This window comes from Sminthopsis crassicaudata, chromosome 2 (genome assembly GCF_048593235.1).
Source record: "Sminthopsis crassicaudata isolate SCR6 chromosome 2, ASM4859323v1, whole genome shotgun sequence".
NCBI lineage: Eukaryota > Metazoa > Chordata > Mammalia > Dasyuromorphia > Dasyuridae > Sminthopsis > Sminthopsis crassicaudata.
The window spans coordinates 651,963,296-653,001,285 of record NC_133618.1 but is presented as its reverse complement, the minus strand read 5'-3'; the positions used below and the strand labels follow the sequence as shown (position 1 = coordinate 653,001,285).

The following is a 1,037,990-nucleotide window of genomic DNA, read 5'->3' as shown; positions in this document are numbered from 1 at the left end:
TTGTTGAGTCCATGCACAAGGTCCTCAAGGATATCCTTCACAGAGATGACATGGAATCAATGATGTCCCATTCACTCACTCCTTTTCAACTATTGAAACTTCCAGCAGTTCTCTATTGTTGACTGTACACAACCTAAACCCTCCAGCTTTGCTAGCATTCAGAACTGTATACCAAGGAGTCTTAATCTTATATGCAAGTTTATCATATATGTCAATCCATGATTAAGACCTCCAATTTACAGTTCATACCCAACTTACTTTTCTAGTTTTCCCCAAACTTTCTTTCCAATCTTGTTTTCTATGTAGCTGTCCTATTGAAATACCTGCCATATCCTAATCTCTTCTTCCATCTCCAGACTTAGAACCTTTGCTTCTGCCAACTCTCTTACCTGGAATAAAGTAACTCTCCCCATTTCAAATTGTTGAAATCCTTTCATTCTTTCAAAGTCTAACTCAAATGTCCTTGCTTTCATAAAGTCTGTCCCCTTCCCTGGAGGAAGTGATTAACAGCCTCCCCCATCAGTTACAACCCCCCCACCCCTACTCCCATGCATGTCACATTTTCTTTTGTTATTTTGATCTCTACTATATTATGAACTCTTTGAGGTCAGGAGCCAACTTTGTATTCTCTGAACTTTGTTCAGGATATTTCTCATGATAGGTACTTAATAAAATGTTAAATGAATTTCTTAATCTACAACCATTTATTGAGATATTATAGGAAAAGTACTTTATAAATGGCATAAACAAGGGCTATAAACTGGTTTGCTCATAAATGTTTAACATCCAACTCATAGGAGAAAAAAAGTACAGTCATGTACTTGACAAACTTTTAATTGAATTTGCATTTTTAGCATTTTCTCCACATTACTTTCTTAAGTCTATACTATCAACAAAGCAATAAATCAAGCTCTGATTTGTAGCATTTGTTAATTTCTCAAGTGTAAATATCACACTGAAAATTTAGTAATCAAATCTTAAAGTTTGGCAGGCTCTGGAACACACCTGCCTCCAGCTCATTGGGAGAGAATTTGTGGTTCAATAGAATCAGAGAAGGCAATCAGAAAAAAAAAAAAAAAAAAAAAAAAGCATTTAATACAGAATTTAATTGACCATATAGTCTACACTCAGATACATAGGCATATTTAGGGATATGTAGGCATGTGTGTGTATATTTATGTGTGTGTGTGTATATATATACATATATATATATACATATATGTATGTTATATGCATATAGATATATGTATATTTATACTTATTATAATACTTTATAGGTATTTTAGGGACAGGAAAATATACAGGAGTCCCAAAAGCTGTTGAGTAATAAACTGTACTAAGTTCTTTGGGATACCCTGTATAAAACATGGTCTTAGTTACTAGGAATTCAGGGAGCAAGGAAGACATTCTATTAGTTGGCCACACCATTCAGTGGTGTTTTTTTTTAATCATCTTTCCTCTGACAATAAGCACAGAAAGTATTTATAAACTAAGCTGCTTCTTCTTAATATAGTATGACCAAATTTAGTTAGAGCCAGACCTTTGAGAATATCCAGTCCAGTCAATCAATGAAAAGCTAGTAGATGCTTATTAAGTACCTTTGTATGTAAGACACTATGATAAGCAATAGAGATACAAAGAAAGAAGACAACACAATTTCTGTACCCACAGAGCTCACATTTAAAAAATTAATTTAATTCTTATTTATTTATTAAGATTTTATTTTTCCCTAAATGCATATAAGATAATTTTTAACATTTGTTTTTAAAACTTTGAGTTCCAGATTCTCTCCCTTCCTCACTTCCCCACCTTAAGAAAACACAAGTTATACAAAACACTTCCATAAAAATCATTTTGTGAAAGAAAATATAGATTCTGCCCCTCCAAAAGAACCCAAGAAAATAAAAGTTAAAAAAATGTATTCTTCAATCTATATTTAGACACAATTAGTTCCTTCTCTGGGTATGATTAGTATTTTTCATCTTAAGACTTCAGAGTAGTCATGGATCATTGTTTAGCTGAGAATAGCAAAGTCATTCATAACTACTCATCTTATAATATTGCTATTATTTTGAATCCAATACATTTCACTTTACATGAGTGCAAGGATGTCTTTGCAGGTTTATATGAGAGCATCCTGCTCATCATTTTTTTTTTAATGGAACAATAGTATTCCATCATAATCACATCCCACAATTTATTCAGCCATTCCCCTATGAATGGCACACCTTCCATTTCCAATTCTTTGTCCTGAGAAAAGAGTAGCTATAAATATTTTTGTATGTATGTTTTTTTCCTTTTATTATCTCTTTTGGGATACATGCCTAGTCGTGGTATTGTTAGGTCAAAGGGTATACATGGTTTTTATAGCTCTTTGGGCAGAGTTCCAAATTGCAAAGAGCTCAATGCAAATATATTTATTAAAGACCATTTTATGGGCCATCACTGTGTTAGGTACTGAGGATTCAAAGACCAAAAGCAAACACATTAAAAACATCAACAATTCTTCACTGTTCTTCCCTTATTCCTGGTTTATGGTTATGAAGTGAAGCCTAGAGAGTATCTAATTTGACTAAGATCAATAGGTAGTCAATGACAGAACTGAAACTGGACTTATATACTTCAAGCTGCCTCTGATAAATGAGGAAAACCTGGGAATTACTATTGAAGATCTTCCACTTTTCATCGTAATTGCTAAAATAAATGATTAGGGAGGGGGAGGATAGGAAAAATACTTTTTCATAATTCTAACTGGATCTGGATCAGATGTTTTAGATGACGGATGAGAAGTTTACCATTGCTCCAGGAAATCTCTTTTGATTAATTTTTAACCTTTCTCCACCCCCTTCTCTTTAAGAATTGCTTATTTTATGTCATATATTTTTTAAAATATATGTATATATTTTATATATTATATGCATATAAAACATATATATGTGAATATTAATATATGTATATAAATATAATTTATATATTATATGCATATAGAACATACATATTAATATTAACACACATATATTTTATATAATATAGAACATGCATATAAGTATATTTACATATATTATATGCATATATAACATATATAATATATACATATATGTATATATATATGTATATATGTATATTTCCAGGCTCCCCAGCATGGGAATGTCATGCATATAAAATGCCAATGGAGTGGCTGATCTTACTCTCAGCCCTTTTCTCTCCCTCTCTCTCCTTGTCCTTCCCCAAAGCAGTATCTTCTCTATTGTAGACTCCCAGGGAATAGTTGAGAACCCCAACTGCATCATGCAAACCACTTTCAGAACACATCAATACTCCAGCAGAACAGAGAAAGACATCATCAATGGCTACCAATAGCAGCCAGCTAAAGGGAAACACTGTCCCTAGTGACTAGAGGAGAAACTGTAGCTTGGAGCTTGATTTGCTCAGGGTAGAGCCTAACTGACTTATTTGCAGAAAATTTCTTTCTTTTCTTTTTTTTTTTCCCACAGGAAAAGCAAAAGAGGTAGGCTTGGTGCTCAGGTATCTCTCAGCAGTATCTGTCTAATTTGCCATCTTTATTTACTTTTAACCAAGCAGCAGCTAAATGTTCTTATAATTGTGTTTGGCCTGGGAGAAGGCTAGTATTTACTTTGGGTTCCTTGTTCCAAGTTCCTTTCTTAATTGCCTTTTCATTCAAGCAGAAGATGTATAGTGGAAACAAATGCACTGTTGAAAACCAATTCATTGTATCAGTCACTAGGCTTCATAACCAAGCACCTTAATAAGACCAAGCTCTGTACCTCCTGACGGCCCAAGATGGATTGTGTTCCTAGTCCATTATTTCAACAAGAGTATCTGACTTATGGCAAATCTATCTGAAACAGCATTGTAGAACTGTATTTTATCTTTAAGAAATGTATTTTATAAAAGTAAGATATTTACTTCTGTTGCAGTAAGGAATTTAAGCAGAAAAATTTCTCTCTAATGTTTGTTGAATCATACGAGAATGATGAGGTGGAACAGGGCGATACATCAACCAACTAACTTGAAAAACTCAGTTGTATTTTTATTCTGGGAAGGAAGGCTGAGCTAAGAGTGCCCAATGGTATTGCATGAAATACTTTCCTTCTTTTTCCAAGCCATGCATATCGCCCAAGAATTCACAGGGGTAGCATCTCTATTCTCGATTACTTAAGTTTGCACAAGCATACAATCAATTCTTCTTTCCTTTGCTCCAGCTTTGTGCTTGTGAAAGGTGTAGAGATTTGCAATTCTAGAAGAAGACAACCCTTGGTTAGAACAGGGAATTTGTAGAATAACAAAGGAGAAGGGGACCTTAAGGATCATTGAGTCTGACTCCTTGATTTTACTGATGAGGATCCTGAGATCCTTTGGCAACTATGGAGTATATCTTCTGAGCCAAGAAATGACAGTGTTAAAAGACAGAGGCTCCTAATACCATCAAACTTCAGGTTAGATTCAAAGAGCCCCAAGTACGAAAGGTGCAAGTTTAAAATTTTATTTTAAGACTTCCCATGTGATTAGGAATTCACTTTAAGTGGATATGTAGGATTAATGAAGTGGTTACTGTGTTTATTGATACAAATTACAAATTATTTATACCTTATCATTCCACATAATTATCATGATGTATGGAATCATAGACTCAAAGTTGTAAATGACTTAGAAATCATTTAATCTCTCTTGTCATTCACTAGGATGCAAGCTCCTTGAGGCCAGGTACTTTAAAAAAAAATTAAATCATGCATACTATGCTCTCCTTACACTTTGCAGTTCCTACTGCATATAAACTGCTTAATTACACTAGTCAGAAATTTATAAGAAATCTCATGTTTTTATGTAACATTTTTTCAAAAAAAAAACAGAATTAAAAGGCTATGAAAATAGAAAAATTAAATAACATAAAAATTAAATTGGATATATTTTAATAGATAGGAAATTACTTGTTATTGGTTTGAGAGCATTTATACTCTTAGTTGCCTATGTATTCACACCACCTATTTATTAGATCAAAGGTCAAAATTAAACAACCCTAAAATAAATAAGAAAAATTTTAAATGAATTCCATCTAATTATAGAGAATTATAGAGATAGAGAATTCCCTACCTAGTTTTTTTTTTGCTTTAAAAAAAATAATTAAAACTAAATACACAATAAGAAACAATGAAATAGATAAAAGAAAGAAAAAGGAAAAACAAAACAAAGCATTGTCACATGTGCAGCAGAACATCAGAGAGGATTCAAAATATGTAACAATAAATTACCATTTCAAGAAAGTATATATATATGGCAACAATAAGATTGTAAGGTGATCGATTATAATAAACAGGGATCTTTTCAACAATGAGATGATTCAGACTATTTCCCATGATCTAGTGATGAAGAGAGGCATCTACACCCAGAGGAACTGAGTGTGAATCACAACATAGCATTTTCACTCTTTTTGCTTTTGTCTGCTTGCATTTTATTGTCTTTCTCATTTCTTCCTTTTTGATCTGATTTTTCTTGTTCAGCAAGATAATTGTATAAATATGTATGCATATATTGGATTTTACATATATTTCTACCATGTTTAAGATATATTGGACTACTTGCCATCTGGGGAGGAGGTGGGAGGAAAGGGGGAAATTGGAACCTCTGTTCTGCCTCAGCCTTCTTTGTTTTTCACTGATCTATGATTGCCCTATGGGCAAATTTGTTTTATGTGTGGGGGAAATCTACAGTGCTTGTAATTTTCTAGCCTATTCTGCCATCTTTCTAGAATTCCCTCTCCCTCCAATTTAAAGAAGCTATGCATGATGGAAACTGGATTTTGAATGGAAAAAAAGATCATGAACAATCTACAAAAATGTCACTACAAGTGCAATTGATATAAATCAGTTGCCATGAGAAAGAGACCAAAAGAACCTTAAAAATAACTTTACTCAGCAAAACATTTGACTCATCAGGCCAAAAATCATAACATCTAAGGGCAAACTCATTAAAAAAAAATCTTATGGATCAATATAATGGAAAATTTAAGCAAAATCACCTCATGAAAGTAGAGAATAAAATGAGTTTAAAGAAAACTTAGTGAGGGACTCAACTACACAAAGTCATCTAGTAGGTATTTAAGGATGAAAACAGAATGACAAAAAGAAGAAAAATGGAAAAGATCTGCAAAATTTGTTGTTAAAAATTCACTATTGTTTCACTATTTGCTATTATTTCACTTTTAAAGGCTGTGGAGTACCATAGTTTGATTCTAAAATCATAAACCTAGATGTTCTTATAGAAAAGAAGGAATAATACTTAAGAGAACAAGTATGGAAGGAAACAACTGGATTAGATTAAGTATATTGAGAGTAGAGAGCAGATAAATAGAATTTGGGGCTTAAAATCGGGAAGACTCAAGTTCAAATTCTGTCACTGTGGCCCTGAGAAACTCAAATACTCTATGTCTTGGATTCCTCAACAATAAAATGAACAGGTAGAATTCAACAACCCCTAATATCTCTTCTAGTATTAATCCAATGATTCTCTAAGATCCATGTTAGAAGTGACAACATTGTGAGAACACAGAGGAGTCAATTCAAAAGTTATCTGAAAAAGATATTAATGGTATAAAGATTTTGTACTTTATTAATACAAAAAAAGGAAAGTGAGAGCTTCAATAAGGTCTCCTGTATAGTCAATTAAAAACATTTATTAAGCCCCTATTGCATTCCAGGCACAAGAATAGTAAAGAAATATTTTTTTTTGTAAATATAAATGTAAAAGAAAAATAGGCCTTGTCCTCAAGAAGCTTACACTCTTTCCTCTGCATACACAAATTAAATTTTGTGAAAAATAATATATACATACATATTCATATATATGCAAAGAGAGAGAGAAATAAGGAAGAAGGGAAGGAGAGACAGAGACAGAGAAAGAGACAGAAAGAGAGAGGGAGAGAAACAGAGAGAGAGAGACAGAGAGAGACAGAGAGAGAGGAAAAGAGGGAGGGTAAGAAGGAGGAGAGTGGGAAAGAGAAAGACAAAGATAGACAAAGAGACAGAGAGACAGAGACAAAAAGAAAGACAAAAAGAGACTGAGAAAGACAGAGAGACAGAGAGAGGACATTTATTTTAAAATATTTATATTTTGTCTTAACATTCATTTTTCAAAATTTGGAATTACCTATTTTTCCCTTTCTCCAGCCCAGTCCCTTTCCCACATATTGAGACAGCAAGAAATATTATAAAAAATATATGTGTGAAATCATGCAAAACATTTACATATTAACCATGTTGCAAAAAAAGATAAAAAATAAAGTGGAAAAACATGCTTAAATCTGACCTTAGAGTATATCAGTCCTGAGAGAAAAAAATATCCTTAATAATACAATTAGGTAGTATATGTAGATATAACTCTAGAAAGACCTAAATTTGAATTTTGTTTTGGCAATTTATTAGCACTGTGATCTTGAGCATATTAATTTCTCTAAGTTCCCAATATGTAAAACTGGGATAATAATATTTTATAGTATTACTATGAGGACCAAATGTAAAGCACTTTGTGTAAAGTACTACATTAATATATTTATTATCATCTTTAATTAGTAAGAAAGACTCAGGCTGTCACAAGCAACATTTTCTGATAGGCTTCACCATTCATAATTGATTTAATATATATGATACTTCTCTGTATATTATTTGATGATTTTAAAATTTTGATTTTTTAAAGCAAATACTATCCTAATAGCTCTTTCTCACAATTAGTCTATCCATATACTGACTTTAGTAAAGATTTCATGAAAGATATAATAATAGATATAACCTAGCTCCAAGACCCTTTGATCATTAATATGCAAGGCACAAATAGGGAGACATATGTTCACCAAAGGTGTTTGCCACTGTTCGGGAGGAGATATAGTATAGAATCCAAGTTGAAGAAAGCTTCCTTATGGATCGTGAGGTCCTCCAGATGCTCAAACTGTTTGTGAATGACAGAGGTCTGGTTGCATCAAGCCTCCTGGAAGAGATCGATAATCACTCCAAAGAGTTTGGCTTAGTAATCCACCCAAGAAAAACAAGTCAATAAAGAATTCTTGCTGTCCACATTGTGACATGCAGTTAGGTGGACAATCTATAGGGCTTGCCCATCACTATATAAAACAATTTGTTTCAAAGATTCATGTCATGAAGAACCCAAGAAGACCTGGGGATTTTCTTTATTTCTTGGGATCATAACTTTCATTCAGTAAATGAAGAAAATATATATGAAACCCATTTTCAGTCATGATGAAATTTCCATGTGTCACTGAGTAGACTATAAGAATATTGTGTGTTTAATATTACTAACAAAGTGGTAGGAACCATAAATAATTTGGGAAAGTTTTTAAATGAACCAAAGTTGTAAAAATAAATTATAGATGAATAGTATTTTTTATCAAGCCCACATTTCAGTAAAAAAAAAAATACAATACAATACAATATGGAATCCTGGGCTAGAATTGCCTTTTCTTGCTCTTTCCTAGAGAAATTTCCTTGTTGAAGGAAACATAAGCTTTGATTCCGATGCCATCTGCCTTCTGCCACAGCTAGATTTCTAATGCCCAGATCTTTGCAGGTTCATCTCCTGACAGCCAGCCTTGCTACATTGGTTCTTAACTTCTGTTTTCATCCATGGTTTGCATTTTTCTTTGATACCTTTGCTCTATCTATAATCCATTCTTGCTACAGCTCCTTTGCCATTACTATATGCATACTCAAATCTGGTTTAAGGCTGATGCTCTGACTTCTACTGATACTTTTACTCTTTTTTGGAATGATCTACCACTTTTATGGGAAAACTCTTCATATTTGCAAGCTGCTCTGAGGCTGCTATTATTTTCTGAAATGGTCAACTTCTCACAATTACCACTCTCCTGGCTAAGGTGCCTTGGGACTAGGAGGACTAGTCAACACATTATCACTTCTACTGTTATTCATAAACTTTTCTCCAATACCTTATCACATAAAAATTACCTCACATAGAACTCTGAGCTTTACAGACTTGCTATTCTCTATAAGAAATTTCTAACCCTACAATTTTTCCTGATTTTGGGTAAATTAATTCCATTTACTTTTTTCCCATCCCAGGATTCAGGCTTTGTTCCTCCCACATAGTCAACACCTCCTGCTGTGTGTGTGTATTAAATTAAAGCTTTTTATTTTCAAAATATATACATGGATAATTTCCAACATTCACCCTTGCAAAATTTTATTTTCCAAATATTTTTCTTCCCTTCCTCCCATCCTCTCCCCTAGACAGTAAGTAATCTATGTTAAACATGTGTGACTCTTCTACAGATATGTCCAAAATTATCATGCTACACAAGAAAATCAGATCAAAAAGAAAAAAAAATGAGATAGAAAACAAAATGTGAACAAACAACAACAAAAAGAGTGAAAATACTATGTTGTGATCCCCACTCAAGTTCTCTCTCTGGCCCACTGTATATTTTTGAGATTAAAAATAAATATTTACTCTCCCCATCTTTTTTTTTATAACATCACTCTTCATATAGAAAACTTTAAGGTTTGCAAAAAGCATTTTATTTATCTCAATTGCCTCAGTAAATGACTGGGGATTTAGGATCATTGATTTATATCTAGAAGAGATCTTTGATAATCAGCACCAGTCCATAAAAAATTGCCTTTAAGTTCCAGTCAGCCTCAAGAAAACAGTGGAAATGCTAGAAAGGGTATAGCAAAAAATTAGTTACCGTTGCCAGAAAATTTATCATGGAAAAGTTTGTATCTATCATAGATTTATATAGTGTTATATAATATCAAGACACTTGTTTTTTTAACTTTTGAGCACAGAGTTCAACTTTACCAAGTTAAGGAAAACTGAAAATTTTATTAAAAAGACAGAAAATAAATGAGATCTTTAATTTCCCATTATTCCTCCTCCCTCCACTAATACACCACTAAAAAACATATTTGCAACTCTGTGATGGGCAATCCTTTGCCCAACCTCTATAAAAGCAAAGAGTGAAAGTGGTATAGTAGAAACAATACCACCAGCACCACCAATGAAAGATAGGAAGCTAGGAAACCTTGGATCAAATCCCAGCTTGCTACTGACTACCTGTGTGATTTGGGGCAACTTGTTGAACCTCTCTGAGACTGTAAAATGAGGGAATTAAGCTGGAGGACCTTAAAGTTCCCTTCCAGCAATAAATCATTGTGTTACTAAATTCCCAGTCATATATTGAGACAAATGTGATAATATATGTAGAGTGCTTTTCAAACCTTAAGATGCTTTATCAACAATAATGATGAGCCATTGCTGAGATATTTTAGAATTAATTTCAGTTCAGATATGGATTAGATTGGGGTTTGGGAGGAAAATAATAAACTCATCCTCCCATTTCACTAGGGAAAATCGTCACATGCTTGCCACAGACTTAACTCACATTTGAATTGGAGACCTTTTGGTTATCCTCAACCTGGTTTAACCTATTGGCTAAAATGCGTTTACTGGATCGTGGGCCACTGTCCATAGAACTTTCTTGGAACTACAGGTAAGAGTTGAGTGAATCAGGTAGACACCAAAGGTGGATTAGCAGCCCTAAAAAGGGCTCCGCAAAACCTCACATTTGAGATGCTCTTCCTTCCAGAACATTTCATAAACCCTAATGTCTTTTCTCTGGCACTTAAACAAATTCTTCACTTATGCTTTAGGAAGATGCTATGAGTGGCTGGGTGAGGTTCTAATACTGATTCCCAAAATAAGAATATGAGATAAAGACAATGTGAGAAATAATTCATTTGGACCTCTACTCCATTCCAAGCAGTATTGATATGTTTCTATAGAGGTAGTGATTAGGAATTCTGTATATTAGACCCCAGATCTGTGAGCTGCAGATTGTATGTGCACTTGTTTAATCATAGGAAGATAACTAGAGTCCCTCCAGCTTTGGTTTTGGGGAACTTTTTGGTCACAAAGACCAATTCCAGTGTCATAAATGTGACTCAATTACGGGGTAAGTATTCCAGTTTATTTTTGAACTTCCAACCATTCCCTTTTGTCTTACACAAACAGGTAATCATCTTATGACCACTTAGTCAGTGGAAATGCCCAATGCTTCATCCAACCTATGACACTCCCCCTGCTGATATGTCATTTTTGAAAGAAGAAAAGATGGAAGGAAACATGGAGAGAGAAAGGAAAGAAGTAATGAAGGAAGGAAGGAAAGAAAGAAGGGAGGGAGGGAGAGAAAAATAGAAGGAAGAAAGGAAACATGGAGAGAGTGTGAGAAAGGAAAGAAGAAAAGATGTAAGGAACAAAGGGAAGAAAGGAGGGGGTGAAGGAAGAGGAATTGGGCTTGTCTTTCCCATTTTGTAATTTGCATGATCACTCTCTTTTTCTTCTTACTGCAATGTTTCCCACTTCACTATTAACTTCCTCCTAAGGAGACTTGCATGGCTGGCAGATTTTTAAAAGGCTGGGGGTGGGGTGGAGAAGGGGGGGGTAGAGAGAAAAAGTTAAGTGCTTGCTCCCCCAGAAGGACTTTTCCTTGTTGTCAGCACTCTCCTGCTAAATCATTTCAGTCACTCACAATGCAAAACCCTCTAAGGAGCAGCCATCAGGGCCCAGGGCTCCCCTACAGTTATTAACTCAGAAAGACTGTACTTCAGAAAGCAATCTCCCCCACCTTGCCCCCCAACCTTCACGGAGGTCTTTCCTGGCAATCTCTTCATTTCCATAAATTGTCAGTAAGATAGTTTAAGAGCATTTTGTCATCAATTTTGGCTCTTTCTGCAGTAACTCAAAGGTGTGAGCTTGGGAATGTGGTTAGAGAGAAGAAACTCCCTTAGATTTCAGTCATTTTGCCTCCAATTTCTTCATAATTCAGACATCATGGAGCTTTCTGCATTTATTGGAAGCTGGATCTCCTGAGAAAGGGTCTGGGGCTCCATTCCCCAGGCTTCGCAAGAACCACAGAACCTTTGGAATCTTGGTTCTGTTTGGTATATCCCTGGAGAGGACCTTGTTACCCCTCCCTTCCAAGTGTTCAGAGATATTTTTGCCCAGGGATGAGCCTCTCAGAGTTGATGGCTGCTTGTGGCAGCCTACCTGTCAGCATCCCCAACACTTGGCTGGAAGATGGGCTCTTTGGTTGCCTGTGGGTAGAAGCCCACCTGACCTGTAGCCTGTTCTCAATCCTACTGCCATCTCCCCTACTTCCTGTCCTGACACCCACTGTGCCTTCATAGCCCAGTGGAATGGCACTGAAATAAGCAAAGCTTAGAAAAGCATGAGAGAGCCTTTTATTCTACATCATCCTTCATTTGTAAAGAGGACCAGTGACATAATGGAGTGATGTCTCATGTAAATTGTGAGACAAAGTCGTCGTGCAAAATCATCAACCTCTCTCTTGAGATTCATCGAAGTCTAGTATCAAAATAATGGACAATGTCTCTGAATGCAAGGGAGACTTTGGTAGTCTCTAAGGACCTGGTCCCACCACCTTCCTGGCCATTGGAACAGTTCTCATCTGCCCATTCTAGAAGGGAATGTCTGCACATGATAGAGTAGACTCTCCTAATTTACTGGTGCATTTGAGATACACAGAATAAGTGACTTGCCCAAGGTAATGTGTCTCAGGTCATTTTTGAACTCAGATGTTCCCATTGGGGGTAGAGTACTCTGGACACTATGGCACCACATAGCAGATTAAATAGAGAGTTAACTCACCGCAGGTGAAATCTTCCCCTGCTTCTACCTCCCCCATGCTCATTCTTCCCAACCTCCTGTATCAGAAGTTTTGTTTGAGAGTCCATTTTGTCTGGACACAATGATCGCTAGCACTCTGCTGTGAAAGGAACTCCTACTCTGAGGAAGTGGCTCAATTCTCCCTCAGTGTTCAAATGAAAAGACAAAAGGGAAAAGGGTCAGATCCAATAGGTATGAAAAGGTATACTTCCAAAGGAGGTCAGAGTTCTCCCATCAGAGTTTTAGAACATCTCCACTTTGGTTTCCATGTCAACCATACATAGGGTCACAGGAATACAGATCTAGAGCCAGGACAGTAATAGTCTGTGCAGTGGTCACAGGAGGATATTGTATTTATATATACCCGGAAATTTCTGTACCTCCTCTTTAAACTGACCTTCATTTGTTCTAAAGCAGGGGTAGGCAGCTTCTCAAATGTGAAGTGCTAAGGTTGCAATCACTTCTTTTTCAGCATCTTAAAAGATGTGAGGGCTAGGGCTGTGGATGTTGACTGAGCAGTGATGGGAGGAGGGAGCAGCAGGAAGGGCATAAATCCCCTTGAGTGGCAGTTTTGGCATGGAGGTCAAAGATTATTAAGACCTCTTGTCTATATCACAAACAGTATCACAGATACTATTTGCATTATAATTAAATTATTAATAGTTAAAATTACTAAGACATGACAATAATTATTATTAATAAGTTCCAAAGTATGTTCTGAGGCTCAAATTAAATTTTGCAAAGAGCTAGACATAAAGTATTGTTTAAAATGTTAGCTATTATTATTAATTTATTGGTTGATTATTCAGGAGTTTCTTAAGGCCAAATTAACTTTCTTGTTTGCCTTTTTTGATGGAATTCTGAAGTACCTTTTAAAACACGAAGGCACCCTCATCCTGCTTTGTGAGAGTTTATTCCCCATTCTTCAAGAATCCCAGTCAGGCTTTGTAAGAGTTAGCAACTTGTTCTAGGTTTAGAAAAGCTCTGATGACTCAGAAAGTGATGGGCTCTCCAGGGAAATCTCCTCAGCTTAAAGATGGTGCCATGATTAGTCCTTGGCCTTTTGGTGGGATGGGCAATGTGGCAAAGTCATTTCCCAGCCTCTTGGAAGAAATAATATATGATTTGGATATGACTCTGTTATTGACATGTGGGTATTTCTGTTTTACCAATTTTAAAAGAAAGACATAGGAGTTTACAGTACTGGGTACTTTATAATCCCAGAAAGAGACAGCTGTAGGCAGCAGATGAATACATATTACATCCAAAGTTAGATCACTAGCCCTGTCTCAGGAACTTAAGATAGAGCTATGCACCCCATTGTATTCAAGTGAATACTCAGTGAGGGAGAGAATATTCAAATTATAACAACTGAGGACTTCACCATTAATAGAGTAAATTGACAAATTCCATTTCATTAAAATATACTGAGTCAATCTATCTTGCCCAGGTTCCAAGAGTAAGGGTACTTATGAGCTGGGAAAGACAGAAAAAAAAAAAAAAGGCAGAAAGAAGGGCAGAAAGGAAGGCATGAAGGTAGGAAAGAGGGAAGGGAGGAAGGAAGGAAGGAAGGAAGGAAGGAAGGAAGGAAGGAAGGAAGGAAGGAAGGAAGGAAGGAAGGAAGGAAGGAAGGAAGGAAGGAAGGAAGGAAGGAAGGAAGGAAGGAAGGAAGGAAGGATGGAAGGAAGAGAGTGAAGGAGGGAGGGAGGGAGAGAAGGGAGAAGGGAAGGAGAGAAGGAGGGAGAAGGAAAAATAGAAAGAAAAAGTGAGAAAGAAGAGAGAGAAAGAAAAAAGGAAAAGAGAGAAAGAAAGAGAAAGGGAAGAATGAATGAATAAATGAATGAACAAAGGAGGGGAGGAAGGAAAGAGAAAAAGAAGAGGAAAGATAAAAGAAAGAGAAAGAGAGGGGGAAGGAGGAAAGAAGGAAGGGGAGAGGGAAGGAAAGAAGGAAGGAAGGAAGGAAGGAAGGAAGGAAGGAAGGAAGGAAGGAAGGAAGGAAGGAAGGAAGGAAGGAAGGAAGGAAGGAAGGAAGGAAGGAAGGAAGGAAGGAAGGAAGGAAGGAAAGGAATGGAAAAGAATGGAAAGGGAAGGAAAGGAAAATAGATAGATCACAGAACCCAAATATGATAGAAATTAAGAGTCTGAGGAAAAGATCAAGAAATGCCATGTTCTTAATGGAAACTAACAAGAATCCCTGCAAATGGGGAGGATTAACTACCTATGGCTGCATTCCTGGTCAATAATCCACCTAGAAGTTATCTTTCAGAGATTCTTGTGATAAGACAAGGGCATTTCCTAAGCTGAAGCAAGGGCCCTAAGAAGCCTTCAGAAATACCTTCAGGAAGACATCAATTTACAATTTAACTAATGCAAGATAAGCTGGGATCCTAGACCTTGTAACCAGGGCTGTCCATCACCTGGAAATGCTTTCTTGGCAGGAGCTTTTTGCCACTGATAAGGCATATTGAAAACAAGAAGGCTGGGGAATTTGAGCTGGTCTCCAGCACTGACCAAGGCAGAGTGTGCTCTGAACCATGGTGTCTGTGTTCACAGGGAGTCCTGGAATGAGAAGAGTAGCCCCATCCGCATTCCCTTAGGAGTAATGAGTGCCTGAGAGCATCCACTTCCTTGATCTGATCCTGTGCTCCCCAAGGACACCTTCTGTGGCTTTGAATCCCAGTTCTGGTCCTATGACTATTACTCCTCCACAGCAGTGTGACTTTGGGCAGCTCTCTTCAGTTCTGTGGTCTGATTCTATAGCTATAAAATCGGGGCACTGGGCTCCATCACAGGGGTCAATGCTAGTTGTCCTTTGTTCTCAAAGGGGACCATGACTTCAGGGAGGCCATGCCATGACATGCAAGTGAGCTGGATTTCAGTGAGGGAGGGTTGGGCACATTTTCCCCTCCAGAGTTCTCAGGGTCCAGTGGCCAGATAGAGATCAGGATGATTGGAGATAGTTTAGAGCTAGAAGATACTTTACAGGGCATCTATCCCATTTTGCTAATCCTCAGATTAGGAAACTGAGGCCAAAGAGAAATGATTTCCTCAAAGAAATAATAAAGTAATAAATCGAAGAGCTGAGATTTTGATTAATGTTTTCTGAGTCTAAATTCAGTGCTCTTTCCACTAAATCACCTCATCTCATTCCTATTTGGCATGGAAGAGATGGCCAAAGGAATTCATGGAGGACCCTCTCTTTTGTTTGGAATTAGAGCTAGCAAATTAAAATACATACATTAAAAGTTAGGTAGAGATATACATATAGACATTCTCTCTAATGCTCTCTCTCTCTCTCTCTCTCTCTCTCTCTCTCTCTGTGTGTGTGTGTGTGTGTGTGTGTGTGTGTGTGTGTGTGTGTGTATGAGAAAGGGAGAGAGGGGGGGAAGGAGGAAGGGAGAGGGAAAAGAGAAACAGGGAGAGGAAGACAGAGGAGACAGAGACAGAGAAGGAATAGAAGAGAGAGACAGGCAGAGACAGAGAGAAGAAGCAGGGAAAGGGAGAGGGAAACAGAGACAGAGAGAGACATTCAGAGAGAGACACAGAGAAAGAGAGAGGGGGGAAGAGGATAAAGGAAGAAAGAAAGACATATATATATATATATATGCATATATGTAATGATATATATATATATATATATATATATATATTTACACATATGTGTGTCTCTCCTATTAGAATGTAAACTCCTTGAGAATAAAGATTGCTTTTTCCTTTTTTTGTAGCCCCAGTGCTTAAGGATAGTGTGTAGCACATAGTAGCTACCTAATAATCATTTGTCAATTGATTAATCCTGAACAAGTTATTTAAACTCTCTCAGTCTCATTTTTTCACCTGTAAAATGGGGTTAATGATATCACCTACTTTATAATCATGTGTAAAATATTTTGTCAACTTTAAAACATAATATAATTTCATTTTTATGTTTTTAGTTATTTTCAATTATGTCCAACTCTCCATGATGCCATTTTGGGTTTTGTTAGTAAAAATACTGGAGTGTTTTGCCATTTCCTTCTCCAGCTCATTCTATTCTGAGGCAAACTGAGGCAGAGTAAAGTGACTTACCCAGGGTCATACAGCTAGTAAGTGTCTAAGTCTGGATTTGAATTCAGCCTTCCCTGACTCCAAATCTCCCTCTATCCACCTATCTGCTCTGATAGAAATGATAACTATTTATTATTATTATTATTGTTATTATTATTATTATTACTTCAATATTCCAATCAATCTACAATTGTTTCAAAAATAATTGCTTTCTTTTTTTATTGTTTTAGCTTTTCATTGTTTTAACCTTGCTTGTGCCTAACATGAGCTTCTTCATTGTCCTTTGGATATGATGGTAAGTCATGGCAAAGAAATAGTCTGAGATGCTTTTAGGAAATCTTCCAAAGGAAAAATGACAATAGCAAGAACAATAAAAAGTTTCTTCACTGATATTTTCAATCAAGTCCTTCCTCCATTGACAAAAATTAATGAAATCTAAAATCATAAAACTAGATAACATAAAATTTTATTCATCTTGCACAAGTGGATCATTTATAAGATTAAATGAAAATAATTTTGTTTAGAGGTAAGAAATAGAATATGTGATCTGCAGGTGAAAATTAAGGATCCTTTGGAACAATAACTTGTCAGTCAGATCAAATTCATTCAATGTCTACTCTATGACTAGGACTGAATTAGGAGCTTTGAGGATATCTTAGATGTTTATGTTAAATAACCAAAGAACATGCACAATTCTGTGCAAATGGTGCCCAGGAAGAAATCTTTCCAATTCCAGAAGGAAGATTGTCCAGACTAAAGCTGGCTGCCTCTGAAATGTCATTTTTCCTGCCTGGTAAAATAAGTGCATGCTGCATATAAAACATGTTCAATAGTGCTATTGATGGATAAATCATGAAAGATGCTCACTAGAAAGGCTAATATCGACATCCTGTAAGATATAACTTCATATGTGCAGTACAGCTATTGATTACAGTGTGGTGATATGCTGAAAAGTACCTGTACAAATCATAGTGTAGTTGGTTGTGTGAGGACTGAAAGAGGAAGGCTTGCTGGGAAAGCAGAGAAGAAGGGGACATTCAGTAAAGCAGAGACACTTTAATGTTTTGAATTTCCAACTCCAGGTAGGTAATATGATAGATGTGGAGATAGGATGACCTGTATTTGAATCTTATCTCAGACACTTGCTATGTGACCCTGGACAATCTTTCTTAAAATGGATCTAATAATAACACCCCCTCCCAAAGTTATTATGAGGCTCAAAAGAGATTCAATTTGTAAAATGTTTTACAAACCTTAAGTCAATATACAAATACTAAGTATTATTATAACTATTATTGAGCATTTGTGTTCAGTTGATCTGGGCAATGTAAGCCTTGCATCAAAGGAGATTTCTTATCTTATATATAATTTATTTGTTAATAGAACCACCTCAAAGACTTAATGGGAAGACATTAAAATTACAAATTTTGCTTTTTTTTTAAAGTGCCACCAGGAACCCAGAATACAGCTGAAAATTTCTTGTGGAGAGGAATTTTTTTTTTTTTTTTTGCTTTACAATGGCAGAATGATTTTTTAAAAGTCATTTTGAAGCTACCCAGAGATGATATTTATTTTCTTTGTGCTAATATATGTTGGTGAAGTTTCCATGGTGAGATATCAATCCAAATAACAATTTTGACGGGAAACCATATTGAGTACCAAATATAGTGGATAGATGCAGTTGGTCTCAATGGACTTGAGTGGGATTTTCCCCCCAATTGTTTATGAGTCAGTTCCAAAATGCCAATGAATAAATCAGCCAAGTTTGAACTATTTGCAAGAAAGAATAACTTTTAAGAATAACAACAATCCATGAGGAGAGATTCTTCATCTTCTTTCTCAGAAGACATACGGATTCAATAGGAAATATTGTGTAGATCTTCATGTTTTTTTTTTTTTTTTTTTTTTTGTTGTTGCTTTTCAAATCAGTCAATACACAGTCTAAACACTGTGTACAATCCAATGCTTAGAAACCAAACAAATGGAGTTCTACTAAAATTGTCCAAGAGTTAACGGCCTGAAAACCTTTTGTTGGCCTGGTCCTTGAATATTCTCAGATGTAATTGCATAAGAACAAGAACTAATTATTGGTTCCTGATGGAAGTTCCAGAAGTGCCTTCCAGGTGGTTCAAGAGTGGGCAGTGATTCAGTGAATTATAGAAATATGTACTCTGCCCTTAGAGTCTTAAGATTTGCTTTTTTCTTTGGTTATTGACACCTTTATCATAGATTAATCCCTTAATCCTTTGGGTATCAGTTTTCCCATCTATAAAATGGAAATAATATTTCTTGCACTATCCATTTGGGATCCCATGGACATGGAGTTAGAGCTAGATTATCCAATTCAGCCACCTTATTTAAATATCCATACATGTGTATGTGTATATACATCTATATATTATATGTTTATATGCATCTGTGTATACAGACATGTCTATATATGTCTACATATATATATATATATACATATGCCCATATATTTTTATCTTTTATCACCTTCATTTCCAAATGTTATCTTCCCTCTCCTCTATCCACAAATTATTTCTTGTAACAAAGACTTTATTTTACAAATAATTTTTAAAAGAAAAAAAATTAACAAAAATTAAATATTCCATATCAATAAACCCTTTTCTCTTTAAAGAACTGAAGGAAGTTCTTAACTTCTGATAAAACAAAATTTCTCCAGGATCTAACTCCTTGTTAGTACCATTATAGAATACTTACTTCAGAGTTTTTGTTTGTTTTCCAATTTCCATTTGTGATAGTTTTGGTGCAAATTGTTTTCTTTGTTCTGCATCAGTTCATTTAATTATTCTCCTACTTTTCTGAATTCTTTACAGTTATTTCTTATGTGTAATGATATTCCATTTCAAGAATGTTCTGTCTTTTTTAATCCTCCCATTTTTCAGATGGGGTGAAGATTTAGAGAACAGCAATGATTTGCAAAAAGTCTTATAGATTTAACTAAGAATAAGGATTTAAATGTAGGTCCACATATTACAAATTTAATGCCCTTATCATAAGAATGTTCTGAAAAAGTGCCTTCTAAATTTGTTTCTGGCATAAATTAATAGAAAACAACAGATAGTTTCTTTATATAGACCAACTGTATATCACTAAACTTGGGGGTGAAGAAACTGTCCACTAACTTATTCAAAGGCAGTTCATTTTCTTTTTCTGGGTCCCAACTTCCTCATCTATAAAATGAAAACAGTGGGGTGATCAGAAAGTTCCCTTGTGGATATAAGATTCTTTTTTGTATTTCTCTTTAGAATACAAAACAAGAAAGCTTTTATATTTTTATTTGGTTTTGACAGATAATTTCTATTCTTATATTTGGTATTTGTTCTCACTTTGGGATTCATTAAATCCTTGTAGATTGACTTACCAGTCCATAAATCAAGAGTTCTCCTTCTGGGGTTTATAAACTTAAAAATATATATCTTGATAACTATTTAATTATAACTTATATCCTTTGTAATTTCATTTATTTTCTTTTATACCTTTGGAAACCTTATTCTAAAAAGAAAGTCTGTGGGCTTCAGCAGACCACCAAAGGCTTACATGATGCAAAAAAAAAAAAAAAAAAAAAAAAAAAAAAAAAAACTTAAGAAACCCTATCTTAGATAATTAAATCTAAGCCCAATAGCAACAGTAAGGAATTAATTTAATAAAATTAAAGCTTAGAAATCCCTTTACTTACATTTTCTCTCTTTTTTTTCCCCTTTTGCTGGAGTCATTGGGATTAAGTGACTTGCCCAGGGCCACGCTGCTAGGAAGTGTTAAGTGTCTGAGGCAAGATTTAAAATCAGGTCCTCCTGACTTCAGGGCTGGTGCTCTATCCACTGCATCACCTAGCTGTCCCTTACATTTTCTTAATTAAATTATATTCATAAAATTCTCATAAGATTAAATAGGCATTATTAGCCCCATTTTTCAGATCAGAAGACAAATATTCAAAAATCTTTAACTTGCTTGTGAAAAAAAAAAGTCTAAATTCAAAGGGCAGATCAGAGGTAGCCTAGTGTCTCCTTTAACAGATGAGAAACAGACGAGACCAAGAAATATTGAGTTTTGCTTTGTCTAATTCCATAGGGATACAGCAATATAATGATCCAAGACAATTCTGAAGGCCTGATGATGAAAAATGCTATCCAACCAGAGTAAGACTGATGGTGTCTGAATAGAGATTGAAATACACTTTAAAAAAATTCTTTTTTTGGTGGTAGTTAGGTAGTACAGTGAATAGAGCACCAGTCCTGAAGTCAGGAGGACCTAGGTTCACATCTGGCCTCAAGACATTTAACACTTCCTAGCTATGTGACCTGGGCAAGTCACTTTACCCCAATTGCCTCAAGAAAAAAATATATTTGTCTGTTTTCTTTTAAAACATGATTATTATGAAAATGTTTTTCATGACTACACATGAATAACCTGCATCAAATTGTTTGCCTTTTCCTAATGAGGGGTTTGGAGAGGGAGGAAGGAAGAGAATCTGGAACTCAAAGTTTTAAAAACAAATTTTAAAAATTGTTTTGACATGTAACTGGGGAAAATAAAAGACTATTTTTAAAAGTGATGCTCCCAAAGGGAAAAATAAACAGAGATAATAAGTATTAAAGGGGAGGAATCTGGACACAAGTCCTCGGTGGTCCCATCACTGTACCATGATGCCTTCTATGTTAAAATATGTTTAAATTTTTTTTAAAGATGCTATTCTAAGACTTTTTTCCCCAGTCTCTTCTCCTATGTGTTCTCTGGGGCATGAGATACAAAAGAAATGGCAATTGAGGTTTTTCCTCACGTTTCCATCCTGAAATATAAAGTGATCACAGGAATAAGGCAGAGGTAGTGTAGTGTGCATATGGACTGGGATATGATCCTCCTCTTGAGCCAAGATTGAGACTGGCTCTTCCCCAGACCTGCTCAGCAGCAGGAAGGCAAATGCAGACATAAGCAGTGTCCAAGAGCATCACTCAAGTATCTTCAGTCATTCTCCCCCACACTCCCCCCACCAATACATTTCTCAGGGCACACTGGAGGATGGGAGCATATTTGGGGGAAAAAAGGGAGGGGGATTTAATAGCAGGACAGCCAGGTGATTTTGAAGCAGCTCAAGTATCTGCCACACAAACAAGTGACAAGGCTCGAAATGATAGCCATGAAAATGCAAGTACGTTACAAATCATTCAGCTATGGAGGCCGAGAACCGCAGCCCCGCCATGCTGATGTATGGACTGCTGGGCCTTCTTAATGTGGTTTCCCAGCAAACCTTTCATAAAATTTATGGCTGGGGCTGACCTCTGCCACTGAGCTCTTCTCCATAACCCTCCCTTCCCTTCTCTAGCCAAGCAGACCCCCAGTTTATAAGGCCTCACCAAACTAGGTAATATATAATATTACCCAATGAAAGGATGTGTACACTGCCCAGAGTCACAGGAAGTAGTCAGGAAGATAGGAAAATTGGCCAGTGAGCTGCTGGACCCCACTGCTGCTAGCTCTCATTTAGATTTGATCAATTAATTAACCAGCATTTTATTAAGTACCTACTAGAGGCTAAACACTGGGAATAAACAAGCAAGTAAACATTCTTATCTATTCAATATGTTTATCTTAATTTTTTTATACAGACCTTGAGACTCCTTCTGACAATGAAATGTATAAAATAAAATACACAGGACAAGAAAGGAAAGTGATAGTTTTGAAATAAAGTTATCAACATATTTTAAAATTTTAAGTTAAAAACTTAGAAAGTTGCCTGAAGGTTTTGAGAAGTTAGTTGACTAATCCAGAGTCATCTAATCAGTGTCTGTCAGAGATTATATGCCTTTTCTTGTTTTCCAAGCTTTTCTAGATTCTGAGGCTAACTTTATTCACAGTGCCCCTCAGGTAGGTATTTTTAATAATAATTAATAATAATATAATATATTTAAAACTTAAATACAAAATATAAAAGAAAAAATTGCCATGTGTACAGCAGAACATGAGAAAATTCAAGATACAAAGCATTAAGTTTCCATTTCAAGAAAGCCTATGAAATGAATACTACTCCTTATATGTTTTCTTCTGTTCTCTGTTGTGCATTTTTTACTTGATTCTATTTTTCCTATTTCCTCCTCCTGCTTCCCCCAAGAAGGCTACAATTAAGTATGGATATATTTATTTATACAATCTATCTACCTATCTATAATATGTATACATATAAATATATACACACATACAAATACATATACATGAATATAGATATGCATATATATACATAGCTATCTATAATCATACACATATTTATGTATATATACATTTATGATATATATTATGTATAGATATATACACATATACAAAGAGAGAAACAGATATATTCATAGGCATCTATGTAAAACCATACAATACTTGTTTGTCCCCTTTTTCTCTGAAGGTAGACAATATCTTCTTCCTAAGTCCACGTCAGGTAGAAATTATTGATCCTTTTATACCTGAGAGGAAGCTGCAGCTAGACAATGTCAGTGATTTACCCAAAGAGTACTGTTTTCAAGGTCCACCAAGCTTACTGTGGAGACTGCCATTTCAATGGTAGAGGTCTTTCTTGACCACCTGGAATGGGCTGTATGCACTCATGTTTTCAAACCAATCTCTCCCAAATTGGCCAAAGCCCTTCTCTCTCCACACCTTGCTGTGCTAATCTGTGTACTTTCAGTATCTACTTTTTGCATTTTATCTTACCTGCTCCATCAAATTCACTGTCTTCTCCTTGTGGCATTTTGTGGTAAGGTAGACTAGCCTAAATAAGTCTTGTGTGCCACAAGTGATCAAGGGTCCCAAGAGACTTAGTTGCCTTTTGATCTGGTCTATTCTTTAGTGCAACTTTCAGCTCTTTCCATTTATCACTTTGGAAGCTTCTGCTTTCTTTCAAATGGCAAAGCCAAGAGTCCCTAGGTATCCCTTGCAGCAGGAGGATTGCAGCCATCTCCTCTGCTTGAGCTGCAGTGTTGGGAATCTGTATGGAGTATCCTAGTGGGACTCAAGAAGACATGATTAATGAACAGCACATAATAATCTCTCAGAACTGTGACTTTGGAACTTTTCTTCTGTCTCATTTTAGTCTTATATTTTTCTTGTGAGTTGAGGAGATTGGAAATACCAGATAGCAAAAAATTTTAGACCTTTATACTTCTCTTAATGAGAGTAATTTTGTGTTACTTATATAGTGCTTTATGGTTTATATAGCACTTTATATACCTTATCTCATTTGATCCCCACAGCTTTGTAAGATAGGGCCTATAATATTCTCATTTTAAAAGCAAAACAGAATGAAACTAGAATTAAGATTGATTTGCCTAAGGTCAAATAGATAAGAAGTATATGACAAAGAATTTAAATTCAGGTCTTTCTTGAGCCCAATTTTGGTATTTACCACCTAGCTGCCCATAATTTCAGTGCTTATTCAATACAAAAGCCACTTCTTCCAGAAAACTTTTTTTGCACCAAATAAACTTTCTTGTCATATTTTTTTAGAATAATTCTTCTAGGATTGCAGGTTTAACATATATTGGATTGCTTGCCATCTAAGAGAATGGGTGGGGGCAAGGGAGGGGAAAAATTTAGAACACAAGGTTTTGCAAGTGTAAATGTTGAAAACTATGTATACATTTTGAAAATAAAAAGCTTTAAGGAACAAAAAGAATAATTATTCTATATCTTTGTTTTGCTCTTTTCACAAATTAAACTGCAAAATGCTCTTGTATTTATATGACTATAAATATATAAACTACAAGTTTCTGAAAGACAAGAACTGTGTTTTTTGATCTTTATATCCCCCCAAAACAGGGCCTTGCAACATAGTAGGGGATTCAATAAATAATATTTGTCTAATTCAATAATCTAGTCCAATTATTTCTTAACTTATATGTAAAGAAACATAGATCCAGAACTCTGATCCATATAGTGATTCCAGACACTTCATCATTAAACATGCGACCAATCTCCTGCTAGAGAAATGATGGACTGAGGGTGCATATTGAGACATACATATGTTTGCACACGTCCAATAGAGACATTGGAGGCAGCTAAGCGGCTCCACAGTGCACAGAGCATCAGGTTTGGAGTCAGGAACACTTATCTTCTTGGATTCATTCTGGCCTCAGACAGTGACTGCTTATGTGAACTTAGAAAAGTCATTTAACCCTGTTTGCCTCAGTTTCCTAATATGTAAAATAAACTGGAGAAGAAAATGGCAAACACTCCAGTATGTTTGCCAAGAAAAATCCCAAATGGGTTCATAAAGAGTTGGACAAAACTGAAAATGATAGAACAACCACCATATGGGAATTAGTTTTTATCTATGTCTATACCTATTTATTCTATTATTATTTCTATATCCATTTGTAGATATAGAGATAGATAATAATACATATATAGATAGATAGATAAAGATATGTTTGTGTGTATATATATATATTTTAACAAAGACATTATTTTTCTTTTCAGCAGTGTAAATGGGAAAGAGAAACTGTTCATTGAAAAGAAAGAAGATTAAATACAAAATAAATGGGAATCTAAGCTGTCAATGATCTGTCCTAGTGTTTATATTTGCTATCCTTTAAGCATTTCTCTTTTACTCAGGGACTGATTAATAATCAAAAAACCTCAGATAATGAAATTCAAGCTGAGAAAGGGTGAGCCCAAAGTCTCAAGGTTCTCTGGGTTGCTAGTTTTCAAATTAGAAAATCTTGCTCATTTTTAAAAGTTTTTATGAAGCTCAAATGAGATGTGTAGAATATGTGTCAATTTCTCAAAAGCTGAAAGTACTTTGTGATAAAAAGTAACATTAAGATTTTAAAAGAAGTGTAAGTTGTGCATCTGACTGGTTAAGAGATAAAGTGAACATAAATGAAAATATTACAGATCACTGGAATGTTGAGCACATGATTGGAACTGTTCTCCAAGAGTTCAGAATTGGGAAGGATCAGAAGAGGGGAGAATGTGCCCTTCTCACAAAGAAAACATTTGAGAGAAAGAAGAAAAGAATAAACCTGCTTTGGATCAAGGTAAGTGTTTGAATGGGCTGAAAGGAAACTTAAGATTTCTTAGAGCTTGCAGACTCTTTTTTTTCATCCTTTCTCTCCCCCTAGGACCATGGATAAACTAAATCTGGCTCTTTGGAGCCTTGCCCATCCTAGTGTGATCTGTATAGGTCTGACAACAATGGGGCTTCCAGCTCCCCGACAATTCTTCCGTGCTCCAGGTAATAGAGTGCAATATAGAGCAAGCAATTTACAGTATAATGAATTTGTTTTATTCTACTTCTGTCTGGACTATATGGCCCCTGCCTGCCTCTCTGTTGTTTTATTTACTCCACAGCTATTCTCATTGTGGGAGCTATTCCCTTTAGCATGCTCACTTTAAGGTCATTCTAAGGACAGGATGTTGCGTTGGTCGAGATGAGTTGTGAACAAGTGTGCTCAGCAGCGATCCTTTCCTTTTCCGTGGTCTTTCTGAAATCTGGAACATAAAGAAAAATGCCACAGAGCTCAAGATTTAGGCTCGGAATTCAGATTTTGAGGTTGGTGTCATTCAGATGAATGCCCCTGAGTAAGGCACAACAGAGTAGTTACTGAGAAAGATAAGGTGATTCAGTGGAATGCCTGGGTAGGCTGTAACTCAAAGAGGGAGAGACATTTCTTGTAACCACTAAAAATGTGTAAGGGCAGAGCCTATGTTCTGTATATTGCTTCTTCTCCACAATGGCATTTTGGATCCTTTGTTTCCCGAAAAATCCATCTCCTTTGCCAACTGGTGCTGAGGGCATTGCAAATTAGTCAGCATGCTATACTGGTACTGTTAACACTTGTGGCAGGACATTCATACAGGTGTAATAGTAAGCGCTGTTGTTCTAAATATTTGTAGGGGGGATAGCAAATGGATCTCACCTTCCAACCAATACATGTGATTAATAGAAATGGGAACTGTGGCACTCCAAGAAAACAGCTCCCCATCCTTCTTAACCCAACAATATGAATGTGGCTGGGCTAACTGCCTTCATTTTTATGCGAATACAATAAAGATTATCCTTTAATTATTTCTGGCATATGCCCTTTAAATTCAGAGCCAGAAAGTCACAGTGGGCAAAGGGTAATACATCTTAACGGGTTACAACCTCCCTGAGGATTGGTTGATTGACATCAAAATTGTTTTGTTTTTTTTTTTTCTTTTCATCTGATTGGCACTGTGGCAGGTGTGAAGTGATGGCAGAGCCCCATTGTCATATGTCAAAAGATCTTAAATCAAAGCTAATATGACCTCAGTGATATACTTTCAGATTTTTTTTTCTTGGCTTCTGGACTCTAGGACACATTTGACTTAAGACTATGGTGTCTTGGGAAGAGAAAGAGGCATTTTTGGGTCCCTTGGAGGGAAAAAAAAACCTTGGGAATAGTCTTGCCCTAACTTAGAGAATATCTTCTTCTTTTGGCAAGGGGAGATAGAGATTTATGGAATAATCTCCTGGTGAACCCCGTCTGGTCAAAAAATCTTTGCCAATGATGGATACTTATCTCTTCAGGAAAATTTTGCCAATAATCCTGGAAGGTGAGTTCTCCTCAAAATATCATTATGTATGTATGCTTGATGGACAGTCCAAAAGTTGGCTCATACTTGGGTCAAGGGCCACTTTCAGAGACATTTAGCTGCTAGAATTGCACTATGACATTGAAGAAGGGCCGTGTGCCAGGTGGTAGTGCTTCCTTACAGGTCTTTAGTGGAGAGGTTTGCCAATATTCCATTCTTCCATCCTTGCCAAGTACACTTCACTATCCCAAGTAAACATCTTCCTGTTTTTATTTAGACTAAGAGAGGCAGGTGGACTTGCTGCTTCCAGCATTAGATTGTTGTCTGGGATTTGGGATGGTTCAGTGCTAAGAGTTTGAGGGGATTTGCCCATGGCTGACTTCCTCAGTAACTTCAGGAAATGGAGACTCTTGTCTTTCAAGTACATTCTATGAACTACCCAGCCCACATCCATGGGTGGAAGAAATATCACTACATGATAACGATCGTGGTGACCTCTTAAAATTGAACACATTACTTTTCTTTGCTATGAAATGTGACAGATACATGGCTACTTGTAGAAACTTCTTTGTTGATGAGTGTAGAAACCTCTTTCTCATTGGATCCAAGACTTCCACTTCTAACATGAAGCAAATGGTTATTTCTAGTAACAAATGATCCCTGATATTTCTCAGAAAGCACCATTATGGGATAGACCAGTGATTTTGGAATCTTGGAAAGACCTAAATCCAAATCTGGTCTCAAATGCCCACTAGCTGCCCTCTCTGTGCCCCAGCTTCCCCATCCATAAAATAAGAGGGTTGGACTGCTTAATCTCCTTCCCAGCTTGAAATCTGTTCTGCAGTGATGCTTGTATGACTCCTCCCATCTGAAAGAAAATACTCTTGTACAAATAACCAAGTTGGCATTCTGCATGGTGTCTCCCATCTGGCAAAGCCAGAGAGATGGTTACTCACTTTAATCTCTTATTAGATTTATTCAATTTCCTCAAATGTCAGCTTTGCCTAAATATGAATAAATCTGCAAGTCATCCCTATCTCCCTTTCTCCCACCTATGCATCAAAATGCTTGTGCCAGACCCCTGCACATGCCTTGTTTCTCTATGAGAGTTTTCCCCCCTCGCCCTAGAAATCATTTGACTTCTCTGTATTGCATTAGACCACTGTCATTAACGACAAGGGTGTCATTTGGATGTGATCTGTGAGGCAGTGGGAGCTTTGAAGTTGAAAGATAGAACAGACACAGATAAATTGTGCTCTGAGTAGGCTGCTATTCCACCATTATTGCCAGCAATTATTTCACCGAGTGACACATCTGATAAAAAGTCAGCTGCCTTCCTCCAGGAAGCATCTTGGGGAGCTACAAGCCAGGCTACCTCTGTCGGATTTCTTTTTTCCAGCTGACAAAAGCTCGTTAGTTCTTGGACTGGAGCGTCCTGCTCCCATTCCTCTGTTGTTTCCTGTCGGTATTTCATGGTGGAATTTTCAGATGTCAGCTACAATGTATGGAATTCAGCTCCCATGCTCACCTTTCCTGTGATGAGTTGGATTGTTCTCTTTCTGCTGGGGATGGGGGGGGCAGATTCTTTCCAACACCCCCTTTTCCTTTGTTCTCTTTCAGGTCCTTATGACCAGCCTGTTTTCCATCAATGACTAAAGTTCTTAAAATTGGACACAGTCTTATGGTCTTCCTTAAGACAGAAACAAATATAAACATGAGAATAAGTATACTCAATGAACATGCTATATTGTATATGAAGTACTGGTCTGTTGATAGATTCATTTTCTTTTCCAAGGTTAATTATTTAAGTGAGCCTACATTAGAGATCTTAAGATGAGAAAGTTTAAATTGTGCTCAATTTCCTGGTGGGAAATGTGATATTTTTGAAATACAAGTGCACCTTAAATTAGAGAGGTCAATGATGATAGTAATTATGAAATCTTACTTAGACATGACTTTGAGAATCCAATTGGTTGGCACTGGATCTTCTGCCAAAGGATGTCAATAAAATGTCATATAAGTTTAGAGTTTCGAAAGCATTTACAAATGTGGGTAGAAATGTGAGAATCTGTACTGTTGTGTGATAAGACCCGAGGCTAGCATTAGTCATATTATTGAACTAATTCTAATGTCAGGAAGAGAAACATAAATTGTCATTAAATCTGGAAAAAAGTTTAAAACTGCTTTCTTAACAAATTATGTCTCAATCCCTTTTCTGTTTGAGGAAATGGAGCCTTGGGGAAATTTACTTTTCCTAGGGAATTGAATAAATCTTAAAATGAATTTCTGATAATAAATTAGGTGATAGCGAAGTTCAGAGATCCTTGGCTGTACATTTTGGCTTAGAATTTAGAAGTGAGAGTCAAGAATAGTTTATAAGCATAGAAATTAATCAATAAAAAGAAAAATGTTTATAAGAATTCCAAGATAAGGTTAAAGGTTAGATAACAGTGCTTTTATTCTTCCTGGTTATTGTGTTGTTTCATTTCATCTTCATTTTCATTTTTTTTTTTCATTTCATTGGACAACACACTAAAGTGGCTTGCCATTTCCTTCTTACTTTACAGATGAGGAAACTGAGGCAAACAGAGTTAAGTAACTTGACCAGGTTCACATGGCTAGCAAGTATCAGAGACTGGCTTTGAACTCATGAAAATGAGTATTCTGATTCCAAGCCTTGTGCTCTAACCATTGCACCACCTAACTACCCCATACTTCCTGGCACAGATTGGCTAAGAAAAAGAAAGCTCCTTCTAAGAATACTGATCAAGGATTCTTGGAGCCTCTAGCTTTGAGTGCTGAAGAAAAAATTATAACAATTGGTCTTAAATACCAGCTAAAGAGACCTATAAGCATCTTTGTTAAGAAAATGAGTATTGTATGGGAATGCCTGCCATCTAGGGGAGGGGGTAGAGGGAAGGAGGGGAAAAATTTGGAACAGAAGGGAGTACAAGGGATAATGTTGTAAAAAAAAATTACCTATGAATATGTACTGTCAAAGAAAATGTTATAATTATAAAAATTAATAAAAAATTAAAAAAAAAAGAAAATGAGTATTAATCACAAAACTTCCAGAAGATTAAAGGACTGAATTTCAGATGACTACAAAGATAGTTTGTCATTTAAACTGAATATATACATATATATATATATATATATATATATATATATATATACACATATATATATACATATATATGTGAATATATATATATATACACACAAACATATATAATATATATCTATACTGAAAATATAACATATATAGCCAGAATATAATCTGACTATATGTGTGCATGTGTACATGTATATGTGTATATACACAGATATACATACAACATTTGTGTTTATATACACATGTACATGTATGTGCATACAATCATTTGTTTATACATGTGAGTTCATGCACATGTGTGTGTTGTGTGTGCACAGGCTCAATACAATCAGCTTCATTTATATACATGTATATGTATATGTGTGTGGTATATGTTTATATGAAGCACAGGCTATAGATTTGGGTTGTCCCCAAACCAAGGCTATTAATTTACCTACCTAGGGCTCTAGAGTAGGTCTGGAAGATTGTGGAGTATTTGTCTAGTACTATAGCTTATGAGCTCCCATAAGTGTTTTTCCTCTTCTGTTTATCATTTGATATAAATTAGCCAGAAAGAATTGTTTAGCTTCTAGAAACTAGTATTTATCATAGTGATATAGTTTGTACAAAACATTCTCCCCAAAAGTCTGTAAAATCCTAACCCACAAATATATGCGAAAACCAACAAGACCAGTTTTCCTGGATAGTAATATGTGTCAAGGAGCTATAACCACATCACCCTGAGAAGACATATTTCAGTATTATACTGAAAACAGCTGGGGTTTGAGGACCAGCTGGAGCAAAGAGTTGTAGAGAACAGTCTACAAAAGATTGAATCTAAAAGAGAGCAAAAGGCGGTCAGCAGTAAAATACATCAGCAACCTTGCAACATCAGAGGCATCAAAGGCCTCTCCATGAATGTGTCCTGGTCATATTATATTCCTACATAGGAAAACCTTTTGTTTAGTTGCTTTGGCCATAGGAGGTTCCCACGTATAAATTTTCTGCATAAAATTTCTATGACGTTTCATGATGTACCTCTGTCTGTGTTATTAGTAGAATTTTGAGCTCGTGGTTTCCTGAAGGAATGGTCTAATAATATTTTACATTTGTTCTTTAATTAATTTTTTAACTTACTAAGTATATTCTATAGTTCCGATCATACTGAAATACACCACTGGGGGCTTACTGTGGTTTAAAAAAGGGATTCTGACCCACAAAACACTTAGATATAGCCAACAGGAAGCCAAGAGAAGGAATAGTTGTGCGTGCTCTATTAGTAGCACCCATTTATTAAGCATCTAAGAGTTGCAAGGTACTACATTAGGCACTGAGAGTATAAAATTTAAAAAACAATCAGTCTCTTCTTTCAAGAAACACTTTGAAGATGAACCCCAAAATGATGTAGCTATTTTAATGTTACATAAATAAATTTGACAGAAATTGTTACTCATCACCATTGGTTTAATCATTATCCTAAAAATCCTGAATATTTTGTTTTTTCCAATTTTATTTTATTTTTAAATTAGCAACCTTTTATCTCATGTTCTCCTTACCACTTCCCAAATTTTAAAGAAAAAAAAAGAATTACAAAACTTTAAAAATTAAAAAAAAATGGCCAGTTAAGTAAAAGACATTGGCCATGTCCAAAAGTGGATATGGTAATGACTATGACCGTGTTGTCTATGAACATGAAAGACTCTTGGACTATGAAGACTTTGGAGATGTCGATGGTGATGGCAATAAAAGAATAATATTTCAGGGAAAGGATAGTAATAAAGGGCTTTAGTGAATTGGGATGTAAAAAATCTCTTTGAAGAGTGACTCACTAGTTTAAAGTGATTAAACCAGATAGAGGAGAAAGAGGAGGAAGACCTCAATGGTATAATATGGATAGAGGAATAACTTTGGAGAGGAGATCAGAGGTATCTGAAATCATGATGCATCATTATATTGTTTAGAGTTTTCACACTTTTCAGTTATTTATTAGTATATAATTTGTTTTCCTTGTTCCACTCACTTTATTTTACATAAGCTCTGCTTCACCTCTAAGACTTGTATGTTGCTTTCCATCCTTATTTATAGAACTATAGTATTCCATTACAGAGAATTAGTTGGCTTCTCAGAAAATAAGTAGTGTTGGGGAAAATCTGTTCCTCGTTCTTTTGGTAGATCTTAGAAAGACTGAACAATCCCTAACCTCTTCACAAAGAGATTATCCATTTTGCTATATTTATTTTCACCTCTAATACATGTTGGCTATGTATAAGTGGAAAAGTCACTTAACTTTTTGAATGTTCAAAGGATCTCTCTCAAACAATAAATTGAAGAGACAGTGTCCTGTTGTTTTAGTGTAGAACATACAAATTGAGAAGTTCCCTATGTCAATGAAATCACATATCCAGTTCTATCCCTATTCTTATTATAAAACATGACATAACATAACATAATATGACATGACATGACATGACATAAAGCATTACATAAAATGTCAATTATCTTTGAAGATTATAAAGAACAGGATAGGAACTATGGGACTAGAGAAAGACCAAAGTTTTGATTTTCAAAAAATGAAAAATAGAATTTATTTTGAAAACCCAAAGGTCAGTAAATTCTATATCAGTACCTGGTAAATAAGATAGATAGAAAATATTTAGAAAAAAATTGTGATGTAAAAGATCCAAGGTTTAGAACAAAAATTGCCAGAACAACCTTGTTTCAATTCTTTCCCTCCCATTTTTTTTGGTATAATTTTACTACATGAGAGAGATGTTGGGTATGTAGTAGCCTATATTATAACAAAGTATTTAATAAAATCTCTTTGGTAGACACCTGTGGAAAATTTATGGTAGATATGGGTGATAGACATGATGAGAAAATGGAGATGGGTTAAGATCTTCATTCTCAATAATTGATGAGTTTGCAATAGAGTTGAAGTGTAATCCAACAAAATGATGATTTTGTGTTTAGCTCTTCTTTGTCACTTTTGTCTCTGTTTCTGCTCATCTGAGGTCACCTGATGTTTCCTCCAGTGAATGACAATATGAGATATATTTTAATGAATTATCCCTATAAGATCATGATACTATATTCTGTATATGTTGGTTTATTCCAACATTTGGAAAATAGGCAAGTTGAAGAAAAAGCATAGAAACAAGTACCACATCTCACAATGTTAACTATTAAATTTATCACAACCTGCAGGAATTATTATTAATAATCTATGTGAAAACATGGAAGACATTTTAGCAAACTGACAGATGACACAAAGCTGAAAGGCACTGGCAATATGCTCAATAATAAAATCTGAATCCTAGAAAATTTTTATAGCTTAAAATAATGACCCAAACTAAACAGATCAAATTAAACTAGAAAAATTGAGTGGGGATAAATATAAAATCCTTTTAGAAGGATAAAAATTGATTGAATGAATATATAACAAGGAAGACTTGCTTAATAACTGATGATTTTCCATATTATATATGTTGTTCTCTTGGGTTACATTAATTTGCTCTTCATCCTTCACAAATTTTTTGACAAGTTTCTGTGACATCTTCATATTTATCTTTTAGGTCATAATAGTGTTACATCATGTTCATATATTATATTTAGAGAAGCTATTCACACTTGAGGAGTAGTGTTTGTTTCCAGTTTTTTTTTTTTAATACCACAAAATATAAATATTTTCAAGCATATAAGAATGTTTTTTCTGTCATATCTTCTGAGAATATACCTAATAATTAGTTGAAAGAATATTGTAGTTTAGTAACTTTTCTCATGTAATTCCAAATTATTTGAGAATAATTAGAAAAATTTAGAGTTCTGCCAAGTCGGCATTGCTTTTCTGATTATCCCACTACTCCTAACTTATAAATCTCTTTCTTTACTACTTTTCCCTAATTGATTCTCTACACTAATCACAACAATTCCAAAAATTTTCTTCTCTCCTCAAGCTTCCCACATCTCTTCTATCATTTAAAAGCCCCCACATAGTCCATTTACTCCTCCTTGATAGCAGCATCTGTAATTTCTTCATTTCAAGGCTAAATTTCTTGAACCAGCCATCTACATCTACAATTATTACTTCCATTTTCACTTTTCTAATCGTTTTATAAACTATCTGTTATCTGGCTTCCAAATTCATCATTCAACTGAAACAGCTCTCTGCAATTTTTACCAATATCTCTTAATATCTAAATCTAAAAGTCTTTTCTTGAATCTTATCTACTTTCTCCTCTCTGAGTTTTTGTGACTGCTCTTTCTAGTTGTCCTATCTAAGCATTCCTTCTCAGTCTTCTTTGCTGGATCATCATCTATATCACATACCCTAATTGGGGGTGTCCACCAAGACTGTTCTCAGTCCCATTTTCTTTTCTTTTCTTCTTCTTCTTTTTTTTTAATCTCTACTCTCTCACTTGGTTATCTCATCAGCACTTGTGGTTTCAATTATCTTCTTTCTGCAGATGACTCTTAGAATGACTTATCAAGCCTGAGTTCCTCTCCTGCACCCCTCTCTAGTCTCCTATCATCACCTGCCTTTGGGATATTTCAAAATGGATGGCATTTCTAACTCACTATATCAAAAGCAAAGCACATTATCTTTCTTCAAGAATTATCTTCCCTTTCTAAACTTCTCTATTACTGTGGATGGCACCTATATCCTTCAAGTCTCAGATACACAGTCAGTGAAATACTTGATTGCCTTTTCTCACCCCACATATCCAATCACTTACTGGATTTTGTAATTTCTCTCTCTACAAAAACTCTTAAAAATATCTTTCTCTCCACTTACATATCCAAAACCCTAGTTTAAGTCTTCATCAGTAATTCCTTAGACTACTGAAATAATTTCTTAGTTGTTCTCCCTGCCTCAAGTTTTTCTCCACTCCAATCTATCAATAATTTAAGAAAATCACTTTAGTAACTTTGTGCTTTTCTTAAATTATTGATGTAACAATGTTACACCACATACACAGACACACACACACGCGCACACACACACACGTACACAATTAACTTGGTTTCCTATTCCTTTCAGGATCAAATGCAAATTCCTTTATTTGGCTTTTAAAACTTTTCACAATTGAATCCTTTCTCCTTTTTCTAATATTCTTTAAATCTGCTCCCTTTTGTGCACTCTGGCACTTTTCTTTCCTTATACTGTCTGTTCCAAGTGCTTTGAATGCTTTACCTTTCAACTTTTATCTCTTAGAAAGCAGAAGTAATTTCTTATTCTCATAGCTATTAGTCCATTCTTTCTAAGGTTATTTGACATTTACTTTGTGTTCACTATTTAATTATCTTTTGCTTCTTAATTCTGTCTTTAAATTCTCCTTAATTGAAATCTTTATTACTCTCTAAAGTATTTGTTTTTATTTATTTTAATAAATGTTTATTTTTTATTTATTTTTATAAACTATGACCTAACTCATGTTCAATTTTTGTAATGTAAAATTGAAATTATTTATACTAACAATTCCCGTTCAGTAATCATCAAAATTTTTGTTTAATTGTTTGTTTGTTTGTTTTTTCCCCTAAGGTGAAATACAGATCCTTAAAATTTTTCTTATTCATCTTTTTCTTAGATGAATGTTGTGTATGTGTATGTTTATAGTGGTGTTAGTTTCATTCTTTTTTCTTCTTTTCCATTTAAAAAGGAATGTTCAACACTTATTCAGCAATTATTGTTTCACTCTGTAGACCTATCATTTTGTTACTTTTTCCTTTATATATGTGTATGCTATCTGATTTGATTTAAAAATATTTAAATTTATCACTTTCTTTGTTATGTCTTCTTCTTTTTTTTTTTTTTTTTTTTTTTTTTTTTGCTTGAGGCAACTGGGGTTAAGTGACTTGTCCAGGATCACACAGATAAGAAGTGTCTCAGGATCAGATATGAACTCAGGTCCATTCTGACTTCAGAGCTAGTGTTCTATCTACTGCACCACCTAGCTGCCCTTGCTTTTCTGTCTTTAAACACATCTTGCTTACATCTTTGAGTCATGTCTATTTTTCTGTGACTTTTTCTGAGATCATGATCATTGCTTCTGCTATTTTAGATTAAATTAAGGAATAATAGATTCTACTTTATCCCCTCATTTTAATTCTATATGAATTAATCAGTCAATTAACAAACCTTTATTGAAGTGCCTTCCACAGGCAATGTACTAGACCCTAGAGATAGCAGTACAAATAATGAAAAAGAAAATCACTATCAGCAATGAGTCAGATACTTGCAAAGATCTTTCAATCTATCCATCTATCTAGCTATCTATATGTGTGAATGTGTATGTGCATTGCATTTAAAAAGCAGTAAGGAACTATTAAATATTTTGCTTTAGTAGGGCCTGATCAGATTTGTTTATTCATATTGATGTATATATATATATATATATATTTATATATATACACACATATATACATAATATACATATATATACATATGTATATACATATAGAGAGATGATTTGTATACCCACATACACACACATATGTAGGCAAATATGGAAAATAGATTGGAAAGGGAAAAGACTAAAAAGTAAGATATTACAGTCCCCAGGTAGGAGGTCTGAACTATACACATATTCACATTAACAACTTTATAAATACCATAAATAGAAAGTTAATAGATATGAATGTGCACAAAAAGGATAAATACAAGGAAATTTCTGAGGAATGGTTCTAGAACTTTGATACATAAAAGTTTCAGATAGAATATGGTGCTTGAGTGACAGATTTAATGAAGAAGGATACTTTCTAAGGCGGGCATAAGGAGAGAATGCATTCTATGCAAATGAAGATAGCCAATGCAAAGACACTCAGACTAGGGGTGAAGAGTGGACATGAATAACAGAAAGAAAGCCAATTTGGGAAGGTTATTGACTGTGGGGATGAGGTAAGGGAGGAAATAAGATAAAAAACATAATTAGATTTTGTTTCTTATGCATTCAGCATCCCTGCTCTGTTTTATGGGCAAGTTCATCCCATTCACATTCATGGTTATGATTTTTATGTTTGTTTTTCCCTCAATCGTAGCCTATTATGATGGTTCTTTTCTTTGTCACCAACACTCTTTTTTAAATGGAAAAGAGGAAAAAAGAATGAAATTAGCACCACTATAAACACACACACACATACACACACACACACACACACACACACACAGAGTTGATAACCTGTGTCTTTTCTAATTTGCACATTGCCTTTGGTTTAAATAGTCCTAAATTTTTGTCCTATGATTTCTTAAAACATAATGTCCAGATTTTTTTTCTTGTTTCATGAATTTTGAGAGAATGAAGGTAAGTGGAAATCAGTGATTATTAATTTTTTTTCTCCTCACCATGTTTTTCTTTTTCTTCTCTTGTTTTCCCTTTCTTCCTTTCTCCCTCTCCCCCCTTCCCTTTCTCCCTCCTGTTCTTCTTTCCTCCTGCCTGCCTTTCCTTTTATTAACAAATATTGAAGATGGCAGAGTTCATTCCCTTCTGAACGAGTTTAAAATAATGCCTCAAATCAAATTTTGGAGCGGTAGAGCTGACAATAGGTAAAAAGGAGAATTTCCCCAGCCTGAGACAACTTAGGAGATACACAGAAGTTTAGGAACTGGCATGGTCACAAGTCAAGAATGAAGCAGGAGCATCAGCAGTGAACTTTTGAGATGACTGACAGCAGCAGTACTATCCTCACTGCCATCAGATTCATGAGCTTTCAACTCACAGATAATAAGGGGATTGGGTAACTGGTCAGAAAAAGTTTACAGGGGATCCTTTGCTATCACTGGATGCACTGGTACTTATTAGCTACTCTATTGTAATTTAACTGTTCTAGGTTACAGTTTTAAATTGAAGAGGAGCACCTATAAATAGAGCACAAGAAAGCAGGGGCTCTACTCACAGTTCCAGGACTAAGAGGAGCTGCAGGGGAGCAAGAGCACTTCCTGGGTAAAGAACAGAGTACATCTCTCACATTATATCACAATTTTGAAAGAACCAAAAACTTGTAGACTTGTGGAGAAATGCAGAAACACCACATCGGCTCAGTCCCAGGTGAGTTGTTCCTTCCAGCAATACCACCCATCTACCCATACCACTCCATCAGCAAAGCAGCAGACAAAAGGGTCTTCTGTGGGCCTCAGGACAATATTAGCACAACACTCATTAAACAGCTACGGACTGTAGCCCCTGGCATGTGAAGCCTGAGGCAGTGCCTTTCCATTCTGGGAACAGACTTTAAATTTTTTAAAGGCCAAAAATGTAAATAAAAATAATTTTAAAAAAGAATATGATCATAGAATGTTATGATGTGTGACGGGAAAAATCAAGACATAAACTCAGGAGAAAACATCAGTGGCAGAATACCCATGGACAAAACCCCAAAGAAAAATGGGAAGTGGTCTCAAGCCCTCCAAAAAATAAAAAAAACTCATGGAAGAGCTCAAAAAGGAGCTTTGAAATCATATGAGAGAAAACCTGTTTATAGCAGCCCTTTTTTATAGTGGTAAGACATTAGACACTGAGTGGAGGTCCATCATTTAGGGAATAGCTGAATAAGTTGTGGTATATTAATGTAATGTAATATTATTGTTCTATAAGAAATGATGAGCTAGCTGATTTCAGAAAAGCTTGGAAAGACTTATATAAACTGATGCTAAGTGAAGTGAGTAGAACTAAGAGAACATTGTATACAGCAACAAGAAGATTGTGATGATCAATTCTGGTAGATGTGGCTCTTTTCAACAATGATGTGATTTAAGGTAGTTCCAATAGATTTATGATGGAAAAAGCCATCTATATCCAGAGTCATGACTATGGAGACTGAGAGTATATCACAGCATAGGATTTTGGTTGGTTTTGTGCTTTTTTGTTTGTTTGTTCTTTTTCTTTCTTATTTTTTTTTTCATTTAACTGATTTTTCTTGTGTAGAATGATAAATATGGAAATATGTTCAGATGAATTGCACTTGTTTAACCTATATTAGATTACATGACATCTAGGGGAGGGAGAGGGAAGGAAAGAGAGAGAGAAAAAATAAAATGCAAAGTTTTGCAAGGGTGAATGTTGAAAACATTTATTTTGAAAAATAAAAAAGTTATTATTATAAAAATAAAAAAGAAAGCATATATAAAAATCATACAAGAGAGGTAGAAAAAAAATTGGGAAAAAAATGAAAGTGATACATGGTCAGACCTGTATGAAATGATACAAAGTGAAGAAGTATTAGATCATTGTGCACAGTACAACAGTGTTTTAATGATAATCAACTGTGAATGACTTGCCTACTCTGATTAATAGAGTAGTCCAAGAAAATTCCTAAATACTCATGATAAAAACTGTTACCTCCTCCAGAAAAAGAACTAATCTCATACTTATAAGATTAACTAATATGACCAAAAAAAGAAATAAAAATAAAAATAATGAATATTGGATAGGATGTGGGAAAATTGGGACACTAATGCACAACTGGAGTTGTGACCTGATACAAAAACTTTGGAGAGAAATTTAGAATATACCCAAAGGCAACCAAACTGTACATACCCTTTAATCCAGCTATTAGATCTGTACTGTATTAGAATCCAGCTACTGGTCTGTATGTTTAAAAAGTCATTAAAGAGGAGAAAAGACTTAGACATGAGCAAATATATATATATATATATATATATATATATATATACATACATATACATATATATATACATACATACATATACATATATAAAAAGCTATAATATATAGGCATATATATTATAGCTTTTTATTTACAAGATATATGCATGGGTAATTTTTCAGCACTGATCCTTGTAAAACCTTCTGATCCAATTTTTCCCCTATTTTCCTCCACCCCCTCCCCCAGATGCCAGGTAGACCAATACATGTTAAATATGTTAAAGTATATGTTAAATGCAATATATGTATACATGTCCATACAATTTGCTGCACAAGAAGAATCAGACTTTGAAATAAGGTAAAATTAACCTGAGAAGGAAATAAAAAATGCAAGTGGATAAAAACAGAGGGATTGGGAATTCTATGTAGTGGTTCACACTCATTTCACAGAGTTTTTTCACTGGATGTAGCTGGTTCTATTCATTATTGAACAAATGGAATTGATTTGTTTCATCTCATTGGTGAAGAGAGCCATGTTCATCAGAATTGATCATCATATAGTATTGTTGTTGAAATATATAATAATCTCTTGGTCCTGCTCATTTCACTCAGTATCAATTCATGTAAGTCTCTCCAGGCCTTTCTGAAGTCGTTATGCTGGTTATTTTTTACAGAACAATAATATTCCATAACATTCATATACCACAGTTTATTCAGCCATTCTTCAATTCATGGGCATCCATTCAATTTCCAGTTTCTGGCTACTAAAAAAAGGGCTGCCACAAACATTTTTGTGCATACAGGTCCCTTTTCCTTCTTTAAGATCTCTTTGGGATATAAGCCCAATAGAAACGCACAGTTGATAACATATTGAGCATAGTTCCAAATTGCTCTCCAGAATGATTGGATCCATTCACAACTATACGAACAATGTATCAGTGTCCCAGTTTTCCCACATCCCTTCCAACATTCAGCATTATCTTTTCCTGTCTCCCTAGCTACTCTCAGAGGTGTGTAGTGGTATCTCAGAGTTGTCTTAATTTTCATTTATGTCATTAGTAATGATTTGGAGCATCTTTTGATATGGCTAGAAATAGTTTCAATTTCTTCATCTGAAAATTGTCTGCTCATATCCTTTATCAATTGGAGAATGGCTTGATTTCTTACAAATTAGAGTCAATTCTCTAAGTGTTTTGGAAATTAGACCTTTATAAGAACCTTTGTAAAATGTTTTCCTAGGTTATTGTTTCCCTTCTAATCTTGTCTGCATTAGTTTTGTTTATACAGAAGCTTTTTAATTTGATATAATCAAAAATTTATATTTTGTGATTAATAATGATCTCTAGTAAAAATATTTACATTTTATGACATTGTTCATAATGGCAAAATTGTAAATTGAAGGGATGGTCATCAATTGGGTAAAGGCTAAACAAGCTGTTGTATGTGAGTGCAATGGAATACTGTTTTGTGTGGAATACTAATTGTGAAGAGGCAGATTTTAAAAATATATATAATATGACACAAAGTGAAATAGACAGAAACAGGTAAACATTATACACAATAGCAGTAACATCTTGTCATGACCAACTATGAATGATCAAATCTTCTTAGCAACACAATGAGCCCAGATAAGGATTCAGAGGGGGAAATACTATTCATATCCAGATAAAGAACTGATGGACTCTGAATGCAGATCAAAACATACATTTTTTACTTCATTCTTTTTTGCATTTTTTTCTCCTTTTGATTGTTTCATCTTTCACAACTGTGACTAATTTGGAAATATGTTTTACATGATAACACATGTATAACCTACATCAAATTCCCCATCATTTAAAGAAGAGGGGAAATTTGAAATACAAAATCTTGTAAAAATGAATGCTTAGATTTTTTGACAGGTAATTAAAATACTATTAAGCTATATACCATTTTAAAAAAATTTAAAAATAGTATTAAAATAAAAGCAGAATTGGTAAAAGAAAAAAGAGAGATAAAAATGTTCATTGTAAAAGATAATTCCCCAAAATTACAACTTCAAAAGTGAAAGCTAATAACTTCATGAGACTTTTAAGTAAAAATAAAACTAAGTCAAATACATGGAAAATAGAAGAAAATGTCAAATGTCTAATTGAAAAACAATTGAAAAATAAATCTAAGATCATTAAAAGAAGATTCATTTGAAGGAATTTACAGGGAAAACTGAACCAAAAGGTAAAAGAGAAATTGGAAGAATCTACTGATCACTTCCTGAAAAAAATTCCAAAATAAAAACTTCCTGAAATGTTATAATCAAACTTCAGAGCTCCTGGGTCAAGGAAAAAATATAAGCAGCCAGAAAAAAAATTCAAATATTATGGTATTATAATCAAGAACATACATGATTTAGAAGCTTCCCCATTAAAGGAATGGAGAGCTAGGAATATAATTATCTGTAAGTTAAAGGAGCCAGGATTATAATCAAGAATATATCCAATAAAACTGAGTATAGCACTTTAAGGGAAAAATAGATATTTAATGAAATAGAGGACTTCCAAGAATTCCTGATTAAATGACTCAAGATGAATAAACAATTTCTCATCTTAATAGAAGACAGAAGAGAAACATATAAAAGTAAACATGGACAAATAATCATAAGAGACTCAATGGAATTAAAATGTTTGCATTTCTATATGGAAAGGTGATATATGTAACTCCTAAGAACTTTATCATGATTGGGGTAATTAAAAAGAATCTACATAGACAGAGGGCATAGAGGTGAGTTAATTATTTGGGGATGATTTTTTTAAAAACCGAATGTAGGGGTGAGAAAGAAAGATGCATTGGATGAAGAGGGAGGGGAGAGTTAGAATTAGGCAAATTTTCTCATATAAATGAAGTAAATGGGAGGAGAGAAATGCTTGAACCTCACTTCTTAGAATCAGTTTGGAAAGGGAAGACTACATATAGGCACTCAATTGTATAACTGTATAAGAAATCAAGGTTATCAAAGTAAAACAAAAATATTCTAAATCAGTATGGATTATAGAAAGGCAAATTAAAAAGCTTTGAGTACCACCTTATACATATCAGAAATAAACATTAATGAAGTATTGGGGAACAGTGAACTGGTCCAACCATTCTGAAGAACAATTTGGAACAATGCCCAACGACTATAAAACTTTGATCCAGCAATACCACTACAACATTTATATTCCAAAGAGAACAAAGAAAAAGGACCTATATGTACAAAAATATTAACAGCTCTTTTTTTAAAAACATTGCTCATTAATTAGGGAATGACTGAGTAAGTTGTGGGATATGATTGTGATGGAACACTATTGTGTTATAAGAAATGATAAAGTGGGTACTTTCAGGGAGGAAAAGCCTAGGAAGACCTTTATGAATGGAAGAAACGTAAAGAAGAACTAGGAGATCATTATGCACTGTAAGAGCAGTGTTTTTATGATGACCAATTGAGAAAGACCTAGCTGTTCTGACCAAAAGAGTGATCCAAAGCAATTCCCAAGAATTCATGATTAAAACTCTAGAGGGAGAACTAATGAATTCTATGTACAATTTGAAGAATCATTTCTTGCCTTTTTTATTATTTTGGGGTTTTTTGTGATATGGCTAATGTAGAAATGTGTTTTGCATGATTTCATATATGTCATTGATATATTGCTTACTTTCTCAGTGGGTGAGGGAAGGGTGGAAGGGAGTGATTGAATTTTAAAAGGAAGAATGTTAGAAGCATATATATATATATATATATATACATATATATATATATATATTTAAAATAAATTTACAAGTTTTTATCCACTTCCACCCTTCAAATTGAAAGAGAAGAAAAATAAACCTTGACATACATGTGTATTCAAACAAAATTGGCCATATATAAAATATAAATCTCATTCTACGTCTTCAGCTCATCACCTCTCTCTCACAGTTGGTAAGTAGTATTTTTGATTATTGCTCCTCTGGAATCAAAGTTAGTCATTCCATTTATCCTATTTTGCAAAGTTGCATGTCTTTACAATGTTGTATAAATCATTCTCCTGTTTCTTCTCACTTCACTTTGCATGACTTCACACAAGTCTTTACAGTTTCCCTGAAATGTCCATTTCATAATTTCTTTCAGTACAATAACATTCCATTTAATTCATAGAGAATATTTTGATAAGCCATTCCCCAAATGATAGATACCATTTAATTTCCAATTCTTTCCTACCATATAAGGAGCTGCTATAAAAGGTTTTATACATAGGCATTCTCTTTCTTTGAATCACTTTATTGTATAGGCCAAGTGAATATTACTAGTTGAAAAGGAAGCTATCATATGCATTTGCTCACCCCATTTTTTGGATCAGTTATTTTTAACAGAAATTATTGCATTCTTTCTTTCATCTTTTCTTTTATTGAAATTAATTTTTCTTGCTATATCATCAAATTTTTAAGGTTTGTTTTCCTCCATTTGGTTTCCAAGTATAAACCTTTGCGACTTCTGTTCCAAGGCTGTTTGCTCTCCTTACAAGTTTTTCCTCAAGACCTCTAATTGCTTTCAGCATGCCTTCAATCAATCTAAGTCATTCTCTTTTGTGGTATTTTACTTGTAATGCTTTGCCCAATTATTTTCTTCTACTACAGATGAGGTGCTTTTAGCCAGCGGTGTCAAATTCAGTTAAAAATTAATACTTCTCTATGCAAATTGACTTAGAAAACCACAAATTAGCATTACTTATGTTGTATTTTTATTAAAACACTTTCCAATTGTGTTTTAATCTGGATTTCATTATGGAGTTTTACCTGTGGTTGTGGGCAGAGTTTCACAACTCTGCTTTTTACCAATATGTTTCTTTCTCATGTTAAGGATTTTCTTTTCTTTTTTTATTTTTCTTTTTATTTTTTATTTACAAAGCATAGGCACGGGTAATTTTTCCAACAAATACCCTTGCAAAACCTTTTCTTCCAAATTTTCCCCTCCTTCCCCCCCACTCCCTCCACTAGCTGGCAGGTAGCCCAATACATGTTAAATATGTTGAAATGCATATTAAATCCAATATACATATACATATTTATACAGTTATCTTGCTGCACAAGAAAAATTAGATCAAGAAGGAATAAAAAGAAAGACTGAGAAAGAAAACAAAATACAAGTTAATAACAATAGACAGAGTAAGAATGCTATATTGGGGTCCACACTCTGTTTCCACGGTTCTCTCTCTGGGTGCAGATGGCTCTTTTTATCACTGAACAAGTGGAACTAGCTTGAATCCTCTCCTTACTGAAGAGAGCCACGTCCATCAGAATTGATTGTCATATAGTTTTGCACTTTCCCTATATAATGATCTCCTGGTCCTGCTCATTTCACTTAGCATCAGTTCATCTAAGTCTTTCCAGACCTCTCTGAAATCATCCTGCTGGTCATTTCTTACAGAACAATAGTATTCCAAAGCATTCACATACTACAATTTATTCAGCCATTCTCCAAATAATGGGCACCCACTCAGTTTCTAGTTTCTAGCCACTACAAAAAGGGTTGCCACAAACATTTTTGCACATGTGGATCCCTTTCCCTCCTTTAAGATCTCTTTGGGATATAATTAGAAACACTAGAAACAGAAGAACAAAGGATATGCAGAGTTTGATAACTTTTTTAACATAGTTCCAAACTGCTCTCCAGAATGGTTGGATCCATTCACAGTTCCACCAACAATGTATCAGTGTTCCAGGTTTCCCACATCCCCTCCAACATTTATCATTATCTTTTTCTATCATCTTAGCCAATCTGAAGGTGTATAGTGATATCTCAGAGTTGTATTAATTTTTATTTCTCTAATCAATAATGATTTGGAGCACCTTTTCATGTGACTACAAATAGTTTCAATTTCTTCATCTGAAAATGGTCTGTTCATATCCTTTGACCATTTATCAATTGTAGAATGACTTGAACTATTATAAATTTGAGTCAATTATATATTTCAGAAATGATGCCTTTATCAGATCCTTTGGACATAAAATGTATTTTCCCAGTTTATTGCTTCCCTTCTAATCCCATCTGCATTAGTTTTGTTTGTGCAAAAACTTTTCAATTTAATATAATTAAAATTATCTATTTTGTGACTGATAATGACCTCTAGTTCTTCTTTGGTCATAAATTCCTTCTTCCTCCACAAATCTGAGAGGCATAAATCCTATATTCTTCAATTTGTGTGTAATATTATTCTTTATGTCTAGATCATGAACCCATTTTGACCTTATCTTAGTATACAGTATTAGTTGTGGATTAATGCCTGGTTTCTTCCATACCAGTTTTCAATTTTCCCAGCAGTTTTTGTCAAATAGTGAATTCTTGTCACAAAAGCTGGGGTGTTTGGGTTTGTCAAACACTAGATTGTTATAGTCATTGAATATTTTGTTTTGTGAACCTAACCTATTCCACTGATCAACTACTCTATTTCTTAGCCAGTACCAAATGGTTTTGATGACTGCTGCTTTATAATATAGTTTTAGATCTGGTACAGCTAGGCCATCTTCATTTGCTTTTCTCTTCATTAATTCCTTTTAAATTCTTGACCTTTTGTTCTTCCAGATGAATTTTGTTGTTATTTTTTTCTAGGTCAGTAAAACAGTTTCTTGTGAGTTTGATTGGTATAGCACTAAATAAATAGATTAATTTAGTTTACTGCTACCACCATCACCACTATTATTATTATTAGTACTACTACTACTACTATGATAATAATAATCTCTGATGATAAAGTCATTTCTCCTCTACCCAATTCTCTTATTTCTCTGTACTTCTATTGGCTCTGCTATTGATGGAGTTACTATCATGCCAGGTCCTCAGTCTCGTAAGGAAAATGAAGGCTACTTATGGCCATGGGGTCCTCATGAGGCAGTCAGCAAATGCAACAGATTGTTGGGACCTTACTCCTGGGCTGTGATCTGGATTTTTGGATCTTGAACAAGGTAAATTCAGGTGTCTGAGTCCTTCCTTTTCATTACAGTTTGGGAAGGGGCAGATTGGTTTAATTGGGAGATCATGGTCTATAGGCTCTTTTTTGATAGCAAAGAGTAGGACCTGTACTGGAGAGGGTCTAATAGTGTGGGCCTAGTATTATTTTTCTTTTTCCTGTGGTTCTTCCCCCAAGATTTCCTTCATGGGGAGTTTTTTTTTTTCATTCATCTTCATTTGGCTCAATTTTTTGTTTGTTTGTGTGTTTATTTTTTTATTTTTGATATAGATCTTGCCTGGGAATTCGTGAATCTGTTTTTTCCCTAGTAAATGTATTTATTTTTAATACATATTGCTTTATGAATCACATAGGGAGAGAAAGATCAGAGCAAAAGGGACAAACAATGGCAGAAATTTTTTTAAAAAGCAGAAAAAAGAAGTACCTATATCATGTGTAGATTTATATTCAGTTTTCTTAGTTCTCTTTCTGGATACAGATGGCATTTTCTGTCCAAAGTCCATTGGGATTGCTTTGGATCACTGAACCACTGAGAAGAACCGCATCTTTCATAGTTAGTCATTACACATTCTTGCTGTTATTGTATACAATATTTTCCTGTTTCTACTTGTTTCACTCAGCATCAGTTCATGTAAATCTTTCACAGCCTTTCTAAATTAGCTTGTTCATAATTTTTATAGAACAATAATATTCCATTACCTTCATATTTCACAACTTGTTCAGCCATTCCACAATTGATGGGCAACTATTCATTTTTCAATTCTTTGCCACCACAAAAGAGCTGCTACAAACATTTTTTTTCTACACAAGAGTCTTTTTTTTCTGTCTTATGATGTTCTTAGAATACAGACCAAGAACCTGTTTTTAAAAATATGTTTAATATGTTTAAAATGTTTGTGTGTCACTGGTGCAGTTTCCTTTGTGATCCTATATATTTTATTTCATTCAAAATTTTGAGAAGGGGATGCATAGGCTTCACCTCACTGCTAAGAGAGGACACCATACTCTCAAAAACCCAAAGAACACATATTTTAAAGGAAGATATGTTTTTACCCCCAATTAAATAAGGACTAAGTGACTTGTCCAAGGTCACATAGTTGCTAAGTGTTAAGTATCTGAGGTCAAATTTGAACTTGGGACTTTCTGACTCCAGGGCCAGTCTATCTACTGTACTACCTAGCTACCCTGAGGAAGAGGGGTTTTTGTTGTATCCTTTCATATTGCCATCTTTCCCAATTTCTATTAAGAAAATTATAACCCTTTAGTCATCTAAGTTCAAAATATGTCATCTTTGACTTTCTGTTTGCTCTGTCTCTCTCTCTTTCTTTCTGTCTTTGTTTCTGTCTGTTTCTTGTCGCTGTCTCTATCTCTGTCTGTCTGTCTCTTCTCTCTTTCTGTCTCTGACACTATCTATACTATCCTTATTTTTATCCTCTTCGCTTTTCAATATATCCTCCAAAGCTATCAAAATGTGTGTTTTGTCTTAATGCACAGATATGATCAAGTCAATCCCTACTTTAAAAAATCTCAAACAGCTTCCTACTGATTTTAGATTGAAGTACAAACTTTTCAAGTCACATTTAAATACATTCACAATATAGCTTTACTCATTTTTCTATATATGTTTTGTTACTCTTTTTCATGCCCTCCATATTCCATCCAAAATGAGCCACTTGATGTTCCCCAAATGAGTCATTCCACATCTCACCTGGTTCTTGAGAGAACTGTAAGAAATGTAATGTAAGAAAGCTAATACACATGTGAATTATTATGGGGCCATGATTGCTGCTTTTAGACTTTTAAAGAGCTGTCTCATGGAAAAGAAAGCTTAGACTTTCTTCTTGAGACTCCAGAAATTAAAACCAATTCCTAGAAGTTTCAGGGAGAAAGATTTCATATATTCATTGTTATCCTGAGCAAATCTTCTAACTTCTCTTAAAATCAGTTTTCTTTGCAATCCAGTAATTAACACAACTTTTTAAAAATAACCTTTAGAGTTTCAGATATTTATTCACAAAGTTTGTATAATAAAATAAACAGCAGATATTCAACATGAAGGTCTATGAGGATAAAAAGAGAGAGCAGTTTAAGGATGGTTGTGTAGCTATATAAAGACCTTATAAACCAACTAACTTTTTTAAATGAATTGTGCAGAAAATATAACCAAAGATGGGTAAGTTATTAGCATTAATCAAAAACATTACAGTTCTTAAGAGTGTTAGCATCAGTAGAGCCTCAAAATAATAAAGAATATAGTAAATGTAAAGATCAAAAAAGAAAAAAAAACATTTAAAGATAGGTTACAAATAAATGGAAAATGATAGTTTTTGGCCAACTTGTAAGAAATGAATAACAAGAAAAATGTCCCTTGACCCTCTGAGCTTCTTACCCTTGGGTCATTACATAAAAGAAAATGCTTTTATATGTCTTCTTAACAATTGTAATTTTCTCCCTATGGACTAAAATTCTATTTTTATAAAATTCAATGTTATTTTATTTGCATTTGCACATTTTTCCTCCTTCTCTCCCATCCATTGAGAAAACAAGAAATACCAGACCTACTACAAATATTAAATCACATGTGACAAATTTGGTGTGTTACCCATGTTCCAAAAAAAAAATCAAGAGTAGTAAATGTGCTTCATTTCTTCTGTGTCTCTAAGTCCATCAACTCTCTATATGGAGTTAAACTGCATGCTTCATCATGGTTCCTTAGGAGTTGTTGTTGGTCATTGAGCTGTTCAGAATTATATAGTTTTTCAAAGTTGATTATTTTCAGAATATTGCTGTTATTATATAAATTATTCTGGTTCTCATTTCAATTTATATCACTTCATGAAATCTTCCTAGGTTTTTCTGGAACTATGTTGTTCATTATATTTTACAGCACTATAATATTCCTTCACATTCATATAACTTCCTCTGTTACTTCCCCAATTAATGAGCATTCCCTTAGTTTCCAAAAAAAATTTAAAAAAGAGCTGCTGTGAATATTTTATACTTGTCAACAATGTTGAAAGGAGATTCCTTCAACTTTATGGGAAGTTCTACCACTACTATTACTACTACTACTGGTACTTCTACTACTGCAAAATAGCTAGCTAACATTCATCATACACTTTAACATTTATAAAGCTTTACATAAATTATTTAATTTAATTATTATAATAACTGTATGAGATAGCTGGCATTTATGATCCCTACTTTGCAAGTGAAGTGATTTGCTCATAGTCACATTAAGGAAAATTTGAACCCAATTCTTCTGGATTACAACTCCAACACAATCTTCTCCACCATATTGCCCTACAACATGAGAAGGCCTCCATCATTCTAAGTACATATATTATGAACCAGTCTGTTGTATGTCCTTAACAACAATACATAGAAACTGATGGTGAATATTTGGAACCAGTATCTCCTTAAACTTTGCCTGAATTTTCTAAACCTCATCAAGATTTGTGCATTGTATTGGTCCTGTATATTAATCCTCTCAAAAAAAAAAAAAGAAATGGAATTTCATAAAAGAGATTTTTGAAGTGTGAGTTGAAATAGTGATGTGTTTATACAGCTGCTCAAAGACCAGGGCCGCCTATGAGACTATTGTAGATGACGTCTCCTTCAAGATTAAGCATATAGTCATTTCTCTATTATTTGTTCTAATAGAATGGAGCTGAGGTGTGAAGAATAAGAAATGGCAGCAGATATTGCCATACCTCTTACTGTTATAAAATCATTTCTATTTGGCTTTAGAACAAAATAATAGAGCTGCATGGTGAAGCTAGTATTATTAATCTTCTCAATTCTCCATCCAGGCTTATTTCTCACTTAACCCTCTTTTATATCTTTGGAAAAATCCACTATCCTACTTGCAGAAAACATCATTAATAAAATAACATTGTTTGCTGAATCAGTTTTTTTTAATATTAACAACAGATGGAGAACTAAAAATGAATATCACACAGAGGGCAACAAAGATGCACATGGCAAGTGTGAGTAGGAAGCAACATATGCCCAGTGAGGAACTTCAAGGAAGAACAGGAATAATTGAGGTAAACAAGGAAATGTATGGTAGGAAGAGAAGATGGATGGGTCATGTGATGAGGATGAGAGATGACAGGTGCATATCAAGATTGCTCCATTATTATAATTACACTGTTGGGAGAAAATAAGGAGAACTTCACTTTGGAGGACTTATAGGAGAACGTGAACAAAAGCCAAGGAAAAAGAATAAGCAACATTTCGGGAACCACCAAATCCATAAGACCACAGACCTATTTGATTATTGAATACTAAGCTCTCTAACCCAATGTAGAAATGTCAAAGACCTATGTTCTTCACTTTTTTGGAATTATCCCTATTGAACATGCATGAAAAAGACATGATCCCATCACACTGCTAAGTAAGTTTCAAATCTTCCTGTTTTGTTCACATTAATCAATTTCAGAACACCAATTTGTTCAGGAGCAACTCTAGCAATTTAAGTGGCTTCAAAGGATTATTGAAACGATGCCACATGTTGACTTGAGTCTGTAGCATTGGTTTTCTTTTCACAGCATCACATTAAGTTTGGACCATCATAGTTGACTAATTAAGAACTGGAATCCTAAATATGTTAGGAAAGTTTTGATACAGTTTTTAATATTCAAGTCATGACTTGAAGAATCTTGATTGCATCACTGCAAGGGAGTTATGTAGAACATAACTACCTCTATGCAATCACTAATAAAGGATTTTATGATGATGATGATGGTGATGATATCATAGCTAGAATTTATATAACTCTTTTATGTTTTCAAAGTACTTCATATGTATTACTTTGAGATTCACACTATTCTGTGCAGTAGGACCTTTATTATCCCAGTTTTATAGAAAAGGAAACTGAGGCACAGTGAGGTTAATTACCTAGACTAACACAATTAGCATGAATGTAAAAAATAGATTTTAACTCAAATCTTTCTGATTCCAAGTTGAATGCTTTATTTATTATATCTGGCTTCCTCAACTTCTGAACTTCTATGGTAAAAAAAAATCACTTGATGGCTAACTTTTTGGCAGTCAGTTTTTTCTGAACACATAGCCCATTTTATAATACTTTCTGAGCTTGATAGAACCTGTTAGCACTTGTGTGTGCTAAGCGTAGCCTTTGTGGAAACCCAACATGACCATTGTATCAAAATAAGGAAGAAAATAGATCCATATTATATACTGATGGTAACATGTTCCCCTTGAAGGCAGTTAGAACATGTGAGTGGAAAATAGTAATGAAAGAAGTTCTTGCATTCACCCCTTGGTGGGTTTCAAAGATCAGAAAGCAAATGCAGAACTTTGCTTCTCCCTTCCAACCACTGTTCATTGCTTTTTACATATGGCAGAAGTAAGTCAACATGTATCACAGGAAGCCATGCATGGCTTTTGGGGAAACCATACCTGTGATTTCTTTAGCAGAGAGAATTACCCATGACAAAATGCCTTTTGCCAATGTAGATCAACAATTGTTCTTCAACTTGAGTTACTTATGGCATTGAGAAGGTAAATCAATGACTTATCCACTATCGCACAACCAATATTTGACAAAGGCTAAGCTGGAATTTACATCTTCATGATTCCAAGATGTACCTGGTATCCACTGTGCCATGCTGACTCTTTTGTAATGAATTTAAACACTTGGCCCTTTACTTCTCCCTCCTGGCTTCCTTTGAGTGTCTACTTAAATCTCACTTTCTGCAAGAGTCCTTTTCTGCTTTTTCACCAATAGGAAGAACTTGGAAATATGTATTAAGTACTCATTTATTGACTAACTGACAAAAAAATGCTGAAAGGGATCATTTGCCCTTTGAAAGAGCCATTGAATAGACTGTTTAAATAAGGAAAAAACCCTACTGTCTGCCATCATATAAACCTCAGCTTGGAAAGTGAACTAGCCCAGTTGGGAAATTGAGCACCATCACAGAGCCAAGCCTCCAGGTTAAACTGTCATTTGTTGCCATGGTATCACTGATGCTCTATGGAGTTGAGGCTTTGGGATAGCTGGATATCATCTGGCTGTCATGATGTGATTGCCTTCTCTACTTCCAGCACCAGACAGCAGAGTTCACTGCAGGGTACACTGGATTTGAAGCCATAAGATGTGATTTCATTCTCGTATTCCTACAGATGTGATCTTGAAAAAAGTCATTTAATGTCTCTTACTTTCAATGTCTTCATCTTTAAAAATGAAATATTTGCCTAGATTGTTTACAAATTTGTTTTTTAAATAATATTTTGATAACTGTATTTAATATAATTTTTCATCTATGTGAGTCTATATTTTATTTTATGGACATAATTATTTCAAGATAATGTGTCATCACAATATAATGTGCTTCACCATGACACACACACATGAAAATTAAAAAGTTAAATCAGATAATCTTTAAATTCTCTTCCAGCTCTATAATGTAAGAAATCAATTATCTTTTAATCTGAGAAAATCAGAATCTTCAGTTGGAAGGTTTCTATTTTCTGAGGCTCAAGCATACAACAGAGATTTTATATATATATATAAACTTTGCAAACCTTTGCAAAGTGCTACAGAAACGTCATTTCAATAACTGCTACTACTATTACCACTACTACTATCAGCAGCAACATAATGTAGGGTATAGAGAGCCAGCTTCAGAGCTAAGACCCGAGTTAAAGTCTAGCTTTACCATTTGCTGACTGTACTTACTGACTGTCTGACTTGAGAATGTTGCTTAATGTATTGGCTTCCCAATGTATTAAACCATACATTGGCTTAATTAAGTATTGAGTCTCCAAGACAGTAAGCTGCCGAGATAGATGCTTTTATAGAGTTTTCTCTACTGGAACTTCCCCTTGTCATTGAAATACTCTATCTATGATCACAATTATGATGTGCTTTATTTATTCAATAGGACTATTGCGAGAAAAGTCTTATATAAACTTTGAATTATTGTTACCATTGCTACCACCACCATCACCACTGCCCATCCTTCTCCTTTTTGAAATCCTGTCATGTGAATTTCATGTAAGTCCTTCAAAGCCAGATGGAGCCCAATATCATTGATAGCTACTTTGTAATTTCTGTGGACGTGGAATGTGAGAAAACTCTGCTTCCAAGGAGGCTTCATTTCCCCACATGGAGGCTAGCTCCATTAGCATTTAACCCAGTGCCTAGTCCATATTTACATTATAATGTTGGTGATGTTTTATTTCCTTAGCTCACTGTCTATTCTGCTACCCCCAGTCCTTCTCCCAAGCAGAATATATCTTATGTGACATTGCAAAGCAGTTAACATTGATTTTGGTGAATGGTCTACTTTGATTTTTGCTATGGGGAAATTTTAGTACAAATTCACATATATTGTTTTTTCAACAAATGGAGAAATATGTAGCACATTCATCATGCTGGGTATGCAGAGAGTGCTATTTTGTAACAAACTGTCTCATCTCTTTTATTTGCTTTCTCTGTCACTGTCAATCCTTCCTTAATATTTCATCCTTTATGCAGATCCCTTCTGCAGAGCAGAGTTTGGCAGTTGAGTTTGCCTAACTAATGGAGACCATATGCTCTGCAATTACGTCTCCCAACAAAATTCTGATTTGTTAGCAAATATTGAAGAAGGCAAGTTGAGAAGCAAGAGACCAATGTTAAGGGCCCTTTGAAGAGGAAAGGACAGCTGTACTGGGGGAAACTGGCTTTGAGGTAGGGTTGGAAAGATTCATCCTTGACCTTTTGATTGCTTAACTGGACAGAGCTTAGAATCTGAGAAATACTGGCTTAGAAAAACAAGGAGAAGAAGAAACTACATTGTTTTCCTCCCAAGGGCAATTCCTTCTCAGGAATCCTTAACTGCTAGATTCGACTATCACTAAATTATAAGAATGGTCTATCCCCCGATTGACTTGCTGCTTTATCAATAACCACAGAGATGGCTGGTTCTCTTCCTCCAATCACGAGCTAGTTCATGTATGGTATCATTTGCTTTCACCCAATGTCCCAAAGCCCTGATTATTGTTTCATATATTAAGGACTTCCTTAGTTTATGTTTGATTGATTGATTCAATTGAAATATTTGGGTCTTCTGAAATTACTCCAGAGCCTTCTCAAGCTGTCCTCCCTAGACCCAGACGGCTCTGGAGGAGACAATGAGACTGTTGACTTTGCACAGCCCTCGCTCCTTTAAATCCAATTAACTTGCATGACAAAATGTCATGGTCCTCTGAAAATGAAGGACAAAGAAGAAGTGGGGCTGAAAACTGACACTTCCCTCAACATTATGTAAGCTCTTTGAGGCTTTGAAGCAGCAACAATTTGTTTTAACCCTTTCTTCTAAGAAGGTACTTTGTAAATATTTGTTGCTTATCCAATGACGTCAGTTAATATCTCTGAAACTCAGCTTCCTCATCTGTAAAGGCAGAATTGTAATAGTTCAAATTTTACAGAGTTGTGAGAATAAAATGAGGAAATATATGTACGGTGCTCTGTTTACCCTAAAGCATTATGAAAGTATTAGCTATTATTACCATTATTATGAATACTTGTCTTCAAGGGTCCTCACGAGGCTCATGTGAGATAATGGATATAAAGTGTTTTAAAAATATGAATGCCTGTATACAAGTTAGTTTTCAGCTAAATCAAAAAGCATTTATTATGTGCCCACTAAATGTCAGATACTGTGCTAGGCATAGGAAAACAAAGAAAAATAAAGTCCTTGCCTTATTATTAATCAATCCCCTTGCCTCATTATTAATCAGTAATGATAGATTGATTAATTAACTATTAATCAGTTGTGATTTAGGGCCCTCTAAGACCCAAATATGCTTCTTCATTCTATTACCCCATACCATCTCCACCCCATACTTAGGTCATACCTACCACCCATGAAAGGGTATGATAGCTAGAAATAAAATGAATATAAGTTAAAGGCAAGAATTTGAAGAAACATTAAAATATGGTACCACAACAATGTCTTCTAAGAAACAACTCTTTTGATAATGCCCTCAAGAAACAATCATTTTGATAATAATGCAATAGAGGTAATGATTCCTGCATCATGCCCCACCCCTTTTAAGAATTCCTGGCCATATATAGGTAATTCCAAATATATGTACCAACTGACCATCAAAGAGAAGAAAGAAGTCTACTATGGCAAGGCAATATGGTAAAAGGTATAGCATCTTGAAATTGGAGCCAGCAAAACCTAAATTCAAATCTTGTCTTTGACACTTATAAATCATATAACCTCTCTGCATCTCTGTTTGCTTAGCCGTTAAATAAAGAAAAGAGTGGTATTATCAGAGTGTATGTAAAATACTCTGTCAATTTTAAAACATTATGTAAATAATTATTAGGTCATGTGAGCTAGATGCAAGTTAATTAGATGAGTGTTCTGAAATCAGGAGAAAAGCATTGTGTTTTCTAAGGCATATGAAAGAAAAGAGAAATTATTCTGAGGCTTTCCTTCTTGGTTTCATTGAGCAAGACCTGATGTCTGCAGCTGAGCAATAAGACTGGTGTGCCAGATTTTAGAATTGCTCTTACAGTTTTTCTTTATGATACATAATAAAGAGAATTCTTCCTTTCCTTTCCTTCTAAAGTAAAGCCATGGCCATTGCTACTGAAGTACCAGATGCTGTACAAGAGCTGAACCATATCACAGCCATCATTTCTGCAATAGTTACTGCATGGACTATGTCAATACTCTCTAATTCCTTTGTTGCCCCACTCACCATTTTGGAACTTTCTGGACCAAAAGACTTCTTCCTGGCCTCCACTTCTCTTTGTATATTGGCTTCATTCATTAGAATATCAATTTATTGAGCACAAGGACTGTCTCTGTTTATGGGTTGGTACCTACAACATTAGCTCAATACATGGAAGTGCTTAAAAAATCCCATTCATTTATCCTATTCATTCTTGAGAGCCTTGCTTTTCCTCCAGTGTCAGGAGGAAACTTTAGCTCAGGAGTTTTTTGTTTTTTTTTTTCCCACTTTACCAGTAACTTCTACCAGAGTTTAGAAGCCCAGGAGCTAAACATAATTTAACTATAGGGCCATAATCAATCTTTTCCACCCCCAAATTCCCCCTGCTTCAATCAAAACAAATAAACAAATATCTAGTAAGGGTTACAGAGAGACAGGAAACACACCTTGTTTTAGAACACAAATACATAAATTTTAATCTGAGAAAAATACAAAATGAAACCATGTACAAGTTATGTACAAACCCTTTTTACAAGACAATATATTTATCACTGGATATTACAGATGACAACGTTGGGGAGATCACTGCTGAACACCAGCATTTGCTCTCTCAAACCAATCCTTGTTAAAAAAAAAAAAAAAAGAGGGAAGAGAAACCAAAAATAGATTAAACAAAAGATTGATTAATGAATGGTTCACACTCTTTTTTTTTCTTGATGAATTCTTAGATTGAACTCTATGCAATTTATGGTGGACTTTGGGAAGGTATCTGCAAGGGGTCTGGGTGGTGGGAAGCAGGCCAGAAGTTTTAAGGGAGGATATGATCATACATCATGGGAACTGGAGATTTTTAATTAGCAGTTTCCAGGCAGATCTCAGTTTATGTTTGAGATGTTGCAGTGACTTGTCACATGTGTCTCAAGCAAGGCCCAGCGGAAAGAAAGAAAGGAAGAAAGGAACGTGAAAAGAGTTGGCTGGACTGGACTGCCGGCTCTGATTTTATTTCTGAATCTGAGATGAATTAGAAGACAGGTCCTCAGCAAACCTTTTTGGCAGGAGTCCCTTAACTGATTATAGCTTTCTCACATCTGACAATGAAATTCAATATTAGTGAAGTATGGAGGCACTCAGCCTGGCCTGGCCACTTAGTCTATGTTAGTGCTCTGTATACATTCTAGCAGGGCCCTCAACTAGAAGATGCTGGGGGCTTGGCAATGCTCACCTAATCAGACACAGAGTTTACCCTAAGGAATTTGAGTTTTAACTCTGGACTTCACCACCAAAGCTTCATTGCTCAGAAAGAATGGAGGGAGAGAGGGATTAGTCTACAATGTAGGTCAGCAATTAATTAAACAAAGCCTTTAATTTAATATGTAGTTGGTAATGCAGACCCAGTTTTTATCTGACAAAACAAACTTGCATTCTTCATATACAAGAAAGCCAATAGTCTTTCATAATATTTATCTTTAAGAAATCTACCCAAAGTCAGGAAATCTTTAAAAGAAATAACATATAATAAATTGAATAGATGCTAAATAAACAGCTTTCATCCTGGGGCCTCATTCAAGGTAAGAGGCAGTATACCACTAAAAGTCCACACTCAACAACCAACATTAAAAAAAAAAAGACATTATACAAATTAAATTTCAATTTATTATAGTCAGGTCAAAATTCTAGCCTGTCATAGTTAGGAATCCTGTCTCTATCATCCAACATAGGGGTTTCATTGAATTGCAAGCTCAATGTGAGTTGCTAGTGTAATATAGCAGCCAAGCTAAGTCAAGTCAAATCAACAAGCATTGAATGCTTATTAAGTGTCTGGAATTCTGCTAACTGAAAAAAGGGAAAGCAATCTGGGGCTTCATAAAGAGAAGCATAAGCCTCCAGGAATAAGGAGGTGATAAGTCCCAATGTACTCTGCTTTAGTCAGACAACATCTGCAATGTTGCGATCAGTTCTGCACACCTGTTTTAGTAAGGACATTGATAAGCTGGGAAGTGTTTGGAAAAGAATTATCAGAGTGGCAGAGGGCTTTAAGAGTATATCAAATGAGAATCAATTAAAGAGAATGAGGATATTTAGCTTAAAGAAGGTATGTTTGGTGGGGGATGGGAGTAGCACATGATACTGCAGTTAAAGAGCTGGCATATGGAAGACTTATTCTGTGGGGGCCTCCTGGAAAGAATTAGGAGCAGTGAGTTGAAGTTGAAAGTGGTGATCTTAAGCTTGATTTAAGAAAATACTTCCTGACAATTGGAGCTATACAAAAATGGAATAGACTGCCTCCAGAGGTAGTGGATTCCCCCTTACTGCAGGTCTTCAAGCAGAGGCTGGATATCTATTGACGTGGGAATGTTGGATGTGGGATCCTCATCTAGACACTGGTTGAACTAAAGAGCCTCTAAGGGTCCTTTTGACTCTGAAGTTTTGTGATTCTGGAAATATGATCTCAGAATTCCATCTGGTCTTAGGTCACCCATTTAAGAAGTACTTCCTAATTCTTTACAAATTTGTCTCCTGTACCAATGAGGTGAATCTCTCCCTCTGCTCCCTATCCCTATCACTAAAGCAAATTACTTTTTGCCCCTTAGTTCTAATTTTTCTCCACTGCAATATTTTACACTATAAATTATATTTCTTGTTAAGAACTTCTCTTAATTTCCATACAAATTCATGATCATTTTGTCCCTTGAACTATTTATATTCACTCTCCTAAGCTTCTCTTCCTTTTTCCTGATCTTTTTTACTCCATTTGGCTTGTTTTAAGCCACTAAAGGTTCAATATCGGATCCCTTGTGCTTCTTGTTTCAAGAATTGCTGTCATGGGGATTTCTATTATTTTTCTCAATTCTATATCCATTTCTAATTCAGCTCTTTCTCCTAAACTCCTGGTTAATATCTGAAACTGCCTACTAAATGTTTCTAATTGGCTTCAAACTCATTACATTTCCCATCAAACTCTTTTTCTTTCCTCACAAAATGGCTCCTCTTCCTCATTTCTTATCTGTCGATAGCACCTCTTCTATTTATCTTTCATGGTCCATTTCAAATCACAACTCTCCTTTGCTTGACCATCCCAAAACAGATTGGCTTCTCCTTTCCACCCTTCATGTCTTTGTTCATGCTCTTCTCTCTGCATGAAACATTCTTCTTTCCTTTATGTTTACTTAAGCCCTACTGCACTTTTAAAATATAGTTAAAGTCTCTCATGCACCACTAAGCTGACTCTAACAACCCCATCATATAATCAGTCCTTCAAGCTTTTTTGTGTGTTCACTCACTTGGTAATAAATATATACTGTCTTATATGGCTATTTATCTTTTTCACAATTATGTTGTTTCCCCAACTCTCCTTGATGAAAGGGACCATACAATAGCTCTGTCTTTAGACCCTAAATGCCTGGCTCATAAAACGGGACACCTATATAACTTTTGATGACAGTGAGGGATCATTCTTTCAGGTCATTTTGGGGGTAATTAAAAAACTAAGAGATTAATGACCAATTGCTGCCAGTATATATTGCTATTATGTTTGTTGAGTTCAGAACCCCTGTCTTAGAGAGTTTTCTGAACCACTGAGATGCTAAGGGATTTATCTAAGTCCACACTGCCAGTATAAGCCAGGAGAGGGACTTGAACTCAAGTTTTCTTAACTCTGAAGCCAACTTTGTTTCTACTATGCTCCTCTACCTATCACCTATATTCCGGTAATAGAAAACTTTAATTTAAAATCTCTTATCTACTCTTTCTTTTGCAAGAGATAAGCTAATAGAGAGAGCTGTTCTCAGAGCCATTTCTTGGCTGTGACCAATTCCAGTCTCTGATATACCTTGACTGGGACCCTGGCTATGGTCTTTTGGGGCTCTTAGGAACCTCTCTAAGATTAAAAGTTGCATAGAAGGTGATAATATGCATTGACATTTTCTCATCTCAGAGAACCCTGTACCAATAAGTTTATTTCCTACCTTACTCTCTTTTTATCCCTCCAAAGCAAAATAACTCAATTGGCCAATTTTCTTTGATGATATGGAAATAATATCTCTATGAAGCTTTATTCAGGGATGGGAAAAGAAAAGGGAAGGGGGAGGGATTGAAAGTGGGACTTATGAGGAGCTTTCCATCAGACCTAAGATAAATTCTACTTGTAGTTGGTTGGGCAGGCCCTAATTCAGGAAGGCCAGCTACAAATGAGGAAAGTGTTTTTAAAGAGCCACAGTTGCACCATAATCTTGTTACCACTCAGCAAGTTATGAGCTAGTGATAGGAAAGAAGCTGGGGGTGAAAGGAGAATGTGCATTTTACCGTGGTATTTCAGGCATTGGGGAGTATGCCTACTGGTAAGGATCATGACCTGGCTTTTAGTTTCTCTCAGTCTTTCATCGTCTTTTCTTTGTTCTTTCCCTTCTTCCTTTTCTAACCATCCTTACCTCTACTAATGGGAAGTCTAGCTGAAGCTTATGTTTCAGAAGGCAATGAATAATGGAAATTGGTGATAAAGTGCCAATGAGAAACTAAAGGAAAGAAAACTGGGAAAGCAGAGGAAATTGGATTGGCTGCCTCCAGATGCTCAGGACATTTCATGGAAGCACATATTATGAGGAAGGTACTAATGGGTCCTCAATCTCTGAGCCCCTCCCTATATACTGGACAGTTATGGGGAAGTAATGGCATGTGAAGGTTGTCTTGGGCAAGAACACCATCTTTCCCCTGACTTGTGTAGAAAGGGAAGAAAACCCTGTGAAGATTAAGAAGAGAACAACTTTTGATAAATGGCATCCAGAGGACTTTGGCTTTGAACTTTGGCACTTTCTCAAGGTTTAAGAGACAAAGAAAAATTTACACAAAGTGAACCCTGAGGACTGTCTCTGGGGTAGGAACTTTCCAGCATCTCAGTCCATTAGCATCAGTTACAATTGCTCATATGATTAGCAAGAAGGACAGCTGGATATAAGACAAGCACTATATTCCTAACTTGTAGTTATGCAGTCATAGGATCATAGATACAATCAGAGATTCAGAACCGAAAGGGACTTAAAAGTTCATATCAGTTGTAGTCCTCAGTAGGGAAACTGAGGGCAAAGGTTTCTAATTGGTCAATCATGGGATGGAAGTATGCCCACTTCCACCACTCTTTCCTGTTTGAAATCAGAGCAGGAAATGGAGCTCTCCCATTTTCTCCTTAAAAGGAAAGAATTGAGAATTAAGAGAAAGAAAGTGTGTATGTGAAAGAAAGACAGACAGAGACATAGAGAGAGAAAGAGAGAGAGGGAGACAGAGCCAGAGACAGACAGGGATTTCATCTTGGATTTTAGGGTCTGCTATAAAGAAGGTAGCTATTCCCTACAAAAAATGCTCCTTACTATGGTAATTTTTAAAACATATCTCCAATTTAGATTTTTTTTTTCTAGATACATTTAGATTGCTCTTTGACCTTTAGAAATCATTGGTTTTTGTGTTTGTATTTGGAATCAAGCTGTTTGATATATCAAAGGTGAAATATTAAATTTTCCAAAGAAGAGTAATCAGGGTATAATTCTGCCTTATAAGCATCCTATTATTGCTCAACTCAAAGTTACTAAACAATGAGAATGACTTTTCTCACCTTAAACCTTAATCTGTTAGGTCAGAACAAGGAAAAAGAGAGGTTTCAAAGATGATGGGACATAGGAAGTAGGGATTCCAATAAATGATAACAAAGAAAGACAGGACCCCACCATGGCAAGGCCTCTTATAGGCTGTCTCAAAATCTCACTCCCCCGCAAAGTTGATTTAGATAAAGATCCCCCATTCTATTTCAACTTCAGAGAAGTTAGTGGAAGGAGGAGTTGTTGTCTGCTGGGCCTTCTCTGGTCCAAGAACAGCCTCTTCTCTCATTTTGCCTGAAGGAACTTGGACCACCGAATACTTGTACTATTTCCCTTCTGAGAAAAATTCTGCCTTTAGGCTGTGGCCCAGAGCAATCTAGTAATGAAGGTAAGGTATCATGCTGAAGATTAATTATTCTTCTTTTCTTCTAGACAAATGGAAACTCTACCAACTTGGGATTTGAGAGGAGATCCCGGTCTCATGTCCTAGATACTTTCTTTTACTCATTTGTGCAACAGAAAGGGCAGGTTTATGTGCTTCTGACAAGGAAGGGAGAGGAGGGGAGGAAATGACCTTTTGCATTTCCATTTTTCTTGGGGTGGAAGGAAGGAGACAAGAAAGGAGGGGAAAAGGCTCTGTTGCTATGTGCTTTAAGATGAATGGTATAAATGAAGATTATATCATCAATTTGCCTGTGATTTGGCCAAGTTGAAGATAAATACTAATAACCATTCTGGTTCCAGAGCCAGACTCTTTGACTGAGGAGGAAGAAAGGGGAGTGTTCTGCAATTCATGGAAGAAGGAGGAATGTTAGAAAATTGTCACATACGAAAGGTACCTCTCTAATAAAATCAGGATGTGGAAGGCTGCCTGTATTTAAAAGAAATGATCACTTATAGCCACATATTTTCCCCCTTAGTCTTTCTTTTCTTTTGATAATCATGAAAATGGATTAGACCTGGATACACCTGTGGACATTATTTTAGTCTGTGGAATAAACTCTATAGTGATTATAGGTAATTTTTCAACAATCCAATTGGACATACATGATATTCACAATTTTTAAAAATATATTACTAATTCTACAGAATGTAAACGACTAGGTAACTACAGTCCGTGAATCACTCCAAGAAAAAGCCTACTAGGTGGCAGGATGGTCACATTTGGACTGTAGCCAGTCGACAAACATTGAAGCTGAGAGTTTGGCTTAGGGGTTGTAGTACATAGTGGGTGTCCATTCTGAAGAATTCTATCAGACTCATTGTTATTTCATTGTGATGAATCACTGCTATTGGAAGGATTCCCTTGGCATTGGGTAGTTCTACAACAAAGGGAAAGCTCCCCCCCAAGTTTATTTAATAGATATACCATGAGCTGTTGAGAGTGGTCCTTGTTTGCTTTCTCCAGGGTTCCAGTGTTTTGTGTTTGTTTGTAAGTGTTGTTTTCTGCTTTTTGTGTACTATTCTTTGTGTTGCAGTTGTTATTGTGTGTGTGTATTTTAAAGAACATTCAATAGCTTATCCATTCCTGCTCCAGAGACCTTGCTTAGTTGTATCAAAAAATGGATAATTTTGAAGTTGAAAAATTTGCTAAATTGTTTGGAACATTAAATGCTTGAATGGTTGTGCACCACACATACTGTGGTGCAGCTAGGAAACAAAAAACATCACAATTAAGTCTGATGGTTAGAAAAAGCTGTTGACCACACTTTGAAATTGCTGATAAATTTGCTTTCATTGCTGGCAGCTTTCAAAGGTTCCTCCTAAGTTCTCCTATTAAATACATTCATTGCTTTCATTTTTTCTTCTGCATATATTGTCGTGGCAATTATGGGCATGATATCCCAGCAACAAATGGAAAACCTGGAAATTATAACACATGGGAAAGTTGTCTCTTTGTTAATGGAAATTAACTGGCTTTCAAATAAGAGTCCATTTAAATGAATGAGTGAGTTAATAATAATATCCTACTGTGATGTGAAACTATTCAGTGGCATTTATACATACACTGGCTAAAAGCTCTCAAACCTGGCCAAAAAAAAAAAAAAAAGAAAAAAGAAAAAGAAAAGAAAGAAAGAAAGAAAGAAAGAAAGAAAGAAAGAAAGAAAGAAAGAAAGAAAGAAAGAAAGAAAGAAAGAAGAAAGAAAGAAAGGAAGGAAGGAGGAAGGAAGAAGGAAGGAAGGAAGGAAGGAAGGAAGGAAGGAAGGAAGGAAGAAAGAAAGAAGAAGAAGAAGAAGAAGAAGAAGAAGAAGAAGAAGAAGAAGAAGAAGAAGAAGAAGAAGAAGAAGAAGAAGAAGAAGAAGAAGGAGAAGAAAAAGAAGAAGAAGAAGAAGAAGAAGAAGAAGGAGAAAAAGAAGAAGAAGAAGAAGAAGAAGAAGAAGAAGAAGAAGAAGAAGAAGAAGAAGAAGAAGAAGAAGAAGAAGAAGAAGAAGAAGAAGAAGAAGAAAGGAGGAGGAGGAGGAAGTGGAGGACGGAAGAGGAGAAGGAGAAGGAGAAGGAGAAAGAGAATAAGGAGAAGGAGAAGAAGGAGAAGGAGAAGAAGGAGACGGAGAAGAAGAAATATAGGCACTTCCAAAATTGAACTCATTCACTCAGGAAATTCTCATTGGAACTGTGACCTGGCAGAATGCAGCTATTAAACAAACAGAAAAGCTAATGAGAAGTGCTCCTCTAACACCCTGCCCACACATTCCTTATCTCTGAGATATTCAGAAATGTTCAGAAACTCCAAGCACTGAAAATCACTTAGGGTCCTCAGAAAGGTTCTGGTGGGTCCAGAGGAGCCCAAAGAAAATCTTCATTTTAGATAAATGAATGAAGGCAAAGAAATCCAAATGGAAAACTATTAACTACAAAAATATGACTTTCCACTTTGAAAATAAATAAGTTTCCATTTATTAAGAGCTGGTGTTGATGCTGATCAAAATATACATCCTGCAGAAATTAAGCAGAAACTAAAGTAGTTTATATTTTTCTTTTGTTTCTGGCTTTCTAAAATACATGTGTACATTGTTGGACCTCTTTTTTTAAAAAATAATTTGTCTTTCTGAAGTACAATTCATTTGCTGTGGTGACCATCATTCTCCTCAAAGACAGAGAGGGAAAAGAGACATAAGCTTCTTAAGGAGTCTGGCCACTTACCCAGTTTGGTTTTTGTCTTTTTAAAGGGACTTTACTTGACAATGGAGAAAAAAGAAATGAAAAAAATATTTTCTAATAAATAAAAATAATTTTAAATGCTAGAGGCTATACATGACTATTTTTAGTATGTTCATTTATAAATGAAATCTTTTTCCCCCAAAGTAATTTTAAATGCTAGAGGCTATACATGACTATTTTTAGTATGTTCATTTATAAATGAAATCTTTTTCCCCCAAAGTACATGGAAGCAATATTGAAGGCAGACAAAAGAGAGAGAGATCTGTCTACTTTATTTTTTTTCTCTCATAATTCTTGCTTATCCTAACTTTTCCACCAGTGATTCAGCATGTAAGAGCAAAAAAAGTCACATCACCATTTATGAAGTTTGTCAGGCTTTAAAAAAATTTAGTTCTGGTCTCCTGGGAGTCAACATTCATCTTCAACTTCTCTGATTGGTGGGATCAAGCTGCTTGTAGATTTATATTGGTTGATCTGGTTAGCCATATGGGTGCTCATGGGCTTGATTTGAATGTTTCTGGGATAGGCATTATCCGATTCATCTGTAAACCATTTCTTTTCTGCTAAAGGGCAAAACGGGTAGAGAAAGAAGGAGGGAAAATGAGAAGTTTAATTAGTCCTGTGGCAAAGCAGTCAGAAAGTTCATAGAAAAAAAAAGGCAATCAATAGAGTTTGATGCTAAGCAATTACTAAGAAATACAGAGTTGGGGATCAAGAACCTTGGAACCTTGAATACATCTGTGATGAGACTGCAGCCAATAGTTAGAGAAACATAGAAAAGCAGTCTTAGGAAACCTTGTAAGTTGGTCAGCTGGAGTGAAGGGAAGATATAAGGGGGTAGGTACTCTCTAGGAATTTTCTCTGAAGCCTGAAGGTTCTAGGAGGGCCAAGCTGGATATGGGATGTCAGTTATCATTGAATATATTCAGTCCTGAAGAATGGACTATGAGCTTCTGGATTTGAGTAATATTAGATAGCCATGCATTTTTTATAAGGTAGGAGCCTTGTCCTCAGGCATTCTATATATTCTCTTGCCTTCATATTCAAATTCTATGCTTACTATTATGTCTGCCCAGGACCACTACTTTGTTTTGTCCATGGTCAGGTTTTGTTTTATTCCTTTTTGTTTGTTTGTTTGTTTTGAAGGAAGTCCATTGTTTTTGCTTACTGTCTGCATTTGCTGGCTGGAGGTAGAATTTGAGATAGAGGACAATGTTACCACAGCAAGATAACATTGAAATGACTCCTAAGGCAGAAAAATTGAAGTAAGCAAATTCCTAGTGGAGATGGCTCCTGAGATGCAAGCAAGAAAAGATGTTAACAACTCAATATGAATCATGGTTTTTGAAGAGATCAAAGGATCAGGTGATTTGGAGAGTTAAATAAGAATGCCATAAAACTAAGACCCTTCTGGCAATATGATTATGTTCTTCAGTGAATTCAGCCCAAATCCCTACCTTAATTTTTAAAAAATCAATTTATTCATTTACTTTGAATTATTTATTATTCATTTTTTAAGCTCAGATTGGCTAAACAGAGCCATAACAAAGGTAGGCCTAATGGCAATTTGTCCCAGGGAGTCAAATATAGAGGGTGCTGAAAGCACATGCAATCCTTCAGAAGCTAGAAATAATAGATCAGCTAAAATAGAAAACTCCCCAAACAAGGGATCTGGGGTGAACTCCTCCCCCTCCCAAAATGAAGGCATGCTTCATGCCGCTCATCCCAGGCATTATTTATGGCTCTAATTTGTGGTACTTGCTCCAGGTGCAAAAATTCCTAGTTACACCTTTGTATCTGGGGGATGAACCATATGTGTAGATGTGAACGTGATGGTGAGACAGCATTTGGTGTGGGGACCGTGTGCCTTGTTTCAATATTTAATCTCTCAGTCAATGACATAGTATTTAAAAAGGCCTTAACAAAATGCCTGGTATATAGTAGGTGCTAAATAAGGTCCTCCCTCCTTTCTTCTTTGCTTTCTATCTTCCTTCTTTCCTTCCTCCCTCCTTTTACTCCTTCTTTCCTTCCTTCCTCCTTTTATTCCTTCCTTCCTCCTTTCCTTCTTTTCTTCTTTCTTTCTTTCCTTCCTTCCTCTCTTTCCTTCCTCTCTTTCCTTCCTTTCATCTTTCTTTCCTTGCTTTCTTCTTTCCTTCCTTCCTTCCTTCCTTCCTTCCTTTCTTTCTTTCTTTCTTTCTTTCTTCCTTCCTTCCTTCCTTTTTTCTTTCTTCCTTCCTTCCTTCCTTTCTTTCTTTCTTTCTTTCTTTCTTCCTTCCTTCCTTCCTTCCTTCCTTCCTTCCTTCCTTCCTTCCTTCCTTCCTTCCTTCCTTCCTTCCTTCCTTCCTTCCTTCCTTCCTTCCTTCCTTCCTTCCTTTCTTTCTTTCTTTCTTTCTTTCTTTCTTTCTTTCTTTCTTTCTTTCTTTCTTTCTTTCTTTCTTTCTTTCTTTCTTTCTTTCTTTCTTTCTTTCTTTCTTTCTTCCTTCCTTCCTTCCTTCCTTCCTTCCTTCCTTCCTTCCTTCCTTCCTTTCTTCCTTCCTTCCTCCAAAAAAAATCCCAGATTTCAAGTTAGACCTTAGAGGCAATCAAATCCAATTCCGTCACTATACAGATGAGGAAAGTGAGACAACAAAATTCAGTGACTTGTTTTTAAAAAACCCAAACTATTCTTTATACCGAGATGGGTTTACTTCCATCATGCCATATTAACTCTGGCATAAAAAATCTGCCTTTAGAAATCAAACAACCTTCAAAATCTTCATTTATGTTCTCTGGGTCATTTCCTTTAAAAAAGCCAAATTATTAGAATGATTTGTTGGCTCTCATTTCTCACTTTGCTTATTTGTATATGTGTGTGTGTGTGAGTGTGTGTTTAATTATAAATAAAACAGTAAAATTCAATCCTACATTGTTTTGAAACCAAAAAAATCCCATGTAGCAGTGATTTTCTATTAGTGGTGAAGTAGCTGGAGCCCCCCAATATAGCCTAGCTGAAGATAGGGATAATTTGGTCAAAGCCACACCTGCCTTTGTTCAGCCCCTTTGGTCCCCCTCAAGTCAACTTGCCCCTGCTGCTTTCAATCTTTCTCCTCCTGCACCCCACCCCCCTACCCCATTCTCCTGCTCTGGCTCTCTCACCTATTATAATTAAGTTCACTTTGATGTGAACAGATTGGAAGATAGGAATTCATAATGTTACATCCTGCACAGTGAAACTAACTGATTAAGTGCTTTAAATTATTCTCCCTGACAGAATGATAAAGTTACAATCTGTTCTGAGATGATCTACAGCTTGCCAGACTCCTACAGCTTCTTTCTACATTCATTTATCTTTTTGTCAAGCAGAGGGTTGTTTTTTTTTTTTTTTTTTTTTTTTTTTTTTAAAGCTTCAATTCCATAGATCTTTTAAAGTCATCAGCACATCTGAATTATTAATGAGGCTTTGGAGGCAAAGCTCCTGATGGGCTGGTTAAAAAAGGCTGTATAAAAATCTGGGACTGTGTACACATCAAAATAATTTCAGCTCCATTTAAAAAACCATTTAGTTCAAGTGTGACATAGATGAACCATTATGCATTTGTGGAAACCAATTTTTTTTGTGATCTACGATTAAGCTAACCTTTCAGAGAGGTGTAAAGTGCGATGGTTATCATGTTTTAAAAGCATTGCCGGATCACCTAAACAATTTCAAACTAAGACTTTTCAAACGGCTTGTGCATATGATGGTTTTGAAGGGAGTTAAGCACAGGCTCTGTTAGCCCAGCTTGGACTAGCTTTGATTTGGGCCCCACTGGGACCGAGCTCATTTTGCTGAGAGTATTTAGTACAAGGTTGGGTATTTCCAGGCTGGAGGTGAGAGGGAACTCTGCTGATGTAAACCATTAGGTCTTTTTTGGCAAAGGGCCTGAGACAGCTGCAATTTGCTCAAATTTTTATAACTGCTACAGAGAATAATTGTTCAAAATTTAGTCTTTACAGTTCAATTCACATTGGCATTTTGACCTTTCACAGCACAGAGAATATCAATTTCCTTCTGCCTTCCATAATCAACGTAGAATGCCCTTGTTCATTCTCACTTCTTTCTCTCTGTTTCAATTTCTTATTATACCCATCAAAGCCCCCAAACCCAACTCATGCTGAGGCTATCGAAATTTCCCCCAAAGTCAAGGTCAGGTTTGTGCCTTTGCTGGAAGTTGCAGAAGAGTCTGCCTTCACTGAGCATTGCCAATTTATCCATTAAAGCTATCTGGGTGAACCACAGGCCTGGTTAGAGCCTTTGGGGGCATGAAACAGGGAAGAAGTGAAAATAGGTAAGTAGATAAAACATGGATATTTGATTTAATTTAATTAATATGAATAGAAATAGAAATCATGCAAAAAATAGATCCTAAACTGGTATGAAACAAGGGGACACATGTCAGCTATTTCTATTGTTGCTGATGCTATTCCAACCCCAATGCACCATGGCTAAAACTGGGGCCAATTCTATAAATGTCGCCCCTGCCTGTACTTTAGGATGGATGTGACCATTTATAATATATTATTTTCCTTGAGTTGTTTCTATTACAAACTCTCTGATCATTTTGCTGAAGTGGCTGGTGGCAAATTTCAGCGATACAAATATTATCTTTCTCTCTAAGGAAGTTATTTCAAGTGTAGCAGTCATGAGGGAGAAGTAAATTTGGTCTATTAGTTCTTTTCCACAGATGAAGAAACAGAGGCAGTGGGGGTGGTGGAAGAAGTTGCCTCTAGAGATAGAATACAAAGAAAAAATGCATAGCCACGTGTTTGGCATTCCTTGTGATTCTAAAGTAGCATCTCAAGACTTTGGATTTAGACACTCATATCATGTACCACCAGCCCAAAACCCTGATATAGTGGTGTACTGTCTCAGGAAGGTGTGGCTCATCAGGGTTAAAAAATATGATCTCTTGGTGAGCTCTTGGACATAGAGTCCCAGAATCATGGAGCTGGAAGGAATATTAGAAATCCTTAACTTCCATTTTTCAGATGAGAAGATTGTGACACAGAAGAGTAGAGGGACTTTTTTGAGTCCTCAGGGACATCTCTAGTGGCAGAGCTGGGATGTCTTCAATCTGATTTTCAGTCCAATATGCTTTCTACTAAACCAAGGTGACATGCACACAATCATTTGTTTTCCACTGTTTCTCATGACAGGTTTAGCATTCTAGGTATATGGAATTCATCCCTTATCAAAGGTGATCCATGTTTCATCACCACTAGTATATTCACATATAAACATAGTGATAAAGTTTCTTCAGGCTTCTTGAGGTGAGTGGTGATACACTATCCAGTTTACTGTTTTCTATGACATATCTACATGAAGAAAGGAGGAAATCCTGGTCTCTCCTGCTTCCATTCTTGATGATTTTCTCCAGCTACCCATTCTTGGTACATTCTTGCCAAAAATTATAATATTTTAAAGAAGCCAGTATATTTAATATCGTTGCAACTGCAATGGAATTAACAGAGATAAAAGAAGGTAGCTCTAAGGGTTCTGGATAGAACAAAGGAAAGAGAACCTGGCAGATATCTGGATGAGGAATCTGCCAAGACCAACCATTCTGGTTTCTGATATTGGAGCAATAAAGAGCAGAAAGGCAAAAGACTAAGCCAGACCTCCAAAGTAGCAATTCTAACTAAGGAAGTGCTTTGAGAGGTAGAGGTGAGAAGGAAGAGTGGTTTTATTTGCTAAGTTGGACCCAAGAACCTAAGGACTAGATAAACAAGGATTTTGTTTTTCAAGTAGACTCAGAGGGAAGACAAGATAAAAGACTAAAAAGGGAGTTTGCCAAAAGTAGAGTTCAATCCACTTTTGCACTCTATATTAAAAATATCCTTGATCACATCATCTATATAGCTGAAAGCTATGTCATTTTGCTGACACAGGGGTTACTTTGAGGATTCAGAGTTGGAAACTCTTTCCAGAAGAGGAAACAGGAGGAAATCTTGAGGAAACAGGGTTCATGTACATTCCCCTCTGAATTTGAGGTTTCACTCCCAGAAGAATAAGAGGTCATTAGCAGAAAGAAGCTATCAGTCTCCAAATATCATTTTGCTATAGTTGTATGTCTTTTCCATATTGATTGATTATCAGGCAGCTGGCATAAGATCCAAATTCAATGAACTTTTATTTTGGATCTAATATGCAAGATATTGTGGCTAGGGTGCTGAATATACAAGGATGAAAAATACTATATCCCAAAGGAACTAATACTGGGGGGAGCAGAGAGGGAGTAAGCAGAGGCAGAGCATAGGATGTGCACAAATGTCTAAGTAGAAAGCAAAAGAAGTCTGAAGCAAAACTCTGGCAAAATTCATCATGGTTACACTAGGAATGTGGGCTGCCTCTTTTATTGTCTGTTCATTGTTCTTGAAGAAGATCGTAGTATCAGGAAGGTAATGTCATGACTTGTAAGTGAATTTGGATTTGAGTGAGGAGTCACCAGCCTCATTTTCTCCTCCAGAGCTATAGTAACATATAAATCAGAATGACTGAAGATATGCAGGGAAAGACCTAAGTCTCTTTAAGCTAAGGCTTTCCCAGGATTCAATTTGAATGGAGCAACACCTATTCAGTGATTCAGGTTAGGTAAGAAATGACCTCTTTTAACTAGTCAGAAACAAACAAACAAAAAAAAAATCTGGGAGAAGTACCTCAGGTTAAATAAAACAGAAACAATTGGTATTTATATTCATTCTGAGCCAATCAGGACCCAAGAAATGACCAAGTGAGACTTGGAATGGGACCTATTGTTGGACCATCAGTGAGAGTGAGAGTATGATGTGGGCTTAAGACATGGTCCTTAAAAAAGGAAGCTAGTTTGATAAGCCCAAGATATCTTCTAACATTTCAGAGATGAAAATTTATATTCCTTTGGGTAGAGCACCTGCAGATAAGGGTATGATTCTGTATATGAATATAAAGAGAGAAGAAGGAGGGAGAGAAGGAAGGGAAGAGGGAGAGGAAGAAGAGAGGAGAAAGGGAAGGAGAGAAACAGGAAGGGAGGGAAGGAAAAAGGGAGGAAGGGAGGGAAAGAAGAAAGGGAAGAAGGAGAGAGGAAAGAAAGAGGGAGGGATTAAAGGAAGGAAGGGAGAAATTTAAAAAAGCAAGGAAGGGAGGGAAGGAGGAAGAGGAAGGAATAGAGGAAGGCAGAGAGGGAGGAAAAGGAAGGAAGGAAGGAAGAGAGGAAGTGAGGAAAAGAAAGAGGGAAGGGAGGTAGGAAAGAGGGAAGGAAGGTAGGAAGGAAGGAAGGAAGGAAGGGAGTGGTGAGGGAGGAAAAGGAAAAAAGGGAGAAAGGAAAGAAGGAAGGAAGGAAGAAAAGATGGATGGAAGGATGGAAGAAAGGAAGAAGGAAGAAGCTGGAACTGGATTGGTGGGTCCCCGTGGGGCAGCTATTCAGTGCTCACAGACAATTGTCCTTTTTCATAGAGGACCATGATATCTGGAAGGTGATGTCATGACTTGCAAGGGAATTGGATTTAAGTGAGAAAGGACTGTGCAAAGTCATCAGCCTCACTCTCTCTTCCAGAGCCATCTGGGACCAGTGGTCATATATAGATTGGGACAAGTCCTGATCTATGTCAGGCTGTGTCCCCAGGCTGGCTTGGCCAAATCTGGACTCCAATTGTTTCTAAGTACCCAGCAATAAGTCAGAGGACCAGCTCTGTGGTAGAGGTAATTGGGTCTGTTTGCTAGTTCTGCAGGTTCTGACAGCACTGTGCAATTTAGTCTTTTCACAATAACTCCTCTCAAGAGAAGAGAACAGAGGAAGGGGGAGGAGGGGAAAAAAAAAAAAAGATGCAGCAAAGGCACTTGGAGTAATTGGACCAGTTTCTCCCACACCACAAGCTGAAGCTTAGAGATAAAATATTTGAAAGGAAAGATTTCCTTTGGATAGAAACAACAATTGAGAATAACAGAAGGATAACAATGAGCTCCTGCCTTTTAAAGGCAAAACCATGTTGTTGAAAACCTTGCTCTTCTTACATGGAATCTCAGGAGTTTTTTGTCATCTTCTTCTGCTTCCCCTCTTCACTGTGATTGCCTACAAAGCTCTCCTCTTCTATAGAGCAGGGAATCAATTTGCACAGAAGTTGGACTATTTTCATTATCTGGAACTTCTTTGATTGCTTCCAGGACAGTTTTTCAATGTGCAGAATATTTAATTTGAAGGGAGGGGAGGAGGGAGGCTTAAGCCATGATTAGGTGGACAATGCAGCCTGCCTTGCATATTTGTAGCGTCAACACTGTGTCCTTCTGCTATTTCTTCTCCTTTGGGATTCAAACCAGTTTCATGGTGGATATATTTTTTCCTTGTACTTTTTGTGGGTATCATTGTAGCTGTCAGTGAATTTTCTACAGGCAGAAAGCAGGAATCCTTCCCCATGACCCATCCACAAAGAAATCTGATTTAAATGCCACTTGTTGATGCTTTGAGAAAGAAATCAGTGGCTGTATAATTGACTGACATTGGTTTTCTCTATTACTTGTCTTAGGACAAACCTATAGTTTTTTGTCCTGTGCTCTTGTCCTCCTTGGATATCACTAGAGAAATGTGATAGACTGCTAGCTAGCATTGTCTACAGTAGAAGTCAGATACCTTTTATATCTTCTTACTACTGCAGAGAGAACAAGTTTCCCTCATATACATCTAGTCTCTTTACAGACTCAGTTCTTACTTGAGATCTTTTACTGAGAACCTTCCTCCATGATGCCTTATTTTACTCTTTCAAATAACTTTACACTATATCTATATTAGTTTCCTATGTTTCCCCCAATGAAACATAAGCTACTTAAGGGCAGGAACTGTTCCATTTTTGTCTGTATGACCTCAGAAGCTAGCTCAGGGCTTGGTAGACAGCAGGTGCTTAATAAATGTTTGTCAATTAACTGATTTGTACCTAAGGTAGTCCCCCATTGCCTTCAAAAAGGCCCTTTTTCATTTTATAATCCATACACTAATGTGACAGGTAGAATTATCAATAATGCCAGCTGAAGGACTGATGGAGAACCTCATACTTTTAAAAGCAAATCTAACGTGTTCATTTTAAATAATAATTATTATATTTATTAATTACATTTGAATTTTCAGGGTCATAAATCTTTATCTTTTTTTGAAGAAACCTCTGGATTTGTACAAATATTGGTTTCTATTTTTTATTTTTTTGAGCTAAGAAATGTTCTTTCCTAGATTCAGTCACTGGGGAATATAGGTAATCTCCAAATCTCGTGGTAGCAAGAGTTTCAACTTCATCCCATCACTAAAAAAACAAAAACAAAAAAACAAAACAAAACAAAAAAACAAAAACAAAAACAAACAAACAAATAAACAAAAAAAATCTAATGATTTAATCAATCCCTTTGCATTTTAAGATTGACAAGATTTTATCTTTGTATTCCATCAAATACTTTGTATTCCATCAAATCTTTTGATTGTCTGTTTTCAAAGCCAAAGCAAGTCAGACTGAATGAATAGAGAATGGTTTCTGTCTTAGACTAGGGGAAGTGATTAAGTGAGTTTCTAGTATGTTATTCTTCAAAAGGTACTGTTTGTTTTCAAAATTAACTATGGGGCTTTTAACTTTCTTCTCCTTACTTGGTTTGTATGTCTGTTTTTGTTGTTGTTTGTTGCTTTTGAAACGAGTCTGAGAAGGTACAAAGCAGTGTGCCCCTTTCCCTGAGTAGACAAATACACCCCTGAAAAAGGAATGTACAAATCTACTGGGGGAAGGTAGCAAAGCATGGTGGTGAGGGCATTTTTGGTTCTTGGAAGGCATAGTTTGCTGCAATTATCTCACTGGTTTAGTAGGGCTCCATAGTAAATAAAACTGCTTAATTTATGTTTTTTGAATTGAATTCCCTTCCAGCAGCAACACTGAACACACCATTATACAAACAGAGTCAACTCTCAATTATCTGTGTTAATGGAGAACAGGGTCAGCTCACAGGTTTAATGAAATATACAGATAATCCCCAAATCTCTTCTCTGAGGAGAGTTCTCACTTCATCCCCATCAAACCTCATTAGAGTGACTAACAAGGAACCACAGTGTCATTCTTTTGAAATTGAATCAATTCCCCCTTTGTGTGCACCCAGCCTCTGATCAGAATTCACTGTGGGCAGCAACACGTTGAAAAGGCAGGAGAGAGGTATATATTTAATGCCCAAACCCAACAACCAGTGTCTAAATAATTGAGAGTGGACCAAAGTCTTATATGTCTAGTCAAATCACTTCTAAATCGAGGGCATAGCAAACTAACACACGTGTGAACATTCCTTTTGGTCATTCAAAATTGTTCCTTCTGCTTCCAAATAGATTTTTAAAAAAAAAAGGAAGAAAAAGTTAACAGAAAAGCAGGTTTGCCAGATGGAAAAGCTGCATATGTTTTCCAAAAAAAGGTTTATCAACTGGCATCATGACTGGATTCAGTAGCTATTGCCAAGATAAACAGAGAGATGTTCATAGATGTGGACAGACTGATGATGTTGAGGGTGGGATGATGGGGAGAGGACTGAATGAAACGGGGAGTCATGAGAGGGAGATGACTGGATTTTGAGCGAGGTACCAAGGTGGGACAGTGAGGACACGTGCATACTAAAGGCCAGCTGGAGAGAGAATAATCCCCCAGAGGGAAAAAAAAAACAAAAAAATAAAATAAAATAAAAAACCCAAAACATCTGGAAAAAGAGAGAGGGGAAATCTAGCAGCAGCAGGAGGACAGCCTTGTTGCTCTTGGGGACCTGTGAGATGGAGGAAGGCAAAGGAAGGGACAGAGGAAGCTGGGGAGGAGGAGGAAGCAAAGAGAAATAAAACCACCAAAATAACAAGAAAATAAACAAAGCAATAACAGAATAAAGTTTATAACTCCTTTTTTTTTTTGTTTGTTGTTGTTGTTGGTTTTTAATTTCACAAATTTTCACAAGGACAGCGTTATAGAAGAACCCACAGCAGAGGCTAGGGCATGCAGAACCATTAATTATCATACCTTGACCCATTCTATTCATCCTTGTTGCACTTTAGAGAGAGAAGTAAGCTCTGTAAGTTTTACAATGCTTTTAAACTGTCATATTTCCTGTTGAGCACTTTAACTGGCACATCCTTGTAGTTATAAATGTTCTGAGGGCGTGACTTTATAACCTCTTTTGCAAAGGATGCATGAAAAAATGTCTTTCATGATCCAGAACTAGTGTATATAGAGTTATTTAGAGTTATATATAATATTATATATATCTCAATATATATACATATATATATATATATATATTTGGACAAAATAATTGCAGAATACCTTTCACTCACAGACTTTCCAACCCATATTAATATATAGATAGATATAGGTGATTGATTAATCCCCCTAATCCCACCCATTATTGTTTTAAACCCTGTACTGCCCCTATTCCCTGATGCTGGTAGGGGTCTAGGGAGGTGCCTCCTGGCAAAACCTCACCAGGTTTGTCAGTAAAAGTGCTTGTCCATTCACACAGCAAGCAAATAGCCAAAAAAAAAAAAAAATCATGCTTGGGAGAGTAGGGGATCAAAAAGCTTTGCTCTGAAATATGAATCATGAGCCTCCTCCAAACTGGTAGTGCTATAGCATTTTTTATCCCCACCCCCAAATCCCCCACCCTCACCCCTACTCCCCAGTCCCATCTAAGAAAATTGTGGATCTTGGGGAGAAACAGTCCCAAAACAAACCAAAACATGCTTTCCTAATCATCAAACCAGTGTCTTCCCAATAGCTATTTAATCTCAAAAGATGCCAGTTTGGCAGTTGTGAGATAGGCTGATTTTTAGGAAGCATTTCTATGTCTAGCATGTGAATAGTCTTCCTGAAGACCACTGACTTCTGCATTTGGGGGGGGGGAAGCAGTTTAGAGGTGCTTTATCTAACTACTATAAAAAAAGGGGATGCACCAAAGGCTTTGGCCTACTATGCTCCTCCTTACTGGGTCTACACATGGAGGGGGATAGTTTTGGGTTTTCCCCCCCTTCCTTTTTCACTTGGCTAATGACAGTCTTTCTGGATGAGCCAAGATAGGAAGAGGATTTGTATTCCTTTAAAAAGAAACCTACAACAGAATTTTTTTTAACCCCTTCAATTCCCTTAGACACGTGGGGACCATGCTGCCAGAAACCATGTCTTCTCAATGGTACTGGCTGCTTTTGGTCTCTGTGGCCTCCATCTCAATTGCACATTCTGATTTACTTTTGCACATTGCGATCTAGAAAAATATTATCTGTTTTTTGTTTTATCTTCCTTGGCTGTCTCATCGCATCAGACCCACACAGTGCCAGGGATCAGGGCCTACACAAATCAACCAAGTTGGGGGAAGGGGGAGATCCCCTGAGGATATGTGGAAAAATACTTGCTCTTTTCTGAGCATTATTTATTCTGTACATAAGGTGAGTGATTCACCTTTGAAAAGATGTAAAAGTCCCAGGAAGGCAGTTTTTAATGACTTACATCTGATATTTATGATACATATGGCTTTTCATCCCAAATGTCAAAAGGAAAAGGAAAAAAAAAAACACAACAGTTTTCTATGTGGCAGTACACAGAGACAGAATAACAATTCAATATGCAATTAGAACACTTTTTACTTAAATTAAATTATTAGGATTTGCTGTCTCCATGAATTGAATACTGTTATTGTTTCATTAAAAGAAAGTGGGGTAGAAATACTCTCCAAAAGAAGAAAATCTTGAAACAGAAAGTCTTAAAAGAGAAATCTCTGATATCAGTTTGCTGGATATGGGTGTTTAAGAATAATCCAAGCAAATAGGCTAGGACTCTCCAAGGCTTCACAATATTTTAGCTGGAAGAGTGGAATCAATCAATAGATATTTTTTTTTCCTCTTTGTTTACTTCTTTCAAATAAACATAAGAACTTGTGAGGATAAAAAAATACCCCCAAAGCACCCTGATGCATCAGCACTTCTGCTGATGAACTAGGACTTTCTCAGTATAGCTCTGCCTTTGCTAAAGAGTATTCACACTGAATAGCCTCTCTCCACTAATCTATAGAATCATTTCTGCAGAGAGTTATTTATGTTTTTAGCATGCCTGTGATTTTTTTTTTTCCCCTAGACTCATAAATAACTTTTGGTCCGTCTGTCTGCTTAGTTGCTGTTGTGCTTAAGGGTTTTATGGTGGTAAAATAAAAATGACAGTCACATGCACACTATCATACATATGCAAAATATGTGTATAAAAAGGGGAGAAAACTGGAAGGGAGAGGACAAGGAAAGTTACTGTTGGGAACACCAACTGGGGGGAATGAGTGGCAGATACAGGTTCACACACGGTGGGAGTGGATATACATGTTAAAGTCTTTCTTCCTGCACATACTTCTGTTTGTCCCGAGAGTCCCTGGACTTGGGGCGGTTCTGCCGATTTGCCGTGGAGGGGATGGAGTGAACAGAGGAACTTTTCTTGCTGGAGGACTGGGAGGAATGGGAGGAGTGAGAGAGGCTGGCCCTGGACTGTCCAGCATTGTGGTCAAACTGCATCAAACAAAAGATCAGGTCGGTCGGCACAAGCTCAAACTCATATGGAGGGTTGGTGATGACGTATCTGGAAAAGAAATGAGAAAGGGGACTTCAAGGAGACACGATAATGTTTGACCCTCTTAGTTTTATCTAATCAGAAAGGCCTTTCCTCTGCTTTTGAACAGGATGCTAAATTCCATTTATTATATTTATCTCTATGTATTGAGTCTCCCTATTAGAATGTAAGCTTTTTTGAGGGCAGGAACTGTTTTGTTTTATTTAATTTCAATTGTAGGCACATTTCCTGAAAGTGGCTATTGCTTTAATCATTAATGGCTTCAAGATAGCTAATTTTCTAACCATTTGAAATTTTGATTATCCTAAACAGAACTCCCTCTCAAGTTTCAGTTATTTGGTTCATGTATGAAGTCAAAAAATGTGGAATATAGGAATATGAGTTGATATTTGTATGAGTGGCTTTGATTCATACCCTTCCAACTCAAGGCCTTTTAAGTTATTTCCCCTGTAGTTAATCATGCAAAGCCTATTTTTCTGCACCTGCCCTGTGTTTGTACAATTCCACAAGGGAAAAAAAAAACAAACCAAAAACAAAACAAAACAACAACAACAACAAAAAAACCTTAACTTAATTCTAATTGAGGAAGTTATTTGCCATTTTACAGTCAGATGGTCTGGACTACATCTTTTATTCCCAGGTCTACCACAAAGTCCCCAGATAGCCCTGGTCCCTCACTAGTGAACATATGACAAAGGACCAACTTCTGTCAACATTATAATCAGACCCTTAAACTAAATCTCACTGGGGATTCTAAGTGATTAAGGAGTATAGCACACGATCCTATTTCCTGCGTATCCTTTTGTACAATGGCAGAATTTGGCAGTCAGATGACCTGAGCTTGGAATCTCACCTCTGCCAATTAGTACCTATGTGACTTCGGACAAATGATTTAACCTTTCCAGTCCCATTTTCCTTCTTCTACATAAAATAAAGGTAGCAGAGAAGAAGAATTCTAAATTTATTTCCAGCACTAAATCTATCATTCTATGATCTTTTAATATAGTAGAAAAGGCACTGTACAATGCCAAATATCTAAATAACTAAATTTTTCAGTCTTGTTTTTTTTAAAGTACATATGGGATGGCTCTCCGGGAATGGAGAAAGGGAGAGATACAAGAGGAAATTAGGCTATGTAAAACCAAAAGATACACGTAAAAAATGTATTTAATAAGCAGGTGCTTGGTCTATAAATACATGAAACACATGATTATATGAGGTTATGCAAACACAGTCAGACATAGCTGGTGAGATCTAGGCTACATTTTATATAGATGTGTACATGTACCAATATTTCTTTTTCTGGCTCATAGGACATGCTAAGTATTCTCCTTGATGCTTTTTCCTTATCCCAGATCTCAAATAATTGTCTAAAAGAGAGTCTTTTCATGCACCATTGACTTGCTTGGTGGAGGGAGAGGAGGGACATTGGATCTCTTGAGAAAAGAACCATTTTCTCCCTACAGACATGAACCTTGCCTATGGCTCTCTCCTTATGCCATTTGGGCGGGCATCTACTGTTCCATGCCGGGGAGCAGCAGTAAACACTCACCGTTTGGTGCATTGGCTCGGTGTGCTGAGATGGGCATCTCTCAGCCGGTAAATTCCAAAGCAAAGCATATTGTAAGTCTTTAATGCTTTACAAAATAGATCACCATAACAACCACCATCCTGGGAGACAAAAAATGAAGAGAAAATGATATACATATAAACACATATATTGTATGTCTACATACATCCATGCATAATTTTATTTGTCTCAGAATAATGATTTAGGAGGAAAAAAAACTATATTAAAGAATCCTTTTAAGACTGAGGGTGTGACTTCAGATAAATTATCTGTGCCAATGGGACAACCACAAAACAGCCACTTGGAGTTTGTAGTTGGTTGTGAAAATCTGCTGGAATAGGCAATGATGGTCACAAGCTGGCATGTTTCCCACCAACTTCACCTGAACAGATCTTCCCAAACTTGGGGGGAAGAGTAAGCAAGTCTGATTTTAATTGGAAGCAGAATGCTTTGGGGACTGAGAGCTTTCACTCAGGAAAAGAGGAGAAATGTGGTCTCTTTGAAAGAATGATTAAACTTTGCTCTGGCTCCCAAGGACCCACTGTGCTGTGCTTTGCTTGATTTGACGGTGTTGTCAAAACTTGCCCTAGTGATAATTAAAACCCCAGTAAGAAGGAGAGATGCCACCAGGCATGAGGGTGACACTCACTTGCAGGTAAGGACGGTGTGAAAAGCACAATTTGCAGACCTTGGCGATGGCAGGGAGGGGGTGGGAGTGAGTGTGTTTCCCAAGAGCCAAGGTCTGAATTCTGAATTACTGGCAATCACAGCTCTGATCATTTCACAATTGCCTTCCACCTGACTGGGACAGCAAACACAACCATCCCTTGGCCAACATGGGATACGAAAGCAAATCCAATTGTTATGAAACTGAATTGTGAATTCAGTGGATACTAGTCAGCTAGATGAACGCCCATTGTTGGTACTAATCCAGTGATTTAACCAAGGAAAAATGTATGTCTGCCCAGCTCAGTATTTTATCCTACTACTACCCATTGCATTTGCATATGGAATCATTGAAGATAAATGGGTGATAGCACAAAATATTTGAGATAGCAAGATACAATAAAATGTTGGGATTTGCTTCCCAGCATCTCCATTTACTAGTTTGGGGGCATAGGATGAATATTTTTTATGGCTTTAAAACTCAAGTTCCTCATTTATAAATGAGGTCTAATATGTCTCCCTTTCTGGGAAAAGTGTTAGGATGAATCACTGAGATAATGTACAGAAGGGAAAGTTCCCCTTGTCAAAAGGACTCAATAGATAGGGGTGCAAATCTTACCTCTTCCAAGACCCATGTTGCCTTGGACAAAATCACTTCTTTATTTACCCTAGTTTTCTCATTTGTACTCTATAAGGCTTCCATGATCCTTTCCAATTTTAAACAGCTGGTTTTATACTCCTAAGGATTCTATAAATGGTAGTTGCTTACTTCAAATGAAATATCTAGACTGGCACTTGGGACTTTTGCTAGATGCCTTCGTCTTTATCAACACTAACCCAAGTTCTTGCCTTGTTAGAAGAAGGCTAGCTGGGGCCAGCTAAAAGTCAGGAGATAAATAATGCAAGCATTTAGTGGAATTTCCAAGCATTTAGTGGAATTTCCAGAAGTGCCAATCAGGAACTACCTATCTAGTAGAAAAAAATCTTGAGTAGATTACTGGCTAGGTAGAAGTAGGTGTATAGATGGAATAGAGATGGAAAAATGAAATACCTGATTTCTTATTGTTTCATTAAGAAGGGATTGCAAAACTAGGGCTTTGCTGTGTGTGTGTGTGTGTGTGTGTATGTGTGTGTGTGTGTGTTTAGGGGGATTCAGATGCTTACCCCTAAATCTGCAAAAGGCCCATCCAGCAGGGCTAACTGTGCAACCCGACATCGATCCCTGTTGGCCAGTGTCTGGGGGGTGCTATAGCCACCTCGTAAGGCATTTTCTTCAGCAATCAGGGCTTCCAGCTCTGGAGTCGCTCCTCCCGTGACCAGAGTCCGGATCAGGGTAAGGATATTGTCATTGAAGTATGTCTAGGGACATGAAAGAAATTCTCCTTAAGCAAAAACACCATTAAAGTCACAACAGCCGACATTCAAATTACAACTTTTCTGAGTTTCTCCTGTTCAAAGTTCTGGCTTGTCTCTTCAAATAATTTTATGTTGGAAGTGAAAAGACAGCAGCCTCCAATTACTCTATTCCCTTCTATCCCATTAGACTTCAACACTAGAGTCTTCCTTTTAAAGACCCATTCAGGCAGATTTTTATTAAAGAACTAAAATTTGAATGATTTATGTTTCCCATAATTGGTGTTAGTGGCAAGGCAAAGACAGCCTCCATTTCTTATCCCTTCATGGCTAACAAGGAGCTTAAGGAAATAGAATTATAAAACTCGGGGCTCTATGGGGAAGCTTTACATAGGCTTCGAAGGTACTATTTACCCCAGCTTAGAGGTCAAGAAAGATTGAGTTAGCTCTAGTCACTGGCCACCAAAGCACCAGAGAGAGAACGGCTTGTATGCTCTGTTGATGTTATGATGTGTCACTGGGCCAGGCCTCTGGGAGCCATCCTGAGGCCATGTGGTAAACAATTTAGGACATGTTCTGCTAATGTTCAGACATAGACGTGTGTATCAATTTAAATACCCTGAATCTGTGCCAGATAAATTTATGATGAGCTGGGATCCTGCTGTTTCCTTTTAAAACCTCTAGGGTCTAGGCTAAGTGTGGCTTATTAAGGAAGGCTTCCTCTCCACTGACGCTTTGCCAAAATCCATAAAATCACTGGTCTGTGAGGAAAACAATGGGCATTTAAAAATTAATTTCATGCCAAATGAATGCCTTTCAAGCTTGGTTAAAGTGACATAGTCCAGTGTGAAAGGGACCCAAAGAAGTGTGTGAAATCAAACCATCTCTTGCCTTGATAAGATTTCTATACCAGAATTTCAGGGTTTGGTTGAACTTTAAAGAGAATCCAACCCAATCCTGTAATTTTAGAAGTGAAAAATGTAAGGTCCAGGGTATGATCTGAAATAACTCGATATGTGCATACATAATACTGTAAGAGTCAAGATTTGAATCCAGTTCTCTGCACCAACATATCCAGGGTTCCCTTATATCCTGCTGCCCCCTTGTAACTGGCTGGGAAGAATTGGAGGAAAAACACGAAAGATTTTTCAACAGGAGAAATGACAACACTGCTTTGAAATTTCCCTTTTGAGAACAAATTTCTTAGTCTCAATGAATGGTTAAGATGGTAGGAGATCAGAATCAAGGCCAAGATTTTACTCTCATCTCTTTAGAATCAGTCTTTTGACCACCAGTAAATCTCTGAACATGTCTGCACCTCAATTTCTTATGATAACTGCTAAGATCTCTCACTTACTATGGAATTCTATGACTCCATGAATTTCTCTTAAAGTTAACTATAAAATAGTTTTTCTTGTCAAGATGTAAGATTCATTTTTGTCACATCTTTAGAACCTGACTTATTGAAATATATGTCAGTGTTGAAATATATTACTGTGAAATGGACTATCTTTTCAGCTGATCAGTCAACAATCTATATGGGGAGCCTACTATGTGCTTAGCCCTGTGCCAGGGTAAGCAATGAAATGTGGGCTGTTCATTGTCACAGAGAACACTGCCTTCAAAATTGTTTATCAAAAGACAGGATTTCTGAGTGAGTCACTCCAAAGTTGCGTGACCAAATCTTATGCTGTTCATGTTTTTTGACAGTGACACATATTTTACATCCCAAGATGGCCTTGTAACTCAATTCTATCTTTTCAACTATGCTCATTCAAAATGAGCAGCATGGCTATAGCTAGAGCATGTTGGATATTGAAAAGGCAACATTATGCATATAACATAAAAGAAACTGACCTCAGACTTAGGAGGCTAGGTTTCAATTTTTAACTTGTTTCTCTACTACATCACTGTGTCTGGGTCTCCTTAACATTGCCTCCTTTTACAAAATGGTTATAATGGTATCCAACCCTCCTTTAGAACTATTGTGATGAAAGTAATTTATAAATCTTATGGGCTTTGAAAATATGAGTCATAATTAAAGATAAAAATAATATACCACATCTTTTTTTCTGTTATTGGTTCCCAAAAAATGATACAGAACACCCTTTTCAGTTTCTTGTTCATGAGGAGTATAATTTAGGTTTTTAGGTATCTTTGTGAGTGATATCAAAACTACCAGGAATGGTCCAGTCTATTTAGAGCAACACATAAATGAAACAAGTTGGAACTTAAAAACATGCTAGGACATGCATGTCAATAACTAGTTTGCCCCATTATTCACAACTTCATCTCTATTTACACAATAGTATAGTAGTATAACTCTGCTACCATGATAGTGCAAGCATGGGTTAGGTGCCTAATTGCATTTCCTGCTTTGCTTACTGATGTCCCAAAAGAGTTGCCCAGAGAAAATTATTCAAATCATTATTAGAAAAGCTCAGAATGTGTCGGCCTATATAGAAACAGTTGATTCTCAACTTAGGGGCAGCTAAGTAGTACAGTACATTGTTCAAAAGACAAGAGTTTGAAACCTGATGTATAAATCTAAGCAAGTCTCTTAACTTTTCTCTGTCTTAGTACCTCTTCTATTAAATAGATATCATGATAGCCCTACCTCATAGGCTTGCTGTCACAATCAAATTAGATTTTTATATACTTTAAATATCTATATATAGATGTATGTATACATATATATGTATATATATGCATATATATACACACACACACACATATATATATATACACATATGACTGCAAACCTTAAAGTATAAATGCTACCTATTATCATTGATGAAAAAATTATTAAGAAAATATTTAAGTGCTTAGCACTTTTGTTTCCTTGGATAAATACTTTATTCCCTTCCCTACCTTTCCTTTCTTTTGCTTATTATCATTTCTGCTCATTCTAGGTCACATAAGATATGGAGAAATCTTTTCTAATAGCAACATTCCAGATTTACTTTTTATTTTGACAGATTACCAAACTGAGAGCACAAGACATTACTGTGGACATGATTTGCCTAGATTACAAAGAACTGATAAAATCTCTTGTGTTATTCTTATGGAAAATTTGGAGAGTAATAGGCCTAATGATGTTAGTACAATTTTCCAGACAGCTATTATTCATTGAATGAAAAATTATGAAGGATTCAGAAAAAGAGGTCTCCAGGTGTCCCAAGGTTTTGTAATTGATCCTGTGCTCAATTTGTTATCAATGTCTTCAATAAAGCTATAGAATGGCATGCTTCTCAAGTTTCTAGATGTATCCCATGCCATTGTTGGGATTCATAAATATCTAAGAAGCCAGAATATTGGGCCAAATAAAATAACATGAGCTCTAATAAGGACAAAAGGAAAGTCTTATGCTTGAGTTCAAATTTTTCAATATGGAGGAGGCATGAATAGGGAATTTATCAAAAAAAAAAAAAGATATGGGTATATGAGTAGACAGAAATTTAATAAGAAGCAACTAATGAAATTTATATAATCTTGGCTTTATAAAGAGACACAGAATCATATATGAGAGCTGGAAAAAATCTTAGAAGGAAATTATGGTGTAAAGAGGGAAAGGCATTTGTCCAATTTAGCCCTATGCCTTATATCTGATGATGTGCTTGTTGCTGCTCTCAGTAGGTATTCTCATTTGGGGTAGTGTTGCTCTGCAGAGACTTATGAATGGATTTGAAGACTTTCCAAACCACACTCTACACAGGGACCAAACTGATATTTCTAAACCACAAATTTGATGAATCTGTTGCTCCCCTGCTCAAGAAGCTTCGATAGCTCTCTGTTCCATCTCTGTTTCTGTGACAAGATGCAAACACCACTGTTTGACATTTAAAGTCCTTCACAAACTGGCTGCAATCAATCTTTCTCCACTGATTTCACAGAACTCCTACTCACATACTTGGGCTTTACAGTATTCCAAACAATCTAGCCTACTATTTGACATTTCATCAATGACATTCCATCTTCTGCCTCCTTGAATTTGCCCAGTCTGCCTTCCAGACATGTCTGAAACATATCTCATCTTTGCATCTTGAATTTTCTGATTCCTTTTGAAGCTTAGTTCAAGGGCTCTCTCTGATAAAAGGCCTCTTCTTACCTTTCCCTCTGAATTGTTACTTTCTCTCCTAAATAAGATTACTTTTTAAAAATCTTGGAATTGTTGTGAAATTAATTGGATCAGTAAATGGGACAGCAAGGTGGTGCGATGGATAGATACCTGAGACTGGAAGACTTGAATTCAAGACCAGCCTCAGATACTTACTAGCTGGGTGACCCTGGGCAAATCACTTAACCCTATTTGCCTCGGTTTCCTCATCTGTAAAATTATCTGGAGAATGAAATGGCAAACTATCTTTATCAAGAAAACACCAAATGGGGATTCAGACATGACTTAAATGATTAAATGACAAAGACTGAGAACTAGATTTGGAAACAAAATCTTACTAATTGTGTGATTCTGGATAAGTTTTTTAACTTCTATTAGCCTCTTGTCTTCTCATTCATAAAATTTGGGTAATAATAGCACCCACCTCAAAGAATCATTGTGCAGATCCAATGAGATATATATATATATATATATATATATATATATATATATATATATATATTTATAATGCTTTGCCAATTTTAAATGCCATATAATTGCTAGCTAGTATTATTATTCATATTCTTATACAAGTTTCTCAACCAATAAACTGTTATTTCTTCATGGGCCAGGATTTCATCATTTAGTATATACATCTCCATAACCTAGTAAAAAGCACTAGACAGGATTGCATTGATAGATAAATTACTTTTAGATGAAGAAACTCTTCCTATTAATGAGCACAGCATCTCCTCAAAAACTTAGAATTTTAGAGTTGCATAGAACTCTACTACTTGTCCATAGTCAACTGGCCAATAAGATGTCAGAAGTGGGATGTGAACCCATGTTTTCCTGGCTCCAAAGTCATTTCTTTACCATTATACCATATTTTCTCTGGTACAGAGTAGGTATTTAATAATTGCTTGGGAAGGGGCAATAGGGGTTAAATAAATTGTCCAGGTTCACATAGCTAGTAAGTGTCTGAGGTTGGATTTGAACTCATTTCTCCCTGACTCCAGGGCTGGTGCTCCATCAACTGTGCCACCCCTTAATAATTTCTTATTGAATTCAATCCAGATTTAGGTTTTATGGGATGTGTCCTTTTGATCTCTGACTTTCTTTACAGCACTTGTAAATAATTTACAGGTAACTTATTAATTTACAGAACTTTGCCTAGCAGACCTCAGATAGTATAAAATAACTTAGGACCTTGTTCTGTTGTCCATGAAGGCAAAGTTATAGTAGAATGGACTTTTCCATGATTAGCTGTGTGACTTTGGTAAGTGGCAACTTCTGTGAGCTGATTTCCCCCTCTCTTAAAGAAGGGCTTAATACTTGATTATTAAGCCCTTCCTGGCACTGGCATTCACTCTTACCGTGATTTCTGAGAGAAGACAGAGCATTGAATAGGAACACCAACAACTGTACAAATGAGAAGCAAATTCTAATCTGGATATTTGAGCTTGCAGTGCCATCTAGCCCAAGTTCTAAGGCTGAGGCAGCTCTGGTTGGGTGAAAATGTTTGGGGCTGTTCTCTCGTGTGCTGGAGCATTCTTTTTTTTTTTTTTTCCTAAAGTATAATTACCAGAGCTTATGTTTCATAGTTAATGCTGTCAAGCCTTTTAAACTAATTGGTCTTTTATAGAAAATTTAACTGAAAATTAACACATCTTTTAATAACATTGCTTTAACTTTAATGGCACTTTGCCTTGCGTTTATAATTGCTCTAAAATTGTCATTTTCCATGTCATAGCTGCCATTTTTTATATTTGCCAGTTTTCATGGTGTAGGTTTTTATTTTTAGTAATTTTTTTTCCTTATGAAGAGAGAACCATTTGCTATTTTCCATCTACTTTGGGCCACATTTGATTTAAGAGTTAGTATGGGGGAGGGGGAAAGGGGGAGAAGACGTGATTAGAAGCTGGGAGACCTGCTCTGTCTTAGAAATGTGATTAGAGAACCATCTAAGAGCCTCAATTTCCTCAATCTGTGAAACAGGAGCAGTAACAGTCATATTTCCTACTTCATAGGACTGAGGATCATAGAATCACATGTCCAGAGAAGTTCAACCTCCTTATTTTATAGAAAAGGAAGCTGTGGCACAGAAATTGAGTAAATTGCCCAAAATCCCACAGGGAGGGAAATGATGATGATAAAATAATACCTAGAATTTATACAATTACTTTGATGTTTACAAAGCACTTTATGTAGGTTATATCCTTTGATCTTCACAACAAAATGAGGTAGGTAGCTAGTAAATAGCTAGTAAATGGCTGAGACAAGATATGAATAATAAACCCAGGTTCTATGACTATAGACCCAGTATTTTTTCTATTGCACTATGTTCATTGTGAAAAGGACTATACACTACATAAATGTGAATGAAATGTATAATGAAATATATATGAAATGTATGTATGTGTGTATAATATAAAAGTATTATAATATAGCATACTATATAAAAATGTATACTATATAAATGTGATTTCTGGACACTGTGGTTTGAGAAGGATGTTGATATGCTGGCAAATGTTCAATGGAGAATAAGCAGGACATTGAGGAACACTGATTCTTTGTCATATGAACTGAATATGTTTAACCCAAAAGAAAGTCTCAAGGAAAACTGTGTTTCCAGTATTTGAAATGATATCATGGAAGAGGAAGACATAAGATCCTCCTTCTTTTTGCCCTGATAGGGCAGAATCAAGAATAGGCAAGAATTTCAAATTTAAGCTTGAGGTCAAGAAAAGCTTCCTGACAACTGAAGCTGCTCAATAGTGATACAAGCTGTTTCAAGACATGATGAATTTCCCCTTTTGAGAGTTTTCAAGCAATGCTGGCTGGCCACTTTTTGGATGAGGGATACTAGGGATTCCTTTTATGTAGAGATTGCACTCTTAGATGACTATTTAGGTTCCTTCTAACTCTCAAAAGCTATGACAATATCTGGATGGCAGACTCTAAAGGCTGATGCAATGATTAACTCTATGCAAACTATAAACTTGGCCTCGAGGCAAACTTTGTCCTGCTCTCATGGGGGGACCCTGGTTATGTGATTTCTTCCCCTTAATATATTATTTTGATTATCATACTTTCAAGTAAATCTTTATTTCTTGTATTTCTTCCTGTTTTTATCCTCTCTCTGTGCTACTGAGTATTCATTGTTTTAAAGATACTCCCCCCTCAAAAATAATTCCAATCTTTTGTAGGAAAACAGACAATATATAATGAACTCTATATTTTACGTATTAGGGCTTTTCTTCAATAATACTTTTACCCCAAGTTTCATATCATTAAAAGTTTGAGGAGGATGTTTAATGTCATTCACATTTTATAGTTCTAAGACTGAAGTTCAAGGAAGTAAAATAAAAGAACTGAAACAAGAACATAACCCTCTGAATTCGGGGCTAGTTCTCCTTCCAAAGACCATATGATATTGTCCAAGGCGAAGCCATTATGATAATTCTTCTAAGAAGGTAAAAAGGAAAGAATGCAAAAGAGGCACTTTTTGATTAAAGTGGACATTGCCGGCCTTGCTTTGCACAGGGAAGAGCTGAGAGAATTTCTGTTTGAGTAATTGGGAAGACTTGCATAAACTGATACAGAATGGAGTGAGAAGAACCAGGACAACAATTTATACAATAATAACATTGTAAAATAAACAAAACTGAGAGATTTAAGAACTGATTAACATAATAGCAATGAAACTAGAAGCAGATTATTTTGAAACAAGCTACCCACCCCCTAATAGAGATATGATGGATTCAAGACACAGAATGAGGCATAGATTTTTACACAAGGTCAATGTGGAAATTTATTTTTTGCTTGAGTTTTCATATTTGTTACAAAAGATGTTTTTTAAAAAAAGTATCCCTCTCATTGGATTGGGTCAGGGGAGAAGCAGGAATATCAAAGGGGAGAAAATAAATTATTGTTAACTGAAAAAAAATAAAATTTAATTTTAAATTTGAATAACTCTTTGTGATATTGCTAGTATTCCTTAAAGCATTTGTGATGATTCTTAAATGTCTAGGGAATGAAATAAGCACTGTTCTTCGACAAAGGGAAGCTTCCCTGTTGCAATGTACGTATTCTAGAGACAGCTAATGTACATCTTTTTTTGGTTTGTGTATTTTGTAAGAAGGGGGAAGGGTTCCAGTTCAGTCCGACTGTAAAAATGAACTTCATTAAATACACACACACACACACATATGCATAAACTCAAAATCATTAGCATTAGTGTATAGGAATATTAACTGTAAATGTTGCTTGTTTCTTCCCTGAACAATGTGCAGCCTTGCTCATCCTGGCTGGACTATTAATGTCCATAGTGCTACAAATTTCTACCCAGGAAACAACCAGAGCATATAAAAAGTGAACTCTCTCTATATAGTCTTTTTTAAGTTATTAAAGTCTTAAATGACATAAAGATTATGGGGACATCCTATATTGGCTCTGAATCTTCTGAGGATCAATTTTTGTAGATTCCTCTGAAGGCCACAAATACTGCTTCTTTTTTATCCTTAGGACTAAAGCACACATTAATTAATAAACAAGGATGTCTTGTTTTACATTACTTCACTGAATTGGAGCATCTGAAAGTAGAAGGGCCAATTCAATGTGATGATGATGATGATGATAATTATATAGTTTATTATAATTCTATATTAAACATCATATCATATAGAATAACTGTTTATTCTCAAAATATTTTCAAGTGTATAAAATTCATGATGATCTTTTTGTGTACTGCAATCTTGTGAGGAAGGTTCAATGATGCTAATTATCTCCATTTCATTATGGAACAAATAATCTTTCTATTCATCACAGCCATTTCTGGAATAACAGATAGGGATGCTAGAGAAGGAAACTGAGGCATAGAATAACAAAACAATAGATTTAGAGCTAAAAAAGAATTTATATCATTTAGAGTAAATATCTCATTTCACAGTTGAGAAAACTGTTTCTCAGGGGGATGAAGATTAAGCTATTTTGGGAGACAATGGATTTGAACTCCAGGTCAGGCATTGTTTCCATAGCACTTGTAGTTATCATTCTAGATCATGGGGAGATAACATAATATAGTGGGTATGATTCAGGTTCTAATCCCACATAAAATTTGACCACAGGCAAATTCCTTAACCTCTCTGAGTCGTGTTTTCTGTATTTATAAAATTGGAGTAATGATACCTGAGACATTTTCCCTTGTATGTTTAGTTTGAAGTTCATATCACATGATATATATAGTATTTAAGAAACTTCAACTCACTATATAAATATCAGTTATTGAATAGAGACATGGTATCAAGCTATTGATTTTGTAAGACAATAATATTGGTTTATTATTATTTTTTCTTCCCTACTACTATCATAAGGGAACCAAGATTGGATGTTTAAGTCAAGAATTTGGTGAGAATTGGATTTCAGCAATCAAATGATGACCAGGGACAAATGGCATTTGGGCACACAGGATGATATTGCCAATACTGGGTGGAAAAGGTTCCCTTTTGCTTCCCCCACCTTGGTTATAATAAAAATCAGAGTTTATATAACAAAGAATCTTAATAGATGACATTTGAAAACAATGGATGGTAGAATCCAAGGGCAGGTTTTGCTCCTTCAGCCACTTTTTCTAGGAAAACTATGGACAAACTATGGGTCAAATTAACCTTGAGCATCAGCAATAGGACTCAATGAGAAGAAAGGACAGTATGGTACTATGTTGTCTGGCCCTCATGATCAATTACTATAAACTTCCTCCCAGCTGCCCTGTGAATAGTATCCTGACTTCAGTTTGAAGAATGTATTTCCAAATTGTGATGTTCTTCTCAGAGCTATCTAGGCATAAACGTAATTATTCTCTCTCATGAGGTATTTGTGCTGTTGATTTGCACAGCATCATGACACGGCATCCATAGCATCCCTATCTGTTATTCCAGGAATGGCTGTGATGAATAGAAAGATTATTCGTTCCATAAATGAGGCAGTGAGCAGCAGGAGCTGAATTATGAGAGACAATATTCTGTGAGTGTTTAGACACCTGATTAAATGGCAGTTTGGAGAGGAGGGTGAGAAAAAAAGGAGATCATCGACATCTAAATAGAAATGTGTTTCAGTGTTGTTTGTAAACGGCTGCCTAAGCTAGAATATGCGCTCTCTCTCTCTCTCTCTCTCTCTCTCTCTCTCTCTCTCTCTCTCTCTCTCTCTCTCTCTCTCTCTCTCTCTCTCTTTCTCTCATTCCAATTTTATGGAAAGCTTTCACTCATGTTGTATAATTTCCCTCCATTTTTTTCATAGCTGTTTTTAATTACAACAGTTCTTCTCATTACTTGACTAAACTCCAGTCTTGTCACAAAGAAAAGGAAGAAGAAAAAAACTATCCAAAAAATGAATTGATCTATTTACTGCTGATGTGTTTTTTCTGTGGTGTGGCTTTTTTGTTTTGTATTTTTTTTCAAAAATCTAGCTATCACAGTTGAACCAAGCACAATTCTGAGTCCTCATTTTAGAATTTCTGCACTCTAAGTAATGAGAACCTAGCCTCAAACAATACCTGAATGGTATTTAGATGAATAATACACAGACTGAATAGTAGTGGGCAAATCAAGTTAAACTATTTCCATTAAAAATTATTCACATTATTTTTCAAAAAAGTCTCGTAGGGTTTTGGCTCCTCTTTCTTTTAGGACAGAAGAAGAAAAAAATAGGATTCTCAGTATATTTTATCTATAAATGCCTACCAACTGGGGCCATAGAAAATTCATAGTAGAAATATCACATAATAGTGCAGTGGTTAGGAAGACTTGGATTCCCAACCCCACTTTGGAATTTAGAGCTACGTAATCCATGGCAATTCATTTGCTTTTTGTGACTCAGTTTTCTCCTCTGTAAAATGAAGAGGTTGGATTTTATGGCTTCTAAAACTCCCTCTAGGACTCTAAATTTATGACCCTATATTAGAACTTCTTAGCCTGGGGTACATGTTGTTGTATATTTTAATAACTGGCAATATAATTGATTTGTTCTATAATCCTATGTATTTTAGTTTATGTATTTACAAATCTTATTATAAGAATGAGTCCATAGATTGCCACTGGGAATACTAAAAAAAGTTAAGTCCTGCTCTATATAGAACTTTCTCACGAGATAGAGAAAGTACTTACCTGCTGGTTAGAGGGAATTTTTATCTCCCAGAAGTTTTTTATGCTAATGAAATCACAGCCTTGATCCTTATCCTGCCATGGGGCACATTTTAAATACATGGACATAGGTTTCCCATCTGAACATAAGCACTGAACCTATGACACTTATTATTGTACTTATTTCATTCTCTTCCAAAGTCCCTGGTCATGAAAGTTTGGAAATGGAAATATCCAATCAAATGACCCAATTTGGAAAATTTAAAAAAATTTCTGATGATGAAGACAGTGATATGACTCAAATCCTAAAGAACTTATTATTATCATCATACACACAAGACCACATATACATAGCACTAATATCATCACATAGATTCCCATGAACTTCTGTATGAGAAGTTGGATGTGACATTCCCATCTTGGCTACAGAGTAATTTGGGGGTGGGGGGGAGGAAACTGAAGAATACCTATCTAAAAGCATGGGTCTTTTTACAGTTTTCCTTTTTTAAATTTTAATAGTGTTGTTCAAAGCTTAAAGGAAAGTCATCTATAAGCATTTTAATTATCTCATAATATAAATTTTTTTTCTAAAATCTTTCTAATTTAGATCAGAGGAAAAATGAGTTTTCCAAAGGAATGAATTACAGAAATAATTTTTAAACCAGAGTTGCTATATATTAGATCTACTTAATGGGGATTATCTTGAACTGTTTCTGCAGTCTCCTTCATTAATTCTAGCTTTTTCAGGTGTGGATAAACTAGGACCAATGAACTCTTTACCTTTGTTCCTGGAGTTGTTTCTAATGCAAGCCAGTAGAGCAAAATGGAAGAGTTTTTGGATTTGGAGATTGACAAAAGAAACAGCTATAGGAAGTCAGGGAGAAGAAACACTAACAATTCATCTACCACAAGAAATTTTGTTTTGAGTGAACTGAGTGTTGAACATAAAATCAACAATGTCCAAACTCATATCTTACCTCAAACACTAGCTGTATGGTCCTAAGCATTTTAATAATGTATCTGGGACTCATCTGTCCCATCTCATCTGTCAACTGAGAGAGTTAGACAATGATTTCTCAAGTTTCGTTCAACTCGAATTCTATATATATATATTATTAATTCTAATATTTTATTATGTAAAAAGGAAGAATGACCAAAAAATTTAAACTGAAATTTTTGTTTTAAATTGTAGTTCTTTTTCTGATGCGTGGAGAAAATTGAATATGTTTTAGAAAGTTTTGGTTTGCAGATAACCTTATGTAACCTATTTTGGTGAAATGATTGTAATTAATATATTTTTATACGTGGGTGTTTCGAAACTCTTTGACAATAAAAACAGCATGTTCTCTCAGGTAGGTTAAATATTTCCCCTCACAATATGCAATTTATATTAATAATTCTCTTAAATAAATATTAAAAAATTCCCCTTTCATTTGTCAATATCAGTATTTTTGGCTGGGGTTTCCCACAAAATATGGAGGAAGGGATGGGATTTTCTTACTTACTGCGCTCATGAGTGAGTCCAGGACACTAACAGCAAAGGCTGTCCCACATGCAAATGGCTGTGTGAGATAAAGCTCCGTATCTGGGTCATCATCATCGTCTTGGTCCAAAAACTGAACATTAGTATCATTCACTAGAAAAGCCATAAGACATCAATTAGTGATCTATGTCCAGTCTTGTGAGCTAAGCTAAGCTAAATAAATAAATAAAGCCTGGCATTGTAATGGCTTAGAGGCAATAAGCAGTCTCTTTGATGGCACTGGAAATGAAGTTAAAATGGAGGGGGAATATGAATCCTGGAGTTGCAAGGATAGATAGAAATGAGGGAGAAAAAGGAGATTGTAGCTTTTTGTTACATGAGGTAAGTCCGTTGGCTGACGTCAAAGGGACTCAAAAGAGTGGGAATAATTTTTTTCTGAGATGATTCTAGAATTAATGATAAGAAACAAGACACTCTTGTAGGGAGAATGTAGGATCCATGTCTTTGGACTGATTGATTTCTTGCTCAGACAAATAATGGCTCTCAATACAGAGGAATAAACTGGGGTAGCTTACTATTATCAAATGAAAAAATGTGGGACCCCCAAATGGGGATGAGTAAAGAGTTTATCATGCAAGCAGATGATTTTGAGATATCATTAGTTGCCACAGAGGTTTACTCCTGCCTTGCCAAGACCCCAGTGTTCTTCACATCAAAAATGAAAAAGATTCTGTCTTATAGAGTTTGCATTTTACTGGGCACTAGCTAAAGGTTTACTGACAATGATATTATCAACTCCAGAGCAAAAATTCAAGGAAATGTGTAGCTTTTAAATCACATGGGCTGACTCAAGCTCTCTTTTTCCTTTCCTAAATGATTTTACTCTCTGATTTACTCTCTACTTTAAATACATCAAAGCCATCTTTTATGTGGCCAATAAAGACTCCAGGAACGAAAGTGAAGACTGACTGATCACATCATAGAGATGCACTCAACTTTGTAAAGATTAAATAACAAATTGATATCAATTCCCAATGTGAATTCAGGATTAACATTTGTATATGTGTACATATGCACATATATGTTTATGTATATGTGTGTATATATATATATATATTATATATATATATGTATGTATGAAAGTAGGATAAAAGTTAAAGTTATTGATGCCTTCCTAACCTCACCAGCAGTAACCCTTCTCCTTGGGATTTTTTTCCCCTTCTCTCCATTGCTATAACTGGAAAAAAAATCTCTTTCTATGAAAAACTACTAGTACCTTAACTTTTTCTATATGGGATAGAAGAAGAAAAAAGACAGACAGGGAGGATAAGAACATAGAATAAACTTTTAAAGATCCAATTTGTTTTCCTACAGTAAGGTGCAGAGATATACATTCACCATCCAAATCCTTTCAACTTCAAGTTTTTAAAAATTCCCAAATCTCTCAACTGACAATTTCCCAACTTTAATTTATTCAATGATAAAGTTTGATAAAAAAAAAATAAAACCATCATTTGAATGTGGGCACCCTGAATGGTCACTGGTTATTAGATACTTGCCTAGAAAGTGATCAGGAGGCACTGCTAAATCCTAAGGAGAAGGAAATTCTGGATTTGTAGAAATAATTCATTAATGAAGATGATTGACCTATGGCCAGGAGATCTTAGATGGAAGTGGATATCTTGAACATAGAGAGGAGCTAATCCAATTCCAATTGATCAATGATGGACAGAATCAGCTACACCCAAAGAAGGAATACTGGGAAATGAGTGTAAACTGTTAGCATTTGTTTTTGTTTTTCTCCCCAGGTTATTTTTACTTTCTGAATCCAATTCTTCCTTTGCAACAACAACAAAAAAAAATTCGGTTCTGCACATATATATTGTACTTAGGATATACTATAAGATATTTAATATGTATGGGAATGCCTGCCATATGGGGGAGGGGGTGGAGGGAAGGAGGGGAAAAATTCGGAACAGAAGGAGTATAAGGGATAATGTTGTAAAAATTACCTATACATATGTACTGTCAAAAATGTTATAATTATAAAATTAATAAAAAAGAAAAGATCTTAGGAAAATCCACAAAGCACTGGGCAGACTCTAAATAAAACTTTATACCCAACTCAACAGTTTTAAAGGGATATAGAAAAAATTGAAGCTGGGAAATTGTCAGAGGAGAGATTTAAATACTTAAAAAATAGAATTTCTAAAAAAAAAACTAAAAGAATATTCTTAGCCCATGGTAAGCAACTGATGAATTTAATTGATTTTGGAGCAATAATTTTATGACAAGAAGGCTTAAAGGGGATATTAAATTATTGTTTTCAGATATACAAAGTATGATGGCATAAAAGTAGTAACCATCTTCTCTCCTTTCCTGATGAGAATAGTGAAAATGATCTGGGCACTTGGTATGGAGTCAGCAGACTTAAGTTCAAATTCTACCTGTCACTTATTACCTGTGGGATCTTCAAAACGTTATTTACCTTCTCTGAGGATCACTTTTGTCACCTGTTAAATGGGGATGAGACCATTTGGGTTACCTATCTTACAGATTTGTCATGAGAATTGAATGAGATAATGGCCATGAAAGTACTTTGTAAACTCTTAAGATTTCTGTATACCTTACAGATATGTCAGATGTTATTTTGGCTAAAACAAGGAGTAATGGACTTCAACTCTGGCACATGAGATGTTGTGGATATAAAGAGTAATTACTGATCGAAAAGACTGAGAAACACAGTTACATATTGAGAGAGAGAGAATCATTTTGAATGAAATCTTCAGAGCGAGGCTAGCAAATCCCTTCTTTACTTGGATGCTCTTTCTCCTAAGATAGGGCTTGGCCATATGACCTCTGAAGGCTTGTAGCCCTGAGATTATGTGACAGACAATTCAGAGAGTGAAACTCTCAGGAAAATGCTGTAAATATTAGACTCCATCCATCCCACAGTTGCAGACACAAAACAGAGATACTTTACTTTTGACCTGAGAGAGTTTTGTTCTGATAAATAGTCACATCTACAATAATGCAGTGCTGAATGGCTGACAATTTATTCCTCTGCTTCTGTACATCTTACAAGCAAGATTACTGTGTTAAAAGCTCTCTTGTTCTGAAATATATTGGGGGGCCAAGAAAATGGATTGTGAGTTTTATTTGCCATTTGAAGGAGGTGATTTTCCCCAGCACTTTTACCGACTCCATCTGTCTGCTTCATAAGACCAATCCCCCATTCTGATACCTACTGTTACTCATCTGGGTCCATAGTGTCATTGACCAAGTCATGGGGAATCATACATGAATTTGACAAATTTAGTTGTGACTTCACAATTTTATCTTTCTGATGCGACTTTATTCTGATTTTTTCAGAAAGGTCTCTGGACCAGGGAGACTCAGACTACTGGGACAGCGCTCTGCTATGGTGGTTAGCTAATCTAACACTTTCAACCCTTCTGATAATCTGGCTTCAGGTAGAAAAGGTCTCCCCAGAGCTCCACTGCCTCAATAGCCTCCAAACTGGGCATCTGAGACAAGATCTAGTAAAAGAGGCGAATCAAGTCAGAACAAAGGAAAATAAACAGCTGGAGGGAAGGCACAATCTTAGGTTTTGTATTTTGAAATTTTTATATTTCTTCTTTGACTTCCTATGAGAGCTGTGAAGATATGTCAGTCAAGCTGACAGAAGGTTGGAAGAAAAAAATAAAAGAGAAAAGGGTGGGTGGGGGGTTGGAGGAGGGAGGACGGGGAAGGGCAGGGAGATGTGTTAGGGGGAAAAAAAAAGGCCCAGGCCAAAGAAAATGAATTGGTGTGAAGATGCTATGGAAACAGCTGCCAGGTCAGCCGGGCGTGATCAAAGGTTTATAGATGCTGGGTGGGAAAAAAAAATAAAAAAGGAAAATCATTAAGAAAGGCCAGAGCATGACAGTTGATTCCAACCAGAGCCGCAAATAAAACACATTCAAAGCAGCGCCATGAGGGTAGCCTCTCTGTTACAGCCAGAGAAAGAAAGAACAAGCTGATGAGAGCTGGAGCACCAAAGAGAGAACAAAAGACCGACGTGAAGGCAAACGGTACTTCTTACCCAGTTCGGTTATCATGAGAATGTGCGTCCCACTGTTTTTTTCCTGATTGATTGAAACCAAAGGCAGAAGTTTGCCAGGCTTCGCTAATAGGGTATAACAATTTAGGGTGGGGGAGGGAAGGGGAAAGAAAGTACAGAGACAGAAAAAAAGGGAGGGAGTCAGAGAGATAAAGTACTAAGGGAAAAGGACAAAGGGCCCCCAGTTGTACTTGCAGTTGGGGGGGAGGCTTAGGAAGCAGTTCAACGGTTTTACTAGTTTGCCTTTGGCCACCCAGAACTCAGTAGTGGTTCTTTTAATTGTCACATCCAAAGAGACCAAGTCCTCTTCTTTAAAATGCTATAATCCCTTGGCATAAACTAGAGCTTGTGTATAGAGAATAAACTCCAATCAATTATCCTTGGGGAGAATGAACCTGCTTCTCCAACTCATCCAGTCATTGACTGGATGATCTTAAATTTCTTTCAAAGGTGGGAAAATTTACATATCACTTTATTGTTGTGATACCCAGAAGAGATGCTCCCTTGGGGCTATGGCTAGCTTAGCAAACCATTATAGAAAATGGGATAGGACTCAACACTAAAAATGCTCCTCTGCTGTATTTTCAGTAACAGATCCCAATAAGAAGGAAGCGGGAATCCAGGCTTGATTGAAACGGAAGCTTTCTCAGCCTTGCAGTGCTTCCCCCAACCCCAACCCCAACAAGTTATATAGCTTTCTCACACATTCACACTAACTGTCTCTATTTATGCTGGGTTGTTTTCCAAAAAGAGAGAAGGCATGTAAGTGGGCCTATCTCCTCCTTCCCTGTGTGAAGGAGAAAGAAGGGGTTGCAAATTAATGCCCTTACCTAGTTCAGTGATGATAGGGATGTTAACCCCAGTAGTGATGGATGGCTGACGTAACATCCCATGGACTGGACTGTTGTCTGGGGATGACCTGTCCATTCCTGGTGGTGTGAATCCTGGGAGACAGGAGAGAAGGGAGAATTAGGGAGAATTAGGAAGAATTAGAACATAAGGGATGGAATGAAGAGCACAGTGAAAATCAATTGGTAATTAGAGGTTAAAATAAATTTGAGTGACAAAAAATATCAGCACATTCAGGGTCTCCTCTGAGGAATATTTTTAAAGGATAAAGACACAAAGTTTTAATTAACATGATACAATTCTGGACACTACTGAAATCTGATATAGCTTCATAAAAAAAGTTGTTATAAAACCAATTGATGACACTAAATCCATCAGAGTAATTGTCTGGAAATGCTATCAAAAGCCCCAGTGTTGACTAAAATAAAATAAAATAAATGACTCTTTAAGCATGTGAAATATATAAGCTAAAAGAATCCTAGAGTAAGACAGGATGTCATGAATCTCTCCTACAATATCCAAAAATACAGGTTCTGCTTAGAGACCTCCAGTGATATAAAGCTCATTACCTCATGAAGTAGTCTATTCAAGTTTTTGCACAGTCCTAATCATCAAGGAAGTTTTCCTTATCCTCTAAGTAGCTGAAAATTGCCTTCTTATAATTTCTACCCACTCATCCCAGTTTACCTTTGGGATCAAGCAAATTATAATACCTTTTCTACATGACAATCTTTCTTATATTTAAAGGTGGTTATATTTCTCCCATGTTGCCTCCTCTTCAGACTAGCTATCCTCAGTTCTTTCATCCAATGCATGTATAATGCAATTTCAAGTCCCTCATTCTTCTAATGGGGCTTCCACGAACCTTCTCCAGTTTGTCAAAAAATGCTTCCTAAAATACAGCATCTGTAGCCTACCTAAGATTGCATTTCTTGTTTGGCTACTAGACCATGATGGTCTTCATATTGACTTAACCCTGCACCCAGATCCCCTGAGTCACTGTTGCATGAATAGTTTTCTGGCCAAATTCTGTAAGCTTATTGCAAATTCAAATTTATCTTGTGCTCCAGTATGATCAGCTGATCTTTATCTTTTTTCTTAAATAGAAAATCTTTCTCATCTAGAATGAATGTTACCCCTTCTTTTATTTTCCTGTGGTAATTTTAATTTTTGCTGGATGACTGATTTTCTAAAAGACTTAAAAATAATGTTTCACCTTCCTCACAATACAGATGAGAAAAGTATGGGGAAGAATGGTCATGTGACTTTATCCAAAGTAATATAATTTGCACTGTTATAAGTCTATAATGCCCAGAAGTGATGGAATATTAGTAAAATTTCAATTAGTGTTCAGATCTTTATTCTCAGGTCAATGGCCTGTCATTATTTTAAAACCAAGGTCAAGACTATTTATCTTTTTTAAATAATGAGGAAATGTGACAGTGAATTGAAATATATTCTCAGAAACAAACAAAAAAAAAAAGTTATGTTAAGTCTTGTCTCTCTGTGTATTATGCCTGCTAGTTACCAGAAAAGTTTCTTTCCTTCTCAGCATCCCAGGCAACTTTATATAGAACTATAAGACATAAAGAAATGTTTTCTTCACTAGGCATTTTACACAGAAGTGAAATCATAAGTTTGGAGAAAGTTTGTTAATAATTTTAAAATAAATATTATCAAAGGCTTAGTCTACTATTTTAGTTTTTTGAGACCTTTTCAGATCCTGATTCTGCCATCCAAGATAATTCTTGGGTATTAGAATGCCAATTGAAAGCATATCATTCATGAACTCATGATGAATTAGCAAGTCAAATCATCAACCAAAAATTTATTTTTGACATTGGAACTCTATTTACATTCTAGGAACAAACTTTCAGTTAATTATTTCTTTTTCTATTCTTCTCCTTCCACCTTCACTATCCTCCTTTTCCCCTCCATTTCTTCCTTTCTTTCCCTCCCTCTATTTTTTTATTTACCTTCATATGTCCTCATTTCCCCCCTTCCTCTCATCTACTTGTCATTCTTTCCCACTACTTTTTATACTCTATTTTATTCCATTCTTTTCTTTCTTTTCACTTGATTCTCCTTTCTTCCTTCTCTTCTTTCTCCACATTTCTTCCTACTCTCCCACCCCCTATTTTTCCCTCTTCTTCATTAGAAAAAAAATCATGTTAACTACCTTAAAAGGTTTGAGATAGGGACTGACAATTACTTTTGCTACTCAAACCTATAGTCAACTCTCAAACTTACACATTGGCTTTGTCCTGTGGGGTTTCTGAGCATAATCAATTTGCAAAGTAGCCAGTTTGATTTCTGCTTTTAAATTTCTTGGTAGTAGCAGTTATTGGTCTCAGTCATTAACATTGAATATACACTGTACAAATATTAGTCAGGGCTATGTGAAATATATGTAGATAAGAAAAATGAGAACATTTTTAGGTTATTAGAAAAGCTCAATGGCCAGTTCATGTGACTTTTGTAATTTTTTAGAGTAAGTACTAAGCAAGGCAGGAAGAATTTTTATTCAGCTGAAATTAATTTTACAGAGGGCAGCATATGGTAAATGTTACTGTTAGCTTAATTCAGTAAGTGTTGATTTGCTCCCATTCACACAGAGGGCAGGTATGATGGCAGTGTTTGAATTAACTTTGTGTGTCTCCCCACCTATCTCTATAGCAGATTGCTGCATAAAATAACCAATGAACTAGATGCTTGAGAATGAGAGGTCATTTGCTATTTTCCCAGGTGCCCAGGTCAAAGAACTAAACACCTAATATGAACTGCCTCTAGATAAATCAACTTCAAATATGCTCAGAAGGTTATTTTATCATCAGCTTCCTGCTTTTGCTAAATTGTCATTTCAAAGTGACATAATGAGGTAAAGATGAGGTTGGTTTTTAGATATCTGGAGTTTTATGGAAAGCATAGTCTCCTACAGCTAAAACAGCTCATAGAAACTGAATCCAACTTCTTCATGTTCCATAAAAAAGAAACTGAGTCTAGAGAAAAAAAAATTCAGGGCTGCAATATTTTATTTGGTCTTGAAGTACAAAAGATATGAATTTAAATAAGTGATAATAATAATGATAATACCAATAAAACTAGATAATATTTAATGATCACTTTAAAGTTTATGAAGTTTCATTTTAGGTTTACATAGTTAATAAGTGGAATTTGTACTCAGGCCTACTACAAAATAATAAGATTTTACTTTTTCTTTCTCTTGGAATAACTGTGTTTCATAGTTTCAGAGGGGAAAAAAATCCTTGACTTCAGTTAATTTTTTTTTTCCTGATTGCATATCATTTTAACATTTTGAACACAATCAGTTCTCTTTTTGAAAGACAATATGGCTTCTTTGTTGAGGAAACTGGGGAGAACTTCTGTGTCCATTCTTCTAGACTCATAGAAAATAGGTGTTTTCAGCCAAGTGTATAATCCAGAACATGGATTTAAAAAGCTCTCTATTTCCGTCATCTGGAAAAGTGAAGGGAAAACCTGAACTGTTTTCATCAAAAGTTTCATTCAAAGGCATGAAAAACTCCCAGTGACAGCCATGCGGATTCAGTGAATATGACGTTTTTGAATTTCTTCAACTTGACAAGTAAACACCTTAAATCGGTAATGCTATATGCATAATACATGGCCTGTATTTTGACAGCCATCATGGAATGCTGACTGGAGAAAATACAGGTTTGTACATCAAGGAATAGCATCCGTAAAGCAGGGAGAAATTCAGGTCACAGGATATTAGGAAAACTGTATTTCATTACAGAACCTGGTACAAGCTAAGGCAATGCTTTTATTTTATCTTATTTAAAGACTCCATTTTCAGCTGTGAAGCGACTCAATTCTTTTGCATGAAACGTTTATTTGGCAATGACATGCCCAACTTCTAGTCTGACTTCATTTTGCTTTCATATTCCATTTCCTTCATTCCATTAGCACTCACAACTGTCAAATTGGCAGGTGGCCCATTGCAGACTATCCTTTCCTCAGTGTCACCCCAAGGACAGGAGAGGGGAGCTGGTACACTTGACTTGAAAAATCCATCAATATTTCTGACCTCACTATCATGGGTACTCTTTCTCCCAGTGATTAGCATGACCTATATATGTAGCTTTATTTTGGATGATCCTTGACCACATTCTGGCATAAATGTTCTACATATGATCCATCAAACTTGTAAAAACTCATCTTTAGTCTCTTATTTTGTAGGAGCCATGTGCACAATATTTATATGTAAATCATTGCTTTGGAACATGTAGTTCTACATGGCGGATGAAAACTTTAATTGTCACTCTTAATCAAGTCACCATTACTAATAACACAAGCACTTGTTTTGGTAGTTGTATTCTTTGTGATTTGCCATTATCCCATGATTCACCTCCAGGGAGTCTTACCAGGAAAAGAAAAACTTTCTTGGTAGAAAGAAACATGGGAAATCATTGAAACCTCTAAAAAATTCCCTAAATACATTCTAATGCATTCTACTTTTACTCATTTCTGAACCAAATTCATTGTCCAACTACAGTGCTGGACCAGTTATCTTGGTTGTCATCCAACTATATGTCATAATCTGGGCAATATGAATTGTTTGTTTGCCTCTTCCTGTGTGGTCTCTTAGAGTAAGCTCTTTTGTATAGCAATGGATTTCCTGGAAGAGTGCTCTGTAATAATTACACTATCATTTACAACTATGAACAACTGGAGGGAAGATTGGGGAATTCTCCCATTTTTTTTCTTCCTAAACAACTTTCATGATAGTGGTGAACACTTTTTTATGCTTTATTTGATATTGATGATGAAATGATCATGGAACATAATTACCTCTGTGGTTCCATCTTCTCAGGATTCTTGTATTGGTTTTTCATATTCTTGGGAATTGCTTTGTTAGAGGGAGAGCCTTTAAGGCTGCTTTTTTCTCTATTGAGTCAAATATGTGTGTTTATGTTTTGTTATCAATGAACAATAATCACAGAAAGATAGCATATTTTCCACATCTTTCAATAAAATATTTGGATGTGAAAGCATGGTTTGTTATAGGAAATTATTTGAGAAAGCTACTTTATTCCTTTCTCATAACTTTTTTTCAAGAATACCCTCCTGAGATCCAGAGACCATATTTATAAAAAATATAGAGAGGAGAAAGTAGGCATATCAATTGGCAATTGCTGAAGGTTTATTCTAGCAATGGTACTATCTTTATTGTTTCTATTCTTTTGGAATATGATTCACTGAGTTATCTTGAAAAATCAGTTTCTGGATTCCTTTAAAATGTTTCTGCCTCTAGTACAGATTTCTTCTGAATGTATTTGTTCAAGTTCAACCATTGTTATTCAATTTACTGTTTTAATATGTTGTTTCTACTTTCATATATGAATATACATACATGTATGGACTCATGCCTTCATAGAAGGATCACCATTTTTTTCTTTTGGGCTAATAATTGAGTGAGATGACAATGAGATCATGGGAGTAACCAATATTAGAAATGATCTGCTAACTGTAGAAATATGTATAAAAGAATTGCATATGTTTAACATATATTGGATTACTTGCTGCCTAGGGGAGAGGATAGGGGGAAAAGAGGGAAAAATTTGGAACGCAAGATTTCGCAAGGGTGAATGTTGAAAATTATTTATGCATATGTTTTTAAAATATAAAAATTTAATAAAAAAAAAGAAATGATTTTCAAAGGCAAGCTCTTCAAGGCAGGCTTGAATTCCACATCCCACATGGTTAAGACATTGTCATTTACTTTTTTAAATGACATGTTCCATGACATCTCCACTAAACCTGCTCCTTCTTATTTTGTAATTGCTATCCTATTGAATTTCCAGACTCATTTGATTCTACTACCAAAAATCTCTTGCATCTGCTAATTCAGGTGAAAGCAGGTGATCTATTTCTTATGAAAAGTATTCTCTCCTTAAAGGTATTCCTCTATGTTTTTCTGACATTTCTCATTCCCATTACTTTTAGTTGTTCCCATTACTTTTGTCTGGATCCCTTTCCACTATCAGTGGCCATACTTGATCAAACTCTGTGCTGAACACATCCAAGCCTAGGGATTTGGATTGCCCATAAAAGGTCTAATTCACATCATCAGCTAACTGAGATTTTCTCTTCCAAGTAGACTGAGCTGGGTCTCTGTCAGACCCAGCACTTGTGTTAATCATTCAAACTAAATCCTTTAGCAAGAATTGCAAAAGGAGTCATTTCAAGTCAATAACTATAAAACAAGCACCTGGGATATTCTTCCTGGAAGGATGAACAGGAATAAAGCATCTTACTTAATACTGGGCTTCAATCAATCAGAAGGCATGTTTTAACTACTGTATGCAAAGCACCTGTGTTAGGCACTAGGGAGAATGGAAAGGAGTGAAAAGCCAAGGCTTTGCACATGAGAAAACTCATTTGATTAAAGGGACCATTGTTTTAAATGGTCCACAAAACAACAATACTAAGGTTACATGTGCGTAAGTATATAAGAGTTGGGGATCCAGCACATTTGTAAAAGGCTCAAGATAGTGAAAGCAAATCAAAAAGTGAGATTATTTGGGAATGACATTATGAAGGAAAACAGACTTTTAGAGCACAGGAAATGGTGAGGGATAAGGTAGTAGGGATATATAACACACTTTACAAAGTTGTGTAATCATTGAATTTAAATAATTTGAATGTGTAAAGAGCTCTGGACAATCTGACTTGGACTGACAAATCTCAAGTGGCTTCTGTCTCCAGCTACAACTTTTTTTATCATTTTCCTGGCTACGTTGGGGTTTAGTTGATATTATGAAATTACTTTCCCCTATTAGCTCTTCCAAAAGATGGAAGCCAGGTGTCAAACCTCAGGATGCTTTTTCTTCTCAATCTTTAAGGGGACTGTAAAGGGAGGGACCAAAGATGACCAATATGCTACTAGATTCTGCAAGGCAGGTGCTCCTCATTACCAAATTTGTAAATGGAATATAATTGTATTTTAAATTTAAATGAATTAAATTTAACTAGGCTTAGAGAATGCACTTTTGATAGTTTCATTACCACCTAGGGGTTTCACTCCACAGCAGGCCTGGGAATTTCTGACTGAGCAAAAAACTACATCAGAGTGACTAATTTTCAATTCAAAAATTATAGCATATTTTAAACAAATAGACTAGCATACAGAGCAATTTAGGGTTTAGAAAAGACCCTATTGGTCATCTAATAAAACTTTCTCTCCTTGCATGAATTATTTTAATGATGCTCCTGATAAATAGGTATTCAAAATATACTCAAACAGTAGCAGTATAAAAAGCTTATTACTAGAAATGGCACTCCTTATCCATTTTTTGGATAACTCTAATTGATACATATGTACTATTTTGAACCAAAACTTTTATCTCTATCTGTAAGGTGTACCATCTAGTCCCTAGTTCTCCCCTTTGAGCATTATAAGATTTCTATTTCTTTCAAATAATAGCCCTTAAAATATCCTAAGATGGTTGTCACATTTTCAATAAAACTTTTTTTTTCCAGAATACATATTTCTAACTTGTTGAACCATTGCTCATAGGGCATCTGAATCCCTCTCTAGTTCTAATCCCTGATCAGAGGAGCAGGGTCGGAAATAGATGTATGGAAGCATATACCAAAAACCCAGATCAGAGCAGTCCAAAGATTTCTTTTATAGATGAATAAACTGAACAAGGAAATGATTGGTAGAGGATGTGAATATGGAAAAGCTGTCAGTAAAGGAGAAGGGTACTGACTTGGGACTTAGAGGACCTGCCCAGATGTTTACATTTATGTGAACATGGCAGTCACTCATTTTCCTTGGGCCACAGTATCCTCATCTATAAAGCGGACTGACTGACCATGAAGATCCTTTTTAGCTCTACATCTATATGGCCCTAATGGACGGCCAGATATGGCAGATCAGAGGTTGCACAATTCAGTTTCTTTCCCTAAAGATTCTCTCATGGAAACTATTTCTATTCTGGCCCTGACTATGGTCACAGGCCAGGGTGGTTTATGCCAAGTTCTCTGTGGCACACCCTAATAAATCTACACCAGTTAGGTCATAAACTTGGATGAATTTGGAGAAATCAGGAGACTAAGGTAGTTTCAAATGCCAGCATCAGGAGGACTGGAGAATATTTACCCAACTGTAAGAGATGCTATATAAACTCTTAAGTTCAAAACAATCTGTACACTTGGTTTCTTTGAAATTTACTCTTATTTTCCAATAGTAATTCCTATTCATCCTTTTGGATCCTATTTCCACTCTTATGCTGAACTTCCCTTTCTGTTATTAGGACAGCTAGGCAATGTAGTGAATAGAGTGCAGCCCTTGGAGTAAGGAAGTCTCATTTTCTTGAGTTCACATCTGGTCTCAGGCACTTGCTATCTGTGTGATCCTGGGCAAGTCACTTTACTCTTTTTTGCCTCAGTTTATTCATCTATAAAATGACTAGAAGAAGGAAGTGGCAAACTTTTCCACTACTTTTGTCAAGAAAACCCCCAAAAGGAGTGACAGAGATGACTGAAGAATGACTGAACAACACGAACAATTTTATTTTATTGATGAAGAACTCTAGTCAGAGAGGCTGTGATTTTTCCAAGTCCAGAGGGGAGGAAGCAGCACAGAAAGGATTTCAATATAAGGCTATAATATATGAACCATACTCTTGCCATTGGATCACACTATCTCTGTCTGACCAAAGGGCAGATCAAGAACAAAGGATGGAAGTGACAACAGAGAAAACCAAACTTTTGGTTTCATATCAGGAACAACTTTCTAATAAATGGAAAAAAAGAAAAGCACTGCTTCAGGAGATGGCACATTCCTTGTCATTAAATATCTATGCAAAGATTAATAACTATTTGGGCATATTATTATAAAGAGCCTTTTCTGATGTGGGTTCCTAACAGCTCTGAAACTTCTGTGATTCTGAGAGATGTAATCTCACCATAGACAGTATTAAGGAACAATTGTTCCCTGTTCATCTGGATATTTCTTAATACTGGGTGTCCAACCTCCATATTTTATAATTGAGGACTTCAATCTCAGAGAAAGGAAACTGTTGGTCTAAGATTGCAGAGATAACCACAGATCAGGAATGTGAATCTGGGATGCATTATTCAATAAGAATTTCTTAAACATCTTCTATATTCTAAGCTCCCTACAAATTCCCCTCACTGCCTTAAGCAAGGAGGCTATTTTGTTCCCTTCTCCTATTGGTCTACTCTTATCCCAACCAAGGCAGTCAACCACAGTTGGATTGGCCATACCATTTTATTGCTTCCACCTTTAAACAATAGTAGGGAACAGCAGAACAGGGACCCATTGTAGTTAGGCTTAACGTACTTTGTGCAGTACCAATGTGCAGTTTAATACATATAATAAATGCTTTATTACATTGCTTTTCCTTGGGGAAAATACAAAGCACTTTCTAAATCTTCCCTGGTGAAATCTCCCAATGAGAGAAAGGAAATTTCTTATCCATCATCTCCTATAGCAGAGATGGAGGAATGAACACAAGGGTTTTTTTTTTCTCTCTCTCTCTGCTACCTCTTCTATAGATTTAACATAAAAGAATTGGTTCAAGTGTAAGTCCAAATTAGCTTTTATTGTGTGCATATAAATGATGGTTAGAAATCCATATGCTACGTTAAACTTGAGAAATAAATTAGACTGAATCATCTCTGCTTGCTGAGACAGGTATTCAATATGCTGTTGTAAAAGGAAAAGATCATAGTTAAAAATGATCTAGAAAGGCATGTTAAAAATCAAGAGAAACATCTCCTCTTACATCATCCAGGAGGTAAATTAAATCTCCCATGAGTTCCAAAAAAAATAACCCCAAAACTCCCCAAGTCAAATGTCAGAGCAAATGAAGATCAATAAAAATATTTTGATAAGTAAATGCAACAATGCTATTTAACACATGATTGGCAACTGCTGAAACATAAATTATACAAATTTCCCATAGCTGCTTATGGGAAAATTATGCAGATTAGAACTTGATTAGGCTTATATCATGAGACTCAATTTGGACTTTTAATCTATTAAGCTCCAATAAATGAGGCATCTGAATAGCTCCCCTGAGCAACTACAGTAATAACCACAGCAGTCATTTTTGCAATATGTATTCCAACAAATTCTTCAGCACATGAAGGAAAGAAAATTCCATGTCTAGGAGCACAATTGCTTTTTAACTTGTGGAAAAAATCCATGAGCACAGGGCTGATTTGGGAAATAGATTTTCATAAATGGATGCAAGAGAAATCCAGCAAAAGGAAAACCTCTATTTAACCTCATAATATTTTTTCACAGCAGCTTTCAGTGGCTTCCCACGAAGTTGGAATCACCAAGTCAGAAGGCCTGGACAGCTGACCTATGTTTACTCAATAAAAAATGATTATTTAGAAAGAACATGGCTTTTCTGAAAAGTATACTGCCCAAAGGCCTTTCTACCTTGTTAGACTCCACTTGAAAACCTAAGGCAGAGTATAGTATCCTGGATAACTAGAGGACAGTGTGAGAGGGATATGGAAGAAAATCCCAGGCTTATTCAACCTACAAGTTCATGTGGTTGAAGCCAAATAATGCAGACAAATTGCAATGGAGAAAGGCTGATGATAAAATGATAATTATCTCCTACATGATGCCTGGAGACATAAGGGTCACTCAACTAGATCCCTCGTGGCCATAGAGAGCATCCCTTTTATATGGGGTCTTTTCAAACAACTTTCTCAGAGCTGAACCACATCATTTGTTCTTTGTCCAGGTATAATACTTCAAATATTCAAATCTTAAGTGAAAAGAATAGTTATTGAAAGCACATGAGCCCATCTTCATTCTTTGGAGGCTATAGAAAATCTTTTTTCTGACTTCTCCAGAACAGGGTAAAGGCCTGCGCCATAACTCTGATCATTATTTCCCATTCACAAATGTGTTACATTGATATATTCAAGTATGCTGTTTTTCTGGAGATTCTGCCTTTGATGAATGTCCCAGGGGAAGCAATCCTGCAGCCTGCTTAAGGCACCTTTTACTTGTTAAAGTTTGGATTTGAGACTGGGAAACAAGATATAAAATCTCTCCCGTGAATTTGATTGCAAGCTATTATATGGGGGGCAATAAATACAACTTGCTTAAATAGAACACCCATACAAAAATCATGCATATATACAGATGTCATCATTATTTATACTGATTCTCCAACCAGGATATTTAAGAAAGCATGTCCTGAGCAAATATCATACAAAGTGCCCTCAAATCGACTTGTTAAAACAAAGTTAGGAAGGTTTGGATAGCCTGGCACACAGTGAAACTGAAATGTTCCAGGTCCAGTCCCCATTAATTGTGTGTCTTTTCACTGCCCTTTGGGTATTCCTCAACTTCATTTCTTTCCAAATTGTTGCATCCCAAAATATTCAACTATCCATCACTGGAAATGTCATTAAAAAGATGGACGTTTGTTACATAATGATTTTTGGACCACTAAAAAGAAAGAAAGAAAGAAAAAAAAAAGCAAATACTGTACAGGAGCTTGAGGCATCCAGTTCATTTTCTTTTACCTGTTCAATGCTGGGCCCAACTCACTGTACATTTTTCTGAAATATTGATGGTCAAGCTGGATAGTTTTTTTCATCTAAATACACACCATAGACTGGCCAATAGGTTTTCTAAATTCATTCGTTTATTTATTTTTTGGCCTGTGTAAATAGTTCTGTCAAATTCTTTTGAGATATTATATCTCTCAGGTAAAAGGTGTCCTTATATGTAACAAGCACAATGTCATCCATAAACAGATATCTCATTTATATAGGGAATCTTTTGCCTTGGATTCTGCCTTATTCTTCCTCAATGATTGGGGAAAACACTTTTTCAAAGCATCTATCTCCTTATTTTGTGTATCGATTGACATGAATAATAAGTTATTAATATCAAATGATATCACATTGGCTATTTTTCCGCTTTAATTTCAATGTTAAGATGAACTTTTAAGCTTCTTCTAGCTTGAATACCCATTTTTCTCTGTGGGAATGGGTTGTCGTGGAAATAATACTGGGCTGAGATTTAATAGACTTGGGCATGAATTTTGAATCAGACATTTTTTTAGCTATGAGACTGAAGACAAATTATGTCACTTCTCTATGTCTCAGTTTCCTCATTTGTAAAATGAAGAAAGCAATATGTTGCCTACAGCACTGTTGTGAAGAAAGTGCTTTACACCTTAAAATGCTATTAAAAATGTGAATTATTATTATGGGCAGAGATCTGTCCATGGTAGAGGTGATTACTGACTAACTGGCTTGAGACTAGATACTAGTATCCTGCCCATCTGTTCAGGGTTATTTTCCCTACACTGCCCTTAGAGTTAAAAATTAAAGCTGGTTTGCCAATTAGAAGATTCTCTTTCATGGTAGGTTACATTTCTTATAAACTACAGGAATACTTTGCATTAGGGCAAGACAGATGTATAAATTGCAAGTCAGCAATATTAAATGGATAAGGATAAAATAAACAGGAAGACCCCCTCATGCTGCCAAAGACATACTTTTCTGTTTCTATTACACCCTTTGTTTCCCCTCCCTCTTGTCTGAGCATTAATCAAAAAAAAATGCAAAGAGCTCATTAAAATGATAGATCGATTTAAAAAGTAACCACCTCTACATTATAAATAGTTGCTTTATGTTCTCTGTGCTATGGGTTTTGTTTTTTCAGCATTTGTCATGTAGTTCAAATGTCTTTTTCCATTTAAAATGCCAAATGCCATTGTTTAGTTGTAAGAGAGCCAATGGCAAAAGGCAGAGTCACTAATCATGAGCAAACTAAAATGTCCGTATCTGAAATGCATGGGAAATTAACTCAGTGTAAAAGAAATATCTGCCAAGTTATGCAGTGCATCCCCTTGCAATTCATGTACAAGAGCCTCCCATCACTGAAAACTTTCATCTAGTCATGTCTGAAGGCTTACTGTAATATAAAAGATCCTCAATATGTGTTTAATAAGCTGGAGAAATCACTTTCCCATAAATTTCAGCTCTTTTCTATAATATATACATCCATACACACATATAGAAATATGTCTATGTAGATATATACACACATATGTATGTAGTATAGAAGTATACATTTACATGTATACATTACATCTACAGCTACATAAATACAGTTACTACAACTGCTGATTTCTCAATTCTGGAAACACAGTCCCACCATTCAGTATTCTCAGAATACTAATTAAAGTCTCTTCTCAAGATTTCTCTTAATGTTTCTCCACAAGGCAAATATTAAACCCAATTCTCTCAGGAAATTAAATTATCTTGATCCTTTTTTCTCTGTTTTTTAGCTTCAGTCATCATAGTGACCAGTTTCCCTTCAAAATAGTTAAACTCCCAATCTTGTTTCATAGAATATCAAATAGAAGCCACCCAACTCCACTGCATCTGTAGGCTCTGTGGGACAGGCTATTGAAGCTTGTAATAGCCTTGGTCACACAGTTGGCCATGATAACCCAGCAGGCTTTCAGAAGCAGAGTTTTAAAGCCCATAAGAAGTCACTAAAGGAAAAAAAAGCTTTTGAGAGAAGTAACTAGCCCAACATCATACAACAAATTAATGGCAGCTAGAATCCAGATGTTATAACTTTTAGTTTGGTGCTACAGGAGTCAATTTGGGGGGGAGGTCTATTCTTTCATTCAAATGAGTGTCACTCTTTCAGTGTAGCCTTCACCCCTGTCTGATACCACTTTTCTACTCTATACCAAGAAAATTCCTTGCTAGAAACTTTGGTCTCCCTAGCAACTTCACTAATTGACTCTCCTCTCCTTATGACATCAGAGGTGTCTGAGTAGACTTCATCAATCCCCATAAAACTCCTGCATTTCTGCTCTCTCCCTTTCTTTGGTTTTTCCACCTTTCCATTAGTAGTTGAGCTGCTCTAGACTGTCTCACTTGTTGGGTTACCTTATCACCTGGACAAACCCTGGGATGGTAGTAAATTGGTTTATGGACAATCGGTCTAGTCTGTTTTGTTGGAGGAACTCTTCACTTCGGAGGGTAGAATGAATTTGTGCTTCTGAAGGGAGTTTATTTTTTGATTATTCTTCATTATCAAAAAGAGATTTTTAGCCTCTGTCCTCTGAGTAGCCCTCACAACATTGACCAAAGAATAACATAGTAATGGCTCCAATCAAGCAAAAATAGGTACTTTTCCAAAAGTTTCCATGATAGATGAAAAGATCATAAATAACCATTTATTAAACAAATAATATAGGCTAAAGCATGAGAAAATGCTGCAATGAGGCCCCTGAGGACAGTTGGCAGAGAATCTTACAATGGGAACTCTCTTATAATCCCTGCAATATATTATCATATATTTCATTTTCCTGAAGTTATCTTCATAATCAAGATACCATCCCAGCCATGGTGGGCTTTGTAACTATTTTTAATTTTAATTTAAAGAGCAATTAAAGAAAGACAATGGATACACTGGATAATAAAGTAAGTGATTAGCAGCATGCAAATGACAAAAGCTTAATGATAATATGGCTCTAGTCTCCCAAGAGCTTGTCACGAGAAAGCCCTTCCTACACGTGGCTGTTCAGCTAATGCGTCTCAACCCACAATTACAACATTGCTGACACCATTAACCACTGAAACAACATCACTTCCCGAAATCCTTGTAGTCTCATTAAAATGGAAAGGGTCAGGTAATTTACCAGCTTTGTATGTCTAGTTTTGTTGTTGGTAATTAGCAAACATTACCTAGCATGGACTCCCGCTGGGAACTAGGGAAACTTTGTGAAATATTAAAGAGAAAACTCTTTATATTTCACTCAAAAACTGAAAATAATAGTAAAAAACCCTTTAATTCCCCCCATCAACTCAAAAAACAAACAAACAAAAAAAAAAAAAAAAAACACAAGACCACTAATTTGCATTCAGGGAAACTGACACTTGTGTTGGAGGACAATGTTGTCCAAATCAAAAACTTGAGTCTTAACTATTCTTCTGTCCTTTTGAGTATCATTTTCTTCTTCTTCCCTTCTGTTTTCTAAATAACATTTTAGAAAGAGAAGTTTAGGGACATTATACCACTAACATAAAAGAAAAAAAAATCTTTCTTTACAACTTAAATAACCAAGAAAATTGTTTATTCCAAAAGTTGTTTACATTAGACTAAAATTCAGAAATTGGGGAAAATTCATCCTTGTGCCTTAATTTCCTTTTCTCTCTCCTCCCGAAGCTTCCCATCCTCAAGATAATGTAATCCCACTGACATTTGCTATAGTTCTGTGTTTTCGGGGAGTAGAATGGCATCTAATTCTTTAAATGGAACTTTTCTAACATAAAACACATTCCAATAAAAGTGAACAGAAAATTATGAATTCATTAAACTACTTTGGTATCTTGCGCTATATATAATATTTATACTCCAACTACTGTAAAATATGCTTTAATATCTTTAGGCAACTATAAGGACTTAAATATTTATAAAATGGCTAAAGATAAAGTATGGCCCTCTTATTCCTACATACAGATGATGTAAGGCATGCAATCAAAGACAATAACACTTCCAGCCCATTTGTCATCTTAAAGGAGCCTATCAACCCTGGATCCCTTGTGTGCCATTGGCATAAGAGTTGTTGCCTACATAGGCAACTCCAGAGGAGTTTGCTTCTTAAAAAACTACCAAGAGTGCTATACTTCACAGAAAACAGGGTTTTCTGAAAATGGAGACAAAACTATAAATTTGCAGGCAAAACAGCTCCAAGAGGGGCTTCAAAATACTGCTGTATTTATCTCTGGGACATCTGGGAACGGGAAGTATTTTGATTTAATATTTCATAACATAGAGGCAATTGCTTCCTTTGCCTGGTGTATAATTAATGCTCATAAAAAGGCAGGTTTTTTTTATTCCTCATCATCCTAAATGCAAATAAATAAATAAGTGAGAGACACACCTGCATAATAGGGGGTTTCCTTTGGTGATTTGAGATGACAAATAAGCTTTGTAAGAAGAAAGCTTCAGTGAATTTATAATCATCTGGAGACTAGTAAATGAGAAGCTTAGAGATTAAGTGGGAAACTTCAGCCTTGATGTACATTATTTCCCCTCCTTGTCCATCTTTCATGTCTGCATTAACCAATGGGGAAAGAACTTAAGGGAGAAAAACATATGAAAACAAGGACTACTCTCAGTCTCACAAGTATGTGTAAACTTTCTATGGCTCCTGCTTTCTATGAACTGGGAGTTTACAAGGCAGAAATTTATTCTTGGAAGTTTGTGTGCCAGAGTTTCTCTCTCACCAGTTGTCATTCATTATCATGAATTAATACTTATTCCATACCAAAAATGGGTTGATCCTAGTAATTGCTGCTGTAGTGATAGTTGAAGGACTATGGACGTGATTGGTAATTCCACTCTGCCATTTGTCACTGCAGATAGATGGATAATACTGGTGAAACTATACAGGAAGCTAGTAGCATCACTGGCTAGTATTCTTAAATAACTGTGATTATATGATTTTAATTCCTTCACTTTCTAGATGAGGAAATGAGATTTAAAGAGGTTGAGTGACTTGCTAATAGTCTTAAATCTAGTTGCCAACAGAGTTGAAACACAGAACTCAAGTCTGCTAACTTTTGGCATGGTGGTCTTTTTTTCTACTCTATTAAATTACATGCCATCTAATCCTATTTACACCTAAGCAAGAATTCCCTCTACAGAGTATATGAGAAGCAACTATCCAATCTTTATCTCTTGAAGTAAACCATTCCCCTTCTGGTCAGGGTGGGAAGTTTTCCTTTACATAAGATTAACTATAATTTCTACTCATTGCTCCTAATTCTACTCTCTGTGGTCAAACAGAGTAATTCATCAAATGAGAAAGCATGTATCAAGCAACTACTATGTGCAGAAACTATAATAGGTTTTGGAGATACACCATAAAGTCGAAGTAGCTAACAATCCACCTGTAATTCCTCTGCCATATGATAGAATATCTGGCTAAGTTAAGAATAGGTCTTTCATGAAATGTCTTAGTATGATTTTCACTAGTGTAGGTGAGATAATCAACCCTGGACTCATTTAGTCTTCTTTACCCAGTTTAAGACTGCTTTCATTATTTGTCACATAGTATTGTTTACTCACAACAATTACAATTCACTAAAACTCCAGATCACAGAAAATGCTTTCTAACTTTATCTTATATTTGGGTAAAAAATGAACCTAAAAATAAGATTTTACATTTATTCCTGTACATTTTCATTTTATATTAATTCAATGCCTTGTATTTGGGCAGCACTCAACACTTGCTTTTTGTTTGTTTTTTTAATCAAAAACACCAAAAACAAAACAAAACAAAACAAAAACAAAAAACAATTTCCAGAAACATTATAGGACACAAAAGGAGGATTTTCTATGAATTTCTAAGGCTCCATTTCATACTGCTTTGTAATACACACACACACACACACACACACACACACACACACACAAATAAAATTCTGTTTATTAGTTTCAAAACTGTCCCGATTTTCTGATTCCTTCTCAACTTCATTTTGTTCTCTTGTGCATATTTTTAATTTCTAAATCTCCTTTTTCTCTCTCTTTCTCCCATATTTTCTTATTTATAATTTCATTTGATTATTGGATACATCAAGCATCCTTAGTTTCCTATAGCACTTTGCTTAGAAACTCTAATTTAGTTTAAAGCTATTTTAACTCTAATATTATACCTATACATATACATATTGCATGCTTTCTAATAAAATATAAATTCTTTGGAGTCAGGGACTGTATAATTTTTTTTTCCTTTGTATTCTCAGTACAATGTTTTGGCCATAGTAGGTGCCTACTAAATGTTCAACAAATTGAATTATTGTCACTACAATCCTACAAGATGATTAGATACTGAATTTTATCCAGAAAAGTAAAACATATGGATATTGCCATACACCAAGTAGTTAGGGATAAAGTAACAAACATCTGACTCAACCCAGTGCTTGTTCTTTCTCTCCCTCCCTCCTTCCCTCTTCATCTTCTTCATCTTCCCCCTCTCCCTTTCTCCCCCCCCTTCTCCCTCTCTCTCTCTCTCTCTCTCTCTCTCTCTCTCTCTCTCTCTCTCTCTCTCTCTCTCTCTCTCTCTCTGTCTCTCTCTCTCTCTCTCTCTCTCTCTTCACTAACATGTTTCCTCTCTGATGTCTATGTCATAATATCCATGGATCAAAGCTTTCAGCACAAAGTTAGTAGGACCTGACCTACACTTTCCAGTGGGCATAGTCAACTTGTTAATGTTTATCTTCCTCTATCAGTGAATCATTTGCCAGGAAATGCTGAGGTATTTATACTGAGGTAGTCATAAATCTGGGATCCCTTCCAGCTCTGGATCTCCACTAAGGCTCTTGCATGTACATGATTTCCATGGAACACACAAACAGCTGGCCAGAGAAGGGAAGATGGTGTTAATTCTTGTTGCATTCTATAACAGTGGCCTATATCTATAGATCTTATTTGTTCCTTGCTTTTTCCCCTTAGTGTGAGATTTGAAGCCTCTCCACCCTTTGTTATTTTACAACTCCATCACCCTTGTTCTAACCTCCCTTTAAGTCCAAACAAGGTACTACTCACTCAATTAGAATCCCTTATACACTTGTTTTACCTTTCTCCATGTCCTGTTAATATTTAATCTTGGATTCCTCTCTGTTGTTTCTTCTAACCTAAGAAAAATTGCTAAAGTAAGTCATGAAACCTTATACACTGGGGTTAATTATACATTTATTCCATCTAGCCTTAACTAGACCTTTGACCTTCATTAGTTTATAGCAACTTTAAATCAGCTTCCATTGCCTTCTTATCATACTCCCCATGGTGTGTGTTCAAAATCTCCCCTCTCCTACTTTACTGAAATAATTGGGGCTATCCATCATGAGTACCTTCATGACCCTTTCTTCACATCTTAAAACCTCTTTACATAATTTTATTTTTTCAATTGCTCTAAATGCATAGAATAATATTGCCTTCCTGCTTGCCAAAGTTAAGCTCTCCCTTACACCTCTGACCCTTTCCCTATGATATACATTAAGAACTTGCCTCATTGCTCATTAAACCCTCTCCACACACATACACATGTATGTGTATATCCCTTGACTTATTTTTACCCCTTCAACTAACTGCCATACCTTTTCCCCTTCCTCATTATCAATTTCCTATAAAGATAGTTTATCCTCCCTCTCTTTACTTCCTTATCATCCATATTTCACTCTTCAGTCCCTTGAAATCTGATTTTCAATGTTCCCACTCTACTAAAACTACTCTCCCAGAAGTCCAATGGTCTACTTTCAGCTTCACCTTTCTTGATTTTGGGGGTAGTACTTTGTGACCACTCCCTACTCTTATAATGTCTCCTTCCCTTGGCTCCATTGACAGTGTTCTCTCATTGTTTTCCTCCTTTTCTGTTTTCCCCCTTTGTTTGTTATTACCTTCAGATCCCCAAAAATGGGTCTGTCCTAAGGGATTGATCTAGGTGTTCTTTGTACATTATTCTCATAGATTAATAAATAAGTCTCTATGTCAATGACTTCTAGATCTAACTGTGCAGTTCTGATCTGGGCACCCTAGATGGTACAGTGAGTGGAGTACCAGGTCTGGAGTTAGGAAAACTCATCTTTCTGAGTTCAAATCTGACTTAAGACACTGATTAGTTGCATGATCCTGGGCAACCTGTTTTACTCAAGTAGCTTTATGAAATGAGGGTTATTATCATAGCACTTAGGTAGATGAGAGCACAGGGTTGTTGTATGATCACATGACAGTATTTTAAAGTGCTTAATATAGTAACTAACACATAGTAGGTATTATATAAACACCTATTCCCTGTCCCTTTTCCCTTCCTCCTCCCCCTTCTATTCTTGAAATCCAACTCCAGACTCCATATAGTCTATTTACCATTATTAGAATATACTTCCTTATCATTGTCTGTAAAATCCTGGTCTTCCTTTAAGGCACAAGAAACCTTCCCTCACCCTTCTCTTCTATATCTCCCAGATGGGAGTGATTTTTCCTTCCTTGAATTTTACTCGAAAACTTGGTCTTTGCTCAGTTAACCCACTGCTCAATGAGCTCCTTATTACTTCAAAGATCCAACATAAGTCCTCCGATGGCATTTAAAGCTCTTTAAGCCCTTGCCTACCTTCCCAATTTTCTCATGCTCCACTTCCTCTATTCACTCTGTGGTCCAAGTCCATTGATCTATTTTCTGTTCTTTCCCATAAAACACTCTCCAGTCTCCTGCCTTTGCATTAGCTGCTCCCTATTTCTGGAAAGCTCCTTCCACATCTCCCTCTTAGTTCACTCTTTCATTAAGTTTCAGCCTCCAGTTTCTTTAGGAGATGTTTCTCCTAATTATGGTCTCCGCTCTCCCCAGCAGCTAGTGCCTTCTTTTCCAAAGTTAACTCTCATATATTCTGGATAAATCTTATATATACTTAATAATTTATATGCTCTCTCTCTCCCTCAAGTGAACATCATTTCCTTGTGGCCAGGGTATGTTTTTACCTTTCTTTTTATTGTGGTCTTAGCGCAGTACCTAGCTCTTTGTAAGCATCTGGTGACAGAATGATTAACAACTTTGTTTCACTTTCCCAGTAACACAATGCCCCACATTGGAAAACAAAAGTGACCATAAAGTTGTCAACAAAAAGACAACAAAAGTTGTCTTTGTTTATCTAGCATATAGTATAATAAAATAGTATAGTATAATTTGAACAGATTAAATAGGGACAACAAGGGGATGCTATAGCTAAAGCTCTAGTGTCAGGAGTCTATCACCTGGGCATGCCATTTAACTTCTGGTTATCTCAGTTTCCTTCTCTGTAAAATGGGTATAATAACAATAATTCCTACTTCTCTTTTTATTTTTTAAAGCTTTTTTATTTTCAAAACATATGTGTGGATGATTTTTTGATACTGATCCTTGCAAAACCTTGTGTTCCAAATTCCCTGACCCTTCCACCTATCCTCTTCCCTAGATGGCAAGTAATCCAATATATGGTAAACATGTGCAATCCTTCTACACATATTTCTATAATTATTGTGCTGCATGAGAAAAAAAATCAGATTAATTTCTACTTCTTAATGCTGTTGTCAAACATGGTCACTGACCTCTGGGAACTGAGGGAAAAGCAGGAGAATAACCTATTATGTTCTCCTAAGACATACTAGGATTTCTTATGTGGGCTGAAATGATTCTGCCATTAAAGTCCCATTTTGATGGCTTACTGAAAGCAAGGGCAGAATCCTAGATTTCAGAACTTTAACTCCCCTTTTCAAAATCCCAAAGATTTTGAGTAAAGTTCAGTAAAGTCCACTTTTACTTGAAGGCCATGCTGGAGACATTCATAGAACTCATCACTGTATCACCATAGATTTAGAGTTGAAAGAGACTCTATTAAAAGATCATATTTTCCAATACTACTGAGGCTCAAGGAGATTGAGTTGACTTATTTTGTAATGATTTATTTTGACAAAACCACCTTGGGCAATTTGATCATAGCAAGCAATTACTTAATTACAGAGAGTTCACAATCAATTCAATGGACCAACCAATATTCATTCTTATGTACCCACTATGTGAATGCTAATTGTTAAGTGCTGAGGATATAATGTAAAGATAAAATGGTCCTTGACCCCAAAAAAATCCACTGATTTACATAGGCAACTTGATGAGATAACTGAATCTTTGATGTATGGAGGGAAAATATCATAAGTAAAAAGTTGGCAGACTGCCCTCACCTCAAAGTTTAAAGCATAGGCGTTTTAGCTCAAGGTACAAAAGGCAGGGAAGAGGATGTGAAATTTCTTTCAAATCTCTTAATGTTTAGTGACTTCAGTATATAGATTAATAATCATCCATGTATCATTTTACCTGATGACAGAATCAGAGGAAGCAGAAAGAAATCCTTGTGGAGGATCAGATGAAACAGAAGGAAGCATGACTGGTATAAGATATAGGAAAAAGAAGTACTAAAGGGAAGCTTAGTAGAGAAAATGATGGTGATTTCTGATGCAAAATGATTTAATTTATCAGATTATGTCATCTTTTGATCATATCCTATAAAATAATGAGAAGACATTGTTTTTGAGAATTTAAAGAAAAATATAAGGTATAGGAACAGAAAGTACTAAAGGAAAGCTTAGTGGAGAAAATGATACTGACGTCTCATGCAAAATATCAGATTATGTCATCTTTTAATCATATCATGTGGAATGATGAGGATACATGGTTTTGTAACCAAGGGATATTTAAGTTTTCACCTTGTTCCATTTCTTTGCATTTGCTTATTATGTTCCCTGCAACCTATCTCCTCTCTATCATCTCAGTTCATCAAAACCGTCCTCTTTCTTCATGTCTCCTCTCACTCTAACGATTCAAAGACAGAAAAGCTCTTCCAGAACTTGTTTTCTGAAATGTACATTCAGACATTTCAAATCTACTGTCCCATAACCTTATTCATCTGTTACTTCTTTTTTTGTTCAAACTCCCAATTTTGGACTGGAAGTTCCCAGAGATCAGCAACCATATCATACAATTCTTCTCATAATCTCCAAAATGCTTTACAAACAGTAGGCATTCAGTAAATGTCCAGTGCTTGACAGATCCATTTGTCTTTGATCAGATTTCATCAGGAACCTTTGAAGGTTTGAAAAGTATAAACAGAGAAGATTTTCTACACCTCTACTTGATTACACCACTACCCTTCTTCATAACTGACAATTTCCGTAGGCATTCTTCCAAGGATAACTAGCCACTGGAGACCTTCAATTCTGGGGGCGGAGTGGTCTTTTCATTTACTTCTGCTGCTTTTCCTATCCCAGCAGACTGAATAAGGTCTGGGAACCTCCACAGGTTATTCAATTGAATGAACAAAAGCCAGAAGGTGGCTTGTTTTTGCCTCCAGAAGAAAAGGGAATAATAGCCTGATCTCAACTTGTCTAGTCCCCATGCTGACAGTATTGGAGGCTAAAGTTCTGATTAATAGCAAAATTCAAACATTTACACCATTCCCATAGACAGGCAGGATGAAATGTGTGGTGCCTTAGGCTGAATCATCTCTTAATTTTTCTTGTCTGCTTTTTGTCTATTGGGAAAGAGCAAGGGCCAGATAATCCAGCTCCCCACCTTGTGGCCGGGGAAGCAGAAAACCTAGAGAATAGGGCTGTAGTGGAGAAATGGCCAAAAAAACTTCAGATCCTTGGGTTTAAGGTCCAGGTGGAGAAAAAGTTTGGTTTGTCCAAAGTGGTTTTTGTTTGTTTGTTTGTTTAAGTCACTGGGAACTGGGCTAGAAAGTTATATTTCTATGGTAAATAAATCCAGTTCTTTTCTAAGCTTATTGAGATAGTTATTCCTTGGTGACCCACTGCCCCATCTTCTTTACAAGTTGCCCTTTAGCACTTCTGGAAAGCCAGGTTTGACTCCAGAGAAACAATCTTTAGAATTCACTATCTGAGTTATTTTTTAGGGCCCAGAAATGTATGCCTTGTGTTTAAATAAAAAGGATTTAACAGGAGCCCCATAGAGAAACTTTACTGAGCATACTGCTAGGAAAGCTTTCCCAAGACAACAAAGCAGGGTGGTGAAAGAAGAATAGTGGGAAAGGCAAGAAACTCTTATGACCTTTTATAGCTGGATCTGGTTTTTTGAGAGATTCCTTAACTTTGCCAAAGACTGGCACTGGATGAGCTCCATAGAACCCTCTTATTTGCATTCTGTTCTGGAAGCTTTCCCTCCCTAGCCTTTGTCCCAAGTTGGGCACATTCTGAGAAGGGATGTTAATATGTCCTTTTCTGCAGGTTGAAAAGGAAAAAAAATATCCAAAGTTTATTTTTGCCAGCTTTTACTTTTTTATCCTGTGAAAGATCTTCAATTTTAGAAGGGTCGGGGGCAGGAATAATCTTTTTCAGCAAAGGTTCTCTATCCCCTTTGAATTTTTTTTCTTCCTTCCTTCTCCAGGAATCTATTACAAGAATTGTAAATGGAGGTCTTAAGAGGATCTCTCATGTGGTGAAATACGCTGTGTAGGAAAAATTCTCCTAAGCTGAAGTCATTTAGAAAACAGCTGCAATTGTTGCTTTGCTGAAATACATCTGAACTGCTACTCTGTGATCTGTCTTGTAATGTCCACAGAAAAAATGTTACAGTGCAGCCCCCCTCCTGTACTTGAGACCTGCTTGGGGCCCCAAGCCAACTTTTCTTTATTGTTTAGTAAGCACTTTTAATGAAATGTACTGCTCTTATTATATAGGACTCAAAATAAGATCTAAATCACAAACCAATAAAAGAAAATTATTGGGCTGGGTATCTAAAGTTACTACCCAGAGGCTACTCGAGTATAGTATTTATAAATCTCTAAACAGTTAAGTATAATTGTCTTTCTGGTTTTTGGGAAGGGAGCCAGTAGACGTTTCAGTTACAATGGAAGAAAAATATTTTAGCATTGAGCTTTGCTCATTTGGTGGATATAAAGAGAAACCTTTTTTTCCCCCATCACCATTTCAGAGTTGAACAAGAGAATATTATGGAAGTGAATTATTATGCAGGAGCAGCTGAAAAATGCTTTTCTGATTTCTGAATATGTGTGTGTATGTGCATGTGTAGGTGTGCTTGCAGAGAGACATGTTTGCATGTGAATATGAGTGCAGTAAGATTGATGGGCATTAAAGGAAAGGGAAAAACTCAGGGAGAATAGGTGTTGAAAATTAACTTGGGGATTGAAGATTGGGGTGGTCTATTATCAGTGGAAAATCCAGATGTATAGATGCTCACTAGTTTGTGGGTAGATCTCTTCTTTAGATACAAAAGCAGTGCTATGCAGGATGGTGAATAATGTTTCCACTAAAAGCTATTACCCCATCCCTTCCAAGTCCAACTATTCCTCTGTGGGTATTTATGGAAGGAAGGAAGAAGGGACTACGTATAAAGAAGAAATCCCTAAAGAATATCAAGTCAGGAAAAACTCCATAGGAGAAGGGATCTCAGACATAATCTCTCCCCTGTTTTTCTCTGGACGCCTCCAAAAAATAAAAATAAAGCAAGAATCTTTACTACACCATCCTAGAAAGGAAGTCAGCCAGCCTCTGCTTGAATATTCCTAGTTTTCACTATTTTTGAGGCTGTCCTAAATCGTACTCTAAATTTTAGGTTGTTCTTCTTTATGTATATAAAACCCTATAATAAGAATCTGTTTTAAGCAGAAGGGGCAATAAAATGGCCCATAAGGTATATGTGCTTTCATCTGCTTTTGCTTTAAAGAAGTTTATCTTAGAGGAAAAGTTGTGAGTCTAACCACAATTGCTCTGAGCCCCTACTTAGAGAAATTCTTAACATTTAGGTTGGGTACTCTACCTAGCTTTACATTTATAGTTATCTCTAGTAAATTTCTGACTTCTTTTTTGGCTGAGGTTATTTACTGGATATTTTGGGGACAATAAAGCAATTATTTATTGTATAGTGTTTATGATTAAAGAGCCAGGAGGGGAAGATGGAAAATGAGTTGGCATGGGGAAGATAGGAAGGTATATATTGTATAGGGCAAACCTCAGTGTCAAAAAATCTCATTTCTTGTACCTACTATCTGTGAAACTGAAAAAAAAAAACACTCAACTTTTCAGTGATTTAGGATCTTGCTATGATGTTATGTTATAGAAAAAACAACCATTGTATGCTAGAAGGAATATCTATAGAAGTTTCCAAAAGTTCCATATGAATGAAATCACGGAGCTATTTCCATCCCACCTTTTTATGGTAAATTGAATTTTATAGTCCTATGAATTCTACTTGAGCTCAACAAAGTAGCTGAAAGAGGAATAGACATGAAATTAGAAGACCTTTATTCAATCTTTATCTTTGCTACTAACTAGCAATGGTTCTTGGGTAAGTCCCTTAAAATTTCCAAGTCTCAGTTTTCTCATCTCTAAAATGGGAATTATGAAAATTATATCTCCTTCATGAGATACTCCTGTGGAACAGAAAATAATATATGGAACTACTTTACAAACATACTATAAAATTATTATAGATGCATACATATATATGGAGAGACATACACACACCCACACACACACATACACACACAGAAATTAATTTGAAATCTTCTTTCCCTTTTTGCATGCAAAGCCTTTCAACTATTTGGTAACAGTTACCATATTTCCTGTATTACTTCTCTAAACTGCACATCTTTAATCCTTCAACCATTCATAATAGGACACAAGTCCCAGAACTCTTCAAGACTTAATAAGCCTCTTATGAGTACTCTCTAGTTTTAAACACTCCATATTTTGCAAGTGTATGCTCTGTATCTTTTCTATTCCTCATACACAACACTTCATTTCCTGCCTCTAATCTTTTGCATTAATTGTCCAATGTTTGGAATGCTCTTAACTCCTGGCAGCCCCAGCATCATCTTCTGAATAAAGTCTTTCCTGATTTCCTGAATTACTAGTGCCCTCTCTCCCAAATTACTTTGTCTGTATATACATACATATGTATATATGTGTGTATATCTATATGCACATATATATGTATGTATTTATTTTATGTTTATAATATATACATTTATATGTTCTTATTTTCTTACTAGAATGTAAGCTCCATTGGATATAGGGTTATTTCATTCTTTATATTTGTATACTCAATATCTGGCATGATGCCTGGAATATAAAGGTATTTAATAAATCTTTTTTTGATTGATTGGTTGATATAGATAAGTCAGAGTAGAATAGGGTTAGTTGGCCAACTTCCCTTATTGGAATGATATTGCTTCTGGTAATGGTGTCAAAGTCTCTGTTTGTTTTTTCTTCAGCTGCCTTAATCTGCTAATAAAATTGAATACTAGTTGGAAGGGACTTCAGAGGTCCTTCAGTCTGCTCCGTACCTCATCAAGAATTCCTTTCATAGCTGAAAAAATATCAATCAGCCATTTATTAAACTATATAGCGGTAGCCAAGATGACTTGAATTTAAATCTTGCTTGAGATGCTTACTAGTTGTATGATGTCCCTGAGTAAATTATTAAACTTCTCAGCCTAAAGATGTATATAAATGCTAATGCTAATGATGATGTCCTGGGAATTTCATTCAGTTTACAAGGATAGAAAGACAAAAATGAGGACATCTCTGACTTCAAAGAAATGGAAGAAATCTCAGGGCACTTCTAGCTTAATTAGTACCTGAACAACAAATATTTCCTGCTACTTGCCCAAATTTTGTACCTATCTAAACTGAAAATCTTTACGAAGAAGAACCCCCCTCAATATCTCCCAGAGCATCTCCTCAACTTTTCATTAGCTTTATCATTAAACTACTTTCTAATACATAGACCTAAATTTTCCACTCTTTTGCTCTTAGCTCTGAAAAACACATTTGATACTTATTCTAAATGACAGATCTTGAAATACTTAAAGATAGCTTGCAGTATACCCTCAGCCTTCTCCTCTCCAGGATAAATATTCTCCAATTTCTTCAATCAATTTTTATACAACATATTCTTCATACTTTTCATTCTGTTCATCTTCTTCTGGGTACATTTTAGTCTACTGATGTTTTTATTAAAATGGGGCCCTGAGTGGAGCAGAATCTATAGTGCTTCAAGTGAAGCCAAAAAAGCAGGGGTAACCATCCTTATCTCAGATCAAGCAAAAACAAAAATTGATCTAATTAAAAGAAATAAGGAAGGGCATTATATCCAGCTAAAGGGTAGCAAGAATAATGAAGCAGTATCAATGTTAAACATATATGCACCAAGTGGTGCAGCATCTAAATTCTTAAAAGAGAAATTAAGAGAGCTGCAAAAAGAAATAGACAGCAAAACTATAATAGTGGGAGATCTCAACCTTGCACTCTCAGAATTAGATAAACCAAACCACAAAATAAATAAGAAAGAATTCAAAGAGGTAAATAGACTACTAGAAAAGTTTGATATGATAGATCTTTGGCGAAAGCTAAATGGAGACAGAAAGGAGTATACTTTCTTCTCAGCGCTTCATGGAACTTATGCAGAAATTGATCATATACTAGGACATAAAAACCTCAAAATCAAATGCAGTAAGGCAGAAATAGTAAATGCATCCTTTTCAGACCACAATGCAATTAAAATTACATTTAATAAAAGGCCAGGGGAAAAGAGATCAGGAAATAATTGGAAACTAAATAATCTTCTACTAAAGAATGATTGGGTAAAACAGCAAATCATAGACATAATTAGTAACTTCATTCAAGAAAATGACAATAATGAGACATCATCCCCAAATGTGCGGGATACAGCCAAAGCAGTAATAAGGGGAAGTTTTATATCTCTAGAGGCCTACTTGCATAAAATAGAGAAAGAGAGGATCAATGAATTGGGCTAACAACTAAAATTGCTAGAAAAGGAACAAATTTAAAAACCCCAGACAAACACGAAAGTTGAAGTTCTAAAAATAAAAGGTGAGATTAATAAAATTGAAATTAAAAAAAACTATTGAATTAATTAATAAAACTAAGAGTTGGTTCTATGAAAAAACCAACAAAATAGACAAACCCTTAGTAAATCTGATTTAAAAAAGGAAAGAGAAAAAGCAAATTGTTAGTCTTGAAAATGAAAAGGGAGAACTCACTACTAATGAAGAGGAAATTAGAACAATAGTTAGGAGCTACTTTGCTCAACTTTATGCCGATAAATTCGATAACTTAAATGAAATGGAAGAATACCTTCAAAAATATAGCTTGCTCAGATTAACAGAGGAAGAAGTAAATAGTCTAAATAGTCCCATTTCAGAAAAAGAAATAAAACAAGCTATTAACCAACTCCTTAAGAAAAAATCCCCAGGGCCAGATGGATTTACAAGTGAATTCTACCAAACATTTAAAGAACAACTAACTCCAATGCTATATAAACTATTTGAAAAAATAGGATTGAAGGAGTCCTACCAAATTCCTTTTATGACACAGACATGGTACTGATACCTAAACCAGGTAGGCTGAAAACTGAGAAAGAAAATTATAGACCAATATCCCTGATGAAAATCTTAAATAAAATATTAGCAAAAAGACTATAGAAAATCATCCCCAGAATAATACACTATGATCAAGTGGGATTTATACTGAGAATGCAGGGCTGGTTCAATATTAGGAAAACTATTAGAATAATCTACTATATCAATAACCAAATTAACAAAAATCATATGATCATCTCAATAGATACAGAAAAAGCATTTGATAAAATCCAACATCCATTCCTACTAAAAACACTTGAGAGTATAGGAATAAATGGACTATTCCTTAAAATAATAAGGAGCATATATTTAAAACCATCAGTAAACATCCTATGCAATGTCAATAAACTGGAACCTTTCCCTGTAAGATCAGGAGTGAAACAAGATTGCCCACTATCACCATTACTATTCAATATAGTACTAGAAATGCTAGCCTTGGCAATAAGAGCTGAGAAAGAGATTCAAGGAATTAAAGTAGGTAATGAGGAAATCAAGCTGTCACTCTTTGCAGATGATATGATGGTATACTTGGAGAACCCCAAAGACTCTGCTAAAAAGCTATTAGAAATAATTCAGAACTTTAGCAAAGTTGCAGGATACAAAATAAATCCACATAAATCCTCAGCATTTTTATACATTACCAACACAATCCAATAGCAAGAGATACAAAGAGAAATCCCATTCAAAATAACAGTCGATAGTATAAAATATTTGGGAATATATCTACCAAAGGAAAGTCAGGAATTATATGAGCAAAATTACAAAACACTTGCCACAAAAATAAAGTCAGATTTAAATAATTGGAAAGACATTAACTGCTCTTGGATAGGCCAAGCAAATATAATAAAGATGACAATACTCCCTAAACTAATCTATTTATTTAGTGCTATACCAATCAGACTCCCAAGAAACTATTTTAATGACCTAGAAAAAATAACAAAAAAAAAAAATCATATGGAAGAATTTCACAGGAAGTAATGAAAAAAAAATCAAATGAAGGTGGTCTAGCTGTACCTGATCTAGAACGATATTATAAAGCAAGTCACCAAAACCATTTGGTATTGGCTAAGAAATAGAATAGTTGATCAGTGGAATAGGTTAGGTTCACAGGGTAAGACAGTGAATAAAAATAGCAATCTAGTGTTTGACAAACCCAAAGATCCCAACTTTTGGCATAAGAATTCATTATTTGACAAAAACTGCTGGGAAAACTGGAAATTAGTATGGCAGAAACTAGACATGGACCCACATTTAACACCACATACTAAGAAAAGATCAAAATGGGTCCAAGATTTAGGCATAAAGAATGAGATCATAAATAAATTAGAGGAACATAGGATAGTTTACCTCTCAGACTTGTGGAGGAGGAAGGAATTTGTATCCAAAGGAGAAGTAGAGATCATTATTGAGCACAAAATAGAAAAAATTGATTACATCAAATTAAAAAGCTTTTGCACAAACAAAACTAATGCAAACAAGATTAGAAGGGAAGTAACAAATTGAGAAAACACTTTTACAGTTAAAGGTTCTGATAAAGGCCTCATCTCCAAAATATATAAAGAATTAACCTTAATTTATAAGAAATCAAGCCATTCTCCAATTGATAATGGTCAAAGGATATGAACAGACAATTTTCAGATGATGAAATTAAAACTATTTCGACTCATATTAAAGAGTGTTCAAAATCACTATTGATCAGAGAAATGCAAATTAAGACAACTCTGAGATACCACTACACACCTGTCAGATTGGCTAAGATGACAGGAACAAATAACGATGAATGTTGGAGGGGATGTGGAAATGATACTGTATGAGGATGTATTCTGATGGAAGTAGATATCTTCAACATAGAGAAGAGCTAATCCAATTCCAAATGATCAATGATGGACAAAATCAGCTACACCCAGAAAAGGAACACTGGGAAATGAATGTAAATTACGAGAAAATGAGACACAAGAAGAAATGACCTATTCAGTGTTACATAGTTAATAATTGATGGAGTTTGGACCAAAACCCAAAGGCTTTAGCTTTCGTTTGCTGAATCATCTTGTTTTTTCTCCTTTGTACTGGGATGCATTTTAGAATTTATTTCCTCTGATGATTGATATTCTTTAATTCAGGTTTGTTTGTTTTGTTTTGTTTTGTTTTGGGGATTAAAGGCAAATCTGAGATGAAAAAAAAAAGATAAAAATAAATAAATACATACATACATACATAAAAATAAATTGAAAAAAAAAAGGAGCATTTCTCCAGGTCCTATGAGGAGCGTTAAAAATAAAAAAAGAAAAGAAATAAAGAAATAAAATTTTAAAAAAATGGGGCCCTGAAAGCTGAACACATTAACACTATATATGCTCTGACCAGGATGTAACATAAAAGAAATACAACATTCTTCACCCTGGATGTCATGTTCTCATAACTAAGTTTACTATAATATTACATTTCTCACATCCTCTTTTCTCCTAGACATGGCAACCATCTTGGTAAAAACCCTTGTTACCTCCAAATCATCCTACAGTCAAAGTCTGCTGCTTGGTCTCACTGTCGTATGTATCCCACACACACACACACACACACACAATGCAACTTATTCCATAATCAATAGCTAAAGGCTGACCATGGCATCTCCTTAAATGAATAATTATAATGTCTCCCTGTCACCCCCAAGATCAAGTATAAAATTCTCCCTTTGATTTTTAAGTGCCTTTACAACCTGTCCCTTCATATGTTTTCAGTATCTTCTATGTACACTGTGATTCACTGAAACAATGTTGTTCTTCCTCTAGACTCTGCCTTTTTTTAACCAGCTGTTGTCCAAACCTGGAATGCTCTCCCTCCATATCTCCATGGCTCCCTGTCTCCCTTCAAAACTTAGCTTTAATATCACCCCTAATTTTTGCAAGAAGAAACAAGAAGATCCAGAAGGAGAAAATAGAGAATGAGTTGGGGTGGGGAAGACAGGAGTGTATATATTATATAGAGCAAGCCTCAAGTGTCAAAAAAATCTCATATCTTGCACCTACTATCTGTGCCCCTCAATACTAATGTTTTCCTTCTGAGTTCATCTCATTTAGTCTGCATATCTTTGATACATTTAATTGTATATTGTCTCCTCCATTAGATTGCAAACCCCTAGGAGGAAGAAACTATGTTTTTGTCTTTCTTTGTAGTCCTATTGCTTAGCACAAAGTAGGGCACATAGTGAACACTTAATAAATACTTGACTTGACCTTTATAAAGACTGCTATATTATTGATTTGGATGTTGCTGTGACACTATATGTGTATGTATGTGAATGTGCACTGGTGCAGTATATAATATCATATTTTTATTTACATATGAATATAATATAACAATATAAGTATGTATATACATATATATCCATGTATATGTGTGTAGTACATGTGTGTGATATATAACAATATAATTTTATTGATATATATGTGTGTATATATAATAATTGTGCATATACATATGCACATGAATGTATGTGCATGTGTATGTATTATATTGTGCATGCATGCAGTATATAATTTTATTTACATGGATATGTATGTATAATATAAAAAAATAATTGATGACTTGATGTTCTATTACTCTAGACTACAAAATTCCAGAACTCCCAAGTTCAGAGACATGCCAATTTCAGCTTCCCCAGCAGTAGAGAGTATAGTTGTGTACAACTACATATCACATTTTCCTAGGAACCACTTCGACCAAGTCTCCCCAACTTCTGATTTCATACAGGAGCTCTCATGACTGATTTTTTTAGCTAAATGCAGAATTTTATTATTTATCTAATTGCTTCCAGCCTCTTTTCTATAGGGCAGACTGTGAATCTGGGCACCTCACAGATGCTTTCAGAATCTTCCACCACTAAGACTCTCTTTGCAGATGTGCTGTGAGCCTCCCAGGTGGTGTGAGCATGGGCTTTTTGTCATTCATAGATGTAACAGTGGTGCAGTCATTTAGTTTTTTCTTTAGTACAACTAAGATAAATTTCAATTATAGAAGTATATCATCATGGACCTCCAAGTCCTCCTTTAACCCTTTCCATGCAGTGAAGGTTGTTATACTTCCAAAGAAAACTTCACTTCCTATAGAAGACTCACAACTCTCACTCTCATGTCAGACGCTGGAGAATCTAGGCTCCACTATCTGGAGCATTATGAATGAACAATGTAACACTTGCAGACTATGTTTCTAAGGACATGTATGTCAGCGCTACTGTATATATTTACAGATATACTCAGGAAAATCTGCTTATCTTGAAGTGATAGTCTGATTTACATAAACATGTGAAGTAGTAAACAGAATTCTTACTGAGAATTAGGAAAGCTTTTCACCTAATTTCTCTTCAACATTTACTAGCTCTTTGATTAAGTTCTTTAACCTTTCAGAAACTCAGTTTTCCCTTCTGTAAAATGGAGATTACATCTCTTTTTTCTACTGCATAGGGCCTCAAGTGACTTAACATGTGAAAATGATGACTTTTTCTATATGTGTCTAATATGTCATAGAGGATAGAGAACTGATTGCAAAATCAGAAGACCTGGGGCCAAACCCCACTTCTGAACATCCTGGTACCATGATACTGGGCAAGTCTCTTAAACCTTCAATGATCCAAACATTGCTCTAAGACTCTAAGTTTTACAGAAGTTGTTGCCCTATTTTGGTAAAGATAGCACTGGTCTTCAAAGAGGCCATTCTTTGCCTCAACTGCATAGTCTTAATTACTGAATGGATATTACCCCAGACAAACTGAGACCTATTAAAGACCTTAGCTTAAAAGGCTAAAGTCTCCCACTGAGTCCAGTTAGCCTGATCTATATTGGGCTGTTGGACTGGAAGGGAAAGTGAGACAGGTGACCTTGTACAGTAAGGTCTCCCTCTCTTCAGTCTATTTGACTTGCATGTCATATCATCACCTCCCTGATGTTCTGGTCATCTGTGAGAACAAAGAACAATTAACAATATGTGAAAAATATAAATTAGATTTGGAATATTAAACTTTAGAGATAATTTATTCAGATATTTTCATTTTACAAATGAGTCTAAAGAACTTGTGTCATGCTATACATATGATGACATTTTGATTCTCTTCAAGAATGAAAGCCAATCGCCACTTATTTTCTTTCTTTCCTCCCTCCCTCCCTCCCTCCTTCTCTTCCTTCCTTCCTTCCTTTCTTCCTTCCTTCTTCCTTCCTTCCTTTTTTTCATCTATCCATCCACCCATCTATCCATTTATCTCTCTATTTATCCATATATATACACATCTATACATATATGTATGACAAACTAATATGTACATGCATGTGTGTATATGGCAAATAAACATCTCTAGATTCATCTGTGTATATACACATATACCCACATGTGTTTTATGTAGACATGTATACATACAGATGTATGTATATGTTTCTATATATGCAAATATATGTATAGCAAGCCACAACTTCATATCTATATACTTGTATATCTATACACCTATCTATCTATCTATCTATCTATCATGACAAGAAAGTTTGTCTGGACTTCATTTGCATGTGTGTAAATATACATATACAAATTGTTTATGTGTATATGCATATACATATATATGTGTATATAAATATCTGTAAGATATATATTTTAAATGCATATTTCTGTTTTCTTCTATCCTATATACCATATCCTATACATAAAAATAATATTAATGATTTTCAATGATCTTTACATCTGTTCTCATTTAAGCCCCTAGGCAGTAGCTACCATAAATATCATCAGCATTTTGTCAAGTGGAAACTGAAAATCCTGAGAGATTAAATGACTTGTGTGTATAGCCATGTATACACATGTATATAATGTATGTGGACATAAGGTGATATGATAGAATAGAAATAGCTTTGGTTCTAATTGCCAGATGACCAGATTCCAATCTTGCTTGTGTTACTTACTACCTATGAGAGCTAAAGCAAATCAATTTACCTTAGTGGACCCCTGTAAAAATGACAATACCTGAGATCTCTAGTAGCTCTAGTTCTAGGATCATAAGATACACATGTAAACATACACATTGACCCCTTTCCATGAGCACAAATTAAAGCATTATGACACAGTGGATGAAAAGTTGTCTTTGGAATATAGAAGACCAACTTCTGTCACTTCTGACAAATTCTATTGCTTTCTATGTATCCTTAGTGCTTAGCACAATATCTGGCACCTAATAAACTCATTCTTGACTGACTATATGATTCTGAGAAAATCATATCATCTTTAAGTCCCTCCAGGGGCTTAGATTATATGTTACATAGATTATATGTTACAGTTAGTGGACATTTGTCATTAGTGAGGGAAGATCTCAAATAGAAGTTTCCCCCAAAAGGGAGGGGGATATGTAAGCTTTTCAATTCACAAACTCAGCATTTGAGCAACATCATGTGTATTTACATCTAGACTATTTCAAAGAGTAGAATCAAATGGCAATGTGAAAAGGGCCCCTTTTCCTCCTTCCCTCCCTAGCCAAGGCAGGGCTAAGGGTTTTTGCTGCCTAGACAGGCATTGTAAGCTCCGCTATTTGTCCTTTAGAATCAAGGGAGGGGGATAGAGTCTGGCAAAGCCTCTGTTGTGTCGGCCGATTTAAATTGAAATGTTTTCCCTAGATAAATGAGTGTTAAATAATACACCAGATCTCCAAGCAGAGGAAAGTGACAGTCACTCTGTAAATAAAGGCACTTAGTTGCTGGTAAAGAGCTGTAAAGTGGTTCTGAGCTGATGTTTGCTGACCAGCAGAAGCAGCTTTACCTGCTTTATGTAATTGTTGCTGGAGTCCTGACTACCCTATATTAGAACTGATTCTCACGGCCCAGGCTGTCACGCCGGATTGTCTAGTGACCAGGGTGTGCTGTGAATCAGTCTAATTGTTTTTGACCATCACATCCCAAATCTTTTGGAAAACCTGCATTCAAGTCCTCATCTAGCCTTACTCTGAAGCTAGAGGAGAATCTAGAAAGGAAAGGAGGAATATTAATATTTTGGTTATCTAGGTAATGTGATAACCTGTCTCAGGGCTTATAGACCAAATCAAAAGATAGCAACAGTCACAGGACTTGATTCTACCTGGCTGTTTGAAAAGCAGGAAGAATATGACTTTGGAGCTTGGTGGCTATTGAAGTAAATGAAAAAGTGAACTACTGTTTGGTCTGATCTTTTTCTACCAGCATTGATGGCATCAGAGTCACCAAGGGGATCCAAGTGATTCCATAGCATAATAAAGAATGAAGAAAAGTGAAAATTACATCTACTGAGTTAAAAAAAAAAAATTATCCCAGTTAAGACTCTGAGGAATGATTTTGTTTTCTTTCCTCTTCTCAGGCACCTTCCAACCTTTCAACAAATCTCAGAGCATATAATGTGTTTTAAAATTCCCAGACTCCTTTAGTTTGACCATGTCCAATACCTAGCTGAACTATCATTTGAGATTGCTAGGGTTCGAGTCAAGTAGGTAATGGTTATAGACCTTGGAGGTCTTTGTGAGCTTGGGAGACACACTTGGACTTAAAGACACTGAGAGCAGAAATAAATTCTACATGTTTTTCATTTTCATAATATCATAGATTAAGACTTAGCTATCAAGGGCCTTAGAATTGTGCTAGGCCAGCCTTAGGAACTGAGACCCAAGCAAGTAAAATTACTTGCCTATATGTTTTACATGTAGAGAGCCAAAACTAGATCTTTTAACTCCTAACCTAGTGTTCTATCTATTCCACCATACTGTTGGGTACTTCTTTAGAGAAAAAATGCTACCATTGGGAAAACTAGAGTAAGAGGAAAAGGAAAAAACTGAATTTTCTTGCCTTTCTCCTCTAACTAGGGTCAAGATTTTGCCCTCAGCTAGGAACAGAATGCTTTTCCCAAAGTCACCTACTAGGAATATAGTGAGCTAAATGTTAAGCAAATCAAGAGAAAACCACCATAAACTGGAAGTTTTAAATTGAGTTTAGGAATTGATGATTCATTGACTCTTGTGTTGGAAATATTTATACAATAAAAGCCAACTGTAATTATGGACAGAGGTAATGCTATCTTACATTTCCATGGTGTGTTAGATTTTCAAGAAGCTTTCCTTGAGTTAAGTGCGTGAAGATTAGCTCTATCTGACAGGTGAGAAAGCTGCAGCTTTGAGACATCAATACTTTGCTCAAAGACATAAAGCTTATATGGATCTAAGTAAGAGACTTTCAAAATCATCCTGTTTTGATTCCAAACTCAGTGATCATTCTGCTAAAAACATCCTGCCCCCACCCCAAATCCCAAGTTCTATTGAAAGAGGTGTTCTGCATCATCATGGTAGGTAGACACATTTGGATTTTGATATAATGAGATTCATGGGATATTAAAATGCTCTATGCTGTGTCAAGTTTTTAAGCTCCCTGAGGACATTCCTTTGTTTGTTTGTTTTGTTTTTATTTTTGTTTTTTCTGAAGTGGGGTTAGGTTACTTGCCCAGGGTCACAGCTAGGAAGTGTTAAGTGTCTGATACCAGATTTGAACTCGGGGCCTCCTGAATTTCAGAGCTGGTACTGTATTCACTGCACCACCTAGCTGCCCCAGGACATTTCCTTTGCAAACAATTGTCCAGATTTCTCAGCCTGGGAGTGGGGAAAATGTACATTTTATTGGCAGTGGGGTAGATGTGCATTTTATGCGGTATCCACTCTCAGGGAGAGAGTTAGTAAGCTGACAAAAAATCTTTTAAGTGGGTGAATAACATGTCGTGATTTTTTTAAAACAAGGTTTGTTTCAGACATATTCATTGTGTCTCTACTGCTACCTGGAGGTGGGTAGGTGGGGAAAAGGTTCAGGATTTGTCAGAAACAATCACTTCTCTGGCTCCAATCCAGAACTGCACTGATCAGTCCGCCTATCTTTATTCATCAGCTACATTTAGCTAAGTGACCCCAGTGGTGTGATCAGTGTACATCACAGCTGCTGTTCTGGACATTCAAAAGGCTGATTTATTCTAAACAAGCCTGTTTGTGTGTTTCTCTGTGTGTGTTTGCATGCATAAGTGAGAGTATGTATGCACAAATGTATGTGCATGTACTACCAACACATGCATGTGCATATTTGTGCAAATGTATGTGTGCTTGAATGTATTGTGAGCAAGTATATTTGAGTATATTTGGTGTAGTAGGTATTTATGAGAATGAGTGCATGTGTTATATATGCATGTATATGTGAGAATGGGACATTCTGTTTGCATGTGTTTATACACATGTGTGAGTATATGATTGAGTATGTGTTGTGTGCATGTATTTGTGCAAGAGTATGTGTGTGTTTATGTACATAGTGAGTATGTGTTTGTAATTGCAAAAATGGACATGTGTGTGAGAATGTGTTCAGTGAGATTGTTCACATGTGTGAGTTTGCATGTATTACATGTCTGTTTATGTGTATAAGAAAGAACTGCATTGTACTTTTAGACATTGTGAGAGTGTGCATGTGCATTTTGATGGAATGTGAGTATATGCATGTGTTTGCATGTGTGCAAGATGGTATGCATGGGTATTTGTAGAGATGTGTAAAAATGTGCACTCTTGTATTTGCATGTATTATAAGTACATTGTGTTTGCACATGTGCAGGAGTGTATGTGTTTGCATGAGTGTATTGTTTGCATGTATATGTGAGAGTGTGGGTGTGTGAATGTGTACACTCATATGTGTTTGCATTTATGTTTCTAGTATATTTGTATGTAGGTGTGAAGGCGTGTATATGTGCATAATGCAAAAGTGTAAGTATACTATGTGTCTGTGCATATATGTATGACTGCATGTATGCATAGTGCTCATATGTGTGTAAACATTTGCATATATATTTGCATGTATGTTGTGTAAAAATGGACAATGTGTGCACATATATGTTTGAGGCTACTGTGTGTATGCAGGTTTTATTATGTGTTTATTATTAGGGTAAGCCTGGTGATTGCACTGTTTGTTTATGTCATTACTACATGCATTGTACATGCATTTTGTGAGTGTGTGCATATGTGTTTGCAGGTTGTGTATATCATTGCATGCATTTGCAGATGCGAGTACACGTGTGCCTTTTTACATGTGTGTGTGAGATTATATGCACACCTATTTCCCTGTAATCTGAGAGCAAGTGTGTGTGCTTGTGCAGCTCTCCAGCCTGCTTTCTGTGAGAGTGGGAAGAAGCAGCAGATGCCCCCTTTAAAAGCTATCCCAGCAATGAGCGGGTTTCACTGTCAGCCTGGCTGATGCAAGCTCTTTGAATTACTGAATGAAGGATATTCCTCTTGCCAGGTCCTGTCCCCTGTAGGCACTGCAGGGGAGTATTATAGGGCAGTCCTTACCTTGGGAATTAGCCTGTAAGACCCCAATGCTGTCATCAAACTGCATAGATTTGATGTTGAGTGACGCCAGGATGCATTCCTTGTCCTGCAGCGAAGTATCATCAATATTATTCTGATTGGCTGACAGGATAACGCACATGTCACAGAGGTTGATGTTGACAGCCCTTAAATCAGCCCGACTTAATGGTGTACCCTTTGGCAGAGAAGGAAAAAAAGGTGGGGGCAAGGAAAAAGAGAGACAGAGAGAGACAGAGAGACAGAGAGAGATGTGGGGAGAGGGGAGAGAGAAAAAAATAAAAACAAATTAAAGATTGAGAAGGAGCTTTGGGAAATTATTTAACAAGTATCTGTTTTATGCCCTGACATTAAGCTAGCCTAACTATATACCAGGGAATAGGAGTCGTATGTTAATCTAAAGGGTACTTGGTGCTGATGGCAGCATTTTAGGCTTCCTCCCCATATTCAATCAAGCTATTACTAACAAACAGGGAAGAGGAATAATAGCAGGGTCCTGCATCTCCTCTCTGTTTTGAAATTGTCCTGATTCAAGTCACCATCCTGTGGAAACCTCCCAGCTTTCAGAATGGAACAAGGGAGTAAGTTTTAAATGTCTGCTTATATAATGGCAGGTCACTTCCCGGCTCAGGCAAAAAGAGGAAAAAAATAAAGATTGGGGAAAAAAAACAAGTCATGTTCTTGGTGCAGTTCAAAGAAGATGGCATGGGGCAGTAATGGAGGCCATGTAGAGCTGGGGAGGGGGTGCCATTGTGATAGGACTTCAGTTTGGTCATAAACATTTGGGAAAGGGGAGAAGAACTCTTCTGTGTGTCTCTATGTATATGTGTGTCTGTGTGTGAATGAGTGTGTGTACGAGGTGGAGCTGGATTCTTCTCTTAATTGATGGAAATTGTGATTAGTCCTGTGGGTGCAAAGTGGTCTTTGTATTAAGTCTATTCAGAGCCCTGATGGGAGGAGTGAGAAAGATAGATCCCCTTAGGGCTGAGCCATGCTAGAATACCTGGGAACATATATGGGGCTGATTTCCTGAAACATTGTCTTTCATGGTGCTCAGCATCTGTCTCCAAATGAGCTAAAAGAGCAGTGGATTTTAAGTCTGTAGACACTGGGTTGGAAGAGGTCTTAGAACTCTCTTAGTCCAATTGCCATCCCCATGCCCCAGTTTTGTAGTTAAGGAAACTGAGAGATGGCTTGCCCAAAGTCACCCAGACAGCACGTGATCACTTCCCAAATCAGATTTAATTCCCTTATGTGATGCTGCTTCCTAAACTAAAGGCATCACTTAGATTAAAAACTAGAGCTTTTTGCAAGGTGCAGTAGGGGCTCTCTACAAAACTTGAATTGGTGGTTAATGGCTATGGGGGGGGGGAGAGGCTGAAGAATATAAAGGTAAGGAACTACACTGTTAGGAGAAGTCATGTTGATAGGAACCCATATGTTGCATAAGAATGAGATGTCAAGATTGTCTATTAAGAATATACTGGTGAATTTGTTTGATATATTGACCAGAGAGACTAGGGAGGGCTTCCATGGAACCATGAAGAAAACTTGGCCATTATAGGTGTTCTGAAACTCAATGATCTTAGGAACTTATGCTTTCTCTTCAGAAAATCAGAGGAAAGCTTCAAAAAAGGAGGGAGCTATAATGTTATTTAGAACCTTAAAAGCCTAAAATCTATGGAAGGGATTTTGGGAGGTCATATTAAAAAAATTAATAAGACTTAAAAAGCCATAGCCTGTTTCTGTTTAAAACTTTCAATGACTCCTTATTGTCAAATGAGTAAAGTTCTAGCTTCTAATTCTGGTCTTCAGGCTATTCTAAGGTGGGGCTTAAACTTTTTTACCCCCTTTCATCCAAGAAATGGATATATAAAGTATATAAAATAGGCAGACAAATCAAACATTTACTGATAATAAATCATAATTTCTCAATCCCCACATTCAGTTATAAATCCCCATATGAGATCATGAACCACAGTTTAAGAAGCTGGGCTCTATATTCTGGCACCATTTAATTTTTGAAACTTCATAACTAATTTAAATCCACTCCACATACTATGTATGCTGCTATGAGCCCCTATACATGCCATGTGCTTTCCAACCTCAACGCTTTGCACATAATTCTTTAATTTCCCTTGTCATCTGCACTTGTGAACTTCCTGTCTGAATAATATAGTGAAATTCAAATATCACCTCCTTAAAGAAGGCTTTCTGGATGCACTCAGTAGTAAGGATCTTTTCATCTTAAAACCCACTTTATTCCTGTCTTAGCCATTAATGATACTTTTTTTTTAATGCTATAATGAGAGGCAGAGCTCTTACCACAATGTGATGGATTTATGGATAGAACTCATCTGGTTCAACCACCTCATTTTACACAAGAGAAAACTGGGGTATGGAAGGGTCATGAACGGATTGTTCAAGATGATGTAAGAGAGTCAGAATTTGAACACAGGTCTTAATGCCTCCAAATTCAATAATCTTTCCATTATACTATCACCTTCAGTGTTCTAATAGTCTCTCTGTGTTTAGCCAAAGCAAGAAGAACAGTATTGAAAACTCCATATAATAATAATCTTTATACCTCAAAGCCAAACCAAAGCAGACTGAGGTGAACCTCTGATCATGAGATTCCTTCTCTCCACTCATATGCCATTATCCTAGCTCAGTCTTCATCCTCTCTTGGCTGGACTATGACAATAGTCTCTTATATTTTCTAACTTCTCTCTCTTTTGTTCTATTCTCTCTCACCATATATTACAACTTCTCTCCCTTTTTGTTCTATTCTCTCTCACCATATTATTTCTCACTCAACAACTTTCAATGACTAACTCTTGTTTCTAGAATAGCATTTTTTCAGCCTGGTATGTCCTTCACAATCTGGCTCTAGATTCTCTTTGTGAACATTTCCATTTCCATTTTTTCCTCTTTATATTCCAAAATGGTCTATTTGCTGTTCTCTGATTTGGGCTATTTCCTACCTCTATGTCTTGAAAAAGGTTGTTCACCTGTGCCTGAAATATACTCCCTTTTCACCTTCTGCCCCTCTTTGAATCTTTTGTTTCCTTTCAGACTTATTTCACATGTCTTCTAAAAGGAGATTTTCCTGATTTCCTCGAGTTAGTGTCAATATCCTCTACCTTTTGAAAATGGTTTAGCATTTGCATATGACATGATATATCTATCCAGATAGAACACACTCTCCTTAAAAGACAAAAATGATTTCATTTTAGCTTTTTTTTTTTTTTCCCCCATCCCCAACAGCTAGCAGAGTTCTGGACATCGAGTAATCATTTACTAAATGCTGCCTAAATTACTTTTTAATTGATTGCCCAACCTTGATTATATGGCAGGCTATCATTTTCCTCAATGACCACTTTGGGGGAAGATTCACCAGATCTCCTGGACTATATTCCAAGATGCTATTTTCTCATTTCTAAATAGTGGCTCCTCTTCTAAAGGGGAAATTTTGAGGGAGAAATTAGACAAGCAATCCTTTATAAATACTGGTGGTAGTTTGGTTACAGGCATCAATATATTTCTGGAAAGTGGACTGAGTGACAAGGAAGGATGGGCATAGGTTTGAACATTTTCTGACCTAAGGCACTATTCTCCCAGAGAAGAAGCAATTTATTTTTCCTCCCTTGTGAGATTGTTTATTTGCCAATGAGTGGCACTCTAGGTTAGAGAATAGAATGCCAGAATTGTAGTCTGAAAGACTTGGGTCAAGTATTGTTTCTGATATATACCATCTGTATGACTTTGAGCAAGTCATTTGACAGTCCTTCAGGCAACTTTCCAAGGCTACAGGCTATAGACAATTTGCCAGTAGAGCTCAATAAAGGGAATTTCAATACCAGAAGATATTGGTTTACTGATAAAAACCAAAGATGTAGGCAAAAAAAAAAAAAAAAAAAAAAAAAAAAAACCAAAACAAATAAACAAAGTGTATTCTAGTCATCTGTATCTATAATCATTTAATTTCCACTTAGACTAGTAGCAATGAAATAGGAAAACACTAGCACATTTGGGCAAGCATGTGTTCTAAATACAAAAAGAATAAATGATATCAATGGAAACATCTTGTGTTTCTCTGGGCTTTTGCTTTGTATAGAGCATTACTTAAATAGTGAAATATGTGAAAACATATGTGGAAGCCCATTTTGTACAAATGTGCCAGGCCTGCGGACACAAGATTTTAGAGTATTTGAAATGATCCTATAAAATCTGAGAATCTATGTATGCATTTACATGTGTCAATCCATTGAGTGAGCTCCAGGAATCGATGAGCAATTACCCCAAAGGATGCAAAGGATATACAAAGGCTAACTTTGGTGCAGCCCAGTGAAACAGTGGCAACTTGATCAAAAATTGTTTTAAGTTCTGCCAAAAAGATGTCCCCAATTGCCCATTTAGAGCATGCTGGGCAGAGAAATGATTAAGGAGAGATGATAGAATTAGCAAAATTTATGAATTGCATATAAGGGATGAGTGTGTACATCTGTTGGTGGGCAGAGGCATGTGTTGAGTTGGGGCTTTACCTATATATCTCTGTGACTATTTATCCATGTGCATATGCATATGGATATGCATAGATTAAGCCTGTTGTTTTTTGATTTGTGTATGTTAACCATGGATTCAGAAGCACTAGATCTGACTGTCAAAATATAAATGATGGGAACTGGCAAAAGGTATTAGGTAGAGATCAGTGCCCTAATGTTCCTTTCAAAAATAGAAGAATGAGATTTTTCTATTAATTCAAGTTTATTTTTTCCCCTCTTTCTTTCTAGCATTCTAGAAGCTGACACCAAAAATCTGAAATTGTATGGAAAGAAGTTTATCAATTACCCAGGGAGATTGAAAGGTATAATCATATCTGATATCATTTCATAAGAATATGTTTTTCCAGCAAAAGGATAAATGTTAGGAAAGACCTATTTTCAACATGGGAAACAACAAAAAACATTGGCTATTTCAACCTCCAAGAACTATTTTTTAGAGCTTATGATATATATATATATATATATATATATATATACATTGAAAAATCAGCAAAGATAAAGTTCCTATATTCTTCAGTCCAAGCTCTATCACACTGATTTTAGGGCCAAAGATAATAAAACCTTCCTCTGTTGATTATGTCCAATTTATCTTATTATCTTGTTTGTACATAGTTGTTTTCCTTAAGTGGAAGGACTGTGTTTGTCTTTATTTATATCCTGTTCTTACCACAATGCCTGGCACATAGTGGGTACTTAATAAACACTTTGATTGGATTTTGTGTCCAATGTGTTTTTAAGTGTATGCTATCAGATTTAATCATACTCCAGATGACAATAGCCCCAAGAACAGAGTTTCCAGTGGAAAGGCTAGTCTGCCAATAGCTGTGGGGAGAAAAGGGCAGGAAGACCAATAGAAATCAGATAAGAATAAATAAATCTTTCTTCAATATGGGCACAAAAACTTAAAGGGGAAAAAGAGAAGAGAGGACACAGTTCAAAGTATTTACAATCATCAGTAATAACACAAATCAATTTATCACAAACACTACTCTATCAAATTCATCAGAACTGAATGAGGTTAAGCAAGGGAAGGAGTGTTTAGAAGCTAATAACATTTGATACCAGCTGAAATTCATTCTTGATGAGGGACTGAAAACCACTGCAAATTTCATTTAATAAGGTCTCCCAGGGCTTAGGTTTTCCTGGATGAAGCACAAGGGATGGGCTAAGTCCTCAGGCCCATAACCAGACAAAGGAACAAGTTCATGATCAAAGACACAACAATCCTGCCCAGTTGGGAATTTTCTTGAAAAGCAAAAAAGAGAAAAGAAAGTATCAATAGTACAGCTTTGGACTTACAGGCAATATTGAAACTTTGGGAAAGTTATGGAGTGTTTCCCATTCCCGCTTGAGGTACTCAATGGAACCCACAAACACGATGTGCTTCAGTTCGTGGTAGTGAAAATTGCTTGCACGCAAAGGCATCACTAAGTTCCGAAGGCCAATCAATGCTGACGTGACATCGCCAAAGATGCAGACCACCACATGTCCACTCAGAACGGTCATAGCAGCTTCGCTCCGAGTCTGAAAGAAGAAAATAAAAAATGACAGAGATTTGAGTTAAACTCACTAGTCCATTCAAATACTGACTTTTTGCCTGGGTCCTACCGATGAGGATGCTTAGGGCTATTAGTCAACAAGGCAACCAGTCAATATATATTTATTAAGCACCTACTGTGTATCAGACCCTGTGATAAGTGCTGGGAATATAAAGAAAGGGCAAAAGTATTCCCTGCCCTCAAGGAGCTCCCAGACTAATGGGGGAGAAAACATGAAAACCAGAAAGGAAATTTAGACTGGATAAGTTGGAGATAATCAACTGAGAAGAGACATTGCATTATGAACACCAGGACCTAAAGTATATGACCTGGGAACTGAGCCATAGAATCTTTCTCATTTTTATTACAATTCTTTACTGTCCACCCCTACCCCACTGGGGTCTGCTGCTATTTGCATGGTTGTTATAAATCAAACAAGGAACACAACACCGAAAAAGAAAAGCATTCCCAGGAAAGAGTGCTTACTTAAGCAGAGAAGCTCATTCTGGGAATTCAGAATGCAACTTCTCCCAGGTAGAAAAGATGTGTTGTCTCTCACTAGAAGGAGACCAGGTAGTTACAAAGCTTGGATTACATACTGCAAATGATCTACAGATGCTAATCATCCAAGTTCAGCAGTGTAGATCCCAGGCCTCGGAAGCACTAGTGAGGATGGATATTTAAGGATAGAGGGCAGATCTAAGATGGGATTCCCAATGTTTGTAATGGGGGAGCCAATTTCTAAAGTTTGACAATGAAGAAAGGAAAAGAAGAATAAAAATACTAGTTCTTTGTAAAAGTAGAGAAACAGAACAATTGGACTCAATCCAATCAACCAATCAATCAATCAATCAGTCTCTATTAAGTAACTCCTATATGGCAAGTACTGTGTGAAATACTGGGAATACTAGTACCAAAAAAAAAAAAAAAAAAAAAATCCTTACTTACAAGGACCTTACATCTTTCAATTCCTATTAGAATGTAAGACCCTTACATCAGGCAACATCCCCCTTCCCTCCTCTTTGCAGGTAATAATACTAATTTATATTTATTTATAGGCATTATAAAATGCTAGTAAATACCTTAGAGATCAGCAATTCTACCATCCTCATTTTGTTGTAAACTGAGGCTCAGAAGAGTTCCTTTCTCCATGTAAGCATTGCTTAGGATAGTACCTGGAACATTTTTTGCTTATTGTTCAGTCAAATAGTAGTATTTTCAAGACTCCTTTTGAGGTTTTCTTAGATGAGACACTGGTGATGGTTTTCCCTTTCCTTCTCTGGGTCATTTCACAGATGAGGAAACTGAGGCAAACAAGGTAAGCTGACTTGTTCAGGGCAACACAACTAATAAGTGTAGAAGGAGGAATTAAACTCAGGAAAATTGAGTCTTCCTGACACTAGACCTGGGAATCTATCCATTGTGCCATCTAGTTGTCCTTGAAACATAATAGGCTTAATTAGTCAGTAAATGCTTATTCCATTCCCTTTTCCTTTTGTGCCTGTATTTTTGTTTTCCTTAGATAAAAAAGGACATTCTCTGCCTCATTTCTTACCTAGCCTTAAGCACTGAATGGGTATTGCCCAGTCAAACTGAGACCCATTAAAGATCTTAGCTTAAAAAGGCTGAGGTCTCCCATTGCATCCAGAGCCATCTCCAGTCATCTGGATCTATTTCTGGCCACTGGACCCAGATGGCTCTTGAGGGGAAATGAGGCAGGTGACCTTTCCCTCACTTAATTCCAGTTCACTTGCATGTCCTGAAGTCACCTCCCTGAAGTCCTGTTCTTCTTTCAGACCAAGGATAAACAACATTTTCCATGCCTGGGGAGAACCTGTTTCCCCTGGAGCACCTGACTCTATTGCCTTGAGCATGAATAATGGAATGGGTGGGAGAGAGACTCATGGGACTATCTTGAGTTAGGATTGTCTTGGCTAAAACAGGCTGGTATTTAGTTCTGGCTGTCCTATATTAGAAAGGCATTCAATAAAGAGGAGGGTGATCAGTACTATCAGAAAGCTGAAAATTACAGAGAATAAAGTTTGGTGGAAGGAATAGAGACTGTTTAGGTTGGAAAAGAGAAGCTCTGAGAGAATGGGCATGAGACATAATAATCATTCTTAAGCATTAAAGGGTTTTTACATATGATGAAAATTAAGCGTTTTGTGCTTGTCCCTTTGGATGTTTGATTATACAGACCTGTTACAAAGGTTTTGTCTTTTTTTTTTTTTTTTTTTTTTTTTTTTAATGGGAGAGGGAAGATTAGGCGAGAGAAAACAAATGCTTGCTAATTGGGATGGGGTGAAGAAGTTGAGAGTAGAAGAAAAAATGCCTCAGAGATTTAGGACAATCCTTCCTATCAAGGTAAGTGACTCCAAAGTGGATCATGGGTGGCTAGTTGGGATAATGGACAGAGTGTAGGCTTAGGTCAAAAAGATTCATCTTTCTAAGTTCAAATCTGGCTTCACACACTAGCCATTTGCAAAAGTTGTTGAACCATTTTTGCCTCAAAATAAAATAAATATAAAAAGAGCTACAGAGGAACATAGCAAAAAACTCTTAACTGTGTGTGCACAAGTGAAGACATCACTTCCTAATATCATTGGCCCTCTTCAAAAAAGGAAGGATGAACACAATCCTGTGATCCTGGGCAGGTCTTTTAAACCTTATCTATAAAAATGAGCTGGAGAAGGGAAAGTCAAACCATCCAGTATCTTTGCCAGGAAAACCCCAATTGGGGTCACAAAGAATCTGAAATGACTGAACAATGACAACCCCAACAAGAGTCTGCCTTGGAAGACCTCACTAGAGATGTTCATGGGAAAGTTAAATGATGCCTTACTGGGAAAACTATGAAAGGGGGTTTGGGGCAAAATAGCCTCTGAGGCCCCCTCCCAATTCTGAGATCCGGCCATCTGTGATCTATGAGTTTCAATTCTAGAACCTGCTCTATTTCTTAGCCTTCTAAAACCTTTCAGAAGGCCACCACAGAGACAATAGAATAAAAACCTTTGGGAAAGGTCAATATGGGAGCAAACAAGCACTTTAAGGCCCTACCTATGAATTATATAAATCTGATATCTTTGTGAAATGCAAATATTCATTTACTGCTGGCCCCTTAGCATCTTCACTTACAAAATAATACAGATGACATAAGGAAACTCATTATGGGCTATTCTCCTTGGCTCCTTCCTCTTCATTTTTTTTTTCTTTTTTGCCCCTGGATGACTCCCAGTCATTTTATACCAAGATAGCCCCATGTGGCTTACAGTGTCTTAGGGGACATATATTAATTTCCACTGTACATATCAAACTCAGGTTGATTTACTCTCTAGAATTGACTGGTGTATTGATTGTTTAAATGCCAATATTGCAATTCATGACAATGTCAGGGTTATTACCACAACCCCCAAGGAGAGAAGGAAACTGGCTCTCTTGCTCCCTGATCGTTAGGATAAAGTGGGGGCTGTCGCCATTATCGGTTTCCCTGTGCAACAGCGCAGGGAAATTTGAGACTCCGGCCTCAGGAAATGCTTTATAAACTGTGACAAAGTGAGGATCCACTGGGGACCTCATTTCAAATATCATCAGTTTTGTGGTGGAGATCTGGACTTAGTTACTGGCTGCTTGGAGGTCTGAGTGCATGGGCACCCTGAGCCGGAGCTTCTCCTGACTCTAACTAAATGTGATAGGCCGCCTAATTATTTTTAATTGGCCAAGTCAGCTGGATAGCTAGCCCACTTTAACAAGCAGATGGAATGCAAACAGGGTCTAAGATGGGGGATGGAAGAATGGCTCTGAAGGGGAGGCAGGAAAATGGCAATCGCCAGAAGGTGATCCCAGAGACTTAGGACTATACATTTTTAGGCCATTATTCGTTTGGAGCTCAGTAATTTCCATCCATTCTCCAGAGCAGGTCTCCTGGGATGAAACCTTCACTGGCCACCCCAAAACAGAGTTATCCTGCTTTTCTCTGAAAACCAAGTTTTAAACCAGGCAGCTAAGTACCCAGAACACTGACCCTAAAATCAGGAAAACCTGAGTTCAAATCCAGCCTCAGATATTATTTGTATACAAGTCACTTAATGTTTTTATCTCAGTTTCCTCATTTAAAAATTGGGGGTAAAAAGCACTTACCTCCCAGGTGTTAAAAAGATAAAGTAAGATAAAATTTGTAAAGCACTTTTCAACTTTTAAAGTACTATATAAATGCTCATAACTATTATTATTATTATTATTATAGTATCTAAGAGTTCTAAGCTAAACTTCAGTCCCTAAGGAGAAACAATGGAATAGTTACACCATAGCTATACTAACCAAGAAATATCTTGTGACCTTGGTTAGTTTGCATATTGATTAACCTACCAATCTGGCTCCCAGCTAACTTTTATACTCTTCTTTCCTATTATTCCCCATCCCAGCGAAATTGGTTTTTAACTGCTCCTTTTACTAACCAGTCTTTCTGCTTTCTTGCCCTTGAGCAATAGGGTGCCATGTCTGGATTACCGTCCTTTTTCACCTTAGCTTCCTTTAAGACATGACTCAAATGCCAAGGCCTTTCCTGACTCTTCCAATTAATTGGTAAGGTTCTTTTCTCTAGAGATTTAATTGCAACATTCTATAGATATTTTGCATTTGTCTACCTTAGTCCTTCCATTAGAAAGTAAGTTTTCTCAAGGCATAGACAATTCCATTTTTTGTCATCATCACTAGCACCTAGCACAAACTTCTTGTTGACTGAATTAAATTGGACATTTGTTATTTTCATTATCATCACCAACCCAGCATCGAGTATCTACTACTTATAATACATCAGGGATTTTGTGTGTTCTTTTGTGAATGTGTATTTGACTGGGAAGATATAAAAGAATAAACATATTTCCCAACCTTGGAGAGTTTACAATATAGTGAGAGAAGAAGGTCAGGCACATAAAACTAATTGCTAAGTTGCCATTCACCTGAATTGAGTCTGTTCCTAACACTTAGCACAAGATCTTACATATAGTAGAGATATCAATACATGTTGAAGGAAGAAATGAATGAAGAAATGAAGGAATACTTGATTTATTACTTCCAGTCTAAACTTTGATCAAAGATTAAGTCCCCTCAATATGTTTCTAATTTCCATCATCTTAAAAATAGGACAGGGGATTGTGTCATCCCATAAAACAGCTGGCAGATCTCAGGGCTAGAAAACCTGGTTTTGGTCAGAATTATGAAGGGGCTCTTTGATACTCACCAGAATGACTTTTTCAATCTCTTTGGCTGCACACCAGTGGAACATCCCTGTAGAGTCATACTTTTTCACATTGGAGTCCATGTTGTCTATCTGATCATTTCCAGGAATTAACAAAGGGTCGTGTCTGCAGGAAAAAAAAAAAAAAAAAAAGATAATGTAAGTGGAAAATGTGATAAAATATGAATGGGAAGGTGTCCCTAGAGCTGCTGCATATTGGAAAACATGAAAGATGAAAATGAAGTTATTGTCATTAAAAACAGTTTGCAGGACCTGTTCAGTGAAAAGCAAACCCCATCACCATCAACCTGGAAAAACACATCCAGTTGACATTTGGCAGGCAGAAAACCTCAATGGTGAGCTCTGTTAATCATGCCTTTCTAAATAAGGCTTTCCCTTCCTGGGTTTGTTCCCCACGCCTTGTCAGCACCTCCCTACCCCCCATTCTCTCTCTACTAATTCTTCTCACCTCCCCCCCTTCACTACCAAAAAAAAAAAAAAAATCTAACCAAAGGGTTGCTATTAGCCTTAGCAATGATGTGGAAGGAATAGGAACAGAGCCCCATGCTGACTGACTAGCATGAGGATGGAAAGCCAATTATTTGCTCTTTCTGACTACAACTTCTGACGTGATGCTCTTCGCAGTAAAAGCTTTAACAGGCTGCACTTTAAATATTTTAGCAATTTGCCCAATCAGATTTTGCTTTCCCCAACTGAAGCCCTTTAAAGATTCAGCAGTGTGTCACTTCAGAGCGGATTGACTACCAAATGCCCACATCTGGAATACATGATTTCAATACTAAACAACAGCTCCTCCCCCCCACCTTCCTTCCTTGACAACTGTATTTGCACTAACCATCTAACTACTTCTCCATCAGTTTCTCTCTCTCTGTCTCTCTCTTTTCCCCTCCCTCCTTCCCTTCCTTCTGTGTCTTTCTGTGTGTATCTCACCTTTCTCCCTCTAATTTTTTCTAAGTCTCTCTCTCTCTCTCTCTCTCTCTCTCTCTCTCTCTCTCTCTCTCTCTCTATATATATATATATATATATATATATATATACATATATATATATATATATATATATGTCTGTCTCTGTCTCTTCTGTCTTTCTGTCTCTTTCTTACTATCTCTCTCTCTCTCTGTGTCTGTCTCTCTGCTTCTTTGTTTCTTTCTCTCAAACTCTCTGTTTCTGTCTTTATCTATCTTTATGTCTCTCACTCTGTCTGTCTCTGTCTCTGTCTTTTGTCTCTTTCTTGCTCTTTATTTCTCTCTCTCCCTCTATCTCTGTCTCTGTGTCTTTCTCTGTGTCTTTCTGTCTCTCTGCTTCTGTCTTTGTCTCTTTCTCTCACTCTGTCTCTCTAACTCTGTCTCTCACTCTGATATTCTCTCTCTCTCTCTCTCTCTCTCTCTCTCTCTCTCTCTCTCTCTCTCTCTCTCTCTCTCTCTCTCTCTCTCTCTCTCTCCTTTCCCCACCCCTCTCTCTGTCTGTCCTCCTAATTCCATCCCCCTCATGCCCCAGCTATAGTGTTGCTTGAGCTGACAAACTGGCCCTGAATTCATGGAGCCACATTTATCCTCTATTGATTTGTTTTTGGTTTGAAAACAAGAATCATACAGAGATAATCTACAAGACAGACTCTTCTTTCCTCCTTGTGAGTTCATCCTTTCTCAAGAGCATATTCATCTCCATCAGTGGCTGTTCATTTTGGCAACGTTCACAAAGATAACCACCATTCATGGTCTGCCCAGTACTAATAATGATAGTGGTACAGCCACAGGTTGGTTTCAGAGGCAACACAACTATTCTCACTAGCAGGGACCTTCAAAGTGTGAGGACATTACCTTTTGATTTCCTTAACATATTGTGACTCTCATTTAAAAAAAAAAAATAACTAGACCCCTCTGGGGCTTATTTATATTATGAGCCTAATTTATGTTTTTGGTTTTACAAAAGTTCTACCATAGAACTTTTTGTAGTGTGGAGGTGGATGGTCTTCAAGGTTATGTTAATAAGGTAAAATCTGGGAAGGTAACAGGTGTTGGGCTCAATATATTTCTGATTTGTTCTTCATCCAAATGTTGGTCTAGACCACAGTAACACATAAAGACCCTTTACTAAAAGATCAGATGATTTATGCATGGATGCACTGAAGACAGGGGTCTTTAATATATCAAATTGCTGTGTCTTAAAGCAGCAGTGTCAAACTCAAAGAAGAAATGACTCCCTGTGGCTACATAAATGACTTAGAAAACCATACATTAACATTGTGGTTAATGTTGTACTGTATATTTATTTATTTTATAAAACATTTCCCAATTAAATTTTAATCCAGTTCACTAGGGGCTAGGGAGTTTTGAAGCAGCCAGCCTGCTACTGAATTTTATACCTCTATCTTAATAGTATTAAGTTGATTTGATATTTAATCGGTATAGCACTTTAAGATTTGCAAAGCCCTTCTTATATTATTTTATTGATCCTCCCAGCAGCTCTCTGAGATGGGTACTATTATTATCTCTATTTTATGGATGAGGAAACCGAATCTGAAAATAATATAGTGACTTGTCCAGGGTCACACAGCTAATAAGTCTCTGAGACAGGATTTTTTTTTTTTTTTGGTCTTTCTGATTTCTATCCAATACATCAATAATCTAGCTGCCTTATTTTATTTCATTTTAATTCACCTTAAAACTACCATTATTAAGTTTCAAGTGATACCTCATAGCTCTAAGATTTAATATGTAGAACATTTGTTATTCAGACATTATTCTGATATAATAGATATTATTCTAGATTTAGCCTATATCAAGGAAGCATGGTCACCAAGAAGGATGACAATATTAATTAGAATGGACAAGGGGATCCCCAAGATCTCTTAAGTCTCCTTATTATCAGGAAGACAAATACTTTTTGGGTCAAATATGTGAATTCAGCTTGGGAAATCAATTGGTGAAGGTTAGCTTTGCCATTTACTCTCTGTGTGACCTCAGGAAGGTTATTTAACCTCCCTGGGCTTTCCTTTTCTATAAAGTAAGGGACTTGAAATATATCCCTGAAGTCATTTTGAGTTCTAAATCTGGGATCCCCTGGTGCTATTCTTTAAAAACAAAAAGTGTAGGTAGAAAGAATACTGTAAATAATGGCATTAAGATTCAATGGAAAGAAGACTCCAATGGAGGTCAGGAAACTGATATGGTATCTAATTCAGATGCAGTTTAGACCAACAATGGAACACAAGCATTTGAAAGTGACTTTAAATCTATATATGGGACCAACAGTGGGATACAAGACACCTCCTGTTTCTGGAACTTCATTTCCTTAAGTGTTAATCAAGACAAGTGCTTTAAATGGTCTCTAAAGCTCCTCTTTAGCTCTGATACTCTGATTCTAGAGTTATTTAAGTTTTCTAAGGAGGAACAAGCTAATGATGATGAGCTTTCCAAAACCCTGATAGAGAAAAATTAAGGTATGCTTATGTCAGAATGTAAGTTAAACAAACAAACAAAAAAAGAGATGAGAAATGAAGAAATAATTGAGAAAAAAAGAAAGAAGAAAAAAGGAGGAGGAAGAGAAAGAGAAGAAGAAAGACTTGTTCAGTCATATGCATAGTAAATAATCTAATCTGAGATTGAATTGAGGTCCTCTTTAAATCCAGTACTCTATCCACTGTACCATCTGGCTGCTTCTGATATAGGTATCTGTATCAGAAAACAAAAAATTAAAAAAATACAAGCCATGAGATGAGAAAGTTTTGATGGGCCTGGAAGATTGGGGCCAATATGGGGCCAAAATGGGATATTACTCTAAAAGTATCTGAGTTCCCAGGAGGCAGGGAGGAGCCTCTGTGAGCTCAATGACTTAATGATTTTTGCCCAGGGCCAGCCCTGTTCCCATATTCATTGGGCTCACTTGGCTGAATGAACTCGGTAGAAAATGATGCAATTCATCACAGCAAAGGCAGAAGCTATAATTACTTTGCAACTAAAATGTGGTTGCTTGAGCCACAATAAACAATTTCACGTTCTTAATTTTAAGTGCCTAGAGTTGGCGTTGGCTGCAGAGAGCCTTCCAGGGTAAGTGGAAAGGAAAGGACCCGTTATTTACAGTTTTGAATGCTGCCACATTGAGATTTTGAAGGTTCCCAAAGAATAGTTTATATTTGTGAGAACACAGCCGAACACTTGCCATTGTGAGCACCAATCAATGTTGCTATAGTAATAGAAGGCCCAATAGGGGAAAAGGGCAGTTTGTTAGAACTGGAAAAGGAACTGTCTTCCGATATCATTAGTTTACAAAAAAAAACATCCAAAACCACTGTTAAAACTCTCAACGACAGCTCCTCACAGGCCAGTTATTTGGAACCAAAGACCGATACTATATATTGTCTTTCACGACTTAGTTGATATATTTTCTTGACTCACAAAGCAATCCCCAACTCCCCTGAAATGTGCTATAATTAATTCAAGGCTCATTTGTTACTAACTACTTAGATACTGTATAGTACTTTATTTCTCAGGCAATAGGGATTTTATGAGCTGGAGGAGATCCTGCTGAATCTTCCTTCCACCTTGAAATAAAGGTGGTATAACTTAGCAGCAATTCCTTAATTAATGTAATTAATTGCTCTTGTGGTGCTTTGGGGTCCTGCCTGTTCATTTGAGGGAGAAAAGCATCTTGCTGACAGTTCTGGCTGAGTAAGTTCCCTACCTAGAATATTTCTAGATATTTGCCAATTTAGTCTCAGGCCCCAAACATAAGTGATCAATTTTTCACAAGGGAAATTTACATCATGCATTAAATGCATATACATATTTAAGGATAACTTTGATTATTGTCATACTGGATAAAGTGAAACGGTGACCTTATAAGCATTGAATAACTTTGGCCAATATTGGCAGTCAAACCAGATAAACCAGACACCAAAATAACACAAAGGACAAATTTTTGAGGAAATGTAACACTACATTTGATAAATGGAGAGTCTTGTTTGTTTTTTCTTTCTTTTTTTTTTTTTTTTTACATTCTTTCCCTTTCCCCCAACAAGGCCAATCCAAATATTAAATTAGCCCTATCTTAACATTATATAAAGGAAAATAGAGACACAAAATGGACACCTAAATCCTGGCTCTACTTCTTTGTCTATAGTATTACCTCTAAAAAACAATCTCCAACTTGACCATTATATGGCATATACATTTCACTGGCCCATTGGGCCATTATGGGACTAATCCAAAGAAAACTATCACAAAGAACTTTGATAACATACATGCTGAAGGTGGACTTGAGAAATATTTTTGAGTAGGCCATTGTTTGTGATATCCCCCTTATATGAAGGCACTAAATAAATTAACAATAGATGCTTTTATCTTCTCTTTTCTTTTTCTTTTTCTTTTTTTTCTTTTCAATAGAGAAAGCTTGGTGTAGTAAATTTTTCACATCTCTGTTCTGTAAGTCCCAGATAACACCTCTAAGGTCCTCAGCTAGAAATTATTCCTGCATGACTTCAAATAAAGAATAAAATATCATTGTTTCTTGCTTTCATAGAGCAACAAATGCCACTTATCATCAATTAATTTCAGTGAGGAGACTAAATGCTACTCTACAGTGGGAAAACCAAAAAGCCTGCCTTGACGACAACAGCCTAGAGCAAAACCACAAATCCCTGTTCCAGCAAACCTGCTGTGAGAAAGCCTGTATTATATTTTAAAGAGCACTCCTTTCCTTGCAGACATATACTACATGCATCTCCCAACATATTCTATTGTAGAGGTTTTAATATTGGACTTTAGGACTTTTATGAGAGGTAGAAGAATTGGGATTCTTTTTTATAAAGAATATCATAAAATGCTAAGGCTGACATTTTTGACTTACTCATTCCCCCTATTGAACATAACACAAAGGACAAAAATGCTGGCTCAAAGACAAAGGACTTGGTTTCAAATCCTGCCCTTGCCATTGTGTGACCTTGGAGGTAAGAGTGACTGGACCATATGGATGGTGTAGTCTTTCCAATTTCAAATCTTTATGGACTTCAGTTAAAAATCACTCACTAACTACCCACATAAAAACTGCCTATCTCTTATGTTGGAAATTTCAGGGACCAGAAAGAAACAAATTTGAGACAGGAGATAGGAGGCATCTAGTTATAAAGATTAGACATCAGGACCCTGTTCCTTTTTGGAACTCTTAGGAACATTCAGGATCCCACCATAAACAGTCATTAGTCTCATCAGTTCTGCAAAAAATGGGAGAATTTCTTTTCTAAAGTCAAGAAATGTTCAGTTCAGGGAGCCTTAGTTATAAAGGGCTGGACACACTCATCTCTTACCCTATGACTGGCAGGGCATCTGGAACTCTTAAGAGTATTCAGAATCCCACCATAAACAGTCATTAATCTCATCAGTTCTGCAAGAAATGGGAGGTTTCTTTTTCTAAGGTCAAGAAATGCTCAGTTCAGGAAGCCTTAATTGCAAAGGGCTGGACATACTCATTTCCTGCCCTGGTGACTTACAGAGCACCTAGAGACAAACTGGGAACATCTGTTCTGGGACACTTCTCTCTATCCTTCAGGAACGAGGAGAGGTGGGGACATTCCTGAAAGCAAAGCAACCTGTCAAAACTGTGTAGAACGTGTCTGGTCCCACTCCCTGTGACAAACCAGTGCAGCAAACACAATGCTGCTGTTTGCTGGCTGCCAGGATAGGTGCTCTTAATTGAGAAAGCATTTAGTGCTCCTATGTCAGAGCTGAATATTTCATGATGTGCTGTATGTTTGACTATTTGCTCAGTGGGCCCCTGTCACTTCAATCTTCCCCGAATGCTTTGACTGATCTCTATAAAGCTTCGCCAAGATGGAGTGACGGCTCGTTCTGGACAAGCAGCGACACAGGCGTGTTGGGGAAAGACATGAAGGCTGTTGGTAAATTTGGTGATGATGGACACAGACCCATCTTTGTTGTTCATGTGGTAGTGACCCTCCATGGGTCTGACTGGGAGACATAAAAGTATTAAGATATCTCCATTCCCTTCACTTTCATAAAGAGGAAAATAATACAGAGGACAGTCCATGGCAGCAAGGAAAATAAGCATGGAATCTTAGAGAGAAAAACAAATTTACATCCATTTCTTATTAGATGTTGGTTATTTAAAAAATTCAGTACTTATTTTAATGAACCTAATATTATTTTTTTCATTATTCCCTAACATATTCCTTTTCCAAGTTAATAATGAAACCATTTAGATGGCAATTCTTCAAGTGTTTAGGAAGTGAGAAGATACATAACAATTTGGGGAAAAATAGCACATAGACCTCTCATCACTGGATCACAGATTTAATGATAGAATCTAAAAATTTGAGATTTGAAAGGGATCTCACTAAGCAGTTAAGTAGAGCAATGGATAAAGCACTGAGCTTGGATGTAGGCAATGTAATTTCAAATTCAGCTCTAGACATTTACAAGCCTCAAGTCACTTAACCCTGTTTTCCTCAGTTTCCTCATTTGTAAAATTAATTGGAGAGGGAAATGGCAAACCATTATAGTATCCTTGCCAAGAAAATTCCAAATTGGGTCGTGAAGAATTAGATACAATCAAAATGATTCAGCAATGACAACATGGAGACTTCATTATCCATCTAGTTCAAATCATGATTTAAAGGAATCCCCACTACAACATATGTGATAGGTCATTCAGCCTTTGCTTAAAGACCTCCAATGAAGAAGAACTTACTGTCTCTCAATTTTTGCAAAATTCTGTTTTAGGAATTTTTTTTTCCTACCATCAAATCTAAAAATCATTCTAAGGTTATTTATCATTCCTTCCACTAATTTCCTAAAGAAATGTTATTCTTTTGTATTTATCTATTGTTACCTCATCATGCTTACATATAAAACAGTTAAAAGTTTCCAGGATATGAAAAGCTTTAGAGGGGCTGTTACCACCACACTGAAGTGAATATCTACATGAGGCAACCCAAGCATCCATAATTCCTGCCTCTGGTACTCAAGCTGTAATCTTCAATCAAGGTCACTAATTTCTCCAAACCTCAATTTCCTCATCTGTTAATTTACTTGAATTACTTGCTTCAAGTAGCTTTTGTGAGATCTAAATGTTATAAAACTACTGAATTTGGAGTCAAAGAATTCATCTTTTACTCTGAATTGGATTTTTTTGCAACTTTTTTTCCTGCAAAAAGTCATTTAACCTCTATTGGCCTCTGTTTGTTCATCTGTAAAATTATGGGGTTAGACTAAATGATCTGTGAGGTTCCTTCCAGGTCTGAATACATGCACTAATGATTGATTATATGGTGGAATCCAAAAGGACATCATCCAAAGGAAGACTGCTTAGGATTCTCATAGAATATACAAAGGAGGAAGGCAGATGGCCAGGGGGTGAAAGGGAAGACATTATGGATACTTTCATTTCCCTCAGAATGCCAGGAATTCTGGGAGAAAGAAAAAAAAAAAGACCAAATGTGTCTCTATAAATAGCTCTCCCAACCAGTGCTATGAACCCTAATGTTTATGCCCATCAGTTAATGGGAAGAAAGCTCCTCTGAGAAACCTAATTAAAACTGATGGTTCTCTTGTCTCACCTTCACCCCAAAACAAAAATGTGTGAAGGAAAGAATTTTTGATTTCACATCAGAACAATTAAACGGTTTTGTTTCTCTGTGCCTCAATTTCTGCAACTGTAAAATGATTGGACTAAGAAACCTTTTAGGACCTTTTCACCTTGGAAAATTTGTGACTTCTGATGAAAGTACATTTACAAGTGCTTAGCACAGAATAGGCACTGGACAAATATTTATTCCTTTCTTCCCTCTATTTACTTATTAAACATACAGGTTTCCTTCTATTTTTTTCTGATATAGGACTTTAGTTAACCAAGTATATTGTATGTTTTAGATGTATAATATTGCTAACTAGAAATAAGAGAATACAAATATATTGTAAAATATAAATAAGGAACAAGAGGCCACAAATGCAAAAATAAGTAGAGATGGGTAGCTATGCACAGACATATATAGGTACGCGTGCACATGTATATACACTCCCATGTGTATATCGGCCTATTTTTGCCGGCAGCCCCCATGAAGTTCCTATGAATGAGGACACAAAATGACCTTTTGCTGAGTATGCTACTTGTCTAGAGGCCTGTGTCAAGTTCACCCCTCTCTTTGGAGTGGGGGAGGAGACCAACTATTCCTTTCTTCTTCAGCCCCCTTGGGCCCTGTCACATTCTATTTGTTTGTGCATTAAGAGGTGGTTTGACTCAGCCGGGGTGACACTGCTTTCTCCTTTCATTCCACTCAGTAGTTGAAGTTCCGAAGGTGGCACTCTGGGCTCCTGTGACACTTCCTTAAGTGGCTTCCTGGCACAGATCCAGGACTTTTCCCCATTTTATTTATTAGCCACTTTTTTTATTTCGTAATCATACTAAGTTCTATTGGTATGGCCACGTTGGCTGGTTGCTCCTGGTCTTGGAGATTCCTGCTCGAGATGCTCGAGCAAAGAGAAATCCAGATAAAGAGCAAAGATATGATGAACAGGTGAGGTTATTTCCCTTAATGATCTGGAGAGACCTAAGCAGCTCTCCCCCCTTCCTCATGTCTGTGTAGAGAAGCCCGTTTCTCTGTCTGCCTGGTTTTCCTCCCATGCCATTTTCCTCTTCCCAAAAGGGACACAGTGCCTACAATTTTCTGGGTGCTGGTGACATGGATCTCTTCAAACCATTCACTTCATATTCTCACACTTGCCACTTAACTTTCTTAATGGCCCTTTGTGTACATCCCCTTGAAATCACAGAATCTAAGAAGGGATCTCAGTGGACATTTATTCTAAGATTTCCCAAAGGAGAATCCCCTCTACAACATACACAACAAATGATCATCTGCTCTTTGCCTGGAGATATCTAGGGAGAGGAGATTGACTCATAGCCTCCCAAAGCAGCTTATCACACTTTAGGGTTTGTAGAGACAGTTTTTTTTTTCTTTCTATTAAAACTAAATCTGCTCTTTTACAACTTCTCCATAGCATTACCATTTCTTCATCTGGGGTCAAGAAGAACAAATCTAATCTCTGCCATTTATTAATTTACTCACAGAAGTCTTCCTCAAACTTTTCTCTCTCCTAAATCTCCCCAGAATATGTGATGTGGGATTATACCCCATTCTAAATCCCAGTCTCTCCTAAAAATTTCTGGGACATGGATAGCTTTTGAGGCTGCTTGACATGACTTTACTCCTGTGTATATTCCATGTTCTGTGTGTATTCCATGAAATACTTCTTGAAAGAAATCAAATATTTAGAGAATGAGTGATTCCCCTTTTTTCTATTCAATTCAAGAAATATTTTTAAGCATCTACTATATACAAACCACCATGTAAAGACAGAAAAATAATTTTTGTCCTCAAGAGTTTACATTTCTATTATGGTATTCTAAAAAAAATCAAGATAAGCTCTGAACAGGGGGCAACTAGGTGGTGCAGTGGATAAAGCACCAGCCCTGAATTTAGGAGGACCCGAGTCCAAATCTGGTCTCAGACACTTAACACTTCCTAGCTGGGTGACCCTGGGCAAGTCACTTAACCCCAGACTCAGAAAAGAAAAAAAAAAAAGATATGCTCTGAACTACAAAATGTCTTGGCGATACTAGGGGGAGTAGACCATCTCTGTTACAGAGCTAATTCCATGGCTAAACTATTGAGTTAAGAACTCAGGTAGAGGGGGGAGACTCATTAACATCAGATGGTTACATTGAAATGATCACTAAGGGATGAACTAAATAGTTTATTAAGGTTACCATGAAAAGCTTTTTGAGTCCACATAGAGATTATCTGTTTTAACTATTAGATTAACTTATTTTGGCTGGTACCTTGAACTGAGATTCAGTTGTTGGGCAATTATTTTCTTCCCCTATTTTTAGACAAAGTCCCTTCCCATAACTGAAAAATTTATCAATATGACATTATCCAGCCTGGGCAAAACTAACATTCCTGCCCTCTAGAAGATGACAACTAAAGAAAGATGATCCTGCTTCTGGCAACATGCTCCATGATTAGTGAGAACTAGGATATAGGAACTCTGTGCTTCACTGTAGTAGGATTCTGATTTTTCTGGTCTCAAATAAAAAAAGTAAAACGTTGCCAAATAGGACTCCAAATACCCCTATGAAATGAAAGGTGGCTCTGATGATCTTATCCTGATTCCAAGTCATGTCAGGTAGCACAGTACCCCAAACTCATCTAAATCAAGCCTGATCCTAGGGTGATTTTCTGTCAGTATAATGGAAAGATATAAAATATTAGGATTCCTATATATAAAATTTATCTGAGAGGCAATGGGGCATAGCACAGAGAGAACTAGCCTCAGAGTCAGGAAGGTTTGAAGTCAAATCTTCCCTCTCATACATTACTAATTGTGTCACCTAACCTCTTAGTTCCCAAGGAACTCTGTAAAATTTAGATACTAATTACTGATTGGCATCAATGGCAGGACTTTCTACACTATGACCTGCTTACAGTGAAATCATAGGTCTGGACCAACAAAAGGAAAACCAGCCAAACTTTGTGTAGGAAAAAATAAAAGGTTACAACCTTTTACAAGACAATATGTTGGAAACCTCCTCTAATTTGCTATCTGGTAAACAATTTTGAGTTAGCATTTGAACAAAGGCATGCTTTATTTGAGGAAGCATGAAATTAAAAACTAATGAATATAATTCTGTGTTCTTATCATAAACCACTAAAATCTCATCTATTTTCAGATTCCTGTTCAAACATTATCCAAGGAATTCAAAATCAAAAGGCCATTTTTCTTCTTTGTGGATCATCCAGATCACAGAGAATGGACATTATGAGTACTATCTCCTCCAGAAAAAAAGGAAACTTAAATAGAGCCTAGCAAAACTGAAGAGACCAAAGGATATTCCATTAGTCTCTGCTAGTGAGTATATAGGAATTTTGGAAATGGATGCTTGTGTAACAGGGCCCTAACTATAATATATGATTAATATAAGAGATTTTTAGAGAAGGAACCAAATGAATTCTAAGCCTGTTAGACATATTCCAAAGAAAGCAAGTGACATAGAAGTCTGCATCTGCAGGTATCAAAGAATATGGAAAAATGCATCTTTACATATATTACCCAAGACAGTTCCTCTAATTCCCACAAGGTAAATCATAAAGAAATCTTGGCATTTGGAGAATAAATGATAATCAATCAATTAGCATTTATGAAGCACCCACTATGTGCCAGTAACTGTGCGAGAGAAGGAACCAAGAATTCAAAGCCTGTTACACACTTTCCAAAGAAACCAAATGACACAGAAGTCTGCATCTTCAGGTCTCAATGAATATGGAAAGGTGCATCTTTACATGTGATACCCAAGAGAATGCAATTAGTTCCTCTAATTCTCATGGGGTAAATCATAAAGAAATACTGGCATTTGGAGAATAAATGATAGTCAATTAGCATTTACAAAGCACCCGCTATGTGCCAGTAACTTTACTAACTACTGGATTCCATCGATGTAAATAATAAACTCCTTCATTTCTTAAGGGAAAACAATGAACTTCTATTTTGGTCTTAGTAAGAATTACATAGTCATAGAATTACAGCTGGAAGAGATCTTAGAACACAGTAAATCTAATGCCCTCATTTTTTTACAGATAAAGAAACTGAGGCATCTAGAGTTTAAATAAATAATCAAAGGTCAGAAAGTGTTTGAGGCAAGATTTGAATCCATGTCTTCTGACTCCCAATCCATTATGGTTTGGGGAAGGCTTTTAATAATAACATGGGTTTTCCCAAGGCATCCGTGAGCCAGGGAAATCTGGTAGAGACTCTCGGCAGGAAGGGCAGCTGGACAGAAACACCACCATGAAACATCAGAGCCCTGAAAAAGAGCAAGTTCTCTGCTCCGTTCCTGACCCACGTTTAACAATTCCGATGTGCTAGTGAGCAGACAGCCCAAGCCTGGGATGCTGACTCTCCCTTAGTCCCTCTTCGGCAGGCAATGAAAGCGGGATCCACTTTGAAAATATTCCTCCATCATGCAAACTGACATAGGCATGCTTTTCAAAAACCCACAGCCAATCTGTTGATCATTACTTATTTACAAAGGCCTTCGGGCAGAAAGTCCTGTAAAAACCATACTTGATACGGTATACACTAGCTTTTTCTGCTTGTGGAAAAAAAAAAAAGTCCCCCCCAAGGCTACCTCAAACCATCACTTTCCATCGCACATAAAATGTACCGTGTAACACTAAAGTATTTAATATATATGGTATAATATATCTACAGGAAAGGCATTTGTGTAGAAGTGTGTTACCCTGGATTTGGTAATTTGATGTTTTGCTGAAGGCTATGACTTGAAAAAGCCTGCACCTCTTACAGAGGACCTGTCATCTCAGTACCCAAGAGCCAGCAGAATAAAGAAGCACCCTTAAGCAGCAAAACTTTGACACAGCTTTGAAGCATATGAAAACAGTATAACTCCCCAGAATTATTATTACTCAAGATCAAAGCAATGAGCCATACTTTACATAGCAAACAGGGACAGGGAATTTGGCTCCAAAGGTTTCAGAATTTGCAGCTTTCTATTTATTTATGTATGCATTTATTTATTTATTTATTTGCACCTCCAAATTGAGGCAAAGGAGGGCTCCCGTCCTCCCTTTATTCTCCACTACCCCCTCCTCCAACTTCCAATGGATAAAACTATTAGTGCAAGATAAGGAGATTATCCAAAGGTGAGTAAATTGGAGATGAATGCTAGCGTGACAACTGGCATCATAAAAATGAGAAGCTTGGCAGTTGGTTCATTTTATTCCTTCTCATAAACTGTAAACAAGCATTTAAATCAGTGTCATCCAAGCAAGCCTGAGCTAACGGGAAGGGAGAGAACTTTTAGCAAAACATTTAACTGGAATCAATGGTCAACAGGGGGAGGATAAAGGCTACAGCTGGATGAATGTACCTTTCTCTGATATCTCTACCTAGCTATTTGACTTCTCTGTCCTCAACAGAGAACAGTGTAAGTGTGTACATTCATATTAATATACACAAATGATCAGTATGTATATGTAGCAAGTGTATGCTTATATATAGATATATACTTACATATACAATAATGATGATGATATCTAATATTTATATGGTGCTTTAAGGTACTTTATAGATATTCTCTCATTATTTATTCATAACAATCCCAGGAAGTGGGTCCCTCTTCCCCATTTTACAGATAAAGTAACTGAGGCAGCAGAAGTTAAGTGATGAAGGTTAGTGACTTGGACAAGGTCAAATAGCTAGTAAGTGTTCTGAGGATGAATTTGAACTCAGTTCTTCTTGACTCCAGGTCCAGCACTCAGATACTAACTAGCTGCTAATGTATAATTTATAAAATTAATATTATATGTAATCTTGAAAGTATATCTCTGATTAGGTCCTATAAGTGTAGACACTAATGCAGGAATGGATGCTCACTGAAATGTAAAGAGTGTCTGAAGAGGAAAACTATTCATCTATTTCAATAATCAAAGGGAAGGAAGTAGATGAATGGAAAGAAAAAAAACCTAGAAAACATCATTGTGATGATGAAAGTCATTTATGGGGAGCTACATAGATCAGCAAATCATTCCAATTTTTTGATAACTAGTACATGGACAGTGGATCTGGTTGATGGGAAGTTTACAGTTAATAAGTTTACAGTTTCAAGAAGGCTGGCAGGGAAAGTACAAAATCATCTTCTCTAGAGTCTAAGCAACAACAATATAAATTCCCATCAACATCAGATGGTTCCATTGAAATGATGACAAAGAGATGAACTAGATGGTTTATTAAAATCATCATTGCATGCTGGGGGAAATAAACTCCTAGGTGAGGCAGGGGAGTAGGAGAAAGTTGCAAAGAAAACTTAGGAATTAAAAAGCAAAGAGGCTAAGAACAGAAAAATAGAGATTTGGTTCAAATCTAGTTTTACCCTTAACTCCTAATGGATGCTCTCATCTAAAAAAAAAAACACCCTGTATTTCATAATTAATATTGCTTTTAGCCTGAGCGAAGCCAGATTAGTTTTGAACTTTGCTTTGGCAAGTACACAGATTATTAGACTTTTTTATCAGTCAAAATCAATTAACGGAAATTTGATTTCAATCGACAGGATAAAAGGAAGGTAATATTCAGGTTCATTTTTGATTGTGATGATACATCTCACATATGGCCTTAAGTACAGAAAACAGTCCTCGGAGGGACTGAAGCAGAAGCAGAACTGCCAGAGGCAAAGTAACCCCACGATTTCCTCTGATTGGTTCGTGCTATCATTAGTGCCAGGGCTGTTTAAGAACAACACACAGACAGGACAGGGTGACAGCTAAGACTTTAAAGCCTATGTATTTTTCAAACAGCTTTTCAAACTGTTTTTCATGACAGAATTTTTTTTTCAGCTCTATCATTAACTGCTGACAAGCTGACAGAATAAATACTTCAGCCTTTAAGAAGCCATCTAATGATCTCTATCCCCCCAACCCCATTTTTTTGAGGGGAGGGAAGACTCTTGAGGGAGGAGAGAGAGAAGTAAACTGGAGGAGAAAGCCGCCCGCTGTCCCCCTTCCCATCCCTTACCTCATCAGCTTAGGTGAGGAGTTGGGCGAGTTCCTCATTCCTCCATTCCGCTGTTTTTTTTTGGGTGACAGCGTTGATGGCTGTTCATCTTCAACTGGAAATACAGGCAACTCATGAGATTATGAACAGTTTGAGGGCAGACTGTGAAATATAGGCGAGATATCAAAGAACACTCACTCAAGGCTCAGTCATTCACTGTTCTCTTTTTGGACTCAACAACAAAATACCATATATGTTAGTCAAAGAGACTAGCTAAAGAAGAAAAGGGAAAAGGAAAGAGTAAAGGAAAAAAAAATTTTAAATCCTCTAAAATAATAGGATTTTTGAATATCTCAGTTCAAACTAACTAAAATAGTTTAGAAGTCACCCTTGCCAAAAGAAAAATGAATCCTAAAAATGGTCTGTACATACAAACAAGAATGTGGCACCAGTAATCGGTATCCTGGGAGTTAATTTTGGTCAATCCTTGGTGCTACTGGATGACAGAATAAGTGTTCCCCTAAACCTAACAAGATAAAGTTATATTTGAATTACCAACATAACAGCTGCCAGCCTGTTTCTCCTCATGAACCAGCTCAACTGGTTCTTGCTTCTCCCATGCCAGACAACAGTCTTTGAGGAACAGTCAGGATTGAAAGCCTTAATAAATCAATGTTTTAATCAGTCAGGATTGCAAATGCTGGCATTTGATTGTGCCTACATCTCCAATACAACTCCTTCCCCTGGCTATCCACCCTTGCAAGAGGGAAAGAGTGGGCATGGGGCTTAGGAAGAACAGATCTTGTCCTAACAGACTGTGATGAAATAACTAGAATAAAAGTTGGAGAGATGGGTGAGAGTGACCATCTGTATAACAGAAGATATCCTTATACTTTCAGTGAATCAAAACCAAACCAAAAAACTATTTTATAATAGGGAAAAATTAAAGGATGTAGGTAGCTAAACAGTGTTCGATATAACTTACAAACACTATAGCACATTTTGTTGCTTTTGCCCCAAGCCAAGAAATACTCTACTAAGCTCTGTAGTGGTATTAGCATTCATGAAGCTTCTTTCCAGGCTAGGTGCTTGCTTGGTAATTAGCAGATGTTGTACCATGTCCATCACCAAGGGGTATCGTCTGTAAAATCCTAGTTTTCCTCTTCCCACCCTCACAATTCAGACTAAAGCTGTAATGTCAAGAAGGAAAAAAAGAATGCTTGAATTCCTATAGTGGGCTGCAACACTGAGGAGGAGGAGGAAATAAAACTGAAGCCAATAGCAGATGGTGGTTACCTTAAAGCTAAGAAGAAAGAGAATAGTAGTAATAATGTTAAAAGAAGTTTAATGCAGATTAATTGGGTGCAAATCTGAAAAAAACAAGCAAACAAACAAACAAACACCTCAGCTACAAAGGAGCATCCAGGAAGAAAAAAAATTTTTATCGGAACATGCATTTTATCATCTCTAAAAATAAAACAAAACCCATGAAATTGGGCTTATAATAAAAGAATAATAAACTTCCCCCAAATGAATTGAATAATCCATTTCCTCTTCAGCTCTACTTTATGGCATTTTCCATATGTCCCCTTCTTCTGCTTGTCTATCTCTGAAATCCCAAGGATTCACAAGCCCAAGAGAGAGAAGCAGGACAATGGCAAGAATTGTGAAACAAAGATGGTAGTTCCAGAGAAGGGGAGGGGTATCATGCCAATCCATGCAAACCAACCTATCACACTCTCTGTTCTTCTGCTCAGGACCATGCCCACCTCAATTGAAAAATGCTCTGTCCAACCCAATCAATCACAAAGTGTTCCAAGCAGGAACTGAGATGCTCGTAAGATATTTCTTATCAGAAATGGGTATCCAGAGCAAATCACACAGAGACTAAACACATTTAGAAGATTAAAGGAAATAAATACAAGCTATATAAATGGTATTGAAAAAAATCACTTCCAGTTGATATGCATCTCTGAGCAAGTAAATAGGAACTTGGAGCTTGACCTGAATTAATCTTCCCTTCAAAGCATGAGAGAATGTGAATCTGAGTTAGTAATGGGAAAGACATGTAGTGAGAATGTGAGTTTGTAAGTGTGTGAATGTGTTCATGCTTTAATCTCTCTCACTGGTGGAAAGAAAACTCTATATCTACACACATGTAAGGTCTGATTTATACTGTAGACCGGCTTCCATGATTCCATGAGGGTCCAAAGCATTTTAAATAAGCTGTGCAGAATGCTAAGAATAAACAATTTTTTAAAACCCAAAACAAAAAGAGAGGTAGAGAGGAATGAATGCTGTTATTGCTGCTGTTGCTATTATTTTCCTCCTGGTTAAAATGAATTATGTGTTCTGCTTTCAGATGTTAAGGGTCAGTCCAATGAAAGCCTTTCATCTGACATGGACTAGAATTGTTAGCTTTTTTTTCCAAGGCTACCAGATGTTACAACTATTTGGGACAATTCTAGAGTCTTTATTAGTTAAGACGCATAATAGCTGTCATCATCTTTGGCTTTCCTTTTTGTTTCTCTTTTTTGATTCTGGTTTTGGGTTTTGTCTACAATAAATAATTTTTTTCCTTAGGTGTCCATCACATTTATACCACTCTCTGTATTTATCTGCAGTACTTTTCAGCTACCAGGCTTATACCTGTTACCCAGCCCCAGAGAGACACCTCATTTAGGTGGTAGAGCTGAGCTTCACTCTAAGCAAGGGAACCATTTATTTTCATTGCAACTAGGAAAGATCATCCATCATAATCATATTGCATTTAAACTGGGATTTGTTCTCTTAAAAGAAACTTGTGTTCAAAGGTTCCTTCGGCACTCACCGCCTGGAAATTCAGATTTGTTCCCCGAAGAGAAGAGGGAAAATGTCTCCAGCTTAAATATATGGACATTGTGTAATGAAGACCATTACATATGGCTTGGATCCCACAAGAGAGGCAGCGATAACTTCTTCTTCGTAAGTAGGATATAAACCATATTTAATTATTATCCTTTATATGGATTCTATCAATTTCCTGCATATTTAAAGAAAGTGGATCTAGGAAAACTTTTAGTTAAGCTATAAAATATAATTTTCATTTCATGGCTCTTGTGCCTACATGAGAGGAATAAAAATTGAATTAAAAAGGAGTCTTAAATTTACTTACTCTCTTGAAAGACAAATGGATTCAAATAATGGGCTACTACAGTATGACAGCTCAACTTTAGAGGCCCATATTTAACCTGCTGTTTTGGCTAATTATCATATGCCTCTGTTTCTAACTGTTTTGACTCACCTTCACACTTTGGGAACCATATTCAGAGGCACTCATAGGAAACAAGGCTGCTTTTTCCCAGTTTCTCAAATTTGCAAACAAGTTCAGGAATCCAACCTGGAATTTTTATAGGGCCTGAACTTCATCCAGCCTCCAAGTCCTCATAAAATTCAAGAGCTTGTTTTTGCACATCCCTAAGTATAACACTTAATGCGTTGTTGTAACATCCCAGAGCTCGCTTGTCTAATAGGCACCGAATCTAACAGTTTTACAGTTGGAGAAGACTCGTTACCCGAAAAATGTCAGGCAAGTCTAATGAGGCTTCAGATCCTCTGGTTTACACTGGAGTTTAATTTAAAGTTACAATGATGTTTTAACATGTTTGCTTATACTTGAGTAAAGAGGATTCATTATTTCAATGACATAACCTCCAGACAACATTCTGTGAATTGATTTAAGATGTGGTGGTAATTCTAACTGCCTTAATGCAGAACTGAACATCTGTAACAACATTTTGCTTGACTTTTCATCGGCATTCTCCTTTCAAGCAAGAGAAAGGCAATGTCTTCCAGAAACACTGGCCAGAAATCTGGGCTTATTTCAAAAAGATTTTTTATTATTATTTTTTTAAAGCTAGATTTTTTTTTTTAGGAAATCTGTTTCATTTTCTATCCTTAGCCAGGCTAACAAATACTTGCTCTTGTCGCAGCTTACCAAACCCTTTTTATGGACCTTTGGAATCAACTAGGGCATCTGTCAAAACTTTCAATGTTTCAGAAAAACCCAAATGTCAGTGTGTGGTGAACCCTAAATTGAGCTCCAGCCTGGGAGACGCTCCCAGAGTGGGGAAGATGGTGGCCTGGAGACCAAAGGGGCGGGTTATGTCCTGCTGGCTGGAAGTAGAAAGGATTCAAAGGAAATAAAACCCAGAAGATGATAAAACACAAACCACCCATAAACATTAGTTGACTAGCTATCTCCATTACATTATTAATCACCACATCTGGAGCAACCCACATCTGCAAGCACTTAACAGGTCATTAGTAATGTCATTTTCACACTGAAAACACTCGAGTAAAAGTCATGCAAAGTGCTTTGATTGTCTAGGCATCTAGCAAGAGGGAGAAGCTATAACAACCTTGGGCTAGCCCCAGTACTGGGGGATGGTATCAGTATTCTATAAGCAAATCGAATGCATGCTGCAGTGGATAGAAAGTAGATTTCCCTTGCTCAACTGCACTCAGAACAAAACAGTGCAACAGCCAGAGGTGCTGCATGGAAGAGACTCCCTTTACTGTTAATTAACATTGGGGGTAGGTTCTGGTACTCCTTCACCTGGCTTGGCCACAAGATGTGATTTTGAAGTTGCGTTCTGGAGCTCAAATGCGCGTTTGGGATAACGTGATTTGGCTTCATCCTTAACTGCCAAACAATAAGGGAAAAAAAAAGGGAAATTAATGCCTGTTGCTATTGTTTAAAATCTTTCAAACCAACTTTAACATGAAGTAGAATCGAAGATTTGAATTAAAACTGGAGAACTGTAGATTTTTCCTTCTAACACCTTCCTGGAAAATACTTTGTTGTTGCTGCTGCTGCTGGAAACATCTGTAGGATGGTAAATCACCAAGATGGTCATCTTCAAGGAAGATAATCATTGTCCAAAATAAACATATCTGATCTCACCATCAGAGCATGCACGTACACCCCCCACCCCCACCCCCCCCACACACATACACACATTTCTAAAAGAGAAGATTCTTTATCTTTTGAAACCCATAAAAAAGGTTAGTCACAGGAAATTATTATCGAACTCCAGGTCATCATCCCATGTGAAGCTTTTACTTCATGAAAAGATCCAGCAGAGAAACCTTTGTCTTGATATAGCTGCTTAAACTGCAAAAGATGGCTTGTACTTCTTGTTCTTGAGACAAGTAAGAGTGATGATCAAGATGTCTTGATTAGGGTGGTGGTGAAAGCAAATATCAATAGAACATGGTTGTATTTTAAGATCTTCAAAACATTTGAACGAAAAAACAGGCAAGGAAAGAGAGGATCCATATTCATAACCAAAATATTTGTCCTTAAACTCTATCTAATCTCAGAATTTTAGAAGGGGCTGGGTAAGAAAAACAAAAAAACAAAAACAAAAACAAACAAAAAAAAAAAAACTACAGAATTAAAAGAGAACCCAAAGTATTGACTCAATGCATTTGAAAAGTAGATCAATAGCTTCATCTTTGTGAATGTCTATATTATTCCTTATTCAAGATAAAGACTCTTATGGAAATGACACAAGCCTATTAGTGAAGTCAGTGAATCCATGACATCTACAGTTAGGGATGAGGTCCAGTGGGGCCTTTAAGAAGGCACTTGTCTCTCTCTGTAGACCAGTTTGGTGACTCATCTCTGCCACAGAGAGTGCCAGGAATTTTCAAAAAGAGACCAAGTTGTTAACATCATAGAAAAAATCCTCACTGAATTCCTCTAAGCTCCTTTTGAAATATGGTAATGGACCTCAAGAAGAAAGGCAAGATGTAGCCTGAGAAAGAAAGAAGTGATAGTTTGGCAAAATCAGGTGATATTGGTCAGAATCTTACCACTAGAATGAGAAGTACTATGGATAAATGAAAATCTTTAGGATTTCAGAAACATACTAGACTAATATCATAGAACCATATCTTTGGAGCTAGAAGAGAATAAAGGACTGTCTAATCCAATACCCATAATTCACAGAGGAGGAAACTAAGATTGAGATAAAAAAGTGACTTGCCCCAAATTATGAAGGTAATAGTTGGCAGAAGTAGGATACCAACAAGATCTTTTAATACTAAACATGGTACTCTTTCCCTTATACCATAGTACCTTTCCAATATGCAAGGTGGTCTGTAGAGTCTACCTTGGAGGTGGAGAGATTGGATATGCTGGCTATGTTGGATGTTTTTCATTTCTTGATTTTATAAAATTAATATTAGAACAGAGAAAGGGACTCAATAGGATCAATAGGTTATAAAGGCCTAGACAAATCACCAGACCTAAGAATTTTAAAATTAATTATACTATAATTTCTCATATTTATTTAAAGGTACTTTAAATACAAATGATAGGATAGTGTTATAATTTCACTTTAAAATAAAAACTCATTCTACTCTGTCTAGTTTGTGCAAATGCACTATATCAATTAATATAGCTCAGTCCTTCAAGATTCTGAGCCTTTTTAATAGAGTATTTTGTTCTAACTAGGTGACTGAAATTTTATGTTTAAATTCAACAACAAAAAAGAAAGAATACAGTTCCTATGTAAGAGAAAGGGAAAAATATCATAAATATATGATCAGAAGTCCTTTCAGTTTAGAATATATGCTCTCTATGGAAAGACTATTTGGTATACAGAATACCATCAAATGAATATGGATTGATTTATTATTGTTATTGTAATTGTTAAAGTTCCTTACGATAACCCTCACATTCTACATATTGGTAAGGAAATAAAGTATTACAATCCAACTAGATAAAGCCCCACATCTGTAGTTTCACAAGTGATATAAATTTGAACTCCATCTGATCCAATCAAATTACCTGGGTAATAGTCATAGTAAGCTAGAGAAGAACCCACTGGAAAAATGTGTTGCCAATGTCTTTCTTTGTAGGGTTAATTTACTATGGTAATATTAGTGGTTTTTCTTTCCTGTCATGAAATTTGCTTTCAATTATTAACAAATATTAAGTATTTGCTAATGTGCAAAGATACTATGTTTTCAAAAGAGATGCTTCATGCAAATAGAATTGTGCCTTGAATTATTGGGTTGAAGATTAAGAGAATTTAGTTCATTTCAAAGGATAAATACAAAGGAAAAAGGAGTACACCTTTATTATGTCCCTGAGTAGGAAGAAGGAAAAAGGGAATTCGAAACACACACACATGCACATACATGCACATACATATATTTATATATGTATATCTATACATATCTACAAATATATTGTATGCATATATGTACATGTGTGTATATTTATATATATATGGATATATGTAAATATATATATATTTTTTTTCAGAGACTGTCAGGATGGATCCTTTGTGATCACACATGTTTGACTTCTCTCTAATCCCTCTCTGTTTTCAACAAGTCTTCTGCCTTCTCCATATACACATCTCCTTCTCACTCTGGAGAGACTGATGCTCTCTAAGAAACTCTTCAAAGACTGAATGTTCAAGGAGTGAGATGAAACATTTTCGGCCCCATTTCCAACAGTCATAGCTCCTTTCTTTTTCTCTTTGCCTCATCTGTGCCAGTATCTTATAACTCCCTACATTATTTCCCATTTATCCTCAAGAAAAATGTTCCTCTGTCTTTTATGGAGAAGCATTTAAAGTCAGAGAACAAAAGTTAAGGAAACCGGATGGCTGGATAGAGTCTCTCCTGACCTGGTGTTATGACCCGGTGTTAACAATCCCTCTGCTACTGGGGCTAACAGATACCTTGGGTCTTGGGATCTGAGCAAAGATGGATTTTTTTGGTACCACCTAAGCCAGCTGTTTGACTACCCAACACTCCAAGTCTCAGGTAAACGATATCTACCAGAAGCAATTCCTCGGAACTGTCAGCATTTGGTACATGTCCACCCAGCACCCTGTACAAGACAACAGATTAGCCATTAGACTCGATATGTTGAAAATATACAGCTTCAACCTTTCCCCAGCTTGCTCAGAGCGATACATAGATGATTATTTCAACCGTCAGCTGCCGCATAGATTTAAGCCCCTGCACAATAACTCCTGGATTCATCTGCCCCTTGTCAGACGTACACAGCTTTAGTTGGAGGATACATGGTGTGGCAGTTTCACTGCGGATCCAGAATGATCCAGACGGCTGCTGTCTCTTTGTTAACAGGAAACCAAACTGATGAGTTTGTAATGTATTTCTTATCAAAGGTGGTTTCAGAAAAGAAAATGTACCTCATCAGTTTGGCTGGAATTTAACATATGCCAGGATATGGGCTTAATCAGAACATCTCTGTTATTTTCTCTAAGAAACATATAATTCTATATTCATCGCTTTAAAATCATTTTGCTCATGAATTATGTATTTATGAATTTATAATTATCACTCAATTCCCCCACCCCTCCAATACATGTAATGAAATCATTGACTGCATACCACAAGGCAATGATGTCTGATAGATAAAAGCTTATTATTATTTTTAACTGAAGGGTACACAAGAAATGGTCATTGTGAATGGAAAGATTATAATTTTCTGTAGAAGCATGTGATACAAAATAGTCTCTATTTGTTGAAAAATATTTTCATGTAATTACACTTAGGGAACCATAAAATATGGCTGATTGTCAAATGAGTTTGGATGTACTGTGAGGCAAATAGCATTCCCCTAAAACAGAAGATCTTCATAAAGGGGGAAGGGAAATCAGATAATATAATTGATTTACATAAGAAATTTTAATCCTGTCCTCCATCATGCAATTATCACTAAGTTATATTCAATGTTTATGTCTTATACATTTCTATGTATAAGTATATATATTGTTGCCCTAGGCAACTCTTCAAGGTCATAAATTACAAAAAGTTACCAATCTATGACAGTAGAGGAAGTTTCCACATTAGGAAATTTCTAAACCAATAAAATCATGTGTCTACCTCTATTTACATATACATAAAAATACATGTATACACATATATCTCTATATCTCTATAAATACATATGTATATATTCTATATAAACACATATATATCTATATACATGTATATAAATGCAGAAATGTGTGCCTATATCTACACATATAATGTGCAAGCTCCCCAAGTGACTGATGAATGCTATCAAAAATAAAACAATAAGCATCTATCAGTCACAGGATAGAAAGCTTCCACTTGCCCCATCCCTTCTATCCTAATATGAAAGGGATCATTTCTCCATTTTCCCCAAAATAATTTTTATATCTTTTTTCTCTATATCAAGCAGCTAGATACTGGACTTGGAATGAGAAGACCTGAGTTTTAATCCAGGCTCATATGCTTATTTGTGCTACCATCCTGGGAATGTCATTTAACCTCTGTCCATCTCAATTACCTGAATTGTAAAGTGAAGATCATTTATCTAACCTACTGGAATTGTTGGGAAGATCAATGAGATAATTTGAGTAAAATGTTTAGAATAATTTCTGGCACATAGTAGGAATTCAATAAATTCTTCCCTCCCTCCCTTCCTTCCTTCCTCCTCCCTTTACACTTTCTCTCTCTCTCTCTCTCCCTCTGTGTCTCTCTCTACCTCTCTCTTGTCTCTCTCTTGTCTCTTTCCAATCAGATTCTCCTCAGTACCACATTATAACCTCAAGATGCTGACAATCTAGTGGGAAAAATTCAAATGAAAATTCAAATTCAAGAAAAATAGGAAATAACTAACTGAAGGAAGGCAATAGGATTAAGAGAAGTTGGAAAAAGCTTTCTGTAGAAGATATGATTTAGCTAGGACTTAAAGGAAGCCAGGAGGCAAAAAAAAAAAAAAAAAAAAAAAAAGGAAATTTCAGAATTGGGAAATAGTCAAAGAAAATACCTCGAGCAGAAAGATGAAATGTCTTTTGCCTAGAGTAGGCAGGAGGTCAGTATCACTTGATCAAAGATCAAGTAGGGACTGAAGTATAAGAAGGCTAGAGAGGTAGGTAAATGGGGTTTTGAATTTCAAAAAGAGTATCTCCTGTTTGATCCTGGAGGCAATAGGAGGCAACAGGGAATTCCCTATAACCTCCAGGAGCAAATAGGAAGTATGGAGGAAAAATGGAGTTTACTGAATAGGATATTGACATGGTCAAACCTACATTTTAGGGAAAAAAAGTTTAGTGACTGAATGGAGGATGGATTGGATTGAGAAAAGACTTGAGCAGGCAGATTCATTCATCTGGAGGGATATTGCACTAGACCAGGTATAAAGTGATACTTACTTGTACCCGAAGGGCGGCAGTGTCAATGGAAAGAAAATTTGACAATTGGATTTAAGGGGTAAGAAGGGTTAGAAACCCTAGTCAGGGTGTGTGGAGAGCAGGATAATTTGCTGTAGCACTGGGCAATTGTAGGATTTGAGTATAGATACCCTTTGTGTGCATGAATTGCTATAGAAGAGGTCATGAAGTTACTGTATTCCAAGTCCTGCACCAAATCTTCAAGGCCAATTGAACTTTGATAAGAATTTTTGCCCAAGTTTGCTCATTTTTTTAAATCAGTGTTTTCTTTTCCTTTTGATTATCTCTTTTGTGGAAGTCCAGAAATCAAATTGAATATCACACCTAAATAATTTGCTAGAAGTTGTCAACCCTCTTTTCCTACTTCATAGGCCATAGTTTTTGATATTCCTATTTTTTTGGAATTTAACAATGCTTGTCCCATCCTTAATCTCATTGCTATAACCTAATTCACAGATTTTATAATGTTGTGAACTTTTGAAATTACCACCAAGTCCCATGTGAATGGAAAAGACAGTAGTTAGAGGGTAACAAGAGTTCCAATCTGGCCTCAGATATCTACTAACTGTGTAAGTCAATTCACCTCTGTCTGCCTCATTTTACTCAACTATAAAGTGGGAATAGTAATATCTCCCTACCTCCCAGAGTTGTGAGAATTCAACTGGGTAATATTTATATGACATATTGTAAATCTTAAAATGTTACATAAAATGTTACATAAATGTTACATGAAATAATGTTATATTAGTGTTATTGTTATTGTTATTCCAGATGCTTGAAGTGATGTTTTCTATAAAATTGAGATAAAATTAAAATGTATTGGATTTTAGAAAACATTAGATATGTACCACGTGATTGATAAAGGAGTAGATTGTTAGGGAACTTCAAAATATTGAATGCCCTTCAACTGGGGATATGAGAACTAGTCCAGATAACAACATCAAATTAACTGTAACAATTAGTCCGTTTCTTATGAGCAAATTACCTTCTAGAAACATTCCTGAATTTTGGAATTCCTGTGCCTATTCTATAATAATTTATACTCAGATGCAAATTGCTTTAAGAAGCTGGATTCAATTCATGTTGTTGCTCACCTCTAGAGTCTATACACTACAAAAGAAAAATAAATAAACTGCCAACAGGATCTAATTTCGGATATTCCTAAACCCATAGCACCTTTAGTCTTTCTCCATAATACCAATCTTTTTTCCTTCTTCCCTCTTTACTCCCCTCCAATTTCCACTTCTTGGTTTTTCATCCATCCATTATAAACTCTCTTAGAACTGACTGGTGGAGGAAATATTTAAGAAATATACACTCATTTGGGCTAATCTGACCATCACCTTCTTTCCTATATACCATATGGCCCCAATGTATCACTCAGGTCAAAAAAATTAGGTTTTGCCAAGTGTGATAAAAAGGAAAAAGATGAGGAGAGTTTACGCTGGGCCCCACTGGTGAGAGCTGGGACCATTTAAAGCAAAACCAAATGAAAATCAGATGGAAAACTGGTAAAACATCAGTGTCCCCACTAAATAACAGGAAATTGGTCTTCCTTAATAGGGATGAGGATTTCTTTTTTCTATCATTTTTTTTCCAGGATAGGGAATAGAGTATATGGCAATAAATATATGAGAATTGAGAGAATAGGGAAAAATAATAGACATATCACAGATCCCAGAGTTGTCTTGAGGTGGCTTTATCATCATCAGTCAGGAATGGATTACCTTATCCCCTTTTTTCTAGCCAAACAATAGCCGTTCTCCCACCATTGCTAAGTCCCTGTTCTTTTCTGAAACATTCCTTGACTTCCCCAATCCAGAGGATTCTCTCTCCTGTAGTAACGATAATACTAGTCCATATTTATATATTATATTATTTGCTCTTTACCACAACCTTGTGAGATAAGTATTATTATCATTCTCACTTTACAGATGGGGAAACTGAGGATGAAAAGCAATTAAGTGACTTTCCCAGGATGACAGAGCTAGGAAACCCTATTATTCCTAACTTTTGGTCCAGACCTTCCTACATAGCCACCTAACAGTCTTTAGCATTCACTGAACAAATCACTCAGTTGTTACTTATTCATCACAAATATTCTTTGTTAATATCTTAGCTGCTTATATACCCCAGGACTGCATCTTTGGGTTTTTTATTCTTCCAGGTGAAGACATGGGCACAGTGCTTTGAATACAGGAGGTACTTGCTAAATATTTCTTGAGTGACCATTGTGCAACTTTCTATTTACTTTAGAAATATGAGGGCTATCAGGAGGATACCTAAGGAACCATTCTAGGAATTGGTGGTTTTCAATTACTACCTAGATAACCCTCTGATCTTATTTCTATCCAATAATAATGATAGTGATGATAGTTAATATTTATATAGTGCCTACTATGTGCCTGGTACCATGCTAAAGGCTTTACAAAAATTATCTCATTTAATCATCACAATAACCCTGGGAAGTAGGGTGGTATTGATATTTTTATTATTATTTTACAATTTTTAAATTTATGATTAATTTATATATTTAATTGGATTGAATTATTTTATAGATGAAGAAGCTGAAGTTGAGAATAGTTATGTAATTTACCCAAGGTCACTCATCTGATAAGTACTGAAGGCCAAATTTGAACTCAGGTTTTCTTGATGACATCCCAACTGTTTAAGTAAGAAATACATACCTGATTAATACGACAAAAAAGGAAAGTGATAACTGTTGGAAAGGATATGAGACAGTATATTCACTCTTGGTGGAGTTGTGAACTGATTCAACAATTCTGGAGAGCAATTTGAAATTATGCTGTAAGGGCAAACAAACTGCATCCGTTTTGAACCAGGAATACACCACTAAATCTATATTACAAAGAGATCATAAAAAGGGAAAAGGAACTACATGTACAAAAATATTTATAGCAGTCCTTTTCATGATGGCAAAATATTGGAAATTTAAGGGACAACCATCAACTAGAGAATGGCTAAACAAGCTGTTGTACGTGAAAGCAATGGAATACTAGTATGCAATAAGAAATGGCAAACAGGCAGATTTATAAAATCCTGGGAAGGCTTGTATGAACTGATACAAAATGAAATGGGCAGAACCAGGAAAACATTGTGCAGAGTATCAGCAACACTGCCTGATGATTAACTATAATTGACTCAGCTCTTCTCAAGCAACACAATGACTCAAGACAAGAACAAAGGACTCAAGAAGGAGCATGCTTATCTAGATAAAGAACTGATGTAGGTTAAATGCAGATTGAAACATATTTTTTCACTTTATCCTTTCTCATTTTTTTTTTCCTTTTGATCTTTTTTTTTTCCTTTCACAACTGTGACTAATATGGAAATATGTTTTACATGATAATGCATATATATCAAATTGCTCACCATCTTCGGAAGAGGGGAGAGAGAGAAAAATTTGGAACTCAAAATCTTATAAAACTGAATGCTAAAAATTTTATTGATGTGAAACTGGGAGAAAATAAAATAGTATTTTTTTAAAAGAAGTTTCTACCTGATGAACATATATTAAGTGGGAGATACTATTCTAAAACCTAAGCAGAAAACAGAGATCTGTAGGTCCTGCTTATGCAGAGTTTATAAATTAGATAGAGAGAACAAACATAAAACTATAAAAAAATAGTTATACAAGAATAAAAAAGTGATACAAGAATCATCTACAAGGCAGTTTATGATTAGTTACAGAATATAAATTATCGATACTTAGTGTTAAAAGTTAAGAGGGAGAGGATGCTAGGAATTGAGGACTGAGATAGGTTCCTAGAAAATGTGAATGTCAAGCTGGGTCTGGAAGGAGCACCTAAGCTTTGAATTTGGAAGGAGAACAGAGAAATAATTCTAGGGATAGGGGAAATGGCAGAAATACATGGAGCAAGGAAAGATGGAGGAATGAGCAAAGCCTTGTGGCTAGAGTAATTGGAGGCAGGTGGAAATAAGAGGAATTGTGTGAGATCACTTTGCAAAGACAGACTGGGGTCAGATGATGAAGGTCCTTGAAAAGCCCAAGAACTTTGGACTTTCTTCTATAGGCAGTAGTTAGTGGGGAGCTATTAAAAGTTACTCTACCAACTCATTCGGGGAACAAATTGTCTATTTGCCTACTAAAATTCAAACGAGCTGTTGAGAATGACATCTGGGAAAAACAAACACACTTTTTAAGAGTCCCTTAAACTCAGTGGTCACTTGCTTTCCCTTAGCTGTTCCCAAGTTTCATGAGACAGAGAGAAGACATACATTTAAGGGAGCCCTGAACAAAGCAGTAACAATAAAAACAACATTTGGGGCAATTGCCTTATTATATCAGACTTTTCATTTGGGGAATATATTTGATAGGGAAATCAAGTTATTTGATGACTTAGACAGGGATCCTATGAAGCTTACATTGTTGATTTCTCACAGTTGTGTTCTGTAAAGGCAACCCTGACTCCAGTAGCAATTATTTCAATCTCTCCACTACTGGACTTGATTCTACTCTTCATGAAAGGCAACATGATTTTCCAATGCAAATTAAATCCATTCAATGAAAATATTATTTAAAATATAATTTTCAACATAAGACCCTTTAAAATGGATTAATTCAAAAAGAAACTCTTTTTCTCCAATTCTCTACTCCTTCATTGTCCTGAACTGATAACATTTTCGGCTTCCATTCAAACCCACGTAAGTGGGGATTTTTTTTTTAATATAAGAAAGGTAAAGTGTGTCACCCTAATTCTTAGTCACACTATTATAAGTATCCTTTCCAGGACATAAAAGATGAAATAATCATTTATTTAATCATTTTAAAATTATTTTAAATTGAAATCATTTAATTTATAATTTGTTTTCATGTGTAAAGTTACCTTGGAAGAAAAAAAACCCCACATATATTAGTAATAGTCTTCCTGATCTGCCTGACCTGCTAGTTGTTACATCATCTTCCATTTTATCTCAGTTTTTCTGCACAAGTGATTCCCAATTCCTGGATGGTATGTCTTTCCTCATGTCTACCAGTTGGCATTCTTAGCTACTTCCTATAAGAAGCTTTTTTCAGAATCCCCTCCATTCACCCAAAGCTGTTATTAGTGCTCCATCCCTCTTGATATTAGTTTCTATTATTTTGGAGTATTTTTATTTTTAAAAAATAACATATCATATATGGAAGAATTACACATATATTAACATATATTGGATTACTTGCTATCTTGGGGAGAAAAATTTGGAACACAAGATTTTGCAAGAGTGAATGTGGAAAACTATCTTTACTTATATTTTGAAAATAAAAAGTATTATTAAAATATATATATAGTACTTATAGTAACTTTATTAGGTGCTATAGTGGATAGATTAGGATTTGGAGTCAGAAAGATTTGAGTTCCTTAGATATTAGTTCTGTAAACCACAAACAAGTCAATTAAACTCGGTCTGCCTCAATTTTATCATCTGTAAAATGGAGATGATAATAGTATCTTCTTCCCTGATTTGTGGTGAGAGCAAATGAATTCATAAAGATACAGAATTTTGAAAACCTTAAAATATGGGCAGCTAGGTGGTACAGTGAATAAAGCACAGGTCTTGGAGTCAGAAAAGCTGTATTCCTGAGTCCAAATCCTGCTTCAGACATTTACTAGCTATATAATCCTGCAGAAGTCATTGAGCCCTGATTGCCTCCCTCTCTCTCTCCCACCCCCCCCAAAAAAAAGGAAGGAAAGAAAACCTTAAAGTGTCCTATTAAAACATTTATGGTGATAATAATGGCATTGTTATTGTTGTTGTAATTGTACTGTTCATTTTCTTCCTTCCCCCAAATTTCTGGAGGACAGGGATTATTTCTCTTTTTTTTTGGATGTCTAATAAAGCATTATTAATAATTATTATTATTAATATTAATATAATATTGAAGATAGTGGACATATAATGGATATTTCTTAAACTGAATCCTTTTGGCATGAAAAAAAAATTTTTGAAAAAAGATTCCAATTTTTTCCCTTACTACAACTTTTAAATATTTCTTTAATCCCTCTTCTTATCTTCATAAGCACAAAAGTCTATCTTTGGGGTCAGAATATGCTAGAGGTATGGGCACAGCTTTGGATGGGGACTTTTCAAATCTATATGCACTTGCAGAAAAAATTACAATCCCTGGTAGTTTTCCATAACTTCACAATATTGGGAAAACATGATTGAAATGAAAAAACAACAAAATAAGCCAAACTTATTTTTTTGCAAGTCAATTGCTTGCTTTCCCTATGTGACATAAAAAGCAAAATAATTGGAAATTGTATTAATCACCCTTTTTAACACTGTGCTAACATGGCTTCAATCTCAAAAAATATACAAGATACTGCAATTAAACCTACATGTTTCACCTAGCAGAATGCTGCTCTCTATATGATGAGGTGGATCTAATAGATTGATCTTTTATTAAAAATATATGTATAAAACAGATTAAGCCAGCATGCAGTATTACTTTTAAAAATGCCCCTCATTCTTTCATTATCCTAGGATGGCATAAAGTACAGGAAATATATTTGATGGATTCTGTACTAAAATGGGGAATTTTTCATTAGTTCATTACCAGGCAAAGGAGCTAGCCCAATTAATTGTTCACCATCTGTGGATATCCTTTCTAAAGATCTACTTTTCATGTGATCTTTTGTATTGACTATTTTACTCCTTTTCAAGTACACACACACACACACACACACACACACACACACACACATGCACACACACACCAGTGACTTAATTTAGAGAGAAATAGAAGTTGTGATGTTCCATTATTTTTTTAAGTTGTTTCTTTTCAAACTGAAATAAATGTCTCAAAGTAAAGAAAATGACAACAAAAATTCTAGAAAAGAAATAGAAAGTAGTGGATCTGGGGAAGATCCATTTCAAATGGGTGATTTCATTTCTAGAAAAGCAGCACCACCTGCTGGCTCTTTACTGTATTCCAAGACCTTCTTTGTAGTTGGGGCCCATCTATCTTGCTATCTATGCATAAATACACAGCAGTATTTCTCAGCTGCTGTTATACATAGGAATTTTATTACCAGTCGGCAGATTTCTAACACACTGGTTGCAGTTTAATAATCCGCTATTACCTGAAGTATGGGTTATATAAAAGCTGAGAATGTTAATTGTTGACAAACCAATTCTAATATGTAAAGCGCAATAAGTCACCTGGTAAATATCCAAATAAATAAACCAGGCAAAGCTCATTTACACTAACAACACATTATTAAATACCTCAGCTTGATTGCTTACCAAAATGATGCAAATGGAAGTCCCAAACACTAAGAAATCAGAAAAATGAATTACTAATGTCTCCCAGTGTTTCCTTCATGTTAAAAAGATATTTTAAAAACACCCAATGGTGTACAGAAGTGTTTTTTTTTTAATCCCTCTCTAAAAAATGTCCCTGAAACCAAAGTGTCATTTAGTAAATTCACCAATATAACAAACACCCACGTTATAAATAACTAAGATTACATCTATAAAATAATATCATACTAAAAAATGGCAATGGCGAGAGTCAAGGTAGAATATAAGTCACTGATATAGAGTGCAAGGAAGCTCCACCTGTCATTCTTAGGTAAATGATGGTGGAAAAGTAGAGGCAAAGGAATATAATAAAAAGAAGAAATGGATATGTGATAGGGGACTCTGATTACATCTGCAAAGGAAACTGTGAAATAAATTAATACCAAAGCATATAGCAGTTTCAATGCAATTGATCGTTATGAAAGCTCAAAGGATGGCAATTTTCTGAGAGCGGAAATAAAGTGTAGGCCTCAGAATCTAGTAGTGATAACTAATGACTGCATTCCTTACAACTGTGATTTGATCTCAAACAGAAAAAGTACTCGAAAGGATAGATGTATGCAATAGAAATCATATTTTTTACTTGAAACAAATAAACACAGAATAGGATCAAAGGACCCCTAACAAATGAAAAATGGCAGTTTCTATGTTGCCCTGATTAGATTGGGAACAAAAATACCAGACCGATAACATTCCAGTACTTAAGGGGAAGCTCCAGCCAGCCCGTCTTCGGATTGTTATGTGAAGGAGGCCGGTGTCATTTCCCATATGGCCGACGGGAAACCCACCATAATTTCAAAAAGTTATTGAGATTTTATCGCTAATGAAAAAGAGCTCATGCTGCCACCAAAGGGCATTCCTTGTACAATTGTTTCCATTATTATCAAGAGAGGCTGAAGATTTCCTTTACCCAGAGACTGTCTTGAGTGGGGGAAAAAACAGACAACAAGTACTGGGGATTATAACCATAGAAGTGGGAGTGAATTGCAGGTCACCTCATCCAATACCATTTTACAGATGAAGTTACTGAGGCACAGAGAGGAAATGACTTGCCCAGCTATGATTCTAATCTGAGTACTCTGGTCCCAGGTTCAAGGACCAGGGAATGAGAGATGGAAGTCTGACTGATTCACAACACATGTGATGTCAATCTGTAACAATAGGAAATGGAGGCTCATTGGAAAGATTTTTTTTTTTTTTGAAAAGTCCATTTTCAGACCAGAGGCCAAAGGTAAAATCCAGGATGTCTCACATCCTTTCCACCAGGCTCTATATTGCACATTTAGTTCCTGAAATCCAAGTATAGTACAGTACAAAGAACAATGACTTTAGCATGAAAAGAAATAGGTATAAATTCTAGTTTTGTCCTTATTAGCTGCATGAACTATATTCAGAATCTTTTAAGCCTTTAAGGTTAGACTATGGCCCTTCCCAGGTTTAGAATGTGAATTCTCAAGATTTGGGGGAATTCATTCATTGCAGGGAATGTAATATTGAATAGGGAATGCAAAATTCATAATGTAGAGAGTTCATTAGAATTTTGAAATTCACTATCAAGCTCAAAAGCCATGGAGATGATAGAAGATAGAAGATTGAAGGAGAAAATTTGGCTAATCATTTTGGTAAAAATAGTATGCAGAACTAAAAAAAAAAGAAAAAAATGATAGGACCCAAGGTAATAGACAAGGGGACCAGAGGCTAAAAAAAATGGATGCTAGCTTTAGGTTTTGGGGAAAAGTATAGAAGGAAAGGGTTAAAAAACTCTCCAAAGAAGTTTTCCTTTCTCCTGAAATACACACACAAAATTGCTTTATGCTGTAATGAGGAAAACCCTGTTTGCCTCAGTTTACTCATCTGTAAAATGAGTTAGAGAAGGATATAGCAAACTACTTCAGTGTTTTTTCCAAGAAAGCCCTAAAATGGGGTCATAAAGAGTCAGACAGGACTGAAACAACAACTGCTCTACAAACAAAATAGCTAGAAGATGTCCAAGACATATTCCTCAGAGGGAGAAACAACTAGTTGGACTACATAAGACAATTATGTCAACCATTTATTACTTTTCTTTTCTGCGGCTAGACTAATAGAAAATGGATTCAAATATGTAGGAGGAAGAACTTCATTTAGCAAAGTATGATGAAGATATTAAGATAGAAGGAACTTACAATGGGTGAATATCTGACAGAAACTGCTGCTTTTATATACTTTTTAATGTTATGATTTTGACTGGTTAAGTGGGTAAGGGGCTCATAGTATCCTAGACTCGGAGGCAAAACATTTGAAGCAATTGAATACAACTCCCCTCTTTTTATAGATGAGGAAGCCAAGGTACAAAGAATTTAGATTCCTTTCCCATGATTGCACAGCTAATAAAAGTTAGGTTATTATTATTATAACAATGATGATATTATTATAATATTAAATAATATAAAAATTACAATAATATAATATTAAGTCTTTTTAAATTCAAATACTCTATTGACTATACCACCCAGTTTCTGGTGGATTAAATGACTTTTAAAAAATATTACATTGTTTTCTGGAAGCAATGGGGGAAGCAGAGATTGAACCTGTGATTACATTGGCATATAGAATTTCATACAAGGGAGTTCCTTTTATTAATGTGGGTCCACAATTGCTCTGCAAGGGTAGCTAGATCACTCAGTGGTTAGAGCATTAGTCTTGGAATTAGGAAGATTCATCTTTATGAGTTCAAATTCAACCTCAGACAGCTATTAGCTGTGTGACCCTGGCTAAGACTCTAAACCCTGTTTGCCTCAGTTCATTCATTTGTAAAATGAGCTAGATAAGGATATTGTAAAGATATCTTTGCCAAGAAAACCCTAAAATGGGGTCATAAAAGCCAGATAGGACTGAAACAATTGTTTTACAAATGAAATAACAGCAATAAGTAGCATTACATAGCACTTTTGAAATGCAAAATGCTTTTTGTTGTTGTTGTTGTTGTTGTTTACATTTTTTTTGATCATTGCAACAACCTTGGAGATGTTGTGTTGTTATTGTTTCCAGTTTATAAATGAAAAAACTAAGGCAGAGAGAGGTCAAATATGAGGCACAATTTGAACTCAAGTCTTACTGATTTCAGGTCCCTCACTTCATTCACCGTACCACTAGCTGCCTCTAAGAGTTTCCTGGAGGAACTAAAATGCTTAGTAATTTCCCTTAGATGATATAACCAGTAATGTCCAATTCAGGGTTTAAGCCCAAGTTTTCCTTTAAAGCTCTAAACTTGGCTCTCTATCCATTATACCATACTTTCTACATATTAGCCACTTAATAAATGCTGAATTGAAAGAAATTGAAGATGCTCTGTAACAGTAATTCAAATTAGGGATAATTTAGAAGTAATTTCTTTAAATTTACCTTGAGTTAACTGCTTATTAAAATGATATTTTATTATGTTTGATTCTTTTTATCAAAAGCTGTAAAGGGGAGGGATATGTGGTGGAGTTTCAAAAATGCTTAGGACTTCAAAATTAATACTGATACAGAAGTTAAGATGTCTAAACTCCTGATTGTGGGTCTATATCTAAGAAATGACAATACCTGAGGATAAATATCTCCAAAAGACTATTCTGAGGGTAAGCATCCCAGGCCACGGGCTTAAGACTTACAGGGTAAGTGTTATCCCCAATGGGAAATTGACATTTAGATGAAGATTCTATCCTTCAGAAAAGTCAAACCTTAATAGCATTAGTATCAAAGGCTCAATTCCTCAAACCCTCTCATTCAACCCCCTCTCCCCTCAAACTCCAGTGAAGGGAATGGTAAGAGAAATCTCTGGAGAATCTTTAGCATCACAAATAAGGGATCAAAATATGTGTTACATACCATTCCAAAACTTCATTTTCCTCATCAACGATGTTACTTTTTAAAATTACATGCTCATATCAGCAATCCTTTCTTTTTTCTATTTGTATGAATGTCCAGAGATGTAGATTTTCTTTTCAAGGATGTTGTGGCACATGTCATTAATGTGATTATGTTGAGAAAAAGCAAATATAAAAGTAATAAATATTTTAAAGAAAGTTATTTATCGCTGATATATTTCTTTAAAATATTTATTACTTCTATTTTTTTTAACAAATGTTATTTGGGATATTATCAATTAGGTTGTCCTTTGTTTGCTCTTTTTACATGCTTCAGTCTGCACTCTGCATCTATCACCTCTCTATCTGGAAGTGGGGAGCACCTGTACTTTGCTGTTTGCTTTTAACAAGGATCAATAGTCAGTTTTCTTCTCTCCCTACACTCTTCCCTTTAAGAAACTAATCTATTCCCAGGTTTCATGTATTGTTGTTGTTCAGTTTTTCACAGTTTTTTGCATCTGATTCTTCATGACCCCATTTAGGGTTTTCTTGGCAGAGATATTGGAGTGATTTGCTATTTCTTTTTCTAGCTCATTTTATAGATGAGTAAATTGAGACAAGCACCATGTAGTGACTTGTCATACAACTAATAATTATCTAAGGCAAGATTTGAATTCAGAAAGAAGAGTCTTCCTGAAAAAAAACGAGAAGGAAAAAGCCTTGACTCTGGAGTAAGAATATCTGAATAGATAAACCTAGCCATTATATTTCTTCAATTACATTATAAGAATTGAAGGAAAGGATAAGGGGTGTTAATAAATTTTAGACCATCATAAACTTTAATTTAACTAATAATGTTCTAACTATAAATTGAAGAATCTTTCTACAGTGATCACTAAAGTGTGTATATTCCTATAAAAACTGATTTAACAATTAACTTCACCGGAACTTTGGAATAGGAATGAAGGAAGAGGGGCTGAATGAAAGGATTTGAGGAACTAAGGCTTTTATATTGTGCTACAAATGATGTGTCCTCTCTGAGTTTAATTTCTTTAATCTGCGAAATAAAGCTATTGGAATAAATGATTTTTATTGTCCAACTCTTTATCCTTAATTCTATATATCCAGGTCTGATTTGCCCTGGTTTCCAATCTGGCTTTTACTAGTTAATTACCACTAGACATTTCCACCCTGGTATCCTATAGGTGAGCACCTTGAATTCAACAAATCCAAATCCTTGATAACCTGGTCTTTCTCCTAATTTCCCTATTTCTTTTAAGGAAGAAATGGATGGCACTAGTAACTTCCTTCATACTTTACCCCTATTCAGTCACTGACCAAATCAAATGGATTCTAACTCAGCAATTTTCAATAACTTGTCTATTTCATTTGACTGAACTCATAACATCTCACCAATATTCTGAGAATCTTCTAGGGAACCCTTGCCTCCAGTATCACTTCCATTCTAAACATTGCTGCTCTATAATCTTATTAAAGCACGATTTCAATTACATCACCCTTCTCAATAATCTTTAGTTTCTCTCTATTGTCTATAAAATAAAGTCCAAACTCCCTAATCTGATTGGATCCATTGTCATCAGCTAGACAATAAGCATTTATTAAGTATCTACTATGTGCCAGATATTGTACTAAATGCTTAACAAATAAATAATTTAGCTTCCTTGCTTCTTTCTCTGTGAAATCTTATCTGATAGACCAACCAGGAATAATTCTCCATCTTCTGACCTCTCATGGCAATTTATTTGTATCTTTCTTCTAAACTCTATTGCATTCTGCTTTGCTTTATAACTTGTTTTGTAAATTGAGATTAGACATAGTGATTGATTATATTCCTGTTGTCCATAGACCATCCTGGCTAAGATCAGAGACACTCATCATGGGGTTAATTATGCAGGAATGGATATTTCAGCCAGAACAACTCTTAAAAATCATACTGTTTTATAAAGTTGACAGCTAGATGATATGGTGGAGAGAGCATAAGGTCTAGAGACAAGAGGACCTGAGATCAAATGTAGCCTCAAACATTTATTAGCTCTGTGACCCTGGACACATAAATTAACCCTGTCTGCCTCAATTTACTCATCTGTAAAAGACCTGGAAAAAACAATGGCAAACCACTTCAGTATTTCTAGCAATAAAACCCCAAATGGAGTCATGAAGAGTCAGACATGACTGAAAAACTGAATAACAACAACATGTGATAGAATATTTGCAATTAAGCCAGTTCAAACCAACTTGCTAAAACCAACTATTAAAATTTCAGGACAAGTTTTTATAACTTAGAAATCAGCAAACGCTAATTGGGGCTTGATTTGTTGTTTTGTTGATTATGCAGAAGAAAGCAAGTAATAAATTAAAAGGTCTGGCAAATCAAACTTAAATGTGTGCTGTATGTATTTGTTTTTCTTTTTGGACAGCCATCTGTTAAACATTTATCAGCACAACCCTGGTTGCAATATACAGTAGTGGAAGAGGTACTCATACTGAATGCCTTACAGATCCCTAGAGCAAGTAAAGAGATCTCACCTACCTTTCTAGACACCAAGGTCCACACAAACAGGGACCATATCTCATTCATCTCTGCAGTTCCCAGAAGAATCTTGGCCAATCGAGTGCTTTATAAACCCTTACTGAATGAATAGACAAATGAATCAAATGTATTGGGTGATACCCATTTTTCTGTCTCCCTGAAAATTGTTCTGTTCACATTAACCAGGTCTTTGGAAAACCATCATTCCTTTCTTCAGAGTCTCATGGAGAGATGCATTGGCTAAGTTTGATTTATAATGTAAATCCCCTTCTCATATTCTACAATGCAATAAAATGTATTAGAAGCAAATAAGCGTTTATTAAGTACCTACTATGTACCAGATACTGTGTTACAGTTTTGATTGTTTTATAATTTACATTATCTCATTTGATCCTCATATCAACCTTGGATACTATTATTAATATCTATTAGATACTATCAACATCCCCATTTTACAGTTGAGGAAACTGAGGAAATAAAGGCTAGGTGAATTGTTTAGGCTCACACAACTAGAATATGAGGTTGTACTAATCCTAGTGCTCCATTCACTTTGCCACCTAGCTGTCTCTGGTCACCCATGGCTTCCTCATCATTCTTTGTACAAAACCATTGTATTTCTCAACTTGTATTTTCCCCCCCCACTGGCTGCTCCCATGCCTGAAATTCTGCCTTTCTTCATCTCTACCTCTTGGTCCTACTAGTTTCCTTTAAGTGCCAGCTAAAAGCTCACCTTCTACAAAATTATTTTTTAATCCCCTTCCATGCTAGTGCCTTCCCCTAGAAATATATCCAATTTTTCCTGTTTTATACATTATTTTTGGATATAGCTCTTCCTTTAGACTGAGCTTCTTACGAGCAGGACCTGGGGTTTTCTTTTAATTCTCCAACAAATATTTTTCTATTCCCAGACCTTGACCTGGTGACTGGAACACAGCAAGCTCTTAATAGATGCTTATTAATTTGTTGACTAAACTTGACATAATTTCCTTCTTAGGGAGAAGTAGCCAGCCTTGTGGGTACAAAGTATTTCCACAAACTGATAAGTCAATATGATATCAATACATTTGAAATCCACTTCACAAAACATATATTGAGCATTTTGAAGAAGCAAAGAAGAGTGAAAAAAAAAAGGTTAATGAACAAGAAAAGAAATGTGGATTCTACAAGTAAAATAACTCTACTTCTTATTGGTTTGAGGAACCAGGACTGTGACAGCCTCTAGAGAATCCATTAGGCTAAATAAATAAGGTTCTGTTTTGTATCCCATGTCTTAATTCTGGCCCCATTTATCTACAGCAATCCACACAGATCATCCTAAATTCCCTTTTGGCAACTAGAAACTCATTTGACCAAAAGTCTCAAAAAACTGACTCTTCTTCCTTGTCCCCTCTTCTATGAGAAAGAAGTAAATGATCAAAAGATGAGTTGATACTAGAAGTTTCATTTAACAGGTAACATCAAGATAACTTTGAGAAAAATTCTCCAAGCTCAGCAAACATTCTCTGTATCACTACCTGTGTGACCTAGGGGAAGCTCATCTGTCAATTTAAGGGCTTTGCCTAGATTATCACTGAGGACTATTCTAGTTCTGAGGATGTGATCCCAAGATCTACCTCCATTTTTAGCCCTGGAAAATGATGACAACTTGCTCCTAGATATTTTTTTTCACCATAATGGTAGGCTGAACTAATTAAAGTTGCAAAGCTGATTGCCATTTTTGCAAAGTTTTCTTTTAAGAAAGGACTTTTAATATAACTCTCAGTTAACCAGGAAAGTAAATGAATCATCATAGCTTAACCACAACCCCAAGGCATGGGTAGAGCTCAAAGACATTATAAAAATTGTCATCTAACCCCTTTCACTTTGTGGCTGGATTCTGAAACAATTCAACAAGTACAAGTTTAACTCTGTGTGTGTGTGTGTGTGTGTGTATGTGATATATACACACATATATATACACATACATATATATATATTTCTCCCTATATATGTGTAAACACAATCATATGTATGTCTATATATATATATACACATATATGTATATGTATATAAAATCACATTACTTGTGAAAAGCTATTTGACATAAGCTTCCCTCACCACTGCTACATTGTCATAGCCAAGAAGTGTCAATAGTTCTGTTTTACTTATATTATGATAAAAAATTTCTTAAATGTCAATACTGTAAATCATGCTAAAATATCTTTTAAAATTGACATCCCCTTTCTTTGATCACTGCCTCAAAGGGAATTCTATTATATTCATAGGTCCAAACCAATAGTGATATTAGCCATTTAATAAGGGAGGCAGGGTGGGGTAGTGGATAGTGTGCTGGACTTTGAAAGATTCAGTGTGAATTCCACTTCTGAAATTTATTCGCTGGCTAGTCATCTGAGTTTCAGGTCCTTAATCTACAAATGGAGATAATATCTTCAGTAACATCTCAGAGGGTTGTTGTAATGCTTTGGTGAAATAAGCATAAATGTGTGTCTATATGTTTGTATGTATATATCTTTATTACATTTCTATACACATGAATTATATATATACATATATATATATATAGTATATATAGTATATTGAAGAGAGAGACTTAAAAATATACTGTCACTTTTGTAACATTTAGATGGTATGCATTTGCATATGTAGGTACATATGTATGCATATACACATCTATGGATATATTTATATATACATATATATTTATGTATATATTTTAAATAATAAATTTAAATGGAATATAAATGTTTATTATTGTTATTTATAAATGTTTTAGTTGATAGCAACAATAAACCAAACATCTGGATGCTACAGAACTATAGCTAAGAAGTTATATTATCTTTCACACCCACTTAACTCATTAATATCTTCATTTCCTAGTATATTGAATGAGACAGAGCAAACCTGGGCTCATATTTTTGCATTTGCTGTGAAGATGAAATATTATAAATATATGTGTGTGTGTGTGTGTGTGTGTGTGTGTGTGTGTGTGTGTGTGAAGGAAATCTGAGAAGTTTAAACTGAATGTCAAAGATTTGGCCCAGAACACTCCCAAAATAGATTTTTTTAAGAAAAAAAATTAAACCACAATAAAACAAAGATAAATTTACATTGAAAAGTTAGGTCAACCATCATCCTACAGGGACCTTACATATGGATCAGTGATGCCATTTCTGTTGAAGTTTGACACCACATGTCTAAAGTGATACAGGTCAAGAATAACTACCAGAATTAGATCAGGGTCCCCCTTGGTGCATGTACTGAGAGAAAATGGTGGAGTGGAAATTAAAGGTCATTCAGTCTTACTCCTTATTTTCCATATGAGGAAATTGAAGCAATGAGAGGTTAAGTTATTTGTCCAAGGTCACCGAGGCAGTAATGGAGGAGCCAGGATTTAATTTAGATCATTCTACTGCACCAGACTTATTACTCAACTGTGAAAAAGTAGTACAGAGTTTGCACTTGCCTGGCTTTCTCCTCAGTCTTTCTAGCATTGCTAATAATATCACTAGTTCATTGCATAGCATCCAATGACCACAGCCACTTCTTGAGGAACCCATGTCCTAACATACAAAGAATAAAACAGCAAGAATCTTCTTATGTGTCATAATTGTTGGAAATTCCCCTTTCACCTGATTACCACATTTATCCTTAGCTCCTTTTCCTGAGCTTGTTTGGCCAGCTATAAAAGATTTCCCAAAATGCTTTGCTCAAGAATGCTCCTAAATTTTGAGAGCTTAACCTCACTCGATTCTTTTTGTCCTTATTACTAATGTATCCATTTTTGATTCTTTACTCCATTAGTTCCTATCTTTTGATTTATTAACCTCCTTTTAGAGCTTTGGTTCTGAAATGTCCAGTAGGAATTATTTTCTCAGTGGTATGTGTTAAGAGTAATACATCTCTTAATAAACAAAAAATAGCTCTATCTTGACAAAAAAACAGGAAATTTTTCAGAACCAATCTAGATATCAATACTACCTGGAAAAAGTCTATGGGCAATCTGACTGGCAAGTTATCTTTCTTGTATCAAGCAGAAAAAAAAATATAATAATGGGAGGTATTTAGAAGGGATTTCAAACCCAAATACTTGACTTGGAGGACTAGGAACAAAAAAGAAAGATCAGAAGTTTATTCTATTTGGGTATGATGATCAGTCATTTAAAGAGTTTCAAAAAGTCTTGAGTAATTCTGTTCTGGGGCTGGGTTGTTCTGGTCATATGAAAAGTCAATTAGCATTTATCAAATACCTGCTATGTTGCAGGCATTAAGTGCTAAATACCCATTTGAAAAAGCATCTATTTTCATGTATGGTTAACCATTTGGATTCTACTTGACATTCTTATTCCCTGGGAATTTCAAAAACTGACACATGAGAATGATTACACCCAAACTACTCTGGAAAAAAGATACAAATAAGTAAAAACTCTTTGATTTTATTATAACTGATACTCTATTAGTATTAATATAAATCCTAGATATATTCTCTGCTCCTATTCATTGGGTAAGTTGGTTGGGATTTCTCGCCTACTGATTTCACTGAACAAAGTTTATTACCAGCATTGTGTTTCCAGATGTTTTTCCTAATATTTACTCTATCACAAATAATTTAGATCACACTAAATAGTAATTTCCTAGATCAGTTATCCACTTTTTTTGTCTGCAGTATTTTCTTTCCTTAATCCTCTGGTGTGTCTCTTAGTTCTCCTAAATTTTTCAAAAATGACCATAAGCTGCTTAACAAATACAAGGGAAACTTCAAGAATAATAACTTGTGATTCATTTCTTCTCTACTTTAAGAGTGCCAACTTGATTCCAAATGCTAAATATTCTTTTTTATCTACTGCTTGGGACAAAATCCTTTTTCATATATGCCACCTCCTGCTTGAGAAACATTGTTATCCTTTATTCCATACTATGGCTGACAAAACTACCTGCATTATAAGGCCTTACAGGAAGAAATTGATTATCTCTTCTTTCTAAGTGATATGTGATAGTTTCAAGCCCTCAAAACTGGCAGACCACTTGAATTGAGATCATTTTTACCCCTATAAAGGACTCTGGTTATAATATGTGTCCTAGAGATCCCAAAATGTTTTTCTACTGGTGTTCTGGTAATAAAAATCCTCATAATGCATGATGTGCATTAATTCAGACTTATGTCCTAGTCTCTAGTTCTTAGATTAAGTTGTTTGTATTACCACAGCTTTTTGGGGGCTTCTAACACTTAAGTAGATAATAACCTAGGATGATTCATGAAGAAACCAGTGAACTTTCCTCTTGCAGCTTCCCCTTAAAGGAATGGCATGAAAAGTAGATGAAGAAGCAGCTCTATTTGAGGATGGTTGTTAGATTAGAAACTTGAAAATGAAAGAGAAAAGATTTTTAAAAAGTTTTTCCCTACCCAGTTTGATCCATATCTCAAAAGAAAGTCTTCTTGAATCTTGAGGGGAATGGACTCTCCAGTGTCCACAAAGATAAGCTTTTCTCCTCTTTTTTGGGTGTACTGTTCTTCATTTTGGTCTATGTTCCTGTTTTGAAGCAGCAGAGATATCCCATTTGCTTCTAAGTCATTAATGTGTATGGTTATGAATTTCCTGGTACATTTTGTTTATCCAGTTTTCTTGATCTTGGGTTGGATTTTTTTTTTTTTATCAGAAGAATAAGAAAAGGGGTAATACTCTTAAAGACAAGGTTAATATGTGAAAGGTAAGGACAGAGGAGCCCAATTACTTATTATATATTTAATATTCTAGTTTCAGAAAGAGATCCTAGAAGGAAAAGGTCAACAATCAGCCAAACCGTCCCCTATGTTTTCCTTGCCTTTCTCTTAATTTCAGTTGCTTTTCCTATCCTTGTAAGAAGACTGAGAATATCAATCAATCAATCAAAGATTTATTAAGTGCCTGCTGTGTGCCAGACACGGTTATGTAAATAATTCCACCTGTCTCAGTTTGGCCCTAGAGAGCCCACATGATGTCACAGACATGGACACTATGACAAGGACACACTGGACAAAGGAAAATCTTGTACACATAAAGAAAGGAAAAAAAATAACACTAAGGGGATGCTCAAAAAAGGCCAAATGACTTCCTAGGATTTCATACATCTGTATTTCATAGCAAATATGTTTTGTATTTTCACTGAAGTAAAAGTAGTTGAATACTATAGCAGATTTAAACTGAATGGGATGTGACTTTTTTTTTCTCCACAGATATAAGGAGACATATTGTCTCCTTGAGACAGATAGAAGGGGACATATCTTTTCTCCTTACACAAGGATTTAAAAATCATTCTTCTTAGTTCTAAGTAAAGCAGACAGAGGCAAGGTCTATCTGTAGAGCAGGATTCTAGGACCCAGACCCATGTACAAACCTGCTCATTATAGCTCCCAGTCCTAAGCCTGCTGCTCTCTTTAGGAAAGGAGATGGGAAAATCTAGCTCTCCTTTGCCCCCAACATAGCCAAAGCTGCTTATCTCAGTTTGAGATGAGTGCGCTAGAGGAAATTTGAGAAGCTAGAGGAAGTTTCCCAATAGCCAGTGTAATGGCTCCCACATGGTTGATTTCCATGCCTGGCAGCTATATATGTAAATTCTGCCACAATGAGATGAAAATACCACTGAGCAGTTAGTAAGCAAATATGAATCCCAATGGGCTGCTGGGTCAGTTAAGGAGAATAAAACCGATGACATTTAACTAATAGAATTCAACTGGTTTGAAGCAATTAATTAAATTTAAAAAGCAAAGGAGGATAGTTTCTTTTTTTTTTCCCAGCTCTTGAATTAAATTTCTTTTATAACTAGTAAGTATTGATTACTGATTACTTGTCAAATATTGAGAAGTCTTCAGAATTTTTGAATGGTATGATGTGTAGACTGGCTATAGATGGTGAATATCAAAGAAAAGACACCAGAGCTATACAGAAGGGGAAAGATTGAGAGGACAACTCTTCAATGGATGCCATTAGACAAGGAAATTCTTATTCAGGGATCTAGAAACTCTTCCCCCTTTCCCTTCAGGGTGAACCATGAACATAGGTGGTTAAAAAAAGACATAATATTATTTTCATTAACTATGAATTTATAAAGCAATATTCTGAGAAAAAGTTCACTGGCTTTAGCAGATTTCCAAAAGGATCCATAATATACACAAAAATTTAAAAACTATATATATAAGTGGATCCATCTATTCTTCTTGCCTTTAAAGTGTCTATGACTAATGTTTTCTGAGCATATATTCCACATCAAAAAGCATTATTTTAAGCTTTATTCTGCTGCTGTTTTTCACTAAAAAGGCAATGGTTTTCACTTGATGAAGGCAAAGGGCCAAGGTCCTTCCTCAGACTAAGAAATGAAGAAACTCCAGCGATTAGGAGCAAAAGAAAAGAGAGATGTATAAAATGTGACTAAAAGCAGAGGCTCCAACTAATGACTGCTCATGTGAGTAGTAATGTGAGGAGAAGGGAGAGGGTGCCTCAGTGCCTGCTAAGAGTTTCCAAACTAGCTTTGTACAGCATTATCTGTATAATATGGGTTGGAGACATTGGCCAATCATGTCAGTGCCAATTAGCTGTAGATGGGCAGGAGTCATCAGCTGTGGAGGCTATCCTAAAAGCAGCATGGAGGATTTCCCAGCCTCAATGTGTTCCTTGCTCCCACAGCTGTTTCTAAAAGCCTCTTCCCAGAGGCCCATTTAGAATGAAATTAAATGCAACTTTGACTTAATTAACGTTTTAAATGATAATGAATACAATGTAGATTCATAGGAGGCATTTACATTGTGTTGTAAAATTGATAAAAATTTAATAACTCTTTGTTAATAAGTTATGTCTCTCCAGACCCATAAAGCCTAAGGCGCTGTAAACTCTAAACTGGGGTCTAATCTAGTTTCCCTGTGCAGGTGGAAGAGGGAGGCAGGAGACTTATTTGACATTTGCTCTAAGCTTCCTCAGATTCAAACCTTTGCTTGTTCATCAGAACTTTATTTCATATAGTAAAGGTCAAGAATTGGGCTCAAGGCAGATCCATGACAGAAATGCTCAAGTAGAAACCAAGCCAGCTCTGGCATCTGTCACTTGAGATAGTGGAGGAGGAGGAGAGATGGAGAGTTAACTGGCTAGCATCTGTCCTGTACCAAGGAGGTAAGATGAAGAATCTACTGCCTGGTGGTAAGAACTGTCAGGGTGAGTTTCATGACAACCAGCCATAGTCAGGACACAAAAATGCAAACATAATTTCCACGTCATCTTGCATAAGACCCTTTGCTTGGCTCAGTTCATTGGGATGCAGGCAACATCTTTATATTAGTTTGTACCCAAAGAGGCAAATCTTACCCTAGTCATTTTCCTGTGCTGCTGGTATAGAAAATGATGGAGAACAAAGAGGAAGAAACAATCACCAAATAGTTCTGAGCTCTTCCCTCCACCATATACCTCTCTCACCTATTAATGCTTTTCTTTAGCTGTTGTGCCCTATGTAATTTAGCTATAGCATATACCTCATCCCTCTTTCAAATATGAAGAAATGAAGAAATTTATTGCTAAATGTCACCCAAGAAAAGCCAATTGATGAGCCATCTATCTACCTCATTAGAATTGGCAATGGTTGGCAATAGAGAGAATCTTGATAAGCTCCATTGTCTAGACCATTTTATTGCTCTACCATGACTCTTTTACTTTATGAAAGATTAGTAGTTACCTATTTCCATCCCATAAGTCCCAAAAAGCCAAATTCCAAAACATTTAGGATGAATTGAGAAGAAGAGGAAAAGTGTACTCAGAAAGAAGGAAATCTTAGCAAAGGAATATTTTGTTGTATGATGAATATTTGTGTGTGTGTGTGTGTGTGTGTGTGTGTGTGTGTATGTGTGTGTGTGTGTGTGTGTGTGTGTATGTGTGTGTGTGTGTGTGTGTGATAGAATGCCTTCCCTCATGTGAGAACAGGAAAAAGAAAAAGCCCAGGAGGATTCTGGAGGAACCAATATCCACATTAGGAATTACCATGGTTCTCACTTACATTATTATTAATAGGACAGCTTGTAAGATTCATTGTCTAGGGGGCAGCTAGGTGGCTTAGTGGAGAGAACACCAGCCCTGAAGTCAGGAGGACCTGAGTTCAAATATAGTCTCTGACTTTTAAAACTTTCCACCTGTATGACTCTGGGCAAGTCACTTAACCCTAATTGCCTCAGAGAAAAAAGAAAAAAAAAGATTCATTGTCCAGTAGTAAAATGAACCAGTATTGGAATATAGGAAAAGAATAAAAATCCCTTAAAGTTGTATACAATGGAATGAAAAGAATTCCTTTATCATTTCCAGAAGATTACATGAGTCTACCTTCCATATAATTGTTAACAATGAGGTCTTAGGAAATAGCCTTATGAGATGCTTCAGTTGTCTTTGGTCAGTCCTTGGTCACCAGTCATTTGGTGATGAGCCTTTCTGACCTTATCTAGGCTTGGCTTCTGACTCCAGGCTTCTATCCATCTTGATGGAACTCCCACCAAATATCACCAAACTACTGTGAGTCACTGGAGTGGAAGATAAAATATGGACCTATTCTGTATTTGATTCTATTTCATCTCATTCCAACTGATTTTGTCTGTCAACTGTCCACATATGGTGTAACCTTTATATAATTTTTGTAGTAGTTGTCACCCCCCAATTCTCCAGATCCTTTATTCCTCTTTATCTGATTTGTGCACTTCAAAAATGCCTCTACTTCATTTGGATGCCTTTAAAGCTATTGACAAGCTATCAATTCTATGTTATGTCTATACAAACCAAGGGCCGATGCAGATAGGTTGATTTTTGTTATATGGCAAGTCCACAGGTAACACCCAAGTGACGAACTCTCTATTTTTCCTTCTACTTTTTATCATGCTAGACTTGTCCTCCCTCAAGTGAACTCTCTGAGCTAAGTGACACCGTCTATTATACCTACATGAGCTACAAAAGTCATGCACAACATAAAATTAGCACAGTAGTTTGCAAGTAGATCCATGTAATTCTGTAGGCTTCAACTATTAGTAAATAAAAACTCTGGTGTGTGTAATCACATGTCTATATTAGCTGAGATTCTGCAAAAGAAAAATCCAAAGATGTTTTCTTTTTTTTAACTAAATGATTCATGTTTTTTAATGTTACCATTACAGGAGGTTTGTAACAAATATCATGTGACATCCATCTCAGCAAGTTTAAATCAATCTGGTTTCTATTGTGTCATAGTATCATAATTTTAATTGTTCCTTTGTGTTAAATATTAGGTTAGGCTGAGATAATAGGAATAAAAAGCAAAGCAGAAAAGAAGGCCATTTTATAAATTTGTCGGAAAATATGGAGAGATGTATAACCATAAATTGTTGAGGGTTTTGTTTGTATTTTGTAATGAAACAAAACAAAACAAATGAGTGTTTATATACCACTGTATACAGAAATGACTCATTTTGGAATGACTTGGCCTGGAGTCAGTCCTTAGAGTGGCAAGTATAATATGGTCACTTAAGAGAAAATTACTGAGGCCAAAGCATTCTGAAACATACATGATTCCTCAGCAATAGCTGGTTCTACTTTGTTCTGCTTATATATAGATATATGGATATAGATATAGAGAGATAGAGATATATTGATATATTGAGATGTTATACAAATCTCATCTAATTCACTATTATTCCCCAAATAAAAAGTTCTTTTATTAAGATGAAATTTTAGTATTCACTCAGGGAATCAATACTACTAGCCATTCAATTGGTTCCTCAAGAGCATCAAAAGGAAAATGCACATTGAACAGGCATAAATCTCTCAATGAGACAGATTTTTACAAACATTGTGAATACTTTGAAGACATTCACACTCCTCTGAGAATTTCCTTTTTCCATGCCCACTATAGAAAACATATAATGGAGGGTTGGCTTTCTATTTAAAGTGTCTTGGAAATGAAAAGCTTTTCCTTAAAAAGACAGTGAGAATCAGAGAGAAGGAAGGGAGTAAAGACACTAAAAGAGGGGGTAGGGGGAGTAGAAAAAAAAAAAAAAGAAAGAAGTGCATTAAATAATCTTAGAAACACATCAGCCCAACTGGGGAACTGTGACCAAAGCAAGCTCCATAATAGTATAATGACCTTTAATGAGTGTCTTGGGAAACAATATAGTCCCAGCATAAAAGACAAAGGGCAAAACCCATCAGGGCTGTGCTGACACTAATTCAGAATGATTTTCTGAACAACTAAAGAATGTAAGAGAGGTAATCTGATCCGCCCATCTGACCTCACTTTGATTCAAGGGCCCTTCTCCTGCCATTTTTAATCGTCAAACACTCTACATTTCACATCTGCTCATATTTAATGAAAAGCCGACTCTCACCACCATTCTCTGAGTCAACTAGCTCTGTCAAAATGGGTACCAGCCGACCCCATGGCAGGGCTAGGGAAGCCCCAGGATTTCTATTGAAGCATTGCCAGTAAAATTCTGCATGTAGATGGATAGTTTTTAATGGGAGAAGAAAGGCTTATGTGGGTTCATGAAGGGGCTCGAATTGGTATTGATTTTTCTTACTTATTATTAACAGTCAAAGGTGAGTGGTCTCACACAGGGAAGAATGAAATCTGCTTTCATTTGATGGAGTGATGACTGGGGGGAGGCTAGTGAAACAGAGGAGGCAAAATCCCCTCTGAGCTGTCAATACCAGTTAAAGCTTCAATGTGCAGCCAAAAGCTACGTTTCCCTACAGTGGTTCTGTTTGGGGGAGACAGGAGGGCCATGAGATCATGCACAGGATCTTTTTGGGTGGACAGGACAATATAATCCAAAATGCTGTCTTCTCTTCCTCTTAATCCTTACGTCCACCCTGCCCCCCGACCAAAAGTTGGAATAAGATGGAATGCTACTGAAACGCTCCAAAATATGGTTTCTCCTTGGATATGGTAGAAATTATACCCCTTGACATTTCCAAAGTAGGCTAGTCATTTACTTTGCTATGTCTGGTGGGAAGAGACCAGGACTAGGACTTGACCACAAGAGCTGTTTCCTTTCTTCCAAGTAAAGAGGGAACATTTAAAGAGACAGTGAGTCCTAACTGTGGTTTGGGGATCTAAAAGCTGATTAGGATCAGAAGTGTACACCCTGCTTAAAACAAGAGGCTCTGAAAAAAAGGACGAATCAACTGGCAGATGATTATTTTCCCTTGAACAAGTATAGCAATCCTTCCAAACAAAACTCTGTGTACCCCAAGATTCCTTGCCCCTCTATATGAAAATCAATCCAATTCACTTAAAAAAAAAAAAAAAAAAAAAAAAAAAAAAAAAAAAAAAAAAAAAGCACTTACTGTATATGGCACACTGAACTAGGTATTAGCAAAATGTCATTAACACTGTTCTTGTCCAGAGGAAATCCATGGCCTGGTAGGGGGTTTATCAGTCTCCTCTTCTTTCTCCTTCTTGCCTGCCCTAATTCCCTTCTTCCTTACCTCTTGCCTATGTGACTATTAGCACCTTCTAACAGATCTCTCCTTCTTCCTCTCTGATGCATCCTTCACACAACTACTAACTTCTCTTTTATATGAACCATTCTAGCTGTGAACAAGTTCCGGCAACTAGAACGTAGTGCTAATATTTCTCTGCTCAAAACATACAGGTCTCAAATCTTTGGAGAAGCACAGAACAAAATACAGTGTGAGTGAAGCTCATCACCAGTTGGAGATAGGCAAATAATTCTAATATGATAGAAATAATTCTAATATGAGTTGAACTTGAAAGGAAAGGTAAAACTTCAATGATCAAAAATGAGGAGAAAAGGCATTCATGTATAGTAAAGTGTCAGAAAAGACCTGGATACAGGGAAGCCCACTTCATTTTGAATAGAATAAAGATTGCATGGTAGAGTTTGGTGTGAAACAAGATCCCAGTGACAGGATGGCACCAAAATAGGCAGAGTCTTAAATTTCAGGCAATAAAATCTGAACTTCACTTGGTATGCAATAGGGAAATGCAAGAGATTTTTGAGTAGAGAAATAACTTATTCAGTTCTATGCATAGGGAAGATAAGGAGGAGTTGCGATTGTCTTAGTTGGAATAATTTTTAATCATTAAAGGAATAAAAGGGGGAAAAGATGATATCGTCTTTAGTCCAGGGTTTCTAGTTTGCTTGGGTTTCGTGAACAAAATAATTAATTCAGTGTGAGATCTGCCCTGATGTCTTTAAAGACCAATTATTGGAAGAAAAAGGCATCTCTGAGCTTTTGCTTGATTGTATATTGGAACAGAATGAAATTCCTCTCAGTCTCTTTCTGCAACCTCTTTTTGCTGTAGCTTTTTTAAAAAGCATCCTGCCAGCTGGCACTATTATGGAGGAGATAACTCTCCCAGGTATTCTCATGAATGAGAAGATGACTTTTTGCCCCAATTCAGTTATTCTAAGTAACTCTGATATTAGCCAACCCAGTAAGCAATGCATATTACAAGACTTAGACCTGAGTTTCAGTATTAAATAGTGTAAAAAGAAATTGAATCCTACCCCATTCCACTCAATGGGATTTTTTTCCTATTAGTGAGGCCTTGGAAGTTATTCTTAGGCTATCATATTACCTGTGCTTTAAACTTCACCTTCCCACTCCCATCCCATAACTGAGAGCTAAAGTGAGTAAGGTCCATTTTAAAATGGATTTGACTAAATATAGCATTATCTTCCTAGTCGACACTCTTGGGGTGGAATCATCCTAATTACTATTATACTATCTTATCTCATCTCTGCTGATAGGGAGGATAAAATGGATGACTGCCCAAAATAGAGTTAAGTCATATATAGGCACATGAACCAGAAGGGTTGGTGGCAGTAGGAATAAAAAGAGAGGGACAGATTGTTTGGAGGGAATCAATAAGACTCATAACCCAAATGGATATGAAAGATGAAAGGGAGAAGAGATTAAAAAAACAAGCCATTGTGATACTGTAGCCATAGGCTTGATCAAAGACTTTTAAAAATAACAAACAGAAACTCCTCAAGGATCACATAATTAATGTCCATATGATCTGCCATTGAAAGGATATGAGTTATGTAATGTTAACAATGGAAACCATTAGCTTCCTAATGAATAGTGTTGTTTTATACCTGGCTCTACCACTGGGCTGAAATATATACAACCTGACCTTGGTGTGAAAATCAGATATTCTTGCAGTAATATAATGTGAATATTGCTCTAATAAATTGAACAAAGGCATGGTCCCAACACTGCTAACTAAACCTTGCAAGGAGTCAATCTTACCAAAATTGGTGAGACCTTGTACTTTTCCTTTTCTTTTCTTTTTTTTTTTTAAGTGCCCACATATTCTGTTGCTGTTTAGAATTTGAATTATAATTCTGAGGCCCTAAGAATTTTTTTTCTCCCAGATAAGCCCACAATTCTCTTCCTCCAATGGAAAGAGTGTTCTGAATTTGGAATCTTCCTGAGGATCCTCCACACTATATTATAATATAGATCATATTTATAGACATATAAAGCTTACATAAAGGCTTGTCTCATGACAAGTCTGTGAAAAAGAGAAAGCAAAGATTATCATCTCCAATTTACAGATGAATCAGTTAAGGCATAGGTAATCTAAATGACTTGTCTAAGGAAAACAGAAATGAAAAGATGTCAGAGTCAAGAATCAACTTTAGATCTCCGACTCTAACACTTCTCTATTTTTCTGCCCACATATCATCAGGCTTAAGGAATTAAGTCTCCACTTCCAAAGGGAGAGGAAGGAATCCCAAGGGGATATTAAAAAAAAAAAAATCCTTGCATGTCAAGATGCTTTGTGAGAAGCTCCCTTAGCCCACTTCGTATTATTCAAAGCCAGAACTGGTGTAGATTGCCCTTAAATTGGGACCTTTTCCCCATCCAATTTCATCATGTTTGGTGTATTGTTGAGCCAATTGCCCCTTACATTTATGAAATAAAAATAAAGCATTTCTAAACCGCACTATTTAGGTCATGCTTTGTGGAGAAGCACACAAAGCAAATTAATGAATCACAAAAAAATCGAGAGAGGGACACTCTAAAGTCATAAACACAGACACACAGGTACAGAGAAAGGTAAATAAAGGACCACAGAAGAGACCACATTGGAAAAAGCATCAGCCTTGTAAACACAAGGAACCACAGGGCACAGCACAAGACGGGGATGGTAATACCACAGACACAAAAGACATGGAACATCATGTGTTGGTGTTCAAACTTACAGGTATGTAAACTGGTGGAGCAATCATTAACAGAGACAGAAGAAAGTGGGAAGGCTCTTTCAGGGGTGTCCATGTTACTACGCACATTGCCTGACATGCAAGAGCAGTCACGCTCAGAACGTCCGCAATCAAAACAACATGCCATTTTCATTCTCTTGTAGATGGACATCTTGGCTATCACCATGAGGTTGGGTGGGAGGAGAGGAAGAGCAGCAGGTTAATGGCAAGGTTATACATAACAAGGCAGCTGGAAGGTAATTGAAGGGATTTAATACAGGCCTTAGTTTACGTTAACAGTCTTGACCCAGAAAAAAAAATGCACTATGATTATTGATAACAGTTTGGCTGCACATCAAAAAAAAAAAAAAAAAAAAAAAAAAACCAATAAGGAAAAGATAAATTGTCTTTGAATTCCCCAAGGCTGTCGTCTGTTATGTTTTCCTCCCCCACAAGGTAAAATGGGTGACCACAGGAAAAGAGAATGGCTAATTGCAATCAGGTTTTTCTATGAAAAGAACAAATTAAAGACAGAAGAATCTCACCAACATTTTCTCTCTCTGGCCTGATTAATACAGGAGGACAAAACATGCACACAGCCAATCAATTAATTGCTAATTTGGAACAAGAAATGATTTTTTTTTCAAAAATGCAAAAGATATCTAATATGGAGGCATTCCAATTTCCATCTATTTCTTAACATTAAGCAGAGGCTGGGACAGCTTTCATCAAATTAGATGCCAAACGATTACGTGTTAATAAAGAAATCTGAGGATGTCTCTGTTAAACTTCCTGGGAGTGAGTTTACATGATGCCTATAGGAATTTAAATTTACTCTTGACAGAACAAATATCCAAATCTGTCCATATAAGAAATGTAGCTACTCCTGGCTAATGCTGTATATTTGACATTAAAGGCTGTTTACAAATAAGAAATCACCAGAAGCATAAGGGAAGTTGGTCCACCAGAATGTGCTTAGCTATTCAAGGATGTATTTCTTGCTTCAAGGGGAGAGGATTTGAAAATCACATCAATTTTTTATCTCCCCCCACAAAATCCAGTAAAAAAAAAAGTTAAGGTTTGTATAAATGCTTTATGTTTTATAATATATGTATATATGTTTATACATACCCATGTGTAAGTATAGCTACAGCCATATAATATTACAACTTTTGTTTTGATTATGTTTTTCTTAACATAGAGGAGAGTGGGAAAACTAATAGATTTTTTTTTAAATCAGCAATAAAATCAAGACCATTACACTGATCTGAGCATCAGAGTGGTTCTCTCCAAAAAAACCTAATATTGTTTTGTCCACATAGATTGCAGGTCAAAACTTATATAGCCAAGTTAACACAATTGTCTTAGCATTCCTGGAGGACTTCCTTTTAGCACTCCCACTATAATCTACCAAGTCAGTCCATAGAGCAATACTACCTGAGAAGTTCTCTAGTCTTATTTTTGATGTTGCCCCAGATACACATCATTGGCAACCACTTAACATGAACTAACTCACTTCTCTATGCACATAAAATTGGGGTGCTCATCTACAACTTCTCAGGCAAAAGCAACAATTCTGTCAATGTAAATCAAAAAATTGGGGTACTCCTCTGCAACTTCTCCACAAAAGCAAAAATCCTATAAGTTCCATGTGAGTCAAAAATTGGGGTGTTCATCTGCAACTTCTGAGGCAAAAGCAAAAATTCTCCGAGGTTAATGTGAACCTAACGGTCTATTCCTTTTGCCCACAGGTTCCATGAGTTTTTTTTTTTTTTTTCTTTCCTCCCCCTAGGATGGCAGCAGTGTTATTTTAAAATATGGCTTGTGGTTTTGCCCTCCTTGAATGCTACAGTCACCAGGAAGAGAGGTTTAAATCTCTCAAATGGGTCAAGTCCTGTTCTAAGACCTTTATGACTTGCCATACAGTATATTTGTCAAGCAAGGGTAACGTTATGATTGTGAAAAACAGGCACTGGGGGAGATGAATGAGTGATCTCTTCAGCAGCAACTCCATTCCTTTAAACTTTGCTCACATTTCTAGTGACATGTTCTTTTAGCATCCTAGCTGGTCGAGTTATCTTACAGCTGTTCAGATGGATCATCATGCAGCAACCATCTTGTGCACTGCATGGTATATCATTCCTCTGAGCTTAGTTTTTTATGGAAAAAGATTTGACTATAGTGTTTAAACCAAAGGATTGGGAAAGAGACTGGTATACACTCTATTCAGCAGGCCTTCTCCCAGTACCAACTCACAACAGTGACTGAAGCTTGGAGGGGGAGGGCAACTTTAACATAATTTCATAAAAAGGAATTTTGAATAACCCAACCAGGAAAAAAATGTCTTTGATTTGTTTTAATTCTATAAGGGAAATATTAAATTTTTTAAACTACTATATCAAGTGGATAAAAAAACTTACTAGATTTGCTTTCAATGTCTTTTTAAAAGTACCATTCTTTAAAAAAAAAAAAAAAATGCAATAGAAAAGAGGGCCACAAAGTTCATTAGCAAGAGTCCCTGGTTTTCATTTTCATACTTCCTTTTCTATGTGCAAAAATGGAATCTGACGCTAATTTTTTTTTAAATATCATTTTTAAGGGTAATGGAGGTACAATAATAGTGGGAGGAAGTTTGGTGGATAGAATGATACATTTGGGGACTCTTTCCATAAGAATTAAACCCAAAGAACCAGGCAATTGGAATCCCCTACTCTGAAGGATTCAGAGGAAAGCACCACTTTAAACAAAAGGCTTGCAAGGCACTATGTTTAACTGTTATTTTAGTTGGTTGTTCTGGAGACCATGCATCATTTTGAGAGTTCATATTGTTAGCATGCAGGAAACAGGCTTTTAACCTGTTAAAATAAGCAGCAAAAAAAGACTTATTGTAAAAAGATTAACCATTAAAGATATATTCATATAGCAAAGCAATATATGTAATTTTTTAAAATGGGAAAACATGCGATACTTATTTATTCCTTCCCCAGTCATATTACACTCACACCAAATACAATATTAAAATTAAAAGAGAAAAACAAACCACATCAAACAACATTAGTAAGAATGATTAGTAAGAAGACTGATGACAATACAGAAATGATTAAAGATGGGTTTCACAGTTGATCAAACTTTCTGTAAGAAGTACTGCTGTCCAAAGTGACCACCAGCTGAGAGAGTAGCTACCTTGCTCAGCCTTGAGAGGATATTCTGAATCCTTTTGACAATTTGCTAGGTCTAAACACTCTTTTGCCCCTGCCCCTAGCCTGACTCTGTTGAACTCAGCCCCCAAACACGCATACAGGGCCAGAAGAGGTTGAGTAGTGATTTGTAATCAACAGGCAGAGAATCCCAGAACATTTTGGGAGTTTCCTTATTCTAGCTTTTATTTATTTATTTGTTCATTCATTCATTTTTTTTATTTATTTATTACCAGTTAATGCAATTGAACATCTCCCTGTTGATGGCTGGGATCTCTGAAAGTTTATAACAAAGTGTTACTTTTGGATAATAGTTTTCTTAAATTTTAAATAGGGGAATTACTGGAAGCAGTGACTTAGGATACAATGGCATACTCCATCACTGAATCTGCTTCCTTTATCCTTTGGTTTTATTTTGGTGAAAGGTGAATCACTAATACCAAAAAAAAAAAAAAAAACCCAAAAAAACATATATATATATATATATGTATACCCCTTTTTTTTTCTTTTAAATTAATTCTAAAAATTAATGCTGCTACTTCTTGAAGTCTTTTGCCACATCTGGGTACAGTCTGGAGTGAGGTTAGGGCTTGGGAAATGTTGTAGATAGCAAAATATCACTCAAAATCCAATTTACTTGTTTCAAATGTAGGAATGAATCCTGAATTTCCTTAAAGCAGACATGCCAGTTCTTAATCTGGATCTACCACAGGCAAGACAAGGTGCTTCTCTCTCCTGCTGATTCCTTAAAAAAATAGTTGTTGTTTTTTTTTTTTTTTTTTTTTTAATAGTCTCCCACTATTGCCCCATCATTCAATCTTTTTCAATGGTAACAAAAAGCAGACCTGCAAGGACATCTAGTGGAACAGTACAGAAGGGCAGCTGGTCAAGAGAAAATCTAAGAGGGCATCCTCAGGGTCTTAGCTCTCATTAAGAATAGAAATGGGGAACACTTGTCATTTCAATTCACCCTCTTCATTTGGTCCCAAATAGAGTTTTAATGGGTACAGAGGGGGATTGGGATGGGGAGGAAGGGACAACAGGAAGTGGACAAACAATCCAGTTCTAATGCTTTGGGCAGCATTAACTAGGACCATATTAAGCCCCAGCCTCCAATGAAGCTTCTTTGGACATAAAAGACAACCTTATTATGTCTTTTCAATGAGTAATGCAAGGGTCAACTATCTCCCCTTCTTTTCATAATGCTCCAGAAGTCTCCTAGCTAGGGCCTACCAAGTATCCCCAGAACATAAATTTGCTTTTTTTTTTTTTTTTTTTTTTTTAAAGTTCCAACCTCAAAACAGGGTATGAACACCTGGAGTAGCTAATTAGTATTTTTTTTTCCCAAATCATAAAGTGCCTTCTGCTTGGGCTTTGATTATGAAGTTGAAGCCAAATGAATTTTCAGGCTGGGACTGAATTCTGGACTTTCTCTCCCCGGAAAAAAAAAAAAAAAAAAAAAAAAACTACTCTGCTGGGGTGTTCTTAGCAATGGCCACCCCTCTAATTTTCTAACTACATGTGTGCATCTTCCTAAGGCCCAATGAAAGAAGATCAAAAATCAAAGGTTTCACTTCCATTTTCTAGTATTACTGAAATGCCAAAGAGGAAGCGTTGTCAAAATTAAAGCATCTCAAGTGGCCAATTCTGAGTATTAAAATCAAGAAATGATCACTGGTGCCACTAGAAAGCTTCTCATGTATTTGAAAATGTGGTTATAATAAGGGAAGAGAAAACTGCAAAAAGCAGCCCCGCTGGACTAAACATGTCCACATTACTGATATTTCTTCAAGTCAGATTGACAATCTGCTGTCAAACTCAAGTTCTCACTTGAGTTGGCCCTTCCAAGCCAAGCCTGGAATGGGAGAGTGAGTTGGATTCTATCCTGTCCTCAGTACCATCTGCCTCCCACATCAGCAACCAAATTGTCAGCCAATTTCCAATTGTGGAATCTTAATTTCCAGGGTGGATTGGAGGAGGCAGGAGAAAGCAACACTGGACTGTCAGGCTCCAGATGGAGTTTTCCAACTGTTGGAAAAACATCTTTGGTTTCAAACTGAGCAAAGTCGAGGAAAAGACCAGCGTGGGGGGAAAAAAAAAAGAAAAAGATTCTGCTGGGCAATTTATAGTCACTTTTCAGACCAAAACCTCACTTTGAAAAATCACTGTGACAACATATTAAGAGTTCAATGTAAGAAGGATCATTCTTAAGAGTGAGCCCTGGAGCTTCTCTTCCTGCTGGGGAGGAACTAAAATTAGAAATAAAAATAACCATGGAAGAAAATGTCCACTAAGGCTTGGCAGCTGAGGCATTTTTTTGATGTGACACTGGGAATCAGGGAGTGTTGGTTCGGGTTCTATAAATTAGGAGTGATGTCTTCACTTAGCTAAATTCCTCCCATTAGCTTCTGGAGGGAGAAGAAAGTTCTTCCAGGTGGAAGGACTTTCTGTTCCAAGAACAGAGAAAGAAGGAAAAAAGAAAAGCTAGTAAGTTAGTGTTAGCTGAATGCAGCATGCCCAGCTAATTAATTGGTTCTGCCTCCAATGACCATCTTATGGCAAGAAGACTCAGGACCTTGGCGCTGAGCTTGGCTGGCGGTTTTTTCAGTGCTTTCCCACAAACTCCAAAGGGATATCCGATCTAGCCCTTGGATCTGGAAGCTCCAAGTTGACTCACCCTCATAATCCACTCAGGGATAGGGTGGAGAGAGTTGCTCAATCAACTATGTTAGAATTCCCTGGCCTCAGGGGTTCCGGAGTTGGGCTGCCACTTTTAACACTGAATTACTGAATCATTTACCCTCCAAACTCAGGAGATTGCTCCATCTAAATGATTAGCCGTAGTGTACAGCTGTACAGAAATGGGGATAGAATCTGTCTCCGAAATAACATCTCTATCAATTTCTTCTATCAAATCAACTCCAAGACCCATGAAAGAAGTTGGTTTTTACTAATATGAAGCACCTTGTTCAGAACAAAAACCATAATAATAATTTCTAAGCCACATTTCTCCAGCATGTATTTAGAGACACATCTCTAAACTTTCTCATAACCCAAATCTTACTGGGCAAGAAACATGCTCCTTGGGAATGTATTAAGTGTCTGGGGACTTGCATTTACTTCTTGTGGACACTAGAGAACCATTTACAGCAATGGAAGCATTCTTCTAGCAGAACTGAATGCATAGTGTTACCTCTCTTTTCAAAAGAAAGGGGTGTTTTCCAAGATGCCTGACCAGCACTTGGGGAGCAGATGGAGGAAGGAGTAGGGGCTATAGTATTTTTTAAAAATCTTTTTGTTTTGTCTCTGAGGAGCTTTTGGGTCACTTACATGAAAGAGTCATTTTATAGTGGGAGAGACGGGGAAACTTTACAGATTGCTGGAAATAATTACCACGATGCATTTACTTGTTTCCAGTCCTTTGGATATTTATATTTCCAAAGCTACTCACACAGTTAATTCACTACCTTGTATAGAGAGATAGATATGTAGGTGGTAGCAAGTGCCTCTCTATAGAATCTGTGACTGTATATATAAAAATTAACATTTTTACATATAAAGTACCAGTATACATCATATATATCACCATGAAGGAATATATATAAATATATGCAGCATATGGACTGCTCTTGAATCTGAATTCAAGCACGATCGCAGTGGAGGCTGAACCTAATTTTTCAAAGGCAAGCATGTCAATGGCCTCCACTTCATCAGGCATACACAGCTATGGTGGTAATTATCCCAGTCTAATTGGTCTCCCCTAAAAATAATGAGATAGGTTCAAAGTCATTTAAGGGAAACACCGTTGTGGAGGTCTTATTTCCAAACAGAAAAAAAATAAGACCATGTTGGGAGCTGACGAGGAAGGGGTAGGTAGCACGGGTGGGGATGAATAGACAGCTGGATGAGCAACCCACTGTCTCCAGCTCTTTGCTAGTCTATGGACCGTGTTGGAAGATGAGAGGTGTGGGTATGATGTCACTGCTACATGCAACATAAATATCAAAAAGAAAAGAACTGAAACTATACAGAAATAAAGAATCTCTTCTAGAGAAAGACAGGTGGGACTGGACTCTGGGCTTCTAGGAACCCAATTTACTCACAATATATCACTACCAGTGTGCAGTTAAAATAGAGTAGAGCCCGTGTTCCAAGGCAGCAAGAGAAAAAAAATAAATCAAAAATATGTCAATTGTCAGAGATTAAGTAAAATTTCTTCAAACACATCAATTTATACATGATTTGTCCCCTATGATGCCTCCCTTCACTGCTGGTGGGGGGTGGGAAATATAAACAATTAAAGCAGGTTTGCTATACAAAAACAAAAGGAGCAAAGATTTGTTTCTGAGAGCTTTTGTCTTGGGCCAAATTGTGCTTTTTCTCTTCCTTGGAAAGCTGTGTGGAAATTCAAAGAAATGCAAAAGTTAAAACTACATAAACACAGAATGACCAGTTAGGAGCACACTGGATTTCCACCTTTGGGAATTCCTCTGGACAAGATGACATGAAACATTACAGGTTATTTGATGAAGGAAGATGGGAGGGAGGAAGCTGTAAAAGGAAGGCCTGGTTATTTTAATTATCTTTGCTTTGTGGAGATGTACCATTCCTAGGTAAATTATTAATACCTAACCTAACAGGTTTGGACAAATGGCTATGTGGGTCAGCTTCTTGCTCAAGCCTTGATGCTGTCATGGTGAATGTGTAGACAGCCTCCAAAGAAACGTGGGTCTACCAATGCATTATTCTTGAACTTGGCTTTTGACTGGCTGGGGGAGCTTCTGACAATTAATGCCCTTGTAATTAAGATTTCTTTGTCATAAAAATACTTCTTTCCTACTTCTCTCACCTGCATGCAGGGGGAGGTTTATTTTTAGCAATTCATTCCCCCCCATCTGCATTTCACTCTCTCTAACACTGCCTGCTCTGCCTTGTTAATTATGAAAAAATAATATTTGGACATTCCACTTTGCTGTCAAATATTAGCTTGACAGTCAAGACCTGCAATGGAGGCGGGGGTAGGGGAGGGAGGGAAACCCAAACAAAACCTTGTCATGTTGGTTTAGCTTTGGGAGAGACGGTGCTTTTGCAGTGATTTGGGCTGCACGTGATTAAGAATCATATGGTTCACTAGCTGAACTAACTTTAAGGGAAATGAAGAGAATAAAATCATTTCTAACAATTATGAAGCATTCCTCCCTCTCTCTCCAGTGAGGGAAATAGCTATTGCTCTTGGCTTGTCTTGAATTAAAGTGGGGGAAAATACCATGATAGGTCAAGTCTTTGCCCTCAGCATTTTTTTTTAAGTGTATTTACTTGTTTCATTTCACTTGTCTTGGAGTTGTTATAAATCTGACTCTGAAAGATCCTTAGTTGAACCTTCCCTACCAAATAACTTCAAGAATTCTTAACCTGAGATGCAAGGACTTGTTTTTTGGTTTTTGCAAATATTTGGACAAATGAATATCAATATAATTGGTTTCCACTGCAATCTTCTATATTTTATTTTATGCATTTAAAGCCATTTTTCTGAGAAGGGGTCTAGATATAGACTTTGCCAGACATGACACACACACAAGTTAAGGACCCTCACTTTAATATTACAGTCACTCTTGTTCACTTTCCTATTTTTTCTTCAGCCATCAATGACCTGGTCATTTTTCTTTTAACTAACCTACACAAGGACATGGTTGATTGGGTATGATCTTAAGGGTTTCTTTTTTCCTTGAGAATTTAGTTTAATTGAAGAGAGCTTTCTCCAACAGTTCATGTAAAATGAACTTAGAGCTTATCTAGTCCAACCCCTTCATTTAATAGATGAGAAAACCAAGGTTTGGAGCAAAAGAGAGATTTAGTGAAGGTCATCCAGTAAATGGCAAACACAGAGAAATGTGTCCCTTCTCTTTTTTTCCACAAGCATGCCTGAAATGATCCAGGCTGCCAGTGAGTCTCAGAGTTCTCCCTAGGGTATGGTGAAGTAGAGTGATTGCCCAAGGGATGGTTTAATAGTGAGAACATTCTAAAAAGAAAAAAAAAAATCTATCTATCTATATCTATATACCTATATCTATATTATATATATATAAATATATATATCTATATATATCTATATCTATCTATATCTATCTATCTATCTATCTATCTATCTATCTATCTATCTATCTATCTATCTATATATATGTATTCTGGTCCTAGTTCTGCCCTCAACTCTTCACATGAGCATGGGTAAGTTCCTTCCTCTCTCTAACTTGAATTTCCTTATTTATCAAATGAGGGAAATAGACAAGTCAGCCACTGAGATCCCTCAGGGTTTGACATTCCATGAAACATTTCAATGAATCTCTTCTACAGCATGTCCTTCATAGCCATTAGCCAGGACTAAAAAAACAAAAACAAACCAAAAAAAAAAAAATTCTGAGCTGTTTATATATAATATTTTCAATAATTTCTATAAGATATTCTGTAAGAATAACCTCATGATACCCACTTAAACTATGTTTTACTAGTAGGTGTACTAAGGAGATAATAGGGGAAGGGCACATAATTTGATTTTTCTCAGGTCCTGTACCCTCCTAGGATTAGTTTCTTTGGAGGGTTGTCAGAATGAAAGAATAGTTTCTCTGTGGATTTTTCATGTTGAGAAGGACCTTTGGGGAAAGGGGTTCTCTTCATGGAATCTTACATAAAAGACTAAGCTCCCTCTGTAGTCATTAGAAGAAGTTCTTTCCAAACAAAAGATACCCTTGTACTCACTATGTCTCCTGCTATGATAGCCACCTTGCTATCTAGAACAAGCAGAGAGTAACTTCCTTAGCCCTTCTGGGACAACTCTCAGGATTCATTAGAACCATCAATAAATCAAGAGCTAGAGCCCAACAGCTCATTATATTTGGATCAGCTATAGATGTATTTGCTACTTAGTCTGCTCACTCTTCTCCCACCCCATTTTTAGGGGTGCATAGGGTCACCCCTCACTGGAAGTCTTTAGATGAATACTTATATAATGTATACTGTAGAGGTGATTTTTGTATTGGTATGCTTTAGACTGTGAAGCAATATGGTAGATTGGATAAAGAGTTGGCTTTGGGAACCAAGAAGACTTGAATTCTAATCCTGTCACTCTATATGCCATGTGATCCTGAGCAAATCAGTTAGTTCTTACTGCCTAAGGTAGCTGGCTCTCTAAGACTATTAGTTGTAGAAAAGGTGCCAAGCTGCATGTGTCATTAACTCTTTGAGTAATTTTGCCCATATAAATGAAATCATAAGTCCAATCCTTATCCAGAGTCCCCACAGCATGGAGTAGACGGCCACTGGGATTCTATGATTCCTGTCCATTTTCCAAATCAGCTTGCTCGTCTGCTTATTTTCTATTCTGAATCAATCTAACACTGGATCACTTGAAAGTGGTTTCTTTAATCAAAAGTGCAACCCTGCAGAGAAAGCTGGAGAGACCAGTTTTTACATAAATATAATTATATTTAGTTATCACTTCCCACTAAAAATGAATTTCTCCATAGTGCCATTGGTCATGACTTTTGAGGGAGGGAAGTATGACTTCCAGGATACCATTTAACCACCTCCAGGGGGCAGAGGAAACAGAATGAGGAACTTAGAGTCAGAAAATGTGAATTAAAATCCTTTCTCAAAGCTTACTAAGCTACTAGCTTAAACTGTGCCTCAGTTTACTCATGTGTAAAATGAAGATAATAATAGCACCTAGCTCATAGGGCTCTTGTGAGAATCAAATGAAATAATATATACACAATTTTGTAAACTTTAAAGCATTATATATTGGTTATTATTATAATAAAATTATTATTATATCAAGACTGATGATATTTCTTCCTGTCTCTGCCATTAAAAAAAAATGGAGAATGCGTAGTTCAATTCCCCCATGGATATGCCACTGAATAATCAGTGGGTAATATCTGTACAACATTTCTATAAATCTCCAAATATAGCCTTCCTCGGGCTTGGTTTGGAAGGGATTTGAGACAGATATGCAACATAATACTAAATGCATTCTCTTCTACCCTTTGGGGACCACAAAGAGAAAGAATAAGCAATATCTCTTTGAATGAAACAGATAGTGACTGGACCTGTGATGAAGCAAGGAAATGATTCAACTCCCTCCATCCATGCAGGTCAGCATCTTCTCAGCCACTCCTAATTTTAGAGAGTTGCCAGAGTAGGAGGGAAGTGACTTGCTCAGGATCACTTTGCCAATGTGTGTCAGAGGTGAAACTTAAACCAGGTTTTGTAGTAGACTGTGAACTTCATCAAGCTGGGAGCTCTTTGACAGCAGAGATTAACTTTTGTCTTTCTTTTATCTCCAGAGCTTAGTGAAGTGCCTGACACACAGTAGGCACTTGAAGAAGGCTAGATGACCTGACTTGACTTCTTTGTTCTAAGACCAGCCAACTATGTCCTATGTCATCCCATTTCTCTAGACTAAAATCATCAAAGTAAATCTGCCTGGCAATGATGTAAGACCAGGATGAATGAAGATATGGAAATTTAATTTTTTTCTTCCTTTGGTGCCAAAATCTCATGGACCTCATTTATCTGAATGATAAATAGAAAAGGTATTTAATCTTATCATGATTCAACATCCTACCTCTATCCTAAGTCCCACTGGCCAGCAAAATCATCCTACCAGGAAACAAAATTGGCTTAGTTTGATTGAGTTCCCTCTTCCTTAAGGAGGGCAATTGGATGTTTCCCCCTCCCCACCCTAGTTTTTTTGCATATCGAATTCTACCCTTCCAGACTCATCTTTGCCAGCACTGTTCTTAAGCCAGGAAACCATGAAGATCCATTTAGGTCACTACTTGGGGAGGGAAGGAGAGAGGGAGAGGGGGAAGGAGAGCTGATGTGAATGGCAGATTTGCCAACTGAACAAACAATATTTATTTCCAATTCTCTTTGTACCAGTGTGTGAAACATAAACACATTTAAGCAGAGTCGTTAAGTGGAACAGTTTCCTTAGGAGATGGGGAAGGAAGTGAAATTGAGGGGTAGGGATTGGTAGGGGAGGAAAGGAAGAAGAAATATTACTTACGCCGTTTGCAGCCACATTTTTTTATCCTTTTGGGATCTGTGATGTCATCATGACAGGCTTTGCAGTAAAAAAATGCCCTGGAGAGAGAGAATGGAAAAACTGACACATTTCTTAATACACCCAAATGAAATGAGTCCCACATTTCTTCCTGCTATGGTGCCAAATTAATGAAACATGCCAGCACTAATTTCCTTTAATCTTTTGAAAGGTTTAGACATTTAAAGACGGAAGTGTTTGTTGCAAGACCCTTCATCTCCAACATGAGACTCTGCTCTTCAAGTTAGTGCTTCTTTTAATAAACTTTCATTGGAAAAGTAATTGGGGGAAAGGTTGAAAATGTATCCCAGAAGATTAGCTCATTTGTCTTTCATCTTTGAGAACATCATGTAGGTTCTCTCAGCTGAACACATTGAGAGTGAAGGCTCGGCCATCAGCATTCTCTGGACTCCTTAGCAGCAAACTAAAGATTTAAGGAACATGGGAGACAGACAGATGAGGCTATTCCTCACTCAAACTTCACAAAGGGGATGTTCTGAATAAACCTTTGCTCATTAAGCAAGCAGAATGGTGATAGTGGGGAGAGAGAATGGGATTTCAGTCAGACACTGATTCTTTGTGATAAGAGAGCTAGCATCAAAATCCAAAAGGCAAGATGGCAGCCAAATACCATTAAACTGAAAGGGAATTTGGAAATCAAGAGGTCAAATACTCTGGTTTGCTGGAGAGACAACAATAACAAAAACTAGTCAATCCCTACACTCAACAGCACATGGGTATGTTCTCAGCTAATATTTCCCCATTGTTAAACAAGACTAAACAGGCATTCATCTACAGAGGGCCTCCGGCCTGGTTCAAAAGAGCACTCATTACATGATGTTCTAGCAATGAACCTAATTAATAGAGTATTCTGATGGGCTCAGGTGAGGTAATAGAAGGCAAATCTAAAACAATGGCTAGAAACTTAGGAAAGCTTAGCATTAGTGGGTGTGATGAAATCCATTTTATTAGATTTCTGGCACAGAGGAGGGATTACCATAATAGATTTAGGACCAAAAGGGATGTTAATAGGTCCTCTAATGTTTTCAGTGTTCTTACATATTTCTATATCTCTTTAATGTTTTTAGTATGCTCTACGTGGATTTACATGGATTATCTTAGGGTATCTTTGTGTTTTTTGTTTTTGTTTTTAATTTTTAAATTAATTTTTATAATTATAACATTTTCTTTGACAGTACATATTCATAAGTAATTTTTTTTTTACAACATTATCCATTGTACTCCCTTCTGTTCCAAATTTTTCCCCTCCTTCCCTCCACCCCCTGCCCTAAATGGCAGGCATTCCTTAGGGTATCTTTGTAACATCACTGTGGGTTTTTGTTGTTATTGAGTCATTTAAATCATATATGACTTGTAACCCCATTTGGAGTTTTCTTGGCAAAAATAGTGGAATACTTCACCATTTTCTTCTCCAGCTCATTTTACAGATAAGGAAACTGAGGTAAACAGGGTTAAGTGACTGGCCCAGGGTCACATAGCATGTAAGTGTCTGAGGCTGGATTTGAATTCAGGAAGAAGAGTCTACCTGACTCCAAGCCTGGCACTTACCCTAAAGGATAAGGATTATTAATATCTTTATTTTACAAATATGGAAACTGAGTCTCTATGTTAAGCATCTTGTTTTCCTTGATGTAAAAGGAAAAGAGCAATCACTGGGTCCCATTCCCCTTATTGTGATTCCATCTCTCTTAGTCAAGAGATGGCATGTTATGGTGGCTGGAGAGCCTACTTCAAAGGCAGGAAGATATGAATTCAAGTTATACATCTGATACTCACTGGCAGGGTGACCCTGGATAAGTCCTACAACATTTTTTTAGCAGTGTGGGCCAGCAGTTCTCAAAGTCTAATTGGGGGTCCCAAATATCCTTTCAGGGGATCCATACTCTCAAAACTATTTTCATAATAAAACTAAGATTTTTCATTTTTGATGTGACAAATCAATAACTCTAACACACACACAAATAGAAATTCTTTAAGGATCCTCAATAATAGGAGTATAAAGGGTCCTGAAACCAAAAAGTTTGAGAACTGTTGTAGGCAGACTCCAAAGATTGCAAATTGTAAAGAAGGTGCTAATTTGAGAGAGTAAAGGCAGTTGCCTCCCTCAGCCACAAATTCCCTATATAAATAAAATCACAGATCTAGTCCTTATTCTTCTTTGGGGGTCCTTTACTTTCCACTTACTGTTTCTGTATAGATGATATTATGCAGTCCATTGGATGGCTATATACCAAAGACTACTTCTGAGTCTGCTTATAAATAACTGAGAAAATTCTGTTCCTTGATTATGTTGGTATTTGGACTGGACCCAAGGAGGTTTTCCTCCAGGATTCTGATCGCATGAGCCCTCCCTCTCTCCTGTAACACTGTGCTTAATCTGGTCATTTGGGTTTTCTATAAGCTCCAAGTCACTCATTTCTGCTGCTTTTTCTAGTTGAAGACATATACTTAATAGCAGGTCATCTTAATCAAGTTTTCCTTGAAAATCAAATAAAAAAAAAACAACTTGTCTAGTTCCATTCAAATCTCCTAAGTCCTTTCTGTGGTTTTCTGCCCACGTCATCTATTTGAAATCCCCTAACTGACAGCATTTGCCCTGACACCTCCCCCACACCATGGAAAATCACAGCCTGGTCTTGTACTTATTATGTCAGCATGTATTTGTGAATGCCATAAAGCACAGAAATGAGACATGTTGCACTACTGAATATAGGATGTAATTTGTTTCTTGGACCACTTTGTGTTGGTGACATTCATTAGGGAGAGATGCAATGGGAAAGGGAATTACACAAATGGGAGTAGGGGGAGGCATAAGTGATCTATATTTCTGCAGGGTTCCCTAGCCTCTGGCTCATATGGCAGAGCTGCTGTGTCAAGCTTTTCTGTCTACTAATCTGGACCCAGATGCATTCCTATTTAATGGTGAGCTTAGAAGGGCAAGGACATCAGCCTGTTTACCAACCCAGCTTGAATTCACTCTGTCCAATTTCCAAGGAGTTGGAACTCTGGTAGCAAAGACACAGTGACCAATAGCATATGACCCTAAAGGGGAACCAAATTTGACCCTGCTTCTATATCAGTTGATATACATTTCTTCCTCCTCCAATTTTCCCAGAGAAGTGGTTTTCAAAATGTAGTCCATATGTCCCACAGTCCATCCATCAGAGGATGCTAATCAAAATGATCTTAAGGCATTATTCACTTATTAAAATACTCCCTTTTCCAACAACATAGCTGGTTGAAATGGCTTTCTTTTCATATATCTCAACAAAAACACATCTCACAACAGATTCAATGTAGAAGCAGACATGAGAATCCAGTTGTCTTCTATGCAGCTAAATCACAGAAATGTGCAAAAATCTGTAAAATGCTACTCTTCTACTTTTTGAAAATAGGTTTTTCATCAGATATGTTATTTAAGTTAGCATCTATAGAAATATTGAAAATATGTTTTTATCAAATATGTTATCTATAACATATAGGTTTGTTATTATTAATGTAATGAATTAATAAATACAGATTTTAAAATATAGCCATTTAATTTCCTATATGGTAAATATCAATATCTCTGTCTCTATCTCATCTATCTATATAACACATATATCAAAAAAATCTCTTTGTAGTAGTCCTCAACAATTGTTAAGAGTGTAAGTGGGATCTGAGATCAAAAAGTTTACCTGGTTCTTTTTTTCACCTCTTTTTAAAAAAAAAATACTCTATCCTGCATTGTATTTTTTTGTATAATTTTAGACATATACAATGTTTATCAAATTCCATTATTTATCTAAAGTTTTAGGAATAATTAGGTGGCACAGTAGAGTGCTAAGACTTGGAGTCAAGAGGACATGAATTCAAATCTGCGACCTCACTTATTGTGTGACCCTGGACAAGTAATAACTTCTATATGCTTCAGTTTCCCCATATCTTAAATGGGGATAATAATAGCATATACTTCTCAAGGTTGTTCTAAGGATCAAATGAAATGATATTTGTAAAGTACTTAACACAGTGCCTAGCACCTACCTATAATAGGTACCATATAAATGTCACTGTTGTTATCGTTAACATCAGTGGCAGAATAAATCCATTATTCCTCACTTGGCCAACACTCAAGATGAAATGGAAATTTGGCATTTCTCTAATTAAGATGAACATGAATCAGCCCATACTAACAATTCAGGGATTTTTAAAAATTGACTTCACGTAAAGGAAGCTGTATTTGCTGACCATCTCAATAGACTTCCTCGACCACGTTTTAAGGTTTGGGGGGCAGGAGGGATCTGTTGTGATTGACGCATGAAAGGAGTGAAATTGGAACAAAAAAATCAATTTTACCTCTTGACTTCTTTGGCATCACTTGCAATGAAGAATCCTAAAGTACCTTCTTGGATTTTGAGATGGTTTCCAGGATTAATTAATATGCTGCTCATTGAAACACAAACAGAGAAGACAGATTTGTGAGGAGACATTCTAAGAAGAAATTCTGAGGTTACATCATATGGTTGTTTTTTATAGGGGGCCCACTAGAAGGGAAGGGATGTCAGGATGTCCAAAGCCATTCCGGCAGGTTTGATGCCAAGTCCACAGTCCCTTAGTCCCAAATCCTTGGTATTTGATCTGATAATGTCATCAGTGAACACTAGCTGTTGGTTCCCCAAGTGGCGTACTCTGGGCATCTTTTTAAGGAAACCAAAGCAAAACCAGATGCCAGCAACCTAATATGTTCAAGAAATAGTCTGCCCTGCCTACTTGGTATGTGGATTGAACTTCTGAGTAACTGATTTCCCAGGAACTTACTATCGAAGGTCAAAGTCGAAGAATCATTGGTCAAATTAAGTCATTTTAATGCCAATATTTACTTCTAATGACATTGAGTTAATGGGACCCCTATATGCATACATAAATATACAAGTATGTATACCACATATTACCAAGAGGCAGAGTACAAGCAACCAATTACCAATGCAGGGGAAAACACAACATCTGCATGACAATGCTAAGAACATAAAAAAATAAGATGAATATTTAGGAAAAGAATAATCCCCACAATAACAAATGAATTGGTCATGCATTTGATTTAATGGGTGAAACACTAAGAGTCCTGAGTTTGCACATAAAAGTTATATATGTTAGAATCAGATGTGAAAATATTCATAATATCAGTCCCAAAGACCTGGCCCATAGTAGTTATTTAAATGCTTGTTCACTTTCTGACTTCAATTTTTCAGGAAATAAAATGTATATCCCCTAGATTGTATTTTTGTTATTGAGGAGAACATTATCTTAAATAGGAAGCCTGTTCAAAAGGGTGATTTAAATGGTGTATGTGTATTGTGTGTGCATGAATGTGCACATGCATATGCATATGTTAAATAGAATAACTTGTACTTGGATGATGAGAATAAGTAAAGGAAACTTCTTTGGGATATATAGGCATTTGGATCTGTTCCCTCAAGTTTAATCACTTAAAGATCAAAAGCAGGACTTGCTAATATGCTTGGATTCAGATGGAGCTAGCTAATACTTTTTTTTTTTTCTTCTTTTTTTAGCTTAGAGAACAATTTAGGGAAGACACTAAATACAGCAATAGATAAAACACAGATATTCTTTGATCTGTAAGCCTGTAGTGCTTAAGGTTGATGTTTGGAATTAGGTTGTAGGAAGGAAGTTATCAAATACTGAAAACAAGAGGGTGATTAGTATGTGACCATTTTCTAGTGGCAAACTCTTGCATGGAAGGGTTGTAGCAATCAGAGAGTGATTTGTCTGTAATAACTTAAGAGTGACCCAAGTGAACTTCTATTCAGTTGGGAGATCTCCCAGTAGGTCATTACCACAAAATAATGGTCTCCTCTCACAAGAATCTCCTAAATACCCAGAAGAAGGCATTGTGACAGAAGGAAACTGAACCTGTGTCATTGCTGCTATTAACACTAAATAATAGCAGAAAATCCTTGAAGATTTGACTGTTCTGGCTCTAGATATAAAGACAGTAATGAAACTACTCACGAATAAGGAAAATGTGGATCTAAACTGATCACAGTGTTACATGCACTGAATCCATAATCATGCAGAAATAGGTTTTACACTTAGTGGATTAACCATGACCTCTGCTCTCTACTACCCTCAATGGTTGGCAGTAGAACCCAGTTAGGAGAAGGGAAGAATTTGTCATAAAAGAAATGAGTGAGTCTCTGGCTAGCTCAATATTTATATTCTATAGCCAATAGAATCACAGGATTAAAGATGACTGAAGAGATTTCAAAGGCCACCTTGTCCAATTTCTTCATGTACCAGATGAAGAAACTGAGACCCAGAGAACAGAAAAGTGAATTGCCCAAGAACAGTCAATGAGCATCAGAGGCAGAATTTGAACCTACCTAGTTCCTGTTCTTTTTAAATATACTATATTTAATTTTTAGATATAAAATTAGAGTTTCTCCCTCCATATGGTGAATTTCAAAAACAGGCTGCATTTTCAAAGGGATTTCTAGTGCATACAGAGAGTAACCAAACCTAAGAATGGATCAGCATTTAATCTCATATCCTTGATTTTATACTACCCTCATCATAATGAGTGGAAACAACTCATTTGGGGTACACCAATCAATCAGTCAATCAATAAGCATCTATTGAGTATCAGTTGGAGTACATGCCAGGTACTAGAAAAAGATTCATGTCTATTTCCTCATTTGGGTCAGAAGTGGAAGTAGATGCCACAAATAGGAATATTGTACATTTTTATCAGTGCTTATTTAGTCTAATTAAAAAAATCTTTTGAGTAATACACAAAAAGGTTAGAATGATGAAGATCAAAGGTAGAATTTCGATATTTATCATTTGCTTAGTGAAATTCAAATAAATTCCACATAATCTGGAATATCTCTCTTCCTGATTATTTGCTTCATTCTTGTATTTCCCAATAATTGAACCTATGGTGTGATTATACAAGATGAAGTAGGAAGGAACAAATTTTCTATAAATGAGAAGTCTCTTTTCATTCTCTCCATTCTTATCTCTATGATGAAAAACAGCTAACCATGCAGTGAAAAGTTGGGATCAGCCTTCTAACAACTGCCAAGTAACCATTTATTGTGTTGTCTTTCCTTCATGTCCATTAAAGTCAAACCAGAAACTAAGGTAATTAAAATGATTAAGGTCTGGAAGCAAATAATTTCTAATGATGTCACTGGTTACTATTGCTCCAGTTAGCCCTTAGTACTAATTAATGAGCTACCCAGGAGGTAACCGATTTGCAATGTAGGTCCATTTTACAACTAAAAATTCACAAGTTTTGTTTTTTTTTTTTCTTTTTAAATTCCAGAAGAACTTCTGGAAATGGACAAGCTAATTTGGACTGACTTTAGGCTATAAAGTCATGAGATTTCTTCTTTAAACCTTATGCTTCTGAAAGCATCTTCCATAATGAAACTGATGGTATAATTCTAAAATACACATATCTTCCTATTGTACTCAATTCTATATTTGTGTAGAAATAGCATAATTTGTGGATATCCTAATTTATATATGATTCTCCTTCAATTTTCTGAATGGTAATCTCGCCAATGAGTTCTGCACTCAAAAAAGTAAAAGGAATTCTTGATGGATATAAAAATATCATAGCATCCTGCCAGATTCTTTTCCTTTTTAATAACTTGGTCATGATGTACATTTGGATTCCAATGGAGCAAATGCAAAAAAAAAAAAATTGCTGGCTGACTACATGGTTTCAAAGACTCTTTGGGGAAATATTTTTTTTTCAAACTTTGCCCTAATAAAAGCTTTAAAACTTCTATGCACATTCAAAATTCCCAAGGTTCTAAGAGCTTAAAGGAAATTTCATCTATCTCTTCCTTAAAAATATAAGATGACAACCTTAGGTCCAAGTGACTCCTATTTGCCAAGTGCTTTCTATTCTTTGGTTATTTTTCTTGATCTCTCAAGACTCTTTGATCTCCCTTAAAATAAATAAAAAGAATATATTGATTGTGCCTATATCTTTGTCCTCTGCCTGAAAAAGGAGCTTTTCTCCCTGTGGATCACTTTTCATTAGTTTTCTGCCTTTGAGAGGTTAGTAATACAGACAAAGTTATCTTCAGGTTCTGGGAAATTCTTTACTTTTCAATGTATCAATTAGCTCAATTCTAAAAGAGTTTTAAAAGTAGTGTTGGCCCATTTCTGCTCCTAGGGAATATCTAATTTATTCTCTTTGTTCCATGAATTTATTCATTCCAGACACAAGACTTCCTGTTAAATAGAGTATCACAAAGTCTGATCTGCTCTTTTTCTTTTTCTGTAAATTTTTTGCCATTCTGGTATTTGCGTGTTTGGCCCTGTTCACCTGAGGAATCTTATGAAAATTTGGTTTTCTTATGCCTCAAAAGGTTCTTACATCTACTCCAGAATAGAACAAAAATGGAAACATATCTTAAGAAGTACCAAAAACTCTTTTGCCAAAGATTTTTCTTAAATGTACTTTTTTCAGCAATGTAGCATACTGTTGACACATCTAAATAACTATAAATTATATGTGAACACTATATATGTATGTATATATATATATATATATATATATATATATATAATTATAATTATACGTGAATACATTAAATGTGAACACCAAGTCCCCTGAGAGAAGGGACTGTGATTTGTTTATATACTCCACAGTGTTTTTCTTGGTGCCTTAGATGTAGTAGGCATATACATACATAAATACACGTGTGTATACATATGTGTTTATATGTAAATGTATGTATGTGTGTATGTATACATCTGTATACATACATATATATGTATATAAACACACTTACATATATAATTTCTGAGATACTGTGTGGAAAATAGAATCAAACTTTAGATCTGGAAAGGACCATAGATAATTTAATCCAACTCCTCATTTTATAAATGAGAAAACTGAGGGACAGAAAAATTAAGTGATTTGCTTAAGGTCACAATCAACCAACAAACATTCATTAGGTGTTTACTAAGTGGCAAGTGTGGAGCACACACACACAAAAAAAAAACAAAGAACAAAACCATTATTTTTTTCTCAAACAGGGACCAGAACTTAGCCCTCCATGCTCCTAGTCCAAGGTATCCCCTACTACACAAACCATGCTGCCTTATAATCCCTCACTGCTGTGGAAGACACACATTTCATCTTCATTTCTTCTCTTAGGTTTGTACTTGAATTGATCTTTTGCTCCCTACCTCACTATAAGTCATAGTCTCAGCTGAGGCCAGATTCTCTTCTGATCGCTTTCTTTAATAGAGAGCTAGTTTTGAAAAAAAAAGTAATTTTGGAACATATCATGTTGGAGTTCATATGAGTCAGGCCTTGTCCCAGGAGCGGCTACATTGGGCAAAGTAAGCTGAATTAATGAGATGGTGAGAACCCTCTGGAATCCTGTTGTCTTTCTCCCAAAAAATGTGGAGCTCACTTCAAAAGCCTCCCAAATAAATAGTAATCATTTAGGACAACTGTGCACAATGAGCCCTTGAAATTACTTCCATTTCAGTTGTCCTCTTAAACTCTGATTATCACCATTCCAAGAACATTTGAAGCTAATATTCTTCTGGAAGTATAGAGCACTTCAAGTTGAACAAGATGAGGGCAATAGTAGATATTTCTTAGCTTGCCTGGAATGCACTCTCTCCTTACTGTCCTTACCTCTGCCACTTAGAAATCTGTGGTTTCCTTCAAAGGTTAGCTCAGATACCTCAGACCTGCTACATGAGTTATTTTTTGATGTACTCAGATATGCCCTCCTCCAAAATTTCTCTGTCTCTCTCTTCTCTCTCCCTCTCTCTTTCTCTTCTCTCTGTCTCTCTTTCTCCTTTCCCCTCCATTCCTCTCTCCCTTCTTTCTCTCTCTTCTTCTCCCTTCTTTCTTTCTTCTTCTTCTTCTTCTTCTTCTTCTTCTTCTTCTTCTTCTTCTTCTTCTTCTTCTTCTTCTTCTTCTTCTTCTTCTTCTTCTTCTTCTTCTTCTTCTTCTTCTTCTTCTTCTTCCTCCTCCTCCTCCTCCTCCTCCTCCTCCTCCTTCTTCTTCTTCTCTCTCTCTCTCTCTCTCTCTCTCTCTCTCTCTCTCTCTCTCTCTCTCTCTCTCTCTCTCTCTCTCTCTCTCTCTTTCTCTCCCTCTCTCTTTCCCTCTCTCTTTCTCTCTCTCTTTCCTTCTCCTTCTCCATCTACAAAAATGTAATGTCACTGAGGGTAATGACCATATCATTTGTCTTTGTAATTCTCCTCACAGTTCCTAGAAGAGAAGAAGAACTTTACAAATGCTTGTTAATTCACTGATTGATTGGTGAGTAAAAGAGTAGAACATAGTGAAAAATAAAGGCAGATTAGTCATAGATACAAGACTGGAACTGGGTTTTGCCTTTATCTGTGTCTTTTTTTTAAATCATGAAGGTGATAAAAGCAAAGGAACTCCATGAAAATTCATAATCATATTCCTAAAATTGTACTAATTATCCAGATCTATAGTTCTTAAGGATTGGCAATTATTGGGAGGGGGAATGTGCAAAAACAGATGAAAGGGGAAAAAGAAGCAAAAAAAACAGCTTTCTAGCTACCCTGAATATGTATGATGGGAAAATGTTCTTATAGTGTAATCCTCCTTGCAAATGTATTGTGCCATTCCCCCAGGTAATATAACATGCTAACAAGCTTCATGATAATATAGTCTTTCGTATCATAATATATGGAAATATGCATATTAACAACCACAAGCTAATGGGAACTAGGGCAAGCAAAAGCAAAAGTAAACAGCAACCATCTAAGGTTGGTTCATGGCCTCCCCAGAGAAAACATTACCAGGAATAGTAACCCCTATCAGTGCATTGTGCCAGGAGCATCTACTAGTAGTTGGCACTTTATTTGAATCAGTTTTAATTCTTGGGTAGAAAGCAGATGGAGAGAAGTGTCAGGGCTTACACTGGTGTCTTAGGCAGCCAACTTACAGGCTTCCCTGAGGCTTATGGTCTGTAACCACTTAACTACTACTTTCTTCTGAGCTTTATCATTTCCATCGTAAACCTAGACACATATACTTTTACCTGCAACTCAAAAAAAAAAAAAAAAAAAAAAAAAAAAGAAGGATTGAGGTGGAAGACAAGTCGATATTCCATGCTACAGTGAAATAATGGCACACTAATGTGATAACAAAGGTTGCTCCCAGTTTGTCTGATCCAAGTATAGGTAATGTAGATATAGACATAATTTCTAAAATTGAAGTGGGCTTGTGTGTGTGTGTTTGTGTATATGTGTGTATTTAATTGTTCTTAGGGAAAGGATCATAAAAATGGAAATATTCTGCCTAATTGGGTATTTTGTTCTGGGAGCAAGCCCATCTTACTTTTGGACAGGAAGCATGCCTTCATCAGCAACATGCCTTCACCACAAGATAAGAAGCCATCACTAGAGGTGCAAACACTGAACATCCTGGAAAATTCGACTTGTTGCAGTAACTTCTCTGCAGTTGGGTCATATAACTAATGCCAAACTGACAGGAAGCCACCTCTTTTTCCACACAACTAGTCAAAAACAAAGAATCCAAAGACTCAGGGAAGAAGATAAGACAAACATATGAACACACAGACCCACACACAAATACAAAAAAGGACCACACAACCAATGAGGAAGATGAAGCTTGAGAAGATGAGCGGGTGGAAGACATCATGTTATGTTTTCAACAAGATCACCACAGAGAAGAGAATTGTAAAAGATCTTCTTGAGACTATTAACCAAGAAAAGGGGGAAAGGTCACTTAAAATTTTTGAACATGCTTCATGCGACACCAAATAGGAGTAAAATGGGACACAGTCAAATGATGAGACTCAAGATGTCACATTCAGAAATATATCAAACACACAAGGAGAAAAAAAAACACACAAGTATTTACTGTGATAAATGGCACTCTTTTGGTGAAACAATTACAGAAATAATTCTCCAAAGAAACTTTGGGAAAAGAGTATTGCAGGGATTTTAAATTGCTTGAAACTTTATCAGCAAAACAAGAACATGGACTTGGTCTCTGTTATGTAGGTAAAGAAACATAACGATACCACACAAGGCAGACTCTGAAAAAATAGATGCAGAGAGGAGATCACTGGGAATGTGGATATGGTATGTAGACAAAATGGCATCACGAAATCTGGTGTACACATCAACATAATACAAAAACAGACAAAAATACTGAAGAGAAAAATAATCCTTTTAAGTGAAATATCAGCCACACCAGTGGTGTCAAGACTGAAAACAGGATTGTGTTCCTTCCTACTCCCGCTCCCTCCCACCTTTTAAGGTTTTCTGCAAAGAAGTTAGTGCATAATTCACAGAAACTAACAAATAAAACCAGAACATCAAGTGCTACCACCAATTTAGAGAAATATAACCAGGGGGCTTGTATATAAATATACATATGTATATACATGTATATATACACCAGACGAGGGTGATTATATACATATATGTATATATGTACACATATTTATATATACACAGAAAGGTAGGTGTTATCTTCCTGAATTCTTGACAAAGGGTTAGTCCTGGAGTTAGGAGTGAAGGTAGAGGATTGAGGTTGGAAGGAAAGTTAACGAAGAGTGCATACCGCTTTCGGCTTCTGCAAATAACAAGAAAAAATTTTAAATCAAACATTTTGGTAAGAAATCAACCAACACCAGAAGAAAAACTTAAAGGAAAAAAAAAAACACAACCTTTGTTTCAAATTCTTTGAAGAATATGATACAAAAACAAGCAGTTTTGCCAAGAATAAGGACAAATAAATATGAAATAATGCTAAGTTGGGGGGATGGGTGGAGGAAAGAGGAGAAACAAAGGGATTAACATGGAGTAAATGTGAGGGCTCAAAAGTGGAGGAAAGTAACTTTTCAATCTTAATGTCTCATGAGAGTAAAGAATAATTAAAAGGAAAAGAAAAACATTATCAAGAGTTTTTTTTTTAGTTTATAGCTTTGCACATCCTCTATGGCTAATGTGTGCTGATGAATGCCTCCATTTTCAGATGCACTGATCCACATTCCCTTCTCCTAAGCATACCTTTTCCTTAAGAGAGGAAGTACTTCCACAGTTGAGACCAAGCCACATTTAAGAATTAAAGGATGTAGTTGTGTATAGAAAGCAAGAAAAAAAATGGAACAAATTTTTCCACTTTTCCAAAAAATAAGGCCATTTGTTCACTGAAAAAATAAAAAAGATGCCTCCGTTGAAAACATTTCCGATTGGAGAATCAATATGAAGGTCCATTCAGGAAAACATGTCTCCAGGGAATAATAATACTTTATTATTCTTCTCTCATAAATATTGTGCTCACTGACCAAACTCTTAGGACATCATGGTCTAAGTGGCCTTTCCAGTAGAGATAATTTGTCTGCCTCAAGCTATCAGAGGTAGTTTTCACCCCTTGTGACTAAATATACATATTTGTGAACTGACTAACCAGAACTCCAGATGCAATCTAAAGACAAAAATTAGTACAGAAACAAAGCTCAGGGTAATGGACAGCATTTCACATTTCACTTTTCTGAAGAGTGCAGAGAAGTGGGAGGGAGATAACACCAGAAATTTACACAAAGATTTACCCACTTGACAGGTAAAAAACTTGGTAATGTGAAGAATATCATTTGCAAAAAGTCTAGAAAGGATAATGTTTTCTATACAAACACAGGGAACTCCTTGTGAAATGATGGCCAAATGCAATTATTAAATCTGGAAATGATTCAACCTGTGTTCAGGGTGACATCAATCTACTTATTTTTTGCAAATAATTATGCTTCACTTTGCCAACCTAGGAAAAAGAAAAAAGAAAAAAGGAAAGGCCAAGGTCAATTCTACATGTGGCCCCCAAATCTGCCATTTTTTGGTTGATTTGGATTTAAAGAGAAAAAACAAAAAACAAAAAACAAAAACATCATAACAATTGATCAGATCAGCCCTGAAATGCAATCTGATCAAGTGGTAAAGACAACCAAAAAACATGTGGATTGACCACTTTCCAATCCAGTTTTTTTTCCAGCATAGAGAAACAGACTCTGCATTTGGTAACTTGACATAACTAGGCCATTTATCCAGAGAATGAAAACGTGTTAATCAGATGACACCATCATGAGTTCAAACAATTCTTGGAACTGAAACACCATTCTAGGAAATCCCAACAAATGTTCTGGTAGGAAAGAGGGATTATCTTACACTTCGTGGCCTGTCCTGCTCAGCAGTTCAGAATGGGCCATACTGTGAATCTCCTTCCTGCTGAGGAGCAATCAGAATATCTACAAAAAGGTAGGTGAGTGCTGGCAAGGAAAAAAATGGGCACCATCCCATTGGACCAAAGCCCTAGCATCTTGGCCATTTGTGTTCTGATTCTTCCAAAAACCGTTGAGAAGGGTTGGGAAACCAGAGCAACATCTATATTATTTCTCCAACACACAATGCCATTTCCACGATATAGATTGCTAGTTTACTATGTCTTCAATATAATAGAGACAAGCCAGTGTATCATGCTCTTCCCCTGCCTTGAATCATATATTGACTTGGGTGTTATCTATCCCAGCCAGACCTATTCCCCCCATCACTCTGATTTGCACATAATTAAGAGCAAAATAAATAAATAAAAGGAGCAGCCTGACTTTGAGTGCAGCTCTCCTGGCTAATTTACATGAAACTGATATTCTGCCACCTGGATTCAGGCTGTACCGGGAGAAGCGCATATGGTACACAATAGGCTGCTTGTAATTTGGATATCAAGAGAGCAGATCTCTCCCATAACCACTCTGCCCCCTGCCCGCTGCAGAACAGTCCTGAGCCCATCTGCTGCTTCCTAGAGGTAAAAACGTGTGCATCCCTTCCATTGAAAGGGAGCTGGGACAAGAGAAGCATTGCAAGGGTTGTTTAGCTTTAGGGTAGGAAAGATGCAACCAGGCAGAGACTTTCAGTTTTTGCTCTTCTCTCCCCTAGGAAAATTGGGAGGGGGGTGGCTTATATTGTTTGGGAATTCAGAAGACCCATGGCAAAAATCATAATATTAGAGGACTATATCCTCTCATTAGAGGATGTAGTCGAAGCCCCCTCATGTTACATAAGGCAACCATCCAGGAGCTAAAGTGTCATGTCTGACACATAAATTGTAAACACCGAAGGAAAGATCTGAACCCATATTCTTGGATCCCACACTCTTTGCTAAATTGTCCCCTCTACTTAGGATCTATAGATTAGGAGAAAATTGATTGGGGAATAGGAGTGGCAGGACTAGCGTTCAATAAATGTGTTTTGAAACCTATCGGAATAGGCTGCATCAGGCTTCAGAGGAAACAAATCCCATTTAGGAAAGAATGGCCTGAACATTCTGGAGATGCACATTCCCCATCATCAGTGTCAGTCCCAGAGTCCAAGCAACTTACCGGCTCTCTCGATTGGCGGACTTGTACTCTATGGCTATCATTAAGAGCTTTAGCTTCACAAAGCACAGTCTGCAAGAAGAAAGAAACTTTCAGGTCAATCCTTCTGAATGATTACAGCCATATAACAACACTGTTAAGATCTTTCCATTTACTAATGCAAACATTATCAAGGAGCATCCTCATTCCCCAGTTATCCTGACTGGGAGATCAGTGGGATGGGGAATATGCATTATCCTTTCCCTATCACTCCATCAAACCTGCTTTCCTGCAAGCTGATAAGTCACTGGATATTGGAAGCACAAATTGCCCTTGGTGCTGGATGTCTAGACATAGACCCCAAGCTGGGATTTTGTCTGGGGATTTACACTGGGCCAGATTCATTAGTCACTTCATTTTGTAGTAAAATGTTAACTGCAGGGGGAGTGAGGTATTTGGAGCAGGTGGACCTGTGATTTGGATCCTGTTCCAAGCTTCTGTGTAAATGGCTCCAATTGTTGCTCAGAGCCGACCCCAGCACACATGGAATGATGATAATAATACTTAGTCGGATGTAAGTGCCCAGCATGGCTCTGCCACTCAGAATTCCATAGGAATTCAAAAGCTGAGAGGTCAGAAGAACAGACCAGAAGGATTTGGCCAACTTTCTGGCTCCATGCCTTTCCCTCTTTGAATATGTTCCTGTGTCCTCTCAGCTTCTTCAAGGTTTATGAAGTCTCTTTTTAATGATTGTAGACTTCACTGATGTCCTCACCTATCAACACTCCTAATCTAGATTATGCAATCCTGGGTTGTTACTTCTTTGAATGACCACTGCTTCACATGTAGATCTATAGAGAGGCTTTGAAGCTGAGATCATTGCTGCTTACTACTTTAGAATTCTTCTCAATCTCCAGCACCAAATTGGATGCACCACAGTCACTGAATAACATTTGTGAATTGATTAACGATGGAAAGTTGGTCTCAGCTTAATTGGCTATTTTGGTTTGACCATGTCAATCAACCACATTTCCCCTTCCTCTTACCAAACACACACACACACATATATATATATATACAGAGAGAGAGAGAGAGAGAGAGAAGAGAGAGAGAGAGAGAGAGAGAGAGAGAGAGAGAGAGAGAGAGAGAGAGAGAGAGAGAGAGAGAGAGAGAGAGAGAGAACTAGTTATATTTATGTGGTAAGAGTTTGGACTGGAGTGATTCTCAAAGAGCTGGGCATGAGTGCTCTGACTCTATGAAGAAGGATATATGAGTTCTGACCCCTTGCTCAGGGAATGCATTTCCAGAGTGCTTTGATTTGTCCCTTGGGACCCCAGAGGGAGGTATGGAGTTATGCTGAAAAGCATTGTCAACTAGGTAAACGTAATCCTTCTTCATTGGCTATAAAAAAAGAGGAGATGGAAAGACTTACATGAACTGATACTAAGAGAAGTAAGCAGAACAAGAGAACATTGTATACAATAATAAGATTATGTGATAGTCAACTGTGTTGGACTTAGCTCTTAACAACTATAAGGTGATTCAAGGCAATTTCAATGTACTTGGGAGGGAAAATGCCATCTACATTCAGAGAGAGAACTATGGAGACTGAATGTGAATCAAAACATAATATGTTCACTTTTTTGTTGTTGTTATTGTTAGTTTTTTTTCATGTGTTTCCCCTTTAGATCTAATTTTTCTTGGGCAGCATAATGAATATGGAAAAGTGTTTAGAAGAACTGTACATAATTTAACCTATATTGGATTACTTTCTGTCTTGGAGAAGGGGGCAGTAGGGAGAGAGGGAGAAAAAACTGGAACATAAGGTTTTGTAAAGGAGAATGTTGAAAACTATCTTTGCATGTATTTGGAAAAATAAAATACTATTATATATAAAAATGAAGAGAGGAGAAACAATTTATACAATGTTCTTTGGAAATGGTTATTTTGTTTGGATGCAGCCAATGCCAAATCTCCATGGGATTTCTTGTTAGAAGTGGAGAATAGCCACTATAGATGCTGCTGGAAACAAAGAGGGTAGAAGAAATCTTTGCCTTTCCTTATTTGTAAAGTTCAAAGCATAGTTCCTATTGGTTATATGCCCTTTAACAAGGGACTAGAGTATACATGACTCTCCTCATGGAGTCAAAGCATAATTCTGTGGAAAGCCAGATCTGACCATATCTCTCTTCCCTAAAATCCAATAACTCCCTATTACCTCCAGGATGAAATGTACAAAGTTCTATTTGGCTTTTAAGACCACTTATGAGCTGACCTTTCCTACTTGGGCATTCTAATTCATCACTCCCCTCTATGTATTGTAATATTAAGCAACATCGATCTTCTGGCTCTTTCTTAAATTCAACACTCTTATCTTTTGCTTTATGTTCTTTCTTTCTCTATCCTCCATTCTCAGAATATTATTTTTGATCACCTCTCCTTCCTGACTTTACTGACTTCCTCCAAGACTCAGTTCAATTCCTCTTGTTGTTTTTTGGACAATGGAATTATCTGCCATTTCCTTCTCCAGCTCATTTTACAGATGAGGAAACTGAGGCAAACAGGATAAAGTGACTTGCCCCTAAAATCATACAGCTAGTACATGTCTAAGTCCAGATTTGAACTCAGGAATATGAGTCTTCCTGACTCTGTGCACTAGGCCATTACCTAACTGTATCCTACCTTGTACCAAAGTTGTTTGGTACCTTCTCTCTGAAGTTACATCTACTCTGTACATATCTGATATGAACAGATTTATACATTGTCTTCCTCATTAGAATGGAAACTTTTTTAGGACATGAATCACATTTTTACCTTTCTTCAAATCCCCAGAACTTTGCACAGGACTTGATACAAAGTAAAGACTTACTAAGTGTTTATTGATTAATCAATTGAAAGTGTTCCAGGCAAACCCTACTTCTCATTTCCACTTTCCTACATTTTATATTTGCCTTTAACATGAGGCAACATGGTATCAAGAAGAGCTATCAATTGTCTATCTTTTTAAGTTTTGTATCCAGTGAGGTTTCCTGTGTTGAGTCAAATTAATCTGCAGGCTCCATTCCTTTCCATCAATTCCTTTAAGTTTCACCTTTTTCCTTCAATTCCCCCCAGAATCCAAAGACATGGGTTTTTGCTGGAGGAAACATCCAGCTTAATAAGTTCACAGGTCTACTTGAAAATCCTATTATTTTTAACAAAAGAAATTAGATATGGAGATGGAAGACTTGGGTTCCATCTTGGCTCTGAAATTTACTAGTTTAATGATATAAGTCCCATCACCTCTGAACCTCAGTTTCCTCAACTGTAGAACAGAGAAAGCAATATTTGCATTCCCCACATGAGAAGATTGTTGTGGATAAAATGTGCTCTTTTAAAAAGTAAAACAAATTATGAATAAGAGCTCTCCTTCCTTGGGCTAACAAATTACTCTTATTAAGTGTATTGGTGAGGAAGCTATATGCTTGAGTGGGGTGGCAAGGAGCTGCTATTTCTCATCCCACATGGTTCTGCATTTTTGCCCATCAGAAAGTTTATACCATGTCCATTCAGACCTGGCTCTCTTGACAGAGATGCTGAATTGTATAGATGGCGTTAACATTTTCTAATTAATTCCCTTAAAATAAATCCATGAGGTTGTCTGGAGGGTTGGGGAGTGATGGTGAATTAACTTACATAACCATTATTTGTTAGAGGCAAGACTTGAACACAGAGCTTTTAAGTCTACTGATAGCTCTCTATACACAAACAAAATTGATTTTAAATGAAAAATATAAAAAAAGTAATAGGATTCTCATGAAGATCTGTGAACTTATCAATCTGAATGTTTCCTCCAGTGAAAACAAAAATCTTTGGATTCTGGAGGGAGTTGGTGGAAATGCTAAAATTTAAAGGAATTGATGGAAAGGAATGGAGCCTGCAGCTTAATTTGACTCAATACAGGAAACCTCAGTTGATATAGAACTGGAAAAGACTGACAGATTGAGAGTTCTTCTTGATAAACCTATGTGATTCTTGCCCTTGTCCTACCATGAGTTCAATACAGAACGTCCATCATTTGTAGTAGATTTCCTTATTTTCTCCTGACATTATGAAAGTACCAATAGAACATAATGACTTTTTGCCTGTTATCTCTTACCCTTGTCACATAGCCAGCCCATCTATTCTTCCTATCATACCTTCCCCAATGACATCTCTTAATTTTCTTCTAAGTTCTATGTTAATTATAGGGGACAGCCTGCTCACACACACACCAAGAGCCTTAGAGATCATCTGTCCCAATGCTCTTTTTACAGCACATCTGGTCATACATTTAGAGCTAAAAGAGACATTATAATCATTTGGTCTAACCTCCTAATTTTGAAAATAAGAAAAGTGATTCCTGGAGAAGCTATGTGATCTACTTCAGATATACATATAAACACACACACACACACACACACACACACACATTAAACATCTACTATATGCAAGACAGTACTAGGGATCAGAAACACAAAACAAAAAGCAGCACCTGTCCACAAGATTATTGTATTCTTTTTTCCTCCTCATTGAAATATTTGACTCAATTTCATATAACCCAATACGCATACATTCAAGTCAATGAGAAAGTCTTTGTGTCTCAGCTGTTCAAACAGGAGTTTGGGAAATTAGACATTATTTATTTCCCCAGGGAAGCCCATTGAAGGAATAACTCCTTAGGATTTCAGTTAGGAATGAAAACTCTGAACACTCAGAACTCAGCAGAGTTCCAGGCCACTATTTACTTGAAAACCTGTGGCTAACCAAATAAGATTGAATTGCTCCATGGTTTCCTTTGTGGGGATCCTGCCAGAAATAATTAAGGGCACTTGTCTAAATGTCACTATCCTCTCCTCGGGATTCTAGAAGAGGTGGGAAGAGCTGATGGAGTGGGAGGGTAGTACCACCAGTGGGAAACTGATGATGAGAGTAAGAGACACAATGAAGTTAAGTTCAGGACTAAAGAAATGATGTTAGTATATCCCATTATCTTTGAGCAAAACTTCTGCTTTATTCAGGTATACCAAAAATCTTAGGGTAGTTTTAAGTTATTACTTACAGACTTTTGGGACACTTTGTGTGGCTCCTGAAAGGGCAAACTTTCCAATTTCCCACAGTCCACTGACCACTGAGCTAGCTGTGGTTTTCAGAATGTCCTCCCCCATCTTTATTATCTATATCTGATGCTGAGATAGGTACCAGACTGGGTGAGTTAGAAATCATTAAATACTATCTGTTCCTGGTGCTGTGATAAGTACTAGACTGTGTATGACAGAAATAACCCCTGATTTTTATGAAGAATGACTTTAATATAGACTGACAAGGGGAAAAATGATATACAATTAAGAGAAAAATCAAGCAAGCAAGATGGCCATTGGGTTTACATGTAAGCAACAGAAAAATGAATTATATCCAGAAAATTAACAAATGAAAGGTGTAGATTAGTACAGAGTATATTTGTAAGAAACTGTCCCCTTCTACTTATTTAGTACAGGAAATAAACTTTGAGAAGGAAAAAGTTTAGCAATTACTTAATGGATGGGAGAGAAGTAATATTTTGGCTTAGTGCAAGACATAGATGGAGAATATTTTAGAACACTACACCTTTAGTCAATAAGCACTTATTAAACCTAATGTATGCTAGCCACTGTACTGAGTGCTAGGAAAAAAAGCAAAAAAAAAAATCAGTCCCTTTTGTCAAGGAGCTGCTAGTCAAATGGAGATGATAATATGCAAACATCTATGTTCAAACAAGATATATACAGAAAAAAAATGGGGGATAATTTCATAGGGAAGGCATTAGGATTAAAGAGTGCTAAGAAAGGCTTCTTGCAGAAGATGGGTTTTTAGCTAAGACTTGAAGGAAGCCAGAGGGGAAGATAAGAGGAAGAAGGTTATAGGCAGGAAGCCAGTGAAAATGCCTGGAAGCTGAGGGATGGAGCCTTGGGGTCGAGAAACAGCATGGATTCCTAGTGTCACTAGATTTCAGGGCACATATAGATGTATGGTTTAAGAAGACTAGAAATGTAGGAAGGAATCATGTTATAAATGGCTTTAAAAGCCCAATAGAGGATTATAAATTTGATCCCAGAGAGAATAGGAAATAACAAGAATATTTTGAATAAGAGAATGACATAGTTAGACTTGTGGATAAGGAAGATGTGTTTAAAAGATCAGTGGAGGATTGAATGGAGTATGGTGAAACCTGAGGTAAGCAGACTCTGGCAGACTTTTTCAATAGTTCAGGAGTAAAGGGATAAGAGTCTGCAGCAAGGATGGGGTAATGTCAGATAATAGAAGAGGGTTATATATGAAATAATGTTATGAAGGTAGGAATGACAAGTCCTGATCATTAATTGGATATGGGGAGTAGAATAAGAAAGCATGAGAATTTGGGAAGGATATATAATTTGAGAGTTTGAGTGATTATATATATAGAGAGAGAGAAAGAGAGAGAGAGAGAGAGAGAGAGAGAGAGAGAGAGAGATGTGTATGTATGTATGTGTATATATATATATATATATATATATATATGTCTATCTATCTATTTGATTTGTACATAGTTGCTTGCATGTTGTCTCCCCTATTAGACTGAGTTGATTGAGGACTAGAATTGTTTGCTTTTCATTGTTTCACACCCTCGCACATAGTAGGTACTTCTGACTTCCTGACTGACTAGGGAAATGGTGATACCCTTGATAGTAATAGGAAAGTTAGGAAGAGTTAAGGGTTTGGGAGAAAGATAATAAGTTTAGTTTAAAATGTCTACGAACCACCCAGTTTGAGATGTACACTAGTCAATTAGCAATATAAGATTAGATGAAGGAGAGAAATTAGGACTGGATAAGTAGATTTGAGAATTGTCTATGTAGAGATGATCATCTAATTCATGCAAAGTGATGAGATCATGAAGGAAAATAGTTTAAAGAAGGCCCAGGAGACTTTTTTCATTAGTTTTATCCCCAAGCATTTTCTTCCAGTTTTGTTTTACCTCACTGTTTCTCCCCTTTTAAAGAATGAGAATTTCTCTCAATAGGTCAATTTCCCAAGAACTTTTATTTGCCCTTTCAATCCATATCAATCTTTCTTTGTCTTCTCTTTACTAATTTTAAAGGTTTTGATTGTCTCTGTTGCCCTTGTTTCTCTATATTGAGGGGAAAGAAAAAGACTAAAGAAAGTATAAATTCCCTAACATGATAGATGAGATAATAGATTTTAGAGAGAAGGTCAGACTACTGGACTATTTTTTTTACTACATATGCAAAGTCTAATCTTTGAACTAGAAAGAAGAGAGGCAAAATGATTAGTAAGCTACCAATATAAATAAGAAAAAGTAAAATACCTCCTAGGTGTCTTTAAGTTAAAGTCTCTTTGCCCAGATGAGAGACAGTCTTGGGTAACAAAAGTCCTGGCAGATATGTTTGCTAAGCCACTGTCAGTAGTATTTGGAAGGTGCTGGAGAGCCAAAGAAATACTGATATTAAGGAATAGAGAATACTGTCCTAAATTTTTAAATGGGGAAACAATAGCATTTGCAAATTCTAGGCCAGTGAACTTTAATTACTGGAAAAATTATAGAATGTAGAAAGAGAAGTGAAGTAGGAAGATAGTAATCATTTATATAGCATTTATTATGTGCCAGGTACTGGACTAAACCCTTAAAATATTCTTCATTAGATTCTCACAAAAACCCCATGAGGTGGGTGTTCTAATTTTCCCCATTTTATAGTTGATCAAACCAAAGAAAGCAGAGGCTAAGTACCTAAATCAGGCTCATATATCAATTAAGCACTTGAGGCCAGATTAGAATTCAGGTCATCCAAAACTAGTGCTCTACTGTTATTTTTTTTTTTTTTCTTTTCAATAATAATCTACTGTTATTTTTTAAAATAAAATTTTATTATTTTTTTTCTTCATATCATACAGTTTTCTAAAATTTTAAAAAATGTTGTGTTCCAAATTCTTTCCCTCTTTTTCTGCCCCCGTCCCTGAGACAAAAGAAATTTGATATAGGTTATACATGTGCAATCATGACAACCATATTTCTATATTATCAAGTGGTATTTTTAAAAGGAATTTTTACTAAGCATACAAAAAATTGTGGTTGTTACAAAGAACTAGCATTGCTCACTTCATCAATAGGCCATGCCATGACAACCTCATTTCTTTTCATTATGGACTTCTAAATTAGGACATCAAAGGAATACAGTAGATATAATTTATGTTGATTTTTAGAAAAACATTTATAAAGTCCTACTATATTCCGGGAAACATAATAGTTGTTAGGAATAGTTTCTCTAGGAGAGAAATTTTATAAAGTCTTTATACCAGTGTTATGGAAAAGGTGATGAGAAGTAGTCTGGGCAGTAAGATAAATTACAAGGATTTGGAAGTGATCAAATGACCAGACCTAAAGAGAAATCATTTATTGTTTAATGTTAACTTGGAAAGACATTTTCAGTGTAGTAGCCCAGAAATCTATGCTCAGCCTTGTGCTTTGTAATATTTTCATCAGTGACTTGGATGAAGTCATAAAATGACATACTTATCAAATATGCATCTGGCAAATCTAGGCAGGATAACTAGTATACTGGATGACAGAGTCAGGATGCTTTTTACAATCTAGGACATTGGGCTGACTTTGATCAAATGAAGTTTTATAGTAGGGATAAGAATATGTTTTATACTTGGGCTCAAGCAATCAATATTATAAATAAAATATGGGAGGAATGTGGCTAGACAGAAGTTCATCTTAAAACAATGTAGAGCTACAGATTTTGTGAACTACAATTTTAATGTATTATAATCTCAAAGTAAGTCAATGATAGGAAATGGAAGCTAAAAGGTTTAATGAAAACAAGTTGCATTAGGAGAAGCATGGCATGCAGAGACTAGAGAAGTGATAGCTGGACTATATTTTGCCCCAAATGGATCATATCAATAGCATTTACTATTTGCTGGAAGCCACATTTGGAAAAGACATTGATAAATTGAAATGTATTTAGAAGGCCAGAGTAGTGAAAAACTTGTCCTGAAATTGGTTAGACAGAAGATTTACCATAGACAAGAAAATATTTAGGAGGAGGTGACAAGTGCCTTCAAATATTTGAAGAGCAATCTCTTAGTCAAACTTTTTAAATAGGGGGCCAGTTCACTGTCCCTCAGACTGTTAGAGGGCCAGACTATAATAAAAACAAAAACTCACACTCTGTCTTCGCCCCTCAGCCCATTTGCCATAACCCTGCAGGCTGCATAAACGTCCTCAATGGGCTTCATCTGGCCTGTGGGCCATAGTTTGAGAACTCCTGTTTAGATGATATACTAAATTTGTTTTGTTTGGCTCCAAAGGGAAGAATCAGAAGCAAAAAGTTAAAGTTGCAAAGGGGTAAATTTAGGCTTGGAAGGAGGAAAACCTTCTTAATATTCAGAGCAACTCAAAAGTAAAATGGACTACCTTAAAAAGCAGGGTGTTTCTGCGCTCAGTGAAGGTTATCATGCAAAAGCTGGATGACCATTTGACAGACGTATTATAGTGGAAGGCTCCTCATTAGGTCTAGGTTAGAACTCACTGGGTTCTAAGTTACTTCCACTTCTTGAATTTCATAAGTCTTCTGCCTCTATCCATGTCAGCACCATTGTATGGAAAGTGGAGTAGTAATATTAGGCAGAAGTTTGGCTTCCTGACTATACTGGCAGATTGGCAGCGTTTAATTCCTGCTTTTTTTTTTCTTCCAAATGACATTTCCCAGTATGTCCAAAGAGTTGTGGTTGGTTGCAAAATAATTACAGGGGAAGAGGAAAGATTTTTTAGAAAAATGTCACTTGTCACAAAAAGGTCTTAAACTGGCAATCTGCAATAAAACTGTTGTAATAACAAGTTAGATCACTTTCTTGATAATTATTAAGTAGAGTTCTACCAAATTTGACAACGACATTATACAAAGCTTTCTTTTTTTTCTTTTTTCTTTTTTCTTTTTTTTTTTTTTTTTACTGCCAACATCATCTGTTAACTACAGTAGTTTCAACACAGATGTTCCTGAACAAAGGCTCTTAAGAAACCGAGCCCAACTGTTTCTACCTACCCAGAGGGAAATAAATTGTTCTCACCATTACATCGGCCCTTTGGACTAGAAAGATTACTTGCTGACACAAATTAGACAAGGAAACCTGCTGTAGATTTTGCACCTTCCAGTGCACAATAAAATCAACGTGTTCAAATGCAAAGATGTGATTTGTGGCTGCTGCAGAGGCTGCACCAGGCAGTCTTATACACAGAGGGCAGACAGCTTTGAGGATGCCCTCTAAATCCTATCCAAGACCAACATCTTCAGCCTGCTTTCATTTAACCAAAGGAAACTCAGAATGTTGAATTGAGTCTTACAATCAAAGGAAATGTCAAAGTAACTAAATTGAGAAATCAGGTTACCTTTAGGATAAGATGTCTAGGAGCAAAAGAAAAAAAAATCACATGCTCACATTTTTAATTAATATGATGAACCATTGATATGGAAACTTCTATTAAAAATAGCATACAGCCATTTCTCTAAGAGTGTTGTCTTATTATAAAAAGTTTCTTTTTTCCTAAAAAATAAATATGTGTTTAAATGTAAAAAGTAATGATGATAATAACTTTCTACTCTTCTTTCAACCCTTCGACCACTTAACAAGAATAAAAATAGCTTATATAGTGCTATGTGCCAGACTCTGTGATAAGTGCTTTACAATTCTTCTCTCATTTGATGCTCATAACTACTCTCACAGGTGGGTGCTTTTATTATCTCCATTTTATGGTTGAAACTGAGGCAAACAGGTTAAGTGACTTGACATTTACTAAGTGTTTGAGGTCAGATTTGAACTTAAGATTTCCTGACTCTAAGTCTAGCACTCCATCCACCATGGTACCTCACTGCCCATATAGGGAGTCTGTGATTGAGTTGTCTGGTTCTTTATAATAGCCCCAACAGGAAACAGATATATGACCCACTTGACTCCTATACATAGAAAGGAACAAGAATACTTTCTAATTGGAATCTAGAGGCTCAATGGATAGAGTGCAGAGCCTCAATTCAGGAAGCCTCATCTTCCTGAGTTCAAACCTACTCTCAGACACTTATTGTGTGACCCTGGACAAGTCACTTATCTTGTTTGTCTCAGTTTCAACCATAAAATGGAGATAATAAAATCATTTTAATTTTTGTTTGCCTCAGTTCCTCATCTATTAAATGAGCTGGAGAAGAAAATGGAAAATTACTATAGTATCCTTGCCAAAGGAAACCCCAAATGAGGTCACAAAGAATCAGACACACCAAAAAAAAAAGTCTTCATCAAGTTCTTTATATACTCCCTCTCCAAAGAATTATGTATAAGTGTGTGACTTCTATAGTGCATTTTTTTTGTTCATCCTCTTTTCTGAGTATCCTTTGCTAGCATTCCATTTTCTTTTCAGTTTATCAATGTGAATGTTTCCCAAGATTTTATACTTGGTTCCTTCTTTCATTCATTCAATATGCATTTATTGTCTACAATGAATAAAGCATTGAGAATACAAAAACCAAAAACAAAAATTCCTGCCTTCAAGGAGCTTATATTTTATCTATCTATCTATCTATCTATCTATCTATCTATCTATCTATATCTATATATATCTATATACATATAGATATATATAGATATATATTTTTTATTTTGACAAGCATTTTATCTCCAGATCTTTAGCTACCATATTTATACAAATGATTTCCAGATTTCTATTATTACTCTTGATTTCTATTTTGGGTGACAGACTCCTACCTCCAATTACCTTAAATACACAGTACTACATCTAATGTAACAGGACCAATACCAAGCTTACTATTTTTCTACATGAGAATGTTAGCTCAATTTATATAAAGAGCTTTTCATTTTTTGCACTTGTACTCTACTTCCCAGGCCAGTCCTTTAACCATTATATCATGCTCCTTCTCAAGAAAAAAAAAGAGAGTCGACAGAGTCCAATAAAAGATAAATCTGGACCAGATGAAAGTATTAGTAGATTAACTTAAAATAAAAAAAACATACAGAATTTTCAAGATTTTCCATAATAATTAATTTTTGACTTCAGGGATAAGGTAGCTACAACATTTGGACCCCTTAAGTTTTTTATTTACTTCTGCCAGAGAAGCTGTCTATGATCATTAGAAAGAAAAAGCTTGGACTAGTGACTCAACTTGACAAAATGCACATATCATAGAAGAAATAGGTGCTGGTGATACAATTTCAAAGTCACTGAATGAGCAGGACTCAAGATTTCTCAAAAAAGGCAGGATTCTAAATGAATGGAAAAGACCAACTCTAAAAAGTGATTAGAAAACTATTGACAACTCCTGATCCATATATCATATCTCTATGACACTTATTAAGACAGTGTATTTGTAGATGGATCATATCTGTGATGAAAACAAAGAAAACAGCATTTTTCATAAGACTAAAACTTCCCAGTTACACAGTTATATCCCATTGTCTTTATTTGCCTTGGCAGAACAAAGAACAGCTCTTAAGACCCTTCTTCACTAAGATATTTCTATGGAAATAGATACAATTGCCAATTATTGAATTCTCCCATTTCAGAAAAATCCAGGTTCCAAGGGACTCATAAACCAATTGAAGGATCTAATGTGTGTGTGTCCATGTACATTGTATGTATGGATATATATATATATATATATATATATGTGTGTGTGTGTGTGTGTGTGTGTGTGTGTGTGTGTATGTGTGTGTGTGTATGCAATAGCTTATTGCCAACAATGTCTTATATATGAAAAGTATTACAAAAGATATAATTAAGAATTTGTAAGATTAAAAAAGTAGCAAGAACAAGGGGAAACAGGTGATTGATGATTATGAGTACTGACCCCAACAGATTGATTCACCATTTTGAGACTTGAATGAAGCTATGTTCTCAATAATGTGGCTAACATCTACATGAAATATTGAAAAAAACAAAGGAATTCCTCTAGTATGTGGGATAGAACATCTATAGAGAATCATAAGTGAGAAGTACACAGATTGAGAAATCCTGAATCTGTTACATTAGTCCCATTGAAAACAGTATACAGAAGGATAAGCTATTATTAAATCATTTTTTAAGTCTTTTCCAACTTTTTCTGATCCCATTTGGGTTTTTTTGGCAAGGATATTGGAATAGTTTTCCTTTTCTTTCTCCAGCTCACTTTACAAATAAGGAAACTAAGGAAAATTGGGTAAAATGGCTTCCCCACAAATCACACATATATCTGAAGCTGGATTTGAACTGAGGAATATGCCTTCCTGAGTCCATGTTTATGGCTTTATCCACTGTCTCTCTTAGTTGATCTTAAGTTCATAGATTGTTTAAATATCAAATTATGATGTTACATATTGAGGTGTTGTTCCATGATCCCATGATATAACAATGATAAAATGCTTCATAAACTTTAAACCATAACACAAACATTAGTCAGGATTATCTTTTAAATCCCTTCACAACCTGGCCTCAGCCCATCTTTTCAACCATCTACAAACTCTCTGATTCAACCAAAATTGACCTCTCTTGGTTTCTCCCATTTGATGCTCCATCTCCCATCTTAGAGGTTTTTCTGGGCCATAACTTCCTCACCTCTACTTCTTCTATTTCAAGGCTTAGCTCAAAAACCACATTCTACAAGAATTTTTTCATGATCTCAGCTGCCAGTGCCTTCCCTACAAAATTTTAGAATTATAATTTTATATATATATGATATTTATATATTTTGTTATATAGATATAAGTATATATATATATATATATGTATATATATATATATATATATATATACCTATACCTATACCTATATCTATATAATATATATGCATACCTATGTGGTAGTACTTATGTGTCTGACTACAACTGATCAGACCAGTACAAGCTCATAGTGTTTGCCAGAGAAGAGACACAAATGAAAATTTGGGGGGATTCTCTAAATTGGTGAATCTATGTATTACACACACATCCATGTGCTTATCTCTTCCACTAGGGGGAAGGATGTAAGTTTCTAATGGATATTTTCAGTCTCTGTGGTTCTATCCCCACTACTTAGTGAAGGGCCTGATACATACTAGGCTCTTAATAAATACCTGTTAATGTAATAACCCCTCAGAATTATTTCCAAGAACTTTTATTAGTTATATACTTTCATGGGAAGACACCTGCTATGCAACTTGTACACGGTCACACAAATGACATATGTCAGAAATAGGTCCCGAACACAGATCTTGCTGGCTTTAGAGCTAGCTCTGCATTCATTATATTCTCTCAACATTCCTAATGAAGATGTCAATAAGTTTATTTTGAACTCAGGCAATAGTTTTCAGAGAAAAACCTCCAATTTTTCTTTATCTATTAAATTCAGAAACAATGAACAGACAAAACCACAAGTCTCTTTTCCATGCCCAGTGAATTAAACAACAAAAAAATCTCTCTATATTGGTATGTTGTGTATATGTGTACTGCACCTTCATTCATATAGAAAATTCTGTCCTTTAGCACATCAGTGGCTGAAATAAGCTTCCACTTACCCAGGCTTCAGCTATTCCACATCCAATTAGAATTTTAACTACCCTATCAGCTGCAGAGGGACAGAGACAGACACCATATTTTAAATACATCTTTTGTCCTAATCCCCTCTGAGCTGTAAAACCTAATACAATTAAGCTTTTATATTTTGCAGGTGATGAATGACTGACTAATATGCTCTCTGTGAGATTTGGTACCTGGAACATGATGTTCTTGCAGCAGCCCAACTGCTGAACTTGGGGTTTCCTCCTTCCCCTCTCCTCCTTCCCTTTCCCATCTGCCCTCACTTCTCTCCTCACAGCTGGCATATTCTCCACACTTGTTACTAAAGATAAAAATAATAGCCTGCTTTAAAAAATATCTTATTGTTCGCAATGAGGTTGTTCCTCTAGGGAGGAAATCAATTTACTTTTTCACAGGGAGCATGCCCTTTCCAGGGCAAGAATCCATCCTTCTGGGGTGTCTCTTGGATCATACCATGCCCCTACCTGGAATGCCCTCTCTCTTCTATCTGGTCCTTTATGCCTTCTCTCCCCCTCAATCTAGGAAGCCTTCTATTACAATGCTAGCCTTCCAAATTCAAAGGATTTCATAGGAATTATTTTATGAACCATTAATTTGGCAAATGCAATTAAGTTCAATGAACATTTATTAAGTGCCTAGTCTTTGCAAAACATGGTGCTAGTCAATGGGAGAGATAAAAAAGATATAACCAACAGTAGACATCTATATAGTACTGTAAGGTTTGCCAAGTACTTTACATACATTATCTTATTTGAGTCTCATAACAATTCTGGGAAGTAGGCCTCTGTGTGTCTCCATCTCTCTATTTTTGACTGTGTCTCTGTTTTTCTCCCTCCCTCTCCCTCTCTCTCTCTCTCTTTCTTTCTTCTTCCTCTCTCTGTCTCTCCTTTTACCTTGTCTCTCTCCTCCTCCTCCTCTTCCTCCTCCTCCTCCTCCTCCTCTTCCTTCTTCTTGTCTTTTTCTTTCTCTCTCTCTCTCTCTTTGTCTCTCTCTTTCTTTATCCTCTTTCTAGCTCTTCTTTTACCTTTTTATTTCTCCCTTTATCTGTCTCTCTGTTTCTTCTTCCTCTCTCTAGCTCTCATTTTTCCTTATCTCTCTCTTTCTCTTCTTCTTTCCTCTCTCTTTCCTCCTTTCTCTCTCTTTCTCTCTCCTCTCTCTCCTCTCTCTCCTCTCTCTCTCCTCTCTCTCTCCTCTCTCTCCTCTCTCTCTCTCTCTCTCTCTCTCTCTCTCTCTCTCTCTCTCTCTCTCTCTCTCTCTCTCTCTCTCTCTCCCCTTATCTGAATCAGTTTCTCTCTATGTGTGTGTGTCTCTTTCTGTCTCTCTCTTGTGTATATATCTGTACACTCTAAAAGTTCAGCATGAAATCTAGTGCATCTTAGACAGGGATTGAGTCTTGTCATTGTTTCTCTTTCAATGCCTCACATTGTACACTGCATATTTGATATCTTTCCCTCTTCAATCAACATGCATTCATTAAATGCCTAATACAGGGGCTATTTGTTGTTTAGTTTTATTCAGTCAGATCTGACTCCTCAGGATCCTATTTGGGTTGTCTTGGCAAAGACATTAGACTGGTTTGCCATTTCCTTCTCCAGCTCATTTGCCAATTGAGGAAATTGAGGCAAACAGTTAAATGATTTCCCCAAGGTCACATAGCTAGTAAGTCTAGGCCAGATCAAGAAGAGGAGTCTATCTGACTGCAGGTCTTATGCTCTATCCACTGTGCCACCTAGCTAAGCCCTGAGGTAAATACCATGGATACAAAAACAAGAATACAGTGAGTCCTACTCTCAAAAAAACTTATACACTATTGGGAAAATAATATGCAACATTTATTAAATACAGATGAAATAAATACAAAATAATTTTGGTGGGGAAGGCCCTACCAATTGACTTTGAGTAAGTACTAAAAAAAGTTGATTGATTGAAAAAAATAATTAATTAAATGGTAATTGTTTAGCTGAGAAAGAGAAAAATCTATCTGGAAAAGATGAGCAGGACATTACCTTCTTATTGTTTGAATTACAATTAATATAGAAGCTTTTTTCCTAATTATTTAGAGCACATTTCCTTCGTATAGTTTTATGTGACAGTCAATATAGAGGCTTTTTTTCTAATTATTCATAAAATGATCCTTCAGTAGTGATCTTCATTCTCTGACCTTCCTGTGACTAGCCACATATGCTCAGGTTTTATGAACGGTATCCCCTAAAGCCTGGCTGCTGAGCTGGGTGTGCCGTAGGGAAGGACGAACGTGAACAGATGGAATCCTGGTGTGTGACTAACAGCTGACTCTTTTATAACCCACAGGCCAGTTGCCTTTGAGTTATACCACACAGACTCACAGGCCACCTCTGAAGCCAATGGAAACGGCTGGTCCCTAAACTGCAAAGCTCGGGTTAGGGTCTGTGGCAAATCACCATCAAGACGATTAATGAATGAAGTCATCACTCCTCCTGTACCACTTACTGTTTACTGCCTTGTACCATTAATTATAATTTCATGTCTAATAATAAGAGTATAAGAAGAGCTTATATCCCAATACTGTTATCCAATTATAAAAGAGGTCTTTTTAGCCACTTGTGCAATAGTGTGCAGAACATTAACTGAAAAGGAATTATAGCAGCATAGGGAATTGTCTTGAGATGTTTTCTATTTAAATACCATCAAAAAAGATGATATAAATGAGATAAGATGGTAATTATGATGACAATAACAATAGGTAATGTTTCTATATGGTTTTAAGGCTTGCAAAATGATAGCCTTATAAATCTGTATGGTATACACCATGGTCCTCAAACTTTTTAAATAGGGGTCAGTTCATTGTCCCTCAGACTGTTGGAGGTCCAGACTATAGTAAAAACAAAAGCTCACACTCTGTCTCTGCCCCTCAGTCCATTTGCCATAAGCCTACACGTCACATAAAACGTCCTCAGCTGCCGTATCTGGTCCACAGGCCGTAGTTTGAGAACCCCCGGTGTACACAGTCTCAATTTTACATATGAGGAAACTGAGACTTAGAACTGACCATAGTTAGATAGCCAAGGGCTGTCTAAGCCAGTAATTAAACTTAGAGCCTTTAACTCCCAATTCTGCCCTTCTTTTGCCTACTCCATGCTGGGAATCATCTCCAAGGAAACAATAACATCCCAGAGAACTCTCTCACAAAATAATGCTATAAATGGTCAGCCAAAAACATCATGATGGGGTTTGGAAATACATTGGCAGGATGTTATGAATAGTACTGAGTGGAGCAACATTTTACAACATGACTTCCTGCAACATATTGTTTTGTCTCCCCATTAGTATCCAGCACAAGGTTATACCTGTGATCAATACTCCATAAATAATACTTGGATATTTGATTGAACAATGAATAATTAATTGATTCTTCCCAGTCAGGCTGAAACTTACTCATACTCTAAGGACCTTGGTGTTTGCCATTCCAGTAATAACAGCTACATTCCAAAGAAGAAGTTTACAAGAGTTCAATTTTTAAAAAGCCATTGACTTAGCCATTTTTGCTGGCAATAAAGAAGTAATTTCTTAGTTACCTCTGAACAAAATTATTTCCTGGGCAATATTTTAAACACGAACATTTCAAGCTTAGTTGGTGCTTAATGGATACTTGTTTGATTAAACTAAATTGAGGAAGAGAGGGAGTGGCTCTCCCATTTCTAGTTTCAATGACTCTTCCCAAACAATATTACTCATTTCCATCTCCTCTCTAAGCTCACAAATCAAATCCTTCTTTTGTAACAAAGAAGCACACAAGTCAATTCAGTTATCACAGCAAACACATCTGGCTGCCTAGGCAATATTCTATAATCATGGTTTTCTACTTTCCCGTGGAACAGAAAGAAGGGAATTTCCTAAACCTCTTGAATTGAGCTAGAACATTTCAATTACATGGATCTTCCTGATACTTCAAATATTCTTTTTCTTTACTTTCTTGTAGTCATTGTGCATGATCTCCTCTCCACACCTTATTTTGCCTACGTTCCTCTGCATGAAGTCATTCAAGTCATCCCAAGTTTTTCTGAATTCTTTCTATTTCTCAATTTTTTAGGGAACTATAATATTCAATCATATCCATATGAGACAATTTGCCACTTCCTAACAACTTGTTACCATATAAAGGGGCTACTATGACTATTTTGGCTTATTTGTGACCTTTCTTTCTTTGACCTTGAATTATGTGACTACTTTTACTCCCCTTCACAGTCTCCATTCCAGTAAAACTGGACTGCCAGATATTCCCTGAGCATGACATTTGTGTATTCACACCAATGATTCTCTATATCTAGAATACATTCCCACCCCTATTCTCTAATTCCATTATTAAGACTTCCTACCTTCTATCTAAATGTAACTCGGTACCTGAAATCTTTCTTGTCTATATACCCTCATTAAGAGAATTCTCTACCTTTTAATTTTTTAGGAGAGGTCTGCACCTATGGTTTTATTGAAGTAGGAACCTCCTAGTGAAGAAAATTCCTCTATGGGAAACAACTATTCTATAGTTGAGATATTAAGTAATCTTCCCCATTCACACTGTCACTTTTGTATTAAAGACAAGATTTGAATCTAGGTTCTTCTGATATTTTTATTAGTTATGGAACTTTGCTTTCACTTCCTTGAAATTGATTTGTATTAATTTATATGATTTTGTATTTATTGCTTAATCCTCCTGTAAAGATATAAACTCCTTGAGGGCAAGATCTATTTTATTTTTGTCTTTGAATACTCAGCATCTAATACCATATTTTGCAAGTAGCTGGTTTGTAATGATTGTTTTTTGAGTTGAGTTCATGAGATAGCAAATCTAGCAATAAAAAGAAAACAAGCAAAAAAAAATCTAATGAAAACTAGATAATGAGATTTAAAGAACTATATTCTATTTTGTTATCTATCTTCTTTTAAATTAGATTATATAGAATGAATTACCCTCCTATCTTCCTGGTCTGTTAAGTTGGGGAGCAATAAAAGACTTGGCAATGACTGAGTTGGTTATGACTCACATAGATACATGCGACTTAATACACTGTAAAATCATTTTGAAGTACTTCCAATGTTATTTCATTATACATAGCTCCTGGCCCTAGCTGTTTTACAGACCTATTGTGTGTGAAGAGGAGAACTACAGTCAAGGGTAGTGTGTTAAGGTAAAAAAAGAAGTGAAGTCATGGGACCAAATTCTTAGTTTTTACTTTTCCACTAGTCAGCCAATCAACCAAAAAAAAAAAAAAAAAAGGTATTTATTAAATTATTACTATATACAAGAAACTGTGCTAGTGTTAGAGATACAAAGGTAAAATAAAACAGTCCATTACTTCAAAATTCTTCTATCTCAATGGTATACACAATATGTATATATAAAGCAAATATATAAGATAATTACAGAATAGAGGCAATTTAATAACCAAGAGGATCAAAAGAGTTTTCAATTAGAAGTTGGCATTTGAACTGAATATTAAAAAAAACTAGGAATCTCAAGAGGCAGAAGTAAGGAGGAAGGGAATTCCAAGCATGGGGGATAGCCAGTATAAAATCATAGAAATGGGAAATGGAGTGCTACATGTATAAAATTAGGCCTGTACATCTAGGCTGCAGAAGACTAGGGGGAGAGTAAGATATAATAAGACTGAAAAAGTAGGATGAGAAGGTGAGAAAAACTTTAAGTAATAGAGTAGTTTATATATGTGTGTGTGTGTGTGTGTGTGTGTGTGTGTGTATTTATTTATTTATTTATTATACATAAACACACACATATGTACTCCTCTGTCATTTAAGTTCTTCACAACTTAATTCCTACTTTTTCAGTCTTATGTATGTGTATATAGGTATAGTGCATGCATACATATGAGTATTAATATATACATACATGCATATGTGTGTTATATGATCTTTGATACAACAGCAAGCTATTGAATTTTGTTTTTGAGTGGAACCAGGTTAGGGTGTAAGAGATAAGGATCACATAAGCAGATATGTACTTCAGGAAAATTACTCTGGGGGACTGCAGATGATACATTAGAAAAAGGAAGGATTTGAGGTAATCAGATCAAATTAGAGATTATTGCAATGGCCCGGTTGAGAAATGATAAGGTATTGAATAAGAAGAAACATTTGTACAAATGGATTACAAAGTAGAGTAACAAATGTTAAAACAATCACTAGATTATACATCAAAGGAACATCTTCCAGGTATCCATCTAGCTTATTTGTAAAATAGGGAGCGGTACAGAAATTAGTAGCTGTGGTTGATTCTCAATTCTGATAGAACTGAGGGTCTCTTTATAGTCAGTTTGGTTTTCTGGGTGGGGCTCACACTTGTCCAGCTTTTTCTTCTTCTTTTTCTAGCCACCTTGATACTCTCCCATTTATCCTAGAACTTCTAATAGCTTGGAAAACATGTCCATCAACAACTACAACATAGGATACCATAGGTTTTTGGGAAACACTCACAGCTTTTACATGCTGTGAATCCAAAGGAGGCAATCCACCAGCCCAATGGAATAGCAAATTATAGTCACTTGCAAGGCTTTAAGATGTTATTGGCTGAATATTGCTTTAGTGCAGCACATAATTATGGAAACTGCTCTGAGAATCTGTATATTTCATCTATACTTTATTACACTCAGCATATTCCCCAATTCGTTTTTCTTCTTCTTCCCCCAGTTTAAAATATATTTTGGTGTCCTTTATGTCATCTTGAAATTGAACAGCCAATTCTTACTGTAATGAAAATACTTATGTGCTAGCCCAGTGATATACAACGCTACACTCTAATTACGGCTGCGCTTTAATTAACCTGAATTGAAGAGCGTTATCATTAAACTGTTGGTAACTTTGAGTTATAGCTTTTCTTTAATTTAAACTAGAAAACACAGATAATTAAGGCTCCAGATAATCAAATGCTTGAGGAGAGCTTCAATGTTTTGGGATGTTCCTAAATCTCATTAAATGTCCTTTCTTTATTGATTATTTCTACCTCAGCTGTATCATTGTGTTAAACGAATAATAGTTCTAAGTTGAATACATTTGCAGTCACATCAGGATAATTTTTACCACTTTGGATTTCACAGAAACCATAAGGAATCAATGCTAAGCTCTCCAATATTAGGGTTGGTATGGTGGGAATGGGGGTAGCTTTTTCTCCTCCTTGGAACTGTTTCTGCTTATAAGCCAATCTTCTCTTGGACCCTAAGCACCAACTACTATACTGTTCTGTTACACAGGGGTGTAATACATAAAAAGTCATAAGAACAAGTGTTTGGTAGAAACTCCTAAACTATTTTCAACAATGAGATGAACCAAATCAGTTCCAATGAACTGAACCAGCTTCACCTCAGCGAACTCTGGGAGATGACTATGAACCACTACATAGAATTCCCAATCCCTCTACCTTTGTCCGCCTGCATTTTTTGATTTCCTTCACAGGCTAATTGTACACTATTTCAAAGTCTGATTATTTTTGTATAGCAAAACAACTGTTTGGACATGTATACATATATTGTATTTAATTTATACTTTAACATATTTGACATGTATTGGTCAACCTGCCATCTGCGGGGGGGGGGGGGAGGGGAAGGAGGGGAAAAATTAGAACAAAAGATTTGGCAATTGTCAATGTTGTAAAATTACCCATGCATATATCTGGTAAATAAAAACCATTAAAAATATAAAAATAAATTTAAAAAATAAAATAAAATAAAAAATAAATTCCCAAACTATATCTCAGGCTCAAATGGGCTGAATTCAATCAAGATAGGATTTATATAATATTTAAAATATTTTTTATTGTTTATTAACCTCAAATGGAGGTTTGAAGAGTGCAGGGACAGTATAAAATAGTTACTGAGGGAAGTGGGTGAGAAAAATAATTAAGATTTAATAAAGGAATTCTTTTTCTGTGACCATGAGAACCAAGTTTAGGTTTTGTTTTTCAGTTTTTGTCTCCGCTGAATTTCTAAATTCTCTGTAACAAGCACTTTCCATAGAAGCCATTCCAGATGTTTTCTTCACACCTCAAGACAACATTTCTCCATATAAGACCTTATTTCAACTTTACTGAGAGAAAAGAGGAAATAAGCAAGGAACTCCCTTTCATCACTTCATCTATAAATTAAAACCTATTGACATAATTCTTTCTTCTTTTAGACTCTGCTAAAGAGGTAGGTTTGGTCCTAGGCAAGGTCAAACATTATATCCATACCATTGAACCCATCTCTTCTCCCTTCCCCAATCTTCAATCTCTACCTAAAGTCTGTATCCTTCATTAATGCATACCAACAAACCCAGATCTCCTCTATTCTGAAAGTAAAAAAAAATAAGGTTTATTCTCTTAAGCCATGGTGCCACATATATTCTCTTCTCTTTGACAACTGACTTCTAAAAAATGCTTTCTATACGCATTATCTCTGTTTCCCTTTCCCTCACTCACCTTTAAATCGTTTGCAATCAAGCTTTTGATTTCATCACTTAACTAAAACTTTTATTTCCAAATTTATATAAGCTTTGAATGAACAAATCCAAAAGTCTTTCCCCAGTTCTCATTTTTCTTTGATCCCAGCAGAGATGATATGGATCAGGCTTCCCTTCTGATTCTTCTCTGGATTTTTGTGACATTGCTTTCTCTTAGTTCTCTTCTTAGTCTACTCTTTCCCAGTCTTCTTGGCTGGGTCATCATTCTCCTACTTTGGGAGTATTCCAAGCCTCTGTCTAAGTTCTCTCTTTTAGTTATCTCATCAACTTTCATAGATCTAATAATCCTCTCCATGCAGATGATTCCCATGTCTATATATTCACCTTTATTTTTTCTCCTTTATCAACAACTGTTTATTTAACATATCTGCGTAGAGATGTCATATCCATAGCAAACTCAATGTATAATGAACAGAACTCATTTATCTTTTATTCCTTGAATCGCTCCTTTTCTAAACGTTAGTCTATGCCACATGTGACCAAAAAGCTTTTCTAAAATATATATATGATAAATGATCACCCAAATACTGTCTAAAGAGTCCACAATAAGGCAGCTCAATCTACTTTTGAATAGTTTTACTTGCTAGGATTTTTTTTTTTTTTGCCCCTTCCATCAAGTCAGAATTTGTCTCTTAGTAGATTCCAACCCCTTTATTTTTTCTAAATCTGTCCTTTGGATATAATTGATAATAATAGCTAACAACAGTTAGTGCATTTAATGTGCTAGATATTGTACTCAGTATATTATAATTATTATCTTATTTTATCCTCACAACAACCTTGGGAAGTGGTCGCTATTATTTCCGAGTCTTACAGATGAAGAAACTGAGGCAAATAGCAATTAAGTCTCTTACCCAGCGTCATGAAGCTCAGAAATACCTGACATTGGATTCTAATTTAGATCTTCCTGATTCTAGGGTTGGTGAACTATCCAAGTCAAAATTATTACACTGTCTTTGGGATTAAGTAGAACCATTGTATTTCTTTTAAATCTTTTTATTTTTAAATATATATTTCCTTTTAACTGATCCTCAATCTAACATGATCTCAAGTCTCTTGACCTTCCCAGTATCCCTCTTTTGAACATTCAATGTTTCTTCAAAGATGTTGCTCCTGTCACTGACTTACAGATGTAAAATAAACAGACCAGAGTATATAGCAAGATTATTACTTGCCCTGGCTATGGAAATTTAATCTATGAATTTTAGCTTTTTGATTGCCATATCATATACTATCTCATACTGAGATTGAAGTCCACTAAGACCCCACTATCTTTCAGAAGAATTGCTATCTACCTATGTCTCCTATCCTTGCCCCACAAACAGGTCAGTTATATTAACACAGTAACAAAAAGGCACAAGTATGCCTTTCCTAATACATTTCCTCATTACTTCCTCTCTCTTTTATCTACCCATGTTAAACTCTTCCACAATTTCTAAATCCCAATTTAAATTTCCCCATTATAACCCAGATTATAATCATAGTTGTTTTGATTTTCAACCTGAAGATCACCTCCATTTTGGCTAACTAATTGAAAATCTTGGCAACTGAAGTCTTAATATAGTATTGTTAAGTGTGGTTGTTTCATCTGTCCAGCTAGAATATTATCTTCTAATGGATAAGGATTAGGTTTCTTACACCTCTGTCCCCATCTTCTCATCCCATCAAATTATACATATGTTGTATAGCTCAGGATTGAGCTATACACAAAAGGGGTTTAATAACAATTGGTCATGTAATTGATTGTTCTCCATGGAGTTGATCTAAGCATGAACCTCACATTTCCCTGAGACCCAAAGAGCAGACAGATGACTTCTACTTACTCACAAACTGTAGGGAAGGACAGACCCACGAAGGCACTAGAAAGATATTCTGTATACATTTCATTGGAGACTCCTTCCAAGTAGTATTTCTGCCATGTGTCTTCCTCAATCTGAGGGAAAAAGTACACAAGTTGGGTTTTTAAAAAGCCTCAGATTTCTCAAAGCAAAGATCAAGGTGCATGAACAGGTTATCAAAAATATGAATTCAAGAATGGGCCAATTATTCTCCATGTCAATTCTGTTTGCTTACATTTGCCCTATTTATATTATCAAATTGGAAGTAGCGAGGAGGCATAGGGGTTAGAATGCCAAGGCTGAAGTCAGTAAGATCCACCTTCCTTAGTTCAAATCTGATCACAAATAGTAGTTGTATGATATTAGGCAAGTCACCTGACTCACCTGTAAAATGACCTAGAGAAGGAATTAGCAAATTACTCTAGAATCTTTGCCAAGAAAAAAATAATTGGGGTCACAAAAAAGCAGATAAAACTGAAAAGAACTGAAATATCAGTTTGTCTCAATTCCCTCATCTGTAAAATGAGCTGGATTTTTTTTTGGGGGGATTTTTATCTTTGCCAAGAAAACCCTAAATGGAGTCACAAATAGTCAGATTTGACTGGGAAAAAAGCAAAATACTAGAGAAAATGTTAAATGTAAAGTTTCTTCTTATAATAATTATAAAATTATAAAATAAAGTTTCTTCTTATAATAATTATAAAATTATCATTATTGTTGCTCTTATTATTAATATTATTAATATTTTTAAATTGTCAGCTATCTTTGACTGGGTTATAACATGACTACTTTTGTTTTTTCTTTACCAAATTTCTAACAATTTACTTCTAAAGATAAAGTGCCACATAGTTTAAAGCCAAAGAACTGGGAAAGATAGAATATTTTGAAAACATAAAATAGCCAACACATACTCATATATTTCTAAAACGTATGTACAAACATGTACTAAGCCCTAGTACATAACTGCAGAGACCTTTCAACCCATTGTCAGAAAACTTTGTTTGTATAAAACCACACTGTATGTTCCATAATAGATGGGCCTTTTATTTATGTTTCACTTAAATGTTTTTAGAGGATATGGTAGATAAAGGAATTCCACACATAAATATTGCTGATTAGGTAAATAAATAGGGTTTTTAAAAAATGGATCACCATCATTTCAAAAAATATCTGTATCACACAAGAGCAGAAAAAAGTAGTAATTATAATGAACAGGGAGAACATCTGCTCCTTGGGGGCAAGAGTAATATGCTGTGACAACAGGACAGCTGAAACAACAGGCCAATTACATTAGGACAGGGAGAAGGAGCTCCACAAGGCAGCTTTTTGACATCACTGCAAGTTACTGTCACTGGCTACAGGACAGACAACTATGGCTTATAAGAGTCAAGAAGAAATAAAAACAACCTTTGAACAAAGGGCTGGGTGTAATCTGGCCCTCTGACTCAAGCATGATAGCTTTAATATTGTTTTGAAAACACACACAAGCCCCCTTTCATCCTTCCTTTCAAATTTTGAGGATGGAATGGAAAAAAAGGCAGGGGGACAGGGACTGACATTAGGAAAAGAACACTGCTTCAAGAAGTACTTAGCTTTACCATGACAGGAATTCCCCTGGTGATCTGTGTCTTGTTGAGAAACACAGAGGAAAGGAGAAGATGAACAAGGAGAGACTGAAGAAGAGCAAGATCCACCTACTGGGACCAATGCAGGGAAAGGACATGAAGCATGAGGCTGAGGTACTAAGGGAAGGTTGTTAGCTAAATGAGAGATATGGGGATGGCAGTTCAACACACGTCCTACAAACACCTATGTGGGAAACACCATGAACAATGGCCAGGGGCATTTTATTGAATTGTACTTAAAAAAATTTTTTTTTGACCTGGCATTTTATTGATAGAGGTCTCTCTTTATCAATGCAAAAAAAAAAAACCAAACAAACCAAAAAAAAAAACTTTTCAGTCTACATAATCTTGAAAAATTGCTTAGAACATTGTGAAATTAAATTACTTACTAAGGGTCATATACACACATATATACCTACATACTTGTATGTCTTTCTATATATGTATATATGTATATATATATATATATATGTATATACATACATCCATAGATACGTATAATATGTACATGTACATACACAGGCACATATATGTCCTTCACAATGGAAATATTCACCAGTAATGTATATTTCTATTTGTTAGGGATATCATATAAAAAGTGACTTATGATTTATGACTGGTCCCAAACTCTGAAATTCTATGATAAAATCCATGCTTTTAGTAAAGATAACACCTCCCTAATAGCCAATAGGTAACAATTCTTTGCTGATAAGATGATTTCTAAAGCTAGCCATTAGATTTGAGAGTAAAAATTTTCTTTCCACTTTTTCAGAAAATACTACTGCTTCCTGAAATGTCTATTAAATCATTATCCCTTGGAATACAACCCATTGTTAGTCTAGATTTTCCTATGGAGAGCATTTGCTTTCTGAGGCTTCATAACAATATGGCATTCCGCAATCAGAGGCTCTTTGAGATCGCATTTTCCAGAAGGTTCTAATGGGGTCTCAGAATCACAGATTTTCCAAATACTTCAACACAATGTCAATTAAAACAGAATATTTTGGGGGTGAGAGAGGGAGTGTGGATTGATGGAATGCCAGATAACTGGTTGCTTTAACACTGAATGAGTAAATAAACAATTTCAAAGATTAATTTCAGTTGTGGATTTGAGCCAAATATGTTATTCCCAGACAAGTGGGCTGCAGACTATCAAGTGAGATTTCTTCCATTAAGCCCCAAAAGAAAAAAAATCACCATAGTTAAAAGATGAGGTATTCAGAGGAGAATTAACAGTGTGTTTCAGACCTTACCACACACTGAGGGTTAGACTCCAGGCAATTCTCTACCATGAATATGGATGTTCCCCAACTCTATTGCTTCTCAAAAGATGAAGAAGGCAATGGTAACTAATGTGAACAGCTATTGGAAGAAAGTTATTAAGAAATGATTGAGAAAAGTTATAGGATAGCAGATGAAGAAACTAAGGAACAGAAAGGATGAATGATTTCTGTGGAATCATAAAGCTAGTAATTATCTGAGGTGGAAGTTAAACTTTCTATGATTTAAAGTTGATAGCATTTTGTTTTGTAGCTCAATGATCATATAATATTGTATATGTATTACAGTTATTTCTACTAGTGTTTTGTTTTCTTAGTAAACAGAGTCTCTCTTTGGCTGGTACTATATCTTGTCTAAATTTTGCAAGTCCCCCAAACATTGCAAGCTAGGTGAAACAGTAGACAGAATGCTGGCCATGGAGTCAAATAGACTCACCTTCCTGAGTTCAAATTTGGCCTCAGATAATTATTGTGTGATCTTTGGCAAGTCTGAAATAAACCCTGTTTATTTCAGTTCCCTCATCAGTAAATTTCCTGGAGAAGGAAATGTCAAACCACTCCAGTATCTTTGTCAAGAAACCCCAAATGAAGTCATAAAAAGTCAAACACGACTGAAAAATGACTCAACAATAACACTTAGCAGAATTCTCCAAGCCATAATTAGCACATAAGTATTTGTTCTATAATTTATCTATCCATTCAAACATCTCTTTCTCTATCAGATATATATGTATATATATGTGTATATATATACATATATATATGTATGTATGTATGTATCATATAAATAGTTTTCTTTAATAGAATTACCTTAGCTGGAAAAAAAATCATTTCATTTTTCAAAAGCAAAGTCTATAACCCTCTTCTATTTTCTGTCTAATCTGGAAATTCCATTCACTTAAGAAGTATCATGGTATTTTATTTATTTGTTTTGAAGAAGGGTCTAGTATAAGCTAAAATATTTCCTTTAAAAGTCCATGCTTGCTTCTAAAGAAACACAGTTAATAGTTTCCAACAAACAAACAAAAATCTCAACAAGGACTCAACTGAGAGGACACCTAGATTGTGTGGGGCCATCTGGATGGGAGATGTTAAAGAGTTTGGCAGCAATTCACTTATGAAAATAAAAGAAAGAGTTTTGGCTCCAACTCATGACAGGAAAGAGTCAGAAGCCCAGATGACATGCATCTCTCTTGTTCCTCACTTGGAAAGCCCAAGTACAGTTTGCATTATTATTATTCAGTCATTTTTCAGTCATGTCTGACTCTTTGTGATCCTGGGTTTTTTTGGCAAAGATACTAGAGTGGTTTATCATTTCCTTCTCCAGTTTTTTGACAGATGAGGAAACTGAGGCAAACGAGATTAAATGACTTACCCAGGGTCAAACAGCTAGTAAGTGTCTGAGTGTCAAATTTGAATTTATGAAGAGGTATTTTCCTGACTTCAGGCCCAGCACTCTATCCATTGAACCAGCTAGTTGGCTCAAAGTTTGCATAGAAAGAATATTTTTCTGAGCAACTTGGTTAAAATCATTTAGGATCAATTATACTTTTGTCTTAATGCCATAAAAAATTCCATGACTAAGTTTGAGGTTTCGACTCTGAGAAATTCTAATTCTTTTCTTTCCTTTATCAAGAAAATAAAATCTTTTAAATCAAGAAAGTATATATATATATATATATATATGTGTGTGTGTGTATATGTTATATATGTTTTATATATATATCAAAGCAATTTTCTTATTCAGATAAGAATTTCTCCCCAAAGTAATTGTTACTTTCAAGGAGAATTGGCCATCAAGGAACATTTTCACCTATTTAGCAATGTGTGTATTTAATTGAAACAAATATTAAATGCAAGGTATAGGATTTGAAACAATATACCCCAAAAAAGCAAAACCCCAACTTTTTAATTGAAGCTTCAAGTCTTCCATTTCTCATTTAAAGAAGACTCACATATTTTTCTTCCATCCCATAACTATTCTCCTCTGTTTTGCTTTAAGGATTTAGTAGGTGACAATGCCATTCATCTTATCTTTACATGGAGTCTCAGGTGAAGGGGAATATTGATTCAAAAGGAAATTGGCAGATATTAGATGACCCTTAGCTCTTCCACTACTCCTGAATTTTAAGATGATAGCCAAAAGCATTTTGATTTTCTATTCTCTTTTGAAAGGAGGAGAGAGACAGTTTAGCAAACAATTGTCAGTTCCCCTCAGAGGCAAAATTCTCAAGAGCTATATGTACATTTATGAGAATAGCTTATTGTGATTGACCTAAAGTTAGCTTTTTTAGATGTCCCAGAGTTCCAGCTATTGCTTAAACTTCACCGTGTGGTAATTTATTGCAAAGAGGATACCAGAAAAAAAGAAGGGTAAGGAATGATTTAATAAAGATCTTTCAGTCTAATATGACTATTTCATAAAATGAGGTGACCGCTGTTGCTCATAGATATACTGAGAAGCAAAAAAGATCAAATAAAACTGTACTGGGATATTTGAAAATATCGGATTTATAAACTGAGAATCTGAGTTCAAGTCGCAGGTCTGCCACGAACTTTACTTCTGTGATATAGGCCAAGTCAATTAATCTCTCTGGGTGTCAGTTTCTTCATCTTTAAAATATGACAGTTGGACTAGATGGTCTCTAAAATGAAATTTGGGGTCTAAATTCATGGTTTAGAATCTTATGCAGCAAGAATATTCAAGGGGTAGATATCAAAAGAATTTTTTCCAGTGAAGAATTGCTAACCATTGGGATAGACTTCAGAAAGAAAATGTGAGATCTCTTTGCATCTCATTCCAAGATTAAAATATGACCATTAATAATAAAACTGATATCTGAATGTTTGGGCAGGAAAAAGAGTCTATGACAATATGATGAAATAGAATTAAACCATAAATTACAATGAATATGGAGAATACAGAAAAATAGGGGAAGATTTCTATGAACTGAAATAAATAAAGTAAGCAGGACCAGAAAAAACATCATATATAAAGACTACAACAATGTCAACAGACAACAGCAACATCAATAAATAAAAACTGTATCCTACAAGATTATAATATCTAAACTGGCCTCAAAAAGGAAAAGAAAATATACCTTTTTCCCTTCTTTGACTCATTTGATATTTTGATTAATTTTGCTGACCTGTTTTTTTCTCTCACTTTTCTGATGAGACAACTAGCTATTATAGTGAAAAAATATTGAACTTAGAATCAAGAAGACTAGAATTCAAATTTCTCTGGTAGATATTTCTTAGCTATATCATCCTAAGAAGAGTAACAACATCCATCAGCTTCAGCTCTCACGCATAAAATGATAGTAATAGCATCTATCTTATAAAATTCTTATAGAGAAACTAATAAAATTAAATAGATAAAGAGATAACTATAGATGGATGGATAGAGTGCTTTGCAAACTTTAAAAATCTATGCAAAGTTAGCTTATTATCATGTTTTATTACAAGGAATTGCTAGAAATAGAAAGAATATATTAGGAAATCAAAATATGATTTTAAAAAGACAAAGAAAAATTTAATGTATGATTTAGATGAAGTCAATTAAGAGAGTCCTAAATTAACAAGTTTTTTTTTTAATCAATCTTGATTTATTTTCTTCTTTTTTTTAAAGAACTTTGTTTTGTTTTGGGCTGAGGCAATTGGGATTAAGTGACTTACCCAGGGTCACACAGCTAGGAAGTGTTTAATGTCTGAAAACAGATTTGATCTCAAGTCCTGCTGGCTTCAGAGTTGATGCTCTATCCACTGCACCACCTAGCTGCCCCTATTTGTTTTGAACATTCATTAAAATCTTTTTCAGTTCCAAATTTTCTCTTTCCCTCCAGTTCCTTTCTTACTCATTGAGAAGGCAAGCAATGTGATATTAGTTATATATATGAAATCCTATAAAACATATTTCCATATTAATCATGTTTTTAAAAAAAGACAAGAAAAAGTGAAAAAATGTGCTTGCATTTGTACTCAAAATATATCATGATGTTCTTTGTAAGTGATTTTTTTCATCATGATTCCTTTGAAATTGTCTTGATTAATTACACTGGTCAGAGTAGCTATCTTTCATAGTTGATCATTGTTACAATATTGTTGTTACTATATATAATATTCTGCTTATTTCCTTTGCATCCATTCATATATGCCTTTTTAGGGTTTTTTCCTGAAACTATTCCTCACCATAATTTCTTAAAGCACAATTATGTTTCATCAAAATCATATGCCATAACTTTTTCAACTATTCCCCAATTTATGGGCATCCTTTCAAAATCCAATTCTTTTCACCACAAAAAGAGCTGTTATAAATATGTTTGTACATATAGGTCTTTTTCCTTTTGCTTTGATATATTTAAGATTCAGGGCTAGTAGTGGTTTGCTTCACTTTCAACATTATTGAGCATCTGTTATAAACCAAGTTTAGGTGCTAGAGATGTCATAAGGGAGATATATGACATAATTCCTACCCTGAAAGAGTTCGAACTCAAGCAAAGGAGACAAGACAGGGAAAACACAAATTGAAATATTAGACTGAAGGTAATAAAAGTTACATGCTTTGGGATAATCGAAAAGGGAGAAATAATTGTAATTTGAAAGAACATAGACTTCATGAAGAAGGTCGTCTTTGATATGGCTCTTGAAAGCTGAGTAGAATTTTGACAAGTGGAGATGAGTGAGGAAACAAATTCCAGACTGAAAGAAATGATGAAATAGAGGCAAGGAGGCAAAAATCCTCCAATCTCATTTTGAGGACAATGACTAGGTCTGGTTGGTTGAATTACTGAGTAATTGAAGGGAAGGAATAGGAGATAAAAATGAAAAAGAGAGATTAAAAGCAGAGCTTAAATGCTTGGAATGCCAAGTTGAAAAGATTGAGCTTTATTCTATAGGGAATGAGAGTCTCAGGGTTTCTAAGGAAGAGAATGACAAGATCAGAAAGATGTTTTAGGAAGGTTCTAATGAACTCAGTGATAACCAAATCTCTTTTCCAAATTGGACTGTGTAGATACAGAGATAGAGAAAGAACTAGATTCAGTTTAATTTCTAAGAGCTAACAGCAAATTGTACTGAATTCCAGTCCTATTATAGGGACAGTATCAAGGAAGGAAGCTCTTGCCAACCCACTTCTGTTTCAGTGACAGGAGATTTTGGATACTTATGTCTTTTCTCTCTCTACAATAATGGACTAATAAAGCCGAGCCAAAGAGACCAGATTTCATTTCAGAGCAAAGGTTTTCGTTGTAAACTTTTGTTTGTTGGCTGGAAAAAGCCATTCTAGGAGTGAGCATAAATCCTCCTAGTTTTAGATATTGGGGTGTCTGGGAAGCCAAATGTATTATTTGTGAGCCAGGTAACAAAGGCTGGGGCTGAGACAAGAGTTTCAATGGGCTCTATTATTATCTGTGTGGACTCTTGCCAGCTAGAAAGTAGTTTCCACAGGAAGTTGGAAATTACTTTAGAAATTCCCTCCTGTGATTTTATAAAGCATATCTGGGGCTCATCAAAAAAAAAATTTGGTTTAGAAATAGTTAAAACATTCACATTCACCCTCTGAGCACTTTAGAGAGTTGGATATAGAACTTCCTTTTTTTTTTAATCAGATGGAGGTATATAATGGGAAAATGTACTTTTCGAAGGTATTTGTCAATGTCATGGAACAGATATTTCAAACATGGGACCTGGTGGTCTCCCTAACACCTCTGACTAAAAACAGAATTAAAAGTAACTTGGAAATAATTTTTAAAATAAACCAAAATACAATAAAATATAGATAAGTGGCTTCCTAAGTCAATATGTATATGTCCATCATAATGGGCCCATTTTTTTTCAGTTTGATACTATGATCATGGAGTATATTCTATGCAAATTCAGAATATAAGAAATACTAATTATAGATGCTTCTCTTTGTAAATGTTAACTGAACTAAGCTCTACAATGCTATAGGAGTTCCTCAGTGAAATACATAGTAATTCAAAAGAAACTGGTCTGGAAATTTACATAGGTAAAATATAGATAGATAAATAGATAGATAAATATAGATGGAGAGCAATATATATATATATACATACATATATATTTATAGAGAGAAATATATATACATATGTATATATATATATATATATATATATATATATATATATATATATATATATATATATATATATATATATATATATATATATATACACACACACACATAGATACAGACATGAAAAATGTGTATCATCTGAGACATGGCACACAGACAAGCCATTAATTAGTGTACCAGTATTTGATAGGGGAGCTCTCTTCTGAACAGGGCAGTTACATGATGCAGTAGATAGAGTGCTAGGTCTAAAGTCAGGAAGATTCATCTTTCTCAAACTTCTCAAAACTGGCATTGGACCAATCATTCAAACTTGTTTGCTTCAGTTTCTCACCTGCAAAATGAGCTGCATATAGAAATAATAACCATTCCAATCCAGTCCACTATCTTTGCCAATAAAACCCAAATTAGGGTTATAAAGAACCAAACACAATGGAAAAATGACTAAACAACTATGTAATTCTAAAGATGTCATGCTTACCTCAGTTAATGTTGATGATGATAATTAACAATAGTGGTAGCAATACTAAGTTATTTAAATACCAATATCTTCCCCCTGAATACATGGCTGCAATCAAACAATAAACATTTTTATAACTATTGTGCCTAGCACATTGAAGAGTGCTGGGAGAGCTATTAAAACTTTTTATATAAACTATTAAATGTTAAAACCACACTAAAACTTCTGGGATGCCTCATAAAAATCAGAACATATGATATACATATACACACAGCAGATATCATATAATGGAGAAAGAAGGTAACTTTAGAATGGATGTCTCTACTAGATGGGGAAACTGGGAAAAATCAGAAGTAGATAATATTTAAGGTGAATCTTAAAGAAGATGTGATAGTCTCCAAGAATCAAAGCTCTCAATCACAGAAAGGTTAAGGGAAGGATTAATGGTTGAAGTGACATTAGTGCAATAAATAACTAGTATGAAATATGTGAAATGTTACATATAAGATACCATCCATGCACATGTGGTATATGACTGAAGAAACAGATAGTCTGGTTATCAAGAGTAAGTAAGGGGCAGTAGAGGAATAGGCTATGTTTTTCACTGCTATTTCTGAAACATAAAAGACTAAAAGAAATATCTGTAGCTTTCTATCTCCTCCCCAAATCAATTACCTTTTGTTTATTTGGGGTATCTTTATATATGGACATATTTATTCCCAAGAAAAAATGTAAGTTTCTGGAAGGTAAGTAGTATTATACTTCTATCTTTAAATTTCTAGTGCCTAATGAAGGGCCTGGAACATAATAAGCACTTAGAAAATGCTGTGCTCTGCACCTCTCAGATTGGCTAAGATGACAGGAAAAGATAATGATAAATGTTGGAAGGGATGTGGGAAAACTGGGACACTGATACATTGTTGGTAGAGTTGTGAAATGATCCAACCATTCTGGAAAGCAATCTGGAGCCATGCCCAAGAGGCTATCAAACTGTGCATACCCTTTGATCCAGCAGTGCTATTACTGGGTCTGTATCCCAAGGAAATCGTAAAGAAGGGAAAAAGATCCACATGTGCAAAAGCATTTGTAGCAGCTCTTTTTGTGGTAGCAAAGAATTGGAAAATGAGTAGATGCCCACCAATTGGGGAATGGCTGAACAAGTTGTAGTATAAAAAGGTAATGGAATATTATTGTTCTACAAAAAAATTATGAGCAAGCTGATTTTGGAAAGGCCTGGAAAGATTTACATGAACTGATGCTGAGTGAAACAAACAGAACCAGGAATACACTGTATACAGTAACATCAAGAATATGCAATGATTAACTATGAAAGACCTAATTCTCATTCGGTTCAGTGATACAATGCAATCCTAATAAACTTTGCATAGAAAATGCACACTGTATCAAAAAAAGGAATTATGAAGATGCAATATAAATCAACATATGCTAAGTTCGCTTCTTTTTTGTGTGTTTTTTTTTTCTCTCCTGTGGTTTTTCCCTTTTGTTATGATTTTTCTCACCCAATGTAATTCATAAAGAAATGTATATTAAAAATAAGGTGACTAGTTAATTTTAAAAGAACATAATGTGGTCAAAGTATATGAAGGAACAACTCTCAAAAGAATATATGTAAACTATTAACAAATAACCATGTAAAAGAATGCTTTAAATCATTAATAATAATCAGAAGAATTCTGAGGTTTCACCTCACACACACTTAATAAATAAGCAAAGATGATAAAAGATGTCTATTGATTAGGGCTGGCAAAACAAAATATGTTATACGAATGGGAATAATACTGTGCTATAAATATCATGAATAAAGAGAAGCATGGAAAGGCTCGTAGTAATATAGAGTGAAGTAAGCAGAACCAAGAACCAAGATTATATATATATATATATATATATATATATATATATATATACAACAACAACAACAATAACAATTGTAAATAGAGAAAACAGCTATAAATAAGTCAAAAATTAATGTTATGAGTGGGCCAAAGAGACACTATGAGAGGATACCCCAACTCAACCCTTTTCCAGAGATGGGAGGAACACAGCACTGCTACATTGCATGTAGTTTCAGATTTTTTTCATGTATAGATTTGTTTTGCTAATTTTTTCTCTTCTATTTTTTAAAATTTCTTTTAAAATATTATTTTTATATTGAAAAGTTCTCTGGGAGTAAAAAGGGGAGACACACTGAGAAATTCTCATGATGTATAAAAACCATATATCAATAAAATGCAAATTCTTGCTTGATTGAGTCTATGGCAGATTACTGGAAGAAATTGAACAAGAATCCAATCACGTAATAATGGTTTACTTTTACTATATTCCACTGGAGGGAAGGCTCATATGAGTGCATAAAAATGCTCTTCTCACATTTATAGCTACAATTTACTAAAGATCTTCCTCACAGCCATCAAAACATCAGCTCTATGATTCCAAACTTGCCCCAGATCATCCAAGTATACTCTATTGTTGAGTTGGGATGACAACCTACATCTTGTGATATTCTATACAGTGTTCATTCTGCTACATCACAGAGCTGGAAGATTTAGATTTAGATTTAGAGCTGAGAGATAATTTATCAGTTATGTATTCCAACGGCTTCATTGTACAGATAAGGAAAGTAAAGCAGAGCCAGAGAGCTAATTTGTCCAAAGTCTTTCATGTAAGTGGTAAAATCTGGATTTGAACCCAGGACTTTTGATTCCAAATCCTTCAGTCTTTTCCTCTTGCCATCTGACTTCAGTCACAATGAAATGGTCTAGTCAAATGATCCACCACTGGATTACAGGATCATGGATTCAGATTTTAAAAGAACTTGAGACACTATCTACTTCTACCTTACAGAAAGTCAAATAATTTAAGCAACTTGCTTATGGTCATCTTATTTAGTAGAGAGGGGTTTGAACTCACATCTTCAGATTCTAAATCCAGAATTCTATCTTCTACTATTTCTTGCTATCTTGATTCCGTAATTCTTTACACCGAGTGATTTATCCTCTGCTATCAAAATAAAATTTAGGATCTATGAGCATGAGTATATAATTGTCTGTGAGGTCATACATTTTTCAGAGAAGTGTACCAATCAGTTTGAGTCTCCATCTCTGCTCCCATGCCTATTGTGCTTTTGCATAAATACCATGTATAGATGGAAACCATCCTCCCTAAAGGATTCGTCCTAATGATGTGATAATTGTAGACAGCTTAGGTCTTCATTTTCTTCTTAGTATTTTTCATCAAATGAGAGATTACAAGACTCAATATGGACTTGTGATCTAGACCTTCAGAAAGGCTGTTTATACAAGGAAGATGTCAGATTAAAAGATCTCTAACAACCCTTCTAATTTTAGCACCCTCTGACACTGTCTCTTTTCATAGTCTTTGTTCTCAAAGTTTGTTTCTAATCCTGTATTTTGGTGACTGAACCAACCAGTCCTCTTTTAGTCATTTCTTTCTGAATTTTATATTTAAGGTCTGAGAAAAAATGTTCAAGATAGAAATAGTTTTTCCAGTATTAAATCTAGTGGTGTTTTTTTTCAAATTGTTCTAAAGAAATGACAACCAATATTTTATACCTCAAGGAAAGAAAGGGAAGCTGACTGAATTCATTGTCCTAAGAATCAATACCATAAATATCCATGATTAGGTATAAACAGAGACATCCATACTCGGGCTGACACCATAGAGATATTGCATCCCTTGATAGGGATGCCCAGAGAGACAAGTCAGCTCTCATTAGATGAAACTAATGCTTGATGGAGCTCCATAGTCCATTGATAAATGGGGAGATAAAGGGGAAAGAATAATGCTCGTTTCACAAAGATAACCATTAATATTTTCCTTTTCCTTCCTCTTGACTACTCCCCACATATACTTATACAACCTTCTGGCATTGTGACAGTGAGCAGTACCTTCACACTAAAAAACCCAATGTGCTGTTGATAATAAGCTCTCTGAGTCTCAGTTTTCCCATCTGTAGAAGGAAATACTATGTGCATTATCTACCATGGGTGTTTATTGAAAAAATCAAATAAATTATGTCAGTAAAGCATTTTGTAAAGCCTAAAATATTCTATTAACATCAGATCTTACTATTAGCAATCATAAAAAATAACTAACATTTATGTAGTGTTCTAAGATTTGCAAACTACTTTATAAATGTTATCTGTTTATCCTCACAAAAACTCACAAACAGGTGTTATTATTATCTCCATTTTACTGTGGTAGACAAGGATTAAGGGATTTGTCTAGGGTCACCTGACAAGTAAGGGGAAAAGTTGGGATTTGAATCATAGTCATTCTTTACCTCAATTTCAGCACATTTCCTCTAATCCATATTGACTCTTGGTAAAAAAAAAAAAAAACAAAAACAAAAACAAAAACAAAAACAAAAACAAAAACAAAAAAACATTTATGTTATTTTTTGGCCTGTGAACCTAACAGTGCATTCACCCATCCTTCAGACCTCAAGGCATGAACTAAAATGCATAGACATTTTTTTTAAGTTACAAAAGATGTTCTTGCTTAAAAATATTAGTTACATGGCATTTTTAAAGATAGCTATCTACTAGCTGGATGGATCTTAATTCCTTTTACCAATGTATCAATTTTGTAAAAAATTAGCCAGTTTCTTAAGATATATCATGGAACAAGCAGAGTAAAGGTGAGGGGTTCTATTGATGGAAAAATCCTCAATACCCGACTTTTGTTCAATCAATAAAACTATACAACACCATTATAACATTTTATTGTACCTAGTTTATTTACAGCAATTCTATATAAAACTTATCTATCTTGAACCATATGTTAATGAAAATACCAGAAAGATGTCTTATGACACTGCACTATCTATAATGTCCCTTTCCCAAGTGGCACTGCAGGACATTTGTATTGTGGGATGCCTTTGAAAGTACAAGAGACATTTTAAGTGTACCTGAGCCATATGGTACCACATATACATGGTATCAGAACTGTCCTGTCAAAGAAAATCAGCTGGGAAGAGATAACAGCTAGATTTCACCAACAGCCTAAGGAACTCCCATTTTCAAGTCTCCCCTTCTCCCAGATTCCAGTCTCTAGTTACTGCCATCATTTTAAGGATTCCCTTGGTTGAAATCAGGAGTACCCCTTTAGGGCTCTGGTTAGTATCTTCTTTCTTTTTCCTAGAAGATTTTTCTTTTCTTTTCTTTTTATTACAAGAGCTTTTTACCCTCTGGACCTAACTCCCTGTTTACTTCTATCTTCATTCTATGTTGCTTCACTCCAATGCTCTCCAGTCTGCTCATCTCTTCCCTCAGATGGTTGGGCCCAAGCTTATTAGCTTTCTTACATCCCCTTTAGCAAATCATTCATCATCTCCCTCCCCCATTCCTCGGCAGAGCTTGACTTCACTTCTGAATTCCATGCTGCAAGGCATGGTCTAGACAGGGAGACAGAACTGCACTAGGAGACCAAACTTCATTCAGACAGACAAGACATGGATAGAAGGGCTGGGGAGGGCCGTATATACACAGGTTTCAATTTCCACTCCTAGAAAATGGTAACTTGCAATAAATACATCAATCTTATTTTTTTCTGTATATAAATCAAATTTGACAATAAGTTGGCTTCCCACTTTTGGCTGTGTATCTTTTGGCCTGGAAGGAGGTATGGTGGAGTGTAAGGAGGGAGAACCTTATTTTATTGAGTTTTCCCATGAAGTGAAAGGAAAGAAGAAAAAGGGATAGAAGGAGAAAAAAAACAGGGGGTATATGGCAAAAGATTTTTTAAAAAGATGAAACTTACGAGAGTTTAAAAACAAAACATCTGGGTTCCTAATTTGATCAATAAAAATTATATTGTATTTCATTTTCATTGTTTAAATTACCCTCATCAAAAGGTACAATATGAAAAAGATGTTGCTAGCTAAAGGGAACAGGTAAAGAGAACTCAGAACAATTTATTCTTAATCACATTTCAATCATATACTCTGTCTCTCTGTTTCTCTTGTCTGTTTCTCTTTCTCTCTCTGTATCTCTCTTTCTGTGTCTTGCTGTGTTTGTCTCTTTGTCTTTGTCTCTGTTTCTCTCGGTGTGTCTCTTTCTCTCATGTGTCTCTGTTTTGTTTTTTTTTTCCTCTGTGTCTGTCTGTCTCTTTGTCGCTATCTCTTTCCCTCTGTGTCTCTCTCGGTCTCTCTGATGTTCTCTCTCTCCCTCTCTTCATTTTTGTCTTTCTGTCTCTTCCTCTCTGTCTCTATTCTTTCCCTCTCCATTTCCCTCTTTTCCCCCTCTCATATTAAAGCACACTCAATTAAAAATGGGACTTTGGGACTTCCTTCTGCTTTCCACAGCATTTAGAAATCATTAAATGAATAGACAAAATCATAAATTTAGAGCTAAAAACAACTAGAAGTCATCAAGTTCAGCAAAGTAGTGCAATAGATAGAATGAGAGATTTAGAATTGAAAGACTGGAGTTCAAATTCTGCTGTAGACACTCATTGATCATGTAATTAATCATGGCTAAGTCATTTAACTTGTTAATCAGTTTCCTTATTTGTAAAATGGGAATAATAATGTCTTATAGAGATGTTAAAGTGATTTGCAAACTTTAGAGAGCTAGAGTGCTAGGTAAAAGTCAAAACCTCTCATTTTACTTATGAGAAAACCAGAGACCAGGAGATATTAAATGAATTGGCCAAAGGTACATAAGTAGGAAATGGCAACACCAAGATCTTAACTGAGATACTTGGATTCTGAATTTAGCACCTTTTTTTTTTTTAAAGCTCTATGATTCTTTTAATAGGAAATGATGTGTGTGTATATGTGTGTGTGTTTGTATGTGTGTGTTGTTTCTGTTTTAATTCATGACCACCATGGGAAATAGGATCTATATTTTGAAAATATTTACTACAATTGCAATGGATAATAGGACTACAGATTTAGACCTAAAAGAGACCCAGAATCATTTAGTTCGACCAGCTTATTGTTTAATAAGGAAGCTTAAAATCAGTGAGGGTATGAAAGGTGGTATTTGAACTCAGATTGTTTTACTGTAAATCTAGTGTTCTTTCTCTTTCCTACACAAATATTACTTTTTGTTGTTGCTGTTGTTGGTGTTGAGTCATTTTTAAGTTATGTCTGACTCTTTGTGACCCCAATTAGAATTTTCTTAGCAAAGATCCTGGACTGATTTGCCATTTTCTTCTCCATCTCATTTTACATATGAGGAAAAGAATTAAGTGACTTTCTTAGGGTTACACAATAAGTATCTGAATCTAGATTTGAACTGAATAAGAGGACTTTTTCCTGATTCCATCCCTGATACTTGATCCACTGCATTGCCATCTAGCTTCCCATCACAATTTTCAATAGCATGTTAAATCTTTCAAAGAATCATCACTCTAGAGCTGGAAAAAATCTTAAAGGTCATTTTATCTCATTATTTTATTTTACAGATGAGAAAAGTCTAAATCATAAATGTGGCAAACAACAGAGGCAGTATCAGAATTTAGGTCCTTTTACTCTAAAATCATTAATGGGGCCATTGTACCCATATTATTTTAATTCTTGGACCAATCCTGAGTGACATGTACTGCTGATATTATCTCCAGTTTATAGATGAGGAAACTGAGTTTCAGAGAAGTTCATTGATGTTGCATAGCCAGAAAATGAAATAGCATCCAACCCATGTCATTGCTAAACCAAAAATTTTCCCATTTGACAATATTGTCTCTTCAAAGGACCAGGCTCTCTGAAAGGCACCATTCTGATTTTAGAACAGATGCTGTCTCAGAAAGACAGCCTACACTCTGATCCCACTGGATGACAACTGGGATGGGCAAAAGAACATTTTCCCCCTAGGATTTTTGGATGTCATTAAGACATGCAGTTTTTGTTTCTCTTCCCTGAATGGGTATTGGGTTCTGGTACAAGTTATGCAACCTTCCTACAGGGCCATCCTTTTTGTTCTTCGGTCCAGTGCCAAGAGCAAAATAAAAGAATCCATATGTGATTATAGCTATAAAACCAAAAGGAAAATATTAGATGAAAATATAACATTTTGGGGTTTCGAAGTTTGTTTTACCTTTAATGCTAGGCAGACAGTTTACACAAATCATTTTACTGCAAAGTAAGGTATAATGAGTTAAATGTGTTCCATGTCACCATCAATCATGTACATTTGTCTTTGATGGACCAAACATTTCAGACACATTAAACGAGTTTCTAATCATGTTAGGGAGAGAGGTGTATGGGTAGGGAGAGAGAAGGGAGGGGTGGGGAGAGATGGGGGAAAGTTTTCCCTTTTTTTCCCGTTTCATACAGAAGTTCCATTAACATTTTCTGGCAATCTTCTCACATTCTGTGTGGACTTCTAGCTAATAATGTTTGCCTGGAGAATTTGTAAAGGTCTGAGAACTCCTTAATTCAATGTTCTAGAAATTATGAGAACTGTGGGGGAAAGGAATTTCTGTTCCTATTTTATGATTGTCTTCTCCCTCTATTTGAAATGCTGCCATTGCCATGGCATAAGACTAATAGATGGGTTCTTTGTTGACAGGGGACAAAAGAGACATCTTACTTCAAACTTTCTAGGGTCTAACAGAACAGAAGGTAACGTCTCAGATTTGTGTAACTCTAAATGGAATGTTGGATTTCAGCAAATTCACTGCTATTCCTGAGGGGTTTTTTGTTGTAAATTTAACTACAATATTAACCAGATTCTCTGGCAGGAAAAAAAATTAGTTTCTAACCAAGTCAAACTGGCTGCAATATAAGCATGCTCAAGGATCACCAAGTTTTGCATTTTGATTTTCTACACTAATCCAAACCATCGTCATGTGCCAATGAGCATCAGCTACAAAAGCAGGAATCAGCTCCTTTTCCTCCTTGTACTTTTTCAATTTTGCTGACTTTTGCTCTCTGTATTCGAGAACATGTCTCAAAGAAGCAATCTTTGACCTCTAAATGATCAAAATTAAGATCTAAATTCTGTAAATATTAAAGGGGAATCCAAACACACATGTGCACATGTTGGTTCTATCACAACCTTACATGTCTGTCATTTAGACTCTTTGCCCTTCAAACCACATTCATATTGTTTGGGGTTTTCACATGCTGGGATATGAGAAAAAGATCAAGTAAAGATTTGGGCAAAGAGGAAAGGACATAGCAGGGCTATCCCTTGAAGTAAGCCAAGAAGTAATATGTGGTAATTTTAATCAGAAGACCCTTCATTCAAATTTCTGGCTCCTAAGGCCATTATTTATTTTCTAATCTGATTTTTATAGGCATTTTGATCTTAGACACCATGAATGATTCCTACATATATTAAAAAAATCCCAAATTACAAATAACTTCAGAGGCCATTCATCCCAAATCATTTTCAACCAAGAATTTTTTGACCAAATATTATTCCAATCTTTGCTTGAAAGTATCAATCTAGTGAAAAGAAACCCACTAGCTCATACCACTTTGGAAGAGCTCTAACTACTGGGAAGTTGTTTTTGTGTTTCTGTATTGTTTTCACTCATTTCTCTTGGTTCATATGGTTTGGAAGGGACCTTAGAGAACATTGAAAGAATGTGAGGGGTTGGAGGAGGAGTTCCTTTGTTTTATAGAGGAAAAATTGAGGCTCAAAGAATACATGCTTTTTTCAACATCAATAATTACCTAGGAGCAAAGCTCACATTTGAACTCATATCATGACTCCTGGCACTCTTTATTTAGTTCAGCTATTTAGAACCAAACCAAACAAATATAAAGCCTTTCTCAAGACAGAATTGCAAGTATTTGAAAACAACTATTTTATCCTCATGTCTTCACTACCATTTACGTTCTCCCCTTCCATATATTATCTTTTCTAATCCAAGATAATAGCCCTAGTTTCTTCAATGCATATTGTATGAAATGTCCTTGAGGTATCTCAGCATTTTGCTCCTCCTTCTTTGGTCACACTCTAACTTATTCCTATAATTTGATGCCCAGAATTGAAAATAACATTCCTTATAGGACCTAACCACAAATATAGCAATTTAGGTACAAACCAGAAATTAGGTAGGCCAAAATGATTCCTTCCTGGATCTTTTCAAAACACAGTAGCAGGATTAAAAAGGAAATCATTTGCCTGTTTAATGAGTCTATCTCAACCAAAATTAAATCTAAGTATCTATGTCTCTGGTTTCTTTAGAATTCCCTCTCTCAGGAAAAGGAATTGAAGCAGGAAATAACTGTGGATGGCAATGGTGATCTCAATACAATTAATAAAAAATCCTTATGAGAAAGAGAAAAATCAGAGATATATATCACATAATGATTGCATTCTAAAAAAAATGGAACTGTGACAAGCATATATATACTCACACACACAGGAAGCTTTTATGAATCTCTCTTAATTCTAGTGTCCTATTTCTGTTGACTGATTCATTCTTTCTATACTTTATTTATACATAGATGTTTACATGTTTTCTCTCTCATTCAATGATGAACTTCTTGAGGGCAGACATTATCTTTTACTTTTCTTTGTATCCCCAACACTTAGCATGGTGTCTGGACTATAATAGTTGCTTAATAAATGTTTCTTGACTATTTATTATGCCTTATTCTCTTGCCTTCCCTAGAAGCTATGTGTTTGCATAGGCCTGTATTCTTCATTATCACCCCTTGCAATGCTTTCTTTTCCTAACCTCCAGGTTTAGGTACAATCTCATGTCCTTTAGGAAACTTGTCCCCATTCTTCCAATTCTAAATCTTGTGATCCTCTGACATAGAAAGTAAGCTAAGAGGGTCTTGACCAATATCATATTTGATAGATTCTAAAGGCAACTTTCAGAGCAAGGGTGTGAAAATGCCAATATACATCAAAGAAATAAAAGGGAAAATGTTTAAAATCTGAATTTTCTTTTAATGTTAGTTATAGGCTTATACAATTAGAACTAGAAGAGACCTTACAAGCCCATCTTATCCAAACCCTTCATTTTACAAATAAGGAAAGGTCAAAAGAGTCTTGCCCAAACTATTGTCTTTCTACCCAGGTTACTTTTACCTTCTGAATCCAATTCTTCCTATGCAACAAGAAATTCGGTTCTGCACACATATATTGTATCTAGGATATACTGTAACATATTTAACATGTATGGGATTGCCTGCCATCTAGGGGAGGCCTGTCCCCATTTTAGAGGGACAGAGGGGAAAATTTGGAAAAGAAGTGAGTACAAGGGATAATGTTGTAAAAAAATTGCCCATATATATACACTGTCAAAAAGAGAGTCTTGCCCAAGTTTATAGAAAGAATAAAGGAGCAGGGGGGGATTTAAACCTAGATCCTCTCACTCTGAATTTCAAAAGATATTTTGACTTTGTTCAGTATAGTTAATCACATGTTCTCTCCTCTAATTAGATTGTAAGTTTCTTGAGAGAAGGGACTTTATTTCTTCTACACTTAGCACTTCCTACTCTAAGTACTTCATAATTGCTTTTTGAGCTGACTTGAATTTTCCATTAAATTATACCACCTCAGTCCCTGATATTTCTTTCATCCATATTAGATATTATTGAGAACATTTGTGACTTAGAGGGAGAATATCATAGGTGAATAAAGAGTCTACTTCAAAACCAGGAAGAGTTAGATTCAAGTCTCATTTCTGGTATGTATTACCTGGGCATGTCACGGAATCTTTCATTGCTCTTGGTAATTCTAAAAGACTAAATTTGGAAGAAGGTGACTATTAGCATTGGCAAAGTGGATTTCCCCATCTGGTAATTCTCTCTACACATGGAATGAGAGACAGCCGGCTCTCTCAAAATATACATTAGTACCTCCAGAGGTATTAAAAGAATGTGGCTTCCAATATTTGGGGCAGATTCTCCATGAAAAAAAATATGAGAAAAAATAAACAAATATCAGGGATGAGAAGGTAAGATCATGGAATCCTCCAGCTCTTTCATTCAGTTGAGGAAACTGAAGTACATGGAGGTAAATTAAGTTTCCAAAAGTTGCACAGGCAGCAAGCATCAAAGATGGAAGGAGAAAGCTTGCAACTTGTACCTAACCATAAAGTATTCACATGGTATAAAACCATGATTCTATCAAAAGTCCATAAAATTTTTAGATTCCTTTTTAGAAGGAGGCATCCAAGGATCTGTCTAAATGTAATGAAAATAATTGTGATGAAGGCAAAATAATTGATATGAAAAACCCCATACATGAAGAATCTGGATTTGAGAAAGAAATTACTCTGTGACGTATCCTATGATTTAAGTTAATGTTGTTGTTGATTAGTTCTGTTGGACTCTCTGGTGTTTTCTTAACAAAGAAAGTACAGTTTGCCATTTCTTCCTTCAGGTCATTCTATATGTAGTCAATAAGGTTAAGTGATTTGCCTAAAATCATATGGCTAGGAAGTGGCTGAGGCCAGATTTGAACTCAGGAAGAAGTCTTCTTAAATCCAGCCTGAATATTCTATCCATTGTGCCACCTGGCTGTCCTTCTAAGATATTATGAGATCCCACCCACCCGCATCAGTTATTCTTAAAAAGTAATCTTGAATGAGAAGATTGGATGTAAGAGTCAGGTCTTTTAAGATAGGAGTTCTATAAGTATGTTGAGAAATCAGTGTCACTTATTTTATTGCTTTTTTTTATACACATGACTTGAGTTACTATGTGGGCACAATAAAGTTAAAACATAAGACATATAACTTATTCCATCCTTCACTAGGTCCCATATTATATCAACTTCATAAACTGGAAATTCTCCAAAGTAAATGTGGCTTCTGGTTGAAGATAGCTACTTGACTAGGATTTGGTTAAGCCAAAAGTAATCCCTGGACATAGTTTTAATCTCTTAGTGACAATTCTTTCTAATATGGGAATGAGTGGAGAGAAGGTATAGATATTGATTGTTCTTAACACTGATAAACTCCCAAATAAATTAGTCTATTCGATCTCATTTATGCGCACAGGCTGCTGCCATGTTAGTTTTACTAATCCCTCTTTGTCTGGATGTATTTACTATCCCAGTTTCCTGTGATCAAACCTCATGAATCCAACAAACAAACAAACAAAAAAACTTGAGGACAAGGTCAGTCTGAATTCCAGAATTTGCTTCCAGAAATTTTATCAATTAATTTCAAGCATTAGACCTAGTCTGATAAAGGGTTGCTTGGTAGAAATTCTTAAACCTTAAATTCATAATGATGAAGTTCATTAGTGATTAATATGTCAATCACGATGGATGCTGCTAACATGTTTGAAGAAGCTTGGAAACTGTTTGCCTTCTTAAATAAAAGTTTTTTTAAACATGAATAATTGGCTTAGCATAGATTTTGCTCAAAGATAGCATAAAACAAGGGCAGTCCTGTTCATTTCTTAACCTTTCTAAGCATAATATCAATTGTTCTTCTAGATAAAAGAATATGTTTTTAGATTTAATGCTACTTGGTTTAGAAAATTTAAGAATTTAAATTCACAGGGTAATTCTGGAGGGGATGTTGTGTACAGCCCTACTATCTGTAAATTTCAGGGAACATTTATTAATCACCTACTGTGTGAGATCTGAGAGATACCAAAACTAGCACACAGTCCTTATCCTCAATAGGTTTGTAACCTAAAAGAAGGAAGAAAAGGAGACAATACAGAGCAGTATAACTCAGGTTAGAATATAATAATCATCTAGGCACCTCATTATTCTTTGCCTAGTCTTCCAGTTTTCAGCCCAGTATTATCTCATCTGTAAAAAAAAGTAAGCTATTTATTTTGTTGGCCAGTGACAAAAGCTATTAGCACCAAACGATTTTAACCTCCACCACTGGCTTTTTTGGTGTGCCATAAATTTCTATTCTGCTTATAGTTCAGTTGCAAACTGTAGCCTAGACCATAGATATCTGGTACAGGGCCAAATCACAGATCATTGGACTTAGACTATGAAGAAATGTGAGTCTAAACCTTTATTGTGATTTTTGCACAACTTCTAAGTTTCAGCATTTTCATTTATAACATTATTTGTATAACCAATAATAAAAGTTAAAATTTTAAAATTTAAAAAATTTAAATTTAAACTTAAATTTAAAATTTAACAAATTTTAATAATTTTAATTATTTAAATTTAATAAATTTAAAATTTAATTTAATTTAAATAAAATTAAATCTTCCTAAATCCTCTCTCTTTATTCTAGGATAGACATATCTTTTCTTCTTGTCTAACACCTCCTTTGCCTAACTTTTCTACTCTGGATTCTTCTATTACTCATGTCTACACAATTGGAATATTATCCAGTAAAAGAGGATGACTTCCAGCTTATTGTATCAATGCCAGAGGTATTTAAAAAAAAAAAAAAAAAAACTAGATATACTTCAAAAGAAATCCTCTCCCACTCCCTACAAAACATGTGACCTTTATTTGAGATGACAAATCGCCCTGATGTGGAAATGACAAAGGACCTAACTATTCTACTCATCAATTAAGAGTAATGAGTAGAACCCAACTCTTTCATGTCCAAGGGCATCCCTTCCCAGGACCTTCACTGACACTCCTTTCACCTGCCTTAAAGACTATCTGATGGGGACAGCAGGATGGAGCAGTGGATAGAGCACCAGCCCTGAAGTCAAAAGAATCTGAGTTCAAATCTGACCTCAGGCACTTAATACTTCCTAGCTATGTGACCCTGGACAAGTCACTTAACTCCAATTGCCTCAGGGAAAAAAAAAAGACTATCTGATGCAAGGTTCTGGTAGCCTCTCTAGTATATCTTTGATGGTTCCATCCATGGGCCTCTAAAGAGAGCCCTTTTGATTTTTCTTTTGTGAGTGAAAATGTCTTTTTACAAAAGTCTCTTTCCCTAAGTGATAATAGGCAGTCTTAGTATTTTGGAAAAAAAAGGTTCCTTTTAGTCTCCAAATTGCCCAAATGGACTGGTTCACCACATAAGATATTTACAAGGAAAGCACAGTGTAAGCCTTAAAAAGCACTAGAATATCTACTATTACTACTCTTCATTTGGTATGAAGCCAAACTCAAAGACAGGAGAACCTAAATTAAGGAGTTTGGGGTTCTTGCATAGGTTTAACTATAATGACTATCTAGTCTAGGAGCACCGCAAAGCCTCCTCCAGGGTCAGGGGCCCTTTGAGCTCTTCCTTATGCTCCTTTCCAGCATGGCTGCCATTTCTTTCATCATCCCAGTTAGAAAGGGACAAGAGTAGGGGGATTGAGTGAGAGGGGGGTTAAAGAGGCTTCCCAGCCAGACCCGTAGGGTGATGAGCAGTGGCTGGGACAGATTGAATTTCAGACTTTGAAAGGGCAATGTTGCCAAGAAAGCTGCGCATCTCCTCACTCTCCACTCAAACAACCATGACATGTAAGCCCTGCTGGCCCCCTTGATTGTGGAGAAATAAATAAATGAATTATGTTGTTGGGGTTTGGGCTTCAGCACAAACACATGGTCTGTATTTATTCGCACAGTGAGAGGTCCACCAGCCACTTGATGTAAAAGACCAAAATGATAATTCTTTTCTTTAGGCACTTTGGTGCCATATGGAATGTATATAAATCATATTTTTGTTTTAACAGCAGGGGCTTTGTTGATAGATAAACATGTGGTTTATCTAAAAAAGAGAGAGAGAGAGAGGATTGTGCTTTGAACAATCATTTAATGGCCATGGATGTGCCAAATAAAAATAAAAACATAATTTTGAAAGAAGCTGGCCTTGTGCCCAAATCTTTGAGCAAGAATTCCTCCCCAACCAAAGTGGGTAATGTGCGTCTATCTGTTTTGAGTTTAAGCTGTGCTCTCTACTCAACCCCACGACAAATTGAATCGTGGACTAATGCTCACTAATAAGACAAGACATTACCTTTATGAATGACCTCATGGAGAAGAGATTGGCGAGCATTGTGGAGAGGCCTTGAGCCAGGCAGCTCTGGGCTATGAATCCTAGCTTCAGTTCAGCAAGGCAGATTGCGTCATCTCCTTCTTTCCAATTCCAGCTCGGGATGTTTAGCAGATGGGCCTGAGGGAATAAATACAGGTACAGGAGACTACTTTAGAGAAAGAAAGAGAGAAATTATTTTTCTCCATTAAAAAAAGATCCTTGCATGAACAGGGCATTGATCAAGTAACAGGAGTTATATTCATCACCTTCTTGTGATCATCTGGTTCTGACAACTGGTATTTTCATTCAATTCAACTGTAGACCAGATCTCCTTATTTTCCTGGGACTTTTCTGCCCTCTTCTCATCATTTCCCCTTTGTTTTAGGACTTAGCCCATTCCTTAAGCCTTGCTTCCTTCCTTTAGCCAAAGTGTATACAGAGGGAATTTTCTCCTGTGTCAGACAAAATTAAGTCATTCCAGCTAAGTGAGCTCCTCGACTAAAATGAAGCTCCTTGTAGTCAGACCTTATTCCAAAACAGTCAGATCATTGTTTTGGGCAAAACCGATGTGTTTAGATATCTGTTGATGAATTGATGCTCCTTGGCCAAAGCCTAATCACTATTTTTTGTCAATGATATGGATGAAAATGAGGAAACGTGAGTGTGACATGGATAAAAGTGAAGGAAGACTGGGGGAGAAGCTTGTGTAATCTCAGGCTGACTAAATTTAAATCTAATATCCAAATGAAAGGGAGCAAAGATCCCACTGTAGGCTATACTAGTCAGACAGTACATCTGGAAATAGTATACCTAGTTCTGGCTCCCACACCTTAAAAATAAATGAATAAACTAAAAATTATATAGAGGAAAAAACCAAAGTGGTAAGTAGTCTAGACACCATATCAGAGCACAGAAGAGTCCTGGGAATTAAGGGTGTTTAGCCTGGCAAAAACAAGACTGAGGAAAGACAAGATAGTCATATTAAAATATGGGCTGTCATGTGGAAGATGGATTGCACATAACGAATTATTCCTGATGGCAGCAGACCAACACATGGACTTTACAAGAAGAGGGATTTTGGATAATATAAAAATATTCTTACAATTAAAGCTAACAACAAATGGACTTCCATGTAAAGTCATGAACTCCCAGTCAATGGAAGCAAACAAGAGGATAAGAAGAGGCATTCATTAGGAAGACTTTAGATTAAATTGTAAGATATTTTTAAAAACTCTGGAATTCACTGATTATTTTCTACCTCTTTATGGTAGATTGTGCTTTATTCACTTTTGATAATATGTTCAAAAGGTTTACTTGAAGGAAAGAAAGCTCTCCATGGCAGAATATGGAAAGGCACCTATCTGGTTCTTTTCAGAATTACTGCTCTATAGGGGTTGTCTCTCTATTTGTCTGAGTACTGATCCAACTCTGGCTGCTTCTAGGAAGGATACTTCTTCCAAGGGCCTGACAGAGACAGATTCAAAATTACTAATATTTAAAATCATAGCATAAATCTGAGCTAGGATCAATGCTTAATATTCTAAGATTGATCATCCCCTCCTTCCCTCCAATTCTAGTAAGCCGTCTTTTCTCCCTCTTCAATGCCCTGCCAGTCTCTGCTTTGGGAGCATCAATCTTTGCTTCATTTTCAAAGATGTCTTTGAACAAAAGCAGCTAGGCTTTGAAATAAAATTCTAGATTTTGAGTCCTGATTTGAGCACTTCCTAAATGAGTGAATATGGACAAATGATTTTAGCTCTCTAGGAGTTACTGTTTTCATACGTAAATTGAGGAGTTTCAATTGAACAAACCAATTAATTAATAATTATTAAGTGTCCATACTGTACCAGGCTAGGTACTAAAAATTTAGAGACAAAAATATAAAATGTTTCCTACACTCAAAAAGCTTATATCCTATTTGATATTTTCTAAAATTTCTTCTGGCACTGATCTTTTCTGATTCATTGTAATAGAATAAACCAATTGATTGAGAAGATATGAATTTGAACTTAAATGCCCTAAGAATGAAGGTGAAACATGGAATCATAGGTTTAGTCTTGGAAGGACCTCAGAGATGCTCTACAGCAGTCCCCAGTGACTTAAGAAATCATACCACTGGAGTTTCAGAGACTAATACTCCTACTATGGAGCCAAGTGAATTGTGGGGTCATTACTGTAGATGCATCAGGTATGAGAACCATGTCTTCTTGAGTTTCAAATGGGGTGGGGTATTCCATTTAGAGGATCCCTCCAAGTTCTATGACCTTGTCAAAATAGAGTTTTCAGTTTTCTTTCTCATAAACCAAGTCTCTGACTCCTAGCTTCTTACTTTTCCATCTGGTTTGAATTCTTTGTTTAGACATATTTTACATGTCATTACATGTGAAATTCAAGTTAGTTCCATTACTTGGGGTTTCCTTTGCCCCTTCTGTTGGCCAGCACACTTTCCCCAATCACTAAGTGAGGGGGGAGGGTGGGAAAGAAAAACTATGCTAATGAAACAAAAAGATGATGATCCGTCATGGGGATTCTCATTATGAGTTTCTACCTCTTTTTGGCATTTTCATTGGAAAGAAATCTTGGTTTGGTAGAAAATACCCAAAGAGAAACACAGGAGCCTGGAGACAAATCTCTTAATTTAGAAAATAGATCTATGCCCCACAGGCAAGATCAGAAGCTTCCTTCTCGGCACAATTTTCGTGGCTCTTTCTTCCATTGAAGGAGATGGGGAAAGCATTAAACTGAGAGTGGATGCTTGATTTATCTCTCATTTGTCATATTGGGCAATTTGGTACAATGTCAGGGTCACACTAGTTTCAGAGAATTGTTTTTGAGCCCAGATTCTAATCCTTTAATCACTTGCTAAGTGACTCTGGTAAAGTCACTTAATGCTGAGCTTCAATCTTTATTTGTGACCTGGGGATAATATCTCATGATTTATTTTATAAGGCAGGAAAGTATCTTACAAACATTAGAAAGCTCCACAAAAATTATTATTAACAATAATTAAATGCTCTAGCTTGGCCACAAAGAGGTCCTAACTTTTACTGGAGAGGTAGGGATTAAGGGTATAGAACTTTGTGCATACCATCCAACTTGGTTGATATGTTAATTTTGAAGACTTTTTTATTCTTCATTATAAGGGATGGCTCTTTAGTTAGGGGAGAGAAAAGGGATGCACTTGAAAGTGAAGGAGAATTTAAAGCAAAATATTTTAATTAAAATTTATCTTTAAAATAGTAATATCTTTGGTTGTTCAATTGTTTCAGTTGAGTCTGATTTTTCATGATACCATTGGTGTTTTCTTGGCAATGGATACTAAAGTGATTTACCATTTCCTTCTCATTTCCAGCTCATTATACAAGTGAAGAAACTGAGGCAAACAGGGTTAAGTGACTTATACAGGATCACATAGCTGGGAAATATCTGAGACCAGAATTGAATTCATCCTGTTGGATCTTTCCAACTCCAAGCCTGGCACTCCATACACTGTGTCATCTAGTTGCCCTATAATATCTTAGTACAGCAGAAAGACCTCTGGTTCCAGAGTCAGAGAATCAATATTCAAATCTCATTTCTGAAGTTTACTATCTATGTGGTCTTGGATAAGTCATTTAATTTTTCTAGGACTCAATTTCCTCAAATGTAAAGAGAAAGGGTTGTGCTAGACAGACTCTGAAATCCCCTCTCGAGATCTATGATCTCCATTTTCTCATAGGAAAAACTAAAATAATAACAACAGCCCTTCCTACTTTGTAGACAAAATTAAGTAGAATAATGCTTTATTAAGCAGTTTTTATTTTATTATTTTATTAAATAGCCATATCAGAACACTTTGAAAAGTTTAAAATAACAATTATTATTAGGAGGAATAGAAGAGTTCAAGCTATACCCAAATAGTGCCAATGGCCATTCTCACCATTCCCATTCCTGCATCCTTACCACTTTCATCAAAGACCAACTCACATTAAGTATCTTTCTTTGAGGAGCTGAAATCTCCCTATACTGTAAGCCAATGGCACCTAATGGAATCATTCTTTTCCTTCAAACAAGAAATATGATGCCTTAGATGCTTGTCAGTCTGACGAACAGTATCACTTCTGAGGAGCATCAATTCCTTCTGCTCTGCTGACTCCTAGGGTCTATTGCTAAGCTGATGGGTCCATGAGTTACAATGTTTGAGGGATCAGGACTGCTAGTCCCACTGGAACCTAGAATTTACTTAAAAATCCATTCCCCAAGTTTCTGTAACTGAAATAGCACTATCTTTTTCTGCAACAATGCTATAAAATGTCTAAAGCTCTGTGAAATGCGATGTCTTCCCCAACCCTTGGTCCTTGAGGGCAGAGTCTTTTTTTTTCATTTGTTTCTGTCTTTGTTTTTACATCATCAGTGTCTTGCACATTCTTATTATGTCAAGAACCTGTGATTTCAGACACAGAATATATCTGTATTTTTAGGGAATTTCCTGAGGAAGGGACAGATGGAATCACTTGCTCATAGTCACACATCTAAGAAGAAGCAAAAGTAAAATGCAAAAACAGTTCTTCCTGACCAAAATCCCAACACTCTCCTCACTATACAACATAATCTTGAACATAGTAGGTGTTTGATCAGTGTTTATTAAAGTAAATATTTCCTGAATTAAAAAGACAAAATAAGTGAAATAAACTACAAAGTAATATACAAATGCAGGGTGGCTAAGTGGTAAAGAGGATAAATTGCCAGACTTGGAATAAGGAAAACCTGAATTCAAATCCTTCCTCAGACACTTAGCAGCTATGTGCTAATCACTTAATCTTGTTTACCTCAGTTTCCTCTTCTGTAAAATGAGCTTTAAAAGGAAATAGCAAACCACTCCAGTTTCTTTGCCAAGAAAATTCCAAATGAAAGTACAAAGAGTCAGACACAAGTTAAATGACTTATCAACATCCAATCATACAATTATAAAGGATTATTATAACTATATTTGAAAGTCAGTCTTGATTGCCGGTCAGTGGCACAGGAATGTGCAGCTGCCTATCTTGTATCATGAAAGTGGAAGGCACTCTGAAAAAGACTATTCTACCAGAACTATGGTTCTTGGAGGTTGTCACCCAAGCTCATCCATCACAGGCTGGATTTGAGCTCAGATACCCTGATTCCAGAACTAAGAAGAATGCATTGTACCATACTGGAAGTTAGGTACAGCAGTAATAAGCCTGACCTTGACTTAGGGCTGGTTTTGGTTGATTGTGCTGCTCAGCAGGCTGCGTGGCTGGAGAATAGGAGTGCCAAGGGAGATGCCAAGATCATATCCCAGTTCAGTTTCCCCACCTCTCCTCTTGAAGATGGTTCTGGTAACAATGTATTGGCAGTCCTGAGGCATTTCCTTGGCACTTGATAGGATGGAAAAAAGAGTCTGGGCAACTGTCAAAGCCAATTCTCCCCTCTCTGTTCAGAAATCTCAGAAGTTCTGCCATCAGGACATGGTGCTTTTATGTTTCTGACTTGTCTGGCTAAAGTCTCAATCTTTGATTTTTTTGTACAGCCCCAGGACCCAAATAAATTGGGACTAAAAGACTAAAAAGAAATCAGGCTTTGGGCAAGTAGGAATGGAGGAGAGATGCCCTCTATTATTTTTGAACAATTTATATAGTTTACATTTGTAAGAGATGTTGAAGATGAAAGTAGTCATGTACAGGCTCCAAACTGTGGTGGGCTGGTGGAATTGCTTTAACTTTGAGAAGATTCTTTTAATTCAAATTCAGTTAAATATGTCAAAAACTTTTTTAGTTTTGTTTCTAATTTGAAGGACCCTTAATCCATTCCCAGATATATAGCATTATTATCACATTCAATCAAAATCCTCCTTAAAGGAAAGAAGAAAGAAGGGAGGGAGAGAGAAAAAAGAAGCTGGAGAGAGAAAGGAGGGGGAAGGGGAGGGAGGGAGAGAAAGAGAGACAGAAACGCAAAGAGAGACACAGAGAAGCAGAGACAGGCAGACAGAGAGAGACAGATAAAGAAACCGAAAGAAAGAGAGGGAAAGGGAAAGAGAGGGACAGAGACAGAGAGAGACGGAGAAAATTTTCAAAAAAACTTCAAATTGCTAAAATAAAGAAACATCCTTAGACATTCAGCTCCCTACTAACATCATTTCATCAGTGTCAAGTTCAAAGCTAAGAAAATTCCAGCACTAGGGGAAAATTCCAAGGATCATCACCAGCTACAGAACCACAACCTTCTGCAAGTTAGGGGCTGGTAAGTTACTGACATTGTCTCCATTTGGTCAGCGCAGGGTAGCCCTGATTTTAAGGACACAGACAGATGACTATGACCTTGGGTGGCCACCACCAAACCTGCCTGCCATATAATGTTGAGCTGCAAAAAAAACAGCCACCTGCTGAGGGCTGGGTAATGGTTGGCAATGGCAGTGAGCTCTGAGTGGAGGGCCAATCATGGACAGCAGGATACACTCAAAAGAATAGCCTCCAATGGGCTCCCACATGGCAAAATGGGCCATCATTTGCCAGCAATTAAGGAATAATGGCATGGGGCTGTTGCAATTGGCAGAATGGAGTCATCTCTGGGTCATCATATTGTTTGTTAGGCAGAGAATGAGCCCTGGATGATGGGGATCACTCTCACTGCTGATCCAACAGGGAGTTATTGTACTCATCTAAGACACCTGGACCCAGGTACAAAGTAGCTTCTGGTCTTTAGGCCTCATTGCTAAGATAAGCTATTGAATCTCAAATAGAGAAAGGAGTCACTAGCTACTTTCCCTCCCCAAAAGCTGTTTTCCTAGGAGCTTACTAAGTAGAAAAGCATTGCTTTAGAGTAGAGAGATTGGGGTCTAATTTGTAAATAAGCAAATCACAAGAGGACAGAAAAGAGAAAAAAATAATAAACTCAGTTCTACCAGGATCCAGACATATGTGCTTTGCTGAACTACACATTTTAAGAAATTATAAATTTATTTTTAACTTTCCAAAGGGAAACCATTCCTGAAATGAACTGTGCTTATGCTAAATTTTGTTTGCGTGAGCTGTGCTCTACATTCTCAGTCCATATAATCAGAATATCCAATTTCAATAGTTCTTCAAGGATCACAGAAATCCTACTATTGTTATATTCCCTCCAGCACTTCTTGTGGGTTCAGAAATTCATAGCAAATTGATCATTCCACTTAGACCATACTTATTCTGATCTCACTGGACAGCGATATTACAGTGTAATTGATTTGGGGGAATGTCTACCTCTCCTATCTCCATGAATTGTAAGTTCTCTGAAGGCTTCTTCCATCTTCTCTTTCTTGTATTGTTCATAGTAATAAGATACATCACTGAGCATATAGTAGCTACTCAATGCATTGCTACTAGATGACACATCAATGAGGGAAATCTGGAACTTTAAACAAAATTTAATCTAGAAATTGTTTTTTTTAAAGAGCCATAAATGATGAACACTTACTAAAAGAACAAGTGTGGAGGTTAGAAATAGAGATGTGGCACAACATAATAGAAATAAGAATAGTAATAGTTTACATTTCGATTGCACTTAACTATGTGCCAGGCATTGAGCTAACTGCTTTATAATTTTTGATTATCTGATTCTCACAACAAATCTTTAAGAGGTAAGTTTATTATTATCTCCATTTTACAGAAGAGGAAATTAAGGCAAACTGAGGCAAGTAAATTGCTCCAGTATCACACAACTTGGGAGAGTCTGAGATCATATTTGAAGTCAGCTCTTCCTGCCTGCAAGTCCAGCTCCATCTATCGCATCACCATATACAAGTTAATGAGCCTTAGTTTCCTCCTGTCAACTATGTTAATCATATTACTTAATCTTTAGATAATTCTGTGAAATAAATACAGCAGGTGTTACTGTCCTGCTGTATTTATTTCACAGAATTATCTAAAGATTAAGTAATATGATTAAAGACCTTTGAATATCTTAAAGTGGTATATATGTGCTAGCTATTTTTATCTATAAAGAACTCTTCCCAAAACCCAGTAATACCATGATATTTGAGTAAAAGGAATTTTTTAGAGAGGCTGTTACCTATCATACTTTTTTTTTCCATAAGTTTTTTTTTTTTTTAATAATATGGAGGTGAAGCAGAAAGTGGGAACCAATTGGAACTCAAAACTTAAAAAATATATTAAAATGTTTTTTTAAAAAAAGCTTTCATATATAATTGGGAAGAATAAAATATTATGTATATATATGTATATATATATATATTTTTTTTTTAAATAAAACAAAGTAGAAGCCATAGATAACTTTGAACCAGCTTTCAAGAACACACCGTTAAATTTTCAGCATGACCAATGGAAATTGACAAATACTACAAATCAGTCATGTTGTATTGTTTTAATGGCCTAGATTTTTAAAAATATATGGAGAAAATTTAAATGTCAATTAAACTTAAAAATGTGTTGTTTTCATCTTTCCCCCCTCAAAGGATCCAGTTGTTAAATATTTACCATAGGCCAGTAGGATATTTACCAGCACACTACTGATAGGTTCCATGTTTATATCCCCACATGAGAGGAAGCTCTCACTTCCTTACCTTGTTGTGATACTGTAGCATCTGGGTGATAATTCTGATCTTCGGATGGTAGTTCTTTATGGAAATTACTCTAAAAAAAAAAAAAAAAAAAAAAAAAGAGCCAAAGCTGAGATCTCTCTATTTTCTTCTTTTGCTCCAAAACACTTAATCATTCCCTATTGTTTTCTTCATCTATAAAAAGAGGTGATTGAACAAGATGACCGAAGTAGAGATTTTTAATTGGGGGCAATCCCAGGTATTGTTGGGATTATTTTTTAATATTCTGATAACTGTATTTCAATATGATTGATTGTCTTATGTATTTTATTTTATAAATAGGTTTTATCAGACTGATCACAGGGCTCATGACATGCAAAAAGCTAAGAACCCTTAAACTAGAGATTCCTTCCAGCTATACAGTTGGTTACAATGATCCCAACTCTAAACATTCTCATAAATCTAGACTGTAGTTTCCTTCCACCTCTAGTTTTCAGAATTCTTATTTTCCTTCAAGACTAAGTTTAGGTGCCAATTTTTCTTTATAGACTTACATACTCTCCTTCGTTAATCTCAGATGTTCTGAGACATCTTTCTCTGCATCTTTTCTTTACCCACCTCAATCATCACTTTATATCATTATTAACTGTGTAGATGCTATGTCTCCCATACCTAGAATGCTCTCTCTCCTCATTTCTACTTCTGACTTCCCTGATTTCCTATAAATGCCAGCTAAAATTCTACCTTCTACAGGAAGTCCTTTTCTGATTTTCTTTAAGTCTAATGAATTATATTGAACATTGTTCTTTTTTGTGTAGTGCTTTGCATGTTATCTCCCCCATTGCAGGATGGGCCTCTTGAGAGCAGGACTTTTATGTCTCTTTGTATCTCCCAGGCTTAACATAGTGCCTGGACTATAATAGGTGCTTAATAAATGTTTATTGATTCAGGAATTGAATGGAATATTGTTGAGAATTAGCTCTTAATTAATTTATCTTATGTATCCCTCAATCAGGCACAGTAGATGATTAATAATTACTCTGATTAATAAATTATTGGTAAATTCTTGAGCTGAACTGAAGAAGGAAGGTCTAAAACAGTCAGGAATTCCTCCTATGATAATGCCAGTTAGATTATTTCTATTTCTAACTGGAGCAAATGGAGCCAGCAATCAGTCTTTCCAAGGGTAGGAGGAAAAAGAAAGAAAAAAGCCTAGTTAAGGAGAAATCACACAATACGCCCCCCAACACACACACACACACACACACACACACACACACACACACATACACACATACACATACACTTTCCACTTTGGTATTTGAATCCAGTTGAAACACAGTTACAGGGAACACCAACAGCAGTCTTGAAGGAGTGGTAAAACATAAAGAGCTTGAAACAGTATGGAAGAATGAAGACAAAACTGGACCATGGTGGTCAGAACAGCTGGGTTCACAGAATCTCCAAATAAAAAGGAACTCCCAAGGTCAATCATCTCTCCTACAACCTCTGCAATAAACAATAATCCAGACTGTACATGAATATGCTTATGGAAAAGATATTCAACACTTCTCATGATAATCCATTCAGTTTTGAATAGTTATGTTAAGCTTGTTGGGGTGGGGGCTTAGCTTCCCCCCCCCCAATAGAACAAGCCTAAATTTGCCTCTTTCAGAGTTCTTTCCATTTCTCCAAGCTCTTCCCTCTAATGACAAGAGAAGGTCAGATATCTCCCTCCAGTGTAGTCCTTCCTTCTTTCTTGTCCTATTTTTACCCCAATTTACTAGATATGTAATCATAATGAAAGCACCTATAACATCTAAGTTCCTGCATGAATAGACTAGATGACTTTGAAAGTCCCTTTCATTTCTGTGAGTTGCCAACTCTAGCATTAATAGAAATTTTAAAGTGTCTATCCCCTTGGATAAGCTATTAGCCTCAAGGTATTTGAGATACTTTCCTTTTGTTTTAGAATGCTTTTATTATTATTATTTCAATTGGTTTAATTCAATATAATAGTATTATTTCAATTGGTTTTTAGCAATCACTCTAGTTGTACCTTAAGAATTCTTTGGGATTATAAAAAAAATAAAGAACAACCTCAAAACAAAACAAAAAATTCCAGATTATCCCATCATTGGAAACAGCATACTAATTAGTAGCTATTGCCATTTCTATTGACCTTGTTTTATCTTTCTGAGTAAAGGAGGAGAATTGATAGATTTGAGGAAGCAAAAAAAAAAAAAAAAAAAAAACAAAAAACATTACCAGATTTGGGCTTCATATAAGCCAACCACCATTTCTAAGAGTCTGAGGCTGCTTCAAAATGGAATGTGATGCCTCTGAAGGTGGGGAATGGGTTTTCCATCACTAGAAGTCTTCAGGAAAAGATGCTCACTTATTAAACATATTTTATAAGGATCCTTGGTATGACATGGATTGCACTAGATTGCCTCCAAGGTCTCAACAATGAGATTTTGGGACTCTCAATGACTCCTCTAAATGAGAACTTCTAATGAATTTCAATGAATGTAAGACTTAGTTGAGAATCACTGTGGGGTTCTAGGGAATATTCTCCATCTTATACCTAGTCTATCTTTCTTTACTCAAAATAAACTACTTTTCAGATACCTTAACCTATATTTTATTAAATCAAATACATCTCCTGTCTTTTAAGAAAACATATAAACCATATAGTATAGGGGAAGGGTTGGGTGGGAGAGTTGGGGGAAGTAGGGAAGATTCATCCAAGGTGTCGGTTTCTCCTAAAAGGTATTGATGCTCATTTGGGAAATGCACAGATAACAATACTTCCCCTCATACAAATTCACGTTGAGTTTTTTGTTCTTCAAGGATATAATTTTGTTTTTGAAAAAAAAGAATTGTGTCTACCCTTACATATAATTCAAAGAACAGGAGGTCCCAGACATTGTGAGATCATTTCATATTGATCAGCTTTCTAAGCAAACTAATTTTAAATGCATCTTTGCTAGTTTAATTTAAGGAAGTCATACTGTTTTCTTAGTCTGTTAGATGCAAGAAAGAAAAGAAAATAAGTGTGATTATAAGTAGAGTTAATTTTAACCTCACATTCCCATGTTTGTTTTTCTCCCCCAGCCTTAGAGAAGAAATCAAAGCATTTATTTGACTTAACTAGAAGTGGCTTTCATTTGGACTAAGTGATTTTTATTCCTTGGCATCATGCCAATCACCCTTGGATATCAATGTTTTAATAGAATATAAAATCTTGAACTGTTCAGGCTTGTGGCTTAAATAACATGTGGCAATTAAGAGAAGTGATATTTCTGAAGTTGACCTTCCAAGTGGCGTACACACAATAAGGTACCATCCCAGCATTTCTCTCTTGGACTTTGTCCACTGTTGAATGAGATTTTCAATTGCATACTTTGTAGACAATGAAATTTAGTTATTACCTTGGAGGCCTGCATTTTATCTCTTAAAATGACTAAGGAAATGTTCAATTAAAATGAGTGAGACGGTGTTGCCAGTGGACGTAGAGAGATACCCCCATCCTTTAAGCACAGTAGAATAGATGGGTTCTTCACACAAAGGTTTCTACAATCTTGTTCCTGCTGAAGGTAATAGAAGTATGGGGAGGGGTAGGAAGAAGTAGACAAAATATGTATATGTGAAATATGAAACAAGAAACTACTTCTACTGCCAAGTGAAACCTTGATTAAGAAAGCTCATAAATGTCTGCAATAGACAGGCATATTTGCTAAAGAAAAGGAAGAGGAATGAAAAGATCCTGACAGATGTGCCCTGCCAGACACCAAGGCCAGATGCTAATGGGATGCTTTGCTCTCTCCTAAATATGTCAGCCCAACCTTACTTCATCATGACCTGCCACACATTTCTAGAAACAGGAAAGTTCATGTCTCGTGGAACAACTGATTAAAGCAAAGGCAGAACAGATGAGGAGAATTCTAAAATTTTAGGGTCCCAAAGCTTAACCAAATTCCTGGAGAGAGGATATTCAAACCCAAACAATACTGAAGGTTCAAGTAAATAATCAATAGGATGGATGTTCAAAATTATGGAAAACATCCAGTGATATTGAGCAGCAATGAAATACTTTCCCCGAACTCTTCCTTCTATATTGTTCTTGATTGTCTCCTGAAACTAGCTCATGAGAACATGCTGCCCTTTAATGTGAAAAAAGGGAGTGGCACATATCCTGAGTCCTTGGAGGGGAATTTCTATACTGTGATTGGAAGCTACACAAGTGCTATTTGAAATACAGTCCTAAGAAAAGTTCAAAATCCAATCCACTTTCCTAAGAACATAGTTTTTAGGATAAAAGAAACCTTCAAAGAGCTCTAGTCTACTCCTTCCCAGAGACTGAGTGACTTGTCCACAGTTATTTTAATAAAGTGCCATAGCAAAGAACTGAGTTTCAGAGTTATAACTCCCAATCCAGTTCTCTTTCCATTAGATAATAATGATGATAATGGAGGTGGTGATAATTAGCATTTATATTGTGCTTTACAAGTACTCTCATTTTATTTTTATAACAACTCTAAGATGTAAATGCTATTATTTTCCCCATTTTACAGATGAGGAAACTGAGGCAGGTAGACAATAAGTAACTTGCCTAGAGACACAGAACTAGTAAGTAACTAAGGCTAGATTTGAACTATTCTATGAACCATCTAGCTGTTTCTAAAGCGAGGTTGGGAGTCAGAAAATCTGAGCTCACTTACTAGTGACATTTACTAGTGAAATGACCCAAGTAAGTCCATGAATTTCTATAGCAATTGCCTCTGATATATCTACCAAGTCTACCTACTCAAATTTCAAGCTGGAATCAGTATAGATATTAAATGATTTAAATACCTTTGGGCCACTACGACATTGTGTGTACGTGCCCATGTTCATGTGTTTAACCACCTTCCAGTTCATTGGAAAACCATCAATTTATCCACATCATTCATGTTCAAATGGATCATATAGATCATAGACATGGGACTACAAGAGATCAATTAGCACAATTTTACAGATGGGCAATCTGAGGCACAGAGAAATCAAGGAACTAGTCCATAGTCACCTAGGTTATAATTGGCACAGCTGGTAATTGAACCCAGTATGTACTGTACTTTTTCCCCATAGTCTAGATTCCCTCTCTGCACCCCCGCCTTGTCCTTTTGGAATCTGAATTGACATTTCTGTCTTCACATTTGAGAAATTTCACCTTGATGGCTCCAGAATCCCCTATACCATGTCACTTTAATGATGGCCTTCCATACACCCATCATCATCTCCACCAGATAAGTTCAGAAAAAAAGGCTTCAGAGAGAAAATCTGGTACTCCTAAGAGACATTAAGTAAAGAGAAAGGGCAGCACATCAAGGAGTCCACCCCTTTTTCCCCAGCTTCTCCATGGTTACCTCATGATGTTGGAGGCATCTTCAGCATCCGGGTCAGCGCAGTATTTATTGGCAAGGATTAGGCACGCATCTGCTGACTCTATCTAAGACACCGAAGGAAAATAACAAAACACAAACATATAAATAGCTTGGCTCGCTTGCAATTTCTCTCAGTTGACAGCTTTTGGAGAACCTGGTGCTTCCCACAGGAGAGTAAGCGCCTCGGAGATTATAGTTTTCATGGAGAGTGTAGGCTGTGATTTCTTGGTAGGATGTAAACATTTCATTTTATTGTTGCTGAATTGAGCTACATGCACCTTGATAATTATACTTTTCATTTTGCATAGTGATTTATATCCACCCTCTTCCAATTTATTTAACAAGCAATTAATTAAGTCTTGCATCCTCTTCTCTTCCTTTTTTCTTTCCCAACTGTGCTATTGTCCTTTTATCCCCGTGAAGAAGTGAAGGCAGAGGTTAAACTACTCTCCTATCAAGTATTAGAAGAGAAGTCAGAAATCACAAATCCAAAGGAGCAACACTACTCCTTTGGACATATTCACATTAAGTGTGAATAGGAGCAAATATTCACTGAAAATTAGCTCTGTCCTTCAAGAGGGGCTGCATTTTGTGCTCAAATAGAACTATTAAGAGGGGTAGAGATGTATGCATATGCATAAGTGAAAGAGGTGGGGAGGAGTTTGGTAAATATTGCTAAATTCCAAATTCTAGCTAAGATTTCCTCAGCATTGACAAAAGAAAATTTACTTACTGACCAAGTAAGATAATTGTGTTAATCCCTTTTATTTAATAATAATGCTTTAGTGATAAATTTATTTTGGCTAACTTGAAGCCTTTGGATAATATTACGATTCATTGGTCTTAATAAATAATAAAAACAACAGCACAAATATAACAATAGCTTGTTAGGTCAGATCTATGGTATATTTTATTCACTATTAGAATTTTTACATTTGCAACAAAAATGTTGGATATAAAAATATGATTTCCTCTCCAATATTATTCTTAAAAGATTTAATATATGCTCTTAAATCACCTCTAATAAGAGTTTCTTGGAACTAATATCCAAGAATTACCTAACACGTTTTTAACAATCAGAACTATTTCTTGAGGTAGGTGCCTTTTTCCAAGAATTGGAACGTCACATGCACTAAATTTAGAGAATATTGTTAGAGAGCACAGGTTGTCCTTTAGCTGTTAAACACCTACTTAGCAAAAACAACTAATTAAAATAGTTCTCCCCTGTGCTCCCTGATCTCAGTACAGAGGTATTAGCAGCAGTGGCCTGATAATAGTGTCCTAGGGACCCTGACCTGTTTACCTCTGCCCAACGATGGCCCAAATTACCCAGTTATATTTTGTGATACTTCCCCTGAGAGTAAAATTCTTAATTGTTCCTCTGCTCCCAATAACAAGGGCTTATATTTCAGTCAATCCCAAATGCATATATAAAGTAGCAGGTGGTGGTGCTCATCAAAACACTAGGACTTTTCCTAAATCTCTCTGTCATACATCTCTCAGGCTAAACTATAATAGGAATTTCATGGGAAGCTAGTAGATTTAAATAGGATGGTGAGAGAGGAGAGATAAAGCACAAGTCAGCAGCAAAAGTTGAATCTTTGTTTATGAAAATTAAATTAAAACTGCACACATACACACATACAATCTCAAGCAAAATTATATAACTAAAACAAAATTCAGGTAGCATGTAGAGCACTATATGTAAAGATGAAGGAAACTTTTTATTTGCTGCCCTATAAAGACAATATCTAGAATCAGAGCCCTGAGTCTATACTTTGTTCTCCTTTCTTTAGTACTAGCCAATTATGTGTATTCTGAGGAAGGTAACAAAAAAGTGGGAAAATAATTGAGTAAGAATTTTTTTCAAGCATTCAAAGGGGAAAGAACAAATTTTTTTTCTCTTCCTATTCTCTGTAAGTAACAGATTTCAGAACACACAGGCTGGTTATTAAAGCTTTATGTTTCGGTTTGTCTCAGAAGGGATATTAGAATCATCTCCAAAATTCTGGGATGTCCTCCAATCGCTGCTTTCCCTATAAATTGTAAAAAAAAAAAGTCATTGGCTGTAAGCTGGAGGAGAGTTTTGAGTTCGGTCTTGTCCCCTCCAATACCACAGTAGGCAGTTAAATATGGTAAACCAATTGACTTGAAACCTGAAACAACTAATTGCACCTTACCTTGACTCTTGCCAGGTCATGTGGATTGAGGACTGAACCCTGATAAAATTCCACCTGAGTAAAGTGACGTTTGAAGAGAGCTTCAAGCTCCAAATTTGGGGAAATACTGTGGAAGGAAAGAACAGAAGCATCTCAGTAAGATACCCACCTCTGGTTCTCTGACGTTTATGACTTCCCTACTGCCTGAAGCTCCCACGAAGAGAGGTTTAGAAAGTAAGATCTGCCCTCTTTCAAAACTTCCACATGCCGCATCACTGGTGAAAGATTCAGGTGACCTGAAACCCTGATATCTAATCCAAGGAACAGGTGATACTTCAAACTTCTGGGTCATTAGAAAAAAAAAACAAAAACATATGTCCATGTACTAAGGATCCTAAAGAAAGGCTCTTCTTTATAGGGGTACTATTTGCTTGGTGATTTCAAAAGGCAACTGAGTAGAGTAGTGAATGCCATACCTAGAATAAAGGAAAGCTGCTTGATTCCTAACAGAGTATGTCATTTTGTTCTCCTAATTTCTGTCTTTTGGTCTTCCTGTCTTTTCTCATAACTTCTGTCTTTCAGTCAGTCAATAAGATTCAAGTATTATGTACCAGGTACTGTGTTGTGTGCTAGGAAATTAAACAAAAGCAAAATAGTCCCTGTTATCATGGAGTTCAAATTCTAATAAAATTTTTGTATTATTATTATCATCATTACTATTATTGCTTTTGATGTTGTTACTATCCAATTGGGAGAGGTAATAACCAGGCACATACAAGATATATACAGAGTAAATGGAACAAGGGAGACCAATTTTTGTATTCCCATTTTATAGATGGGAAAGCAAAAGGTGGTTGGAATCTCCTGTCACAACCCCATGGACCTTATACCAGAGAGATTTACAAGCACTTTTCAACTCTTTGTACCCTGGCCTTTGCTCAATTCTTTCTAATGTTTCTATCTGGTAGCGTTGCCCTTTGTCAGGGGAGCTCTGCAAGTGTAATTTAGACTCAAAAGAATATTTGCAAAAAGATATGGGCAACTACTTTCTACCAATATGACCTTAGACAAATTTTTTTGTCCCTCTGGAACTCAGTGAGCTCATTTGTCAAGAGTGGGGGTTGGACTCTGACTTCTAATTTACTTCCAACTCTAAATCTATGATTCTAGGAAGAGGTTTATTTTTTTTAATGGAGGAAATTGGTGGGTAAGATGAACATCTATTCAACATCTCAGGGCCTAGCTGGATCCAAGGCTCATTAATTTAAAGTCAGGAGCAGGAGACAGGAGAGAAGGTATTTTAAGACAGTGATGTAACACTAAAATAGAATCCGGCATCACTGAATCATACATAAATATCCTTGTGAACCACTTAGTGACTTAGAAAACCATACATCTACATATTCCTTTTTAAATCAATATATCAACACATTAAAATCAGATAGGAACTGCATTTTAATTTTATTTAATTTAATTTAAAAATTTAGGCTATTCTCAAGAGTACGGTGGGATACATGTGGTCCATGTGCTATGTTTGTTATCTCTAGACTAAGAGGATCCAATGATAAATAGGTGAGAAATGCTAATAACATGAACTCCAACTCCATTATAGAAAGTCTTAGAACAATTGATCCTGAACATCTTGGCATTAGGCATCTGTAGTATGAGAAAGGAAGGAGGAGAGTGCTCTTTAAAGGAGATCTCTGTATTCTGATTGGGTGTCTTCTGGAATTCCTTGTTCTTTTCAAGGTACAATGTACACAAGGTCTTTCTTTATCCACACAGTTGTTAGTGCTTTCCCTACCAAAATTTGTTTGTACAAATTTTGTGTCTATTCTATATCTCCCTAAAAGAATGTAAGCCCTTTGTGGGTAGACACTATTTTTTGGGTCTTTTTATCCTCAGTTCCTAGCAGAATCTTTTCTATAGAAAGTATCAATACATGTTTACTGAATGAATGAATGAATGATACACTCTTAAATTCACATTCCTACTGGCCCTTGACTCATGCTAAGTCAGTAACTCATACCTGACCTCTTCCTCAGGAGAAGGAATTAGTACTTGGGGGTCGAACACCCAAATATTATTAAGAGATTGTGGGCAAAGTGACCTGCATTGCTGGGGCCACATGTTTTGAGGAATAGTTAACAATGGTATTCTTTCTCTCAGAGTAAAGCTAATGTGAGACTCTTATAGAGAGTTGCTTGCCTCATGCAACAGTACTATTTTCTTCACTTAAAGGATGCATTATTAAGGTAAGAAACTTACTTTAAATTCTTAAAAATTATGCCCCCCAGAGCAAAAGCATTGGCTGGCCTAATCTAACCTGACATTTCAAATACAAAATGCTATTAATTTGGTCTGCCCATGTATATATACAGTTTGCCAGACTAGCCACATCTGGGGAGGTCATTTTCTTCAGACAACCATCAGGTGAAGAATTCTGGAGCATTAACAAGTCCTAAAACTTTTTGAAAAGGTTTGGAGAGATTATATTCAGTATCATAGGAAAGAATATCCTTATCTAGCCAAGTGACACAGAAGTTAGAGTGCTTGACTTGGAATCAGAAAAAACCCAATTCAAATCCTGACTTAAATCCTTACTAGTTGTACAATAATGAGCAAGCCACTTACTGTCTCAGTTTCAGGTTCGTCATATATAAAATGAAAAGAATCACACTAGTGTTGTGCTGGCAAATTTTTAACAACCAGCCCTCATTAATTAATCATTTATATTTATTAGTTAATAATTATTACCTTAATAATTTGTATTGTTAACATTTTCTCCATCACTTCAGTCTAAAAAATTAAAATAACAATCATTTGTAAATTTTCTTAAGTCTGAATCCAGCACACCACTGAAGAAATAAAACAAATTCAAATAAGGTGACATTTGTAAGATATTTAGCACTTCTCATGTCTAGAACATTTGGAATGCAGTAGGTTCTTAATAAATGTTTGCTTCCTTCCCAAATGGCACATAGTTCACAGGGGTAGGGCAAGGATCAAATTGAAAAGCACAATGTAAGTGCTTACTAGCAGCAGCAGCAGCATGATTAATTTTCATTTATAAATAAGACATTTTGAAACACTGAAGCAATCCTATTTAACTTTTCTTACATTCATTGTTTCTCTCCTTAACTAGACTACAAAAACTCTGAGATCAGAGGAAGGCCTATGTAACTTTGTATCATCCAAAATATCTGTATACTCAAGGAGTAATTCTAGGCAGAAGTATCCAAATGCTGTCATCATAAAGTAGAGGAAGGGACTAATCTCTAATTAAAAATGGTAGGTGGTACATTTATTCTCTACTGCCCTAAACTTCCCTCTGAGATTACATTTCAAATAGGTTGTGTAGATGTGTATGCATGTATATTCCATGTACTTTACATATTTATATGTACCATATACCTATATATGTTTGTGTGTGTGTAGTTATTTGCACGTTGTCTCCCCAACGTGCCACTTGGAGGCAGGGACCTATGTTTACTTTTGCTTTTCTTTATACTTCTAGCACGAAGTGAGCGCCGGCACATACAAAATGCTTAATAAATGCTTGTTGACTGACTGAATGACTGACTACGGCCTGGATAGAGTGCCCCTTACTTGTGAAGAAAGACAATCTCCACGTTGACGTCATCCCGGTCTTTGTGCAGAAAGTCCTTCAGGAAGTTGGACACGCTCTCCAGAGTGATGTGCCCACAGACAACGATATGCCTGTGACAAGAGAGGTTGGGTTAGTGAACCCTGAGACCAGATATAACCCTGCCCTCCATGGGCAAGACGGAGAAAGAGGCAGCAGCTGCAAAGGAAGCATTTGTCTCCTCAAGCTGCGTTCCTAAAAATCCGGCTTCCCATTTCCCTGTGGCCTATGAGGCAAAACTGAGGTGTTAGCAGGTGCTCGGAGACTTAGGGACAAAAAAAGGCATATGGGTTCTCACCTGATGCTGCACAAAATCCTATTAAAAGCCAAACCATTTGGCCAAGTAGTTTTATGCATTTAACAATAAGTGGCATTATGGGTGAGTTTAAATGCTACATTATCAAGCCCCTTTGCAGATTCCTATCTCTCCCTTTCTGCCCACAAAGCCTCCTCTCAGGAGATTTACTGTAGGAGGTTTGGTTTATGACATACAGCTTATCAGGTAATGAGATAACAAATCTTGCTGAAACGATGATTTTGTGTGTATGAAAGCAGACTGTTTTATCAGGGCAGCTAATGTGTGGCTTGACACATTATAGGCTCTGCTGGCCATAAGCAGTTAAAAGGAAATTTTGCATTTTTCTGCCATAACTCCTCCAACAATGGGAGCATGTAACACTTTACAGTAAGTGGGCATTACTCAAAGCTAAATGAGAATGGAACGCCTATGGAATCAAAGATGGGGCTATCGGGACTGCCGCATCACTGGCTGAGTTGGTTATGCTCCATGGGATTTCCATACATGTCAAAGGAATTATGGGAAGGCAGGTGGAGGAGAGGGCACAAAGGAGGTACCACCTTGGTCTAGATGGGGTGCCTCCTCCAACTAGTATGGGAGAATGATAATTACTTGGGAAGGAGGTATACAGTCATGGTTGCTATGTATATAGGAAAACATTTACCAACACTTGAACAACAGGTAAACCTAAGCTGCTACTTCCATTTTACAGATGAGAAGTTCAAGGTTCAAAAGAATTAAATGTCTTGCCCAAGATCATGCACCTGGTCTAGCTTTGATTTAATCCCGGGCCTTTTGTCTCTATGAGCAGTGCCCTTTCTATGAACTCTGATGGAACATGACTATTCTTGATTGTAGAGTAGCCACTTTTTTGAAGATAAACTATTGGGGCTAGCAGCTTCTTCTCTGGTACTAGGTTTACCTAGTGATTTACTCCTCCAGGAATGAAGGATAAAGTATTTAAGCCTGTTACTTCTGTCCTGCTGTTAACTATATTCATTTCAGTTCCCAAAATGTACAGGTAAAGAGCAAAGCCAAGAATCCTGAAGTCTGGAGAGAGGCCAGTAATTTTTTTTTTTTTTTGGAGGGGAGAGAGTGGGTGAAGAACATAATAAAAGCAAATCTCCAATGTTGACCTCAGCCTTGGACCCTACCAGAGACTACAACAAAAGGCACCAACCATGGCTGCAGCTTTGCTGGCTGGGTTTTGAGGCACCAGCAGGTGGCAAATATGAAACAAGGTAATTTCCTGGGCAAAATTGAGAACCACCAGGTCTCCTCCACTTCATAATTGCTCTGTGCGTGTTCCAAGAGGGCCAAGCCCTCATTGGCTGGAAGCAGTGCATAATGGGAGGCAGCAATGATTACTTATGCAATGTTCCATTAGAGGCCATTACAGGAGGTTGGCCTATCATTGTAATTTGGTGCTTGACTGAGTATGTGAGAATGATGTAGTAAACTCATTGGTGAAAGGATAATGATGCAGAACAAAGAGTAAATCAATAATACGCACGATGCAGTTAATAATATCGCCATTACAGACTGTTATTGTTACGGTGGTACAGTTAGCGATCAGGCAAACTGAAGCTATAAAGGGGAGGCAGGGATGTTAATGTACTGCATCCAAGGAGATGTTTTAATCTTTGTTCTTAATCCTGGTCTTCCAGGGTCGAATAGGGCCATTACATCAACATTTAGAACTATATACATCTTTTAACTCTGATCATTGCTAACCACCATTTGGTTTCATCTCTGTGCCCATAATATCTAGATATAGATAAATTTAGATATAGAGACATATGTGAATAATGCATATGTATGCCTAAATGTGTGATAAAATATGTACCACAGGATATGGAAAAATATACATGAATAGAACATAGGTCTGAGCAAGAAAGGGGGCTTAAATCAATAAGGTATTGGGACATTGAAGGCTAATGTAAAGCATGCCCTTAGATTTCCTAGTTTGGTTATTAATGAGAAAGCCACTGAAATCTAACCTGGTCTGATGGCACTCATGTTACTTTTTAATAACATCACTGCTTTCTTTCAGAGAGCCCAGTCAATTCCAAATAGTCCCTATTGATTCCCTATGGAGTAGGGAGATGGATGATTCTCCTCCTTTTATAAGTTAGTAGAAACTAAGGCTCAGGGTTCTAGTTCTTGCTATGCTACTATCTACTTGTTTGCCCAAGGGTTATCATTTAATAACCAAACTGAGCTGAGCTGTGTCAAGATAAATCATCCTATCCTAAACTGAATCAACCTGTTAATGTCTTGAATCAAAAAGCTCCACAAAGCTGATCCAGCTGGACTTACAAAGAGGCAGGGTTCAGTTAATTGAAACTGTGCTGTGGATGCATAAAACATATTCCAATGCAATCAATATTATCCTTTAAGCCTTTAATTAGCTTTCACTTCTCTTAAGAAGTGGACAAATACAGCCAACAAAAATACTGAAAAAAAAGGGAAAGGAATTGACTCTTCTCATTTGATGATAGCTGTCCAATAACATTGCAGACAATTGAAAAAAATATATATATGTGTTATATATATATCTTTTATTCTCAGAATAATTTCTAGGGTGGAGAGTAGTCTTTATCAAAATAAAAAAAAATAGTAAGGGGAAAAAAATCTCCCTTCAATATAATTGGTATTTTTGCTCAGAAAAGAGAGATTGATTGAAAACAGATTGCATTTTTGCCCAAGGAGAGTTATTAGGTACATTATCATAGAAACCTTGGAAAACCCATATTGTTCCAATCTGTCCTATATCTGATTTGAAGATTTACGGCTTCCCCTTCTTGTGCCAATAATCATTTCCCTCCATTTTGTTTTCCATACAGTGAAAGTTATCAAGGAGCCAACATATTGAAAATGTTTGAATGCAGTTAGAATTGATGGATGGGAAAGAGGCTGCCTTTCTAATTCAGTATCAACATTTAAGGACCTGCTTCTCCTGGTGAGGGGGAGCCACAGGCACTGGAGAATCAGGGTGAAAGGCTGGTGAAAGGAGAAAATTTATTTCCCAGGAATATTTTCATGGCTTTTGAAAATTCAGTGAAAGCAATTTGGGAGTGGGGAATGGAAGAAGGAAAGAAGAAAAGGGTTAAAGTGGGAAGGTTCCATATTTGTATCCTCAATTATTATACTTTCCAAAATATATCCTTTAGCTGACATTCAAACATATAGAAGGAATTATGAGTATTACATATTAGGAAGGACTATGATAAACAAGACTCCAGAGCAAAGATTCTTGCAATGATTTTAACACTCTTGGGTAGGCCTCCTGTACCCTTTCAGTAAGAAAAAAAAGCAAAAACAAAAACTACTCTACTCAGATACCAAAAACCATAAATTCCACTCATAAATCCTAATTTCTATGGAACCCTATAATCATGTTTTATAATGACCCTTGAAAGAGTATGCATTTAGGGTACATTAATCTATCATGTCTATATTCTCCTTTGAGAAAGAGGATGAAATATTCCAAGAATAGAGGGTGTTAGAATTATAGGGAAGAATACCAAAAAGAAGAAAAAAAGAAAGACAGAAGAGATGCCAGAGAGAATTATTATCTCATTTCACAATTTTGCTGAGGGCGAGCTCTATTAGGGATAAAACTGATCTAATCCAAGTCATTTAGCCTAGGCAGCTCAAGACAACTTAGGCTAAGGAGTTTTCAAAACACTTGCAAATGATGCTAATATTGATGATTTTAATTAGGATTTTTAATTAACATAATGCTTCAATCCACTTTTTTTTTTAGAGGAATGATGTAGTAAATAGAAGACTGGTCTCAGAATTAGAAAGACCTACATTCAAAACATTTAAATTCCTGCCTCTGTCAGGTACTAGATGCATGATCCTGGACAAATCCCTTAACCTCTCAATGTCCCAGATAACTCCCCAGTTATATTTGAATTTCCAATCTGCATTGACTCTCTCACTAAATGCCTGAGCTTTGAGTTATCATTTGCTTCTAATTGTCAGAAGTATTCACATACACTGTATATCGGTCTGAGAATTTGGGACTGCCCAGATGCAGGAAGTTTCAGTTGATACCCTAAGTAAATCTTTCTAAAGGCAAGAAGTGAAACTGTTTTGATATTAGTGATTAGTAAAATATATTTTTTCCTTAAAATAATTTGGAGGTAAAGGAAGGTCCAGAAATTGAAGCCAAAATAGTAGATGATTAAAAAGTTGCATTGAGTATGGAGTACGCTGTCTACGTGTTGCATTTTCCACTACCAAACTAACACCATTTCAGAGATAGACTAGATCATCTTTCTAACCAGCCTGACAATAGATGAATATCTATATCCTGTTGAGGAAACTGAGGAATTTTCCAAGTGGCTTCTATCAGCACTTCCCAAAGTGCCCAATACCTTGACATCCTGCCAGGGCACACATTCAGTATTGGCTAAGCAGGAAGGGAGAAGATGGCCTTTCAAAACCTAAATTGCAAGGAGCTTTGATCTGTTTACCATGTCAAAGAGAGAGTAAAGAGACTCCTTTCTCTGTACCCAACTTCTCCAAATTACTGTCACCAATCCTGAGGCTGCTTGTGAGGGACCAAGACAAACACACCCTTAAAATGACTCAGCTAAAGAGCACAAACTAAAATAATTATGACTCCAGCCAAGTCCCACAGGCGGAGACTTTAGACAGTTCTTGCCTTACTCAGGAAGACAATATAAAATGCATGGCTCAGGGCTGTTTATTTTTAAAGATACTCTATCCATTTTTACTGGAACAAGTATAAAGAACTTAAAAAACCCATAGCCATTCTGTCATAATAAATCATACAAAGTAAATTGAAAATCCTATACAGCTTTCGCTGAATACATTGTGCTCACTTTTTCAAGGAGGTAAATGAAATGTGGCATGTATTGATCTAGATGTCTCTGTAAAACTATAATATTTATATCAAATACATATGCTCAAACCTCTTTTCTGTCTTTCTGCTGAGCCTTCTAATCACGCTGTCTTGATCTGACCTCTCATCTCTCTTCCCCTTCCCCCATCCACCATTGGTAGCCGTCTGACACAGCTGGGAATGCATTTAGAAAAGTATTTGCCAAAAGAACATACTAGCATTTCATCATGAGAGAAGGAAGGGAGGGGTGGGGAGCAAGACCCAGCCACCCCAAACACATATTGGTCAGTTAGGATTAAACATCTGTCTTCTCTCTTTGGCTGAAGTTGAGTCATTCTGTCTCACCAAGCATTGTGTCTCCATGGTTCTCATAAGAGATATAGCTTCATAAGTCTTCTGGGTTTGATTTTTTTTTTATTGTATGTTTTTTTTTCCACCAAGCCATCTATACTAGTCATAGCTTTAAGCTGTTCAAAGAGACTACAGGGTCAGAGCCCTTAGCTTTCTGTGATTGGTATCCTGTCACTCAGGGTTATTCTCATCTGTCTTCCCGGTTCTATCCCCTTGGGCTTCATTCAGAGGATGAGAGAAAGGTTATCCAAGATCTTCACACTTGCAGTGTTGTTCCTTCTCTTCCCATTCTCTGGTCTCTCATTAACTATTGGAAAAATTAGTCCATTCCTCTGTTCAAAGAATTGTCATTAATGCTTCGGTGTCCACTTTGAAAGGTGGCCAGTGGAATGTCCCAGAGATCTGCACTTAGCTCTGTGCTGTTTAATATATGTAATCAATGACTTGGCTAAAGACATATAAAGCATACTCATCAATTAAAAAGGCCACAAAGCTTGGAAGGATGGCCTGTTGGGTGCAGCCAATGGGGGCAGCATCAAGATCTCCAAAGATCATATGGATGAAATTAATTAGGAAGAAATGTAAAATCATGCACTTAAATTCAAAAAATCAGCTTCAGAAGTACAGGATGAGGCAGGCAGGGTTAGACACTAGTGTGTCTGAAAAAGATATAGTGGTTTTAATGGATTGCAAACATAACATAAGCCATCACTGTGATGCAGCAGACAAAAAAATCAAGTAAGATCTTGGGCTACCTTAACAAAAGCACATTTTCAGTCAAAGCATATGAACAAGCAGTTTTCAGATATTGAATCAAAGTTATCTATAGTCATATGAAAAGTTACTCTACATCACTATTAACTAGACAAGCACAAATTAAAATGACTCTGAGGTACCACTTCACACCTATCAGACTGGTTAATATGACAGAAAAGGAAAATGATTAATATTGGAGAGGATGTAGGAAAATGGTAAAACTAATGCATTGTTGGTGGATTTGTAACCTATCATTCTAGAGAACAATTTGAAACTTTGCCCAAAGGGAAATCAAACTGTTCACATCCTTTTGCACCACTAGATCTTTATTAGGAAGAGATCACAAAAAAAAGGGAAAAGAACTTATTTGTACAAGAATATTTGTAGCAGATCTTTTTGTGGTGGCAAAGAATTTGAAATTGAAGGGATACACTTTAGTTGGAGAAGGGCTGAACAAGTTGTAATTTATGATTGTGACGGAATACTATCATGCTATAAGAAATGATGAATATGCAGATTTTAGAAAAACCTGGATGCAAAGTGAAGTGAGCAGAACCAGGAAACATTGCACACATCAACTTGGCCCAATGATCAATTGTGATAGTCTTATCTCTTCTCAGCAAAACAAAATCTATTCAGTTCCACAGAAAGAACTGATGGAGTTTGAATATAGAAACATGCTATTTTCACTTTCTTTATTTTTTCATTTTTTTCTTTTGCAAACTAATTTTTTGCAAACTATTTTCCCTTTCTTTCATATGTATAATATGGAAATAGGTCTTATATGATTGTATATATAACCTAAATCAAACTGCTTACAATCTTTGGGGGGAGAAGAGAGTAGAGAATGAGGAAGAAAATTTGGAACTTAAAAATTTTTAAAATGAACACTAAAGGGGGCGGAGCCAAGATGGCGGAGAGGAAACACACGACTCAGTGAACGTCCTCACTCCCTCACAACCAATTAGATAAATTAAGTCTCAAAATTAGCTCAGGACTGATAGATACCACAAGGACTGGAAGCACGACTTACCAGCTGAAGAGAATCTGGAGTTTCAACAGGAAAGGTCAGTTCTCAGGGGAGGAATAAGAAAGACCAGCACAGACGGTGGGGTAGGGGCACACTGCGCCCATTGCGCTGGGAGGGGCTCTGGGATCAGAGAAGCCACTGAGGTAAAGGAATCTGGCACAGGCTGTTAGCTCTTCTCTGCTAATTATTTAGCAGTTCAGAAGAGAAAGCCAAAATATTTTAAAACTCAGATTAGATTTTCCCCGGACCCTGGGGGTGACTCGGCACCAGGGGGTGTGGCCTCAGCTACCTCCTGAGAATAGTTAAGAGACTGACAAGTGGGTGGATACGGCCCAAGGCAACACACACTGCCTAGCTTAGCTGGAGGGAGTGGAACTCAGCTCCAGGAAGTCCCAGAGAAGCGGAACCTTTGAACTAGGGACCGCGGTTTCTGGCAGACACTTCCAGTTTGAGCGCAGGGGCTTCTTACGTCACCTGCTGCAGACACCCACTCCCCACCCGGACACATAGGCTGGGCTTCCTGCAGTCTTCACTATTCTACGCCCTCGAAGCACAGCAGTGCTAATCACCTCTGAGGCACTCCCAGGGAGAGGGTGGGGAACTCTCTCCCAGAGCTCTCTCTTAGCTCAGGCTCAGGAGCCGCTGCATCCATCCCATCTGGGAGGAAGCTGGTAAAGAAGTAAATAATTTCCTACCCCAGAGACAGACCCCAAAAGATTTTTTTTAAGTATGAGCAAAAAAGCTAGAAAAACTATAGATTCCTTCTATACAGAGAAAGAGCGGGTGTCCAACCCCGAGGAAGTTGACAGCAGAGAATCAGATAACAACCTAAAGGGGAACGATTCCTGCCCCCCATCACATAACTCTCTCCTAGAAGAAGCTCTTAAGAAATTGAGGGAGATCGAAGAAAAATGGGGAAAAGAAAGGGAAGTTATGATAGAGAATAACAATGTCCTGAAATTGGAGTTGGAAAAAATAAAGAATTCACAGGAGATGCAGGGAAACAAAATTAGTGAATTAGAAAAGGTTAAAAAAACACAGGAAAGTAGGATTTCTGAATTGGAAAAGATAAAAAAGTCTCAAGAAAATAGAATTTCTGAATTGGAAAAAGAAAATAATTCTCAAAAAAAAAAAATTAGGGAAATGGAAAAAAACTCAATAGAGCAAAATAATTCATTTAAAAACGAAATTGGGCATTTACAAAAAGAACTAAAAACTGTGAAAGAAGAAAATAACTCCTTAAAAGTCAGGATGGAACAAATAGAAATGAATGATTCACAGAGAACCCAAGAATCAGTCAAACAAAACAAAAAAAATGAGAAGCTGGAGAACAACGTCAAATACTTACTGGGAAAATCTATAGACCTGGAAAATAGATCTAGGAGAGATAATCTGCGGATTATTGGACTTCCAGAAAACTATGACCAAAAAAAGAGCCTAGATTCTATTTTACAGGAAATTATCAAAGAGAACTGTCCAGAGATAATAGAAACAGAAGGGAAAGTAGATGTGGAAAGAATTCATCGAACTCCTTCTGAAATAGACCCTAAAAAAAGAACACCACGGAATATTGTGGCTAAGCTGCAGAATTACCACACAAAGGAGAAAATCCTGCAAGCAGCTAGAAAAAAACAATTTAAATACCAAGGTGCCACAATAAGGGTCACCCAAGATCTGGCTGCCTCCACATTAAAAGATAGAAGGGCCTGGAACCTGATATTCCGAAAGGCAAAAGATCAAGGACTGCAACCAAGAATGAACTACCCAGCTAAGTTTAGCATCTTTTTCCATGGAAGAAGATGGTCATTCAATGAAACAGAGGAATTCTATATGTTTCTAAGAAAAAAACCAGACTTAAACAAAAAATTTGATCTACATCCACAAGACTGAAGAGAAACAGAAAAAGGTACACAGAACCCTTGAGAACTGTAACTTTGTTGTGGGTATATAAAAAATACTCAAGGATAATTTGATTTTACTGATATAAAAGAAAAAAAGGGGGGTGTGGTAAAGGGAAGGAGGTCGGTTCAGAAAAAGGGGAAGGAGTGATAAAAAGAGGGAAACTACATCCCAGGAAGAGACATAGAAAATACACCATATCTGAGGGAACTTAGTGAGGGGGAGAATCATTGTGTGAATCTTACTCTCATCAGAAGAGGCTCAAAGAGTAAATAATTAACATATTTGTTTTTCAGAGAATTTTCTCTCACCTCATTAAAAGGGGGGAGAGGAAAAGGGGAAAGGAAAAGGAGAATAAGTGAAGGGACTTGGAGGGAGGGGGGAGGGATCCTAAAAAAAAAAAAAAAAAGAGGGAGGGTTGCGCGTCACAAGGGGGGTCTGTAAATTAAATATCGGGGAGGGGGATCAGGGGGGTCAAGGGAAAAAAGTATAATCTGGGGATAATACGATGGCAGGAAATACAGAATTAGTAATTTTAACTGTAAATGTAAATGGGATGAACGATCCCATCAAACGGAGACGGATAGCAGATTGGATCAAAAAGCAGAACCCTACAATATGTTGTCTACAGGAAACACACTTAAAGCAGGGAGATACATACAGAGTAAAGGTAAAAGGTTGGAACAGAGCTTATTATGCTTCAGGTAAAGCCAAAAAAGCAGGGGTAGCTATCCTTATCTCAGATCAAGCAAAAGCAGAAGTAGATCTCGTTAAAAAAGATAAGGAAGGAAACTATATCCTGCTGAAAGGTAGCATAAATAATGAAGCCATATCAATACTAAACATATATGCACCAAGTGGTATAGCATCTAACTTTCTAAAGGAAAAGTTAAGAGAACTGCAAGAAGAAATAGACAGTAAAACTATAATAGTGGGAGATCTCAACCTTGCACTCTCAGATTTAGACAAATCAAACCACAAAACAAACAAGAAAGAAATTAAAAAAGTAAATAGAACATTAGAAAAACTAGGTATGATAGACCTTTGGAGAAAACTGAATGGCAATAGGAAGGAATATACTTTCTTCTCAGCAGTTCATGGATCCTATACAAAAATTGACCATATATTAGGACATAAAGATCTCAAAATTAAATGTAGGAAGGCAGAAATAATAAATGCCTTCTTCTCAGATCACAATGCAATAAAAGCTACATTCAGTAAAAAGTTAGGGGTAAATAGACCAAAAAGTAATTGGAAACTGAATAATCTCATCTTAAAGAATGACTGGGTGAAAGAGCAAATTATAGAAACAATTAACAATTTCACCCAAGATAATGATAATGATGAGACATCATATCAAAATCTTTGGGATGCAGCTAAAGCAGTAATAAGGGGAAATTTTATATCTTTAGAGGCTTATTTGAAGAAAATTGAGAAAGAGAAGATTAACGAATTGGGCTTACAACTTAAAAGGCTAGAAAAAGACCAAATTATAAACCCCCAACCAAAAATTAAACTCGAAATACAAAAATTAAAAGGAGAAATCAATAAAATTGAAAGTAAAAAAACTATTGAATTAATAAATAAAACCAAGAGTTGGTTTTATGAAAAAGCCAATAAAATAGATAAACCTTTGGTAAATTTGATCAAAAAAAAGAAAGAGGAAAATCAAATTGATAGTCTTACAAATGAAAAGGGGGATCTTTCCACCAATGAAGAGGAAATTAGAGAAATAATAAGGAGTTACTTTGCCCAACTTTATGCCAATAAATTTGATAACTTAAGTGAAATGGATGACTTTCTCCAAAAATATAGGCTCCCTAGATTAACAGAGGAGGAGATAAATTCCTTAAATAGTCCCATTTCAGAAAAAGAAATAGAACAAGCTATTAATCAACTCCCCAGGAAAAAATCCCCAGGGCCAGATGGATTCACATGTGAATTCTACCAAACATTTAAAGAACAATTAGCCCCAATGTTATATAAATTATTTGAAAAAATAGGGGATGAAGGAGTCCTACCAAACTCCTTTTATGACACAGACATGGTACTGATACCTAAACCTGGTAGATCGAAAACTGAGAAAGAAAATTATAGACCAATCTCCTTAATGAATATTGATGCTAAAATCTTAAATAAGATATTAGCAAAAAGACTTCAGAAAATCATCTCCAAGATAATACACTATGATCAAGTAGGATTTATTCCAGGAATGCAGGGCTGGTTTAATATTAGGAAAACTATTAATATAATTGACCATATTAATAATCAAATTAATAAGAACCATATGATCATCTCAATAGATGCAGAAAAAGCATTTGACAAAATCCAACATCCATTCCTACTAAAAACTCTTGAGAGTATAGGAATAAATGGATTATTCCTTAGAATAATCAGGAGTATATATTTAAGACCGTCAGTAAGCATAATATGCAATAGAAATAAACTGCAACCTTTCCCAGTAAGATCAGGAGTGAAACAAGGTTGCCCACTATCACCATTACTATTCAATATAGTACTAGAAACGCTAGCCTCGGCAATAAGAGCCGAGAAAGAGATTCAAGGAATTAGAGTAGGAAATGAGGAAATCAAACTATCACTTTTTGCAGATGACATGATGGTATACTTAGAGAACCCCAAAGACTCTGCTAAAAAGCTACTAGAAATAATTCAAAATTTCAGCAAAGTGGCAGGATACAAAATAAATCCACATAAATCCTCGGCATTTTTATATATCACTAACAAAATGCAACAGCAAGAGATACAAAGAGAAATTCCATTCCAAACAAATGTTGAGAGTATAAAATATTTGGGAATCCATCTACCAAAGAAAAGTCAGGAATTATATGAGAAAAATTACAAAACACTTGCCACAAAAATAAAATCAGATTTAAATAATTGGAAAGACATTCAGTGCTCTTGGATAGGCCGAGCGAATATAATAAAGATGACAATACTCCCCAAACTAATCTATTTATTTAGTGCTATACCAATCAGACTCCCAAGAAACTATTTTAATGACCTAGAAAAAATAACAACAAAATTCATATGGAAGAATAAAAGGTCAAGAATTGCAAGGGAACTAATGAAAAAAAACTCAGAGGAAGGTGGTCTAAGTGTACCTGATCTAAAGCTATATTATATAGCAGCAGTCACCAAAACCATTTGGTATTGGCTACAAAATAGACCGGTAGATCAGTGGAACAGATTAGATACAAAGGACAAAAAAAGGGTACATCTATAGCAATCTAATCTTTGACAAACCCAAAGATTCCAACATTAGGGATAAAAATTCATTATTCGGAAAAAACTGTTGGGAAAACTGGAAATTAGTATGGCAGAAATTAGATATGGATCCACACTTAACACCATATACCAAGATAAGATCAAAATGGGTCCATGATTTAGGCATAAAGAGGGAGATAATAAATAGATTAGAGGAACAGAGGATAATCTACCTCTCAGACTTGTGGAGGAGGAAGGAATTTATGACCAGAGGAGAACTAGAGATCATTATTGATCACAAAATAGAAGATTTTGATTACATCAAACTAAAAAGTTTCTGTACAAATAATACTAATGCAAACAAGATTAGAAGGGAAATAACAAATTGGGAAAATATTTTTAAAAACAAAGGTTCTGACAAAGGTCTCATTTCCAAAATATATAGAGAACTGACCCAAATTTATAAGAAACCGAACCATTCTCCAATTGATAAATGGTCAAAGGATATGAACAGACAATTCTCAGAGGAAGAAATTGAAACTATATCCACTCACATGAAAGAGTGTTCCAAATCACTACTGATCAGAGAAATGCAAATTAAGACCACTCTGAGATACCACTACACACCTGTCAGATTGGCTAAGATGACAGGAACAAATAATGACAAATGTTGGAGGGGATGTGGGGAAACTGGGACACTAATACATTGCTGGTGGAGTTGTGAAAGAATCCAGCCATTCTGGAGAGCAATCTGGAATTATGCCCAAAAAGTTATCAAACTGTGCATACCCTTTGACCCAGCAGCGCTACTACTGGGATTATATCCCAAAGAAATACTAAAGAGCGGAAAGAGACATATATGTGCCAAAATGTTTGTGGCAGCTCTTTTTGTTGTAGCTAGAAACTGGAGGATGAATGGATGTCCATCAGTTGGAGAATGGTTGGGTAAATTGTGGTATATGAAGGTTATGGAATATTATTGCTCGGTAAGAAATGACCAGCAGGAGGAATATAGAGAGGCCTGGAGAGACTTAAATCAACTGATGCTGAGTGAAATGAGCAGAACCAGAAGATCACTGTACACTTCAACAACAATGCTGTATGAGGATGTATTCTGATGGAAGTGGAAATCTTCAACATAAAGAAGATCCAACTCACTTCCAGTTGATCAATGATGGACAGAGGTAGCTGCACCCAGAGAAGAAACACTGGGAGGGGAATGAAAATTGTTAGCACTAATATCTGTCTGCCCAGGTTGCATGTACCTTCGGATTCTAATGTTTATTGTGCAACAAGAAAGTGATATTCGCACACATGTATTGTACCTAGACTATATTGTAACACATGTAAAATGTATGGTATTGCCTGTCGTCGTGGGGAGGGAATAGAGGGAGGGGGGGTAAATTGGAAAAATGAATACAAGGGATAATATTATAAAATATATATATATATAATAAAAAATAAAAAAATATATATAAAAAAATGAACACTAAAATTATCTTCACATGTAATTGGAAAAATATTATTAAAAAAAAAAAGAAAAACACATTTTTCCCAGAATAAGATGTCAATATCTTCATACTCTTCTTGGTAAGAACTCATTTGGAGTGTTGAATTCAGTTATGGGTACACCTTCTAAAAAAGGACATTGATAAACTAAAGAGCTTTCAAAAATAACTAGCCTGGGTGAAGGGCCTTGAGTCTAGGGCATATTAGGATCAATTGGTGGAAAAGAGAAAGTTTAGTCCAGAAGAAAGATGACTGGGAGGTGGAGGGTAAGTTATAATACTTACATAAAGCATGTGAAGGATTTTTAATATGGAAGAGAGATTAGATTGTTCTGTTTGTTCCCACAGAGAGAAGCAGAATAAATTAGCATAATAAATGAAAGTCATGCAGAAATTATGAAAGACATCGATTTTAACTGGATGTCAAGAATGATTCCTAAAAATTACAGCTACCAAAAAGTAAATGGTGGTTTCTTGCACATGCATGTACACTTTTGCCCAAACACATATAGCCAATGGGCATTAGAGGTCTTTAAGCAGAGACTGAATGACATACTTGTAGGGTTTATTATGTAGTAGAGATCCCTTTAGTTGTAAATAAAACTGGATGGACAATAATTTTCTTTCAAAATTCTGTGACTCCTTAAATGATACTACCATGAATCTTAAAATCTCTACTACAGCTTTAACTATTTTAGCACCTTGCAACCCTAAAACTGAGTTTGCAAGAGAACCAAATATAATAAAAAAGCCAAAAATGCATATACAAAAGGCAGTTGCAATTCATGAACCAATCACAATCGACTAGACCAATCTCAAAAAAGAAATAAAAGAGAAACAAGGGATGAAATAATGGCTACTTTTGAACACAAGAGAAAGAGAGAGAGAGAAATTACCCCACTACCACTGTCTTCATACCCTCGTGTTTCATGACTACTTTTGATCACAAAAGAAAGAGAGTGATTATCCTACCATTTTTGGGAAGTAAATGACCTCCATATTCTGCTGTCAAATGAAGTGGATGGTGCACTACTGTAGAGAAGCATGATTTTCCCCCAGTGGAAGCAGAGGAATAGCCTGACGTTTAACCAAGGCAACTCAAAAAATTAGGTTCATCAAGGCAAAGAAACTCAGCCACTCAGAAATAATCTAACTTTGACCATCTGTAGATCATGTGTCCCATGCCTATAATTCTAAAATTAGTACATTATAGAAATAATCTCAGATTATCCTCACTATAATGATAAGCCATGTATTAAAATATGTTATTCACAATAATTAATAAGTGGTAAGGTCTTGCCAATACATAATCCATAAATCTTGAATATCATAGAAGAAAGATATTTTAGAGAGCATCTATTTTCTAACCATAACCATAACTACCTATCCCAATATTCCCAACAGTCATCCATCTAGCCTCTCTACTTGAACCCCTTGAATAACAAGGAACTCTCTATCTCATTAGATAACTCTTTCTATTTTGGGGCAGTTCTAATTATTGGAAAGTTCTTCCTTGTAAAAAATGGAAATCTCGTAACTGCCATCATTTGTTCAGTTCAACTCAACATTAAGTACTTTTCAAATGCAGCTATGGTTTTGCTACTCAACTCTGTGACATGGGAATGAACTCTTTCTTTGCCTTAGTTTACTCAACTGTAAAATGAGAGCATTGAACTAGAGGATTTCAAAATGCTATGATTCCCTGTGTTACCTATCTGAGCAGCCTAGAGAGCACCCACTGACTTCCCTTTGGAAGTCTTCTCTTTGGCAGAGGTCATATAAGCCCATGTTAAGAAGGAGAAGAAAATAAAAATACAACAAGAAGAAAACATTTCCTGCCTGCTTGGTAGACATAGGCTAACTTCCTTTCCCAGGATGTCCTCACTCCTCACCTCTATCTCTTAAAAACTCTAACTTTATTCCAAGTTGAACTGAAATTTATCTTCCCAAATGAATATCCTGGTGTCTTTTTAAGTTATATACTCCCCCCCCCCACCCCGAGGCTGGGGTTAAGTGACTTGCCCAGGGTCACACAGCTAGGAAGTGTTAAGTGTCTGAAACCGGATTTGAACTCAGGTCCTCCTGAATTCAGGGCTGGTGCTCTATCCACTTCACCTTGCTTAATCAACTAAAATTTATTGCTTTTAAGTAACTGATTTAATATAACTGAGTATTCTTTAATTATTTAAAAGTACAGCTCAGAATTACATTGATTTTTGGGATATCCTATATATGTTAACAAGCTATATACAATACAATATAGTCATATATATAATATATATAATGAAAGTGTTTGTTTATATATGTACACATATGCAGTATATATCTCTGTGTATATATAATGTGTATTTGTGTGTATATATGTAAAATGTGTATGTGTAGAAACATACATATACATTGGAGGAAACTAGGTGGTGCAATAGATAAAATTAGGGAAGTCCAAGAAAACTTGAGTTCATATCTTGTCTCAGGCATTTACTAGTTTTGTGACCCTACACAAGACTCTTAGTGTTTATTTGTCTCAGTTTCCTCAAGTGTAAAACTGGAATAATAATAGCATCAACTTTCCAGAAATTAAATGTTAAAAACACAGTGCCTGGCAATAGTAGGTGGTATATAAACATTAGTATATGTTTCTGTGTGTATATGTACATATAAGTATACACATATAACTATACACACATATATAATGTATACATATAGATAATAGAATATAAGGTCTTTAAGAGAAGGGATTTGTTTCACTTCTGTCTTTCTGTCTTTGTTTTCCAGGTACCTAACATATTCAGGTATAGAGGAGGTATTAATATATGCTTGTTGATTGAAAGGGGTGTATGTATATGTGTGTGTGTGTTTATGTGTGTGTGTATGTGTGTGTGTGTGTGCTTTTCTCTTCGTCCTTGATCTTAGGCTGAAGCAAACAGAATCTCCTGATGCTCCAGCAACTATAATCAGAAAATTGAAAAGGGCTTTAAAGTTCATGTAGTCCGACCCCTATGAGATATCTTTAACTAGTGGTCATAAACCTCTGCCTCAAGTGATAGAAATTCATTATTGAAAAAAGTAAGGTATTCCGCTACTGTAAAATGCTAATTGCTAAGAAGGTCTTCCTTATATTGAACTGAAATCTGCTCAATACAAGGGGTTGGTACCTCCTTTCCTGCCCCATCCTCTTTCTGGTCCAGTGGCCAAATCAGTCACCACTGCTGGATTCACAGAGAGAGCTCACATCATACACTGCAAGAAGTCACCACACACATCTACATAGCAGAGCTCCCACACTTGCAACACACATGTCACAGAACCTGTGGGTGCTGTAACATGCAGGAACAGAACATGCTACAGGAAAAGGTTTCTGATGAAGCTTTGTAGGGCAGACCTTCCTGTAGCATTAACACAGCAGAATCAATTACATTTTCAGCTACTGCTCTTATCCTTCCAATTCTTCATCCTTCTTATTGTTGTTTTCCCCTGTGTTGTTTGCAATAGTTTTTCATGGGTTGGGAGTGCTTATTATTTTTGTATTAAGCCTAAGTGACTCCCTCCTTAATATCTCTGGCACAGAATGCTCTTAAGTGAGCAATTATTTACCTCTAATATACTTTGCTACATTAGCAATTATTTTTCTGAGGTGACTTTATTATATTTAGTTATTTACTTTAGTATTTATTTTATTGAGACATGTCTTCATTCTATTCAAAGATATCTACTTATTGATTTATGGGCAACCTAATAGAGACCTAAAAATATCCAGGAAGACATGGCTTTAAATGCCACCTCTGTTACTAAGCTGTGTGATATGTTACTTGGACAGGGGATTAGAGAGAGAGAAAAAATGATGAAACTGAAGTCGGAAGAGTAGGGTGCAACTTCTATTTTGATATTTACTATCTGTGTTATCTCAGTTGCACTTCTTCTGGGTTCCATTTTTTTCATACTTTAAATGAGAGTTGGACTGGATGGCAACTCTATATCTGAGTATCCCAAGTCGTTTAACCTCTAGGTACTTCTACCAATGCACTCAGACGAAATAACAAATACAAACTAAAAAACAGATAACATTTGTACTGTTTGGGAGAATTTCTCATTAATAATGCTCTAGGTTGATTAAAGTATGGCTCCAATCACACAATGGCAGGATTGTTCTATCTAGAAAAAGAGTTACTAACCAAAGATCAGCCCCTTCTAGCAAAACTTCTGTCATTTAGGTGCTTCTCTCAATTTCCATGCTCACTGGTTTCTCTGGAACTAGCTCTTGCTGAGAAAAAGAAGTTGTAGTGAAATGGATTCACACTGAATACCTTCTCAGATGAGTGTTGCCTGCCATATTGACTCTTTGGTTCCATCATGATGGCTTTCACTCTCAAAGTGTTTTGATTAAATGGGAAGGAATAAACTATTCAATGGGACAAACTTTCAGGTGATTTCATCAGTCCTTCTGATGACAAATTTACATTTGGCTGGTATTCCTTATTCAAGGAAAGGATAGGTAGTGAACAAGCCTGGGGGTTGCTAATCAGAAATGAGAGATTGTTATTTTTCCCCCTTAAAGGAAATAAAGCTATTTGAGAGAAAACTCTAAGCATGGAAGTGACTTGAAAATTCGCCTAGCATATTACCCGCCTACATTTCCATCCCTCCTTTTCAGAACAATAGCTATAGCACGTTGATGAGTATGTGAAAAAAAAGGGAGACAGAGGCAAATTATGGGGGGAGGGGGAGTGGAGAGACACGTCTTCATTCCATTAGAGTTATCTGGCAGTTGATTTAATATGCATCCAATTTTTAAGTCTTCCTAAATAGGATTTCATATTTGAGAGGAGCTGAAGATAGGGGTTTAAAGGAATGCAAAGCAGATGGAAAGAAAGAGGCATCCATATCCAGGCCCAGACAATAGGCCACGTTCTGCTCTCAGGTTACACTCTCATTTTGTTGGAAAGTAATATCTGGCATATTACACGATATAATACAGCATCTAATATCGCTTGCTTTTGGTCTCTGACCCACAGTACTGGATTTCAGAAGTAGTTAAAGTGTCATTTTTTCTAGGGTATTAGGGTGAGCTCTCCCTCCTCTTTTTTTTTTTCCTTAAAAAAGTTCAGTCTTAATCAAAGCAGAATGCTTAATCAATCCAACATGTCCTGTCAACTCAAATTATCTGTTTGTCTTCTTATTTACTATATCTGTCTGTCTACAATTCTTCATATCTTTGTGAAGATCAGTTATTGAGGTCTATGTTTTCTTCTCAATGGAATCCTTACCAAACGTTTTTTCCTGATGATATGTTGATGATTTGCTAATTTATGGCTTTTAAAATCTAGAAATATGAAGAAATTGCTGAGGAGAAGAGTTGGGAAGTCACATGAGCCTCAGAATCGGAGAACTTAATGGTTTATTTGACAAGGAATTGAAGTTTGTGTAAAATGAAAAGCTTCAGACACATTTCAACTAAAGCAGTATCTTAGGGGGATTAACGAAATGTCTATGATTCAGAAATTGTCAATGACATCTCGCAGAAAACATCATTCACATGAGCAGTCCACCCCATTACAGCCCAAGTTGGGAAGCATGAGTGAGAGCTGCCCAAGAAATGATGTACAAACAGGAGGTAGGAGGAAGATTGTGTTTCTCAGCCCTCAGTTAAATTACTCTCTGAACCTTATTTCTATGCCTCAGTCCTGCCCTCTGTTAGGTGCACACATTAAATGAGAATATCATCTTGGAGTGATTATAGCACCTCTGTCAATCATGGATTTAAATAGCAGTGACATAGATTTAAGTTAATTCTGAACAACTTCCCACCAGTGTGGCTGGCTAGGTATTTTAGCAGGCTGCCAAATTAAGTTACAGGATCTTTGGGGATCTTCTAGAAGGATGGGAATTCATAAATCTAGAAAAGGGATTTCTAACCTGTTATGTGATATGTACTCTTTTTGGTAGGCTACTGAACCTTTTCTCAGATTGATGTTTTTAAATAAATTAAAGAAATGTTAAATTTCAGTTAGGAATTAGGGAAAAAACTGAACCTCTCCCACCCCCCATGCAAGTTCACAGACTTCCTGAAACCTAACCTCTGATCTTTTGGAAGTATATAAACTTTTTCCTTTTTGTTAAGAAAATCACAATGCATGTGTTTAGGAAACTTGCAAAATTCTATTTAAAAATTAAAATTTCACAACTAACTGAGTTTTTAATGACACTTTTTTTTTCCTTCAGAAAGAATTTTGCTGAGCAAGCTAAATTTCTATTTGAAAAAGTGATGTAACTTGTAGATTTATGAGGCATTAAAGATGAGAGGGAACAGGAAGAAATCTTAAAAAGAAAAAAAAAAGTGGAAAAAGTACTTTTTTTCTAACTAAGGAAAAGATAATCATAGGATAATCTTATGAACCTAAGGTATAACTTTCAATTCATTTCTTGTTTTTGTTTTCCTTGCCTGACCAGAAATATAGATATTAGTAGGGAATTTGGAAGTACAAATAGAAGTGTTTTCCCCTTAATTTATAAACAGACATTTAGCATTGTCTCTCTGGGTGATTTCAAAACCCTAATGGCAGAAAAATTCTAGGGGTATTAAAGTACCATATAGCTGTTTGATGGTCAGAGAAAGAATGCCAGAAAGGTACACATCTTCTAGGAAAGTATAGTTAAAAGTTAAAAGATTCACACCATGGGGATAAAATCAAAATTACATTAGGTAGTGATTGATGTTAGATAAGATTTAGTGAGCATCTTCTAATTGTACTTATGCATTTATAGTTTACATCTTGCTCCAAATATTTCTATTTCTTTATATATTGCTCCAAGTTATTCCCTATGATAAATATTTTAGCTATTTTTCTTTGATGCTCTTTGCAAAACATTCAATTTTACTTAAAATACTGTAAGAAATTTCTAAATGGAATATATGTTAAAATATCTTCTTTTTCCAGTGCTTAATAAGAGAAAGAGACAGTGAGGATGAGGCTTGAACATATTACCAGCTAGATGGTATCAGATTACCCTAATTTCTAGCAAAGGAGTTCTGGATTTAAGGGGGAAAAATAGCCTTCTAAGAGCTGGCCTTAAAAAACAGCATTTATAAATGATCAAGGAAGAAATTCTTGTAGAAAGCTTCAATAATAGGTTCTCTAGATATGAATTGATTGCAATGGCTAGAAAATCACAATCCAGGGAAAATAACATTTTTCTACTTCCCAACCAAAAAAAAAAATAGAGAATAAACTAAAAGATCAAAGGCCTGTTAATCTATAATGTCAAAGAATATGTTCCCTACCCAAACTTAATAAACATTACTGACAGAGAAACTAACTCTAGGGAACTTCCTTTTCACATGGAACATTTTATTCATATCTCATGCTACTTAATATATCTTGGGCTAGTTAGTATTACTGATATGGGTTACAGCTATCTTTCTGCCATATAGATAACCAGAGGTTTTTACCCAAGTTGTATATGATTTTTTTGATGGAAGAGACAAAGTATTAATAAAAGCATAAATTGTGGTTCATGTATGGATTCCATTTTTTTATCACATGCCTTTTCCCCCACATCCTTTCTGATATGTTATCAATGGCAGCTTTTGATCCAACAAAAATGATAAAATTAAAGAAAGCTGTGGGTAGTAAAGAGGAAATGTTCTAATATTCCCTTATTCTCATAGACCCTAAATTAACGGAGCTGGATGACTTCTTGTAAGTTGTAGTGTTCTCATTTCATGTAGTGGTGCTCCTACCAGCAAGGATAGGCAGTGGAAGGCATGGAAAAATGTACATGGAAGGATAAAGCAGATAAGAATTAAAGTTTGTTCTAACCATAGATATATGAGTAAATAAGGACATGTAGAATTGAACACCAATCATAAATCTTAGAATTGGAGGAAACTGTAAAAAGAACACCTGGTTCAATTCAACTTGTCATTAGTTAAGAAAGGTATTATTAACCCCATTTTACAGATGGGATATATTTCTTGTATATTTTTTTAAAAAAAAAAGTAGGAAGAGGAGATAAAAATAAGCTGTCACAAGATTTTGGTACTGCAACCTCCTCTTGAGGAGAGGACTACTTTCACACCAAAGCTGCCCAGTGTAATTTCTTTTATCTAGCTTAAGTGGACCATATATTACAAATTTTAAAACCTGTAGTTTCCTGCCTCCTTTATCCTTTATCCTTATCCTTTTGTCATTTATTCTTCTCTCCTCTGTACCTTCAAAAGCTGAAGAAGGACATTTCTTCTTCTATTTATTTGCCTGGGAATACAATAAGAATCCAATCCAGTTCTTCCCTATCTTTCACTCCTATCATCCAAAATTCAAATTCATTGTATTCAAGTCATGGCAGACTAACTGTTAGGAGCCCACTTCTGGATAGTTCTCTAACTGAAGTCACTAGTCTAAAATGGTATCCTTGATTTGTCCTTTGAGGACAAATTCTAAACGAGGTAAATTTGAATTATCAAGCAATTATTCTAATTTTTCATTGTTTCTACCCATGTGAACCCAGGCTATGCTCTGATTAGTTTTTTTCAAAATAACTGCAATCAAGCTGAGTCACCCATGTTAAGGAGGAGGAAGAGAAAGTGGAGAAGAAAAAAAGGAGGAAGAAGAGGAGAGCAATATTAATATTAATGAGTAACATTTGTATAGCTCTTTAAGATTTGCAAATTGCTTTGTATACTTTAGCTCATTCAATCCTCACAACAATTTTGTAAAGAAAGTGCTATTTTCATTTTATTCTTACAGAACAGGAAACTGAGGCCTTGAGAAGTAACTTGGCCAGGATCACACAGCTAGTAAAATGTGTGAATCAGAATCCTAAGTCGAGATTCAAACCCAAGTTTTCCTAACTCCAAGAACAATGTTCTCCACCGCACCTTCTAAGTGCCTAGATGGGAAACTTTGGGGGAAAGCTATGGAAACCCACAGAAAGTGACCCTAGTCAACTCCTACCATTCTGCTCCATTCTGATCAAGATTCCTCAAAAACATGACATAGCAATGGTGAACTAGAGAAGAAAGAGTACATGTGTAGACAGAGACTCTGCTCTTAAAGCCCAGAGCTCAGGTTTCAATGGCTGAACATTCTCAAGGTACCTCACTCTGTGCTTCCTATTTGTGCTTTGCTAAGATTGAGGCTTTCCCAATCTGTTCCAGTCCCAAATTGAACACTTCCATTGCAAATACCCAGATGTGGAAACTTACTTTTGTGTACACCCAAGGCTTCTAGGTTAAGCAAACAACCAAGCCTGCCCTCAGAACTGTACGCTTATTAGTGACCCCTGAAATGATACTTTTCAGTATTGGGCGATGACCTCCTATGAGAAAGGAGGTGGGATATATTGATATAAATGGTAATATATAGCACCTTGGGGCCTTGATAAAAGGGATGTTCTGGGGAGAGGCAAGCTGTGCTTACATTATGCCAAACATCTGGATGAGAATTTTAAAACGCAGCTCTCAAATTTCCAAATATCCTGAGATATGGTGTCAGGTCAGACATTGAGCTTTCTGACCACATTTTCCAGTTTGAGTCCAGTGCGATGTAGATGAAATCTTGAGATAATGACATTACTCAAAACTACTTTGAGTTTTCTGACAAGTTAATACATCATTATTAGGGTTATTTCTGCCCAAACCACCCCTCTGCAAGGAGATACCTACATCATGCATAGGTTTTAATTGGTTTCTGAGGCAGTCAGGTTTGATTAAGTTTTTGGAAGAGGGGTGTCTGTATGTGCATGCAAAAATGAAGACGTACATACTTATGCCCACACAAAAATTCAGAGAGCAATGTGCTATTTTAAGAATCCAAGCTATATCTTTCACCAAAGTTTAACTGCTTTCATTTTGCAAATGCATTTAATTTTATCTGGAAACTTTTTGACATTAGAAATAGAACAACTGTAGTTTCTCATTATGTTGGCTGCCAGAAACTATGCTTGGTTGCTCAACTAAAGACCTTATATTGCTAATTACTACCACATGCCCATATCCCAAGCGAAGGAAAACTTATTGGTTCTGACAGCCCATTCTCTCAACACTGAATTCCAAACGAAAACTCAAATTTTGGCCAAACATAACATTTCATCAATCTTGTTCTCCTGACTGGAAAAAACAACATCAAACAATGGGTGCTAATGGCCCTTTATGACTGTGCCTTTCCCAAGCTTATATTTTCTGATGAAAGATCTAAGTGACCAAAGGGCTTCTTTAAACTACTTAGTAATTAGCTTTTGAACCAGGAAACAATGCGTAAAGTAAATTGAACAGTCCATGTGCTGATGACAGAACTGACTCTCAGTCAACAGGATCTATGGGTGATGGTGACCGAGAAAGAATTTTCAAAACAAAAGTACATATTAATAAAGGGAGTTTAAGAAGAAAAAAAGAGAAAGCCAGATGAAAAACAGTGATAAAAGATAATGAAGCAAAGAAAAAAAAAGCTGCAGGAAGCCTAGGATCTAAGTAAGAGACAGAGTAAAGGTCAAAATTGAAAGTCAAGGAAACAGCAGAGGGTTGTTGAGTGAAGGTTTGATTTGAAAGGTCTTTCATGGGTTACTCAATAGGGTAGGCCCCTCCCTACCAGGGCCACCCAAATCTGAGATGGAAAGATATTTTGAGAAAGCATTCACCCTCGGTGAAAGTAGTTTACCTAGGTAGTGTTTTGGTTTTCTGTATCCATATGTGGTTGGAGGTAGAGGGTGAAGGGAGAAATGGTTTGTGTAGACATATGGCTGTTGTTTGGTGGCTTGGGTATGTTTTTAAAGTATGCAATAGGGTCATAACTTACATTTAATCCTTCCTTATCTGACAAACAGGTCACAGGCAATTTTGCATCAACTTTACTAACTTTCAATTATGGTAGCAAATTGAGGAGTCCTAGGACATTTTGGATACCTTTTATTTTGTGAGCTATTCCCAGTTGTCCCCCTAGCAGATGGAATGTTTGCTTTCCAGCTTGTGTGAGGGGGGACATGGGGCTCTCTGGAACAATTTGGATCTATCCAACGACTTGGTTCCATTCCCATGCAGCACTATTAGGTCATCTGAATGGGATGGCTATGGTAATGAGAAGGTGGAAGAATTGTGGTTTCCAATGAAAAAATGCCAACTGGACTCTTCTCTAGTACATACATACATATATATATATATATATATATATATATATATTTTTTTTTTTTTTCTTTTGGAAAAGAAACAAATCTCTTGGGGACAGTTCAAGAAAATGATCCATTTTCCACCATTTCATTTTCTGAATGGTAGACTAGCCACCTGAGCTCAAGGAGGAAGGCAGGGTGAGGAAGAATCACAAACAGGGGGTAAAGCTTTCCATGGTGATCTGTTATGGTCCTGGTGACACTGGGAAGCCATCATTAGAAATGTAAAGGAACATTTATTTTGTTTCCTTGGGAAAATCTACCTCAAACAGTTCATGGGAGACCTATTGAAGTGGTAATGATACTTCAATACAGAATAGTTATCCTATTGCTATTTACTTAGAAGAAAAGAGTTGGCTTGACACTAGGCCCACATTTTGATACTAAGGTATAACCTACATCCATTTCAGAATTCCCTTAAGAGCTAAGCATTCATTTGTGAGGTCAAAGAATTCACCCAGAGTTTCATTCAGTACCAATGACTTGAATTTAATGTTATCTCACCAGTTCTGTCTCATCTGACTAAAGCAACTTCTTTGAAATGAGGATTTGCTTTTTTCTGTATTAGGTTAATAAGGTCAAAAGTTAGTCCCATATGATAACCATTCCTACAAATAACCACAATGGTGAAAATAATTTTATCACCTTCCAATTCTAGAGTATGGCTGCCTGTTATATCATGACTTTTCCTCACAAAATAAAACTAAAGAGAGAAAATAGAGTTTTCTTTGAGTTTTTTTTTTTTAACCTGAAAGTTAGAACTCTGTTTGTTTGTTTAATGGAAGCTTTTTATTTTCAAATTCTTTGATTTTTAGGAATCAGAATTGCTTAAAATCAGAATGAGATTATCCAGATTGTCAAAGAAGAAAAGTAGGGATCGTCTCAGAAATGACCATGATAACCTGAAGTCACTTGATGGATGAATTCTAAATTTTTCTTGGATAAAAATAAGGGCATTATATTGGGACTGGTGCCTTAGCATGGTCCAGGTCTTTAGAACAACTTGTGACCACTTTCTTAATAGGGGAGGAGGAAGGAAATAAAATTGGCCATCATACTCCACCGTGTGTCCCCTACACCTCCACCTGACAAAACACCAGTGTGATGGAGAGGCTTGTAGAGAAGCTGGGATCAGGCGCCATCACCTAGAATTGCACAATCACACCTTTGTCTTGATGAAACTGACTTACTTTCTGCCTCCATGTTTGTTAAAAGTTCCTCCGAATTTATTCCGATTCAGGATGAGAGCAGCAATTTCGGGTACGTAGCGGGCAAACATTGCCTACATGCATGAAACAAAGAAACAAGAGGAAAAAAAAAAAAAAAAAAAAGAAAATGGCATGCAGAGAGGATTCTACTGCTCTAGCCGCAGCGAAGCCTCTTGACGTACTTACTTTCTTCCACTAACCGCACTATAGGAACCACCGTATTTCTTGCGGTTTCCTATTAACTCTATGATTTCAGGGACGTAGCTGGCAAACATGGCCTAAGGAAAAGATAGGAGACAGAAGAAAAGACTAAAAAGAGAGGTCAAAGAAAGGTGGGGTGCGGGGGTTAAGATCTGAAAATGTAAAAGGATTAGATCGATGAAGATGTTTTTAAAAATGACAAAAAACACAAAAAAGGGAAAATCTTGAAAACACAAAATGTTGGCTTTTAGGAAGACACAAATCTAGAAAACTAAAACATTTAAAGATGGGGGGAACATCACATAAAGTAAAGTGGTAACAAAATAAAATCAAATTGTCATCTAGCTCTGTTTCCACAAAGAGGGGGAAAAGTGAAGTTATATGCTGTAAAAATGAGATAAAAAATTTAAAACTTATCTATAAGCTAAGAATCTTTTGTTTGATAATTAAAATTCAAAAATGAACCAGAATGGGCCCATGAGACATCAAGAATAATAAGTATCAATTAAACTTTTTTTCAAATCTTTTAAAAATAAAGAATCAAAAGACATAAAAGGGGTTGCCAGAGATTACATGAGAGAAAAAAAAAGTAGCAAGGAGACGAACAAATCTGCCATGTTTTGTCCAACAAACAATTGAGTTGTGGCTGGATACTCTTAGAACCTGCTTCCCAACAGCTAGGTCCTGTGACCTGTCAGGATTTTATGTATGTTAAAGAAATGTTTGGGTGATATACACGTGCACATATTCATTTATATACATATTACAAATGTATATGTCATATACATACAGTATAGAGAGATATGTATGCATATAAGAATTATAAATGTGTGTGCAGTGTATAAAAGGGTCTGCTGGAGGAGAATTAGGATTTTAATCACTTACCTTGTAGAGAGCAAAAATCTAAACATAAATTTGGCTGGTTTCAAAGACAAAATCAAGTAACCATTGAATTGTTTTAAGCACTTCCCTCCTCTTCCTCCCCTTCCCCCCCCCCCAGTGACAGCATAACAAAAATCAGATATTTTACTGCTATGTAAATATATGCATGGGCCAGAAAAAAATTATGAAACTCTGTGACTTAAAAGGGAAAAGATCAAAATGTGTTTGTGCTAGTACTTAACATGGCCAACTAGGAGATCATCATTACTGCATAATGGTATCCAAATGGGCAAGGCTTATCAGGATTTGTCACTGTCTAACTCTTAGAGCAGACCCAAGCCACAGTGTTTGTTGGAAGTCAAGGGGAGGAACATTGAGGGAGGGGGAGAGCTTTTGAAACCGCAACCTGTCTAAGAAGTATTGATAACTTCTAACAGCACTCTGTAATCACAGTTGTTGCTACCAAGGAGTGGGCTGCAAATTACATTACTGTCCAGAGGGCTCTCTCCTTATTCCCATGCATTATTTCCTTAAGACATTTAGGTTCATTTGGAATTAAATGAATATCTCTAGACAAGGGCAATGGGTCTGGTTTACATAAATCCTTGTCTGTAGAAAACAAGTCATATATAACAGCCCCCAAAATATGCTGAAAAGTCATAACTGTGCTCTCATTTACTTTAGCGGAATATAAAACTAAGGCAATCATTTGCTTCTAATGTAGTCACTGAGTATAAGTAGTATAAGGCTTTTAGGGAAATAAATAATCAACAATATTAATGATTGTAAATATCATCATCATAATAAAAAGAGATTTTACCAGTCCCCCGAGGATGAAGAAGACCATGAAGAGACGGCCAAGGGTGGTTTTTGCATAAACATCCCCATAACCAACAGTGGACATTGTAACCATTAGTAAATAGACACATTCCCAGTATGTTAGAGCCTGGTTATTTTGGAAATTTTCCCATGGATCCCCTGAGTTCTCCACCTATAATAAAGGGACATGAGTTAGACAAGGAAAAAACAAAACAAAACAAAACAAAATATACAACTGAATAAAACAGGATTATTACAAGCAAGTTGTTTCTTGCTCTTTCATTCCCCCTGAGATTGGCGCTTCTCCCTCTTGATCAAGCTGAGTAAGTCTCAAGGAAGTAGACTAATAAAATGTGTTTTGGGATAGTTGATGAGTAAAGGAATGTGAAGGAGAAAAAGGACACTGGTCCATTTTTCTTCTCACCGTTAGTCTGCAAATATTTGACTGATTGTGACTTCATGATCAACTTTCTATGGCACTTAATTTTGATTTTTTTTATTTGACTTAACATCGTCTGTGAGCTTCATTATTGTCAAAATAGATCCAAGCCATGGTCTCTCATTCACCATAATAACAATGGATCCTCACCTAAGATGCCTTGCTTGTATTTTTGACTGTTTTCAAAGAGATAACTTATTCTTTTCTCCTCTTAGAGACTGATTGACAGTGTTACAGGTGCCACATGGATGCACCAAATAAATACTATCCCTCAAAGCCAGACCACATTGCTGGAAACAACAAGGAATTCTACCATTCAAGCAGAAATGGCCTTATCCATGGTTAACAGTGAGTGGGACTTCTTTTCTTTAAATTTGGCCTCCAACACCAAGTTATTCCCAGAAAATAAGTCTTACTTGATCAATTTAACTCTATCTAATGGTGGTTTACCAACTATCATGATTGACATAACCACATTCCAGCTTTAGTGGAGGTCTGTTAAAAGTTTACAGGAACTTCCCTCTTCAGGCTCAACTGAAACATTTTACTGGGCTTGGAAATTCACCCCAGGATTCTAAGTTTGCTCTTCAGCTGCCATTTTCTATGAGTGATCTTGGTTCCTCTATGTCTATTCTGACCTCTAAAACACTACCCTAAGGCCACATATGAATAACAGTTGAAACTTTCAATACTGAAAGGCAGAAAAGATGAGATCATGTCTTCCTTAGGTATATGCCCCAAGTTACTAGAGATTTCCCCTCAAAATTACATTGCATTCATTCCATATATATCTTGGATGTTTTATTTACATGTTGTCTAGTCAACTAGTATTTATTAAGTGCCTACTATGTGTCAGTCACTATGTTGGGTGGTAGAGATAAAAATGCACAAATAAAACAATGCTTTCTCTTAAGTAGTTTATATTCCAACAGGGAAATCCACAGTATATATTTAAGTTAATATAGAATAAATATAAAGAGAATAAAGACAATGTAGTTAAATAGAGGTATCTGAGGAAGGGTACTAACATTGGAGAAGACCAAGAAAAGTTTCTTGCAGTTACAACTTAAAGGAAAGGAGGGCTTTTATGTTATAGAAGAAAGGAGTTAGTATATCTGGATTGAAGACCATCAGAGAGAGTATATAATGTTCAGTGATGCTGGATTGATAAATAAGTTGTGATTAAATAATAAAATATTTTAAAAGCTAAATAGAAAACTTTATATTTGCTCTTAGAAGTAATGGGGAACCACTGAAGTATATTTAATAAAAGAGAGCAACATACGTCTGCTCTCAAAGAAAACTTCATAGTAGAATGTTGGCTCAAAGAGGCATTTGGGTAAATACAATGGATAGGAGCACTGGACTTGGAGTCAGAAAAGACCTGAGTTCACATGTAATCTCAGATATTTGTTAGCAGTATGATCGTGGGCAAGTCACATAACCTTTATTTACCTTAGTTTCCTCAAATGCAAAATGGGAATAATAATAGCATTTACTTTGTGTGTGTGTGTGTGTGTGTGTGTGTGTGTGTGTACACACACATATATAGATACGCATACATACATATGTAGACACATACCTATATGTATATATGCTTATTTCTATAGGAATAAGCATATATACATATAGGTATATGTCTACACATATAGAAATAATTATTCTCTCTCTCTTCTTTCCCCTTCCTCATTGAGGGCAGGTACTTTTTTGGGTTTTTTTTTTTTGTGTTTTCCCTGTGGCCATAATGGTCTCTACTCCCTCCCCCTGATAATTATAAATTGGACCTTAGTTTCTATGTATTTTAGGCATATGTGTCCATTGGTTAGAGGTTACTTTATTCAAAAGGATGCCCTAATAGAGGTAAGTATAGAAAAAGACCCAAAATCTGTCCATCAACTCCCAACAGTAAGCTCTATGCTTATATTAAACTCCTTTTTGCCTTACAAAAATAATTACAAAGGAGCCAAGCAAATAACAAGCAGTTACTCAATTAGAGAAAATTACTAGAGCATTCTATGACCAACATACTACAATAAGTGATGGGGGAACCTCGGGATATATATGAGATCTTTGACCTTAAGTAGTATATAAGGTCATAAAGAACTCCAATACATAAATGGCAGGGTTCATGGGAGAGCTACAGTGCTAAGAGGGTACCAGAGAAAGGAGAGATTACTTCCAGGTGGGGATATCATGATGGGCATCCTATAAGTAGTTTCCAAGCCTTTAAAACAGGAAGAATCATGACAGACAGGAAATCACTTGCAGTGCATGATTCACACATCTGGTAGGGATGGGTTGTGCTGCCAGAATTTAGGGTCTTTTTGTTGTACCTCCTTCACAGGTACCACTTCATCTTTGTATTCCCTACATTTCCACCGACTATCTCTCATATCTCAAAGGATCTCCCTCCTAATCCGAGACTCCCAGCTGCCCTGGGCTTTCTTCATGGATCTTCTACAGAAGACTTCCCAATGTCAAATGCCTTTTCCCATGTGACTACCTTCTATTTACACTAAATATATTTTGAATTCACAGGATTCTTTGTTCAACTGGTAACTTTTCCTTCCTTAGAATATTACCTTCTTGAGGGTAGGGAGCCTGTTTTTTTCTCTCTTTTTATCTTCAATACAAGTACGTGACACACACTCAATAAAATGTATGTTGATCAACTTAATAAGGATAAGGGTCCGATCCATAGTTTTCTACTTAAAACATATACACATGCAATTGTGAAACACAAAATAACTGGACTGGCCATCAGTCAGAAGAAGCAAAGCTACTTTTTTTTCCCAAAAGGAGAAATAGAAGTAGAAGGAGCCCAAATTGTTGTTTTCTGAGAGACAGCATTCAAACTTGGCAGATATTCCATTTTTTTTTCCCAAAGGCTACTTTCCCAGGTGTTTAGTGAAGAGCTACTGCCATCTTGTGGCCATGCCTTGATCCTGCAGCTATTCACTCAAAATGCACTTCACTATTGCTGAACCTAAAAAACCAAGGTTAATGATAAGAACATTACTTACCATTTGGAACTAGTTTGGGGGTAGAAGGCTGGAAAATAGGACAGCTGTGTAATTGCATTTTTCTCTCCTCTCCGTATTCAATGGCCCCACCAAGTTTATATCTTAGGCTAAGCAATTTGGGAGACTAAATTTGGGGATGGGGACTGACCCACAAAAGCCACTAGGAATATGTGTCTTCTTGGGTACTTACCAAATGTATGAACCCAGCTGCTGTCAGCCATGTGCTGATAAATATGGAGAGCAGATTCACCAGCTTGATAGAATTACTGTACAAACCAAAACACAAAGACAGCGCCATTACAAAGAGAAGCTGGCACTGGACTTGAGCATGAGTACCTCTCACAAGCAGCCTCTGTCATGACTAGAAAGCAAGTCCCCTCCCAGACCCTGCACTCCCTGACACTTTCTCAATCTTGGGAAAGGAGGGACGGGGCAGACAGAGAAAGAGAAGGGGGAGATAAAAAGCTAGGTTTTGAGTTAGTTCTGAAAGCCAGAGAAGCAACTGAGCAATAAAGGAATTTGAATTAATTAAATTAAAATCAGATTTCCCTTTGTGTTTGTTCCCAATATCACTATCTTGCACTATACTATCATCTCTTCACTTGCTATCAATGCAGTCGCTTTTTGCCGCCATTGTATTCTTCCTTTAAATAATTCTCTTACAGCAATTCATAGCAAAGTGAATAGAATCAGGCTTGTAGTTAGGAAGTCCTGATTTCAGCTCCCATCTCTGACACTAACTCTGTGGCCTTTAGTGAGGTTATTAACCTTTAAAAGCTTCAAGCAATTACCTAAGACTTCCTAGATGAGTTGCAATCTAAGTTGGTGCAAATAGTTCCCATACCAGGAATTCTCTATCTTGATGAAATCACAGATCTTTCCTATTGCTTTTTATTTTTCCCAGTTTAAAATCTTTCAACCATTCCCCAGAACAGTGTTCAAAGTACTCAAATTGGCTACTCAACAATTTGAACAAAATAATACCATCTTCCATTAATACTGGACATGAACTTCCTGTTGTGGTCTAGTCACTGTAACTTGCAAATACCATGTGCTCCCCTCCTTCTGTCCCATATGCTAGGGCTATCTGGAATATTATTCTCATCTTCTTTCTGCCTCTGTGAGTCCCATCCAGTTTTTTCTAACCTAAAATGATATCTCTATTCTGGGAATTAATTTATTTTTTGAATTACTTTTTTGGTAATTAATCATATACTGTCTTGTGATATACTGGTTTTCTAGTTTTATTGTTGTTGCTCAGTCATTCAATGATGTCCTATTTTATGTGATCCCAAGGACTTTTTCCATGGTGTTTTCTTGGCAAAGATACTGGCGTGTTTTGCCATTTTCAGTTTGTCCCCCTTTTACAGATGAGGAACTGAGGCAAACCAGAGTTAGGTGACTTACCTGAGGTTACATAGCTAGCAAGTGTCTGAGGCTAGATTTGAATTGAGGAAGACTCCAAGCCTGTCACTCTATCCACCTAGCTGCCCTTTCTATTGTTGCTTATGTTTTATGTTTTAAGTCAGCTTTTCATGTATAGAAGTCTTTTCTCTCTAACCCAACTGCAAACTTCTTGAAGGAAGAGAGTGTTTTACAGATCTATGAATCACCTATACTGGCAAATACATAAGGATAAAGACTAGGACTTTGATTTCATTAGGATAGGAGACTCCTAAATTAGGAAGCTCCCTCTATCAATGTAGGTTGGCACCTTCTGACCAATATAAAGTCTGGTAGTGTTGCCTAGAATATGAAGAAGTCACTAGAATTAGTTACCTAGAACTCTAAGAAGTTCAAGATCATAGAAGGGATCAAAGGAGAGACCAGCTTGGAGACCAGTTTTCTACTTATCCCACTGAGCTACCTCTACCTAATATACCATATTATTTCAATTAATTCATCTATCTCAATGTTTTAATCTCTTTGATGCATTTGCTCAATTGTAGTTCCTACAGATAACTCAGAGACAGGTAGTATGGTGCAGAATTGTCAACATACTGCCCAATACTGGCCCATACAGGCCACATTGCCTCACAACACTCTCAAGTATGGTCCAAACTTATAAAGGTCCAGTCCTCTCTAAATTGTCCTTGGGGACTGCCATCTCAACTCAATCCCAGACTAGACTAACTCCTTGCAGGCTGCTGTCCCAACTCTGTTCTAGACTACACTCACTTCTTCCAGCCCAATGTTGTCTCTTTTATCCTCCCAAAGAAGGGGCGTGTGAGAACTCAAGGGCTTATGGGAAAATTACTTTAACCAATGAACTTGCTCCTTTTAAAGGTTGTGTAAACTTCTTTTCAAATGTAAACTCCTCCTCAAAAGTTCAAAGGGGTAAACTCCCCTTAAAGGCTGGAACCAAAGGTGTGAACTAGAGAATTGTTAAGTACCGACTCAGCATTTAGTAAGAACCTAACACAAACTGATTTTTAAAATTGGAAACTATTTCAAATGATAAATAGTTTAAATGTGTTTTTTTAATAAAGAAAATGCAATAAAAAAGAAAAAAATACAATAAATAAAATACAAAAAACCACTAAGACATAATTTACCAAATCAGTATCTGACCCACAGAGATCTTCATGAATGGTATAGTGGCCCCCATTTAAACCCAACACTTCTGGGATAGTATAGTATAGATAAATTGGAATTTAAATACTACATAAGACATTTTCTTTCTGTGTAACCAGAAGCAAGTCAATTACAGTGACTTTCAATCTGTTTCCTCCTCCTTTAAATGGGAATAATAACATCTAGCTTCCAAGGTTGTGATGAGGATCAGATGAGATAATATATGTAAATTACACTGTGAAACTTACAGCACTGTGTAAATGCTTATTATTATTATAACCATAAAGAGATTAAAACTTGGATTTTCCTATGAATGTCAACCAAAAGGACATCTAGATACTAAGAGAAAGATAGAGCTTTCTGGATAAATTTGGTCCCAATAATAGGACTGGAATGTATCTCCTGAGAATGAGAAAAAGAGAGCCTCTGGGGGTCATTCACCTCTTAGACAGAGTAGGAGGCAGAGAAGGAGATCCCATTGGTAGATAAATCTATTCATGGGATCATTCTATTCTGGAAAGAATGACCAAAACCCAACTAATATTCTAAAAAGGGCTGACCATTGGGCAAGCAGGTAAAATGTTGCAGGACTGGGTGCCCCACTTGTATAGCTAGCTCCAAGGTCATGGATGAGCAAACAGAAACTTAGGAGCAGACTTCCTTTCCCATCTTTGCTCAATCACAAAAGAGCAGGAACAATAAGAATAAAATGATAAAATGTTACAAAAGTAGAAAGAGTTTTACGTTCTCAGTCAGATATTATATAGAATTTGCTGTGAAATGGTCTTTTGGATATAAAATCCCATATTTGGAAAACCAAAAGCATTTTGCAAGGATATTTCTATGCTGCCACCAAAAATACTTGGATCCAAAATAATTCCTTGAGAATTCTCAGTGAAAAATGTTCTTTAATATTCTGTTCTCCAAAACCAAAGCCTGAACCTGCTCCATCTGAAAGAGGGAACAGAGATCATTCAATAACTCTTATGCCATAAAGACGACACTTGTATTAGGATTCCAGATGGCACAGTTGATTCCAGTGAGAGATCTGAATTTATTTCATTCAGTATTCACTTGTCTGTACTAGACATGGGTATGACATGGAAACAATCCTGCTACCATCCATGGTTATTTCCACTGGGCTGATTAGATATATCTATGCTGACAAGGAGGTGATTTTTTTCCCTCTATCTCAGACTCTCTTATATCCAGACTCCTGGCTACCCACAACACTGAAGTAGCTGGAAAACCTCAGAGGCCAATGATACTAGGACCCCAAATCAGTCAGTAATCTTGATCTTGGTAAGGCTTGAAATTGGCCTTTAGGCTTTGAAGGAGGAAGGTAAAAGGAAAAAGTAGAGGTAGCAGAAGACAGAGTGCTTACGGAACAGGAATAAGTAGTTTAAAAAAAACAAGGCAGAAAAAAACAGAGGAACTGAGGCATTGGACAGCTTTCCTTTTCTTAGAGGCTGTTTTGGATGTCACTAATCTTTTTCCAAGTTCATGACAGCAGTTATAGATTCACAAAGGCTAATAGTAACCAAAGACATTTTCCAAGGCATTTTCATATTGCCACCTGGATTCATAATGATGCTTGAGAATACCCTATCTCACAGGGTTGTTCACTTGAGGCACACATGAAATATTTTGTGAAAAATACTTTAAACCTTAAAGTGATATACAAGTTACTTATTATTATAAGAAGAGACTTTAAAGGCTACTTATAACTTCATTTTACAGATAACCATGTTGAGGCACACAGAAGGGTTAAGAATCTTTCTCCAAGGACATTCAGGGAGTTATTAGCAGAGCATGAAATTTGAACCTGGGTTCTCTGGGAATCCAGGACTCTTTCAACTAGATCATACAATTATCAAATGATGATAAGGAGGAGGAAGAGGACAATAATAATTATTCTTATTATTGTTGCATTGTAAAATTATGCCTGACTCTTCATGATCTTATGAACCATATTGTTTATGGGGTTTTCTTGGCAAAGATACTAGAGTGGTTTGCCATTTTCTTCTCCAGTGGATTAAGGAAAATAGAGATTAAATGACTTTCATATAGCTGAGGTTACATCTGAACTCAAGTCTTTGTGATATCAGATCCAATACTCTATCCACTGAGGCACCTGCCTCCTGATAACAATAATAGCTATCATTTACACACTGCTTTAGGGTTTTCAAAACAATTTATAATTATCTCATTTGATATTCACAAAAAACCCTGGAATGAAGGTACTATTATTATACCCACTTTTACATATAAAGAAACTGAAGCAAACAAGATTAAATGATTTGCTCAGGATCATACAACTAATAAGTGTGTGAGACTGGATTTGAACTCAGGTTTTTTCCCAGCTCAGTTCCAGTATATCATCAGTTCAATATGTCATCTAGCTATCACATAATATTCAGAGGAGTGGTCTATAATAAGTAATTATAAGTATCCTTGAGAGCTCCTGGCATATGTAGAAAATTTTAATGATACTAGAATAATATATGATGGACCTTCTAATAGGATTTCTTTCTTTTTTTTTAATCAGCAGCAGCATTCATTGCAAATTTATTGAGCATTAAGAATTACCTTTTAGATGAATTTTCATCCTGTAAGTTTGGACTTTTAATGTTGCTGTTTAGTCATTTTAGTCACTTTTGACTCTTTATGATCCTATTTGGAGTTTTCTCGGCAAAGATAGTGGAGTAATTTGCTATTTCTTTCTCCATTTTACTGAGGGAATTAAGGCAAACAGGGTTAAGTGAGTTACTCAGGGTCACCCAGCTAGGAACTATTCAGGGCTGGATTTGAATTCAGGAAGACAAGTCCTGACTTCAAACTTCAAGTCTGACACTCTATTCACTGCACCACCTACCCAATCCAGGAGTGTCAAAGTTTGGGCTATACAGCAAAACTAAAGTATACTGTATTGGAGAGAAGGAGCCAGCCATATTAGTTGGTATATTATGTGCCCTGAAACCCCAATTAGCCTCTAGAGGCTAGATTAATCTATGGACTGATAAATGAGCAAAATAAATAAATATTTGGGAGTCAAGTTGACCCTAAATAGATTTCAATACCTGTTAAATAGATGGGGTCCAGAATTTCCTTTTGTTGTAGTCAGTAGTTCCTCTCCTACTTTGGTGAGTCCCCTAGTATTAGGACTAGTCTCTTAACGTTGCCTTACAGCTTAGTGTCTCAATAAATAGATAGATAGATAGATAGATAGATAGATAGATAGATAGATAGATAGATAGATAGAACAACAGACTGACAGACCGATAGATACATAGATGAAAGGAGGGATAGAGGGATGGATGGAGATAGATAGATAGATAGATAGATAGATAGATAGATAGATAGATAACATACATATATACATAGACTTCAGAGCTTCAGACTGGTTCTGAGTTCAAGGGGACTTTGCAATATCTATTATGAAAGAAGACCACTTAGTTTCTCTGTTCTGCTCCCTCTTCTAGCTCTCCAGAAGAATGTCACATTTAGAAGTCACCTAACTTAAATTCATTTCTCTGTGATAATGAAGTAGTAAATTACTATAATTCACTATTACTATTATTATTATTATTATTATTATTATTATTATTATTATTATTACTATAAGTTGGCCCTCAGACTAGGAAGACATGAATTTAGGCCCTGTCTCTGATACAGAATCAGCTGAGTGACAAATCTCTAAATTTCTCAAGACCCCAGGTCACTTTCCAAGATGATCAGTCCTCTAAGAGTTAATGATTTGTCTTGGGGAGATAGCACAGGATAGTAGAAAGAGAACAAGCTGTCAAACAAGAGGATTTGGGCTCAAATTTCACCTCTGATATGTGTAACACTAGAAAAATTCCTTAGCCTCCCTGGATCTCATCTTCCTCAATTATTAAAAAAAAAATAGGTTGGACTAGATAGTCTCCCAGTTTTCACTTAAATCATTCCTCATGAAAATATTCCCACAGAGAGATTTCTACACAATGAAATCCTAAGTCTAGATTTTTACTCATATATACCCACCTTCCTACCATAGCCAAAAATAATTTCCAATTATAGCATAATAAACTTTTGGTAAAAATGGTTGATATTTTTATGACATGTTAAAACACTTTGAGTTCAGAATAAAAATACAATGTAAAGGATTATAGAAAATTTCTTGTGCAACCTTGGCAAATCATTGAAACTCCTTAGGCCTCAGTTTCCTCATCTATAAATGAGAGTGTTGGAATAAATGGTCTCCAGGTCCCTACAAACACTAGAGTTATGATCCAATAATCCTACTATCCTATGGCTCCTGGGAAAGCACCTGGGTAGTGACTAATCCAAGAGAAAAAGGGAAAATGGCAGAACAAATAACCTGAGACCAGAAAGGTGTGTTTACATTCATTAGCTTCAAGGAACTTCAGTCACCCCAGTTCTAGTGGGTTAATGACTTTCCTCAGAGAGAAACAAAAAAAAAATGGGAAGAAAATGTAAGAGAAATCTCTTGTTATTTGCTTGCATTTTGTTTTCTTTCTCAGTTTTTTCTTTTCCTTCCTTTCTGATCTGATTTTTTTTTACACAGCAAGATAACTGTATAAAAATGTATACATATATTGGATTGAATGTGTATTTCAACATATTTAACATGTATTGGACTACCTGACAGCTAGAGAAGAGGATGGAGGGAAGGTGGGGAAAATTTAGAATAAAAAATTTTGTAAGGGTCAGTGTTGGAAAAATTATCCATGCATATGCAGAAAGAAAGAAAGAAAGAAAGAAAGAAAGAAAGAAAGAAAGAAAGAAAGAAAGAAAGAAAGAAAGAAAGAAAGAAAGAAAGAAAGAAAGAAAGAAAGAAAGAAAGAAAGAAAGAAAGAAAGAAAGAAAGAAAGAAAGAAAGAAAGAAAGAAAGAAAGAAAGAAAGAAAGAAAGAAAGAAAAAATGCAGCAGGAAGAGTTCCTTAAAGGGAACTAGATGTATTGTAGGCAGGTACTCTTAGAACTGGCAGCACTCACAACTGGGGGGATAGTCCCTAGAAGTCATAACTTAGGCTACCCAAATTCCAGGACACTTGTGATGGAGTCATCCACATCCAGAAGAGAACTATGGAGACTGAATGTGAATCGTAACATAGTATTTTCATATATTGTTGCTATTTGTCTGTTTATTTGTTTTTATTTTTCCTTTCTCATTTTTCCCCTTTTGATCAGATTTTTCTTGAACTGCATGACAAATGTAGAAATTAGAAGAAGTGCAGATGTGTAACCTAAATTGGATTACTTGCTATTGGGAGAAAGAGGAGATGATGAGGGAGAGAGAAAAATAATTGAAATACATACAAGCTTTTGCAAGGATAGATACTGAAAACTATCTTTGCATTGGATGTATTTTTTAAAAGTGAAAATCTATTATTAAAAAAAAAATTTAGGTTAGCCTAGGACAATAGATAAAGAAATTAGTAATAGAACTGGCTTTAATAAAAGGTTAGGGTATTTGTTTCTAGAAAAACAAACAGGAGCGAGCAAACTCTAGACAGAGAAAGAAATTTAGGGGGCAGAACCTCCAAGACCTTTAGGGAAGACAAAGAAAGCAATCACAGGATTCTTTGAAGGCCTCTAGATAAGTGCCCATTAAGAGGCAACATGGCCTAGAGGAAAAAGGGTTTCTATTACAAAGAACTGGGTTTGAGTTCTGTTTCTGAAACATACCAATTACATGGATACATGGATAAGTCACTTAACTCTAAATGCACCAGTTATCTCTCCAAGTTTCAGAAGAGGTGCCAATGTGCATTGATAGACTTTTCACAACAGAAATTTACCAAAAAATCACAAGTTTAGTTTAAAGGAAACAGGAAGAAAAGGGACATGTTTTGGGTTTTGTTTTTGTTTTTGTTTTTTCCCATCTAGAACACAGGAATGAGAATAGGACCTTAAGGAGATCAAAAGTTTAGAGGCTGAAGGAAGTGAAGACTAAGGTCCAAAAAGGACCAAGGAATCTTTATGTGCAAGACAGGGATGTGAATTCCTTAAGAAAGACGAGAAAGAAGGATCTAAAAAGCAACAGATTATTAAGAAGCTTAGGAAGAAACTTCCTCTATAACTGCAAGTGGACAACTCTTTTGAACAGTATAATCATAAAAGGTCACCTAGGCTACTGAGGGTGAATCTTGTGACTCCTCAGTGCTTAATAAATGTTGGTTAACTTGAAATCTAAAAATAAAAAGGAGAGATGCTCCAAAAGATAGGTTTTCTCTGCTCTTCAAGATCTAAATTTATTTAAGATTTCATTCTTTAGTATTTCTAGGGGGCCCCATGGCTCAGAAATTAATTAATTATGGCTCAAGGTTAGCTGCTTAGGAAATAAGAAGGCTTGTTCAAACTGTCAGAGGATCTGAAGTTCATTTTAATTCTTCTCATTGGATTAATTATCTTTTGGTATTTAGGCTAAACCTCCAGCAAATTCCTCATCAGGTATATAAGGGAACCTATGTTCTTAAAAGGTCTAACAATAGACTCAAAGCTATGGGGTGTCCTATCAAGTTGGGAAAGGTTTCACACAATCATGCATTTAGAACAGGAAGGGACCTTAAATACCATTAAGTCCAACCACCTCATTTTATAAAAAAGAAAATGTAGATTGAGATGGAATTAGTGACTGGTCCACGGTTATATAACTTATTAAGTATCAGATGTAGGATTTGAACTTAGATTCTGACTCTTAGCCTAGTTTGCAATAAACTGCACCTACTACTAACTACCTGTCTATATTAAGAAACAATCTTATTAACCAAGTAAAACCCAAATTAATGGAAAAAAGTTCATCACCAGATTATGTCTTAAAATCACTAGGTTATGAGATGATGGCTTATTTTTTTATGTCTGTCTATCTGTTAATCAATTGTCTATCTGTTCATTTGTCAGTCTATCTCTCTGTCTATTTATCTGTTAGTCTACCTATGTATCTGTCAGTCTATCTGCTTTTTTTATCAATTAATGTATTTTTTATTTTTTTATCAATTAATGCATTTTTTTTGCTAGAGTAACTTGTGGTAATTTTCCTTCTCCTAAGGGGAAGAGGCGTTATATTCCTTAGCATAAGATCTGAAAGAGAATCTATTACACTTTGTGGCTATTGACCTCATATTGATCAGCTAACAAGGTTCAAAAATGGTGATTCTGAATACTTAGAGGACAAGGAGTGTTCTTAAGAGTGTGCTCCCATACTCCCACATTATGACTCCTATGATGCCATAATGGTCAGCACATAGTAGGTGCTCAGAAAATACTATTGGCTTACATCTGGGAAAAGTGTTTGATGGAAATGATGTTGGCAGCTGTATTATGCTAATCGATGTTAACTTGAAGTTTGTTACAACAGGAAGTCAGATGTGAAAATGAGACTAAGAAGGATAAAATTTGTCCTACTTCTTTTTCTGTCCCTGTATTTTGGAGGCTATTTGGGTCCTACTTAAAAAACAAAAATGGAAAATGTCAAATTATTTTTCCCATTTATCCCTTGCATATGTATCTGCTATCATCTATGTATGGCCCCCTAGAAATCCCCTTAATAGAAAAGCAATTTCTATTATAGTCTAAATTTAGAAGAGGATTAGTGAAAACATTTGCCTGATCATTGAGATTTTCCTAACATCTGTGTAAAAATCCTCTGCTCAGAAGCATCCATTAGCTTCCAGGGTTTTGGTTATTAGTCCATGGAATAGTACATAGGCAGCATCATGCAGTGGAGTAATGTCACTCTCAGCAACATAAGTATTCAACCTTCCATGATCCCATTTGGGATTTTCTTGGCAAAGATCCTGGAGTGGGTTGCCATTTCTTTCTCCATCTCATCCTATAGATGAGGAAACTGAGGCACAGGCAGGATAACGTGCCTTTTGCAGGGTCATACAACTAGTAAGTGTCCAAGACCAGATTTGAACTCACATAGATGACCTGACTTCAGATCTGGTACTCTATGCATAATGGAGTCATCTAACTACCCCTAATTACAAGTTGGACATGACTAAAATGTAATCGAGGGACATTTAACAAAATTAATAAAAACACAATAGAGCATAAATAATGTGAACATATGGTTTTCAAAGTCAATTTCAAGCCTGCAGGGATCCTTATGTATGGTTTTATAGCCCCATTTCTATTTGAGTTGGATGCCACTGATGCACTAGAGGAAGTATTAGTCTGGGAATCAGAAATACTTTGAATCTGGCTCTTAACAGGTCCCAGCTATGTACCTCTGAACCAGTATCATCATTTCTCAGTGCCTCAGGCAGCTTGTGATGGTTCTCAATTTCAGAAAATTTGTAATGGCTTTTTGTGATAGAAATTTCCACAAAAATAGTTCTCTACTATAATGAACTACATATCCACAGACACATTTGTATATAATGCATAGACATATGTATGTATATATAACATATCTATCTATCTATCTATCTATCTATTTGAAACATATATTCATACATTTACATCAAGAATTCTCAACCTCGGATCTCTGAACTAATTTTTTTGATATTTTGATAATCAAAATATTGTCAAAATATAGTTGGTTTCCTTTATAATTCTGTGTATTTTATTTTATGCATTTAAAAACATCTTGAAAAGGGAAACTTAGGTTTTACAAGGTGGTCAAAGGAGTCTAAGACACACAGAAAAATGTTAACAGTCCCTTACTTATTACATCGATATTTCACCTGTATTCTGTATTCAGCATGAGACTATTGCAGACAAACACATTAGGCTTTCATTTACTCAAAATTCACTTCAAAAAGGGAAAAAGAATGGAGCCCGGATACCACAGACCAGTGAGCTTATCACCAATTCTCAGACAAACTCCAAATATTTTTAAAGGGCAGGTAAGTGAACATCTAGGGCAGCTTGGTGGTGCAGTGAATAAAGTACTGCTCAGTTTCCTAAGTTCAAATCTGATCTTAGACATTCACTAACTGTGTGACCCTGGGCAAGTCACTTAATCATTCTGCCTCAGTTTTCTCATCTGTAAAATGAGCTGGAGAAGGAAATGGCAAAGCACTCCAGTATTTCTGCCAAGAAAACCACAAAAGGACTTATTAGTCAGACATGACTAATCAACTAAATAGAAACAAGGTAAAATATAAAAGAGGAGGCAGTGATCACAAAGAGATAGCATTGTTTCATCAAGAATGGGCCATTCCAGATTAATGCCATTTCCCTTTCTCTTTTGTAAGACAACTCTGCTACTAGAGAAGAGCAGTATTGTAAGTTTAGTTTAGCTTGATCCAAATGAGCTATTTTACAAAATCTCTCAGGATATTTTTATGGAAAAGGTGGGCTAAATGATAAAATAGTTGAGTGAGTAGGACTGCATTAAAAGCTGAATCAAAGAACTGTCAATGGTTTGATGTCAATGTGGAGGAAGGTTCCACCCTCATGAAATCCCAGAGGGATCTGTGATATTTATAATTTTAACATTAAAACCTATATTAAGACAAAGCTTGATAAGCCCAAGCTTATCAAATTTGTAAATGACATGAAATAAGGAAAGAAAAGCAGGAAGCTGCATGATGAAGCTTTTTAAACCTTTATCTTGCTAAAAGAAAGAGACATCATATGGTGCCTTGAGAGAAACCTAATGCTGATTTTCACTCACAAAAATATTATCTGTCATTACAATGCCAGTTTGAGGTGATTGGCTGTGATCTTTCTCCCTGACAAAACACTGTATCTGTGTCTTTGAATAGTTATTAGTTGTATTGTTGATATTGTGATGTTGATATTTAGTTAATTACTTATCCAATTATATAAGATTAAGGGATTTAATTTATAAAGAAATGTGAGTAATTACTATTGGGAAAGGAGGTATCTACTAAATAAAAAAAATGATGAAATAGGGTAGGGACTTGAGTTTACATTTGTAAGTAAAGAGAAAGAAAATTTGCAACTAAAAAAAAAGAGAGATTGGTGTTTTATCATTTAATGAAAAATATGTGTATCGTTGGATTATTCAGGAGCTCAGAATGATAAGATTAAATATGAAAATGGGTCAGCTGGGCTCAATGGTAACCTTTAAGTGAGACTGCTTAACCCCATAGATAGGGCACAATGTGAGGAATTATGTTCAAAGAATTATTAATTTAAAAGACATTTTATATTAAAATGTATACAAGCTAGAAGTCATATTGAAACTCACTTTTAATGTTCAAAAATATACATAATATTTCTTCTCAGTATTTTCCTAATAAATTAAAAATCCTAAAACATGTTTTTAACTGGAAGAGTGCTTATTTTTGAATATGTATACATACTCAGGATTACAGATTTTAAAATTAGACTGGATTTTAGAAGTTATCTAGTCTAGAAAATAAAATTAAGGGAAATGAAGTCACTTACACATAGTCATATAGATAAGAAACAAAAGAGAGGGTTTGATACAGATGTTTATAGCTTTGTGTCTAGTTTGTAGCCTCTTAAGGACATGTGCTAATGATAATCTGTAACCATTATGAATGAAATTATAAAAGACTACACTAACATTTCTATATTAGAAAAGAATTAGTGTGTCTCCAGTGACCATGTTTTAAACTACTTAGGAATAATGTTTATTTACATAGTAACACACTCCATAGTGGGGTCTAGTCTGAATTTTCCTTAGGCTACTGAGTCTATGTTGTGGCATAGTACCTGTGGGATAATACTAGTTCAGAGTCAGAGAATGGTGGTTCAATTCCATCTCCTATGTTCTTACCTTTATGACTGTGACAAAGTCACCATCTCACTGGATCTCAATTTCCTCATCTGTTAAATGAGGGAGTTGGACCAGAGGGTTTGCATGACTTCTTGAAGTTCAAGTCTGGGCCCCTGTGATTAGTTCTCTGAGCTTAGAAAAGTTAATTCATTTCTCTAAACTTGGGTAAAATGGGGATAATAATATATGTATTACCTCTTTTACAAAGCTGTTATGAGAATCAAATGATATTGCCTACGTATAGTGCTTTGTAACTCTTAAAAGCACCGTGTATAGAGTGTATGGTGTAAATCAGTAATAATAGTTTTCTGAAAGCGAGTTCTTTCAATCTTCTCCTGGAGAGGGGATAGAGGGCAATGATCATTCAAAATTGTGACCAATCATAGAATAGTATGTTTGACTTCGACATTTGTAATATGATTTAGGAACAACAGATTCAATTCTCCAAATATAGCATACCACAACTAATAGTTAAAATAGCCTCTAAGTGGAATTTCTTGAATTCACACAAAAGCAAGCCTGAGAGAGAAACAGTGCCTACCTTGCTGCGAAGGGGACTTCAGACTGAGAAGCAAAGATTAAAATAATCTACTAGAGGCAGTATTATTTTTCCCCAGTTGGCATGAGCTGACACATATAATAACAATTGATTGGTGTTTTTATTTGATAACCAATTTGATTTTTCATTTTATCCAGTATTACATAATTAAGTACAATTTTTGGACGTCTGACATTTCATTGGTATCAAAAATTTCTGGTGAGGAAATTTTCTCTATCAAAACAGATCAGCGACTTCTTTGCCACTTAGAATATTAGAAAGTCAATGTGGGGGCAGCTAAATGGCTGGTCCTGGAGTCAAGAACACTTGAGTTCAAATGTGGCCTTAAACATTTACTAGCTGTGGGACTCTGGGAGTGATTTAATCCCAGATGCTTCCAAAAGAAATGCTATTATGGACACTGAGATGTGGATTAGCTTAAGGTCAATTTATGTCAATGTCAGAACCTGAGTTCATCTTTCTAACTAAGGTTAACTCTCTATTCCACTATATTGTCTTTCAGTTAAATGTGGGGACCAAAGTAACACACTTTTTTGTCTTCCTTGTCCCCAGAAGTAATTCAAACTTTAATATTTACAAATTTCCAAGCTGCTGCAGGGGAAGAGATGTGTCCTAGTTTTTCTTTCTTTTCTTTTTTTCTTTTTTAATTTTTCAACAGAGAACTAGAAAAGTTGTCATAAAAAGAAAAAGCAAGGGCAACATTCTCAGTCAATAATCCACATGGAGATAATTCAGATTAACTGTACTGTTTCATTACAAAATATAGCCTTTGAATCTGAGAAACAGATTCAACTCTGGCTCCAGAATGATTATTTTCTAAAATCCTGAATCTTGCTCAGCAGATTCAAACTTATTTAGGCAATGGGCCAAAACTTATTTGGCATTATGCAACCGAGTTATATAGGATCTAACAATTTCACTTTGAAGGTAGTGACCTTGTCCAACAATGGACACAATGTGCATACGCCTGGTGCTGATGGCATAGAAGAGATCTGTCTCTTAATTTTCTGTCTCCTTGAATCTCCATATATTCTGGCTGCTTTCCTACTGTCCTCTAAATTCTCCTTCACTCTGTTCTTCTGTCTACTTCTCTATCCTGATCTTCCTAGCTCTGGAATCAGTGGGATGACTGAAAAGCTGTAAACAAATAGAAGACTTTCAAATTATGATTCACTTCAGTCTACTACATGATGTTCAATTAAAGACTATCCTCCTCACTGGAAAAATTCTGGTGAAACAGTCATTTTAACCAGTGTCCACAAAGATAATGAACTACCTTCCAAACTTTTTGTAGTTATCAAATGAAATAATATTTGAAAGTGCCTGGTACAGTGCCTGATATTTGGGGCCTCTTAAAAATGCTTGTACCCTTCTATTTCCCATCCCCTATTTTGAGATCTAAGAATCATTAAGTTCCATCATTGAGAGATCTTTCTTCTCATGAAAACCATATCTTTTGGAATTAAAGAAAATAATTTTTTTGGCTTTTTCATTTGACTCTGTTTCCCATCTACTAGACTTTAAATAGCTAGCCCTTTGGGGATCTATGGATGAGAATGGGCAGAAGAAAAGAGTCAGCACTAACTTGTAACACTCAGAGAAAGGTTATGATTAGCCACATATTTCCCCACAAGTCTCTAAGACTTTTTCAGTTAAATAAAGGGTTGACATCAGAGTTAATCCCTTGGATAGGGGCATTCATGGGCATCTAACAGCATCAATGAATAAGAAGGTTTATAGTGACCCCAGTAGGAATGAGATAACCATGTGTATAAAGTAAAGTGAAATCAACTAATTTACCAGAAAAGAGGATTTGGGAGGAAAGAGAACAATTACCAAACAGCATGGAGGCTCATTGTGTTCTATGTTATATATGCCTACTCTTAAAGTTCATTATTTTAGTGATCTTTGGGACTATATGATGAGTAATGAGATATGGTTGAAAGAGTACAGGCTTTGAAGTCAGAACACCAAGCTCAAGTCATATGCCACGTCTAAGTATGGTTTTGAGCCAAGTGACTTAACCTCTCTGGGCTTCAGTTTTATCATCTGTAAAATGAAGCATTAGACTAGCTGAATTCCAAGTTCCCTTAATCTATGCTCCCATTATCCTTTGCTCTGATTTTGGCTTAAGTTTTGTTGAAATAAGGGAGCCAATAATTTTGTAGAAGGAGAGAAATCTCCCCCTATTGGTTCTCTAACTCTATTCTGGCATTTAAGGCCACATGGAAAACCTCTGGCATTCCACTTAGGCTGGAGATTACCATATTAAAAATGTATAATTTTCCAAGCAAATCATAAAGAAGGGAAAAGGAACTGATGCTGAGTGAAACAAGCACAACCAGTAATACATTGTATGCAGTAAAAGCAAGATTGTTGCCATGATCAAGTGTGAAAGACTTGGTTCTTCTCAACAGTTCAGTGATTCAAGACAATCCCAATAAACTTTGGATGGAAAACACCATCTGTATCCAGAGAGAGAACTATGAAGACTGAAATAAATAAATACATGCTAGGATCAATTTTTCTCTTTTTTCTGTTTTCTTTTCTCTTGTAGTTTTCCCCTTTTGTCCTGATTTTTCTCTCCCAACATGATTCATAAGTTAATTTTTTTTGTTTGGTTTTGTTTTGTTTTTTTTGCCGAGGCAATTGAGGTTAAGCGACTTGCCTAGGGTCACACAACTAGGAAGTCTTAAGTGTCTGAGACTAGATTTGAACTCAGGTCTTCCTGACTTCAGGTCTGGTGCTCTATCCATTGCACCACCATGGTTTACAATTGGAATCAACTTTTAAGTTTTCCCCTAAAGTAAGTCTAAATCTTAAAGAGGTATTGCTAGAGAAAAAATTAACATTGAAAATATACTCTAAAATGAAATGACTTTCTTTTTGTAGTGTGTGTGTGTGTGTGTGTGTGTGTGTGTGTGTGTGTGTGTGTGTGTAGGTTTGTGATTGCCCTCCAAGAGATACTTCTTTTTGGGATAAAATTTGATTTTTAATTTAGAGCTGTGCTAGAACATGGTGGCAAGAATTTTCTAATCTATAAACATAGACTTTCACCATTCATTAGGTATCTCCCAGGTAAAATGGGGCAGCTAGGTGGCATAGTAGATAGTATATCAAGTCTAAAATTACAAAAACTCATCTTCCTGATTTCAAATCTATCCTTAGACATTCATTAGCTGAATGACCTTGTTTAAGTCACTTAACCCTATTTTGCCTGAGTTTCCTCATCTTCAAATAAGTTGGAAATAACAAACTACTCCAGTATCTTTGTCAAGAAAATTCCAAAAGGGATCATCACCAAGACTCTGACATGACTGAATACAACTAAACAAAGGCAACAACATGATAAATGGTCATCGTCATTCTTTGAATGCTATCTCAGGGTACATAATACAGTAGATGAGCACTACGCTGATGGAAAAACTACTGACTGCCAAGAGAATAGTATATATACTATTTCTTAAAATTAAATAACATTAAATGTCAGCTGAATTCAAATTAATTACAATGAATAATCTTAGGAAGATAGAAAGCAGTGAAACTCAACTTTTTTGGGGGAAAATCCAAGGGAAATGAATATTTTCCATGTTTTTTGAGTCTGTGCTCCTATTAAGACCTTATTTAAAAATGGGATTTCTATATAAACTATTTTTTATCTTAAAAAGAAATAGACTGACAAGGTACTATGGGTGTACAATGTAACTGGAAACAAGAAGCATGATTGCAGTACGTTAGATGGGGAAGCTAATGTTTTTGGATCACTTGAGTTTGTGAGATCTTTTGAAGGACTAAAGCTATTCAGTCATTTTCAGTGAACCCCCCCAGGAAGAATGTATTACCAGGACATCTAAGAAGAGTCATATTTGACCAGATCAGAAAAATGGAGCAGGCTAAAGCTTCTATACTAATCAATTTTAGTTTAGGCCTTTGAATAGCCATTTCTGAGTGATAGAGAAGGGTATAGAGAAATAGTGAGTGATATAGGGAGATCCAGTCTCGAAAATAAATAAATGATTGTATACACACATATTATGCATATATTTATGTGTGTATGTGTGTATATATATATATATATCTGTATGCCTGTATATAGATATATATCCTCATATAGATATCTCTATCTATTTAACTGGAAGCTAGTATAATATAAGAGAGAAGGCACTAGATTTATAGTCAAAGGACCAAGATTAAAATTTCACTTCTAAAAACTGCATGACTTTAATTCCCTTCACCTCCCTGTGCCTTTGTTTCCTCATCTGTAAAAATAAAAAAGGTGGAGAAGTTGGTATCTAAGTTTCTTTCCAGCTCTTAGTTAGTTCCTATGATTCTATATATTTTCAGGCTTTGTTATCATTGTCAGTTCTGTTACATGGGACAGTTCAATCAAGATGGGGGGGTATATTGAGAAATAGTTCTAATTTTTCTAAAGAAAAAATTCATTAATAAAAAACATTTTTTCAAATGAAAAATATACAAAAGGAACTCATTAGCTGCAGCCATGTTCAAATACATACACTCCTCTGTCCTTTATACAGAAACCTCCGATTGAGGAAAAAAAACTCAAATACTGAACTTTCCTGTCCTGTTATACTATCTCTACCCTTTACAAAGTCTCAGTTTCCCTAACTTTTTTCCATTAGATAGTATACCTATAAGGTCAACAAAATTAAGAGTTCTAGGAGTTGCTAAACAACCACAACATTTATAACTGGATGACAAGTGCTGAAATGAAGCAGATCCATAGCAATGAGTCAGCTTACCTTGTTTTAAGAATATTCAGAAACTGCAGAATTTCTGAAAACTGTATCAGCCTGAGAGCTCTCAGAAATCTCAAACCTGGGAAGAAAGAAATGGAGTTACATTATTTTCAGAGGGTCGTTTACAATGTACTCACTGTGCCAGCTGACTTATGGCTGCCAAGGTCAATGGGATGTGAAGTAAGCAATGAGAGAGTCATCCAATACCTTTGAATCGTTCCTTCATTTTGATTCTTGACTGACTTGAGCCTCACGTTATTAAATTGGTCAGATACCTGACCAGCAGACCTTCTGATACTGAGGGGAAAGCTTTACAGCCCTTGAAAAGGGAGCTCTGACTGAGAGAGCCCAGCCCAGTCCAGCTCAGCCTAGCAAATCATCCTCAGACATCTGACGCTGCTTGCAAAGAACTCTTTCCCAGCTAGTCACCCTGGGTGTATGGAAGGATTTTCTCTCTGGAACAACAGTGAGGATTCTGATGGCTTACAGCAACCTCAGTGCTAAGAGCAGATTATCAAGAAATCTTATGTCCTTCTCATTTGTTGGACTGCTGAACTCATTATCATCATTATTACTTTGTTAATATTATAATTAGACTTGACTAAATAGGCTTAATTGCATAAAACAAATTTTCTTTTCCAGAATTTCTTTCCATCTTCTCAGTTCCTGGTTCTCCCAAATTTGAGATGATGATGCCCCAATAACTTAAACATTACTTTTTTTTCTTTCCCTTCTCATCTCCTTGGTGGCAAATTTCTATTGTCTTTGTTTGAAAGAAATACACAACAATATCTTCCTAGAATATGTCTCAGCAGAGACATAATTAGTAATTTTTGTAGCTGGGACAAGAGGTAAGAAAAAGGTATCTATGGGAGGGAAGTAGAAATAAAATCCTTGAGAAACAAATCCAAGGTCAGGGAAAAGAAGTTCACTCCAAGGTCATCTAATAATTTCTAGTTCAAACCCTCCTACACATACTTATTAAACTCCTAATACATACAAGATGAATAGAATATAGCAGATGAAGTCAGTTAAGAAAGATCTGAGTTCAAGCCTGACCTTTGACACATACTGATTCCATGACCCTGGACAAATTATATGATCTTTCGGTAGCCTCAGGCAATCCTGTATAGCTGTAAGTTGTAGAAAGCTTACATATCTACATTGATAGAAGAAATTCATCATTATGAAATAAATTATAAGTCTGACTTTTAAAATGTGCAAAGCATTGTATTATCTATTAAATATAAAAAGACCAAGTTGAAGGGTTACTGGATTGGCAAACCAAGGGCCCTGGCTTCAAATCCTAGCCCTATCATTGACTACGTAACTTTGGGCAAAATCTAAATTTCCCAACTGTAAAAATGAAAATGTTGGATCAGATAAGATGGGTCACACTCAAATAGAAGGAGATCCCCAGTAGCCATATATTGTCTTAAAAAGCCACAAATTTGCATTATCTCTTTGTATTTTTTTTATTTTGTTAAGCATTTCCCAAGTAGAAATTAATCTGGTTCTGGCAACATTGAGAAGTTTTGGGGGATGTTTTCTCCACAGCTGTGAGTTTGACATCTCTCCAATAGATGACCATTAAGGCTCTTTTTGTTTTAATCCTTGATTCTATCAATAGTCCTTATTATGGGATGATAGAACTCCAAAGTAATTATGCAGAAGGAAAGAGAGAATATTTCAAAATAAGAGGAACAGGAAAAGCTTCCAGAAGACATCACTGTGATCACTGGGTTTCAAAGGAAATAAGACATTCTCAAAGATTGAGGGAAACATTTCAGAAAAGAACAATAGCATGTATAAAAGCCAGAAAAAAAGGAGAAGGAAGATAAAATTTTGGTAAATAACCATGTAGATGACTTAGGAAATAGATCTAGCAAATGGAACTGGATGGTCGGTGAAGTAGGAGAACAGAAAAAGGAAGAGGGACGTGATTTCACAATAACTAAAGGAGAAAAAATTTAGGAAAATATTGAGAAAGGAATATAAGGAAAGGAAATAAAAGTCAAGAATTAGGAGTTACTTTTTAAGGAGTTTTAAAATGAAAAGGAAAGGGGCAGATAGGTGGAGCAGTGGATAGAGCACCAGCCCTAAAGTCAGGAGGACCTGAGTTCAAATCTGATTTCAGGCACTTGTGGGACCATGGGCAAGTCACTTAACCTCAATTTAAAAAAAAAAAAAAAGAAAGGGAGGGGGGGAATGTATGTAGATATCTTTCTTTCTTATTAACTCTTTCTATTCTCTGGCATAAAAGAACTATAAACTCTTTGAGTCTCATGAGAGAGAGAGAGAGAGAGAGAGAGAGAGAGAGAGAGAGAGAGAGAGAAAGAGAGAGAGAATGAATTAGAGTTCTTTGGCTATATTGATGGATATATAGATGTATATTATATACATATATATGTATATAATATACATCTATATATCCATTCATTTAAAATAGCTAGACAAATTGTGGTACATGAATATAATAAAATATTACTGAGCTGTATGAAAGGATAAACACTGAACACAGGAAAGCATGAAAAAACTTATATGAACTGGCACAAAATGAATTAAACAGAAACAATTATAATAGGGGACTAGACAATGAGGGTCCCTTTATATAATAAATAATGTTCTCTAAACTGATGAGATTTAACCTATAGAGGGAGGTTTGATGATTCTGCTTCTGGGCATATCTGCTGACAATCTCTTATCAGTTTATTCCATGGTGATGGAAAGTCTTTTATTAGCTATTAAGTCAGAATTGAGTGTGTATGTCTACAGCTCAAACCAACAGAACTTTTTCTCCCTGATAGCTTTTAGGAATGAAGGAAAAAATGACATGGACTGCAGATGGAGAAAAGGGTTGTTTTAAAGGTAGCTGCAGATACTACTTCACTAGTCTCATCCCCTGCATCTGGATCACTGGGTAGCTATGAATGAATAGTGTGTAAGTTTCTTATATCCCAATTGCATCTAATCTTACCTAGTCTTATGTATTCAAAACAGAATAGAATAGATTTCAATCTTGTTAGCTTCAAAATGACAAAATGTCCCAGTCAAGTCCACAGCCAAGGAGCCAGCCCTGAAGAGAACTCAAAGAACTGAAGTGAAACACCTGGGCAACTAAGCCAACCTGTACCATAAAACAAAGGAGTGGTTTGTCCATCAGGTGTACCACATCCAGAAGGCAAAGATATTGGAGTGGCTTGCCATTTTCTTCCTCAGTTCATTTTATATATAAGGAAACTGAGGTAGACAAAGTGAAAGGACAGGTTTAGGGTTGCACAGCTAGAATGTGTCTATACCTGAGATGAGTCTTTCTAAGTCCAAGCTGGCATTCCATTCCATGATTCCCTTAGCTGCCCCTAAAATTTCTCTACAATGTCCCATAAACCTCACTTGAGTCCTTGAATTTTCACACAGGAAATACCCTTCACCCCTTTTGGGCTCTCCCTCTGATTTAATGACTCATCCAGAATCTCCCTTTAAGGAGGGTGTCCAATGCTGCCATGCCCCATGTCCTCTCCAGGCTGTACTCCAGACTTTCTCTACCATATACCTGCAAAGGTACCTTCATCTCCTCCCAACATCCCCTGTTTTTCAGCTTCCTTTTTATGCTTTGTCTTCTTCTATTAGACTACAAGCTCCTCAAGATCAAATAATATTTTTCTTTCCACATATTTTCCCTTTATATTCATGGTGGGTCCTTTAAAGATAAGAAGAGAGACAAGAGTATCTTGTGTGTCTGTCGATATTATAGTGGGTGTATGGCCTGCAACAAGGAACAGCCTTCTGTTGCTACCATCACCCCAAGGGCATCTAGACACTCATCTTACTGATCTGGATCAATGGGTAAACTCTCATTTCCACTGCCTTTGCACCTTAGACAAATGTCCTGGCCCTGGTCCACCCTCTTTTTGTAATCTAACCTCTCATCTAGAGCTGAAATGTTTGCCCAGGGGTGAGGCCTTCATGTGGATAGGATAATTTTATGTCATGACCCATTGATGAGTTAATTAGCATCTAATTAATCAGTTAATCTAGTTAATCAGAAAAAGCATTGATTAAGCACTTTTTTATGTGCCTGGCAGAGAGTGCTGGGAAAAAGGTGGGATAGGGAAGTGGGAATGCTCTCTCTCTCTCTCTCTCTCTCTCTCTCTCTCTCTCTCTCTCTCTTTCTCTCCCCCTCCCTCCCTCTCTCCCTCCTTTCCTCTCTCTCATTCTCTCTCTCTATGTATGTATGTGTGTGTGTGTTTCTGATGAAAAATTATTTATCACAGTGAATAAAGAAATTACCCTAGTCAGGAAGCCCTGAGTTCAAATTCCACTTTTGACACATACTAGTTGAACTTGCAAAAATTCCTTAATTTTCCAGTGTCCCAGGCAATTCTCCATAGCCATATATTACAGAGAATATCTCTTCCTGTACTAATACTAATAGTTCCCTAATTAAATGTATTTACAGGCATAATCCAAAAAAAGTTTCTGGAGTATGTGAAATAAGGTATTCTATATGTCATATTCATGAAATTGTAATGGTGCTAGTTGTTCCTTGGAATAACCTTCTAAAGATATGTATTTGGAAATGGAAAGGCACAAGCTTTCTGACACTATGATTTGCTTTTCCTCTCAACTCAGAAAACATTCTCAAGAGAAATGGATCCATTTTTAATTGGGAAAATTTGACCAATGGCATAAAGAGCAGAAGATAGAAATAGTCCTAAATAAAGAAACGTAAAAGGAAAGGCATATGTGTGATTTTGTTCACACAGAACATATAATACTATTATGCCCTAAAAACTAATTATTATGATGATTTTAGGGAAGTATAAGAACACTTATACCTAGTGACAACAACAATGTAAATGAGAAAGAAAAAAAATCAACAGAACAGACTCTGTGTCACTATAATGTTTCAGCTTAGCTCTGGGGAAAAAATTGAAAAAAAAATAATTTTCTTCTCTTCTTTGCAAACATTAAGAGCTATAGGTAGGGAATATTTTAAACATTGTCAGTTGCCATTGACATGTTTATTTTGTTAAAATGCTTTTTTCGTCTCTTTCTATTTTAATTTCTGTTACAAAGAATGGATCCCTGAGCAATGAAACTTGGGGGAAGCTAGGTGGCGCAGTGGATAGAACACCAGCCCTGAAGTCAGAAGGATCTGAATTCAAATCTAGTCTCAGACACTTAACATGTGCTGGCTGTGTGACCCTGAGCAAGTCACTTAACCGCAATTGTCTCAGCAAAAAAAGAAAAAAAAGAAAAGAAAAGAAAAGAAACTTAGATTAAGATCAGGGAAGTGCCTGACTTGAGGTCAAAAAGCAAATCGATGGCAGATTTAGAACTAGATTTCACAACCCCCAATTTCTAGAACTCATTTTAGTAAAGCCAAAAACTTAGTTATAGGCAGCAACTACAGGGGGTAGGGAGATGGGGTAAGGAGAGGGTTATGAGCAGTTGCCATGGAGACCTATTCTGTGACTGGCCTGCCAGGCCAGTGACCTGATGATGAGAATATATGATTCTGAAGTCCAAGTTATTGACAATCTAAGTGGACATTCATATTTAGGAAGTCTTTCTCAAGTAAAGGTGTACTTATTTATTAGCATTTGAAACATGAGCACAGGTTAAGTTAAAGAAAATAATGAATCTACTATTGAACAAGGTAAGCATGTTCTTGATAATGTTAAAGAGGCTGCAGAAAGACAGACTCACTAATGTAATGTTGGTGAAGTATTGAATTGATCTAACAATTCTGGAAGACAATTTGGAAAGTGATTAAAATAGTGATTCACCATGATTAGGACCTTCATGGAGGTCCACAATAAGAAGAAAAACTCTTAAATGCACCAAAACAATTATAGAAACACTATTTTTATTAAAAAAGAATTACAAACAAAGGAAATGCTTACTACTGCACTGTAAGAAATTATGAATATAACTATAGAACAGAATGTAAAAATTTAAATGAACTTGAATAGAAAACAAGATTCTCAATGATTAAAGCAATATAAATGGATAAAACAACAGTCTAATCAAAAGAGGAGCTGTGAAATCATAATAATCATGTACAATACATAACAATCATGTGCAACTTAAGCTTGTTCCCAAAGAAAAATTATGGGAAGATGTCTCTTCCTACACTTTGTTAAAGTTAACTATGGTCTGGAACACTGACTATAATGGCAGACTTTTTCAGCATGATGGTCTGGCTGAAATTGTTTCCTCTCTTTTTTTATTCTTTGTTACAGGACATGCCTCTCTAAGAGAGGAAGAAATAAGGATATATTTTAGAAAATGTAAATGATACTTAAACCAAAAAATCAAGAAAAATGATTTCTAAAAGCATACTGCACAAGGGAGACATCATCTGACTTGTTGATTAAGTATAGTATAATAATAATAATAAAAATAGAAGAAGAAAGAAGATAGAAAAGAAAGTGATGAATGAGAATAAAAATATAGAGTTGATATTTATATTACCTTAAGGTTCACAAAATGCTTTACATCTATTATTTATTTGGCCCCCATGAGAAATCTACAAGGTAGGTACTATTGTTATCCTATTTTTCAAATTAGGAAACTGAGTCTGAGAAACATTAAATGTTTTGCCCAGAGTCACATAGTAATGCTAGTTCTAAAGCCAAAAAGGTTTTAGTTCATCCCACCTTCCATATCTACTAGCATTGCAACCCTGAAAGGACAGCACACTTAAACTCAGTCATTCTCAGCTTCCTTCCCTGCAAAATGTTGACTATTACTTAACCTCTTATAATTCTAGGCATCTTGTTAACAATATAAATGGCAGAGAAGGAGCTGATCATCACTGATGGAAGAGGTTTCCTCACCTGATAATTCCGCATGACAATGAAATCACAGATCTAGTCACAATGGTAGTGTTCATTTTTTATTAGCAAAGAACTAGGAAAAAGGAGAGGTTCACTATTGCATAATATGGGGATCAAATGAAAGGGAACATATACATAGATAGAGAGATATACACACACATATATACACATGCATAAATGTATCTGTGTGTTTAGATATATATATGTGTGTGTGTGTATATGTATACACATATATATATACATATATATATTATATATATATATGTATATATATATATATATATATATATATATATATAGAAAGAGAGACAGAGACAGATAGAAACAGAGGAGAGAGAAGAGAGAGGGAGGAAGAGAAGGGAGAGAGAGAGATAGAAACAGACAGAGACAAAGAAACAGAGAAACAGAGGAAAGAAGAAAAGGAGAGAGGAGAAAGGACAGATAGAGAGACAGAAGAGAGAGGAGAAAGAGGAAAGAGAGGGAGGGAGAAGAAGAGGGAGAGGAAAGGGAAAAAGGGAGCATTCTGAAAATCTATCTATATATACATGTATATATACACATATACTTACATATAAACACATATATACATACATATGTGTATATAGGTATGTATGTATACGGCAGTTCTGCAATTCCTATATAACACAGGTAGTGATTCAACTATACAATTTGGATAAGGATAGGGAATGGATCTATTATTCATTGCTATGGGGGCATCCCAGGTGAGGAAATTCCCTCTACCAATATAAATAGTCAATTTCTTTGAAACTTGTCCTGGAGAATTTCCTGGACTTTAGTAGTTAAGTGACTTTCTCAGGATCACACAGCCAGAATGAAGTAAGCTGTGAAAGATGAAATTTCAAACCAGGATTTGCTGGTTTCATATCTAGCTCCCTATTCATTGTGCCACATTATGGCATAAATACAGTTAATATTAAAATCTATTCAGAGAACTCTCTTGCTCCTTTTCTGTATAAAACTATCTATATTTATTTATTTACACACACACACACACACACACACACAAAATAGTCATTGGTAGGACTATTTCTTTTCTTGTCCAGTATAAGAATTGAGGTGAAAATTATATCAGTTTATCACAATAGTATTAGAGTAGCACTGAATCTCCCCACAAAGAACTATATGGTTCATTGCAAACCTCTGATGGTCCATTGCTTACTTAACCAGGAAATAAAAGTATGTAGCAAATGACCATCTAGCAATTTGCTACACTTCACCAATATTTCTCAGATCATGACCCTACTAACCTAACTCAATTCAATTCTCTGGCTCTAGAGGCTGGTTACTTTCATCTGAAAAGGAAGAATTAGCTTCCTGTCCTGACTTATAAAATTGAATTCACATGGATATCAAAGGAAACGGATAAGGGTAAGACAAGCACTGAACACATTATCCCAATAAAAGAAAATCAAACATTGAGTTAGGACATCTCTTTCCCAGGATATCCTCTGGGAGTATCAGATATTTTTGTTGGTTAGAGAAAGCCCAGCTAGGGCAAGACCTTACCCCAGGAGACGCTGACCCTCCAGCAGGCTGCCAGAGAATGGCAAAAACTGTTTTCTTCCTCTTTGTCTGGGACATGGGATACTGATTTCACCCTGTATCCATTCTGGAACAAATCTCCCAATGATTTTTTGCGACGTTGAGGCAATCTACATGACTCACTACGTACACTGCTGGGTGGGTGGTGGTATACCAAAATCTTACTGGGAATCATGTTCCCAGTCCTTCCAGAAGTGGCCGGAGCAGAGACAAAGACAGATTTTAATCTGCCTTCAGAAGTGTTGCTTGGAGGAGATCAAACTTGAGAAGAGCCCTAAATCCTACTGCTTTCCTAGAGGTTGGGAAGAAGGATGCTGCTTCCTAGTCCATTTCTGTAGTACAGTAAGAAGAAAGCACTCTCTCCCTCCCTTCTTCTTTGCTCTATCTTCCCTTCTCACCTATTTTCAAAACATGGACTATTCACAGAACATCTGGATGGTTGTAGCCTCATCAGACAGGCAGAGAGAGGCTGATTTGATCCATGATGTCCTAATCTTATTGACAAGAGTCTATCCGGATATTACCATGTAAGCTCCTTTGTAACACAGCTCACATGGATGACAGGAGAAAATGTTAAAAGTTAACTCCCCCCAAAAAAAATCATGGTGAAAAATTCCTGTGGTAGGAAACATACATCATTGATATGTACAAGTAGAAAGATGAAGGCAAGCTACTTTGCCTGATCTGCTTGGCCATTTCTTTGATCCTTGTAGATATTGAAATCATCCAACTCCAATCAAACCCTAAGAGAAAAACTAAAAATGGGAAATTCCCTCCCTCCATCTTCTCCTCTCTATTCCCTCCCAAGCCATTTGCTAATCCTGGAATGATCACAACCCTTGATGAAATGCAAAGGATTTTAGATAAAGATGGGGACTTTTAGGAGCTTTGGGGGCTATGCTAAGAAGTGCAGAAGCACTTCTCCCTGGGCAATCACTGATGTAATTTCTTGGCTTGTTTTTGTCTCTGAAGCCATAAAAGTTGGCATTCATCAGGAATCAGCCCCAAACTGTCCTTACTAAACAGTTAGAAACAAATTCCTGGCAGTTTGTATCTCTTATGAGTGGACATATACTAAATATTTTTATTATTATTATTATTATTATTATTATTATTATTATATTGTGACTTCCCTCCAGTTTATTTGACCTATGTTAACTCTATAATATGAACAGCTTTGTATCTTCTTTGTGGTGTCCATCCCTAACATTCCAGGCTTAAATAAATGGAGAGGTAATTAAGTGAAAGGAAGGAAATAAATCTGATAAAGTCCAAGTAACTTAGGCTTATATTCAAGATCTCCCACAATATAAACCAAATTAACCTTTCCAATTTGTTATTTTCTACATAGAACACTCTAATCAAACTGATCTATTTGCTTTTCCTCTGTTGATCCTACCTAGTATCATCTATCTTTATTATTTGTTCATGATATTTTCTCTAATTTCTCCACTATAACTATAATTCCAATTATATTTCTTCACCATGCCTCATGACCAGATTACTTAAATTACTTAAATTTAACTTATTTAAACTTAAATTTAAACTACTTAAATTCGAGATCCACTTTAAAAGCCATTTTCTACAGAAAAGTAGACCCCATCTGTACTCACATACTTGGATCTGGATGAAACCTTGAAAAATAATTCATCTTCCACCCTTACTTTATAGAATCATGGAAGTGATATGTACATGCTATTGTAGCATGTTTCATTTATCCCAAATAGAAGTTATTTTCTCTTTGCCTCTAGCACTCAGTTTATCCTTTGAAGAGGGTCATAGATTTAAGGTCTCATCTAGGTTTCCATTTCCAGGAGTGCCCTTTGGTGTGTAGGCTAAACTTCTTCTCCTAGATTACACATAAGGGACTTACGAAGCCATATATCCCAATACACTCATTTTACAGATATAAAAATGGAGACTAAAAGAGTCTAAGTGAATTGTTCAGCGTTATACAATTATACATCACTACTCTGCTGCAATAAGTAGCAGAAAAAGTGAGATTTGAACCCAGGGTTCCCAGTCTAGAACCAGAGTGTTTTCCACTGTGCCATGCCTCATTTTTTCAGAGGCTTCTTGAGATAAGAATCTGTATCATATATTTCTGTATCACCACCACCCCTAACCCTAGCTTAGTGTAATATCTTACATATAATAGGTTTTTGAATGAAAGAGGCAAAATCCATCACAGATATCATTAACTTAGATTTTATGGATCAATGCATGTACTATTATCTGTTATGTCAGCAGCTGTCAATAATCAAGGATAGCAACCTGGCAATATCTTAGCCAATATAACAAGCCTTCATAATATAAGACAGATTCAGAAAAATAAATTATTTTTCAATGGTCGCTCAGCTAGTAAATATCAGAAAGTCTCACTGATGGCATATGTCATTAGCTTAAAATGTAACTTCTTAGAAGGAAGTAATTCTGTGATGAATGCAGTAGTTCTGAATGATTCTGTGTTCAAGTCGATATCTACTTCAAAGCATTCTTACATAGAATTTCCTCCTCATGAAAGAAAGTAGTTCATTTTATTCCCATAGCTACATGTAGCTATGTGGAGGTAAGGACACTGAAGTAAGAATCTGAGCCCAGAATTCTAGTAGTAGCTCAGTATCTTGTTATCTGGGTTAGAAATCACTTCAGCTCTCTGTTTTCATTGTCTTGGCTTTTAAATTAAAGAATATTGGTACACAAAAGACTTAGGTTCCCCAAACAGATAAATGATTAAAAACTTATTTGTTCTGCTATACTTAAAATATAATCCTACTTCTAAAAGTTTGATTTATTCTCAACTATTCAAGATCACATCTATTGCAGAAAAAAAGCCATATATTGACTTCTTTCCAATTTGCCATATGTCTCTCAATTGCTTGCATGTAATCAAATGAAAGCAAAGTACTTTGTTTCATCAATTTGTGTCCATATAAGGTCTACTCAAGTTGGACTTTGCAGTGAACCCCCACCCACATAATCCTTCTCCCATGTGCATTTATATGTTTTTATTTTCAGTGACGATGATTAGCCCCTTTGCTTTTCCATGCTTCCCAAGGAGAATGGAAGAGGAGATTCAAATCCTTCTCTAAGAAAATATTTCAGAACAAAAAGTTTCTATTTCTCAATCGATTCATTTATTCATTTACTTATTCAACAATACTTGTTAAGGAACTATGTTAAAGAAAGCTGGATGACTCAATTAGTGAAATTTATAAATAAATAATTCTGATCATGAACACTGAATTACCCGATGGGGCAACTGGCACTATTTAAAATAATAATAATAAAATAGAACCAGCCTTATGATAGGGAAAACAGATAGTCTATGTGGCATAACCTTAGACCAAGGGATTCTCAGTTTTGATCCAAGTCACCATCTGGGTCAAGTTTGAAATGTCATTAAAACTTCACCCACTTAGGTCTAACACTCCCATTTAAATGCATTTTTTCCCTTTAGAGATAACATGTTAAACATTGTACATTGCTCATGGCTTGTATGAATGAAAGATTTAAGAGCTGATTTATATGGGATGAAGGGAAAATGAGACTTCAGGCATCCAAGGTAAGATGGATACCAATTCCAATTGATCAATGATGGACAGAATCAGCTACATCCAGAAAAGGAACACTGGGAAATGAATGTAAATGGTGAGCTTTTTGTTTGTTTGTTTGTTTTCTTCTTCCCAGATTATTTTTACCTTCCAAATACAATTCTTCCTTTCCAACAACAACAACAACAACAAAGTTCGGTTCTGCACATATATATTGTACCTAGGATATACTATAAGATATTTAATATATATGGGAATGCCTGCCATCTAGGGGAGGGGGTAGAAGGAAGGAGGGGAAAATTTCGGAACAGAAGGGAGTACAAGGGATAATATTGTAAAAAAAAAAAAATTACCTATGCATATGTACTGTCAAAAAATGTTATAATTATAAAAATTAATTTTAAAAAAAAGAAAAAAAAGAAAAGAGAAAAAGAAAAATTAAAAAATAAATAAATAAGTAATAAAATTAAAAAAAGGTAAGATGGATACAAAAAAAGCTCCAGACTGAGAAGTTGTGGGAACTAGTGAGGCAAATTTTATCTACTCCAAAATTTAGCAAATGGGTCCTCTTCTTTTAAGGTGACCGATATCTCAACAATCCTTAAGATTAGAATAAAAAGAGTTATCTACTGAATGCATCTTCTTTCCACCTTCACTGAGATGGGAGAAAATTTTTGTGGGGCATTGCATGTATTGTCAGATTCAGTTTGTGTATTGATTAGTTATCTCTTATCTCTTGATCTCCTCTTTCATTTTCTTTCCCTTTCTCCTCCTCCTCCTCTTCTTCCTCTTCTTCTTTTCCTCCTGCTCCTCTTCTCCTTTTTCTTCCTCCCCTTCTTTTCTGCCTTCTCTACTTCTTCTTCCTCTTCTTCCATCTTTCCTTCCTCCCTCCCTTCCTTCTCCTTCCTTCTCTTCTTTCCTTCCTTCCTTCCTACCTGCCTCCCTTCTTTCCTTCCTCCTCCCCTCTCTCCATTCCTCCTTCTCTCCCTCCTTTCCTCCCTCCATCTCTCTCTTTTCCTCCCTCCGTCTCTCTCCTTTCCTCCCTCTCTCTCTTCTTTCCTTCCTTCCTTCCTTCCTTCCTTCCTTCCTTCCTTCCTTCCTTCTTTTCTTTCTTTCTTTTCTTTCTTTCTTTCTTTCTTTTTCTTTCTTTCTTTCTTTCTTTCTTTCTTTCTTTCTTTCTTTCTTTCTTTCTTTCTTTCTTTCTTTCTTTCTTTCTTAATTTCTCTCTTTTCCCTCTCTATTTTTTTTTTAAATGATAGCTTTCTCAGGCAGGGTAAGAGCAAGAATGGCAAACATTTTAGAATGAAGAGAGAGAAGGAAGGAAGGAAGGAAGGAAGGAAGGAAGGAAGGAAGGAAGGAAGGAAGGAAGGAAGGAAGGAAGGAAGGAAGGAAGGAAGGAAGGAAGGAAGGAAGGAAGGAAGGAAGGAAAGAAGATAATATAAAACAAAATATACACATTTTTTTTCCAAGGGACTTCTATTTCAATCCCATGAGATATGTTGTACAAGTTTTAGCACTTTGCATTTTACACATAAGTTATCTAAGACTTGAAGAAATAAAATGACTCTCTCAAGATCAACTAGCTAGTAAGTACATGAACTAGGATTTAATTCTCAGTCTCCTGATTCTAGTCCAGCATTCTTTCTATATAGACTTTATCTAGTCCCTCAAAGCTCATATTGAACAGTTTTTGATTCAACTCAACACTCTTCTTCCATTTGATCAATGAGGCAAAGGGAATTGGAGAGTGTGCATTGGGAGCAGAGACAGGGAATGTTAGTTCTTATCACATACACATGGGGAAAGAGTCTCAATTCCAATGCTTGGTAACTCAATTTCCAAGATGGGGAGGTCCTTCTAAAGGAACAGACTACAACTCAGCTAAATCCAATGTCTTTCCTGAGGTACACAAAAGTCAACTGAGTAACAGGGCTTGTGTGAACCACAAGCAAATTTTGACCCTCATTTTTCTGACTGTATGCCCTTATCTCTATCTCTTACTCCCAACTGTCTCTATTTGAACTCAAATACCTTTTAAGACCCTTTTCATTTTGTCATTGCATTAAGCCTCAAAAAGATTACTTGACCTCTCAGATTGAGTTTGGATCTGCTCAAAATTTCAGATTGATTTTGCTCGGTCTCCCCCTTCCTTTTCTCCCCAGTGATGTAAACCTGAATTCATTGAAAAGAAATAGAAATAATCCCCTCTAAACCTGCTCCACATTCTGGAACATGGACATATGGCTCCTGAGCCCTAGTGAATCACCAAATTTAGATTAATTGGGACTGCCTAGATATTTGCTTTTAGTGTTTTGTTATTTAAGAAATATATGGTATAATAAATAATTGTTTAATTAATTAATTATTCCTTGTTTATTTATATATTTAGAGCTAGAAAACTGCAGAAATTATTCTCATTTTGTCCAGGGAGGAAACTAAAGAAAAGTTAAGTGACAACTTGCCTGAGTTTAAAAATAATGGTCAACATTTTAAGGTTTACAAAATGCTTTTCAAATATTATCTCATTTTATCTTAATGATAATCCTGCAAGGCAAGTATTATTATTACTCCTATTTTATAGATGAGAAATGAGACCGACAGAAGTCAAGTAAATTTTGTAGGATCACACAACTAGAAAGTATCTGAGGCTGGATTTGAACTCAGATCTCCCCAGTAGTAACTCTAGCACTCAATTGACTAAGGCAAAAAGCTTGCTATCTCCATGATAGCTATTATTAGTTTACATAAGTAATTAGTGGCAGAGCTAGAGTTTGAACCCAAGTCCTATAAATATAAATTCAACAGTTGTCCTACTATAGCACATTGTCTCAATCCAGGAACTTTTCGAGACCTTACAAAGTAAATACTTTGTTGTTGTTCAGTTTAGTCATGTCTGACTCTGTGATCATGAACTTAACTGGGGTTTTCTTGGCAAAGATACAGGGAATTCCTTCTCCAGCTCATTTTACAAATGAGAAAACTAAGGCAAACAGGGTTAAGTGACTTATACAGGGTCACATATCTAGTGTCTCAGGCTGGATTTAAATTCAAATCTTCCTGCTACATGACTTCCTGACTCAAGTACCTAGCTGCTCACTTCATGTTAGGAATAACTTCCCAATAATTATAAAAAGAAAATCAGCAGCAATCTTAGGATTGCTTACAAAGGAAAAATAAAGGGGACAAAGATATTTAGGAATCTTTGTCTAAGGAAATTTTAAAGAATAGCTATTAACAGGCACCTGAGATAATCTGATTACAACATCCTTTTAAATTTGGCACTGACACATCTTGAGTCCAGTCTCTTCTACAAGGAGGATTCCATTATGGATCACAATCAAAGATCTGAAGGTAACCTTGGTGGAGAAAGCCTCGTTAACCCACCCACTAAATGTATCATCCAAATAGAGTCAAGTTCACTGGTTTAAACCATTTAAATTGCAAGTCAGAATTGCAGAGTAAAATGCTACTTTCATATCCTACTTCCCCGTGGACCTTATCAGCACTCCATCCTCACCCCCTACCTTCCTCCAAAAAAATTCCTCCTTGTCTTTCATACTATCTAATTGTATCTCTAACCCCAGGCATAAGGAGATTTCTACAAATGCTAAGAATTATAGAAACTCTGTATTATGGATGATATGGCAGTTCAGAATTCAAAGTTCAGCCCTCTGTGCTACCAACTTCTGTATTTCAGTGGTAATTGATGGTTATTTCTACCCTGATTCAAATTTGAAATAATGTGCTATGAATTGTGTGTGATTTTGTGACACAATGTACACTAGAACATCTGCCTAATATCCATTTGTCAGCAGATAACTTCTCCAGGGTTCTTCCCTGATGAAGATAGATCACCCTTAAGCAATGATCATTGATCTCTAAAACATGGATTATGAGCAATAGGATCCAAGTCATCGATAAGAAAAGCTCCAACAAGCAGAGATCTTTGATGAGAAAGAGGCCTTGAGAGGGATGATGAATGGACCTTATCCCAGAGTTGGGTCTTTATGTGAAAATAAAGAAGGTTTTCAGACACTTCATCAAGGGAAATAGGCAGATTCCTTCTATCTTCCCAAGATGAACAGGGGCATAAATAAATGATGGGCTCATTCTGCTTTTGCTTCTCTCTTTCTTTACCAAATGCCTATATCTTTGAGGTCATAGGATTGCATAGGAAGTCAGTCCTCCATTATTCTGTAATGAGTATCCAATTTAGGGATTAATTAGCCAGCTCAGTTGTTTCTTCTTCATCAAAATGCCTTCCTTTTGGCCATTCATCATAACTATTGTCTTCCCAGCTAGAATGTATGTTTCTTGATGATAATAACCATATCTTTTATCCTTTCTATCAACAGTGCTATGAACAATCTATGACATAGAAGAAGCACTCAGTAACTGCTTATTCATTAGGATTTTGTAATGGGGAAGGAATGAAGAAAAGAAAAAAGGAAGGAGAAAAGGATGGAAGGAATGATAGAAGGGAGGGAGGGAGAGAAGTAAAGAAAAAAGAAAGGAAAAAGAGAAGAAGAAATAGGGAAGGAAAGGGAGAAGGAAGAATGTAAAATGGAAAGAAGGGAAGAAGGAAGTAGGGAAGAAGAAAGAGAAAGAAGGGAAAAAGAAAGAAGGGCAAAGAAGGGAGGAATAGAAGGATAGAGGGAAGGAAGAAAGGAAAGAAGGAAGGGAGGAAGAAAGGAAGGAAAGAGAAAAGGATAGAGAGAAGGGAAGCAATGAAGGAAGAGAGGGATGTAGTTAAAAAGAAGAAAGGAAAAAGTGGAAGAAGAATGGAAGGAAGAAAGAATAAAAGGAAGGATGGAAACATGGAAGGAAGGAAGGAAGGAAGGAAAGAAGAAGAGAGAGAAAGAAGGGAAAAAAGTAAAGAGGGAGGAACAAGGAAGGAAGAAAGGAAGGAAGGAAGGAAGGAAGGAAGGAAGGAAGGAAGGAAGGAAGGAAGGAAGGAAGGAAGGAAGGAAGGAAGGAAGGAAGGAAGGAAGGAAGGAAGCATTTGTTAAGCACTTGCCCAGGGTCAGACTCTGTGGTAAGTGCTGAAAATACAAATACACACCCTCAAGATGCCTATGTTTAATTACTTCAAATTCAAAGATTTACCTAATGTATAAATCTAATAAGTAGGAATGTACTAAATGAGCATTTAAGAGAAATAGTGGATAGAGAGCTAGCTTCCCAACCCAGAGCACTTGACTTCAAGTCCCATCTATGACATTCAATAACTGGGCAAGTTATTTCTCAGTGCTTTAGGCAGTTCTTTAAGTCTCTAAATGGGACATTTGTGGATAGAGGGAGTTTATTCCTTGAGTGTTCCCTATATCAGAGAAAGCTTAGGTCAAGTACCTATTCCTATCCTTTCCTGGGTGCTGTGCTTAGTGATGGAGTTAAAAGAAACATTCTATTTTTGCAAAGCTTACAAATGAACTAGAAAGACAAGACTTACAAACAAAAAGCAGCAGGACCAATACAAGGCAGTAAGTAACCAAGGACTCCCTTGTTAGATGAAGAAAGACATCCAGTGTTTTAACAGTTGAGAAGAGGGGAAGCTTAGTGCAGGCTAAATTACTCAGCTAATCCCCAAACCTCATTTTCTCAAAGCTTAAATCTGTTTTCTCTAGTCTTTCTACTAATACTACTAAAAGGAACAAAATGAACCCAAAAAAAGGAAGTTGAGGAAGAAGACATTTCAATGCTTAGTGAACTGCCAGGATTTATGATCTAAACTCTACAGGCCCCACAGAAAAATTATACATGACAATGAATCAATCTTATTATGGTCCTTGTGTCTCCTGTGGTTTGGACAGATGCTTTCAAATACATTATTTCTGGGAGCACAAAGCCTATTAAGATGCTTAATTTCTTAATGATCTACTCACCCTAGGAGGGCAGTCCTTGGAACAAGATGTTACTTCTCAGTAGGCTCACCTTTCTGAGAGATCTCTTTTAGCAAATGCTAATTGCAGCTCACTAATCAAAGGAGATGTTACCCTGGCCAGGAAAATCATTGAATCTGAGAGTCCTTCAATTTCCTCCTCTAATTATTCATCAGATACCAATTTTTTTTTTTGAGCCTGGCTGTCCTCCTTATAGGGACAGGAGAGACACCCAAAGGCCAGAACCCAGTCAGGGAGCTCATGACATCATTAATGGTCTTCTGGTTCTCCCAGATTTGTTTCTTTGCATTTTGGGGTATCTAAAGTGGAGAGGAAGATAGGAGAAACTTCTGATTAGCATTTGATGAGGGAAGATGAAATACCTGCTTAAGATGAAGGGATCTGTACTAAATATAAGGAAGGGGCAGAATAAGCTAAAGCATAGGGGGAAACTATCCAAAAATGGTACCATAATTTCCATCTAACTCACCTCCTCCAAATACCCAGGGCTGAAGAATTTCTACTATACAGCTCAGATTCTGCAATTTATTGAAGAACCAAGTGAAAAATCAACTCATTCAAGAAGTTCATCTCAGAAAGATATTTTCCACTTGTTTGTTTACTTAATACTAGTATATGACTAACTCTTTATAATGTAAATTTGCTTTTATGACAGCTTGACATTGTTCTCTAATTGTTCTATTGGTTGGGGACATCATGTATAAAAGTCATATCCCAAAAAGCCTCCCAATTCAACCTTGAGCTGGGCAGCTTTCCATGGTGACAGCCAAAGTCAGGAAAAGTCTTGAAAAGGAGGCAGAACTGGCCTCCAAGCTTCATTAGCTTTAATGTGAACAACTACCTGGCAATGCCCAAACTCCATCTCAGAATACACTATGAGTGATTGTTTTCATAGAAAAACTGTTTTTTTGTTTAAAGAAAGGGTGCCCTGAGATCATCATGATTATTGCTCTTAACACATAAGAAGAGGTGGAGTGATTGATATGAACTAGTGAGGGGAAAAAGAAAAGAAGTATTAGGGCTATTAAATGGTGTTGTGCATAGAAGAATAAGCCTGAAGTCAGGAAGACCTGAGTTAAAATCAGGCTTCTGACATTTACTAGCTTGGGCCAGTTATTAGTCTCAGTTTCCCCCTTGGTAAAATGGAGGTGGTAACAGCTGTCTCCCAAGGTTGTTGTGAAGAAAATAAGAAATATTATTTATAAAGCTTTTAGCACAATGCTTGGGACATAGTAAGCTATATGAATGTAAGTTATTATTATTAGGAAAAATTTTAAAGTAATAAGGAGAGAGGCCACTAATGAAAATTAACATAACCTCATAAGCACCATGGATAAAGTCCTATAATCTCCCAAAGAATTAGAGAAGTCCAAATTCAAGGAACTCAGAGAGAGAAGGACTAGAAACCTTGGACAGCTCCATGGAGTTAGTTTGGGGCAATTAGACAAGTAGAAATTGATCAAAGAAGACAAAGGGAAAAAAATTAAGAGAAAAGAAGAAGAACCCCAAGAAGGAAACAGTCAGACAACTGTGCATAACTGGGAGAAGGGGAAAATCCATTAGAATCATTAGATTCTATTTCCTCAAGTCTGAGGTTTGAGCCACCCTTACTGTCCAGTTTTGTTAGTGAGGAAACCTGAGTGTCATCAGTGTCATTCAGGAAAAGTTATTGTCAAGATCAAGATTTCAAAGCTACCAGTATTTTTTCTCTCATATGTCATATCGTTGTGAACTTTCCCTCTTTTTTTTTCCTTTTTTTTTTTTTTTTCTTTTTGGAGAAAGAATCTTGTGATGGAGTCTTATCTTCTTATATGTTCCCAAAATTTGGATTTGAAAGAGAAATTTAGGGATCATTTAATCCACACCTTCATTTTACAGATGAAGAAACAGAGCCCAGCAAAATTAAACAAATTATAGTAAGCAGTAAAGCCAAGTCCTCTAGGTCCAAAGCTCTAGAAAACAAGTTTCAGGATCTATCATTTCCTGTACCTCCAACATTTCCTTGATCCTATAACTAGATCCCTGTTGAAAGTTTTTCTATAGCTTCTTGAAATCTAATTTCATTGCTGCAGTGGTATATTGGATTTGAAGAAGATCTGACTGTCTTATAACCTTGGGCAAAACAATTAACACCGCTAAACCTCAGTTACTTTTTCTGTAAACAAAGTGGGAAGGAGGAGAGAGGAATTGAAATAAACTTTAAGGCTTCTCCCAATTCTAAATCTATGATCTTAAGAATGTCTTGTCCAGGGTTATAGCCAGGGTCAGAGGCAGGGGCATCATAGGTATACCCAGAATTCCACATTGCAGACTCTCTGATTGCACATAGCTAAGTCTTGGAATGGCAAAGCTTCTGGGGTGGAGTTGAGGGGCAGAGAAGGCACTCTAATTTATATTCTGAACCAATCAGGAAGCTAAGTGAGCTCTGCTTCTCTTTACCTCTTAGAGCACACCCTTGATTCTACTTCTTCCATAGCAGAAAAAGTTTTGGGCTAACACTTAAAATAAACAACCAAAAAAAAAAAAAACTATGAATTTTCTTCTATGTGGTATCTTATTTTTTTTTTTCATTTTTAAAGTTAACTGTCTTGGTACATAAATTATGCTGTGTGCAGGAAAATATACGACTCAGCTGTGAATTACAAGGTCATAATTTTGTAAGAGATTTCAGATGCTGTCATAAACCATTCAAGATCTGAAGAGAGTGCTAATGCATTTTGATTTTTCTAAGTCCCCAGAATGGCACTCTAGGCCAGCTATTAAATGATGCCTCATTTCACGCTTTTGTTTTAGAAAAAGAATAATTCACTGTTCCTTTTTGGTTCCATGCTTTCTTTCCTTTTGTCTATTATTTCTCTTTCTTTACTCCATCCTGTCTTTCTTGTAACTCTGGTAGATATTCTGCCCTTGGATATTAGGTTACCATGTTGTTGAACTAAAACTCTATAGTCTAGCAATGTGGTCATACAGGAGTCCCCTCCTAGTAATTCAGAACTGATATTGGTCAAAAATGATGCTGCATTAATGACTGGATTAACATAAAGCCAAATCACCTGTAGGGAAAACCCATGAGATTGTAAATTCTAAGAGATCTGAGATTCTTATCAATGTATCAAAATCTATATGTATCAAATCAAATATATATCAAAATCTGTCCTAAGTCATCAAGAGCCATTCATTCCATGGAAGCCATCATTTCATGGCACTCATCTTCAAACTCATAGGATTAGAGATTGAGAGATGGGATGGACCTTAGAGATTTTTCAGTCTAGATTCTTCATCATATAGATATGGACTCAATGACTGAGTGAGGCAAGAGAGAGAGCGAGGAAATCCCTAAAGGTAAAAGATATATTGTGGCCTTAGAAGAAATGGACTCTGTGGCTTGTCAGTTAGTGATCTAATTGATGTTTTTTTTTGTTTTGTTTTAAAATAAGCACATACTTGAAATATGAAAAATGGGGATACCTAAAACAACAGACTTAAATTATCTATTTTTATAATCCACAGAGAATCCTTTCCAGGTTCACTCTGGATTTCTGGGTTCCCTTCAAATTGTAAAGGCAACATCTTTAAATTAGAAACTTAAAAAAAAAAAGTATAACAGCCTTACTATCTCTCAAACCATAAAATGTATGCATAGTGCTGACCTGCTTTTAAATAAGGGTTTTGTTTTTGGTTTTTAACTTCATTTTTCTCAAAAGGTTCCATTTGCTCTAAAAATCCCCAAGTTTACCTGGTGCACTGACTCAGTGGCTGCTACTAAGAGGAGGTTCAAAAGTTAGCTGATTCTCCATGGTTCCTTACTTTATTGTGAATAAGTCAAGGTAGGTATGAACTGAGACATATTCCATATCATCTCTATCCATTTAGGTGGTCTACAAATGCAGGATAGCATTTGGCTTAAAATATCAGAATTAATATTCACCTATTGCTGGATTGTACCATCCGATGACCAGAAGTAGACCATCAGAAGCTTTAGAAACTGAGTGAATGAATACTTGTTGCCTCTCCTAGGATCATATATGAAATATTGGATATATTGACAATTCCTTAGTTATAGGTTCCAAGTTAAGCAATATATTTTGGTGTCATTTGCAAACAATAATTAATCAACATGTCTTTGTACTAATAGGTGTAATTGACATTTGAATATGAAGAATAAAAAGAAAGGATCATAACATCATTCTTTATTATTAATTAGCTTTTCAGATACATATTTACTTATAATATCTTCCCATTAGAGTGGAAATTGTTTGAGTTGGGTGGGGCATGTCTTGGATTTCTTTTATAGTACAATAAAGTGCAGCCTAATGGAATTCTCAAGGTGGAAGAATCTCAGTGACAATCCACTCCAAAAAGCCCCTTGATAACATGGTTGCCATATAATCATATAGCCTTTTCTTGAAGATTTCCAATGATACAGGAAGAAGGGTCTTAGTCATCTCTCATTATGTTATTGTATAACTGATTTTTAGAAATGTTTCCCAAATTCTCATCTTTTCATCTTCTGGCCATTATTCCTGAATTCCACTCTCAGCTGATGTGAGTTTTAGAGCTGTCATCATTTAAGCTGGATACTTTCCAGCATTCAAAGTCTAGAGAATATGTACCAGGATTTCAAGATAGGAAAGATAGAAACAATCTCTAAGGCTGCCTTTCCTTTTCAAAGTCCAGACAAACCAAAAAACCCTGAGCCCAATTCTTTCTTCTCTGACTATGAGTCCATTTGTGTTCCATTCCTCTAAAGCTTTATAACTTGAGCTGGCTTATCCCAGAATATTTATTGCTTTGGCTCAACTTAAAAGCACGCAGAGTGGTCAGCCCTGCATGTTGGCAGAGATCCAGACATCTTCCCTATGCTATAGGAGATCAGCTCCTTGCAGATCCACAGTTTACTGCAGCTCAGAAAATGACTGTTTCATGTGGCTTATGCTGTGGGTCAGACAGCCCTGGGAAAGTAAATAAAATCCTTAAAGAAATCAAATTCCTGTCCAAGGCAATTTCCTTTGGAATCCCCCAAGGATTCTGAAAAAAAATATTAAGCTACTTAATGACAATGCAGAGAAGAAAAAGAAAAAGATATAAAAAACTGGATTATAGTTTAATGAACAGCATTGTATTATGCTTATTTAGTTTTAAACCACTGCTCTAAAGTAGCTTCTAATAGCCTTGCTATGACTCTCTACATGTTTTCTTGTAACAGCCCCTGAATGCAAGAAATAAAATGGAGACTATCTCCCAGGAGATTGGTTATTTTCAAACTAAGGGTAAGTGAGGTAGCAGTGTCACCCTTCCTACCTATATGATTTTGGAGAAATCAACTTATTACCCTGGTTTCAATTTCTGGATTTTGTTTGGTTTTGTTTTTTCATTTGTTAAATTGAGATTTTGAAGAGATGAACTCTGAGTTTCCTTCTATCTCGAGGTCTATGAGTCTTGTGAAAGACATTCTTGTTTTCAAGGGTTAAAATTGTAAGAAAAGGAGCTTAACTGAATTAAAATGGAAGTATCCAGGTTATTATCTCTGAGAAGTGCACCATTCAAGCTGCTCTGAACCAGAACATAGCAGTAGAGAAAGATGAGAATTTTCACTGTTTGTCCATTTAATACTGGCCCTAATCACCGGCCTCCTTACAATACAATTATCCATGAAAAAAAGATGGCAGGAGTCAGAAAGGATCTTGCCACAGCAGAGTCACATAGATATATTGGTTAGGAGTCTCTAAATCTTTCCCTTTCAATTTGTGGTTGTATTTGTCCTCTGTCCCAGCAGTCTGAGGGTAGGTCACTAAATTCCTCCAAAAACTTTCTTGTATAGAGGACTATAAACCATAAGTCTTTCTTTTATTTCCCTCCCTCCTTTCCTTCTTTTTCTCCCTTCCTTCCTTCCTTCCTCCATCCCTTCCTCTCTCCCTCCCTTCTTCCCTCCTTCTCTCTCTTCCTCCCTCCCTTCCTTCCTTCCTTCCTTCCTTCCTTCCTTCCTTCCTTCCTTCCTTCCTTCCTTCTTTCCTTCTTTCCTTCCTTCCTTCCTCCATTCCTTCCTTCCTTCCTTCCTTCCTCCCTCCCTTCCTTCCTTTATTTCTCCCTTCCTTCCTTCTTCCATTCCTTCCTCTCTCCCTCCCTTATTGCCTCTTTCCCTCCCTTCCTTCCTTACTCCTTCTCCTCCTCTCTCCCTCCCTCCCTTCTTCCCTTCCTACCTTCCTTCCTTTCTCCTTTTCTCCCTCTTTTTCTTTCTCCCTTTCTTTTTTCTTCCTCCTTTCCTTCCTTCCTTCCTCCCTCCCTCCCTCCTTCTCTCTCTCTCTTTCTTTCTTTCTTTCTTTCTTTCTTTCTTTCTTTCTTTCTTTCTTTCTTTCTTTCTTTCTTTCTTTCTTTCTCCTTTTCTTCCTTCCTTTCTTTTCTTTCTTTTTCTTTCTTTTTTTCTTTTTCTTCCTCTTCTTTCTTTCTTTCTATATATATATATATATATATATATTCAGGAGAGAACTTTCTAGATAATTTCAATTCCTATCAGCAACTCTATTTGATGTGAACTCAATGATGTCTTGTATGCCTGGTATGCTTTAGTACCCCATTCTCTTCCTTTGTAGCTCCCTTTTGTGTGCTCTCATTACCTCCCTGCTCCCTCCCATAAAATTGTAAGCTCCTTGAGGCTAGGGACTTTTTTCTTTTTCTTATTTGTACCTCTAGTCCTTAGCACAGTGCCTGCCACATAAATATTTATTGCATTGAAAGTCTTGTATTACAGATAGAATTGCCAAAGGGTGAGAATACCAAAAACAAACAAACAAAAACAAAAACAAACAAACAAATAAAAAAAACCACTTAACTAAATCCATATCAAGGTCAGACAAGGGCATAAACTTAATAGCCTAATCTGTGCCTTTCCTAGTCTTGAATATAGTGGGTGAGACATTTTTTCTACCCTACTCTATTTCCCTTTAAACCCTCCCTAAATGAAAGGGCAGGTAGGTGGCTCAAGGAATAGAACACAAAGACTAATCTGAAAGACATCTTTTTGAGTACAAATCTGGCCTCAGACACTAGTTGTGTGATCTTAGGCAAGTCATTTAACCCTGTTTGACTTAATTTCCTTATCTGCAAAATGAGCTGAAGAAGGAAATGGCAAACCACTCCAGTATTTTTGCCAAGAAAATCCCTAATGGGATCACAGAGAGTAGGACATCACTGAAATGACTCAATAGCAACAACAAATGAACAGAATCATCAACCAGAACATGTCCTATCCAAAGAGTATGGATGACATAATCTCATTGGTTATTGGGAATGATGCAATCCCAGTGGGAATAAGACTGCAGAGGAAGTCAGAAAATCTGGTTTGAATCTCAGCTTGATGACTAGATAATCTTGAGTAAATTTACTGAACTCAAGGACTCATCTGAAATAAAGGAAGTGATGCCCCATGACCTTAGATTTGTTCTTGACATATCTGGGGAAAAAAAAAAGTCTAAATTTAGATAGTGGCAGTCAGTATTGCTTCCCTTTTATAGGTAATAAAACTAAGTCTCAGAGAGGTCAAAGGTTTTTTCAAGGTTATTCAGAAGAGAAGGAAAAATTATCATGAGATTATATCATGAGATTTATACTAATCACTAGTTTACATTGAGGGCACCATGGAAGAGGGTCTGAGTCAGAAGCCCTGGGAGTTCATATACCATTTATATGATGTCATATAAGTCAGTTCTTCTTAATGGTCCATGGTTCCCCCATCTGTAAAATGAAATAGTCTAGATATTCTCTGAGCTTCCTTTTAGCTCTATGCTGCTACAGCCTGGGAATTGGGTTTCTGCTCATGACTAGCCAGAAATCAAGCAGCCAAGCCTTGTTAATAATTGCTGGACAGCCTCAATTTATAGAAGAAGGAGTTGGAATACTGCCTTTGTACCTTTCTATCTTTGGGGCACCTAAGCTCCCTAGGTTTCAATGTCTTTATGTTTAATTGAAGATTCGGGACTAGAGAGTCCCTAGGGTCCTTCTCCCACTCTGATGCCAAACCAAAGACTTTGGGTGCTTAGCTGGAGAGCGTTCTTCAGTTTTTTTTCTTAACTCTCTTGTTGTTCCCACTTACTCTTCCACTCCAAATTGCCTTGTTTATCAAGCAACATTTTCTTGTGATTCTCCATATGGTTTACTGATTCACTCATCTCCAAGGGCATGGTCATCAGTTCTGACTCAGCTGCTTCATGCATATTTTCCTTAATGCCATATGAACTCTGCCCCAGGCAATGCAGCCCACACAAACCAATTGCACAGGTCAGTGCCAGAACTAGTTAATGGGGGAAGAATATTGGCCATGGCACCCAAGGTCTGATCAAGGTCTTACACATACACATACACACACACACACACACACACACACACACACACACACACACCCTAGAAGAAACTGAATTGGGAAAGCTGACAAACAGAAATAAATAATCATTGTGAAGAGATCTTCCCTTGTGCACCATTAATTTCATCTCTGCTGCACCAGCAATTACTGAGCATGAGTGTTTAAAGCTTATAAACTAGTACTAGAATGTATTCCTTGATATTCCTAAGAGTGGGTCTCTTCTGGGAATATCCTCCCTTCCCTCGTTCTTCCTAAATCCTGTTCTGACAGAAACTGCTCTAAGGATGGGATATTTGTCTCTTCTGCAAAACAAACTCCTTGGGTTTAAAGAAGGGAACCCAAACATCATATATTCCCTTATCATGAATAATGGGCAATCCAAGATACATATAAGTCACAGAATATTAGATAATTCACAGTTTTATGAATCTGATTATCTTTAAGCTACCAGTTTTCTACAAAGAATTTTTATTTTTAAACAGCTCATTTCTGATGAGGCTAGTTGAAAACTTGTTCCCAATCCTCTCTTTCCAATTTCATTCTATATTTCTTTATAGTAACATACATTACCCATTTTCACACAGTACAGTACAGCCTGACTGGCTTTCTCTTGGCTCCTCACAAGTAGCTCTACTTTCCAACCGTCTATGTTTTTATACCGGCTTTCCCCATGGTTGGAATCCAATACCCCCTCGCCTCTCTTCCTTGAAGATACAGTTCAAGTACCATCTTTCATATACAGTTCTTCCTAATCCTCCCAATGGCTACTGACCTTATTCTCCATTGACCATGGATTATTTTTTTTCTATAGATAGATAGATAGATAGATAGATAGATAGATAGATAGATAGATAGATAAGATAGATATGCATCTGTCTCCTCCGAAAGAATATACAATCTTCAGAAATATAAATTGTTTCTTTTCTTCTTTTTGCATTTATATCTCCATTTTCTAATACAGTATATGACATATGATAGACTCTTAATTAATGCTTTTATAATTATTTTTAGCATGCTGAAATTATCCTCAGAAAGTCTTGAGTTTAAATCTTGCATCTGGAACTTAGAAATTGTATGACCATTAAAGAGATCACAACCTAAATCTCAGCTTCTTCTTCTATAAATAAGGGTAACAACAACAACAACAGCAATAATTAATATTTATATGCACATTAAGGTTTACAAAGCACTTTCTAGGTTATCTCATTTGTTTCTCACAACAATATTGAGAAGTAGGTATTATTATCTTCATTTTAGAGATGAAGAAACTGAGGCAAATAGATGTTAACTGACTTTGCTGGGTCCACACATCTGGGGCATATCTGGGACAGGTTTTGAATTTAAGTATGGATTTTACTGCAGATCTAGTGATGTTAGTGCTGTTTCAGAAAAAAAATATACTTCTAGTCTCAGCCTTGAATGATCATTTAGAGGTTTAAATGAGACAATTTTAAAGTACTTTGCAAACTTTAAATTAAAAAAAAATACTGTTTTGATTTTAAGGCTGTTCTTTCTCTTTTTCAATTACCCTCACTTCCACTTTTCTTCCCGCATCTGAGATACAGGCTTTTTAGTCTCCATCCTTTCTACTGTCATTAGATTGACTTATCTAACTTGACCTTATCTAGTGACATTCTTCCCCAAAAAATCAAGAATTAAAGGAAAGACAACTTAGGATTTAATGCTTCTCCCATCTTTTTATACTCTGTTACCTCTGTAAAGCAGCAGAAATCACATTGTAAGAAAGCATGGATACTATGACAGAAATGACCTTTGAGACTCACCAACTGCCAATATTATGCTAACTTATTTCCCAAAGGAAATGAATGACATAATTATATTTATAAAGTTGAAACTTCTTATCCTCATTTAAATGCCTTGCTTTTGTGTAGTATATAAGAATGGCTTTATTGAAATTACTTTGAAATTCAAGTTTATTATTGAAGTTCCTATTTCTGGTTTAGGTTGGAAAACACAGCTTTGGAAAGATTGCGTATTATTTTTTTTAAAGTTATCAGCCTGCTATGAAAACAGAAAAAGAGAATGATAAATGACTTCAATAACTCTACCATTGGGGAAAAAAAAACACATCAATTCAAAAGACAGAGGCAAGGTGTCACAATTTAGCTAATAAGTTTATAAAAGCTATTTGAGTCAATTCTTTCATTTCCTAAATAAAAAAGTTCTACTTCAGTCTTTGCCTCAAGGCTCTGTGCTTAACCTCGTCCAAGAAAAGCCTGTTCAGGTTGGGTTATGAGGGTATTCATTGCCATATCTGTTTTATGTGTACACCAATATCAATTTTTCAAGTTATTTGTTTGGTTTTGTCCTTTCTAGGCTATCTCATCCCTCTGAGAATACTGCATGGAATTTGCCATTTTCAAAGAAAAACATGTCTTGGGCTCTATAGTTTATTTCTGTGGAGGTCAATTAACCTGCATTCTGGATTGGGAGACAACTGAGGGCAGGTTAATGTGTCTTCCATTACTAGAGTCTCACACTAGATGGCAGAAAAGTACAAGAAATATTCTTGTGATTATTTGAGGGAGAATACTTACGAATAACTAGCCCCTTTCCAGGCAGCAGCTACCTGTCTCTTAGTTAAAATTGATGGTGCTCAAAATGTCCATTTATCTATTCAGATAACATAAACTCATTACTTCAAGACACAGGTACTACCTTCTATAAGAAGCCGATCTTGATCCTTTATAGTCTACCTCTGTCCTCTCTTCTCTCATTTCTTTCTCTGTGTCTCTGTCTCTTTTTGTCTGTTTTTGTCTTTTTGTGTCTCTTTCTCTCTCTGTCTCTTTGTCCCTGTTGCTCTCTTTATCTGTACCATAAAATCCCTACTTTCCTTCCAGACTTATCTCCAACAGTAATTTCTGCAGAAAAGCTTCCTCAGTATCTCCAACCTCCCTTCTCCCCATCAAGTACATTTCCTTCTAAGCTTACCTTTCAATTACTCTGTATATACCTATTCTTCTATATATCTACCCATCAAGAGCCCATGCTCTTTGAGGAAAAAAGTGTTTTGTATACCCAACATTCTTCCCAATGTCTGGTATTTAACTGTTTAATAAATTGCTGTTAATTGATTTACCAAAAGAAGTATAGTCCAGAATAGTAGGAATTTAACTCAAGGGAATGAGACCAACATATATAGAACAACCTTGCTTCCTACTTTTTGAAGGACTCTCCAGGAATGACTACTTTTTATACCTCTCAAATCCCAGCTAAAACTTCACCTTCTATGCCTAGTCCAACTTACAGTCATCAAATCAATTCTGGCTTCAGATACTTATTGAAAAAGAGAAGAAGCCATGTGAATGGAGAGAAGGGGTATATCCATGAAAAGTTATATAGAAAGAAATGATGGGATTTGGTAATTCCTTAGATATGGCCTTCTATAAGTTGCTTTTAATGATTCTCCTAGTCTTCTCCATGTTGATTATGACCAGTTTACACTGGATATATCTTATCTGTATACAGGAGTTTATATATTATGTCCCCCATTAGCTATGAGTTCTTTGAAAGGTATAGATATTCTATCCTATGTCCTATCTTCTTCTTTCTCCACAGTCTCTTTAGGGCCTCACCAATTCCTACAATTTAAATCATTAACTCTATAGAAAATATTCTAATCTTTGATTTTGTCAGTGTTATCAAAGGGATTTTACTCCTTTGATTTTTGTCAGGTGCCATCCGTTTTTCCATTTTTCCTTTCACATTGTCTGCTCTCATAAATCTTACAATTAGAAATCCTTGATTAAAATGATGAATGTTGGAGGGGATGTGGGAAAACTGGGACACTAATACATTGTTGGTGGAGTTATGAAAGAATCCGGCCATTCTGGAGAGCAATCTGGAACTATGCCCAAAAAAGTTATCAAACTGTGTGTACCCTTTGATCCAGCAATGCTACTACTGGACTTATATCCCAAAGAAATACTAAAGAGGGGAAAGGGACCTGTGTGTGCCAAAATGTTTGTAGCTGCTCTTTTCATAATGGCTAGAAACTGGAAGATGAATGGATGTCCACCAATTGGAGAATGGTTGGGTAAATTATGGTATATGAAGGTTATGGAATATTATTGCTCTGTAAGAAATGACCAGCAGGATGAATTCAGAAAGGCTTGGAGAGACTTGCATGAACTGATGCTGAGTGAAATGAGCAGAACCAGGAGATCACTATACACTTCAACAACAATGCTGTATGAAGATGTATTCTGATGGAAGTGGAAATCTTCAACATAAAGAAGATCCAACTCACTTCCAGCTGATCAATGATGGACAGAAACAACTACACCCAGAGAAGGAACACTGGGAATTGAATGTAAAATATTAGCACTACTGTCTATCTACCCAGGTTACTTATACCTTCGGAATCCAATACTTAACATGCAACAAGAAAATTGGATTTACACACATATATTATATCTAGGTTATATTGTAACACATGTAAAATGTATGGGATTGCCTGTCATCTAGGGGAGGGAGTAGAGGGAAGGAGGGGAAATTTTGGAAAAATGAATACAAGGGATAATGTTATTAAAAAAATTACTCATGCATATATACTGTCAAAAAATTTATAATTATAAAATTAATTAAAAAAAAAAGAAATCCTTGATTAAGTGTTTGTCTTTGGTCTAAAAGAGATGGTCAAATGACTACCCTTTTAAATTTAAAAATAAATAATTATAAAGAAAAGCCAAATTATTGATAAAGTGATTAAATAGCCCTCCCTGAAAATAAAAGAACATTCCAGATTTATATATCCAACAATAATGTCCCCCTAAGCTCCCATACTATTAATGGAACATTGGATGTATTCCATAAGCATCTCAAACTTAAGTCCAAAAGAGAACTTATTTTCTTTCTGTCTTAGTATATACTTCTACCTAACCATCATACTCCCTCTTCCCCATAATCAATTATGAAGTTTTATCCATTCTGCCTCCTACATCTCTTACATCTCCACTCACAAACAACTTTTTAAAGGTCCACATTATTTCTCCAAGTCTATGGCTTCTTCGTTGATCTTCTCGCCTTACATGTTTCTGCTCTCCAATAAATCTTCCACACTGTTGCCAAACTGATAATCCTACAGCACAGATCTGGAAATATCAGCCTTCTATTCAAGAACTTCCCATTGACTTTAGGAAAAATAGAAGCCTCTCTGTTTAGAATTAAAATAGCCTATCTTTCAAAAGCTATTACATATTACTCCTCTTCATGTACTTTATCCTTCAGCAAAACTGGCCCATTTGTCTTTCTTTTCTCATCCTCATGACCTTATAGAAAATAACTTCCATTCTTAGAATGTGCTTTCTCTTGATTATTCTTTGTTGAGATCTCTAGCTTCCTTCAAACTCAGCTAAATCAAAACAGATCTCTCTTAATCTATCCAGCTGTGAGTGGCCCATCATGCTGATACTGGAGATACAAAGACAAAAACTAAACAGCCTCAGTCCTCAAAGAATTTATATAATTCTATAGTAGAATTCATATAGGTAGAGGTTAAAGTGGTGCTAGAAGAAAAGTGGAATGAGGGCAAAGTCAAAGGGGTAGGAACGAGCATAATACAATGACCTGGCTATGGATTCCAGTGTTCTTGGCCCCTCCAATTGGCCTAGATTGACAGGACTGTTTTTTCCAATACATTTTAGAGATAGAGAGTCTATGTGGGGTGGATTGAAAAGAAATCTGAAATTTCCCTTAATCATTGCAATGTTCAACCTTCCTCCAGAAAGGAGGTTTTCCTTATCCTGGAAGGACATTTTCTTTGTATTTTTGTTTTGTTTTGGCATTTCTATTTTTTAAACCACCTAGAATTTGGAGAATTTTTCAAATTATGGAGAAACTTGTCTTTCATGCCCTTTCCTTTATTTTTGGTATTCATGCCAAATATGATATTCTGGCTAGTTCATTACAGGATTCTGTATTTGGAGCCTAAAGGACTTTTGGAGACATTATTCTCTAATATCTATATTTTATAAATAAGGAAACAAAAGCTTAGATAGGAAAAAATGACATACACTAATTTATCTACATAGTAAACCATAGAATGTGAATTTTAACTCAGGTCTTCTGATTCTCTATCCACTGTTCTTTCCACTATGCCAAGTTACCTCTAGGACCTAGATTTTCTTGGCGGTAGGTGGGAAGTGCAACCAATAAATTCTCCTTTTGAAGATAATGCCATTATTTTTAAAAAAATGCCTAGTAGCATTGATTTAAATTCTTCAGGGAGGTCTTAATAATATCCCAGATGAAGTACAATCACACGGAAAGGTTCTGTTATCTATGAAACCCTATCCCTGATGCATTAACAGAAGAGATTCATTTGGAGATATTATTAAAATTCAGCCTGTAACACAAGCATGGAAGTCAATGAGGATTTAGGATCTGTGTTAGCAGTGTATAGCACTTCCTTTAAACGTAGTATCTTAGAAAGCAATAGCAAAAGAATACAATTGGAAACCTCTTAGGGCAAAATCATTTCTCCAATGACCAGGTTCAGCCTGAGAGGTGTTGGAATAGCAATCAACGCACTGCAATATATCCAAACTTTCCACATTCTACTTCCTGAGGACTGCCTCCTTTAAAGTCCTATCATGGGAGCCAAGCTCAATAATGACTTCATTTCTCTTGCCCTTGTACAGCAATTCAGCCTTCCTATGCTATTCTCAAGATATACTGTCGCATCACTTGGTCTAAAATAAGTACCAGCCATGAGTAGAGACTACATACTCAAGGTTGGTAGTAATTCAGGGTGGACATGGAGGAAAAGTATTGATTTTTTTATTTATTTGGCTATCTTTGTGGAGCAGGTTTTGAAGGCTAGAAGGGTAGCCTTTTAGGGACAGAAAAGTTTTATGGTTAGGTTGGGTCTAGAGATTAATATTTGAAGAAATTTCACAAATCTTTTGCCAAATTTAAAAGCCATAGTTTCAGACTTTGTTTCATGGGAGCAACAAAATTACTGGGGGAAAGGAGGGAAGAGGGGCCTCTGCATTTTATACGTTGACCAAAACATGGAAGGAAGTCAGATCTGGCTGTGGATGGGAGGGATTTTATCTAACTGCCCTAAATACTAAATGTATTTATTTTCTTTTTCTCTTGTTTTTATTTTATGAGAAATCCATTTTATAATCAAAAGTTTATTTTCAACAGAAAGGCATCAAGGTCAACTCATCAATAACTCATTCTCTGCTCCCTTCTCATCCCTCCTTCTCATCAATCATCAGACATGGACACATTTGCTCTTTTCACATAGGTATAATGAAAGTGTATACTATAACCATCTTCTTTTTATTTTGTTTTGCATTATTCTTTAGAATTTTTCCCCTTAATTTTCTAGATCTTCCTAATACTTGGGATATTTTATGTGACAGCATCCCTTATGAAATGATATTCATTCACCAGCCATGGGAAATTAGATTGCTTATAGGGTTCTAGCTGGTATACATGATGTCTCTATAAACACTTCTGTACATGTAAGTCTCTTTTTTCTTTTAATCACTTCCTTGAAAGAGTGTTTGTAAATTGGGAATGCTGGGTCACAGGACATCAGTTTCATGGCCCTTTGTCATATAATAACAACTTGCTTTCCACAAGGACTATTCTGGTTTCTAATTACATCAGCAAAGTGTGGATATCCATGAGTGAGGTCCAGTTCAAATAGAAACAAGCCACAGTACTGTACACAAGGATTTCTACAGCAATGATTTGGCTTAAAAACCATACATTAAGACCATGCTCTGTTGTATGTTTACATATTCTGTTAATTTTCACACCTGTAAAATGGGAACAATAACAGAACCCACCTCCTTGGGTTGTTGTGAGACTCCAATAAGATAATCATTGTAAAGACCTTAGTAGAGTCTGGCACATAGGAGACATTGTATAAATATAATCCATTTGATTATTTCTCAATTACTTTTCATTCTGGTACAGGCAGCACTTAGTGTTTTTGTGGCAGCATTCAGGACTATGTGTTTGACACCTCTGGAGTACATGTTTCACCACAACCTAATCAACATTCATTTTTAGAACTTTAATTTTTTTTTTGCCAAGTTAGTGAATTTGAAGCAGTATGACGTAATGATTTTAATTTGCATTTACTTAATTCTTAATGACATTGATTTCCTTTTTTGAGATTGTATTTATTGCTTATGCTTCTACTTTTGTGAATTCTCCATCTAGACACTTAAGACACAGAAAGTGAAAAGAACTTAAAAATCAAGAGAAAGTCCAGGTTTGATTCATGACCCTAATTCAATGGTTCAGTTAATTTTGTTGTTGCTATTGTTGAGTCATTTCTGAAGTGTTATTCTTCCTGACCTCACATAGGGTTTTCTTGACAAAGATACTGAAGCGCCATTTCCTTCTCCAATTCATTTTATAGATGAGGAAACTGAGGCAAACAGGTTTAAGTGACTTTCCCAGGATCACACAAATAGTAAACATCTGAGGTTGAATCTGAACTCAGGTCTTCCTGCCTCCAGAGCCAGAGCTAGGTACCACCTAGCTGCCTGGGCAGTTGAGGAATTATGGATGGAGAAATCATCACCTCCTAGAATCACTTTCATCTGTAAAATGTATATTGATCTGTAAAATGATATTTCATCAGGTTGTTGTGAGAAATGTCTTTGTAAACCCAAAAGTACTAGATGAAACGTGGCCTAGCATAGAGGTGGGAAACTTTTATTTTTTGCCAAGGGCCATTTGGATATTTATAACATCATAGGCCATATAAAATTATAACTTAAAAACTCAAACAGTGGGAGGTTGCTGTACCTAACTTTCAGCTCATCATCACCCATGGTTGCTTTGGCAGGGCCAGACCAAATGATTTCTTTCACTGGTCCTATTATAATAGTCAGCAAGCCAGAAATTCCCTATCCCTTGTCTTGTGAATAGATCTGGCTGTGACATTAGTAAGACTTGAATTTAAATCTGCCTCTGACTCATACCATTTGTGTGATGTTGACCAAGTCACTGAATTTGGGGCCTATCAAAGACACTAAATTTCAGAGAAGGGGCTGCTCCACCCAAGGAGTTTCTGACTCTGTTAAAAAAGAAAATGCTATATAAAGGAGAGTCATTATGAGTCCATTTAGAAACTAGAGCTGTTTTCAGTAGAAATGGAGAAGGCACATTAAGTTCTGAAATGCTTCTCAGTGCCATCCAACTCAGTAGCTGTCCAAAAAACTTTTGAATTGTTCCCCTATCACTGGTGTCATTAGCACCATTTCTGAAGCTGTCTTTACTACATTAAAGGAACGGAGGAGAAAAATCTTCCTTTTTTTTCCCCATAAAATACCATCAGTCCTAATTTGAAGTATTATTCTTCTTATATTGGTGGCTTTACAGGATAGGTAGTTAAAATAGCAGCAAGATCTCAAATCAAACAATTATTAACCATGTGGCCCAAGTCACTTAACCAATCTCTGAGTTCTCAGTATTCACATCTATAAAATGGCATAATAATATTGTTGTCATACTTCACAGGGTTGTTGTGAATATAAAATCCTTTAATAAAACAATACAGCTTTATTAAGTACTTGTTATGCATCAGGCACTGTACTAAGCACCAAATATATAGACTAAAATCAAAATCTCTGCTTTCAAGCTTACATTCTAACCAGTAATAATCTATATGGAAATCTTTGCTCAGGAAACTAGGTAGGTCAATGGATAGAGCACTAAGCTTAGAATCAGGAAGACTCACGTCCTCAGAAACTTACTGGCTGTGTGATCTGGGCAAGTCATTTAATCCTATTTGCCTCAGTTTCCTCCTCTGCAAAATAAGCTGAAGAAGAAACAAAGCATTCTAGTATCTTTTCCACCCCCAAATTGGGTCATGAGGAGTGGGAAACAATTAAAAAATGACTTACCAACAACAAAAATCTTTGCAAATCTGTGACTTTCTATAAAAGTCAGTTTGCTTGGTTCTTAGAAAATGTGGTCCCTATTATAAGACTATTTGAATGCCTAAAGAGGATGAACAAAATTATCTTTTAAAATTCATATTGGATCTATGCTATTGAACTTTGAAAATAATCATTACTCATCAAGTCAGATATGGAATTTGCATTTAATATTACATATGGTAGAGCCATCACACATACTTCACACATTAACAGTTTGAAAGGATAACTTCCAATCTTAACTTTGAAGATGTTTTTTTAATATCACTTGTCCTAATTTAGAGATATAATTCACTTATCCCTAGTAACCACACACACACACACACACACACACACACACACACACACTCACACACTCACACACCTCTCCACGCTAACACACACACTTTTGCTCTTCTCACTCTCCAACTGACAACAAATCAGTTTTACAACAGTCCTGTAGGGGGAGGCAAAGACTGCTCCTTGATAATCAATAAGTTCAACCTGCTTTCTATGGAGAGTCTGAATTGTACAGGGCATAAAGCTTAGGCAGGAGAGCTGTCTAGATCTGGAAGAGCTGGTCTCATTTTTTAATGCATCAGTCTTGCTCTGTGGCCTGGAACCAATGAGTTTCAAGAATTCCTCAATTCAATTGCCAACATCCTGTTTGACACTGTGTGATTTTTTTCCCCCCTAACTCTCCTTTCAATCAAGCCATCATTATGAAAATCATCCAGGACCCCAAACCCAAATGAGATCTGCCTTTGCCTGAAATGAAAAGGCAGAAGACAAATAAGGAAGTTACTCATCATCAATGTTACCACAGTGACAAAGAACATCCTTATGTCCCACTGCCCTCTTACATACATATCAAAACATGGTCTTTGGTCAACAGAGATAAACTTGGGAAGGCTGGTCCTCATGTTGTTGTGGCCTGATAGGTGCCATATAACCAAATACATAGAGGGAATCAGGTGTTAATTACTGAACCTAGTCATAAAGCTCTCCATAATCACTGATAATAACAACAATAGAAAATCTTTCTATACCCCTTTTAAAATTTAACATGTTTCATAGATCTCCTTTCATTCAACCTTCCTAATGGCCCTATTTCCAAAGTTAGTATAAGGAACTATTTTACCCATTTCACAGATGAGAATACTAACATGACTTGTCTGTTGTCACATAATTAGTAAGTGATTAGTAAGACAAGATTCAAGTCTACATATCATCTCTCTAAGCATAAAGTTTCACTAAACTTCAATTCACAATCTCAAATCCAGTCAAACTAATCTTTAGCCTCTCCCAACTCCCTTCAACTCCACTCAGTCCTCTATTTTTTGCTTCAGTCATGTTGCTCCTCTCTGTTGGAATGGCCTCCAATCCTGCCCATTCTTCAACATCCATCTAAGTTCCTATATCCACCAGGAATCACAAGATCAGAGATTTTAGACCTGTGAGAAGTCATCTAATCTCACTCCTTCATTTTACAAAGAAATAAACTGAGGCACAGAAAATTTAAGTAACTTGCCCAAAATGGCACAGATAGTAAGAAGCAGAGTAGGGAATTTGAATGCAGGTCATCTGAGGTCAAATCTAGCACTGTTCCAACATAGCATGGCATTTCTTTTCCTGGCCTTCTTTTTTTTTGAGTTCTGCCTTCTTTTTGCTCCTATGAAATTTACAACAGGGTTCCATATGCATTTTCAAAACAGTATTTTGACTTTTTTGATTAAATATATTTTGACTATGTACTATTTCCTGTGATTTGTGCTGTGTTGGCCTTGGCTCCCTGATTGAACTATAAGCTTTGAAGTCAGCTATGATAGCTGCCATTTCTCCATACATCACTGAGCACATAACAGAGATTCAATAAGTACTTTGTTGATTGGTTGTTTGCTTGACTGATTGAAAAGAAAACAATGGTTTCCTTCCTGGACTTCTTTCTGGCTATGCCAAATGCCCTTGAAGAAAAAAGTAAAACCAGCCTTGACATTTTCAGAAGAGATAAAAATTTACTTCATGACTCTAGGAAGATTCCAGGAATTTGTCCATGAAAGCATATTATTAGGTACTTCATAAACACAGAAATCTATCATTTAATGTTGCTTTTATTTTGGTAAATTGGAGATGAAGATGACATTTAATAAAAAGTTTCTTTCCTGTGTACTCAAGGAGATTGGAGTCATTTTTCCCCATTCCTTTGGTGTCAACACCAGCTTTTCTGATCATATTCAGAACCAGTATCACAAAATCCTGAATATAAAAATAGAAACAGAGACTATGAATTTGGGGGAAGTGAATAACAACAGGTAAAACAGAGAAAGTTTTTAAAAAATGGGTCAGATTAGTGTCTCCATATTGTGGGCAATGAGCTAATTCATTTATATGTGTTCATAAATAACCTTAATTATACACATAACTATATTTGGTTCTTATTTGTGCTCTGTCTTCCCTAAAGAATTCCAAGAGAACCTGGAACAAACCTGTTCTAGTTCTTCACAAGTTCCCTGAGCATGTAAACTGTGTTTACCTCATAAGAGTGGAATACAAAAGGGACCCATGATTCCCCCATTAGGGCAGAAGAGAGATAGCTAGATCGGTTGGAAGTCCCAGAAGTGGCCAAGGAGGAAAACCCAACTCTTTCTTTTCTCAGTGGGGATTGCTGAAGAGGATATTGGCCCTATTGTCAGGAAGATTTTGATTTAACTCCAACACTTATTGGCAGTGTCAGTTTCATTATCATAAAATGAAGCTAATGATAATGTGGAATGCATCTCATACGATTATTGTAAGGCTTGATTACATAATAAAGTACTTTCACAATATTTGTCAGCTACTGTTATTATTTTCCATCATCTTTCCCATCCCAATTATATTAAAGGGAGGATAAGTGAACATTTGGAATGGGTGGCAGTGATTACCAAAACCCTACATGACTTCATCACGAATAGGTCAAACCAAGCTAAGATCACTGTATTTTAAGCAGCACTATTAGACTGATAGATGCAGGGAATGCCATAGACATAGTCAACTTGAATTTCACAATGTATTTGACAAAGGGACTTGTGCTGTTCTTAGGGATAGAATGGAGAACATATTCTAGCAAAGAAGTTTCAATACCTTACATGGATGTCTGATTTTCTAAGTGTGAATCCTCCTTCCACTTACAAAGATCATAGACTTTTTAAGCCTTAGGGGAAATTTTCTTAGGATTATTGCTATAGAGCTAGAAGGGATACTGGGTATTCTGTAATCTGCGGCTCCAATCCCCCCAAAAAAATTACAGATAAAGAAACTAAGGTCAAATGATTGTATCATGGATTTAAAGTCGCAAGGGCCCTCAGTCTTAATATATACCTCTCATCTTACAGATGAAATCAAAACCTAGGGAGATTGGGATTTTCTCGAGATCACAGTAAGATTGTAAACTGGTTGGAACTGGTAAAATAGGTGGTACAGTGGATAGGGTGCTCAGTCTGGAGTTGAGCATACCTGTATTCAAATAAGACATTGGACACTAATCGGCAATGTGGTTCTCAGTAACTCACACTTTTTGCTTGCTTCATTTTTTTCTAAACTGTAAAATGAAAATCATAGAAGCACCTACCTCAAAGGATGATTATGAGGATCCATTGAGATATGTATAAAGTGCTTAGTATAGTGCCTGGAACATAGTAGATGTTATTTTAATGCTTATTATCTTTCCTTCCCCAAAATGATGAAAGGAGCATTGATTAATGGATCAATGAAACCTAGGAAGGAGGTAACCCAGAATTTGTTCTTGATCACACACTTTTGGACATTTTTATTTATGACTTGCATTAGCATTAATAAATCTTGGATTATTGCTATTAATTCAAGTCACCAAATACTAAAAAGCCAGAAATCAGTATTATTAGTGTTAATTCAAGTTACTTAATGCCCAAAAATGCCATAAGGTTAGTATCAAAAGTACAGATGACTATGATAAATATCTGAGAGAAATTAGGACAGACTAGACTAGAGAACTAGACTAGAAAATATAAAATATAAGTATCTATTTCCACTGAATTAATGAATGAATTCCAAAGAATGAAGTGGAGACATTTAGCTGGAGAAGAGAAAACTTAAGTGAGACATGATAGCAGTCTCTAAATATGGGTTCTCATGCAGAATATAGATTAGAGTTGATTAGACTCTGCCCCATAAGGCAAAATTAGGAGCCATAGGGAGAAGTTGGAATCACTAGATGGGACAGTGGATAGAGCACATTAGACTAAGAGTCAAGAAGTCAAAAAGAGTCAAATCCAGCATCTGACACTTATTAGCTGGGTGATTCTGAACAAGATAGTTAAATCTCTATGAGCTTCAATTTCCTCTTTTGTAAAAAAAAAAAAAAAAAAAAAAAAAACCATCTATCTCCCAGAGTTGATATGAGGATAGAATGTGATAATAATTATAAAGAACTTAGCATGACATCTGGCACATAGTAAGCACCACATGAATGTTAGCTATTATTATTGCAATATAAGAAAAATTAGGAACAAAATATAACTAAGTCTCAGGAGATAGTGGGTTCCCCATCAAAGAAGACCCTCAAGTAAAAAGTGAATAACTACTTGTCAGCATTGCTAAAGAAGGGATTAGGGAACTCTTGCTTTGGGTATGGATTATACCAGATGCCTCCTAAGTATCTTTCCACAGTGAGATCCTGTAATTTTGTGAAAATGCTATTGATAAATTCATTCAGTGCAAGGATGTACCTCATTTTTAAAAGGGAGGGGAGATGAGATCCTGACTGCCCCAGACTAAGTATTAAAATGTGAGAGTGGATAGAATTTATAGACCTCTTTCTCTATGTCTCCCAGATGCCTTTGCTGAATAACATAAGCATAATCCTAGGAGCAGTAAAAAAGACAAAGAGGGAGGGAGGGAGGGAAGAGAGAGAGAGAGAGAGAGAGAGAGAGAGAGAGAGAGAGAGAGAGAGAGAGAGAGAGAGAGAGAGAGAGAGAGAGAGAGAGAGACCATGAGAGATTTCCACACCATGTCCTAGAAAAGGATCTCTCAGCCTTCCACCTGGTCCACTGGGAGGCTCTGTAGGACTGAAAAGTGAGGATCAATCAGAAGGCAAAATGCATCAGCTGTAAAGTCTAATTCTTGGTACAAAAGGAGAAAGGGAAGGTAACCTTTTGGCCTGTATCACTCTCTTTTCTGAGAAAGGTATATGTTAGCTTGAACATGGATTTCCTCATTTTATACTCAGTCCTGGTCATTACTTAAGGAGCATTTCTGAACTCAGAGAGTATGGCAACCCTGTAGGGGATGGGACATTCAAAGGGATTACTGTCTTATTTTATTACAATGTTATTTTTCACTTAGAATGAGATTGCTCAGTTTATCTCTGGCTTGGGAGACAAGCACACCAGTGCTAGCTATAAACTTCTGAAGGATGCTGGGTTTTTTGTGTAATGGGAGAATCCATATATTAAATTAATGATGAGATGTGTACCTATAAGAAGGCAGGGCTGGGTGTTTCCTTACCAACATTCTGACAACACCTCACTAAAAGGCAATTTCCTTGTAAGACAGTCCCACAATGTGAACCCCAAAGATGATGCATCAGTGTTCATTTATTTAATGAGAATTCATTTAATGAGAGTTTATTTAGGGCTTGGTATGTATATGGAACTAGAGATGCAGAGACTAAAAAGAAATCATGTCTATCTTTAAATCATGGCTATCTTACATTTTACAAGACAGGAAACTATGTATTTAGATGCTGAGAAGTTGCTATACATATCTACACAAAACTCATAAAGTAAATCAATAAATTGGGGAGCAGGTGGCTAGTCAATGAGTATTTCAGTAGAGGCCTCTTGTTGTAGGAGGTCTTGAGCCGGTCCTTGGATGAAACTAGGGAATGATTCCAAGGACAGGAGCTGAGAAAAAGAACATCCTGGGGAGCAGTTTGTGTAAGACAGAGAAATAGGAAGTTGAATGTCCTGTGTGGATCAGAGCAAAAAAGCCATTGTGGCTGGAAACTAGAGAACATGAGGAAGACAAATGTGAAAAGAACTTGGATTTGGATTCTGTGCCAGATAGAGGAGAAGGCGTTTAATCCTGGTACACAGACTCCACTAGAGCAAAGGAATAAGAGAAATATGACATGAGCAGCTGTGTATAAGATGGATTGGGAAGGGGCAGAGCTCAGAAATGGTGATACAATTATGAGGATCAGGCAACATTGTTGCTGTTCAATTGTTTCTTTCATATCTGATTTTTCACCACCCCATTTGGGCTTTTCTTGGCAGAGAAACTAGTTTGCCATTTCCTTCTTCAGCTTATTTTGCAAATGAGAAAACTGAGGCAGAGAGGGCTAAATGACTTGCCCAGGATCACACAGCTAATAAGTATCTAAGGCCATATTTGAACTCATGAAGATGATTCTTCCCTGACTCCAGGTCTGTTCCTCTATTGATTATTTCACCTGGCTGCCCCATAATGCAACAGAAATATATGATATGAGCTGAACTAGAGTGATGTCTATATAAGGAAAGGGGATAATTGTCACAAATGGAGTGGGATAATAATAACACAATTTAAGATTTATAAAGCATTTAACAGATATTAACTCATTTTATCTTTATAATAACTCTAGAGGGTAGATGCAACTATTCTCCTTATCTTATAGATAAAGAAACTAAGGCAGATAGGAATGAAGTGACTTGCCCAAAGTCACTCTGCTCCTTAAGTATCTAAAACCAGATTTAAATTTGTCAGCTTGTCTCCAGGTCCACCTAACTCCTAGAAGAGATAAGACATGATAATTGATTGCTGGGGAATAGGGCAGAGGTGGGTTGGAACAAAGAATAAGGAGGAGTAAAAAGTATACACTTAGGCTATATACTTGGGCAATGTTCTTAACAAAAATAGCAAAGGGTCTGGAGAAAAGGAAAATGAGCTCCTTTTAGGGCACATAAGTTTAAAATGCTTATGGAATATTCTGTTAGAAATATCTAACAGGTAATTCATGAGTAGTTAGGGAAAAGAACGGGCTGTGTGTGTGCGTGCATGCATGCGTGTGTGTGTGTGTGTATGCATATGTATGTGTATGTGTGTGTATGCGTGTTTGTGTATGTGTATAGAAATCATTTGCATAGAGGAAGTAAGGGAAGGGAATAACATCATTAAGCATTAACTACATGCCAGTTACTTTACAAACATGATCAGATTTGATGTCACTAAGGGATAGGATTAAAACTGAACATATAAATCTATTTGTCATTGCTTGGAGATGTTGGTTCTTAGTAACAATGGACTCCCTTTAGAAATGTTACAAACCATCCCTTTAATATAGGGATGATTAACCATGGAAACTGAGCAAATTTCTGAAACAATAGAGTAAACGTAAGACAGAAAATGTCCTAAGACAGAATCCTGGAATACATCCACATATTGGGATGGGAGGTGGGGGAGCAATCTGGGTGATGATCAAGGATAATAAAGTTTATCAAGGCTGTTGGGAAGATCAAATGAGGAAACATTTGGGAATTTATTTTCTAAACTGTTAAGTGTTATATAAACAAGATATCATTGCTAATAGTTCAATGAAAAGGCTGATGATTGATGATGAAAAATTCTGGAATCTTCTCAAAGTATTAAGATACGTGTTCTAGTATTCTATGTGCTAAACTTAAAGATAAACTAAGCTTCAAGTTGTCCATAAACAATTCCCAAAGTTCTTCATTTCAGTTGCCTGGACCCCACTATTCCTCCAAGACTAAAAGACAGTAGGTGGGGAGCACCTTTAGAGAGACCCCTAATCAGTCAGGACAGAATAGACAGTACACAAACAAGATGGTATTTGTAGCCAAGAAAGTAGAGGCAGTTCGAAACCAAATATTACACCAAAGTCTATACCAGTAGGAGTTTAACAAACAGAATAGACAGAAGTAAAATTATTCTCCTCCATATTAAGCCCTTCAAAGAGGAGCTGCCCATTGAACCACTGAGGGACATGGCAAGATAGAAAGAGCTCTAAACTCAGGGTCACAGGATTTCAGTTCAAATTCCAGCTCTTAAGTCACTCCCTTGAGTCATTTAATCTCTCTTGCCCCTCCCTTTTATTTTTTAGTCTTTAAATTGAAAGTGTTGGATGAGAAATCTCTCTGATTCCTTCTAGCTCAAAATCTATGATTTTTCTGAAGCTATGACTGAGTTTCTGGCAAGGAACAAATGCTCAGTGGCCAATTAACAGATAATAAACTGAGACCCAGAGAAGCCAATGGAATTTGTTAGAACATGCAAGTGGTAAGCACCAGAGGCAAGAACTGAACCCAGCTCCTCTGAGTCAAAGCCAACATTTTTCATCATATTATACTATCTAGAAGTTTCTCTCTCTCTCTCTCTCTCTCTCTCTCTCTCTCTCTCTCTCTCTCTCTCTCTCTCTCTCTCTCTCTCTCTCTCTCTCTCTTTCTCTCTCTCTCTTTAAAAAATTGTATTTATTTTATTTTGAACTTATGAAATAAAATAATCATTTCTATGACATAGAACAAACAAAAAAAGATTTTACATGAAACTGAAAATCTATTGTGTAAACTTGCTATTCCTCTTAAATATATAATAAAGTTGTCATGTAGCTTTCTCCCCCTTTTTTTCATTCCTTCCCAAAAAAGAATTGAAATAGAAATGTATATTGAATAATTTTACACACACACACACACATATATATATATATATATATAAATGCATACACACATAATATTTGTTTCTAATGGTGGTCATCTCTCTCTCTCTCTTTAAAGGAAAAGTTACTTACTAATGGTAAATAGGCCATTTATGGACACCCCTTAAAATGCTTAAAGGAGGAAGAGTATCTTTGCCATGACTTCTAATGCATAAGCTTTTGCTCCCTCTGCAGCACTATTTGCTCCATCAAGATCCCCAGTATTCTCTGGCTCTTTTTCTCTTATACGCACTTCTTTCTCAAAACTGGTTTTCAAGAGATGATATTCAGGCTTCATTTAAAATTACAGAGAACTATTATGTTATCTTTTCCAGTAATATTTATATTTTAATATGCAACAGGGAAATTTTTTTTGCTTAGAGTATGTCATAACAATGATAATGATAAGCATAATATCCAGACTTGGTAGAGTGCTTTAAGATTTACAAAGCACTTAACATCATTATTTCATTTTATTTGAACAACAAATATAAGAAGTAAGTTTTATTAATATACTGATTTTATAGATGAGGAAACTGAGAGAAGTTAGGTAACTTGCTCTGGGTCATACAGGTAAGATTTGAATACAAGTCTTCCTGATGACAAGTCCAACATTTTATCAATTGTGTGATTTAGTTGCCTATTTAAAAATGACATCTCTAATTGAGACTTCCTTCAAGTCATGTTAAAATCCCATTGTCTACCACAACCTTTTCTTTATCACCTTTAATTCTAATGCTTTCCTTCTGTGGATTACCTTTAATTTATTCTCATTTATATCATTTGTACATAATTTTTTGCATGTTCTCTCCCCCATTAGATTATGAGCTCCTTCACAGAAGGGATTGTCTTTTGCCCCTTTTTATTCCCCTGTGCTCAGCAAAGTGCCAGTTATATAGTAGATGCTTCTAGATGTTTATTGACTCATTTTCCATGGGTCTATGGGTTTCTATCCAGCTCTGTCATCACATTTTCTGATGAGAAGTGGCTGAGGCAAGTTGATTTAATTGGGCAATGATCTCCCTAGTTCTCTGTCTCTACCATCAACCTAGACTTTCACCTGAATACAAGATGGACCATCATTTAGTGTTGAATAGAGTTTTGTGGGAAATTATTCCTATCAGATTGCAAGGCTCAGGGGAAAAAACACTCAGTTCAGTACCGAAAATGGTTCTAGCTTAGATAAAACATTTCCAAAAAGCCAACCTACCTTTTCTTCTCTACTCAAGGCTAATAGCACTAGCTTGAATACCAATGATGTGAAGGAAAAGGCAAGAAAATACTTACCAAGCCAACTTCTGTTTAAATACACTGACACAAAGACTGGAGGGGACTGTGAAGAAATCTACTACCGAATTCACTTCCAGCCAAAACCACAGCTTATCGTTGGCTGCAATAAACTGGGGGGAGAAAGAATGGAGAGAAAAAGAAAACACATGAGAAGCATTGAGACTGGTGTTAATCTCCAGTGCCATTTCCAAAGGATACTTGAGGAATTTACTGAAGTGGCAATCCGATGGTGGTCTTGCCTTGAAGACAGAGTTTTTTCATGAGCTATGTGCCAATTGAGCCCATGGAGAGGGGCAGACCATTTATGGCATTTATCTGTGATTGCTGAGGGCATCAGGGGCTAACTTGGTTGCTCAAAACCAGAGGGTTTTAGGATCATAGTTCTATCATCTAAGTACCCGATATCAAATCCCCTGAATTTCTTATTTAAACAAATGGATACACTTCCACAGGCATACACGCATACCAAATTCTTTTTAAAAATCATTTTATGAACTAAACCTGGAATTTCAATAATATAAACAAAATACAATGAGGGCATTCAATCTAACCAGTGGTATGATGACAGATATTTAATCTGGTGACTCAGAAAAAAAACAAGTATACCTGACACATTTTTAAGTTTAATATGCACTGTTAACATTTTCTCTATCACTTTCTTAAGCCTAGACAAAAAAGCAAAACAATTATACAAGCCCTGATTTGCAGTATTTGCTGATTTCTGAAGTGTAAATGCTCACACTAAAATTTTAACAATTAGCTCTTGTGATTTCAGCATACCCTCATCTCTAGAACTGTTCTGTATCTTGGAGTCCTGGAAAGTCACCTAGAATCATTGAGAGGTAAGCTGACTTGTCCAATGTCACAATGCTAATTTGTATTAGAAGTGGGGCTTGAACCTAGAGCTTCCTGATTCTGAGGGTCAGCTCTCTATCCACTGTTACCTTGCGAACTTTTGGAATTATATTTTGTAAGAGTTCACAGTATATAAAACCATATGCTGCCATCATAGAACTGCCAAATGATAACTCTCGGCACTTAAAATCTGCTGCGGCAACATGACATATTATATAGAGAGCAAATCTCAGGATCATGAAGTCCTGCTTTCCAAAAGCAAGGCATTTAGCTTCTTAGGTTTCCAGGGCAACTTACAGATCTTTCTTTCTTTCTTTCTTTCTTTCTTTCTTTCTTTCTTTCTTCTTTCTTTCTTTCTTTCTTTCTTTCTTTCTTTCTTTCTTTCTTTCTTTCTTCTTTCCTTCTTCCTTCCTTCCTTCCTTCCTTCCTTCCTTCCTCCTTCCTTCCTTCCTTCCTTCCTTCCTTCCCTTCCTTCCTTCCTTCCTTCCTCTTCCTTCCTTCCTTCTTCCTTCTCTTCTTTCTTTCTTCTTCTTTCTTTCTTTCTTTCTTTCTTTCTTTCTTTCTTTCTTTCTTTCTTTCTTTCTTTCTTTCTTTCTTTCTTTCTTTCTTTCTTCTTTCTTTCTTTCTTTCTCTTCTTTCTTCTCTCTTTCTCTCTTTCTCTCTTTCTCTCTTTTCCCTCTCTATTTTTTTAAATGATAGCTTTCTCAGGCAGGCTAAGAGCAAGAATGGCAAACATTTTAGAATGAAGAGAGAGAAGGAAGGAAGGAAGGAAGGAAGCAAGGAAGGAAGGAAGGAAGGAAGGAAGGAAGGAAGGAAGGAAGGAAGGAAGGAAGGAAGGAAGGAAGGAAGGAAGAACAGATATGTAAGAGATATCTGGGTTGGTGCTGACCTCCACCACCATTTTCAAAGAGTACTCTTAGGGACTTAGAGGAAATGAGAATGAAACCATGGAGTCATCTTGTAGAATAGATGTAGATTTCCTCTGACAAAGGCATTTCCACATGGAATGTTTCAAATGTCATGAAATGATAGGTTCAGTCAAATAAAAGTAAAATATTTTAACATGGTGGATCTAAATCAACTACCTAAACTAGCCCCCATATTTTCAAAATGGAAATTAAAGCCTCAACTCTTATCCTTACTACCTGCATGATCTTGAGCATCCAGGAAAACCTGAGTTCAAATCCCATGTCAGAAATTTACTATGTGCAGGATTGGTCAAGTTACTGAACTTCTGTCTGCCTTGGTTTCGGTTGAAAAACCAGGCATAATTAACAGTCTCTACTGAAGAGTTCTTATAAGAATCAAGAGGTATCATGGTTATAAAGCACTTCGCATGGTCCTTAGTACTTTGAAGATGTGATATAAATGCTTATTCCCTTCCCCCCTCCCTTGACCTCAATTTTCTTATCTGTGAAATGAGGAACTTGGACTTGAGACCCTCAAAGATCACTTCCAACATGAAACAAGACCTTCCTGTCTTTTTAAGCAGCACTAAAAATATGGCTTTTTGTTTGTTCATGATTTGTTTGTTTGTTTTGCACATGATTTTCCCAATTACTCTCTGAGCTTCTTGAGAACAGGGACTAATTTTTTTTTTTTTGGTCTATTCTTGTATCTCCAGAAGAAGGGTAACAATGACCAAGCTCTTATTCTGAGCCAAGTATACTCAGTTCACATTTTATAAATAAGCTCTTCTTTGATCCTTACAATACTGTGGGGAGGTGGTTGTTATCCTTATTTGCATTTTATAGATGAGGAAACTGAAGCAGAGTGAGGTTATGTGAGTGACTAGTAAATGTCTGAGGTCAAATTTGAACTCAGTACTTCTGCCTCCAGGTACTATGCTAATCCCTGGGATTTGAAACAGAATTAAGGGTTAGGGTGGGGTGACTAAATTGTACAGTAGATAAAACATTAAGAAATTTTCTAAAGCAAGTCACTTGAGCTCTATCTGCCTCAGTTTCCTCAGTAGTAAATGAGGAGGGAGCAGCTAGGTGGCGAAGTAAATAGAGCACCAGCCCTGAATTCAGTTCAAATCTGGTCTCAGACACTTAACACTTCCTAGCTGTGTGACCCTGGGCAAGTCACTTAACCCCAGCCTCAGAGGGAAAAAATAAATAAATAAAGGCAGTAAATGAGGATAATTATGACACCTACCTTCCCAGGGATGTTGTGAATATTAATATTTGTAAAGTGCTTAGTACAGTGCCTGGAACATACTATATAAGGGTTTATTATTTATTATTGTTATTCTTTTTCACTATACCACCCACCTCCTCACCCTAATTCCATTTCTGTTTCTAATTCCAGTAGTTAGCATTTTTGTTGTTCATTTGTCCAATCATCCAATTCTACAAGATCCCATGGACTGGATTTCCTTTACAAAGATACTGGAGTGGTTTGCCATTTTCCTTCCCCAGTGAGTTCCCATTTTAGAGAAGAACTGACACAAATAGAAATTAAATGACTTGCCCAGGATCATACAGCTGGTAAGCATCTGAAGCTGAATTTGAACTCAGGTTCTTTTAACTCCAGGCTCAAAGCTCCTGTGGTCAGCACAGTGCTTGACATAGTGTATGTACTTAATAAATGTTTGTTGACTAACTGACTAAGAATAAAGGAAACTTTTTTTTTTTTTTTTTTTTTTTCATTTTGAAATGTTGGGAACAGCTGTATGTGAATGATCAGGAAACAGATCAGCAGTTAGAAATAGAACCAATTTAACAGATAACTTCCTCTTTGGACCTTCATTACTTTAGTGACGAGACACTCAGATGGTAGAGGACTCTCTCAGAGATTAGAATGTAGAGAAACCTTGGCTATAGGCCTTGGACGCCTTGCCCCAAAGTGCAGATACTAACATTGGAGTCACTGCTGCTGCTCCCAACCCTCCCCCACCAATTTCTCCCCACCCTCCCAGAAACATATGTTTTTTAGTCTCCATCCATCCCCAAAGTAAGCAGCACTCCCTTGACACTTACCCTTAGGCCAAAGTAGAGAAGGAAGAACACGTTGAAAGCCATGTCGATCTGTAATGTGAAATCTTTGTAGAAATTCTGACAGGATTCTATTGGGCTATTAGACAAGGAGAAGAAAATGCAAGAGGTAAGTACAAGGTATTGGGGTTCCACTTCTCTAAAATGGGAATTCAGGGGAAAGGGAAGGGAGCAAAACAAGTGTTAGATATTTGGTCTTTCAACCCCTTAGAAAATACAAGCAAGCATTGCCAACGAGTCTGTCCATTCAACCATTCAGTGTTTTTGCTTTTTTTCCCCCATTGTCTGTTTATTGGTTGGTTGTATTTCATTTTAATCATTCAAAGGTTGAGCTAAAAATCTAAAGAGGATCATGCAGATACCTAGGAGGAAGAACAAGCAGGAGAGATAGCTAAAGTCCTTAAGTTTACATTAACCCTTAAAGAACTGACTTCTCTCTTTGGGAGAAATTGCACTAACACTAAGAAGAGTTCCTCACACCCACTAAGGCAGCTTTGATATACATCCCTTTTGGAATTAAAGAGTATTGTGTGTGGGAAGGGGGTGGACTTTTAAGTGATTAGGTGTTTAATTAAAAAGGGCCCAAAAAACATTCCAGGGAAGTGATCAGGAAAAGATTCTCATATCTGTTGTTCTGGATAGTCTGACTCTAGACTTTTTCATGTGGTTCCCATAGCTTGTGAGAAAAGCCTAGACCCCAGAGAAAATTAAATCCCAACCACCAGAGTCATGGTGAAATCTGAAGCAGTACTCTAAGGGTTAATTTTCTGGCATGCAGGTTAATTGCCTGGGTGTGTGTCAAGCAGCCAATGCGAACCCCCAGCACACTCTACTTTGGTCAAGAGTTCAAAAAGGGGCACTACTATACAAACTGGTACAAGGCTTCCATTGTCTTTCCATCAAGGATATTAATCAGTGATCAGTGTGGGACAATGCCAAGGTTTGTGCTGAGTGGGGAGCAGGAAAGCATCATAAGCATCTCAAAGCTGTCGATGGAGATAAAGACTGCTGCAATAGAATCAACCAAAGGTAGTCCTTAGGCCTGGATCATATACAGAAGAGTAAGATGAAATGAGAAAGACTAGTGGGGGTAGAGAGGAAAGGAGAAGCAGATTATCCAGAGGCAGGAAGCAAAGTCAACATCTGGAGCCAGAAAATAGCCAGCTTAAGATCTGTACGGCAGAGAATTTCCAAGGATTTCCCAGAATCCCCACTTGGACAATCACTGAACAAAATACCAGTTAGTATAGTTGTACCTCTGTTAAGGAAAAGGCTAAAAGTTGTACAACAGGCAGGAATCAATGCAGTACCAATATGAGGAATCCATTTAGAGCTACAGAAAGTCAATTTGTGGGGCTCCCAGATCATTACACATGCACCTCTGTTTATCCATTCCCATTATATGGTACAAGTTTGACATGCCCTGTTTCTCAGGTCACAGATCAGTAGCAAACCCTCTGCACAGGCATTCAGAGTAACCTAGAGTTGCATTTAAAGAAGGCATGGTGGGGTAGCAGCAGAAAACCAGTGGATTCATTTTCTCAAAAGTCCATAAAAAGAAATGACAACTACTCAGTTTTACCAAGAATATGAGCAAACCCACCCTAGAATATGAATGGGAGAGTCCTGAACTTCAAAAGAAGCAGGAGTTACAAGAGAAAAATTATAATTTCTCCTAATGTTGGCATTCATTTGCATGCAGCTCTTACAGAAAAAAAAAAAACAAAAAACCTTTACTTTTCTATGCTGAAAATAGAAGACAAAGCTATATAAGGGATAACTTTTTACAAAAACCCCTTGGCTTGAGAGTTCCTAGACATTGCATTTATGTAGAAGGAAAATGCACGATCCTGGCAGTCTAATAACCCATTGATGTGTAAGTCTCTGGGATAAAAATGTGCTGTGTATTGAAAGGGGGTGGATTTATTAAACCTATCTCATTAAGCAAATGAAATTATATTTGCTCCAGAAGTAAAAGAACATTGGATTGGGAATCAGAGAATCTTCAGTTTAACCCCCAGTGATGTTACTTATTGTCTGGATGGCCAAGTTAACTGATGCTTCTGGATTCTAGTTTATTAGCTAGATTAATGAAGGGATTGGACTAGTTAGCCTTTAGGGGTTCTTTCAGCTCTAAGCTGAGTTCATAGTAGTGCAGAGGACAATGGGAGTTTGTCAAAAGAGAGTCCCTATCTACAATGGCTCCTTGAGCTGGGCTGTATAACATCAAAATAGAATAGAAGGCAGGCTGTTTCCTACTTGGATGTCCCTCTTTTCCCATGCTCAGGGAAATATTAGATAAATGCCACAAGAAGGATAATATGGTTCATTCCATACTAAAGCTGATTCTCAGAATAGCTTTAGAGCTCGGAGACTCAAGCTCAGTATAAGTTTCATAGCAATTTATCAATACTGAATTTTGGCTCTGTAATCTTCCCTGAATCTTGCTGCTATTCTCAGGACATCAAAAGCAGCAGCAGGAGAGATGGTAGGTGGAGGATATGGGGTGATGCTTAGCACACAACCCATCTTAAAAGGAATTTCTTTGAAACTCTTGTGTCCATCACCTCTGATCTCTTCCTCCAAAAATCTAGAAATTGATATCAACAATGACATGCTTTTTGTGTGACTTTAGGAAAATCTCTTTACTTCCTATGGATCTTGATTGTTTTGTCAGAAAAAATAAAGGATTATGATTAGATTGTTTACTAAGATCCCTTGTCCCCTCATTAATCTGACCCAACACTGTATAAACTCTTATAAAAATAAATAGTGGTGATTTCAATTAATTTCTTAGCTTCTAGATTTTAACAGGGATGATGATGAGATCAGCCAGTAGAAACAAGGTTTATAACAAGATTGTGGAATCAAGAGAATTGAGAGAAGCCAAGAATGGTCATTGAAGAGGTAGAGATAGAATGGAATGTACTCTGTTTTTTTCTTTTTTCTACCACCCTCTGCTTGCTACAAAGACCCCAGTGAAAAATTTCCAGTCTGCTTTTTTTTTTGACTGGTAATAGAACCATTGAGTAGGAACCTGTAGTGGTAAATTCCTGAGATGACAGTCAATTGCTAGTCACTCCCTGTCAAAGACTCCCAAGAAAGAAACTTCTGTAGAACATGAGAGTCTTTAGACCTCCTACCCAGGATCATTTCGTTACCCATTTGAGAAGAGCCCATAGGGAAACTCCATGGTGTTATAGAAAGATATGATATTATTCATTGTGAGACAGGTTGCCAATAGTGGACAGAAGGTATTTTTTTTCCTTTCCAGGGGGACTTCATCTCAAAGATCAATGAGGACAGCTTGCTACAACACCAAATAAAAGGAACTCCTAGGTGAGGGTTCTTAACCTGATGTCCATGAATTCTTTTTTTTTAAGTGATAACTATATTTCAATATAACTGGTTTCCTTTGAAATTCAGTGCATTTTATTTTATGGAAACTAAGAATATTATTATGAGAAAGAGTGTCCCTAGGTTACAGCAGACTGTCAAAGGGGTCCATGGCTCAAAAGAGATTAAGTATCTCTATATTAGAGCTTTTCACATGTTATCTTTTACCTTTCTTTGTATTCTGAGCACTTAGCACAGTGCCTATTATATGAAAGGTGCCTAATAAATGTTTATTAACTGACTTTTCACAGGAGGTGTGAGACAGCTGCTTGCTGGGACAGAGGAATAACCAGTCATTTGGGTTCTTCTTCATGAGTTAAGAGACAAAGTAATATTTAATTGCTAATGATGAAAATTAACCTATTTCATCTTATTTTTGCCTCAAGCAAATGACACCTGGCTTCACATGGAATCACCTAACTCAACTACTTGTGACTTCTAGGCGGGTTATAAGATAGTTTGTCTGCATGTAGACTTGGATTACCAATTTACAAACAGGAGGCATAACAGGGAGGAAGTAGTAAGACACCTAAAACCCAGAGAAGCAACTTTAAGGATGTATCTAAGCCCTTGACTAGATTCTTATGAAAACACATTAATAAACCTACATGATCACCTGGGGAGTTTCTCATCAATATCAATATATTAATATATACATATATATATCTGTAGGTAGATCGATCGATCGATAGATATACAGATTTAAACATGGGTATCCATTTAGATTTGAAGGAAACATTCCTTTTCTTACTTATCCATATAACATGAAATCCAAATAAGCCTTCAGCCTGAGTTCCACTAAATTAACTTGTTGCCTTTACAGAAGGGTTATTGAAAGACAAAGCAAAACAAAATAAGTTCTCAATGGAGATCAAAAAAAGAGATCAATGGAATGCCAACAGAGGAAACCAAGAATCCCTAGATTTTAAATGTGAAAGTTCACTTAGATGGAAGTCCACAACTCTGATTCAGCCACAGTCTTTCAACTGCACTTCCCCTTTGCCCATTTACAATTTGACATTTATGATGTCTCATCTATTAAAGTCCCTATGCTGGAAAAGTGCTATAAAATACTTACAATGCAAAACATGCTAGGTCAATGAATGAAAGCACTAATTGTGTGCCAGTCACAGCATTAAGTGCTGGGATGTTTTTCTCTTCCACACACAGTGGATTTTATCGTACACTTATGATTTCATGTGTATAGGAAATTCCCAGGTAAGGAAGCTCCCTCTGCCAATGCAGGTCAGCATCTCCTCTAGTCTCAGAGAACTACCCTAGAACTAAGATGGGTCATATAGGCACTATGAGTCAGAGGTGAAACTTGAACTTGGATTTCCTGGTTCTAGAGTAGCTTCCTATCCATTCTGCCAAACTGCCCTCCACAAACAGTAGGCATTGAATAATATTTTTAATGAATGGAACTACCATGGCCTTTACTTAAGATTCTTTTTTTTTTTTAAACCTTCCTGACTCAGGGTTGTCTACTCACTTTTGAGTGGCTACAATAGGATCAGCTCTTTCTGTCCCCATACTAAAGACAGGTGGTATTATTTCAAAAGATTTCCATTCATCCCCAAACAGGAGTGATTAAGAGGATGTACCTGCCCCTAGATGACCAGCTGCATGCCATTTAACTAATTGCAAAGATCCAGGGGTTGAGCACTTATTTTCAGTTTCAGGTCTGAACAAGGGAGGAAAACACACCACTATAATGGGAAGTAATTACTACAATACTGAGTGGGTCTCATCAGTGGCATATGAATTAACAATTAGAAAGAGAATGCTGGCTGAGCACATTTTTATTTTAAGACTAAAATAAAAAAATAATGATGTGTAGGTGAGGAGGGGTTGAAAAGACTATCATTTACAAATGAAAAAAGAAAAGATAAGGAGCTTAAAAACATAATTTCAAAAATCTGAGGCTCTTCAGTAAATAAATTTCCATGTGTATGCCCACATGAGCCTGCATGCACATATATGCCTATATATATGTATATATATATATACATATACATACATACATATATGTATGTGTATATATGTGTGTGTGTCTTTCACTTGCATTCAGTGCTGGCTCCTCCATTTCCATTATCTCAGACTACCTCATCTCCAGTGCAAGCCCTCAGAAATCTACTTTTGTAATGTACAATGAACCAATCTCCCTGTCTCTGTCCTTTCTTTCCCATTAAACTGTGAACTTTTGAGATCAAGCATCATCTTTTGCCCTTTTTCATATTCCTGGAGTTTAGCACAGTGCCTGGCACATAGTAGGAGCTTTAATAAGTATTTGGCAAGTGGCTGGAACATAGTAGGAGTTTTAATATTTGGTGACTGACTTCAGTTATTCACCCTGTAATGCATCCTGTGTGAGGAGTGAAATTGCTCTTTAACACCACCTTGCATAGACCACTACTCTCTATAGTTGTCAGTGATCTAAATCTAATTCCTTTGTCTAATATCCAATGTCCTCTTTCATTAAATAGCTACAAAATGATCTATTTCCTATGATCCTTAGCATATTCCTCTGAGACCCGGAGTCTAAGTCAATTCATTCATCAAATGTTTCCTCATTCCTCAATCCTCACTGATTTTCTACTTTCCTGAACTCATAACATTTATAGTTTACACACATTGTTTCATATCTAATTATGTGTTATCTTTTACTGTTTATTATTCAAAAATATTTCTATATTCATTGATTTCACATATCTGATTTATTTTTTTCAAATGGATTTACATCTCTTTGAATATAGGACGATGGTAGAACAGAAATCATATGTTTACAATCCTTCCCACTTTCCCCTCCAAAAAAAAAAAAAAAAAACCTAAAATATGGTACCTAATAGGTACTCAATAAATATTTATTGTATTACTATAAAAGATCTGTTATTTCCTTGTTTTTCCTGTTTCATTCAATGAAGACCAATATAAAAGCATCTATAGAGAAAACCAGAATCACCACATATTGGGCAAAATTTTAGTGATTAATTTTATTGAATTTAATAAATTCAGCAGCAAAAACATAATCCATGGTATGCCCATTTTTTTTATTTTTCTAGTTTGATAGGATTTATCAGAGCTGTCACTTAGCAGCCATAACCATTGAGAACTCAAAATGTAATCTCTATGTCCCAATGAGCCATCAGAATTTTTTAATATAACTACAAGTGAAGTTTTCCTAACAAGCCATTTAACCAATTTATTTACATTGAAAACTATCAAGGTTGAATTATCCCAAAGAATTTCCATGCTTTGTTCCAATCAGGCTTCAGGTAATACATTTTATATTTTCACTTAATGATGACTATATAAGTGATCAATACAAATGAAATAATGTTGTCTTGAACATCATTAGCAGCCAAAAATTCTTGCTTAGTTCCTCTCTTATCCCGGAAATTTCCCCAAATCTGCTCATTAAAAACAGGCCAACTCAAAATCAGAAAATGTTTAAGAGATAGGACTAGCCCAAAGATCTTCTCATTTCTCTGACATGCTTCTGTTACTGCCACCTAGGAGGTTGTGCATTGAATTAGAATTCTAGAACATTGGAAATGCAGAGGACCCAGAGCCCATCCAGTTCAAAGAATTCTTATATAAGAATTTCCTCTATAATGCAACCTGTATTGGTTATCTTAACTTACAAAGAAGGGAAATCTACCAACACCTGAACCATTAGTTAATGGATGATGAATTAGATATGAATATTATTGAATAAAACTTACTAAGATTATATTTTCTTTTCTTATTAAAGTCTACATTTCACTCTATATTGCTTCCACAAAGAGTTCTTCATTTTGTCTTTTGGGGCCCAAAATATCATGTTATTTAAATTCACATAGTCTATATTAACCAGGCCAAAAGAAGTATCCATATATAAACACATTTTCATTCCTGTTCATAGCAGTAACTATGAACAAATAGCTGATACAAAATAGTTTTGATAGTAATATTCTGTGGGAAAAAAAAAAACACAGTTAGGAATCAGTCTGTAGGAGAATAAATTATAAGCCTTGAGGTCTTTCTCTGCCTCTAAGAGATTGTGCCACAGTTTTTTGCATATTAAAATGAGCAAAAGAGCATGTAGCTAATTAGGATGCTAAACAAACGGATTTATTTTATTTTATTTTAATAACTCTTTATTGATGTTTTGTTTCTTCTATCATAATAGTATTACATTTCTCTTCCTTCCCCTCCCTGTGATCCATCCCATATGATAGTTTTTTAAAAGAAAAAAAAAAGTTAAGCTGATGTATTTCAAATGTGAAAGACTTATTATGCACTCTAAAATAGGAATTATCATCATTATTAGTCGTGCCATATTTTAAATCTGAGATAAGTAGTTAACTAAAAACATTATAGGGCTTAGCAGTTAGGTTTTTTAATTTATTATGGCAGTAGAAATTGTTCATAAGACAATAGCATTGTCGAACATGGGACTAGACTGACAGATGAAAGGAATTGCAAAGACAATGTGGTTCATCTACCTAATTTTTCAAATGAAAAAACTGAAGTTCCAAGATGTTCAAGACTACAAAGGTGCTAAGTGGAAGAGGCAAGATCAAAATCAGATCATGAGAACATAATCCAATTCAAATATATCTTGCTTTCTACTTTATCACTGTCTCTAGTGATACTAAGATACAAATTCATTTGTTTTTTAATTTTAAAAAATTTTTATTTGCTTGTTTTGTGAATTGTTGATAAAATAGGATAGATATGCAGTTCTGTGAAGTGTTCTTACTAGACTACCACTTCCCACCTTCTCCTTCCCTAGGCTAGCAAGATTAAGGTAAACTTTATATTAGGCTCCTGATTTCCCATAATTCCTCCCTGACTTTGCCAGAAGCTAGAGGGTACAGGGAAGGATCTTTAGACTCAGGAGTTGGTAGCCCTATGTTTGGGGGCAAGTTGATGGTGCAAGGGTAGAGCACCAGGATCTCCGTCATGAGATCATGAGGATCTCACTTTCAATTCAGCCTTAGACATTGGCTGTTACACTGGCAAGTCACTTAAACCTTTTTGCCTCAGTTTCCTCATCTAGAAGATGAGCTAGAGAAGGAAATGGAAAAACACTTCAATTTCTTTGCCAAAACAAACAAACAAAAACTCAAATGAGGACATGGAAAGCTGTAGACAATTGAAAATAATTGACCAAAAGCTCTACATTTAAGTCTTGCTTCTAATGTTTACTCATTCTGGGATTTGGGACACATCCCTCAATTTCTCTGAGGTTCAACTAGGCATCTCTAAAATGGGGCTGGCTATCATATAATATCTATAATATCTGTGTGTTTTTCCTCTGATTCATAGGAAGTAACTAAGTAACAAGGTAACCAAGAACAAACAGCTGATTTTAAATAACCATACTCTGTGGAGTTCTGTAATCTTATTAACTCTTAATGCAACGTAAAAGCGACTTATTGATCAAATGATCACTCATTTTTCTATATGTAAGTATTTCTCAATGTTTTTACTGGGTAAAGTATGGATAGTGTGACCCTGCAGAAGTCATCTGTGCCTCATACAAGTCTCAAAGAATCTTAGTTGCAGGCTAAGTAATTATCTGTGTTGGTAGAAATAGTTCCTTATTTGGGAGTTTCCTGTACTTGATGAAATCAGAAGTTAGGTCCAAACATAGACAGTCCTGAGTTCAAATTCAACCTCAGATATTTATTTAATCTCTTTACATCTTGGTTTCATGATTTGTAAAATGGGATTTATAGTAGCACCTATAGAGAAAGGCTTAGAGAGAGATCAAATGAGATAATATTTGGAGAGTGCCTTATGAACCTTAAAGAGAAGTACTGGTGAACAACTGGATCCGTAGGAGGGAGGAGGGAATGTACCCATGCATACATTTATAAGTATAATTTGTGTTACTTATAATTTCCTCATCACTTTCTTAAGTCTAGATGATCTACAAACAAGAAATCAAGTCCTAATTTGTGTTTTGTCCTGTTCAAGGCTGTAAGGATAATGTGAATAATTTAAAGTTTTCAAAGTGTTTTACGGTTTTAAAATTTGAATCTCAAATCATCTGTAGGCATTGTAGGTATACACATTTTACAGACGAGGAAACATAAGCAGGTTAAATATTTTGCTGAGCGTCACATAGCAAATACATATCAAACAGGGTTTACATCTCCCCTGACTTGAAATGCATTGTTCTCTCCACAACTCCATCTGATTATCTTGAGTACAGAATCTAAATCAACGAATTCTGCTATTCTTTTAGTTTTATGAAATAGCAGGATCTCTTGCCCACAATTTGTTAGTATTAATATCTCAGTTACATCGATTATGCCTTAAGATATCATTTTGCTTGTATTTGTCATTTTATGTTTTGAATTTTCAGTCATTTGGTTAAATGGGTTAGTTGGGAAGGCCTCACTTAAGGGCTTGACATCATTAAGTCTATTAATCATTCCAAAAGAAAAGGCTTTTAATTAAGTTGCTGTTCAATAAGCTAGATATGGTCCAATAGCTATGAACATCTGCCTTATTAGTGCTGGATGTCTAAGCAGTGCTTTGGAATGGAACAGAAATTAAGGAGGATTCCTGGCTAAATAGGGTGATTGTTTGTCTAAAGGACTAGCTTTGGAGCCATGAACATCTTGGTTTAAATCCACTCTCTGAAACATACCAAAGGGGTGACTAAGGTGAGTCACTTGAAAACATAATTCTCTAAGATTATAAATTATCAAAGAGGTGTCAATAGGCTTTTGTGAGTAGAATGATCACATTGGGAATCCCATCGGTGAGACCAGAGTTTCAGATTATGCCCTTCTCCTTGCATCCCCCCTCAAATCCCAACCCTTATCTAAAGTCAGATAAAAGTACAGAGATGAGAGATCCATAAGTAATACTTAGAGGATTAAAAAAATGATCTCTGTGGGAGCATAGAAAAACTATGAAGCTTTAGGCTCCTACTGGGGAAGTTACCCCCGCCCCCAATACCTTCTTCTGGGACATATAGAAAGAGCTAGACAAGCTGACTCTTCTCTATGAAGTGAGGGCTTATTAGAGGTGTATTGGCTAATCAGTGTTGGTCAAATATAAATGGTAGAATTAACTCAATACTATGCAATTTTCCACATCCTTCCAGTTACTAGAGGCTCCCTGCATCTAAAAATTACCTTGTATTTTATTCTTTACATAGTATTTTATATACTAAGCTCCTTTAGGGCTGCAACTCTCTTATTTTGTCTTTGTAAGCCCAGAGTTTAGCAGAATGCCTGACACATAGTAGGTACTTAATTAATGTTTAATAAAATTTATTCACTGGCATGTCTCCATTTGAAATCACCCTTTCATGAAGATTACCCTTCATCACATCTACTATTAAACATTCTCTTGTTGGTGTTATAGTTTCTCAGATACTTAATGAATAAATGGAGGATCTTTTGGCTGGATCTCAGTGGGAAAATGTCAACATGGATATTAAGATTAATCTGCATCAATAATATTTTCTCTATCACTTTTTTAAGTCTAGAACATCAACAAGAATATAAATCAAGTTTTGATTGATATCATTACTTATGTCTGAGGTGTGAATGCTATTTAACACTGGTTGTCTGATAGTAGGCAATGGCTACAGCATACAACTGAATCCAAATTTTCCACGTCCAAGCCTGGATATTCTCTCTGATGGGAATGATCTCGTTTCCCACTTCTGACTCCCTCAAAATCATTTGTCTGTTTTTTTTTTTGTTTGTTTTGTTTTGTTTTGTTTTTTTTAAGACTCAATAGAGATGTACTTTCCTCCAAAAGACTTCTTTGTCTTACATGCTGATAGACTCAACTTCAATTCTAGAAAATTCATTGATTCTACCTTAATACTCAAAGCAGTGTGGTAGAGTAGATAGAATGCTGGATTTGAAGACAGGAAGAGCTGAGTCCAAATCATTACTATTTATTTGACTCTGGGTGGGTCATTTAATTCTTAACATCAACATCTATCAGTTTTATATTTTTCTATATTTTTATATTATGTTATTTATTTCTAATTTATATATGTTATTTACCCTGTTAATGTAAGCTCCTTAAAGCCAGGAATTATTCCTTACTAATTTTCTTTGTATTCTCAGTATTCAGCACTATGAGGCATTTAGTAAGCACTTAATAAATGCTTGTTGAGGGCAACTAGGTGGTGCAATGGATAGAGCACCAGACCTGAAGTCAGGAGGACCTGAATTTAAATCTGACCTCAGATACTTAAAAATCTGATCTGAGGTCAGATACTTAACACTTCCTAGCTGTGTGACCCTGGGCAAGTCTCATAACCCCAATTGCCTCAGCCAAATAAATGTTGTTGATTGTTCAATATGTAAAAGTATTAGTCAATAATCAAGTAAGTAATTATAACCTACTTTTCCTCTCTTTAAAATAAATCAATAGAAGGATATATTTAGGTGATATAAAAACAAAAGATATGAATAAAATTTGTGTAAAAACAAAAACAAAAACAAAGAATATAAAATCCAACTGGGCAAAAATAAATGCAGTTATTTTTGTAATCTCTATTTTCTTGATATGACTTATTTTCCCATCAGAAAGCAGAAATTCAGTACAAATGCCATACCATATATGGAAGAGGAGGGGCAGTATTGTATAGAGGATAATGTTGGATCAGCCCCAAGAAAATCTTGAAGTTCTAACACTTATTATCCATGTGGCCCAGAGGGAGTCATTTTAACTTTGTATGTTCCCAGATTAACACATAAGGTCAAAATGTGTTACTATCTAGATGGACTTTCCAAATGATAAATTCTTCATAGTAAAATCAATCAATAAATGTTTATTATTTTGTTACTATTACTAACACCTATTATGTGCCAGGAACTGTGATAAGCACTGCAGATACAAAAATTGACAGTCCACGCCCTTAAATATGTAATAAACTATTGTGAGAAGAAAGAAGATCTTAGGTTTGCATGGTATTTTACTGACATTTAGTTTGGAATCCATGGACAAAATATTCTCTTCCAATGATATTTAATTACAGAGGGTAAAATGACTATGGCTATGAGACAGTTATGTTAAGTAAATGCTAAATAATTAATTGATATTCCCTGAGCAGGTACGCTATGAGACAGGGTAGATTTTGTTCTGATGCAAGAGTTCTTAGGTTTTTGAATGTCACAGACTATGCTGGTAGTCTGATGAATCCACTGGAGTCCTCAGAATGATATCCTTAATTAATTGAAGAAAATGTTCCTTTTCAGTTCAAAATTAGTAGTAGCAAAGTTATAAATATTTTTCTCCTCCAAGTTTATGGACCCCCTGAAATATACCCACAAGCCTTTGATCTATATAAATATTGGAGAACGTCCATTTTTCTGATATGGGTTCAAGGAAATCCAACAATAGAGATGGAGGGATGAATTAGATGACCTTTTTAAGGTCATCTCTAGTTCCCAGGTTTAAGATTGTATATCAACAGCTAGACTCTTGGATGGCATTTAAGAAAACCTACACAGGAGAACTGCATGCTTTCCCACAAGTTTCTTCTATTCCAAAAAAGTTTCAGGGTGGGTTACTTCACCATCAGTGTTTACTTTAATGTAATTAAAGGGTTTCATGGAACAAACCAACATCATGTCATTGCAAGGAAAGTCCCACAAAACATTTCTTTTAAAATTTTTTTACAAAGTATCCTGAAGATTCCTTGCCAACTTACACCTATTTTCTCATTCTACTTTCATAAATTCTACCTAAGGCTTCTCCAGTTTGGGATGCCAAGAGGTCAAACCAGAGTATACTATATAGAGTACACAAAGTATCCTATTCTCTGTAAAACAATAATGCATTGGTTTCCATTTGCTCAAGTATTTACTTTGGGAGTCTTCTTTTGGATTTCTAGCTACCATCAATTCACACATTTTCCACGATTCCTGAAGCCCCAGTATTCCTAATAGTTAAAGACCACAAGGGTTCCTTTACCTGTATCCTTTTCTCCTGCTTGGTTTGAAAGGACAGCTTCTTAGCTGTTTTAAGAAATATTACAAAGAAATGCAAAGTGAGGTACTATTTTATGAAATACTACAGAAGAATATAAAGTGAGCTGCAGAATGGGATGTAAGTAAATTACAATATCAGAGGAAAAAATTAGCAGTTTAATAAATTACAAAGCTATTGGTATCTGTAGATAGTAGATTGTAAGCTCCTTGAGGACAGGGACTGTCTTTGGCCTCTTTTGTGTATTCCCAGCACTTAGCACAGTGATTAGCACATGGTAATAAATGTTTAGTGATTGATTAATTGATCTAAAAATATTCCAATCTTCAACATCAACTCTAGGACAATCATTTTCCCCAACTCTAGTATGATGTAATGGATAAAGTTAAAATTAGACTTGGAGACAGAAAGATTTAGATTCAAATTATGAGAAGGTTTCTAGTCACCATGTGATCCTGGCTGAGTTTCTTAAATTCTCCAAGTCTGTTTCTTTATTTGTAAAACAAAGCGGTTGCACTTGATGACTTGAAGTGCCCTTACAAAGTATACATCTCCAACTCTAAACTGGGAAGAAGCAGCATTTTGTAGTGGAATGTAAGAAGAACTCTGGATTTGGGGTTAAAGGAAATGAACTTTAATTTCAGTCCATTTGATCTTAGGAAAGCCATATAAACTCTCAGGACTCCGGTTCCTTTTGTAAAATGAGGAATTTGAACCAGATTATACTTAAGATCCCTTCTTTCTTTAGATTGATGATCCCATGAATCTTTCCTTTTCATCCTTAACCTTAAAATTACCAAGTCAATCTCATCCCTTTTCCATAAGTTTGATTGAGTTTTTATATCCTACATAATTTACTTCTTTGAATCCCAAAGTGGGTCAGAGAGTCTTGTGACAAGCCTATTCTTTCTACCTACAAACAGCCACAGCCACAGCCTTGCTCATTTGAATCCTGTCTCTGATACTTTCTAGCAATGTGAATTCTGAGCTATAGTTTCCTAATTTGTGATGGACAAGAATACCTGTAGGAAAGATCTTTGCTGCAGAATTATCTGTCCATGAGTTTTGATCCCATGTAGGGCTGCCTTCACTGTCTGTTGTGGAAGTTACTGGCTCTCTCCTCACTCTTTGGCTATAAGGTGAAGATCCCTACAGTCTTTCATACTGGGCATACCCACAATGCTCAAATTGTCTATTCTGTCTATGCCATAGGAACTGGACCTATGCCAGGTATCTCTGAGACCTCTACATCCTGATCATAGCTACTCTTTCTCAATATATATTAGTTCTAGAACCTTGAAACTGATCTGTCTTGTTTACTACTATGAGCTAATATGAATTCTTTTGGATGAGGGTCAAAAGAAATGGAATAACCCTTCTCCCCATTTTCTACTCCAAGATACTGAATGAGAAAGGACAGCCCCTCCTGGATCCTTCCTAATTAAGGCTAGATCACTGAATTACAGTCTTTTGGAATTGTAAGGGATTTTAGCAGTTATCATGTCCAATGTGTTTCTGAAAAAAAAAAAGAATTATCACCTCTCCAACATTCTAGAGAAGTGGCCATCTAACTTTACTTTCTTCTTCCTGTCCATCAACCCCCCCATATTTACATATATTACTAAGAAGGATCATTTCATCACAATCCCTAATTGTAAAAACAATTTTAGTATGTTGTCAAGTGCTTAATAGAGAAATCAGTACCATTGATGATCCAGGAAGTGGTTTATCCATCCAGACATATCTATAGGTACATGTACACCCTCATTAAATGAGTCAGCATGTCCTGAATATTATCTTCCCACAGTGTCTCATTGTTCAAGCTAAGGGACATTAAGCTCATGTATAAGGACAAGGGTTTTGCCCTGACTTTGCTAGAAGACCAGAAGCAGTCAGCTTAGATCTTTAATCAGACTAACCTTTGACTCCTTCACATATTCAAATATACAGGTTGTCCCCAAAGTTTTCTTCCTGTTTTAGCCTTAATTTAATTTAAATAAGGGACAATAACTCTCTTCTGTTGTTAGATATTTCCCAGACTCAAGTTCAGAAAAATTGTCTGACTTTGAAAATAGGCCCTTCTACCTAGCTCCACTACTTAGGAGAACAAGAGAACCTTCCTTTCTCTTTTCCTGTCTCACTAAGTTCATGATTCATCTGGTTCTCTAGCTACCCCAGAGTAGAAAACATGGAAAGAGAAAATGAGGAAATATCTCAAAAGCAAAGTAGCTCATAGTTCACGACTATATAGTGCATTAAAGTTTACCAAGTACACTTCATACAATTCCCTGAGGTTAATAATGTAATTATCATCACTCCTATTTTACAGATCAGATAACTAAAATTCAGAGATATCTAGGAAGTAAATATAAATAGAAGAGCTGAAATCCAAGTCTCTTGACTCCAAGATCTAAGTTCAATCCTTTTTAGACTATCCTTATCCTTGGCCCTGTGGACCTTCAGACAAAAATGTCTGTTGAATTTGGGAAGCTGAATAAGACCACATGAAAGATCCACACAGGAGTAGAGAGCTCTAACTTTCAACGAAAATCCGTCAAATACTGTTTGTCTAAGACCTGGCAGCAGGACTTTATGTGATCTCTTTCCCAGGAGAAAGGTACACACATACAAAAAAAGCATAAAATGGAAAAAAATCATTGGCTCCAAACACAAAAAATGAATAGATTTCTTGGAATACAAAGCTTCCTGCATCCTCTTGGGATGTCTTTAAGAGAAATGAAACTTCCAAGAATGATATTGAAGTCCATCCTCTAAGCTCCCAGAAAATTTACTACTTTTCTCTGTGTCTTACAGTGACTCTCTCCAAAGACTAGAAACAATGAGACCTGCTGAGAAACAAATCAGCTATCTATATATGTGAAAGACTTAGCCCAATCAGCAGGAAGGAGACTAGATACCTGAGGTGCCTTAGCAATAAAGCTATGGGAGCTCTGGAACAGTAGTTAGAAGGAATGTTGCCCAGGGCCATTTCTGGCAACTATTAATATTGTAAACCCCAAGAGCTACCTTAGTTCTTGATGTTGCCCTGTGGATTACCTAGTTATTATCACTCACTGTTCAGAACAGAAACTATACATCTCCTTCTTGTTAGATATTCCCCAGACTCCAATTTACCAAAAAAAAAAAAAAAAAAAAAAAAAAAAAAAAAAAAAAAAAATGACCTTGAAATCTGTTCTGTTCTTTTGTTTTTGCCTCCTCATGGTCCAAACCAGCAACCCTGAGCTTATCTCCCCAGTCCCACTGGCTTGTTGGTCAAGGGTCAATAACTACTTTAAAGTATTTCTCCTAGAAGGCATTTTAGCACCATGAGAGTATGGAGGACATGTGGCAAAGATGCCATGTATCTCAATCTCCCTCCTCCGGATCCATCCCATCACCCTAGAAACACTATAAATATATCCTCAACCCACACAATGGTAAAACACTCAGTATGTACCATCACCTCCATATCTAAACAGGAAGCATCAACACAAAATCCCCCTGGGGAATTTTCTGAGTGAGCTTTCCAACTGAGCACCAACTCCCTGAGTCTGGCGCTGCTCCACAGGGCCCTGCTATAGTTGTTCCAATTAACTGCTGCTTGACGCAAAAGAATAGGAAATGCTGTCACTGAACATGAATATTCACCACCAGGACACTGGTGTTTGTTGTTAAAAGTTGCACATGAATTTCTATGTAATGTTGAAAGATAATTATGATGTCTTTGTTTTTTACATTTCTTAAAAAATATATAATGACAGTGAAAAATCCTAGCATGTTGTTTTGTATTTTTTTTTTTTTTTGCACCAGAAAATGGAAACAATTATACCTTCATTGTTCCAAGGGGGAAGAAAAGCTGCATCTTGGTTTTGTCTTTGTCCAAAATCTTAAGACACAAGTTTTTGTTTTGTTTTGTTTTGAATATATCCCATTGTAGACATATGAGATCCAATGAGATTCAGGTACAAAATGAAAGTCATACATATGAAGTGAAGTGAGGAACAGAATCTCAGAGTTGATGGTGTCCCCTGGAGGCAACCCTGATGCAAATGAAAGAGCACTAAAACTTGATGTCACAAGAACTGAGTTCAAATGGTGATTCTGCCACTTACTATTTATGTGACTTTGAGCAAGTCATATAAACTCTTTCAATTCTCAGTTTCTTCATTGTGAAATCAGAACATTAGAAGAGATGACCTTTACAATCCCTTAAAACTCCAGATCAGGGTTCTTAATCTTTATTGTGTTATGAACCTCTCTGACAATCCTGTAAAGCCCATGAACTCTTCAAAATAATGTTCTCACTATCTTTACATGTATTTGTAAAAACAAAATGCTATTTAAAAACAATATTTTAAAGACAAAAAAAAAACATAGGTTGACAAAGGAAACTGAATATGTTGAAATATAGTTACTAATTTTTTTTTTAACTTCATGGACCATCAGGTTGAAAACTGCTTTAGATACACACTCCTATGGTCTCAGTTATTTCTAGAGCATACATAACAAGTGATCATCCTCTGTCTGAAGACCCCTCCAAAAGGCTGATCTCATTGTATTCCACATTATTCCATTCTACTTCTGGATAGCTCTAATAGCTAGAAGGTCCTTCTTTATATCAAGTCAAAAGCTGTCTCTCTTCAAATTTCATCCATTACTCCAAGCTTTTTGTTCCCTCTGAAGTCAAGCAGAAGTCTAATCATAGTCTGCAAATATTGAATATCAAATCTAAAATATTATTATATCAATTCCCAAGTCTTTTCTTCTCCAAGGTCAACATTTCCAGTTTCTTCATTTTTTTTTCCTTAGGTAGCTAGTCCTCAGGACTCATGAATAGTTCAATATCATCTTCAAAGAAGTGCTCCAGGAGTCTGTGTTTGATCAGGAGCTGTTTACTATTTAAATCAATGAGTTGGGTAGCAGTATAGATGACCAGACTCATCAAATTTGCAAAGGATATAACTGCATACGGGATAGTTGATATATTGAATGATAACCAATATCTAAAAGGTCTTGAACAGTTAAAACATTTCATTGAATCTAATAAGATGAAATTTAATAAGAATAAGTACAAAATTGTAGATCCAAGAATCCTACAAATAGAGATGGAAGAAACTATTTAGTTCAACTTCTTACTCCATTTTACATACAAGGAATTTGAAGTCCAGAGGCAAACATCACAAAGATAGTAAATGACAGCTGGAATTGGAACCCAACTTCTCAAAAGGGAAAAAAAAAATCAATCTCATAAGTACGAGATATAGGAGACATGTAGTTTGTTTGGAAAAAAAACTTGGGAGGGAGGAAAGGACTGAAAACATTGTGATTTTTAAGATGTGATCTGATAGTTCAAAAATAAGAAATTAATGCAAACTTGACTGTATTAAGAAGGACATGACCTCCAAGAATAAGATGGTCTAGTTTTGCACGGTTCAGCCCTAATCAGACCACATCTGTAACATCAATCCTTGAGGCAATCAGGAAGAATGGGTGTCCTTAAGTCCTTGTCATATATGAACAAAGTAAAGGAATTAGGGAATGTTTAGCCTCAAGATTCAAGAGTGGTACAAAAGCTATCTTCAACTATTAGAATGATTATAGCATAGAAGAATGGGTTGATTTGTTTTGGTTGGCCCCACTGGGTAGAACCAAAAACAATTGTACAAGAAAGGTGGGAATTGTAAAGAGGAAATTATATAGGCTTAGTGTCAGGAAAAACCCCCAAACTGAATGCAAGTGGGAGGGGCCGTCTCCGGAGATAGGAGTTCCCATTCATTAGAGATTTTCAGAAAGAGGCTATGTGACTACTCTTTGGGAGTATTGTAGTAAGGGTACTTTTTAGGGTATAGGTTGGGACAAGATGGTCACTGTTCTAACATCTCAGATTCCATTATTCTGTGGCTTCTGTGGAATGCTCTTCTGATCCTCTTCTGATTTATTTGGCTGTCATCCCTAAAATGTGGTGTCCAGAATTGAACAAAGTCCTTTCAGTTTTGTATACATAGGATCATTTTCTTCTTCTTTCTGGATGCTATGTACTTCGTAATGAAGTTTTGAATGACCTTCCAAGGGAAGGATTTGAGAGCTCATATGAGACAGTTGCCTGGCTTCCAAAGGACCTGAAAGCATTTTCACTTCTTTTGTATTGCAATAGCCTTCTTGCCTCCTCTCAACATAGTCAATTTCTGTCTCAGTCTCAACAGATTTCTCCAGACTAGTCTTCTCCTACTTGTGTTTCCATGTTGGACCTCAGACCAAGATGGAAGTTGGCTGGGATTGATTGTTTCTTCATATGTTTCCTTTGTCATTTTGATCACCTCCATCTGCCTTCTTTGGCGTCAGAAAAATTTCCATTTCAGAGAGGTGATGGTTTTTGGTTTCTGGAAAAGAAGTTTTGCATGGAAAAACTGTGTTTCATGAGATAAGCTTATACAAACATTTTAAGTTCTATAGTACTCTCTAGATCTGAGGAATTGTAACTGCAATTTATATGCACATACATACATTTTTATTTATTTTTTACAATAGAATTAGTGATATGGAGTTAGAGGCCAATTAATCTGTCTTCCATTATATATGAGGAAACTGAGATTTAGAACAGTTAAGTGACTTATCCAAGTGATCTATGTCAGAAAGAGATTTGAACCCAGGTTCTCAGACTTTTGTGCAGTGTTCTTTCTACTATCCCATGATGCATTTTTCCCCACTTTAGTTTTCTTACAATAATATAGACTAGCAGAGTGAGTCTTTTTGGCTAAAGAATTTCAAATATTGCATCTTAAATTCCAACAATTCTCTCCAGACCCTTATATTCAGTCAGGGAATACAGGGTAAGGAATCATAGATTGAACCAATTTTTATCCACTCTTGTTTTTCTTACTTCATAAATACTGCATTTCTGAGATAGAGAAGGAGTCATGTTTTCTTAATGTATGTCCTAGCTATTTCACATAGGGAAGAGGAAAATATACATTGTTTAAAAACAAATCCTGTTTTCTTTTGGAAAGGACTGCCAAACAGACCTGCAATAAAAAGAAGCTACAATGTTACAACGAGGAGATAGGATCATACCCACTAATAAAAAATGCTAAGTGCAATTCCAATTCATGTTCCCAAAACACTGCATTTGTTACATGTTAAAGCTACCATTCTTAATTTTTCTATGGGGGTGGTGGTCAATGGCACTTCTGAGCAGGAGACATTAACACAAATAAGCATAGCCAACTGTATTTCCCTGAGCTCTTGGCTCAACCACCCTCCTCTACCTAAAAATAAACAAATAAATAAATGAAGCCTAAGAACCAAGAGGGTGAATGATGCCATGGTAACAACTGTCTAGCAGGATGAGAAAGGATAGCTTAATGCTTATCCATGTAGGTACATCCACTTGCACTCCGGGAAGGTGGAAGTGATAGGTAGAGATCATTCAAAAAAGTGAGCCTATCAAATCCCCTACCTTGGAGTAGGGGAAGGATCCGCTGGCCAGTGGGAGAAAAAGTGCATCTCATTCTCTTTCTCCCAACTGCTTATGCTTAAATCTCCTTAGTATAGTGGAATTTGGGATAAGTGATGGTGAATAAGGCACTATTCAAATTTCAAAGCAGAGTTCTCCAACCCAATGCTTCCATAGATTAAGAATGCTAGCTGTTTTGGTTGACGTCATGCGTTTGGTGCTCACTGCATTCAGTGGCCATCAGGAGAAGCACGCCAGCATGCATGGCCAGTGCAGGTAGAGAATCTAGTTAATCCTAGCCGAGACAACCCTAAGGGTGAGGTTGCATCATGCAATGGAACCACAGCTTGGCCTTGGCTGCCATGCAAAAAAAGACCTACATCAAAGAGTCTGCAGAGCGGCTCCTAGGTAAGAGTTGATATGAGAGAGGTGGGTTACTTCAGCAATGAAAGACACGGGCGAAAAATGTTCATACCACTGTAAACAGAACACTGTACATGGAGCCAGCATTACACGCGCAGAGGGGCAGTGCTTAGGAGGAGGAAGAGGAAGGAAAAGAAGAAGGGGGAAAGGAAAGGAGAAGAGGAGTTGAAGGGAAGAGGAAACTGAACTATTAATTACTTTAATGAGCTAGTATTCCCTGGCCATCCTTTAATAGGCACGTCAGCATTTTGTTTAACCAAATGAGCTCATTAGAGGTTTATTTTTTTTCCCCAAGTAAACCATAATTTTCAAGATGTTTTGAAAATTCAGGAGAAGCAAGGAATAAGTTATACAAAGACACACACCGTGATTTCCCATGGTTACAACTCCGGGAGGAGACATAGAGCTGAGGGTGATTAGATAAACATGAAAACAATTAGATGTCAACACTTAACCCTTCCCCAGTAGACATCCTATTGACATATTGTCACCTACCTCACAGGGTTGTGGTAATGTAAGACCTCCATATACTGTAATGTGCTACATAAACATGAGCTACCATCATCATTCACAAAAACATTACCATCAGTACACAGGGCTGAGGTGTTAGTAAGGTAGTAGCTAAGCAAGGGGAAAGAGTGGAGAGCTCAAGGCAGTGATAACTTTGTGTTCCTCAGGTCCCACATTGGATTAACTAAGAGCCTGAAAGCTCTTAAAATATCCTCCCAAACCAAATAACCTTTATTTTTAATTCAGAGTAGGTCAGAACAACTGAGAGGGATGGTCTACAAAAACGGATATCCCTGTGCTCACCCTGGAGATCTGATAGAGTAGATGACCTTATTCCCTAAAGAGAAAACAGACTCCTCAGTAGGAATTACATAGTCCAGTACCTTTTTTTGTTGTTGTTGAAACAAATTGGTCAATAGATTGACAACATGAAAACCAAAGGTCACAATAGAGAAATAGATTGTGGCATGGAAGTCACCTCCTATTTCTCTCCTTATGCTGAAACCATGCTGAGCATCTGAATAGATTTTTTTTTTAGCAAGACTTTTTGCCAATGTCAGGAACATCTCTTTGCTTTCTTCCTCTTCCTCCTCTATAGAACAACTGATATAATTTTCAAAATTGAAGTGTGTGTGTGGGGGGGTAACTTCTCTGCTTACTTGTAATCCCTCATTCCTTGTTCTAATGTCTGTGGGAAATTGTAAATACCTAGTAATTTATGAAATCAGAAACATATTTAGTATTTCTATAAAATAAATTATTCCTCAGAGTTAAAATTTCTTATTTTTAATGCGTATTACCATCACCATGGTAAAGAGCTAAACCTTGGAATGGGCTTACCCAGTATTACACTCTCAGCCAGTGGAAGAGTTCAAGAGTCTACAATTGTTTGATTAAGATGATACAAACAGTTATGAATAAAACACAGGATTTCTCATTCCATATTCCTCAGATCTCACCACTTGAAAATACTGTGCTCTATCTATATCCCTTCTTTATGATTAAGAACTAGAGGTCCAGAGATGGTTTACTTGTCTGCAGAAAGGAAATACCCTGTGGATTGGTTTGTTTTTAAGCAAATGGATTTGTCGGTCCTTAGGAAATTTCCTAAGTAAAACCAATCAATATTTTAACCAGCTTTCATTAAATATTTCCTATGTACCAGATATTGAACAATGCACAGACAAAAATGAAGCAGTCCCCATTCTCAAAGAGGTTTTTGTCTATTCATAGAGACAATAGGGATGAGTATTTTATGTTTATATTTATATGTACTTGTAGATGTATATTTAAGTATACACATATATATTCTGACACAGAAAAATTACAAAATAAATTCAAGAAAAATTAAAGAGCAAAAATACTGACAGCAGATATGGGAGCAGGGAGGAATCAGTGAGATCTATCCTAGTAAAAACGACACCTTAAGGTAGACAGAATTGCCAGTGGGCATTAAATTAAAACCTGATGCCTGAAAACAGTTTGTGCAACCTTCTAGTTGCCTAAATTTCCTCTAGTTGGAGTCCTTTGGGCTAGAGAGATGGTCTTATTGTGGCTGTTATTTAATAAGCATTTATTAAGCACCTACTGTGTGCCAGGCACTGTGCTTAGCTCTAAGAATACTAGCACAGTATCTACCCTCTCGGAGCTCACAATTTAAACTACAACTGCAAATGCACATTGACCACACCACCTACCTCCTTTCTTGACCTTGTAAAATAGATGATGGATCCTTGTTAATTACTAAAAAATTAAATTCTTTTTTAGTTATAATACAAAAGGGTTGTTCCATTGAAAAGACTTAGATGTAGCCAGAAATCTTTCTCTTTGTTGCTTAGAAAGAATTCTAGAGACTGTATCTTCTGTGGGGGTATGAATGAACATATGGCAATCCACAGAGCAGACATTCATAGTAGACACACAGAGTATTCATAACTGCACATACACCATATATAACAGGCATAACAGACAGCTTTTAAAACACACATTCTCCCTTTCTTCTACTGAACTTCCCTCTAAGTATCTCTTCAATGTAACTCAGCTTAACAAACACATAATATGTTCAAAGTTCTGTGCTAGAGCTTAGGACTACAAAGATAAAATTAAAGACAGTTATTGCTTTTATACAGTTTACAAGCTAATGATGCTACAGAGGCATAACATCAATAATATAAGTTTTATAGGATCTAAAACTAAGAAGTTTATTTATTTCTATTCTTATTGAATTCTGGAGTTATACATTTTAATTATAATAATCTATCAATAGGCAGTATAGTGTATTAAAAACTACTGTTGGAGTCTGAGATATTTAAATGAAAATTATCAGACATCAGCAGTGTGATCCTAGGTAAGTCACTTCACTCAGCCTCAACTGTGAAATAGAGATGAGAAAGAGACAGAGCTAGGATGGCAGGGGGAAAAGGCAGCTATTCACTTGAACTTTCCCCCAAATTCTTCTGAACACTTAAATAATGTCATAAACAATTCCTGGAGCAGCAGAACCCTCAAAAAGATGGAGAGAAATAGTTAAAGACAACTTAAAAGGTCATCCCTGGATGAGAGTGGAGCACAGTCCAGCGTGGGCCACAGCAGCAGAGATGCAGATGGAGCCTCAGCAAACCAGGAGCAAACCAGGGAACCATTGAATAAGCAGCAGCAGCAGCTGGTTCTGGAGCTCTCAGCACACAGAGGGCAAGGGGGTCAAACAATGAATCAGAAAGAAATTACATGGTTCTCTTTTTTTAGCAATGAGGCAAAACTCTAAGCTTTGTCCATAGGTAAATCTGATTTGCAGTTTTGTGATGTCTTAGGATGATAAGGAGCTTGCAGCTGGACTGGAACAAAGACCCTCATCACAGTTCCAAGGCAGAAAAGAGTCCTTGTATTTGCTCATAGGCAAGAGTGCAAGCCAGGAAAATAGTAAATACACTTCTCATCAGATCATATCACCTTAGAAAAATTGAAAACTTAAAGAAGTATCTCTGAAAATAGCTGTACTAAACTCCTGAAGCTTGAGTGTACTCTCCACCCTGGAAATAGAGCCCTACTTTAAGAAAAAGTTAAAAACTGGAGTAAATAATCTGAGAAAATGAGCAAATAACAGAAAAAGATTCTGACTGTAGAAAGTTATTATGTTGACAAGGATGATCAAAATACCTACTCAAAAGAAGATAACAAAGTCAAAGCTCCTACATCCAAAGTTTCCAAAGGTTTTAGGCACTGAAGAGCTCAAAAGGGATTTTGAAAATCAAGTAAAAGAAGTAGAGGAAAAATGGAAAACAAATGAGAGTGATATGAAAGGAAATGCACAAAAATAATGAGGAGAAAAATGCCATAAAAAGCAGAATTGCCCAAATGGAAAAAGAAGCACAGAAATTCACTGAAGAAAAAAACTTCTTAAAAAGTTGGATTGACTAAATGGAAAAGGAGATACAAAAACTCAATAAAGAAAAAAAAATCCTTAAAAATTAAAATTGAACAAATAGAAACAAATGGCTTTATGAGAAATCAAAACCCAATAAAACAAAACCAATAGAATGAAAAAATAGAAGACAATGTGAAATATTTCACTGGAAAAACAAGTGACCTGGGAAAGAGATCCACAAGAAATAATTCAAAAATTATTGTACCAATTCAAAGTCATGATAAAAAAAAAGAGCCTAGATACCATCATCTTTCAAAAAATTTTCATGGAAAATTGATCTGATATTCTAGAATCAGAGGGTAAAATAGAAATAGAAATAATTCTCTAATCATCTCCTGAAAGAGATCCCAAAATGAAAATTCCTAGAAATATTATAGCCAAATGGGAAAGAGAAAGGTGTACTAGGCCAAATTTATCATACATAAAAGAGGCAAGAAAGAGCTTTTATAATAGAAAGGGAGATAGGGAAGGTGAAGAAGAATAAGTGTACCTTACTATCACCAGAATTGGTTTAAAGAGGGAATAACATACACACTCGATTGGGTATAAAACATTTCTACAGGAAAGTGGAGGGGGAGAGGATGAGGAGGTAATATAACAGTGGGTTGATTAGGAGTAAATAAAGGTAATCAGAAGCAAAACACTTTTGAGGAGGGACAGAGTGAAAGGAGAGACAGAATAGAATAAATGGGGAGCAGAACAGAATGGAGAGAAATATAGTTAGTAGTAGTAATGTGAAAATTTTTTGAAACAAGTTTCTCTGACAAAAGCTTCATTTCCCAAATATAGAGAGAACTGAGTCACATTTATAAAAATAAAATCCATTCCCCAATTAATAAATGATTAAAAAATATAAACTGTTCTGAGACAAAGTAATCAAAACTATCTGTAGCTATGTGGGGGGAATGTTCTAACTAACTAGTGATTGGAGAAATGCAAATTAAAATAATTCTGAGGTAAAACCATATCTATTAGGTTGGCTAATAGGATGAGAAAAAGAAATGACAAATTTTGGAGAGAATGTGAGAAAGATGAGACATTAAGTCACTGTTGGTGGAGTTATGAACTGATTCAACCATTCTGTAAACAATTTGAAACTCTACCCTTAACTAGCAACACTAGTATTAGCTCTATATATAAAAAGAGATAAAAAAAGGAAAAGGACATATATGTCTTTTCTAGAGCAAAAAATTAGAAATTGAAGAAATGCCCATGAATTGGGGAATGGCTAAACAAACTGGTTTATGTTATTATGATGAAATACTATTATAGTATAAGAAATGATGAACAGGATGATCTCAGAAAAACCATGAGCTGATACAAAGTGAAATGTACTGTATACAAAGTAACAAATATTCTAACGATAGTCATTTTCAGCAATCTAATGATCCAAGATGACTCTGAAGAAATTATGATGAAAAAACACCATCTATACCCAGACAAAGAACTGATGTTGTTTCAATACAGATTGAAGCATTCTCTTTGCTTTTTTGTTTTTGTTTTTTTAACTTTATTTTTCTTGAGTTGTATTTTTGTATTTTTTTTGGTAAACCTTTCTTTATCAACATAACAAATATTGAAATGTTTTGCATAACTACACGTGTATAACCTATATTGATTTGTTTGCCTACTCATTGGGGTGGGAGTAGAGGGGAAAGGGGAGAGAATTTAGAACTCAAAGTTTTAAAAACAAATATTAAATATTGTTTTTACATGTAATTGGGGAAAGTAAAATACTATTTTTTAAAAAAGATTTAGTGGGGATGATAACACTACCTACTTCTCAGGATTGTTTTGAGGATCAAATGAAATAATATTTTGTAAACTTTTTAATGCTATATAAAAGGTTACTATTATGCCTTCACTTCCTGGGCATATATATTTGGAGGAAATGATTTCAAGTACAAGTTGGTTCTGAAGGAATATTTAGATAGCAGGGGATTGGTGGCATGGAAATGGAATGGGACACTTTCACAAATGATACAGAATAAGAGAATGACTATTGGACTTTGAATCAGGGAGATTTGGATTCCAATCCTGACTCAGATACTTACTAACTGAGCAACTCACTCAATCTCCTTCAGCCTTACTTTCTTCATCAATAAAATGATGGGATTTAAATCAATGACTTCTTGGATCTCTTCTTTCCACTTCTAAAGCAACAATCCTATAATGCTGTGATCTTACTACTGAGATTTTACTTCTTGAAAATGTTGCCTTCTTACAGTCAAGAAAGTCATGGGTACTATAGACCTTTTTGCTGAGGAAGCAGAAAAAGGGGAAGTCTTGCACATTGCCCATGACCATTGGGTTTCATGCTCATTTGTTACACTGCAGTTTGTTTCAGATTCCTGGTAATTCGAAGAATCCATGAGGAGTCCAAGTGCTGATGAGATGAAAAAGTCTATTCTGCGTGCTGGCTAATGGAGAAGTAACTGACTGATTTGACCTTATGTTATGCATACAAACTGGAACGCCATGCAGTGAATGCTGTCCAGCTACTCAGAAGCCATATCCAAGAAAAAGACAAATAGCACAATTATACTACCACTAGAAAATAATCATTCAAGACCACTCAATGAGATATTTCCCTCTTCTGAGGGAGAGGTCAGAAAGGGCCAACTGATAGTGGCCTCTTCGCTGTTCCCCAAACAAGACACTCCATCTTTTTACTCTGGGTGCTGTCATTCGCTGTCCCCTATGCCTGGAATTTCTTATCTCTGCTTCCTAACTTCCTTTGATTTCTTTAAGTTAAAGTTCTGCCTTCTGAGAAATCTTATCTAATAACTCTTGAAGCTCCAGTTTTCCCTCTGTTGATTATCTCCAATTTATCTAGAATATATCTTGTCTGTACAAATCTGTTTAATTGTTGTGTCCACAATTAGCCTGTGAACTTACTCCTTGAATGAAGGGACTATCTTTTACCCTTCTATGTATCTCTAACTAGCATAATGACTGGCAAGTGGTAGTTACTTAACACAAGTTTGTTGACTTATTGATTTACTAAAATTGAATAAATATTTCGGAGACAGTGTTAACCAATGATATTTTGAGGAAGAATAAAAAAGAAACTGTTCACAATTTTATGGTGCAGGGGAAAGTGAGCTAGACTTGAGATCAGAAAGATACGAGTTCAAATCACAATTGAGACATTAATTAGTTACGTGATTTCAAGTAAATAACTTTACCTTTTTGGGCCTCAGTTCATATATCTATAAGGTAAGGGGATTATATTAGATAGATTCTAAGATGTCTTTCACCTCTGTTGTTATGTTGATTCCAGCTCTAAATCTGATAATATGACCCCACACTCTGCTTCATCATTCTCAACCACATAGACTGATTTACCTGGATTCAAGAATAACAATTTCTTGTTGCTATTCCTCAAATATTCCACTTCTCCAAAATCAGAGGAAAAAAAAAGATGATGGCACAAAGTTCCACTAAATCAGCTTTTCTTGATTTATCAGGCAGAGACTTCATAATCAATAGTAGAGGCTGAATCTGAATATTAATGGTGACTAGACAATATCAGCTTGTCTGGAATGCCCTGACAGAATGCATTTATTCTATCTACTCCTCTCCAACCCACATTCTTTCAGATTCACATATTACTTGAATATTGATAGGTCTATGAGTAGCTTTGGATAACTATGTTATACTAAATAAAAAAAAAAAAAGTAGCTATGATATGCAGCCTATTCACAGTCTAGCCAATGGAACCAAATAAGTTGTTGGAGGAGATTGAAGGGTTGTTTTAATTCTTACAACAAAATGTCAGTATTTAAACAAAACAAAATATATACATTGATTTTAAGTTAGGAACAGAAATAGAGATTTGGACCTGTGATTTAGTTGACACAAGGAAGACTCTCTCTACAAATCTAGGTCATCATCTTCTCTTGTACCTAAAGTATCATCATAGGGTAAATTTGAAATTAATTGTCACATAGTCATCTACCCAACACCGTAGGTAAAGTAAGGCAATATTCTTCCTAGAAGCATCTGAATCCAAATAGAGGTAAAGTAAAAAAAAAAAAAAAAATCAAGATGCAAAGGAATTAATTTTCTTGTGAAAATAATGAAATTTCAGACCCCATATAGGCCAATAAGGTAGCCAGAGTAGTGGAAAACGTAATGAATCTGAAATCAGAGGAGCCCTGTATTCAAATCATACTCTCTCTGGGCTTCTATTCCTTCAACTGCAAAGTGAAGAGGATTGATTTAGCATTGCTATAGAATATATAAAATACTTGGGATGGAGCTACCCAAATAAACACAGAAATAATGTAAGTACAATTATAAACTACAGTTTTCAGAATTACTGATCTAACTCATTGAAAAAATATTAGGGGCTCATTAATAAAGGAGTCAATATAATAAATGTAATAATTCTACTCCAATTAATTTGCTTATTCTATGTTTTACCAATCAAACTATATTATTTTATAGAACTAGAAAAAAATTTAACAATTTATATGGAAGCAAAATGTCAAGAATTTCAAGGGGAATAATGAAAAGAAGAGAGAATGAAAGGATTCTACAAATGTCAGATTTCAAAACATTACTCTGTGGAACAGTAGCTACACAACACACAAAAGCAAATTTATCTAGTGTGTCTTAGTATTTAATAAATACAAATACCCTGTTACATGAGGAATTGCTATATAATCATAATTACTGGGAAAATTGGAAAAGAGTATGGAAGAAATTGGATTTAGATCTAGATCTCACCTTTATAGAAAAATAAGCTCCAAATGAACATATGATCGTTTAAAAAAAAAAAAAAAAAAGAAAAGAAAAGGTCACATCATACACAAATTAGAGAAACATAGGATAAATTACCTCTCAAATCTATGGCTATGAGAAAAGATAAATGGAAAATAAAAGGATATAAAAGATGACAAAATAAAATTTGATTCCATAAAATTGAAAAGAACTCACATAAACCAATCCAATAAAGATTTTAAAAGGAAACAATTAACTGAGGAAATAATCTCTGCAACTAGTTTCTCTGAAAAAGGTCTCCTTTTCAAGATATATAAGGAACTGACTCCGATTTATAAGAATAAAAAAAAAATTCTCAAATGATTGATGGTCTAAGGATAGGAATAGACAGTTTTCATCAAAAAAACAAAACCTAGAATATAATTATTTATCTATATATAATATTTATGTATATATCTAAGATACATATAAATGCTGCAAAGCAGCAGTAATTAGATAAATGTAAATTAAAGCAATTTATATTTATCAGATAAGCAAAGATGACAAAGAAAAATTATAAATTTTAGAGGGGATATGGGAAAAATGCCACATTGTTGCACTGTTGGTGAACCTATGAGTTGATACAACTATTCTTGAAAGAAAATTGTAATAATGTAAAAATTATTAAATAGAACATGTTTTTGACCCAACTTATACCATTGATAGACTTATACCCAAGAGGTCAAAGAAATAAGAGTAATTTCTTTATGTGTAAAAATGATAGAAATAAAAATAATAAAATACCACTCTTTGTGTGGTATCAAAAAATGGTAACTCAAATGATGGCCATTAATTCATAGAAAAGTTGAATAAGTTGGCATATGAATTTGTTGGAATTTATTATGCTATGAGAAATTTAGCAATATTTTTAGCAATGATTTCAAAAAGATATGTAAGAACTTATACAAACTAATGCAGAGTGAAGTAAGTAAGCAGAATGCAAATAAAGGAATCAATCGTTTGTAAAATCAATATTATGAAAGTAAATAATTCCAAAAACATAAATTGATGAGGAATGAAATGAGCAGAACAAGGAAAACAAACAACTTTGAAAGCCATAAGAATGGGGACCAACACAAAGATCCTTGTGATTCCAGAGGATCAGTGATGAAAAAAGCTTTCTCTTTCCTGACAGAGAGATGACAGATTTAGCCTGCAGAATGAGCCAAATACATACACATATATGAATATATATAGACATATATTTATAAACATACAATATAGATAATAGACCAACCTATGTAGATTTCATAGGCAGTTTTTTTTGTTTGGTTGGTTGGTTGGGTTTTTTTTATTTGTTTGTTTTTTTGTGTTTTTTTTACCCTCAGAACATTCTCAACTCCTTCAGTTGCCTCTCCTCACTGGAGTGCAAGGAGTTGCAGAAAGTTTTTATGTTAATTAAAAAAAAAATTAGGTTGCAGAAGTGCCACAGATATGGATTGTTCCATGTCCTTTTCATCAGAGGTCATTGCATTATTAATTTTACCTAATTGTTTTGCTTTGTTACAAGAGACCTCTTATGGTGTAAGGGCAATCCACATGTTTAAAATGTTAAAACAAAACTTATCAATTAAACTTTTTCATTGAAGAAGGTGGAATAGATATATTCGAAAATCACTTCTGTTTCAGATGCCTACTGTTTTCTATTCAGAATGGGGCTTCCTGATCTCTCCCTAATCATGATATGCACATGGATCACCCAATTTTATGCAATTTTCAAGGCAGCCCTCACTCTGTCTCATGTATTCATGGTACTTCCTAGCCATCTAAGCTCACAATAAAGTATAAGGTGGAGTTATAGAAAACACTAGACCCCACTTTCCTTAAATGTAAGTGATAAGGTATATGTTCTGATCCATCTCAAAAGTGAAAATGAGAGAAAGAAATAAAACCAATCTCCAAAAAAAGTCAAGCAAAAATAATATATAGTAAATGCAGTCCATCTTGAAATACAACTATCATCTTTCTCTTATTTTTCATTGTTGTTAAGGTAACTTTATATCAAAGGATCTCAAAGGTTAACTAGTTCAACTTTACTAGGATTGTCATTTATAATCCACCACCCTCCTCAGCACACACCCAAAGTAGTCATTCAGTTTATGTTTAAAGCCTTCCAAAGATAGAAAATCCATTAGCTCATGAAGTTACCTATTTCATTTTGGATAGTTTTCATCATTTTTAAAGCCTAAATCTGCCTTTTTGTATCTTCTCATTGCTTCCAATGATTTTCCGTAAGGCCAAGCAAAAGAAGTCTAACCTTTAATACATGGGCAAGCTTTCAAATGCTTCAACGCAGCTATTGTGTCTGTCCTAAGTTTTCTCAGCTAAACATTCACAATTTCTTCAAACAATCCTGGCAAATTCTGGAAGCCTTTTGCCATACTGGTGACCCTTGTCTGAAAGGGTCATAATTTTTCAATGTCCTTCCAAAAACACATGATCAGAATGGAACAAAATGTTCTAGACATGGTCTAACCAGGGTAGAGATAAGACCTATTTGCAGGAATGGAATTTATCAGCATCAATCTGTTTCCTGCTTAGATTCTTCTGTTTTATATATATATATATATATATATATATATATATATATATATATATATATATACATTATTATTTTTAAAAGGACAAGGAAAGCTATGAACCTGCTGTTTTAAAAAAGAAAACATTCATTGATGTCATGGGAAATTTCTACAGTGAAGAAGGATAATGTATTCATGCTCATTTTAGTGATTTCATACCTAATGATGCTGAGCAGAGGGTTCCCAGATATTTTGGCTTCCAATAGAAACAGCTGTCTCTATTGGACATGGCCAATATGCATATAATATATACGTACACAGATGGTATCCACTGCCAAAGAATTCAGGTATTGACCAATAGAAATCTACTTCCAGATAGTATGGGCTTCCTTCCAATGAGGGTCTCTCAGTAAAGCATGGTATATTTTAGAAGAGATTCCTATCAAGCATAGTTCACTGGTTTGCAAACCCTTTTTCAATTGTTCACAGCAAAGTATTCTTTGCTGTGAAGAGTCATGGGACACTTAAGTTGACACCACTATGAGTAACTCTCATATGGGTAGTACCCTTTCAATAATGACAGTCATTTTTGTTGAGTTCTTATGAGTTCAAAGCCTGATGTGTTTACAGTCACTGTAAGCAAGCTATAATCAAGTTTTACATATTTTGCAAATACTATACTGAAGGCATGATATATATAAGATAAGTGAAATGTGTACTAGATAAAATATTTATAATTTTTATATGCAATAAAATGTAAAATATCAAGAAAGATCTCATGAAACAAATGATTAGCAGTATAAACTTTGGGCACTACTGGCCAAGAGCTAGAGCTAAAAGACATCTTCATGCACCTGGTCTAGCCTCTTCATTTTACAGATAAGGAAATCAAGGATCAGAGAGGTTAAATGATTTTGCCAAGTTTGAGATTTTATTATTCTGTGACTTTGTTTATCATATCCATATAGTAGAAAATACTTTAGAGATAGGATTAATGTCAAAAATTAATTTCATTTTTATTTGGGTAACTTTTTTTTAATTTCAAGGACTTGTGGGTAAAAGCAACTTATAGCCTCACCTACTTTGCCTTTTCTGCCTTTTTCTCATAATGGTATATATCTATATTACACAAGTTAGTTCTTTACTTAATAAAGTAGACTCTTCACCTAAGCCAATGGGTAAACAATGTGGAAGCTTCAAGAGAGAAGATTACTGGATGACCTCTGTAGTTCAACTCCTTTGATTATACCTGAGAAACTGAGGGTGATGAGTCTAAGTTGCTTGCCTTCCATTATACATGTAGAAAGTTGATTTAAACCCATTTAAAAACCCACACTCCTTCCTCACGCTACATTAATTCCATGGCAACCTGCCCCCTACCAGTCTTCTTCTAGTAATGGATTTCTGCCAGTAAATGTAGCTGATGGTATCTTTCCTGAAACCTTAGAAATCATATTCTAATGAAGGATGGGACTTCTATGAAGGTACAAGAATAAGCTTGTGAATGAAATATTAAGTTCTTCTATTAAACTTTCTTTAGCAATGTTTTGTCATTCAATTTGATGTCTTGCCCAAGGTCACAGAAAAGAATATTGCAAGAAAAATCTCTTAGTACATATTGCTTCTTAAGAACCAAATGTTTACTGTTTTCTCCACCCTACTCCCATCCTGTCCCCATATCTATTTTTTCCCCTTTTAGGTAAGTGGTTGCTAATGACAAATTGTTCTAAATGAACACAGAAATAACTGAATCAATCAGAAGGGTACACGAATACATGTAATGTCATCTTCTGGATTCCAAGGCTGACACAATTTTATAACAATATAATTAAAAAACAACAACAACATTACAAATGGTAAAAAGAAAAAGAAAATTGAAGGAGACATTAATCCTTCAGGTTTTTACTAAAAATATTTTAAGCTATTTGGATTAAATCCAAAAATTTTAATTACTCTTGAATATTAATGAAAACAACAGATTTGGAGAGAGAAGGAAATTCAGAGAACCACTAGTCCGATCCATTGCCTCAACGGAGGTTTTAAGAAAAATAATGAATTGCTTAAAGGCACTCAGCACATATTTTAGATGTGAAGGGGTGGTTGGTTTGTTTGTTTATTGCTTTTAGTATGAAAAAAAAAAAAGCAATGTCTATATTTAGGAAAGAAAGGAAGAAACAAGTTTCTCTGTACCCCTATACAAGGATGTCCTGTCAATACAAATTTCTCATATTACCAATTTTATTATATTGTAGAAGCAAGAGAAAATTAAATTTAGAGGCTACATCTAAATCAAATGATCTATTTTTTCTGATATCTGCTTATATATTTTTTTAATCTATACTGAAATTGGCAGGACGTTTTGATGGATACTATTTATCCCTTGTCTCAAACCCCTGAAGAACAAATATATCTAATAATACAGGAACTTTTTTTCCTGAACTTGTATAAAGTTCTGATCTTTTAGACGTTTAGTTTATAATTTCTAAATACTTGAAATTACTTAAACATGGTCCTAACTAGGAAACTATATAAAATGGCCTAAGCTCATGTGCCCATATTTTTAAATAAGTATATTTAGAGTAGAGCTTAGAGGTCTAGTCTTAGAATGAAGAAGACCTTCCTTTGCAAGGTTTCCAGACCTACCTTTAACTCATATTAGCAAGTCATTTCACTTTTCAGTGTTCAGGAAGTTCTCTCATCATACATTACAAATGATTTGTTAATCTCCATCAGTATATGGAGTTTATATGCCTAAAATTCATGACTGATTAATTGCACTGTGCAGAACAAAAGAAAACAATGTTATCTTTGGCAATCTAGCAAAGTTAAGAAAGGAAAGTATTTATTAAGTAGCCTGATGATCAAATGAACAATAACTGAAAACTATGCATATCAAAATGTATAGTCTATTAGTTGAATCCCATATATAAATTCAAAAGAAAAGAATAGTTTTGCTTAGGATTTTAAAAAAAATCGGAGGTTTTTGTTTTTGGGTTTTTTTTTTAATTAAATTGAAATCCAGTGGATTCAAAGATAATTTGGTTAATAAGCCAGTTTCATTTTTGAACTCAGCAATATGTTTTAAAATTAATTTCATTGTTTTCTGCCTCACTGTCTGCACTCAAGAAAGGGGATTTGATAATTAACTTAATTATCATTTAACTTACTGTCATTGAATTTATTTAACTCAGTAGAGCTGTTTGAAAGTAAATTGCAAGATAAATTTCCATTGCTGAATCAATCTTTTTGTACATCTAGTCAAGGCATTCTGCAAATTGGTCTAGTTTTGCATACAAACTATAACTGTATGTTTTACAAACATACAGTTACATTTTGTCATAACACTTACAGAAATGTTCTATGGGGCCAATCTAACTTCTCAGTTCTTTGATCTATCACCAGTCAAACCTTAGCTGTTACTTCTTTTGCAAATCTTTATAGTTACATTCCCCACTTCTCAATGTTGAATATAACCCATTCTTTATCAAGGATTCCCTTAAACAAATTTCCATTTTTGCCAAGTTTAGCATTTTATGATTCCATGACTTTGTTTATTCCAACAATATAGTAGAACCACACTTACAAAATTTTAAAAATGTTGAAAATCAATTTTATGTTTATTTCAAGATTGTTTTTCCAAAGGATTTTAAGGATTCCCTTAAAAGGATTTTCATTTTTATTTCTGACACTAGGTGTGCTAGAACCTAGGGCTGAAAAGCTTCTCTTGTTTAACAAGTCTCTCTTAGCGCTAAATGGGGTCATTATTACAAGTCAGCACTTGAGTATGTCAAGATGTGCCACTAGTCACTACCAGGAGGTGATCTACAGAGAAAACAATCTGATGATTTGCCACTGAATCATCCATACATGCTTTTGGACAGACTTCTGACTTCTCACTGTGACCTTACACTTCACCACTGGCTTTCAATTCCCCTTGAAATCTAAATAGGCTATCTTTGAGTAGACTGCTTCTCTGGTGTGTTTGCAAAAGCATTTGACAGCATTTGTCTTGTTAATCTAAGAGTTCTCTCCTTCAGACAAAAAAAAAAAAAAAAGAAACATATAAATGTGTGTGTGTGTGTGTGTGTGTGTGTGTGTGTGTGTGTGTGTGCAATAAATAAAATACAGATCCCTTCCACATTACATGGGTTTGGAATGTGCAATCCACATAATCTGGAAAATCATGCAAAATTATTTTGGCCCTCCCTTCTTACCAGAGAAGTCTAAAGAATTATTTTAATTAAAGATAAAATATGTTGACATCATATAATATTACATATATTTTATCTGTTACTGAGCCTGGCCTTTGTATGTCATCTGCAGCTTCCTCAAAACTCTCCCAATATTTCATTTAATTTGTAAGCTAACCAATGAAATATCAAAAGTATGATGGGAAAAGTCACAATGTGGAAGGGATAATTTTGTGTGTGTGTGTGTGTGTGTGTGTGTGTGTGTGTGTGTGTGCATGCATGTATTCATTCTTTAAAAGTCCCAAATTCAGTTTCATTATAATGCTCTTCTCCTCCTTCTCTGGATTCTAAGAATATAAGAAGGGAACTACTTCAAAAAAGGACGATCATCAAGCATGGGAGACAAAATGAAAGAGGGAAAGGTACACATTTGGGTTTAAACACTTGAGGAGAATTGCTAAATTACAGGAAAGGTTTTTCAGTGGCACAAAGATTTGACCTCCCTTTTTCTTTGAATGTAATTTTTGTCACGATGGTTCTCTTGGGGAACACAAAAGTAGGAGATCTCTGTGCTGAGGGTACATAGGATCTCAGGCCTTAAGCAATAAGTGACTGCAAACCAAACCTCTTCAATTGATAGTTTGGGGAATCTGAACTGCAGGGAGTTTACAGGACTTGCCCACTATCATATAATTACAAAACATCTGAGATAGATCTGAACCTAATAATCTTATCTACAGAGCTGGTGCTTCTATGAAATCACACTACTATCCACTCTACCATGCTATTTTATATGAGGAAAATTTGACTTAATATCACAGTATCAGTCTAATTAGGTTCTCAGGTACATGCTACCCAGAGGACTTGAGTTCAAATTCTGTTCCTGACACTAGTTTTATGACCATAGGAAAATCTTATTCAATTCGTAAACCTTACAATTTGTATTGTTATGCCCTGAATATATATGACGGCCACCCTGCCTTCTTTACCATAAGGACTGGGAGAATTGAGTCAGGAAAAATCTTGGAGCTCTGATCACCTTTACATATCATTTGTCATAAAATCCAGATGCATTATCTTGATCCTTATTAAGATAATTCTCCCTCCCTTGGAATATTGCCCCTAACCTCACTGTCTCCGTCCCAAGACCTTCTTATCCTGACCCTATCCTGTCAAGATTAAGTTATGATCCTTTCCTGGAATTATGGATAGTCTGCCCAATCATTCAGTGTCCTCATAGCTATGAGATTGCATACTCAGTTTATGTATTCTATTTGCAAATCCTAGTTAGTTAAAACCCTATATAAGTTCCCTGCCTCAATTGGGGCCGGAATGATTTGGACATGAGTCCCATAGTCGGCTAGCCTAAACTCTCCATATTAAAAGATTAAAAACCAATCTTTGTCTTGCCTCAGTTTCTCTGGAATTGCTGTATTTGTAAAATGGAAGTAATAACATCTATAGTTGTTATCTCCTTGGGTTATAAGGATAAATCAGAATACTGTATATTAAGTTTTTTTTTTTTTTCATACCTTCAAACTTTATGGGTACATATGTGTGCAAGTGTATGTGTATATATATATGTTTGTTTATGTGTGTGTGGATATATCTACATATATCCACACACACATAGATATGTTTACAGCAGATTGGGTGGCTAGATGGCACAGTGGATAAAGTACAAGCCCCAGAGTTAGAATCTGAGCTCAAATCTGTCCTTAGATACTAGCTAGGTGAACCTAGACAAGTCATTTTACCATGTTTACCTCATTTTTTCCTCATCTATAAACATGAGCTGGAAAAGAAAATGGAAAACCCCAAATAGTGCCATGAAGAGTAAGACACAACCATGTATAATCCAGCTCTTAATAATGGTCTTGAAGATGACCATGATGATGATGAACTCTTATGCAATGAATGTATTAAAAGGGATTAAAGGAAAAAGTCTTTTGCTCTATTTCCCCCACCCCCAATAGTCATTCAGTCAGTCAACAAGTACTTAATGCCTATTATGTACTTTGTTAAGTGCTGGGGATATAAAGAAAGGGAGGTGGAGAGGGAAAGCAATGATACAGTTTTTTTGCATCCTTAGCCAGCAATAGCCAAAGCTTATACAATACTCATCATCCCCAATCAATCTACACTCAATGCTTACAATTGTTTTAGAAAAGGGAGTTTTTGAAAGTTATTCCAAGGGTCTGGGATTTTTATGAAGAATTCCAGGCAGCTGAAGGCTTCTGGATAATGTCTAAAGCAAAGGAAAGGGATAGGTTCTTTTCTGCCAAAGATTGACTCTTAAATGATGTAATATGATCAAAAGTTCATGACATTTCCTTACCGTAAGTTGACTGTTTTTAAAATGACACAACCAATTATTATTCAGAGCTAACCTCGAAGATTGGTTTTAGGATGGAGTCACATTGTCTTTCTTAGACAGCTTCAATTTTTGGTCCCTCTCTATAAACCCATTTGATACCATGAAACCTTCTCCCCTATCCTCATCTCTATTCCACTTGGTGGCTGCTCCCGAGGCAAACTGCCAAGGCTGGCTTCTGTCTCCTTCACTGGTCTTCATGTACACACAAGTCATACCCATATTTTAGAATTGCTTTAATAAAGTACCTCTGGAAGACTTCACTGTTTGCTCCTGATTACATCCTTGTACTTGATTATTTGTGTCCTGGAAAACCTAACTCTGAACAATTGGTTTTGGACTTTGGGCTTTTATATTCTGCATTTCAAATTCTGTTAATTGGCTTTTACAGTTCAGATGTTTACACTTTATTGCTCTCAATTAATAAGTAGATTTGGCTGCTTAGCAATGGAGCAAGCATCTTCTGTTTTACATATCTTTAATCCCTGACTAGAAATTTCCAAGCTGCCTGATAACCATCATCTTAGCCTTATTTGCTTGGGTTTATTTAAGGATGTGGAGAAAGAATGAGATTTGGAAGCTGTGGAGACCCATTATGTACAGAATTCTCTTCCTCTGAAAGACTTCCTAGAAAATGGAGACAAAAAAGCTTCAAGAGCCCAGCATCATACTCAAGATCAAAAGTACTATTTTGGAACTAAAGTCAACAACATTAAATGATTTAACCAAGGCTGGAGCTCCAGCTCTTTTTCACTAACCACAAACCAGTAGATACTCCTCCAGGAGTCTCTGTACTCTTAAGAAACATACAAAAAAATACAGTTTCCTAGGATTAAACCTCTTGAGGGCACATCCCCAGAGAAGGTACAGACAGTAATAAGGAATAGTGAATAAGAAGGTACCTTTAGCTAAGTATAAATTTGAGTCAACAACATGGCATTTTTTTTTCCCTTTGGTACAATGACTTGTCTTAACAAGAATGCTAAAGTCAAGGGGTCAACTCAACAACAAGTCACTGGAGTGATGGCTTCCCTGCTGCTGATTTGGACAGGCTGGGCTGACTGCTTCCTAGAGGGAGGGGCTGCCAATTGATGAGTCTATGGCACAGCTGCTTCCCACTGTGCACCTGCTCTCTTCCTGCCCTCTTAAGCCCGGCATGTCCCTGCCTATAGGTTTCTGCTATCTTGGTCCCGGTATCCTTGACAATTGTTTCTGCCACTCATGGTCCCAAGATAGGTTTGGCAGCTAGTGCATGCCTGTGGTCCTTTGGAGTCTGTTATGTCTGCACATCTGTGAAGTAGGTTTCACATTTAATGGCTGAGCAGAGGTTTCTGCTGCCAACTCAGAATTGAATAAGGGGAAATGTAAATCATGACAAGCCTGGAGTCCATCCCATGAGTAATCCAGAGAAGTCTCATAGCTGGTTTTGAGCACCCCAAGTTGCTAAGTGTTCTCACATTCTTATCCTTTCTCGAACATACATACTTGCTAGAAGAATGCTCCTTCCCAGATCCATCCTGGAGAACAGACAGACAACCCTTGGCCTGGTTTCCTGATGCAGGATCTTCATATATATTTTAGAGTTTGTTATGCATCCTTAGGTGTTCCTGCTTTGCTTTATAAAGACCACCTGCTATTTACTCCAGGCTTATCCTGCTGATGTCTCTCTCTGTAGCAACTGTGACACCTTTTAGTCATTATTCTGGATATGATAATAAGTCAATATACCAGGCTCTCTGACACTAGTGTGTTTCCTTTGATCTGACATTGAACCATAACTAGATATTGCAGTGGATGGATCTCCAGTCTGGGGTCAGGAAGATCTGAGTTCAAATCTAGTCTCACGTAAATCTCTTAGGCTCTGTCTTAGTTTCCTCAACTGTAAAATGGGGATAATAATCCCCAGCATTGTTGTGAAGATTAAATGAAATATTTGCAAAAAGCTTAGCATACAAATATGAAATGTTAATAAATATTTGTTTCCTTCCTTGTTTGTTTTCTTCCTTCTTTTTTTCTTTCTTCCTTCTTCCCTTTCTCTGTCCCTTTCTCCCTTGCTGCCTTTCTTTCTTCCCTTACTCCTTCTTTTCCTCCTTCCCTCCCTCCCTTCCATTCTTTCCTCCCTTCCTTCTTTCATTCCTTCTTCCCTCCTTCCTTCCCTTCCTTCTTCCTTTATCCCTTCCTCCATTTCTTTCCTCCTTCCTCTGTTCTTTCCTTCCTTCTTTCTCTCCCTCATTCCTTCCTACCTTCCTTTCTTATTTCCTTCCTACTTTCCTCCTTCCCTTTCTTCCTTCTTTCTTTCCTCTCTCTCTCTCCCTCCCTCCATCCTTCCTTTCTTCCTTCCTTCCTTGTTGTCTTGCTCCCTCCCTCCCTTCTTTTTTTCCTTCCTTTCTTCCTTCTCTCAGCTCCAACTATACAGAGAAACATAAGGGCAAGTATATAAAGCTTTAATGGACTTCTCTAGACAAATTGTGTTCTAGCTATTAATTTTATAGATGAAAAAAAAATGAGTCTTCAAATGTCTTGTCCAACATCATGTGATTAGCAAGTCAGTGGCAAAAGCCAATCTTCTAATTCTAAATTCAAAATCTTTCCATGATGCCTTCCCTTTAAAAGACATTTCTAGCATAGCTTCTTTTATTCTATTCTGGACGTCATCTTTGCTTTACCCTAGTATTAACATACACAATTCCTGTCAAAAGCAACTTCCCATCAAGAATTCAAGTAAAAATTGACAAGTAAATAGACAAAAATAGACAAGTAAAAAAAGCATTTGAGTAAAATAAACAAAAAATAGGATACAAGTGGGAGGTAGGGTTATGAAGAAATTAATTGAAATATTAAAGTCTCTTGACTGTGGTCCTACTCTCATTTTCAAGGGAATTTCCTAGAAAAAAAATTAAAAAATGGATTCATTAAAATGCTCTTGAGATTCAAAAGAAAACAAAACATTCTGCATTATTGTGGTTTTACAGTATGTTTCTTCTTCAAATGTGTGCTGGACCGAACCAACCAGGCTGAATTATCCTTCTTTACTCCACATGTGCCTGTCGTATTTTAACAGCTGTTGTTAGTAAACATGATAACTCTTTGTTTCACTTCTGTAGTCATTCTCAACCTGTCTATTGCTGTTAGATCCATTATGTATACTGAATAATGCTGGTGTTAAGTTAATATGCACTTATTCAATTGGGATTGAACATTTTCAATTTGAATTCAATACAATTCAAAATTTAAAAAAAATCAACTAGCATTATGCACTAGGAACTATATGCTAAGCTCAGGGATAACAAAGACAAAAATGAAAATTGTGCATTCTCTAAATAAGCGTACATTTTCACATACATGAAAAAAATGATTAAAATTCTATATACATGTGTGTATGTGTATGGATGTGTGTGTGTGTGTGTGTGTGTGTGTGTGTTTTGGACAAAGTAAGTTTTGGTGGAAGGGAGTGCTAGCAACTGGGAAAATTTGGAAAGCTCACATATCTACAATTGAGCCAAATGTCACATGATGTTCCAATTATTGTCTCCATGTCTTTGCTAGGTAGTACTACATGTCTGGAATGCACTTCTTGCTCACCTTTGTCTTTCAAATCCCTAGCTTCCTTCAACGTTCCCTTCCACAGGTAAATGTTTCTGATTCTTTTAGGATCTACAGCCTCTCTGTTAAACTCCTTTCATATTTACTTTGCATATATTATGTATTTGTTTATATACTGTTTTCTCCTAACACAACTATGCTAAGGCAGGGACTGCTTTATTATTGTTTTTATGTCATAATTTCTGACATACCTGGAATACATACGGAGTTTGTTCCATTATGTCTGATTGTCCATGGCCCCATTTGGAGATTTTTTTGGCAAAGATATTGGAGTGTTTTGCCATTTCCTTCTCCAACTCATTTCATACATGAGGAAATTGAGGCAAACAGGGTGAAGTGATTTGCTGAGTGTCACAAAGCTCATAAAAATCTGTATCTGGATTTGAATTCAGTTCTTCCTAAATCAATTGCACCACCTAGATGCCCCTCCACCCCTGAATATAGTAAGATGTTAATAGAGATGTGTTGATTTTCAGACTGAAGTTGATCTCCATGATGGAGCCTAGAATAAAATCAATTGAGAGAGGTCATGTAGAACCATATTAGGATTTTAATGACAAAATCAACTTTATCCTAGGAAGCCATTGAAGATTCCTGAGCAGGGTAGTAGGATGGTAAGAATTATGCTTTGGGAATATCAATTAATCAGAGTTTTAAAGGATAATACTAATGTATTAGTACACATCATGTAAATATGTATGTATATGTATGTGTGTGTAATCATATTTACATGCATGTGCATCAATATATTCATATAAACATTTATGTTTTACCAACCAGTTCTATGTTTCCAAGAGAAGAAATGTTGTATACCCTAATCTGTAAGATTTCTATAACTTTCCATCCCCAAGCAGCCCTCTTTCCTTCTCTAGCAATAGTCAAGCTAGTCTTTAATTTAGGCCAAAAGGCATCTATAAAGATGCTGCCTTTTCCACTTACGTCTGATGACGTGTTCTCTAGGAGTGTCACAGTGACGGGGATCGCAGGATGCTTTTTTCCTGTGTCTGGGAGTAAAATTCCCATGGAATGTTTCTAGAGAAAAACCATCATATCTCAGGATTTTAGCATCCCCACAGCAGGACCAGTCAATCTTTACCAATACAATTTAGGCAAAATAACATCAAAAAAACCCACCAACTTATTTTGCCTAAATTACCTGTGAAATTGAAAGAAAGGCAGGTTTGTTTTCTTTATTTCTTGACTGAACTAAGCATTTAAGCAATCTTCCCTTTGACCTTCCACCTTCTAGGACTTAGTTTGAGGACCCAAGTGAAATGAGAGCTGTATACCCTGTTCATATAGGAGATGAGGAACTGAGGGGAATTCAGAGGTAAAGATATTTAACTGGAGTACAATTTGAATGTTAACCAAAGGAAAATTTTCTTAATCATAGTACTGACTGACGTTGAGAATGTGCTCTATTTTATAAGATTTCTGATCCAGATACTGTGATATTGTTCTTATCATTCGAACAACAAATACAGACTCTTTTTCCACCAATTAAACTCTTGGCTTCAGATACAGGAGCTAAAGGAAGCTAGAATGCATAGCTCTATGTCTTCTGTCCTATTCTCAAGTGTACCACTGTCTTAAAGGGGGCAGGGAATGAGAAGATTTTTGGTTTGATGTAGGAAAAGCTCAGCTTGCCTTTCCAATGCCTTCAAAGATCTTCCTGGACCATAGAAATCCTCTTGTCTGTTTCACGTTTTCTTTCCTCTTAAAAAAAAAATGTTCATAACAGGGCAATTGCTGATGTATGCAAAGTTCTGGATTTTTTAAGAGTAATTTGTAGTTGACTATCATTTATTTGTGTAATTGGTGTAATTAAATCTAATTACATAATTGGTGAAAGACTGAGTAATCACATAATTAGAATGTGTAATAATAACTGCTAAAATTCTATTGTTATGATGTGCCATGATACAATTATGATGTGTAACAATGTAGGCCGATTCACAGGGTGGGACAATTTACAGCAAAGGGTGAAAACAGCCCATTCTGAAAGCAGAGCTCAGCCTAGCACAGCCTAGAGCAAACATGCAGCTTTCAGTATATTTGGGGTTTCCTTCCAAGCTAAGGAGAGCAGGTTTGTTCCACCAATCACGTGTTAGTCCTGCACACCCTTGCCAACCAGAGGTTGGGTTATGATATTTAGACATTTGAAAAGTCCTTGCCCAATACAAGCCTCCCTCCCACCAATATCAACCATCAAGTGTAAGCTTCAAAGGATGAATTTTCATCTTGAAATTTGTATTTTATTCTGTAAGTGTCTTATATGGACCTAATTATTTATATGTTGTCTGTTCCACTAAAATACAAATTCATTGAGATTAAAAACTCCTTTTTGCCTTTCTTTCTATTCCTAGAAATTTAGCACAAATATTTGATGACTGATGAAGTAAAAAAATAGCTTTTGGTTGTGTCCACTTATAAATTTTGGATTGCTGGAAGGGAAAAATGTCAGCTTAATAGGGAAAAAAACAATTCCCAATTTTAATTTTCATTTGAAAATTGAAATAGAAAAAAATTAAGCCAACCCTTACAAAACCCATTTTTTTTAAAATTTCTATTTATTTATTTATTTATTTTTACCAAGGACGCCTTTGTCAACATGAGTTAGAGAGTAGAATGCTGGTTTTTAAGAGATGGAACATTTCATCAATTGGAGAATGGCTGAATAAATTGTGGTATATGAATATTACGGAATATTATTGTTCTATAAGAAATGACCAACAGGACGATTTCAGAAAGGCCTGGAGAGACTTACATCAACTGATGCTGAGTGAGATGAGCAGGACCAGAAGACCATTGTATACTTCAACAATAATACTATATGATGATCAATTCTGATGGATGTGGCCATTTTCAACAATGAGATGAACCAAATCAGTTCCAAAAGAGCAGCAATGAACTGAACCAGCTTCACCCAGTGAAAAAACTCTTGGAGATGACTATGAATCACTACATAGAATTCCCAATCCCTCTACCTTTGTCCATCTGCATTTTTGATTTCCTTCACAAGCTAATTGTACACTATTTCAAAGTCTGATTCTTTTTGTATAGTGAAACAGCTGTTTGGACTTGTATACATATATTGTATTTAATTTATACTTTAACATATTTAACATGTATTGGTCAACCTGCCATCTGGTGGGGGGAGGGGAGAAGGAGGGGGAAAATTGAACAAAAGGTTTGGCAATCGTTGGTGTTGTAAAATTACCCATGTATATATCTGGTAAATAGAAACTATTAAAGAGAGAGAGAGAGAGAGAGAGAGAGAGAGAGAGAGAGAGAGAGAGAGAGAGAGAGATGGAACATTTCAGTCATAAGGTAAACCAAGAAAGGTCACAGACAGTGATAGTGGCAGGGTTAGGGCCTAGGTTTTGAAGTGTGTAAATTCCCATACTGTCTGGGTAGCCACATTTCTTCTAGCTCTTTGTTAATATGAGAACACGAGATGGCCTACCTAAGCATTCAGAGAAAGGAGAGGGAGAATACCTGTAACACATTTAACAAAAAATTCAAAAGCACCCACTAGGCACAGAGCAGAGTATAAGGCATTGGAAGAGATACAAAACTTAAGTGAGACAGGGGCCCCTACCCTTATGGAGTTTATATTATAAAAAAAAATTATTGTGCATTTAGAAAATATAACAAATAACTATCAGAGAAAATAGTATTTAAGTCCCCTTCCATATGACTGCCCTTATCAAAATTGAAGATAGCCACATTACGTTCTTCCTATCTACTGTCATTCCAGACACTTTAATCATTTGTTTCCTAAAAATGTGTTACTTAAAATGAACATAGCATTTAAAATGTGATTAGCTAGGAAAGATTCACTTAAAATATATGGTGATGACAATGATAAAGGTGATGATAATAAATCATCATGATGATGATAAATGGGAAAATCATATATTATAAAACTAGAAATTACTTTTGAATCTGGCATTATTTTGCATTATTCATTTTAATCCACCATGACAATTAGGAATAGTGTTAAACTGACTGCATATGTGCATATATTCATGGCTGTGTAGATTTGTAGGATCTTAGTTAGAAAAAAACTAAAACCTACTCTCAAACAGGAATTGTCTCTCAATATCTTTGATGAGTAGTTAGGTGACCACCATCTAGGCAGTTGATATAATCAAGAAAATATTATGTTGCTAAATAGGATTTAAATCTAGATATGGATCTGTTGGTGTTCAACATCTGAACTGAATATAGTGATAAAGCACTGGGATCTGGAAGCTTTACCACATTTCTGGCTTTGGATAACTTATGTGAGCTCTTGCAAATTCAGTTTCCATGTCTTAAAATGAAGATTTTGAACTAGATGGGTCTCTGAGTTCCTTTCATCCTTAGATTTCTATATATAATTCTTGCTTGAGCAAATGAACTCTCTGAAACTCAAGTCTTTTCAAGGGCACATTGTGGTCAATTTAGCATCTGGAGTGATTTCTAGAATCATAGATTGTAATTGTTTAAAGGTAGTTCCAAGATTATTCAATACAATCTTCTCATTTTACAAGTAAACAAAATGAAGCTGAGAGTAGTTTTGAGCTACTGTTAGTTGGTAGAGAATAGAATCCAAGCCTCCTGACACTTGGGTTAATGTTTCATCCATCAGAGCATGCTGCCGTCACTATGTTCTATATGCTTTGATGCCAATCTTTTGTTTACATTATAACTGGAGGAGTGCAATCTTTATGAGAGCAGCTGTTTGGCTAGCTAGCAGAATACAAATAATGGTCTTCCTTTTAAATGGAGGCTACCAAGTACCATTTGCCAACCTGCTCTTCTCCATTTTTCTCCTCCAACAATCTCTGAAAAAGTCTTCCTCCACTGTAAATCTTTTTATATTCTGAGAAAGACAGTCAGATAAACAGATAGAGACAGCCTGGAGAGAAATAGGTACAGACAGAGAGGTAGAGACAGGAAGAAACAGAGAAAGAGACAGAAAGGGACAAAGACTGAGAAACAGAGAAAGACAGGATCAGAGAGAGACAGACAGGCAGAGAGAAAGCGAGTAAAAAAAGAGAGAGGGGGGGGATAGACAGAAAGAGAGGGGGGAGGAAGAAACAGAGAAAGTGATAGAAAGAGACAAAGACTGAGAAACAGAGAAACAGCATCAGAAAGAAAGACAGACAGACAAATAGACAGAGCTCTTCATCTAGAACTCTTTAATAGACCTCTATACCAGCCTCTCCAAAAGGTCTCCTTAATACTTTTCCTCTTGTGATTTCTTTAATGTCACTCCTCTTCACTTTCTCATCATTCCCCTAAGGTGGAAACATACCATTGGGACAATTTCAAACCCTAGCAAATACTCTGGCAAAGGAATATGGATATCTAGCATATTTTCCTTTTCTTTTTGTGGTTTTATTTACCATCTGAATCTGAATCTTTCCTCAAGATTATTTCCAATTTATTTTGTTGATATCTTGTTTATAAATAGATGTTTTCCTAGAAGATGAATGGATGTCCATCAGTTGGAGAATGGTTGGGTAAATTGTGGTATATGAAGGTTATGGAATATTATTGCTCTGTAAGAAATGACCAGCAGGAGGAATACAGAGAGGCCTGGAGAGACTTAAATCAGCTGATGCTGAGTGAAATGAGCAGAACCAGAAGATCACTGTACACTTCAACAACAATACTGTATGGGGATGTATTCTGATGGAAGTGGAAATCTTCATAAAGAAAAACCAACTCACTTCCAGTTGATCAATAATGGACAGAGGTAGCTACACCCAGAGAAGAAACACTGGGAAGTGAATGTAAATTGTTAGCACTAATATCTGTTGCCCAGGTTACATGTACCTTCGGAATCTAAAGTTTATTGTGCAACAAGAAAATGGTATTTACCTGGACTATATTGTAACACATGTAAAGTGTATGGGATTGCCTGTCATCGGGGAGAGGGAGTGGAGGGAGGGGGGGATAATTTGGAAAAATGAATACAAGGGATAATATTATAAAATATATATATATAATAAAAAATTTAAAAAAATAAATAAATAAAAATAAAAATAAAAAAATATATAAATAGATGTTTTCATGTTGCCTCTCCCTTTAAATTGTGAGCTCCTTGAAACCAGGCATTTTTTGCCTTTCTTTGTATCCTCAGCACTTTGCACTACATAGCAAGGCTCTTAATAAACAACTGTTGACTTGCTTAACTATCATGGAATAGACTAAGGAAGGATGCTGAGCACTTCCTGAATTAGAGCACTAACAGATACATCAACACCAGACCCATACTTCCTTGAAGGAATATATGGCACAGTGTCAACACACACAGTAAGCACTTAATAAATGCAGTCATTCATCATCTTGTGCATGTGTCTATGATGAGCTCAACTGAGATCTGTTCCAAGCATGTTTGTTCCAAACATGATGCCAACATTTTTCCATTAGTAGATTTGGCATTAAGGCTGCCTAAAGTTGTTTGTGCATACCTTAGCAAGATATTAAAAGAGGATGAATAAAGGGAAAACTCAATAATGAGAAACAAAATGAGAGATAAATGACATGTAGGGCAGATGCATCTCACTCATTTGCAACAGTTGTTTTCCTGAAAATTCTAAGTCACATTTCTACAACAAGAATCCTATTTTAAATGTATTAAAGAAAGGTACTATTTAAAGTATCCATGCCATATGGTAGATTCTTTTGTAAGGAGAATAGTCACTAAATTATGTTTTAAATATTTTAATTGGATTTTCTTAATATGGGGCCCACCTGTCCATTAATTGCCCACAATCCTCGGGGTCACTGGGAACCAGCAATAACCTTAGGCTCATGTTGCCGGATGTTTAAAAATAAGAGCATACCAATCTATTCAATTTTTAGTTATTTTATACTTTATAAGTACCCTAGCAATGACTCACTTAAGTATAGAATAATAATAATAGTTAATAATAAAAGTAATTATAATTGATATTTCTAATTTGTTTATGGTTGGAAACATGTTTTAATTGTGTTATTTGAATTGAAGCATCTGTGAACTGGAGAACATCAGTTCTGGAATTATCTATCATGATTCCAATTTTTATTAGAATTCTTACTTGAGCACAAACTTCTTTTTGGACTTAACTTGTGATTTTTTAAATTTACAACAGAGGTGTCAAACATGCATTGCTGTGTGCTGCTCTAAACACTGCCTAAATTTGATTAAATGGGAAATATTTAACAACAAAATAAAAAATAGCGTAAAACACAGATAACCTTACATTCTAAAACTAAGTCAATATAAAGGGATTGGTGGCCCTCTTTCTATTTGAATTTGATACTCCTAGTCTACAACATTCAACACTGCACCTGTCTGTTCTTTACAACACTAGCATCAAATATTTCATATTCAAGATAAGCTTAGGATCTCATATCTATCCTCACAACACAATAGAAGCATGTGGGGTTTTTAAGTAAGAAGTCATTCTTCTTTTTAGAAATCAACAGTCCCAAGGCATTGTTTCTTTCCAGACATTATTTTGGCAAGCTGACACAAGACCATCAGTTTTGATTTGGCCTATCAGTCACAACTTGCATACAGAAAGTAATTAATAAAATCCTTAGTAGATTAAATTGCATAAGCAGAATAGTAAATAGTGTCACAACCTGATTGGTTAGGCTTGAAATCTCTATCTATATATTGAAATTCAAGGCTGAGACCTTTACAACATCAATAATTATAAAATTAACAAGGGCTTGAAGGGTTTACAAATACTATCTGAGCTTTAAAAAGCTCCTTTCACTAAAAAAGCACTCAGTATTATTATTCATCTGGTTTCGATCAAAGATGTAAGTCAATATAGAATATTTATAATAACTGATCCAATAATGCCATCTCTCTAGAATACTTCATAAAATGTTATGTACTTAGCACAATATGTTAAATGGAGATTCCCTCAGTCTATGGATTGAACTAGATGGTAGCTAAGGACCTTTCCAAACTCAAATTCTGAAATTCTGAGCTGAGTCAAGAGAATAAGCATTTGTTGAGAGTACTATGTGTTAAGGATACAGAACAAGAGAATAACATCCCCTGCTTTCAAGATGCTCACAATATAAAAGGGGGCACAGTATAAGGAGGAAGGAGAGAAGAAAAGACTATATGCAAACAAAATAAATATTGCACAAATTAAAAATAATCTCTGAGAGCAGGAAGTAGCATTAACCAAGATGAGATCACCAGAGGAGATAGTATACTAGAATGAAAGAAAAGTGGTAAATGAGTAGCACTTCATCAAAATCACTGAGGCTCTGAGGTGCTATGACCAGAATCAATATAATTTTTTTTTTGCTTCAGAAGCTATCTACCCTGTCTCCTCTGCCCATTCCTTTTGCATCCCCCCAATATTCCTCATCTTCTCACTCCTCTTCAATACCATTGCTTCCAGTACAACTGAACAGCTGCTAAAAATGGATTTCCAGTCACTTGTCCTTTTTCTGTTGCACGTATTCCCCAAGTCTTGATAAGTAAATGTTTTCCCCCCAACACCTTTACAACCAAACATTGTTCTGGAGGAGCTGCTAGGATTCAGGGACTCATCTCTGTTAAGGATAAACAATAATGTATGAACACCAAAAATGGAAACCTGAAATTCTCTTAGCCAGAGAAGGAATGGTCTATATCTGGGCTCATTAGCCATGATGTCATTTTCCTGTCTGGAGCGATGCAGGCCTGTGTCTTCTGATGCTCTGAGAAAGACACTGCTGTTCCAGACAGCCTGCTGTTTTAGGCATGTCACTTGGAAATTCTGCAGAATTAAGTGAAGCCCAAAGGAGACAGAAAAAAGTAGGAGAAGGGAGTGACATTCTCTGTGGAGAAAGAATCTCCATTGACATTATTTTCCTGTATTTCATAGTGAAAGGACAGGACTGCCCTGAGAGGGCTTTATTTTCCAATTCACTTCAAGCATAGAAACAATAGGACAAAGTGGCTACAGAGCTGGATTTGCGGTTCTGAGCTTGAATCTTGGGCTAATCACTGAATGTCTCTGTGTTCTAGGCACTTACTGGGATTTTAAAATGCAAAGAAGATGCTAACCTTCACTGGTAGAGAGGAGTACCTCACGAGAATAGCCTTATAGTGTTGAAATCACATGGCTATTTTCCCCTCCTCCAGAATACTGAAAAGATAGGACTGTGAGTAAGGAGCTGACCAAGAAGACCTGTACTAAAAGAAAGTCTCATTTCTGACCCATGCAAACATTGTGATGCTGGATAAATCAGTAGGTGTCTCAGTGGTCCTGGCAACTTTCTAAGACTGGCTGCAGAGCAGGAGTACATCTGTTTAAGTTTTCTCTCAGGGAATTCCTTATGCCAATGAAATCACAGTTCTCATGCAAAAAATTAATAATAACAATAAGAACACTTCAAAGACTTGCAATTTTGCATGTATTCACCAGCCTGATCCTTCTATAAGTCAATCAGAAAAATGTCAAGAGGTGCTATGGCCCAAAAATTCATTATCTTGTATCCACTCTGAAGATGAATCTCTTTTGGCTGATGCTCAGATGAGATAACTTGCCTCCTTTTTTGAGCACAAAGCGGTACTTAAAGTCTCTTCCTCCCTCTTTAGGCTTCCAGAATAAGAGTCATTGCTCTGCCATCATTTGGCATCAGAGTAAAACTTTTTTTCTAGGTTAAACAATTCAAAGAAATACTTCATTTTTTTTGACCATAGAAAAATACAATTTCAGAACCCATAAATACTGAGAGTTTCTTCTTGCCAGAAACTTACAATGCAGCCTAATCTATAGGGATTTCTGGGCTATCAATGTTGATCCAGGCAACTTACTTGTTCTGATAGAGTTTTTTTAGACATAATAATAATAGTGATGATGATGATAGAAGTGTTTATAGACAGCTTTAAGACTTGAAAAACAATTTACTTGTGAAATTTATTGGCTCTCCCATTAATACTAGCACTTTCCCTCTGTAGACTAATTCCAACTCATCTTTTCTATATTGCATAACTACTAAGTTGTTTGCAGTTGTCTCTCCCATTTGAGCTCCTTGAGAGAAGGAATCTTCTTTTGGCTTTCTTTGTCTCTCTGGTGCTTATGATAGTGCTTGGCATTTAGAAGATGTTCACTAAATGTTTATTGACTGAAGGCCAAAGACTTTTTGGCCTTGAAACAAGGTTGCCCACAATCACCATTACTATTCAATATTGTATTAGAAACATTAGCTTCAGCAATAAGAGTTGAGAAAAATATTAAAGGAATTAGAGTAGGTAATGAGGAAACCAAATTATCACTTTGCAGATGATATGATGGTATACTTAGAGAATCCAGAGATTCTACCACAAAGCTATTAGAAATAATTCACAACTTTCCAAAAGGGGGCTATTATTACACCTTTTTTCCCCACAACTGAAAAAACTGAGGTAGAGAGAGATTAAGTAATTTACCCAATAGATATCATAAATCAAAACCAGGGTTTTCTGATTATAAGGATAGCACTCAGTCTACTACACAACCTTGGTTTACATAGGATATGTCTAGAAGATATGCTTTTTGTAGTTTTATCACCAAGAAAGCTGTCTTAAACTCCAATGAATCTATGATCTAGTAAATATCAATATTTATTCAACTAATGCAAATCACAATCCACTTCTGCTGTGTGTGTCCTCTGAAGAGTCTATTCAATATGCTAGGAACTTTTCCTGAGTTATTTGAAGGATTCCAATGAATTCTTTCCCTCAGTCATTGCTCATTCTCAAAACACTATAGCCCATGCTCTTTTAAAGTAGACATTTGTTTGATAGCATCTTAAGTTCTCTCCTCCTTCCTAATTTCTGATTTTCAATGTGTTGTAGCCTGTTTGTGCCCACCATGTGCCCCTCCATTGCTCCCTCGTGGCATCCTCAACTTGAATTTCTTAGATACTACATCATTGTATGTGACTCAAAGGAAAAAAAAAACCTCTGGAAAATATCAGCATTTTCATTTTTATTTTGATAAGTGTAGAACCAATGGCATAGAATTGCAATTTCTCAAAGGCAATCCAATCTATTCAATTCTGGGGCCCAGTTCACTGTTCACTTGCAATATCTGCCCATCATCTTTCTGTTGATGATGGACAAGTTCTACAGGTTATTTTGTAAATAAACTAGAAGGATAATACAGAAGAGTCTAAATTTTGCTGGAGATGAACAAGAAATTAGAGCCATACCCTTATATTGGTTTCTTGAGGGGCCTTTTAAATTGGAAATGTAGAAATAATGATGAGGAAATTAGGAGAAGGAAGAGTTGGAGTACAGAAAATTGATCAGTGACACAGATATTTCCTGTAAGGCTCATTGACTAAAATGAACATTTTTCTAAGAAACATGTATTTTTGTCTCTTTTCTATGATGATTCCACTGTCAATTTACCCTTCTTATTTCTTCCTCATAGAGTTCCTGTGCTCCTTTAAGATACAGCTGAAGCACCTTCTTCTATATGAAACCATTCCTATTCCCACCCTGTCTCCAACTAGTAGTGCTCTTGCTCCCAAACTATGTTGTATTTAAGTACTTTGAATATATTTGTACTTACTTTACATAAATGTGTATACATGCTTATGTGTGTGCATACATGTGTATATATGGATGTGTACATGTAGGGACTATTTCATTCTCTATTGTTTCATTTATTTCTAACACCTATCACAAAGCCTGTCACAGAATAGATGTTTAATAAATGTTTAGTGATTGATTGGCTACATCTTGGTTAAATGAATCCATAATATATTCATAATCCAAGATAGCCTTTCTATGTCACATAGCATCATATATTCATACACAGGCACAATATGGGTACAGAATCTCAGAGTTGGGATGTGAATCTCAGTACGTCAAGTCCAAACAATACCTGAGCAAAAATCCTCTTTGGGATGTATCTGGAAAGCTGTTATTTAGCTATTACTAGAAAATGTCCAGTGTGGAAGCATCAACTGCCTTTCAGGTTAGTTTATTTCATTTCATTTTCATCCATTCCATTCAGGTAGCTCTGTCTGGAAGGCTTTCCTTACTTTAAGGCTCAATGTGCCTCTCTGCAATAGTAAATGGCAATTTCCATTTACTATTCCAAATTCTTCCATTAAGAGTCGAGCTGACCAAGTCTACTCCTGCTTTCCTATAAATTGAGTATTTGAATAGTTCTCCTCTTCTTCTTTCAGTTCCCATATCCACAGTCCCTCCAATTAGTCTTCATATAATATGTTCCCTTCCTTTTACCATTTTGACCCTCATCTTCAGGAACCAATCTTGCTCAGTGTCTTCTATAAAATGTGAACCTTCAGGACTGGATATAATAATTCAGATGTAGTTTGACTAGAGTCCAAATAAGATAATCTAGAGGTTTATATTCAATTCTTTTCTCTAGATGATAGAAGCATTTGAGAGGCCCCTTATGGTCATTAGTCTACATATCAAAGGTCTGGATAACCAGTGAGCTAGAGAAGTAGGGGAAGGATGACAGACTAGGAATTATACACCACAATGGAGATCCTTCATTTTCTGGAAAGTGAAGTATCAAGATGATGGATGAATGGAACAGATGATGGTTCAATCATATATCATAAGCAAGAGATGAGAAAATAACCTGAGTGCAGCAGTGGTATCCACAGAATATCAAAGAACACAATTCTCTTATTTTATATAGAAGGAAACTGAGGCCCAGAAAAAATTGGTAAACGAGTTCACACAGGTTTAAGTGGCAGAGCTGGAATTTGAGCCCACATCTGCTGATAAGATTATAAAGCCAACATTAAAATATGGAGGAATTTAAGAAAAAAAAAAAAACAACAACATTGCTAGCCATTCAGAACATGAACCGCTAAGTATTAGAGGTGAGGAAAAGTAAAGTTAGAGGAAGTCCTGCAGGATATGTTCTCAAATCATTGGCCATATAAAATCTCTGACCTCTATTTTCTCTCCTAACTAAATTGTAGCTATCTCTCATTACCTGGATAAGGACTACCTGGCCTGGTTGTAAGCAAACAATATTGACAGTTCCAACGGACTCTAAACTATAGCCCCAAATGGCAACAATCTGAGACCAAAACATCTTTCTTTGACTATATCAGGCCTGCTAGTTGCTTCAGATTTCTTCTTCCTTTGGGATGTTGAAGTGAGAAATAGAACACCAAATGTTGCCTTCCAGAACCTTACCATCCACTTTTCAGGGCTGCTTTGCCATGTTTGTTTGCTGTTACAGTTTAACGGACACAGACACACCTGGGACATGGCCTTCCTAATTAGTCTGAGATCTATCTGCTCCCAAAATAGAGAGTCAATTATTCCAGCTTTTCTCCTGACTGACAAGGCAACTGATTTGGGCCCTAGAAACACTCAGAGCACAGTCCTGGATTCAGTGAGGAGTGGAATTACTGCTGAATGATTCATAGAGGGCTTTAAGATTCTTCCTTCAAGAGCCTCTGAGGCTGCTCTAAACAACATCACTGTGGCTTTAAGATTCATATCCTAAACTGACAGTTTATCACCAGGATTTCCATTTTTTTCTCTCCTCCTTTGAATGGCAGCTTGCCCAATTCTGGAGAGAAGTTGAAGCAATCTCTTTTTGAAGGCTGCCTCAATGGCAACATTCCATTTTTGCCAGAGGCATAGAGGTAGACTGGAAGAAATCTTGAAAAGGAAGAACATTTTTCTGGGACAACTTGAGGATAGGTGGGGTAAAGGGGATTTCTTTATCTAGGGAACCTTTGGAGAAACAGTGGGACCATATCAACTCAGCCCTAAATTGAAAACCATACCCCTTCTGTCCTATGGGTGTCATTCTTAAGCTAACTTAACAGGAGGGAAATGTTTATTAAAATGGGTTCAGAGCACCAGGGTTCGAATTCCCATTTTGACTGTTAGCTACAATGTGGTACCTGTCAAGTGTCAAACTTTCAGGGCCTTGGTTTCCATATCTATAAAGTTACCATTCAGTTTGACTTTCCTATAATCCTTCATAGGATCCTGCAGACTTCCTACAAAGGCTAATGCTGGAGAATGAATTAATGGAATATCTGAATTAATGGTATGAATGAATTAATGACATACTAAGCTTTTAATTGTGTGTTAAATGGACACTGATGGGATTCTTAGAAAACACTTCTAAAGCATGTAAGACTCAGAGATACATTATCTATTTTTATAAAGTTACCATTCAGCTTGTACTTCCTATGATTGTTTATAGGACATTATTGCCTTCCTAAAATCTGAGACTGGAAATGAATAAATAGGATGAATGAATTAATGGAATAAATAATGAATGGTATGAATGAATTCATGCAGTGAATAAATGAATGAAATATTAAGCTTTTAACTGTGTACTAAGTGGACACTTCTGGGATTCTTAGAAAATATCTCTAAAGCATGTAAGACTCAGGACCATATTATCTCTATAAAGTTACCATCCAGCTTGAACTTCCTATGATTATTTATAGGACACGATTGCCTTCCTACAAAAGCAGAAACTGGAAATGAATGAATGGGATAAATGAATTAATGGAGTACATAATGAATGGTATGAATGAATTCATGCAGTGAATAAATGAATGACATATTAAGCTTTTAACTGTGTAGTAAGTGGACACTGCTGGGATTCTTAGAGAACATTTCTAAAGCGTATAAGACTTAGGGCCACATTATTACTCTCCCTTGGACAGAGAAACCTTGCTCACATTTGGTAAGGGACTGAGAGCTCCAAGCAAACCCAAGACCGAGACCCAAGAAGAGACCAACCAACCCTGAGAATCTCCCATGTACTTCCTATTTGCATTGGAGCCAGCTGTGAGATCAGCACATTCCTCCTTGAGAAGAGGATCCTAGCCTGGCACCTCCTGAGCCTCCCTAAGTACAGACCTAATCAGCACTTTGCCATTTGTTGGCACTGTAGCAGCACCCAGAGTTGGCTGGTACTTTCTGTCAATCAGAGAGTGCCAAAGGAGAGGCTCCCTCTCCTAGTGATTACAGGAATCCATAGGAGTGATTAACCTGACGGATGAGAGAGAAGTCCTAGAGGCAGCACGCCAAATGCTGCAGTAATGGACAGTCCCATTATACAGCGCTAACTGCTAGTATTCTTTATCTACAGCTCAAAAGTCAGACCTCCATGCTCCCTTCTTCTATTGGGTATCATCCTAAGCAGAGATGGCTCTGACATGTCTGTCTTGAACCTCCAGATCTATTAGCAATGGATTGAACTGAGCATGGTACTATCAGAAAAATAAAAAGTGATGAAAAGGTAAATCAAAAAGCATAGGTCCTTTCCTTCATATTATCCTGGGCCACGTTTTCCTTGGAGTGCCTTCATGTATGTTATATGCATGTGAATATGGTGAGCACATATTTTGTACTGTGTGCTCAGAGTTCACAGGAGCAGAGGAATGAGGCTTTTTCACGGTCCCTCTCAGAGCTAGTGAAGAATCTTAATATTAACCATTCAAAATTGAGAGAAGCCATCTAATCTGCTTATGATTCCTCCCTCCTTCTGCCTCCTTTCCCCTCAATCTCTTTTGATCATGTTTTTCTTTGTGTTGTTGTTGCTCTTGTTTTTACTAAGTCCCTGTCAAAGTACCATACTCACTATATCCTTCGTTCTCCTCCAAGGTCATTCACTGCTTGACCCATCCTGGCTAAGAGACACCCTACAAACTTCCCATCTCTTGTCTCATGAGATAGGGATGTGAAGGACCCAACACACCTGTCAGCTTTCACTTGGAGAAGTCCAGGACTGAAAGCAATTTCTTACTATGAAAATCATTTATCATGGGCCGTCTGTCAAAAACAATTCCGTTTTCAATCCTGCTCAGGGAGAAAAGGTCTGACTGGCACTAAGTAATCTACAACATGGCCACTGGGGGTCATTTATCTTTAAGAAATACTCTAACCTAACATGGGACTTCAAGAGACGAAGAAGAATAAATCACCACAATTCCAGTGGAAGCCATTCGTTTTATACAAGGTGAGAATGTCATGCTGGGGAGATTCTTCATTAGAATAGCACCCACAATCTTGGCTAAGTCCAGAGGGGAGGGTTGTGTATCCAATTTTCCTAATAGCTGGTGACCAGAAGAATGACTTTAGCATTCTTGGAGATATTCCCATTCTTATTGCAAAATGCATCCTCTTTGTTGTTTGAGTTCATCTTGGAAACCAGAACTCTCTTTCTAAGGGAGTAATTAAAAGCAAAGTTTATTGCATTTTCACATATTCTGACTTCCCCTCTCCCTACTGCAGTATTTTCTTTGTAAGGAGCTTTACAGCATGTTTGAAAATGATTCTGTTCATACAATTTCCACTGACGTCAAAGCCTGAGAAACAGGGACAGAATATCAAGAGATCTGAGATCCACAGGGCTCAAGAAGGGGAGGGAGGGATTCACCTTGTGAAGATCCTTAACACTCTTCAAATGTGACCTTGGATTTGGCTGGCAAATTATTCATGGGACAAGAAAGAACAAACTCTAATTATTGAGTATCTCAAAAAGAAAGACTCTAATTCCACCTATTGGCAAGATTTCACACAATCCTTGGGGACTTTGGGGAATGGAAAAGTCTGCTGTATCATCGGCTTACAGGACAGTGTCACCTGGCTTTTGTTCACTAGGTGAAGAGGAAGAGGAGAGGAGCAAGGAAGGGAAAAGGATCAACTATCCAATGATTGGAAGCATATTTTCAAATAAAGGGTGCCAGATCAAGAAATTTTCAAGCCAGAATAAACTCCAGCTTTTGCTGGGGTCACATGCACATTAGCTGAGATGCAAGAGAAAAACAGCATTCATTTTAACATATTAACAAATACCTATAATGGCTTTCTTTAGCTATTTAACCTTTAGTGAATTATGTCCCTTTTCTGTGCCTCAGTTCCTCAGCTCCCAAATGTGGTGCTTGAATTAAATAATCATCAAGATTTTAATGAATTGTTTGACTTTTTAAGCCCTCAAAATTTTTGATGAACATTTACAATAGGATCCCAGTCTAACTCAAAATGCCTCATGATAGTAGGGATCTCGTGGGACTTAGTCCAAACTTTCAAGATCTGTCCTCTGATGATGAACTTACTTCATTTTGTTGGTAGATAGCATTTTGTTGAGGGGCAAGTTGGTGGAACAGATGTATAGTGCAATGGATAGAGAACCTCAAGTCAAAAAGAACTGAGTTCAAATCCAGCCTCAGACACTAGCTTGTGATCCTGGGCAAGTCACCCAGGATCTTATTTCTCTAATTTGCCTAATTAATCTCTATTTGCCTCAATTTCATCACCTTTAAAATGGGAATAATAATAGCACCTATCTCCTGGGGTTGTTGTGAAGATCAAATGAGATAATAATTGTATTATTATTACAGGACCTGACACATATACGAATGTTGACTTATTGATGATGACAATGATGATAATAATTGATGATAATGATGTCTTGACCACATTAAAATAAGGGACAGAAATGAGTGAGGCATCACAGCTGAGCCAAGCATCCAATCAACCATAAAGATTCTTGTTCTGTTTGTCTATTCTCCTTCCATCTCCTCTTAACAATTTGCTTAAAGTAGCTATAGGTAGCTAAAGTTTAATTAATTCAATAGTGACAACAGTGTTGTCTTTTAGTCACCATTATTTTTCAAACTGTCATGAGTAATCTTAACTCCTCTGCCATTTCCTGTATAGATTGAAATGACCTCTTCACCATCTACTGGGACTGAGAAAAAAAAAAGCAATTTCTAATATGAAGAGATTCCAAGATTTTATCAATATAAATATTTCTTAGCTATTGACCATGGGGAGCAAAGAAATGAAGAGAATTGCCTATAAACTCAATGCAGGTGTGTGGATCTGGAAGCTGTACAATCCTTACTTTTTTTTTTTTAAATTAGATCTTCGCTCATTGGTATAGTAGTGAGTTCCCTGTGAAGCTAGGGAATCACCTCCTTCTCAACAAGTTAAGTGTTAGAGCTTCCTGGGATATGAAAAGGTTTAATGATGAGCCAAGGATAAAACGACAAATATGTGATATGGATGGGATTTGAATCCAGGGCTTCCTGCCTCTGAGTTCAGCTTTCTATATTTTAATGACATTTTTCACTCCCAGCATAATTATTTTTCCTTTCTTGGAAACCAAAGTTCAAGAAGTGTCCTTGAGAAAAAAATGAAGGAATTGGATAGGAATCACAGTATGTAAAAACAGAACAGAACAGAACAAAATCCAGAGATCATTCATAAATGTGGTACATGTACTGTAAAGTGAGGCTTTACTTGGAGAAAGTGCTTAATCTTAAACTCTTTTCCCCCTGTTATTTAGCATTCCACTGGTTCACCTAGTTCCTTCTACTCTCCATCCCCATTAATTAGTGTATCCAGGAAAAATGAAAGTAATTGTAGTACTACTTTGAGCAAAACTCATTTGGAGGAGAGAGTTTTTTTTTTTTTTTTTTTTTTTGAGGTATCATCAGTGCCCAGCCTAAACCTGCATGAATTGTGGATTATCCACATCACAATTCCCCTTTATAAAGTATATAGCTGGGAATTCACTGAACTAGGAAACCCATAGATAAAAGGCTTTGCTTTCCTACTAGTCTGTGTCTCAGTGGGAAGCTCAGAAAGACTTCTCCAATAGGAACCAAAACAAATCAACAAAAGTAGGGATCAGATGACAACAGCAGATGGAGAAAAGAAATTCCACTGGACTCCCAATACATGTGCCCTTGAGTAGCAAAGAGAAGACAAGCTTTATTAAAACAAAAAAGTGGAAAAAAAAACTATGAAATTAAGTTGTGAATCATGATTCAGTCCAATTCTCAATCTAAGAAAAGAAAAAAGAAAAATTTTGCTAAAATTGGGGAAGGAATGAGAAAAAGCATAAGTGTCTATATAACCTCTCCTATGTGCCAGGCCCTGTACCAGTTGCTTTTCAATTAATGTCTCATTTGATCTTTATAACAACCCTAGGAGGCAGATGATATTGTTGACCCCATTTTATAGCTGAAGAAACTGAGGCAATTAGAAGTTAAATGTCTTGCCTAGAATTACACAGTTAATACGTTTCTGAGGTTGGATTTAAATTGATTGTGCTCAAAGAAATATAAAACTGTACATATCCTTTGACCCAGCAATACCATTATTATATCTATATCCCAAAAAGATTTAAGAAAAGGGAAATGGATCCATTTGAATAAAAATATTTATAGTGACTTTTTGTGGTGGCAAAGAACTGAAAATTCAGGGAATGCTCATCAACTGGTGGGATGGCTAAACAAGTTGTGGTATATGATTGTGATAGAGTACTATTGTGCGAAAGGAAAGTCTTTTCTTTCTTTAGTATAGTTCTTGGTACATAGTAAGTTCTTAACTGATGAGGTTATCATTATTTGTTCATTCATGTCCAACTCTTAGTAATCTGATTTGAGTTTTTCTTGCCAGAGATAGTGGAGTAATTTGCCATTCTTTCTCCAGTTCATTTTACAGATAAGGAAACTGAGGCAAACATTAAGTGACTTGCCCAGGGTCACAACTAGTAACTGTAGATGAAGATGAGTCTTCCTGATTTCAAGCCAACTGTCTCACCTAGCTGCCCTGTAATGAGGCCATACAGCTATTTGATTAATGTTGCTAGAATTCAGGTATGTCTTCAAAATCCCTATCTCAGCAAGTTAACTTCATTGCAGAAAAGAGGGCAGGAAAAAACATTTTTTAATCCCGTAATTCACAGAGTAGGGTTTTTTTTTTTGCCTCTTTGAATCAAAATTAATATTCAATGAGTAGACATTTTTCCATGGAAAGAAGATGACCTATACTATGGAAAAGTCAACATGGAGTATTCAACTCTGTTTTGTCTTTCTCAGCAGACACCCCAAGTCTCCAAGAGCCGTCCATTTAATTTGTTTCTGCTTAATGTGAATCAGATAACCTCAATTAACAATCTGATTACTTCTTTAATTTCCCACTAAGTTCCTTATTCCTAAAGCACAGTGTCCCTAGAGATCAGTTGTAAATAACTCAGATTTAAATATGCCTGATTTGACAAGTTATTCAGTTTGAGCCTTCATAGGAATCCAGACCTGGAGAAACAATGAAGTTTTCAATACCTTGTCTGTCTGATGGGAATAAAACCAGCTGTCTCCAGGAAAACACACATGGGCACCTTTTTCCTTCCTCATTTGTAGAACAAAATGTTGGAGGTGATAACTGCCAGTTTGTACTTATCAGTGAGGCAGTGCTTTCAAGGAAACTTCCTGGGAAAACTGAAAAATGTACTCTTTTGGTTCATTTCTTTACCATTGAAGGACTGGCTCTTTTGTGTGTGTTTGTGATGAAGTTTTTCAAGTAAAAAAATACTGGCAATTAATAGTGATGGTGATTTTGATGATGATGATGATAATGATGACAATGATTTATATAGCAATAGGGTACCTACGTGGCTCAGCAGATAGGATGCTGTGCCTGGAATCAGGAAGATACATCTTCCTTAGTTCAAAGCCAGTTTCAGACCCTTACTAACTTGAGACCCTGGACCAGTCACATAGCTCTATTTGCCTCAGTTTCCATATCTATAAAATGAACTGGAGAAGAAAATGGCAAACTATTCCAATGTCTTTGCCAAGAAAAACCCAAACGGGAAGGCAAAGATTTTGACGTAACCAAAAAAAAAAAAATGGCCAAACACCTACAAGAAAGCAATTTAAGATTTTGCAAAGTGTTTTACACATGTCATGTCATTTGGTCTTCATGACAACCCTTGGGATATATGTGTTATGTTATCCCCATTTTACAGATGAAGAAACTGAGGTAGAGAGCAGTTAAATGACTTGCCTAAAGTCACAAAGTTAGTAACTGACATAGAATTTGAACTTCAGATCTTCTTGACCCCGATCTATACTCTACTCCATCATCTTATATCACTTACCTTTTTGATTTCCCCCCCTCTGAAAAGCTTAGAATGTTTAACTTATCTATTGATTGATTGATTGAATGAACAATTGGCAAGCACTTATTAAGTTCCTACCATATACAAATCATTACCCTGAGGACAAGAAGGCAAAAATCTAACAGTCCTTATTTTCAAGTGTAGGCACATGTACACATATAAATACATTTTAAATTGAGGCTAGGGAGGGGTAAACAGGGCACCAATAGCTGAGGGGATTAGGAAAGACTTCCTAGGAAATGGCATTTGGGCTAAACTTTGAAGGTCACTCTTCATTCTTGTGTGATTTTAAGATTTCAAATTATTTTTTCTTCAATAATTTAATAAGAATTTTTAAGTTCCTACATAACAAAGACAAAATGAAACAATTCTTGCCCTCAATGAGTTTGTCTTATTAGGAAAAAAAAGTGAATGTGTATAGCATTTATTAATTTTTTTTTAAAAATAAAAGTTTTATTTGGGGTGAGAGAAAGATATTAGCTTGGGGAGTATGAGGAAGAGCCTAATGCAGAAGATGAAGCTTGATCTAAGATATGAAAGAAACTCAGAATTCCAAGAAGAAAGAACATTCACAGAAAGGAGAATCATATGTAAAAAGAAAGTGTGTAATCCTACATGGAAGGAGTGGCAGGAAACTCAGTGAATGCCTCCATACTATCCAATGCATGAAGAGGAATAATAACATATAACCATACTTAAAAGGTATTTTGAGGCCATGCTATGAAGAGTTTTAAATGCCAAATATGGTCATTGTACTTGATCTTACAGATAATAGGAAGACCCAGGAGTTTTGAAGGAGAGAGTGACACTATTTAATCTATGATATGGGGGAAAAAATCACTTTGGCAACAATGTGGAAGATGGAATGATAGAATGGTGATCAAAGAGGCAAGAGAGTAATTAAGAAGTTATTAAAATAGTCTGAGGGAGAAGTGATGAGGGTCTGAATAACTAATGCAATAGTTGTGTAAGACAGGGAGAAGGTAATGTAGACTCAGTAAGACTTGGCAATTGATTTGAATTTGAGGCTGAGAGTGATGACTGGAGGAAGACACTAAAGGGACTTTGTGACTGGAAGGATGCTAGCACAATTGACAGGAATAAGAAAGTTTGGAAGAGAAGAGAACATCCTGTCATTTATCCTTACCATGTCCCACAAGGGCTGTTCTTGATGCTAAAAGCATCAGACCCTAAACACTTTTGCTAGATTGGAGATAGGGTAGAGTGCTACCAACTTATCACACATGTGTGTTTATGTGTGTATACATACATGTATGTATGTATGTATGTATATGTGTACATGTATATGTGTCTACTTAGTCATGTGTGACTCTTTGTGACCTCAGTGGAGTTTTTCTTGGTAAAGATTCTGGATTGATTTGTGATTTCCTTCTCCAGCTCACTTTGCAGATGAGGAAATGGAGGCAAACAGCATTGAGTGACTTGCCCAGAGTAACACAGGTACTAAGTATCTGAGACCAGATTTGAACTCAAGAAGATAAGGATTATTACTTTATTCACTGTACTATTTAGTTCAGTGTATGTGCATGAGCATGTGTATGTGTATAAACATATACACATATGAGTGAATGTAAATATATATCGTATGAATGCATTTGAATGTGTGTGGATATGTATACATACATATATAAGTATTTATATATGTAAATATATATATAGTGAGAGGCATATGAACAATATACTCATGTGTGTATATATCATAAGTTATATAAAATAATTGATATTTATAAAATTTCCTTGAGGGTAGAGACTATTTTCTTTTTAAAATATTAATATAGCACCACCATTTAGTAGTACTCAATAGTTAAATGCTTATTTAGTACATGTTGATCTGAGTCTCACAATGAAAATGGTACTTACAGATATTAGACCCATTTTACATAGCATGAATATGAGATTTGAGGAAATTAAAGGACTTGTCCCACAGTTACATATTTATTAAGTGTCAGAAGCAAGATTTGGATCCAAGATTTTCTATTTCCACATCTGACACTACAACTTGCTATATGAAAAAAAGACTAGAGTTTAATAACCCTGACATTAAATAGGAATGAATAAATTTTCTACACCTGATAAAAAAAAAGGCTTAGGGGGAAATAATGTCATCTGCTCAATACAAATGGGGAAACTAATTTTCTGAATGCTGAACACATTTGCCATAAAAGATGGGCAAGCAATGGCTTCTAGTCGAATGTTCTCTCTAACTCATTTATTTACATTTCTTTACAAAATATATAGAAATTCTTAATGGAAAAAGAGAGCATATACTGGCCTTACTTTGTGACCTTAATATCTGAGAATGAACTTCTGCAAAGATGTATTTAGCAGGCCCAAGGCACTATTAATAGTCAAAAACATTACCCAAACTTCTTCATTTCTTTTCCTGGTGTCCAATCTGGGTGTCTAAATATTAGGAATGGGCCTCCTGCAGGTCATTAAGCACTTCATTAAGCTAAAATCCAAGTTAATTTGATTGCACAATTATAAACAGTTCCTGGCTGGAGATTGTTTCATTTGTCTGCTTGCAAAAGGGGCAGTGTGCCCTAATAAGACTCTGTAGCTGGTATTCAATTCTCCCCTTTCCTTCTTACTCCTGGCTGGTCTTCTCTCAGTGGAGATCTTGGAGCTTCTTGGTCATGACCTCATCAACCCTCTCAACATGCTTGTTAAATTGTGATGAGAAAATAGATCTGTATCACTTCCCCAGGGCTAAGTGGCAGCCTGAAGGGCTGTGTGTGTGTATGTTCACACGTGTTAAGGGGATGGGAGAGTTCCAAGAGTTGGCAAAGAATATCCTTTCCCTTCAGGATACCAGACTAAGACAACAGTGAGAATAAGCTCATTTATTTGATGTTTTGGAGTCATAAATCTGATATTTTAAAAGCACTTCAAAGTGCTAAGTCACTGGGAGGGATTTACAACTGCAACCCTCTCCTTTCACAGATAAGGAAGCAAAGGCCCTGAAAAGTTGTCACCCAGATGTCAAGAACCAAAGCCAACTCCAAGGCAATCCTCATAAACTTCGGATAGAAAACACCATCTGCATCTAGAAAGCAAACTATGAAACTTGAATATAAATCAACACATACTATTCTTACTTCTTTTTTCTGTTTATTTTCTTCTCCTGCTGTTTTCCCCTTTTTGTTCTGATTTTTCTTTCTCAACATGATTCAGAAAGAAATGTGTATTTAAAAAGTTAACATATATGTATAACCAGAAAAAATAAAAGAAAAAAATCAAGGCCAACTTTTCAACCTTGGGTCCTTTGACTCCAAAACCAACACTGTTTTCATTGCACCATAATTCCCTTCTTCTTTCTATAATATTAAGAGAGTGTGACAACATTGGCAAGTTTCATGATGATTATTCACTATATAATGGGAGAATCATATGTAAGGATTAATGGATAGTGAGAGGAGTAGTCTCATAAAAATACACTTCAATAGAAAAATGAGAGACATTCAAGGTCTTCCATAATCTGCCCCCAAGCTAATGACTGGCCTCTGTGACTCATAATCTTAGTCATAATATTAAAATTTTCCATTTTGTCATCTATATAATAAGGGACCTAAACTACATGACCTTCTAAGGTCTTTTTTCGGTCTAAATTTAGAATCACCACCATGATTTTCCAACTTTATGTGCCATGACTGCTTACTTTGAACTTCTTGCAGTTGGTTAAACTCCATCCCTTTCTCTCCCTTCTGCCCCTCATCCTTTCCCATCCATGTCTTGAGCATCTGTGAACTTGACCCCCTTTCCTAAAATACCACTGGCTGAAGGGCCAAGACCTCTCAAGTATCAGCTCCTTCATAAAACTTTTCCAAAATTTTCTCCACCATATAAATCTGTTATTTTAGGCTACTTTGTGTCATGGGAATTCTAAATTGTGAGGCACTTTAGAGATCAAGTTCAAGTTCAAGCTGATTATTTTATAGATGAGGATATAAAGGCATATGGATTGAGATTAGTTGATTTGCTCATGGTTACACAGTTATAAGTATGGAAAGGAGAATTTGAACCCAGTTCTTCCTGATTATAACTTTGACATGTGTTCTACTAGACTAAGTTCTTTCTCATGTCCATAGCACTGATTTGACTATTAATCAGGAAATGATTTGAACCATCACTTGTCACTTCCATTTAGGTTTGACTTGCTTTCCAAAACAAAATTATAAACAGAACAGAATCCTATCTTTTTAACCCATTAGGTTTCCCACAATGCTTAATCAATCAATAAACAATCACTTATTAAGAGAGACAATGTAGTAGCGTAATTAGTGAGCCTCCCTAAAACCCAAGAATCCCCTTTCCTAAGTCTCACTCACCCCTATCACATATTGGGTTGTATAATCAAACACTATAAGTTTTTGTTCCCTAATTCCAATCATGTCTGACTGTTTGTAACCCCATTTAGGCTTTTCTTGGCAATGATACTAATGTGGTTTGCCATTTTCTTCTCCAACTCATTTTACCCATAAGGAAACTGAGGCAAACAGAATGAAGTGGCTTTCCCAGAATTGTTTGGCTACCAAATGTCTGAGGTAGGATTTAAACTTAAGTTTTCCTGACTCTGGATCTGGTGCTCTATCCATTGCACTGCCTTGATGCCTAAGATTTATAAGTAGTAGATTGAGACTGACACATATCCAAAGATATTCACCATATGGAAGAGGCTTAGAATGCTGCTTCTAGGAGAGCTGATATGCTGCGTAAAAGAAATGTTTTGGAGAAACTTTGCACATTCTATAACTGGTTCTGGTCTACTAATTATATGATGGACAGCAAGCAATTTGAGTAGTGGTGGTTGAGACTAAGAACTGACAGTGCTTTAAAAATAAGTTGCTCAGTCACTTAATTTTTCTCTTTCCTAGAGGATCTCTCCTCTTGCTTTGACTTCTTCACTGACAGGATCTAGGAACAGACAAGGTTATAAGAATCCTTGAGTCTGCTCCTTCCAAAGCCAAAATCACCCTTTGGATACCCACCTCTATTCTTTGCCTTCCTTGGTGATTGTTTTGGGATTAAATGTGAAGGAGATTAAACTGCAGGCTCCAACCTTGTGATTTCAGAAGAGTACTTCAGATACCAGCATTATCTGAACATGTAGCTGGCACTTAATAAATAATTATTGATTGACTGACTGATAGATGAGAAATTTCCTGGCAGGGGTGAGACTGCTAGAGTGTCAAGCCTAGAATCATGTGGGAATTAAATGAGCCACACTGATTTCATCTTGTGATTCAATTCTGGATTTACATCAGTTCCTTTTCTAGGAAATTATGGGTCTAGTTCAATTTCTGTTTTGTGCAAAAAACTATCAGTTATGGGAATTGTGAGAAAACTTGATTGCATTATTTGAACTTAGCCCTGCATGACTGGAAGCTGGACCACCTCTACCTGTTGCTTATAAACCCTTAACTAAAGATCTAGCTTATGCTGACCAGGCACCCAATTAGCTCTGAAGAGTGAAGCAAAAATTTTTTTGTAACAATTATACATCTCAAGCAACCCATAGGTTTTATCTGAAAATTGGTCTGTATCTGTCAATTATTGTTGCCATATTCCTTTGACACACACTTAGGAGGATTAGGACACCTTTTCCAATTTCAGGACATTGTAATTTTTTATTCTCCTTCTAACTTATAAAGTCCCTAATGTTTCCTCCAGTTAGAAACCAGATCACCTAATTTTGTATTTTGATTAATTATTTTATTTTAATTAAATCATTTTATTGGATTGTTTTTAATACCTAAAAATCTCTGTTTTCAGGATCTTTGGACTAATTAGGAAACCAAATTTACTGTTTATTATGCCTGTTTTTGCTATTAAACCACATAGTTTTACTGTTTCCTCTATTATTAATAATTATCCACCAAAATCAAGAAGACTTAAGTTTGAATCCAGCCTCAGGTACTTCCTAGCTATGGATAGGTCATTTAACTCTTGTTCGTCTGCAGAATGGGAATAATAATTAATTCCGTTGGTTATTATGAGGATCAAATGAGATAATAATTATATAGTGCCTGGCCTATAATAGCGATATAAAATGTCAATTATTATTATTTTGGTTATTATTATTATTTGAATATGTGCTTGGTAGGATCAACACTAGGTTGAAACTGTGAGAGCACTCTCCCCAGAAACTGAGGTAGTAAAGGAAAGAATATACCTTTGAGCTGTTGTAATTTTGCTATTGTTGCACCTTTGAAATAAATATCCCATGGTAAGAGTCAAATAAGTCATTAAATAGACCTGAGATATTAGTCTCAGGAGACTAATCAAATAGCTTTGGAGAAGAAAATTCCCCAAGATTCTCAGGAGTATCTTAATCTGGTTTTGGGGATTTTGGGTTCAAGGTTACTAGCTAAAAAAGGAAGGCAATGACTTGCATGAATAGAGACTATATATGCCCAAAGAGCTAACAAACTGTGCATACCCTTTGATCCAGCAGTGTATCTACTGGGCCTGAATCCCAAAGAGATCATAAAAAAGGGAAAAGGTCCCACATGTGCAAAAATGTTTGTGGCAACCCTTTTTGGAGTGACAAGGAATTGGAAACTGAGTAGATGCCCATCAGTTGGGGAATGGTTGAATAAATTATGATATATGAATGTTATAGAATATTATTGTTCTATAAGAAACAATCATCAGGATGATTTCAGAGTTCTGGAGAGTCTTACATGCACTGATGCTGAGTGAAATGAATAGAACTAAGACAACATTGTACACAACAACAGCAAAATTATGTGATGATGAATCTGATGCACTTGGCTCTTTTCAACAATGAGATGATTCAAGCCAGTTCCAATAGACCAGTGATGGAGAGAGCCATCTGCATGACTGTGGGGACTGAGTATAGATCACAACATAGTTTTTTCATCTTTTTTTGTTGTTTGTTTGCTTTTTGTTTTTTTCTCATTTTTTTCCTATTTGATCTCTTTTTTCTTGTGAGGCATGATAAATGTGGAAATATGCATAGAATTCTACATATTTAACATATATTGGATTACTTGCCCTCTAGGGGAGGAAATGGGTGAAGGGAGGGAGAAAAACTTGGAATACAAAGTTTTGTAAGGGTGAATGTTTAAAACTATCTTTGCATGCATTTTGAAAATAAAAAGCTATTACTTTTGTAAAAATCTAAAAAAAAATTAGAGAGTACAGTTCTAGTTTTTCTTCTATTAAGGACTTTCCATGTGGCAGACACTGAACTAAACACAATTCCTTGTGTTGTTCCTTGTACCATGATAGGTGCCCAAGGAATGTTTGTTGATTGAATTTTAGAGTAAATCATACAAGCAACAATGAGCCTCACCAGAAGCACTTTCTTCCCAGAGTTCTTTATTCTCCCCAAATATCTCCCAATGAACTATATTCTTCCTCCATTCCTTGATAAACAAGATCACCTGTCCTGAAGCAATTGTCATTTATCATAGCATTGCCATGTTGGTCTCTAATCCAATCAGTCAGTCAGCAAGCATTTATTAAGTACTTACTATTTGCCAGGCACTGTCCGAAATGTTGGGGATATAAACAAAAATAAAATAAAATATTCCCTTTTGTGGAGAGTAAATAGATCAGTAGCCTTTTCAGTCGATAAAGCCCTTTCTCTTTGACAGCAGACTCACTGGCCCATCCCTTCAGTCTCACCTTCCCAGGTCTCATCATCTTGGGGGTGCTCCTATTTCTAAGCTGCCAAGAACTCCTGCTTTTGTAGCCACTGTCCTGGTTTCTCTGGACCAATTAAACTGTCACAGTCTGCTAGTTCATAGACAGGTGAAGGCAAGAAGGGAATGGTAGAGGATGGGTGCATTGGATGGGAACTAAGTCTTTCCCTGAAAATGCTCTTTTGTTCCCTAATTAGACAAAGAATTGAACCGAGCAGCCCATAGAGCTTTTCCCAGGCTCAGCCGACTTCCATGGTTTGAATGGTGGTATAAATCCTACCTTACTGCTGCAGACAAAATGGGTATGACCTGAAGTTATAAATGAGTTGAAGCTTTGACAACATCCTCTTCTCCTTTAACCTTTACCTCACGATGCCTCATACAAGTCCCTGCATGAAGCAATGAGTGTCAACTGATGGATGTGTCCCTGCTCAGGATGATTTTATCCCCAGACAGGGCTTAAATGGATGTAGTAAATTGACTTTCTTCAACATTAGTGATGTTCTAAGTATATGTCCTAGTTGGCTTGTGAGCACTGAAGAGAGTAGAATTCATACACACTTGACCAGCAAAGAATGAGGGAAAAGAATATCTATCTTAAAAACAGAAATGTCAGGCAAAAGGCACTCAGCAAATTATAAAACCAATCTAAATGTGAAGAGTTCATTGCATCTAGCTAGAGGTTAGCCTTCCCAGGTCACTAAAGACTGGAGGTTGGTGGGAGATTTAAGAAGGACCAATGATTTTGGAAAGAGAATATAGGAATCTGGAATAGTCCTGCAGAAAGGGCAAATTATTGGGGCTGGGGGAGATTTCTGACAAAAGTAAGGAGATTGACCTTTAAGGTCAGGCCTAGCTTCTACTTATATGCAAAAGGTTGGGAGAAACAGTATAATGTCTAACAGTCAGTCAATAGGCATTCATTAAAGCATTATTATTTGATAGCTAGTGAATGTTTTCCAGACAGTAAAAGAAAAAAAAAAAAAAAAACAGGTATGAATTCTGACTCTCACATTTATTACCTATAAGTACAAATCTCTAAAATTCAATTTCCTCATTATCAAAATGAGAATATTCAAACCTGAAGTACCTATATCACAATGTTATTAGGATTGAATAAAGTGCTCTGTAAGCTTTAAAGCATTATGTAAATGGTAGCTATTACTATTACTTGAGGTAGATAAAAGATATTAGATAATATGTCATTTCTTGGGCAAAATGGTAGGCTTTTGGTTGGATTTAAGACATAGTCTTGAAATGATTTCCCTAGCCTCAGTGATATAGCAGTTTCATATTAAGGATTGAATCTTACAAAGAAGTATGCTGTTTTGGAAGCTAAGGACCTCTTAGACAAACAGTAACCTTGCTCAGAAGTGCATCTCCTGGGGAGGAGCCAAGATGGTGAAGAGTAGATAGATCTTTGTCTGAGCTCTTTCTGACCTTCCTCAGATCCACACCAAATCAAATCTCTGAAAAGGATTTGGAGTGACCAAATCCAAGAATATTTGGAATATAACAAATTTCCAGCAGAAAATATTTTAGAAGAACTTCAAGAAAGTTCTGTCTCAATCAGGCAGTGAAGGAGGGGTTGCAGCCTAGCACTAATGTGAAGAGGTTTTTATGAGCTAGGAGAATATAGTGGGAGGTTCATAGCCAATATACAGTAGTGTTTGCTCCTCTGTTCTGGTTCAAAAGCCAATGGATCAGCAGACTTGCTGTAAGACCTACAACAGAAATACAGAAGAAAAATAGAGAACCCCTGAATCCCAGCATAACAAGCAAGACTTGACCACACCCACCCAGCACTATAAAGAAACCAGCAGCACTGCCCTTAGGGCAGTGTGGAGCTTCTGACCCCTGGAGAGGAAGTTTGGGACAATCTCCCCTTTGAATGAAGAGTAGACCTCAACCTTTAAAAATGAGCAAGAAACAAAAAGAGCTCTGACTATAGATAGCTTCTGTAGAGACAGGAAACAATAGATCTCAAACTCTGAGGACAATGAAGACAAAACATTCTCATAAGGCTCTCTTGGAAGAATTCAAAAATAATTTTAAAAGAAAGAAGAAAAATGAAAAAGGAAATGAGAGTTCTAGAAAAGGAAACACAGAAATTGTCTGAAGGAAATCACTCCTTATAATTTTGTTTTGGCAAAATGGAAAAAAGAAAAAAAATTATTGAAAAACAGAATTTGTGAAATGGAAAAAACAAATCCAGAAAACAAAACATCTCATTTAAAAGTTCTATCAGCCAAACACAAAAGGAAATAAAAAAGCTAACTGAAGAAAATGATTCAATAAAAATAATTCGAACAAATGGAAGTTAATGACTAATGAGAATCAAGAATCAAGAAAACCAAAAAAAAAAAAAAAGAAAAAGAAAAAGAAAAAAAGTAGAAGAAAATGTAAAATGCTTCATTAGAAAAACAATTGGCATAGAGAAGAGATTTAGGAGAGACAATCTAAGAATTGTTGGATTATGATAAAAATAAAGATCCTAGAGAATCTTTCAAGAAATCATCAATGAAAAATGCCCTGATGTCCTAAAATCAGAGAATAAAATATCCATTGAAATAATTCACTGATCACCTCCTGAAAGAGACTTCAAAATGAAAACTCTAAGGAGTATTATAGATAAATTTCAGAATTATCAGATCAAAGAGAAAACACTGCAAGCAGCCAAAAAGAAACAATAAAAATATTGAGAAGTCACAATCAGGATTGCCCAGGATCTAGTAGCTTCCACTTTAAAGGATCAAAGGCCTGGGATATGATATTCTGGAGGGCAAAGGAACTTGGACACAGCCAAAAATCAACTATCAAGCAAAATTAAGCATTATTTTTAGAGGAAAAGATGGATATTCAATGAAATAGATGATTTTCACTTAAATTTGATTTTCAAATACAGAACTCAAGAAAAGCATAAAAGGTAAAAAGGAAGAAAAAACCTATTTTAAAGGTTAAAATGTTTATATCCCTACATGGGAAGATAATATGTTTAACTCTTGAGAACTGTATCTTTATTACAGGTATATTTAGAAGGCATAGGTATAATTTGACTTTTCTGTGATGAAATAAAAAAGAAATGAGGGATATAAAATGGATTGTACTGGAAGAAGAGGGAAGGTGAGGTAAAATACATCACATGAAGAGGCAAAAAAGACCTACTGTAGTTGAGGGAAAGAAGGAACTGTGTGAACCTTGATTTCATCAGATTTGGTTCAAAGACAGAACACCAGATATATTTTGTTTCTATAGAAACTTATTTCATCCTGTAGGGAAGAAGGAAGAGAAAGAGGAAAGGAAATGGAAAACTAAAAGAAAAAAAAATAAAAGTAGAAGAAGAAAAGTATACAAAGAGAGAAGGGGCTGTATAAGAGGAGGGCAGATTGAAGGAAGTGGTGGTCAGAAGAAAAACAATGGGGATTAGGGAAAGGGTGAAAGAAAACAGAAAAGAATTAGATGATAGGAAATGCAGATTTGATCATTTTAACTGTGAGTGTGAATGGGATGAACTTTCTCGTAAAACAGAAGCAGATAGCAGACTAGATTAAGAGTCATATTCCTAAAATATGTTTTTTTTGCAAGAAACACATTAAAAGAAGAGTGATACATACAGAATAAAGGTAAAATGCTGGAGCAGAATCTATTATGCCTCAGCTGAAATTAAAAAAAAAAGCAGGAATAATGATCCTGATCTCAGATGAAATAAAAGCAAAAATAGACTTAATTAAAGACATAAGAAAGGAAACTACATGTTGCTGAAGGGTTATCACAGTTAATGAAGTTATATCAATACTAAACATGTATGTAACAAGTGATATAATTTCCAAGTTTCTAGAGGAGAAGTTAAAAGAGCTTCAAGAAGAAATAGAAAGCAAAACTACTAGTGGGAGATCTCAACCTTGCTCTTTCAAAACTAGATAAATTGAACTATAAAATAAACAAGAAATAATTAAAGAGTTAAATAGAATTTTAGAAAAGCTGGAGAAAATTGAACGGGGTCAGAAAGAAATATGCTTTTTTTTTCCCTCAGAAATATATGAAATGTACACAAAAATTGACGATGTATTAGGGCATAAAAACCTCAAAATCAAATGCAGAAAGACAGAAATAATAAATGCATCTTTTTCAGATCATAATGCAATAAAATTATATCTTATAAAAGGGCTAGGAAAAAATACAAAAAATTAATTGGAAACTAAATAATCTAACCCTAAAGAATAAGTAAGTAAAACAAGAAACCATAGAAACAATTGATAATTTCATCCAAGAGAATGAAAACATACCAAAATATATGGGAAGCCGCCAAAGCCATTCTTAGGGGAAATTTCATATATCTAGATGCCTACTTAAATAATATAGAGAAAGAGAGTATAAATGAATTGGGCATGCAACTAAGAAAACTTTAAAAAGAACAAGTTAATATGCCCCATTTAAATACCAATTTGAAATTCTGAAAACAAAAGGGGAGATTAGTAAAATTGAAAGTAAGAAAACTATTAAGCTAATAAACAAAACTAAGAAAAGCATATTTTTGGTTTTATGAAAAAACCCAAAATATAGATAAATCTTTAGTTAATTTGATTAGAAAAAAAGAAAATCAAAGTGATAACATCAAAAATGAAAAGGATGAACTTTTCACTAATGCAGAGAAAATTTAAAAAATAATTATGAGTTATTTTGCTCAGCTGTATAAATCTGATAATCTAAGTGACGTGGATGAAAACCTAAAAAAAAAATATAGATTGCCCATATTGACAGAGGAAATAAATTACTTAAATAATCCCATTTAAGAAAAAATAAATTAAACAAACTATCAATCAATTCCCTAAGAAAAAATCTCCAGGTCCAGTTTATAAATACATGTGAGTTCTAGCAAACATTTAAAGAACAATGAATTCCAGTACTATGCAAACTATCTTAAAAAATAGTGAAAGGAGTCCTACCAAATTCCTGTTATGACACAAAAAGGGTGCTGATACCTAAACCAAGCAGTATTAAAACAGAGAAAAAAATTATAGACCAATTTCCCTAATCAATATTGATGCACAAAATCTTAAATAGAATATTAGCAAAGAGATTATAGGAATTTATCACCAGGATAATATACCATGACCAAGTAGGATTTATACCAGGAATGCAGGGCTGGTTCAAAAGGAAAACTATTAGCATAATTGACTATATCAATAACCAAACTAACATAAATCATATGATTATCTCAATAGATGCAGAACAAGCATTTGACAAAACCCAACATCCTATTAAAAACACTAGTGAGTATAGGAATAAATGGAGTTTGCCTTAAAATGATCATTAGCATCTATTTAAAACCATCAGCAAGCCTCATATGTAATGGGGATAAATGGGGATTAAAAAAACCATTCTCAATAAGATTGGAGTGAAACAAGATTGTCCACTATCATCATTACTATTCAACATTGTATTAGAAATGTTATCTTTAACAATAAGAGAAGAAAAAGAAATTAAAGGAATTAGAGTAAATAAAGAGGAAACTAAATTATCACTCTTTGCAGATGATTTGATAGTATACTTAGAGAATCTTAGAGAATTAACTGAAAAATTACTAGGAACAATTAATAACTTTAGCAAATTGCAGGATACAAAATAAATCCACATAAATTATCAGCTTTTCTATATATTCCAACAAAGCCCAGCAGCAAGAGATACAAAGAGAAATTTCATTTAAAATAACCATAGAAAATATAAAATAATTGGGAGTCTACTTGTCAAGACAAAGTCAGGAATTATATGAACACAATTACAAAACACTTTCTATATAAATAAAGTCAGATATAAACAACTGCAAGAATATTGTGTTCATTCCATTTTGATTCTTCTACTATCACACATGCTGGTGGCAGTGGACCCCACGACCTACCTGATTTTTTAAAATAAGTTATGAACTGGCAGAAATTAATGGGATTGAATGACTTTCTCAAGCTGATCTTTAATTATTAATATTGCCCTTTAAAACTCATGCCTGGTAAGGCAGGTTCCCATTTTCAAGAAGAAGGAGAAAGCTTTCATGCTTGCAACTCCCACTTCCTCCTGCTGATAGAAAAAGAAAAGGCACACACCAAGTAGACTGCTATAATATATTCAGATTCTTTCTAAATCTTTTCTGCATCCTACACCCATACTTTCCTTCTAAGACATTCTAGGACTTACCTAAACTGGAACCTTAGAATCATTTTCTGCCTTTTTTTTTAAAATCTGGAGAAGACATCTGTTTAGTGGGAATTCAGTACAGTTCTTTTTCATACAATTTAATGATCTTAAAATCCCAAAATCTCAATTTTGGTAGGGTCATATATTCTGAACCTCACCTGAACATGAGCCTTCAGTATAGTATCCTTGACAAGTGAGCATAAAAGATTTAGATTTAGGGAGGAAATTAGAAACCAGCCAGTCCAGCTGTGGGTGAGTGAGTAAGAGTGTGTGTGTGTGTGTGTGTGTGTGTGTGTGTGTGTGTGTGTGTGTGTGTGTGTGTGATGGATCCATAGGACACTCTGATGGAGCCTGGGAAACCTTTCCCACAATCATATATTTAAATGTGTTAAATAAAATATATGGAATTATAGAGGAAATGAATTCTGAATGAAATATCCTTATCTATCTGTCCATTGATCTATCGATCGATCAATCAATATATCTATTATCTACCTCTATCTTTTTTACCTAGTTAAAAAACCTAGCATTAATCACTGATTGGACTGATTGGACTGAGTCAAACTTAGACCTGTTAAAGACTTTAGCTTAAAAAGACCCAGGTCTCCCACTGCATCCAGGGACAACTCCAATCTGGACTCTGATGGTTCTGGAGAAGTGAGGTTGGTGACTTTACACTGCCCTCCTTCACTTAAATCCAATTCACTTGCTTGTCATGGCATCACCTCTCTGATGTCATGGTCCTCTGTGAGAACAAAGGATAAACAACAACAACAATTTATATATACAAGTTCATGGATTCCAGGATAAGAATACCTGGTATAGTCTAAACTCATTTTTACCAGTGAAAAAACTAAATCTTAGTCAATCTCTGCTTAACACTGACAAGGAATTTATTGCTTTTCAAAGTAACCCATCCTATTTTTGAATAATTCTGTTGGAATAATAATAATAATAATAATAATAACTAGCATTTATATAGCACCTTAAGAGTATGAAATATTTTACATATGTTATTCTTGACTTTTACAATAACCTGAAAGATATTTGCAATTGAAGAAAGTCAGAAAGTTGTTAAAAGACCTTTCCAATGTCACAAAGATACTATTTTCCAAGGAGGAATGAGAACTTGTGTCTTCCGACTTCAGGTAGAATACTCTATTCGTTGCCCCATCCAGTTGCCTAAGGAAGTTCCTTCTTAGAACATTTTGAAATCTGCATCTCTGCTACTTCCACCTATGGCTCCTATCTCTATCCTGGACTAAAGCCAACAAATCTAATCTGTCTTCCAGATGATCACCCTTCCCATACTTCAAGACAGTTTTCATGCCTCTAAGCCCCTCCTCATCAAGTCTTTCCTTATTAAGACTAAATATTTCCAGTTTCCATTTTTGGTTAGTAGACTCAGGAGCCCAAAGCAGACCACAGCTCTGTAACACTTCGTTGTGAATAAACATTCTCCTTAGAGCATGCTGTCTGAATCCTGAAGAAGCTCAGTAAACATTGCCACTATTTGCTCCCACCTTGAGCTCACATCAGAAAGAAAAGGTCACAGACAAGGAGGGAGTAGGAGTAAAGGTAAGTTAGAACAATACAGTCACTAAGCAACATGAGTACCCTTTTCTCAACATTGGTTGCTTTTTTTCAAAGTATGTATGTGCTGATACTTGGGTTGGTCCATCATTTAATCTTGTTAATTAATTTCAGAATTTTTTTTCTAAGTGTTCTTAGGGAGCCTTGGAGAAACCATTGATGAGGAATGCTCAACATGGGTCCATAAATTTTTTTTTAATATTTTGATAACTGCTTTCAAATATAATTGGTTTCCTTTGTAATTCTATGTATTTTGTGTTACATATTAAAATTATTTTCTGGAAAGGGGTCTGTAAGCTGCATCAAACAATGAGGTGCATGATGCAAAAAAAAAAAAAAGTTAAGAACCCCTTTTTAGTCCACCAATTTTATTTTATATATAAACTGAAACTCAGAGAAGTTCATTGGTTTTCCCATTATCACACATGTAAAGATTAGTAGAAGACAGATATCAAACCTTAGGTGGTGTCCTATCTGAGATCTGGAAAACTATAAGCCAAGCCAAGTCATGATTGTAGCCACAAAAAAAGGGGGAGCAGAGGTGTTATTATTTAGTCACTGCAGTAAAGCAACACTTTTAATGTTAAATAAATTCAGAAAATTATGATAAAAGTAGATAGACACAACTAAACATTATATTTGTTTAAACATAGATTGATTTATGTGTGTAATATTTAGATTTATTTAATTTCTAAGTGAAATTGAATCTATATTTTAAGCAATGATAAAATAATATTAGCAGCTATTATAACCAGATCTTCTGTCAATGAAGTTATATGATGAAAGAACAAATAGACTTGTTCCATTTTTTTAAAAAAAATTGGATAATTTAAGGAGAATAGGCTGACTTCCATTTACGTCCTGGAAAATAAGTCCATGTGACTTGCCAATTATGTTTAAAAAGTTCTCACAGTTCCTAAACAATAGAAGTTTTGTTTATGAGATTCCAACTCCAAAATTTTTAGATCCTAAGTGATTTTCAGCTTTTAGGGTTTATAATACATTGAGGATGATTTACTCCCATGGTAGACAGTGTTTTCTTTGAAGTAATTATGCATAGAAATATAATTATGTAAATATAATAAAGTCTAAAAATCCATTTAAAGTGAGAAGACTTGAAATGATCAGAAATACAAATTTTCCTCCATCTACATCACTGTACAACCACTTTAGGGTTGGCAAAATGCTTATCTTAAATGTACTAAAAACATGATTTCTCCCACTAAACAGATGAGGGAACTGAGGCTCAAAATATCAACATGCTTGACTAAAATTTCATGGCCTGGAAGTAGAACTCAAACTGAGACTCAAACCCAAGTCTTTTAACTACAAATTAAAGCAAACTTTTTTTCTTGAATTACTTTTTGAGGATAGGGAGGATTCAGAATTAGAATAATAGAATCTCAGAGTAGAAAGGATATCAGACGTCATCCAGGTCAGCAAATAACTAAAGTAAAGATCTCCCAAAATTGGTCATCCATTTTCTGTTCAAAATATGAAGAACTCATTGCATCCCAAGTCAACTTTTGAGTAATGTCAATCTAGTAAGAAATTGTTTCTTAGATTGTACACTAATCTTCTCTGTAACTTTCATGCTTTGATCCTCATTCTGTCTTCTGGTTCTAAACAAAGTAAATATAATCCCTCTTCCATGTGGTAACCCTTCAAATATTTAAAAAAGAGCTCTTATATATCCCTCATATCTCATATCTTCCTCAGCCCCTCTTCTGAAGTCTTATTATCCTCAGCTTCTTCAAACAACCTATGTATGTATTAGTTTAATTGCTCTCACCAACTCTAGTCACAATTTTATTAATGCGATTTCTAAAATAACAGCTTCCAAAGCTAAGCACAATATACTACCTGTGGTACTGACCAGGAAAGATATGATAACATGACTTTCACCTCCCTCTTTAGAGATGCTCTCTACATATGGCTTATTGAGGACATCCTTCTCTATCTCCCTCTCTGTACCTTTACACTGACTATTGAACCATGCCCAGAATGATCTTCCTCCTCACCTGGTTGTTCAAATAATCAATTCCAAAATTACCTTATATCTACATTGTTTATAGCTTGTATATGCTTATAAATATGCATGTTGTCATGGAACTATGTTTAAAAGGAAACACCATTTTAATCTATATCATCTCCAGCTTTCTTGGATAGGGGGATGGTGAGGAATAAAAGGAGAAAAAATTGGAAGATTAAGTTTTTAAAAAATTAGTATTGAAAATACTTCACTTGTATTTGAAAAAATAAAATGCTATTTTAAAAAATAAACAAATTAACAAATTTTAGGTAAGTTAAAAAAACAAAACAAAAACAAGCAAAAACAAGAATGTTGAATACCTGATTAAAATGGAAGCTCCTCAAAGACAAGGTGTGTTTTTGTTTTTGTTTTTGTTTTTGTTTTCATATTCGCAAAGCAGAGCAAAGTACATAGGCACACAGTAAGGCCTTAAAAAATAATTGCTTCATAATTTAGACTTAGGGCTGACACAAAATTGTTGACTAATTTATTTTTTTGCCTTTTTATTCCACCAAGACTCACACCCTTGCACATTTTTTTCATTCATTTTCTATGTTTTGTAGAGTCGGGTTTTTGTATGTAAATAAATTATACTTTTTCCTCTTAAATTTTATTTTATGAACAAAGTTCCCAGCATTTAAGGGAGCATCATTAAGTCAAAAAAGGAAAGGGAGTCTATAAATAAGTCACATTTCCAACTACAATGATTGAAAAAGATCCAATCCAGTAGGACATAAAAAACATATCAGAAAGACAAAATTTTAGGTTTTACTTGAAATGTAATGTCAGATACTTGGATAATTTCTTTGTTTATTTTACTCAGCATTTTTGAAGTTAATATTTGCCAGAGCTAAATGATCAAATCATAATTGGAGATAGGGCATTTGTTTCTTTTGATTTGAAGCAATTAAAGGCTTCATCTGTCATTCTATGATTTACTAGATCATCTGTCTCTGAATATGTTTTCTTATCTTTTAAAACTTCCCAAAGGATACTGCAGCTGAAGGGATCAAAAGGAAATTTGATCTTTCTTCATAAATTCCCCAAGAGCTTTGCCTCCTAGTTGGTGACAGCTCTGTCTGACTTGTTCCCATTTCCATAGTTCTGTTCTCAATTTACCTTCAGCCTCTCCACCCCACTGGGGCCTTGTAATGCATTTGCACATTGAAGATTAATAAACAAGACCTCTAATAAGGAGTGATGCATTCTGCAGTTTGACTTTAGAAAGACAATATGGTTGGATTTTAGTTGTCTTCATGAGGAAGTTTCCAAATAGAGGTATATACATAAATTGTATTTCTGTGCAATCACTAAATGGAGAAAAGAAATCTGACAAAAATTCATTCTGTTTTACACATCATCTCTTTTTGTGTCATGTTTAACAAATTATCCTTCTAGGCACTACTCTACCTAACCCATTTCAGTTTCCAAGGCTTTAAAAAATAAAAATAAGACTGAAAGCAAGACTATAGAGCCGGAAGTAAAAATAGAAATTCTTCTGACGTCCATATTTTGTAGGTGTGAAAACAGAACCCCAAGAACATATATGACTTGCTCAAAGTCACAAAGCTAGACAAGCAATAGAGTCAACACTGGAAAAAGGCCCCCTGTCTTCTATTACAAGGTTTCTTCCACCATATCACACCTGCCTGAAATGGGCACCAAGATGTTTTCCATAATCCCTAGGATTTCCAGAAATTGAGGTGCTAAAGAGCATTCTCATTCAGTACAATTATCTGTCTTTGTGACAATAACCTACAAGAGGGTTACTACTTACAGCCATCATTCTCTCCTCTGAATCCATAACACTTAAGAGCCTATTACTTTGATAAGCCTCTACCTACTGCCTCCTTTGGAACTGTCACTTTTCATGATTGTTTAAGAGTTCTATTATATTTACTTTTACTTCATCTTCTAAACTATATTCAACAAACATTAATGAATATTTATTCTTTATAAGGGCAGTTAAGTGGTGCAGTGGATAGAATGCTGAGTCTGGAGTCAGGAAGATTTTTTTATATGAGTTCGAATCTGGCTTCAGACTCTCACTAGCTGGGTCACTCTGGGAAAGTCCCTTTACTCTGTTTGTTTCAGTTTATGCATCTATAAAATGAACTGGAGAAGGAAATGGCAAATCACTCCATTGTCTTTGTCAAGAAAACCCCAAATAGAATCACGAGGAGTCAAACATGACTGGAAAAAAAAAAAACCTGAAATATCTGTTTGCCTCAGTTTCCTAATTTATAAAATGAGCTGGAGAAGTATAAAATGGTAAACCACTCCAGAATCTTTGTTAAGAAAATGCTAAATGGAGTCACAAAGACTAGGACATGATTGAAAATGATTAAACATTAACTCTTCACAATGCCCTAGGTTATTTTCTGGAGATATGATCAAGATACACAGTGTCTACCCTCAAGGAGCTGATATGATTATATCAAAAACAAGACAAATGAAATAATAACTATAAAGGATGGTGTAAATAATGATAGATTTGAAAAAAAAAAAAGATTGTATCCAAATAGAAAGGACCAAGAAGGATTTAAACAAGGAGGGAACTCCTGAACTTAAGCTCAATGAAGAATTTCAAGAAAAGCATTTCTAGGGAGAGATCATCCCAAAACAACATGCACAAAATTACTGCAATAAATAAGACAGGACTATATCTGGGGAAGGGAGCATTTCTGTAGATCCATGATGAATGGTAGTAGTATAATCTGTTAGAAGGCAGCTTTACTAGAGAGCTCTTTGAATACCTCCATCTTAGCTGATGCTTTCTCTCTCTCTCTCTCTCTCTCTCTCTCTCTCTCTCTCTCTCTCTCTCTCTCTCTCTTTCTCTCTCTCTCTCTCTCTCTCTCTCTCTCTCTCTCTCTCCTCTCTCTCTCTCTCTCTCTTTCTCTCTCTCTCTCTCTCTCTCTCTCTCTCTCTCTCTTTCTCTCCCTCTCTCTCTCTCTCTCTCTCTCTCTCTCTCTCTCTCTCTCTCTCTCTCTCTCTCTCTCTCTCTCTCTCTCTCCAATTTGCAGTCTAGGGCTATTCCCACTACCCAATAATGATGTCTGGTAAAGCCTCTTTTCAGAATAGTGATTTTAAAAACCAAAGGAAATGCTAAGTTTTAGCTGGAAGTTAGTGAAAATAAGGTTGTGATTATTTTTTTCTCATCCAAGTTCACATATTCTCTGAAATCTACCCATGAAATCTATGGGAAGAACCCCCTAGACTAGAGTCTCTAGGACCCCCCTCTATAATTCTAAAAGTGTATGATCCATACTCTCTTAACTGTTTCTAGATTGCTCCAATGGAGATAGCAGACTAGTAATATTCCTTGACCCAAAGTTGTCAGAATTCTCATTCCCATGTTATTAAATGCCTCTCCTCAGCCTAACCTAACATACACACACACACACACACACACACACACACACACACACACACACACACACACCCTACAAATTATTCCAATAGTGTCATGCACATCAAAAGTGAAAAAGGCATCCTTGCTGTAAGGGGTTCTATTTTTACGCCACAAATGACTCATCATGAACTGGGGTCTCCCAAAAGCTACAATTTGTCAGGCTGTCAGAAAAAAAGGACATGGAAATCAGAGAGGAAGAGTAGGGACAAGAGGTCACACTTCTATTCCTGTCACTCCATTTAGACATCCAAAGACCAGGATGCTGGATCTGCCACCACTATAGTGGACACTTCATCCTTCTAGAGGAGGTGTTAAGCAGGAGTCCTTTATCTTGTCTTTGGTATTTGCCTAAAGTCATGTGGGCTTTAAAGCTTTCTCATTCTTATCTTCTAATAGATTCTAAGGGAATCAATTCTTTCACATGAGGTGACATTTTAGTGCTATCCCAGTGAGACAAGGAAGACTGAGCCCATTCATTAATAGAGAAGCACTCTAACCATAGAGAAAATCAAAGGGATCTAGACAAGGAAGTAGGGGAAATCCAGCTTGTTTTAGCCTTGAGCAAGAAAGGTTCAAGACATTCACAAAGCAACCCAGATTTTGCTTTACATTGCACACCTGAAGAGGAAGGAGACTTAAGGAGGAAAAAAACCTTTTCTTATTATTAACAGAAATGCATTATGGGCCAGTGGAAGGAACTTTGGATAAGTCAGAAAACTAGATTCCAATTACAAGCTAAGTTTTCATTGTCCATTTATTATGTTATGAAGCTTTAGCCAAAGTTACCTATTGTATATTTCTTTAGCTATAAAACAATCATAAAAATTCCTGCTCTAAATATCTCACAGAGAAACTGGAACACTTAACTACACATTGCATAGATGTACATGTATATGAACCATATACTCATATATATGTAAATATACACATATGTATATCTATGTATGTGTGTATTTGTGTGTGTGTATGTACTGCCCATTAGATTATAAACTCCTTAAGGTCAGAGACTGTTTCTTGCTTCTTTTTATATCCCCAGAGCTTAGCAAAATGTCTATTATTTAGTAAATATTTAATACATGCTTATTGACTGATATAACTTGCAGTTAAATATATAGAAATATACACAAACAAATATGAAACTTCACATAAAACAATATAACTTGCACATATGTTATATATATAGAGAGATGTAATATAACTTATAATTCTATCTAAACTTTCATATAACTTGTAGTTCAGTTTATGTATCTAAATTTAATAATATGTATATTATACAAAAGAAAATATTTTCAGTTCAACAATCATGTACTCAAGCCTCATGTGTGCCAAGTATTGTACCAAATATCAGAAAATACATAATATTGGTGAGAATGAGTCTTGAGCAAATGGGCATATGTATTCATAAACATTCAAAACTAGGAACTTTTAGAAAGGCATCAAAGAGAAATTAGGGAAAATGAAATCAAAATGTATGAATAAGAACTGAAGATAGGCAGTAGGTCAAAAATCGCACTCTAAGAGGATATAATGAAATTATGTAGGAAGCATTTAGCAGCATAAAAATTTTGTCAAAGGAGGAGCAACTCTAACCAAACAAAGCTGAGTAAGCCAATTTGTGTTGTCTTCCTGATTTTCCCCCCAGTGGCCTATAGTCCCTAAAATCAAGCCTTAAATTTAAAAAGTAAATTGACATATTAATTAATAAGTGTTATGTGTAATTAGCAATGAGAATTATTAATAATTCTTAATGATAATACATTTTTAAACCACAAGATTTGAAAAAAGTCTTTCCTCATAATAATCTTATGAAATAGTATAATTGTTTTTCTCTTCATTTTACAGATGGCAAAACTGAGGCTTTAAGAGTTTGAGTGATTTTAAACATTGTCTCATAGCTTGTAAAGGCCTGAGCTGCAATCTCTAGGTTTTCTGAAACTAAGTCCATTACTCATTCCAATATGCCTTTGTAAAAAGAAAGCTTAGATCTAGGAAATCTACAAAGTCCCTTCCAACTCTAAAATCATATTTGAAGCTGTGTTCTTTTTTAGCAAAACCGGAAGCAATTTTCCATTTTGTCCTCTTATGGATTCCCATTTTTCTTAGTGAAATCAAAGGTGCAGCTCAGTGTGGCCATATTGAATGCAGATGTCCAGGGAACCAGTGGAAAAGCATGAGCAAAGTGAGTGCTCTTTTTTAATGTAGAAAAAGGGGGAGCCCTGGAAATCTGAAAGCCAAGGTGTATAAAGTTATCACTTTATACATCAGAACTAGCCTGATTCACATTAGACAGACTTATTATTAGCTAAAGTATAGGAGGATTTCAGCCACTATTTCCTGAGAACTATCTATATTCCGTTTTACAGAGATTTGTGCCTATGGAGGAAGTACTTGTCTTCTTCGATTCTGACATTTCTATTTTTTCTAATGCATACTATATTTTGTTTTGCTAAGTGGAAACAATCCCCTGTCCCACAAAAGGATTTATGCTTTACAACAGGAATATGGGGGGCTTGTAGCAGAGATGAGAGGATGAATTTCCAGATTTGACAGACATTAATTTTTGTTGAGTTGTTTTTATTTATTTCCTACAAGGGAAGGATTTATTGGAAGAAAAAGTCAATGGGAAGTATCAGCGAAATACTGCATAAACATATACACACATATATGTGTGTGTTTGGATAAGCATGTATATGTACGTATATATATATATATATATATATATATATATATATATATATATATATATATATATGTATAAAGACACATTTGTATATACAACATAAATATATAGAGAATGACAAAGACATAGGTATATATGAAAGAAAACTTTTTTTAAAAGAAGAAAATAGAAGTCTCTACTGAATTGGAAATCCTATGTGGATGACATGTGAAAATGTGAATAACAATTGCATATGTTGAAAAGGCATGGAGAGGTTGCAATCTCCATGAATGCAAGGAGCAATATGATATAGTAGAGAGGTCATTGAACTTGGAGTCAGAAAGATTTGAGTTAAAATCTACCTCAGACATGTTCTAGTAGTGTCTAGCCACTTAACTACCCTGTATATACTTCATTTCTTCATCTATAAAATGAAAATTTTAGATTTGATGGCCTCTAAGCTTCCTAATCTATGGTCCTAAGATACTGAATATCCATTCCATCAGAAGCATGGAGCCAATGAAAGATAATGACTAAATATAAGAAAAATAGTAATAATAAAAATAATAATAATAATGAAAATAGCTGACAAAACTTTTATCTAACTATCAACTGGGAGAAGACCTATAGTCTGAGTCTCTCTTTAATGCACTGGGGCCAGTGGGCTCCCATCAGTTGTATATCCCATACCTTCCATTGCACTTGAATTGGTAAATTATATAAGTAGATGCCATTGGATAACTGACATTTTCCTGAATTGTGCCTGTATGACGAGCTTCTCATAAGGTTAAAATCCAAACTGGAATGAGGATGTCTCAATTTGGTAGATATTTAAAGCTTCTTTTCCCCGAAGATTCTACCTCCTTTCCCATCCCACTGTGGTTCTCTGATACTTCACCATCTGATATTCTATTCTTTTCACCAGCTGCTCTGCTCCGACTGTTCTTTCCCTTTCACAGATGTGCAGTATCGTTCTGAACACCCTGACCTTGAACTTTCTCTACCCATAATTTTCCAAACCAAAACCTTACAATAAAAATGTCAGCAAGGGGGAGAGAAAATTAGAGCCTTTTTTAGTGGAAGAGAATGCTGTAGCACAACTAACCATCTCCTGGAAAAGTTTAATGAAACTGGTTGAAAGGTATGTGATGGAAAAGAAAAACCCATCGGATTTTGTAGTCCTAATACTGACCTCAATAACTTGATGAGTATCCCTTGGAAACTTATTTAATTTAACTGGACCTGAGTCACCTTGGCAGCTGAGCTTTGAGACCAGATAAACTTCAAGACCCATTATGGTTCTAATAGTCTAATCTAAACACACTCTACTTTATAAATAAGGTAAAGAAAAGTAGAGACCATGAAGATGCAGCAATGGAATATAAAATAGGAGATGCTGCAATAGAGCTCTGGGTCCCAAGTCACAATGACTCATCTCCCTGAGTTCAAATCTAGCCTCAGGCATCGTGTAATCCTGAGCAAGTCATTTAGCCCCTTTGCCTCAGTTTCCCCAGAGATAAAATGAATTGGAGAAGGAAACAGGAAACCATTCTAATATCTCTGTCAAGAAGAGAAATGGACATGATTAAAACAAAAAAACACAAAGTCCCACAAGTAGAGAAAACATGTTATAAAATCCTAGGAAATTGGATACCGTACAGTTTTGCCATCATGTCAATTGTGAATGCAGTAATAAAATGTACTTCTCTTAGATTGCCTATTATGCACTAAACATTTAGTGGATTCATTGTTGGTGACTGCCATCTCTGAGACCAAAGCTGGAAGCAGTGAACTTTTACAGAAATAAAAAGGCCGGAATCTAGCTTTGCAGAGCACAGGAAAGAACTCTGAATTTGTAGCCAATGAACTTATGTTCAAATCCCAGTTACGCCATTAATAACCTGTGTGACCTTGGAAAAAAATACTTTTTTAGTTCCTCAGTTCCTTTATTTACTATTCTAAGAATTTTTCTAATTTTATAGCTAAGATCCTAAATTCATCTTTCCATGGATTGAGAAATTGGGCATAGATCAATAGAGTGTTAGCCAGAGATGATGGAAATTAGCAAAGACATTCCCTGTAGTTCCAACATGTGATATCCATAGGGATACAATTGGTATGTTATATTTTGGAGGAAAAAAAGCCACATCTAAAGGGTAATTAAATTCTGCAATTCTCTAAGATGATTAAATGAGTGTAACTAATGGGTTGGGCTACAATTTTTTTTTTTGTGAACTGCTCTAATTTGTACCTAACTAGTAACATAGTATTAAAAGTCTTCAAAGGGGAAGAACTTCTTGGTATGTATTTTAATTAATTTCAAATTAACAAGAATTTATTAATAAGCAAGTATCTTAAGAAAGACCTGGCACTAAGAATAATAAAAAGATGATGTGATGAAAATATGAACAAGACAAAGCAAATTCTAAAGTATGATGATTAGAAAAGGGTAATTTTTACTGATGAAACTGACATTTGAGGCCAAAGACAAAATCATTGTAAAAGAAGTCTAGACAAACTTCTAAGAAGTGGATTTTTTCATATCTTCATATAAGACATACACCCAATAAAATATTTGGGGTTTTTTTGTACTTTTAATGAACCTATAAACTGAAAAGTATTATTTCAAACTTACAGGATTCTCTTGGCTGATTATTCCCAATTCATCCCATTTATACTTTGTTTGTACAGAGATTTTTGGATGTTGTCTCTCCTGTGACACTGTGAGCTCCTTGAAAACAAGGACTGTCTTTTGTATCCCCTACATTTAACACAGTACCTGGTAAATGGTATACTCAATATATGTTTGTTGACTGTCTCACTGAAGTGGAGATAATATGCTACAGTACTGTCACATATAATAAAAGATTAAAAATCATTCAAGATATGGAGATTAATATGTTTAAATATCTGAGACCTTGACTTATTTAAATCTAACTGAAAATTTACAGGTTACTACAGTCAAGGCTTGACTTTAGAAAATGGGTTCAAAAGTTGGATCTAAGTGTTATTTCATGATGAAGAATTAAAGAATGCATGTCAAATCTTGTGAACTTTTGACAAACTACTAAAAGGTAGATAAAGAAGTAAAAAGGTGTTATTGTTCATAATTCATTGTGTGAATTGACAAATTTTATTATTTTTTCCTTATCCTAAGTTATTCATATTCCAATGGAGTCAGCACATCTCATGGTGGTTTTATCTTTCACTATCTCTAGAGTTAAGCAATACTGCAATACTGATATTGATGAAAGAGAAAATCCAGGACTATTTAGATAGAGTTAAGTCAAAATTAAATCTGAGCACCAAAAATTAAATTTGGAATAATAAGGAAAGAAGCAAATGAAGAGGAGGGAGAAGAGTCCTAATTGTGGCCATTTACTTAGAGGAGAAATAAAAAGGAATGAAGTTTCTTTGTGCTGCTAGATAACTCAAAAAAAAATTTTTTAAAGTCTCATTCAGATGTTAATTACCTCAACAAATATAGTTTTCCTGATGATGGACAAACTGATGCCTAAGAAATAGACTAGGAATTAGGATTCAAGTTCAATCTTTGACACTAATTAGTTGCATGATATTAATAATTCACTTTAATTTTCTGTGTTTCAGTGGCTCAATGCTTCCAATGTTCCAATGTTTCTTCCACTCTTAAAGTACTATATGATTGAGAATGTGTTAAAAGATCTTCTGAAGATGGTCAGAAAGGTAAAACTATTGACTTATCCATGCTTCTATCTGCCTGGAGGCAGCAGGGTAGAGTGAAAACAATGCTGGTTTGGGAATCAAAAGATCTCAGTTCATATTCCAGCTCTGCAATTTATTATTTCTGTAACAATGGCCTCTCTTCCTTCAATTTTAAGACGTGAAGCTTCATTTATATATTACATAAAGTCCCTTCCAGCTCTAAATCTATAATGTAGATCAGAGATTTTTTTTTTTTTTTTTTTTTTTTTTTTTTTTTTTTTTTGTGCTGTGGATGTCTCGGCAAGTCTGGTGATGCCTTTGGATTCCTCAGAATAATGCTGTCTAGATAATCCAGTGAATAGAGCAGTGGAACTGAAGTCAAGAAGTCTTTCTCATGAGTTCAAACCTAGCCAGTTTATACTCATACATGACCCTAGCCAATCACTTCACCCAATTTGCCTCAGTTTCCTTATCTATTAAATGAACTGGAGATGGAAAATAGCAAATTATTCTAGTATTTTTGCCAAGAAAACTCCGAATGGGGTCTCAGAGAGTTGGATACAATTGAAAAATGACTCAAGAACAACAATAATTTTTTGTGTAATATAGCATGTTTACATATATATGTTTATGTGATATCATAAAATACATAGGTCACCAAGAAACCAATTTATACTGAACTAGTTACAAAATGAATTAACATGCATTTTAGCAAAAAGTTCATACATCCCCAAGTTAAGAACCTTTTCTCTAGCTGGTTTCCATTTCTTAAAAAAAATCCTGCTTTCCCAGTCACATTCCTATCAATCTTCACTACAGCCTTCCGGAGGGATTTTGTGGACTATTAGACTACATGTATTTTTAACAGCCTGCAAAATAGTGAGTGTCATTTTGGTAATATCTAAATGGTACACGATAGTCATTAGCTTAAAGAAAATAGAATAACAAACCTGAGTTGGGTTGGGCTGGGATTGTGGACAGGGGTGGTAGTGAGAGGGAGAAGAAGGAGTTGGGAAAAGCTATTTTCAAATTTTATAGAAATATTTACATAGTGATCAATCCCATTTTCTAAAACTCAAGTTGCTTCTCTTGTTTCCAGTGGTTATAACCTTGAAACAAGCCTATTAAGTACCAGAAGCTATGAGAAAAGATTGGTCAAATTAGCACTCGTGTCTTGGCTATAGAGTAGCATTTTAGGAATGAATAAAAAAGGCCATTAGAGACAGTTTTAACAAGTTATAACCTTTCAGCTCTACTCTGCTAACAGCGGGTTGCTTGCCTCAGTGCAATGTTAAGCTTCATTGAAGTCACCAGCGATCAAGCCCTGACCTTCACTTTAAGCATATGCATTATTAAATATTTATAATCCACATAGCTGTAGCATGAGAGGGACCTGAATTTAAACATTAATCAAAGGAATAAATAACTTCACACATGTGAATCATCATTGCTCACAATGATACTGAAACAATGCAAATCCCAAGGACTCCTTGTTTTTTTGTTTTGTTTTGTTTTGTTTTCCCTAGCTTCTGACTTCTTATTAAAATTCTGCAAGTAGCACTGGTTTGCTAGTATACAATTCATGAATTCTATCCTTTTCTGACACAGTTCTGTTTCTCCCCTTATCTATTAGAAAGGAATTACTGGTCCTCTGACTAGGGGGAAAATCAAGGGTGGAAGAGTGATAGTGACTTCATTATTCACATGAGTTTCACTGGGTATTTTGGACTTGGATGTACATATATAAAAATATTTCTTGTTATGAAATGTTACGGTGTGCTAGAAAAAAGGGTCATCAGTAGTACCCAAAACAGTAAGAATAAAGGCAAGAAGAAGATAGAAGTGACTGATCCCTGAAAAAAAAATTAAAGTAAAAAGAATAGAGTTAAGACTATATTTTGACAGAATTTGTGTTAAGATAAACAACTTATCAATGAAGACTTAATGCCTTTCGGTACTTGCCAGAGTTTGTAGTAAGCTTCTAACTAAACAAATAGGAGAAAATCTCCCTCCATATAATTACAAAGCATATTTCTGGATTGAAGTGTATTTCAAAGCATTCTCTTTAGCTATCCTGGATACTCTATCTAACCCTTCCTTAGCTACTTATTCACTTCTAAAATCTACACTCTGGAACTATCTTTAAAAATATCTATTAATGTCTTACCAGTTTGGAGAGTTCTTGACACAATGTTCCTTCTGGGTCCTATCATAAGCTAACGAGAAAATGAAAGTGCTGATTGGGCAAGACTGTAGGGGTAAAAGTGGATGGAAATTATGCATCCATTGGTTCTTTAAGGTCTTATGAGAGTTTTGAAAGTCAATACCAAAGAAACAAACAAGAAATATAGCCCACTTAAAATCTCACTAAACTACCTAATGGATACCAAGAAAGTAAAATAATTCTGGACTATGTATCTTTTGATTAGTATAACACCTCACAAAATCTCAGTAAAACTTATAAAACAAGAATAGGTGAGATATGAAGCAATAAATGTAAAGTGATCTGCAAGTCTTAGAAGTGATTAAAAAGATAGAAGTTATTATTCTTACTATTTGTCCACCAAATATACCACAGGGTGATCTAATCTATACTTTCTATGCCTTTGCCAAAAAAAAAAAAAAAAAAAAAAAAAAATTGAGGAGTTGTTACTATTGTGGACAAGAATTTCCTATCCAGTTGTATATCTGTAATTTAAATATTATAAAAATTGGCTCCCACTGTCTAGCTAGAGTGCATTAATCATGAATTAAACTAGGAGAATAAATTATAATGTGATTTAGGATAGGACAATTGATATTCCAAAGTTTTTTACTTTGACTCTGTCCTATCATCTAACTTCCATAGGCTTAACATAAAAAAAAAATTCTTACTTTCATCTCTTGACTGAAAAGTTTTCTTTTTTTTTAGCCAAGGGTTTGTTTGTTTGTTTGTTTGTTTGTTTTGTTTTATTTTTAACCATTATTAATTGCTTCAAGTTTGGAGCCACTCATATGCTAATCCACATATTTGAACTTTTTATATGAATAATGCAATTTTTAATTGACATTTTAAAGCAATGAAATTCCAAGAGGACAATTATTCAGAGTATGAGCTATCATTATGCTTTTCCAGGGAGAAAGAAGGAGATAACTATGCTGATTCTGGTTTTTGTTGTTTTCTTCAACAAGCAATTAAAAGCCAAAGATACAAGAAAGAGTTTAATTGCATGATGTTATTAATAGACCAAATAGGATGGACAACTTGTCCATTTTCACACAACTCATAAATGTTAGTCACAAGACAGAAACCCAGGTCTTCTGGCTCTAAAGCTGGCTGTCTATCCATCAGGCCTTCCTGCCTCTAAGTATATGAACCTCTAAGGCTTCTCTAAATCTATAAGTTACAAACTAATTGGCAGTCCACATTACTGAAAGGAGTTTGATGTCATGGAATTAAATTTTTCCTAGACAAATGAAGACCTAGATTCAATGCCATATCCCCACCAAAGTAAGGAGGATCCAGTATGACTGGGAATGGGAAGAACTAGGGCTAGACTACAGGACTATTTTCAGACAGATGGTATGCTTTCTGTTGTTACTGCGGCATGGTGATCTATATTTGTATAGTACTTTTCAAAGTGTTTACATGCATATAATTATATAGTTCTTTAAGATTTACAAAGTGCTCTCATTTGATCCTCACGACAATCTTGTGTGAAAGTATTATTGCTCCCCAATTTATGGATGAGCAAACTGCATCTGAGAGATAAGATAATTTGCCCAGGGTCACGGAAATAGCAAGTGGCACTAACCCAGGTCTTCTGAGTCTAATGCCAGTACTTTTTTGATTACATCCCAGCTGTCTAATGAGTTTTCATTTGAAATCGACAGGACTTGTGCAATTATACCACTCTGCGTCAATGTTCAGAATAGCTAACAGTAAAACTAAGGGAAATCCAAGGCAAATTTTGCAATGCAGATGCTGCTGATAATCATCCAAGTGTCCTCAAGATAGAATCTTATAGGTTTTATGAGAGAAAATAGAATCCAAGGGGACTCCAACCTTCTTCACTCTCCAGTTCCTTCCAGAAACTAAAAACTGTATGTAATGTAGGATGGAGCAGAGTATTTAGAAGAGAGAATTTTTGCTTCTAAATATCCCTTCTCTTCTTTCACATCCCAAAAGTCAAAGGCAAAACCTGACTTTCCAGGGATTGAGGTTCATGCTGTGAGACGCTATAAAGAAAAACAACATTTCAAATGTTTGTCAAGAAGGATCATAATTTTATTTGCAATTAAAAAACAAGATAGAAAAGAGAAAAGAAAATGGTCCAGGAAGGAGTAACTTGGCCATCCATTCATCTACCTAGTTCCAATAGTTATCTAATTCCATCACTCACCTGCAGAAAAAGACCCACATTTCCTGGAAGATGAGCACTATATTCAGAGACTGAGCTCCTAAGGACAGACCAGAGATGTGCCAGTGATGATAGAGATATTGAGGCCACACATCCTTACCTCTAGAGATAAGGTGGAGAAAAAGGAAAAGGCTCTTAGCAAAATATTAATTCAACCAGGAAAAAAAAAGGATAAGGAAATGAGTATGATACATATTTTAAAACCACTTACCTTTCCCAAAAGAGGAATCTCCATTCATCTGGGGCCTTAAGCAACTCTCTTCCTTCTAAATCAGCATTGAAGTTTGATGGAATTCTGCCTGACTAAATCAAGTTATAAGTATATGGTCGAGTTTTGTAGGAGAGGAGTATGCCGAGCGATCTTCAATACTCAGAGGATGCTGGATGTGTTTTTTTCCCTAGAACAATGTTCTGAGAAAGAAAGAGAACTCTTCTATGTCTTTTTGAGTTTTTGAAATGGTTTCTTGAGCTCTCTTTATAAATGAAAACATCCTGAAGTAGCATCTAATTCTCTATATATTGTCTTTTGTTTCTCTTGTGTACTCATGTAAGTTCATGGTTATTGATATGTTATCTATTTCTTTAGAATGTGAGCTCCTAGAGAGCAGGAACCTTTATTTTTGCCTTTCTTTGTATCCCTAGCATTCGCAGAGCTTGTTCACTGAAAACATATCAAAGGAGTCAACTTATTGACATTCAGAAACAGAATTAGAAATGCTGAGGTCTGAGCCAATTCCAACTCAAAATGGGCTGCCCAAGAATTGAAGATTCTTCAACAATGAAAATGTCAGATAGAGAGAATGGAGCTCAAGAAATAGCTTCAGAGTGGACAAATGAGGGAGAAGTTTCTCAAGTAGTTCTTGGATTTTTGAATTGCAAGCAAGATGAGCACCATCCAAGAATAATCAGATTATAGTCCAGTTCTTCCCCAGTGGGTTAAGTGTCCCTTTTAAAGTGTCAACCAGAATAGTCAGAAAAATCGTGGCTGCCAAGGATAGTTTTCACTTGAACCAGAATTGAATTGCAGTAAGCCCACAATTAGTGAGCCTGGATTCAAGTCATCTGCCTTCAGCTGGTCCAGCACATACTGCTTGACACAGGGTCGGGGAGGTCTAGCCATCCCCTCATATCGTTGCATAAAAAGAACTGTCATAATTTCCATTCTCAGAACCTTTGTGGAAGATGGTTTTGGCCTCTATCCATCTCCAAGAGTTCCTATGTACTCCTTTCCTTGAGAAACCAAGAGGATTCACTAGGAGACATTTGGGCTTTAATCTCAGTATGAAAGGCAAAAGAATAGTCTTATTCTTACCAGTTGTTTCCACAAACATTAGGAATACAAGGAAATCCTAAATAAAGAAACCAATCTAAAAACAAAAGCCATGGCATTTCCAAATTACTTACAGCAGAAATCCTCCTGGTGAGACTCCTTTGGGCTACAGATTCACCTTTATTTCCCCCTTCCTTTTGCTTTTTTTAGTTTAAATTTTGTTTCAAGAAACAGCTCAGCAAACCCTAAGATAGAGCCAATACTCAAATTTGGGGAGGGTAGAACACCTTAAGAGGCTAATTCTCTTTTTTCTCCTTCTCCCTCAGCCAAATCAACACACAAGGCTCTAACAATCTTCCCCAAAGTTTTGCCATCCATGTCCACACAGAGCATCCCTGTCATTTTCCAAAAAATTCTTCTCACAATCAGGAAAATTAAGTCACATGTCAAGGGAAAAAACAACTGGATACTTTAAAAGTCATCGTTTTAGAAAAAAGGGAGAAGAAAATGTAAGAGAATACTCACTTTGACGAATCTATGAAGTATATGACAAGGGCCCCAATACTAAGAGCAAAGACTAAGACAACCTGTAAGAGAAGAGAAAACAAAAGCATCACTTTAGAGCTGATCACTTATGCTTTGACAAATACAGAAGTCTGGCATTATCTTTATTTGTAAATGGCCTCTTGTTTTTGGTAGAGGGTTCTGAAATCTTACTGATGATACATTTCCATCTTGCTTCATTATATTTGAAAAAGTCACTTATCATACTGATGTAGGAGAGACATGTTTTCTGAAAGGTAAATTCTTTTCAAACAGAGTCATTTATTTTAGCAAATAAACTTTCCTGAGAAAGTGGTCTATTCTTTAATCTGGATAAGCTTTGTTAGGTTGAAGATGGAAATGGCTTCACAGTTTTATGTCACATTTTAATTGTATTCATATAGAAGTATAGGTAACTGTATTGGACCAAAATTTGGCAGAGACAAAACCTGAGTGTGAGATATAATTAGAATTATTTGTTTAGTGTATACTATTTTATCATGTATATTTCTGTAAACTGCTAAGGAATAAGGATTGTTTCTTCATCAGTTTTTATTTTCGTTTTCGTTTTTTTTGGTAGCATCTCACTTAATACCCAGAAAATTATAAGTGCTCAATAAATACTAGATGATTGATTCTTTCAAAAATAAAAAAAAATATTTACTTATATTTAGACTAGATTATATTCAGGATACTATTTTATGTACACATTAAGTCTTCCTATTAGTTTTTCTTATATAAGCATTCATCTGGGCAAGTACATACACAGAAATTTCAATTTGCTCCAGCTGTTCTGGCATCCTCAATCCTTGCCAAAAGGGGTCAGGGCAGGATTTCTTACCACATAGTATCTGATCTATGATATGGCCTCTTTATTTTATCATTCTAACTAGTCACTGAAACAGAGACAACAAACAAAGACAATATAACAAGTGGAAATTTGGTAAAAATGTACATTTGGATAATAACAATAGATAACATTTACATAATATTTTAAGGTTTGCAAAAGTTTAAGAATATAATCGAATTTGATCTTTGCAGACGCAGAAGGTAAGTGCTATTGTAATCCTCATTTAAAGCTGAAGAAACCGAGACAAAGTATTGTCCAGGGTTACAACACTAGTGTCTAAGTCTAGACTTAAACTCAAGTCTTGCTAACTCCAGGTCCAGTGCTCTATCCTCTGTCGCCCAGTTGCCTCAACTATTGAGTATGCGGGCCAAACTATTAATGTAAATCCCAGTTCATATTTAGGTCATATTATGGTTTAATCATAGCTAACATTTACATAGTCATTTAAAGTTTACAAAGCACTTCACATTCAATATTTTTGTACATCACAAAGTTTCCCCCATTTTAGAGGTGAAACCATTGCAGAGATGCTAAGTGACTTGTCCATAATGGCACAGTCAGTATATCCAACATCTTTCATTACTCTATGCTATCTCCAAATGATTTAGAAAAAACATTAATTACATACTAAAGTAATCACATGGATCCATGACTTCATCTATATATTCTTTCCATCAATGTATATTATAATCTATTCATTCCTATTCATCCAATGGGACTTTTCCCTATATGTTCTCATAAATTTTTCACAGGGAATAAATTCAGAATGCTGAGGATCTTCCTCACTTTCTTGTGCCCACACATTCATACAACACATATTTGCATAACAGCTCAAATACACATAATTAATACTCAGCATCATGTAGGAAAATATTTTATATTCCTGAAGCTGGATTAGATCACTATATAAAAAAAAAAAGAAAGTTAAATTGATTTTGACATTCCCTCCCATTTCTGAAATACTAGCTGTGTGATCCTGGGCAGGGCATTTAATAACAATATAACATTTTTATAGGGTTTAAAGTTTGTGAAATACATTACATATGTTTTCTGATTTGATATTTAACTCAAGCTCTTTAAACCTGTTTCCCCACCTATAAAGCAAATATATGTTCTGTCTAATTCACTGAGTGGTTTTTTGATCAGATAGGATGATGGATGCCAGGTTGTTATTATTGTATGTATATATCTAACAGAGAATCATAGATAGCTATGTGCCATGACCAAATATGTTAAATTCTTAACTTAATGTCTTTCAGCCTAAACAGGATGTTAGCCAAGGCTAAGAATTCAATGGGAATTCATGCTAGAATTCACAAACTACTCTGGCAAAAACCAATTGCATTAACAGTGAACCAGAAAACAGAAAACAAAAAGGAAATCAGAGCAAAAGAACCACCCATTGCATTTGGGAGGAGAATTTTTTCAGCAGCTTGACAAACCCTATTTATGAGATAAAATGTTAAGCCAAAATTAAGATTTTTAATATTTTAGGTTGATTTCTTTGATTTTACAATTAAGTTGCACTTGAGTAGAATTTAAATAGACTACTATTGTATGTCAATGACAGTCTCTTCATTGCTAATCCATGAGACAGGCTCTCTTAGCCTGTTACATCATGCTCATTCATTCATCCATTCATAAAAAAAACAGATCTCCGCTGGGGTTCCCTCCCCCTTCTGTTGGCTGAGAGAAGCAGCAAAACAAATGGCTTAAGATTAATCTTGATCTGGACTGTCATGGAAGAGATAAGCAGTCACATCCCAAACCTGACCTCATTCCAAAAGGCTGCAGAAACATAAGGGTGGAGCCAGAGAAAGGATTTGTATCCATTCATAAATGGCAGGTCCTAGAGCACTTCATGTCTATTTGGCTTTAAGTGAATGGGCATTCACTTATAGACTGGACCAGGAAAAGTTAGACTGGTCAAGACCACTGAACCCCACAGTTAAAGAAGAAACCATAGGAGGAAGGGAGCAGGGAAACAAAATCTATGATTTCACGAGCATAGGCAATTCCAGGGTGAGGAAATTCCTACCCATAAAGATTAGTAACTTCTCTACAATGGATTGTATTAGAGAGTTGCATTAAGTTAGCTATCCAGGGCCACAGAGGTGTCCAGGGTCATAAAGATAATTGGTCAATCATTCAGTTGTGTGCAACTCTTTGGGACTTCATGAACCATGGTATATCAATATGTCCATGAGATTTTCTTCATAAAGATTCTGGAGTAGTTTGTCATTTCATTCTCTAGTGAATTAAGGCAAACAGAAGATAATTAATTTGCTCAGAGACACAATTAGTTAAGTGTCTGAGGCTGGATTTGGATTCAGGTCTTCCTGACTCAAGGTCCAGAATTCTGTCCAGTGAGCCACCTAACTGCCTAGTAAGTAACTACTGAAAATATGATCACTTAAAAGCTATCTTTTGTTCCATGAGGAAAGCTTGGTTTTTTCCCAGGGAAATAGTCAAATGAAATCCTTTGCGCTAAATTTACTACAAGTAAAGTGTTTTTTTTTTCTCTTAGATTCTGTGATAAGAACTAGTAAAACAGTATATAACATATACATATATGTACATAAATATATATGTGTGTGATATATATGTATATGTGTATATATTTATTAGTATATTCTACATATGTATGCACATAAACATGCGTTTGTATATATATCAATAGTATATAGTGTAATACAATTTTGTGGGGACACACATCTGAAATCCCTATTCTGAGAGTGGGAGACCTCTTGAGCTCAGGAGTTCTGAATGATAGTAGAGAAACAGAACTAAGTTTGGCATTAATATGGCAAGTATCAAAGGAGTAAAGATACCAAGTTGCCTAAAGTTGGAAATGGAACAGGTTAAAATTTATAAGACAACCAGAGTAGGAATAACTCCATGAATAACTCCTACTCATCTACTTTGGATGAGTTACAGAGAAACAATCTTAAAAATAAAATTTAAAATAGTATATTATCTCAATTGTTTTAAAGTAAATCATTGATCCTTAGAGGAGGAAATATGGAATTCTGTTATCTCCTTAATAAGAAAATTTTTTAAACTAGCATCAGTGTTTCTACTGGGATTATAACATAAAAAGATCTTATAGCAGCCATTTTTGTAGTGGCAAGAAACTAGAAACTAAATGGATGCCCATCAGCTGGAGAATGGATGAATAAATTATGGTAAATGAATGTTATGGAATATTATTGTTCTGTAAGAAACGACCAGCAGGATGATTTCAGAGAGACCTGGAGAGACTTACATGAACTGAAGCTGAATGAAATGAGCAGAATCAGGAGATCATTATACATGGCAACAAGACTATATGATGATCAATGAATGGATGTGGCTCTCTTCAACAAGGAGAGGATTCAAACCAGTTCCAATTGTTCAGTAATGAAGAGAGCCATCTATACCCAAAGAGAAAGCCATGGGAGCTGAGTGTGGACCACAGCATAGCATTCTCACTCTTTCTGTTGTTGTTTGCTTGCATTTTGTTTTCTTTCTATGTTTTTTCTTCCTTCTTGATCCAATTTTTCTTGTGCAGCAAGATAACTGTATAAATATGTATGCATATATTGGATTTAAGATATATTTTAACATATTTAACATGTATTGGACTACCTGCCATCTAGGAGAGGGACTGGGGAGAAGGAGATAATTTGGAATAGAAGGCTTTCCAAAGGTCAATGTTGAAAAATTACCCATGCATATGTTTTATAAGTAAAAAATTTTAATAAATATTTTTTTAAATAAAATTAGCATCAATTTGGTCCACTGGACGTATAAAAAAGACAAGATAGAAATTATCTCAGAATTAGCAGAGGCAGAAAATCACTTCAGTTCCTACTTGGGGTGACCTTGTGCGAGCTCATAGACCAGAAAAAGCTGACAGAACTCAAACATCTCTATCTCCGAAGGGAAGGTTCACATAAAAAAGATCAGAGATCTATTTTGAATGAGTCCCAAAATTAGTTTCACATAATGATTGACTTGTACCCATAAATGGTATCAACCAGGAAGGTTATATCATAAAATTAGTTGGGCCAGTAATAATGACAGAAGACCATAGTCTTATTTACCCAAGTCTGAGACCGCTGAATCATTACATACTCTTACTCTCATTGACTGATGGACTATCTAAGTAGGAAACAAGTCTTATCCATTCTTATTCCACAATAACTCTCATGCTTTCCTTTCTCTTTACTTCACTCTCATAATCACCATCCTAGTTTAGGCTTCCAACAACTTTTGCCTGTGTTATTGAAACAACTTCCCAATTGATCTCTTAGATCCCAGCTTCTCCTTTTTCTCTAACTCATCCTTCACATAATCATCAATGTGAGCTTTCTAAATAAGATGTCTAAACACAAAATGCTACTCAACAAACTTCAGTGACTCTCTAGGATCAGACTTGTATTTGGCATTTAAGGGCCCTCATAACTTGTCTTTATTGTAAAACATGCTATATTTACAGGATTATGATTCCCCTTCACTCTACAATCCAGCCAAATTAGCTTAATTATAGTCCTTCATAGATGGCATTCCATCCCTGGAATGCACTCCTTCCTTACCTCTATCTCTAAAATTTTGAATTAGATGGGGTAGTTTTTCTATGAAGACATTATGGGTAAACTTGGACAAGAATTGAAGAGAACCAAGAATATATGGATGTCTTGTGCTCTGTACCATTGAAGATAGCACAATCATCAATAATATTATCACTTCAACAATTACTAAATAATCATTATGTAATACTTTAATAACAATTATATAATACACTTAGATTTTAAATTGTTTCATGTATATTATCTCTTTGGAACTTCGTAACAACCCAAAACTGTCGCTATCATTTCCATTTTTACAGATAAGAAAACTAAGGATGAGAGGTCACTAAAATTTCTTGGGGTCAAACACTTAAGTGTTAGAGGTAGATTTCATTCTCAAGTCTTCTTAACCTCAAGTCTAGCCCACTATTCACAATCAAGTTGTCTGCTTAAACTTAAGTTATATGGTAATGGATCCATGGAAGTGCTAATGTGAATTAGCAAATGGCTCTCTTCAATATGGATTGTGGGGTTTGGGATGTAATGAAATGTGTCCAGATGGTAGGACTCAAAGACTCAAAGAGAGCAACCACATGCATAGAGGTCATTAAGAAATAAATGGCTTCCAAAGGAGAATCATGAAATCAGAGAATCTCAGAGGATTTCTGAAATCAACTGACTGAATCCAGACTCTAGTCTTATCTGTGACATGGTCCAACTGCCCAGTCTCAGCTTGAAGACCTTCAACAAGGGAAGCTTGAAGACATCCAACAAGGGATCCATGATCTCCCAAGTCAAATTCTTTTGCCATGCAGGCTTAATTTCTTGGGCAACCATTATCTAAGTGTTGCTCTACTAAGCCAGCTCCCCTCCTGACTAATTGGACTTTTCTTTCTTTGTCTCAGCTATTTTCTAATGCCAGAGATAATGCTAGACTTTACTTGGAGTTCTTCCCCCATTAATTATGTACCCACGAGAGCCATGCTCACTTCACTCCTGGCTCAGTTCCTGATTCTCTGGACTTTCACCTTTTTTTCATTTTTCTTTTATATATTATCCTGTATACATATTGTTAGTACATGATTGTCTCCCACATTAGACTGTAAGCTCCTTAAAAGCAGGGAATGTCTTTTGCTTTCTTTATATCCCTAATGCTTAGCACAATGGCAAACAGTAGGTGCTTATTAAATGCTTATTATCTCCTGTAATTAAGATATAAATTCCCTGAGAGTAGGAACTGTCTTTCCCTTTAATTGTATTTTTTTAACATGTTTACTTTGTATCCTTGGTGCTATGTGCAATGGCTGACGTACATTTAACGCTTAATAAATGCTTTTTTTGTCTATCACATCTATAGAAAATGAATGGCCTGGAAATCAATTGATAAACCATGTCAGAAGGAATCAACATGGTTTTGAGCTTTGATTCCACCGCTTACTCCTTGTGTTAAACAAAGTAAGTCACTTTATATCTCTAGACCTTGGGTTCTTCAACTATAAAATAGGAACAATACCTACCCTATCTAAGACCTGAATGAAGCTCTTAGGACACTTATGGGAAATCCAGGAGGAGATCATTATGGTAAGGTTGCAATTGACATTAGTAAAGGGATAACCCATATCCAAGCAGCAACAGATCTTTGAATTGCTGAATTAAGGCTGATAAAGTACTAAATTATCTGATGAGGACAATTATAGAATAAGATAGTACACAAGGAGGTCTCTGGCAGCTAATAATAAGGTACTGATTGTAATATAGTTAAGGCATATAAAGGGAGTGAAGGAAAGATCAGTGAAAACTGATATTGTTAGAGACAGCAATCATAGAAGAGGGAGGTCTAGAGCAAAGCCAGGAAGGACGGATGGGAGATATAAAAGTAAAGAGGAACGAAGAGAGCTATTACTTGCAGGGGAAGTCTGGGAAGCTAAGATAATTGTACAAATAGTTAATTCAAGTCACAGCTACTAATGCCTGCATTAAATAGCATAAACATCAGAGTTTTAGGGAGGGAATTTAAGCAATGCCAGCTTCGGTGAATATTTTAAAGAACAACTTCTACACAAATACAAGAGATATAAAAAACAAAAATAAATCATTAAATCTATTTTTAAAAAACTGATACTAATTAAGTGAATTCATATTACCTTAGTCAGGTGTGGGTGACAGAAAGACAAAATCATCACCAAGAAGAGCTGAACCCTTTACCAGAATTCATTAATTGAAAACATCTGCTTTTCTTGGCATGCTAGCAACAAATTAGGAGAAAATCCATGACTCCTCCATGGTCAAGTTACTGGGTGATACTGCTCTTCAGTATCTTCAAAGCTGGCTCACCATGCCGGTGTCCCAGACCTTTCATCTCCATCTGAAGCAAAGGAAGTTGCAGGGGGGAGGGGGGAGAGGTCTGGTAATTGCATGGCCAAGACACTAAGGGTAACAGCCCTACTCATTCCCTTACCTCTTTGACAGATAACCAGGATCCATCAAAGCTAGACATGGAAGTTAAATGGTAGAGAGAAGGAGAGCTGTCTCACTACCATTTTTTTTCCCACTTTTCCTTTTCAAACCAATTACAGTAGTGTAGCAGCATTATTGAACCATTTTGGAATCAGAGGAACTAATTGTTGAATGCATGATCTCGGACAAGTTACTAAAACTCCCTGGGTTTTATTTTCCTCCAATGTAAAATGAAAGAAAGTGTACTAAGTGACCATGAACATCCCTTTCCTCTCTTAAATTCTACAATCCTGTGGTGCTGAATGCAAATCCAGCAATTACATTGTTTCACATTTAAGATGTCTGCAGATTGTTACAAAATGGCAGTGCATAAGATTGAGGAAAGCCAACCAATCAAACAAGGGCTCATGATGTTATTAAAGAAAGCCATAATTGCATAATATGTCTTTTACCTAAGGCACATAGTAGGCATTTAATAAATACTTATTGATTCTGAATGGGTAGCAAAGTAGAAGATTTAAGATATCAGCTCCCCAAAGTTCTGGGAACTGAGCTTCTCTCACATAATACCTCCATCCATTGATCTTAGGAAGTCATTGTCAAAATCAGTCCATTCCATCTCTGTATTCTGATAGAACAAAAATTTCTAGTTACAATTTGTAGTTTCAGAGCTACGAAGGACAAGGAGACCCTTCATTCACAGTTTCTAAATTTTACATACAAGGTGAAGTCAGATGTGGTCAGACCAATTACCAGACTATGAAGTCATAAAGTTTTACTTAAATCTTTTTCTTTGTCTTGTCCCTTTTATACTTGATTACAACATCCTACATGGAACCTTTCAGGATCCTACTGGTTGTTTATAAATGAGAAAAAAAAAAGATTATATATTTACTAGATATTGCACACTATGGGTGTTGGGGATAGAACGATGAACAAATAAGCTAACCTATGAATTCTATTCCACCATTACAATAGCAATAGCCCAGTATTTGCCCTTAGTGAGACATTTATTTAAATAGAACACAATATGTTCTATGGAAGAGAAGTATTTTGATGAAAAGGGGTTGGTGGTTCTTGTAATAGAGCAATTGCATGATCTGTCATTAAAATAGTAGTATTGATTTGATTATTCTTGTAAGAGATAGAACTGGAAGGGGGTTTAAGGGGATAAGTGGCAGGGGTAAGGGAAGGAGTAGAGACTATCAGCATGGGAATAAGGAAGCCCTTAAGTGGTATGGGAAATTGGTAAAGATTCAGATTAGAAATATTGACTTTTTATTAATCTAAATGCAAGGGGAACTTGGGTCCTGAGTTAGAAATAGAGACTACAATACTAGGCTATGTCTGACTTTGCATTGTACCACTCCCACCACCACTATTGACCAGTCTTCCCAGCTTAATCTCTGTTCTTTGTTGAAGTATAAAGTACTCTCCAATTCCTTTACCATCCAGATTTCCCTCTTGTGGAAATTCTACAGTTAATCCACATTTCTCCCAAAATATTTTACTTAAAACAAAAACCAGTACTTCAGGTAGGCTATACTGAATGGAATAATACTCATCTCCAATTCTCCTCTCATCTCTCCACTCCACCTCCCCTGTTCTTAGGTTTTTCTTCCAGTCTGAGTTTCTGTATTTTTATTCCCTGATGTGTATTTCCTGACACCCTCGATGTCTTCTTAAAGGGAGTAAAAAAGTTATTTTTGTAGGGTTCTAGCAAATATGTGAATTCTAATCCACCACCACACTCACAGTCATCCACAATGGAAAAAGAAAACATATTCTTGTTATTTCCCTCAAATAACGATTTCCATTCCCAGCTTCTCAGAGAATATGGTAAACAACAAGAAGAATAACAAATAGACCTTGAGGAAGGGTGACCAATATTATGATGGTTGCTTTAAGCACCATAAAATTCCATCCAATTCTAAAACCTAATTTTGTAGGCTACTAAAATTGACTCACCGATGTAATTATAGAGATACTAAGTGTGTTCAGTAGGAACTGAGTCTCCAAATAACATTATAAGGAAAGAAAAATGTAATAAATTCAAGACCCAAGAATGGAGTTTGCACTTGGAATTTTAATATTTAAGATGAGATGCTTCCAATGATGTTATTAACAAAAGTAATACCATAATTTTGGGGGGAGGATTAAAGAGAAACTAGCACCTGGTGTTAAAGGGTTATTTCTATTTCATTATGTTTCTTGTCTCTGGGCATTAAACTACAAAATGAGCATGCAGCTAAGTAGAACAGTGGATAGAGTGTTGGGTATGAAATCAGGAAGATCAGAGTTTAAAACTTTCCTGGCTATATAATCTTAGAAAAACCATTTAATCTCTCTGGGCCTAAGGTTCCTCATAGGTGACATGAGGAATTTGGACTCAAAAAGGCAAAAATTTGGAACTCAAAAAACTTTTGAAATGAATGTTTAAAATTGTCATTACATGTAATTGGGGGAAAATAAAACACTATTTAAAAAGCTTCTAAAGTCTTTCCCAACTCTCAATTCTAATTACAGAGATAGTTAGGTGGCATCATAGTGCACAGAGTACTGAGCCTACAGTCAGGATGACCTGAGTTAAATAGTATCTGTGTGAACCCAGATTACTCAGTTCACCTCTGTCTGCCTCAGTTTCCTCATTTGTAAAATGGATATGACTATAGCACCTATCTCTCAGGGTTATTGTGGTGATAAAGAGAGATACTATTTGTAAAGCATTTTGCAAACCTTAAACATTATAAAAATACTAGCTATAATAATGATAATGATAATGACTATTATATATTAATTTCTAGTGCATCAGATTCTAACGTGTTTAATGACTCATTAATAGGAAACTACCATATTAGTCTGAGCTAGAAGAAACAGGCACAAACATTTATAATTCAGAAAATAAGACAAGGAACTATGCAAATAACTACAACAAAAATAAAATATGAAAAGCATGTAAGAAGTATAAATGAAGAACCAGAACAGTTCAAGGGAAAGGAAATCATTTCTGCCTTTGGAGAACATGGATAATATCAGGGAAAGCCTCTTGATGAAGGAACTTTTTAAGCTGGGCCTTGAAGCATAGACTTCAATTCATAGAAAGGACATATACAAAAGCATAAACATAGAAAAATGAATTAATAAAGGTAAAGGGATGAAAATGTTTAGGACATGCTCACAGAATACTACATAGCATAGAACATAGAATATGATGTGTGAATAATACTGATAAGGTTGAAATCTTGGTAAGAATCAAATTATAGAGAGCCTTGAATGCCATGCTAAAAAGTTTGGATACTATTATGAATGAAACAGACAAATATTGAAAGGTTTTGATTAGGGAATTAGTGGTGATTCATCAATGATACAGAAGAAAATAGATGAGGAAGATAAGAAAATATTGAGGCTCTCTTCAAAAATGTAGGGCAAAGATAAGGATACCTGGGGAAGATGGAGGTTAGATAAATAGATCTTGGATGCCTGAGAAACATGACACTATATAATAGTTTTTTAAAGGGCCTTAAAGCCATATTATTTAAAAGGAATGGGATCCTTGTTAAAGCAATCATGGGCTACATAATGATAATGATATAAGATACATTGGAACATGAAACAATAATGGAAGAGAGAACATATCTATCTATCCACATGTGTATATATGCATATATTACACATACACATATATGTATGTGTATATATATATGTATTTATATCCAATTATTGTCAATGACAATCAACAAGTATATTATATATACATGCTATCCCATGTAAATGTATCCATTTTTAAAATTAATTTAGGTTTAGGTAAGAGGTAGAAATGAAATTACTAAAGGCAAGGCAGAACTTATTTTAATAAATAATAAGTTTATGAAACTCCATGAATAAAATAACATTTGTAGAAGTTTAAGCTAAACTTGAATGGAAGAGTTGAAGAGAGCCAAAGAGAATTTAGATCCCCAAAGCAGCTATGTGGTGCAGTGGATAGAGCACCAGCCCTGAAGTCAGGAGGACCTGAGTTCAAATCTGGTCTCAGACACTTAACATGATATATATTGTATGGACCGAGTACATATACCTTGCATGTATTTTCAATTAAAAACAGTTGAAATCTCATTTCTTTGTTCCATAAAAAGGTACTTTGTCTGCATAATTTCCCCACTGATGTTAAAAACTGATGCATTAGCAAGTGCGAGGAAATATTCCATTCATCTTCAAATCTTTACAAGAGTTTCCTTCCGGTCAAAGGATATGAACAGATAATTCTCAGATGATGAAATTGAAATTATATCCACTCATATTCCAAATCACTACTGTTCAAAGAAATGTAAATTAAGACAACTCTGAGATACCACTACACACCTGTTAGATTGGCTAAGATGACAGGAACAAATAATGATGAATGTTGGAGGGGATGTGGGAAAACTGGGACACTAATACATTGTTGGTGGAGCTGTGAAAGAATCCAACCATTCTGGAGAGCAATTTGGAACTATGACCCAAAAGTTATCTAACTATGCATACCCTTTGATCCAGCATTGCTGCTATTGGGCTTATATCCCAAAGAAATACTAAAGAGGGGAAAAGGACCTGTATGTGCCAAAATGTTTGTGGCAGCTCTTTTTGTAGTGGCTAGAAACTGGAAGATGAATGAATGTCCATCAATTGGAGAATGGTTGGGTAAATTGTGGTATATGAAGGTTATGGAATATTATTGCTCTGTAAGAAATGACCAGCAGGAGGAATACAGAGAGGCTTGGAGAGACTTACATGAACTGATGCTGAGTGAAATGAGCAGAACCAGAAGATCACTATACACTTCAACAACAATACTGTATGAGGATGTATTCTGATGGAAGTGGATATCTTCAACATAAAGAAGATCCAACTCACTTCCAGTTGATCAATGATGGACAGAAATAACTACACCCAGAGAAGGAACACTGGGAAGCGAATGTAAATTGTTAGCACTACTGTCTATCTACCCAGGTTACTTACACCTTCGGAATCCAATACTTAACGTGAAACAAGAAAATGGTATTTACACACATATATTGTATCTAGGTTATACTGTAACACATGTAAAATGTATGGAATTGCCTGTCATCTAGGGGAGGGAGTAGAGGGAGGGAAGGGAAAATTTGGAAAAATGAATACAAGGGATAGTGTTATAAAAAAATTACTCATGCATATATACTGTCAAAAAATTTATAATTATAAAATAAAATAATAATAATAATAATAGATAGATAGATAGATAGATAGATAGAAAAAAAAAGAGTTTCCTTCCAATTATTGGAGAAAAGATTTGGAGATGGGGTAGCTGAGGATTCTATCTGTTAGTGACATTTATATTGTTGTCTCTCCCATCAGAAGATAAGCACCTTAATATAGAAATTGTGTATACCTTTCTTTGTATCTTCAGTGCCTTTGTATCTAGATATATTACTTGACATGACTTGACATAACTTGACAATAATTATTTAACAGTTTTTTGTTTTTATTCTAAGTGATAATTCTGATTGATTCTCATCTCAATTGCTTCTGTCCATACCTTAGTTTGTTCACTGAATGGACTGAACTCTGAGTGGATTAGACATAAGGTCCAATCCCATCTAAACTCTATGAATGACTAACTTGTTTACCTGTAAAGATATGGCACTGATTTGTTTCTCAGAATTCTTAGAAGTTAAATGTTCTGGAAAGCTTCTGAGGAAGGGATTTATTTCTAGACATAGGATCATAACATTTTTTAGCTAAAAAAAGAATCTTTAAGTTCATTCAGTCTACCCCCACTCAATGTATATATTATATATTTATATATTATTGAGGTCCAGAGAACAGAATTGACTTGCCTGCAAAGACAAAGAATTACTCAGGATAAGAAGACCTTAGTCAGCAAAGATGAGACTAGTATACTTGTTTCTCCTGGATTCTAATTTATGGTAAGCATTGAGTAAGAATAGGAGGAGGAACCAGAGAAAGCAACTACTTTAAAAAATGACCTACAAGATTGCCAGAGTATCTTACCCTAAATTTTAGTCCTTCACTATTGCCCAGTCTTAATGGCAATGAAATCTCATTTCTTTGCTCCATAAAAAGGTTTCTTTTTGCATAATTTCTTTGCTGACATTAAAACTGATGCATTGGAAAGTGAGATAAAATCTTCCATTCGTGTTTAAATTTTTACAAGACTTTTCTTCTAATTATTGAAAAAAATCTAAAGGGAAAAAAGTCCCATCTGTTAGTGATGCTCCCCAGTTGAAGTTAACGAGTTTTTTGAGAAACTGCCTGGCAGTATAACTATCTTAAATGTATGTGGGATTGCCAATCCAGTTTTTTTTTTTTTATCTAATTGGATTTTTAAAAACCCTTAGCAGCACTTTCAGATTGCCATTTGCCATTCACTGTCACTAATTGTGGAATTTATAGCCTATTTTTTGCATAATTCCCCAAACCCTTCCAATCATCACTTTGCAAAAAGACAACTCAGGACCTTGAAAGAGACTTTAGAAATGTATTTACAATAAAAGAAAACCCTCAAACACCAACAATTAAACAAAAAAGAAATGTTAATTACTTTGTTTTCCATACTAAAGATATCCCTACATGTAATCAATAAATATTCAGTCACTTTTTATTAGAATATTTGATTTTTTCTCTTAGTATCTAAAGAATACCTGTTTTTATTTATATTATCAAATATTGTAATTTATTTATTGCCATAAGTTTTTGTTTCTTCTGGTCAAGAATAATGGACACAGTCAGTAGCAGTTTCCAGAGTGGGAGTAGTAATATGATCTAAAACAGGCATTTCTTAGGCTTCCTGTTTTAGAAAACCTTTAGGTTTCCTAAATCAGTTCAAGGTATACTTCAAAAAAGAGCTGTAGTGATGAACAGGCGCACAAGCAAACCTCTTGGTAGGTGCTAAACATGCAGCATAGGTATCACAGATAAAGGCAAAAAGCCAACACATCTCAGTTTTTTAGCTTCTGAAACTCTACTGATACCTACTCTGATAATGTTGGCTATTATTTATGTACCCACAACTTACTTTTTGGTTGTCTTTTTTCTAGTTATCATCTATGAATTATAGAACTAATGAAGCTCTTTAACTAATGGTCCCCTTATTCTCTTTGATGTTTCTACTTGCCCTCAACAAATTAACTCCGGGATTTATTGCTAGATCCTTGTTTATGGCAATGTAGGTGATACAGTAAACAGAGGACCCGGCCTAAAATCAGGAAAAGCTGAATCCAAATCAGGCATCAGACATTCACTAGCTGTGTGACTATAAGTCACTTAATGTAAAATGGAGATAACAAATAGGATCTGACAATATTTACAGAATCAAATGAAATAATATTTTAAAGCACTTGGAATGGTGTCTGAAACATAGGATGTTCTTAATAAATTCTTGTTTCCTTTCCAGGAAGACCAGTCTATGGGAGAATCTATATGGACAGAACATATGCAAATAATCAGTGTCCATTATACTGAGTTGTTAATAAGATGAAAGTAATCACAGAATCAAAGATCTAGTACAGAATGGGACCTAGAGGCCATCTAGTACAATTTTCTCATCATACAGGTGACAAAACTGAGGTATAAGGAGATAAGTGTCTTAAGGATAGTGTCAGAGGTACCTGCTCTACTGTTGGTAGTGGTGGTGGTGGCAGTGAGGAGAGTTGTCGGAGTTTAGGGAAATCAGATGAGTTGTGAGGAAAAGAAAATAAACAAATAAATTCAATTCAATAAGCATGAAGTAAGTGCCTACTATGTATACACAGGACACTATACTATACAGTAATGATACATGGACAAAATTTTAAATGCCTCCTTCCTTCAAGGAACTAAGTTGTAGGGAACAGGGTTAGGAAAAAGGATCAGAAGCATCAACAACCAAGATTGTGATGATGAAATAAGCAAACTTGATCCTAATTTGAGTACTAGTTTGCCCCTATACAAAAGAAATACAAGTTAGAAAACATCCCTCTTTGATCTGGGCTTAGTTTATATTGCCAAATGTCATTAAGTGGAAACTAAGGGAAAATAGTGAATATACTGAGTTATGGGGATCCTAATGAATTGTGTGTCTATTTTTTTTTTGTTGCTGTTATTTAGTCATTTTTAGTCATGTCTAACTCTTTGTGACCCCATTTCGATTTTCTTGGACAAATATTGGAGTGGTTTGCTATTTCCTTCTATAGAGCATTTCACATATGAGAAAGGCTAACAAGGTGAAGTGACTTGCCCAGAGCTCCACAGCTAGTAAGCATCTGGAGTCAGAGCAGAATTTGGGAGAGTGATGAGTCTTCCTGACCCCAGGTCTGGCACTCTATTCATTGGCTCACTTAGCTGCCCCTGTGTATATGCTACCAATGTTTATAAAAGAACAAAACAACTCCACAGTTCTGACGAAATGGCAAAAACATTTACAAAACACAGAACAGCATATTTTTAAAAACCTCTTGAATGGTTTATGACAAAAACGATGAGATTGAAATAATGCTTCAAGTACTTATTTATTTAAGGAAAGAAGAAAATCAAAGAATTTATATATATTTGATAAAGATGAGTTATTGAATCTAATGACTTTCTCACTTGTCAAATACCCAACACAAGAAAATATATCCTTTGGGCTAAATAATCATTTGTAACATGATGAGATTGGGAACAAAACTAGTCTGAAAATATCACTTTATTGGTTAGTTAACTTTCTGTTATTTGGTATCTTTATTATTATTACTGCATTTATAAAGCACTTTTAGGTTTGTAACATGTCTTACCTTATTTGATCTTTATATCAAACCTGGGAAGCAACTATTATGAGGAAAACTGGAAAAGAAAACTATTATGAGTTCTCCCCCCCCTCTTTTTTGTTCTTACAAATGAAGAAACTGAGGCAGAGAAAACTTAATTGACTGTCTAGGATTACACAGCTAACAAATGTCTAAGGCGGGATCTGAATTCATTTTCTTGCCTTGATATCCAGTACTCTATCTACCATACCACCTAATTAGCATTTTTGTAACTCTTTAAAGTTTTCATAGCACATTACAAATATATCATTTGATCTTTACAACATTAGTAGGTTAGTGTTATTTTAGAAACTAGAAAACTGAGGCAAAGAGAGATTAAGGGACTTGTCCAGGGTCACACAGTAGGTATGTGAGGTAGGATGTGGATCAAGGTTTTCCTAACTTTAATTCCATTGCACTAAAATTCATTTCAAAAAACTGGTTGCCAGGACTTTGAGAGTTCTTAGAGTTGTAGTTGTTGTTGATGGTGGGATTGATGATGATGATGATGATGATGATGATGATGATGATGATGATGATGATGATGACAGCTCCTTTTTATGCAACACTTTTAAGATTTGAAAATCGTTACAAATATCTCCTTTTATTCTCACAACAATCCTTGGAGGTAGGTGCTATTAGTATCTTTATTTTGCAGATGAGAAAATCATGCAGACAGAGGTTAAATCAGTTGTCTAGATCAAACAGTAAGATCCTGAGTTTGAATTTGAACTTGGGTCTGCTTGGTTCCATTTCCATCATTCTATCCTCTATTCCCTGCAATTATAGTATGATGGTTCAAAATCTGACTTTCAAGATCAATTTTCTCTAAAATTTAAAAGAATTCAATGGGTTAGTGAGAAAAGATCATGGACCAGAGACTGTAAATCTTTCTTTGTATTCCAAGCACAGACTGGCTAAAACACAACCTAGATTTTCATCTTCTACAGTAATGATTTCTCCACCAAACACCAGGCACCTTTCTGAATAAAAGGGTTAGCTTGAAAAATGAAACTGACTGATGTGCCATTTCAATGACTGGGCATGGCCCTGAAGGTGAGGAGAGAAAATACACATCCCTCCCTCCTTTTCAGAGCTAATGTAATGTGGGTATGGGGTACTGCATATGCTATTCAACATGGGTAATGTGTTGGTTACTTTTGATAGAATTTTTTTCTCTTCCATTTTTTTCTTTGCTACATGGGACATCTCACTGGATAAAAAAGTGGGAGGGAAAAAACAGGAAATAAAAATATCAAAACAAAAGATACCAACAACTTTTTTTCAAAGTGTTTGTTTAGTTGGTGATGTTGCTTGATATCTTGGTTCTTTGGAAAGAATGCTGATTTTGAAGTCAGAAAACTGGGATTTTAGTCCTAGCTCCATCAAACAAATAACTATTTAGGTTAGACTTTAGGCAACATAACAATAATATTTCTATAGAATTTTAAGGTTTGCAAAGTGATATATGCATTTATATGTATATATGCATATATATGTATATATATGTATTGTGTGTATATATTTATGTATCAATGCATTTAAGAATAACAAGAACCTTGGAAAGAGATTATCCTCACCTTATAGATGAAAATACTGAAATAGAAAGTTAAAGAAACTTGCCCATTATCACACAGCTAGTTAATGAGATAGGATTTGATCTTCGGTCTATTTCATTCCAAGCCCAATATCTTGGACTTTATCTGGTCACTTAGCTAACTGATTCTATCTCTAATCTTATTTTCAGTTTTCTCGAGGGAAAGAAAGTGATGGAAAAGAGGCGTAGTACTATTAGCCTTACTTTACTGAGCTATGATGAAGATCACATGAAATGATACAAGATAATTTTCAAATGTTTATAAATACAAAGTACAATATACATGTCAACTATTATGATTATAAGTTAATCTTTGGAATATCATCCTCAAAATCCTGAGCTTCCCAGAATTTCAATGGCTTGTTACCAGCCCCACTAGAATCAAATATTCGACATCCAAAGATTTTTTTTGTCATCATTTCTCATCTTTGATGGAGACACAACAGTATCTGATTAATAAAACTCTTATTTTTATCAACAGCTAAAAGAAAGCTCTTTGTAACATAAAAATATAACTTGTCAAAAACAGTTCTTCTATTAAATTCCTATATCAAGGCAGCATCATGATACTGTAGAGTTGAACATTAGGTCAACAGAACCCAAGCCTTGCAGGTCATACTAGACTGAAAAGGTCTTGACAACTAGCCCATGTATAAATCATACGTCTAGCTTCCAACAACTAGATTAAGAAGCAAGGAGACAAATCATTCAGTTACATTACCTTGCTATAACTATAATGCCCCGAGCACCAGGCCTGGAGTCAGAAACACTCATCTTTCTGAATTCAAATCCAGCCGCATAGCTATGTAACTCAAAGAAAATCACCAAACCTTATTTGCCTTGGTTTGTTCATCAGCAAAGTAAGCTGAAGAAGGAAATGGCAAACTACTTCAGTACCTTTGCCAGGAAAACCTCAAATAGGATCACATAGATCCTAAAAACTACTGAACAACAATTCACCATTATCATTACTATTAAAAACATAGAGGGTCAAAACCTGTTTTTCAGACTCCCTTAAGTATAGGAGATCGAATAGAAAAGTCAGGGATTCAATCCTCATAACTTGCATTAAGCAATCTTCAGAATGATATAGGTTCTCCTTCCCTTCCCTTATGATGCTGCATTGTATTTATGGACACACTGACTGTATATATTCATTTTACTTTACATTCTGTTAAACTTCTTGGCATTCTGTTGTCAATAACAATTTCATTGATTAAATAAGTTCTTCTGTGCTTGATGTTATGCTAGATCAATGAAAACAAATTCAGAGAGATACACATTTGGCCAATAGTCTATAGGGAAGGCACCAATATGCTTTGATTTGTCCAAATCCATATAGATGATTGTCCAAACTGAGGTCTCCAAGGGAGTAAACTCAACCTGTCCTTTCTCTACTCTTCTTCCAAAAGACAAAACAGAATTATCATTTACCTAGTAGGGGAAAAAGACAAAACCTCACCAGCACAACTAGCATTTTATAGGGAAAATGCAGATTACCACATATTTCTCCTTCATAAGGCATCTCTCATTAAGGGCTAAAAAAACCCTCAGCTCCTGAAATCCCCAAATACACATTCCATCATGTTTGATCATAGAACACATGGAAGAGAGAATTGGATGTTTTACAAAATGCAGCATAGTTAAGAATTGGGCAAGGACAAAGGACTATCAAACTGTGACTCAGCAGTTTTTCTACTGGGCTTACATCACAAAGACATCATATATATATATATATATATATATATATATATATATATATATATATATATATATATATATATAGGCAGGGGATGGGGGGGAAGGAGGGGAAAAATTAGAACAAAAGTTTTGGCAATTGTCAATGTTGTAAAATTACCCATGCATATATCTGATAAATAAAAACTATTTTTAAAAAGGTAAATATTGCAAATTTATCCTTCTTATGTTTTGAAAATAAAAAACTTCAATAAAATAACATATAAAGAGAATTGGGCAAGGATAAATGAAGGAATGCATTGCCATTAACATTGAGCTGTCCCTCAATCAAAAGATGCAAAAAGGGTTCAACTACTAATAATTCCAGATAGGATGAATAATTCCAGATAGGTGAAATTCTATGGTAACTCAAAAGCACACACGATGACAAGAACACTCCCCCCCTTTAAGAGGCAGATGTCTTGGATTATGTCTGTTCATGTGTATCAATCTATGAATGTAAAACTATACACTCTAGCTTGTTATTCAGTCATTTCAATTGTGTCCAACTCTTCATGATCCCCATTTGGAGTTTTCTTGGCAAAGATACTGGAATGAATTGACATTCCCTTCTTCAATTCATTTTATAGATGAGAAAACTAAAGAAAATGGAATTAAGTGGCTTGCCTGGGATCACATCGCTGATAAGTGTTTGAAATCAGATTTGATCTTAGGACTGACTCCAGATACAGCACTCTATGTGATGAGCCACTAGCTGTCCATACACTCTAGGGGATGATGCCAATTTCTCTGCCTCCCTTATCTTTTTATTTCTTTTTTAAGAATGAAAGGAAAGAGAAAGGATGCTTAATAAAACAATACAAATATAGCTTCTCAAAAATTATGAAAAGACTTAGGATAATCATTTCATAAATAGAAGGGATCTTAAAGGCCATCAATTCCAACACCTTCATGTGATAGATAAGAAAATTCAGATTGATAAAGGTTGAGACTATTCACTTAATATTCCTCTCAAGCCTTATCTGGACTTCAAAACCAAGACTCTGCCTCTGTCTCATCCTGGAACTTTCTTCAGTGCCTGGGGATTGAGCATCCAATTATCCCTGGGATTTTCTCAATTTGGAATGTGACTGCAAATGCCTTCCCTTATCTCCCACGAGGGAGATCTTCTTGGAACTTTTAAGTGGGAGATGGACACAGGTTATCTTTCATTCCCTTATTGTTTCTGACATCCCTTTGCAACACCCCATCCCACTCCTCCTCCTTTTCAGTTTTCCTTTATATGAGCTTCCCCCATTAAAATGAAAACTCCTTGAGAACAGACTATTTCTTTCTTTTTATTCATATTTGTATCTGTGGCACTTAGTACAGTACCTAGGATATAATAACGACTTAATAAATATTTGTTTCCTTCATTGCCCAAGTTCACACAGATACTAAATGGAAGAGCTAAGATTCAAATCCAAATCGTCTGAAATGAAATCTTGTTCTCTTTCCATTATCCCAATGTTTGAACAAATGTTTAGAAAAGTATGAAGAAAGGGACTATGGACACGTCCCTTATCCCCACAGTAACCCCAAACAACTCTGTAAGTCAATAAATTACAAGTGAATTGACAATAGATATTGGTGGAGAAAACTTGGATACCAAGACTTCCACATATAATGAAATTGAAGATTAGCGGAAAATAATCTTTATTGAAACTAGTGATGGTAAATCATTGGTTGTTGTTTCTACTGTTGTTTTGAGTAGTATTTGGGCTCCAGATCTCTTCACCAGAGAAGTATTCATGAGGATAGCAGTTCCAGAACCTAATGTTTCAGCAAATACTAAAAGACTTCGATGGATAAGAATAATGGGCGTAGAATGGAAAAAGCATTACTAATGATTCAAATGCTAAAACAGAGTAAATGCCTTATATTTTCCAATGCTGGGAGATGAGAGCATTATCAAATCTTGCTTTGTCCCAATTCTGGGGAGGGGCAGAGACTGATCTACGAAATAATGCTAACAGGTTTTTAAATGTCATTCAGAGAGCATGGAAATATTTGTATGAAGGTAGATCATGATGTTCTCAGGCTTGCTTTCCTTTTCACTGTGTCCAGATGTGGATAATCTATTCTCCATCCTCTGAGAAAAGTACTTAAGCTTCAATAAAGCAATTCCCTGTCAAGAAAGGCATTCTGCCATGACTGATGGAAGACTGAGTCCTTTCACCAAAAATGTTAAGTATCCTGTCTAGTACACACACACACACACACACACACACACACACACACACACACACACACAAAAATAAATTTAACCTTCCAAGGTATTTTTTCTTCTCTAAGAAAATATATTATTGTTGAAAAATATTTCAAGTGAATTTAAAAAACATTCTTGCTTATTTCCATTTGCCTCAGTGATTGACAGTAATACATCAGGGACCAGTCTTGAAAACAGGAAGATCTATATTCAAATCCTCAGAACGCAAATCTCAGTGCCCCTAGTCAATGTTCAAAGACTGTATACTTTGGAGGACAAGGCCATGCAGTGGAAAGAGCTCCAGCCCTCAAGTCAAACAATTTGCATTTAAATCCTTTCTTTATTTTTTACTACTTTTGTGCTCTTGAGCAAATGACTTTATCTTAACTGGGCCTCAGTTCCTTCATCTCTAATCTCAGAAAGTTTAAACCAGATTATTTCTGAGGTCCCTTCTGGCTCAAAATTGATGGTACTTGGAAAATACAGACAAGTTGTTTGATCTGTATTTGTGGAGGAGACAGTTTCCACACAGGGAGTTCATTATACTGTGAAATCACAATTCTCTTCTCCATCCTGCAAAACACACACACACACACACACACACACACACACACACACACACACACACTTTTACACATACTCCCACTCCCATACACTTAAAAAGTCAATGAATACTGAATGTCACAATAGTAGAAACTACAGAGGTCATCTATACCAATTAATACCTGAACAGAAATAGATTCAGTTTAATGAATGAACAGTTGTCACTTATTAACTTTGTGACCTCCAACTCATTACTTCAGGTTCCCTTTTCCTCAGTTATAACATGAGAATAATAATACCTGTCATACCCACTTCAGGGGGCTATTGTGAGAGTCATTTAAATGAAATACTATTCTACATCATCCCTGACAAATGGTTATCCATCCTCCTCTTGACAACTTCCAATGAAGCCTGAGGTAGCTCATTTGACTTTTGAACAGTTCTAATTAGTAGGAAGATTTTCCTTACATTAAATTCAAAGCTTCCTCTGTACAATTTCTACTCTTTGTTACTTATTCTGAACTCTGGATTCAATCAGAGTATATCTATTACTTCTTCCATGTACAGTCCCTCAAATACATAAAAATAACTATGAGATTCCCCTTTCCCTCCTCCTTTTCCTCATTATTGTATTAATAACAATATAGCATTGATGCAGAATAAAATCTTGACTTGTTCTTTACTATGTTATCACATTTAACATGCTGTTTTATGTTAAATATTTTAATCCATTCAGTCAAACCCTATATGACATAATCTCTAAGATATCCCTACCATTACTACTATCTTATTCATAACCTTCCAGTTTTTCTTCAAGTTTTTTGGAGTGGTTTCATTATTTTATTCATTGCAGTACTCATTATCCTAATGGTTCATTTCACCCTGGAGTATGCTTTGAGCCCCTGAAAACCAAATTCTGGAAAGTCCCACCAAATTAAGATTTGAATATGGGCCTGGAAATGGAATATAATCTGAAGAATAGCCTAGCTAACCTTGGAAAGGTCTACCTATGTTTGCAAGAGCTTATTATTATCAATTGATAGTTGTTGTTTTTTTACACTATGGCAACTTATGAAGTCATCTTACTGAAGTAGAGAGGAAATTTACTTGGAATGGTAAAAAACAAAATAAAACAAAACAAAATGGAATCACAGAGCTTCAGATGTTCAGTCATTATTCCATCAATCAAAAAAAGAATTTGTATCATATCAGTTCCTTATTTGGTGTGGCACCTTTTTTTTTTTAACCAAAGGTGACAAAAGTGAAATGTGACATAATTACCCCCAAGTAGCTTATGATCAGGGAGGCAACATGATTTGGTTAAAACAGCAGCAGCAACAACAACACATAGAGTTAGAGTCAGAAGACTTTTGAGTTAGAACTCTCGCTCTGTTACTTTCTAGTTGGGTAATCTAAGACTAAGCACTTACCCTCCAAGCTTAGTTTTCATTTCAGAATCTGAATCATAGAATAACAGAGTTATATCATTACAAGGTATGAGCTCAAAGCCCTTTATTATATTTTAGACTCAGACAAATCATCAAACATTTATTAGGAGGGCAGGGAATAAGCATTTATATGGTGCCTTCTAAGTGCCTGGAACCATAATAAGTGCTTTATAAATATCATCTCATTTGATTCTTACAAAACTCCTGGAGGTAGGTGTTGTTATACCCACTTTAAATTTGAGAAAGCTGAGCATTTACTGTGTTTCAGACACTGTGCTAACTACTGGGGAAAAAAATAACACAAGCAGACATAAAGACAGTTCCTCTTGAGGAGCTTACATTCTATTGAGGAAAACAACACGTAAAAAGAAGTTAGAAATGGGAAGACAAGAAGGATGAAGGCACCTAGCCATTGTAGAGAAGTCCAGGAGCACAACCGGGAAAGAAAATCTTATCAATAGCTCAAAACAATGCTCTAGATGAGGTTTGATTAGAGCAGAGTATAGAGGACTATCATCTCCTTGATCCTAGACACTACACCTATTGAATGCAAGTAAATGACTTCCCTTGACTGTCATGACAAACAATTGACTCATATAGAGCTTGCAGACCACTAAAACTCCATTGTGAAATGGAAGATAATACTCACAGGGATATGTGAAAATAAAATTAAATGACATAACATATGGGAAAACATTCCACCAGCCATTGTTATAAATGTAAAGAATATTAATGTGAGTTATTATTATTTACAAATTGCTTTTTTGTATCTTTAGTTCATTTGATCCTCCCAAGAGCACTTTGAAGTAGGCAATGAAAACATTACTCTCATTTTTTTCTTTATTAAAGTTTTTTTTTTCAAAACATATACATGGATAATTCTTCAACATTAGCCCTTGCAAAACCTTGTGTTCCAATTTTTCCCCCTTTCCTCCACTCTCTCCCCTAGATGGCAAGAGTCCAATATATGTTAAACATGGTAGAAATATATGTTAAATGCAATATTTGCATATATATTTGTATAATTATCTTGCTGCACAAGAAAAATCAAATCAAACCAGAGAAAGAGGAGAAAAAAAATGAGAAAACTCTTTCTTCTAGTAAGCATGAGCCCTGGGTTCTAGTATCATTGAATGACTTTCACTGTCACTATCTTTCCTCAGCTTCCTTTGTCATGAAATTAGACATCTGTATTAATTGGTTTATACCATCACTTCCAGATTTATAATACTAACTCTCTAGCTGTAATAAATGGTTAAAATGTACAACACAGAAATTAGAAAATAATAAAGCTATAGCTAGATGCTAACTGTCATGGGTAGACATGCAGCTACAGAAAGGAGGGATCACTGTAAGGTGGCTTGGTCAGAATATGTTTTAATGAAGAAATGAGAACTTGCTTTAGGCTTCCAAAGTCTGATAGCTATAGATAAGCATAGAGGATAAAGGAGGGAATTCTTTATAATCAAAGCATGTCAAAAGTTGGGGGATGGTCTCAGAAGTAGTGTGATCCTCTCCACAATTGAGCAAAAATGCTTTCAACAATGCACCCCCAAATTGGTCATTCAGTCTTTATTTGAATACCTTCAATAAGGGGGAAACAATTACCAACCATTCCAATGCCAACAATCCCAGAGTTGTGTCTTTTGACTTCATATTAATAACTGGCTTAAGAGAACCCAAAGAATGGAGAATGAAAAAGAAGATAGATTCACATGACAATAATCAATCAAGGAAATACAGAAAATTCAGGGAAAAGGAAAGGGAATGAGAAGGGGTAGAAAAGAGGAAAAGGGCTCAGTGATTACTGCTAATGTGAGCTCCTCATTTGTGAGGAAAGTGCTCTGCTCACAGATGGTAAGTCAGCATGTATGCAGACACACAATTCTTCATCAATCCCTACATCAACATCCCAGCCACCATGTTTAGATTAGCCTCCCATTGTTTCATAGCCACATCCAGAGGAGACCAGCTGTTATTAGGACATGTTGTGAAGGACTTGCAGGACCTTGGAGAGTGTCACAGGAGGTGCAGAGCATTCTGCTTTCCTTCAGGACTCCTATTTGGAGGTTATGACCTGGGAAGATCATAAAATCACACATCACATTTCCAACATGACAGAGACCTTAGACATTATCTTGTCTAAGCTCTTCATTTGACAGATGAAAAAAATCAAATGTATAATTTGTCCTTATTCATATATCTAATTAGTAGAAGTATAACTTGTATTTTGTAGCTATTTAAATGATACAATGAGTAAGAGTATTGGACATGGAGGCAAGAAGATCTAAGTTCAAGTATCAACTCAAATATTCATCTGAATTTTAAGTCATTTAATTTCTGCCTGCCTCAGTTTCCTCATCTGTAAAATAGGGACAATAACAGCACTTACTTCCTAGGATATTTGTGAGAAGAAAATCTGATATTTGTAAAGTACTTTGTAAGCTTTTAAGAACTTAAAAAGACATTCATTAGATATGTGACTTGTTAGGCAGATGATTCAGCCTCATCTGTAAAATTGAAAGCATTTGATTCAGTGGTGTCTAACCTTTCTTCTAGCTCCCAACCCATCATCTTGTCACCTGGAAATTTTGTCATCAGTGAAAAACATTCCATCACTGCTAGACATGGAGTTCAAGATCAAGTACAGAAGGCTATGAAAGAAAACCTTGTGTTGTTTATATATATACCAAAGCAAGAAATTCTTGGAGAGAAGTTACGAGCTCTCATCCTAACATCTTCTATCCCTCAGTGAGGAAGAGAAAAGACTCACAGTAAGCGTGGTGGCCCATGGTTAGTAAATTACTAGGGACAATGTGTATCAAGCTGGTTGATGGAATCATTAGGGACTAATGAGAAGAAAATGAATCTCAAGGCTCTAGGATCAAGAGGGCCTATTTAACCAGCTCTTAAAGATATTGCAGAAAATGTACTCTGTAGGCCAGGAAGGAACACTTCAACCTTTCCAATCTTTGCCCTAATTTAATAATCTGCTTGTCCAGAAAAGTAATTTAGTCTACAATTCTACCTCCAACTAACTTAATGCAAAAGAAAAACATTTCCTTTATATTCAAGTTCTCCTTCCAGTGGAATAAATTTCAAATTTTAAGCCACTGAGAAAAAGTTTCTAAAGAACACCTTCCTCTCATTACCAGCTTCATAATTTTAAAAATGGAGATGAGTGTTCTTCATGTCATAGAAAAAGGGGAGTAAAGGACAAAACTCAACCTGCTGCATGACTTTGGACACTCTTCACCTATTTTCTCACTTTTTTAATTGGCAAAATAAGAGGATTTGACTAGATAGTGTCTAAGATTCTTTGTAAGTAGGTGGCATAATGACATTGTCATCTTGCATTTGAAGTTTATGAGTTATGTGAAACAGGACAAGTCATTTAACACTTAAGCCTCAGTTTCCTCATCTTAAAAAAGGGGATAACAATAACACCTGTCTCCTAGGTTTATTGGAGGATTGAAGAAGATAACACATGTCAACTACTTTGTAAAACTACAAACATGACATCGGTACCAACTATTTTTAGTTAGATTGAAACCTTGAACTTCAACGTTTGTATGATTTAAGGCAACATGGATTCAGTAGAAATAATAGAAGTTTTCTGAATCTAGAGAAAAGAAAGAGGTTGGAAGCAAAAGATGCAGCAAAAAAAAAAAATATGCTGAATCCAGAATCAGAAGACTAAGTGGTTGCTAGACTGGCTAAGCAGTTAACCTCCACATGTTTCAATTTCCTCATTTGTAAAATGAACTAGTTGGTCTAAATCTGCTCTGAGGTAACCATCCAGCTCTAAATTTATGATCAATGGACCTAAAACTTGGATTTGTATCACTTACATTGGGTAAGTTATATTATCTTTCTGAGCCTCAGTTTCTCTTTCTGTAAAAGGAAAGTCCCATTACTTTTACTAGAGCAGCTAGATGCTATAATGCATAGAGCAATGAATCTGAAATAAGGAAGATCTGAATTCAAATCTGGCATCAGACATGTCCCAACCAATGATTATTTGTCTCAATTACCCAGTTGTAAAATGGGGACACACTGGAGAAGGAAATGGCAAACCACTGTGGTACCTTTGCCAAAACAAAACAAAACAAACAAAAAAAATGCATATACCATGGTGTTGCAAACATTATCTATTCTACTTATTTAAGAGTGGTAATGGAAAGAAAGATAGTCTATAAATCTGAAAACGCTATAGAAACTTGAGCACCATGACTTCTGTGCCATGATTTTCTCCCTAAGAAAACCTAGTAGTTTTGTTGTCAGTGAAAAAAATGAATACAAAAGGTAGGATAGGGCTTGACTGGGGGCATCTGGAGGCTACTATATCCTCACTTCTAATTCTCGAACAACCTTGCCAGGCTGTATGAAAATTCCCCAGATGTACAACATCTGCTTAGCCCCCAGAATGCCAAGTTCATTTGTTCATTCAATTAATATTGATAAAGCTCTTGCCTACCACTGATTGTTGGCTTTTCTTTTGTTGGCTATTCTTAGCCACTTTGCTCTAGTAGAAAACCAAAAGAACAAACAAATTTTGTTGATCTACTTTGTTTTTAAAGAGGAAGAAGCTGTTGGTAATTTTAAGAAATCCTTTTAGCAACATGTTTTCTTGAAATGTTTTTTTTCCTCAGAGTAAAACAAAATGCAAAAGCTTTCTGGAAAAGAGAACTTAACCCTTTCCTTTTGATGAGGATATATCAGCAATGTCAATGCTATGTTATGCCTACTAGGAATTGATCAACAATTTTTAAAAACTACCAGTTAAATGAAATTAATTTTGCTGTTAATTAATATGCAATGCAATGTGAATAATGTCTGCAGAAACCATGGGACTATTAACAAATATTTACGGGGAATGAGGTAAAAAGATAGAATTATATATCTAACAATCAAAGAGACTCAGGCTATGAAATATAACCCTTTCATTTTACATCTGAGAGAACTGAGGCCCAGAAATGAGTCCAGGAGCTCCTTCACATTGGAAGTGAAAAGCTGCGATTAGAACTCATGTTTTCTAGCGACAAATTAATGAAAAAGTTCAGAGCTCTTTTGGCACTGTACCAAATCCCTCTCATTTTAAAGTTACATTCTAACTGAAACGGAATTGAAGAAAATGATTATTGAAAATTAAAGATGCATAGAACTCTAGATCTTAAGACCAAAGCCCTGAGTCTCAAGATTGGATATATATATATATATATATATATATATATTTTTTTTTTTTTGGGGGGGAGCATAATTTTGGCTATCTTAGGTCCCTTCCAATTGCCAATTCCATGATCCCATGAATATTTGCCCTCTCCATCCCCTTAAGAGTTGTTGATAGAAAAAAGGACTTTGTACACCTTAAGGCATGTGAGCTGACATTTAAACTTCTCTATTATTTTGTTCTAATCAGATGAAGATTTGTTCTCAAATATCTTCCAGTCCAAGCATAAAGTCATAAAAGCACCAAAGGACAACACTAAATGTCATTTCATTAAGTTTTTTTTTTTTTAATTAAATGGTAGATTCTCAAAAAAACTTTCAGTCATCTTTAAGAATCCCTGTCAGGAGTCAAGTGACAAACTTAAAGAGGAACTCATTTTCATAAGTTCATTTCTTTTGAAAATGATTCAAAAACCCACACCAAGCTATTCTTCTAAACACCTGACTAAGAATAGATGTATATAACTATTAGAAGAACCAAGATGGGAATACTGAATTAGGTTCTTTAATCAAAAGTCACTATGAGACTTTTCAAAAAGCATAGCAAACACTCACTCTTTTTTGTTTAAAGTGCCCTTTGATTTTTTTCTATCACAGTTATTTCCTGATAAACCTTGCCCTCTTGAGCCATCTCTTATAACAAGAAAAATAATAAAGCAAGCCCCACTGAGAAAATAACCTTGCTTGAAAGCACAAGCAAAAATCTGTACTCATAGCCCCTACATTTCTACTCTGAGAAAATATTTATATTGTACTTTATGTTTCTCAGACCTAAGATTGTTCAAAGCATCTAAGTGGTATCCTTTTCATTTATATTATTATTGTCATTGTATACATTTTTCTCCTGGTTCTTCTTTCTTTGTTCTATATCTGTTCTTCCCACATTTCTCTTGTTCTTCATATTTATTATTCCTAAAAGCACAATAACATTCATTACATTCACAGATCACGGTATTTTCAGCCATGTTCCATTTAATGAATATCCATTATATTTAAAGGTTTGGCTACCACAAAAAGGAAACATTTCTATTTCTAGCTCAGATTTTTAAAAAAGATAACATCATACCTAATTTTCATAAGGACTTTTTATGTATTTTGCTTTTTTATAACTTTATTATGTATGTAAACTAGATGTCTTAAAATGGAATAATTTGCATTTAGATAAATGTGCAAATGACAGCTAAATGTTGCAGTGGATGGGAGCCCAAGGAGTGAAGTCAGGAAGACTAGTTCAAATCTCAAACACTTACTAGCTGTGTGACCCTAGGAAAGTCACTTAAACCTATTTATCTCAGTTTCTTCATATGTAAAAATGAACTTGAGAAAGAAATGGCAAACCATTCACTTGTCTTTACCAAGAAAAGCTGAAAATAAGGTCACAAAGAGTTGGATATGACTAAAACAACTAAACAACATCAACATATACAAACACAAGGACGTATAAACCATATTTCTTCTCAAAGTTATTATTTCTATTTCTTACATGGGAAACAATATAATTCTTATATTGGTAATTGGTAATTAATTGATAATTGGTAACATGAAGGCTAGGGGAATTCAAAATATCATAGAACTATAGAATCTCAGGGCTAAATGAGACCCCTGAGATCATCTCATTTATAGTCCTCTCAAATTCTAAATCCTTTCTACATATGATGTGTCTTATGAGAAGTGTAAAGCAGAAAATGATGAAACCTAATGTCAAAGTATAATTAGGACTTTAAAACTTGTAAAGAGTCCATGTCATGTTCAGCTATCCTACATGGTACTCCTACTGAAGTCACACACTTTCACTTATTCACTTATTCAGTGAAATTACGTATCCTTAAAGGAATCCAAGCATTATACTCATATGAACAAATATACACTGAATAAATTTAAAGGCATCTGGATAGGGGACCCAGTGTGAATGTTCACTGAGTACCTTCGATAGACAAGACATCGTGCTAGGTGCTATGGAGGATACAAGAGTAAGAAAGGCAGGCCCCTTGCCCTGGTAAAATTTATAGTCTAGTTGTAATAGACCAAGATGAAATGATGAATAACAACATCAGACATAAAAATGCCCAAATCCCCAATACTCATAGCAATAAAAGAGCTATCAAGGAAAATCATATCAAGAAATGCCAAAAAAATGGTCCAGGCAATATAGTTCCATAGGAGTTCAGAGGAGAAATAGGTCCCTGAAGTTAAGTAGATAGAGGAGACTGGGTTTGAGTTAGAGATAGCTAAGGCTGAAATTAGTAGAAAGAAATCCATCTGCATGCAACCCAGGAAGACTGACAGATGAAAACCTGACTTATTTTGAATATCTTCCCTGTCTCAATTAAGTGCTTGGTTGGTTGTTTCCTTTCCTAGTTATACTATTGTTTTCCTAGTTTCCATTATATTTCTAATGTTGTTTTTTTCTTTAGGGAGATGTTTAAAATATATGGAAGAGAAAATACAGTTATGGCTCCGTGTTTTTTAGATAATAACAATAATTCCCATATCTATAGGACTTTTAAAATTTACAAAGCGCTTTCCTTCTGTCTGTTTGAATATTTGCAGTTTATAGTGTGAGTGCTGGCCTTGGTGCTAAGTAGAACTGGACTCAGGACTGTCCCTGCTGCTTACTATCTGTGTGACTCATAGGAAAGTCACTTAAGTTTCTCTGACCTTCAATTTCCTTATCTGTCAATAATACCCATGAGATCCATGATCACTAGAATCAAATGAGATAATTACATAAAATGCTTTGCAAACTTAAAAAAATGTAAATGGCAACCATCATTGTTATTCCCATTTTATAGATGAGGAAACCAACTGGGAGAGTTGAGGTAAGTTAATTAGAATCACATACCTTGTCCTACACAAAATTGTGTTTACCTTTTTTGTTTTCCCTTTCTCTTTACCCTCTATCAAGAAGTGAGAGCTTCAGTTAATAACCATGGCAAATCATAAAAGACTTTTCATAAATTCTTTCAGTGTAATAACCTGATTCTATTTGTACTATATTAAACCTCCATTGGAATGTTGAAAACATAGACTGAATTTGCATCATATGTGATTAAAATTCAGGTCTCACCAAGGAGCTTGGGACCCTTCACCAATACATTCATTGTCTCTTCCAAAGTCTTTGGTCTAATACCCTATTAGGTAGTAAAACAATAACAATTCCAATATTCATCATAATACATTGTCATTGGACCTTCCCCTTTACTAATTCATGAAATACACACAATGACATAATTGATCACAAAAATGATGCTACTGAAAAACAAAGCCATTTCCTTTGCTAAAAATGTGCTCAATGTCCTATTCATTTATCTGTTTTCTTGGCAATATCCTAGATGAATTTATTACCCAATAAAGCACAGACACTAGTGGAGTTGTTCAGCTATACTCGGTGGATGACACTCTAGTTCATCAACACAAATGGTAGCAGATCAGCCAAAAGCACAAACACAAGAGTATTACATGTTACATTGCCAAAGCAGGCTAATCTCAGCTTCATATACTAGCTAATAATTTCAAGAGAAAGGAGGAATTTGCAGGCTTCTGGAGAAGGCTAGGGATTTGTTATTCTTGATTTCTAGAGAAGACTGAGGTTAGTATAAGCTGCAGCTCATCTGAGAGGGTTCTAATTCTGAGTGGCAACTTGGCCACTGGGGAAGTATCTGGAGGTATTGGATCAGAGCTTGGACACTGGAGATCATTTAGCCTGACTGTTTCTTTTGAGAAGTGAGACATCTGAGACCAAGGTAAGGAAGCTTATTTCCCAAGTCCTCATAGCTAGTAAGATTCAGACCCATATCCTTTAGCTGCACATCCTCTTTTTCACAACACCTATATTGCTTTGGATGGGATGCTAGAGGAGTAAAAAGAGAATGAAATGCATCTTCCCAATAAAGAATTCAATAACTATATCTCCCACTTAATTGATAGCTGATGCTCAAAAAAGAACATGATATCAGGAGCAAAACCCATAAATTTGAAGTCAGAGGTCACGAATTCTAATCCTGACTTTATTATGTATGTCCTATATGACAATGGACAAATCACTGAAAGTCTCTAGAGCTTTATTTTTTCTTCCATTGAATGAAATTTAGACAGAATAATCTCTAAAGTCCTTTCTATCTCCTAATGTGATCTAGTCACTATTTCTTTTATTCCTTCTAACACAAAGTGATTAATGGAAAGCAAGATCCCTATTGAGATAATAATCTTTGCTTCAGCAAAAAAGAAAATTACTTTGAGCAAATATTTTTCATCTGAAAATCTCATCCAGAAATTGCTGCTTGATTACCCATCTGGAATAAAGATCTGGGTAAAGTCTTTATTTCTAAGGTGACCTTTTCTAAAATAGATTCCTTTTTTTTCCCTTCTCTGCCAGGAATTTTCCCTTTCCCTAAATGTTTAAAACCCATTAACTAAGGACAGAATTGTTGGTTTATCTTCCACCTGAGCAATAACTCCAGCATGGGATGATATCATATAGAAGAAAAGAGACCCTCTCCCCCCCCCCCCAAATAGAATTCAAGTCATGAGCTAATCTCTCAACAGCCAAGGCCAAGGTCAAGTTCTTGGATACAAAAATATTGTTGAATGCATGAATGAATAAGTGAATGAATTAATAAGCATTTAAGTAATATTCACTATATGTGATAGGCACTGTGCTAAGTGTGTCTTTACCACACTCCAGTGCATCCACTATTCAGTCACTAAAGTAATTTACTTAAGTGCAAACTTAATCATGTCACACACCCAAACTCACTCAATAAATTCCAGCTCTGTCTAATGACTTCCCTGAATTCCATTAAATCCTAACTGAAATCCCACCATCTATAGGAAACTTTTCCCAGTCCTTCCTCTTTCTAGTATCTTCTCTTCGTTAATTATTTCATATTTATATTATATATAGCTTTGTTTGTATATAGTTATTTGCATATTGCTTCCCCCTTTATATTGTAAGCTCCTTAGTTAGGGCTGTCTTGTCTCTTTTCATATCTATTAGCACTTAGCACAGTGCCTGGATGTGTTGTTCATTTATTTCAGTTGTGACTAACTTTCCGTGACCCTATTTGGGATTTTTCTTAGTAAAAATACAGGAGGGGTTTGTTATTTCCTTCTTTAGTTCATTTAACATTTAAGAAACGGAAGTAAACATGGTTAAGTGAACTTTCCAGGGTCAAATAGCTGGTAAGTTTTTGAGGTTATATTTGAACTCAGGAAGATGAATCTTCCTGATTCTTAGCTCAGTATTCTCTCCACATGAGCCATTCAGCTGCCCCAATTGTCACATAGTAGGCACTTGAGAATGTTGATTGATTGTCTATCCATAAAAAAAAAATAAAAAATGACAGTCTCTGTAAGGAATATAGGAACACAATATATATATATATATATATATATATATATATATATATGTATATATATATGTATATATATATGTGTGTGTGTGTGTGTGTGTATATATATATATATACATATATATATATTTATTTATAGATATAAATAGATAGGAGGTCCAGGGTGTTTTAGTCTGGAAATCACAAGAATGATGAGTGAAGATACAGGATAATTGATTGCTCTTTCCAGGAAGTCATATTAATATGATTGTTGTTCCCAGAATTAGAGGGAAAAAATCTGAGGTGGGAGGGGTGTTAAGGGAATGGCAGTGTGGCTATGGAAAAGTCATCTAATCTCTCCAGATCTCAGTTTCTTCATCTGAAAAATGGCATGATTAGAAGAGACAGTCCCTGAGGTCCCTTTAAGCTCTTGATTTTTGATGCTATAACACTTCAGCATGACTATGTTGAAAGGGAGACAGCTGTAATTAGTCGTGGTCGGGTTTTGCAATACTTTGTATTTTCTTTGCCTTCATCTTGTCTGAATTAGATTAAGTTTTTGGAGGGTAGGGGGAATATGTATATGTTTTATAATTATCTAGAAACCTCTATACCATCAATCCCTAGTACAGTATCTTGTAAGCCCAGTAAATGAGAACTATTGAGTGTTTGATTTACATTTTCTTTAATTTGATTAACTTTGTCTCCCACTTAGATTGAACCTTTTCTGTTAGCAGAGGGGTAAGCAGCTCAACTCTGCATTATAATTCTCTCTTGAATCTCTACCCCATTTATCAGATCACCTATTATGCCTAGCCAAAACTCAGCCTGGGATCACTCCCATCGTTGACCACCTTCACTCCTATACAGCATGTTGTTGAATGAAGATAGAGAAAATCATTCAACTGTTCTGATCAAGCTCATTACAAATTTGTGTTCCATAATGTCAACTAGGCCTTTAATATTGTTAGGCAATTCTGCTACACTTCTTTTATCAACGCAGTATCCCACTCTCCAAAGAAACTTTTCCAAATATTTTTATCTCTTTCTCAAACTTCCCAGGACTTCCCTTCCCTCAAGTGAAAACCTTGTCTTAAATTTCACAGAAAAAAAAAATAAGGCTATTCACTTTATGCTCCCTCTTCAACCCTTCTTCATTTCCTATCACTCATTTTCCTTCTGCCACTCTCATTCTTCACTCCCATCTCACATGATAAAATGGCCTTGCTTTTTAATAAAGCTAGCCCATCTACTTGTTCAAGTGATCCCATCCATCCTTCACTAAAAGCCTCCTTTACCATCTCCTCTTTCACTTAATTTCAGTGTTTCACTATCAATCCCTCATTTCCTTTTGTCTACAAACATGCCCTTGTTTCCCCTAAACAGGTCTCTTTGCCCTTCCCTCTTTCCTATCATCCTAATACCTCATCTCCCTTTGTAGATAAACTCACAGAAAAGACCCTCTATGACAGGTGCTTTGATTTTCTCTCCTCCTACTCTTTTCTTCCTGGCTTCTAACCTTATCATTCCATTGAGATAGTTCTCTACAAAATCATTAACAATCTCTTAGTTGCTAAATCTAATGGCCTTTTCTTAATCCTCTTTCTGCTGTCTTTGACTCTGTTTATCACTCTTTTCTCAATGCTCTCTTTAGGTTTCCAAAACACCACTCTCTCCTGGTTCTCCTCTTACTTTTGAACCCATCCCTCTGTTTCTTTTGCTAGATTCTCTTCCAGATCATAACTTTTAGTCATACGTGTCCTTCAGGCCCCCTTCTCATCTCCCTCTATACTTCACTTAGTGATTTCATCAATTCCCATGGATTTAATCACCATCTCTATGTGAAAGATCCTCAAATCTACTTATCCTGAAGCACCCTCTCTGCTGACTTCTAATCTCCCATCTCCAACTGCCTTTCAGACATCTTGGCCTGAAAGTCCAATAGATATCTAAAACTTAACATTTCCAAAATGGATTTCATTATCTTTAGATATTGTTTTTAGATTTTTTTTCCTATTTCTGTAGGGACATTCCCAGTCCCTCAAGTTCACAAACTAGAAATCATCCTGGATTACTCATATGTCTCTCTTCATATCCCATCTGTTGTTAAGGTTCCACCTCTCTAGCATCTCTTTAATAAGCCTCCTTCCCTCCCCTGATATCACTCTGGTATGCTCATTCCTTTACACCTGGACTATTATACATCCTTCTAGTTACTCTGCCCATCTCAAGTCATTCCCTAATTCATTCTCAGTTCAGCCACTAAAGTAATTATCTTAAAGTGTAGGTCTGATCAGGTCACCAACCTGGCAACACTCAATAAATTCTAGTAGCTCCTACTGCCTCCAGGATCAAATACAAAATCCTCTTTTAGGTATTCAAAGACCTTTGTAACCTCTGCCATTTTACAGTCTTCTATATACAGTCTTCTTCCAGGCTTCTTATACCTTACTCTCCACATACTCTTAATCCAGTGAAACTGGCTTCCTGGTTGTTCCACAAATGATACACTCCATCTCTTGTCAAGGAACATTTTCTCTGACTGTCCTCCATACCTAGAATGTTTTCCCTCTTCTGCTCCAACTCTCCCTGTCTTCCTTTAAGTCTCAGTTAAAATCCCACCTTTTACAGATGTATTTCCCTAATCCTCTTAATTCCAGTGCTTTCCCTTTGTTAATTTATCCCTATCTATTCTGTATATAGTTTGCTCTGTATATATTTGTTAACATGCAGTCTCCCCCATTAGAATGTAAGTTCCTTTAAGACAGAGTCAGTCATGTATACATATATTGCACTTAATTTATACTTTAACATATTTAACATGTATTGGTCAACCTGCCATCTGGGGGGGGGAGGAAGGAGGGGAAAAATAGAACAAAAGATTTGGCAATTGTCAATGTTGTAAAATTATCCATGCATATATCTGGTAAATAAAAACTATTAATAAAAAAAAAAAAGACAGGGTTAGTGTTTGCTCTCTTTTTATATCCCTGCACAGTGACTGGCATATAATAGAGGCTTAATAAGTATTAATTGAATGATTGAAGTTAAATCCAGCTTTTTTGACCTCCAGTCCAATGCCCTCTGAACTGGAGGAAAAATATGAAATTATCTAAAATCCCAGTATTTTAGCATCAAAACAGTATCTGTATTTAGTTACCAAATTAAAAGCTTAGGTCCAGATAAGTTCCTATTGCTTTGAGACAGAAATTGGGAACATCACTTGACAGATTTTAAAAATTGTACCTGTGGTCATATAATTTTAAATAAATTATTTGGACATAATAAAGAAAGACTGTTTTGGCTCAGCGGTAACAAGATGGGGACCTACCATCACCTCACCCTCAGATTGGTTTGATATTCTAGAAAAAGGGGCTTCTTTTCCTATTTACCACACCGTAGGGAGCCCAATTAATACAAAATGTGTAGACTACAAGGTGATCTGTTTTTCCTTGCTGTGGTTCTGGTCATGATTTCTGGGTATTGTTATGAATTTTTAAAGACTCTCAGTGATTCATGCTGCCTCACCAGGAAGGGGATTAGCTAAGGAGGCTTGGGCTATTTCTTAAAACATATTCTCTATAAGCTAACTCTCCTTGGAATTTTAACAGCCACAGGGACACAGGACACAAAAACTATCACTCACCAACTCTATGTTATAGTTATTGATTTATGAAGATATGAACTACCTTCTCAAAAATATATTTGTCTTCTTGTACAAAATGACTAATATGAACATATTTTAATGGTTACAGATATATAATATATCAGATTGCTTACAATCTTAGGGAGAGGTAGAGGGAAAGATAAAATTTGGAGCTCAAAATAAAAAAAAAAAATTTTAAGTTATTTTTACGTGTAATTAAGAAAAAAATATATTATTTCTCTCTCTCTCTCTCTCTCTCTCTCTCTCTCTCTCTCTCTCTCTCTCTCTCTCTCTCTCTCTCTCTCTCCCTCTCTCTCTCTCTCTCCTTTTCTCTCTCCCTCTCTCTCTCTCTCTTTCTCTCTCTGTCTTTCCTTCCTTCCCTCCTCCCCTGGTGGTCTAGGATTAGGCTCTGCATATAGTAAGTGCTTAATAAGTATTTGTCTAATTGGTGTTATTGATCCAAATCTACAAAGATTAATATTCCTCTGGAATTTACTTGTTTTACCACAAGTATTGAGCTAATCACTTATTATTTAGCCAATGGTTCTAATTAGACACTAATGCATATCAAATTACCCTGTCTTGATCCTTATTGATATTTATATAATTTTGTTGTTCATAGATTATAGAATGGAAGATACCAATCCCCCCTGCTTCCTATAGAGGAGACACTACTAAGCCCATTTTATAGATGAGGAAACTGATGTTGAGAAACTTGCCCAAAATTATAAAAAATAGAGCCTCTATGTAATGCTTTAAGGTTTGCAAAGTTCTTTGTAAATGTTACTTAATTTTATCTTCCAAACATGCTAAGAAAGAGATATTATTAATCCCACTTAACAAATGAATAAATGGGCAGACAATGGTTAAGTGGTTTGCCTAAAATCACATAGCTAGTCTGATTTGTTTGATTTGGATTCAGATTTTCCTGACTCCAGGTCCATTGTGGAACTAAGTTGTCAGATTCCCTAGCTTCCCTTTTCTGGGTTCCTTGTTCTCTTGGTACTAGCACTTTGTTTTCTTGAGGATCATATCTTGTTTTTAGCTGAATTAAAAACAAAACAAAACAAAACACAAAATCAAACATACTTTTTAAAAGTGCTTATAATGTCTAATTAATACAACTTAAACTATTCAACTAAAAATGGAAGTCTCAACACAACCATTGTCAATTTTGCTGACTTATTTTGTAGTACATAAAGTCTTGGGCTAGAAGTCAGGAAGATAAAATTTGGCCTCAGACACCTAATATGTGAATGACCCTCATCAGGTCACTTAACATTAGTGCCTCAGTTTCCTTATCTGTAAAATAAATTGGAGAAGGAAATGCCAAACTACTCCATAATCTTCACCAAGAAAAACCTCAAATTGGATCATAAAAAGTCAGACAGAATTGAAAACACTAAACAACAACAAATGAGTGTAAATGTGGAAATCAAAAACACCAGTTGTACTTACTGTTTGAGTTAACTAACAGGGAAAACATAATATAAAGCAAAGTAAAAAAACAAAACAATTAAGTAGTAATCATAGCTTTCAAATAAAATCCTAGCAGAAGGATTATACCAATATATGTCAAATATTATTCATTATGATTATGTAAGACTTATATAAGTGATGAAAAGAGGTTTCAATGTTAGGAAAAATAATTTAAATTATCAGTCATTTAAAACAAACAAAATTATATCATATCAACAGGTACCCAAAGTGTTTGAAATAATGCTTTAAGAGAATAAACTGAGATGGGAAATTTCTTATTATAATAAAAATTACATACCTAAATCTATAAGGTAATATTGTTTTAAGGAATTACAAAATCAAAGTCTTTGATATTTGGAAAGGACCTCAGTAACTATCTCGTTCAACCAATATACAAGAAATTCTCATAGTCACATGTAACAAATGATCATGTTTTAAAAACTCCAGAGAGAGGGAACCTCCACCTCTTGAGCAGATTCTATAGCACCATTTTTGACAACTCTAAGTTTTTCCTGACACAAAATTAAAATTTGCCTTTTTTTGGTCTCTACCTATTACTCTTCCATTTATCTTGGGTCAAACAAAACAAATTTAATTTTTTTCTCAAATGGTAAATCTTTAAATATAACTATCATTTCACCTTCCAAGTTTTCTCTTTTTCAAATTAAACATGCCTAGCTCCTTCAATCTTCATATGACATGCACATGTGAGCTCTCAATGTAGAAATGTGATTAATAGAGGATACAATAATATAGGGTATACATTTCCAAACTAATATTTCACATAATCCTAGAAATTATAGTGCTAGTAATGACAGGATAATGAAACTAAAGGTATAAACATTGGCAAAGAGGGGGGGAAAATCTCTATTTGAAGACGTATATCCAATAGAAACTTCCAAGAATAATAAGAGTAAAAGATGACCATAAGAAATTGTTTTTAAGGAGGAAAAGCTCGTGGTCATGGGCCAAGAGTGACGAATGATAGTACCCTCACATATATGAACATGAGTGTACAATGAGCAGGAATAGGTTACAATCTGCACTGTTAGAAATAGCAACTGAATGAGTGAGGTATTCAAATATATTTGAGTATTTTCAGAGAATGTGATAGTGTATTTAAGAACTATCATAAAATTATCAAGGGTAACCATTGAGACAATTTATATCTTTATGAAACTAACAGGGTATGAAATATTCCACAAAAATCATCAGTATTCTTACAAAACAGAGGTTCCTAATCTCTTTTTATATCAGGCACCACTTTAACAATCTGGGAACGCCTATGGGTCCTTTCTCAGAATGTTCTTAATTTAAAAAATGAAATATATAGCATTACAAAGAAAAAAAATTGAAAGAATTCAAAATATGTTTTAAAGTTCATAGACCCCAATTTAAGAACTCCTACATTATAATGATAACAATAACAAAAACTCAAGAGTAAATGATGAAGAGAAAAATCTGATTCAATTAATTTTATAAAGCATTAAAATATTTGAGAGTCAACAAACACAGACATACTTAAGACTTGCATAAATGAAATTATAAAATTCTCCCTAAAGAAATAAAAAGGAAAAAATAGTTAGAGACATATATTTGGAGCCATGCTTAAATCAAAAACATGATACTACCAAAATTAAATAATTAGTTCTACACCAATCAAATTACAAATATTTTCTTTTCAGAGCTTGACAAAATAATTGTAAAATGTCTTTAAAGGAATAAAAGTCCTAGAATCTAAAAGAAAATAATTAAATTAGAAATAAAACTTCGAGATCTCAAGTTATATTAAAAGCAGAAAATACCAAACTATTTGATAGTGATTTAAATTATAAAAGCAAATAAATGAGACAGGGAGGTAAGCAAGAACAAGAAATGAATCACACTTAACATAACCCAATGATTTAAAAAAGCAAATAACATGAGTTATTTGGGAGAAGCATTTCCTAACTTACAGGAATTTGAAGGAAATTATGAAACAGCTTGGCAAAAACAGCTTTAGACAAACATTTTACACCATAAGCCAAAATAAGTCCTTAAAAGGATAGCCAAATATAGAAATCACTGAAATCATTAAACAAATAAACCTAGATACCTTTCACAAATATGGACGTGGAGATAACTTTTAACTAAACAAGAATAGAAATCACCATAGACAAAATAGACATTTTAATTACATGAAATTGTAATTTTACATGAATAAAATCCATTCAGCTAAAATAAAAAGTGAAACTTGTTTAGAGAAAAATCTTCCATCAAACAACTGATAAAGATCTGAGATCTGATAAAGAGAATATATAAGGAATTAGCACAGACATACAAAAATAAGAAACATTTTCCAATAGATAAGTGGGAGATGATACCAAAATATTCCTCAAAATAAGAAATGGCAAACTATTAACAAGAGTATAAAACACTATTTCAAGTCACTAGTAAGAGAAAGGCAAATCAAAACTATTCTGAGGTTTCACCTCATTCTGAAAGAATCAAAAATAAAACAAATGATGGAAATTTCTTTTATAGGGACGGACAAATTAATATACTTTTGATGGAGATATGATTTGGTTCAACCATTTTGAAAGCTAATCTGAAATTATGCTAAAAGCAAGTAAAATGTCCACACACTGTGACCGTTGGACTTTATTGCTAGGAATATGCCTCAAGTAGACCAAAAGTAAATAAATACAATAAAATATTAATTACAGGACTTTTGTTATAACAAAAACTGGAAATGATAATGATGATACCATATATAGTTTTTAAAAGTTTACAAACCATTTTGCATTTATAATCTATTTTGGTCAATGTAGGGTTCTAACAGTTATAGAATGACTAAACTATGAAAAATGAAGATTGAAGAATAACTATGAAGAATTTATAGAAGTATAGAATGATTTACATGAATTGACACAGAATGAAACAATCTCAGTCATCATGTAAATAGAAAACATTCTAGGTAATTATAATGACCAAAATTGGCCACAGAAAAGAGTTGAGAACATACATCCTCATTCCTTCATTTTAGGGGGTAGGAGGTACCTATGAATCTAAATTTTGCATATACTGTTGCAGTTAATATGTTTGATTTGAGCAGAATATCTCTCTCCCTTTTAACTTGGACTCACTGAAGAGATTGGGAGGGATATATTTAGAAATGAATTGCTACCAAAAAACAAAGTGAATTAATAAAGAAAAAATACATAAAATTTTAAAATGAAGAGAAAAAAATCACAAAAAAATTGTCACAAATATTTCTAATAAAAAATCTTGCATCCAAAACCTATAGAAAATTGACAGAAATTTATGAACTAGTTTCCATGGTGAATAAGCATATGAATAGGGAATGCACAATTTAAAAAATAACAAATAATAACAGAATAAAGCTTTGTTTAAATTCTATTGTTTTCTATTAGAATGGATAATTGAAGGCTGAACACATAGAAGAAAAAGTAATAAAATGAGTAAATAATATATTAGGATTAAGGACACCTAAAATCTGGTTCCAGTTCTGCCATGTGAATTTGAACAAATTGTAATTTTTCTTGAGACTCAGTTTCTGCATTAGGGATTTCAAGTTCCAAAATTCTATTACATTCCATTTAGGCTATTTGATTTTCAGCAGGTTTTTTTTACTTCTTTTCAGTCTCTAGGTCCCAAAAGTAGAGCTTATTTTCAAAACTAATAGGTACAAGTATTCACATGAGTCTCCACATTCCAGAGCTATAACTAGGAATTTTTTGTTCACTCAGAATCACACTTTGGTCAAGCAGCAAGAAATATACCTTCATTTGGAAGAGATGAGAGAGAAATATCACTCCATGGATAGAGAGAGAAGACCACCAGAACATCATTAAACTGTCCTAGGGAAACTGCTTTTCCCTGAAGTCATTTGAAAACTCACTTGATCCATACAAGTATTCATTATTTACAAAATGGCTAAACTAGTTCTAGTTATCTAAATGTAATGAAATACTATTGTATCCTAAGAAACAACAAATATGAATAATCTTGAGGAACATGGAAAGATGTGTAAACAGAAACTAAATGATTTTAAAATATATTTATTAAGAATAATTGACTCAAAAAGAAGTTATCAAATGACCTGGGGTAGTGCTCAATCACATATACCCTCTCCCCTTCTCAAAGATCATGACCTCAGAGATCATCTAGTCTAAAATCCTCCTTTTAAAGATTAAAAAATCTTAAAAATGTAATGATCTTGAGCAATTAAATGAGTCATCCAAGATCACACAAGTAATTAGTTTCCAAGGCAGTGAACCTAGGTAATGACTCTGGAATCAGTGCTCTTTCTACTATCTCATGCTTCTTGACATATTAAACTTGGTTCCTCTTGACCAATCCTCAGTTCCAAGACTTGAGAAAGACTGATAAGCTTGAGCAGACAAAAGCTATGGGAAAAGATGAAATCCTCAAACAACGGGGTGGGGAGGTAGGCAGAGATTTTTTCCAAAGAAGTAAGTGTCATAACAGGTACCTAAAGAGAACTAATTTACCAAGAATGATGTTACAAAGTCTCTTGAGCAAAGAGTCAAAAAGTAGTCTTGTTTCCCATCTTCAAGCCAGGCCACAACTGTGGGGTAGCAATCTCATGCTTTTATCTGAGCAATTCAAGGAGATAAAATAAGGAGATAAATAATAAATAAACAGAGATAGTATGCTGTACTTGGCCATTCTTATCAACTAATTATAGGTCTACAATCCTGCCTTTAGAGAAATACCATGGGGGGGCAGAGCCAAGATATTGGAGAAGAGACACATCTTTTTCTGAACTCTCTCCATGACCCTCAAACTAAAAGCAAATCCAGCTTCTGAACTGGTTTTAGAGCAGGGTTTCTCAAACTACAGCCCGTGGGCCAGATGATGCCTGCTGAGGACATTTATGCTGCCCACCAGGTTATGGCAAATGGGCTGAGGGGCGGAGACAGAGTGTGAGCTTTTGTTTTTACTATAGTCTGGCCCTCCAACAGTCTGAGGGACAATGAACTGGCCCCCCTCTTTAAAAAGTTTGAGGACCACTGTTTTAGACTGACAGAAGCCATGAATATTGGGAATGTAAGAAATTGCCAGAAGAAGATAATTTCAAAGATCTCTAAAAAATGTCTATTTCAATCAGGCATGGGGGGAAGTGGGCCAAGTGCAGGGGGTCCAAGCACAGACACTGAATGCAAGCAGCACACAGTCCCTGGACAGTGTGGACTCCACATGCTGGAGAATCTACTGGGAGAAATCTACAGCAGTGTTGGCTACTCTTCCCTCGTTGCAAGCCAGTAGATCAGCAGAGTAGTTATAAGACGTATAACACAAATACAAAAGGCAAATAGTGAGCCCCTAAACACCAGAATTTCACGGGACCTGACCACACCCACCTAAGACCAGAAGTCAGTCAGCTGTAACCCAGCACAGCCATTACTGCTTTCCCCTAAAAATGGATCTCAACTTTTTAAAAAAATAAACAAAAAAACAAAAAACAAAAAGAACTCTGACCATAGATAGTTTTTATGGTGAAAGAGAAGAACAGATTTCAAGCCCTGAGGTCACTAAAAGCAGATTGTCTCCAAATGAAGTCCCAAAGGGTAATATAAATTGGTCTCCATCTCACAAGGCTCTCTTGGAAGAAATTTAAAAATATCTTAAAAGAGAACTAGAATAAAAATGAGGAAAGAAAATGAGAACTTTGCAAGAGGGTTTGGAAAAGGAAACACAGAAATTATCCAAAGAAAACTCCTTAGAAAGTAGATTTAGTGAAATGGAAAAAGCATATAACTCCATATAAAATACATTTGATGAAATGGAAAAAGAAAACAACTCCCTGAAAAACAGAATTGTGAGATGGAAAAAGAAAATAATTCCTTAGAAAACAAAAATTGTAAAATGGAAAAAATCCATTGACTAAAACAACTCATTTAAAAATTCAATTGATCAAATATAAAAAAGAACTAAAAATAATTCACTAAAAATCAGAACTGAACAAATGGAAATGAATGAGTCATTGAGACATCAAGAATCAGTCAAACAAAATAAAAAAAAAATAGAAGAAAATGTAAAATACCTCCTTGGAAAAGCAACTGACCTGGAAAATAGACCTAGGAGAGACAATCTAAGGATTCTTGGACTTCCTGAAAACCATGATGAAAAAAAGAATTCACCAATCACCTCCTGAAAAAGACACCAAAATGAAAACTCCAAGGAATATTATGGCTAAATTTCACAACTATCAGTTAAAATATTGCAAACAGCCAGGAAGAAACAATTCAAATACTCAGGAGCCATGATCAGGATTACTCAGGACTTAGCAGCTTCTACCTTAAAGGATCAAAGAGCCTGGAATTGACATTCTGAAAGGCAAAGGAACTTAGAATGCAAGCAAGAATAAACTATTCAGCAAAACTGAGCATGTTTCAGGGAAGAAGATGGGCATTCAATAATACAGGTAAAGTTCATTTATTTCTGATGAAAAGACCAGAGCTGAACAAAAAAATTGACCTCCAAACATAAAATTCAAGAGAAACATAAAAAGGCAACAATGAAAGGACTCATGAGAACTAAATCTCTATTATGGGTATATATAAAGAATGCAGGTATAATTTAATTTTATTGTCATAATATAAAAAAGAAGAGGAGGAGAGGGAATTGTACTGGAAAAAAGTAGAAAAATAGAAGAAAATGAGGGAATTACATCTCATAAATAGGCAAAGAAGACCTATTATAATTGATGGAAAAAAGGGAGGAGGATGAACATTGTGAGAAATCCCATAGTATATCTGTCCTAAAGCTATTTAGAGGATATGGCATACGAGATTGTGTCTGACGGTTAGAATATAGTGTAAAAGTAAGTAATGTGAAGTAAACTATTGAAATCAAATTTGCAAAGACCCCAAATATCAAAGTAAAGAGTTTAAATCTTTTCTTATTGGCAAGAGGGAGGCATTGAAGATTTTTGAGCAGGAGAGAGACTAGTGATACCTGTGAATTAGAAAAAATATTTTGGCTGCTGGGTGATAGATTGAAGAGGAAAGAAACTGGAGGCAGGATCATGATATAATAATGTATTATATTACATCAGTCTAAAATGAGCCATATTGAGGACCAGAATGAGTGTTGATTTTTTTGGGTGGAAAAATGTGATGGATTTGAAAACTTTTAAAAGACAAAACTAATAAGATTTAGCAATTTATTGGTTATGTGTGGCAAGAAAAATGAAGCACTGAGGGGATTACTCAACTTACTTGGGAAATAAGGAAATAGGGAAGTTAGGAAGAGGGATCAATTTAGGGTGAATAGATTCATAGATTTTGAGCAGGAAGATCATCTAATCTTGTTTAACAAATAAGAAAATTTAGGCCCAGACAATTAAACTGACTTCTGGAAAGTCTCATATGCAATAAATGATAAAGCTGTGATTTTAACCTAGGTCCCCTGACCCCATATCCTTCATTCTTTCCTGCTGTTTCAGATATATTGCAATGCTTTCAAGAAATCTAATTCAAAAAATCTAATAGATAGTTGTCAAGACAGGACTGGAGCACAAGGAAATCATCAGGAGATTAAATTTATTGGCTATAGGGGAAAAGTTCTCAATAATTAGGATGATCAAAAGAGATCTGTCTTTTTGTGAAACAAGGTTGCCCACTATCACCATTACTATTCAATATTGTATTAGAAAATTAACAAAAACCATATGATCATCTCAATAGATGCAGAAAAAACATTTGATAAAATCCAAAATCCATTCCTACTAAAAATACTTGAGAGTATAGGAATAAATGGACTATTCCTTAAAATAATAAGGAGCATATATTTAAAACTGTCAGTAAACATCATATGTAATGGCGATAAACTGGAACCTTTCCCAGTAAGATCAGGAGTGAAACAAGGTTGCCCACTATCACCATTACTATTCAACATTGTACTGGAAACGCTAGCTTTGGCAATAAGATCCCAGAAAGAGATTCAAGGAATTAGAGTAGGTAATGAGGAAATCAAACTATCACTCTTTGCAGATGACACGATGGTATACTTAGAGAACCCCAAAGACTCTGCTAAAAAGCTATTAGAAATAATTCAGAACTTTAGCAAAGTTGCAGGATACAAAATAAATCTACATAAATCCTCAGCAATTTTATACATTACCAACACAATCCAACAGCAAGAGATACAAAGAAAAATTTCATTCAAAATAATGTTCGATAGTATAAAATATTTGGGAATATAGCTACCAAAGGAAAGTCAGGAATTATATGAGCAAATTACAAAACACTTGTCACAAAAATAAAGTCAGATTTAAATATTTGGAAAGACATTAAGTGCTCTTAGATAAGCTGAGAAAATATAATAAAGATGACAATACTCCCTAAACTAATCTATTATATTTAGTGCTATACCAATCAGACTCCCAAGAATCTATTTTAATGACCTAGGAAAAATAACAACAAAATTCATGTAGAAGAACAAAAGGTCAAGAATTTCAAGGGAATTAATGAAAAAAAAAATCAGATGAAGGTGGCCTAGCTGTAGCTGATCTAAAACTATATTATAAAGCAGCAGTCACCAAAACCATTTGGTACTGGCTAAGAAATAGAGTAGTTGATCAGTGGAACAGGTTAGATTCACAGGATAAAATAGTGTACAACTATAGCAATCTAGTGTTTGACAAACCCAAAGATACCAGTGTTTGGGATAAGAATTCATTATTTGAAGAAAACTGTTGGGAAAACTGGAAATTAGTATGGCAGAAATTAGATATGGACCCACACTTAACACAATATACCAAGATAAGATCAAGATGGGTCCATGATTTAGGCATAAAGAACGAGATCATAAATAAATTAGAGGAACATAGGATAGTTTATCTCTCAGACTTGTGGAGGAAGAAGAAATTTATGACCAAAGGAGAACTAGAGATCATTATTGATCACAAAATAGAAGATTTTCATTACATCAAATTAAAAAGCTTTTATACAAATAAAACTGATGCAAACAAGATTAGAAGGGAAGTAACAAATTGGGAAAATATTTTTACAGTTAAAGGATCTGACAAAGGCCTCATTTCCAAAATATATAAAGAACTGACTCTAATTTATAAGAAATCAAACCATTCTCCAATTGATAAATGGTCAAAGGATATGAACAGACAATTTTCAGATGATGAAATTGAAACTATTTCCACTCATATAAAAGAGTGTTAAAAATGACTATTGATCAGAGAAATGCAAATTAAGACAACTCTGAGATACCACTACATACATATCAGATTAGCTACGATGACAGGAAAAAATAATGATGAATGTTGGAGGGGATGTGGGAAAACTGCAACACTGATGCATTGTTGGTGGAGTTGTGAAAGAATCCAACCATTCTGGAGAACAATTTGGAACTATGCCTAAAAAGTTATCAAAATGTGCATACCCTTTGATCCAGCAGTGCCTCCACTGGGTTTATATCCCAAAGAAATAATAAAGAAGAGAATGTGCCAAAATGTTTGTGGCAGCCCTTTTTGTAGTGGCTAGAAACTGGAAAATGAATGAATGCCCATCAATTGGAGAATGGTTGGGTAAATTATGGTATATGAATGTAATGGAATATTATTGCTCTGTAAGAAATGACCAGCAGGATGAATACAGAGAGGCTTGGAGAGACTTACATGAACTGATGCTGAGTGAAATGAGCAGAACCAGGAGATCATTATACACTTCAACAACGATACTGTATGAAGAGGTATTCTGATGGAAGTGGATATCTTCAACATAGAGAAGATCTAATTCAGTTCCAGTTGATCAATGATGGATAGAAACAGCTACACCCAGAGAAGGAATACTGGGAATTGAGTGTAAACTGTTTGCACTGTTGTCTTTTTCCCCAGGTTACTTTTACCTTCAGAATCCAATTCTTAGCGTGCAACAAGAAATTTGGTTTTATACATATATATTGTATCTAGGATATACTATAACACATTTAACAAGTATGGGTTTGCCTGTCATCTAGGGGAGGGAGTAGAGGGAGGGAGGGGAAAATTTGGAAAAGAAGTGAATACAAGGGATAATGTTAAAAAAAAATTACCCATGCATATGTACTGTCAAAAAATATATAATTATAAAATTTAAAAAAAAGAGATCTGCCTTTTGTCATAGTAAGGTCACTTTAGTGGAAATCTTCAAACAACAGCTGAATGCCTACTAGCTACATCAGAGGTAAAGCATATTCTTGCTTAGGTACAGGTTGGACTCCATGATTCTTAGAATCCAGGGACCATGTTGATGTTGACATTCTAAGAAGACATCAGGGTTGACACATCTAGGAAGCAAATTGGATATCTGGGCCTTAAGATTGGGTGAAAAATTAGAATGAGATCAACGACACTGTACAATAAGACCATCTATGATCAGAATCAAGTCAAGAGAACAAGCTTTTATAAAGTGCTTACTCTGGATCAGCCACTGTGTTTAATACTAATTAAATGTAAAATTCAATAATTCTCAAATTCCTTGAAGGATCCATAATGAAAAATCACACTGGACTTTGCATCAGAGCCCTTGGTTTAGAATTCTGGCCACTTAATAACTGTGTGACCTTTTGGGCAATAGTCTTCTCATTTGTAGAAAGAGGAGTTTGGATCTTTCCAGTTCCAAATCTCTGATCCCATAACAGTATATTTTTTTCTTTCTCAAGCCAACAGACTAGATTCCAGCACATCCATGTGGTTTTTTACCAACTAGGGTTTATTAATTCTACTTCAAGAACTACCAGGATGCAAGAATCACAAGGTTATCTCTGCTAATCTGAGACCTTTAAAGTAACTTCACATCTATGATTTGGTCTATAAGTTTGGGAATTATCAAAGTCAAAAGACTATTGTTCCTGAATTCATATATTTTTTTCCAAAAGGAATTATCTTGGTACTCGAGAAAAAAAACAACTGTAAGCTAAAAAAGCCATAAAAGCATAACTACTGAAAGGAAGAAAAAATATATTTTTGCTCCTATTTGACAACTCTCTAGTGCTCCGTGCTCTGAAGCAAAGCTAATTGAGAAGGTACACAACATATTACAATGCAAATTTGTTATTGGAATTCCCATAAAATGATGTCTCCCTCCCAGCTAATGGAAATGCCTGAAGAACCTTGAAGATGAATAGGGACAAAGTGAATTCCAGATGCAATGGAGCAAGGATGATATACAGCATCTTTTCTGAAAGTGTTAACACTTTGCTAACTATAGCATTTAAATAGGACTGTTAGATCTGAATATAGGAATATTAGAATATTTAGAAATTAGAAATATTAGGAATATTTAACTGTTTTGGAATATTCATTCAACCAACAACCATTTAAATATCTTAAGGAAGGAGAAATATTGGAGTATAGTGTTTTATCATTTTAATAACCCAATTCATTAGAATACCAATTAGAAAAGTCTCCATATGATAAATTAAAGCACTTAATCCACTGTTGAGGTCATAACCTGCTTTTCTTAGAAATTAACTAGGGGGAGAGGTTGACATTTGAGAGGAAAATGTTGTCATGGCATCAAAATCTCTTGTAAAAAAAATAAATAAATCCACAAAGCAAGGCTGAACAAATTAATAATAATCCTTTGCATTTAACTAGTACCTTTCATTGGAGAATCTCAAAGTACTTTACAAATAATACTTATTTACTCTGTCTTCCAAAGGCAGAAGAGAGAAGAATGGCAACCCAGAAGGTCACATAGGAAATCAGTGTCAAAAAGAACAAAGCCCAGGGCCATGCTGCTTGGTTCCCTGACCTACCCATGACTCCAACTAATATTATCAGTCCTTCTCTATTCATTTCACAATTCTGAGGCTACCATAAATGATGTAAGAGGCATTTCGTGTACAACTTTGGATGTGAAACAGCTAATGGAATCTTAAACAAAGTGACAATAGATGTTAATCTGAGTTTACTGATACACTCATATCATTACAAGCTTCTGGCTTTACCTTTCTGTTTAATAACTGGATATACTAAAAAGAGAAAGCATCAGGATGAGATGCTATGAATACATAAGGATAAAAGAAAATCTAAGAAAAGTCTTACAGCTCCACTACCATATCCACATTTCATGAAAGAATGCACCTAGCAATTAATCAGAAATCTAAGACCAAAACTTTTTTTTTTTTTAATTAGCTTTCTGTCAAGTCACTTCTTAATTCTGCATTTATGGGAAAACGGGACCATAAGTTCAATAAAAATACACCATCTTTGACTTTGACTTTAAAGCCAGTAACAAATACAGTAATCAAGGCAGATATCATTGACCTTAGAGTCAGGTACAAACAAATCAAGGCAGACATGACAAGACACATTGAACAGTTAGCGTTTAATACTACCTCGATTTAAATGACTAGAATCAAATGGGAATCAGACTATTTACCAGCTATGTAATTATCAAAGGATCATAGATTTAGAAGTGACAGGAATTTCAGAGAGCATCTAGTTTAAACCCCTCATTTCACATATAAGAAAAATGAAGTCACATACAAGGAAATACAAGATAGTAAGCTCAGAAATGAGACTTGAATCCTAACTTGCTATTCTCATTATACCTTTGAAAAAAGCTTATCACAGAACTGCAAGTGGAAACTGGGTGACCTGTTAGTTAGCCATGGCTGGTGGTGATAACTAGAGGGTGTACATATAAGGTGAACATATGTAATTTGGATGCATGATGTAATCACCCCAGGTAAAGGCACATCTTGACACAAGATTTCCTGGTTTCTGTACAGGAGTGGTCAGAAGTTGCCTATCCACCACTTTTCTTCACATAGCTGGTAAAGCTCTATGTGAAGAACCTATGTTCTAAATGCTTTTCTCTGATTCTTCAGACCAGGATTTCTAGTCTTCCAGGATTTCTATTCTTTCTGTTGAGAGCTAGCAAAACATCAAGGTGACAAAACTAGGTCAAAAAGACCCAAAAAGGAGACACATCTGGCCTTGCTGAAATCTAAGCTCATAGTTTAAACTGAAACATCTATCGACTGGGAAAAGATGAGAGAATGGCTGGCAAGAGAGAACCTATAAAATTATGTTCATTTCCAGCACTGCCAGTGGGTTTTCTATCCAGGAAGACTCTCTAAGACCCAATAATTCTACAATTTGGAATCCATTGCTTTGGGCTAAAGCACAATACAGCTGTTTGCCTTAAGGATTATAACATTTAATAAATCAAATCCGTCATTTTTCCACTAAGCATGAATATGTCAGATACATTCAAAAAAGCAGACTTTTATTCATTTGTTGAGGGAGTTGAGGGAGTGGTAGGGAGAAGGAGAAGAAAGCCTTTTAATCACAAAATCATAGAAATTAAAATAGTACAAAGGACATCAACATCAGCTATCTAGTTCAAGCTAAACTCAGATGATAGCCTCACTATAACATATCACAAAACTGGCCATCCAGCCTCTCTAGACTTACCTGGAAAAAAGTTAAGAAAAGATTTATGGGCATAACACAAACTTCTCATTTGGGGGTGGAATTTACAGCCTAAATTAGGTAGAAATTAGATCAAGCTCTATTAGTAAGGATTCTTGACTCTTGAAAGTCACTTAAAAATAAAGTGGTTCACTGAAAACAATGTTAATCTCAGTTCCCAACAACGAAAGGAGAATGGAAAGATGAAACTTGTGCTGTTTCTCTGACATGTTGTATTTAATAGGGAGACATGTCAATAAACTATAACACCACAAACATTTATTAAGCACCTATTCTATACAAAGTACTATGCTAGCACTGAAGGAGAAAAAAAAAATGTTGATACAAAACCTTCTCTCAAGTTACATGCAGTCTAATGCAAAGGCAGAAAGCTCTTGAATGTCAATAGTCTTCTCAATAGGATCCTTACTTTTTGCCCAATGCGATCACAAAAAAATATTTGTGCCAATAAAAAACTTAAAGGTAAAATTATAGTTCTAAATATTTGGCACAGAGAGCTAGCATGAAGAGTGAAAACAAAGCTGCAAAATATGATTCCATGGAATAAGTAATGTTTCCCTTCTTTGTGTCTCAAAGATATCTAATACTTTGTACTTTGGCTACAAAAGCAGAATTATATGTAATTCTTTAAGATTTTATGAATCCAATTGATAGAAAGTCTTTTGTCAGTCAAATGACTTTTTTTTCAGAGATATCTTCAAGTGTGGCAAGATATCTAGATTTGAAAAGATTTAATAAAGTAGAAGGAATTAAGTTATAATTTGAGAGCAGGACAAGTATCTGTTTAAATCAAGTTACTATGGGGACCTCCAAGACTATTTATATACTAAACAAACTCTGAGAATAAAAGCAATTCAATCAACATCATACTGCATTTAGAGAGACAACATGATACTCAGAACAGAGTGTGAGATAGGGGTCAAGAGGATCCTAGTTCAAGTTTGTCTCTAAGTGATATTTATTAGCTATTTTAGTTACAGACAAGTCACTTAGCTCAAAATTCCCTATCCAAAATAAGAATAATAATAATGCCTACTTCACAGGGTTGTTTTGAGCATCAAATGAAATAATCTATGTAAAGTCATTTGTGCCTATAAAATGTATGTTATCTTCATCATCATAATCATAATCACTATCATCTTCATCATTAAATGCTTAATAGGAAATAAAAGTAGAAGCCATAGTCCCTTAATAAAAGAAGTTTAAGTTAAAATATTTGTAATGGCAATGTTGTAATAGCAAGGAAATGGAAACAAACAAAAATAGTCCATCATTTGGAGAATGGCTAAACAAGTTGTGGTACATGAATGTAATGGAATATTACTGTGCTGTAAGAAATGATGCATATGATGAATGCAGAGAATCATGGAAAGAAGTAAACAATCAGATGCTGAGTGAAGTAGACAGAGCTAAAAAAAAATAATACACACAGTGATGACAACAATGTAAATGGAAAGAACAACTACAAAATAATTCAAAGTAAATGCTAAAAAAATGTAAAGGATAAACATGGCCCCATTATGAAAATATGCCGACATTGTACTCCTGTGGAGAGGTAGAAGATCCATTGGAATGATACAATATACAAGTATTCAGACTTTTTCAATATATTAATTGATTTTGCTGTTTTTTCTCTTGTTATTTGGTTAAAATAAAGTATACAAATATATAAAAATAAAAAAGTACTCACAGTGTCAAACTTCCATATTTGATTTATTTTTTACAGATGAGGAAACTGAAGCTGATAAATGTTAAAGTTATTTGGAAACCATAACATTTAATGCCAAAGAGGACCTTAAGACCTAATCCAACTGAACCCTTCATTTTCCATTAATGAAATTGAGTTTCAGAAAAGTTGGGTGGCTTGCCCAAGATCACAGAGAAACTATAAGAACCAAGATTTAAATTCAAGTTCTCTGACTCCAAAGTCAATGAAGATGTATCACAAAGTAGATATGCAATAAATGTTGAATTGATCTTCTTTGACTGATTAAATAATCCTCTCCTCTTTCCCTGATCCCATTCCTGGAATGACTTGGTTACTAAAAGAAGAAATCCCTAAGAAATGTCATGGTCACTGCAGAATAGACCCCAGTCAAAGTCAAAAGAATGAAAGATACAAGAACAACATCGAAGCTGGAATAGGCTTTCCCCTTTCTGGAGCCATCAATTGGGTTCAAATATGAAAATATTGGTTCAACCTGGTTCAGCTATGAAAATAAACCTACCCAGTAAAGCTAATAGTCTCTACCAGTGACAGAACAGCCAAAGCAGAGAAAAGTACCAGAATGTCTACTTTCTTTCAAATTCATATCTTTATGAGAGAAGACCATGAGGTCCCTGATTCAAAGGTTCTGCAGGGTCTGTGAGCCTATACCTGATGACTAATTTTAATGGAATCAGAGGTTTTTATACCTACTTGGTTTTTTTTAAATAGTGAATTTTATTTATCTCCAAAATTCCTTGGGTTCAAATCAGCTTCTGTATCATTTTGGACTTTCTAATCTCAAGGAGAAAACATGCTTCACAGAACTTCAATAGAAATGATAGGATATATTATTTTATTATTAGGTACTATTTATTTGTTGTTTCTAAACCAAAAGTAAAAAATTACACGCAATTAAGTATATTCATTTACTTCTGTGAGAGGTTGATTCCATTATATCACACTCATTTGAATAGGTTTCAAGAATTAGAGAAAGTTTAAAGAGAAGCTTAGGTTTGTCAGCAAAGTTTAAAGAGCTCATTTCTGATTAGCTAATTCCCCAATAGTCCACACTGCTCTAAATAATAGGTAGGCATTGGCCTACAGAAAGAATCAGAATTGAGATGCAAAAACTCATAAAAAAAAAAAATCACAAAGCTGGGCAGATAAACATGAAAGCAGAATGTCCCAGGACAGTTTGCTGAACATAGTCAGGATCATGGCTAATAATACCACCTCGTGGTTAATGATTTCACCCTCCATTCACAGGAAACCTCACTAGGCCCGGACACGGAAAGGATTGACAGATTGATAGCTCTTTCTCGATTCTTAAATCTGGTTAAATCATGTAAATGATATCTGGCAATAATTGGGGGCTAAATGGTGTGAGTTATCTCTGATTTTGATTATAAGTATAATAAGAGGGCTGAGAATTTAGAATGGAGGGTGGAGGAGCTATACACGTCCTTGCAGAATAATTAGAATTAAGGCTGGTCCTTAAAAGCAAAGAATAGGGATAATAATTTTATTAGTTTAAAAAAGTACTAGATGAAGAAATTCTAAACTAAAGGAGATTGGTACCTTCTCCGAAACTTACAGTCTTAGAAAGCTGAGGTTGCAATATGCCTAAAGTTGTACAGATAGTATATGTAAGAAGTGGAACTTGAATTCAGGTTTTTCTGGCTTCAAGATCAACTCTGCATTGGCTACACCAAGATTAAAGAAGAAAAATGCTGTCTTTTTTCTACTGGTTTCTGTTTTCAAAAGCTCCATCATTCACTACTATCATTAACATCTTACCTAAACTTAAGGGAGCAGGTAGAACAATACATCCATCAATACTGACAATGACTAGAGAAACTGAGCAAAAGACTCTTCTGAAGAATATTTATTTACTTAGTCTTCCTTTATCTCCTTATCTCCCAACATACATCTCTTCTTCAGTCAGGGTCTGACTCTTAGTGATACTGTTCAGGGTTTTGATTTGTCCTTTTGTACTTCAGATCATTTTTACATATGAGGAAACTGAGACAAACAGGGTTAAGTGACTTACCCAGCTGGTAAGCGTCTGAGACCAGATTTGAACTGGAGAAGATGAATCTTCCTAAGTCCAGACCTGACCTCTATCCACTATATCACCTACCTCCACTCTGCCTCACATAACTGAGTTATGTGAAATTCTTTCCGCCATACATCTGACCCTAAATAAAAACTTGCCTTTTGATTCACAAGTAGCCCCCCAAATCTGAAATGCAATTGGAACTCTTATATTCCTTTAAAGCACAGTTGCAATGCTACCCCCTCCAGATATCTTTTCTGATCCCCGGCATTATTAGCATCTTCTCATCCTAGACAGCTGTGGTAGAATAGCTAGAACACTAAACTGGGAATAAAGGAGGTGAATTCAAATTTTCCTCAAACACTTATTTGTTGTGTGACTCTCAGAAAGTCACTTCCCTCTGGATGTTTCCATTTACTCACCTAAAAGATAATAATATAATAATCTACCTACAATAACCATAGGGATGCTGTGAGTATTAAATGACAGATTATTTGTAAAGTATTTTGCAAACCTCAAAGCATTACATGAATTATAGCTATTATAATACTATTATTATTACCTTTAAATTACTTTTATTTACTTGTAAAATTGTTGTATTCCCCAGTAGAAGAAAATTACCTTGAACTCCAGGGAATACTTTAACTTTGTATCTTCAAAAGTACCTTCTTTATAAATTAATGAATATTTATTGAATTAGGCTGAATTGAATTAAATTTCACACATCATGTGGGCCTTCTAAATAATTCCCTTAGCAATCATCTTCAACCTGCAACATCCTTATTTCTCACCAAAAACTTAGTATAACAACTTTGAATTTCCTCTGCCCTGACTCTCTGTCGTATAGATACTAGTTGTTAAAATGACTGTCCCTGGATGAAGCTGATGAAAAAAGGAGAGACAAGCCCATAGTCCACCATCAATAAGTCTTTTCTTTTCAGCATGGCCAACCTAAGTGTCAATTTCTAGCTTAGCAAGCTTTCAGAAAAGCCTGTACAAGGTGATAACTCACTGACTAGCATCATGACTATAAAAAGGTTTAAGGCAAAAGGCCTGGGTCTGACATTGACTATTTGGGTCAAGTTACTGTGCCACTCTGAACCCCTTTATTTGTAAAATGACAGGTCTGAACCATATGATCTCCAAGAGTCACTGACATCCTAAAATCCTAACCTTCAGTTTTATCAGGAAGGTACAACAGTGGGGACTGTTTTATAACTGTTTTATATATACATACATACATATATATATATATATATATATATATAGAGAGAGAGAGAGAGAGAGAGAGAGAGAGAGAGAGACAGAGACAGAGACAGAGACAGAGACAGAGACAGAGACAGAGAGACAGAGAGAGAGAGAGAGAGAGAGAGAGAGAGAGAGAGAGAGAGAGAGAGAGAGAGAGAAAGTTACATGCCCACATAAGTACATATTATCTCCCCCATTGGGATATAAGTTCCCTGAAGGCAAGGGACCCTTCTGTTTTATTTTTATATATCCAGTCCTTGATCATATTATATATCTGATAAATGTTTGCTTCCTGGAGAAACCAAAATCAAAGCTATAGCTTAGCTAGAGAGACTGCAATTTCACTAGCAAATGGCCATCAACATTGCTCATTCTGGTACAGGAAAGCTGCAGAAAAAGCTAATCTGGTAACTTGAGTTCACTTTATTAGTTTGGGAGAATTTAGCTCCCTTAATGATCTGAGTTTTCTGAGGAGTTTGAATAAAGACAGTAGAAATAACTGGATTGTGAGCCAGGAGTCCTTTCCCCTAATTTGATTATGACCTTGGACCAGTCACTTAACCCCAGGTCCCCTGGCTTGTAAAAATTAAGGGTTAGATTAGATCACTTTAAGTCAGTTTCTCTTAGCTTTAAGATCTCAAAAAGTTAGGTGATAGACAAGTCCTATAAAATCCATGCATATGTTTCTCACTTTAAGGCATAGCACTCTCAAAATTTTATGTTAAAACTTCAAACATAAAATAGGCAGAATTGTGCCTTTCATTTTAACCCTGGAGGATGAGCAGGCCTATATTTCTATAAGTTAAAGAGAAATTTTCAGGCACTTACTCTTAAGGGCAGATTCTCCATTGTTTTGGAACATTTTCTTAATGGAGAGGAGGGGAGGGAGGGAGGGAGGGAAGGAGGGAAAGAGAGAGAGGGGGTACAGAGAGAGAGAGAAAGAGAGAGAGAGAGAGAGAGAGAGAGAGAGAGAGAGAGAGAGAGAGAGAGAGAGAGAGAGAGAGAGAGAGAGAAAGAGAGAAAGAGAGAGAGAGAGAGAGAGAGAGAGAGAGAGAGAGAAAGAGAGAGGGGGGGTGGGGAGAAGAAAGGAAGTTTTTATTTGAAAGATAATTAAAGCTAGAAGGAAGTAAAATGGATCTATTTCAGGTAAAAAGGAAAGGAATCCTGGTTGCACACTTCTAATTTCTTTTTGTATGGTGCTAGACTATATGGGGGCAACTTGGATCCAAGAACTTAAGTTTACCCCAATAAATTCAATTCAATAAGTACTTATTAATGACTGTCATGTGCAAGGAGCTGGAAATACAAAAACAAAAACACAAAACTGCCTGACATCAGGAAACTTGCATTCCATTCACGGTATGTTTATCCTATGTTTAATCTGATGCTACACCATCTCCAGACTTTTTTTTCAAGGTGCCCAGTCACTCGTCCCAGCAACAGACAATATGTGCATTGCTACATAATCTATGTCTGAATATTTGCTCTTCTGGGCTTCTTGCCCAGAAAGGATGTACCACAATTTTGATAGTTTTTACTGAAAGGAGGCAAGATTTTTTTTTAAATACCCACTTGGGAAAATACCAAAATTAAAGTGTAAAGTCATTGAGAAAAAGAAGAAGAGAGGGGCCAGTGGTACCGAAAGGGAGGAGTCTACTCTACCTTTTCCTTTTATTTGACAGTTGAGGAAATTGAAATTCAGACAAGTCATAGAATTGTACATCTACAGCTAGATGGGACCTCAGAAGCCCCTTAGTCTGATGTTTTAGACATCATTTTACAGAAAAGAATATTGAGAGTCAGGAAGGAGAAGTGACACCTAGTGTCACACACCAGAAGCAAGTGGAAAAATTGACATTTATACCCTAGATTCTGTAACCTCAAATCAATTTCTATTATTTGGCATGATTTAGGAATTTATATCTTTATAGCCCTAGCTCTAAGCCTAATACAGCAGAAGCTTCTTGAGGAAAGTGGATGTTTTTTTCACTCTTTCTTTGAATCCCTTTAGCACCGTGACTTGAATATTGTTGTTGAGTTGTTTCAGCCATACATGACTTTCATTAGGATTTTCATAACAAAGATACTGAAGAGGTTTTGCCATTTCCTTCTTCACCTCATTTTACAGATGGAGAAACTGAGGTAAATAAGGCTAAGTGCTAAAATATTGGTATTGAGGTGTTTCAGTCATACATGACTTTCATTAGGGTTTTCTTGGCAAAGATGCTGAAGAGATTTTATAATTTTCTTCTCCAGCTCATTTTACAAATGAGGAAACTGAGGCAAACAGGACTATGTACTGACTAGTAAGTGTCTGAGGCCAGATTTGAACGCATGTCATTCTGACTTCCAGCCTGGAATTCTCTCCACTATATCACTTAGATGTCCACTTAAAATGTTATTTTCATGCTTGTTAATTGGTTGATTGTTTTAGATCAGAATAAAAAAAATGTTTTATATGTTATTGATTAGTGGAGATTGAATTAAATAGTCACTTCAACTAAAAGAAAATATGTTTATGGGTGAGGGGAAATCCACTTTAGAATACACTGTTGAAATGGACATCAACCATGAAAACATTTCCTCTCTGGAAGTACTAAGCCTAATGTTGTCAGTGTGCTGTGAAGCTGCATGCCATCTGAGATTTTCCAAACTGAAAGCAAGCTGAGGAGGGATATTAATGCTCTTTTTATTATTTAAAATATGATAAGCACTGGTAAAAGGAAATTAAAATGTTCAAATCTGAGTCTTCTTCAAATCATACCAGGCTCAATGTGATTATATCTCTCGTTAAAACTAGACAGTTGTGAAATCCATCCCTTTTCAAAAGGGAAGAATCTATTAAGTTGAAATCATTGGGCTGAATGACAACATTATATATGCAATTAGTTTTTTAAAAATTCTCAAATTAATGTTATAATATCCAGTGAAAACATTAATTTATGTCCCCACGCCCACTGGAATGGACTTGTGTCAACCATCAAGGACCTTTGTTAATTTACAATGTGATTCCATAAGCATGCCCATGTGTATCATGGGCTAAGTATGTTTTTATACTTTAATAAAATCCAAGGAACATAAGGAATATATTTTATGGAATGATTTCTAGGCTACCAAAATATCTAGAAGAAGCAAATTTGTAGGGTTGACCTGTAAAGCTAGATGGTTAATATTATACTATCTCACATGATTATACTGAATATGTATGGATTCAATTGGCATTTCAAAGGAGAGGCCTTTGTTGCATTGAGATTTGAACTGCAAGAAAAGGAAATCCTCTATTCTAATGTATAAGCACTTGCTGGCATGTGGAGCCATATATATGCTAAGTCAAAAATAAATTATACATATATCAAAGCTTTGGGAAGACAGATCCTGGGAGAAAGCAAAAAGCAAATAAATTTCATCTGAGGGTAACTAGGGATTTAACCAACAGCCAACTCCCAATAGACAATTGACTCTTAAGGGAAACTGGGGAAAGCCATAAATAAATAAAATCCATTTACTATCTCCCAAACTCAATCTACTTCAATCTCTTTCCATAACTATGCTGTTTTAAAATCATATTTGTTAAGGGGGAAACATAGATTGCTGTGAGTTAACCTCTTTTTTTATTCCCGAGAAGATCTTCATTCATTCAATAGGCATTTATTAGGTGCCTAAGACTTGAGAGACAAAAGTTTAGAGGAAAGGAATCCATATTCTCCCAAGATCATAGGAGTCAAAAAGCAGAAAAGTTCTTAAGACGTAACCCAGGGCAAAGTTTCTTAACCATTTTTGTGTGTGTGTGTGTTATGAATCCCTTTCAAATATCTAGGAATAATGATGGCTTTAAATAATGTTGGGAACTGTTAAATTTCAGTTAGAGGTTAGTGAAAATAAGGATATAATTCTTTTTTCTACTCCAAGTTTCTGGACCACTGAACTCTATCCAAAGACCTCTGATCTAACCCAAACTTTCCATTTACAGATTAGGAACCTGAGGCTGTCCTGGAACAATCATTTAGGATTAAATTAATTGACTATGGTCACACAGACAATAGAACCAAGATCTGAAATCATGTTCACCTGATTCCAAAACTGATGATCTTTTTTTAATCGCAAAACTGTTGTCTTTTGAAGTTTCTAATCTGGTAAGTAAAGAAATAAAATACATAACAGAAAAAGAGAGAAAGAGAAAAATAAAGACATGATATAACTATATTATATATGGTAATGCATGCTAAGTGCAGTAACAAGATACAAAATGAAATGCTACATGAATTAGGAAGAAAGTCATTATCCAGAAGAAGGATCAGAGAAAGCCTCAATGGAGGAGAAAATAGCATCTGAGTGGGGCTTTAAAGGAGGAGTGTTAAGTAAACAACAAAATGACTGGGAGATTAGCTTTAGGAGAAAGAACTAGAGAATCTATCTACTGAGTAATTAGCTTCTGATAAACCTAATGTTGAGTATAAATTCAACTTAAGGGGTTAAACAGACAAATATTGGACCAAAAATCAAATACTGCTCCCTTCTTTTGTAGTAATAATAACTGCTTATGTTGTAGTTCATGGAAATAGAATCGTTTTTGCAAATTAGGAAAGTGAAGCACAAAGAGGTATAGTGATCAACAAGACCCTCACAATTGATTCAGTAAGTCAAAATAAGACTGTGGATATCTTGACTCTTCTCTCTCCACTTGTCTCTCTACTACAGAAACAGAATAGGATCAAAGCAACTTTCCAATAAATGGAAAGCAATATGGTAATAATAATTATAATAGGAAGAATAAGCTAATGTTTATATATAACTTTATGGCTTGCAGAGACCAAGAGGAACAAAGGACCATAGGATTGAGTGCTAGAGACATCTAGATTATCTGATTCAGATTCTTCTTTTATAAGGGAGGAAACTGAGGCACAGAGAGATTGAGTAATCTGTCCAAGTTCAACCACACACCAAGTAAAGTAGGTAGGAAGCTGTCTCTTTTTGAAATATATCTCTAATGCTTTACCTCAGTGCCTGACATATAATGAGGACTTAATAAATGCTTCTTCATTCATTGATTGAGGTCCCACATTTCATTTTGTTCTATTTATTTCTAAAATAGGTCAGAGTGGGATAAGACCTTATTAAAATTGAATTACTCTAAAGTACTAAAACAAACCTCAATATTAACTTGTATACTTTTAATATGGCTTTTCTGAAGTATAAAATCTTGGAAAGATGTCTGCTCCCTGACAAATTCTAGCCTTTATTATGGTTATTGCTTCCATAGTCATGAGCATTTTCTTCTTAGTGGCTCTCAGGTCCGGTATGTCTATCTGTAGATGACTTTGATCCAAATATTTTGTGAGTAGGCCAGAATACTCCAGTTAAAAGTATCACCTGGTGAGGATTAAAGTAGACATATAATCACATTTCATATGGAACTATGACCTTCATCCAATATACATGCCACATTCACTTCGAATGGTTTCTTTACAAGGTAAACAGCAGAGGAGATATTCCTGTAACTAGCTTCCTCAACCCATGAGAGATTCATTCAGAGAGCCTCACTTTATTAGTGTTGCTTTTAAGTAACCCAAGTGGAAGTGGGGAAATGGCTCAATAGATAGAGAGCTGGGCTTATTGTTCTGAAGACCTGAGTTTGAATCCAGCCTCTGACATTTACTAGCTCTGTTATTCCAGACAAGTAACTTAATCTCTGTTTGTCTTGATCCACTGGGGAAGGAAATGGTGAACTACTTCAGTATCTTTGTCCAGAAAACCCTATGTATCATTATGATTCACAATGTCACAAATAGTCAGAAGTCCAAGAACTTGAGCTACTTTTATCTAGGGAAGGGAAAGTATGAGGAAAAAATTCTCTGGCAGAAATGTCTCTTTAGCCTTTAACTCAGGAACAAATGATAATCACTTTTTGACTATCTATACTAATCAGGAAAGGAGAGGAGAATGAGCAGTAAAATAATTCAGAAATTAAATTCTATAAACATTGATTTGAAAAAAAAAGCTTGATACAGAGAACTGATCTTGAAGATGTAAAAAGTTAGGTTCAGATCTTGCTTTTGATATATATTGACTATGAGGCCAGAAGTAAGCCACTTATACTTTTAAAAAAAACTCCATGCAATTATCAAAAATTATTAACAGCTTAAGAGTTACCAAAATATTTTGGGCAGAGTCAAATGGAATGGGAGGGCTGTCTTCCACCAGAAGTTTCCTATGCAGATAAACTCAAAGATTAAGACTTAAATAAATAATAAATACAATCATATTTAAAGGTGACCTGTTAGCTGCTGAAGATTCAAAGACAAAAATTGTTCAGTACTAGAGCTCCTACTGTTGTATTTGGGATATTGCACTTTGCTTAGTTTATTTAAAAATATTCTGTAATTCATGTGTGATGGGAGGGGGGGCAGTTGAGAATGCTAGAGTTGGAATCAGGAAGATCTGTATTAGTTTTTTTTTACCTGTGACATCAACCAGTCTCAGTGACTTTGTAGAGACTTTCCATATATTAATAGGGTTTATTAAAACCTGGAACACCTCCCATTTCCAAGGATTATCATGAGACTCACCTGAGATAACATATGGAAAATATTGCAAAACATATGGTGAATTTTGCTGTAGTTTTGGTAAAACCCCATTTCTAGAGAAAGACCCAGGCTGACCAATCACCAAAGAGAATTGTGAATCAGTTTTGCTCTTACTCAGATGCCTCTGGGTTTGTCACCTGACAGAATCTTAACACCTTAAAGTGGCCTAAACTGATCCTAGGATTGCTTAACTGCACCAAAGTCCTACTTCCTGGTTTCCTCCATTCCTCTATTCTAAGAACTTCCCTCCCCTAAATTGTTCCTTTGTTCCCCATCTTGTATCTTTAGTCTTTAAAGATAGTCTTTGTTCTGTAAGCTGATACCAATGAACACTCATATTTCGGTACTGATGTCTCAGTACACATATCTGTGTACTGTCCATATTAAATATTTAATTCTGGTTTTCTGTTTTGTTTTGTTTTGGGGGGTGCTTTTTTATTTTTTTGTACTTCTGGTTTTCTTTGTACTGAACTTAGAATTGACAATACTTTGCAAATCTTTCAAGTATTTCAATGTCAGAGATTACTGTCAGTTGGAGGAAGAGGTCCAAAAACCTGCTGGGAAAAAGCCAGGTTTTTCAATTAGATCAGAAAAGGTCCTTCACCATCATTCATTCTGATTCCTGTCTTACAAATGAGAAAATTAAGGTTCATGACTGCGCGCTCTCTCTCTCTCTCTCTCTCTCTCTCTCTCTCTAATTCTCTCTTATTCTTTCTTATTGTCTCTCTGTCTCTGTCTCTCTGTCTCTCTGTGTCTCTCTGTCTTTCTATTTATCTCTCTCTCTCTCTCTCTCTCTCTCTCTCTCACACACACACACACACACACACACACATACACACACACACACACACACACACACACACACACACACACACACAGGAAAGTCATTTATCTAAGGTCACACAGAGAGTTTAGACCTAGTCTGGGCTTAAGAAATTTGACCCCAGAAAATTCTAAAGTTAATTAGTTCATGCATAAAAAATTGAGAATTTAATATATATCCTCTGAGACTTATATTCTTAATCAAAATTTAATGCACTTCTCATGTGGATGGGAACTAGTATTAGCAGCACTAAAGGACATAGAAAATTATTTCCCAGCCGCAAGCCCAGAATATTCAGTATTATCCTAAGAACTGCTCTCCATATCCCCTTAAAGTCTGACAAGTTTTTGGTTACTCAACAGATGATCCCTACATTTTTAAAGGAAAAAGAACTAATGAAAGAATTACCCTGAGTTGTGCTAATAACCCAACCTTGTTTACAGTGGTTCATACACATATTTAAAACAATTGAAAATCTCAACTCACTTTTTACTTCCTCTGGGAGACTTTTTGATCTCCTTTCACCCCAAGTGAGCAAGCTATAGCTTCCTCCTCCAATTTCTCCTAGTTTCTAGCCTAGACATCTATGGGAATTATATTTCCTCTTGCCTCAATGCTATTTGTATACATGCCATTTCCCCATATTAGTTGATAAGGTGCTTGAGAGAAAGGCTGCTGTCATATCCCTTTTTATCCCTTGTATCCCTAGAACAGTATCCCTAGATCCCTAGTATCAAGATCCCTTGAACATGACAGGTGCCAAATGTTTGTTAAATTTCAAGAAACCCAGAACTTCTAATTCCAAAGAGCATTGCTCTTTTAAGTACACTATACACTCCTCTTCCTCCAGGAGTAACTTCTTAATCAGAGTTATTGTTATCAAGATTATCAACAAACTTTTAACCTGCCTTACTCTCAGTGGGAGTGACTTATTCTTACTTGTTTTGTGACTCTAAAGAAATCACTGAATCTATCTGATCCTCACTTTCCATATCTATTAAAATGAGTTAAAATGGATCTCAGGATCAGAAGTGTCTATTGGAAAGGACTTCAGAGGCCATCTGACCTCTTCATTTTACAGATGAAGAAAGTGAAGTTAAAAAAGGTTAAATAACTGATCCAAGATCAGAGGCAGTAAACAACATGAGTAGGATTTGAACACAAGACTCCTGAGTCTACAACCAAAACCTTAGGATTTCAAAGATCCTTTCTGAATCTAAAACTTTTGACTAAGTTTCAACTTGCTAACTTTCTGACCTGAGAAAGCTAAAGTCTTCCTTCCCAGCAATGACAATCCTTTGGCATCAAACAGCCAGGAAAATCACGATGTGTCTATCTCAGCCTAGCACTCCTGGAGGTCTCCAGTCTCACTGTCAGGAGATCCATCACCAAATCTCTTCTGTGAATCATCAAGGCATTTGACAGCCTACCACCTATGGACTGGTGCATCTTATTTCCTGGGCTACTTAGCTGAGCCGCCAAGCCCAGGACATTTTTCTCCCTATCTATAAACGACTTCCATCTTCCCCGACAAAAACTTCTATAACGGGCTCAAATGGTGCTGCCCCCAAGACTCTGGGCACTCATATATGTACTCTGAGCACATGGGGCACAATCATTGTCAGCCAAGCCTCCTAACCAACTAGCTACCCTGCCAACACTAGCTAGATATCTGGAGACCACTGGCTTTATTCGCCCCTACCTCACATTTTGGATGATACAAGAACAATAACTCTGCCATCAGGGAGTTACTAGCTGTCAGTGTCTGAGACAGGACCTTGGACCTGTTTCAATGAGTTCAGTTTCTCCATTTTAAAACAGGGATATTAATACCTGTAAACCAAAGGGGTTGTTGTGAGTACAAGCCCTTTACAGAATTTGAAATGGAATATAAATGTTAGCTAATGGGATCTTTCTATCCCCAATGTGTCTCTCCCCAAATTGTCATAAACTTATGGATACTTGACAAAGAACAGCATCTGCCTCATAGGACTCCTGTGCCCTGTGAGGGCAATACATACAAAACATTTTTGCAAACCTTAAAGGACTATATCAATCAACAAAATTTTATTAAATGCCTACTATATACCAGGCACTGCTAAGTGTTAGGAATTCAAAGAAAGGCAAAAGATAGTCCCTTGATCTCAAGAAGCTTAGAATCTAATGGAAGAGACAGGAGGAAAAAATCTATGTACAAATAAAATATGGATAGATGGATAGATAGAGAAATAGATAAATATGGATGGGTAGACATAGATTATAGATTGATTTATATAAATACATACACATACATATTTATACACATACATACACACTAAAAAAAACTGAAGATCATCAACAAAGGGAAAGTATTAAAAATTAATAGAGATCCAGAAAGACTTCTTTTAGAAGATATGCTTTTTGCTATTATTGTTATTAAAATGCTGGGTTAAATTTAGAGATGTGTTCAGAAAGACAAAGGAACAAAAAAGTTGGCAAAATACATTATCTCTTCCAACTTCAAAAAAAGTTTTCAGTACCCACCCCTGTGTATTAGGTCCAAGCATTTGGATTACTATCCAGACACCCTGAGTCCCATTTCTGCAATTTAATTAAAGCACCGTTGAAAAATGATTTAATCATAATTTCATATTGTTGGGAAGTTATAGGAGAAAATCAAAGATCATGGATCTCAACCTGCTGAAATTTCCTGTAACCAAAAATAACCAAAAAACTAAATCACACACCAGGCAATCTTAACGTTGAAATGTAATATATGGGGATAGAGGGTAATAAACAACTGTTTTAGCTCAGAATTCAATAATCCAAAGACAATATATTAGAGTCATAATCTCAGACCCTACAAAGTACTCTCCCTATATTACCCACATAAATCAGTTTAGGCAGGTTTAAAGGTTTTTTTTTTGTTGTTGTTGTTGTTTTTTTTTTAAATTAAATCCGTATAGAGAAATGTGTAGAAAACTCATAGTATATTAATTCTGTATCTGTATGGGATATCATAATAAGGAATAGATATATTAATATATTGTGATACAACCACATCTCTTTGCTTCAAGTGGAGTCTTAGGCAGAGATTAAGGGATATATATGGGCACAGGCAACTTTCCAGACCCCTGGAAAGTGTCTGAGCCCTGAGGGTCAAGGGCAGTATGCAGGTACCTAGGCCAATAGTCATCTAAGCATTTTCATTTTTCCAAGGGAGTTGTTTTCCAGTATTTGGAGAAAGGGGTTATGGGTGAATTCACCTGTTTTATTTTACAGTTATGCTCTTCACAGAGATTGCAAAGTGATCTTAGAACTCTTCCAAGAAGATAATGATTTCCATCCACAAGGGCAGCAATTGCCCATTAAAAAGCTTAAGAGCCCCACTTCTACAAATGAGAAATTGACACCCTCTCCAAAGGTGAGAGCTCCAGAAATAGATGATACACTCAGCCCAAAGATGCAAACGGGCTCTAACAGCCAAAGAGCCCACCCTTCAAGGTCTGAGGAAGAAGGTTCCTTTTAATACACTAAAACACAGACAATATAATATAAAGACTTGCCCCATTCTGATTTGGGTTCATTTCAACACAGACTGAGTAATAATTCATAGAAATATCACTTATTTATTGGAAAAACTTGTTAGGGCAAGTTACCTCAGTTTCTCTATGTAATTGTTGTTCAATCTGGTGCAATGCTGTGACCCCATTTTGAGGTTTTCTTGGCAAAGATTCTGGAATAGTTTGTCATTTTCTTCTCCAGATCATTTTATAGATGAGAAAACTGAGGCAATAAAGATAAATGACTTGCCCAGGGTCATACAGCTGGTAAGTATTCGAGCTAAAATTTGAATTTATGAACATGGGTCTTCTTGATTCCAAGCCCAGTGCTCTATCCACTGTGCCATCTTATGACTTGTCTATCTATAATTCAATTCAATTAGACTAATCTCTAAGGACCCTATCTGTTCTAAATTTCAGATCCCATGATCTTCTGATCTCTACTGCACCATTCCAGCTCCACTTACAATACCACCTCATAAAAGATTCTCTGAGCCCTAGAATTACCCAGAAAATAGCATCATGTTTTTAAAAGGACCTGAGAGGATGATATACTCCATATACTTACAATGATGTATACCCCATTCTCATCTTCAAGAGGAAGATAGGCTCAATCAAGGATGACTACCCTTGAATCAGATCAAGAGACAGCAGAAAGAATGGTAGAACGGAAGGAGTTCTGGCTTTTGGAGCTGGATATCCTAGGTTCAAATCCTACTTTGCTATTTACCGTTTAACTGACTCTAAGGTAAGCTATTGTTTCTCTGAATCTCAGGGACAATGTGACTTTGTGGGTCAGAGCTGATCTCAGACACAGGTTTTAAGTACTGTTTTTTTGATAGCTAGTGGCTCTGTGAGTTTGGGTAAATCATTCAATGTCTCAGTGCTCTAGATTACTTTTCAAGACTATAAATGTAAAGAAGATGCCCCCCCTTGCATTCATTGAGCATATCTCTTCATCAAAGTGTTCCAAATATCCACAAAACCACAGATCTAATTCTTAGCTCCATCTCTTCTAGTACATGTAACAACTTCAGCTCTGAATAGCCACTGATATGTAAAATACAGAGACAACATAGAAAAAGGAGGCAAAGTACTAAACTTGGCATTAGTCAGTCCACTGTTCAAATCCAGTCTCTGACAGTTATTAAATATGTGACCAACAGGCATGTCATTTGTGGTCTCTGAGCCTTATGCTGATCACCAAAACTAAGTTTAGGGTAGTTGTTACTGGTTGGAATAGATTCCCCACACCTGCCAGCCCCTCCTCCTCTCCTTAAGATGTTAAACATAAGCTCCAAAGCAGGGGGACTTGTAAATCCAGAATTAGCATATATTTGACTATGAGATGCTACTAATCTGGCATTTAGTTTATTTACTCCTTTTAGCAGAGGCTATTAATGAATCTGTGTCTGGATTTTGTACTTAGTTTTTCTCTAATGAAGCATCAAATCCTTTTCATAAACAAGCAACCTGACATTCTAGGAATGGAACCTAGGTGGACCTGCCTGTAGATATGCTCCCTTAGACAACACACTGGGGGGTTTTCTTGTCAGAAAGTTCTCCCACTCTGTTATCCAAGATCACATCCCTGGGAGAATTTCTATCTCTAGAAAGAGAGTGGAATCAGTCACAAGAAGATGGAAGTTGTACCCTTAATCCTGAAGCCTCAAGGGAAACTTATTCCATATTTCAAAAGAATGATACTAAGCTAAATAGTTTCTTTGATTCCCAACTGGTAAAGCAATGCTTAATTGTTTGGGGAAATTAACCCTATCCAGGCTTATTATCCCAGGGCCAACTATGATTCCTCACTCATATCTGTCCCTCATATCCAATCAATAATATCCTTGCATCACTTCCCTTCTCTCCACTCATGTTTGCTATCTTCATTTAGTTGAATTTATGAAAATGGGTCTTTCTGATTCCAAGCCCAATGTTCTACACACTGTGCCACCTAGCTACCTCCTTCTCCATCTTATGACGTGTCTATTTATAATTCAATTCAATTAGACTAATCTCTAAGGACCCTGGCAATTCTAAACTTCAGATCAGAGTCATTTAGACCCTCATCACCTTTTGCCTGGACTGTTATACTGACTTTCTAATCACTACTTTCTACAATCCATCCCCCACACAGTTGTCCATGTGATTTTCTCTAAGTACCCATAATTCCTCTACTCAATAAGCTCCAGGGTCCCTCATCACCTTTAGGATCAAATGTAAACTCTTTTATTTGGTATTTAAAGCTGTTCAGAGTTGAATTTGTTACATGCACTTCAATGGATAGGAATAAGAACCAGATGTGTGGTTTTGTTGATATTGGAACACCTGGATGAAGAGATATTCTCTATGAATGCAGAGGAAGGGAGTATCTTCTTTATAATTTATGGTCTTGGAGAGTAACCTGGTTCCAACCTATCTTTGCAGGCTTATTATTCATGACTTCCTCTCCCACATTCTTCAGTCCAGCCAAACTGTCTCCTTTGCTATTCCTCGGACCAATGCCCCCTTTTCTATCCCCAGGCCCTTTACAATCTATTTCTAAACTAGGGATGTATTTACTCCTCCCAAGATAAAATGTGAAATCTTTTGGCATTCAAAGTCCTACATAACCTGGCCTTTTCCTTCTATTCTAGTCTTCTTAAACCTTTCTCTCCACCCCAACTCCATTATGCTTCTTTAATCTAGTGACTTTTGACCTCCTCCCTGTTCCATGAACAAAAAATTTCATCTCTTAGATTCTGGGAATTTTCCCTGGCTAAGCATTATGCCTTCAGTTCTCTCCCTTTCTATTTCTGCCACATGCCCTCCCTATTCCTTTAACTCCCAGCTAAAAGATCACCTTCTATAAAAATTCTTTCCTGATTCACTCTTAAAGCTAATGTTTTCCCTCTGCAGACTATTTCCAACTTATCTCATCTATAATTTATTAGTACATAGTGTTTGTATGTTGTCTCTCTCATTGGACTGTGAGTTCTTTGAGGGCAAGGACCATTTTTTGTCTTTATATTCCCAGCACTCAGCACAGTACCTGGTATATAGTTAGTGTGTAATAAATGGGTGTGGACTAACTTACTGATAACATGAAACCATACATAAAACCCAGTCCCACTTTGTTAGTGAGAGTGATGTGGCTTGAGGTCCCTTTAAGATTACTTTCTGATTCCTAACCCCCCCAGGGCTGAAGAAGCTAGGATCTTTGATTCACAAATCCTAGTCAAAAGCACTCTTTTAAATTTCAATGAACTTGGGCTTTCCCAGCCCTCATGGATCTGAGCTAAGTTGGGCTTTCCCAGTCTCCCACTATCTGCTCAGGTTTCCCCAACCTCCACAAGCATCTTTTTCCTTATCTAAAAACCCATTGAATCCTATTCAATGCTAACCCTGGCTGAAAGCATCCAGGAGCCTGGGACTCCACCCACCTTCAAGATCACCAAGAGCCCCCATTATGAAAAGGGAACCCTGAAGCCTATTCTTTGCAGGAGCTAAACATGGCATTCTTAAGTCAGCCATGCTAAGGGTTCCTGTCCACCCAGCGACCAGCTCTGGCCCTGGCGTAATTCTACCTTTACCCTTACTTCCAAACCCCTACAATAAACCTTTTCTATCAATCTAGGTTTTCAGGCCTGTAAATTCCTTTACAGGGGTCTCTGTGCCATCTCTAGACTGAATTTAACTATGTATCCTTGTGCCGAACCAAAAGGAGGTACCCCTTACCTAATTCTCATCAAGAGTATGATGCATCCTATTGTCCCAATGAAGTTTTGAGTTCTTCATATTTAAAGGTTCATCTTCTAGTTATTTGTATTCTACCCTGTAGTCAATAATTTGTTTACAGAGTAGTGTTTAGCAAATGTTTATTAACCAAAATCATCACATTATGGGTGACCAAAGTAAAAGTACCAAGGTTTCTGGGCTAAAGTTACCTCCAAAATGCAGAAGCCTCAAGGTTTCAATGTATAGAGGGCAGATTCACTATTATTTTTAATCTGCTTACTTATTATTCTGCATTGATGGTGATATGGGAAGAGGGAGGATTTGGGGATATAGAATAGGAGGATATAATTGTGTGCAGACTAATACCTTCAAGACTATTGATTTTTAAACCTGTATTGAAAAAATGATGAGGACCTGAACTAGCCAGGAATATTAGAAGAGAGAAGGAAACAGGTGAGAATGATGCTAAGGAAATGCAATTGGCAAGTCTTGGCAATGAAACTTTGGTGATTGAAAGAATTGTGACACCCTCATCAGGAATAGGAAATATAGATACAGAGATGATTTTTGATGATAAATTCTATTTTGGGCCTGTGTTTGAGTGCCTATGCACAACTAGATAAAAATGCCATTGCAAGAGTTGGAGATACAAGAATGTAATCCGAGAGAGATGAGAACTGATGTGCAGATCTTAGAGTCATCTACATAGATCTTAGAGTGATCCACATAGTGACTCTGGATGAATTCATAGGAAATGATAAGATTGTCTCTCTCAAAGAATATAGAGAAAAGGGAAGAAAATTTGGGACAAAAGCCAAAAATAAGAAGGATAAATTATCTGGTGACCCTTTCATAGAAGGCTGAGAAAGATTTATCTAACAATTAGAAAGAGAATCATGGCAGAGCAATGCCATGAAAATTTAGGAAAGAGAAAATATTCAGAAATATGGGCTGGTCAGTAGGATGCAGAAAGTTCAATAAGCATGAGATCTAGGTGCAACAAGGATTTTATAATAAAGGATTACTGATGAAATTAAAGATAATACTTTCAGTTGTATGGTAGAATTGCAAAGCAGGCTGCAAAGGGGTGAAAAGGAAGTAGGAAGTTGAAAAATGGAGGTTTTAGGCTGCAAATGGCAAAGAAAATTAAATATCTTTTAGGAGGGGAAAGGTTACGTAGGAAGAGATAGGTTAAAAATATTCCCTTTTTGCAGCTATATTCATTTCAGGTAGGCTAAGCCAAGCACTTCTATCCCACCTTTCCATACAAAATTCACTGTACTCACTCTGAACAAGGGATGAAAAAAAATTCCATCTTTGATTTCCAAAATGGAGAAAAAATTAAAAGAGACATTAGGCTAAAAGGTTGACTAATTAGCTCATACTGTAAGTCTAGGGGAGGAACTCTCCTGGATGGTGCTTCATAGCCTAAAAGAATTCATTCACTTACAAAGATGAAGAGCTTGTTCCTAACCTACAAGACATCCAAAGTTCCTTCTAGCTTTAAAATTCTACAATCCAAGAAGGATGTTTCCTTGCAACGATAAAGAACCTAATAGCCCATAACTTAGAATCCAGCCCTTAGAATCTACCACAGTAGATTTTATGCTGGAGGAATAAAAAATAATTGTGGCCTATAAAACTATTGCAAAGGTTAGGCTGGAGTGTTTCTAGTACAGTTTGGGTGTTTCTTTAGAAGGAAAATGTCTGAATTAAAGTTCCTTCTGTTTGGAAGATGCCTTAATGTTATATGAATTGATTATCTTGAAGGGAACAGAAAATTTTTAAACTCAGAGATCCAAGGACATTAATGTGCTTGATGGAGGAGAGGAGTGTTGTGAAAGAGAAGCTCATCCCAATATTCCATCTAATAGCTGCCAATTTTAACTCATGTCCCTTGCTAAGGGCAGTTTTGCATAGGGAGTAAAGAGACAGTCTAAAAGCCAGGAGAACCTGGGGTCAAGTTGTATCTTTGACATATACTGGCTATATGATTCTGGACTAAGTTACCTAACTTTTCAGTGTCCCTTAGTGCTCTAATTTTTTTTTTCAGAGAAGGTGCTGTCTTCATTGGTAGGAATGCCTTTACCTACAGTTTTTCTTTACCACTAAAATCATAGATCCAGGTCCTATCCTTTATTTTTATACTTACTAACTGGGTTCTAAGCTTTATTTGTACTGCTATAGGGCTGGAAATATCCTTAAGATCCTCCAGATTTATCAACTGAAATATAGAATCCTCCAAATTTAGCAAACAGCAAAGCCCCCTTCATTCTACCTTAGTGATAGCTGGCTGTATCACCATTTGAGCAAGGATCTGGGAACCTCTGAGCTCCTGTCAGGGAACCCAAGTAACAACCATAAACACATCTCTATGACTTAAAAAATCTATTGTATGTCTATAACAAGGCCATATGTAACTCAATGTCATCCTAACACAGCATAAAAGAATGTCCCAGCCTATCACCACACAGCAAATTCAAAGGTACATACCACAACACTCCAGAAGCAATTTGTTGATCTTTAGCACAAATTTCTTGGTCATTTTACACATACTAAAGTACAAGAAAAGGTTTCCCCCCCTGTATTTCAACCAGCATGTATTAAGTATTTAATGTTACAGACCCTGAAGAAGCAACAAGAAAATGCACCTCTCCTCCTTTCTTCTGTTGGCACAGGAATATGATAGAGTACAACTGTGTTGTAAGAAATTAGGATTTAGATAACTTCAAAAAGATTTATATAATTGATGCAGAGTAAGATTGCCAAATCAGAAAGATAAATACTGCGACAGCAGTAAAATGAACATTTTTAAGACTTTAATTATGAAGAATGAAACTAACTGGGAAGTTATTTGAAAAAAAAAAACATTTTGAAAGTTGCAAGAACTATGATCAATATAATGACCATTTATGATTTCAAAGGACCAATGTTGAAAATATGCTAACTGTGAGGGAGAGACAAAGGTTTTAGGGTACAAATGAAAAATACATATTTTTGTGTCCAGCCTTTGAAATAATTTGTTTTATCTGACTATAAATATTTGATAAAAAAGGTTTTTTTTCTTTTGTCCAGTGAAGTGAAAGTAGAAGGAAAGAAAATGTCCATTTTTTAATAGAGATGGATGATGCTACACACATGAAATGCCACATGCCTTTGCAAATTGGGTAAGTGCTGTATTTGTTTACTTGACCGCTTTGCTTTGTAGCAGATCCTCCTAAAAGAGTTGGGGTAATCTATATATGTTTGTTATGTAAGCACAAAAAAAAATCAAGAAAACATATAAACAAAAACAGAGAAAATGTGTCTCTTCTTCCTTTGCAGAGTGTTATGTTTTCCTGAACTGCTTTAATTCTTTCTTTTTATTCTTTGTTTAAAAAAAATGTTGCTCTTTGGGTAGTCGGTAAATGGGAGAAGAGATATATTAGGAAATACAGACAAAATAAAACAGGATATATATATATATATAATATATTTAAGAAATTTATTAAATAAAATATTTTTATATTTCATATATATATTTCTTAAAACATTTAAGAAATTAACTGTGTGATTGATTGAATTCAAGAAACATTGCATTAAAGCATCTATTTTGTGTGAAACATGGTGCTAAGTCTGGGATATATTTAGAATGTAGATAGGCATTGTCCTTGACCTGATGGAGCTTATACTCTAGTAGTTAAAAGCCTCTTAAGACAACAGCCTAACTTTTCTGAGTGTCAACTGAACAGCTTTTCACATTTGAGTGAATTCTGTTTCCCCTGAGCCAGTTTCAGGCTCTGAATGGAAGCTTTGAGGAAACTACAGCATTTCTGTCAAAATACAGGTGATGAACATCAGGCCTGCATCTGAATTTCAAATCAAGGACCTGCACTCAGTTGCATTTTACTCTGAGTCACTTCCAGAAGACCTGTAAATGCAATTTCACATTTTAAGTCCAAATGGAGACTTGCTGAGGAGCCAATATAAAATAAACTATGGAAAAGAGATAGAGCTGGTTTGTTCTTTCCATTTTTTTGTTCTTACATCTTATTCTGAAATGCAATTCTAAAAGGATTCAATTTACCCAGATATTTAAAATATCAATAAATGAGGGTAGGGAGAACTGCAAGAAAACCTATCAATCTTCAGGATTTACAAGCACTTTTGGTTCGGTTTGTTTCTTATTCCATGGTGTAATTCTGCCTACTTGACAGCTTCAGGACAAGCTGTCACAGAAATGAGATTATAAGCATTTATATCCTTGGATAGAAGGGCTTCCTGAACATACGAAATTATAGCTCATGAAATTACTTTTCATTTACCTAGCTTCTTTACATATATGTTGCCAATGGAAAGTAAGCCCCTTGAGAGGAGGCTTTGATTTTCTTTTTTGTCTCTCTCTCTCCAGAGAGTTTATATTAAATCCTAAATTTGCATATATTCTTTTTATTTGTTTAATTGTTGATTTAATTTATTCTTTTACACAGCTAACTTATCTTTATTAAAATTATGTTTACTTATAAATTCTTTATGATTTGTTACGTCTTAAATTGCAAATGTGAAAGTTATGGAACATAAAAATGGTGGTTGGAGATGATACAGGAAAACATATAAAATGTTAAGGTATCTTTTCTTAACTGGGTAATCTGAATAAAAGAGAATTTCAAATTTTTATTCATCAATTTTTTAAATAAAATTTCCAAATGACAAAATTTAAATTGAACCTGAAGCTTTCTACTCTTAAAGTGAGCCAGTTAGAACAGTGTCATGGAGAGCATGGCTATGTGTATTACTTATTATCTTCCCATTGTTTTTTTTTTTCTATAAGCATGCTCAATAGAGAGACAGAAGATAGTAACTCAGAAGTGGTTCCACCCAGTGAAGGGAGAGAGAGTATGAAAGCAATGACTAAACTAAATTCCTTCAACTACACAGGAAACACTGCTAGACAGCACCACTTGCTGATAATACCTCCATAGCCACAGTAGCTTTCTAACTAAAGAAGATGCAGAGAACAACAAAAATAAAACACCGTTCAGAAAAAGCTAGAGCAAACTCACTTTTCATTAGTTTACTCTGAGAGACAGCATCCTTCATAGAACACTCACTCTTGTCTATTCAGAAATTAATATAGATCTATATTGTAACAACATAATAATTTTTCTTACTACTAGTGTTAGAAAGCCATATGAACTCAGAAATGGGGCTAGAGAGTGCCCAGAAACTTAACATAGGACTTGTTCTGGGTTGCAGCCCTCTTTGTTCTCTGATTTCCTAGTTAAGCAAAGAGTTTCATCCCTAAAAACATTTTCAACAATGCAATGGGACTTTAGTAAATACACTTTCTGAGCTGAAGAATCAAAGAATCCTATTCAAGATAATCCAAGATGAGGTTCCTCCTGAGACAAGATAACCTCTAGAGGTGATTTGGTCCATCACAAACAATTCTCAAAACATAGAATTTTATGAGAATTTACTTTCCAGACTTAGATGAATCAATAGATTCATGATTTCTTTAGTATGGGCACTTCTTCCCTTAGTGAAATCACAATCGACTCACACTTTTTCATCCTCTATTAGTTTTTGCCCACTTCTGCCATGAAGTTTCATGGGAGCTATCCAATGTTCTGAAGGTCTTTCTAAGTCAATATTTTTCAGACAACAATACAGCAGTTGGGTTCTCCAACTGTCACTCTTCATTCTTGCCAGAAGACTAGTAAAACTTTTTTTCTGGAAAGTTATATCTTTGATGATATCTTTTATGTCATTTAGGATCATAGATATGGAGATGAAAGAACTCTGGAAGTCAACATACTTATTTTAAAATGAGGACACTGAATCCCAGAGAGATTAAGTGAAAAGCTAGGACTCAAACCCAGAGTCTCTAGCTCCAAGTCCATTGCCCTTTCTATTGTCCCATATTGCACTTCTTATATGTACTTAACTATGGGTAACAAACAGGATGCAGCCTGTTTTCACCCATCATTCATATATTCATTGCCTGTATATCTTCTGCCATTTTAAGATGAATCTCTTTTGAGATTCTTTTTGATATTTGAGATTTTGATTCTTTTTGATGTTTCACAACCAATATCATTGTGAGGATGAAAAAATAATCTAAGAAGTTAGAATTCTGTTTTCCTTTCAGGGCACAGATTTTAAGCATCAGTTTCTTTTTGATAATAAGAGTTAGTATGGCATAGTAGATACAGACCAAGCCTTAAAATCAGAAAGCCCTAATTCAAGGGTTCACATCTTAAGTTTAATACATATTTGCTGTTCCTTATCTCCACCCCCCACACCTATTCCCACTGATGGTGATTGCCCTCTGAAACACATTTTTCATGTTATCGCCTCCACTGAAATGTGAACTTTTAAAAATTTCATTTGTGTACCAAGGATTTAGCGCAGTGCCTAGTCCATAGTAAGTGCCTAATAATGTTTGTTTACTGACTGAAGATTGTATTGGACAAAATAATTGCATAGGTGAATCTATAGATCCATTGATGTAGTAAAATATTTAAACCTAAGCTTTTTAAGCTTTCATTCAGCTGACTTCCTAAACTTTCCATCTTCTAGAATCCTGGATAACCTTAAAACTGGTTGAGGCTTGCTCATGATTACCTTGGAAAAGGGGGAGGAAGAGAGAATAAAAGAACAAGCCCTAAGCAAATTCTTCCTCAGGCTTTAGGTAAACCTTTAATATGCAAATTCAGCCTACTCTGTTTTCCTTTCTCTTTCTTCTCCTCCATCCCCTTCTACCCCAGTCATTTTCTTTCAAAGCCTGTGGTGGCTAGCTTCTACTTTTGCTTCTTCTTTCTACCTAAGTTACATTTCAGCAAAATGCAAAAGATACCTTTTTCATCAGTCACAAAAATTTCTGCTTTGGCAAATTAGTGAAAGTTGGCTCCAACTGCACTTTAATTGACCCCCCAGAGGGGGCAAGAATACATTTTCAAGATATATTCAGCCAAGGAAAATATCTTATCGGGCACTAAATGTTTAATTCTCTGAGAAATTGGCAATGCAGATGGAAAACCACCCTAGGAAGCCTAAGATGCTTTTAAATCACAGGAATGGGAACATCTTACAGCACTTTAATGTTTTTAAACCTCCAGAAGTATCTCATAGAGCCTGGGGACTAGAGAAATTAATCAAGTCCAATCAGAAAGACAGGTAAAATGAACTCTGACCTTAATCTTGAGGGAGTGAGGAAAACTCCTGTCTCCTAAATATGCTATTCCCAAAGCTTAGCATATTGCTTGGTATATAGCAGTCACTTTAAAAATGTTTATAGTGTTTTGGTGGTTGATTTGGGAAGCAATTTCTTCAACTCAAAAGAGAGAAGGTGGACAGTCAGGTAAATGGCATCTTGCCCCAGGCTAGGAGAAGCTAAAATTCAAAATTCAAAATTTCATAAAGTTTTTGGTTCTGCAGAGAATACAGAGTCTCTGAAGATGAGAATGGATGATAAGGGCCTGAAATTTCCAAATACTGCTCTCCTCCTATTTCCCTATTACATATAAGATAAAGTCTAAATTTCTTTATGTGACACTCAAGGGCCTTTGAAATCCAGCCCCAATCATTATTTCTAATTTTATCTGTCTTGAGAGCATTGGCTTTTTAAGTCAGAAAACCCATGCTCGAATTTAGACTCTGCTATTTACAATCTTATGACTAGGAAAATTACTTAAATGAGACTACTCAATTTTCTCATTCTAAAAGAAGAAATTTGATCCAAAGTTTCTCTTAAACCTTTTCCAACTCTGAGTCTTATGATTCTGTCATGTGCATTTGTTTATGCCTGTACTTATGCCTTTTCTTTCTCTAAAACAGCCTATAAGTGAAGACTCTGGCCCTTTTTTTGTTTGTCTTGTTGTTGTTTTGTTTATAAATTAAAAGGTTGAGTGGTATTGTATCTGACATCCACTTTCTCTAGGACTACAAGATGAGGGAGGAAATTCTTCTTAAACCAGTAGCCTATGCTCCTCATCATTTCCTATTCTAGCAATAAGAGGCAATTAAAACAATACTAATATTACGTCAATATGAGATTTTATAACTATCCTGTGAGGTGATGATGATGACAGTGAATAAACTAGAAACTTACAAAAATGTTTTGAAATAGACATCATCTCATGCAACTATAGAAAATGTCACTGAATTTTATAAATTCACCTCCTATTGGTTACGCACATTGTGGAATCTATCAAATGGCTAAGACCTAAGAGGCAAACCAAAAGACCATTTGTGAACAAAAGAGGCATGAACTCAACAAATACTATATTGACCAAAAATACATTAAGCAAATAGCTATACCAAATTGATTTGTATAGAAACAGAAAAAAGTGTTATACTTATATTAGACTATGTAATTCATACCAAAAATTACAGAAAGATAACCTAAAAATTTGAATTTATTTATGAGTGAAGATTTTGTAAGTAAAGGGTAGAAACTATACACTGCATTATTTCAGACTGCAAAGCTTTTGCACTACCAAATACATAGGAAAACACAATAAAATGGCCAGTGTTATAAAGTGGATACTTTTCATTTTTCCTTGGATCCCCCAAAACCCCTTGAGAATTCAACCAAAAAAATGGAGTGGAACTCAAGAATCATCATAGTCAAAACTGTTCACTGCATCACCCAAATATAAAATTGATTTTTACTAGATATGTCTATATTATATTCTCATAATCTATAAATGACATGGCACAAAAGCTCTAAAAATATAGAGTAGTGAAAGAAATCAAAACCATTCTAGGATAGGATGAAGTGCGTATTATCCCTATCAAATTGTCTGTTACCAGAGATTCGTGAAGATGTTAAGCTCAGTCTTTTTATTCTTTTATTCAAAGCATTAATTTTATCTATCTATACAATAGACTATTAAAATTTTAAATAGAGAAATAATAATATGATGTCAACCTGGCCTTGAACTGTATCTTTCTTTTTTTCTAAGACAAAAAAGAAATAGAGAAATGACAATAATGACAAATTTACAAATCACTTTCTTCACAAAAAAAAAAGCCAAAAAAACTAAATAGGAAAGGAATTTTTATATTGATTTTATAAATAAGGAAACTGAGGCTCAGAAAAACTTTATATAGCATGACCAAAGCCAATCCAGTCTCTAGTACCGAACTAAGAAGTTTAAACTTTTGGAGGGAAGGTAGGAAAACTGGGACAATAATACATTCTTGGTGGAACTGTGAACAGATCCAGCCATTCTGGAGAGCAATTTGGAACTATGTTCAAAAAATTTTCAAACTGTGCATACCCTTTGACCCAACAGTGTTTCTATTGGGCCTATTTTGTAAAGAGATATTAAAGTAAGGAAAAGGACCTACATTGTGCAAAAATGTTTGTGGCAGCCCCTTTTTGTAGTGGCAAGAAACGAACTGAGTGGATGCCCATCATTGGAGAATAGCTGAATAAATTATGATATATAAATGTGGTAGAATATTATTGTTCTATAAGAAATGATGATTTTAGAAAGGCCTGGAGAGACTTACATGAACTGATGCTAAGTGAAATGAGCAGGACCAGAAGATCATTATAAATGTAACAGTACTATTATATGATGATCAATTCTGATGAACATGACTCTCTTCAACAATGAAATGATTTTTAAAAGTTCCAGCTGTTCAGTAATGAAGAGAGCCATCTACACCCAGAGAGATGACTGTGGGAACTGAATGTGGATCACAACATAGCATTCTCACTCTTTTTGTTGTTGTTTGCTTGCATTTTGTTTTCTTACTCATGTACTTTCTTTTTTTAATCTGATTTTTATTGTGTAGCAAGAGAATTGTATAAATATGTTTATACATATTGGATTTAACATGTATTTTATCATGTTTAACATATATTGAATTGCTTGCCATCTAGGAGAGGTAGGGGGAAGGAGGAGAAAATCTGAAACACAAGGCTATGTAAGGATCAATGTCAAATTATTCATGCATATGTTTTGAAAATAAAAAGCTTTATAAAAATAAGTTTAAACTTTATTTCCTCTATAATAATAACTCTTCTAATTTAGATGAACAAGTGACATCTAGTTTGGCTTCTGAAAGGTAAATAAATGGATGGCAATCTCTCTATTAGCCACTAACACACGAGACAATTTTTATGAGTAGATAGATAGAAGTGGGTCATTTCCTGTTTCTTTTACTACATTTAGCAAAAAACTCATCCTCTCTAACATAATAGATTTAGATGCCCACCCCTTCCATTCAACATCCAAATGACAAATATAGAATAGCAGTATTTATCGATAGATTACAGGCAAATTACAAGCAAAGGTCGCACCAGTATGCTCTCAATGTAGTCATTCTGCTCCAGTATAGCCAAGCCTACAACCTAAACCCACACACAAGCTCAGACACTTTCATTTTATGTCTGCTGCCAAACTCCATTTCTACAAGGCACAAATCCAGCAGTCCCCTTTGGAAGGTTATAGGGAGAAGTAAAGTAAATTCATGATACTTTTTCTATATTTTATAGCACATTCTATTGCCACTCCCTGGAGTGAGTCCCCATTCTGAGTATTTAGTGACTCCCACTTTTTCAGTTTCCTTTTGTGTATTTTGCCCCATTAGATTGTAAGCTTCTTATTATAAATTGAATGGGTTCCCAACAATTGGGGAATGGCTGAATAAGCTATGGTAAATGAAAGTAATGGAATATTATTGCTCCATAAGAAATGATGTGCAGGCTGATTTCAGAAAAAACTTTGTAAGACTTACATGAACTGAGGCTGAGTGTGAACTGAATAGAATCAGGAGAACATTGTATACAGCAACAGCAAGATGATGTGAGGATCAACTGTAATGGACTTGGCTCTTCTCAACAATGCTGTGATTCAAGGTAATTCCAACAAACTTAGGATGGAAAAAGCAGTCATATCCAGAGAGAAATGGAGATTGAATGCCTCCATATAATGAGTCTGAAACATACTATTTTCCCTTTTTTGCTTGTTTGTTTTTTTCTTTCTCAGGCTTTGCCCCCTTTTGGTCTGATTTTTCTTACACAACATGACAAATACAGGGGAAGTATGTTTAAAAGGACTGCACATATTTAATCTACATCAGATCACTTATTGTCTTGGGGAGGAGGAAAGTAAGGAAGGGAAGGAAAAATTAGAACACAAAGTCTTTTTTTTTCTTTTTTATAACATTTTTGACAGTACATATGCATAGGTAATTTTTTACAACATTATCCCTTGTACTCCCTTCTGTTCCAAATTTTCCCCTCTTCCCCTCTACCTCCTCCCCTAGATGGCAGGCATTCCCATACATATTAAATAGAACATAAATGTCCTTTGATAAGGTATTCCTACATAGAAGTGGAAGAGTAATATAGACTTCTAGCCAAGATGGCAGAGAGGACATACATATCTATTTAAGCTCCATCTTTTCTCTCAGAATAATTTATTTCATTGCAAATTAAGACAACTCTGAGATACCACTATACACCTATCAGATTGGCTAGAATGACAGAGAAAGATAATGCACAATGTTAGAGGGGGTGTGGGAAAACGGACACTAATACATTCTTGGTGGAATTGTGATTACATCCAGCCATTCTGGAGAGACTTACATGAGCAGGACCAGGAGATCATTATACACTTCAACAACAATACTATATGATGATCAATTCTGATGGACGTGGCCATCTTCAACAATGAGATGAGCCAAATCAGTTCCAATAGAGTAATAATGAACTGAACCAGCTACACCCAGAGAAAGAACTCTGGGAAATGAGTGTGAACCACTATATAGAATTCCCAATCCCTCTATTTTTGTCCACCTGCATTTTTTATTTCCTTCACAGGCTAATTGCACACTATTTCAAAGTCCGATTCTTTTTGTACAGCAAAATAACTGTTTGGACATGTATACATATATTGTATTTAGTTTATACTTTAACATATTTAACATGTATTGGTCAACCTGCCATCTTATGGAGAGGGTGGGGGGAAGGAGGGGAAAAATTGGACCAAAAGGCTTGGCAATTGTCAATGCTATAAAATTACTCATGCCTATATCTTATAAATAAAAAGCAATAATAGAAAAAAAATGAATGTTGAAAACTATCTTTACATGTATTTGGAAAAGTAAAATACTTTTAATTTTTTAAAAAAGATTGTAAGCTCCTTGAGGGTAAGGACTGTTGATTTTTTTTTCTCATTTGTATCTCCAGTGTTTAGCACAATACTTTGATACAAAGAAGGAACTTAAAAACTTATTGAATTGAACTTAATTGAATTTTACCCATTCTTTGTCATCATTCAAGCCTTCCTAAAGTCTTTTCCAATTGCCCCAGTCTACACTGATCAGCTCCCCCATTTCTACCGACTCCTAAAAAATGTATTATCTGTATCACATATCTAGAATATCATTATGTGACCTGAGAATGTACATGTGTACAAGAGGCATCATGGCATAGTCAAGAATCCTGCTTCTGACACACAATGGTTATGTGACCCTAAACAAATGGCTTACCCTGTCTGTGCTTGAGGCAGCTCTCCAAGACTGTACATTGCAAAGGGGATACTCTGCATTGACAGTGGGAATTCCTCACTGGATGCTACCTATAGCCATACATTCATTCCCTCTCTCTTGACCCAAAAGTTCCCATTTTGTGGGTTCATGACATTGATTCAAGGAGTTCATGCTAAAATTTCTTTAATGATACCTTAAACAATAAATAATTGTCCAATTATGTTATAAATATATTATCCTCTCTGACAAGAATATGGATGTTTGAAGCATTATAGGTTTGTATTCGAAACTATGATCACATGCACAGCAATGTGGGGGTTCTTATAGTTATTAAATTCTGACCTCTTAATGACTGTATTGTTGCAGTTTCTTAACCTGTCATCAATATCCAAATTGTTGCAAGGGTCTAACATTTGAGTACAAACCTATTTCCAATGAATGGTCATACAAAATTATCTTTAGCTCAGGTTCTGCGTTTTTGCTCATAATATCACATAGAGAGCTGGTGTTCTCTCTCAGAAAAGCCTCCCCTTTGCCCACCTAATTAAAGCTTATTCATCCTTCAAGACCCATCTCAGGTCCCACCCTAGCCCATTGTACCTTGACTGACTGATCTTCCCTCTGAATTGCCACAGAATATCTAATTTGTACTACAAAATTTAGCACTAAATTATATGCTCATTAGTCCCTTTGCTATTGTTTTATGTGTGCTAATCCTGTCTCTCCAATTCATTTGTGATTTCTTTGAGGACAGCATCAAGTTTGATGCATTTTTGCCCTTCCTTAAAGTTCTACCTTAAAAATTCACTAGCTGCTTAATTTTTGGTCAAGTCACTTACTCTCTCTCTGCCTTACTTTCTTGACCTGTAAATGATGATATTAATAGCACCTACTTCATAGAATTGTTGTGAGGATGAAGTGAAATGTTATATGTAAAGTCCATTGTGAATTATAAAGCACTACAAAAATGTTAGTTGTTAATGTTATGACAAAAAAAAAGAAAAGAAAAAAAGAAAAAAGAAAGAAAATAAATATATTATCATGACACACAGTATGGATTCAGCTAATTGCCCCAGTGTTATTATTTTTTTCCTAAGCAGCACACTGTGGTGAGACTAACTTGTCTTTCCAATGCCCAGCTGCAAGTTCACTTTGGGGGTAACCTCCCCAACTGGCCTACTATTAGGTAAGCAGCACCTTGTATATTCATTTTGTTGATGCTAAGGGGTAAAATATGGGAAGCTTGTTCTAATTATGCACTAAGTTGAACTGCTGGCAGACCCCAGGTACATATGTTCAAACAAGAAGCCCTGCCAAATGCAATTGGATGCATTAAATATTCAAAGCACCTTTCCTAAACCTTTCGACTAATAAAATGTTAGATCACTATTATTCACAGACAAGTATCACTCACTACTTGAATGCGTGCTTCTTTACTGGTACAAAAGCTGGTCATGAAAAGGGCCTTAATCTGAAGATAGAGAATCTTTTCTAGGTATATGACTTATCAATGGACAATGAGGTTTATAATCCAATGATTCATTTTTAGCTTTTTTCTCTGATTGGTTGATTCTTTTTAGAACATCCATTTTAAGGAAAATGCCCTAACTAGTCAAATCTCTGCTCCTCTCTAGGCTGTACTCTGGACAGTCCAGATTTTTTCTACCATGTTAAATGAAGGGAAATGATTAAACAGAGCTAAATCATTTTCAGCACAGTGTGGGCCATGAATCCTATCTCAACAGGTCACTGTGGACCAAATATTATTGACAGTGCCTTCCCCCTCCATTCTCTCTGATGCTAAAATTCTCAAGTCATTTAGGTCTCTCTAGTCCATCCAAGATAGTGAAAAATCTCCTCCCTTGTGTCCTCCATGAAATAATTGTTTAAAAGTGTATTGGGAGAAGAGATCCTCTGTAGAAATGACTGTCAGTGGTGAGGTTTAGGAGCTAGGAGCAATAAACTGAACTGACCTTTTCTCTTCATGCACTAAGGTATAGAGTAGGATCAGAGGATCACTCATTACGGGAGGAGGGACTTGGCTGGATTATTTACCCAACAAGAATTAGGCATTATCATCACATCATTAAATTCTCAAGGAGTTTCTACCCATTAGTTTCTCTTCATCAGCCCTTCAGTGTGACAAATCTTGCCAGCTCCACATTGAGCCAAACTACCAAATTAATAAATAAATAAAAGACTAGTGACTGAAAGATGAGGACTCATCAAACCAAAATAAAGCAAGCCCAGTGATTTCTGCTTTCTGGATTGAAATGGCCATATTAGTCACATGACTGATATTGAGAACAACTAAAGATTCTTCTGTCTCAGAATCCCTGCATCATCACCAAAGGGATATGTCAAAACAACCACAATGATGCAGAATGCTGCCAAATACTTCAGTTCAAAGAGCTTGTCCTATCCCAGTGTGAGAGATCAGACCAATTGGCCTCTTTGAAATACTGTTACACTTAGTAACTCTCACAAAAGTCTTTTCTAAGCTTAAAACTGTATGCTAGATCAAAGTCCTAAGGAATCTCAGAGGTATAAACCTTAGTTTTCATGTAGTCTTACTTTTACTAGTACTAATAGTGGTAGTATTAATAGCAGTAGTAGATGTGTAGTAGTAACTTGGATTTGCTCTATTTTGTTCCAGGCTCTATAGTAGGTACTTTTCAAATATCTCATTTGATTTTCACAATAATCCTAGGAGGAAGATGCTATTATTAACTAAGTTACTCATCCAGGTTCACATAGCTTATAAGGAACCAAAGCTGGATTTGAATTCAGATTTTCCTGAGTCCAGATCCAATACTCTATCACTATGCCAATATTAAATTATGGAATTGTAGATTTAGAACTAGAAGGGATTTCAAAGATATATTTTGTCTAGTCCTTTACCTTTAAGGACAAGGAAAATAAGGTCTAGAGAGGTTAAATTTCACACACGTAATAATGGTGGAGCCAGGATTTGAATCTTAAAGTCCTATGGCTCCAAACCCACACTCACTCTTTCTCCTGTACCACATTGCTGACTCAGAATGTATTTATTAGGTACCTACTAAGTGCAAAGAACAGTGCTACTGAAACCTCATTTCTTCCTAGCAAGATTTCTAGTCTAGGCTCAGTGCTTTTGTAGGCAGGAAGACTTGGCTTCAAGCCTCAAAAAGAGGAGAGGAGAAAGAGGAGGAGGATGAGAAGGAGGAGGAGAAGGACAAGTAGAATAGGAAAGAAGAAACACAGAAAGACAGAGACATAAACAGAGACAGAGAGAAAAGATACATTTTTTCAGTCCTGATTCAACTATGTCTCAGTTTCAGTTATAATTATAACAGCAACTTTCTATGCTCCTTCATCCTCCCCACCTCCAGCCCCGCCCCAGGCATTTATTCATTGTGATACCTCACTCCTTTTAAGGAATGAATATCTATAAAAATACAAAACATGAAAATATTGTTTTCCATGAGCTGTTCCACCTCAACAACTAGAGGAAGTTTAAATTTCTTGCCTAGCATTCAATCTGTATGTAGAAGTTCTTGACTTAGGGTCCATGAACTTGCTTTTGATTTTGTTTTAATTTTGATATCTGCATTTCAGCATAATTGGCTTTAAATCTTGTTTATTTTATTATCCATTTAAAGGCATTATTCTGAGAACGGGTCCATAGACTTCCCCAGATAATGCTAAGGAGTTCCAGGGTATGAACCCTGGAACTCACCCCATGCTTCTATCCTACCAAACACTCAAGGTGAAAAATTTTTGGTTCTTGTTCAGTCACGTCCATTGATCACCTTCCAAAATGTTTTATTGGCCCTCCTCCTTTCCCTGGGCCTATTCGCCAATTGGGATTGTTGAATATTCTGTCCTGGCAAGCCCCAGGGCTCCACCAACAAAATTAATATCCTGAAAACTATAAATGGGTGATTATAACCATAAAGAGAGTAATAAAATGACATCATGGGGATTCATATTTATTCTCTCCCACAGATTTCCATTGTAAATTTTATCTGTTTATGAGCAAAAATGGTTTCCTTTTTTAAATGCCAGGGCACAAAACTTCTCCTGAAATGAGCCTGGCTAGGTTCCCTGCATACATATACCATCATCCGCAAGGGCACTGTCAATAATACTTGGTCCACAATGACCTGTTGAGATAGGATTCATGGCCTACACTGTGCTGAAAATGATTTAGCTGTTTAATCATTTCCCTTCATTTAACATCATTCCTCTTACTAGTTAGAACTCACTCTCTATCTAAAATAATGATATATATATATATATTTATGTTTGCACAGTGTTCTTCACACTAGTAGAATATAAGTTTCTTGAGAGCAGGGCTTGTTTTTATATTATCTCTGAATTTAATTTTCTTGATATTTATTTTATATCCTCCCAAAACAATAATAAGCACTCACTAGATGCAGGGACTAGCCATGTCCTATATTGATTTCATTGATATTCTTACCCCTCCCAATTACTCTGTGAGGTGATGAATAGATGTTCAATAGACAATTTTAAAACTAAATTAGCCAAATTAAAGGAAAAACAGTTTGTAATGGAGGAAATCTTCCTGTGTTGGTGTCTCAGATGGTTCCCTCTTATGGGGAAAATTCTCTCAAATATAGCAGATCAGGAAACAAGGTGCTAGTTGTACTTTAAAGCAAGGGTTTTTGATGAAACTTTTGGCTCCTTATTCAGAATCTTGTTTTTAAATACATAAAATATTTTTTAAAAAAGCCATAGGATTAGAAAGAGAAAAATTATATTGAAGTAAAATCTTGGGAATTTTTTTTAAATTCATCAATATCAATTTAAGAACTCCTGTTGTAATGTATCATAAACAGGAATTTCTGCTCAAATATATATATGTTCACTCATTTAATAAACTTTTATAAACTCTAATGTCACTAATGAGCTCTAGGATCTTAATTTGGGATTGACAGAGCTCCAAGGAGTCCATATGGAGATTTGAGGTTGTCTGTGAACCTGACTGGTAAAAGAAAAAAAATATATATATATATCCTTTTAATTCTACATATTTTATTTTATACATTTCAAAGTACTATTCTGAAAGATAATTCATATACTTTCACCTTTTATTGTCCTCTCAAAGAGGTCATAGTCTGGTGAGAATGGAGATATAGGGAAAAAAATTTAAAAAAGAAAAAAAACTACATCTTTCCTATTCGTGTGTTGGGATTAATATAAAGTCACAAGCTGGGGTGAGAGCAGTTTTAGGAAATGTTGATACTTTACTTTGATGTTGAATTTTATGGGACTTAGGGTATTTAAAATGACAATTGCTTAAACAGGTAAGTTCAGTGTTCTAAAAGAAGTTGGCCAGTGTTTGAAACATATGAAATGATTATTGTTGATACACAAAGCAAATCACATTTTGGATTTCTTCTTTTATATAAATTGACCCTTTTGTGGCCTAAAATACTATTCTTGCATAATCAGAAGCTCTTTTTAAGAGACAGGACATGAAAAACTATGATTTAATATCTCCTGGGACATTGCAGCTCTTATCACAAAAGAATTAAGCTAACCCTATGAGGCAGGCTCCTTTCAGATGGATCAGTTCTTTAGCAAGAGAAGAAATGTCTTCCTTACTGTATTTTTTTTTAGCAGTAAGAGTTTTTTCATAGGAGAGGTTTCTCCAGTATTTCTGGGATTCTGGAGAAAAAAATTAAGTAGCTTCAACATGTCTTTCCATAGAACCCTTTCTGCAGAGTACGGAAAGCAGTGTAGTGGGGTTTATACGAGTGAGAACTAAAAGGTACTTAGAGATCAATTTCTTCAACTCTCCTATTTTACAGAAGAAGAAATTGAAGCAATGGAAAGGCTGAAGCAATGAATCAACTTGCATAGGTTGCAAGTTGCCTAAGCAGGAAACAAAGCCAGGTTTCTAACTCCAAATCTCATATTCTTTCCACTATGTCATATTGGTAAGGGTCTCTCCTCCAACTCCACCATGAAAATGAAATGGACTTCAATCACCAAGTGCAAAAACATCAGACAAAATAAGAAGACTAAGATTCTATCCCTAGAGCATTTTAGGAATTTTGCCTCTTCTAGCTTTAGAGCAAAGACAAGTATTTTATATGATTTGTTGTTGTTGTTGTTCTAGCACATTACAAGCATATCATAATTACTTCTTAGTTTCATTGCTTCTTTGGAATGAGTTGTAGATTTATCTGGAATTAGAAAGAACTTTAGAAATCCTTCTGTTTGACATGTTTGCTCATTTTATAGATTTTAAAAAAACAACCTGTGTAGATTAAATCCAGACCTATAAATCTTGCCTAGACCTGTTAGTGGGTTCTAGTCTCATACTTCTTAGATATTTCCAACTTGAAAGCCCATCAGCATATGAAACTCAACATGTTCAAAACAGAACACATTCTCTTAACTTTCCTAAATCCATAAAGAACATGACCAGTCACCTAAGTTTACAACTTTTTTGTTACTCTTGATGGCTAATTCTAAATCAGCTCACATGTCTGAACAGTTGAGAAATCTCACTTCTATCTCCATTTTGTTGTTTTTGTCATCATTGTAGTTGTTGTTCAGTCATGTCCAACTCTTCATGACCTCATTGGGTTTTTTTTGGCAAAGATACTAGAGTGTTTTATTATTTCCTTCTCCAGTTCATTTTACAGATGAGAAGCTGAGGCAAACAGCATTAAGTGATTTGTCCAGTGTCACAGAGTACAACTAGTAAGTACTTATCTGAGGCTCAATCTGAACAAAGGAATATGAGTCTCTATGACTTTAATTTTGGTTCTCTACTCACTATACCATTTAGTAACCCTTTTATCTCTATGACATTTCTTATATTCTCCTCTCTTCCACCCCATACATAACCCTCCGATTTTAGGTTCTTATCACTTCCCACGTATACTACCAGAATAGCTTCTTAATTTGTCTTCCTTCACCAAATTTCATCCCAATCAATGTTTCATACAGCTGTCAAAGAGGTTATCCTCAAATTCAAATATGATCAAGTTTGACCTTGTTAGGATTACAAGGTAATAACTCAGGTTGTCTAAACAATTCTCTAGCTCAGAGTTCACACCTTTAGGAGCTTACACCTTTAGACTTCTGAAAAGGAGTTTACACATTTGAAAGGAGTTTGTACCTTTAAGAGGAGCAAGTTCACTGGTTGATATATTTCCCACAGGCCCCTGAGTTCTTACTAGCCCAATCTCTGCTAGGATAAAAGAGGAGGGCAGTCGGGCAAGGAGTCTAGTCTGGACTGGGAGATTAGGTTTAGACAGCAGTCTGGAAGGAGACAGTCTCCCAGAGAAGGATTATAACTTAGAGACGACAGCACCTTTACAGACCTACTCACTAAACTCCAATGATTCCCTTTAGAACACAAATAAAAGCAAACTCACTAAACTCCAATGACATCCTCTAGAATAAAAATAAAGGTAAACTTGTACTTGGCATTTAAATTATTTCAAAATCCTGTCCCAATCTTATCTTTTCAGACATATAACATACTACTCCCTTTATTTTACTATATGTCAAACTAGCCTTCTTACAAGTTTTCATTTATGGCACTCCATTTCTCATTTCTGCATCTTATACTGGCTATCTCCCAGGTCTACTATATATTTATTTCTCACCGCCATCTCTAAGAAGTCCTACTTTCCTTCAAGACTCAACTTCCATACTACCTTCTAACCCTTTGCTAATTCCTCCAAGTGTTAAATCCCTCTCCAGCAAAACCACCTATTTGTTACACCAATATTCTCCATGCATATGTCATCTCCAATAGAAGGTAAACTCCTTGAAAGCAGGAACTTGCAATTTCAACTTTAGTTTTAATTCCTTTGTACTACCATGCTGCCTGACACCAATATGCTTAATACATAATTATAATTAGTTGATTGCAAATGAAGTTACCATAGCAGAAAAATATTTGAATTCCAATCTCAGACTGCCTTATCCTTGGCAGACAGCAGGTGAAGTCCCTTTTCCCATCCAAGAAAAACAAAGAGATGTGGTTGGTGTCTTAATTTGGAGAACTGGTAATAGTTTGCTTCAGATTGGCAGATGTAAAACACTTGGCTAGATGACCTTATTAAGGCCCTTTGCAACACTGAGACTCCCTGTCCTAGCCTGACTAAGGATGCAGTTCCTGAGGAAGCAGAAAAGCCTATTATTTTTTAAAGTCCCAATTTAGCTTACCGAGGACTTAGGAGGCTTAAATGTGGCTGCAAGTGGAATGAAGTCCCTCCCTCTTTTTCCTCTTTTTGATTTTTAGATATTCATTTGAAGCCCTTGGGAGTTGATCCTCTTGGGCTTATAGCTGTTTTCAATTCAAATGTCTGTTTGATATTTGAAGGCTGGAGTCTAACCAAAATTGGCCTCTGTCTATAGAAGAAATGAGGATTCTACTAGCATCTTTTGATTCAAAAAAAGAATAGTAGGGATTATTGGAGAAAAAAAAAAGTTAAATAAAATACATAGTCAACCCACCTTTGGTGAGCCTTTGTAATTATGTAAGAATATGGCTGTTTTCCCTACCTCTTCCTCTCCCACAAATATTGTGAATAGTCCCAGAGTTAATATGAAACCCCAGTGGCAGCCTCTGTCAGAAGAGTTATAGATCTGTGATGAAAGCAGGTTTGCCAGAACAGTATCATGGTTTCCATGGTAATAAATACACCAGCTTCCTGCACTGAGGAAGGGGCATGGAAACTCAACTTGGAGGGGAAAAGGAGCTGTCTGGGATCAGAGGGAGGCACTAGGACATTACTCTCTCCTTAGAATCTTTTTATTTCCATGACAATCTTAGGCAAACAATGGTCATAAATTTACATAGATGCATGCTACATTGGTTTGTCACTGGTTGGCCATTAAGGTAAATGACACGATCCCAGGAGAAATCCTAGAATAACAAGCACAATAGTTATGGATCCGATTTCATACAATCACAGATTCTTAGAGATTATCTATTCCAATCCCCTTGTTTTATATGAGGAAATTAATACTTAGAGCTTACCAAAAGAGTAATGAGCTGCCTTGGGGAAAGAATGAGCTCACCCTCACTAAATCTCAAAGAGACAAGTAGATAGCATTTTTGGTACCAGGTAAAAACTGAACTAATTGGCTTCTGAGGTAACAATTCTCAGATTTGGGGAGGCAAGCCAATATGGGTGAAACAAATTTCCAAAGTCAAAATACTGAGTGATTTCTCTGGGACTTTATTGATAGAAGCCTAAATTGTGGGGAAAAACAAATTAAAACTCCTTATTGGTAGGAGGTTATGGAATTCAAGTCAAATCAAGTCTGAATAACATTGTGTTATTTTTTTTTTCACCTACAACCTGCCAAGTAGTGCTAATATCTAGGGGAGTACATCAAAGAAGCTAGATAAAATCTCCTAAGTGATTTAAAATCTAATCAAGCAGATGAGATGTATAAACAGGAAACAGTTGAAGAACAACAGATTATATTGGCAAATGTTAGATGGAATTATCCAAAGGGGGAAATGGGAAATAAGATGGGAATTCAGAAGTTATAAGGGAGGCCACCAAAAGGTAGAATTAGTTTAATGGTGGAGATGAAACTATGATTCTCATTCTTCACATCATTATTATAAACTCAATTTGGCTGTGGAATGCCTTCTCTGAATGGATTAAATGGAAAATTAACCATAGGATTATAGATTTATCACCAGAATTTAATAGGATATCAAATTTAACCCTTTCATTTTAATGAGTCCCAGAAAAGCTAAGTTATAGCTAATTAGTATCTGAGGTAGGATTGAAACTCAGGTCTTTTTGACTATAGATCCAATGTTTTACCCACAGCATCATCCAAACCTTGGAATAATATCAATCTAAACAAAAACAGAACAAAACTCATTATCCCTCAACATTAAGAAAAAAACAATACTCATCCAAGAATACCAATGAGAGTCTCCAAGACTCCAAGAGTCTGTGTAAGAAACTTAACAGTATGTCCTGAGTAATTAAGACTCTGAACATTGAAAACAACCCTCTTCTCCCCACAAGGTAGTCCTGTCATGAATCAGGAGGGCACATTCTGCTTCACTTTGATTTTGTTTTCTCCTTTTCTTTCTCTGGTGAACACATTAGTGACGAACATGCTCCCTCTGGTCGGCAAAACCTGTGGAATTTTGCGCTATTAGTCTAAGACCCTGAGCCAAAATGTGTGAATCTAAGATCGCTGGTGAAGAAGTTCTGGCTATGAATGAACATTCAAGCAACTTAATCCAATTCAAATTACTCCTTCAAACGGCTCTACATAATGACAATAATAACAAAATCCAATCTGGCACTAGCCAAAAGCTTTAAATAAGAAGTCACCTAACTCATCCAGTAGTTCATTAGTTGTATTAATTATGCGTCCATTGTACCCAAAGTCAAAGTTTGTTTTTATTCAACATCTACTTTTTACCAAGCATGGTGCTAGTAGGCATGTTGTAAGTATTATCTCATTTGACTTCCATAACTACCCCATGAGATAGGCACTTTATTGTGATATCCACTTTACAATTGAAGAAACTGAGTCAGACAGTTAAATGATTTGCCCAGGATCACTCAGCTGGTAAGTGATTTGAACTCAGATTTTCCTGACTCCAGGTAAACATTCCATTCATTTCATACCTAATTTCCTCAGAGTCACAGATTCTCTGAGTTAAGGGGAATCAGAGATTCAATGTGTAACCTATGTATGAATCCTACCTTCAATATCCTTACTAAGTAACCACCCAACATCTACTTAAAACTTCTATGAATAAAGGGTTCCCATTGGGAACATTCTGCATCTAGAAACCTCTTCTCAATGGGATTGAGCAGCTGGGTGATACCCCTTAGAAGATAGAGTGCTGATCCTGGAATCAGGAAGACTTATCTTCCTGAGTTAAAATCCACTTTCATACCTTTACTAGCTGTGTGATCCTAGGCAAGTCACTTAACCCTGTTTGCCTCAGTTTCCTCATCTGTAAAATGAATTGAAGGAAATAGCAAACCTCTTTAGTATCTTTGCCAGGAAAACCCCAAAGGGGGTCACAAAGACTAGGACATGAATGAAATGATCAAACAACAACAAATGATAATTTTAAAGGTTTTTTTTTTCCTTACATAGGTGAAATATCCTCAGCAATATTTACTTAGTCCTAGTTCTGCCTTCTGGAACTACACAAAATAAATCTAAATGAATTTAGCCAGTCAACAAGCACTTACTAAACATTTAACATGTGCCAGGCACTATGATAAATCCTTGGGACTCTCAGTTTCTTCTTGGATGAAATTTCCCAGCCCTCTTATTCTCCTGTTTGCCTTTTTCAGGAAATCAAACTCTTTTTCAAATTGCAACATCCCAAATGGACTGCAACTCACCAGATGTGCTTCCAATCAGGCCAGAGTATACACTGAGCCTATAACCTCCTTTGAACTGAACATTGTGTTTCTATTAATGCAGCCAAAAAGCCCAGTGTGATCTTGGGCTGAAGGAATTCCCTTTTTTTGGCCACCATGTCTGGCTTATGCTGAGACTGGACTCCAATAAAATTCTGGGGAGTTTTTTTTAAGTGAACTCTTGTCTTTTCTCAGTCTTATCTACCCTTGATTTTGCAATGAGTTTATTTTTGTTTGTTTGTTTGAATTCAAGTATAGCTAGTTTATATTATATAAGAGTTTCCCTCCTATTGGGGAATAGCTAAATAATACACAATAGTATAGGAATATGATGGAATATGATTTATTCTAGGAAAAAGAAAACTAAAAAGATCTCAATGAATCAATGAAAAGCTCAGTGAAACAAAATTAGGAGAATAATTTCTATAAATGTACCACAAACATTATATAGAGAAAAATAACAACCTTGAAAGACTTTAGAAGTCAGATCAATATAATGAAAACCTGAGAGTCCATTGGACTTAAGTTGAAACATACTGCTCACTTCCTTCCTGAGCAGTGACAGACTTAAAATGCGGAGAGAAACATATATTTTGTGAGATTTGTTTTGGGACTATATATGTTTATGATGAGGATTTATAGTATCCTCTCTTATAATTGGATCATCTGCTTATAATTTTGATCCTGTGACTTAGTTTATAGAACATTAACACTGACCTCAGAATTTAGTATATTATGCTTCCATTGCATAGAATTATTAGTGTTTAGTACCATAGTCCCCACAACTATTGGCTTGAGAAACTCAGCTACAATGGTTGTTAACTGAAATATCATAAATCATATGTGCCATCTTGGAACTAGAGGGAATCTCAGTGACATTATAATTTAACTCATCATAACTTATTAGGAATATTTTATACAATATCCCTGACACATGTGTTACTTTCTTTTTATTAAACTGAATCATGTTTACAAATGTTCCAACAAATAGTATGTAGACTAGTAAATATACTATTTAAAACTAAAAAGTCAAAGAGAATGGCTCTCTTTGAATCCTGACATCCAGCTTTGGGTTCATAGGCAAATCACTTAGTATGTCTTTGTCTCAGTTTCTGCATCTATAAAGCAAATGAATATCATTAAACAATCTTCAGGCCCTTTCTGGCTTTGAAATTCTGTGATAGGAAGAAGCAGCTTCCCTTAAACAAGCTTTTGACCCACTTTCCATTGATTTTCCCTTTTTAGCTTGGCTTTGTGTCAAAGGGAATACTGGGGGAGGGGTGACACTACTACAGCACACACAGCTCAGCCCACATAACACTGGTCCCAGATTCCTGCCAATGTCCTTATCTCCTTATTGAGGAAGCTCTTTAGGAAGAGAGAGTATGTGTCTCTCAGGGGACTTAGCTCCCAGTAAAAATTTAATCCATATTACTCCACCATCATTATTTCCCACTCTATGGTTGATACCAGACAGGATAGCTGAAATACTTATTTCTTCTGTTTGGAAGGTCCAAAGAGTTTAGAGCTAAGAATTAGATTGGTGATTTTTTCAGAAGGAACCTTGAAGAATCTGTCTTTAGAGAACCAATATAATCAAATAAAGTAGACTCAATTTACTAAAGATATTATCTAACTTAGATAATTGTCCTGGCTAGTTTACATCACAGCTGTTCTCCACTAAATGGTTCATTAAATAAAAAAGTCTTCATTAGCCTTTCCTTCACTGGGCACCAGTCTTTTCCCCCCACACTACTAAAGAGTAAGCCTCATTAGTATGCCATTTCACCTATCATCAAATGTGTAATCAGGTGGGTTTATTTTTATGACAGTTTATTAACAAGATTTTATGAAATGCATGAGGTAAAATACATTTATTATTAACTCCAAAAGAGAATTCCCATTTCTCAGAAGATCTCCACTGTGGAAGTCCTTCAGGATTCAAGTGTGGAGCTCTGGAAGGAGTGTGACAACACCCTTAGTTGAAATGAACATTTGGTTACAAAACATTTCTCCCTCCTTCCCGGTTTGTTAATTTTCTGCTTGAGTGGCTCAAATTATTGGAGTCAGCACGAAGGCAAAGGCCTCCAAAATCCCCTCTGGCCTGCAGAGGTCTTGGGAATAGAGCTTGTACTATCTACAAATGGAAAGGCAGGCACGACCTGAATGGGCCACTTGAGGTTTGCTTTTAAATTTGACCCTGCTCAAAATCCAACTTTTATGTGAAGGCAGTTAACCAAATAGGAAAATGACTGTGTTTTCCTCTGAAACCAGTGGGCTAAGGAAGCTGTTCGTTTGTAGTGTGGACATAAATGTAGGATTAGAACCAACAGGCACATGGCAATTGAGACTCAACCCCAGAGGTTCTTAATCTGGGCTACATGAACTTATACAATCATATGTGTGCATGTGTACCTACGTATATGTGTGAAGGCAATGTACATATATACATATGTACACGTATATGTATATGTGTGCTGTGAGTGTATATACACATAGAAATATAGACATAGATTGATCATTCTATTCTACTGTATTTGGATTTTTTGCCATTTTTTTTGGCCCTAAAAACATTATTCTGAGAAGGGATCCAGTGACTTCAGCAGATATTGTCAAAGGAATCCATTACCCAAAAAGGATTAAGAACCCTTGTCCTAAACTAATGTGACTATATAAAGTAGTGAAAAAAAAATTAGATATGGGGATCAGGAAACTTGGGTTCCATTGTCATCCTGTTATTGCCTCATTGTATAACCTGGTGTAAATCTGAAGGATACAAGGGAAAGAAAAATAAATTTGGGGTTCCTGGACCTGTGTCTGAATCTCACCTAGATTACTCTTTACCTGTGAGATACTGGACTAGTCATCACATCCATGTGAGCTTCAGCTTGCCCATGGGCAAAATGAGAACTGTTGGATTAGAGGTGCTTTGAAATCCTTTCTACCTTGAGATGTGTAGTCCATGATTCCAAAAGCCTACTAAATCCAGTAAAAACTATCCAGGATTGCTTAAGATAACTTTGAATCAGTCTAAAATTGTTGGAAATGTTCTGAGCTAATCAGAGGTCAAAACTGATGTGAACCAGTCACTCCCAGGCTGAATTCACTAACCTCAATTCCAGCAAATTTAAGCTGGATTTGTTTCTTTTATTCATCATTTAAAAGACCAAAATGGAGATAACCAGCTGATAGAATAGATAAAGCACTGGTCCTAGAATGACCTTCAAATTTGGCCTGGGGCACTAGCTGAGGGACATGGGGCTTAACCTTGTTTGCCTTTTACATACAGAGATATTGCTCTTTAGGGTCTTATAGATTCTTCTTGATTCCTCAGCTTTGACTGATATTACCCAAATATATGTGACCTCAAAAAGGATGTCCGTCACGGGAGAATGTAAAATCACAAATCTTTTACCAACACTTTTTACAAATAGGAAAACAGGCTCAGAGAGAGTAAATGATTTGCAAAAAGCTCTACATTTATACAAAGCCAAGACCAGAACTTAGGTCTCCTGGCTCCCAATTCAGAGGCTCACAGGTTCCTAAGGCTCTCTTTTGAGATATCAACTCCCTCATTTGCAGGCAGCCCACTTCTCCCTTCTCATTGGCATTCTTTCAATACTATATTAAAAGTGGAAAGATAAGCCAGGTTCATTGAATAGTTGATAGGGGATGAGAACAGTTTTATTGAATTCTGTGCATGGGAAGAAAAATGTGGATAGGAAGCCTTTGCTTTAAAATGAGAGGTCTTCCTATTAGTACTAGCTTGCCATCGGCAGGGCCATCTCCAGCTATTCTGATCCATATCTGACCACAGAACCAGATGGCTCTGGAGGGGAAAGTGAGGCAGGTGATCTTGTACAGTCCTTCTCACTTAAATCCAATTTGCTTAATCTGTCATAGCATCAGCCACTAATGGACAAACAACAACAACAATAACATCACACTGATTGTCTTAGGACATCTAGGGAGAATGGCCTAGAATTTTGCATTAAACCAAGTCATTTCTTTTTATAATTATTTTCATTGGTCTCACTGCTCTGAGCTGGGCAAGCCCTGAGTTAGCAGCTGATGAAAATAAAGCTGGCTCTGGTTAGCAAGAGCCCTCTTTGTGTTTGCTCAGATAGTGATGGAATTTTCCCATCAGGTAAGATGACTGTGATGTGATATATAAATCTTTGAATGTGGAGAAAACGGTTGGAATTCAATGCATAATTTGTTATCGATACTCCAGGAAGTTCAGTGTTCTGTGGAAGAAGTCTCAAGGATAAAATAATGTTGATGATAGTTAACATTTATATGGCACTTTACAAATACCTATTACCATAGGTCTATGAGTTATGTAAGACAGATAATGGAATGGGACTATATCTGTGCTTTCATTGGTATAAGGATCTCCAAAGTGAGGAAACTCTCTCTACCAATATAGATCAGCATCTTCTTTTGCAACTTAGAATCTTAGAGAGCTACTAAACACAATGAGCAGTTAAGTGACTTGCTCAAAATACAAGCTAGGATTTTAATCCAGGTCTTGCCAGCTCTGAGGTCAGCTCTCTATATATTACATCATGCATGGGGATTGGAAATGACTGGTGATAGATTGATTCCATGATTATCTAGTCCAAATAGCCACTGTATCAGTACCTTAGATCAAATTTGTTCCTGATCAATCTCAGCATTCATAATATCCACAACAAAAAGCTAATCATGAAGGGCCCTTGACTAAGGATGAAACCTCTACTTCTAAAGTCAAATCAACAAGCATTTATCTAGCACTTACAATGTTCCAGGCACTGTGCTAAGCTCTAGGAATATAAAAGAAATACTACTCGAACCTCTAAAATCTCTCTGATAATAATATTTCCATTGTATAGGTGAGGAAATTAGAAGTCAAAAAACTTGTTTTTCCCCAAGGACCTTTAGTTAATGAGATGAAAAGTCTGGAATATGAATTTGGGTCATCTGATGCCAAAGTCCAAGGTTTCAGATACACTACACTCACTGTTTCACTCCCACATTGCTGAAAACAAAAACAAAAACAAAAACCCAACCCCATTGATTTGGTATAAAAAAAGAGTATATGTAATTGGTGGGGGAGGGAGGAGAGAAGAAGACAACATTAGAAGAATATCTAGTGGAGAGTCCTCAAGATTGAGGGAATTCCAGATAATGGGGATGAAGCCCTCGGAACTCTTATTAGAAAGGACCAAAAGTAGCACACCATGTTCAAGGGAACAGTCACTGTAGCAGCTGGATCTCTAAAATACAGAGAAGTCCAGTAGGTAGGGAAAGAAAATAAAGGGCCATGAAGAACAACAAGAAAAAAACCAGTAATAACTGCTGACATTTATATAATGTGATATAGTTTATTTTATCTGTGATGGCTTTGAAATAGATAACATAAATGTTTTCCCCACTTCACAGTTGAGAAAACCAAATCTATGTTTTAACAGAGACAACATTAGAACTCATGTCTCCCTGACTACAAGTCCAAGGCTCTAACTCCTATACTGCATTGCCTCTACTCTTCCATCCACCTTCCCTTCCCATGTCCCTTCATCCCTTTACTGCCAAACTTTATCAAAAGCAATCTAAAGTTTATACAGTGTTTTTGTCATAGCAACTCTACCAATCCAATCCCTTTCATAGATTAAGAAACTGACACCTCTAGAAGTAAAATAATTTACTCAAAATCAATCATGTAGTAAGTGTTAAATATAAGGTTTGAATGTTGCTTCTTGAACGCTAAAGGAAATTTACCTCTCTACAGGATCACAAAAGCTAGCTAAGTCTTACCTAAATTTTATATCACTCTATCTAGCATAAGACTCTGCACAGAGAAGGTATTTAATGTTGCTGTTGTTGATGATGATACTAAATGAATTAATGAATGCTTGGGATCTAATGATCCATACTAAAAAGGAAATATCTTTTCTCTGCCTTGATCAGCCAAATTTTCTTGGACAAAGTTAGGAGTTTCCATGGACTCCAACTCTTAGACTGTGCTAAAGAAGAACCTTTGCAAAGGCAGCAGCTGGAGGTTAAATTCTGAGTAATTAACATGTTTATCCATCATAGCAGAATTGTTCCCAAGAGAATTCAAGTGTCAGATCACTTTGCCTGCCTTTAATTCAGTAAAGCTTCCTCTGTGTCTTGCCAATGAATACTAAAGGGGTAGGAGATAGGGAGAGTAATGCATTCAAGAGCAGGGGAGGAAATCAGGCACTTGACAAATGAAAAAGTATAGCTTTCATGGGCACAGAGAACAGAGAGATATTCCCTCTCCTCTTTTCTTTACCTGCTGTTACACATTTATATTTGTATGTATATGCAACCTGTACTGGGGCATATGGATGGTACAGTAGATAGAGCATCAACCTTGGCATTCAAATCCAGCCAGTTGTGTGAACATGATCAAATCACTTAAATCTGTATTTGCCTCAATTTCCTATCTGTATGTACAATGAACTAAAGAAGGAACTGGTAAACTAGTCCAGTATCTCTGCCAAGAGAACTCCAAATGGGATTGTGGAGAGTTGGACCCAATTGAAATAATTCAACAACAATGAAGTAACCTGTTTGGAAATCCTTCTTTATTTGGTGTGCAAGGAAATAGTTATATTCTTGACTGCACAATTATAGTTCAAATAATCATTCAACAATGACAATATTTATAAAAAAAATCAACATTCAACAAGTATTTATTTAGTACCTACCCTCTATGAAGTAATGTTCTGAACATTGTGGATACAAACCCCCCAAAAAGTTATAACATTGCTCCCAAGTAGTGCCCACAATGCCCACAAGTACAGAGATATTACTTCAGGGATGGGAGGAACCCTAGTGAAATATAATCCACGCATCCTCTCCTCTCCATCTTATCTTTGGGGTGACATGCCTTGAATGAGGTCATATGGGTAGTAATAAAGCTGGTATTTGAACCCAGGTTTGCCCCTCACTTCAAATCCACTGTTATTTCCATTGCCTCTTTCATGTTTATCCACTTCTAAGTATCAGCCAAAAGGACTCCAGGCAGTTTGGCATTTGGTACATAGGAACAGCTGGGCTTGCTGAGGCTTTCTAATATCCCAGCTCAAAGCTACCCTTCCCCCAGGAAAGGGTCATCTGGATGAAGGTCAGCCTACACACCCTTTGGTCAGGACAGGTGGGCTCATGAAGAAAGCCATTTTTTCAATAACACAACAGTTAGCAATGAGACTCAGCCACTAATTCAATTGTGCTGCCTCCAAGATAACTCTGTAATACCTGAAAAGAGACAGATGGGTTTCTGGTCTGCACTTTTATCACCAACCATCTGAGCCTGCTTAGGAAGCATGTTCTGAGACAGAATCATAGGATATAGAGCTGGAAATATCTCAGAGGTGATTTCATCAAAGAATTCCAGAATAACAGAGTGGAAATCCATCAGGATTTAGAGCTGAAAATGTCTGAGGTGACCTCATCAAAGAATTCCAAAATCACAGATTGGAAATCCATTAGGTGAATATGTCTCAGAGGTGACCTCACCCAAAGAATTCCAGAATCACAGAGTGGGAGAGGGCTCAAGGATAGAATGTAAGCTCCTTAAAGGCAGGAATCATTTCACATCTGTCCTTGTATCTTCAGTGCTTAGTACAGTTAGTAGTAAGTATTTAGTACAGCATGTACATAACGTGGGCTTAATAAATGCTAAATGATGCTAAATGATGTATTGATTGTTTGGCTCAGAAGCCATACAATCCAACCTGCCCCTGATCAAGAGAATCTACTCTCTATAGCAGGGATTCCCAGCTTAGAATCTTTGAATTTATGTTAAATATTTTGCCAATGGGGACAGCTAGGTGGCGCAGTGGCTAGAGCACCAGCCCTGAATTCAGGAGGACCTGAGTTCAAATCTGGTCTCAGATACTTGACACTTCCTAGCTTTGACCCTGGGCAGGTCACTTAACTCCAGCCTCAAAAAAAAAATTAAAATATATATATATATGTACAATTGCATTTTTTTTTGTATCCTCTACATTTTAATTTATACACTTAAAACATAAAAATGTATGCACTTTTCAATCTGAGGCAGAATCTTTAGGCTTCATTAGACTAGCAAACAAATCTATTAACCAAAAACAAATGAACACCTAATCTACAGGATCCCCCCAAAAAAGTCATCCTGCCTCTATCTGAAGACTTTTATGGAGGAAGAATTTGATACTTCTTAAGGCAGATCACTTCACTTAGGGCAAGTTCTAATTCTCAAAGCATCTTTAATTTTGTAGGCAAGAAGTTTGAATTCAAGAGAGGTCAGATAATGCTCCCAGGATTAAAGGTAATTAATAGATCTGGAATTCAAATCTAGGTACTCCAAACCCAAATTCATTATGGCTTGAGTGTTCTCAAAAACTGGGGGAAAGCTAATGACAAGAAGTGTAAAAGAGAATGTAAGAAAGAGCAGGGAAAGAAAAAAAAAAAAAAACATAAGTTAAATGAGGAAATTAAACAAATCTCTGGCTATAAAATACTCTCCCAACAGAGCAAGTGTCCTTCATAGTTTTTCCAGAGAAAAGCCAGATTCTATCAGTTTTGCTTCTGGTGAGGACATAGACACACAAAAAAACTCCTGACTGATGTTTAAGGCTTTTTCCAACCTTCTCTCCTACTTCTCCCTTACTCAAATCTTCATCTCTCATCCTTTTCACCTAATAACAGTCAGGGAGGCAAATGTGTTCTAATAAAGTAGTTTCCCCACTCAAAGAAATACTTTGTAAATTTTAAGAGTGCTTTATGAATGTGAATTATTATGGGCAGCTAAGTAGTGCAGTGAATAGAGCACCAGGCATAAAGTCAGGAAGAACTAAGATAAAAGCTTTTCTCAGACACTTCCTAGCTGTGTGACTTTGGGCAAATCTCTTAAACTTTGTATGCCTAGTTTTCTCCTCTGAAAAATGGAGGTAGTGTTATATTTACTTCTTAGAGTTAATCTGATTATCAGATGAAATATCATTCATAAAACTCTTTGCAATCCTTAAAGCTATGATCATTGTCATCATCATCCATCCATCCATTCATGTATATTTGTTTTACAATCCTATTCCATTCAAGGTACTGAGGTCATAGAAAATGACAATCCTTGTCCTTGGGGAGCTCATATTCTATTTTAAATCAGAGTCATTGGATGACTTAAGGAAACCAAAATGGGAGCATTAAAATCTCCCACACTCCCCTATTTTGCCCTGATCAACTGTCATCAGCACATAATCAATTAATAATTATATACATAACAAGACTGGGATGTATCCAGTCTTGTGCTCAGTTCTGTGCTGGAAACAGAAATATAATATGTAGGTTTCTGACCTCTGGGAAATGGCAATCTGGTTTGAAAAACCAGAAGTTACCAGAAGTATATACATTAAAATAGTAAAGATAAGTATATGATAGTGACAAATTAGTGAAAGGCAATATATAAGGTTCACCTCACAAGTGGATGCCCTTAATTATAAGAGATGAAAGTTGATAAATATATTGATTGTGTAAGAAATCAGTCTGAATACTGAAGGTCTAATTCTGAATTAGGTATAAAAGCTGTCTCTGGAAAATCTGCTGACTAGAGACACAATATACAATCTATTTGAGAGAAAACAAGCTATACGATTCATAGGAGGGGGAAAAGAAAAACTGATGAACTCTGCCATTGGCCAAATTCCATCCTATACCTTGGAGGAATCACCCAACAGAATAATGTAAGTTTATACTGGCTTGGTCACATGCATAGTGAGCTGCATAATATGTCAGTTGTCTCAGCAATTCAGAAGTCACCTTTGAAGACATTCTATGATCTGAGCCATTATTCTTGTTGTTGTTCATCCTTCATTTTTGAAGAGAACCAGTACTATCATGACTTGTGCCTGAATTGGATTTAAGTGAAGCAGAGCTGCATAAAATATGAGCCATTAACCAACAAATGAGAGAACAGAGTTCTCAGAAGAATTGTAAATGATTTACAACCATAATAAAAGGACAATTGTTCTATATCACCAATAGTAAAAAATGTAAAAATTAAAACAACTCTTTTACTTTACACTTAATAAATTGATAAAGACAAAAGGTAGAAGTAGTCACTGCTAGAAGGCACACAAACTAATATAATGTCAATATATCTGTGAACTCGTCTAATCAATATGGAAAAATTTTTGGAGTTATGCCAAAAAAGTAAATAAAATATTCATACCCTTTGATGATAGGATCTAATTACTAGACAGAAAGATCTACTGACAAAAAAAGTTCTACTATATTGACATATGTATTCATTGCATTTTTTGTGGTAACAAAGAACTCGTAACAAAGCAAAACTCATTGATCAGGGAATGGCTAAACAAATTATGGTGCAAGCTTATAATGTCATATTATTGCACTGTAAGAAAACATGAATATGAGCAATTGGGAAGAATATGGAAAATTTTGTATAAATTGACATATAATGAAATGAACAGACCAAGTAAAATAAAACCAAGTAAAATAAAATAACTATAATGATGTAAAGAAAAAATCAAGAAAGGAAAACAGAACATTTAATGATGATTAATATTGGACCTGCAGAGAAGATGAAGGAATACTTATTTCTTTTCATAGGAAAGATGAAGAAATCAGGAGTGTGTTCTATAATGAGCAGCTATAATCTGTGTTAATAGACTTTGGCTTTTTTTTTTCTTCTTTTATACAAGGGCAGATTCTCTTGGTGGGGATGGGGAACTACATTTGGAAATGACTAGGACATACAAATAAAAAAAAAAACACCTTGTAGTGCACATAGAAAAATGAAATCTGGCTAAAATATTCTGCTGAATGGTAAGGTTTTCCTAATGATCACTGTCTTTATTTGCTTCTTTCAAGAAGAAATTTTTCCATACCAGAAGCCTAAGTTCTAGGGATGCTTGAGTTGGAGGACAGGGGAGTTGCTAAAGGGAAAGTTGAGAAGTCATTGGGTCATTGCAGAATGATTTGGGACAAACAGAGTTGAGAATAAATTGATTAGTACAAGCTACCTGACTAAAATGATGCTATATTAGCGATCCATGTACATCAGAATTTAAAAAAAAATTAAAGTAATACAAGTGGGTAATTATCCAGTGCTTTCCAGGAACAAATTCACGCTGGAGCGGGCAGATTTTCTGTCTTGATGCCTTTGTTTTTAATTTATTCCTGGGGAGAAGACAACAGTCCTGAGGTGTTTTGTATGTGTGTGTTTTTCTTCCATGGCTCAAAATAACCTACGTTCTTTCTGCTTCAGTAAATCATTCCTGCAGCTTGATGTGGTTCCTAGTGGGTTTGGGAGCCATTCAGTCTTTAGGAGAAAAGAAATTTGTGAATGCACTGAGAGCATGTTTTCATGGGTCCCCTGGGAGCTCTGTTGCAATGGGACTTCCTTGCACTAGCCCAGCAGAGCTATTCTCAGGACATCATGGCTTACTTTGCAATCATCCCTGCTGGGCTGGAGACCACACAGGGTTTGTATTGAACATAGGGTTCCAAAATGGACCTGGATTGGGGAGGGAACTTCCCTTCTATGCTTATCTTCCATCTTAATTCTTTGTTTTCTTGCTCCCCTCCCCACCCCTCTCATCTCTCTGTTTCTGTATGTCTCTCCTATCTCATCTTTTCTCTTTTCCTCATTTTCTCCATCTTCTTCCTTTCTTCTTCCCCCTCTTTCTCTCTTCTTTCTCTCTTTCCCTGCTCCCTCTTTCTCTGATATAGCTATAAATATAGATTATGTGTATCTATACATATATCTGTATATATGAATCTATATTATATAGTATGTGTTCATATACACATATGTGTATATGTACATATAAGTGTATTTGTGTGTATATATATACATATATATATATATATATATATAACCTTTTATGTATCTAGTTATTGGCTTGGTATTTCTGTTACTAGAATGTAAATTCCAAGAGGGCAGGTAATGTTTTTGCTTTTTCTTAGCACATAATAAGCATATTAATACATGCTTATTGATTGATATGTGTTTACAAAGGTGGATTCATGAACATCCCAGCTAATTTTCTTTTCAGTGAATACCTGAAAGCCATTAATAATTATTATTATTATAAAAATAACTAGTATTTATATAACACTTAAAGATTTGCAAAACATTTTATAATTTTTTTCTCATTTTATTCTCACAAAAATCCTGAAAAGGAGGTACTGTTATTATCCCCATTGTATGGAAAAGGAAACTGAGGTAGAGGTGAAATGCCTCAGTAGTTACATAGCTGATGAGTATCTGGAGGTCAGATCTGACTCCAAGCTCAGTGCTTTAGCTCCTAGGCCTCCTAGCTATCTCCCTTGTAAGGAAACTGCTAAAACTAATGCACTAAGGTCTGACATCATCCTTCAGAGAGCAGAGTACCCACCCCAAAACCCTGAGAAGTCTTATAACAAATGCTTCACTCTCATGAATCTAGAGAGAATGAGAAATGAAAAATTCCCCTAATAGTTCAGTTATTGTATTGTGGCTCTGCCTATAAAAGTGGTGACAATGCAAATACAGTAGAATCTCCTTGAGAGAAGGAATAATCTCTTTTTACATGTATCTGTATTTCCACAACTTAACACAGTTTCTGGTACATAGTAGGTCACGAAATAAATGCTTATTGATCATATTAGCTCTACCTGTCTACCTATCTTCCATTTTCTGTACTCTCTTTATAATTGTATAACAATGAAATGGTGGCCTATTATAGTAAGTCAACAGTGAAAATCTATTGGTTTCTTATGTTTTTGAGAATTCCATCAATTTGTACTTGGTCCATTTACATAAAGGTTTTCCAGAGATGAGTAAGTTAGCATATACCAAATAGTTGCTGATGTCTTCTTGGCTAACTTTCTCTTAATAATGCCATCCATGATCTTTTCCATTCTTTTAGAATCCTCCCCCTCTTTGTCTTGAAAACTGGTCCCTGAGGGCCTTGAAAAATGGTTGTTACCACCAACATGATTTCTGAAATAAGTCAGGTCAAGCTGATCTTTCTAGTTTCCTTAAGTATTATTCAAACTTTTTTTCTATGGCACATTGGGTTCTGAAGTGGTAGTTTTTAATGTGGCAGTTTATCTCTGATGAGAAGAAGAGATTACTATAGGAACAAAGGCAAATTTTTCCACTTCACATCTAGGATTAAAGATTCAAATCGTCCTCAAGCACCTCACAACGTAATGGAGAAAATCCCTAGGTACCATCGTACCATCAGTGTTCATTTCATTGTACCAGGATGCCTCCCAAATATTTCCAGGATGATTATTTGCTCTCAGGCCAACCTTTCTGTGACTTGTTTTCCCATCCTCTGTTTTCATTGTTATCTGTTTTGTTCATAATGTTTTATGTTGTTATTCTGTTCATTTTTTAATCATCACCACATCATCTCTGGCTGTCAACTTTCCTCAACCCTTCCCAATGAGAATGTAAAATGCCATCGCCAGGATGGGATCCTAGAAGTGAACTATTTCCTCATTTTTTCAGAACTAGATCTTTACACCAATTCTCAGCCATTTCCATACTATGCTCTCCCCACCTCATCCCACATCCATTTCTTAACTCCTCCTCATTTATTGTTTTTACCCCTTAGATTATAAAATCTTTTAAGTCAAAAACTATGATGCGTTCTTATATTTGTAAGCCCAGTACTTACCACAGTGACTGACATATAGTTATCAGTTAATAATTGCTTTATGTGTCTATCATCCATCAAAAAAGAGCTTTTATATATATATATATATATATATATATATATATATATATATATATATATATATATATATATATATATATATATATTGTTTTCAGTTTCCATCTTTCTCTGTTTCTCTGCTAGGCAAGAAATTCAAGTGTTGTTGAATAGTTTATTTCTAGCATCCTTTGGCTCCTCATTTTGAAAACTGTTGCTGCAAATCATGGAAATTCATAATCTCAAAAAAAATCATCATTGTGATGAAAAGATACCTGTAAACCAGGGGTTCTTAACTTTGTATGTGTGTCCTGGATACCTTTGGATGACTGATAGAGACTAGGACTTCTTAGTATAATGTTTCAAATGCATAAAATAAAATGAATAAGGTTACAAAGAAAGCCAATATACTGAAATAGTTATCAAAAAAACTTGGTTAAGTTTATGGATTTCATGGTAAGGATCCCTAATATAAAATGTGGGCTCTAAGGAAGATAGTTTTTTCTTAACTTACTCAATGGTTTTCTATACTGCATATATATATATACACACATATACACACATACATACATATAGTGTGTGTGTATATATATATACTCTCTATGTGTATATATAGAGAGGGACAGAGACAGAGACAGAGAAATGTATAGAGTCAGACATAAAGAGACAGAGAGAAAAGAGGAATGTGTGATGGATTTGATATCAAAAGATCTGTATTTGAGTTTTAACTGCCATCTTGTCTCTATATGGTTTTACACAAATCATTAATGTCTATAAGCCTCTATAACTGAAAAATGAAGATGATAACATTTGAACTACTGACTTGACAGGGTTAAGTGTGCAGAAAGTATTTCATAATCTTTAAAGTATAGATGACCATGGGATAGGACTAACTTTGGTGTAGGGAGTTCCCAAGTGCAGATACTTTTTTGACAAATTCAGGCAGCCACCTTCTCTCAAATTTACATTCTTATAAGAGAGTTATCTGTAACACTCCTAGGTTAAATGATTTGTTCAGGATCACATAGTCATTACATGTTGGAAGATGAAGGTGAACCCACGTACAGAGTAGTTACAATCAGATCACCTTTCTATCTACTAAGCCACAGTGGGCCTGGGATCATGTCTAGTTATAATTACTGACTGCATCTATACACGTGACTTCAGAAATAAGCTGAGGTTTTACTTCATTAAAATGCTGCTTCAAACCTACAGTCATTTACGAAGAAAAACAATGGAAAAACAGAAGGCAACCCAGGATGCAACTCCTGATTGTTGCTGAGCAATAAATGAATTTTCTCTCTTACTAAAGGTCAAGCAAGTTAATATTTCTCTTGGCAGTTGAGATGCCCTCTCTCAGTCCTGTTGACTGTGGTTGGGATTCAGCCAACGAGACACTGGACTTCTCAGCCTAAGAATGGAAAATCAAGGCATAAAGCAGTAGCTGGTCTAATAAATTAAATAACAAAGACTCACCTCTGGGGGAAACTTCATTTGTGTTGAATATTATCCCTCTGGCAGCTTATAGCTTGATCATACTCATTTGGGATCAAAGCAGTCTAATAATAACAGTTCTGTTTATTTAGCACATCAATAATACCTCCTATTTATATCTGCTTTCTAGGCCACAATCCAATGAGGTCAATGGTGCAGATAATGTGATCCCCATTCTATAGCTGAATAAACTGAGGCCAAGGAAGTCTAAATATCTTATTATTCATATAGTTAGTAAATCTGATAGCCAGAATTTAAATCCTGATCTTTGACTTTAGTTCTATTTGCTTAATTATCTTTTCCATTTTGCCATAGTTTTTCATTGTCTTACTCCAGGAAGAAGGCGATGCACTGGGCATGATAATTCTTATGGCTCCCTGAACTGGATCTCCTGCATAGTGAAAGCTCTTCCTCTGATAGTCTGGAGGAGAACAACATGCTGGGAGTCACATTCAATGCCCTCCACCCAACATCTGGACCCAGTATTAACTCCTGCTCCTCCTCTCTGCTTTAATCAGACTGGCCTATTTGTTACTGGGGCAATACACTTTTTAAAAAGGATTTTAAAGTATTTTTATTTTCAAAATATCTGCATAGATAATTTTAAGCATTCACCCTTGCAAAACCTTGTGTTCTAAATATTTTTCTCCTTTCCTTAGTCCCTCCCTTCCCCTAGACAGCAAGCAATCCAATATATGTTAAACAGGTGCAATTCTTCTGTACATATTTCCACAATTATCACAATTATCAAAAACCAGAACAAAAAGGGAAAAAATGAGAAAGAAAACAAAATGCAAGTGAATAACATCAAAAAAGTGAATACTATGTTGTAATCCACAGTTCTCTTTCTCTGGGTGTAAATGGCTCTCTTCATTGCAAGATCATTAGAACTGGCATCAATCATCTCATTGCTGGAAAGAGTCAAATTCATCAGAATTGATCATTATATAATCTTCTTGCTGCTGTGTACAATGATTCTCCTGGTCCTGCTCATTTCACTCAGCATCAGTTCCTGTAAGTCTCTCCAGGCCTTTCTGAAATTATCCTGCTGATCATTTCTTATAGAACAATACTATTCCATAACATTCATATACCATAACTTGTTTACCCATTCCCCAACTGATAGGCATCTACTCAGTTTCCAGTTCCTTGCACTACAAAAAGGGCTGCTATAAGCATTTTTGAACATGTGAGTTCTTTTTCCTTTTTTATGATCTCTTTAGGATATAAGCCCAGTAGAGATACTACTGGATCAAAAGGTATGTACAGTTTTGTAGCTCTTTGGCCATAATTCCATATTGTTCTCCAGAAACTCCACCAACAATGTATCAGTGTCCAAGTTTTCCCACATCCCTTCCAACATTCATCATTATCTTTTCCTGTCATCTTAGCCTTTCTGAGAGGTGTGTGACAATATTCTTCATGCTTTCATCACACTGGAAGGCTCTTCTCCCTCCCTTACATCTGTCTAAATCTTACCCATTCTATAAGATGCAGTTCAAACCCTACATTCTCCATAATTTCTTCATGGGTCACCCAACCCAAAGGGATTTTTCCTTTCTCTGAGTTCCTGTTGTAGTACTAATCGTCTGACCTGCTCACTTTTTTCAGTCGTTTTTCAGTTGTGTCTGACTCTATGTGACCCCATATGGGGTTTTCTCTACAAGGAAACTTGATTTTCCATTTTCTTCTCCAGCTCATTTGACAGATGAAGAAATAGAGACAAATAGGAATAAATGACTTGTTCAGGGTCATGCAGCTAGTTGAAGCCAGATTTGAACTCAGGAAGACCAGTCTTCTTATTTGGCACATACCAAATACTGCCTTATGTCATTTAGTATTTTTTAGGTAATTATGATCTCTCCAACTCAAGTATGTAGGACAGGAACTGTGTCTTTGTTATTGTTCAGTTGTTTCAGTCATTTCCAGTGATCTTATTTGATCTCAGTTTGCTATTTCCTTTTCCACTTAATCCAGTGAATCAATTTTGCCAGGCATTCAGAGATTAAGTGACATCCCCAGGAAGTGTCTGATGCTGGATTTGAATCTTCCTGATTCCAAGTCTAGCGCTCTATCCACTAGACTACCAGCTGTCTCTATTTGTGTCTTAGACTTCTTTTAAAAATCCCATCGCATTTAGCACAGGGCCGGGTACAAGGTAGATACTTATTAAATGATGATTGATTTAATTTGGCTTTAAATAGTGTCATGGATGGGCCAACACATCTTCCGCGGCCTTTGTTCCTCTCCCAAGGGGCATTCCAACCCAGTGCATTTGTGTGGGCACGTACCCACAGAGATGGGGCAGCTGTAGAAACTGGAATTCTCTCAGCCAGTCAATAAAGCATTGATTCTCCCTGAAACACGAAAATGACTTCTATTTTTAAGGTTAAACTAGGCCACACAATAGTTATCTTCTCCTCCCTAAGTATGCATTAGCAGATGTTGCTGCCATGAAGAGAACTGGGAGGGGTACTCATTAACTGTACTTTAGGGCCTATAGCTCAATGTTTCTAGGCAACTTGCACCTTGCTCCTTTGACCACTTACCTAAGATTGTCAAAATTGGGCCAACAGATGATCCTACATCTCCCTAGGATACTATTAATCAACCGATCAACATGCATTTATTAAGTACTTATTACATGCCAAAAACTATTCTAAGTTATAGGGATGAAAAAAAATCAAAATAGTCTATGACTGCCTTCAAGAAACTTATATTCTAATAGGGGAGACATAAATCACAATGGACATATTATAATTATAGCATAATACATATACAAATCAAATGGAAGGTAGTAATAGAGAACAAAAGTGCGACCAGTAGGAAAATAGGGAATAACCACCTGGAAAGGAGAGCTTTTGAGAAGAATCTTTAAGTGAAGCAAGGATCACAAATAAAGAATGAGGAATAAAGCATGGGAAGCAGTCAATGCAAAGGTACAGAGATAAGAAATGGAGCAGTATGGCTAGGGTGCAAAGGGGAGGAATGTAAGTAATAAAAATAAAAGTGATAAAAAAAACCCAGAAAGACAAGAAGACGCCCTATTGTAACAAGCTTTAAATTTTAAAGGAGTGTGTGTGTGTGTGTGTGTGTGTGTGTGTGTGTGTGTGTGTGTGTGTGTGAGTGCGTGTATCCTGAAGTAATAGGAAACCCCTGGAGTTTATTAAATAAGGAATGACCTGGTCAAACCAATATTTTAAGAAAATCACTTTTGCAGCAGTGTGAATAATGGATTGAAATGGGGACAAGGAAAGGAAACCATATCAAAGACTATTATAATAGCCCAGGAGAGGCTGGATGAGAGCCTAAATGAACTTGGTTGCCATATGAGTGAGAAAAAAAGGGAGATAGAATCTGGAAGATGTAGAAATAGAGATTATAAGATATAGCAACTGATTTGAATATGTGTGGCAATCAAGTAAAGCAATCAAGAATGATACCTGGCACTCAGACTGTGAACCTGGGTAACTGGAAGAATGATGTCCCCTCAAGTCATAGAGAAGTTCAAAAGAATAGCGAGTTGAAAGAAAAAAAAAAATAATGAATTCCAAGAGCAGAATTCAGTATAAGATGGTTAATCTGAGGCAGAATACAGTAACGAAATGGCTTTTTTTTATTTGCTACCTATAATCTATATGTTTATGTATATGGCATTTCTATTCTAGCTAATTCACTATTACCTGAAGACATCATTTAACTATCTACTTTACACTTTGGCTCATGTAATTCCCCCATTGTAGACTACCTAAGCAGTTCCTCTTTGCCCATCCATATTCTACCCTATGCTTAAAGACCAACCAAGACCCTCCAATTTGTCAGCTATTGAAGGATAGTTGAATTCTCTCTCTATTGAACCCTTAAGTCACTTAATATCTTTGCCTATTCATTCAAGAGATAACACTTTTTCTACTTCTTCAAACATTCATATTTTCTCACCAAGTAAACTCAGTCCCTTAAGAATGGGGACCATGTTTTATTCTGTTACATTCAGGTATAACTTTAATGTTATCCTGCATTATTTGTTCCTTCTCCTTTATCTTCCATGTTCAATCAGTTGGTAAGTCATGTCAATTCTACTTCCATAATATATCCTGTCTCCATCCCTGTCCACCGTTTTACTTCAGGCCCTCATTATCTCTTCCTTTTGAAGAGTCTCCTAATTGATCCCCCTTTCTCTCCAATCCTCCATGCAATTGCTAATGTAACACCTCTAAAGTTCACATTCAACTATGCCTCTAACCTACTCAAGAAACTCTAATGCCTTCCTCTTTCCTCTAAGATAAACTACAAATTCCTATTTGTCTTTTAAAGTCCTGAATAACCTAGCTTTCTTTCAGGCACATCATTTTACTTTATATTCCAGCTAAACTAGGCTCTTTGATATTCCTCACACATGACATTTCCTTTCCTTTCCTTGCACTGGCTGCCCCATATATGACTTGTTGCTTCTTTCAAAGCTAAAATGCCACATCCTTGAGGAAGCCTAAATTTGAATAACTTCCTCTCCAATTGTTAGTGCCCTTTCCTGGAAATTACTTTGTAGACATGTTGTCTTTTTTTCTTCCAAAAAAAAGTAAGTTCCTTGAGGGCAGGCAATATTTCATTTTGATTTTTGTATTACCTGTGCTTGGCACATTGTAGCTAATAATAATAAACAAATGGTTATTGAATTCAGTATCCTCCCTAGAGCCTGGGAAAATGTCTTGAATGCACCAGTGCTCTATGAATATTTGTTTAATTAAGCAAATACTCATTAAGTATCTAATGCATGCGAGGCATTACAATGGGAGAAAAGGGAAGAGACTAAAATGAGGAATAACAATCTTTGCCTTCAAGAAGCTTATATTCCAATAAAAAGAAATATGACAGATAGCCAGATTGTCAATACAAAGTCGAGTGTATCTAATATGGGATATTTTCCAGAATAAAATTCTAAAGACGCAAATAATTTGACAACCAGGGAAATGACAGAGAGTAGACATTAATGACTTGTGTCAACTTGCACAGAAATTTCTACTGGAAGGCCCAAAGGATATAGACTTGGTCCTGTAGTGTTTAAAGTTTATCAGTAATTAATATAAAGGCAACAAGGATATATTTATCAGGTTTGTGAATGACAAAACTGTGTAGAATATCTGGGAGTCAAATTCTTTAAAAAATGGATCAGAAAATAAAGATCCAAAAAGACTTGGACAAGATGGAACATTGGCCGAAATGTAATTTTAAAAAACTGTATGAAGTTCAAAGGTAAAAAAAAAAATGGATCAGAAAATAAAGATCCCAAAAGATCTGGACAAGATAAAACATTGGCCCAAATCTAATAAGAAAAGCTGTATGAAATTCAAAGGCAAAGTCCCATACAAGGGCTTAAAAATTCAACTATAGCACATATAGTACAATAAGAAGACATGGCTAAATTAGACTATACAATATAGAAGCAGAGTATTGTGAAATAAGCCTGAAAAAAAAAAAACTTCCTTGATATAAGCAAGTTTTACTATGAATAATCAAAGCATGGATCCTCTTCAAAGCCAAATCATAGAAAGAATATCCTCAGATGTCTGTGTTTTATGCAAAAGTACTGAACATTCAAAGTCCACTCAACAATTTTCAAGGTTCCGAATCCAAAGATAAGTATAAGAGAGAAAAAAAGCTAGCCTATTGCTGCATCCATCATTGCCATAGAGAAAAGGAAAAGGTACCTCTCTTTTTGAGGCCCCATTGAATCATGGATAGGAGATGGGACTTTGACTCAGAAAGTTTTCAGTCATTTCAGTTTTTATGATTCCATTTGGGGTTTTCTTAGTAGAAATACTGGAGTGCATGGCCATTTCCTTCTGTAGTTTATTTTGCAGAAGAGGAATTCAAACAAAGTTAGGTGTCTTTCCTAGGATCACACAGAAGTCACAAAGATCTAGATTCAAATCCCACTTCAGACATTTATTTGTTATGTGATCTTCGGCAAATCCCTTAGCATTTCTGAATCTCAGTTTCTTCATCTATAAAATTAGGTATGTGGACTCAGTAGCTTTTAACATCTCTCCCAGATCTAAATCTATGATCCTATAAATTGCTTTTTCTTTGGAAACCTGTTTCCTCATATGTAAGATGGGATTGAACTCAGTTACTTCTTACTCAGACTGACTGCAATTTGTTGGAAAGATAAGTGAGGTTAGGGTCACAGAACTTTGCAAGACTTCTCTCTCCCCAACCTACCCACTCACCAGAAAACCAACGTCAAAAGGCCTCAAAAGTTTCCAAAAGATAAGAAAGCCAGAACATAAATCCTCAATTCTCCTGACAGCTGTAGAGATTTTAAGAGTCTTGCTGTAACACCCAAACTCCCTGTTTACCCAAACAGTTCCCTTTCTCCTCCTCCACACCCAACCTGCCTAATTACATGCCTGGGGCCATGCTCCCCACTCAGTGCTCCATCATTCTGTCAGCTTCCCCAAAAGGGAACAGACTAACAGGGCTGGCACAGCCTGTGAGAGTCAACAGAACCACTGGTTCCAAGCAGCCCAGCTCTTTGATGGAATGTATGGAGGACCAGGAATCAGTGCTGATAATACAGGAAAATCAGATCAAAGTGAGCAAAGATGAAAGAGAATATCTGTTATTAGAACAATTCTTTAGACTTTTCCCCTTAAAAATATTTCCATGCATACTGGTTTCCGTGCATACTATCTTAACCAAGCTTGGTATCAGAAGTCCTGACTTCAAAAGCCAACCTTTGCCATTGGATAAATAACTATGTGATTTTGGATTTGATTTCTATGACCCACAGGTTTCTACTCTATGAAATAAAGATAATGTTGCTTTTTCTACCCACCTCTCTGAATTATTGGGAGGGTTTCATAGAGTCAAAGATGGAAGACATCCCCGAGATTAACTGCTCCAAATACTTGATTTTATAGATGAGGAAACTGAGGGTCAGGGAGGATAAGAAGCGTGTGCACAATGGTACAAATAAGTGTCAGAGTCAAGACTTCTGACTGTATCTCCTGACTCCAACTTTACTGCTTTAAATCTGTTTCTAAGCATAACTTCCATTTTTCAGATGGAATCATTAGGAAATGCAGCTGTTTAGACTCTGCTCCAAGCCACTTTCCAAATGACATTTCATCTCCTTGCTCCCTTCTAACACATCAGAAACCCCCAGCTGTTGTTGCTGCTGCTGTTTTCCACTAGCTTCTGTTTCTGTTTCCACATCACCAGCATCACCCTAGGGTTTTGGCTTACTCAGTGCCCCTTGCAAAACTGACTTCCCTAGACCATCTCCCTAGCCACTTGCCTTCATTCCTCCACCTGCCCCCAAAAGATTTAGGCAGGACATCCCTACCAGCTGGTTCCCCCTGAAAAGCAGCAGACATGATGTACCTCTGTTTTGTGGGATCACCAGCCATTGTAAACAAGGCTTCACTTTGATAGATGATGAGCACAATAGTAGAACACAGCATTGGGAGGGAGAAGGAGTAAGATATGATATAAAGAAGGAGGGAAAGGGGAGCCAACAGAAAAAACAAAATCTGCCACAGTCAATCCTAATCAGACTAAATGGAAGGAGGTAAGAAGTTTGAACTAGTGAGGTCTCTGTTGCAGAATATGTTTAAGAGGCAGCAAGGAAATACATGGAGTCAGAAGATTTGAGTTCAAATTCTGACTCACTTATTAGCTGTGTGACCCAAGTGTAAGTCATTGTAAATTGTAATAATTGGGAATTATAATAAATTGGGAATAATAGTAGCACCTAGCTCACAAGGTTGTTGAGGATCTAGGTAGATATCACATGATAGTACATGAATGCTGGCTACTTCATCACCATAACCATCACCATCAACATCATCACCATCAATATCATCACTATCACCATCAATATTATTGCTCGTATTACATACCCATGAGAACTCAAATAGGCTAATAAATTACCAACTAATGGAGTTTCTTTTGACAGATCTAGGGGCAACTAGATGACAATGGCTTAAGTGCATTAATCAATAAAACCACAATATAGTAGGAGAGCATAAGGAAGTTCAATAGTAAGTAATAGTATGTCCAAAACATGAAGCTCCAAAGATAGGATAATAGTGATCAATAAGCATTTGTAAAGCACCTATAGACTAAGATGCTGTTCTACTGTTGTTTTCAAGACATAAAAAAAAAATGAAACCTTCTTTACCTTCTAAGAATTTGTAGTCTATTGGGGGAGGTAACGTGTGTGTGTATACAGAAAATAAATGCAAACAAACATGAGACAAGAGGCACTAGCAGCTGTGAGAATCAAGAGGAAGAGCTTCATGTAGAATGTAGAGCCCAAGCAAAGTTTTGAAGGAGATTAGGAATTTTAGGAATCAGAGGGAAGGAGAGAGAGCATTCTAGGCAAAAGTGGGGAAGATGGCCAGTACAAAAGTACAGAGAGACAGGAGTAGGATATTGGGCATGAAGAACAAACCATAAGAAGGTCAGTTTGGCCAGACCATTATCTATGACATATATGGAGTACCTCGTTTGAGAATTCTTAACCTTATTTGTGTATGTCACAGTCCCCTTTGGCAGTGTCTAATGAAGTCTAGAAACCCTTTCATAAACAAAATACAGAGTTGCAATTATATTGAAATAGTTACCAAAATATTAGAAAAATAAATTTAAACAAGACCTCAGGTTAAGGACCTCTGTTTAAAATTATTCAAAAGCTTTAACATTTGATTAACAAAGTATTGAAAATCAATATACCAGCCACTCAAAAATTTACATTATCAAATTTGTTTCTTTTATTTCCAACAAAGGTCTAGCCCAGCTCTCTGAATCTCTGAATAGTCAACAATTTTAAGTAAGTTGGAGTGTCATTATTGTTACAATGAAACTAACATGAGAAAGGAAAGCTAAAAATACAATATATAAAACATCACACTAAGGAAAAAAATATGAGATGTTATACTGAGTGGTCTGGATAGATCCATTTAAGACCATGGACAAGTTTCAGGAGATCCAATTACCTGAATGAGAGAAACAAATACATCTCTATTTTCACTAACCTCTAACAGTGATTTATTATTTCCCTCAGCTATCAATCTTGGCAACAAAACATTATCCCAGGCATGGGTCTAAGGGTTTCACCAGTTTGCCAAAGCATCTCTGAAACAAAAATGGTTATCTTATACTCTAGAGGAGGTTTGGGGAAAGGCTTTCTAATATCTCAATCTATAAATAAAAAATGTTCTTTATAAACATGGATCTCCTATGTGTCAACTAGTCACCAAGTTGACAGGAATTTACTGGGCACTTTCCTTCTTTGGGAAGGAAAGCTTTGTCTTCTCCATTCCAAATCCCACAGTCACTAAATTATACAACGACAGCCAGGGACTCATTGTCACCTCCAAAGACAGACATTGACTGGATACCTAGAAATAGCAGCAGTAGCAGCTTATAGTTCTCTAGAATTTCATAGTTAACAAGAACTTTCCTTATAATACCTCAAAAGATTATAAATGTGACTATCCCTATATATAGATGAAGAAACCAAGGAACAGAGAGGTTCAGTGACTTATCAGTAGTCATATTAGAGCAAAAACTTACTCAAGTCTTTTTTTATTCCAAAACCAGGAATCTTTCCATTCTATCAATTGCTGTGGGCAACATATTGAGTTAGGTTCTTGGGGGAAAAAAAGGGGGAAGAGTACCAGTAACTGAAAATTTATATAGATGTTTAAGGTTTCTAAAGCATTTTATATTCAATCTCTTATCCAGATTTCAAAATCTCTGAGATACATATTATATTCTTGTCTTACAAAAAACAAAAGTAAAACTCATGGAAGTGATGGAACCTGCCTATGAAATATATTTGAGGTAGAATTTGAACCCAGATTTCATTTCAACTATTATACCTAACTCTTCAGTAAAGATTGGGAAGACAAAATAAAGATACCCGGTAATATAAGGCATCCTGTGATAAATGTCCTGTATCTGGTACATATGATTAAGTGTTGTGAGAACCCTGAACAACCTCTGTGACCTTTAATGATCATGGAAAACTCAATAAAGTTTCTTTTCACTCAAGATCACCTTATATCTACTTTAGATATACATATATGTGTGTATAGGTGTGTATACAGACATGTATATATTCTTTACTATTAACCTTGATGGCAGTATAGAAAAATAGATAGATAGAAATAGAGATATAAATGTTATTGTTTGTCCTTCATTCTCGAAGAGAACCGTAACAGCAGGGAGGTGATGCTATAACATGCAAGTAAATTAGATTTCAGTGAGAGAGGACTGGGCAAGGTCACCTGACTCACTTTCCCTTCCAGAGCCAGCTGAGTCCAATGGAAAGATATAGATTAAGATGACTAGAGATAGCCCTGGAGGAAATGGGAGACTTTGATCTTTTTAAACTAAGGTCTTCAAGAGGTCTCAATTTGACTGAGACTATACCCATTCAGGGATTGAGACCAGCTAGCAATGGTGGCAAAGAATCTCCTCTTTCACATAGTTAAAAAAAATTATTTATTTAGATATAAACATATATGGATGTGCATGTATGTCTATATAGGTACACACACATATTATTGTCGTGTCCCCAACATCTAGATTAGCTTAAAAGATACTTTTAAAAATAGCTGTTTGAAAAAAGTGGGACTTGAGCTAGATAGATGGAAAGGAGTAAGGCATACAATAGACAAAGAAGAAGACCTTGCTTGAAGGAAAGATTGTGTCAAGTATAGAAGCAGGAGTAAGCAAGGTAACAGTATGGCTGTAGTAGTGGGTTTATGATGGAGAGTTTTAAGATAGTAAGATCAGAAAGATAGTTTGGGACTAGGTTGTGAAGGGCCTTGGATGCCAACTAAGAAATTTGGACTTTATCTTATGGATAAGAATAAGCCATCAAGGGCAGCTAGATGGGACAGTGAATAAAACATCAGGAGGACCTGAATTCAAATATAGGTTCAGACACTTACCACTTCCTAACATGTGACCTCAGGCAAGTCACTTAACCCCCAATTGCCTTGTCAAAAAATGAATAAACCACCAAAAGACTTCAGATGTGGAAAATGTGGAAAATGTAACAAAATATATAAAATTAAAATGTGGAAAAATGTAATTGGCCATAATCTGAAAGTGATCATAAGACCATAGATTTAGAGACAGAAGTGACTTTAGAGATTATCAAATCCAGCCCCATCCCTTTTAATAAATGAGGTTACTATTTGCCAAATCACTCAGGGCATTAAGAAAAAAGCAATCACAATGGCTCTTGCCAAGACTTAGAAGGTATAAAGACATTACTAGTAAATCATTCCATGATTAGACAGGAACTTCATCTCTAGTTCAAATGGAAATATTGATCTTAATGATGAGAAAAAAAGCACTGAAACTCAATTAATTGCTTCCAAAGGAAAAGACTGCCATACATCATAAACAGCAAAGCTGAAAAGATAGATAACAGGGAAGAAAGAGAACAGAGGACACAGGTCAAAGGGTCTAGTCTTTTTATGCTTTTAAGGAATTCTATAAAATCTCAAAGTATTGAAAAATTAACTCACTAGTTTAAAAAAAAGAAAAGAAAATCTAGTAATTTCAGGAGAGAAATCAGTCTTGCCTGACAGTATTTAAATTGAATCTCTGTGAGCACTACCCATAATTTTAGTGGAAGTTGAAGCTATTAAAAAGTCGATGCACAAGATTAAAATTTAGAATGCTATTTTAATAATACCAAATTCTACTCCATTTCAAATGGCTGTCATTTTTAAGCTCCACCAATTTGAAAACACTTGACAAATTATGTAGGGCACTGAGGGATGGCAGACAGGGACTTGGAAGGCCCCAATCAGCAGGCAAACAATCCTACACAAAGGAAGAAAAAAACTCACCAAATTAATGTAGTAAGAAAAGAGACCCCAGATCTGCAAATTAGGTAACTGGGATGCCATTAGGAATGGCAATTTCATTCTGAATATTGAATTGATTGGAAGAAGGGAATAGAGAAGTAAGTCTAGAAGAGTTCCCAGGAGGGAAAAAAAAATGTTGAAGGATTTTGTAGGACTAGGATATCACAAGGAAAAGAGATTCTAGTTTAACTTGCCAAGAGAGTCCACAAATCTCTTTCAGAGACACACTTCCCCTAGGACATAGAAAAAGATCTTTGACCTGTAGAAATGGTTTCAGCCACTTAGGACATAAAATGCTCTTTGTTCTGTGAAAAAGTTTTCCAGCCAAACTCATCATGGTCCAATAAGCTTTCCTCTCTAAGAACATTTGGAATTTATTGAAATGTCCAATCTACTCATGATTTTTCTTCTCTTCAGTGATGATATTAACAGTCTTATTTTCCAACAAGACCCTTCTAGTCCTGCCAGATTGATCTTCTCACTGCTCCACCATGGTAGTGTTCATTCCTAACTTGGTGCTTTTGGTCAACTCAGTATAAATCTTATTCATCTATTAAAATCTAGTACAAACCCCACTTGCTTTATTAATCTTATCTCTTTCCTTCCAATGCTTTTCTGAAGACTGAATTCCTATAGAGTTCACTTAGGCACTTAGTCACTGTTAGCTTCTACCAGAGTCTGGTCTCACCAGGGAAAATAGAAACTTATTAACTGGAAGGATGAGATCTTTTGTTTTATCTCCTCTGGCAGCTGGCATAGCCTTTGGCACAATAGCAGATGCCCAACAAATATTTGTCCCATTGAGTTAAGAAAGTCTTCTTGAGAATTAAATATTTATGGACACTTTGAAGATAAAAAAGAAAGTGGATTACCACTGTCCAGAAGTCTTCTGCTCTACCCTTACCAGAATACTTAAGTCTTGCTTCTTTAGAGCTTCTCTCATATCTCTTCTAAATCAATAAAAATGTATTTTAGAAAATCATGTTTTCTCTGATTGATAAATGTTCAAAGGATATAAACAAGTTTCAGTTGATGAAATTGAAGCTATTTCTGGTCATATGAAAAAATGCACTAAATCACTATTGATCAGAGAAATGAAAATTAAGACAACTCTGAGGTACCACTTCATATTGGAAAAACTAATGCATTGTTGGTAGAATTGTGAATTGATCAACCCTTCTGGAGATCAATTTGTAACTATGCCTAAAGGACTATTAAACTCTGCATATCCTTTAATTTAGCAGTGTCTCTGCTGTGTCTGTATCCCAAAGAAATCATTTAAAAAAGAAAAATGGCCCACATGTATAAAAGTGTTTATAGCAGCCTTTTCTTGTGGTGGCAAGGAACTGGAAACTGAGTGCATGCCCATCAGATGGGTAATGGCTGAATAAGTTATAGTATATAAAGGCAATAGAATATTATTGTTCTATAAGAAACCATCAACACGATGATTTCAGAAGAGCCTGGAAAAACTTACATGAACTGATGCTAAATGAAATGAGTAGAACTAAGAGAACATTGCATACAGCAACAAGATTATATGATGATCAACTGGGTTGGACAGAGCTCTTTTCAACAATGAGATGATTCAGGCCAATTCCAATAGACTTGGGATGTAAGGAGCCATCTACATCCAGAGAGACAGAACTACAGAGTTACTGAATATGGATCAAAGTATAGTATTTTCATCTTATTTTATTGTTGTTGCTACTTGTTTGCTTTTTTCTCCTTTTTTTTTTTTACTTTCAGCTTTTGATCTGATTTTTCTTATGCAGCATTATAAATATGGAAATATATTTTGAAGAATTGCACATGGTTAACCTATAGTAGATTACTCTGTCTATGGCCAGGGATAGAGGGAGAGAGAAAAAATTGGAACTAAAGATTTTGAAAAGGTGAATGTTGAAAGCTATCTTTGCATGTATTTGGAAAAAATAGAAAATCTATTAAAATGGAGAAAATGTAAGTTAAAAAGATAGCACAAACCATTAAAAAGCTCAATAAAATCTCATATTTCCCATAAAAATAAAATTAAAAATTAAAAAATCATGTTAAATCTTTGCCCAGCCCTCATCTTGAAAGTACTTATCCTGCCCATCCCCTATTATTTTGCTGCTTTACTGATATCAGCATTCATCTTCTGCAGGATCTGGGTATGCAAACAGGTTTGGAGTTGGTAGGTATCACAGAACTGGGAAATGCCAATCTTCATCTAAAAGACATGGCAGACACTGTCATGCATTTGCCTATATGCTTTTCACTGCAGCAAGCAATACTCAGGAATTCAGCTCAGAGCTGATTAAGAGAAGCAGTGGAATTGGATATAGTACTTCCCTCTTCACCCTGCTCCATTATATGGGGCTAAAAATCTCTTCCCCGAGTCCTATATCCAAGCACTCCTAACAAGACCAGAGACAGAAGGATTTCAGATTCATGGACTACTCTTCTTCTTGCCAAGCTACCAATGAGCATTTCTTCTGAGTTAATAAGTGAGACTTGGATTGAGTTTCTAAACCTGAGTTGGAAGAGATTTAAGAGGTCATGATATCCACCTTATACATGACTAAGAATCCCCTGTACAGCAAGTAAGGGATCATTATAGGGGATCACTAAGCAAGTGATCAAACAGGTGTTGCTTAAAGTTCTCTGATAAGAAGAAATCCATTATCTCCTAAGGTTCTTTTTAACAATTCTACTCATTAATAAAAATAGTTGACATAAAAATGCCTTAGATTTGCAAAGCACTTTACATATGCTACTCATTTTGATTCTCACAGCAACCCTATGTAGTGGGTGCTAATATTATCCCCATTTTGTATAAGAAGAAACTGAGACATGTCCAAGTTCACACAGTTAGTAAGTTAGGTATAAAAGTTTAATTAGCTTCTTGAATCCAACTCAAACACTGCCCACTACCCTACCTAGGCACCTTTTCATTAGGAAATGTTTGTTTGTTTGTTTGTTTGTTTGTTTTTATTTTTCTTTAAAAAGTTTTCCTTCAGATAAAGAAAAAATGTGCCTCTTTGCCAACTTCTTTTCATTCTGCCTTTTGGGGCCAAGTAGAGTAAATCTAATACTTCTTTCTCATCTATCTATCATATCTGCTACAAGTCTTCTATTTGCCAGACTGAACACTTCAAGTTCTTGAAATGTATCTCTATCCTTGACATAATCTTGAGGCACTGCACCATTTAGGTGACCTTCTCTGGAATCTTAACACCTTATTGATGTCATCTTTCAACTGTGGCACCCTGTGCTGAACACAGCAAACTAGATGGAAAACTGAGCAGAGCAGAGTAGAACACAATTATCTCTTGCTTGGTGCTATTTATCCCTTAACAAGGTCTAAAATGACATTTGTGGTTTGGGTTGCCATGTCACACTAATGATTCATATCAAGTCTGACCAAAATCCCAGATCATTCTGAAACTGCTAAAGTCTTTGAGGGTCTGGGTCTCCTAAGGCTGATCCATTGTAATATTGTAGTCAAGCTACATGTTTTGAATGGAAGTAAACAATGGGACTTCTTTGTGGCATAGAAATGTGTCTCTTAGAGGACTATTTACTTAGGCACTTTTCCTTGTGTATCTATATTTGTGAATTTGACTTATTTTTTAAACTCAAGATTAATGTTTTTAATTTAATCCTTTTAAGTTATATCAGAATTTATTTGGATCAATGTTCTAGACCGGTCAAGCTCTTTTGGGATCTTATCTGTCATCCAGTATTTTAACTATCCTTTCTAACTTTATGTAATTTGCAAATGTGATTTATGTGGCAAATATATTATTCTGCAAGTCATTGACAAAATTGTCAAACAGCTCACAACCCAGCACAGATGCTTGGGACACTTCAATCTTCCCTATGAATCATTAGTGGTCAAATGACTTCTCTTATAGTTCCTTCATCCATTTTTGAATCTATCTAATTGTATCATTCATTATCTGACCATTCTTCATCTTGTTGACAAAGATATTTTGGGAATTTTGTCAAGGCCTTGAGTTGAAAATCTAGATAACTTATATCTACATCCCTTGAACCCTGATCTACTACCCTAGTGACACTGTCAGAAAAGGAAATGAAGTTTGTTTGTCATGACTTATAAGGTTGGGTTGGACTATTTAAGTCTAAAAATAACCTTGGGAAATGAACTGAAAATTAAAGTTACAAATTACCCTGTCCAAACAACTGTCCCTACAATCTCATGACAATGTGCTAGTACAAATGAGAACACTGTCTGCCTATCAACCTCCTATCAACCTTGATCTTTTTCTGTCATGCAGCAATTTGAAATGTCATGGCTGCTTTGCTTGCTGTGAACCACCTTCTCCACGCAAAATTCATCTTCCCTGCCACCGTCCATCTTCCTTTCGCTCTCTGGTTCGTGACATATTTTATGTTTTTCTATTTAGGGAAAAAATAGTCATATCCAGTTTGTTTCTGCTTCTAAAGTTACTTTCTGGGGCTGTAACACAAAGTACAAGAATTCCAGAGTCCTATACTTGCTGATAGAAAGGGTCCTGTGACTTCTGAAAGGTACACCTTAGAGCATGGAAAGGAGCCCAGAAGATATTATCTAAGACCATCATGGACCGGTAACATAGTCATCACTGCCCAGCTCTTCGGTGCATGGTATTACCTTAAGACTTTAAGCAGCTTACTGTCGCGTCTGATGCACAAGACTTTGCCCAGGGACATACAGGGGAACACGAACACAGAAATAGAAAGAAAGGCACCCAGGCAAATAAACTTCTGGAAGCATAGAGATTGCTTTTTTGCAAAGAAGTCTTACCTCCTATTCCCAACCATAAGGTACAGTTATAGACTAGGCCAGCTTGGAAGGCATATCCCACATCCCCAGAATATAAAATTTCAAACAAAACCAAAGGATAATAGATTTTGAACTGGAAGGAATCACAGAGGTCATGGTAACCTCCTTCTTTTATAGAACAGGGGGTCTTAAACTTTTCCTACTCACAAACCCTTTTCACCTGTGAAATTTTTACATGACCCTGGGTATATAAGGATACAAAATAGTTCAATTCAAATATTCACTGATAATCAATCATAACCTCATGATCTCTACATTCAGTTAGGTGACCTTCATAGGAGACATGACCCACAGTTTAAGAAGCTTTGTCATAGAATAATAAACTGAGGTCCAGCAAGATTAACACCTTCCCAAGGGAAATTAGGTGAGGGGAACAAGTGAAAACTATCTCTGCTGGGGTGGAAGAGCATAAGAGAGTGAAAGGTATAAGTAGAATGGAGGCACCACTAGTCTTGGGCACCACTAGGAATCTTCATAATGTGTGCTCCAAGCAAACAATATTTAAGAAAACAATGACAAGGGCTCTAAGATCAAATCTTGATTAGATACAACCAAGCTCATCTCAACATTTCTAAAGGAGCATGCCTGCAATTGCTCTTTCTCTTTCTCCCTCTCTCTGTCTCTTTCTCTCTCTTTCTCCCTTCCTCTCTGTCTCTGTCTCTCTGTCTCTGTCTCTGTCTCTCTGTCTCTGTCTCTCTCTCTCTCTCTCTCTCTCTCTCTCTCTCTCTCTCTCTCTCTCTCTCTCTCTCTCTCTCTCTCCTTCATCCTTTTCCCCTCTCCCTCTCCCTCCCCACTCTCTTTCTTTTTCTCTCTCTCTGTCTCTGTTTTTCTTTCTTTCTCTCCCTCTCCCTCTCTGGCTCTGCCTCTGTCTCTCTTTCTCTCCTTCATCCTCTTCCCCCCCCCTCTCTCTCTTATTCTCTCCCTCTCTTTTTCTCTGTTCTCTCTTTTTTCTTCTGTCTCTGTCTCTGTCTTTCTGTCTCTCTGTCTCTCTGTCTCTCTGTCTCTCTCTCTCTCTCTCTCTCTCTCTCTCTCTCTCTCTCTCTCTCTCTCTCTCTCTCTCTCTCTCTCTCTCTCTCTCTTCATCCTTTTCCCCTCTCCCTCTCCCTCCCCACTCTCTTTCTTTTTCTCTCTCTCTGTCTCTGTTTTTCTTTCTTTCTCTCCCTCTCCCTCTCTGGCTCTGCCTCTGTCTCTCTTTCTCTCCTTCATCCTTTGGCTATAATTTGGCTTCACTGAATATAAGGATGACAGCGATAATAATCTATGGCTCTGCCACACAGACCCATAGTGACCACTGTCCTTTCACAAGAAAACAAAATGCCCATCAGCCAAGAAACTTTGTTCAAGGACACAGGAACAGTAAGTGGTGTGAGACATGAGCTACAGACAAGCCGGATACTCTGAACTCCCAGGGTGCCCACCAAGTTAAAATTTTTGAGATGAAAGAAAGCTAACAACAAAAGCAACAAAAAATCCATCCCTTGAAAAATAAAGCATAAAATTCTACTGTTATTACAAAAATCAAGGCTACCTTCACATTACAGAGGTGACATGGGGTAAACTCATTTCCTTCCTGTCAAGAGGATTTCCAAAAAGGTATAATCAGAAGTTAATGTGCATACCCATGGCTGAGCTCAGTGTGAGGGCAGGAAGATAATTGAGTGAGCTGTCTGTGATGTGGGGCTAAACCCCTATCATTCTGTGTGTGGGTATCTGTATATGTTTCTGCATATAAGGTTTGTATATATTGTATACATATAAATGAGTATGCATAGAAACACATGTGATGTATATAGATATATCTATATACACATACACACATATATATATGTACATGTGTGTATGGCAAGTACAGCCATGTATGAAATGTGTATAGATTGTATATATATATAGATAGATATGTATATATATACATATATATACATACACATACACACATATATACATGCATTATACATCTTTACATACATACATATACATGCATTATACATAGTGTATAGATGCATAATGTATATAAATGTATATACATATAAGCAATATGATATGTACACAACATATATACACATGCATATATATATACACACATGTGAATGTTGTATTATGGCCATGTGTTGAGTATGTATATATTATATACATATGTGCCTTTTCAAGCATATAGTGCATATTTATAAATATGTATATGTATACACACACACATATATATATATACACATATATATGTGGTGTATATAAAGCATATAGTGCGTATATATAGATATATATGTGTGGGTATTGTATGTATGTTTGTGTACATATGTATTGTGTGTATATGTATGTATGTATGAACTAGAAAAATGGTCTATAAGATAGAGCCTTGTGGTTTCTCAGAGGAAACTTAACCGATTATTCAGGGAAATCTTGGATTTGACACAAGCATCTTCTATTGGTACCTAGATAATTTGTGTTCCCCATGGATCTCCCTCAATTATTTTGTTGGAGTCTGGAGCCCTTAAATTCGCACTTTTCTGCTTCTTGGTGATTGCCCCAATGTTGGGATGCACAGAACCTCCTCATGTAGAGAAATCCAGTCTGAAGGGCTAGGTTGTATTCCTATGGCAATAGAGAGCTGAGTAGGAGGAAGAAAAGTCTGGGCTTCCCAGATGGTTGGACTATTCCAAATCACCACTTGCTATCAAACCTTACAATGAGTTGCCTTTTGTGGAGATCATTAAGAACTGGAAACACTCCACTACTTACTCAGAATGGTTTAAACACAAGCCTTACCAGAGATTAGGGAGGAGACAAAAATCATTAGTTTGTCAAGTATCCCTTGATTACATTTCTATCTTCCAGAAGCCAATAATTCAGTTAGCTATGGAGAAAGGAAGCTGTAAAGTGTTTAAATATAAATAGCAGGGACAGCTAGGTGATGTAGAATTGAGCACAAGCCTGGATTCAGGGGGACATGAGTTCAAATTCAACCCTACTTGACTATTGTTATTTAACCCTGGTTGCGTTCCAAAAAAAACCAAAGAACATACAAACAAACAAAAAAAAAAAAAATAAGCATGCATTATATCATTCCAATTAAATGCCAAAAGGGCAGCATATGATAGGAAAGAACACTGGATTAACAGGCAGACAATCCGAAGTCAAATTCTGACTTGGCTACTTACTACACATATGATAACATCTGGCAATCCCTTTAATCTTTCCAGACATTGTCTATAAAAAGGGGAGGTCTTAAAGGTCCCTTTCAATGCTTTCCACCACATGAACACGTTTTTGACCTAACAAAATCTAGTCCTAAATAAAATAGATTTCAAAAATTATATTATTACAGAAATGTTGATTGTTATACAAAACTGTAATCTGCTATAGCAATCGTGATAGGATCTCAATGGCCAGAGCAGTCAGTATGGACTAGAGTGGAAACCATTAGTTCATGGAGTTGCAGGGGCTGGAGTTTAGATCAGAAAACAGGAGGGATGGGAAAGTGATGCTGGGAAGGATAAACACATAGTCAAAGAGAGAAAGGTGGGGAATGATCATGATATATTTGGGGACATTAAGTTAACCTACTAGAGCAGAGATTTAATGTTAGAAGGTATTCAGAAAACCTTTGTTCAGACCATCCTCTCTTCCTTGTATATACACATTTCTCCCTCCTATCTGCTTATCTCAGTCCTATAGATGCATCAAAGTCTAAATCTACACTGTCTCTCTTATAGACTTTCCCCCTGCTCTTCCACCCTCTGAGGATTCCCACTCCTTGGGGACTGAGGATGGCTCCCTCTTCTAAGCTCATGTTACCTGTAATCCATGTCTCCTTCATTTGGAACTTAGCACCTGCTCCTCTATATCATTAATGATCTTTTTAATGGATACATACCTTTTCTCTCCAATGTCAATAAAAGGGAGAAAAGGCCATATCCTATATCTTTTTTATCTCCAATTTAAATATTGATGCATTTATATCCTTCAATAAATGTGAGTTAATACTGATGAAGACAAGGCATGAAACATTAGAACCAAATTCTCCACAGTTTTCCATAGAAGGTAAATATGCTTTAAGGAGCTGTGGAAAATTGGGGGCATAAGCCCTTGTAATCAGTACAGAATAAATAAGTACATCTTATCTCTAGAGTTATGGACCTGGTGTCTATTGGAAGCACATTTACACGAGGGAAAAGGGAGGAGATTTAAAAAGAAATGGGAATCAGAGAATTACAATCTAACTAGATGCCATCTAACAACTGGAAAGCAGCAAAATAAAATGGGAATATCTCTAGATGTCAACTTAAAATCTTGGCTCTGGCACTTAGAATTATGTGACTGTCATTTCATCTCCATAGGCCTTAGTTTCTATATCTGTTAAATGAAGGAGTTGGGCTACCTGACTTCAAAAGTCCCTTCTGCTTCTATATCTATATTCCTAATGCATGATGGCAGCCAGAGAAGTAGAATCATTTATACAGTAGAGCTCACATCCTAACATATGGAAGAAAAAGAAGAGAGGATTAAATATTTGGATTATAGAAGGTACTTAAAATATGGTCCAGTATATGCTTTATTCAACATAAACAATGATATGATGGCAGTTTCTCTTTCAGGAAATGTATTACTCATTTTATATAATCTACAGAATTGTCCCTTTTCTATACACCAGCCTATTTCTATGATTTCTCAGGTGATGAAATTCACCATGAAAGAGACAAGATAAGTACATAAAACAGAGATCATTCGATACACAAATTTTAAAACAGAGATCTTTTGAGCTCAACATTACAAGATTCTGAGAGAAGTGTGAAACAATAGAAGACCAAACTAAAAAAATTTAATAATTTTTAAAAAAGAAATTGTACCTAAAGATTGACTCTAGAGCAAAAAAAAGTTCCACGGTGGTTATTTTACCTTAGTAACAAATCATTATAGCCTCACCTTTTTCATGAAAAGTTCTTCATGGGTGGGTTCACTCTCTGAATACATTTCCAACATAATTCCTTTACCTGATTACCTCTCACTACATCAAAAATACAGGTTATTTATTTGGAAGATCCACTTTGTTGTTGTTGTTTAATCATTTCCCCTAATGTCCAATTCTTTCTGACTACCTACATGTCTGGTAGAGATGGTGGTTTGCCATTTCCTTCCCCAGCTCATTTTATATATGAGGAAACTGAGGCAACCTTGGGTAAGTGCCTGCTAAGGATCACACAGATAGTAATTGTCTGAAGCTGGATTTGAACTCAGGAAAATGGATCTTCCTGATTCAAGGTCCAACACTTTGTCCACTATACCACCTTGCTGGAGAAGGAATTGGCAAACCACTCAAGTATCTTTACCCAGAAAGCCCCAAATGGGATTACAAAGACTTAAGCATGACTAAAACAATTGAGAGACCCACTACTTCTTTTCTAAGAGGACCATAACCTCTTCTTCTAAATAACAAGTCTTTTCCAAACATCCTGGCTGAATTTATCATTCCTTGAGGCTGGCTTAGGCTGTGATTCTTAAAATTCTTCCCTTCCAGTTTCTATTTCCTCTTCCACGTGCTCAGATTGGAATTGTATATCTAAAGAGACTATCAGAATTGTGGATGGATGAGCTGGGGGATACTGAGTCAAGGATGTTAGAAAATTAATTTGCAGAACAAAATGAATAATCATGGAATCCACACCTATGGCACTCACTGTCAAAACCTGGAGTAACTGAAATCACTGTGATATGCACTCTTTCCTAAAGGGACTTCATAATCTCAGGATAGAGTGATCGTGGGCTGTTTAGAACAATTTGAAACTTATCCATGCAGAACCAATTACGTCTTTATAGCATGGAAACAAAAACATTTCAATTGCTTAGCACATTTGAATCAATATTTCCTTAATAACTCATTTTGGCTCTTCTTGAGTCTGAAAGCCAATTAATAAGGAAAGAAGGTTAACAATATTAGTCTCCTGCCTTCCTTCCCCCATCCTCCCACTATTAATTTTGCAGCTTAGTAATTGGTACATCCCATCACTTATTTTGTCCTTGTCCCTCAGGGATGAAAATTTGTACCAGTGTGAAAATTCATTCAGCAGAGCTTATTTAGATAACTCAGGTTAAAATAATAATAAAATAAAAGCCCCTCCATTTTCCTTCAGCACATGTGGATTTCTAGTTCACGCAATTCCTTAGCTATCTTTGCAGTGCCCTCCATACACTTGTTAGCACAGTTGGCTAGAATTGATTAAAAATTCATATGGGGAAAGAAGATGATCTAATGGCTGTCTTCAAGTATTTAAAGGGCTATCACATAGAAGTGGAGTTATTAGACTTTCTCTGCTTGGCCCCAGTGGACAAAACTTGGAGTAATGAAGAGAATTGCAAAGAAGTCAATTTAGAATTGCCAGAAAAATATTTTTTTTGGTTCTAACTTAACAATGAGAACAAAAGCAATGGGTTACTGTATGAGGCAGTAAAAATAACTTACATTGAGGCAGTTAGTTGGTATAATAGATAGAGCACTAGCCTTGAAGTCAGGAAGATCTGAACTCAAATCTGGTCTCAGACATTTAATACTTCCTAGCTGTGTGACCCTGGGCAAGTCACTTAACCCCAAGCCTCAGCAAAAAAATAAATAAATAAATAAAGAATAATAACTTACATTTATGTAACACTTTGATGTTTATAAAACACTTCATATATCAATTAATCAATCAATAGGTAGAAGGGATAGATAATATATATGTAGGTAGATAAATAGGAAAGATGGATAAGAATAGAGATAGATGATAAATATAGTTTAAATAAAAGATAGGATAGGTAATAGGCAATATAGATGACAGATAGGTAGATAGGAACAGTGATAAATAAATTGATAGATAATATAGATAGATACGTGATACCTATAATATAGATGACAGAAAGAATAGATGATAGAAAAGTTAATAAATTATGCAGATGACAATAGATGATGGGCTTTTAGGGTAGATGGATAGGTAAAAACTGATAGGCATTAGACAATAGAGATAGATGGATAAATAGATTATAGCTATTTGAAAGATGTAGTATAGATGACAGAATAGATGATAGAGAGAAAAGATAATAGACTTTATAAGTGACAGGTCTTAGATGACCAGGATAGATAGATGATAAGAGAAGATAGATGATAATAGGTAACAAAGATAGTATATATGATAGGAAGGTGATAGTATAGATAGAATAGATGATAGATAGTTAATAGATAACAAAGTAGATAAACAGACAAATAAATCTTCTTAACTCCAAGTCTTATCATGGTCTACCCATTATGTCAACTAGGTGTCTATGAAATAGTATTATTATAATTAATTATAATAATAATAAAGTAGCATTTAAGGCTTACAAAGTGATATATATACATATATATATATATATATATAAAACTATGGATAGATATGTCTATATCTCTGTCTACTAGATTTATATCTATCTATATATGTATATGCATATGTTTTTATGTATATACACACACATATAAACTAATTTGATATTTGTTCTGTTTGTAAGGTCAGTGCTTTTATTATCCCCATTTCACAGATGAGGACATTGAGGCAAACAAAGGAGAAGTACTTACCCAGCACCACAAAATTAGTAAGTGTCTGAAGCCATAGTTGAACTCAGGTCTTCTTGCCTCCACCTATAGCATTATAGTCACTGCACCACCTAACTACACTTTTTCCTTGGACATTTTTCAGCAAAAGCCAGATGACCACTCGGGGAGCACAAGTAAAATTAGGGGCCACTGAGATAATTTTCAAAACTGAAATTCTGTGATTCTGTGCCATGATCAATATCATAATGATTAGAATGGTGATAATTAGGATAAGATGATCTTGTCCTCTTCATCACCATCAATTCATGTTCTTAAATAGAAATATTTCCAGTCCCATTGAGCAAAACACAGAGATAGCATCTAGTGAGTATTCACCGATGCCATGCTCCTAACTCACTGGTGTCCTAAAGTTGCCATAATATATATGTAAGAATCAGAACCAGAAGAATTAAACTGAAGATCTCAATTTGCCACATACTGTGTGACTATGAACAAGTGACATAACCTCTCTTATCCCACCAGGGAAAGAGTATTAGTGATATTTATGTTGCCACCTTCCCTTGTTCTGTTGTTGTGAGGAAAGCTCGTGATAGGACTTGAAAGCATCCTGGTGATGGAGCTATTGTTTGATTATTTCTGAAGTCTATCAGTTTCAATATACTGAGAATCCAGGAAAAGACAGTAGGAAAAACCTGATTCCTCACCCAATCTGGATGAGTGACACTTAGCCCACAGAAAGCACTTGATAAATGCTTCTTGGCTTAAGGTTCAACTGAGGACTTGTGAACCATGGAAATACTGAGAATTATAGAGAATAAGAGAGAGGAAGCTATCAAAGTGAAAAGTCCCATGTTTGCACTTTCTGTCATATAGTTTCTTATCCACAGCCCTAATCTGCCTTCTCTTAATCTACAAGAATGATTCCCCTTTGTCCTATCCACCCCCCCAACAAGTCACAGTCTGCAGACAGAACTCTGTCAAGCCACATGATGCTGGTAGCCCTAACTGCCAATCTGGGCAAATACTAGATAAATGTTTGATGTAAATTCTTCAGAGCAGTCCCAGAGAGAGGCTGCTTAACATTGAAGAAAGGGAAGTCTAATATTTATCACTAGGCCAATAAGTGATTAGGGATCCATAGCACTTCAACAAGTGTGCTTCATTATTGTAGAACATGCCTGATAGAAATGACACATTTCAGCTCTCCTGTGGGCTTCCAGAAATTTGCTTTTTTTTTTTTTTCTAATTTTCTTCTCAGAACAGTCAATATATCCTCCCTTATATACTTATCCACTACAGAAGTGATTCAACAGGGGAACATTTACTATCAACCAAGTTTTTCAATGATCCTGAAATAATGACAATCTAGTGAAATTAAGTGCTTTGGCACCTCTGTAGAAGCACAGAACTGGAAATAAAGTAGCTGCCCATCGATTGGAGAGTGGCTAAGCAAGTCAGCTGTTGAATGTGAATGTAATGGAATATTTCTACACCATGAAAAAGATGAATATGACAAAGACAGAGAAGTATGGGAAGACAAATCAACTGATACATGGTGAATCAAGCACAGCTAGGAGAAAAAAAATATATATATACACAGTGACTCCACTGTATAAATAGAAAGATCAACAACAATTAAAATAGAAATCAAAGGCCATGAAGTTATAAAGAACAAGGCTCGTTCCAAAGAGGAAATCTCAAAAGACAGACATCCTTGTATCTTTGCAGAGCTGAAGGGCTATGGCCAAGAAATGTTACATATAGTCTTAGATTTTTCTGATATGCTAATTAGTTTTGTTGAATTCTTTCTTGTCATTTTTAATTCTTTATTGTCACAGTAGAGAAAGCACTGGGTCAGGTATTTTTAGTACAAGGCATTTATTAGCCACAAGTCATACCTTTTGCTGCCTCAGTTTCCACATCTGTAAAATTGGAATAATAATAGCATTTACCTCACACTGTTGTGGGGAGGATCCAGTAAGTTAATATGTGTTAAGTGTTTTGTAAAATTTTAAGTATTTATATGATGATCAATTCTGATGGATGTGGCCATTTTCAACAATGAGATGAACCAAATCAGTTCCAATAAAGCAGTAATGAACTGAACCAGCTACACCCAGCGAAAGAATTCTAGGAGATGACTATGAACCACTACATAGGATTCCTAATCCCTCTGTTTTTATCCTCCTGCATTTTGGATTTCCTTCACAAGCTAATTGTACACTATTTCAAAGTCCAATTCTTTTTGTACAGCAAAATAACTGTATAGATACGTATACATATAGTGCATTTGATTTATACTTTAACATATTTAACATGTATTGGTCAACCTGCCATCTGGGGAGGGGGGAGGAGGGAAAAAATTAGAACAAAAGGTTTGGCAATTGTCAATGTTGTAAAATTACCCATGCATATATCTGGCAAATAAAAACTATTATTATTAAAAAAATTTAAGTATTACATAAGTGCCAACTAGAATTGTTATCAATATGCTGGCCTGCCCAATTAACTATAGATGACAACAACAGTAATTATAGCTACCATTTATATAGAGTTTCAGGGATCACAGATATCTATCTCATTTGATCCTCAGAACAACTTCTGCCAGGTATTATCCCCATTTTAAAGGTGAGGAAATTGAGTCAGTTTAAACAAGTTGGCCAGTTTTACAAGGCTAGTAAATGTCTAGAGCAGAATTTGAACTCAGGTCCTCTTGATTCCAAGACCTAGTCACCTAGATGGACTACTGAGGCAACAAAAGAATAATTAGATTCTCAGAGGAGAGGAAAAAATAGAAGGATGACTTCAGCTCATCTTTCTAGGGCCCCGTCTGTGTCCTTGTGCAAAACCTCCAATGTTCTCACTGAGATTCTAACTGCAGCGGTTTTATTTCCGATGCCAGCATGAGAAGCTGAGTGAGCACAGCTGGAGCCCCGAGCCCCCAGGCGGAATCTATGGCAGTGGGAGTTTGCAGAAGATCATGTTTTGCTTTGCAACGTGAAAGAAACTGCTATGGATTGTATTGAATAAGGGGGAAGGGGGTGGGGAAGAAGCATTTCACAAAGCCCTCTCTTACAAACCCATTTTGTAAAGCATGCTTACACCTGGAGGGCAAGTGCCACAGATGTCAGGACTCAGAAATTCTATTTTGCCTAAGAGTAAGTAGAAGATCATTTATGGTGCTTATGAATTAAGTTCTATTAGACAACATGATTCAATGGAAAAAGTACTGGAGTGAAACTGGGAGACCTAGATTTCTAATTCTGGTTTCATCACTGACAATCTATACTGCCATGAGCAAGTTAGAAAATCTACTTGCTCCTCAGTTTTCTCATCTGTAAAATGAGCAGATTGAACTAATGAACTATAATAAAGTAATCTCAATTAGCACAAATCATCAATCTCTCTATAGAGATTACAGTATTCGAATTCAAACAAGATATTTCCATTGGACTACAATTGATTGGAATATATTTTACATAAATATAATTTAAGTAGTATGAATACACAGAACTATTAATTTGTGCTATAAAAGATCTAGCTGTAAATAATAGCTAAATTCCCATTTAGGTTTCACCTTTTACGAATTAAAATCATGACAATGAATCATAAAGGACCATCTCCAAATTCAACAATGAACTAACTAACAAGGGGACTGAGTTCAAATTCAAAACAATCTTAGTACCCTTTGGATTATGGTTCAGAAAGACTTTTGCATTAAGAAAAGAGTGAAAAAATATTTTCAGTAGGACATAGGAATATGGCATACATTAATGATAATCAGGAAAATGGGATAAATGGTAGAGAGGAAGAAAGATGGCAAATGTTTCCAAAATTGACCTAAGAACATCAACCTCTTTCCCCTTCTGTAGGCATCTATCAAAATAATGTAGGTTTTGGGGTTGATATTTCCTAAACTGGACTTTTTACTGCTGAGTTAATTGTGTCAACAAGAAGGAAGGCAAGAGAACCAAATGAATCCTCTTTAAAAGTTGAGTTGATGGCCAGCTCCTGCTTTTAAATGACTGACCCTCCTGCTTTTTTTTTTTCCTTCATCATCATCCTGTCTCTAAAAAGCATTATGAACAGAGGTCATGGATTCCCTCTTTCCCCAGGTAAGATTCACATAGTTGAGGAAACTGAGACCCAGAGAGACTGACCATTTTGCCTAAAGATTATGTGGACAGTTTTAAAGGTGGGCGTAGAAACCAGTTTTCCTGAATCCTGGACCCATTTTCTTTTTTCAGTTAGACCGTGTTGCTTTATAACATGTACCATCAGTCCCCTTTGAACTTACTATATGGGAGGTGTTTCTGTGTACATGGAAGGGGGGTGGATAGGAGGAGAATGGTCCATTGTTACCTCCATTTAGATCTTATTTCTGTGAAATACTCCTCATTTGCTAACCAATCATAAGATCCCCTTGACCTCTACCTGACAATTTCCTCCCATCTATCCTACTATTATTAGTTATGGTGAATATGATATGATGAATAGTAGATATAATAACAATTATATCTCATCTGACCCTCAATCCTGGGAGGTAAGTGCTATTGTTTTGTTTTGTTTTGTTTTTTCTTTTATCGATGAAAAAACTGAGGCAGACTGAATAAGTGACTTGCTCAGAATCACACAGCTAGTTCCTGATGCTGGATTTGAAGTGAGGTCATGCTGACTCCCGATCCAGCCCTAAATCCACTGTTTCATCCAGCTTCCTAGCATATCTATATTTCAAAAAGCCATGCTGTTGAAACTGGAACACAAGTCATAACTTCCTGAGTTTTGGTGGGTATGATTACTTTTAAAGCCTCAAGAATAAATGGGACTTGCAAATATCTAATTGGGCAAGTTCAGGTGTTTAGAAATCAAAGGGAACTGGATTAGGAAGGGATGTCAGGAGCCAACCCAGATGGGATTGAAGGTCAGAATGCTCTGCACCGACATCCTGTGACGGATTGATTGTAGACAATACAATAATTAGTCCATTCGACATCTGGAAAAGATTATCTTTATATTCTGACCCTAATTGTTTCCTGAAAATCCAGCAAGCTTTCTGGTCTATGAAAATGATAAACCGGATCCTCTATGAGCTCAAGTCATTCCCCGAGCAAAGCTTCCAGGTGGGCAAATTAACTTTCTCCTGCAGTCAGCTTCCTCCATGTCAGTTTAAACCATGAGGACAACTAGGATTTGGAGGAGACCTAAAAATGTGATATTTGGTTTTACATTGACAATGTCTCTTGTACATCCTCCCTTTTTTCTTCTGACACTGTCACTGCTCTGGTGATATTTTTTTATGTCTGGATTGGGGAGCAATAGCCTGCTATTGCTCCTACCCCAATTCTCTCCTCATTCTAGTTTATTCTCCACTCTGCTACCAAACTGATCTTCCTAAAGTATCTGTCTGATCATGTCACTCCCTTTCTTAGTAAATTCCAGTAACTTCCAATTACCTCTAGAATGAAGTATGAAGTCCCCATTTGGTTCTTAAATCCTTTCAAACCCTGGTCACTCCTACCCTTTCCAGTCATATTTTATTCCTCTGGATAAATTCTATGAGCCAGCCACGTTGACCCATTTACTGCTTCTTCCAATTGACACCTAATCTCCTGTCTCCATCTTCTTGCACTGACTGTGTCCCCCAACCATGCCTTCTATCCCATGCCTAAAATTTTTACCTTCCTCATGTCTAATTCCTAGATTCCCCGGCTTCCTTCAGGACCACATATCTAATGCTCTAAAATGGCAAGGCAATCCAAACAGGTAAAGTCTGAGCTGTCATTCCAGGCCAATTTGATTCCACCCACTTTGTGCCTGAACCATCTGTATCAAACCAAGCTCTGTAACTTGGGTCTGATGGATTCTCCCTAGGGAAAACAATAGGGACTGAAGCACTGTATTGCTCCAAGATCTGGCCACTAAGAAGCAGACTTAGAAAACTATGTTTAACATCCTTTAGGAATAGGGAATAGCAGCAGCAACATCAGGAATAGAAATACAGTGGGGGAAATACAGATCTCTCCATGTAAACAAGTTGGTATTTGAGCAAATGCAAGTCTCTAACAAGGTGGGAAGCCAAATGCCAAATATGTAACATCAGTCTCTTCACATGGAAAAACAATCCCCGAATGTAAGATTAGGACTTGGTAACAATTTCCTGATCCAGGCTTTTGTATTTTTATGAAGCTTAACAGAGATTAATGAGACAATCAGAGAATTATAGATGCATTTAAAACATGCATTTAAAACATGACTGGTACAAATGGGTAGAAATCTGGATGTTGGGTTTTGTTTTTCACTCATAATTACAACACATCTTTAGAAATCTTTCTTTAGTCATTCAGGAAAGCAGCTGCCTGAAGTTGAGTCCTGCTTTAGGCTCAGAGGAGGGACAGAAAACATTGATCTTGGCTTTATTCCTCTTCAGGAAGAAGCAATCAAAAAAACAACCCAGAAAACGGCACCAGTCTAAAATTCAAGGCCGTCTTAAGTTGTATCTCTTCCAGGATACTAAATTACTTCCCAGGACCATGAACTTCACTGGGTACCAATACAAGGCTAAAAGTGCTAATGGCAACACTAACCCACGCTGGAGCAGAAGACAATTGGGGAACAAAATTAATGCCAAAAGATAGAGATGAGATGTCAATTAAGTTATTTAAGTCACAAAGCAGAAAACAGCTTATAATGAGGTGCCAAAGGACTCTGTCACTTTCTGCCTCAGTAACAGGAAGGTAAAATTGCTGTTTGGTCAATCAGTGATCCCAAAAATATGGAATCAAAGAATGCTAAATTTATAATCAGAGGACCTTGGTTCAAATTTGGGCTCTGCTACTGATAATCTATGACACTGGGCAAATTACTTCAGTTTTCTGGGCTTCAATTTTGTTATCTACTAGACAAAAAGACTCCAAGATGATCTCTCATAGATGTCTAAATCTATGATCCATGATATCATGTGTTAGGGTCACCATTGTTATTGCTTAAATAGGTACAACTAATAAGAAGAATAGGTATAAGGGAACACTTTTGTCATCAAATAAGAAAAAAATATGATATTCATATATGTGTGAACATGTATGAATGTACATATACAGACAGACAGGCAGAGCATATATATGTTCTTCTCACAACTGTTCACTTCAAGACTTGAGTCAGAGGTCTATTTATCCTTTCTTAGAGAGAATGGAGTGATTGAGGTATACCATCTTGGAGAAAAAAGGATTTGAATAAAGAAAATCCCTAAGACTCTGATGAGACCATTCTTAGGAAACCAGAAGGATGTTTGAACCTGATAAGGCAGACCCAAATCCTCCCAAAGAAAAGGCAAACAGCAAGCACTTTTTTCTTTCTTTTTAAAAAAATAATTATTTTAATTAACATAAACTAAATATCTGATCTTAAAATCTTGTCTTAAAGTTTACAAAATATTCTGCATATTCTCTCTTATTTGATGCTCACAGAAGCCTATGCAATACATAAGGCATATCCCCATTTTTCAGATGAGGAAACAAAGCATACAGAAGTTCAAAAATTTGCCTAGATTCATCTAGATCTTGGGGGGCAGAGAGAGGACTCCCTAGTGTATAGAGTGCCCAGACTGTAGTCAAATCTGGCCTCAGACATTTAATAGTTATGTGGTCTTGATAAAAACACTTAAACATGTTTGTCTTAGTTTCCTCATCTATAAGATGAGCTAGAGAAGGAAATGGCAATACTCCAGTATGTTTGCCAAGAAAGCCCCAGAAAGGGTCATGAAGAGTCAGACAGAACTGAAACAGCTGAATAACTACAAAACCTAGCTATTAATTGGTTTATCCAGTTGTTCCAGCTCCAAATCTAGGGACCTACCATGAATGGTGTAACTGCTTGCAGACAAGAAACCAAAATGGGAATGCTGAAACAAATCCAGCTCGCCAACAGAAAAAAATATGACAATGGGCACTATGGCCAAGCAGTCTGGACATCCTCTGAGCTATTTAAATCAGCCTAAAACACTACACTCAGTATGCCTGCTGAGTTAGTTAGTACATGCCCTGGACCTCCCCTTCACTCCTCCATCCAGATCAGATGATTCCTTTGGAGAAGTCTAACCCTCCTTTGAAAACAACCACATGGTGTCTCTTGGTAGTACTTGGCCACAGGGAATCAGGGACTTGGGGAGCATTTATTTGGCTCAGCTTAAATGGAATCCATTGAAAATTACAGCTGTTAAATTTAGCACTGAATTCAAAAATATGTTCTTGTATATCCCATTCAGCTGCTTTATCTTACTCTTTTCCATAGCTTCCCTTTTGGCAGAATTTTTTTAAATCACTTTCCAGCAAGTGTCTTCATAATTTGTATAGCAAAAGCTTCTGTACTACTGGAAAAAATTATCTTTTTAAAATTAAATTTCCCATGATATAGTATTAATTAAGAAAAGAGGTATTCTCATTTTAAATCTCAGTTTCCTATATCTCACCTGATGTTTCTATGGATTCCATATCCTTTCAGAGAATAATAAAGAACCTATAATTTCTACCAAGTAGATTTTGGTTCTCTTCATTGTTCAAAACAAAAGCAAAGAGCCAAATAAGAAATAAAACCCAAAGCCACACAAGGGGACTGTCCAAAGCTCCCAAAGGTAAGGCTCAAAAAGAGAAGTTAGCATGAGAAAAATTGATTTGATTAAGAGGGGCAAGACAGGACCACTAAAAATGATTCAATCACTCTGTCATAGGGTTTGGTCCTAGGCTGTTGGTCAGTCATGTCAGTCGTGTCTGATACTTCATGACCCCATTTGGGGTTTTCTTGACAAAAATATGGAAGTGGTTTGCCATCTCTTACGCCAGCTCAATTTACTGATAAGGAAACTGAGGCAAACAGAGTTAAGTTAGTTATCCAGTATCATTTAGAAACTTATAATAGTTCTTTCATAAATGTTAGTTGACTGATAATATATCAGCAAGTTTCTTAAACTCAGGTAATCTTGATTCTTGGCCAGTTCTCTTTCCCCTATGCCATAATGTTGTTGTTTATAATCCTATTTGGGTTTTCTTGGCAAAGTATTAGAGTGGTTTGCTATTTCCTTTTCCAGATGTGCTCAGAATCACACAGATAGTAAGGTTCTGAGGTCAGATTTGAACTCATGAAAAATGAGTCTTCCTGATTCTAAACCCAGTGCTCTATCGACTGCACTACCTAGCATGATCTAATCTAATCTAAATAATCTAAATTGGTTTTGTAGAAGCGATGGCAGAATTGCAGAAATTTAAAATTTTAAAAAAAAGTAAAGGGATATCTCCTACACATGGTTGATTTGACCTAATAATATCAGTATAGCTATATTTCCCAAATTAATGCCTAGATTCAACTTAATACTAATCAATATATCGAGTTTCTTCTTAGAATTGTATAAAATACTGTATTGTATAATGAATTGTATAAAATAATAACAAAATCTAGATGGAAAATAGTAGAGAACATCTTGGAAACCTTTTAAAAATATTATAAAGAAAAACTTGTCCTAACAGATTTTAAAACTTATTTAGTATACAGCAACTATGTGATACTGTGGCTAGAGAATCAAACTTGAAGTTAGGAATATTTGAGTTCAAATCCGGTCTCAAACACTTCCTAGAGATAGGCTTCTGAAGCAAGCTATTTTATTTCTGAATGTTTTTGTTTCTTTAACTATAAAACAGGTATTATATAATTGCACCTACTTCCCACTGTGTTAAATGTATTACAAATATTATCTCACTTGATCCTCCCAACAATAGTGAGGGCAGGTGCTATTATTTTCCCCATTTTGCAGATGAGGAAATTGAGGCAAATAGAAGTGTGTGAGGCTGGATTTGAACTCACTCTTCCTTACTCCAGGTTCAGAGTTCTATACAATGTAGTACTCTCTAGGAGCCAACTGTATGGAAAACTAAGTAAAGGTCAGAAGCTTGAGAAAGCATATGGACCACTGTTCTGTGAGTCAGAATATGCTAAACTGAGGTCCCAGTTCTGTCATGACCTACAAGTCAAGTCACTTCTCTTTCCTTATCTGTAAAGTAAGAACATGGAATTAATCACTCTTTTGAAGTCTCTTGCATATGTAATGTTCTAAAATTCCATAAAATGAAATAAACTGAGAAGGTCAACTTAAATTGCACTTTGGTTGACTATAAAAGAAACACTTTATATTTTCATTAATATAAACTATAAGAAATTGAAAGGAGATGTATAAAACCTTTCAGTATGTTAGTCTTGCTGAACTGCTATTTTTTTTTATCTTTTTTATAATTACAAAGGGTAGCTTTCTTGAAAATAGAAGAAGAGAGCTATATTTGGAAATAAAGGCCATACAAAAACAAAAAAGATATCAATAAAACATTTTTAAAAGAAAGGGAGAGCAGATGATATAATGAATAAATTATAAGGAACATAGAGTTAGAATTGGCAATGATCCTAGAAATTATCTCTTGTGCCATCCTCTTTTTTTTAACATAAGAAGAAACTGAGTTTCAGAAAAATCATGTGACTTCCCTGAATCATACAGGAATTAAGCACCAAAGAAATGAATACAGAGCCTCAATCCTCTGACTCCAAATCCGGCATGTTTTCCATGACAACACACTGTTACTAGTTTGTTGAAGTTTATTTTTATTATAAATAGTCTTGGATACACGTTCGTTTTTCTTCATTGCTATTACCTTAAGTTTATAATAAAAAGTATTTTTAAAAAGCAAAATATGAGCACATTCAAAGAGGGCTGATAGTAACCATAATGAATGTCTCTCTGGTTTGTGTTAAACAGAATAAATACATTATAAAGTACTTATGAGATCACAGAACATCAGGGCCAGAAAGGACCTCAGAAAAAAGTTTTCTTGTTCAGTCATCTCTGTCTTGTCTGATGCCTTGTGACCCCCATTTGAGATTTTCTTGGCAAAGATACTGGAGTTAATGGCCATTTCCTTCTCCAGATCATTTTATAGATGAGAAAACTGAGGAAAACAGACTGAAGTGACTTTGATTTGTCCAGTGTCACCTAGTAAGTGTTTAAGGCCATATTTGAACTCAGAAAGGAATCTTCCTGACTTTGGGCCAGGAGTGCTATCCATTGCACCACCCTACATCACCACTGCTTACCCTTCACTTTACAAGGAAGGTAATTGAAAGTCAAAGACGTTGCCTGACCTCTCCTAACTAGTGGCAAAATCAAGATTCATAGTTAGCAGGAAGGCAATTCTCCTAAATCTTAATTCATTGCCTTTTCCACTACTATTTTCACTTGGGTATAAGATTATTATTCTGTGTTTTAGCACAAATTACCTGACATTTTGCCTAAACAAGTTTCGAGCCCTCTGTCAACATGTATTAGTTCTCCAGACTCCACCTATCCATTCATCTATATGCTTCTCTTAAAATCCAAGGAGAAAAACAGGGTAAATGTGAGGAAGAATGCCAGATAAACATCCCCACAGATCTTGTTATATCTCAAAGCCAACTTCTACAAGAAGAGGATTGTGAAATAGATGGCCATTACAACTTCCTAAGCAAAGCCAATCTCCATATTCAGGCTGAATAAGAAAGTCATTGCTTTTGTTAATTGAATGATTTCCTCTATGGGGACAGACACTGGAATCAAGGAGATCCTTAGATGGATAGGCAGATAACTCCATTTCATGTGCTGTCAAGGTGACTCACAATATTAGGAGTAGTTTCAAATTCCTTTTTTTTTTTTTTTTTTTTGGCTAAAAAGCTCCAAAATACAGTGTGAGCCTTTAAAACACAAATCCCTATTCCCTTTTAAACTAGGAACATTTCAAGCTAAGACATCTCAGAAAATCCATGTGGTTAATTTTCTCTTCAGAAAATTTTACGTTTATATTAAAATAAGGTTTGGAGGTAAAATAATTCTAAATACATGCATAATCTAGGTAGATAGAATTAATTGTTCCACTAACTTTCTGGATTATCTACCTCTTTGTCAGCCACTTTCCCTTCTGCCATGGAGAAGCTTCTGCCCTAAGGCCCATTATCATGATTGGTAAATCTCTAGCCTGGACCACCATTTCTTCAAGAACCAGGCCAGCTTCACTTTATTCTTGACTGCACTCTTGACTTCTCCACCTTTTCTCAGGTAACTTTCCACTTCCTTCCTCCCATTTTCTACTTTTCTTTCATGTGTTGTCATCTCCCAATTCAGTGTAAGCTACTTAGGGTATGGACTATCTTGTTTGTATATATTTTTACTCCCAGCACTTAACAAAGTACTTGGAAAGCAGGTTCTCTCTCTCTCTTTTCTCTCTCTCTCTCTCTCTCTCTCTCTCTCTCTCTCTCTCTCTCTCTCTCTCTCTCTCTCTCTCTCTCTCTCTCTCCCCTTCGTTCCCTCCCTCCCCTCTCTCCCTCTTTTCTCTCCCAAGAGGATATTCATCTGAAACTCAACATGTTCAAAACTACCCTCATTAACTTTCCAATACCTCTTTCTGAGATCCCTATTTCTATTGAGGGCACCAACATCCTTCTAAGCACCCGGATTCACAACCTTGAAGTTACCTTCAATTTTTTTCACCCTTATCTTCCATATCCAATCAGTTGTCAAACCCACAGTACTTCTCACCTCTCTCCCTCTCCCCCTCCACTCACATGGCCATCAACATCATCCAATCCCTCATCATATCCCATCTGGAAAATTGCATTTGTCTTTTTTTTCTGAAGCAATTGGGATTGCCCAGGATCACACAGTTAGGAAGCATTAAGTGTCTGAGATCAGATTTGAACTCAGGTCCTCCTGACTTCAGTACTCTATCCACCATGCCACCTACCTGCCCCTACATTTGTCTTTTTTTTTATTTGTTTTTAATTTGCATTTCTTTAATTATTAAGGATTTGCAGTTTTTTTGTTTTGTTTTACAAAAATTTTATGCATGGCATGGGTAATTTTCCAGCATTGACAATTGAAAAACCTTTTGTTCCAACTTTTCCCCTCCTCCCCCATCCCTTCCCCCAAATGGCAGGTTAACCAATACATGTTAAATATTTTAAAGTATAAGTCAAATACAATATATGTATACATGTCCATACAGTTATTTTGCTGTACAAAAAGAATCAGACTTTGAAACAGTATACAATTAGCCTGTGAAGGAAATGCAAAATGCTACATTTGTCTTTTAACTGATTTCCCCACTCTGGTTTCTTCCCTCTTGAATCCATTCACATAGCTGCCAAAGTCATATTCATAAAGCTAAGATTTGAGTAAATCATTCCCCTAAACAATTCATCCACAGGCATTTGTTAAATACTTACTATGTACTAAGCACTATGCTAAGGGATGAGAATACAAAGATAAAGGAAAAATCAGACCCTGCCCTCAGATAACTTATTTTACAATGGAAGAAAAAACATATACAAGTATAAGGATATATAAGATACATTCACAGTAGGTACAAATTAATGTTAGACGGGGGAACTCCAGTGACTTCTAAGGGTCATTAGAGCAGAATGCAAACTTCTGATGGACATTCAAAATCCCTTGCAATCTGGCCATCTTTCCAGGCATATTGCACATTACTCCTTATCATGGCCTTCTACAGTCCAGTCAAACTAAGTACCTAATATTCCATATGTTATCTCCATTTTTCTATGGTTTTATTGTTTGCAAAGCACTTGACAAATATTATCTCATATTTACAAGCTGCCTCCTATCCCTGGGATGCACGCCCTCATCCTTTCCACTTCTTATAATCCCTAATTTCCTTCAAAGGTCTGCTCAAGAAATACTTCCTACATGAAGTCTTGCTTCAACTCCCTGCTTTTGGTCAGGGAGATCTTGCTCTAACTCCTCTCTAAAATTAATTGGATAATTCCATAAGTTGGATAGATAGGTAAATAGCCAGATAAGAGAGCAATAGATGATTGATGATTGATAGATGGTAAGTATAGATAGATATATGGATAGACAAATAGATGATAGAGATGATAGAGAGATAATAGACAGATACATTGTAAATAGATGGATAGATGCATAATAGGGAGAGATAATATATAAATAAGTGGCAAATAGAGAGATGATAGAAACAGTATGTTTATATAGATAGTATGTTTCTCTGAGATTGTCAATTCCACTTGTCTTATGTGGAACCTACTTATTTGTTTCTGTTCCTGCATGTTCCCTGAATTTTAGTATACTGGATTCTGCTAATTAACTCCCACCACACATCTCAATTCCATGCTACCTATATAGTATTATTAGTCTTTATTTGTTGAAAAGATGTAACCTCATTTCTATCTCCATTCCACTGGTACTCACACTCCCTACACATATGCCTTTGAGCAAGTCATTTTTACCTCCATGGGAATATGTTTCCTCATCTGTAAAATGAGGGGAGGATTAGGTTGATTAGATGGCTTGAGATCCATTCCAGTTCTATTTCTATGCACTTATAAGCCTATGGCATAAGCAGAGATCTTATAAATTCAAAGATTATCATAATTAGAGGAAGCCAAAATACATATGAAGAAACCAAGGCCCCAAGAGATCAAATGATTTGAGTCTACAACTAATTGGTTTAGAGAAAAAAAAAGTTGGGCCTTGAGCATGTATCTTCTGAACCCCAATTTAATGGACCTTTCAGTACAAAATGCTATTAAAAGAAATGTCAATGTTAAACAAAAAAACGAATGGATAGATAAGGAAAGATTTGTTTAATTAGTAGTATAAAAATATTTCTTTTGGCCCTGATATTATCTTCTTTGAAATAGTTATGTTTCTATTACATTGTTTTAACAAGGCATTCCTAATTCTCCTTGGATGACACTGAGGAAATAGAAGTGGGCTGGGGAAAATTTCAAAGGCTATTATTATAAATATTGGTGACAGGCTTGTTTTCTAAGTCTGAGGTACAATGTTAATCCAACAGACAATTATTAAGGATCTAAACATGTAAAACCCTTTGCTTTTATAAGGATAAATTATGAAAAGTGGCACAGTCTCTGACCTCAAGAAGCTTATCATCTAATGGGGAAAATTTGCAAATCATTATGTTCTCAAATGTGATAAGGGCAAATACATACATACACATACATATATACATATTCATATATATATATATATGTGTGTGTGTATGTATATATATATACATACATACACATATGTACATATACAGAAAGAGAAAAATACAGAGGCAGAGAGATAAAGGAAGAGAGAAGGGGAGAAAAAGACAGAGACTAAGAAAGAGATACCCAGAGAGAGAAAGAGAGATAGACAAAGACAGACAGACAGAGAAAGAGAGAGAGAGAGAGTGTGAGTGAATGTATGGAAGCATACTGACAATACTCAATGGCAGCATTTTTTATTCCAATCTTCCCTTCAGTTTCTATGGTACTTTAAATGAGATCTAATTGAGGATATTTTAACTAAGGTCTAATTAAGAACAGATAGGTAAGAAACTACAAAGAAGTAGTGTTAGAGTCACTTTATTATTCAGTAATTTTCAACCATGTTCAATTCTTTGTGACCCCATTTTGGTTTTCTGGGCAAAGATGCCAGGGGCTTTGCCATTTCCTTCTCCAGCTAATTTTACAAATGAGAAAACCAAGACAAATATGGTTAGTGACTTGCCCAAAGTCACACAGCTAGTCAGTGTTTGAGGTTGGGTTTGAATTCAGGAAACCTGACTCTTCCTAACCTCATGCCTAAGACTCTCTTTATTGTACCACCCAGCTGTTATATACACAAAAAAATAAATAAATAAAAGAAAAATATCAGGCCATCAATCTGAGCAAGAATTATGAAGAAGCAGCATCACAGCTATAGGGAACATATTATACTAACAGCAGGGAATATGTCTGGATATGACTTCTTTTAAGTACATGTGTTTTTAATGTTAGTAAATTCTTTCTCAATGTCTTGCAAGTATTGATTTTATGATAAAACAAGCTGGGTGGGTCAGAGTAAAGTTTCAAAACTTCTAGGGGAAAGTAAGAGACAGCAGATACAATTTCCAAACCTTTCCCAGGACATACAAATGCCTGACTCCAGTTCTGCCATTAATATTTGCTGAATAAATTAAGTATCAGTCAATCACTCTACTCATTATATATACACTATTATAATACAATACAATCTGCAGGCAAAAATTGTGAAGTGGGTAAAGCCTGCCTTCATTGCCTGCTAGTATTTCTTCCAGAGGTAGTCCCTTCCTTCCTACAAATGGCACCATAGTTCATAGAGCTTTGAACAATGTAGTGAGTTCAAATTCAGCCTCAGATGTTGACTTAGCTGTGTAACTCCAGGCTGTCATTTAAATCCTGTATGCTTCAGCTTCCTCAATTAGAAAATGGGAATTATTATGTTCCTTACCTAACAGAGTTGTTGTGAGGGTAAAATTAGATATTTGTAAAGTGCTTAGCACAGTGCCTAACACATAGTAAGGACTATGTAAATGTTTGTTCCTCTATCCATTCCCCTTTCTCATTCCCTATGTTGAGTACAGCACCTTCATATTGAATCACCCTATAGGTGGTTCCCTAAGGAGTTTCCTAGCTTCTTTACACACTATGGCATCTGATAAGTGAATTGATCCAAACACTCAACAAACATTTGGGTTTGCTATGTACCTGTAATGATAATATCTGCTTCCCACAAACAAGTGATTTCAGTAAAACAAATGTTGAGCCACATTCATTGTTTGTACACATTGTCATTTTGAAGGAGAGAAAGGAAGACATTTGAAGCTAGGGTAGTAGTCGTTTTGGTACAGTCTCTTTTAAGAATATTGGGGACCTCCACATACAGTAGATATGCCAGGGATATAGCAGTTTCCAAGGGAATGGCTCTTATGTAATATGCAGCCAGAAGTGAATAGACCAAAGGATTTATTTGGTTTATTTAATTTGGACTAATTTAATTGGACTATAGAGGTTCTCATACATCTTTGCTCACTGTGCCCTCCTCTGCCTTCCTCAAGACTGCATTTTTTTTTTATTCTCTTCTTTCTTTGGCATTCTCTGTAGCATCCAGTACAATGTAGGGCATACAGTGGATCTTTCCTAAAATGCTACTATCTGCCTGCTGTCAAAAGCTTATACAAACAGCCTCAGGGTGATGACTAAAATCACCAATCCTATCAACCCTTCTACTCTTTGAAAGGAAAGAAACTTTTACTGGTCATATATCAAACTGTGGACTAGAGATAAAACTCATCCACTCATGTTACCATCCTAAGTTTGTCCTTCCTTTCACTGATAGACTCCTAGAAAAAGGCTCTAATTGCCTCCACTTCTCTCCCCCCTCACTTCTCAGAACCTGTTTATATGCTTTCTGAATCCACATTCTACTAAAACTACTCTCTTCCAAGTTACTAACAGTCTCTTACTTGCTAAACTTGATTATCTTTTCTCATTTCATTCCTCTTGTCCTTTGTATATTGCTAATTGTCCTGTCCAGGTCATACCTTTCTGCTTTTATGATACTGTTGTCCTATTCTTCTCTTGTTTCTCTAACAAGTTTTATTTTGTCACTCTTTTTTTTGTTTGATTATCACTTTCCTTTCCATTAGAAGAAGAAAGGGAAAGGAAAAGAAGGGAAAAGAGAAGGAAGAATAGGAAGGGAAAGTAGAAGACAAGAGAGGAGAAGATGGGAGAGGAAAGAAAGAAAGGAAATGGAAGGGAGAGAATAGTCAGATTTTGAACCAATACTCAATGACTATTTGGAACCGGGCTTTAGTGGGCAAGTCAGTTAACCTTTCTGAGCTTCAGTATAAAGTGGAAAAATAGTACTCTCAATGTCCACTTCATAAGAGTGTTGAAAAACTGCTTTGCACATTGCAAAACATAGTAAAACACTGTTCATTTATGACAGCTTAATGAACTCAGGAAGTAATGCAAATTGGAGGGAAATGTCCTTGAATTGGGAAAAAGTACTTTGTTTTCCTACTAAGTTAATGGCAAGGTCAGAATTCAAAGAAGCTTATAGAATCACTCTTATGAAGGAGTTATCTGGGGCTTGAAGATCAGATTTAAGGATGTTTGAAACGAAGCAAAACTACAAGACCCCACAGCTCCAAAGCAACAGCTCCAAGCACGAATGCCAAGCCTTATATGGTATTCTCTTTTCTTTCAACCTTTCTTCTTGTCTCTGCCTCTTTTCAACCTTGGAAAAACTATAAATGTCCTTAATCCTTTACAGATTATTCCATTCTCTCACTATGATGTTGACAAAATCCTTTCTGCCTCATAAAACCTCCAGCATTCTTTGAGGAGAGGTATTATCAAGATCCTAATTTTATGACCTGCCTCATTAGATAGAGATCTTTTGCCTGTACTTCTTTCTTTCCAGTCAGGCCAAAAGAGACCAAAACCCCAGTGCCTGGGGCCCAGGGCTGCTGTGGTGAAACTATCCTGAACATGATCATTAAAATCTTGCAAAATCAATATCTCAACTTCAGAATTGGCTTCTTGACTGAGAAATTATGAGTTAAATTGAAATTATCAATTTTTAAAAATTCTTTCACATGGTCCAATGCATGTTTGTTGATAGGACTAAAGCTGTTATTTCATTTGTGTAAGCAACTCCAAGTGGGGAAACCTTTTCTACCAATGAAAATGTTTCCTAGGATACCAAGAAGTTAAGTGACTTATCCAGTATAACAATGCCAATACCAGTTAGATATCAGAATTAAACCCTGACTCTGAAGTTAGCTTCCATATGTTATATTAATTCTCCCAATGAACACTTTCTTTCCTTGCTTCCTTCCTTCTATTTTCCCTCCTTCCTTCTTTCTTTTCTTCCATCTTTCCTTCTTCCTTCCTTCCTTCTTTCCTTCCATCATTCCTTCCTTACTTGCTTTATTTCCTTCATTCTTTTTTCTTTTTTATTTCCTTCTCTTTCTTTCTTCATTTCTTTCCTTCCTTTTCCTTCTATCTTTTCTTCTTCCTTCCTTTATTTCCTTCCATCTCTCCTTCCTTCCTTCTTTCTTTCTATCTTTCCTTCTTTTCTTCCTCTATTCTTTCCTTCCTTTCAATAAAACCTGCAATTTCACTGATGCAGAGCTGAGAAACTCTCTTTATCACTTCAGGATAGCAAATGTTCTATAGTATATAGTCTTAGAGAGCTTCCTGAAGCACCGTAGGGTTAAGTTATTTGCTCACAGTCACAGAGCCAATAGTTCACAAAGACAGGACTTGAGCCCAGGTCTTAGTGCTTCCAAGGCTGACTCTTTCTACCACCCTCAGCAGCCATTATATAGAGGTAGCATTTAGCAACTTCAGTGGTAGCTCATACAGTTTTACAGAAGATTATCTTCCAAGCCACATTTGCTGCTTTTTTTACTAGTGCCCTCTCCATCCAAAGACATATATGTATACATGCATATATATATATACAAATGTATGTATGCATATATGTTTTATGTATTCATGCATGCATTTATGTATATATATATGTGTGTGTGTTTATGTCTCTAAGCCCCACTGTAGTAAAAGATAGAAACATTTCTCTTTGAAGCCCCAGTTCCATTTGACATTTCATGGAAAATTTATGAAGGACAAAGGGCCCAACTAGCAAAAAAAAGCAGGGACATTTGATTGGATCGCAAGCATATTAAAAAGGCAAAGCCTTGGAGTTTTGCCTCCTACCCTTCTATCAAAGAGTTAAATGCAGATGTCTAGTCATACAAATCTTACAACGACATCTGGTCTCCATAGTGATGGAAAAATCCCTTGCTTTTATGTCTTCCTGTATCAATATACAAGTTCTAAAGTGAAATTTCAATGGGAACAGGAAGGAAGCCCCCTCTTAAATGAACAAAAATTCTTCTCTTATCTTCATGGGCCATCAGAGATTTTTTTTTCTTTTCTCTTTTTTTTTTTTGAATAATTCTAAAAATAGTCAATATTTGTCAGTGTTACAGCAAAATAGGACACAATATATTGGCCCAATATATTTTAACAGTCCCGGCATAACCCTTTTTCTAAAATAGCCATGCCTTTCAATTACCATTTAATGAGATTTGAGGAAGTGTACCTAAAGAGGTTGTAGCACTGGGCTCCTGCACTTCCAATGCATATCAACTTTGATAGGTTAAAAATATGCTCATGACATAAATAATTTTTCTCTCTAAAACCTTAGCTCCATTTGGTATTTCATGGAAATTTATAGAGAAAAGGGCCAGAAAGGGAAAGAAGGGTCAAATGATAGGGTCGCAGGCAAACAAAAAAGCAGTAATCCATTCAAAGTGTGTCCTCCATCCCACCCCACCCCTCCACAGCCCATGTCTATTCTCATGATTCCACTCACTGCATGCTCCAAACATGTCCTCCAGGTAAAAGTCTCAAGTTGGGCCATGTATAAAACCAACTTCATCAGCACCATTTGCTATCAGATCATAAAATGTGGAGCAAGACCAGTTTCTGCTGTATTGAAAACTACATAATCAAATGCCTTTGGAATCACAAAACTCCTCTCTCCCATGGCCTGAAGCTCTTAGCAAACAGGAGTAAAGGGTCTGTTTCTATGGAAACCACCCTCACTTAACCAGTCTGAAAGTTAAGAAAACCTAGACTCAAGCTTCTAGTGTTTAGGTTTTAACATCAAGCAAAGTAATGGGGATACAAAGAAAAGTAAAAAATAATTCTTGTCCTCAAGGAGCTTATGTTCTAATGAAGGAGACAACATATGAAAAAAATATATAACAATTCAGAGAAAATGGAAGATAATTTCAGAGGGAAAGTTTTGGCAGGGAATGGAATAGGCTAAAGGCGGGAAGCAAAAGTTCCATTAAATCTAGTTTTTTGAAACATAGCAAGAATTCTTAATGATAGAAGTAAGGAGGAAGAATATTCTAAACATTGAGGTGGACAGTGCAAAGAAAAAGAAACCAAAAGATGAGACTGTCATGTTTGAGCAATAGCAAGCAGGTCACTAGCCAGTATTAGGAGCAGCTAAGTGACACCTTGAGCAATAACAAGCAAGTCACTATAGCCAGTGTCAGGAGCAGCTAAGTGACACCATTGAGCACAGAGCACAGGGGCTGGAATTAGAAAGACTCATCTTCATGAGTTCAAATCCACTTACTAGCTATGTGACTCTGAAGCAAGTCATTTAATCCTGTTTGCTATTATTAGGAGCATTTTGTAATAGAAGAAACTGAGGTAAACAGTGATTAAATAATTTTTCCTGGATTATACAGGTTGTTAGTGTTTTAGATTGATTTTGAACTTGAATCCTCCTGAGTCCAGGTACAGCATTCTATTTATCTACTACACTACCCAGCAGCCTCTATATAGGGAGTAAGTAACAGAGTCAGAATTTGAATTCTGATTTGTTGACTCTAAATTTGGTGACTTTTTCATTGCTTCACAGCCTCTTTCCAAATGAAAGACAACAAGGCTGAAAAGGCAGCTCTGGAGCAGCTGCCAAAAAAGGTCTTCCGAGCTCTAGGTGAGGAAGTAAGGGTTTTATTCATGGGCATTGCTCCAGCTTGCTGAGCCCTGCCCTTCCCTGAGGATTCAGTGAGAGCAGAGAAGAGTGGGTTTTGCACCATCACCTGCCCTCCGCTTTGCTCCTTCCTCTTTTCCTCCCTCCCTGTTCTTCCGAGCCTGTAGCATTTCCTTCACAGATACTTCCGGTGTTCCTCTTGGGGAGATGGATCAGAGCCTCTGACGTGAGGGAAAGGGTGAGTGGGAGGGTGAATCACATAACTGCAGCCCTGCCGTCCAACACAACATGTTTGGCATCAGCACAACCCACACTGACTCAATGGGGAGGTAGATACAGTAGACTTCTCTATTTGCCTAGCCCAGCTGGCAAGATAAACCTATTTTCATCCCCAAGAGAGTATGAGGGACTCCTGGAAAGGACTAGAAACCAACAAGAAAATATACTAAACACAAGTTCCTCTTAGCTGCTGAAGGAGTGAATTATTGGTGGCAGAAGGATGGGAGCAAGGAAGGATAGTCTTAGACTGATGGGTTAAAGTAGAATAAGGAAACTAGAACCAAAAATAAGGCATATATGTTGTTATGTAGGCAAGGAGAATAACAACCTGGGTTTCCTGAATAATAATCCAGCATTTTTCATTAATCCATGATCCAACCATGACTCAGTTTCCCTACACTTACAAAACAGAGATAGTGACCTGAGAAAATTAGGAAGAAATAAAATGTTTAGACATAAGTTTACTAGAAAGGATAATAATTTTGTATATTGTGGATGTTCTATGCCAAAGAATCTATAATTCCGAACTACTTCTGCAACATGAAGAGCAGTGAATGGCAAGAGGTAAGAAGGGAGATAAGGAAAGGCATAATACGAATGTCATTCCTGAGTCATAATTCTTTTAAGTGAATCATTGCCCATATGTATTATCATCAAGGAGTAGAAATAAAGTTGTGAGTATAATCATTTGTGACACAGGTCATAGACTATAAGCTATATTTTCTAGATATATATTTTCCTGTCTGCCTGGAAAAAGCAGGCAGACAATAAGCATTTATTAAATCCTTACCATTTACCAGGCACTCTGAGGATATAAAAAAGACAGCCAAAAGAAAGATAATTTCTGCCCTCAAGGAGCTTACATTGTAATGGAGGAAAATAACACAAAAGGGTAATTAAAAATTATCTAGAGAAAGAAGGTATTCTTATGTAGGAGGAGAGATATAGCAAAGTCTAGAATATCAGAAGCCTTGAGAGGGAGTTAATTTCAGCTATCCTGGATCTATTTCCAAAATAATAGCCTCTGAAGGAGAGAAGAGATCAGAATATCAGAGGGAGGTCACATGATGAGAAAGTAGTTGAGAATTGGATTTTAAGTCCAAGATCTGAATTCAAGCCCTATTTTAAATATTTATTAACTGACCATGTGCAAATTACTCAGTCTGGTCCTCAGTTCCTTTTTTTTTTTTTTTTTTTTTAATAATGAAAGCATTGTATCAGATAATGTCTAAAGTCCCTACCCTTATCACTTAACCCTATGAGCCCAATCACCCCGTAACTCTATTCATTTGCAGTGAGAATATGGTATTTCCAATTTAGCTTAATCTCTTACATATCCTTTTTATGACTATCTCCAATCTTTATTTACAATTTCAAATGTTTGCTCTATAGTCTCTCTATTTTCATTTGGCATCAAAAGTCCTTTTTTTCGAGGACTTCCTAAATGGATTTAGGCAGGAGGCTAACAAAGGTTTTAATAGTAACCATCCTATACAATAGCCATTCCAGGTGAGACTCTGGAATAATTTTGGTTAGGTAAAAGAACCCACAGATGATTAGGGAAATAAGAGATCATCTGATCCAATCTATTCCTGAGAAAACTGAGGTCCAGAGAGAGAAAGATTCTAAGATTACACAACTACTGAGGGATGAAGCCAGAATTTGAATGAAGTCTTCTAATTCCAAAACCATTATTCTTGTTACTGCATCACATTGTCCTGGTCCCCCTGCTTACTCCAGCCTCTCCTTCCTGCTATTTCAAATTAATTGTTCCATTTCTTTGATAATCCTGTCCTTTGGTGCTCCTGTTAAAAATGAGCAAATGGGGGCAGCTAGGTGATGCCGTGGATAGAGAACCAGCCCTGAAGTCAGGAGAACCTGAGTTCAAATCTGGTCTCAGATACTTAACTCTTCCTAGCTGTGTGACCTTGGACAAGTCACTTAATCCCAATTGCCTCAGCAAATAACAATGACAATAAGTACATACAAGCATGTATGAACATTATCTCATTAACTTCCCTTATTTGGATCTTCCTAATGACCCCTATGAGGGAAGAGCCTATTACTACCTTTATTATTACAGATGAGGAAACTGAGAGGAAAATGAAAGCAAATTCTCCAAGATCATACAGCTAATATCCAAGACATAATTCAAACCTAGTTTTTTCCTAATTCTAAATACTCCAGAATTCTCCAAAGTTCAAAACCATTACACTACACTGCTTCTCATACAATAACTCTCCTCGGGAAACTTCTTGTTCAACATTGTGGAACATTGATTAAAGCTTTAATTTTACTATCCTTATCTTTCAAAATCCTGACCACCACCACAACCATCAATAATAAGAATAAACATCAGTTAGGTACTCACTATGTTTAAGATAATATTCTAGGTACAGAAAATACAAAGAAATTTAAGATATGGTCCTTTGACCTCAATGATCTTATAACAGGTCATAGAAATAGGGTACAAATATTATGATTCTAGACTGAATCACCTCTCCTTCCTCCCAATTTGGGCTGTGTAAAAACAAACAGCAATACATTGTGTAACCAATCATCACTGTCAGCATTTGGACAGATGGTGTTCAGAACCATGGCCAGGGGTTATGGCAAAGCTGAGACTGACTAGCTGTCAGCACTGTGGTATTGGATAGCAACAGAGTTCTTTTCTGAGATAGATTGCAGTTCACACCATACTTAAAAGAGCTTACAATAGGGGAGGGGCAGGGGAAACAGATATTTAAGGAAGAGGAAAGGTAGTTTCTGGCTCCCATCAACTTAAATAGGGAAACTGATCTTAGTACATGTATGTGACTTGGAATGTCCACAGAGCCAGAGTAAGACCAAGGCATGTGAAAAGGCAGTATCTGGATATCCCAAGGAGAAATTTCCCTGACATGAGAATATCTCAGTTTACCAATAAGGAAGGTAATTGGGAAAGAGTATGTATTTGTGATTACCAGCTAAGTGCCTAATACCTTATGATATGATTTGTAACTAGCTTCATATAACAAAGAGTCAATGTTCCAATAAGGGTGAAGTCTGTGATGAAAAGACATTTCAGAGACAGTTTTTTGCTGCATTTCTGATAACATATTTGGTTTTAGCTCATCATCTTTAGATTCCAAGGATAATGATAGTAAAAATAAGTTAAATTATTTAAAAACATAAAATTAGCTCATAGTAAATATGTTGTCTAATATAAAAGAATGTGTAATTGTTTCTGTATTCAAATTTTTTTACTTTAAAAATGTCATTTGGGGGAGTGGGTTCTATTAATGAATAGTGTATAAGATACAATCAATAATATATGCATAGAACAAAAAATAACACAAGACATTATAGGCCAAATGAATGGTAGAGTGAAAATTTACCTTATCTGTTGAGTCTTCCCTGATTCACCTAGTCTTTTCTTAACCGTTCATTTCTAATCAATTTCTCATTCAGCATAACCCTTAAACTTTCTCTTAGTCCTAGTATTATAATAACTAGAACACTTCATTTCTCTGTGCTGATGGATATGATAGCATGTGTGTGTGTGTGTGTGTGTGTGTGTGTGTGTGTGTGTGTGTGTGTATCACAGATGGCTCAACAGTTTTTATGGGATTAGAAAACAGTAAAATGCACTGATACTTTACTAAGCATCATTTAACCTCCCTTTAAAGTTTCAGAAGTCATTTTAGAATCTTACCATAACTGGAGGTCAAACATGTGAATATAATTTATCAACAAATTATGGATACAGAGTAGGATCAGTTAAAATGAAATCTAGTTAATGTTACACAACAGAGACTTTACTGTAGTTCCTTCTAAGTGTTGTGAGGAATAACCTATCATATAATTTAGAGCTAATCCAAGGTGAATAGATAGAGTACTAGATCTGGAATCAAGAAGTTGTTGTTCAGTTGTATCCAATTCTTCATGACCTTCGTGGTCCATGGGTTTTCTTGGCAAAAATATTAGAGTAAGTCTGTCATTTCCTTCTCCACAGGTTAAATGATATGCATGGGGTCACACAAATAGGAAATGTCTGAAGCCAGATTCGAACTCTTTTCTTCCTGACTATAGGCCATGGATTCAATCCAGTGAGCCATCTAGCTCAGTCAAGAAGAATCAAGAACATCAGAATTCAAATTCTACCTCTGATACTTAACTCTCTGGATTAAGTATCTCTCTGCTAAATTTGAATCTCAGTGTTTTCAGCTATAAAATGGGGATTATAATACCTATCCTATCAAATTCTCGTGATTGTTGGGAAGAAAGGACTTTGCAAATTTTAAACTCTCTATAAATCAATGTCAAATATTTAAAGACATAAAGACACAAGTCCAATTATATCATTTGAAAAGTAAAGAAACTGATGCAATGCTCATAATGAAAAAAAGCATTGGCTCTAGACTCATAGAACCTTTGTTCAAATCTTGCCTCTAAAGTTTGCCTCTAATGCTAGATGCCACTGGAAAAGCTGCTTAAGCTCTCTGGGACTCAGTTATCTAGTACATAAAATGAAGTAGTTGGACTAGATGGCCTCAGAGGTCTGTGCCAGGTCTAGAACTATAACCTTATAATGACTGGAGAAGGGTAATAACTCTCTCAAGGGCATATATGATAATAAATAGCACAAACAGGATTGAAACCCAGATTCTCTTCAATAGTAAGAAAAAAGTTTCATGTTGTTTCGTGGTTATCATTAACCTGTATGACATCTCCTTTGTCAGGTATAGAGTCTAGAATTTCCTTAGAACCTCAGTCATTTGTTAAGGGTTTACTATATGCCAGACATTAGGTACTACCTGCCTATTATATTTTTGCACTGGCAGGTGTCCCATATCTAATACCATTGAGGTCCCTTCTAAAAATACTAAGACCATCTCACAGATCACTATGATAGCAACTAAGCAGAAATAAGATTTCTGGGGAAAACTCCTCTGGCCATAATTGGATATCTTGGTTCATAGAGTTATAGGGCTCAGAATTACAAGAAAGCTTGGAGATTATCTCATCCAATCTCCCATGCACCTTTATACGTATAGCCAAGAGCTAATTTAAGCCAGTTTGGGCTCACTTTGTAAAGCCAAATGTCACAAGGTGCTGCATCAGATGCTTCCCCAAGAATCAAAGAGTTTTTAACAACCACTGTATTCTCCTCATACAGTCCTCTCCCCCTAACAAAAAAGTTCTTGGGATTTCTTTTCTGGCCTGCTTCATTTCTTATAAACACGTCAGGACCATTTACAACTCACAACTCAAAGTTCTCTAAACATTTACAAATTTGTACCTCTTAACAAATCCTTTAGGACTTGATTAAGTGTTTGTATCAGAACAACTGGATAAGGATGATTTGGCATGCTTGGGCTTTTTTTCCTGTAGACAAGATTCAAACAGTTCCAAGAAGGTCAGTCAGTCCCTTCAACTCCTCAATTCCCATAGATGCAGCACAATGGGGAGGGGGGAGGGTTTCTAAAAACTTCCTATTTGGGGAATTATACATATTATAATAAATATTATACATATGTTATATATATTATAGTAAAGGACCAAACCCTTTAGCAAAATTTTTCGAACCTCATCTGAAGGAAAGAGCAAATACATAGAAATTCTGCCATCCAAAAAACAAACAAACAAAAAAAAAAACCCCTGATCTTCATGTAAGGAAGCTAGGAGATTGTATTGAGAACAGTAGCATTAAGAATAAAGTAGATACCAAATTGCATTCCAGCCTGCTTTTCAAAGAAGAGATGGAAAGGTCAATGTTTATTTTTGTTGTTCATCCTTCATTCTTGAAGAGGACCAATGACATCAGGAGTGTTATGTCTTGACTTCCAAGTGAATTGAATTTCAGTGAGGCAGAACTGTACAAAGTCATCAGAATCCAATAGCAAGACATGAGTCAGGACAACTAGTGATACAACTAGTGATGTTCCACAGAGAGGACATTAGATTTGAGTCAAATTATTTGGTTCTAGATACCATGTGACATGAGAAAAGTGATTTAATTTCTCTGGACTTGATTGGTAAAAATAAAGGATCACACTGAATGACCGCTAAAGCTCCTTTCAGTTAAGTCTGTAACCCATAAGATTTCTTTCAGCTCTCAATCTATCGTCCTTTGACCCTGTGGCTTCCTCAGAGAACTTTACCAGCGGAAAATTTTCTGATGATTTAAGATCTGGGTACAGGACTCTTAACATTCATAGTCTGAAACCATAGGTGAATCCTAGATTCTCTAACAAACATGTATTTATTGAGTGCTTACAATATCCCTACTCCCAAGTAGGTTATAATCCCATATAGGAAACATGTGACATATGAAATAATAAGCAAGCAATAAAAGTGAAAGCCAAAATATTAAACCACATTAGCTTCTCTTCAAATCCAAGGGCTAACACACCTATAAAGAGTTGAATCGAGGAAAAAGAATACTTAATAATGCTTAGCACTTTGATGCCCTCCATATACATAAACCACAATCCAGTCCTTAAAGCAGACATCAGGATTTCATCTGAATAGAACAATCACCTGAGGAAGTTTGGGTCACTGCCTAGGTTCCACCAATAGTCTCACTTCAGAGCTTGCAGTGTTTATTTCACTATTCCCCTAGGTCTAATTATCTGGGGTGGGTTATTTCAGGGAACAAGATGGGGAAATCTGTAATGGGCCCATATCCATACTTTATTTATTCCTGTGAGTTAGTGGTGACCTTATAAGGCTCAAATGGAAATAAATAATGCATTCTGAGCCAGAACATTGTATACTTTATCTCCATGACCGGGTAGATGACAAATAGTCATTAAGAAAACACTGTCAGGTATTCCAGGCAGGGTGAAAGTAGGGGTATAAAGTGGCCAAACTAGGGTGCAGGTTGTTTTGAATTTCTAAAGGTCAATGATCAACAAAAGAAAATAAATCAAGGCCCATATAAGCAAAATACAATCTTAGATCTTTTTAGAGAGAATGATAGAATGCTGTGCTTTTAAAAGTTAGACCAGGAATCATAAAATTCTATTTAAAAAAGCATCCAGAAAAGTAAATATATGCCAGTTTATTATAACTATTTGAGAATTTATGATTATTGATATTATTATTTTGCTATAATTAGCACACATATTATGCTTTAAGATTCACAAAGTCCTTGCAAATATTATCACATTTGATCCTCACAACAACTCTGGGAGGTAAATACTATTATTACCCCATTTTACAGGTGAGGAATCTGAAGCACTATGGTTATCTGACTATACCATAATAGTCAGAATTTGAGGCCATATTTGAATTCACAAACTTAGCTCTCTATCCACTGAAGCACCTCACTGCCTCTTTAAAAAGAGAGAGGTAAACATTTTTAATATTCCCATCTGAGGGTCTTTTCTCATGGAGGCTACAAGTTTTCTGAGGGCATGAGCAATGTGAGGTCCACTCACATTGGCTTGTAAAAGCCCCTTGTTACATTTTCAACATGAGCATTTATACATTGACAATTGATAATAATCAATAATATTGAAAGTATTTTTTCTCTTTAAAAAAATTCTCTTTAAAAAAATTAATTAATAATATGCTATGACTAAAGAAAGAAAGCCTCCTTGGAAAATCCAAGAGATTCTCAAGAATGAGTTTAAAAAGTCAATTCCACATATAAATGTTCAAATATCTCTATTTTCCATTAAAAAAAACTTCCCTGTCCCAACAAAAAACAACTATTGAGTGATTTTAATTCATCAAAAAAGAATGAGACTTGGTGGTCTTCAGCAAACAAACTTAGATTTGATTTAACATTTTGTTGATTGTCTAGACTCAAGAAAGTGATAGAGAAAATGTTAATAATTAATATTAAACTTAAAATGTGTTATGCATAGTTTTTAAAAGAAAGATGGCTGTTAAATATTTACAAGTAGACCATTGTCTGAGGGTCAGCATAGGCCACTCACTATGCTGTAGTGGTATCTCTTGTTTGACCCAGTAGAAAATGTCTTAGATTTAAAATAGACTCATGAGAACTAGGGCTAATGGAAAGTTATTAGAGTTCCATGTTTCTAGGAAAGGGTGTTGTCTTGACTGACTTAAAGTCTAGTCTAAAAATGATCACCTATGGTTGTCATGGTAGTTTCTAGATAGATCACATTGTTGGAAAGAACATGGCCCAATAGAAAGGCAATTGGATCCAGAATTCAAAGACATGGGTTTAAACCCCACTTTATCTGTTTATTACCTATGGGATTTGGGGCAAATGTTTTTTCACTCCCCTAGATCTCAGTTTCCTTATTTGTGGAATTAGAGGATTGAACTAAATGGCCTCTGAGGTTTCTTTCCAGAGAATGAAGCTATGTATTGTCCTATGGGATCCAATGTGTTTTTTTGTTTTGTTTTGTTTTGTTTTTTTAGTGGATTCCCCAATCCAGCTTCATCATTTAAGAGGAAGAAAGAGAAACCAAAGAGAATCAGTCAAGTGACTTGCCTAAAATCATATAACCCATTTCTAGCAGGGATCAGTAGAAAGCCCAGATGATTCATCATGCAATGATCATATACCATGCCACAGCACAACTTGGACCTGTTCCCTAAAAATAATTTCATCTACCATTTCTCTCCTAAATGTGTACTTTCTCTTCAGGTTAAGAATTTGTCTTAAACTAGGAGAAAAAAGGAAGAGAAGGATCATTTATATAGCTCCTACTATGTGCCAGGTATTGTGCCAAATGCTTTGTCAATATTATCTCATTTGATCCTCACAACAACGCTGAAAAGTATGTGCTGTTATTTTCCCCATTTCACAGTTGAAGAAACTAAGGCAACAGACTTTAAAAGATTTGTGCAGAAAAGTATGTGAGAAAGTATGTGAGGATGGATTTAAATTTAGATCTTTCTGACTCCTAGCCCACTATTCTACTCACATTGCCACCTTAACGTTTAAACAGGAATTCTTATCTTGAGTCGTGGGCTGCATTTACAATTTGGTGAAACCTATTGATTCCTGAAGAAAAAGCTAAAATGTCACTTAGAGGTTAGTAAAAATAAGGGTAATTTTCCCCCATATTCATGGACCCACTAAAATTTATCCAATTCATTGTTGTTCATTAGTGTCTGATTTTTCATGATCCCATTTGGGATCTTCTTGGCAGATATAATAGAAACATTTGACATTTCCTTCTCTATCTTATTTTGCAGATAAAGAAACTGAGGCAAATAGGGTTGAATGATTTGCCCACAGTCACACGGCTAATAAGTGTCTGCCACTAGATTTGAACTCAGGAAGATGTCTTCCCTACTCCAAGCCCAACACTCTGTCCACTATGCTACTTTACTGCTCAAAATTTATCCATTGATTTCAGTTAAGACCATCTTCATTTTCTTCCCCTTCACTAGCTTCTTCCACATCATCCTGCTAGCCTATTCAGAACTTCCAAATTTTAGCATAAGTCTTCATCTATAAAATGGGAATGAGTAAGAGCACCATAGTTGAGAGTAGGGATTGATTTATTCTTTATATCTACATCACTAGTATCTAACAGAGCCTGACACATAGTAGGTGTTTGGTTTTTTATATGCTTGTTGATTCCTCTCTTAAAGGGAAGAAAGAGAGCTGTTTTGATTTTCTTGCTGGTTTCAAAGAGGCCCCAAGAGTTTCATAGCTTTACATTTTTCTTGGGGAAAAGAGGCTACTTCATTCTAAAAGTGTCTTTTCATCACATCTACTTCAAAACAAGCATCTCTCAGAATTTTCACATGTTCTCCTGATGTCAGTTTGATTGACTCAAATGTACAATGATGTCAAATGGTATTTTTCAGTAAATTGTCTGTGTTTTTCCCCCACACTTGGCGATGGAGAATAATCTGGTTGCTCACTGCTTAGCCACTTTTTTTTCAATGAAAGGATTTACTCATGCTTCTGGGAATCATTCATTTTCTGTGAGTCTTAACACTTTTTTATTGTCACTCAGTCATTAAGCCCTAGTTTGACCATAATTTTCCTGGGTTTTGTTTATATTGTTGTTTCTTTACAAAAAGGGAGAATAAATTTTTTCACTTAAAACTGATAGCACATAGTTTCATTCTCTTCCTTAATAGAATGAAATGGACACCACTTGGAATTAGTAGGAAAACATGGACTCAAATCTGTCTCAAATGCTTACTAGCTATGCATCCTTGACCAATCATTTAAATTCTGAGCTTCCATTTTTTTTCATCTGTAAAAGGGGAATTAAAAAAGCTATTGTTCAGATTAAGTGAGATAATTTGCAGAGCCTGCTAGAGATTATTACCAGGATCATCAAAGGATACCTACTCTAAAATGTATTTTAAAGAGTTTAGGTTAGTAAGTTAGTTCACTAATCTATATCAGAGAGTTTTAGTTTTGCTTAGCACACATCCAAAATTGGAAAAATCTTTGAAAATCATTTGGTATAATATCTTTATTTTGTTCTTTTTAAAAATGAATTCCAGCTTATATCCCAAAGAGATCTTAAAGAAGGGAAAGGGACCTGTATGTTCAAGAATGTTTGTGGCAGCCCTCTTTGTAGTGGCCAGAAACTGGAAACTAAGGGATGCCCATCAATTGGAGAATGGCTGATTTCAGGGTGATTTCAGAAAGGCCTGGAGAGACTTACATGAACTGACGGTGAGTGAATTGAGCAGGACCAGGAGATCATTATATACTTAAACAACAATATTATATGATGATCAATTCTGATGGACGTGGCCCTCTTCAACAATGAGATGAACCAGATCAGTTCAAATAGAGCAGTAATGAACTGAACCAGCTACACTCAGGAAAGAACTCTGGGAGATGACTATGAACCACTATATAGAATTCCCAATACCCCTATTTTTGTTCACCTGCATTTTTGACTTCCTTCACAGGCTAATTGTATACTATTTCAAAGTCTGATTCTTTTTGTACAGCAAAACAACTGTTTGGACATGCATACATATATTGTATTTAGTTTATACTTTAACATATTTAACATGTATTGGTCAACCTGCCATCTGGCGGGGAGGAAGGAGGGCAAAAATTAGAACAAAAGGTTTGGCAATTGTCAATGCTACAAAATTACCCATGTATATATCTGGTAAATAAAAACTATTAAAAAAATAAAAACAAAATAAAAAAATGAATTCCATCATTTCTTTTCATTTTTATATCATGGTCAATTCACGATACCATCTCACTCACTAGTGGCCCTATCCCAACACCAATGAAGTTTTGCTTTTTTAAGAAGTTAAAAAAAAAACAAAAAACACTTGAACAAAACTAGCCAACACAACAACCATGTCTGGTAGTATATGAAATCCCCTATCTGTAGTCAGTTTCTCATCTTTCTCCCACAGAGCATTACTCAGCATTGTCAAAAATGCAATGCAGGCAAGCCAGCAACACTTGGCCAAAATTAAAATATGATTGGAAAATAAATAGCTAACAAAATAAAAAAATAAATAAAACATACACAGCATTGATTTAAAAACTGTGCCACCAACAGGGATTTTTATGAACATAGTAGTGGTTCCTGTAACTACTTGACACTACTGAATTACATCACCTGTCCTTTAGAAGCAATTACATTGGTCATTATAAGTTTGCAGAGATTGAGTGACTTTTTCATTTATGTTTTTGTACTCCTTGTTGTGTGTATTTTTCTCCTGGTTTTACTTATTTCATTCTGCATCAGTTCATATATAGCTTCCTCTGTATAAGGAATTCTCCAAATTAATTGTGGGCTGTGAGGGGGTAGAGTGGATAGAGCACTGGCCTTGGAATTAAGAAGACTCATTTTCATGCTTTCAGATCTAGTCACAAATACTTATTATCTATGTTACCTTAGGTAAGTCACTTAATCCTTTTTGCCTAAGATTCTTATCTGTAAAATGAACTGGAGAAGGAAATAACAAATCATTCCAATATCTTTGCCACAAAAACTATAAATGGGATCATAAGATTCAGACATGACTGCACAACAACTGAATTTCTCATAATTGTGGTTTTTCATGCAGATTAACATTCCATGATATCTTTATAGTACAATCTGTTCAACAATTCTCCATCGATGGGCATCCAATCTGTTTCCAGTTTGTTTTCTTTTTATCATATACAAACAAATAAACACAAATGTTGTAATGAATATTTAATCTCAGGAAACTGAGGCACAGAAATCTTAACTAATTTGACTAAGGTCACACACTTAGCAGGTGAATGATTCAACTCTGTCTCCCCAAATTGATCACTTTTTCTCATTGTTCCACATTGGTTCCTGCTTTCCTCTCTTCCTAACTCTTTAGCAAGCCACTTAAGCTTCTTAGGCTCAATTTCTTCATCTGATAAGGAGGAATAATAATGCTCTACATACTTCACAAGTTTGCTGTTAAAATCAAATGAGTTAATGCATATAGGAAGATCTTACCAGATTTATATATAACATATCATTCAAATGTGAGGAGCTATTAGCATTATAAATGAAACTGCTCAGAAAAGCTCCCATGTAATTCAAGGTAATATTAATTGTGACTATTGGTAGTATTTATGTAACATTATAAATGACAGTTTTCCTTCTAGTCTTCCGATTAAAGCTAAAAGCCTCATTACCCTGCCTCTCCACTTATATTTGTTTTCATTGTTAATCACAAACACCACAACGGAATATTGATGACAGACACTCTCAGTAATTGTCCAGTCAGAAGTTATTGTTGAATAAACATAGACATATCATTTCCTTTGATATTCTGGGAATAAAAGAGGTTTCCCATAGCACAATAAGAGGCAGATTTTCTAAGTTAATTCTAATCATACACTAAACATTAAGTTTGGGGCACAAGGTTTAAAGTGGCTTTATCTCTCTAAAGCCACAAGCTCATGAGGAAAAACTAATGCAGGAATATATAAATAATAAACAAAGACAAATTTCTCTATCATTCCTTAAAAATAATACACCAGCCAATAATAAAAATAACCCATTAATAGAGAACTTTGAAATGTAGTACAACCAACAGAATGGCTAAATGAACATAATGAAATATTATTGTGCTATATAAGAAGATTCCTTTTTTAAGGATGAATCCTTTTTTATTTTTTATTATAGCTTTTTATTTACAAGATATATGCATGGGTCATTTTTCAGCATTGACAATTGCAAAACCTTTTGTTTCAATTTTTCCCCTCTTTCCCTCCACTCCCTCTCCCAGATGGCAAGTAGACCAATACATGTTAAATATGTTTTAAAGTATAAGTTAAATACAATATATGTATACATGCCCATACAGTTATTTTGCTGCACAAGAAGAATCGGACTTTGAAATAGAGTACAATTAATCTGTGAAGGAAATAAAAAATTCAGGCAGACAAAAATAGAGGGATTGAGAATTCTATGTTGTGGTTCACACTCATTTCCCTGAGTTCTTTCGCTGGGTGTAGCTGGTTCAATTCATTACTGTTCTATTGGAACTTATTTGCTTCATCTCATTGCTGAAGAGGGCCATGTCCATCAGAATTGATCATCATATAGTATTATTGTTGAAGTATATAATGATCTCCTGGTCCTGCTCAAGAAATGATGAGTCTTCTCAAAGACTTTTCCTACCCAGTCTCCACAGTTTCTGAAACTGACATACGTAAAATTTTTAATTTCCTCTCCTCTTCTTCATCTATATATCTTACTGATAACTCAATGCTCCCCAATTTGCCCTTTCAGGTGAATAAACCACAAGCATCCTCATATGGTGCTTTATTGTAGCATGACTGCAATCCTGGATTTCCTAATGTTACTTTTGGCAAGTCTTTCCAACATGAATCCTAATACATTCATCAAATCAGGACCATTAATCTTTGTGGCAAGAAGGCAGCTTCTATTGCCAAGAGCCCTGATGAGGGCATTAGCTTCTCTCTCTCTTTTAGCTTGCTGATAAAACAGAGTTAGTCCAGATTTCTGGGTTGGTGATCCTAAACAGGTTCTTCTATTACAGTTTACTGCTCTATGGACAGAGGAGGGAGCAAGAGAGCCAGGTGAGACTTCTTGTGGCAAAGCTTTGTTACCTGAGCGGCTTTCCCTGTACATCTGTGTTTCTCTAGGTTGTGTGTTTCTTTTGGGAGAAGGAATATGGGAGAGGAGAGGGAACCTTTCAATAAGCTACTGAAGATAGCTGTACAGGTGATGGTGCATCAGGATGTAGCATAATGATATTGTTACACAATGTCAGCAAAAATGGAGTATTTGACATTAGTCTCTTATTCCTTCATCATTCTCTTGAGCAAACCCAAGCCAAAGGTCAAAGAATCATGAAAATGGTTTCAAGAATAGATCCAGTGATAGACTTTCAGTCCATCAATCAAGGACCAACCTATAATGCTGGGAAACTCATCAATAGCCAGTGGGGCAATAGATGATGAATTTTTGGTTACAATGATTCACAGAGATGATCTACAAGAGTCAGGATTTCATAATCTGGGGTCTATGAACCTTTTAAAAAACATATTTTGATAACTGTATTTTGATGTAATTAGTTTCCTTTTTACTACTTCATATTTATTTTTATGTGCTGAAAAACATTCTGAGAAAGGGTCTATAGTTTTTATCAGATTGTCAAAGTACTTCATGACATAAAAAACAGTTAAGAATCTCTGTACCAAATCATACTATTGTCAACATGAGGGAAAATCCAAATTAAGAAAATTATGAATCTTTGAAATTCTTTAACTATACCCCTTCTTCCACTAATACCTAACATTCTACTTTCATTCAAATCATCAATAAATCAGTCATCACTATTAAGCATCTTATATGTGCTGAATACTATGCTAAATGCAAGAATACAAATTCAAATAATAAAACAATCCCTACTTGCAAGGAATTTAAATTCTAATGCTACATCTCAGTTCCTCATAAAAAGCATCAAACTTATGGCTGTTTTCATGATTTTGCTCATGCTATGCTCCTCACATGAAATTCCTTTCATTTTCTCTTTATCTTACTCAAACTTTGTCCATTCCTCAAGGCCCAGACAGAATTTGACTACTTCCATGATATATTTCCTGTCTATTCCAGCCCTCATGGAGATTCCTCTCTCCTGAATCCCTAGAAGCACAAAATTTTAAATCTGGGGGGAACCTCAGTAATCATCTCATCCAAACCATATCTGACATACTCAAAAAATAGCCATCCAGCCTTTGCTGGAAAATCATCAATAAGAAGGAATCACTATTTCTTGAGCATGCCCATTCTATTTCTAGATGACTATACTGCTTAAGACTCATATCTTTAAATGAAGCCCAAGTTTGTTGGGGCTTTTTTGTGTGCAAACTTCACTCTTTGTGTTCTTTGGAGTCAAGGAGAATAAATCCAATCCCTCTTCCTGTGATAATTATTCAAATATGTGAAAACACTGATCATGTATCTTACTGTGCCTTCTTTAGGAAGCTAGGTGACACACTGAGAAGTCAGCTATAAAATGTGGATAATAATAACATCTACCATGTAGAGCTATTAGGGGATCAAGTAAGATATTTTCCTAATGTTTTGCTCAGTATTTGGAATACAGTAGACACTTAATAAATGCTTATTCTCTTCCCTTCTCATGCTATAAAGTCCCTGTTCCTTCAACAAGTCTTTAAAGGGCTTGAACTCAAGACCCTTGACCATCCTAGGTATTCTCTGGGCATTCTCCAACTTTCTTCTCTATATTGTGATGTCTAGATCTGAATCCAATATGGACTAACCAAAGCTATCACCTGCCCAGTTCTGAAAGCTACGTCCTCCATGCAATGTAACATGATGAGTTATGTGGTCACACTGGGTAATATTTACATAGATGCATGCAACCCCAACAATGATGGGCAGGTTCCATGATGTGAGATACCCCCCCAACACCTGACCATCTACATATCCTATTCCACCTCCAGACTGTGTGCTACACAGCATATTAAATTCACAGTCACTTTGATGGCTGTCTCATCATACCACTGACATTAATCTTGAAAGCCTCCAAATCCCCCGGATCTCTTTATCCAGCTCCACCTCCCTCATATTGTACTTCTGAAGTACAACTACAATGCTCAGAATTATCTAGCATACAACCTAAGGGCTCAATGATGTCTGCTAGCTTTGTGGCTGTCTCACATTAGCCTTTTTGTCCAATTCTATAATTTCCCCCACAGAAATAACTATTTGTTGACTGATTCTAAATTCCATCCACATGATGTTAATGTCCCTGAGATTTCTTTCTACCTTTAAATAATTCTTCTTCACTGGGGACAAATTTAATAACAACAAATGTATCCACATTGCTTGAATGTTTTTAATAAAATCTCTAAGCACTGAAGTGATTCAGTTCGTATTCTGTACTTTGTCAAGATGTAAAGGAAGCCTTCTCCACCTTGCTAAGTGTAAGGCACATATTTTCACCAGACCCTGCTGTGCACAGCAACACTGAAAGAAGGAGAAGGGAATTGAACATCCCAAGATTCCAATGCCCTGGTATTCATGAATCTTAGCAGAAAGGATCAGGCTGGGCTTGAGCTAAATTAAATACAGGCTTCTCTCATCATGCTCAAACACCTTGCAAAGCACTTCCTTAGCATTTATTTTTCATGCTGTTGATACAAGACTCCAGAGGATGCACTTGGTCCAGGAAGAGATGCCATGGGACTATCTAAAGAGGGAAGGCTATAAATCATTCGCTCATCAGCTAAATCTGATTAGTACTTGCTCCCTCTCTCCAGAGGGAGACTCCTGCTTCCCCAAGTCATCATTCTGCCTGTCAAATAAGGAAATAGCTTGTGTCATTTCATGGGGGAAGTGCTGCCATTACAAAAATTCTGACAATCAAAAGTGCTTAAGGATGAGATGGTATGTAGGGACATGTTTGGTGTCAATGATCAGCCCCTTGTTTTCCCTGGAGAGAACCACAAATTCCATGGCTCACAAAGAAGTATGCGTCACTAGTGGGACTTGGGGGGGATTGGAGTGGAGGGGGAAAAAAGCAGAGGAAAGCTGACTCACCATATGACCTTGTCACAAGCTCTCTGTTTCCCCTACTCAGTGGGAAGGGGATCATGTAACTAGCTTCCCCCACTAGTAATCAAGGGCCCCGGGGAAATATCAGGAGAACAAAATAACACATGTGTGCAAGGCAGACAGGACAGCCTTATGCATAGAGAAAACCTGGTACCTAGGGCAATCCAGCTGTCTCTCTGCTTATCTGAGCTCAAAATATGACCTCAGCACAGGGGTGGAGACTACTCCAGCATATCCGCACAGGAAGCCCCTGAATATCATCCCTAGGTCTCACCAATAATAAACAAACCCCTGCATACGTATAAGGGCTGGGGGAGAAGGGGGATGTGTGTTGTGCTCAGGCAAGCAAGCAGTTGCCATGGAAACCAGTCATTCTCTCTCCAGACTTTTTTTTTTTTTTTTTTTTTTTTTTTTGCTTGGTGCCTTGATCATTGAACAGCTGATCAACTCCAGTGAAGAAGTATTGTCCCTGTACAAATGGAAACTTACAAAATAGCCTCCATGATGACAGCGGTACATGAAAGACATAACTGCAGCACACCTTTTTCCATCCAGTACCAAAGATAATTTCTGCTCCTAATCAGGCCCACAATCAGTCATGGGAACAAGGACAAGGTGGCCCTAGAATCAGGAACAACGGAGCTACCGTTCCTATGCACAAAGGCAAAGGTTGGCAGGAAGGGTGACTCTAGGTTCAAGATATCTCATCTCAAAGAATCACAGACTATTAAATTTCAGAAAGGATTTGAGCAATCTAGTCCCATGTTTGCTACAGAGAAAGAAAAATGTAGACCATAGACAATAAGTGAATTGTCCAAGATTATAATGTCAGTAAATGGCAGAGTCAGGACTAAAAGCTACATTTACTAAAACATTGGACATCATAGATGATCTTCTTTCAAGTATATTTTATTTTCTCTCCTTTTTTGCTAATGCTGTTCAGTTGTGTTCCACAACTTTGTGATCCCATGGACTACAGTACTCTAATACTATCTATGAAGTTTTCTTGGTAAAAATACTAGAACAATTTATCATTTCCTTATTAAATTCATTTTATAGATGAGGAAACTGAGGAAAACTGGTCTAAGAGGCTTGCCCAGTGTCACACAACTAAGTAAATGTCTGAGGCTGGATTTGGACTGAAATGTTCCTGACTCTAGGCCCATTACTCTTTCCATTAAGTCACCTAGTGCCTCCTTAATGCCTCCCTATAAATTCTAATTAAAACTCAAATTCAAATATAGCTCTGGCCCGTATCTCTGAACTTTCCCCCAAAATTGCAGTCCTCTAGGGAAAAGATCCCCAGAAAAGCAATGTCATTTAGAGGAAGACACTCTGAACTGGAAGTCAAGAGACTCGGATTCTATCCTTTCTCTGCTACTAACTCACTGTGACTTTCAATAAGCTTTCTCTGGGGTTCACTATAAACTCAAAAAGGTTGACATGGATGATCTCTAAGATCTGCCTGTCCTCTAACATTATGAAGCTTACTGAATTTGGGATCTCCCAGCATTTAGATTCTTTCATTTAATAAGCAGTCATGAATTAAGCATGACTTTGAGTCTAGAGATTTATGTTCAGATCCTGCCTCTAAGATATAATAATTATATGACTACTTCTAAGCTCATCTATAAATTTAGGACAATAATACTTGTATTAGCTACTTTGTAGGGTTTTTGTGAAGGAGAAGACTTTGTAACCCTTAAAGAATCCTATAAATATGTTATTTTTATTAAGAAAAAGTGTAAGAAATCCCCAAGCCAAGATACTCCCTTATTTTTAAGAGGGAGGTTAGTCCCAAATACCAGCTCTACCATTTCTAAATATCTTAGACTTTGCATTAAGTTCAGAATTAACATGAATTCTGAGCTACTGGACCCTCTCTCAAATGGGCAAGGAGAATAGAATTGGGGAGGACAAGGAGCAATTCAAACATGTAGCATGTTAAGAACAAAACAGAGAGTCAATTAAATTAATTGAAATATTATTTCAATTTGACACCCATTCTTCACCTAAATTCATAAAATCATTTAAATACTTCACAGCACTGAGTACTAAGAAAAAGAAAAATCATATACATATATATATGAAATGTGTGTGTATGAGGTATGACTTCTAACCTCCAGAAGCTTACAGTCTAAAGAGATCAAATAAATATATATGTGAACTATACATTGACAGTCCTGTGTTATTCAATTACCAAAATAAAGAGCCTGGGGCAATAAGTACTGAGGATATTCAAAGAATCAGGAGGCCGTAATAGACTGGAAAAGGCCTTGTCAGTGAGAAGGGATATAATTTGATCCTTGGAAGATAGATAGGATAGGCAGAGAACATGAAGAGAGGCCATCCCCAATGTAGGGAAGGGCACGATGGAAGGCAATAAGTGTTAGTAACCATGAGAGTTATGAGACCTGTATTCTTATGTCCATAAATCCCTGTAGGAGGGGAAGCTGGTAACATGGCAAAAGAGATTTGCTTAGATTTGGCAAAGCTACAAAATCCATCCTTCAGAGATGGAATTTCATAATTAAACTACTGGTACACCTGAGATGAATACATCCCTCACACCTGGAATGGCAGCTGTCAGGTCCCATCTCCATTTCTTGCTTGGAGGTAGTTTTGGAGGGCTAAGTCCAAAGCAGAACTGGTGGTAAAATGTATATGAAACTCACAAAGTTGTGAGAAAAATGCCAAATAAATATGAGTCCTTATTATTCCATTCCAATTGAGATTCTTTACCTGGTCATTGAAATGGGAAATTTCTATCCACCATCCAAAAAGAAGAAATCTCCAGACTCCTTTCAAAATGTCTTCTGCAAGCATCCTCAGGCAGAATTTTGGGTCCCAGAGACTCTCAGTTTCTAAAGAAGGAAAGGAGATGCAGACCTCCCGGGCAGCATCAAGAAAAGCAGCCAGCAATATTTCCAACTGCATGTGAACGATTAGAAAAGGCAAATAGCAAATTCAATCATGACAAAGAGCTCTGGGGTACCTTGAGCATGAAAGATGGTTCAGTAAATCAAGTCAGTTCCAGTCTTTTTTCGTGCCTTGTAAATCACAACCCCAGGTCCCCAAAAGAAGCCTAGGTCTCTAATTTAATGTGGATTTCTATTCCAGTGAAAATTGAATGGGGCAGGGGTGGGGTAGAGCCGGAAATTGAAGGATGGGGAAGGAGTGAGGGAGTGAGATATGGTCCCAGGACATGATTTGTTAGGCTTGTCTTTGCTCTACCAATTGCCTGAAATACCTTACCCAGTCCCTGTTTGCATAAACTCCTAGAAGAAGCTGCCTCCTGCATCAAAATGAAATGAACAGCTTCCTGTTGGCACAATAGTTCAAGATATAAAATAAGCAAAGAAAACTTTCCTCTGTCAAAGCCAGAGTTTTCCTTATTTTTCATCTATATTTTAAACCTTGGGATAGCATTTTCATCTTGATGGAGACTATAAAGCCTGAGGAAAGATTTATGATTCCCTAGATAAAGTGAAGAGCTCTCCCTCCCCAGCCCCCCATTCCAAGATCTCCCAGGCTTTTAAATTCAAGTCAGTGAACACACTGTTTTCATTTTGAATTGGAATGCATTTGGCTTGGTGAGCCTAACCATTAAGATCTGAGTTTGAATAACTGGGGAGATAAAACAGAAGCAAAGACCACAATAAGAAGGAATAATGGGGGCTGGGAGGAGGAGGGCCCCTAAATGAAGAGGCCCAAAGATGATCTACTTGCCTGTGGTGAAATTTTTTTGGTTCAGCAGAAGGGACAGGCCGGGAACTGAAGCAAGTTGGGGTGGCAGGGATAGCCAAAAAAAAAAAGGCATAAGATCAATATTAGATCTGGTAGATCAGAGAAGTCAAAAGATGTTATGAATAAGAAAGTGTCAAACCTATCTTATTTGATTGTAGCAATTTATACAAGTTGTGATCGTGACAAATTACTTTCATTGGATTTATTTCATTCAAGCAGCTTTACCTGTGCTCAGAAAGGGAGAGAAACTTAAGGAAGGGAACTTGGGAATATGGAAGCATTTAGTGATCCCCCTCTCTCTGCAATCTCCTTCTTTCTGGGGACCAGGGAAGCAGGAGCAAAAATTGGAATTTTTGTAGTCCTTGTCCAACAGGTTAATCCTCTGCCACAGATCTCTCTGGGTGTCATGGGTGTCCCCAAAGACAGGCTAGAGGAAGATAGGGAAGTAAATATCACTCCATTTTACAGAAGAGAAACCTGAAACTGAGTTACTGTAACTTTTAAAGTTTCTTTTATCCTGCTTTTCTGGTCCTCTAAGGAGACTCAGCCTATGTCCTCTTTTCTTTCTGTTTTGGGGATCTCAACTACTATGGGTTCAATTATTTCTACAGAGATGATCCCCAAATCTCTTTAGTTAGCAATTAATTCAGCTCCTGAAATTGAGTCCCACATTGTCAAATGTCTGTTGAATATTTCCACCATGATGGTCTGTTAATGGGCCAGCCTTTCAAACAACATATTAAAAAAGGAACTGACCATATTTCTCCCTAAACTTGTCTCTTCTCCAAACTTCCATACTCCTGTCACCCATGTTCATGAGCTCAGTATCACCACTTATTCTTCTCTATCTACACATTCATATTTAATCATTTATTAGTTCCCACTTCCAAAGTAGCTCTCAATTGGTCTTATTCTTTATATTCCCAATGCTCCACATAATGCTAGCCTAAACTATTATAATAACCTCCTAGGATGTCTCTTTATCTCTAGTCTGTCTACTTTCTATTTAATGCTTTTATCCAACTAGTTGTTATTTTCTTATTTTTTATTGAAATTTTTTCTTATTGAAATTACCTTGTGTCTTACTAGTCTTGTGTTTATCTCCATAATAATACCAATAACAGTATTATGTGGAAAAGCACATTACATATATTAATTATCCAATTTTATCCTGACAACAACATTGTGAGGTAAGTGCCATTATAATCCCCAGATGTCAGGTTAAAAAACTGAGGCTCATGGATGTTAAATAGCCTGCCTACAGTGTCTGAAGCAGGATTCAAACTCTTATTCTTAACTCTAAGCCTGGCACTATGTCCACTGTACCACTTTACTTGCCTTCAGTATGAAATCTTCACTAGACTGCCTACCTGTTAATTCTTTTTCCTCTTGAAATAACTTTGTTTTTAAATCTGTGAGTACATATTATATCTTCTCAGGAGAGTGTAAGCTCCCTGAGAATAAAGACTATTTCATGTTTTGTCTTTGTATAATTCAGGGGTATGAGGGAGCCAGCTCAAACCACAATGAACCAAATGTGAAATTTTTTGCATGAGCATGTTTAGCTCAGAAGTCAGAAAATACTAAAAACTAGAGTTTAACTTATTGTTTTGTTGATTGTCTGAACTGAAGAAAGTGATGGAGAAAATATTAATGATGCAGGTTAACTTTAAATGTGTCCAATTTGCATTTTTGGAGAGTCAACCATTAATTATTATCAGCTTTCCCACTGTTTGTATCCTAAACCTAAGAACTGCCCTTTATAAATATGATATTTAATATGTTTGTATTCAAAACAAAGATAAGCTGCCTACTTATAAAAACTAAGTTATTAAGCCTTACATTCTTAGTGCATAAAATCCCAATCTGTCTTTCCAGCTATAGCTGGAAGGCCTTAGCATTTCCAGACAGCTCTAAATAAGCTGGGCTTTTTTGTTGCCCCATGTATGAGTCCTATGCATTTGCACCTATGGACTTTTACTTAGGCATCAGAAGCCTGCCTACAATATTCTTATTAAAGATGACAGAAAGTCCCATTCTTACTCTTTGGCTTGGGGCCACAGTAACTCTCCCATCCTCTACTTAATTCTAGCCAGAATAATAAGCCTAAGGAAAATTGGCTCCAACACAAGTCATCGGATTGGATTAAGCTGGGAACTTTCTATTTGTTAATGCACCAGGACCTTCTTGTTTCAATATTGGCTAATCCTCTAGAAAAGGGACAATTCCATTGACCTTCAGAGCTCAGAAAGGCTGTGATACAATGGTCCTGTGCTGCCACCAATCCTGAGTCAAAGAAAGATAGGTTTCAACCTAATCAAAATGGAAGAAGTGGGAAGAGTTTAGAAGCCAAATCTTCTTATTTCTCTCCATTTTTCTCCATGCCAGTTGGATAGAAAAGCAGAAATTTCTCCCTTTCTCTTCTTCCCATCAGACAATGAATTCAAGGACCTCTAAGTTCCCTTTCAGCTCTCAGTGTGTGATCTAAGGATCTTACCTACTTTGTGGAGCACCAGAGAAGATGGTTTTATGGGGGGAGACACTTCTAGACCTAATAGATCAACCAATATCCTACTGTCATTTTCTTTTCAGGAAGGTTTATCTGTCATGGGTCATTACAGTTGCTATCAAAGATTATATTATAACTTTAGAGAAGTCATTAGGATAGATTGGATGTTTGTAATGAGCTAGGAAATTCCCTGATAATTCATGTCCTTGCTAACCTCCATTAAAGATCCTTCCTTCATTTCCTTTCCACCCTTCCTTCTTCCTCTCCCTCTCTCCCTCCCTTTCTCAAAATTTGCTGTTATCTAGTAGGTGACACAGTGAAGAGAATGTTGGCCTTAGAATCAGGAAGTCAGAAGTTCAAATCTTGCTTCAAACATTTACTAGCTGCATGAATTCAAATAAATAATTTAATTTCCATCTTTCTCTGTTTTCTCATCTGTAAAACAGAATTAATAACAATTTTTGCCTTATTCAGATTTGTGAAGATCAAATGAGATAACAAAGTGAACTCCTGCAAACCTTAATGTGGTATATAAATGTTAGCTGTTATTATTGGCTAATCCAACAAACATCCTATTGGTCATGACTTAAAAGATGCCCAAGACTAAGCAAGCATTAGTTCTCAAAAATTATGAACTTTGCAGTGTTGTTAACATATAATAAATAACATATAATAAATATTTATTATATCTGATAAGCTTCACCCCCCCCACAATTCTCCCTTTCTATCTCTCTTTGTCTCTCCATCTCTGTTTCTATCTCTCTGACTGTTTCTATCGTCTCACTTTTCTCTCTGTGTCTCTGTCTCTCTCTCTCTCTCTCTCTCTCTCTCTCTCTCTCTCTCTCTCTCTCTCTCTCTCTCTCTCTTCAGCTCAAGCGACTCTCCATAGGCTTCCCTGATTCCACCAATTAAAAGTGATCTCTCAGTTCAGTGAATTGTCATTAACATCATGCCCTCACCACTCTTATATGCTCCCCACATTCTACCACATATTATATATAATTTATGTATATTCATTTTCCCCATCTTGAAAACCTAAAAAAAATGTTTGCAGCTGTAGGGGTATTAAAGCTGATGGGCTTAGCATTATCTTACCACAAAAATGACATGGAGTATGGAATGGACAGTGGAATGGACAAGCTGTTGTGTACCCAGATACCACCAAGAGCTAAGACTTAATTAGAATGTTTAGACTTTGGCCATCACCTATGCTAGAATGGCAGCTTGAGCAGAGGGGGATCCAAAGTTGAAAATTGGTCTGGTTCAGAAGACATATAGTACTAATGATAAGCACATCCTGTCAGAAAGAAGAAAAATGCCGATGGAAAGATGAATAAATAAGGTCTCCTCCTGGAGTGTCAGCTGCTTGAGGACAAGAACCATATCTTATCTGTTTTCATACCTTCCATGATGCTTAACACACTGATAGATAAGTGGTCCTCTCCAAATGCCTTGAGATCACGAATGGACAGCTCGGGGAAGTTTCAAGTTATCTAATTATGATTTTTTTCTCCTTTTGAAAATTATTGAAGGGCTCTGGAACAGATATTCAGATTTCCTCCAGATCACTGAGAACAAACAGCTCTCTTGTAAATGGCTTAATGTGTCTGTTTAATATAAACAAAATTATCTTTTAGAAGAACTGGTTTTTCCATGTCACTTCAAATCTCAAAAACTATGCCACCTATGGCAGAATGATTGGGATTCCAGGTCGACAGCAGCAATCTGCAGCAGAAATAATTAGCACCAGAGGCTGCTTCTAAAAGAATCTTAAATGAAAGTGAATCTAGTTATTTATATATTTCTGTCCCTTCTGTCTGTATCTTTCCATCTCAGCCCAGAGAAGAGAATTTTTATCTTTTGGCTTCAGGCGTATGCCTTGTGGAGTACATATATTCTCCATATAGGGTTTGTTAAATGCAGATGACCCTTAATCTCAAATAGAACAGAGTCCTTGGGGACAGTCTTCTATGGAAACACACTCAGGGGATATCCGTGTTGGACTTGTTCTTCATCGGCCAACAAATTTATCCTCTTTCACTGGAAAGTTTCTTTTTTATGTAAGTTCTTTTAAAAAGTGTGGGCAAATAAATATGAATAAATTCAGCTTTATTTTATTAGTCTCCAAAGATAAGGAAACTGCTTCTTGCCATTAATAATTCTGCTTACAAAAAGGCAGTATAAATATTATCTCCTTCTTTCTACAGATGAAGAAACTAGACTTCAGCAAAGATACGACTTGCCCCCAAGAACACACAGCTAGCAAATACTAATATCAGGCATTAAATTCAGGTGTCCTGATGTCTGTCCTCTATGGCTCAATGCCATTCTGGAGCAATATCAGTGTTGTTATCATTAGCTAGTATTCAGGGAAAATACCTCTAGAACTTCTGATCCTAAATAAGACCAAAGGTCTACCTTTTGTTCCTACAATTTAATTCTCCACTGGCTGACTTATGTAGATTAAATCATACAAACTTGGACTATATTAAACATGGGGTCAAGATGCCTGAATTCCAGTTCTGCTTTTTAGTGGCTAAGAGATATGAGTAATTTATCAGTATCCTCATCTGGAAAATGAGGGAATCAGATTAAATATCCTTTAAAGCAGCTAGGTGGTTCCTTCATGCACACAGCCCAAGAGTGCTGGAGTCAGGAAGATCTGAGTTCAAAATGGACTCAGATACTTACTAGCTCCATGATCTTGGACAAATAATTTAATCTCTGTCTCAATTTCCTTAATTATAAAATGAGGATAATGATAGCACCTACCTCCTAAAACTATTGTGAAGATCAAATGAGAAAGTAATTGTGAAGAGCTTTAACACAGTGCCTGGTACATAGTAGGTGCTTAATAAATGATTGTTTCCAATGATTTTAGAAAGACCTCAAAAGATTTACAAGACTTATGCTGAGTGAAACAAGTAGAATCAGGAATACATTGTACATAATAAAGCAAGAATGAGTGATGAATAACTATAAAAGACTTGGTTCTTCTCAGTGGTTCAGTGATCTAAAGCAATTGCAATAAACTTTGGAAAGAAAATGTCATCTGCATCTGGAAAAAGAACTATGAAGATTGACTGTAATTCAACACATGCTATGTTCATTGCTTTTTTCTGTTTTTTTTTTCTCTCTCTCTTATGGTTTTTCCCTTTTGTTCTGATTTTTCTCTTCCAATATGATTCATAAAGTAATGTATATTAAAATAAACTAATTTTAAAAAAACAAATAAATGTTTGTGTCCCTTCCCTTTCCCTTCTAGTTCTAACTTGATTTTGTGCTTCTATGCAAGAGGTTCTCTCATTCCATCTAATTAGGGAACCCAAAGCAAGATTCCATCTGATGAACTCTCATAGTGACAAATTGCCTGAGACAATCTATTAATCACCAACAGCATTGCCTGCCATGGAATTTTAGTCAATGTAACAAGTTCCCAACCCACTTCTTGTGTGTTATGCTTTGTTACAAAGCTAACAAAAAGAAGTACTAATAACTACTATTACTACCACTATTACTACTACTACTACTACTACTACTACTACTACTACTACTACTACTACTATTACTATTACTATTACTATTACTATTACTTCTTTTGCTTCTCCTTCCATCAGGCAATTAACAACAACAACAACAACAACAACAATAAACATTTATGAAGCACTTACTGTATTCTATGTACTCCTCAAGACCTTGGGGGAACAAACATTCTCTACCCTGGAAGAGTTTATAATCTATCTGGGAGAGATGATATGTACAAATATGTGTATTAGTACATGCATGTTCTATGATTGGAATGTTCCCTCTCCTCCATTCAGCCTACTGACTTCCCCAGATCCTTTAAGTCTCAGCCAATGCTCTATGTTTTACTGAAAGTCTTCCCCAACCTTCTTAATCCTAGTACTTTACCTCTATTAATTATTTCCTATTTCTGTTATATATGTTTATATATTTATATTTTATATATTAATTTATATACATATATATATATATATATTAATTTGTTGTCTCCCCCATTAGATTTTTTGCCTTTTTTTTTTTGTTTTTATATCTCTAGCACTTAGCAAACTGCCTGGAACATAGATACTTAATAAATGTTTATTGATTGACTCATTTATTGACATGAAACACTAATAGCAATAGAGGGCTGAAACACAATTGTTCCAAATCACAAACATTTATTAAATACCTACTGTGTATAAACCATCATGATAGATTTTGAGTACATAAAAGCAAAATATTAAAAAAAAAAACAATTAAGTCAGTTCCTGACCTCAAGGAGCTTCTAGCAAAATAACTGGATAAATTCAACTGCTTATCAATCTATCAGCTAACATCTACTAAATGCTTAATATGTGCCAGATCTTATGTTAAGTGATAAGGATACCAAAAAAAGAAGCAGCAGAAAGTAGCCCTGTCCTCAAAGAAAAAGAAAAGGAATAAGCATTTATGTAGCCCCTACTAATGATAGGCACTGTGCTAACCACTTTACAAATTTAATTAATAATAATAATAATAAAAACAGCTAGCATTTGTATATTGCTCACTATAGTCAAGCACAGTATCAAACACTTTACAATTATTACCTCCTGATCCTCTCAATAATCCTAAGAGGTAAATGCTATTATTATGCTCATTTTAACAGAGAAGTAAACTGAAACAGAAATGATTTGCCTGGGATCACAGAGTTAGAAAGTGGATGAAGCTGGATTTGAACCCAGATCTCCAAGGTAGGATGCCCTACCCAATGCATCATGAAGCTGCCCCTTTCAGCAAGGTCACATAAAAATTAATTGAACCAGGACCAAAAGTATTCAGGCAGCCTGAATCCAAGCCAGCAATCTTTCTACTACACTGGGTCCTTCTTCCCTAAAGCCAGTGAGATGTTAATTTTTGTATTCTTTTTTTTTTTTTTTTCAATTTGATACCTACCAAAGTCCCTAACTACCTAGGGGTATATAGAGCCATATTCAATGGACCAGAAAAGAGATTTGCTTTCTTTTTTCAATGGATGATCTGGGGTAAGGAAAAGGAACTCATGGGCAGAAAATGATTCCTAACAATCCCCAAATATCCAAGAGCCTACACAGAAACCCAGAGAGAATTTGCTTCCGAAGAGGCAAGAGTGGACAAAGACAGAATTATGAGTTTTCTCCCATGGTACTGGAAGCAAAATGTCCTTTCACAGAAGCCATACTTCTATTGCTGGGATGTTCACATGGTCAGAGTCCAGTGCAAAATGCTGAGAGTTCTATTGAGTTCCCAATAGGATTTTCTAATCACAACAATCATCATCTGATCCTTGCATCATTTTGAAACCAATAAAACACTTATTGTGAGCAGAGTTCTATCTCTCAAAGGAGAAGGAACTCTGGGAAGCCTAAGCCAGATCCAACCATCCTCTGCTATACTAAGTCATCTTCAGGCTCACAGTTGGACTGCAACCTTTCCAGACAGCCCTCCCAGGGAGGAGAGTCTGCTGCAGCCAAGACTCTTTGAAATGTCACACTTTTATCTCCCTTTTACCATTACTTACTATTTTTAGTCTAATTGAGATGGAAGTGGTAGGAAAAAGGTCCTTTTTTCTCCAACTTTTTCCATGATCCCCACTCCACCCTCCCTGAGCCAACCCCCCACAATGCATACTCATGAAATCATTAAGAAAGGGAAAAGCTCAACCTCTTCACTTACAGGCTGAGTAAGAAAAGTAAAAAGGCAGAATCTGAAAATAATTCTAGAAAGAGGCTAGCTTTTCATATTTTAAAAAAATCCAATAAAATTCACTCCTAATATGTCTGAAAGAATTTATAATTCATAAATTCTTTTACTGCAACCACACTATCAGATCTAATTTTTAATAAGCAAATAATCTCAGAAAGCCTTAGAAAATTGTTTCCTTCTCAGTGGCTCGATTTCCTCAACTGTAAGATGAAGTTGGACAGAACCTAGATTCTATTCCTGTCTTGAATAGCGGCAAGAGCAAAAGCTAAAATAAGTTATGTCAGCACTGTAGACCTCAATACTCTCATCAGGAAAATGAGCAGATTTGAATAAATAATCTCTAAAGTTCTGGAGAAGGAAATGGCAAACCACTTCAATATCTCTGCCCAGAAAACCCTAAATGGGGTAACAAAGATATGGCTGACCAATAACAAAAAGGCTTCATTTAACTCTAAAATGCTTTGATTCTAGGCTAAGCCAAGGGTTGGTTTGCTTTATGGGAGGAATATAGAGAGAAATTGGGATAAATTGTGTCAATAGGATACTATACTCTTACATGATTGCATGTTGGGTCTCCTGGTAGGAGGACCAATAAAACCCTATCTTTCCATGACACCATTTATATCCAAGTGACCATTATGAAAATGGCCAATTGGAAGGAGTCTCTAATCTTTCAAGTTTTATGTTACCTTATTTTCTGAATAAATGGAAAAAGGAGATTGACCCTTTTTCAATAAAATATGTAGGGTAAATTTGAATTCCTGTTTTTTTTTCCAGAAAGACTTATTTTTTTAATGGAATGGCCTTGCTCCAAACCCATTGTCTAAAAATGGGACTCCCTGGTACATTAAATTTGGTTGGACATTTCAGTTCTCCAGTCACGAGTCAGTCTGCCTCCTCCTAAACTTAGTAAACTAAACTTGGTAACATAAGCCTTCTTATGGTCCCGAGTGTGATTTTTCCAAGCACATGTGAGTTGGGCTCCAATAAATGTTGACATCAGAATCATCATCATCTCGCTATTTTTGAGTCTTGCAGCTAAAGAACTTTCTTGAATTGGAAATTTACTATGGAGAGCTTCCGTTCATCTGAATATTTTTAAATGCTGATACAGGATACTGAAATGTAAGCAAAATCAGTGTCAGGATCTGGTGGAGGTCGGGGAGGGACACGACAAAGCTCCTTCACCCACATGAAAAGTACTTTATTATTGTCCTTTAAATATAAAGATAACGTCTGAAAAATAGACCTGCTTCACTAGTTGTGGGTAAGGGCTGTAATGAGCCCACACACTCTGCCTCATGATCCATAGTCAATAATGGGAAGAACATGAGATGCAGAGCCAAGAGGTCTCTTCTATGATCCTAATGAACTCCTTTCATTTCCTTGGGACCAAGTTTCCTCATGTATAAAATAAGACATTTAAAAGAGATGATTTCTAAGGCTCTTTCTTGCCCAAATCTTAAAACTTTTTCAATAAGCATCCAGTCCATGTCCACATAGTAAGGGATCTACATGGGGTGAAAGTCAAGTAGCATCCTTATAGCTATACTTTATAGGTGTCAGGAGAGCAAAATGTAGAGAGAGATGGATAACTATTGTCATCCTGAGCAAATTCCTTCACAACACAGAGACACAGACTCTGTGTGTCTGAATAGACACTCTGAAGCTCAAAGTCATAGGGACAAAGGGCTCCTTAGCAGGAGTCCTTAGAGATTTTTAATTGTGGTCTGAGGTAAAAGAGCCTTTTACAAAGTTCCCAAAGGCAAAAATATTTTTATAGTAATACCAAAACATTTTAATTTTTACTTTGATGTCTATTATCTCAAATTGACTTGTGTGACTTCAGTTATTAAATTTTCACTGAAAACATTTACACTTCAGAATTTGGCAAACTACTAATTAGGGCTTGATTTAATATTTTGTTGATAGTCTAGATTTAAGAAAATGATGGGGAAAATACTTTAACTGAAGATTAAACTTTAAAAAGTACCATATGTATTGTTTGGGGGAGATCTGGTTGTTAAACATTTACCAGCATACTTCTAGTATAACCCAGAAAAATATGTTCTCGGGGTGGTCCTCAATAATTTCTAAGGCTGTAAAGAAATCCTGAGACCAGAAAGTCTGAGAATTATTGCCCTATACCAGTGATATCACAGATCTCTTCCAAAACACACAAAAAAATGTCATACTCTTACCTCCTAAACTAAGTGGCAAGTATGGTATAAGAGGAGTCTTTATCACATTCAGACCTCTTGAGTCCTCTTTGATTTTATTTTGTGCAATTCAGGGCAATAACTAGCAATCTTAAAGCCTTAATGAGTTGTTTGTGTCCCTGAAAATATTTGACGGGGAAGTAAATTTAGTTGCAAAACAAAATTTGAGTGCCCCAAAGACCAATCAGTCAACAAGCATTTAAGTCCCAGGAAGCGACTATGCTAAAAGCCAGTCAAATTCCTGATGTTTTACAGCTTTTCTCCTCTTTTCCCTGTATACATGGACCTGCTTCTTCAGTATCACACTTAGCTTTAGTATGAAAATACAACTCACTACCCAGCAGTCTCCATAAAACAGCACCAATCACTGCTTAGCTCTTTCTCTCCATTCCCAGGTCTAGGAGAGAGAAAGCAGAGATTTCATTTCTCCTTCTTTCCATACTATAAATTGGTCACTGTGGCACAGGGTTTCCCATGACACATACCATCTACAATGTACAGATTGGATGCCAATCCCTAACCACCCCCGGCTTCATGCCAGCTCCCAGAGGCTTCATGGAGTGAGAATTTTCCTGGCTCAACTCACTATGATTCAGGCTAGTAAGAGGGAGACTTATGGAAGGTACAGCCTGAACTGGATCCAATTAAGTGAATCTGTGAAGCAAACACTATCAGCTGGCTGGTCTGGGACCTGGGACCTCTCTGGCCATCCCAGATGCTCAGTTTTTTTGTGTGCCCAGAACCAATATGATTATTTCTAGGAGAACCTTTGGAATTTAGATCTCCAGAGGCACAAAAGCACAGGAAATAGAGGGTTGGACTCTTGGTCAGAAAGACCCGAGTTCAAGTACCATGACCAGTCTGACTCTAAGTCAATTAATTTATTTCCACCTCAGTTCCCTCATTCACAAAACAGAGATGACAAAAGCACCTTCCTCCATAGGAGTATTAAGAAGATCAAATGAGACAATATTCATTGTAGATGCTCACTAATATTATTACTTATTTGTATCCCTTCCTTGTGACCCCGGGAACCTTCATAGCCCATCTCCTACATCTCTTCACCAGCCCCATTTCCCTCACAGGACAAATAAGTCACAAAATGGCTATTACTGTTCATTGACTGTGTTTTCTTACACAGATAAGAAAGATAGGAAGGAAAAATGAAAGGGAGGGATGGAGAGAGATGGAAAGGAAGGAAAGAACAAATGCATGAAGGAGAAAAGAAATATTAGAAGGATAGGAAGGGAGACCTAGCCCAACCTGGGGCCCAGTCCGGCTCCCCATAGCAGCCTTCCAAGAATGGGTGTGTTTGAGGGTGATGATACAGTATTTCACAAGCCTTAAATGCCCGAGCTGACCAGCATGGATGGAGAAGCCCGTTCCGCTGACAGGAACTTTTCCTTCTCCACTCCAGAGGATTGATTTCTGAGCCTCTCTCCAGTTTCTACCACAACCTCTGGAGCCTGGGGATGTGGAGTGGCCAACAAGAGAAACTCATAAAATTAACAGCTACCCTTTACAAAGCACACAGGGGAAACTCAGCAGGCAGAGAGTGTGCATTGACTGCTCTGGTGCCAACCAGCTGGGCTGGGAAAGCTGAGGAATGCTCAAGGAAACTGAGGTGGGGGGAATCTAGTAAAGAAAACACAATGACCTTGATCCCTATTGGGTCCCTGGCTTCCCTACCCATAGATATGCCGTTGATTTGCTTTTTTGAAACAGCCAGAGTGGAATTGAGGAGCGAGGCACTTTTTTAAATCTACACCCTAAACAGAATGAAAGCCTGGCAGCTTCTTGTGGCACTTAAAGGGCCAGCATGGCATGTCCTTAACTGTGTCGGGGGTCTGATCAGATCTCGTAAGTTTGAGAGGATACAAACAGATTTATATGTCCTTCTGCCAAGGTGAGAAACACCTTCCATGTTCCCCAAAACTCATGGAATCCTCTGTCTGTCTCTCCCTCTCCTTCTCCTTCTCCCTCTTTCTCCTTTCTGTCTGTCTTTGTCTCTCTGTTTCTCTTTCTTTATCTTTCTCTGTCCTTCTCTCTCTCTCTCTCTCTCTCTCTCTCTCTCTCTCTCTCTCTCTCTCTCTCTCTCTCTCTCTCTCTCTCTCTCACACACACACACACACACACACACACACACACACCCATGAACAACAACAAGCTATAACAGTTACTGAGTCACTTTCAGATAATGGAGTAACTCAAATTTAAGAGTCACCCTATATTAAAAGCCATAGAGGAAGATTAGTGAGTAGGGAGCATCTCTTTAGATGACTAGGAGTAGATGAGCTACAAGTTGTGCCATTGAATGCACTATCCTTCTTTGGAATTTTCCATTTCTATCAAGGGCACCACTCCTTTGCTCAAGTTCACAAATTTACTGTCATCCTCACCCTCCTTCATTGCACATATATAATTAATCATCAAATCTTATTGGTTCTAACTCAACCACATGTTTCACATTCATTCTCTTCTCTCCAAATATGGCCACCACCTTGGTTCTTCCTTAGATTATTTCAATAAGTTCCTTGTTGATCTTTCTGTCATTCATCTCTGCAACCCATCTTCCAATATAACTCCCAAAGTACATGTATGATCATAGCACTCATCTAATCAATAAACTCCAGTACTCCCTATTGTAACCAAGATCAAATACAACTTCCTCTGGATGCCTTTAAAAGCCCTTCATGACCTGGTTATAATCTACCTTTTCAGGTTTATTGTATGTAATTCTGTTTCAGGCACTCCAGTTCAATCAAAATGTTCTTCTTCATGTTTATCACATAAAACACTCCATCTTTCACCTTGGTGACTTTGTACCAGCTGTTCTTCACTTCAGAAAATTGCTGCTTCCTCACCTCTCTCTTAGAATTCCTAGTTTTAGTCAAAACTCAACTCAAGGGCTAGTTTCTATGTGAAGCCTTTCTTGAGTCCCCCAAATATTTTTTGCTACTCTCCTTTCCAACACCTAGTAGTTAATGTGTATATTTATCTATATGCTTAGAAAGCTGGACAGACAGATAGATAGATGATAGATGGGAGAATAGATAGACAAGTACATGGAAGAGAGGGAGGCGAAAAGGAGGAGGAGAGAAATACAAAATGCAAACATATTGAGCATAAGATATTTTTGTGCGGCTAAATGTACACTATTTCAAAGTCCAATTCTTTTTGTTCAGCAAAACAACTGTTTGGTCATGTATACATATATTGTATTTAATTTATATTATTAACATATTTAACATGTAATGGTCAACCTACTATCTGGGGGGGGAGGAGGGGAAAAATTGGAATAAATGGTTTGGCAATTGTCAATGTTGTAAAATGACCCATGCAAATAACTGGTAAATAAAAACTATTTAAAAAAAGATATTTTTGTGCTTATCATGTAGTAAATCCTTAATCCTGTCCTTTCTGATTGCTCACTAGATCACCAATTTAAAATTGGAAGAAACCTCTGAGGCCATTATGTCCTCATTTTACAGATAGGGAAACTGAGGGCAGAGAATATTAAATTACTTTCCCAAGGGTGTAAGTGGCAATAAGGAGACTTGAATTCAAATTTTCTGTTCCAAATCCACCCAGCTTGGCAGCATCAATGAAGTATGAATTACAATTCATTAAAGATTGAAATTACAATTTCTCACACATTCTCTTTTTGAACCCTTTAAGATAGAACAATGAGATATGCCTTGTTTTAAACATACTCAAAATTTGAAAATCTACATTTACATTAAAGACAAATAAGGGGCAATTACTTCTTCTACAAAAAGATTTACCATATAATTCTTATAAGTAGAAATTTAAAATTGAATTCAATGTACAAAAGTTCAGTTGACACGCAATTTTTTGGGAACATATGTACCTTGTAAAGTGAGACACAATCCTTCCAATGTGGGATATTTTTGCTAAAACACAGCCATTTCTGGATGTCACGACTCTCTTGTACACATGATGGGAGTGTTCTGTACAAAATATTCTGACCATATTCCTGTGGTCTAGCTGCCACCTCCCACTCACTTCTCAGGTTTCTAACCCAATCCTTGATGAGTGTTCATCACAACCACCCCAACCCAAACCACCATGCTATTTCTATCACCCCCCTGACTGTCCTCATGCCATGTGGCTGCACATATGCAATTACCCCATCTCACCCCTTTATTCTCTGGCAATAGTAGTCAAATTCATGCTGCCATTCCTGGAAAGAAAATGTCTAAAAATTGTCTTTTGACTACAAGCTTCATCTGTGTACAATCTACAATCTGTGATATCCCTAAGTAAAACATTTCACCCTGGCCACCACTCCCCTATTCATGCTGTCTGTGTCGTTGTTGTTTGACTTTTATTCTTGAAGAGCACCAATGACAAAACAATATTGTCATTTCCTCTTGGAATGTAAGCTCCTTGAACATAAGGATTTTGTGGAGGGTTTTGAATCTTATCCCCAGGGGAATTTTATCCCCCTATGTGTATGACAGATAGAAAGTGAGCCCTTAACTCTAGAAGACACCTCTGACAAGTATATGTCCTTGGGCAAACCCCTTAATCTGTGAATGTACTAGGCCATTCTGCAAGACTACAGGAAGCAGAAAAGGTGCTGACGTGCATTAGAAGTTTAATCACCTGGAAATTTTCTTCATTGATAAAATCACAAATCCACCCTTTATCCATATTTCAAGAATTGAGTAAATACATAGCCCATGTTTTTGTTCAGTCATTTTATAGTCATGTTCAACTCTTCATGGTCTCAATAAGAATTAGACTCAAGCCATGGAAGAGCCCAAAATTAAGCAAGAGAGATAGAGGAAAGATTAGAAAAAGAATTGAGAGTGGTGCAAAGAAAATATGAAAAAACTCTTTGCAATCCCATTTGGGGTTTTCTTGACAACCACACTGGACTGATTCACCATTTCTTTCTCCAACTCATTTTATAGATGAGAAAATTGAGGCAGAAAGAGTTAAATGACTTGCCCAGGATTACATAGCTAGTTAAGTATCTGAGTTTGGATTTGAACTCAGGTCTTCCTGATTCAAGACTTGATACTCTATTCACTGTGCCGCCTAGATGCCCAACATAGCCCATAGTAAATATTTAATAAATGCTTTGTTTTCATTCATTCATTCATTGTGTATGAATTTTGCCTAGACTTTCCTAAAATATGAGAAAATTGGTTTAATAAAAAAAGTTTTGAGTGGTTACTAGTTATACAGTTCATAGTATCAAGAATTTAGAGTTGAAAGGGACTTTCAAAATTAGGGATTCCATCATTTTATGGAAAAGGTAACTGAGCCCCAGAGAGGTAAAATAACTTACCCAGAGTGAAATGAGTTTGAACACATGTTCATTGACTACCATTAACTTCCTTATGACCTTAGAAAAATTACATCCCTTCTCTAGAATTCAGTTTCTTCATTTAGAAGATAAGTGTATCAGACCATAAGATCTCTGAGGTATCATCCAGCTCTCAAATGTAATAGTACTATAGAACGGTGCACTGATTTGTCAAGAGATCTTTATAGGAATAAAACTAAAAGATACCATTGGAAAGAAAAACACACTCCATGAAAGTTACCTGAAAGGAAAAGGAAAATGAATATCTTGAAAATGCTTCCAATATTTGATTAAGCCTATAGCTTTTATTCAAAGTGTCCAATTTCATGTGTAAACAGTCTGGCTATGAAGGATGATCTATATAACTCCATTAAACTAATGGGATTATTTTAATGTTTAAAGAGTATATTTGATACACATTTCTTTTTGTGCCCTCTGAGATCAGGACAAATTGGTTTGAGTTAACTAGAAAGATAGATACATAGATATACATATATAGATACGTATATGATGAATGGATGGATGGATGGACAGACAGATGGATAGGTAAAGAAGAGAGAGGCAAAGATTTAAAGTCTTGTGTGTGAAATGTTTAGACAAAAAAGGGGGTTTTCTCTGATCTGTCTATCTGGGGAAGAGGAAATATTCCCTCCCCTTAAATCTCCCCCAATAAAAACAAAAAGTGTTTTTCCATTAAGTTGAATTAGATGTGATAGGTCCTAAAGTGAAAGCTAACAAAGTGACTGAGAAGGCCAAGTCTCAGGATGTCATTTTCCTGAGATGTGAAAGGGAAGCCATTGGGCCAATAGCAATGCTGAAGAGGACAATATGAAATAGAAACAAGGACATCAGGGATTGGAGATGAATGAAGCAGTGTAGACACGTTAGAGCATCACAGAAACATGGGAAATAGGGATTAAGAAAGAGACTTAGGCAGAAAAGGGAATGAGCTCTCAGATCACTAGCCTAGCTCCCTCTGCTCTCAAAGATTTCTTCCTTTTCTGTATTTTTCTTGATTTTTACTGAATGGGGTCTTTTGGGCTAATTGGCTCCTCTGCATTACTCTGCCTCTCCTTCCAAGTGTCCTTGATGAAGCAGAACCAACAAGCACCCCATTGTCCTGACTCTTCAACACACTCACAGCTGATAATCACTATAGTGATGGTTCCTACACCAGGTGCACAGAGTAGGACCAAAGTCCAGTTCCCTTAATGACTAAGGAGCTACTCTATTGTCTCAATGACCTCAAGTGTATCTCCAGCCCTCAACTTAGGGCATCTGTTACCCCTCATGCTACTCTTAGACCAGTAGATGGAAAATTTAAGAATATTCTATATCAAGAAGACAGAATTTTCTTAGGGTTATTTATTCATCCCAAGGCTCCCAACATGTGCAAATATCATGGCTTTAAATATAGGCTGCAAAGTGCCAGTTTAACTGTGTTATTGTGAGCAAATAACTTCCCACCCTGAGCCTGAGATCCCCAGATTTAAAACAAAAAAGACTGAACTAAAAAAACAAACTCTAAATACTCTTCTCAATATTTTTGCTATTGATATTATTGAGTCATGTCCAACTCTTCATTGACTCTATATGGGGTTTTCTTGGCAAATATACTGGAGTGGTTTGCTATTTCCTTCTCCAGCACATCAGATAAACAGAGTGTAAGTGAATTCCCCAGAATCACACAGCTAATGAGTATCTAAGGTCATATTTGAACTCAGGTCTTTCTAATTCTAGACCCAGTGCTCTATCCATTGAGCCAACCTAGCTACTTCTTAAATCTCTTAGCCTCTTTTAACCTCAGTTTTCTTATCTGTTAATTGGGGTAATAATAGCAGTTAATCTCCCAGGATTCTTTTAAGGCTCAAATGAGTTATAAGGAAAGTACTTTGCAGAATGAAAAACACCAGATAAATGGTAGCTTATTATTAATTATTGTTGTTGTTATATCTCTAAGCCTTGTGATTCTGGAATAGTTTTCCTAATTTGTATCAATCTCATATTATAGATAACTGCCATGCAAGACTTTGTTTTTTGTATCCTATAACTAACTATGATTTCACTGGTGAAAGGATTCACCAATGAGGATAATCTGCCCCAGAAATTCCATTTGTAGTCCTACACAGTTGCCTCAGACTACAACTGAAAGGTTAAATGTCTGTTCAGGGTCAAATATAGATAGATAGATAGATAGATAGATAGATAGATAGATAGATAGATAGATAGATAGATAGATAGATAGATAGATAGATAAATAGAGAGAGATAAACATATGTGATATGCATATTACATGACATATATATATATGTATATATGTGTGTATATATATACATATATATACATATATATTACAAGTGTTGAACTCAGGGGTTTTTTTTGTTTGTTTGTTTGTTTGTTTGTTTTTTTACTTAGAAGGCAGCACTTCATTCCCTATACTATACAATCTTCAATGAGTCTATGCATAGCAAAGATCTTTCCAGGGACTCAGAGATGCCCAAAGCAAGAAAGGGTCAGGAGTTTATACTAAGGAAGTGGGGAGCAGGAAATAAAGGCCTTTTTTGAGATTACAGTGTTGATTATTTCTTATTCTCCAAATTATATCTCCAAATAGAGAAACCTCTGAATTGTGAATGTTCCTTCCCTGCTCTCGATCCCAAAGAGCAGTATCCTGGGAGAAAATTGGAAGATAAAGAAGCCTTAGTTATCTCTGAAACTTAAATTTATTTTCATATAGTTCAAAGAATTCTATAGTATGCCTAGTTTTTTTAAATGAATGAGATACTATTTTATATTTATAAAGGAGCAGCTACCAGTTGTAGTTAGCAGACTTTGAATATGTTTAAATATAATTTTCTATTGGGTTAAGAATAAAAATAAAATAGGGCAAATATGGAGTAAAATACAGAGTAATTGAATTAAAAAAAAAAAAACATAAGTTCTACAGCTAGAAAAGTCTAATCTCACTTTATAAATAAGGAAACCAAGGCCCAAGAGATAATGTGATTGGACCAAAATTGTGCAGTGAAGTAGCAAAAGTTGCACTAAAATTAGGGTCTCTTGAATGCCCACTAAGGGTATAAGAAACATTTTTTGTATCTGGAGCCTGGGGCACAAAGTATGCTCCCAATCAAAAGGAATCCCAAAAGTACCTCAGGACAACTGCTGGGAGAACATGGAGAGTGGGAGAGGAACAAGGCAGGTCTGTATGGGGTGTAGCTTACCAGATGTGGCTGCTGAGAGGAGACAAGGAAGTGTATGTCATCAGATAGCATGGTTTTTTGTTTTTGTTTTTGTTTTTGCTGAGGCAATTGGAGTTAAGTGACTTGCCCAGAGTCACACAGCCAGTCTGTGAGACTAAATTTGAACTCAGGCCCTCCTGACTTCAGTAGTTTGGAATTTTCAATAATTAGTCTGGCAAATTAGCCAGTTTTCTTCTAGGCTGTTGATGGCATCCTGAGACAGATACCTAGCCACTATCACCCCAGTTATAGCTCCACTCCCATCCACAGTTTTTGCCACCTAAAAGAAACTTGGTACCATCTTTAAGATGGTACTTTCTGCCATTTGAGTGGCAGAAAACATACTCTCTCACTGTCTCTTGTGAGAAGTATACTGATTATTCCATCTTTTTAAGTATATATATATATATATATATATATATATATATATATATATATATATATATATATATATATGTTAATATGCACAATGCAACAATGGAAATGGAAAGAACAACATACCAAAAAGCAAAATTATGAAGATCAAATGAAGAAATAGGAGAAGTCACCCCCAACCACCTGTTTGGGAAGGTGGGAGGTCTGCAGATGTTGCACATGGCACAGATGTTTAGATTTTTATAAGACATTGGTTAGTTGTGCTGATTTTTACCTCTCAAAAATGCTATTTATTATATGAAATAGTTCTCTGATATGATTCGGACACTAGATATGCACAATTTCCAGCCTTCAAACTTCAGTCGACTTTAAGCAACAGCTAAACTTCTTAGAGATATAGGAAACTCAATAGCACTGACCATTCTTAATGGATATTACTGCTTTGATGATAGAATTACAGCTATTAGTTATGGTAGGTTGGTTAGAAAGGAGAAGCTCATTAATGTCATGGAATGCCCATGAGCTTTTGAGCACCCAAACTTGGGTTCCAATCCCACCTATGAGATTTACCAAAATGTGACCAAAAGGGAGGTGCTATATTTTCCCAATAGTTTCTTCATTGGTAAAATGGGGATAACAATGCTGAGATTATCTGTGCATCAGAATGTTATACTGAAAGGTTTATAAACTACTATTTCGGTGTAAATGATCATCATGGTTGTCATTTAAAAGCCCTGCTTTGGGATCCTGGGGCCTCCTATTGATTATTCCACATTTTGAAAAGCTACTTCATTAGAATACAGGTTTTCTGTCAAGACCTGTGAAGGTACAAGGGCTTCCAGGATGGGTGCAACAATCCATTGTGGACCTCCTATCCAGGAAGCAGCTTAGCTGAGTTCAGAGATACTAAATATTTCAATCTATATTAAGAAGAGGCTACTCATAACCAAGAAATCCAGGTTCCTTAGATGCTAAAGGTAAGCACAGACATAATAGATTTACACAAATCCTCTTGTATTTGAACTCCCTTGTGTGCATACTTTTTAATTTCTAGAAATCCCAAGCTACAAAATGTTATACAGGTTCACAAACCATCAGAGGTGAGGCTTGAACTTAACCTATTCAAGAACTGTCTCTAAGAATCTCTTTCCAGGGGAGCTTTGTTCCCCAAAAGCCTGCAGCCAGTTTTCCCAGCTGGGCAGCAACTCTGCAGCCACACATTAGAGCCAGAAATGGACTAGAAGTTAAAACTGAGTCTAGGAGCCACACATGAAGGAAAACACATTAAAAATTGAAAGAGGAAAGTCTGACCCAACTACCAACTCTTCTTGCCTCTGTCCTCCTGTTGTTACAAGGGTAAACATTTGGACAACTCTAGGTAAATACAACTCTGTGCATGAGAGAGAAAGGCAACATGTTTGAAAGAAATGCCTTCTGTCCCCTTACCAAGACCTCCATGGAAATCCATTTTTCAATTCCTGACAAAATTTGCCTTCTTTTAAGGCAGGGATACTTAACCTGTAAAGTACTATTGACCTATGTTTATATTTCAGGGAATTAATGGAGTTACAAAGGGAAAATCTGACCTCTTAATTTTTACTAAAATTAACCAAACTGAAACTCCAACTAAAATACGGCATTTCCTACAGTTATTTAAAAATCATAATTCTGAAAAGGGTCCAGAGGCTTATCTTCCCTGGATCTCAGGTTCCTCATCAGGAAAATGAAGAAATTGAACTACATAAGCTTTTAAGTCCCTTTTAACTCATTTGCGATATTAGATGAGTACTATACTAGGTACAAAGGCACCTAAGTATGAAGGAGACAATGTTGTTTAACAGAATCAGACCTGCTAATCTGAGAGTCAGGAGATGTGAGTTCTAGTCTTGGCTATGATTCAAGCTAATTCTGTCACTGATCAAATTATACACTATCTCTAGACTTCAGTTTCCTAAATTGTAAATATGAGGGGATTGAACTAGATAAACTCTAAGGTTTCTCCTTCTTGGAAGCCTATGATTCTATGATCTCTAAGGTTCCATGTAGCTGGGAAATGTTATATTTTTTGAAATACTCAAGCACAAAAGATTCAGTCTGACCCTACATAGAATGTTTTTTTTTTTCAAAGAGACCAGCTGGCAGATTAGGTAGCAGTGAACTTGGACATGTGGGCAGGCAATGGCCAGGCAAGCAAATATTAAGAACCAAGCCAAGAAGCCACAGGACCTAATTAGTATAAAGCAAAGTAATGTCAAAATACCACAGCCAATATCCCAGTGGCTTATGAGGAAGCAGGTTGTAAAAACTGTTGGTCCAGGTCAGGGATGGAATGTGGAAGGGAGAGAGCACTGAACTAGATTAAAAAAAAGAAAATTGAATTCAAGCCCTGTCATTAGTCTACTATGTAGCTTTAGGTAACTCTCCTAATTTTAAAATGGGGATTAATACTTAAGAAAGATCATTCTGGCCATGGAGCCAAAGATGAATTGGAGAAAGAAGAGAATAAAGATGGCCTTCTGTTAAGAGGTACTTGAAATAGTGCAGGCAAATTGTATTGAGAGGCTATACTTGGAAAGTAGCTATAGAAACAAAGAAAAAAGAAAATCAGCAATAACTAGTAATTGATTGGATATGAGAAGGAACAGTTAAATGTCCCCAAAGTTCTAAACATGGCAGACCTTCACAATGAGACCCATCTTACTTTTCCATTGTTCTTATATGTAATTCCCCTTCCTCAACTCAGTGGTTCAACTTGGCCTTCTTGGACACTCCATGTTCTATCTTCATCCCTTTATAATGACCTTTCCCACTGACTAGAATTTACATTTCCCCCTCACTTCTCACTCTTAGAATCACTTGTTTTCTTCCTTCAAAACTCAGCTCAAATGTCACCTTCTACAGATTCCCCAGCTATTAATTCTCTTTCCTCAAAAATTACTTTCACCATTGGAAATCATGTATCCATTTTGACCTTATCTTGGTATAGGGTATGAATATTGGTTTGTATCTCGTTTTGTGAAACTGCTTTCCAATGGTGAAAGTAGCAGCCAGAGAGAAGACTCTAGGGACTGAGTATGGATCACAACATAATATTTTCACTTTTTTGCTATTGTTTGCTTGCTCTTTGTTTTTTTCTCATTTTTCCCTTTTTGATGTGATTTTTTGTGTGTGTGCAGAATGATAATTGTGGAAATATGTATAAAAGAACTGCACATATTTAACATATATTGGATTACTCATTGTCTAGGGAAATGGATAGGGGGAAAGGAGAGTGAAAAAAATTGGAACACAAGGTTCTGCAAGGTTGAATGTTAAAAAACTATCTATGTTGGAGCAGCTAGGTGGTGCAGTGGATAGAGCACCAGCCCTGAATTCAGAAGGACCTGAGTTCAAATCTGATCTCAGACACTTAATACTCCCTAGCTGTGTGACCCTGGGCAAGTCACTTAACCCCAGCCTCAAGGGGAAAAAAAACTATCTATGCATATGTTTTGAAAATAAAGAGCTTTTTAAAAAATTAAAATAAAATAAAATTACTTTCATCTCTGATATATACCAGCTGTGTGACCCAGAGTAAATTATTTGGCTTGAGTACTTTAGACAACTCTAAGACTATTAGTTGCAAAGACAGTGCGAACCTGCTTTGGAAAAGGAAGTTCCTTATCTGGGAATTTCTTATAAAAATCACATGTCTAGTCCCATCTGTCTGTATTTCATATATACTTTATTGTATATGTCTCTTCTGGTGGAATCAAGGACTGAATCATTTTTTTCGTATCTCTAGTCCCTTGCAAAGCTCACATAATAGGAACATAATAAATGCCTTTTGAAAAATTGATTGATTTGTTGCCACAAAAAAAGAAATAGTGAAGAAGGCAGTGGTTTCAGAGAAATGACTTTTGGTTTTGGATTTGTTGAATTTGAGGTATTGGTGGAACACTCCTAAAGGCATTTGGAGATAAAAATCTAAAGTTCAAAAGAGAGGCTAGAACAAGAAACACAATTTGTTATAAAATGAGAAAGATCAAGTTTGGTCCAGTGGAAGAGTAATGAGAGGGCACTTCCCTACCTTTTCTGTGCACATGAGAGAATAGAGGTACATAATGCTGCAAATAATATCAGATATTTTCAGTAGATACGTAGGCTAGTTTTATTGAATTGTTTTATTTCCTTTAAAAAATATTTAAAGAATAGCTCTCTGGAGTTGGGGGAGGCATACATCTGGAAATGTAGGCAATGTAAAAAAAAATATATCAATAAACATTTATTTTTAAAATATAGATTTGGGAGCAGATTACATAGCAATAGGAGCTAAAGCTATGAATGCGAATGATTTTCCTAAAGATAGAATAAAGAAAGAAGCAAATAGGGACAAGACAGGACCCTTGGGGAATACAGAAAGGTCAGGAAATAGAGAAAACACTAGAAAATAATACATGAGATAGAAAGGGGAAAGTAGAAAATGGATAAATAAGTATTAAGGAAGAGGGGGGAAAATCAAAGAACTTTCTATCCCAAAGACTCAGACTTTTCAGCAAAAAAGAATACAAGATCATCTGTAGTAAGCATCCAGATTAGAAGTAAAGTCAGGCACCAGGAGAGAAAAGGGTTTGAGACAGTGACTACTGAGAATTAAATAAGAATCAGCCAGGCAGCTAGGTGGCACAGTGGATATGGTATGGAACTTAGAATCAGGAAGACTTGAAATTTAAATCCTACTTTACACTTTTATTAGCTGTATAAATCTAAGCAAGTCTTTTAACCTCTCAGCCTCAATTTCCTCATTTGTAAAATGGGATAATAACAGCATTCACCTTACAGATCTGTTATGAGGATCAAATTCAAACACACACAATACTTTATAAAATTTAGAGCATTGTATAAATACTAATTATAATTATTAATAGCATTATTACTAAGAAGAGCTGGATTATTGAATGAGATGTATAAGAAATTAATAGTAAATGAAATAAGTTCAATCTTGTAAGTTTCTATGATAATGTTCAAATATTAAATTGATTGGTTGAGGCTACCCAATATTGAAGGTTAGTATATGGAAATATCTTAAAGTCCAGAGGGCAAGGGATTCTAATATACACTACTGATGAATTACAATATATATTAGGGAATTAGAATATATATTCTAATAGATGTTTCTAGTGAATTATACTTGATCATGGGGTCAAGTATGGATATGAAGGAATGTGAAGTTAGAGCTGGGGATATAACCTGAAAACACAGCAAGGAGTCAAGGGACTATCAATAAGAATAATAGAAAAAAGAGGTTCTATGTGAATGGGAACATAAAAGGTGGAAAAGTAAAGGGTTGTTTTTAATTGACCTTGGAAAATTTTTAAAGCTTAGGACTTTGGGACTCTGTGAAATGATGGGATCTAAGATATAAAAATCAATGGGTAAAGTGAAAAGAATTTAAGACACCTCAAATATTAACTAGCCAACTCTTAGACAAAACAAACAAAAACTATCTCTATAACATCCCTGGCAAGTGGTAAATGATTCATTGTTTGAACAACTCCAGAGTTAGTGAACTTAGTATTCAATGCAACATGAAGAAGGCCATTGTATCTTTGTGTCAAGTCTAACTTTTAGAATTCCTGTTTTGTTAGACCCAAATCTGCCTCTCAGGTACTTTTAAACAATCCTTCAAATGGTTGAAGGCAGAGATTATAACCTTGTTAATTCTTCCCTTCCCCAGGCTAAGCAACCCCAGGTCCTTCAAATGATCCTCATATGAACTGGTTTCAAGTGTCTTCACCTTCTCTGGCCTTTCTATTCCATAGTCATACCTCCTTTCTCTCAACTCCTTTAAAGTAAATGAATGAGAATCAGAGTTGGAAAGACTTTAGACATCTGATTTTCTCATTTAACAGATTCAGAAACTGTCACTCAAATAGGAGGCATAGGAGTTATATAATATCAGATAGATATTTAGTGGCAGAAAAGATTCTTAACCCAGATCTGCTCATTCCAAAGCCAAAATTCTTTCCTGCAGCAAGTGCACTGGGGAAATAACATAACCTCAGTGCAATGAACATTCTCAAAAATCTGATTGATCTCAATGTGTTCCTAAGTTATTTCTTAATCACTTTGAATACATATCTGGATTCATCCTCTGACTGAATCCAACTCGCATTAAAAAAATGATTACAAAAAAGGTAAATGAAGTCAGGAGGCTAGCCCAAGGCAATTGAGTCCTCTTTAAATAGCAGGAGAATATGAATGACTCTCTGAAGTCAAAACAAGGGCTTCCCTATTGAGAATGCAGAGAAATAAAAAGACAGAGAGACAGAAAGACAGAGTCAAACAGATAGAGATACAAAGAGAGAGAGAGAGCTGTCATCCCCAGCAAGGCCCATCTTTATCATTTTGTAAGATAGCTTTTTTTGAACCTTGAAAAACTTCCAGTCATGTGCTGATTTTCCTTACTTATCATTTTTGAGGACTGTTCTCATTCACTTTTTATTTGGCAAGGCAGCAAAGGAAGATGGGATATGAGGCATCAGCTGTGACCACTACAAAGTAGATCTCCCTAGCCATCATTCTAGAGCCCATTTTTTTATGAACTCTCTTAAAAAGTACCCAGAACCCTGTTGTTGAGGCACAGGAAAGGAAGCTACTTCAGAGAAACAAGAATAACACCACATCTCCTTTATGAAAATACAAAGTGTCCCTCTCCTTTGCTAGTATCTCACTACCACCAATGAAAAAACACAAGGAAGGCTGTGTCTAATACTCAGGATACAGTTTATCATGGAAAAAAGATCATCCATTAAACAACAAAAGCAATAGACCATCATTGCAAAAGAAAACAAATGAGGAGAGTTAGGGACCTTACCAAGACTCTGCCAGTTAGTGTCTGGGCAGATATCATCACTCCCGCCCAGTCTTTCACAGAGGTCATCCAGCCAACTTCTGCTGCCACCGCCTCCTCTTTTTCATCCACTGGCTTGAGGGTGCCATCTGCCTGAGTAGCGCCATTGTTAATCTTCTGGGCCTCCTGATAACAGAGAAAAAAAGGATATTGGGACATTGAGTCAAGTAGGAAAAAAAGAGAAAAGCCAGTCCCTGATGGGTGGGATCAGATTCAGCAGACCCTACCTTGGGCATGAAGGAAACTTGGAAACTGCTCAGTTGGTTTGACATGTTAGTTTGACAGGATTCCCTGACCCTTGATCATCAGGACCTCTTGATAAGTCAACCTACCAATGTGTTGCCAAGAAACATATATCTTCATTCCCATTGGCAGTCCTACAGATGTAGGTAGGCCTCAGTGGTCTGAAAGCACCCATCTATAAACTATTGGTCACTCTACAAGACCCAGGTTGGAAACAGCAAGTCAAATGTCATGCCTTTTCTAAGGTCAGCAATGATATCCTACTCCATACACAGGGAAGGAAAGTTGTGGATTATTATTGCATATGGAGTTTCAGTTGACTACATGTCCAATTTCCAAAGTAAAAAAGGGGAATATTAAAGCATAGCAGAGGAAGAGGTAAAAACTATTTGAGAATTTCTAGAGAACTTGTATTAGAACCATATAAGTTTGCTTAAGGGTAAACTGTACCAGGAAAGCAAGAAAGTATTTTTATTTTCTTCTCCTACTTACTTACTATCTGAATGTCCTTGAATTAGCTTTAATTTCAATTTTCTTATCAACAAAATGAGGTCACTGTGATTAAGAGATCCTTGAGGTCCCTATTAGATCTAAAACATATAAGCCAAATCTAAGTGGGTCTGTCTCAGGAAATTTTAATTTACTTTAGTCTTTGGACTCTGTTCGTGAATCAGAAGAGATTATGCTTCAACTCTGTAACTAGATCAATCATTCAACCCACAATTTAATAGCTGCCTACTGTGTATCAAGTTAGATATCCTGCTAGATGCTCAGGACACAGAAACAAAAATGAAAGTTCTTACCCCCATATTCTATCAGGGATGTAAACAGTACCTTCAGTCTCTTAACTACTCTGACCTAAAAACAATCCTTGTTCTAACAAGCAACACACAAGAAACTGGATTAAGACAAAAACCTGCACCTTTAGTGGGATCACCTTCATGGTATTCTTAGTGCCAGGTTCTCCCACTGAATCCTGCTCTCCATGGTCCTGAATTCCTGATGTGCTCCCTGCACTGACCTCTGGCAAGTGCCTATCATAGTTCTTCTCCCACTTGTTTATCTTCTCTACTACTAGCACTTTCTTTGTGATTCTTTCAGATATTTGCCTTTCCTTTTTCCCAGGGCTGAGGTGAAGATTAAATGAGATCATAGATATTAGAGTTGCTGCCATAAAAATAGATCAGCTTATTATGAAAACACTCCTAGAAAGCTCTCTCAATGAGTGATGGTACACAAAGATTGGTTTGTGGTTTTCTCTCCCAACTACTTTGCCACACACACACACACACACACACACACACACACAATTTTAATATTTTACATGGTTATATTGCTTTTACAATAGTAATATCCCTAATCACTCTATTGTATGAAGATGGGGGAGGAAAGATAGAGGTCAGAAAAATGAGCACAACCTGTAAACACTGCTATTGTGAGCAGGTGATTGCTCTATATTAGCTAATATCAAGAAGCTCAGACCACATTTACTAGGTATGCTCAATCCCAGGGCTGAGGATAACGTTTCTGTATATACTGCTATCAAGGCATGGCAATAGTAACAGGCAAATACCTACATCCTGGAAATCAAATCAGAGGGTTGGAATATAATCTGGAATCTACAAATGATTCATGGACTTCCTGATTTCTAAATTTACTATAATAATACCTGACATTTATAGTGAACTTTGAAGGGTTACAAGTTCTTTACATAAATTCTCTCATCAAGACAACACTTTAAGATAAACTATACAAACTATTAGTATTTAATCAACCAAATCAACACATATCATTTTTTTTCCTTAATCTGTGTGATACCCTTAATCAAGCATGGACATACAAATAGAGAGACTGAAATGATTCCAACTTATAATGAGCTACATTCTGATGGAGAAGACAAGTAGCTATTGTGTATGTATATACAAATATATGTATGAACATAATATAAAATGGATAAATACAAATACATATAAAGTAATTAAATGCAAGGTAGTTTGAAAGGGAGGGTATTTGCAGGGGGTAAGGAGGGAAAAGGAAAGGCCCAGGAAAAAAATAGAACATGAGCATCACCTCACAGAAAGAAAGGCTACTCTATGAGGGGGATGTAAAAAGAGTAAATTCCAGGCACTGAGGGTTATAAGAGGAGATATTATTATCTACATTTATAGAAAAGGAAGGGGGCAGCTAGGTGGCACAGTGCATAGAGCACCAGCCTTGAATTCAGGAGGACCCGAGTTCAAATCTGGTCTCAGACACTTAATACGTCCTAGCTGTGTGATCCCTGGGCAAGTCACTTAACCCCAGCCTCAGAAAGGAAAAAAATATATAGAAAAGGAATCTGGGGTTCAGAAAAGTTAAATTAAAGGGCATAAATTACAAAGATGGGATTCAAATCTAAATCTCCCCTGAATCCAAGACCAGACTTTCCACTGTCTTATTTCACACCACAGTTAGGTGGCACTGCAGTGGATAGAATGCTGGGCTTGGAATCAAGAAAACCCAAGCTCAAATCCATCTGCAGACACTTATTAGCTATATGACCTGGTCAAGACATGTCATCACTATTTATCTCAGTTTTCTCAATTGTCAAATTGGGTTAAAATTAACACCTAATGGGGGCAGCTAGGCGGTATAGGGGGGCAGCTAGGTGGTACAGTGGATAGAGCACCAGCCCTGAATTCAGGAGGACCCCAGTTCAAATCTGGACTTAGACACTTAACACTTCCTAGCTATGTGACCCTAGGCAAGTCACTTAACCCCAGCCTCAGGAAAAATAAAAAAAATAAAAAATAAAATAAAAAATAACACCTAACTCTTGCAGTGGTTGTAAGAATCAAATGAGATAATATTTGTGCAGTATATGACACACAATAGGCATTATTTAAATACTTAATCTCTTCCCTTTCCTCCCCACCATATATCATGCTCAGGTGCAAGACAGTGTTGAATAGTAGATAGGGAACATGACTCAGAGTCAGGAAGTCCTGGACTAAGTCATGCCTTTGAACCTGGACAAATAATTTAATCCTACAGTGCCCAAAGCAACTTTCTAAAACTAGAGAAATATATTCATTGAATGAAGGAATTTCCTCATCTGAACCTATAAACCAATGAAATCTTAGGTCCCTTCCAAAATAAAGAGAATCTCTTCTATTGGTTAAAGCCGGAGTGGGGGAGGGGGCTGTTGCAAACATTTCCTACAGAAAAGGGATATAGTGGGCATGCAAAGCAATGCAGAAGAAAATAATCCTGGGGTATTAGTGGATCCCTAAGATTCTTTCTAGTTATAAAATGCTAAGACATTATTAATCCCCATTTTATGGATAAGATGGTACCGTAGATAGAACTCCAGGTCTGTAGTCAGGAAAACTCATCTCCCTAAATTCAAATCCAGTCTTAGACACTTACTAAATATGACTCTAGGCAAGTCACTTAACCCTATTTGCCTCAATTCCTCAATTATAAAAATGAACTAGAGAAAGAAATGGCAAATTACTCCATTATCAAGAAAACCCCAAATGAGCACCAAATGAAATGACTAAAAAACAAAATTTTACAAATAAAGCAATTGAGAGAAAGATTATGTGATTCACCAAAAAATCTGCTTAAAAGGTTAGGTAGGTGATACTATGGGCAGATTGCTACACCTGGAGTAAGAAAGATCTGAGTTCAAATCCATCTCAATACACTTACTAGTTGTATGGCCCTAAGCAAATCACTTAAATTCTGTTTGCCTTAGTTTTCTCACCTATAAAGTAGGTATAAAAATAATTATCTACAAGATTGTTGTGAGGATAAAATGAGATATTTTGTATGTCTTAAAGTGAAATAAAAATGCTTGTTGTTGTTGTTAGAAGGATAAAAGAAACCCAGCTATGTTGCCTCCTGATAGTGTCTCTTTCCATTTAATAGTTGTACAAACTTTATGGAATTTCTCAGTTGAAGGAAGTCACAGAATTTAGAGAAGTAACCTAAAGAGTTAGGTAACTTCTGAAGGTAAGAGATTGCTCTCTAGGGAGAGGTAACCTTTTTAATCATGATAGGCCAGATCAACATTCACAGGAAAAGGAAAGACTAAGGAAATACAGTAGCCTGAGTATTATCATATTTAAATGAAATCAGGTCAGGTAGGTTAGACATTATTGTCATGGAATTCTCTTGAGTCCCAACACTATATCCTATTATTCTTAAATATTTAGCCATTAAAGATGGTGAGATATAGAATGATAAAGCAGAAAAATTCTTTTCCTGAAATTCAAGACTCAGGTCCAAATAACAGGTATGTGATTTTAAATAAGGTTACTGGAACTGTCTATGGGTCTTGGTTTTCTCATCCGTAAAATGAAGGGATTAGACTAAAAGATCTCAAAAGTCTTATTTCAGCTCTGAATTCAACAAATTCATCATAAAATCAGTTCAATCTCTCTTTCTCAACAGAAATGTAAATCATTACACACATAAAGTTGATTATACAAATACTACTTCCCCCCCAAAATCACAAATACATAATTTTTCCTGAACTGCCAAAACCCGCACATGTAGTCACAGCTGAGAAATCTTTTACCTACATGGTAGGCACTCTTTCTCTGTTTGGAACTCTATAAGTACCCTTCCCTCAAACTCCCACACAGATTCACTTCATTTCTACAAGTCCTTGGAGCTCTTCCCTGCTGTCACTGAACTTTTACAGTTTTCTATTTTTATTTATTTCATTAAATATTTCCCAATTACATGTTTAAAAATTAACATTTATTAAAATTTTGTTTTAAATTCTTTCTCTTCTTCCCACTTCTTTCTCCATTGAGCAGAAGAGCAATATGATATAAATTATACAAGTGAAATCATGTAAATTGTATTTCCATATTAATCACATTACAAAAGAGAATGCACAAAAAAGAAAAAATTAAGTTTAAAAAGTATACTTCAATCACTACTTAGAGTTTATTACTTCTTTCTCTGGAAATGGATAGCATTTTTCATAACAAGTCTTACAGAATTGTCTTGAATCATTGTTTTGAGCAGAATATCCAATTCTTTTTCTGTTGATATTTTTTATATTACCATTATGGTATACAGCAGAGGTTCTCAAACTACGGCCCTCGGGCTAGATGCAGCCCGCTGAGGATGTTTATGCAGCCCACCCGGTTATGGCTGAGGGGCAGAGACAGAGTGAGTTTTTGTTTTTACTATAATCTGGCCCTCCAACAGTCTGAGGGACAGTGAACTGGCCCCCTAGTTAAAAAGTTTGAGGACCACTGGTATACAGTGTTCTCCTGGTTCTGTTCACTTTATTTTGTGTCTGTTGATATAAATCTTCCCAGGTTTTTCTGAAACTGACCTGCTATTTAAATGCATATGCATATTCTCATACAGCAAACTGACTCCTCCAAATATCATTATTAATTCCTATTCCAACAGCACATTGGAAACTTGAAGGAAATATTTTATTTAGGAAAAAAAATGGAGAAAGGGCTATGAAATCAAAGGTTATCTGAAAAATAAATGCAGAAAAGAACATACTTATAATTTTAATCTCCATTATTAAATTTCACCTATCATTTTCTTAAGTCTAGGCAATCAACAAAATTGTAAACCACGTTCTGATTTGGAGTACTTGCTGATTTCTGAGAGTAAACACTCATGCTGAAAATTTAACAACCTGATCTCATGAACTTGTATAAGCATGTTCCGTGATCCCTAATCCTGCCTCTTTGACCTTGAAAAAGTCACTTGACCCAGGTCTCAGTTTCCTCATCTATAATTAGGGAAATCGAATAAAATAGCCACTGAAGTTCTCTCTAGTTGTAGATCTAGGACCCATAATTTTCTATTCTCGAATTCACTATAAAAGAGATAGAAAATTTCAGTGAGAGGTTATGGAATGGAAGCTCTTCATTTTTTCCCATGGCAACTTAGATAGAGATTATGTTAGTCAATTTTTACAAGATTTTTATTTCTACCATATAGGAAAATACTTGGTCAGTATCAAAGTCCTATTCTGGTACCTCATCAGGGCTTGAAGGGGACCTTAAGTTCCCAAAGACTATGCAGATGCAGGGCAGGCTTCAAAGCACCAAGCTAAAGAGGCTTCAAGTATGAGCATGGTGGCAATATGGCTATATTCCAAGGTCCAAACTAGCTCTGCTTGGGGCAGTTCATCATCAGATGCATCATAGGGTAAAGAATCTTTTTTGTTAAAGCAACTGTTTAAGACATTCAATCACAACATGGAGGAGTCTAGATCTACCCTGGAGAAAATCCGTAGAGATGAAATCATAGGTTCCTACTTGTTGAGGAATAATGTTCAATAATGTCCAAGAGCTTCTATTGTTACATGATATAAGAACAATGTCTCATGCCTGTAAATTTATATGATTCTTTGTTCATTAATAAATGCTTTTTCTTCCAAAATACCTTTCTTCAAGAGTGTTCCAAATCACTACTGATCAGAGAAATGCAAATTAAGACAACTCTGAGATACTACTACACCCTGTCAGATTGGCTAAGATGACAGGAACAAATAATGATGAATGTTGGAGGGGATGTGGGAAAACTGGGACACTGATGCATTGTTGGTGGAGTTGTGAAAGAATCCCGCCATTCTGGAGAGCAATTTGGAGCTATGCCCAAAAAGTTATCAAACTGTACATACCCTTTGATCCAGCATTGCTGCTATTACGCTTATATCCCAAAGAAATACTGAGAAGGGGAAAGGGACCTGTATGTGCCAAAATGTTTGTGGCTGCTCTTTTTGTAGTAGCTAGAAATTGGAAGATGAATGGATGTCCATCAATTGGAGAATGGTTGGGTAAATAATGGCATATAAATGTTATGCAATATTATTGCTCTGTAAGAAATGACCAGCAGGAGGAATACAGAGAGGCTTGAAGAGACATCAACTGCTGCTGAGTGAAATGAGCAGAACCAGGAAATCATTATACACTTCAACAACAAAACTGTATGAAGATGTATTCTGATGGAAGTGGATATCTTCAACATAAAGAAGATCCAACTCACTTCCGTTGATCAATGATGGACAGAAACAACTACACCCAGAGAAGGAACACTGGGAAGTGAATGTAAACTGTTAGAACTACTGTCTATCTACCCAGGTTACTTACACCTTCGGAATCTAATACTTAATGTGCAACAAGAAAATTGGATTTACACACATATATTGTATCTAGGTTATATTGTAACATATGTAAAATATATGGGATTGCCTGTCATCAAGGAGAGGGAGTAGAGGGAGGGAGGGGATAATTTGGAAAAATGAATACAAGGGATAATATTATAAAAAATTACTCATGCATATATACTGTGAAAAAAATTATAAAGAAAAAAAGAAAAAAAAAAAGGAAAAAAAAAAACAAAAACAAAAACAAAATACCTTTCTTCAACCTATTCCATGAAAAAAGAAAGTTGGTTCAGTTCTCCATTTTTACTAGACTCTATTTTACAACATAGTGCAGAATATTTAAGAATTAGGAGACCTGAGTTTTAATTCCTCCTTAAGCACTGGCTTCATCTAATCTCCAAGATGCTCAGTTTTTCTCATCTGTTAAATGGGGATAATAACAATTTCACAATCAACCTCATAAGGCTGATGTGAAGAAAGTGTTTTGGTGAACCTTACAGCCTCTAGAAAGGTCTCTCTCTCTCTGGCTCTCTGTCTGTTTCTCTCTGTGTCTTTGTATCTCTATCTCTCTCTCTTTCTTCTATTTCTCTGTCTCATTGTCTCTTTCTGTTTCTGCTTCTTTCTCTCTGTCTCTCTCATTCTGTCTGTCTCTCTCTTTCTCTGTCTCTGTGTGTCTCTCATTGTTTCTGTGTGTCTGTTTCTTTTTGTCTTTCAATTGTCTTTTCTGTCTGGTCTCATCATCGTCTCTCTTTCTCTCTTCTCTCTCTCTCTCTCTCTCTCTCTCTCTCTCTCTCTCTCTCTCTCTCTCTCTCTCTCACACACACACACACACACACACACACACACACACACACACACACACACACATTTTTAGTGACTTTCCAAGGTTTCATAGCATCTGTGTATGGTCAGGCTCAGAAGTTAAATCCTCCTCTGAAACACTTCCCAGGCCCTTCTATCAGGGACATGTTTTGATTCTAAGTAAGATCATGAAGTTCTCCTCCTGGGCAGTCACTGCTCAGGACATCTGAGTTAGCAGTCGACCTCCCTCCTTTCTCTTTTTCCATCGTGTAATTCAATTTAATTCAATAAGCATTGGCTCCCTGGAAATGTGCTAAGCATTGGAGGTGGGATAGCCTGGGGTGGGGGTGGGGGGAGCTAGGGAAGTAGGGGGAGGACTCCAGAATTCCCCACAAACCAAATAGATTTTTAATTAGTGAATAATTCACAAGCAACAGAGGTATGTGGCAGATAATACTATCTTTCCAGCCCTTTACCTATTGTTTTACAAGGCATTCATTATTTTAATTACTTTATGATAGGCAAGGAAAAACACAGACTAAAAGGAGATAATGCATTTGTTATTATTTAGTTACATGGAATCATTGTAAGCCTAATTACTAAGCAGAGGAACCAGAGTTTCAGGAAATGCTGGGGGGTTCCAGACAAAGCCCAACTGGTTCTTGTTCCAGGCTGTCAGTGAGGTGCAAATCCTCTTCTCAGATCTAGATAGAAGCTATATTCCCCAGGGGCTTCAAACTCTATCATATGCATTTATCTTATTTTGACTTACACTTGATTCTTGAGTGAAAACAAGTGCTGTGATCCTTTAATAATAGATAAAGGCCAGGGAGATCTATAGAGGCTCTGATCTACCTGAGATCACACAGCAAAGCAGAGGCAGATCCCAGTCCCAAGAAACTCCTTTCTACCTAATTCTTACCCTGCTGTTACCCTTTTTTAAAAAATCATAAAGTATCTCAGCTGTAAGTGCCTTTAGAAGTTGTCTTGCTAGAGGACCAATGTCAGAGAGAGGGCTAGACTTAGGGTCAGGAAGGTTTAAACTAAGTCCTGCTCTCTGGTCTATGTGACTCAAAGCAAATCAATTAAACGTATCAGTTATGGAGATATACTATCTTAATGAAAGGGCCAACTCCAGTCATCCTAGTCTATATCTGGCCACTGGACACTGATGGCTCTGGAGGGGAAAGTGAGGCAGTTACCTTGCACGGCTTCTCTCCCTCCTTCAAATCCAATTCACTTGCATGTCATGGTATCATCTCCCTGATACCATGGTCCTCTTTGAGAATGAAGGATGAAACAATAACAATATCTTAAAGAATTGTGAAATTCTGTGTGAAATGCTTTAAAAACTTTCAAGCTCTTTAGTAGGGTTCTTAACCTTTGTGTGTGACAACTTGACAGGATCTAGTGAAGTCCATGGACATCTGAGAATAATATTTTGAAGAATATAAAACAAAATCTACAGAATTAGAGAGATAATCTATTGAAATTAATTTATCTATATATCTATATTTCTCTGTGGAAAAGTTCATGGATAACTTAATTATTAATCTGAAAGCAATGAAACTAAGCCTTAAGTTAAGGCTTCTGAGCTATGTAACTCCAGTGGCCAGATATTGACCAGGACAACAGGAGATGGCCCTCTCATTAAGATAGTATATCTCCGTAACTGATACATTTAATTGATACATGTCATTAGGTCTAATTGCTGAATTTTATAAATGAGGAAACTGAGACCCTGAAATAGGAAATCACTTGTCCAAGATTATTCAGCTAATTGATGGCAGAGTCAAGAATGAATTTGGGTATTGTGACATCCAGTCCAATGCCTTTTTCCGCTCAACTCTACATTAAATTATAAGAAATATAAACCACTCATTTCAAATGACAAAAAGAATTTCTCTCTTTAGAGCCAAAAATCACCAAATCATTCTGAAATCAAGAAAACTGGGTACAGTTACAGTAACAAGAAAAGAAAGGTAACAATATTAAAAAAAAAAAAAAAAAAAAAAAAAAGAGAGAGAGAGAGAGAGAGATGAAGTTTACAGACTCTCCCTGATAGAATCTGGGAAGAGAGCTGCTGTCAAGGACTGCCTGGTCTGCATATACTCTGTGGAATCCGGAGAAAGTCATTTAATGTCCTCAGTACTCAGGTCAGCTCTCTGAGCTGCAGCGCAGATGCCATCTTGCATCAGTAGAGGGCGTTTTCTATACTAATAAAATCACAACCAGGCCTTATCTCCATAGGCAAAAATACCAGGGGAAGCTTGAAAAGATGCTTAGGATTGTAGATACAAACATGGCAATGCACAACAGTAGGGAAAAAAGAAGTATGTAGAATGGGCAATGGACAAAAGGAACTTGAGCTTTTAAAGCAAGGAGACAGGTAATTATGGTTGAAGGGAAAGCAAGGCAAGGCAAGGAGAGACAAGGCAAGGGGAGATAAAACAAGGGAGGCAAAGCAAGGAAAAGAAAAGAAAATGGAAGAAAAGCAAGGGAGGCAAAATAAGGGAAGGCAAGACAAGGCAAAAGGAAGAAAAGCAAGGCAAGGGGAGGCAAAACAAGGAAGGCAAAGCAAGGGAAAGAAAAGAAAGGGGAAGAAAAGTAAGGGAGTCAAAGCAAGGGAAGGCAAGATAAAGTAAGGGAAGGGAAGACAAAGCAAGGAAAGGCAAGGCAAGGGGAAGCAAAGTAAAGGAAGGCAAAGCAAGGGAAGGCAAGGCAAGGGGAAGCAAAGTAAAGGAAGGCAAGATAAAGTAAGGGAAGGGAAGACAAAGCAAGGAAAGGAAAGGCAAGGGGAAACAAAGTAAAGGAAGGCAAGATAAAGTAAGGGAAGGGAAGACAAAGCAAGGAAAGGCAAGGCAAGAGGAAACAAAGTAAAGGAAGGCAAGATAAAGTAAGGAAAGGGAAGACAAAGCAAGGAAAGGCAAGGCAAGGGGAAACAAAGCAAGGGGAGGCAAAGCAAGGCAAGAAATTATTATTCCCATTGAAACTGAAGCAAACAGGTTAAGTAACTCACCAGAGGCTGTCTGAGACTGGATTTGAAGATTTGAACTCAGGTTTCTGACTCCAAGCTCAGCACTCTCTGAGCACTATGTGCTCCCTAGCTGCCTCACTTACCAGGAAGATTTATCGAGATAGCAGTTGTGACTATATTAGCACGTAGGAATGTTATTTAGTGCAACAAAATTCATCTGCCTTACATAGATCTGGAAACTGAGGTTTACAAACGCCACACAACAGGACTCAAACCAATGGCTTCTTGACACCCATTTCAGAGCTCTACCCACTCTCCTGCACTGCCTTTTTATAAAAGAGCAAAACAATTGTATCACAGCCATAGATATAAATAAAGTTGGAAAGGACCTTAGGAATCAACTAGTAATTTTTATACATTTATATATAGTGCTTACTATGTGTTGGGGCATGCTAAGCAGTTTTGTTTTTGTTTTTACAAATATCTCCTTTGATTCTCACAACAGTATTACAAGGTAGGTGCTGTTATCCCCACTTTGCAGTTGAGGAAATTGAGGCAGACTGTAAGTGATTTGCCCAGGTGCATACAGCAGGCAGTGTCTAAGGATGAATTTGAATTCAAGTTTTCCTGCCTCTATGTGTGGTGCTGTGCCCTGTAGCTACCATAAAACTCCTGGACGTTGAAAGGCTTCCATGGTGTGACTCTAATCCATCATTCCTCCTGTACTCTAGCCTGTGTGACTTACTCTATACCCTATACATCTCCTGCACCTGGAGACGCTCTCTCTGCTCATGCTGGCCACATGGAATCCCCAGATTGCTTCCAGATTAAGCTGTGATCCTCTCTCTGAAATAAGACTTTTCCTATTCTCCCCCTCACTCCCCACTAGGTGTCTGCAAATTATTAAATTATGTTTACTTTTTTTTTAGCATTGCTTATTGAAATATCTGTATAAATGCTATATCCCTATATCTGCCTTGAGGTCAGAAACCATTTCAGTTTTGTCTTTCTATTCTTAGAGTGCAGAACAATACACACACACACATATGTATATATATATATATACATATGTGTGTGTGTTGAGTGAATGAGTGAAAATTTGGAAGGCTCCTGACACATTCATCCTTGATCATCATCACCACAACATTTTTTAAGCACCTATGTCTTTACTGATTGTATGCTCCTCCTAGTGAGACACTCCCACTAAGAAGCTTTGAAACCTATCTTAGAGATACTCCAGGCTCTGGTGATGTTAGTGACTTGCCTGAGTCACAGAACCAGTAGATGGTGTAGGCAAGACTATTGGTTCCAAGAATCTCCAACTACTTTTAGCAATAGTCTAAGAGAAGGATCTTAGAGTGGGAGGAGGTGGGGGAACTTGGAAGTTTTAGAGAAACCAGGAATTTCTGACTCCTAATTCTTTTGTGTTCCCAGCGTTCCAAGTTCCCATGTTGACCTTCCATGTCAGACCACAGAACCCAGGGGTTCCATGCCTCTTGAACAGGGATGAGCAAATCTCTGGCTGAGGGGTCCTTCAGGCCCAGCACACCTGCTCTTCAACCCCCATATCAGTCAGCCCTGCCTGACAGGGCTCACACACACACATTTACCCAACACCTGCCAGGCTGAGCTGTGTGCCAAGGTCGTTGAAGTCACACACTTCTGCAGAGCAGCTGCATTAGAGAGAAGGGCTTATTCCCCAGTCAAGGAGGAAGCTGACTGGCATAAAGGGGAACGTGCCAGGAGTGGGGAAATTCCAAAGTTGCCTTTGCCAAGGTTCCCCCAACCCAAGGCCTCCAGACTTCCTCATTGCCCAATTAATCTTCACGTCCCTGGATATCAAATCTCTTACCCCAAGCTGTACGAGGTTAACAGGATTATTAGTAGGAATAGAAAGGGGAGGGAAGGTTGTTTTTTTTTTTTTTTTTTTTTCTAGTGGGAATGTGGGTTGAGGGGAGGGAGGGCTATACCTGTGGAAGAAGCTTTGAGGGATGTGATTTAGACTCCCCAGACTTCTGGGGAAAATATTTGCAAGCTGCTGGGGAAAGCGTGACAGTTACAAATTTGACAAGATTAGGAAAGGCAGAGAAAGAGAGGTTTTCTCTCCTAGTAGTCTTTCTCCCTCCCCTTCCATCCAAGCTGGACTAAGGACTCAGTAGGGTTTCAGTTCATAATAACTCAATCATAAGTGTGCTGGGAAAGAAACATGGGGGAAAAGGGAGGAAAATACATGTTCTGTGTGTGTGTGCCTGTCTCTGTCTCTATCTCTGTGTCTCTGTGTATCTGTCCCTATGTCTGTCTTTCTGTCTCTCTATCTGTCTCTCTGTGTCTCTCTCTCTCTCTCTGTCTCTGTCTCTCTATATCTGTCTATTTCTCTCTTTCTCTGTCTCCCCTCCCCATCTGTCTCTCCCTCTTCCTCCTCTCTCTTTCCCTTTTCCTCTGTCTCTTTCTCTCTCTGCATGTATTTGTCTCTCTCTCTCCTCTCCATCTCCCTCTCCTTCCCTCCCTCTCTCTTCCTTCCTTTCCTTTCCCCTCTCTACCTTCCCCTCTCTCTGATGGTTCCAAAGAAAAGGCTGGCAGATCCTTTCATAGAACTACAAACATAGAACTCAAAAGGGCATCCATAGAATCCAACCTTTTTTTCCTTTTCATATGAGGAAAGTGAATCCCAGATAAAAATGAAATGACTTGTCCTAGATCACAAAAGAATTAAGTGGTAAAATCAGGATTTGAACCCAGAGTCTTTGAGCCCAGATGCAGGTGGGCAACTCATCTGTCCCTAGCTTCCTTTCCACTCTTTACAACTTGCCACACTCGCTGCCTTTTTTTCTTTAGTTACTTTTTAAAAATATTTTTATCTCTCTCTCCCATCTCTCCTCCCACCACACACCTACAACTTTCCCCCTCACTATCAAAGGCGTGGAGTGTCAGAGAGAAGGCTCTGATTTGAACTATTGATTAGTAGTATGATTTTGAGTAAATTGCCTCCTTCCTGACTCCAGTTTTGTTATCTGTCAAATGGACACAAAATCTGCCTGCCTTGCTGTGTAGAGAGGGGTCTGGTGATGAACAAGCTAGAAAATTTACTAAGGGATCCTCAATAATGCTATATCCCTATATCTGCCTTGAGGTCAGAAACCTCAACTACATCCTCAGAAGCAGCTTAGAATGCTAATCATGGAGTCAGGGTTCAAGAAGCTTGAAAAATGAGACTTGTACAAGCATCATGTTAATTCTATTTTCATTAAGATCATTTAATATAGCCACAGCTTGAACCTTGAAGTCATGGTGATTCACGGTCAAGTCATGTGGTTGACACATACTAACTATCCAGGTGATTCTAGACAAGTCATTAACCTTTACTTATCCCAGGTTAGGGAGCATCTACATCAGAGGATGGAGTCCCCACACTGATAGTTTCCCAGACTACAGGTCTGGGCTTAAAAAAAAAAAAAAAAAAACTATCTCCCAAGATCAAGAGCAACTGGGGATAGAGTATGGGACCTTTGTTAGGAAAATCTGAGTTCAAATCCAGGCTCAGACATTTACTGGCTGTGTGACCCTGGAGAAGGCATTTGGCTGCAACTTACCTCAGTTTCCTTATCTGTAAAATGAGCATAATAATAGTGCCTACTTCCCAGAGTTGTTGTGAGGCTCAAATGAGATACTTTTAAAAAAGAACTTAGCACAGTGCTTTAGTAAGTGCTATATAAATGTTAGCTGTTATTAACAATTATTATCCTTGGGGGCAGCTAGGTGGTGCTGTGGATAGAGCACCAGCCCTGAAGTCAGGTGGAGATGAGTTCAAATGTGGCCTCAGACACTTAACATTTCATAGCTGTGTGACCCTGGGCAAGTCACTTAACCCCAATTGCCTCAGCAAAAAAAAAAAAAAAAAAAAAAAAAAGAAAATTTATCCTTACTCCCAGAAGCCAATGATAGATGTGCAAGCCCCATCTAACCCATCCCCCATCCATGCCTCAGTTTCTTCATCTGTTAAAAAAAATCACTTAAAGAGGCACAAATGCTGGGAAATCTGAATTATAAATCATATTCTCCTGAACCCAGAAAAGGGCTCAAAAATGAGTGTCAGGCTCAAGCATTGTTCATATTGTTCAATAATAATGACAGGCTACCTAGGTCCAAATCCCCATTCTATTATAAGGCCAGTCTTATAACTAAAGAGAGACAGGCCTTATAACTAAAGTCTGACTTCAAGTTTTGACTCTGAGATATACCATCAGGGTGACTCTGGTGAAGTCTTCATTTAATCTGTTGATACTCTTTGCCACTGTCTAAATGGCAGAGCAAGTGGTGACTTGCTTTGGAAGAGATTCATATCATGGGTCCAGTCTCTACCAGGGGAAGATGGAAATGGTATTTGACATTGCAGATTTCTGAATTTGTTTGTTACTCAGTTGTTTTCAGTCATATCTAACTCTTCATGACCTCATTGGGAGTTCTCTTGACAGAGGTACTGGAGTGGTTTGCCATTTCCTGCTCCAGGACATTTTACAGATGAGGAAACTGAGGCAAATAGAGTTAAGTGACATACCCACAATCATACAGCTGATATATGACTGTGATGAGATTTGAACTCATAAAGACAAGTTCCTGACTCCTAGTCTGGAGCTCCATGCACTATGGCACTACCTAGCTACTCACCTAGATTTCTAAACAGCAATGGAATATGGAACACCCAGGATATTTCCTCTCCAGAGAAGCCTTGAGATTTTAAGGCAAAGAGATAAATATCACCTCATACATATCTGTGAGATTTGATGAAATCTGTGAGATAATGGTGATGCCATCAGTTAACAAGCATTTACTGAAAACCAACAATTGACCAACAAGCAATTCAGATTAGAAAAACAGTTTTGGAGCCAAGATTCAAGCTCCCCTCTTATGTAAAATTGCTAAGTGATCCTAGGTATATCCCTTAACATCTCAGTGTTCTACAAAACTCTGAGAATTCTTAATCTTTTGTTTTGTTTTGTTTTGTTACAGATCCCTTTGGTGAAACCCACAGATCCCTTCTCAGATTAATGTTTCTAAATGTATGGAATAAAATGCATGAGATTACAAAGGAGAGAAATTCTACTGAAATGCATTCATCAAAATGTGCTGTCATTGTTGTGATGTCGATTTAATCACATCTGAATCTTTGTGACCCATTTAGGATTGGGTTTTTTTTTTTTTGTTTTGGGTTTTTTTTTTTTTTTTTTTTTTTTTTGGTTTTTGGTTTTTGGCAAGGATACCAGGGTGATTTACCATTTCCTTCTTCAGTACATTTTACAGATGAGCAAACTAAGGCAAACAAGGCTAAGTGACTTGCTCAGGGTCATATGGCTAGTAAGTGTCTGAGGCTAAATTTAAAGTGAAGTTCTCCTGACTCCAATACTAGAGCTCTATCTACTGTACCACCTAGCTATCCCATCCAAATAGATAGATAGGTATCTAGCTAGCTAGATAGATAGATAGATAGACAGACAGACAGACAGACAGATAGACAGATATAATGGCAGATATAGAGAGACAGTGAGACAGACACATAGATATACAGATAGGTTAGATAGATGATAAACAGATATAGATAGATAGTTACAAATATAGAGACAGTGAGACAGATAGATAAATAGACATACAAATAGGTTAGATAGATAGATGATAGACAGGTAGATTAGATAGATAGATAGATAGATAGATAGATAGATAGATAGATAGATAGATGGATGAAGGGATAAAATATCTTCAAGGTCAAGGAACCCCTGTTCTAAGATTATAAGATAGAAATTAGAAAGCAGTTTCTTTACTTGGGAGTTGTCCATAGTAATAAAAGTAAATGTTCAGTCCCAAAATCCTTTCTATACATTTAATCTTCCCAAAAACTCTGAGATGGGCAGTGCAAGTATATTTCAATCATTTTATTAAGGAGGGTCTTGAAGCTTTAGGATATAAATGACTTTCCTAAAATCACACAGCTGGCAGGTGCCAGGACCAGACTTCAACCCTAAGTCTTCTGCCCTCAATATCAGTACACTTCCTGTTATATCTAAACATAACTATTGCTTCACCAATAAATAGTAACTTTGTTTTTCAGAAAGAATTAGAGAGAAATGAATCAGATTATCTTTATTAGTCCTTCCTCGCCCTCAAGCACTTGGCTCTGAACTCTGCTCAGCAATCCCCAGGGTGTTGAAAGCTGGGAATGGAGAGAATTGGCCCAGTGCCCTCAGGGCTGAGTGGGGAAGTGAACCCATATAGGGTGAAGAAGGTTTGAAGGGCATCATGCTTGTAGAATTCTACTCAATCATGCTCAAATCTTCCACTTACTTTTCTAGGTGTTAGTTGTCTCCCTCAAAGAATGGAGGGGTAAGATTCCTGCAGGTAGGCCTTGATTTGCTTAGTGCTCAGTCCAGAATTCAGCATAAGATACACAGTTTGCTGAATTGGTTTGTGTAATAGGTCCAGAGACCTAGGCCTGGAGGAGAGCTTAAGGGCCTCTTATTTCACAGATAAGTAAACTGATAACTAGGAAAATGAAGATATTTGGCCAAGGTCACATAATGTGGTAGAATGAGTATTATATGGCAGAGACAGGACCAGAACCCAGCTCCTCCAATTACAAGTAGAATACATTTCTCCCTATACCATGTATGTACAGTTACACTTTGTGGGGACAGAAAAAAAGCAGAAGCAGGAGAGAGAAGAAAGAAAGGAAGGAAGGAAGGAAGGAAGGAAGGAAGGAAGGAAGGAAGGAAGGAAGGAAGGAAGGAAGGAAGGAAGGAAGGAAGGAAGGAAGGAAGGAAAGGAAGAAAGGAAGGAAAGGAAGGAAGGAAGGAAAGGAAGGAAGGAAGGAAGGAAGGAAGGAAGGAAGGAAGGAAGGAAGGAAGGAAGGAAGGAAGGAAGGAAGGAAGGAAGGAAGGAAGGAAGGAAGGAAGAAAGGAAGAAAGGAAGAAAGGAAGAAAGGAAGAAAGGAAGAAAGGAAGAAAGGAAGAAAGGAAGAAAGAAAGAAAGAAAGAAAGAAAGAAAGAAAGAAAGAAGAAAGAAAGAAAGAAAGAAAGAAGAAAGAAAGAAAGAAAGAAAGAAAGAAAGAAAGGAAGGAAGGAAGGAAGGAAGGAAGGAAGGAAGGAAGGAAGGAAGGAAGGAAGGAAGGAAGGAAGGAAGGAAGGAAGGAAGGAAGGAAGGAAGGAAGGAAGGAAGGAAGGAAGGAAGGAAGGAAGGAAGAAAGAAAAAGGAAGGAAGGAAGAAAGAAAGAAAAAGGAAGGAAGGAAGGAAGGAAGGAAGGAAGGAAGGAAGGAAGGAAGGAAGGAAAGAGGAGGAGGAGGAAGAGGAGGAAAAGTAGAAGGAGAAGAAGAAAGAACAAGAAGAAAGAGAGAGGAGGGCAGGACAGAGAGATATGTAAGAGAAGACAGAGACAAAGTCAAAGAAAGACAAAGAGAGGAAGAAAGGGGAAAAAAGAGAAACAGAGATACACAAGGAGAAAAGTAATCCCCATTTTACTGTTGAAGAAACTGAGGCAGACAGAAGTCAAATGATTTGTCCAGGATCACATAGCTAGTAAATGTGAGGGAGGATTTGAATTCAGTTCTTCCTAACCCTACACCTAGTCCTATAGACTATACCAGCTAATTGCCTCTAGTCAGTCTGCAGTTAGATGACTAGACAATGTGACCTCTAAAGATCTCTCTCAGCTTCATTAATTAAGGTTCCCTGAAACAAAATTCCCCAAAGTATGACAAGTGTGTAAATATCAAATCTGCTGGAAATTAGAGGGGGAAAAACAATTTTTAAAAATGTATCCTAATGTATCCCTCTCAGCTAATATATATATATACACCATATTTATGAAACAACATTCTCTTTAAATTAATTTAATTAAATAGAAAAATTGAATAATTATATACAGTTTTTTATGCTTTAACAGAAAACTAATGCTCCTTTCCCCAAATAGACATTGAACTAAAATTACTGGGAGCCCAGACTGGAATCCACTGCTAAGATTGCCAAGGGTAATGTCAAAACACACCAATCCCTTGGAGAAGATGACAAAACTCAGTTTCCACATCTGCAAAGCAGCCATCTTCCCCTAAGGAAATCTCTGAACCTACTAAACTAAAAGCAAAACTATTGCTTTTGAGGGGGGAAACACATTAAAGGGGGAAAAAAAGATTTTTGCTCAGGCAATGGTTCTTGAGAAAGAGAAAGGGGTGTTTAGGAGAGCAGGGAAACGGAGGAGGGATAGAGAGAGAGGCTGATGCACAAAGCCATATTTCTTTAACACTTGAAAGTTGACAGAGTCCTAGCCTTGCAACAACTTAGTGAGAAGAAATATACAGTGTTAGTAAGATACACCCACTTTCCAGATAGGAAAACTGAGATTCAGGGAGATCAAGTGACTTGCCTACAAGGAGCAGCAAGAGAGAAAAATGTACTACAGGCAGTTTAAGTAATGAAAAGATGCCAGATTTGGAGTCTGAAAATCCAGACTCTTGACACCAACTTGAACTATATGATGAGGGCAAGCCATTAAGCTCTCTGAGCCTCAGGAGATGGGAATAGAATATTTACACAATTTACCTCAGAGGAGCAGGCTGAGAAATTTCTCTCCTCCTTCTGCTTCATAAAACAAAAACCACCACAGTAACATGAGTCCCTGTGACTTTCCATTAGCTCTCTGTGACCCAGGCATTGAATGACTGAAATACAGATAACCAAGATCCATATATTATCCCCAAGCCCAACAGGAAAAGATAGCAGCAAGATCTACACAAGCTTGAACAAAACTGGGGATTCTTGTTGTTCATCCTTCGTTCTCCAAGGGGACCATGACATCAGGGAGGGGATAGCATGGCCTGCAAATAAATTGGATTTAAGTGAGGGAGGGCTAGGCAAAGTTAATTGCTTCATTCCCTCCACCCCCCCCCCCAGCCATCTGGGTCCAGTGGCCAAATACAGATCAGGATGATGGAGATGACCCTGGGTGTGCTGGGACACCTTGACCTTTTTAAGCTAATGTCTTTGACAAAATCTCAGTTTAACTGAGGTAATGTCTTTTCAGTGATTAAGGCTAACTTACAAAAGAGACAGAAAATAGCTTCTTTTACCTAGTCAAAAAAAAAATCAATCTGGGAGGGGAAGATCCTTGGGGCTTCAGAGAAGCAATGGCTATTTACATTCACTCTGCCATCAGGGTCCAAATAAGGACCAAGCAGAGGTCAATTCCATTGCTGTTCCCAAGTTCCCTTGTACTTGAGACCTTAGTTCCCTCATTTCAAAATGAAAGGCTACCAGATGAGCTCTAAGGTCACTTATAGCTCCAAATTCATGCTCCTAAGGAATTTGTTCTGAGCCCTCTTCTCTTCTCTTGGTAACCTCATCCCTTCTCATGGGTTTGAATGTTATTTCTACACAAATGAATCACAGATTTCTATGTCCTTAGTCTTAGAGTCAACTCTAATCTCACATCAGAGCCAGGAGCTTAGTTAATGTTTGCTAAATCCAATACTAGACACTTAATAAATGCTTACTAAATCTAGTAGGCACCTAATAAATACTTGCTGAACTCATTAGTAGGCACTTAATAGATCATTGCTAAATTCAGTAGTAGGCATTTAATAAATGCTTACTGAATCCAATTGAATTGGTCACCCAGACTTCATTTAAAGATGTATAATAGAAGCTCAACCTGAAGGCTATGAATTTATTTTTTTCATATTCTGACAATTGTATTTCAGTACAATTGGTTTCCTTTGCAATCCTCTATATTTTACTTTATGCATTTAAGAACATTACTTTGAGAAGGAATCCATAGGTTTCTCTACATTTCCAAAAGGGTCCATGACACAAATAGTTGAGTCTTTGACTTATAATCATGGGGACCTCATTACCTTCTGAGGTGCCTTACTCCTTGCATCTGACTCCTACTATAGGGGAAACCTTGAGTAAAATATTTAACTTTCCTCAACCTCAGTTTCCTCATCTGTAAAACAAGAGGATTGGAAGTAGTAATTCCTAAGATCCCTTCCATCTCTGCCTTGCATATGGCCTTTGGGAAAGTTCTAATTGTAGAACTGCTTCATTGCAGTTCTAAACTACTGTTTCTGGTTCTGCCTTCTGCATGGAGCTAAACAGCACCATCCCACCTTCACTTCTGAAGGACAGATTGAGGTCCTAAACAAAACAGCTCCCTTTGGCTCCACCAAGTAGCCAAGGAGCCAGAACTTTTTGGTTCAAATTTTATAACTCATGGAAGAACAAGTATTGCCAAATACATTATTGGGGTTTTTCTAGTAAATTCATTTATTTTTAATACAAATTGCTTTATGAATCATGTTGGGAGAGAAAAATCAGAGCAAAAGGGAAAAACCAGGGGAGAGATTAAAAAACAGAAAAAAAAGAAATGAAATAGCATTTGCTAATTTACATTCAGTCTCCTTAGTTCTTTTTCTGGCTACAGATGGCATTTTCTGTCCAAAGTCTATTGAGATTGTTTTGGAACTATTGAGATTACTTTGGAGACATTATTGTTTAAAGAAAGAAAAGAATAAACCTTATAATTATTGAACTGCTTATAACAATATCCTAACCACAATCATTACAGTGACCCTGCACTAATTCAATAAGCAAATGGGTAGGAACAGTTCACTAACCCAGGATGGTTGGTCAGATTCTTCTGAGACAGACAATTTGCTTCTTATATTGCTTAAGGAAACAATGGTGGAATTCAGTCCAAGTATAAAAGCACCTACTATGTGTTATATACTGAACTAGGTTCTCAGGGGGCATGACAAAAAGGAACTAAACAGTTCCTGCCTTTAAGGGGCTTACATTCTATTAAAAACAACATGAAGTAAAATTGGAAGTAAATACTGACCAAAATCAAGCAATGTTTCTCTTTCATTTAGAAATATACCACAATGTAGGTTTTCTTTAGGTCACTCAAAAAATTTCAGTGACTTTCAAGTACTTACAGGACAAAGTCAGAACTTCCTAAGCTGGCCTTTAAGGCTCTCTATGATCTGGTCCAAATGACCTTAAGCAGGTCATTTCATCTTCTTATAGCCTTATGGCTGTAAAATGAGGGGGTTAGAACAACTGACCTCTAATGTCTTTTTTTAGCTCTAAATGTTATGACTGTAAAATAGAGAAAGCTTCCCTCTAACCCTTTTAACTATATTCATCCCCTTGTAGATGCTGAGGAGTGGAATAAATGACCTCTCAAGACTCTCCCAGTCCCCATCATTTAATGTCCCATTAAACATAATGGCACAAAATGGGATGTGTGTGCAAATAGCCAGATTTTCTGCTTAAAATTAAGTAAAGTGCAAAGCCATCAAAACTGAAGCACACCCACATTAGCAAAATAATGATCCCCTCCTTAAATTAACTTAATTAAATAAAAACCTTCATTCACTTCCCTGAACCTCAGTTCGTTCATCTGTAAAAAAGAGACAATAATCCTGGCACTTCCAATCTCAAAAGGTTTTTGTCACAGAAGAGTTTTGAAGACCGTAAGAGCCTCCAGAAATGTGAGCTTTACTCTAATATGGAGCCCTGCACATAGTAGGTAGTCAATCAATATTTGTCAAAGCCTATCTGATGCAGAGTTCTGCACCTAAATATGAGTCACCAAAGCATAACTTTGGGCATCTATGCTCAAATGCATTGCCAAAATTAGTAAGCAAAGAAGCCAATATTCGAGAAGGTTTCTCCTTGGCCCTCCAGGAAGCTTTCCATGACTTTGCATTGGTCCTAAAAGCTCCTTTCTTGCTCCCATCCAAACACAATAACAAGGGCTATGAAACATCACAGATTTACAAGGTACACAGATATCACTAAATATATCAGTCAAAAGAAAGAAAAAATATCTTATTTACCAGACAATTCTTCCATTCAAGGAAAATGTCCACCATGATTTAAATCTCTGAGATTCAGTGTGTAGACATCCCAGCCCCAAAATACAGCAGAATTTTTAAGGCCTTAGATGACTCTTGGCTTCCCATCAAGGCACATGTACAATTAAATTTTGGAACAGAGTTTCACAATACCTAGGCCTATAAAAACTTTGACAAACTGGACAGCTTTAAATGGAAGGATAACAGGCCCATGAAGATAAAAAAAGGGAAAAGATAAGGTGAGAAAGCAGCCTAGACCCAGCTTAGGAAAAAAAAAAAGAAGAGAGAAAAGAAATTCATATTTCACCTTAATTTTGCCCATTCTTATTAATATTAAAAAGGAGGAGAAGGTAAAAAGGAGGAAAAGGAGGGAAGAGGAAAAGGAAGAAGGAAGAAGAGAAGGAGGAAGAGGAGAAAAAAGAAGAGGACAAACAAGAAAAAACAAGAGGAAGAGGAGGAGAAATAGGAAGTACAGAAAGAGGATAAAGCATTTTTTTCCTTTTTGATCTGATTTTTCTACTGCAGCATGATAAATGTGGAAATATGCACAGAAGAATTGTACACATTTAATGTATTTTTGATTATTTGCTCTCTAGGGTAGGAGTTGGGGGAAAAGGAGAGTGAAAAATTCAGAAAACAGTTTTACAAGAGTGAATAGTGAATACTATCTTTGCATGTATTTTGAAAATAAAAAACTATTATTTAAAAAAGAAAGAAAGAGAAAGTGGAGGAGAAAGAAGAAGAAGAAGAAAGGGAGAAGGAAGGGAGGAGAAAAAGGAAGGAAGGAAGGAAGGAAGGAAGGAAGGAAGGAAGGAAGGAAGGAAGGAAGGAAGGAAGGAAGGAAGGAAGGAAGGAAGGAAGGAAGGAAGGAAGGAAGGAAAGAAGGAAGGAAGGAAGGGAAAGGGGAAAAAAAAAGAAGTCATTCAATGTAGTTCTATAAAGTTATTTCCATAACACCCATATACCCATGTGACCCAGGTACTATAAGGTCTTTTATTTCTATTTGAAATGCTATAGGGAGGCTAAATCTTTTCAGGAGTAAACCTACTATAAGATTCTCATTCTCTCTCTCTCTCTCTCTCTCTCTCTCTCTCTCTCTCTCTCTCTCTCTCATTCTCTCTCATTCTCTCTGTCTTTCTGTCTCTCAATCTCTCTCATTCTCTCTCTCTCTCTCATTCTGTCTTTCTGTCTCTCAATCTCTCTCTCTCATTCTCTCTCTCTCTCTCTCTCTCTCTCTCTCTCTCTCTCTCTCTCTCTCTCTCTCTCTGTCTCTCTTTCTGTGTGTGTGTGTCTCTGTCTCTGTCTCTCTGTCTATCTGTCTTTCTGTGTGTGTGTGTCTCTGTCTCTGTGTCTCTGTCTCTCTCTCTCTTTCTGTCTCTCTGTCTCTCTCTCTCTCCCCATGATAACTTATTATAACTAGTTATAGTTATATAGTTTTATACCTAACTACATTAGGCTGTTAATCTGCTAGTCAATGGCATACTCAGGCATATATTCCTTTCATGGATTCTTCCAAACTCCTTTCCCTTGCTAACCCTATTGTTCTCCCAAACCTATTTCATATTTGCCACTCCTGGTGCCTATTTTATCTCTTCATTTTGTCTGTAACCTCTTCTCCTAAATAACTATCTTTTGGCAAAAAAGAAAAAAAAAAGTCACAGGAGCAGAATCATATAGGATCACAGGTTTAGAGCTACAAGAGTCCTTAGAGGTGTCTAGCTCTAGTCCAAACCCTTCATTTTACAGATGAGGAAACTGAAGCCCAGAAAGATTGACAGCTTCATAGTACATATGAATAAAGAGAGTCAGGAAAACCTGAATTCAAATCTTGCTTCAGACCAAAGTTCAAATTTTGCTGAACTCAACAAGTTACTTAACTTCTCTTAATTTCACTTTCATCATCCACTAAAATAGGAATAATAATAGCACCTACTTCACAGAGTCATAGTGAGGATCAAATGAGAAAACCTATGTAAAGTGCTCTTCACACTTTAAATCACTTTATACATGCTGACTGTTAAGGAGTTGTCCAAGATCACCTGTGAAGAAAGCAGCTGAGCTCACAGTGATCCGAGAAGCAAAAACATAACTGACATTTATAGAAGTTTCTTATGATCATAGAGTACTTGACATAATTTACGTTATTTGATCCTCACAATCACCCAGGAAACTGAAGCTCAACATAGTCAAGTGACTTGATCAGGGTTACACAGTAAGGCTTCTTAGAGGGTGGATCAAGAAGCAGGTCTTCCTTTCTCCAAGTATAGTGTTCTAGCCATGCTGCCTCAAAGATAATGGTAACAACTGACATTTGTAAAGATTGCTTTAGAGTTACAAAGTATTTGCATGTATCTTCTCGCTTGATCCTTTCCACAGCCCTATGCAGACTGCATTAAAAGTTATTATTATCACCTTTTTAAAGGTGAAAAAATGGAGTTTCCGAGAGGTGAAGTGATTGGTGCTATGGCTGCCTAACTACATAACCAGGGTTCAAATATGTCTCAAAGACCAGCACTTGTATCCCACCCCATTATTGCATCCAGGTTCATTTGTTACTGTTTTCAAACCCCCTTTAATATTATCTAGTCTATCTCTCACAACAGCCCTGTGAGGAGGACAAGACAGTTATTTCCATTTTCCAGATGAAGCCACTGAGACTCAGATTAAATAGCCAAACATCAAATTAGCAACAGTTAGATCAGGATAGCCCAGTCTAATGTTCTTTCCATTACCGAGAATACTGTGCCCAACCCAGCAGAGATTTCAGCACTGCTCTACTCCTAAGTTCCCACATACCTCCCTGTTGTGCATCTGCGTTTCCAACACAACAGCCAAAGCAAAAGAGTTTTGGCTGGCTCATTGATTTGAAATAACAAAAATAATAATAATTCAAGGGATGGTTCTATTTCTACTTGCTTGGAATGGCTTATTCTGTTTTCTTTCTGAAACCAGGGAGTTGGGAGCAATCCACAGAACTGTGAAGCTTTGGTTCTTACTCCTTGGCTCTCCTGTACTCTATCAATCTTTCTGTCTCTTTCTGCTGGGCCTCTTCTACCATGGCAAACAGGCCAGAGAATTAACTCCCTCCAAGCTTAGCTCTGAGAACTATTCTCAAGAAAGGTTTTTCCCCCAGTTATATCAAGTTTCCTCCCACCCAGACCGGTCGGGTGGTGGACGATTTTGCCTAACATGGTTGAAGAATGTCTTAGAAATTTGTGATTCAATCTGCCTTCAGCCTCAATTTTTCCACCCAGACAGAGCACACCGTGTGCCTGAGAGTTGGAGGCCAATCCACCCAACCTAACCCCAGTCCCACCCATTAGCCTGACATCAGTCTTGAGGTCACACTTAAGAGGTCCAGTCCTCCGATGAAGTAAGAAATAAAAGACAGTCTAATAGGAAAGAAAAAGTCCTTGTATGACAGAGATAGCCTACGCATCTCTTTCCCTCGTAGCAAATGCCCTTGGCTTTCTGGATTTGTAAATTCAGCTAAAACACAGTGTAGACGTCTGAGGAACTATCGATATGAGAAGTGGTTAAAGAATTAGAATCTCCACAGCCAAAATTCACTCTTTCCAATTTCCTCCAGAGTGAGGAATGCTTCAGGGGGAGTAATCTGAAAAGGAAAAGGAGGGGGACCAAATACAAAGTCTGCCAAGCTTTAGCCAAAGGAGATTCTAGGACTCCTATCAGCAAATGCAGGCTACACTATTAGCTGTAATGCAATTGGAGTGTTTAATAAGCATGTTTAAAAATTAATTACTCCTATGCAATAAATATTGCCATGTTCCTCTCTCTTTCTAGTCCCCAAGGACCTATAATCTCCCTTGGACCAATACAGAAGTGGTATCCTTTAATTACAAGCTCCTTACACCTCAGCCTGTTTTCCAAAAGGGCAGAGAGGGTCACCCTGAGATAAGACTTTCTCAGGAGATCCTGAGTGGAAGCAATAACAGCATGGGCATGGGAGAATACAGCAGGAGGCCTTCTTTCAAAAGCCAAAGATTTGTCCTTGTTTGTTTTATCATAATCATGAACTATGAACTCTATAGGAGATAATAGCATGGAATCTAACTGATAGATTTAGAGTTTCAAGAGAGATGAAAAAATCATTGAATTCAACCCCCTTCTTTTCATGATAAGGAAACTGAGATCCAGAAAAACTGATTGACTTTTCCAGGGTCATACAGCTAATAAGTAAGCATCTGAGGTGAGATTCACACTCAAATCCTCCTAACTCCAAATCTAGCACTTTAGTTCCTTGCCACAAAGGCTCTTTTATCTCCAGAGCAATCATCAAATTGCTGGTGGAGATTATGATGCCTTTTATGATCATTATCTAATCTGTAAAGTAGGACTCACAAACTAATGTGTATTAAATTCCCTTAACTTTAGTTTGTATTGATTCTGCATATATTTTTATTTTTACATGTTGTTTCCTTCAAAGAATATAAACTCCTCAAAAGCTAAACTTGTCTTATTCACATGTTTGTATGTATTTGTATATAGATGAATATGGATAAATGTATGTCAAAATGTGTGTGTATGTGCACACACACACATACATATTCTCAGCACCCAACAATGGGAATATAGTCAACAGTTATTAAGTGCCTACTATGGGACAGACACTGCATTAAATTCTAGGGATATAAAGAAAGTCAAAATTCAGTCTCTTGTTGTGAGCCTAGAGTCTAACTTAATATGTGCTTGTTCATTTATTGATTGGCTAACCTACCCTTCTGATGCCTTACTGTGGCACGTGGGAAACTCCTGACTCCTCAAAGATTATAACAATAATCTTGTGGGTCCTGCCAAGATTAAAAAAAAAAAAAAAAAAGCTTTCATTACAAGGATCATAATAGGCTATGAATCTGTTTTCTAAAGGACCAACCTAGTTAAGCTGGAAGAGGCTGGAGGGAGATACATTTCCTGAATAAAGCAACCCCCCAACTCCATGCCTGTAGAGAAGTTATAGTCAGAACTAGGGAAGAGAATTCACACACCAGAAAAAGGGCAGATGCTTTGTAGAGAAAGGAATCTCTCCAAAATAACCTCTTTGCCTGGAGGACTCCTACCCATTCTTCAAGACCCAGATCAAGCTTTCCCTCCTCCGTGAAGTTTTTTCCTGATCACTGCAGCCCACTGTTCTCTCTCTTCCTTCTTAGAACTCCCACTATACCTACTGTCTACATGACTCACTTGACATTCTGTAGGTACTATCTTGTTCTACTTACTTATCATCTCACGTGTATATGGTTTGCCTTCCTAACTGGATTGTAAGTGCCTTGAGGACAAGGCCTATGTTTGGCCATTTTATATCTCCTCCCAAAATTCTTAGAACCATTCCCTAACCACCACGGATACTCAATTAAGAATTATCAGAGAATCAGAGGCTATGTACAGAAAGCCCTTAGCAAACGTTCCAGCAGAATGCAAATGTCACTTTTTTCTTATTATTGGTTTTATTTTAAATCTATTTTTTTCTTTTTATATCATCTACATTTTCTATGTAGGTGATTATGTATATATGTCCCTTCCAAAGAGCTATCTTTTATAATAAAGAAAAAGTTTCAGAAAAACTGACCAACTTAGCCACCAAGTCAAATCCTCAATCTATCACACTTCATAGATTATTAATAAACATGGCTTAGTGGATAGAGATCTAGCTTTTCAGGGTGAGAAAGATGTGGCTCTAGGCAAATACCTTAACCTCTCATTGCCCGCAGGAAACTCTCAATTTTAGAATAGAGGACCAGAAAAAATAATTGAGCTTTTCAATCACAGTAGGACCTAAACTTTTTTTTTTTAATTCCATTGGCACAAATGGCATTCAAAAACTTAGAGGTCACCTCCATGCTAAAGGTAGGTATCAGAAAAGGATGTCTCTTTCCTTTCTGAATCACCTCACAAATAATAATGATGACTGCCATTAGGCCTCAAACATCACATAACATGTTGGTCTCTATTTCTCTAAAACACAGATCATCCAATATTTTGGATTATAATTAAATATGGTTAGGTTTCATCCCTTATTGAAATGTAAGCTTCATGAAGGTAGGAATTATGACTTCCTTGAACTTTATGTCTTCATCAGCACTGGCACAGTACTCTGTACAGAGTAGGAGGTCCTTAATAGATTAAGAAGTAGGTGCTTAATAGATGTTGAGTGAATAAGTAGGAAGTGCTTAATAGATGTTGTGTGAATGAATGAATAGAAATTCCATTCTCTGACTTATTTTTTCTTCAAGTCTAAAATCATACTAGAAAGTCCCGGTCACATCTGGGTGAAAGAGCAAAATTATTCCTCAAAATGGTTTCTTAAGCGAACTGAGGGGAAAATCTACCTCTCCCAGGGCAAGCTGCCAAAGGCTTGAAATAAATATAGAAGGGCCAAGGGTTAGGACCAAACTCAGCTAAGCTACCTTGGAAACTGATGTTCACATGGGAGCTCCCTTAATCTAAAGCACATTTTCCCTTTGAACAGTCTCATCTTCCTGGATAGAATGTTCTACTGGACATCTAGAAGTCAGCATAAGGAGAAGAGAAAAGTATTTAAATAAGAATTAGGAGGCCTGGATTCTACTCTATTTTTTTCTCTCAAAGAGAATAATCTTGGCCTAGAACGGACAGAACCAAAGTGGCTAAGAGGGATATTGAAATCCAAAATAATTAAAGAGTTATTAAGACAGTCCCAAACTGCTCTTCATGAGTTTGTCTCAAGGTACAGGTGAATTAATCAGTTTCTGAAAGAAAAATGACAGATGTATTTCCCAGCCATTGCCAGTGACCTCTGAAAAAACTGGAAAGTGGAAGAAATGTCCAGAACTAGTGAAAAGTAAATGTCAGAGAGTCAGAGAGAAAACAAAATCTGAAAACTATAGACCAATAAATGACTTTGATTCCTTGCAAAACTGTATCAAAAGTGTAAGGGGGAGATTGAAAACACCCAACCCTATTTTAGCCTTTATATCTGAACAAGATGAAATCATAAACTTTCAAATAAGTGTAAAAAGTCCTTCAAACTAGAATGAATCATTCAGATGAGCTGAGAAAGCTTGTCCTTGTACCAGAGGTCATCTATAAATTACCAAGCTAGTTAGAACAGGATTCATTCAAAAAGTTGGCATGGCATTTAGCTAATTCTCCCTAAGAAAAAAAAAATTGCTGAGGAGAAGGAGAGAAGGAGAGTCCTCAGCTCCAGCTGAGTTTCCTTTCTGGCCAAAAAAGAACTTTGAGAGCTTTGAATGATTTAGAACTTGCAATAACTCCTGATGGTGTTCTAGACAATAATAGATTCATGGCTTCACAAAGGAGCCCATACTTAAGGGGGAAATTCTTCCACCAACAAGGAGTTGTGAATTCTCCCTTTGCCACTTGTGCTTTCCATATTTGAGTCCACTTTTCCCCTGGACTCTGAAGCCACTTGTTGAAGAGTATGTTCCAGACTTAAGGGTTGAGGGATATTTTTATCAACTTTCTTAATCTACCACTTTGACCTTTCTAAAGCAACTTAAGGCCTGCTAACTAAATCTCAACTGCTAATTTTTAAAGAGACATATATCAAGGAGCTTCAGGACAATGGACCTGGAGAATCACCCCTGATTTTTCAGAAATATACCTAAAGATTTAAGGAGAGACTTTTTCCAAGACTTGTTTATGAGAATTAATTTTGGGACACAGATCCTCATAGTTTATATGAGCTATAGAAAGATGGCAAATCAACATTTACAGATGCAAATATCATATATTTAAAGCTGGACCTTAAAGACCCTTAAATTGAATGCAAAAAGTCAGTCTGATTTTAATGAAAATAGAAGTGTTATAAAACATAATTTCCTTTTTAATAGTAATTATTATTCAATTGTGTTGTATGCTTCATGAGTCCATTTTGAGGTTTGAATGGTTTTGCCATTTCCTCCTCCAGCTCATTGGACATATGAGGTAACTGAAGTAAATAAGGTTAAGTGATGTGCTCAGAGTCACATAGCTAATAAGTATATTGTTATACGTATTAGTGTTATGATTCTCCATGTGTCTCAGCCAACTCCCTAGGACACCTCTATGCTAATGGAAAAAGTTGCTTAAATTTTGTCGTAGTCTCAGTCCAACATGCTAGCCTATTAGGAATCTTTTCAGCTCCAATATTTTATTTATCCTATGTATATTATAAAAATTGAATTAGAATACTATCTCTGCTTTTATTCAAATTATTGACAACTTTCTTCATCTTAAAAATCCATTCCTCACTATCCCAATGGAGTCATTCCAACCATGGGGTCATTCATTCTTCTGAGGAGTCCCTATAGCATTAGAGTCTTCAATCTTCTTGAGCCTTCTTATTCTTTGAGGAATAGTTGGTTTTTTTTTTTTGTTTTTTTTGTTTTTTTTTTTGTTTTTGTTTTTGTTTTTGTTTTTTTGTTGTTGTTTTTTTTTACAGCAAGGGGCAGCCAGTACCCACCTGGAGAGAGACTGAAAAGAACATAATATTAAAAGTCATATGCTACTTAAAATAGATAGCACTTTAAACTAGAAACTATCCACCAAAAAAAATGATAAATGTTCAATAAGCCCATCTACTACTTGATGAGTAGGCCCAACTCAATATAACAATATTGATATTATCATTATAATAAGGCCCAACACAAGGGATTGCCAAAGCACTACCTGAGAGTCAAATCTGGCCCATCATGAGATGAGAATATTTTTTATATTTTAAATAGAATAAAATTTTATTCAAAAATGTAAAAAAAAAAAGCTCACTCACTTTTCTGGTTGAATAAAAACAGGTAGTAGACTAGATACAGCCCAAAAGTTGCCCCCAAATGATTGATCTGCTCTTTTAGGTAAACTTCCAAAGGAATTTTTTCATGTGACTTAGGTAATCAAGGTAAGTGAAAAAACATGGCCTGAAGAGATTCCATTTGAATAAGTATCAAAAGACCCAGGTTTTTAATCATATTCTGCTACATATTTCCTTACTTTCCCTTTTTGGACTTCTATTCCTATTCCATTGGGCCAGACAAATATTGTCTTTTATCTCTAACTTTCTAAGATTCTAGGATTTTCTCTTTCCATGGAAAAGCATTAGCTCATCTTGACAAAGCACTAGCACTGTTAGCACATCAGTATGGCCCTGGACACCTTGACCCAAACATGGCTCCCAGGAGTAGAGCCAAGCTGGGAGGGGTGGCCAAAGCATGCATCATGCCTCTCAGGTTTATTGCTACCCTGATCATAGAATTGAAGGATCATTCACGTAGAGCAGGAAGGAAATCTAGATCTCAACCCTCTCAGTTTATAGATGTAGAAACTAAAGCCTATTATCTGTTAAGTGACTTAGCAAAACTTGGATTTTATTACTCAGGTCCCATATCTCTGAGCTCAGCTCTCCAAATTTAGAACTTGTGTGAATATATTGTGAACTAAGGGAGATGCAGCTCCAAGACACAACCATGGAATCACTTTGCTTTTATTCTCTCTCCAGATCAGGGACCTCCATCTTGCCTTTTCTCTGGGGTTCAAGTTGCACTCTCACAGTCCCAAGGGAACTCCAACATCCTATCATTCGTGCTCCCTTCCATTTTGACTTTTGTCATTCTATTTTCTCTACAAAATAGAAACTTGTTTCTGCTCTTTGTAAAACTGAGCTCTTTATTATCTTCCCAAAGACATCACCTCCTACCTACTCTTCTATCCCAAAAATGAATTTTTCAGCCATAATTATTCTATTTAAAGTTGGAAGGAACCTTAGCAAAAGTCTAATCCAACTGCCTCATCTTATGATGAGAAACTGAGCCCCAGGAGTATCCAAATTGCCAGAAATTACACAGATTGTGACAGAAATTTTATTTTAACCATTTTTTTATCTTAAATCCAATGTCCTATCCTCTATCCCACTCATTAAGACATGGGAAGGCTATAATCTGTGATCTGTGTTAATGAAAGATGTATCTACACTGGCAAGAATCAAAGATCCTAAAAATTGAGGATGTTAGGAACTAGTAAACCCCTGCTTCTCCATGAATGTGACCTTAGAGTTACTTTTGACCACATCCCTTTGCCCCCTCACATTCAGAAGGTCATCAGATCTGGGCCAATGTTCTTCCATTCTCAAAACCACAGCTCCAGACTAGATGCTGTATGTCTATACTTGCGCAATACAAAATTGTGATAGGATGTAATAAATCACAATTGTGGTTTGTACTACGGGACCAACAACCCATTGGAAATGTGGGCTATTCCCCAACCTCAAACTATCAAGAAGCCTTATTCTTATATCTATTAAATTACTCCCATTTGTGATGTCTCCTCCCACCAAGTCCTTAGGAGTCTCTAGGCTCTAGAGTTTGTTTATATATATATATATATATATATATATATATATATATATATATATATATATACATATAACAGAAGAAAGCAGAGAGAGAGAGAGAGTAGTAGAAAAGAGTAATGAACAAGGACTTGAGATATTATGAGAATTTTAGTACCTGGAACAAATCATTTTTCTTTTCTTTTCTTCCTTCCTTTTTTCTCTTTCTTTTCTTATTTCCTCCTTTCTCCTTCTTTCCTTCCCTCCTTCCTTCCTCTCTTTCTTTCTTTTCTTTCTTTCCTCCTTCCTCTTTTTCCTTCCTTTCTTTCTTCTTTTCTTTCTTTCTTTCTTGCTTTTTCTTTCTGATTAGGTCCTCTCTATCTCACCCAGGAGGCACTCACAAGCCTAACAACACATATGCTTTTATCTGCTCTCATTTTTGCAGCTTATATTGGGTGCCTTCTTTTCCTAATCAGTGGCCCTCTGTTCCTGGTGGGTCCCCATATTGGTGCCAGACAGGGTAGATAGCTTTTTGGATTCAGACCTACTGCATCTCAGACCTTCTAGACTTAATATTCTCACCTCAGGCTCCCCATCGGGATTTCAGCCTTGGCTACCACTTGAAGTCCCTGCCTCTTTGCTATTCCCTCCAACTCCACATTCTGAGCATTTTCTCTGGTCTCCCTGCCATGCTCTCCTTCCTTATCTCTGCCTCCTGGTCTCTCTTCCATTAAGTACCAACCAAAATCAAACCTTTTACAGGAAATCTTTTACTGATCTCCCTAATTCTAGTACATTCCCTCTGCTGATTCTCTCGGATTTATCTTGTATATTATTTTTAAATAAATTTTTAAAATGTTTTCAAATAAATTCTTTTAAATGTATGCATATTATTTCTCCCATTAGACTGTGAGCTACCCATGATCAGAGGCTGTCTTTTACCTTTCTTTGTATCCCCAGCAATTAGCACAGTGCCTGCACAGAGTAGGAGTTTAACAAATGTTTACAGACTGACCAATTGACCTTGTAAAGTATTACTAATCTCATTTGACATACTCTCTCATTAGAGACCTACTTTGATGCTTCTTCTTATAATAAGTTTATATAACACTTTAAAGTTTTCAAATTGTTTTATAAATATTATCTCATATTATTCTCACAACAACCTTGGGATATGATTACCCCCATTTTACAGTTGAGGAAACTGAGATAGGCAGAGATTAAATGAAAGATGTAGCAAGCCTATTAAGCTAGAAAGGCTTGATTGGACAGACCTAGAGATGGACTATATCTTTCATCTAAGGACCAAACTAGATAACTTCGAAATGGCTCATCACCAAATTGGCTAGAGGAAAATGAATTTTTCAGCCATAATTCAGATTGTGACATAAATTATATTTTAACCACTTTTTACCTTAAATCCAATGCCCTATCCTCTATCCCACTGATTAAGACATGGGAAAAGCTATAATCTGTGATCTGTGTTAATGAAAGAAGTATCTACACTGGCAAAACGCAAATATCCTAAAAGTTGAGGGCACTAGTAAGATTTAAAGAAAATCAGTGATTTCCCTAAATTAATACAACTGATAACAGGCAGAACCTAGATTTGAACCTCAAGCTTTTAGATCTAAACAGCATTTCTGGTCTGTGGCTATTGATTGAGTCCAAGCAAATGGATTCATTCAGATTATGGCCTTGATTATGTCCTTAGAATAAACTTTGATTTTTTTTTCCTCTTTCACATCCCCCATATCCTGTTAAATTTCTACTGATTTTTCCTTTCTCATGTCTCTTATATCTGTTCTTTCCATTTCATCTGGAAATCCAAACTCTCATAAGAGCATGCCCCCAACCTCTTAAGTAGTCTTCCTGGCTCTAATTTAATCATTCCTCCTTCCTGCATCCTAAACACCATTTCCCCAACCATGTCATTATCCGCTCAAGGACCTTCAAGAGTTCCTCAATGCCTACCAAAAAAAAGTCCAAATTACTTATTTTAGCATTTAAAGCTCCAGCATCTAATCCCTAACAGATCCTCCTAATTTTATCCTCCATTAGGATACAACATAAACAGCCTGTCCCATCAGAGTGATCTTATTGCTCCCTGTGGTAAGAATTGGGGCAAAAATGGTCTGGTTTGCTTTCATAAAAGAATCAAGCTGGGAAGGGACCTATATCTTGCAACTGGATGCCAGAGACTCTGGAGGAAAAAGTGAGGAGGAGGATTTTGCATAGCCCTGATTCACTTAAATCCAATTCACTTGCAAGTCAAGACATCACCTTTCTGACCTTTCTGTTCTCTTTGAGAACAAAAGAGAAACAACTTTTCCCCTGTAGACGCCATAAGCATTTTCACTTCCAAATACTTCCAAAAAACATCTTCCATTCTTCCCCATCCCTAATTTGTTCATATTCTAGCTTTTCCAAAATTATCTCCCTAATTTGTTCACGCCCTTAGTCTATCTAATCTTAACATAGCCAACTTTTCCAAATTCAAGATCCAGTTTGAGTCTGATCTCTTTCATGAAAACTTTCTGAACCACTAAATCTACAGTGACCTCCCCTTCTCCTAAAATCCTAGGACTCCCATTGTCTGATCCACACAATGGACAATTAATCATGTGCTGTTTTATGATAGCTCTTCTATTGTTGCTGTACACTATTTAAATCTTTCAATAAATTTACTTTTCATGTATTTCACAGAATTGTAGATTTTCAATTTGGGAACAAATCTGGACTCCTTCTTTCTTCGAATACTAGAAGCAGTTAGATGGTATAGTGGATAGAATACATAAGAAGAGTTGAGTTCAAAGTTGCTTACTACAAGTATAACCATGTATAAGTCACTCTGTTTGCTTCCATTTCCTCATCTGTAAAATGAGGATGATAATACTTCCCTGGGTGGTTATAAGAATAAATAAATTACCATACATAAAATATTTTTTCAAATCCTAAAAGGCTATAAATGCTAGCTATCAGTCTTTCATATTCTTTTCCATTCCATCTGGAAATCCAAGCTCTCATCAGATCAAGCTTCCAACCTCTGAAGTAAACATACAGTAATATCAACATTATTTGAAGACAGTTATACATCTTGGTCAAATATCTTATCTAATCTAAACATAATTTATTTTTGTTTTCCCAACTAAATTTCAAGTTTCTTGGGTAAAAAGACTAGCTAACTACTCATACCCTAGAATATAATTTTATTTATAATTATATAAAATATAACTTTTAAAATACCTTTAAAGTATTATAGAAGTGTGTCAGTATTTTACATGTGAACAAAATAAGGCAGGTGAGGTTTTTCCAAGGCTATTACTTATCAGGAATGAAGTTGGGGGCAGAATTCAGGTCTCTGCATTCCATTGCCATCCTCACTGAGCAATAGCCTCTGAGGTTAAGAAGTTCCTTAGTTAAATAATTCATAATCCTAAGGATAGAATAAAAGAGTAGGATGGATTTTCTGTTCCTTGGTTTAAAGCCAGCACAGAACATCCTGGGCCTATTCATAGGGCCACAGGGGGCTCTGATGAGTCCACTGATGTGCCACATTCTGGACAAATTATTAGCAGGCCCCTGATAATAAGAAAGAGTCTTTGGAGAGAGAAAGTCCATTCTTGGTGACATGTGAATGAAAACAAAGACAAAGACAGAGGGCAGCTAGAAAAGCTAAGGCATAATTTCCCCAAAGCTGTTCATAGGAAAATTCATTTCCATAAAGGACTAATTAGTCATGACGCACCTTACATTAACAATAATTGTACCCAGAGCTCATTAGTGGCTCTTTGGGTAAACCTATGATGGAATTTCCATTTGGTATCTTGTTTTGGTCAGAGTAGAAAAATGAACAAATTGGTTTTCTTTTATTTAATGTAATGAGTAGTTTTAATCAGATGGAGTATCTTAAGAGTGTAAAAAAAATCCGTGATTTGAAATTTTTATTAAAATTGTGTCTCTGCTCTCTGAGCTAGGAGAATCCTCTCAGAAACTCTTCCTTGGGCAGGTGTGCTGTTTGTGAGGAAGTATTCCCCTATAGTGAGCTCTGAACTAGTTGCCTAATCTGATCCTGAGGAGAGAATAAGGTCTAGATCACATAAAGGAGCTAGAAGGGGTCTTGGAGACCATCTAGTCTCCATCTAAAACCTGAGGAAAATGAGTCCCACAGAAGTCAAGGGAGACCTCTGCTTACCCACATTTCAGACCCCAGAAGTATTTCATGTTCTCCTGAACCAGAAAGGGCTGGCTGGGCTTTGGGATCTCAACTCTTTGAAGGGGAATTTCAAGACTCTCCAGCCTTAAGTCAGGACTCTGCAGATACAAGGAGTGAGGCGAGATATAACTTGACTTGCTCAGAACCTTTTAGGATAGAGAAGGGAGAAGGAAAGCTTCATCTAGACTGACTGCATTTTATAAATTCACCCAATAGTTGTCATCTTTCACTAGTCTACCTCCACCAAATCAATATTCAAAACTAATTTAGAGCTAATGAATATTAAAGATAGCTGTGAACTTTGAGATCTAATCTAAACCTCTTATTTTATAGATAAGGAAAGTGAAAGGAAAAGGAAGTGACTTGTCTAAGATGATACAACTAGTTAGTGGCAAAGGACTTTGAATTTGATACCAGGGGACTTCTGTTCAAATTGGTTCTTACATATACTTTCTCCTTGAATGGCCAAAAACAAGTCACTTTCCCTGAAACTCAATTTCCTCTTCTATGCCAGAAGGGAGTTAAACTTTATTATGCCCAAGATCCCTTTCAGCTCAAATTTTTATAGTCCGGGGCAAAAAGAAATTTACGTGTAAATAGACAGTCTACTTTCTCTCAAATGATCTTTCCTTTCAGGAGTCTACTCTAGTGCCAGAAATTCCAACAAGTTAAAAGCTACATGATGCAGTAGACTTGACGTCAATAAATTGAATTTGAATCCACCCTCAGTCACTGACTAGTTGTATGACACTGGGCAAGTCACATTACCTCTCTGTCCCTCAGTTTCTTTATTCTGTAAAATGAGCTGAAAAGGAAATAGCGAACCATTCCAGTATCTTTGCAATTGGAACCACCAAGACTCAAATACAACTGAAAACCTGAAAAACAACACTGACCTGAACCACTTCTTGGAGTCATAAGTTCCAACACTTTATGCTCAACTACACAATATAAGATTTTTTCTTTTTTTAAGTCTTAAATATTCTTTAATACTCCAAGGTAGAGGGGCATAGGGAGAGGATCACCTTTGAATTTCTGATTTTAAAAAATTCAGTCCCAGCTTTTCCCTGTCCCTGTCTGACTTCCATGTCCCCTTGATTGTGGAAGGTTAGAACCAATCTTTCCTCTTTTCTAAAATGAAAAAAAAAAATCTAATGTTACTTTTTCTCTTAAACTGTTAATAATAGCTTTTTTATTTTCAAAATACATAAAAAGATAATTCTCAACATCCACCCCTGCAAATCCCACTCTCCAAACCTTTCTTCCTCCCTTCCCTCCAACCCCTCCTCTAAACAACAAGCAATCCAATATATGTGAAACATGTGCAATTCTTCTATACATATTTCCACATTTATGCTGCACAAAAAATCCAACTAAAAAGGAAAAATGAGAAAGAAAAAAAGCAAGCAAATAAAAAAGGTGAAAATACTATGCTGTAATCTCCATTCAGTCCCCATGATCCACTCTCTGGATACAGATGGCTCTCTCCATCACAAGTCTATAGGAATTGACCTGAATTGTTGTTGAAAAGAGTCACTTCCATCAGAGTTGATCATCATGATGTTAATATTTTAAATTTTTTCCTCCTCTCCTTTTCCATCTCAGCTCCCCTTCTTTTAGACCTCCAGCTTCAAGAGACAATAGATCACAGCCTACCGCTGATCAGGTGACCAGATAACCCCCAAACTCAAAGCAAAGGGGCGATTTTACTGTTACTTGGAGCTCTGGATAAAAGGCAGCAAGTTCCTTCTATAAAAACCACCCAAACTTCCCCCTGGGCAGTTGTAAGAAAAGTAAGAAAAGACCTTGGGACTTTCCTGCTCAAAGTTTTAGCCCCAAACATGGGGCTTTTCAATTACAGAGAGACTCTAATTGGTTCACACCCTAGCAGTGGGGAAAGGGGGGAAACCTTAAAATTTATTACATCCAAACTCTTTTTTCTAGGAGGGATCTGCCACACACTCACATGGGGAATTGGTGGCAGAGATTGCCAGTGTTCTAGTGCGACATAATCTCACCATTGTACCACACTGCCTCCCTATCTGGCTCCTACTTGCCTTTGAAATTTTTGAAAGTGAGAGGAGGACAAAATTGCTCCATTTAAGCCACTCCTCATTGCGGTCTCCTTTTCCCTCCCCCACTTTTTTTTTTAAATAGCTATGATTATCATCATCATAATCAATTTGGCTGCTGTCTAAGTTTAATTAGCCGTTTGTCACAAGTTGTCTCTTTGGAGAAACCCCTCCAGCACACAGGCCCCACTCATCCCCCTGATTACCAGTTTTACTCAGTGATTCATTCCTTTCTCCATGACACCAGCAACTCTATCTTTGAAGCAATAAATTAAGGCAGGGGTCCAGCAGGCTCATTAGCCAAGAGCCTCATTGATCATTCCAGCCAGGAGGTGAGCAGCTGCAAACAGTATTTCCTGTTCTTGCACTTCCAGCCGGATCTCGAGCCCCTCCACTTGAAGAATCAACACTGGTAATCATGACCAATTGTGGGCCCTGACATCTCAGCCTTCTCTCAGCCACGGCAGGGAACAGGCTCCTTTCAAAGCTCACTTGTACCAAGTGTGTGGAAAATGCTAGTGTTAGCATTGTAAAGTTGGCAGACACATCCTTCTGAGGAATGGTAAGGTCAGACTACCCCAATGATTAACCTCTGCCCACCAGAAAGCTCTCTGAAGTATTTCTATGTATGTGGTTAACAGGCAGGTAGTAACACAGGAGACAGACTTGCTGGGATCAGTCAGGGTTTAAACCCTGCCTCTGGAATTGCACAATATCTCCATCAGTGTCCTAGGATGTATCAACTAAATCAGAGACACGGTGCTATCCATCATGATGAAAGGAGTTCCCCTACCAGGGGTTTCCCAGGTGGAGAAAACCACCCAGTTATTGCTGATCACTCTCTATTAAACTTCAAAGTGAAGGAAAATCTGACCAGTTAAATAGTCTATTAAGTATAAAGCTACCTTTTGCATCGCCTCCATAAAACTCTTCAAGAATCAATTTTTAGATAGGAAGTGTTTCCTGATCCTCACCCCAATCCCAGGGGCAAACGCCTTCCCTCCAAATAATTATTTTTCTTTACTTTATAATTTGTACATCATTTTACTTATGTACATATTGCTTTTTCTCTCCCCGCAAATGTCTCACTTCTGTCTTTATATTCAGAATGCCTACCACCATACCTAAATAAATGCTTTCTTGTTGATCCACTGATCTCTCAGGAACATCTGAAAAAAGGGCTTTATTCATAGTAGGCACTTAATAACTTTCTTCAACTACAAAAGGAAGTTTTCCTAAAATGAGTGGGAGGTGAGACAAGGTACCCTCTAAGGTGTCTTCCACCCATTTTAAAGAAAAAATTGCTTTGATGGATGTGATTTCATCAATGTGGTTACTCCTTCCCATAGAATAAATTAGAACTTATTTATCTCCTCTGCCTCATTCTTTGCTACTCTTGTCCAAGGCCTCCTTAAAATTTTTCCATAGATGATCTGCCCAGTGCATTGGAGGCATCTCTCTAAAACTTTTTAAATTGGTAGTAAAGGGCAACTAGATAGCACAGTGGAGAGAGCATCAGCCCTGAAGTCAGGAAGACCTGAGTTCAAATCTGACCTCAGGTGCTTAACACTTCCTAGCTGTGTGACCCTGGGCAAGTCATTTAACCCCAATTGCCTCAGCAAAAAAAAAAAAAAAATGGTAGTATATGCTTTTAATGCTTTCAGTCTTGCTATAAGACCAACCCATCTCTTTTTCCATTCATAGAAGTCCTTGATACTTTTTGAGCCACTTTTTGTATACAAGTCATCTTGAACAATAGATTTCAGACTTCTTTTACTCATCATGCATTTGAAAAATTATACATGTATAAGCAAAGTCTTATGATTCATAAAACTAAAAACACTACCTGTTACTAAAGACATTTTCTGATCTTATTCATTGATACTTCCCATTCTCCCTTTGGAATAACTTCTAATTTGTATATATCTTACATATCTTTATCTATATACTCTTTTCCTCCAATAGAATATAAACTCCTGGAGGTCAGGGACTGTTTTGGTCTTTGCATTCCCAATACCTAGAACAGAGACTGATACAGTGGAATGATGGGTAGCCTGTGCAGAGCAAAGAAAATTCATCGATAACTATCTTCAAATATTTATAACACGACAATGACAGAAATTAGATTTATTTTGTGTCATTCTAGAGATCTAAACTAAGACTAATGGGTGGAAGTTGAAGAAAAGAATTTAGCTCAGTGTAATTACACATCAAGAGATGGTGCCATGCCAAAGTAGCACTGTTTGTCTGAGATAGCTACAAAAAATGGATGGATGAAGAGATGGATGAAGTGGCAGGGAGATAGTTCCAGTAGGAAAAACTTTCCAATAAATAAAGATCATTGTTGTTTGTCCTTCATTCTCAAAGAGAACGATGACATCAAAAGTGAATTGGATTTAAATGAGGGAAGGCTTTGCAAAGTCATCAACTGTAAATAAATGAATGGATGGATGGATGTGATTGATAGATGGATGGATGGGTGGATGAATATATAAATAAATAGGATTGTTTAAGAAGAAGCAGGCTGCTTTGTCAGGTAGTAATTTCTTTGTCACTTAAAAGTACACAAGCAAGGACTGATGTTAAGGATGTTGTAGAAGAGAATTTATTAATGGAGTAGGAAATTGTACTTAATGATTTCCAAATGACCTCTATAGTACAATTAGTCAGCATGACCTCAGTAGTATACAATATAATTTTATTGGCACTTTAATACTAAATCAAACTCTGTCAAGAGCCCTATACCATCTATTCAATTAGTCTTTAATGACTAGCACATTTCTCCAAAACATATTTCCAATGGTTCCATGGGAAATGACAGCTCTGCTCACTCCAGCTTTCCATACTCCTCTTCTTTTCCTGGCTAATCAATTATACCATCTTTGATAAATGTTTCCTGAACTCCAAATATACCAAATATAGGCAAGTCTCCCTCAAGGAAACCCAGAGTGAAAATCCAAACTTACCAAAACCAGATTAATTGCTTTTATATTTATTCCTAAGAGAATTGTTCATTTTATTTAAAAAAAAAAAAGCTTCCCTTTAAATAATAAGTTTTTTTTTTCTAAAATACATAATTATTTGAAATCTCCTCCTTGAGGGCAGGGACAATTTTATAGTTGTCTGCATGGGCCTTCTGCTGGTACATGGTAGCAATCAATCAACAAATGCTAGTTGATTGATTGATTAAAATACTGGAAATGGACACTAATTATGTAGCAGATTCTAAATGACTGAAGAAAACTGGTTAGCAATGAAACAGCATTTTTATTTCACTAGTATGATGGTGCAGTAGATACCAAAGCTCACACAGGACATAATAATGATGGCAGGTATTTATAGAGCTCTTCACAATTTTCAAAGTACTTTGACGACACATTAATAAATGGGGAAGCTGAGGCACTGAGGTTTTGGGAGACCGTTTGGGAGATAGGGTGTGGGACTTGGGAATCAGAAAGATCTGAGTTCAAATCTTCTCTCAGAGACTACTTACTCAACCTAGGACAAGTTATTGAAGCTCCACCTGAACTCCCACCTTTATCTCCAGAAACTCATCTTTCCACAAGCTAAAATCAGCTCTGAAACTCATGTTTCATTAGTCTCTCCTGATTCCTTTCCTCTGATAAGAGGAGGTGAAGAGTAGACATTGGAGAGCTCCTTTTTGATATTCTATTTAAAGAAAGGACCCCATAGCAAATACTTAATAATTTCCTACCTGGCTTAGGGACTTCATCACAAACCATGGTCCCCACTCCCAATGATATATACCTTATACCTATATCTATATATGTGCATTATATGTGTGTATAAATATAGATATACTCTTCTCCCATTAGATTATGACTACCTTAAAGATGTGGTCTTTTGCCTTTCTTTATATTCCCAACATTTAGTATGGTGTGTGACCTTTAATAAATATTTAGTGACTGACCCTCTATGACTCAATAATAATAATAATAATAAGGATAGGGTTAGACTTAATGGCTCCTTCCAGCTTTAACCTATGATCCTATGACTTACCTGTGGTTACAAAGCTATTAAATGTCAGAGGTGGAATTTCAACTCAGATATTCCTTACTCTATACCCTGTGCTCTTTCCACAACACCACCCTGCTGAAATACTTGAATTGCTTAGAATGCAGATGTTATAAATTGGGGAAAAGGAGGGGGGGATATGGTTTAAGATCCTCAAGCATCAAAACAACTTTTTCTATATGTGCCAGATTAAAGGGAGAGAGCCTCCTGGCTCCTGAAACCTTGCCTTCCTCCTTCATATATATTGCCACTAAATGGTGTTTTTGAGCAAATGGCTTTATTCGAAAGCCTGCATCTTACATCTTGTTCTGAGGAGCCCCACTCTTTTATTCTGCCCTATGGGATTTGGAAAACCCTTGGCACACTCAGAAGTAAAACAGAGTTCTATGAAGGGGGATTCAGAGTAACTTTTTGCAAGATGGTCTCAAGTATAGATACAATAGCTACAGAAGTATACTTAGAACAAATGAAAGGAAGCCCTACTTTATATATTGGATAGTAAATAATAGAAGACCAAAGGTGGTTCTAGGCTGAAAAAATAATTCACATTTTTAAAAGGCTGAAATCTATTCATGAGACACAGGTGCCTCAAGGATCACTACTAAGGAAAGCTAGAGTACTTTGAGTAAATGACTACTCTCAAAGATGGATGCCGAGGGAGACAGCCAAGGCATCCCACAACTAGGGAATTAGGGAATAACCCAGGGTAGTATGCTCCACATGTTCCCATACAGATTGAGTGTGATTATAAATGAAGATGCAGAGACACTCCAGGAGAAAATTCTGAAGTCTGAGCACGGGCTCCTTATCTGATTTTCTAATGCACAGTATGTACATCTTTGCAATAGGAGCCTCTTCCAATTCTTCATTTGTCACAGAAGATTCTAGGATTAATCCCATAAGATTATGAAATGCAGTTGCAAAATCCTTGCTTGCAAATAGCTTGAGAAAATGGATGGTATTAATAGGACCAACATCATCAGGGGAGAGAAAGTTTGGCAGAGACCTAGGCACTTGGGAGACAAATATGTAAAGAAAATAAAAGAGCTAGAAAAGAAGTGCTTTGCCCCATTCCCTTTCTGAGAATATATGCTGCTTTTAAAATAAGATACATCACCAGAGAATAAGGTTTGATCGTTGTCTTGCTAAGTAGAAATTGTGACTAATACTTAATATTCAGAGATGGAGTCAGGAGAATTTGAATTTCTTTGACCTAACCTTTGTCTCTCTGGTGTCTCCAAATCACAAAGAGTCACTGTTGACTCCCACCGCTACACACACACACACACACACACACACACACACATTCTTTTGCTAGTGTCAATAATTTTGGCTGATAGGATCTAACCAGTAATCCATCAAATAACTTAGTGCTCCTATATGGATATGTTACACCATCTTTAAAAGAAACCAGGAGAAGATATAATCCACAAAAAAACAGGAAGAGAAGCAAAACCAAAGATGTCCATACTCATGAATTTTGTGGACAGAACATTGAGGCTAAATCTAGATTGGTTTGAGCCTGTACTCCCTTTGGGAACAGGGCAGAAAATCATCTGGGACATAGATCTGGGAAGCAGGGAGGAAGAAGAGAGGCCCTTCTGGTATCTTCTTATTTTAACTAAATATTATTGCTAACTAAGGTGCTATACTGAAAGACTGTAAGTGCTGTGAGAACCCCCTAAATGCTAATGTTTTGAGTGAAAACACAACTACTCCCATCCTAGGCAATAGCTCAGTCTCCAAGACAGCTCTAGTTCCATCCAAGGATCTCCAAGAACTTAGACCCTCCCTTTCAATTGATTAATCCTCTCATTTAATTTTCTAATTGGATGCTAAACACTTGTGTTAGGCTTTTTTTTTCCTCAAGCAAGAGAACATTCTGAGATTATGACATTTGAGATGGAAAGAAAGGCTATTTGGTCTAACTGATACCTAAGAAGCCCCTCTTTGATATATGCATCAAGCTCCATTTGAAATTCTTTAGCAAGGAAGAATTCCATCCCAGACCACCATGGCAGCCCATTCCATTCTAGATAGTTCTAATTGTTAGAAAGTTTTTTCCTTACATCAAGCCAAAATCCTCACAGCTGCTATCTACCCTTTGCTCCATGTTCTGTCTGCTAGGGCCAAGAAGAGCAAACCTAATCCTTCTTCCACATGACAGCCTTGGAAATACTTGAAATACTGATGGTTTCTCAGTGCCTCGTAAGAGTCAGGCTTCCCTCTGGAGGGCCTCTGCAGTCAACAGCAAGGGAGCCAGAGACCTTCAATATTCCCTTGGCCAGCAGAGGTCTAAGCTTCCCAGTAGCCCCCATTGGTTTTAGAAATGAGAAGTTGGACATGAGAAATACAGCATGAGATCTTACACTGATTCCAGATGGAGCATGTTGTCGATGACCCTCCCTTTGTCATTTAAGGGTGGAACTCAGAGTTTTCTTCAAACAAGTAATAATAATAATAAGTGAATCAAGTTTAAGAAGATAGGTGAGAGTCTAACCCATGGTCATGGAAGCAATAGTCAGAGAGGAGTGTAGGCAAAATTGCCCTTTCCATTTGTTAATGATCCTTTGCTGGGGTCAAAATAACTCCAGCTTTAGAATGAATGAATTAGAAGAATCCTTGGGAGTCTACTAGCCCTTGGGATGCTGCCTTCCTCTTCTTGGACCTGACTCACCAACATCCCTCAATGTCCCCTCCATTTCCTGAGTTTCTCCCAAAGTCAGCTTCCCTTGAAGGAGAGAATACAGGGATTTTTAACCCCTCTGTTTTGCATTGCCTCCCATATAGAGTCCCCACTCCTACCTAAGGTTTGTTTGCCTTTTTAAGGGATTTTTGCTGCAAACAACCAAGAGTAGAGGCACATACTAGAAGGTACTCAGCATTGGGGTTAGAGAGAGCCAGCTTTTGAGTAAGGAAAATTGGGCACATGCCTTGCCTCCGTGTGACCCTGAGCAAATCATTTAATCTGTCAGGACTCCAAGAAGCTGCTTAAGGCAGTGGCTGAACCAAATTACTTGATCCTCCTGACCACTTCCCCCCAATAAAACAAACAAGGAATTGACATGGGGATTGAATATATATGGGATGTTTATAAGATTAAAATGATTTTAAGAATATATTATGGTTTTACAGGTTGATTTTAGGAAGCTAAACTTTCTTTTGCTTAGTTCTCTGTCTTCCTGTCTTTCTCACAAGATAGTTTCCTCAGATTTTCTACTTATTTGGTTTGGTTAACAAGATTATTAAGGTTTTATCTATCCATAGTCAGCTTTTCCCCTCCTTCAGGCTGAGGAAGGCAACTCTCATTACAATCCTCCAATTTGAACCCTGTTCCCCTGGCTTCAGTCTTGGAGCAGTGACCCTGCCCCCTTACTCCCCTACCCTCCTTCTCCCTATGCCTCTCCTATCCCAAATAAGAAAGATTATTCCCTCTGACTTTATAAATTGTCTTACTCCAAGGCTTCAGGGCATGTGTTGACTTTGAGAGATCTAACAGCTAGGTGGCGCAATGGGTGAATAGTCTAGAAGTTAGAATTGAGAAAATTGGAATTCAAATCCCATCTCAGACACTCAACCCAAGCAAATCACTCAATCTCTCTCTACTTCAGTTTCCTCCTATATACAATGGGGTTAATAAGAACACCTATCTCACAAAGTGATTGTAAAGAATAAATGAGATAGATAACAGATGTTCAGTACCTTACAAACCTTAAGGTACGATATACATGTTATTTATTAATTATTGTCATCCCAGTTATCCTTAGAACTGGAAAGTACTTTAGAGCACCTTTCTCCGGAAAATCACTTCTGCAGTGGGAGCAAAGGAACAGGAGGTCCTGGGGAATCCACTCTGTTATTAAGTTCTCTTATCATCCCATTTTTTTTCTAGTTAGTCTATAACAGGGAAATTTCCCCTAGAAAGGCTATAGGATCTGGCTCTGCTTTGGGTGATTATATCTTTTAGATAACGTTCTAGATTGGCAGTGGACCCTGAGACTTCAGGCCTAAAGGGAAAGCTCTTTGTGTCCTTCCTTCCTGTATAAGCCTAGTTTCACCCCATGTTATTTCTTTAGCATTAATTTCCCTCCAAAACTGAAATTTTAGTTTATTCCTTATCTTGTACTCTTTTCTTCCTGCTTACTGGTTGTCCTAAAATAAAAGTTTGGTTTTGAATCTATTTAGCGTCTGAAATGAATACTCATTCCCTGCTCTTAATTATCAACTCCTATCTCCCTGCCCTAAATGTGATGTGAATAGTTCATGCCCTCCTCCACTTTCCTGGAACATACCTCATATAGTTCTGAGATAGAGAAGAAAAACTTTTTAAAAATATTATATATCAACAGAACATTTTTTCCAATACTTTTCACTCAAAGTGGTAGAGATGGACACTAAAAGACCAGAAAAATCATCTAGTTTAATTAAATCCCTCATTCTACAAAGGAGGAAACTGAGGCTCAAAGTAACAAAATTGTCTAGTCCAATCCCCTCATTCTACAAAGGAAGAAACTGAAGCTCAAAGTAATGACTTCTCCAAATCCACATTATAATTGTTACTTATGGGAGAACTGGGGCAGGTGCCAGGTCTCTTAATTCCTAGTCTGCTGTTTACTCCACTTCATCAGGCTAATTCTGCCTACTCTTTCACGCATTAGTTAGACAACCTTAAACAGTTCCTTGATCAACCCCCAGATTTATCCCAGGCTCAAATTAGGTTGGTGCAAAGAGGATGTCCAATCGCTTCTGCAATGGGAGCAAAAGACCAGAGGGTCCTGGGGAATCCACTCTCTATCTCATCACCCAGTTGACCAAGCTTTCCCCAAACCCTTTGATGTGTATAGCCATGACCCACTCTGCAACTAATACCTCTGAAAGCTTTATCCTTTGGCTTCCTTTGAAAGCTAGCTGTTAAGATACTTTAGAGGCTTAGCTCAGACATTGCAATTTCAGGGTTAGAAATAGCTTGGTATCTCCTGGAGCCATCTCAAGCCATGGCTTAGAACTCAGGAAGCTAGGGACTGGATAGAGGGAGAGAGTGACCTTGTAATAAGAATGTCCATCAGGACAGCAAGCATTTCATTGGACCTCTCATATTCATCCAGCCTGGGAGCATTAAGGAGACTGGAATTTGGGAACAAACTGTTAACTCATCACACTGAGTTAGGGTGACACCATTTAGGAAATTAGCCAGGCAATGACAGCATGGTGAGAATTAGCTTCAGAGTCTAGAAGAACCCAGTTTAAGACACATCCCTCATATCTAAGGTCTCTATGATCCTTGACATGTGATGTAATTGCTTTGACTATAAATTGAATTAATACAATGACTTTCCTTCTCAGGGAATTTCCAGTTTTAATCACAATTCCATCCCTTAATCCTCATACCAAGTAGGAAGGAGGAAAGTGAGAAGAAATGGGTAAGGTTTCCACTCTATGGAAACCTGTGGGGGGAAGAGGGAGGCAGGGTGCAAAAAGGATGGAAAGAAAGAAGTATTCATTAAGCACCTACTATGTGCTGAAGGATGTACAAATATTATCTCGGTTGATTTCCAACAACTTTGGGTTGCAGGTGTTTTAATGATTTCATTTTATTCTTAACAGCAACCGTGGGAGATAGGTGCTTTTATTACCTAATGAAGAAACAGGCACTCAGCATTTAAGTGACTTGCCCTGGCTCACACAGATATGAAATGCTTGAAATTGGATCTGAACTCATCTTCCTGCCTTCAGATGCAGCACTCTCCCTACTGTGCCATTTAGCCGAGCCGAAATAATTCAATAAAGTAAAAAGTGATGAACCTGAAATTAAGAGAAATGATGTTGGAAACTGGGTGAATGGGGCAGCTAAGTGTTGTAGTAGTTAGAGCACTGGCCCTACAGTCAGGAAAACCTGAGTTTATAACCAGCCTCAGAAACTTAGTAGCTGTGTGACCCTAGGCAAGTCACTTAACCTTGATTATCTCATCAACAATAACAACAACAACAACCACCACAAAACTGAATGATCTTGAGTGAGTCACTTAAGAAATTCAATCAACATTAACCTTTCTGAATCTCATATTTTTAGTCTCTAAAATGAGAATAATCATATTTGTTCAACATACCACACAGTATAGATATAAGGAAAGCAAAGTGTTATAGGAATGTGAATTTTTATTGTGAGGAAAATTCCTTAGATGTGGCTTCTATTTAATCTTGGCTCTGCCACACTGACTGTGCAATCTTGGGGAAGTTATTCAATTGTTTCTTCATATGTACCATGGAAATAACAATAACACCTGCCTTCTCAGAAGTGTGAGGACCAATGAGGTAATGTCTGTAAAATTTGTGTAAACTATAAAGTACAAAATAAATGCAGGCTATTCTTAGTCTGTCCTCTGGACTTAAAAAGAATACATTTAAATTCACAAATATGTGAAAAGTAAAAAACAATAACAACAAAACACACAAGACAAATGTTAAGTAAAAACTTAGGGTAACAAAGAAGATTATAAAGTATTCCAAAATTATTTGTCAGACAAAGGGGATTGACAATTAGGGCTTGATCTCTAAGTAGATCAAAGATAGCTTCGTGAAGAAGTGGCACTTGGACTTTGAAGATTGCTAAATATAGATAGAGAAAAGGGAGAAGGGATGGTGCTCCAGGTCGGTAGCATGACTTGGATAAAAGTCCAGAAGCAGGAGAATATTAAGGCCTGTTCCTTACTTCAGAAATATAATTAGCCCAAGGCTCATGGGGCTCTGTGTTTAGGTCCTAGCCAGAGCTAGGAGGGATAATGTGCTCCCTCTCCCAAGGTGTAATTCCCCTGTGTCATCTTTGCCAAGCCAAACTGCCAGTAATAGTTGACCAGAGCCCATCCCAGCTCTCAACTACTTTTACCCCTGATGAATTTTATTTTTATTTGAGATTGTGAACAAGGAGGTCTATCTGAAATGGAGGACTTAGAAAAGTGAATCGCCGGCGATGAGAATGGAACAGGAGACCAAGGTTCTGTTACAAAGAACCTTGAAAGCCAGGCTAGGAAGTCTGGGTTTTTTCCTGCAGATAATAGGGATCTGGGGTCAGGGAAGTGACCTCACCAATGATATGATGTTTCAAGAAAATCTGGAAGCAATGTATAGACTAGAAAGGCAGACACAGCTCCAAGGAGCTCATACATCTTTGGGACAAAAAATAAAGCATAAAACAGTAACATGGAGGGTGAGATTCAGAGTCTTGGATTCAGGGAACAGGTTCACATACTGCCTCAACCACTTAATGTGACATTAAAAAAATTATCTAACCCCTCTCTGCCTCAGTTTCCTTATCTGTAAATCATAGCACCTTCCTTAGAAAGTCATTTTGGGGTACAAATGAAATAATATAAAGTTCATGAAGAATTGCATAAACAATAGCTGCTGCTGCTGTTTTCCAGATGAAGACCAGAAACTCCCAGTGTAAGCAAGGTACCTGAAGCCTCTGAGTGGACCTTCCCTTGAGTCTGGCAGACCTTTCCAGGAACCTCAGATATGGCTCAAAGGTAACAGGAGGAGCCACTGCTGAGAATCAGAAAACCTGGGACTAAAGCCCCACTCAGCTCCAGCAATTCAATTCCACAAACAAGGAAAAGCCTTCTGTGTACACGGAAATGTTCTAAGCACTGAGGATACCAAGGCAGAAACCTGATCCTTCCTACTTTTAGGAAGCTGGTGTATTCCCTACTCTCTGATTTGGGGCAAAGCAACTGGTCTCTGCTTTCTCATCTAGAAAATGATGCCTTCTGTCGGAATAGTGACTTATATTTGCAACACTCAATCCTCTAGACCTTAAAACTCTCCAAGGTCTGGATTCTTCATATTTTCTGGGAAGTGTAGTAAAGCCTAGAGATCCCTTCTCAGGCTAATTTTTATAAAGGCAATAAGTAGAGCTGGTAAATAGTGCAGGGAAAAGTACGGGCTCTGGAGCCAGGAGGACCTGAATGCAACTCTTGCCTCAAATACTTGGCATTTATTTGCTATGTGACCCTGTCAAGTCACTTAAGCCCGATTGTTTCACCATAAATAAATAGATAGATAGAAAGAGAAACAGATAGATAGATGCATCAAATAAAACAGAATTATAAAGAAAACCACTTATGTCAAAATACTATATATAATATATATGTGTGTGTGTATGTCTACTATATGTATATATATATATATATGCATATGTTTATCTATATATACTATATGTGTGTGTAGGTAATTGTGAGGAAGGAGAACAAAAGAGAAAAAGAAATTTATATGATAACTTTGTTGTATGCTTGGAGGGAATAACACATTATACATTGTAGAACTGCAGGTTTCATGGATGATAATCTTTTTTATGGTGACGTGTTATGGAAATATTTGTTTTGTTCCATGAATTGAAAATAAAATAAATGTGTAATTTAAAATAAACAAGGAAAGGAAGGAAGGAAGGAAGGAAGGAAGGAAGGAAGGAAGGAAGGAAGGGAGGAAGGGAGGAAGGGAGGAAGGGAGGAAGGGAGGAAGGGAGGAAGGGAGGAAGGGAGGAAGGGAGGAAGGGAGGAAGGGAGGAAGGGAGGAAGGGAGGAAGGGAGGAAGGGAGGAAGGGAGGAAGGGAGGAAGGGAGGAAGGAAGGAAGGAAGGAAGGAAGGAAGGAAGGAAGGAAGGAAGGAAGGAAGGAAGGAAGGAAGGAAGGAAGGAAGGAAGGAAGGAAGGAAGGAAGGGAGGGAGGGAGGGAGGGAGAGAGACAAGGAAGGAAGAAATATAATCCTCTCTCTCTAATTTTTTTTAAATTAACAAGATCACTGCTCCCAGGTTAAGAATCCTGCTCTAGGGTCTGATGCAGTAAAAAGCAAACTGTATTTTAATTCCTCTATTGATTAAAATCAAACTGCAAAATCTCAGTGGAACCTCAGAAAAATTCCCATCTTCCTCTATTCCCTATTAACCAAGCAACTGACCTCATATACTCACCCTAGAACTCGCCAACTTTCATCCCCCTTCTGATCCCTGAAGATTTGATTTGCTTAATTATTTGGTTGCTATAAATAGAAATGTTTGACAATCACCTCGGATTTTTCCAGTTGAGAAAACAATGTCAGCATCCCTGGTGCACGAACACACACACACACACACACACACACACACACACACACACACATACACACACAATTAGGACGATCTGAATTTCACTTCTTTGATCCCGGATGCCTTCCCTCCCTCCACCTGAGTCAGGTCCCCCCACTCCGAGGAGCCCACGTGTCCTTGGCAGCTGCCATAGAAACAGCCTGGGCCTGCTTTCGAGCTAATTTCTCCCTTCTGAGCTGTCAGACTGGGACCCTCTGGATCTACTCACAGCTCCTAAAAGGAAATTTGTCATAGCAGGAAAATAGCCAGCCCCATTGAAGTCAGCATCCATTTTGAGTTCGGGGTTTCTTTTGACATTTAAGAGCTTCACACTTCTTTTAAAGGTTAAGGCCAAATTCCACGGCTTGCCATTTTGGGTTCTTCCTAACCTCGTATCTACATCATTATCTTTATATGTGTGATCTCATCTGTTCTTTGAAACAACTTTGTGAGAGAGTTCACAACAAACGTTTAAGAGATGAGAAAAATTAAGGGATTTGTTTAAAATTACATATCTAGGAAGTGTCTGTAGCAAGATTTGAACTCAAGTCCAACAATCTATCTACTCCTCCACCTAATTGTTCCCATATGCTTTGCACATAAAATCACTCAAGGAATACTTGGTAAATGATTAATTTTATTGTTTACACTACCCTTTCATCCTACTGTACACACTGCCACAAGCCAGCTGTCATGACTCCGAAGGGGGAAATAGCCAGGTAGGGAAGCAGGCTGATATAGTCACCTCGGTATCTTCAGCAGGTGGGAAATTAAATGCCCTAGAGCCTCATTTGCAAGGTGGCCCCAAACATCAGAACAGGCAAAAACCAAAAAGGTTTAGCCTGGTTCACACCTGCTGCTTTGCCCACTCCCATCCCTCAGGAGAGCTGGAATCTGTAATTCAGGACCTCCCTTCTTCTCCCTGGCCACTGGAGGCAAAAGCACTGTGCTTAGCACTTTACCTCCAGAGATATAAGTTTGTTTTTACCCAATTGTTTGCACTTTTTGCCTAGGGTGATGGAGCCCTCTGAGATAAGGAGAGAGAAAGAAAAAAAACTTTTTTTTTTTTCCCCTGAGGCTGGGGTTAAGTGACTTGCCCAGGGTCACACAGCTGGGAAGTATTAAGTATCTGAGAGCAGATTTGAACTCTGGTCCTCCTGAATTCAGGGCTGGTGCTCTATCCACTGCGCCACCTAACTGCCCCAAGAAAAATACTTTCTGTGGGCATTAGTCTTCAATAAGAAAATAAAGGTTTAAAACACTTTCTCAAACTTTGGTAGACTGGTTAAATCCATGAACCCCTTCTTCTCACAATCATGTTTTTAAATATTGGAGGAAATGCTAAATTTCACCTTGAGGTTGGTTGAAATAGAAATGTCAGTTTTTTCCACCCAAGTTCATGGACTCCCTGAAATCTATCCCTGATCTCATTGGAGGTCAGGGAGCCTGTGGATGTCAGTGGGAAGTCCTGATTTAGAAGGTACATTGCTTTTGGCCATGTTAAGTTAAGCAAAATAAATATTATCCTTCCAATTTTAAAGAGGAGAACCACAGGCCAGAGAAAACAAGGAACTTTCTTGTGATCACAAAGCTAGGAAGTGCTTGTCCTTTACTCCAAATCTCCTTATTCTTAGCCTAGTGCTCTCTTCTCCTACATCAAGCTGAATTAATGACAAAGAATGGCCTTCAATAAACTTGCACTCTAATTGGGGAGGCAAGCCAAACCTATATTGTTGTGTATTAAATTATGTGGGCTTAATGAATGATGGTTAGAAAGTATTCAGAAGTAGCCAGGAAAGGCTGCATGAAGGGGATAGGGTCTGAATTGAACCTTGGACTGTTGGAATCTGTTAGCTGCTTAGCAAAGGGGCGCTATTTAAGGAGTAATAGCATGAGCACAGGTTTATGGAGGTGATAATGATCTTGAAATAATGTAAGTTTTCTAAAATGTTTTACAGAAGAAATCTCATTTGACCCTGACAATAACCACCTTTGGAGACAGATGCTATTATTAAACCCATTTTTACAGAGAGAAACTGAGGCTGAAAGTAATTAGGAGATTTGTCCAAGATAATAAAGTCAATAATGGTTTAAAGTAGGACTGGAACTCAGGTTTTCTTTATTACAGGTCCAGCATCCTATGAAGTGGGCCTCCTAACTGCCTTGAGCTGCATAATGAGCCCAGCACTGAAAAGATCAGGCTTAACAGTAAGGAGACTGGTTTGGCTACATCAGAAGGGAAAAGATGGCAGAAAATGGGAGATAAAGTTGGGTTGGCAGGGCAGAGCCCTGAGAGAAGGGTAGCAATGTAAAAGCGTGGGACAGGATTTAATGCAGTAGAAAATGAGAAGTCCATCATCCCCAACCTCACATAAATCTATCCTGAGTCCCATTCTTTGCATCTCTTCCCTAAATGTGAGTGAAATCTTTGAAAAAGAATCCCTACAAGACACAAGAACTAAAAAAAAAAAAAAAAAAAAAAAAAAATCAGAGTCCTGCCCACTGCCATGAGCTTCTCCTTCCTGAGAGTCTTAAAAAAAAAACAAAAACAATTTGAACCTCATGGTTGCTAGATTGAAGTTTTCTTAGGGGAGAAAGAATAGGAAAAGAAAATGTCAGCTGGGATGAGTGACCTAACATGAGCAGTGCATTCTAGTTTCATTTCAGAATGGAGAAAAATTCTGGTACCAAAGAAAAATCAGTCCATAGCACTGTGTTAAAATGATAGCAGTAGTTGCTAATTTTATATAAACCTTTAAGGATTACAAATGACTTTATAGCATTTGACCCTCCCAAGAACTCAGGGCAGGGGGGCGAGGTGGAGGGAAGGTGCTATTATTATCCCCATCTTACAGATGAGAAAACTGAGACTGAGCACTCTAATCATGAACCACCTTCCTCCCTATTTTTGTTAATTGTATTAGCTAAGCTCAGAAGCCATGGGCAGGGTAATATAATATCAGGATCTCTATTCTAGAAATCATTAGCTCTCTCCGAAAGAAATCATACCAGCCTCCACTCACATAGCCAACAAGGGAAGGGCGTCCTTTCCCAGGAGTCTCATCACTGGTCCATTCCTTCTCTGGACACAGAGGTGGCTCTTGGGAGTTAGGACTGGTGCTCTCTGACCTCATCTTCCCCGAAGAAGCTTGTAGTTCCTGGGGCCATGTTGCTACTGCTGTTGTCACATACGCACCCACCCACCCCACTACTTGCAGAAGTAATCCCACAAAGGAAAGAAAAGAAATAGAAACTCTTTCTCTATCTTCCCCCAAATGCTACACGCAGCCAAATGAAGGCTAGTGTAGGTGGCCCAGCAGTGGGAAACCTTAAATAGCTCCTGATCTGCTTGATCGGAGTTGTTAATAATGAAATGGCACCTGTTAACTAACTTTGAGCCGAATTAATTTGCCACACAGCAATTATATCCACTATCATCTGGTTCGTGAGATTTTAAATGCCATGAGATATGCTGTTGGTGTTCTCCACATTAAGAAAGTGAGAGGTTTTTAATCAGGAATAACAATAATGCTCATTATTATTAATGCCATTATTCACAGCCACTAAGAATGGCACCTCAGGTGGGCCTGCAAATGCTTCCCTGACATCCACAACTACTCCTGAAGTCCCAGGGTAATAGAAATGCCATCTCTTCAGAGAATGACAGAGAAGCAGCTGAGACCCAGAGAGGAGGAAAGACTTTGCCCCATGCCAAGGTTCTCTGGGTTCCCAGAAATGTAGAATCTTTCTTTCTCCTTCTACAAAATAGAGATGTGAGATAGGGGCCTCTTGTCACAAGTAATTTTGTTTTTCAGTAGTTCCTCCATCCATCATAGAATCATAAAATCAAATCATCTCAGAGACAGAAGGGATTTCTTAGGATATACAGTCAAGATCACAATTGAACAAAATATCCCTCCTAAAACATCCAGTCAAGTGGCCAACTAATTTCTGCTGGAAGATATGTGGGGATGGGTAACTTATTATATGCTGATAAAGCTCATTTTACTCTCTGACTGTTACGAAGTGTTTTTTTCTCTCATTCTGGGCCAAAATATATCATCTCTCTGAAACATCCAATCCACTGATCAATAGAGACACCAGATTTTAGGCCAGGAAAAGACTTTTGAGATCATTTAACCTAACCTCCTTCATAGTAGAGGTAGGAAATCAGAGGCCTAGAAAAATGAAGCAATTTGACCAATCAATCAACAAATATTTATTCTATGCTTACTATATATCAGGTACTATGGTAGGTCAGAGAACACTAGTGTCACAAAAAACAGCGAGTACTAAGTTAGCAAACAAGTCTCCAGGCTCCAGTTCTTCATCTGTAAAATAGCGACAGTGATTTATTCACACTGTCTACTTTACAAGGGTGCCATGAGGAAAATACTTTCTAAATCTTAAAAACAGTTTCCTTGTTTTTAAAATCAGTGTTTTTCCCACTTTTACCAAGCAAAACAAGTCCTTCTTTCTCTCCCTCATGATACCCTGACACTCAAGAATTTACTGAATGCCCACTACATGCTGAAAACTGTCTCCAACCAGGGAAGATTTATGAGTGACCAAGAAAACTTGGAGATAGAAAATAAGTTGTTTTTGTATACAGAGAACTCCAATGAGACAAAAGTGTCCAGCTAAAATCTTTTCTCGTTCAGTCATTTTTCAGTCATGTCTGACCCTTTGTGACTCTGTTGGATGTTTTCTTGGCAAAAGATACTGGAGTGGTTTTCCTTTTCCCTTCTCTAGTTAATTTTACAGATAAAGAAATTGAGGCAAAAAAGTTAAATGACTTGTCTAGGATCACACAGCTAGGAACTATCTGAGGCTAGATTTGAATTTAGGAGTTTGAGTCTTCCTGACTCTAAGCTGTATTGAGAAATAACATAAAAATCATTTGGCAGCTACGAGCAGAAGTCCAACAGAAAGATTTTGATTACATTGTAAGAAACTGTCAGAGGTGTCCAAAAGTGGAATGGGTATCTCAGGAGATGAAGGCCTCTCCATCAATGGAGATCTTCAACCAGAGACCAGATGATTATTTATTGAAGGTGTTTTAGACCAGACTACTGATCAAGAACGGATTGGTGCAACAATCCTGTATGAGGATGTGTTCTGATGGAAGTGGTTATCTTCGACAAAGAGAAGATCTAATTCAATTCCAATTGATCAATGATGGACAGAATCAGCAACACCCAGAGAAGGAACGCTGGGAAATGAATGTAAACTGTCTGCATTTTTGTTTTTCTTCCAGGTTATTTTTACCTTCTGAATCCAATTTTCCCTGTGCAACAAGAGAACTGTTTGATTCTGCACACATATATTGTATCTAGGATATATTATAACATATTTAACATGTATAAGACTTCCTGCCATCTAGGGGAGGGGGTGGAGGGAGGAAAGGGAAAAATCAGAACATGAGTGTAAGAGATAATGTTGTAAAAAATTACCCAGCATATGTACTGTCAATAAAAAGTTAAAATTAAAATAAAATAAAATAAAATACCTTGTTTTTACAAAAAAAAAAAAAAAAAGAATGGGTTAGTTATAGGGGATCCCTCAGGTCCCTTTTTAATAAGAGGTCTATGATTCTGCAACATTCACATATGGGTTGGAGCCCAAAACTGGATTATTGAAAGAACCCTAAAATAGCCAGGGATACATCTTCTCAATCCTCAGAATCTTCCCATCTGTCAAAGTCAAAGAAATATCAGACATGGGAATTTGTTTTCTATGGACCATCTAAACTCTCCCCTACATGAAACTACACAAATGCACATGTTTTTAGAAATCTTATGAACTAGCAATAATCAGAAACTTAGAAACAAACCATCAAGTTCAGTTCCCTGAATTTTATAGATTAAAAAACTAAAATCCTCATAAATTCATCCCACTGAGATTCCCAAAGAATCCTATTTTTTTAGTTTGTAGGAGTCAGGAAAATAAAATATTCTAAGTGTCAACTGAGCTCTTCCAGTGGGAATTTCTAGAAATGAAACTTTCTACTCACTATGGCCTTCATATTGCCAATATCCGAATGTTCCAAGAAAGAATACAGACCTAAGTAAGAAAAGTCATTAAACTATTCATACTGTTTGCCCGAGGCAACTAGATATCACAGTAGATATGAAATTAGACAATTTCATTGTTTTTCTTCCTTTTCTTTATTCCTTCACTAATTCTACTGTGTATATTCTCCAGAAACACAAGCCCTATATATAACAAAACATTCATAGCAGCCTCTTTCTGGGAGCAAAAAACTGGAAACAAAATTGGTACCTATGATTTGTGAATAGCTAAACAAATTATCATATTCTTTACATGATTCTTCCATTGGAAAAGGGCACCATCAAACAAATTAAAGAAGGAAAATAAAAAGATCAAAAAGTATGGCCCAAATAAAGTGAAAAGTTTAGTTATAACTTTATAGACTGTGTGATCCACTAGTACCCACACAATGTCAAAAGAAGATGAGAAAGGCCCCTAGCAGGTAAGGTGGGAACCCTCTGTGTTATAGGAATTCATAGAAGTGACATAGGATGGGCTAGCAAGAGGGAGCAATCAAAGCAACAAGATCATGGAGTAAGAAATTACTAACATGAAAAATTTAAAGAAATTTAGAAGACATAAGCTGATGCAGAGCAAAGTTAGCACAACCCAGAGAGCAGAATATACAATGGCTATGATAATGGAAAGAAAAACAAGGCAGAAAAACATCTGGTCAATGTAATGAGTGATCTTGATTCTAGAAGACTTCTGATAAAAAAAAAAAAATCTATGTCTCTCCTTTTAGTAAAAAGATTGATAATAAGTCAGAGAGTTAAAGAATTTATTAAACATCTACTATGCACCAGGCACTGCACCAAGCATATTTCCTGGATATAGTATGAGACCTAAGCTGTCTGACATGATATTGCTTTGTTTTGCTGCTCTAATGAAGAATCTATGGATGGGGAACCAAGTAGTGGGGTACTAAGGGGCATTTGACAATGTAAAAAGAACATCACTAAAACTTTTTTTTTAATTATTAAAGAAATACTGCCTAAGAAACCTCTGCAGAATAGAGATAAGTAAGTTTACAAATACATGAATAAGTAAATAAATGAATGGATAGATAAATAAATAACTGCAGACAGTCCTGAAATATCAAGTCAGCACTGGGAGTCAGTTTGGTACAATTAACACTCAGTAATACAGCTACTTGAATGCCAAAATGGAATAACTCTGTCCCAAAGAAGAAATTCAATCACCAGCAGAGTTGCCCCAACGAGCTGCTTACTGTCTGCAGATATCGCCTCGGTCATTAGTCATGGATGAGGAAGGTTACCTACCCAGTGCCAGGTCATGTGCACTGGTCACTCTTGGGTACTATTTGAAATACAAGGGTGAGGGCACCTTTTGAGTAATAATAACTCCCATTTCTTTAGCTTCTTACCATTGGAAAGGATCTTTCTGACCATTCTATATGGTAGGTAGAACAAGTATTATTAATCATACTGTATTGATGAGTATTCCAAACAAAGCATTAGATTCCAAATTCAATGTCTTGGGGGTGGGGGGGGTGGGGGGGGGGGTGTTTGTTTATTGACTGAATGGGCTTCTGGGGAAAGGACATTAGAATATTTTACATGTTGAAATTAATGCATGTAAGTTATAAGTACATTCTAAGCAAGAGGAAGTGGGACATAAGGGAAAGAATAGTAGAAAACAATTTTGGGAAGGGCCCCAGGAACATTGCAATTCACTCCCAGCTCTCCTCTTCATAGTTATTTTCCCTTTCCTCATAAACTGCATTAACACCCTGGAGAAATGCCTCATTTTCCTTTTGATAAGCAATTCTCTTACCTTGGAGGCAGGAATGCTTCCATTTCTGTCTTTTTATGCTATGTGCTTAACATAGACCTAGGCACACAGTGGTTTAATAAATGATTAATGATTGATTAATTAATTGAAGAGAGAAAGAAAGGATATTCTAGGCATAGGGAAAGGAAACACTTGAAAGCAAAAAGGCATAAAATTTATTTCTCAGACTGATATGGGAAGAAGGAAGAAGGAAGAAGGAAGAAGGAAGAAGAAAGAACAAGAACAAGAACAAGAAGATGATGGATGACCTAGCAACTTGGTGGTACAGTGGGAAAAGTTCTGGTCTGAGAGTCAAAAAGGTTCATCTTCCTGAGTTCACATCCAGACTCAGACACATGTTCGATGTGTGACTGTGGATAAGTCAATTCACCTTATTTGCCTCAGTTTCCTCATTTGTGAAATGAGCTGGAGAAGGAAATGGCAAGCCATTCAAGTATTTCTGCCAAACCCCCCCCCAAAAAAAATGAGTGGGTCACAACTGAAAATGACTAAATAACAAAAATAGCATATAATACTTTAAGATGTACAAAGAATTTTATGAATAATATTTCACAACAGCCTGAAACGTGGGTTCTCTTGGATTTTTTCTATTTTATAGATGAGGAAACTGAGGCAAACAGTGATTAAATGCCTTGCCCAAGGTAAGTATCTAGTAAGTGTCTAAGTCAGAATTTGAACTCATGTTTTCCTCTTTCTAAATCTAGCCTTGTATCTACAGGACCACCTAGAGAGTGTCAAAAGGGATTATATCTCATATAATCAAAAGAAAAAAGTAGCACCAGATTAAAGAGAACCTTCAGTGCTTCACAAAGGAGTTTGAACTGAGCCACTAAGAATTTTTGAGCAGAGGTGTGATAAGGGCAAATTATTCTAGCAGCATTAGTAATGGTGGGCTGGAGAAGGAGAGTGGAGGCAGATGACCTGTTCAAAGTCTAAAATGACCTGGACTAGGATGACATAAATGGGAATATGCAAAAGAGGAAGGGTAAAGAACCTGACCAAAAAACTACTCTCGACATTCTCTGCCAATACCATTTTATTCGCTCTATTTTTAAAAATGGCAAATGAAGCATAGGCAAAGTTAGAAATGCTGGTCCCTGGTTTCCTCTGGCAAAGAGCCATTACCCCCTGCCTGGCACATAGTGGGCGCTTAATATATGTTTGTTGATTGATTAATTCACCAACAATAGGCTGGCAGGAAATTAAGAATGGGAGAATCTCTGTCTGTTGTGAATGGATGAATGAAAAATCATCTCATGGGTAAGATGGCTTTTATCCTTCTCTTCTTCCCCACCAGAGCTAAAGTACAATTCAGTGAAATCCAGAGGGGGATTCTGCCCCGGCCCATGAAGGGTTAAGCCTTTGAAAGCAAAATGCCAGTTTTCTCTCCTAGCACTTACACTCAGCCCAGATGCCAGGTGTACAACGCCACCCACCAAAAGCACTGTAGGATGGAGAAGCTGTTGTTGCAGGCTGCAGTGAGTGGAGAGGGTGGGGGAAATAGACCCAGAAAACTTTGTTAGTTCCCAGAAGTAAAATGGAATAATCTGAGCAAGCCCCAGCATACAGAGTGGGAAAATATCACATCTTGGAGTGGAGAAAGGAGAGACTCTCACCTCAACAGATATCTTTTGCTTGGTCCATTTGGTTTGACTGTTGATATCTGTTGTGCAGAGGTAGCTAGGTGGTGCCATAGTGCACAGTTAAGAAGTCTCATCTTCCTGAATTCAAATCTGACATCAGACACGTGATCTTGGGCAAGTCACTTAATCCTGTTTGCCTCAGTTTCCTCCTCTGTAAAATGGCAAACTAGTCCAGTGTCTTTGCCAAGAAAACTACAAATGGAGTCACAAAGAACTGGAGATATATCTATTTAAATAAATGGCTTCACACACACACACACACATATCTAGGGTGATATCGTACAATGGCAGACTTTAGATGTGGCACACAGCAGAGAACCCCAACTAGTCCAACCCTCTCATTTATTTACTTTTTGCTACTTTTTCTAATCCTGCTGATTTTTTTCTAATTAGTAACTCTAATTTGCAACTTATTTTTTCAACATTAGAATCATTTCTGAATTTTATGATCCTCCACTGAGTAAAACCCATCCAAGAAAGCAACCACACCTGACAATAGACATACCCATAATCCTCTACTTCTCTATAAAGAAGGAGGTAAGGTTCCTCCTCTTTTTATTTTGATACCATCCTCATTTTCCATAGAGGGAAACTATGGGTCTCACAGCTAGGAAATAGCAAAGTCAGGATTTCAACCCACTTCTTTTGACTCCAAATCTGCTTCCCTTTTCACTACATCCCATGGTCTCTGCCAGCAGCCTCATAATAGTTTGTTGGAAATTCCTCATAACTAACTGATGCTTTGAGCCTTTCCTTTCTCGGAAGGCCAGTTGCAGTGGTGCCTTCTCAACTGGGTGTCAAACAGAAAGAAGGTTCTGTGGCATTTAATTTCAATAGCATGACAGCAAAGTTAGTGTTAAAAAGGTTATAATTAGTGATGCTGTTAATACAATCCAGGGCTTAGTGTTACTAAAGATATTTTGAGAGTTTTGCACAATATAAATAGCGGGTTTTATGGAGTCATGCCTAAAATTTTGAACAGGCTGATGCTTTATGACACTTTATACAGTGTCTATTCAAGCAAGGACCTCCTGCTATTAACACATGCCTTTGTCTCCCATCACTGTCTGCTGTGGATTTTAATAGTAGGAGTAATTCAGGGTGTGTCTTTCCTAACAAAGGAAGTTCTTTAGGTAATATGGTGAGAATTTGCTTCTGTTAAAGATGCCTGAATGGATGGCCTGGATGATATGCAAAGCAGCTGCTTCTGGCTGCTAGTTGCAATTTCCCCTAATTGAAAAATCCATACCAATGTGGTCCTATTTTAAAGCAGCCTTGCAGACCAGGACCAGCATTTAGCAGTCTGTTTTTCCAGTGAGACCTCATGGCAGGCCTTCCACTTTGAATGACACAGAGAGGAAAAGAACAAAATGCCAGAGGAAGACTGGGAAGTTTGAATTCTTTTTTTTTTTCCACATTGGAAACTAGAAGGTTAAACTTTGAAAAAGTTTGTTAGAGAATAAAGTAAGTGGGTTAATTTAATTGGAGTGTGAAAGTCATTTTGATGGTGATGAGGAGGCGATGTGATGGTGTTGGTATAAGTTTATTTATAATCAACAATGTTGGAAATAAAAGTATGGATGTGAGGTTATAGCCAACAACTGTGATATGAAAGGGGGGTTGGGAGTCTTTTTTGCACAATGTCAAATTGAAGAATTCAGGCCCGGAGGAAAAAAGTAAAGCCTGAGACTTGATATCAAAGTTTTTTCCATCAGTAATCACGAGCCCTTGTGATTGCCCAATGATGAGTACATTAATGATAATCCTCATATAAAACTAATTCAGACTTAGATGGGTAATTGAGCACTCTATTTTCTTTTTCTTCCCCTCAATCTCCTCCTCCATCAGTAAAATGTGGATTATAATAGCATCTATCTCCCATGGTTGTTTTGAGGATCAAATAATAAAACATGTAAAGCACTTTTCAAACTGAAGATTTATGTAAGTGTTAGCAGACAAATAATTTCACTGCTTTGGGACTTAGCTTCGTTCACTATAAAATGAGGCTATTAGGTCCTATCCAGCTCTACCAGTCTATGATATCCAGCATACGTTTCAAGGAAGGAGATCAACTATTCTTTGCTCTACACTAAAGGGGAAAACATGGTTAGATATCTGAGGGTTTTTTAGGGGACTCCAATATTCACTTGTACTTCTGACATCCAGTCAATAAAATAAATTAAGAAGCATCAAGAGATACCACTCCAAGGGTTAAGGAAAGGGTAGATAGTCCTGCTATACTCTACCCTATTCTCAATTCTTAGGGAATATTGTGGTTCAGTTCTAAGCATCACATTTTGGAAAGGACATTGATAAGTTAAAGTCTTCAGAGTGGGACAAATAGGATGGTTTAAAAGGGTCTTGAGTTCATTTCACATAAGGATCAAGTGAAGAAACAGGAAAGGTCTAACCTGGGGAAGAAAGCCTTGAGAGGGGACTAGGGAGAAAACAACGAGATAACCTTAATGTATATAAAGGGCATAGAAGGAAGAGCAGACTTTGGTTTCTTGGAACCAGGAAGATGTAGCAGTAGCAGATTTAGGTTCAATTTAAGGGAAACTTCCTAATAATTGGAGTCAAGTGGATAAATTAGGGAGTTGACTCATACTTAGGATCTTAATAGCCTCAAATGGCTTTGAATATTTCAATGATACATGATTTTGTCACTGTGAACAGATCCCAGATCTTACCTCCACCAACATAGATCAAAAGCCTCCATGACTTTTCATTCTGTGAAATTCTTGTCCACATTTTACCATGAAGCTGCCATAAAGGGAAACTCCACAAAGTAAAACTAATGGGACCAGGAGATATTTAGCTTGGAGAAGAGACTTGGGAGAGGCATAATAGCTTGTTTTTAAGTAGATGAAGGGTTCTTGTATGGAAGAGGGATTAGGTATTTTATTCTATGAGGTTATAGGAGGCAAAATTAGATCCAGTGAGGTTAAGTGATAAGGTGGTAGATTTGGGTTCAACCAGGAGAAGAATTGTTTAACAATTATAACTGTCTAGAGATAGAAAGGGCTGCCTCTTCTTCCAAGAAGAAACTTCCTTATTGCTAGTAAACTTAATGCAAAAAATTGGTTGTCTTCCCCATTGAACTATAAATTCTTTGGGAATATGAGTTACTTAATTCTTTGTATCTTTTGCACCTAGCATACTACCTGGAACACAGTAGGTGCTTTTTAAATGCTTGTTAGTGATAGGATTCTTAAAAAATCTTTCTGAAGTCTCTTTCTTCACAAAACCTTCACAAACTTACCATGCCTATAACATTAATAAACTCATTTAATGCACTACTATGTCAAGAACTATGATTCTGATGAGAATGTTCTTCACTAAAGCAATAAACCCCTCAATAATTTATAGTATTAGAAACTGTCCTAACCCTCAGAAAACTTAAGTAATTTGTCATACACAGGTATGACAGAAATGAGATAGGAAACAAGTCTTTCTAACTCTAAGACCAGCATGACATGAGGTAGGAAATAATGTATATCAAGTCCTTTGGAAACCTTAAAGCACTATGTAAATGTGTTGTTATTATTATTATTATTATTATCACTGAATCTATAGTGACTAACCCTTTAATAAACCATTTGAAAATTAATATCTAAAACATATTTTTCTATTTAAAAAAATCCACAACTTTCCTCCCTCTATTCTTATAGTATCACTCCTAAATTCCATGATTTCCAAGATTATAGAGAGTATTACAATAAAATGTCAAGTCATTTCAGCAATCTGGGATGTACTCAAGCTCATCCTAGAGATCTAAACTTATATAAAACTAGTTCAGTTCTTTATTTTCTCATAGTCAGGCTCCAATTATTTCTTAGTACGTATTCTATCCTTTCACATTTGAAATTCAGAGCAATTCAAAAGCAAAGGATATACCGAGTAATTCTGTCTTTTATGTCATATATTAATGTCACATCATCTTTCTCGAGCAGTGGTCCTACTTCTTAGTTGTCCTTGTTCGGAACATAACTTGTAAAATTTATACCCTTCTCCCAAAAAGGAAAAACATCCTTTTTATTGTCTCTGAAATATTTTGCCAACCTCAGCTATTTCTGGGCTTCAGTCTTACTATTCTTCCATATTCATGACATTTTTTGAATTCACCTTGATTATATGCTTCTCCTATACTTTGTACATGTTCTATTTAAACCCAAATTTATCAGAGTTTCCTATGTGATTCTTTCCTGTATTCCTTATTGGGATTATTCTGAAGGATCTAATCAGAATTTCATAGTTTGCATTGCCTCCAAAGCCAATATTCCTTTTTTGGGTCCAAGAATTAAGAACTGTCAAGAGCAATTATGGACTCAAGAAAAAAAAAAAAAAAAAAAAAAAAACAGGAGCAGGCTTCTCTGAGTCTCAATATATCTGTTTTTCAATTCTGAACTCCATGAAATGAAATTTTTCTAGGTATTGATTTCTTTGCAATGAGAACATCAGCTGGAAATACTGACATTTAGGATCCTTCATTGAAAGCTTGGCTAAAATGACTAATGTCCATGGACACCAAGTCTCTCCACTTTCTCTCTGACATTTTGCTAATTTATGAATTCGGCCAAAGCTTAGGGTAAACAGTGACAATAGTTTATATCTACTGGGCCTGTGACTCTTTTCAAGCTGCTTTCATAGACAATAGACTGATCCTTCAACAACCTGCTTAGATAAACAGGGCAAGTATTACTAGACCTAGTTTTAAAATGAAGGAACTGAGGTTTGAGGGAGAGATTCTTCCTCTAAAAGTCCATCCCTTCTCAAGTCCATTTCTTCTTTTCTAATCTCACTTAAAATTAGCTTTCTCTCTCCCCTTCCCCAATCCATCCTTCACTCAGTCACCCAAAATAATCTTCCTACTGCTCAGGTCTGCTCATGTCATTCCACTGTTCACAAATCTTCGGCAGCTGCCCACTGGTTAATGACTACAACTAAACTTCTCAGTGCAGCATTGAAGAAAGACCATCAGGAATCTAATTTCAGCAGACTCTCCCACTCAAGTCCCTTGTCTCTCCCAACTCCCAGCCAAATTAGACTACTCACTATTCTCTGATTTCTCCCTACCATTTTTCCCTGTGACTTTATTCACTCACACCTGGGATATCCTCCCATAGTTTATTAAAAAAGCTTTCCTCCGCCTCAAGGCTCAGTTCATATTCTAACTGTTCCTTTTCCTTCCATAATTGGCACTGCTCCCCACTCCCTTTAAATACTTCATGCATTCTGGATCATCTCTCTGCCTTTACTATGCTGTAACTTACCTGATGATTATTTGTATATGTCATATTCCCTCTATTAAATTTATAAGATATTTGAGAGCAGAAACCACACATTATGTTAACATTTTGTTCCCATTGAAAATAAAAATTACTTTTTAAATTGTCCAAGGTTACAAACAGTGGAGCAAAGATAGAAAACCCAGTTCTTCTGTTGGTTTTGTTGGTTCACAATGAATCCAATCAATTGATGGGTTGGAAGGAACACTCAATCATCTGATGTTTATGCGTCAAACTTAATGTGATGTGCAAGATTTAATTAGGTACTTCATGATTTTAAAAAAGAGAGCCTTCTTGTTTACCATTTAATTAAAATCAATTAAGCATTTGTTAAGCACCTATGATATGCAAGGCACTCATTGGAGATGCAATAATATAAATAAAATCCTTGTTACTCTCATGGAGCTCAAATTAGCTGGGAGAATGAGAAGAGAGAAGAAAGCACAAAGATATAATATGTACACAGATAAATCATACACTGATTAAATTCAAAATAATTGAGGAAGATCATGTTAACCCTCAAAAGGCCTAGGAATAGTTAACTATCTTAATCCTGGAATAGTCAAGAGATTCCAAAAGGCTGATAAGAGAAAGGAGAAGATTCCAATGATGAAGGAAAATCTTCTCGAAGTCAGGAAACAGTGTCACATATGGGAAACAATAATCAGATTGTGGGGAAAAACCTCTCCCTTCTCTTGAAAGGGGAGAGACTAGAAGGAGAAAAGAGTAAGTTTAATTAAGAGTTTATGGCAGTTACTCAAGTGGAAAGGCATGAAGGTCTGCACTTTGGGTGGGATAGAAGGGGAAGAGGGAGGAGAAATGTCAGCAGAGAGAGTGGGACGGATGCAACAGAAGCTAATAGCATCAGATGAGCAAAGCTTGGCAATGGATCTAATGGAAGGAGGGAGGGGGGTGGGAAGGGAGGGAATTATAGAGGAAAGGATCATAGTACCAGACACCACAAAAGAATCTTGGTTATCTTTGTCTCAGTGTCTTTGCCCCAATTCCCCTTCTCCCCTATTTAGAAAGTCTTTGCTTTCTCTAGGAAGCCAGAGTATCATTTCCTCTTCCCAGCTCACTGAAATTTGACAGGTTACTAAAAAATTAACAGTGTCTTCCCTTAAGTCATCATTTCTTGCCTCTGGCTACATTCAAACTCAAATTACAGGAAGATCACCTGAGGCAACAGACCCTCGAACCCAACGCTAAGGCAACATTCATCCAAGGAAGCAACATAGACTGGCTGCCATCCCTGAGAGACTGTCTATCCCTCCCCTTCTTAACCTGCTCCCCCCCCACACTCCTGTTGCCCCATAACCTAGACGCTAAGAGCCCTTCCATTAAATCCCATTGGCCCCGGAGCCCATGCTCTAAAAGGAGCTCTCGAGAATGGAGTCCCAAGTTCATTAGAGCAAGGATTTCTGTGCAGCATCACAATTACTTTTCCCATTCATCGCTCTACAGTAATGAAAACTAGGTCAGAGCGAGTAAAAAACATTCAAGTCATTCCATTTCCCCTTCTCTTCATTTAGCTTTTAGTCCTTAGTGCCTTTTAGTCCCAGGTAATGTTATCTCCTCCGGAAAAAATAAATCCAAGTGAGAGGCACATCCTAGGATTCTGTGATTTGGGGATAGAGGAGGGAAAGACCTTCCTGACTGAAAGGTCATGCAAATCTGGCTTGGGCTTCAGAAGGGGGGGATTCCAACCCCAAGTCGGTGTTCAGCCATCTCACTGATCCAGAAGATCAGCTAAGGACAGGATGCTTTCCCCACCTCCATCTGTCCATGGAGATGTTTACAATGTGAAGAAAATGTACATCTTCCCACAAAAACCTCTGTCAGAGAGGGCCAGAGCCAAAACCAGTCTCCACCTTTTAAGTCAGGTGGAGAAGCCAGTAAAATGCTACTCAATTCAAGTTCAACAATTATTCATTGTCTATCACTACTGATTACTGTACAATTCTGTTTGCAGGTCCCCTAAAATACAAAATATTGCCATTCTTATCCATATCCTACCAGAACTCTTCTTAAAAGAAATAAAAAATCTTAGGAAAAAAAAGTACAAAACTCAACCCCGGTCCTCAGAGAGCTTCTGGGGTTGAGTTTTGTACTTTTTTTTCCTAAGATTTTTTTATCATGGATTTAGGGGAAGGGATCCTAGAAAGCATTTTGCCTCTAAGGTATTTGGCTGGCTTAGGTTTGTAGGGATAATTAATTAGTAGCAGAAATAACTTGGACCCAAGTCTACTGGGCTGTGTATGTTCTAAGTTACAGGAGGGTGCTAAATTTGGCTTGAGTGGCTGGGGAAGGGGTTTAATGTAGGAGAAAGAGGAGGAGGGGGGTAAGATTTCAGTTAAGGACTTTTTAAAAGCTGGATGTGCTTTACCTGGAGTCTAGGTTCAATTAAGTCTTCACCTTCCCTGGGACTGAGCTAGCTTATGTGTAAAATGAGGGGACTATTCCAGATGGAGAATAAGGACCTTTCAGATCTTGGTCTAGGATTCTAGGATTTGTATATGCTGAAGGGAAAATGGGACACTGATTGATGGGGTCAGGGAGATACCTGTATGAGAACCACCAGGGTTACTAAGCCCTCATCGCCAAAGTTCTAGAGCAATAGGAAAGTCAGAATAGCCAATGAGCAAACAGATACACTGCCAGGCTCCCTGAAATCCAAAGAGATGCACTCTTTCATCCAAAAGGTCTGAGCTCTGCTACGGATGCTGGATTTCGATCTGAAACAGGACGGTGCAATGAAGTCCCCAGTCTGATGCTGCTTTCTTGAGAAATATTCCTACCCTGTCTTTTCCATTACAAAAAGAGGCCATAAAACTAATGCTTAAGAGCCCACCTCCTTAAAATATTTTCCACCTCTTTGTGAAATGGAGAAACAAATGAGACCCTAAGCAATAATCCATTAAAGCAGCTCTCATCTAGATCAAATACCTCTCCTCTCAAGTTCGTGTGTGAGTGTGTGTGTGTGTGTGTGTGTGTGTGTGTGTGTGTGAGAGAGAGAGAGAGAGAGAGAGAGAGAGAGAGAGATTTCCCCACATCCGGGCTACAGAATACCACAAAGGGCTGGGTACCTGGAGCCCCATTTCAGCACTGATCACCGACCTTTGGGAGGAGACAAATGGACAACAGGCTGAAAGCAACAATTTTCTGATGCATTTTCTCCAAATTTTAATCAAAGAAATAAATCTTTGCTTTCATCAAAGAAGTTCAGATGTAAATAAGGCACGGCTGTATTCATGATCCACGTGATAATGAAACAGTAAGAATGAGCAATTTCATACTACTTCATACTTTTCAAAGCACCTTGAATCTATTACCTAATAAACTAAGTGCCTACTATGTATCTCCTACATAGTAGGTATTTAAGAAATGGTGACTTTCTGCTAAAATCCCACCTGCATAAAGTACACTACTTGTAATGTTTGACTTGGTGCATCTGCCCATTTTGCTGATTTTTTTTCTTCTTTTTAAAACATCCTCCATCATAAGGGATGGTTCTCTGGGAGGGTGGAAGAAGGACATATAGATGATATAAAACAAAACGTATCTTTAAAAAAGAAGAAGAAATATGCATTAAATTCAAAATTTTAAAACAGGCTGGCAATACTATATCCATTTTACAATGAATCCTCAAGAATTCACTTGACTTACTTAGGTCACACAAGTGTTTGCCAAATCCAGAGTTAGCAACTAGACGAGACAAGTAGGTGTTATTGTTGCTGAGTTGTTTCTGGCATGTCCAGCTGACTCTTATTTTGGGGTTTTCTTGGCAAAGTTACTAGTTTGCCATTCCTTCTACAGCTCATTTTATACATGAGGAAACTGAGGCAAACAGAATTAAGAGACTTGCCCAGGGTCCCACAGATAGTAACTGTCTGAGATCAAATTTTAACTCAGCAATGTCACCTAATTGCCTCTGGATGGATAGGTCTATTTCCACTCCATAGTCCCTTTTGTAAACTTGTAGAGTTTAAAATCCCTTCAGAATAAGACCTAACATGAGGGAGTCCAGAGTTTTAAGCCTACTCTAAAGACTTACTAATTATGTGACTCAGACAAGCTACTTCTCCTCTCAAAGTTTCAGTTTATTCATCTGTAAAGTGGACATATTAATGCCCAACTCACAGAGTTGCTAAAAGGTTCAAATGAGGTACCATTTCACAAACCTCGAAGCACCCTATAAATGCTATCATTATTGTTGTTTTTGTTATTAAAGGTTGCTTCACAAAAATCACTGATTTCCCCATTCCCAGAACCTCCTTCCCCAGGCATTTCAAGCCAGAGAGATGATAGTAATTTTGAGGAGTGCTCTCCCAGACTCTTCTGCTTTATTAGAGGAACTTTCACCCTTGCTTTCTACTTCCACCCATCCCATGAATTATAAAAACACTGAGGCACAATGCACTGAAAAAGGCTCAGGCTCAGTCTCCTATAAGAATCACAACATCAAAGAGTCTAATTAAAGCAATCAGCCTGCGGCAAGTGCCCAAACCCACCAATAAACCAAATTAGGAAATGTTTATGGCTGTGATGGGGGGTGTTATACACAGGAGAGGTCATGGTGAAATATTCCCATTGGTCTTCTTCCTCATGAGGAATGGAATTCCAAAATCAAATACATACAACTATGTGTATACAGAATGCCAGATGGACCCCCCCCACGTCTTTTCTTAGCTTAGGTATACATGTGGTACTCAATTCAATTCAACAGACATTTATTAAATGCCTACTATATACAAAGCATTTCTGTCCTCAAAGAGCTTACTTTCAACTGCATTAACAGGTGAATTGGTTTGCAATCAGAGAATTAGAACTAGAAGGGACTTTAAAGATTAACTAATCCAACCAACATATGAGAAAATTGAGACCCATCCATTAAGTAAGTGATCAGTGGCAGAGGGAGGACCCAGATTTTCTTCACTGTGGTCCTCAGGTGCCCCCTCTAGGAAGCAGTTGGTACCCAGAACACCCTAATAGGAAGCTGCTGGCAGTCAAGTCTGGTGTGATCTGGTGTGTAAAACAACCTCAAACTGCCAGCTCTTGATTTTTCCGGCTTCCTTAAGTCAGAGGCGCCCTTCTCTGCCCCTTCAGCCATTTGTGCCATTCCACAATGGTCACTCTCCATCTGCTGTCCATGGTTCCTGTACGTGCTTAGTTCTTTATAGTTGTCCCTTCCCTCTCCAAGGTGAGATCTCTGAGGGCCGAAGCAAGTTTATGCCTTTCTTTGTATGCTCCCTGCATACCACAGTCCCTGGCACATCCTAATTGCAGAACAAGTACTTGTTAACTGACTGACAAATTGCTTTTGAGAAATTTAATGGGCCTCCTGCTGAGCTGAGGGCTGCAAAGAATCCCAGTCTGGTCCATTTACCAGAAAGCTGCTCCCATCAATCTTTTAAGGGAACCTAATCTGTCTGTTGGGCCCCCTGGCCTATAAGATAGTTCAGCCCAAGCAGGAAATAAGGTCCTGCTTATAATAATATAGAAATGGAAAATAAATGGAAATAAATACGGAAATAAAATGGAAGTCCAGCTAAGTCCGGGATGAGGGTACAGCATCCCAAATCACAGAACAAAGGCATCAAAGCCCTCCTGGGATGGTCTGCAAGGGGAGCAGGTCTTGGCTGAGCCCAGCTAGCATCACAGACTCCCAGAGCCCCACAACTTCTGGGCTGGAAAGTCCACCTGCACCTGAACAGGGACTCTCCACCTCCAGACATCCAGCACTTGCCTGAGGATCTCCACAGGGGTGAGGAACTCCCTCCCTGCTAAAGCAGCCCATTTTATTTGGGGATAGCTCTAACTGACAATAAGGTTTTGTCTCCTACAGAGTATCAATCTGCTTCCCAGTAACTTCTGCCTATGGCTTTGTCCTCTGGGATAAAGCAGAGTGAGTTTCTTGTTAGAGGCAGAAAGATGGATGGTGGATAGAGTAGTAGACAGAGTTAGAAGGACCACTTATGAGCTCTAGATTCCTTCTCTTGACCTCAGTTTCCCCATCTATAAAATGGGGATAATAATAGCACTTCCTGCACAGGGTTGTTGTGAAGATAAAGAGATAATACTTTTAAGTGCTACATAAATGCTAATTATTATTATTATTAAGTCTAATTCTTATTTTCACCTGAGGCTTCTATTATGATCCCCACTAAAAAAGAAAAAAAAAATCTCTTCCCCAGGCTAAGTGTCCCTGTTTCCTTCATGTGATGCTTTTAACGTGCTCGTCATCCTGCCAGGCATCTCCTGGATGTGTTCCAACCTCTCGATGTCCTTCCTAAAATGTGGGGCCCATTCCTGAACAATACTCCAGATGGCTGATGAGGGCAGAGTCCAGGAGGGAAATCATTTCCTTCCTTTTAGACCTACCACCCTACCTAATGCCAACTACATTAACTTTCAAAGTGCTGGGTCAATGATTATCTCACTTTGAGCTTTCAGCTCTCTGAAACTCCCATTTGAATTATCACACCTCCCTTATCCTGTATCTGGCACCTACTATGTGCTTAGCACATGTAGATTTAATGAATGCTTTTTCATTCATTCAGTAGAACTTAATCTACTAAAACCAAATGATGGGTGTTTTGGGGTTTTTTTGTTTTTGTTTTTGTTTTTTTTTAATTTGGTTCAGTTTTGTCTTTTCTTCCCTAGACTTGCATTGTGTACTGTATACACTGTAAGCAAATTTTAACAAATATTTGTTGAATTGGAAAAAAGAGAAATTGAGCTTTTAAATTCATATGTAGAACTTTACCTATTTAAGGCCAAATGCTAGGTTTTTTTTTTTTTTTAATTTAATTCAATTTTGTCTTTTCATCCCTAAAGAGTTGTACTGTGTAATTTATAGGGTGGAAATTTAACGAATATTTGTTGAATTGGGGAAAAGAGAAATTGAGTTTTTGATCATGTGTAGAACTATACTGCTTAAGGCCAAATGCTAGTTTTTGTTTTGTTTTTTTAAAATTTGGTTTAGTTTTCTTTTCATCCCTAGAGACTTGCACTGTGTATTATACAGGGTAGGTGTTTAATGAATATTTGTTGTGGGGAAAAAAGAAATTGAGCTTCTGAATTCATATGTAAATCTTTACATTTCTTCCTACTAGATAGTGTCTAATTAAATCCAGCTCACTGTTCTAGGCTATCAAATCTTTTTGAAGACTGTCTCTACCATCCAAAGTGTTTAACTCCCCAGGTTTGTGCCATGTACAAATTCGATGAGCATTCCATGTATGTGCATTATTTAGGTTAAAACAGTGGATAGCATAGAACCAGGGACCAATCCATAGGGCAAACCACTAGAAACCTCCCTTTTCTCCAAATGATACCACAACAGAGATAATACATCTATTTTCCAGATGAGGAAATGATGCTCAATGAAAATATCTTAATTGACTTGTCCACAATCATCCAGTTAGTAGGACTGGGACTCAGACCTTCTGCTTCCAGGCCTATATTCTTTCTCCAATACTACCACACTATATATTCTGAAGATATCCCTTTTTTGTCTTTATTCAGAGGCTCTAAGCCTTTATTATATCATGGATCTCTTTGTGACACTGGGCACAAAGGTCTCTAGTAAGACCTATTGAAACCTAAATATCTTGTTTGTGGCCTATATTTATGACGTGTAGGAAATGCTACATTTCAGCTGGATATTAGTGCAAATAAAGTTGTATTTTTCCCCATTCAACTTCATGGACCTTTTGAATTCTATCCATGAACCTGAGGATAAGAACCGCTGTTTTTATCTAGATGCAGCATAGTCTTAATCCCAGGTCTGGAATGGACTTGTGAATTTTAACATAGGTCCTCCTTTTCCTTCTCATCTGGAAAATTGGGATGATGAACCCTTCCTCTCTCCAGCCCACAAAGAAATTATGACGATAAACTAAGATAACAAAAAGAGTAAGGGAAGGGAGAAAAAAAATGGAGAATGAATTCTAAAGAATTAAAATAATTCCCGTCCTCCAAGGCTGCTCCTCCTGGCTGAGCATAAGGGGGCTGCTTTATGAGTTGAGAATTTGATAGTCCATGCTCTAAAAATACAAACTAGGCTAACTCTCAGAATGGTTTATTGCTGCACTAGGGAGTTAATGCAGGTATTAAAAACTCAGTGGAGCTGTAAGCCTAGCAGCAGGCCCACGGGCTCTGGGGCCTGTCAGAGCAGGATAATATGGGCTGTTTCCTTCCAGGGCTCAGCAAGATGAAATAGGAAGAAATTGGTCTGAGGAAGCACCAGTGGCGGGATGCACCATGCTGCTCTGTCATGCTGGAGGCTTTTGGTGGGCAGAAGAAAATTTTAAAGGAAAAACAACAACATGATCCTCAAGGGAGAGAATAAAACCAGCCGCAGGCTAACTATGGCCGACTGAGAACAACCTAGGAAACAGCATCTATTAGATGCTATCTATTAGTTAGAAATGGGTCAAAACGAGACAGGGAGCCCCTAATAATAACATGGCAAGTTTGGTTCTTGCTAAATGTATAGATTCATAGGTAGACATCTCTATACAGAAACCTATATCTATTTATAGACACCTGTATCTATCGTTTGGGCTCAATAGATAGACACAGATTATATAACTAAATATAGATATCGAGAGAGACAGAGACAGAAACAGAGACAGAGAGAAATATAACGGAACTTAATCTCAAAGTGACCTTGGTCAACCATTGTCCAATTTCCTTGCTTTCCTGAAAGGAAAAATGTATTTTTCTCCATTTTATAGGTGAGACTCCTTCTGGCTCAAAGGTAATATAGAACAGAATCCAGGTGTTCTGCCTCCTCAGCCCAGATGAGAACCTTCTTTTATCTCAGAAGGTTTCTCCCTGGCCACCTCAGCCCACTTGTAGCCCAAGATGTGCCGATGTGAGCACATTATGAACAAACTCATTTTAAAATGGGCCTGAGCCAGGAGGGGAAGTGTTCTGGGAGAGAGAATCATATTGTATATTACTATCTCAAGTAGAAAATGATTCCTAAACTATTTGTTTTCTTGGCTCCTTCTCCAATTAGCATGGCTAATTATGAATTAACTGTCATTCATTAGCTATGTTACCCTAGGAAAATCATTGACCTCTCTGATGTATCTAACTCTGTAAATGAAGAGCTTCAGTAGGTGTTCTCCAAGGCATTTTCCATCATCATAGAACTCTCTGATTTGCCATGTATCAAATGTGATTCCTAGTCCTAAAGCAAAGGCAGCTGTGCAAAGTTTATACTAACCCAAAGTAGTTAGGAGGGCATTAAGAAAGCATCGGGGATTCTATCTCTAACACATCTTACGAGATCTACAACACACAGGTCACTTAATTTTTCTTTTTCTTTTCTTTTTTTTTGTACAGGCCTCACATAGAATGTCCTCCCTGTTGTCTATTTCAATTCAACAGAAATTATTCAGTGCTTACTATGGACAGGCTATCTCTGACCACCATGCCCTCCATTTCTCTAAGCTTATTTGAAATCTGGAAAGGATCACTGGCCTTCTGTTGGGCATAAGGAAAGAATTTAAGACTTTAGACAATTATCATGTTATGTAAATTCGACTTTACATAAAGAATTATGAGACACATGGGAAGATATAATAGAAACATGTATGAAGAAAGTAGGGGAAAATGTGCCCACAGTTCATTCCCAATTTTCGTAGATTTGACAAAGATGAAACATTTGAAGACGTGAGTAACAAGATTGTAAAATTAGCACAAAGATTGAAGCTAAAAGTGGATGAGAATAATGTGGAGGAGTCGGTTGAGTTTCATGGAGAAGAACTGTCGAATGGGGATCTGATGGAGCTGTTAGCTGCAAAGATTGCAGGAGAAAAAAAGAGGCGCTTCAGAGCCCCACGTCAAACCAAAAAGGTTCACCATCAAAGCGCTGACAGATACATTTCATCACCTGAGTGCATTTTGTTTCTTATATTAAAAAGACAGATCCAGGTACTTCAAGATTCTTAAATGCTCACACTAATTGAAGACAATATTGCTTATTATGATCAGTTATACAAGGAAAATAAGGGAGCTACTGTCCAAACTACTCTCACTAATTTCATTTAAAAAGTTGTGCAGACAGGGGCAGCTAGGTGGTTCAATGGATAGAGCGCCAGCCCTGAAGTCAGGAGGACCTGAGTTCAAATCCGGTCTCAGACACTTAAACTTCCTAGCTGTGACCCTGGGCAAGTCACTTACTTGTCCATTTACCTGGGAGAGGGGGAAGTTGTGCAGCCAATTGCTAGTGATTAAGACTAGGTACAGTGGGTGGAGATGGGGCAGTGCACACCTTCACTGTACAGTACTGTGCATACTTTATCAAACTTTACCTTTCATTTCATCATTCTGCTCATTATCATGATACAATATTTAATATATCTGCACTTTGGTACATTTTATGACTTGTATAAAGGTATGATTTTTTTTTGCCTGCCTTTGTTGTATAAGCTAAGTGAAGTGGGTGGAAGGACAAATTTGCTTTATGTAGAGGTCAGTAGAATAGTCCACTTAGGTAAAGTGATAATTGTTTGTAATTGGACAAAGCTCTTTTTGAAATGGGATAAATAATACTTTGCAAATACATTTTAATCCAAATTAGGGGAAAAATAAAACCCATTCCTTTGATTCTATTTCTTGTTCTCAGATAATTGTCTGACTCTCTATGGCCCCATTTGGGATTTTCTTGGCAAAATCAGTAGAGTGGTTTGCCATTTCTTTCTCCAATGGATTAAGGCAAATTTAGGTTAAGTGCCTTGTCCAGGGGCATGTAGTTGGTAAGTCAGATTTTACTCCAAGGCCACTGAGCAACCCAGATGTCAGACTTTAAGACCTAGATGAGACTTTAGAGACCATGTAGTAAAATTGCAGCAAATGATCATCACTTGGTCAAAGTCACACAGGTTAGCAAAGTTAAGTTTCTCATCTAGATCTTTTGATCCGAAAGTCTACAGGCTTCCTACTTTACCATCCAGTGGTCACGAATACCTTTGTGGTTTAGGGTCAAACCTTTTTCTGGCAAAACAAGAGTTTTAAAATTAGAGGTAGAGAGGGCAGCTAGATAGTACAATGGATAGAGCATCAGCCCTGAAGTCAGGAGGATCTGAGTTCAAATTTGACCTCAAACATTTAACCTCCTAGCTTGACCTTGGGCAAGTCATTTAACCCCAATTGCCTCAGGAAAAAAAAAAAAAGAAAAGAAAAGAAAATTATATGGGCAGGGGGTACACAGAATTAATTCAGCTACTTCTTTTGAGGGTCATGCTAATTTGTATAGTTTTTTAACTCTCAATAGCATGATGGGTAGGGTCCGAGCATAGATCTCAGTGCTTGCTTCCTCCTCCTAGAATTACAGCTACTAATTAATATGAGGCAGGGGAATAATGACAGAGAAGAGGAACTCCTATGAAATAGGAAACTTAGACTTCCCAAATGCACCACTGTCCAGTACAGGCAGGGGCTTGGCTGGAAGAAGTTGGGAATCCTCACAAAGGCACTCCCCTTGGCAGATGCCCCAGGAACTAACAGCATGAGTGTTACTGGTGCCCGAGCACTGGTCCCTGACTCCTGGTGACTTCTGTAAACTTCTGGTATCCTCCCGGGCTCCATCCTACTCTTCAAGGAGTGATTCTCAGGCTCAGAAGCAAACTCAGGGAGCCCATCTAGTCCATTCCTCCGTCCACTCCCTGTCTAGTCTCACCATCCAGAGGCTGATCAGCCTCCACTTAAAGGGCTTCTCTTTTGTGATTCTAAATGGATTCATCCCCCCAACAAGACTGTAACCTCAGGGCAAGAATGGGATGGGCATAGAGAGGGGCTGAAAACATTTCAATGGGATGATTCAAAGGACACCTCCCCATCACATCAGTGATGTGACAAGAGCTCTGGAGACCCGACACTGTTATCAGTCATCAAGCTAACTCACTGCGTGAATGCAGGCAAGCTTCTCAAGACCTCAGTTTCCTCCTCTGTAAAATGATGATCTCAGAGGTTCCTTCTATCTCTAATAGTCTGTTATTTTCCAGACCTAACCTTGTTTTGAAATGCATCCAACCATCAATCAATAAATCAACAAGCATTTATTAAGTGCCCACCAAGTGGAAGGCACTGTTTTATTACAGTCTAGTTGGGGGAGATACACATATTTATATAAGTCTATACAAATTAGATATAAAATAGATAGAGTAATGGAGTGGAGAGGGAGAGGCTCTAACAGCTGGAAAGGCTTTATGGAGGTGGTTGCAGGCCTTCAGATCCACTGAGAACAATGAAAGCAATCATTCAATGATGACAGAGGGTCTATAGGGGGAAAGGACCTTAGGGGAAATGCTCCAAGATACAAATCCAGGTCTTCCGACTGCAAACCCAGTGTTTCCTCAACTACATTTACATTTCAAGCATTGAATGCCATTAATTATTAATAGTACATTAGAGCTGAAAGGGAGCTTTGGGATGACCTACTCATAGAAACATAAATTGAGAATTAAAAAGGAACTTGGTGTGGCCTAGAGCAGAGGTGATAAAGCTGGCTGTGGTCCATACAACCCACAACTCTCCTGGATATAGCCTGAATGAGACTAAAATGTTTAATAAAATAAATAAAAATAAATAAAATAAATAAAACAATGTCACTCTTGAAAAACAAAGTCAATATGTGACCACAGGGTCCATATGAGTTTCACATTATTGAGGAGTATCTTTTTTTTTTTTTTTTTTTTTTTTTTTCAGATGAAGAAGTGGAGTAAACTGCCCAGCAGAGCTGAGATTTGAACCTTCCTTCTTTGGAAGCAGACTCCAAGTCTGGGTGAGGAAGTCCTGGAGAAACTTAGCAAGTTTTAGACTAAGGCCTTGGCTTCCTAATTCTTGGGCATCCAACCCTGATGCTAGGAACTATAAGATACAGAAAAAGGAAAACAAATGCTTCCTATCCTCAGAAGGTTTATGATCTATGTGAGGAGACAAGACAAATTCATATCAGTGCTTGGTTATTGGGTTTCAGAGTTATAAGAAGAGGGATCCAGAGAAAGGGGAGCTAAACAAGATCTAATGTAATCAGAATTGGCTTTGAGGAGGAAGTAGTACTTAAATTATTATTGGATCAATTTTCAATCATGTCTGACTCTCCATGACCCCATTTGGGGTTCTCTTGGCAAAGATACTGGAGAAATTAGCCATTTCCTTCTCCACCTCATTTTACAGGTGAGGAAACTGAGATAAACAGGGTGAGGTGACTTACCCAGAGTCACACAGCCAGAAAGTACTTGAGGCCAGATTTGAACTCTTTCTGTCTCCAGGCCTAGAGCTTCATCCATTTCACACTTAGTTACCCCTTAAGTTGAACCAAATAATAATAATAAGACCAATAATAACAATCAAACAATAACTATAACTTTTAGGGGCTTAAAATTTGCAAAACACTTTATATATATATATATATATATATATATATATATATATATATATATATATATATATATATATATATATATATATATATATAAAATCTCATTTGGTCCTTACACTTATACAGTAAGGTAAATGTTATTATCATCCTTATCTTACAGATGAGAAAATTGAGGCTTTGTGGTTAGCAACTTCCTCAAGCTCTTACAGCTAGGAAATGTCTAAGCTGGGATTTAAACCTGGGCCCTCCTGGCACAAAATCTATTTCCCTATATATTCCCTGCTCCAGACAAAGGAGACTACTTAACAAAAAAGAAAAATAGCCCAATGTAGATGATATCATAAATCAGACCATGGCAATACGTTCAGCACTAAATTAAAATAGTTCTGTTCAGAAACTATGAATATCATGAACAGCAACAAGTCTTATAGCAGTTGGCTCTTACATTTATACATGGCTCAAAATATAGTTCCAGTTCCTGGACATAATCTGCTTACATATTCATCTTTTAAAATCACATTCTGGGCCCTTCTCAGCAGCTTAAACTCAATGACTATGTCAGTTCATAATCTTTCATCTTAATTCGTTGCTAAAAACCTCCGTGCTGTACCTCAAGCCTGTTTGTAGGGCAGATTTCACGCCAAGTAACTGCATTTTAATCAAACCCACTCTTAATTGCATTTTTATGATGAACAGTCTACCTTCAATGAATTCATCTGCAATGATTCTAGTAGGGTTTATGATTGAGTGAGCAAGCCCATGGCTGATCAAAACTAAAGGCTCCTGGGTAATCCAGTCCCTCCATTTTATTGATGAGGAAACTGAGATCCAAGGGATTTTTCCAAGGTTGAATTATTCAGATATTCTCTGCGGAGATGAAAGGAGGGAATGAATCCTATAAAATGACTTTATTACAATAATAATATAAATAATTTTAGTTGTACAATATATTAAGTATAAATATGAATTATTACAAATATAATTGTAGTATCATATAAATAGATATTTTACAGTCATTTTCTATTATTTCTGATTCTTTGTGATCCCATTTAGGGTTTTCTTACCAAAGATACTATTTTCTTTTCTACTCATTTTACAGATGAGGAAACTGAGGCAGAATTAAGCAACTTGCCCAACATCACAGAGCTAGCAAGGGCCTGAGGCTGGATTTCAATTTAGGTCTTCTAGACCTGGCACTCTAATTCCTATGCCAACTATCTGCCCATAAAAGCACTTTTATAAATATTATCTCATTTCATTGGACCTCTGAGAATGAAGGATGAACAACAACAATCTCATTGCATCTAACAATAACCCTGGGAAGTGGATGCTATTATTATCCCCGTTTTACAGATAGGGAAACTGAGGCAGATAGCAATTAAGTGACTTGTCAGGATCACACAGCTAGGAAATGTCTGAGGCTAATTTGAATCCAAGTTTTCTTGAACCCCTGTTTTATGCACTATGGCATCACTCAGCCGCCGCTAAAGAAAGTTCATTAATAATGATCCACAAGAATTGACTTTTTGATGATTGATTTTTTGGAGTCAGAGGAGCAGGATTCAAGTACTGCCTTTGATGCTTCTAACTTGTATGAACTTGGACAAATTATTAACCTCCGGGGACTCAACTAGCTTCCAGCTCTATCATTCTATAATACCAGCATAAGCTCTCCTAAGAGAGTTCAACTTGGTCTGCACATTTCTGTCAAGAAGCCCAACAGGTGTAACTAACTTTCAATGGTCTTTGATAATAACATCCAACTTGATCATTTTTCCCCTTCAAGTTCCTGCAGTCTAGAAACCTCAGATTGGCACTCTGTAAATGACAGACCCATGGAATCTGGGAAGGGGAAAGTACCCACCCAGGCAATCTAGGTCAATTCTACCTAATAATCTCCCCTCAGAGGGGCCATCCAGCCTCCTCTGCTGCTTTCAGGGAGGGGGAAGTCTCTACCTTCCAAGACAGCGCATTCCACTCTTAGATAACTCAAATAGTCTGGAACCCTTCCCTTACACCCAACATTAATCTATCTCCAGGCAGCTTCTACTCATCAGGTTTTGTTCTGGCAAGCTGAATGAGCCTAATCCCTCTTCTGTGTGACAAGCCTTCAAAACTTGAAAAGAGCGATTCTGGTCCTTCAGAGTCTTCTCTTCCCCAAGCTAAATACCTCTAGTTCTTTCAAATCTTTCCTTAAGTACTTCCTAGGGATTTGATCCTGGCTAACCCACTTAACCTCTCTCATTTATAATAATGTTCATTTATATTTATAAACTTCATATATAAAATATATATATACATTCATACATTCTATATATTTATAAATTCTATATTTATACATTATATATAAATTATAGAATTATTAAGTTCACATATAAACATATGCATTTGTAAATTATATATATATTTATATTTTATATATAAATCATATATAGCTTATATATAAACTACATAGTTTATATGTACATTTATAGTTTATATACAAATTATAACCATTTATAAGAGTTGTATAAAATTATATATTTATAAAGTTTGTAAAGTATATATATATTTATAGAATTTATACATAAATTGTGTATGTTAATAAAGTTTACATATAAAGTATAGATTTACATGTACATGTATAGTTTATATACAAATTATAAACATTTATAAAGTTTATATAAAATAACATATTTATAAATTTTATATATAAAGTATATACATTTGTAAAATTTATACATAAATTGCATGCTAATAAAGTTATGTGTAAAGTATAGATTTATATATGTATAGTTTATAAACATTTATAAGGTTTATATAAAAGTATATATTTATGAAGTGTATATATAAAGTATATACATGTTTATAAAATTTGTACATAAATTACATATATTAATAAAGTTTATATGTAAAGTATAGATTTATATATGCATGTATAGTTTATATACAAATTATAACCATTTATAAAGTTTATATAAAATAACATATTTACAAATTTTGTATATAAAGTATATACATTTGTAAAATTTATACATAAATTGCATGCTAATAAAGTTATGTGTAAAGTATAGATTTATATATATGTATAGTTTATAAAGAAATTATAAATATTTATAAGGTTTATATAAAAGTATATATTTATAAAGTGTGTATATACCTCTGAGAATGAATCTACAGTATAGATTTAATTGCATATATTAATAAAATTTACAGTAAAGTATAGATTTTTATATATGTATAATTTATAAACAAATTATAAACATTTATAAAGTTTATATAAAAGTATATATTTATAAAGTGTGTATATAAAGTATATACATGTTTATAAAATTTATACATAAATTGCATATATTAATAAAGTTTAGATTTATATATATGTATAGTTTATAAACAAATTATAAACAATTATAAGGTTTATATAAAATTATATATTTATAAAGTTTATACATAAAGTATATACAGGTTTATTAAATTTATACATAAATTGCATATATTAATAAAGTTTACATGTAAAGTATAGATTTATATGTATATAGGTATAGTTTATAAACAAATTATAAACATTTATAAGGTTTATATAAAATTATATATTTATAAAGTTTGTATATAAAGCATATACATGTTTGTAAAATTTATATATAAATTATATATATTTATAAAGTTTACATGTAAAGTATAGATTTATATATAACATATGCAGATTATAAACATCTATAAGTTTTATATAAAATTGTACATTCATAGTTTGCATGTAAATATATATATTTATAAAGTTTACATGTAAAGTATAGATTTTTTTAAATATGTATTTGTAAGTTATAAATCAATTATACATGTTTATAAAGTTTATATATAAATTATATATTTCTAAAGTTTACATATATAAAATTTATGTATAAACTCTATGTGAACTTATAAAATCCATATATGAGGTATATAATTTTAAAAGTTTATATATAAAATATATATTATAAAGTTATGTCTAAATTATATCTGCTTATAAAATTTATATATAAATTAGAGATTTAACTATAAACTTTATATAAAATATATACTTATAAAGTTATAAGTTATACTTGTTTATAAGGTTTATATATAAATTATATCTATTTGTAAAGTGTATATATTTATAAAGATTATGTATAAAAAGTTTATATATGAATTATATTTATAAAGTTTAACATACTTATTTATAAATTTTATATGAAAAATATACTTTTGATTTATTTATGGGATTTCTATCTAAATTTTATCAAGTTTCCTCATTTACAACAACAGGGATAAAAATAGTGCCTACCTTACAGGATTATTATGGAGATTAAGCAAGATAATAAATGCAAAGGACTTTACAAATCAGAGAGTATTGTTCTTATGACACTGGTCTCCAAGCTTCTCATCATCCCAAACCTCTTCTTAAGAAGCCCTTGCTTATTTCTTTCTTTCTAAAATTGGTACTCAATCTGAACAAAATCCTCCAGAAATGATGGAAGCTCTCAGCAAATGATGGAAGCTCTACTGTCCTGTGAACTAGAAATTGGTGAGGAGAAAAAAAAAACAAAAAACTCAGGAAGAGCTTCCTTCCCTTGCTGGTAGCTAGCCCACTTGATTTGCCCTTTGGAACATCATGTCCTATATCACACATCCTTGGGTCCTCATCATGAGCTTAGCTTGTCTTAAATTCAGGTTTGGTGATTGGAAGGACTTAAATTGCTAGCACATCTTAGAAATTATTAATTTAGAACTCTAAGTTAACTAGGTCTTTTATGGCCTAAACTGTTCCCTGCTTAGGACCACTAACCATTGAGTAGACAGGATTTCCTGGGCCACTGGATAAGCTAATCAAATAAAAATTCAAGAATGTTCCTATAGAACTCACTCAAAGGCCACCTGGAAAGCCTCCTAGAACCAAAAAAAAAAAAAAAAAACTTGCTGGCAAAAGCACAAGTTTCAAGACTTTTAGAGAGACAACAAAGCTTTTAGATCTCATGTATAATCCCAAAGGTGGAGCCTGAAAGGTTTAAAAAAAAATCCAGCCAACTTGCTGAGTCAGTAAGTAGGAAAAAAAATTAATGGTGACTTTGGGTCCTTTCAAGACTGTGCAGAATGAGAAATGAAAATTGATGTCATTTAAAAACCCAGAAACCAGAGCTATTGTGATTTTGGAGGAAGTTTTAATTTCTTAATGGATTTTCTTGTCAGTGGGGGAGGAGAAAGAAGATGAAAGGAAGGAATGAGTATTCAGAGCGGCTTTAAGGCTAATAGCGAAATCTCCTAGGTCAGACAGTGGCTGGTGAGCAATCAAAAGATGGGGATATTTCCTGGAACTCTGATCCCCCTAATACTCGATGAAAGCTTCTGAGGGAAGCCAATATTCCACAGAGAAAATCAACAAGATAAATTATGACACCTCCGTCCTGCTACCCAACTATGTGTCCCATGACTAAGGCTCTCAAGAGACCTCATTTGGAAAGCAATGGAAAGTCTGGGCCAGGCTTTATGGTCCCAGGGGCATCTCCTCCTCCAACTGTGGCTGACCCTTGCTTTCTGCAAGAATTTAGCAAGTCTTAATTAAAGCTGGAAGCAGGGAGGAAGCAGAGGAAGGGCCTCAAGAACTCCAGGTTCCTGTTCCCTTCCCTCTCCTGACAATTCATTCTGGATGGTGAAGAGAGCTTGAAACCATATGAAGAAGACCAAAGTCATATCTATTTCTTGGGGCAGGAAAGGTGAGCTCAAGAAGTCAGATCTCTAGTTTTGTTTGCTCGTTCTGTACTGGACAATACCTGGAAGTAGTAGATTCCAAAGAGTTTAAAAAGGAACAAAGAAGGCCCACAATTTATTCTAACTATTCTGAGAAGCGTTGAGAGACCTCTGGCTAATATGGACCCCTTCCATAAATCATGTTCATGTCAGCCCCAACTATCATATAAATTGACCTTCGGTTAGAATTTAATCTGACTCATCAATCTTATCTTTAGCTGCAAGTCAGGCAGGAGAAGAAGAGGAGAAATAAGCCATTTGGTTATAATCCTGGTCATTCCTATCAGCAAATTTAATACATTTTTAAAAAAATCCACAATCCTGAAAAGATATGATCTTGTCAAGAGATCTAACAAAATTTTCAGCTTTGTTTGAAAGTTGCTTCCCAGTATTCCTCTGATATAGCTACCAAGGACAATCAGCTGCTATTCAATTCCTTGCATTGTTTTGGTTTCCCCCCCAAAAAAAAAAAAAAAAATTGGCCCTTGATCTTTGTCTCTGTAATTTTGATGGATGACTCTTCAAGATCAAAGGCCGCCAAAGTCATAGTCTCCTAGAAAGAATAAAAGTGAGTGATGTGATGTCAGAGACCTTGTTAGGAAAAGGAAGTGAAAGAAAAAGAGAGAGAGAGAGAGAGAGAGAGAGAGAGAGAGAGAGAGAGAGAGAGAGAGAGAGAGAGAGAGAGAGGGGGAAGGAAGGAAGGAAGGAAGGAAGGAAGGAAGGAAGGAAGGAAGGAAGGAAGGAAGGAAGGAAGGAAGGAAGGAAGGAAGGAAGGAAGGAAGGAAGGAAGGAAGGAAGGAAGGAAGGAAGGAAGGAAGGAAGGAAGGAAGGAAGGAAGGAAGGAAGGAAGGAAGGAAGGAAGGAAGGAAGGTCTAAGATACAAGGAATTTCTACCCAGCATCTTTGCAAATCACCCCCTACTTAAAATAGCCCTTCCTTCCCAGAGTTACGTTTGATAAAGGTTTAACAAACAGAACACTTTTCACCCCAACACACTTTTAAAATTAATCTGCAACACTAACATATTCTCCATCACTTTCTCAAATCTAGGCAATCAACAGAACAATAAATCAATCTGTGATGTAGCTTTTTTAGATTTATTTTTTCGAGGCTGGGGTTAAGTGACTTACCCAGGGTCACACAGCTAGGAAGTGTTAAGTGTCTGAGGCCACATTTGAACTCGGGTGCTCCTGAATTCAGGGCTGGTGCTCTATCCACTGCGCCACCTAGCTGCCCCTAGATTTCTGAAGTATAAATGTTCACACTCAAAATTTAACAAACAGGCTTATCGGCCTGTTTCAATGGGCTTCAAAGCACCTCTGTTTCCTCCTCCCATTTGCCTACAGTCCTTTCCTAAGGTAAGTACCACTATCATCCTCATGCTCCATCATAGTTTATTACTGTGTATCCCTCAGGAGAAGATAAGCTTGAGGGAGAGGACAGGGGATGTTTTGTTTTGACCTATGCCCAGTGCCTTGTATACACTGTAGGCCTTTAATAAACATTTGTTATATGGAATTCTGTTGATTGAGTCAAGGAACCTCCAAAATGACCTGGAAAGTGTTCTTCAGCACCAGCTCCAAGGTCACCTTGTTACAAACAAGTAAATGACCTTGAATATCAAATGACAACATCCGGTTAAAGTCTCAGGGCTTCCCTTGACCAGGAGATGCTCCCTGATGCCAGGAATTGAACCTGCCCATAAACATGCCCCTAGAATCTCTGTGAGAAGACCTGCTTCTTTTCCTTTCATTCTTTTCTTTCTCCTTCTCTCCTTGGTTGAGATGTTGCTGCTTCAAGGACCCTTGGTCACCTGCCTTCAAGTCACTCACATTTCATGTCTAAAAATATAAATCCCTAATTCCTTATCTAAATGAGGTCCTTAATAACTTGTTGTACTTACTATAAATATACCTTTAAGGGCCAGTTAATAGAAATATTTTAATGAGGAATATAGTTTAGAGTGATTGCAGTCCCTCTTCCCAGTAATCAGTTGAGTCTGCAGAGAATGACTCCTCCCCTTCCTCAGTCTTCCCAGCATAAGTAAGGGGTGGGGGGAGCCATCCCATTGGCCCAAGTCCACTTTGCTTTCCCCAGCTTTGCTGCTGTGCCCCAATGCTGCGAAGCTAAGGCTTCCTGGCAGACACAGAATTCCAAGAGCTACTTAAATGATGAGAGGGAAGAAGCCATGATGAACAAGGGTAGAGGAGCCTTCCAGGCTTAAAGCAGGGGTCAAGAGAAGACCTTATCCCCTGGATAAGGGGATCAAAGAGAAGCAGTCTGAGAATCCTTAGATGCTCAACAAGGTCAACAAGCTAGGTGGCACAGTGGATAGAGCACCAGCCCTGAATTCAGGAGGACCAGAGTTCAAACTTGGTCTCAGACACTTAACACTAACTAGCTGTGTGACCTTGGGCAAGTCACTTAATCCCAGCCTCAAAAAAAAAAAAAAAAAAAAAGGGGGGGGGCCTAGGAATGAGAGCTACGGGAGACCATCTAGTCCAACTCCTTTTGTCTTACAGATGAATGAAAGGAGGCTTATAGAGATTAACAACCCCTTTTGTCATACAGATGAATGAAAGGAGGCTTATAGAGATTAAATGACTTCTCCAATAATAGCAAATATTTGTACTTTAAGGCTTGTAAAGTATTTTACTCCATTTGACCTTCAAAACAGCATTGCATGCATGGGCTCTTATTATTCCTATTCTACAGATGAATACACTGAGGCTAAGAGAGACTGACTTGCACATCTAGTATCTTAAGAAAAATCTGAACTTTTACCTTCACACCTAGCAACCAAATCGGCTAAGGGTATCAAACTACTAGAAAAGTCCTACTCTGATGCTTTATTTTAACATGATAACACTGGGCTCTCAAGGATAATGACAGCAAAGCATTACCTCCAGAAGATAAAATGCTTAACACAGTGCCTAGCATATAGTAGGTACTATATAAATGCTTGTTTCTTCCTTTCTTCTTTCATGCCTTCCTTATTTCCCTTCTCTCCCTCTCTCCTTTCCTTCCTGCCTTCTTTCTTCTCTCCCTTCTTTCTCCCATTACTTCTTTCTTTCATCCCTCCTTTCCTTTCTCCTTTCTTTCTTTCCTTTCTTTTTGCTCATTTCTCTCTTTGTACAATAACTGAAAGTAGTAGATTTCAAAGTTTTTAAAAAAGAAAAAAAAAAGATTTACTATTTACTCTAACCACCCCAAAAAGCTGCTGAGAAACCTTCAGCAAATATGGGAATCCATCCATAAATTTCTTCCTTCTCTATTTCTCTTACTTCCTTTCTTCCTTTCTACTCTCCTTCCTTCCTTCCTTCCTTCCTTCTTCTTTCATTCCTTCTAAGTCAGAAACATTTCAAGGACAGTCTCAGCAACAGATTGTGCCTACTATCTAGGGCCATCAGCCTATCTAATTATAAGCAGCTTCAGCTGCAGCAAGCTGGCCACCAGATAACAGTTTCTTTGTCTATGGCGATCCAAAAAAAAAAAATGTAAAAAGTCCCAAAAAAGATCATCAGTTCTCCATTGCACCCCTTTGCTTCTGTAGTAACCATGATGACAAAGTGTTAAGAAAAGTTACTAAAAACCATGCAATTTTTAGACCATCTAGAAAAATTACTATAAAATTTAACTCTCTTAAACTGATATACTTGAAATGACCAATAATATATTAGAAAATAATATAGTGAGTCTTAATCTTGGATCTGTGGATAGATTTCAGGGGGTCAGAAATTTTGGATGAAGAAAAAAATTACATATTTAATTCCACTAACCTCTAATTGAAATTTAGCACTTCCTTCCATTATTTAAAAATGTGATTATGAGAAGAGGTATACAGGAATCACTAGATGCTAAAAAAGAATATATACTCATGATATAAAAAAGTTTAAGAATCCCTAATCTAGGGAATTTGAGCCACACCTGAATTTGTGTCTTTAAAAACTGATTTAGAGTAGAAGAATAGCGCACAAGTTCTCTGAGAAATTCAAAAAGTAACCAGTGAAATTATTTTCATAATACGCTCAAAGGCAAAAAGAACCATAATTTCATGGCAAGATTGGTCACTTCACCATGCAAGGTCCATGATGAGTGTGAGCATAGAGAACTACTGAGTTCCTGTATCAACACCTGTGGCAGAGGATGAAAAAAATGAGAAATCCTACAAAAAATTCAAAGTTCCTCCAAAGAAAGTTGACAGATATTTTGTATTTTATTACTTCAATGTGAAAGTAAACACAGAGGAATATGAACAAATGTATATGTATGTATGTATGTACAAATATATATTGATATATGTATGCATACATAAATATGGGTATATATATATGAAAAAATAGCTAAATTAAGAAATTAAAAAGGAATTATGTCAATTACTGTCTAACTCCCAATGCATCCAGGGCCATCTATAATTGTCTAGATCTATATCTTGCCATTGGACCCAGAGGTTCTGAAGGAAAATTTGAGGTTAGTGACTTTGCACAGCCCTCTCTCACTTAAATCCAAGTCACTTGTATGTTGTGGTACCACCTCCATAATGCCATGGTCTTCTTTGAGCATGAAGGTCAAACAACAACTAAGGACCTATATATCATAAATGTTTTCCAAAAGATAAGAGCCAGAAGGCACATAATCACTGAGCACCAAAATAGGGCAAAAATGAAAGTGATAATATCTTAACAGGCAGAAAAAAAGCTAGTCACAGATGTAGAAGTCATTTCAGAATCAGAATCAGACCATTAACTAGTTACAGCAAGGATCAAAATCAATAGTAAATTAGAAGAAAGATGAAAACTGTTATGTACAATTGCAAAAGCTCAAGCCCAACCATTTAAAAAAGCGACTCAAAACAAATAGAATGTGGACAAAAATCAAGAAACAGAGCCTGGTTATCATCTTTGAGGGTAAGAGCAGTTTAAGGGATGTAAAATATCCACCACGAGAAGAGCAAAAGGCCTTAAAACTGCTGGATCTTCCTGCCAAGAAGAGAGAACATTTAAAAACATCACTAATTTAGAGTATGAACTCATTTGGAAAACATTCAATGAAAAGAAGATGGAAGATTATAAAGAATAGCATATGATACAATAGCAAAAAAATACTAGAAGGGAAAATGATCCTGCAGAGAGAACAGAATCTAGCTAAGGCGGATAATGTCTAAACCATTTATATATGAAATTGGAATGAGGACAACAAATAGACATGAAATTGAACAGATCTTCCAGTTTTTCTATAGCAATCTAACTCTATAATCAATGACAATGGAGCCATCATATCTAGAATCTAATATCTCAGTGCCTAATTAAGAAATGGAAATGACATTTAAGAAGGTAAAATCAATGAAAGGAACTGGAACAGACATATGTACTGAAAATGACACAATTTTAAAGACACTTAGGGATTAATTTTCAAGATATCTTAAAGAGGGAGAAATGCCAAAAGAATCTTGCTATTATTAAAGCAACAACAAAAAGATAACCAAGAAGGTACAATTGACCCTGCTGCCTATTTTCTAAATTCTTTAAAATATTCATGAGAATAGTTTATGTCAGGAGCTATCCTGAGTGATAATATCAGAAGATACAGGCAGGCTTTTGCAGATGGTTTTCTATAGCAACTGCACAATTGAGATACAGAGAATACAAGAGCCTGCTCTATCCATCACTCCTTGACTACCTCAATGTATTTGATTCAGTATCTGTAGCAAAATGCAACCAAAAAGGGGCTCTTTCAACAAGATATCTCCCCACAAATATGTTAAGAATATGTAAAAATCCTTTAAAAATTCAGGAATTATTAACTTTGTTCAGCAAGATTATGATGACCAGTATCCAAAATTTGGGGAGATATGTGATTGATCAGAGCGTTTGATACAGTCATGAAGAACATCCTGCACAGCATCCCCAAGGAAGAGGAACTACCTAGAGAGCAGTGCTCTGCGATCATTTTTGTGTCTGAGATGCATCTGGCAGTCTCCTGATTCCTGATCCCATCTTATATCATTTTTAAAAATTCATAACTGAAAGAAGTATTAAGTTTCAGGTAGAGGCTACTTAAATACTCTAATTTCCTCATTTTGTAGATGAAAATACAAAAGAAATTAGAAAAATAGTTTGCCAGCACATCCCAAGAATTAGGGGCAATCTCCCAGATCTCAGTCCAGTGCTCATTGTTGGACATTGTATGCTCTTGTGCTTCATAAATAATAATTTAAATTGAGATGATACTTTTCTCCTGTCCAAGCTTATAGACCCTAGGTTAAGAACTCTGCTATAGGTGGTGAGGGAATCTAGATGCATCCCTTTATAGATGACATTCATATTAACTGTATCAAACATTACAGACTTTTCCCAGTGAGACCCTAACTGCAGCTTAAAGATTCTGGCTTAGCTTTCTGAATGGGAAAAAACAAGTGAATAAAAATGCTTATGGTCCAGATGATGACATGAATATGATGAAAAGCTCAATGAGTACATCGTTTTTTGTCCATCGGTACATATTTTGTCCAATTGTATATATCTTGGATAATAATAAATGTCTAAGGGACATTACTAGTCTCTCAGAAATTCCATACATGTACAAGTCATGATTTCAGAAGAATCAAAATTGTGGGTGATCCAAATGGTGATAGAAAGAGAAAGTGGATTAAAAAAAGCTATAATTTATCATCAGAGGTGACTTATATTCAAAGAGTGTCATTATCAAGGGCCCAGAAGAATAGAAAATAACATGGGCCAGTTATATAGCAAAGTCAAGGAATGACATATAGACATGTTACCCAAATGTGACACTGGTACCCACAAAATATTAAAAGACAGAGAAAGGCCTCTAGCTGTTGGATGGATCCATTACGGGATGACGGATATATCTATTAATGGAATATTTATAGAAAAACAATGGGCCAGAGTCATACAGAATGAAAAGGCATGGATGGGTATGAGCTGTACTGGTGGAGTGTGTGCCCACACAGATACCCACATAGATCCATTGAAAGACCTAGCATACATAGGCTGTAGGCAAGCTGAGCCTAACTACCCACCCACCACTGCTGCTACATAACTGACACTTACCAGTTGCCATGCCAGCCAGCTAGGATTAATTAAAAGTGTAATGTAATTAATTACATTATTAAATTCTGAAGAACCACATAGAGAAAATTCTGATTATGTGGCCCACTGATTGGGGGAAAAAGGATATTATTTATTGATACTATCCCTTCATTGTATGAGCAAAGATTTTTTAAAAAAATGACTCTATGGAAGTGAAAGGCTGGTCTAAAGTCATTGGGAGATTTAGTATCAGTTCCTGACTCAGTTCAGGATCCATTGGTTAGGTACAATGCATTCTTGTTCTTTATCAATATGATCTTTCTATTAAATCAACTACTACATACTGAGCACCTTTTATGACCTTCATTATATATAACAATCCACTTAGCTCTCCTAGATCAAGCTTATCTTATCTGTCTAAAAAGAATTGCAAGAGTTAGATTAGATCCCAGCTTCTTAAAGTATGGCTCAGGACCTTATATGGGGTCTCATACCTAAATGTGGGGGGTCACAAAATTGTGATTTTTATGGGTAAATGTTTGTGGGGGTCACAAAATTATGATTTGTTTTCAGTAAATGTTTGTTTGACTGATATATGCTATTTTATAATGCTTTTGTACCTGGGTCACATAAATATTTCTCAGGTGAAAGGGGGTCTTGAAAAGTTTAGGAAGCCTTGATGACTTCGACATTCCCTTCTAGCTATGAGGCAAGGCACTGTCCTAGGTTCTGCTTGGATTGAAAGCTCCTTGAAAGTAGGAATCATTTCATTCTTTGCATTTATATTGCTTCTTAGCAGAACGAGATGCTTAATAAATGCTTGCTGATTGATTGTGGCATGGGATTATTAATAATATTAAGATAATCAGGAGAGGCCTAACCTCAAATTATGAAAGGCCTAGCCAAGAGAGAGCCGACCTTGGAGTCAGGATGACCTGCATAAAATTCCTGCACTTCTGATATTTATTGGCTCCAAGACCCCAAAAGAATTCCTTAATCTTTCATTGTTCCCATTGACTTTCTAAAATCATTAGCTACATAATTGTGGCACATGTGTATTGGTAGAAGTTTCTTCCCCAGAAGTTCCCTACACTATTGAAATCATAGTTGTAGACCAAAAAAAGAAAAAGAAAAAAGTTTTAGGGTTGTATAGCTACACAGACAATCAGGTCATGTCAATCAAAAAGAACATTTGTATTGGGCTGGGGGATTTGTTCCCCCAAAATATCCCACTCTCGTGTCCCTGACACACATAGACTGCTTTCTGCAGGGACTTTCAGAAGAAAAGCAAATCTATGTCAAGTACAATTTCTCACAAGGCAATGCTGCAGAGGGTACCAGGGAGAAATGGAATTAGAAAGTCTAATTATTAGAAATCTCCTAATGCATTGAAGGACTATTTATAATTAGCTCATGTCAAAAGAGCAGCCCCCAAAGGAAGACATTATAAATCAAAAAACAAAGATGGCTCCAAAGGGGGATGGGGAGCTTAGTTGTTTGTCTTCCTCAACTTCCTAGGGGTCTTATATCTAACTCACCTTCTTCCTTCTTAGCCTCCCACCCACTCCCTACAAATTGCTAGATTGCCTCCCCATGCACACTGACTCCATATGGGAGGCACTAAATGTTTATTGATGAACTGGCTGATGGATTGATAATAAATTTAAAGCTAGAGAAACTATCTGGTCTGATAACATCATTTTAGAGACAAGGAAACTGAGACCCAGAGAAAAATTGACTTGGCCAAATTAATGTAGATAATAAAAAGAATTGTCATGTTGGTTCACTTCCATTATATTCCTGGCAACAGACACCACAAAGGTTGCCTACGCTGCTGATGACCTGGATGTCCTTGAGAAACCTCAAAAACTATGCATATTCTAGCTTTTTCTCTTAATAACTACTCTTGTTTCTATCATTTATGAATCTATACAAACTCTTTTTGAATCAGTTTTGAACTCTAGCCAGTAGCTTCTCTTGGGATAACAAGACCTTAAGCTCACTGAATGTTCACAGTTGGAAGGTACCTGCCCAAATGCTCTCAGGCCAAATCCTCTCTACCTGAAGGAAAAACCTCTTTAGCATACTTGGCAATTATTACCTTATGTGTGAAGCAGTAATTTTCCTGTGTCCTAAAATTACTTTACTAAACATCAAAGGGGATCAATTCATTCCAATATCTGAGATATGCTGACAGATCCTGGGCTCACGTTATCTACACTGTTTGTGATTTCAGAAATTTCTATCACGGCTATGAAAAGCCCAATAAGAGGGAAGTTCGGTTAACCTTTGCACTGTCTACGGAAGGTTTGCTTAGTAAGTGAACATTGAGCACAAGGCTGCAAGGAGAATGTTTGCTCATCTGAAGAACAGTGCATTTTAACGGCATCTTAGAAACAGTTGAAAGAGCACACACGTGGCTTATTTACATTACAACATTACAACAGGTCCAGCAGGTAATAAACACTTTGTTTGCTGTTCCTTTGAATTATAATCACAGATCAAGCATGAAAAAAGGGCCTTACAGATCATCTGCTGTTAGCATAGAGAGAAATCTTACGGAGTCCCTGCTTCAACCTTTTTGTTTTACAGGTGAAGAAACTGAGTCAGAGATAATAGCCAGTATTCCTATAATACCTACTATGTGTCAGGCACTATACTAAGTGCTTTTACAAACATGATGTCATTTGTTCCTCACAACAACCCTCATCTCCATTTTGCAATTGAGATAATTTAGGCAAACAAAATTAAGGGATTTACTCAAGCTCAGAGAAATAGTAAGCACCACAGAATAGGCGGGGAATGGAAGTAGAATAGTCCTTCCGGTCTCGGGTTCCACTGATTCTGTCAGCCAGAACACCAAGACATACTTCTCCACTTCAGTGGCAGGATTTTTCTTCCAGATGCCAACTCATTGGAAATTTGCCACCAAACAGTAGCCCCCAGAGCATCTGTCCATCAGCCTATAACAATCCTGTCCCCACAGTCCTGTGCTGGATCCAAACCAGAAACAGGAGTTTTCAGAGGCTTCATCTCCTCCCAAAGGAGCACTGACTCCAGAAGCTGAAGGTGTCTCCTTGTGTTGAGTGGCATTTGGGCCTCCATAAAGCCAATTCATCTGGTCTAAACCAACCTAAGATTTAGAGTGTGGGGGGGGGAGGAAGGGAGACCGAGAGGAAGAGGAGAAAAGAAGGGAGGAAGGGAGAGAAGGAAGGAAGAAAGGGAGGGGAAAGAAGAGTAAGAAAAGGTCAGGAGGCAGAGGAAAAGGAAGAGGGAAAAGGAGACAAATATAGGGTAAGAGGGAGAAAAGAGGAAGGAAAAGAAGAAGAAAAAGGAGAAGAAAAGGAAGAGAGGAAGGAAAAGGAAAAGGTGAGAAGGAAGGGAAGAGGAGGGAAAGAGGGAATTATTTGGAGAAATGAAGGAAAGGGAGGAAGGGGAGAAGGGGAGGAAAGAGGGAAAGTGACATGGGAGGACAGAGAAACAGAAAGAGAGAGAGAGATAGAAACAGACAGATATAGAGAGAGAAAAGAGGGGAAAAGTGGAGGAGGGGAAGTAAAATGAGAGGGATGATGAAAGATTTTCACATGTTTCCTTTGTAGTTGAACTCTCTCAGGAAAACAACAGAATTTGAAAAGAGTGAGCTTTCATGACGTCCATGGGGTTCAAGATGAACCATAGAATTCAGTGGCCAAGTATTCCAACAAGTCCCAATACCATAAAGTAGACAGACTACCTTATGCTCCAGTTCTGTCCCAGAACTCCTTGGACTTTAACCCATTCTGATCTCTGCGTTTTCTGAACTACCATGCTTATTGTCCATGACATATAATTAGCGCTTTCTCATTTAATATATCAGTCTTGTGTAATTGTTTCATTTGATATGGATTTCTTATTCAACTTCATTTGTAATCTCATTTTGGGAAGGCACTTTGTCTTCTTCCCCTTCTCCTCTTTGTCAGATTTATTGATTTACTGGTTGATTAACATCCCCAAGGAGAGACAGATAACATGAGAGCAATATAGGTAGGATTGGCCTCTCATAAGTCCTGTTCTCCCTGTAGCCAATTATAGCAGAACCCAGTAGAAGCAGAAAAGACCTGGGAAATGATAAAATCCAACCCCTTATTTTATAGTAGAGAAAACTCAGGAAGGAGAATGGCTTAGCCAAGGTCATGTAACGAGGGTTAATAGAAGAATCAGGACAAGAATCATGGAATCCAGATGGAAATTGGAAGGGACCTTAGAGGAGATCTAGTCTAGTTCCCTCATTTTAAAGATGAGAAAACCAAAATCTAGGGGAAAAAAAGAACTGACATAGCTATGATCATACAGGTAATAAGAGCCAGTATTCAAACTCAGCTTCCATGACTCCAAATTTGGTGTTCTTTCTACTGTCAGGGTTGTTGTGAGGATTAAATGAGGTAATAATTGTAAAGTGCTTAGCACATCTCCAAGCACATAGTAAGCACTACATAAATGTTAGACATCATCTTCTTCATTATTGCCCTACCCTCTTTTTCCTAAATCTAGATGCAAGTCACCTGACCTCCAGTCCATAAATCCTTCTACTTCATCAGGATTTCTTATTTTGTGGGAGGAAAAAAAATCTGTTAGTTTTCTGATAATGCTCCAGGGATGATTCTTTTTGAAGAAAGAGAGGAAACGCATCTGGGAGATGGGATAGAGCATAAAGGGGCATATAAAAATACTCATCCAACAGGAGAAAAAAGTCAAATGGCCCAAACTTGGCCTTTTCCCATCAGGAGTCAAAGATAGATCTCCAGATGAAAGGAAGTGGCATTGGGGCAGCTTCCAATGACAGATCTAGCCAGAAAAGATCCTAAGCTATGAGGTTAATGCAACTGCCCAGAGCTGACTTTTACTTAAGTGCTGGGAAGATGACTCCAATCCCTCAATTTTATTTAATCAAAGCAAAGAATTCATTATGATTTGGTACAGTTCATTCATCAGACAGACTTAAATATTTGATAACCTAGCAGCTAAATTTTTTATGTTACAGCAAGTAGCAAGGACCATTGACAGCCTCTCCATCTCCCCTTTATCCCTCCCCCATCACCACTTCTTTTTTCTCATCTTGGGTAGCATCCTGAGGGTCAGAACAAAGGCAGAGGCAAAGGGAGGTTAGCGACCTGGTTATTTAGGGAAACTAAGATATATCCAGATCTCTAAAGAGAAGCCTTGCTTCTTCACAGTCATTGTGAATATGTCTTGTTCAGTAATCTTCAGGGTCAAATGGTTAGATAATGCCATTTTATTGAATTTGTAAAGTAGATAGTTGAAAGGAGATGAGAAAGGGAGATAGAGACAGGCTGAGAGATACACAGAGACAGAGAAAAGGGTAGGGGAGCATACATATATACATATGCATATATATATTTTTTTTGGACAAGACAATGGCAAAACAGACCATGAATATACAAAGACTAGCAAGTTGTCCCATACATCCTGCTCCAAAGAATAGACCCATCATTATATTTAAAGTTTTTGATATTCATAGAATGAGAGCTTGAGAAATGGAAGTCATTTAGAGGTCACAAAGTCCAAATTGCCTCATTTTGCAATTAAGAAAATCAAGGCTTAAGAGAGCAAGTTACTTGTCCATGGTTATACAGGTAGTAGTGACTGAGTTGGAATTCCAATTCAAGTCTGCTGCCTTCAAAATTGGACTAATCCAACCTAATCCAACAAACACTTATTAGGCACCTACTTTGTTCCAAGCACAATACTAGGCACTGGAGATGCAAAGCCAAAATTAAAAATCTCCTTACTCATGGGGAGCTTACTGTGGAGATACAACATGTGGAAAGACAAGAGTAGACATGGGCTGAGCCTAAATGAAAACTAGCAAGTCTAAGAGGTGGCAATATACTCAAAGCATGGGAAACAGGCCTTTGGTTTCCTTCTTTAGCATTACATTTTCATTGTGGTCAAAAAGTGCCTCTTTACAGCTAATTTTAATCCCTCACATTTAGCACAGTGACTGACACATAGTAAATGCTTAATAAATAAATGCTTGTCTACTTGACTGTAAAATTGACTTCTCTCCAACCCCTCCTCTTTGAATTTCTTTGTCTCTCAGTCTCTGTTTCTCTCCTTCCTCTCTCTCTTTCCTTCTCTCTCTCCCTCCCTTCTTCCCTCCCTCCCTCTTTCTGTCTCTCTCTTTCTCTCTCTGTCTCTCTCTGTCTCTCTGTGTCTGTCTTTCTGTCTGTCTGTCTGTCTGTCTGTCTGTCTCTCTCTCTCTCTCTGTCTCTCCCTGTCTCTCTCTGTCTCTCTCTTTCTCTCTCTGTCTCTCCCTGTCTCTCTCTGTCTCTCTCTGTCTCTCTGTCTCCCTCTTTCCTTTTCTCTCTCTCTCTGTCTCTCTCTCTCTCTCTCTCTCTCTCTCTCTCTCTCTCTGTCTCTCTCTCTCTCTCTCTCTCTCTCTCTCTCTCTCTGTCTCTCTGTCTCTCTCTCTCTCTCTCTCTCTCTCTCTCTCTCTCTCTCTCTCTCTCTCTCTCTCTCTCTCTCTCTCTCCTTCCCTCCCTCTCTCCTCCATTTTTTCCATTTTTCCCATCTGTCTATCTCAGTCTCTCATACATTGAAAACAGCAATCTTTCATCAACTTTTAAACAGCTTCTTCCTTAATTTCCATATGGCCCACAAGCCACCCACTCTACCTTCATTCCCCAAAATCGCTCCTTGTTTTTCTACTATCCCAATAATGGGCAGTCAGTCACATATGAAATATTTAATGGGACTCGGTCAACATTCATCCAATTAATGTGCACAAGTGCTTAGAAAAACCAAGAGAGGATCCTTTTTCATTCAGATATCCAGCAGAGATTTCCATTTTAATTTCTTCTTAATTGGATACACTGCTAACAATTTACCAGAAATCTCTCTCCTCCTTCTCTTCTCTCCTGTTATCACCTCTTAAAGGGGGAGTCTAAGGCATTTGCTGGAAAATAAAAGAAATGCTGTACAAGAACATTCTTCCACCTGTCACTATTCATCATTAGACTAATGAGGGAAGGTGGCCCTCACACTGGCCTCCCTCCATCAATGTAAGACTTCTTTAAGCAGCTACCGTGGATGGACTAGACAGCTTTTCCTCCATGGAGAGACATCAGGAGGCCCTGAAAGCAAACTCCAACTCCAATTTGACTGTCTTACTGGTTATTGATTGGGTCCTATCTCTGATTAACACACATACTTATTGGAAGCCTTAGTCTTTCAGGGAAGGATGAATCCAGACAAATTATATTTGTTTTCAGCTGCTTCTGGTGATGAATTTGGTGTCTATAATAGGGTTTCTTAAACTTTTTCCACTTGTGATACCTTTTCACTTGAGAAATTTTTACATGATTCTGAGTATGTAGGTTTATAAAATAGGGTACAAATCAAACATTTACTGACAACAAATCAAAATTTCATGATTCCCACATTCAGTTACAAAAATCTTTATGGCTCATGAGCCACAGTTTAAGACCTAAGATAGCAGACCTTGTCATAGGGGAAAGTAGCAAAGTTTTGTTTTTCCATTTGTCTGAGAATTCAGTTGAATTAGAAGAAGAGGGAACCTACACAAAATTCACCTAATTAATAGAATTCATGTTCATGGTTTTCCTTGTTAGAGATGTCATGGCTTTTCCTTGTATGAGCTCTCCAAGACCTGAGGTATTGATCCCTGGAAAACCTTGTCAGTTAAGCAACCCAAGTAACCAACTTCTCAGACCCCTTCCAGTTCTGTAATTCCATGATTCTCTGCCCCAAATCAAGCAATCAACAGACATTTGTTAAGTACCTACTATATATTAAGCTAAAGGTTAAGCAAGCAGGAAGTAAAATGAGCAGCAATTATTCACTTGGTATTAGTGAATGACTAATCAGACATTAATAATAATAATACTTAGAGCCCCCTGATGGTGCTGCCCTTGGGACAAGTTCAAGCCACATTCCCATTAAACTTCTGGATTTCTCCCAATTTGGACTGTGATCAAATTTCTACAAAATCCACAACCAGGTAGGGAATATTTTCACAGGGCTTCAAAGTGGAGGAACTCCATATATTTGACTGGAATGTGGACTGAAAATGATCAAAAAGGGTTCCACTGGGGATAAGGGAGCAAGGAGTAAAACATATACAGAGAGAGATAACGGATAAGTATAAAAAGATAAGTAGATGGCAGAAAGAGATTGATTGATACATAGATTGATTGATTGATTAATTGATGACTGGATTCATGATATCATTGGCATAAGTAATTCCTGAATAAGGAAACTCTCAACCAATGAAGCTCAAGACTTTTTCTACAACTTTTCATTATAAAGTATTGCCAGGGGTACTAAACTGAAGTTTAGTGGCTTTTCCAGAATTACCAAATTAGAATTAGAAGCAGGATTTAATTCCAGGGGCCTTCCTAACCCCAAGACTTCCTCTCTGTCCACTGTTGTTTAAGCCTTTTGCAGACAGTATTTTATAAACTCTTCAGAACGGCCCTATAGAGATTATCTCCATTTTGCATATTAAAAAACAATATCAGAGAAGTTACCTGACCTCTGGATGGTCGCAACTAATGTCAGAGATAGGTCATTTTAGTTCAATTTTAGCTTCTTTCTGCCTCTTGAGGAGGTCATGCTGATAATCCTTACTTTTTTGCTAATGCCTTCTGTCTGAGATTATTCCCAGTTGAACCCGACCTGTCTTGTATGTGCATACCTGTTCCCACATTACCCTGAGCACCTTGAAAACAGGATCTGGTCAAACCAAGCAGTCAAACTTTAAAGGTGGGGTAGAACAAAGGATGGAGCACATCCCTGATGGAAGCTGCCTCCCCAGCTCAGAATGTCTGCCTCTGGTACCCTATTCTAAAGAAACAGCCCATGCACCCCGAGTCGAGACAGTTAAACTACCATCTGCATCAGTTAAACACTGATTTAGTGATGTTTGGAGCTAATTTACATTAAAACTGATTTCCGTTCATCATCTGGACCTCTTCAGGCAGGAAATCATTCAAACATCCGTACTCCCTACCAAGTGTTGTAATTAAAAAATCCCTTCCAGGGGACATCTTGCACTTTATTTTTTTCCAACTTTAGGATTTGGGATGATCAGTAGAATGATGCTAGTGGGTAGGGGGGAAAAAACTAAACTGTTACTCAGAAGAGCAGTATTCAAATCTCCATTCTAACAATAGTAATAACTAACATTTGTAGAGCATCTATCACTTTGTACCAGTCACTGTGCTATATATTTTACAATTATTATCTCATTTGACTTTCACAATAACCCTTGGAAGAAAGAGATGTTATTGTTCCCATTTTACAGATGAAGAAATTAAGGCAGATAAAGGTTAAGTGATTTGCCCAGCATCACACAGCTTGTAAGCGTACGAGCCATATTTGAACTCAGGACTTCCTGAGTCCAGGCCCCATCCACTCCCAGCTCTACCCATTGCACCACCTAGATGCCCCTAGTTCTGCTACAAGCCAATTCTATAATCCTAGACAAGTAATCTCTTCAATTTAAACCTTATTTCCTCCTGAGAGATTTAGACTAGATAGGTTCTTGCTCAAAATAAAGATCCAAGATCCCTTATAGAACATCAAGAATCTGTAATTTCCCTTTTTTTCCCCTAATCAATAAGCCCCTAGAAAGAGGCTGAGTAGTTACAGATCCCTCTGAGTAGGGACATTTAGTAACTTGGGCTAACAGTGACTTTTAGATAATTTTATCAGAATTATTGTTCAAGGATAGGGAGTAGAGAGATTATTTCAAAAGATTTCTCAAAGAAACTTTGTCTTAAAAAGTGAAATATAAAAGTCAATGCAGCAAACAGACACATACAGTAGTAGAAAGGCTAGGAATCACCATCCATTTTGAGGTTCAGGTCCTTCATTCCTCTTCAATTCTAATTCTAACTCTAGATTTTTCCATCATATCTCAGCTGCCTTCTCAGCCTGGAACATTTCCTCAATCGCTGGAGCCTTCTCACCTGGCTGTGTTCCCAGGTGCCCCCTCCTCCCATTGGTGAGCTCCTCCTGGAACTTCCACTTTGAGGAAGGGCCTAAATTAGCCATTCTTTATTCCTCTCCTGGACTTGCCAGCCTTCACCATCATATTCCCACCAGAGCACTTCCCACCCTTTATGTTTCATTTTATGTACTATTCTTTCCTATTAGAAGGACTTATTCCTTGAGAATTTCTTTCTGCTTGTATTTGTCACCCTAGCACTTAGCAGTGGGCACTCGATGAATTTTTGTTAATCTGGGTTGACTTAACTTTACTCTCCCCTGTGTTCTACATCATAGTGTAATTGGAGATGAGAACTCGCTGAGTTTGTTTTTATTCAATTTGACCAACGCTTATTAAACAGTCCCTTTCTATAATAAAGATCAAATAGTCCCAACCTCAGAGGAGTAATCAGATAAGTAAATATCAGGTAACTGGAAAAGGAAGAGAACACTAAACTGGGAGAGTTAAGGAGGAACTAAACACTAGGGATAGAGAACATCTTGTATAAATGAAAAGAGACATAAAAGAAATATCACATCTGGGGAATAGCATAATCTAGTTTAATTAGAGGATGTTTTCTTACTCTGTACGTCAGTCAACAAGAGTTTGTTAAGTGTATATCATGTGCCATGCTATATAAAATTAAAAAAAACAGGGCAGTAACTAGGGTGGGACCATTGGGCCTTTTCCCCCAGGGAGCCAAAATTTAAAGGCATGTGCATTAACTTCTGCAGCATAAATTCTACCTTATTCTTCCTCTGTAACCTCCCACTAGTTTTCCAAGAAGCAGCTCCATCATGGAACAAGGTCTCTAGGTACACATATCCACATACACTTTTAACTTCTCCAAGAGTCAAAATTTCCAAGTATGATTCAGCAGAGGAGGAAGAAGAAAGTTGGATTATATAATCCCTAAGATCTTCCCTAGCTCCAAAATTCTATGATCTTTAAAATATTTATTGAGTAGGAGCTTAATGCTCAATACTGTATTAGTCACTCCAGAAATGGACAAAGTATAAAACTGCAGTCCTTATCTTCATAGGCACTGGAAGTCAAATGCACACATACAAAATTAAATTAAATTAATAAATAAAAAGTTAAATAAAATGAAAGATAAAAATGTGATATGTGCGGGGAAAAAATTATGCCATAGAAGATCAGAAAAGGAAGACCACAGTCACTGTCATGTAATGTTTTTACTGTTCTATATTTTTACAGAGGTATCAGGACTTGAGTTGAATCCTACAGAATAATTATCATTTTTCACAATACAAAACAGGACATCTAGGTTGTATTGTTGCTAGAGTGCCAGTCCAGAAGCTAGGAGGACCTGAGTTCAAATTTGAACTCAGACACTTATTAACTTTGTGATCCTGGGCAAATCACTTAACCCAGTTTGCCTCAATTTCTGTATCTATAAAATAAGCTGCAAAAGGAAAAAGGAATCCCCTCCATAAATTTTGCAAGAAAACTCCAGATGAGGTCAGTGACAGAACCAACTAATAAAAAACAACAATAACAATTTTTATCATTACTTAGAACCCATCAATTTCCTTGCCCCTTAGCCTTGACCGAGTTTCTCATTAAAATCTTCAGTAAAAACCTTAATTCTGATCAGGTTCAGGAAGGACACTGAGGAATCGAGAAAGGAGGACAATTAGCCTGAACCAGCCAGCCCTGAGCTGGAAAAGTTAGAAAGACTGCCCCCGGGCAGAGCTGCAGGGTTTCTCCTTCCTATTGTTCAGTACCAAGAAGTGACTTTCAAGCAGTTCCAACTGAAAAGGAATGCTCTGAGAAATCACAGGCAAAAATCCTCCAAATCCTTAGAAAGAATCCTGGAACTGGCTCTTCTGGGTCTTTGCTTTGGGCATGATACTAAAGTATCTGGGTACTATCAGCCCAAAGCCATTTCCCATGATACATCATATTTCTAAGAGAAACAATTCCTGATTGCTTTTACAAAAGCTACTGGAGCCATGGAGGCTTATTATAGTAGAAAGTGTATCTGACCTGGAATGAAAAGGCCATTGAGTAACTGAATATCCTTAAGCACATCTCCTTAGGTCTTGGGGCCTAGGTATTCTCTTCTGTAAAATGAGTCCAAACTACCTAGACTCTCCATCACAGCAGGATGTTTAACTAGAGCATTTCATGAATTGCAAAACTCTGTATAAGCATGTGCTATCATTATGTTGCTAGCCTAGGAGAGAGTTGAGGATTGTAGAAATGGGCCTTTCTGTGTTAGCCTGCACAAGTAGTGAAGGGCTAATCCTGAATGGCTAATCAATCAACAAAAATGTATTGGACTCCAGCTATGTGTTCTAGGTGCTGTAGAACCAAACACAAAATAAGCCCTCAAGAGGCTACCGTTCTCCTGAGAGTGGCGGATGCAACATAAGAATGGTTAGTGTTTGTTGATCATATACAAAACAAGTGGACAGAGAACTGGGGAAAGAGGACTACTAACAACTGGAGTAATCCAGAAAGGCTTCTGGTGGGAAGTAGCCCTAAATCTCTGATCTTAATGATCTTGGCTCTCCCCCCTCAGATCTACTCAGCTACAAAATGATCTTGCAAGGGCCTAAATCTGACCAAAACATTCCTAGTCAAAAATTTTAGTGGTTCTCTATTGCCTCTAGTATAAACCACATATAAATTCCTCAGCCAGACATTTAAAGCCCTCTAAAATTTCATTCCAACATACCTTTCCAGATTCCTGCACTGTGATTTCTTCATGTACTTTACATTCCAGCCAAACTGGCCCACTTAGCTATTCCTTGAACTTGACACAACATCCCCACCTGAACTCTTTCACACAAGCTGTCCACAGTTCCCAGGACACCCACTTTCCTCATATTTGCCTTTCAGAATCCTTGGTTTGCTTAGATGTTGCCTCTTCTGGGAAGCCTTTCTAGATTTCCCCCGAGCTAAATAAAGTTTTCTCTCTACTCATATAATCGCTGCCTGGACCAGGACTGGATGCGCCATAACAACCAAACCTTTGAAAAAATACAAAGAAAGAAAACTTGCAATTAATGCAACCTAGACAAGAGAATAGGGTTGCCAAGTGAATAGATAGTCTATGATGATGTCAATAGAAGCTTCACGTCAATGGGCTCTGGGAAAAAGCAAGCCACCAAATGGAAAGATCACTGAGTCTGCCTGGACACCTCAACTAGGGTTGGACTGTATCTCTGATATAAGAATCAAGAGAACAGGCAAATTAAATTCCCAGATTATCACTTAATTTTTGCTGTTTTATTAAATAAATATATTTATTTCATATGCATTTGTGATTGGCTTCTCCCATTATCTCCAAATTGAACTAAAGGAAGAATGGAAAGGAGGGTGGGAGAGAGAAAGAGATGGAAGGAAGAAATAAAAAGAAGGAAAGAAAGAAAAAAGGGAAGGAAGGAAGAAAAAGAAAGAAAGGAAGAAAGAAAGAGAGAGAAAGAAGGAAAGAGAAAGAAAGAAAGAGAAGGAAGGAGGGAGGGAAGGAGAAAGGAAGGAAGGAAAAAGAAAAAAAGAAATAGAAAGAGAGAAGGAAGGGAGGGAATAAGGGAGGAAGGGGAAAAGGGAAGAAAAAGGAAGACTTCAACATAAACATGCATAGTTCAGAAAAACAAATTTGCACATTGGCTACATTTGAAAATGTATGTCTCCTTCTGCATTTTGAATTGTGACTGGGCCTACTTCTCTGCAAAAATATAAGAAGTAGAGTGTCCCACAGAAAACCTATTGTCCTCTGACAGAGTTTCATCCCTGGCATAACAATGTGTCCTAGAATCCTGCAGATCTCTGAAGCTACAGAGCTAGTACTTTTCCAAATATTCCTTCTGCTCACACATCCCACCCTGGCAGGGGTATCCTATAGCCCTGAAATCCAGATAATTCTGTAGCCACACAATTTTCCTGGTAGTCTTTTTCTGGATGTGGGCCAGGAGATGTTTTTTCTTTCTATCTGGCTCAGCAAACACTATGTGCCCTCTTTTCCAATGCGCAAAGTCAACAGTTGCCCATTCCTCATCCTTTATCCATGAAATGAATGGGTTACCATGGATATTTGCCACAAGAAGGCAAATGTTCCAGATAAGAAATGGGGTATTCTAGGGGTGAAGTCTATCCCTCATACAGTTTCCCACCTCTTCCTAAGAGACTTAATCTGCAAGGATAAATAAAGGTGATGGTATTTATTGAGCCAACTGCTTACAAAGACTAGAATGACTTTAACAATCTTCTTCTTGGCAATGATAGATAGATAGATAGATAGATAGATAGATAGATAGATAGATAGATAGATAGATAGATGATGGATGGATAGATAGATAGGATAGATGGATGAATTAAGATAGATAAATAGATAGATGATAGATAGATAGATAGGTAGATAGATAGATAGATAGATAAAAGGATGGATGGATGGATATACTGACAGATAAAAGGATGGATGGATATAGACAGGTAGACAGATAGATGGATAGATAGATGATAGACAGAAAGAAGGATGGATGGATAAATAGATAGATGAAATATGATAGAGAGATGAAAGAGAGAAAGAAAGAAATGAAATGAAAGAGAAATGAAATGAAATGAAAGAAAGAGAGAGAGAGAGAGAATAATATTTAAAAGTTTTTTAGGATACTCTCTCTCTTCCTTTAGAGAACTTGGAATTAGGTCTATGGAGGGAGGTTGGGGGAGAGGTGATTGATAACATACACACCCCTTAAGTAGTTACTTCCATGATCATTAGCAGCTCTATATGTCTTCCTTACCAACTGGTCTGGAACTTGATGAAAGGGTTTGGGGCGTGGAAATGGGGAGAAGGACTCAAGGGAGAGGAAAGGATGGCAGGGATACACAGGCCCATGGGTAATATCACACTTTAACCCCAAGTGCTGACAGTATCTGCTTCTAAGCCTCTTCTAAACAAAAAGAACCGGTATTCTGTCACACAGCAGGCAAAGAGATCTGTCAACAGAGCCTGCCTGTGGCGGCTACCCTGGTCCCACTGTCCATCTGTCCAGAGACTGCCTGCTGACAGAGGAGCCATGTGGGCCCTTCCTTCTCGTCCCTTGTGGTCCGTCCCTCCCAGGAGGAGCTGCCAACACCATGTCCCCATGCCAGGCAATCTGAGATGCCAAGAGAACTTTCAACAATATGAGGGGGACCAGAGGCCACGCAGGGACACAAGTTCAACACCCAAGGCCAGGCCTGTGCCCTGGAGGCTGGGAGAGCCGCTGCCCGGCCCAAGCTCCCTGTAACTTCAGCCCTCCCTTCCCTGAAAGGCCCAGGTGGCTGTTGTGGGGGAACCACAGGGTAAGGGGAGGGAGGGCAGCTGCAGAGTCAGTCTGGAGAGGACACCGTGCTCCCACCCCGGTGCTAACGAGCTGCCCACACTTGTTCCCAGCGTGGCCAGGGATACCATCCGCTTGCTGACACTTCACTTGAACTATTTTCCAATTACGTTAAGAGGGCTCGGCCTCCTATCAGCTTTCAGGAGGGGGGAGCTTTTCTGCCTACTCATTCTCACCCACCCATCCCCAGCACCCGGCCTCGGTCCAGAGAGGCACTGGGCCATTTTTTAGCCTGTCCAGAGTCAGACTCATGTTGAATGTAGAGCTCAGTGTAGACTGTAGGCATGAAAAGAAGGTAGGGCACAATTAGGTGCTAAGATAGCATGTAATACACGTATACAGGTGTCTTCCCACTCAAGCAACCTACCAGATGCAAAAAAAACAGACTGGCAAAACAGATCACTTAGGAAAGGGGCTCCTAATGTTTGGGGATGTCCTGGATCCACTTGGCATTCTACGGATCCCTTCCCAGAAACATGTTTTAAATGCATAAAATGTCTAGCACTACAAAGGAATTTGATTAAATTGAAATATAGTAACTAGACTATTAAAAAAATCTTTGCAGAACACAGGTTAAAAACTCATTAAGAGTTAAGAATTCCTAAACTTCTGCTCTTTTGATGTTCTAACCCTCCATGGTCCCATATGGGATTTTCTTAACAAAGATACTAAAATGGTTTGCCATTTCTCCAGCTCATTTTACAGATGAAGAAACTGAGGCAGACAAAGTGAAGTTGACTCATCTTCCTATCTCCAGAGTGGCACACCATCTACTACACTAGTAGAGGCTCCTAAGTTTTAGAAGGCATTTATTTGGAAAAAAAAAAATCAGGGTGAAGGGTAGCAGAAGGAATCATGGTTTTATAGAATTTATTTCTAAATCTATGAACCCATGAATCTAAATAAAGGTCTAAGATCACTAGACAGGCAGGAATAGATGGAATTGATTAATCTTGCATTTTACAGATGAGGAAACTGAGGTCCAAGGACTCTACAAATTCTAAGTTATGGGATCATAAACTCGTAACAAGAAATGACCTTAATTATTGATACCAATAAATATCCTCATTTTACAGAAGAAAATTAGATCTTGAAAGAAGACCTGAGACATAAGTAGAAAAGCTGAGATGTGAACTCAGCTCCATCTCCCCTAACTTCCACTTTCTTTCAGAATCACCAGAATGAAAGAAAACACTTGTCTCTTGCCTATGAAGCCGATTTATTCTAACTTCAACCTTCACCTAGCTGGAATTCTTGAGTTTTGGGGTTGTTTTTCAAGATACCACCGGGGGTAAGTTCTGCGGCGATTCCTTCCTTGACACCTGAAGTAGTTCTGCTCTCGAGGGCTCCGTTGGATTCTGGAAGCAGCCTGCCTCCAAAGGGGAGGATGGTTTGAAAGACTACAGGGGGATGCCCAAGATGCAGCCTGGACCTGCAGAAAAACGTGTTCTCTCTCCTTCTCTGGCTTGGCTTATATGTGTCACCTTGAGCCGGGCTCGCTCTCCGCTCGGCGCCCCAGTTTCTCTGTTTGTACAACAGTGCGCTCGTCCCCTCCTCCTTCCCTCCCCCCAAATCCTTTATGCTATTATTAAATGGCACAGTAACTAAAAGAGGTCAGTGCTACAATGAATTCTCCCTACATACCCAAGGTTCTTCAAGGGGCCAGGCAGAGCGCTCAATGTGGGACAGAGGTTCCTATTTACAGAGCATTAGAGGAAAGAGGGACATCCCACAGGCAGCCTTGTAAATACTACATGGACATGTTCAGAGTTAGAGAATGATATCCTGGAGAGAGACTGGAGGGGGAAAAATGTTTTAAATGTAGGACTCACTCAAGGGGAAAATAGGTTTTAAAAATTGATATTAAAACACATACAAACACACACACACACATACACATGCATCCCCCAAGTCAGGCAATCTAATTTTAGTAGCCATTTTGCCCCAGCAAGCACTTCGCAACCAGTTATTTTCAGAAATGCTATTAGCCACAGGGTTATTTTTAATGCCCGGAGTGTGACAGCCGTCTCTGACACAAACAGCAGCTGAAAGGCAGTAAATCCACAGCCCCGGATGTGCCTTGGGTACAAGACTCCATTCAAGATGAGCTCCTCGGGTTCTTCTAATATTCAGCCCAGTTAAATCCAGGGTCCTCTGTTAATTTGCAATACCCCACCAAGGACTAAGCTTATGTCACCTTTTAATCTTGTTTCCCCCTCAAGTTGCTATAAGAGCAATGGGTTTTCCAATGGCCAAGAGATTAGATAACATGACTCCTAAGAGTACAACAACCTTCAATGGCTCCCGATTACTTACAAAATAAACTTCAGAGCTTTTATTCCATCATTCAAGACCCTCTGTGATCAAACCACAACTAAATTGTTCTGGCTCCATTATCTTTCATTAACTTCCTACTCTGATGCTTTATTGAGAATTGTGGAAGGAAATTCCAAGAGAATATAAACACAATAAGCCCTACCAAGCTAGAAAGTTTCAGAGAAGAAGGCCTAATGATTGGCCTTTGTATTTAATCCAAGAACAAGTCTGAATGTAGAGGCTTATCACCAGAAGGTTGGCATTGGCCAAGAAAGAACATTCTGAAAGGGCTAAAAAGGGGAAGGCTGAGTATTTATATTTGTCACAGTGGGCGTGTTAGAATTCCCATGTGTCATCATGTTTAGTATTAAAACAATCATTCAAAAAATGTCTATTGGTGGGAAGACTATTGTTACTCAAGCAGAACCCAAAGAATTCTCTATATAAATGTATGTAAGCAAAACCAACTCTAAACAGCAGCCAAACTCATATTAATTCCTTTTCTTCCTGTATTTTTTTTTATTTTCCTAGAAGACAATTTACATAAAATCCCCCTTTAATTTATCCTGACAGTTTTCCACAACAAACTACTTAAAGGGCGGCTTTGGTCAAGAATAGAATGAAATAATCAATCAAAAAGACATTATTGATGATTTTTAAAGTCAATACATTCATCAATTATGTTAAGGGGAAAAAAACTGCAAGAGGTATTTTGTTAGTGTTGACTCTTGCTAGAGTCATTCTTGTCTTTGTGCAAATGCTAAAGCTGTATTCCATAAAATGTTTATCCTTCTAGAAAATAGAAATAGAGCTTCCCATGATTCCTAGCCCCTGAATTAAAGATTCTAAAATCTGGAAATCCCAAATCATTGCTCCATCAATGACAGTGATGCAAAGATTTGAAGCTATCTTGCTTGTATACTTCATAAACATTTGAATGATAGAGTTTTTGTATAGCACCTCTAGAGCAGTGTTGTGATCCCTACTTATGTCATTCTTTTCCATGTTGTGGAAGTATTCCATGTCAGAGATGTTGCTTTGAATGTTCTGTTTTGGAACGTTTAATTTGAAGACAAAGACCAAGGAATCATGATCTTCATAATCAAACATGGAGCAATAATTACAACCAGCAGTTAACATTATTTTCAGAGACAATGGGAGGAACGCTGTTTTCAGCTGTGAAGTCATGCTATTTCTGGAGACATCAGCAACTGATACAGAACTATCATGGTTGAACCAAGTAAGGAGGTTCCCAGTGGCAGAAAAATTCATCCCATGGATCCAACCACTACTTCCAGTACCACCAAATTCTGACATGAGTTGACCAAAAATAATCCTGACGTTGGCTTTTCATCATGTAAGCAGAAAAATCTCTGCATTTGATGTCACAAGACCTAGCAGCTGGGTCTGTTGGGGTACCAATCCAAACAAAAAAAATTATAGGAAAAAATTGCCTTTTTATTTTTACTCATGACCAGTCATTCTCAGACCCAAAGCAGCACATGGAAATCAGTTGAGCTCCACTACCTACAGCAAATTTATTCTCCAGGGTAGATAATTTCACAAAGGTGACTGAACTATTAATCCTCAGGATCACAGGGATTGGTTTCCAGATGCCATCTTTCTGTCTGCAGACATAGACATGATGATCTGCACCACAAGTTACAATTTTATTACTCTTGGGAGTCTACTCAATACTTGCCATTGTATCCTTTTAATTTATAGACTTTCACCCTTTATTTCCCATTTTTCTTATAGATGTAGACTTTATAATTATTAGTGCTAAAAGCCATCTGGAGAGAATCTGTACTCCAAAAATGGTAGTTGATTGACATTATTAAAAATTGTTTTAAGGACATTATTCTAAGTGTTTTCAAAAGGGAAAAAAATCTGGATGCAGAGGATTGTCAACAGGCCCTGGAAAGGAGGATTCATGAACTCTGGTCAGATTCAGATAAAGTCTAGTGGGAAGCAGGAAAAAGATGGAGGGCGGGAGGGAGCAGCTGACAGGGAGCCCAGCAAACTCAAATTATGTGTGATGATCTTACATCCTTCTCATAGTCTCTATCATAGAGTAAATCACATAGAAGGCACTCAATAAAGATTTTGGGGAGGCTAGATCACAACTTATTCAGCTGCCTGCCAGAAAAGGCTGCCTGCGTTTCCTATGTGGGGTAGCCTCATTTACTCCCAGATCCAATAGGATTTCAGTATAAAAAAAAAAAAAAGGTCACATTGACATATAGTGGCCAGAGGGAGGAAAGCATATTAATGGCCACTGTCCATTCAGAAGCTTTCCAGAGCAAAACAATCAAATGTTGATGGATTCAAGCCAGTAGTTTCCACAATAGAAACAACAGGGGAACTTTGTAGCACAAAGTTTTTAGATCCTTTGGGACTTTGCTTCTGGTTAATAATAGCTAGCATTTATATAGGGTTTTAAGGTTCACAAAAGGTTCTTTTTTGTTATCTCATCAAATCTTCATAACAACTATTATCCCCATTTCACTGATGAGAAAACTGAGACAGAAAGGTTAAATGAATGCCCACAATCATTACAACTCTCTGAAGTAGGATTTGTGCTCAAATTTTCCTCATCCCACATGTGGTGATCTACCCACCCTATCACTTATTTGCCAATGGAAATATTAGCTAGCACAGATGAAATGCTTTCAACTTTATAAAAATTACTTTAATAAACCCTCACAACAGCCCTGGAAATTACATGCAATTATTAACACTTTTTAATAGATGAGGAAGCTAATACTGATAGCATTTAAGTAACTTGCCCAGGATCACACAGTCAGGAAAGAATTGAAGGCCAGATTTGAATTGGGGTCTTCCCAGGTCCATGCACCATGTCACCAAAAGCCTCACTAAATCATTGTAGATCCCCCAAATTCTTGAGCCTGGCTTATAAGTCTTACAGAAACCAGCTCTCGCCCACATCTCTAGTCCTTCCCACCTTCAGCAGGATCTATTATAACCAAACTCAACTAGAAGCTTTTATCTGAAGATGACTCTCTATCTCCCACCTATGAACTATCCTTTAAGTCTAGAATGCAATCCCTCTTGACCACTGCCTCTCACAAACCTTATCTTTGAGGTCCAGCTCCTTCATTCCCCATTCATGAGGATTTTCCTGATCTTCTCCATTGCTAACAATCCTTCCCCACCTCAATTTTCCTTTAATCTGTTTATAGGTTGAATTTCTTCTTCCTCCCACTCCCAGTAGAATATAAATCTCTGGAGGATAGAGCCTGGTTCATTTTTATCTCTGTAGCAAGGTCCCTAGCACAGAGGCAACTAAGAAAAGCTTGTTGACTTGAAATGAATTTAATTCTTCTATTTGGCTTCATTTTCTCCCCGCTCCACACTATATGCAATACTATTTTATTCTTCCTCAACATTCCCATTGGGTATATCATTTTCTTTCTCAGAAGCCTTTACTGACCACTCATTTCTTATATCAGTTTGTAGCAAGAAAACTACTCCTACTGCACCCAATCCTTGCTCTGATGGTGGGGTATAAGTTGTTGTAGAATTCAAAAAATGAATCACCTTCTAATATTTTATCAAGTCAATGTGCTATACTCCTCAGCCCAAATGTCATTCCTCAATAAATTTATATGCACTCATTTAATGAAGATATTTTAAGAGTTTCCTGTGTGAAGGACACTGCCCTAAAGCACCATTGTACAATGCAGGAGGTATCAAGGCAGATACTGGCACAATTCCTGCTCTCAAAGAAGTGAGAATCTGGTAGGAGAGATAAGACAAGTATCCAATTAACTAGCCAAAGTCGAATGTGACAAGTGTCATAAGAGAGTTATGAAGGCATGGGGAGTTCACAGGAGGGAGAGATGAGATGCAAATGAAATCAACTCAACAAACTTTTAATAAGTCACTTGCTATATGCTAGGAACTATGCTGACCATTGAGAATACAAAGAAAAAAGATATGGCTCCTGCCTTCAATAAGCTTATATTCTACTAAAGATATAAAATGCACACTAAATAAATACAGAGCTATAAAAAGTAATTTTGTGAGAGAGAAAGGAAGAAAACAAAAATGTATCAAGCATCTAGAATGTGCTAAATTCTTTACAATTACAATCTCATTTGATTCTCACAATTCTAGAAGGTAAGGGCTATTCTTTTATATTATATTATATTATATTATATTATATTATATTATATTATATTATATTATATTATATTATATTATATTATATTATATTATATTATATTATATTATATTATATTATATTATATTATATTATAGGAAACTGGCAGAGTAAATGACTTATTCATAGTCACACAAACATAAAGGATTTGAGATCTGATCCTCACACTAAGTTCAATGATCTATCCATGAGAGCAAAAATTAGGAAAGATATCAGGTAAAAGCACCTAAACTGGACTTTAAAAAGAGCCAAGGATTCAAAGAAGAGGGAAGAAGGCAGCATCTAAATAAGTATGTGCAAAAGTATGGCTTTTCAATATGGAAGATCACTTTAAGCTAAGAAAAATATTTAAAGTTTCATAAAAAGATGGCACCTGATAGAGGGCTCAAAAGATTAAGATTTCCAGAGACTAGACTAAAGGAAAAGGAGAAATCTTTCAGGTAATGGAAAGGGAATGAGCAAGAAGGTGAGAAAGCACAGGGAATGATCTGAATAGGGTGAATATAATGGAGCAATGAGGACGTATATCTAGATGACAGAAGGTTTTGAATGCCAGACTACAAAGTAAAAATGTTAAAGTTACTCAAGAAATGTTAAGAATTTTAGGCACTAGCCCTAAAGTCAAGAGGACCTGAATTCAAATCTGGTCTCAGACACTTAACACTTCCTAGCTTTGTGACCTTGAGCAAGTCACTTAACCCCAATTGTCTCAGCCAAAAGAAAAAAAAAAAAAAAAAAGAATTTTAAACTCTTTGACTGTTCATTGGAGGAAATATTTGGGGATATTCTAAGGCCTATCAAATAATTCAACATAAATGGCTACCAATACCCCAAATGGGATCAGAAAGAGCCAGACATGACTAAAAATGATAAAAGGTTCTGAGAAAAGTAGTTCTTATCCTGTAACTCTCTAGAGACTCCCTGATGGAAGCAAAGCATTGAATTAGAATGTCCCTGATCTAGTGCTGGATTTGCCAAGATCTAGTCATTTAGAAATTAACCAAGGCACCTCATTTCCAGACTCAGTTTCTTCAATGAAGAAGTTGCAGCACTAGGTGATTTCTTAGATCTCTAAAATTCTCTGATTCTCATACTATGTCTATTATTCATAAAGCCAGTCAATTAAATAAAGGTCAAGCATGTGACCTTGCAGAGTTTGCAGAAATGGAAAGGATTTAGGACAAATCTTCTAGCAAGGCTGGGTGAATTATTAGCACATTATGCCTATATATTGACACTGGTATTCTCCAACCACTGGTTTGTTTATTTAACAGATGATGTAATAATATGGCTTATGTCTATATGGCTTAACACATAACTGAATGTCTACCTAGGGTCAGAGAATCATACCCATATGAAGATTTCCATTAAATCCAGTAGTTTATTTAACTGACAGCCAATGGTTTTATTCATAGCTCTAAGCACTTGCTTTTCTTTAATCTGCTGTTTGGGGGAATTCAACCTTAGAGGAAGAATATGGGATCATGGAAGCTGGTAAAGCTTCTTGCTACAGAATTAGAATGCAGGTGGAGACTTTACTCTAGTCTCAACAGAAAGGCTGTTATTCTTGGCAAATAAGAGGAGCTGAAATATGACAGTGATTGAAGAGGGGAAAAGATCCCTAATCCAGTCAGTGACTATTAGTTAAATAAAGGAACTAGATGGAGAACAGAAGTATTCATAAAGGCATCTGGACTCAAAAAGGAAGAGGGAGGAAGGCTATGGGCATAACAAAATCCATCTCAGCAAGTCACAGGGAATTGAATGACAAAGGACCTTTAGAGGTCATTAAGTCTAAGCTTCTCACTTTACCCATTAGACACCCAAGATATGACTTTTGCAGTGTTGTAGAGGATTCAAATCCAGGATCTCAGAACAGCTACTGCAACCTGCTCCCATTGGGGAGTTTTCCCCAAAGGCTCATTTTGAAGAAGGGTCTATCTACATCAGCAAGTATTTATTCTGCAGACATTACCACTATTCCATCTTTCTACATTGTGGTTTCCTCTTCCATGTTGCCCTATCCCCTTGAAAAGTAAACTCCCTGTGTGGAGAGGCTATCTTTCTTTTTGCCTGAATCTGTACAGTGCTCAGCACAATACCTGGCACACAGTAAGGGCTTCAGAAAATTTGTTGACCTAACAACCTTCCCCAGTCTCAGCTTCTTCATCATAAAATGGGGACAAAAATACTGAAACACTTCACAGGGCTGGAAGGCTCAGAAGAAAGAATATGTGGAAATTGTCTGAAAAGAAACTAATTTTTTTTTTCTTTTTCCCACAATCCTGTGATCTGACTCCTATAGGAAACACTGGACAAGAAATTTCCTCAATTCTTGCAAATCAGCACCTGCTCCATAACTTAGCTTTCAAGAGTTGCCTGGGGCATAGAGAAGGCTTGCCAAATGGCTTTAGAAGCACTGTGAGGTAATATAGTGGTAAACTTGGATGCCCTGAACAAGCTACTTCAATTTTCTAAGTCTCAGTCTCCTCATCTGTAAAAAGGGGAGAGGAGTTAATATTATCTGAGAGAGTCAGATGAGATAATGACCGTCTAATGTTTAGCAAACCTTATATCGCTATGTAAATTTTAGCTATTATTTCCACTGTGCTTCTCATTTTACTGTTCTCCCTTTGGCTGATAAGGATCTGTTTGTTCTCTTCCCTGAGGCTCTTTCTTTCTCTCTACTGTTGACAGTGTGGCTAATAATTGCATGCCTTTAAAAAAATTAATCATAATAAAACATATAGAGGAAGGAGAGAAAGCCGGTATTGTGCCATGGCACCCCTCTGGGCTATCTGGGCATCCAGTGGCCAGCTCCACATCCTTGCCAGAAACAACCTCCAACAGCAGAACCTTGCTACCTAAAACCAGGCTGCATTTTTTTCTCACTGAAGCAGTCTCTGAATGACTCATCCTGCCTGTTATTTCAGAACCATGCTCCCTCCTTCAGTACTAGCTTCTCAGTCCTTTCCTAAGATATATGGGTGAATCTATAAAGGAAGGGGAGATGAACTTGCAATCCCCCAAGGCTGGGATGTCAGGGCCAGGAATTTACAAGCAAACCCTCATCTCCCAGCCATCTCCTGAAGAAGTGACATCTCACTGCCCAGACAGACACAGTGTTCTCCGGGACCTCTCAGCAGTCCTCAGAGGCCTCAGGGGAAGCAGCAGAGTCCTCTAAGTGGAGGAAGGTCAGCTTTGGCCTAGTTAAGTCCTAATGTCCTGTGGGGCTGGAGACAATTTTTTCCACCTTCAAATAAGCAGTTCAGGTTTGGAATATGACAGTGATTTTATTGCTGAGGACACTTTGAGAGGCAGTAGAGTATTGTCAAAAGAATACTGGGCTTGGAACCAAAGAATCATAGATTTAAAGGGAAGGACCTCAGAGGTCACTAGCTGAACCCCCCTTTTTCAGATGAAGAAATGAAGTTTGCCCAAGGTTATACAGGGAATAAATGACAAAGTCAGGCTTCAAATCCAGACCTCCTAATTCCAACTCCAGTTGTTTTATTTTGTACTTAAAATGAAATATCTTTGACTACAGCAAGCTTTATTTACATTTCCACTACCCATATGACCCTGAGCCTCAGTTTCCCTGTTTGTAAAACAGAACAAGTTATATTTCCTCTGCCTCATTTCTCAGGACTTTAGGAGAACAAAAAAGATGATTCTGGGAAGGTGTTTTGTACAACGTTTAGCCATTATTATCCAGAAGGCACCTCATCAATCACAAAGACTAAAAGCATACCTCCATGGGCAACCTTATCCTCCATTCCAAAAGGGTAGCTGAAACTGGTGAGATTAAGTCACTCACTTCTGCATCTTTATCCCAGCTATATCGGCCACCTTCAATAATCCCTTCCTCCTCTCCCTTTACAAATCGTGTCCATTCTTCAAGACCTCCATTTTTCTGGCAGTCTTCTCTGACCACCTTAGCCCACACTGGATCTCCATCTCCGCTAATCTTCTATAAGATTGATCATCTATGTCACAAACTTTCACATTTAATTACATATTATCTTTCATCATCCTCCTTTAAAAAATAATTCATTCACTGAACCAGCTACACCAAGGGAAAGAACTCTGGGAGATGACTATGAACCACTACATAGAATTCCCAATCCCTCTATTTTTGTCCGCCTGCATTTCTGATTTCCTTCACAGGCTAATTGTACACTATTTCAAAGTCCGACTCTTTTTGTACAGCTAAACAACTGTTGGGTCATGTATACATATATTGTATTTAACATACTTTAACATATTTAACATGTATTGGTCAACCTGCCATCTGGGGGAAGGGGTGGGGGGAAGGAGGAGAAAAGTTGGAACAAAAGGTTTTGCAATTGTCAATGAAAAATTACCTATGCATACATCTTGTAAATAAAAAGCTATATAAAAAAAAAAAGGTAATTCATTCAACAACCAGTGAATGACTTATTTTTAAGCATTGACTGTTTATTTTGTGTGCAAAGCACCAAGCAAGGTAATAAAGCAGACACAATAGGAAGATGTGACTCCTGTCCTCAAGGAGATTACAATCTACCAAAGACAATGTAATATATAGGATACCCAAGTCTCATTCATGGGCTCTGGAAGGATGTCCGTTTGTTTATTATCCAATGTCTCCCCTTTGTCTCTTCCTCTACCTTCACTTTCATCAGCATGGCACTTTATAGCATATCATCAATCCAATTAATTATTATCACACTAAGACAGATTGAGTAATTTTCCAAAATCACAGTTTCTTGCACAAAATTTTTCAGTAGCTCCCTAATGCTTGTAGGATAGCAACAGAAAATAAGATCTGTGATTTTATTATTAGGAGGAACGCTCAGACAAAGAAATCCTTTCTATAATGCAAGTCAGCATCTTCTATGTAACTTACCATCCAAGAAAGCTACCTGGAAAACTACTTAAGGTTAAGTGATTTGACCCAAAGACACAATGCTCGCATGTGTCAGAAGCAGAATGTAAACACCAGTTTTCTGTCCTCTAGGCCAGTTCTATTTCCACAATACTGTAGGATAAAATACACACTCATTAACTTAACATTTAAGATCCAAATAATATCGCTCCAACTCACCTTTTCAACATGATTCCAACCAGTAATCAATCAATAAACATTTATTAAGCAGCTACTATGTACCAGACACTGCACTTAGCACTGGGGATAGATATAAAAAGAGGCAAAAGGCAGTTCCTACCCTCAAGGAGCTCACAATTTAATGATTTTCACTTGGTTCTCATCATCAAAAGCCATTCCTGTCCCCTGCCTAAAGCATGCTTTTCTCATCTCTGAATCTGCATAGTGCTTTCAACTTTACCAGTTGAATCTACATAGTGCTTTCAAGTGTACCAATATCTCATCTGAGCCTTGTAACAACCCGGGAGGCACTTTTAAAAAAATAGCAATTATGATTTCATTGGTGAGGAAAATTCCCAGAAAGAAAAATCTTCTCCCTAGCAAATTGACACTTGTGTTGTCATTCAGTCTCAGAGAATTGCCTAAGTCACTCATACAAAACGTCTGGTGCTACTGGCTAGACTTGGGGCCACTTCTAGGAGGATTCCAGTCCCTGGATCTGCTACCATCCAATGCCTGTCATCAGCAGGCACTATGCGTATTTTAATACCAATTTCACAGATAAAGAAATAGAGGTTCATAGAGTTTAAGCACTCACCCATGATCACACAACTAATAAATTTCAAGGTGGAGGTTTGCTTAATAAATAGAAAACAATCAGCCCGACAACCTGAGATGATTTATTTTCATTCTTGTGGTATCAGTTTCCCTGCATACAAAACAGGAACAATCCTCTCTCCATGTTATAAGGATGAATTGTGGTTTTTGTGGGCCCTATTGAGAGGTGCTTGCTTTCCAGAGGCTGACTGATTAGGTCAGCCCCACCCAAAGCTCTGGGTAGGAAGCCAGAGCCTCCTGCCTCACCACTTCAGTGAATAAAGACAGGAACTCTGGCTCAGTGCCTCCCTCAACCATGCAATCACCTTCAATAAAAGGGTAAATAAACATTGTAGTCTGGCTGTGTGACTTTGCAAAGAGGGGGATGGAAGCCTGGCAGGAGCTGGAAAGAGTCCCATTCATGGGTTCTGGAAGGTCCTGATGTTTGTCATCAGTACCTGCCCCCATCTCTTCTCCTATCCTCGCCACCATCAGCAAGGCTTTGTATGTAGCGTGTTGTCATTCCAACTAATTATTATCATGCTGAGACATAAAGTTCTCCTAGGGATGTCCCCATACGTTCCAAATGAGACTTCTCTTCAGCCAAAAAAACAAAAACAAAAACAAAAACAAAAAAAAAAACCAGGATCAGGCCAGGGAGGAAAGGCAAAATTAAGCAAATTTAATTGATTAAAAAAAAAAAAATTGACCAAGAGCCACTTCATCACTCTCAGGCAAGGAGAGAGAAAATAGAAGAAGAGTTCAAATCCCATTCCCTTTTCATTCTATTCCCCAATCAGCAAGTTTTTACTGATGGCTTTTACTAAAAGGCATAAATCACTACTTTAAAATGCTCATAATATACATGGAGATATAAAAATATCATATATAAAACAATTAGTGAGCAATGCACGGTGCCATATCATTAAGCTCTACATCATTTAGTTGGTAGTTAAGTACAATAGCAACATACAGTAGAGAGCTCAATGGCCAGTGAATGACAGCCTTCTCAAAGAACAATGACTTAACTCTTTGATAATTATTTTGATGGACTCTAAAAATGTTCATTACCTTCTAATATTATATATTTATATGCATATATGTATATATTTGTAGCTGTGCATATATATATATACATATATATACACATACAAACATATATGTATGTATGGTTTCCCTCTAACTAGATTATAAATTCCTTGAAGGCAGGTATTATAGTCACTTTTATATCTCCAGTACCTAGCATAGTATGTGTCTGTCACATAATAGGTGCTAAATAAGTGACTGTGGCTCAATTAATGATAGTGATCAGGGAGTTTCAGGTAATTAGTAAAAGACTAGAGTTTACCTCCTTTCCTAGCCCTGTCCTGGTCCAGGTCTTTAAGACACTCCAACTCCTGGGAATTTGCCAGCTGAGGGCAAGTAGTAAGATAGCACTTAGCATGGTAAGAGACCTCTGATGAACATTGAACAAATACTAAATAACATTGCAATCCTGCCACTAATTAGCTGCAAATCACTCCATGTTTCTTGGTCTACAGATGTTTTCTCATTTATAAAATAAAGGGCTGGTTTGGACAATCCCCAAGGCTACTTTAAGACCAAAGAAAAGAGCTACAGGGAATAATAGTAAGAGCACTGGATTTGGAAATTAGACAACCCACATTTAGATTCTAGCTCTGCCAATAGATGGAGTTTTCTCCAGCTCTAAAAATCCCTTTAAACTTATCATTGTATTACTTGATTTGCTATAAGAGGGCTCTTTATTTCATGTCCTTCTAAGCACTTTGATTGCTCTGGAATCCTCAGGGGATCATTCAGTTTTGTGATACCTCAAAATTCTCTCACTTACAAAGTTGTACTGTATAATGGGCCAGAACTCTGGAGAAAGGTATTAACTCAGTGGAATTGATGAAACAATGGTTATCTAGGTTAGCATGGTGATTAATAGTTCTCTAGTTCAATATGATTGATTTAATCTACAACAAATAATAGTTCCCTAGTGATATAATGATTGGTTTATACTCAATATGTTGTAATGATGTAATTATAATAGAGTATATAAACTGGGGACAAACTCAGTCAGGGAGAGAAAAGATTTAACCAGCCTCTGGTAGGTCTCCTGCCTCCTGCATTACTCTACTGAAACCAAGACCTATCAAAAGGCCCTCCAGAAAGCTAAGCAGGACATTACATTTTGGCGCCCAATGTGGGGCACCAAAATGTAATGTTCTGACTACCTTTCTGGAGGGCCTTTGGACCAGGCTTGGTCTTAGCAATGCTGAAACAGTTGACAATTGTGTGGAAGGATTCATGCCAAAACACTTCAAAGTCCTGTATTGAACACTGGTGGTTGAGTGATCTATTTATTCCTGGGGCATTTCCTAACTGAAAGTACCAAGTGACCACCTCTTCCAACAAAGCCTTCAAGAGCAAATATACACAGCAAAATATATTCCAGAAACAGCTAGGTAGTACGATAGGCAAAAATGCTAGGCTTGAAGTCTAGTGAGGTACCAAGTTCAAATCTAGATGCAAATAGTTACTAGTTACATAAATCTGGACAAGTTACTTTTAAAACCACATCTGTTGGCTGTGTGACCCCAGGCAAGTCATTTAACCCCAATTGCCTCAGCAAAAAAACAAAAACAAAAACAAACAAGCAAAAAATAATCTCATCTGTCTCATTTCCCTCTTCTGTAAAATGGGGATGATATAATAACTATTTCCCATACTTGTTATGAAGATCAAAAGAGATAATATTCACGAAGTGAATAGCACAGTACCTGGCACATAGTAAACACATGATAAAAGCTTGCTTTTTTCCCTTTCATTTATTTATTTGTGTGTGTCTCTCTGTGTGTGTTTAGGTGCCAAGCAGGTAACAATTTACTCCATGAATCTTTAGAAAACTATAGAATCTGTAAGGGGAGAAATGCAATCATTAATTCTGTAATAGAAAAGCATTAAGCTTGGAGAGTAAATTCTAATTCTCCTACTTATTAGTTGTGTGATCTTAAAACTTCAGATTCTTCATGTGTGAAATAAGAATAGGAGTCCTTAACTTACTGTCTGAAGAATTATTTTTATATTTTATTCTTTATTATGTATGTAATATATATTTTATATAAACTATATTAATTTAATTGGTTTCCTTTGCAATCTTTTCTATTTTATGTAATACATTTAAAAATATGATTCTGAAAAAAGGTACATAAATTTCATCTTTCCTGATCCTCCTTAATGCTAGTACTTTCTTGGGTTTTCTGGCTCTCTCTCTGTCTCTCTGTCCCTTCTCTGTGACTCTATATCTCTGTCTCTGTCTCTAGATCTCTCTCTCTCACAAAATTATCTCCAGTCATCCTACTCACATCTTCTTTGCATACAGTTGTTTTCATGTTATCTCTCTTCCTCGGTAGACTGGGAGCTTCTTGAGGGCAGGGATAGAATCCTTGCCTTTATTTGTATCCCTAGCACATAGCACAGTGTCCTGCACATAACAGGTTCTCAATAAATGTTTATTGATTTACCTAACAGTGAACGGGGTCACAAAAGGATTAAGTATTAGATGATCCCTTTTCATCATCTCTGGATGCTTTGCCCAGAGTAGGTATTATTACCTATTGAATTGAATTGATTTTTTAAGTTTTATTGTTAACTTTTATTTTTATCTATCATTACCCTTAATTGAACCTGTTACTCCATTGCTTAAAAAAAATCTGTGTCAACACAGTATCTAACAACATATACCAACCACATCCTGCTTCCATAATCTTCCATCTCTCTAGTAAAGGTAAGAAACAGAAACTCCATCTATTCACTCTCCACAGGGAAACTGTTCTGTTGAAGTGAACAGAGTGGAATTCTATGTCTATGAACTCATTTAGAGCCATAAGAACTAGATTTCTTTTGAAGACCATGTTTTCTCTTTTTGCCTCTTGGGAAAAAAACAATTATAATTCAACTGAAAAGCAAAAGGCTACCATGAATCCATTTTGGGAGAATTTAACAGGTTTGCTCTTCTGAGAATAATTACACTTTCTCTTTAAAAGCCCTGACTTTCCTTCTGACAATCTCCTGGAGTGTTTCCCTCTCAGATGGGAGACTCTGATCATTAGCTCCATAATTCATCCTGTTTTCCCTTCACCTCTTCAATTACCCAGGCTTATTCACTGGCTATTGCCTCAGGAAGTACCAGCCTTTCTGGATGAGGCAAAAGTCCTCAGATTTGCTGGCCCATGGCCAAATCCAGAGTCCTCTCAAGAAGATTTCAAAGAGGATGGACAGGGAAACATCTTCAGGGACTCTGCTCATAGTGTCCTGGGCCCAATAATAGTTAAGAATACCGTTAAAGTAATTATTCATCTTTAACAATTCCTTTGAAACCAGGGCCTACTAGAAATGTGACTGCTCTTGTTTGCAGAAATACTCTATATTCTCCCATCTAAAAATTCCAAGCTGATGAAACCAAAATTAAACTGAATGAAATCATAAGTAATAAGAAATGCATCAAGAGGACAAAGGGGTGCTAGAATACAAAGACATACCGAGAAGTTATTTAGACCACATAAAGAAAGAGGCCCTCTCCAAGCCAGCACACCCCAAATTCTACTGGGCTGGGTTTTCACAGAGTGTCTCTTCTCAAAGCTATATCTACACAGTCTCCCATTCACAGAAATTTGTGTCACAAAAAAAATTTAAGATGCCATCTCCTATCCAACCCTTTTCCCAGACTCTGTGGTACATGCCCTCTAAGTGACTTCCTATTTAGGGGTTATAGGATCAGAGATTTGGAGTTGGAAGGGAATTAAGAGGCGTTCTAATCCAACCTTCTCATTTTACAGATAAAGAAATTGAGACCCAGGAAGGTTAAACTTCTTGTCAGTAGTTATAATAATCAAAGAAGGAAGGATTAGAATTTAGGTTTTTGGATTCCCAAATCAGTGCTCTTTCTCCTCTACAATGCTATAATTCTAGATAAGTGTTCTCATCTTAGGCCAGTTTGGAATGAGGGGGACAATATTGTTGCCCTTACATATGGCTTTGTATTCATTATCTCCTGATAAAAATCTCCAGACACTAACTGCAAACTCATTATTCCTGTCTATTCCTGCCCAATATTATGCTTCTACTGAATAAACTGCAAGGGCTCCCTATTACCTCTAGGATCAAACATAAAATCTGTTTGCCTTTCAAAGCTCTTCAAGGCCTGGATTCTTCCCACCTTTCCAGTCTGCATGTTCTTTACATTCCTCTAAGCATTCTGCAATCCAGATGTTCTTTAAAATGTCTTCCTGACTCCAATTTTTCTGGAATTCCCCCTTGCCTGGAATTCTCTCTTTCCTCATTCCTGGATTCCTTGGCTTCTTGAGTCCTAATTAAAGTTCTTCCCTTATTAAGAAAAAAAAAAAAAAAGCCTTTCCTAGTCTTCTTTAATCTCAATTCCTTCCCTTTGAGATTGCCCTCAATTTGTTGTGTGTATAGGTTTTTTGTACATTAGTTGCTTGCATATTGTCTCCTCCATCAGACTATATCCTTCAGAGCAGGGTCTATTTTTTTTTCTTTGTCTGTATTCTCAATGTTCAACATATGCTTAGTAAATATAAGTTTACTAACTTTGAGTTATGAACTTCTTGACACAGGGATTAGTGTCTCCTGGGTCCTCACTAAAGACTAGAAAATAAAGACCGAGTATCCAAGACTGAGAGTACAATCAAGCTATTCAGTTCAATTTAATTCAATAAATACGTGTTAACATGGATCAGCTGGAAGCCAAGATGGCAGAGTAAAAGCAGGAATTCCCCATGCTTTCCCCCAAACTGTTCCAAATTCTTTTAAATAATGACTCTAAACAAAGTTTAGAGTATCAGAACAACAAAAAAGATGGAATAGAACAAATTTCCAGCTAAAGACAACTCAAAAGGTCAGGAGGAAAGATCTATGGCACCAGAGTACGAGTCCAGCATAGAATCCCATGCAGAATGCCAGTATAACCCCAGCCCCAGCTTCAGCCACCAGCAAAGAAGGGGTCAGGGACCTCTGAATCAGCAGCAATACTGGTGACTTCCAGACCTCTCAGCCCAGAGACAACAAAAATGACTTGGAAGGACTGCAGAAAAGTTTGTTAGTAGGGTAAGAGGGCCTTGGGAAAAGAGTGGACATGAGCAGTTTTGGCAAAGGCAGCTCCCAAATGCCTCAGCTCACAGGAGGTCTCATTACTAGCCCTGAGGAAGGACCCTGTTGTTTTAGCACACTAGATCTTACAGCTACAGAGAGGAAGGGACACTCATAACAGAGGGCTTATGGTCAGATCTCTAGAAAAATCTCTGAAAACAGCTGCACAAAACCCCTGAAGCTTGGGACAATGTACCCTCCATCCTGGAAACAGAGCCCTACAAAGAGCTAAAAGCTGAGTAATAGGTTAGGAAAATGAACAGACAGCAGAAAAAGATTCTGACCATAAAAAGTTACTATGCTGATAAGGAAGATCAAAACACATACTCAGAAGAAGAAGATAACAAAATCAAAACTCCTATATCCAAAGCCTCTGAGAAAAATAAAAATCAGTCTCAGGCCGTGGAAGAGTGCAAAAAGGATTTTGAAAATGAAGCAAGAGAGATAGAGGAAAAATTAAGAAAAGAATTGAGAGAAGTGCAAAGGAAACACAAAAAGCTAATGAGGAGAATGACTTAAAAGCAAAATTGGCCAAATAGGAAAAGAGGTATAAAATTTCACTGGGGAAAATTAAACCTTAAAAATTATAATTGAGCAAATGGAAGCTAATGACTTAATGAGAAAGCAATTATATATATATCTATATATACACAAATATATATGTGTGTGTGTATATATATATATATATATATATCCCTGCCTTCATAGTCTATTTTGCTTTTGAAAATCTGAAGGTAACAGAACTTTCTTTAAAACATGTTTATAAAAGCACTTTGTAAACTTTCAAACACTATATAAGTAAATTCAAGATATTATGATTCTTTTTAACACCATCTGGGCTTTTGTCTTCTTTCAGGAAGTAACAAAGAGAGTCAGGAGTTCTGGAGAAAGGCTAATTGAATCACATTGCTAGTGAATAAACCAATCAAGCAATTTCTCCTTTCTGGCCCCTAAACCCAAGTCTACCCTTCCTTTAAAGTCCAATTAAGGGAAATTACTTGCCCATGATCCCATATAAGTAGAAAAATAGAGATTTAAACCCTGAGGGCTCTGAATTCCAATCCAGTGCTCTTCCTGCTACATCTAGTTGTCTTCTTTCCAAAGAGCAGATTAACTAGTTGAAATCATGATAAGAAAGATTTGAATTTGCCAACTCCATTCTCCAAAAGACATCCTCAGTCCTCAGTCCACTCTAAGCCTCTGTCTACTTCATCATGAATGTCTGGGCTTCAGAATTTCCAAATTTATACACCTGTAAGTATACTGGGTTCCTACTCTGATGCCTTGTCCTGACATGGGGGCAGGCTTGACTATTTTTATGGTCCTTCCAGAAGAGCCAGCAGGAGTTTGAGTATGGAACAGTCTGAGCTCAGCTAAAATCACAGTGAAGATGACCACTACCATGACAAGTTGTTTCAACTAATTGCTCACAAAACCATTTCCCATGTATGAAGGGGTTATTACCTGCTGCTGGTACCACGAATACCTACCTCTACCAGTGAAGTCATAGTTTTGTTTTGCTTAAGCCTGCAGATATATAAACAAACACTTTCTGACATATATACAGAGGTCACCAATTATGTATTATGCAGAATTGCTGAATTATGCCTATCGAGAATGGTGCAGATTTAGCACAATTATTCAAAATCTCCATCTTTTCCATAGGATGAATTCTTTCAAATTAACTTCATGGTCTAGAATGCTATTTATCATTTGCATTTCATGAGAGGCTGCTTAATTGTATGTCTTTGATCTACTCATAAATCTAAACCCTAAAAAATATAAGATAAAAAGGTATTGCCAAAAAGTAAAAGCCTCAGTTTAACACAACTCTTTTCTGCACTTGACTGTAGATATAAAAGAGAGAACTCTCATGCAAATATAGAAAAATAGATTATCTCAGGAGTAGAAGGGACTTGGATAATCATCTAATCCAATCAGAGGACAAGATAATACAGTTGAGTCTAGAGTCAGGAATACTCTTAGTAGCTGTGTAACACTGGGCAAGTCACTTAACATTGTTTGCCTCAGTTTCCTCATCTGTAAAATGATCTGGAGAAGGAAATGGCAAATCCCTTGAGTATCTTTGCCGAGAAAAAAACCCCTTATGAGGACATGAAGAGTCAGACATCACTGAAAAGTAACTAAATAACAACAATGATCCAAATGAGAATTAAAATAAGAATGCTTTCAACAACATTTGAGGCAAGGGATTATCCAGCCTTTTTTTGAAAATGTTGTAAGAAAAAGAATCCCCAATTAACAGCTAGAGAAAGGCCTTTCCATTCTCTTTTTATTCTGATTGTCAACAATGACCTGAAATCTGCCTCTCTAAAGAGCCACTCTTGGCTCTGCCTTCTGGGGCCAATCAGAAGGTGTCTCTTTCTTATATGTATAACAGGCCACCATATATTTGATGCAAGTTCTTCTATATCCCCAGTCTTTTAAGTCTTTTCTTGTCCCAATTAAACATCTCTAGGTCCTTCCATGAGCCTTCAAATGGCATGGTCTCCAATCGTTCACACTATCCTAGACACATCCTTTTCTGGACATGCTTTGATCCTTATCAATATCTTCCCTAAATTGACCAACACACTCTAGATATGGTTTGACTATAGCCCAGTACAATGGGACTATTACCCCCTTATTCCAGGCAGCCAAAAGACTAAATTCTTTTTTGTTTGTTTTGGCAACCATCTCTCTCTCTCTCTCTCTCTCTCTCTCTCTCTCTCTCTCTCTCTCTCTCTCTCTCTCTCTCTCTCTCTCTCCCTCACTCTCTTTATCTCTATTTCTCACACATACACATACATACATACATGACATGTATTTATGTGCATATATGTGTGTGTGTGTGTGTGTGTATAATGAACACCTAGTCCACTAAAACTGCCAGACTTTTTTCTCAGCCATTTCTGCCTACATCTTCATCTTCCATCCTACTGCTGATTTTTCCCCCCAAGGAAAAAAGGGAACAAACATTTATTCAGAGCCTTCCAAAGCATTAGCCACTATGGTAAGCATTTTTCAAATATCTTCTCATTTGATCATTTCAACAACCCTGAAGGGTAAGTGCTATTATTAAGCCCATTTTACAGATGAGGCAAACAGAGGTTAACTAACTTTGTCAATCCCTCAGCTAGATAGTGTCTGAAATTTGAGCTCAAGACATTTGACTTTGACCCAGTCTTCTATCCACTCTGTCACCCAACTGCCTCTAAAAAAAAAAAAAATCTCCCAATGCAGGCTTTGGCATTTGTCTCTATTTATTTCATCTTGCTGACTCTGGCCCATTGCTCTTAGTTGGCAAGCTGCCCCAGCTCAGAAGGGTGACCCTGATGTACAAGGGACAGCAGATCTGTCAAGAAAACCCCAAATTATTGACAGGTGCCAATTTCTAAGGAAAAGGTGGGGATGCACAACAATCACTTCACTCATTATGGAATCAACAAGTAATTATTGAGGGCCTGCTCTGAGATAGGGACTATTCTGAGCAGAGTACTAAGGGGAAAAAAGGGTAGATAATAATCTGGAAATCCCAAGACAGCAGCTCCAAAATGGGAGAGATGCCCAACGCTAATAATCCAAGAAACCCATTGCCTTAAGTGGGAGGGCTTTGGAGGCTGGAAGAGTGCACATCCCCCTGAGAAGGCATTTCCCCCAGGCTCGTCTGCTCCTTGCTGTCATGCGAGCCGCATAAATTAAAGAAATCTGCAGTCATTAAAGCACAAGACAGCCAGAACCCCCCTCCCTCCTGTGTGATGCTGCCTGTGATTGGGGAGCCCGGTTGTTAGGCAGCCAAGCTGACTCACATTTATTGCATTAGCCCTCTCTCCCAGCTCAGCCTCCCCTCCCGGCACCCAGGCCAGCATGCACTCCTGCGGGCGGCAGAATAAATGTTTCATGGAAGGTCTGTGATTCACAGATGGTCTATTAGACCCCTTGCCAATGGGGAGCTATCCGTTCCTATCTTTAGAAATGCTGCAGGCTGAAAAATCAATTTACCCGCCTGGAGCCTCCCTATGAAAGCAAATGGCGACATTTCACTCTGGATCCCACTTTGGGGGAGAAGAAGGAGTGAACACCTTTTCCCCTGCCTACATACCTGCAAGGGGCTTCTCCTCCTGGAGATTTACATGGCTCCCTGTGCCAAAGGAACATGAATAATCCTCCCACAGCAATGGCTCCCAAGAGAATGCATGAAAAAACTGAATCCTGCAATATTTTTGACAAACCTCAGTGGGCAGAAATTGAAACTGGAGTCAGGAAGACCCAAGTCCAAGCCCAGTCTCAGATACTTACTAGCTTGTAATCCTGGCAATCATTTAGCCTCAGTTTCCTCATCTGAAAAATAGAGAAAATGCCAGCATCTACCTCTCAGGGACATAGGGACAAAATGATGCAATATGTGTAAAAATATTTGTCGACCTTTAAGTGCTATCTAAGTGTTTGTTAGTCCTGGTGATGTTGTTTATTATTATTACACATCTGGATGTTTCATTTACTCTCCATTGGAACACCAGCTACACAAATGCCCACCTTTCCTTAGTTTCAGTAAGTGGGCAGGTATAGTCAACTATCAACCTTTCAAAGTGATCATTCGGCCTTATTCATGATGTGAGGATGAAGATCGTTTGGCAGCTTCTCTATTTGGCATCTAAGAGATTATTAGGCTCAAGAGGAAAATTTCCCTCTCTCTCTATGACCTGTTCCTCACCCATTCCTACCATCTCCCCAATTGATGTTTGGAGACGCCCTTTGTCTCTCCTGCAAGGCAAGTTGCAACTCGGGATGCTGGATCAGCAATGATAGCTGATGCTTTGATCTTCATGGTATATAGGAAGGAAAAAGTAAAAAGGAAGAAGAGAAAAAAGGGAAATCTGGCTTATTCCCCCAGAATATATGCACATAAAGTTATCACCTATCTAGGCTCATTCCCCTTTGAATTTTCCATGTCAACTTGCTTTTTAAAATTTTATTTAATTTATTATTTAATATTTATTTAACATATTATTTTCAAATATATATATACACACATATTACTATGAACAGGCAGCACCAATAAACATAAACATTTCACTATACAGAAAAGAACAAGAAAGAAGGTTGTTTTTCAAACCATGAATTTATATTCCCTGATTTTTATTCAAATATATTAAATTAAATTATTTTCATGGATCTCCTCACTTTGGTTTGGATGCTGTTCTCAGAGAGGGGTGGGTTGAATTTCAGCTCCACCTGTGACCAGCTAGGTGACTTTAGAAGAGGCACATAATGGCTCCATACGTGACAGCCTCTAAAGTCTCTTTCAGCTGTAAATCTAATGATCTTTTGATTTGATGGAGAGATGACAGTGACCACAGAGTCACAAAGAAGCAATGATTGAAGGTCTACTTTTCAAGAGAAGAATGGAGACAGATGAGATACAGAGGACAAAGGATACTAGAAATGTTCAAACTCAAGGGTGATGAAAACTTTCCTTTCATCCCTCCAAAATCATTCAGCCTTATCCCTGAATAATCAGGGAATGGGGTGTGGATTTTTCACTCACAAAAAGAAGCAAGATACAAATTTTTGTTTAAATTTTATTAAATGGGGTAGTGAGAAAGAGAGAGAGACAAGGGGAAAGAGTTGGGATTTTGATAAACACAAACAAATATTTTGGTCCCTTAACTCTTGTTTAAACAGAGATCTTCTCTGGCACCTTTTGAAGCACACATTCACAAAAAAAAAAAAAAAAAAAAAAAAAAAAGCCTAGAAGGTTATAACAGATTGATGAGCTGAGGGAATTGGATTTCAGTAACATTCAAAGTGGGGAAACTACAGCTGACACAGATGGACAGGGAGGGACAAAACAGGTTCAAAGGCTTTGAGACAGAGATTTCAACCTATTCATATCAACAAGGTCCTGGGTCCTTCCCCTTTGGCCCCACCCAAAAAACTCACCAATCAGGAAAGACTTGTGAAATGTAGGATACTAAAGTCAAAGTTGATATATGATCATTAGATTATTTCATCAGTCTGGAACTCAATTATTTTGCCAGTAAAGTGGAGGTCTCAAGCTGAATGCTTGACTACCAGAAACAATCAATGTCTCAATAAGCATTTATCAATGAAGGCACTATCAAAAATACTGAGGGAGATACTGTCAAAACCCTGATGGATCTGTAGTCCTTTCCATGTAAATATTCCTCCAATATCACAAAACACAGTCCCTCTGTGTCTACCTACCTCGGGAAACTCATCCATTGCCCCCCAAAAAGTTTGCAGTGATCATGGACCTTACATGCTGAGGGGATTATGAAAAAACATAAAAGAATTTATAATCTAGTTAGGATTAACACAGAAGAAAAGATGAGAAGCCCAGAGCATGAGGATTAAGGGAGTGCAGAGATCACTGTTGGATGGACCCATCGGGGAAGGCTTCCCAGAGAATGTGAAACTTGAGATGAATTTTAAAGGCTAACTGACAACCACAGTAATTCACATTTTTGGAACAACTCAGGCTTTTCAAAGTGTTTTCTTCTCTGTAACCTTATGGATCTAAGAGTTTTTAACCCTGTTTTACAAATAGGGAAACTGACTCTTAAAGAAGTTGTAATTTGTTCAAGATCACATAATTAGCAAGAGTGGGAACTAGGATTTAAACACAGGTTTCCTGACTCCAGGTGTGGTGTTCTTTCATTAAACCACACAGAGTAGAAAGGACAGAGGAGGCTAAAAGAAAGGTACATAGTTGGGAATGTGGTCAGGACTTAAATGGTATGTCTGTGTTTGTAGAAGACAAGTCAGAAAAATTCATAATAATTTTGATATACACACAACAGTCACTCCACCTAAGTACACAGGTAAATCAATCCTAGAACTCTTTCTTTTTCAAGAAGGAAAAGTACAATGCCTACTATAATAGGTACCCCTCATCTTCATCCCCAATGTAGCTGCTAAGCCTGGCTTCTACTCGTTGCTCCTCACCTACCAACAAATTCAACCGATAGCAAAATTTTGAATTTAATGACATTCAGTTGTTTCCCTTTCTCTCTCTTCCCCTCCACAATCTTTCTGACAAAACAGAGTCCCATTGTTGTGACATTGCCCTGCTCCCTGAGAAAAGTTTTGGGATAGTGAATTCACATTAAGATGTTAGTGTGATGAGTTTCAGAGTCTGATGAGTATTTACATCTTTAAACTTTAATTACAAAGGAATTAATCTATAATTATTGAATTAAAGACTATTTATACATCATATATCACGTGTTTTCTTCCTCATTAAAAACTCTCACACACACACACACACACACACACACACACACACACAAAGGCAGGGTTCCTAATTTTTACTTTCTTACACTCCCAGTGCCTAGCATAGTGCCTGGAACATGTTAAATACCAAATCAATGCTTGTTGACTGAGCAGATGAACATGTTAACTTTTGAATCTGGGCCCTTCTGGTCATATATCATATAGGACTGCCTAGCCCTCCTTCACATAGAAACCATCCTGCTGACAATGAAATTCATGTGCAAATGTTGTTTCATCTTCTCGTACTTTAAATATGGGATGGGGAATGACAACGGCAGAAAGATTATTGGGGAAGTCCCTCCAGACACCCACAAAGAGGACTGGCTGGAGAATACTTCAGCACCCTCTCTTTCTAACATTTTCTATGTCTCTTGTACTATGATTTCTGAGCCCCACATACAGCCAACATAGATAGAGCCAGCATGGGAAAACAGGATCCCCATGCTCCAAGCAACATCTGTCCCCAGAATGGAGGAATATCAGCAAAGGGAGGGGAGGGAGATGGAGGCAGAGACATTGCCTGGGCTGGACTCAAACATAGGTTGCTTGTTTGTCCTGGGAGCCTTCCTTTAGTTGAATTTGGCTAATGGAAGAAAATTTTGCTACTGATTACTAATTGCTACTTCTGGCTCTCAATTCTCAGTGGCAAATTTCTCTTAGTAGTAGGTAGTTTCCACTCTGTGACACTAAAAGAAATGACTCTGCAAGTAAATGAGAGAATACAAGGATGATAAGTTTAATTCATTCCACCATTACTAAGTCTCATTATATTTAAATGTGTATTTATGTGTGTATATATACATATATACACACATATATATATGACATTTACTAAATAGGTCATATATAAGTATATATTGTTCATTTTTTAAAAGTTTAGTTATGTCATTATATGGAGAGAGAGGGGGAGAAGAAAAATAAGAAAGAGAAGGAGAGGAAAGAAAGAAGGAAGGAAGGAAGGAAGAAGAGGAAGAAAAGAAGAAGGAGGAAAAGGAGGAGGAAGAGGAAGAGTGAGAGATATGTGTAGGGGGTATACACATATCTAGGTGATACATTCATATGTGTGTGTACACATATCTACATGTGTGTACCCCTGAAATCCAGTCCAGTGTTCTTCCCTCTATGTCAAATTAAATATAAGCCACTCAAAATTCTCTATAAGGAACCAAGAGAGCATGGGTGGTAACATCCACAGAAACCTGATTTCCAAGGGAAGGATTGTGGAAAAAACCATAAGCCAGGGGTGGGAAGCTTGGGTTGGCGTGTGGCCTTGGGCACCTCCTTTAATTTCTTGAAACCTCAATTTCTTCATCTGTAATAGAGGCAGAGGAGCAGAAAAGAATTCCTTTTCTGCCTACCTATCTCATAGGGTTGTTGTGAAAATTAAATTAGATCCTGTATGTAAAATACTTTATCAACGTAAAGCACTACTTAAATAAGTAATTACTGTTTTTCATCTGCCACTTTAATTTCTCTCTCCCTGTCTTACCCATTAGTTTCAGTTCCCTTCTTTTTAGTCTTCCTTCCCACTTCCACTGAACAGAATCTCAAAAAGATTGATTAATTCACTCAAATAAATCTAATCTCTGTGTGTATAAGGCACAAATACTCTGTGAGTGAATAACAATAATAATAATGTAAAAATGCTAACACTATTGTTGGTTATTTTCATTCATGAATCCAAGTGCCTGCTTTCCTTCCTCACTAGATTAAAGTAACAAAAAAATTTCAGTGATTCTTCCTACCCATAAAACAGAGAATCTGAAAATTAAACACATATAGGCCTACTTTGGCTGTAGGGCTTCAGTAAGGCTTCCCAACATCATTCCTAGCTGTTGGGGCAATCTTTTGTCATGTTAGAAGGATTATTGCAGATAGGAGTGGAATTCCTTGTGTTACTTCAGGCACTCAGAAGTGGAAGGGAGCGAGGCCTAGTTTTATGGAAAGGGCCAGGGTTATTGAGATAGAGGCTCATTGATCAGAGAGCTGAAAGAGTGTTCATTGATTAGTTGTTCATGCATTGCTGTCCACTGCCGAACTGTGCCCAAGCACCAGATATAATCTGAGCCCCCTCCAGCAAAGTCAAAGAAGTCAGTGGTCCTTAAACCAGCCAGACAAATGCCAACTGGCCTTATGGTAACTACCAAGGCTGATCCATTAGCTGAAGCCTTTCCCAGGAAAGCCTTGCTCCCCTTTTTGCTTTGTCCAGGGTGAACAGATATAATTAGATGCTATATTCACCAAAAGAGAAGCTGATAAATGATCTGGTGTAAGATGACAAGGTGGGAGCATGGGCTACTTAAGTAAATTTCCATTTATCAAGAGTCACTGGTTTTATCAAGAGTCACTGGTTTTATCAAGAGTCACTGGTTTCAGCTATCTTTGAAGAATTATCCTCTGGTTTACAGATTCTTGCTGAGCCTAGCCTCTGAGCAAGATACCCAAACCTGCCAATGAACTTACACACTCATTTAAGTCACTTATGTAAACACATAAAAAAAAAAAAAAAAAAAAAAAAAAAAAAAGGTCTCTGGGACTATTAAGCCTCCAGTAGGACTCAGAGTTTGAGCTTCATGATGACTGCTGCTTTCTGATAGCCAACACCAAAGCAGAGCCATATGCCTCACTGCCCTGAGCAGGACCCTCAAGATTTTAAGTTAAACAAGACATGTTTATGTTGAGTCTTTCACTCTATAGAGAGCAACAATCTTTAGGTACAGGGATCTTTAGAGATCTAAATAGGCAACTGTATTTCTGTGAGTTGATTAAGGTCTCCCCTCCATGACCTACATGTAAATTATACACTTAGTAGACTATTCAGAATAAACTTTTATCCTTCGGCTTACTTTTCATTACTACCCCAGTATAGGTCAGTGGAAGCTGCCTTACCACTTGAAATACTGGTGCAAACCAAGGGCATACCAGTGAGTTTTAATATTAACCAAAGACCAACATAATTAGGAAGCTAAATGTGCTACAAAAAAAAAAAATCATACCAAAAACAAACATAAATTCTAAATTAAAGGCAGAGCATGGTTGTAGAAAGAATACTAGATTTGCCATCAGAGATCCAGGCTTCAAATTATGGCTTTATCACTTATCATGTGTGAATCACTTAAGCCTATGGAATTCATATTCCTCCCCTATAATATATATATATATATATATATATATATATATATATATATATATATATTTCCCCCCCCCCCCGAGGCTGGGGTTAAGTGACTTGCCCAGGGTCACACAGCTAGGATGTGTTAAGTGTCTGAGACCAGATTTGAACTCGGGTCCTCCTAAATTCAAGGCTGGTGCTCTATCCACTGCGCCACCTAGCTGCCCCTCCTCCCCTATAAAATAAGGAATTTGGATTAGATTAGGAGTTCTTAGACTTTCCTAACTTCATAATTTTACTGATGGTACCTTCCAAGGTCCAGTCTTCCCCAAGTGCTCTGGCTCATAGAGAATTCTTCCTACTGTGAATTCATAGCCCTTACTACCTGAAAGCCTCATTTGGTACTCATTGGACAACTCTTTTATAATCAGCAGGCATTTCTTCCAATCTTTTTATCGGCTTAAGCTCTTTGAGGGAAGGGACCCTTTATCACAGGGCTTTGCATTCCCTGTATCCATATCCAAATTCTTTTCACACCCAGCACCTAAGCAACCTTGCCAATAAGTGAAAAGGACTGATTTTTACCATCTACTCTCTGCTCCCAATGGCTCAGCAATGGGAGGATGATAGAAATAGAATGAGGGAAAATTTAAAAACAGCAATCATAACTCTAAACCACAGAACTACTCCTCACTCCAGATCATCTTCCCGTTGCTATGCACTCTCACACACTATTACTATGAGAAAGTTAATCATGGAAAATGCTGAGGTCTGTTCTCTCATCTCTGCATTTCAATTACTCACACAACAATTTCATCTTTCATATAATGTTACTGGACACCATTATTGGTTCTTTCCAATTACTTGTCCCAATCCTATATGACCTTTCCATTCCCTTCAAATCGAACTCCACATAGTCCTTACACAGCTGTAAGATGGGAGATTCTTTCATCTGGAATCTAACCAAGGGAGCACTTTGACATTTTCCATACAGCCAGCCAGAGAAATGCTCAGGGGAATGATCTGGCTGTACTAGGACACGTGCTATATCACCCTTGCTTTCAGTCATTTGGGACATACTTTTGGGAATGGCGAAGGGGAGAAAACCACTCACCTTTGCTGTTAAAATGTCAGAGGGTCATCTCTACCTTGGCATGAATATTTGAACAAGATACATTTGGATATTTTTGACTTGCCAAATGACAAATACTATTTTCCACCAACATTTTCTATGAAATCATTCATGTTTTGAGGTCAAAATCTGAAGTCCAGCCTGTCAGCTATTATTCCAATAATTAGGTCATAGAGGCCCAAATTCTTTCTTATCAAATAATGTTTGCTTGTAGATTGTTTAAGAACTTTATGGTTCTTACCATCTGTCTCATTCATTATGATTCTCCCACCACTGGTGTTAGAAGCAGAATGGGACCCCCCAGCTCTTGGGCCACTTTGTATTTTTCTCTTTCTTAGGTGGCTATGATTCGAAAAAAGTTCAGTAACTGGTAACCACCTATATGGTGAACAGATGATTGAAAGTTGGAGGAGGGGGTGTGTGAAGGGCTTCAGACAACTGCCATAATCTATCTCTGGTCCCATACTAAAAGATTCTCAGAGTTGGAAGGCTGATCTGTAAAATGAAGATAATAGCAACTACTAACTCATAGTGTTGTTATGAGGAGCAAGTGAGATAATATATGTTAAAAAGCTTGGTAAATCTTATACGAAGTATTTTTAAGGTCATGCAGGCTAATCAAGACAAAGAGGAATCCCCTTTACAATGGCTCATCGAGCCTATGCTTGATGAAGAGCCTCCAAAAGCAGCCCTCCTTGTTTCTGAATAGCAATAATCAGTAGGGAATTTTCCCTTAATGTCAATTGGAAATCCATCTCACCTAACATCCTCTCATTGTTACTTGTTCTGTTGCTTTAGGACCTAGCACAATCAATATAATCCTTCTTCCACAAATCTTCCCTTCAAATGCTTAGAATGAACAATTTTGTCCCCCTTTTTTCTTCCTGGTGAACATCCTTTGTTCCTTCCACTGATCATGATATAACTCTGTTTCCATTCTCCTTATCAGCATGGTGGTCTTTATCTGAACTGTCCCAGTTTATCAATGTTCTTTCTTCCTAACATGGAGGACCCAGAATTAAATAAATTCTCAATGAATAATGGTTCATTACAAAACCATCACCTCCTTCATTCTGAATTGTCATTCAGGTGTTAAGAGTCATGAGTGACTCTTCATGACCTAGTTTGGAGTTTTCTTGGCAGAGATACTGGAGTGACTTGCCATTTCCTTCTCTAGCTCATTTTACAGATGAGGAAACTGTGGCAAACGGGGTTAAGTGACTTGTCCAGGGTCATACACTTAGGAAGTATCTGAGAATTTGGAATTTGGAAAGATGAGTTTTTCTGATTACAAACCCAGTGTTCTATCCATTGTTCCACATCCAATATATATTGGATCTATGAGGCCCTCAATATATATATTATCTATATCAGAGCAGAGTATATCTCATCCATGTCTTCTCATAATCTCTTATTCTTAGGCTAAATGCAATTAGATTATAATACACAAATAAAATACACTGCCTCATTGTTAATATTACATGTTAATTGCTAGTACTCATGTGGTGCTTAAAAATTTTCAGATTGCCTTACAGATCTCATGTCATTTGATCTTCACAACAACCCTGTGAGGTAGGTGTTATTTTCATTCCCATTTCACAGAGGCAAAGAGTGGGTTAAATGAATTGCCTAAAATCACATAGCTAGTAAGTGTTTTAAACAAAATTTAAACTTAGGCTTTACTCATTTCAAGTCCAACTCTCCAATGGGCTATTTAGTTCTCTCAGTAGAATTTCCATTCAATTCAACAAATGTGGTAGACAACAACAATCAAATCAGGAATGTGAGTCCCCTAGGAATATTACTGCTGGTTGGTGGGTCAGGCTCTATCCAAGTCAATGAATTGTAAATCTTTATCTATACTTGCAGCCTTAACCAACTTTCAAGCTGTCTCTCTCTTCAGAAGTTTAAACTTCATATCCCTGGTTACCACAAAGCACTTTATGAACTTAAACTTATCATCATCATCATCACCATCATTAATGTAATAATCTTTGAGGCACCAAAGAATAATGTTTTGCTTATAATACCACATGTAAAGGACAATTTCCAAATGGATTGTCTATTGCTATTTGGTGGCCTCTTGATAAAGGGATGAGGGAGGAAAGGATGCAATTCTATGATATGGCTCTGAAAATTTTCCCTTATTTAATTTTTTCAAAAACTCTTCCGAAATATTTTGCTTTTTCCTCTTCAAATTCCTTTTCTTCCCCCTTCCTTCGCTTCCCCAGTCAAGAGGTTTTAAAGCTAAATTATTACAGAAAACTGAACTTAAAGATGCTAATTTAAACACTCATGTCAGAAAATACAAGCTCCACCAGTTTTCCTAGCAACATTCCCTCACCCACACGGCACAGCTGTCACTGCCCCAGAGAGGAACAGCAGACTGGTGGCAGAGGAGGAGGCAGGAGCCGCGCTTCTCAAATACCAGGTCTAAGCTGAAACTAGGCATCGGTGGGAACAAGACTAGCAATCAGTCTCCAGAGGGTTAATCTCTTTCTCTTCACTCTAATCTGCAGGATGTAAAATAGAATGTATCTAAATCAGTTGTTTAGGGAGATTTCATGTTACAGGATTTTGATCATGAAGAATTGAGAAATAGACCCTCGATTTGTTTTCAGTCAAAATTTTTGGACTTAAAGGAGTTTTTACATGCTAAACAGTAGAATATACTATAGTACAGCTAGTTCAATTTATACACATATGTACACAATAGACAAAGAAAAGTTATGAAGCATCCAGTAGGAGGACTTGGAGATCATCCAGTCTAATCATTCATTTGACAGATAAGGAAACTGAGACTCAGAAGATTTTAAATCATTTGTCCAAGGTCACAGAGTGACCTTGTGAATTGATGTGAAATGTGAATTAATGTGCATATGAATTGATTTAGGCAAGGAGAATTCTATTTTAAATACATGAGCAGAGTTCATTATATATAGAAATATTAAAGAAAAATAAACATTTTCTAAGATGAAGAAATTCACTCTGAGTTATCTGTTTTGTAAGTTTGTCTTTACATATACTGTGCCAAGTCCCCTCAAAGTGTAGCAGATGAGGTGGGATAGGGAGGAAGGGGAGAGAGGGAGGGAAGGAAAGAAGTGCTTATGTGCTGATAGGAGCTAAGTCCTGGGGACTTTGAGCCAAACTATTCCAATCATTCAGAAAAAAATCCTATAATTTGGGGAAAAACAAAACAACCAAAAACCATTGGGTAGAATTGTATAAGGAAAGGGACCTTACAAGTCAGAAAATGATGCAAAACTGCAAAATCATACTCATGTCCTACAAGGCCCAATGATATTTCAGAACTATATACCTTCTTATCCTTTCTCTTTATTGCAGAAAAGAAAAAGTTTTCAATTCATTTTAGAGATTTTTTCCCCACCGAACCAAGGTGTAATGTTCCTCTCTTCCTTTCTCTGTGATCCTATGATTCTACAAATTCCATTTCTTATTTTACAATAGAAATCAATGAGAAAATAGGATTTATGTTATAGTGACCTGCTTTTCAAATAGTGGTGTTGAATGATACGTATTCTAAAAAGAGATAGATATCATTGAAAGAATAAAGGAAAGAGGGAAGAAAGGAGGAAATAAAGGAAGGAGTGAAGGAAAGAAGAAAGGAGTAAAGGAAAGAAGGAAGGAGGGAAGGAAGGAAGGAAGGAAGGAAGGAAGGAAGGAAGAAAGGAAGGAAGGAAGGAAGGAAGGAAGGAAGGAAGGAAGGAAGGAAGGAAGGAAGGAAGGAAGGAAGGAAGGAAGGAAGGAAGGAAGGAAGGAAGGAAGGAAAGAAGGAAGGAAAGAAGAAAGGAAAGAAGAAAGGAAAGAAGAAAGGAAGGAAGAAGGAAGGAAGGAGGGAGGGAGGGAAAGAGGAAAGGAAGGAGGGAAGGAGGGAAGGAAGAAAGGAAGGAAGGAAGGAAGGAAGGAAGGAAGGAAGGAAGGAAGGAGTGAAGGAAGGAAGGAAGGAAGGAAGGAAGGAAGGAAGGAAGGAAGGAGTGAAGGAAGGAAGGAAGGAAGGAAAGAAGGAAGGAGGGAGGGAGGGAAAGAGGAAAGGAAGGAGGGAAGGAGGGAAGGAGGAAAGGAAGGAGGGAAGGAAGGAGGGAAGGAGGGAAGGGAAGGAGGGAGGGAGAGAGGGAGAAAGGGAAGGAAAGAGGGAGGGAGGAAGGGATTCTTGTTACCTGAATGGATTATATGTGAACAGTGTATTTCTCTGAGTTTTTGTTGTCCCAAAGGAGAATCCATGCAGTGGGATGTACTATGAGATTCTAACCTTTCAAGTCACAGCTTAACCAGTGCTGAACAGCTGCAACACTGGGTAAAATGTCCAGGACCAAAATTCAAACCCCACCTCTCATATTTACAATTTGTGGAACACTGGGCAAATCCATGGACCTCAGTTTCCTCATCTATAAAATGAAGTATTCAGACTAGACTCCAAAGTGCTTTTCAGTTCTAAATCTGTGCTGTTATCATTTTTTTTGCCTATCTCTATTCTCCAGAGCGTGCCTATATGAGGATAATAAAACCATGGTAGTCAGATGTCATGGGACCCAGACATTTAAGTACAGAAGGGAATGAGAAAACTTTTAATCCCTCACAACAAAGAGAAGAGATACTTTAAAAAGAATTTTCATCTTTGTTCCTTGGTCTGACTGAAGAATCCAAATGCTGGGGAATCTAGGTATAGATGTAATATATTTCTCTATTGATCCATGAGGATAATAAGACTATCCTTTATTCTTCTGAGTAATGTCAAATGTTTTGAAATTCCTCACCCTCTCAAAAAGTGATAAGAACTGGAAGTCAGCTAAAAAGTTGAAGCAGGATTACAAGCACATTGGATTCTAAGTTTTACAACATTTCTTCAAATATTAGAGATTTAATACTAATGGAAGAGACTGAGATAGAACATGGATTCAAGTATGATTTGACTTACTGAAAAGAGGAATCTTCAGACAAATCAGTGTCCTTTTCCTCCATTGTATACTTACCAAATGTTTTAGTAACTAGATTAAGTTAAGTTAATGGTAACATGAAAGGAAATTTTAGAAGTGAAAAGGAGTCATGAGTGGTAAAGTGAAAGAAGAGAAAATGGCATCCTTTGCCTTGATTATTGTTGAAGGGAGAGGTTGTATATTGATGGTATTTATGTCATATAACTATATCATGGTTTCATATGTTGCTGCTTGTGTCCATTTTCCCCATCACTCTCCAACACCTCCAGATTATAACTTCCATTAGAGGACAGAAAATAAAAGTAGATAAATAGTGCTGGGAAAGCGCACAGATTTTGGAATCAAAGATTCTAAAGCTTGGGAAAATCATATCATCTCTCTGGGTCTCAGTTTTCCCATTTGCAACATGAGGGGATTAAATTATTCCTAGAGGTACTTTCCATTTTTAAAGGCTGTATTTTAATTATCTTTTTATCACCCCCAGCACCTAACATAGCACTGTGCACAAGATGTGAGCATTTAATAAATGCAAGAGTACATAAATGGACTTCTGGTCTTTTTTAGCATCTACCTGGCAAAGCAAATCCCACTGGCTGCCTCCTGAACTCCCTGCCCATCTGTCACCAGAACCATCTCCCAAAATTCAGGGTGATTGCCCAGATTCCAGATTCTCCATAATCTCAGAATGTTCTGGTACTTAAATTTGTTTTCACAGTTTATTTAGAAGAAATTCTCTAATGGAAAAATTCAGTTTTTAAGTTAATTTTTAAGATAATTAAACAAGTTAAAATAGACATTCCCTCAATCCAAATCAAACACATTACTCAACAATACTAGAAAAATATGAGCCTTATCAATAGACACATAGAGGAAAAGTTAGATTATATCTACAAAGCATCAAAAAATGGGCAGGGAAAGTAGAGAAAAGAGAGAAAGAGAAAGACAGTGGAGGGGAAATCTATATCATTCTACTGCTATCTTGATTAATTGAGATAATTTTAGATCCTCCTCCCTCTTCTCTTCTAAGTAATAGTGAGTAACTTTGATAGATCATCCCCTAGGTGAGACTAGAACCAAGGAATCAGTGAGACAGGTAGTCTCATGTAGCAGCAATAGTCTGGGATGAGTCTAAGCTCTGCCATCATCTAACGCTGGGACTTTGGGAAGATCACAGTCTCATATGGAATCAAGTTCATCATCCACAATAAGAATAGCTCATGTGTACATAGCATTTAAGGCTTGCAAAGTACTTTATAAACATAATCTCATGTGACTCTCACAATAACCACCAGTGTCCAAATCAATTTGGGCGTTGGGAGTGAAGCACCCGGAGTTGGCCACTTAGCCGGAGTACAGTTATGCACAAATTCCTAGCCAAAGGACTCTGGATAAAGGCTTCGTGTGCTGGCTTGTTTACTGGTCTGGGTCACTCTTGGGCTCTGCTTCTCCCTCCACACTTGGGGTTTTGAAAGGACTCTGTTTAACATAGCCTTGTTTTCCATTGCCCATCCTCTTTTATGATCATGCACAGGGTAGTGTTTCCTCTGCCTTTGGGTTTCTGAAGGAGATATTTCAGGTTGATGACATTATCTTCCAATTAGAGAGGTGTATGTGAGTGTGAGTGTGAGTGCGGTGTGTATATGTGTTTTCTCTACTTAGCTGAGGTAGGGTAAGGTGGAGAGGCTAGGAGAGAAGGAAGTCAATTGATTATAAGAAAATGAAAATGTAGTGAAGTAGAATTGTGGACGGAGAAGACTCCCCAGGCAGGTTTGCCCCTTGGTATCAGCCCAGATTATGCTTTACTGCTTCAGCTTTGGTGCCTGCCAGGGCACATGAGGCAGCCCCATATTAATAATGCATGAAACAGTAAGAGAAACGTAGGCATGAAACCAGAGTGCCAACCTAGTATGGAAGAAAGGAGTCGTCCTTTTTTTTTTTTTTTTTTTTTCCTAAAGTAACAGAGATGTGCCTGCAGAAGTTTGTGGGAAGCTTATTTCCCTCCTGTGTTGTTTGCTATAGTTGCACAAGATGCCCAGAAGGGTTAAAAAGGTAATAAGGAAGCAACACAGTAGATATTTCTATTGCTCACAGCAGCCCAGTAGTATAGTACTGACTTAATTATTGTTCCCGAGATTACCTTAGTTTTAAAAGACCAAAATCCCGAATTGATAATTTTGAGATGAATCAGGAGTAGAAAAGGCAGAATAATCTGGACAGTAGACAAAAGGAGTGTCCATTTTTAAATCCCAAAGAGATAAAATTTTGCTTCAAAGGATGCATTTGACATGACTCATGGCTATTCTGAGTTTCCATTGTCTCACAGAGAGCCACCACCACTCAATTCCATTTCCTGTTGAGATGTACGAAAAACTAATTTATATAGACTCAAAATACCTAGAACACATGTGTATTACATATAATAGCTAGCATTTATTTAATGTTTTACATATATTAATTCATTTAATCTTTACAACAATCCTACAAGATATATGATAATATTAACTGTTCTATATCTAAATATCTATAATTATATAGATAATATATAAATATAAATAACCATATCTAAATATCTCATTTTACAAATGAGAAAACTAAAACTGAGAAATATTATGTACCTTGCTCAGGGTCATAGAGTTAGAATGTGTCTAAGGCTAGATTTGAATTCATATATTCCTAACTCCAAGTCCAACACTACCCACTGAGCCATCCGGTTGTCTGCATATGGATATGCATATTACATGTAGGCCGAGGAATCTACTACGGATCATACCTTTACAAAGAGACCTGAAATATCGGAGTAGTCTTATTACTAACTGTAATAGCCACTGCATTCGTAGGCTACGTCCTGCCCTGAGGTCAGATATCATTTTGAGGTGCAACCGTAATCACTAATCTTCTATCAGGCATCCCCTACATTGGAACAACACTCGCAGAATGAATCTGAGGAGGCTTTTCAGTAGACAAAGCCACCTTAACCCAATTCTTCGCAGAAGCAGGAGAGAGAAGAAAGAAATGAAGAAAGAAAGAAAAGAAAGGAAAAGAAAGAAAAGAAAGAAAGAAAGAAAGAAGAAAGAAGAAGAAAGAAAGAAAGAAAGAAAGAAAGAAAGAAAGAAGAGAAAGAAAGAAAGAAAGAAAGGAAAGAAAGAAAGAAAGAAAGAAAGAAAGAAAGAAAGAAAGAAGAAGAAAGAAAGAGAAAGAAGAAAGAAAAGAAAGAAAAGAAAGAAAGAAAGAAAGAAAGAAAGAAAGAAAGAAAAGAAAGAAAGAAAGAAAAGAAAGAAAGAAAGAAAGAAAGAAAGAAAGAAAGAAAGAAAGAAAGAAAGAAGAAAGAAAGAAAGAAAGAAAGAAAGAAAGAAAGAAAGAAGAAAGAAAGAAGAAAGAAAGAAATGAAGAAGAAAGAAGAGAAATTTTCAGGTTAGTTTGGATTTAGCTTGATCTCCAGTGAGCATTATATTTGTAAAATGACTCTCTGAAAAATCATTAAAAGACATTGAAAAGTCCCAAAGTATGTTCTGAGACAAGTGTAGATTGCCTGATTCAGCTTAGTTTTCCTGCTGTCTTTCTTATTGTCAGATAAGCATAAAATTTTAAGGTTGGAAGAGATCTTAGTGGCTATCTAACCCAACTCATGACCCAGAAAAACAATCATTCCATTGTAAACCTTTAATGCAGGGGAATTTTTAAATACATAGATACATATACATACTGCATATACACATGTACACACATGAGTGTGTACAACACACACACACACATATACACACACGAATTCCAGATTTTTTTAAAATTAGCAATCAAGGCATAGTAGACTTAGGAAATGTCTGGATCTGGAGTCCTAGTTCTTATCTATACTGTATGTATGACCCTGAAACTGTCACAATGTCTCAGTGATCCAAACAACTGTTTAAGGCTATAAATTTCAGAATAATCAAATACTGATCTATGACTTTCTTCACCAGAAGTTCCCAATACAAATGAAAGCACAAGTTTGGCTCAAAAATTAAAATATATTTTTTTAAAGTGGTAACCCATGTCAAATATGTAGATTACTTTTTGCTTAATTGGAACATTTGATTAATTCAAGAATTCAAGCACCTTGTACTTCAATTGAATAAGCCTTTCCTAAGTGCCTATGTTATACAAGATGGATGCAAGGACCCAAGCAGTGTTTGGCCAACCCGACTGGGTAAGCTGCAGTCTGCTTATTATGCATTAGCCCTAGAGTGCCATCATAATTGAGGATGGCACTATGTTGGCAGAGTCAGTTGACCACCAAGCATTAATTAAACACTTAGCATGTTCCAGGGACTGTACTAACTGATGAGGAATATCCATAAATTGTTTGGAAAATCAGTTTTATGTATTCAACAAACATGTATGGAATCCCTCTTGAGTGAGCAGTTTTAGATTAGGCATCCTAGGCAATTACAAACAAGTTTTAAAGACAAGGGTTTAGTTCTAGAGGACTTTACTATTCAATTGGAAAGATAAGATATTTAGAAGTACTAGAAGGCAAAATTAAATACTAAAAATATGTTTATATGACTTGACATCTCTATTCCATCCTAATTAGTGGAAGAATGTTCAAAGATCACAAAATTGGGTGATAGCAGAGCTGGGGCTCACCCTAGCTGGCTCTAAACCCAGTCTATTGCTTCTATACTTCTCTTACTGATTCCTTGATTCAAATCCCACCTAGGAGATGATCCATCAAAGTTTCATACTATTACTTAAAAGAAAAGAGGGAGGAGCCCCTACAATTATCTCATTTAATCAAAGCAGAGATGGAACAATATATTCCTCCTCCACTTCCTTTCTCTCTCATTTTCTCCTATCTCTGTCTGTCTCTGTTTCTTCTCTTTCACCTGGAAGATGGACTATACTTGAGAACTAGAAACAATGGGACAAGTTGCAGAAAATTGATTTAAATTCAATAAAAAGAGAAACGTTTTACTTATTGGACTGATACAAAGATAGACAGGGTTGCCTTGGGAGCCAGTGAGAAACCCTTCCCTGGCCAATTTTACACAGAGGTTGGATGATTATTGATTTCCAGAGATATTATGGAGAGATTTCCAGTTTGGGCACACCTTGGATTAAATGAGTTCTCAGGTTCTTTCCAATGCTAAGATTCCATAATTTTATATAGAAAATGTTCTGCAAATTCTCTCCAAACAAAATAACAAAGTCACACTGAGAAGTTGGATCCTGTATTTTAGCAAAAAGAATCTAGATTAGCCATCAGAACAGCTGGGTTCCAGAATTCACCACTAACAATGGGGTCTGAAGTCAAAAAACCCTAAGTTCAAATCCAACCTTAGAACCTTCCTAGCTTATATGACCTAGACAAGTGAATTAATCTTTGTCTGCCTCAGTTTTCTTATCTATAAAATGGGAGTAATGATAACACATAACATCCTAGGGTTGTGGTGAGAATGAAATAAAATATTTATAATGTGCCCAGCACATCATAAATATGTGCCTATAAATAAAGTTTTACATATTTATATATATATATACATACATATATAAAGCTTATAATATAAATACAATATAAAGGTTAGCTCTTATTATATTTATTGTTATTAGCTGAAAGACCCTGGGTAAATCATAACCGATGTCTGTCTCAGATTCCTCATCTGTAAATGGAATAATAACATTACCGACCTCCAAGGTTGTTGTAAAAATAGAATGAGATGCAGTATATAAAAATTGCTTGGCACAGTGCTTGCACACAATAGGTACTACACAAATAACTGATTCCTTTCCCTTTCCCTTCCCCCCTGTTATTGAGGAACCCTTGGCCCACCAGCCTGTACTAGTGATCTAAGCAGCATGACTCAATGACAAACATCATCACCACTGGAAACAATCTAAAGAGAATGCTGTGCCGATGATGAGTGGTCACTCAGTTCTCAGGGCCTCAGTTCCCACATTTGTAAAATCTACAATACTAGGGGGGTAATATAAGGCAAGTGTAGAGTTATTTTTAAAAATACCTGCTCCCATAAAGACTTGGAAGTGGTTTAGCAACTCCATCTTGTTCTCCATCAGAGCTGTACCTTAAAACAAACATCACTTCTCTGACTCATGCAGACCCCAAGCTGAAAATGAATAAACCAATCTGAGCTGGGAATGTTGATGCATTGTTTGGGAGTTTAAAGTTCTCCAGCAAGACTTAGCCACTGGAGGCCTTTGTGAGGCAGTAAAAATAAAAAGGCATGATGAATAACCAATGTATTTCATTACCTAGCTCACTGAATCATTTGGGAAGAATTGTCAAGAAAGACTTTCCATGGCTAAACAAATGTGAATAAGTTAGCTGTGAAGGACAGAAGTGGACAGTAGTACATATAAGACAACAGGATGGCAGTCATCAAAGAAGCTAGAAACTGGTTGGTTCAGTTGGTTGGAAGACCAGACCAATGAAGCTAACCAAGGTCACGGGTTTAATCCCCACATGGACATTAGCTTCATTCTGTTTCCCAGCCATGGACTCACTGCTAACCCCAGCCATGTGCTGGAGTCAGAAGAAGATCTGAGCAGGAGCACGGATGACTCAGTGACAAATCCATCATTACTACTAGGAAAGCAATTTAAAAACGCGGCCTGTTGGGGGTGGGTCAGACACATCACCTTGGCACATGAAAAACAGAATCCTGGGCAACAGAAGAAGAAGGCATCCATCACAGGTCTTAACAGCAGCAATGAGAGCAACTGGTGTTTACACAGTACTTTACATAGGTTTTCTCAGTTACAAAGGCTACATGGTACAGTAGAATTAGAACTGAGTTTGGAATAAGAGACCTATCTTCAAACTCCATTTTTGCAACCTGGTAGATGTGTGCACTTGGGTAATCACTCAGTCAACAATAAATATCTATTATGTGCTAACCACTGTGCTGGCCAGTGAGGATAACCAAAACACACACACACACACACACACACACACACACACACACACACACACACACACAAAACAATTTATCTTCAAGTAGCTTATACTCTACCAGGGATACCTGTAGAAGTACTGATAGTGATGCAGTGGTAGTAGTAGTAGTTGTAGTAGTAGTAGTAGTAATAGTAGTTAATAGTAGTAGTAGTAGTAATATTGGTGGTGATGATAGGTATAATAATGATAGTAGTACTAGTAGAAGTAGTATTAGTAGAAGAAGTAGTAGTGGTGGTTAGTAATAGTAAGGGTATTAGTTTGAGTAGAAGTAGTAGTAGTAGTAGTAGTAGTAGTAGTAGTAGTAGAAGTATTGGTAGTAATAGTAGTAAGAGTGGTAATGATAAATGGTAGTAGTGATAGTAGTAGTGTAGAAGTAGAATTTGTAGAATAAATAATAGTGACAGTAGTAGTAGTAAAGGTGGTAGTGGTGGTCTTGATTTGAATAGAAATAGAAGTAGTAGTAATAAAAGTGATAATAGTGGTGGTAATGGTGGTGATAAGAGGCAGTAGTAGAAGAAGTAATGATAGTAGTAGTAATAGAAATAGAAGTAGTAGTAGTAGTAGTAGTAATAATAATAATAGTAGTGGAGGTGATAGTAATAGTAGTAGTAGTAATAGTAATAGTAGTAGATAATCATGATAATAGGTGGTAGTTAGGTGGTGTTAATAGTACTTGTAGTGGTAGTATAGAAATAATTATATACAGTTTAAGGTTTACAATGCATTCCACATATATTATCATATTATATTTTCCTAATGGTCCTGGTGATGTCTGTGTCACTATTTTCATCATTTCACAGATGAGGAAACTGAGGCATAGAGCAGTTAAATGACTTACCCATGGTCATGCAGTAAATAATCATGTGTTAGGTAGGAAACCTGGTTTCTTGTACACTTGCCTCTCACTGTAAAACCAGTGCCTTAAGGTAAGTTAGTTCCCCACTCGAGATGTAGAATAGAAGTACTTAGCAATTACAGCCTCTTCAAATTCTAGAGCCAATAAAAAATAGTCTGACTATGATTCCAACAACAAACACTTTGGAAAAGGGAAAATACCAGGTTCATTATCCCTCTGAAGAGTTTTCCAGTAATAAGTCGATATTCATCAGAAATAATTTCCTGCAAAAAGCAGCAGTTGGGCAGGGTGGCAGGAGAAGACAGAAATCTCCTGAATTACGTCTCAGTACGAGAGAAGACTGCCATATTCTTTAGCACTAGATGATGCCTCCAGTATGTTACCCAATATGTCATCAGTGGAAAAATCTCCCCAATAAACCTGCTAATGCTGTCAGGTGCCTGAAATTTAATTTGCAGTGTTTGCGATAGCTTCTGCCACTCCAGAAAAAGCAGCTTCTCTGAGTCCCAATGGATGCAAAAGCAGCATCAGAGATCAGGTAGGGTAACCAGATCCTGTGGGCTACTGTGTGCAAGAGCAAAGGAGAAACAATGGAGCCTGGATAGGGGAAAAAACAGGTTGCCTGGAGAAATCCAGGCCTGTTTTGCTGGTTGAATTTTCAGAGACTTAATGAAACTGAGCTAATTTCTTCTCCTGTGGCTTTCTGGATGGGAAGCCAGCAGATAACCAATGCACAAAGCTGTGAAAATCAGAAACTATTGTAGAAAGGGGGAAAATTAAAGAATTTCAAATAACTAAAGAATAAAGAAAGTCAGCTTTTGTTTTGGTCAGTCATAGAAGGAACGTTGTTGTGGTGGTTCAGTCTTATCTACTCTTTGTGACTCCATTTGGAGTTTTCTTGGCAAAGATAGTGGAGTGGTTTGCCATTTCTTTCCCCAGCTCATTTTACAGATGAGGGAACTGAGACAAACTGGGATAAGTGACTTGCCCAGGGTCAAACAGCTAGGAAGTGTCTGAAACTGGATTTGAACTCAGCAAGATGGTCCCAACTCCAAGCTTTTACTCTACTATGCTACCTAGCTGCCCTTAGAATGAATATTAAACTGGATAACTGTGGCCTTTGAAATGGACGTCCCTTCTTTTTTAGGATAGATGAGAGACACTAAATGCAAAATATTGCATGAGCTGTCAGATAAGCTTGGGCACAAGAATATCTACTTCCCTACCCTCCCTCTTTCCTTGCTTTTGGCTAGGAATTTATCCCTCATTTGAGATTGGTATGATTCCCTTCAGCACAACTAACATCTTAACCGGTTCAGTTGAGGAACCCTAAGAGCCTTTAAGGAAAACTATGACATTATAGAATCTTGTTTCTCAAGACCTAAAGAGAATGAATAACACAAACACACACACACACACACACACACACACACACACACACACACACACACCCCTAAACCCTCAGAGATGTTCCCTTCAACTCTAGGTATCAATACGTTTTTAATTTCATAAGTGAATCTTGATTCCAAAGGGAAGAGATCCCACAAAGCTCCCATCAAAGAAGTCACAATACCCAAAGAAGATAAAAAAACTGCTCTTTGCTCAAGGGAGTCATTTCCCTCAAGTTTTCCCTCAAGATCTATCAATATAGAACCTGAAAACACGTGTTTCAGTAATACAAGGTACAAAGAAGCTTTGTTTCAAAACTCTGTGGTAAAACAGAAAACCACACCCCTATAGATGGATTCTACCTAATTACTAAGTTGATTCAAAATACCCTTCCCTCCCTGACCATTACAGCTCTCCATATGTGGCCATCCCCTAAAAGCAGGGACAAATAAAGGTATTTGTATTGGTACTTAATTAGTGCTTAATGTTTTTTCATTAGTTCATTTGCTTGGGTTTTCTGTTAGTTGGCTTAAAGATGAAAGAGAGAACCTATGATTTTGTTGACATGGAAGAGAGATGTTAAATTCCAGAAGGGAAATGGAAGTTGGGGTGCAGGGAAGATCCCAGGAAAATTCCAACTATAGCCTAAACATATTAAAATGTAATTGGGAGATGTTGGACAAAATAAAAAAAAAATACAATATGACATAAATAATGCTAATTTGAGGTTTTCCAAGTCAACATGCAGCTCCAAGGGATCCTTGCTATTTGAGATTGATACTTTCAGGAAGAAGTAAGGAACTCTGTCCTATAGACTTGTACAAGGTCTTGAGAAATTAAGTAAATCCCTCAAGATATATAACAGATCTGTTTGAGTCCGAGGAAGGACTACAACTCACCTCTTCTTGAGTTCAGTGCCAACTCTATTATGCCATACTCTCTTGGTTGGTTTAAAGTTTGGTTATTGATAATTGGTTTAAAGTTTTTCATCCAAAGTGAGAGATGTGTCTGATGGGGAAAGAATTGGGGGGAGGGAGAGCATAGAAGTGGAAAATGGGCATCCTTAGTGATTTTCTTCTGTATGTTTTCATGGTACATTTCAGATTTGTGCTTTTCCCAAAGAAATCATGGACTTTCCAGAAACATTTGTATCTAATTCATTCAAAGGATTAAAGAACTGACAACTAGAAGGAATCTTAGAGATTATAGAGACCATCTAATCCAACTTCCTCATTTTACAGTAGAGGAAAATGAAACCTAAATATATCTAAGATCATATAGGGAACAAAAATAATTTCTATTGAAATAGCCCCTTTGTGGTGCCCAAAGCAATTTTCTTTTTATTTTTCAATCAGCAATCATTTATTAAAAAGCTACTATGTGCCAGGTATACTGCTGAGCATTGTGGATACAAAGAAAAGAAAAAACAACAGTACAATTCTTGTCTTTAACATACATTCTTTTCATTTAATTTCTTTTCAATAACAAAAATCTATTTTTTGTTAATTCCCAGATTTTGTTATTTTGTCTTTCATAAGAAAAAAAAATAAGTCAAACTCTTGTCAAATATATACAGTGAAGCAAAACAAATTTCCATGTGACCCATTGCTCTCTCTCTATCTGTCCATCTGTTCATCTACCTATCTAAAATTATGGTTAATCATTTGCATTGATAATACCAAAAACAATTTTCTCAAAACTGTTATGGGTGTTGTGTGGTACAACATCATCATTGTCTTCATCGTCTTTCTCATCATAATCATCATTGTTTCCATTTTATATATGAAGAAATGTTGACTCATAATGACTCCCTAAAATTAAATAATTTGTCAGTAGGAAAAAATATGATTCCAACTTAGGTCCTTTCAGTTTTAATCTGGGAGTTCTTTCTGCTGCACCAAATACTCTTGTGGAAGAAATCTAGAAAGAAGCAATAAGTCCCTTAAGAGATCCCTACCTCTTTAGAAAAATCCTCAAAAGTCATATACAAATTTAAAAATCTGCTGTCATTTTTCTTGTCAACAGCAATAAAGGATACATTATATATAGTATATACATATATATATACATATACATATATATATATATATATATATATATCTCCGTTCTCTCCCCACATTTTACAAACCTTTTTTGATTTCTCAAATCCTCAAATCTCACTTTCAGGTCAGCCCTTCTGATAAGGTTAATGCCATAGCTTCCTAATCTACAGCTTTTTTTCTGTCTTTCTCTTTATACTACTAGTAAAGATTTATCCAGCACTTTAGAAGGAGAATAAGACTTGGCTGTCATCCTAATCCTAGCAGATCTGCCTGTAGACAATGAAATCAGGTAGTAATATGACAGTGCTAATAAAGCGAAGGTGGGCAGGTTCAATCCAGATGTGGACTAGTATGTAGGGTACAAAGAAAGAGCTTTGTGCCCCAGAATATGCTGGTTCAACCACTTAACCAATGCTAACTATCAGATGACAATCCAATGTCACAAATCCCTTTTACTGGAGAAACTTTGAAAATGCACATCATTCTGCAGAATTTCTTTGTCTATTAATTTCATTAATTTTATTTATTTCTTTTGTTTGTGGGTCAAATGATAACAAATAATCTTTTCATTTATTATCAAAATAATATTTTATTGTTTTAATTGGTTTTCAAAAAATTGCCCTAACCATTAGATTTCTAAATTTAATGCATCTAAGAAATTGAACTCTTCTTTCCTCTCCCATCTCCCTCTATTTGACTTTTAATTTCAGTGAAATAAAGAACTTTTTTCATTGAATATTCCAAAAAGTCAAACCTATTCCAAGTCTTTAGGTTTTATAAAAGGAGTCAGCCTCTTGGGAGCTTGGAATTAGTGTAGAACATCCATGTAAAAAACTCAATACAAGCAAAATCTCTTCCTGGAACTTGCCCTCTTTATCAGAATCTGGCATTCTGAAAAAGCTCAAACTATATATTTCCATCTGAGAATGAGACTCAGAAGGGAGCTCTTCAACAGAGCTCCAACAAGACTATAACAATGAAGCTTTGTACCAGGGCATTGATATTTAGAAGACCCTGTTAGTTCATGTGTTCCTTCAGGAGCCTAGAAGCAATGAAGTTTTTACCCATAGATGGCAAAGAAAAATCCAGTAAAATAGGAAGCTGCTAGATATAATGCATTCCCCACACTCCAGGTGAATGTCTGCTTCAGGGAAGTTTTTCATACAATTCTATTAGCTACAGCTCTGCTCTCTGTAATGTGAGGAGTATGAGTTTCCTTAGGAGGGGTCCTCCTAGCAAAATCTCACTCCCTACTGTAAGGTATGGTGGGAAAAAAAAAAGAATTCACTAGCTCTGGGATCCTCTAGAGAGTCTGGTTTCAAAGCTCACCTGATTTTGTGTCTAATTCCCAAAATTCTCTATTGTGCCCCCAAATCCAAAATTCATTTTAAGAAGCTTGCACAGATCACCCATAATTTCATTCCTTTCCAGGCTGCTTTCCTGCCTCTCCTAGACTTTTTCAATTATGTCTCCATCCTCTCTCCCTTTCCAGCTTCCTTTTATATGTTGTCTTCTCCCTTTAGAATATAACTCTGGGAGGGGAAGGATTGTCATTCCGCTTAGATTTATATTTTCAGCATTCTGCACAGTAACTGGTATATGTTACTGACTACTACGCCCATTGACTTTGGACAAGTCGACCTTCCCAGGTCTCAGTTTCCTTATCTATAAAATGAAGGGGTTGAACTTGATAGCCTCCAAGATCCTTTCCAACTCTGGATGTATAATCCTATGAATTGAGAAAAGACTCCTGAAGTTACATCTCTTCTGATGATTTAAAAAGTTATGGTTCAGAATATGATGAATACACAGAAGTATAGAAAAGATTCAGAGTGAAATGACGAGAGCCAAGCAAGCAATATACACAATAACTAAAGCAATGTAAATGAAAAGAACAACCACAAAACAATCAAAAATTAATGTTGCAAATTTACTAAGTATAAACATGGCCCTGAAGAAGAAATATGAAAAGTTGATCTTCACCCTACTCCTTTGCAGAGGTAGGAGGTCCACAAGCATGGTATATTGCTTGGCATATAATAGTCAATTTTGCTGATCTTTTCTCTTCAGTATCTTTTTTTTTTTACAAAAGTAGAATTTATTATGTGTGATGGCTCTTTAGGGAGGGGAAAGTATATTGGGAGAATTTGATGATGTAAAAAACAAAAGACATCAATAAAGTTTTATTTTTTAAAAGTCACAATATCAAATAATTTATGGAATAAAAAATGAAATAGAATATTCTTGGATTATAAGAAAGAATTAACCTAAATAATATATAGGAATACAGAAAAAAGTTAAATGAATGGATTGCAAAGAGAAATAAACTGAGCCAGAAACATTAGTGACTATAATAATATAAATGGAAAAAAATTAATAAAGCTTTACACTGTATAATTATAATAACCTAATCTGTACCTCCCCCCACAAATAAAGAGGTTAAAAGTATGAAAATGTCTCTCCTTCTCTTCTTTGCAAAGGTGGACGACTATGAGTATGGAATACTAAACAAACTCTTGGTAGAAATGAAGTGATATAAAAACAAAATATCTCAAAAGTTTTAAATTATAGTCCAAGAGTTTACTGACCTGAATCTTCATGAATCCCCCTTCCTTTGATATATAATAGCAGCTCTCAAAGTGTGATCTGCAAATCCCTGGAAGTCCCCAAGATTCTTTCAAAGGATCCATAATGTTAAAACTATCTTTCTAATAATACTAAAATAATGTTTGTTCATTAATATAATCTTCCTTTTTTCCAACTGCATTTTGCTATATAGCTAGATTTTCTTCATAGACTTCTCCCAAAACAACACACCACAACAGATTGAAAGCAGAAGCAGAAATGAGACTCCAGTTATATTCAACTTAATGAATGCAAAAATATGTAAAACAATGCCATCCTTCTCACTACATTTTTGATTGGGAGAATATGATTATTTTTCATTAAAATATGTTATGTTGACATATCTATTATTGTTATTTAAATATGTTAAAAATAAATATTTTAGAATTTATTAATTTCTAATTTGGTAAATATCAATAGAAAATATAACCCTCACAAATAAAATCTCTTGAGGTCTTTGATAATTTTTACAAATGGAAAAAAGGTTGCTGAGACCAAAAAAATTTGAATGATACTAATTTAAAGTAAGAAAATTTTAAAAACTGGGAAAATAGAATTATCTGTATATTAATATTATATCTGTTCCTCAGGAGCTATTGCAGTCTCAGTGGAAGTGCCTGCCACATTGTCACCCAAATCATCACAATGGTGCTTTTCAGACCATAAAATATTCACTGCTCCTCCAAGAGCTTGGCATCCATCCTTTATAACTCTCTTTTCAGCTTTAATTTGTGTGTGTGTGTATGTGTGTATGTGTGTGTCTAAAAGGGACTAGAATGAGTTTCTATGGCTGTTAAAGTGATGGATGATACTAACAGTACAGAAATGCATTGTCCACAGGGCAACCAGAGCTGCCTCCTCTCCGGCTCCCACTTTCTTACCTATAGAACTAGCAAAGTTTTCCTTGTATGCTCCCAGCCAATCTGTTCTTCCCAGCTATGGCACCAACCTACTATGGGTAAATCATTTCATAACTTTGAGCCATCTGCAAAATGAGTATAACAGAGAGCTTTTATTGTGAATGGGGGTGCTATGGTTCAAAAAGTAAGTGGTTAACAATAGTGAGAGAGAAAAATGAAGAAAAATAAAAGATCGTCAATGAAATGCCTTTTTTAATACAAAGAAGAGAACAGAAGGGAGTTCGGAAGGTGACACAGACAAACAAGGCAGATTTGTTACTAGCATTTTAAATTTAACATACACTTTAAAAAATACATGTAATAGAAGTTCACAGTTTCATATACAATCCTATTTCTGGTCTTCTGTCTATCTAGAAATATTCAGGTCTGTTTTTTTTAATTAAGTTCATAATAAAAAAGGAGATTTTTCAAAATAAAACAAAGTGGGTGCAAGTTTTTGCAAAACCTACCACTTGGCATTTGGCCTTAGCCCAGAATCTTTTCCTGATTACTGCAGTTCTCCATATCTAAGTGTTAGAAATGACTTGGTTTTCTAAGTAATCTGACTGAATTGAGAGCCAAGTCATCCTAGGGGGTTCTAGGAGACCCCCATACCACTCTCTCTATGGCTCCCAGGCAGTGGTAGACCAGAAAAGCCAGTGAATTTGAAAGGAGTTATCTTGAGTCTAATCTAAATTTATTTCTTACCTGTGTGATCTTAGGGAAGACATTCATCTAAGCCTCAGTTTCTTTATTTGAAAAAATAAAAGGGCAAGATTAGATGGTCTCAATTGTTTCCTATTCACTCGATGGCTTATAAGAGCAAGCAGTTTAGACAACTGAGCCCAGCTCAGCCCAGATGAAGAGTTTATTTATGAGATCCTTGGGACAGAGACTGTCCAGCCTTTCCGTTGGCATCCCTAGACCTTAGGACATAATAAACACTTAAGAAATGGTTTTCATTCATTCATCTACTCATCCCTTAGATCTTGGAGTACATTGTTCCTCCACTGGGCCACGGCTCCCTTCCTTCTTCATCCTTCTATCTCCCTTCCCCAAGAATTCCAGGAGCCTTAAGTGAAAGCACAGAGGAGGAGATTCCAGCTTATAAATCTGCCCTTTGCATTATGGAATTGGTGGGAGAGCAGTACCTGAGAGTACAGCTAAAAGAAAGGCAGAAGAGAGAGACTTCAGATTCTCTCCCACCTGGCCTCCCCTACCCCACACTTCCCAAGAAAGTCAAGCAGCTGTCATTCTTTTTCTCTCCTACCGCAGAGAAGATCGATCTTGAAAGCCAAAAACCACTCCATCCAGCAAAGCACCACTTACACCTACCTCCATCTGGATCATCTCTCATTGGGTCCTATTAATTTTCCAATAAGTCCTCTCAGAATCAAAATGATTGGTTTTCACAGCCCAGGGTAGCTTCCTAGGAAACTCTCTGTAAGCCAGGAGATTTCACAGAAATCACAAGAGTTACAAACGCAAGAAAATCCTGGGGTTGGGCAAGCCAGAACCTGGAGAGACCCAGTGTAGAGAATTCACTTCCACAAGAGAGGTCCATTCAATAACATTCATTAAACCCTTATTAATTTCCTGCCATGTGCAGAACACTAAGTTGAGTGCTATGGGATACAAAAGCTAGGATGGACCCTGCCCTCGAGGAGTTTACCCATTTGTCAGGGAAGGTTTTACAGCATATATGATATTAGAATTAGATCTTAATGGAGGGATAGGATTTCAATAGAAGCTAGGTGGGAAGAGATTCCAGGCTTTGGGTTGACCAAAGTATGGAAATTATTAAAAGGAAATCATATTTCCTAGCCTTTTCTTAATCTATTTTTTGAGAAGATGCTCTCCTCTCCTATTCGCACTTCTCCATTATACCACAACAAAGTCACTAAAATTTCTTCTGTACAACTCTTAAGGAATTCCAAAGCTTCTCTTTTAAAAAATAAATTTTAATTAACTATGCATTTATTTTTCTGTCTGTGACACCTCCTCCACAAAAAAAAAGAAAAGAAAAGGGGGGAGAGGGAGAAAGAGAAGGGAAGGGAAGAAAGAAGGTATGACAAGGCAAGGCAAGAGAAAGGAAAGGAGAGGGAGGGAAAGGAAAGCAAAAGCAAAGGAAAGGTAAAACAGAAAAGAGAAAGCAAGAAGGGGAGTTAAAGGGAAGGACAAAAAAAGTAAGAAGATAGGAGGTAGAAAGAGAGAGAAAAGGAAGAGAAAGAAAGAAAGAAAGAAAGAAAGAAAGAAAGAAAGAAAGAAAGAAAGAAAGAAAGAAAGAGAGAGAGAGAGAGAGAGAGAGAGAGAGAGAGAAAGAAAGAAAGAAAGAAAGAAAGAAAGAAAGAAAGAAAGAAAGAAAGAAAGAAAGAAAGAAAGAAAGAAAGAAAGAAAGAAAGAAAAAAGGAAAGAAAGAAAGAAAGAAAGAAAGGAAGAAAGAAAGAAAGAAAGAAAGAAAGAAAGAAAGAAAGAAAGAAAGAAAGAAAGAAAGAAAGAAAGAAAGAAAGAAAGAAAGAAAGAAAGAAAGAGAAAGAGAGGTGGAGGGAGGGAGGGAAGGAAGGAAGAAAGAAAGGAAAGGAAGAAAGGAAGGAAGGAAGGAAGGAAGAAAGAAAGAAAGAAAGAAAGAAAGAAAGAAAGAAAGAAAGAAAGAAAGAAAGAAAGAAAGAAAGAAAGAAAGAAAGAAAGAAAGAAAGAAAGAAAGAAAGAAAGAAAGAAAGAAAGAAAGAAAGAAAGAAAGAAAGAAAGAAAGAAAGAAAGAAAGAAAGAAAGAAAGAAAGAAAGAAAGAAAGAAAGAAAGAAAGAAAGAAAGAAAAAGAGAGGGGGGGAGGGAGGGAGGGAAGGAAGGAAGGAAGGAAGGAAGGAAAGAAGGAAGGAAGGAAGGAAGGAGGGAGGGAGGGAGGGAAGGAAATATATAAGAAACATTTTGCTAGCCTTGGAGACTCTCTATAATATGACAGCTGTCCAGCCTTTTCTCCTAATATATTCCTTCATGTACTCTATTCTCCAATTAAACTAAACTACTCTTGATTCTACAAATACAACTTCTACTTTTGCACCTTCATGTTTTGTTCATTTCATTCTTAAGCCTTAACTGAAATGTATCTCTCTCTGTTAATACTTTCCCTGACCTTATATAAATATTTCAAATGCCATCTCTTTTTTGAAGTCCTCATTTTCTGAGTGCCAAGGCAAAAAGTATCTTTGCTTCCTCCACAATCACACAGTTCTTGTGTCTGCTCCTCTTTTGCATGTTCTATTTTAGCTTATAGGTTATTCATGTACATCCATTATCTTCCCAACTAGATTGGAAACTCCATGAGGACAGGTTTATCTTCAGCAACTAGCACAGCATTCAGCACCTAGTAAAAGTTTATTAAGTGAAACTTGTTAAATGTTTCAGGTGTACACATAGAGGAAATCTTGGCTGGAGTGCTCCTAAAAGAAAATAATATAGAAAAGAACTAGAGTTATGATTTAAAGTCAATGGCATGGAGACATAGTCCATGTACCATCAGCAAAAGTAAGCAGGATGGCTACAGGTCTTAGAAGCAGAGCTGTTACATCTTGGCCACATCTACATCTTCTGAAATTCCTGCCAGCATTCCTTGCTCCCTGAGAGTGCTAACTGGCTTCCATGTTCTTCCTTTTCTCTTTCATCCTACAAAAAAATTGCTAAACAATCTTTCTAAAGCCTGAGAATAATCACATTATTCCTCAGCTCAATAATCTTCAGTAGCTCAAGCATAAAATACACATAGTTAGGCATTCTTGTTCTAGTCTATATTATTGACTTCTACATCTTCTTCATTCCAGCCTGCTGTTGTGACCTTGCTATACCAACTCCAGCTCCAGAATGCACTCATTCCTCATTCTTTTTATTTTTTTAACCTTTAAGGCTGAGCTTGCATACTGCCTCATTTGGGAAGCCCTTCTTGATCTAGTTTTCTTGATGTTCAGTACTCTCTCCCTTTTCCTCAAATTATAATATGGCTAAAAGTTGGCTAAAATGTAACATCTTAATAGAATATCAGCTTTAGGTGGCCAAGTTCATGTTTTCATTTTGTCTCCCTATCCCCAATACCTTGCACACTGTGGGTGCCAAATCAATGTTTAACGGACTACAGTGGGTCGGTATATACCCAGGAGCTATAAAAGAATGAACTTTGATAGGGTGGCAAGCATCATAACTGGGTCTTGTTCCAACACTTCCCAATTTCACAGAAATTTTCCATTGTGCCTGTCCTTCCCAGAGGTATCATAGACTTTTTGAAGAGCCCACCTGTCCTAGCATGTGCATATTGGAACAAGTCCTGGAAAAGGCAACTTGGAACCTGGGAGAAAATTCCACAGTGTCCATCCAGAGCACTAATATAGTCCACCCCAGAATGTCAGTCTAGTGACCCCAAGATGTGTCCTGAGATCACCCCTTCTCCTGTGTTGCTGAATCTCTCCTCATTCCTATGCCCTTGGAGCACAGGACTCCCCGACCATGAGGAATGGCCTTTCCCATTCTCTGTAAACTCCTCAAGTCCCAGGTCCCAGCCCCGTGTTTGTCTTTAGAGGAAGATGCCCATTCTGATGGCACCGCCCCAAATGCTGAGGCACTGGGAGCCTCCGCAGGGAATTAGTCAAAGCGGAGACACTAAAATTATACTTTCTCACTTCCTTCTTGTTTGGAACCTTCCGCTGTTCCCAGGGAGGAAAGTCTGTGTGGGGATGGCTGTGATCACACAGTCCCTGTGGGAATGTGAAGGAAAAGTCTCTCCACTCTTTCCTCCTCCTCCTCCCTTGACAAGACCTCCTCCACAGACTCCCCACTTAAACCACCTCCACCCCCACCTGACTGAGAATTCACACACAATGGGAAGGAGCCCTGGAGATTGGTCATCAAAGGTCATTCATTTAGGACCTTAGAAATCACTGAGTCCAACTCCATTTAACAGATAAAGAAACTTCAGCCTTAAAATCACTTACCTTAAGTCACAAGAATCCTAAGTAATGGAGTCCACCTCCATTATTTTACAGATGAGTAAAACGAGGTCCAGAGATGGCCCCAGATGGTAGGCAGCAAAACTAGACTGTTCTCTCTGCTTTCAAATATCTACTTTTTCTCCCACACCAATCAATTATTCCTAACTATGAGTGGAAGTCCTCAGAACTGTAAGGTCAAATTCATCCCTGACAGGAAAGCTGTGGCAGTTTGGTCACCATCCTACAGAAATTAATTTAGAAACTTAAGAACAGATTTCAGTTAGCCTAGAGAACAATCGTGATAGGTAGATGAGTAAAATACCCAAGGTCTTGGTGATTTTCAAGGCAACTAGATAAATCTGGATAATCCAGTCTCAAACATTTACTGGTTGTATGATCCTGGGCAAGTCACTTTTAACATCTTTCTGCCTCAGTTTCTACAACTGTAATATGAGAATAATAATGATATCTATCTCACAGGAATAAAGCCCAGGACCTGGAGTAGTAGTAGGCACTTAATAAAGGCTTCTTCCCTTTTCTCTATCACCTACAGAAAGCATTCTCTGTACCACCCTCCTCCCCTCCTTCAACAGTTAATATTTTCACCTTTCTGTTCAAATTATTCATGGTTTTTTTCAAATGTAATATCCCTTCTTCTTGAGAAGTAAGTTCGTACTGTTTCCCTTGCATCTCTTCTTCCTCAAGGGCAGAGCTCAGAATCTTGCAGACAGAAGGAACTTCACAAATCCTTTCTGGATCATATTGGATTAGTAACAAAACACATATACTGGGATCAGGACAGAACAACTTTCTACTGAGATTCGAGCCTCTGTTGCCCTTTCCTCAGGAAAAAAAATACAAGAAGATAAATTACTCACCTAGTCCTTGAATACTTGTTATACCACATAACTGAGTTAAGTACACGACACTTAATAGATATTTAATTTATTTTTTGACTGGCTAGTTTCCGACTCTGATACAGGCTCCATGAATCAGGATTTTTGATCCCTAACTCTTCTCTGGTGTGTAGAAAACTCATCCCATTCTTTCTTTATCATTCTGTGAAATGTAACCAGGCAACCTAGCTACCATATGAAGAAATGTTGACTCTTCATGGTCAAAAACAGTTAGCAATAATGTTAGGCCAGGAATGAACCATGCAAAAACTCTGGCCTTCATACCACATGGAGCCCAGCTTGGCACCTGATTGTTGACCAGAGCAAAGGTAGAACATTCATAAGAAAAACACTGGAAAAAAAGCTAATGATACAGCCGTATGGTAGTTCGATATTTTTGAGTTTCCATAATAACTTAATTGTGCACAGGCAGATTTTTATTATTCCCTTAAATGCCCACTTGACAGCCAGCTTCTCTTGGAGTTAAGGCCTCAGTCACAGGCATCCTACAGAAAGCATCTCTCCTCCAGACCTGCAGGCCTTCACCATGAATTATTAAAGGCTTGGATAAGGGCTTGGCAGGATGAACACAACTGTTCAATTACATTTCCCCAAACACACTAAGCCTTAAATAAGAAGCCACGGCTAAGAAGGCTCTCACTTCTCACTTTCTCTTTTTTTCCCTTCCTTTTTGTTTTCCTAGCTTTAGGAGAGTAGAAAGTAGGCAAGATCCTTAATGCAAGATGAAAAAGCACGTGGGTATTTACAGTGTTCTCCACACCCAGAGCAGAGTCCGCCATCCAACACTACTTCCAGTTGCCCTTCCTGAATTACAGTGACAGATGACAAAAGTCAACTTGTCCCTACACATAAGGCAACCTTCTTGGCTGGGAGGGAGGTTCTAGACTTGGCTTTCTTGCTAACATATTCCCTCTACTACTGCAGATTTTCTAAGTGTGACCTGAAAGAATTTTTTTTGTCCAGTGTAAGCAAACCTACCTTAATAACCACATATAAAAACTACCACATTAAAGGTAGGGTAACATAGTAAAAATACACTATATTTTGAGCCAGAAGGCCAAGATTCAAATCCCAATTTTGGCACGTGTGTATACATATATGTGTCACACACGTGTGTATATGTATATGTGCACATATGTGTGCATGTGCACACGTACCCACATATGTGCACAGACATGCTTGTCTGTGTATATTATATACATATAATTTAGATATATTGTGTATAAATATATAGATACAGAAATACTTTTTTCCACATTAGAAAAATGGACACAAATTGACATAGTAAACATCTTATTCAAAAGAATATCCCTCTGCCAAGGATTTGATCACAGATTAAATCCAATCAGATAACAAAATGCCCACTTTCTTTTCCCTATGGGAAAGCCCATGAGACTCTGCCTTCCCCAATTCCACTGCTCCTGAATTTAGTTCTGAATGTATATATGCTTGTATGTATATATATGTAATTATGCATATATATTCATAAATATATCTGTCATATATACATACACATAATGTTTATGTAGCTAAATCACCTGATTTAACAGAATTCTACTTGCCCAATTTTCATTAAGCACTCCGTGCCAGGCAGTGTGCTAGACACTGAAGTATAAAAACAAAAATGAAACAGTTTCTGACCTCAAGGAACTTGCAATGTCTCAGGCAAATCTCTGTTAGAGCACATCAGAGAGTGACTGGCTACTTAGTTGCCCAAAGGATCCCATGATACATTGGTTTCTTCTATAAGTGTATACCTTGAAAATAACATTTTCATAAGTTTGATTCAATTGTACTTCCTCTCTACAAGACATTGCAGGCACAAAAACAAACTGTTTTTAGTCTATAAGACGTGTCTATTGTCGTTGTTGTTCAGTCATTGCAATCATGTCCTACTCTTTGTGACGCCATTTGGGGTTTTCTTGGCAAAGAAACTTGGCAGAAATACTGGAGTGGTTGATCATTTCCTTTTCCAGTTCATTTTACAGATGAGGAACTGAGGTAAGCAAGGCTAAGTGACCCCCCACCAAGAGTCACACAGCTAGCAAATAAATCATTAATTCATGTGTCTATACAAGATCATAAATTTAAATCTGAAAGCAGCCAGAGGGATTATCTACTCAGTCAATCCTCTCATTTTGCCGTGATGAAACCTGAATTCCAGAAATACTAAAAGATTTGGCCGTGATCACACAGGAAATAACAGAAACAGGATTTGAACCTCGATCCTTTGAATCTAGATTTCTATACCTCCCACTACACCACACTGCCTGCCCGTCACATGCTTACAACCATATGTGTGATCATTGATACAGATGATAGAGAAAAAGACATAGATATCCTTCAGCACTTATCCCTATTTTTCCCTATAAGCCTCTACTGCCTTTCACTACATTTTGGGTGGAAAAGGTAGAAAAGCAGAGAAATTGAGAGAGAATAATACAAGGTCCAAAATTTGAAGTCAGCATGAGTTTGAGTTTCCTTATAAATAAGAGGAGGAGACTAGAGCATGTATTCTCCAAGGTTCCTTACAGATCTCAAGTCAAGTGAACCAGTGTGTATTAAGTACCTACCATGTGCTGGACACTGTGCTCTTTGTTTTAAAGCTATGTTCCTGTGAACTGACATGACCTTGAATAGGAATTCTCTGCCACCTTCTAGAAGCTGCTATTGAAAAAAAAGTAGGGATAACTGGAACTGCCCAATACCAAAGACTAGGGTTGACCTCACCAGTAGCCACAAAGAACAGAGCTCCCATTATGTTCTTAATGTTATTTGGCTACCAGGGTTTTGGGAGACTATTGTCCCTGGATTTCTAATCTTTTTTTCCTCCCTCTTTTCCTTGGCCAGTGCCTTCAGATTGATTATGAGGAGAACAGAAGCACAAAGTTCAATGGAACCTGATTTTTTTGGCTAAGGGTAATGAGTAGAGTCAGCATATTAATAGCCTTCTCCTTGGGATGATCCAATTTGGGAAGGACATAGGAAGGATGGTGGGGAAAAGGAAACAGATTCATCTTGGACAGAAAAGCTGTCTTAGATCTTGCAAGAGAGGAGGGAAGGTCTACCTTCCTAGGATATTTTTTAGTATAAATTCGCTGTCTTAGATGTTTGGATACAATCACATCTAGAGGAAGGGAAAGGGTGATATGTCCTCTCAAGATATATAATATTTTAAGAATAACTCTCTTATATGCAAAATCTGACTGTAACAGCTAGGGTTTTTAGAAGGTTTGGTTACAGGGTTGGTGTGGCTACCAAAGTCACATCTCTCTTCACCCAAGCCTCGGCTCCTTAGAATTAAATTGAAGTCTTTGCTTCTGCTGCAGTTGTATTTTTTTCGACAAGGATGAACTGAAATCTGTCACCAGTATCCAGTACTTGGGAACAACGCCTCTTCTCCAACATGTTTCTTCATCTGTACCTTAGTCAAGGAGTTCACCATGGCAATGACATGCTGGAGAAGTTCCAGCATCTCTAATTGTTCATAAAAATCACCAATTTCAAGTGAGAAAAGAACTGAGAGGTCATCTAGTGTAACCCTTTCATTTTACAGATGATGAATCTGTCCTGGAGAAGGTGAGTAGATACCCCAGAATTTGTACCCCGTTTCTCTGGCTCCATATCCAACACTCTTCATAGTCCACAAATGCAAGCATGGTGCATGTGTGTGTATGCACACATTTACACACAGGCACACAAGCAGGCAGGCAGAGAGGCTGCAAATTATCAGCTTTCTAAAGTGGGGATGGCAACTGGTTCAATGATCAGACATAGGAGCTAGGTGTTCAGCCCTTACTCCAGTCTTTCTTGCCTGGTTACATGAGCACCTGCTATTCCAGATACTTGGGAAAGCATACTTCCCACTAGCAGAGGTGCTATGATGTTGCGGATAGAGTAATGCCATTTACTACCTACCCATCGAATCTTAGGCAAGTCACTTAAACCTGAATCTAGGCTTCCTTGACTGTAAGATGGGAAAGAAAAGAACCACCTTGTCTACCTCATACAGCTGTGTGAGAATAAAAGGAAGCAAAATGGCAGATGTGAAAACACTTTGGAGAGTATGAAGCATTTCACAAATTTAAGACATTACAATTATTATTCTTATTTCCTCAGCCTGATCCCACTCAAGACATATCTACAAATGGGCAATACACACATTAGAGAACACTCAAAAATAGATCATTATTTATGAAAACTGAGACATGACATGTTTTTTGGCATGTAGAAAGAAAGAATATAGAAGGTTTAGCTGCCCAAGAAGCCCTCTAGCTCCAAACAGTAACTTCCCTTTTCTTTGCTTCATAATTGGTAAAGGGGAAAGCAGAAGAATGAGAGGTAGGTCTAATGGCAGATGGTCAGTCCATGCAACTGCTGAGCCCAGGAGGCTGGTCTGAGGGAAAAGGAGTTCTGAGCCATCTTGGTTCAGCTCCCTAAGGGGAATGAAAGGGGGGAGGAGAAAGGTTTGGCTCAGTTCCCAGATGTGATCAGCTTCCCCCTGCCATTCCCTGAAAACCTACTCACCCACCTAATTACCGCTCTGTCCAGGACTTACACCAAGTGCCTACAACATTACTGTTCTCAGTCTTGGGAAATTTCCAGAGTCCAAAGCAAACTATGTCTTCGTGAAGTCACATGTCTCTGAGGACTCTCTCATGACTGGTAAGATTTGTACCTTCCTCCTCTTTATTTACTGAATTTATGTGACTAGATTGACATCTGCATCATCATCCATCATCAGCATATCTTTGTTCATGATTTCTTTCTTCAATTGTCAACATGGAAAATGAACCATCCTTTCTTAATTGTTTAACTTCATTCAAGGCCACATACAGAGGGGGAACATTAATTAACTAGCTATGATGATGATGATGATGGCGGTGGTGGTGGTGAAGGAGGAGGAGGAGGAGGAGGAGGAGGAGAAGAAGAAGAAGAAGAAAGAAGAAGAAGAAGAAGAAGAAGAAGAAGAAGAAGAAGAAGAAGAAGAAGAAGAAGAAGAAGAAGAAGAAGAAAAAGAAGAAGAAGAAGAAGAAGAAGAAGAAGAAGAAGAAGAAGAAGAAGAAGAAGAAGAAGAAGAAGAAGAAGAAGAAGAAGAAGAAGAAGAAGAAGAAGAAGAAGAAGAAGAAGAAGAAGAAGAAGAAGAAGAAGAAGAAGAAGAAGAAGAAGAAGAAGAAGAAGAAGAAGAAGAAGAAGAAGAAGAAGAAGAAGAAGAAGAAGAAGAAGAAGAAGAGCCAAAATAGTACATGGGTATTATGGGTATTTCTAAGATAGGGACCAAAGATGGCGACTACCGGCTCATGGGGTAGATACTCTATGGAGAATATATGAGGAAAGATGTATAATTGACACAGGCTAAGAAGGTATAGATTTAAAATTTAAAAGAACTTTATAGTTCCTCCAGTCCAACTTCTTTATTTTGCAAATAAGGGACACAAGTCCAGATAATAACTGATTTTCCCAATTTCCGTTACAACTATCCAAAGTGAGATTTGAACTCAGATCCTCTCATCCTAAATCCTGTCTTCCTTCCACTGCACCACTCATAAATGGAGAGCATGCTCACAATGCTAGAATTAGAGATAATAACAACAATTGGCTTTTGAGTGGTAATTTAAGATGCACAAAGCACTTTCCATACATTATCTCATTTGATCTTCATAACATCAATAACCCTGTGAGATAAGAGCTACAGCAATGGCTTCCCCACTTCATAGATAAGCAAATTAAGGCTTGGATTGTAAACTCCTAGAGGACTGGGATTGGCTTTTACCTCTTTTTTATATCTCCAGTGCTTAACATAACACCTGACACATAGTAGGTACTTGATGAATATTTACTGAATGGCTACAAGAGAGGTAAGTGACCAGTCCAATCCAAGTCACACAGCCATTAAGTATCAGAAGTAAAATTTGAACTAAGGTCTTCCTTCCTGATTCAAAGTTCAACATTCAAAGTTTATGTTGACACTGCAGCTTGAGGAAATTCTAAAAGGGGACATGGTACACATATGATCTCAGCAGATAAACAGTACTCTTTTACTGTCAAAAGATACACCTTTGGAGAAAATGGACATGGAAAGGAAGAATAAGGATGTGGGCCAGCCAGACCAGAAGGATTGACTTCAGTGGTCAATAGGATTTTTAAAAATCCACAATAAATGCACTTCCACTATCATGATCATATTTGTTATACTTCCTTTTCCTGCAAGACTCCCTGGACTTCCATCCCTATAGTGATAAGGGAAGAAAAAAGGCAAAAGAAGTAAAGGAAATTTAAGGAGATAGGCAAGGCACTTATTGACACTCCTAGAGTCAAATACGAATTTCTTCATCATCAAGATACACAGACAAGCAGTCTATATTCTCTGTGGTGCTGGCTGGAGATAGAATAAAGGGTGCTGACTTACTGCTGGAGATACACCAGACAAGGTTCATCCATAATGTGCTTCCAAAAACAGCCAATGTCCTTCTATTCACCTAAGAGCAGCTGTCAAGTAAATGACCAGACAGTAATCCTGAAATCTTCTGGAGCTGCAGGACTGGCTTAGTCTCAGAAATATGCATGGATCCCCAAGGTGCTGTCCTGGACCCAGTCTTAGGAATCTGTCTGGTGATAATTTTCCATCATAGAATGCACTTGGCAAAGAACTGACACCAGAAGGTACCATTTCATTCACAGAATTTCCACACAGACAAAGACTCTCGTCTGAGATGTGAGCTCTAATATAATCCCAGATTTAGAGTTGGGACCTTAGAAGGCATCTAATCCCATGTTTTAATGAGCAAACTGAGAGGTCAATTGTTTTATCCAAGTCCACATAGGTATTAAGAAACAGAATTGGGATGTGAACCTTTCCATCCAACATTCTCTCAATTATAACAGCCCATTTATTCTCCAGTATTTGGTTATCTGGGACATTTGAAAATATTTTCCCTTAGCACTTGGCTATTAGGCACTCCTCTTCCTCTGTCTCTCAGGCTCACAGGTCTAGTTGGAGGCAATTTTAAAGGTCTAGCTCCCCTTTTCCAGGTGGCTCAATGGGGTATAAGTAATTTGCCCACCATCACATAGGTAATAAATAGCAGAGCTGGTATTTGAACATAAGTCCAGCATTATTTCCACTTTATCACACTGCTTCTCAAAGTACAGTTGATCCCAGAGAGTGCCAGGCAAACATCCAAACTGCCCTCTTGGCAAACTGCTCCTTCCTGACTTTCCTAGGCATCCACCAACTATATGAGCTCCACCCCTTAATGTTCATGAAAATAAAGAATAGTGAGGACAAAAAAAAGAGAAACTTTTCTTCTAACTAATGAGACCAGACGCCTCCAAAGGCCCTTCTCCAGATGGAAATGCTGACAATCTTAGGGCCCCTTTGCCCTGGAAAGAACCTGATTTCTTGGGCATGTAGTTAGCTGGAACAGCCATCGGCTCTTACTTTCAGTCCAGTCCAAGAAAACTCAGTGACGAGATGGAAAATTCCTTAAGGCAAAAGAAAGGATGATGGGAGGTTACTAAAGAGGGAGGCTTTGGGAAAGATGGGCTTTGGTGCCACAGTAACTGCCCCCTGTGGAAACTGGGAGAGTAAAGAAGGACAGACAAAAGAATAAGAAAGCAAAGAAATATTATCTATTAATGGAGAGCTTAGAACACCCCAAAACATTGTCAGAAAACCATTCATGAAACATCTGCAATGATGTTTACACACCAGATGTATATCAGCAGACACACACACGTGAGCAAATGTCTTAATATCGGAGATGGTTTCCCTGATTCTGCAGAGATTTGAAGCTGTGGCAAAATGCTTTAAGAGTAGTCTATAAAAAGCATCACAGTTTCTCTCTCTCTCTCTCTCTCTCTCTCTCTCTCTCTCTCTCTCTCTCTCTCTCTCTCTCTCTCTCTCTCTCTGTATGTGTCTCTCTCTTGTTTCCTTCCTGCAGATGTTCTACCCCCAAAAAAATTTAATAGCTGAAATCTATAACATATCTTGGGGTTCACAGACTAGATGTTATTTTTAAGAATCATACCTTAAACCCAAATTCCTCTGATTCTCATTGATTGGCCAATAGGTCCCAAGACAAACTACAGTTGTCTGTGTTTGGGTCCTGATGGTTCAGAATGAATGTAAAAAACAACCAGTTCTGTTTTGGTCACAAACTCTGAGAGTCTTTCCCTCCCAGAATGATAAAAGGGGCCATTCTTAGGTGTTGCCTCAGTCAACCTGAGATCCCTTAAAGACCTTAGCTTAAAAATCCCAAGGGATCCCATTTCATCCAGGGCCATCACCAGTCATCCTGATCTTTATCTTGCTGCTGGACCAGAATCCCCTGCCCAAAATCTGAGGGCTCTGGAGAAGGATATAAAGCTGGTGACTTTGCCCAGCTCTACTCCTTACTTCAATCCAAATCATTTACATGTCATATCATGGTCATCTTCAAGAACAAAAGACAAACAACAATCTAGAAGAAGCATTACACTACCAAAGATTATAAGGATTAGAGGATCGGGGTGGCCGCTGGCCTGGGCTCAGGGTCTCCTAATGGTGGAGAATCCCTTGTTGTGCCTGTTGTAGACAGAGTCTTTGGCTAACTATACCCTGAAGCTTGAGTCTCTGAGGTCTTCTGAGCACCTGTCCAGTTCAGAATAATCCTAGGATTTTAGATCTAAAATGGAAAGGAATCTCAGAGGCCATCTAGTTCAACCTTCCCATTTAACAGATAAGAAAACTGAGTCTCAGGGAAAGCCAAGGTCACACAGACAGGTAGGGGAGCAATCAATTAAAACATACAGGAATTCAGGGATGTCAGTAGCTTCCATAGTGTATTCCCAATGGGATACAAATTTGATTGATATTGAGTCAAGGGTATAGGAGGTGCAAATGGAAGCCACATGATTTGAACTTTTCTTGGATGGAACAAAGCAGCATTTGAGGTATCTTTGGACCTCTGTTCAGTAGCCTGTCATCATGGGGCTACGCCTGGCCTGCTTTGAAAAAAGGATCTTATTCTTAAGCATATGTAGTCTGTAGGCTCTCTTTACAGACCAGACTGTATAATAAACCATGAAAAATACCAAAAGATCCAGTGATTTGGGTTCTAGTCAAAACAAGAGGGAGGAATCACTGCTGGTTGAGTGTAAGATGCTCAAGCCTGCAAGTGTCATGAGAGAAAACCAAAAATGTGAATCTTGGCAAGATCTCCGCAGAACTACTTTCTGAGAATGACAAATCTCCAATGCAAAGGAAAGAAGATACCTTTCCAGAATGATACTTTGGTGCATTTACTTATTATTCAACTGTTTCTTTCCTTGTTAAACTGTTTTTTTGAGTTTTCCTGTTTTGCTCAGCCCTGCCAGGTCAGACTGTTTTGTGGAAAATCAGATGGCTTTATGCTCCAAGATGCCAAGATTCCTGAAGAATTCCAACACCCCAGTCCCCATGCTAGTGTTAAGAATGATGTATGAAGCATTGTAAAAACATCATTTGTCACTCAGAGACTTGAAAAACATAACCATTCAGCAAATCTGATAACAACAGTTTGGAGGTTAAACTAAACAGATGAAAATAAGATGGCACAGGGGAGTTAATATTAATTCTATAAGGGTCAAAGAGTTCTCAGCTTCTCTTCATTACCTTCTCTCCCTTGTCACTGACCTACACACACACACACACACACACACACACACACACACACACACACACACACACACACTGGCACACACACCACACACACACACACACACACACACACACACACACACTGGCATCTAGACAACAGAATATGACTAAAAGTATCATATTTTTGGAGCTGGAAGGGACCTTGAGATCATCTGATCTAAATCTCTCACTTGATCGACAAAGTAATAAATAGACGAGGGATTTGCCTAAGATCATACAGCTAGTTAGTGGCAAGTTCCTGAGTAGTGAGTAGTGTTCCAGCCTCTGCCTTAACCTTTAGACAATAGACTAGGAAATTCCTCCAAGTAACAACCTCAAATTAGTTTCCAACAAACTGGCTAACACTGACATTCCCTAAGAAAGCACATGGAAATTCCAGTTTCTCAAAAAGCTCAGAATCCCAATTCTAGATGGAAGAATCTAAAGGGAGATGGGGCAAGGTGGTTAAAAAACAAAAGGAAATACTGTTTTCATGTATTTTCATGGGCTTCTAAATGAAGCTGGTATTTAATTAACTGGAATCCCAGATCAGAGTGGGCCCTAGTAGCCACCTATGCAAGAGGGAGCCAGACCCAGTCTATTTGTCCTGGATCCTGATGAGTAAAATGGAGAAAACCAGGACTCAGAGACTAGAAGGGCTTATTGGTATAAATAACCCAGGAACATCCTAGTAATGAGTTCTAAGAGGACTTCTCTTTAGGAGAAATAGCAGCAGATACATTTATCAGTGATCCAAAGAGGCAGGTAGTTGACATCAAGAAAGTTCAATGGTGAGCAGCAAGTGAGTATCCTGGCAGTTGAAACAGATGGCCATAGGGAAGTCTGGCAATAACCAGAAGATGGAGGTGTAGACTGACAGGGAGAATGAAGCAGAGAATTCAGCTAGAAAGGCAGTGGTTTGGATTGTAAGACTGAAAGACAGGACTAGATTCCCTTAAAAAATATAAGAAGAATGGATAACTACACCAAAGACCTGAGTACAAGGGAACAAGACCCTGACCCAATAAATCTCTGAGACTAGAGTTTGTGCAAAAAAACTTGGTCTCAATAAGGTATTTACCCAATGTAAGTCAGAAAAAAGACAAATAGCCATAATGACTTGTACTGAAGACCAGGCCTCATTAACTTTCGTCTGCCCAGAGCCTAGGGCAAGGCTGAATTCAGGTGAGGGTTAAGCCTCAGATGTGGTGATGTTAAAGGAAAACATAATGACAAAGCCAAGTTCCCCAGCAGTGGGAGAAGGATTAAAATCTCAGGTTGACACAGGGGCAGAAGGTATGGGAAGACTATGGTTTAAATGATCTTACTATGTAATATAAAAAAATATTCTCCACTCCAAATAGCCAACCTCTAAAAACCCAATGAAGCTCCACCACCTTGAAAAGCTGTCAGTCAAAGAGGTATCCAAAGGAAACAACATTGCCCCGCCATTAGTAGATCAACCCTGTCTTGGTTCTCAGAACAATTAATGGAGCAGGTAACTGGAACCATACTTTACCACAGCTCAGTGGACAGATGTCATTTCCACTCAGGAAGAGTACACAGAATATTTCATATTTCTTACTCAGGCACATCACAGAAATGGTCTTTCCCAGAAAGGAAGGAAAAAAAAATATTACTCTTTTAATAGTGAAGAGGTTCGGAATTGAGCAAGAGAAGACTTTGATGGGATGAAGTTCATCTACTAAAGAATAAAATAATTGTAAGCAAACATGTCTAGGAAAAGGCCTTCTCACATATTCCAGAATTTCAAAGTCACAAGGAAACTCCAAGGCCTTCTAGTTCAATCATGGCTGTCCAAGAGTCCCCCAGTACTGACTGGTGGTCATCCAGCCAACCTTGAAGACTTCTTATGAGGGGAAACATACTGTTTGTTGAGAAGGTTAATGACCTTTTAGGAAGGCTTCAACTCTCAAGAGATTTCTCTTTGCCTCCAGTCTAAATCTGCCTCCCTAAAACTATCACCTTGTACTCCTACTTCTGTCGTCCAGAGTCAAGCAGAACAATTTTAATCAATCTTTACTTTGTTCACTCTTTATTTTCCCAATGACTTGAAGTCAGTTACCTCATCTCTATCAAGGCTTCTCTTTTTTAGGCTAAATATCTCCAAATCTAACCACAAATCTTCATACTGTCTGGTCTCTAATCCTCTTCTCAATGTTCTTTTTTCTCAAGCATTTATTAAAAACCTACTGTATATTAGGCACTATGCTAAGAATTTAACAAACATTATTTCACTTGATCCTCACAATAATCCTGGGAAATAGATTCTATTATTACCCCCTTCTTAGAGAAAAATTGATACTGACAGGGTTTAAGTGACTTGCCTAGAATCATACAATGTCTGAGGTCACTTTTGAGTTCAAGGATCTATCCACTATGCCTTATAGCTCCATCTGTTTTTATTAAAATGATATGCAAAAATACATATAATACTCCAGGTGAGATACTTTAATATCTTTTTATTTATTGTAATAAACATTTCCCAGTTACATGTAAAAAATTTTTAACAATCTCCTTTCAAAATTTTGAGTTTCAAATTTTCTCCCTCCCTCCTATTCCTCTTCTCTCCTTGGAAAGTGAGCAATTTGATATAGATTATACATGTGAAATCATGTAAAACTTTTCATATTTACCTTACTACAAAAGAAAACATGAGCCAAAAAACCCCCAAGAAAAACAAAGGAAAAAATAGGTTTCAATCTGCATTCAGAATTCATCAGTTCTCTCTTTGGAGACAGATAACATTTTTCATTATAATCCTTTTGGAACTGTCTTGGATCACTGTATTGCTGAGAATAACTAAGTCACTTGCAGTTGAGAATTTTACAATATTGCTGTAGCCGTGTGCAATGTTCTCCTGCAGCAGTTTTTATAAGTCTCCAAGGTTTTTCTGAAACCATCCTGTTCATCATTTCTTATAGCATAATAGTATTCCATCACAATCATATCCTACAACTTGTTCAGCCATTCCTCAATTGATAGGCATCCCTCAAGTTCCAATTCTTTGCTATCACTAAAAGAATCACTATAAACATTTTTTATACAAAAAGGTTCTTTCCTCTTTTCTTTGATCTCCTTGGGATACAATAGTGATGCTGATGGGTCAAAGGATATGCATAGTTTTATAGTCCTTTGGGTCTAATTCCAAATTGCTCTCCAGACCGGCAGGACTAATTCACAACTCCATCAAGCATTAGTTTCAATTTTTCCACATCATCTCCAATATTTGCCATTTTTCTTTTCTGCCATGTTAGCAAATTTGATAGGTATGAGGTGATATCTCAGGGTTTTTTAATTTGAACTTCTCTAATCAGCAATGATTTAGAGTATTTTTCATGTGACTATTGATAGCTTTGATTTTTTTTTCTTCTGAAAACTGCCTATTCGTATCCTTTGACCATTTGTCAACTGAGGAATAGCTCTTATTTTTATAAATTGGATCAGTTCCTTATATATTTGATTAAAAAAAAAGGCTCTTACCAAAGAAAACTTGCTGTAAAAAATTCCATATTTCCTGTTTTCCTTCTAATTTGGACTGCATTAATTTTATTTGTGTAAAAGATGTTTTCATACTTGCTGACTTAAACTAATCTTCTTCCTGGTAGCACATATTATTTATTTATTTCCATCATTCTTCTCTAGCCGTATAGAGTAAATGCATTGTCTTTGACATGGGAAGACATGAGAAGTCATAAGGCATAAAATCCCTGAGAAAGCTTATAAATATTCCTAGGAAGACAAACCAGACAATCATGAAATAACTAAAGAATACAAGACCTATATGACTATGCTATCAGGAAGAGAAAAACCAGTTTAAATCAGCAAGCATTTAGTTAGTGCTTTCCATTTGCCTAGTATAATGCTAACTACTATCTTTTCAGGTTGTGGACTTTTCTCCAGAGTGATAGAAAATCATACTGTCAGGGTAACCTCTTAGCATGATGAGTTGCCAACATGGGGCCATTCCACTCTACCCTATAACCTCATTCTGTCTCTACATAGAAAGGAAGTCTGGTCTCCCTTTACCATTGATTCAAGGTTATGAAGAACACTGTGAACTTTGCCAACATAACACCAAAGCAGAGGTGAGATTTGTCAGGAAAGATGTACATGAGAATCTTTTTAGGGTAAACTTGGTCTCTGAGATCTAATATCAGCCCAAAGATTCTGGGATCTCACCCCCTTTTTCAACCTCGGTTCTGAAAAATTTACTGATTAAAATGCTTTTTGGATTATCCTATAATGTGAACATAAGTGAACTGTTCTGAAGAAGAAAGAGGAATATGCACTTAGCAACAATCATGGTAACATTGGTAAAGTGAAGCAGTTTACTAAGCCATTCTTCTGTGGGCATTATTACACTTGACCCTTACAACAACAATGAGATCAGTGGAATAGGGATTATTCCATTTTAACGAATGAGGAAACTAAGGTTCAAAAAGTTATGTGACCTACCCAAGCTACTGGGCAGAAGTATTGGGATTTAAAATTGCAAACCCAAGATGCAAAATAATGGTGTTCTGAAATGAAAGAGAATTGAGGGCATTGTAGCCCCAAAGGATAGTAGAACCCTTAACTCTGTAAGGAAAAGGTGAATCAGTGAAATGTGCTTTCACCAAAGTCCAGATGAACTGGAAAAAAAAAACCAGAACAATTAAATGAAAGATTATATGGGCTTAACGGGGACTTCCATTTGCTGGAGACACAAAAAATTAATTTTAACTCTATTAATATCCCCATTTTTTCCTAAAATTCAGAACCATCAGGGCTGCCAAGATGAAAACTATTCCTAATAGGAAGTAAGAGAATGTGTTCAATGCTGGGACTTTCTCTAACACCATCTCACATCTCTTCAACTCACTACCTCTTCTCTACTTTACAAGACTTTGTCAAAATAATTGTTAGAGAGACTTTCATTAACCAACTTATTTTGCTTTGGCCAACATAGTCAACTCTGGTCATACCCCATTTGTGTCTCTCCTAAGTCTGCCATTCCCAAGATTCCACTCCTTTTCCCCCAAAGAAAAACTATTTAACCCTGTAAATGTTGATTCCTAAAATACCTGGTCATGCCCAGATAATTGTTGCAACCTTCAAATGGTGGTTATTTTTTTTTATTATGCCTTATTCTTTCCCTCCTTGCAAGAAGCTGGTTGTTTTTAGACTAATATAAATAACTCACATAATTATGTGACTGGCAAAGCAATTATGACTGGAAAAAGATCAGGAGACAGATGAGAAACACCAAATACAAAACAAAATTGGGTAAGTTATAGAGAGAAAATAATTCTAGAATTGAGTTAGAAGAGAAATAGGGACTACAGCCTCATTATTTCAATCTCCACAAATGTCAATCACTGTCAAAGGGCAGCTTAATCATCTCTCCCACCTCCACCCAAACTTTCAGAAATAGGGTGTATCAAGGAAGACGATTATCTTTCAATCTTTACTTCATGAGTTTTAAGCACTCTATTGAATAGAGAGGTATATAACTCCCAGGACTGTGAATTGCATACATGTATGAATTGTAAACAAATAGAAATGCCAAAGATATAGAGTATAGATGACAGACCAGCACAGGCATAAACAAATAAAAAAAATTATAAGAAAAAAATGCCCAACTCAATATAGACTATTTAGCTTGTAATTGACTCTTAGGAAGCCAATGGATATAGCATTTTTACCCCCCTCCCCAATTTGGGGCTTTAAAAGAAGAAATGATGATTGGAAGGATCTGTCTTTGGTATGAATTTTCCAGGAGTGGACAGGGGATAAACTAAGTCATCCATATCTCTGCACCTGGTCCTTCATGAGAAGAATGGCTTAATAATAACAAGCATTTATAATAACAAGCATTTATATAATATTTGGTTTTTGTTTGAGCCTTCCCTATAAGGCAAAGTCTAGTGATTATTATTAGCTTGATTAATAGATAAAGAAATTTAGACCCAGAAAGTTGTGAGATTCACCCATAATCCCATAGCCAATAAGTGACAGAAGCAAGATATCAAGCTCAGTACTCTAAGGGATGACTCTCAATGAAAGGTTTAGAGAAACACACTCTGTCACCATATGTACAACCCTCTAACCAGCTAAGCTGACACTTTCAATATGCAATTTAAGACTCATATGAATAACTCACCTAATACAAAGCAATTATAATTGGCAAAAGAGCAAGAGATGGATGAGCAATACTAAATTCAAAGCATTACTGGGCAAGTTACTAAAAGAAATTAGCTCTAGAATTGAATTTTCAGAAAAATAGAGGCTGGATTGCTACACACTACATTTTATAGCAGGGACATAGGGAGTGAGCCAATTAATAAATGACTCATAAACAATGCTAGAGTTCAATGAGAATGGAGACAGACTCTTTAAAAGTCACCTGTGTCTCTAGATAACAGATAATTATTTGAGCAGCTGTAAAAATCTTTGAAATTAACAAAAGACCTTTTCTGACATCCACTATTGGGATAATATGCAGGATTTTCTCATGTAAAACCCCAGAAGAAAGGCTAAGTCTAACAGATTGCAAATTGGGCTCAGTACAGAAATACCAAATTAAGATTGATGATATGATGATGATGATGATGATGATGATGATGATGATGATGATAAAAAGGGAGGGAGAAATTAGACAATACTGAGCTTTGGAAATGGCATCTAAAATCTTGGACCTGTAAGTCCTCAATTCAAATTTAGTGCTGGAAAATCCTAACAAGATAGATGCTGGATACCCTATTACATGAAACTTCAGTTTCTATCCAGTTAAAAAGAGACAGTTATATTCCTCAAAATTAACATGAATGCTTTCTCTCATCCTCATCAATAGTTTTAAGCAAGAGAGGTTATGGGTTATGTGAAGAAAAGTTAATTAGACTATTAGTTACTTCCCTTTCTCTATTCCCCCTACAGGGCTTCTCCATTATAATCATTTTTTTAAAAGCTCCTACCATACCTCAAAGATCTGGTCTTGTCCAAGTTCTCAGTCAACCATATTGGTACATATGCCACATTTTCAGACTGGGATAAAAAGAAAAGAACAAAGCCCAAGGAGCCCAGAATAAAAAGAGAATATCAACTCGGCATTTTGAAAGACACTGAATGTAAAAGGGATTCCCCTTTCCATTTGAGAAATTTTTTTAAAAGCATGTATAGCTCAAGATATTTTGCTTTCACACCTTTTCTGAGCAGCCTTCTAGTATCCTTTAGAATTTAGGCATCTAGGTCCCCAAATTGAAATATCTTGTTACTTTCATCAAAGGATAAGCCTTTATTAAATATTTATTGTGTGCCAAGAATTAAGATAGAAGCTGAAAATGAAAAAAAAAGTCAAAAGCAACCCTTGTTTTCAAAGAACTCACAGTGTCTACAGGGGGAAATAATATGTAAAGAACTAAGATGGAGATGGGCATCCTGCAGAAATTTCCCATCGAGTCAAGACTTAAAGAAAGCCTGAGAAATGAAAAAGCAGAAGTGATGAGGGAGAACATTGAAGGCAAAGGGGACCACCAGCACCACAGCATAGAGACAAGGGAGTCGTATAAGAAATTGCAAGTAGACCAGTGTTGGTTTGAGCAGCATGACGGACTCTCAGATGGTTAATGTCACAGCATGACCTTCTCTCCTCCAATTTCTTTTTCACTAACACCTTCTGCTCTAAAAACAGCAGCAAACTCCAGTGCACACACAAAAAACCCAAACCCAAAGCTCTGGCTGAGGTGAACCTCCCTCAAGGACTAGTCCAAGGGGGACAAGAAAGAATCCTCACAGGGGCTGAGGGCTATATTATGCTCAAAGGCTTTCTCTGAACTTCAGCCAACCTGAAATAGGATTCTTCACATCCCCGGGTAGCTGAAGATAAAAACTATTCCTCGGACCAATTTGAGGGAGGGAAAGACTCATCTTGCAATTTATATTCTATCTGAGAGAAAGTATTTTACAGGATGTGAGAAACACAAGAGACCTCAGATGCTGTCTAGTTTTACCTTCCTGAGCATCTCCTCTACCTGTGATCAATGGCTGCCTAGACATTACCTGAAAGCCTCTGTTGAAGGGGTACCCACTACTTCCCAAGACATTTCTTTCCTGTTGCACCAAGAGAGTAGAATAGGGAGTAACTCCTTAAATGGAGTCCAATCCGTCTCTCCATAATTTCCATGCGTTGCTCCTCACTGTCTTACCATCACTAGGAAACCACCAAGATTCACAGTGAGCATAGAGTAGTGGCTAAAAAATCAGGACACCTGGTTAAAAGCCTATCTATAGCACTTACTAATCATATATCAATGGGCATAATACTTAATATTATTGAGCCTCAGTTTCCTCATCTACAAAATTAGAAACAACTAGGTGGATCAGTGGATAGAGAGCTGGGATATTAGACTGCATGAATGGATCAATTATGGATCAAATCCATAAGCATTTATTAAGGGCTTAGTAGGTGCAGCTAAGTAGTACGAGGGCGGCTAGTGGCACAGTGGATGGAGTGCCTGGCCTGGATTCAGGAAGACATTTACTAGCTGTGTGACTGGGCAAGTTTCTTAACTCTGCTTGCCTCAGTTTCCTCATCTGTAAGATGAGGTGGAAAAGGAAATGGCTAACCACTTCAGTATCTTAGCCAAGAAAACCCCAGTGGGGGTCAGAGAGGCAGAAATGACTGAAATGTCTCAACAACAAATGGAGAAATCCAATAAATATTTGACTTCACTAAAATGAGCGGTGCCTCCAGCAATGAACATCTCAGCCCATTCATGATTGCTCCTTCTGTGTGACTCTTGTTCACATTATGGTATAAATCTGTCACTGACTGCCATTCAGTGAGTGGGAGAATCTTCCTTGCACTCTCTTAAACTTTGCTTAGACAAGTGGTCCATTGCTCTTGCAGTAGCCAACCCATCTTTCATCATCTTTCAGCTGATGAAACACTTCTGCAATAACATACTTTGTAGCACTTCTCTTGAGTAATTCTTCATTTATATTGTGTTATAGCCTGCTCACAACCTGTATTTAAAATTTACCATGTAATTTTCTGGTTCTCTACATTCCTCCAAAGACATATGTCAGTACTCTACTAACAACCTCACTAACTGATCATTTTGGGATCTAATATGCATTCTACGTGATAAAACACATCTTTGTTGGAAACCACAGCTTCTCGTAATTCTAATTACATCCTCTTTTGCCTATTCTAATAAAGTCACATTGTACCGAATTAAATTAATTTCCCTTGTTTTGTGCATGCCAGGTTGTAGTGGGAAGATGTGACTTTATGGAGGGCAACTCTTAAGTGAAGATAAAATCCACAGACCATTCATGGTGGCTCAAGACCCACAACACCTTCCATCAAAATTCTTTCTCCTCCATTGCTCAGAGCGATTGAAAAAGATCATTTTCCTGTCCTAAAATTTTCCATGCTTGGTCTCAGCCCAAAGGTGACTTTTTATTTTTAAACTTGAGCAAAAAAGTTCAGCTATTTTTGTTTCATCCCAGGGATAAAGAAACACACTTTGTTCTTGTTAAAAGCAAGGTAAGATTTTTTTTAACACATGGGAAACTCAAACAGCTGAGCTTCAAAAGCCCCAACTTTTCAACTAGCTACTCTTCACAGAGAAATATAGTCTTTGCCATAATTGCAGGGCAAAAAAATCAATGGCAAAGATAAAAAAACAACTAGAATTCCACTTTCTGTACACACTGTTCCCAATTTCACAAAATATTTTATTGTAAAATAACTTTCTGTGACTAGAAAATATTGTCCCTGAGTCCAAAGGGTTCTTTAGGGCAAAGGGAAATCAAAATCACCCTAATACTTCTAGTGGTACTAGTCTATAGGGTTGCACTTATTTATGTTCGGGTACCCCTCAATTTACTGCCTTCTCTTCCATTCTTTCCAATATCATTCCCATTCTTCTTTTTCTTTCCTTTTGTCCAGTCTGCATATAGAGAAAGAGGAAGTCAGAGTGTGTAGGTGAGAGCTGTTTCTTTTTTTTTAATTATAGCTTTTTATTGACAAAACATATGCATGGGTAATTTTTCAGCATTGACAATTGCAAAACATTCTGTTCCAAATTTACCCCTCCTTCCCCCCACCCCCTTCCTTAGATGGCAGGTAGTCCAATACATGTTAAAGTATATGTTAAATCCAATATATGTATACATATTCATACAGTTATCTTGTGGCACAAGAAAAATTGGATCTAAAAAGGGAAAAAAAAAACCTGAGAAGGAAAATAAAAATGCAAGCAAACAATAACAGAAAGAGTGAGAATGTTATGTTGTGGTCCAGACTCAGTTCCCACAGTCCTCTTCCTGGGTGTAGATGATTCTCTTCATCACTGAACAATTGAAACTAGTCCAAATCATCTCAAGTTGAAGAGAGCCACGATCATCAGAACTGATCATCGTATAGTCTTGTTGTTGCCACATACGATGATCTCCTGGTTCTGCTCATATCACTTAGTATCAGTTCCTGTAAGTCTCTCCAGGCCTTTCTGAAATTATCCTGCTGATCATTTCTTTACAGAACAATAATATTCCATAACATTCATATACCACAATTTACTCAACCATTCTCCAATTGATGGGCATCCACTAAATTTCCAGTTTTTTGCCAATACAAAAAGGGCTGCCACAGACATTTTTGCACAAGTGGAGCCCTTTCCCTCCTTTAAGTTCTCTTTGGGATATAAGCCCAGTAGTAATACTACTGGGCCAAAGGGTATGCACAAATTGATAACTTTTTGAGCATAATTTCAAATTGCTCTCCAGAATGGTTGGATCTGTTCACCAACAATGCATCAGTGCCCAGTTTTCCCCACATCCCTTCCAAAATTCATCATTATCTTTTCCTGTCATCCTAGGTAATCTGAGAGGTAAGTAGTGGTATCTCAAAGTTGTTTTAATTTGCATTTTTCTGATCAATACTAATTTGGAACACCTTTGATGAGAGCTATTTCAAAAGATCATAGGAATATATGAACTATCTTTTATAGAATCCTATCTATCTGCCATAGCATGGATGTGACTCTCTCCACTATTAACAATCTCCACATAAACCTCCACTCCACCATGTCCAATTTTAGCACAAGAGACCCCTAAATGGTAAAATGGCATTCCTTTAGTCATTCACCAGCCCAACATAAATAATTACTGAATATCTTAAATACCATTTAAGGAAGGGACTTCATCAGTTGCAATATAGCTGATCTCCTGGTCTTTAAGCTTGTCTCTCATAACATATCTTCTGGCAAGAATACATCAACTCTGAAACTCATACTTCTTCAGCATTACCCTGGCTTAGGATTCCCTTCTTCCCGCTGATTGGAGAAGGTAGACACTGAAGAGTTCCTCCAGATCCTTCAATTAAGGAGAGGGCCCAGAGCAGACATCTCATTATTTCTCACCCTTATGGTGCACCTTACTCATCCACACTTTCCAATTTCCTTTTAAGAGTTGTCTCCCACCAACCATTAGATTGTAATCTCCTTTATGGCAAATGTTACCTTTTGCCCTTTTCTCCCTTTCCCTGAGGCTTAGCACAGTGCCTGGAATATAGTAGGTGCTTAAAATATATGTATTGATTACTGATTTTTATCTATCCTATGTTCAGCCTTCACTAACCAAAAACATGAGAAATGGTCCCTGCATTCCAGGAACTTATCCTATAGTTAAGGGAACAAGATGTAAACACATAAAAAGAGTTTTTTAAAATGTCAAATGAGTAATATAATTCAAAAACCTGGTGGGAAGACAAAATCCAGAGAGTCAACAAGTATCTATTAAACATCTTTGTGTCAAGCACTGTGCTAAATCCTAAGGATATGAAAAATAAAAATCCCTAATCTTATAATCATTTAATGGGGAAGATCACATGCAAACAACTATGTATAAACAAATTATATAGAAAATAAATAGAAAATAATTAACAGAAGAAAGATACTAACATTAAGAGAAATTAGGAAGAGCATTTTATGGAAGGTTGGACTTTAGCTGGAACTTGAAAGAAGCCAAGAAAAGCAGAAAGTAGAAATGAAGGGAGAGATAATGGGAAAAGAGCCAGAGAAAGTGTCGTAGAGACAAACTGGAGGAACAACAAGGGGGTCCATGTCAGGGAATAAGAGGCAAGAATATTGGAAAGAAAGGAATGCAAAGGGTGGAGTATAATGGGCTTCAAAACCAGAGGATTTTGATTTTGATATTGAAGATGATAGAAAGAGATAAAACCATACTGTGGGCTTTAGTCATCACAAGGGGTAAGACCCAAGTAAAGTTGAAAAGCAGGGGTTCTAAACCAGACATTCTTGGACAGATTTCTAGGAATTGGGGTCTTTGAACTTGCATTGGAAAAATTATATGTTTATTTTATTTTCATTAGTTTCTAATTGAAATTTAGCATTTCTTCTAATTATAAATACAGGCAACAAGATATTATTCTGAGAAGATGACTGTTGTTGGCTTCCTCTAACTGCCAAAAGAATCCATATGCAAAAAAAGGTTTAGAAGCCAATGAGACATGGGTAGGAGTTTGCAAGTGACAAAGAAGACATCCCAAGAAGGAATGGCAACATGAGTAATCAAAGAAATTGGGAATGGGCAAAATGTGTTCTAAGAATAGTGAACAAACAGGTTTAGGTGGAATACTGTAAGAACAGAAACTAATTGGTCAGGGCCAGATCATTCAGAATTTTGAATTCCAGCCTAAGGAACTGGGCCCTTTATCCTGTGAGCAATGGAGAATGACTGAAAGATTTTGAAAAGAAAAGTGACATGATGAAGGAGTTATTCCAAGAAGGTCAATCTGTCAGCAGCACACAAGGCTGCATTGGAAGGAGAAGAGATGAAGGGGAGAAACCTATTAGAAGGTTATTGTAGTAATGAAGGTGTGACCAGATAAAAGCCTAAATTTTCTCTTTCATTTCTTCTGCCTTTGTAGGAACTAGCCCTTAATAAATCATGAAAATTTTGTAAAAGAAAAAAAAAAAGAAAATTTCCTAAAATCTTCTGTTTGCTCTTATTGTTTGGGGGCCTAGGTTTATAGCTAATGTGAAAGAAGTCATGATCTCCCTCACCCTAGTTCTACGTAAATACATTTTTAAGATAGAGTTCTTCAAAGATTGTAGATGAATGAGAAGGAAGAAATCAATTCAATGAGTGTTTATCATCTACTAAATTTGTCCAGCATTGTTCTGGGTGCCAGGAAAGGCCTCATAGAGCAGCTGAGTCCTTGAGCTAAACCTTGAATGTAGCTCAGGATTCTAAGAGATGGAGGCAAGGAGAGAGACATGGGAGACCGCCTGTGCCAAAGGCTTGAAGGCAGGAGTGTTCCATACAAGGAAGGAGCAGTCACGATCATGGATTGCAGGATGCAAAGTGCTAAGAAATAAATATGGAAAGTCACAGAAATGGGAAAGTATTCCTAGAAGAATAGACTAGAGCAAGGAGTTCTGAACCCTGAGTCCCAAATTTTCAAATAGTTTAATTGTTATGTCTCAATATAATTGATTTCATTTCACTTATTTAAAAGAATTGTTCTGAGGAAGAAACCATAGGCTTTGCCAAGACTGCCAAAAGGGTCCATGACCCAAAAAAGGTTAAGAACCCCTACACTAGATGACCTCAGGTTCTCTTCTAAAACTTATAAACAGATCATCAAGACTATGGAGCCATTTGCAAATTATATTCATAACAACAAACCATAGAAATTCTCCTGATAACAACTACTTCACACACATCTACCTAATCATGGCCTTGGGTCAATCAGCCACCAATTAAATTTACTCTAACTCCCCCAAGTCTCACAGGCAAATAGTTTAGCCAGGCCACCTGATAAGTCACCTAGCAAGAGGCACTTCTCACCATGAGGAACACTGTGGGAAGTATTTGAAAATAAAGTTTCCAATTACCACTGGTATTTCTGGAGGGCCCTGATGCTGGCAGCAGCTGTCTCCCTGAAAGAAAATGATGTCATGGGTGGCACTAATAGAAAGAAACTTTACGGGCAGAGAATATATATATTTTCCTCTCTATCTTTTAACAAGGGGAAAAAACCTGAAATTCTCTTCATGAGGGTGAAATAGCTTATGTTTACAGCTTCTCTTTACAAAAAGAATCACACTGTCACGAAGCAAAGAAAAGATCTATATAACCAAGTTTTTTTCTTGTCCAGGATCAAAACCAAGAGAAAACAGGGCTTTTGGAATCTGATCACAATAAGTTCTGCATAATTTTGTAAAGTAAGTTCTTTCTCTGGTCCCTGTCCACTTAATAGCACCAAAATAAAAGACTAAAATTGCCTGTTTTTGAGGCTACAAGTGTCCAGAGGACAACTGAGCTGTGGACAAGACTTGCTATCCATGTCTGGCATTTGGAACATCCTCACCCCTCTCCTCCCCAACTCAAGCATCCCAAACATCTCAATGAAAGACACTAAATCTTCTGGATCATTCACCAAATTAGAACACAAAGAGATCTTGGCACTTAGGGAAGAAAGGGGGGAGGGAAGGAAAAAGGAAAACAGGAAATTATTTTCTTTTCTCTGCTGGAGTTTACAACCCTTCTGGTGAGGAGTTGATTCATTATGGATCATTCCACTTCCAGGTCCTAAACACCAAGAATACATTTTCTAGTAATGTGATAAAAATCCCATTATAGGACAATTCAAATATCAAAAGCTTGTTATAGTGAAATTTTCATTCCCATTTGTAAAATGAACATGAAACCTCCCAGCTATCCCATTCAGCTACCATCATCACTATGTAACTGAAATGCACAGATTATCCCAAAAAAAGTTTTTTACCAATTGCTTTTCATTATTAATTTATAATGAGAAAAGTCACATATATTTTGAGTCCCTCCTAATCTTTACCCTCCCAGTGTAAATTCAACAATTCTAATTAATGGGGCTAGAAATTCATAACATCTTTGGAGGAAGAGCCAGAGACAGAGACCGAGACACGAGAGAGTTCTCGAATACTAAAGCTACATCCATTCTTCAGTTGGCTCACATCAGCCACCTCACACTTTTCTCCCACCTGCTGCACATGGCACTGGGACAGAACCCCTACTCTGAGTCCTCCCATCGCAATATGACCAGGGTAAATGAGATCATCTGCATGGCTGTGGCGCAATGAATATGGGCCCAAGGCCCAAATGCAAAGTTCAAATTCTGCGTAAAGTTCAAACTTCCAGAGGGCTGGAATTGGTTATAGGATTTGCAAGGTTTATGAGACCAAGATCCCTATCTGTCACCATATTAACCATATTGGTGATCAGCAGGGTTCCCTGAAAGGGACAGAATACAGATTAACTTAAGTTCCATTGAGAATTCATTTGAGAGGGTTCCATCTGAGCCATTCTAATTACGACTATCATTGGTTTCTAAATAAATAGGGTTTAACTATTGCACATATAATAGTCTCTAAAATACTTATTAGCAGTTACACACATTATTCATTTTGATCAAAAATGTATAATTTGGGAAACTTCATCCACAGCCACAGAGAGACCTATGGAGATTGACTGTGGATCAACACACATTATTTTCACCTTTTTTTTTCTTTCTCATGGTTTTTGCCTTTTTTTTGTTGTTCTAATTTTTCTCTCCCAACATAATTCATACAAAAACATGTAAAAAATGAATGTACATATATAACCTAAAAAAAAATTACAACAAAAAAGAAAAGAATTTATCTTGTTAAGTGAATAATTAGAGAGAACCAACAAAGAAAAGGGAAAAAAGAGCCATTTTATATTCAGAATATAAAAAGGATTGGCAGATAAAGGGAGTTGAAAGAAGCAGAAATTCACATGTACATGCAGTTAACATAGGTAGCATAATAGAGTGTGTGAGTTGGAGCTAGTCAATAAACATTTAGTAAGCACCTACTCTGTTCCAGACACAGTTGGAAGTAAAGGGTCAGGAGTACTAAGAGTCAGAAATACTTTTCTTTCTCCTGTTAAAATGTAAACTCCTTGAAGGTAAGAACTACTCATTTTTGCCTGTATATATACTTAGGACATAGGAGGCACTCAAAAAATACTGGTTGAGTAATTGAATTCAATCTATTTCAACAAAACATTTAGTAAGCACCTACTATAACAGGCAAGTCACCGAGTGAGGATACAAAGCCAAAAATAAGGCAGTTATCTGCCCTCAAGCAGTTTATGTTCTTCTGGAGCTAATGAATTCTTGGCAATAGATATGGGTGTGCTAGTGCTTCTACTTCACAGGTGAAGGCCTTAAGGCCCTGGTTACATAGCTACTAAGCAGGTTCAGCTAGAAATGGAATCCCTGTTTCTGATGCCTTAAGCTAGAACTCCAGAGTGACCTTGACACCATAGAATGAAGCTGAATATGAAATTTGGATTTGAAAGAATATTCACAAGAAATATTTGATATGAATTTCAAATATGAAATAAGTTCCTTAATTAAATGCTAGAGGTGTTTACAGAATATAAAAAGACACAGTTCCAATCTAGTAGATAGCTATAATTTTTTTGATCATAGCTTTTGACCTAATAATTCCATTCAATTCAAAGACTAAATTTAATTAAATTTAACTTCCACTATTGTGACTATAGAGACTGGAATTATACCTGTGTATCATCAGTAAAAGGAATTCCCAAAGGAGAAAATTCTATCGTCTTTGCCATTTAGAGTCTCAACAGAGTTGCTTAGGCCATTAGAAGGGTAGATGATTGACCTGGTCAAAGTCTTGTAATCAATGTGTGTCAGAGATCTTGTCTTAAGTCTCTATCCTCTATACCATGGAAATACTATCAACAACAACAACAGAACTAACTGTTCAAAGATTTCTATAATAGCATCATTCTTAATTAGGGGGAAAAACTTGGAAGTAACCTAAATGTTCAATAGGAGAACAGTTATATTATGGAATGTTAATGCAGTAAATTAGCTTTATTCCTTTAATGCCAATAAATATGAAGAATACAAGATAATCTGAGAAGACCTTTATGAAGTAATACAAGAGTTGGGGAAAGGGAGCAGAACAAGAGCAGAAACTATAACCATATATGGGAAAAATAGAGGAGAGAGAAAAAACAAACAAACCTGTGGAGCCTTTAGAGGGAGTGTGTAAAAAGTTGTTATGACAACTTATTATTGAATTTAATTTATTTTAATGTAAATAGTTTCAAAGCTTGAATTGGTACTTGATGTTAAAATTTAAATAAATCGTTTTATTATATACAGTCCTTGTCTAGCAGAACTTTTCTATAAGAGATTAAGCATATGGTGATAAACACTGCAATCATAGAAGGCACAGCTGAGTTTTAAAATGCTTCTATTCAAAGGAGAAGGGATATATAAATAATATAAGAGTAGCGGGAGGCAACAATGCATGTTGGGATGACAGGACCAAATGGAGATGCCAGTGGGTCACAGAAGAATATAAAGAAGTCCAAAGGAAGTCTGAGCCCTGAGCAGCTTATCTTTGTCAAAAAAAAATATCAAATATCTTTGTCAAGAAAAAATTATAGCATTTTATCAGATTGGAACTGTGTCTTTTTATATTCTTTAAACACCCCTAGCATTTAATTAAGGAAATTGAACACTTCCAGTGTTCATACCTTCATGCTTATTTTATTTCATTTTGATGTGAGGAGCAAAGGGAAGAGCCAGGGAGGGACATATTTGTCCTCAACCCAGTTTCATGTGCAAGGTCTAACTATTCAATCAAATCCAAGACAAAAAAAGGGCAGAAATTTAGTACCAAGGGCTGAAAGTAGTTAAAAGAAGAACCTATTAAACAAACGTTTTGCTGCTAGTAAGTTTGAAATACCTTAATTGTACAGCGTAAGCTTTTGAGAAAGATTGTCACACAGTGGACATCTGAAGATCATCAACACAGGCTACCTTCTGGAATCTGGAAGACCAAGCCATCCAGTCTTTAAGACTGGAGCACATTAAAGGATCCTTGTTCTCCTGACTTTCCTTATCCCTCACAAAGCTCAGTTTGGTCTTTCAATAAGTTATGGCTGGGTTGCTGTGTTTGTTACTGTGGCTTCCTGGGAAACGGGCAATGGCATAGCGGAGAGATTACCTCGGGTAAATATTTCTTTAAACTTCACTCTTGCCACAACCAATGTTCACAAAAAGGGGCCCAGGTCCCCTCAATTAGCATCAGTGTTATGTATCCAAGCAAACTCCTATTCACTGACAGCAAATTCTCCCACTGTTCACTGAAAACCAATGGAAAAACACAAATGGCCAATGGAAAACTCCTAAACTAGGGATTTTGTAAATATTGTAAAGGATGAAAAGGCATGAATCCTCCCACCATGCATGCTCAAGAAACCTAAGATTTTCTCACAGATTCTCAGAAATACATCTTCAGTTGTGCATATGTATGTGCTTAAAAAGAGCAACAAATCTTAATATTTGTATTAATAGCCTTGGGAGAAATCTCAAAAGTGATCTATTCAATATAACAATTCCTTCCTTATATTAGTGACAAATGGTCTTTTAAGTGACACAATGAATATAGCACAAATTCTAGAGTTAGGAGGATCTGAATTCAAATTTGGTCTCAGATATTTACTATCAATGAGACCTTCAGCAAGTCACTTAACCTCAGTTTCCTCATCTGTAAAATGGAAAACCACTCCAAGAAAATCCTAAATGGGATCATTACTGAATGTGACTCAATAACAACAAAAACCTTTGCTTAAATATTTCCATTGACAGGAAGCTTAATTACATTATGTTTATTACCCTTTAGTCTAGACATATGACTTCTATGGTGTAGGGTAAACTCTCCAATGAGGAAATGCTTCCAAACAATAAGCCAAGTCTTAGAAATCTGAGGGTTGAGACCAAAGGCAATAAATTTCAGAGAATTTGAACTCATCTGCCTCTAACTACTGCAATTGGCTGTCTCTCTCAGTAACATTATTGCAAACAAAATCAGAGATCCTTGAAGTATTATCAATGCTTGACATTTATATAATGATTTCACATACATTATCTCTTTTGAGGTATTTTGCAGATAAGAAAATTGAGACTCATAGAGATTAAATAATTTAGTCAAAGTCATAAACCTGGGCAGAATAGAGCTAAAACAAAGATCTTTTGATTCATCCTGCAAATTTGCATAAGGAAATCTGTTAGATCCCTTTGTTGCACAGCACCAATCATAGGATGCCATGACCATAAAAAAAAAAAAAAAAATCCTCTGTCCAACAAATGCAGAGGTGAAATCAGTCTTATTTCTCTGATGCCGTTTAACTATTGATTCCTATTCTGAAACCATACAAACAAGTTTCCTCTTCTTTAAATAATAACCTTTCAGATATTTGAAGACAACATTTATGTCCCTCCTGCATCTTTTGTCTTTCATCTCCTTGGTTCTCTGCATAGGAGGTGATTTTTGACTCAATTCAACAATCTCTTAGTGCCCACTTTGTGTTTAGAACTTTAGTAGCTGCCTTTGGGACTGCCAGAGAAGTATCAGATGCAAATGCTTCACTAAAAAATTCTTAAGAGTCCAGTTGGGAAAATGAAACTTAAACAGAGAATTGTTAGATACCCTTACAGGGCAGCAGGGCATTAGGAACCCAAATAAGTGACCCAAAGCACAACTGGGATCAGACAAAAGAATTACCTGGATGGGCCAGATATACACATTAGATGATTTGAGGATGAGTAATACTGTAAAAGTGAATTCACATTAAAGAGGCAGTGTGTCCTAATGGATAAGGTACTGATTGATAGAGTCAAGAAGGCTTGCATGTAAGTTGTTAATTGTATGATCCTGCACATTAATGGCCCAGGCTCTTCTTAGAAACCATAAATTGAAGAGAGGACATCAATCTACATTGATAGAGGGAGTTTTCTTAACAGAAGTTTCTTATATGCCAATGAAATCAGAGTTCTGATTCAAAACAAACAAACAAACAAAAAAACCCAAATAGCCTTAGTAGACTTACTCCCCAGAGTTGTTGATGTACTTTAATGAGTCAATGTATGTAAAATGCTTTGCAAAACTTGAAATATTTTATAATTGTTAGCTATTATAATGCTGCCATTTTGATTGTTCTCCTGTTGCTTTGTGTGTACATATTTTGCCTTTTCAACTAGGTTTTCAAGTGAATTATGTGGTGGAGTTTATTTCTTCTAAATGTTGTATATTTCCCCAAAGAGTCTAGGGCAGTGTTGTGCTCAGTAGGTGCCTCAATAATGTCTGTTAACAATAAGACAGATGCTTAGCACCCTATTTATATCACCCTTTGGATTGAATAGATATAATTAGCATGGCCTTGCTCAAGAGTAAGGCTAAATTAAACAGGTGGGATCAGAGCTGCGTTCATGGCCACCTCACTTGAAGGAAACTCAACAGACAAAGGGGATTGTCACCCAGATTTAGGCAGATACAGACTTATTACTGACTCCTCATCTTTTTAAAAACACTTTGGAAACCCAAAGAGATTCCTCATCCCTATAATTGAATGTGTCTCACAGTATATTTGCTGATTGAGATTGGTTAACACTCAGGAGGCAATATGGACCAGTGGGAAAGAGAACTAGCTTTCTGGTGGGAGCATCTGGGTTCCTGGAACTGTGGACATATCGTTTGTGTGAACTAAAATAAGTCATCCCACTCTCTCAGTTTCTCTACCCATAAAATGAATGAGTGGGACTAAATAATCTCCAAGGTCTCTTCTAGACCAAATCTGTAGTCCTATGACACTTCTGTTGGTAAATAGAAGGGGGAAGCATTGGGTAGGAGTAAGGGAACTGAACCGAACATCAGAAATTCCAGCTTTGCTACTCACTCATTGCATGACAAGGAGCAAACAACAGTTTCTCTGGGCTTTGGTTTCCCTACTTGTAAAGAAAGGCATCTGGGATTAGAAAATTTATTAAAGTCTGTCCCAGCTTTAACATTCCTTGAAAGCAAAGACTATTAGTATTTCTATACCCACTGTCAAGAAATTAGTGGACTACCAAGTATATCACCAACCACTGATAGATCCCAGACTGGCTACAAATGCTTCTGCTGGGGGGGGGGGAGGGATAATGGGCTTCAGGTGAGGGTTCCATCTAATACATGTAAGACAGAAAAGCAGGGAAGGGCAGGTATTACCGTTTCATCTGATTGACTACTTCTCAAAACCTATCCAACATTGCTTAAGAACATTATTGTGATTCAGAAATCAGAACCAGTAAAATTCCTGAATTACTATTGGTTTGGGTTAGCAGTAATAGGCAAGAAGATAGAGAAGTAATTTGGCATGGCAGATATAGAGTTAACTTTAGAGTTAAGATGAGCTGAATAAAAACTCTGTCCTTGATACTGGCTGTGTGACTTTGAACCTTAACCTCTCAGTACCTAGGCCAGGAGGTCTTTTAAGACTATAAGCTGCTGAGCACATACCAATTTGGTAATTTCCTCAATGGAAGTTCCCTATGTCAACAAAATTACAGGTCTGGACAGAGAAAAAAAGGAATAATGGGACTGAACTTTATTATCTCTTGGTTTTAGGGGAAATTATTCATGGTCATGTATGAAAAAACCTCACATCATTCTTTGTGTCCCTCCTTTCTCAATTTTTAAAAGAGACTGGATGACCCCAAAGGCTGCCTTCTGCACTTTGACTCCCAGTGCTCTCCTCCTGGATTATGCAATGAATAGCATTGTTGTTGTTGAATCTTTTTGTCAGTGGAATTCTTCCTGAGCCCATTTGGGGTTTTCTTGGCAAAGGCACTAGAATGATTTGCTATTTTCTTCTCCAGCTCATTTGCAGCTGAGGAAACTGAGGCAAATGGGTTTAAATGACTTGCCTAGGGTGGCATGTAAATTAAAAGGAGTCTCTTAGGATCCCTAATTTTCATCAAGGAACAGTTTAAGGCTACCTTCTTCATAAAACCTTTCCTAATCTGTTTCCCAAAAAAAGGCCACCACATGTTTATTTTGTTAGTGTACATATGTTTTATATGTTGTTTTCTATTATATAATATAATCTCTTTGAAAGCAAAGAATATTTAATTTTTGCCTTTTTAATCCCAAACACCTAGCACTTAACAGGCATTTAATAAATACATTATGATTGACTAACTAATTTATGGATTATCCCCCCAAAAAATTTCTTTTCAAGTGGCAAAGAGAAGCAAGAGGTATAGATGACCTATAATGTGTTTGATTAAGAAAGTTCTCCTTGATTTTTTAGAGAATATGTTCTTTGGTCCTTCTGATTTGGAGTTGATAGCTATATCCAGTGGGTCATACTCCATCATGATCCACCAAAAACTCTGCTAAGGTCAGCTTAGAAAGTAATAAATTGAAATTACAAGCAATAGGTGGCACAGTGGATAGAGCACCAGCCCTGAAGTCAGGAGGACCTGAGTTCAAATTTGACCTCAGACACTTAATACTTCCTAGTTTTATGACTTATGACCCTGAGTAAATCACTTAATCCCAATTGCCTCAGCAAAAAAAGAAATTATATGCTCTTTTTATAAAGTAAGCTGCATGTAGCAGGAATTTGAGGTTTCACATATAATATTCTATTTCTCTTCTTGTCTATATATGGCTATGTCCTTTTTTTTGGTATTTATTAAAAATCAGAATTTTTTTTATTTCAATTAAAATTCTCCTGAGGCTTCCAACACATATCTTTTAGAGACATGAATTGTGAGTTTGGGCATGGACCCAAGTTTTTCCCAGAAGGTTTAGAAGACAATTGTTTTTGCTGTGTCCAAGACCACCAACTAGTCCCACTCATTAACATGCAGGCCACGATTCCCCTTTGACGAGGTATAACACTCCCAGGATGTCCCCACCTTTTGATTTGTGAGATGATCCTAGCCTCTCCACCCCTGCCTTTTTAAGGATTCACCCACAAGGTCTCACAACCTCCTTCTGGCTACAATTAATATCTGTGTGCTCCTGAGAAAACAGCCTCAATGATAGGATTCAATGTCAAACAACCTGCTTGGTAAGGCTGTTCCCTGTAAATCCCCTGAGCTCCCAGGCTCAGGTTCTTGCCTGCTGTCCTGGATGCCTGAAACCTGCAGGTTTCTCCCACATTTTGCTGGTCCTTCTAACTTTAACTTTACTCTCAACTTCCTGGGATTTTTCTGTGGGACAGACCCACACCAGTTGATCTCTTCCTGAGCAGTTTGTGGCTGCCCAGTTTACCCCAATGCAAACATAAAAGTCAAATTATAAAACAGATCAATACTTGACTGGCCTTTGTCCAAGTGGAATTGGATGGGGGCAGATAAGGCACTGGAATCTATGCCAAGGCTGGCTCTAGATGGAATCTGACATGTATGGCTTGGATTCCTTAAGGAATGGGATCATTTATCATAATCAATGTAATATAGCATTGTAGATAGCCAATAATTTCACCACTCTCAGCCTCAATTTCCCCATCTATAAAATGGGATAATAACATCAGCAGTATCAACCTCACAGTGGTATTATTTGTTTCAAATGGGATAATGTAAAGTACTTTTAGGAACCTTTAGAGTAATTTTAAAATGTCAATTATTAAGAAATCAGAAGACAGAGCCTTATTCTATGTTTATTCTTACAATTATAATATATTTGCTCAAAGACCATTATGACTTTTGACACCAAAAATCTGAACAATAAAGCAAGAATTATAATCACTAAAGATGGTGTTGCCATGGAAGACATCTTTCATAGAAATTTACTCATCCTATTCTAGTCACAATAATTTCCAGTCAAAAAGAAAATGATGTGAGTGTAGATCAGGTCTTAACCTTGCCTTTGTGACACACTTAAGGAGTGAGGGCAGAGGGGAAGGAGAACACTGAGTGATTATGGGCAGCCAGGTTGCAGTCTCTCCCAGAGAAGAGGCAACCTCCCTTCGTTCTACCTCCCCTTCCTCACTACAGTCTCACATGAAAATACAACCTCAGTTCTGACTCACTGGGAGAGGTTGTCCTTAACTGGCACACCCAGCACCACTTCCTGAAGCCCCACAGAGGTCTCCAAACCCAAATCCCAACCACACCCATCTTGGAAATGCCAACAAGTAGCACCACCACATTAATTCAAGATGGAAAATATCCCATTTCCAAAGGGAATTTTCCACCATTGGTAACTGAAGTCTCACTCTAAAGGAAATTGATTGTACAGACAAGACTTATGAGCTACATATACCCAACATTTACTTTCTCCTTCATTTTGTCATGATATGTCTTGGTTTTTGTTTTGAGTTGTTGATCTTTCTATACATTTTGCTTTAGAGCAACCAAGGAGCCTGCTCATGGAAAACTCAGCCTCAATCAATTCATGGAGTGGGATCTTTCCATGGTATCTAAAAGAGAGATGGGCTTTGGTGGTCAGATGATAAATGTGCCTGACCAAAAATGTCTTTTGGATCATGTCTGGCAAGTAGTTATTCAGCTTGAAGATATCCAATAAGGGGAGATCTACTGTATCTTTCATTAAGATTTTATTTCATTTCTTATTTTATTTCATTTCTTTAAAACAAGTCTAAATTGACTTCTTTACACAGATTGCTCATGGCTCCATCTTCAGAGATCATGGAGAAAAAAAAATGGAACCTTCTCAAGCATAATATGCTTTCATATAATTGAAGCCACTTTTCACAAATAGAGAGAGAGAAAGAGAGGGAGAGAGACAGACAGACAGAGACTGAAACAGAGAGAAAAAAACAGAAAGAGATAGAGACAGAGACAGAGCTAAACAAGACACTGGATTGAGTCCATGGTTCCTTTGATCCAGGCTTCTGACTCTGACTGGGAGAGAATGCTGTGTAAGGACATGGATAACTTCCCTGATAGAAATCTAAAAAATAAGCATTGTTGCTCAAAATACACAAGAACATAAAAATATTTTTATAGAATTTCCCAATCCTCCAGATGTCTTATATTTCCCTGTCTCCACACAGTCATTGACTCAAAACATTCTCCAACCTGGGATACCTTTTCTTCATTTGTTAAAATCCCACTCAGCATTCTAGCCTCACTCCTTCTCCACCATTCCATGAAGTCTTCACTCCTTGCTCACAGTCCAGTGAAATTTCTTCCTTCTCTGAACTCTCAAAAAAAGTTATTTCTGTGTAACTGAGTATATGCCAATTTGGAGTCTAGTTATTTATGTGAGTGGACCTCCTCAACAAGACTATAAAGTCCTTTATCCACCGCTTTATCCACTACATTGGTGAGTGTGATCCCCTGCACATGGCCATCAAGTCTTTGTCAAACTTATAATATTTACCAGACACATTACTTAGTGTTGGGGGTTATAAAGAATGGCAAAGAAACAGCCCACTCCCCTCAAGGAGCTCACGTTGTAGTAGGAAAGGCAACATGAACACAGCTATGTATAAACAAGATCTGTATAGATGTTTGATAATAACAAAGGGGAAATCACTAGCAGCTGGTGGAACATAGTGCTTGATAAATATTGAGTGAATGAATGAATGAAAATGAAACATCAATTCACCAGAACTTTTCCCCATATTTGAGAAGAGGCTTTAATTGGGAAAATTTGGGATTCATTTATATGTTCTGAATCTTGTAAATTGCCAAGGAAAGAGGGAAAATCTTCCCCAAATTGAGCTTCCCATAGATTCCCAGTTTTGGGTTCTCCCAAGTTCTTCCCATTACATTAAAAGAGGTATTCAAATTACCTGAGAGAGAGAAGGATGAACCACAGTTTAGAATTCAATATCATTAAATCAGGAAACATTATCAAATACCATTATGTGCCATGAACTTTGTTAGCCGTTGGGAAGCCAAAGACTCAATGAAAAACTGTCCTTCCCTCAAGAAATTTATATTCCATTGGGGGATGCATTTGTATAATATTTGAAGTTTAAAAAAAACCAAGGGGGATGGGTTCTTATAGGAGGTAGTTCTTAGGATGACCCTAGAAGAAAGCTAATAATTCTAAGAGGTGATGAGGAGTATGCATTCTAGGAAACAGGACAACAGGTGCAGAGTCAGAGAGATGAAAGAAGGAAAGCTGTGTTCAAGGAACAGATAGTTTGGGCTAATATGGTTGTTCTTCTCTCTGGCCATTCTTGTAAAGATGTGTAACCTTTATGACCAAGATTCCAAAATTGACAACTCAATGATGTCAAAACAAAGTATGAACAAGAACTTGCTAAATCATATCTTTCTGAAGGCATAAATCAATCCCTTCTCTCCCAGATAATTGGAGAAAAAACTCCAGATCATAACCACATTTTTGCTGCCTAATTCTGTTCCAGTGTGGCTTTCTAAGCATAAGAAGAATCCCAACAGGAGGGGTAAGACACGAACAAGAGGTATTCTGAGGCCATGGTGCCTTGTATAAACAGCCAATAAAACTTGTTAAGCTGAGATGAAGAGTTTACACTTCTCTCCAAGCATTTTACCTTTGAAAGCAAAACTTCTGACACAAGTTAAAGCCTCTTCTAAATTCTTAAGGGTCCAAACAGAAACCTGCCCCAAGAAGTCAATATGCAAAGGTTTTGCCAAGTACCATTATGTTGTACTTAAAAAGTCATTTTCCCAAGACATTATTTATCAAATGAAAGAGAGTTAAAATTACTGAAACATCAGATGTGCTTCCCAAGCAATCCTCATTCTGCTTTAGCCAGTGTCCAATTCCTAATCCTGAAACTTAATAATGAGAATAGTCTTGTTTGTTTTGCTGGGGCTTGTGATTTCATTAGAGTTGGGAGCTCCAACTGGGGAATCTTCCTCTTGAAAAGTTGGTGTTGGGGCAGTTAGGTGGTACAATGGATAACAACCAGCCCTGAAGTCAGGAGGACCTGAGTTCAAATCTGGTCTTAGACACTTAACACTTCCTAGCTGTGTGACCCTAGGCAAGTCACTTAACCTCAATTGCCTCAGGAAAAAAAAAAAGTTGGTGTTTTCTTATCAATTTGTAGTCTTGAAATTTTGATTGATCTGCATCAGTAAGAGGACTATGGGGACTGAATGTAGATCACAAAATAGTATTTTCACCTTTTTTGTTGTTGTTTGCTTGCTTTTTTTTTCTTTTTGATCAGATTTTTCTTGGGTAGCATGATAAATGTGGAAATATGTTTAGGAGAATCACACTGCTTTACCTATATTGGATTACTTGCTGTCTAAGGGAAGAGAAGGGAAGGACAAAACTTTGGAATACAAGGTATTGCAAGGGTGAATGTTGAAAACTGTCTTTGTATGTATTTTGAAAATAAAAGGCTATTATTTTACATTATTTAAAAAAAAAAAGAATTTTCTGGGAAACTGAGACCTAAAGTCACTTAGTCAGGTCTGCACAATCAGGATAGATCTGGATTTCTAAGCATAAGAAGAATCCCAACAGGAGGAGTAAGACATGAACATGAGGTATTCTGAGGCCATGGTGCCTTGTATAAACAGCCAATAAAACTTGTTAAGCTGAGATGAAGAGTTTACACTTCTCTCCTCTTCTCTTGATAAAGATCTCAAGTAAGATTTGATCTGGATCCCCCTCATTAGACATTACCTTTCTGTACCTCAATTCCCTCATCTGTTAAATGGGCAAGTAGGGTAATACCTTCAAGTTCAAATAGTCTATAATTTGGGTGAAGTCAGAATTAATACTTACATCTTCTTATTCCTAGCCCTAAGATCTTTCTAAGACACATGTTCAAAGACTATGTAGTACAGCAACAGAAAGATTATACAATGATCAATTCTAATGAGCATGGCTCTCTTCAACAATGAGATGATTCAGGCCAGTTCCAGTGGTCTTGTGATGAAGAGAGCCATCCACACCCAGAGAGAGGACGGTGGGAACTGAGTGTGGATCACAACATAGCATTTTCACTCTTTTTGTTGTTGTTCGCTTGCATTTTATTTTCTTTCTCATTTTTTCCTTTCTGATTCAATGTTTTTTGGCAGTATGGTAATTGTGGAAATATATATAGAACAATTGCACATATTTTACATATATTGGATCACTTACTATCTAGGGGAGGGGATGAAGGGAAGGGAGGGAAAAATTTTATCTATGTATATATTTTTAAATGAAAAGCTTTAATTAAAAAAAAAAGACTATGTAGTATAGGAGCTGGACTTCTGCACCCACCCAGGAAGAACTGGATTTATATAAATCTTAGATAACTATAACCCTTATGCTTATAACCCTAGGGCTTAGGTTAATGTCTGGTACATAGAAAGTACTTCTATTTTGTTGACTTGATTTGAGTGACCAAAGTAAAGTTATTGCTTCAGTTTCAGTCTCTGTTTCCTGATTTGTAAAATAATAAAAATAATAGCATCCACTTCTTGGTATTGTGGTGACTCTCAAATAAGATAATGGATATAAAACACTTTGCAAACCTTAATGCTTATAGAAATGTAAGCAATTATTAAGTTCCATACCAAAGACTTTGAAATGCAACCATAAAATTCTCATTTCCTCTCCAAAATTAAGACTTCATTTAAAAGGATAATAATATATCTTAAGTAGAAAAGTCTTTGGAATTTTAGGGTGGGTTGAATATACCCACTTGGGTTTTAATTCCCAACACTCATGGGCTGAAGTTTCAAGGAAAGCTTTTTCTTCCTTGATAAAATCTTTCTTTTTCCCATCAGAATTTTCCTCAAAAGATGACACTTGTTTCCAATCTGCACCTCCTAAAAAGGACCAGATTCTATGCATGACCCAGCATCGGCCTTAGAAATAACACCTATCGAGGAAAAAAGCTTGCCAGACAAGAAAATAAAAATAAAGCTGATGAACCCGGCATCAAAAACCATGCCAGCCAGCTGTGAGAAGGGCTCAGCAAGACAAAACCATTAGGACACCCGTCCTATCATGTGGCTGTAGGGGCCTGAGTCACTTCATCCTGCCATCCAAGGAAAAGTTCAGTGAACGCCTCTCCTCCAGAGACTCCTCTTCTCCTGCAACCTAAGAACCATAGAGAAGCCCTCTGCATATGAAGAGTCCAAGCCAGGCTGACATTCTCATGAACATTCAGGGACTCAGTTGGACATCATTTAAGAGGAGGATTTGGAAAGATGAAGAAAAGGAGATTTAACACCCTCCTCCTCCATGAAATGTTCCTAGACCATGCCAGCTCCCAGCACTCTCCCTCCTCTGAATTGCTAGACCCCCGGCTGTTTGGATTATAGTTTAAATTTAAAAAAAAAAAAAAATCAATTTGTCTTCTTTCGAGACTCAGCTCAGCTACCTGTCAGGAACAGTCAAATTACTGTGTATTTACTTATCTCTGTAATTACTTACCTACAAATCTTCCTTTCCCTATCCCCTCACAGCACCAAGAGGAATTTCATTTTTGTCTCTGTAGTCCCTCATGTATTGCATATAAATGACTATTTTATAGCTGCTCATTGCCCATCTTCCCAAAATTATTTCATTTTTAGTTTTTACAGATTTATACATGTCTCCCTGGATCAAACTCATGCTTCTTGAGGGCAGGGATTGTTTATTTTTATCTTCCTATCAACAGGACTTAGGACAGTGTCTGGAGGAGAACAAGTACTTAATAAATATTTATTTATTACTGTGTTGAAAATCTAATCTGGGAAGGAAAGACTTTAAAGATATGTCATCAATCATGGCCTGTTTTTGTTATATTCAGCCTCATACTGTTAAGTAGCTGCCTTATATTGCTTCTCCATTGAAAATATAGGGCCAAGCCTTCTTTCCTTGTATCATGTAACAGCCTTGGATAGGATTATGTATAGAATAATAACAATTCACATTTGTATAGGAGATTCAGTTTTGAAAGTCACTTTCATCACAATAACCCAAGAAGTAGGTAGGAGTACCATTACTATTATTCTTTCAGATAAGGAAATTGAGGCTTTAAATGGTTGTCATTTCCCTAGTCTTTTATCAATTAAGACACTGAGATGTGATTCAAAAGCAGGTCTTTGTGTCTCTAAAGCCAGCATTTTTCACTATTGGCTACATTGCTTCTCAGCAGAAATGGAACTCAAGAATATAAACTAAAATAGAGACAAAGGTGAAGGAGGGAAAGTGGGACCTAGAAATCCAAAGACCCAAGTTTAAGTTCCAACTCTGCCATTAACTCACTGTCTAATGTTGAGAATGTTATTTTCCTGCTCTTGATCTTGATATGGAGGTGGTAGAACTAGACCAGCAGTTTTCAAACCTTTTGGTTTCAGGACACCTTTAGAAACTATTGAGGACCCTCCAAAATGATCTTTAAAATTGAGGACACCCCCAAAAAAGCTTTTATTTGGGTGGGTTAGAGATTTAAATATTTACCATATTAGAAATTAAAACAGCTTAGTATTAATTATGAAAGTAGGTTTGACCTTAAGTATGCTCTGAAAGGGTCTTGGATACTCCCAAGGGTCTGCAGACCCCACTTTGAGAACCAGTGGATTAAGTTCTCACGAAGATTCTATCTAATCCAAAAATTTAGTGAGACTATGAATTGAAATATTATAAAATTAACATCCATCTCACTATTCCTGTGGCAAACATTTTCAATTCCTATAGCCTCTCTTCTCTAGGATTTATGTTCCAACCCTTTCATCATTTTTCCAGCTCTTCTCTGAGTTCTATCCAAGGTTTCCAAGTCCCTTTTGAGCTGTGGGACTCAGAAATAGGGATGGCATGAGCAAGCAGGCATGAGTCAGAGCTCAAATTCCCTCTAATAATTAAGGGTGACTATTCCATCGAAAATTCTAGATTTGCCAACCTCATTTAAAAAAAAAAAGGCAGGGTGGGAGAGTTTATTTAATTTGCAACTGGTATCTCCCATGCAGAGCAGAGTGGTTGGTACTTAGAAGATACTTGGCAAACTTCCATCGAATTAAAGGTAGGACTACTCCCATAACATATTAGCAAAAGTGATCCTCTGAAACATGGTCTAGTTAAAAAAAAATAAAAACAAATAAATTTAATAATTTTTTTAAAGATCCTTTCTCAGAAGATCAGAAAATTCCATTCTCAGTTCTGCTACCAACTGTATGACCTTGAAACAGTGTTTTATACTCTTTTGGGTCCTCTTTTATCATCTAGAAAAATAACAGCTACCCTGACTACTTCACGAGATTGAAAAAACAAATGTGGAAATGCTTTAGCATTGAAAATGTTACCCATATGTAAGGAATCTTGATGTTCGCTTATCAAGAACCTAATAAGTTCCAATACATAGGAAGTATGAGAAAAATCTCCTATCTAGCTGGTCTTTTGTAGATTTTTCAGTCAAGAATACCCAAGTGGAGAGTCAATCAGGCAGAGAAAACCCCGCAATTTTCCTCAAAATTCATTATTGCTGTTGTTCAGTCATGCTTGACTTTTTATAACCCTACTTGGAGTTTTCTTGGCAAAGATACTGGAGTCATTCACCATTTCTGTCTCCAGCTGATTTTACTGATGAGGAAACTGAGGCATATAGAGCAAAGTGACTTGCCCAGTATCACACAGCTAGGAAGTGTCTGAAGTTGTATTTGAACTCAGGAAGACGAGTCTTTCTGACTCCAGGCCCTCCCAGATCACTTCAATTTCTGTGTCACCTAGCTGCACTTCCCCACTGTTACCTCCTCACACAAACTGATATGAGGAAACATGCAAGGATTTGTGATACATACATATATATATATATATATATATATATATATATATATATATATATATATATATATATATATATATTTACCTTGTTTATATTTGTATGTGAATACATTGTCTTTCCTTCCAGAATGCAGTTTCCTAGAGAAGAGGGACTATTTTCAATAATCTTTGTATTCCTAAAGTCTAACCCTCTCCCTAGAATAAAGTAGGTGCCTAATAAATATGTACTAATAAGAAATTCTTGGCTCTTAATAAATATTTGTTGATTGACTCACCGGCATAAAGATCTTTTTTTTTTTTTTTTTTTCACATGGAAAAGAAAGTAGAATTTATTCATCAGTAAAGAAATTCACCAATTTCTAACTTCCTAGCTAAAAATTAGGGAGTTGTCGGAGGCATATAGAAGTTAAATTACTCACCCCAAAGCATAGCACTCTATCCACTAAGTCAGAAATTAGGAACAGAATTTAAAAGAGGATGAATACTGAATTCATGAATTTAGTGGAACCCACAGAGACACACCCAATATAGAGTAAGACGGGTTGCTTGGCTCATGGGCACACTGAAATATCCATAATGGGCCTGGGAACAGTCCATTTTTTGTTTTATGTTTATGGAACAGCCAGTATAGTAGACAAATCAAAATGCAACTGCATTGTATGTACAGTTTGTGATTTAACACTCACTTCCTTTCTGGTAGTGTTTATTTTCTCATTCGTGACAATAAAATACTGTTTGGGCCACCCTCCAACTAGTTAAACAGGTTGGGAGTTTTAATCAGAAGCTCTAAGTAACCCTTAGAGTCTGCACAAAATATCTCATGAGAGGAAAGCAGGAAGAGAAATTCTCCCTCACTCCCTGCCCCTGCCTTCTACCTACTACAAAGCCCGGTCCTTCTTGCAGTTTCCAAGCCAATTTGCTGTGTCACCTTCTCTATGTGCTATCATGTCTAAAAAATTAGGGGGATTGAGCTCGGAGGGCTGTTCCAGCCCAAACACTCTATGATTTAAGAAAAGAAATCTGGTGCTTGTGTGTGGGTTCGCATTTTTTTTGAGGGTTTTTATTTTTTGGAAGAGGGATGGTGTCAACCTTGTACTGAGATCCAGCTGAGAAGCAACACCTGCTACGACATCACCAATATTTATATCTTTCAAAATATAGAACGTTACTGAGATTGCTAAGAAGCTGCAGACTCACGACTCATTAACTGACAAGGTGTGAATGTGTTTCCATAGGACTTCTAGGCGTCACCTTTATTTTAAGCATACGAGAAAATCAGCTGTAATGCAAGTAACCCAACAGCTGTGTTTTCATCTTCGAAAATATTTTGACGTCATCACCGCCATGCATGAGCCCTAAAAAAAGGGGGCAGCCACTAGTTTCCTTTCTTTTATTTTTATATCCCCAAGTCACGACCAGGAACCCCAGAAAACCTCACCCAATGAAAGTTTCATCAAAAAAGGAATTGGTATTTTCAATGGCATCTGCCCTTTTTCACACCATTACAGGTGAATGATTGTGAGGCATGTCAAACTGCATGGTACACTTCTGATGCTTCCAAAAGGAATCAGATTAGGCAGTAAATTAAACCAGAGACAAGACTGTGCAGGTGGATTGAAAGAAATGTCTAGTCATCTCTCCCATTGTTCACAGAGAATTTTTTTTCAGTCCTGGGACACCCTCTCCCACAATCCAACCACCTTAGCTCAGAAAAGCAAACTTACTATCAGGCAATTTTTGTCTAGAAAACAATTATCAAATTAATTCTGAATTTTTCCAAATAATTATTTCCATATTTGTCTACATTTTCCAAATATTTATTTCTATGCTTTCCAAATATATATTATTTGTCAGCTCTTTAAAGTAGGGGTAGGAAATACAAAGAAATGAGTTGAGGATATGGAATTACCCTATTTTAATGCTCTAAAGACAACTTCAGAAACTGTTTTGAAGAACAAAATTAATTCATTTCAATCAATCTCTATAGGTCATTAGAAGTTGGCAAGATAGGAAAAGGATCAGATTAGATAGTCTGAACTCCCAACTCTAAGTATCCCTAGGCCTACATCCTATATAATATGAGAGTGAATGCTGAAAAGTACTTGGGTAGCCTTTATCAACACTCTCTTTCCAAAAGAAGCAACATTTAATTAGGAAACCAAATAACCTGGGTTTGAATCCTACTGGGCTTTTCATTTTAAGGCCCTTTTCAGCTCTGAATCCTTCTATCCTATGCTGCTCAGTGAGACTGAACAGAGCCTGTGATCCAGGATACAATGTCACCTCATTCTTTTCAGTGGACCCAGATTTCTAGTTGAATCCTTCCCACACATTCTCTCCTCTTTCTAAATCTAGTACTTTTGTGACAACTCGCTCTCATTTCCCTTCCAATTAGGGGTGATCTCTATGGTCCAATCATCTAGGCAGAAGATCATTACTGTTCTCTTCTCCTCCTCACCTCATTTTCGCCAACTTTTCTTCATCTTAGCCCTATCTCTCCAGGTAAGACTGCAAACTCCATGAGAACAACCACATTTTGTCCCTTTTCATAGGCCAATTTTAGATCGCATGGCAAGGGTCAAACCAAAGGTACCTTAAAAGACTTCTTCATTGATTGACATGGTCAGAGGAAGCTGCTACTAAGAAAAAAAGAAAAATTTCTGACATAAATTGTCATTCAGAAAAGTCTAACTAGCCACTGCTATAGCAATTCTAAAGCACTGCTTTATACATTATTTCATTTGATCCTTGCAACATTGCCATTAGAGAGGCAGGATATGGAATGGTTCATTTTGCAGAATGCAAAGTGAAGGCCAGCCAGGTGGTATTGTAGATGGAACACAGAGCCTAGAGTCAGGAAGATCTGAATTGAAATCTGGCCTGGGCCATTTTCTAACTGTTTTACTTTAGGTAAATCATTCTGCCTTAATTTTTCTCATTTGTAAAATGAGGATAACAGCATCTACAATCCAGGGTTGTTAACTTCAAGATTAAATGAGATAATATGTGTCACAGTTCCTGGAACATAGTAGATGCTTCTTCATTCCTCCCCCATCCCTCCACCCCCCAGAGAGGTTAAGTCACTTGACTATTGTCACTAAATCAAGCAGAGCAAGGATTCTCCAGCTGTTTCCATCACTACAAAGTCAAATCACACACACACACACACACACACACACACACACACACACACACACACATACACACACACACGCAAACTCCATCATAATCATAAAAAAGGGAGATAAAATAAAAAGTACTCTCAGATTAGAAGGAAAATAAAGATAGTGTTGTGGGACACATGCCTTTTACTGAGATGCAATTAAGGAACAGCTTGCCCAAGGGCTCAGAGAACCACACATGAATAATGACTCCACCTTACACTCAAATCATAAAACTTTTATATCCTGGATGACACGTTTGCTCTCCCTTATTAATCTAGGAGCCAAAATATCTATTGACAAATTAGCTCCATCAATCCTGGGCACAAAACTGCTTTCCCATTTTGTTCCAATAAAGCCATATCGATGCAGGACTTAGAGGTCAGAATATAATCCTTCCTGTCTATTTCTCTCTAGCAGTTATCCCTATGGAGGCTCATAGAACTTGTACTAGTATTATAATCAACTGGCACTCTCTTGTCCTAATGACTCAACCACTAACTAACCAGATCTGAAAAGATATCTCCTGCCCTTCGTAACATGGCCAAGGTCAAGTTGAACTAAGAAGGACAAATTTAGAGAATATTTCTGAATAATCCTAGATTTTGAGCTTAAAGGGGCCTTATAGATCATTTAATTCATATCTTCCATTTTATAATCATGCATTTATTAAGCACCTACTTACTATATATGACACTTAGTTAAAGAATTCGAATAAAAAGAAAGACAAAAGATAGTTCCTTCCCTCAGAAAGCTTAAGATCTAGCAGAAGAGACAATATACAAATACTTATGAACAAACTATTAGGAAACTAAGAATCAGGGAAGGGAAATAATAACCACAGTCATTCACAGCATAACAAAGTGTACATTTGAACTCCACACCTAACACATAAGACTCAGAATATCTTGAATATTAGGACCTAGCTGGATACAATGTAAATCTGTGCCAAAATATTAGTGAGGAAGAAGCAATGTACACACACACATACACACACACACCCATCCTGCTCACAATAAATATAGCATACAGTATAATAAACAAAATTTATTACTAATTTTTTTAATAAAGCCCTGACTTCCTTTATTTAATGAGAGCAGTTTGCCTTACAGATAAGCAGAGCTGGAACCTCTTTCAGGAAAATGTCGAGGTACCTCTAAGACTTTCCAGCCTAGCCATCATTCCACCGCCAAAAAACTGAAATCATAGTTTCTTTGCACTAGAACAAAAGCTCATATGCTCCAAGCCCCTTACTTTATAGATAAGAAAACTAAGGCCCAGAAAGGTAGGATAAAGTGACTTGCCCAGTATTACAGAAGCAATAGGAGAACAGGGGCTATAACCCGAAGTACCTAATGCTAAAGTGAGAATCTTTTCCATAACCTGGTTGCCTTTACTTGCCTGATATCTCTGATACTGAAATGTTAACATGAGAGCCTGAATTAGTCAGTTTTTAGGCTGGGAAAAACAAAATTCCCTTTCTCAGTCATTTGTCTCTTAAAAATAAATATAATAAATATATGTAACATCGTATGTGTGGATGTACACACATAAATATAAACATATATGTCCAAGAGATATATGTATGGATATATTGAGAGAGATACATATTCATATACATATCTTAGATCCTCTCAGGCAGCAACATTTGATGGGGAAGGAGAAGGAAGGACAGGAAGGTCCTGGGACAGTGGAACATAACACATAGGATTTCAAAGAGTGATAAAGGAAAGGCTTCAAGCAAGAGCCTGTAAATCAGTGCAATCAAATTTAAAAAGAAAGATCTCTGCTGGCTTCATATTGACTTCAAAAACCACCTATTAGAATTATCTCTGTTGTATTATATTTTATTTATTTTGTTAAACACTTCCCAATTAAATTTTTATCTGATTCTGCTTGTATTTCAGAGAATTTTGTGAGTTGCATGCAGCATTTGCATGTTACAGAATTTGATGCCTCTGATCTAAAATATAGGGGGGTCTTCACCCAACCTAATAGATTAACATCATGATGTCACAGAAAAAATGAAAGATTGAATCAGGAGAAAGAGGCTTTAGTTCTGGGTTTTACCATCAACTTGTTACATGGGCATCTAGAAGTGCATTGGACAGAATGCCTGGGCTTGGAGTTAGTAAGACACAAATTCCCAAGTTGAAACCTAGCCTCAGATACTTACTAGTTATATGACCCTAGGCAAGTTACTTAACCCTGTTTGGCTCAGTTTCCTCATATGTAAAATGAGCCAGAGAAGGAAATGGAAAACCATACTAACATATTTGCAAAGAAAACCCCAAATGGGATCACAAAGAATCAGTCATAATTGAACAACAACAATAAGTTATATGCTCTTGGACAAAGCATTTATTATTTCTAGGCTTCAGTTCCCTAATCAGGAAAATGAGAGAGTTAATCTAAATCAGGATTTCCTAATGCTGGATCTGTTAGCTTGCTTTTTAAAAAATATTTTGATAACCGAACTTCAGCTTAATTAGTCTTCTTTTAATAGTATGTGTCTGAAAACATTCTTCTAAGAAAGAGTTCATAGACTTTACCACATAGACAAAAAGAGATTCATGAAACAAAGAAAAAAAAAGTTAAGAACTCCTTATCTAAATGATTATTTCTGTCTCTGAATTCCATTCCTGATCATGGACTGTGACATATCCAAATTCAAGTAAGAGGGAAACCAGAATGAAGAATTATAAAATCTTAGACTTGGAAGGAATCACAAGGGTTATCTTTTCCATCCCTATCCAAAGGGATGGAGCTTCGTGATTCTAAGGAGTCTCCCACCATTTACTCTCCCTCCATTTTTGCCTGAAAAAGCTTCACTCCTTTTTACTCTTTGCCCTCCCTTTAGTCTCACCTGATCTTCCAACCCACAGGTCCCTGCTGGGGAGGACCCTGGTCAAGCTGGCCCTTTGTTTCAGTGGATAGATCAGCCCCTTGACTCACTCATTACATGGACCAATCAAACAGTCCCATCTGAGATGAAGATAGACACATGATACACTCAAAATATTCTTAGACACAACCTCTGGGAATATGCATTCATCACCACAACTCAGCCAGGGAATGATGTTTTAATATTAGAGGTACTAGAGTTGCTTGGGAGGGAAAGGGAAGGTGGATTGTTGGCAAAACAAACAGAATTTCACACCATTTATCTGTGTCTTCCCAAGCTTTGTAGAGGGGGATGCTATAGGTTTTTTGGCTTCAGTCACAACTGTCTTCAGAGGAAAACAAATCAGGCATAAAAACTGTAAGAGGGTTCCATTTGAAAGGCTGAGTAAAAAATAGGATTCCCACATCACACACTCCCCCTGTTGCCCTCGGGGCTCCCAATACTGCTAAAAATAAAGCAAAGAGCTATGGTATTTCAAATGCTTAGAGTGGGCAGAATTCCCTGAAAGGTTGCATTCAATGTTTCCCTTCTGATTTTCCTCACCCTGTCCCAACTCCATCCCCCTTACCCTGTAGAAAAAAAAAATACTTAAGCTATGAATTTCTACAATAAAATTCATCTGTTAAGGAGCTTTGTATTCCCTGGAAAAATAATTTCTAGGAATAATGAAGTGAAATTCTTTTAAACCTAGAAGTCTGGCAGAAAGATATGGCCATTGGCTCCCAGGAATGCACAAGCTAAGGATGTCTTCAGTCAGAATGCAGGAAGTACATCACCCGGGTAGATAGAGTCCTCCATACCTATCTTGAAGTCCCCCTCAAGGTGACCTCATGACCTCATGTTCAGGGAAGGAAAGGAGGTAGTTATTCCCCCTGAGGCTACAAAGGACTTGGGGCTTCTATCCATGCAATTTCGTCTATAGTTCCCACCTTCCACATCCTCAATGAGGATAGAATCCCATCCTAACAAACACTCTTCAGATTACCCCTTTAGCACTTTTTCCCCCATTCAGTAGAAAAAGTTTAGTGAACTATTTCATTTGTATATAAATTATATAGGAGGCAGAACAGTGAAATAAGCTTTCTTTTCTTCTCTTCTGATAATTAGATGCTTCCCAAAGATGATATGGAGAATCATGGTATAGCAGATTTAGAACTGGAAGGAATTCCAGAGGTCATTTGCAAATGAGAAAACTGAAGTCCAGAGAAATGAAAAGTTTGCCTTAAGTAGCAAAGGTAACATTTGAACGCATGTTCTTTGCTCCTATTTCTTGGCCACATAAATAAGTAGAACTAATACAGCTAAAGATGATTTAATTAATCACATTGATTAGATGACCAATCAAAAAGTATGATATTTACTTCAGCTCAATCAGCTTACATTTTTTCCCTTTTGGTAGAATGTAAACTCCTTGAGGGCAGGCACTCATGGATTTGAATGGGTTTTATACAAATCCTCAGCAATTCATAAAGTACCTGTCACATAGTCGGTGCTCAATAAATGCTCACTGAATTATTGAGGCTCAATATACTAAGGTAGACCCCTCTTGGGGAATACACAAAAACTTAAGGCTTCCCAAACTTGAAGGAATTTCCAACCTAGTAGGAAATGCCAACTGTGAATAAACACAGGTCAAATTAAATATCAATGTAATAAAATATTAAAAAGCTTATGCAGAAAATTTAGGCAGATTTTATCCTGGACAGTTTGGGCTGAGAAAGAGAAAAAGGCCATGTCCTCTCAATGACAAGACAGAAGTTTCTCTGTTGATGTTAGCTGGAAGGCAACTCGTTAAAAATTTATTGGTTCAATGACCTCACAAAAATCACATTGGTTGCTTTGTGACTCATTCACCTCAGGCACAAGGGCAAGGGTTGAAGACACTACCATCCTTCCAAAGGGGAGCAGAGCCCATTAAGAAGAACTGATTCAAAAATGCTCTTATATACTACCTTCAAGCTCCTTTTCCTAGCTGCCCTGAACCAATTTCCAGCAGAGGGGAGGGGAAAGGGAATGTAAGCCCATTTAAGACGCCTGCCATATGTTCCTAGGAAGCTATAAAGGATTCAGGGAAAAATCACCTGTTGGACTGGGTGGGAAGTAGGACAAAGACATGTAACAATAAACACATAGTTGTAAGAGAAAGTCCCAAAGTGCCCCACTGCTATTCAGGCAACCCAGCTGCTATGTTCCAGGGACATATGTGTCTGGATGAGAATAGAGCTTCCCTGGAGGTGACCTCCTCCTAACTAGGTCAAGGGCACCAGGTTGGAATGATGGCATTAGAATGTTAGAGTTGGAGACACGCAATGTCAGCCCCTGATTCTATGACCTATCATGTATTGGGCTGCCTCATGAGGGAATGCTATCACACTAGCCATATTGGGGCAGAGGCTGGATGACCATTTGTCAGGGATTCGACTGAGAAGGAGGTTAGTGTTAAAGACTTTAAAGCTCAATGAATTTGTATTTCTCAGACTACAGGGCAGCTGCTTCTAGGTCAGCTTGAACCCTACAGTTTCTTTCTTTCTTTCTTTTCTCCTTTCCTTCTTTTTTTGGTAAATAGTATTTTTTTCAGTTATATGTAAAGAGTTTTCAACATTCTTTTTTATAAGAATTTGAGTTTAAAATTGTTTCTCCCTCCCTTTCTCTCATCCCACCTCCCCAAGATTGCTGATATAGGTTATACATGTGCAACCATGTAAACATTTCTGCATTAGTCATGTCATAAAAGAAGAAACAGAACACAAGAGGAAAGTTACCCCAAAAAAAGTGAAAATAGTGTGATTCGATCTGCTTATTTTAACTCCTTGGTTCTTTCTCTGGATGTGGATTGCATTTTCTCAGATCCTACAATTTCTAAAGAAGTATGAAACTCAGGGCAGTTTCTACCCCAAGTTGTGCCAGGTATATAATCAATCACTTAATAAGCATTTACCAACTAACTCCTACATGTTGAGGAGCTCTGAGAGGTACTTTATACAGAGGTAAAAAGAAATAATCCCTGTCTTCAAATAGATTACAATTTATCATAAAAGTATAAATATAAGTATAATACAAAAATATAAACAAAAACATATCCTATCTAATTTGGTGAAGGAGGAAACAATAGGAGAATTGTATAGTATTTTGTATAGGAAGGAGCATTTGGATTGAAATTTGAAGGAAGCTGGAGATTTTAAAAGGTGAAGGTGAGGTTGTTGGCTGAAACACCACTAGGCTCTTTATCCAAAGTTCTCATCAGCTTCCAAAGGGTAGCTAAGTGACACAGTAAATAGAGTGCCTGGCCCAGAGCCAGGAAGGCTTGAATTTAAATCCAGCCTCAGACTTTTACTAGTTGTGTGACCCTAGGCAAGTCCCGTAATCCTGTTGACCTCAATTTCTCATCTGTAAAATGAGCTGAAAAAAGAAATGGCAAATCACTCTTGTATCTTTGCCCAAATAGGGTCATGAAGAATTGGGTACAACTGAAATGGCAATTCAACAACAACAAAAATCAAAAGATTCAGGCATATTACCATAAAGTTCTCAGGTAGAATACCAAAGAGGAAAAGAAACTTTCTGGAAAATCTCCCTGAATCCAGCAGAAATTTACTCTTTTATTCTTTGCAACTCACAATCAGAGACAAATATTTTTTTCCAGGAGAAATTTCCAGACCTAGAACAGTGAGTCCCTGACTCAGAGAAGATGCATAGTAAGCGAGAAATGTTTTAAATAGACCTGGCTCCCACCTCAGGTAATGGGAGACCAGTTTGTGAGTAGCCAGTCCCCTGAAGTCAAGGAGATGAGAGACAGCTTAGTACATCAAATTCAGGCCTTGCCAAGTAATGTAGCTCATAGACCCCTAAAGCCCTGAGAGCTGAAAACAGTATTCATAGATCATCTAGTCCATTCCCCTGCATGTAAGAAAAGTAACATGTAAACCATCTGACCTATGCTGGACCAACTGGTCACAAATCCTCAAGCCCCATCCACAGCTGTGACTACACTGCCTGTATTTTCACAAGGTTCTGAGCCTAGGGCACTAAGGAATGATTTTTCCCCTGAAGTACAAATTTATTTCCCTAAAAGTAAGAGGTGGGATAACTTGGACATGACAGAATGGGAAAAGACACAGAAAGGAAGTGTCGATTATGGAGGAATCTTGATATCAAGTAACAGCAGGAGCCATGATGGGGCAAGAAATACATTGTTTCTGAACCTCTAAAGAAATAGTTGCCAGGAGGCAGGTGCTAACTGCTGCTTTGTTTAAGACATAGTATCAGGGCCTGGACTGAACAATAGCTCTGCCATTTCCTTCCTGTGAGACTTTGGGTAATCCATTTGACATCTCTGCACCTCATTCTAAGCAGATGTCAAATAGGAACACTGGATTAGATGGACTTAAAGATGCCTTCCAGATCTAAACATAGGATCCTGGAGTCCTAGGATTCTCTTATTCAGGCAGTTTATAAACTGCCAAGATAGAGTTTTGAGAATCCAAATATATGGAATATACTCAGATCAATATCTCTTAAATTCAGATTTCAGCAAAGTACCTCCTATTCAAAAACCTTAAAGCTCTCCCAATTTCCTGATTCCTAACTATGTGAAATCTGAATGCATCTGTTTGGGTTTCAACAATCTCCTTAATCTGACTCCACTCTATAATTCCATCCCTAATTCTAATTCCCAGTATCCTCACATATATGTCCTATACTCTAATGAGATTATTCTCCTTTTTAGCCAAGAAAATACATCATACTTACTCCTGCCCTCTGGACATCATGAATGTTGTTCTCATTGCCTAAAATACCCTATATCTTGCCTGTCCAAATTGTACCCATTTTCCCAAGATCATGTTCCTTTCTCCTTTACAAGGTGTTTCCTAACCACCACAACCTTTATAAGTCCTCTCTGAACTCCTGTGACATTTCTAATCTATTCTAGTCTGTCCCCAAAATACAGCCATTGGTTGTCCTCTTTGCTGTTTTCCATTGGTTAATCACCTCTCCTCCATGGTATCTTCTACAGCACCCAGTATACCACCCTTAGGATAGAGCAGGTGCCCAGTAGGAGCCATCTGGCACCGAGAACATGACAAGTGCTTAGCACCAAGTGTACAATGCTGAAGATATAGCAGGTGTCCCATAAATCCTTGGTTGTAGATGGGCAAAGGATATGTTTCCCTCCTTGGCCAGGTCAGTCTACTATCTTCTTGGCAAGCACAGGTTCAAGAGGGAAAGCAAGAAATCCCTTCAATATTTAAACTTCTCAAACAGCTCAGAGCTGATGGGCACAGGTGGACAGACTGCTCCCATGTCTCATTTTCCTTGGTCACCAATGTAGCAGGAACTCATGTTTCACAGTCAGGAAGGACACTTGAACCCACAATACAGATTCCAAAATCTCTCTGGGACCTAATAAACAGGGGAGGTAGCAACCAGCCCAAGTGTTTAGATAGATAAACAAACCCTTGAGGCACATAACAGATATCCAGAAAACAGACAGAAGGAAGCCAAAAGTCAGCAGTTGACTCCCAGAGATTCAATTCCAAAAGTAGCTGACCCAAAACACAACTATCCAATTAAAAAATCTACTGATATTTATAAGAAGCAAGGGGCAAATAGGTGGCACAGTGGAAAGGGTGGCAGACCTGGAGTCAAGAAATGTCATCTTTCTGAGTTCAAATCTGCCTCAGACACTATTAGTTGTGAAACCCTGGGCAAGTCACTTAATTCTGTTTGCCTCAGTTTCCTCATCTGTAAAATGAGCTGGAGAAGAAAAAGACAAAGCACTCCAGTATCCCTGCCAAGAAAATCCTAAATGGGATAATGAAAAATTGGACATGACTGAACAACAACAAAGCAAAACTTTAAAGTTTGTTTAAAAAAAACTGACTTATGTTATGATTGTGTTCCTGGTACACAATAATAATACCTAGTTAAATAATTTATATAACACTTAAAAGTCTGCAAATTTGATTCTCACAATACTGTAAGGTAGGTACTATTATTATATCCCTCTTAGAAAAGAGGAAATTGAGCATCAGAAAGAAAGGCTTGTGCCATAATAAAAGGAGACAGGGAGAAGGAATGAGGAGAGACAGAGACAGACAAACAGAGAGGGGGAGAAGAGAGAGAGAGAGAGAGAGAGAGAGAGAGAGAGAGAGAGAGAGAGAGAGAGAGAGAGAGAGAGAGAGAGAAAGGAATGAAAAAAAAGAGAGAAACAGAAAAGAGAGTGACAAAACACATTTATTAAGCACTTACTAGGTAAGCAATGGTAGATTATTGGCCCTGGAATAAGGAAGACTAGAGTCTAGTTCCTCACTCAGATATTTATTAGCTATGACCCCCTACCAAATCACTTAATGTATATTTGACTCAGTTTTCACATCTGTAAAATAGGAATAGTGATGGCATATAATCCAGAATTGTTGTGAGGAATAAATGAGAAATATATTTTTACATAAAAACAATAGATTTGATATTATATATGGTATAGAAATCTAATATGTATATATTATTGTACTAATATGTATATATTATTGTATATACATTATATGTGAACAATATATACATATTATTGTATATACATTTTGTATGTTATATATAAAACATATGTATATATATGCATATTATATATGTATGTGTATACAATATATCATTGTATGAGATCATATATATAAGCCTTTAAATGTTTTATAAAGGCTAGAAATCATCCTTATTAGGTAGTAACTGTTTGAGGCCAAATAGATATAGATATAGATATATCATTTATTAAGCTCTTCTTATATGCCAGGCACTGTGCTAAATGCTGGAAATACCAGGACAATCAACCTGCCCTCAGAAAGCTTACACTCCAACAGAATTAACATATGAAAAAAAGCTAAGAATCTAGTGTGGGAAGCTGACTAGAAGTCTCTCAAATTGGTCCCAGTTTGATGGCCAACATGGGTGCCTCCTTGAATGGAGATTCAGAAAAATTTTCACCCAGGTCTTCCTGGTTCCAAATCCAACATTATACCCATTGCACCACACTGCCCCATGCAAGCATGATGGAACCCCAGTTTTGTGAGTCCTATCTTCCAGCACTTAGCAATAGCATATAGGAGTTCTCCAATACCAAGAAGGATTACATGCTGTACCCTAATCTTTGTTATTCCAGAAAAGAAAGCATCTTCGAGAGACAAGCCAAGAGGACCCTCATTCAAATCTTTTTTCTTTCACTTAGCTACTTGTTTCCACCTCTGTAAGAGAAGGTAGTTGGACCAGATAACCTCAAAAGGTCCTTCCAGTTCTACAAACATGTATTTTTCATTATTATAAACATGCATTTAGGTAAAGGAAAAGTGATTAAGATTCTTGGTATATCACAGAAAAGAAAGAAAAGAGGAAAGAGGAAGTAAAATAACTCAATTCTTTCAAAGTCAATGACTGCTTACTGACTGCCCATAAAAGAAGAGAGAAAGAGAATCCCAGTTTCAAAGACAGTAACTCTCCAAAATAAAAGCGACATAAGCTAAGAACATGGCTGCAACCTCTCCCCCTTGCATTCAACAAGGCTGATGTACTGAAAATAAAACATCAATTACTGTCGATATCAAGCCTCCAAAAGAGAAAAATCTTTATACTGGACTTATAAAGAAATCCACTTCTCTCCGCATATCAAGGCTCCATCCCTCATAAATACCTAATCAAAGCTGAAAGGGACCCTCAAAACCCAAGACAAAAGTCCAGGGCCCCCATTTTAAAAAGAAAAAAAAAGGGACCCAGAAAGCCCAAGTCTAATCTAAGTCTCTAGGAAGCAGCATGTTAGAAAATTTCTTCAGTTGCAAAGCCCAAAGCTCTTTCTAGAACTCCAAGATATCACTTTGTTCTTGCTCTTGATTCAATTCAGCAAAGATTTAATGAGTCCTTACTTTATGGACAGAACTATGATAGGCAATGGGAGAAGGAAATCCCTAGAAAAATACAAGATATACATCCTGTACTCTACCAGCTTCCATTCTAACAAACAACCCAAAATAACATAGACCCAAGGATACTAGTTATGTTCTTTTTCAGAGAAGTTCTATCAACACAGAGCTTGAGAAGTCAGTGAAAGCTTTACAAAGAACAGGGAGCTTTTGTGGGTTCTAGCTTAGGCTACCATGACTAATGGAACTTATCACATACCTAAATATTTTCCAAATACATATGAGCACCTAGCATCTTACACAACAAAACCGTGTTTTGACACCTTAGATTGAAAACCTATGGCTGTGGCGTTCATAAATCTCACAATTGTCATGACTATAACTAGCCAAGCATAATCCAATAGTCTCCAAGGGACAGAGACAAATTCAATTTTTTCTTTGAGAAAACTACCTTTCTTTTATTGAGGTCAATTCTTCTCTTTCCCTAGTGTACTGTCTTTCTCTTGTCTTTTACCCCCTTCAAAAAGTATTGATTGCAGAACCAAGAAACTAGTTTTGAATCTCAGCTTTGTCACAGTTTATCTATGTGATTTATTTTTATATTCATCACTTTCCTTTTCTTTAATAATCTTCTTCATCTATGTAAATGGATAAGGTAGAGTCATTGGCCCAGATTGAGCTTCTCTAACTATTTTTTGCATTATGGACCCTATTGGCAGTCTGGGAGAATTTACAGACCTTCCTCTCATTTCTAAAAGTATAAGATAAAATACATAGAATAACAAAAAAAACTAATTATAATGAGTTAGTTATTAAAATTTTTAACTCATGGACTCTTTGAAATCTGGTAGGGTCCATAGATATCAGCTTAAGAACCATCTATTAGATTATCTCTAGAGGTATTTAGAATCTAGAATTCTGAAGGGGCATTTTCCCCTGGGGGAATTTTTGAAAGCAGGGGGACCATGAGGATAATAACAACAATAATCTACATGCTTACAGTATACTAAATAGGTTTACACAATGCTTTCTTCAAAACAATATTGTGAAGCAGGCAGTACAAATCTTTTGATCTCTGTTTTACAGGTGAAGAGATTAGGGCTCCGAGAGGTAAATTTTATTACAATGGCACTCCTAATACATAGCACAGGCAGCAATCAAACCAATTCTAGAGAGGAGGGAGAAAATACAACAGAAAAATCAAGGTTTATGCCCATCCCAATTTTCTCCTTTGGGCTCTAAAATACAATATGGAAAGACCCTGACCTCCCTGGTATAAACCAGTTAGGATTAATTTATATACTGCTTAAACAATCCTCTCATCATTCTTTCTGGGTAGGTAGTCTTTCCTCAACTAGATTACAAGGTACTAGAGGTTGAAGATACTTCTTTTAATCTCCCAAAAGGGTTTAGCAGTGTTGAATTTCTGGTGGGCATTTAATAAGCAATTGTTGGTTAACTGATTGAGATCAGTTCTTATTCACTCATCTTAACAAAATACTCAAAATCCATCATTTGTCTCCAATGAACAAATAATTATTCCTTGTCAATAATAAAAATCCCTTATCTTTATATGGTACTTTACAGTGTATGACAAGCTTTCACCATAATTTTATTATTTGTTTTATTATCTCACCATTATTATTTATTATAATAAAATAAATAATTTTTATTTACATTTTACATTCCCATTTTACAGATGAGCAACCTGAAGAAATTCAGAGAAGTCATGGAATCTTTCTTGAAGGGATCTCAGAAATTCTCTAGTCCAATATCTGCATTTTACAAATGAAAAAACTGAGGCAAGGGAGGAAGTTAAGGGATTTATCCAAGATCACTTAGGAGGTGAGCATCAAAGGAAGAATCTGAACTCAAGTTCATCAACTCTGGAGTCAATGTTTTTCCCATCCTATGTGCTCCATCCTTCATCTAATCCAACCCTATGGTTTTAAAGAGGACAGTGGATCAGCTAGATGATGTAGTAGTGCTGGACCTGCAGTCGAAAACATGGAAGTTCAAAATTAACCTTAGATACTTATCAGTTTTGTAATCCTGGGCAAGTCATTTAACTTCTGTCTGCCTCAGTTTCCTCAACAATAAAATGGAGATAAAACTAGCACTTCCCTCCCAGTGATATAAGAATCAGACGAGGTGAGATCTGGCACATAGTAAGTGCCTAATAAAATGTTTGCTTCTGAGCCTGACAGGGGAAGCTACTTCACAGAGTTATTTTCCAGATCCGATGAGACGATCTATGTATAGTACTTTGTACTCCTTAAAATTCTACATAAACATCAGCTATTTTTTTCAAGTAAACCGGGAAACTCCTTGATGAAACTTGGTGGTCTTGGTTTAGCTTCTAGGAGAAAATCCTAATAGGAAAGGAAGCTTTATTCCAGTTATTGGGCTCCCCCATCCAAGAAAGGGGTTAATTAGCAGTAAACAGATGTTGGCTTCACCTCAGTGGCGTGATTTCCCTCCTTGCGTGGCAAAAACTATAATCACTTCATTCCACAACAGGATCTTTGAGCTTGTGCTAAAATTGCCTCCTCCATTCAATTTGCTTCAATTCAGTTCAGTGCCACTCAATGAAGAACACAGCTCCTGCCAGGATTACTGGTGGCTGGCTTGACAGACAGAGTCCTCCTCAAACAAAAAAGCAAGAAAAGGTAGAGGGAGGGACGGAAGAGAATTCATTTGGCATTTTCTCCAACACAGACAAATTGTCTGCTGTGAAACTGCAATCCCACCTTTGCACATAACACAACAAAATGTCTTTTCTTTGGAGGAAATCGGGCATGAAAGGAAATGAGAGGCCAAAGCCAAACCACAGACAGAGGGGAGGAGTGGACAAACTTTCCCAACTCACCTAGCCCAGGTGCCAATGTCTGGCTCTTCAGAGATGAGAAAGCATCTCATAAAGCCAGGAGCAGGGTTCAGCAGTAACACAGGGTCATGCCCAAGGTCCCCATAAAAAAAAAAAAAAAAAAAAAAGACTTGGCAGCTCTCTAGGAGGAAACAACACCCAGGAAAGTCAAGGAACCACATATGAGCAAAAAACAAAACAAAACAAAACAAAACAAACCTGCAACTCAAGAGCAGCTATTGTCCTAAATCTTAGTCTAAGCATTCATAGAGGGCTTCTTGATTTAGAAGGTGTCGGTCCCTTCATTTTACATTTTAGGGAACAGATCTACAGAAAATTTTAAAGATTTATTTTTAAATTTATAAAATTTATAAAAGATTCATATATGTGTGTGTATTACATATATATAAAAGAAATTTATAAAGATTTATATGTAAAGGTAGTAAGTAGTAAGGAATTTTAATCCTAGTCCACCAACTCTACCTGCAATGTTTTTTTTTTTTTTTTTTTTTTCTCAAGGAATCAAGCTGGAGAAGAACCCTACAATGGTGAAACCAAAGACCAAGGTGTGGGCCCTGATAGAGAGACACTTACGGTCCAGCTAAGGAGGTAAAACCCACCCATAAAAAAAACACTTCTACAACACTTATAGGGCAGCACAGTGTCATACAATAGTCACCACTCACGTTGGATAACTTCTTACAATCCACAAAATCCTTTTCTCACAACAGTCTTTTGAAGGCGGCCATAAAAATACTATAAAATCCTAAAATTGAAAATTCTCAGAGTTGGAAGAGAGCTCAGAAACCAACACCCATCTAGACAAGAATCCCCTTTATTATAAGGTTCCATAACTTTTTATGTGTGTCCTGAACTCCTTTTGGCAGAAAGTAAAACCTGTGGACCCTTTCTCAAATGTCTTAAATACATAAAATAAGATGTACAGAATTACAAAAAAAGCCAATGAGCTTGAAATAGTTATCAAGATAGTTTCTCAAAGTGCATAGACCTCAGATTATACAGAGCAGCTATCCAAATTTTGCTTGATCACTTCCACCACCTTCTGTAACAGCCCATTCCATTTTGGGATAATTCTAATTAAGATTCTTCTTTCTATCAAGTCTAAATTTGTCTCTTTTCTTGCAACTTCTGCCCTATAGGAGCAAACTGAAAATTTTCAAACTCTCTACCACATAGTCCTTAAGATATCTGAAGACAACTATTACATCTCCCCCATATGGTATTTTTCCCCCAGGGTAAACACCCAGTGATTGCACTGGTATGGTGTGACCTTGAGACTCTTTGTCATTCTGATTGTCATCCTCCAGAGTTACTCCAGAATATCAATGCACTTCCTAAAATATGGCATTCTGGACTAAATGCAATCTCCAAGTAAGTTCTGGCCAGGGCAGAGTTAATCACTTTCTAGTCCTAGGCACTAGATCTCTTTTCATTGTATTATAACATCATTATTCAGATGAGGACTTTTCAAAAAAAAATAACCTGTTCCAAGCCACAAAACCAAAATCAGACTCGAATGCAGTTCTCCTGTATCTTTAACCAGTGTTTTTTCCATTTTTCATGCTCCTATCTCTACTGCCCAGAAGTCAGATTCAGAAATAATGGCCGAAATTTTCAGAGGCATATGTAGATAGAAGAAAAACATTTCCCAAAACTGGAGCTGTCTAAAAATGCAAATTGAACTTGCCTTGAGAGGTAATAGACTTTCATTAGAAATCTTGAAACAAAGACTGGAGGAATACTATAGCAGAAAACAGTATTCCAATCTACTTCTCGGAGATGACTACTGAGGTCATTCCTGGGATCAGATGAAATGGTTTAGTTGGATATAAAAGGTATCAATAACAATATTATAAGATCCAAAGAGGCAATGACTATTTCTAACTCATCTTTGTATCCCTGGAGCACCAAACAAAGGGCCTTGTACATCACTGATGTCCAATAAATATTAGTTGATTTGATTGATGCATAATTAAATAGAGATGAGGAGAAAGGGAGGATACAATGAAAGAGGAAGTCTTCCTTGAGGAGGCTGGCAATAAAGAAGAATGTTTTCTGAAACACAGAATATAAAATCTCCAAAGATAAAAACATTTGTGAACAAATGAAAACTGATACTTGAGTAAATACATAAATATTCTTAAAAACTTGGAACTGCTCCTAATCCTTACCTGAATGTATCAGGATGGCACCTGTTCCCAGAATCAGGAACATAGGGTTATTGAAAGATGGGAGCCTGGAATTCTGAAAGGTGCCTTTGACTCATTCACCACATGTGTCCCTCCACCCCCAGGCACGATGTAGAGCTCCATGATGGAAGTGCCAAGTTAAGACAGATGGGCTCACCAGGCTTTTCTCTCTCGAGCTGCCACACTGAGAGGCCACTTGAATCTCCCCCTCTGGGAAAACATTTTTTCCTTCTACATCCTCTAATGGAAGCACATTGCTCCTACTCCATGCGTAGTCACCCCCAACATATCATATGAGGTGAGAGGGAATCCAAGTTGTGGTTCCCTCTATAGAATGGTACTTATATAGAAGGATTGTAGAGATTAAATGAAGAAACCCTCCATAAATCAGGTTAACTTTCCCAAGGATACATAATTGTTTGATGCAGTCATGACTAGCACTGAACTGATTGTCTTTGGGTAGTTTTCATCAAATCATGGATTAAGAGTTCACTCTCAGAGATCCTCTAGTCACAAACCTTCTTGTTTTACAGACGGGATACTGGGATCCAAAAATGCCAAATGATCTCTCCTAGGTCACACGGGAAGTAGAAATGGTCATCTTTTCTTTTCATATCACTCCCTCCCTATCATTTCTTTAGTGTGAATGGACCCCCCACACAAAAAAAAATAGTCTATTCCACTGAACTTTGAATCAATTTGTTTCCCTTATTCGATTGGATCTTTTCTCAATGCTCTAACTGGGGAATTCTCACCATTGTCCCTCCCTAGCTAAATTTCTTGAATTAATCGTGATCATATATAAAAATACCACCAAGCAATCAAAATGATTTTTAAGCAAACATGAGTATTTGTTCTTCACTGGAGTCCCCTCAGGAGGTAGGGCCACCCACTTATTCTAATAACTCTGCCATGCTGAGCAACATTTAGAAACTTTTCTCTTGGAATGGTCTTAAGAGCCTATGGCATATTCTTTTTGAATTTGCTCAGTGAAGGCAGTCCTTTGTTGAGAGTGGGTATGAATTTTGGAAACATTCAAAAGTCATTTGAGCTAAGTTTGGTGACTAAGGTGGGTGACTGAGCTGCACAGGACTATTTTGGGCAACAAATGAGGAAGGTGTGACTTTTAAATAGTCCAGAGAACATCTCCTTGCATAGATTCTAGACTTGATATACTTCTCCATTCTCCATCTCTTGTCTTCTTGGTTTGCTGGCAATGAGTAGGGCTGAACCACATGAATATTTCTAAGGGAATAATGTTTCACTACAGGAAGAAAGGTAAAGAAAAGATAATATGCCTTTTTTTAAGGTCGATGATGTCTGCTCGTTTTGCAGTAACATCTGTTAAAATTCTCAAGTAAGCACTATTTAAACTTATATTTAAAACATAAGAAGGAAAGAAGTTGACCACAACTACACCCTAAGTGTGGTATACTTGGGAAATTACTGAATTTGGTGTCCTGAGATCATAGAAAGGGACTTCAAAATAATCTAGTCCAGCTACCATATTAGACAAGTGAAGAAACTAAATCCGAAAACCCAAATTTAATGTCCAATTCAATCACTTATTAATATGATAATCTCATCAAGCCTTTTCTGTTCTCCATTTCTTTATCTATAATATGTAGGTTTTAGACAAGACCATCTTAGGGATTCCTAGGGTTCTATAAAGATTGCCTGAGGATACAACCAATTTTACTAGCCCAGGGCTAATTTAATCATTAGGAAAGCCTGATTTCTTCTCTCTGATTAGTCTACTTTGCAACCATGAGAAAGGATCTTTAACGCACAGAATAGGAGTTGGGATCCAAAAATATATGGACATTGGGCTAAATATTGGGCTAAATCTGATGAGATATAATTTAATGGGGGATAAATTAAAGTCTTTTACTTAAAAGAATTGAGTATACCATTACAAGGTAGAGTAAAAGTAGTGTGTTTGAAAAAGATGTAGGGATTTTAGTAAACTACAAGATAATATGGTCAACAAAAAATTAATACAATCTTGGCTGCGTTGAGAAACATAGCTTCCAGGAATAAGGAGGTAATAGTAGCTGGTACAATGCATAAGAGAGCTGGATCTGGAATCAAGATCTGAGTTCAAATCTCAAATCAGACACTTAATAATCATGTCACCCTGGGCATATCATACAACCTAAGCTTCTTTATGTGTAAAAAAGAGGATCATAAAAGCACCTACCTCACAGAATTGTTGTGAGGATGAAATGAAACAATATTTGTAAAGTGCCTTGCAGACCTGAAAGTACTATATAAATGCAGTCTATTATAGTAGTGGTGATGGTGGTAAAGTAGTAATAGTAGCAGTAGTAGTAGTCATAATAATTGTAGTAGTCATAGTAGTAGTAATAGTATTTATTATTATTATTATATATCCTGATCACACCACACAAGGAGTGCTGAGTTCAGGTCTGGACATCATTGTTTAGGAAGGACATCGACATATTGACATGCTGGAATATGTCCTGAGAAAGCAACCAGAATGATAAAGGATATCGAGTTTCTGCCATAAGAGAGAAGAAACTGGAGATGTTTAGTTTGGAGAATTTAGGACATGTTAGACATCTTCAATATCTGATGGGTTGTCATCCTAAAAAGAGAATAAATTGGTTCCCTATATGTCTGGAGGGAAAAATCAGGAGCACTGATCTGAAGCTGAAAAAAAAAAATTAAGCTTGACACCAGAAAAACTTCCTAAAGATTGGAACTGTCCAAAAGTGAACAGAGGTAGCAAGGCTGTCTTTGTTGGTAATTTTTAAGCAAAGAGTAGATAACCACCTATATTGCAGTGGAGATTGCCCTTTGGGATATAGGTTTGACTACTTGGCCATACAAATCCCTTCAAATTCTCAAATTCTATTGCACTGATTCTTTGTTTTCTTTCCACTTAAAAAAATTTTTTAAACATTGAGCTCCAAATAATCTATAATTCCATGTTATGCTAATGGCACCACTGTATACAAATCTTTCAAGGGTTTTAGAGTTTATTTAAGTAAAACTGCACTCTAACTTTTGTAACCCCTTATATGAAAATTTCCCAATAAGCAGAGAATGAAAGCAGAAAATTAATTAAAATTTGTCAAGGATGGTATAGGGAGATCCCTGATCAGGTACAGAGGGGACAAGATGAACAGGCAAATCTTGGTAGACCTGAGTTCTAATCCCACCATTTGATTATGACTATGACTGTTACAACTACTGCACAATTATGAGCAATGTGATCCTGTGCAAGTCACTTAATTACATTGGCCTCCGTCTTTCCATCTGTAAAGTGGGGGGGGGGGGCGATAATAATATAGCATCTACTCCAAGAGGTTATTGTGAGGATCAAAAAGCAAAGCAATCTACAATCCTTAGAGTGCCATCTAAATGTTAGTACTGATTTTATTATTATGAAGCTTGAAATTCCTTTCAACACTAATATTTTGTGACTTAATGGGTCTCTAAAGATACAGATTGGAAAAACTGAGTCACAGAATAGGAAAGTTGTTTCATTCAATGTCTCAATGTGAATTTATGCCAGAGCCAACCCTAGAAAACAAACCTTCTAAGTCTGATACCATACCACATGGTGCTCTGTGGGCAGCTAGGAAGTGCAGTCCTGGAGGCAGTAAGACCTGTTCTAATTTGGCATCAGAAACTTCCTAGCCATGTGACCGTAGGTAAGTCACTTAAGTCCAATTGACTACCAAAAATAAGACAAGGCAAAATAAACCAGCTTGGGAGAGCTGTTAAATTTTTGCTGTGAGCATTTACACCTCAGAAATCACCTATGCTACAAATCAAGGATTGGTTTATTGTTTTGTTGATTGAGACTTGAGAAAGTGAAGAGGAAAAAGGTAATTATGAGGTTGAACTTAACTGTGTATCCTATATATGATCTCCCACACACCTCTTTCCTCTCCCCTACCCCCAGCATATCTCTGTCTAAAAGGTTCTTTCTAGCTTGATCTAGTTCCTATAGAACAGAATGATCCAGAACTGTGGTTTTATAGCTTCCTGAGGTGGGAATTCTCTCCAGGAATGCAAATGAGCAACTGCTGATCTTAGAGAGTTGTTGGGAGCCTGGGAAAGTGGGAGGAAGATCTGTCAATCAGTCAATAAACATTAATTAAGCACTTACTATATGTCAGGCACTGCACTAAGTGCTGCTGTTACAAAAAGAGGCATAAGACTGCCTCTGCTTTCAAGGAACTCACAATCTAATGGAGGAGACAAAAAGTACATAAATATCCAAACAAGCTACAGATAAGATAAATAGAATAATTATTAAAGAGAGATGGCACTAGAATTAAGAGGGGGCTGGGAAAGACTTCCTATAGAAGATGAAAAAACTTAAAGGTTTTGTAACTTTATCAGAAACCTATCATCTCTCTGTTTCAAAAGGAAAATTTGAATACAAATCTTTCTGATTTTCAGGACAGCAGGTGTTCACTACACCTGAGGATCTTTCAGGGCAGCATACAGGGGAATATTCATATCCACCAGCTCAAGAGCTTAAAAACTCACAAGGTACATATGAAAGAGTCACATCTAGTCCAGATGCCAATGGATGGCCCTCCAGATCTGGGAGAAATAGGATGGGACATAAGCTACTAGGGTCATTCAACACAGAATGTTCAGAAGTATTAAGGTAGACAGTGTGATGTTAACAGATGACAGAGAGAAAAAGCTATTAATCAATTCCCATTTTGCTTCTCTTCTTCTCTGTCAAGAAGAGTGATCTGAGTGGAAAGGAGAGCATAAACATAGCTATCAGAGAATCAAAGTGGGAGTTATATAATGGGGAGAATAGGAAAGCATCCAGCTGTTCTAAATGAGTTCAAATCTCCTGGCCCAGATGAATTACATCCCAAGGTAGAAAAAACTCTGTAAATGAAATTGCTAAACCATTGACAGTAATCTCTGAGGAACTGTGGAGAACAGGAGAGATGTGGGAAGACTAGAAATATTCAAATGTCATGATTTTCAAAACGGCCAAAAGCTACATTTGCCCAGACCCCAGAACAGTGCAGACTCAAGAATAGATTATTCAATACAACATGCGTTAATGTTGAGAAAATGAAAGGATGATCACTGGAAACTTGACTGGGTTCATTACAAACAAATCGTGCCAGAGCAACCTTCTTTACTTTCCGATAGGCTGGCCGAACTATTCGATCAAGAGAATGCTGCAGAGTGAATCTGGATTCCAACAAAGCATCCGACAGATTCTCAAATTATATCCTAGGGTACAAGACGGATCAAGAAGGCTTAGATAATAAAGCAAGGTGAATTCAAAACCGACTGAAAACCAGGAAAGAACATTGGCTCCTCACACACAATACACCATCCCTCGGATGGAGGGGCCTTTGTCCCCCTTGTCACCTTTGATGTTAGGATCTCTGGCTCCCTTCTAGACTCAGTTCAAGCATCACTTCTACAATATGAAATCTTCCCTGTCCCTCCCCCAGTATCTAATGTACTGCCTTCCATTTATTGTCTAGATCTTATCCGTACCTATTTACATGCATGTAGGCTTCCTGATGACAGATACTGTTTTTGCTTTTTCTCTTTATCCTTGGTGCTTAGGCCAGTGCCTAAAACATAGGGAGCACTTAATAAATGCTTGGGAGTGAAGTCTGAGAGGTAGTCAGCCAACACTGGAGATGGGAATCTAGATCCACAAAGATCATAATCAACTGGAACAAATAGCCAAATCTAACCTAATGAAGGTTAGTAGGCATGAATATAAAGTTCCATACTCAATTCCAAAAATATCAACTGCACAAATGTGACTCAGATAAGACCTATTTACTAGTAATTCATATTAAAAAAAAAAAAAAAAAGACAGGGGCAGCTAAGTGGCACATTGTATAGAGCATCAGTCCTGAAGAGGACCTGAGTTCAAATTTGATCTCAAACACTTAACACTTCCTAACTGTGTGATCCTGGGAAAGTCACTTAATCCCACTTACCTCACCAAAAATAATGGGGTGAAGTCAAAAATCTAAAGAGGAGAAGGAAAAAGAAGAAGAAGAAGAGGAGAAAGAGGAATAAGAAGGAGGATAAGGAAAAGAAGTAGGAGAGAAGAGAAGAGGAGGAGAAAGAAAAATAGGAGGAGGAAGAGGAAAAGAAGAGGCTTATTTTTAACTAACATTATGACAAACTGACTATAATTGACTCCATCGGTTATAGTGGCCATGATGAGAGAGATACTCTTAGCTAATAAAAATATATGGACTACTGTATTCATTCATGGATGCCAGACTTCACAAAAGATATTGACAAACTGAAATGTAACCATGGAAGGATAACCAAGAGGGTAACCAGAATGACAAGGGTCCTGGAAACTATCATGAGGAAGGGATAAAGACAAAAAAGCATATTTTGACTGAAAAAGAAAGAGAAGAAGACTTGCAGAAGGGATAATAGCTATCTACAAAAAATGGAGGATTGTCATATGGAAAGGACATTTTAAGGCATTCTCAAGGATAGAATTAGGAAAATGGACAAAAGTTACAAGAAAGAGTTAGAACATTCTAACAGTTAGAGCTGTCCAAAAACAAAATTAGCACTTCCTAAGATACTGAGCTCCCTGTCAATGGAAGGGCTAGATGATCATTCATCAGGAATGGTGCTTAATACAGGAGCTTGGATGTATGACCTTTAAAATCTCAGTCAAAGATGTTTTTTTTATTCTATATTCAGAAAAAAAAAAAAAAGAATAGAAACTGGAGAGTCAAATGAGCTTCCTCCAAGGTTTCTCCCATCATGTGATCCAGATTCTCATAAGGTACAATTCTCTTTCCAAGGAATTTAAGACAACAAAACTTCATTAAAAAAAATCATTGACTCTTCCCCACCCTCTACCCTGAAGCCTATGGGAATGACAGTAATGACATAAAAGAGGAAAAAACATTTCTTCCATATCACACAGTATCTGGACCTGCTTTCATTGCATTATGATAGCTGGGATCCTTTACCTAAAATCAGAAATTCAGCAGACTAGGCTTAAGTTTCCTGATGATGTCTTCAATGAACCTCCAAGCGATTTCAGAGAAATGGATCTAGCTGCCCACTCCCATAAGATAGTTGTCTTTGTTCCTATAGAAGAGCTCCCACTCCTCCCCCAGAAACATTTTCCATGCAAGAACAGAATAGAATACTATACTCACAGCTACCTGGGGACAGCACATGTAAGGAGAGCTAAAAATAGCATAGTCAACAACAGGAAACCTTCCAAAATCGTCAAAGTGTCATCCTTATTCAGGTAGACACCCTCCTCCCCAGTCTTTCACATAGGTCTTCTCCTATTTGCCTGGTGATTCAAAACCTAAATCAAGTATAATACCACAATGACACAGAGAACAAAGCCACAGAAAGAACTGGGCCAGTTAGTGATTGTCCATAATCAAAAGAGAAAACAAGCAAACAGGTGTTCTTTTCCTAGTCTATCATTCATCGGCAAGCATTTATTAAGCATCTACCATGTACCGGCCCCTATGCTAATGGGGATAAAAAGAAAGGCAAAACATATCTAACCTATATCAGATTGCTTACTGTCTTGGAGAGGGGGGAGGGAAGGGAAGGAGAAAGGGAGAAAATTTGGAACACAGAGTTTTACATGTTGAAAAATATCTTTACATGTATTTGGAAAAATAAAATACTATTGAAAAAAATAGTTTGAAGTGAAAAAAAGGCAAAGATTTCAAGGGTTTCACAATCTAATGGGAGAGAATGCCTAGAATGCCTTCTACATTGAATTTCTCCAAGACCCAACTACTCAAAAGACTTATTTCTGACCATTTGAGCTCTACATGAGTCCCCCTGTACTACTTATCCAGCAATCATTCCTAAGCTGCGTTGGATTCTGATGTAACTTTCTGTATATGTATGTCTCACGTTTCCAATTAAATATGGGAATTTTGTCTCATTTATTTTGAGGCTTTCCTTAGTGCTCAGTACATAGAATCCTAAGATTAAGAACTGGTAGGAATCTTGTGATATATACCTCTTATTTTACAGGTAAAGAAACTGAGACCCAGAAAAAGCAAGTGATATTAGAGCTGAGATTCAAACCTATATTCTGAGTCCAAATCTGGTACTCTTTCTGCCATTTTTACTCTACTAAATGGCAGTTAGGTGGATTGAATACCAAACCTGGAGCAGGGAGACCTCAATTCAAACAGCCTCAAATATTTACTGGGCTATGTAACCATAAGCAAGTCACTTAATATTTCTCCTCCTTAGTTTCCTCATCTGTAAAATGGGGATAATATCACCCATCTTCTAAGATTATTGCAAAGATCAAATGAGATAGCATACATAATATGCACTGCAAACCCTCTCCAAAAAATATGAGCTACCTATTACTATTATCACACTACCTTGCCTAGTAGTAATTAAGCCCTAAATAGTTCTAAAATGAATTTTTAAAAGTTTCTTTGTTCCTCCCTTGTAAAGTAGTATGCCCACAGTAGGTGTTCAGTGAATGTTTGCTAACCAATGAAATCAATTGAGCTTCCACTGGCCAGCTGTCTTCATAGTATACAGAAGACAGCTGCATGATAATGTCTGGAGTACTAGAAAGATGTCTGTGTTGAGAAACAATAATTCATTTCCCTGGTTTGCTGTAAAAGTAGAGAGATATGGAATCGATCTTTCAGAGGGAGAAGAAAATTCATAACTGAATAAGTTACCAGTACTATCTTCCGAACACACAAATTAAATTCCCTTGTCCCCTTGAAATTTATTTACACTGGGGCTGGGGATTCAGATATATTTATTTACTTTCATAGGATTTCCTTCTTTTTAATAACATAATTTTGGAACTACAGGTGTGAACAGCAAATTGTGGAGGCTCAGCAAGGACATTCTAAAACATGGCAACCTTACTGAATTTGGCTCTAGTTATGGGACACATAGAGCTGCTAGAGTCAGGAAGACTCAGCATCACAAGTTCAAAACTGGTCTCAAACACTTATTAGCTGGGTGACTCTGGACAAGTCACTTAACTCTCTTTGCCTTGATTTATTCATCTCATCACAAGCTAGAGAAGAAAATGGCAAATCACTTCAAAAACTTTGCCATGAAAACCCCAAATGGGATCACGAAGAGTAAGATATGATTGAAAATAACTGAATAGCAACAACAACATGTGGTAGATGGGTAAAGGACTTAGGTATTCCTCCATAAGGGAAAGTACACTGGAATTTAAAGTTGGAAAAGAACCTTTTCATTTTATGGATAATGAAAGTGGGCATAGGGGATAAGTGGCTTATCCAAATTTGTGCAAATGAAAAAACCCACATAAAACATTTGCAAATCTTAAAGCACTATATAAATGCTAGCTATAATGATTAGTAGATTAAAGGAATAATTACAAATTCACAGGAACAAAAGATAGAAAAGAACACAATATGCCCCCAAATGAATAAAGAAGAAACAAAGGGAGAGAAAAGTGAAAATGAATTCTTATATCCCTAAACAAGTCATAGCAAGCAACTCTTTCTAAATCTCAGATTTTACAGGATTTCAAATCAGGAGGTCTTGATTCCAAATGGCACTTTCTGGTAGAAGAAGAAAATATAAGATACAGCAAACAAATTGGGAGGAGAAAAAAGGAAGGGATGTTTTAGTTATTCATGTCATTTTGTTTTCACTTCAAAATCATATTTTAAAAATTATTTTATTTATTATTTATTATATTTAATTATTTTTTATAACAACTCAAGAATGTCATTCCTGGAGAGAGCTCTTTCAAGTTTCAAGAAAATCTCTATGCATTCTTAGAATACAAAGCAGAAAATTTCGTGATTTTATTAGTTTCCACACAAGTAGCATAGATTGGTATGATAACTCTTGACTTAGAGCAAAGACCAAGTCATTCAAAAGTGCTCACATTGCCCTTCCATGGCTGAGCATTTGTGATATAAACACATCTGGGATGTAGCTATAAATCATCTGAGATAACTTACTTACAAGGGCGATCATTATAGCCAAGTGTTATGGATAATTAGGTAGGTTGTGCCTGAATCCTATCATGTAATTTCCAATTAAGTGGATTTTCCTAGGATCTGTTGAGTCCCTGACTAAGGACATAAAGAATATTTGATGACACCTGAAATCCGCCTATTACCCCGTATGCATCTGTGGAATGTCAGTGTAATGTATCAGAGACAAGTTAAAATTTAATACGTGACCTCAGGACTGAAATCAAATTGATATTTGAATGATTCCAGTAAGTTCTAATATATTGCCTACCTTAAATTCTAAAGGAATTCTATTATATTTTGGGTTATGTGAAGTAGCCTGGGGCAATAGAAAAAACTCTGAACTTCAGAGTCAAACCTGATTAAAGTCCTGATTTTGCTATTTATTAATGATGAGACCAAGACCTGAATCTCATTTTTCACCTCAATAAGACAAAGGTATTAAGAAGGGCTTGTAATCGGCCATGTATGTCCCAAGATGGTTGTGAGGAAAAATTATGTAAACCACAGGTGACTATAGAAACTCAAACTTTTACCATTATTTTATATTCTTTTTATATTCCTTATTTCTTATTTTCATCTAATTTATCTTACATCTAATTTCTTATATTTCATAATATTTTATGTTCTTATTTTAGTGTCCAAGCTAAAGCTGCTCCTGGACTATATGGCAGAACAGAACCAATAAAAATGGACACAAAAAGCTTTACCTTGCCCCCTAAAAAGCCAAACAAAATAAAGTGGATTTGTCTGACCTCACAGTTAATAAGATGTTTCTTTTTATGGCCAACCTCAACATGCTCAAGCCAGCTCTGTGCAGTCTATAATTGTGGACTTTGAAACCCTTCCCACCACTCCCCCCCAGACCAAAAGTTAACATCAAGGCTTCAACATCAAAGCCTGATATGTGACCAAAAAAGTCAATACAAAAGTCATACCCATAAGCAACCTATTTCTGCTGCACATGGGGCTTCATTTTTTAAAATGGCATGTTTGAAGGCTTCCCCAATAGGGCCTGTCAACTTTACTTTGTAATTTTTAAATATGCAACCTCATCAAATTCTGCATAGGAATTTTAAGAGCATGTCACTCATATTCCATTTTTGTGATTTATCTACTATCGAAAATGCTTCCCCAGACCTATATTCTTGCCTTAAAAAAATATTTTAGCCTTATCAACTATGAGAGGTGGTAGGACTTCCATGGTCTTATATTAAAGTGATGGGGGGGGGGGTTTGGAACTTTTAGAACTGGGAGGAATTTAAGATATTGCCTCATTTCTTTTCCAAATTTCCCAAATGAGAATAGTAAGCTCCGAAAAAAAGAACATATAAGAACAAGTAAGCTGGATTCAGATTCAGAAAATCAAAGTTTAATTCCCAGCTGGGTCACCTGCTATCTACATAATCTTGAGTATGTCACTTAACTCTTTGGGTCTCCCTTTCCTTATTTGTAAAATTAAGAGGTGTGAACCTCAGACCCAAATTCATAATGCAAAGATCCTAAAAGGTTACCCAACTGACCCAAAATCACATAAAGTTGATATAGATCTCAAGTATATTAACTAAAATAATATCTTCTCTTACCCCCTCCCTTTCATGGATGGATGATTGGGTTGAATTGTTTCTGTATTACCCTCAAAATAAGAACGGATTTCAGTGAATCAGAATTCTAGAACAAGAAGGGATTTCTCTGGGATATAGTGTCTATCCTCTTACCTCCAGCAAGTTCCTATTTTAGATTAGATGTACTTGCATAATTTTTTTTTCAAAATGGTAAGCCTCTCCCTTAGATTGTAAGTTCCCTGAAGGCAGCAACTGTCTGTTGCCTCTTTTTGTACCATCAGCACTTAATACAATACCAGACTTCTAGTAAGTGCTCAATAAAAGTTTATTGATTTATTGATTAATAACATCCACTCCCAAAGAACTGCTTCATGTATGGTGTCTCCAGACATATGATAAGCTCCAGACATATGATAAGCTTTGTTAAGAATTAAGTAAACAATCAACTCTTGTGAGTGCAGTTGTAGACAATTTCTGGAGGTAATGCAACTGCTTCTGAGAGTGTAGGTCAATGGGTACTGTTCACAAACTGTCAAGAACTTTATCCCCATTGTTCTCAAGTTATTGTACTTTACTCCATGAAAGCCATATTTTTCAAGGATTTCCTTTAAAAAACTTAAGAAATCTACTGACAACTAAAGACCTTTAAGACAAATTCTTCTCAGTTCAGGAAATGTTCCTTTCCCAGTTCTTGGGACATCCAACCACATATGGCAAAAATTATATTAATATTATTAAATTAAATATTATAAAATATATTAACATATATTATTACTATATTTCAATGCATATTTCTCCAATTTGAGTTAGTCTGTAAGGACATATAGTTCAAAGCTTCAACATCAAAGCTTTATATGTGATTGAAAAAAAAAATCAATGCAAAAATCATACACAAAAACCTAGTTCTGCTGCAGATGTTGCTTCATTTTTTTTTAAATGACATGTTTGAAGGCTTCCCCAACAGGGCCTGTCAATTCTCCTTTGTAATTTTTAAATATGCAAACTCATTAAATTCCTTCAATTTTTTCCATTCCCATGTAACCCTCTCAAGAATGTCTTCTTCCTGATTTCCCATAAGATCCCTTGGCTTCTGAGTCTATGGTGAGGGTCTTGTGGTCAACCATACAGGATCATTTGCTTCTAGTTTTGAGCTAAATCTCCAACAAAGAGAGTGGAAAGAATTCTCAATCTGAAGACCTGAGTTAGAATCCTGAATCTGCTAACTTATCCTGTGTATGACTTTGAGGAAATTACTTAACTACTCCAGGCCTGTTTCCTCATCTATAAAAAGAGGAGACTGTACCAGTTGACCCCAAAGGTCTCTCCAAGTTCTAAATCAATGAGCAGCTGACAAGTTCCACTACACCACCCATCCCCAAGAGTGAAATCATTCTGCCTGTGGGACTAGTCCCTCTCTCCCCATGGAAATAGCAAGTTGGGGGGATGACTAATAGAGAAAACACCCCCAGATCTTTCTTTAGTGTATCTCTCCTTGGAGGTGAGTCTATTCTGTATATTTTATTCATTCAAAGGTGAAAGGGATAAAAAGGAATCCATCCAATTATATATTTATTCAGTCTTTACCTCCCAGGAGATAGAATCTTTTCTCTTTGTCTTACCAACCTTTCCCCATCCCACCACCCCACCACCCTACATTTGTTTTCTTGCTTCTTTCCTTTCAATGCAGCTGAGATGGGATGAATAGAACAATTATTCTACAGAAGCCCAGAGGTGGGTGGCAAGGAAAGGAAAAGTTGAGTGAGGAGATTAGTGGCAGTGCAGTAAGATGCACAGAGAGAACTCAGTCACACCCAGCCTCTCTTCCCCTTCATTTGGACTGATGCCCCCAATACCCTGAGCATCCTTTTAGACTCAGGCATTTTAATAAGATGTAAAATCCTGAGTATGAATATTTAGCTCAGATCTTGAGGTAGCTAGTTCTTGACAAAACCTAGCACTAAGCAGACACTAAGCAGTCTTTGGAAGGCAGAAAGCATAGTCCATACAGCTCAACCAACAACTTTATTAAGCACCTCCTAATCAAGGATTCTTTAGGGTGTGTGTGTGTGTGTGTGTGTGTGTGTGTGTGTGTGTGTGTGTGTGTGTGTGTGTGTGTTAGGCCCCCATAATAGAAGGGATAGAGTATCAAACCTGAAGCCAGAAAAAATAGGAGTTGAAATCCAATCTCAGGTATTTAATGTGACTCTAAATCATTTAAATCTTTGTCAATTTCCTCATTTAAAAATGGGAATAATAGTGTCCTCTACCTCCCAGGGGAATTAGGATAAAATGAAATCATATTTGTAAAGTATTTTAGACAAAAATGGACCAAAAAGCCATTATTTATCCCTTCTGAAAAGACTGAGTATAGACTAGTTGTTTTCCAAAGTTATGGGGAAAGTAACAAGAAAAACCTTTCCCTCTCTCAGAGAAGGCAGAAGTTTACTAAAGAAATTACAAATATATATGCATATAAACATACATATACACATAAGAAAGATTACAGATAATAGATAGATTTATTTATTTAAAAACAACATAAATTAATTTCATTTAAAGTTTCCACAAAGCACGTTAGCCCAATGTCACCCATTTTGGAGCTCTTCTTAGTTGATTACCTAACCAGAAACTTTTCATTCATTAGGACTTAGTCTGTATTGCTCCATAGGATGGAACTAGGAACCATGGGGTGGAGTTACTAGGAGACAGATTTTGGCACAATAGTATAAAAACTAGGAGCTAGCATTATCCAACAAGGGAACAGACTGGCTCAGGAGGTAGTAAGCCCCTATAACTGCAATCATTCAAACAGAGGGAGGGTAACCATCTGTCAGGGATGGTGTAGGAGAAATTTTCATTCTGGGTGGGTGGGAGATTAGACCAAATGACTCGTGAGGTCTCTTTCAATGTTAATATGTAGGATTCTAGGTAACTCTAAATCTGCTTAATTTTGTGTTTAGCCCCGTGCTTGTTGTTTGCTTGGCTAGAAGTCTCCAAAGTCTCCATGAAAGACACACATTACCTTCACCTCTAGGGTTAAAGGATACTCAGGTAAGGGAATTGTGGGAGGGGAGGCTGTTCTTTGGAGAGGGGAAGAACATATCCAAGCTACAAGTATCAGAAGAGCTAATCTAAATTCTGAACCACCAAACTATCTGTACATAGGCTTTACCATTTATGTAAATTATATGCAAAAACATATGCAAATGTATACCATTCACGGAACTATTTCAAACAATTGGATGTGGTCCTAAGACTGAATTTATGGGAGGCTGCTGCTGACAAGTTTCTTTTTCTAAAGAGGATGCAAGACCCAATCTGGAAGCTAACAACCATATAGGAAAACTGTTATCTAATTTGAGACTTTAAGTCTTAAACTAAAGATCCAATTTCCTTAAAAATTCAATTCAATAAACAGTCATTAAGCACTAGGCACTCTGCTAGATGGTAGGGATAGAAAAATAAAAATGAAATGGTCCGTGCTCTCAAAGAGCTTACATTCTACTGGAAAAGGGAATCAGAGTGGGACATAACACGTATGCACATTTTTATAACACTCTCCAGAATTTCAACGACCTGCTAAGTAGCTAACAGTTCACTACATCTTGCTGTCCCCAGATGTCCAAACTTTACATCTTCCAGCCACGTTACCATGTACATATTCTACTTTATTTCCTACTTTTTGCCTCACCACCTGCTCTAGGAAGAATAATCAAATCAGAACATTGCTTCTGGCAAAGGATCATTATTCTACTGCCTTTGATTCTACTTCATTCTTCCCTGCCCTATATTTATTGTCTCCCCAGATGTAAGTTTCTCAATGACAGGAATTGAATCTCTTTTATACTTGTATCCCCAGTGCCTGGCATAGTAAACACTAAATAAATGGGTTTTTATTCATTAATTCATTCCTTCATTCCTGACCAGAGAGGATCACTTCCTGACCTTTGGGCTAAGATCAACAGTTTAGACTTTATCTTGATGATTTCCCTCAGTTTCAATTAGCACTCTTTCCTCTTACCCATAATCAAATTAAAATAACATATTGATGACTTATAAGCTAAAACTTATCACTGCTGTGTTTCTACAAAACTTTCCGGGGGTGAAAGTTTTTAAGGAAAACTCTATTTCCATTATCAGGATTTTTTCCTGAATGTTATAATTTCCATTATTTACAGAATAGACAGACATGAATGAGTTATAGACAGTATCACTGGAGAGAATATTCACATTGATAAAATCATAAATGCATTTTATTCAAGAAGAATGGAAGAGAAAGGAAAAAATACTTTAAAAGGAAGCCTCTGTTATCAAAAATTCCAAAGGAATTATCAATCTTCAATAGTGAAAAGAACTTCCATACCAAGAATTCTTCATTTCTATGAAATTAGAGGTTGAGGAAAACAAAGGCAAGAGGCAAAAAGAAAAAAAAATGAAAATATGAAGCAACCTGAAAGAGAATAAACTGGGTCAGGAACCAAGGTCTTAGTGTCTTATCCAAGAAAAGTCCAATCTGAAAAATGAGACGCCCTATCGAGAAGAAAAATAAACAAACAGTACAAAGAGTACCTACTAAATGATATACTTCAGATAATTTCACTTTTGGCCACATAAAGGACATATTAATCAATCAGGTAAGTAGATCTTATCAAGACAGTTCTAGAATGTTCTGCTTTACAATATTAAGCAACATTCATTCTGTGTCTGGAGTATCAATTACATTTCCAAAAGGACTATTAGACATAAGGTCCCAAAGACAATCAGCAAATAATGTGGAAAACAAAATAAATACAATCCTAAGGGAAGCTCAGTTGGAAGTTGCCATTTTCCTTTCCCTCAACTGTTCCATTACTGCTCATCTGAACCAGTAACTTACTCATTGCTGACATACATTCCTTATGATTCTGTATCTTCAAATCTTGATTATCCAAACCTTATTAAGAGGATCAGGATAAAAAGGGTACCATGTATTCATTAACCAACTTCCAGGTTCCACATAAGAACGCTTTAGTCTTCTTCTAAGATAGATAGAGAGATAGATAGATAGATAGATAGATAGATAGATAGATAGATAGATAGATAAAGAGATAATTTATGTTCTAAGATTTAAGCTAAGTGCTTAGGATACAAGTGCAAAAAAAAAAGAGAGTTCTTGCCCTCAAGGAATTTACATTCCAGTGAGGGAAGAGAACACTTAAAAGGATGCTAGAAAGCAGAAGGAAAGGACTGTGGGGAAGAAAAGGATGCTTCATGTAGTGGAAGTTTCTTTCAGGGTGGAGATGATCAGAGAAGAGAGCTATGCTGTGGAAAGAATAGAGAAGATGCACAGAGAGTTATCTCAGCATCCACAGATGCTGAGATTTCAGCCATTCCGTAACAGATTCTGATTATTATATCTCTTTCCATGGTCACTTTTGCTTCACTCTGTTTAATCAGGAACAACTTGTGGTCTCTCCCTTATCTTTTCAACAGCTTAGTTTTATCCTTGCAACAGCATATTCTTGAAACAAAGCTATCAAGCTTGTTAGAAATATCACTAGGGACCCTTCTGCTACTAATCCTTGGGGGATGGGGCAGAGCCTAATATCTGCCACATGTCTCTAATTCTTCCAGCAAGTGGATTCCCCTGGTATGTAACCTGCATTCTGAGTAAACCATGTTATATCTTGTATATCTGTGGGGGAGGGTGGCCCACAGCCTACCAACTAGTATTAGCCATATAAAAAACTCCAGATAATAAACACAAAAGATATATGTATTCTCTCTCTGTCTCTGTCTCTCTGTCTCTGTTTCTCTGTCTCTCTCTGTGTGTCTCTCTCTATCTCTCTGTGTCTCTCTGTCTATGTCTCTTTTTTATCTGTCTCTTTCAAATACAATACACATACATGCACATGTACCCATAGACATAAGCACACACATGCATTTACTTGCACAGGCACAGACACAAACCCCTCTGATATTGAAAATTAACTATTTCTGGTGCATCATGACAAATTAAATTGCATTTAGAAATGTTCTACTGAGTTTTGTTCCAAGTTTAAAACATTTATGTCTTTCCCTTTTGAGCAATCAACAAGAGGAAATGCAGATAAATCCCACATCCAACATTCAGGCTAATCTTTGGGAGGAATGTCTTGACAGTGAAAAGGAATTGGTGCAATCATGATCCTAGGCTAGCTTGATGCTACGGATGGGATCCCTGAAAGTGCCTTTTGGTCAGAAGCTTCAGCCTCCAAAGCCCCATCCGCATTTCAGGGAAGGTCCATCCAGACCCCTCTGGAAAAATCTGGCTGGAAGCTTCAAGCCTGCTAGCTTCAAACATTCCAGAGGGAGTTGTCAGAAGCTGGCTTCCTGTAGCATTACCACGAGCCTTTAATTTTGTAAAAAAGTGGTTTGGCTGGGTTGCCATGCCAGGCATATGAAAGCCTTACCCTGTGTAGCCCGACCGAATGGCGCTAGGCAGGGAAACCATACCTCAATGGACAACGCACAGAAAGATACCCCTTACATATCAGGAGCTTCTCCCTGGCACTGCCCAACTCCAGGAAGAAGTCACAATTTGGCGCTTTCTACCTCTCTCTATCTGCGTGATTCCAAGGCACCGGGCTTATCCGCTAACCTCTACCAAAGTCCTAATTACCCAGAGAGCACAGATTAGGTTAAGACAAGGTTCAAAAACCTGCCCAGTGACTTCTTTAACAAAACTTCCTTCTTTGTCCTCCTTTCTCCATTTTTCAGCTGAAGCAGTCTGTACCCCCATGTTTAAACTTAGAAGAGTCACTTCCTGCTCTGAAGAACCTAGCTGAAGGCTGAGAGGAGATGGATGAGATAACTTCTCAAGAGTTTGCCAAGTCACTGACTTTGAGGACCCTTTTTTCCCAATAAGAACACTTCCTGGGCCTTGCTCCCAGCGGGCCAAGGCTTTTCTACCATCAAGTGTGCCAGGCTAAATTTTCCTCTCAATACACTCATTATAATACACACACACACAAACAAACACAAACACAAACACAAACATACATACTTACATATACGGGCTCCTACAATATCAAAATATTTAAAAGTGGAATGAGTCAGTTAGATGGTGCAAAAAAATAGAGTCCTGGAGTTAGAAGAACCTGAGTTCAAATCCAATCTCAGATACTTAATACTTATTAACTGTGTGACTCTGAGCCACTTAACCCCAATTACCTCACACAAAAAAGGGGGAAAAAAGTTGAAGGAGTGGTGATTCTGGAATCAAAAGACTTGGATTCATATTTCATTTTTATGATTATTACAACCTGTGTGAACAAAGGCAACCTGAGTTTTCCATATCTGTCAAACAAGGGAGCTATACTAGATAGTTTCTAGATAGTTTTTTTTCAGCTCTAGATCTGTGATCCTAAGGCCTCACAAAATGTGGATTGGTCCCTTTAAGGGGGATTGGCAGAAGGCCATGGACAAGCGAACCATAGGGCAGGCAAGCCATATCCTTGGATTGTCAATCTGCAAAAATATTGATATGTCCATTGCTATCCTCCCACACAAAATCAGGCAACTGATATCCACAAGCCCCACCAAAAAAGATAGAAGAGAGAGAGAGAGAGGAAGAAAAGAGGAGAAAGAAAGAGACACAGAGAAATTCAGAGAGACAGAGACGGAGAGAGAGGAGGGAGGGCAGAGGGAAGGAGAGAGAGAGAGAGAGAGAGAGAGAGAGAGAGAGAGAGAGAAGAGAGAGAGAGAGAGAGAGAGAGAGAGAGAGAGAGAGAGGGAAAGAGGGAGGAGAGAGAGAGAGAGAGAGAGAGATGAGAGAGAGAGAGAGAGAGAGAGAGAGGAAGGAGGGAGGGAGGGAGAGAGGGAGGGGGGAGAGAGAGAGAGAGAGAGAGAGAGAGAGAGAGAGAGAGAGAGAGAGAGAGAGAGAGAGAGAGAGGGAAAGAGGGAGGGAGAGAGAGAGAGAGAGAGAGAGAGAGAGAGAGAGAGAGGAAGGGAGGGAGGGAGGGAGAGAGGGAGGGGGAAGAGAGAGAGAGAGAGAGAGAGAGAGATGAGAGAGGAGAGGAGAGAGGAGAGAGAGAGAGAGAGAGAGACTTTAATAAGCTTGAATTTGCTTTCTACTCAATGCAGAGTAGCAGTCATTTCACAGATTCACTGCAGGAAGGAGCAACTTCACTTTACCTCTGGCCCACCTACCAGGAGAAGAATTCTCTGCAGATCCCGAGGTCAGCTCACTATATCAACCCAATGTCATCCTCCCAGGAGTTCAGGAGCTGTGAGGTTATCCAGGAAGGCGCAGTTTGCTGTTGATTTTTTTTCAGCCTGGCCCAACACTCCGGAGCAATGAGACTTGTGAGCATCCTCTAGCCATGACCAGAAGAAACCCAGAGAATGCCATCTGGGGCCTACTTTTTATGGCAAAGGCTCAGGGTCCTCATCCCCCTTGTGGTTCTATGTGTTTATACCCATCAGTTTGATAAAAGATAAAAATGCAAATGCATGGGCTTTTCCTGAGGACCATGTAGATGTACACTACAGCTTGATGTATCCCCCATCACCTCAACCTCTAATAATCTCTGTCTCTCCAAAACACAACTTTGGTCCCACCTCCTCCAGGAGCTCTCTCCTTAGCTTCTAATCAGGTGATCTCTTCTCTTAAAATCACTTTGCATTATCTGGTCTAAATGCATCTTGAATTGTTTCTCTGTTCTCTGTGACCCAGTACAAATTAAGCATGATGGCAAAGACTACTTCATCTTTGTCAGTATATTCCCCCACACCTGGCACACTGCCTGGCACATTGTAGGTGCTTAGTAAATGTTGACTGCCTGGCTACCCCATCAAAGGTTCCAGAATTCCCACCCTTCTTGATTCCTGTTTGCCTTCACAATCTGTCTGGAGATAAAAAGATGATAGGCTGTCCTTCTCTAAGGCATTTTTTATAAAGCTTTTTTTTTTCAAAACACATGCATAGATAGTTCTCAATATTCACTCTGGCAAAACCTTGTGTTCCAATTTTTTTCTTTTCTTCCCCCTACTCTCTTCCCTAGATGGCAGTAATACAATATATGTTAAACATGCACAGTTCTTCTATACATATTTCCAGAATTATTATGCTGCACCAGAAAAATCAGATCAAAGGAAAAAATAAGAAAGAAAACAAAAGGCAAGCAAACAACAAAAAAAGTGAAAATACTATGTTGTGATCCACCCTCAGTCCTGACATCCTCTCCTTGGGTACAGAAGACCATTGGAATCAGTCTAAGGCATTTTATTTTAAATAAAAAGGTGGGGGGGATTGCTAAAGGCTAAAGAGAGAAGCATTTGGTAAATGTAATATAATGTAGGATCCTATTGTAGGCATGATGAATACACAGAACTCACTGTGTCTGCCTTCAGGAAGTTTGCAGTCAAGGTAGAGGGCATGGTTTCAGATGACTGCCCATTGGCATTAAGTTTAACCCCCTGTAGCCAGCCTCTACTAAGAGGGTTTCAACCTTATCTCCCAAGAGGTTTCGTTCCAAAAGAAAAGTATTCTACACGTGGGATCAATTGGTTACTTTTGGGGCTTGGGGAAAACAGTTGGCCCCCTTCAACTTACATGAGAGTGATTTCATCAGATTTTTAGAAGGGGAAAGGGTGATGTGAAGGAGAAAAGTGATCAGAAAAAATGCTTTTGTGTTTACTTCTCCTATTCTTATTATTTCCTTTCCCAACCACCCTTTATCCAAACTTTAACAATCAGCTCAAATTGGGTCTTTCCTATATTGGGGCCTTACCTGACTTCAGTGGCATGATGTAGACTCCCCCAAAAAAGTGAATGCCTTAAGCAATAAATAGTTGCAGAATAACATGAGTAGTGTATTAAATATACTTCCTTATTGAAAAGGCTTCCCAGAACAGAAAAATCTGGGACTTACTACATTATAGCAGACCACTTCTCAATTGGAAAAATGAGTGTTGGAGGCAAAATAGAAGAAATGGTGGCAACTTCAGGGTTCCTATGGGAACAAAGAAGAATTTATGGATGGAAACTGAGGTCCAGAAGTAAGTAACTTGTCCAAGGTCACACAACTATTAAGTATGAAATCACTAAGTATTAAGTATCAGAGAGATTTGAACTCAGGTCCTTTGATTGGAACAACAGGAATCATTTCACTGTTCAAGGCAGTCTTGGGTTTGAGGCTGTTCCCTGACACCAAGAACTCCAACTGAAAGGAAGAAATTGTCATGAATCCTACTCATTGAATCCAGCTATTCCTATGTCTCCCCAAAATGAACTTTATGAGACTGAAATAAAATTTAATTCCACATGTATTTATTAAATAACCAGTATGGACAAGACATTATATAAAATGTATATTTCTGTAGAGATGAAAAAAAACAAAAAGGAAGTTGGGCCCATCTCTAGAAGGAATGTCAGTTGGAGCTCCCCAGCTCCTAGGAATTCTCCTAAGTTCCTCTTGATGCGGAATCTGGTTAAATAGAAGAGTCTGAAGGCAGGTGGATAGCATTAAGAATTTGGCTCCAAAACAAGCTTCCTAAAGGATCTGGAATCTGCTGTTCTGTGGTTCCAGATTTGCATGCTGATTGAATGTGTCAGTTCCAGACTTTGGTACTGTTTGCTGTAATGTGATCCTATATTTTTATTAGTCATGGGCCTAATGAAGGAACAGTGTTGTTTTCCAACATGACCATGGAGATGCTACCTCGATAATGCATTAGACAATTTTTGATTGACACTAAATATTTGGCAAGGTCAGGGGCTAAAACTAGAAAGTCTTCTGTGTCTGTGCCCAGCCAGAGAAGGAATATTAAACAAACCCCACAATCTATTCACAGTATCAACAAGTAGAAAGTGAGCATAAGTTTACCTGACCATAGCTTAAGTAAAAATGTTTACTACCTGAGAACAGCCACATAGAAGATTAAAGTAGTCCATAACTGATATTTCCACATATGGTTCAATTCCCAAAAGTAAGGTGTCAGAGAAATGCAATATATATATTTAGCTACTAACTTTCCCCAGAGTTTTGCCAACTCCATTTACTTTCTTGACTCCAAAGTATAACTCACTCCCTCCCTCCAAAAAAACCTCTAATACATGTAAATAATAGAGTACACAGCACAGCTTTAAGAGATCATTTGAAAGATTCACTCCACATCCTTAGGAAAAATGTGTCTCTTGGGGGAGAGCATTATTTCTTTGAAAACCATATGAAGCCTTTAAAAAAAATCCACAGAAAGTTAAGGTGATATTTGTTGAGAAACAATAAAATTGTACATAGACAGAAAATAATTGAATTGCCTAAGTAAGACAGTCAGAAAAAATAATTTGGTTACAAATGACCACAATTTGCACCTTATCCCTTGAAGAGCCACTTTTAGAAAGAGCCCTTCAAATCTGCAAAAGGAAGAGTTCATTTTTCCACTCAGTCAATAACTATTTATTAAGCATCTATTGTATCAGAGTCTGGCAGAGATGCACAGTTTAGATAAGATCCAGACCTTGTTACCTTCTCCAAACTCCTCATATAGTAGTAACAGAGTGAAATGCAAAAACTGAAGCTGTCATAAACAACATTAAAGGGTCAACTCATCAGAGAGCTACAAACAAAAAATAATATGGGTTCCAGGAAAAGATTATTAGCAACAGGAAAATGAGGTGGCACCTATGTTAGGCTTTAAGGGATTCAGCAGGAAAAGAAAGGAAAGAAAGAATATATACTACACTTAGGAAGTAGCCAAAAAAAAAAAAAAAAAGAACCGAACGGAAAGAAAGACAACTGCAGAAAAGAGCAAGGGAGCAGAGTAGTCCAGTTTGGGTTGGCTGTAGAATGCATGGAAGGCAAACGGTAGCATCCTCAGCTCCAGATATCTTCTGAAAATCTTAGCATGAATAAGGAAGGATGTAAGAGCACTCAGAAAGTCTTGAGCAGAAAGAGAATGCTGAGATTTATTTTCAAGTCTAAAGCTACTATTTTGAGCTCACTTTTAACCAAGTGCATTCCCTAAGAAGAATGAGTTGTAACTACCCAATATTTGGACAGTGAGAAGATAGAAGAACAAAGAACGTTGTATGCACTGTAAAAGAAAGTACTAATGTCCTATAAAAGACAAGGAACCACTTTTAAAACTTACTTTGATGCTATATATTACTTCAGGGGCTGAAATGGGCTGGATTCAAAAGTTCAATTTAACAAATCACAGGGGGTACTAGAAAGGTCCTAGGCAGGACTTTTTAAGAGTGTCTAACAGAAGCAAAAGTAACTCATGACCATTATCTGAATTTGGTCCTTTTTCTTCCCAGCCATCTCTGTAATTGTCCTTCTTACCAATTCCATTCCATGTAAAAACTCCCAGAACCAGAAAGAGATCTTATCTTAAGTCAGCTATTAAATATAGCCATCTATTAAAGGTTCTTTTACATTCTCAATACCGAGGAAAAAAACACCTGATAGAATCTGCCTTCCCGATCCTATTTTGGGAAGCACTTCTTCCCCTGAAATATCTGCCCATTACTTAATTTACAAGAATTACATTAGTGTTTTCCAACTTATAGGATGTAAATAATATAGATAGAAATCATGTCTTTAAAATCAACAACAGTAATAACAAGAAAACCAAAACCTATTTCTAATTTAAAAGATGTTTGCTAATGATCAAAATGTCTTGAACTCTATAAAGAGATGTCATTTACCCAATCATTCATTCTACAACAGGAGCATATATTCAAGGAGACAGTGATGGCTCTCTAGTCAGGAATATCGCAGTTTTACTTACTAGCTGTATGACTCTAGTTAAGCCAGTTAGTATCTCTCAGCCTCAGTTTCTTAATTGGTAAAACTGTGTATAATTATAGGAACTGAGCCATGGGATGTTTGGGAATCAAACTAGATAATGAAAATAAAGTATTTTAGGAAATCTTTAAATGTCAGATATCATCCTCATCACTATCACTATTTTCTGAGATAATTCTTTTTTCCTTACCCTTAAAGGGCAACCCCCAAATCTTCCTAAAGGATAAAAAGCTAACAGAGCTGATGATTCTTTACGGAGGTGGGAAAGGATATAAGAATAAGTGAAATCTATGAAAAAAATCTATCTATTGACAGGGGGTGGTTTTAGTTTTTCAAATTCTAGGGTTGGAAATGTAAGAGAGTTAATATCAGGCCCATATTCAAGGACTTTCCACTCCTAAAGTGCTCCTTAGACTACTGAAGGGCCAGAATTTCTCTTCAAATTTAACCTTTTCCCCAAAATAAGAAACCTGTAAAAAATGACAGACTAACTCTAGAACAATCTCATCAGGAAGCATCTTCGACTAAAGGGAAGTTGAGAGGGGAGAGTCAGACAGAAATGACCTTTTTTTTTTTTCCCTCTTATTTCCAATACACCAGTATTTTCCAAAACAAAAACGTACTGCCGCTAAACACAGCTGAACATCACCACCCCACACAATGTATAATTAATGTGTGTGAGAGAGATAGAGAGGTAGAAATGGAGAGAGGGGGAAGAGAGAAAGGGAGGGGAGAGAGAGAGAGAGAGAGAGAGAGAGAGAGAGAGAGAGAGAGAGAGAGAGAGAGAAGTGCGTGTGTTTCAACATCTTTTCTCTGAGCTCACTGTTGAAAACCCTAAGATTCCCTATTCAGAAACTGCTCCAGCCGCTACAAGTTGTTGTTCCCTATGAAGAAGTTTAGAATCTACTTGGATTAACTTTGTTGCAGGAACTGTGGAGATTGAGGGCACAGACATGTGTTCGTGATACTTTTGAGGACTCCTTACACACACACACACACACACACACACACACACACACACACACACACACACACACCTTGGATTTCTGATTTAAGACTTGTTCTTTCCTCCCTCCCAAAAAGAGCAATACTCAAACAACCTTCTGGATCTCCCCCAATCTAGTGACCTTTTTTTTTTTCTTTCTTTCTGTTTTTTTTTTCTCCCTAGTATTTTCTTGATAGAGTTTCTATCCTTTCAGTATCAGTGGGTGACATTGGATGGGGGGAAAGAAGGGAGGGAGAAGGGGGGAAGGAAAAGGCCAAGGAACGCAGCATGGAGACAGGCCAGGGAAGCAGGCAGCCTAGCAACCATACATCGAAAGGTGTGTGTGTGTGTGTGTGTGTGTGTGTGTGTGTGTGTGTGTGTGTGTGTGTGTGTGTAAGTGTAAGTATTCCTATGCTAGGAATAACAATTCTACATTATTCCAAAAACGCCAAGAGAAAAGCTCTTCGTGCTGTCTGCTTCTGCCGTCCCTGGCTGCCTCTCACAGCCAACCCTGACCTTCCCGGCTCCCAAGTTCTTTGACCCCAGGCGGTGATGGAGCGGCAAAGAGTTAGGGACCCTCTCCGAGAGTAAAAGGCGACAGAAGAATTAGTTAGATGGAGGGCCACTAACAGGGTATCCTCAGGATGGGGGGGAGAGTGTAGAGTGGAAACAGGTGACTAATTAGGTTGAGAATCTGACATTGCACCGCCTTCCCTCACCTTTCCCCCTCCCAAGACACCGTAAGCCCCAGTAACTGGTGGGGTTCTCCCCTTTCTTGTTCTCTCCTAGCTTCTTGCGACAACCGAGACACCCGTGAACAAACCCCGTGAGTGGTGTGGTATCCCCTTCACCCCCGTGAGCTTCTCGCTGCCTCTCGGACCCAGCTGTCTGGGGTCGTGTTGTTCCTCCGAGCCTCCACCTCTCCCGCCCCAATGGTGGATTTTCCCTCTCTGCCACCCCGCTCGGATCTCATTTTTCCAAGCAATTCCCAAAGCGAGATCTTGTGGCTTTTCCCCTCTGTTCCTGAAGCCCGTAAAACATGCTTCCTTCCTTTCGCGGGTGCTGCGAGCATGCGACTCTCTCTACCCAACCGTGGCGAATCGAGGAGCGCTCTCCCCCCAAGCCTGCCAGGGAAAAGCCCCGGAAGAGCGGGTGCTAGCCGTGGCTCCCGCGAATAACCCCACCATAAACAAGTGCACCGGGAGAACAGACCTCTTCCTACAGGCAGGCAGCCCAAAGCCGCCGCACTGGGGGGTGGAGGGGATTTCTGAGTCCTGGAGAGCGCACGCCGAAGGCAAAGACAGCAGAAGCAGCTTCATAGCCACGCTCTAAATTTTACCCAGTAAAAAGCCCAGGAACCCCAAAAGAGAAAGGGGATAGAGAGGAGGAGAGGAAGAAATTGGAGAGGGAGAGGGATAAGATGAAAAGGAAAGGAGGAAAATAGCAGAAAAAAGCCAACGTGGGGGAATGGAAGAGAACTGAGGAAAAGCTAAAGAAAAGGGCATAAGGCAAAGGAGTGAAAAAGAGAGAAGAGCAAAGGACGAGAGAAGGGAGAAGGGAGAAGAGGAGGGAAGCGAGAGGTAAAGAGAAGCAGGTGCCCGAGAGGGAAGAGCAGATGAAAAGGAGCGAAGGGAGAAGACCTGAGCAGGGAGTCTGGGCAGAGGCAGGGCGACTCCGGTGAGGGGTCGCTCCGCAGCCGGTGGGCTGGGGGATCGGGGGGCGCGTTACCTTGCTCTTGCCCCCGCAGTGGCAACAGACGGTCCACAGGTACTTGAGCGTCCGCCAGAGCAAGATGATGAAGAGGCCCCCGAAAAAAGTCACCATGGAGGAGGCCAGGAAAGCCCACCACATGCGCTGGCCGCGGCTGTCGCACGGCACCTCCATGGTCACCGGGATGATAAGCGCATCCATCTTGGGCTCGTGGACCGAGGAAGAGGACGAGGAGGAGGAGGAAGAGGAAGAAGAAGAGGAGGAGGACGCGTCTAGGCTGAGATGGTTCGCGTGGATATTGCTACTCATTCTAAGACTGCTGCCGCCTCCGCCGCCGCCGCCGCCGCCGCCGCCGCCGCCACCATTTGCCATAACTAGCAATGGGCAGGAGGCGCAGGGGCTCCGGGGAGCTCCTCCCGCCGCCAGCGCCACCCCAAACACCCATCAACAGCCATATTGCTATTGCTGCTGCTGCTGCGGCCGGGCGCGGGGGGGGGGGGGTTGGGGGAGGGGGCGAGGGAGGGGCGCTCGGGGGGGAGGGAGGGGGGACAAGCAGCAGGCGGCAGGCGGGAGGCAGCAAGCGGGCAGCGGTGGGTCGGCCGGGTGCCGCCTGGGAGCGGCTAGGGCTGCGGCTCGGGAGCCGAGGGGGCCTCTCTCTCCTGTCCGGCCGCCCGAAGGGAGATGGAGCGCACCCGGGCAGGCCCCCGGCCCCGGGTTAGCTCGCGCGCACCTTAGGGTGGGGGCTCCCCCCCCTGTGCGCCCCTGGCCCAGCGAGGGTGGCTACAGCCCCGCCGCCTCCCGCGTTCGTGCTACGAGGCTAGGCTGGAGGGTCCCACAGCCCCGGGCCGGCCTCTGCGCTGCTGCGTTCCCGCCGGCCCTCCGGGCCCCGGATGCCCCTGCGCTCCGGCCGCCCGAATGCCTGGCCCCCTCGCCTCCTGCCTCCCTGCCTCTAGCAGCTAATGAGCTGTTGTTATTATTATTAGTCTCGAACTTGTTAATAATATATAATCAGCCCCCTCCTCCTCTTTCTCCTCCCTCCCCCTCCCTTGCTGCCCTCCCCCAGGGCCCAGCCCCCGCCTCCCCTGCCGCCGCTGCCTCCTCCTCCTCCCCCTCTCTGGGGCTCTTCTTCTCGCCCCTCGGCTCTCGCTTCTCGCCTCTCTTCTGGTCCCTAGCCCAGCAGGCAGCAGCCGCTGCGGCGGGCTCAGTACATGCTCCGCTTCTCGCCCTTCTGCGACGCTGCTGCCACGGCTGCCTCCTAGGCCATCCTCCCGGGGGTCCCTTGGGGTCGCCGCCGCCGCGACTCCTCTTCCTCTTCTTGGGCTTCCTCCTCCAACTCCGCCGCAGCCGGTGCCTCCTGGGCTCACGCCTGGCACCTTGTCGGCCGCTCTCCTTCTCCTCCTCCTCTTCTTCTTCCTCCTCCTCCGCTCCGCCGCCGCCTCCAGCAGCAGCAGCAACAGCAGCTACTGGAGCGGGCGCGGGCTGTGCCCGACTGAGGAGGGGAGGAGGGGAAGCGAGCAGAGGGGAGGAGGAGAAAGGCGCTAGTTCCGCGGCCCCGATCTGGGGAGGGGGGACTCCGGGCAAGCAGCGGGTCTCTCTCCGTCCTCACCCGGAAGCCCCCAGGAGAACCCAATTAAGGCCGACAAACGCGAACCCGGTCTCACACGGGGGCCCGGGGCTACAAGTCTCTCTCCAAGGTGCTGCGCCCCCACCCCACTGCGGCCCCGGGGCCACCCGAACCGAGTACCCTGGGACAAGGTAGCGAGAGGGAGAAGGAAAAAATAAATAAATAAACTAGGGCGAAATATTATAGGATCCTCAAGCTCTGGAGTAAAGAAAACCGAAAGAACGATCCCCCCCCCCCTCCCCACTTCCAGTCATACAGTTCAGGCAACAGAGCTAGAGATGTCTGTTCCACTCCCCCACCCCAGAGCTAGCATTCCCTTCATAAATACACACTCTTTAAATACATAAATACACAGTACTCTTTAGCACCAGGAGTCAAGATACTGGGCTCCGGGGGTCTGAAGCTAGTGTGAAAGGCTGAAGGGACCGACTGAGGGAGGGAAACCAGAGGCAACATCAAGTGGTTTTCTCGGCCCTTCTTTCCCCTCGTTAAATGACTCATTGAAGGGAAAGAAGGGTGCCTCTCTAGGAAAAGCTAAAGGCTTGGTTTCCTCTCAATAGATACTATTCCCCTAAAAAAAAGTAAATCCTTTTTTTTTTTTTTTTTTTTTTTAATGAACTTCTCAACTTACAAAATAGTTAGTATAGGGCTCAGGCTAAAGACTTGAGAGTAGGGGAAGAGAATTGTTTGGCCTTGGAAACCTTAACACTTAACCAAAGGAGACCAGAGTGGCACAGTGGAAAGACCATTGATTTGGAAACCATTGACCTTGGTTGAATGCTTTGTCTGCTATTTCTGACCTTGTACAAGTTATTTGACCTTTCTGAACATCAATTTCTTCATTTGTAAAATAAGTGGGTTCATTCTACCTCTAAGTCTATGCTATTATGACCAGACCTACTGAAAAATGTCAATGGCCAAGACTGAAATGCAGTGAACTTTCTTACTTGCTACCTACTCCTTTCTACTCTCACTACCCTAAAAGTCTCTGGTTTCTTCTATCCGAAGTCAGCATGCTACTGGAATCCTTTGCAGAACTCTCTTAATGGGGAGTGTTTGGAGTGAGTTGCACTGGTCTGCACCATCCATGCCACATGCCCTCATGTCCCACAACTCATGCCCATCACTTCCCCAGACTCCATAAACAGAGCTGCAGTCAGGATTAAATGGAATTCTTCCAATGAACAAGGAGACACCTTTTTCAAAACTATATACCTGGTCATCTGACACTTTTCCCTTCATCTTTCAGGATGTAGATTGGGGAAAGTAAGGGCAGCTAGATGGCCCAGGGGATAGAATGAAAGACCTAGAATCACAAAGACTCATCTTCCTGAATTTAAATCTGGCCTCACATACTTCCTAACTGTGTGACCTTGTGTAAGTCACTTATCCCTCTTAACCTCAGTTTCCTTATTTGTAAAATGTGCTGGAGAAGGAAGTACCAAACCACTCCAGTGTCTTTTTCAAGAAAATTCCAAATGGGGTCACAAAGAGTTGGACGCAACTGAACAACAAGTTTGGATACAGGAAAGGAGGGTGGGATGAATTCAGCTCTACTACATCTATTCTATATATTCTAAGAAAGTTTGGTATCTCATCTGAGTGATAAAAGGGACAGTCTTGGAGTGACACAATTATAATCAATCCCTAATCAATCTTGCTTCAACTAAGTACTTCCTCTCTCCCATGTTCCTTTGGGACCTTGTCCTCTCACAGATCCAGCTTTTTCTTATATTCCCAGCCATGAGATCTCACAGAGCTAATTAAGAGAAAGAATTTGTCCCCCCCTAATTGCCCGGAGTGGTTTCCCAAAAGTTTCCAGCTCATTAATTTAAGACTAATTAGACTGATCAGGTTCCTTTCATCTTTTCAGGGTAGAAACCTGCTTACTGAATTATGGACCAGATTGGTTTTCCTAACAATATAATCTACCAGTATAATCTACTCTCACCCTGTATGGTTAAGTATTATACCATAAGACAAAGAAAAAAATAAAAGAGATGATGGGTAAGGGGGCAAAGAAAAGGGAGCAGCTGGATGGTCTAGTGGAAAGAGTGCAGGGCCTGGAGTCCCAAAGATTCATTTTCCTGAATTCAATCTGTCCTCAGATACTATTTGGGCTACCCTAGGAAATTGATTTAACTCTGCTGGCCTCAGTTTCCCCATGTGTAGAGAGAGCCATAGAAGAAAATGGCAAACCTCTCCAATATCTTTACCACAAATATCCAGAAGAGTCAGAAACAATTGAAAACTGAACCACAAAAATAGTGAGAAAAATCAAAGAATTTTTAAAAAAAATTTTAAATTTAAAATTTTTTAAAATTCACTAAAATTAATGCATATTTAAATGCTTTTCTTGTTTAATTCATAGCTGGAACTAATTCTTCCATTTGAAAAGTAGTAAGAACACTGAAGAAGAAGGGTAAGGGGAGAAGAGCAAGATTAAATAGAGCCCATAGGATCAGAGAAGGAACAGTTAGTAGAAAAGTGTTTTCTGAACCAAAAAGAACTTTCTTCAGAGACAAGAGCTACTTGGAAAAATTTATGCTCAATGACTTTTATCTCCTGCAGGTGGCATCTCTATTTTGGCACACCATGGACAGAAGCACTCTCAGAATGTCTCGAAACACAGAATCTCTGCTTTTGGAAAGGATCTCAGAGCCACCTGAATGAGAATCTCTTCTCCAACCTGTGCAACAAATGGGCAGCCTGTCCTTGAGGATTTCATGTCCAAGAAGTTACAGTATAGCTCCTTTCATTTTGATAGTCCTAAATGTTGGGAAGTCTGAGGGGATTTTTTTTCTTGCCACATGGTATAGAAATCCTACATCTATCTCCTCAGTGTCCATCTATTGATCCTACCTCTGTATTCTATGGTCAAATGGTCAAATCTAATCCTATTTCCATATGGTAATCCTTCAAAAGTTTGAAGGAGACTATTTGCCTTTCTACCCTAGTTGTTTCTCCTCTGGGTATGAAAAGGATCTATGCACTACATAGCCCTGGATTGTAACTGGAAGCTGAAATGAGGTGCTAGATATATGTGAGGAAAAAACCCTTGCAGCAACCAAGCTAATTTATTTAGTATGCTTCTGGAAGGGTGTTCTTTGAAAAGAACTTTAGCTGTTGTGCTTCAGGACATGAGAAATAGCATTAAAGGCATTTCTTAACTCAATTCCAAGACTTTAAAATCTTTATTTTTAAAAAATACATAAAAGACTTCAACAGTGGTAAAAGTGAACAACCAATACACCCAAAACTCCAACAAGAGTGAAAGACAGAAACCTCTCCATACTGATACATGATAAACCAAGAAGATACTACCACAGAGGTCAACCAATAGAAGCACAGGAACAGAGAACATCTTCCCATGAGAATATCCACGATCCATAGAAGCAGGAGAGTTCTAGTGGCCAACATTTTTATAGTAGGAACCAGGCTCCAGATTCACAAGTCAATAGGAATCTGAAGCAATAATGGAGACTGCTCTAGGGTAATTAGTTATAGAGATTAGAAGTCACAGCCTCAGAGTTACCCCAAATACATACAGATGGAGAATTGCCTATTTCCCCTTCTATAAAGGGTGAGAGAGCCCTAATCATTCTCTCCTTCCCCTATCTCCTCATCACCTCTGTCTTAATTGCTCTGAGCTTTTAAACAAGCTCCTTGATGTCATGTATACCCCTAATTCAGTCAGGAAGAAGCTGGATTAGTTAGTTGTTAAGTATCTCATTGAGTGTTAGCATGCAGTATTAAAACTGCTATGACTCCCAGAGATCTCATCAATGCCCTGACTGTCTTAATGTACATGTTGGGCAAAAAGTAACTGTCATCTAAGACGCATCATTCTTTCCTCATCACCCTATGCTCCTTTCCCATGGTGTAGTGAAAATGAATCTGGATTTGGATGGGGGGATCAAGATTCAAATCTACTTATGACGAATACAGTGTGACTTTGGGCAGCATTTTACAGTGGGCAGAATTCTAGATCTTGACCCAGGAAGCTCAAATCCTGCCTTTGACATTTATAAGTCATGTGATTATGAACAAGTCATTTGGTCTTCCTGAGCTTCAGCTTCCCCACCTATGAAAAATACAAAATACAAATACAAAAAAAAAAAAAAAAAAAGAAAAAGAAATATGCCTATAGCCTTTCCCTCACAAGGTTGTCATGAGAAGAGCAAAAAAATGTCCTATTTTTGTTTTTGTAGCCCCTGCATCTAATTTGAGTTTAATAAATGTTAACTGATTAGTTGCTTGAATAAGATATTTATGATTCATCATATAAGTATCCATTGTTATTCTTATTACTACCTATCTACTCACATGAAGAGGACCTTAACTCTTTTGATATGAATATGTACCCTCAATTCTCTTCATCATCCACAAATAGACCTTTCTGGAAAGATAAGAGAAGACTTAGGACAATCTTGTTGACAATTTCTCTTTTAAAATCAATTTGTAGCTGGGGGGGGGCATAGGGGTGTGTGTGTGTGTGTGTGTGTGTGTGTGTGTGTGTGTGTGTGTGTGTGTGTTATGTGGCCTGTGGTACACTATAAGTTCCTTAAGGGATTTATAGGGACTGATTTGCTCTTCTATTTTAACTCCTAGTGCCTGGGTCAAAACACGTGGTAGATTTTTAAGAAGTATTTATTGAATTATATAACTTTACAGCACCCATCATCTGAATGTAATTGAACTACTAAGCCAAAGGATGCTGGAGAATTCCTGAAAGACAAGTATGGAGGGTTTATCAATAAATGTGAGCTCATCATCACTATGGGTCTTTGAGTAGAAATTGGACAATTATTTGTCATGTTATGGAGGAAATTCATGTCCCAGATGGGAATTGGATGATATGTTTTCAGGGGTGCCTCAGCTTTCCATTCTTCCCTTTGCCTAAAGCCTCAGGGACAGAAGCAAGGGATAGTCAGGGTACCCAAAGACAAGCCTTGGGATAGCAGGGGATGTCATATCAGCACTACATGTGCATTATTTCTGCACTGCCATTCAAGAGAAAGAGCAACAGCAACAGGTGGGAATTGACCAGGATCCCCAACTTCTCTGTCCCTCACCCCATCTTCTATTATAAGCAGGAGAGAGTGACTAAGGCCCTACACCTTTGGTCTTTGTCCAGAAACAACATCCCTTGGAGGCTATTTTTCATCTACCACCCACTTCTGCCCTATGACTAACAACTTCCCACTACCTGTTTCCTTCCTTATCCTTTTATTAATCAATCACTGGCCACATAGGAGAAAATTATCCTCAATTTCCACCTTTTCTTCTCTCATACTAATTCTCCTCAACCCTAAACCACTCATGTCCCACTCCAGCCCTGCTCTCTGGAACAAACTCCCCTTTATTGTGAACTTTTCAGTCTCCTTCCATCTACTAGCCCTAACTCCTTGGAAGTTCACCATGTCAAAATTTGATACCAATCCAAATTATAATTGTTGTCATTTTCCATTCTTTCTCAAATAATTCAACATCTAACATTATCTCATCCTCCTCAACTCCTGCCATTAAACCAGAGTACATCAATATTTCAATTGATGAAACTTTCCCCAATTTTTCAGCATCCTTAAATTTTATGACCTTCATTCTACTTCAGCCATACATAAGGGTAGTCATAAATCTTAAATCTTGCTTTTATTCACAAGTGTTCCACTTTCCTAATTAATAAGAAACTTCAACATTCCTCTATCTCACAAAAACTTCTTGTCATTCTGTCTCTCTTTATGCTTCACATCTCATAAATCAATTCTTCACCTTAATTAGGACCATCAGGCTCTGTATTCTCTGTACTTTCTCTGACCATTATTATCTCTGTTCTGATTCACTTCTCTCCTTCATTAATCTTGACCCTTTAGTTATCCAATTCTAAATACTACTGTCCAACTTCCTGTCTTCTGAAATCTCTTACCCCTTTGTTCTTTGTTTAACCTTTGCCAAAACTAAACCAGGATCAATTCCTCCATCTTCATCCTTTGCTACTGAATGGAAGAGAAAGAAGTCACACAATTGTGTTGACTGAGCACAATGTCTATCCATCTTATACAACTTCAAATGGTCCCCCACTACAAAAAAATTATTTTATTCTTCCCAACTTATTGGTTCTCTATCTCATTGTTTGTGAAATCTTTCCAAAACTTCTCTTTTAGTGGGAATACTGGTAAGTATGAGCATTCCCCAAGGCTCTGTCCTGAGCCTTCTACTCATCTCTCTCTATTTTCTCTCTCAGTGGTTTCATAAGGTCCCATAGTTATAATTCTCAATTCTATGCTATCAGTTCCCATATCTACATATCCAACCTGTCTCTTCCTTGAGCTTCAGTCCCATATCACCATTTGTCTCTTGAATATTTTGAATTAACATCCTAGAGACATTTCAATTTTAACATTTGCAAAACAACTCATTTCCTCTGCCCCAAATCCAAACTTCTTTCAAAGGTACCACCATCCTTCTAATCTTTGAGTTTCATAACCTTGCCATTTTCTTCAGTTCTTCATTCTCCATCTTTCCACATTGCCAATCAATTAACACACCTTGCCTCTTCTAATCTCCACAAAATCTCTCATCCCTTCTCTCTGCTCGTGCAGCTACTACCTTTATCATCTCTTTCCTAATAGCTCCCTACTGGTCTCTCTATCCTAAAAATCTTCCCCACTTTAGTCTATTCCACATCCTACTGCCAAAATGATTTTCCTTAAGTGAAGATATGACCATTTCACTCCCTGTTCAATAAACTGCAGTTTCTTCACATTATTTCTAGAATCAAATATTTTCTCCTCTGTTTAGCTTTTAAAACTTTATTCAATCTGGCCTCAACTTACTTTTCTAGTCTCACTGAACATTATCTCTACCTCTTGTCCCTACCAATTCTCTCTCCCCTACCAATTCTCAGGAGCCAAAATGGTCACTCACATAGATCACTCTATTCTCTCATTTCAGTGTCTGAGCTTTCTCTCCTCCATATCTGGAATGAATTCTCTCCTCACTTCTCCCTAGTAAATAAATTACCTCTCTCCTATAAAGATACATATCAAGAATTAATTTTTATATGAAACCTTCCTTGGTTTCCCCTCCCCACTGCCAGTGCCCTCCTTTTTAAACTACCTTGTATTTAGCCACTTTTGTATTTACTTGTCTGTGTTTATTTTGTATATATCTATAAATATATATACATATAGGTATTTGGATCTTTGTAGTTTCCCATAAAAATATAAACTCCTTCAAGAGAGAAACTATTTCATTTTTGTCTTTCTGTCCCCAGTGTCTGGGACAAGATCTTGCACATAGATGTAACTTAATAAATACTGATTGATTGATTAATAATTCATTAACTCTATTGCCCATTTACCATTTCAGGTCTGGAGTCATACTCTCAGGGAGGGAAAATCACTGAAATGTACCTAGTTTAATAACTTCTTGAATTACTATGAAAGATTGTTTATCTCATCTATGAGAGGCAGGGAGGTAACTTCCCCATACCAAAAATTTTTATAGGAGACATCGTGTCTCCTATATGGTTGTGTTATGACCAAAGAATTCATCTCCTTGTGGCTAGCTTTTCATAAATTTAATGAGATTAGTTCTCAGACAACAGACACAATCTCAAGTCTTTTCCAACATGGCAGGATTTACCAGAAGTGATCCTTGCTGTCAGTAGACAGTGTAAAGATGCATCTCAATTCCTTTCTTTCCTTTCAAGAATGTCCTGGTTCTTAGAGATAGGGAAGAGCTCCAGACCTAACTCTCCATATCATAGTAGGAAAAAAAAAACAAAAACAAACAGCAGTTCAGGAATCAGAGATCCTGAGCTTCCACCCACAGGCAGCATGGTAATTGTGCATAGAGTTAGCTTTGAAGATGGGGAGATCTAGATTCAGATTCCACTCTCTGATATATGCTACCCATGGGACCTTAGGTAATTCAGATGACCTTTCATTACTTTGACATAACCTTTGAGGAACCTGTGTCACCTCACAAGCTACAGCAAAGACCATTACAGGACACTTCCTGTAAATAATATAACTAGTTTCCCATTATATTAGAGTGTGTCTACTGCTTGAGCAAAGTGGATTGCTGTATCCAAAAGTTAAAATCCCAGCTGGAATCCACCAACCTCACTAAAACCAAAGAATAATTTTGAGCCTTCATTGCAGAGGATTGTGCAAACGAGGTATTTGTTCCCTTTTCAGAGGAACATCTACTTTATTTGTTTTATCTACTGTAACAATGTCTGAAATTTCTAGCAAAGTAAACTAGCCACTTCAAGTTTTCCTAACTTATCTAATTTCCATAAACACCAGCTGGTTTAAAAAAAATCAGAGCAACTAAACCCAAGTCTGAGGCCAACTGGAAAAGTCCGTTGCCTTCAAAACCAGTATTCGCCAGCACAATAAGGAACACAAAATTTTATTTTGTTCTGTCCTGGACCCTTGGTTAATAATATTGCCATAAATCAAAGTGGTTTTTGTTTGGAAATGTTAGGGGGGAGGGGGGAAAAATAGCTCTCTAGGTAAGAGGTCTCCCTCTGGTGGCACTCTCAAGCGCAGCCATAAAGCTTTCAGACCATTTTCCGAAAAGAGTATTTTTCTCTGTTATTTAAAATCTAAAATATTATTTCACACCAGGAAAAAATTATTATAATGAATAAGGATGATGATAAATAACAATTACAATAATAATAATAGTCATGGAGCTATTAGTAGATATAGGCTATCTTAGCAGAGGCAACATTTTGTTGTTTTTTTAAGTTACTTAAGATAAATTATGTCTGACTCTTCATGACCCTATTTGGGGTTTTGTTTTGTTTTTATAACTATACTGGAATAGCTTGTAATTTCCCTCTCCAATTCATTTTTAAAATAAGGAATTGAGGAAAGCAAGGTACATGATTTGCCCAGAGTCACACAGCTAATGTCTAAGGTTGAATTTGAACTCTGGAAGGTGAAGAATCCCAGTGCTCCATCAATTGTGCTATCTAGATGTCATAGAGGCAATATCATGTGATGGAAAAAAAATTCACTGAATTTATATTCACAGATCTTGAGTTTAGATCCTAGATCCACCATTTAATATCTTGGAGATGTGTTTTTTCCAGGATGAGTCTTAATTGCTTCATCAATAAAATGAAGATATTGGACTGTATGATTTCTCAAAACCCAATGCATTCTAGATAGTTCAAGGGCAATCAAATTCATTAGAAATTAGGCAACTTGAACAACCTCACATGGATATTAAGGAATAGATCTGATATTTGAAACCAGAATCTCCAACTACAAATCCCATGTGTGCTCTTTCCACTATACCATGTTGTCTCTGGTGATACTTTTTTATTATTAATAACACTATTTTTGTTGTGAATTATCCAACCATATGATCCCTCTCTGGCTTCCATTCTTTTGCATGTGCTGTCTCCTACTATCACAGTTCTTAAGGTGTGGTCTAAGAACATCTGAGAATATACAAAAATCAAAATTATTTTTGTAACAATACCAAGACACTTAAATTTCTAACATGACAAATATTGATAGACATTGTCCACATAAAAAGAAGCTCTTTGGCAGGGAGAGGTCCTCAACATTTTTTAATTATGAAAGGGTCCTAGGACTAGAAAGTTTGAAAATTGTTGTTTTTTAGAGAATGTAAGCTCTTTATAATTGTATTCTAGGCACTTAGCACAATATTTGGCACATAGTAATAAATGCTTTCATTCATTTATAGCAGTGATCCAGCTAACAAATTAGTGTTATCATAGGAAAACGCTGGGTAGGAACTCAGAAAGCCTACTTGTCCTGGCTATGATAATTCAATCAAGTCTAGATTTTAGTATCCTCTTCTACAAAATGAGAAGGTGGGATTCTTTCATTTATGTTTTTCCATTCTAAATCTAGGATTCTATAAAATAAATAAAATAAAATATATTGGAGGAGCACTGACTTAGGGGACTTGTCAGTACAGAATGAGCATAAAGTATGGGTCTCAGAATTTTGGAGCAAAATTGAGAAAAATTAAATCTTATTTTGTATCCAAAGTTGTCATAGGTGATACACAGGGTGTTGCAAAAGTTTCATTTTAAGCTTTATAACTCAGCTGAAGCTTTAATAAGCTTATAAGCTGCACCAAGTGTTTTGGGATACCCTATACTTGGGATACACAATTTAATTTTCTGGAAGATGCATGATTTAATTGCTGGGAAAGTAGGATGTTTCAATAAAGAATATATAGGATTTAGGATCACAGGACCCGAGTTTTATTGCCCCTGATATTTAACACTTGTGTCATTTTGGAGAAATCATTTAATTATTTTGAGCCTCCATTTCTGTCTTGGCATTAAAAGGAGTTTGGAATTGGGATAAAAGGTCTCTGAGATCCATTCCACCTCTAAAAGTATGATTATATGAGATAATATTTTGTGGAAAAACAGGGTTCCAAGTAAATTCTAAACTAGGTAGCCTCTAAAACCCTCCACCTCTAATATTCTATGATTCAATGAATTAGTATACCTGGCTTATAAAATTTATGACTTATAACAAATTAAATTTAGATCCATATGCTATGATATCATAATCAAAGTTGGATTTTCCTAGCATTTTTGTTTTCATAGTGTCTTCTAAATAGGTCAAGACACCTTGTTCATTATTACATCTTTTAATCAAAACTTCCTCTTACAGTACAGAAGAGAGGCTGTTATTCCCACCACTTCAAGAGCCCCAAAGTATTCAATAAAATGACCAAGGACAGTGGCCTCTGAGGTCATTCACTTTTCTGCACTTTCTGAGTTCTATGGGAAATAACAGCAGTGGCTATTGAGTACTCTGACCCGTAACCTGGAGTCTTTTGGGAAACTCCGACACTGCAAATAAAGAGTTCATTTTCCTTCTGGGCAGTACAAGATCTAATGGCAGGTGGGTCCAGGCTGGAAGACCATGGTAGAATCACAGAGGACAAAACTGGAAAGAATCTAAGCGGTCCCTCAGTAACCTAGTGAGTTAGTTGGCCTGCGACTGAATGCCAAGACTCTTTAATCCCATCCTACCAGAAGTGACTGATGGTATAATAGAGAACCACACCTAGACTCAGAAAGATCTGAGTTCGAATCTAGATTCAGATTCTAGCTGTAACTCTCTATTTGTCTTAATTTCCTCGATTATAAAAATGGGGTAATAATAGTATCCCACTTTATAGGGTTCTGTGAGGATCAAATGAAATGGTATATGTAATTGCATAGTAATTGACAGACAATGAACACTACATAAGAACTTATCCCTTTCTGGATCCTATGAAAGTGTTCTTTCTTCTCCACTCTACTTTGTGCCTTTGGATGTATAATACTAAAGAGAAGAGAATAAGAGTGTAATGTTAATATCTAGATTCCCACAGATGCCTCCCAGTAATTCTTCCTGCCTCTGGTCTCTTTTGCCTCTGACCCACCTTGTCAGGTTAAGCTTCTACTTCCATCATTCCACTCCAGAACCTTGAACAGCTCCCCATTTCCTAATCCATCCTAATACTCAACCTGTGCTCCAGTCAAATCAGTCCCTTCACAGTCTCCCATATCCCACACCTGCTCTCATCTTATACCTTTGCTCCTGCTATTTGCATTTTCCTTAAATACTTCCTTTCTCTGCTTATCCACATTTTCCCCCATTCTCCAAGATCTATTTCAAATTATAATGTGATATAGTGAAAAGAGGACCAGATTTGTAGTCAGAGAACCTGGATTCATGCTATGACTTTGGAGTAAATTCATCTCCCTGGGTCTCAGTTTTGCCATTTGTAAAAGGCAGTTGTTGAATTAGATCAGCTCTAAGGGCTCGTTCAGTTCAAAATCATGTATACGTTTCACTTCCTCCATGAAGGTTAGTCTGATGATCCATGATGATCTTACTCTTTGGTAATTCTGCAGTTTTTGTCTAAATTAAAGAATTGCCATGTCTTGTGTTTTTTATGGACAGCCAGCTAGCACAGTGGATAAAGTGCCAGACTTGAAGTCAGGAAGATTCATCTTCCTGAGTTCAAATCAGACCTCAGACACTTATCAGCCCACTTATCCCTGGGCAAGTCACTTAACTATGTTTGCCTCAATTTCCTCATCTATCAAATGAGTTGGAGAAGAAATAGAAAACCGCTCTACTATTTTTGGCAAGAAAAACCCAACTGGGGTCATGAAGAGCTGGATACAACTAAAAAAAGATTGAACATCATTCAGGGACATATAATGTCAATATATAATAGTATTACATATAATATGTATATGTATGATTTATGTATATATTTGTATGCTATATGTATATAGTTATGTATGTGTATATACAAACAAATATGTATCATTTTTATATTGGTTAATAAATTATAGGTATGATGGTTTGCATGGCATAGCAGACAGAGAGCTGAATTCAAAACCAGAAATTATTGATTTCTAACACAATTTGTTGTTGCTTTTAACTCATTTTCATTTAGGTACAACTCTTCATGATTCCACTTGGTATTTTCTTGATAAAGATACAGAATGATTTGCTGTTTCCTATTCCAGCTCACTTTACATATGAGGAAACTAAAGCAAACAGGATTAAGTAACTTGCTCAGGGTCACATAGTTAGTAAATTTGATTTGAATGTAGGAAGATAAGTCTTCCTGACTCTGAAGTCTGTACTTTGCTTCTCAGTCATATTACTAACAATAAACTCACTAAAATTTTCAGAACTTAAAGTTTTGGAGGATTCTGATTTACTCCTGTAAGAATTTCCTCATCTAAGAGGTCCCTAGATCAATGAAATCACTGATCCAAGCTCTGTCTTTGAACATGATTAGGAACCTGGTTGGATTGTAAGGTCCTTGAAGGTGCAAATTTGGGGCCTGCTTGTCTGATTGCTGAGTCCCTCGCCCTGGCCACCATTTCATAAAAAGCCTCAACCATTCCTAATTTGACCCGCCTTCAGATTTTCATTCCATACTGAGGTACCCTACTCCAACACTTCCTTTCCAGCTTCCCTTAAATGTGCTGTCATTTCCCATTATAATACAAGCTCATCAAGAGCAGTTTGTGGGTATTTGTAGCCACATCACAACACAGCATCCGGCACAGAGTAAGCACTTAATAAATACTTTATCTGTATCTTTCTTAAACTTCTTTTGGATCCCATAGCAGCTGGCACATGAATAAGCACTTAATAGAAACTTATTGATTGCTAGGATTGGGGAAAGACTCAACGCAATAGAAAAACAGAAGTCTAGTCACAATGATTCAGAATTCATGAAGGCAATACATTTTAAAATGAATTTAAAAGCCTTCCACAATGATCAGAACATGACATACTCTCTGGATCTGGAATTCTGTGGATTCACCTCAGGACAGAGGACACAATTTTCCTACTCATTGTACAAGCCTGTATCTTCTGAAGGAACTCAGCCAACTAATTTAATAAAGACTTTGATTGACCCTTTAATGGATGCTGAAGAAGCCACAAAAGGCAGTCTCAGCTCTCAATGAGTTTATAATCTATTTGGGGACATAATGCAACATTTATGTCAAGTGTTAAACTACAGAAGTATGTATACATGGGTGGGCTAAGAGAAGAAGGCTTCCCACAGGTGGAGGTTTTTATAGTCCAGTTCTTCCATTGGCTACAAAGATTTAGTTTTCCTACTCTGAAGAGGTGCAAGAAGATATGCATGTGTTTGTGTGTGTGTGTGTGTGTGTGTGTGTGTGTGTGTGTGTGAAAATAAGTGGCTAAAACATTCAAATTATCTATTGTTTCCTAGGTAGCCACATTATACTTCTGGTTCCAAATAGTGGTTAGGCCTCAAATTAGTTCCAATCTACTTCTTAAGCTTTTTTCAACAAGATAGAGCCAGATCAGGTGGGAAACAAAATATATCTAGTCTATCCACATATTCAATTTACTGCCAAAATGCTCCTAAATTTTTCCTAACATTGGATTAATATGAGTGTTCTAGGAATATTGTCTTCTTTGGTACTAGTCTATATTTCCTCATACCTATCATATTGGCTAACATGACAGAAAAGGAAAATGACAAGTGCTTGAGGGGATGTGGGAAATATGTATACTAATACACTGTTTGTAGACTTGCGAATTTATCAAACCTTCTAGAGAGCAATTTGAAACTGTGCCCAAAGGGTTATAAAACTATGTCTTCCCTTTCACCCAGTAATATACTAAACCTGTATCTCAAAAAGATCAAAGGAAATATTTGCACAAAAAATATTGCACGAAAATATTTATAGCAGCTCTTTTTGTGGAGCAAAGATTAGGTAATTGGGGCATTCCCATCAATTGGAGAATGGCTGAACAAGTTATGATATATGATTGGGATGGAATACTACTGTGCTGTAATAAATGATGAGAAGGATAATTTCAGAACAACCTGATGAGACCTACATGAATTATACAAAATGAAGTGAACAGAACTAGAAGAATACTGTATACAGTAATAGCAATTCTGTAATGACGTAAACAATTGTGAAAGATTTAGCTACTCTGATTAATAAAATCTCAGACAATTCTAAAGGACTAATGACAAAAAAAACCCCACCATCTACATCCAAAGAAAGAAATGATGAAATGAGTGCATATTGAAAACATATTTTTTTTCTTTTTGTTCTTGCTTTTGTTTTTTTTCTTTTTAACATGGTTAATCTAGAAATATGTTTTGAAGCACTCCACATATATAATTGATGTCATATTGCTTGCCTTCTCAATGGGTAAGAGAGAAGCTAGAGGAAGGACAGAATTGGAACTAATTTTTTAAATTAATGTGTAAATGAATAATAAATATTTTTAACAAAATGAAAGCTCACATGATGAAAAATGCTATCCCATACCTGGAGAAAGAACTGTTGTGTCTGAATACAGAGTAAATAATATCTTAATTTTTTGCTGAGGCAACTGGGGTTAAGCGACTTGCCCAGAATCATGCAGCCAGGAAGTGTTAAATGTCTGAGATCAGATTTGAACTCAAGTCCTCCTGACTTCAAGATTGGTGCTCTACCCACTGCACCAACTAGCTGCCCCAATAATATCTTTTTTTTTTAATTCTATTTTTATGAGGATTTTTTTGGTTGAGATGGGTGGGTTAGGGGAGACAAAGAACTATATTTTCTTTTGAAATATGACTTTTTGGAAATATTTTGCATAACTTCACATGTGCCTTCTCAATAGGGGAGATTGGGAGGGAAGGAGAGAATCTAGAACTCATAGTTTTAAAAATAAATATAAAAATTGTTTTAGAAATTAGAAATAAGGGTGGTCAAGAGAAACTGCTTGAGCTGTCCCAGTTTCTCTCAAAAATCACATGAAACCAAGTCTTTGAACATAGTCTGATGGAATGAAACCATCCTTCAGCTCAAGATTGATTGGAAAAGCTCCAAGAAAAGTCAATCTCACTGGGGTGAAAGGGGGTGGATCCCAGCTCAGACAAAGCCTAGGAAAGCCAGTGAGAGGGTCATAATCAAAGCAGATCAGCAACTGAAACCCTAGGTCTTGGCTCAGTAGTAGAGCAAACCAGTAGAGCAGTCCCCAGTCCCAGCTTAGAAGGCAAATGCTGGGAAACCATACTGTTTCCTGGAAAAAGCAGATAAAGCTACCCTCTGAAAACACAAGGAACCCCTGTGCTCAAACCAAGGTTCAGTGCTCCACAGGAAACTTGAGAAAGCACCTCCTTTACCCCAGGAGTAGAGCTGAACCATAAAAGTAAAAAAAAAAAAAAGTTTTACATATATCTGAGGAAAATAAAAATATTAAATTTACAAAATAAAAATAAATAAAAGCTAACATTCCTCTACCATTTTCCTCAAAATAACCTCATGAGGTAGGCAATGCAAATATTATTTTCTTCATTTACAGGTGAGAAAGTCAAAGCTCAAAGTGGCTAAATTAGTCACTCATAATCATATAAATACTGGCCAGAACCCAAAATCTGAGACCAGACATTCTAATGCCAGGTGCTTTATTCTTTTCATTGTTCTTCATTGCCTGCATTAGGTACCTCAGGCCAGTCATACATTCAAGGCAGGGAGACAGGTACATAAAACTTTTTCTGGCTTTGATTTACTTCTGACTGATTTTTAGCCTGACTTCAAAAAGAATAATTACTAGCCATAATCTAACACAGTATCCAACTCATATTATGCACTTAATAAATGTCTTTAGCCATAATGAATGAGTGTTATGATTAATTAGTCAATCCAAACCTAGAATAAACAATTCATGCCCTACCCAATTATTTAATCCCTAATCCCTTTTTAGGTACATAGGGCACAGCTTTAACTGAGATATTAAGAGGTAAAGAAACTTGTACCAATATTATACAGCTATGTCTTGCTCTATGAATAGCAGTTTTCTTTCTCTAAGGTTTTTTTCCTAATGATTGACTCTGGAAAAACTATTTCATGGCCTGTTTATTCTAGTCTAAGCCTTATGTTCCAAGGTTTTCCATTACCTGTCCCTTTAAAGAAAGCATATTTTTAATGCAAACGTTTTTATTCCAGTTTGATGATTAGCTTTTCTCTTTATTGCTAAATGTTTGTTGAGTAAATGAATGGATGAATAACATAACAATATTTTATTCTGTTTTCACAATTAGATTTTCCTTTTATTCCCAAATGTTTGATGAATGAATGAAATAACAACTTTAAGCATCTTGGATTAAAGTCACAAAATACTTAAACTGTACACTCTTTATAAGCCTCCTTGAACAAAATAATTGAACAAAATACGCAAAACACCTGAATTTAAGGATCGGTCAGGTGCATTAAACACCCGAAGATAGAAAGGAAATAATACTCAGAATTTACAATCCAGAAACACAAAACAAAAAGAAACATTCTCTGCTCTCAGAAAGCTTGGAAAGTCTTGGGAAGAAAATGATGGAGAGAGAAGAAGCTTAATTTTATTCTTCATTTTCCCTCAGATTTCCCATGTGACCCTAGAATACTAATCTTTTATTGTTGACTTTACTTTTTCTATCTGCATAATGGGAATAATCTCCATGCTGTCAGCCTTCTAAGAATAAAGTAAAAATTCAGCAGATTATGAAAACATATATAATGTATGTGCATATATCTTCTACTCAGCTTTAAATATCTCTAATTATATATTCATATGTATGTATATGTACATGTATGCGTGTACGTGTGAAATTAAAGTGTCAATTTCAAACCAAAGGATCTTACTTTTTCTAACTCAATTAAATCTATGAAGGACTCAGTAGGAAATAAAAACCTGAAAGAAAAGCCAGGGATCAATCAATCATCCAGCTAGCCTTTATTAAACATCTACCATATTGTAGGCATCTTGCTAGGTGCTGGGGATGCAGTGATAAAAATGATCCTTGACCTCAAAAAACTTACATTCTATGTCTAGGGACATTGAATTATTTAATCTATTAAAAGCACTTTAAAGTTAATTAGATTTAGAATAGTAAAAGGTGTTAGAGTCATTTTATAAAAGGAGAAACATTTAACTGAGACTGTGAAAAGTCATCACACAGATCAAAAGATTTTAGTCATCAGAATGGTAGATCTCTTGGAAAAGGGTCACATTTATTCCACAAAGCAGTCGATCAATAAGTTATTATACAGATCCTCCATCAGCCAGCACCATACCATTCATATGTGGAACCATCAGTTACAGTAAATGGTGAAGTTTTGATCGCTGTGAATAAATTCCCTTACTTTGACAGTATACTTTCTAGGGATGTCCACATTGATGATGAGATTGACACATGCATTGCCAGAGCTAGCTCAGTGTTTGGGAGGCTCTGAAGCAAAGTGTGAGAGAGGAGAGCTATTAGACTGACCACAGAGCCTTTGTGCTGACCTCATTGTTGTGTGCCTGTGAAACCTGGATAGTATACAACACCACGTCAGGAAAGCGAATTGCTTCCATCTGCATTGTCTTAGGAAGATTCTGAAAATCATCTGGCAAGATGAGATACCATACACTGAGATCCTTTCTTGAACTAAACTGCCAAGCACTTCTACTCCACTGCAGAGGGCACAAGTCCGTTGGGCTGGCCACATTGTGCCTTTGCTAAATGTACGCTTGCCAAAAAAAAAATTTTATATATACACACACATATATATATATATATATATATTCTGTGGAGTACTCACACAGGACAAGAGCTCACAGAGTGGTCAAAAAAAGAGATACAAGGACATTCTCAAGGTCTCTCTTAAGAACTTTAGAATCAATTGCATGCTGTGGGAGACACTGGTGTAGGACCACCCACATGGTGTGCTCCCATCAAGGTGCTGTGCTCTATGAGCAAAGCAGAATTAGTCCAAAGGAAACGTGAAAAACACAAAAGTAGAGAAAGTTATCCCCATAGTTTTTATATGTTCTATTTGTGTCTGACTTGTGGCTCAGATTAATCTGATCAGCCACAGTCAGACACGTTGTCACTCAATTCTAATATGTCAAGGACAAACAGCAACTGCATGCTGGGCACTGTGCTAAGTCCTAGGAATACAAAGAAAGGCAAAAACCAATCCCTTCATTTAAGAGCTCATAGTCTAATCAGAAAACTAACATATTAAAAAACTATGTACAAACAAGATACCTGATATCCCAAAAGTCTCAGGTGGTTTTAAGCTTCAATATATACAAGATAAATCAGAGGTAGTCTCAGAGGGAAGGCATCATTGTCTCAGTGCCCAGGCTAATATATAAATGTAGAAAATAAGACACACATGTTAGAATTGAGTGACAACATGTCTGACTGTGGCTGATCAGATTAATCCGAGCCACAAATCAGACACACACACACACACACACACACACACACACACACACACACACACCATGTATGCAAGAGTGTAGACTCTCAGGGTAGCTAAAGCACTGTCCCTGAAGTCAGGAGAACTTGAATTCAAATATGAGCTCCAACACTTGATACTTATTAACTGTGTGACCCTGGTCAAGTCACTTAATCCTCATTGCCTCAACCCCAACAAAAAAAGAAGGTAGCCTCTCTTGCTTATATGACTAGAGTAAGACAAGGTCATACATCATTGATGTCCTGAGCCCCCAGGTACATGAGGCATGACACCATGGGCTAGTTTTGGGGGCTAAGTTATCCCTCCAACCTTACATATACGGCTTTGGGAGGTAATCAGATAGGTGAGATAAAGGGCCAGTGAGGAAGTTAGGAAATCAGATTTACAGATTTAGAGCTGTAAAAACCTTCAAGGATATCTTGTCGGACCCCCACCCCTTGCTTTACAGATGAGGAAACTGAGGCATAAAGAAGGTAAGTGACTTGCCCAGCATCACATGGCTGATAGGAATCTGAGGCAGGATTTGAACTTGGACCTTTACAAGTCCAGGCAGCTAGATGGTATAGGATAGAAAACCAGATCTAGAGTCTGGTCTCAGATACTTCCTAGCTGTGTGTCCCTGGACAAGTCATTTAACCCTCTTTATCTCAGTTTCCTCATCTGTAAAATGAGCTAGAAAAGGAAATGACAAATTCGGTATCTTTGCCAAGAAGATCTCAAATAGGGTCATGAAAAATCTGAAACAACTGAACAACAACTTTCTGAGTCCGATACTTTATCTACTGTGCCCATACTTGTTAGGATTACTAAGTGAGAACTGAGGTTGTCTGGACAGTGACAAGGTGAGAATTCAGGTTTTCTGGACAATTACAAGGTGAGAACTCAGGTTGACTTGATAGAGGGGGCAAGCTCATTGGCTGGGGTGGTTCTTCCCAGAAGCCCTTGCATTATCCCACGCCCATTCTCTGGGAGAATAAAAGAGAGGACTCTCAGAGAAAGAAGAAGACTCTCTGCATTACATCAGGCCTGACGGGGCTCTCTGCAGGAAGGGAAGTCACTTCTAAGGACAAGAGTTAACAGCAACTGCCTGGAGACAACGGTTCACTACAGGAAGAAGAATCTGTCTTAAAGATTTGAGTAGACACAGCAGATCTCTTCCCAGAGAGCGATCCGGCAGCTTCTAGAGACGACAGCTCGCTACAATTGGCGTCCACACGTGGGGCAAGGACTTTTGCTTATCCTGACAAGAGGAGCTAGACCAGACCTTCGCAATTTGGCGCCCGAACAGGGACAGACACAGTCCTGATTCCAGTGGAAAAGCTTCTGATCTAGATCTCAGTCTCTCTGACCCAGAACCGTGAGTAACGAGGAAACTTTGTTAAAGATTAAGTGAGCGTGCTAATAGATAAATAAGGAACTTAATTTGTTAAGGGCTAAACCAGGAATATCTTATAGCTGAAATGGGGCAGATGTTAGCTATATTCAATTCCTGGACCTCAGCCGACTCATCCCCAGCCCCAGAAGCAACCTCAGCTCCACCCCCATTCAGGAGTGGTACTATAGAGAGTATAATCAACATAATTGAGGAGCAGAGTTTACTTGTAACCTGGGTACAGATTGCTAAACTCTTGGCTGCATTAAGACGCACATCCCCTTGGTTCTTAGAGGAAGAAAAGATAGATGTAGATAAATGGAAGCTAGTGGGATATGAAATGAAAGAATTTCAAGCAAAAAATGGGCCTCGTTCAATTTCTGCAGAAGTATTTTATATCTACAACATAGTTCAATTAGCCTTAAACTATCAAGCAAGTTGTCGGAGAAGGAAAAGTTTTAAAAATGAACAGAGGAGGAAGTGTGAGGAAAAAAGGAAAGATCAAGATCTTTCCCTAGAGCAAGAGGATTTAAATGAGGAATTATGGTATGATTCTCTTGAAGAAGCTTCAACCCTGCCTAGAGAACAGATTATTGACAGGCCCACATCAACCCCACCTTCAGAGATGGAGGAAGAAAGAGGGGAAGAGGCAGAAACACAAACAGAATTGCCTGTGAAGAAGCCTAAGCCTATGACAAGATTAGAAAAAGCATTGGTTAAAGCTAAGAGAGAAGGACAGGATATAAGTGATTTTATACATGCATATCCTGTGATTGAAAATACTGCCTCTGTAGGTAAAAAAAGGAGAAGATATGCACCTTTAGATTTGAATACAATTAAGGATTTGAAAAAAGGTTGTACCCTTTATGGGGCTACATCAGCTTATGTCAAAATGTTACTAGATGGTTTGTCTTATGAAGTCCTAACCCCAAATGATTGGAAATCCATAGCAAGGATATGCCTGGAACCTGGAGAAAATTTATTATGGCTTTCGGAATTTCATGAATTATGTAAAATTCAAGTCAGATGCAATTTGGAAATAGGAGTTAACACACAATTCACTTTTGAGCACTTAGCTGGTGAAGGTCAATATGGAGAGAATTCGGAACAGATTAATTATACCATGACAATATATGAACAAATTGCTAAGGCTGCAATAAAAGCTTGGGGTGTCCTCCCTGGACAGAAAGATCGTGGAGAGGCTTTCACTAAAATACAGCAAGGTCCCAATGAACCTTTCACAGATTTTGTGGGACGTTTGCAAACTGCTGTCAAAAGAACTATTGGAGAAAATGCAGCTACAGAAATAATGACCAAACATCTGGCTAAGGAAAATGCCAATGAGATTTGCAAAAGAATTATATGGGGATTAGACAAAGATGCTCCTTTAGAGGAGATCATAAGACGCTGTGCTACAGTGGGAACAAATGCTTTTTACACCCGGACTATGATGAATGTGGAAAGGCAGGGTCCCTTCTGGCAAGGGACTTCTAGAGAAACTCGGCGATGTTTTCAGTGTGGAAAAATTGGACATCTAAGAGCTCAGTGTAGGTATGGAGATACAATGAGAAGACAGGGTGAGAGAAGACCTAAAACCCCATGTCCAAAATGCAACAGAGGATTCCATTGGGCATCAGAGTGTAAAATAATTCAGGGAAATGGGATGAGGGGCCCAGGTCCAGAGCCCCAGGCAAAAAAGACTTGGGGCATGATGGCAGCTGCTGTTACACCCAAAGAACCTTTAGAAGGCCAGGACTCTGATTTAATCAATCAGCAGAGAAGCAATCACATGGCAGAAAGGGATTACCTGATAAGTCAGTCAAAAGGCAATCAGATTGCAAAAATGGATTACACTTGGGGAGAATACAGGCCTTTTAAACCAACAGGGCTGTGCCCAGTGCAAACAACTCCAATGTAATTGTCAGATGATGAGAAGATATTTAGAAAGTGGTAAATAGAAGGTAATTAGATAGGTTAACTGCCTGGGAGAGAGGGTTTGCTTGTATTTCTTCAGCAGGAGAAGGAATCAGATGGGTGCCAACGAGTCATATTCGCCTTGTCCATCAGAGAGAGACAGAAAAAGAGAAAGACCTCAAAATAAAAGAGAAGATCTAAGAAACATCTGACACTGAAAGAGCATGGATAATAAGAAGACTGTTAAAGAACTTTAAAACCAGCAGGAATCATTGGACTTCCTCACACAAGATGAGACTAATGGACAATGGACTTATGGACATTTATAAATTTTCAATTTATGATACTTCTGGCATGTGTTATGTTACTATGTTACTATATGCTTATGTAATTTATGTAATTATCTGTAATACTTCCCATATTGATGGATTTATGTTTCAAGGTCATTTATGTAATTATCTGTAATACTTCCCATATTGATGGATTTATGTTTCAAGGTCATGACTGTCCTATGTTCTAAATCAAAAGAAAGGGGGAGATGTTAGGATTACTAAGTGAGAACTGAGGTTGTCTGGACAGTGACAAGGTGAGAATTCAGGTTTTCTGGACAATTACAAGGTGAGAACTCAGGTTGACTTGATAGAGGGGGCAAGCTCATTGGCTGGGGTGGTTCTTCCCAGAAGCCCTTGCATTATCCCACGCCCATTCTCTGGGAGAATAAAAGAGAGGACTCTCAGAGAAAGAAGAAGACTCTCTGCATTACATCAGGCCTGACGGGGCTCTCTGCAGGAAGGGAAGTCACTTCTAAGGACAAGAGTTAACAGCAACTGCCTGGAGACAACGGTTCACTACAGGAAGAAGAATCTGTCTTAAAGATTTGAGTAGACACAGCAGATCTCTTCCCAGAGAGCGATCCGGCAGCTTCTAGAGACGACAGCTCGCTACACATACTGACTCTTGAGAGCCCAAGACACCCAGTTACTTATATGGGCTAAAACCAAGAGAAACAGTTTCTTTTCTTTCTGGATACCCAAACCATGATGCTTCTGAACTGTTTCAGAACGAATAACACCTGGTTCTGTGGACTTCTGACAAATGTCCTATTTTAGAACAAAGAAATGCTTTCCGAGAAATCTTTGGTTAAAATCCTGCCAGTGACACCACAGACAGCAGTGGGTAGTTTGCAAGAATCCAGATATCATCTTGTATGCATTTAGACTCTCCCTTAGAGACTCTCCTCCCTATACCCAACTCTACCCACTACCATTCAGCACAGCAATCATGAGTTAAAAATATTCTCATCCCTACACTGGACTGAACTTGGGCTTGCAAAAACATCTTTTTTTTGTTATCTATAAATCTCGTCCCCTCCCCTTCTTTATTCTCTGCATAACACAATTTAAAGCTGTAAATTGAACAAAGTAACCCAGCAGCTGTCCTAACAGGCCACGGTACTCTCTGGGTGATGTATGGTAACTGTATGAAGGAGTGGATTTGGAATTGCATTTTGCTCAACTGTGATATTTCAGTCTTAATGACATGATCCCAAGACAGATGGGTTTGTATGCCTAAGTGGCTTTTATTTTAGAAGGTAAAACATATTCCGTTTAAAACAGAATGGCTCAGATGGGAATTCTTTCCTCTTTAACATTAGTGTAGAAATTCAATGGTCCAGAAGCATGGTGGCCCATTTTAAGTAGCTTCGTTTAATTCAATGGAGAAGCCAGTTAAATCCAAAGATATGGCAATGACTAAAGAGCACATAAACCCAGCCCCATCTCCAAATGGTATGGTCACTATTCAAATTATAATTTTCAACCTGGAAAAGACCTCAGAGGTAATTTAATCTAATCCTCTCATTTTAAAAATTATTTCCCCAAGATTACAAAGGTACTAAATATCACAGGAAGGATTCAAATCCAAGTCCTCTAATGAGATCCAGAATTCTTGTTGTTGTGTTTGCTATGCTAGACTTAGAACTTCGTGTAGTTGGGAAATGAGGTACATATTCCGTGTCACTGATCCAAAAATGCTTGGTGATCAAGTAACAGGAGTGCCATTTGGGGATGAAGATGAGGTGGTGAGAGGGGACACTGCCTCTCCATGCTTCATTCTGCTTTCAGATTATTCCCTCAGATATCTCCAAGGAGATTGCACGGCCTCAGACATTTACTAATTGTGTGATCCTGAACCAGTCACTTAACCATGTTTGCTCCAGGTTCCTCATCTATAAAATGAGCAGAAAAAAAAAAAAAAAAGAAAATTGCCAACCACTCCAGTATCTTTGCCAAGAAAACTCCAAATGGCATTACAAAGAGTAGACATGACTGATATGACTGAATAACAATCACCACAACATGAGACAGAGAACTTTGCAGGCTGAACTTAGAGTCAAACTGAATTTGAGTCCTAATTTGGCTAGACAGCCAAGATGGCAGAGTAAATAGTAAATCATCTTAACTTTCCCATATGCACCTCCAACAAGTATAAAATAATGCCCCCAAATAAATCCCAAAAGAGCAGAACCAGCAAAAAGATGGGTTGAAACAATCTTTTTGCCCAAGAAACATCAGTAAGAAAGGTGTCTCACTCAGGTAAAAAGGGAGCACAGTCCAGGATAGGAAAGAAAGTGTCCAGCAAGCCAAGCATCAAGACCTACCTTGGAGGTAGAACCTGAGCCCCAGTGCAGTGAGGGGACAAATGCCACCACAGGACTCTGCATGTGCCTCAGCATAGCCAAGGGTATGGGCAGATTCCAGCACAGAGAACCTCCATGTGTTTCAGCTTAGCCCCAAGCAAATAGGTAACTTCCAGCAGCCAGACTTCTATGTTCTTCAATGTAGTCCTGGGGAAACACAAAAATGCCCAGCATATGCCAGACACCATCACTAGCACCCTGGCTCAGTACGAGGTAAGCTGCCAGACCCTTAAGGCCTCCAGCAGCACCAGCTACTCCTCACCCTAACCCCTCAACATAGCATCATACACAAGGGATCTGAAGCAACATCAGTACAGCACTAGGTAAACAGCCAGGGCCTGTGAAGGTCCGAGCTAACTCCTCTGAAGGGCTCAGAATCAGTCCTTGTCAAGATAAGCAAAAGTCCTTGCCCCACGTTGGGCACCAAATTGTCAAGTTCTTGTTGTCTCTTCAATTATAATCCTTCTCTGAGAGGAGATCTCTTTTCTGTAAAATCTTTTCCTCTGTGAGAAGGTATTCTGTCCCAGATTAGCCTAACTCCAGGCTCAAAGCTGCCTCTTTTATCCTCCCAGAGAATGGTCTAGTGAGAACTCAATGGGGCCTGCCTGGGGAAATACTTCAACCAATGAACTTGCTCCTCTTAAAGGTGCAAACTTCTTTTAAACATGTAAACTCTACCTCAGAAGATCAAAGGTGTAAACTCCCTTCAAAGGCCTGAACCAAAGGTGTGAATTCTGAGCAAGAGAATTGTTTAGACAACCTGAGTTCTCACCTTGTAATCCTAACAAGGGCCCACATCCCTCAACACAAGAAGGCTGAGAGTGCCCTTTCCACTCTGGGAACAAAGCTCAAATTTTAAAAAAGGCTCACCCAAATGAGCAAAAAACAACAAAAAAAACAAATGTGACCACAGAAAATTATTATGATGAGGGAAGATCAAGACACAAACTCATAGGAGGATAACTATGCTTAAACAAATATGGATACAACCCCAAACAAAAACAGGAAGTTATCCCAAGCCCAGAAGGAACTCATGGAAGAACCCAAAAAAAGGAACTTAAAAATAATATGAGAGAAAGAAGAAAAATTGGGGAAAAAAGTAAGATGTAAGAGAATTATGAAAATAAGAATCATCAACTTGGAAACAGAAAACAATGCTTAAAAAGTAGAATTAGCCAAATAGAAAAGAAAGTACAAGAGCTAATTGAGGAAAATAACTCCTTAAAAGTTAGATTTGGCAAGCCATTCTCCAATTGATAAGTGGTCAAAGGTTATGAACAGACAATTTTCAGATGATGAAACTAAAACTATTTCTACCCATATGAAAAGGTGTTCTAAATCATTACTGATCAGAGAAATGCAAATTAAAACAACTCTGAAATATCATTACACATCCCTCATATTGACTAAGATTATAGGAAAAGATGACAAAGGTTGGAGGGGATGTGGGGAAATTGGGACACTGATGCATTGTTGGTGGAGCTGTGAACAGATCCAACCATTCTCAAGAATAATTTGGAACTATGCTCGAAAAGTTGTCAAACTGTGCATATCCTTTGAGCCAGCAGTATTACTACTATTGGACTTATATCTCAAAGAAATATTAAAGAAGAAAAAGGGATCCATATGTGCAAAAGTGTTTGTGGCAGCCCTTTCTGTAGTAGCTAGAAACTGGAAATTGAATGGATGCCCATCAATTGGAAAATTGCTGGGTAAATTGTGATATATGTGATATGTGATATATGAATGTTAAGGAATGTTATGAACTGATGCTAAATGAAATGAGTAGAACCAGATCATTATACACTTCAACAACAATACTACATGAGGATCAATTCTGATAGAAGTGGCTATTTTCAACAATGAGAGGAGCCAAATCAGTTCCAATTGATCAATAATGGACAGAACCAGCTACACCCAGTGAAAGAACACTGGGAAATGAGTGTGGACTACAACATAGCATTTACACTCTTTCTGTTATTGTTTGCTTGCATTTTTGTTTTTGTTCCCAAGTTATTTTTACCTTCTTTCTAAATCCGTTTTTGCTTGTGTAGCAAGACAACTGTATAAATATGTATACATATATTGTATTTAACATACACTTTAACATGTTTAACATGTATGGGACTACCTGCCATCTAGGGGAGGTAGTGGAGGGAAGAAGGGGAAAAGTTGTAACAGAAGTTTTTGCAAGGGTTATTGTTGAAAAATTACCCATGCATAAGTTTTGTCAATAAAAAACTATAATAATTTTTTTAAGTTAGATTTGGCCAAGTGGAAGCCAATCACTCTCTAAGACATCAAGAATCAATCAAGCAAATTCAAAAGAATGAAAAAGAAGGAGAAAATGTAAATTACCTTATGGGAAAAACAACTAACCTGGAAAAGTAGATCCAGGAGACACAATGCAAGAACCATTGGACTATCTAAAAGTCATCATAAAAAGGAGGACATCATCTTTCAAGAAATTATCAGGGAAAACTGGAACTGCAAAATAGGCATTGAAAGAATCCACCAATCACCTCAGGAAAAAAGAGCCCAAATAAAAATTCCAAAGAACATTATAGCCAAATTACAGAAATATGTCAGGAAAAACTAATGCAAGCATTCAGAAATAAATAATTTAAATATGGGGCAGTCATAACCAGGGTTGCATAGACTTAGCAGCTGCAACATTAAAAGATCAAAGGTCCGAACATAACATTCCAGAAGGCAAAGGAGCAAGGAATACAACTAAGAATCTCTTACCTGGCAAAACTAAGCATAATACATCCAAGTCATTCAAAGAAGTAGATTTCAACCTTTCATAAAAATAAAAGACAAGAATTAAAACAAAATTTTTATCTTCAATATCAAGACCCAAGAGAAGCATAAGCAGGTAAAAAGGGGAAAGAAAACATAAAGGATTAAAAAAACCTAAACCTATATAGAAAGATCATACTTGTAATTCTTAAAAATTTTATCAGTAATAGTATAGCTAGAAAGAATATACAAAGACAGAGAATGCATGTATAAGGTTAATTAGAAGGAATCACATTAAAAAAATATTAAGGGATGAAAAAGAAAAGTACACTGGGTGCAGAAGGAATCCCAACATCTTTTATAATACAAATATGGTGCTGATACTTAAATCAGGAAGAGCTAAAACAGAGAAAGAAAATTATAGACTATAGCAGGATTTCATGACCAGATAGATAGATAGATAGATAGATAGACCAGATGAATGATAATACCAGATGATAGATACAGCCAGTGCTTGTTTGAGGGAACACCTGTTTCTGTTCAAAGTCATACAATAATTATATGATGTTTGTCAGAGGGTGAGATCATTTAGAGGATGAGTGCAAAGGATCATTGTTAAACCAACACAGATTGGTTGTGGGGTCTTAGCTCTGGAAAACAGGGTGTCTCCCAATTTCTTGACAAGACAAACCCAGGAACTATATGAACAAAATTATAAAACACTTTTTGTATCTAAATAATTGAAAAAATATTCATTGTTCATGGGTAGGTAGAGCCTATATAATAAAAATGACAATTCTGTCTAATTCTAATTTATTTAGTCAGTACCATACCAATCAAACTATCAAAAAAAATTTTTGTTAGAGCTGGAAAAATAACGGAATTCATCTGGAAGAAAAAAATATCAAGAATATCAAGGAAATTAATGGAAAAAATAACAATACCAGATCTCAAACTATATTAGTCATCAAAGCTATCTGTTACTAGCTAAGAGATAGCATGGGAAAAAAAGAGAAAAGCATGGAATATATTAGGTGCACAAGACACAGAAGTCAATAGTCATTATAACCTAATGTTTGATAAGCCCCAAAGTCCCAGCTTTTTGGATCAATATTTGGCAAAAACTAGATACAGACATAAACCAAATATAGATCACCATCTCACACCATATACCAAGAAAAGGTCAAAATGAGTTCATGATTTGGACATGAAGGGTGACATCATAAGCAAACTAGAAGAGCAGAAGAAATCTACCTGTCAGATCTATGAATAATTTTGATTACTTTAAAATAAAAAAGACTTTTGTACAAACAATACCAAAGCAATCAATATTTAAAGGGAAGCAGAAAACCAGGAAACAATTTTTTACAGCAATGTCTCTGATAAAGTTTCATTTCTCAAATATATAGAGGACTGAGTCAAATTTATAAGAATACAAGGGATACCACCCCCAAATGGTAAATGGTCAAAGGATATGAACAACAGTTTTCAGATGAAGAAATCAAAGCTATCTATAGGCAACTGATGGATGCCCATCAGTTAGAGAATGGCTGAAAAAAGTTATGGTATATGAATGTTATGGAATATTATTCTATAACAAATGATCAGCAGGATGATTTCAGAGAGGCCTGGAGAGACTTACATGAACTGATGCTGAGTGAAGTGAGCAGAACCAAGAGATCATTGTATACAGCAATAGCAAGATTACATGATGATCAATTCTGATAGACATGGCTCTCATCAACAATGAGGTGATTCAGATCAGTTCTAATGGTCTTGTGATGAAGAAAACCATCTGCTCCCAGAGAGAGGACAGTGGTAACTGAATGTGGACCACAATATAGTATTTTCATTCTTTTTGTTGTTGTTTGCTTGCATTTTGTTTTTTCTCCTTTTTTTTTTCCTTTTTGATCTGATTTTTCTGGAGCAGCATGATATTTGTGGAAATATGTATAGAGGAACTGCACATGTTCAACATATATTGAATCACTTGCTGACTGGGGGAGAGAATGGAGGAAAGGAGGGGGGAAAATTAGAATACAGTATTTTGTAGGGGAAGAATGTCAAAAATTATCCATGTATATATTTTTAAATAAAATATTTAATTAAAAAAAGGAAATACTCTAAATCACTTATAATTCTAGAAATGCAAATTAAACCAACCCTGGGGCAATACCTCACACCTATAAGATTGGCTAATATAACAAAAAAGAAAAATGATACATGTTGGAGAGGGTGTGGGAAAATTGGAACATAATGCACAGTAAACTGATCTGGAGAGCTATTTGGAACTGTACTCAAAAGGCAATGAAAATGTGCACAGCTTTTGATACAGCAATTTCATAACTAGAGTTATTTCCTTAAAAAAAGATCATAAAAGAGGGTAAAGGATTTACATGTACAAAAATATTTATAATAGCTCCTTTCATGGTGGCAAAATATTGGAAATTAAGGGAATGTCCATCAATTGGAAAATGGCTGGACAAGCTGTGGTATATGAACCCAATGTAATATTATTGTGCAGTAAATGTTTTTTTCAGAAAAGACTAGAAAGACTTGTACAAACTGATGTAAAGTAAAATGAGCAGAACCAGTACACAGTATTAGCAGCATTGTGGGATGATCAATTATAAATGACTCAGCTCTTCTCAGCAATACAATGATTTCTTAATCATTAAGGATTCAGGAAGATAAAGAATTAATGGACTCTGAATTCAATTGAAGCATATTTTTCACTTTCTTCTTTTTTATGGTTATCCCCACCTTTGATCTGTTTCTCCTTTCACTATTGTACATGGAAATATGTTTTATATGATAGCCCATATATGACATATCAAATTGCCTACCATTTTAGGAAGGGGAAGGAGAGGGAGCAAGAGACAAAAATTTGGAACACAAAATCTTATAAAAATCAATGCTAAAGATTGTCTTGACATGTAATTGGATAAGGGGAAAATCTTATTTTTAAAAATCCAATTTGGCTACTTATTACCTGTGTGATTCTGATAAATTCATCCTCTCTGGACTTCAGTTTCCTCATCTTTAAAATGAGAGGGTTGGGTATGATTACTACTTGAGTCCGTTTCATATCTAAATCTTTACTCCTGCCGAATTTTAGAGCCAATACCAATATAATTCTATCCCTTTGCTTTTTAGATGAGGAAACTGACTCCAAAGTTAAGTGATTGCCTATGGTTACACATCAAGTATGGACTCAAGTTCAAGTCTCCTGATGCCTTGGCTAAGAGTCCCTTCATTTCCTTGACATCAGAATTGTTTACTTGGGAGAAATGTTTCAAAATTTCCCTTCCAAATCTTTTCCTTTCTCTTTAAGATGTTTATTGACAAGTCTGTCATTCTATTTCTGCTGCCCACTCCCACCTCTCCCAGTAGAAACCCCACTGTCTGATAATAGAGAACATCAGAAGTTCTACCCTGGGCTGGTAGGCAGGTGGGCGAGTTGCTTACCAAGCCAGCATCTGTGCCTCTCAACTCCCATGAAGGAGCCAGGTGCTTCAGCTCTGCTCTAGGAAATCTATTTCTCCAATCGGATGCTTTGAACACAGCAGCATATGTAAAGCCCCATTCTGGGTTCTCTCATGGGTGTTGGGATCCAGCCTATGGCCACTAGCTTGAACTTTGAAGTGTCTCAGTTGAGAGACTTCTAGAGAGAGATTCCTGGGGCTCAATAGCAAGCCATAGCCCTCTGCTTCCTCAAAGGCAAGGGGAGGGATTAAAGTTGGGATAAGTCAACAGCATAAGAGAAAACAGCAGGTGTATGCCATGTTATGTCTTCTGAAAGGACAAAAGAAGAGAAGAAAGGATTGTGGGAAATGGAAATTTTCAGAAAATGAGCCATAAGAGATTGTTGAAAATGCCAGAGTAGTGGAAGAAAGAGGAAAATAACAGAGAAATAATATTAAAGAGAGAAAAGACCATGATAAAGACTTGGGAGAGATACACAGAGACAGAAATACAGAGAAGTAAGAGACACATCCAGGGAGTCAGAGAGACAGATGCAGGGAGATAGAGAGACATGAAGGGGAAGAGAGATACAGAAACAGAGAGAGAGACTGAGACAGACAGAAGGACAGAGGGACAGAGAGACAGAGACACATAGACACACACAGAGACACAGAGAGATAGAAATAGAGAGACAGAGATAGAGAGAGACAGAGACAGAGACAGAGACAGAAGAAAAAGGAAGGAGAAAGATAGAGACACAGACACACACACAGAGTAAGAGACAGATTCAGAGACAGAGAAGGGTGGAAAGAGAAGAAGAGGGAGAGGCAGACAAGCAGGCAAAGACAGGGATACAGAAAGAGAGGGAGAGAGAAAAGGAGGAAAAAAGAAAGAGACAGGGAGGGGAAGAAAAGGAAGGAGAAAGAGAAGCAGAAAGATAGAGACAGAAAGAGAGACAGAAGGAGATAGAGACTAAAAGAGAGACAGAAGGAGATAGAGACAAAAAGAGATGGAGAAACCCAAGAAGACAAGGAAGACAATTCCAAATGTAGATTTAATGGAGCTTTTGAACTTGTAGAAATCATAGAATCAAAGAATTTGAGGAAAACCCTCAAGATTATCTAGCCCAGTCCTTTCATTTCACAGGTGGAAAAAACTGAGAACCAATAAGGAAAAGTGACTTGTCCAAGGTGACATGTTGACTTTTTCATGGCAAACACATAGAGTTTGCTACTCCAAATCTCCAGTCTTCCTGATCTGGCCACTGGACCCAGTTGACTCTAGAGAAGAAATTAAGGTGAGTGACCTTGCCTAGCTCCCCCTCATTTAAATCCAATCCACTTTCATGTCATTTCATCACCTTCCAGATGTCAGGGTCCTCTTCAAGAACAAAGGACAAACAACAACAATGAAGTCTGAAGATTTCAAAAATAAAAAATAAAATAAAAATTTCCTTACTTTATAGAAATGCAGAGAATTTATTTTAATGGGAAACTTCCATCTGGTAAGTCCCTCCATGTTTCTGTGACCCACCTTTGTGAGTCTCGCTTGTACTCCTCTAGACAAAGACAATTTTATTTTCCCAGAGCCCTTCTTCTGAATTTCTGAAAGGAGAAATTGGTGGAAGGATTCAGAGGGTCTGCAGAGCAACTATTGTAGTCCAACGAGAATTTCTCGCTATAGGGATAAGATAGGGAGAAGCAGTTATGAGAAAATTGGAGAGCTCTCATTATCTCTAAAACAAGAAGATCCCACTATGGATAAATTCTCCTCATCCTCATTAAGGATTCTGTCCCCTTCACCCAGATGAGAATTTATAATAAGACTCAGGAGAGTTGATACCTAGAAATCACTGCCCAGACCTAGGATGCTTCAAATTGCCTGGTGTATTTTCCCATCAAAATGAACTTTCTAACAGCTGTACACTCTGGCAGAACCAGCCTAGTCCTCTGCTACTGCCAAGAAAAAAGTGTTACTGAGAATCATATTCAGAAATATGACTGTTTTTACCTGCAAAACTCCTTAAGAGAAGGAAATGAAAGCCCCTCCAGAGGACAGCAGCATTTTACAGGAGAAAGAAACCTGGATCTGGAGTTTAGGGAGCCTGGGTTCAAATCTCAGCTCTTACTTTTCTACTTATGTGGTATAGAATGAATCACTTAACTCTTATGATTCTCAATTTCCTCATTTGTAAAATAAGGCAAGTGGACTAAATGACCTGTAAATTCCTTCTAACCCTTAATCTAGAGTTCTTTCATATGGCAGCCTGGTAAACTGCATCCTAATACTAGTTCTCTCCCTAACTAATTCTTATACAACTTAAACTTTCTGGACGATGGTTTCCTCACCTTAAAAGGTGAAGAGGGAACTAAACTAAATGATTGCTAAGATCTCTGAATTTTTATTATTCAGTGAGTTTCCACATTACACAGCTCATTCTACCTCTCAAAGCTTTGGTTTACTTAGCTATGTTATTAACTTAATTTCTAGAAGGTTAAGTGCTTGGAGAGCCTCACACCAAAAGGATTATCCCAGCACATTACATACTATTTCTTCAAGATGCAACTTGCATGTTCTCTCCTCTCTGAAGCCTTCCCTGACCATCCAGTCTATAGTGATCTCTCCGTCCCTACCCTAAATTTCCACACACTTACTGTCTGCATTCCTAATTTGGGATCTGCCTTGTAACATTAATTATTTTGTCATATAGTAGGGATGCAAAAAAATTACAGTCTGATAATCATCATCATAATAATACTTCACATTTATAAAAGAATTACAGTTTAATAATTATTATAATACTTCACATTTAGCCTCAGGGAAACTTGGAGTAATAAAAAGAGTTTCAGACAAGGAACCCAAAAATTTGAGCTTTCATTACTAGTATCAGAATTTGGGATGACTCATTTCTTCCTTTTACCATCAATTTCTTCATTTGTAAAATGGAAGTGATAATATGTTCATTGCCACTTCATGGAGTAGCATGAGTACTTTGAATAAAATAGTGTGTGAAAAAAAATACTTTTTTGATGAAATAAATACTTGTTTGGTATTTTTAAAATTTATTTAATATTTTTATTTTCCCCAGTTACATTTAAGACAATTTTATATATGTTTTTAAAATTTTAAATTCTAAATTCTCTCCCTTATCCCCACCTCTAGCTCCCATTAATAAAGTGCATGTGAAGTTTTGCAAAACAGTGAAAAAAAAACGCTTTTTAAGCTATAAATAGTAAAATAAGTATCAGGTCCTAGTATTATTTCCTGCAAACACTGATATTTTCTTGTAAATCATAGAATACTCTATTGCCAGAAGAATTTAAATTAAAAATTACCCAGAAAACAATGGAAAGGTAAATTAGCTGCCATCATTGGGTGGCTTGGTCACACAGTGTTTAGAGGACTGGGTTTGGAATCAGAAATCATCTTCATGAGTTCAAATCCAACCTTAGATACTTTCTAGCTGTATGATTCTGGGCAAATTACTTAACCCTCTTTGCCTCAGTTTTCTCATCTACAAAATAAACTAGAAAAGGAAATGACTAACCCTTCAGTATCTTTGCCAAGCAAACTCTGAAATGAAATCACAAAGAATTAAATATAAAAAGCTGAACAGCAATGAGGATGCCGTTATTACCATACACAAAAAGTGGACCCTAAAATCCATTCTACATGTATGTATGTGACCAGAAAAGGAAGTGGGATGATCATGTAATTAGAATGAGAGCTAATAGATGGAGTAAAATGTACTCATACTTCAGTTTTCACTGACACAGCTACTAATAAGCTAATAAGCTGTGTCAGTGAAAACTGAAGTATGATTTTATTGGCATAGGGAACTCCCAGAGGAATAAAATGCCTCTATTAATACAGGTCACATCTTCTCTGGAACTTAGAGTTTAAGAAAATTTTCTGGAATACTGAGTGGTTCAATGACTTTCCCAGTGTCATGTGGCAGAACTTGAACCCAGACCTTCCTCACATTGAGGACAATTTGCTACCTACTCTATACCTTTAAGGGAGAAAACATAGTTAGTTGTGCTCTCAGAGCACATCCAGCAATTACTACAATTGAAGAAATGAGAGATAGTCCTTATGGCAGGATGAAACGGGAAGGAAACCACACATCTAAATAACAATGATTCTGGCATACAACACAACTTGTAATCTTTCTGTATCTTATTTCTTGAAGAATAAATGGGGAAAGAAGAAGAAAGGAAGGGAGGAAAGAGCAAAGAGGAAAGGGGAAGAGGAGAAAGAAGAAGAGGAACCTTCCTAAAAATATCTTTAAGGAAAAGGAGAAAAAACAAGGGGAAAGGGACGGGATAAAAGAAGGGAAGGGAAAAAGAGGAGTTTTCCTAGTGATCTTTTAGGACAATGGTAATGGAATAGGAGAAAGAAAGAGAGAAATTCTCCTAAAACTCTTTTAGGAGAAACCAGGAAGAAGAAAAGAAGTAGAGAAGGGAGGAAGAGAAAAGCCTTCTCTAAAGGAAAAGGAAGAAAAGGATAAATGTGGGAATGGGAAGTGGAAATAAAAGAAGGAAAAGGGAAAAAGAGGAAGAGTCTTCCTGAGGATCTTTTTTTTTTTTTTTTTTTTTTTTTGCAAAGGATGGGAAAAGGAGAAGGAGATGTACTCTCCTAACACACTTTTAAAATAAAGGGGAAGGAAGAAAAAGAGAAGGGAGAAAGGGGAGAAATGAAGAAGAAAATAGAAGGGGATAAAAGAAAAAGAAGAGGGAAATGATGAGAGGAGGAAAAAGCAAGAGGATACTACTCCTGAGAATATTTTAGGATTTTCCTGATGTTTTTTGTTTTTTTGTTTGATCTCCTCTACTTTTGTCAGACTCATGATCTTCCTAATCTAAAAAAAAATGCAACCTCCTCCTTTGATTAGTCAGTAGCACAGAAGAGACTAGGCTGTACTTCAAAATTGGGAAACAAGTTGTTATCACCACCAGTACAAGTGTCCCTGTCGCTGAAACCTGAATCAAGTTCAAAGGACTGGCCAGCCAGCAAAACACTCAGAATAAAATACAAGGTGATACACAAAAGCAAAAATATCTGATGATTAAACAACAAAAGGCTGAAATCACAGGTACCTGAGATACCTTCTCTCCCATGTGGGTCACCCAGGAAAGTCATCCCAGGTTCAAAGTATCCCATGAATCCATGGTCACTCAAAACCAAAGTTCATCTGGAAATACTTTCATATGCTAATGCAAAATGAAATGTACTGTGTACAAAGTAACAGCAATATTGTAAGATAATCATCTGTGAATGATGTAACTATTCTCAGCAATACAATGATCCAAGACAATTCTGAGGGACTTAAGATGTAAAGTGCTATCCATACCCAGAGAAAGAACTGATGATGTCTGAATACAGATTGAAATATATTACTTTCTTTATTTTTGAGGGTTTTTAAACATTTGATTTCTGTTCTCTTTCACAACATGACTATTGTGGATTATATGTATAACCTATATTAAATTGTTTGCATTCTCAATGGGGGGGGAGGCAAAAATAGGGGGAGAATCTGGATCTCAAACAATGAGACGATTCAGGCCAGTTCCACTAATCTTGTAATAATGAGAACCATCTACATGCAGAGAGAGAATTATGGGAACTGAATATGAATCACAACATAGCACTTTCACTTCTTTTGTTGTTGCTTGCTTGAATTTTATTTTCTTTCTCATTTTTTTTCCTTTTTGATCTTATTCTTCTTGTGCAGCAAGATAATTGTATAAATACATATACCTATATTGGATTTACATGTATTTTCCCATGTTTAATATATATTGGATTACTTGCCATCTAGAAGAGAAGGATGGGGAAAGGGGATGAAATTGAAACACAAGGTTTTGCAAGGGTCAATGGTGAAAAATTATCTTTGCATATGTTTTGAAAATAAAAAGGTTCAATAAAAAAAACTATAACTCAAGAGCCCCAATTAATATGACTTAATTGTACAGGTATTAGACATCATTAGTTAAAGCAAAGACATTTAATGATAACATATAGAAGGTAAAGTAACAATTTTCAATTGCTAACAATTTAATATTATCCATCATAAGTCTGGGGTACAATCTTCCATAAACATATTCACTGTTAAGAAGCATGGAGACATCTGGGGATCATGAAGGGAAACATATGTAGCCAAAGCACATGTGCAAAGAGATAGACAAGTGGGCAATGTACCTAGGGTCTCTATTGTTATCATACTGCTTAGTGGAACTATACCCCATGGTCACAGTGTCTCAACTCATTCCCAGTAAGTACAATTTGGAATGTCTGCTGCTCTTTATGTCCCTTTCTTTAAGATATTCTCAGAGGAACCACCTACTTAATGAGCTTTAGTAGACATGTATACCTGAGGTGTTCCTTCTTCACAAGTAGACAAGGACTGGACTCCACCATCAATCTTTTACCTAAGAACTTAAGAGTATAAATTTTAGCTCTTTTAGAAAAGAAAGACAGAGACATGAAAAAAAGTCATCATCAGAGGAGAAAGTAGCGTCTATTCCAAGAGAAAGAAATCGGTTAGTTCCCAGATCTCTTTGGAAAGAGTCTGGCTAATTAGAGCCCCCAAACATCTAATTTGTCTTTTGAACTTCATTTTCTCTTCTAGTAAGACAGAAAGCACTGCTGTTGCTGTTGCTGTTGTTATTGTCATTGTTGTTGTGTTTAGTCATTTCATTCATGTCTGACTTCATATTCCCATTTCAAGTTTTCTAGGCAAAGATACTAGAGGGTTGGCCATTTCCTTCTCCAGTTGATTTTGCAGATGAGGAAATTAAGGCAAACAAAATTAAGTGATTTATCCAGAATCACAGCTATTATATGTATGTGATAGAATTTTAATTCAGGTCTTCTTGACTTCAGGCCTGGCACTCCCTACTATTTAGTGCATTATCCATTTTAATTCCACTTTTAATTCTTGATGGCCATTCATCATCCACCTTCAGGCCATTTCAGAGGGCTCTGCCCAAAGGAGTATTATGGAGTCCAAGGCACTTCAGTTTCCAACTTCAAGATCTTTGGGTCATAGATTGTAAGTGAATGGGGAGAAAGAAAAACAAACACATTCTCCCCCTCAAAAAAAAAAATACTAGGTGAGGCTGCAGTGGAGCTGTTACTTTGTACCTCAGCTCCTTTGATCCATGTTCTTGCCTCACTCATACAATTCTGGCTAGAAACAAATCTTTTGGGCTTTGCACCACCTACATTAATGAAGGAGAGACACAAAAGGCTTCCCATAATTCCTTTTCTTCCCTGGACCCCCCATGAACTCCCAAGGCTTTCCCCAGTCATTCTTACTACCTTCCACTCCTATAGAGCATCCTTTCTGAATGACAAGTAACCTGGGAGTTCTGTGTCCTTGAGGAGAAAAAAACCTGCCTGGGCATTTGAGACAATGAATCTACTCAGACAAGAAGCAGCCATTTTTCATTGCCCTTGTTTCCCCAAGTCTTTTTCAAACTGAGGACTTTCTGTTTAGACTCCAAGTTTAAATTACTTGTCTGGTGGGCATATTGTTTCCCTCTCCTAGAATGGAAAACTGTTTTGCTGTTGGATCCCCAATGTCAGCACAATACCTATAATATAGTAAGTATTCAATAACAGTTTGTTGAATTATATTGGATTGAGTTGAATTGAATTGAAATAAGCAAAACCAAAAAGCTAGTTAACATCAGAAGCAGAATCTGAATACAATTGCCTCCCGATTCCAAGTCCAAGCACTTTTAGAGTCAACTAAAGCTCTGGACATATCACTGCCCTCTATTCCTCTTCTCATCTTTGGGCACACACATAGAAATTGTCCAGGTATATAGGACTCAGAGGCTAGTATATATGTATGTAGGTATATATATAATATACATATTATATATATATACCATCAAAATTATCCACGTATATAGAACTCAGAGGCTATGACAAAATTGATGCTTGAAACACCAAGTAGCTTATTGATTGATGACATGAGAAATCCATTGTAGGGAGCTCATATTTAAATTGCAGTTTGCAGCTGATGAAATGCTTTCTTCCCAACAAACCAGTGAATTAATAGTGTTGTAATTCCTCCATTTCACAGTTGAATAAATTGGGCTTTAGAATTAGAGCCATCCAACCAGTAAACTTTGGTGCTATGATTGGAACTTAACTGGATTGGATCCAGTGTTCTACTACTGAAAAACAAATCATGGTGGTGACTTGAATAAGAGACAGCATGGTAGAAGTAAGTACAATGATAGACTCAGAGTCAAAAAGATTTAGTACCATATTGTCCTCTAAAACTTATAAATTCCATTAATACCTAATAGAATTTGGGTCCTTGAGGAAAGGTACTATTTTATTCTTATGTTTGTATCCCCAGGGTCTAGCAACATGCTTGGCCCATACTAATTATTTGTTGATTGACCGTGGGTGAGCTACTTAAGTTTTTTGAATCTCAATGTTCTCATCTGTAAAACAGAGATATCAATGTTTTGGATAGATATCTCATAAGGTTGCTGTCAGACTCATGTGAAATAATATACATAAAGCATTTTATAAGAAAGATTTAAAGTACTATATGAATGTCAGCTATTATTGAGTAGATAAGCCACTGATCTCTTCTTTTTTTCTTTCTTTGATGTAAAATAGTGACCATTAGTTAAGCCCTCAAATATTTTCTGTCAGGCTTTTTTTTTTAATCTCTCCAAATGAATTGTAAGCTGCTTGAGCTCTGAAATGGTGTCATATATTTCTTGGTATCTTCTTTTCCTTCCCTCAAACCCTAACCCAAAGCCAAGCATAGAGTTGAATCCAAAGAAGATGCTAAATAGAGACCTGTGGATTGGCTGAATGATGGATTATAGTCCTTGCCCTCAGGGTACTGAACTAAATACAAGAAGTACTCTGATATATTACAAAATAGAAGTAAAGAGTTTACATATCTATACACATACTTCCAAATCTAGCTCTTTTCCCCTTGCTCTCCTTGTTGAATCAGTCACAAAATCTTGTAGGTTATTTCCTTACCTGCAAAATATTTCTCCCATTTGTCTACTTCTCTCCATTTCCACTGGGATCACCCTTCCTCTCTCCCTCATTAACTACCATCTGAACTATAAATTATCTCTGGGCTGGGCATCCAATCCATCTGGAGCTAATCAGTCAGCTTAATCTTTTTAAGGCACAAGAATGCTAATAGAATTCCTCCACTTCAACAGCAGAGGCAGTTAGGTGGCAAAGAAGAAAGAGTGTTTGACCTGAATTCAAATCCAGCTTTGGATGCTTACTATCCAAAGTAAGCTGGATAGTTAGTTGGTCCTGGGCAAGTCACCTTGACCTCCTTTATTTACCCATCTACTTAATGGGGATGATAACAGTAATTTCACAGGATTATTGTGAGCATCAAAAAGATGAAATATAAAAATGCTAGATAGTACAGTGGATAGATCACTGCTTCTGCAGTCAGGAAGACTCCTCTTCTTGATTTCAAATCTGTCCTCAAATAACTATGTGACCCTGGGCAAGTCACTCAATCCTGTCTGCCTTAGTTTCCTCAATTGTAAAAAGAGCTGGAAAAGAAATGACAAGCTGCTGCAGTATCTTTGCCAAGAAAACCCTAAATGGGGTCATGAAGAGTGAATGAGTGAATAACTGAATAACAACAAAAAGGTGAATCGCAAGCCTTAAAGTGTCATATAAATGTTCTGTTATTATTATTACTAAAAGTTCTCTACTGCCTGCTGAATAAAAGTTCTTTACTGATAAATCTAAGGACCTCCTCAATGTGACTCTATATACCTTCTTAACATTATGTTCCTTATACTATAACCAAACCAGATGATTAACCATTCCTTGGGATGACAGATTTTTGTGTTGAAAAAGCCCTCAGAAGGGGCAGCTAAGTGGCGCAGTGGATAGAGCACCAGCCTTGAATTCAGGAGGACTGGAGTTCAAATCTGGTCTCAAACACATAACACTTCCTAGCTGTGTGACCCTGGGCAAGTCACATAACCCCAGCCTCCAAAAAAAAAAAGAAGTCACCTCAGAAGTCACCTGTTCCCACCCCTAACCAAATGGGAATCTTTTCTTCAAAACCCCTAACATATAGCCATCTATTCCAGCTTCTGCTTGATGACTTTTGGTAAGGAGGAACCAACTAATTTTTTTTTTATTTTTATTTTTTTTACTTCTGAAGAGTAAAAAGAGAAAATTTTGGGATCCATAGTAGAAGTTGTGTCATATTGTTTCATGAACCTGTATTATGTTTGTAATAGGTTCTATCATAAGTGTCTCCACCCAAAAATATAGGGGAAAATGGGCCTCTTCTATAATAAAATGATCCAAACTAAAATCTTGCCTCTGTAATTCATTGGTTGTGCTTTCCTTGGCAAGGAAGTCACTTTATATCTGTGGTCCTCAGCTTCCTCAGTTGTATCAAAATTGCATGGTCTCCTTCTAGGTCAAAGGAAAAGATCCTTAGAGTCTATGAACCTACAATATCTGGGGTATTTGTTACAGGCTGAAGATACTTTGTTTTCCCTTCCTGCCCACCGGTCAAGTCCAAACATGCTATGCTTTAGAAAAATCTGCTGAGATGAGGAAAACATAGTGTGGTCAGACCATTTATTCTGAAGCAAACAGACACTTCAATTTCCACCAGTCAGCTCATAATTCACTCCTCCAGGGATACTCTTGCACATCGGTTGCTTTGCTTTGCTAGACTTGAAGTGCCATTAACTCAGAAAATGAATAAACTTCTGGGCCAGAGACAAATTATCATACACAGGAAGAGGATGTTTGGAACTAAATTTTGGGAGACAAACCAAGACCTAACAGAGACCTTCCCCTCTGGAGACCTACAGAGTTGGCTTGCCTTACTCTTGGTTTTACCATCCAATAATTGATGCCCACTCTGGGAAGTCGAGTCCAGGATCACCATCTGCTATCAATGCCTGCACTTTGTCCCATTGTCCCAATATGAAACGTTCCTGAGGCAAAAAGAGAGAAAGATTCTGTGGTCGTATGCTCAGGACTTTATTTTTAAGCATCCTATGAGCTAATTATTTTTACGACCAGATTTTCCTTTAAACATTCTGGAACTATGTAATTACCATTCCCTATTTATGGATTTAAACAGGTGATTGTTGGGGTGGTTGCATGAGCATATGTGTTTTCATGGACCTCTTACTCCAAAATGACTTAACCATTTTTAAGGCACCTTCCCAAAAAAAATTTTCTTCTGGGCTCCATCCAAATCTGCAAAGGAGGCACAGACTCAGTTGTGATATTTCAGGCAGGTTGGGAGCAACCACAAAGAAGGGTTGAGCCAATTGTGCCATATTCCAGGAGAGCGTAGGAAAACTGGACCCAAAAATAACATGTGAAAGAAGAATAACTACATGGCATGTGGCAGGATGGGTGGTGGAAGCTTGTTTGTTTTTCTTCAACAATGTCTGGGAGATTTGGGGGCTGAGCATGCAAAGAAAGGAGCCTAAGTCATGGGATAACCAGCCTGTCCAAGATAGGTCTTAATCCCAACTTCACCTGGATTTTTTCTTTACTAATTCTATACCAGGTCAGTAGTAGAAGGTTGCTGATGGAGCAACCCCCTTTTCAGCTCTTCAACTACCATTAGTCTTTTCTACATGTCCAATTCTCCCCCAAATTCTCTTGGGTTTCGGCATGGACTCCCAAAATCTTTCCTCTCAACTCAACAGATTTAGCTCAGAGAACTGTACTTCCCCTCAGTTCAAAAGGCAGTCTAAATTTCAACCCAACTGGCAAATTTTGAAGACTTAAAAGAGTGATATTCAGCTAGTATATAGTCACCATCACTGCTAAAGTAGGTTTTTATGGATCCACTCCCTTCTCTGGGGTAATATGGGTGGGCCACTCCATGGTAATCTATTTCACTAAGGCAAATAACATAAACTACATCAATTCACCAAAAACTACAAGGATTGCCTTATTTCTTTGCTTCCCCTTACCTCTCTAAAGACCCCCGATTTTTCCAGATCCCATCCAAGCTAGCTAGGAGAGAAAACCTGCCAGTGGATCACCCTTACTCTTTGCCATCCCCAGATTCCCCATTCCCCATTCCTTTCATCTTTTCCAAGTGAAAAAAAAAGTGATTTAACCATTGAAAGCACTTGGATAAACTGAGACTCAACAACTTGGATCTTACTGTCTGCCTTGCCACAATGCTTTCCAAAGTCTTGGGCACTGCCATGTGACCTTCTCCCTTAAGATGTCAGGGACTTTCCTTCTGCCCTGCATTTGCATCATATATTTCATCCATTTCTAGACTATACTGCTGACTCTACTCTCCACAAGACTTTCTCTACCATGTGCCCAACGTCTTTTCAGTTCTTCTTTTCCTTTTTTCCCCATCCCTCATTAGAATGTAAGCTCTTTGAACCCAGGGACCATGTTTCTTTCTGCTTCTATTGTGTCCCCAGTACACATAGTAAGTGAATAATAAATACTTGTCAACTAACTGACTGATTTGTTGCCCCCCCCCAATTAAAGTGTGAGTTCCTTGAGAGTAGAGATTGTCTTTTTTTTCTTGCCTCTATCTCCAGTGCTTAGCACACAGTAAGAGCTTAATAAATTCTTTGTCATTAATTCACAAATTCAATGGGGGGAGTCATCTGTGGAATTTCCAGGACACAAAAAAATCACTTGCCTCCAAAAAGGTTTCCCCTCCTTGCTGGCTGCTACCTGAAATTGCTTCATCTGGGAAATAAGTTTTTCATTTATTTATTCATTCAATCCATGTAAGGGCCCTTTAAATGGGCGGGCACAGCGCAACAGGAGATTTGAGTAGCCCAGAAGTATTCTCTGTGGATATAGGACTGCCCTGTGGGTAAGATCTTGGCCATATTGAGATAGCTTCATAATGGGTGACGGCTCTCTCGCTGGTTGGCTGTGCATGTGATCTCACAGGCCCTTTATAAGCCCACTGCAGACAGCAGTCACTCTCTTTAATCTGGCGCTCTTTAACCTGGCTCCCTAGCCTGGGGTAGCCAAGCCAAGCTGATGGATTGCCAAGAGAGGTAAGAAGTTTGGTAGTGAACATGTGGGTCTTCAGACCAGGTGTTTACTAGAGAGCTGACAACTCAAGGCATTATGTGAGTAGGTATAATAAGGGCTTTTAAGATTACATGTGGCTATTCTTGAGTGTGCTACCAGTTATTAAACTACTATTCAAGAAATTGTGGCCAGAGACTTTTGAAGGCCTCAGAGGAGGCGAGCCGGGTAGAGTTGACACTGCAAAGGTCAGTGGTCAAAGGTACTCTGTTGGGCATAGGGTAGACTAGTAATTGTTACTGCCAGGAAGGCAGATTACAAATCCAGAAGATTATATTTTATTATTATTTATTAAGGCCTATTATGCATTAAGCACTGTACTAGGAACTAGATATACAAAGATAAATTTGAAAGCACCACTGCCTTCAAGGAAACTACATTCTACATGGAAGATAATACATTCATACATAAGTATAAATAAAATGAGTATGTTTGTACAAAATAAGCAAAACAGTGAAAGATAGAGCCAATACTGGAGTTGGAATCAGAAGACTGTACTTCAAATCCTACTTGAACCCTTATTAGCTGCTTGACCATGATCAAACCATTGACCTTTTCAGAACTTCAGAAAATGATGATATCAGACTTCATGACTTCTGTGGTCCCTTACAACTTCAAATTTATAATCTTATGATCTTTGGGAAGGTGAATAGTGAGTCTTGTTCACATTGAAGAAATAAGGGATAAGTAGTTAAATAATAGAGTCTTTGGAAGTTGAGAGGAAAAGAGGGGGGAGGCAAGACCAGGAAACTTATCATGATGGGACACGAGTAGAAAGAAAAAGTCACAGAAAGAGAAGATTGCCAGGAGGGAATCAAATAACCCTGTGGACTCCCCAATTTTAAGATTGTACTAAAAAATGTGGTCCCTTACGATTTTCAGGAACTTACAAGTAGAGGGACCTTTATTGTGTAAGATGAAGGTAGGATGACCATAGATAGTCACATCATTTGACAGAGAGCATATATCACCATACTCTTTCAGGAGTAGATGAAGAAAAGAGCCAGAAATCAAAGGTTATTTTCATTGCCTATAACCTTCACCAACCACTCCTAAATTGTGCCAAGCTCTATTGTTCTACAATCTAGTGAAATTTCTATTGTCTATACTCCACTACAACATAACCTAGAGCTCCCATGCTCTCTAAGAATAATTTCTTCTCCAATCTCTCTGACTGCACTCGTCCAATTGAGACTGTCAAGTCTTCTTCTGTGGTCCATGAGTCAAATAGGGAAAGAAATCCAAAGAACAAATTGGGGTAAAGTGATAGGGTTATGAATTGCAAGCCACTTCCTGTTATTATAGTCCCCAAACATACAAGCAAAGACCAGCTCTGCTTTCTTTTCTTGAAGCCCCAGCTCATGACCTACCTACTCCCATGACTTATGGACATCCATGCCCTTCCAAATGGGTTATCCTCCTTTGTCCATTGAAAAACAAGAGGCCAACTTCAATTTTTCCTCCTATCTTACTGTCTCTAAAATAAGAAAATGGTTCTTTTCAAGTTTCCTCAGGTGTGATTTTTTTTTCTTTTTCTGCCAGAAATTACAGGAAACACAGATCTAGAACAAAACTACAGGAAAAGAGATGGTAGTTAGTGAGGTAGCAAAACAATTGAAAAGTACAAAACATTAGACATTTTAACAGTCTAAAATAATAATGATGGTGATAATTCACATTTAAGAGAATATTTTAAGATTTACAAAGTATTCTGTTTAAACTAGAAGAACAATTTATACAGTAACATTATAAATACAAGCAACTTTGAAAGACTTACAAACTCTGATCAGATGCAACAACCAACCATAATTTCAAAGGACCAATGAGGAAGCATCCAGCCTACATCCTTACAGACAAAGGATGGATTCCAGGTGCAGAAGGAGACATGTAATTTTTAGACTGATCAATCAATGAAGGAGTTCGTTTATGACTATGCCTGTTTGTCACAAGAGGGTTTTTTTTTTCCATATGCTTTGCTGCCACAGCGGGAATGTGGGAGAAAAAATAAAATTGATTTAATTTCTTAAACTTTATTTTAAAAAGAAAAGTAAAAAAAAATTTTATTATAAGATATGGTATAAATATACATATTTATATAAAGTATACATAATAATTATATAAGATTTAAAGTAGATATTATATAAAGTATTATGAATATAAAGAATACATAATTATATAAGATACATAATATAATTATCCCATTTTACAAATGAGCAAAGTGAAGAAGTCAATCCAATCAGAGTGAAGGTAGTAATTCTTGAATTCTAAAATTCTATGATCCCATTATCTGTTTATTGAAATATAAATGGTGCTGAACCTGTTCTTTCTTAAAATGAGAGACATTAAAATGGTACTTATATATAAGGCTATTAGGACTCAGAAACCGTCTTGTCAAAGGCTCTCATTTACAGATGAGCAAATAGAGACCCCAGAGAAGTGAGAGCTATAAGGGACTGTGGAAGCCAGCTAGTCTAATTCCCTCCCTTCATAGATGAAGACCCAGAGAGCCGAATTGGCTACCCAAGACCACACAGGAGGCAGGGAAGAGGTAGGATTTGAAGCCAGGTTTTCAGATTTTTGGATCCAGTATCCTTAATGGTATAACCACAGCTGCTTCAATCCTTTTACTCTCTCCTCATTATCTTGGGTTTTAATTTCCTCTTAATCATGTTTTTTTTTTCCTCCTTATCATTCTTTAACAGGGAAAACATCACAGAAATGACAAAGTATTTGGGGCATTTTAGAGCTTGAAAAGAGGCTCACTTCACAGATGGGGGAGCCAATGCTCAAGAGGTGGTAGAAAGCCCACTGAAGAGATGGTTATACTCTTGTCTTTGCATCCCCAAAGTCTGGGACATTTAAGGAGTAGATACTGGATAAGATATAGGTACAAAGGCTTGTTGAATATTTATTGAGCAAGACCTTAAGCAGACAGACTGTGATCATATTGGCCAAAAAAGCTTCTCAGCAAAGTCCTTCAAACTCAGCATCTTGAACCATTTAGTTGAACCATTTGGGAGCTCATGGGCCACACAGAATTTTCCTATCAGAACTGGGGACTAGTCCTCACATCTTTGAACTCTAAAGTCAACATCCTTTTACCACACCATGCTACCTCTAATAGAGTCTATTATTTTTCATTGATTCATATCTTGATTCTGTTTAAAGAGTCGGTACTGCCTCAGCCTTGGTTGAGCTCCATTTCCATATGCCTTTATCTCTCTGGTGGGAGTCCTAGTAACTTGTGGAACCAGTTTACTAATGTCTCCAGGTAAGCACTCCCAAGAAATCTCCTCTATTCTTCCCCAAAAATATATAGAGGATTGACTCAAATTTACAACAATATAAAGCATTTTCCAATTGATAAATATTCAATTTTCAGAAAAAGAAATTAAAGCCATCTCTAGTCACTTGAAAAAATGCTCTATATTACTATTGATTAGAGAAACGCAAATTAAGACAACTCTTAGATACCACTACACACCTCTCAGTTTGGCAAGATGACAGGAAAAGGCAATGATAAATGCTGGAGGAGATGTAGGAAAACTGAGACACTGATACATTGTTGGTAGAATTGTGGATTGATCCAACCATTGTAGAGAGCAATTTGAAAGTATACCCAAAGGGCTATAAAACTGTGCATACCCTTCGATCCAGTATTACTTTATTGGGTCTGTATTCCAAAGAGATCATTAAAAAGGGGAAAGGGACCCACATATGCAAAAATGTTTGTAGTAGCTATTTTTGTGGTGGTAAGGAACTGAAAATTGAGTGAATACCCATCAGTTGGAGAATGTTTGAGTAAGTTATGGTATATGAATGTTATGGAATATTATTTTTCTATAAGAAATGACCAGCCAGGTGATTTCAGAAAATCTTGGAGAGGCTTATATGAATTGATGCTAAGTGAAGTAAGCAGAATCTAGAGAAAATTGTACACAACAACAACAAAATTATGTGACAATCAATTCTGATAGAAGCGGCTGTTTTCAACAATGAGGTGATTCAGGTCAATTCCAATAGATTTGTGATGAGAGAGGACTGTGGGGATTGAATGTGGATAACAATAGTATTTTCACCTTTTTGTTGTTGTTTGCTTGCTTTTTTTTCTCATTTTTTCCCTTTTTGATCTGATCTTTCTTGTGAAGTGTGATAATTGTGGAAATACATTTAGAAGAATTGTACATGTTTAATCTATATCAGATGTCTTGCTGTCTAGAGGAGGGATGTGGAAGGAAGGGAGGGAGTAAAATTTGGAACACACGGTTTTGCAAGGGTGAATGTTGAAAACTATTTTTGCATGTATTTTGAAAATGAAAAGCTATTGTTAAAATAAGCAAAGTTCCACCCCACAAAATTAAGAAAATAAAAAATAAAAATAAATAAAATTCTTCCCCTAAGATAGATGATACAGCAGAGTGAGTGTTGGGCCTGGAATCAGAAAGAACTGGGTTCAAATCCAACTCTACACATTTACTACCTGTGTGATTCTGGGCAAGTCACTTAACTCTGTTTGCTTCAGTTTTCTCATCTATTAAATAAACTGGAAAAGCAAATGATGAACTGTTCCAGTATCTTTACCAAGAAAATCCCAAATGGGAAGAGTTAGACTGATTGAAATGACAACAAAGTTCTAAATCATCCAGTCCTGTCTCTGGAGTTGCCTCCATTACCTCTAACTGTCTCAAACTCAAGTCCATGGAAGCAATATTTTTGTTTCTAATTCATTTTTAAGTATCCTATCTGATTGACCTGAAACGTGGGTTAATAGATTTCACTGGAAGCAATTTTAATAACCAATTCATCTAATTCTTCATATTCATCATTGAGCTGTTAAAACTGGTACTACCTTTCAGGATCCCTTAATTCCCAACTTGTGGTTCTAAGCTAATACCTGAATTTAGAATTGCCATCATATATCCTGGAGGGGTTTGTAGTAAAGGGAATCATCCCTGAAATCTATTTGCATTGTTTCAATGGCCAACAACCAAGCAATCTCTTCCTGTTTCACAGGTCCATTTCTTCATTTGCCTCCTTGCCACTACATTCCTATTCCCAGTCTGTTCTTTACCAAATAAAGATCTGAGCCAAATGACTAATCAGATCTAACCTGTTGTATTCCCATTTCCCTCCACTTCTCTAGGACTTAGCAGTTAGGTAACCCCTAAAGAGAAATTTTCCAGAATCATACAATTACAATCCTACAAGAGAAAAACTACTTTACACATGCAATAATGATGACAAGCAATTCCCACCAAAGTAAAAGGGAATCATTATCTCAAACATTGCAGAGAATGAAATAAAATCACCAGTAGTGAAGAAAGTGTTAGATGGATTGGATTCAGAAAAAGAAAGAGGAAGAAAAAAGTTAGGGCCTTGTTGCTTTCTTTATGAAGTCTCCCCTAACCACTCCAACCTAAAGTGGTCTCTCTTCTCTAAATTTCTAATGCTTCCTTATTGTGTGGACATCTCATTTAACAACTATATATTACCTTATGAAAGCCCTTGCTCTGTTTTTTTAATAGTTTGTCATTTGTTATTTTTGTCTTCCCATCTAGACAATCTGCTCTGGGATAGCCAGGAATGACACACCTTATAAATTTTTGCTTTCCTCCATCCCCATTCCAAGACCCAGCATAGAGCCTTATACAGAGTAGATGCTCAAAAATTACCCCTTAAGTGAACTGAACATAGCTAAGAAGCCAGTGCTTCTGGTGGTTTCAGAGCAACCAAATGACCTGATGAAAAAAGTGAACATGGTCCATGGATCTGACATGATTTTCAACTCAAGGGGATTGACTGGAATGAACATTCATGCCAGGAGCACAGTTGTGGGAGCATTTGGCCAATGGAAGACCATGGTTTGGCCAGTGCTCTTGGCTTGATGTATAATGAATGACTGTACTTGCAACCACTTTATTTCCTCCAACTGAGGGGAAAGCATTGTAAGGCTCATCATTATCACCCATCAGATATGGAATTCTTTGGGGAATCCTGAGAATTTCTCCTGAATGAAGGAACTAGATTTTCTTATCTATAAAAAGAGTAGGTCGTAGCAATAATGGCTCATATTTACATAGAACTGCACATCATCTCAAATGATCCTCACAATAACCCTGGGGAAGGAGTTGGCATTATGATCCCTAATCTCTACATGAAGAAAGTGATCTTGGAGAGGTTAAGGGGCTTGTCCAATGTCATATAGCTAATAAGTGTCTAAGATAGGATCACAACTTCCTCCTCTAAGTGATATCTAAGGTTCCTTCTAAATGTAATGATTCAATTATTCTACAATATTCAAATAATATAATATAATATAATATAATATAATATAATATGTAACATAATATAACATAACATAACATTATATTACATTATATAATATAATATAATATATTCTTGGAACCTATGATACCTGGCCTACTACTATCAACTCACATATACTAGTAAAGACATACGTATGGGGGTCCAGCCCCTCTACTAAGTAAAAAAAAAATGATAGCTTCCCCATTATAATGTCCAGACTAGCTCTCTGGAGGGCCTCAGGATCCGTCAGAGTAGGATCAATCAAAGTCCTTGGTCTTTAGGAGGAGAAGTGAAAGAGTCAAGAAAGCTGCCATGTGGCTTGCCAAAGATGAATCCTGGACTCTGGAGTCCGGAGCCTGAAGTGTCTCTCCTCCTTTTCCTATGGCAGAGCAACTCTGACCTCTCTCCCTCTGCCCTCCAATCCTTGACTATGATTACCTCACCACTACACATTCAGCAAACCCCATTGGTAAGGAGAGTCATCACATCACCATCTCATCTAAATATATGTATATAGAAACATTATCTCGGGGCAGCTAGGTGGCGCAGTGGATAGAGCACCAGCTCTGAATTCAGGAGGACCAGAGTTCAAATGTGGTCTCAGACACTTAACACTTCCTAGCTGTGTGACCCTGGGCAAGTCACTTAACCCCAGCCTCAAAAAAACAAACAAACAAAAAAAACCAAACAAACAAACAAACAACAAACAAAAACCATTATCTCACTTCTAATAGGTAGTTAGCCTTAAGTGCTCTGCTGTCTCAGATTCAAGTACACCTTTTCAGAGTTTCAGCCCTCTACACCCATTGCATCATGAACTTTAGTTTGTTGCTTATGAGCTTTAGACAATGGAGCTCTTGCCCTTCCTTCTCTTCCTTGCTACATCTGAAAGGCTATAACAAATATTGAAAAGCAATTGCATCTGTCCCAAAGGAAGAATCAGATCTATGCCATCCCATTCTCAGCACATTGGATGAAGGACTTGCCCTCCCAAGGCATCCTCCTCAAGGATTTGTCTTCATGTATAAGCTACTAGCAAGGTGTAGGAAATTGCATGGATCCTACATGTTCCTAAGCTGTGAGCACAGAAGTTAACCAAGTTCTTTCTAGCAAACTCTAAAAGGAATTTGTTAGCATCTCTCATTGTACTTTTCTAAAGTAAGCTATGTAAAAGGAGTGAAACTCATGGGACTTTTCATTTTGTTGCACAATCAACATACATGATACAAGTTAAGAATAATTGGATACTCAGAACATAAGAGTTGAGGGTCTTCTTCTGAGGAGAAAGGAAGAGGAGGAGAAAACAAGTATTATTAAGTATCTGCTATGTGCCAGACACTGTACTAAGTATTTTACAAATATTATCTCATTTGATCCTTGCAACAACCCTATGAGGTAAGTGCTATTATTTAATCTTCCTTTTTCAACTGAGGAAACAGCTAAAAAAATGTTAAGTGATTCCTTCAGCTTTCTTAGGGGTGGATGAAGGTGCCTCTGGACTGTTGACGTCTCTGTCATGGAGCCTTAGCCTTGCTAGGGTCCAACAAGCTGGAAAGACCTTGAATATCACCATTGGTTGACTATTTTTTGTACAACAACTAGTCCAAAAAGTCAGATTACGAGGTGGGCAGGATGGTGATGTTTTTGGCCAGAGTAACTCAGTGGTCCCAATTCCCTCTCCACACCCACCTTCTTTTTCCTTTTTGGATGCCACAGTCTGACTGAGTTAACTTTTTTGAACTTAATCCACCTATTCCTCCCCAGGCTTGGTCATCCTCCAAGACAAATGGAAGGCACACAGGATTCTGGACAGTTGCCCTCTGAAAAGCTGTAGACACAATGTCCATTCATTTCTCCAACTGCAGTGAAGACTTTCAATGCAAAAATAAAGCTTAGCTTTCTTTTTTTTTTTTTTTTTTTTTTTTTTTTTTTTTTTTGAGGCTAGGGTTAAGTGACTTGCCCAGGGTCACACAGCTAGGAAGTGTTAAGTGTCTGAGACCAGATTTGAACTCGGGTCCTCTTGAATTCAGGGCTGGTGTTCTATCCACTACGCCACCTAGATGCCCCTAAAGCTCAGCTTTCAAGCCCAATGGGGGTCTTGGCTAGCATTTGCTGGCTAAAGGATTTCGGGACTTTTGTGTGTTCCTGCCCTCAGCCACTTGCTATTCAAACCAATTTTAGATTTCAGTACTGCTCTACACTGCATAGAGTGGGAGGATTGTTGGAAGGAAGATGGGGAGGGATCATACTTTCTCCCAAGATACTTCTTTAATAAAAGTTAATGTTGGGGAGTTAAGATGAAAAATGGGCTAAAAAGCAGAGACAAAGAACAAAGAGAGGACAAAGCTAAAATAGGCAAAGGACAAGTACCAAAAGTCACTGAGACTGTCCCTTTAGATTTTTCATCCACAATTACATAATCTAATCCCACTTTATATTTCCAATTTTCTCTACTACTCTCCTGCAGCTAGGATAGTCTCCTGATCGTGTTAAGATCATGATGCTCAGGCCTATTTCCATGGTTTGGTTCATGCCTTTGATAGGCTTATATTTTGAGGTGGAAGAGACCTTAGAGGCCTTCAGTCTACCCTTTTAATTTTGCAGATTGGGAAACTGAGACCAAGAAATGACCATGGCCACGATGTCACATAAGTAGTAACTGACAATTTAAATTCAGGTCCTCTGTGCTCTTTCCACATCTGAAGCTGACCCCTTTTTCCTGGGCCAATTTGAGTCTTACCACTTTTGTTAAGCCTTTTTGACCCTTCTCTCCCTCATCATTTTCTTCTTAACTGTCCCTACACTTTAATGCTTCAAAGATCTGAGTTTCTGTTGATCTGGGTACCACCTCCAATGTCACATACTAGAATACTTCTGTAATTTAATAGATACACGATTGAGATTCATTTTGGCCAAAACCATTACTACCCTGAGAACTTTCTAAGTTTGGGCTGGTCCATGGGCAATAGACAGGCCGTTAATGAGCTGATATTCAAAGTCTTCCCAGTGTGTTGGACCCTGACAAGGCTCCTGCTCCACAGACAGAACCTTTAAGAGCCCAGAGTCACTTCCATTCATCTCAAAAAATGCCAAGCAAGTCATTTAGCATCTTTCTAGCTCTGTTTCCTCAGCTGTAAAATGGGGGGTAATAATAGCACCTACCTCACAGGGTTGTTGTAAAAATCAAATGAGATAATATTTGTAAAGGGCTCAGTACAGTGTCTGGCACATTGTCGGTACTTGGTAAATACGTGTTCTCTTCCCCTTTTTCCTTCTCTTCAGAAGAGGATCCTTGATTCTTTTCATTCTCTAAATCTTTACAAAAGGGCAAATTCCTAAATAGTCTCAAATAATTTCCCAAATTTAGCCTTTGCATCAACAAGATGTAAAGTAAAATGAGTTACCTTCCTTCTCCTATACAGATTAGTTTAGAAAGGTGCAATGAGAGAGCTACTAACAAATTCCCATTAAAATTTAGAGAAAAGGGTCATAGCTTATAGCTTGGGGAGCTAAAGGAGTATTTCATGAAGAAGCCATTTGAATTATCTCCTAAATGATGAAAAGCAGTTGACCAAGCAGAGCTGATGGAAGCAGGCCCAGAGGGATCATGAGATGATATATTTAGAATTAAAAGGTGCTCCAATGGCCATCAAGTCCAACCCCCTCCTTCTACAGGTGAAGAAATTGAAGTCCAGAAAAGTCAAGTCATTTGCTCAGTCCATAAACAGGTATGGAATATCTGAGAGAGTTTTAGAACCCAGGTCTTCCTAATTAAGTTCAACAAATTATCGACTATACAACATTGCCTCTCTAAAAGTATTACTGAGAAAAACAAAAATATTTCATATTCAAGAGAATGGAAAATAGGGGAGTTGGGCAAAAAAAAAGAATGTTGAATGATGAGAGAGAAGCCTTAGGAGAAATAAATTTGGAGCACCCTGAATGTAAAGTGAAGGAATTTTAATCTTAAAGATATCTGAGAGGTATCAGGGAGAGGAAGATCAGATAATTAGAAATAGCTTTAAGATAATATACCTAGCAAAAATGTAAAAGAAAGGTTAGAAGGCAAAAGAAACTGAAAGCAGTATAATGAGTTAATAGATTATTATAAGAGTCTAGCTGAGGGACAAGAATACCCCTTAGGGAGGTAAAAGATGAGGAAAAAGAAAGAAAACAAACTAATTGAAAAAGTTAAGACCCAGAAGACATAACATAGACAAAACCTAAAGTATGAATAAACACAATTTGGCTTGCTACTGAAGCCTTGATATTTGGTGACCTTAACTAATCAATTTTATTCACTTTAAATCTTAATTCTTCTTGTGTCTAAAAAGAAATTCAGTCAGATGTCTTCTCTTGGACAAGGATGTGAAGGCAAGCAGAGAAAAGGGATATATAAGGCTCAATTAACATTAGACAAGGACCATGCTGAGAAAGAACTAAGTTTCTTAGTTTAGGAAATTCTATTGCATATCCTTTTTTTTAACTAAAGCTTTATTTTTCAAAATATATGTGTATATATTTCTGCAACAATAGCTCTTGCAAAACCTTGTGTTCCAGTTTCCCCCCTTCTCCCACTCCCCACTAGATGGAAAGTAGTTCAATTTATGTTAAACATGGTAGAAATATATCTAAATCCAATATATATGACATAATTATACAATTATCTTGCTGTATAAGAAAAACCAAATAAAATAAGAAAAGAAAATGATGAAGAAAATAAAATTATTGCATATCCTTAACCTAAGTTTTTAGACTAAGTTTTTCAAGGAGGAAAGGGGAAGTGAAAAAAAAAATCTGGATTAAGGGGCTCAATATACTGGTCATAAGAAAGAAGAGGGAAGCTTTTCTTGAGAACCAACCTTGTAACAACAGAACCAATGTCATAGAATTTGGACTAAGTATTATACACCAATATTACTTCAGCATGCAGCAAAAATCTGTGATTTTTCTAACCAGGAGAATTCCCCTTCACCATATCCTAATTATAAACCTTCTACTCTTTAATTAGGTGATCTCTTCAAGCTTCCATCATTGAAAAATTCATCACTCGGAAGCCAACGTGGTGATGGGCTTCTCCTATCCTAGTGAGGCTGGTTCTCAGATGCAAAATACATCGCTGAGCCCATAATTAAAATCTTTCCAGCTTAATAGAACTTATCAGAGCTTAGCATAGCCTTGGTGAGCCCAAGGTCATCTCTGTGCCAAGATAAGGTGTCAGTCAATGTCTTTAATGGCAGAATACGTCAATAATCTCTTTGGTTAATGACTTCTAATTCCAAGTAAGATATCATATTTATGATATGAGCCCATAGCCTAAGAGAGGCCCAAAATTCCTGAAGGCTCCAGTCCCAAAATTGATATAGCCCTGTCCTTGGCCACTAGCATTAATGTACCCATTTTCCACCTTCTCCCACATGCCAGCTCATTTTTGTATCTGAATGCCAGGGAGGCCAGTGCAAGGTCAGCTCCTTTGGGTAGTCAGGAGGCTTATCCACGGATTAAGATGAAGTACGGGTCACTAGATTTGGTTACAGTGAAACCGCAAGCAAAGTGGCTTTCATTAGGATATAAGATTTCATTTTAACATGGCAATGATGGAAGGAGGGGGTAAGAGAAGAAAGAGTATAGGTCATTAGAAAATTATAAACACCCAAGATTTTCCATGCTGATAATGAAAAGTTAACCGCCAATAACTTTAGAAGGAGAAACACTTCACTTGGATTATTCATAAGGAAGTCAATGATATTTGAAGGCTACATGCTGGATCCTGAGGGAGAAAGGTCCTCTCACCTTATACTTACACATTTTTTTAAGAAGAAAAAAAAAGTTAGAATTAAAAAAAATAAACAAAACAAAACAAAAACTTATCTGTTGAGTTTCTTGAGGGGACAGCTACTGGTGCAATGGACAGAATGCTGGGCCTGAGTTCAAATCTAGCCTCAGACATTTATTAGTCATGTGCCCTGGGCAAGTAACAACTTCTATATGCCTGTTTCCTCAACTGTAAAATGGGAATAAGAATATCTCTCAGGGTTGTTTTGAGGATCAAATGAGATGATAAGTGTAAAAGCAATTACCATATTAACGTCATACTAAAGGTTTTATGCACTTGCTTATTCCCTTCCTCTTGTTCTTTATTTCTTCAGTTTCCCTATAGTCCAGGAACAGGGAAGGTCTTCTACTTGGTTTAATTTAATGTTGCTTATTCCACCCCCTAAAAATAACATTTCTCCCATCTGAAACATTGCTCAGCAAAGTCTCATTCTTTTGAACCTATATAACCTTCTGTTTTTCAAGAGTCCTTGAGTGGGGGAATAACATATTGGATGTCATATAACACTTTAGGGTGATAGCTAGATGAGAAGGTCTTATGGGAATGGGACATGGGCCAAATTCCAGAAGGGGGAGACAGGCACCAAAGGACTAGTGGAAGGTCACCAAAAACAAGCTTTATCAACGTCCCAATCCTTCCAAGAGCAGATCCAGCCAAAAAAGGTGGCCCCCACCATCACTGACTCAACACTTCTACTTTTAAGATCCCCTACATCTAGTCCCCTGCCCACTCCCACCTCCTATATCCTGGCTATTTTGCTCTCCCATCCCATCCTTTTCATAAATTTCATTTTCTGTATGCCTTGTTTTCTGTCTTTAATATATTGGGATGTTATTCAGATAAACCGGGCTATTAAAAAGAATAAAGGACTTGTAGTCATAAGAAAACTGGATTCAAATCTCTGTGCTAACTCTTGACTAATGGGATGACTGTGATCAAGTCTCTCTCTCTTCTCTTTTCTTCTCTTCTCCCTTTCTATCTCTCTCCCTTCACACCTTCATCTCTCTCCCTTTTTCTCCCTCCATCTCTGTGGTACTCAATTACTTCACAGTCTCTCTCTCTCTCTCTCTCTCTCTCTCTCTCTCTCTCTCTCTCTCTCTCTCTCTCTCTCTCTCTGTCTCTCTCTCTCTGTCTCTGTCTCTGTCTCTCTCTCTCTCTCTCTCTTTCTTCCTCCCTCTGTCTCTCTTTTTCTTCCTCCCTCTTTCTCTCTCTGTCTCTCCCCCTCTCAGCAATTGAGGTTGCACAACTAATAAGTGGTGAAAGCTGGATTTGAACTCAAATCAGGTCTTCCTGATTTCAAGGCCAATGCCCTACCCACTATGACACCTAATCTCTTCTTTTTGGAACTAATTTCCTTTATCAATAAAGTGGAAATAATCATACCAGTAACATACACCCCCAATTCCTAGTTAGCTTAGGACCAGTAAGCCTGCTATTGTGCAAGTGCCCTAACCTGTCCCCCTACACACACACACACACACACACACACACACACACACACACAATCCAATCAATTCAGGCATTGCTCCTGGAAAGAAAATGTCAACTTGCTCCCTTATGGCCCTACTCACTATCCCTATTAAGTAAATACTGATGTTGGGTTTTGATTAATGAGTAAGGGGCCTAAAAGGAATTCACAACTCTGCCAAATCCTCCCCTACTAGTAAACTGTTAGTAGGGGAAATTGAGGGAGTCCCAGGGAAGTACCTGGGACTCATCTTTGAATCCATAAAAGGCCTTCCCTCTTCCCCTCCTTAACCTGGGTCAGCTCTTGCCACCAATAGTGTAATTTTTTTATTTAGTCTCTGGGTTTCTTTTTTATTTGCTTCTGGTTATTAATCTCCCTCTGACTATACTCTCATCTATAAATCAGCTTTGAGCTGGCTAAGGAATGCTATTACAGAGTGAGAATAAAAGGTTCGTGATTTCCTGGAGGGGATAAATCATTACTCTCGGCTTCCTTGGGTTCCTCTCTCCACAGGCTGAATTTCTCTCTGATTTTTCCTACACTAACCAATTTCTCCACTCTCTATCTGCCACTCTGGTGTTGACCATACAACAATGGTTAGTGACCACAAATTTATTTTATTAAAAGAAGACCAGACCACACAATAACAAGGGAGAGAGCAAAAGGCCGAAGGGTGCAGTTTGTTCAATATAACACAGCCAGCAGCAGGCACTTAGGACCTCAAGAGCAGAAAACCATTTCTCCTTCATATACTCCTTGTTCACCCCATCCCCACTCTGCCAAGATAAGAAGCTTAGGAGAGTTGCTTAATTAGAAGAGTAGTATCTTTCCCCAAGGAGAGAGCAGGGAGAAGACAACATCTCTGAGAGGTGCTTGGGTTAGCACAGAAATCACTGTTCTTACCAATGAAGCAAATGTTTTCATCGTCCTAGGTGAGGGCAGTTTGGAAGATCGTCATGGTGTCCCTGAAGAGAAGAGCTGGGAAGCTAAAATGACTGAGTGCCCAATATGTCCCCACATGGCTCCAAGAAGGTAGACAACACATGAACTCCAAAATCTGCCTCTGTAATCCAGATTGTCTCTCCCAGAAGTCCTTCACAAAGATCACAGAATACTTCACATAGCTTTTCCCAGCAATCTCTGTTCCAAAGCATTAGGGCTAGTGTATTCTTGGACAATGTTGGTATACCTAGAATCTTCTAGATTAGGTTAAAGCTCTCTTCCCTGATCACCATCACCTCCCCCTTTTTAGAACTGTCATATACTGAAATATAAATTCTAATAATTCTTTGATTTTGTATTTGTATCCCCAGGGCTTAGCATAGTATTTCACATATAGTAAGCACTTATTATAGTTACTGCTGCTGCTGCTGTTATTATCGTTTCATTCCTGTGAAGTCCACCCCTTCATGACCACATCTTGGGTTTTGTTGGCAAAGATTCTGGAGTGATTTGCCATTTCCTCCTCTGGCTAATTTTACAGATGAGGAAACTGAGGCAAACAGGTTTAAGTGACTTGTTTAGGGTCACACAGCTAGTAAGTGAGATTGGATTTGAATTCAGGTATTCTTGACTCCAAGAGTAGCTCTCTATCCACTATACTACCAGCCACCCAAACAAGCAATTAATAAATGCTTTTTCATTTGTTCAGTAATTCATTTTGTAGTGTTCCTGGGTCATTTATACTGGCAGTCTACCTTTATCTCTATAGATAAGACTAGAAAAAAATTTTAAAAGGAGGTAAATCTCCAAGGAGAGGAAACATCCACAACACACACAAATGTGTGTGTTGTATGTGTATGTATGTATATATGTATGCTTTCCTATCCTGTATTTCCTTCCCATGACTGTATTCTTTGTCTCCTTTAGCCTGAGTTCCCCAAGGGACAGAGCACAGATACTTCTTTCCTCTGGGTCTATCCAAAACACTTAGTCTAGGATGATGCACTCAGGGGACCCTCAATAAATGATGTCCGTCTGACTACCCAAGGCACAAATAAGCCTGAAAAATAAAAACAGTAAAGGATATTCACAATTTTGCCTTATGGTGCTTTGGAGAAGGAACTCCAGGCAATGGCTGAAGGTGAAAATAAGGAGAGGTGTTGTGATGAAAGGGCAACTACATGGACCAAGGCCAGAAGAAATCCAGATCTGAATCCTGCCTCCAGGATTTTTAATCTCTGAGTCTATTTAATCTCTGAGTCTTTCTTCCTCTGCAAAATGCTAACAATAACAACAATATTGATGATGTATTTGATAACCACAATATAATAAAATTTTAATAATATAAAAACCATAATAAATAGTATTTATAGAGTTTATGTGTATATAAGCTTTATATAATTTTTAGATTTGCAAAACTCTTTACAAATATTATTGCATCATATCCTCAAAACAATTTTGAGAAGTGTGAATGTTATAACTGTATTATTACAGTTGAAGAAATTGAGGCAGACAGAGCTTAAGTGACCTGCCCAGGATCACACAGCTAGTAAGTATCTGAGATCATATTTGTACTCTGGTCTTCAGTGCACTCAGCTAATTGTAGAGACCACAATCCTGCCCAGCTCCAAAGCTCTTCTCATTACACTCCCTCCTAGCTTTCCCTCCTATAAACAGCACTTGAAGATTGCTTTTCAACAGAGGAAGAGCTTTCTCTGGAGTCAGGAGAAGGGAATGAATGACCTACTGGGAAAGGCAAAAGGAAATGGCTTTGCTCATCCAAGAGAAGAAAAAGCTGATCTTCAAATCAACATTTTTTAAGTATGAGAAACATTCTTGTACTACAGCCATTGCCCTTGGGTGACCGACATTCTCCCCCATGGGAACAGACCAACAAACAAGAAAGTTATGTGCATAGGGTCCTTACCAGGGCACTTGACACAAAACCAACAAGGAAATAAATTATAAGTAGAACACAGGACTCCATACACAGTAGACCAAATTGAATTCAAAGCAAAATAAGAAAAATTAAACTTCCAGTCAATAAAATGTTCTGTATGGTAAAATATAATATGCACTGTGTGCTCCCTCTTCCCCCAGAGTCCAGAAGATAGAAAACTAATAATTTTATAACATGCACAAAGTCAGAGCTTCCTTATGGTGACAAAATAATACAACCATAGTTCCTTCAGTAAGTTGGACTCAAACTTTATTTGGCAATCAGATGCAAATGTGGAAACTGCAAGGTCACAGTCTTGACTCCCACATGACACAGAAACTAGAGTGGAAGCTTAGGCTGAAATGGAGCTCAGAAAGCTCAGTTGTCTGTCTGCTGAAAGGGATCTGTGTCTAATCCATGATGGAACGTGGCAATCAGTCTGGACAGGGAGAGGTACCTACATTTTATTTATATTCTTCTCATCTGTCCCCAAGTCCCTCTCCCTCTGACTTTGGCCACTACTTTCTGCTGTGGCTGCTCCTGTGAGCTGTCTCTTCCTCTCTCCCTCACTTTGAACTGAGTCCCTGCTGCTTGCAAGGAAAATGGGAAAACTTTAGAGCAAGAGGAATTACATATTAATGCATTTCTTTACATTTTGTATCCTTCTGAGTAGGCTGTAAACTTCTCAAGAACAGAAACTTTCTTATGTTTTGTCTTTGTACCTCATACTTAGAACGTTGCCTTGTACATGATAGATTTGAACAAATACTTTTTGATTAATTAACTCTACTTTCTAACTCTTAGTATCTTTATTTGTAAAATAAAAAGGTTAGACTAGGTGACTTCAGAGGACCCTTCAAGGTCTTCCACCGGCCAGTACCCGTGGTGCTAATTTAGAAATTAGCACCATAGCTGAGTTTCTCACTGCCCTCATATACCCTTCTTCCATGCTCCACTTGGTTTGGTTCCGTGCCCATAGTCCCTTCTTATCAGAGCAATCACAATGCCAACAGAGTCCTCCAGTTAGCCACCCTTCAGGCTTTCAAATTGGATTCTTTTTTGTGGAGCCAGTAGCTTTCTGGACATCTACTGCCCCTTATGTGACATATCTCCTTTAATATCTCTCTTCTTCTTTAATATCTCCTCTTCTCTTGTAATTAATGGTGTCAAACAAGTTATTTGCCATCAGTGTGTTTAGACAAATCACTATGGTCACCATTGTCCTACTCTATAAGATGAAGGGTATTGGACTTGTGAATCTGTAAGATGATTCCCAAGCACAACATTCTATGATTTTTATTTTCTTTTATTTCCCAGAATTCCTTTTTAGGAAACTGTCATGGTCCCCTTCTGAAATAAGCACTTGTAAAGTGAAGAGGGCTTTTGTTGTTCAAGAAGCATCCCCCTTCTCAAAACTTTCCTGAGTTTCTTTTCTATTCCAATCTTCCCTGCTTGGTATTTTAGTAATGTCAAGTACTTCAGGGAGGCTAAATATCAGTTTGAAAAATAGGATTCCATTACAAGATGATCATCCTTCTCCTTCACTCAGATTCCATTAGATATAGCTTTTCTTTATTTGATTTTGTTCAGGGATACTTTAAAGAGAAAGGGGATGGGGGAAGGAATCCAGTTTATCTTTAGAAGCTTAGACTACAAGAGAGCCAGTTTTCATTTGGTCTTTTGTTTTTAACTTCAGATGGAAATATATTTTCCAACATTTCACCTGGTGGTAAGTAAAAAGGGAAAAAACCAACACTGTACCTCACTTGCAATTAACCCAAAATGGGGAAAATGAAAAGCAAATGAAAGATAAATTAAGGAGTAATGATTCACTTCACAAATACAACAGGGTTCCTTTAAACATTATATGCTTCTAGTGAATAAAATCCATCTGGCAGAGATTCCGTATATTTTCAATCATTTGGTGAGGCCCTCATGAGATCATATGAAAACTCTTTTATAACCGTGATGCACTAAGCAAAGCTTGGGTATTATTTTCATTAGCTCTGGTAGATGTCCTTATCAATATTAATGATAACAATAATTCCTAAGGATCTACATCTGTTGCATAAAACAAGGAACAGCTCCATCTAATTTACCATTTTAGAATGCAAAGAAACTCCTCATTTTAAAGAAGTATGAATTCCTAGAGCACTGTGTATAAATTAGATTTTTATGAACTGAATTCCATTTTCCCAATGATTTAGGCCATCATTTCAAAAAAAGGTTTCATTTTCATTTCTGATATGCCTCTTAACACTTGGTTTTAAATTTCTTAGGCTATCAAGAAATTAACAAGCTAAAAGCATGGCATGTTAGATAGATAGCTGGCCCTTGGAGTCAGAAAAACTCAGATTCAAATCCTCTGATATATGGCAGCTACATAGGCATGGGCAGACCAAGTTACCGGTGAGTTGCTGATCTATAGTGATGAGATTTCCCCAGTGGAAGTTCTCTGTGCTGATGAAATCACAGCTGTGGTCCAGAAAACCAAACCAAACCTGGAGAGATAGGATAGCACAGTGGTTTCCTGTTCTACTGTTCTAGTTAATGCCATCGTATCACTAAAAAAAAAATCCACTTCTCTGAGCTTCCATCTCCTCATCTGCAAAATGGATATAATAATATAGCCTGCAATATAATTTGCAGTCCCAGACTCATAGGGATACTGTATCTCTAGGGGTCAAAGAGAATATAGATAAGACCCCTCATATATAACAGAGTTCTTCAAGTGCTTGAAGACAATTATCATGTCCTCAGTATCTGTAGTAACATAATATAGTTGATTGAACTTTTGCTCTGCAATCAGAGGACCCATATTAGGGTACTAGCTTTGCAGCTTCTGCTTGCTGGATCTTGGGCAAATTGTCTCTCTTCTTTACCTCTCAGTTTCCCCATTTGTAAAATAACAAGGTTGGTTTAGAAGACTTCTAAGGTCCTATTCAGATCTAAATCTATGACTTCCTGTCTGACAAGTGATCATCCAGCTTCAATCAAAACACATACCAGGTCTCAGGCTAGGTGCTGAGGATAAAAGGATAAATATGAAACAATTTTTGCCTTTAAGGAGCTTATATTCTAGCTGGAAGAGACAGTAGGGATGTTAGTGGATACCAATGGATTTGAGAATAAAGGCAAGTGAAACTTGAACGAAGCCTGGAAAGAAAGCAGGAAAGTGAAGAGAGAGTACCTTGCTGAGGTGACAGCCAATCCAAAAAGCCACAGATCCAGGAGACAAAGGGCTGGGCAGGAGAGACAGTAAGAGGAAGAGTCTGGCTGGACTCTAGGATACATGAAGGGAAGTAATATATTACAAATCTGAGGTCAGTTGAGGATAGGTCAGGAAAAAATTTAAATGTTAAACAGGGAAATAAATACACAGTTGATCCTAGAGATAATAGGAAGTCAGTGAAGAGGTTTTTTTTGTTTGTTTTTGTTTTGTTTTTTTGTTTGTTTGTTGCTGTTATTGTTTTGAGAAGACAAATAATGTCAGGAAAATTTCCCTAGCAAGTAGAGGTGTCCAAAAGTGAAATAAACTACCTAGAGAGAAGGTGAATGCCCAACCAAGCAGAGTTTTGACACTCATAATGTGTGTTTTAGTGGAGATTCCTTTCATGGATAGTTTAGACTAGTTGGTTACCAGGTTCCTTCCCAACTCATTCAATAATTCATTGTGAACAGAAAGGCAAGGTCAAACCTATGCTTTAAGAATATTGCTTTATCATCTGTGGGGCAGAGAGATTTGAAACAGGGAGACCAATGAGAAAACTATAGCAGCAGTCCAGATGGGAAGTGAGGAAGGTCTGTACTAGGACAGTGGTCATATCGGTGGGAAGGAGAAGATGTATGCAAAAAGATGGAGGTAGGAACAATATATCACCACTAAGTCCACTATTTCCCAAAGCAGTTTATTCTATCTTTGATTAGTCCAAATGATTAGGAATATTTTCCTTTCATAGAGATGTCTCCTGGTCATCTAAACCCACTGGAGAAGTCAGAACCACACTGGAAATGCCCCCTGAGGAACAGCCAAGATGCAAAGGTCAGCCAGGATTCTAAGAGACAAACCCCTGTAGGAAGTCTCTCCTAGGGTGGCAGATTAGGATGCTGAATTATCTCCCTCCTCTTTCCTTCCCTTTCCTCCCACTCCCTGCTGGGTAGACTCTTCTGATCTCCGGAGGCATCTACTAATTAGCAGCCCCAAATTGGATAGGCAGGGTGGCAGGGAGGAGCTACCTAACCTTTCTAGAAGGACAGCCTGGGGATGGGGAAGAGTAGTAGGAAGGTTCATAGAACCACAAAATAATAGGATTTAGAGCTCAATAAAACTTGTTCAATTCTTTCGCTTTACAGATGAGGAAACTGAAGTCCAGAAGAGTTAAGATCACAGAGCTGGTGAGGCTATGTAGTTATACCAGAAAGATCATTTTGTGTCTTCTTCTGTGAACTAAGAGGGGTTAGACAATATGCTCCAAAGGTCCCTCTATACTGAATCCTATGTTTTCAAAACTTAATCTAGAACTCCATGATCAGATATGTATGTAGATCATTTGTGATTTCAGTGGGCAAACAGTTCCTAGGTGAGGAAACTCTATGCATGTTGTCACCTTTTCTGCAACTTATAGCTTTAGAAAGTTGCCTAAAGTACTGGAAATTAAGTGATTTGCCCAGAATGGCATAGGTCAAAAATGGACTTGAATCCAGTCTCCCTGGCTCAAAAACAGGCTCACATACCTTATTATACTTCATTTTGCTATCAGATATTTAAGGATTCTGCTCTCCCTACACATGCTGAGGTTTGAATTTAGGACAGAGCACCAGCAGTGAGAAGCTAGAGAGCAGGACTGATGGCAGCTCTGTGGGTTTGCTGCTGTGGTTCTTTGGGATAAGCATTCATGGGCAATGGAACTGATATCCTTCCCTTCCCATCAGGCAGTATTCTCTGGGCAACACAGAACTAGACAGTATATTTACACTGCACTAGTAGCTCTATGGGAAGCAAGAACAGGAAGAGGCACAGAAATTCCTTTTGGGGAATCATGCTTCTTTCTATAGCACCATTGTGGTTGTGTCTATACTTCAAGGTTATAGAGAACAGAGCTGCCCCATTGTTCACCTACAAATTACTAAGCTCAGTACTGAATAATCCTCTCTCTTTCTCTCCCTCTTCCTCTCTCTTTCTCTCCTTTTCCTTCTTCTTATTTCCCTTTCTTTCTGTCTTTGTCTCTCTTTGTCTCTGTCTAACTCTGTTTCTGCTTCTCTCTCTCTCTCTCTCTCTCTCTCTCTCTCTCTCTCTCTCTCTCTCTCCATTTTTTCATTATTTCATAGAAGAAATAGCTCTCTAGGAAGGGAAGGCTAGAGGAAAACTTTAGAAATGAAGATTAAAAACAAAAAAAATAATCATATAAGGGAATTACTCCGTGAGAAAGGAAAGGAAAGGGAAATGAATGCTGCTGATAGGAGGTCTATGGAAGGCTTCATGAAGAAGATGGTTTTTGAGTTAGACATAAAAGAATGGCAAGGAATTCAGCAGGTAAAAGGAGACTTAGGAAGCAAGAAAAAAAAGTCATGGGTCTATGCCAAGATGATAGAACAGAGAAGCTGTAGGGGGAACAGCAAGACATAAGCCTTGAAAAGTAGAGTGACCCCAAATTAAAGATGGCCATGCATTTGAGGCAGAAAATTTGTAACTTTAACTGACAGTGTGATCTTAGACTAGCAGTCCCATCAAGGGAAGGAGCTCCCTCAACTTCAACAGACCCAGATTCGTTCTATGAGCTTAACTCCAAAGACAAAGATCAAATCTCCCTTTCTCTGTCACTATTTCTTCCTCCCTCCCTACTTCCTTTTCTGTTTGTCTCTGTCTCTGTCTCTCATTATGCTTCTATCCAAAACTTAGGTACAGCTCATGTCTAGGGTGTCTGCAAACTATGGGCAACAATCCTTTCTGAAAGAGGTATTTAAAGTGCAATAAGGACATCAGACTTAGGATAACTACTTATTTCCACCACCACAGAAAATGCTTAAGATTCAAATGACTCACAGACACTTGGTAGCACAGACAGAAAACATAAAGCATCTCAAATGGCCCATTACACTCATTATACTCCCCCAGAAATATAAAGGCCTTTTGAGGGACTGCTAAGCAGGTATTTCACATTCACCTCAGACCTGCACAGTCTGAACAATTCACAAGGTCATTCTGGCCACTCAAGGCCCAGCTTCTACTTCCTTTTTTTTTTTAATTTATTTTTTCCCAGCCAACCAAAAAATACATTCTATCCCTCTCACTTCCCTCTCCTCTTCCTCATTGGATTAGAAAAGGAAAAAAAGAAAAAAGACTCTTGTAATAAATATGCATAGTCATGTAAAACTTTAGCCATGTTTTTTTTTTAAATATCCATGTCTCAGTTTGAATCTTGATTCCATTACCTCTCTGCCATGAGATGGGTAGCATGTTTTATCATGGGTCCTCTGAATTGTGGTTGGACATTGCATTGATCAGAGTTCTTCATCATTTCTTCTAGCACAAAAGTATTCCATGACATTCATATATCATAATTCGTTCAGCCATTCTCCACTTGATGGAGACATTTTTAGTTTCTAGTTCTTTTTATCACAAAGAGAGCTACTATATCTATTTGTCCTTTTCCTTTTAATCTCTTTGGAGCATAGATCATATAGCAATATTACTGTATCAAAATGGATGTACAGTTTAATAACTTTTTGAAAATAGTTTCATATTGCTTTCCGAAACAGACTACTTTATAGCTCCAGCAAAAATATGCCCTCAATATCTCTTTTCCACAGCCCCTCCAATATTTGTCATTACTTTGTGAATCTGTTATTTGTAAGGCAGTACCTCTGAGTTGCTCTAATTTGAATTTTTCTAATTAGTACAGATTTGAAGTATTTTTTTCAAATAGATGTCGATAGCTTGAATTTCTTCCTTTGAAGTCTTTCTGTTCCTATCCTTTGACTATTTATCAGTTTGGGAAAAGCTCTTATTCTTATAAATTTTAATCATTTTTATAAAATGAACAGGAGAAGGAAATGGCAAATCATTCCACAATCTCTACAAGAAAACCTCAAATGGAATCATGAAGAGTTGGACATTACTGAAACAAAAGAACAAATGAAATATATATGTCTGGACTTCTGAATATATGCCTATATGTACATGTGTGTTTGTGTATTATATGTTGTTTTTGTTTTGTTGTTTAGTCATGTTCAACAATTTGTTCCCCTATGGACCATAAAATGCCAATGCTGTTCATGAGTTTTCCTGGCAAAGATACTGGAATAATTATTGCCATTTTCTTATACAGTCAATTAAGCCAAACAGATTAAGTGACTTGCTCAAGGTCACACAGCTAGTAAGTGTCTGAGAATGGTTTTGAATTCTGGTCTTCCTGCTCCAGGCTCAGCACTCTATCCATCTTTCCTGCTTCCATTGTATATATCCATCTTATATATAAAGTGCATATGTGCATATTTCATATGCATAAAGAATATATTTATTAACATCAATAATAAATTAATGCTATATTTATTTAATAAACTATATATAGTATATATAAATAATATATTTGTATATATTAGTATAATAATATATTTAAATAGTATAAATTTACTGTTTACTATAGTATATACTGTACATATCACATAGTATAATATATAGTACTATAAAATATGTAGTATGTATTATATACATCATATCTTCTATATAAATATATTAATATTATGTTTGTATATACAAATAATATGTTTATATCTATGTGTGCATATAAATGTACTTATTAATACATGCATACACACAGAGATAGATAGAGAGATAGACAGGTAGATAGATAGATAGATAGATGGATAGATAGATAGATAGATAGATAGATAGATAGATAGATAGATCTCAAATCTGGTTGAAAAAATGAGACAACTAAGAGATCTTCAGGGCTCTGGATCAATATATATGTATATTTTATAGCTATTCTATCAATCTCTTACACATAAGTAGATGGTATGAAAGTGCTTGAATATTTCTTTTAAGTAAGTCAATCACATTTCTTTTTATCTTATTTAGAAAAATTATTTCTCAAACCTAGTACTCAAAGGAGAAAATCTGTGAAATAAAGAAATAACAACTGCCCTACCTACCTTACATAGTTGTTGTAGAAATAAATTGAATAATGAGTGTGAAGATTTACAAAAGTTCTTTTCTGTCACTAATATAAAGTTAGCCCATTTCTGAACCAAGAGACAGTACAATTTTAGGTAAAAAAAATTGCTGTTTTTAGATTCAGGAGAATAAGGTTTAAATGCTGGTTTCATCACTTATTAGGTATGTATCTTTAGGAATAACAACATAAAATGGGACAACAAATGTGAAAGTTCTAAAGAAATTATTTTATATAAGTAATAGTTACAAACTCTATATTAAAAAGATTGGATGAAGGAACTTTCACTGTATTGTTACAAAAATACATGTGATATATACATTTAGGGAATAAATATTAATGCCAAGATTTTCAAATGGTGTATTGTCTCATATGTGCTGTCACAAATGTTTAAAAAAAATCCAGCCAAGGGGTTTAAATTAGTTCATTCTCCAACATCTGAATTAACCATCAGATGACACTGCATTTTAATAGCTACCCAGGTTTCTTTTAGTCATTGCACATGGGGCTAGCCATTTTTTTTAAAGAGTACAATATATCTTTCGGCCCTGAGAAAGTATTTAAGGCTACAGAAATCTGTGCTACACTGATTCCTCCCCTCCCATCCCCATTACGACCATAAGAAATTTGTAATCCCTTATTGTCAGAATTATAATCTAGATGATGAAATATTTATAAAATATCAAAATATGATATATATATATATTGTACAATACACATACATTGTACAATATACAATACAATTCATCTCATTGTCTTCACCCTGACAGATAAGTTATTGTCTTAGAAATCATCACATAGCACAGTTAATACATTTAGTATATGTCCTAAAACTATAATAAAATGAAATTTAAATTTAAAAGACTATAAACTATTCCCTCATGCTCTCTCCCTACCAGATCATCAGTGTATATGGCAAAAGTAACTATCAGAAATTCATAAATAGCCGGGGGGGATGGGTTCTTCCCCTTCCAGGGCCCTTCCTTTCCCTTCTTGGGCTCTTGGATGAAAGGAAAGCAGTAAAATAAAAGTTTCCCCCATTCTACTGTTGGCCAGGATTCAAAGTAGCTGCCAAGGCTCAGATGATTCTGAGTGATACTGGTCATAGGGTGACATTTGCTCTTCACTGCCTAGCTTGGCCCACTTCACTTGATCTTACAACTACAAGTACTCCTGAAGTTCAAATGGGAAGAAAAGCTTAAAAACATAGAAAGTTCCTCCTTTATCCTATCAAAGAGACTTCCACCTTTTGCAGAGGAATGAACTTGGTCCCAGGGAGGAAAGCCAAGCCTCAGAATTTGCTCCATTAGCTTCCATATGAGATTCATTTCTTCAGGCATTAAGGACCCCCCGCAGAGGTAGCAAGATGAGGCAAGCTATTCACAAGTTCTATTAGAATAGTATTTTAAGTATATTTGTATGAGTAGAGATTCAGAAACTCAAGATTCTATACTTTATATATAAAATTTTTGAAAGTAGTATACACATATGTGCACATACATATATGTATGAGCAACAGTGTTGATATGTACACATATGTTCATGTATCTGATGTGTGATATATGTGAACATGTATAACAAAGATATATATGTATGTTTGTGTATACAAGATTGGAGACTGGATCTGTAATTTCATTAGTATAAGGGAATTCCTGATTGAGGAAACTCAATCAGGCAAGAAAGCAAATTTTCTGCAATTTCTACACTTAGAGAGTTGCCTACAGTATTCAACAGTTAGGTGACTAGCCTATGCATCAGAGTCAGAATTTGAACACAGACTCCTTGATTTCAGAGTCATCTGTATGTGTGTATGTGTATTATGCATACACAGCAAATGTTTAATAGTCAAGTCTTGGGAAAGGTTGGGTGGGATGGATATGTGCAACCCTTTTAAACTTAATCTGCATTATTAACAAATTTCTCCATCTACTGTTTAAGACTAGATGATAAAAACAACAACCACAACAATAAACAAAGCCTTAATTGGTAGCATTTTTGAGCTGTAAATGTTCGTATTGTAAACTTAACAATTGGCTCTTGTAAGTTATTTCAAGGTGATTCCAGCACACCCCTGTATATACATCTATGTGTGTAAAAAAGGTAAAGGGATGGAGGGAAGGAAATGAAATAATATGAAAGAATGCTGATGAAGACTAGTAAGAGCAATTTCACAAAGACAAAAGCCTTCAGTGAGCTGAGACTGGGGATTAAGAGATCATCTAAGGATAACAAAAAGGGAATAACAAGAAGATAAGGTCACCACTTGGGGCATTTGGCAAAAGGTTAAAAGATGACAGATAAAAATCAAAATGAAAGAAAGCATTAGTGTAAGAGAAGAGTACCAACTAATTGAGTAATCTTGGCCAAATCACAAACCCTCCAACTCCCAGCTTTCTCCTCCATCAAATGTGGGAATAGAAAAGATCATCTCTTTTAGAATGGAAGGTTGAGAGAATCAGCCTCAATAAGGAACACTTCAGGAAAATACTCTCATATTTTTCTCCTTGAGTTCTTTGTCTCAGTTGGCTTGAAGGAGGAGTGGAGACATAATTTCCTTAATCTTTTCCAGCCTCTGACTCTTAAAGGAACAAATAGCTTTCCTCTTCCTGGAAATCCTTCTCTGGAGAAGGAATGATAAATACATCACTCAACTAATGGTGTCTTTGCCCATATCCTCAGAACCCAGTTCTAGCTGTTTGGTACCCTCCCAGAAGCCAGCAGCCTCTCCACAAGGAACAAGGTGTCATACACTCAACAGAGACCCCATGAGGACAAAAGCCAGTCAGGAACTCCAGAAGGAAGGTCCAGAGAGACACCTATAGAGATAACTCTCTAAAGGAGGAATCTTCCTAGATTGGTGCCGTTTCTCTCCCTCAGGCCTGAAATATACTCCTCCTCACTTCTACTTCTTGGGATCCCTGGTTTCATAAAAACTCAGCTCAAATGCTATCTATCTGGTATGAGGTCTCTCCTGATTCCCCCAGCTATTGGTGCCTCTCCCCCAAATTCTCTTGTGTTTACATTGAATAGAATTATACACGCTAACTCCTTTATGGAATATAGGTCCCTTGAGGATAAGGACTATTTTCATGTTCCTCTAAGGTACTGAGAATATAAAGGTAAAACAGATCCATTTTAATGTAGAAATTAAATTCTATGTTCAACTCCCTCCATAAAAAAAAACAAAACAAAACTACCACCATCCCCAAAAAGCAATGGTCTGAAAGAGGAAAGACTAGTTAAGATATTTTAAATTTTTAAATGTAATTTTTTATTATCAGTTAGGAGAACATGGACCCCAGAGAATCCGCACATCAATTCAATTCAATAGACATTCATTGAGTGTCTACTATGAGCAAGACATAGCCTTAGATACTAGAGCTACAAAGAAAAATGAAAAACAGTAAAGGAAAATAAGGGGGAAAAGAGGAAGAGATTACTACCGCATCTTGCTTATTTCATTCCAAACCCAATGTGATTCTCTGCAGGGAAGTTGAAAATGTTTTTCCTTGGAGAGGGACTGTCTCCTGCTCACAAATCTTCCTTATTAGCAAAAACACCTAAGCTCTAGGTCTACTGGGAGTGATGGGGGGATGTATTATTAACACCACCATCTTCAATTATCTATCTCAAGCTGTAAAGCAACAGACGATCGAAAATTCTTTTCTCATGGGAGCCAAAGAGCTCAGAGTTTTACAGGATGAAAATGATGTTTGGAGAAAAAGGACTCTGTGCTCCATTACCCAGCCTGTTAGAATGGGAACAGGGAGAGAACAAGGTGGCAGAGGGGAGAAAGAGTTGGACCAGGTCAAGAGTGTCTCTCTGAGTATAAGGCCTATCTCTTGTCACATACTGCTTATGAAAACCTGGAAAAAACCATTTCACCTCCCCAATACCTCCAGGCAGTTCTCTAAGATTATAAATTACAGAATTGCCAATCTGCCTCAGTAGAAGGTAGCCCTATACTGAAGGAAACAACAGAGAAGCTTTTTATTTCTATATAAGCTCATGATTTTAATCAGTGGGGGAACTTTCCCCCACCAACTCAGATTGCAACTCCTCTGCACCTTAATAAATAGCCTTCAGGAGCCTCTGCAGCAAAAATAAAACAAAGCAACACATCAAAATACCCTTCGTGACTTAATAGCCATCTGGTGATGAGCCTTTATGAACTTAGTTATGCTGGCACTTGGATGATTAATGCCACTGAGCTCATGTTTAAAGTTTATGCTGTGCTGGGGTGGTTTTCCAGGAACCAAGGTGACCTTCGTGCTGTGATCTGATGACAAGAAAGAGCATCAGTAAAAACATTTAGGGCAGGGAGCTGTCTTTTGCCTCTTTATGTATCCCCATTGCTTAGCACAGATCCTGATGCATGGTAGGCACTTATTAAATGCTCGTTCTCTTCCCCTCAAGGATTCTTCTGATAATTTAATCAGATAAACCCATGGACCCCTTCTCAGAATAATGCTTTTTAAAATTTTATAATAGAAGGAAATGTTAAATTTCAGTTAAAGAATGGTAAAATAACAACAACAACAACAACAACAACAATAATAATAATAATAATAAGGCTATAACTTTTTCATAGATCCCAGTTTGAGAACCTAAAAAAAACTGACCAAAAAAGTTGGCCAAGTGGCTTATTGGCCAAACTATTTTTCATTGATTCTACCTACATCAGCCCCATGGAGAAGGAAAGTGGTCATTATTCCTATTCTACAGATAGAGAAAAAAACCCAAAGAGTTGGCTCACTTGATCAAGGTCAAACATACAAGACTCATACCTGAAAGGCATAAAATTCAAATTTTTCTCTCAGTTTTCTTTGCCATCAAGAAGGGCAGTATTTATTGATTAGAGAAATGTAAATTAAAACAACTCTGAGTCACATTTATCAGATTGGCTAAGAGGGCAGGAAGATCTAATGCTAATTATTGAAGGGGATGTGGGAAAATCATTTAATGCATTATTATTGGAGTTGTTAACTGGTCCAGCCATTCTGAAGAACAATTTGGAATTGTGCCCAAATGGTATAAAACTGTGAATTTCTTTTGATCAGCAGTATCGCTACTAGATCTGTATCCCAAAGAGATCATAAAAGAAGAGAAATGACCCACATGTGCAAAAATATTTGAAGCAACTTTTTGCAGTGGAAAAGAATTGGAAAATGAGTGGATACCCACCAACTGGAGAATGGTTGAATAAGTTATGGCATATGAATGTAATGGAATATTAATTGTTTTGTAAGAAATGATGAGCAGGCTGATTTCCAAAAAGCCTGGAAAGATTTGCATGAACTGATGCTTAATGAAGTAAGCAGAACCAGGAGAACATTATATGCAGTAATAGCAACTATGATAGTTGTTTTATGATCAACTATGATAGACTTAGCTCTTCCCAGCAATACAGTGATCCAAGAAAATTCCAATAGAATTGGGATAGAAAAGGTCATGTGCATCCAGAGAAAACTATGGAAACTAAATGTAGATTGAGGTATATTATTTTCACTTTTTTGTTTGCTTTTTTTTTCTCATGGTTTTTCCCTTTTGTTCTCATTTTCTTTTCACAACATGATTAATATGGAAATATGTTTAAAATGAATGCCCATGTATAAACTATACAGGAAAGGAGGGGAAAAGTTTGGAACATGAAATCTTAGAGATATTAAAATCTTTACATGTAATTAGAAAAATAAAATATGATTTAATTTTTTTTAAAAAGAGGAAAAAGGAGGAGGACAGCATCAAAGTCGCATTCAGGCATCCATCCAAGCAGGCACAGTCTGCTTTAATTTCTTTGTCCCTGGACCCAGAAAGTGCCAATGTGCTCTTCCCACCCATCCTTGCAACCATCCAACTCCATTGTGTTATAGCTGTAGATGGAATATTATTTCATATCTAGAACAGGAGAAATTAATTCAAAAATCATCAGTGCCTTGTTTACATTTTTATGTGAATGGTTTCCATTTGTTCCTGTTAAGTAAGATCTTTGGTATCTTGATTATAAATATATTTTTTTAAATAATTTTTTATTTTATTTTATAATTATAACATTTTTGACAGTACATATGCATGGGTAATTTTTTACAACATTATCCCTTGCACTTACTTCTATTCAGATTTTTTCCCTTCCTCCCCCAACCCCCTCCCCCAGATGGCAAGCAGTCTTATATATGTTAAATATATTACAGTATAATTTAGATACAATATATGTGTGTAGAACTGAATTTTTTGATGCACAGGAAGAATTGGATTCAGAAGGTAAAAATAACAGTTTACATACATTTCCCAGTGTTCCTTTTCTGGATGTAGCTGGTTCTGTCCATCATTAATCAATTGGAATTGGATTAGCTCTTCTCTATGTTGAAGAAATCCACTTCCATCAGCATACATCCTCGTACAGTATCATTGTTGAAGTGTATAATGATCTTCTGGTTCTGCTCGTTTCACTCAGCATCAGTTGATGTAAGTCTCTCCAAGCCTCTCTGTATTTCTCCTGTTGGTCATTTCTTATAGAACAATAATATTCCATAATATTCATATACCATAGTTTACCCAACCATTCTCCAATTGATGGACATCCATTCATCTTCCAGCTTCTAGCCACTATGAAAAGGGCTGCCACAAACATTTTGGCACATACAGGACCCTTTCCCTTCTTTAGTAGTTCCTTGGGGTATAAGCCCAGTAGTAGTATGGCTGGGTCAAAGGGTATGCACATTTTGATAACTTTTTGGGCATAATTCCAGATTGCTCTCCAGAATGGTTGGATTCTTTCACAACTCCACCAACAATGCATCAGTGTCCCAGTTTTCCCACAGCCCCTCCAACATTCATCATTATTTGTTCCTGTCATCTTAGCCAATCTGACAGGTGTGTAATGATACCTCAGAGTTGTCTTAATTTGCATTTCTCTGATCAATAGTGATTTGGAACACTCTTTCATATGAGTGGAAATAGTTTTAATTTCATCATCTGAAAATTGTCTGTTCATATCCTTTGACCATTTATCAATTGGAGAATGGCTTGATTTCTTATAAATTAAAGTCAATTCTCTGTATATTTTGGAGATGAGGCCTTTATCAGAACCTTTAACTGTAAAAATTTTTTCCCAATTTGTTACTTCCCTTCTAATCTTGTTTACATTAGTTTTGTTTGTGCAGAAACTTTTTAATTTGGTGTAATCAAAATGTTCTATTTTGTGATCAATAATGGTCTCTAGTTCTCCCTTGGACACAAACTCCTTCCTCCTCCACAAGTCTGAGAGGTAAACCATCCCATGTTCCTCCAATTTTTTTATGATTTCGTTCTTTATGCCTAAATCTTGGACCCATTTTGATCTAATCTTAGTATGTGGTGTTAAATGTGGGTCCATGCCTAGTTTCTGCCATACTAATTTCCAGTTTTCCCAGCAGTTTTTGTCAAATAATGAATTCTTATCCCAAAATTTGGGATCTTTGGGTTTGTCAAAGATTAGATTGCTATTTTTATTCACTATCTTGTCCTGTGAACCTAACCTATGCCACTGATCAACTAATCTATTTCTTAGCCAATACCAAATGGTTTTGGTGACTGTTGCTTTATAATATAGCTTTAAATCAGGTACACTTAGACCACCTTCCTCTGACTTTTTTTTCATTAGTTCCCTTGCAATTCTCGACCTTTTATTCTTCCATATGAATTTTGTTGTTATTTTTTCTAGGTCATTGAAATAGTTTCTTGGGAGTCTGATTGGTATAGCACTAAATAAATAGATTAGTTTGGGGAGTATTGTCATCTTTATTATATTCGCTTGGCCTATCCAAGAACATTGAATGTCTTTCCAATTGATTATAAATATAAATAAGAAAAAAAAATAGTGTGACCTGAATCTGGGTCCCCATCACCTAATGCAAGATGTACAATTCCATTAGGTCTTTGGAAATCTAAACACACTGTCCCTGGCTCAAAGTTACTCATACTTTAATTAAAGTGAACTATCTGACTTAAAGCCAAAAGTGATTGGCCTTACCAATAAAAATGTAAACAGAGGTCTAACCCATGAATTTATCAATTACTCTTTTCCTTCTGAGGACTTTAAACTGTTGTTAACATGAACTGTATATGGCGTAAAGTAATTGTGTTTGATCATGAAGAGCTTCTAACCTAGTCTCTGAACCCTAAAACACATAGTTCTATTTTCAGTGGAGTCCCTCCATTTTATCTAGCAAAAAGTGTAGATCAGCACAATTAGACATGGAAAAGATCCAATGAAGGCAGCAAGAGCTTTGAATCTGTCAGCTATTGAAATAATTGTCTTGGCTGAAAAAGTAGTTATGCTTTCTTTTCTTGTGAGGGGCTTTGAAGGTAAGAGTCTCTTATCATATTCACAAGAAGGCTGCCCATTTTTATGTTTAAAGACACGAGAATTAAAATCAGTACCAGAGAACCTGGTAAGAACTCTTAACAAAGGGTAGGGAAAATAGAATTACCAAATCACAAAATCTCAAAATTGGAAGGGACCTTCAACTCATATCTCCACTCTACAATATCCCCAACAAGAGGTCATCCACCCTCTGCCCAATGACATCATTTAAGATGAAGTGGAACAAGGTTAAAAAAAAATAAAACCAAGTTCAAGAAAAGTCACAAGTGTTAGCTCTGATGAGTTATTACTAAAGGCTGAGGAAGCAGCATGGTGGCGTGTAGACAGTCTGGGACTGAGAGTCAGAAAGCCAAAGTACTATTCCCAGACATTGACTGTCACAATTACCTTAGATAAATCACATCCTCAGTTTTCCTCTTCATAACTAAAGTCAAAGCATATTATATTAAGACATATCATCTTGAAGTCTTGACGTTGTGGTTGCCCTGGGAAATTCAATGTATCCTCCATCAATTATTCCTTAATCTCTATCAGAGAGCATACTGAATAGGATGGATCACCCAACTGATTGACCCATGGAGGTTTTTCTGAGGTTCTCTTTATGGGTCTCTTGCCACCATCTATCTGATTGCTACTGAATGCATGGAAGCTTTGAGATGGTCTCCAGAAACATGAGAAATATAAGTGAGATAATGGCCGTAGTATACCTATCCAATGATGCTGAAATGTTTCCGATTAAAATTCTCATCTGAAATTATAATGATCAGAGCAGAAAAGGGCTGCAGGTCAAACAGATCTCAGGGTCCCACAATGTCTTCTAGATCCCTGAGTCAGACATTATTCCACACCTGAAAACACAGTTCTGGGATAACTGAAGATTTATATGTGTTATTGATTTCCAGGACTTAAGAAGTGTTCTTGGCTACTAAATTAATTCTCCTGGCTTTTCCCTGACTGTTTAAAAAGAATAGAAAATCTGTCTCCTACTCCTGGCTTTGAAAACCCTCTCTAAGCTAATATTATCTATCTCCAGAAAACACATTCTTCTCCTTCATCAGCCCAGCCTTGTTCCCTGCTCGAGACTAGACAGGTATTTGATGAATGATGGCTCAGCCTGCCGCTAATGTTCAGTTTGTCTGAAGGTGGACTCCTTTGGTTCTGAATTCTCAGGCATTCCATGACGCATGACAGATGAGCTGTGAGAATGAACTCCAGCCCCTGTTGATATTCTGCTTGTCAACAGCACAACTGCAAAAATATTTTCTCTGTTATCTGTAAGCTCACACTCTGACTGAACCTGATCAGCAACAGATCTTGGCAATCTGTACCCTGGTTCAGTCAGATGA

The 1,037,990-nt window shown here is 36.7% G+C and overlaps 1 protein-coding gene across 1 annotated transcript; it reads right to left on the bottom strand.

Moving 5' to 3' along the window:
* Positions 1-65,690: 65,690 nt before the first annotated feature.
* On the bottom strand, positions 65,691-958,704 carry KCNMA1 (potassium calcium-activated channel subfamily M alpha 1). The gene is given in 31 exon segments (XM_074296747.1): positions 65,691-66,000; positions 78,809-79,033; positions 80,577-80,695; positions 82,425-82,619; positions 95,354-95,484; positions 99,416-99,499; positions 100,264-100,377; positions 139,665-139,857; positions 145,544-145,768; positions 151,022-151,145; positions 166,642-166,735; positions 205,774-205,947; positions 218,032-218,108; positions 222,424-222,510; positions 233,505-233,573; positions 258,404-258,513; positions 283,721-283,876; positions 292,296-292,365; positions 297,680-297,762; positions 299,878-299,983; positions 303,466-303,576; positions 329,997-330,088; positions 331,714-331,884; positions 335,365-335,440; positions 353,799-353,874; positions 399,919-399,961; positions 399,963-400,031; positions 403,761-403,854; positions 500,777-500,838; positions 705,898-706,059; positions 957,921-958,704. Coding segments are annotated over 31 exon segments (3,771 nt in total). The 5' UTR covers positions 958,275-958,704; the 3' UTR covers positions 65,691-65,975.
* Positions 958,705-1,037,990: the final 79,286 nt, after the last annotated feature.